At 37.9% G+C, this 952,188-nt stretch overlaps 3 protein-coding genes and 1 long non-coding RNA gene across 15 annotated transcripts; 2 read left to right on the forward strand and 2 right to left on the reverse strand.

Annotated features, from left to right (window-relative positions):
- Positions 1-70,868: 70,868 nt before the first annotated feature.
- LOC118249459 (uncharacterized) lies at positions 70,869-72,736 on the reverse strand. The gene is made up of 3 exons (XR_004779059.2): positions 72,325-72,736; positions 72,184-72,226; positions 70,869-71,584 (listed from the first exon to the last, which is right to left on the reverse strand). It is a non-coding gene; the product is annotated as an uncharacterized LOC118249459 (long non-coding RNA).
- A 301-nt stretch (positions 72,737-73,037) lies between these two features.
- MAGI2 (membrane associated guanylate kinase, WW and PDZ domain containing 2) lies at positions 73,038-849,149 on the forward strand. Of its 3 annotated transcripts, XM_050708167.1 has the most exons (23): positions 73,038-73,650; positions 227,834-227,872; positions 297,540-297,656; positions 528,629-528,748; positions 579,043-579,258; positions 589,425-589,638; positions 601,865-601,944; positions 680,875-680,932; positions 688,658-688,779; positions 690,236-690,418; positions 726,359-726,994; positions 755,878-755,909; positions 760,808-760,997; positions 777,564-777,655; positions 782,794-782,986; positions 783,952-784,038; positions 786,021-786,269; positions 798,348-798,533; positions 801,287-801,515; positions 804,738-804,978; positions 806,676-806,819; positions 825,454-825,592; positions 846,172-849,134. In XM_050708167.1, the coding sequence occupies exons 1-23, from the start codon at positions 73,350-73,352 to the stop codon at positions 846,969-846,971; spliced, it is 4,668 nt and encodes a 1,555-aa protein (XP_050564124.1). In that variant the 5' UTR covers positions 73,038-73,349; the 3' UTR covers positions 846,972-849,134. The 3 variants fall into 3 exon arrangements, with proteins under 3 accessions (XP_050564124.1, XP_050564125.1, XP_035405332.1); XM_050708168.1 differs by lacking the exon at positions 227,834-227,872; XM_035549439.2 differs by lacking the exons at positions 227,834-227,872; positions 783,952-784,038 and having other exon boundaries at positions 846,172-849,149.
- Positions 849,150-875,097: 25,948 nt separating this feature from the next.
- On the reverse strand, positions 875,098-942,845 carry PHTF2 (putative homeodomain transcription factor 2). 6 transcript variants are annotated; one of them, XM_035549255.2, is made up of 18 exons: positions 942,707-942,845; positions 930,049-930,125; positions 916,095-916,151; positions 912,367-912,436; positions 909,918-910,076; positions 905,153-905,318; positions 904,316-904,480; positions 899,672-899,873; positions 897,840-897,998; positions 894,216-894,434; positions 891,765-891,893; positions 890,408-890,680; positions 889,229-889,360; positions 886,625-886,711; positions 885,479-885,634; positions 881,391-881,486; positions 877,537-877,662; positions 875,098-876,761 (listed from the first exon to the last, which is right to left on the reverse strand). In XM_035549255.2, exons 2-18 carry the CDS (start codon positions 930,091-930,093, stop codon positions 876,741-876,743), a joined length of 2,262 nt encoding a protein of 753 aa, XP_035405148.1. In that variant the 5' UTR covers positions 930,094-930,125; positions 942,707-942,845; the 3' UTR covers positions 875,098-876,740. The 6 variants fall into 6 exon arrangements, with proteins under 6 accessions (XP_035405148.1, XP_035405150.1, XP_035405149.1 ...); XM_035549257.2 differs by lacking the exon at positions 942,707-942,845 and adding an exon at positions 941,211-941,762; XM_035549256.2 differs by lacking the exon at positions 942,707-942,845 and adding an exon at positions 940,542-941,179.
- Positions 942,846-943,209: 364 nt separating this feature from the next.
- Positions 943,210-947,490, forward strand: TMEM60 (transmembrane protein 60). 5 transcript variants are annotated; one of them, XM_035549264.2, is made up of 4 exons: positions 943,246-943,348; positions 944,120-944,499; positions 945,278-945,460; positions 946,837-947,490. In XM_035549264.2, the coding sequence occupies exon 4, from the start codon at positions 946,880-946,882 to the stop codon at positions 947,282-947,284; it is 405 nt and encodes a 134-aa protein (XP_035405157.1). In that variant the 5' UTR covers positions 943,246-943,348; positions 944,120-944,499; positions 945,278-945,460; positions 946,837-946,879; the 3' UTR covers positions 947,285-947,490. The 5 variants fall into 5 exon arrangements, 4 of the variants coding, with proteins under 4 accessions (XP_035405158.1, XP_035405157.1, XP_035405156.1 ...); XR_004779034.2 differs by having other exon boundaries at positions 943,239-943,348; positions 944,120-946,607; XM_035549263.2 differs by lacking the exon at positions 945,278-945,460.
- Positions 947,491-952,188: the final 4,698 nt, after the last annotated feature.

Below are 952,188 nucleotides of genomic sequence, written 5' to 3' on the forward strand. Positions count from 1 at the left end.
CCTGCTTTTCAAGGAATGTAGAAGCTATTGAAAATAATAAATTTTAAGTTGTACCATAAAATCATGAATAGTCATTGATTATTTACACAGGTACGTAGACTCACAGTCAGTACCTGGGTTTGTATATTAGATCTCTACATATCATAAATAAGGGAAATTTTATAAGATGCATATTCTCAAATATAAACATTTTTTCCTTTAAAAAAATTCTAATTTACATTCTGACTCCTTTACAGACCCTTAACATAATTTACATTCAATTAAGAGGTGCAGGTTTACCACTATAACTAAAAAAAAAAAAAAAAAAGAGCATGAAGAGCTAGGACTTACCAGCCAAGAAACTAAAGCCATAGTCTATTGAAGTTGTTAAGATAATTTTAACAATAGCTTTGTTTCGTGAAGATGCACAAGGATATTTTTCTCTTCAGTATATTTGACTAATTTAGTTTAATGCTGAACTGAAGCAAAGCTGTGAGATTCAGAGCACGTTGAAGAGGGAGGAAAGTTCATTTTCCAGTTTCAGTTTGTAAGTAATGATGAGGTGTGAAATGAAATCTTGAAAGGCAGGGAAGCAAAAATAATCTATTGAACTAGTGATTGCTAATACTTTCTTCATGTAATAAACTAATTAATTTTGCCTTAAACCTTGTTTTGGCAAATCTCTTCCCTCCTTCCTTCCTTCCTTCCTTCCTTCCTTCCTCCCTCCCTCCCTCCCTCCCTTCCTCCCTTCCTCCCTTCCCTCCTTCCCTCCTTCCTTAATTTCTCAATTTCTCAGTTTCTTCTTAATTTCTTTCTTCTTAATTTCTATGGTTTTATTTCTCCAGTAAGCAATATCAAAACACTGTTTTGCTTCATTTTTAAGTGAGTGCAAATTAAACAAAATTTATATTCAAATGAACTGTATACAAAAAAATAAATAATTCTTTGTTTTTGTCATTGTTTTGGCTGGGACAAAATTTATTTTCTTTGTAGAGGCTTGTATGATGCTGCATTTTGGATTTTTGATTAAAATAGTGGTTATAACACATCAATGTTTTCAGTTGTTGCAGAGCAGGGCTTACTTACATAGAGACAAGGAGTTTTCTGCTTCTCGTGCTGCCATGCCAGTGGAGAGGCAGGGGATGCATAGGGAACTGGGAGGGTGTCACCAGTGAACTGCTTTACCTAGTGAACAGTCAGTATCTCAACCCATGAGCTCTTGCATTTTTATCTTTCTTCCACATCCCACCTGGGGATAGTGAGTGAGTGACTGTGGGGTGCCGAGCTGCTTGCTGGAGCTAAAGCACAGCATTCCATAAAATAAAATAAAATAATCACTATTTTTTTTATTTATAGCATACTAAAGCTAATAATACTTGGAATCATAATTAATGCATTTAGTTTTATAACAGTTTATGCAATTTATTGCAGACATGCATCTTTCACTGAGCAAAAATCCTCATTAAACTTAACAAATTATATCAGCTAATTAGAACAGATTTTATTTTGGTGAATATCTTAGGAAAAAAAAAGATAAATATTGTTTAAATTAATGCTAGTTGATTTAAATGATACTTAAAATCACTGATTTAAACCATCCACCTTGGTGCATTGTATACACATATTGTTTTTATATGCAGGAAACATCTCCTTTGGAAAAGTTTGAAATCTACTCCTGTTCCATTGTTAGCTGCTGAAGATTTGCATTTGCATTTGCATTTGATACTATTCTGTCATCTAAGTTTTGGAGCTATATATTCTAAATTAATTTAAATTTAAATTAATGTAATTAATGTAAGCAAGTGCTGCCTGCTTAATCTGCTGGTGAAAGATCTTTGTTAAGAAATCTGAGTGCAAACACCATTTTCACATAGTTGTCATAGATATGTCTAAGGAAGCTAGACTGGGAAGTCACACAGGAGTGTGTACATCTGCATTTCTGAACATTTGCAAGTGGCAGTTTGATATGCAAATAATGTGAAAATAGATGTTTCATAGTACAGCTAAAGAGAGTAAAATGGTAGAAAATGATAAACTACTGAACTACAACACTCAGCTGCAGAAAATTAACATCTAACATGATTGTGTAGCACCTTCAATTTCTCCATGATTGTCACCTATGAAAAATCAAGATCTATGTTACTGTGTTACTGAATTTTAACACAGAGGAGAAAGCCAAGGTTAATTTCTAAATGCCATTATGCACAGAAATAGCGTGCTTGAAAATTCACAAAATAAAGCAGGAAAGTTCGCAAAATAAAACCCAGGGGAAAAAAAAAAAAAAAAAAGTAGTTGGCATTGATTTATTAAAAGAATTGTATTTAGCTTCTTTTGATCTAATTTTCCTTAAGCTCAGTAATCTGTACTGGTGGAGCTGGCTACAAATTTGTATGGAGTAAGCAGCCAGTTCACAGTGCATCAGAGGATGCTAGAGTGAGGGAGACTGATGTAGCAATCAAAAAAGCTGCACTACCTGCCAGCCAAATCCAAAGAAGATATGCCACTGACACAGCAACAAACACAAGCCAAATAATTTCCCCTGCCTATTCATATTTGTCACAGGAAAAAAATATTTTTTTTCTGAAATACTTCTTAAATTCAAATGCAAATGCCCATATAATACATGGCAGGTAGCATAACTGTAGAACAAATAGACTAATTTGGAGAAATAAAAGAAAAATAGTCACATTATAAGGGTAGATTTTCAGAGAATATGATTTGTTATATCTGTATGAAACCTTCTGAGAGCCACAGGAGAGCACAGCAGTTGCTTTGTAAAGCTAAATCATGAAGGATATATATGGCAAATTACATATGAAATTGCACATTACGTTTGAATTACAGATTAAATTGGAAGAATGCAAATGATTCAAAAGAAGGGTAACATTTCCATGCTTTCTTTGCTCTGGTCCTTACCAACAAATAAATAAATTAATTAACATTTTTTGTTTGTTTGTTTGTTTGTTTGTTTTTAAGTAAAATAGAGTACAAGTCAGACTAAGAAAGTTTACATAATATTTAGCTGACATAGATGTACTCGTAGGTATGTCCAGATATAATTCATCCTTGAATGAGTAAGGAAATAGACAAATTAAGCTTTGATTACTATCTTTTAGAAGTCTTGACAGACAGATAATGTCCAGAGGACTGGAAAAAGCCTACAAAATTCTCTGTCTCCAAACTAATGGGGAGAAAAGAGGACTTAGTGAAATACGGATTTAATCAGCCGAGTTTCACACAAATATTCTGGAAAACATATTAAAGGTTCAATTTGTGAGCCAGATAATAAGATTATAAATAACAAGAAACATGTGTTTGTCAAGAAAATTAATATGAAACCAGTGTAGTTTCATTAAATAACTCCTAAAATAAGAAGGAAATAAAAATATGTGATATAACTTGATTTTAATAAATTTTATGGCATTATCTGGCACAGCATGCCTTAAACAATGTAATGAAATAAGAGTAAGAAGCAATGACACTGACATGAGTGAATAATTCGTTAAAAATTGGACTTCAAATTGGCTTACCTATGGTAAACTCTTAAAATATTATGCATGTTTCATTCTAATCAGGATTTTCATTAATGAATTCCAATAAATAATAAATGTTTAATTAGGATGGTGGTCATTTAGTGTGCTTCTAAGTAGGCTGAGAAGGTTCAAACATTCCATTAAAATCCAAGCAGATGACCCTCACTGTATTTTCTCTTTCTAGAAAGTTAGGCAACTCATAGATTAAATATAGTGAATTAGTTTGGACTGAACTGATTTCATAAAACAATATTGTATTTACTCCATTCTCCATTTATCTCCATGACTTAATTATTCTTCTCTTCCAAATTTGCTCCAAACCTTTTCATTATACTTAGGTCAAACTCGCAGATCTATAGTTTTTAATATTACGTTTTGCCTTCTTTTGGACATCATTACTATGACGCTATTCTTGCTGATGCACCAGCCTCAGTTATACAGATTCAATAAGGTTTCTTGCTGGCAACTTTGAAATTTTATCTACTAGGTTTTTCCAGTATTATACAACACACATTATTCTTTCCCTCCAGTCTAAGCATAGGAGCTTTGCTTCCATCTAAAATGGACAGGCCCATTCATCACTTGTGTTCTAAAAACTCCAGGGGAGATCGCAGATGCTGGTGCTGACCTTCCCTTTGAGACAATGCTTCTCTGGCTAGCCTGTTCTGTAACTTCTGCAGACATGAACTCAGCCCACACAGTGAGCATTAACACGGCTTCCATTTGCTCAAGGAGTGTGTCAAGAGTTGTGGCAAGGGCTTCCTGCAGGATGAACAACCACCGCTAATTTGCAGCTCTCCAGAAAGGGGAAGTTCGGAGTCTGTGACCCTCAGCTCCACTTATAACTGAGCATCCATGAGGATGCTCAGATTGTTAAACCTTGGGTTGATTAATCAGCCCTCTCAATACTATCCTTTTCAGTCCAATCTCATATACCTGGTCTTTTTATCAGAAAACTCTCTTCTCCATCTTATGGAGTGCTATAAATTACTACACTGGCAACCACTTACAGTTAGATAGAACCACACCTACACCTGGAATTTCTCTCTTCTACAAAAATTTTATCTTAATACATTCTATCTTGGAGCCTTTCTGCAGAGTCTTGATATTGCCATCCCAAAGCAATCTGAACCAGAGAAATTCTGCTTTACCTATGCTATCACTTATCCCTCCAGTTTGTTGCATGGTCAATATGCAACACTATTTATCAAGTGTACATTTATTCCTACCTTTCCTGAATAGCTTTTACCCTAGTGTTATTCAGACTTCTTTTCTGCCATATTTCTGACACCCCTACAATATCGTGTTTCATTTTACTCACCAGTACTGTTTTGTTGCCTTGCTTTAGTGTGTGTCAGTGCCTTTTCTCTGTATATGTCAAGTCTGTTAGCTAGATTAAGTACAGTCTTTCACTGTTCTTATTCCCTTCAGCACTCAAGAACAGTACTTGTCTTTTTGTATTCCGACGTGGTATTTAGATTTCTTGTAGGACTTGTAAGATTACTTCCTTTATTTCCTTCCTTTTCTTTCCTTCCTAAATTCTGTTTCAACCTAATCTCTCCCTAACTTGTGAATATTCTTCAGTTCTGTTTTTTTTTCTTTCTTTTTCTTTTTCTTTTTCTTTTTCTTTTTCTTTTTCTTTTTCTTTTTCTTTTTCTTTTTCTTTTTCTTTTTCTTTTTCTTTTTTCTTTTTCTTTTTCTTTTTCTTTTTTTTTCTTTTTCTTTTTCTTTTTCTTTTTCTTTTTTCTTTTTTTCTTTTTTTTCTTTCTTTTTCTTTCTTTTTTTCTTTCTTTTTCTTTTTCTTTTTCTTTTTCTTCTTTTTCTTTTTCTTTTTCTTTTTCTTTTTCTTTTTCTTTTTCTTTTTCTTTTTCTTTTTCTTTTTCTTCTTTTTCTTTTTTTTTTTCTTTTTTCTTTCTTCCTCAGCTTCATGCTTCTGGGTTTCAGTTATATTCACCCTTCTTCTTGACTTAGTCTTCACCACAATATGTACCCAGTAAGTACCAATTCCAGGCCCTGCTCATCTGATCAGCACTCCTGGATAACACAACCTCTGCTTTTTATTCATTCACTTGTCTTTGTTCTTTCTTCTCTTTGCAACATCCTAATTTGTAATATACATTACTGCACTCATGTCTGTTAAAACTTCCAAAATATTTTGACTTCACTTGCTTAAATTTTAACTTATATAAGATTTCCTGCCAAAATACAGTTCACACAGAGTATTAAGAGTATTCTTGCTTCTAAAACCTCTGCTAACTTTCTGGAAGAAGATTTCATCATGTTCAAATAAAATCGTGTTTATTATGGAGTACTTACTGGCCTCTGCTGCTTCAACTCTGTAATCCTAGAGTTAGCTTTTTCTATAATTTCTAGCTTAATGTGTCCAGAACAAATTTTGTTCTTCTGAATAAAGAAAGTTGAAATTTTCTGAGTTACCAATGTTCCTGTTTTACTATTAAATTCCCTCTCCATGCGTACTAGATCATGGATTCTACTAATTCTAATGCCTAATTGTAATATAGCATAGTACCACAATTTTTTACTTGTAATTCTACAGCATCTGATAGCATATATTTTAACTGTTGTCAAAGGTGGGTGGATTTTTAATGCCCTTGCATATTTTTTCTACTGGAATTTAGGGGAAAAAATGTAATAATAATGCTTCAGACATACAAGTATAATAATTACTTTTTTGTTTGTTTTGAAAGCATCAGTCATGGAAGAGAATAGATACTGTTTTCAGAGATGATCTTTGTTTTAGGGGCTGGTGACCAAAATCTTATTTGATATATACCAAATACCCAGAGCTTGCTGTGAGGCTTTAACATCCAAAGTTTTGGCCCCACAATGGATGTATGTGCTGAACATGGGTTTAGACACGATTTAAGAGCACAGCTTCAAATCCATGGTTTTGAGAATTCCACACTTGAATTCCACACTGCCAAACTGTGCAGTTGCCAAAGCTCCATGATGCCTCAGGCTTTAATTTTTAAGTTCCCAAGCACATGAAGCTCTGCCACTGTTCATTTCCAGTATCACATATTTCCTGACTGATTTGACCTACTTGCTGCCTAATATATACCTACACACCCAATGAAGCACAAGATTGGTAATACTGCTCTCTGCTAGTAACCTCCATACTAAAATGGAGAAGATGACTTTCTCTAAGAGCATACAGGTAAAAAGGCCAGGCTATCACAACACACTGCAACTGAAAGGAGTGTACACTCTTGGAATCTCTGAATATTAGATAGATATTTCCTGATTCAGAGCTTGTTAAGATTTTGTATAGAAAAGTCCTATGTTGGACTATACCTTTGCAAAGAGAAATAATTAAACTTCAAAATAAAAAAAATGCTGAAAAAGGCATGGCTCTGTTACATTTTGTACAAACCATTGAAATCTGACCAAGTCATCTGGGCTAACATAAGCATGAAAAATATATTTTATTAAGGGAAATCATGTTTTACCAAATTTTAAGGCTCTGTTTGCTTTATCAGGCTGTTTACACCAAGTCAGGATATACTCTACTCTGTCAAAAATAGGATGTTGTGCAGTCAGGAATTAATCTGGAAAAGGCAGCTTGATATGTTGGACATGCACCTGGAAAGGTGGAAACCTATATATCCACTCCACAGACATTATCTAATTTTTAAACTAATAGACATATGAATTTATGAGGTCAAGTACATGAACAGTACAAGGAGTAAAGCTTAGATCAGGTCTGGAGTAGCTCGTATTGGGAAAACCAGAATGAGTGCACTGAATATGTAATAAAACACTACTAGCCAACTGAGGTAGAATAGCTGTCTTCAAAATGGAAAATATGAGCCTTCTGTAGCGTCTTCAAGAATATCTGTCTGTTGCTTTTATTTCAAACCCAAGGCCAAGCTCATTAGCAGAGGAAGACACTAGAAGAACACAACTAGAAGTTGACCCCAATGGTTGAAACAGGCTATACCTTCCCATGAGCTGGAAAAGTTATGTGATGTTACATTAATAACTGACTTGTCACCAAAGCACAATGTCATACCAAAATAATCTGCCAAATTTCAACCCAGTGTTTTTTAGGCCTAGAAAAGATAAATGCTTATGGATTTCATATAATTACAAAGCATGCTACTCTTACTCTGCATTCCAGTGTTAAAATCTATTTGTTCCACACTGGGATGGAAGAGTAGAAGTTATAAGCAAGTTATAACTCCCTTTGCTACAGTACCTGAGACATTTGATAAGAATTCAGAAGATAAAATTTTATGCTCATCTCTGGTTTCTCAAATAGGCAAAATAAGTGTAGAAATAAAGTCTAGAGATAGTCATGGTTACTGTTGCCTGGAATATATTAGGCTACCTGCAGTCTGCAGTGTATAAAGGAATCAAAGGGAAGGTATATAAACTATGTATGTGCGTTTATGAAGTGTCATGCATATAACTTGTTCAAATGCGCTGATTTATTTTTTCTATCTCCTCTCTCCACACACCCTTTTTTTTTCTTCTTCAGGATATCATATTTTGAAACAAGGTTTTTGAGATAACAGCACATGTGTAGTGCAGGATGGTTCTACAGGAATTCTCTATTGTGGAGCTGATTCACGGGACATTGTTGTGCTCCTGGAGAAGGCAGAGAGCAAGTACAAGGGGCAGAAAATGTTGCGTTTTCCTGCCCCAACAAGTAACAGATAGTTAGGCAGGAGCAATCACTGCTAAACAACTGTCTGATCAAGGGTTCACTGAGCAAAACAACTAAGGTGATAGCAGATGCCACATCCCTGGAGGTGTTCAAGACAAGGTTGGATGAGGACCTGGGCAACCTGATCTGGTGGGTGGCATCCCTGTCCATGGCAGGGGGGTTGGAACTAGATGGTCTTTAAAGTCCCTTCCAACCCAAGCCATTCTATGATTCGATTCTATGATGTATAAGGAGAAAATACTGGATTTGTGGAGAGAGATTATACCAGCGGTTTAACAGTAGTACCGCTGTTTCTGGAACATTATGTCTATTCATGCTATATATCATTTAAAAACAGCTCACAAATGAAGAGGTTTCAAGATGATTGAAGGATTGGAAAACATTGCCCACAATGAAATCTTCAAAGGTCTGAACCTGCATAGTTTAAAAAAAAAAAAAAAAAGTGATGATTACGGGCTCTAAATTCTAATTTGGGTAACAATTGGATTGTAGCTGGCATGTCATCCTTGTAGATAAAGATAAAAGAAGATCCTGTGACTGCAAATTGAAGCAAGGCAAATTCCAATTAAGAAATAAATAAATAAATAAAATTAATAAAAAGAAAAAAAAAAGGTAAGAATTTTAAGAATAGTGATAGTTAACCACTGAGATAACCTAACAAGGTTATTGTTAGATATATTACTGTTTGTTTTTGTTTTTGTTTTTTTTTTTAATAAAAAGAATATATAATTCAAGACAATTAATTCAGAAAAGTCTTATCATATGTATTATTCAGGAGTTTAGAATAGGTGATGATGATGGTAATAATAATGCAGAGCTAATGTCAATCCTGAGCATGTGGAAGTCTGAGCTTATTTAATTCAAGGAATATTTTGCCACTGACTTGGTTTCATTACGTCTTTTGATTTATGTTCAAAATTCTTTCATCCCACCAGATTTACTGGTAAAATAAGCATACACAAACTCTAGCTAAAGTGAAATATGTTATTTCTGAAATAATTAAAAGGTGTTGAATATGCTCGAAGTCTGCCATCCGTTACTCCTAATTCAGTGTGGTACAGCTGAGTCATGGACACTGCTCATGGCCTGAGCTCATGGAAGTGATCCCAGTTACAGGCAACACTCCAAGAATAATTTTTTTTCAAGCCCAACATCTGTGTGCTTGTCTACAGTACACCACCACAAGCAGTTAAGCTGGGACAACTGAAGACACAGCAGATCATGCCAGACCAGCGTGATTAAAGTCAAATCTTGCTCTGTTATAACAGGAACTTTCAAAGCCATCTTCACCACCAAAGGCTACACCTCATGTAACTTATCTCCTCAGGCAGGATACTGGACAGAAGTGGACAGTAATGGCACGCTGACCCTTTATTGCCTGGCTTTTTAAGACAGTAGATTTCTTTATCAGAAGTAAATTTAAAATATGCCCCTCATGTTTGTTAATGAAAGAATGAGAACTGAAGTGCTTTTACCACAGAAGAGTTTTGATTCAAACCACAACCCCACATTACATTTTCTAAAGGCTACACTTCACATTTCCAGCCTCAAAAGGAAATAATAGATGGTCTTAATGGAATAGTTGTTTGAAGCTCAGCCTCTCTGATACACTGTGCATTACCACAGAGGGAGAGCGGGACTGTGTTTTCCTTTGTGTTTAATGCTCAGTGAGCTGCTGGCTCAGGATTGCCTTGCTTGGAGGTGTGCCTTCCTCACACATTAGTCTTTTGCTTAGACCACAGGAGCCATTTAAATAGTACTTGATTCTCTGTATGGCAGCAAGAGTTTTGAGCAATATTCCCTTAGTACTTCCACCCTGGTTCAAAGTAGCATCCATATACAGTTGTATCTTTAAAAGACAATTTATTTTTAGCATACAGTTCAGGGGTAATCTAACTAAAGATTGAGTTAAGGATACTCTTTAACATTTTTTAATGCCCATATTTCACATTGCATGTGTCTTTGGTTTGTGCTATGGAGAAGCAGTAATGTAAAGTTTATACAACATTTTTTGGGGCATTTTTGAATGGACATGTTATTTTTAGACCAGGTCAGTTATTCCCTCAACTAGCTACTATATTTTGATCTGCTGTTGACAGGCCCCAGGCTGACTTTCACGTGTCATGTCCTAAAAAACAGGGGAGAGAAACAGTGGAAAGGAGACAAAATTGAGTAATCTCTATATCTGCACAACATATACAGAACAAAGAAACTCAGCAAAAAATGTCCATAAACTTCCATGTAGAAAGGTATGGTAGCTAAAAAGTCATCTTCAATAGCTTCTTGTTAATCTTTTGGTGGAGTGTCACAGCAGTTTAAGAGCCTGCATTGCCCCTGTCCCTGGTCAGTTGTTCCATGAATCCTGTCTGGAAGTCACCCAGTCTGGAAGCAAGGTCAGGAACTGAACTCCGTCCAGTCCCTTACCTTGGTGGGATCAGTTGCATCAGGTGCCTGCTTTTTTTTGGCTGGGTGACTGCTGGCGTTGGCACAAGGGAGAGGGGGAATATGCCTCTCAGAGAGAGGCTCTTGAAGAAGCTCTTCAAACTCTCTGGCCTATTCATTCACACCATTTCAATTTATATATATATATATATAATAATTACATATATATATATATAAAATTATATAATATATATATATTATTTTTTTCTAGGAAATTAGGACATATTCCTTGTGCATGAGCACATACAGAATCACTAGCACTTTTTACACAGAGCATCTACTAAGTTTTATAATGTATAGTATACAAAACTTTATACGAAAATTTATAATGTAATGTATACAAAACCAAGCTGCAATGAAAATTTTATCTCACACAGAGATAAAATTCAGCAGCCCCTAACTAAGCAGGTTCTCCATTCACTCCCTCCACCACTGTTAACCTGTAGCTCTGCAATAATGGTATTGCCATTACTAAGTAAGAAGGCACAAGATTTGTACTGAATTTTCAGGGACCCTGAACTGAGACTTGTCAAGTCTGCGCTGCCTGAAATTTTCTTGACTTGTGTGCACCTTTGTTTTATTTGGTTTTGCTGTGACAGCAATTTCTCTGCTTGACTTTCTAAGGTGTCTATGGCTAATATCTTCTATTTTTGCTTACCTTCATGTGGTACTACCATAGTTTTATACATGGCTGTAAGAAACAGTTATTCTATATAGTAGGAGGAGATATTTACAACTCTAACACAATGGTGCCATGTAGAGAAATACAAGCCTGCTACAAAAGCAGTGACCCTGAGAACTGGAGAGGCAGCGTGTGGCACAGAAAACTACAGGGCTGGGGTGGTAAGAGATGGGACACATGCTGGCACTGGAGCGCCAATGACTATAAACTCACCAGCAGGCAGCTAAAGAAATGCTGACCTGGAACTGAACAAAGCTGGTTTTAGCAGTAACAAAGAGAAGTAAACAATGTTATCTAACATGAAGGACCCTGTAGAGTAAATTTGGATGTAACATGGAGCTGCAGAGCAATGAACACATGAAAATGTGCAAATGTGTGACAGCATATATATAAAAATGAGTAGAGTAAGGAAGAAGAAACCAGCAATATCAACATCAGATTCTTGCCAACAAAGGACTGCAGAGGCTGATGACTAATAGTCTTGTCCTCCATGGCTGCCCAAAGCTATTGACTTTAAGACCAGAGATGAAATGGAAGGGTGAGCATTCCCCAACAACGGCACAGAAAACTAAGACCTGTGTGTTAATATTTTAGTTGTACTATTGATATTATTAAGACTTTTTCTATATAGAAGTACTTCAATAGTAATGCTAATTGCATCCGTATTCCCTCTCTCTCTTTTTTTTTTTTTTAATCTAACAAATAGATCTAGACCAATAATGATTCTTAAATGATTCTGTTAAGATTTCTATTACACTAACAATATATTCTTGGCTTTACATATATGTAACGTGATTCCTCTTTTCTCATAAACAAGATTTTGAGTGTAACAGTGCCTCCTCCTCTGTTATGCTTGTTCACCAATTTGTGAAAAGGATAATGACCCTGATGATGGAGTGGAGCCACAGCCAAAATAACTCTGAGGAAACAAACAAACAAACAAAACAACAACAACAACAACAAACAAACAAACAACAGGGAAACAAAAAAGAACATAAACCAATGTGGTGGTTTTACCCCACTGGGTAGCTGAACTCCACCACAATGGCTCTCTCACTCCCCTTCCTCCACGGGAAAGGGGGAGAAAATACGATGGAAAGAGCTAAGGGGTTGAGATAAGGGAAGGGAGATCACCCAACAATTATCATCACAGGCAAAACAGACTCAACATAGGGAGATTAATATAATTTATTACCTATCACGAGCAGACTAGAGCAGTGAGAAACTAATAGTAAACTAAAAACACCTTCCCCCCATCCACCCTCTTCTACCTCCTCCCCCTGAGCAGTGCAGGGGAATGGGGAATGAAGGCTGTGGTCAGTCCCTAACACTTTGTCATCTGCTTCTCCTTCACAGTCACTCTCTGCCCCTGCTCCACGTGGGGTCCCTCCCACAGGATGCCGTCCTTCCCGAACTGATCCTGCTGGGGCTGCCCACAGTCAGCAGCTCTTCAAGAACTATTCCCACATGGCTCCGTACCACGGGGTCCATCCCCCAGGAGAAAACTGCTCCAGCACGGGTCCCCCACTGGTGGCAGCTCCCCCCAGACCCCCTGCTGCTGCGTGGGCTCCTCTCCACAGGCTGCAGCTCCGGCCCGGGGCCTGCTCCTGCGGGGGCTCTCCATAGGCCGCAGCCTCCTCCAGGCCACATCCACCTGCTCCACCGAGGGCTCCTCCACAGGCTGCAGCGTGGAGATCTACTCCATGTGGGACCCATGGGCTGCAGGGGGACAGCCTCCTCCACCAGGGGCCTCTCCACAGGCCGCAGGGGAACTGCTGCTGCGTGCCTGGAGCACCTCCTGCCCTCCTTCTGCACTGACCCTGGTGGCTGCAGGGCTGGTTCTCACTCCTTGCTCCCCTAGCTGCTGTTGTGCAACAGGTTTTTTGTTTTTGTTTTTGTTTTTTTCCCCTCTAAAATCTGCTCTCCCAGAGGTGTAAACAGCATCGCTTATTGGCTTTGCTCCGGCCAGCGGCAGGTCCCTTTTGTAGCCATCTGGAGCTGGCTCTGATCTGACATGGGGCAGCTGCTGGGCTCTGCTCACAGAGCCCTGCAGCCCCCTTGCTACCAAAACCTTGCCAAGTAAAACCAATACGACCAGCCAATGAAAACCAATTGTTTTTTCCTCATCTGGTTATTAATACCTGATCTTGCCCACCACAAGCTCTGCAAAAGTGATGCTGCTATCATGAAAATTGCTATGAGAAAAGAATGAACATAGCTGGGCTCTTCTTAAATCAGCTCCATTACCAACAGAACCATGGCCATAAGCACTGTTCTGGCTTTGGGACAGAGCAGAGACAGAACCCTCCCAGCTGCTCCAGCAAAAGCTCGAAAATAAGATGCAAGCACTTTAGTTATGTTAGTCATGAAAAACAGCAATATGTTTTTTTTTGTTTGTTTTTGTTTTTTGTTTTTTGTTTTTTGTTTTGAATGAGAGGGTTACTGTGATGTAAACCAAAAGTCATTCAGTTAAATTTTGCTTATGTAGGACAACCAGACCCGACAAAAAGTGAACCTGGAGACACAAATTTGAGACACCTGTAAACCTACATAATGAGCTTTCAAATCAATATGCATACATTAGGAAATTAAACGGCTCACAATGACTAAATTAAAATTTCTATCCAGCCTTGTTTTGTGTCCAGGACAGCTCTTAGTCTGACAATGTTGCCTATGAAACACTAGAGGGACCATGAATAGTCGTGGCCTCTCAGAATGAGGGGAAATCACTGTGATATGAGAGAAATCATTCTGCAGAACTGACACAAGGAAACTATACAGAGATATATGTGTCATTAATGGTTTTACACAGCTGGATCTTTCTCTAACTATTCTGGGGGAGAGAGAGGAAGATGATCACATTGCTTTGATATTAAATATTTGATATTCTCCTGCTACAGAAAAAGCATGTTTAACAGGAAAATATTGCCAGAAAAAATGCAGTTTTTGATGAACTTCAGATACACTTTAGAATTTCATTTTCCACCAAACAAAGACTAACAAAATGAGAGGTTTTTTTCCTATCTTTTTTTGGTTCAGATTGAATTTTTCAAAAATTCAAAGAAATTGTTTTTGTAATTAAAAAAAAAATCACAATAAAAATTGCCAAATTGTGTGTCATTATATATTGTGATTAATTTCTGACATTTTTCCAATACCTTCTATTTGCTAGAAACACCAGAATCATCCTTTTCACAAGAGAAAGAACAGAGCTTTATGAACTGCATGAGCTCTTTGAATAGTCTGATTAAGTCTATTGTGACTGAGATGAGTAAAATGTTATTTTACAAATTGACATTTATTTTCTCTGAAATCACCATGAATTTCTCTCAACTAAAAAAATAAATTTCTTTGTCAAGTACATGTAATCCCTCCTCAAGTCTATAATTTGTACCATTTTCTGTTTGGATTTCAGGACATTGCATTGGCTTCTGCATCTGTTGTTCAAGATCCTCCTAGACTAGTAGAAAATATTTCTTATGCTTCACTTAAGCTCTTCATTATGCTATCAATTAAAAAATATTCTTGACTCCAGCTCAACTACATAATTAAAAAAATCTTGGTTTAAGCATATGCAACGTCTTATTGAACTCAAATCTTCAGTGTATATCGGTACTTAAAAGCTTGGCAGAAGTCGTCCTGAGAGAATGAGTCTTCTCTCAGAGCAGCTCAGTCAACAGTTCTCTCTTAGTAAAATGATGTCCTCTTCATTCATTAGTCTACTTCTGGTCCCCTTCAAAGAGGTAAGTGTTATCTTTTGCTTCAGGACTAAAGCTCCGTACTTGGACTTGAAAACTTGAAGTAATTAAAACATCTCATGAAATGGGATTTTTTTTTTTTTAATGAGGATTGAGAGGTTTCATTAAGTGTACTGCATGTTCCCAGGAAAAATAAACTAAAATGGTCACCATAGTGCTGAGCACTGTAATGTTCTAAGGTTTATGTTCATTGTCTCCTTATTGTCTGAGAAATTCAAAGTGGTGCCAATAATAAGAATTGCATCAGTAAACAGCCACATAAACCTGTTAGGTACCACAGGAGACAGGTGTATCTCATAAATCCCATCTGACCTCAGAGCACCTTACAAGTTCCTCATTTGGATCACCAGCTCAGCTCCAGCCAGGAGCTAGAAGGAATGGACATTAGTTACTGGACTCAAAAGCAATTACTTTCATAGATGTATCTGTGTATCTATCTGAAACTGCAAACCAGAGATGCCTTTATTCCTTTCCTTAGCTCTCGATCCATCCGATCTTCAGAAGTTGTGACATTTTGTAGTGTGCTTGTCATGTAAGTTGACATATAATCATTTCTTCCCCAATTTAGTTTATCATTTATGCACTCTTAAAACCAGCAAACACAACCAGAAACAGAAACCTTACAAATTCAAAGTTTCTTTCAAGCAGAATTTTATCCTTTATAGAAATAATGCTGTATATTTAAGGTTTCACAACTGCAGAGCTGAGTTATTGACTAAAATGTTACTGTTCTAAGTACATGATTGTTGATATGGCATCCCTGGATCATAGAAAAGTAGATTAGGTCCTGCCCTGAAGCATTATTTTTAAATTCTGTACAGATTCAGATAGCATATAGGTCTGGAAGTAGCAGGTATTAAAATGATGAATGAGACATTGAATGGCAATGTGTAATGTCTCAGTATCACACAAATGAGATTATTGATTTCCTTTTAGCACTAAAGACTAAGACACTGTAATCATTCTAAGGACATTCCTAACATTTTCAGTGATCACATGTGAATACTGGTAACTGTAGTTTGTCTTTCAGTGAAATAATATTCTTTTTTTAAAATGTTTAAGACAAGAACATGACACACAAGTAGCTATTTGTGAATCAACATTTGAAGATCTATTTCTTTTAATCTGCTAAATGTAATGAAAAAAATTTCAATTTCTACTGAAGACAGCTTCAGCAACTTTTAATCTAGGCTCTAGTAATGGTCATTTTATATCAGATACTAAAATATGTCTTTAAGATGGCAACTTCTTTCCTGCATTCAAGTATTCTCCCCACTTCTGTAAGTGCTGCAGATGGTCACTAATACTTAAAGCTATTATTAAAACCATTAATTTGAATGATACAGCATATATGCTATAAATTAGGCTCTTTCTTAAGTGAATAATCAAATAAAATCCTAACAGAATTGCTTAATCTGCATTCCCTGTATTCCTTTAATGTTATGATAAAGCAGTTTGAAGCAGTTAAGAAATCAAAACCTATTTTGTACTTCTGTAATTCCTTGTATACAAACACATCAGAGCACTATAGGAATATTTGTAGGTTACACTTGAAAGTGACCCATTATTGACAATCATTACTCATCACTATTGGAGAAACTCCAGTCATATAGGAAATAAGGTTAAATGTGGCTGCCTAAAATTAAATACATTAAGTATAATTTTCAAATTTGATTTGTAACTCTACACGAAGGCAGGTTTGATTCTCAAAGTTGCTGAATAGCTCTAGCTTAAGTTATACTTTTTTCAGTTCCTCTGAAAAATCAAGGGAAAAACTGTGAACCTGACATCCTTAAGATCACCAGGGATGATCTTAATGGCATTGATAGTGCAAAACAGATCTTCTAAGTCCCATTCTTGCCATCAGCTACCATGAACTTTGACAGGTACTGCATTAATTTTTTTTCAGAATGTATTTTCATGTCCCTTAAGGCTTCTCATACAAGAATATTTCTGGTCTAGAATCATAAATGATGGTAACTTATTTGTATTAATTTTTCTCCCTTAGTTTAAAATAGATTTTCAGACCTTGAGAATACATCTTTCCTCAACAGATTGCAAATTACAGTATATACACAAGGCAGGTTTATTTCCTTTGTAGCTGCCCTTTTAGCATAGAAAAGGTAATTGATATTAGTATTGAATCATTCACCCTGCTGCACTGCTTTTAAAAGCCAATACAGCCATATTGGTAGTCTCATGTTCTGATCACTAACATCAATTACTGTTCAATCAGACACAGAAAATGAGGATCTTGGCAAACCTTCATGCTGAATTCATAGATAAAACGCATAGAAGATTAGAAGATGAATAAAAACCTCTTTCAACATATTCATAGGTATCATTTCTATTTTTATTTGGATTGTATGCAAGAACAGACAAAGAATGGACGAAGAATGGACCAATAACTGCAATAAGAACACTTCACCTATCATGGTGCTTTTCACTAATTTGCCACTAAAGGTAAATACTTTAGGCTGTCATAGCTTCATTTACTACAGTACCAATCACATTGTGCTTTGACTTTTGAGCCATCCATAAGCAATGGCATTACAGCCATATTTTGCTGTTTTCAGGTAGCTCCTGACTTGTGTGATTTAATTGTTGCTGGCTTTTCACCTGATATTTCTTCTTTGCAAAGTGCAGAAGAACAAAATCCAAAGCCCATGAGAGTTATCTCTTTTTCTATAACTTCCCATTATCAGTAGTGAACGTTAACAAATCTCTTGTCTGGGTTATTAAAAGAAAGTCGGGAGCTACATAACCATGGAAACACAGCTTCCAACCCCCTCAAGCACATGACTGCTCCAAGCAGGCAAAGCTCTGGCAGCAGGAGGGCCTGATCCAATGGACCTTGACACCTATGCTGCTCTTGGTATGGTGACAAACGAGACATTAAGTCTTGTTCAAACTCATATTCAGTGGAATTTTCATTGTGGAATCTAGCTTTTCAGGGGAAAAATCAAACACCTAAAGGGACACGGGAGTTTTTTTTGTTTGTTTGTTTTTTCCTGTTAACTTTAGTGAGTTTTGTGTGTTTTTATTGCTACTAATAACTCGTGTGTTATGATAGCATCCTTAGACCTGACCATGGACCTGTTTTCTTTTAGGCATTTGCACAAAAACACAGTGAGAGGCAGTTCTTATTGTGAGGCACTTATATAGCTTACAAAAAAAATAGACAAAGTACCTGGACAGGATAAAGACCTCTATTTCACCACATCTTTAAACACATGCTTACTATCAGTCATACCATCAAAAAATCAAGTTGCTTTTCTAAATCAACGCCTAACTGATCCCAAGGATACACAGAAAATCTGTGCTAGAGTCAAAAGTTGAATCTACATTTCCCATGTACCACTGTTGCCTCAGCAACAAAACCGTACTGTCTTCTTACAAGAGACTTTCATCTCCTGTTCTGCTGGTCAGGTGCTTTTCACCAGAACAGATTTCACTACAAATTTAAAAACTGCCACTATCACACTTTTTTTCCCTCCTCCATAAGGGAAGACTACAACCAGAGATCTTCACAAATGTCTCGGAAAAAGCTGTTATCTTCACATGGCAGGTATTCAGGATGGTGACAGGAAAGATGCTGAAACTGTGTTATTTCAACACTTCCTCTGTTGTTAAACCTGCCATTTCAACATTTTGCTGCTTGGAAAGCTCAGCTTTCACCTGAATTATTATTCCTCACAGACCATGCTGTGTAGGGCTGTTTCCAGAATGCTGGCATCTTCAACACCTAAAACTAGAGAAAGAATTTTGCTTAACAATAGCTTCAAAGATTTTTTGCTGCTGAACGATATATTCACCATATCAATCTCAGCCTTGTGTTCTGAGGGCTCCCATGTCCTTGCAAACTTTTGGTAGGGGGCTGTGCCATGTGGCCCTGCTGCTGCAGGTACCACAGGATTTGCCCAGGAAAGCCTAGGCTGCAGCATAGCCATGTAATGGCACTGTGAGAAACCCCACTCTTTTCCTCTTATTAACACACCTTTCAGCATTTTTTTCAAACATGCAGAAATATGCACAGTTTACATATTATTTATTAAATAACTTTCAAAGAAACCTGCAAAATTTCTCCTTGGGGATAAAAAGAACTACACATGGCAGTCTATAGTCGTGTTGCTTGCAGAACATTTGAAAGGCTTTAGTAGTGCAGAGGTGAGAGCTATATGCAAACCACAGCAGAATACAGACACCATTATTTTAAATAGAAAAATCCCAGCAGTACCCAACCACACCTGTGTGAGCGCTTCTAGAGGGCTTCAGCAGAAGAGGTGATTTTGAGGATTAGGAGACACCATTTCCCTGGTCCTATCCGCTTTCACAGAATCACAGAATTGTCTAGGTTGGAAGAGACCTCCAAGATCACCCAGTCCAACCTCTGACCTAACACTAACAAGTCCTCCACTAAACCATATCACTAAGCTCAACATCTAAACGTCTCTTAAAGACCTCCAGGGATGGTGACTCAACCACTTCCCTCGGCAGCCTATTCCAATGCCTAACAACCCTTTCCATAAAGAAGTTCTTCCTAATATCCAACCTAAACCTCCCCTGGCACAACTTTAGCCCATTCCCCCTTGTCCTGTCACCAGGCACGTGGGAGAATAGACCAACCCCTACCTCGCTACAGCCTCCTTTAAGGTACCTGTTGAGAGCGATAAGGTTGCCCCTGAGCCTCCTCTTCTCCAGGCTGAACAACCCCAGCTCCCTCAGCTGCTCCTCATAAGACTTGTTCTCCAGACCCCTCACCAGCCTCATCGCCCTTCTCTGGACTCTCTCGAGCACCTCGACGTCCTTCTTGTAGCAAGGGGCCCTTTCTGTGATGTCAGGAGGGACATGCAGAGGTCCAACTTGGGTATTTGACGGTATGGTGGCTTCATGACTGTCTCACCATCCTGTGGAGGATACCTTCCTTAAAACAAAGTTAAGGCTCTGTTTCCTGGGATGCACACATATGTATGAGCTCACTGATCACATCCCTTCCAAGCAGACTCCCACTCATCCACAGAATATCCTAACATAAATATTTCCTCACCAGAATGGTAAGCACCTGCGCTATAGGGACAGTCCATGATACCTAATCTATCTCAGATTTCTGTGCTCTCACTAATGATGCTGAAAACCTGTAAAGTCACTTAGTCTAATGTGAAGTGCCCATACAGAATACAAGAAATCAGCAAGAAATGTTGAGGTAGCTCATCCACTTGGCCTCCAGAGTACTCATTCATCTTCTAAGGATGAGAATGTAATGGACTAGCACTGCTGCTTTGATTACTGCATAATAATCCAGTAATTACAGCAGTGACCCAAGAAGTTAAAACCCTGCACGTGGCTGCATCCACAGCACTGAATATCACTCCAGGAGCACGTGCTCTCTTGCATCAGCTTGCTTTGTCCCCCTCCTGTTAAACCCAAACCACTGCCAGTCAAGAAGCAGGACCTAAATGTCTAGAAGGAGACCAGGCAACAACAGGGATCTAGCTTCATGGTATTATTATTATTATTATTATTATTATTATTATTATCCATTGGGATTGGTTCCAGACCTTCTTGCCAGAGTTATATGCTGGTTATAACCCATGAAAGTGTAACATAAGCTGTATGGCCACTTCTGGTAACACAGTCCAGCCAGAGGACTGTTATTCAGAGGACAGATTATTATGAAGATCAATGCAACCAGACAGACACTGAAGATTTCAAATGGCTGTTGGCTGACACGTGGTGTGGTTACACTGTAGGCAGGAAATACCTTCTCCAGAGCTTGTAGAGCTGGCTGAATGGCTAAATGAAATCACATGCTCAGGAAAATTCCAGGTTGAATGGGGAAGCACATAATGAACTCAGGCACCTCAAAGTCTCTTTTGGAGACAGGTTATTTACTGCTTGGACTTCGGTGAAATTTAGATGTATATGAGAAATGGCATTTTCTTATAGCATCAATATTCCTTTCCAACATCTGACAGAGAAGTTAAGGATAATTCACATTATTGCACTTCCCATTTGAAGAGATTTGCTGAAAACAGGAATTCTGTTTCTATAACAAAATCTGACTTTAGCCCCAAAAGTATAATGAAAGCTTTGCATCAAAAATGACAACTCTATGACATATCTAATATAGTGTGAGGCGTTCAGCTCTCAAGTAACTGGAATCTTCCTCACTGCTGCAGACTGATTTGCTCCGATGTTAGTGCTAGCAGAACATGCCATTCCTGTGTCTCCCGTCTAAGAAATGTCCTGGACAGATTGCGCTACCAGTTGGAATGCATAAAATTAAAATGTCAGATTTAAACAAATGCAGCCATAGCATGGTTTGGAACCCCCTCCAAAAGGAGTAGATGTAATTACATCCAGTTGCAGAAACAGCTCAGCCATATACTGAAAGGCTTCTGCTCACCATCGTTACCAAGCTGGTGAGTGTCATGAGAGGGAGAAGAGCAGGGGTGGTTGAGATGCCAGATGATATGCACCAAGCCCTGGAAACGTGGTTTCAGATGTGCAATGGTAATACCATTAAGTGTCACACTGGGTAACTATAACCCATTCAGTGCCATTTGTCTAAACTTTTGAACTCCTATCAGCCAACTGATGCCATTTTGGCCATCACTTGTCATTCCACCTGGTCTTAAAATGCCTGCTGCATCCTCACATGCTACATTTGTTGAGCTATTTAGAGGATGATGAATGGAGTTTGTCCTCCCTATTCCTCAAAGTAGCCAGCTAGCTTTTACTTTACCATGCTACATAAGCCTTTTCCTTCTGTTGACTGTTAATGATAAGCCAGCTAAATACCCACTCTTTAATTAAGTTCATCCCAGCAAACTGTCACAGAAAACTGTCAGTTATTATGAGACTGCTGTATTTTTGTACAACAGAAGTGAAACACAAAATATCCTGGAATGTAAAATCAAGGCTCCCTGATGCATAGGTACAGAACCCAATTTCTTGGTAGACAATTCTTACTTATCAAAATATTTTGCAAATAATATAAAAAGTGGTAGGGGAGAGAGGAAGAGGAAGGTAGAATCATTACTAATTGCAGTGCTGACCATTGTAATAATGGCTCTTTCTCTGCCAGAGATGGGTGTCCATGTGACTGCACATAGCCCTCAGGCAGGGTATGGGAACTCGTCTTACTCCTACTGTTCCATACAACTGAACAACAATACTTAGGCATCTAGGAACCATTTCAGCTAAACAGAAGGGGATGTTATGATTATAGTCACCTATGGGGGCAAGCATCCCTGAAGAGTATACGGACAAGTTTGCTGTTAGGACTTTAGGGGATTTTATAAGTCCTTAAATTTAGGCAAGATTTAAGTAGACTAAATCTCACTAAAACTACAGTTTAAAGGGGCAAAACCCACTATAAAGGTTATTTCCCTTATACTTGCAGCCCTATTGTCTGGATAAGAACAATGGATACATGAAAATTTATCTTTGAAAAAGAACTGCAGGAAAACCTGTCTCTTGGACATGCTCCTTTATCCCCACCACTGTGTTAGGTACACATTCACTTGGAAACTCCAACTACACATGCATTTCGACATGATTCTTGAAACATACTATCCTATTTGTTAGATATTCCGTTTGCATCACTTCAGCATTAACAATTAGGTTTAGGATCACTATAAGGGTCACTGAGTTGTCAGATCTTGACTTGGCCAGTTTCATTACGTGTTCAGCATTGACAGCCTGAATTCAGAAATTTCTTGTAATTGCAAAAGAAAAATACTATACATACATGCATGCTCATACATCCATCATACTAATTAATAACGCTAGGCATCTCAGAAGACTAATCATTTTCTATTTATAAAAGTGATGTTTATGTGCATTAATATATATATTAACTTACCTAAATATAACAAAATCCTTGCTTCTTCTTGAATCAGCCTGTTGCCACCTGTTTAACTGTTAGTTAAACATGTGCTAACTCATGAAGCTGGCACAAAACCATACAAAGACTGATGTGTTTTTGCCATGTAGGAATTCCTAACATCTGATATCAGGATTAATTCCCACTTTGCTATTAACTTGGAACTATCCCTTAATACTCATTAAATTTGGGATATCGGCTATCATACAGGCCCAAGAAAGGTTCTCATTTCTCCTTTTTATTTCCTAGTCAATCTGAGACTACACAAGAAATTAAACAAATATTTGTCAAACAGCTGGTCACATACAGAAACAGATGCAATCACCGCTATCCTTCTCTGTTTCTGTGCAGGACAAATTATGTTCCTGTTATTCGTAGCAGGAGTGCTGGATCCTGGTGCTCATTAGGGCTGAGTCAGTCACTGCTGCACAGGACAGCCTTCCAGAAGTATCAGGCAGATCTTACTGGGCTCTTTGTGGTCATAGTGAGGTACCCAAATATCTGCCAACCTCATGGTGAGAATGGCCATGTTTACAGCATGTTAAAAGCAGCCTAGCTGAAAGACATTTCCAAAAAGCGGAAGTAATAATAAGTAAAGAAGTAAATAATTTTCTGTTGATGAGCAGAAATTGGAAATTGTATAATAAATCTCTCTTATTCAAGTCATTATTGGCTGTGTCATTTTCATGGAGAGCCTCAGTTTCAAAGACGGGGAAGATATTTTGATACTAGGTCTGAAGAAGAATGCAAAATACTGAGTGTATTTTGTGTTTGTTGTGATACACTGAGAATTCTCTGTGTATCACAGTCCAGTACTCCTCCAGTTCTGAAGGTAGGTGAAGTACTCTGGCTATGTTATTTAAATTCAGTACAACTGAAATGCACTTCATCGTGCATTTGCTGGTTATGCATTTGCATCATGTAGTTGCTGGTTTTGAGCATGGGAATAGCAAGAGCTGGCACCTCAGATCCCACTTCACTCCCTGTGGCTAGGACCGTGGCATTGCGCTACCCCAGAAGATGAAGAGGATATTATTAGTGTCAGTCACGTTACCATGTTATCTACAGATGTGGATCAATGCCCTTAGTACACTCAGTACATGAAGAATAAACAAAGATTAAAAACAAAACATTTTCAGAATGTGTTTATACTTAACACATTTCTAGGCAGAGAGATAGAAGTCTGTACTAATCTGAAATATTGTTTATGTACTCATTTACCATTATATAATTACCATGTAATCATTTTTATTGGGAATTAGAAACATGTTACTAATTCACTGAAATATTTTTATTCTGTTCTAAACAAATAGAAGAAAAGAAACAAATCCTAAACAAGTACTGCAGATGGGTGTCCATTTTTTAGCATTTTTTCTACTCACAACACAAAAGTGGCTCCATACCCCCAAATTCTCTGATCATACATAATAAGATAATCTTTGTCATAAATGCATCAGGTCTATACTATGAAGTGCATATTTTTAATCATATTTAGTAACTAACACTCAATTATCAGCTTGAAAAGATTTTTACTGCATGTCCTGCCAATACCAATTAAGTTGCTATTGATTTCTGAATAAGTGAATACCTAGATTTATTGAACCAAGAGCTAAATACTAACTGAAGAGATGCCAAGGCAAATATTCTCCTTGAGAAATAATAAATCTTGTTGTTCATCAAAATAAAAATGTTGCACCTAGTCTCACATAAACTGAAATCTTCTGCTCAGGTCTCCAATCTCTCTGTTAGTACTTTGTGTCATAAAGGATGTTTATGACAGAGGGAAATATTAGTCATAGGTGAGAATAAGGATGGAAAGGTATATCTAACCAACTCAGGGGCTGTTTCCATTATATTCTTTAAAGTAAATCGGCTGTTGTTCTAAAATATTCCAGGAAACATTTCAATCTGTAACCAACAGAACACACAGAGAACAATTGACTGCTTTCCTCAACTGCAGAGGTTACTCTTATAGATCAATACGTTCAGACAACAACTCTTCCTCCAAACTGAGATAAAACAACAGAGAGAATTATATTTCTATCTTACCCTAATGAGCTGGGCAACTCATCTCAGCCTCCTTTGGAAATAATCTGAAAAGCTGAAAATTTCCTATTATGAACATTTTAATCGAGAACAGTTGAAAAAGGAATTAGATAAGAGAAATTTTTGATGGAAAGATATCCCACTTCTTTCCTATATAGATGAACAAAAGAAACAAAAAAAGATTTAAAGTTTCAAGGAATTTATCATAATAAATTAAAATTAATTTTTCATACATGGTCTGTTATAGATCTGATCAGTTATTATCTGCTTTACAGATAGTCAGAAATTGTTGAAGTTGGCCAAAGTTAGATAGTATCATTTATATTTCAATCATCTGAATTATCTGCATGTGTAGTCTCAGTAGTGATATATTATTCCCTGGAGGCAGCTCTTTTGGACTCAGTGGGATTTATATTGTGGTAACACAACATTCAAATCAGCAACAAGAGATGCAATTTAGGGCTCAAGTGACTCATGTAGTCACCCAGCAGATCAGAAGGCAAAGCAGGAACCACATCAACATGATTTCCAGTTCCCTGGATGGAATTTTTAGTCACCAAACTGTTGAAGGTAAATGTTTAAAAATAAATAAATAAATAAATAAATAAATCTCTGGTATTATAAACTGTCAAGTAAAAGACTTTATTATACATTGAATTTAACTCTTACCCAAGATCAGAATTAGAAGTCTACATTTCATTTTATTAAGTTAAAACAGAACTAAAGCACCTGCTTGTTTAGTGATTGTTATGAGATCAAAGCAATTAACACAATTTCACTCTGAGAAGTAAATAAAGTCATTAACATACCTTCTTTGATTGATTAGGAATGGTAAATTAAACTTTCACTGACAAACTGAAGTCAAGCAGCAGACTAAGAGAACAACAAAATGATTCTACATGTAACTACTGCTTGAGGAGAAACCCCCTTGTGGAAATCCTAACCCAAGTGACTTTAATTCACAGATCCAATGCTTTGTGTTTTGTACAGATGCAAGAGCAAATACTGTCAGGGTAGAAGGATAAACAGTGCAAGTCGGGATGTTAGGGTGGGAAATCACATTTCAAGAACTGGATGAACTTCAGTGATTCCTCAGTGAACATCAGGAGTGAGATATTCACCATGTTGCTGTATAACTGTTGCCATCAGAAAATAAACAATTTAAATGTTCTTTTATCTTTATAGAAACACACTTTCAAAAAGTTGTGTGCACATAGCTGATCTAGCAAGTTTTCTGAGCTATATAAGACAAATAAGACGCAATGCAAGTTCTTATTTTTCACACACACGTATAACACATGGCAGGATTCAACCTTGCATTAGAAAGCTATTTTATTTGTGTGTATGTGTGTGTGCATTAACCAGTTATTTCTCCATACAATTTGTAATAACAGCTACAAAATAAATTCAATTAAACATAGTCTTTGGTCAGAGGGTTTCCATCCTGTATGTGTAAAAACTTACAAGAATTTTCAAATAATTATTTGTATTGCTGCTGTTTCTCCTGTGTACATCTCTCCAAGACATTAAGAATCCATCATTATTTGACACTACATTTGACACCACATCATTTGACACTAACCGGGGGGGTGGGGGAGGGGTGGGGGTGCAAGGGGGGGAATGAAGAAATTCATTTTTATTGCTCACTCAGCTTCAGATTTTTAAATTTAAATCATTTACAGTTAACAGGATTCTTATTCTTATTTCTGAACCTTGTTTTTCTTGTCTCTCTCATTTGTTCTGCTGTGAACTGTCCTTTTAATTCCTGCAGGGATGTTCCCACAGGTCTGTTGTCAGCAGTACAGTAGTAAATGTTCTCTTCTTTCAGCTGGGAGAACCACTCATTTACATTTCAATTTTCATGCTGCCCAAAATTGTGAAAAATAATCAGAGTTTATACAGTTCTGTTTATATATCACCGTTACTCCACAGTTCAGACCACTATAATAAGAAAATCCTACCCAGTATTCACCGAGAAAAATGTCAACCCACAAATACGGACATAACAGTCACTAGATTCATATTCAGGTGGCTGAATCTCAAACCATGTTGTACTATGGGAAGAGGACAACAGCAATTTTGTAGGTAAATATTTCAGATAATTTAGAAGATGAAAAGAAGGCAAAAGTCTCTTATTCACAGCTCTTTTTATTTTTATTTATTTATTTAATTTTGTGCTAAATTCCAGAATTGTAAAACTGTGACTGAGCAGAGAGAATGCAGTGAAAATTGTTTGGCTCACTTTTTGACTTAGGAGTGTATTGCCATAACTGAATTCCAATTTCCAGCTAAGAAGATTTTATTGAAAACTGACATTTCCGAACATTTGGAAGATGGAAAATGAACTAGCAATAACATGCATAAGGGAATAAGCCTGATAGATTTTTATGAGTATGCCCCAATTGCTATATAAAAAGTTTAAGAAAACTGTAAGGAAAATTAAAAGCATGTTTCTTGTTATTGCAGACAGCACAAATTTAGGGAATATATACTGGCTTTTAATTGTTATTTTTTTATTCTTTTAATCAAATTAACATTCAGGAAAAATGCTAAATCAGCAAACCTCTTCTACACACAGAAAAATGAAGATAGCCACAATCATCTTTTCATGCACAGCCCCATAAAAGCCTTTCTGCCATGCCCTAAGGGAACCACCCCAGCAGATCTGCCCACCTTGTTTTTGGACAGTATGATGAGGCTTTCCATAAGATGGCTTTCTAAGAAGGATGTCTGTCCACTGTAAACTTCACTAAGCCTATCTGATTTAGTTCTTATGGATCACAAAACTGTCAGAAGGTAGTAAATTTCACTCTGTCCTCACCTGCCAGGTTTAGTTGTCAGCACAGGGAAGTCATTTAAACACACCAGCACCTTCAGTGCATGAGCAGTGCCAGAGAATCAAACCTACAAGGGCTTCACTCATTCCTTTAATAGGGCTATCTACATGCTTCAAACTATGCATTCGTGTTTTGCCTCAGGTCTCAGTTTTGTCCTGAGTCTCCTCCAAGCATTTCTGCACAAGGAGCTGGTCATTCAGGAGGCAGTCCAGTACTGGAATCTAGTGCTCCTTGCTTCTTCCCATTATATTTTCAGAATGTTTCTTATATTTTCAGAATGTTTCTTATATATATATATATATATATATGTCATTGCTTAAACTGCCATACCTTTATAAGCAGGTGCTTAAGTCCTCTCTGGACTGCATTCCACACTGCTACTCCAGGTTTATTGCAGATAAAGCCATTGAAATCCATGAAGCTAAGCCGACTGGCGACTCTGAACCCCTTTTTTTTACTTTTTTATTTTTATTTTTAGTATCATCAGCCTGTACAGGGTTAGTCTTCATAAGACCAACATTTCTGCCTGGGCCAGGATAAATTCTCAGGTGCTATTTAAAATCCTTCCATCAACTTCTTTCTCCTACAGGTTCAGGGATGAACATTTCAGACTGACTTTTTCTGGAAAATATGACTTATTTAAAAGTGAAAAAAAGAAATTTGAGAATGTATTCCCACTTCATCTTTGTGCAGGGATTAATAACTTGATACTAGGATTTACTAGAGTGCTTAGGGAGATGTCTCCTTCTCCCAGATGGCAACAGCTCATCCTCACTTGAGTGTTTCCTTGTCACTCAGGGACCCCCCTTCCTCACTCAGTTCAGCTCAGCTCAGTCTGGAAAAAGCAGTGCAGGAGCAGACCGTGGCTCTTAAACATTGATTCTACCTCCTATGCCAATAGTAAGATTGGGAAGTAAATTTGTAATCTGAAAATGTTAATATAAAACTTCTCCTCTAGGGCCAGGTTTTTCCCAGTGTACACTGTTTTAAAGCAGAGTATCTTCGCTAAATCCTGTAACATTGTATCTGATTTGCAAATGAAATATCTCACAAATAAATAAATAAATAAATATCCTTACTTTTGGTCTCGCTGGAAGAATTGCCAGGAAACTCTTCTTTCACAGGACTAAGTTATATTTTAGAACCTAGTTTTGCTTTCAGTCAAACAAGTATGCTTTGAAAAAATCTAAATACAAAATAACCCAAAATCTAATATTTTCCAGTCATTGCCCGGTTGCTAATTTATTCTTTATGTAATGAAGAACTGGGTAGCAGACAGATTATTATTTTCCTATTTTTCTGAGAAAAAAATGGGCTTATGGAACATGCTGGATCATTCTTTAGCTAGCAAAGAAGTCTTCAAATGGTCTTGCATAAAACCAGAAACCAACAATCAAAAGAAAATGCTTCATAAAATTTCCACGGTAGTTTTTTTCCAGAAAAAATACTCAGAAGGAAGCTATACCCTTCCCTTCCCAAAGTTCCCCAGATCCAACCACACGAAAATTTCTAAGTAATGAGGAAAAGGCAAAAACCCAGAAACTTAACACCTCTCCTGTAGGTTTTGTTTCGCTGCCAATCTACTTTCCCAGGAATTTGTTCAGAAGTTGTAGCAACAGGCAGCAGCACAAAATCCATAAATAGAGAGGTCATAGTGCTTATTGGACATTTTCAGGTTCTAGATGACCTTTTCTCCCTGCCAATGATGTTGACTTTAATCCTATTAGATGTTTCTGCTGAGCTGTGGCAGTAATAGGTCACTGCTGAACTGTATGGACAGCTTGTGTGGGAGAAAGGTTTCCTGTCTGTGTTCATTATATTTATTATAGATAGATGGGGAGTGATTGTGGTCAGATCTGATTTTAGTTTCAGATGAGGGTTCAAAGTTTTGACCCAAGCTTAGGTTTGGATTTGATGATGTCCAAATCCTGCAGACTTACCTTGTAAGACCTCTGCCATCCTAAACTGATGCAATCTTGCTCTCATGATGTTCTATGTCTAAAGTAGAACCAGAAAATCAGGACTTTGGTTTGGACTTATCCTAAGAGTGACTCCCTAGGAGTAGATGGAAATCTGAATATATATATTTCATGCTTCTAGGAATTAAAATATCACTCCCCCACACACACCCCAGCCATCTTTAAATCCTATACATTTGCTGTCCAGGCTTCTTGCTGAGCCCCATGGGGCTCAGTATTTTGGAGCACATTATCATTCAAGCACTTCACATTTACTTATTTTCTTCAGTGACCTAAAATATGCATTAGATTTCCATTCATATGTTAATATTGTGTCACTTTCTTTGAAGATCAATTCTAATCTTTCATCCATTTCTGTCCTTATATGAACATTCTGTGAGAAAATAAATGCCTGACTTGTGAAATACATACTAAAATAAAATGCTAATAAAAATAGCTATTGAACTGAAATATACAACTTTCAGATGTGTTCCTTTCCTTTTTTTTTTCCCCACTCTTTTTGCATGCCATCAAATTAACAAGTAGTTTCAAGAATATTAGGGTTCACTGACTGTTTATTAAAAAGAGCTGTTTGTAAGAACACAAATGTATAAGTCAATTTGTTCAAAAAGCAAGGAACTCACCTCCCTTTTGAAAACTGACATTACTATATAACTTCATTTAGACAGGAAAAAAAAAAAAGTACGTTAGATCATTCTAAATAGAAATGTTTTTGCAGCATTTTAATACATGACAAATTTAAAATTATTAACCTATCATATACTTTCTTTCTTTCTCTCTCTCTTTTTTTTTTTAATGGAAATAAGGATTTTTGAGCTCTCCAAAGTGAAGGATGTCTTAAAAGAATATTTTGCCATGAATGAAAAGATGACGTATAGTGAGTGATAGTCTGAGGAAATTTTGCTGGAGAGTTTATTGGGATCAAGCCTCATTATTGGGATCAATACTAGGTAACGTTCCTAGTACACTTGCCATTATGTCAGAATGATGCTGTATTCCCGTAGCGGCAGAGCACACATTTTATGGGCAGTGAACTTTACAGGAACCTGTCATCAGTTTAAGTATAGTGGACATAACAGGACCTCATTTCTAAGAGCAAAATCACTCGGGGAAGCAATACCTACATAGAAAATATAGGGTTTAATGATAACAAGGAGGAGTCATCAAACTCCCATTGTTATGCTTTCAAATTTAACTAGATAACCAGACACCCAGAAACATTTTTACTATATCTTAACTAATTCCTTTTAACAATATTCACAAACGAGCTATTTCAAAATGAAGGAGAAGACTTTATTTCACAGTCTTGAACATTATTTCATGATATTCAGAAAATGTTACACTATAACCTTGAAATGAAATGGTCAGGTGAAAGAAAAGCCATAACTGTGTATTATTAAATATATAATTTTAAAAGTCTCAAATAAAAGCAAAATAATCCATTGTGACAAATCTGGGTTTACTTGCCTTTGATATTTTTCATTTTTTCTTCTGGTCATCTTCTAAAAGGAAATAGAAATCAGAAAGAAATGAAGAATACTAGGATGCTGAAGCAGTAATCTTATTAAGTTTTGTCAGTCAGAGCTCATTTTTTCTTAAGTTTCCATAACACCTTCCATCTGAATTAATCAACTCACATACAGAATGCAGTTCGTGTTTTAAAAAGTGTTTTTTTTTTTTCCCCTCAAGATACAACTATGAAATTGGCAATTGAAAACAGATATGGTATGTCTTAGTGGGATAAATTTGGCTGCCTCAACAAACAAGTAAAATTGACACAACAATTAAGTAAGACTCTCAAAGCAGTAGCTGTGTCAGACGCTTCCCTTAACCAAACTGCAACTCTTGATTTACATAATTAAATGTAATTCTTCTTGCTACCTGCATAACATGACAAACAACTGGCAATAATTTTTAAAAAGCTTTTAAAATATATTACCCTGAAGTGGTGCCTCTTTAGACAAAGACAGGTCAAGATCCACTGAGCTGAGGTGAAATACTGAAGGATGTTCCAGGGAGCAGAAATTGGCAGGTAATTCTGATGGGCTTTATATGGATGTCTTCCACTATTTTTTGTATAAAATATTACAGGGATCATCCACATTTTATACAAGGTTTTGTCAGTACAATTTTTTTTCAGCTGTAGAAAAACTTTTTTTTTTTTTTTTTTTTTTTGCCTGCTGCAAACACGTCTCTGCTGAGGAATTTAGCTGCAGAGTCTAATTGCTATATTATGTTCTTCATCATTCCTATGATACTCTAGGGAAGTAAGAATAAGAAATTTATAACTGCAAAAGGAATCTTTTCACCCCTTTGGGCAGATATTTCTTGAAATACTTTTAAATGGAACTTCAAGCATTATTACTTTAGCAGGCAGTTATCTTTATTCTAGCCACATCTGGTACTCACCCGATGCTTGTAAGTCCACCCAACTCTTTCCCTCTTTAAAACAATCCAAAATGAAACTGTTAAGAATGGTATCATTATGTCATCGTTACATCTCAGAGTTAGTGTTCCAAAATGCAGCTGAGCTAACTGGAAACATTTTAATTCTGTCAGATGTTTGACACCTGGGTTTGATCTCATACCAAAATATATCAGAATTAATTTGGGTGAACTCAGTAAGTACACTGACTCCATTTGTGTTTTCCTTTCTGCCAGCAATGAGAGTGTGGTCTTGTCTTTGGCACACACACTGTTGTAGTGCCATGCAGGAAAAAGCTAAAGAAAAGCTGGGAGCCCTTTTCTGCTGGAGAAGACACTTCACAAGACTAGCATCTCGTGAATGTTGTGTTGTATTTCTGAAGACAGCCCCAAGCCGAGTTTCACCTTTTGTGACCTTCCATCATGCCACAGTTCTCCCTGATCTGGCTTTTTTTCGTGCAAATGATAGAGTCACTCCCTGGTTCTCAGTACTTACAGGTAGAGTAGTTAAAAGGAAAACAAAATTTTTTCCTGTTCAGCACCAGTGAGAAGATGAATATAGTGACTCAAAAAGAGAACGGGATAAATGCTAGTTAATCACCAGAGAAGTGTTCATGTTTTCATGCTATCAGATTTCTTTTTTGCTTATTTGGTTCAAATCTTGGCTACAGGAAAATCACTTCCTAAATATCCCAAGAATATGCATTCTGTCCTTGAACTCATGACATCTTGCCCCTATTCACTGGACTCTACAGACTCCCTGAGTACATCATCTATTCTTCGAGGTGTCATCCAGCACTCTTCACCACCATCCCCATCACTCACCAGCCCCACCACCTCCCATCCCCCCAGAAAAAGCCTACAGATCTTCTCAGGCTGTAAAGAGGCACTGACATTTGTCCGTGTTAGAAATGATCATTTTGCAACCTCATCCTCCCAGATTATTTGTCTGAATTGCCCTTTTGACTCTTCAGCAACTGTACTTCTCATGCAGGCTCCCGAGTAAGGCGTGTAGTTGGCTGCAACTGCTTTGGATGTGTAGTCTCACACCCTCAGCTGAATTCAGTTTGCATGGGGACAATGAAATAGCGCCCTCCTCCTTAAGAGGGATTTGGTAGTATTGTAACACTACTTGTATTTGCTCCTTTGGCACATTTTTCTGCATGCCATATTTCTGTTGCATCCACCTTGTGGGTTAAAAGACAAGCAAGCCTGACATACAATATTATATAATCAAAGCAGTGACTATTCCCAGGAAAGCAGATGGGATTCTTTCTTTTGTTTTCATTCACAAGCCTTTTGCTTCAATCTTCATATTAGTATTGCCGCAAAATTTTAAGATCTGTTTCCTAATGGCTCCTTAAAGGAACAAGGATTAAAGTTTAATAGACAGAGCTCTTACCAATTCAATCTATGAAGTAACCAAAATGACCATATTAACATTTCTAAACTTGAACTGTTTCTGAGGTAAGGAATAACCTGAAATTAAGAAGCCAGGCACCCTGCAATGCTATCAAAAATCTTTCTCCTGTCTATTCCAGACGCACTGGAATTGGCAAGGACTGACCGTATGTTAGTGGTAACCAGCAGACCTATACATACAAGATCGTGCTAGTACAAACAGACTTTGGAAAACAGGAATGAGAGAGTATGGGAGGAAATGCCCACACACAGGCCATTACTAGTGCAGTGTTGAAGCCTGAAGGAAAACAACAACTTGCTCCATATGCCCCAGAAACATCCACTTCCTTGTGCTCCAGCTGAGCTGAGGTGGAGAATGTGGGGCATGAATTCATACCAGAAATGGATGCTAATATAATCAGATGAAATGGAGAACAAACTCCTGGAACTGATGTCTAACCTACACATTCAGCCCCAGGTAGTCCGTCACAAGTAACAATACTAACCCCAGGTGAAACTAGAACACGTGTAATCCACACATATTTCATTTTCTGGACAGTTTTTCTCTCCTCTTTCCTGTTCTTGTAGTGTCAGAGTGTACACAGCTAAATTTGTCTGTTCTTTCTGCTGTTATCATTAAGAAAGTTTCTTTGACTATCTTTCACTTAACATTATTGTATCCCTGATCAACCACCCCACCCACATACATTCTGTGAAGCTTTATAGTGCTTTCAGATACCAATCCTATTTACATACGTTGTATATTTTCTCTTCTACTAATAAAGTACTATCACCCAACAGTTTTTTGTATCCCATCTGGCATGAATGTAACTCACAAAGTACTTAACCTGAGCCTGTGAATAACAGCTATTCTTTAGAATTATTTAGAAGATGATTTAATATTGTGTTTTATACTAAAATTGAACAGTAACATATTCCTGGCAACTGTACATAACTCATGGAGTAATGTACACCTATGGTGTCAGGACTGCAGGGCAAAACAACAGGCCAAAGGACTTTCAATATTGTCAGAGGGCTCTGAGGGCTTTAGAAACACTGAACTTGGCATGTTGTACTGGGAACAGGAAACGAAAGGCGAATAACAAGATGAAAAGGCTCTGAATTAAAAATGCCAGGGGTACAACCCTTCTGACAACAAAGCAAACAGATTCTTGCTTAACATTACTCTCCATAATAATAATAATCGTTAATAATAGCAAGTTAATTAGTTCTCCACTACAGAGCAGATTGCAGTAGGAATACGATTTAGAAATTGTAACATGCCTATGGAGGTTTCTCACAGTGGGAACTGCTTACCCAGTTTTGAAGCAATAACATTTTGATGCTGTGAGGCAGTCCTGACACCAGCTAGCATTTATCATTTCCATAGGCCATCTTCCAATAGTGGCCACTGACAGTAAGCTATTTTTCTGCAGTACCCGAAGGGAACTGCTGAACAAAAGGGTGGAATTACAGTGGTATTTGAACATCTTGAGTTGCAAACTACCTACTCAGTGTAATTTACAGAAGCATCTAAGCACAGTAGACTTTATCTGGACAGTAGTCTTTGCCAGCCAAACCCAAGTGTGTTCTCAAAATTTCCCTTCCACGTGACTGAAACTTACATCTACAACGCTTGCAAGGGCAAAGTGGTAATTTGCACATGCATTCTGCATTGCTGGAGGGGCCCTTCTCACTGAGCCTGCAGGTCCCACCCAGTGGAAGGCTGGATGAGGGGCAGATTCTGTCTTGAATGTCATCTCAACATTTCTCTTAGCAGTGGAATCTTCTAACATGATGATTTTTAAATTCTCACAGAGAAAAAATGTTCTGAGGCTTAATAGATTAAGATAAATTAATTGCACAAAGATGTTCAAAATGAACATTGCATAAATGCTGGAAGATTTATCATTAAGATCAATTAGAAAAAAAAACATTTTAAGTATTGTCTAAAATGTATATAAGTGTATAAATCTTCAAAGGAAATCTTTTGAATGAAGGTATTCTTTTCAGGAGAAAGCACTGTGCAGGAAAAAGATGAAATATTGCTTAAGTAAATGCTGTAATACTGTAGCTACATTGGCTAAAAGCACTAATAATATCACATTAATTACTTTAAAGTGTTAAATTACCTCCCACTACAAGTACCAGAGTTCTTCTGGTTCAAGCTGAGCTGAGACACTTTATATCCCATTCATGTATGCTAAGAGAAAACCAAGAAGAGGAGATGTGATAACTATCTAAAAACAGTTGAAGTGCATAGATATCAAGGAGGGAGACATGTCACAAGGTAATAACAAGATGACACAAACAAAATAATTTAGGCTGAATATGAGGAAAAAAACGTCTTAATAATGATAAGGCCTATTGGTCTGTGGAACAGTCTTTAAAGGGAAATAATAGAATCCCCGTCACCAGGGAAATAATAGAATCACCATCACCAGGGATAAACATAAGCACACTGGAAAAAATATGAAAGAAAATACAGCAGAAAATGATCTTGATGTTACTTGAGATGAAGCAGATTATTTTAATTCATTTTGTTCATCTTTAATATCTGTGATTCATAATGGACAAAGACAAAAAGAAAACAAATCATGTAAGTGTTCCAGACTTGCAGTGACAGAATCAGTTTGACAGATAAACATTTGGAAGACCGTTTTGCAGGTCTACTGGTCATTCCATGAAAATATTCATTGTTCAGGATATATATACATAGATTAAAAATAATAATTTATATTTAAGTCTTCAAGTCTCTATTCCTTTCCTTCGCTTCCTCTGGGGTTCATTTAACAAAATAAAAAAAATAAATAATAGAGTAAAAAAAGGGAGTATCTGATATTTATCTTTATAGTTCTTGTCAGAGCATGATTGCTATGGAAATTATGTTTTCAATGAAGCCCAATTTCTCTTGCAATTTTATTTTTTTATGTTATTTTTTTTTTGCCATGGATACTTTCATCCTTATAAGCACTAACATACAGAACTGATAGAATAATGTGTTTTGTAATATGACTTCTGTAAAAAAATACTGAAATTTTAGTCTTCCTCTAAACTACGGCACTTGAAGAGAGGGTATACAACAGTATTTTCCATTGGTAGAAGAGAACATTCAAATTTAGGACAGTGAAAAAATAGTGTTTACTGAGTATCCATATAGTCTTTATAAATGTTAAGATCACAGATGCTAGATTTTTGTTCAAAAAGTCTCTTCAATTTCTTTCTCAAGTCTGTATTCTAGTTATGAGACTAACTCTTCAGAAAGAAACCTCTGAAGATACCTTCACCCTCTTAGTCTGCAGCCACTTGAGCAGATACTGTCTTAAAGAAAAAGTGACTGACCTTGAGAAATTTCTTCTAAGCTTTGTTCTAAGTGGAAGATATGAAAGCACAACAGAGCACAGTGTCTTAAGCATTTCATCCATGATAGAGACCCTGTGATACCCTGAGGACCATAGGTATGAGACTCCTGAGAGTTTCCCATCAATGCCTATGTCTACAGTGTAGAAGGTGAAATATTTTAGCTAATCCAACTCTTGTCCAGAATGGGAACTGCATATATGACTGTGAATACCATTTTACCTTAACGTTGAATATCTATCTATACTCCTATCTTCGCCAGAAATACAAAAGCTGTCCCATGTTTTAAGCTGGGGCAAATAAGGTGTCCCAGCTCTCAGTGATGAGAATATTTTGATACAAAAAGGCCAAGCAGTCAAACCTGAGGTTTCAAATCTCATAACCCTTCTTGCTCTAAAACTCAAGCATGGCAGAGGCAAGCCGGTATTGTTTGTCTCTGTAGCTGAACTTTATTTTTTGAACTATTTTTTTTTTGCTCTGTAGAGCAACATCTCCATTTATTTATATTGTGCTGCTACAGCAATTTAACTATGTTCTGATTCACTTCAGAAGGGTTAGGGTAAACAGAAGAGAGACTTTTAAAATAAAAATTATCTTCTCCCTTTTCTTCTTTATATGATGTATTGCCTTTAAGTGTGTAATACCTATTTTCACCTCTGATTCCTTCTTCTCAGATGTATGATATCATGTGTTCATGTAAACTCACTATCAAAATTTCAAGTACATATGAACCAGTAGTTCCATTAGTTCTGTCTGCTTAGTTTCTTAGTCATCATTTTCATGAACAAGAAAGAAATATGAGCAGTAGAAGGCTAGTTCTTGCAGATAAGTACCTCCTAGTCCCCTTTTTCTCTGAACAAGTATATTGTATTCCAATTTCCCACTCAGCATCCATAGTGACTTACCAGAGGAGGTGGAAGCACATCCATTTTCTGCTTCTGAGTTTGGGACACACTGATTGACAGACATGCATGCTGATCAACTAACTTTCAGGTATATTTGTCCTTCCCATAGCAGAGGGCAGTAATTTCTTCCTTTTCTACTTGGCTGCAAATTTTCATGGTCAGCTAGTTTGCTATGGAAGAAGAGGAATACACATAGTTGGGAAAGAAAAGGGGAAGAAAATCCACTATTGCAGTCCTTATCAATTGTATATGGAGAAATACGTAACTTCAGCCTCTTAATAAATTGAAAATAGCTCACAACAGTACCTAAAGATTTTTGAAACTATAAAATGACAAGTGATTTCATTTCCCATTGTCACTTATATTTTCTAAGTATCAAACACTACAGATACCTGGGATAATGAAGAAAATATTTTTGTTTGTTTGTTTAGTTTTGTTTTTCTTTTTGTTTTGTTTACAGGTGCTTCCACTTTTATTGGATTTAGGATCATTAGAACTTGCTCATACCTAGATAGTAAAAGAATCAGCTAAAATTTGGTAAAAATTTTTTTTTCAGAGAAATCCTGGGAACCACCTGAAAGCCAGAGTAACAAGCCATGTAAATCCACTGCTTTGAATAAGTCTATAAAGAATCCAAAATCTAATTTGCAGACTTGGAGCTTTGTGTCAGGGTATAGTGAAAACCCTAAGTTAGAACTAGCTGCAGAGAAAAATAAAAGCATCTAGGAAGAATGGATAACCCTGAAGTATCTCTTTCTCTTGAGTTTGAAGAGAAGTGATTCTTGAGCCATTAGAAATACTGCCTTTAAGGGCTCAAATTCTCAAATAGAGAATATGCTTATGTTATGTTTAGCCATCTAAAGTTAGATAACCAGCCTAAGCTTGCCTTCTAAATTCACTTTGTAGGTGGAGAGAGTAACATCCCATCCTCCATTATTTGTCTCAAAGAGGAATGAATTAGCCCTTTAAGGAACCTGCTACATTTTACAGCTGGTTTAGAACAAATGGCTAATTTTTAAGTTGCTGAAGTTAATTAGATGACTTCTAACATGCTGTGTCTTGTGCAAAAGATTTGCAGCCACATGCAATGAGCCACAATAAAAATCAGGTGACCTACAAGCACTTTTGATATTGATAGGTCATTGTGCCCTATGAGGAGGAAAGAGGAGCTAAAGTGAAACCAGCGAAAGCCATAGGCACCTTGGCATGACAAAAGCAAAAGGTAGGTATTTCAAGCAAAGCAATGTAAATTTGAAAGCAACAGAAAAGCTTCTTACGCCAGGAAGGATGTATACTGCAGGCTTTCCTTGATATTGTACCTGACGTTTCTCCATCTGCTAGTCTGTTCTGGCTCTTTCTTGAACTGTCACCAGTTTATGGAGCACCTCAGCGCCTGACTTCTAGCGTGTTACACTCTGACTGAGAAATAAGAACTTTGTTTTACTCCCTGGGAAACCTGAGCATACCAATCTTCTCATACTAGATCAACAAACAATAGCAGACTGTCCTCTTCAAAAGAAAAAGGGAAAATACAAAAAATCTGCCAATATTTGTCTATATTTCTCCTCATTCCTGTTTATTTATTAGTCTAATAGACAAATCACTCAGCTATGAAAGCAGCAAATAAAAATTTATTTTCATCCTCTAGCTGAAAGAAGACTTGTCTAGCAAAACACATGCATGCTATTCATCTGTGCAGGGTCAGGTTTTATCAAGATATTTTAAACCATCTATTATTAAATATTTATTATTTCAAAGTAGCTAATTAGTTAAATTCTATCTTTAGTTGTAAAGAAACTCTGGTCTCTTACTGGATGTCTAACCTGTTCTTTGGTTCTACAACAGAAGTGTCAAGGATCTGATTCTCACTTGCACTAGGAATTATCATAAAGGTTTTGAACAGGCAAATTCCGAGTACTTGTGAAATGTTGGTGAATCTCAACATTAGTGTTCTACACCACTGTACAGGATGACCCTGACACAGAATACAAGACAATGCAGAATCTTAGGTCCTCAGACTTCAATGTTAATTTCTTAGTCTGTGCATCAACATTTTTCCTCTTTAGTTTTCAGAAGCTGGCAATATTTTAGATCTGCAAGAGGCTGTGAATAATAATGTGCATTAACAAGACAGCAGAAGACACAAGTTCTTGCTGAGTGCATATCCAAGTTTGTTGTTAATGACTACATTACTTGCTTAAAAAGTAAACAAATTCCCACTTGGAGAGATCCAAGATATGCCAGTTGCCTGGTTGCTAAAGAATATTAACACTTCAGCAAAGAAATGCTCAACTGTGCTGTCATTTTCAAGGGATGAATTTCACAAGTAATTCTTTTTGGAAAGGATGTCTAAAACACTTGAAAGTATGATAAATTTTCAAAAGAAACACAAGGATTTTATTCCCTTCATTGTACACACTATTATAGTCTTTAGCATCAAGTCAAACACCAAAATGGCTAAGTAATGAAACAAACCTTCAGACATAAAATATATATATTTTTTGCATTTATTAAACTGAAGTTCACCTCTTAGTGTTACATTTTAAAACACCTGCACTTCTTTTACCAACAGTGTAGTAAAACAATCCTATGTGCTTGATTAGAATTAGAATTCATCTTGTATCCCTGAGATAGTTCTACATACCTCCACAGATGTCAGCAGGCTGAATTGTTCCCATTGATTTCAGCTGAGTTTTTGGCATGAGTCTGTATTGTTAAAAGGTTAGGTTGCTTCCATAAAGGTTCTTATTTAGGTATTTGTGCCAAGTTCAGCCCTGAAGGAGTTTATTTTTAGAATGCGGGAAATGTAAGTAGACCATCGCATTAATAGATTTATAGAAAGTTCTGCAACATACAATATGTTTCACGTTCATCTTTGTAGTTAAACAAAAAGTTATAGAATTCTAGGATCCACATAACTAAGCCTGACTTATTTTGCCTAGGAAATGACTCATTACTGGCTTTACAATATACTGCTTCCTGAGCTGCATTGAGAAGAAATAGGAGGTTCCAACTATAGATACATAAAAACAATAAAACGTTGTCTGAAGAGCCAAACAAGGTGATTTAAATGAGAGTTAGATTCCTCTTCCCAAAAACACTTTCATAAAGAAATAAGAAGCAGCAAGAGTTTCCCAAGTAAACAATTTCATAAGGGACCATCAGAGTGGGGCAGTCATTGAAGGACTGGCTGCTGTCTGACTCACTCAGAAAGTTCAGGTAATGGTTGCTCATAGATGAGTCTTTCCTGACCAGGGTTGCTGACTGCCATAGCCACTACTATGAAATAAGCTGCTCTTGACAACCGGCATAACATCTCTATACTAATATCCAATTCCAGGCCTTATGCTTCTGGAATAATGTTTGTAATGCTAAATTGCTTCAAGATTAATTAAGCCACATTTGATCTTCCAGAATAATTAAATTTGTCAGCTTACCCTTTAGTGACAAGGCCAGGGAAGACAACAGAAAAGTCTTGAAGAACTATACCATAGTAACTATACTGTGTCCTGGGCAAGGGTGCATTACTCTGGGACAAGGGCCTAACTACATGTAGGCACCACATCAAAACGAGGTAACTCGTCAATGGATAGGCTCCAGATTTGTACTATTAAAAGTTCTTGCAAAGCCAGGACCAGACATGCTCTTGTATTATGTGCCACATTTCCTGATGCATCTAACATTTGCATTGTAAATACAAATGGCAAAACCTAGGTTGGATGTAGTATGTCTTCAGCAGTGGTTCAGTATTACTTTCTCCATCTGATCACTCATATCTGAGAAACACACAATACCCTGTCGTTATTTGCTTATTATTATATCATGCATGTCAGTTTATAAAGTATTAATGCAATTTCTACTTACAAGTGTGACATTATATTGCAGTTGTTTATGCCATGTCATTTAATTTGGCTTTTCATGTGGATAACTTTACTTTGCAGAGCTGAAAACAGTGAGGTACAAAACAAGTACTGTGTAAAAACAGAGTACGCAGTGCACATTAAGGAATGTTGGAAGTGTCAGTACAGCATGTGAGCATAGTAAAAGAAAGGACGCTATTCCTCGAGATATATCACATTGGCTTTCTCAGAGCAGCAATGTTTGCAGACAGCTATTCTTGCTCTCGATGGTGCTAACACCCATGGTTTTATCAAAATTTCACAATACTTGGCATTTTTCCGAAATCCTCAGAAATTGTTATTTTTTTTTTTTTAAATGGAAATGTCCTACTCCTAACAAGGTTTTTGGAAAGTTTGAAATGTACAGGCCCAGAAAGAGACTCAGAAATCTGCCACGTTATCATTATTTTTGATATCCAGATTTTTGATGAGCTTCATATTTGTAAATTGTAGTACAGGCTTTTCTTGTAAACTATAGCTATACATTTCAGTATTACTGTTTAGTTAGTTACACTTTCATCTTTGGTTACCCAGACTACAGACTAATTTTAATACCACTTAAGGACCTAAAAAACAAACAAACCAAACCAACCAACCAACCAAACAACAACAACAACAGAGTAAATCTGGATGCAAAACAAGTTTCCAGTTCACAGACTTATTTTTCCAGAAATCTGATTTTGGTTTGAATCAAATGAAGTAGCAAATCAGCAAAAACTTTATGCCAAACGAACGGCTCCCCAGACACCGCAGTTTTTCAGTGAAACCAATTCTCTCATTAACTCTGCTTCCAAGAGAATGAAACATGATTTTGCTACAGAGCAGTTGCTGGGGTCTCCCAGGTTCCCTAGCACAAATGCAAACCTTCCACTGGTCTTCCTGGGGACAGTTTCCCTGCAGCTTCCACCCCTAGCTTTCTCCTGGGACTTTTTATTTATTTATTTATTTATTTATATATATATATATATATGTATATAATTTGAGAAAACACTCAGCATCACATACAGGTTTTGTCAATGGTGCAGCTGGACCAGATTAGGTACAAAACAAACAGGACTCTGGGAAGCTAAGCAAATTTAGACTTTTATTTATTTATTTATTTGTTTATTTTTAATTAGGGCTATTGTATTCATCTTCATGGGAATAATGGCCAAAGTGAATGTATTCCCAGTACATGATAGCCTGTAACCACAAAGTGATGTTCCAGATAGAAACAGGCACAGTAAAGAATGTTCTGGAGTCTGATAATATAGCAGTTTTGGGGACAACTTCTGCATACAGGTCTGAAAATAGTTATATCTGTTTTCAATATTATCTCTCAGAAGAGCAAATAAATATTAGTGTTGGGTGAGCAGATTGAAAATCTGAGCCTTTCCAAACCAGCACTGGCTTAATCCCCAATACCAAAATTAGACTCTATAAAAAGAAGGCAAAATGACAGGATAACAACAGGCTTTAATTGGAAAGATAGCCCATGAGAGAGACAGAGACCTAATCGTTTCTCCCAGTGATCAGTTTTTATATTTCTTTCCTCATCTGACATTTCACACTGTATTTCCTCTAAAATATTGTCCTTTTGAGAGTCCTGTCAGGTCTTGTTCTGGATGTGGTTTCCCAGAGCTGAGTAAGCAGTTTGCTGGGTATTCTGCTGGCATACTGGGATACTTTCCTTAGTTGATGTCCCCTGAACCCAGCAGAGAAAAGGATGGAAATAATTGAGAGGTCTGTCTCAGGCTAGGAGAGCTGAATTTGTTTTATTGGGTTGGCAAAACCTATAGGTGACTGGCAGTTAGGAATTGGTCCTGGAAAAGATATAGCGGGCACGCAGAGCTGAAAAATCTATTTGGGAAAGCAAATAAGCCATGTGGAGACTGGAACATTGACACAGTAATAAAAAACTTGTCTGAGATAAACATTCAATGAATACTGACATGATTACAAAAATTAATGGTCTTAGATACTTATGAAATGCAGTTTCAAGCAGTGCAGCTTCTGGAGTGGAGATTCCTACTCTGACCTGGTCCCTGAGCAGTGGCTGAGTTTGACTAGCAGGACAAGAGGGATAATGGCAGAGAAAACCCTGGCCAATGCAAAAATCAAGCAAACTGACATGTTTTTTCAATCTCTTTCATCTTTATTCATCTGTTCTGACTGTTCCTTATAGCATAGACACAAAATAAGAATCATTGAAATTAAGGTTAGACTTCCTAACATGGGTAATTCTTCACCGTGGGCACTGTAGAGTTAGCATATGGCTCATGCAGAGTGTATACATTAAAATGTATGAATATCTGCAATGTTTTTGGATGAACAGGGAGAAGCATTGGTCCATTCATCCCATAAGAACTGGGGAAGGTCATCTTTAAGAAACCAGGCAAACCTTGTGTTAAGGCACTAGATGGGGTAAATGTGGTTTCCATTCCCATCTCTGCCTTACTCTTCCCACCTGAATTTAAAAAAGTCTCTAAGTATTTCTCTGCCTCAGTCCATATAGGAGAAGTAATATTTTCCTGCCTTACTTCTCCAGATATTGCGCTGATGGATGTAATTGAACAATCTACCATATAATAAGAAAAAATATGTTCAGATGGATGGTGACTTTATCACTGGAAAATGTCAAGTGAATGAGGTACACTTATTTTTTAAAGGTTTCTTGCATGTGTTTTGGTATAATAAGAAATAAACCTCTGCCATGATGACCTGAGTCATCTTTGCCCTTATTCTAATTTTTTTGCCAGTGTTGTTCCTTGAATGCAATAGAGATAAATCAGTATAAAAATGGAGTAATACCATGGTGAATCAGAGCTTTTGTTTTTCTCCCTGGAAGTTGCACTAGCCCTGCAGTCCAAAACAATTATTACCATGTAATTTATTTTCACTTTATTATGTTCCTCTGAAATCAGAATTGGAGTTTGCTGGTTATGCAAGAGCTCCCCATGTTCATTTCCCTACACAATGAAACTTCAGCTGGGAATACACACAAATTAAGGATTCAAATCTTTCTAAGAAGTTTTCCAAAACTCCCTTTATAGCTAGCTTCTATCAAATCCCATTTGGTTTTATAAGCTGCTGAAAACCCTAATCAGAAACGTCTGGGCTTATGAGCTTAAAACAGAATGTCATCTATATCTTACCTTACTTCTCTGCAAGGATCCCTGAATAACGTTAAAATGGCATGCCTTCCCTAATTCAAACATTTGGCAAAACAGTGTTATAACAAATGATGTAACAAGGGAGATCCTAATAAGAAACATGTGTACAGATTGCTGAAGGCAAGCTCAAAATATGTCAGAGTCTAAGAATTTACCACAAGTAAAAATTACTGACAAAAAAAAAATGTAAAAAATGTTTATGTTCAATGCTGTTTGAAATGCAACAAGAACAAAATGCGTATCAGTACCACACAAGTAGACCACAACCCTCCTTTCATATTTACAGAGCTATTGAAGGGTTGGCACAGGAAAGCAGCGAGCAGTCCCTGACTAGCAGCTGCTTAGAAAAGCATTTTCTATCCATGAACACAGGTCTTTCCATGGTGCTTCATCCTCAGTGCAGCTGAGACTCACTTCAGCGAATGCACACAGCCTTAGACCACTTGTGCAGCATAGTAAAAGATTATTATCTCTCTATTTCTGATTGGAAAACTCAAGTACAGAGAAGTCAAGTCTAAACTGTTCCTCTAATCTGAATGCAGTAAGTCTTTGGCACTTTCATTTACCTGCTACTACATCAAAAAGTGATGTACTTCTGAATCTTCCATTGTTCTCAGCTGAAGAAAACAGCATTTAGCCTCCATGAAAACTACGCTCAAGATTTCTCACATCAGAGACCCCCAAAATGAGTATGTGAACATGAAGGTCATTCACAGCATAAAGAATTTACCTAAGGACCCTCCTGCAGACTTGTCCATCCTAACAGCTTGACTCCCCGTGCTTCTTCACAGTTCATTTTCCCCTCACTTAATTTTCTTCATGAATCTGTGCACGTCTGACACCAGTGAGAAAAACAAAGGGGAGAAACATGTTGCAGAAACACACGATGCACTGCAAAGTGCTGCTGTCCCTCACAAGCAGACAGGAAAGGCGGCTGCTGCTGCTTAAACCAACAAAAAAGTGCTCTCTGAATGTCTTGCCTTTAGGCTCCAGAACGAACCATCAGTGAAAGAAAAATAACAAGGAGATTGGATGTGTTCTGGAGAATGAATTATGAAGCTGGACAAGTGAGCACCCTGTCAGTCCCCCGCTAATAAAAGCCTGACTTTTCCAGGAATCGATGCCCTGTGCCTGGAGACCAAGAGCCAAAGGTGCTGAGAGCCTTTGAGGCCTTGTATTTTCTTAAGGGCTTGGTAAGGTTGTGACAGAAAGCACTTGAAGTAAGGTGATATATTGAGTGGGGATATCTCTGCTGTGCAACATACCTGATTATGAGAGCTCAGTGAATACTGACACTATGCCGCTGATACTCAAACTAAAAGTGTTGCTCCATCCTTGGCTAGTAAATGGTATATTTTCCTTCCTTCCTTCCTTCCTCCCTCCCTCTCTCCCTCCCTCCCTTCCTTCCTTCCTTCCTTTCTCTCTCTCTCTCTCTCTTTCTCTTTCTCTTTCTCTTTCTCTTTCTCTTTCTCTTTCTCTTTCTCTTTCTCTTTCTCTTTCTCTTTCTCTTTCTCTTTCTCTTTCTCTTTCTCTTTCTCTTCTCTTTCTTTCTCTTTCTCTCTTCTCTTTCTCTTTCTCTTTCTTTCTCTTTCTTTCTCTGTCTTTCTCTTTCTCTCTCTTTCTTTTCCTTCCTTCCTTCCTTCCCTCCCTCCCTCCCTCCCTCTCAGAGCTTTTCAAAGCATATTTTAAAAGCTGGAGATAAACTGTTTCAAAGTTTTAGTTAATTGTTTCTCCACACATGAGGCTACATAGTTTGGAGGAGAGCTGAGGCTGAGTTTTTTAATAACAAACTCCTATGTACATAAAATATTTTTGTCTTCTATGAAAATAATGCTGATTCTGTTCAAATAAACTCACTGCTGAGATGCTGCACTGAGCTTCAATATTTTTAGACCATTTGGGCCCCAGGCAATCTGAAGTAAATATATTTATTTTAGCTTATCCCTGGTGTAAACAGAGAAAACCTGAACATCAGGATAAAGGTCATAATCCCATGGGCAACATCTGCTCTGTTAAATTTGGAGGATAATTCTGACTGCATGTGCAATAAAGCTTGACAATTTTGCTCTAGGTCTCAGTCTACTCATATCCTTCCAAGTCCCCCAGTCTCAAAATGTTGGAACCTCTCAAATTTCACCTGCTGCCTCAGACAGGAGTGGGTCAGCTGTATGTGCTGGACAGGGTTCAAGCTCTGACTCAGTGTCCACGTCCCAGTGGAAGTCAAAATCTACAAGATTTCATTCCCTTTTATCTCTAAATCGGGAGGCAAGAAAATCTGCAGATGAAATGACCTATTTTTATCCTTTTTTTGTGTGTGTGTGCAACGTGTATTTATTTTTCTAAAGAAAAATTGACACAATTAAGACACTGAAGACTTTTTATGCTATATTTTTCTACTTAATTTTGCCATGTGGATATATATGTATGCTTGGATATATATACACATTTGAAAGCTTATACAGTTTGTCTTAATAAATGACATTTGTAACTTCACAGCACAGAGCTTGGGAAAAGAAATTAATTGTTTTACTCATGATTTCCGGCTTTTGCAGGAATCAAGCTCCACTTACAAATGCCTAACTTCTCATTCATGCCTGATTAGTACTTATGTAAAATTACTTCATATGTCCTGGACAAAGGAAAAAAAAATCATGTTTCAGAAACATTTATTATTGAAAAGTGACTAAAATGTGAGATGTATTGATTCATATCATACCGTTTTTCAAGATTTGAGATCTAAGGAGATCTCTCAGATCTCTGGAATATTCAGATGTAACACCGTACTGCAGGTCCATGTTTATTTTCCTCTGTTTGCACTGCTTAAATAGAACAGAGTGCCTTAAGTTGTAATTTATAAATAACAGTTCATAACAAACTGTTCCTGCTCATAAGAACTGAAATATGCATAAAATGTATGTTCTTCAGGGATATTATGCAATGGGCTTTTATCTGGTGAGGCTATTCCAAATCTAACCTAATGAAACAGCTGGGTTAAAACCTCAGTATATTTATTTATAGCAAAGCAGCTGTACTTATTCAAGGCATTTTATTTTTCCAAGTAAGCATTTGCATAATGCTCTGTCTTTCTTGTTCAAACTATTAAAAGAAAAAAAAAATGGCAACATACGAAAGCAAGAAAGCAGGCATAAAAAACACATTCCTAACATGGACCCACAGCGACACAGTGAAGATCCTGTTCTGGGAATTTACCAAAGTCTGGATATATTAGGAAGAAAAGGAGGAAGTTACTTGCAGAGATTTCTCTCAAGGTCCAAAATATTTTCAGATGAGTTCTAGTTTAAAATGTCATAAATCAAACCAATTCCATACTGCAGATCAGCAGCCTTCCGAGACTGCATGTGGTGGTGTTTTACCATTATACCTGGGCTACAGCACCTTTCATTGTCTAAACAAGCTGAAGCCATGTTTTACTCCTGTAAACCAGTGAAATCACAGGGGCACAAGTCAACATTGTTCTGTGTCAGGGTGCATAAGGAGTTCCATTTTGTATTAAATTAGATATTAACTAGTAGTAAGCAATTATTCATAAAGGTACACAGAAGCTGTGTAGTAAGAACACATGCAATTGTGTTTTCACACAAGGAACTCTGTTTCTTGACTGCTGATTGTTTGATTTCTGAAGCTGTGTGATGCATTAACACCAGGCAATTACTAGTTCATTTAAGATGTAGGCAGATTTAGACCAACTGTGGCGATATATTCCGTATATTTATTTACCCATTACTTATACAGTTGACAAAGGGCTACATCCTGAGATGCTGGCAATTTATGAGGTCTTGGGATCTGGCCTAAAGAATCACATGCAGCTTTTGTATTCTTCTAAAGCCCTCTGTCAGCAGGTCAAAGACTCCAAGACCTTCCAAAGCAACAGACCATGTCAACAGCCATAACTCCCTGTATCCCCAAACATTTTCTTTGCCTTGTGGATGTGAGTGGTTCATGCACCACAGCATGGGAATTGCTGTACTAAATTACTTTTCTGCTCCTGAAATTATATGACAGCTTAACTAACACTGGAAGAGACAACCTGGGTCACCAAGTCCAGTCCTGCATAATCTCAGGCAAGTGTGCCATTGTCACTAAGGCCAGAAGGGTGCAACAAGGACTTCCCCTCTATCCTATGGACCACTAGGCACAGAACATCCCACAGTATTGGACTTATGACCTTTCACTGCAGGGAACCAAAAACCTACAAAAATGGTAATGTGCAATGGCAGGAGAAATTGAGACTCTCGCCTATTGCAATGGCCAGAAAACTGTGAGGCACTGAAAGTCATATGACCTATATTTATGCTACACCTAAAGAGAAAGAGCTCTCCCTTATTTCTGCTATTTCTGCAAAGAAAAAAAAAAAAAAAGAAAAAGAAAAAAAGGACAGACATTTAAATAATACAGGCAATATTTCACAGCTTAAGAACAACAAATGGTCAGTACTGTGAGAAATTTTACTTGTTCCTCCATGTGTTGTTAACATCTTAACACTAAACATGAACTACAATTAAGAGACTGAGATAAAATAGAAAAGATAGGCTGAAGGCAGAAATGCTTATAAATCTTAAAGTGGATTTCTAAATCTCAAAACACAACTTTTCCAAATTGCAGTGATAACCTTTTATTGGAAGCTGTTTTGTGCTGCTTTTATATTTGATCATTGTAGCACCAACACAAGTGCATTTGGGATATATGGTTGTGGATTCAAACATGCTGACCTAGCCTTTTCAAGACAAACACTCTCAGGGGCACACAAGTACCTTTTGTTTATTTATTTATTTATTTATTTATTTATTTTATTTCCACCAACAGGGAGAAGGTTGGCCACTTTCCAGAGTCCAAAACTGCAGTGGTCCTAGGGCATGCTCCTGTTGTTTTATGCTTGATGATGTTTAATCACTAATGAGACCTAAAGATTAACCAAATTTACACCTGATAATTGCTATACCTACTGTCTTGCTCATGGTATCACCATGACATATGCCTGGCACTTGTAGCACAGCACCACGAGCCACCTGCTAAGCCAGCATCTGACACTTCTGCCCTATGAATAAGCATGGAGATGTAGTGCTCTACTCTGTCTGCGGACAGTCTGCACTCAGACACTCCTGAGCAGGAGCTGGGACTGAGACACTCTGACCAGGTCCCTGTAATCAAAGAAGTCCTGCTAAATGCAATTTTCTACTTGGGTGCATGCATGGCAACTCTGCTCCTCACCCTGTGTCCCTAGAGGAGCTGTATATGTCACAATATGTGAATTTTGCCCCTGCTACCTAGTCCAAGCCATCAAAGTCCCACATAAGATTAATAAGGAAAGCAGATGGTCTGAAAGCTCCTCTGCATATTTTCCCAGACAAACGTCTGTTTCAAGAGTACCCCCCAGCTAGGAAAATGAGCTTATTCAGCCCCCAAATATCTATGTGAGTTACAACAGTGAGGATAACACTTCCCAGGCATGCTTTGTTACTGAGTGTTTTTATGCTGAGAGTTTCAAAGCTGCCCAATGCAAACATCAACGTTGTCACGTCTCTCCACAGAAATATCTACAAAGAGGAAGTGAATAATACAGTAACTACTCTAGTGTCAAAATAGTGGGGAAAAATAGAAAAAATACTCAATAAAGCATGTATTTCCACCCACAACATTTTTTCTTTGGTCATACTACCACAACCCCAACTTTTACCCTCCAGCAATGGATTTGCCAGTATCCTTATGGTATAATTTAGCCGAAAATGTGAAATGATATATATTCCATATGCTTCAGACAATGTTTAAATACTTTGTATTTATTTTCTGCTTTGGTTTATTCAGCGTATAAAAGTTTCTTTTTAGTGTTATTAATATTTTAGTTTTTCAGACAAAGTATTATTAGCTACAGGTCAGGAACAGATTTTGCGTAATACTAGGTTTTAATCTGTTCTGATTGGTAGATTAAAAATATATATTTGCTACCATAACATTAAAGCTGTGCACAGAAGAACTTGCCCAAGATGAGTTGATTCAATTCAGAGGAGAGAGCAAGAATCAATAAGAACCTAAATGTCTACTTAACCCATCAGGGAGCTGTGCAAATATGACTTTAAAATAATTTGCCTCATGGTGGTGAAATTCAAAGCCTGTCTCAGGTGTGCACATTTCAGCTGTTTTCACTGCCACAACAAGAAGATGAGTGCTCCCAAGAACTAAACACGTGCAGCCTTGCTAACAGCTGTTGCCAGCTTTGAAGTGAGCACAAGCCCTCTGAACCAAGGAAACCAGGAGATGCAAGATGTAGTAGTCACTCCAGTGACTGTTACACAGCTGTAGCATTCTTCTACCTTCCTGTAATACCCTTCTACCCACTCTCTGAATGGCCAGAGAAATACAAAAGATCCCTTTGGGAAGTACTTCTTTTTGCCTAACTTTTCCCGTGACTTACCTCTTAGAAATATGAAAGGCATTATCATAATACAGCCAGCCAGTTCTCTGTGTGTCATTTGTGATTTCTCCAGGGGCCTCAACTGCCTGCTATGAGGAGCCAATCCATTTGACATCAGCCTTGTTTTAGTATCAGATATAATGAAGATGGTGAGCCTCAAGAGAAACTACTGCATTTTTCTGAAGAAGGTACATAGCATAAGATGAGAAAAATGAAATTCTCCCCCAGTCAGGGGGAGACTAATACTAATACTAATGCTAATGAATTCTCATGCTTCTGTTCTAGGCCAACGCATAAGAGGATGAACAATCATGAATAGTTTTTAATTCTGAAAAGCATAACATTATGTGTTTTAAAGCAAATATGAAAAACAAACAAACATAATTCTGATCCTGTATTTTGGAGCTTTTGGAAGAAAAGCAAATCTAACTCCATTTTCTTAATGAATCGAAAAAGATGATATTTCGCAGTAGGCAGGTCAGTGTGAGCCATATAATGGGAATCTGTGGCTGTTTCAGCTCTGGAGTTAAAACTAGGATTATTGAAATAAAGTGATGAATGGTAAGAGATGGCTTACAGTATCTGCTCCAAACCATTTTGCTTGTAAGTAACTTTCATTGCAATGTGCTGGGAGAACAGCAGCTCTGAATACTCTCAATTATAATTGTCAGCTTCAAGTAACTCAGGTGGGATCAACAATGCAATACTGGCTTCAAAACAGCCCACTTGAGAAGGAATCAGGCCCAGCAGTTAAAAAACAGCTATATTAGAAAAGAGTTAGCTGTTTCCATAGAAATGGAATGTGAATATAGATTCAATCCCTTCAAATCAGAGCTCTGAATGAAGGAGGAGAAACCAAACTGTTTGTAAATGTGTCATGTCAGACAAATTTCTGGTAAAAGTACAGACTTGCTTATAATGCTAATGTAGCACTTATAAGGTTATGCAAAATGCAGGCCCCAGTGTCCCTGGTCTGCTTTGCTCACTCTCGCTGTAGTGGGAAGGAGGAGGACTGGAAGGCAATTATGGAACATCGATTATCTTGGTAGCTCATTCCCTACCCTTGGGTAGCGCAGTTTAGCCTCTCCTGATAGTTTACGTGTACAGGTGTCAGCAAGGATACCCCCCATACATCTCCTGTCCCAGGGGTATCATTCCTCATGTAAACAGCAGGAGGACAAAGTGCCAGCAGGTGGCACTCCAGAATCCGCAGCATCCCCCTGTTCTTGCTGCTCTGCAGGCAATCAGAGTGCTGATGTCCAGGGGCAGAGGCAGGGATGGCTCAGGAGCCCAGGACCCCAGGAGAAGGTGATATGCATAGAACCAAATTATCAGAAATGCTCCCAAACGTTTTTTAGGATTTGGGCAATGGCATCCCCTTTACAAGCATAACGTGCTGCCAGTGATGCCTGCGGTTCAGAAAGTCCTCCCCGTGCACTGCAGCATTTGGTGCCAGCAGCACTGCTGAGTGCAGCCATGTGCCCTGGGCTGGGTTTCAAGACCGAAGGGAGAGCTCCTGGGTGTGCAAGCTGCCTGACTAGAAATGGAGAAGAGTTAAGAGAATAAGCTGCAAATATGTAAGTGCAGGAAACGGCAGAAGAGAAATTACTGCAAGGAAGAACAGAAACTGTTTCCCTGCATCTGGGGAATGGTAATAACACCCTGACAGCCTCAGCAGCAGCAGTGTTTTGCCTTTCATAGGGATCCACAGTTCTAACCCTTCCTACTCCATGTGCAATGAAAAGAAATAGCAGGCACTTCTTTTGCATCTAATCCTGATCTCGGGTTTTTCATTAGCTTGGGAGCGTGTTGGTGACTCCCACATCGCCAAGAATTTCCGTTTGTTTTCAGAAACCCTGCTTGCAGCATTCCTCTGAGAGATGCCTCGCCATTTGCACAGAGTAAACAAGCACACGCATGTGCGGCATTTTCTGAAAACCCTTTGCAGCAGTGAAAAGAAGACACTCCTCCACATGCCCTTTTTTCTAAACATGAACTTTGACTTCTCTGCTTCTATCAGTAGATTTTAAAGGGTTTTCTTTTTTTTCAGTAAAAATAATAAAGGAAAGAGGATAATAGCAGAACAAGTAAAACATAGCTAAAACAATTCTTGTGAAAGACTGAAAAGAAAATATTCATTTCATTAAGCAATTTTACACTAGGATTTATTCTTAATTTCCAGTATATCATCTTATCCACTGTGGTTTCATACGGTCTTTTAATTATCTTCTTTTTTTTTCTTTTTTTTTTTTTTCTTTTTCTTTTTCACAATGGCAGGGTCCAGATCTTTATTCCCCTTTTCCAGTATTTGTTCCTCTGTGTCAGCCTACAACAGAGCTGCAGACATTGGTACTCTTGGTCAGGAATTTACAATGTGCCTTTGTTCTTTGTTAGGAATGGCTGATTTGGCAAGTTTGAAACTACTGATGGTAACAACAATAAAAAGTGGAAAAGTCTGATGCATTGCAAATGTTAATTTCATTATTTTAACAATGAAAACCTGGTATTCCACAGTTTTTTTTTTTGTCTTTGTTGTTGTTGTTGTTGTTTGTTTGTTTTTCAGATAAGAATTGTGTACAAGTTCCATGTTGATGTTTAGATCACTCTTAATGTTCCTGTGTTTTCTTTTCAGCTCAGCCAGTCATTATAACAACGGCCTAAATTATTGTTAGATTTAGAGATGTAATTTTAATGAATCATAGAATCATTCAGGTTGGAAAAGACCTCTAAGATCATCTAGTCCGACCTTTAACATAGTACTAAAGTCCACCACTATACCCTGCTACTAAGTTCTAAATCTACACGTTTCTTGAAGACCTCCAGGGATGGTGACTCAACCACTTCCCTGGGCAGCCTGTTCCAATGTTTTGCAAGCCTTTCAGTGAAGAAATTTTTCCTAATACTCAACTTAAACCTCCCCTAGTGCAACTTAAGGTCATTTCCTCTTGTTTTATCATTTGGTGCTTGGGAGAAGAAATCAACTCCCACTTAACTACAGCCTCCTTTGAGGTAGTTGTAGAGCACGATAAGGTATCCCCCCAAGCCTCCTTTTCTCCAGACTAAACATCCTCGTCTTCTTCAGCTGCTCTGCATAAGACTTGTTCTCTGTCCACATCACCAGCTTTGCAGCCCTTCTCTGGACACGCTCCAGCACCTCGATGTCCTTCTGGTAGTGAGGGGCCCAAAACCGAACACAGTACTTGAGGTGCGGCCTCACCAGAGCTGAGTACAGGGCGACAATCACTGCCCTGGTCCTGCTGGCTGCACTATTCCTGATACAAGCCAGGATGCTGTTGGCCTTCTTGGCCACCTGAGCACACTGCTGGCTCATATGCAGCCAGCTATTGACCAATGCTCCCAGATCCCTTTCCTCCGGGCAGCTTCCCAGCCACTCTTCGCCCAGCCTGTAGCACTGCTTGGGGTTGTTGTGCCCCAAGTGCAGGATCCAGCCCTTGGCCTTGTTGAACTTCATACAGTTGGCCTCAGCCTATTGGTGCAGCCTACCCAGATCCTCCTGCAGAGCCCTCCTACCCTCGAGCAGATCAACACTCCTGCCCGACTTGGTGTTGTCTGCAAACTTAATGAGGATGCACTCGAGCCCCTCAGCCAGATCCTTGTTAAAGATATTGAAGAGAACCGTCCCCAGTATTGGGCCCTGGCAGACACCACTTGTGAACAGCCTCCAGGTGGATTTAACTCAATTCACCAGAACTCTTTGGTCCTGGCCACGCAGCCAGTTTTTAACCCAGCGAAGTGTACACCTGTCCACTCCTTGAGAAGCCAACTTCTTCAGGAGAATGCTGTGGGAAATGGTGTCAAAAGCCTTACTGAAGTTTAGGTAGACCATATCCACAGATCCTCATCCTCTGAGTGTGTCACCTCATCATAGAAGGAGATCAGATTCATCAAAGACCTGTCTCTGATAAACCCATGATGACTGGGCCTGATCACCTTGTTGTCCTATAAGTGCTGCATGATGGAACTCACAGTATTCTGCTCCATGAGCTTCATCGGCACCAAAGTCAGGCTGACAGGCCTGTCATTTCCCGTATCTTCCTTCCTGCTCTGATTGTATATGTGTGTAACATTTGCTAGCCACCAGTTGACTGCGACCTCCTCTTATAGCCAGGACTGCTGATAAATGATGGAAAATGGATTGGCAAGAACTTCCACCAGCTCCCCCAGTACCTTCGGGTGGATCCCATCAGGCGCCACAGACTTGCATATATCTAAGTGGAGTAGAAGGTCACAAACCATTTCCTTGTGGATTATGAGGGCTTCATTCTGTTCCCTCTTCCTATCTACCAGCTCAGGGGGCTGAGTACCCACAGAACCGGCATTCCTGCTAAAGACTGAGGGAAAGAAGGCATTAAGTCCTTCAGCCTCTTCCTCATCTCTTATTATTATGTTTCCTTCCACATCCAATAAAGGATGGAGATTCTCCTTAGTCCTTCTTTTCTTGTTTATGTATTTATACAAAATATTTTCTATTGTCTTTAACAGCAATAGCCAGATTGAGCTCAAATATCTTTGGCTCTTCTAATCTCATCCCTGCATAGCCTCATGAGTAGTCCGCCTGAGTGGTCTTCCCCTTCATCCAAAGATCATAAACTGTCTTTTTCCTCCTGAGCTCTAGCTGAAGCTCTCTGTTCAGCCAGGCCAGTCTTCTTCCATGCCAGTTCATCTTTTGGCATGTAGGGATGGTCTTTTTCTGTACCTTTAGGATTTCTTTCTGGAAGAGCGTCCAGCCTTCCTGGACCCCTTTGCCCATCAGGGCTGCTTCCTAAGGGACTCTGCCAACCAGTCTCCTTAACTGGCTGAAGTCTGACCTCTGGAAGTCCAGGGTGGCAGTTCTGCCACTCCCCCCCCTCCTTACTTTTCCAAGAATCGAAAACTATAAATTTGTGATCACTGTGCCTGAGACAGCCTCCAACCTTCACATCACACCAAGTCCTTCTCTATTTATCAGCAAAAGGTCCAGTGGAGCACTGTCCTTAGATGGCTCACTCATCAGCTGTGTCAGGAAGTTATCTCCCACACACTATAGAAACCTCTTAGACTGTTTCCTGTCTGCTGTGTTGTATTTCCAGCAGATATATGGTAAGTTGAAGTCCCCAGTGAGAACAAGGGTAGTGATCACGAGACTTCTTCCAGATGTTTGTAGAATATTTCATCTGCCTCTTTGGCCTGGCAGTCTGTTCACCAGGACATCTGCCTCATTAGCCTTCCCCCTAAATCTTGCTCATAAACATTCAACCCCGTCATTGCCATTATTAATCTCAAGACAATCCAAACACTCCCTAACATACAGGGCTGTCCCACCACCTCTCCTTACTAGCTTATCCCTTCTGAAGAGTTCGTAGCCATCCATTGCAGTGCTCCATTCATGGAAGCTGTCCCAACAAGTTTTGGTGATAGCAACTCTCATAGCCCTCCTGCTGCACAGTGGCTTCCAGCTCCTCCCATTTCTAGACCATCCTGCATGCATTGGTGTGGATGCACTTCAGTTGAGTTAGCAATCCTGCCACCTTTTTGGAAGGAGAAGCCTTAACTCCTGTATAACCATTACTGGGCACTTTGGTGACTTTGATGACTTTTACATGACTTTCATGTAAACATTTCTATATTAAGGTAAATAGGTGAATAGAGGTAGAGCTCTCAAAAAACTACTTGGATGAGCTCCATGCAGAGAGCTGTAGGAGGCCATGAAACAGCTAAACATTTTACGTCTACTTTTTCAACGCAGTGTTTCATAGTGCAAATATGTTGGTTACTGTGTCATAAATACCTTATGATTTCTACTGACTTTGACAGATAAAAAGCAAGGGAGCAAATCCTATTTCTGAATCATGAATTGATAAATATATGGCTGTATCGACGTTAAAAAAAATATATATTACTTGAAAAGCCCAGAGCATTTTTGAAACTAAGTGATTAATTCCTGAAAATTCTCACACGTAGATACAGAGATACAAAAAAAATTAACCTGCCTGATTGTGTTTCCTTTAAGCAATTGTTCATAAAAATGATGTGTCCTCCTGTCATGAGCAAAAATGGACTATTAAAAAAAAAAAAAGTATTCTGCTTCATTGCAAAGCAAGGTTGGAAAAAATGAATATAATTTTCCCTCCTCTCTCATATTCATCCACACAGTTTTTGTTCAGTGAGTATTTTTTTTGAGTCCTATGGTTTTAGCCTTCCTCCAAGCTTCCTTTGAAGAGTGCCTTGATCCCTCTGTAGAAGGGTTAGTTTTGTGTATGTGACGTATAAAACTATCTGGAAAATATTTGAGGCTACCACCACATTTGTTAGATCTCAACTGCTAGTCTAACTGTGAACAAGTTTAGGCAGGATATATTAATTCCTTCAGTCAGCTCTAATAGCAAAGCACATCTACCATTTGGTCCCCAAAATTAAAATAAATAAATAAAATATAAAAATGTCTGCCTCTTACCTTGCAGCTAATATTGTTTTTGTGATGCAGGAGTAACAAAAGAATCAAATCTTTTTTTGCTGTCCACAGAGCTTTTAAACTTTTTCCATGTTAATGCTTTAAACACAAGGCTATTGGAAGTTCAGTCCTTGAAACTGTTCCACTTTGCATAGCGTACAGAAATAGGCACTTGACAAAGAGAGATGATGTATGATATGATACATGACATATAAATTACAAACATAAAGGTGATTAATTCCTGCTGAGAAGTTACATAAATTTTAATCTTTCCTTGCTCCAAGTACTACTTAATATAGGTAGTACAATACTGAATGGGTGCTCTTTATCTCAAGATAGTGCCCTAACGAGGGGGCAAACTGTCATGCCTCCTTGCCTTTGAATACAAAAATGTGTTTACTCTTTGTTAAAAAACAAAACAAAACAAAACAAAACCTGCATCATGAGAAACTGATAAATTTTTGTACAGTATCATCAGTCTGCAAAACAAATTGATCCCAGTTTTTCACTTATTGAAAACAAGACAAACAATGAGGTGTTGGGAAAAAAAAAAAAAGATATAAAATGAGATAAATGTCCTTTCTAACAAATTTAACAGGACATGAGGCATAAGAATGTCATAACAATTTTCATAATCATTTTGAATACATTTGTAGATTTCTTTCATGGCCACCTAATTCTTTCTATACATCACACAGACATCTAATTATCAACATATAATTCATCTAATTTTTACATCTCCAAGCATGTAGCTTGTTTTTTGCAACACTATAATGCTGTAATAAGTGTAACATATATTTGAAAGATGTTTCTCCAGGACTAGTATCAATCATTCAATTCTCTTCTGTTGGAGTTTTTAGAAAACAAGCTGATTACTTACAATCCTAAGTGGAGACTTTGAACCCACCTATTTAATCCTGTTTGAAAATTTTCACAACAGACATTTCAAATGCTATCTGGATTCGCTATAATATTTTACAAAGTATCTGGAGTTTAATCTTTTTGTTTGTTTGTTGGTTTAGTTTTGTTTTTTCAATGAAGTTTTCATACTTCCATGAAAACCTGGTGCCCAAAATACTTTAAATGACATGTAGCTGATTTAGTTAGCTGCTCTACAGAAATGTAGCACTTGGAGTCTTGCCCAGAGTACAGCAGAGTGTTATAGGTATTAAAAAAAGCAGAATTTATATTTGTAAAGAAGTACGTATTTGTCTTTTGCAGCTACTAATGTCAATTTCTCTGAACATACCCTGTTAAACATACCATTAATTTTAAGATTCAGAGTTCGCACACAAAGAAGGAGACGTACATATCCCTGCTTCAACCACATATATATAAATATGCAGGGATATAGCACAATAAGAAAGGAATAGCATCTAGTAAGTGTACTTTTCAAAGCATTAACATCTCTTAAACCTATCCAGACTGCTGCTACTGGTAGGTAGGTTGCCAGTCCTGCATTTGCAAAGTAGGTATAGCATATGATTTTGGAGCTCCATTTTCTCACCAGTTTCCTCCAGGTGGATACAGGGACCCAGGAAGCCTGGGATGCTATGTCATGCTGAGTAGCCAGACCTAGCACTAAATCGTCTTTCCTACCTTAATGCAGCTTCTAAGCTAAAACAATGTCACTCATACACAAACATTAAATAAAAAAAAAAAAAAAAAAAAATATCCAAGGTACCCAATATGAATATTTTCATATTTATTACACTTTTGTGGCCTGCTTATTTGAAAAATAGTAAATAAAACATAATATGTACTAAAACATAGTATATACAACAAAAAATAGCCTCCTAGTCTTTTGAGCAAAACAACACAGACATCATCTCAAAGGTACCAGTGTTTAAGATCAAAGAACATGAAATACCTGCTGCATTTCATTACAGCAGGCCTGATCCTAAACTGATGCTCCCTGTGGTTGTAAGTATCCTGGAGGGTAAGAGGCAAGTATTTGAAAAAAACAGGGGTGAAAGGAAATACTTGCCCTGCAATAACCAAATTATTTTTTATAAGTCTGTGAGTATCAAGAAAGGTTCCGTAGACACAATACACCTGTGAGTCTTCTGAAGACTCCCTGATTGAGCCCTGCCTCACCATCACTACTTCTGTATGGCTCCTAGGATAGCTGACAGAGCTGCGGTTGTTCCCCAGGCAGACACCTTTTCCTACTGCAGGTGGGAAACCTCCTGGAAACGAGAGGGTTTCTGCCTCTCTGCTGATGCTCCTGAGACAGCTTTGGCTAAGCCATATGATTGAGGCTGCTGGTGGGACCCTCCTGATGAAATCTTCTGAGCAGAGGAACATCTCGCCACTCTGTCCTAACACCAGATCTTGAGAAAGGACTTAAAACCCCACAGCCAGGTTAACTCAAAACCCTCTTGTTTGTTGCCAGCTCTGTTATTAGAAATAACAGAGACTTGCCAAATTGCTTGAGAGGAGTCTGAATAGGTTTGATTTTGCTGAGGGGACACATTTGTTTTAGTTGGGTAACCAAGAAAGCTTAAGACACCAAAATGAAATGTAACACCTATCCATTTGAGCAGGAAGAATGAGTGCTCAGACCCTTACAGAAATGCCCCTGAATCTTCTATGATCCAACACTTTGGAGAAGACAGGTGACACCCAGAAATAAAGCAGATCTATTTTCTAATGGTATTCTCAAGTATAAATCTGCATCTCTCTGTGTTCCATTAAAATCATTGCACCGTATGTCACAGTATGTGTGTGATCATGTTTGCACGTATGCATTTCTTAACAGATCTAGGAATCATTAGGTATTATACTAACTTGTATTTAGACACAAAATTAACCGCTATTTTAAAATAATAACTACATTGCTGTTTTCTCACTTTTGTGTATGTAGGTATTTGAATTGCTCCCCTTAAGAAATAGAATGATTTCTAATTCACTATCAGAAGCTTTTTAGTATGACAGGTATATTAATATTTCTAACTTGAAAAAAAGTCAAACAAGACTGTCATTCAAAGACATTTTAAAAATAATTCTCTGCCGGGATCAGGGCCTGGGTAGATTTACATTCATTTCTTCCAAGAGGGGATTGTAAAGTGGCAGGAATCCTATGGCTGATGTATCTGATGAAATACACTATTTATAGGGAGAGAGGAAAAAAAAAAAAAAGAGAGAGAGAGAGAAATTAACAAATGGAAAAAAATAGGGAAAATTATCTTTTGTTTAACATTTCTCTCAGGTTTCTAACTAAATACTGCATAATGTAGAGAGCAGTGTGTTTTAACTTCTATCAACTGTTCCACAAATTACTTTTTTCTGTCCTTTTATCCTTTTATAAAATTACATCAAACAATCAAACAAGAATAAAATATTGCATTTTAAAGACAATAAATAAACAACATAATAGTGAATGGTATTCTGCAAAGGGCAGTACATGGGGACAGCATTCTGTCTAATTAATTCCTTCCCAAGAGTGTTGCCCACAGATTCAGAAATCTTTAAGTTTAAGCATTTGAGCATCAGACTTGAATTGCTATTCTAATAAAATGGAATAATAGACTTACAAGTCATTGAAGCAGTTGAAACTTCATTCATATTTGTAAAAATTGTGAGGTTAGGTGAACATAACAATAACACTAGAGAATGTAAATACAGAATTCTTTTAGAGCCTATCTGAAGAAAATGAGGGAGAACCTGAGAAGTGTTTGTGGACTCTGTAGATAAAGCATCTTTTAATTCATTTTGCACACCTCAAATAAAATCTCAAATTCTCTCCGATCTTGCTACTTAAAGGCCATAACAATTCCATCTTCTATGTCAAAGTAAGTATTTAGGGCACTGATCTTAGAAACACCTGTAGGAACTCATTTCATGAGTTATCCTTCTAAAAGATAGAAACTACTTATTTGTTGAAGCTTCAATGCCTATTAAAATATGTATGCATTCAGGATCTAAATCCATTTGTATTGTTTTTAAATTGCCCCAAACTACAGTTTTACAACAAGCTACAGCAATTATTAATACTTCTGGGAAAAAAAAATAAAATCCCCAAAACAAATGTTCAACAAGGAAACAGACTTGAAAGAATGCAGGCTATTATTTTCTTAATATTAACTATATTTTGATTTTAACTGAAGATTACCTTATTGATTAAATTAGAAAAGAAATTTAAGTTACAAGTTCATAGTTCATATTTTAACTAAAACGAGTTGATCAGATTAATCTACCAATGCAACAAAGCTGTGATGATAACCGTCTACATTCCTTTATTAATTTAGTCTGGTGTATTAGATAAACTAATCCCAAACTTTTTATTTGTTGATCCAAATAAGAACACTTAAGGAGGTGTATTCCTATTGCAAGAAAACTGAGCTGCTCACTCAGGGATGGAGCTGTAATGTGTTCCTATGTTTCCCTAAGTTTTAATGGTCAAGACAAGACTGCAGAGTGCAATATTTGCCCTTCAGTCTTACAAGCACAGATAATTGTTGTGCTGTCTGTGTTGTGATGTCTAGAAGCATGCAATATATAAAAAAATCCAAGTCCTCCAAAGAGGTTTCAAATCTGGATCATAGCCAGACGTAACAGTGAGTGAAGTAAGCAGATGGAAGAATCAGGGCTAGGATAAGGAGCAAGTTTTTTCCTGGTAAGTAGTAGTCACAGTGTAACACCTGCCTACTAGCGTCCTCTGATCACAGCAAAAAACTAAGCGTTAGTAGTAACAAACCCTGTCAAGCATCATGGTTTTGCAAAAAGGAGTAAGCTTATAGAAACTAAGCACTGCTGGATCACAATTTCTAGATTTTTTTTTAAGTCCCTGATTCATAATAATAATAAAGTATATTCTTTGTCAGATGAAAGTCAAAAATTTGTAAGTTGTCTTCTAGAACTTCAGCAATTATCCTAGAAAATCACCCACTTTTTAAACTAGTCTTGTAACTACTCAAGGATAAGACATAAATGTCAAAGTAAAGGTAAACTGAGGGGTGTACATCTACTCATAAAACAACAACTAAAAAATGAAGTTCAAAATAAATCATTAAGAATAGAAATTTAAACTTAATTTTTAACCGCTTTTCCTCCCAGATTACTATAAGTCCTTCATTATAAACATTGAATTTGTTTTGATAATTAATTTTAACAGGCAAGCTATACAAATCAGTTCAACAGAGTTAAATACTATCATATTTGCACCAAGAAGAGGCAATGGAAATGACTTTAGTAACTCTTTTGGGGCAGAATAGACTTGCTATTTCAAGTAACAACACTTACTGAATTCATTCTCCTGAAATGTATAAAAACCAAACTAACCCTGAAAAGGTGCAATTTTGACCCATTTCTTATCTGTTTGGTTACTGTTGTCAAAGAGACAAGGTGACTTCTTATTCTTTTGCAGTGACTGAAAATGTGTTCTTCAGAAAATCTTTCTGCAATAAAAACATGTTAAAAAATCTATTCCGATTCTTTGTTTGCTGTGTATTTTATTTTTTTGTTAATAAAGCGGCTAATTTCAGAAGATACTAGTTTTAAAATGAATGAGAATTTGCCACAAGACAATCTAAAAGCAATGTCTTTCAGTATTATACACAAGAAGGATTAAAAAAAAAAAAAGAAGAAAAAAAAAGAAAAAAAAAAGACTTCTTTTGAAGACAATGCCAATACTGAGATGGATAAACTTAAGTAGGAGCCAAGCTACAACAGTGTTCAGACCTGCTTTAGAAAAATCAATGCATACAAAAAATGTGTAGGTGGAAACCTGCATATGAAGAGCACCCAGGGGTTACTGAATATCAAAACTGAAGGAGTGATACCAGGAAAACACTGAAGTACTTGAGAAAACAATATCGCTAAATGAGTATGTCAAACTTTTTCTCATACCAGTAGCGCAGGGAAACAGCTGCCAGTGCATTTTTTGAGAGCAAGATGAGAGGGCAGATTTTTTCATTGACATGTAAAAATGCATACATTTAAGTCAGACATTAAATGTGGGGCCCACTGAAAATTTGGTTTTACCTGAGACCTACCTCCTGCAAAGAAGTTTAAAAATAATTCATTATTAGTTTATCTGTGTAGGATGATGAAACTATTTAGCCTATTTCCTTCACTCCTTTCTGAAGTGTATCCCAAAAGAGAAAAAAATCCTGTCAGATGAATAATTTGCAATTTTCTCTCACCACTGGCAGAGATCAGTTCCAATCTGAGACAAGCTGAACTAATACCAGTTGCACCCATTTACTACCCTACGACTGCCAATATATTAAACCAGTTAATAAATTATTAATTCATTCAAGGCTTCTATGTCTGGAAATTATGAGGAATATTAATCTAAGTTTGAAAGAAATGTCTTAATAGTGGCGATTAATTTTTAAATTGAATTGTATATTAACAGCCTGATCTTCAGGTCAAGAGGTGCTCACAAGTCAATTTAACATGGAAGTCAATGGGACAATTGGCACGAAGAAGTGTTACTCAATCTAATGATTGCAGAACTGATCTCCATCCATAATAATATTGGCTTTGTACAACTTTATGGCAAAAATGATGTGATTCAATGAGCAGAGTTAGGCTGTAGGACCACAGAGACTTATGCCCTGCTGCCTCTGCTCACAAAGGATCACTGAGCTGGTGAGGCTGGACAAGACCTCTGGAGATTCCCTAGTCCACCCAACCCTGCTCAAATCAGGATGCTCAGGACTGATTTTGTAAAAACTAGCTAGGTTTTGAGCATCTTCAAAGATGAAAACTCTGAAACTTCCATAAACAACCTCTTCCAGTGTTCAATCACCCTCAAATTCTTACATGTGCTCAGAAAGTGATCTTGGAGCGATATGATCTTGTCAGCTTTTACCCATACTACCTGATATCTGTTTGGACTATAAAGTGCTCAGAGCATGAACCAAGTACACCATGCACTTGCACAGCAAGGGTCATGGGAACAAAGAAGTCCTATGAGAAATGCAAGCAACTATCTGTCTAGAAGATCATTCAAGTTGAAGGCTGAAGGGAAAACAAGACACATCCCAAATCAATACATAATATGGTGTTATAGAAAGTCATTTGATTATTTCAAAAGTTTTTTTTTCTAATGACAATAGTTGTTTTTTCTTTTTCCTTTTCCTCTCCACCTTATCCAAAAAAAAAAAAAAAAATTCAAAATCTCAATGCATCTTTATTTAGCATCTTTATTTATCTGGTGGTATGTTCATATTTATTTCATTACCTCTTTAATAACTTTGGGGTGAAAAACAATGGAGTAAGCAACATCAAGTCTCAGCAGGAGAGTTGTGAATCAGAGGCACTGATTTATAAAACACTAGCTGATAAGGACAAAAGAATATGTGTTACTGTCTTCAGAGACAGCAACGGAGACCCTGGCTATGACAAGAAAGAAGACTTGCAAATAAAGAATATTTATGAGTACAATATATGATCATGGCATGAAGGTTATGAGATTTCAATCATTTAGGTAGAACAAAACCAAAATGCCTGTCCTCGAATGAAGTATCTCAGATTAATTAAATAATCTGCAGGAAATTTCCAGCATAAGTTAATTGTATATGCAATCTGTTTCTTTTTTATGTATGTTTATAGCTACACAATCAGTTAGTAAGAACCATTTTCCCTTTGAATAGTGATAAAAAATTCAACGCCTCTGCCAGTCTAGTGAACACAGTATTTCTTTCATTTCCAACTATCACATAACAAGGCAATGATAAAATACAATATCTTTCCCTCCCAGCACATGCAAATACATTTCCAAAGACAACATCAGACTCATTTGACTTTTGAAACTTTTTTGTCTGTTTTAATTCTCTATATGTTAACACAGATCTCTCAGCTGAGCAGTAGGAGCTAAATGGTGCCTGTCTTGTTTCTGAGGGTGAGGCAGACTTCTTCAAAGTGAGTGCAACTGCTCATCTGAGTTTTCCCCAGGATAAACCGAGGTTCTGTGGTCTTGTCCCGAATACTCTTCAATACTGTGGACTTGACTTACAATTTACAAGACAAAAATCTCAACTGAATTTTCTATCTTTGAATTAGATTACATTAGATTTAGGTCGTTATATCAGCTGAAGACAGCCCTTTTTTTTCCTTTTTTTTTTTTTTTTCCTAAAAAGTCATCTGAGAATGGACCTTCAGCATCAGTGACCTGGCAACATAATGTAGTCCCATTCTGTGAGTTATTATTGATGAAAATACCTGTGAAGAAATGTTTTTATAGAGTTAAATGTACAATAGTAGCATGACTGAGCATGAAGCCATATTCTGAGAACAATGCCAAAACTGCACAATAACATAATTCAGCCTCCTTGAATGCACTTTTGTTTAACATATCCCAATTCCATAGCAGAGCCCATCACATGCTTTTAATCACACATACACCAATTTTAAAACAATGTAGGCAAAACTGAATAAAATCTCAGTGATGGTTCCTTATGAGGATGTTTTGCAAAGGTATGGTGGTTTGAATGCTTTTTTGCCACATCAGCCAGAGAGCACTCTGGGTGTAGGGCAGACAGAAGGGTTATCAGCCTCTACATTAACCCTGGTATTCAATGTTTGGGGTATTTATATAGCACTCCAGAATGAACATCTGAATTTGTCACTCACCTCAGTGCGACAAGACTTCTACCTCAACATATATCCATGATTAGATAATCTTTCAACACAACCAGCTTCTAGAAGCAATCTGAATGGTTTTTGCAGCTGTGAAAAGCATCCAAAGCGGGTATGGACTAGTGGGATCCTGATCCTCAGCACTCTCTAACTGCCCACTTGGCAGGGGACACCCTGTTCTTCCAGCTGGCATGGGGCAGCAAAATTCAGCAACTCTAATGAACTTAAAATCTTGGTAGCATGACAGAAATAAGACATAACCCTCACCCAACTAAGTTCTAAAAAGCATTAGGCTTGCTAAGGTAAAAAAGTTGAGAATTTGGCCAGTTCAGTGCTTCGGTACTACTTGCATTGCTAAACTGAACAAAGTGTAAATCTTTTCTTTTCTACAAAGTTTTGTTTATACTCATCTGCTAAGCAGTGACAAGCACTGGGTGAGATTGTGCATGTATTATGTTAGAGTTATTTTCTCTAAAGCGCTTTAATTTTATGAAAATGTATCTACAAAACATGTAACCTTTTATAAATTTCCATAGTGATCTCTGTGTGAAAATATGATACTCCTAACTTCAGAAGTATTTATTAACTTTCACGACAAAAAGTCTTTGCAATCAAATTAAGCACATGAATTTTGACATGGAAAGGTGATTTCTGTAAGAGATGAGAGAGATGTGAAAACAAGGTTCTGAATGGACATGCTGTCACAGTTTTATGGGGAACATGAACAAAACATTCCTAGAATAATAAGCTTTCATTTTATCTTTTATAAGTTCATACAATATTCATCTTCTTTCCCAGCTACATTGTGAGATCAATCTCAGCAGCACTGTTAGTTCATATGAAATGTAAAATGAAACTGATTATAGACATGAAAGAGGAAAGCCTCATTTCAGTCTAATCCAAAGGAAATGAAAGTGCAAATAACAAGGAAAAAGAGAATTCATAGATTAGGTCTTTTGTAGTTTGTTAATCTAAGATATCATCTCAGACAGATCAGTAAATTTTTACAGATATTTTAATTGTAAGATAAATCACTTAATACTAAATATTATAAAGGAAAATGGAGATAGTGGAAATTCAAATTCAGTGCAAGATACAGGCTAATCAACATTATTCAATGCAGTAATGCTTAGTGCTTTCCAGTGAGGCTTACCAGTTGGTATGGGGTAATTTAAGGTAGCCGAGCACACAAACTAGTGCCACAGTGATGGAGAAGTACTCATTCCAAACACATGCAGTTTCAGGCCACTTAATTTGATGTTCTTCAGAATCCCTGCCACCCAGGTGCTGTGTGCTGCGAGGGTTTCAGCAGCAGTAATTCACAGTGTGAGCTGCACATTTCTCACATTCACAGTAACAGATATTTGTACTTTTGCTATCTTTCTAGTGCCAGGCCAAATTTAAGGGATTATTTTCTGATAGGGCATTCTGTGCAGTTTTGTTTCTGTCTTCTTCTGTCTCCTTTTGTGGGTGTTTACTGGTATGCAATTTACATTTGTATTTTTGTGGAAAGAGGCTATTGTTTACTTATTTTAATGGATCTTACCAAATTTATTTTGATAGCTCCTCTCCCAGAACTTGGTACCTGGGGAATTTTTTGACCTCCAACAAGTCTTCCTTGTCAAAGCTTAATCAACTCTTGAGCATCTAGCAAGACCCGCACAGGAAGTATATAGTATCAAGGTTTTTCAAGGAAAGAAAAAAAAAAGAAAGAAAAAAAAAGATCATATTTAAATACCAATGCAAAGAAGATCAGGAGAGAACAAAATGTCTCCTGCAATCTCTTAAACTCATTGTAAACTATACTATGCAGATGAAACTCTCTCTTTCATCTCTCCTTCCCTTCTGAAGGTTGCACTTATTTTTCAGTAGAATCATGGAGATGAGTTTCTTCACATCCAAAACTGATCAGATTTGACCTCTGCAAGAGCTATTGCCACAACAGAAATCCTCTACTAGGTTGAGAATGCTGAGTATTTCCCATGACTTTCTATTCTAACCAGCTATGTGTTTTACAAAATTTTGAAGTCTACAATTAAGCAAAAGTCTATTTTGAAGCACAAATGGCTAAAACTATGGATGGTTTTGGCCTAATTTGTTTTTAATTCTTCTTTGGTTTTGTAGCAAAATAAAATAGGTGTGTTTTTCACCAAACACTCAGAACTTCAAGGACTTGGGAAAAAAAAAAAAAACTTTCACACTGAGTCTGATGTTTTAGCCTTTCTGAAACAAATGTTCTCAGAATCTGAAGCCAGAATTTGGAAAGAATTGTATTAGTAATGACACTATTGCAAAACCAGGCTCATAAAAGACTTGAGTGGCAGTAGTTAATACCATAACAAACTTTTTGTGACTTTTTGTTGAAATTTGCAACTACAAAGGTTAGGAATTTTCATTTTTTTATCCAAAGAAAGAAAGGACTGGGGATCCTACGAAGAACATTTAAAACTCCCAGAAAAAGGTAGTTAAAGCAGCTAAAAAGCTGGAAAAAAGCAGCTAAAGCAGCTGGAGCTCTAACAATGGCAACATTAGCTATTGCAACTTTTTTAGGCAACTAAGGGAATAGGCATTTTTTTTTTCCTTTGAATTTGGACTTAAATTTCTGAATTCTACCCAGGACCTAGATTAATGTATGTCCTGTGGTGAAGCTTATTTTTAGTGTCTAGAAGCCTCATGTAAGAATAAGGCCGTTGGGCAGTTGACATACTAAACAGAAAACAGTGAAAGGAAAGAGGTATTATCCTTATTTTAAAATTGAAAAAATAAGAGATGTTAGCATCCAGTCACACAAGAAGTATGTGCCAAATAATTAAATTTTATATATTCTGAGTTCAAGTCCAACACTATAAACACAGTTACAAGATAAGAGAACTCCATTGCTGCATAAATAATCATAGGTAACGGATATATATATATATATATATTTCCCTTTGGCACATGTAATAAATCATTTTTCACCTGAGGAAATTCACTTATCTGAAAAGGGGGCGTACTGAAAACACAGGTAGAATTCAGTTACTTTTTTTACTGACACCCTAGTGTTACTGTAAGAAAGATTGTTTTCCAGGTATGATATACATGTATTTACCAAAGTCTCACACTTCATCTTACTTATGGGTTCAACTTTACTCCCAGAAGTATAGTGACTTACAGGCTACTGTGTTTACAGGCTCAGATTTAAAAGAATAATAAAAGGCATTTGTGTTGTATTTGGTGAATGTGTTTCATTATATGCCATTGTTACTATTACCCATAGGAAATCCCTTGTATTTGACACTATTACATTCACACTTGGGACTGGCTCATGCCCTTCTGGGTTGAAACCCAATGGAAAGGACTAACAAAAAGATCTTGGAGAGTCACACAGCTATTTTCAGGCTCCTCAGGGGCCAACAAGAAAATCTGACAACTTGCCCACTCAGCCATTCGCTGGGACACTTGCTCTGACAGTGCAGCTACTGGTCTATCACTGTAAGACAAAACAAAGTTATTGAGTGTATCTGCTACAAAAGAACCGTATGAGTTTTAATTTCATTACAATATATTTTAAAATCAAGACGAAAACAAACCATGCATTTCCATTAGTGTCTTTACTACCCTAAGCCCTGAGAACATGAACCAGTGAAGATATGATGGCAACACTTTATCCATATATAATATGGTTTTACCAGTAAAAAAAAAAAGAAAAAAAAAAAAGCATACAGCTATTACAAGTATCTTAGTAGTCCCAAACAGAGTTCATGCAGCTTGATTTGTCTACAACATATTTTAAGGAGATGCTCTGACTTGTAGGTCCTTTAAAACAGAATTTTGTGCCAACCAGTTATTTAGCACGGCATCTACCTAATACCTACTGTTAATGTCATTTGACTTGTACTGGTAATGAGCACTTAAAAAATTCTTACCAATTAATTATTGGAGACCCCTAAGAAATAGGAAAATAACCCCCCACAGAATCCCCTTCCCCCATCTCTCAGAAATACTGCATCTATCAATGACACACTTCCTGACATATTTTTTAAAGCTGTATTTTTGGCAGATGTCCTAGTGTTGTACATATATTGTGATAAGCATGAAGTTTCTTAGAAATTTAATTTTAATGATCAGAAGCCGACAAGTGCAATACTATGCTAACATAATGGCTAGAAACTCTAAGTTATGAATTGGTGACCTCTTTAGTAGAGTGGGCTTTATTAGGTCAGAGGACTCGGCAAAGAAGAGACTAGGGAAACATTTACGAAACTGAAAGATAAGATGTTATTCCTATTTTTATCCATTTGCTTTCTTCCCCACTTTTGAACTAAATAGCAAGACAAAATGCAAAGGTAGGCCTACAGAGAGAAACAAGTCTACTTACTCTCTTGCTTTCCTTCCAAGTACCTTAGTCTCAGTCCCATCTCTTTTGACTTTTATAAAACCAGACAGCCTGCTCCTAGCAGCAGCAGGGCTCTCTTCAGAGAAGAAGAATTCAGAAGAGGATACCATTGCCATAATCTCTTTCCCACTGTGAAAACCTCTCAGTACCTTCCCATTCCAAGTGCCTTCAGTTTCCTTCTCATCTTCAGCTGTCTGTCCTAATGGATCTTGTATTTCTATGTGTATGTTCTCCACTTCTTTTTTTTTTTCCCTTTAATCTCAGTTTTGTGAAGCCCCTGTCATACCGAGCTTTATGGCCAGGCCCACACAACAAAGCAGATGAAATGACTTGCAGGATACAGACGTTTGTAATTTCTCATTTATCTCTCTCCCTCTTCATGTACCCCTTCCACTTGCACCTACCTCTGACTGGAGGACATTAAACAAGTAATTCTGGGAGAACATGAACCCAAGAATTCTGGTTTCCCACAGACTTATACTGAGATCGATAATGAGCTGTAATCGAAACTTTTGTCATTACTGAGACATTTATACAATCTCTCATCCATGTGAATCACTGTTTAATAAAAGGTAAGTTTGTGTTGCAGCCTTTGGGACATTTACAGGATCTCTCAGCTCTACCCAGCTGACTATTTTCATGAAATAACTTAATTATATTCGAGATAGATTTGGTGGAAACTACCCAACAGTTTCAAAAGTTATTGGAGAAGTAAAGGAGACACAGCCAAGCGTGATCACATAAAGGACTGTTTCCATAGGAACCTAGAGTGAAAACAGACACAATTTGTGAAAAATTTCATTGCAGTCACTTTAATTGAAATTTTAAAAATATCTGATCAGCTTTAAATCACATGCTGCAACACATGACATTTCTCCTACCTTCCCCCATTCTGTACCCAGTCTGCAGACCCTTGCTTTCATACGTTCATCACTCCTATATCCTGCAGAAGCACAAACTACACTTCTCAAAGTCAGGAGGTTGCTCAGCCTGTATTTTGTCAATCTTCCATTCAGATGGAAATTATTTTTTTTCGGCAGTGCAAACTTCTCAGTAATACATGCCAACTGCTACACTCCACTGCTTGCACACGTGTTAGGCATATGACAGAACAAATTAAACAGGAGCGCACAGGAGCAGCGGGTTACAGTATCACCTGTCTCTGAGTGCTTAGGCAGAGCGAAGCACTTGGGATTGGAAATATCACTTTGGCAGCACAGGTTATTTAGGGTTTAAGGCCAAGCAGATGGCACCCTGAATGAAGGTGACCAGAATCTGTCAGGTGACAATAAGTAGATTTTATAGAAAACACACCACTGCCACCCCTCTCTTCATTACATCCTCTTCAGTATTCATTGCTCACCTCAGCTGTGATACTAGCTCCCGTCTCTTGTGACCACAGTAACCTGCATTAAAAAACATGCCCATGTACAATACTACTCAATAATCTGAAGTGCGAGACCTCAGAACTGGAAACCACTGAGCGCTCTGTGTACATTCCTACCATCGAGATCTTGGAAGTAAACGGCTGTCTGTTGTTTTTCTCTCCACTACTTGAAGCCTGTTACTGGATCCTTCCTTGTCACAAGCCAAGCTTCTGACCCATCCACCCGTTACACGCCATCCTTCTTCCTCAGGATCCCGGGCAGATATTACCCCATTTCACAAACCCCACCGGCCCATGGCAACTTCACGGTGCCCAGGCAGGCAGGGCTCCGATATCCTTGAACTCGGGCACTGCTGAGAGGAATTGGGGAACCTTAAGGGGTGGGCATCTCTCCACCGCCGTGCTGCCCCTCACGGCCCCTCGCAGGCCGGGGCCCTGCGGTTTAAGCCAAGCCGGGATGGGACCGTGTTTGAGGGCTGGAGGGAGGCGGTGAGGGGGCAACAGGAGACCCGAGCCCGGCTGAGGGGTGCGGCGCAGCTACTGCCGGGCGCGGCCCCCTCATCGCAGCCCCCGCCATTTTGTCCCCGGGCGCCCCCTCTCGGCCGGGGCCGGGCGGCGGGGGAGCGGGGCGGCTGCGGGGCTCTGTGGGCTGCCTGCCGGCTGCCCGCCCGCCCCTCGGCCCCGGCCGCTCTCCGCCTTCTGCCGGCCGTGCCAGGCAGCCTCTCTCTCGGCCTTCACTACCGGGTCAGGCGAGGAGGGAGCGCTGAGGCAGCGCCCGCCTCACTCCGGCACCGACACCCCTGCTCCTCCTCCTCCTCCTCCCCGCGGCCGTCCCCTCCTTCCCTCCCTCCCTCCCCGCTGCCAGTTTCTCTACAACTAGTACATCCACACGCAGGGTCCCGGCCGCCGCGGCTGCCATGGATATCAGCTAAAGCGCCGGCAGCGGGACGGACAGGGCAGAGAGGCGCTCCCCATCCCCGCTCCGTCGCCCCCCCGGGGCCGCGGCGCCCTCCCTGCCGCCCTCCTGCCCTTCCTTCCCTGCCGCCCCGAGCCTGCCCCACAGGAGCCTGGCGCCCACGGGGGAGGGAGGGAAGAGAGAAAGAGCAAGCGGAGAGGGAGTCGGGCAGAGCATCCCCACGGCAATGTCCAAGGGCTTGAAGAAGAAAAGCCACTGGACGAGCCGAGTCCACGAGATCGTGATCGTGAGGAACCCGGAGGGGCAGCTGGGCTTCGAGCTGAAAGGGGGCGCCGAGAACGGGCAGTTCCCGTACCTGGGGGAGGTGAAGCCCGGCAAGGTGGCCTATGAGGGCGGCAGCAAGTTAGTGCCGGAGGAGCTGCTGCTGGAGGTGAACGAGACCCCCGTGGCCGGGCTCACCATCAGGGATGTGCTGGCCGTGATCAAGCACTGCAAGGACCCCATCCGGCTCAAGTGCGTCAAGCAAGGTAAAGCAGCGGCTCCCCCAGCCCCCCCTCGGGGGGGGGGGGCGGGTCTGGGTGGGAGCTTTTTTGCGGGAGGGGAGCTTTGGGAGAGGGGAGCAACTTTGTTGCTGCTGCAGTTTGACTTTCCCCTTCCCCACCGCCGGGAGGGGGAGACGGAGGGGGTGCGAGTGGCGCTCCGCCGTGCCCGCAGCCGGGCGAATTAAATGTGCGTCAGTGACAGCGCTTCGCCATGCCGCCCAGGGGCCGGGGGTGGCCGCTCCTCCGGCGGCTACTGCAGCTGCCAGGGGCCGAGGGCACGGCTCCCGAGCCGGGTTTTGTCCCCCACACAGGGGGCAGGGGCTGGCTGCGGAGCGGTGGGGGTCCCGGGGGGCTTCAAGGGGGGGTTATGGCACCGTGCGTCCCGTCCCCGGTGGAAACGACCGCCTGTCGGTGGCCCAGCCGCGATGGAAGCGGTCCTGGGGAGCGGGGAGCTGGGGGAAAGTGGGGGGGAGAGGCAGGAGGAAACTTTCGGGGAGAGAGAGCTCTCCCGCCTCTCCGATTTTCTCTTATTTATTTCCGAAGTGCTTGGATAGGTCCGTCCGTTTCCAGGAAAGTCCACGGGGAAGAGACGCCGCAGATGCTGTTTACATGTTTGTTTCTTGCCTCTTCAAACTAAGCCGAGTTGGGGTAACTGCAAGCCAGTGCTCCGAGTCAGCCTTCTGCTGCCACAGCAGCATCCCTGAGCTCCGCTGGGATCCGAGGCTCTATGTAGGTGCCCCTCAGGCAGGGATGGTGCAGCGGCTGCGAGTATGCCTTTCAGCCCTTCGCTGAGCTCAGCCTTCCAAAACTTGGGGATTTCTGTAGTGGGAAGGTTTTTGATGCCATTCATCAGAGGTGTGCGTGCTCCACAGCGATAGCTAGCAGTCCTTGCTTAGAGGACATGCAGGAGTGTTACCGTGGCATAATTTTGTAACTTAGCTTCCTCGCTTTAATTGACAGTATATTGTTTAAAGGGACATTTGTGGTATTTCCGAATGCTTGAAAAATATGCCAATTATTAGTTTATCCAAAGAAGGAAGAATTGATAGAAGTCTTTGACTTTCAGGCCTTCAGAATGTACTTTGTGATATATTCAATTATCTGCATAAGGTCAAATCTCTAAAGATATGATCTATGATTTTTCTATCTGTCCTTTTAGGTAAGCAGTGCAATATGTTGTAGATCATAATCATGATAGTCAGAAGATGCAAGGAGACATAGTAGTTCATGTGATAAGTGGAGATTAGAGAGGAGTATAATGAATTCTGCCTTGCAGTACAATGTCATCTTTGGGCACTCGAACTCTAGGAAACCTTCTCTGTAGTTGCCTCCCTGTATCAATTTGAGCGTGAGTGGTCTTACTTTGACTGGATTAAAAGTCGGCAGCACTGAAAGTGTCAAGACAACAGTACATTGTCTGCCGAGTTATTCAAGTTCCTACTTTTTGCTCTGCAGAAATGCTATAGATACTTCTCTATACTAATGCCAATTTCAGGTAACCTTCATATAATAATCAGACAGCCTCTGTCCTACCTCTTCAGTATTTTTCAAGTATTTCATTTCAAGTGAAAGCAATCAGCAGTGATTCATTAATATGTGTATCCTTACTACAGATATCTGTCATACGTGAATTAGGGACATTAGTCAGGCTTTTAGTCTGTGGATTACTGCAGTTTTCTTGAATGAGATGTGGAGGATGAATTCTAAATTCCACCTAGGTTATATATATTAGGAGTTTCACTTCAGTATGTTACCATACTGCACTTTTGATGTACGTCCTCAAAGCACAGGCCAGATGACAGCATGTTTGGAAATGACAATTCTGCATAGATTCTTGGAGTGAGAGAGACTTCCTGGTTTGAATGATCTTTCTTGTGCTCCGGCATCCTTTACTTTGCCAAAGGGAGAGGCCTTCTGGATCCAACTTCCTATGTTTAAAAAAAAAAGTCAATGTTTTGTGCATTTTATCACCTTACTCCTCCTTCAGTATAATTCAGTCGAATCTCTGTACCTCTTTGTTAAAAAACACAGACAGCAGACATCCACGTTACTCACTGTAATAAATTCCCCAACAGTACTTTGCAGCAGTATGTTGGAGAGAAAAAGCTGGGCAGTAAAATCATTATATGTTTTTGTAGCGTTGTTCTGCTTTTAATTATAAAACACCTTTAGTGTGCCAGAACAAGGTTAATGACTCCATTATCGTTGTTTCCACATAATTTATCAATGATATCTCTGTAAATTAAAATAGTATGACCTTGAATGCACCATGTGACTGTAGCTGCTTCTTCAGGGCTGCCTAGGAATGAAGTCACAGAGAGAAATGTGGAGGTAGAGCACTACTATTTATGCTGGGATGCTTAAGAGACTATGAGTGTTTCTCTTGTTTAAAAGTTTTGATAATTCAGCAGTGAAATTTCATGTGTAGATGAAATCAGGAACTGGCTAAATCAATATACAGGTATTAGGTTAGCTGTTTGGAATTACATAAAAGAAAGGTACTTTCGTGATTTTTGATTGTTTTGTGTTTGATTAAACACCACCATTTTTGAAATAATGAAATACTTTGTCTTATTGCATTATGAGGTGAAATACTTTTAAAACAAGTTCAGTAAGATGTTGCTGTTCTATGTGAGCTGAACGTCTTGAGCTAAAATTGTTAGCTTAGAAAAAACAATCTTATAAAGAAAGAGTTGCTCTGTATCGTCAGGACGAGTAAGCATCTTGAAAAACTAATTAGCAGTTCCACAATATGATCTTACATAGGACTCCTGTAAGTATGATACCCAGTAAATAAGGATTTAATTCAGGAAATCATTGCCTGGCTTTGTGTGGGGAGAAAACTTTGTAGAAACCATTATTATTATTATTATTATCATTTAAGCCTAGTTGCAAGAGTTCATAGAGAAGCTTTCTTTGGCGACTATTCTCTGTTTGTTTGTTTATTAATTTATTTATTTGTTGCGAGCTACTGATTGTGCTACTGTTGGCAGAATCACAGAGATTCTCTTAAAACACATTGGGGGAAATCTTGGCTTAGTTGAAGTCAGTGGCAAACAAAGGAGACAGGATTTTCTCTGTAAAGTCCTTTTTTTTTTTTTTTTTTTTTTTTTTTTTAATATTCCAGGGACAGAATTTTGTACTGCAGTTGATTGTTCAGGTATATTTGCAAGAGCTATGTATAATGAACTTCTACTCACTCTGGTGAAGAACAGATCCTTACAGTTTCTGGAAAAAATACTTCTTCATTTCAAATGTGGTTGTTTGTATATGTGGAACATTTTAGATTAAGTACTATCTTCCCACAGATGCACAGATGCTTAGTTGTAAAACTAGTAATGTGTTAAGGAAAGACATCCTAATTTGGATAAGTAATCACACTAAGTGTCATGTGAGGAGCAATGTTGTCTCCAGTTCCACTCCCTGTTCATCACTGCTGTCTCAGATCCACAGTATCTTTCTCCTGGAATTCCCATCAGTAGGCAGCACGGGTCTATGATGTGCACAGACTCCAGTACAGCTTGCATAAACCAGGTTCATTGTTCTTTGCGTAGAATTATAAATTGCTCAGCAGAATCCCAACGAATGGTCTGGAAACATGGATTTCAGAGCTCAGATTTTGTCCTGTAGCTGTTGCCTGACGCACCTCTTCCTGAAGGCGAACGGTTTGGACATGCTGAATAGCCAGGTGTTCTGACTAACTGTAGAGTTTAATTTACTTTTTGAAGTAGCTAACTAGTTGTATGACCATATGGAGCTACATGTTGAATTCAGTAGCGCTTACACTTTATGTTGACACTCTCTACTGTCTCTGATTTGATTCTAAATCTCCAAACTTCAAGCATCAACCCACAATACTTTAGCTTCTTATGCAAAAAAAGGATTTAGTGCACATAATGCAGGGAATTAAAACCAGTTTTATTTTCTCAGTCTAATCATTTACTTAACGGTAAGCATATGCTAAAGTGTTTTGCCAACTGTAAATGGACTTAGGCATATTTGCAAGTGCTTTCCCAGTCAGGAGAAGATTTGGACCCTCATTAGGGTTAGAATGGCTGTGCTTAGGTGGACCACAGGTCCACTTTCCCCCACAGCCTATTTCTGGTAGTGGTGGCATTGGTTTCCAGGGAAGAGCGTCCCAGCACCCAGTGGTTTATGGCTAAGGGATTTAGTGATTAGTGAAAAAGGCCTTGTATCCTTTAAAAAAATATATATTTATTTTTAATTAGTTCATCCATGAATTTCACAATTAAAACCTAGCTTACAGTTAGCTTTCATTTTCTTTATAAGTCCCTGACATGCTTTACAACAGAGAAGTACAGTAATATTTTGTTGTTACAAAGTTTTGTTCTGCATGTGTAAATAGCATGTCAGCTAGTTAAAACGTTAGTAAGTTCCTACAGACCTTTTCATACATATTTTCATATGTATAGTTATATTTTTAAGAAACTTACTTGTTTATTTAAGTTCACCAATAATTTTCTCCTACATTTATTAGAATACTCTGTGCATACAGATTGTCTTTTTGTGTGTTTTCTCTCCCTGGGTATCAATATATACCATCTTCTAAGATGTGAATGTTGTATAAAATTTTCCTCCCTAATGTAAATAATATTTTACAATAGTGAGCTGCATGATTTTCCTGAACAAAAAGAATTCGTAAGTGTCTTGCAGAGAGAACAAACCTAAAGAACTATGAAAAACTGCATGGTTGCATTGCTGGTACAAAATGTGAAGATATTCTTTGAAAAAAAAAAAAAAAGAAAAAGAAAATGGACCTACTTCAGACCTATTCTTCTTTTCCTAACTTGTGATCCTTAAGATTTAACTAGCTCTAGAAACTAAATTCAGAGTTCTCTTTTTACCATTACTTTATGTCATTCTTATGCTTGTCCATCTTAATTTAAAGACCATTCAAAGTGACTTCCGACGCATGTAGCTAGTGATTTATTCTTCAGCTCCTCCAGAGAGATGGTGATGTTTCATGTCAGGAACTCTGTGTGTACACTGGCAATAGAATTACATTCATCGGTCTTTTTCCTTCTTTAAGAATTGCAACTGTGCCATTAAAGGATGGGGCCATGACTTTATTAGTGCATCATTTCCTTGAAGAAATGAAATAATTAGAGTACTCTGCTTAGTTTTGTTGAGTCACATATACTTAAGTTCATCTCATACTCACACCTGTCCATCTGCTGATACTGTTGAGATCAAACAAACATACTGGTATGAGTGGGTAGAACTGCGTCTGACTGCATGCTGTAACCCCACCTGCGTTAATTCAGCATTTCAAGAAAGGCACAGACTCTGAGCTTGTGCTTTCAGAGCTTATGATTTTCTCCTTGTTTCTAACAGATGAGGAGCTCCTTTCATGACAAGAGTTGATTAATTATTCAACTACATTTTTTGTATAAAAGAAGTGTATACATGGAAAAAGTGCTCCTTCAGAAGGGATTTATATGAGGAGGTGGTCATAACTGATTTAGAAGGGGTGATGGAAATGATAGTGCTTCTGGAAGCAGATGTTTCTTGTTCTTCTCTTCCTCATAGTGGTATAAACAAATAAAAAGGGATTATTATTTATTTGTATTTGTATTTTTTTTCTGGAGAGTGCAAAGGCAAGGGTCTGAGGACAGAGTGCTATTCCTTGACTGCTAACATTGTGGAAAGAAGCTTTTTTCTTCCATATATATAATACATGTTTATAAATATATAAGTATTCATATACACCTCTATATTTTTTGGGAGCTGTAGGTAGGACTTTGTATCAGTAGTTCGAAAATGTATGAGGCTTCGTGCAGTATTACTTTTAGGAAGTAATTTTCTAATGATTATTATGGGCTTCAGTACTAACGTAGAGTATCCTTCATACATGTTTTGATGCATCTGTGTAAATACAGTGAACCCACTCACTCTGGTGTACAGTATGATACAATGTTCTGCAACAGTAAATGAAATCATCATAAACTTTGAAATGTGGTTGAATAGATGGCTGCCTACCTAAGCAGGTGCAGTCTATTGTGCGGAATTTGAAGGTATTGATTTTAGTAGCAACATGGCTATCTCCAGTTTTCATTGCTGAATGTCATTGCAATGCTGTCCTTAACTGAATTTTCTGAAATTACAAGGGCTGTGAGCCCAAGTCCTCTTCCCATTTCTGGAATGCACAAAATGGCTCTGTTGTTACAGGATCTCTTCAACACACCTAATTTGTGTAAAATCAGCATTCTTTCAGCCTCATGGAAATCTACCCAGTAAGAAGATGCAAGTCTTTCTTGCAGGCCATTTGCGTTGCTTTCTCAGTCTAAGCTGAAGCTACCACATTGGAAAGTGAAATGGCAGAGAAGCAAAATAAAGGAAGACAGTGAAGGGTTTTTAACAAAAAAGAACTTGATCTATACTTCCTAAACTGGAGAAAAAAATCTAATTAGTAACTGATAATCTCTAAAACAGATTTTTCTTATCATTTTAATGTGCTTGTAATGTTAGCCTGAAGTCGTATTTATTCACACATCCTATCCACAATTTGGACTCTTTACTAGAAGCTTAGTTGACAGAAGGCTGTAGTTTGTATATATCCGCCATGTATTTAACCTTTTTACAATATGTAAATGAATCACAAATGCATTATTTCTGAACTTTCCATCAGTACATTCAGATTGCTTGGATCCAGACAGCTTCACCAAAATATGTTGTGCTCAACATGGCTCTGCCAGGTGTCTTCTCTTTCATATATATTTTATGATTATTAATATATGGGTAGTGCCATTTCATTCTGCTTATCAACTTAGATGTTTCTCCTGGAGATATTTGGTTAGTTCCACAATATGTGAACTCAGGAAGAAGGGAAATAAATACAAAATGGAGAATGTAAAAGGTGGGAGAGAAAATCCCAGGAAAAAAAATAATTCAAAGAGGTTATTAAACTAAAATATTACCGCTTTTGTCATATTTGAGACTATACAGCCCTGGGGAGATTCCAGCACTAAGAAATGAGCACAGGGTATGAGCATTTCCTAGAGCTACCTTAGTGCCTCAAAATACATTGAAATCTGAAGCTAGGCTAAAGCTAGCCCTCTAAGATCCCTACAATTGACTCGTTCCAATGAATAATTACTGTCCCTTCTTCTTTAGCTGAAGTCACGAGTTGTTCTTAATCCATCTATGTTCCTGTCTGAAGTTTTCACCAAAGTAGGGTGAAACAATGGTGCACCCTGAGAAATGGGAAAGAGAAACCCATAGCTGAAAGGAATACCCAAGATGACTTTCATATGCGTCTGTCAGTCAGAATCACAGAACAGTCCAGGTAGGAAGGGACCTCAAAAAATCATCAGATCCAGCCTTTCATGGGAAAAAGGAGTCTAGATGAGATTATCTAGCATCCCGTCCAATTGCATCTTGAAAACAGATCTACAAAATGGAGGTATACCAGGTAGTGTTTAGTGCCCATTATGGCAGAGCTGCATGCTGGGCTCCTTGCTGCTGAGGCAGCACCTTGTCCTCTCTGGCTCACCTTCTGCATCCCCACTTTGATACCTGCAAGCTCATGATGCCATTGGCCTTCAGAAGTAGTGCATGCCACCAGCACTAAGTTACTTCCGTGCCTTCCTTTTGAGACCTCTGACCTAGGGAAGCAAGCAAACAACTGGAAAATAACGGTAGGAAAGTGATGAGCAAAAATTTTGACACTGAATACTAGCAAGTAAATTCTGAAGTTGTATTAATGTAACATGGGTGTTTCAGAGTGGAAATCCTTCCTGGAAACAGACACAAGTCATCATTTATTACTCACCTATTTAATCTTCACATCTTTGTATATCACATTTTCCTAGTGTTTGTCAAAATAAAATGCAGGCTATCATTTGTTCTATCTCATATTTTTATGTTTTCGCTAAAAAACAACAACCTTCCAGCTTTGTTTTGTTCATGTCAATCATGAGTTAATCTACATACTTCCTTGCAACTGATAAAATATATACTTTTTATAAAGCCATACCTAACATGTGCTAAGATGTTGAAAGGGAACAAAATTAGGGCATCAGTTCCATTTCAGGACATGATTTTCACTTGTAAGCTCTTACAGCAAACACATTTTTTGTTGTTGTTATTGTTTTCTTGATTTTAAATTCAGATTGAAAACTAAGGAAAGGACCTATTCCTATCCTATATGAGTTACATCAAGTATTTTCTAATTTGTTACATTCATGTGGATAGTTCTTTAAGTAGTACTAAATGAAATGGCAGTATTAGTTTCTAATGTTTTCTTACTAAGTCCTTCTTTGTACTAAATCAGCATTAATAAATGTCATGTAAGCCTCTCATGCTTCCGAAATGCTACATTAGTATAAACAAGGATTAGACCTGATAGATTTTAATTCTCCGTTCTTCTATTTTTCTAAGAACAGCTTTTATTGTTTCAAAGTACTGCAGAGGCCTGTTGTAAACTTCACCTCCTAGAGAACCTGTACGCTCCCATCCTTTGAGTGCAGTCCTCATGGAGTGGTAAAGGCAGCAGCTGTTTAACCCTTGTAGCAGCTTGGGGCAGGAGGTGAACACCTTTACAATTTAAACTGCCGCGGGCTTTGGTTAGGTAAAGTGTAATTACTTGCAGAGCCGCTACGCTATTTTTCTGCAAAAACTCACCTTAAAACTCAGTTGCGCTAGGATGCCAACCATGCTACTTGACAGTATTAGGTGGTGTGCTGTGACTGCTGTTCGTTATGTTGACAATGCGTGTTTTACTGGTATTTCTGATTTCTCTTTCAGTGTGGGTTTGTTATATCTGACTGTTGTCTCTTGTGTAAAGTCTGAAACCTTTTCGTGAGTGGAACTTCCTTTTTGTTATAGCAACTAGCATGACAATTTCACGTTGGGAGTCTCTAGTTTCTATGGCAATGTAAGTAAGTATTCACGTTAAATTCAGAGTTGGCCATAATGACTTTCTTAGCAATAGTTGTTGGACATATTCTGTATCATTATAACATAGGATCTGTACCTCTAATTGACGATATTTTGGTCTTAGTGATATAAGCTGTGAAGCAGATAGAAGTCAAGCAATAGGATTAAGAGAAAACACCCAGTTATAACTAACGTGGAGCTTCTGCTACTGGCAGCACTGGTCTGTTGTCTCCTGGTCTTTCTGCTACAGCCATTGGTAGTGAAGGCTGTTCAAAAACCCTTAGCTGTGCTATATGCAGAGAATATATTTCCTGAACAATTTAGTTGCTCTTTTTATCTGCTCCGTTTACTTGTGCAAGAACATTTCCCTCCCCATAAACTTCTAGAAGAATTACTGGAATTTCTGATAAGCCAGTAAAAAGCGCCTTTTCAACACTCATTCTATTTGGTCATTTTCCAGTGAAAATACCATAAAAGACTTCAGGAAAAGAATGCAGTAGAGCATTGGAGGTTTTGTTGGGAAAAATAAAGTAAAATCAAGATACTGGGTTTTCTTAATTAAAATTAAAAGTCAGTAATTAAAATACCAATTAAAAGGTCTTCTGGATTTGTATTTATACTGAGTTTTTATGTTGTGCCTGTGGTACGTGTGTACTGAAGTACTCTTCAGAACAGATGAACCCATAAAATTTAAGAATGTCTCCTTTAAATATGTGTGAAATATTGTAGAGTTTTGTGTACAGTTAATCTAACTTGCAGAAGTGTAAGAGCTGCTTTGCCTTGATAGGGATTGATGTTTGTGTGTGTGTTTGAAGGGTAATAAAATTAATGTTTCTGAATATAAAAGTTGGAGAATTTCATTTTTATTTATTTATTTATTTTTCTCATGGGACATGTAGCAGAGCCAATTGGGTCCAGTAGGGTTCTGCTGGGTTAATATTAAGTATATTTCTACTAAGCAGTAAGCAACTTCCTCACCAGTTGCTGTAGGACCTGGTTTCAGTGAACGGCAGAATTCCTGCCTTTGTGTCTGCATGTTGTGAGCCAGGTATTGAGGAGAGTGCTACTGGGAAAGTGATTTGCAGCTGAGACATTAAAACAGAAGTCTTCACATATATCTCTCTAGACACTAATATTATCCTTGTTATTAAACTATATGAATAGCTTCCAGATTCTAAAACTCTTTTGCAAAAAGAGCTTATTCACATGTCCACAACAGGGAGTTAGCCACCTTGTCCCAGCCACCTCAGTGAATTTCAGTGTAGGGAAAAAAGTGCGTAACACTTTATGCTGGATAACAGGAAATTGATGATTTTCACAATAGTAGTGACTATATTTTCATCATGTGTGCTACATTTTCATGGGTTTTACCTTATTTAAAGTCTGTCTAGCTTTTCAGAAAGACAGGATCTATCTGAATATGTGTAGTTTACCAGTAGAATTGTCACTATTTTTCCAGTGCAGTTGGAAATTTAAGGAATTTATCCTTAAACAAAACACAACAAAACAAAACTAATCACTCAGAACATTAATGTTATTATTAGTTTATCAAGAGAAAATAAATCAGATCTCACGGAGACAGGTACTGCAAGTTGGGAATGTGAAACAGTCACTGCCCCTATGAGTTTATAGAAGCTGATTGGACACAGCAGGCAGGTAGGAAGAGACAGAACCATACAGTGGTGAAATGACTTGCCAAAAATCTCAGATCAATCAAGAACAGAATGGAGAGCCCTGCAATGTAAGTAAAAAATCTGTGCAAGCAGTGCTGCATCCAGGTAAGGACACGCAAGTCCAAACTTTGTGTAAGGCATAGAACTGCAAAAAATACCCCTCGTATTCACTGAGGATTTCTACTGATTGCTTGAGTAAAAAATATTGTAGGTCTTTATTTTAAATTCCATGACAAATCCTCTGTAAACCAGAAGCTTTGTCAACAGCAAAGAAGCACAACCATGCAAAGGTTTGTACACTAGGGCAGGAATGTTGTCTCCTAACATAAAGTGCAGTTCAGAAATATATTGGAAGTGGTGAAGTGTAGGAGACGAAAGTAATATAAATTTATGTATTTTAATGAGATATTTATGTTTGCATTGTTGGTGGGACACACAGGTACGTACAAATACATTCATTCAAATTCTTTTGGCCTGTTAAAGCCACTACCTGATGAGGGACAAATTAAAAATAGATTTGTGGCTGGTTTTTATTTTATTTTATTTTAAAAACCTCCTAATTTGTTTTGGAAATATGAGGAGTCTTAAAAATTGTTACCGCAGGCAAAGTTTGGTTTGCCAATTGACATGAACAAAATAGTCATAAAAAATCCAGTGAATACCTCTCATTTTTAACAATGCTGGGAAACATCAGATAACCCTAGATGGATAGTGGCTTCTTTAAATGCTCCAATGTTGCCATCTTTTAACCCAAATTGTGTGGGATAATTGATAGAATCCCCAGTTTAGCCCAGCCTGCAGAAAATTAGGGTTAGGGTTTAGAGATGTCAGGTGACATCCCTGCCAATTACTGAAGAACTGCTGAGAAGTGAGACTGTCTTGATTTTATGAGGACATCTAGGCCTAGGCAGGGCTCCATTAAGGCAATCCCAGTTGCGGTTACACCAAAGGTTGTACCTTTGTGGCTCTGTTCTTCTGTCCCTCTGTGGAGAGCTTCTGGTCCCTCGTTGTGCTTTCACCCCCTTCGCTTTGGCATCGGTTTCTCCTTTCTCACAGGAAACATTTGTTCCTCCTGCTATTTGGGGAGAGGATGGAGTGAAGCAAAGGGCGAAGGGACTCCCCAACACTTCTCTGGCATGCGCTGGTGGAGTGCTTTTCACTGTTAAGTCTTCCCAAGTATGAGGAACCTCTAGAAGATCTCCATATCCTCCTCTTTCGGTGGTAGGGGCCTGTGCAGAGTTAAAGAGATGATCAGGGAGAGGTCTGAAAAGGATTTTACCTTGTACAAGAAACCAGACAGGTCTTGCTGAATCCACCTTACCTTTTCAGGAGAAAGGAGTTGCATAGCATTAACAATTGCATCAGCTGAGGTTCTGCAATCTTTATTTCCCTTTTATGCACCACAGTACTTCTAAGTCCTTGAAACAGAAGTGGCACAATCCAGTGCAGCACATTATGGACACCTGAACTGATGAACAGGCTCCTTTTGGCAACCACATAGCTCATTGTACAGCACCCTTCAGTGGGGAATACATTATGTAGCCAGTCTATAAAGACTTTGATCGTGGAGTTGGTCATAAGCACGCTATTGCCCTGCATTTGTATTATTAATTCACTGAGCCTCTTTACAGGTGCAGTCATTTGTAGGACTAAGTAACAAAGGAAACCTTGAGAAGCTGATGTCTCTGGCCTGAAAAATGGCAGCTGCTTTGCAGTGCATGGCAATAATACACAGCAATTTGGTACTGAAGATATTTAATGTTCTGTGCAGTCCATATCACTAAGGAATAGGTGAGATGAGATGGACTCTGGCCCAGGTACCAAAGTTAATAATTCATATTCCTACAAAGAAAAAAAGCATGGCATTATCCCAGGTCCAAACTGTACTTGAAAGAATAGCACTGAGATCCTTCTTCTCCAAAGACCATCATCAGCTGTTCACTGTCCTTAACTCACCCAGCACTTGGGCTGTGCATGCAATCCAAGTGTCCTTGTGACAGCAGGTGACAATACCTGTGTTTGAAGGGAGCTGGGGTCATCCTGCCCTGTGCTTTTCTTGTGTGTGTGTATGTGTGTGTCTGTCCACATGCCATCAGAAGGACAGGACAGACAAATGGGAATGCTCTTAATCTGGTTTGGAGACCATCCTGTGGAACAAGTCTGTGTAGTAGTTTCCAGTGACCTTTGGTGCAGGACTATACCTGGGCAGGAGTTCCTCAACAAATATTTGAAAAATTTCCCTTTCTCCTCTTTTTTTTTTTCTTTTTCCCCTAACACAAAATGGAAGAACAAAACTTCAGAGCTCTTATTTTCTGACCAGTCTTTCTCAGTCTAGTTACATCTGTCTAACTTGAGAGCAAGTGCTCTCTGCCACATTGCTGGCCATGGGGAGCAAATACACAGAGGGAAGAGTGCTATCTACTCAATCACCAACTAGTGGCAGCTTTTAAGTTCCTGTTTGGAAGCCTTCCCAGCAAGAACTGACCACATCTCATCATGTTTATCTTCTAAGATCTGATGGATCACAGAACTAGTGTGGCATTGCTCTGAGTCAAAAGTTTATGCACAAGTTTATTCATGTTTTGCTTGAAAACAGTGTTGTGTGTCAATGCTGAGAGGCAATTTCTGATCAAATCCAGGAACAGCCTAGGCTGTTTCTCTATAGCCTTTTTTTTTCTTTCTTTTTTTTTTTTTTCTTTTTTCCCTAGTCTGGCAGCTACAGATACTGCTGTCTCCTGAAAACAGCCTGCAGTTAAGGAGGGTGGACTTGCAAGGAATGATTTATACAAAAGTTTTTCAGAATGGCAACTGGATAGAGAAGGGGAAAAACACACACACACACACACCAAAAACAGTAGAAAACAAACAAACTACAAGATGTTTCACCCAAGTCAAGGATCCTTTTTTATATTTTAGACTGTTATTTTTATATTTATCTGTTATGAAGAGCATATCTGAAATCTACAGTAATTAGTTTCTAAATCAAGTTGGTAAATTTTATTATAAGGTATAGATGCCTTTACAATTCTCATATTTTCTTCTGACCCCTTCTTTTCCTCTGCTGCTCTAACCGGCAAAGGCTGTTTGACTGCCCTGAATGCTTTGCATTTTATGCAAACCATTAATATATTTTCAAAAGTAAAAGGGACCTGCAGCAGGGGGGCTCCATCTTTAATTTCAGTAAGGTATTTTACACATTTGGGACTTTGTATAAATCATATAGAGACTTTTACCCCTACATTTGGAAAATTAAATAGTCAATTTGCTTAACAATACTATAGATCATATAATTTCAGAATTTGGCTTTAAGGGGCAAGGAACTCTGCAGCTTTCCCGGAGTATAAATTGCAGGTGTTCTGTGGCTTTCAGGATGAGATGCACATGAAGTAATTCCTTAAAACGTATGAGCCAAATGGAGCTGCCCATGCTGAGCTGCACAGTGCCTGGCCCAGCTGGAAGTGGCTGTCAGCATCAGAAATGCTACACACGCCTGCTGGAGGCTGCTCCTAGCCCCAGTAAGAGCAGCCTGTTTCCAGTGCCATCCGAACATAATGCAATAGCTTCTGACTGCTCCATCCCAGGGACGGTCATAACTACTTCCACCTGGGTTTTTTGTTAGTCAGCTTGAAGATCTTCCTTTCACTCATTTGCCTTTGAAAAAAAGTTCGTCTGTTAACAATCAGCTAGGTGTCATGTTTGCTTGCAAAGCACCTGCAACAACACATAATTTCTGCTTTGCTTATGTCAAACAAGACAGCCAAGAATTTCACACCCATGCTGATTTATGCTATTCTGGTTGGAATTACATTGGAAGTGCATTAATTTCATGTGTTCTGCTGAAGTTTGCTTTATTTTCTTGTGCCAATATCAACTACTCGGGACAATTTTATATTAGCATTATCAAGTTCACAATATAGTGCAGAATATTTTGTGTTTCCTTTGTAGGAGAATTGCCAATGACCGTAGATCTTACATTTCCAAGTGTTAGAGCTGTGTTCTAAATGTTTACCGTGGGGTTTGGACTACTGTACACGTGCACTGCCTGTGATTTGTGTCTGTCTTAGAACTGTTTAAGAAACAAGGGAATTTAAGATTGTCTTGTTTTTCAGAAAGGTTGTGAAGTGTTTTTTGTTGGTTTTTCTTTTTTTTTTTTGTAATTGATTATTATAATTATAAAGAAAAAGCTGTCTAGCGAAGGAATGTGAGGAAAGAGGCAAAAGGAGCTAGGAATAGAAGGCAATGCTGTGTATTTCCATCCAGTTGCCTCACAGGCTACAAAGCTTTGTTAGCCTGTAGTACTGGTGCTACTGCATGACAATTTCAGCTACTGTTACAGCTTTTGAGATTACATACCCTAGTATAGGACTCTTCGGTTGTTTTCAAAAAAGATGTGTAGCCTACAATGGGGGAGGTGGGAAGTTTTGCTGAGAGCTGGAGATGTCCTGCCTTGGGGGCCCTGATGGATACATGGGGAGAGCTGTTACTGGCCCCAGCTCCAGCCTAGGAAATGGAAGTGGACTGGAGCTGGTCCCTTGCCCTGACTACAGGAGGGGAAGGCATGTTCCTTTCATCTTGCGGGAGAAAGAAGGGACATTGCTCTCCCCACGGAGACGATTCCAGCCCCTTGTGCCTGTGGAAACTGGGGGAGAAGGAGGGGAGTTATGCTCTTAGTCCTGGGACAGCTGCCTCCGCTCTTGCTGCACGGCCTCCAGAGAGGAACTTTACTTTCCTCACATCTCTTCTTTCCACTGACATCCCTTCCAGTCGGATTGGCACCTAAAGAGGGAGACTCTGCCAGGGGCTTCACGCAGAGTATTGCAAAGAAGTGCTTCCCTGAGCTGGCTCTGTCACACATACCTCCTGCTGCTGGAGCCCAGTGCTGTCTGTGACTTAGCATTTAGTCAGCAGGCTTGCTGATCCAAAGGGCTTATGCGCTAATTAGTTCTTTGCTGTGCCTCTTCCTTCCCCTGCAAGGCTGCATGTCCCTCAGGCATTGCATGTGGGGCAGAGGCCAGTGCTCTTGGCAAGCTCCTCAGTGGTGCCTTGCAAGCCACAAATGACATGCAGATATTGGTTGAAAAGTCTCATCTTAACAGCTTGTTAAAGCTGTTTGTTATCTTTCCTCATGTAATACAGTTCAGCTCAGCAAAGAAAATAAATGTACTTGGTCTAATAAAATTTTATGTACCTCCCAATTTTTTGTGAATCTGTATAACAAAAAACTTTGGAGAAACTGTGCTTGATACATAATGTTACCTTAAAGTACCATTAAGAATTTCTAAATAAAAAAGAAAATCTCTCTTTTCATTAAATTTTATTAAGCATGTTATGGATATAAAATATCATCTTTTCATGGTTATTTTCTGATTTAGGGCATGCTTTCTTTCTTATATTAGTATAGACAGATAATTTTTTCTGTGCTATGTCAAAACAGACTCAAAGCAACTCCCCATTTCCATGGGTTGGTCCTTACTGGTATGTTCTCTTTAATATCTTCCCAGTTCCCTTGAATATCTTTATCTCCAGATCTCTTGAATATCTTGGTTAGTGATCTGGACAAGGGGGTCAAGTGCACCCTCAGTAAGTTTGCAGATGACACCAAGTTGGGCAGGAGTGTTGATCTGCTCAAGGGTAGGAGGGCTCTGCAGGAGGATCTGGGTAGGCTGCACCAATAGGCTGAGGCCAACTGTATGAAGTTCAACAAGGCCAAGGGCTGGGTCCTGCACTTGGGGCACAACAACCCCAAGCAGTGCTACAGGCTGGGCGAAGAGTGGCTGGGAAGCTGCCCGGAGGAAAGGGATCTGGGGGTATTGGTCAATAGCTGGCTGCATATGAGCCAGCAGTGTGCTCAGGTGGCCAAGAAGGCCAACAGCATCCTGGCTTGTATCAGGAATAGTGCAGCCAGCAGGACCAGGGCAGTGATTGTCGCCCTGTACTCAGCTCTGGTGAGGCCGCACCTCAAGTACTGTGTTCGGTTTTGGGCCCCTCACTTCCAGAAGGACATCGAGGTGCTGGAGCGTGTCCAGAGAAGGGCAACAAAGCAGGGTAATGAATCTAGAGAACAAGTCTTTGAGGAGCGGCTGAGGGAGCTGGGGTTGTTTAACCTGGAGAAAAGGAGTCCTGGGGGGAGCCCTCATCACATTCTACAACTACCTCAAAGGAGGCTGTAATGAGCTGGGGGTCAGTCTCTTCTCCCAAGCACCAAGTGATAAAACAAGAGGAAATGGCCTCAAGTTGCACCAGGGGAGGATTAGTTTGTATAGTTGGAAAAATTTCTTCACTGAAATGTTTGCAAACCATTGGAATGGGCTGCCCAAGGAAGTGGTTGCATCACCTTCCCTGGAGGTCTTCAAAAGATGTGTAGATGTGGTGCTGAGGGTCATGGTTCAGTGGTAGTCCTGGCAGTAGTAGGTTAAAAGTTGAATTAGATGATCTTAGAGGTCTTTTCCAACCTGAATGATTCTGTGATTCTATATTGGAATACAATCACCATCAATCAGGAAAACTCTCCTGTTTCACAGCCTTCACTCTTGTGATCTGAAAGAATTTACATGCATAATTTCACTGCATTTCAAAGACATTTCACTGCACTTAGCTGCTTTCAAGCTTCTACCCTGTATTTTAAATATCTGTTTTGTTCTATAGCTCAAATACCAGAACACTGAATATATCAAATATTATGTTGTTCCTGTACCTGACACTTAATGGACATAGAAAGAAAAAAAAACCCTTCCAGTTCTGAGGAGCCCAATATTGATAAAGATGCAGTCTTGTGGTGGGTTTAGTGCTGCAATGCAAAGGGAGAAAGGGTTGGAAGTATGCTGCATAAACACTCCTTACCCTATTAAGACGGACAAGTACATTGTTTTTTGAAAGCTCATTTGTACGGTTATTTATACGCAGTTGTACATATAAAGGGGTCTGTATTTTAGTCATGACAATAGAACACAGGTTCATGATATGTCTTGTTTGATACAATACTGAGATATGCCAATGGTGATGTCAATGTCTTTAGTTGTCACCTGTTTTTAACAGAAAAGCCTACAGGTAGTTTCAGTATTTTCAGTTAGGTGCTTGAAATGTGCAGTGATGTAGATTTTAAGATATTTGACTAGATAAAGCAATGGGCAAGTATTCAGGAGATCTGGGGCCTATCTGGTTCTCTAGAAACCTTAAATAAATCTCAGTCCTTCTTCTGTAGTTCCCCACTGATAATAAATTCCCAATGATAATAAAATCATACAGAGTATTAAACTAATAACATGCCTGTTCCTCAGAAACATGATCTGTGGGTAACTCCATTAATAATAGTGGTGCATTTGTCTTCAGTAGTGATAAGGGTCATATACTAACATGACTTAGAGACATATAATTGCTAATTATTCAATATTGGCCTGATCCTTGAAAGCTGAACTCTGACAGCTGGATCAGATCCTGTATAAATAAAAGAATTTTTTTTTTTTTTTTGACTTGAATAGTGTATTTGTCTTGTTCATTTTCTCTCTATATAACTGACTGGACAAAGGGAAAAAGTGTAGAAAGGAGGACCTGGGGAACTACAGACTGGTGAGCCTCACCTCTGTGCCTGGGAAGATCATGGAACAGATCTCCTGGAAGCAATGTCAAGGCACATGCAGGACAAGGAGGTGATCTGAGATAGCCAACATGGCTTCACCAAGGGCAAACTGTGCCTGACCAATCTGGTGGCCTTCTGTGCTAGAGTGACTGTGTCCGTTGTCAAGGGAAGACTGACTGATGTCATCTACCTGGACATCTGTAAGATCTTTGACACAGCCCCACACAATATTCTTGTCTCTAAATTGGAGAGATGATTTGAAAGGTGGGCTATTCAGTGGATAAGGAGCTAGCTGGATGGGCTCAGCCAGACAATTGCAGTCAATGGCTCCATGTCCAGGTGGAGGCTGGTGATGAGTGGTGTCCCTCAGGGGTCTGTCTTGGGACCGGTGCTGTTTAATATCTTTATCAATGACATAGACAGTGGGATCGAGTGCACCCTCAGCAAGTTTGCAGATGACACCCAGCTGAGTGGTGCAGTTTGTTGAAAACTGTCTTCTCTGCCATTGTTAGCTTTCCAGAGGGGTAGTTTTTTTTGCTGTTTATGAGAGGTAAGGAAGGTTCTCACAGAATGCATCATCCTGGTCCTTTCAGTAGAGTGTTTGCTGAAGGTTTTATTTAAGCATTTATTTAATGCCTGTGGTCAAATGTTTGGACTCCGGGGCAGTTCCAGACAATTTAATTCCTTACTTTCCAAGAGAACTGTAGTTGTAGTAGTTAATGTTGTTTGTGATTATCGTCTTTGCACTAGATTTTTCTCCTGAGGGTATGTGAACATTTTGGAAGATATCTGGCCAAAAATACACTTCTGTGTTACCTCATTATTATTCTTCTACGTCTCCCATTCCGTGATTTTTTTCTATTTTATTTCTTTAGAAGGGATATGCTTTCTTCATTATAGTGGATAGTCTTGAAAAAAATATTTAGAAGGCCTTGATCTGTATTTTACATCTAGCAATAGAAAAGATCACCTGTCTGAACAAATATAAGACCTAAACAGGCTGAAATAGATTGTTTATGTTGGAGATTTCTGTATACAGTTTGGGGACAAAATCTGCTGTCAGTTAAGATAGTGTAAACCCTGACTGAATCTGTTGTGAATTGCTCTGCATTCATGGACAAAATTGAAAACATAACACACCTCACTTTTTTTTTCTTTCTTTTTCTGTTGTTTGTTTGTTTCTTTTTGTATTTTAAGGTACTAGAGCATCTTGTTACTCCATTTACAAAGGTAACATCTGAATTTACCAAAGATAGCTTTTTTTCTAAAATTGTATTTTTGTTTATTTATCTCTCAGAAGCTATGTGGAAAATAAGGTTTCAATACCTGGTTAGCACAGTGTTAGTTTCCTCAACTGATTTTACAATCTGGGGGATCCCGGAGAGAGCTGTGGGACTGCTGGGCATTGTTGATCAGTAGGGATTGAGGCCAAAGCTTGTAATGTATTGACAATAAATGCAACCTGACCTCGGTCATTATCACAACTGTCTTTTGTTCTCTAGGGTTCCAGTGTGTGCACTGAATCTGGTGGGATGATTAGTGATTCTGTTTTCTGCTGTCCTGTGATGCCTGGTTTAGTTCACTTAAAAGAGCCATTTGACTTTCTGACCGGTTCGTTGCATTCGGTACTGCCTAATTCCACGCAATTATACATGTACCTTCAAGGGGGAGGAAACATTGCATATTATTTCTTTGCTGTATACACTTGTAAAATAACAGTGTTTACATAAGGGGAAAAGGAGGTGGCTGTATATCTCAGAGATGCTAAAGGGTCATTTCTAATCTTTGTGGAAGAAACAAATAACAAGGATGATGTGGATAGGAAGTGAGGGCCTTATCTTTATATACATATTTTTCTCTCTCTAGTAGGAGCACCATACATCCCTCATAAATAATTGAGTGTATTCAGGTCTTTTTACTTTTTCCAAACAAGTTGATTATCGCAGGGTAAATACTCCTGAGTAGTGCTGGGCTGGTGGGTACCTGTAATCCTCCATTCCCAGAGCACCAGGGTGAACTTCTTCATAGCACAGAGCAGCTCAGCTCTGGCCAGAAAGGTCACCTGGTGGCTTTTCTGGTGTGTATTTGGAATGAAATAGGAAAATATTGGTCATGGTGGTTGCTGCATAGCGGTAGATACATCAGATATGAGAGACGTGCAGTGCTCTCTATATGTTATGCTATATAATGTTATTTTATTTTACTGCTCTGATCCAGTCGGTAATAGTCTTTCTTTTGTTTAGCCATAGATGACACCTTATAAGCTCTATTTGCATTAGTATTCACTTGAACAATGTAAAAGCAATGGAGAAGAGAAGTAAAATTGCCCTGTTCACTGCAATAAATAAATGGTAAGATTTTAATGCATAAGAGTAAAATAGGGAAATACTGCCAAAGGCCTGTCAGAGTGTAATTTATTATTTCCATTTAGAAATCCAGGGTGGAATTCTGCAAGAAATTCAAGTTTCATCTGCAGAACTGTTGCCCAGAAGAATTTTCATTAACTTTTACAATCTTAAGGCAAAAAAAAAGTTAAAAATAAATCCAAATCAGTTTTGAAGGATACTTTCTAGAGATTACATTTCAAATGACTTTTAAGGATGAGAAAACAAAACCAAAGACTTTGTTTTGATGTTTTATGTCTTGGTTTTGATGTTTTTTTCCACTGGATGGTAAAAGAATAAATTAATCTCCCTTCCTCTATACTCCTATCTGACCACTGAGGATAAAACTTACGTCACTTACATGGTTTAGTGATTTGCATGTTGTGAAGATGTTCTGTACAGACGGACAGCAGATTTGATCTCTTATTTGTGATGTACATGTGACTTAATCACTTTGGGTAGTCACTGGAACAGATAATCCTTGTGGAGCTTAAGGAAGTGCTACAAAATCAGGGTATGATCTTGCAATCCTTGATTACTTGACTGAGGACCATGAGCTCTACTTTTAATGATTGTTGCTGAAAGGTATAAAGACAGCTAATGAGATTTTCAGGTGGACACTTAGGAAAACTTTACTTGGCAACTTCATCTTCATGCACTCACAGACTTTGCTGGATATTGCCTGGAATGTGTATTTTAATATGGGATTACGAATGCGAAGGCTTTATTTTATTCTACCCTAAATACGTTTGTGATTAAATGTAAGAGTGTGGATCAACTGGTTTTAATTCCTAAATGGCTTAAAGAAAAGTGGAGTGCAGCTCCTCCTTTAAAAGCAGACGAGGTGTCTTCTTCAGTGGTTTGAGTGAATGTCCTCTGCTTTTTTCAGCTTGTTTGCTGAGGAGGTATGGATTCAGGAAAGAGGAAAAACTGTTACCCAGCTGGCTTCCAGCTGTTTGACGAGTGGGTTGGAACAGCACTAGCCCCTAATGATGATTGAAATGTGGTGTTTTTTTTTTGTTTGTTTGTTTGTTTGTTTTTTCCCTATCTGAGAATCCCTTACTAAAGGATGATGCCTATTTTCTGTTTTGCAAAGTTATAGCATAGATTGTAATAGCTGTGCTGTTCGGGGGTTCACCAACCCCAGAAATCTGGCAGCCCTCCACAATTCCTCCTTCCAAAATCCTATGAACAGCAGGAAGGGGGACAGGGATGGACTAGCTGGTTTCTTTGCCTGCACACACGTTGGTCTGACTACCAGTTCCTCTCAGTTCTTTCTCTGCCTGCACACACGTTGGTCTGACTACCAGTTCCTCTCAGTTCTTTGGCTGCCTACATGTTTTTCTGCCCTGTTCTTCCCAGTGCTGTGTCCCACCACCTTAGGAAGGAACGTATATTTTGTGCTGTTTTTGAGACCTATATTTATATTGTAGATATTCTCTTACATTTGCAGAAATGGGGAAATTGGTGGAAGAGCATTCTGAAGCTCTGGAACAGGTTATAGAAAAGAGTTCTTACTAGGACTTCAGCTGAGACTGAAACATAGGCTACTGGCAAGTGGAGTTTCATGGATGTTGAGCCTCTATGAGGAAGTGACATTTATGGTGGCAGACAGTGGGTTTTTTTTCTTCCTTGCTTTCTTGCCTTTTTTTTTTTTTTTTTTTCCTTTCCTGGCAGCTGCAGGTAAACTACATTTTAATCTTGTTTGTTTTCTTATCTTTTGTGGTAGCAGTATTCAGAACTGTTTGGAGATTCTTCCTAATCTAATTATTGCAGAAATCCAAGTATCTGAACGCAAATAAAGCAAGCTATACAGAATTTTTCTTGTCTTAGACTACTTAACAGCTTATATTTGAGGAATGATTTCAGCATCTCTGGGCTAGAATGGAATATTAATAATCAGTTCAGACTGAAGAATAATGCTTTCACTGGTTTTCAGTGAATAGCATCAGCCCGAGAAAATCAAAGCATCTGTGCCCTCTTCCCCATAGGAGGAGCATGTGCAGCCACTGTGCAGTAGTTCACATGCTAAAATACATATTGCCCAAACTAGTTGAGCAATTTTTAAAGTTGCCTTCATACATATTTATAGAGTGAATGAATTATTAGAGCGTCTGGCTTCTCTTTACACTTCATTGTTGAAATTTATGCCTATATGATCAGGTATCCATTACACTCTGCCATTTCACTGCTCAGCCACTTTCCCAGAGGGTAATTTATTTATTCGTTTTATCTGCTTGTTTATAAAACTAGTATGGAAAGGAATTTTACATAAGAGAAAATGAGGTTTTGGCTGCAGGGAGGAAATATGGAGCATAAGAGAATAGCTAGAAACCCTGCAGGCTAAGAGGATGCTGTGTTTCAATGGTGTTGTTACATCCTTCAGTGGTACATCAATACTATATTATGTCGGAAGCAACCCCTGCAGTTTCCCAGCCAGAGTGTCTTGTGAAGTCTCTGAGACAGCAGATAATGGGACAAATTTGGGATTTTCAAGGGTCCTTAAAAGAGACTTTATTCTTTTTTTTTTCTTTTTTTCTTTTTTTTTCTTCTTTTAAAGTTACATTAAAAACCAGAGCTTCCTAATAACACTTTCTTGGCCTTTATACATTTAATTCCTTTTGTTCTTGTTCAAGTGCTATTTTCATTTGAATCTTGTCTGTTTAGGTTTTTATACCATCCTCATCACTTTTGTTTCTGAGTGCATTTGAGTAATATATAAAACGACATGACAAACATCTGTCACATGTTGCTCTTTCATCCTCTCCGCAGGGAAGAATCATGCCTGCAGCGCTATATATTTGTAAGACTTTTGTTGCTGGTTTTGTTTTTTTTTCGATCTGTATACATGTTGCTCTAAGTTTATGTTAGAGCAGGATGATGGCTCAAAAGAGAACCCTTTGTACTTGGGGTAGAAGGAGGTGAAGGTTTTGATTTATCATCTGAATGCCTCCCACGTAAATATGGAAATGAGTGGCCGTACTCAGCCACTTGCTCTCAGCTTTCTAAACCTGCTGATATTTTTGTGGGTTTTGCAAGACATGCTAAGAGGTTATTGAGGGAAAGCTAAACCAAAGGAATTACTTTTGCCTTTGGCTCGGAATGTGGTGAAGTCGGCAGTCATCCTGCTTTGTGTTTGTGATCTGCTTCCAGCTCCTGCAAAACCTCGTCTCTGGGACAAACCTCGCTCACTGCAGTGCTTCCCCTCACAAGTGACAGGCAGGGGAAGTTTACAGATGTGATCAGACATCCTGAGCTCTGTGTCAAAGTACAAGCCTTCACTACAGCAGTGGCAAGTTTTACAGGAACATCCAGGCAAGGAAATGGAGCTAATCGTGGCCTTCTGTATACTGTACAGACTGGCGTGTAGTAATATGACAGGCAGGAGATTGAAACAAATATTCTAACAATCAGAGTTGTCTGGACATTGCTGTTATAATGATCAATTCAGCAGGAGCCTAAGGCTGCAAAGTGACCTTAACTACCTGAGAGAGAGCACTGAAAGTGACTTCCCAGGCTCGTAAGGAAGCTGGCTGCAAAAACTGCTCATTCGGTTTTGGCCAACTGCTCTTGATTAAGACTTGGAAGGTCTGAAAATGGTTACTTGCATCTCGGGTAAAGAAGCTGCTGGAGTGGACAAATCTTTTTTCTCCCCCTTTAAAAATGTACAGAAAATCAGAAAATGTATAGTCTGCCTTTGTAAGAAGCAACTTTTTTTTTTTTTCTTTTCTGACCAGTTACATGACTTTAGAGCTGCATTTAATTTACTTTCTCATTTCCTTTGCATGTTACGAGATATATTGTAACAACGTTCATTTTTATGTCCAGAGTTCCAGAAACACTGATTCTGGAGGTTTGAATTTTTCAGTGAAAGTTCAGCTGAATCTGGCCTTTGTTAGATGACGCTTTGGGGTTTGTGGGACTATTATCATCATACAATTGACCCCACATCATATTTACTGTGTAATTTTAATACATAGGTTTCTTTTTCATAAAGGCCATAAGTTTGTCTTTTTTTTATTTTCAGCTTGAGCTTGTCTTTTAGAAGTATGCTCCAGCTTGATTTTAAGTTGTTAAGGGACAAGAAATTCATGATAGGTGAAGTGTTCCAAAGTTAATTATTGAAACTCTTAAAAAAATAAAAACAAAACACCTTCTTCATTTGTAGTGTGTGTTTCTAGCTTCAGCTTCAGTTCAGCTGCTGTCAAACTTGGTTAGGCATTCAAAATTAAAGAAATCCCTAGTATCAAAAATCTCCTCTTGCATATATTCTGAGAAGATGACTAAATTACTTCTTAACCTCTGTGCAAGCTACACACCTGAACTTTGTTCAGTGCTATTTGTTTTCCAGATCTCCAGATGTTTCCGTAGCTCCTTTTGAACACTCCCTAATTTATCAACATGTGCTTAAGGCATAGACTCCAAAACCGAGCTCGGTACTCGAGTAATGATCTTATCAAGTTGGAATGCAATGCTAATAACACTTCTGAGTGTTGCTTGAATATTCATCTTGTTATCCATGCAGCGATCATCTTCACACCAGATCACAGGAGGAAAATACCCTCAGTTTTTTATCCACCACTTAGTATAATAATTGTATAGCAAATTATTCTAAAGCACAGAGAATGATAGGATTTATGCCCAATTAGGCAGTAAATCTGCATGAGAAATGGAGCTGTGAACTCTTAAACTGGGGACCTCATCTCACTACTTAGTGCTCCAGAATGTGCATGTATCATGTAAAGTTACTTTTAAAATCATGTTGTAAGTATTGCATGTAAAAGTAACTATTCTGACAAGTGCTGTGGGAAAAAAGGCAGAGGTCAAATATCTGACATTTCTTTGCAGTGAAAATAAAATTCCGTATTAACAGGAGTCTGTCCTCATCCAAAAACTTTGAAAACAGAATTATGTCATGGTGAGCAGTGCCCTTTATTAGTAACCCCATCATTAACAGTGACTTAAAAGTTTAAGGCAAAGACAATTTTGTGAGCTGCAGTAGGAAAGGAGGACAAAGTGATGTTAGATTAAACAATTAATGAGACGACAATCTAAGGGGGATTCCTAATCAGTTTCCCTGTCACAATTTTGAGACAGTAGCGAAGCAGTTAGTTCCCATAGTCTGCTCAAACTCCACAATTAGTAGAGAAGGAAAAAAAAAGTCAAAGTCCATCCTGTTCCCAAAAGGACAGGGTTGGTCTGGTCACAACCACTCGAGTGAGGGGAATACAGCAGTCAGACCACTTAGGAAGTCTGTACTGTTGTTCTTGCATTTGGCTGGTCATCTCTGAGACTTCAGCCTGGACAGGGTAAGCTCGGCCATAGATGGATGATAAAGGGTGCTTTGAGCTGCCCTTTTCCCTAGGAGAAGGCAACAGGTCGTGCCTGATTGTCTAGGACAGCTTTGCACAACGTACAAGCAAATGGCAGGGTTTTTAGGCATCAGCACCTGGGAGATGGTGTGTGATTTGATCTGATACCTCTTCTGGATGGCCAACTGAGTGGTCAGCTATGCAGAAAGTGGGTCCAGACTACCTTCCAGTGGCCAAACACATCAAGATCAGATAATATAGAAGGGACGTGAGGGAAGACATAAATTCAGGGGACAAGTAGGTGGGTCTGTCACTCACAGGGAGCAAGAGTGGGCAGCTGGGGGGCATGAAGGTATGACTGAAGGGATGCAGAAGACAAAATGAGGTGAAATGAGAGGACTACTGGGAAGAATATACAGGGGGAGACAGGTGGTAGCAGGGAGAGAGAAGATGTGAGGAATAATGGAGGTTTGCAGGGGCAAAGAGGATACATGGACAGAGAGGTGTCCCAGAGGGGTGGGAAGGGACTGGTCAGACACAGGGTGTGCTGGCAGGCGACAGGAGCGTGAACCTCAGTGTTGAAATCTTGAATGACCTGCTCGTTCGGCTGGTTTGCACGCCGCTGCCGTTGGCTTCATTTGCATGGCTTACATACCAAAAGGATGTAGTTTGCTGGGAAAAGTTATGTAATCTGCAGAAAGCAATTTAAGAAGAAGACTACCCTAGGTGCTTAGGGCTGAAGAATGATACAGCATACAGGAATAAAGTGACTTATAAATAAGAGGAGTTTAGCAATGCTATTTTCATTTGTAAAGTTTTTTCTAGAGATCACGTCAGTATTACAAGTAACAACAATTTTAATGCTGTCTTATCATGGTGGTACTCTGCACATTTATTCTACCGAGTGAAGAGTAAACACAAGCAATAAATAACAAGGGCTTCAGATAGTGTTCGTTTCCTCTGACTCTTGAGATAAAATGCAAAATTGTCTCAGCAGAGTCCTGCTAGAAAGTGGGCGTTTGTTTTTATTTCCCTACTTTCATCTGAAAGTGCAGTTTGGCACTATTCTGTCTTTTTGTCTTGGGTTTGCTGATCCTTAAAAATGAAGCTTACAGCCCTAAATTTACCTTCTGCATTGTGAGGGCAGAGAGTGAGGAACCTGAGTGCATGTGGTGCGGGGTGGGAGATGCTGCTGGCGTCCTCAGGACACCCTCGAGGTGCTGAAACCTGCCCGGCGACTGCGTGTTTGATGCAAGCGTACGGCCAAGAGGCAGAAGCCACTGCTATACATAGGTGTTTGGGATACAGGTGGTGTGCTGTCTTTTACAAGATACCCAAAGAAGGGTGCCATTTACATATAGAAGTGTGCGTATGCACTAACCTATGTTTGTATGTAGTAGTCCAGTAACTTGTAGTCAGCCAGGAATTGGGATGCGCGGGCTGTAAATTCTCTTCTCGCTGGTGAGATCTAATCAATACGTCATTTATTACCTTCTAGTTGATGCCCTTACCCTAGATGCCAGGGCTAGCTTACGCAGTGATAAAACACCCTGCACAGTACTTCTGAAATTATATCAAGAACTGAATACAGGCTGGTCAGCGTTTGCATGTTTTTTTTTTTTTCTCTTTATTTTTTCCTTTAAAGAGTGAAATCTTTGGAACTGAAATTGTCTTCCCTAGCTATTTATCACATACAGTGGGGATGTCATCCCAGCTGAGAACATTTATTTCTGAACTACTTTTTTGGGGGGGTAGTTTGTTCAACTTATCAAAAACCTAAAGTTAAATACTTGAGACCATCCAACCCACTATTATGTATATATAAATAAGCAGAAGAGTGCTTTACTAAATTGTGCATGGTAGGTGGTTGCACTTCTGAGATTTTGGGATAGGTCAGAATGTGTTGAACCTAATTTGTCACGGATTATGTGGATAGAATTAACACTATTTATGGGAAAGCTAACATGGGGTTCTTGTATTGTTATTTTTCAGTATATCTCCAACGAAGTGTGTTAAAATATGTTTAAGAAAAAGCTTTAAAGAAATGTTAGCAAGGGTTGCATGATTTTAATTCTGATTAATGAATATTTTTTTTGCTTTGCACAATTGAAGTTAAAAAAATCAACAAACATTTTTCCTTTGAGAAATGGCAGAACTACAGTTGGCTGCATTTCTCTCGTTCTGGGCCTTCCATGCGAACCGAGGTCATGCCACCATTCACTGTGGTGACTTGCTCCCTCCTTTTAAGATCAGATGAAGAGCTACGCAGAACCTTGCTTACTGGTGACCAAATGCATTCTTCTTATATGAAGAGTCATTACTAAATGAAGATAGGATGAATCATAAGTGGATATTTCATGTGGTCTGGCAGGAATGCTGGGGAGCTGGCTGGAGTGTTGAATTAGTTTTGGTCTGTGACTGATATTTCCTTCTGGATCCAGTAAATAATCAGTCTAGGGCCAGCACCTGACTCCTATTAGCATTCCATACCTGGATTAAGACTTTCAGGGGGCATGTTGAGCATGTTGTACATTTGCTGCTGCTGGGTTTTTATATAAACAAAGCTCTAGAAATGGCACAAAAGCCACTCTCCGTAGGGGACAGACTCTGGCATGGCTGCTTTGTGAGCTTTTGGGGTAGAGAGGTCACTGCCATATTTCAACACAGTTGCACAGTTTACCAGGCATGTCATGCCTGTGTAAATGATAAGCCTATAGCTAGTAATTAACTTCTTACTCCAAAATTGTAAGTACTTTTTAAGCAACACATTATTCCCATGCCACACACACACACACACAAAAAAAAAAAAAGTATTTGAGTAAATAAATGAAAGAAATTTTCTTCATTTTCAGCAACTGTGAGTTCTTTTGTGAGTCTGCCCTGTAATGCTTAGTGACAAGGTGATGTCAAACTTTGGAATATAGTATCTTTCACTGCAGAAAATAAGCATAGAAGGAATTTTACACTTATAATTTCAGGAAAATTGTGGCTTACAGGAAAAAAGTAATGTTTTGCACTGCAAACAGAAAACTAGTACATCAGTAATTGACTGGACACCGTGATAAATAGCTTAAATGCTGTGCTACAGTGCAGACCAAATTTACACCATACTGATTACAGTCTGTCTGCCTAAACAGTAAGCTGCTTAAGATACAGACTTTTTCTTCATAGAGCACCTACCAGTATCAGGTCTTGATCTCAGGGGTTTTTGTGCAAGCAATGTGGTATATTCCATAATGATATGTGAATAGCAGGACTACTTAGTAAAACTCATTCCTTCCATGACACCATAAAATACTTTTTGCTGAATATCTTCTATATATAGAACAGTGAAGTGTTTAAAAATGAGCTCAGAAATTGCCCTGTGTGGGTGTGGAGTGCCTCCATTTATTTTCTTTTCAACTGGAATGTACCTGGTTGGGTTAGTTCTGTTTTTTTATATTTTTTTTTTGTTTTTTTGTTTTTTTTTGTTTTCTACTCCTGTGACTGAATCTTTTTTTGTTTCATAGCACATACTCGTTTTAGAAAGTTAATATAACCTTTCAAACTTCCAACTTGTAATTCAGTAGTTTATTCTTAACTATATATCAGAAGTTACATAAATGGTAACAGTGGTAGGATGCTAAAAGGAATGGGTAATTATCTACACTGTTTCTAAAATGCTTTTTTTTCTAAATGGCTAATTTATTAACAGCACTTCAAAGCATTCTTTTTGAAAGAAAAAATACATTTTCTCGTCAAGACTGTCTCTAGTCAAAAATGTCTATCAGATTTAAATCTGGACAGGTATATCACTGAATCCAAAAAGTACACTCCTGATCTGAACACCCAGAATTTTAGTAAAGTCATGGAGCTTAAGGGCATGTATAACAACTGAGAACTGGGCCTTAATTAAAAAAAAATATATATATCCAAAATTTCTTTCTTACATAGACTGAATTTCTGTGAAAGTTAGCAGCTGTTGTTTAGTTTTTAACACGACAGTTTACTCAGACATTTATTTAAAATATTTATTTTACTCTAATATATTTAAAATTATTAAAATAAGAATGACTGCATGGTTTATTTAAAATCTATTGATGTTGTTTGAGATGTAAAAGCAACGAGGCAGATGAAATTAATTTATTTATATTTAGGTACCCTTTGTGTTTTCTGCTTCAATGAATGAATCTTACATTGCATAATGTGTGTTTAAACAATCACAGCTGCATCATTTAGCAATTACAGGGAGTAAAAACTTCTCTTAATGTTCTGTCCTACAGTAGGTATCTCACCTCTGGATCTCTGGCCAGTGGCATCTAGTGCTGGGGCAACAGATGGGAAATCTGGTAGAGTTAAAACTGTGTTCTCACTCTCGTCATCTGTAGTGATCCTTTCAGCTCCTGTCCAAATGAAGAGCAGTTGCTTGGTTAACCGAGCAAAGCGTGCTTGGCTGTTTCTAGATATAGTTCCTAATAGTATTTTTTATTATTATTTTGGAGAGTTGCAAGCTAACTTTGGAAACAGTAATCACAAGAAAATATATTAAATACTTCTGAGAATTAATTAGGTCTTTCCACCTGATAGATTAAAAAAAAAAAAAAAGAAATACACTTAGAAAAGAACAAAACACATTAAATAAAGAAAGACCTAATGAATAAGTTTGATATGTCAAGGAAGAGTTCAGGTTAAAGAAAAAATCACGGGCAGCCTCCATGCCATTATGCTGGTGCCTCTGAGAGGGAAGAGGCACAAATGGTGAAAGAGTTGGTGTATGCTTTTTGCAGTAGCAGAATTTTGTGATTAGCTGAAGTTACACTAACAGCAGGATTTTTTAGCCATGTTGTGGACAGACTAATTCTTCCTCAGGTTTGTTTTTTTTGTTGTGTTTTGTTGTTGGTTTGTTTGTTTGTTTTCCTAGCATGGAAATCCAGAATGTGATTTCTTCCTGTATATTTCAATTTCTTCTTTTTTCTTCTTGGAAAATGAGAAAAGCCTGGTACTCAGTAAAAGGAAAGTAAGCCCGTTTGGGAAGAAAAATACCCATTGCCTGCCTCCTTCAGATTCACCTCCCAGAGAGTCCCAAGAGTTCTTCATTTCTCAGAGCTTTATAGGGCTTGACAGCTTTTAGTCCCCTATAGTGAAAGTCATTTCAGTATGAAGCCATCCAGCGAGGCATTGTTCTTGGGCTTCAAGAGACGGGGCTTTCAATTCTATGAAGTCTGTAAAATATGAAGAAAATATTTAGCAATTCAAGGTAATGAAGGAGCAGCCAATTAGTTACTGCGTAAGCTGACTACGTGAATGGTGTCTGGAGAGCATTCCCACTGCTCTCCCTGCACCTGCCTTGCAGTAGCACTTAGGCATATATTTCTTGATTGCTGTAAAAATCCTCTTTTGGGCTCTGCTGAAAGTAGGATTCCAGTTGACCCAGGCAGTTGATATAATTTGGTGTGATAGGTATTTTACTCTTACATAAATATGAATAGTGGAAAAAAATACGAGAAAATGAATGATACAAACAAACAACAAGAAAAAAATGCTAAAAATACACGAACTAAATGTAGCATGTGACCAATAGAATCCAGTTAAGAAAGAGTCCAGCTGTACAAAACAGAAGTGTCCCTTGTGACGAGAGATGAGCAATGCGTATTGGGTGTGCTACTGATTCGGAGAACAATCATTCTATTTTGGGCCTGTTGTGACCAACTATCGCACATTACCTCTTAGGGAAGGCTATTACAGTACTACCCATTATTTCAGCTACACTTAACATTCTCCCAGCATTTGCGTGATAAATCTATTTCTAAAGGCTACAACGAGGCGGTAAATGTTCATTCAGCAACAAAGACAGCTGCAATTAACAATTTAAAAAATGTTAAAATAGAAGCAGAAGTTCACAAAAACAGTTTTGGATTCTGGCACTTCTGTACAGGAATTCAAAAAGTATATAAGTGCTGCAGGGATGGGACTGCCTCTGGTGTGGGTTCGATGGCTCTGTCTGCTCACTGTAGACAGAAAGCTGTGCAATGTGCCTTTGAGACCCAGAAAGTCAGATTATCCAAATTCTCTGAGCCATTAGAAATCCCAGCTGGGGTGCCATGAGTGATCTCTGAGGATCAGTCAGTACCCTCCAGCATGGCAGGCAGGCAGTTTGAATGACTGAATTTGCCCGGAAGAGCCTGATTTCTATAAGGCTGTACAGAAGGACTGGTGCCATCAGGCCCCCTGCACCCTTACTGGTCTTGCTGGTCTTCAAAACCTCATTTGGCACACGCAACCCAGTGTCAACTGGTTCCAGAGGACACCTGTGTCTCTTCTTCATAAAGGAACAGCACACGTGGTACTATAACTTTGCCAAAGCCTCACTTGTGTGATGAACTCACTGCCTGGTAGTATTCCAGCAGATTGGTCACTAATGCTATGTTAAGGCAGAAAAGCTGAATAAAGTTACAGCTGCCCTTGCTCATGGATGGAACTGCTTCTACTTTGAGTAAAAGGTTATATCGACTCTCATTGTTTTTTCCATTCGGTTCATGCTTATATGTCAGGCTGTCTGTTGGGTGAAGGACAACCCTTAGTTCTCTGGAAGATCTCACCGGAGAGGACAGAAGTGAAACATCTGGTTCAGGCCTTCTCTCACCTCTGGTAAATTTACAGTACGCTGCAAATTTGCTAGTCAGGATCATGCTACCAGTGTGAGAGAGCAACCTCACTCCAAGACATTGTCAAATATTTCTTAGCATGGTCCTCATCCTGCAACAGGCACTGCTTCTGCCTGAAACACGCCAGCATGTATTCTTTGTGCTGGGACATCCAGTCCTCCTCTTCCTCCTTCTGCCAGCAGGCCCCAGTTCAAGACAGACGGGACTCAGCTACTCGTCTTCAGGCCATCACCATTTGAGATTTGACTATGAGCCCTCTGACTGAATTGTACACATCTGCCAACTGATGTGGAGGAGGGCATGTTCCAGGCACCCCACCCAGATCGCGTAGAAGAAAGCTCTTCCTTCCTCCTACTGGACAGCAAGCAGGATTTGGACATTGGTGAGTCTGTTTTGGGGTCTGTGTTTGGGAGAGGGAGGATGTGTTGGGGTACCTCTGGATAATTTTAAAGGGAACACCTTTGAGGCTGTAGTCATGTAAAGGAAGGCAAGGACAAGGACAAGGACAAGCTCAGCTCAGACCACTGGGTCTTTTGCATGACTGGGACCTAGCACCTTTCAAGTTTCTTTGCTAAGATTAAGAGCAGGCTTTTCAGACTGTCTAGAAAAAAAAATAAAAAAATGTATGCTCAGCTATTGCTTGTGCAACAGTCTGACCCATCGCTGATCAGGACAGTCGTGGTAGGGTGACAGCCTTATCCTTGTCTTTCTTCACAGAGCCATCAGGCAAAGTGGCTTGGAGTGGATGGATTTTCCTGTGTCCTACTGCCTCTCCAGCAGAAGTCCAGACTGCAGAGGGCATGCCAACTGTGTACAGATCTCCTGGCTCCAGCAGGCCTGTAGGAGTGCCACCAGGCCATAGCAAAGCTCACTAAGAAGGAGGATGAGCAGGAAGTGTAGCTGCAGGAGGACCGTGTACAGCAGAGGTTTGGTGCATCCGAGAGCCTCTGAAGTAGAAGAACCTCATGGTGCATGAGGAGTTCCTGGCACTTCTTACTCCAGACACGAAAGCTCCTCTGACATTTTTCTGGGGAACTCCATAACCTCCTATCATGTGGAGACAGCCAGTCATCACACACCACTTCTAAGCAGAGAAAGCGTTGACAGCGTCTGATGTGATGGCTGGCTTTGTGAGCTTTTGTGTTTTCAGGCCTAGGAAGTCCACTCAAATGAGTGCATCAATGGGCGATACAGCTTTGGAGGGGGCACCTCCAAACCTATTGATACTGGTAGTGAGATGGTCATGGTCTTAGGTGGGACTGAAGGTCACAGTATTCTCTCTTTTGTTTATGTTTTTATTTTTGTTGTCCTTGACCTTGACATTTGCAGGAGAAGGTACCCTGTCACAGTCTGGTAATTCTAATTAAGCTTGAATACTTTCCAATGTAATGAGGAATTGGGCAGACTCATGGGCCATTATTAGAGGGCAGAGAAGACTAGCAATCTTCATATCTTGCTTACTGCATTTCAACAGATATATACTGATGCAGCACATATACTCTTTAGCAGGTTGCCCTTGAGAATGTGGAATATTTTTGTTCTCTTTCTCTCTGTAATGAGAAGAATAAAGCCCAAGGAGGGCCCTTTGGTTCATATAATTTGCCTGAACTTAGGGCCTCACTCACTAGGAGTGTCCAGTTTCCCAGTCTTTGTAGCAGAACTGTGCCTGATCTGATCTGGTCCCAGTAAACAAGGGTACCCTGTGTGAAAATTTATATGTGGGGCAATTCTGCTTGTGGATTTGGAGTGTCTGCTGGATTCAACAAGAACAGCTGTCCTGTATTTAAATGTCATCTCTTTTAGCTTGTTAGTGTCCCACTGTGGTAGGTAATCCATGGAGTTAGATGTTGGTTGGCTTTCAGGTCTGTGCCTTGCCAGCAACTTTTCTACATAAGGTTAATACAGTTGCCTTGCACTTGTCAAACCGGAAAACAAATGTGATAACAAATAAAGTATTTTTTGCTCTAGACAGTATGTGCCTGTTCTCTGTACTGCGTGTCCTTTGGGATGACTCTTAGCTTTATATCTGCCTCAGCCATCCTAAGGAGTTTAAATGCCACTTGTCCAAGGGTTGGGAGCCAATTTGGGGATGAACTGTTAGTTTCTTGTAGAAAGGATCTCTGGGAAGAGACAAATGGGGAATTTGGCATATGCTAGGGGGACCTGACTGCATCAAATCTGCTGTACTGAAGAAAGGCAAATGTTGGCAAATGTGTGACTGCTATTTTCTGGGCAAACCTGTGGACTTGGCAGGCATGTGGGACATTTGCTGCTGCTCCTTATGTTAAGTGCTGAGCAATTCTGTAGTTCCCCACAACCCTTAGGGTGGAGCTCAAACAAGAATAAGTTATTTTCCTACATTTAAAATAAATAAATAAATAAAAAATCGGTCTCTCTGTGGAGACAGGGAACTTTAGGCATTGGATAACTCTTCTAACAAAGCTATTTGCTGTCCATTTTCATGGCAGTTTGAGTAAAAGCAGTCTGTTGCCTCCAGGTCTTGTTCAGATAGTGATAGTCTGTCTCTGGCTATATCCAGAAGACAAATGTGAAGAAACAGGAAGAAGTGTTTAAAAGAACAAAACCAGTTTGAAAGGATTGGAAAAAGAAGTGAGACTGAAGTTGCAAAACAAAGCTGATGTGTAATGCTGGCATAGGGAGATCTTGGTAGCAGACAGACGACTTTGCAGATCACCCTTGCTTCCAGGTGCTGTGTTAGTGGGGCTGTGTCTGGGGCTGCTGCTGGGCAAGGAGTGCAGTACCTCTCCGCTCTTGTGTACTGGGAGTTGCTGTTCTGTGGCAGGAACAAGGTACCAGTGCACCTCAGGAACTATGTGCTGGAGCTCTGAACACATGTGAGAAGCACATGCTTTTACTTACAGCATCCATACAATCGGCATTACCATGCCGATTTCTGAAGCCTGAGAGTATGACGGGATTGTAAACCTTATCATCATGATCATAAATTTAATCCAATGAAGCCGAAGGGGAATATATATCACACTTGGACCCTTCCTCACTACTGTGTCTCCTGGCTTCTGCACAACTTCAGTGGGGACTGCAATCAGTACAGCAACAGTCTTGCAAGCCTGCTGGATTTGCTGACATTGCAAGAATTTAGAAATTCCTAAAATAAACCCAGTACCTGTCTGCAGTTTTCCATTGGCCTGGCCCTCCTTGGAGCCTTTAGTTCCCTCTTGCTTCTTCTGAACCTTGCAAGTATTCCTCTGCATGCTAATGCAGCAAGCTCAGTGTGAAGGCAGGAGGGCACGGACAGACCGAGCCCTTCTTGGTGGATAATGTGACAGGTTGTGAAACAGGTGCTAAAAGAGCTATGTGGAAGATGCTGAATTGTGGAATGTCTGGGCAGAGGTGTCCCACTTTTGATGTGGTCCTGAGATGCAGGACATAAGACAAGCATGGGTCACAAATAGGCAGTTGCAACCTGCAGGGTTGCAACCTAACGGCCTAGGGAGGTAGTACCTAACAGCACGGAGCAGGCCCAGGCAATTCGTCCCTGATTTCTTCTCGGACTCTTCAATACTTCAAGATTAGTAATGATGGTACAAATTTTAAAGAACTAGGTGGATAGTAGGTTTTGTTACCTTTTCTGTGGCAAATTCCTTAAGGCAAAGTGATTTAGGCAAGATTGCAGAGCACCGCCCCATCTGTGTTTTGAGAGCTGAGCAAAACATTCACCCCTCCTATTGAAGTTGTACATGGTTCATACGTCAAAGGGAAATAAATGAAACCTTGTGCTGCCCTAGGAGTGAGAAGGGAGCTTTAGGGATTCAGTGTGTAGGTTATAGTCGTGAGTCTTTATGTTTTGAGAATAATCATGAGGTGCGTAGGGCCAAAATGCGGCCTAGAAGAGCTTCAGCTGGAAGAGGAGGGGAGGGGAATTTAACATTCTTAAAATGATCCGTTAGACCTAGCTCTTCCAGTTTCTGCTTGAATGCCTTAAACATTACTTTATGTTAAATATTTAATACTTGCCTATATATTAAAGATGGGTAGCAGCCAAGTCTCCTCTTTCTCTGAATTAAAGCAGCTCTTGTCCTTTTAGCTGGACTGAACTTGGTACTTTTGGGGCCCAGCAGGCATCCTTAGAGCAAGCTAACAGACTAGACACCTATAGGGAGTGTATAGACGCCTACAGGGAGGCATATGAGTCTGAATTATTGCTGGCAGAGGCACTAACTAATTATGCTGATGTGGCATGGTGGCAACTTTAGATGTATGCAATCTAGAGACCTTAGAAGTTGTTTTGGTTTCTTGGTGTAAACTAAGATGCCTGTGAGATCTCAGGAGGCTGTGCAATCAAATAGAGTTTCCGTGGCATGTTCACTTGGATTAATTAAATTGTCTGTCTGTGAAGAGTGGGATGTAGGACTCCTGTGCTTGACAAAGGGAGTTTTGAGGACAGACCATTAATAACTGTAGAGATGTTTATGCAGAGCCTTCCTTATTAATATCTTCTTAAATGTAAGTGGCCAAATACTTACTTGCTTTTTTATAGATTATAATAAAAATGTACTTGCATATTGGTAGGGGGCCAACTCTGAGATCTTTGGGTGGTATGGCAGTAGTATCAGACTATTTTTTTTTTTTTCAGAAGAGAAGGAAAAAATTCTGGCCAAGTTAATATAAGATAATTACCACAAAAATGGAAAAAAAAAATCTTGGGCCTAAATATAGGGACAGTGATATTTTACAGAGCTAATGACTGTTCCCTTACATCTAATTTTTCTAATCAAAATCCAGACTCAAAAGAGAAAAAGAAGGCACAAAAACCAGTCCCTGACACTAGTGCATGAAAAGCAAAAGCTAATCTGTGGGCTAAAATCCCTACAGTCCCATTGTAGTCAGTGATACAATAGTCTGGATCTCCCGTATTTCTGGGGGTTTATAAGTACTTTGTAAGTACCCTTTGGAAGGTACCTAAGCATTTTTTTTTTTTCAGATAACTTACCTGATAATTTTCTGGATAAATACTCCATGTCTGGAAAATTCCATACATGTTATTGTAGCTGCAACCATGAGGCATTAGGGGCCAAGGAGTTTTTAGTAGTTTGTAAGTTTATAAACTACAATTTAGTTTACAGAATCATAATCAGACTCTATAAATCTGAATACTTAAAAGTGAAAAAGGTTTCCCCTTGTTTTAGATGCCCGAACTAAACTCACCCTAGGCACCCTCAAGGCACAGCATGTGATGGGAGCTGCCTCAGGTACTCAGTTATATTTATTTTTAAAACACATCCATAAAGAGCAGCATAGAAGATCCTTCATTTGTGCTAAAAATTAAAAGCTGTCCAAAGTCGAGGCTCTTAGGAAATTTTACCTAAGGTGCACTCAGAGACAAAACTTCTATTACTTTAACATCTCACTGCGCAATGACCCTGATCCTGTCAGGTGCTGAGTGCATTCACGTTCCTTTGCTGTCAGCATGAGAGGACTTACACATCTCAAGATCAGGCCTTAGTCTTTGGTGTTGGCACACTTGTTCTGTCACTGTGTGTGCAGTGGGATGGATTCTTGTATTAGTGCCAGAAAATGAAAGCTGCAGGTGTCCTGGAAATACTCTTGATAGAGGCAGAAGGAGCTTTTGCTTTGCTTACAGGGTACAAAAAGCTTTAGAGCTTCTCTGGTATTTCCTTTTGAGATATCATACTAAGAATTATGGCTTTCTGTGACTTTCTCCACTTACATTTTCTAGTTTTCAGCTGAGTCACTGGTGCTAGCAATGTCTTGAGAATGGACATTCCTCCTGGTCCTGTGCGCAGGGTCTCTGCAGGTGTCTGCCTGCCAGTGTGGCTGGTGCTGGCCAGCAGAGCCTCTCCTCTCCTCCAGCAGGCACAGTTTTTGCAGGTTGAAGGCTATCAGTGCTCAAAAAGGGTTTAAAGGTCTTGGTCACTGTATTGAGTCAATGTTCTTCGTGCTCACCCATTTCAGATTTTTGTTGTAATATATCTTCCGTTTTGAAAGGCTGCTTAGGAAGTATGGCAATTCCTATTACTAATTCAGTGACTTTAAACAAATACCAGGCAGCTACTGAGGGTTTTCTCCAGGGAGAACATACCAGAACACTGAAGAAGATAAATGGCATTTTTTTTGTCTTCATTGGTGCTTTCTTTTCTGAGTATTCCTGTGCATTTATATAATCACAGAGCCTGCATTAAATGTATTTTTGTAAAATTTTAAGTTTTGTTTTTGAACCCATGACAAATACTGTTACTGGTAACAAGCAGTGCATCTGGACTGTAACTAGTAGTGTTTTCATGTGCCTTGAACTTGAACAAGAATGTTACTTGCATTAGTACATGTGTTTCGTGGCCTTTCAGAATTAAACAGAGAAAATAGCCTTTTGGAAAACCTTAATGCCCTTCCATATGCAGTCCGTGCCTTGTTGTGCACATGAGGTTTGATTTCTTCTCAGCTATGAGACTTCTTAATTCCTGGTATGTGTTCCTTTCATCTTCTTCTTTTTGTAAGGAGTAGCATGAAGTTTATATAAAGGGCACAGTTCATTAACTCATATTTGTATAAAACTCCCTGCACAGGGTTTTTTTTTTTCTTTAATCTGAGCAATGTACGATGTATTTATAAGTCTGGAGCTTCTCTTGTTCAGTGGGAGAAGTTATAAATGTAATTATTTGGTAATAGGAGAACTGATTGGTATATGAAATTGGAAAAATTTGCTGGAAGGCCTGTTTGTGTCCTTAGAATAATATTATAGAACACCTATAGATTGATATAGTCTAAGAATTACAGAATGTAAAACAGAGTAATACTATCAGAAACACTTTTTTTTTTTTTTTTTCCGTGCTGGGCATGATTATCATACCTTATCTGGTCTATAAATTAAATTACAAAATAATAAACATCACTGTAGTTGTCTGAACTATAAGGTTAAGGTGAAAACCTCACCTCAGGTTTACTTAATCTTAATTTGATTCGTATAACCCCTTTTCTGTGTTAAGAGATTTGATTTCCTTAACCTTAAAGAATTGGCTGGAGTTCAGATGCTAGGATCCAAAGTAACATTCTGTGCACTAAAATCCGTGGAGGCTAAATCCCACCAACCCAGACAGCAATCCAGCAAATTTACTTTCCACAACTGCACAACACAGTAAGCATCTCCTTTCCTAGCCTGAAAACTTCCTGGTTTTCTGTTATGAGGAGATAAGCACTTACATTCTGCCTGGACTGTATTTGCAATTGGATTTAGGCAGGGAATCATTTGTACCTCAGCTGGGTCCCCTGAGAAAGCCCAGGCAGTTAGGAATGTAAATGTCTGTTTCAGGCTGGATGACTGTCCATCCTTCCATGCTCTCTAAACAGCATCCAAACCACCCAGCTCCCATGATTCATAAGGGTAAGGGCTGTACCAAGGGTGATGCCATGGTAGATAGACATTTCTTCTAGTACTTCCCTAAAGACAGCTCTTGGTGGAGTGATATTGGCCATGAAGGGAATCTCTCTCTCCCCATGCTGGGAATCCCTCTCTCTCCATGCTGCTATTCACAGAGGTTTCACCAGACATGAAATGAGCACAAACAGTGTTGCTAGAGTGAGGATGAACATTAAGGCACATGTATTTATCCTTTGGGTTTGTATTGTCCTGTTGAGAGGGGGGACAATGTGCAACAGAACCATTTATGCCTTTTTCCCCATTTTTCAGCAGTATCCCCTAGAATCTGAGCACAAGTCAGAGCATGAGCAAACAGTACTGTAGCTCTCAAACCCTGGTTCACCACACGTCTTGCCTGTAGGAATCATCGTGTGATAAAGCTTAACAGGTACTCTATGCCAAGCATCTTTCCTTTTTTGATGTTTCCAGTATTGTTATTAATGACTAATGATTAATCTCTGTGTACAATATACCACAATACCTCATAATTCAGCTGAATTTTGTGTTTTGCTAGTACTTCATCTCCTACAGTATAAGTATTCAAGTATTGCCGTGATTGTAAGCGTTGAATCAGTTCCTAAAGTGAAGGAAATAAGCTACAGAGCCGCAGCACTTTGATACGAGGAGTTGTGCTTCATCCGTATGAATGTAAAAAAAAAAATCCCATATATTAATTAGGAACGTAAAGCCCTTTAATTTATATTCAACATCAGATGTGTTATCAGATACCTCTCTGTCACAAGTCATAGAGAAGAAGGCCTTGTTTCTGTCAGTCTGCTTGCAAATTTTCTTAATAAAAGTCGGTGACTCCAGCTCAGAGTCTGGTGGCACATGTATGTAGTGTTAACTAAAACAGTAGGGGTCTGGACCATTATTGCTGTTTCAGTAGAAAATTTGAACGATTTGATCCAGCTGAGCAATGTTCTTAAGAAGCTGAGCACCCTTAGCTTCCAGGAACTTTAATGAAATTGAAACAGTGAATTAACTAGATTGATCTGGCATGTGTTAAACAAGATACCCCATAAGGCACTTAGCAGAGTAAAACAGCAATGTTTGAGTGGTCAGGCAACACTGTATAAGATGCTGCTTTAACTCTCAGCAGGAAAGTTATATATCTGGGGTAATGCATGATGACTTTTTGCTTGATGGATGAGTAACTTGCAGAATGATGAAATAAGTGGTGAAAAAGGCTTTGATTTAAATCAGTTTTAGAAAACATATTTTTTTGATGAGCAACATGCATTATTTAGTTAATTGCTACTTTCGTCCTTTTTATAGATACTAATTATGATTGTTTGAAAAGTGTATTGGAGAGAAGTATATATCTTGTTCATCATTGCCATGTGCACTTTCCCATGGGAAGATGGGGACGAATACTCCTTTTTAGGTCAGAAGCTACTGTGAGAATTCTGAAACAAGGTGATTTCTTTCCGAGAAAGCCATGATCTGTACCGAGTCAATGAGAGCTATGTCAGAGCTTTGACTCATGATTATGTAGCAAATAACTGCAGCACTTTAAGGTACTATCAACCCTGTAATAGAGATGTCAAAGGAAATACATATGCACACATCTTCAGTCATGCTAGTAAAAAACTGACATTGTAGCTCAAACCGACCTTTATCAATGCGAGGCAGGTACCTGGACAGAAGTGGTGTTGTAATTGAGTTGAATCAGCCCAGATGAGATACGAAGAGAGCTAGGACATCTGCAGTAGATTTTGGGTTTTGGAACTCCATCCCAGAAGAGGTTACAAAGCCCATCTAAATTTAGGAAAAAGACAAACGTTTTTTAACAGAATAATGCTCCCGTATGTGTTTGACAGTAATATACGTCCTAATGTACAGTCCAAGGAATAGAAAAATGGGTTTATTTTCTAGTGGACATCATACTGCTTTATAATTTTGTTCATCATTTATGCACATGCTTCATCACTGAAAATGTGAGTTAGCATTTGGATCATACAAGCTTTTCAATTAGGCATGAACAGACATGGGTAGAAGTCTGTTCAGGCTCTGCGTTCCAGAGTATCTCAGACTTGGGACTGCTCCCCTCATATTTCTGAAACTTTCTGGTGATTTTGGGTTTAGGCAGCAGCTCTGGAAGCAATGTCCATGGCCAGGACTTCTTTCCAGCCGACCAACCTGCCAGGCAGGTACGGAACTTGTAAGCATGTGGCCAGATGTGCTTGGAGCATAACATCGCTAATGGCCCCAAGATGCCCCGGAGTTAACAGGCAGGAGCTGCTCTTCGTGACTGCTTGTTCACACCTGTATAGGCATAGTCAGGGACTTTAAGAGGAAATACTCAGTTTTTGGATTACTTCCCTGAATTTTCTATCGGCTCCTAAGGAGTTAGAGCTGTACGTGCAACTGGCAAAGCAATTTGTCTCATCAGAAGCTTTGCTAAACCAGACAGCAGAATAATCTCTGACATATTTTTGTTGAGTTATGGTTTTTATGGGCATAGAGATTATAAATTCATATTAAAAGAAGAATCATGTAAAAATGGAGATTACATTGGAGATAGTATGTCCAAAATTCTGCATGCTCAACAGTGATAAATTATACCATTTAGCATATCAGGAACTCAGTGAAACAGTATTTTCAGAGCATGCCTGGAACTAGAAAGTTCCATAAGTTAACAAAAACCTGTAGACACCGAATCTCTCAAAGCATAAAAGAATTTAAAATGAATGTATTTTAAAGAAGAATGAGAGGATATAGTGTTTTATGTATTTAGTCCATGTTTTCCCCATGAGGCAAGTATTTCTGTGAGTGAACAAGAAAATTATCTGATTATGGTCACTTCCATAATCCATTTGATTTTATTCATCATATAATATGTCAAGAGGAGATGCATTGCACCCATTGCTTCTAATGTTGGCAGGACTAGAAAGAGGACTGCATTTCACATGCTGAAGAATGCTACTTCTGAGACTAATATCGAGTTTAATGCCTTTTCACACACTAGAAAAGAGAGCAGAAACTACTAGTGGTGTTTCCCACACACTTTCTGGTTTTGTTGAGAGCCTCTGGTGAAAGTCATGCTAGCTATAAAAAAGTGGTGACGTGGACTTAGCTATTTGCATCACAAGCAGCAGAATTTCTTTACAGTTCTTGTCATCTGTGCTAGATGTGCCTTCACCAGGTATTAAAAAATTAAGCTAATCCTGCAGCTGAGTCTCCTGGGACTTTGTATGCCTCTTTGGGAGTTCCACAATGGCAAAAGAAAGAGAAAAAAAAAACAGTGGAAATCAACAAAACCAAAAAAGTAGCCTTGGCTTAGCAATCAGTTTCTCTTGGTGGAAGACGAGAAAACTTTTCCTTTTTCATTACCAAGATTGGAAGCAAAGTCCTCGCAATAGCAGCTGGCAGCGAAGCCCACTGCTCTCAAGACTGCACTTTATCTTCATCAAAATTCTTGCAGGGAACACGAAGCTCCACAATTCTGCCATGCCCTCAAGACTCTGCAAGTTGGGGCTCCTTGCCTTTCACACTTTTCTCCATAACTCCTCAGTCTGGCAGGAACTCTTTGCTCATTTTCTGGTGTCTGGTCAGTATGATGATCATGAAGCTGACTTCTTGCCTCTGAAACTTTGTCTAAAGATAGAATTTTACTTTCGCCCCTATGTCATCATCAGTTCTCAGCATGCCTGATAAGACAAACCCATTATCACAAAACCAGAAGCTCCAAAAATTACAGTAGTTGCATGACTTTTCTTCTGACCAAATGTAGCTATTTTGTCATCCGCTGTTGTCACAGCACTCATTGTAGTAATCACAGTGTCACTGCAGCAGCAGTGCTGAACAAAAGGGTACCACACGGACACAGTTACTGTGGATCTTCTCAATGTAGTCATCTGTCATTGATGGCTTATCCCTAAAACAGCACCTGTGGTTATTTACCCTCATCTGCAGAAGTTGGCTGTCTTCTTATGTGCCTATCATCAGCTCTAATTCTTCATTCATCAGCCCTCCTTCCTAGACTTAGCAGAGAGAGAGAGAAAACTGTACAAAAAAGAGAGGGCTTAATTGGGTTTTTCTTTCCTTAGGGGAAAATAATCTGGAAAATTCAAAAAGGAGACAGTATAGCCTACAGTGAACAAACATATATAGTACACTCCATGACCTCACTCTTTATGAAATTCAGCTCTGCCTCTTCCCCACTTGTGAGGTCTAAAACTACAACACAAGTCTGAGATGAGAGTAGATGAGATAGACAGATGAGATAAAACTCATTACTAGTATGCAAACAAACGAAGTTGTCCCAGAACTTTGCTCTTTTCCCCATTTTCAACTTTCTTTCTAACATAGTACATACCCAAGGGAATAATGGGTACATACCCCAGGGAACCTGGGGCAGCATGAGCAGGCATAAAGAGTGACATTCTCCTTTGGACCTTAGCTTCAGCAGACCCTTTCTGTAAATGCTACAAGAAACTGAAGAAATAAAGAAAATAGTTAAGATAGAAAAAATGGTTAAATTATAAGTAAAATATGATAAAAAGGAATGGAATTAATTTTCTCACCTTTTTTTCCTCTACAACTACAGTTCTTTAAGCTCTGACACACACAGAAAAAAGCTCTCCAGGTACCAGGGCACTCACTTCTTCTTATGAGGTGAATTTGAAAAGCAGGTAGCCTGCAGCAATTGTTTCCTGTGTTGTATGGTCAAACAGTTCAAGCATAACAGCACTTGAGTTAGTTTACCAGTGCATACACTGCTCCTCTTGTCTTGGGCTTAGGAACTGACAGTGTGGAATTGGCTTTACAGCCTTCACACAACAGGTTTTGTTTCAGGGACTTGTCTTGTCTTGTATTTTTATTTTTATTATTATTTTTAAGCCTGAGAGGCTTATTTTTAAACTTGAAGACTTGATGATCTTGAAGGTCTTTTACAACCTAAAAGATTCTATGATTCTATGAACTTTTAAATCTTATTTATTTAATTATTCAACAGAAAACCACCAACAATATCTAGTCATGTTTCAGTGTTGAGTTTTCAGAGTATGAAGGTACTAGGGAAGTTTTTGTTTACATATAAATAAATCACCTCAGTTTTATACACATATTCTAAAACATATTAATTTCAAATTAATTACATTATTTTCATAAAAGCTTATATATACATTTTTGTTTTCCCCATCTGTAGTGCAGTTTCACTCCTATCCTATTTCTTCTATTAGCTATTGCTTGAATCTCATCCACAGTTTATAAGAACAGAATGGTTAAGGGGCAGGTATTAAGCCAGATCTCGACTCAGGATGAAATACAGTCATCTTTTCTCTTGTAGAATCTTTATGCTCCCAGGTACATAGATCCTTGTTCTTCTTACCTTCCTTTAACAGTTGCTGAGTGGGGGAGACTGGCAACCCATTGCTCCCTTCCTTGGTCAGTGGCCATGGATAAGCGTTTATCCACTATGCATGTGGGCTCTAGTGCCAGAGGAAGAGAGTTAGGTTTGTCAATGCCCATGGTAGTTCAGTAATGCACACTGGTAGCAGCTGAAATCTAACCAATCCAAGAAGACATGATATCTCCATGGTTGCTGAACTCAACCTGGCTGGCATACTGTATTAATCTAGGTAAAAAGAAGTACTCTGGGAATGTCCATCACAGAATCATTAAATCACAGAATCATAGAATATCCTGAATGGAAAGGGATTCACAGGGATCATCGAGTCCAACTCTTGGCTCCACACAGGACTACCGAAAAATCAGAGTGTCTGAGAGCGTTGTCCAAAAGCTTCTTGAAGCATTTGGTGCTGTGACCACTGCCCTGGGGAGCCTGTTTCCATGCCCGACCACCTCTTGGTGAAGAACCTTTTTCTAACACCCAGCCTGACCCTCCCCTGTCCCAGCTCCATGCCGTTCCCTCAGGTCCTGTCGCTGTCCCAGAGAACAGAGCTCAGCGCCTGCCCCTCCACTCTCCTCATGAGGGAGCTGCAGGCCGCCATGAGGCCTCCCCTCAGCCTGCTCTGCTCTGGGCTGAACAAACCAAGGGACCTCAGCCACTCCTCATACATCCTTCCCTCTAGACCCTTCACCATCTTTGTAGCCTTCTTCTGGATGTTCTCTCATTATAAGAACTGATGGCTGCATTAACATAACCCATTTCATCCCAGAGCTCTTCACGAGACACAGAGAAGCATAGAAATGTAGGCATCACTAGGATAAAGAAAAGCTTATGGCCACATGACAACACTATGCACAGCAGTAGGAAGGATGCAGAATTCACTGGAAATTCTTACAATTCAAAACAAAATCGTATAGATAGGAGGTATGCTTTAATTTCCTTTTGCCATTTTATCTCCTGCTTTCAATTTGCTCCCATGCAAAACATCAAATTCCAAAAATACCATCTTCTAGATTTGCCCTCATTTACATGATACTGACTTTTTAAATTTAGCTTTAACAGTGACTTTTTTCAACAATCTAGAATTTACTGTTCTTGATTTTAAGTTACATGAGGTTGTGAGTTGCTAAACTGATGGTATGTGTTTACTTTAAATTAAATCTGGTCCTGTGTTCTTAAAATATTTGAAATTATTATAATAGTTGTTTGACCCTTTGATCTTTCAGTTTAAAAGCTCCATGAAAAGCCTGACTGCACTTCTGACGCTTTCCTACTGTAACACTGAATAACTGCAAGAGCGTTCTGAATTTTAGGTGTTTTTACTGTTCATACTTTGCTAGTCATTCTTGATGTACTTAAGAAATGCAGTGGTAAACTTCTGCCTTGAGTTTTGGGGATTTGTGTAGAGACATACAAATTTGCTCTTAAATTTTACTGGTAGAGACTATTTGGAATACGTAGAAAATAGAACACGGTGCAGAACATAATAACATACAGCTGTGGGTGACTTCATTCTTTTTTATTTCTGATATTTACCTTACATTATTGGATTTAACATGACCCGATGTAGTATGTTGTTATATACATGATATGACATAAAATTAAAACCAGTTCCATTTTACATCTTGAACAACTGATAACAGTTTATGTAGAAAATAAAATTTAAAAGCAATGTAGCATGGCCTGTTTTGTGAGCATGATGTAAATTGTTTATGAATAAAAAACTTTACATTCTGTTTTCTTTCATCTTTTATTTTATAAAACTGAAAAATGAAGATAACTTTCTGTACTAGCAAGGATTTTTAAAGGTTGTTTCAATATGTGAAACATTTTCTAATTTGATGATAGATATCTTGAATTGTAATCTGAAAGAGCTTCATTGACCTAAAGAAATTTCAGATTGAATACTTTACGGAATCATCTGCATTATAAATTTTACACATCATTTAAATATATGTGAAGAAATACAGCGTCATCAGAATTTAGCAATGGAATCTGGCCAACTAGATTGTGTCTGTCTCATCTTGTGTTGTATTTCTCAACCTCTTCAGCTTAGTGACCTTTATTCAAAGCAAAGAATTTTCACACTCTTCTTTGATTTAGTATTAAAGTAAGAACAAAAAAGCTGAAATACTAATGGTAATAAACCTATGTAATTTATTAGTGTGTCTGTGTTTTGAAAAGCTAATGCTTAATATTCAGCCTTGAAGGGTAAAAGCTTTTGGGAATAAGCTTTTCTATTCTTCATATTGGATTGAAATATCTAGCACCTTGCAGCCTCTCTTAATTACCTTCATGAACCCATAGGGACTCCAAAAACCTCCAAAGTTCATGAATGCTCTAGCAACTGTCCAGTATTTGTACAAAACAATATACCACATAGAAGAAAAGTATTAATTGATGAGAGCTACATCTTTGCAACAGAGTCTGCATAAAGGGATGCAGGAACTGCCAGAAAGCTAGGCTGGTATCCAAAAAGAAGTCAATAAATTGTTCGCAAGAATTGCATCTTAATAAGGATAACTCAGTGGAAAGCAAAACTCTCTGTTTTATGAACACTTTTTTTAAAAAACAAAACAAAACAGCAACCTATTTTAAAAATTAAAACTAAAAAAAAAAAAAAAAAGCAATCCAGCAGTTTACAGAATGACTGGGAGAAATGTGAAACGCTAAATTTTACACAAATTTCACCATAATGCAAAAGGCCAGACTTAAGATTGGTTGGATTCTGAAAGCAGAATATGAGCTTCAGATCTGGTTTGGTCCTCCCAGAGTGATCACTACTTTCTGTGCTGAGTAGTATAACATACAGGCAATAAATCTGCAAAGAATAGTGACGTACAAAAGATAAATAATTAGTTGGGACAAAGCACTTTGAGCTGATATTACCAGAAAGTCTGCTGTTGAGAATTCAAATAAAATAATGAAGTTCTAGTGCAATATAGCCTTTGTATGATTAAATGTCAGTGGAGAGACAAGAAAGATGAGAAAGGGAGGAAATGGTGACCAAGCAAGAGAGAGGAAGGAGAGATTCTTGTCAATGAGTATTCTTCAACTTCTTCCTGCAAGACGGAACTGCTGTTTCTTCCATAGATGGGAAAATTATTCAGGATCCAGAGGTGTTTCACCACATATTGCACACTACACCTGCTTCTGTCTAATGGTCAGCACTGGGCTGCAGTTTAGTTCCCCCGCTCATGCCATTTAAAACACAGGAGCTGGGGCTCCAAAACTGCAAAAGGATTTTCACAAATAACAGTTTGAAACTTGGTTTTGTTTCTAGGGGAGTTTTAGGTAAGGAAAAATAATCAAGTCCATTCTTCCATCTTCTCTCACTTTCCTGTGACATTTATGTGGTCCCTCTAGGAAACAGAACTACAAAGACAACTGCCCTTTCTCTGTGCACTGGCACTGTACATGAAGAATGCTTTAAATACAGATGGAGGTTGCTCCTTCTTCCTTTTAAGCATGCTCCCATCATCCGCATAGACAGTGAAATACACAGGTCATTGATAAGCACACTGGTAAATTTCCATCACTAAAGATTCAAACTTTCATTCAACTATGAATAATCAGAACAGATAAATATTTCCTTACCTGGTTGCAGTGCAAGACACGGATAGCTAGCATTACCCAAAATGAGGACAAAGAGAAGGAACTTTGCAATTTTGTGTGTCTGCTCAAATTACTAAGATGCAAAAACTCTTTAAAGGAAAATTATTTTTTCTAGTTTAGGGTCAATAAATATACCGAAAGAGACACTTTTCAAGTGATAAATCTTTAGAACCCAGCATAAACCTCAAAAAAGGCAATTTATACTGTTGGATTCAACCATAATTTTATTTCTTTATGTGCAAATCAGTCTAAGTTAATACATAATTCATATATGTCAGTAAATTTATTTATTTTGATGGCATGGAAAGATATTGTCTAAACAGAAAAAGATGTGAAAGCACAGCTACTCTGCAAGATTGTAAGATAGGATTCATGATCTTCAAATGTATTCTGGATGTTGTCAATAGATGATTTAATATAATGCAGCTCCATTGCCAGTGTCACACAAACTGTAAAGGGCATTACCTAGCTAAACGGCAGAGATGGCCTTATTTAGATCTCTACTTATTATCTAACCTCTGAAATGAAGGGAGAAAAAGCCCACAGACTTTAAAGCCTTTTTGAAGGACACTGTTTAAAACCATTAATTTAATGGTGAGAAGTTCTTCATTGGTCATGGGATTTTGTGATGATATATAAAGAGAACAACTTTGTAATTTAAATTCCTACCAACTGTTATTATGTTCCCAGCAACATTTTCAGCCTTCGTCATATAAATTCTCGTCTTCCTTGGTTCATAGTAGATTAATATCTGGGCCAGAAACATCAGCAAATCAAAGACAGATATCTAGATAGAAAAAGGTGATGTTATACATCCTAACCAAACACTTTAAAAGAACAACAACAAACAAACAAAAACAGCCCAAGTAACTGTTCAGTGGATGTCACAGTAAAACCAGAGGACATAAAAGATCAGTAATTCAGTCCTCATCCATTCCTAGGGCTGCAACCCCAGTAGTTATCCTGCAAACCTCAGACTTCCCAGCACACGCTGGGTGATGTGGTAGAGAGAGATGTTCAGCAAAGCACCTTATGTTAGATAGACAGGAAATCCTGATTCTCAAAATGTTCCCAACATCTCCTAATTACCAAAGTAGTATACTGATAGTCCTGTCTACATAAGGGAGAAATTAACTGCTTAAGTTGTTTTGTAAAAGTATATACTGATGGTTCAAGTCAGTTGGCACAAGGCAGCAAACTCTTTGGATGCCAGCTGAGGAAGAGGAAGTTTGCAGAGCGTTGTTATTTACTGAAGCATGAGAAGGGTGTATATATAAAATATATTCATACATTTATATAAATAAATAAATATATAATATTATTATAAATACTATATATATATATATATATGAAGAGTTTCTAGGAAGAATCATAAATGCAGAAAAATGGTCAGGTCAGCCACATCTTATGATAACACTTGGCATTATTACATAAATTTTAATGCTCCCCTAAACTGGTGTTAACTTCTCAGATTTGTTTCATTGTTCTGTATGAAACATCTTGTATGATGTAAGGAACATTCATTTCCAACTAACAGATGATAAGATCATGGGCTTTTCATTTATAAGGTTATGATTTTTTGTTATGGTCTATGTTATAACTATGGTTACAACATAAAAATGGTCATAGTTTTGAGATAATTTAATGCAGAACTTGCAGAAGTTGCTGTGAGGTGCTTTTTTTTTTTTTTATGGAAGAAATTGTTTGCCCACAAAACATGCAGTATCCAGAAACAGGTCAATTTCTTGCAAAGTGACAACTCGTTGTATCCAGAAGTTGGTATCTGAGCTGAAAATACAGAAGTCAACATTATTTAAGGCTGTTTTGATCTCCATGACATTGTTGGCTGTAACTTCTTATCCCAGTAGTATTGTCATTGAAGGTACGGGAATGACCTGCTGGAGAATTTCCAAATAGACTTGTACTTGTGATTCATTATTCATTAAAGGAGACAATCTATACAGCGTTTTTAGGGTAGCCTAGTAAGGTATGCTGCTTCATCCCTTGTTCTCTTTTCTGCTGAGCAGAGACAGGGACTGAATTTTCAGGGATAGAAGGGCAGTTTGTCTAAAAATGAGGGCTAGAATATGAATTAAAAAATGAAAGTCCCTGTTTTAGAAAGAAATCTTAGTGGTACACAGAATAAGATTAAGAAAGAGAACACAAGCCAAATACCTGGAGTCCTGTCCCCAGCATGCAGATGCTTACTTATTCCTGCTCACCCCACTTTGACATCCAGGCAATGGCCAGGCAGTAAATCACAGACCCACACTGTACTTAATAACAAAAAGCTCACAGTGTCATCCACCTACAGCAGCACCAAACGAGAACCATTGGAACTTACTGGACCTATTCCCCCATTAGCCCCTTTTTGAGAATGATTAAAATTGGAAACCACAAGCAATGAGGACTGTAGTGAGTTAGGTTGTAACTCTCTTTGGGTTGCAGTAGACAGAGGCCAAAAGGAGATACCAAAATAGCATTTCTCACTGCCCTTGGATGAAGGGCAGAGCCCAAAGGTTGTGTTGGCTTCCCCAGGGGAAGAAACCTAGGTGACTCAGTTGGCAAGGACAGAAGGCATGCCTTTAGGACAAATCTGACAAAACAAGCTAGTTTATTCCCAATGATGATGATTATTGTGATGTGAAAGGAAAGGGCAGTGAAAAAAATATTAGTAAACAGGTTATTAAAGGCAGCTGAAATAATAAAGTGAAGGAGATTGAGATGTATTTTCTACAGTTGTTCTGGTATCTGTGTTTTGTGCTTAATTATTCCCATAATAGACATTTTAGAAGGCAGCTAAAGGACATTCCATCTCAAATACTAAGCTTCTCTCAGGCAAACAGATGCAATGGGGGATGGGAGTCAGCACTTTCTTCATTGTCCAAATTTTGAGATATTGAGATACTCAGTTTAATTTTGATGAATCATATACTCTAGTCCAGAGTGAAAAGTGCATAATTTTCATAGAAATATTTAAGTTTTATGTTGTATAAGTAGTGAATGATGGTGCTGAATGTTGAATTTTGAATAATACATATCTTTCTTTCTGAAATACAGGGCATCTGTGACTTTCAGCAATTTAATTACGCATGTACGTAGTTTTATGTGTGTGGATACTCTTATTCATTTTAGCTTAAACTTTTAAGCTTTAAAGTTTTAATTTGTTTAATTACATTACTGAACTAGGACCAGAGTTTAAAAAATATAATCATGAATTGGGTTCTCAGAGATGCTACAGTATTAAATTAAAATTTGTAAATCACTTATTATGGCATCAGTCAATACACATTGTTAATTTGTATTCTATTTACTGACAAGCCCAGAATAAAAGCCTTTGTGCCAGAAGTAGAGCATACTTTGCTTTTGCAAAGTATTTGGTATTTGATATTCTTGGGTTTTATTATTTATTTATTTATTTAGGCAAAAAAGCTCCCTTGATGTTGTTTTATCTGTAACTTTTAATAAACCACGTATAGGAGGGAAGTAACTCTAGGGTCAGGTCTTTAACTAGTCAGAGCTTATTTAAGTCAAGGGAGTTACAAGAGAGAGAGCTTTGGCACATAGTGTTTTAGTTATCCAGAAACATCTCTGATGGAAAACAAACAAACAAACAAAGAAAAAACCAACCAACCAACCAAAAAAAAAACAACAACAACAAAAAACAAACACCAGAACAACCCACACTTGAACGATACTGTGCCCTTTGAGGGTCAGTGTAATCCTGTCAGTATTTAAAGTGGATTTCAGTATTGGTAATGTGACTGCAGTTGGTTCTGCACCAGATTCCTGGTTCAGTGAACAAAACTCAGAGTCTATGTCACTTTGAAGATAAAATAGTCTCTCTCAGGACGTACTGTCAAAAGTCTGATGAGATAAAGTGCTGAAGCTTTGTTTCTTTAGCTATGCTTTGACTTCAGAGTCCTTTGGGTTATTCTTTATTAATCTAAAGAAATCACACCTTCTGGCTATTTCACACTATTTGAATTGCTAAACAAGCCTGACTGCTAGATTTCAAGTTCCAAGGGAGTCCTCTAGATCATATGAATGACCTCAGGCAGTATCTCTAATACCTGGAAGTGTTTACCAGATTTGGGTACTAGATGCGTAGTCAGTATTACACAGCTTTATTATGGGACTTTCTGTGGATGCGGAAAAGTCACAGTAGCACTACTTTACCTTTTCAGGCTCAGTCCTCAGTGCTGGGCTTATTCCTCAGTTCTCCATGCTCTTGATCTTAAATAGCTAGGTACTGAAAGTAATGACTCATCCAAGTTCGCTATGGTCACTGGGTTTCTTGATTATGCAGACAGCATAGTGTGCTCCACCTTCTCACATGGATACTCGAAAACCTACAGGTATGCCACTTTGAAAAATCCTTCTTACAAAGAGCAAGAGAGTGTGACTTCTTTATTAGTTTCTTACTTTATGCCTAGCACAATGAGGCGTTGATCTCAGTTGCTATTTCAAAATGCCAACTGAATAATAATAGTAAATGCTAATGGTTTATGGAGTCTGGAGAATGTCCTGGAATTATTAGGGGAGTTTTTTATTTACTTTATATTATTATCTTGACTAAAAGCTGCCAGAGCCAAGCATGAGGATGGTCTTCTTCCTACTGAGTAGCTGTTGGGCTCTTTCACTTGTATTATTCACTGCTTATTGAATGTTGAAGTTACTTAATGCTTTAGGAGGCAATGTATTTTGTCTAAATCTATTCATTCTGGGAGGCAGAAGTTTCAATTTCCTTCTTTTTACACTACTCAGTGCAGAGTAAAAGCAGACTGGGGGAGAATTCAAGAGACTGGCAGTACCTATTCTCTTGAGATTAATTGTTGTCTCAGGTTAGAGAAATTTGGCTCTGATTCCTTTACTTTAAAGTAATTTTCTGTTTTTGTTTTAACATTTAAATTATACTGAGTAATTCTGCTCTGATAATAGCTTCTCTGAAGATAGATGTTATTTGCTCCCCCTTTATTAGCAGTGATTCCTGATGTAAAACACTGTGGAGCATGAGAGATTTGTAACACAGTAGGCTATTCATTAACTGTTCCAGTAGAGGAACTTGGCAGAACCATTCCAATCTACTGATTATTTTATATTTTGAGTAAAATGAGCTTCATACTTCAGATAAATTCCTACCTGATCTGAGTATTTTTATCCTTTTGTAAAATAATTCCTAGGAACATCTTATTTAAAGGCAATATTTATTTATAAGATGTGCAAAGAGCCTTCAATTCCCTCCATACATGTTCTGTAGCTTTGTTTCCATAAAGCCATTTTCTTAGTCTTAGGTCATCCTGGCCCTTGACTGTGCTATAGTGGATTCTCATCTGCTGCCTTGTCCTTTTGCTTCTTCTTCTGATCTGCAGAATCTCACATCTCAAATGTTTGTTGTTTTACTAGCACTCTTAGTCATCCCGTTGGTCCTTATGGCTCAAGTGCTCCTGATGAAACATGCTAAGAATGAGAGTAGATTAGTCAGGAGGATGCAGAGAAATGGTACAATTTTTCAAGATGCTAGTATGTGCTCTTACAAATCTGGCGCAAGTCACTCAAGTCAAACTGCAAACCAAAATGTTACAGCATAGAGCCTGACATGTCCTACAGAAGACCTAATTTAGTATGGACAGAATGAGAAGGCATTTGTGGCAATACAGACCTTGATGCATGACATCAGGTTAAATGACAGATGCATGACATTCAGTGCAGACAGCCTGCACTGAATCACATTGCCCCACAGCTGTTCCTGGTGCCTAGGCTGACTTACAGTATACATGTGTACATCTTTGTGAGCAGGATAGTAGTATAGAGGTATCATGAGGCTGGCAACAGTGTTCCATAGAAACCATCAGAAAATTGTGGGAAAAAGGCTGTTTAAGAGACAGCTCAGTTTTCTATGACAAGAACTAAACATTTTTCATTGAAAAAAATAAAGGAAATGAAACTTTTTATTTTGGAAAAAAAAAAATCCAATCTGCTGCCTGAATGTCATTAAAGATACTTATTTGTTTTTCTTACGTCTGTCTCCACTCATTTGTCTCCCATCTCTCCTCATGCCATCTATACCACTTATGACCCTTACCATTCCCTTATCATATTCTTTCTTTCAGTTTGTTTGCTCCTGTGACTGTACCAAATGCTTATCTCGTGTTTTTTTTTATATGCTATCTCCAGCCACAAAATAAATTCCCCTACCTGTGAAAGATTTACACTATCTCCTTTTTTCTTAGTTGTTTCTGAATAATCACTTTTTGCTTAAGATCTTCAGACTTACACCTGTGGTAATAAACACTGTTTATTCTTTCATTTATTAGATTCTTATTGTCCCCCAGGTAATCCTGCTCTTTACCTTTCTTTTGCATTGTAAATTCCTTTTGTATTGGTTCTCCAAGAATTTATAGTGCATCTGTTACTGTGACTCTGTGCCTGGCTTTCTGTTAATGATATTTGAGCTGATTTGTTTAAATCTATGGCAGTGAACAACCATATGACCTTCAAACGTGCTTTGAAATTGTGGAGCAAACGTTCAGGCTGATCAACAGCTTTCATGGGAATCATCAGAATGTTTTGATATTATGGGTCATGTAAGGGAGGAGGATCCTTGTGGTATTTATCCATGTATTTTGTACGTGAAGTCTTGATCAAAAATAAGTTAATGGGTATTGTTCTGGAGAAAAAAGACTGCTTATGTAGATCATTTTTATATGAGCATGAAAGGCCACAAATATTTCCATAATACTAATGACATGTAACACTTTATTTATTATTTTGCATCATACACTGTGCTCTCATTTTTTCCCAAAGCAATAGAAAATAAGATTAATAAATGTTAAAGCTCGGATGTTTTTCTTGTCGGAGTTGAACCAGAGCCAAGAAGGAAGGAAGCAATCTCCTTTCTGAATGATGTTCTGTAACCGAGGTGTTGGGAGTGATTATTTCAAATCACACTAAAACAAACAGAAACCCTCTAAATTTCTTTTATACTAGCAGTATTTCATGAAGCATAGGTAACAGTATTTCATGAAGCAGGCAAAAAAGGAACTACCACTGAGGAAGACATGTCTGTGGCTTATTTCATTTATGTCATGGCACTTTGGTACCTTTTTGAGAGCTCCATTTCTTTTCCACTATGGAAGATTTACTACTAGTCCACAAAGATGGCTTTTATATTAAAATCATATATTTTCATTTGTTAATACCAGAATTTTCTACCTTCCATTATTATTATATGCTCTTGATTTTTCAGAATTTGGTGTGAGAAAAAATAATCACCACATCTTAAAAAATGGTTATGATAATTTGTAAAGGAATATTGTGGTCCAAATACTCTATTGCCATTATTTTAATGGAATTATACCACAAGCAGAGAACTTTTCCTGTTATTACTCCTGCCATTTTGGATACTGCAGAAATGAATGCAGCGATTAAAGACATCCTACTTAAACAAGTGGTAGCCTTATTAATGCAGACTGGCTCTGTAGAATATATTGTCATGATCAATGACACTAAATTTTTGGACTTACAGACTCTTGCCAGCCCTCCTAATTTCTCCATCTTTACTCAGCATCATGAAATATACAGTTCCACGGCTCAGCCACAATCCAGATATGACAGAATTGGGGGCAACATGGTTTAGAGGGCAGAATGTGCAGTCCTAGGACCCTGCTGTTATTTTGCTTGTCAAAGTTTTCTTTAACTCAGGCAACAGTTTGGATCCAGAAATCCTACATTCACTTTATGGAAAACAGAAACAGGGCCTTGGTCATATAATGGAATGTATTTACTAACACTCCAGTGCAGCAGACAGTCTCTTATAGACAGAATAGTTGTTTCACAGTGAGTGGATGCAATACTGAAATTGCAGAAATATGCTTCTGATGCTAACATGTCTGATAACACCAATAACCATGTTTTATTATTATTCAGATTTTACAATTGGAACTTGAAAATTGAGGTCATTAAATAAAACTTACATCTTCATTTCTCTAGGGTTAGAAACAAGAGAAATGATCCATCTGCCTAACCATAAGGGCCTGATGTTATTAGACACATGCTGGGGTATGCACAACATTTGCTCAGTGCTGGCAGATATTATCTAAGACTTTCACAAGTCCTTTTAAGCTGCAAGCTGGAGATAGTAGGACTGTCCAGAATGATTACATGCGATATTTGTGTTTACGTTGGGGTGGGTTTCAGTCTGGAGGTTAAGACAGCTGACTGGATATCTGCATATGAACTTGTGCATAGCATCCCATTCTAGCACTTGGAGATCTGGTCAGAAAGGCTCAATTCAGATGTCTACATGTAAGTGCACAGTGCAGTTGGAGATGACAGAATATACTGCCTGGTTTCCAGTTGCTATCCAGGAGCATGCAGGTATCCCATGGCTCCACTGTAACACCTGCCAATCCGGCTGGATATACATAGAAAGTCTTTAATAGCATTCAGATCTAATGCTTAAGCAATCAAGTTCCATCCAGTGAAGCCACCAGACTACTCAGCTACCAGGAAGAGTCCATCTAGATCTCCACTGACTAATTTGATTACATCACTATTGACTGTAAAAGGATTTTAAACACGTAGAACTTGATTCAGTTGACTACACATAGGTAGTTGGAGCTATTGAGTTGCCTTAAAATATCTGAGACATCTGGGGTACCTGTGTGGATTTACGGATACGCCCCATGCCTTCTAGAGTGGTAGCTGAAGGCCAGGTGGACTTACCGTAACACGTGACACCACGAACCTACATGTAAACCTTGGTCTTAGTTCATTTTAGGTGTCTTAATTGGTGAGATGAATTCAATCCTTACTGTGCATCTCACTGAAACAGAACTTTTATCTTTTTAATATTTTTTTTCATTTTTCCTTAAAAAAATGAATAACCTTGACTAATGCTAGTTGTGCTGATAGAAATATTTTCCCTCACAGTAAGCGCAAAGCTAAGAATATCTATGTCTTCTCTTCTTCATCCAGTATGAGTGTCTTCTGTTCTATGAGTGAAAGGACAGAAAAGTACCAGCCTCTGGCTGTTATCATAGATGAGCAAGCCAGCATAAATTGCCTTGATTGCAAACAACAGCAGATTGAGAAGCTGAATGCCCCACAGCTACATAGCTACAACTTATTTTTTCCTCATATGGTGTGAGAAAAAACTTTACCAAGCATTTCCTCTGCATGTTATGCTGAAGACTTTTTTTTTTTTTTCCTAGAAGTGGACAGACTGTCCCTATATATTTTGCTAGTAAATACAAGGTTTTCATTTGACCTTTTGAACTGATCTGATTCAAATAGTATTTGAGATCACAAGAGTGCTATAAACCTTAACAACTTTAGGATAGGATAGAATAGAATAGAATAGAACAGAACAGAACAGAACAGAACAGGATAGAATAGAATAGAATAGAATAGAATAGAATAGAATAGAATAGAATAGAACAGAACAGAACAGAACAGAACAGAATAGAAGAATAGAATAGAATGGTTTGTGTTGGAAGGGATCCTTAAAGATCACCTAGTTCCATACACACCCCTCTACCCCTCCCACCCCCCCCGCCATGGGTGGGGACATCTTCCACTAGACCAGGTTGCCCAAAGCCCCATCAAGCCTAGTCTTCAGCACTGCCAGGGGTGGGGAATCTACAGCTTCTTTGGCCAACTGGTCCAGTGCCTCACCACCCTCAGAGTAAAAAATTTCTTCTTTATATCTAATCTAAATCTGCCTTCTTTTAATTTAAAGCCATTCTCCCATTCCCCTATCACTACACCCCTGACAAAGATTCCCTTCCCAGCTTTCCTGTAGGCCCCCTTTAGGCACTGGAAGGCCACTATAAGGTCTCCCCAGAGCCTTCCCTTCTCTAGGCTGAACAACCCCAACTTCCCTGAGGAAGTTTTGATGTTGTATCAAGTGTTTGTATGAAACTGTAGATGCCAATACGAGAATGGAATCCTTGTCTTACATGTTTAAAATCTCTTTATGTGTAGCTTCATAACCACCACTGTGGTTCTTTAGAGGATAATAATACATTTCAGTGACAGTTTCATTTTGTATTTGTATGTTTGAGCTGCCATTGAAAACTTATGTCTACAAGGATTTCTTGACCTCATTACTGTCTCTAAAATACATATATATATAAAGAATGCTTTGTAATTCTTGTCTAGAAATGCCTGCTCACAAAGTCTTCTTTGGATCATTCTTCACAGTTACTCACTGTCACTTTTATTATATTTCTGTATTCATCTTCAACTGTTGCATAGCTTCCCTTCTTCCTCACACATCCCTTTTCTCCAGCCTTTCTCCCAAATTCTGATATGTAGGTGAATCCCCCTTCTCACTTGTTATCTTCACAACTTTACTTCTTTTGTCTTCCACTAAACTTCCCAAAACCTCAGTGAATTTTCACTATTTAAATAGTTTATTCCTATTTATTTCTTTTCCTATCATCTTCAGAAGGGAAGAAAGTGAAGCAAAGCATTCATCTGGAGGTTGTGCTTCACCCCATGATCCTTGGAGAGGCAGCCTCTGGCCATACCACCAAGAGGGCTGGCTAAGCTAGGTGTTTAAATTTAACCTAGTTCTTGCTCTTCCTTTGATTCCCTGTGTGGCTGGAGAAAACCATTAAAACAATCCATATGGCTGAGTTTTCCAGCTCTGAAATGAATGGAGTAACGAGCTCCCTCAGAAAGGTATTGGAAGTATTAATTAGTCAGTGGAGTTCATGAACAGCTATTGCAGCTCTTATTGATTCCTCATAAATAGTAGAACAGGATTGTCCTCAGTGACTTACTAAGGATTTTGGATACACTTCAGCCAGAGGATTTTCTTAACTGTAAAAATTTAATAATTTGGAGTCCATTTAAACACCTTATGTAAAACTCTACCTTCAGCAGAGCCAGTTGGAGTTCTGCTCTGAGCATCATTGATACCAGGTTCTCATCAATTCCCCTGTGAGCCAGGTGCAAAGCTAATATCTGTCTGTATCAATCCGTTGAAGAGAACTGCAGAGAGACTGCAGTGGTGTTGATAACTCTGTGTTGGAGAGAGGAATGGTACTGAGCTATAAGAAAGAATCTGAAAAATACTTTAAAGAATCAAGGAGCACAGAAAGGTGTGAGTGAGGAACTCCTCCTTCGTTGACATCTACTGGAGACTTATCCAGCATGAATAAAGATTTGCATTCATTTTGGCAGATGCAACATGTCGTGATGGTGCTCTTTTGACTCACAGTCAGCTGAAATAAAAATCTATGGCAGTTTTAATTGCTCAACACTACAATTGATAATTTAAATTCTGAGGTTTTTGTTGTAACAGTTTTAAAGTATGTGCTACGCTATGAGGACTTTGGATTTTAGCTTTGTACAGTGTAGACTAATTCTCTCATAAAGAAAAAAAAATCAAACTTCTTATGCTTTTAAATATTGGCAACTCTCCAGTAACTGTAATCATGATGTTCATTTATGCAACACCACAACCCTGATATGAGGTTTTAATCATTTTAATTAAAGGTATTATTTCATCCTAAACTCACAAATAAGGGTATAATTGGGAAGTACAGTGTTGTCTTTGACATAGATATTACTATTGGGTTTGCCTTCATATGCACCATTTATCATGTGGAAAATATTTGCTGTTGATGGAGTTCTCTTCGTCTATGTTGCTTTTAAAGCTAAGAAAGTTGCGATTTGACTCTGAAAGCTGTTCCCGGTAGGCGTGCTGGGTGGCAACAGGAGCAGTTTCTGTGTCTGCATGGCCAAACCGTTTTTAGTTAAGAGATGCTGTTTACCTGGACGCTGCAGTTTCTACAAGCATTGGTTTCATTTGCTGAGAGATTGGGACTTCATAGTGCCTTTTCATAGCTCTTCGGGTTTCTTTGCCTGAGTTCTGTCTGCCAGCTTTCACACAGGTACTAATTCTTTCCTGTTAGCCCTCACTTTAGCTATTGTACTATAATAAACTGATTGTGTGTGACCACAGTAAATACCCTACCCTAGGAATGAAATCTTAATCTCCCATTTAAGGTTGGTGGCCTAATAGCCCTTTGTGGTTTCTCCTCTTTTAGGGTGTGCCGCATTTTGCTTCTGCCCCAGTGCATCTTTCATTTGGTTGAGTGGACACCCACTGATCCATCTGTACTGTTATTACACATACTGCTGACTCCGCAGTGTCAGACCTACTGACTGCTTTAGCTTATCTACTTATTCCTCATCCTTTGACATGTTTGGCAGACTGCTAGTCCTCCTTAGGTTATTCACCATTCCCACTCCAGTACCATTCAACACCCAGAACACATTTTATGCCTGCCCCCCATCAAATTTCAGACTGTTGACTTTGTCATTCACTCTACTTATTTGGTGGTTGGATATGAATGCATACCTCTTGCTGGATAAGGTCTCCTGCTTCACTTGTCACTCCCTGAGTACTGATGTGTTGTCTCGTCTCTGTGTGGACCTACAGCGGTGTCCATCTTAAGAGGCAGTTTTGGTTCTCCAGCTCATCCACCTTGGTGTTTATGGGATGACCAGTGTGGAAAGGATCAGATTATGCTTAAAAACATACAGACAATTTCACTAGAATATTTAAGGGGAGAAACATTGCCAAAATTAAAATGCCTTACATCTTAGGAAAAATGCTTAAGGTAGGTCATGAATAATATTTGTATTAACAGAGATAAGAGGGTTAGACCTGATGTGGACCATTATGTTGTGTGACCTGCTATACGTCACAAGCCAACTGTATTTTATCTATTTTACCTGTCTGAATCTTAGTTTAAAAAGTAGACTTCCAAATATTGTATGATTTCATATCTCTTTTTACTGCAATCTCTAGCTAGACTGATTTCCAGTAATAGACACTGGGAAGGATATAACCCCCCTTAGTATTTATCATAGTTCATCCGTGTACACCTCTCTGTTTTCTGGAGAACGGAGGGTAAACCAAGGTAAATCTTTCCAGTGCTGCTACACATGCTTCAGAATAAGATGCTGTGGAAGATTTTATCCAACTGTTTCATAGCCTGCTGTAGCTGTCTTTCTGTAAATAGATGTTGGTAATAACAAGAAGATTTTAAACTGCCCAACACTATGATTCACTAAATTATTTTAAATTTTCTGTCTTCACAGTGGTGCTGGGTATCTGGTAGCTGCCTAGCACTTGAAACCCAACTTAAAACTATCTTGCTGTTGTTCATGACTGCGTCATTTGGTATCCTGAGATTTGGAGGGGTCTTTTAACAGAAATTCTTCCTGCATGTTGCATCAATTCCCAAACTGTATAAAATCTTCTGTTATGTCATATCTGATTTCTCTGATATTCAAGCCTGCAATTTTAATACTTTTATTTTCCTGCCCTGTCAAAACACTTTTATCATGAAATCTCATGATATCCTCAGTACCTGGTGACTACAGCATATTGCAAATAAATTTGCTGTATACCTATTGCTTATTTATGAAACATATGCCCAGTGTTTGTCCAATACTCTGGCACACTTCACAGAAGGCAACGTGCAGCACCTGCTTTAGTTAAAGAAAGTGCTGCTGATTCTATCAGAGACCCATTCAGGATCCCTTTGCTGCACCAAACTCCACTGCTGAAGGGAAGAAAATAAATAAATTGAATAACTTTTATTGACAGCACTGTTTCATTGATGAATGTCTGCCTAGCCACTATATTGTCCTCATTCAAATCCTTCCTCAGGATTTCCCAGCGTGTTACCATGCATTCACAGCAGAGCTGCTAGCAAGTATTAGCAGCTTATGAAGCTAATCAAAAACTTCTCCTGCTGCACTCTTTTCACAATTATTTGTGGTTTCCATTACTTCTTTCCTGTCACATATTTAATAAGATTGCAAAATCTGTGGGTTTAATCTTTTTCCTATGAGTCCACAGCTCTTAATGCATATAGGTACATCCATAATATAAGTAAATATTTTTAAATAATTTTCCATCTTGCTGCAAGAAAGAGATCTATCAGAGATATGCTAATTTCATCAGGAAATATTTACCTATCCATCTCTTTGGGAGAGCAGGCTCTGTGCAAACAGATTTAGAATTTTTCCTCTACCTTGAGATGACGCACAGATCATCATCTGTCTGACAGATTCCCATGGACCTGTGGAACTGGGACTCACTGTCTCCCCAGTTTTATTTAGGATCTTTTGCTAATTTTATGGCCTAATTATCTCTTCTGTATTGGTCAAAAATAAAACAATCTGGCCTTTGATTTTCAGATAGCAGTTTTTCTATTTATTTTTTTTAATGTGTATGATTTTCCTAAAATTTTAAAATGTAAACTGTCCTTAATATTGGTGTTTTTACCGATTAATTGGTAGAGAAAGAGGGCATTATTTAGAAAGCAGAATATTTGCATGTAAAAAAAAGTGAAAAAACTGACAGTTAACTCCCTGTGGGACACTCATGGTACTACATATGAGGAGCATACTGCATAGAGCACAATGAGACATAATGTACAAAAATGTTTATTATAAACTGGACTGAAACTTGTGTTCCTTTTTCTACTGGGTTAGCCAACATTTTTGGGAATGTGGTTAGAGATTTTTAGAGTGTCTTTTGCTATTACTGTGCGTTCTTTTTTACATTTTAAGTATTTTTTTAGCTTGTGATTTCTTTCTTATCTAAATCCTTTCCTAGCAGTATTGTCCTTACCACAAGGCTAAATAGCCTGCTGTTAGCCTGATGCCACAACACCCATTGTCTCCACCTGAATTTTCCATAAAGAACAATCCCAAGATAACTGTTAAATATTAAATCCACAATAATATTTTTTCATTATTGCTTTGAAGTGTGATTGAATTAGATGTAATGGCCAAAGCTGGGGAGGTATCAGGGAAAAAGCCATTTGAAAAGTCAAAGATTCTAATGTACAAATATGAAGGACAGAGAGTCTGCATTAATCAAACCTGCCAGGAAGAGATCCTAAGAATTAATGAGTAGCCAATTAGAGCAGTTTGTTCTAACATAAAGACTAAATGCTGTATTATACCATTGATCCACACCTTAAACACTCATTGATTTTTTTTACGAGGTGTTTCATCTTTGAAAGGGTGGTTAAAGATAAAGCTTTTAGTGAAAATTAATTTAAATAGGATAAATGAAGGTATAACCATGCTATCTCAAAGCATTTAAGTTCTGCTTTTTGGGAACAAGTACATTACATTGGCATATGCCATGTTCAGAGCTGGGCTCCCCAGTACAAGAAGGACACAGATTTACTACAGCAAGTCCAGGGAAAAAACACTGAATACGAGCTTGGAGCATCTCATTTGAGGAGAGTCTGAGAAAGATGGGGCTGGTCAGTGTGATAAAGAGAAGGCTCGGACTCTTTTCAGTGGTGCCCAGTGACACCACAAGGAGAAGAGGCAATGGACACAATTTGAAAAGCAAGAAATTACTTTTAAACATCATAAAGAACACTTCTACTCTACAGATGGATAGACATCAGGACAGGTTGACCAGACAGGTTGTGGAGTCCCCATCCTTCAAGACACGCAAAACCCACCTGAACATGGTTTGAGCAACCTGCTCTGGTTAACTCTGCTCTGAGTACAGGGTTGGATTGGTGGTCTCCAGAAGTGCCTGCCAACCTCATCTGTGCTGTGGTCATTCACAGTGGGCAGGTTTCTCTCCAACTTCTTCAAAGAAAGATTAATTTTATTGATATTCAGATTTGCATATTGCTGGTAGCAGAAACACCTTTTCCATGGTTCAGATCCATAGATATTGTGCAAAGAAAAATGTTCTATGTTTTCCCCTAGACTAAGTAGTTCTGAATGACCATACAATATTAGCAAAGAAGAGAATACTGTTTAAAGGGAGGAAAACACCAAGAGTTTATTTAGAAAAGGAGAGTTGTTCTTGAAAGGACATGTAACATTAGTTCAGGTTAAACATCTGCAGAGCGATAGCCTTCATTATTCTGTCTGGGATCTCAAAGTTTTGAGCAAATATATCCAAATATTTTGAAGAAAGTATTTTTTATAATAACATTTTTAATATTTATTTTACAGTTGAGTAAATAGAGCCACAGAAAACGTAAGCAGGCAGTGCAGCAAAGCAGTGCCTTGCACAGAAATAGAAACCTATCTAGCAGGTCAAATTTCTAGACTCTGACATAAGGTTCCACTGCATCAATTGCATATTGCATTGTGTTATATGATAGTTTTTGTAATGAAGAAATTCTATTATAGTTAAAATTAATGCGTTGCAGATTAAGTGACTTTGTAAAGAACAGGTTTGCTGTTGTTCTGTAAAACAACTGTTTTGGAAAGACCTAAGAAGGTGATGCCACATCTACAATTGAAATTCATTAAGAGCCAAGATCCTGACTCTCACTAGTGCTTTTAAAAAGTGCACATTCTATGTCTAACAACCCACATTTCTGCAGGTTCACAGAAGAGTAACTGGAAAATAGCATGAAGAAAATGTTTGTATAAATATGAAGTTAGGCACAGCTGTTCTAAGAAAGCATGAAGCTAAAATAGTATAGGAAAAGGAAGCAAGGAATTCTTTTATGTTTAAAACATAAGCCTACATGAGAAGAGATTAATGAGAAGTAGTTGTGAAAATGAATTCATTTGAATATGAGCTATTTCCTTTTTTGGACCCAGTAGGTTATGGTTTCATGAATATTTGTCAAAGTTAATGTTGTGAAACTGAGCTGTTGCTTTTTCTTGGAGAATAAAACTTGTTGTCTTCCTTTGTATTACACATTCTCTTTTAAAAAATGAAAAGAATGCAATGATTAATACATATTCTGCTAAATCCTCAAAAACTTGATTCAGCTGTGGAACAAGAACATTTTGCTTCTTGTGAAAAAGTAATGAACTGTATAAATATAGGTATCAAAGCTTAAAGCTGTCTGCAGATGATGAACGGCTCATCGCTTTGGAAACTTAATCTTTCTTCAGTTTCTTGACTTTCTGAGAAGAACCATCAGACTTTTCCTTACTTGCTCGTGCAATGTCACATTCATTATGGTGCTTATGTTGAGGGTGAAAGAAAAATATCTTGTACAGTTATGAGGTGACATACTTGGAGATAACATAGCTGCTACTGCTGATTTCAAAAATAAATAAATACATAAAAATAACTCATGGTTTCCCACAGTGAAACAATGAAGCAAAGGCACTGTCATGCCTTTATCAAGGGCACTTTGCATATGTATAAAAAACAATTATGATGATAAGTTTCTAAGTTCTAATTACACAGATATATCCTTAATCTTGATTTGTAAGAAGACAGTATAATCATACATTAATTAAAGTTGCAATTCTATTTTCATCTGAAATGTGTTTTATTCTCAGACAGATATTATTTTAAATTAACATCCTGCTTTTGGTCAAACTAATAGCAGATTTCCTGGAAAGGATAATTTGCCTTTCCATAAAGAGTTTCCAAACGTGAAAATCTGACCTCATGTACATATTGTTAAGATTGTCAACTTTTAAGTTAAGATTCTCAACTTTTCTTGCCATTTATTAAAATCTAACACAAGGCGCTGAAAATACAATTCATAAAAAAAAAAAAGTACAAAACTGAGAACTTGAGAGATGCACATGACTTCAGTCTTTTCATACGATGGTCATAACTTGTGACCATTTTGGCTGTATTTAATTTGTATGTTGTAAATAATTTTGACCAGAAATGAAATTGCAATGGCATTATTCATTAGGCAGAAATAAATGATTTCATAAAAGGATTTATAACCACATGGTTGAATTAACCAGAGCATTTTAGTAAAGAGGTTCTGTGTAAAGCGGTATGAACCTTAATGTGTACATCCTTGTGTTCTAGTTGAAATTGGTATGAATTGAATTGGTACACAATAAGCATAGCTCTGAATACTTGATATATACCCATGCTGTAGTTTGGTTAAATCATGCAAGTTGCAGGAACTGCATGTCTTAAAATTGTATGTAGAGGCAAAAAAATGTTAATCTATGCTAGTTTAGCATTTGAAACAATACAATTTGAAACAATACATGGCTTTGTTTGATTTTGTTGATGTGTTAGCTGTTATAAAGACAAGAAAGAAAATGTTTTAGGTATCCATATATGGCAAAAGTGCCCATAACTGTTTCAGGCTAACTTCTGTGGGATTGGTGGAGTTATTTGGCTGTAGTAACTGAAGGTAGCACTGATCTAAAACACAACAGTTTGCCTGCGCTTACTGCTGAATGTTCAAACACTTAAAATTGCAATTGTACATGCTAATGCCCTGCAACATTCAAACACAAAGAACTGCATTAAATTCAGAGTGTTAGGACTGCATAGTGATGTCTTCTGGGTAGTCTATAGCCATTTTTGTAGGACATATACTTTAGTTTGGCATAAAATCTTATAATGTGCGATTTAAAAAACTGAAAAAAAATCTGTAGCTGTTCAACTCAAAAGAAATTTTTCATTTGGAAATTTTAGTTATTAGATTATTATTATATTGATTAAGTATTTATTTACTTTAAAGAGTTAGGGCTTTTTTTTTCAGAAGGCAGAAAGTTTCCAGCCTATGGAGATGCAGTGAATAGTCTCATGTGGTGTATTGATTGTTCTTGGTATACACAAGTTCTTTTTAAGAGATCCTCTCATATCTTGTGAGGTCTCAAAATATCTTTTTAATCCTCCTAGACTATCTTTTGAGGTCTCTTTCGTCCGTCGAGATATTCAAAAGCCATCTGGACATAGTCCTGGGCGACGTGCTCTAGGCAGCCCTCCTTCAGCAGAGAATTTGGACCAGATGACCTCCAGAGGTCTCTTCCAACCTAAACCATTCTGTGATTCTGTGAGAGACATTTGTTTTTAAGCAAATAATGAGCTAACAGGGAGAATGCCAATTAACGGTGCTCATGAATTTATAGCTTTGTTCTCACATCATTAATTTTTTTTTTTTTTTTTGGCTATTGAACATTACCAGGCTTCCAGTAAATTGTTTTTATTTATTTATTTTTGTGTGTGTATGTGTATGGATCTTTTAACAGTTGCATAATTAAAGTTCAGCACACATGTAATTATTTGCAGGTAAGAGCCTAATAAATGATGTCTTAAAAGGATGTAGATGAAACTGATAGTACACTAGGCCCTTTGCACAATCCCCTCAGACGCCTTTATGTTAGCATGAATTTTCCAAACCCAAATTATTTCCACCCTATTTGAATTCCCCTCTACAGAATGGCATTGCTCCTTGGCTGTGGAACTAGCGAAAATCAAAGAATTTTGAGCACATCAGGGAATTCTGAACATGAACTGCTGGCCTCAGCGCTTTATCACTGCTAAATTAGGATAATAATATTTTCTGTTTTCTCAGGCTACAGGAACTGACCTCAGAACTGTATTGGACTTGACTCTGCTGAACAGATGTTGTAATGAGATGATAAAAAATCTAATTTGTTCCATAGAGGAAAGGAACAGAAAACTATTTTATTTACATGATGGGCAAACTACATTAAAGCAATTCAATGAAAACTACGTATTTGAGAAAGTTATTACTGAATAAGGTTAGGGCTAGGGCTTATAAAATACTTACCTACAAGCTGGTACGTCCCTGGCTGCTATAGAAATAATGACCCACACAAAACGCTGCACTGAGAACTTTGTGCCTGAGCTCCAGGAAACTGAATGGGGAAAACTGGAAGCTTAATGAAGCAACTTGAAAACCTAAGGCTGAGTGAGAAGTCAGCACAAAGGAGCTGCTAGAGAGCAGCACAGGAAGGGTATCTGAACACCTGCCCCATGGCAGGAGCTAATCTTTGTCCTTTGATCCAGCAGTAGGATGCCTCCATCCATGGAGAGAGCAAAGTTTGGAGTTCTCTCCCAGTACCAACCTCTTCCAGACTTTTATTTTGATTTTTCTGGAACAGCTGAACAGAACCTACTGTTGTCATTGCAAAGAAATAAGAGTAATATGATAGTACCTACTGTTTGTAGTGCACCATATACTACAAACACCTGCCAGGAGGTAAGAGAGCTGACTTCTGCAGTCATCACTCAGTTCCACGTCTCCCACGTGAGAACTTCAACCACCAAGTGCCAGGCTGGTGTGGGTGGGCAACCCCTCACACGTATCCTCTGCTTCAGACCAACAAACAGCACTGCAGGAATGGGACTGAACCACCTGGTGCCCAGCAGTGAGCTTCAGACATGGGGAAACTGTCCTGAGAATAGCCACTGCAGGTCAGGAACTACCTTTTCTAGGTGATTTCACTAATTACTCAAATAGACTCTGTTACTTCATCTTTTATCTTCCTGTGTCTTCCTGTGTTTTATTTATTTATTTATTTTGTAAGTTCTAGGCAGAAAAATGTACACTATTTTAGTTTAGCATGTGGCAAAAGCTGAATGTTTTATCTTAATAGATTCATGTACTTTTTACATTTTGTTTGTATTATTTTGTTGATCCTTAAATGCAAAAAAAAAAATCATTATAAATATTTTAGATGTTTTCTACTTGTATGTTCTTTTCCCACAGCTGGTGGTCTATTTTGCCAATTTGGGTTAAAAGAACATGATCATTTGGAAATCTAATCCATATTAAAAACAGAGTTAGAAGAATAAATTACTACACCTGCTAATAACCCCCCTGCCAGTTTTCCTATTTCTTTTTAAGATCTTTTTTCCCCTCTTCTCTCTCACTGTGCCAAGGTTTGATTGTTCACTCATTGCTGTGAAAGGCAGCATCGCCATTGACTTTGCTAGATACAGCCTTTAAAGCTGCACAGGGGTGGATGTAAGCATCAGCATCGCATGACAGACTGCCTGGGGCTGCTGTGGGACCACCCCCTATGCATCTGCATTCATGTACCAGCACTGCAGAGACTGCTCTTGGTAGAGGTTTTGGCGTTATGTTTAAATCAGCTTGCTCAATCCCGCTGTGGCAGAGCAAATCTCGGGGCAGGCTGATTTGACACGCGTCTTGTGACCTTGGAGACCCTGGAAAGCGACTGAAGGAACTGACTGCATAGGGAAACTGAACAACTGTGCCCAAAGGGCCCAAATATGCACAAAGCCATAAATTAAGGGCAGAGGAGGAACAGAACTACATATAAACTGATAGCTTTTTGTATGTGTTTATAATAAATTTATTCTATAGCACACAGAGTGGTATAGAATCCTGGTGCAGACCCTGAGTGCATCATCTTCCACGAGATACCTAGGACATTTGTGAAGTGAAAGCACAGCCAGCAGATGGAAGGCTGCTACGTTCAGTAGCTCCCCGTCAGTCTGTGACTCACCCACCCACCTGGGCCATGCTGCCTACAAGGTCAGACTTGACTTTGCTTTCTCTGCCTCGGACTGATTCCCCTCCTCATACGAGCCCATAGCATGCCCACTCCACCCAGACCTGCAGGACCACTGCAGCAACCTCTGGTCAGGTCTCTTCTCAGCTGGGTCTCTTCTAGGATTCCCAAAGGAAACGAGGCCATTGATAATAACAAACTAACCAGGCAATTGGGCATAATCTGGGTAGCTAATAAAATCAGCTGGTTGCTTTATCGTCAGTATAATGGTTTTCAGTTGGTTACGTATCAAAGTACCATCTCTTCAACCTCTCTTCTATTTACTCATAAACTACCAGTAGCCAGACCTCCTTCCTACTGAGCATTTTGGTGGTGGGACAGTGGCTGAAACTGCCTGGTACTTGGTCAGAACCCCAAGATACACAGCCACAGTGCACCCACTCAACTGGTCATCTGGTTCAACATCTTGCAACAACGATTTCCAAGTGCTTCACCAAAATGTGTTCCTGTCCCTCATTATGCAATCTATACAACTACAAGCCTTGGAGGAGAAACTTCTTTTTAACTCCAGACGTCGTAGCATCTCACTTTTCCCTCAGACATCTTTTTCCTAGGCCAGAAGGATATTTTCGTTTGTCACAAGCGTACCTTTTCCTGTTTCATTAATATAAAGGTCTTGACAAAATGACTTTCATTTTTCTTCTGGATTGTCTCAGGCAGGAAATGTTTTGTATCTTCTGACAGTTAATCAGTAAAACCATGTTCTTGTGATGCATTAAAAAAAAAAAAAAAAGTAATGATTAATTTATGCAATGTTTGAATGATTTTCATCAGTTAGTAGATATGATGATTTAATTTTCCTGTATAATGATTTCATCTTAGATATCCTACTTGCCAAAAGAGCTTGACTGATCTGATGTGAATACTGCTTTTTATTACAGTAAATCACTGTACAATTTTGTTACAACATTTTGTTACTTCCTTACTTCAATAGATGATTCAAAATAATTGCACTTCATTTTCATTTTGAAGTTTGGTTGTTTTAAATGAGTCATTGATGAAATTGTTAATTCCCTAAAGTAATTCAGAATCCAGGCTGCTAATTTTAATAGCCATCTGCTTCACTCTGAGCGTAAGTGCCCGCTTCCATAGTGAGCAGCTCTGTCTGCCCACTGTAATTTTGTCTTTTCCCCTACGCATTCAACAGATACACTTCTGAAGATCTACAGGATCCTGCCTGCCTCATTTAAACACCCATTCCTCTCCTTTGATTGCATTGTGTTTTTTTCAGCACCTTGAGAGACTTCTTCAATCAGATTAGGTGCAGGCCACCTTCAGAGAAAATACAGGAAGAGAGTAGCAAACGTTAGAGAAATGCATTTGGCATCCCATCTGCCCAGCCTTCTCAGAGGAGGGTAGAAGTGTGCCAGCAACCACCTTTTCCATGTTAATAAGGGTGCTGTTCAGAACGTAGGGAACTATGGAATTTGAAGGAACCCATGAAAAGGAACAAGGAAAAGAAAGCTAATTGTCAGTAATCTTAAAATCACTATGCAGGGCCCTGCGCTTATGTATGAATTAAAGTTCCAGTTTCTGTTCCCTGGAACTTTTCTGTGTTTTACATCATCGTTGTATAAAAACTCAAACTGATTCAAGAAGCAAAGACTGAAAGTCTAGATTTCCCCTTTTTCACCAATGCTATGTGCCCAAAGCAATAGGATAAGCCAGACTTCTTCCTGTGTGCTTTCTCTTATGGCTTCATGATTTGTTTATAGCTGCTTGTGGTAGCTGCCGTGCTTCGGGATGTGCTCAGGATATCCCAGGAGTGGCTATTCAGGGAATATCTAGCAGCATAAAATGCTGTCACAGGTGACAAATATAGGAATGCCAGTATCATTAAATCATCATGTTCAGGTATACTCAGGTGACTAAATTGAAGCACACAAGGAATTTTTAGGCTATCTGGTGGAATATCTAATGAATTCAGATTTTTCTGGAAAACAAAGTAGATCATCATCTACACCTTCAAGGTGGCTTTATTGGCTCACCTCCCAACTCAGATAGAGTAGAATTATTCTTGATTTTCCCTTTAACAGAAATAGATTTTTGCAAGCAGCACAGGCTGTTTTAAGCTGACTTTCTGAACTAGGCATATAGGAAGGTCAGGGGATAGCTGAAAAGAAGCCTAGGGGGGTAATAATACATTGATAGAGTTTGCAACCTACCTGCCTTCATTAGCACCTTAATACTGGGGGTAAAGTAGACACCCTACCTGATGATTGGCCTTTCTGGGATCATCAGTCCTGGGCAGGAGGCTGGTTGGTATGCCAGCTGCCGTTCACAGGTAGTTTCCTCTCTCAATCATTATGTACAAAGGTGTAGAAAGCTAATTAATTACTCAAGTCTGAGTTAGTGGAGCTTTAGCACTGTCTGGTCCTTCTGACCTTCTGTCTCTCCAGTGCAGGTTGATGCTAGTAAAGAAAGTAAGGTGCTCTTGAAACTTGCTTGGGATGCTGTGAAGAGTATCAGTTAATGTAGATCGAGAGGAAATGTCCCATTATAGATGGAGGAAAATGTGTTTGTGGTTGTCTTTGAAAGAGCAAAGGCGGTTGTAGGGTGTGTTGTTGTGGGGATAGTAGTGCTGGAGTTAATTTCTGCATACTGGGGTTCTAGGAAGAACTTTTAGGGCTGGAGGGTGTGGAAGTTTTTTTGTATTTGGGAGGGGTGGAAGAACAGAGAAGATACAAAACTTGTGCTAGGAGGCACAATGTTATGGAACAGTGTCTAATTTCATGCAAATTGATTTTTTATTATTATTTATTTATTTTTTATTATTGTAGTCTGCTGGCAGATGAGATTACTGGCACTTAGTACAGTGCAATTATATATGTGTTGCTCCTGGGGTAGGATCAAATGCTCAAGCAGTTAGCCATATATACTTGGTGAAATATATGCAAGAGTTTGCTAAGAGTTTCTAAGCATTGTTCTGTTTAGGGAAGCATTCGTTGGAATGGGTAAGGTAATAAAAGTTGTCTTTGCAGAGTTAAAAATAGTATAACTACTGAAACAAAAAATCAGAAACAGCTTGAAGCTTAGCCAAAAAAAGAATATCCTCTTCTATGTTATTGTCTTCTATGGAAGAGAGAAGTTTTTTCTCTTTTCCATAGTAGTAAGGAGACTACTTGTTTTGGAGATGTATGCAATCTACATCAAGAACAAATTAAGTCTTGAATAGTTTATAGGTCATTTTTTTCCTAATTTGATTATGAACACATGTAAGTTTAACTATTTTAAAGAAATATTTGCAAGTAAGTTTTCAACAGTCTACAAAGTCAATACTGAGGTGTAAATGCTGTAATCATCACTTTTTTTTTCCTCTCCTAATATTGAAAGTTTTGATCTGTAGATGTATTAAGTGAAAGTTGAGCCCTGTGTGGAGAGGCAGTACATCAAATTCTTCACACAATATCTCATTCTGAAAATTATGTTTATAGAGACAATCCACAGAAGTAAGTGAAGGGTCCAATTGTAGTTGAAGGAACATAACTTTGATTTATATGTTACATAGGCTTTAATCCTTTTCAGGAATGGTACACCTTGGTAGGGGGAGTGTGGGTCTGCATTTTTCTACTTCTGTTTCTCTCATTCCTACTTGTTGCAGACTGCTTCTTAATTATTTACCTGAGATCATAATGCACACCCTATCAGCTGGGAAATGTTTAGACTTTCCTTCACCTGATAACTCTCCAAGAATGGCCATAATTCCACGCATGATTCCCCTGATGCTTCACAGCCCAGATATTTTTCTCTCTCTGTTAAGTTGCAGTAGCTGTCATAGGACATTCAAATCCTGCCACCCTTCCAATAAGTAAATTTGATCCTTGATCATTTAGACTGTGCTCATCTTGGAGGTCCTCTTGGTGTTGGAAGAACATTCAAAGAGGACTTTGATGTCTGTTCCGGTCTGTGATGGGAAAGTGGCAGAAGGTATAAATTCCTTTTGACACCTCACGTAGAGCCAGTACCATCAACTTAGGGGGAAACATGATTGTGAATTTCTAATATTTAAACCCTGTGCATAACTCATTGTCTGAGGAAGAGGTTATATAATTGTTAATAGTTTAAGATTTTATTTTTATTTTTTTTGTATGTCCACCATGTACTTCAGGAACTGGAAAGTAATTGAAAGCATTTCAAGGGACAAAGCATAATATCTACTTACACACTTTTTTTTTTTTCCTTTGAGATCGCTGGTTTTCATTTTTGGTTTGGTGTAAAGGTCTGGTTGGTGAAAAGACTTTTTAAAGCCTGACCTGTGTGTGTGGAAGGATGGGTGAAAAAACTACAGCTAGTTATAACTCAGGTCACATTTGAACCACTAGAAGATTTGAAATATCTGTTTTATATAACTGATCAGGAAAAGCCTATGAATTCCTAAATATGGATTTTGATACTGCCTGTCAGATTGATTTACCCTATACAGACTCCTCTGCATGCATCTCTCCGTGCTAGAGATACAATTGGAAAGGGATTCATCTCACTGAAGTCAGTGTCAGGGGATTGAGCTCTGGGCATGATTTTGGGATGTAGTATTTCCATTTTGCTAAGAGCTAATGTTAGTTTCTATGATTTTTCTTCTTCTTCCTCCAAGGCATTGTATTCTTAACTATATGCATTTTTTGCTTACAGATGGAGAAGACAGTTCTGTTATTGTCTTACGTAGCTGAGATGTGGGGAAACCCATCTCCTTTTCATGTAATGTATACCAAAACAAAGTTGGTGTGCTCAAAGAAAGGAGACTTCTTCCTTTTCTCTCTGTCTTTAAATGCTCTTTACCATCTTTATCTATTTGAGCTGAAGGTTCTTCAGAGCACTGAACATTTTTTACTTTGTATATCTATAGTAAAAGTCTCCTGATTTTTCTGAGGCCTACTGCCATTACTATGCAACAAATAAAAATAATAATACTACTAATAAAATCTTAATTGCATTGGTCCTCCTGCAAAACCTGTTCAGTAAAGTACCTGCTCACTCTTAAATCTGTTGTTGCATGACATCTCATAAAGAATGGAGTGTGTTCTTGGGTACATCCTATAAATTGTTGCTGTCCTTGTTGAATGTATAATACTCCTTGGCTGAGAAACTTGAAGTATGAAATATTGTTTAACTTCTTCCCAAAATACATCAATATTTGAAGAGTAGCATAAACTCCAACATCCCTAAATAACATTCTCTTGCTTCAGTACAGTTTACAAGGAACACAGTATGATTTAAAATAAATAAATAGAAATCTAATGTTTGCAACTTTATTTTTCCATAGTTGGTGATTGTAGTGTTTCTTAAGCCATAATTGTATCTAGTGCTACTGCTTTGCTGCTTCTATATTCACCAACTTTTGGTATGCAATGCTTGGTAAGGTCTTTGAATTGCAAATAGAGTTGCGAGTCAAAGTTATATACTACTTAAAAATAAATACTACTTAAATATATATGTTGATTATGATTTTTCAGTATAAAGCACTACATACTTTTGGTAACTTAAGAATATAAACATGATACAATTCAACTACACTTAGAAAAGCCTGTTGAAAAAAAATTGCTAGGTTTTATTAATTTAATCTAATTAATTTAGTAAGTGTGTATATGAAAAGGTAGAACTTGTTAAGTATTAATAAGGCAAGAATATTTCTGACTGAATCACACACAAATATCCTTTAAATGCATATTAAATAAATATTTTTTTTCAAAGCTTATAAGTGAGGTAGTAGCTAATTTGGAGTTTCTTGTGTTGACTTCAATGCTTCCTTCAGAGCCATTTTATGCTCTTTCAGAAACTTACTGGTGTTGCTTGCATATACTTGAGAAGATTGTCTATTGTGGGTAGTTCTTGTGTTGGAGCCCTTGATACAACTTCTGGAATGCCTGTCCAGTAGTGCAATCTTGAAGTTTTAAAGAGAATAATGTGAGTGGGGTTTTCTTTGTTTGTTTGTTTCCAGCACTAGTCGAAGTGAAGAACATGACTGGGGGCTGGAATTAAATTAAATTGCAGGATTCCTCAGTACTCACTAGTTTGAGCACCAACACCAGGCTGCGTCCATGAAGGCAGCCTGCAGTAGGTCTTTGAGACTTTGAGTCTCAAAGTTTTGAGTAGGTGTTGAGACTTCGTTTTACATACATGTGCATAACTGAAGGTACACATTTATGCTATTATCTGCAAATAGTTATAGATTTACATCATTGCACTTGGAAGGTAGAATATATTCAACTTACCCAGTATCTGTCCACCAGAATTGGACTAAGACTCGGCACTTAGACTCCTCCATACATTCTTCTGGCACTGCTACCAGCATCCTGGAATCAATGTCCCAGTTACAAGGAGGCCAGTACTGATTATTTTAGCTATTCAGTCACCTTCTGATAGGTTGCATATACTTACCGTACACAAAGCACTTATAGGAAGCTATCATTTTCAGTAGATGGCAGGAATGTTCTGGAATTGAGCCACTGCATGCCGCGCATCCCATAATATGGGCTCTGAGGAGACTTCGTTTGAAAACTGCTATGTTTATACTCAGACAACAGAAAGGTGAAAGAAGGAGGCAAAGCTCAACTAGTTCCCAGTCTTCTTCCCTTGAACCCATCTCCTTCCCATGCCGTGTCTGCAGTCCTTGAATCAAGTAAATTTGTGACTATAAATCTCCCTTCTAAGCCAAAACAGTGGGTTTAAGTCACTCTGAGGAGTTTCTGTAATATAACGTGAAGTAGAATATGCAGCTGACACAGAAATTGAATGTTTGTTCACTGAGCATTCAGCTGGGATATTTCTGTTTTTAATAGTTTATAAGCCAGAAAGCACCAATTTAAAATTTTCAAGGAAGTGAAAAATTTCCTTATGTCCCAGTGTTTGTGTGTATAACACTAGTCTAGTTGTTGACTCTGAAGTATTGATTTAAAATGAAGTTGTTCTACTCTAGAAACACATTTCCCCAGGAGACCCAAGTATTGTTCATTCTATGAACTGGAATAATCTCATGAACTTCATTGTATTGCAATTTTCAGGGATAACTAGAACATTCCTGTGTTTCTGAGAACTTTGGCAACCAGGTCAAAATGAATTTCTATTTATAATTTATTTTCACTTTTATATGGAACATGCTGTTAAAGGATTACATATTTTAATTAAATTTTTCTTATCTCACCGTCGTTCATCTTGTTGGTTGGTTTGCTTTTCTGTATTCCCTGAATGTATCATATATTATTATGATTATGAAAAGGTAAGTAATTGTGTTCCTTAGAAGCAATGTAACATCTTACTGTTTTAAGTTGTGCCAAAGATGACAAATTAAACAACAGTTGTGCAGTGCTCATAACCATACAGCAAATAAAACTTTAAAGATAAATAAAAGGCTTCTGTGGAATATATCAAACTGAATTTATTCCAGTCCCTTAGGAATAACAAACTTGTTTGTGATCTTTTTAAATAAAGAACTAGAAAAGGGAAATATAAACAATACATTAAATAGGAATGCAATTCATGCTATAGAAGCAATTAGGTTATTTTGCTCTTGAATCAGTTCAAATGAATGCATTAAACTATTTTTCCCACAACAAAAATTTTATAAAAAATATTAAGAAAATATATTTAACATAATGCATGTATGCAACAGAAAATGGCTGCAAGATACATTGTGATCTTTGTAGCTTTTTGTACTGAAGCGATGATGTAACAACTAGGAAAGATTTACTGAGTCTTCTGCGCAAACATTACTACATATCTAACAAATCATTCAACTTTTAAAAAAGGTCTTCTAAATGTATTTATCTTTTCCAGTACCATTAGCCTGGAACACATCTTATGTTGTTTATAAGGTACCATGTACATTTGCAGTGCTAAGAGACTTTTATTAGTAATTAGGTCAATAAAATTCCCATTTAAAATCCCTTTATGATCTATGTAAGTGACAAATTAACCCTCTGAAGAAACCACATAGACTCATCAGACCAGTAATGCACATTCAAAGGAAATCTCTAAAATTAATCAGTAATATACCCTAATAGATAACATAGAAAGCACGCACAGATTGCATTATCAAATAAATCTCAATAGTGTGTCTTTACTCAAAATAATCTAGACATCCACATTTATACTTGCCATGTGCTGTTCCTAGTTTTAAATTGTCAATTGTTTTGGTTGGACTTATTTTCACACATGGAGTTGCACTGTGCCACGTAAAACAGTTCAGTTGTTTTCCATACATAAGCTTTAATAATATAAATGATGCTTAGATATGTTAGATAATACTTTTTATTCATTATTGCCTAAAAAAAAAATTGTTCTTTTGGAGAGCTTTTTGATTTTTTTATTTTTTTTTTTCTGCAGTGGATTTCTTAAGAACCTGTTGTGAAGTCAGTTTGTTCTCTTGCATCACCTAGAACCGTTCTTTGTATCTAAAGAAACATCGTCTTTGTAGCTTGGCCAAGCATTGCCTTCCTCAGTGTTGTCATTGCAGCTCTCAGTGTTAATTCAGTGCTGTATCCTATGTGAGCATCTCTTCTTAATATTTCTCTTGCATCTTCTTCCAGTTCTCATGCAGTCCTCACCATTGTAGAAAACACTTACCTTGCCCGTGTTCAGGGAGTGAAAAAAGCAAAGAGTATTTTTTTTTTTTATTATTTTCTTCTTTAAGCTAGCCATAGTCTTGCTTGTGATATCATGAGGGTCACAACATCGTGACAGTGCTCAAATAGTTGTTTTCCACAGTAAAAACTTCGGGCTGTGTTCCTTTGTCAGCAGTTTCGTGGTATAAGTTATGATACCACTCAGCGTTATTACGCTGTGTCCATTTAGAGGCAATGAGATTGTTGCTAGCTATGCTTCTTGTTTGCTGAGCTTAGTTTGTTTTGCTAGCTTTTATTTTCCTTGCCGTTCTCTGATGTAAAGTTTCTAAAATATGCATGCATAATCATGATTTTCCTCCTGAGGCTTTACTGTTCCTTTTAAAGGTCTTAATGCTTGGGTCTGACAAGTATTCCTTCCTCTGCCTAATTTCTGCTTTATCATCTTTGGCAACTGGTAGAGAGTGTTATCTGTGCTTGCCTTTATATTACCTCCGTACGTAGTGGCATCATATCTTGATTTGCTTTCTTTGTTGCCTTTGTGTATATTATAGCAAGATCTGCTTTTATTAGAGGGGCCCCAAGAATGTGTCACCTGAATTTGAGTCACTTGTTTTACCTGGAGGGGGAAAAAAGAATAGTAAAATGGCATTTGTTTATTCTGTGAGAATGCTGACAGTCCCACAGCTTTAACTTGGATATAAGTATTTCACAAATCTTTCTTTTTTTTTTTTTTTTTGTTAAGGTGATAAGCAATGCATACATATCTGTGCATAGGCTGGTGTAATAAACTATATTATTTCCATACACTTTCTGTGTGAATTTCAGGCCTCATGGGAATTGTTGTTAATGTTGGTTTGTTTATATCTTTGTGGCTTTCTATCCACTGGATTTTTTTCCCCTTCTCTTTAATTTAGCTTTATTCTCCATGCAGGAAGTCAAAATACTCTGAGACACTAACAAATTTGTATTTCATTTCATTCTGAAAACAATCCTCAGTTAACTGTAAACACACTCACATGCTACAGTGAGGTGACTTACACCAGCTTACAATTAATGCTTTTGTTATAAACAGAATAAATGATTAAAAATGTTAATTTTTATCTAAATATGTGACTATTTTAGACTGAAAGGGAGTGGGGAGACACCTCTTCAAGGTGGAGAAGATACCTAGTTGAGGCTGTGCAGCTGGGTAGTTCGGTTGTGATAGAAGTACCTGGTTGACCAGGGCGAAGACCTGTGCTTGGACAATCTGGGAGCAGACCTACGAGCACTGGCCATGGCTTTACAGTCAGTAAGAGTCTGTGGATCCTGAAGGCATTGTAGTTTGTGCTGTCACAAAGCTTCATTTGGAAGTGTGGGGTGTCCCACTCCTCTGCCCATTCCTTTTACTTGCTTTGGGTGTATTTTAATAAATGAACCCTTAGTGCTTTGAACCATCGCATGCATGCAATTCAAACTGCAGTAACGTGAGGGCCTGCACACAAAAGCACACATTTCTTTCCATCACAGCTGTTTCACATATGTGGCTTTATTCAGTGGACACAATTAATTTTGGAGTTTTTATTTGTTAACATGGTATTTAAATGAGGTTCTAACATGGTAAGAGCATATTATTAAGATGTTGCATGCATGCTATAACAGCTTGATTCCAGCTGCTATATTTCATTGTCATGATCAGCTAAAATGTTAGGGGATTTTTCTCTTTTTAAGTGTTGCATGCTTTTGGTAATTAAATGGAAAGAGAAAGCACTGATCATGAAATGGAAAAGGGAGGGTGAAGTGAAGTTCTTTTTGACTGACAGTTTCAAATAAGTTGTATGTCAGTCTCGCAGAGGGGAAAACAGCCATGTTCACTGAGAAGCCCACCTTTCTGTCAGTGTCTGGGGGAAGCATTCTTTATGTCTTCGAAAAGCAAAATAAAATGATTGCTGGAGGATTGAGAGTATAGAGTATATCCCTTGCCTTACTGCCTTACTCAACTGTACCTTGGGACCTGCTAAGTTTTATTCTGAAGTCGCTTATCTTTTATCCTTGCTTGTAATATTTGCAGAGAGACTGTTGTGTCACAGTTGTCATTCTTAGCCTCTGTCAAGTCAAAACACAGAGCCGACAATCTGCTCTACAACCTGTCAGCTGGCCAGGGTTTTCTCTGCTCGTGCTGGCTGAACAGATTTTTTGAGCCGCTGTTTTATTTTTTTTTTGTTGTTCTTTTTATTTTGGTGTAGTATTCCCCTTGATTTCTGCTGTTGCTTTCACTTGATTTTTTTGTAACCCAGTGGTAATGTACAGATCTGGAGTTTGTGAGTCAGAATTCATGCTAGTCTCAATGTCTGGAAAGTCTGAGAGGATTTGCAGCCACTCTGCATTTCATGGATGATTGGGATGTATGTGGTTTTTATCTTACAAGTATCATGATACGAAGAGAATTTTCATGATCAAAAATGCTATTCTTTGGGAAAAAAAGGGGAAAAAAACAGTTTCATCCAGGCAAATACTGCTAGTGCAGTTGGGCAGGATTCTCCTCAAAGTTGTCCTCAAAGATCAAGTCCTAAACTAAAATTGTAGTAAAGCTAGGACTGTTGATGAGGCTTTGAAAACCTTTATAATTATTATTAATAATTGCTCTATAGAAAATTAACAGAAAAAGATGGAAACATTAATTGAAATTATCGACCTCTTTTTATACAAGTGTTTGGTTTGCTTTGTTCTTTTGAAATTTATTTTCATAGCTGTTGCATGGACCTGCTGTTTAGTTTCCTGTCCTCTGGCATTAGTCAGTCATGATACAGACTTTCTCAAAGGCTGTGACAGACTGTGCACCCATGACTGTTAATTCCAAAGAAAATTGTGGCGGACAAACTCTTATTTTTGTATTTGTTGACTACTGAAAAGGTACTGAAAGCTGTGTGTTTTTCAAGTATACCATTAAACCTTGAATGCATGAAAACATAGGTTAGATCAGATTATTTCTTCTTCAAAATGGCGTGATATTTACATGTTGAGTTCGTGATGTAAGCTGCTGGTACCCTGACACAGAGAACTGGGTACAGAATGAGGCAGTAGAGTGAAGGGTGGGAAGTCCTCTGCTGAGTGCCAGTTTCCTTTGAGTATAGTTGGAGAACTGCACAACATCCCTGGCAGGCTTTCTTCCTGTGAAAGCTCTCTGCAGAACACCATTAAAATATGTAAATTAAGTAAAAGAAAGAGGAATATATATATATATTTTTCTCCTTGGTGTGTGTTGGTGGGGAACTAGGACCAGTAAAATTTCTGACTCTGTACCCAATACTTCTGATGTAAACTTGTAGCCCTGCACTCACTACGTGTTTGATATCTGAGGTGCTGGGAAGTCCTGAGATACTTGTGATCTCAGTGTCTTCATGACCTCTTCCTAAACTTTATTATTTACCATGAATCTCGCAAGGCTGTACGTTGTCTGTTGGGATCTGATTCAGTGAGGAATAGTCTACTGTTGTCTTCAGTGGAACAGGCCTTTTTCTGAAGAAAATAATAAAGTTTTATAACTTTTTTGTTTTGCAGAAATATTGTGAAACAGTGCTAATTACAGTTTAGATTTAATACCTGGCTGTTTTTTATATAACCTCACTTTGCAATACCTGTTAATCTACAACAATATGCGCTTGGTTTTAAGCAGGAAATATTTTGTTGTTTCACAGTTTTATTTTTAGCAGTAGGAGATTGTATTTATATTGGAATGTAACATTTACAGAAATTAAACTACAAAGATCTCATTCCCTACCCTTTTTCCATTGCTTTTTCCATGTTGTTTCCATGCTATTTACATACAAGTATTTCCACTTTCCATTAGGACTGGTCATGGGAGTCCGGAGCAACTCATTGTCCAAATTCCATCTGTTCTGTATAAATACAGCCTTGTCATTGTCTGAGGCCCTTTATTCAATATAGGCTCTTGGAGATCCTCACTCAATTGGTTTCCAGTGAAGGGGATGTGGAAACTACTGCTTTGTTTTAAAACAGAGCTGAAGGAGTTGGTGATCCTTTTCTCCTTTTCACATAGTGATTCAGGGAGTACTTCTTCAGTACTCATATTGCTGGCAGAAGAGATTCAAATACCTGCTTGACTGTGAAGTAGAGAGTGGGTTAAGAAGGAGGAAAGTTGGAAAGACCCTCCTATATACTTTGTCTGATGGGCTTCATTTGCCATAGGCTTGTGCAACAAATCAAAGTAAATTGGAAAGAGAGCAACAAAGATGTTGGTTATGTTGTTCACGTATGACTGGGAAGTTTTAGAGTCTAGTTATAATTCCAGTGACTACTTTCGAATTTAAGTTCAAAAGGAGACTGCAAACTTGACCTTCTCATTTTCACCTGGGTGCTTTGCAGATGGCCACAGATCTGCTGCTTTTCTACCTGGCCCAGCAGTTCCCAAAGTATGCCCACTCTGGAGGAGCACTAGCAACTGAGGGAGCTAGACCAGAAGTCCTGGTCCAGACTTCTCTGTACTGCAGCACTTAAGGAATGCGTGTAAAAGAAGGGATTTGTGTCCTTCCAAATGAGGAAATAATTACATTTGAAGTTAGCTGTGTTACTTGCATGGGTAACGCTCTGAGAAACTGCTGGCTAAAATTGGGCCAACTATCTATAATTTAAAAGTAAAATCATGGCCCCTGGACTTCCTTGAAAGAAAGCTTGCATGTCTTGTACAGCAGATGCTGATGTATAAAAGCTGAGTATAGAAAAGGATGCCTAAAATTTGCTGAACAATATTAAAGTTGCGCCTATGTCCTCTCCATGTTTGTATTAATTAAACTGGTCCCTGTTCAACCTGTTTTGTCTTTCTTTCATCCACTTCAGCCCCTGAACATGCTAATACAAGTAGTTAATATAGATCTCCTAGATTCTCTCTGTTGATGATTAGGTGAACTCAGAGTGACCAACCTTGGTTTAGATACCTGAATTTTAGCTTTCTAGAGTTGAAAAAGATGAGTCTTATCTTTTGATGCTAAAAGGAATTGTAAGAACGGAGCCAAATGCTTAAATGTGTTGCAGTAACCAAATGGCCATTTCTTTTTCACTTAGCAATATTATTAATGATATTTTTACCCTTCTCAAGGTCATGTGTGAGCCTTATGTTGTGCTAGTTTAAAAACACTTTAACTATTAACTTTCGCTTTTCCAGGGGCCACTTGGCCAGAATTACCAACTGCTATCTAACAGTACTGTTAGATCCCATAATTCTGAGTATACTTTTTTTGTTGTTGTTGTTTTTTCTTAATCTAGCTTTTTACTATTACCTGATCTGACTAGTCATTATATATCTTACCTTAAGCAGCTTAACTAGATAGTAAGTAAGGGATAGCTAAGGATAAGAAATTGGCTGAACAGTTTCTTTCTGATAGATGACCCAATACAATATAGCTAATAGTGACAAGTGGGTTTCTTGAAAGGGTTTGATCAATAAAATTCCCCTGGATTTATGATCTTATCATCTTCATCTCCTTACAGATTAACAGTTGCTGTTCTTGTAGGCTTGACTGGCATTCGATTTATCAGATGAAACTTTCTGCTTTGCCCAATTGAGACTGTCATTATAATGCACTGAAAGTTTTAAGACACCAAATTGTAAGATAAGAGTCCTTTTGTTATTGGCAATGGGTGAGGTAAAGAAGTTTTTACACCGTGAGGTATCTTGTGGGGTAATTATCAAGTGTTCAGAGAAGGTGAGTTGCAGAAAGGAGCGGGATCTGCTTTATAGCATTGGGACAGACGAATTGTATTTAAAAAGAGAAGTTGCTCGCAGCAATGTGTCCAATTTTTTTTTTTTTTTTTTTTAGGAGAAAATATAGCTGCTGCTGTAGTCTCCTCCTATGATAGCCCAGAATGTCACTGCAGAGGATGAAGTTGCAAACTGATAAGAGGCAAGCAAAGAATGAGGTGCTTCTATAGAAGAGGGAATTTGTCTGGAGCAGCTGCTTTGGGGGCCCAGTAGCCATCTCTGGTGACATAGGCGGGGTAGGTAGGCAGTCAAGGAAAGCTCCAGGAGAAAACTGTTCTCAGTGGAGGTGTTACAGTGCCTTACATGCTCCTTGAGACCACAAAGTAACCGAGGAAGAACCTCACTGTCAAATGCTTGCCTCACAAAATCACTGAATGGTTGAGGTTGGAGGGAACCTTTCATCTCATACTTTGCCCGTTTCCACTGTTGCAACAGAATGTTGCACGTTATTTTATGATTAATTTTACCATTGCCCCTGGGAACAACAAATCAGTAAAACAAATTCTGCAGACTTGATGTGCCTTCCACCTCTTTTGAGCTGTGCCCAGCCTCTGAAGAATCTCACGCTTCACCTCCTTGTTGCAAAACTTTGCTTGAGCACCAGTTGTCCTAAAAGCTGCACTTTTAAACACTAGGCTTAGTTTTGAAGGTATAACCTGTCTTCCTTTGGGAAGCAGTAAGTGACTAGGAAAATACATTCTGTCTTTGCAGTGACCTAGTCACTTGTTTATGCGTGTCTATCAGCTGACCACACGGCTGTCCTGGTTTCAGTTAGGACAGAGTTAATTTTCCTCCTAGTAGCTGGTAGGGTGCTATGTTTTGGATTAGGATGAGAAGAGTGCTGATAACATGCTGATGTTTTAATTGTTGCAGAGCAGTGCTTACACCAAGCCAAGGACTTTTCAGCTTCTCGCTCTGTCCTGCCAGCGGGCAGGCTAGGGGTGCAGCAGGAGCTGGGAGGGGACAGACCCAGGACAGCTGACCCAAACTGGCCAAAGGGGTATTCCATACCATCTGACGTCATGCTGAACAATATATAGGGGTGGCTAGCTGGGGTGGGGGGCTGGCTGCTCGGGGATAGGCTGGGCATCGGTCAGCAGGTGGTGAGCAATTGCATTGTGCATCACTTGTTTTGTACACATTATTATTAGTAATACCATTATCATTATTATTTTTTTATTATTATTATTTTCCTGTCTTAATAAACTGTCTTTGTCTCAACTCACAGGCTTCACTTTCCCGTTTCTCTCCCCCATCCCAGAGAGGGTGGGGGGAGGGTGAGCGAACGGCTGTGTGGTGTTTAGCTGCCAGCCGGGTTAAACCACAACAACGGCACTTCATTCTGAATAAGATACACTCATTTTAACTTCAATACTAACTGGCATTTAATATATACATACATACATATATATATATATATATATATACACATATATAACTTATTTCAGGTCATGCAAATGATTTACTTCAAAACTTAACTTGTGTAGGAGTGCTATCAGGGGAAATCTAGCATACCAAAGAAAACTGTTAAAAGGAGGAAAGCTCTCCTTGTAGACAGGTGAAGGTTAAGGTTCGCATATTTTTTTATCTAGCAGGATAGATCTGTAGGCTAAAATAACCACAGTTAACACCAGGAAATATACCTGCTCATCATGGTAATCTTTTAGTTCATGACCAAAAAATAATATGCAGAGTTCACTGTAAATGAAATTAACTGGTTGTTCTGCCAAACAGCTGTTGCTTCATATTTTTTCTAGTCCAATCTTATGCCTTTATAGAATATAGCCTAATTTCTCATAAATGCTAGTCATAAATACATTAACATGCAAACAATCCATGAAGAGTTATTCTATGAGAGTTGGAGAAGTTTACTATGTATTGATACAAGGTAATTGGAATGCAAATATTGTATCATCAAAGCTCAAGTGAACCTTTCCAGTGGCTTACTAACAATTACTCTCACTGGTTTCTTTCCTTAAATGGTATATATTTAACTTAATATTAATCTGCTGAGACCTGCACGCATCCTGATTATCTCCATAAATCTATTGTATCATTTTCCTGGAAATATTTTGAATTTCTATTGCTTTTACCTGGGCAGTACTGAAGATCAGATAAATATATTTCATAAATTTGAAATAAATTCTACTTTTCCTAAGAAAAAAAGAATTTGACCCAGAGGAGCCTTTGGAAATAAAGTAATGACTGAGATAGCATCTATACTATCAATAGCTGGGAATAAAAAAAGGCAGTAAATGGCTTTTGGGCTGGTCTAATAGTCATAGGAACTGCATATATGAGAAATAGTGTGATTTGGATCTTGTTTTTCCCTCCTTATAGGAAGGAGCAGCTTCAGTGAAAGTGTTATGTTCAGGAAGGATGCCTGTTGCTCATGAACTTACAGGCTTGCTTTCCATCTCTGCAAGCACTCTCCTAAGTTAAAAAAAAAAAAAAAAGATTGAAAGTAATAGGAAAATGCAATCATTTGGATTAGTTAATGAGGAAACATAAAAACCAGATAATCAGTCAATCTTATTTAATAATGTACCTATTTGACCTTTAGCATATTGTGTCTGCAGTGTTGCAACTTTTTGTGTTAATGTGTTTGATTTTGGTTTTTTGATCCAGGGATTGTGCTACACTGCACGTCTTACACTGGAGAGAGGGGTTTCATACAGGGAGGAGTCCTATATGGCAGACATTTATTTTATTAAGACTTTTCTGATTTGTTACTTGTTGATGTCTTGATTCTTTAAAGTGTCCCACCTCTCTTTTAGAGCCTATTTTTTTTCTAAATGATGACCTCCAGTTGGATTCATGAATACAGGGACAATGTACAGAAACATTAGCATGACAGTTGTACATGGAGAAGGCACACAGCCTTTGGGGTCACTAATGTTGTCCGAGGGGGAGCTTGGAGGATTTGTGGAAAATCTATTTGTGCTTGCACTGTAGCGCCTGTGGCTGCTTTGAAGTCTGAAAGGCTGAAGTTATAACTCAGTGTGACTACATCAGCTGTTTCATCAAGTGTCTGTGACTCTTATTTCTTCCTGTTTAGCTTGTCTTAGGCACTGTATATTTTTGCAAATTTATTTGATGCCACAGTATCTATGCCATACTGTGTCTGCACTGTGTCTTAAATTTCCTTTGTGTTCCTCTGAACTAACATTCTCCGTACAATCCACAGCACAGGTAACTTCAAACACATTTCTTCAATGTCTAGAAAGGCACTTTAAAACATTAAACTATTGTACTGTATCCTGAACACCTTGTTTTGATGCGATCACTTTCCCTCTTGAACTTTATTTGCTCTACAATTTTCATCCGGTCTCCAAATTTTAGCATTCACTATTGAGTAAGTGTCTTCTAGATGCATACCTTTTGGCCCACCAGAGCATCCTCATAAAATAGGATGAAGCCAAATGCTTACTTTTTGTTTCAGGTGTCATGAGTATTTGTTACTTAATTAGAGCCCCAGCTCTGTGGAACAACATTTACAGCAAAAGCTCCTGGTTGAATGTAAAAGTGGTAAGACATAAGAATGTAAAAGGGGTAAGTCCCCCTGATGTCGGGAAGAAATTCGTAATGTGACAATGAAGTGCACCAAAAGGTGAAAAACAGAAGATAAAATCCCAAACCATTCTTAAAGCCAGGCATGCAATTTTCAGTGTACCAGATGGTGTGGTTGAGCTGATGAGGTTTGTGTTTGTGTTCATACCACAATGTGGTATGAAGCTAATTATCATTATTACACATGAAACGTATTGTAATCTTGAAAACATTCCCTGGTAAGCATCCTACTCCTATAGTTTTTCATAGCACTTGCACAGTAATAATTGGTTACTTTTGACAGGGTTCATGTTATGCCACGTTTAGGGAAAATATTTTACTGACGGAGAACCAAGTATATAATATGATTATTATGATTATTATTATAATATGATTATTATAATATGATTGGCCAAGTATATAATATGATTAAAAAGCTTGATTAAAAAAAATCTGGAGCTTTAGGAGCACAATATCCAAAATGTATTTCTTTTTCTGTATAAACAATGCAACTTTTCAAATAACACCATCAAAATACTATGATATATTTATAAGAAATGATAAAAAAATAAGGTTTTCATAAAAAAAAACACATTGTGTCACACTAAAATAAACCCATATTAATTTAACGTGACTCTCAATTAAAAATATATTGTAGTTTTTGTTTTGTTTTTGTTTTAATTCTAAAATCTTTTTTTTTTTTTTTTTAAGCAAATAATACTCCCCTGGAGAATTTACAGAACTATACCATTTAGTTGATTAACACAGCTGAAGTCTAGAAAGGTGCAATGTGGCAATGTTTAAAGATACCCTGATCACATACTTTATTTTTTCCCTCCTTTTTTTAACACAGACATGAATTTCAAGGAAGCACTTCAAGGTCTTGCTTAATACTAAGTTTATGCTAAGGTTTTTGTTCTTTTTTTTCAGGTTGATGGCTGAGGATTGCAGAAGTTTCTTAATCGTTTTTATTTTTTATTAGTACTTGAAGTTATGTCAGTTTACTCTTTGGATGGAACTGGCAAACTTTCAGTGAACATCTTTGCAATGTTAGCTTGATTTGCTGACATTAAAAGACAGTACATTTTCTCTCTGAACATCTAGGTTTTCTGTGTAGTGGAGGGATTTGAAGTTTATAGCATGGATATGCTTTTTTACTGCGCCTGTTAAAATCCACCCACATTTGGCAAAGTTGTAAACATTTGAAAAACTGCATTTCACACATTCTTGGTCAAGTCTTATTAGATTTCTTTAGCTGCTACGTTTCCAAAAGATTGTGTATGCATTGGATGTATGCCTCCCTCAGGCAGGATAGGACTTTCTTTGAAATTGCTGCTCTGAGTTGGACAGGTCAACCCAGTCCAACTAGGAGAACCAAGATCAATGAATTTACTTATTCTGTCTTCTGGTTAGCATCCTGTTGATCTGTTAGCATGTCAATATGAATTAAACATTAAGGATTAAACTTCAGAAGAGATAGGAAATGGGCAGATGGATGAGAGTGTTTGTTAGGTAAGTTAATATATAGCAAGACTAGGATGTTGGTGCAGTATCTGTTTGAGCTTGTGTGGATGACCAACCAGGAGTGGGAGCAGGACTGAGATAAGATAAGGATCACAGAAGGGAGTTCTAGCTGAAAAAAGACACCCCACCCCCCCCCCCCCCCCACCCCCAATAAATAAATAAATAAATAAAATTGTGGATCTATTTTAGGTACAGTTCAGTTTTATTTGAACATTGTTGCTTGGTGCTTTCATGGCCTGTAGTATCCTCTGTAAGACACAAATTACTTTCACATGAATTTAGCACTCCTTCCCTGGGCACCCAGCAAGGACAGGTAGTCATCTGTCTTTCTCCTCTCTCTGTAAATATATGGGTTATTCTTGTGATAGTCCCCCTCGCCTCCCAGCGCCCCAATAAAATGCTTTGTTCTGTTACCTTTCATCTTTATCTTAATATCTTCTCTCTCCCTGCATGTAAACATTTTGTTTTTCTCTAATTTAGAAGGATGTTCATATACCTTGCTAAGTTTGTAACATTTTCTCTATCTAACCCAGAAAGGAGGAGATAATTTGATGTCCCTTCCTTCCTCCCCTCATTCCAAATATTCTATGCATAAAGAAGAAACAAATGGGAAAAGTAAATGGTGTGTCAGCAGAACCTGAACCTGCAGAAATAACTCTGCAGGCTGACCCACTGGTTTGAAGCTGATTGACACAGCCCAGCATGATTGTTTGAAGTCAAAACATAGGGAAGCAAAGCAAGCATTTAACAAATAGCTCCTTTGTTAGCTTAGGAAAAAAAAGCCATGTTGTGCCTTTAGGAAGTATGCGTTGTCCATTATGCATCAACATCATTGTACTTTTGGCTCATGCTCAGCTTAGTAGGTCACCAGCCACAGGTAGTTTCTCTAACTCAAGGCAAAAGTTACCTTCCTTTCATTGCTGTTCTGAACATAAGATGGATGGCATCTACCCTTTACACAGAAGTTCAAGGTCTGAAGCAAGAATGCCTAGTTTTTGACTCATTATCTGTCTTCCAAATGTCAGTAACATTTTGGAAGGCAGAATAACCAAAGCATAGCGATTCCTGATTTCTGCACTAAACAATGACTTAGCTCTTGAAAGAAATATTTCTAAAGAAAAATTTGCAGAACTCCAGCAAAAACTTTGTTGAATTGTGTATTTTTCCCCATTTTCTAATATCATTCCTTTGTTTGTTTCAAAGAAAAGGGGAAAGAAAGAGCCATAAATTGCTGAACTTGGGTACAAGTTTTGATTTACTTTTCTTGATTTACTTGTCTTGGCCAGGAAAAAGGTTTCAAACTCTATTGCTTTCTACAGTTGCTTGTTATTTTTTCTGATTATGTGTTCTTTACTTTTCTTAAGAAAAGTGGTTTCTTATAACTGTACAGCTGAGTTCTTCTGAGATGAATAGACTGTAAAATCAGTAAATGCCCAACAGAAAAGAGACCCAAGACAAAATGACTAGGCTTTTCCTTGTTCAGTTCTCAGAGCATGGGATGGAAGTCTGACCTCATGTTTAAAAGGAGTAGTTTAGGCCCAATCTGAATTCCACTGAGTGGAAAGTGTCACTATACTTTTAATGCTAAAAGAATTGGGCCCTTTATTAGTAACTTTAATATACTACTGTCTCAAGTGATTGCATTCTACTGCTTTTTGTGTTTGAATATGACTGCTTTGCTGCAAATGATCCGGTTATTGTGATTGCAGCAGCAGCAGGCAATTTCATAGAATCATAGAATATCTGAGTTGGAAGGGACCCACAAGGATCATCGAGTCCAACTCCTATTCTCTCAAATTTCTTGGACAGATTACTATCATGAGGTACAGTGTGCAGGGAGGGAGGAAAGTTTATTGCCCACTTGAATTTCTTCAAGGATGAAGAGCTAGAAGCACAGAAGTTCAAAGAAGAACTGCATTCCTTAGTTCTAATGCATCCTGCTGTGTTCCAGAATAGAACGTTTTTCCATGAATGATGCATCTAAATGCTACAGCACTGAGGTAGTTGCTCCAAAACAGGAGACAACAATGGTGTCAGTGCTGGGCTGTGGCAGGCTGTGGTGATCTGTCTCAGCACTGGACTCGGTTTGTTTTGCAGTACATCTTATGCCACAGCCAGCAAGTTGTCTATAAACGTGGTGGGTTGGTTGGTTGGTTTGTTTGTTTGTTTGTTTGTTTTTCTTCTCCTTTTTGTTCTGCCTCTTTCCTCCCATCCCCCTCAATCCCTCATTCCTTCCAGCAGGAAAGAAAGAGAAAATTGTTAGAGTGCGCCATCCTAGCTTTTCTCCTGATGTGTTGTTAGAATAAAGTGGGAATAGTTCCCAGTTCTATATCATAGAATCATTTAGGCTGGAAAAGACCTCTAAGATCATCTGGTCCTACCTTTAACCTAATACTGCCAAGTCTGCTACTAAGCTGTGCCCCATGCAGGGTCTAGCCCTTATCTAAGTTGCTTTTTCCTCTGAACTCTAGAGCTGGCTTGTTGGAGCCAGATTAATCGTATCTGGGCATATTGCACGTTATAGGTAATGCCTTTCAGGCTTACTTCTCTTTCTTTCATTGCCATGTACCTAGCAAGGGAAATACAGTACTGATTAGAAAATCAGAAAAAGACTGGTTGCTTTGTTTTACAAAAAGAAAAAATCTAACTTCTACTTAAAGTTTACTTTTTCTGCCACATATTTCAGAATATACAGATACAATATTGTGAAATACTAAAATGATACAAATTATAATATTGCATTTTTTTTTCTGATTTCAATGCTGACATAGGAGAAGACATAGGACACCACAGATTTCTTAAAGTGTCACCTTCTAAACATTTAACAATACAGGTAATTTCACAAAGACATTAGCTTTAAATTCTGTCAATACAGTTTCATAAATGTACTTAAAAGTTGCTTTTCAAATGAAAATATAATAAACTGTCATTGTTTACAGAGTGTGTCATTAACTAACCGTGAACAATTTCTAAAACATTAGTTTTGCTGCTGAGGTTTAAATCTCCTCCTAAGGCTAACTTGGAATATAAATTCTAAAAAGGTTCAGAATAAGAACTAGTAAGTCAGAATTGATTTTTGTTGCTCGGGATCAGAAAAGCTTTTTTATCTGTTGAAGGAAACAACTGTGGTCTGCCAATGCCCTAGGAAATTGTCTATGTGGTGGCAGTTCTGTGTGCCCAGAAGTGAGTGTTGTGAGGGCTTCAGGTCTGAGGCTTCTGTGCATATTTGGTTTCCTTTCCCTTCTGCAGCCTCTACAGGGTCACATAATAACTTGCTTAGTTGAATGCTATTTTATGTTGACAAATATAGATGTACATATAAAAACAAGGGAAAAATAGAATAAAAGAGTTTGTCACTATGGATGTGCTTTAATCTAGACAAATAAATTAATGAGATACTGATAAAAATGTTTTAACCAATTACTACTGCTACTACTACTAATAGAGAAATCTACTTTTCATCTTACTTGAAGCTTGTGTGTTTTCTTAGGGCATAAGAAATGTCTTCCCTGTTGGGAACCTGTGATAATATCACCATATGACATTACAGCCAGGTTTCTTGAAGAATGCAGTTTGTGCATACTGACTTTTCTTCAAAGGAGTTGACCCATCTTTCTTTACGTAAAGCAAATTCCAATTTCTGAGACGAGGGTAGCTTGTAAATAAGGAGATGGTGGTGGACTGTGTTATAACATGGTAGCTGCTTTCCTCTTGCAATCTTTAGGCAATGCTTGTGACTTAGTAGCTGTTTTTTGTTGTTGTTGCTGCTGTTTTTGTTTTTTTTTCACTTTGACCATTCCCAACTCTATTGCTACTTTTCTGCTTTTAGCAAGACCTTATTGCTGTAGGAGCTTAGTCGTCTCTGTCTAAAGCCTAAGCTGGTACCACATGAGGTTCTTGTTTGATACCACAAAGAGCCTGGTGGTTAGGAATAGAAGGATAAGACATGCAGACTGCAAAATTGCTAATTTAGCGTCAGTCCAAACCAACAGAGGATCTGCCAGGGTGTTAGGCACAAGAGGAGACAGCTGCTGCCTTTTTTGTGTTGAGCATTTAGTGAGCATCCATTGGCAGGGTGAAAAAGAGCATTTCCTGGCCCCATCACCAAATGCTTTGTTTCTCTCATTTTCTTAGCAGTTTGCATGGGCTTAAATACTTACACATATATATATTTATGAATTAGTCACTTAAGGGTTGTTTAACTCCAAACTCTGTTTACTTCAGAGACGTGTAATTTCTGATTTCATTTGCTTGCTCTAATGGTGTGCATTCATTAAAAATACCCTGCAAGTTCCTTTATAGAGCAATGCCAATGAACCTCCTTATCAACCAACTATTCTAATGCTTCATTTCTGATCAATTTATTATTTCAAGCCAAAATGTATATTATGTTAGCTTCCAGATAATCATAGACCAGAGACTAGACTGAATTTATTCCTTTGTTTCACTTGCATGGGTTTGAATCTAATGTTTCCGGAGAGGAGAGCTAATGTTTGTACGCAGTGACTTTGCTGCAGCATATAGTATAAGAGGGACTATACTAGTTTAGAGTTGGTGTTTCCATTGACAACAAAATATGAAAACTTTCTGTAGGAATCAACATTAAGTTAGTACAATCGCATATCACCCTAATCAAAGTAAACAACATTATTATTAGTAGTATTTCCGCTAACAGCAATGAACATTGTCATTAAAAAAAAAAAAAAAAAAGCAGAGATTTGTGTGCACACACTCACATACATACACCATCATTTAGTTTTACTTTTTATTTTACTTCCCCCCTCCCCCCCGGAAATGTACTAGTGATTCAGTTGTAAGTAAAAGTAGAAGGCGTCTAAGAAAGACACTTTTCCTATGATGCTTTCCTTCTAATGCCTGAAGACCTGTTTTCTTCCAGCCCCTGGTAATGTAGAAAGAACATTGGTTTTTTGCTTGTTGGTTTGGCTTTTATAGTAACTGAACCAATACTCATTAGTTAAGCCCTACACTTGCATGACAAAACAAGATGTGTAAGAGTCCAGGAGGAGATAATCAGCATATCTTTCATCATTCTATTAGCTTCAACTGTCCAGGCTGGCACTTGTTGTGGTAATGTATGCCAAACATTCGGGTTTATTTGTCTAGCCCAGTAGCAATGCTGAGTGGCTTTGTAACAGTTTGGTCAGTTACCTTTAGTGCACCTCCTTTGACTGTCTTTTCTGGCCCAGTTCTGTGTTTCGCTCAGTGGTTTTCTTTTCTACTGCATACATACATACAAAAAAAATTTCATTTTTCTTTCAATTAAAAATAACCCTTTTCCACCACTGGAATATTTCATTTGCAACTCTATTCCATGTAGCATAAAAAATTGTCACTCTTTTAAATATTTTTTTCCTTGGGGACTAGATTTCAAAACAGCACAAGGGAAAAAAAAAATCTTTCCATCGTATTGTTTCATTTACAGTAGTCTGAACTCAAAAAAAAAAAAAAAAAGGAAAAAAAAGAGGCATAAACAGAATAAATTCTCCAGCATATTTAATGTTGAGAAAATGTACTTAGTAAAGATAGAAATCTCTTCGGAGATGATATCCAAAAATTCATGTAAAGTGAGCAATTAGAACTCTTGCTTGGAAGAAAACTTTCTTTAATGTCTTTTGCTATCAGAAGTATGATCAGAAGAACCATCCTTAAGAAAAATGGTAAATTAAATAGTTTTATACTAAAAAAAAAAATAAAAATTCATCCCTAATTGCTCAAAAATAGTAATTATTCTTTTGCAGCTCTTTTTTTTTAATTTTAGATTTGGATGATGGTTTTCATTTAAAAGAAATATTTGTGTAAATGAAAAATATAAATTGGTGAACAAGTGCTCTCTAGTACAGATTTAAGGTCTGGTATTTGTCACAACTCATGGCTATAAAGGCACCTGTATTAAATTTTGTAGACATTCCTGTAATCCTTTCCCATTATTACATTAGTATTAATATTTTTTTCCAAATCAAGTGCCTTTTTGCCTTTAGGTTTCTACATAAGAGAGTGATCAATAGCATATTCTTAAATCCCATTGAACACTGAGAATAAAGCACGTCCTTCAGTATTTCCAGAATTGGGGCCAATAATAATAGGTTTTCAAATAGATAGGTAGCATACAAAATTCATGAATGACACTTGCATTGTTTATACTATCCATAGTCATCTGTTCAGGTGCTGATGGTGGGGACAAATAAACACTAATTAGGATAAGAGGAAGAAGGAAACAAGGAAAAATCTAAGGTTTGGGGATATATATACTTTTGTAAACTGGATTTTCTGTCTATCCTTCCATCAAAAGATAAATTATAACTTTTGCTTAGTGATGTGCACAAGCACCTTGTTGATTTGGGATTTTCTCTTCCTATTTTTCATTTTGCCAATTGAAAAAAAATGTGATGGAGGCAGCCTTTATGGGATATCTGATATAGCTTTTTGAAGAATCTTACAATATTGATCTTCAGCAAATTCATGTTCTAGAGTTTTTGTTTTAATATAGACCTTTCTCAAGTTTCAAAATAGACATACATAGATATATGCTATGTAAACTACTGGACAGATGCTTTCTTAAACTCTGTTTCAAATAGATTAAATTGAGGAAAGGGGCTCTAGTGATGTATTACTCAATCACTCACCTCTTTCTTGATTATTTTGAACTATGAATCTTAAATATGTACATAGGCATCTTTCCATCATTGCACCAGATGGGAGTAGCTTTGTCACTTATCAGAATCCAAATTGACTTGAGCATATATTTCTCATTTGTTTTAATGTGTTTCATTTCATGTCTCCAAGTGTTTTCATTTTTACCCCACTTCGTGGGTCAGTTCCAAAATTCACATACTATAACCCTTCCTCTCCCCACCTCTACCAGAATGAGCACTTGTATTTTATTTCTTATTCTCTCAAAGGAGCTGCTTCTGCCAGACTTGTGTTTGTTTTGTTTGCCTGCCAAGCTCCAGCAAATGTCTTATGTGTTAAGGATGATGGGCCAGTCTCCACATGAATTCAGATGGTTCTTGTGTTGTTGTTTTTTTTAAGTTGTAGATTTTTCAGTCTGTATGACATAGAAGTTAAAATGGTCTTCAACTAAAGAGTGAATTTAGTTCTGTACATCCAGAATGGTAAATGTTGAAATTATCTTTAAAGCCATCAGGAGATCTGAGTACAGCATGGCTAAGTCTTTTGCTCATTCACGAAACAAATATCATCTGTCCAGGAATTTGTTGTTTAAACATGGTATTTACAGCTAGTACACTTCAACAGCTCTTCACTGTGTTTACATAACCCTTTAAGGGCAAAACTGATGTTCACTCATATTCTTCTATGATCAGTTTAATCCTGGAACTTGCCATGAAAGTTTGATTTTGGTAGTTCATAGTTCACTGCTGACATTTTTATGAAACTCCTCTGGGATCTGGATGTTTATTTTACCACTGTGGATAATTGTCTGGAAAAATAAAATTAATTACATGCAAGGATGAAATGTTTTGGTGTCCCCCACCAAATATTTATCAGTTCTGTTCCATTCCACAAAATAATAATGATGTGGATGTTCAGTTTGTGATCTGAATATTACTATGTGTGGGGGATATTTTTCACATGATTGTGACCTCAATCAAAACTGGGTTTGGGAGCACAAGTAGTGTTCTCCTCTGTCCTCCCAGTTGGTGACTGGGATCCAAGAAGGAGATGAAGGGACTAAGTGAGTGATTGGCTGCGAGGATGGTGCCATGCTCAAGGTTTTAGATTCTACAGTCTTGGACACACTTTTGAGAGACTGGGCACAATGACACCAGATGGGGCACACCTGACCATATGGGGAGAGAATGTTCTGGACAGCAAACTGGCTGGGCTTCTTATCAGAACTTTAAACTGGATTCAGCGGCGGAAGGGGAGGTACTTCTGGGTGATGGAAATGAACCTGGGAACATTGTCACTTTAGGAGGCAACAGAGAAATACTTGTGAATGGCCTCCAGAGGTCCCTCCAACCTTAAGCATTCTGTGATAACCTCCTAAGCAAGAATAATCAAAGAAGCATAGAGTCATTTAGGTTGGAAAAGACCTGTAAGGTTGTCTAATCCAACCTTTAACCTAGCACTGCCAAGGCTACCATTAAACCATGTCACTGAGCTCTACATCTGCACGTTTTTTGAACACTTCCAGGGAAGGTGACTTAACCACTTCCATGGGCTGCCTGTTCCAATGCTTCACAAACCTTTCAGTAAATAAATTTTTCCTAATATCCAACCTAAATCTCCCCTGGTGCAATTTAAGGCCATTTCCTTTTGTTTTATCACTTGGTGTTTGGGAGAAGAGACCGACACCCACCTCACTATAGCCTCCTTTAATGTAGTTGTAGAGCACAATCAGGTCTCACCTGAACCTACTTTTCTCCAGGCTAAACAACCCCAGCTCCCTCAGCTGCTTCTCATTAGACTTGTTCTCTAGACCCTTCACCAGCTTTGTGGCCCTTCTTTGGACCTCGATGTTTTTCTTGTAGTAATGTGGATGATCAGAAGCTAATATGGAAAACACCTGTGTTTAGACATGATGCAAGACTGAGGTGATGTAAAGATAAGACGAATATAAGATAAGGAGCAATTATAAAGTAATTAATGTGAAAGGATTTTTACTGGCAGTGTGAGGGAAGAGTGGAAGAAAGGAGGAAATAAAATAAATGTGGAAAAGTACAATTCCAGGTACAGAAAGCTGCAGGAGGCATGGGCAGAAATAGTAATTGAAGAAAATAAGATAAAATGATGCAGAAGAAACAATTAAAGTGCATTTTTCTCTGGAAGTTCTTAGTAAAACAAAGGACAACAACAGAGAAAAGGTGTTGGGTATGACTATTGGTGGCTTGCATGCTGAGGGATTTGCTAACATGGTCAAAACTGGATGAGGCAAGCCAACAGAATTCTTTAAAAATCAACTCTTCCACGTTGCTGAACCCCTTTTCATGGGCAACCTTTACTGAATTCAGGGTTATCTTTCCAGTCCCAGTCCAAGCCAGTGACATTATCATTAAAAGAAGTAGTTCGGTTTGTAGGTCTTTTAAATTAATTATTTCTCTTATACCTGGGCCAGTGTTAAGCTCAGTGATGAGAACATTGTTCATCTGAGAGTGGGATGGATAGGTGTGTTATAAGGGGTTTCCCACCTGTCTCCTGTCATAGTCCCAGGTTGGTCATACCCTTAGAGATGCTTGTGGGATCTGTGTGTGCCTGGATCAGTTACAAGGTTTGGGACATGGTGAATGTTGTGACAGACACTCTCTTAAGACTCTGCGTTCACTACTACTGTTTTAGGAATGGACTCTGTGTAGGTGCAGAAGGATAGCAGAACAATTCTAAGAACATGCACTGCTATCTGTATTGGTTTTCCTCATTAAAACTCTTGCTCAGTGGTTGATGGGCCAGCCAACAGGGTCTTAAGGAACTCAAAGCATGGAATATGTTAAAATCTGTGGCAGAAGTCCCTCTGGCAGAAGTGTCTGGGAAGGACCTTGGGGACGTGTCACATCCACTGTTGAGCCCACTTAACAACTAATATACACTATATTCCATAATTTAGGTATTGCAGGCCAGCCCCTTCTTATACTACTCCCTTTTATCTTACACCTTGCATACTTTTTCAACAGTAAATTCAAGGAGAAAACCCTTGTTGTTAATCCTAGGCAATAAATAAACAAACAAATACATTAGTTTTTCTATTCCTGACCTGTAAAGTCTGATGTTACAATCCAATTTAACTTGCAAAAATGTCAGAGGAAGGGGAAAACATGAAGACACAAAAACATTTCCTACCTATCCAGTTTGCAGCCTCATAATAGTGAAGTGAAAGGAGGGGGTTGGCATTTCTGAATTACCTGTGGATTTAGTGCTTTCGGATCACCTTTATTTTGGAGCATTTGTCCTGATTTGTGTCTGCTCTGGTTCAAGTCAAAACAACTAAGAGAGAAAAACTTTGTGGATGACCTAAAAGGCCTTATAACCTATCAGTTTGTGAATCTGGTGATCCCAAAGTAAAATTGCTGCTTTTCTACCTTGAACATTGTGTGGTCATTTATAGCCATGAAATGAGACCAGGTAGATCATAATGGTATCATTTTACTCGTGCTCCATAAATGTATAAATCATCCATTAAACAGTTAGCAGTGGTATATTTCACCTACTCTACTTCTCCAGAGAGTGATGATGATGTGCTAATTTAGGGCAAGGAGTATCTGAAACAGCTAGTTAGTGTATGGTAAGTACATGACTGGAAGTTTGCATGTGGTGCACTTCAAAGAATGAATTAAAAGCCCTCTGTTCTTTCCTGATTTTTTTTTTTAATAGAATAAGGAACAATATAGCGATATAAAAGGGATGTGTAGCAATAATAAACAAAGAAGGGCAGTTACAATAGAAAGGGACAATGAGATTTTCCTTCTCAACAAAGCTTAGGTATCTTGAATTAGAGTTTTTTTGTCTAAGTATCCTATTTATTGTTTTGATATTGGTATTAGTATTAGATTCCCTGACAGACCTTTTGATCTCTCAGTTTTTGATTTTTGTATTTTTTTATTATTATTTTATTTGAAACAGTGTTTATTAATCATTGCCTCTGAGACTTCCTTTCCAAAGACTTAAGTTTTGGACTACAAGAGTCATTTTTGTTTATATAGGAGTAGAAGTGTGTAGAAACTGCCTTGTGGAGCTGTAATGCTCAATGGTGAGTATTTCTCAAGTACTTGCACCAGGGACAAAGCCAAAAAGCTGCAGATCTCCGACTTCTCTGGCACAAGCTGAGGCCAGCATTTTAAGGCTATCCAGAGTAACACTACAATAAAAATGGTGGCCTTCTGTTACTACTAGTAGACGATTCAAGTTGAAGAGAGGAAAATACAGAAGATAAACAATGAGGGTGAAAGAGAAATCATACATCTGCATGCAGTAACTTGAATTGGAGATGCTGTAAGGTCGTTGAGGAGAGGGCAAGTGATCAAGTTTGAAGCTGCAAGATGTCTTCACTGCCATTTTCTTCATGAGGTAGGTAACTGGGAGCTTGCAGGGGTTTTACTACCCTCTGTTACCAAACAATAGATAAAAAAAAAAAATAAAGCCATGATTCTTCATAGCTCTTCTGGGCTTTGCTGTGTTCTGATTGCCTGTGGCAGTGTTTGCTCAAATCTAATGAGTTATTTGAAGAAATTTTAGAGTAAGGGCAACATCAGACCAAGAGGTTGAATAGCATCTATCCTTTCCTAAGGCATGCTGGAGTGTAATGGAAATCTATGGATTTGGAGCACACTTAAAACAGATGAGGAGCAAGATTAATTTAAAGAGTACCTTTGAGTGGGACAAGGATTTCTGTGAACTACCAGAGAAACAGAAATAAGTCATCTGCAATTCCTTTTGGATGCGTGATGCACAACAGAGATGCTACAAATGGTGTTATTTAGTAAACATGGTAATTAGGTGCAAAGATGATAACGAAGACTATTTTTAAGTGCATCCTCTGAGCATACTACACAAAATATTTGACTAGATAGTACTCCTTAGTGACTATAGGAGACTGTAAAATATTCTTGCAGAGTTTTGATCTCAAAGAAAAAATATTTTAGTAGTGAGGAAAGGGAAAGTGTGCTTCACATGTCCTCCTTTGGTATTTTATTCTAAGACAGTCTTTGCCAGGATGAAGAGATTACAACTTGGCCATAAAATAAATTTTGATCCCACCAGCAAATAAATCATTACCTGGGGAGAATGCATTTATTTATTTATTTATTTATTTATTTTTTCGAGAATAAAAAATCCAACTCACTTCCAAACTTGTAAAGAGATGACACCATATTCACACAGACAGGTTTCAGGACACAGGAAGAACTATCAGAAGTCACTGGACTGCATGTTTGAGGTAGACGTTTGCAGATGTGTCATATAGAGAAAGTCTTCATTTGACACGCATATGTGGCCACAAATATATGCACATATACATATAGATACAATTCTTAGTTTAAAGATGTCCCACTTGATGTTGCAATTACGGGGAACATTCAGAGGCATTAAATGCATAGGAGAAGAGAAGAGAAGAAATGGGAAAGCCAACAAACAAAACCAACTCTATAATAATGACTACTTTCTGGAGTAGTCCCGGTGTTGATTGATTTGATTTTCAAACTCTAATTCTTGAAAATGTAGCTTTGTTGGTTAGTATGTGTCTTCCTTTTCCAAAAGGGAAAGCAAATTCTTTTTTTTGTTGTTGTTGTTTTTCCCCCCTCAGCTGGCTTACTGCCTTATATGTCATGGTAGAGGACATGAGAATCACCGTGACTTCTCTCCACTGATGGTGGGTGTAAGGTGCTTACCCTAATAACAATGGGGAAACATCATATTTCTAAGAAATTGTCCTTTCATTGCATCCTCATCTGTAAAGGCTGGATTTATTGTTTGTCCTATTTCTCTACTATTCTATAACTGGGTTGGAATTGTTGTTACTGAAGGTTTAATAAACTTGCATGTCAGACAAGCAGAAAGGAGAAGAGAGTGGCAAAAGCTTTTTAATACTTCATCAAAATTTTATTTCTTTGCTTTTAATAAAATCTAGTTAGGGAAATATATTTATAGGACTCCTGGTTGATTTCTGAATTCTGCAGTATAAGGGGGGGGAAAAAAAACTTCTCCAAAAGTTCACTTTGTGCTTGTGAGCTGAGCTGCTGCTCCTTGTTTGGGGTTCATGTTGGCTTTGCAGGGAGGTTTCCCCTGATCCACACTATTTGAGCACATCGGGATGATGGGATAGGATACCTGCTGGTCGGTTTGTTCGGGTCTGTCCCAGTTGAGCCACTTTGTCCTTCTGTCATCCTCTCTCTTTGCTGGCAAGGCCCCAGCAGTATGGGGTGTTGACTGAGGTCTCCATCTGATGTTTCCAGGTGACTCTGTTGGGCAGAGAGCCTTTGTTCTTCTGCTTTCCCTGCTTGTCTGATTGCTATCGCTGTCCCTAATCTGCTGACAACATGTACAGCTGCTCCCAGTAAAACACATACACAAAATGTATGTGCACACATAAAGGACTGAACACCCTGGTATCGTATTCGAGTTCGTAATTCCACGCAGCCGAGGCACCATCACAACCCTGTGTGTCAAAGCCCTGCGGAGGGGGGAACGAGTGTGCTGCAGGAGCTGAGGCATTAACGTTCAGCAGATCTTTTTCCTCCTCCCAGAGGTGTTGCTGATTAACTTGAAGTTGTAACTCTGCTGCTGAGCTGTTCTCTTTTGATGAGTTAAGACCTACCAATATATAACCCTAAGTTATTTTGAAGAACTTGGCATATAAATGTAGAATTAATTTCTTCTAATAACATTTTTTTACAGAAAATTCTAAAACAATATTCTAAGCAAGGGATTACTTTGTACTAGCCATACATAACAAGAAATGATGAAGAAAGAAACAATTTTGAGGAGATAACTGTAAACAGTTGTGATATTAGTTAAGATTTTCTATTTGGCTAACTAAGAAAAGTATAAATAAAGATGTTAAGTGTTCTTTTTTTTTTTTTCTACTTCCATTTATGTTAATGCTCTCATAAGTTAGCAAAATCATTCATTATTTGACTGCCCAGTGCTTCAGGAAATGGCTTTCTAAGTGTTTACTTTCATTTAAATTTTGATTGTGAATGATGTGCATTTGCTTATAATAAGTTTTAAAAGGTCCAAACTGCTTTCCAAAACCAAAATGTGCACGTGAGCTTTGTAATCGAATGGAAGCGTCAGTCTCAGAGCATTGCTCTGTTCTCCACAGTTCCGATCTTGCCTATTCCAGGGACATTGGCTTGGCTGATGTTGCTTTCTGTAGATATAAACTAAGGCAGGCTGGAGGAGCAGAGCTGCTTCCAGAAAGAATGTGTGTGTGTGTTTTTTGTGTTTAAGTGCTTCGTAATGAAATATTCATGCTTAATTTTATTAGAATTGTCATTAGGTCACATGCTTCTGGAGGGGGAGACTGCCAGGCATGACCAAGCTGTTGGATCTTCCTCAGTGTTGGTCCATTTTTCTTGTAAAGATTTAATTGATTCCAGATTCCCTTTGTGCACTGCATGCGAATGTATTGTTAGGTTGTAATCCTGGAGTCCAAATCAGACATGGCTCCCACTGACTTGGTGGGAAATCATTCCCAGCTAAGAGTTTTGGGACCTAACCAGCTGAATTTGTGGTGCTTTAGGGAAGCAGCAGCAGTATTATCTGCTTTCATATCAGAACTACTTATAAAGCATTAACATTTTCAATCTCTCTGTTAAGCAATATCAGCTCTTCAAGTTTTGGCTCCAGTTTTACTTCCTTTATACTTGCACAAAAATCCCTATGGATGGGGGAGGAGTAAGGCTCTGTGCAAACTGACTTTGAGCCTTTTTACGTTTTGCTCCACATTTCCCAAATCGTACACATAGACACCCCTTATTTTCCTTTATCATTTTCTTTTGAATTGTCTCATTCCCAGGAAGCCAGGCTGGAGCCAGGGAAGTGTATCTGGCTTGCAAAACAATTTACACAGAAGTAGGCTGTCGTGAGCACTGGTCCTAAAAGCGCAGTGCATGGGAGTCAGCATGCTATGGGCTGGTTATGCGGAGGAAGATTTGTCTGCTGGAGGTAGTGGACACAAGGTAGTCAAAATTTATAATACTCTTGAATGCAAAGGATAAGCTTAGTCACAGCTGAGATACCTCATGTCTTGATCTGGAAATTAAGAAGTGGCTTAAATGCAAGCAGAAAGTTCATATCCTGGCTTATTATTTTCCAGAAGTCTGCAGAAATGCTAGAGATGAACGAAAGACTATTGAATTCAATGAGAAGTGCTGAGAATGATTGAATCAATTCCTTCATTGATGTCAAATACAAATACGGCTTCTCACTGGGTAGGTTTGCCAGAAATCTGGCAAAAATATGACAATACATTTAGAGTGCTTCAGGACTGCATTAACTATACTGTGAATACAAGAACACTAAAGCCTATTTAAAATGCTTATGTAAATCTTTTTAAGTGCTCATAGCTACTTGCTTAAGTAAGAGCACAAGCTTGTCATTTAGATGATCACTCAAAGAAATTTCATTTAAATGCTGTACACAGCAAGGGCCTGAAATGGATTACTGAGTCTGAGTAGCTTTGACTGAGGTACGCTCTTATCACCTGGCAAGTGAAGGTGTTGCAGTGGATAAAGTAATTTCAGAATATCTTTTTTTTTTTCTTTAACTATGGTAATAAATGGGATGCATAATGGATTTTGTTATTGTAATTTGTGTGCTTTAAGATTTAGTAATTTCCATGAAGAATTAATTCAATGTCAGGACTAATGCTACGTTTAGTGTGTTAAAAGAGAGAGGATGAGAAGAACCACTGCTGCTGTTGGTGCTGTCTCAGTTTCAGACAGTTCCTCTAGGTGATTTGTGTGAAGCAGACAAAGCTATGGCTTGCCTGCATGAATTCAGTAGTGGTTGAGAGCAGGAAAGAGTTAAGTGGTGTCAGAAGGTAACGGCAAAACCTTTGCCTAAAGGGCCAGGTCTAGAAGGAGATCTCAGATCTTAGAGGAGGAAGCTGGAGGCAAAAATGTCTTTTCTAGCTCCAGGGTAACTTGCTGCTGCAAATGTTAAAACCTGATGTTTGCATAAGAGCTGAGCTTACTGCCTAAACTTACTGCCATGTGTCATACTAAACTGATACAAGTATCTAGGTCCCCTGAGGTAAAAGGGAAATTAAAGGATTAACAAAGGATTAATAAAGGTGATGAGATCCACCCAGCCCAATTAAATAAAATATTTTGACTGTGGAATGGAAGCCTGTCCCTATCTAAGCAATTCTGGTGATTGGCTGTTAATTGCACTTGGCTTAGACTGAAGAATTTAAGCAAATTTCTGTGAAACTAAATTTTAAAAAGTCTTCAAATTCCCCCGTAATTTTGGCACAGCTGTTACCTGCTTTGCCCCTTTTTGGAGGGGGACTGGAAAGGAGAGTAAAGAATAAAGATCTTAATGTTATCAAGTTTTATGGTATGGAAAATAAAGGGTGTAACTTTGTGTTGGGAAAAAAAAAAAAAAAAAAAAAAAAAGACTGCTTGAAGTCAGTGAGATGAGAGAGGAACAAACAAGGAATGTTGGGAAGAGACCAAGACCACAAAATCCACAGATATTCCACATCAGCAAATGTGTTTTTTGTTCTTGGGTGACATTCGTGATGATGTCCTAAATTATATATTGGGAGTAGAAAAGAAGGATTTTTCACATAAGTGCAGATGACAGCAGCATGTTAAAAAAAATGAATTTGTAAGTAAAGTGATGGTGTTCACTTCTGCAGAGAGATGGTGATAAGTACCTGGGATAGTACCAGGTGACCAAAGATAAATAGTTGAAATGTGTAAATAATTGCAGGATTTCACTTCTTAGGGTTATATTTTTGATGTACACAGCAGTAAGAAGATACTGATGTGCTCTCAAACATAACTGAGAGAGGTCATGATCCTTTAGGGCTCTTGTGCGCACACCTAACTTTAAACACATATTGTGATTTCTTAACGGGATTTTGCACATGCTTAAACTTGTTAACACACTGCAATGTTAGAAATGAGATGCTCTATTTCCACTCATGCTTATGATTAGGTAGAGAGCACCAGGAAGAAACCAGCAATGTGTGTACCGTCCCAAAATTCAGTCCAAGGACTAACATTTAGTAAACAGCAGCATCTCAGTTAGGAGACATAGTCTGTGCTATGTAGTTCTGTGAGTGAGTGCATGTGCACGTGTATAGGTTACTTGGCAAAGAATAGGAAAAACTATATTTTGATAAATATTAGCTAGACCAGAGCTTTTTAGCTTGAACTCATATGTAAAACTAACTGAAAAAAAAAAAAAAAGAGTTAATGAGAACTTTTGCTATTTTTTTTTTAAAGATGATTGTTGTTTTAACATCAAAAATAAAATCAATAAAATTCTATTTTACAATTTACTTAATTATAGCTCATGGCATAGTAGTAACCTTCTAAGAATACTAGCCATGACTCAAAATACTTTAACTAACAAAACATATTGTAGAAAATTTAATTTAAAAAGTTGATTGGATTTTGAGCTTTTTTTTTACCTTTCTTGGAGGGGGGAATGGTTAGGGGGCAAAAAGCAAATTTAGTGACTTTTGAATTGTTCAGTGACAGTATGGCGGAAGCTTCTGCCAAAATCATTTGGAAATGAGAAATACAATTCATTACATTTACTTAAGAATAGCATCAAATTGGTATTTTTGTACTTAAAATAATGAGAGGGTTGACTGGGAACTTAAAAGTTCTTCTAGTTCCTCTCTTATGTCAATGCAGGGTTAACTATACCTACATGCTTCCTGATAGATGCTTACCTGACTCTTTCTTAAAGATTTTCAGTAATGGAAATTCCATAGTCTCTGTAGCCATTCTGGTGCCTCCCTTACAGCAGAAGTGTTTTTTCCTTCTCTCTAGCCTGAATCTGCATTACTGCAGTTCAAGGTCATTTTGTAGATGAGGAGAAGAAATTATTTTACTTGTAGCAGCAATTTCTGTGTATTTTAAAGACTTACTATGATCCACCAATGTCTTCTGTTGATCAAACACTTCATTCTTCCCTTGAACATTTAACCTAGGATTGTACTAAAATTGAGAAATTCTAGTGTAATGAATCTATCTACACTTACAGTGAAATTGGTGTATTGTACCTCTTAATTATAGGTCTTTTCCCAGCAGACATTTGTGATGCCACCAATGCTTGTCATGCTAGCATGGGAAGAATATAAAGTGTGTAGAATATTAAGAGATTTTAATCATATGAAGGTAATGGGTGTATGATACTGATGTGCTCTTATACTGCATAAATACAATACTGCATTGCTGCACTACTAGCAAGCTTCTATCAGATTTTTATTGCAAATTCTGTGTGATTTAATACTGGGATAAAGTAAAGATTCTAAGTTTCATTTTTTTATTAATTTGGGCAATTATGTTATTAAACCAGTGTGAGAGATGGAGATTATGTTTTGTTTACCTGCAGAATTGTAAGGAACATCTTTGTTTGGAGGTTGAAAGGGGGTTCAAATTTAAGATTTCAGCAAGCAGATTATAATTCATTTTACAATGCTTATGTATTAGGCAGACCTTTCCAGCTTTTACTGATTTTATTTTTACTTAATTTTTTTTTAAAATGCTGCAATTCTAAAAGCCTGAAAATTTCATCTTCTCTTTAATTCAGAGGAATTTGCAGTTTGAAGTCAGATATCCTGAATTATACTGAATGCATGGAATTTGCATTCGTGCCTGGCTTATTTATTACTTTGTTTTCTTTTCATTTTTGTCTGGGAGTAAGAGCAGAATGATCACAAAATTTATATTGTTGAAATGAGAGACTACAAATAGAGTATAAGATAGAAGCAGAAAGATTTCCAACGATGCATGAGGGGTTGTAAGAATGGAGACTTGATTAGCTTGAAACTCCAATTATATCAAAAACAAAAACAAGACAACAACAACAAATGAATCCAGCCTGTTCCAAATGGAAAATATAAAAACACCAACATGTTTTTTATCTGCCAAATGCAGGGCTAGGGGTAGCCATGAGCATGCCATGAAGTATGTGTGTGGTCTGTTCCTATTTTCCATCTACTCTGCAGATCACTGGCAACCAAAGCCACCCCCCTGCTCAGTTGACACCTGAAACACCAATCAATTACAGACTTTACATCGATACCTCTGATTATTCTTCAGATTCACTGCAAGTCACTCAGTGTTTAAAACAGTCTTTTTCTGGATGTAAGATAGTTTTCTGTTAATTTAGTTCTAAGAGCAGTACAGCTGCAAGCAACTTGAGTGTATTCTCCTGATTGTAAGGTCAGTGTGTTAGAGTGGGCAGAAACACGAGTTCAGTCATTTGTTACACGTGGTCCCCATGCTGTCTTCCTTCTCACTGTTTTAAAATAAAACATTACAAGGTATTTATGCATGAATTTATTTATTTATTGGTACAACTTCTACTTACTTTCCCCAGAAGGCATAGGCCAGTAGTAAACAGAAAACACTTGCAGTAACTTCTGGTCTTTGCAAGCTTTGAAAACCTCTTAAGCTTCACCGCTGGTGCTTCAATTTATCTGTCATACTTAATTTTATGGTATTCTAGTGGCACTGACTATTCACAAATATGTTTTTCTCTTCTCTCTGGGGGTGTCACATTCTTCACATGGAGACCACGACTTGGTCATTCTTGCACCAATAAAAACTTGGGGTCATCAGTTTGGGATGGGAATGGGGATGGATGTTAACTCTGTGTGTATATTGGAAGTTGTGGCTTGTAGAGAATGGAAAGTCATTGATCTGAGCTCTGTAAGTGCTTGCTGAATGTGTTCCTGAGATGCAGGAAGGCAATTGATCTCTGAACTCAATAGGTCAGCAACCCATGCGGAGTGTAGGTCATGAGCGATGGTCTTTCTTTTTAGATTAGTGATGCTTTAAGCTATGCACAGGATTGTTTTATCATAGTCAGTTATGAAATAATTACTCACAGATCAGGTCCTTTTAACTGTTTATGTTTGTGGACATTATCTTGGGGTCACTTGCAATTTTTGCTGTAATAATGTATGAATGTAGTAACCCAAATTACAATTTTGACCCCAGTAAAATGAAAGCATTTCTAAAGCAATCATACATTTGCTAAATTAATCATACTTTTCTTGTCAGCAGTATGGAATTAAAGGTGGGATCCATGTGACCGAATGTAGTCAACTAAAATACATCCTAGAGTGTTTGCATATCCCCATAGAATATGAAAGGAACTTGTAGTGGTCAGGTAAATATACAATCATCCACTCACAAAGGAAATTTTAAAGTGATCTAAGGAAAATTTTGTTGTTGTTTGAGAAATAAAGCAATTTATCTTATATCTGGCAACCAGAGCTGAATTCTTGGTGTAATTGTTTTCTTGTGTGTGTGATTATATATATTTTAAAAAATCTAATGCAACTATGTTCGTATAATTAAGCTTAGGGCTGAATAGCACACACACACCATACGCAAAATTATGAACCTGTAGGTGAGCATAAGGGGAATATAACGCACAGGCCTAAGCACCAGCAGAGGTGCTCCCATAGATGAACAGGTTCTGTAATGTAAATATATGTATATATTCTGAGCTGAAACGGCTGTAAAACTTTTTAAATTAAGCTATGTGGTAAAAATCTGTTCCTTGAAAATAAGAATATTGCTAGCAGAAATCGTAGCTGTAAACTCATGCAATTTCAGTAAAGTATTAAAAATCTATGTTGCAGCTATTGAATTAATACTATTTCAATAAAGTAATTAAAGCAGAAAATTACTGTTTTGGCATTATATCAAACTATAGTTTTAGGAAGTATCCCAAATACTTGACAATACTTAAATGAAGAACATCCTGATAATGTAAGTAACTTTCACAAGCACAATTTTGTCATGGTGATTTATTAAAGAAACACATAGAACATAGTCAGGAAAATATAACCCTGGATATTAAAAACAACAACAAAATCCTGTATTATCATGAATATAGAAATTGCTGGTGCCATCTACTGGAGGGAGAATAGAGAGAACAAAGATGCAAGCCTAGCAGTGCCAATGAGTACTAGAAAACAGAAGCTGCATAATTTCCTTCCTTAATATAAAACTGAAGAAAAACGTGATGGGAAGATCAGATTATTTTATCATGCTTCTGAGTGCTTACCAATGAAAAAGTCTGAAAGGATTGAGACAATATCTGGAACCTGTTAGGCTCTTATAATGCCTCAAGCTCTGTTTGTTAGAAAGGAAAGCAGGACTGGATGTGTGTAATTCTGCTATTTTAAGACTGGAGTTTGTCTCAATAGCTTTATCCTGTTTTTCTTTACCTTTTAAGTCTTAACCCAATCAGCTCTTCAGCTTGAATAAATAGGCATTGTTCAATTAGTGTTAGGGTTGAAATCCCCAGACTAACACGTGGTTAAAGAATGCTCTTTTTTTCACTTTGCAGGAAGAAATTTTCTTCTTTGGCTTCTAAGAAAGCAGATACATGTTAGAGTAGCTTGAACCAAGTCAACAACAATAACAAAGATCAAACAGGATGACAGCAATAGAAATCATAATTCAAGTTTTTAAGAAAAAAAATCACAATAAAGAACAAAATCTCTCGCCATAAGAAAGCACTGCTGCAATTTAGGAAATTGAACTGCTTGGGTTGTTCAAGTGAGCTTGAAGCAGTGATGGAGGCAAGTACAAAATGTTTCTGTCTGCGTGCAGAGAGCTCTCCCACTGAAGATCTCTCTTTCTCATTCATTTCTGGTTCTGGGGCTCTTTTTAAAAAATATTATTATTTTTATTATTTCTTTTTCACTTTTAAGGCTGTACCCTGGTTTCACCGTTTCACTGAAATCAATAGCAAAAGTCTTGATTACTTCAGCCAAGGTAGGATTTCACCCACAGTTTACCCTGAAATATGAAACTTGCTCCCAGGTCCATCTCCTAGGCAGAACTGTGCTCCAGAACATAAGCTTTCATTCCCTTAACGACTGTAAGTTTGTAACTTCTTAGGTGATTTTTCTTAATATGACTAGGACTTAGTTTAAAGTTCAGGGTTGAGGAGGTTACCACTCTGTCAGCAGCTGGGCTGAAATAAAAATTCAAAGGTCCATTTTGTTTCTTTATCCTTCTGGGAGCTTGCCTATGAAACATAATGGGAATTTAAACATCACTAGTAAAATAAATGTATCGTACAGAAATGCAGTAATGCATCATCAGGTTTATTTTATGAGGACTTCAAAGACTTCTCTTGATTTTGGGAAAAAAAATCTTGGGCTTTTATCATTCATGCATGTTTTAAATTCAGGACATTTATGAGATGCCAAGTGTCCTTCAGTGTATAGAGCAGTTCTAAGATCTTTGATATAAGACCAAAGCTTCCCATAAAAAAAAAAAAGGAGTCAAACCAGCTGCAGGTTATCTTGTTAAGGTACGGAGCGTCACTCTCCTCTTCCTCTTCCTTTTCCTGCTGCCTGTTGGAATTAGGCTGCTAATTCTAGTGTGCGAAGTCGGGGCATTCAAGTGGGGAAGGGAACGGCTGTCCTAAACTCCCTGGTCAGCTATTACCAACTCCTTGCCCCTGCTTTGGAGAAGGCAGTGAAGCCCCCTGCAGTGCTGCAGTCACCAGGCCACAGGCAGGCTTCCTCACGTTGTCTCCTAGGGGAGTGAATCTGGAGTGTCCCAGCAGCACGGTGCTGGCAGTGACGCAGGTGCTGGGCTTGCCTGCCAGCAGAAGCCTAGCATAGACACTGGCACACTTGCAACAAAACCTTCACAATAATCTTCTTCTAAATCCCCTCCTTCTGCCTGATCTGAAATACCAGACAGATGGGCTTGCCCCCTTGTGTATTTGCTGTGACAACACTAGATGTGTCAGTGGACAGGATGGAGGGGATTTAGGCAGAAGGACTCCTGCATATCAGGAGAGAAAAACATTGGGGAAAGGAAAACAGCTACAGACAGAGAAAGATGAAATTGCTTGAAAAACTTTTTCTCTAAAGGAAAAAAAAAAAAAAAAAAAAAAAAGAAACCAACCAAACATGAAATTTAGGGTTCCTGTGTTTAGCTATGGATGATTTTTATTACCATGCTTCATTTATTGCAGAAACTGGAAGGTATTGAGTGAATCAAGCATGAAGGTAGGAAGAGGAAGTAGTGTCTTGTGCTTAAAGCAGTTCAAGTGTTATTCTAAACAACACGACAATAGCGATGTCTGTGCCGCTGAACTGCTGTATTGTGTTCATCAACTTGCTTAAATCTGACTTTTCACAGAAAGGAAAAGCTGAGGTCTCAGTAGCAGGCATGCTGAGCACTCAGAACTGACACACCTTCAGTGCTTTGGACATACAAAGCCCAAACAATGTGAAAATATCAGGTTCTTTTCCTTACTAACTAGGCTCCAAAATCACTAAATATGTGCTATTTTAAGCTCTTTCTGTCTTATATTTTTTCATCTCAAAAGTGAGGATAACGGCATTCCCTTCGTATAAGTTGCATTGTGGAAATAAACTAGTATTTATGGTGTTGTTAGATGCTATATCAAGGAACACTAGAAAATTTCCATAGAAAAATTAATCATATTGTCTACAGAGCATGTCTGAACGGAGTGCACTAAACTGAAGCATATGGTCACACATGCCGAACACTGAGGAGAAAGCCAATTTTTAAGTATCTTTCATTGAATGAGTGTTGCCATCCATCTTTTGCGTTAAAATGGGCAAAGGTCTTGCAGAAGTTTGTATATGGCCATACAGTTAAGAACGACATCATAGTGCATACACACAGAAGGGTATCCACTTAATTATGGCATTCCATGAGTTTTTTTAGTACGTGTATTAAGATAAATAGCTGAAATTGCTGTCAACTACTGTTTTAAACATATTCTGCCTCTCACTTTTATAGCCTTATATACATTTAGCTTGTATATATTCCATGTTGCAGCTCCATTCTGCACACTGTTGTCTGTTATACTGATGATGCAAGAGTGAATAGGCATACATCAACGTATATAGACTGTGAAATTGTGCCTTAAAGACCTGAGGTAAACCTAGAAAAAAAAAAATCTTATTCTAAATATGTTTTCCTTATCCAGGTAATTGATGATCAGAGATTGAGTCTGTGCCAGCAGTACAAATCACTGCATAGATGGCTCTCAACTGTGAAATTGGTCAGCCCATCCAAGGTCTATGCTGTTTAAAGTATTATTAAATATATTTTCGCTTGTGTGTAAAATCTGAATAACAGCATTGTGTAATCCTCCTGTTACTTTTCAAGGCTTTTCACAGACTGATTAACTTCCATTTAGGACTTTGATAATGAAGATAAAACTAATGGATTTATCCTTCTATTGTGTATGCTTTATTTTTTAGTATACATTGCAACAAAAGCTTTTCTGTGCTGTACTTTTTTTTGTTGTTGTTAGAATGCTGTTAGCATTAGCTATTGTTCAAGTTTTTTAGTATTTGATTAATTCACCAACACTGTTGTTATGTTGTGGTGGTGTAAAGGCACAGCACAAGTCTGTGTGAATGTGGAAGAAAGCTCCTAGGGAAGGACTTCTGCTGTGATTGCTTTTCTATTGTTTTTTATTTTTTTATTTTTTTTACTTTTTTTTCTAGCTCACGCTTTAGGATTAGTTTATCTATTGTCTGTTGCAGACAGAATTTTGCAAAGTATTTGTATATAACTCTGAACACTAGTGATTTGTGCTAGTATCTTCCCTTCAAAGTGGATGGCTCCCAGCCTTGATAGAAGTGAAAAGCAATTTCTAATATATAACTCAATGATTTTATAGCACCTCTAAACCTGGATGGGGCAGGAGAAGGAGAAGTCTTTATGAAGGTTGAAACTTTGGCACAAATCCAGATCAAGTCTTCAGTGAGATGCTGTTAAATTAGCAGTACAATTGAAGATGCAACTCATCAGCTGCTAATCTAATAGCACTGCTTTGACTCAGTGAAGTTCAAGTTTACTCTTTTTATCTTTTTTTCTTTATATTTTGAAGGTTTTAGTGGTTTAGGATTTAACCACTCTATGTTGGTAAGGAAGAGCCTCAAACAAAGGTCTGTGCTTTGTTTTCATAATGAAGTATAATGTAGAATTGGAAACTTCGTCATTTTTACCCTAATTACATTGACGGTATTTTGGCAACAGGTACACTAACCAATGATATTGCAGTAATGTAAATGAGTTTGCATTGTTTTTTACATTTAAAATATAACTTAATTATATTGTAACACTGGTAGAAAATCTATTCCAGATTCAGCCCATGCAAATGGTAATATTGTAAATTTACTGCCCTTCTCCTCCTGTTCTCAGAAAGTTTTTTAGCAGTCCCAGTAACTGTTCCTGGCTACAGTATCTCAATAGCAGGCATTTGTGTGAAGTGTGAGAAGTTCCTGGAGAAGGACAATTCTTTTAAATGTACCTCTCTCAGATTATTTCTATTCTAGTCTTATTTGGATGAAATAATTTAAAAATCAAATTGCCTAGGTTTGGTGTTTCATTTCAGAACATACAGTGTTTATTTTTAAGGCTCTGTGAATGAGTTTCATATTCCATCAGGGGATAAAACTCAATAACATTTCTGGATGTCTGATTATTTGAGTCTTTTGTGTAGTATAGTTGTTTGTTTCTTGTTAAGCAATTTTTCTTCCTCAGTCAGTAGAAATTATTTGTGCTTGGTAGGGTGGGGGAAGAGATCAGTCTAAGCTTTAAGGTCTTGTGGTGTTTTTAGTTTAGAGCAAAGTGATTTTAGATCTATATTGTACCCAAAGCCTTCCTGGATGAGCTGCTCACTGTGGTGACCACTTTCCTGTGACTTGGCTCCTAGTGTATTTTCTAACAGGTGACACTGCCACAAGAAGATTTGTCATGTTTGGTGATAATTAGCATCACTGGGAGAGGCTTAGCACAAAGCTTAAGATCAAAACGTTTTCTTGAGCTGATTTCTTTTTTCCTTTCTTAGGGTGGTGATGCCTGCAAATAGGGGCTGTGGCAACCCTGGGGTTGAATGGGGGATAGATTTTTGTGCTTTTCTAGATAATTAGAGGCCTTTAGTCTCCAGAGTTCCCATCCAGCAACTTTCATCAGCATTGATTTTCGTTGGAAGAAAATCTGAAGGGAGTGGGAAAGCAGAAAAGACTGCATTACACTTGAGCTGAAATCCCAAACACATCAGAACAAAACGTGTTCAGTAGACCTGGTGTTTTATGTGTTTGTTTTCCTTCAAAGACCAGTCCACTGCCAGGTGGTTTTAGCAGCTTCCAGTAGCAGAGTTTTAGTGATGAAACAGCAATGGCCTTGCCAGCACAGGGATATTTCTTGGGCAGTGTTTGGGGGCTCCTGCATAGTGCTCAGGTTTGTTTCTCCTCCTTCGGAACTGCCAACCTGCATTTTTAAAAGGGAAGATGTAAATGAAGAAAGTAGATGAAAGGTATCTCCTTTGGAGGCCTCATTTAAAATAAATAAATAAATATATATATATATATATATATATATTACTTTGAATGCAGAAGCTGAAATTGAGTGTGTTAATCTTTTCTTAGACTGAAGGTTTTCTCCCTCTTCTCTGCCTGAATAGCAGGGGAACTGTTCCCACCGTCATCATCTGCGCTGCGGGTAAGAGGAGGAGGTGACACTGTGAGTAATTGTGTAGGTCTGGAAAATATTTTATTCAAATTTAATTAAAATACCCTTAGGAGTAAAGAACTGGGTAACACTTGTTATTCTTTGATATTAACTACCTTCTTCATTTAAAACATTCTTTCTGAGTATCTTTTCCTGGAGTCTTCTTGGTCTGGGCAGCTTCTGCCTTGCTGGTGAGTGATCCTTGTAGTCCATGTTGCAAGATACTTTTCATAAATTTTTTAAAGTATGGAGTGTGGATTAAAACTAATCAGTTACTGGAACTTTTTTTTTTTTTTTGAGGAAGTATATTACTATATTTGAGCTTGTGTCTTGTCTGATATGTAGTCCCAATTAATCACTTGTGAGCTTGTGAGCTGCGAGTGGGTGTCAGGATCATACCCAGTGAGGGGAGTGGGGCTCAGACACAGCCAAGGGTATTGGGCACCTCCCTGGGGATGGGGATGGGACACTGGCAGCAGTGGGGCTGTGGATAGCATCCTGTGGCCTTTCTGGGCAGGCGACAATGGCCCCATGGACTGGAGTAGGGTCGTGGGCAGGGTGGGGCGGGGGTGGGCAGGGACATCAGGGCCTGTGAGTGCACTCAGGCGCTGGTATTTCTAAAGGGACATTTTCATTATTGCCGGTGCTAACAGAAATGTAACACGATGGGCAATGGTAATGCTCAATTGTTAGAAAGGAGGCATTAAATATGATTGGAAGTCCATTTATTTAAAAGTAAAGCAGAACGCCTTGTTATTCACTGAGTGGTGGGATGAATGGAAGAGAGTGAATTGGTTTGTTTTTACTTGCAGAAAACATTTAAAATATACAGGGAAAAAAAAAAAAAAAAAGCCATTACCTGTACTAACACTTAAAAACCATGCATCACCAAAGCTCTAGATAAGTTTTAGAAATGGAGACCTACTCTGTACTGTACTCTGTACAGTATCATTTTACCCATTATGGAAATTATTGACAGTAAACATGCCTGCTGGCTTATGAATAAGCTCAGTGTTGTGGCTGCAGGCTTTTTTATCTGAAGCAATTACAGACTCTCATAACATAGTACAGTAACGTTTCAGAGAAGAGCAGGCTTTAGAAGATATCTAGATGAGCCATCTCATGTAGATATACGACTGGAGTCTCTTTGGTAGCTCTGGCAACAACTGCATTGTATTTAACTGGAGGGGTTTTTGCTGATTGAGTAGCAGAGCGCACAGCTGGATTCCAGCCGTGCTGAATTTAAGGCCTTTCCCAGGCTCCAGCACAGAGGCTCATGGGGCAGAGGTGCGCAGCAAGCTCCAAAGCATCGCAGTCTCACAGATCGGGCCCTTAACTCAGAGAAGGAACCCTTAATGGAAGAATAAGTCTTGAGATCTCATCTCAGTAGGAATTCAGGCGGCAGCTTGGATTTGATAGATGTGCTCTTGCTGTCTCAGAAAAGTTAAGTGTAAGCCTATTTCCCTTCAATTTATCTTGCAACTGGAAAAATTTGTTATAGTGCCTTTTCAGGTATGAATGTTTACTTGCAAAAGGTTTAATTGCAACCTTTTAATAATTTCTGCTTGCTCCTTATACTGCATATGTCTTAATAGTGTCATTTGAAGCTGCATGTAAGCCCTAGTTATTTTTTCTTCAATATTGTTTTGCTTAAGTAAAATAAAATATTGTTCACTGTTTATTACACAGAACATGATATCAGACACACTCTACACTCCCTCCTGAGGATCAGGAAAACAAACTGTAGTAGTGTCTGAAATCCTAGCTTGGCTGCCATCATTGTACTGCAAGGTAAAAATTGGCTGGGGGAATTTGATCTGCGTGATCAAGTTCTGTGCTCTGAGGAGCAAAGGGATCCCAGGGCACTTAATGGAAGTCTGCTCTGTGTCTCTCAGGTTGTCTAACAAAAGAACCCCATTCATAAATTATATTATTGTGCAAAATGTAAAACCAAAGTAGTGAAAATGAATTGAATGGATAAAGAATAGAAGTAATTTAATAATTCCAATAGAATAATATCAACTGCAGATTTTAAAAGATGTCAAAGCTATCCTTGCCAGTTCTAAGTGTATTCCAGATATACTTTGTCACTAACTTGAGTTGCAAAGAGGATAACGTTGTTATTATTACTCTCTTACTGAAATCCTTCTTATCACTAGAGGGGTCTTCAAGCTTATCACCTCTGCATCTTCATTCAGTGCTCTCCAGATTATTCTAGGTGTCACTCTATGATGTGTCCTTTTTCATCCACTTAGTCCTTTATCCCAACTCACTCCACTGCACTCTATTGTGGCCCTAACCTGTCTGGGCTATACTAAAAGCTGGCTGTTGATGCATTTCATTCCTTGTTGCCTCTTGCTGGCACACTGCACTGATGGGTATGATTTCCTTTTGAGGCCCACTGGGAGTGGAGTTTAGAAATCACATTGTTTGGCTAAAATATAATTGCAGAATGGTCAGTGATCTAAGACTTTGCTGTGTGCTGTCCTTTTGCATTGTTAGCTCTGATACAGGGCTGTCCTGCCGGCTGTGAATTCCTTTGGTCTTGCATTTCCCAGTATTTCATGAGCTCTAGCCCCATTTCTCCCTCACAGGGAAAATCAGCAGTCAAGGCTGAGTTTGTCTTGTGAAATTGCTTGAGCTCTGTGTTCTTTGCCTCCAAATGAAGACAGTGTCCTCTAGAGGCCTGTGTGCATGAATGGGCAGCCCTACACAGGACCCCAGCCTGCCCCTTGGGCTCATGGGCCCAGGGAGACAACATCAGTGGTGGCTGCCAGCTCACCTGCCCTCCTGGAGCAGCCGTGCTCTTGCTGCTCTCTGACAGCTGGACTCCCAAATAACCTCCTCTTGTTTTGATGCAAATGCCCCAAATGGCCTCAGCTTGCTCCTAAAGCTCTCAGAACTCACTCTGTTTGTCCTAGGAGATTTTATACCTCAACAGGAACCATATCAGATTATAAAACCTCGAAGAGAGTAGATGGCGGGTTGGACAGAAGGTCACTTCCATCTGCCTTCTCTGCCTAGTCCACTCCTTCTTCAAGGCCTTCTGGCCCCAACAGAATCCTTCAAGAGACCACAGGCAGTATTATTGCTTAGAGCAGACCTATCAAAAGCTACATATCATGGCCAGTGTGGGAGCTATAAGCAGTGTTTTTTTTTTTGTTGTTTTTTTTTTTTTTCCAGAGGAATGTGTATCATGAGCAGGCTGACTCACTCATACCTCCAGCCTTTGGTACAGATAGTAGGGTGAGCATTTCCAGTGTGGCAGTGGAAGGATCTCGATTTGTGCACATAATTCTTTTCTGTTTGTTCATAACTGTAGCTTGTCAGTCTTCATCGTTGTAACACAAAGCAATTCTTGGGAAAGAGAGAAGTTATTTGTTACAAGTTTGGGTAAATTAATTTGTTATTATCTTGTTATTCTAATGTTCTTTTAATGAGTTGGCACATAATGTTGCATCATTCCCCTTACCTCTTTTTGTTTTGGAACTGGAAATGTGATATTCACAAGATACCTTTAAAAATTTAACATGTGGAAATAATTATGATAGATAGTAATGTGCTGTTCCTGTCTTTCATCTTACAAAGTTTAAACAGTTAGGAGCACACTGACAAAGCATTGATTGTGCTCCAGAAAGCACTACTTTAATGCTCTGTGCATTGACTACTGCATCCACATCTTACCTGTCACAGACTTAAGTATACTTTTTTAAGTGGCTGCTCATGGAGCTTGTTTGTCGAGAGATAGCACTCTTTCACAGGATGTTTTGGGTACTAATTCATAAGGGTTAAAAGGGATATGAGCTGTGGGTCAAGAATTCCCTCATCTGCAAACTGTTTTGAAGTCTAGAGTCTGCTAGACAAAAATAGCATTACACTTTTTTCACACCTTATTTCTATATTCTGTCTTGGACCCTGCTGGAGACGGGATCTTGGGCTAGGTGGATCTATGTAAGAGCACCTGTACTGAGCCAAAGCACTTTTATATTATGCTCTTCAGTATTCAGGGTAAGGGTATATGATAGGCAAAATGATGTTCCCAATTCTGAGTAAGTTAAAGTTTTGTGTAAAATCATCTCACAGTGAAGCAAGCATTCTTTTCTACGATACTTGAATTCATTAAAGGTTAATAGTGTAGGATTTGTGGAAGCTTAGAGAGAGTTCAAATAGTATAAAAGTAGGGCACGTTTTGGCCTCAGAGGCAATTGAGAGGTAACTGTGGCAATTGAACCGCGGATGTTCCTTTAGCTGCAGCTTGATGCATATAGTGTATACTTTGCTTAATATTTGTATAAAACCTGTAATCTTAAGTAATGTGCTGTTCTTTGGTGCACTAAAATTTACAGTTTCTTTAAAAGAAACAATTCAGTGTTCTTCATGGTTAGATTGATGTAGTGTAAGCAGGGCCAGTAGAAAGGAAGATACAGCAAAACCATCAATCGCTGCCATTACGAAAATGTTAATAGACTCTCTTCATGCTTTATAAACACTCAATGGATCAGCTCCAAAAGCTTTTCACTTAACATTTTTGACTAATAATTTAGATTAGTCATCCAAGCCTGGCTCTTGCTTTTTGGTGATTTTTTTCCCCCCAACTTAATGATGATGTTACTGGTTTCAAATGGATTGGGGGAAGGTGGGGGGAACAGAGGAAAAAGCAAAGATGTGTCTACAATAAGTCATTCTTATTTCTGTATCTGAGTAGCTTTTCATAGCCTTCAGGGTTGCTTTGGCCAGGAGAGGAACTAGACAATACTGGAGCTGTTGGTCCAGGTTTCTCTGCTTCCTTCCCCTAAAGGAATTATTGCCAGGTGGACAGAAAAGAGATACCTGTGTCCTTACAGCTGCTTTTGTTATCATTTACTTGGTTGAGAAACTCAACTTTCTGCACTGAAGCTTGAGCATGAATTCCCAGAGTTCAGTTCTGCCTTCCTTCTCTACAACAGGCTTCTTGGGAGGTCTGTCTTGATATCCCTGCTTCAAAGGCAGCACTGATCAGAGGGTTTGGGTGTCAATTTTGAACTGTTTCCTGACCTACAGGTGCATCAAAGCAAATACAGAGGAAAAAGAAGTCCCATTTGTTGGAAAGCTGGAACATCTGTAGACATCAGGAAATGTCTGAGTTTGGTTTTGCTCATCTTTCCACAGGAGGATTATAGGGGCAGATTCCCCAAAGTATATAAAAGGGCATATGGTCTCTTGGCACTTAATTTTCTTACTTGTGCAGTTCAGCAGTGATGGATAATCTTTTGGCCTTTACTTCCCCTACTGCCCTCACAGTGAATAATGGGGAATAAAACAGAAGGAACAAGGCACACATCTAAGCTGATTCCTCAAGAAGTGTGTACTCAAAGATATATATTTTTTTCTTACTCAGGGAGAAAAGCCACCAACCGAATTGGAAGATTAAGTGAGAACATTTATATATAAATAGTTATTCCTGCAGGTGCAATTTCAAGTACTGTAAATGTATACGTAAGAGGGCTACAGCTATAGCTTCCCCAGACAAGCTAGAGCCACTTCTGTTTTTCATGTTGCTCGGGAAGCTGGAACTGAGGGAAAAAGGATTTCTTGCCACTTATGAAAAACTAAAACAGTATTGGCTACTTCCACAAAGTACCAGCACAACTGTGAGTTTTTATGCCCTTATGTCTGCACCAGTAGCACAGCTGATGCTGCAGAAGGCTACATTTTTTTATTCCTGCTCCTCTCTTTCCATGGCTAGAGGGAGAAGCCCTGATACAAGAAAATCAAATGGCTTCTTAGCTTACAACATATTTTCTAGCCTAACCCTGTGCTCCATCTCCCAGGTGCATACAGTCTTTTCTGTATTTTATGAGGGTACAAAATTTGTCAGTCCTAATTCAGGCTAGTGTCTGTACTCATGATATACATGACTGTCTGAAAAGGTTTCTTTCTTATTTTTTTAAGTTGGAGGTGTCAGCTTGTTTTTGTTGTTTTTGTTGTTGTTTCTAACCCAAGAGGACTACATTAACCCTTCCCAGACTGTAAATCAAGGATGAAACTTCAGGTTCCATATCTATGAATTAAGGAAAAAAAAAAATCAAAACCAAACTGTTGGCATCTGCCTAACATCAATGAATGTGAAAGTCTGGAATGTCTTGCAATGTTGTACCCTTTTGATCTAACAAGTGATCTAACACTGGTGCTTAGTTTATGATTTCCACTCTTTAGAAACAAACAAAACCAAAACAAAAGAAAAGCATAAAACAAAAACAAACAAACAAACAAAAACAACAAAAAAAGTTTTTGCAGGAGTGAGATACAGTTGTGTATCTCACGTTATCATAGTTTTCCACCTCCCTTCTTCCATTGCAGAGGCATATCTTAAAAGAAATATTACAAACATTGAAATCAGATGCTCTGTCAAACCCCTGACCCTTATGCCAGAGCAGGAAATTTTGCAGAAATCTCGAGGCTAACCAGAATCAACTGCAGTGTTGGTGTTGTGTGAGCAATTTTTTTATTTTTTTTCTATCAGAATCCATAGAAAGAGATATATGCTGAATGGCAAATCTGAAGCATTTCCCAAAGCACGCCAAGAGACAGTATCACTTTGCAAGCAGTTTCTGGAATAGCACCAGACCTCAGAGCAAACCGCATGGCTCCTAACCCACCCTTCCTGGAGCTGGTCCTTGCAATTTGCCAGGAGCTTTCAGTCTGGGAACAGATAGCTAATTACAGCTGCAGACAAAAGGAGGGAAAACAGCATCATCTAAATGGGGAAAACCTGTGGAGATATGCTAGAATCTTGCTAGCAAAGATGCCAGCAGAGTAGAAGCCATGCAATATCATAACAATATAGGATCATAACATTGTAGGATCTTATACTGCCTTTTGAAGAAAGCCATGAAAAACAAACCTGAATTCCACCTATAAACATCTCTAGAGGAGGTGCTGTTGTTAAATCACCACTCACCTTCCACATCTCCAGCAGCACACAGATGATTTTCTTAATTTAGGGCATCAGCTTTTCCTTGTCCAATATAAATAATTTTCATTTGATATGAAAAGCATTTCCAACTAGGCAAAGGTCTTTTCTTCTCTCATAAAAATATTAAAATTAGTGTTTAAAAAAAGAAGATGGAGATGTGTTCTGCTGATCATCATTCTCTCTACCCAGAGACAGAAAAAATAATTATATGCTCTTTTATGCAATATCATGATTTTTGATAGAGGCAGACCTAAGTATAATAACTGCTAAACTAGGAAGCCTTGGTGGATGATATAGCCTATTTTAGTAGAAGCGGATCTTGGAAGGATGTTAAGTGAAGATAGTCATTAAAGATGTGTGTGTCAGAAACAAAACTATAGCTCCTAGGGAAAACCATCTGTGAATCATAATTTCATTTACAAATATGTTTCAGTGAATTGGTGTTCACATTAATCCTCTCCAGTAGTTCCTCCATTCTGCATTGTATTACCCTACTGGCAGAAGTCAAGATCCTAAATCTCATCCATTTTTAAGGGATTCACCTCTTTAGTTGACAAATGATCCTTAGATAGGCAATATCAGGAATAGTGAAATGAAATAATTCAGGAACTGAGTATCTAACAGACAAGTTGCAATATCCACTGAATCTCAAAAGAAAAAAGCCACTGTTGTCTATCACAAATACCTGTTTTGTTCCTGCTGTGGTAGCCATTGTATGTGTTAGGGTTTGCACAAAGAAATCAGAAGGCATCCGAGAACCTACTGCAGCTGAAAAAAAATCATCAAGTTTCTTGGACTAGGTAGCACTTCCAGGGAGAAAACTCACACCAAGGCTTACATGACCAATAGCATAGAAAGAAACATCCTTATTCACTGTAAGTCAACTTGATGTCCTTTTATTTTTTTTTATTATTTTATTTTTTATTTTAAAAAGGTGCCAGTTATAAAGCACGTTGTGGTCTCTTCAGGTTGCCAGACTCATCTGAACAGGTGATAAATGCCATCTCGCAGATTGGAAAGGTTGCTGCTATATATCTTCACATAGCCCTCCAGAGCCAGATAAAATACGGGAAGGAAGAAGCAGCAGTAATATTCATGTCTTTTTGCTGAGAAGGCTCTGGCTCTCCATGCTGATTAGTATGAGAGCAGGATTTTCAACATACTAGTTTCTTCATTGGGGAGATTTAAGTTATCACATTTGGCTCTCAGTTCATAGTGACTCAAGATAGATACCTCTATGAAACAGTGGTTGCTTTCATGAACTTTATAGTGAAACTAACAAACCTGGCTTATTCTCCTGTTGGAGTGAAAGCAATAACGTGAATATATTGTGTAGTATCTTTGTACTTGTATGCCTTGGTTCTGTTGCTTCATATTTTTCTTATGCATGAAATTCTTATGCATTTTTTCTTACATTCCTGAAAATGGTCACTTTAAATAGGCCTCCGTTTAACCTATTTAGAGAAGATAACCTGCTTGAAAGGTTAGTACAACCCATTGGAAACCCATTGGAAGCAGTGTTGCCCCCTTGGGTTTATAGCTGATGCATACTTCCTGTTTGGTGCTAAAGTAAATCATTGATTATTATAATCATTTGTTGAGTTGGAAGCCTTCTTGGATGAGACCCAGAATGATGCTTGTACTTTGGAAAAGTCCTAACAGCCACAGCCATGAATTTCCTTAATAAGTTTAATAAATATTTATTTTTCTTTTCAAGCATAAACATTAAGATCATTAGTGCTCTTGCAAAATAAAAGTGGGGAAATCACATCCTGTAAGGAGATCTGCTTGTTAGAATGCCATGCTGTTCAGAAAACATCAATGTGTGCCTTTGCCAAATTATTTGTAATGGTCACCTAGTGCCCAATTTGAGCAGGGGTCTTCTTCAATGGCCAGAGGTAAATAAGAACACATAATTCTTAATTTTGAGCTGTCCACATTTAAAGAATAACTATGTTTCACATACTGGAGATGATAATGCCATGAAAATTCACTTGTGATGATTGTCCTTATATCATTATAGTAGAGAATAAGAAAACCATACTTTCTTGCAATTAACTTTTTTATTTTTTACCTTTGATCTATTAAGATATATTTGCTTGGTCAAGCTAGAGAATATTTCCTGGTTTATAAATGTAAACTTTTTTTTTCTCAGAAGATGTCACTGTAATAAAGTGGAGACTTGGTTGTGCCTGTAATCTGTGATAAGAGACCCTAAGGAAAAAACACCAAGTAGGGATAACTCCTCTGTAATTTAGGAAAGCAGAATGGAGTTCTGGTTATAAAAATTGTATCAGGAAATTAAATTCCAGAGATGCTTGATACTAGTAGAAGAATGTGATAATTGTGATGGAAAGCTGCCATCCATTTTAAGGGATCTATGCACATTATTAAAGGGCATTGAAAAAAAAAAAAGTAAAATATCTGTAGTTTACGGTTGTGGTAGGGTAGGAGTCTTAGCCTGTTATTTTGTGAAGCTGCAATTGCTGACAAAGATTTCTAAGCATAAAGTGTGTAGTACTGTGGATTTGCCACTGTTATTTGCATGAGAAAAAACATGTTTTTCCCCCAGGGCTTCAGAGGTTTTCTGAAAATTCGGCACTTTTTGTGCTGAAGTGTTAATGAGCATTAGATTAGCTCATTTCCATTCATCTTCCCTGGGGAAATGAGAGTTTTGCAGTCAGTCACTCTCTGAATGTGGGTAGTGAGATGCAGATGATAACTTCAAAATCAGTTGTCCAACTTCAGCCAGGTTTTGCAGAAAGATGAGTTCCAAATAACTGTGATACTTCAGGGTTTGGGAAAAGGGGGAGACCTATGCAAAGGTTTGGTTTGAGCAATAATATTAGGCACTGGAGAAGGAGCTGATGTAAATATCCCATGCTGGACTGGTTACCTTTACCAATGCTTTTCTTGTTCTGGTAGTGAATTCAGAGCAGAACACAAAACAAACCCCTTCAGCTTCTTCAGTTTTGTTTCTATGTCTCATCTGGTTCCAGAAAAGCTCACACTTGCACAGGGAGCTACTAATTGAGCTGCAAGGGGCATAATGAAAGGTGTTTGCTGTTTCTTTTGGAACAGATCTTTCTTTCTGGAGTTACTCCCACTGTCTGTAGATTTCTCTAGGAGAAATATAAAATTTTATTTTTAAAAATATTTATTTGATTTATAGCTCAGGTGATAAATGCAAGCCAAAAAGACACTTTTTACCTTTAAACTGTCTTTCAAAGTTATTAAAAAGGCGTGTTCACAGCATATTGAGAGTCTTGATCCAGAGTGTGGATTCACAGGCTGAATCATAGTTTCATCCTGTAGATTCATTTGTAGGCTCATTCCACCTATGCACATCCATACACACAAGTCCCCACAGACCGGACTGCCTGCCCCATACTCCATGTTACTTTTTTTCCTTTCAAAAAGAAAGAAATTCACAGGTACACCCCCCCAGCAAGAACATTTCTGGACTTCCCAGCTCTGACAGCCTATGAATGCTGTCTCATGAGCTGACCTTCATCATAAGAATGAAGATGATCTGTCTGCCAGTATTTGTCTTAGTTGAAATGTCTTTTGTAGTAGTTTATAAATGCATGAGCCATTTATTATTCTTTCAGCTACTACCATATTCACATCCGTACCTCCCTTAATTGCAATGGATGCAGAAATATCTCTAATAGAATGAGCACCGCATTTTTCAGTGTCACTGCATTCTCATCCATCAAGAACTTTATCCATGATCTAATTGTATTAACCTTGAGTGATTTTACTAGTTCAGCAAAACACAAAAGAAAAAAAGCCTTCACCAGTTCTGTCTCTGTTCTTTAAATATAGAAACAGCTCAAATATATAGGCAAATAAGCAGAAGCCAGGCATTCATATATTGCTACCTAGATTTATTTTATTGGATTTTGATACTGATTTCTATTTCATTAGACTGTGGTTTACAGTGGGAAAAAAAAAAAAAAAGTATATTCTTCTGGGACTACCGTTGACCTCAACCTGCAATATATTTTCAGAATCCATCATTAAAGTCTTGCTAACAATGTTAAAGATGTTAAACAAGGGAACTTTTGAGGCATACATTTCCCTGATAATATACAAGGCTGGAAGTTCATGTAGAATCATAAGATCATAGAATCATGCAATCATTAAGGTTGGGAAAAAAAAAACAGTACAGTCTCCACCAGCTTCTGTTTCCCATTGAGTGCATTTCTCAGGATAGAATCAATGACACTTCCAGCTCCAGCATTATCTGTCTACTTCAAATCTGCAAGAAATTTAGAAAAAAAGGTCATGAAACCTGCTGGGCATGAGATGAGTCATTGACTCTTCCTTGCATAAAAGATAGAAATGCATTATCTAGGGCACAGATTTGGAGGAAAGGATCAAAATTTCATACATATTTTTGGATGTGGTGGTGGCATCTGTCTTATGATCCCAGAAGTATGTTGGGTCATACTTCTGACATACAGGTCAACTTAGTCTGCTTTTGAAATGAAACAATCATTTGAAAGCATTCAATTCTTTTGCAAAATTATGGTCTATATGCAGCTTTTGCTGAACACTTTGTGGGTATTTTTAAAGAGCTTTTTTATTAAAAAAAAAAGTCATTAACAGGACTTTTAGAACTCTATAAGCTATATTTAAAAGTTTTATTTTTTAATTTTACGCATTTGTGATATATTTATGCCTGCAAAAGTGTGAACATATTAAGTCCCTACTTTCACTGAACATAAGCAATAGAGCTTTTCTTCCACTGTTCCCATCAAAACAAACTAATTCAGCCATGGCCTGCAAATCCATCAAGAACAGTACAAGAAGTGATTATCACACAGTATTGTAGTTTACAGAAAATAGTAAATGCGAAAATCTTTACTCATGTGCATACACATAGTAACACTCGTGTCACAACTCAGGACCACTTAACACCTGTGTTTTAACAGGAAAATCTTTTGCTATCTGTCATGCTATCAATGCTGCTGCTCATTAGACACAATTTGCAAACAGTAAAAATTCATGTCTGTTGTAAGTGCCCGGATTTTGTACAATACACATTACATATTATGTAATAGTAGTTTTCTATATTTATAGAGACACTGTAAACACTTCTGGTGTTTTTCTTTGCAATTTTCCCCTTACATATATTCTACCTTTGGTTTGGCTGGAGAAGATAGGTTTTACTCAAAATGTTTTTCATTTATTATTTACAGCTAGTGTGAATAAAGTAATACCTGGTATTTGCCATTTAAATAAGGCATTGAACCAAAAAAATAATTGAATTAAAAAAGGAGAGTTATCTAGGCATCCATTTTTTTTTCAGTAATTTGTCTTCACAGTGCCACTGTATATGTATTTCTTTTCTGCATGACAGTTGGTTAATCTGTTCCGACAGCTGCTTAATTTTACAAGCTAAGATATAGGGCTGAGAATCTATTAGGAAGTATTTCTTGCGAGGCACTTGCCTCAGGCTAGTTTCTTATTTAAATGAAGAGCCCCCTAAAGCACAGCATCTACATTTGTGTACCTAGGTGTGTTTGAAATATTAGGCCTGTCTCTGCTACTAATCTGAGAATGGCATAGAAATGAGATTGAAAATTAGCATGTGTGAAAGTGCTAATATAAGATTCTTGTTTTCCTTTTTTCTCATATATATATATATATATATATTTAAAGAGGAATTTTCTAGTCTTTGTTCTTTCCTGCATTTATTATATCTTTTCTCCTTTTAGGATAATTTTACTTTAGTGTATGAATTAAAACTATGTCAAGAGTTTGTAATATGCTATGATTTTGAAAGTTTGCCCTGCTTATGCTATTCTGTCTGAAGATAATCCTGGTTGAGCAATCCCAGCTGAGCATTTGAAAGGAAGAGGAGCCAGCAACCTCCCCTCTCATCATCCTTATCCTGAGTAGGGAAGTGAAATGAAGAGGTTAAAAAAATGTTCAACTGTGTAAATGTCACACGAGCAAAGGGTGCAGCAGCTGACAGATAGCACCGTGACACACTTGGTCCAGCTCCCAGCTGCCTCTTTCATCCAACCAGAGCACCCCCAGCTTTGTAGCTTTGTGCAGGTACAAACTCAAGACATTTGGATAGGAAGAGTTGATGCATGTGCCAGGGAGAGATGAAAATATTTTGTGTTCTGCAGATTTTGTTCTAACCTCCCTCGGTTGCAAGCATTTTTAGTATCTTTTTGGTGTTCAAAAGGAGCTAGAAATGTGTTCATCTCATTCTAAGGGAGAAAAAAGAACAACAACCAAACAAAAAAGCTTCCAAATAAGTGGGCTATGTGTTTGTTTGTTTGTTTGTTTGTTTTTTTCCTTGTCATCTCTATTAGATTATCAGATAGCTGTGAAGTCTGCAAGACAACCAAAGCTCTGGTGGGCTAAGAGACAATGGTTGAGTGGGGTTGAAAAATGTGCGACACCTCCAAATGCTTCCCTTATGACTAATGAACAAAATGTTTAGAGAAAGAACCTACTTGTGAAAGATTATTTTTTCTATCAAAATATTTCCAATCAAGATAAAAATAAAATGTGGGGGAAAGATGGAAATCGGTGAAGGGAAATGTCTTCTGTTCATAACTTACCTACTAGGAAAGTCCTTTCTTAAAAAATATCCTTGGGAGATCACCTCTAAGCCTATTTTTAGACCCTATTTTTATTCATTTTTATTTTATGACAGATGACAGTTAAAAACCTATCTTATTTCCTAGTGAAACATTTTATTCCCTTCAAATTTGCTTTCTGGAATCTTAAAATGACACAGCTATTCCTAGTGCTGTCCTGGTGACATTTAAACAAAATTGAACAAAATCTGTGTATTATCTGAACAGAAGCTACAAGAAAGGAGAGCCATAAGGAGAAGTGTGTTTGTATAAAGTTGTTTGAGCTATGATATTGCTTTGCATTTCATAGCAAAATGCAAATATTGCATTTAAAAGAAGCCGCAAAGACAGGAGAAAAAATGAAAAGAGAGCAGATGGGGAAAAACAGCAAAGAAACTAAAAGATGGATTGTGCTGGGGCAAATGTGACAAAAAGGATGAAAATATACAAAATGGAACAGTATGTGCAAAAGAAGACAAGAAAAGAGAAAAGTGAGTTAGAGATTAAAGGAACAATGAGGAAAAAAAATGGAGTAAATCAGCAACAGGAAGAAGAAGCTAACAGCATAAGATCTGAAAGAAAATGAAACTGAGCTTTAAGATGCTAAATAGGGAACTAAAACAATAAGAAAATAAAATCTGGAGTTAGGGTTAACAGGTGTCTGACAGATGACTTTTGAGAAATGTTGAATCTTGTGTGTTTGCTTTCTCCAAGTGTTAATCTGGTGGCACTAACGTCACTTAAGCTTGCAAAAATTGTTGCTTTCAGGGAGCGCACCTCAAAATGTAACTTCCTGGACAACACCATCAGTTTTCAGGTTTAATTAATAAAGGCTAAAAGCAATTAGTGGAAATGCTCTGCTAAGTACTTACTGGTAAAAATTCCTGTTGAAATGCTTTTTCTAGGATTATGTCCACTGGAGTTTTTGAAATAGGCCCAGACTGATAGTGTTCCCACAGCTTCCCTCAAGCAATTATTTCACAGTTTAAGAAAAGTGTACATCCATATGCTAATATTAAGCAACTCTTTCAGAGCTGCTCTTTGTCCCTTAAACAACCTTTTCCAAGTCTCTTCAGGAACTGAAGTCTCTTCAGTCTGTTCAGCTGAATTGTGTATGTTTGTAAAACAATCTTTTCAGCTATTTCTTTCACTTCCCAGGTCACCTTGCAGTGCCCTCTCTTTTTTTCTGACCTGCCTGAAGTTTTTTCTTTCTTTCCGCTACACTGCAAAGTTGGGAGCTTGAATTTTATGTAGATGCTGTGGTGTGTTACTGCAGCACAACCAGTCACCGTTGTGTCGTTATCTGCATGCTCTCTACTGTCTGATCTTCAATGGGAACGCATAATTAAGCATAGTTTACTATGTGTGATCTAAGTCAATTGTTTGTTTATTTGATTGATTTCCTTTTTTTTTTTTTTTTTTTTTTTGGTCTTTGGCACGATGGAGGCATTCCCCTCCTCAAGAAATGCAAGCTCGGACACTCCATTATGGTAGCGTTGCCAAAATGGAGGAGCTGGCCCACAGATTCCAGTGCTTGCAGCAAGATGGCCGAGCTGGCGGGCCTTCATAGCGAGCCCTGTGCTGCTCCGGTGCCTCCTTTGCTAGCTAGATGTGAGTAATGGCCACGTTGCAGCCTGCCAGTGCATGCCCTAAACGCTGGCACATGGTGTATGCAGAGGCAGCGATGTCGGCAAGCCCTGGTGCTGGCGGTGCCTTACGGCCTGGCAGATGAAGGCTGCGGTGGCCTGAGCCCCCAGGGGCTGGTAGCTCCTGAGCCCCATGCTTCCAGGCCAGAGCATCTGGTCAAAAAGGCACAGAAGGACAGACCAGGAGCCTAACTAGGTAAATGAGTCAGGTTTTTTATTTGTTTTTAACTGAAGCCCATATTGTTAAAGGGGTGAGGTCCCCTCTATGCCCAAAACTAGATGCAGCTTGTGATGCTGAACTGCCATTACCTAATGACAGTCATGTCCAGTATGTGTATCCTAGTCAGATACTGCAATCCTCATCCAAGGAAGAGAAACTGGAAGGTAATTGAAGCAATCCACTGCAAGTAAACAGGGATTGCTGGAAAGCAAACTTCATTTATTTATCTATCAAATATTCTACAGAGAGCAGTGCATTAACTAAACCTTATTGTAGCTTTGAAATCACTTTTGTTCAGTGGGATCTCTTTATCTTGTCAAGAGTCCTGCACTGGACAGAAGCCTCTCGTAGTGGTTTTGGGTTTGGCGTGTATTTTCTTGCAAGTCTCCCCTAATTCCAGTTCCAGTTTTTCAAGTACTCCAGTTGCAGAAACACTTCTGTTCTTTTCAGTTCCAGTTCAGCTTCATTCTTGCTGTAGTCTAAAAAGAGCCTAAATTACCACATCTATTGAATGAGGAATGCAAGTAGGTCATTCATACCAGAATAACCTAATTCTGGCTGTACTAAGCCCAGACCTAAGATCCGTTCCTGTCCTCGACAGTGGCTACTGCAGGTGTTGAAGAAGATGTCTGAGGATAGGACAGTCAGGTAGTGATAATTCTCCAGAATACTTTGACAGGTTTCAGCACATCACAACTCATAAATTTCATAAATTACAGGAGATGGCATGAAATTCAATAGCTGTCAATGGATTTTTCTTCCATAAATTTGTCTAGTCATTTTGCAAACCTAGGTGAAGATTGAGAGAGTCCTGTGGGAAGGAATAACAGAGCTGAACTGCAAGTTGTGTGCAGAAATATCTTCTGGTCAAATCTGTCATGCGATAACATCTTTTGATACCCCTTGATCCTTGTATAGGAGGGCAGTGAACATGTTCCATACCATTCCAGATTTCTTAAATTTCTTTCCTGTCCAATTCTAGTTTTCTCTTCTCCAGCTTCAGGTGTCCTGCTGTATATAGTCTTATGTCATCTTTGTCCTCTTCTCTAGTATTTCCTATTTTGCTTTATTCCAGTTTGAGTTGCTCTACCCAGTGGACCCTGTATTTATTCCCCCAATACTTTTTAACATTTGTTGTGCTTTGTTGTTGTTTTGTTTTGTTTCCTGTTTTCTGACTTCAGGATTTCATTCCTCAGTGTTAACTATTTCAGAACCAACTATGGCATGCAGTTTTTTATCCTCGTAAGTATCACTTCACATTCATTTCTACTTTTTTTATCTGCTTTACCATGCAGTGTTTTGAAGTTCTACATTTCAAATTGGCCTTTGTTTATGCTCTAAAGGGTAGCTGATATTCTCCACAACCATTGCTACTTCACTGTTCATTCCCTCATCTGGACAGAACTTTTTTTTTTTCTTTTTTTTTCTTTTTTTCTTTTTTTCTTTCTTCTCTGCTGGTAGATATGCAGGAGAAAATGAAATCAAGACCTCTCTTCAGTCTTGAACAAGCTCCCTAAATCCTCATGCAAATTTTGCTCAAGCCTGTGGCTAAAACTTGACAGCTGTAGAGATAGAAGCTTTACCTTTCCCTATCAGTGACAGGCTGTTCCACCTGCTCTCCAATGAGAAATTATCTGGCTAAACGAGGCACAACAAAGACAAGAGGAGATACTGCAAAGGCAATTAGCTGGAGAAGTATTAAGATCAGAAAGTACAAAAGAGGCAGATACTGCAAACATTTGCTCTCTTTTTTTCTGCTTTCAGACTCCAGAAGCAGTTCATCGAACACACCTGTGTTGATACAACCCTTAAATATTTTATCATTTGACATACATCTACCGTGTGTGAAATTATTGTTCATACCATACAGCGTTTGTTGTCTCTATTAGTGAAATAGCACAAATGTGCTTTTCAAAGAAATATTACAAGGAACTTTGCTGTTTACAGCACACTCACTAAATAGACATCATGTACTGGGAGGAATGGTTTCAAAAAAAAAGGAACTGTCCATTTCTTTGGAAACAGATTTTTTCACATGGCCATTTCCCATCCACAAAGAGCAACTGAATATTTTTAGCCCAGATCTTAATCACACAAAGGGGCAATACGTAGTAAACACAAATTGCAAAATTTGATATAAAATAAATTTCAGTAGAGAAGTTTTTTACACCTCTGCAAGAATAAATGATAGAATATCTAACAACAAACGTGATAACCTCTAGATGCATTATAAAAGAATCAGGTTAAGCAAAAAATACTGTCTATTAGAAAGGTTAGTTAAGATTCTGATATAGCTATATTAAATATGCTAATATTTCTGCTAGTTAGGTAATTGGCAGCAAGCATAATACTTGCCTTCAAGTATTTGATTCGAAATGATATAGGAAGAGCCATGGGAGCCAACTGTAAATTCTGAATTTCATCCAGGCTTTGGCATTGTCCAGGTGCAGTTCTGCAGGAGGTGATGCTTCTGAACAGAACAGTTTCTACTGAGGAGGTCTGTGTATTGTGGGATATGGATGTGGATACAGATTGACATTTAGAGGCTCAACAACCTGTCTGTTTTCCTGGACCCTTGGAACAAGGCACCAGATTTAAGAAGTATGTAGACATTCAGAAATATTAACCAGCTAACAAAAGGGCTTTCAAAACGTTTGTTCATCTTTCCCTATTGAAATAAAGAACCAGGCATTTCAGAAAATCTCAAATGGATCTTCAGTTGATTCAGGTAGGGTATGATATTTTTGGTAGAGATGTGTTTTACTAGTCTTGCTGGTTTCAACATCCAGTGTATTTCCTCATAATGTAACTAGCTTTGATATCAAAGCATTTGGAGTGTTGGGGGGAATCATTTGTTTGATTTAAAATATTCAGAAGTAGCAGTGCTCACTTCCCTAAAGGACTGGTAGGAAGATTATTTATACTAAAGTAAAATAACCATTTAAAGCAATATTTTCTTTAACAGTTAACATAGAAATTAATTGTTGGAAATTTAACTGTTCACTTGCAGGGTCAGATGAAGTCCTGCTGCCTCCAAAAATATTCAGTAATATATAATCTGCTTTAGTGTATTGTGTCATTTGTGCGTATTTGTACAGTTTTGATAACCTCCAATATATTTGGCCAAATAACAAAGTGGTTTATAAATCTGTAAAGATACCTATCTCCCTATCCCAAAGGAAGCCAAACAGTATGATAACTTCATATATGCAAAGTGTAGTGGGTTGACTTATCTGACAAGTGAAGAACAGCCCATCATCAAGTATAGCAACTGTACTTTATGTATAATTTAAAGTATTGTTATAATGGGAAAACAATATAGAAAATATTACAGCTACACTGACAGTCTATTCTTTTCTGTAAGTTTAATTTTTGTTTGTTTGTTTTTGTTTTCCTTTTATTCCCCTAAGATACTCAAAGACAGTTTAATCTGTAAAAGAATTACTAGCAAGTTTAGGTAAAATAAAACTACCCGGGTCTCATTTTGATGAAGACTTCCCATACATTTATGTCACAAAACCTCAGGATCTAGCAGGTCAGGATCTCCTCTTGCTTAAACTATTCAAATAATCTTTTTCTGTCAAATCCAAGTTTTTCTGTTTAACATTGTTGCTCTCTTCTGTTAGAATCTGGACAGTCCTAATTCCTAAACTGCTCCAGTTACATATTTACCATTAGCGACAATTTTAGGAATAAGAAACCCCAAAATACTGTGACAAGATGATTACATAGTTTAATAACCTAAGAAAACTTTAGCAATGCTTTTGAAATAAAATTTAACTAATCCTGTGTGCTTGAATAGACGTAACAGTATTTGAACTCCTTAACCAGAGCAGTAGTTTAGCTTCCACAGTGCAGAATTTAATAGCATTTGCTTGATGTTATTGTAGATTTTCCAGTATTTACTTATTCTTCAAAATGGAGAGTATCTATCTTATTCGGAGATGCCTTTTAAAATAAGTTCAACTGTATACTTATGATATCTTCAGTTTTTAAGGGCCCAAATCCTGCCCAGGTTACAGCTACACTTTTTAAAACCAGAAGAATACAAATACCCAGTTTTCCTACATAAAACATAATCACCAGCCCATTTGCTAGGAGTTGCTTGGCAGTGACCAAGTGTATTAACAGAATGTGCTCTTAAAACGTAGGCTTTGCTCTGGGTGATGTGCAGCAAATGTACCCAATTCTACAGGTAGCTTTTAGCTCCCAGCAGCCAATTCCCAACTGCGCTGCTTCATGTGTCGACCATAAAATGAGTGTTGTCTTTCTGAAACTTGAGTAAGCAGATTTGGATATTACAAAGGCTCCACTGAGTGTTTTAATTTGCATAGATTAGTCTTTCTCCTTTTTATTATGTTGACTAATCAGGAGAATTTCTTAACCCAGAGGTTTATAACCTTGTATGATCATATTTAGGTACACAAATAAAACATTCTCTCATTTGCCTGATTGTTGCATGAAAACAGTGCTCTTAGCTAAAACAAGCTAAAACAATTTAACAATCCCTCTTTGCCTATTTTCTCTTCCATTTTCTCTCAAAGAACCCACTTGTCCAAATCCCCACCTCCTTTTGCCACTTCATTCTTTCAGTGAAATCTTTTGATGGGGTGGACAGAACAGACAAAGTTAAGGACATTACATCTAAAACAATCTGGCACCTTAGGTTTGTAAGATTTTCATAAAACTTAGTGGATAAACTTCCAACAGTGACTATTAACATCGAGAGATGAAATGCCACTTGAAATCGCATGATTTATTTATGTTGTTTGGCGAATGGCATTTTTGTCCGAATGGGGTTTTGTGGTGATAGAAATCATCTGTGAGTTTAACTTGAGCTCAGCAAATAATTAAGACTTTGCAAAAGCATAAACCAGCATTGGCTGCATGCTCCCAGTGCTATCATACAATATTCACATGGTTTTCTCATAAGTCATCTAACCATCATTCCAAGCAGAGAGAACAGAGTGAGCTGTCTCCATAAATGGATGAATGTGCACTCTGATTTATTCTGTTGATTCTGCAAAACCAGCTGCTTGCATTAAACCAGGGACAATGATCTCCAGGCCAGGTGTCCATCAGAGAGCAAGGGAGAAGGGTTGATAATTTCAGAAAGGGACAGGTAGAGTTGTCCTTGTACTTATGCTATCACAGAACTGGCAGTCAACATGAAACTTTTAATTTTTTTTTCTCTCACGTATGTTTTGAATATCACTATTATCTCACTACCTTCTATTAAAGAAGTAAACAAAAAGACAGTTTCTGTTTTTCATGTGGGCTTGCTACTGTTGTTTCTCTGTTTTATCAGCTGTCCTTATCTACCTGTTCCTAGCGCATTTGACACATTCATGCCTTCTGAATTAAACTATAGGATTATAGTACCCTGATTTGTTTCAAATCGTTGTGTATTTGGAATAACTAGAGTACACCATGGAAGAGTTAACAGCCAAATGATTACATCCTTTTTTTTCTTTCTTTTTTTGGGAGGGTGGGGGGTGAGGGATGGGGGCTTGAGGAGTGGGTGGAAGGTTGATTTGGAGCAAAATGCACATTTTACCAGCCTACCATCTTTCACTTTGTAGATCTATTACCAATCACACTGGGTTTTCAGTTCTAAGTAGGGCATCATGGAACTGCTGAAGTACAAATGCATCCATACATATTCTAGATGAGTGGTAAAGTGTCTTGCTGCACCATGCGAGGACACTCCTTAATGGCATTGTTAAGAACATTTTCCTGAAAATGTTTCCTAATAGCTATAGAGATCCGTTCTCTACCCTTAACTTCACTTACATTCAAATTCTTTTTGCTATGGCTTGCATGGTATAGCGTCTGGTATTAATACTTATTCAAAATCTGTCATTATGAAAAGCCAAATGTATAATTTCCTATTCATAGCATATAACAAAAAACAGCCTGTTTTTCTGATCTTTCTTTCTCTTTCTGGTATTGTACAAATCATCTGAGTTTGTCTGGAAGATTAATTCTGTGCTACTTCTTGTCAAAATAGTAAGTTCAAATTTTAGCTTGGTATATATGAACTGTAGTTTTCATTAATTCATGTTACTTCCTTTTTAGGGAAGTGATGTAGTGGTTTGTGCCTGGATTTGTTCTGCTTTTAATTTTTTAGCTTCCTTAGAGCATTGTCAATTGTAGAGAACTGTGTAATGGTTGGGACACAATAGGATTTTCCCTTTTTTTAGTTGTATTTAAGTGGTAGAGATGGGTGCAGCAGTGCAGGGTGGGCACTTAAAGCTGCATACAAATCAGAGCAATATTACTAAGATAGTAATCATTTAGAAGTAAGTTTGTTGAAAATTGGTCACCTGACCATCTTTTTTTTTGTGTGTGTGTGTATCATCATTTAGGTGGGTAAAGTCATTACCAAGAGAGCTTGCCTAGACTTGGAAGTTTCTTCACATACAGATTCTTGCAAGTCAGCCCATTTAAATCAGATGAACAAGAGCTGCAGAATCAAGCTCTCTGTTTTCTGTTTCCCTTTTTTTTGCTGTAAATTATAAGCTGTATTATTACATCGTGAGAGGCAAATCAGAAAATCTAAGCCAACACCTCTTGGGAATGTCTTATGCTGCTTATTTCAATTGTTTTGCATAAACCTAGTTTACTAATTCTTATTCACCATAAAGTACAGTTTAAATTCCCATAAGAAAATTTAGAGAGGACTATGGGAGGTATTTAACAGTTGTTGAATAGTGAATGTCTTCACCATTTACTGGATTTAAATGGAAGTAGTTTGAAATTTCGTTGTACTCCAGTCATTTAACCACTAGCAAAAACATGAGAGCCATGGCTGCCAGAGACATAGCTATGCTCATTTTATAAAATATGCCATCAAGCACTCTCTATGATAGCTTTCTTTACGTTCACATTGAAAATTAATTTACAGTTGTCAAAAGAAATGATACAATCATCCAAACAAATGGCACAACTAGTAAATTAAGAGTTTGACTATGTTTTTTCAGTTAGTGATTTGAAAAAGTCATTTACTTATGATTCACTCATGCAATTACAGGATGGCCTGTCAAACCACCTGCCTTAGAAAATGGCTCATTAAAATGTGGAGTTATGTCAAATGTATCTCAGTGAAATACATTCCCAAATGTTTTCATTTCAGTCCGTCAGTTTCCACAGTGTGCAAGAGAGATGTTTGCTACCTTCTGCTAGAAGCAATGTCTGATGTGTCTGTTTTCGGCAGGAATACCTTTAATACTTTCAGACTGAACTTTCAGACCCTTCCCACTTTTGGCTGGCTTACACAGAGACTGTTGTGAGTGAAGTCTTACAGATGGTTTTTGGGGTTCACTTTTTTCTTTTTTTTTTTTAAATCATAAACTTTAATCATTACTGTGAATAATTAAGAGCAGGATGTCAGACTAATTTTCCACTTAAAAGGTATGCCCAGTAATCATGCTGATCTCAGACGATAAAAAAGATTAATTACTGTACTCATCCCAGGCTGCTGTTGGATATTGCTAGAAGGAACTGCAAAAAATATGCAGTAATTAATTGCTCTGTATATATTCCGCTGCTAGCTCTCTTCCTCCTTTTAATACTTTGGAGTGCTATTATCTTTTCTGAAGTCTTTATGAACTCTTGTGACTATTTAAGCACTTTTAAAAAATTACTTAACAAATATAATCTGTGTCACTTAAATCCATTATAGTCTTGTCTCCCCCCAGATTGTCTGCAACTAATAAATTACACAGGAAAGAGAAGGAAAAAAAAAAAAAAAAAGAAAAGTAAAGAAAAAAGGCAAAGGCTATCAGTCTCTTTCCTCCACGGAGGATGTGGTATTTTATATGTGGCTGTGGCTGGGTACAATTTTACTTGGAAATTTACATCCATACGTAAACATTAATATTGAATACATCCGTAGTGCTTAGTATGCCATTTTATGGATAGTAAAACAGTTGCAAAACATACTCGTAATTTTACACAAGTCTAATTTTATTTGACTAGTTTTTCCTGTTTCACATTAAAAAACAAACAAACAAACAAAAAGAAACCACCACCATACAACACTCATTCTATATTCTAACACCTACAAATGATCAGCACATTTGAAAACCATATTTAGTAATTTTAAGTACATCTCTCAAGAAGGAATGTAACAGTTTCAGTTGAAACCACATAGAAATGGTGTAGGAAATGGAGAAAATGCTAAGAAATGGTGCAGGGAGGCAGAAAGTAGATGATATTTCAAGGCTGTCTCATGCAGAAGTGCCCAGGTGAACGAAGAATGGCCACTGCTGCTCTGGCGGTGTTCCTGGAGCTGTGGGGCTACATGGAGATGTGCTCCTTGTACTGTAGTCTCTCCTTCCGTACATGACAAAAACCCTGACTCTCAGCTGGCAACAATAGTGGCAAGAGATACAGACAGCACACTGACCTGACTGTGGTTCTTGGGATTTGTGTTAGGTAATTCTCCCTTGTCCTTGGGGCGTTGCCCATGCTTTTTGCGATTCTTGGTATTGATGCGCCACACTTTTAACTTCATTTTGTTAATAATGCAGTGGACTCCTTTGGTTTTCATCCAAATATTTTTATTCATGAAAATATAGAGTACTATTATTTATTAATTATTATAGTGTGGCAGATAAGCCCTAACCAAAATTATGGCCCCATTATGCTAGGCAGTGATTCAGCACAAAAACAGAATGTTGTTCTGCCAAATAGTTTTATAGTTCTTGCTTTTCTGTTTTATAGAGGGGAGTTAAAGGCACAGTGTGAAAATACATCTTTTCCAATGTCACATAGGAAGACTGCGGCAGATTCTGGAATTTAAGACCTTATTAATCCTAGTCAGCTGCCTTAACCAGACCAGCATTTTCCTTCCTTGCAGTAGTTAATAATATTTACTTAAAGTGTAGCTAAGCTTTCTCTCTCAGTTGGTAAGAAACTATTAAACTGTAGTTTAATAATGCCATAAATCTAAAACAATTAACATATTCACCGGAGCAAAGACTTTGTGGTTTTAATATTTAGGGAATGGAAGGACTATTTATTTTTGATTTAAACCAAAAATAAGTGTGCATATTATGTGCAGATATTGTATTTGTTTGTGTTTTGCTCTTCCCCTAAAGGAATGAACCAATTCTCTCAAACAGAGCATAACATACTGGAAGAGTTATATATATTAAGGAAAAAAATATCCAAAGTTAAAATTTGTATTTATGGTAAAAACAAAACAAAAGCCCTCTGTGAATTAAAGAAATTTGAAATTAAAGTATGATATGTCAGGAAGAAAATTGCAATAGAAATTTTCTGTGCTATAAATGATGCTGAAGCAGGGGCTATATAGATCTTTTTACTCTAAGTTTCATGCACTTTTGGGATTATGGGATTTCCTAAATCCAGGTGTGGACATACCCTCCTGTAGGTTTCAGAAAAACAATTCTGTGGCAGTGCAGGGTGAGAAGAAGAAATCTAAGCAAAATATTTTTTATTTTTATTATTTTTTAAATTATTATTATTATTAGTAGTAGTAGTATTAGAGGAGCAGGAATCATAGAATCATAGAATGGTTTGTGTTGTGTTCCAGCCCCCCTAGATCAGGTTGCCCAGGGCCTTGTTCAGCCTAGCTTTGAACACCTCCAGGGATGGGGCATCCACAACCTCTCTGGGGAACCTTTTCCAGTGCCTCACCTCCCTTCCTGTTATTCTTTGCAAGCTCAGTTCCAGCTGTGCTTTGGTTTTCCTGATCCCATCCCTGCACATCTGGACAACATCTCTGTACTCTTCCCAGGCCACATGGCCCTGCTTCCACTGTCTGTGCATTTCGTTCTTGTGCCGCAGTTAGACCAACAGGTCCTTGTTCAGCCTCATTTTTCTGCCCTCCCTGCTTGCTTTCTTACACAGAGAGATGGAGAGTTGTTGTGCTTTGAGGAAAACATCCTTAAAGAGTTGTCAGCTCTGTTCAGCTCCTTTGTCCCTAAGGACAGTGTTTCAGGGGATCTCATCCACTAGGTCTTTAAACAGCTTGAAGTTCGCTCTTTGGAAGTTCAGGGTCCTGACTTTGCTCTTTGTCAGGCCCGTATTCCTTGAGATCACAAAGTCAACAAGGGTGTGGTCACTGCAGCCCAGACTGCCTCCAATCTTGACCTCCTTAATGAGTTCATCTGCACTGGTGATGCATACAGTTCTCTCAGCCTGTCCTTACAGGATAGGTGCTCCAACGCCTTGAACATCCTCATGGCCCTCCTCTGGACTTGATCTAATACATCCATGTCCTTCTTGTGCTGGGGGCCCCAGAGCTGAATGCAGGGCTTCAGGTGGGCTCTCACGAGAGAGGAGCAGAGGGGCACAATCATCTCTCTCGCCCTGCTGGCCACACTTCCGTTGATGCAGCCCAGGACACTTTTGGCTTTCTGGGCTGCAAGTGCACATTGCCAACTCATGTTGAACTCATCAACCAACAACCCCAGGTCCTTCTCCTCAGAGCTGCTCTCAATTCAGTCTCTGTTCAGCCTGTGTTTGTGCTTGGGATTGCCCCAGCCCAGGTGCAGGGCATTGCACTTGCCCTTGTTCAACTTCATAAGGTTTGCACAGGCCCACCTCTCAAGTCTGTCCCGGTCCCTCTGGAAGCCTTTCAAGGTAGCTCTGGTATCCCACTGATGAGTTTTTGAATTAGTTGAGTGTGTCGGGGGGCCTGGTGGGCCAGGGGGGTTGGATGGTCAAGGGAGAATTAAGGGATAACTGTAGGGAAGTGGCTGACCTCCATGCAAGAAGCAAGAAAGTTTTATAACTACAGCTAGCACCTTGTGATAGAATGAGGCAGAAGCTGGGCTTAACGAGTCATCCAAATGCTAGTGGAAGTGAAAATTTATCACAGGACAAGACAAATTTGTATAGTCTGAGAAAGTCTGTAATGAAGCTGTTTTACTATGTCTTTGTAAGATTGCTTTCTAGTTTGATCCTTTTATAAAATGCTTTCTGATTGTGTAGTACAGTTTTTCATTCTCTTTTTTGTATAACTCCTGTTTGTAGACTCTATTGACAGAAAAAATAATATAATTAAGGTAATTAAGTTATATTATTGAAAAATACAACAGAGGAAGACAAGTCTAAATTAATCTTTCTTAATTTTGTTGGAAGGCATGAGTTCTTAGCAATCTGGAAAACTAAGTCACTCTTTGGACAGTCTGGATAACTAACTGTTCATATTAAGAACACCAGCATTTTGTTTCTTTTGGAAAATTCTGTTTTTCAGTGAAAGTGTTGAAATGGAAGGAGACCTGTACAGATTGCAGATTTCTTCCATGAAACTTGCCAAAATAAACATTTAAAGCACTTTTGAAATAGGTCACAACATGCCTAAGAAATATATTTTCTGGCAGAACTAAATCAGTTTACTTCTTGTAATTAGTCAATGAAAATAAGAATTTATTACAACGACTCTTTGGAATGAGACATCAAGACGTGTGGATATATATAGATAAACTTTACATGATTTTTTGACAGTGGCTTCTAGTAAAAATATTATTTTAGTGGAAGACCTCTACCCTCAGATGCACATAATATGATGTTTATGATTTTTTTTTACTGTGAAACATAAAGGTTTGGTGTTGAATTTAAGAAATGCTTTCAATGCAAGCTTTAAGGACAGTTATAGAAAGGTAATCACAAACAAAACCAAGTTCTCTGTCTAACTTCCCAACAGTTTTTGTCATGTTATAAAGTTTGCCTCTCCCTTAAATTTTACTTTTAAAAATCCTGAAACGAAACTCACCTTTTTTTAGCTCCTCAATACTTATCACTTTCTTTGACTATATTATGAGGGGAAAAATGCAGAGAATGAGAAACAGAGCTTATACAATATAATTTATAACCAAATAATGATTTAGGATGTTCTGATACTTTTTTTTTTTTTTTTTTTAAATGAAGATGTTTGTAGTTCACTACAGTTTTTGATAAAATTATGTTAAAAAAAAATGGAGGTCCAAGTCTACCTCATCTATACTAGTATAAGATCAAACTTGAAGCTTGAATATTATTCAAAGACATTTTACAGCCAGTTAGTTACAAACTTGTTTGTTAGTTACCAGCTTGTCTGCAACTAACTGGCTGTAAAATGTCTTCGAAACTATTTCTTTACATTTTTTTTATTTTATTTTTAATTTTTTTTGAAACTAAGCTTCCTAAGCTCTATGCCTGGATGAGCTGCTCACATGTGGGTTTCACATGGAAAAATGTTCTAATGAAGCAATGCAATGTCACTGAAAGTGCATTTATTTGAGGAAATATAAAACTTGGGTCTGGACTCTTACGAAAACAGAATATCCTGTACTTCAGTTTTTCAAATGAGGTTTGACTTCTGGTTTGGTCAGTAGATATACCTTCATGATGCAAAATAATCTGGGAAGCTTAACACAAATGTTTTAATCAAAATCCAGTAAATATTAGGTCACCTTTTATATAAATACCACTGCAGGTTAGTTTAATGATTATATACTTCTGTCAATTTCATCAGTGTCTGAAACATACACTGAAATTACTTCCATCAATAACCACTTTGTACAAGTAATACAGTTTTTGAGAGGAGACTGTGCCTCATAAATAAGAAGCCAGAACTTCAATATTCTTTCATATTTAATAAGACAATTGGATAAATAAAACACTATGGGAAAAATAATAATAATAATAAAAAAAATTGTCACTTCCCTACCAATGATCTGATAAATTCTACAGCAGACAATGATAGATTTTGATATCTTCTACTCTGCTGGCTACCAGGGAAAGTTATAAGCTCTTCCTCCCCACCACCACCACGAGCAAATGGAGTTATTCTCCAAATCTGAAAAAAAATGAGGTGTAATAAATTTTAAGTTCTGGAGATAGAGAATAGCTAACCAGTTCAAATTGAATGTTGTAATTGAATTTCATTATTTTTAGCACCTATTTGAATTAATATAGCATAGATCAAATGGTTATGGTACTCAATGCTGTAAACACAGAGAAACAGGAGTTCTATTAATCAGCAAAGGATTCTTGTTTATGAAAATGGTGAATGCTTTTATGTACAGCCAAATCCTCTTGCCGATATACAATTTTAAAATGAAAAGTTTTGTTCCATTGTACCCAGACTTGCAGTCTTTGCTTAACTAAAACTACTAGCGAAAACAATCTCTGAAGTCAGCACAAGTTTTCACCTGGGTGTGGGCTGCAGGTTTCAGTTCATAATTATTAATATATTTCAAAATGACTGTCTTTATAGCTCCATTATAGAAAGACTGTACACCATGGCTTTGATTCTAGATTGAAGATAGGGTAAATTAGGCATGAGGTCAATGAAGTTGCAGGTATTTAAAATATCCTACTGTTTCTGAGCTGGGAAGAATCAACCTGGAAATGATCCTTCTTGTTACTCAGTTGTGGCAGTACGTTTTATGTAAAATGGAAGGAAAGCATTAATGATCAAGGCCGAATGTCACTTTGATCTTGATTCATTGTCCACTGTCAGGTCTGTAATTTACCTTTAGGCCACAAGCTGCAGAACTGTATTATTAGTGAATTAAATCCTTGGAGATGAGAGGAATGTGCACACAGCATGAAGATAATCTTTCCAACTATGTCTCTGCACTCTGAAAGTTAAAGAGAGAAATGTTTGAATTTCAAAGCTGCCTAGAGCATGTGGATGGAAAATTAATGGAAGAAATTCCATTAATTCCCTTGGCCACTTTGGAAACATCAGCCATTGTTTCTGTGAAAGCTGTTTTTCATTCAGGAGATAAGTGGGTGTAATGCAAGTAGTAAGTTTGTAAGTAAGTAGTAGTAAGTTTGAAATGAAGTTTATCAGCTGAAAACTGCAGAATTTCATTATTCTAAAGTTACATATAAGCTGATATACAGAGCAAAGAATAAATAAAATTGTTATTTTGAAAAGAAAACATCCATGTAAAAATCTCTTATAATGCCTCTTGGATCCTGCTTTTTAAATAAACATGCCCTGCTTTGTTTCCTGAACATTAATAAGTACAGGAACCATGTATTCAATAAAATACGAAGCAGTGCTTTCATTTTGCCTCATTCTGTAGTCTTACTCAACCTCAAGTTAAAATATGCTCTGACTTGTACAGTCAAATATCTGACTACTTCATTAATAAGATGATCAAAACTTGTTCTGTTACAGCAGGTGGCAAATTAGTATTAAAAAAAAACCTGTTTGCTGAAAAAAAAGTAATTAATTCCATGCCTTTTAAAAAGGTTTTGTTTTAGGCTGTTGATATTCATGCTGCCTTTGTTACTTTTCAAACTTAATACTCCTTTAGTTAGCTGTAATTCATGACTACCAGACTGCATGCTGCCACTTGTTTGGACAACTAGAACATAATATTTCTCAAGTAGATAGTCATTAAAAGGGATTTATCTATCCAAATTTTTTTCTTTATAGGACATAAATAGACATTACAGTTGAATTAAAGGAGAATGCTTGTTATTTATGATATATGTTTTTAATTCTGTTATTCCTCAAAAGTATTTAATAAGAACAACAACAACAATAATAATAATAATAATAATAGTAATAAAAATATCTGAACTTGTATAAATCAGAGTTCAAGTATGTATCCAGACCTTATCTGCAGAAGCAATCATGCCTGATGGAAATTCAGATGAAGAATATAGCTGTGCTAAATTTTAATCAAAAATTCTAATTTATCAAAACTATGGATAAATACATATATTTACTGAAAAAAATAATAATATTTATATTTTTATTTATATAAATTTATATTTCTCTGATCAAAGAACATTGCTTGCTAAAGTGAAGACAAAAGTCTGCAGGGCCAGAGTTACTTCCGATTTATTCCAGTCTAAACCCTCTTGAAATGAAATTCTTGAATACGTTACTAGGAATTTAATCATTGTATGACCAACATTCAAGAAATAACACGTTACAAGAGTTTAGCAGAGTACAATGAGCAAAATTATAAAGCTTTACTATGTGTATTGTAAGTTAGAAAATACTGATTGCTTCTAAGTACAAAAATACTTTTCATTAGGAAGAAATATTCAAATTTTTGCCTGGAAAATTTACACCAAATATCATTTAAGAATTTTTAATGGCTGTAAGTAAGTGTAGTTGACACTCTTGGTGTTAAGAAGAATTTTATGTTATGTTCTGCTGACCTCTATTGGCTTATTTCCACTATATACTGATGTTTTGACACTGCTCTTTTCTTCCTCTGGAAATTATGCAAGCATGTTTGTTTTAATTTAGGCAGTTTTGTAGCAGGAAGACAGACTGGAGCATGTATGTAACTTGTCATGCACAAGTACACCCATTAAATGACTTTCCAGTCTTGGGTAGGTCAATGGAAAAACCATTAAGTTGAGGTAATGATTTGGTAGGAGCTTCTCATGTATATGAATTTACAAATAAGTGTAAATGGTTTCACTGAAGTGGGGCCTTGCATATACTAAACTATAAAAATTAAAATAAATGCTGTATTTGCAATCTTCCCCTGCCTCTGTTAGTCAGAAGCTATTTTTGTTTTAAAAAGAATAATTTGGCAAATCATCAGACTGTAACACAGCCTAATTGGTTTTGAAACTGCAACATAAAATTTAAATTAGAAAAGATATTTAACTGTGCAAAATATTCTATTGATTCCCTCTTAGAAGTCAATGGCATAAAGTTATGTTCAGAGTATTTGCTCTAATCAATTTTAAGTCCATTCTTAATATTTTACACAATCTTCCTGATGTATGCACAGAGGTGCATAATTTTATTTGCATTTGTAATAACACTGGTGTTGTGGAGCAATTCTTAGCCTAAAGGCACCTGCACTGGCAAATTCAGATATTGAGTCACAGTTCTAGGTCACACTGACCCCAAACCCAAGATTTTTAGTAAGAGCACTCTGCTAATGCCATTTGGTCTTCAGAAGAGACGAACGTAATGTAGATTTATTTTCCAAGATTGCATTATCAGAGACAGAGCCTATGGTTAGCTCTGAAACTTATTATTAATATACCCTGTGATATGGGTAAAGTGATGCTCAGTGTGCACTTTTTACATGAAGCCATGTAAATGATATTTGGGGTTATTTTTAAGAGGAATAGTTGCTTTAAAAATGACTGTTTAAAAGCATCAGTAGGATTTTGCTGATTAAGGTACTGCACTGGAATTTCATATCTTAATGACTACATTGGCCTGAGAGAACAGTTCAAGGAAATAAATGTCTAAGAAGTAGGCTTTACGTCATGGCAGCCTGCATACAGGTTATAGGAGCAGCCTGCAAGGTCGTAATGATTCTCCATGCAAACCTTCTAAAATCACGTGCACCAATATGAGTAGATATAAGAAGCAGGCTTTGATGGCTACCTTAGGCTCAAAATTTCAGAGTCAGGTCCAAAATACTTCATGATTTCCTTTAATTTTCTCCAGAGAAACATGGAATCTAAAATCTGAGAGGCTGAATAGTAAGGTTTAGAGAATGTTTGGGGAACTCTATATCCCCCTGGGTAAGTTATATAACAAACGCACAAAAATGAACACATTTTTCTTCTTCTGTCTTACTGCTTTCAGAGAATGACCAGGGATGTTCTAACCCATTGGGATTCCTTCAGATCTAATTCTGTCCCATTATCATGTAGTCCTAAAGCAAGTGGGGCCTTCTTTTCGAAAAGCGGAGAGGAAACTGCTGTTCTGGCTGTTCCCTACCAAAACTTCTGTTGGGGAAAGAACATTTCAAAGGGTAGTTCCTTCAAAGCCAGCTCTTCTTAGGCAAAGTGTGTTTCTAGAGAAATGTTTCATAGTTCTTTGCTCTCCTAGCAATCATAACTTTGCTAGTGCTTATTTTATTAGGTCGAAAATATCCCATTGCATCAAGCTGGAGTTAGCTGTGCCAAAAGTCTTTCAGACTGTGAGATTACTAGTGCTCTTGCTATACACTGAAGATTTTTCCAGCCTTACTCTTAATGAAACTGTAATGGTCAGGATACTTACAGTCAAACCTAAGTTTTAGGCTTTTGGCACATACCCAGCATAGCGAGGTAGCAGGAATCTTGCTGAAAATGAGGTTGGAAGGTGGTTAGAGGTAGAACTAAGGGCCAGGGGAGAATCACATCCATGCAGCAAGTAGAGCCAGGAAGGAAGAGCAGGGAAAGCTTTAAAGAAACAGAGAGAACAATGCTGAAAGACAGGCAGAACTTAGATCTAGATTGACAGGAGGCTTGGGAGTAAAAATTGAGCAATACTGGCTCTGTGCTGGGCTGGCTGCCTTTGCTTTGGAAAACCAAACCCACAGCGAAGTGAAGTTCCTGAATCTCCAGCAGTCACTGTAGGCACTTTGCAGTGTCTGCCTTTCTGGAGCTTTAATAAAATCAGTTTGGAAAAGGAAACAACAAAAGATCAGGTTAGGCTGTATTGTAACAGACTCACTGAGCACAACCGGGCATGGCTCCATTAGAGTTAATGGAGCAATGCCACTGTAGAGGTGAGTCTGGCCCTTCTTTAATGGACTGCATCCTTGACTAACTGGTATCTGATGGTTGAAATTTCCAGGTATTTCATGTGATCTATTAAACTTTGCAATAAAGGCTAGTAAATCCCTATTTACCACACCACAATGGATGCAGCTAATCATTTTTTATCACTGCAGTAAGAATTGCCCTGTTTAATCTTACTTTATAATGCATTCCATGGCTGTGCCAAGCATATGCTAAACATCTAAATATCATCTTTTCTGATTTTTTTTTTCAGAGGGAGCTGAATATTTTCACAATTATTATTTTCTAAGATAAAATATTTAATAAAAAATTTCAGGAGAAATTGAGTGTTTTCCCTTGGAAATATTATAAAGCAAGAAAAAAACATTCTATTTCCTTTCCTTGTTTGAGTAATCAGCCTAGAAAAGCTTGAAATTAATAGAAAATGAAAGCCTGAAAGATTGTATTTTCAACTCAGACTGGTTTATCTGATTCCCACAAGAATTTAACAAATTAGATTTCTCTGTGTGTCTGTGTGAGTGTACAGTTTCATAATGATGATATAAGTACTCCTATGTTGGTTTCAAAGTAAGATCAAAGTAAGATCAAACCCCATACTGAAGAGCACCTGATAGGCTGGTACAGCTAATGTTGCAAGTGAGGAGAAATCTTGTTTTAAAAGGCTCTAACCACTTTTTTTTTTTTTCTTTTTGTGGGAAGGCAATGAGCATCAGGCACTGTTGAGAAACAGTATGATGTTGATCATACTGTGATCATAGTTTACAGTTTTAGTAAGTTTTGTAGTTTTTCTTCAAGCTTACTATGTTCCCAAGTTCAGTGGTATCCCAGATGTTTAGAAAAAAAACAATTGTGGATGTTAAGTCTTTGGCAGGAGAGTTTCAGATTTTAATATTGTATACAACAGTGAGTGAACTGTGTTAATCAGCATTATCTCTCTCCAGTCTCAGTAGTAGCACCCAGCAAGAACATTCCTTAAGAAAAATGTCTTTTATAATGAATCTTTTATATATCCAATGCGTATATTTATCCTTTAAAAATATTTATAATAGAGGGATTATGTAACTACTCTGAGATAGGCTTGTAAAAAGAGGGACCAGCCTATTTGGCGTGTGCAGCGAGTAACTGGCCCAGCTGTGCGAGGGGGCTGAAAGCTGTTTGTGCTCCCCTGTACAGCTGCCAGGAGCAATGCAGTTCAAAGTAAAGGCAGTTTAAGGAAAAGTCTGCTGAACTCTGCAGGATTCTGTCTTGTGCACAGGATTAAGTCTTAAGGTCACATACGCTAAAGATAGACTCACATGACATTAAGAATTTAGAAATTCTGTCAGTTCAGAAACCAAAGAAAAATCCAAGCGTCAAATAATATAACTCACTCTCCTAAGCAGATTGCCATCTTTCAGTATAGCACTAGACAATTCTGAAACCTGTATGGTAAGATAGATGTAGGTGCATGTTTTCTTGTTCAGATGGACTTGTAATTGGGACTGTTTGCTGCCAGCATGCCCATTGCACCGAGGGTACACCATACTGAAAGTGTCAGTGCTCTGTGTTTGTGCTCTGTGGCTGTTTTCCTGGTGCTATGATGAAGGCTACAACAGTCTAAAGTTTCTTGAAGAAGTACTATTGTTCCAGAAATAGATTTAATAGCCATTTGTTCTCACCACCTTCTGAACTCATATGCCAGATGTTCAAGTGGTTCCTCCTCCTTTCTACTTCATCTGGTCATGGGTTATTAAGTAATGATGGGGGAACAGTGAGTGACATGTATAGAAAGCAGTTATATGTCATTAAAAACGCTGTTGTCAGAAAAACATCCAGCTGTCTGGGTAAGAGCACGTCTGAATTACTTTGTACCCTGCATATTTGTTCTTTTATTTGTCAGTGCCACCAGACTGAATTTGTGCAAGTAAAATAGTTAATTGATAACACCTAGCCTGGTGGTCTGTTCTATATGAGCTTAACATTTCATGTGACGGAAACTTTTCTACATTAACAATATTGGGAACCTTAAAGGAGAGACCTTGGAGCCACATGCAGTTTTCAAGCCATGTGAATCGGATGTCTTGAGAGCATCTGCTTATGTCCATTCGTCTTTCTAATATATATGGAATTAACCCATATGGATAGGATAAATTTCTACGTCCAAGAGATAAAAAAGGACCAAAGTATTTTTACCAGTTGTTGGCAAAATAGTCCCTTGATTGGGGATTTTATTTGGCATGCCAGATCAGGAAATGTAGCCAGCCCTATAGCCAACAATGAAGAAATGTCCATCCTTATATCCCTATTGAATGGGAGCAATACTGAGATGTTCTTCCTGTCTCATCCTATACTAAAAATAGAAAGAGATCTGAAAATGAAAAAAAAAAAAAAGAAGAAAGAAAAAAGATAATTACCTATTTACTTGTGAATTCCTATTTTACAAACTTAGACTAGGTAGATGAATCTATTTAACTGTAATTTTTAAAATTGTCTGATTCACATTGTACATAAAATAATCCAAACCAATCACTATCTTGACTGTTGGTGATTAGAGTTGACAATTACTTGGAAAAGCGGGAAATCCAGAAAAATTTCTTGTGTGAAATTACATGCAAAATCTGTAACTGAACAAAAAGCCATTGGAAAATAGCATGTTCCCTGTCTAGCTGGAAACTACTGGCTGTGTTGAATTTTCTGCTTAGGTGTTTCTTCTAGTTTTGCTCGTCTTCCACATTGCCTTCTATTAAAAAATCCTTCGGCTTGAAGAGCATATTCTTTTGCAGACCTGGTTAAAAACAGAGTGAGTCTGCAGAAAGCTCTGCTTTGAAAAAAGCAGATAAAGATAACCCATGCTGCTGATCCTATGTAAAAGTGGTGAACCTCTTGGATGAATTCTTCTGTAAAAGTCTTTGCTTGTTTTAACACATGCGAAGTTTTAGCTAGTTAATACTGTTTAAGAAGATGTGTTGAGGTGATAATGGTGGACAACTCTTCCAGCGGAAGCTTATAAAACGTTATAAGCAATTCTCTAGTGTTTTTATTATGCCACGATTTCATTTCTACTATTATTGTTATGGCTGGCCAGAAGCTCTGTTGGAGATATTCTGTACTGTAAAATTCTGTCATGAGAAAATGAAATATTTTGTATGAGTATATGTAATCTTTAAATGGGAAAAGAAGAGATCATCCTTGTTTGTTAAGGTTGAAATATTTTGGGTTGGAGAAAAAAATAGTCTTTGATTAAAGTTGAAGAGTTTTGTCATGATAAAAATAATAATTGTATAATTTGGGCTATTTTATAATAAGGATTTATTTTGCATTGTAGAACTAAAAGAGCCTTTGAGCCTTACTGAAAAATACCACTTCAGATAGACCTTTTTTGTATTTTCAAATCAAATTTTCACTTCTGTGACAGTATTGGAACATTGTGGTAATGGAAAGTTACATTCCTTATCTCTCATATTCTCAGGGTTTTTAGGTCCTCTCTGAATCAGTGTGTGACCAAGTCTATTCCCTGATTTTTCCAAAAAAAGGATGATATTTTGGAGAGTTTTAGGATTTTATTGTGATAGTTGCTGCCTATTAAAACCTCAGATAAATAGGAAATTTGCTCTGTCGCAACAGCATGGGGAAGCTCGGTAGAGCTTTTGCTGTGTAGGCACTTCTCCTTAATTTATTCCTTAAAGATAAAAGAGCTTTGTGTGTCTTGGTGCTGTATTTCATTGTTGTTACATTATAACTACAGTATAATCACAAAGAAATAAATCTTAAGAATTGCAAAGGCATAGCCAGCTCTTGATTGTTTGTCCCACTAGAGTTCTTCTATAGCAGCAGGCTGCAGTGCCTAGGTTTCAGGTGCTGCCCTGCTTAAGCTTCAAGTAATCAGAAAGGAACAGTAATGAAACTGTTTCTAGAAATATTGAAGATCTTCTTTTGCCTAATAAACATCTAGAAAATACTTATTTGAGAAATTCTTGTGTAGATGGCAGAGAGAAAAGATATTCAGTATATCTGGGGGTTCTGACTTGGAAAGCTCTGGTAGTGCTGTAGGATATTTGTATTTGTATTGTGGAAGGGCTCCTATGCATTAAGTCAAGAATTACTGTTGGGAAAAGTGTTATTCTTGCCTACAGTGCAACTAGCTAAAGCTGTTTACACATTCTACAAAACCGAGCAACTATTCAGCTGAGGAAGAAGATAAGCTATGAATTAAATTGAAAAGAATCTACAAATAGCAATAGTATTTTGCTTTTGAGAGCAGGGAAGTACTGCTTTTCTGCCTGAAAACTTTTGGGGTTCCTACCCCCAAATGCTGTAAAGAGTTACATGGTGTTGTTCTGTTGAATACACTGTGCATCACTAGAAATATTCTGCTATTGCTGTCTCACTTTAGCTGTGGAACGTGGAATTGCAGATCCAGAGGTAGCGTGGTCAAGGCTGCCAGAGATGATTGCACCCAAACCGGGAACAGAAACCAGATTGTGTGCTGTCCAGCATATAATATCAGTGCTGGCCATACAGAGGATTTAGTCTCACAAACAGTCCCACAGAAAGTTGCCATAGTGCTTCAGTGTCTACTTGGTTGGTATTTCTATATTTTAATAAATTGTCGGTGATGTTAAATATTCACTGATGCTTCCTGTGACTTAGTTCTTGCTGTGGTAGGTGTTTCTTATATGTATGGGAGGTTTTATTTTATTTTTTATCCTATCCAGGGACTGTGTGTGATTTAGGGAAAAAATGAAAATATGTTTTTATCACCATTTGATCACTTCAACAGTTATTTGCATACAGTTTGAGTTGTAGAAAAGTGGTTTTCACAAAGACCAGAACAGTTATACCGAAAGGCCGTCTATAAAGTGCTTATTCCTACCGGATTTCAGAATTTTATGTTAAGTTTTAAGATAAGAGTAGTTTTGCATATTTCCTTCAAGAGGCCTTTCATCTGAAATAAAAATAATGCTTAGCACTTTCCAGCTTCAAAGTGCCTTACAAATGATAATTCCACTACACCCCAATGATACAGTGAGTATTTTATTTGCCCAAGGCAATGAAGGGAGTTGCTGTCAGCCCTAGGATTAAAGTAAAAAGGAGAAGGGTGTGTGTGGAGAAGAATATTTTCAGGAAAACTTTTCAACTGTCCTTTATTTCTTGCAAGTTCCTTTGCCTTTTCCAAAGTGCACATTTTAATACTTAATGCTGAGAGAATTAGAAAAAAAAAGACTGAGAGAGAAGATCTCAGGTGTGGATTTGTTCATGGACTTTTCTTTTTACAGCTCATTACACCCAGAGATTTGATGCTCTTCTGCCTGAACTCAGTATTAGATCTTAGACAACCAGACTTAGGTAAATGCCTCTGTTGGGGAGGGGAAGGTGGGATCTAGTTCTTGAGATTATTTAATGTAGTAAAAACAATGTAATATTGCATGCCCTTTAATGAATAAATCAGGGCATAAAAGTCAGAAATTAAATGCAGTTAAATTGTCGGTGTCCTGATTTTTCCATTTTTGTTTGTATCTACAGAGGGCAGCAAAGAGCTTCAGTTTAAAACTTCCGCAGCAGGTAACCTGCAATGTCTACTTCGTCTTTGATAATAGCTTTAAAACAACAACATGAAAACATTTTCAGAGCACTCTTTAGTTTTTTGAGTCCAAGTATAATGACAGTTCTGTTTGGGATAGCTTTCAGTTACGAAGTAGGATGGTCAGAATTAACAACCTGACCACAGGCAAAGGATGTTGCCAAATCAGACAGAGTCTCATAATCACAAACTAAGCTCAGTTTATCAGTCTCAGTGCCTCCAGGTGATTTAGGATATTAGAAAAGGGATTTTTATTAAACTTTTGGAAACCTATTCATCATCAGATCCATTGCCCTGAAAGAGCAGGCTGGATATGTATCCCAGACAGACTTAGCAGACAAACTGAAATTCACTGCTTTCATTATTCTTTGAAAGGAAATCTTGCTCCCCCATACACAGATATTTCAGGAGACTGTAGATACTGGCAAGGGTGAGGAATCTTTTGCAAAGTTAAGGAAGGAAGATAGGTTATAGGATGCTTGGAGTGAATATCCATAAAACATCCTGACATTAAAGAAACAGGGGAAAGAATCACAGAACGGTTTGGGTTGGACAGGACCTTAAAAATCATCCAGTTCCAACCCTGTGCCATAAGATGTCCCTAGACCAGGTTGCCCAAAGCCCCATCCAACCTGTCTTTGAAAACTTTCAGGGGTGGGGCATCCACAGCTTCTCCGGGCAACCTGGTCCAGTGCCTCACCACCCTCAGAGTAAAGAATTTCTTCCTAATATCTGATCTAAACCTACCCTCTTTCAGTTTAAAGCCATTCCCCCTTGTCCTATCACTGCACCCCTGAAAAAGAGTCCCTCCCCAGCTTTCCTGTAGGCCTCCTTTAGGTACTGGAAGGCCTCTGTAAGGTCTCCCTGAAGCCTTCTCTTCTCCAGGCTGAACAACCCCAATTCCCTCAACCTGTCTTCACAGGAGAGGTGCTCCAGCCCTCTGAATTATCCTCGTGGCCCTCCTCTGGACTCATTCTAATACATCCATGGGACACCCAGAACTGAATGCAGGGCTCCAGGTGGGGTCTCACGAGAGCAGTGCAGAGGGGCACAATCGCCTCCCTCGCCCTGCTGGCCACGCTTCTGTTGATGCAGCCCAGAATCCGGTTGGCTTTCTGGGCTGCAAGCACACATTGCTGGCTCATGTTGAGATTCTTGTCAACCAACACCTCCAGGTCCTTCTCCTCAGGGTTGCTGAGGAGATCCATCCAGCCTGTATTTGTGCTTGAGATTGCCCCAGCCCAGATGCAGGACCTAGCACTTGGCCTTGTTGAACTTCATGAGGTTCACACAGGCCCACCTCTCAGGCCAGTCCAGGTCCCTCTGGATGGCGTTTCTCCCCTCCAGTATGTCGACTGCACTGCACAGCTTGGTGTCATCAGCAAACTTGACGAGGGTGCACTTGATCCCACTGTCCGTGTGACCAAGATGTGAAATAGTGCCAGTCTCAATACCAGCCCCCAAGGAGCACCACTTGTCACTGATCTCCACCTGGACCATGGAGCCATTGGCCACAAGAAGACAGGTACCAGTCCACTTTCCAGTGGATTCATTGCAGCTGATTCCTTTTGTGAGAAACACTCCATAGCCAATAACTTAGGCTCAGGCGAGGATCTCAGTGAAGTAGTAATTTATTCGCGATTGCAATGGCGGGCGCCCCACAAGCAGGAGAGCGCGCCTACTAGTTCCAAAACACAGTTTATATACTTTTGATGACAAGACCCTCCCGTTTCCCCACTGGAGTGGGTAATCCAGGTTCACAACCTATCTGATGCTTCACAGACAATGCCTGGCCTTCAGTTGCCGGCCTGTTTTTGAGGTGGTAATGTTTTCTCCCCTTATCTGGCTCGACTTAACATAGTGATTTTCACCTGATTGCTCTAAGGAGTCTGGTTGTCTGCATTTACGAGGTCACCTGCTGAGCTTTCTTATCACTATAAGCATATCTCAATACCACATTCCTTCCTTCTAAACAATGTAACACTGCAAAAACAACATTTCTATTCCCACACTTTGGAGCAGAGATGTAAGAACATGACGATGTTACTGTGAAGTCCAGGCTCTTGGATCTGAACTTTCCCTCTTCACTATTCACAGCTGCCTGGCTTAAGTCCAAATTTTGGTCCCAGTGAAGTTAGTGGGTATTTTACCAGTAATTTCACTAAGAGTAGCATTTGAGATTAGCAGAAGCATCCTTAGTGAACTTCCTATGTTCTTTTGTGTTCATCTACAGTGTTGTTGCTATATAATGTTCATAACCACCGCTGATTACCTGCATATATATTTTGTGATGTGAAACTATACCTGCCAGCCTGAAGTGAACCATAAGGTTAAACCAGTTGTATTTTCCTAATACTCTGGGACCAAAAAAGTGCTTTATTTTTACTGCAGTATGCCACTTATGTACTTTGATTCTTTGGAATAGATGGAACTGGCTAAGTGCTGGCCCTGACCTCATCCATTGACTAGAATTGATCTCCATAACATCCCTCTTGAAAGTAGGAATTTATATGCTCCTCTTAGAGCTAGAAATCCACTGAGGAGGAATCAGGGGAATCATATCTGTGTATAAAAAGAGAAGCCAGATTCTGCTCAGTAACACGTAGTGACAGGACAAGAAGCATCAGGCATGAATTAAGATATAGGAAAATCCATTTATACATAAGAAATACTTGGGGGGGGGGGGGGAGGGGCTGGACTTCAAGTGTTATTTAGAAGTCCTGACCACAAATAAAACGTGAACCATGGTAGAAGTATGACAAAGATGTAAACAAAATGGGCATGCTTTTTTCTTGATTTCTTTGTTTTATAAATGTTGTGACATTTCCACCAAGAAACAGCTGATACCAAAATGTGAAAAATTAATGGTGGATAATCTTAGCTGTACATTTCTGAAAGTCAATACATCAAGTTCTTACTTTGCCTTTCAAGCCTCAGTGGTGTTGTGTAAGAGCTTTTCTGATCATGAAAAAATATCGAAAATAGTATTAATAATTTAAAAAGAAAAAAAAACACACACACAACAAAAACAATGATGAAAATAAAACTTGCATCTGTGATGAATGTTCAGAGAGAGTCTGGGAGAGAGGACCAAAATGAATTCAAAAACAGCTACACTGTGCTGCTTGGCTCACGTCAGAGAAATTGTTCAAGTCATTTTTTTGTAATCTCACCTTGTGTTAATCATTCTTAGATGTTTTTTCTATCATTTGTTAACAATCTGTAGAAAGCATTTCTTTCCTACTGTTGGCAGCAGTGTTTTGAGTACTTGAAGGCTGTTTGCTTGTACAATGTCCTCATTACTCATCTTATTTTTAGAGTAAACTATCCTGATTGTGGTTTGTTTGTTTGTGTTTGTTTTCCCCTATCCTTTTCTTTTGTCTTATTGCTGCTGTGTGGACTCCTCCAGTGGCTGACATCTTTCTTGATGGACATCCACTAGTCATGCTTTCTGCAAGCCAGCAGAGAGACTGCTACAAGAATATAGAGTTGCATTTTTGAAGTAGAGAGAAAATTTTCAAAAAAGAACTTTCCTAAGGGCAGCTCCCTATCTAAGCCTTTTTAACTTGGAAGCTTTTCAAGTCTCTGAGATGGAAGTCAGACCCCAACCCTTGAAGTGCATGTATTTATTTGGCAGGGAGGAAAAGCTATTCTTTCGAGTCCCTAAGGAGTTAATGTGCTGTGTCAGAATCTGACTGTAGTTGATCACAGCAGTCCAATTGTGATTATTTACCTGGGCTGAATGGACTGAAAAGAGGTATATTCAATGCTATTCTCCTTGTAGGATGTTTGCCCTTTCTACAAGAGCCTGAAACCATTGACTTATATTCAGCTAGTGGATGGTGGATCCATGGCTTCTTTTGTATTATCAAATCAGTTGTTCCTCATCCTTGGGAGAATATCTAAAGTACACTGTTCTTCATTCCTGTTCATTTTCCTGCTTAGAGTCTTCTCTAAGTGATCATATTGTATAGCACATTTTCTCTCTCTCACTTTTCTCTCTCTTTTTTTTTTTTTTAACTATATTTCCGATTTGTCAAGATTTAGTTTTGCTCATCAGGATACTGGTGGCTCCTCACAGCTTGGTGTCTTCTGTAACTTTACTCTTGGTTCAGTTACGCAGGTCCTTGCTGCTTCCAACAGTTGCTGTTTTTAGGTAAGCAGAGTAATGTTGAATGAAGAGCAAACACCCATCTCTAACTTTCTGTGTATGGAAGTAGTACAGTGATGGAAAACATTTGCTATCCATGTAGTTTTCCTTTCTTCTTCAACCACATTTCTTTCCTAAATACCTATAAAACATCGGCACAGGCCTTTTGTTTACATTAAAATCTATCACTGGATGTGTAGATTTGTACTTTGAAAGGTGGTGAGTGGATTCACAGTCATATAATAATAATTTTTTCACCTTTTGTCTTGATCTGTGCAGCCATGGTGTTGCTTGCTGGGAGAAGAGAAGGCAGGAGAGAACTGCCAGTGAAGAACCCTCTGTGGTGCCTGCAGTGGTGTGGCAGGTTTCTGCAGGGGAAGGGCATGAGAGAGGGGGATAATCTGCTGCCTCCCTGGGCAGCCAGGTCAGCTGGGTCTCATTAGCTCCTGTCCTGAGAGTAAAGAAATGAGTAGAGAGGGAGAAGTAGGTGAAGGATAAGGAGTCTTAAAAGGATATATTCTTTAAACACCAACCTGGGAGCAAAATTTAGGCTATGTGTTGTGTTGTTACTTTGAAAAAAAAAAAAAGTCAGGAAATGAGTGGGTTAGGTTTGCTAATATCAGTATTTTTGTTTGTGTTGAAAGTGATGTTGATATTTTAGCTGCTTACAGTTCCCCCTGTTTGCTTTAGTTTGTTTGAAAATAGCTTGGATTTAATGAATTAGAACACCTGAAATATGTTTATCATTACAGAACGAAAATCTGTATTAAGAAAACCAGCCCAAACCTTCCTGTGTGCTCATTCTCACCATGTAGAAGAAAAATGAATTAAAGATACAGCATCCCAGAAGAAAGAGATGCAGAGGCCCTAGAGAAATATAACATCATATGCTCTGTATTTTGAATGTGATATTTTTCATGTGACCTTTAGACTCCCTTCAAAAATTGCTTTGAACCTTCTGATGAGAAGAAGGATAGAGTATGTCCAAACAATGGCTAAGGAACCACAGGGGAACAGACATTAATGTAATAAGCATTGCCTCAGTCTCGGATTCTTTTTTTTTTTCTTTTCAAACTGCCTTGTTTAATGCTGCATAAAGTACCATTAGCTCTCCCTCTAGCTTTTAGGAGTCCTACTTTGTAGGTGATGGAGCTCAGGCATTGGTAGGTCATCAGGGACTGGTGAAAATGTTGTAGGAAAGTTCAGAGGAGAGAATATACCCTCAGGACACCATCAGAAAAAGCTAGTCCTTGGCTCTAAGTTTAGTACCAACAGATTTGGAAGTAACTGTGTTTCCTTGGTATTCAAATACATCTGTAGTACCACTAGCTTGCCAGCCCGGTGTTCTGGGTGGTTCTGCAGGCGGGTGCTTCCCATGATGTCTTGGCTACATATTTTCTCCCATGACAAGATTCCACAGATGTTGCAAGCCTACATTTTAAAGTGTAGTATTAAAAGGAAAGAAAGCAGTCACCATAGCTTTTTCAGTGACTAATACTGTGTAAATAGTGTCATGGTACTGTTGGATTTATTTTTAATTATTAGACCAGCCTAGGGAAGTGCTGTCAGAGAGCAGTGATGGCCTGTCCATTGCTCATTTAGGCATAACAAAGGGCATCACTTGGAGTGAGTTGTAATGCAGATAAAGTATTGTCTGAGTTTTTTTCTACTTTACTTCTAGAAGAAATGTAATCTAGAGCTGCAACAGAATTTAATACTAGGGCAGATTCATGTGGAGTAGTAATTTCACTATACATTTCTCAGATTAGCCGTAATCTTTTGCTTACCTCCTGCTTTTATTGTTTTGGTATGTTCTTGACCAATTAGGAAATTTTAACACTGCTCTGTCAGAGATGTTGCTGTCATTGGTCTATTCCCTCTTTTACTTTTTTTTTTTTTAATTAAACTTATTTTTCTTCTGAGAAGTGTCTCTCATTATATTCACATCAGCATTGAACCCAAGAAAATTTTAGGATTTTTTTCTTTATGGACTTGTTCACATTTTGTTATTTTAGGTTTTCAGGAGGGTTACATGTATGGAAATACTCTGAAAACATAATTGGAATAAACCAAGGGGGAACAAGTAACTTACACAAAGCTTATCTTATTGTATTTACTTGCATACAGTATATCATCTTTTCTTACACTCTTTTACAGTAGTTCTGTTGTATTTTATAAGCTCACTGCTCAGTCTTCTTCAGTATTGCTGCTTTTCAGATGTGCAGTAAGATGCTGGTTATTTTTGCTGTTGCAGAGTAGAGACAGGTCACTGCAACTATAAAACCAGATTATTCTATTTGTTTGAAGGGAAGGAAATGGTGATGCAGGAGTAGTTTATATTGAGCCAGATTTGTATTTGCGGAAAGGTGTTAAAAGACAACATGAATAATTTTGCAAATTAGGAGGTCAGTAAATAGCCAGAACATGACATCTGGAGCAGGACTGCATTGCCTGAATATGGACACGTAGTGCCATTTTAGATGCCCTTGGGTACCTGAGATATCTGCAGAGAATATGTTGATATGGCACAGGAGCTAATGGACTGGAGACCCGTGCTGTTCTGGATGGGCAGCTTGGAGGCCAGGTGTCCAAGAATCATCTAAAGTAGCCCCAATGCTCTTATATATCTCAGATTGTTTCCTGTCTTGTGCCTGTATGTAATATATAATGTCTAGGTGGTAGAACCATTTTGAGTGGACAGGAAAAGGTTACATAGGAGAGAGATATGCAGAAATCTTTTAACAGTACCTTCTGAATCGGTATTAGCATCAATTTAGATGGTCCTGGGAATTCTGGATGGGAATACAACAAATTTTGGCACTCACTCCTTTCAGAGTGCCAGGATTTTCTCAAAGTGCAAAGGAGATCCCCATGCAGCTGTTAAAATATTAGAATTTAAAATGTTAATGTGTTTAATTGCAGGAAGTTCAAAGAAGGTTGGAAATGTCATGTACAACTTCTTTTTCATTATTCATAGGCAGAGCCATCTAGCTTGTCACTGCAGCCATTTTAGTGCATGTCAGCTCTAACCCCCATGAGAGAAGGCAGTTCTCATTTTGTACAGGAAAGGAATGGCAGAAAGGCTAAAATATTATTGCTCAGAGATCAGGTGAGAAGAAGGATCTGTTATTGGAGACTCTGTATGCATATAGTAAGGGTACGTTCATAAAATTACAAGTGATCAAGATAGCTTCTGCCTCAACTGAGAACCCTGTGTCTTGGAAACACTTACCACACATACATTTCTTGTTATCTGGAAATAAGTAGCAAGACACATTAGCTAATCTGCTTTCATGGCTAAAGGAAGATAGAGTTTTCATGGCTAAAGGAAGATGTTAGTTTAAACCTTCATGAAATCTTCCATTCACAGCTGTTTATAAACATATGTGCAGTGGTAGGAGCTGACAGACAATAGCTCATTTAATCACAGCCACTAGACTGTGCACTTCCAGCCCTTGGAGAAAAACAGGGATGCTGCTCTGCTTGGGGAGCTGATGAAGCCTAAGCAAGAGTCTGAAGTGCAATCCCAGCCAAATTCCCCAAGTACCAAAGATCTATAGACCCCATAGTCTTCAAGATCTAAGAAATCGCCAAAAGCTTTAGTAAAGGTTTAATTTTTCAGCATTAGCAATGCAAATGCCATGATGTGTTTTCAAGGTAGTCTAGAACGCAAAGATTTTTCACTAAGCTCAGAAAAATATAATGGAAATCAAAATACATTCTCTAAGAAAATGAATAATATGGTCTTACAGTCCATGTATATTATCCTTTAATTTCTTCCCTTTTAGTCTCAAATTTATTTTCCTAAACTACCTGATTCTGCTTTCTCGAGTACTGAGAACTGGGAAGTATACAAATAAATATTTTCATATCTGTGAGCGAGTAGATGAGGACATATGTACTGGAGTTTGTTCCTGTGATGCAGTTGTCTTTTCTGTGAAGACACTGTCACAGTCTTTCTTCTCAGAAGTTGTATAGGGTTATCACAGATTTTTAAATACTTTTTCAAAGGACAATTTTGCAATAACAGGTCAGAAATAGAAAGACAGTCTCATGTGAAAAGCATGTGTGTGCCCTAATGCTGACAACTTTATCTTTTTTTTTCCCACTTAGATTTGCTTCATTCAGTACTTAAGTAAGTCAAACACTTTTTAAAAGTCCATCATTTCATGATTTCTATTTGGATGAGAAAGTACTATTACTCATTGGCAGTAGCTAGCATATTTTTTATTACTGACTGCGGTTGTAGTGGAAGAAACTTGGCATCTATCCACAGGTTTTTATCTACAGCTATCTACAAGTTCCCTTCAATTCATAAAAGTGCTGGGAAAAAATGCAAAGAAAATATTCACAGATATTTGCTCAAATGAAAGTAAAGCATGTACTTCGACCTCAGCCATGCTTTTATTGTGATAATGCCATATCAATATTCTAGCGCAAAAATTAAACACAGAGATGTGCCTTCACTCAAGTTCTGGTCTTTAAACTTATTAATTCTCAGAAAAAAAGGATCAGCCCTGCCTTCCCATTACTCATCCCATTACCTAATCTAATGCAGAAGGTGTGACCCTCTTTAGTTAACCTGCAGTGAGTTACATGCCAGGAGTTGCCTGTAATTCATCAACTTAGGAGCGTTTCCAACATGTAACTTAAACAGGGACCTCTACAGCTCTTCTTGTTTGCATTAAATTTTAGAGAACATGAAAATCATAGACGTTGCTTGTATAGATGCAAAAAGATTTCAAATGAATAATGAAAATATTGTTTTCTTTAGCTCTTGCTGAAGGTTTTGCTGCTTTCTGAATGCTTAGCAATGTTCTTTAAGAATTTGAAAATATGTTAGTGGAGCTCATCAGATGTTGACATGGATAATGTGATATCTTCAAATATCAAATAAGCGAGCAGATATGTGTTGTAAATTTAAAACAAATCTTTGCTATTCCTCATGAAATAGCCAAATACTGATGCTTCTAGCTGTGGACAAAGGGCTGCAGAAAAGTGAGCAAAATTCTTGCCTGCTTACCTTGAAATTAATTACAAATGAATTATATGCAAAATTAAGTACACAAAGTCTCGGTTTCTCCCTCCCTTTCTCTTTTCCTGTCATTATTTTTAACATTATATTGCACCTCCCTTTGCTCTGTAATCCCCTGAAACATTTCACAGTCCTGATTTTCACATTCCAGCTCTACAATTTTCCTGTGCCCAGTCAGCTCTGTGTTGTTTATAATCTTTCCTGCTTTCATGCACATCTTTATCTCTCTACATCCCCTTATCTGTTCCCTCCAAAATCTCCTTATCCTAGATCCAGAATATACCCTAACCTTACTCATGCTCCAATCTCCTTCCCCTTGCTTTGATGATGTGCATGTCTTTCAGTTGTCCATTCCAACTTGTAGGTCAGATGTTTATCCCTTCTGATTGCTTTTTCTATGCTGCAGCTGTTTCTGCACCACTTTGGTGCAGCATGGTCAGAAAAGCTCAAACAGTTAGTGAATATCTGTTAGTATAGATTAGGATGTGAAAATACCTTGTTTTGCCACTTTCTACTTATTCATCAAATTAATATGCTGTAAATCATTGCAGGAAGCTGAAGAAAACTTCAAACTTGACTCTATAAAACCTATGAAAAATTCTCATTATCTTTACAGTAGCAGATGGATCACATCCATTATTGTTGTTACCTTCATTAACTAGCTGTAGACTATGAAAGTTCATAAGGACTCTAAAAGAATATTAATCTTCTAAGCCTAATCCCTTTAAGGGGGACTATTTAATAGTCTGAAATCTCTGTGTCAGTACTAGCAGTAATATTCTTTGTTATGTAAAACACACTGTAGTTCCAGGTTTCTGTGAAGTGCCCTCAGCAAGAGCTCCAACCCAGGACCTCCTGACTTGCTTCCATAGCTGGGAGATGTGCCTTTACCTGGTACTGCAATAGTCGTTGCCTTTTACACTACATTAGTTCACAGGCATAAGTGGCTATCTAACATGCATTGATGTGTGTCCTAGTCTTTTGGCTGTTTTCTTGCTTTACTGTACTAAGTATGAAGAATATTTTGGGAGAGAGTGCTAAAACTACATATCTTACCTGAAAGAAAGATGGTGTTGAGCTGAAACAGTCAATTGGTAGGGAGAGCACTCTGCCTTAGGTGAGGAAAGGTGTGCTGAGTTTATCAAATTTGAGTTTATCTTAAAATAAATTAACATAACAGAGTTGCAGATCTTTCATGTGAGACTGGATCCTGGGCCATGTCCTGGCAGTAAAGAGCAGTACAAAGGTGCATATGGAGTTGAAAGGTGCTGAGGCTTTACCTTTCAGCCTCACTCCTCCCACGCAGCCTTCTCAACAGAGAAGTGGCACTGCCTGAGTGATGCTTGGGAAAAATGTTTTTTTCAAGCTGAATAGTAGGAATCTGTTCTCTTGGAGATGAGCAGTTTAATGCATGCACACACACACAGCACTTCCGATAAAAATAATATTGTTTAGATACTGAGTAGGATGTCCAAAAAAATCAGAAACCTTACTGATGTAGACATACAAACATCTCATGTCCTGGAATGCCTTTGTAAGTGAATTTTACTTCTCTTTTCCACCCTGTCCTTAGCTGTTTATTTGTGTTATTCAACATCTATTGCACTTTATCACAGTGAATTTCAGCAACAGGGAGAATGATTGCATTCCATTTACATATTTGTTTTCAGTTCAGTTATGAATGGAGCAGGACTGAAATGTGAAAATACTGGAGGAATACTAAACAAACCAAAAAGCAACAACTGCACTACTCCTGTGTGTAACAATAAGTGAAATATGTTGGATCTGTGTTTCTTATTTTGACTGTTTTGATCAGAGGGGTGATTACTATGAAAAATATTCTTATCAATCCTAATAAACAAAGAGTCAAAACTGCATTGCATTTAGTCAGTTTTAGAAAGAAGAGGAAAATTTTGCATAGAATAGACCAGACATGACATGAAGATGTCACAAGTCAAGCTGATGCTTTAGACTCTTGTCAAAAACTGAAATTGAAGAGATTTTTTTAGATCACTGAGATTCAGTGAGTAATTCAGTGAAAGCTTTACTCAACAGCTTCTGAAAAGATATCAACCGGAATATGATTGGATTTGGGTAAGCCAAAACTGAGTTTGTACTTTTTTTGCAAAGTTAGAGCTCTATGGGACTTCCTTATGATTTCTTTAGAGAGGAAGTTTCCTTTTTTAACATTCAGGAGAACTGAAATTTTACATAAAGTCTTAGAGGTCCCAAAAGGATCAAATAGTCAATGGTCTAGTACAAGTCAGTTTTTTTTTCTTTAGTATAAAAAGGCTTATGACTCATAGCATGCATGAGGAAGAAAAGTATACAGGGAAGAAGAGCAAAGGCTAAGCTTGTCTTCTGCAGATGGGACAGTATTTGGAATAGGTGGTGAAAAAGAACTTGCAAAATGTCTAAGGTGCTCAGGGAAGGTATGGATGTCCTATTACACAAAATAAAAGAAAAAATCAAGTAGATAAGACAGTGAAGGGAACAAAGTTATTTTTTTTTTTGCAGCCTCATTGATTTGGAAGGAGCCAAGGCTGTTATTCTGGAGCTGTTCTGCACAGAAGCAAAGGATCCGCCTCAACTCAAGGTGGCAGTAGACAAGGTTGTAGAAGAATAAGATAGGAGAGAACATGCTTCCGTTGATAAAAGCAGTCAGAAAAAGGGAGAGGAATAATGATTTTCATATGATAGGGTATTCATTGATAGAGTTAAAAAACAAATGTTATTCAACCTGATTATGAATCATCTGGAAAATGATGGTAAAACTTGCTGATGATAGTAAATTATTTTGTATCGCAAAGACAAAGGCCAACTGGAAAAGCTGAAGAAGTCATTCACAACAGTGAATAATGGGGAAACCCAATGGCAGGGGACAGGATGTTCAGTATTGAAAAATGCAAAGTGTTGCAGATGAGAGAGAAAAGCATTCCCTACTTTTGGCTCAGCATTTAGCACTGGGATAGTGTCATTCTGGTTTCTATGCTTTATGAAACATCCAGGATGCTTGATGCCTTTTTTTTTTTTTTTCTTTCTTCTTTTTTTCCTTAATAATTTGGGATCTGAAGTTACCAGCTGGTGGTTTTCCCTAAAAATAGTTTTACTACGAGCATAGTATGTGTATTTCCTATCACTGATTTTGTAAAGGTACATTACTAGTGGTACAAAATAGGAGTAATTTAGTCTTGGATACTAGAACTACACACACACACAAAAAGATGAATGGGGTGTATACATACTATGTAGACAGCTTTCCTTTTGTTGCTTTGGGCAACCATATAGTTAAGTGATAATGTTCCTGGAGATTGAGTCTGTGAAGCAATAAATGGCTTTTATAGTTGATTAAATGCTGAAGTGCAGCTGGAGATACAAAAGCCATCTCAAGCAGTAAGTATGTTATTGCCATTATGGAAAGATAAAAGGAGAACATCATGGGAATAGGAATCTTTAAAATTTGGAGGCTGGCGGAAGAACAGAAAGGATAATATTTTCATGAAAAATATTTGCAGGGTAGATGTAAACCAATACTGTTAGTCTATAACCTTTGCATTTGCAAATAAAACAAGATCCATAATATATAATTAAACACTGTTAACATAATCCATAAAATGTTAAAGACAAGGATGTGATGACACTTAAATCTGAGCTGGTTTGTATCTGAATTAGGCTCTGTACTTCTTGAAATAAGCATTAAGAATGAAGACTCGTAGATTTTGCAGCAAGAGTAGTTTTGCACAATTTTCTTAAATTTGTGCTAGTTCCAAATGACGTTGGGTTTGGAAGCTAGCATGTTAATTTGTCTTTATAAGCTCTGGCCTCCTAAGACATCTCCTTCCTCCTGGCAAATATATTTTATATCTACCAGAGGTTTGGAAGAGAAGGAACTGTGTAAAGAAAAGAGTAGGAGTGGGCCAAGACTCGAGTTCTGACTTGAGTTAAGGAGACACAAGTCCTGCAGCAACTGAATGTATTAATTTCTGGTTCAAACCCACAGCAGAAATGAGGTTCCAGCTCTTTTTCCAAGAGGACATATACCAAGCCTGTTCACTGTAATGAACAGAGGCTTCTTGTGTTGGTGCTGTAGCTGGTACCCTAGTGACAGGGTGGTCGTTCCTGCTCTACAGTCTTAGGCTTCAAGGAAAAAACAATAATGCATTACGCCAGCAGCTGAATGTCATGAAACAGTGTCCTTTACCTCAGATATCTGAAGTGATTCATTTCTCACCCTCTGATTCAGTGAAAGACATAAGAAAAGTGGTACCACATCGTAAGTAGTGTTGAAAATGATCAAAAGTGCTCAAAGTGTCTGAAATAAATCCTCCTAAGTAATTACGTAAAAACTATCTTCACTTTTGAGCAAGCTCTTCAGGACTGTGCAAGCAAGTACATCAGCATATGAACTGAAGGGTGATCATGCTTCCTTTGTCCCAGACCAGTTCACTCATTGGAATTATTTTATCAAGAAACGGACTTGGGTGAACACTGGAGTACTAGGAATTTGAATTTTGAGCATGGAGTCGTAGCACTTGCAGGACTGATTTTATGTCAGATTTACTCAGCCGTGGCCTGATCTCAGACTTCCTTTTGAAGGCCAAGCTTCCAACAATGACAATCCAGTGTATGTGTCCCTAAACTCAAGACCTAAAGGTTAGCCAATGAACGAACATTGTGCCAAGCAGAGCTGCTTGTTCTTGGCTTCTGCATTGCCTGACATGCAGGGAGGTCTCCAGGGCTACAGCTCCTAAATCATACATTTAGATTAACAGATGTGTCTCTTTTCCACTTATTTTAAGAGTCATGAAAAATAGTACAGTCATGAGGGCCCAGTCTGTTCCCATTAAGTCAACAAAAGTTTTTTCAGTGCTTAAATGGAAGCAGACATGAGTCCGATACAAAAACACCCTGACACCAGAAAAGCAAACTGAAAAAGCTCAATGTAACCAGGTTTGCCTTGGGTATTGTCCTTATGTTGGGACATCTACAAGCTAATGTTTCCTGTAGACACCACAGATTTAGCTTTAACTACACAATGAATTTGGAATTTATTTATTTTGAATAACTTTAGAAAACAGTTATTTTAATTAGGCCTTGTATATATATATCTGTGATGCATACAGTGGAGATAGGAACATGGTTGTTCATGATAGCTATCTTTCTGTAATGTGATCCTGATGAATGAAAACTCCCAGGGACCAAAATGTCAGTCTTTACTCTGAACTACAGCTTGCTGTGTCTCTTTTTTTTTCAGCCATTTGTCTAATTTCTTGCCTTGTTTCATTAAAGAATTTTGAATGTCACTGGGAGGAAAGAAGTCTTCATACTGCATTACCTTTTTATATATAAATGACAGTATTTATGCCCATGTTATTTTATTTTCCTTTCCTTAAAGTCACAGAAGAAAAAATGTATCTGCACTTTCCTCATGTAAGTTGCCTTCAGTCAGCCCTTGAACTGGTTGCAGTTCTTAACTGGAACCTTTAACTGCATCAAATTATTATAGCAACATGGATTCAGTCAGGTGGGAAAGGTCTCAGGAGGACATCTGCTTAAAGCAGAAGTGACACTGAATTCCGAGCAGGTTGCTCAGGGATTTGTCCAAATGGGTCTTCGAAACCTCCAAGGACGGTGATTTAGGAGCCTCTCTGGGACACCTGTTCCAGTGCTTAATTATCTTCACAGCAATTTTATTTTTACTTATACTCACTAGGGTCCCCTGTTTGAAGTCATGCCTGTCATTTCTTTCTTCTGCACTTCAGTGGAGAGCCTGGGTCTTCTTGGTGACTCTTTTGTTAGGTATTGACAAGCTGCAGTAGCTACTCCTGCAGTAACTCTTCTAGGGTCTAAAAACCCCTGGTCCCTTAGGCTGACCTCATTGGCATGTGCTTATACGATTAGGTATATTATGTCACACCTACACAATCCTGAGCACATAATTAATTGATTTATTTTTTTTTTTTTTTCCCCTGAGGTCAGATAATTTCTAGTATTATTTATTACAAATTTGAATTTCTTTTCAAAGTGGTAACTAAGAAATGGCTTGTAGCTATAAAACGGTCATGGAGAACGTCTATCTGAAATTACATGAACCCATAATTATATTTTCAGTCAATAGAGTGCATTATAATTGTGTGCTTATCTCAAGAAATGCTGACGCATACCTTTATATTCCATGTGCTTTAATCGTTAAATATCAAATCATATCTCTGTCTAGGGAACTGATATGTTACTTCAGGCTGCTTTCACAAAGGTGTATTAATGTAGGGCACATAGAAACGTACTTTATGGAACAAGGCAAGAGTGTTGCACATCTACCTTCTGGTACACACACCAAGATCTTCTCTTGCTTCAGTTATGTTATGCCAATCCTATGGCCAGCTTAAGAGGCAGAGCCACATGCAAAGGTAGCCCACACAAGAAATTTTGATTTTATTACTAGATAATTACCTCTATCACCTAAATGAGGCACAAAAGGTCTTGCGTTTATTACTACATCATTTACAGAAATCTCAGGAGAAAGCCTTGTGGATTTTCATTTTCAAATAAATTGAGTGTGATGTCAAGTCAGTGTTCCAATGTGCATGAGTGAGATAGATCAGAGATTTCTCAACAGGCCTCATTCCTGTACCATTTTTATAAGCTGTTGGGAGCTGATGAAATAATGAAGCTCATTCTGGACCCTCTTTTGAGATTAAATTATATCCTTTTCTTCCTTTTTTTTTTTTTTTTTTTTTTTTAAGTTGCCAATGTGTGTAGGTGTATGACTTTGATAGCTATCCATGATATTTTTGTAATTGGTAAATGAAAGTGTGAACAAAGTCATTTACCTCTTTTCTTTTTTTATGGCTAGTGTCCTGGTTTCAGCTGGGATAGAGTTAATTTTCTTCCTATTAACTGGTATGGTGCTGTGTTTTGGATTTAGGATGAGAACAGTGGTGATAACACACCAATGTTTTAGTGTTGCAGAGCAGGGCTCACACAGAGCCAAGGACTTTTCAGCTTCTCGTGCTGCCCTGCCAGTGAGGTACCTGGGAGTGCACAAGGAGCTGGGAGGGGCCAAAAGCAGGACAGGAGACCCAGACTGGCCAAATGGAGGCTCCATGCCATGTGGTGGCATGCTGGACAATAAAACTGGTGAGGGGAGTTGTCCAGGGGAGGGCTGCCACTGCTCAGGGTCAGGCTGGGCATCAGTCAGCTGGTGGTGAGCAATTGCATTGTGCATCACTTGCTTTGTATATTCTATTATTATTCTATTATTATTATTATTAATTATCCTTTCATTTTCTGCCCTATTAAACTGTCTTTATCTCAACCCACTAGTTTTACCTTTCTTCTAATTCTCTCCCCCATCCCTCTGGGAGAGGGAGTGAGCGGATGGCTGTGTGGTGCTAAGCTGCCTGCTGGGTTAACCCACAACAGTTAGAATTTGAAGCAAGGTAGTGTTTTCACTTTTCAGCAAACAACATGAAATGTTCCTATCATAACCCATATTTCACTAGAGTTACTGTGGCTTGCAGGACTTCAAAAAACTCAAAGTTACAAAGTTTTTACATTTTATGAGGAGCTAAATTAAAACAAAGAAACAAAAAATAAAGACACACACAAAACAAAACAAGACAAAAACACACCACTGATGATCATGCTTTTTTCCACACAAAGTTGACATCTGATTCCTAGCAAAACAGAATTATCTGGTTTTGTGTTTCTGACATGGAAGCAACTGTTAAGTAGGAGAAGCTGCTAGAGATGAATGGAAAGTAGTGCAAGATAAATGTGATTTTAAAAGCTATCTGAAGGAGTGGGATCTTCCAGGTTCCTATCCATGGAAACTGAAGGCAATTGATGGGCATACGAATGAGATATCCATAGTTGCGTGAAATAGATGTAGATGTATTACATGTAGGACATGGGATTGAAGTGATTCAGGCTCTGTACGGTTCTAATATGAAGGTGCATGTTTCTGGATAAACATAATTTGCATTTATGTAAAGAAGGGAAAAGTCTATGAAGTGCAGATTTGTAGCACTTGATGACTGTTAGTCATGCATTTGATACAGCAAATAATTTTCCAACTTGATGCAAGCGTGAATCCTTGTTCTCCTCTATTGTTTCCAGTGGTACTATGGTAGGCGTTTTTGTCATTAGCTGGCATATTGCTGTTTTGTAAACACAGATGTGTGCAGCAAGGAGTTTAGTGGCAGTGAGAAAGGAGCAATATCTCACCTGCTTTTGTCAATATTATTATTATTTATTATTTTTATAGCCCCCAAAAGTGTGCTGGGTGCTTGGAGGAGCTGTTAGAGCAATTTAATGCTTCTTGTAATCCTCCAATAACCAGGGATTTTTTTATACACATATTTAGCTTTATGTAGATAATTTTACAAGATACTTTGTAAGCAATTAGCTAACAGCTCTGTCTCACCACTGTGTGTAGAGCCCTGCTGACTTTTCCTCCTTTCTTGTTCTTTTCATGTCACAAGGGAGTCTGTGACAATATTTTTTTATTGTCATGGTGCTTTATACCTAAATGCAATAGTTGGTTTGTACTAATTGCAATGAAATTATAGACCCTGGTCATCTTTAGTCATGACTGTATGTATGAAACCCATAGACATACCTAGAGAGACCAGCAAATGTCCACAGATGTTCCTATGAGTCCATGATTGCCTACTTGAGCTGTACCTTGAGGAGAGTTTTTTTTTTTTTTTTTTTTTAAAGAGAACGAGGGTGCTTAGTTCATTTTGCTCAGAGTTGGCTCTTATTCTTTTATAGCCAAGTCTCTACATTTGGAACTATTGCCAGTTAATTGCAATGGTTTGTAACCTGAAAAGATCTGTTGCATCATGGCTGAGCACCTCTGCTTCATTTGTATGGCTGCTCAATGCTTTAGACATGGTCTAGGCAAGTATTTGCACTTGCTGCACGACTGTGTACATCCCTGTTAGCCTGAATGCAGAATATTTCTTGCCTACAACACAATTCAGAACTAGTTCTCACATACGGTACAATTCCATTGCATTTGGCTTTACCACCCAGTTAAATTTGGTTTAGAATATGTAATATTATGTTATATGTAGCAAATAATTTTTACTATCTTAATATGTTTTTATGCTTGGAACATTCTGTCTTTTTTCCTTATTCATAATTTTTGATAGAGCTTCATCATTAAATCAAATGAGAACGCTTTTACGTATAATATTGAATCGTGCATGGTTAAGTCTGAAGCCATCAAGAACATGCAAAGCAAATGGGCTGTGACCCTCACTTGTCATTCTTAAGCAGACCAGAACGACTTCATAATTATAGTTTAACTTTTTCTTTCATTTGCATTGACTATGAATGAACTGGAATGAAGAGCAAATGCTACTAGTTTTATTAAGAATAGAAGTTATATTGAACATCCAAGTGGAGTGCTGGAAGGTGAGTTTGTTAGTCAGTTTGGGAGTATTATATCTGACATTGCAATAGCAAAACAGCATTAACTTTAAGTGCTGTTTTGAATAGACATGTACTCTTCCTATTTGTATAAGAGTTTTTAGAAGCAAGTGTGTACTAGGAGCAAATAAATTTAAACTCTAAAGAATGTGCTTCTGTATTTAAAGGGTAGACAGAATTCATAAGCTATTGAAAGCAGCCTATTAATTGGAGACAGTTCCATTATCTAAAAAATAAAAATAAAAAAATGGGGGGTGGGTGGCGGTTCAGTGCTGATTCCATTTATGTGCTGAAATAAAATCACTTCGATAGAGATTTGTTCAGGCAGCAGCTAAAGGCAGATTGAAAGTTGTTCTAGAAACAAGTGTGTGGTTTTGATTTTGTATTATTATTTTTTAAATGAAGGTTTTTAATGTCAGGAGTATTATATTAGTATTTTTAATTTCAGTTAGAGAAAGACTGTGTGTGTTTGTGAGTGGATGCATCCTCTTGGCATTCATCAGTATTTCTCTGGAGCAGGAATTACAGCAGTTTGTATAAAAGATATGTGAGATCTTTTAACACTGTATTTTGTGAATGTCCAGAGAGTACAAAGTTTCAGTATCTGTTTCTAATGATAAAGATATTTTAGAGTATCCTTCATCCTGACACATCCCAGAGAGCCCTGCAGGTTGAAGCTCAGATCTGCATACCTACAGGTATTTCTTACAGCCACCTACCGACTTGCAGGTGAAATAGAAACTGCATATTATTACTTTGCAACAGCAGGAAACTGCATCAGAGAGGAAGAGGGAAATCACTTTTTAAATTATCTGCCCGTCTTAAGGTTTGCTGAAGTATCCCTCTGTATTTTAATTTCTAAGTTCTCCTCAGGTCTATCAGACTTGCCTAAAAAATCTTGGGGATTGTTTAATACCTCTGTGTTCTACATGGTAGCACCTGTTTTTCCATTTTCCTGTTTATAGGAGATTGTGTTTTGACAAAATATACATAAATAAAAGCTCTTTCAGAGCCCTCAGCAGTGTATACTCCATCGGAGCTCAGTTCAAACAGAGCAGATAAGTGGGGTGATTGAAGTTAGAAAATGACCTGAGCATAACTGAATGAACATAGTAAATTCAGAAACTTATTCTGCCAGCAGATAATTAATTGATTTGTCCATAAAACCTTACTATGGAAATGGCAAGAGCTTTCACAGTGGTGTAAAGCAGCTGTGTAGCAGTGGCAAATGCCCAAGAGCTGCAGGCTGCAGGTGGACGCTGAGCCCCAGCCTCCCTCCAGCCATCTTCACGCCCCCACTCTGGGCAGGCAGGGTCTTGTTTCCACAAATTAGCAACAGCTGTGGGAATTTACTTCTGCCTTTGGAGGGCAAAGGTCTTGCCATAACACAACATCAGTAGCCTTCAGAGGAAATGTCTAGATTTTTGCCATTTTGTTTCTGTCAGAAATAGAGAAAATAATACTGTTGAAATCTATTAAATTGAATCCTTGAATTTAAAAGGTCTTGAGATTCATTTAGTTATTGAAGCTTGCAGAATATCCTTTTTTTTTTTTTTTTCTCTGTTTAAACTGCGTGGACTTAGGAATTGTTTGCACTTTCAAGTGTAAAGGTTGTCCTGGGTAATTTGAAACTTCAGGCATAAATTGCTACATTGCTATAATCTTCCAAACATGAATTGATGCAGCTCCGACTTCCTGAGGGTTCAGCACTTCTACTGTAGAAAACTTTCCCAATCAACAAAAGAAGGAAACTGCCAATACTTTGGCGAGATTTGTTATTGCTACCTGGAAGTCTGGAGGACGAAGTTGATGTGATCTGCGAGCATAAGTACATGAATGTTCCAGGGGAAAAAAACAGCATGTGGATAGTTGGTAGCTAGGAAATGCTTCTGAGCCTCAAATAATGCTTTAGTGGGAAAAATGTGCCTGACGTCTTGTTCAGTAACCTGGTCTCTGTATACATTCAGTAGACTGATTAGTTGGAATTCCTCAACTGAGATGTTATCTAGGCTCATACATTTATTTGTTAACTTCATAACATAAAACAAAACAAACCAGACTGCTTAACTGAGGAAAAAAAAATAATAATAATACTATGAATCTACCATTCTAGTTACAGTTTTTCTTTGCCCTTGTTCCCTTGGTGATTCTTTGTAAACAGAGAGAGCAAAAATGGTGGGAAGATAATGTAATTCATCTTCATAAACATAATTCCTGCCTTCATGTTGGTCCAAGTCTCCAGGAGAGCATTCTGGATAAGCCAACTGTTACATGTAGCATATATTTTATATTTTTCTTGAAACAACAATGGCAATGCAGACTTAAAAAATATTAGGAATTTTAGGCACTATGTGTTCTGAATGAGCATAAGACTAAAGGAACAAAATCAGTACTAGTCAATACTGATAGTTCCTTTCACCTCTCCTTTTGGATCTGCAACACAGGGCATGCAAGGGCAAAGGTAGAGATAATGCATATGTTTTGGGGAAAAATTTAGGAAAAGAGGATCAAAGCATTAAGTAGCAATTTTGTGTTAAAAAGCAGACCCATTTTACAAATTTCTTTTCTTTTTTTAGTCAGAAAAATATAGCAGCATTAGTCTAGACTAAAACCCTTTAATGTTTTTTGTGGATGAATACATTATTTTTGAATGAGAAAATCGATGCATTGTTGATGTGCTAGATAAGGATTTATGCATATAAAAATTGTTCTTGATGGATTAATTTTCAAGATAAAGGTGCCACTGTTTGCAATAGTATATGACATATTTTTGTAATGATTTCAAATGACTGAAATCACTGCTTTTGGAAAAAAAAATATTTCCTGTGAGTACAAATGTACAATATGTTCTTTCCCTTTTTAGGAGTTAACCGTTACCTTCTATTACAGCATATTCATAGAACTGTGAGATGGCAGTCACATTTGTCACATGTGTGACAAACCTAAGTTATATTTCAGAAGGAGTTTCTTGGCTTCTTGAATCTAAATGCTTTGTGAGAAATACAAGGTGTATATCTTCCAAGCCTGTTATTATGTGTTATTGTCTATTCAGTGTCTCTGTTAATCCTGAAAAAAAAATATTTCTATTCTGGTAAGGATGTGATACACTGCTACTGAAGTGAATGGTGAGAGTCCATTAGATTTTAATGGACTTGGGGTCATGTTGGCGGTGAGAAAGTATATTCTGGAATTGATAGCCTTGTTGCCTCTTGGTCATTTCAATTTAAACTTTGGAATTGGAAAAGATGAATCATGTAAAACCCATTTATAATCAGAGATTTTATTTCATTGCAGTTATTGAGCACAACAGAAGTACACGTCCTAATTTCATCTCTCCCATCAAGGTTTACAAGCTGTTCCAGTACTGAATAACTTACAGAAGTGAAAAAGCAACCAATTTCTTTTCTCTTCTTTTATGAGTTCTGTAATCCACTCTAATCCATTCTAAAAATGTGATTTTGGTGATGTGTGCTCAGCCGAGGTCCATGGGATCAGTCAACCTTCCTGTTGCTAGCAGATATCTCTTTCTCTAATAAAATCAGGAAATTAACATTAATTATTTATAGTTTTTTGTTAGATCAGATAGTGTCATTGCTTCTAAATGACATAGTGTGATGTTGCTTTACCATATCTTTGTGTGTATTGTGTGCATGTGCTGTGCAGAATCTTGACGAAAACGCAACTCAGTGCAGTGTCAGAACAGTTTACTGTCAACATGAGGCTGAAGTAAAAGAATTAGAAGAACCAGATGATTTGATTTTACTGAGATTATATCTTTTTAATACTTGTACAGCTTTATCAAAATCTGTTACTACCCAACTGCAAGGATAAAGAAGCAAAAAGCTAGTATTAAAAAACCAACCAACCAACCAAACAAACAAACAAAAAAAAACACAGGACATTGACATACTAACTAACTTAAGAGTAAATTATTGTGTTTGTTTATTGTGATAATATCCTTATAACAAACTATAGGGCTAAAGCTGTAGAAGCCTTTTTTGCTGTTAATCAACTTATTCGGTAAAGCTGCCTTCCTAATGACATTGAACCACGTTCTTCCCAATAGAAAAAGAAATAATTCTAATTAATTGATTGATTACAAGTTGAAGAAGTCCCATGAGATATTGACAGAGGAATCACAGAAGCTCAAATACTATTTCGATTCTAGGTAATAACATGAAGTTAAGGCTATTCCCAGGCCCTTGGAGCAAATGCAATAGTATGGCTCACATCTCTATTGCTGTTCTCTTTCCAGCCAGGCAGTGACAGTAGCTATACTGCTAAGAACTTGATTGTCCTATCCCTTACACTATATCCACTTAAAAATCTCTTCAGTTTTGAGACGTTTTTCATAAATTAACTCCATACTTTTTGGTTTCTGAAGATTGTCAAGTCAGTCATAGAAAGCTTTGGAAGTATTATGTTTGCAGGCAGCTTTAAGAGTGGTTTATACAATTCCCTGTGAAACTTTTCAGTTAAATTTCCATTCCAGTTTACTTTGTAATCTACTTTGTTCACAAGATGTTAGCTTGCGTTTAAATATCAGAGCTATGCATGTTTATCTGAATGTCACCATCAGCTGCATCTAATAATTTTTATGAATACTTTAAGTCATCACTGAGTACTTTATGAGTATGAGTCTCTGTACAAGACCCCCAAATAGTTAAACTAAATGAGCTTGATGTGGAAAGTACACTTGGGCATGCTCTGGTTTTTGTATGTATAAATCAATGGCAAAAGAAGGCAACACTTGGAACAAATATGTAAGGAGCTACAGCGGTCAGTGAGGTCTTCAAGGTGAGAATGACAAGCTTGAATTTCATATTATGCTAGAGAATGTAATGGGTTTTATGACTTTGGCTCCATTCCAGCAAAGTACTTAAAGCCAGAGCATTGTCCCATTATGTAAATCTATTTATGGGGATAGTTATATTCCCCCTTGAATAGATGTGTAACTCATTAGCATTAATAGAATTTATGAGTTAGCAGTAAGGAACAAAGACAGATATTAGCTTGAACATCTATTATTATTATATTTTTAAATAAAATCTGACCTTTATCCTCTGGGGGGAAAAAAAAAAAACTATGTCAGACTTATTCTCAGGATATCTCTGAAATTAGATTGTTTTGTCATGCAGAACAGAACATGATATCACGTTCACAATTCAAGCTGGAGGTTTTTACATAGATCTAGTATTAAAACCAAACAAAAGAAAAACAGAATTATGAATTAAATAATTATCAAATAAAATTAATGATAATTTAGAACAGCAGCCACAAGTATGCCCGTTTTGCAAGAATGGAAACCCAGTGATATTTTCCCTTCCACAGTGTATTTTAAGAAAGTATTCTCAAAAATTGTAAGTCATTCATATGTAATTTATTTGCAATTATTGGTGAAAGTTCAGAAGACTAATGTCTAGAGATCCAAATAAGCTTGAGGAATGGAAATTGTGGAAGAATTTCTGCAAGAAGGGATAAAAGGAAAGGTTCTGCAGAGGTGCAAGAGAAAAGCAGGAGCCAAAACAGAATAAAGTGCTGAAGAAGTGAAATTGGAATAAGGTTGGAAGACTTTCAAACCTGCGGAAAGGATGCGGTGGGGAGGCAAGGAAAGGCCAGGGATGATGTGGCAAAATTGCATGCTGATGATACGACAGGCTTACTGCCAGCCTTGAAACCTCAGTATGTTATTTCTGGCCACTACTTCATAAAGAAAAATATTCATCATCAGCACCAGCTCAATGCTTCTCAGTAGTTTGGGTGAAACTGAGTATTTTTGTCTTAAGGTAGAACAAAAATAATAGTTTGCTCTGGCTGCTGTGGTGTGGGGCAACAGTAGAAGCACCTACTTTCTGCTTTCCTCTGCAGCTGTTGGTGGCAGTAATAGCAGCAAAGCCATCACCTCAAGACCATGCCATTAAGGAAAGTTGGCAGCATGGACACCTCTTACTAGGACAGTCTGCCTCTGTGGACATCTACTTATTTTATCTCTGCCTGAAATTGGCCCCGTGTTCCTCTCAGGGTGATAAATCCATATAGAATGATTGTACTCTCACTGCCAGTCACTACTCTTTGGCATGAGCAAACTATCTTAGTCTGGGTTATCAACCCCAAAAAGGTACCGTAAGAATTTTTCTTTCTTTTTTAACTTTTGTTAAATTTAGAAAATTGCTTACAGTTTGCTATCTTGTTCTTTCTTCCTAAGTGCCCCTCAAGCCCTTTTTTTTTTTTTTTTTGGCACAATATTCCTGTCTCAGAGCACAGGATAAGTGGTGATCACTGAACCAGTAACAACTCAATATTTCTTTTTAACATCAGCCATATGGTAAGTCTGTGATCATTGCCTAACTCGGTCAGGGGCTTAAAGATGTAAAGCTTCTTATGCTTTTCTTAGACCAGCTGTTTCTATTGGGAGGCTGAAGATCAAGCATCCACACTGCTGAATTTATCTAAAAAAACTTACTATGAAAATCTTAAAAAGGGGGCATTTAAAAAAATCTGGCCTCAAATATGTGTTCAGAATTCTTACGTAAATAAGCTATCCAAGGCCAGACAGAAAATGACATTCCTTCTTTTCCCATCCTTCTTGCTGGTTTTCTCAAGTTCCTTAATCAAAGTATCAACCATCCAATTATTTTAGTGTTTAACCAATTTCAGCAATATGTCAGAAGGGAAAACAAGAATATTTCATTTCCAGTTTTATTTTAAGCACAGTTCAAATGTTTCTGTAACAGCTGGTAGTAATGCAAGAAACATTTTCTGTCATACTTGTTTAAAACAAACTTTCCAGCACTATCACAAAAGCAGTAGCATTACAACTGAAACACTTAATTGTATGTGACACTACAATTACATGACAGATTTTTAGTAGTTTATGACTTTTCTGCAGGATTATAATCAGATATGCTTTAAAAGCACCTTATCAAATAACATTGTCTTGAAAGCTCTTCAGGACTTGAATAAACTTCCTAGTAAAATAGTTTCTGGGGGTGGGGAGGAAAAGGGTTGATACTCAGGAAAATATAATTTAAAAAAAAAGTGTTTTTCCAGTGCACAAGATGGTTTTGCACTGAGAATAGGACTGGCTTCTGCCACAAGAGCCATCGGTGTGTGCATGTTGTGCGTCCCCATCAGAGCTGACCAGAGCCAAGCCTTGCCTTTGGCTTGCCCCAAAGCCATCCTATTAGCCAAGGCACTGATATTGCTGATCTCATTCCCACAGGTGTGCCTCCTGCTATTGTATGTTGAAGCAATCAGATAGGCAGAAATTGTTTCTTTCTAAGCCTTACACTTGAAAGGAGGAGAGGAATTGGCTGAGAGGCTCTGAAGACATCTTCTGGAAATAACATATCATCAAATGGGTGAAGCACTTCCTTGTCTGCAGGATGATGGTTGCTTCATCCTCTCCTTTCTGGCTGAGAGGCTGTGGTGGAAATAGAATAGCTTAATTGCAAATCAAAAAGTCCCATTCTCAAGTACAAAACCACAATTAGGAGTTCTCAAATAGGTTCTTCAAGACAAATGTTGCAGAAGCCATTCCTGCTGCAGAACCTGCACAGAAGGAAGGAGAGTTTTGTGCCTCCTGGAAAAAGAGAAGAAGTTGCAACTCAATAAATAGAGCCACGGCATCTGGATGAATGCAGCTACTCCTTATTCTGACTTTCCACAGTGTCTCACAACACATGCTTCGATAACTGCTTGGCAAGTATTGACTTTGGGAGCACTAATCTCACTGCCGACTTGTTCTGAGTACCAGTGAGTTGCTATTATAGTGTGTCAATGATTGTAGTTACTGCCCTTTTCCATTCTGCCTCTGGGTTAAGAGACAGTTTCCCATGCTTTGTAATTACCGGCCAAACACCAAAGAATTAACACTGTCCGTCTGACAGATTCTGTGATACTGTGTGATTGCTCCTGTGGAAGCAATAACCATTTGCTGACCTACAAGTTCTTGCAGGATGCTTCTATTATAGCTCTGTTCAAACGCATTTAAGAAAACAAGAATTTGAGGAGATACTCCATGGGAAGATATAAGTAATGCTAAGATAGCATAGCTTGCACACTGACGTTTTCAGAGCTTTAATTTCACACAACAAGTGGCACAGTCATTGAGGCAATCAATTGAGAATGACAGAGAACATTTAGATAAACATTTAGTCTATTGCGTAAATCTGGGTACAAGGGGAAAAGAAAAGGTGAGTTCACTAATGAAAGGAAAGACTGCCTATAGAAGAAAACTGAAATAAAAACTGAGTAGTAATAAGAATCTTAGCAAATATCTGTTTGTAATGCATAGTCATTTCAGTTTAGCACCATGAAGACTGCAGGAGCTGGGCCTTTTCCATACTGAGGGCTTCAGGCCAGATCTAGTCTGCTGATTGTCAGCAAATGGTGAAAATGCTGTCAATTAGCAAAAATCACTCTCTGTCCTCTCACACCAAAATGGTGATAATGTGCCCTTTCATTGCCTGGCAGAGCTAGCAGGGAGGGAAGGCAGTCCTACCCATTGGGAACACTGCTTCATAGGCACTGAAGTAAAATCTGATCTTGATTATATCACTATAGCCACCAACTTCACTAGTAAGCACAGCTGAGAGCAGAAATTGTTCTATAAAAGTCAATCATAACATTCAAAATAGAGGGAGGTATTAGGAGTTTGTTAAAGAGGAAAAAGATACAAACAGATTATGCAAGAAGCAAGTGCTTTATCCATATGTGCCTCTGCTCATCATGAAGCTGTGTCCCTGTAATAACAATAGACTTATGAAATGAAACTGTTTAAGTCCAAAGATAATCCAAAGGCTTGAAAATTCTGGTCACCTTTTGCTTTAAATTGTGGTAAACGGGAAGCAATTTTTCACAATCTTTTTCTCTTAAGTTTTTGGTTTGTTGAGCTCAACAATAAAAACTGACATCAGCAGCATAAAGTTTAAAGTAGTGAATTGATTTTTAAGCTTGGACAGCCAAAGGCAAAGTTCTCAGTGACATAAAACTGTTAAGCCACCAGGTTCTGAGTCTGAACACCACCATAGATCATTTCCACTTGTAGTGCAATATGTATAGGACAAATGCAGATCTTGGTAAATGCTTTGCCTTAAATCCCTGTAGCACAATTACATTAAAATCTTTCACAGGTACTTAGAGAAGCAGTATCTAAGAAAAGGGCCTGAATGGGAATTAATTCTCTGCATCTCTATAGGTCATTGTCAGTGAAAATGTCGTATGACTAGCAGGGAAAGCAATTGCTCTTGGACATTCAGTAGTGACCTATGTTATTGAACAATGTGAGAAAAGACCCAGCTAATTAAGTCATTCTGCTGCCTGCAAATGTCAGAAGCAGTACGGTCCTTTGGTCACATCTCTGGACCGGTGCTGCTTTTAATCCTAAGGTTCTGTGTCGCTCACTTAACCTTCTTTGCTGTCCTTCTTGCCGTTTTCTGAAGGTTGTAAGCTTTTCAGAACTGAGTCTTTTTCTGACACAGGCATCTTACACCACATAGGATAATGCTACACTGATCTCACTTACCACAGTTGCTGGTATTGCAGTAGTAGAGAATAATGCAGGTTGCACCTGCCTGTTTAGTGCATTGGAACCTAATAGAAATGTCCAAATATTTTGTTATTTGGAAATTGGCAAGACAATACTTGTCCTTAATTTAATTTAACAGCAAAACCTGAAAGCACTGCTGATATTAGGAACTCTCTGAGACCTGTTGGGTGCACTTTGTGTCTGTGCTTGCAGTGGTGATTTTAGGTTGCTGAGCAATATTTATTAAATTGTTCTTAATATTCCTAGCTGCCAATGTGTGTGTGTGATTAGAATTGCAATCCTTTGCATGTTTGTGGACATTTATATAATATAAAATACTTCAGGGTAATAGACCTGGCCTTGAACAGCTGTTTTGTAGCATGCCTCTTATTGTGCATCTCCTTGCTTTAGCTCCAGGATGTGTTCTTCCTGCTGTCGCCAAAAATCTTGAGATGAGTTAGGGTTTTACTGAGAGTGTTGATGATGTTTGCACTTATTCTGCATTTGTACCAAATGGTGAACAATTTATCAGAGAATCATAAAATGTCTCAAGCTGGAAGGGAGCCACAGTTGGAAGGGATCATCGATCCCAGCTCCTGGCTCCACTCAGGACCACCCAAAACTCAGACCATGTGTCTGAGAGCATTGTCCAAATGCTCCTTGAACTCCAGCAGGCTTGGTGCCTTGAGTTTGGACTGCTCCATTTCAGAATGTGTGAACCCTCCCTGTTACCAATATTTCCAGTATATCAGTCAGTGCACAAGGGCAGCAGACTGTGGGAGTAGCAGTTTAAGAGGTTATTATTAGTTTGGATGTAATGTTTCTTTGAGGGTTGAAAAGTAAAACAGTAAAGGAGGTGGCTACAATTCTCTTGACATTTTGTTGACAAAAGTGGTAGAATGATTTCCTTTCTATAGCTGACATTTTTTGCATTTTCAATGGGTGGTTTGGGTTAGTGTTTCTTTCAGCAAATGGCATTCATGTAGATAGGAATTTTCATAAAATTGAACTTCTGCTTCTCATTGGGATGAGACAAGTGAATGTACTCCTTGCAACTGTCCTTCAGAGGCTAACCTATTCTGGACTTCTTTTAACCCTGCAGTTTGTCTCTCTGTGTTGGCAAACCTACAAGGCCTCTCTTGACATAATAAAGTGTGAGAAATCTAGTATAAAAATATATAAATATTTCAAGTATAAAACAAGCTAAAGAAATATTAAGTAGTTGGGAAAAAAAAAAAAAGCACCCAAATTAAAACCAGTTCTAGGAGAGGATCAGTGAAATTAATGACTTTCTGATTCATGCATTAATTTCCCATTGAATGTGCATAGAGTACAGGTATATATATATAAAGGAAATTGTTGCCAGATTAACCTTTTCTCCCAATTTCAATTCTTGCAATCTAACCACAGCCTCTGCATAGCAACACAGATAGTTCCATAGAACAGTTGTTCATCTGGAAGAGACATTAATCTTTAAGTATAAGATTGTTCAGTTTGTATCCTGTTACGGATTATTTAGTGCTTTTCATGTACTATAGCTCAAAGTGTTTTACTAAGCAATGAATTATAGTAGAGATGTGCCGTGAATGCAGAACTCACCAGAGCTACAGCTACAAATGCATTCAAGAGTTATTTTTTGAGTCTGAATGTTGTCACTTGCACCTATACAGGTGATGGATAGGGATGAGTCCTTTGCAAAATAGGTGTTTGCTGTTATAGACTAACCAGAAAATATGAATCCAAGAGTAATATTTGCCAGCAGGAAAGCTGTCTTAGAGATAAAGGCTTTTTGCTATCCCATAAAAACACAGCAGAATATGTATGAAAACTGCAACCAGGAAAAATATTAGTAAATATGAAGCAGTATTCTACTGGTTTATTAGTTTATTTATCTTTTATTTCACCAGCAGCTGGAATCTCAAAAAGTAATCAGACACTGCATTTTCTCAGGAATTGCAGAAATCCGTGACCAAAGACAATTCTTCCCAGAAGAGCTTGCAATCTGGATAGATAAGACAGGAAAAGGTTGTTGGTGGTAACTGAAAGATGAGGATTTATGTTTGAAAGCCAATGAGTAGCAGTTGTATAAAAAATAAATAAATACTCAGCAGCTGAATGATGAATGTATTTTTAGCCTTTTCAGTGATGGGGTTATATTAGTTTGCTTCATCATCCTTCACTGGAAAGGCAGGAGAGCCCTTGCAGCCAGTGATACTTTCTTGGCTGCTCTGAGGTGACTTTATTCACCACTGTGACTTGACCTTGTTTGATCATTTGCCCACATCCTCAGTCATTTACAGATTGGAGTAGTTTGCACAAGCTCTTTGATATTTGAATCTTGAAGTTTCTCGTTCCCTATGCAGTACCTTAAACCCTCCTACCTTTCATGCAAGTCCCTTGTCTATTACTATATTTAATGAGGCTTATAAGAAGATGAAGGGTCAGAGTGCAATTTGAAAAGATCAGAGAATGTTATATCTACTGTGCTGGTTTTCAAGCGTGTTTGCTCTAGGTCTCATCCTTCTGTAGCACAACAGTATGAAAGCAGCAGTCTATAACTGTGGGAATGAAAAAGAAAGGTGTCTTGAAAATGAAGGATGACAATACACTGAATATCTTCAATCACTTGTTATAGTATTATAACATTTGTTAATAGATCCCTTGGACAAAGTATCTTCACCACTTGCTACTTGTACTGGCTATCACAGAAAGAAAATGAATCTGAAAATTGTTTTAAATAAGAGGAACTGAAGAATCTATTAGCTTTTTTTCCTGTCTTTCTGTTCTTTTCATGTTATCTTTATTCAGTTGAGTTAGGAGGATCACCAAGATCAAGTTTTAATAATTTCAAGCACCAATATTTTTCTTATTGTAGAAGAGCAGAACCCACATTTTTCTTTGTATCTCATGCTGATGTATATGCTATTGTAAAACAAGTACAATTTGATAAATATAATAGTTAGTTTGATATGTCTACAGCAGAAAAGTATGAGGTCTTTCCCTTTTCGAAGAGATGGATTTTGGCCTAGTTCACCTACTTCCAAATATCAGTCTTTAAAGTCCCACTACAGGATGGTCCAGTGCCTTGTCTTTTGGACTGCAATGCTCAGATTTATTGTTTAAAGATGGATCTTGTTTTGTTTCGTCTAATTTTTACATCTATGCATAAAGGTCAAAGGATACATCTCCTTCACACACTGAGTAAAATTAGATTTTTCTGTCATTATTAGACTGTAGATCAGTCTCCCTACCCATAACTCTTGAGTTTGAAGCCTCATTTAAACAGACATTAAACTCTTTATTTAAGTTAGCTTTTGTATTTTAAGAAGTGGATAATCTAAAAGTTGTGCTTTGAAACACAGGAGTAAATACTTCCGATGGATGAAACAGACCAGACATATTTCTTTCAAAACCTTTCCAGTGTTATTGTCTGCCACCAAGGGAAGTCAACTACAATGCCCTACATAATCTTCATGTAAAGTCATTTATTTATTTTTTTTCCCTGTGGTTTTGTTTCTTTTCCTTTCTGGGTTTAGTAGCCTCCCTGTTCTTTGTTGTGGATTGGTTTGTTCTTGCTACAAGCATAACGGTGCATTATTATTTAAAAACAACAAAAATATCAATGGCCCGTTAACATGAGGTCTTGCTCCAGTGTAAGAGGACTATTTTTTTATAAGAGAAGATTGGCTATAAGTTAAAATAACAAGATCTGTGTTCTGCCCCTTGCTCAGTAACAGCTTCTTCACTGCCCCTGAGCGAGTCACTTAAACTCTTTCTTCTCTGAAAATTGTGGATAATAATTGAATACTTCAGTATCTCACAGGGTGCTGGAAAACCAAACTTCTGTTGGATAATCCACAATGAGAAGGCAGTAGGGCAAAGCAAAGATACATTACATTACTAGTCATATTTTGAAAGCAAATGTTATAACAAGTAGCATAAAAATTGCATCTGTTTCAGGGAAATGTACCTTCCAATTAGCTAATAACAAATAACATCCATTATATGCTGTCAGGAGGGGAGGAGAAAAATGTAAAATATATCACGCTTTGTCATGAACTTTTGAGTTCTTGATACATATGGACAGTGCTCCAGCTCTCAGACTGTTTTGGTGTCCCTCACTGGACCTGCTCCAGTATGTGAATGTCTGTTGCATATGGTGGAGCCCCAGCCAGGGTGTACACCCGCGTTCCAGCTGCAGTCTCAAGAGTGCTGAAAAAGCTACTACCTCCTCCATTGATGCATATTTTCTCTCTTTAAAAACAGTGAAGAAGCCTTAAATAGTTTTGGAGTGTAGCTATTTTAGTTTATCATTTTTTATTTTTTTTTTTGCCCTAAAGATCCTACACTGTGGGCAGGAATCCTTAGAGTTTTCTGTGTAGAAAACTCAGGGTAGGCTTTGTTGCCATTAACTGTTATAGACCAGACTCTCTGTGGAGCAATTTTATTCATATTCTTGTGGTTGGTGTTCAGTGTGCTGATGTATTATTTGCCACAGTAATGAAAATGTCTGACTGTTCTCTGTTGCATAACTTTTATTATTGTCAAGAAGATTAGAGAACCAGCTAACACAGACAAGTCCATAGTCTGGCATGGCAGGGGGGATGGAGTGCTGTCCAGCTCCACCTAGATCTTTTATAGGAAAAGTACTTTGAGAGAAGTCACCTATAAAATAAATTACATTGCTTGGCACTGATAAATACTATGGCAATTATGTAGAAGTGATAACAAATGGGAAACTGTAAAAGTTCATTTACTGAAATGCGTAAGTATTCTAACCAAAAAAGTGATTAAGACCCCGTGTGTCATTACTGTAACGCGTCTCAGTGGTACAAAGCAGCAGGGTGATATTCCAGCATTAGATGTGCCTACACACACATTGAGTACAGCCTAATAAAATAAAGTCTATTTCTTTGCAACTTGTCAAGCAGCTGCATAAAATGTGAAACTAATCTAACAAGTTATGTTTTCTTTTTGATCAGCCAGCACAGATGATTTAAAAATCTTCACATTTGTACAGGTAAGGCTGTATTCACCTCAGCTGTATGGCTAAAATTCTTATTTCTCTGGTTATTTTGTAGTTTAGTATAAAAGCTGTTTTCATGGAAGGGGCAGCAATCTGTTCTTAAAATACGTAAGCAATCTCTTATACTTGACTAACATTTAAAGCTGTCTTATGGAATCTGTTTCTTGCCTTGCTCTTAGCCATTTGAACTTTCCTGTTGTCAGTAAAATCTATAAAAAATGACAAGGAGATGCTGGTTTGTACACAAGTGAACTTTGAGCTCTTCTAAGACAGTGGTCACAAGCAAAACCTGAACATCTCTGAATTATTATTATTATTATTATTATTTCAGAAAGCAACAAAGTCTGACCATTAAGTGCACTTGATGTTTAGCTAATACTGTAAGATTCCTAAAATGAATAAGCATTCCTGCAATACTGCAAAATTGCCCTAGTCTGTTGTGGGAGACAGGGTGCTTCTTAAGTTTCATAATTTTTTACCCATCAGTATATTTTGGAGAGCAGACTGTTCGAATAGATCAGTTGTAGCTGCTGTGCCTTACATATAAACATGTTCAATGCTTCATCCGTGGTAAGCACCCAAACTGTGGTTTCCAGATATAGAGACTGCTAAAACAGTCCTGAAGGTAAAAGCATGCTGAGTCCTGGCTTCACCTTTGAACCACAGCAGAGTGTTTTTTGTTATTCAATAGAATCCAGAAGTGTGAATAAAATATTGTTTGTTGTATATCTGCATTTGTCTATAATGTGTTAACTGCATTTTTATATCATTTACATTTAATGCACTTTTTTGGAGATGACCTAGAATGAATTTTTAAATTCTCACTGTGTTTATTTTATTAGATAGAATAACTAAGGCATCAGTCCAGGGAACAGGTTCTCTTTGAATGACTAAAGGAGCATTGCATAGATGTTTTAGGTCAAATTAAAGACTTTATTATATATTTGTAAGAAATTGCTATCAAGCTGCATGACATGTCCTCCAATTCTCAATAGTTTAGGAGGTGATATCCAGTAGTAAATATATTCAGAGACCTCAGGAGCTAGATATATAGAGTCATAGAACGGTTTGTGTTGGAAGGGACCTTAAAGATCCTCTAGTTTCGCCCCCTTGCCGTGGGCAGGGATGTCTCTCACTAGATCAAACTACCTGACCTTGAACACTTTCACAGGGCGGGGCATCCACAACTTCTGTAGGCAATTTGTTCCAGTGACTCACCACCCTCATAGTAAAGAATTTCTTCCTTATGTCTAATCTAAATTTACTCTCTAGTAAAAACCATTACTCCTTGTCCTTACCCATTGTACAAGGGCACTCCATACCCTTGTAAAAAATCTCTCTCCATCTTTATCATAAGCCCCCTTTAAGTATTTGAAAGTTGCAGTAAGATTTCCCAGAAACCTTTCAGCCTTCTCTTCTCCAGGCTGAACATCCCCAGCTCTCTCGGCCTTTCTTCATAGGAGAGGTGCTCTAGCTCTCTGATCATTTCTGTGACCAGAATAATACTGCCTTCCTGACTCCGTGGCATGCTTCATAGAAGCAGGTGTCAGGCTTCCTATTCTTTCAAGACTTCTTTTGGTATTTGGAATCCCTTTTATCTAAATGATAACACAGTAGTTAGTAGATGGCTTCCTCTTTAGAAACTACATACTATTTTTACAAATGCGCAATCATTTTTGTTAGGTAGGCTGTAGATGACTAAGGTAGTGTTTAAACAGATAAAAGTAAAAGTAGTTTCTTAGGTATATTAAGTTTTATTTTTAATTTTTCAACATGTATAAAGCAGCACTGTTATGTTTAGGACAATTTAATTTAAGACTGAAGTAATGCATTCATATATATTCATCATATATCTTAAATGATTTTTTTCCCTTCAAATATAAATAAAGAAAATCTTAATGTAAAAATCTCATGTCTATTCAGCTGGTGTTAAAATCCCTGTTGAGTCTGGAGTGCCAGGATTTCACAATTAGCCTTACTGAGACTTCCTTTCTGGCAATGTCATCTGAGGATGCGGTTAGCCTGGTGTCACTTCGAGTGTTCCCTGAGTGCCGCTAACAGGCACTGGCAGCATGCTTTCAGGATGTGGTGCCTTCTGCCTTTACACCTAGACAAATGCTGCTAGTGTTTTGTGTAAAATGTTGAGCATGTACTATGAAATAAAACCCTACAAATAATGGATCTTTCAAAGTCTTTCCTCTGTGTAATATTGTTTGTCCTTCAAAACATACTTACTGCATGTTAGTGCTTTTCTGAGTCTCGTGTTGCTCTTCTGTGCAGAGGGCTTCACAGGTGTAAAAGCTGATAGATATTTGAAAGTAGGTTGGTATTTTTGAAACAGGAGAGATGCCAATAGCAGGAAGGATGCCTCAGTGAAATTTGGAAGATGCAACTGTATTTTATTAGAAGGAAAAAAAAAAAAAAAAAGCAGCAAAAATTTTACTCTATTATACCTCGGTTGTCAGTTACCAGGTACTTATTAAAAGGCCAACAAGGACAAAAACAAGAACCTCCCATTCAAACAGATAAAGAAATTTCTCTTTTAATTTGTTTTATATTATTAAATATCCTTTTCATATTTTGTGTTCATGATGAAGAAATAAAATGAGTGGAATATTGCCATTCGTAGCTCCTATTTTTTTTTCAAAATCAGAGATTTTAATTTTTTCATGTGTCACATTACTTGCTATGACACTTGCAGTCCTTGTAACCTTTATGTGTCTTTTTCATCTTCTATCTAAAAGACAGTTTCTTGTTTCAAAGCAAAATTAGGCAGTCAGTTCTGAAAAGCATAAGCAAACACCAAACAGAACAAAACTTTAACTCTCAAAGACCTTTGTTGGCACCCATGGAAAGCTGTGCAGCACAGATGACTAAGACAGTAAGTCTAGGAGAGAGATAATACAAAAAATATATCCAGAAGTTAAACTAGAAGTGATGTAGGATAATGAAAAAAATATTTAAGAATAGTTTTTTTTTTCCCTTCCTTTAATTCCTTTAAGGAAATTCCTTTAAGTGTTAATCCCAGTGTAGAGCTGTAAACAAACTGCTTGTTTAGGTATTGCTCTACCTTATTAATTGTGTGTATATATATAATATATGTTGTATATATATATATAAAATCAAGATAATTGATATTATTTCTACTGCAAAAAGTGTTGTATTTAGTTTAAAAATATTATACTTTATCAAGACTGCCTCCCACCCGTAGTTTGGTGTGATGGCTAGGTCAGGCTGTGCAATCTCTTGTTCAGGTGTGAATATGTTATTGTATATGGGAAATTGTTAGTCCTGAGCAAGAAATGCAACAGGTTTGCTGCTTGCATACTAGCATTTTTGAATTGGAAATGGATATATAATTCTGCCAGTCTTCATTTTAGTGCTGTTTGCCCAGTGCAACAGGAGCCTTTGGACAAAAGCAGCAAGAGCTGGTTAGATTGCTACACAACTGGAAAGCTTGTCAACCTGAATGGGTGGCAGGCTTTAACAGCGGTCAGCAAGGACCTGGCTTATAGATCCACTTTGTTTACAGATTATCAACAGCAGCTGAAGAGGATGTGCTGGTTGTTACTGACCAAATTGTCAAAGCCCTGAGAAAGGACGAAATACAATTATCCTGACAAAGCAGGTTCAGTTCAGAACACCTCAGGCGGAAGCCAGTTTCTGTTATGGACAAATATTTCATCATCTGGTATGCAGGTAGTCTGTTGTACTGCGACCTCTGTATTGATTTTGTGGTATTCTTTAATATCGGGTATGTCAGCTTTGCTTTTGCACAGCTGTGTTTCTACACACAGTCATCACAAGCCCCAGTTTAAATATATGTGGACAGGATAAAATATCAAAATAATGGAACTGAACTGAACTACAAGAACAGACAAATTTCTCTGTTAAAAAACAAACAGACAAACAAACAAACAAAACAACCTATACATTGTGAATTTATTTCTATGTTCACATCATTAATAAAGCAGTTAAAATCCTCCAAACTGAATTATTAAAAGTTTTTTATGGCCATGCTTAGACAATTTATACAAAACTTAACTGATGAAAAGATTTATTGAGCAAGACAGAACACTGAAACTATGATACACAATATTCATGTCCTTGCTAATTAAGAAATGTGGCTAGAAAATATTTCATTTATTTTTCTGTAGTAATGATAAAAACTTTTTTTTTTAAACAGAAAATATACATTTCAGGAATGTCAGCAATACAATCCTCTTTTTTTTTACATCTCAGAAATGATTTTTATATATAAAAAAAACCTGTTTCTTTAAAACAAAACCAAATTGTTAAACAAAATTATAATTATGGTTCCAAAATCACATTAAAAACATCTTTGGTATTTGTACATTTCTAATAAAACATTTATTGTGCCTCTCTAAAGGGGGGGGGGGGGGGGGGGGGGGAAGAAAAGGTGTAAATAATAAATATTCATTAGAAATAATGCATTCATGCATTAGAAAAACTCAACCTAAAAGTAGTAAAAGTAGTACCAATTTCTTCTCTCTCTCTCTCTCTCTCTTTTTTTTTTTTTTCAAGCAAAGAATGAGTTACGGTATATTCTAGAAACTGATCTTTTACTAGGTCCACTTCTGAAATACTTAAGCTGTAAATTGGCTACATCTAGCCCAAAATAACATTTTTCATAGGCAAATTAAGACCTTTGCATGACATGATAGCAAAACAAAACAAAACAAAAAATAAAAAAAAGGAAGACAATGGTAAATACTGCAAAGAAAATTAACTCAGTACTGTTCACCACCTCAATAAGAGTGTAACTGATCAAGAGGGGGTTCACAGAAAAGCAATATAAATGATCAGGGAGTTTCAGGAAAAAAATGTCATATGAATGAAAGATGAAAAATTCTGAGATTTAACTTTTTAGAATGCAATTAGTAATAAATGTATGTTGGGATTGAACATGTGAATAATGTGAATAATGTGAAAAAATATTTATTGATCTTCAGAATATTTAATCTTAATTTCAACATTTTTCAAAGGCTGTGAAGTTGTACACCTCAAGGCTTATACTCATCTCTACTTTTAGAAATAGATATTGATCAAATGTAGAGAGTAGATTACCCCGTGTATGTATGATATGGTATTCTTGCACCTTTTTCTGAAGCATCTGCTACTGTTAGGAATACAACAGATCCAACCAGAAATCTGTGTAGACACAGTGTTGAATTTCCTTCTGTTTTTAATAAGCTCAGATAAATCACTGGCTCAATGCTGTGTCCAAACCAAAACTATCAATCTGTGAACAGCTTTCAGCATCTACACTTTTGCATCCCCTGCTCGTAAAAATAAATCTGTTCAGATAGATAATTTTAATTTCAGTCTTCCTGTTTCATCTCTAAGGAATTCATCTTGCTGTCTTGGAACCTTACAGTTCCAAAGGAACCCATTAGAAACTAGCTGTATATTTATTTATTTATTAACTTACTACCATCCACTAGAAATACAGCAGTGGTCATGAGTGTCTTGAAGACTTTATTACTCTTCATATTAAATTCCTCAGCAGTGAGATCAGTGGGTATTTTGATTTTAACTTGTGTTGTAAAATACCTCGCATGCTTTGTAGGAAATTATATTGATATATAGTTGTTCTTTTAAACAAGAAAAAAAAAAAAAAAAAAAAAAGGTAAAGAAACTCAAGTTTTCTCATTTTCAAGTTGACATTTTACATGACATGGTCACATGCTGGGGACTAGATTGGCAAAAGCAGGTGAACAGTTAAGGTTCATCTATCCCAGGGAAGGTCATGGAACTGATCATCTTGAGTGCCATCACGCAGCTCACAGAGGACAACCAGGTGATCAGGCCCAGTCTGCAAGGGCTGTTTCCTACAGACTTTTCCTGGAAAAAATGACTACATGACTTGGATGGGTGTACTGTTCTCTGGGTAAAGAACACCCCAAAAGTTGTGGTGAATGGAGTTATATCCAGTCGACAGCTGGTCACAAGTGGTGCCCCTCAGGGCTCAGTATCAATGCCACTTCTCTTTAGTATCTTTTATAAAGATATCTTAAAAAGAACTAGCCCCGGTACTGAGATCTGGGTGAGATGATTGAGTGCACTCAGTAAGTTTGCGGATGACACCAAGTTGGGCAGGAGTGTTGATCTGCTCAAGGGTAGGAGGGCTCTGCAGAGGGATCTAGATAGGCTACAGTGATGGGCCGAGGCCAACTGTGTGAGGTTCAACAAGGACAAGGGCCAAGTCCTGCACTTGGGGCACAACAACCCCACACAGTGCGACAGGCTGGGGGAAGAGCGGCTGGGAAGCTGCCCAACAGAAAGGGACCTGGGGGTATTTGTTGATAACCAACTGAACATGAGCCAGCAGTGTGCTCAGCTGGCCAAGAAGGCCAACAGTATCCTGGCTCATATCAGTAGTGTGGCCAGCAGGACTAGGGCAGTGATGTCCCCCTGTACTCAGCTCAGAGGCTGCACCTTGAGTACTGTGTTCAGTTTGGAACCCCTCTCTACAAAAAGGACATTGAGGTGCTGGAGCATGTCCAGAGAACGGCAATGAAAAACCACGTGATGAGTCTAGAGAACAAGTGGCTGTGGAGTGGCTGAGGGATCTGGGGTTGTTTTGCCTGGAGAAAAGGCTCAGGGAAGACCTCGTTGTGCTCTACAACTACCTTAAAGGAGGCTATAGTGAGCTGGGTATCAGTCTCTTCTCTCAAGCAACAAGCAATAGAACAAGAGGAAATAACCTCAAGTTGCACCAAGGGAGGTTTAGGTTGGATATTAGGAAAAAAAATATTCACTGAAAGGGTTATGAAGTATTGGAACAGGCTGCCCAGGGAAGTGGTTGAGTGACCATCCCTGGCAGTATTCAAAAGTCATGTATATTTGGTGCTTAGAGACATGGTTTAGTGGTGGGCTTGGCAGTGCTAGGTTAACGGTTGGACTTGAGGATCTTAGAGGTCTTTTCCAACCTAAATGATTCTATGCCTCTACCGGACAGAAAATTGACTTTTCAGGCTTCCTACCCTTAGACACTTATGACTCATATGATCCCACTTACATACAGCATTTCTAAAGTGTTTTAGTTCCCCTCTGTGTCAGTGGAAACAGCGAAGGGTAATTCCAGGTTGAAACTCAGATCTTACTGTTTTGCCTGCTGAACTTACCTCTTGCTTCTGTTGACTGTAGAGACAGTTTGCAATAATTAGTGTGATTCAGTTCACCTAATTTTAGATATATACAGGAATTTGTAAAGTGTGGTTCGTGTGACATACACTAAACAGCTGCTTTAGGATGAGATGAATCATGTCTTAAAGTGTTCATTTCTCCCCAGTTACTGTGAGGGAAGTCTGTATAACTACCTCATAAGTAAATGTCTCCATTTTCTATGTGGGAGAATAATTAGGCCATCAGCAATTCTGTGATGAGGGATTTATTCTAAATTCCTTTCGTAAGGGCTGCTCCACTTGGCCTAAACAATTAAGATCCACTAGCTAAAAAGAAAGTACATTAATGAATGTTAACATCGAAAAGAAGAAGAATGTGGCTGTTGCAGTTAATTAGCTGTACAGCTGAGGAACACAAGTTGCATTTTTTTTTTTCAGTAAATGCTGAAGAAAAGGTACAACAAGGACTGGAAGCCAGAACTACCATCACAGCTAAATGCCCTAGAACTAAATGTTGTACCGAATCTGTCTTCTACCCAGTAAATATTTATGCAAAATAGAAGATAGGAAGGATTGGAAGTTACATGCTGCTCCTTGTAGAATACCCTTCAGGCTTGTGTTGGTGTAGTTGGGCTGAGTATGCTTGGTGGAAAGACCTTACAATAATATAAAACTTTTCATTTCATATAATACAAATGTGCTCTGTATGGAAAAGATGAGTTCATTTGCCACCTGAGAACAAGCAGCTGATGAGCAGTGATTGATGCTACACAATACAGCAGGGGATAAGTAGGAATCCCCTAACCAAAAATAGAATTTGGCCAGACACTGGAAATAATTCCTTATTTATTACGTCTTGCTGGTTTGTGACCTTTAGTTAATCTGAATGAATGGACTAATGAAGTTGCACATCAGCTTTAAATGTCGTCACTATTTATTTATGTATTTATTTTTCTTTAGCAATTGCCCCGGTTTTGGCTGGAATAGAGTTATTTTTCTTCCTAGTAGCTGGTGTGTTGCCATGTTTTGGATTTAGGATGAGAACAGTGCTGATAACACACCAATGTTTTAGCTGTTGCAGAGCAGTGCTTATACAGAGCCAAGGACTTTTCAGTTTCTTGTGCTGCCCTGCCAGCGAGGAGGCGGGGGGTACACAAGGAGCTGGGAGGGGACAGAACCAGGACAGGTGACCCAGGTTGGCCAAGGGAGGTTCCACACCATGTGGTGTTAAGGTGGACAATAAAAATGAGGGAACTGGCCAGGGAGGGCTGCTGCTGCTGGAGGTCTGGCTAGGCATCAGTCAGATGGTGGCAAGCAATTACACTGTACATCACTTGTCTTGTGTATTCTTTGTTGTTGTTGTTTTGTTTTGTTTCTTTCTTTGTTTTCCTTTTTTTTTTTTTTTCTTATTAAACTGTCTTTATCCCAGCCCACATTTTTTTTTTTTTTCTTCTCAGTTCTCTCCCCCATCCTACTGTGGGGGGGAGCGAGCGAGCAGCTGTGTGGTGCTGAGCTGTCTGCCAGGTTAAACAAACTGCAACCAGTATGCTACATGAATGAGAGGGTATTCATAAGGAGACATTACTGCTGAATTTTTAATGGGATTTTTTATTGTAATAAAAATGTTCATGCTATTGCCACACAGGTCTTAAAGTAGACCCTTTCAGTCATGGGTGGAACAAACCAAACAACAATAAGGGAACCTAAGTGGGATCAAAGGTAGCACTGACGATGAAGCTAGAATTTTCAGATTCATTCATAACTGAAAATGCAAATTTAAAGAGATATATTTGTATTTTTATTGACAAGTTGGTTTTTGTTGTTGTTGTTGTTAAAAATGCAGAATTACACTAATAATCTAATTTATTTTCAAAAGTAATTTCAATTTATTATGCTTCAGAGTGTGAAGTATGGAATCAGTGTTTGGTAGGCAACTGTGCAATTTAGGCAGATATGCTCAAAGTCAGTTAGTCTTTATTGCACTTTTCTTTGGATCATCTAGATTAGCAACAGCCAAGTGTTCAATAGACTAAATGGACCCCAAGAACAACCCCATTTGATTATTTCTGAAAGGAATTCTTTATTTTTATTTTATTTTTTCTTAAATAAAAGCTGCGGTAGTATAAACACTATATTAAGAATATTGCTGTTTAGAGTGCCGTGGTAGAGCTTCTATTTAGATTCTATCTAGCTTATATAAAAATTATAAAAAAAATAGATTCCATCTAGACATTTTTGTAATTACGTTCATTTTCTCTTTTTATCAGTAATCATTGTAATTATGTGCATTAAACAATAAGCTAAAGCAATGAATGCAGAAGTGAGAGAGATGTTTGTATTTCTTATTTGGGATGCCTGTGTTAGATGTCCTATAACTTCTGAATGTAGAAACTTCTTTAATTCTTGTTAAATCACAGTCTAGAGATTATTATGCTTTGTCCCAAGAGTGCATCTTTGGCATTGTCCTGTTCAAAAGCCAAGGCCTAAGTCAGACCCATAGGTAGCTCTCAGCAGATGAGCCAAATGTTGAGTTTTGAAGCTTGAAGTTGCTCACATGGGAATGCTGCATGCCCACGTCTGTGTGTACTGGTGGGACTGCAAGGGCTTTTCTGCCCTTAGCATGAGGCTCTCTGACCTGGACACACAACTGTCAGCACACAGCACATGCAGGTCTTTATTCTCCTGAAGCCCAAACATCTCACTTTGCATGATAGAACACGGAAAAACAGGTCTTCACTTGTTGGCACTAATTGCAGACTTCACAGCTCTTTGTAGCCATAATTTATATAGCTTACATATGATAACCATAGCCATCACTGAGCCATCATATTGTGCTAGGGAGAGTTATGAAGTTGTAACCAAAAAAAAAAAAAAAAAGGGGTGGGGGGTGGGGACACTTTTCTATTGCTTAGGGACCTATTAGGGCAAACATTTTAGTATTCATAACACAAACCATATAACTTACTAAGCCATACTGAAAGACACCATTGACTGTCCAGTGGGTTTTAACTATGCTCAGTTTTACTGCCTTGTGAAAAAGAAAGTACTTTGTAAGATTCCTTCTTCTGCACTGCATAAAAATGATTCTTTATCACACTAAACATACTTTATTCCAATAAAAATTTAGAAAATATGAAGCCGATTTAACTTAATTCGAGTTAAGTACCTCTGAATAATAAAACTATACATTATTTGGATTGACCTGAACATTTGATGTGTGCATCTAGTGGAGTAGTTTTGATTTCTTTTTTCTGTCTAAGTGCAATGACAAAATGTTGGCCTGTGACTCAGATTAGAGGACACATGAGTCAACAATGTGCCACAAGAATATCCAGTTGTCAAATAAAATTTATCATTTGTGTTAGCAGACTTGTTAAAGTACAAATAATTGGCTCACATTGGACTTGAGAATTACATCAAAATTGTATTTACAAAACAGAGCAAAAATAAGCTGCCATTCTATCTTGTTATAACATTAGTTCCTCCAGTAGGGTAGTCTTATGTGAATTTCTGTGTTGGTGAGAATCCTTGTACACACTACTGCTTTCTAAATGAGTCTGTGAGTAACAAAGAAAATACTGTACCTGTGTTCAAACATTTTAAAGTATGCTTTTTCCAGGAGAAATATAGCTCTCTAAAATGTCTCTTGGGGCTTCACAGTAGCTCAGATACATTCATTCAAGATTGTGCTGTTGTTCTGGTTCCTGACACCAAGCCAATAAATAGCAATAAATAACAATAAATAATAATAATAATTAGAATAATTAGAATAATAACAACAAAAAACACATTTAGGTAAAGAGATATTAAAATAGACCAAACCCACTATTTTGCACTGGAACACCTGCCATTTGTGGTCTGTGGAATAACTGTTGCTTCACCATTTAAAAGTGGTTGTTCCCAGCATAGATGCAGATATAAATCCAGTCTGCTTCTGGGAAGACAGCAAAGAGCTGTTCCTGTGGGTGAAACCTCTTCTTGGACAAATTTTCTGTCACAGGCACTGTGTCCTTGTGGAATTGCATGGCCCTTGGTGGTGGCTGGTGAAGGAGGAAATGGGAGGGTCTTTGCAACATCTGAACTGATTTCAGTTTATTAGCTCTAATATTCAGTCTTCAGAATTGGCTCTTACTGTCACCCTTGAAGTCTTTTGACTCAGAGATGCAGATGAAACTGAAACTATCTCTTGAGAAAAGCTAAAAGACTTTAAAAGCTCCAGAACTGTGAATAAACTGCTTAGCCAATATCAGCTTTTTAAATTTTCTGAGCAGCTGCTTAGATCTACAGTAATTACATACCTCTACAAAAGACTGCTGCTTCAATATGTTGTAAGGGGGAGTCTAAATTCAGTTCATTTACCATCAATGGCTATTCCGCAGCTGAGATACTAAGCCATCCCTTGTCTTTGTGTCTCTGTTTAATGTTTAATTATGGCTTTGTAATTGCATTTTGGTACCACCTGGTTTTTAATTCTACATGCTCCCTCTAGGTACATTTTATTCATGAACAAGATGAATGAGGATTTTTATTCTAACATTTTTGCAAATAGGTCATTTTATTTGCTTTTAAGCTACAAAATTTGTTTTAAAGGATTAAAAATGCCAAGATCAATCATTAAAAATATCTGATTCAGAAGAAAACAATCACAAATTCCAACTTTCAGATGGCAGCCCATCTAGTGATTAAAAATCATGACTACAAATCTCAGCTTGAAAATTATCTCTTTCTACACAATCTACTGCCACCAAAAAAAAAAAAGAAAAAATTACATAAAGTTTCTTAAGTCTTATAAAAACAGGAGAGTCAATCCTGACTTGATTGCTTCTGAAAATATCAGGGAAGAAGTCCTTTTGAGGGCTTCATTCTGCTTTGCACAGGTACAGACCCGTAGGCAGTACCTGTGTTTGCAGATTCTTATCACCTGCATACGTAGCATCTGTGCAGTTCTGCTGAATTTAGTGGAATTATTTCTGATAAAGAGTGGACAAAGTTGTTGTCCTGGATGCAAATGGCCTATTGTGTGAGTTTATGGATCTTTGTGCTAGAATTCAAATGAGCCCTTTCTGGGTCTGCACTAGCTTTTGAAGATAAAAAATTGTCAGCAGATGTCTGCTGACAGTGTCTCTGAGGAGTGAGGAATCCTCTTGAGTGGACCTTTCTTCCAGGATTAGTGATTGGTACAAATTTGAGCAAGCAGCAGGATTAGGAACCTTTCTGCTGTTATCAGTGATAAAATGGTGGTGAGGAAAGTCTGTTTCTTTTTTGTTGTGAAGCATTTAGTTGTGGAAATGGAGCACTGGAGTGCGAATAGCCTATTGTTGATGTGCTGGGGACAGGAGAAGGAAGGGGAGTAATTCATAAGCAGCTGGTTGAAGATGAAGGACTTACAGATGCAACATGGTAAGCAACTGAAAAATCTCAATGAGCCTGTCTTCCTTTTGCAAGAGCAAGCTTGATTAGACTTGTTTAGAATCAGATTCAATATAGGCTTTAAGTACTTGCAGGTTAAGAACAGTCTGACAATTCAGGCCTCTGTTTCCAAGAGGGGAATCTGAAGACCACTGTTGAGCAACCAAATTGTCTCTGTGGAAGGAGAGCTATTTCAAGCAGCCATTGTTTTAATCTCTGAAATGTGACAGATGAAGTAGTTCACTAGGTACACCTAAGCAAGGAATTTTTCATTCTCTACCTAATTTCTAGACCCAAATACGGTTTGGTTAGGATCTCAGGCTCCTCCTGCTCAGCCATGGCCACATTGGGCATGAACCCAATGTGTACATCTGAGAAATTTTCTAAGCATAAAGCAAATGCTTCCAAGGTTTAGGGTGTTGCTTTGCTTTGGAAATCTCGGTTTTACTTTTTTTTGTACCTGAAGTGTACCACACTGAACCATATTTCAATGTTTTTTTACTGGACTGGGTTCAAAGTGTATAATATGTAGTTACCAAGGGAATAAGAATCAGTGCATAGTTCACTGAAGTTCTTCTGTAGTGTGAGATACAGTGTGAGTACAGCGTACTACTTACAAAAACGGATGACAGGAGAAAGGTCAAGTGATGTTAGCATGAATCAGTTAGACATGGATATGATGTCCATATATTTAGTTTCCTTCAGGAGTCTGTGTTTTATGCATTAATATGCTGTTTTACATTTTTCTGGCTGGCTGGCTCAGAAATTCCTGTTTTGGCAACTTAAGAAAGATCTTTTATTTGTCACTGTTTTGTTCTTTTGCTTCAGAAGCAAAGATTTTTTTTTATAAGGCATTCAGTTTAAGATGTTTCACAAGGCAGGTATGCTGTGAAACAAAGGATTAAAATGTATCTAAACCACTGGACAATGTTATGCTGTGTGGCCATAAATGGTTCAAATCTGAGGATAGGGCTTTTGTAAGAGTTTGACTATTCATAAAGTAGAAAGCAACAAATCAGCCAACCATATTAGTAATCCTTCAACAAGTTATTTTCTCTGTTCTGATACGTACGGTAATCTTAATAGGTCTTCCTGGTGCAACAGACCATGAACTGAAGTTCATAATATTAACTTGTACTGTGTCATCTAAATCACCATACTCCTGCCAGAAGCACACTGCAAAAATAGTTTTGCAGTAAAAGACAAAGAACAATGGTTGAGTCCTGCATGGGTCACTACAGAAACATTTGAAAAAAAAAAAAAAAAAGGTGTTTCCAACTAATGGTTGTTGTGCAGAACACCTCGATTTAAAGTCATTCTTTCTGTCAGCAACTTCTGCAGAAAATTAACAGGGTATAAGTTTTGCACAAATGTTAGAAGTTACGGAACTGGAAAGATGACTTATTAGAATTCATGCATATTTTATTTCTTTTTATAGCTCACTTTCTGCCCCTCCAAAACAGCTTCGAATAGATTCTCCAGTGACCCCTGAGTCTTTACTCTAAAGATGATTTTTTACATTGTTTTTGATAGGATAAAGTGCATCTGTATGTCTGCTTTATTCAGTGTTCTTAATGCTCTCAGAAAAATGGCAATTCTGTTGACAGAATTATTTTTTTTCTTAAAATTTCTTCAGATAAAACATTTGGAAGACTAATCCAGACAGATTTAGGATCAAATTCTGATTTCGGTCACTCTGCTACGTAATATAGCACAGACAGATTTAACATTTCAGTAGATACCTGAAAAGAATGACTTCAATGATCCCAGTTTCTGTGTCACTTCATCTCTGTTGTGTCCCAAGTTCTGAATCCTGTATGGAGTCAAACTGATATTCTCAGTACAACACAAGAAAAAAACAAACAAACAAACAAAAACTTCAGAGCACAACAGCTTATTCATTTTCCATCTCTTATTCTAAAAACAAATTTAAAATGAATTTTTATGGATATTTTGGCAAATTTTGGTTGATAATTTTGGTTGAAATTTTGGTTAGGCAACTGTCCCATCATGAAATCTAATTAGGAATTATGCCTTTTTATTATTATTATTATTATTAAGAGTAAAAATCGATGTATTGGAAGGAGTGGTGAGGCTATTGGTAAAAAGTATTGAAGTAAGGAAAAATAAATTCACTGCTGTCAGTCTTTTGAGACACTTTGGTTTCTGAATACTTGTGCCACATTTTCCTTTGTTAGCCTCACAAAAAAAAAAAAACTTTATTTCTATTCTTTCTTACTTCTCTTTCAAATCCCACTTCCCTGTCTGGACTTTATCCTGTCCTAAGGCATGTCTACAGCCATGTAGTGCAAACTCACCCTGCAGAGCTGCAGCTGTTCTAGCTCAGGCAGCAGAAGTGATATCACTGTCACACCTTCTGCTGGGCACATCAGCCTGGCTGAAAAGCAGAACTTGCAACATGAACACAGCTTTGTGCTGTTGCAGCTGCATCTAGCTCAGGTCTGTTTGTGCTCTACAGTGCACTACAGAGGTTCTGGGTGGACTTCTCTCATTTTAAGCAGGTAAAAATTAGACCTGTTAGTCTCAGCCCCTCTATTGGCATTGGAAAGAAACAGGCTGTCCAAGACAGTCATTCGCCCACCTCTGACATCTATTTTAGTACTGCATGATTGTACCCATCTCACTGTGTTAATTGCAAAAGGAGACCAAATGAGTAGTTCAGGCTGGATGTCTGACTCTCAGCAGATAGCTGAAGATGAATCAGATTTGCTCTATATTACCATTTAATTTATCCCCAGTAAGTGAAGAATGGAAGACCAGTGGGGCTGCAGAAGTCATGAATCCCTCAGCTTCAGTAGTTTCAATTTTAATTCCCCTTTTTCAGTATCTGTAGCATTTATTCCCTGACAATTCAAAATGATATCAGGGAGTCCTTTAAGATAATAAAAACTAAAAGAAATTGAAAGGAAGTAGTGGTATATGACAGTGGAAAAAGGAAGGGCAATAAGGACCAGGACCAATGGCATAGGTAGCCCAGAGAGACAGTGGATCTCCCTCCTAGATATTCAGAAGCTTCCTGGACGTGGTCCTGGGCAAGCAGCTCTACGTGGCCATGCATGAGCTGGGGTTGGACCACATGAACTCCAGAGGGCCCTGCCAGCCTCAGCTGTTCTGTGGTTCTGTGTTTTCCGTAAGAATTGTGAATAGACCAGGTGGTGCCCTGCCATACAGAGCACAGTCAAGAGTCAGCTCTCTGCTTCTGTGGCCTGCTTGGTGTTTGTAACTTCAGAAGATAAGGCATGGGTATCTTCTTTTGCGTTAAGAAATACATGCCTCCAGTTTCATAACTGTCCTAAAGGAATTTTGAAGGGAAATTGAAATGTATACTGTCCTGGTTTCAGTTAGGACAGAGTTAATTTTCCTCCTAGTAGCTGGCAGGTTGCTATGTTTTGGATTAGAATGAGAAGAGCGCTGATAACATGCTGATGTTTTAATTGTTGTAGAGCAGTGCTTACACCAAGCCAAGGACTTTTCAGCTTCTCGCTCTGTCCTGCTAGCGAGCAGGCTGGGGGTGCAGCAGGAGCTGGGAGGGGACAGACCCAGGACAGCTGACCCAAACTGGCCAAAGGGGTATTCCATACCATCTGACGTCATGCTGAACAATATATGGGGGGCCGGCTGCTCGGGGATAGGCTGGGCATCGGTCAATGGGTGGTGAGCAATTGCATTGTGCATCACTTATTTCGTACACATTATTACTATTATTATTATTATTATTATTATTATTATTATTATTTTTCCTGTCTTAATAAACTGTCTTTATCTCAACTCACAGGCTTCACTTTCCCGTTTCTCTCCCCCATCCCGGAGAGGGAGGGGGAAGGGTGAGCGAACGGCTGTGTGGTGTTTGGCCGCCAGCCGGGCTAAACCACAACATATACTCTCAGAGATAACAGTGCTGGTGTTTTTTCACTATTAATAGAGAAGTGAAAAATGAGAAGGAGCAGAAGCGGGGACAAAACCAAATGGCTAAGAAGTAGAATAAAAACAAATTGATTTAGTGACATAATGTATCTTCTCTATAATTCTCATTCCCCTGTATTATATTCAGAATTAGGAAGATTGCGAGCTATAATGCTGTTTTACTTTGGAGAAGAGAGTATGAGGAGAACAAAACCAACTGACGGGAATTATGCTAACAACCTAACACCTGTACTTTTATACAGTTGAATATATGAGATTGTAAAATGATTGGCTTAGAGACAACCAGAGATTGTATGTCTACAGGTATCGTAAAACTCTTATTACAAAGAATACCCAAGACTTTTGTGAGACTCGTCAAAAGATTTTAAAAAGTCTTTCTGCAGCGGCACAACAATTTTCTTTTTGTTAAAGTATAGCATGCTGCGGCTGAAACTCAGTAATGTGAAACACCACAGAGATATTTTGCTGCAAAGATATTCATGTGCAAATCACAGTTTATGAAGCAGAGTAGCAGATTATCTGTGAAATGTGATTTTACTCATTTTCTGTAGGTATGTGTAGAATTAGAATTTCCAAACAGAGTAAATTTAGCATTTGCATGGTCCAGAATGCAACTTCATAAACATGCTGTTTTTACAAATTGCTTTTAAATGGTGGTTTCAAATGCAGAGGCTGGTGAATGATCTACTCGGATAGCACCTCAGCAGGAACTTATTAGACAGCCCAGGAGGTGCATACTAAAACTGATTTCATCCTGTGGAGGGGAGGACAGCATTATTCTAATTGACCTTCAGCACATAAAATACAAATAATTTTTTTGACCATCTAACATAGCTCCAGAAACAAGGGAAAGAAAACAAGATTTTATTTTAAAAATGCAAAAATGTACTTTACTAGATACTTAGTTTTCTGGTGCTTCTAACATTTTCAAGGTAGCCTTAATATCAAAATAAAGAACTATATTGGTCTTTTTATAGGCTTTTATCACTTGTTAGATGTTCATTCTTGCAGAGAAAAGTCATTCATACTACTGAGAGATAAGGGAAGTTCCATTGATTTTCAGCACATCTCTTCAACTTCTAAGGCACTCTCCTGCAGTGGACACAGTGCTTGTAACCAGTTTGGCTCTGTCCCAGGAATCCTGGTTTGGATGACGGTTTTCAAAGACCAACATCAGCTACAGCACTGCAATATGCAGAGTCTTATTTTTAAGAAGCTTACTACACATTCCACTGATGCTGTGTGTCTTCTAAGGAAAGTAAGTTGGAAAGGAAAGTTTTGTTTCAAGAAATGGATCTTCCAAATTTTTGTCTGAAGTAATATATGATATTGTAATAAATGGAAGACCATTACTGAATAATGATACCATTTACAATCCAAACTTAGATTCAAAAATGTGTCAATTCAGTTGACCAGCTTAGCAGTGTTTCAGATGTGGGGAGACACATTCTGTAATTTAGAGCATAGGCTAGGAAAAGCAGAGAAACGTTATTGTTAGTGTATGCTGAGAGAAATGGATTGAAAAATAAGTATTGTTATACTGGATAATAAAAGATCTCCTGTGAGCATTGACTGCTGTATCTTCCTTTTTATAGAGACTTTTCAAAGGATCTGCAGAAAAACAGATATGAAAATTAAATTATGCTCTTATTTAGACAAATCCTGTGTTAAGTAGAATGTCTAATATAATCTTGTTAACCAGAGTGGTCGTCTGTCTTCTGCAGTATGACAAAAGGAATTCGGAAATTTCAACAAGCATCTTGTGTTCATTAGAATAATTTTCTCATTGTTTTGTTCTACTAATCAGCAATACATATTTTCCTCTATAAGCATAGTAACTTTTGAGCTACCTACAGTTAGTGCTTTAGGGGAAAAAAAATACTAACTGCAATAACATTTGCCTTAGCAAAAAGTGTCGTAAAAAGTATATCCCTAGAGTGTAAGAAAAATGTTAATGTTAGACAATTAAGCCTTCAGAACTGGTGAAATGCCAGTTAAGGTTGAATGAATAGCATTAACTCTGTCCCTTGTGCACATATACATTCTGATATTACTTAATGATGTGATTGCTTACAGTTTATCACTTAATATTTTATAAAGCTACATATTTGTCTTGTGCAGCTTTAGCTCTGTCTCTGTTATTAGGTATAGCTAATACTTGCAGAAATTTTAAAAATGAAAGGGAGCTGATTTGCTGTTGGATTTCCCATTATGTATCCAATTTAAGGTGGAAATTTAAGTGGAGTTTGTTTTGCATCAGATTTATAAAAAACGTCACTATTTGGGGCTTTCAGTACCTATAAACTTTAGTCACATAGGTGAAAATTATAGAAGTATATAAGTAGGTTGAAATGAGATATTTTAGAGATTTTTTTGTGGCAAATCCAGTTTTCATATAGGAAATAATGCACTAGATATAATTCTTACTTGATTTTTTTGTTGTTGTTAGTTTTATCATACCTTTTTTTTTTTTTTTTTGTCTTATGATACTGAATTTTCCTAGGCCCAGATCAGCAATAATATTTAGTCATCCACACCCTGTTTTTGTGCCTGACTTTGAAATCACAGTAAATACCACTGTCCTTTCATATATTTCCTTAGAGCATATTTTATAGTGGTCACCTGTGCCAATGAGCAGTGTAAATAATGGTGTTATAAATTATTTCCTACTTTGCTTTGTAATTGTTCAACATTTTCCTTTTGCTAAAGAGTCGTCTTGCATTTTGTCTTTTTCTGTGTTCTGTGACTGCCAGTTGGAAGAACATTACCATTGAAAGCCTTCTTGTTCTGATGCTGAAATGCTCTTAAATATACAGTATTCTATAGGCAGTGTAAAAAAACTAGGGGACTTTTCAGAAGAGTTGAGTGTTGATTTCAAATGGTCCCTGTAAACAGACATTAAACTCCCCCCAGTTTCATTTGTGGTGCAGTCACAGGTGTGCTTTGTTGGTGAGTGAGTGCAGCTTCACTTGGTTCTTTAGGTGTGATGTAGACAAATTAGGAATGAGCTGCAGGGAAAAGCTTCCAGGAGATAAAAACAGAGAAATTCTGTTCCTTGGGTTGTTCAGATTAACAATAACAGAAAAAAAAATTAAAAAATGGAAAAGAGAGGAGAGGAGAGGAGAGGAGAGGAGAGGAGAGGAGAGGAGAGGAGAGGAGAGGAGAGGAGAGGAGAGGAGAGGAGAGGAGAGGAGAGGAGAGGGCTTTTTTACTCTATCCAAAGGACCGGAAACTGAATCAGAGACATTCAAATTAAGATTAAGGTACAATGTTGTAAGAGTAAGGCCAAATGAACTGCCAAAGAAAGAGGGGGTTCTCCCTAGTTTCTCATCATCAAGCCTATAGATCTTTATAGTAAGTGCTGTAGCAAACATAAATTAATAGGCTTAATGGGGTCACTGGCTGAAATAGTATGTCCTGCAGCATGTAGGAGTCCAGACTAAATGATCTAATATTTTTGTCTGACCTTGAACATCAAGTATTAATATATGTAATTTTAAAATATAACTGCATGCGTTTGGCCAGCTTTGAAGAGGTGTATGGTCTCTCCAAACCTGCAACCATCAAATTAAAAATCTAAGATCTCTGTGTGGTGCTTTTCAATTCCCCACGTTTGTAATCCAGAAATTCAGAAGATGCAATTTGCCTTAAAACATGAAATTAAAAATAAATAAATAAATAAATAAATAAGAGTAATACTAAATTTGTCTCATGTGCTTGGTTCCATGTTTACAGACATACAAATTGCTCAGTGACATTTTTCTAACCCAATCATTGTTTAAGTAGCCCTTGGCAGCCTGGCTACTTTGAATCTGAAACTCTGAATAAATTATTTATTATATCTAGTATTTTTCAGTAATGTTTTTCTTTTTCATGGTGTAACAACTGGCTGCTATCCCTAAATACATCATTTTCCCCCCTGTGGTATTCTATTTTGGGCACAAATTAACACATGGATGAATAATAAAAATAAAAAACTGAAAGTAGTAGTAGTATTGATTATCTCTTCAGGTACTTGGTAGGGCAAAAGATAACCTTTATGTGTTGCCTATAGAAGAAAAGTGAAAAACAAGAGGTATAGCATACATTAGTATAGCATGAAAAGAAAGATTTGATAAAACAGGATAAACCTAGTTGCAATGACAAATGCGGTTTATATTATTATCAAAACAACTCTAATTTATTAATGGTAGTGATTTATTCCCAGCACAAATTAATCAAATTTTGTATAATCATTGTAAACTAAATTCCTCTGAACTGTTATTGAAAAAGTTGTAAATAAAACTGGAACTTGATTTAGTCACTGCTTTCATCAAAACACTCAGTGAAATGTCTATGTACATTATACATTGCATATCCACAGCTGTTGGATGGGGAAATGATATCTGTAGTCATTGCAAAGTTTGTTCTTCACAGTTCAGAAAGCAAATGTGGGTGCATATGCAGTAGCATTCGTTCTGATCAAGAGTGTTCTTTTGAAGTAAATATCCCAATATCCCACTTGGTCACATTTTAATTCATTCTGTGGATCAGTCTCACAAGATCTGTACTTGGTTCATTCTGGATAAGGCTCAACAAGGAAGTGACCAACTGTGTGTGATCACTCTGTCCATGGGACTAGGCGAGTACAAGTACAAAGTAACTCACCTAAAGTCTGGATGTTGGGTCCTCAATTGCTTTGTTCTACCACTTTGCAGCCATCACACTGCACTATTTGCTAATGTAGGTAAATCCTTTCTTTAACCATTCACAAATCATGCAGTATTAATTGATACTTTTCAGAGGTACTAAGGCAGTATCCTCAGATGTTAGCTTTCCTCTTGGTTTTCCTTGACTTAGAGCATTCCCTTTATTGTTGAGATATCTGCAACCAAAAAAACCACCAATAACTCTATGACTGATACCTTTCTGAATTAAGGTATCTGCCAGCTCTTCCTCGACAACTGAGGAATTAGTATGTCTTCTATGTGTTCCTTAGGAACAGAGACAGATCCTTTTTTCCTGGTACGTTTGGTCTTTTGCTGATTAGGAAGATGACTGTAGACTGCAGTATAGTAGACACTACTCTACTCAATTTTATTTGAAATTTTCTCTCTTCCATTTGTTTTATTAAAATACTAAATATCAGAGGCCTTTGTGGAATACCTCTGAATTCACCTCATGAGTAAGACCATAGCTACAGCTGAAGTCTGTCTTGAAACAACCATCTAGTCTTTCTGATGATTTGTTCTAAGCTTCAACCAGCATTATACATTTAGAAATTTCTTGATTTGCACTTCCCTCTCCTTCTCAGTTAAAACAGGAGAGTTCCTCAGCCCTAGGCACTCCCTGTCAGGAGCTCACTGTTTTGATGTAGACAGCTAGTACTGAGTCTGATTTAAATTACTCAGGCTAGCTTAATGAGATCATAAATACAAGTGTGAATGCATTTTTTTTTCAGGATTCCTCATGTATCTATACGTCCAACATGTTTCAACTGAAGCCTAACTAACTCTTTACCAGACCTGCTAATATATAAAAGGTCAATAGGTAGGACATGCCATCTATAAATATTGATCCCCAAACCACATCATCCTTTCAGATTCCCACACAGTTTCTGAGGACTTCAAATAGTGTAAGTCCAATACAGTCTTTCAATTCTTTTATCATACAAATTAACATACTTTTCTTGTGGTATCACTTGGCAGCTCAAGGAGCTTTCAGAAAGCAATCTTAACATTCAAATCAAAAGCTTAGCATGTTTTTCTATGCAGTCTGGAGGAATTCCTGAAACAAAAAACTCTTTCTTAAAGTACATCAAATGACATAGTTCATTTACTGCATTCACTATGTGTAGAAAACAATTGTTTCTCCCTGTGCTATGTTGATCCCTCCTTCTCTATACTCCTAAAGCAACAGAGAGATTTGCAGAGTCCTTTAATCTAACCCTCTGGGTTCATCTCCACTATATCTGCTCTGACACCTAATACTCCAAAAACTGAATGCAGACCCACTTTGGTATAAGCTTTATTAGAGGTTAATAGTATAGGATGAGTAAACAATCCAACTTGTACCCTAGAATTGTTCTGCGTACAAGATGCAAGTCCACTGTGTATCCCAGAAGGCCTCACAGTAGCATTTTACAATGTATAAAGACAAAACAATTTAAGCTGACTGCTGAAGTTCTTCTGGTTCCTATCAGTCTTTACATGTGTAGAAGAGAACCATGAGATGAACAGAAGTTTTTCTTCACCATTGCTACATAAGGATCCAAGAGTCTGGCACTTCACTGTTTTACACTCCTTTGTTGATTGCAATCTTATAGAAACAGAAAACATTTAGTAACTTTTTGATTAAAAACAATAAATCTCTCAATTATCTCTGCATGCTGGTTTAATACTGTTGAGCTTTTTTTTTTTTTTTAAACAACAACAACAACAAATCGCTGTCATTTCTTATATGGTGTTTTATATGGTGTTGAGCTTATTTTTGGTTTATTGGGTCTGTAGCACTAAAAGAAGGACCTGATATTTTATGAGGTGTGAATCAAAATCTCAACAGAGATAGGTAGGTGAAATTATAGGCACATCCTTTTTGACAATATTCACATTTGAAGCACCTTTATGGCTTTGTACCATATGCACACTGATATTGACCTTAACATCCACAGATAAAGATGGAAATGTGTAGCTATTAATCCACACCTCAGTAGCTTGCCAAATTCTTTATTGTCCCATGATTTTAGCCCACTAGTTTTCTGTTTTAATTAAGTAACAACAACTGTGAAAATGTAATAAATTCTGTATAAACAGCTGAGCATACTTCTGAACTCTAGACTGTATTGATTTCAGTCTAGTAGATCATAACCATGGGGACGATGTGCCTGAAGGGTAAAAAAAAGTAAACCTAGAACTCTGTCATCTCATTTTTATTCTCTGTTGTGACACCCTCCTGCTTCTGGGGATGCAGAGTGAGCAATTTTAGTCCAGCTGTAATCCTGTGTTCTGTGGCTCAGCATACTGGGGCATCACAGAAGTGCAGCAGCGGTCTCTTTCCCAGAGGTTGAGGGCATCGCTTCTCTGTGGGCAAAGTGCGTGATCTTGCTGCAGTACCCACCATCTGCCTGCCTGGAGCTCCTGGGAACAGGAGCATTTTATTTCTTTGTTGAAACGTATTATGTAAGCCCACATATTTTGCACAATGTAATTTTGCACAATGTGCAGTGTCTCTTTTGGTCATTTGTATTTCCCAGCAGTGCTAATTAGATCAGCACAAGGGGACTCAGCTAACCAACTGAGACTGTCCCAGAATAAGCAGCTCCTTCACACACTATGCAGCTGGTCCAGTGCTCAAAAACCAAGTGCTGTCTTTTATGCTAAAGTACTGTACACAAAAGTACCCTTGATTGCCTAAAGACATTTCTATATTTTCTGAGCTTAGCAACATACAGTAATTTGAAAGTGCTTATTGTCCTTGCAGAGGCTTTTTTCTTTTCTTTTTTTTTCTTTTACTTATTTTTTATTTGAAAAATCAAACCTAGTTTTGTAGCTGTTTGAGAACAAGGTAATTTGAAACTACTTTGTCTTTGTGCACTGGGATTCTGCTATTGTTGACTGATACAGAGACATTAGTTCATGCCGTCCATTGTCCCTGCATAGAAGTGAAGAATGGCATTGCTGTTTCATAGAAAACAGTGAGCAGTAAGTACAAAGAAATAATTTGCTTGGTCATCCATGAATCTCTCTGTTGTATCTTTGGTGTTTATTCTTTCTGTGTGTGTACGTGTGTGTTTTTTCGTTGTATTTAATCCTGCTAGCTTTTTCTATATACATGAAAGCAGGAGGGACTGTAGGAATTGCATTCTAAGTGAATGATTCAGAGGCAGTTAGAGAGGATGTCCGCCCTGCCCTATTGCAGGAGCTAGAGCATCCAGGCTCTGATGTCAGGTGTTTTATTTCTTCCTTTATCTTGCCAAAATGTTAGCCAAAGACAGATCGCTAAGCATAAAAGCCCAGAGCTTGATGCAGAACAATATTTCCTCTGGTCTGAAATGCCCTGATACCTGTAGCTGAGAGTTTGAGCAAGTCCAGAGGAGGCCACGAGGATGATCAGAGGGCTGGAGCACCTCTCCTGTGACGACAGGCTGAGAGAACTGGGGATGTTCAGCCTGGAGAAGAGAAGGCTCTGGGGAGAGCCTTCTCTTGCAGCCTTTCTGTACTTAAAGGGGCCTTATAAAAAAGATGGAAACAAATTTTTATTTGGGCAGATAGTTATAGGACAAAGGGAAATGGTTTTAAACTAAAAGGGGAAATTTAGATTAGATGTTAGGAGGAAATTCTTCACTGTAAGTGTGATGAGGCACTGGAAGGGGTTGCCCAGAGAAGCTGAGGATGCCCCATCCCTGGAAGTGTTCAAGGCCAGGCTGGATGGGGCTTTGGGCAACTTGGTCTGGTGGGAGGTGTCCATGCCCATGGCAGAGCGCTGGAAGTAGATGAGGTACCTTCCAACCCAAACCACTCTATGACTCTATGAATATTGCAGGATTTAATTAATTCGCAAGTAAGCAAAATATCAAAGAAAGTTGTAGTGGCATTCTGTAGCAAACCCAATGCACAGTGTTATTCAGGACTAGTAAGGGCTCAACAACTTCATGTAAATTTTTCATATTGCAGTGTGACTCAACATTTTACCAAAACTTACACTGCTTTGATTGTACATTTCCTGCACATCTTTGAAGCTTGACTAGGGTAATGGATTATGTCAGAAAATACTTTGAATGGGCTTTACATTAAGGTAACAGATAGCATCTATCAAGATCTTGTGCTGCAATAGCTAATAAGTTTGTCACAATAAAAAGATGCTTAACTGACAAATTAGTGCTTTTTGAACCGTCCTTCAAAACCACACAACCCCTTGGCTTATTTGGATCTTTTCTTTCTTTCTCAAACTCAGACTTATTCTTTATGCCATTCTTTTAATTACTAGTATTAATTGTTAATTAATCTTGAAAGATTATTAATTGCATTATAAGATTGCACAATGAATGGTGAGGCTTTAGATGTCTTCCAGAAAGAAAATAGGACTACCTGTGCCTTGTTCTCCAGACATTTTAAAAAGTGGATGCTTATTTTGTAATAGATTTTTATAGCTATATCTAGTGGGTTTTTTTGTTTGTTTGTTTGCTCTTTAACATTAGTTTTGTAGTGAAATTATACACTATTTTCAATTTATATACATATATATATGTGTATATATATTTTTTTTTTCCTGACAGTCCCCTATGTAATATTTAAGCATCCTGGATGCCTTAGAGGAATGGACATGCCAGTCAGGGAAAGAAAACTGCATTTTGGTTAAAAGCTCTAATTCACAAGCCAGTGTGAAATTAAAATCCTGAATAATATATAGCCTTAGAAATATGTACGCCGTACTTTCGATGGGATTAACAGTGCAGTTCTAAATACTATGTCCACTGTTCCAGTGCTTGTCTAGTTATTTCAAGATGGTATCACTATGGATTTCAAGCTGAAAGGTGCATCACACAGAAATTAAACAGAGAGGACCATGTCAGTTAATTGTTCTGAGCACTTCCATGTGTATAAAGCAGGAGGACACCTTCTCAGCCTCATGATTATTGACATGTTTTATGTTGTCTTTATTTCTCATTACTGAAAAAATAGCTATAAAACACCTCCCATTATAATCTTTTTAGTGTATTACTCTTGATATGAAGGCCATGAAACTTGACTCAGGAAACCAGATTTCAGGGTGAAAGATACACATCTGATAACATATATATATATATACGTGTGCAATTCAGTTTCAGAGATTAGCAATAATTTTTTGAATCCTGCTTTCAAAGCTCAGTTTATCTATCGGAAATTGAGTTTGCACTTCATAAATATCACGAGTATAAAGTCTGCAAAATGGTGTTCTGCTATTTATGCAACAAGCTATTAGAAAACCAGAAAATAATGTATTATGATTGTGATTTTTCTCAGTACATTATGGGTTCAGACTGAGATGCTGTAAAGACTTTAAAAATCTGGGCACCCATGACTCAAATACTAACTTAAATCACACTTTCTAACTATTATTAGAACTCATACAATTGTAACCTTTGTGAGCTTGCTTTCCTCCTAAATTGTGTTACTGGGATTTACCCAGAGTAATCTGTCTCTTTTAAAAAATGTCAGTACACCATTCACAGCCTATTAATATGGCAATATTATTTCCAGAAGTAAGGAAAATAAGTCTCTATCTCAAGCAATTAAAATTATATAGCTATGATTTAAGTAGAATATCTTTCATTTAATTCAGGTCTGGTAAAACTACGCCACTATTCCAATCCAGTTTTTCATATTTTATTCAAATAATTGTCAAACCTCGAAGTTCTACCAAAGAACACAAAGAAGATAAAACTAAAAGAGTACTAGAGAAAAAGAACATTTGTGTCCCTAGTAGATGAACTGCCATCTTACTGCTGTATTCGTAGAAAAGAGGAGTATTAACCAGAACAGTAACTTTTCCATTAAAAGTGAAGAGCTGTCTACTTGTAAAAGGAGATGGTTTTACCTGTCACAAAGCAAGAACAGGAAAATATTTCTCCATAGTAAGACAATTCTGGAACACATTCTTGTTCTACTTTCGCCTGAATAATGAAACCGGTAAAATATGATTCTATCTTCTTGATAAAGTAAGACCGATAATGTATCTGCATAGCTCTCAGCACAGTTTTTTAGGAGGAAGCAGCCCAGAAAGGAGCCCTGAGAGGACTGTAGAGGGTCTGGATTTGTAGAGCAGATTTGGCTTTGGGTAGACATAAGTGTAGGTTGTTGGTTCCTGAGAACTGTCTGAACATGTTCTTCCTGCAGGTATTCTGAGCATTAGAGTTGCTTCTCCACCAGATGACACCAAGAGAGGCATCAGGGTTTCTCTGTTACCTTACTTCCCTTTACAGCACTGAGAATTAAGCTGACACAATAAGGCATAATTTGTACCCAGCCAGAATGAATGAGCACACATATCCCCATTATTATATATCAGAGATTAATGCTGCCTTTGAGCTTTTCTAGAGAAGTCAATTTTTAACTGTATTTTTCTAACAAGCATGTCAGTAAGCAGTACACAGAGAGAAGCATGTTTTTTTGTTGTTTTCCAAATATATGCATGTTTAAGTTAATATTCTGGTATTGTTTGATTACAAAATAAAATTCTTACATCTTTATGACTTCTTGTTCCTTTGGTTAACTTGTCCATTGGGCATTTGTGGCTAATGTGGATTTTCCTAGAATTCAAAACAGCTTCCTAGCAATATATCCAGCCCAAATAACAATATAAATATTTTTTCTGAAGCTAAAAGAAACCTTATTAGGCCTATTCAGATGTTTTTTGTATGCTGTAGTCAATCTCTGGTTAAGTTTGTTCTGTGAGTTTTCAGCTTTATGTGCCATCAATTTTCAGAGAAGTTTTGTCTTTAGAAGAATATCTGTAAGATGCTTTATTTCCCTATTGCAACTTTTCTTGTTGCAGTCGGTTCAGAGCTTTCTATCACTTTCTTTGGGACCTGTATTTGGGAGTTAGGCTGCTTAACAAACAGTGGCTGTAACAAGATTCAAGCCCCATTGAGGTACCCTTTGTCCAAATAAAAATATATCTATGACTGAGAGCTTCTGACTACTGGGTAGAAAGTAGGGACTATTTGAAGAATTTTGTATATGTGTTCAAATTTCAAGACGAGAAGTGTATCCTGAGCTCTGACAAGCTGACAGTGTCATTTTTGACATTCTCACTTTGTAAGTAAATGCATAATCCCTTACAATGTAGTGTTTGTCAAAAACATCTGTAGAGGTAATTATTTCCTTTGTAGTAAGTCTTGTAGGAACAATTACAGCCTTTTAAATATCTCAGTAGCAATCATTAATGTTTATGTGTAAGTTATCAGTCAAATCAACGATATACTGGAGGCACCTACAAACAGCTCTGTTCCATAATTAGGAAGTGTTGCTTTAGTGAATTTCAAAAACAGAGTAAATAGCAGTTCATTTCTAGACAGCCTTTGTAGAGAAGCAGTAGCAGCGTTCTAATATTTTTTTTTTTTAAGCTTTATTTATACACCTACTAACTAGAACATGGAAGAAAAAATCTTCTGAAAGTAAAATACCCAAACTGTCCTCTCAGTATCATGAATTATAGTGGTTTTTTTTTTTTTTTTTTTTTTTTTTTTTTGCCAGCCAGTTGTATCATGGTATTTCCCAGATACTCCAGTCAAGAACTGCAAAGCACCTCTACATAGCAGAGCTACAAAATGATTTTACTATTTAAATGGCAGTTCTCTGAGGTTAAAGTCAATGTTGCATGCAGACTCTGGTTCCTGCAACTGGTTTTTAAACAATAGAAGCCTGTTTCTGTAGCCCTGACTGGAGATCTACTATTTTAATAACAGCTGAAGCTCACTAATCTGAGACAAGGTACAAAATGCAGATGCTTTTGGCTCAGCTGACACAGTCTCCCACTGACACAGTCTCCCAGTATTGTGCAGGCCATGTTTTTGCTTCTGGCATACTGCAAACTTAGAGTTCAAGTCTTATATTTCAAATATAGGCTTAAGGTTAGCCACAAAACAAAGAAAATAATTCCACACAAGATATACTTTCACATTATTCCAAGGGTCACTCTTCCCCTGGCGTCCACCTTTTGCTGCTGTGGGGTGTCCCATTGTTGTAGTCCTTACTCAGACTGCCCCAGTAGCACCTGCCTGAGGATGGGTGTCAGAGGGCATTGAACCAAACCCAGGTTGTCCTCAGGCAGTGACAATACTTCCATCCTCAGCAAGGCAGAAAGCTGAGTTAGGTCAGAGAGTATTAAAACCTCAGCTTGTCTCAGTCCAGGAAGAGCAGGAGGAGCACATCTCCTACAGACATTAGGGAATTGCTACTTGTATATAGACATACATCCATATCTAAGTGCTAAGGGACCTGTTGTGGAGAAATTTTTTTCATTTTTTGGCTAGATTTTGTTGTTTTATTAACACAGTCTGCATTCTGTACCATACTTATGCAATTTGTCCTACAAGGATATCAAATCCTTAAATTTGAAATGCTAGGAGGGGGCTATAAAAGGTGGAATCTAAGGATGGAAATGCCGGGGGGGTGGGGGGGCACAAAATATGTGTAAGTGATATATAATACAAAAGATCAATAAGCAAAAAAAAAAGAAAAAAAGAAAAAGTAATATCAATACAATAAAGAGAAAAGGAAAGGCTACAAAATAATAGGCTATTAAAAGAGAAGGCCATTTCCCAATTAATAAACTAAATCTCAATGTCTTTCATCATATTTGATGCTTAGAGAGCCCCATGATCTATTATTTTCCAAAGTCTTTACTCTTGAAATTTACATAGATCTCCAGTAAAGGATCATGAAATTGAATTTATTGGTGTAGTTCCAAGTATGAAAGAAATTAATTTTCTTCCTGAGAAGTCTAATTTTCCTTTAAAATTCCCACTTGTTTCTCTGTCCCGCTTTATCTTACTACATATTTCACAGTGATGATAGCTCACCCCTGATGTTTTGAGATTTGCCAGATAAGATGTCTGATGGCAGACTTGGCTGAAGGTAGTAGTGGAAGACAGACAGAAGTTCAAAGAAGACCCACAGAGTTTAATGTAGGGATAGAAAAGCTTTAAAGATTAAAATGTACAATCTTCAGCTAATGACTGGAATGTAATACATGCTTCTTGCAATTTACTAAAGTGTTGTTATACTGTTTTCAGAATACTGTTATAGAGATTATATACTTTACCTGGAAACCTGAAGTAACTAACAGGGTTGAATATACAATGATAAGTGAAGTGCCAAAATTCATATTTATATTCCCCTGAGTACTAAGTAGTTCTGTTGAGAATATTTTCCTTTAAATAACAGACTTAGCTGCAGGCTGCATTTTAATAACCAATCCTTAAAAAATCTAATCCAGAGTTTGTGTTATTACTTTGGAATATTCGTAATGATTTTATTTTTTGTTACTGTTAAAAAAATAAAAAATAAAACAAATCATTTCATACTAGTTCTGAAATGTTATATGCATGTCATCTTTATTGATCATGTACTCAGTAGGACATTTGTTTAAGATGTTTGTAGTACAGACACTAGCAATTCATATGAACAGTGTTAATCATCAGGTCTCCTTTAATTGATACTTTTTATGGATATTTTTTGGGGGTTTATTGCTAGAAAATATTATTCAACTAATGAAAAAAATGTCTAGTGAGTATATTTTATCTCTTGTTCACAAACTTAGTTATGGGTTAGGTGGAGCTCTCAGGAGGGGAGAATATTACTCTTCTCCTGAGAGGGCCATCTGGGGAAGAAGCTTTGAGAGAAGAGGAGATGTGACAGTTGATGTTTTTGGTTGTTTGTTTTTTTGTTGTTGTTTTTTTTTGTTTGTTTGTTTTAAGTTTAAAATCTTTTCAATTACTTTAGCAGTGAGAAGTCAGTCATGTTTTGGAGTCCTTTCTGACATGGACTTTCTCTCTGCTATGTACTGCCAGTCCCCCACCACTGCTCAAGTTTGCTTTGCTGCATTTAATTGCAAACAAAACAACTAATGTTTTACTGATTTATTTTTTTATTTTATTTTATTTTATTTATTTATTTATTTATTGCTTATACAAGCCTCAAGTGGTGGTGGTCAGGAGAAAAGGACTGGAGGAGGAATTATAGGTCACTCCAGGTTAGGCCTTATATGCCAGAATGAAAAAGTCATAGAAATTTTTGTAGGTATGTGGGCAAGATGTCACTGAATTGATGGAGATGACTGAAAGAAGTTGTACATGATAATTTCAGGTATTCTGAATTCTCACTGGACCATTTCCAAAAATATTCAGAAATGAGCAATTAAACCATATGCTCAGGTTTTTATTCATGATGGTCTTGATTTTCTTTATAGAGCTGTTACAGGGTCACAAAAAATACTTCTTGCAGCCACTGCCATGGACAAAAGACTTTTTAATCTCATCAGTAGGGAAAAGAACAAATAAACTAGATATTCCTGTTTAAACAAAGTCCTTTAGGCTAATGAATAAAGAAGTCATTTGGGCTAATAATAATTAGTCAGTAATTTGGGCCAATGACTGAAAGGTCAGTTGGATCATCTGTGAATGAAAGAGAAGTTATTCTGGCATGCACCAAACTATGTCTTTTACTGAAGATGTAAAGAAAAAAATCGTCAGATGCCCAGGGAGGCACATCACACTAGTAATCTAAAGTTCCAGATTACACCTGAATTTGGGGGTTATTCGAGTCAGTTAGTCCTGCTCAAACTGGTGAAAGCCTATTAAGCCTATTAAGCCAGAGCTTTTGACCTGGCCAAATATAGGTGTCCCATATTTACAGTCAGAATTGGGAGCTTGTTGAAAAAAAGGGGAGACATGGATTCATGCAAGTAGGGCAATAGAAGAAGGGAGGCAGTTTATACTAAAAAAAATGTTTGTTCATTTTTGCAAGGTACATGCCCTAAGTTATTTCCTTTATTTTTCTCAGACACAGGTCATGTACTATCTAATCTAGATATGAGAGGTTTGCTTACTCGTAGATTTTTCAAACCAGAACTATTTATAGAATCTAGGGAAGCTGAAATATTTTCAAGGCAAATTATTCTTGGTTGAGATGTAATGACTAAAAAAACAATGAGTTAAAAAAATTAAAAAGTTAAAAAAATGAGTTAAAAAACAAACAAACAAACAAACAAACAACAATGGAGCACACCAGATTTTGGGAATTCACTTCACTAAAATGTTATGAGAAGAGATGAGAAGATGAGAAAACAGTAATAGGTGAATATTGTTGAGAAGTTATAACCATAAAAATTGTGTTAAGTATAAGAAGTAAAATATTTAGAGGTGACATAGTGGGAACAACAAGAGGGGTGTTCATGTTTTGCAAGTAGTCCATCACTGAAAAATAAAATACCAGAGTATACTCCATCTGAAACATCTGTGGTATACCGAATGGAAAGTTACAAACAAAACTAAACAAAACAAATTCCCTGCAATATTTAGAGCTAGAGAAAATTATAGCCCTCCTTACATTTATCTCTGTCATTTTCTCAGAAATGGCAATTACCTTCTTCAGTTTTGAATCTTTTAATGAGCTGCAAACTGTTCAATATGCTTTTGTATGCATGTTCTTTATTGCATTTCTTTTTTGATTGGGCTTTGCTGCTAAATTTTGAGAAGGGAAGGAAACTTGACATTAATATATTAAAACCATAAAAAGATATACTTTACTCATTAAATTCATGAGTAAAATATGCAAACAGAGCATTTTTTAGTTCAACCAAGTGGTATCTACTTTTATAATCTATGGAGTCAAATTCATTCTTGGTTATGAGTTTGCCGTCATGATTGGTATCTGCACCTAAAACATACATTATGAAAGAGATCATTACTGGAAGTATTTAATTCACATCCTATATTTCCCAGCTAGCAAAGCAATGGGATTCATTGGAGTGAATGAAACTGAAGCCTCAAGCCAGGAAAAAGAAAAAAAAAACAACACCCCTCGTGGCTGCAAGCTGGTGAATGGTTGTTGTGCAGTTATCAGCCTCCTCCTGTGGCAGCGGTCAAAGAACATTTTTAATTATGGTCTCCGGACTGGGTTTTTAAAGCTTATGCTGTGTAATACCACTTACATACAATGGCTTTTCCTTTCATTGTCACACACAGTGAGCAGGATGTAGCCTTCGTAAACTCCTTGTTTCTGAGCTCTTTCTTGTGAGCTGTTGTTGAGCTGCCTTAGGGCTGGTGGCACGACACTACGGGCACCGGCAGCCTCTGAGCATCTCTCTGAGGTGCTCCACTGTGGACCTCAGGGAATAACAGAAAACCACAAGCTTAGGTTCATGTCTGGATTTTTTCAACATCTCAGTGGTTTTAAATGTACTGTGAAAAGAGAAAATTGAAAAAAGAGAAAGTTGAATTTTCCAGAAATCATGTCAGTCCTGGGTACCTGACACTTGTCTAAATAGATTGCAAATGGCTTGCGCCACTAATTAGTGGCGTGGTGTTACTTTCTGTAAAAACAGTGACTGCTGTTTTCTGACTGCTTCTCTTTCTTCAAACTTATTGATAATGCCACTAAATTTCATTTTTCCCGTGAAAGTGAACCAACTAATATGATTTTCAATCTGTTGTTTCAACCTTTTGAAGGACATAGTCCTATTATTTTTCCTTCTCCTGTCATGTTATTTTTGATTTCTCTATTCTGTAACATGAGGTCTAGTTCAGTGCTGTTAAATCAAAGCTGTTTTACATTCTTGTGAATCACTATAGTTTCTTAGGGCCCCAAACTACAGATGTTACATTTTCTTCTGCTTGTACTTTAAAAGGATCAGGCTGCTCAAAAGTTCCTGTCCAGCATTATAAATATCTGGAAAGCACATCTGGAGTCAAATCAGATATGCTTTTGACAAGCATCTGGTAAAGCAACAAAGGTTTTTAGGGAAGAAAAACATAAGAGTGACAACTGGGGGAATGAATTAAAAATATTGCATCTGCTGTTCAGGACTCTGGAGCCATTTTATTTTTCATACTTTCTAAGATTTAAAATTCATTGTTATACCAGATTCAACAAAAGGGTAGCTTATGCCCAAAGAACTGAAAAATGTCAATTAGGTGAGAATACAATGAGTTTTGAAGAAGGAAATTTGTCAATAGTACATGTACGGTCTGTAGTTCATCTGACTGCTCTTTAAAATAGACTTTGCTCCTGTTAGAGTATATACTCAGATAATGAGAATGATTGCATATGTTTCACTTCTGCTAAGAAGCTGGCAAGGTTTTTGTTTGTTTGTTTGTTTTTACCCTCCTGCATGATGTTCAAGTCTTACTTTTGTTACAAACTTTTGCATTTTAATGTGTGTGTAACCCAAACAAGGCTGTAGACTCCTCCTCTTGTAAATATATGTTTTTATAATCCAGTGTGGAATAAGCATTTAGGCAAAAATATCAGGTGACTCTTTATGAAATGCTTAGGAGGTTTTAGTGCATTTGTTAACACACGGTGAAGTAAATGGCTGTGTTTGAAACAAAATAAAAAAATCACTTAGAGGGTCAGAAATCTGTGTAGACTCCTAAACTTACTTATGTCATAAGTGGAATGATTCAGGTTTATGTCAGCGGGCAGGCTACAGCTGTTGTTCTTGAGCTGGCATTTTCTCAGGCTGCCAGAAAGCATCTGCATCACTGGGCATGTTCTGTATATTAGAGCAAGAAGAGCAAGAGCTGCAGGACCTTTATTCTCTGCAGCCGATCAGAAAGGACAGCAAAACCTGATCAGGAGCAGAATGTCTTTCTGCAGCCTCCTCTAGCCTTCACCTCCACTGAAATCTTGTTAAAAAAAATAACAGGAGTAAGGATGGTCTGGTCTGCAAAGACAGCTCGTTGCGAGAAAAAGGGTTAGGGGTATCAAAGTAGTGGACTAAGTGGCTCAGCCTGGATCCTGGAACAACAGAGATCTGTATGGGGATTCTCAGCATCTGGGAACTGGACACACAGGTATTTCTTTGTGTCTGTTATGAGTGAGGGATTTTTTTTGTATTTCTTTTTTTTTTCTTCTTTTTTTATTTTTTATTATGAAAGTCTGCTGGTTTTTGCCTTGAGCTAAGGATGATGGAAATTATTTATAAGCTTTTTATAAACCTGGCACAAAAGGTTTTGAAGTTATTGACAAAGAGCAACAATAATAAGATTATGGACTTGTAATTGAGAGATAAATAAGAATAGCTGCAAGGAGAAATATATTTTAATATATTTTAATTTATAACCATTTGTGCTCTTCAGTGACTTTCAAATAATTTGGTGGGAATATTATTTGTTCCTTTTTACAGGAAAATCTTTAGAGAGTCCAAGTCAATAAGACATTTGGCAGGTGTTTCAATAGCAAATGCCATTTTAAAAAGTATTTTAAGGTTGAATTTATGAAGCAACAAGTTAGAGAGCTATCTGATTACAATTTCTCATCTTGGCAATACGTCTCAGAACTCAGTGTTGTAATGATTTCCCATACTTTTCTTATGTCAATATTTCAGAGAAGGAAGAAATGCAGTTATTTATAGAATTTTTCCCGTAATTATAAATATGATCCATACTCCAGGTTAAAAGAAATGGAGAGGAAATATATCAGGAAATATTTATTAATCATGTTAGATTATATAGATATATATATACCTGTAATAGTGGACCGAGATACACCAGTCATTAGCTAAACAATACTTTTAGTTGTTTTCTTCTGAATTTATGGTTAAAATGGCAAATACTGGGTTTTAAACTCAATTCTTTTTTCCACATTTGTTTGCAGTGCTATCCTAAGATGTTATATTACTAATGACTCTTTTCGGTGGTAGAAATAAAATATGTACCCTGGTTTGTTATGGTGTCTTTTTCATATGTGAGCACATATTTCATTAGAAATAAATAACACAAAATATTTTATCATATTTGTATGGTCATTAATTACAGATAATAACTAGTTTAACTGTGTTTTATTCTGGTTAGACTTGTATTGAAAACACTGAACACTGCAGAGACATTTTAAACATTTTTTTGGTTCAATAAATAGGTAGAAAATTGGTCCATGGTCACAGGGAACATAATACCTAATAATGTGTTATACAGATATATATGCATGTCACTATGTAATAATAATGTTACCAGTTGTGCAGGAAAAAAAAAAAAAAGACACCTCACTGTATTTTCTCAACTGTACAGATTTAGCCAATTATCATTAGCTGTTTTTAACCTTTACAGTAATCAGTACTAAATAATATTATACCAACTACATGCCATAACTAGAGAACTTTGTGCTTCTGTCATCTGTCTTGACAGAAACATGAAGGAAAATGAGGCACCAAGACTTTACAAGTGATTCATTGGTTCTTTCAAAGCAATATACTTTTAAATCATCTTTTCATTTTTCTTTTCCTTGACAGGAGGCATCGTTGATAAGGACCTTCGTCACTACCTCAATTTACGGTTCCAGAAAGGTTCGGTGGACCATGAGCTCCAGCAGATCATAAGAGACAATCTCTACCTCCGCACGGTGCCATGTGAGTATGGTGGAGATGAACAAGTGTGTTTTCTTAGTGGCAACAGACTGTCTGAATTAATGCTGCTGAGGCCATTTGCAAAGTGCTGAGAGGTGGACTGTAGATGAAGCAGTCTCCCTGTAAATAGATTAATGGCTTGGTTCGTGTCTTCCGTGCCATCGCTGTGGAACTGAACAGTCTAATTCTGAATTAATTTCTGAAACTGCATGGTGTTTTCAAAGTTGGAGCTCTCATAAACTGTGGCTGTAGAAGAATAATCTTTTTCTTCTGCAGTTTTAGAAAGCACAAATTTAAAGAAAAAAACACTTTTCTGGGCTGGTTAAATTGATGTCCGACAGAGAGAGTTTGATCTGTATCGTATTTCACCATGATACTTTACTGAATAGTACTGTGGGGTTTAAAATGCAAAAAGGCAACAGAAGAAACATGCGAAGTAGGAAATCTTGTAGTTTAAGTGCAGCTGGCATGGCAATGAAAGTTCAGAATGTGCATATGTGTTAGTTTTGTTGTTGTGTGAGTGAGTGGTATCTATAAAATGTTCTGAAACTTCTAGTATCATTTTATAGCTATTGAAAGTTTTCACCTATTTCTGCAGTAGACATGAAATTAAGCAGACTAATATAAGCCATGTCAGACCATCAGAGCCATGCCTTTCAGAACAGATCTTCTTGGTGGACAGATGATATATCATTTGTGTTGGAATGAAGTTCTGGTATTCCTCCCTCATAAAACAGTTGCTTGGTAGACAAAAATAAAATAAAAATGGTGCTTCTGTTGAAAGCAGACCTTTTCTGGCAAAGAAAAGGAGCACCTTTGAATTATGTCACAACATACTTTTGAATGCTACATTCTTTCATTACATTAAAGAATGGAGCTTTAAAGTACCAAAAAAAGAGGCTTACATCTGTTTTCTTTTGAAATCTGAAGACAGATAAATACAATGTCTTAATTTGAGGGGTTCCATTCATCCCTTATTAGAAAGGAATGTGGACAAAAAAAATAAAGAATGATTACCTGTAGATTACCTGTACACAGAAAATCAGAAACACTGTATCTCTGTGACATTTGTGGTGAATTAGATTTGTCTGAAGGTGCTAAGAAACATCAGACCTGAAATGCAGAGGCAAGTACAAAGACGTTTTGAGATTAAATCCCTCTTCTTAAGGTGCCTGGGTGTTCATTAGCATAACAGTATACTTATTGTAGTCCCACCACACACTTCTTAATGCTGGAGATCCAGATTTAAACAAAGGAAAAACCAACAATATTACAAGTATTGCACATGTGTAACAGATACTGTGTATGGGCAGTAGGGCATGATAACTCTGTTTATTTGTTTGTTTGTTTATCTTAATCAAGGCAATAATAAAATGTTCTCATTGGTCAAGTGAAATACAGTACCAGCAGGAACAAATTTATCGTTCAAACAGGAGCACTGCAACCACAAAGACCACAATTTGAAACCTATGAACACTCAAGACTACCTCTCCTTTCTGCTGTGATTTATTCATCTTCTGTGTCATCATATGTGGTTAGATTCTTGAGTTATTATCATATTACATTTTGAGCAGTTTTAAGAAAGAACCAGATTTTCAAAAATTTTAGAGTGACATGGATGACAGCTTCTGAATCATGAGGTAAGCAGGTATGTTCTTGGATGGAGTGGAAGAATCTTTTCGATAGGAGTGAAAGAATAAATAGTGTCCAAGAGCAAATGACATATTTTCTTTGAAATTTTCTTGAAAATCCTATAAAAATGGCTGTGTTCTGGGAAAAAGAAATTAACAAAAGAAGTCAGGATGATCTGTGGTTTGCTAAAGCAGCTTCCGTAATCAAGTGGGTGAAAAGGACACCCTCACACAGATTGTAACCCAGATTTCCCTTCAATCATAATTGAGAAGAATCTTTTTTTAATGCAATTTTCTTCTGTCTCCAACATTCCTGTTTCGGAGGGAAAATGATCAAAACTCTGTTCCTTTTTTTTTTTTTTCCCATATAAATTAACTAATTTTTGAATTGTGAACTTACTTTCCAAGGGTGCTGATATTCAAAATTTTGTCCTTTAGGAAGTATTTGTTTTTTGGCAGTCCTTTGTTTTGGAAGCTCTCAATGTAGGCTGACAGTAATGGTTCTGAACACTGTACTTAACAACTGGTAGGGAGATTTCTCTAGTATGAAGCGGTAATATTTAAGTGACTATAACATCGCCCACAAGTTCACTGAATAATGAGGAGACTAACCACATGCTCATTACAAATCTTGCATCAAATGTTGACACAGCAAAAGCAGCATTCAGTTGGTCAAATTCTTGTGCAGAAAAATATATAGAGAGCCAACTGCAGATAACGTAGCCTTTTTTTCCAATGACAAGGTTGTAACATAAACAGAACAAATCTGAAAAATAGGTGACAACCTTTTCCCTTTAAAAACACACATACAAACTTTCCTCAGTTATTGAGGTACAGTTGCCAGTGAAACCAGATGAATGTTTGTAAGAGGGTCCTTGACCTTAAGTTTTTACTGTTCTTTGCTTTTTGTTAAGATTGACAGCACTGGCCCTAGCAATGCAGTGGGCATGACCACTGATTGCTCAGCCATAGGCTTTCCAGGTCAGACTAAGACATCTTTCACTTACATAAAATGAATAAGTGTTTTCTGTGAAACTAGGAAGCAGAGAACCAAATCCATACACGTTTTAAATCAAGATAAGCCAAATGTAGTTAGATCAGGTAAAATGGTATTTACTGGATAAGAATTTGAATTTTAAATTATATTTTACCCTGTGTGCATCAAAGGTGGATGGGCAAGGAATGCAAGATATGAGAATAAGGGATCAGTTCTGCCCTCTGGAACTGGCCCCTATGGATAGGATGAACTGCTTGGTTTTGTGTTCCTTGCATTTCCCTATTTTTAGTACTGTGGTGCTGCTTTCTACAAAACTAGAAATGACCATGTAACCCTAAGAGTCAAATACTGCCTTCCATAAGTGGCTGCAGTTCACAGTGCCATATGAAATTGATTTTCACTGCATTGTCAACAGGAATTACACACATATATCCCAGGGCAGAACGTGCGATTGTATTTGCAGCAGTTGAGATGCAGCTGTTAACTAGCTCTGTCCCCAGAGCTGTGTGACAGCAGTAATGAAACTGATACATAAACAAGAAAATGAAGAAAAAGTTCCATTAATTTGAAGCTGAGTTAGAAAAGCAATAAAGCTTTCAAGAGGCAAGGTCAAGAAACCGAAACTTTTTTAAAGATACAGTATGACAAATAATATACAAGGAAATATGTACTCTTTAGAAGACAGACACTGGTCTTCTGTCAAGGTACAGCACTTGTTTTAATTCAGGCAGGAGGACTGGACTTCCAGTGTTGAGAAACCAAAAATACATATGAGAAGTATGCTGAGGATCTCGGAGGAAAGCAAAAGAAAATAAAAGGCAGTTCTAGGAGAAAGAAGAGTTCACAGCTCTCTATATCCAGAAAACCTGACTGAAGTTTGTCTCATGCATTTTCTTTTCCCCTTTCAGTTGTATGGGTTTTAAGCACAGGTTTCATACCCTAAATTTATTCATAAGTTTTTTAGGAGCACTGACCACTGAGCTGTACTACAATACAGAGAAATATTCATGGTAAGATGTGGTAGTTGTTAAATACAAGCAAGCAATATTTGAATTTCTGTCCACATTTCACTAAGAGAAAGGGCACAAAACACATCTAGTACTGTGAGTGTTACAGGCAGACAACAATTTAGTCATGCTGAACCTTGTGCTTGGTAGTACTGTAATTAAACTGCAGTTGTTATGTCAGCAAGCACCTTTCTAGTCTTACTGAAAGAAGAGGACTCAAATTTCATGTCATAACAAGAATGAAACTTTGAGGATAATATGTGACAGGAAAGCAGTTTTGGTAGTGACCGTCATGGTCATTCCTGTCTCCTTTGATATGTCCTTGCAAGAAATTGCAAATTTTGCTTTCTTAAGAGCTTGCAAAATAGCGGATCTGTGGTTGAAAATAGTCTGTATGCTTCCCTCCCAGACAGGGAATATGAAATGATAGTGGAAGTCATTCTGATTAAACAGCAGTGTAAAAAGTCAAACAATGACAAGCTGATTCGTAGAATTAAAAAATCGTCTATTAATTTGAAGAGATTACCACTGATATATCCTCTGGGATATAACATCAGAACAACAGTAGTAATTGGAGTTGCTCAAATGAAATACTCTATCCCACTGCACTGATTTACACCAGTGGCAGTTGCAGCCCAGAAGTTGGGCCACGTTTCAGAAGCGAAAACGTGAAATAAAAAAAAGGAAAAAAAAAAGGACGGGGGGGGAGGGGGATGGGGATGAAGACATTTCCTTCCTAGTGCTTATGTTTAGAAAAACAACAGTGATGACAATTTGAGAGAACTTGGTGTGCAGTGCTGGCTTGTTGCACTGGATAACAGTATTACTATTAGCACAGCAGTCTTGTAGGGAGGATGGATTATTTCAAAAAATTGTCAGCTATGTAGGAAGAAAGGTTCAGTTTGTGACTCAGCCACGTTCTGTATGTGAGTGACCACGGGCAAGAAATATAGTCATTATGTGCTGCAGTTCTCCACATATGAAATAGTGATAATAATTCTTTCCTTTGCTTAGTCTGCCTATTGGCATTATGATTGCTCTCTGTTAGGTGAATATGGGCAACTCACTGAACTGCAAATTTGGAATCTATGAACACAATAATATCCATCCTTTCTCCTGTGATTTCTTATTTTTATCTATCTTCTGTATATAATTAGATTCTTAGGTCATTATTATATTACATTGTGAATGACTTTAAATAAGAGCCACATTTTCAAACATGATTTTGTTCTATTCTATTCTAATGTAATCTAGTCTATGTATAAATACATTTAACCTACATGCTGAAGTATTGTCTGTGTACTGTTTAAATGTTATACATTACAAAGCTCTTCTGTTTATTGTCTAGTCCACTTCCTAGAAGATAAAGTGTATGCAGTGAAGTGGCTGGACTTGCTTTTGTTTGTCATATATGCGAAAGGTAGTGCCATTTGTGTTTTTTCTTTGTTTGTTTGTTTGTTTGTTTTGTTTTGTTTTTTTGAGACATTGAAGCTAATAAAATTTGTTTCTACTTGGAACAGAAAGTGCTGCAGGGTGGTAAGGACACAGCCTCAGGGGAATTCACTCCACACTTTCAACCTTTGAGAAAGCTTCTTCTCCACAACAATCAGTGTTTTCCCCTCTGGCAGAGATGTTCATTGTATTAGGAGGCTGTAGTCATTCATAGCCTTTTTCATGGGTAGAAATCAGAAGAAGTAAGGAACCTCTGGGTTTGTATGTACTACAGTATGCTGAAGCTTTCCTCTCCTGCCCCTCTTCCCCGGCACTGGACCTCATAGGTGTTATCATAGAACATTAATTTGAATTACTTCTAATACTTTTTGATTTTATATGAGTTACTATAGAAAGGAGCTAACAATAACGGGTAAATATTGAAGGAAATCCCAATTAAATACCAGGGTTTTCATCTGAATTTTCTGATTTCAGAGCAGACGAAAGAGTGGCATAAGTGAAGTGGGCAACAAACACATATTGGGTGAAAAAACACACAACTCAGGAGCTGTGTTTGTAGTTCTGCTGCTCTAAATAAGGATGTGAGCTATATTTGACTAATCTATATTGATCTTTCAAATTTCATTTTTAAAATACTTTGTTTGTCTTCTAAAACATATATAGCCAAGAACAAAGGGGAATGTTTGAAACAGACTTGCTGGTGTTTTTGTATGTTTCCTTATAAGTTACTTCAGTGTCAAAAGTATCTTTCAAGAGTGGAAATTCAGCGCACAGCTTTGTTCTAAAAATAAATAAATAAATAAAAAATTAGGAAGTCCAGATATCATCTGTTAAAAGATCTGCTACTTTGACGTCATGTGGATCTATTCTTAGGATAAAATAACCTGTGCTTAGCACACCAGACTGACAAGAAATGCCCACATGACTGGAAATAACAGTATCTAACTTTAATGACTACTTTATTTTTTCAGACAAGTGTTAGCTATTGCTTAGTCTTGACTTTGATGGCTCAGAATAGAGCATTGCAGAGCTCTAGGGAAATGTTCTTATTGTTGTGTATCTACCGGAACACACTGCCAAGGTGTATTTAAAGCAGAATCATCAGCATATTCAGCCTTTTTTGTATCTCAAGCAAAATTAAACCAAATCAGGTAATTACATGAGACGAGGGCCTCACTGTGCTATATGAAGCACAGCCATGGGTACCAGATGATTATGAAGAGGTCACTGCTTCAAATAACTGACAGCCTAAATAGAGGAGGCAAAGAACAGTAGACAGATACACCCACAGCACAGACAATGCCTGAATTGACTTCCACAAGATGGAGCATTGGTTAAACCCCATGGACCTTCCTTTCTTTTCCACTGCTACATGTAACATCTTTCCCAGTTACCACCTGGAAATGCACAAAGTACACTGACCTTTTTCTCTAAAGACACAGGCAATGTATGGTTATAAGTGATTGACTTATGTGTCATGTTTTGACTTTTCTGTGTGAATTTATTGGTGGTGGTTTTGTCTGTTTCAGAACAGATGTTGTACTATAACAGCACTGCACTTACCTTGAGGCCAGCAGGCATGAAGCATTGCTCTGGTTTAGAGTGTGTTCAGGCTGTGGGCACTGCATTGTCATCAGTGGGAAGGATTGTTAGAAAAGAGCCCCTCCCCCCCCCCCCCCCCAATATATATAGTGAATTATGATTTTATCTTAATTAAGATCTAGTGTAAACAGATGCCCAAACTTTATCTACAAATTGCATGGTTGATTGAAAACACTGAACTTTTTGTTAGTCATGAGAGATAAAACACACATCATTTTTGTCACCTTTGCTCAGGAATTTCACAGTTCCACTTACTGAAGAAATCAACTCTCAGCTATTCAGTGACTCATTCATCTGTTTTAAATACTCGCCTTAAAACAAGAGGTATCCAAATATATATATCTAATATATATATATGTATGAGGAGGAGATGGAATGTGTCAGATGTAAGTGTAGTTTGAAGTGAAATAAGATATAATAAAATAAAGAGCAGTAATTGTGTACTGATTAAGATATACAGTTTGAATGTCCCATCAAAGTTTCTATGAAGACATTAGGATATTTGCATTGGCTGTAGAGTTACGACAGCTTATGTTTCTCAGAGTTATTTGCACCCACATCACATCTGTAGGAAAATGACTGCTAATTCTGCCGTTCACTCTCATTCTTTCCATCCTTTCATACCCTCATTTTTTCTTCCTTAAACAGCATACTTTTCTCTCCCATTTTAAAAATAAAACCATCCGAAATCAGTAACTTTTGTGTACCTCAGTGCCAATACAAATTATTTGTATAACAGGTAACCTGATGCACTATCAACTAAGGCGTTGATAAAAATACCACAGAAGTCACTAGAAGATTTTGCAGTGATTTCAAAGAAAACAAGAAAACAAGTTCTGAAACTGCAAAACCTGACCATTTTAAAGCAGTTTTCCTACAAAAGAATACCATATATCTTCCTCAAGTGGTGTTAACCAGCATAGGATTTAAATACTAATGTTTCTGGCAAGCAGCTCAGGTTGCTAATCATATCTGCATGCAATTATTTATGTTATATAACAGATATAAAACATGTTGAATACCAGATGAGAAGTTTAGTTACAGTATTTGTGCTGATTGCCCCAAAGAATCCATTTTTATTTTTGAAGAGCCTTTCTAGTGTTGCAAAATGAATTCTCCAATTCACATGATACAAAGGGATGAAGGATAGTGACAGTTTTAAAGGAATTTTGATGATGGCACTAATCTTATTGATTATTTGAGAACTAGAGGGAAACTAGAAAGGCTGTAGCATAAATCTGATAAAGTACCTTGTCCCTACGGAACAAGAACAATAAATAATAGAAGAGTTCACAATTAACGTATTTTGTGAGTACAACTCATAGCTCTTGAATCGTGTAAAGCAGCTTGAAGTATGGGCAGTCTAGATAGAGACTATACCTACGACAGTAGGCTTTGCCAGCCTGAAGATGGCCTGAAGAACTATTAGTGACCATTTTCCTGAAATAACAAAACTGTTTGAAATTATGAGAATTCCTATTAGGATTTTTAAAAATCGTAGTATTATTGAACATTAGCTACCCTAGCATTTCTAACTTTTTTTTTTCTTTTTTTTTTTTTATCTACTTGATATTAAAAGATTTTAAAATATATCCTCTAGATACATCTGGTTTACATTTTCATGCCTCCGTCTGCAGTCAAAAAGGTCAAAATATTATTTTTATTTTCCAAGAGAAGTTGAAGTACTTTATATAAAGGCAGAAGCATGTACCAACTTTTACAAGTTTTGTGGTGAAGCAAGGGTAATGCTGCTCATTGGAGAACATTAGAAATTTTTGGATTGAAGTTGCCTTGAAGAGGTTCTTCAGTTTGGAACTCACATCTACATTGCAATAATTAGATTATATAAATGAGACTATTTTAAAGGTTTTTTGAATCTTTGAGATTTTTGTCATGCCTTTATAGAACAATGTATCACTCGTATTTTCTTGGTCTTATGAAAAAAGAAATAATTGCAAGCGTTCTGTGCACAGTAGGCCAAGGTCAATATACTAGTGTCTTTTGAGGAAGAAAGAAATAGTGAAGATTGAAGAGGTGCTTTTTAACATCTGAAGAGTAAATAAAGCTTTGGTTTCAACTGTGGGCATGAGATTAATTTGTAATTTACTAGTGGAAAATGGTTATGAGGAAAACTCTTCCCTGCAAGTGTTTTTCTTTTTATTTCACTTCACCCTGAGGGTACCACTGTCCTGTTTTTGTCCCATGCTGGTTTGAAACAACTTCATCTTTTTCATGTATCTCCATATTTTGATTCCATCCAATGTACTTTTCTTTTTCCAGTCTATTACTGTTATTAACACATCAACCTCTTGACTAGCTATCAATCTAATATGGATTATTCAAAGCATTCTGTCAAGTTTATTTCAGTGATACTGAATAGGGAAATGTTCTTACTGTGGAGATGGCAGAAATACATTTTGGTAAAAAAAAAAATAAAAATAAAAAAATCAGAGATTCCAGATTGTATTTCAAAAGTATCCCTGAAAGCAATGATATGGATTTAAATGAAAAACATTCTTATAATTTCAGCTTTAAAATTCTTGTCTTGAAATTTTAAAATGTTGGTATGAACATTTAAATATAAAAGGTTGTTGAAAGCAATGTGTTTTCCAGTTATAGAGATCTATATTATTAAATTTCATAACAATAAATTATGTGAATTTTTTTATGAATGTATTTCATTTGTATTTTGTGGAAAGTAATCATTAATACCAGCAACATATTTATAAGATATTTCCAAATTGTTCACAAAAATAGTAGATCACTTTATATGTAGGAAAGACTGAAATTTACTCTAGGTGGCTGATGGATTAATTTCTACTCGTGTTCTAGTGGCATTTTGCTAAGGACAAAATGCACTCCACCACTCATTTCAAGTCATCTGTATTTTCTGATTCCTATTTTTGGTTTTGATTGACTGACAGGCTTTCTTCTTCAACTCATCTTAGTACTTACTCGACTGGATTCTTGACCTGTCTTTTGGCATTTTTTAATCATATAGAAACATAAAACATCATTTCTCTTCAAGCTTTAATTATAAAAAAAAAAACTGTCCCTTTTGCAAAAATAGAATTCCTCTTTTTTCTTTTGTTTTTTTTTTTTTATTCTATTTTATTTTTATTTTTTTTATCTGCAGAAGAAGTTGTAGAGAACTTTCTGGAAAACATGATCACAGGTGTGTCAGGAATCACACACAGAGCTCTGTCCTGTTATGGTTTACTACTTCATGGGCTACTAGCCCATCAGTTAATGACCTTCAGTTCTTTGAAAATTTTTAACCACAGTGGCATTCAATATGGCAATTTGGCAAAAAAATTTTTCAGAGGCTGTTTTTATGTAAGATCTCCTGTTAGCAGTAGCAGCATCTGTAAAAATCTCGTTACTTTAGAGTTGGCCTATTCTGCATTGGACTCATGACTTTGAGAGGTCCTTCCAACCTCAAACATTCTTTGAGTTGTATAATAGTCATCATTAAAAGCCTCTACATCAAATCCTCACTGATTCTGAGCCTGTGCAAGTTCTATTTGCTTCCATAACTGTGGAAAGTTATCAGCACTGCATCAGTGGATACTGGTGCAGCAGCTGTCTTCCCTTCACTTTTTTGGAAAACACATGCAGTGAAGAGTGAGGGCTCTGTCTTTTCTTTCTGTCCATGAAAATCCTCTGTAATTCTCTGTGTAGCTGTTCTGTTTTGTGTAGTCTTGTATAATAAAAAAACCTTTTTCTCTTTTGCCCTGACAGAGAGGGAAAAAGAGGCTGTAAGGACACATCCCTATACAGTGTTGTTATAGAGTTCTTGACATTCTCAGTTAACAGTTGCAATATACACAAGTTAGCACAACTTGGTTCAAAGCTCCTCAATCTGCCATCATCATGCAGCTTCTCCTGGTTGTCCTGTGTTTTGCTCATTTCTAGCTAATGAGACCCATCTGGCTGCATACATTTTTCCTATCTGAATAGAAACAATTTATTTGCAAAAGATGGTAAAATCATTTCATGTATATGAATAGAAGAAATTGAAATTGTTATCAGCAGACTGGGGCTTCTCCAGTTATTTTGTAGCTTTTGGCAAAGGATTAATACTACACTAAAGCACTTTGTTATCCCAGGTCTGTGGAGTGTACATGTTTTATCATTCGTCTTTAAACACATGTACTTATACATTGGCAACATCAGTATCTAATCATGTGTGAGTTAGCACATCAAATTCCTGTAGCAGCCATCACTACCAAAAATACCACTGTGAAGAAGCTAATATAGTTGTAGCTAAAACAACATCTTCACAGTATTTACAGCTTATGGAGCTATATGAGTTTTCATGGGTCTGAACACGGTGAAATAGGATGTAGCAACTTAAATGTCTAAAACTGCCATTGGTGCCTAAGCCATTGTTCTTATTCATACTCCAGTTACTTTATATTTCATAGCAATAAAGGACCTCAAGGTTAGATCCACAGAGGGACATAGATAGGTTTAGGTAGATTTTTGGTACTTGTCTAGATTTGTGGTCATTAAAATCCATGCTCTTTTGTCATCTAGCTTTATGGAGAGAGAAAATTCATAGCTGCTTACATTTTTGTTGATACAAGTTCTTGTGCACCTGAAACATTGGTCTGGGCAGTCACATCAATATCCTATCTCATGTCAGGATTTATTCTGTGAAGGCAAATGCTCAAGTCCACCAAGGGGTACATTTTATAGGTGTTCATGTAAAATGAACCAGACACTGTACAAAAGCACAGAAGTCATTGCTTTTGTTTGAAAACATACCTGGTGGAGAGAGGAGACAAACACCTCACGTTGTTGACTCTGTGTTACTAAACTCTGGCAGACTCTCTGCTCCCCAGGCTGGTGTTTTGGTGTTTGACTCCAAGCCTCCATCCACTGGGCAGAAAAAAGAAGGAAAAGAAACTTTTAACTTGTGTCTGTAAGTTTTACACAGGTTGGAGAAGTTGGCTTACACCAAAGCTAATGCTTAGGTGACAGAGCATTGTAGTTTTATTCTATATCATAGACATGGCTCCTCCCCAAATATATCTCAGATTATATGTCTTCTAGATAATCTGGTACAGCTACATTCTCAAGCATACGATAAAAAAAATAAATAAATAAAAAAAATTCTCCCTCTTTCTTTCCAAGTCCTGTGGGAACATGGTGAAATGTACAGCTGAGTGAGTCATTCTACTCTTCAGGTTTTCATTCAAGGAGTATTTGGGATAATATAGGGTTTCCTATTGTTTACCAAGGTCTTTGGGACAGGATTTTTCCTCTGCCTTTTGTAGAATGAGGTTGGCTATAATTTTAATCTATAATGGCTATATTATTTTAGTCTTCATTTTTCTGTGTACTTCAAAAATAATCATAATTTCCTACAATGCTTCAAAACTTGCCCTGGGATCATAAGTCACTTTTATCTACAAGACAAGTGCATCTGTACTTGTTTTGTGATTTGGGCACAAACTCACCACTATCTAAATACACATTTAAAATTGTACTGACTCAGAAACATCATAATTAGAGCCAGAAACAATTTAGTAATCTGGGTTTTAAAGCTGTCACAAAATAGTTATCATTCTGTTTTTGTACTTTATAACACCATGTCCTGGAAGAGAGCGATGAATTTCGGAGAAAATTCTTGCTTTCATCATCTTTACAAAAAGAGAGCTTTTAATTACTCCTGTTCTTTCCTGTCATTATCCTCAATTTGCATCTCCCAATTCTGAAATGTCTGGTAGGATTTTGTAGAGATTATTACTTTTCAGACTTTTCAGATTCAGATATAAGTTTATTTCTGGCCTGAAACAGAGCTGCTCTGTCCAAACTGGAGAAAGAAAGGCTAGTATATCTGAGAGATTCAGCAGTAACCATACTTCCACTAGTCTCCATTTGTTCCAGAAGATATTTGAAGTCTACAAGGGACTGTGTTTCTAAGAGCCTTTCTTTTTTTTTTTTTTTTTTTTTGTCTACTATGTTGAGAAAATATCCAAGCTCTATTCTTTAAATAATTTATTTCTGTAAAGTAGTTCCTATTTTATTGAAATTCTTTTAAAAGTTCCGAAAAAGCAGTAAAGCCTAAAAGAAAAGAGAAGGCTTCTGCAAGATGCAATTATACTGTCTCTTTTTGTCCCTCTTTTATTAAGTGTGGAAGACTCAAGCAACAATAATAAACATAAGAAAATGTTAGTTCTTGTATAATCCTCCATTAGCATCATAAAAGAAAATTCTGAATAAAGATTAAAGGTTTGTTTTTTAAAAGAAAAGGTTACAGATTTATGTTCTCTCTTCTACAAAAGAAGGAACCTCAAAAGAAGAGGAGTGTAAAGGAAAATGGAAAAGATAAAGTAGAAGGGTTTATTATAAAAACAAATTGTTTCACTTCTTGAGCCTCATGTTTTTTTGTCCATCAAACAGTGGAATGACCTGAAAGGCAGACATGTCATGGGGGGAAATGAAGTGCAGCTTTGTCCTTTTTCCTTTAGCACAGTACAGACCTTGGAAGTGACATTGTAATTTTTCGGTAAGGGCTTCATGCAGTGAGCAGTGTGCACATAGACCAACTCTTCATAAACTACGGCAATGATATATCTTCTTTTGGTAACTTTAGGTCAAGTGAATATAATAATGACTTTATTTAAAGATTCTACCTGAAATTCTAGAAATAAGGTTACAATATTGTGTACAGAAGTAACAATCATTACAGTGCTGCCTTTCAAGGTCATGGATAAAGCTCTGTAAAAAAGGTGTTAAACATTCATGTATAGCTATCTCACTTTCATGTTTAAAAAGCAAACCTGCCCTTATAAATTCCTTACATCTCATTAGTCACTGAAACCTTCTAATGGTATTTTTCATTGAGCTTGAAAACATAGACAGGTTGGTGAGGGCATGCATTTAAATGCATTGCAGCCAAAGGCCAGATCCTGTTCTTGTAGAAAGGCAAAGTCTTCATGACTTGGGTGAGAACTACCTGAGGCTCACAGCATTGCTGTTGTCATTTAAGGCACGTTATGACATGGACTGTAATGTAAAGTACCATAACTGGTCTTTTATTCTGCTTTTGAAATGTTTGTGCTCATAAACAGTTACCAGAAACTAGACAAAAGCTGATTTTTAAGAGAGAATTTTTGAAGAGATAGTAGCTTTATGCCTTTTTGAAGCTTTATGCAAGAACTCTCTGTTATTCTCCCATTGAACAAGCTGGGGTATAGCCATATAGCTGGTCTTTAGGTACACAGCACAGGCAGACCACAAGGCATCTGTCTGTGAAGCCATTTGGGTGGTGGAGGGAATGTGTAGGTTTATCAGAAGATAAATTTGTACATGATTGTGTGTTTTATTGAAAATCTTCTACATTTTTTTAATAGTCAATCTGAAAAATTGATAATTGTTTTAAACTGAGGATCACCAGGATATACTGTGCATGCATTTAAAAACAATAACAAACAAACAAACAAAAAAAAAACACTAAAAAGGCAGAATATTTTGTGGTCCACTTCATGAAGCTTTTGCTGAAACAATTACTGTTTTGTTTCCTTCCTTCCCCCATGAATGATCTTAAAAGGAGGGTGAAATGCTACCACCATAATCTGTTATAGGCATCATAAAAAAAAAAAAAAAATTACTTGTGTGGAGATTTTAGCCTATCAGGTAAGAACATAAATGAAGTTACGTAGGAAATGTACAGAGGAACAGTCATAACTTGGAGTGGTTTTTACTGCTCAAGTAAAATGTTGTCATGAACTTTCATTGAGTTGAAGTGGGAATTAATTTAGTTCTCTGTGTCCCTGGTTGAATTTTATTAAATTACTAGAGGCCTTAACTTTCTCTGTCTTGTAAAATAACGCACCACTTCCACAGACAATATAGCAATGTTTATAGCAGCTTAATTTTCTTTCATTAAGAGATTCCATGTAGCACCTCTAAAGATATGATCTGCAGAACACTAACAATCCGTCAAAGTTAAAGCTTAAACAGATCAATGTGGTGAGGTCCATTAAACTTAAAGCACAAAGCACTCCTTGCAGCTGGCCAGAAGAACTAATAAAGGTTTAAGAGTTGTATAGAAATAAGAAAATCATGAGTAGTTATGAAAACCAAATTCTCAACCTGATTTTTCCAGAAATCAAATAAATGGTTTCCAGATTTTCTGAGGTACCTATCACCCCATTGTACACAAGGGCCCTAGCAGGTACCCTTAGCTCATGCAAGGGACCTGAGGAGCTGCACAGGATGATCTGCAGTGCTCTGGTGCTGCTGCATCATTCCACTCCACATTCTTCTGTTTTAGCATCATATCACAAGGTTGAAAATCTCTTCTTTTCTTTTCATTGTAAGTGTTAAATATATGCTTGTAGAAAGTGCTTCTAATTCAGTGCTGTAACAACAGAGAAGGAGGAGAGAAAGAGAATTTGCTAGGGAGAGAAAGGAATATTTAAAATGGGTTGCTTTAGATTTTGTTTCATACTATGTGTGTACAGCATTTTGCAGAGCTGCCCTGCTCCCTGTAAGTTGTGTACTGTCCCCTTTCAGACAGTATTGTGCAGAAATGCAGCTTGTGACAAGCAGAGAAATGTGTGTCTCCATACAATACTCTATGCACTGCTGTAGTCTCTCCCGTAACACCCTGAATGTCCTTTGGTACCCTAAAGGAATGCTGCAGAAGATGCTCATGTGGAGTTCCTGGAACCACTGACAGAACAATTTCCTTGGCCAGTACAGGCTGACCAGAAGCAACAGTGCACAGTCCTACCCCTTTCAAAGCAACGTCTGTGCCAGTGCTAGAAAAGACACCTAGGAATGAATAGACAGTAGTGACCCTGAAGACTGATGGCAAGGGATTTCTTTCCCTTCAACTTCACTTATAAAAACATACGAGATAGTTAAATGTTCCATTAGATTTGTTTCCACTGCTCTATGAATCTCTCAGAGAAGTCTACTTCCAAGCTTACTTTCCAATGACATGTGCTGCCAAGCTTGAGATAAGAAAACTGATTCTGTATGATATAGCCCAATTTTCACTTCTGGGAGCTGAAGAATATTGCATCAACTTGGCAAATATTATTCAACAGCTGTTATATTAAGACAACCATAGTACTTTTAAAATACATCTCTTAGCACATATATAGGTTATTTTATTTTGTTTTGGTCTGTGTAGGATTATTTAAAAGATTGGGAGTCAGTGTTTGGGTTATTTTCTCATTATCCTTGGTTAGATTCATGATTCTGGCCAGCTGCTGTGTTAAATTTGGGCTATATACTGCTCATCTCTCTGTGTCCATAACAAGCTTGAGAAGAGGACAACAGCTACAGTCCTATAACATGGGAGGCTCTAGCAGTGAAGAGTTCAGCCTCACCTTCCCTATCCAGCCCCACATATGAGTTCTGAAATAGAGAAGGGGCAAGAAGAGTAGAGCTTATCAGAGGATACTCTGAAGGTATGGCCTCACTCATCAGAGCCATAAATAAATATGCGTTCATTCTCTGCAAGCAGCAGGAGCATAAATATCATTTTGCTAAAAATTTGGTCTTGTTTTCCTTCCACAGAGGCTAGGATTTGCTTTTCTATATTTCATTCTATCCATGAATATAGTAGTGCCACAGCATTGTTGTTTATTATATATAATGCTGCTATTGTGTATTGTTCATACAGAACACTTGAATATTGGCCTAGGATTCTGCAAGATATTTCAGATGAACAATGCCATAAAACTAAAAATACTTATTGTTAGAGCTGTTTGGTGCTTTGAGGAATAAGCCTGTTTTACATAAATGCATAGAAAAGGAGTTGGCAAGTAAAGAAGCTACTTTTTAACTTAATTTTCTCTTCAGTTTCATCTATTTTTCTTTTTTTTTCTCCTTTATTATATTATGCAAGTAAAAATTCAGTGCATGACAGCTAAAGCATAATGCACCACGCTATTTCTTTCAAAAAAAAAAAAACAAAAAAACAAAAAAACAGGCTAAACTTCTTATTTATTCACTGGTATTTAAATCTACATAAATGTCACATTAGGCATAATATACGTTGTTGCATGTTCATGCTGCCTGCAGTTATTGTATTCATACATGTAGAGAAAACACTATGCCCTCATGGAATGCTCATATGAAGGGATCCATCCTTGGTGATCCACACATACAGCCTGTGAGATGAGGGTCTAAAGTCTGGACTCACAAGGACTTTGGCAAAACAGGAGACCTGAGAGATATCAAAAGCTGTAACATACTGATTTAGTTGCCAATTTAGATCTGCAGCTAGAACTATTTTCATCCTCTTTTTGAATTTATTCTGTACTCTGAATTTTAAGTTTGTACTATTAAATGTTTCCATTATTCTAAATATATACCAGCAACCTATTGTCAGCTGATGTCAATCAATATAATTTTGTTACTGTTGGAGAGCTGTGGAGATTAACACTGTCTCAAGCTTTAACCTTGTTCTTATAGCCAGGAAACATTGAGTTCCATTTCCAAATGAATACAGAATGCTAACAGCTCCCTTGATTTCACTGATATGGATTGGCACAAACAGCTTTAATCATTGCTGAGCTAAATATGTTCCTGAAATATCAAAATAATTAAATTGGTAGTTTTGCAGCATTTTTCTATAGAGAATTGTAAACTGCTTTGTTCTCCACAACTACAAAAGAAATTAGGTAAAAATATAATCGTAGAGTTGTAAAAGGTTGCAAATGTGAAAAGCAGTAGCTTTATTGTTTTCTTTAAATAATATGCTGTTACCATCAATTCAACAGTGAAAAAAAGTCACAAAAAAAAACCAAACGCTCAAGTTTAAATTAAGAGAACTGTATTTGTTTATTTATTTTTACGTTTTTGAAAAAATTACTTTTGCAGTTTAATTTTTCAACAGAAGCTTAGTGAAGTGCTGATTGTCATAATTACTGCCTGGTAACGTACTCATTTTCCAAGGTCATTTCTGTCACTTTCGCTATTTTTTTTTCTTAAATCATACCTGTGAAAATAAATGTCATGTTGTAGTTTAAACACTATTATAAGCAATAACATGCCTGGTTGAAGCTTTAACAGAAGATCTACCTACTCTTCCCGTTACAAAACTGGCGCAAGAATATACTTCAGAGCTAAGTCCAGATGAACCAATCTCAATTAAAAACAGGGTGAAAAGCTGCAATTTTCTATCTTCTCATTTTCATGAATGTGATTTTGATTGGGACTATTTTATGCTGGATATGCATCTGTGAACAGAGACAGAGTAATAGGACCATGTCTAGGACTGTTCGCATAGGCATAAGGTGTTCATTACCTTGAAGGAAAGAAGAAAACAGTAGAAAAAGGAAAAAGAGAAAAGAAGGAAAGGAGAGAGTACATTTTTATGACAAGAGAAGGAAGATTGTATTGTAGCTTATGATTCTTCTGAAGAAATCAGTGGTAAACCAAGATGTTTTGAGGATCAAACTATTCAGTTCAACTCCTTTCACTGATGATTTTTAGACTAAGAACGACTTTGATGGAGAAGGAATTCAAGCTCTTCCAGAGATTTCACAACAGCACAAGCAGGGCTGAAAGAAACAGTTTTGAGTGAGCCAGGGCAACAGTTTGGTAAGGAAGAGCTAACTAGGGTCAGAGGCATGGTTAGAGTGAATGGAAAAAGATGGAAAAGTTTTCAGTGATGAATGATGAGATGATGGAAAGGATATCCACTACTGGGATTTGATCATCTTCTGAGAGCTGCATAAACATCCGTTTGATCAGTGGAAACACGGAATTATAATTTTAAGTATAAAGAGGACAGGAGAGGTAGAAAATATATTACTGCATGGATGTTAGAGTCAGCACAATGAATGTGGCAGATCATGAAGTGCAGGAGAGAAAAGTGGGATGAGCAGTCCAAGGAGGATGGCTAATGGAATTGGCCTGCAGCTTGGCTGTGGATGACAGCAACAAGCAAACAGGGGGAGGAGGGAAGATGACACTGAGTCATAGAATCATAGAACCATGAAGGTAGGAAAAGACCTCCAATATCATCTGGTCCAACCATCCTCTTACTACCAATGACACGTACTGAAGGATCAGAATGAGTAGGGCAGAGACAAGGACAAAGACTTCAAAATAGAAAGAGCAGAGAAGGCAGCTGCCCAAACATTTTTGGGTATGTGGCATGAGTTTCCTCTGGAATGTTTGGCTGGATGTAAACTAATGCAGTAGTCTGGGAGGTTGCAGCAGTAGTGTAGGACTCAGCCAGAGAAAGTTACCGTCTTCATGTGGCGTATGAATATGGTGCCATATGAACTTCGATAAGCAGATTCTTGTTCAGACTACAGACAGGTTAGATTTGTGCACTCATTTATGTAGGGTTTCTGCATGGGAGCTGAGATTTAGAGGAAGGTGAGACCAAGCTGTGGGTGCTTGTGATCATGGATTCAGAGATGGCAGAAGAGTGAATGGAGGAGGTGAACATAAGGATCTGAATGATAAATGAGAAAAAGAGGTTTTAATTTTTACAAGACTGATTGAAGTGGCAATCCTGTGGGGAAAATACAGGACAGGATCATTAAAAATTGCATTGTAATAGAAATACAAGAGAAGATGAATTAAAACAACTGCTAAACTAAGACATTTTCTAATTAATAAAGTTCTTCTGTCATAACTTACAGAGTACTGATAATCATAAAAGATTTTTTTTTTTTCTGGAAGAAACAACATTAAATATATATATATATATCGCTTTCTTCCTGTTTATGGTGCTAGCAACACTAAACAATAACCTGGAAAAAAAATCAAACTCATTTAAATATAAAGTTTCTATGACACACAGGAAATGTGAACACTGAAACAATTTTGTAGTAGAAAACCCACTATCACCTAAAACATTAAAAACAAAATTTTTTAAAAAGTCCTATCAGGGAGGCTTTCTGCACATAGATTTACTTTTTTTTTTTCAAATACCTCATATTAATTTTTTTTTATGCAAAATTCTGATGTTGCTAGAGGAAAGGACAATAATAAAATGTGTGTTGGCAACTACAGCCAATAGGCTGAAATGTTACAGAAAACAAAGGTAAGAAAGATTCTGAAAAAACAGAACCTAGTTTAGAGCATGTCTAGCTCAGTGGTCATAAAAGTGAGATTATGTTGTTTATTTATAGTATTTGTGTAAAGCTTATGTGAGTCATGAAATAATTAATAACATGTGAGACAATTAGTTTGTCATCTTTGTGCCAAACAGGCATTCATGTACCAGCTGGGTAAGCCAGTAACATTCTATAGAAAACCCCAGTGAAGATATGGTAAAGAAAAGAACAATCATTATTATTTTCTGCTGCCAATTAATGTGTAGATTGTGCTTGTGTCATCTCAAACATTTTTCAATGGTTTCTGGAAAATGAAGCATTTGAAATGCATTGTGGGTACTGGGAAAGTTCAAAAATACATTGCAATGATATGCTTTTTAAAATGAGGAACACTTCTGTCTAAATGATAGAGGGAACTGTGCTTTCAAGGAGTTTTCTCCACACGGTAGCATTTCGCAGTGCTCTGTACCCCAAAATTTCCATGGATCTCTGGAAATTTTGAGGTACAGACTAGACCTCTTTACAGTCTGAAGTGCTTAGACATGGCCTGGTTTAATATGCCTCATATGAGGAAACAGGAATATCTCCAAAATCCAGAGGAAGGAATAGAAAGAGAACTTCGGAGATGTTCCTTGGCAATATCCCAAACATACATGTCAACTGATGCCACTTTATGAGAATTGGCAATGATAAGGACAAATTCAGCAGAAAAGTTTTATAGCAGGATGGTAGAAGGGATTTAGCTGTCATTGATATTTAGATTCTTTATTTAAAAGAAGGTGGGGGGGAGGAACTGGAATTAAAATATTGAGTCTTAGAAGAAATATGAGATAATGTAAATGTCCACATCAATTTTTAGAATTGGGAAACAGATATTCAATACTGTGTCTTTTCAGTCATCAGAATGTTTTCGACGAAACACTTGCAGTAAGGGAGAAACTTATACACTTCTTTAGAGGAAATAGGAAAAGTCTATATATCCTTACATATATATATACCCTTGTATTTAAATTAGAGAGACTTGGATTTGATGGGTGGACCACTTGGTAGGTAAAGATTTGGCTGGATGGTCACACTCAAAGAGTTGTGGTCAATGGTCCAGGTGGAAATAAGTAACGAGTGGTGTTCCTCAAGGGACAGTATTGGGACCAGCACTGTTTAACATCTTTGTTGATGACATGGACAGTGGGATTGAGTGCACCCTCAGCAATGACACCAAGCTGTATGATGACACCAAGCTGTATGATGTGGTTGACACAGAGGAGGGAAGGGATGCCATCCAGAGGGACCTGGACAGGCTTGACAGGTGGGCCTGTGTGAACCTCATAAGGTTCAACAAGGCCAAGTGCAAGGTCCTGCATCTCGGTCAGGGCAATCCCAAGCACAAACACAGGCTGGGCAGAGAATGGATTGAGAGCAGCCTTGGTGAGAAGGACCTGGGTTGTTTGTCAAGAAGCTCAACATGAGCCAGCAATGTGTGCTTGCAGCCCAGAAAGACAACCGTATCCTGGGTTGCATCAAAAGCAGCATGGCCAGCAGGGCGAGGGAGGTGATTCTCCCTTTCTCCTCTGCTCTTGTGAGACCCCACCTGGAGTACTGCATTCAGCTCTGGGGTCCCCAGCACAAGAAGGTCATGGACCTATCAGAATGAGTCCAGAGGAAGTTCATGAGGATAATCTAGGGGCTGGAGCACCTCTCCTATGAAGACTGTCTTGAGAGAGTTGGGATTGTTCAGCCTGGAAAAGAGAAGACTCTGGGGAGACCTTAGAGCGACTTTGCAGTACCTAAAGGAGGCCTACAGGGAAGCCGGGGAGGGACTCTGTCAGGGAGTGTAGAACAAGGGGTAATGGCTTTAAACTAAGAGAGTGTAGATTTAGATTAGAAATATGGAAGAAATTCTTTACTTTGAGGGTGGCGAGGCACTGGCACAGGTTGCCCAGGGAAACTGTGGATGCCCCATCCCTGGACGTGTTCAAGGCCAGGTTGGATGGACCTTGGGGCAACGTGGTCTGGTGGGAGGTGTCCCCGCCCATGGCAGGGGGGTTGGAACTAGATGATCTTTAAGGTCCCTTCCAGTCCAAAACATTCTATGATATTATTCTATATTTAGTTTCTTTTCCTGAGAGAGTAAAAGCTTTCTAGATTAGCCGAATATTCTCTGCATTCACAGTTGGTCTTATTATGTGACTATTTTTTTCTTTCTTCAATAGGTTAGCATTTGAGCAATATAAAAAAATATACATTTGAGTAGCTTCTTGCTTAATTCTTGACATTTTCTCTTGCAACAAATTAAGACATTTTAATCACATGTTCACAGTTGATTAGCCATTAGTTGAAACAGTTTCCAGCTAGCAATATGTCAGAAGGCCCAATAGAAGAATACTTTTGAAATAGTATTTTTTATAGAATCATAGGATCATCTACGCTGGAAAAGACCTTCAAAATCATGTAGTCCAACCATCAATCTGACTTACTGAGTGCCATCACTGAACTGTGTCCCTTAATGCCACATCCACACCTCTAGGAACGGCGATTCCACCTCTTCACTGGGCAGCCTGCTCCAATGCTTGACAACCTTCTACATTAATAAATTCTTCCTAATATCCAGTCTAGACCTCCCCTGAACTGTTCCCTGGCATCCTATCACTTGACACCTGAGAAAAGAGACTGACATCCTCCTTGCTGCAACCTCCTTTCAGGTATTTGTAGAGTGATGAGGTCTCTCTTCATCCTCCTCATCTCCAGACTAAACAATGCCAGTTCACTCATAAGTCTTGCTTTCCAGTCCTTTTACCAGCTTCACTGCTCTTCCCTAGTCCTGTTGGCCACACAATTTCTGATGCAGGCCAAGGTGCCACTGGCCTTCTTGGCCACTTGGGCACACTGCTGGCTCATGTTCAGATGTCTGCCAGCCAGCACACCCAGGACCTTTTCTGCCAGGCAACTTTCCAGCCACTCTTCCCCGGGCTTATACCATTGCATGGGATTGCTACGACCCAAGCGCAGGACCTTGTGCCTTTTGGTCACAGAATAGCCCTTCCATACCAAAGATGCACAAGTAAATGGGAATGAAACAATTCTTGTTTAAATATGCTTAAGTGATCACAAATCTGAAAATATGTGTTATTGACAAGATGCACACCTCAATTTGCTTTCAAGAAAGATAATTAAAACACAAGCAGAGTGAGATTTGCTGCTCTCAAATGCCAAAAATTAAATATGAACTTGACCAAGCTGCACAGGACTTTGTGCTGGATCTGGCTCCATATGGTATAAGATATTAATGTCAACCTGTGGTTAGAGGTGAAGCTTATTTAGGGTGAAAAACACCTTTACTTTATTTTAGGATGTTTCTTGTTTCCCGTTTGATGCTAATGTCATTTAAATTTTGTTGTAAATTCATTTTATTCATATTTAAAAAATACAAAAACATCCTTTGTAATATTCCTGTGAAGGTGCATTAATAAAGATTCATAACATGTTTTCATGTCACCAAGTGAAATGTGAAATAAAAGAAGCTGTCAAGTCAGATATACTTAGTTAGTAATGTCAAAATCAGACCTTAAAATGTGACTCAGACCAGAAAAAAAAATATTAAAAAAAAAATCCTCAGGTAGATTTCAAATAATGACATAGTATTATATGTAGTCCTTTTACATTTTATTTTCATCCTATCCCTGTAAACATTCCTGTCTATGTGTTTTGGTCATGATACATACACTCTTGAATCCTTCAGTAGGGTGTTTTTGTTAAACCTTAAATGTTATAAGACTTCGTAACATTGTGGGAGGACAAGGATTTTCATTCTTTTTGGTCTAAGAACATGTGTGGTTTTTTGTTTGTTTGTTTGTTTTTTGTGGCTATGATTAATAAACGAATATTTTCATACTTTTAAGAGGAAGAGTATTTCTTAAAACTGCTTAAGCAACCTCTTTAAATTTATAGTACCCTGTTGTGTTTTAACCTAGCATACAGACGTTTGTAGTCCTTAAGTATCCTTAAGTATCCTTACGCCAGGTAGACTTACTCTTGGAGAAGGTATTGCAACTTGTAACTGTACAAGTTAATTGACTTTGATTATTTCTTATGAAAGGATGAAGAAGAAAGATGGAAAAAAAAATCATTCAAAAATTTTAGACTTTCTCTCTAAGTGTGGGACTTTAAATGCAGATCTAGGTCCATGAATAATTTATAGCTCAATATTAGTTTCAGGTAATAGAAATACAGTTAAATGTAGATTCTGCAGTGTGTTTGATTGAGCTTTTGTAACTCAGAAGTCCATTTCTTGTCTTGACTAATCAATTCTCAGTTAAACATTTGCTATTAAATTTGCTAATCATGAATTTATTATAGGCCTTAAACAATTTCTACTACAGCCAAGAGTCTCCCTCTGATTATTATGCATTCGATTTCTTATTTATAACTTTAAGTATATAAGCAAATTGTTAAAAATGTATTATTATAGCCTACTGTGTTCATCAACCTAAAGAACTCCTTTGTTAAGTATCTAGCTATTGTCACTTGTGTCACTTGCACATTCAAGCACAACTTTAGTGAACAAGAAACAGTTCAGTCTCTATTCAGTACTCCATGTTGAAAAGTAGTGCTTATTCTGTAGATAAAAGCATCTCCAGCTGGGCTATCGCACAGAAAGCATTATAACATAGTTAATGACTCAGATATTAAGATCCTCACGTTTACACAGTAGACATTTTTATTGGAGAAAGTAACTGCTAAGAAAAATGTGAAGTACTATTTCAATGGTGTGCCACATATAAGTGCAGTAAGCTCCAAACATCTGTTGTCAGATGTCTCATAGCTTTTCACTCATTAAACACCAAGTAAGCTCTGAGTAACCACTAACTATTTTTATCAATAGGATAAGAAAAATGTCATTCACATCCACAAAGAAAGTTTGCCTTTCATTTTTTTCCAGTTTATCTTCTCCTTTGACAATAAAAGATAAGTAGTATATGACTTAGTTAAACAGGAATAAAGCAAAGCCAGGTTGATGTTAGGATACTTTGAGAAATAAGCATATATAAATGTGCACATTTATATTGTTTACAGATTTTACAAAAATATTCATTCTGGAAAAGTAAGGAGGTATCCTAAGTCAGTTAATTTGGGAAGTTTCATGGCCAGGGGATTGGAGCTTCTGTAAAATGTAAATGTAAAACCATCCAGAATTCCCTTCCAGGTAAAAGGAAAAGAAAATCAGAGAAATATTAAATCTTCAACTATGATAAAAAAAATATTAGGAGTAGGTGAAGAATCTGCAAGATACAGAGAAGATATTTATCATCCAAGAAAGCCAGCTCTGTTCTAGATGTTGGAAGGTAAGGTTGAGAAAAATACAGATGAGGTAGACCTTTCACATTTTGGCCATATAAATATAGGGAATAAGGAAATAAGAAGTGTGTTTCATTAGTCGGGGGAGGTAAGAGTTAGTTATATTTCAGATTAAAAGAGCTTTCAGTAAGGGTCATTCAAAAAACATACATGAAGGCAGATTAGCTAATGAGAAAGTGTGCGAATCTGAAAAAGAAAGAAGTGAAAATTATTGTATCTGACGTAGAAGCCAAACTAAGAAGTTGTCTTGGGTTGTAGAGGAGGAGATTATCTCCATATTAATATACCTGAAGAACTGAAATATGAAATTGCCAGTTTGGTATCAAGGATGTTTTGTACTTTTATAACATCACAAGTGATACTTCAAATAGTAAATATAGCTCATCTAAGGAGAAAGACAAACTCTCAGGAAACAACAGATTTATTTGTCCATTCTAGAAAAAGCAAAACTAAAAAGTAATTTTGAAGTGGTGACAAAGCAAAGTTATAGATTTGAGTGGAAAAAGAGCTTAAATACAACTAGACTTTCCCAAGGGGTTAAAAATGTCACACCGATGTTATATTTCTTTGACGGCATAATTGATCTTATCAGCAGAGGAAATGCACTAAATCTAATCAATCTGTAATTCATTGCCATGTTTGGTATAGAGCAATGAAAAAGAGTAGAGCTGCTGTATAAGATATTGGTGAGACCTCATCTGAAATTCTTTATACTATTTTGTATGCTCATGTTCAAGAAAGATGGCGCAAATTGGACAAAGTGCTCAGAAAGTTTACGAAGCTGCTCAGCAGAGCAAAATGCATGTCTTACTGAAATAACTTAATTACGTTAGCAAAGTAAGGATCGATACATAAGATGGGTTATATTCACTCTCTGTAGACAGATTCAGGGAAAGAATACAAAAGTGTGGGAAAAAAAAAACAAAAAAGAGGTTAAAGAAGTGGGTAAAAACTGAGTATGAATACATTAACACTGGAAATGAATGTAACTTTTGGAAATCTGATGTCTGGTAATTTTAACAGAGCAATATATACATATATATTTTAAATTTACAAAAGAGTCTATTTGTATTTTCCCAGTGACTTCAAGCTGCACTTGGTGATACAAGGAATTTCCTTCTAGCTATTTGTTTCTATAACATATGTGATTCAGCAATTCATCTTCAATTTTGTGTTTGCTTGCAACAGCCCCATTAACAGGATGAGGATTGTTCTTGATATGAGGTTTAGTCTTAGACTTATGTTTAGACTTAAGATTTAGCTTGAGTCTCAGTGTGAAGTGCTATTCAAGCAGTTATTTAAAGAAAGTTCTTGACTTAAAAGTACCTCAAGTAAAATAAAAATATAACAAAACTAATGAATGTAGTGGAGGGCATGTTGCAGAATGAGGGACATATCATATGCACAAACACCCTTTTTTTGCCCACATCAACTGTTTCTAATGAAGAATGGCCTTTAGAGATTAAGATGAAAATTCACTGATCTAAAACTGAAGGGTCATCTGTTTAGCACAGTTTAGCAACAAGAAAAAAATGAGTGGGAACTCATCACAACTAAACTTTCCCTGGTACAAACTTTCCCTAGTACCAGAGAAGAAATATGGTTTATCCTATTCTCCTCATATTCACTCCAAGGGGGTGGGGGGGGGGGGGGGGGGGGGGGGAAGGTTAATTCAGAACATAACTGTACAAGTTAATTAAATGCTTGCTTTGTTGTTGTTCTTGTTGTTGATGTTTTATAAGAAATGAGCTCTACAAAGAAGATAAAACAGAATGCATCTACTGTTTAATGTAGTCTCATCAGTATAGAAGTGCAGATGGTCACCTACCCAAAGCACCAAGTCTTCTGGAGGAGAGAGGCATTTTGCAAAATAGATATACTTTCAAACAGATTCTGTTAAAACAAATCTTATACAGTAAAAAGTATCTGATTGCAATCATCAAATAAATTGCATAAGTATGCTCAGACCTCCCAAAGCATCATTTGCACAGATTGTCATTGCCAAAAAGGGAAATATCTCGATGCAATGATACAGAAGGAGATATGTGCATGGATAGTTAATAACATGAGGCTTTTGTTTAGAATAGCAACCTTTTTACACAGAACTCAAGAAAAAATAAAAATATTTAATTGGAAATCTGATGTTTCAGATGAAAAAAAAATTAAAAAAAAAATAACAGAATTTAAAGTAATGCTTTTCTTCAGGAGTTACTGATAGGGTGATTTTTATTTTATTTTACTTTATTTTATTTTACTTTATTTTATTTTATTTATTTTATTTTTAAGGACCTTTAGGTCATTAAGCAAGAGTCATCCATGCATTGTATACAATCAAACATAATTACTTCTTTTGACTTCAGGGAATGGCCACTAGTAAAACTTGTTCATTTTCATCTCTATAACTCTGTTTCTGGTTATTGAAAATTAAAAGCCTTGTTTATTATATTTGTAAAACAACCATTTCTATATTGGTTACAGTTTCAACCATATTTATTTAAGCTTCTTCTAACAAAAACACTAATTTGTGTCATTAGTACTTTGGGGATGACTATCTTGGCACAAAGTGGTTGCTAATCTCCTCTCTAAATAAATAATAATAATAACAATAAAGCAGACAGTAAGGTAGGGGCTTGATTACAGAATCTATTCACAAGAAATTTTACATTTTCTCTAATGAAGGTGTCAGCATTGCTTGTGATTTTCAATTGTGAATATTAAACTTTTCTTCTAAATTTCTCTATCTTCGAATGGTAAGTTTTCAAAGTATTGTTGCATCATGGATTTTACTAAGAAGACCAGTCTAGAAAATCAGCAATGCCATATCAGTTTATGCTATTGTCCTCATTTGAACTTACATATTGACTGACTTTTTTTGTGTTTGTCTGACTTGAGAATCGTTCAATAATTACAGGACATTCTCAATAATAAACAATAATGTCTTGATTTATGACAATCTTTCAAAGGAAGACATTCAAAAATACTTAAAATGCTATCCAGGGAGTATTTTAATTGGCTTTAAACTGTGTGTGTCTTTTATATAGGCTCAGAAAGCTACTCAATGAGTTAGGCAGGGATTTTCAGACTAATTGGCTCAGTTACCACCCAGCAATGGCAGTGACAGCTGGTATCATTACAGATCTCCATTTATGCACAAAGAGAAGTATCATTTCCTTTCCATTTTCCAAGCCAGAACCCACATCCCATTATCTTCTTCCTTCCCTTATGTTCTTTTCCCTCTTCCTCATAGACCTCTCCTTATTCCTCATTCTGAGGTCAGTGTCAAAGGCCTGCCTGAAGTCCAGGTAGATAATATCCACTACTCTACCCTTGTCAACCAGGCCAGTCATTTCATCATAAAAGTTTTTTTTTTTTGTTTTTTTTTTTCAAGCTAATCAAGTGTTACATCCTCTTTGTGAATCCATGCTGACTACTCCTGTTGGTTTTCTTGTCATTCATATACCTGGAAATTTGCTCTTTCAAAGATTTACTGCTTCATCATCTTCCCAGGGGTTGAGATGAGTCTGACTGGCCTCCAGATCCCTGGATTCTCCTTCTTGCCCTTCTTAAAGATAAGAGTGACAATTGTTTTCCTCCAGTCTTCAGGCACTTCTCCCAGTCACTGTGATCAATCAAAGATTATTGAGAGTGGCCTTGCAATGACATTTGCCAGCTCCCTCAGCTCTTGTGGGTACATCCCATCAGAGCCCATGGACTTACATATGTTCAGTTTGTTCCAAGTATTCCCTGACCTGATCCTTTTCCACTAAGATTACATCTTTCCCCCTGGTCTCTGGGACCTGGGATTCTTGAAGGCCAGTCTTGCTGGTAAGGACTGAGGCAAAAAGATGTGTGTTCACTTTCTCAGCTTTCTCACTGTTCTGGGTAACCAGGTCTGCTATCTCACTCAGTAGTGTCTCACTGTCAGATGTCTCAGGCATGATGAGGTATTTTCCCTAGTCTTCCTTTTGTCATCTATGTACTTATACATGTCATTATACATATACATTATAGAATGTCATCTATGTACTTATAGAATCCCTTCTTGTTGTCTTCAACACCCCTTGCCAAGTTCAATTCCATCTGGGCTTTGACTTTCCTTACCTCATCCCTGCATGCTTGGATGATGTCTCTGTGTCCCTTCCACATCCATCCTTGCTTCCAACTTCTGTGTGCTTCCTTTTGGTTTTGGTTTTTGTTTGGCCAGGATCTCCTTGTTCATCCATACAGACCTCCTCCCATAGAGGTCTGACTTCCTATTTGTTGGGATGGACTGATCATTGAATGTAAACTAGCTTTCCTGGCACCCTCTTCCCTTCAGGGCCTTGTCCCACAGGACACTTCCAATCAGATCTTTGAAGATGCCAAAGTCAGCTCCCCTGAAGTGCAGTGTACATTTGCTTTTTGTCCTTCTCTATACTCTGAGGATCCTGAACTTCACCATCTCGTGGTCACTGCAGCCAAGGCTGCCCTTGACCTTCACATTCCCAACAAGTCCCATATTTGTTTTTTCTTCACTGACTACACACAGACTAAATGAGCATTGTAGGCACATGTCCAGGTAGACGGATTTGAAGAATCCCACCAATTGTCACTATTCTATTAATTCATCTCCATGCATTCATGGTACTAATTTCACTTTTGATAGGTAAAATGTTCATCTTTACCTTCAGCAAGTATTTTAAATTACTTGGCTGTCAAAAAGCCCTTTGACAAAGGCAGTTCTGCCAAACATTAAAATCTTTTATCTACCAAATTATCAAGAAAGCTTAATTTGCTTTGAAGTATATATGAGGGGGGAAAAAAAAAAAAAAAAAAAAAAGCATTACAATTGATTATTTTTCTGGACTTTTCTCTAAGGTGGGTTTTGACAGACAAAAGAATATTTGCAGAAATGGGATCCCAGCAGTGCCTTACTTGTAGTGACATTTGCATCCAACATTGTATAGAAAATCTTTTGTATATGTTATATAAGTAATCTTCAACTGATTCTAAATTAAATCTGAAGGGGCTGAAGGAAAACCTTTAGAAAAGGAACAGAACTTATACATATATATTTATTTAAAAAAAAAAAAAGGCACTAAACTGCCTTCAGCTTTACCAAATGCAGCCAAAGAGCAGATGGAGATGGAGATATTTTGTGGCTGACTCCTCAGCAGGTGAAAAACTCACCACCACTCCCCTGCCCAACAAAGAGGTGTGAAAACTGGAATGTGCTGTCATCAGTAGTCCTTTTGCCCATTGACTCTTATTCCATGGAAAGTGAAACTCTACCTACAGTAGGAATTTATGGATTTTGTGAAATTCTGCGCTAACATCCATGAAAACTCAGTGGATCAGACTTATCTCAATTTATTTTACATTTTTTTCATAGCTCCCAACACATGTAAAAATTACAAAACTATGTAATATGTAAAGTTACAAAACTATAAAACTCAAAGTAAACTTTTTTTGTTTTAAATCTGGCTTTTCTGATGTGTGCCCTTTGCAGACATCCATTCTGGAGTTCAAAACCATCTTATAGCTAAATAGGCATTGACAAAGTCTGTTCATCGCATGTGAGTAAAAAGCAGTTACCATCCTTGTACCATGAGGTAGAAATAAAGAGTGGGAAAAAGCTGGGGTAAATGAAGTGTTCTGTGGTATGAAAATGAAAGCTTGAGATTGCAAATATTTTTGTATCAGTTCTGATACTTTGTTGCCTTTCCTACTGAAGAGCTTAAGGATCTATCAAACTACATCCACCCAGCTGAATCTTTTTTGTGTTCATGCAGTACGCGTAGTAAGACTAGCACTTATTACCAATGTATGAATATTAACACTGTTTGCCCAAATATATAATGAATATAATTTAATTTAGATCATGTGCATTGGCTGACTTACTGCTGCCATTTGCTTTAAGTAAAATGAAAGAAGAACACTTGATATAATTTAAATAATCTAAAGTCATGTACAGCTTTTTTTTTTTTTTTTTTTTAAGTGTTTGCCAGCCTGAATAAAAACATGTTTTCTTTGGCATGTCATAATAATGCTGTGGTAGAATATATATGTTATGATTATATGAGTTAGTAACCAAGGAAACAAAATTGATATCGTACCAGTGTCCTCCAGGACATGTATAATTAAGGGCCTGCCAGGTTTTCTGAAAAAGATCTCCAGTGTCTTGGGACTTAACAACATCCCTGTAAAATTTTCATGTACAGACTGAAACATAAGAGGTGAGAGAGCAGGTACTGCATCAAATATAATGTACTTGTCTTTGTCTACAACTTTGTCTTTGAGGATGTTCATCAGCAAAATATACATGCAATTTTTGATATTTATTGCTACCTTTTTTGATGTATTCTCAGTTGCTTAAAGGAAGCAAATGCCTCAGAAATAAAGCCTTCGTTTCAAATCCAAGCCAACAATTGCACTGAAATCAGTAGCTATTGAAGATATTGGGCAACTTCCAGCTGGATAAAATGATAGGATTAGAGTTCTTTTAAATATTGTTGCTACCATTGATACCTTTGTTCATCTCACCTAATCTTACGTGGAAACCCAGACCAATTTCAGATGTACTTAAGTCATACGGTCACCTAGTCAAGATGTAATACAAAGGTACCTCATGTAGATCATAAAATCATAACATCATAGAAAGGTTTGGGTATGTAAAGATCTTAAAGATCATCTAATTCACCCCCCCTGCCATGGGCAGGTGTGTCTTCCACTAGATCAGGTTGCCAAAAGCCCTATCCAACTTTCAAGACCTCTAGAGGATGATCCACTTGAGTACATGCAGCTAAACTAGACGGGAAGACCTTTAAAGACACCTACTTCTTTCAACTCACTACACATCTAATTAAGGTATTCAGGAAAACTGTTTCACAAAGTGTTCAAAATGAGGCAAAGCTGAGATGGCTAAAATAGTAAGAGGATCCTATGTATGTCTGCTGCAGGAAAAACCTGGTCAGTTCATGTAGTTCAAATCAAGTCAGGATTGAAGCAGTGTATTCATTTGTTAACAGCATGCAATTTTCTGGCAATCAGTGAAATATATACTCACAATCAGCCAATAAGAATCCCTTATGAGGTCCCAGACACACTCTGGTGTGTGTCTCCTTTTTCTTTGTGCCATACTGACACTGCCCTTGCTGGGTGCAGGTTCCCTGCTGTGTTCCACGGGGAGACAGGTTGGGATGCTTCAGGCCTTGGCGGTGACATACCCAATTTTGGCTTCTTCTGTTCACACCCTCAGGTCTGTCCGCAGCGTTACAAATTTCCATGCTTCTTTCAAAGCTGATGCCTCCTTTAATTTGAAAGTCTCTTTGTAACTTCCCATCACTGTTTAATCCAGCTAATGATTGCTTTCATTTCTAACATAGTATTTGACAAACACCTGCTCAGGTGCATTTAAAAGCTATGGTTACCTAGGCCATTTTGCCAAGGGTGGGCCATGCAAGCACCCTACAGATGCCATCTTATTCTCCTATATTAAATGGAGACAGGAGCTGTGGCAGGATGAGTCAGACATTAGATGGTCTGAATAAACTCAGAAACTGAGCCTTGGTGGACAACAGAACCTTTGTCAATTCAATATCTGGACTCTAATTTTGAAGAGGACTAGGGTTGATTTCTACTTAATTTTCTGACCCTCTGGGTTTGATATCTGTGGTTCATCTATTTGATTTGGATGCAGGCCAGGAATGTACATATAATTTGCACATTTTTCATAGGAAGTCTTCAAAGTTGTGTATGACACACTGGATGCTTCTATTTCTACAGCACATGCAGTTCTAAAGTTTTGCTGTCACAGTTTTGTGGACTCTTGCAGTCTGATTAATAGTTGTTGGTGGGTTTTGTTGTTGTTGTTGCTTAGTTTTTCTTTTCCCCTATAATAAAAAGAGTTCTATACTGACAGTGCAGTTAAAATAATGACTTAACACTCCCCTCAAATCAAGCAGCCAATGATCTCTAGCACTTGACAGTTTCCTAGTATTTGTGATAATTTTAAAGAGCACGTACTGTAACTCAGAATTAGTTTCCTGGGAGCCACAAATAAAATATTGATGAAATATGCTCATAATAAAAAAATCTTAGAACATCATTTTTCCTTGACTGTCAAACATCGTGATATGGTGATGTCCCTTAATGTATGTCACTGGGTAGAGTCAGTTGTAAAATAAATAAACAAATAAATAAATAGATAAAAATAAAAAATCATGTACAATGCGAAACTTTTCTGGACCAGGGAATAAATTACTTGACATCTCATCCATCCACCAAATATGAAGGTGCAGAATGCAGCTTCAAACCACTGAAAAAGAAAACAAAACAGTATCTAAAGGTGCTTCTTTGCTACAATAGAATCAAACCCTCCTTACTTTTCCTAATTGTTTCAATGATTGATAAGAACTGGAACATACAGATATTAAACATACAAAAGGCCAGAGATTAGGTCACTGAGTTATAGATAACTTTCTGATGTGTACAAAACACCCTTTCCTCTTCTGTGAGCGTGAGGCAGGACTTTGTTGCAAATAAGTTTAAGTGAATTCTTCAAGAACATGTTAAAGATACGTTGTCATAGAGGCATGAGACAAATATATGAAACATTTGTCCTTTCATATGCATAAAACAAATACAATGATCAGATTTCTTCCGTGTTGCCACACATGAAAATTTTTGATACATTTCACAAGTAAGAAGTTGTATCATTTGGGGACTTTTTTTTTTTTTTTTCAAAATGCAGCTAAATACATCTTTGTATTCTATAAAATAACCCATTTGTTTTTAAGGGCATTTCTACGGGTCTGCTATGGACTTCTTCTTTCTGTTGGCTAAAAGGCTATGATGTGTTACGCATCAGAAATCAAAGACTATAGAGTAGAATCAAGGTCACTTCTAGCATACATCAGAGAACAACACAAAAACAAATGACTGTTATTGCCACACACTATACCATAAAGATGCAGGCACTTTATTATTTTTCCTGCAGCACACTCCCCAGTTACATGAAGATAATATGGCACAGCACAAAAATCATTCTGAAAAAAAAAAAAAAATCTTTCCTAAGCTGTTGTCATGGCAAACGAATCTATTGAGGATGCTTTTAATTCAATGATATTTTAGTGGACTTAAAAAAAATGTGAGTTAGAGCCAGCTAAAAAATGTTTGTAAGTGAATTACAACCTGGCTTTGTATTGTCTCTGTCTTCTCTCTTGTTCTTACATATTTTAGATTGTTTTTCATAATAACCTAGTTCTAGGAGTATGGAAGGGTCTGATCTTTCTGCTTTGTGTATTTGTCAGAGAGAATTGTTCGACAAGTTGTAGTGTAATAACAGTGAGGAAGGAATCACTCTGTTGTTACCCCCAGTCCTCATATAATGTTTGGAAAATGTCACCACACTGGGAAGCCTATTCTTTAGATCTCTGAACCAAAAAAGATGTAAAATTACCCTTGCTTGGAGTCTTTTATAGCATAAGTAAAATGATCTCAAATTGCATCTGCTTATGAATTCAATTTAGGAGTAATTTTAAAATAATCTCTTTGGAAAAACTTAACAACATTCACTTTTCTCAGTAATTTTCACCGTTTCCAAGGAAGAAAATAAAAAGATGATTGGTCATTCATCTGTTCAATGTGGTGGCTGGCATCTGTGTGCCAGTGAGCACAGTTAAGGAATGCATTTACTGTATGACTGCTCAGAATCAGTAATAACACTAATTAGTTTTCTCTTTTCCTGAAGAGAAATTTGAGTAACCCATCTTTGTTTTGTGGAAGAAAATAGTTCAAGATACAAAAACTGGAAATAGAAATTTGAAATATTTAGATTGGAAGTAAAATTCAACCTCCTAGCAATGAGGGCAGTTTGCCACTGAAAACTTGCTCTTAGAATAACTGTTCAGAGTTCAAAGTGATAAAAACAATGCTTTGTGATGTATCACAAGTGAAGGCTTGCAGTCAGAGAGTCATAGAATGGTTGAGGTTGGAAGGGACCTCTGGAGGTCATCTGTTCTAACCCTCATTAAGTTCAGAGCAGAACAATAATGATCAAATCATTAGCAATTGCTATGGTTTAAGTGGTGGTTAAGTATTAATTGTTTTATTGCTATAAGCAAAATATTTATAGAAAAAAAGGCATTAAATAATGTAAAGCAGGTAACATTTTTTTTTTATTTGAATTAGAATCAGAGACTAAATAAATATTCCTATCATAGTCAACTCTTTTTATATATGTAATATAAATATATAATTTCAGTTTTCATTAATATTTATCCATTGGGAAAAAAATAAAAGATGTGCTGCTACTCTGTCATTTTCTTTTCAGGACACTGAAAGAATGAAAGGCAGAAAGCAACAGCTCTCATTTTAAAAGCAAAAGTTCATGACTTCCACCTAGTTTAGAAGTATTGGGTACTGTTTTCCTGATTTTTAATATTTAAGAACATGTAGCCCACCCCAAAGCAGGTGGATGTCAGATTCCACTGTTTTAATAAAAGCAGAAATGGTCAGAAATGTTTTACTTGTTAATTACTGGTGACCCCGTTATTGACCTCTAAAGTAATTGCAAAAAAAAAAAAAAAAGTATTCTACTTTCTGCTCTGAACCTTAGCTAAAGTAGAACAGAACTCTTGGCACAGAAAATTGGCAAAGTTGTGGGGCTTATTTGAATGAGGAGCTGGATTTTGAAAACAACTATGGTTCTTCTGTGTCAGAGAAAAATGTCTATGATATTTGCAACAAAGATAATCACCACAGAAGTGAAAAATATGTATAAACTGAACAGGCAGCAGAACAGTTTGAAGTTGAGTGCATGTTCAGTAAAAACAGTGAGATGATTGGTAAATGCTAAAGGAAACAAACAAACAAACAAACATGCAAAATTAACTTTATCTGATTGAGAGAAGACAATTTATAAATGTGATTCAGGCTTTATCTGAGATAACTGCATGTCAAACAGTTGTCCCAGTCCTTGTGGTAAAATGGTACATCTTCTCTTGGGTTTCCTTCAGTGTGTCAGCTAGACTTGAAATAAAGCAGGTGAGTTAAAATGGCCAGCAGTGGAAGATCATGATGAAATGAGCATTCCTGCAATGGCTGTAGGAAACAAACTGTGTGTGTGATATAAAATGAACATCAGGGACAGATTACATTGTAAAAGAGCAGTACTAAGCTGAGAGTCTCTTTATTGTAAAAAAAAAAAGAAATTTCTTAGTACAAATGCCTATGCAGCTGTGCCTATGTGTATAAAAATCCCAAGTTAGAAGGGTACATCCTTCCTAGTACCCCATCAGCGTACTCACCAAAGGAAAGTTACCACATACGTAGTGTTGCAGACAAGCAAAGAGGTGAATGAGTTGAACCATGAGTAGTTTCGGTTGGCCATGTCAGAGCATTTCCAAGGTAAAAAAGCAATTCTGTCATGCCTTAGGTGACTTAGAAAGTCTGATTTCTAAATTAATATTGACTAAAAATACAGGCCTTGACCCACTACATAACAATAATTGAGTATGACGAATAATATCATAAAAAAATTAGCGTCTCTTTCTATGAATCACAGGGAGTACTTCCTATCTGTCACCTCATTTTTAGAAATAGGAATGTCAAGGAGACAGGAAGAATTAAAATTTATGCTAAAAGAAGAACTCAACATGGACTTCAGTTAATCATTGTGATAGAATTGTCACAAGTGTAACAACACTTGTGCAAATGTTCAGGAAGGCAAGAACAGAAATGCAACATTGCAGAAAGGAAGACATTGTTTTGGGTAAGAGCACCATTCTCATTCCGTTAATTTCAGAGAACTTTAAAAAGCTTTAAGAATAGCTATACAGAATCATTTATCACTTTGAGTTGCTGCCCTTAGAAAAATGTTGAATAAATCACTTGAAAGTTTTAAGATGTCTCATTGTCTGTTGATACCATTTTTACTGTTGCACTTCCGCAAAGTTGTAGCCTACTTGAACAAAAATTTGCAATGAAGCCTTTTGTTCGTACTTTCCCACATTTCCACTTTCAAGGCTTTCTGGTCTTTTTGTTCTCCTCAACTGGTATTACCAAAACATATACTAGTTAGAAAAGTAAATGTTCCTCTTCATCAAAAATAGCATGAAGCTGCAGTTAAGGGTTGCAGAAGCAGTGATTTTATCAGCAGAGAAGATAATCAGGAGCAATGGATATGGGCATTCTGTGGTGAGCTGGGCAAGACAGTATTTTTTCCAAAAATACACAGATCGACCCTTCAATCTGCTCTCATTGTCACCTTTTAGATGCCTTTTCCACACAGAAAGACATGGTATCCCTCAGAGAATGCTTTGCCTTTTTTCTTTTTTTGTGTGCCTGTGACATTTCTAGAGAGCTTTTAACAGCTCAAATTCTCCTTTCAGCTCTCTCTAAGAAATAAAGCCCTATTCAGAAGTTCAATTACTGGTGCAGCACCTCTGTCTTTTCTTTTCCTTTTCCCAGTAATTCTTAAATAGCCCACATAATGAAACCTAAAAGCAATGCATAAAAACAACATTTGCTCCAACACTATTTTTGGGAAAAAATTGTATAAAGCCACTGGTTTTTGGAATTTTTCTGGCACATGGGTTTGTAGACTGTAATGCTTTTTATGTTTTCTTTAAAAATGTCTCATAAATTAAAGTGTTTGAATTGCAAAAGTGTTCCTTTGATTACCCTGGTCAGACTTAGCTAGAGAGATGTGAGTTGAACAGTTTCTCCATAGTAAAAGTGAATTGCAGTGCCTTGCCCTTTTCTTGATGAAACATGTAACAACTCTGATGCCAGCAGACAGTTTGCATTTCTCAGGCTTTTTGTATCCATAGAGTAAAGTAAATAAGTTATGCAGGTTGGTGCCTACCATCTTTAAGAAAACACTAGGAAAAAACAACAACAAAAAAAAAAACCACACTACTATGTGTAATGTAATACAGGGAAAAAAAAAAAAAAAAAGCTCTGAGCTGAAGAATAAAATTTGTAAGCAATTAAAAAAAAAAAGTCTTTTACCAACCATATTTTTATTAAACCCAATTGAGTGACTAAAAGAATAACAGAGCATTTTGAAAAATCTTAGTGGAAAATCTTGATTCCTGAAGTGAACCATTCAATAATGTCACTTTTATTTGTTTTTAAACTGAATGTGTTTTTAATAGACTCCACTAGAAGAAGAAATGAACTGTTGCATTAAAAATGTTCTTCTGTTAAATGTTTATTTTGGGGTTATACTACAATCTGTTAAAAAGAGCAACCCTTCCAAAACTGTCAGAGTAGATCATGTAGGAATTTGAAAGATGACGAATATTTACTTAAGAGAAAATGGTCTTAGGAATTATTGCTAATTTTATTTTTTTTTATTATTATTATTTTTCATGCTGAATTGTTCTGCTATATCTGGACAACCTTACAACTACTCATTTCCTGCAGAACACATTGCTTCATGACTACTGCAGTACCTTCTCGTAATTCATTCACAAAGACAGCTTATCATTTGATCTTCCTTAATGCAAAAGAGTAAAGAACAATGTTATTTTTAGAACAGTTAAAAAAATCTATTTGGTCAAAAATATTTATGAATGATATTGTGTCTTCAGAGGATTTGTTACAATTATAATTTCTCTCCTTTTTCCTTTCTCTCTGTGTTGAATGAAATATTCTTAAAATTTAAGAATATTTTTTAGCATCATATCAGTGATGTCTATATGTTTTCATTTTCCTGTACAAAGTAATATTTTGGGCATTTGAGAGGCCAGCTGAGACTACTGAATCACAGAAATTTTGGTTGGAAGTGACCTGCATAACCCAAGCTGCAGCCAAAACCAACTTTTGCTACCTAACCCATGAACTTTATGGAAGCTGTGAACTTGCTTAACTTGTCATCTATTAACCATTAATGGTCTAATCAAGGTAGCTAAGGCTGTCTGCTCTTCTTCATCTCTCCTCTTGAATCTGTTTTTGCACACTGGTGCTTTTTCAAAAATTGCTGAGACCTAAGAAACAGTTTAGTATTCCTGTAAAAAGCAGGGAAGAAAATCACAAAAATAGTTAAAGACTGCTGAACTATATTTCAGTCAACTAATGACAACTTTAAACAAACAAACAAACAAACAAAAAACAAACTCAACCTCAGTTTTAGGGAGGCCTGAAAATGGCTGGTTAAAGACTCCAGTTTGTTTTTTGTTCTGAATGTTCTGCTTTCGCTGGTGTCCTAGTCGTCTAAACTTTGTATACAGAATTTATTCTGATATTGGTGCTTTGAAAAAATGGGCCTAAAGATTAAAACAAATTGTTAAGAGAAATGAAACTTTATCCTATGTATTTATTTTAATGTACATTCTTCTGGTAATACTGAAGACTGATGAAGTGTAATTACAGCTATAAAATAGCTGTATAACAGCTTTGTATATGGGATTTGTTAAGTCTCAAGCAAAATGCTACTGTGTCAAGGAGACTATGCATGCATTTCCAGTGGATCTGGAAGACAGTTGTAAGCTGTTCTTTTAACCTGAGCTGATATACATAAATAATGGAGTATAGCACCATCCACAGCTCAATGCAGGGTTGGAAATAGCCCTTAAACTCTTTAATTGTTAGCTTTTAACCATGTATCTGTCTTGTGTCTGGATCTGAGCTAATATTCCTCCACAGCATTGTGATGCTGCCTGGGAACACACCAACACAGGTTAGTCAGTACACATGTACTTTGCCTTCAGGCGAAGATTATGTGGCTGCCCTAAGATTTATCTGAAAATATTAATTTTATTTATGAAGTATCACGAAACAAAAACAAAACCAACTTATATTAAATTAGTAACATGAATCGAAGTTGGGTTTTGTTTGTTTGTTTATTTGCTTCTGTATATAAGCATAGTCTGTACAGTAAAAATCCTAAATCTAAAAAGCTGTGAAACGAAATGTGCAAGATGATGAGAAGTCTCTGGGTAATTACCTGAGGCTTTGTCTTTTATTTATTTATTCATTTATTTTATTTTTCCCATTCCATTTCAATCGTAATAACAAGACTGCTTATTTTACAAGAAGCTTTTTAACAAGTTTCCCAGTCCATCTCACATAGCAGGTACCTAGTTTATCTCAACGGATTTCTAATTACCTTCACTGAATTGAAGGGAACTGACTCACTGAAACTACCACCTTTCTCGGTCCATGGAACCACTTTAACACAATAACGAGAAGGCATTTAGTGATAAAGATCCTTAAAAGAGCCTTAAGACTGAGCAGTTACAAGTGACTCTTCCTGCTGGAGGGGCACTGTTCCTGGAAGCTAGGAAGTCACTAATTATCTTGTTGTTCTTCACTGATGGTAGAGTTTATTGTCTTGGCAATCACCCGTTCTTTATTCCAAGTGAGATGTTATTTTCTTATAGTTTGGTATGAGCAGGCAGTGAAGATCACTTCAGAGAAATGAAGGGGGGCTTCTTATATAGGTCTTCGGATATAACACCTTTGAAATAATGTCTTCACTCAGATCTTTTCTCTTCCCTCATCTTCACAATCTTAAGTAGGAAAACTGAGTTTCTTTCCAAGCAATAATTTTATCTGTGTCTCTGGACTTTTCACTGGGTTATTTTTATTTAGTGAGAATGACTGTTTGATTGATAAGAGTTAGCAGCACACAATGGGAAGACTTTTCATCAAAACAATACCATGATTTTTTTTGATTTTTTTTTTTTGATAGAAATTGTGATTCCATGGATACATTTGCTGTGCGATGTTAGCTTTCACTGTGTCAGTGACAAAGACTAGCTTCTTTTTTTTCTGTGTTTATAGAGATCTGCTTGAAAGACTTTTAAAAAGCTTATCTCCACTTGATTGAATAACTGGACCTGCAAGTGCCAGTCTTCCACAGAAGGTTTTGATTTGGGTAAAACAACTGCGGATTTTGGCAAACGCAAACATGAGTCCAATCCAAATAAACAGAATAATCACAGATGTCAGCTACATCAAAGCTGATGTACAGCATTCCACCTCAGGAAAAATTCATTCCTATGGTAACAATAACTCAAAAAAGTTCCCTTACAGGGAAGGATTTTGGTATTGAGTCTCACAGCCATCCCAAACCCTCCACCAAGGTTGCTATGAGCAAGGTTGTTTGTGATCAAACAGCTCAGCACCAAGAATGAGAGTTTGGATGTTGACGTTCAGAAAGTGCCTTTGTGGTTAGAGCCGCCTTTTCAGCAGCTTGTCTGCCTGTAAGAAAACTAAACACAGCAGGATACCTGGGAGGGGAGGGGGAGGGGGGGGAGGCATTTTCATTTGGAGAAACAACAGTTTCAGTAATGAACATTTTTTATCCCGATGCAAATCTAGATGACATAAGTAATAACCAGATAACAGTGAAATACAACCTAATGTTTTAAAGGGGAAATAAATGAAGAACCAATACAAAGAGTAGATGGAGCTGTCCATTGGTAATTTGCTTCCATCCGTCCCATGGGTGATAGATTGCTTAAAAATGTGTTTATATATAGTGCTTGCACATTGCTTATGCCTTTGATGACTCCTTAACCCCTTGAAATATATTTTACAATTTCAATGAGTTGAAATGCCTGGAAGCAAATAGTTTAAAGATCCAGCTCTCTACCCACTTCCTCTCATCCAACTCTTTCCCCACTACTATCCTACCTAACACATGCTGTGCATCCAAGAACAATTTCAATCAGCATAACATGCAAAAATCATTAAAAATTAATAGGGCAATGTTGTCCACAGATCTTGTTTTTACTTAGAGCACTTGTTAGATATTTTCCTTAAGGATGAATCCTGATCCATTTTTGTATGGTAATATGAAATCATACAGTCAGTTATGAGGTTAATCCAAACAAGGCAAGTAAAACCCAGGGAATAACTCTTCCTCTCACTGCAGTGAAATTCCATGAGAAGGACAGTTTGGATAATACCTTTCCTTTGTGCCTTCTGGCTGTTACACACACATACACACAAACACAAGCACACATTGACACACTCATTTCAGGATCCTAGCCACCTCTGCAAAGAAGATAAAGAAGATTATTCCCATGGACCATTGATGATTTTGTCATTCCTAAATTTAGATAGGCACCTAGTCTTGTCAAAATCCTGCAACATGGTAAAGCCCAGGACAAAAACACATGTCCCTACCCAAACTTTTTTTTTTTTTTATTGGAAGGAGGCCCAAGAACTAAGAACTATACCAATCTCCAGTCTGGATCAATGAGACATGAGTGGCTCACCATGGTGTGCATCTGACCTTCAGCCTGTGAATAGGCAACTTGTGCTGCTTGGACTGTCCTTTCCTCCATGGAATGTTTTAGATAGAAAGCCTGCCTCCAGCATACCCTCACTTTTGTGAGGGCTTCTTTCATCTTCTTGTTCTTTGTAATGAGGGATTTGAAGTCTTTGAGTAAAACTGAAAGGTCAGCTGAAAAGTCCTTTTTATGACTGTAATTCTAGGTTGTACAGAATCTTAAATCAAGCATCACACTTGGCATAACAGCTCAGTGCCACTAAAATTAACATATGAGAAATGTATTCATGTTTCCAAAACAGTTAAGCATGAAGTTGTAATTTCTTTTCTCCTAGATCTAGGTCAAAAATGTCAGTGCCTATTAAAGAGGTGCAGCCTGTAAAAAACAAACAAACAAACAAAAAACAAAACAAAACAAAACAAAACAAAAAAACAAACAAAAAAAAAACAAAGAAAAACAAGCAAACAAAAACAACAATACAGTGTGTTAACACTTTCCAGTGAGTCCATCACTGTCAGTCTTAAGCAGGAGACGCTCCCATCCATCACATACAGGCTATGAGCACATACCAGAGAAGAGTTTAAAAAAATCAGTAGAAAGAAAATGCATGGTGAATGTTGCTATCCAAACAGACTTTGGATATAATTTAATATTTCACCTTTTTCTTTGTTTCTTTCTGGAGAGAAAATGGTTCAAGTTCTTGATTCCAGACAATAGAATAAAAACCACTTTTAGCCTAAGGTAATTACTCATTATCATAATCTCCACAAGAACTTCCTCAGACGGACATGAGTGTACCTGGGGATCTTCAATCAGATTGAATGGATATTTTCTTCTTGTTAATTAAAGCTAGGAAGTTTGGTGTGAAACAAATTAGCAAAACCTGGTTGTTCTATGAAATGATAATACAGTTCTTTATTAACATTTCTCTATCTAATTGAAACCTGGTATATCTCTCATTATAATGGTTCTCTAGAAATGCATACTGAAAAAGATTAGCTTTTTGAGGATTGTAAAGTATTTAATTTAGGAGATGGAAAGTCACACTGCTACTGCAGAAATCTCCACCTGTTTGAATGGATCTATAAAATATTTATGTTTCCTACAACACTATAAATTTCATTTAAATATTTTTATTCTGTGTTGTTATATTCAACATAGATTTGCCAGGAGGGAGAGGAATTTCAAAGCCAATGTAATCCCTTCTCACATAGCCATTGGCATCAATGGCAAAGTGCATATGGGATGCCAAAATTTCAAGACTTGCTCCACTGCAGTTCAGGAGCAAGTGCAATGAAGTTAGATGTTTGTTGTTTAGAAACCAAAGCATCAAGATGAATTAAGCATAATTTATTTTTTTAATGTTAAAATGAGTGTTTCCTTAGAGGACTGTGTGCATTTAAAGCCACCTGTAAGGATAATCATATTGAACAAAATTAATTCAACAGATAAGATTAACATTGATTAACATAAAAAGATTTGTATTTTGTCAGTGCAACTGTAAAACCTCTTGTGCCCTTCATTCTGAACGCTTTGACATCAGGAACTTCCTGCCATTGTCTTTTATACTGCAAAGCATATAGGACCTTTATGTTTTTATTCATGCAAAACATACAGTTTACTACTGTGCTGTTGGAGGCCCAGGTCAGCAGTTTTACAGAGAAGACAGTTGTTTGATACTGTCACCTGGCTGCTTTCTTTCCAATTTTTCTGCTTGTTTAGCTAAAAACTTGCATTTCTTACATTTACAATTGACAACAGCAGAAATCCAAGGGTACAGAATTATATTGTGCAAGAGTATATTGACCTCCTAATTAACAAAAATGTTCTGTTATGTTTTAAACCCATTTCAGGGACTTTTTAAAATACAAATGAGCTTAAGAGGGTTAAAGAAGGTTATTTCTTGCCTTTTATAATTTACAGAAAATCTCAATAACTTCCACTTTCTAGACAGAAAGAAAAGGTTTAGCTAATGTAAATAGGGTATTCATTTTCTTTACAAATCCACTGGATCATTTGGTGTCATCATCTCAATAGCAAGTGGTTTGTATGCAAAATGAGATGGGTTTGCTAAAGTGGGTCCTGGCCTGGTTTTATCTTTCCAACCTCATATTTTCTTGATACTTTATTCTCTGTTATCTCTATTTCACAATGTGTTTTAAACACACCAGCTACCTCAATGGTCTTTCAGCTCATCTCGTGAAGGACTACATTCTCAGGCCAGTCAGCTTTATTTTAATGTATGTAATGACACTGAATATTCTGTTTTAGCACCTATTTAAAAACAAATAATACATGAAACTGACTGATTACTTTTAAGTATAATTTAATTTTGTGCAAGTTTACTGAATTGACACCACCAAAATACATCAATCCTTAACAAACTAACTAGGGGTCTGATGTAGCAGAAGCTGTTGAATGGAGATTTAACAGCTGGGGAAGTTAGCTGACTGATTTAACAGTCCAAGGCAAAATCCAAATTTATGCAACTCTATTAATCTCTCCTTTCTTTATTAGGATAGTAGGAAACAGCCTTTGTGACTGTCTCCTAGCTGATAGGTAGTTTGTATGCAGCTCCTTCTCACCCCAGTTCCTCCATATAGATTATTCACATCCTGTGAAGGATTTGAACATGAAAGTACCTAAGGACCTAAAATTAAGCAATGATATTCAAGCTTCCAGAGAACATGCAGTAGATCTCAACTAGTATAAAAAATAAAAGTTGAGCCTAGTTTAGACTTTGTTGCAGATTTTGGTGTTATATTATAAGTTATCATCATAATGATAATAAGAAAGGACCTTATGACTGGTTGTCATTTTACAATTTTCTGATGCTTAATATTCAAAGGAGGGTATTTCTTTTGTAACTGTCGAATAAATGTATTTTTCCTGCTGGTGTGGCAGTAGCTACCATCTGACTTTGAAAATCGTCTGCTGAACATTAAGGTACCAGGTGAAATTTCAACAATTTTTGTAACTCATCCACCATCTTCAGGCATAATCAACTTTGATTCAGGAACAGCTGAATACTGCAAAGTTTGTGAATGGCATCTGGCTCACTCTTTATTTTGAGTTCCAAAAAAACGTTTGTCACAGTATGTTCTGAACCTGTCAAATTGCTACCAGAGACGAAAGAGATGAGTGATAACAGAAGATCTGAAATTTTAAGCAGTAGCTGCAAAGTACCATGGCCAAGAAATTATTCTATTATGAGAATGCAATAAAGGTTTTGACTAAGACTAGTTAAACTTGTAGACTTGTTTTAGGAAGCTAGGTTTTGAAGCCTCTTTTACCTCAATGAATTTTTATGCAATGACTGAAAACAATATAATTTTCTAAATCAGTGACTAAGCAATCTACTATGCAATCTGTATATCTTCAACTTTAAAGATGCTATTTCAACTTCAAAGCCTCAAATCTCCCTGAGTCTTTCAGGTTATGAAATCTTCCTAAGTTTCTATTGTGGAACAAGTATTTTCCTTATTTGCATATTCTTGTATGGAACACTGTACTGTTAGCAAAAGAAGCAATATGTTCTTTCTAGGGCAATTGACTGGGGAAGTCTGTTGCTTTATATATGTGGATTGGTCTTCTGGTTCAATATGTCACCAAAAGAAGACTTTCATTTTCCAGTGTAAAAACTTCAAGTCCTTAAACAGAGTGAGTAAAAGTAAAGTAAAAGTTTACTTTGCAATGTGAACTCAGCAACAGCTTCAGTAACTCAGCCAGTAGAGGGAACTCGAATACAATATATTGAAGGTGACCTAGGATGGTAGAATAGAATAGCATCACAAATACAAGGACAATACAGAATGTAAAAATACATTAATGTCACATATCATGTGTAAAACAAAGTACTTACCTCATATGTCCTATTTATCTTTTTGTGAGTTTGTAGCTGTTGGCTTATTTCCTTTTCCTAGCTCCTTTTTATATCATGTGGTAACAATTCTTATAAAATGTCTGCCTAATATAAGGGATGGTTTGCCAATAACAATATCACAGTTCTAATAGTCTGTGTATATTACTGATCATATACCATTTGGCCAATTATGTAAAATGTGGCCAGAGTAAAAAATTAGAATGTTGAATTTGTTGTGAGTTGTGTAAAATGCCAAAATAACAGATAGTACTCTCTCTTTGAATGACTGGCACACGTTCTTTGGAGGACAGAGGAACAGATTACAACCCTAGGACTTTCTAGTTACTGAAATGAAAGTGGTATAAGGCTACTTTTTTTTTTTTTTTTTTTTTGACCTTTAGTGACATGAATATACTTTTAGTTGAGGTGTCAGTGTTTCATTGTTTTTAAGGTTAGATGCAGTCACTCAGTCATCCTGTCATATACTTCTTTTTCTTTTTTTCTTTTGTCCTTAATAGACAAAATCTCTCCATGTAGGTTGATCACTAAACAGGTTTCTTAGAGAAAGTGTTTCTTGTCTCCTCTGAACTGATAGAAGTCAGCAAGTAGACGAAATACATGTAACATTTCTCCCTTGCAATTTTAACTCAAAATCCTCCTTGGGCCTCTCTTCGTCAAATAGCCTTAGTTCTATTCCTACATTGCATTGAGACATTTTTTTATGTCTACACATTGATGTGTTCTCTAAAAAAGGCTAAAAAATGCAAAACTTTCTGACATCACTGAAGATTTTTTTAAAACTCTTCCACATATGTGTGCATAGGTTGGAGCATTCGGTATGATCTCACATGAAATTGGATTGAACGATATGATTTAAAAGATTTGTTTTTCCTCATAAAGGACAAACTTCCTTACAGATATTCTGTATTAGTATTTCCATTGGCAGCATTTCAGAGCCCATGCACAGCTGTGAAACTGAACAAAAGTCTAACCCAGCATCTGTTGGAGACTTGGTAATTGCCTCGGCCATGACTACTGAAGCATCGTACAGTTGCCTCTTCTCTGTTTATATGCATTTCTAGAATTAAAATTGCAGAAGGATTGGCATATTAGCTAATCCTCCTTTCTCATGGAGTGCCATAAATTACTTTCTTTTTTAGATTGAACTCAACTCAGCTTTCCAACATAATTAGGTAGTAACTTTTTTTTTTTTTAAGGAAATTGTTATGGGTCATTCAAAACTGGTTATTAATGAAGTAAGTTTCAGGGAATTAGGTCTATTTTGGTTACATATTTAGGTAAAGCCTGATCTTTAATGACATTAAATCTATGTGAAGCTATTCTTTGCTGTTTGAAGAACTAAGTAATGGAGTACAATTTCTGAAGAACATTTGAACCAAATGAAGTGTAGATGTGAAATGAAGTCTTTCTCTTCATTCATATTTTTAGTGAGTTTGCATGAAGTAGATCCTACTTCTCTAGGAAGTACTTTGAAACTAAGAGTACTTCTGATATCATTCTAAAATGTAACACAAAACCTAGCACAATAAGAAGTCGTGCGTTCCACAGGTCAATTCAGGATTTCCTGAAGATGATGTAACTAAACCTGCCATCTTCGCTACATGGGGACTCAAGCATATGTGTAGATTTCCAGATATAGGTGAGAGCTGCAGTTATGGTTAATAACAACTATGCTATTAATATCCTCTGCTAAGTACTCTGCTATGCTGAAATGCAGTCAGAAGGGCTGCATATCTGAGGCTCTAGGGTGTGTTCTAGTTCTTAAATTCCCTGTGTTTAGTGTTTGCAATTATCTGCCATAGAGTATCCTCATACTCAATGTATAGGAGCATTTAAATCCTTCTTTAAATATGCCTACACTCAAAGGGAAGAAATAGATGGCTGAGCAAGCCTGGAGTCCATCAGAATTCTGTGGTGGTCTCAAACTCACTTAGGCTCCCAGCTTGATTACACTAATGCCAGATATTTAATTTAATGCATTACATATCAAAATTAGGCATAAAATGTACATGATATGACCCTTCTTCAGCAAGTTTATGCAATGATATATTTCTTTGAGCATGGGTTTTCCATCCTTTGGTCATTTGGGATGGCAAAGCAGCATGGATTGTTTTGTCTAGAAAAAGTTTCAAAAATAGAAACCTGTAACTGCCTATCTAAGCACCTAAGTAATTTGAAAGCACCAGTCTTAACAGGTATGAAGCTGCTGAAGTACAAATGCTAAATGATAATAGTTGTGTAGCCTTGACACCCTGTGTCTTGTGTGTATTTACTTTGGTTGCTTGTTTCCATATACTTTTTTTTTTCTGTTTTCTAATCTGTCTGTGCAGACAATTAACAAGTGCCAAACATTTGCATTGTATCTTTTTGATCAAATAACCTTTATGTTGCAGCAGGCTTGTTTCACATGTAAAGGACTTCAACTAGTATTGAATTCAGTGCTTCCTCCAAGATGCTACGCACTATCTTTCTAATTGGTATTGACAGAGGTAAAAAGTACTATGTAGTGATCAGGAGTACAGGGAAAAAACAGAGCAGAAAAAGCATAAGGGCTGATTTTCATGAGTTTTTCATAAATGGAATATTCTTTGTAGGAAGAGTTCTGTAATGATGCAAGATTACTTGTGTGGCCATTGAATATTTTGGAGAACATTTCCCTTTTGTTGCCATTTCCACCAACTGCATAGGAGGCTTTTACATTTTTTGTGGTAAACACTTTTCTGTATATACACTGCAAGGTGTGTCTGTGCAGATAGATTGACAGTCTGTGTACTAGTATTAGCTCCTGCTATTGCTGACATCTAAAATAGTTCTCATTTAGCATGTTAGCAATTGATTTGTATTGTTACTGTGTTACTCTAAGTGACAGAATGGATAATAATTTCATAAAGAAAATGCGGGGCACATCATACAATATTAAAGGAAATGTGTAGAGGACTACATGTACAAGACAGGAAGATAATTTGATCTCTGTTAAGTTATTTAGAGCACATTTCCATGTAAGTACGAAATAATGGTAAGCAACCAGGTGATGTTTTCTATATTTGATTTATGGATTTCTATTAATGATTTCACATAGCCCTTACACAAGTTGAGCCAGCAAGATGCACTAAAACTGCATGATAATTTTTTAGTGTTGATGATGCCTTGAGCATACCTGCTAGAGTGGAAAATCTGGAATGCGTATCTGCTTCTTACAAATCCTTAAAGAAACAAAATTGATAGAGCCACTACTGCCTCATAGATCTGTGGTCTAGGACTCTCACAACTATCACTAATGGGAAATGCATTAGCATGATGTCCCAGAAATTCTAGCTAATGTTAAGTGTATGTATTTAACCTTTAATGTAAGCATTAAATATATACATATACGTTATAATATATATATTATTTTTATAATTATAAATTTATTATATATTATATAATATATTATACGATGTATAAATTTATTACTTTTATATATTATATAATATAATATATATATATAATATATTTGTTTTGTGAAATGGGATTACTCTCTTTAATAACAGATAAGAAAAAAATAAGCAATCCCTAACCTCTGCTAATTGGTTCAACCCAGAAGCATAAAGAGATGTATAAACTTCCTATACATAAAATAGGAAGAAGAAAATCGGTATTTGATCAATGAACCATAAAGATCAAAGGGATGATTGTAGAAATAACTATTATTCCATTTGCATTATCTCCTTACCAATCTGCTTGTTCCCAAATGTTTGCTTGGTGAAAGAAGATGATAAATATACTGGAAATTTTCTGGAAATGTATATAGGCAGCAGTCGTGTCTTTTCAGAAAACAAAAAAGTATGAATATAAAGGATTTAAAATTTTCATTTCTGAATTTAAATATTGATTTTATTAAGTTAAATTAACATAATGATATAGTACAGAGGATTTTTTCAATCAGTTTTGAGGCCATTAAGCATGAGACCATATCCAGATTATACTGCATCTGACGTTTCCTGGATATTTATATGATCTCATTTTAATGTTATCTGGCTACTTCACAAATTTTATTATGCAAATTTACAGCACCTTTGCAAGCAAAAACTTGTAGTTGACCCTATTATTCAGTTAGGAACTTAGGCACACCATTAGGAAATGGCTAGGAAAATCATGGTTTGTGGGCTTAGCATGTTTCAAATTTTTTTTTTTTTTTTTTTTTTTTTTTTAGTTTTCTAGTATGTTTTGAATCTACTTTTAAATTTTGCTTTCAAATTCAGATAAAATAGAAACTCTTTTATAGGCAGTGTATCTAGTCTAGCCAGATCTCTGACAAAGAACACAATTCCTCTCACATACCATTGTAAATTTATAATGATAATGCTACATTTGAACTAGTTGGTAGACTCCTGTTGTAGTTCTCAGAGAGGTGTGGAGGGCATGAGTCATCTTGTCCTATTAACTATGCAGGGAGTCTGGATAACTGGCTGAGATGTCTATAAGACAGGTTATTAGGGATAGTTAAGCTGAAACTCAAAGTAATTGGATAACTTAGCCAAGACCACAAAAAGTAAAAATGGGAAGTTAAAGTAATATCTCCCCATTTCCAGGTCTGTGTCACTAAAGCAGCCTGTCTGTCCATGACTTCAATTACATTCTTATCTCCTGATCTTAATACCTGCCATAGTGAGGCCTTCAAGTAGAGTGAAATTCATCTCACTGAACTTCAAGAACTTATGACGTGGCCACCGACACAAGTGCTAGTAACTTTAAGATCCACTTACTATTTTAGATGTCTACATCCTCTAGAATGTGGGAAAATGAAGAGGTACTTATTCTATTGACTATCAGTGGAGATTAGAGGAGTATTTCAAAAGTGAATGTTGGCATGGTCCCATAATCAAATAGTGTGAGCTTTTGTAACCATGAGTTCATTTAAGACAGATCAAATGAAGGTAACTGGGAAACCAGATATTTGGGAATATATATATATATGACTTTATATATCACCGAAATGCAGAAAATAATTAAACAGGAAACTCTTTCCATGAATATCTTTAATATTTATTGGAGAGGCTGCTGTTTATGATTTGATCACATTCTTTATTCCTGAGAACAGTGGTAGCTGTGAGGAAGCATTTATGTATGGATGTTACATTATGATATACTTCCAAACTGCACTTTTTTATTATACATCTCTTGAATGTCACAGACTCGATTCTTTATCTGTAAATCAAATAAATAAATAAATAAATAAATAAAACCAACTGTGCTGAAGTAATTGACAACAGGACCTACATTCATGATGTAATTTTGAAAGAAGTAGTAGAACATTGTGACCTCTTGGCAAGATTATCTTAATTTATTTAGTAAGAGTGGGATCTGTAGCACACACCGTGTTTTCTACTTGGTGGAGTAGAAGTTTTTGTTTCATTTTGTGTTGTGTTGTTTGAAAGCAGGAGCTATGTAACTCTGATTGGCAGGTAGATTTTATATTTTTCATGTTCCTGTCTAGTCAGAGAATCTGCTGAAGGTGATGCCAGCTTTTTTTTTCTATATATGATATGTGAAGTCTTGAGACAGGAGATTTTGTTGTATTTCATGAGGGCACTTAAGTCACCCAAAGTGATGAATCATGTGACCACAAATATCTGTAAGGAGTCTCTGGTTTGCCAAGATTTACAGCTTAGTCTGGGTAAGTCTTATACAGTGACTCAAAGAATATGTGAATCAACTAAGAGATTTGGATTTGAGTATCCTGTTAGTTCACCTGAGCCCTGTAAAGAGGAGAATTCTTTCTTTATGTCCTGTTTCTATCCCTGACTCTCAGTTCATTCTAAGGTCCGAGGCCTAGAGTTTTTGCAACGTGACCATGTTTTTAAATTTCAGACTATCCCTTTCCCACCCTCACCTCCCACCCCCATGTACAGAGTCTAATAAAGACAACTTATCAGGATCTTTTATTTAAGAGTGAAAGGGTACAAGGCAGAAAATAATGATAAGTAGAGTGATTTTCTGCACCTGATGTTTGTGCTGAGTACTTATTAATCACAAGTACTCTTTGCCCTCTGAAGTCAGTGAAACCACTCAGCTGAGTAACAGTATAAACTTTCAAAAAAGCAGATCTCAACAGAACAGACAATATAATATATTCAGAATAAATTATAGTACCTATGAATAGAAATTAACAAGTATTGATCACAAGGGAAATATAAAAACTAAAGGGAGAATTATATTAAAAACAACAGAATACTTAACGTGGAAAGCTTTGTGATCAGGAATTAAGGTACATTAGTGAATTTTGAGAATAAGTTTTGTGATTATTAACAAAATAGCTATTTTATGAAAACAAAATAAAAATGTGGAATTTGCAAACTACCCTTTAGCCTTCCATATTCAAATCGTTAAGGATCTCCCATGTTTCTTATACTTTTTCACAGGTCACTTGCTGATGAAAACACTGAGAATACATGTGTGTCTAATCAATGTAGCTATCAGATTACTGTGCAATTGTAAACTAGCTTTATGTCTATCTTTTGAATCAAGATGCATGCATGTTGAGTGCATGTGGGAAAGGGTAGGGCAAAATCCAGAGCCTTTGGTCACACATAAAAGCTCAGAGTTAAGGAATTGATAATGTAAATATATGAACATACAATAAATAAATAAATAAATATATAAATAAAAATAAAAATGAATAAAAATTGGTAGTTGCTAAATATGATAACTATTATGTACTTGAATTAAGAACTTCAGTCAGTCCTGTTGTCTTAGGAAATCATGTTAAACAAGTGCTGAATATTGAGGATTTGAAGGAGTTAGAGTACTCAGCTTGCTGTACTGCAACACTAGTGAAGTTGCAGCAAACAAAAATTAATATTTCATATGTAACGCATGGACAAAGGCAAAGAAAAAAAAAAGACGTCATGATGTAAAAATGATTGCTGTTTGTATTTAGATCACTTTGTATATAGTATGGCAGCCTGGTTGTTTTGATACTTCTTATATTGCATATACACTTTCTTGTAATGAATTTTGTCATTATTGAATAATTTTACCACATGGCCAAAGATGGCTTTTTTAAAAGGGTCTAGTTCTGAATAAAGTGTAATGATATTAAAACACCACTTGGAGTCAAAAGCTGCATTATAGTGATGGAGTAATAACAGTGTAATTATGAAATATGAAATTTTTGGCTTAAATCCTGGCAAACATTGGAACAACAAGATTGGTTTATGATTCAATAAATAAATAAATAAATAAATATTAAGAGAATTAAACTTGATCTGCAAGAGTACTGGTCTTGCATTCCGTCTATGGAGGGCATGGCATGGGATCCTTATGCTTTTCCTAAGGGAGAAAAATGGGGCCTCATACTAGTGAAAACAGGAGCAGCTCCAGGTTTTTTGTTGTTTCTATGGAAACAAAATCCCACTTTGTTTATGAGGCAGAGGAAATGCCTTATAATGTGCGAATTAAGGGGACAAAGCCTTGCCTTGTGCAGAACAGGTGAGACAAAAAAAAAAAATCATAGAAATCAAGACCTGCAAACCCAGACACTGCAAGACCAGGGCTCAACAGAAACTCATCTGATCACTTTGCTAGTTAAATGGTGGAGAAAAAGAAAACACCAGCTCCTTCTTTAGGGAGGATGGATTGCTGCTATTACGCGAACAAGTGTTTCAGGATTCCTAAATTGTCTTCTGTCTCACGCTCAAAACTGCCACATGTGAACACTGAAAACTATTGTTTCACTTCCAGCTAAATGTGCTTTAATGGTTTCTAGACAACCATAAAGCAGTGTAGCAGGCATAATTCTTCAAACAGGATATAACATCTAGTGTGTTTCTTGATTATCCAACTCAATCTGATTCTCTACAGATTTCCAGTGCCTCACACTTTTGTGTAAGATATATTTCTGATAGAATACGTTCATTTACCAGCTTGGATATCTTTATGCTACACTGTGAAGATTTATCAGTTCCCATCAGTCTGTATTTTATCAACCTGCCTTCTACATTTCTGTAAAAATAAATGATTTTATTTCACGATGGCCATTAACTTGGAGGTCACATTTTACTTTTTCAATATATATATATTTTTTTCAAAACAGCAACTTCAGAAAGTTTGGCTGCAAGTCAGTAATTTAGTTAAAAGTGTTAAGCCCAAGTAATAAGGTAGATGATTAAAATTACGGCATGTATACTCTTTTTATAGAAAGTATTTTGTTTCTTAGAATTACTAGGGAAAAAAAAAAAAAGAAAAAAAAAAAGCATTCTAGCCTATGCATCCATCACAGGCAACACAGTCATGCTGTCTTCACTGATGTTCCACTTATAAATGATTTTACCTCCAGTGGCCCCCAAAAATCTGTACTGATAAAGTCATTGTAGGTATTTGGTATTTTATTTTAGTAGCTACACCTTTGCAGTAAATTAATAGTCTCGGGTGATATCGGAATGAATGCTCTTAAATAGTGTCTTCCTCAAACACATTACACAAAAGCATTTGCACACATATGCTTCTATGTACTATTTGAGTTAGTAATTCTGAGACTACTGTGCAAACTACAGTCACTTTGACTGTCTGGTTGCTTGGCTTTCATTTGTATTGTGTATTTCTGCATCATAAGTGACTTGCTAAATCTCAGTGATTTGAGAGGCTTTTATGAATGAGGTCTGATGGGTTTATTTTCTGCAATAACTCCAAACAACACTTGATTGTAATGTTTGGAGAGACTCGTGCATCTGACAACAAGTAGTAAAGACAGGAGATGGACAAGTAGCCAAAAGAATGAGGTTAGGATTAACACTTGTTTTTTTTTTTTTGTTTTTTGTTTTTTAAATTCATTCAATCAAAGACATTTGTAAGAATCTCTCATGACAGTCCTTTTTCAAAGTTACCCACTAATCCCAGGGGCGATGGCATTTTTGTTAGGTTCATATACAGTTATACTGCTCTTCATTCAGGCTCTCTGACATTTTGGTAGTTAAATAGAAGAAACCTATAATTTTAGTCATCATTTTAGGGTCATGCAATTTTGAGAAAACAAGATTGGATAAAGAATTAGGTAGTACCTCTACACATTTTTGTTTCTCTCAGCCTTCTTCTTCAACTGACAGGTCTCCCTGATGCATAGTGAATACTCATTCAAAACCAAAATGAGGATTCATTTACTGTGGTGACAGAGAAATGTATTAATACTGACTGGGATACAAAAGGCAAAAGGTTTGACAACAAAAGGTGAAAAAGGAGAAAATAAAATGGAAAAAGTGTACTATTTTCTGTTTGCTCTGATATTTCATTATACTGTTTGGTTCTGCATATTATTCAGTAGCAATTAAATCTTATGAATTTGTATTTTTTGTTGTTTGTTTTGTTTTTTTGTTTGTTTTGTTCTGGGTGCTTTTTCGAACACCATGTAATGCTGTGAAAGCTGTTGAACATGGCAAGCTGGAAAATATATTGTCTATATTTTACTCTCATATGTTGCTACAAGACTATTAATTTGAAGGACTATTAGTTTGAAGCTGGGGTTCACAAGTGGAAGTAAAACCAGAATTTATCCCTTTTGTTACTTTGTTAAATTACACGCACAACTACCATTGGAGTTTTCCTTCCTGATGATGCTGTCTTCATTTTGAACTGCTGTTTTGACATTTGTGAAGTTTTAGCAAATGCTTCAGGAAAAGGTCAGTTTATAGTGACATTTTCCATTTTCAAAAACCTGTGGAGAGGACACTGAATACAGGTTTACATGATAAGCCATTGTGGATTTAAAAATGAGGCTTTTCTTACTGTTTTTTTAGAACACTTGTTTTTCACAACCTTGTTTTGTTTTTAAAGTGCTACTCTAACAACTTACTAGAAAGTTCTTTTCATGTCTGTTTTTTTTTGTATAGTGTTAGCTATAATAATATTTCTTGTTTATTTATTTAATTATTTATTTTTGATACAAGAATAAAGTGATGAGAAAACCATAGGACTGGGATATAAATACCACTGACTTAAATCCAAATGCACTGAAATAGCTCCTGCAAAGCCTCCTCATGTATTCGCCCCAGATTAGCTGTGGCTGTATGTGCAAACATTTTTCCCTATCCTACCACTGAGTCAGTTCCACCTGCCACTGAAAATTGCTTGAAATACACAAGAGCAATTAGAAATTGTCCAGTAACATGTATGAATACTTTCTAACACAGTCAGAACTTCTGTCATTGATAACATAGAGTAATTTTACTGTGTTGTCAATAAAGGTGATTTATTAATGAGAATATGTCACCAACCTTTTTTTCATGTTTTTAAAATAAAATTCCAGTACATTCTCTCTGGCATATTTTGTAAGAAAATGATGGTTCTTTGAAGAAGTTCTCTAAATGCTAAAAAAGAAATATTGCCCTTTTTCAAAAGTATAGCTTTATAAAATGAAAAAATATACTGGGATATAAATTTTTGTCTGGATATCATGGCTCTGAGAATTATGTGCCTTCAGCTTTCCAGGACTTATGCTGGTGCCCCACTGAACATAAAACTTATTCTGTCAAAGTGAGGCCTATTGACTTTAAAAAATAAGTCTTTAGAGGAAAATTATAAGAAATTGTTTGATGTTTCCATGGATGAGGTGGTTCTTAGGAAAAAGATACCATAGAAAAATGTGCCTAAATAGATATATTTTAACTGTGCAATCTGCAACACCACAAATGCTGTATGCTTAATGACTGAAGGAACTGGCCTTTAGTCATTATGTACTATCCACCTCTTCTACGTCAGTGTGACAGAATATGTAAACTGACCTTTTATTTGAATAAATTAAAATAGAAGTTCTGTTGAATTTTCAGGACTGTGTGTATGAAACTCATTAGAGCTGTCAAATTACCTGTATTCTCTGATCTGGTAGGATAATGTTATAGCAACACTTTATGGGGTCAGATGATAAAAGTCCCATGAGCAAAATGGCTCCATTGAATTTAGACAAAAAGACTACTCAGGACATCTCAATGACATATATTTAGGTAAACATTATATAGCCATTCTACCATCAGAAAGCAGAGAGATCTGATTAGACATACTTGGTGAATTTGATGGATGAGGGAGATGAAAATGCCTACAGAGATATTCTTCATTTCTTGAGAGCCAACAGACATTCATGTGAATGTTCAGTTTTTCTCAGCTTTCTAGTTTTGTACTTCTATTATTTTAGAGTGTTGTTGTTTTTTGTTTGTTTGTTCATTTGTTTTTCTTCAGCATCTTCTTAACATGTCCATATTGGTACAGTCATAGCAAATAGCTTTGGTTCCACTAAGAGCAAATATTTTACAAATTGTTTCTCTCTGTTTTGGTTGACCTACTTTGTATCCCAGGAGTGTCACCAAATGAAATCTATGTTCATGTATTCAATGTGGTTATTAAACAGATGTGTTATAACTAGGCCGGAGAGAATAGACATACCCAACCTCTTCTGAGCTGCTGTACTATTCCTTTTGAAGACTTCACTTATGAAGAGATCATATTCATGGCAGAACACATCACCCTAAGGAGAAATAGTATAGGTATTTATTTCATTAACTGATGCTTTGACTTAAAGGGACTATATATTTAAAAGTCATTTATAACTTTGTGCCTGTTAGCTTTCAATAGCGAAGATGTGGATGGAAAATTGCAAGAAAAGAGAAATTCAATTGATTTGCAGCATAGTATTCAAGCATGAACAGTATTTCCAAGCTTGGACTTTGCATTTCTTCTTCTAACAAAAAATTTAGTCATCCAACCCACAAGAACTTAAAAGATCTTTTATTGAAATGTTAGCTACATTTACAAAAAACATGATTTATAAGATTTGTGCTATTTTGACCTAGCTTGATTTAATATTTTTTCATGAGTTTCTCTTAGTAACCTCTTCCACTATTATAATTTATTACCTTTCATGTTTTTGTGTTTGAGCCAAATGAACAGATTGCATTAATTATTTCTTTTCCATACTAACTAAATAATTCCTTTAGATACATGAGAGTTTTTTTTAAAATTCTTCGGCTCGCGGTAGTGAAACTTCCTAAAATTTTCAGTTTAAGATCTATCAATGAAGATCGATCTTTCTTTCTTTCTTTCTTTCGTTCTTTCATTCTTTCGTTCTTCTTTCTTTCTTTTTTTCTTTCTTTCTTTCTTTCTTTCTTTCTTTTTCTTCTCTCTTTCTTTTTCTTCTCTCTTTTTTCTCTTTCTTCCTTTTTTCTCTCTCTTTCTTTTTTCTCTCTTTCTCTCTTTCTCTGTCTCACTTTCTTTTCTTTTCTTTTCTTTTCTTTTCTTTTCTTTTCTTTTCTTTTCTTTTCTTTTCTTTTCTTTTCTTTTCTTTTCTTTTCTTTTCTTTTTTCTTTTCTTCTTTCCTTTCCTTTCCTTTCCTTTCCTTTCCTTTCCTTTCCTTTCCTTTCCTTTCCTTTCCTTTCCTTTCCTTTCCTTTCCTTTCCTTTCCTTTCCTTTCCTTTCCTTTCCTTTCCTTTCCTTTCCTTTCCTTTCCTTTCCTTTCCTTTCCTTCCCTTTCCTTCCCTTTCCTTCCCTTTCCTTCCCTTTCCTTCCCTTTCCTTCCCTTTCCTTCCCTTCCCTTTCCTTCCCTTTCCTTCCCTTTCCTTCCCTTTCCTTCCCTTTCCTTCCCTTTCTTTCTTTTTTCTTTCTCTTCTCTTCTCTTCTCTTCTCTTCTCTTCTCTTCTCGTCTCGTCTCGTCTCGTCTCGTCTCGTCTCGTCTCGTCTTTTATTCTGTGTTGTTTCTTTGTGAAAATTCAGTAGCAATGAGAAACCTGCCAGCAGACCAATCACCTGTCTGACCAGTTCACTCAATCTGAGCAACAGTCCATATTGTTTCTAATTGACTGGTGGTTATATGGAGAATTTAAGGCTCCTGTCTTTTATGGAAGAAGCTAACTGGATTTTTTTTTGCCTAAATTTCCAGTGCCAGATGGCTTTAGGGTAGACTCAACACTCCCAAACATATATGTAAGTAATGAAACACTAAATATTGAGAATGCAATTGAGTGTTGATTTAATTTTGCTATAGTGATTTAAAATGGTATCCCTACATAAGTTTGTGTACCTGCTGAGGTTAGTGCATGAGTGCATGAAATCATTTTACTCATGCATCAGACTGCTCTGATATCACTGAAAGTAACTATATGCATAAAGTTATCCGTATATGTGCACTTTTGCCATCTCGTTTTGAGCCTTTAATTTGGAAAAACATTTTAATGAACTTTGTAAGATACTGAAACAAGATAGAGAGTTAATTGCACTTGTATTTTTAGGCCACTACTCTTTTTTTGAAACCTAAAGAGAGGTGTCAACTGGAGTTACTTGGAAAACATTTTGAGTTTTCAATAGTCTAAGAGAAAAGAAGTTCCAGGAAAGAAGTAACAAATGTGCTTTGTTTAGTAAAACCTACATATTTAGAAGGTATGCAAAAATTAACAGTAAGACTGAATCAAGGTTTAGAAAACCTAACACAAAATCCAAATAATCTGAATGCATTTAGTATAACAAAGAGAATTGTAGAGCTGATATTGCAAGTAAGTATTAAGGGAAGATGTACTTACAAAAGTAGATTCTGATAGTAGAAACTTTTTACTTTAAGAGAAAAAGAAATAACAGAACTATAGCTGGGGACTGGACCTAGACAGACCCAAAGGCTAACTAGTGAGAGCAGATAGTTCACTCTGGCTAGCAGATTTTTCAGTTGGGTGGATTCTCTTTAGAATCTTTTACTGTGTTGAATAAATCTCTGTTTACTGTAATGAAAGTTAAGACACCTAGCACAGGTGTATTTAGGTTTCTTAATCTCAAACGGATTTTTGTTTTTCATGTTTTTCTAAGAAATATTCACTAGGTCAAGGAGACCTAGGATTGATACAGGATTTACTCTGTGAAATCCTGTATGGGCCATTCTATTAATTTATCATACAGCCCTATGAAAGGCATGTATTTTCTTACACTTCAGAGCTTTCGTTAATCAGTAGCTATGCCTAAAACTGTAGGAGAAATAGAAAAGGAGCTTCTAAAGACATTGTCCTATATATCACCTAAACTTTTGGATTCTTTTGTGTATGTCTGAGTGTGGTGTTGTTAATAAACACACATTTTTGAAGCTATGTTAAAGAAAGAAAAATCATACTTTATCATGTGGATAAGTACTGGGCCTTGCACTTCACTCAGAATGAGTGTGGAAACAGGTGCACTCATGCACTACACAGGACTGAGGATGCACAGGGTATCATTCAGGATTAGCTGGAGCTCCTGCATGTTGAATCATCAAGTGAGATGACATAACAGCCATATGCTGGTCAGATATGCCATTTACAGTCCTTAATGAATGGGACACAGTAACAGACTCTCTAAGGCAATTACAATTGTTCGAAGTTGCTTCCCTGTTAGATGTCAACATCTAGAATACTCTTGAATTAAGACACAAAGAATTTGTAAGAGCCCTCAATGTAAAACTTGTATCCTTCTTTTAAAAGGTAAAGGAATAAATGAAGTTAATAAAAGAAACTACTGTATTTATATATATTTTTGACTACAAAAATAGTAACGTTTGGTGTGAGAAACTGCAGTGCATTGCTTGATTTCAATATGCCAAGTAGCCACTGAGTTACTTATCTAAACATTTCATAGTACTTTAGAAATAATGCTGCATGTTCCTGCACGTTAATACAGTGACATGTCATTTTGGCTGTATCTGGATTAAACAAAATTTTATTTTCATTTAACTGATTTGAAGTAAATCTCAACATTTTTGCTCTTTTCTTCCTGTTTGGTCATCTTGGTGTGCACTTACATTCTTTACTGTATTAAAAAATTAATATGTCCTTCCTTTCTGTCACTGAAATAAAACTTTTAGTGTTCTGTATAAAGTATGGATTATTCTAAAAAGTGAAAATAGGGAAAAAAATGCATTAAATATGCTGTCTCCAAGGCTTTAAAATATCTCAGAGGTAAATGAGTGCCAGATTTTATGGTTTGTTAAGAAGTGAACGTCTCTTCTTAAATTTCCAAATCATCTCTGTCTCTGAGATTTGTGACCACTTCCAATGTGTCACTGAAGGTTGGTAGTCCACTGCAATGGTGGACAGTCCACCACAGGTGGACTGTTTGCTTGGTCATTTTGTCATCTGTCACTATGAAAAGTGCTTTGAGAAAACCTGGATATGAAAGGAACAACAACAAAAACAGAATAAAAGTTAAAAAAAAAAAATCAATTCTGATCTGCGTAATTCTGTGCACACATTTTGTAGGATGGAAAAATGTATTGAAAGGATTATAGAGAAGGTCAGACTAGGTGATCACAATGGTTCCCTTGGGCCATAAAGAAATCTATGTCTAAATAACGAGCAGCAGTTTCTGTGAAGAAGTGAAAATATAAGGACAATTTTAGTACTGCAGAAGTATAACATGGGTTTTTTATTTCTAATAAAGTTAGAGAAATTGCCACTCTCTTTTCACTTATGGCATGTCATATGTATTAATCTCTTCAAATTTTGTTTATCCTGTTTTAGGAAAATAAGTGAATCATTTCATCAGTTTTGTCTTACTTCAATATTTTCCCTCTCATTTGTAAAGAAAATAGAACCATTGTAATGCACTTTAATCATTTACATAACGTGTTTTTACAGCGGGAAGAAAAACATCCTCAAGCAATAACCTCTGTTGTTTACTGTGAAATAACTAGTATTTATTTAGGGTACAAAGTCTAGAAAAATAGTCAAAATTCTTATCACAAGTTATTATGAAGAATATCAGAGAAAGATGGAAATTTGAGTGGATTAAAAATTTAGAAGTGGCAGGCCTATTTCTTGGCTGAAAATATGTTGGGCTCTCAGATGAGCCATACACACTCAACTGCATAGGCCAGGAGTATGGCTTTGCAAGAAAGAAGATGGGTATATATATTTTTAAACGTTACTTCACAGTGTAGGCTTTGTTGAATTATTTTGTTGTCAGGAAGCTTCTAGTAGTGTTGCTTTAAAATAGACAATCTAATTAAAATCAAAGAATTCAACACTTTTTCTTCCCATTACAGCAATACTAAGTATGAGTATATTTTGAAAAGGGTTAAGGTGCATTAACTTTTTAAGCCATCCAAAATGCACAGAAAACCTGTCAATTCCATGTCATTCTTTGTGTTTTCTGCAAGGATAACACATGAAGCTGAACTGAAGCTAAGAGCTTGTAACAGTATTGTCAGTACTACTGTTGTCATTCTGAGGAAAAGTAACATAACCTGGACCTTGTAAATCCTTTGACTGCAATAAAACAACATAGTGGTGAGTCTAGACATTATCCTAATTCGCTGACGTTTCTTTAGTTTTAGTTTTATGAGAGCAAAGCCTCAGCAGTTCATTAATACAGGTTCTTGCAAGCCTAAGACAGGTAAATGTTCCTTCTCACAGGTCTCAGTGCAGACATTATTCCTGACCCTCAGACTGAGTTTCTTCCTGATGAACTCACTGGAACTGGAAGTCCAGGGCAACAAGTGATCATCCTTGCTGTTTGCTACCTTTCGGTAGTTATCTGCCCAGTGAGGAAGAGACAGAGTTTTTGTTGTTGTTGTTGTCGTTGTTGTTGTTGTTTTCCCCAAAGCTGACAGAACTACTGGGTAACCAGGAAGAATAACTAATAGTATTAAATGCAGTAACTTCTATGACTTGTATGACAGGAACATGTGGTGACACTCATGATGCCGTATGATTACAATATTGTATCTTTTAACCCACAGCACATCCAGGGGTCATTTCATGCTCTCCCCCAGCATAGCATACGGTGGTTTAACAGGGGATAATAATACTAAAAAGCCATTTTGAGCAGTCATAAAGACTACCACAATCCTGTGAAATTCTAAACATAATTTTGCTGTAGAGCAGAAACTTAGACAAAAGAACCAACACTTCATAATGACAAGAAATAAAAATAAAATAAAATAAAATAAAATAAATAAATAAATAAATAAAAATAAAAGAGGAAAGTCCTGGTCATTACAATAATTATTTAAGAATTTAATATATCAAGCAAAGTCAAACTGTTTTCTATCATTTCAATGTTTATCTGGCCACCTCGTCTGTATTTCCTGTTTGGGAGAGTCTTCCTCATAATGTGATGGGAACTAAAGAAAAAAAGATAACAGAACCATCTTGTCAGCTTTGCCCACAGTTAGCAAACCTGTCTTTTACTGGCAGAAAAAGTGAGATATGCCCCTTTAACTCAATGAAGATATGAATCAAAATTTTGAAGACTCATTTTTGGAGGTTTTGTGCATATGAAAAACTACATAGCCAACAAAAAAAGTTCTTTGTGCATGTAGATGGTCAATTGGTAAAAAATATGTTTGTGGTCTCTGACTCTAAAATGGCAAATGTCTGGAAAGAGGATCAGGCCTCAACATAATTTTTGAAAATATTTTAAACTAATTTTCAATGACCTAATGCCCAACTTTGCCAGTATTAAGGAGTGATGAGAAGACACATTCATATCTAGTGCATGTTTTAAAAGTCTTATTCCAGACATAATTTTGTTCAGGTACTGACAGTGCCTATCTAACAGTAATAAAAACACATCTCCAATGTATGTTTTTTCCTGTACTTCTGGTTGTTCCTCAGGGCAGTTTTGAAGACTCGTAAACCCATCGTCCTTTAGCCAAACAATAAGATAACTTGATTTGAAAACAACTGTCTTTCATGCTATTTACCTTTCTCATGCTCTGCACCCAGAGTAGTCTTGGAGGCTAGATTTTACACTAATAAAACCCAGTGGAAGGCATGATGGGGCACCATTAACCTTTAGAACATGAAAAGCTAAAACTCAAGGAATATATCTGAGCTGCCTTGTAGAGCTTTGAAACCACTGCCTTCATCCTTCACTTAAATTGCCTGAATTCATTTTTCAAGGCTGATAAACTGTCAAGTGAATTATGAGACATAGGCCTAGGATTAATTTATAGAAATGCTCCTTCACCAACACTGAGTAAATCCACTTTTCTTTGTTGAACATACTTACTTCAACTTCCAGAACTATCTTAATTGTCCCCATTTCAAGTTCTGAATTTCAAATTCTTTTTTCTACATTCATTAAAAAAAAAAATACAGATTTAGTAAACATTAATACGGGAATTTTTTATTAATATTAATTATTTATTAATAGGGAAATTTTTCCATCATGTTTACACTTTTCAAGATGCAGTAGTACCAATACAGTATGTAAAAAGATGGTCAAGTTTGCTTATTTTTTTTTTAATAAGGTTTAAAAGTCCGCCTTGCAATACTGTCAGCACTTCACCTGTCAAAGATGAGTTCAAAAGAATAATTCATCTTTTATCTTCCCTTATTCAATGGCTAGACAGATTGCAATTTATGCTTATCTGGCTAGCTGAGTTCAGAGGGAATTACAAGGAAATTCTGTATGAGTCAGTTACCTTTCACTGTTAAGTTCTGGCTGTTTATTTCCATACAAATTTGGTATATGAAATACAGAACTGGAAATAACTTGACTTTTTCTTTTTAATTAATTATTTTGTACTTTTTATAAACAAGAGGGAGACAATATCTCAAGCTGAGATATTTAGATTGTATTCCATGAAAACTGCTAACATGCATAAAAGCAATCAATCACTGCTACACTATGTTTACCTTTGAATAGATCTCAAATTGACATTACTTTCATATTTAATTATTTTTATGACTGGACATTCAAAGGTATGATGATAACTAGAGTATAAGTTGTCTTGCTGAGCAAAAATGTGTGAACATTACACTTCTTTGGAAAGATAGGAATGAGTAAAAAATATTATTTTTTATTTTGCATGTATCACTGTATTCTCTTAGCACTTTAACTTGGGTAAAATCTACTTGCATTTCAATATTTACAGTATATGCATGATTAGTTCTCAAATCCTGTTTCAACAAGATCCTTTTCATGGTAATGTTTGTAAAGACCTTGTATATATAGCAATTATATACTAATGTGCCCCCAGAGTATGCTTTGATTTCTTAGTACTATGTAAGCATTTAAAAATCTAAAAATCCTTGAGGATGAACAGAGTTTACCAGGCCATCATGGACTGTAAAATGGACTGATAGAGAGTACTTCTTGTTCAGAGATGATGTACTATACCCATCACCACATAACTAATTTTTAGAGCCTTCATTTTGGTCACTTTACAAAGAAGTAAAGTTTGTTGTTGTTGTTGTTGTTGTTTTTACTGGCCTGCATAATTAGAATGGTAATATGTTCATACTTCAGAAGTGTATTCTGAAACTTAATTCACTCAGTACCATAGACAATTAACACTGTGCTCAACATGATGTACCTAGGTCCTGATCTTTCAGAGAGAAACATGAGAAAAACTTGGAAAGAGCAAACTCACTGCATGCAGAGGAAGGGTGTGGAAGAAGATGGAGATGGTGAAAAGAGATTGTGGTTGCTTGGCACCACGTATATCCCTATTGTGGAAATGGCAGGACTCTTACACAGTTCCCATTCCCAGCCTTCTTTACACAGTGGTTGTTGGTAGTCCTGCATGTCTTTTCTTCCTAACTGTCAACAAAACCCCATTCTGTCCAAATTCAGATGCCTTCAGACCTTATTATTGGGCATTGATAGAAGTTCTCCACAGTCATAACACAAAGTTCATAGCAACTAAATTATCCAAGTAAGCCACACAGTTGAACAAATGTGCAGCAGATCCCTCCAGCACAAAGCATTCTTGCTTTGCATAGTCATGGTCACAGCTGCAGTGAAAGGACTGTTTCTTCTCTAGGACTTATGTTGCTCTCACTATATTGTACAAGCTTAAACAGAATGTAATAAGAAAGATGACCAAATTTAAGAGAACTAGGGCTAGTCAAACATCCTTATTGTACCAATGCACTTCTTTTCTCCTAGTTACCAATGGAAGGTATATTGGAGTTATAAGGAATAAATTGATTGTTTTCTAATTAAGAAGAAAATGAGGAAAGAGGCTGGATATTTATTCCAGAATTATAGTTTACAGTATTTAAAATGCATGACAAGCTACAGTCTTGCTTCCTAATTACTTAGTCCCTGTCACTTCTCATTAACATGTAAATCATGTTATAAACATAGTAAGGATGGAGTAAAATATGTCCTGAAGGGAGGGGGCATGCTGGAAAATTGCTTTGGGCACTGTGGTGATGAGAGTGTTTCATTTGCAGCTCATCTGTATTCCACTCCCATGGGAAGCTGCATGTATGAGATTTAAAGCAATCATATTTTCTTTGTCCAAGGCTGGAGTGGTTGTTGCACCTAAACAGATCAAACTGCAGGTTTTAAATTATCTATAAGGAAATTAGCATAGAAAATCTAAGTTTATCAAAAAGAATTAAATACATTTATGGAGTAATTATATTCTTTAAAAAAAAAAACACAACTCCTTATGATCTTAGGTGATTGTCCTGAAAATAAGAACGTTGTTGTTTAGATGACTTATTGATTCATAGCAATCCATTAGCAAAAGACTTTGACACCAAAACACATAAAAATAGATTATATGAAAATAAGACAACATTCAGAGCATACATTATTAAAAATGTTAATTAGTGAAGTTATTTGAAAACTGGAGGTAGGACTTCCATAAACTCACCTTTCAGTATTTAATTTCTACTATCTTGAAGAATAGTTATTTTAAATCTGATTCATTCAATAACATCAGCACTTTTTATTTCAAGGACTCGTGTTGAAACAGCATCAATGTCTATAATTTTATTGAGAAAATTAACTTACAGATATGACTTTGCTCATAATTTATTTACCTGCCACTGACTGATGAGTAGAGCAGAACTAGAAAATTTTGTTGAACACCACACTCACAGCTGAGGATAAATGTATATTTAAAAAATAATTGTGGTGCATTTTTATCTGTTGGCAACTATTTTTGAGTCATTTCTCTGAACAGTAAAACTGAATTTGAAAATGTCATGGTATTCTTATGGACAAATTTCATGATGCTTCATGAATACAAATATTTTGGACAAAATATTATATAGGAATGACTGACATAATTCATTTAGCATTTAGCATAGTCAGTTATATTATTTAGCTTTAAAAAAAAATAAAAGGGAAACAGAAAGAAAGTAGAGGTGAGCACGTGGCCTATTTCTATTATATAGCTATTACAATTAGCTTACAGCAGATAATCATATATATTATGCATATAAGATATTATTCTGTACTTTTTAGCACTTTTCATGAGTGTGACAGTGTATTTAAAAAAAGCTATATTGGCAAGTCATTAGTGGACAGCTGGGACTTTTGGCTTGAAGGATGTGTATTTCACACATCTAGAGGTTACTGAAGCATTTAATATTGAGGAAAGGATGAATTTTCTATCCCATCTTGAGAGAGGGGAAACATTTTTTTTTTTTTTTTTATTCTGGGGTGAATGATTATATCATTCCCTAGCTTCTGATGATTTTGACAGCAGCGAGTTTTCCTAGGTCATGCCCCATTATCTACCATTACATCTACTTACAAGGGAATATATGATCAGTTGTATTGTTCTGCTAAAATGATGAAACTGCTATAGTTACTAATAGTGAAAGTAAAATTATCAGTTTTCAGCTGTTTTCACTGAAATGAGTAGGACAGATTGCTTGCTTCTGAGCCATTTGGTTTCAAGAAATTGGTTCTTTTAGGAAGAAGTTGTGTTTACATGTTGAATGTTACCTTTGCAGTCAAAAAGTCTGGAGATACACATTTTAGCAAATTAAAGTTACAATTTTGGACGCCACTTGTGCAGCATATTTTTTATGTAGATGGCAATTACACTACACTAACCACTCCCTCAGCATGCCACATGGTTTACTGAACATAAGGGTCTAACAAACAAAATGCACCTAATGGTCACAGTGACCATTAAACAAACTTTAAGCTTACTTAGTAAGGACAGACTAAAGAGATTTGAACAGAGGAGAATTAGGAAAACTAGAGTGAGAGAGGACTTTCAGCAAATGGAGACAGGAAAGGGATGTATGCAGGGGTGTGTACAGAAATCAAGTTAGTTTTCATCACATTTTTTGGTAGAATTCAGTGTTCAAAAAATAATTATTGCAATAATTAGTTAAGTTGAATGTTAGAAAGGTGATTTATCTTCAGATAAAAGCATTCTCATGCAGACTTGCCTCAGCATACCAGGACGTGTGAATTAATACAGGGTCAGTCATTGTATTCCCAAAAGGGATTGAAACGTAGTCCACACCTGAATCAAGCTTTTGGCTGAAGGTTTGGAGTCTATAATTTAGCAGCAAACTGCTGATAATTTGGCATGGGCTTGTATTTGAAATGATAGGATTTAAAGACATTGGTAGGTGTGTGTGCTTGAGTCATGCAAGAGGAAAAGTCTTTGCTGGCAGTGATAAGCAGAGGGAGGAGATGGGAAATTACAAGTTCATTTTTCTCAATGGTTTTGTATGGCAGCATCAAGGCAGGAGAGATAAGACTGCTGAGTGTCAGGATCCTGGCTGGCAGGCAGCTTGGTGGCACTCGCAGACCAGGTAGATCAGCAACCCCTACACACCCCCCAGCCCCCTCTGTGAGGCTGTTAGGGAAGGGTCAATTCCTTTTCCCATCTGCATGGGCAGTTGGGCAGCAAATGCTGAAAGAGCTGCACATCAGCACCTTTCTGAGCCTCGTGGGGGATCTGGGTGATAAGGGGCAATGCCACATATAGAAATATACACTTTTTAGCAAGTGTCTGCCTTAGACTTTTGGGGAAGGGGAGTCCTGGCTTGCTCCTGGCTTGTTGTCTGGTATTGCCACCCATGAGTCCTTCAACTGCACTTCAGCCAACAGGTGGTTCCCAGGTAAGTCAAGCTGAGAAAACTAGGTGATCACCTATTTCTTTATCAAAGTATTTATCTACCTACCATCTTAACAGCATTTCTTCCTACCTTCTTTGTCGGGTCTTAAAAGAGCCTGGCTTCAGGAATAAGCACATCCTACTTCTCCCTGACTCTCCCCCACCAGGTTCTGTGAGAGCACTTTTTCTCCACAGAGCATTACTGAGCCCCTTACAGTGCTCATCCCCAAGCTTGTCTGAGCATTCACAATTACCTTGGGAAGCCTAAGTCATCAAGGTATCAAAAAGTATTTTCTCTGAGGACATACAGCCTAACCCCATAAGTCTGGATGCACCAACCTGAATCTGAAGTGTTTGTTCATTGGCATGTTCCTTGCAACTGTGCAGGCTTACTCATTAAGAGTTTTGCACAGGGCACCATGCACCAGCAGGAGTCTGGAAGCTGCTGGGAAAATATCAGAAAGGCGTTGAAAAGGTGAAAGTTGCCTTCAAAATAGAAAGGAGGATTTGGAGGAGTTAACAGAGAGGTAAGAAATCTCTGACATGTGTCATGCACCAAGCAGGAAAATGTAGAGGGGAGAAAAAGATTATCACCAAAAGCAACCTTCAGGAAACTGCAGTAAAGAAAGGGTGGGAAAAGACATGATCACAGGATGCGGGTGGGTGTTACAGTGAATACATCTTCAGTGGTGTTTACAAACACTAATTATTTCTGCCTCTTTGCTTGTCTTCTGCTGTCTGTGGGTTGTTATTTATTTATTTTTAGCGACAAAAAAAAAAAAAAGGACCAAATTGTATAAGAAATGTCAACAAAGGCTCTTAGTTTCAGTTAATGAGAACAAGAAAGGAAGAGTTAAAGAAACAAAAAAAAAAATGGTCAGTCAAGAATATGTTCCTGTTAACTAAAGATTATGTGAAGCACAAAGTAAAAATTAAAATTGAAATAGAAGGTGGGGAAGAGTTAGGTACTTTGTTTAAAATTTGTATTTGAATTCTGACCTGTTAATAAAATTTTCTGAACCAGACAGAAAATTGAAGGCAGCCTGGGAACAGTGCTCGATGACAGTGACATTTTCTGACAGAGCAATTCTTTGCATATCAGTTGTACTAATTGTATTCAAACTGACAGCAACAGTTTAACCCATTCACCAGAGGAATCGTCTTTCTGCAAGACCAGTGATCTGTGTTTTCATTTAGATGTCAGTCTAGCCTTGTACTGTACATTTTAAAGGTACAATTGGGTTTAAATGTTTAATACCGGTATGATAAACATATCTCCACATGAAGTGTTTTACAGCAGAATCTTAAAAAAGAAACAAACAAACAACAACAAAAAACAGCTAGTTTTCTCCTGCAGAAAAACTTAGAAAAGTAAGGGGTTTTGCCCTTTTCAAAACCAGGTTGAATGAAATCAGTTCTTGCCTAAGGCAGTATTCTTTATTTGACCATAAATGAAAATAATTTTGAGCATCAGAAAGCGTTTTGCCTCCACAAATACCCAGAGTGTATCGTACAGTTAGAACAACTGAAATCCAACTGCCAGTGCTATTTTCCTCCAGTCTGAGTGGGTTTATATTTTTTATATTAGAGGCAGGAGACCCTATCAGGCTGGAAGACAGGAACATCAGATGAAAATCAGTTAAATACATCCATTCATTGTAGAAATTATTCTGCCCATATAAAGCTTAATCGTGGGTGGAAATGGAGAGAGACGAAAATCCTGTATGACTGGCCAAGCTCAGAGGGTTGGAAGCTGCTTTAGATGCATATTCGGTTGTCCTTTGGAAACTGCCAAGCCTTATAAATGCTTTCCAGGCCTTTTTCTCTGCTTCTACAACACCACTAGCTGCTGCAGAAAATATCACCAGAATAAATCTGTAGAAATGACACCCTGCCATTGGACTGGGTTGTACTGAAGGTGATGGGTGCAGGAATAGACCTTTAATATACAGCTTAAGTAGTCACTTAATACAGCTGTTTTATGGAAAACTCTCAGGTACAGGATAGTTAGTTTACTGTTAAAAGATATGGGCTAAATTGCAAAAGGAGGTGAGAAGAAAAGGAGAGGAGGGGAAGGTGTTGTTGGTAGCCTCCAGGGACCTGAAAGCATGTGGATTTCAACTTATGACTGTCTTCTCGCTGGTACTATTGACCTGGATTGTGGATAGGACATACATTCTATTAAAAATTATGGGATTGAATTATTCTTAGAAAAGACTGGATAAAGAGAATGAGCAGAAAGGCTAAAGAGAATTCCAGGAAAAAAAAAAAAAAAATTAAGTGATTAAGTGGAAGCCAAAGAAGAAAATTTATCTAGAGAAGTCATAGAAAAAAAGAAAAGATAGATGGAGAAAAATAATAAACAGAGTTTGGGTTTTACAGAAAATCAAAATATAAATGTTAGCTTAAAAATATTAATTGTTCAGCACAATGCAGAAAACTATAGTACCTGACATTGTCTATGTATTCAGGTTTTATGACCACTCCTGCAGAGCCATGCTATGAAGCCAGTATTCACCTGGTAGTTCAGATACCATTACTATGCCATAGATTTTTCTTTAGAAGGGGTTTGATCTCTCTTCCCATGAGCCCTTGAGAAATAAAAGCTGTAGAGCACTCTCAAAGCTTTTAGTGGAGAGAAGTCAAAATTTTCCTTGCTGAGAGATGAGGGAAAACTTAAGCTAGGTGAATAACCACCATGACAGAATGAAAGTTTAACTGAAAGTAATGGACTTTGATCTAATGAAAATTTCTCTTAATGGACCTTGCTTGCAGGTTCAACACTAACTTAATCGATGTATTTAACTCAAGTAAGGAAACTATGCATTACTATTCAGAGTGCAATGAGGTGTCAGCTGCTTAACTTCTGTCTAAAAATCCTCACAGATGTAAAAACAAATATGGTATTAAATGCATGTATTCCCAATCCAATCCTAAAATGAAAAGACAGATCATTTGGACAGGTTTAATTTTAGGTAACTTCAGTCCTATTAAAGCAAGTTGTCAAATTTCATGCTAGTCACACAGGCTTCTTTTCCAGTAAATGGAATAAATAGGCATATCTGAAAGATAAATAATCTGGCCTACTTTAGGAGCTATTTTAGTATTGTCGTTTGGAGGTGCTTGTTTCTCTTTGACAACAATGAAGAGAACCTACAGTGACTGGCTCAGAGTAATAGATTTAACTTTTAGACCCCTTCATTATGGCAAATCAATTCCATCCTTTGTTACATGAAGGAAGGTCAAAATGTAAAACACTGTTCTGCCAAAAAGTAGTTTTTTTTTGTTTTTGTTTTTGTTTTTGTTTTTGTTTTTTTTTCCAGAAAACATAAGTTATTGCCTGTTAGTAATTCAAACATGGAGTATTTAAGGAATCATTTACTTTGTTCTGTCTTCATGTTCTGTTCTTGTGGGTCTGTGCTTCAAAAGCTAATTAGCAGGAGTTTATGAAGGGTCTTAATATGATGTATTATTCTAAAAGTATGGAAATATTTTGTGGAGACTTTATATTTCTATATTTTATATGCTCCGCTGAACAGCATAGTAAAGTTAAAAATATCTTCCAGTATGAATTTTTTAACTAACAAACAAACAAAAAGAAGTCTTTAGATGTTTTTGAAAATTATATAAAAATAGAACAAATAAATTCAAATGTAGAACAGCACATAGGAGTGTACCTTACTTTGATAGATAACTACAGATTGCTTGTACTTTTCTTTTACCTGATGATTAGCTTTGAGTGAGAATGTTCATCCCTAACTGGCAGTTTCCCATTAACTATCCTGAGGTTTTGTTTTTGTGTCTGAGTTGTGTACTTCACAGAGTACCAAACTATAGATGATGTTGTGCTCATCTTCTAGACATTTTCTTAGTTTTATGTGGGAGAATTCTAGTATCTGGATAAAAATATGGTATTTTCATAAGAATATACACAATGATCTATTTTCCTTCGAATGCTTGGATCTCGCTGTTGTGAAATGCTTATTGTCATTGGCCCAGTTGTTTTAAGTAAATATTGGGGGTTCCAGCTGAGCAGATCTCTTCAGTTGGAAATGACCTTTTTACAGACTGCCAATGCAGTGAACGGCATATACCATTGTACTTTGAATATGACTGCATATAATTCAGTGTGGACTTTGAAGACCTGCTTTTATCATTTTAATGATGATAATAATTTTGTATTAGGATATTTATCTCAGTTTGTACCATTTTGAAACTAGACATTCCTGCTAAACAGTCTGTTCAGTCTGTTTACTTTTTTTTTTCAGTTTTGTTTTACCATTTACTGTATGGACTTTAAAAATAGGAGCCACTTTTAGCAGAGCTACTGTACAGAACTACTGTAGTGTATCACTGTGATGTTAAAGCTGTCATGGACACGAAATAGCATCATAACATTTTGACTGAGTACAAGTGACTGTGCTGTAGCTTTGAGATTAAGTGCAAGCCAAGTGTCAGTAGAGGCAACTCATTAGCTACATGGCTGTCAGTAAAAGACCATATAGTGAATTGCCAGTCACATAATGTTTAGCTTTATCCTCACAAGTGTTGTTTTCTGAAGAACATAGCTTTTCAGAAGGTTTGGTTTTAGGTAAGCAGCCATGTTTGGTTTGGGTCCCCAGACTCCAGTCTCTTTCTTATTAAGATAACAACAAAATAACACTCTTATCTTTTCCAAAGTAAGTTAAACTTTCTCAAAGTAGGCTACACCATGAGATGAACAACCTTCTTGGAGAAGTCTTCTCACTGTCTAAGTATCTCGGGATTTGGTGTTCTCTTGTACAAGAGCCAGTGTAAGCAGAGTACCAGATTTTAATGAGAAGTCTTCAAGGACCAGAGGGAAGGTAAAAATGTTATGCCATTTACACTGGGATCTCCAAAGGTAAATGGGGAATCATGAGTGGCTGGCATAGTAGTCAAGGATTTCCAGCATATGTATTGGTACAACCTAAATGGCAGGCTGGTAAGGTGACAGTAATGAATAGGAAAGACCAAGAACCTGTTTTCAAAGGATGGCATATGCTTGTGAATATATCCAAGCCTGATTCCTCATTTCTGTTTTAGATGAGGTTAGAAGATGATGATCAGAGCAGTTCTCTGCTCTGACATTAAAATAAATAAATGAATAAATAAGTAAAATAACTGTTGATGAATTCTCTCTTACTGATCAGAGAACAATACTACAGTAATAATGGACTTTTAACTCTGAAAATGGTCATGATTTGTGTAGAAAACCTGAAATTTCAGCTGTTTTGAACTTGTATTTAACTCTTGTTTCAGATGTGCTTTCAGATAGTATTTTCTTCTGAGGCTGAAATATTTAAACTAGATGTGTAAATGGAGCATCTCACATAAGAGATCTGTTAATAAAGAACACATGAAGAACTTCAGTTTTCTGCACTCATTTACAGCACTGATTAAGCATGTATCTTCTCAGCCTCTAATTGGACTGTATGTCAGTCATCTGAGGAAAAGTCAATAGGGTCCAAAAAGGTGGCAGTCAGGAAGTTTCTTGAGAAATTCTGATGGCTAAAAAGTTAATCTTTTTCTGTAAATCAACATTAGTTTTATATAATATATCTTCTAGTTTTTATACTCAACTCTGAAAGCTACTGTGATTTCCTTCTTGCTACGTCTATATCAGATATTTTGGTGATAGTTCAACGAAGAGAAGCAGAAAGGTGATGCTGTTGCTCACGAAGTGAAAAGATCTTATTTGAACCACCACACATCTCCTCTAGATTCAATGGGAGTTAGAATAATCTTAAAGACTTTTTTAAGTGATTGAGGAAAGGACTGTGAACCAAAACAATCTTCAATTCAGGAAAGAGTAATCTTGTGTGTATTGCATGATGTAGATGTGCAAATATTTCCAGAGCTATTTGAACAGGGAGAAGCTATCACAAGCTTTTCTCAGTCATACAGGAAGGAGGCTGAGGGGCTGAGGATTCTTTTTCTGAAATAAATCTGTCTTTTTAAGGAGATTCCAGTAAGTCCATGAGAGCTTTACCCATATAGATCAGTTTAAATCAAATTAAAATTTGTCACAGCATACTAAATTTTGTGTTGTTTTTTTTTTAAGTATTCTTAAGAAATAAATCATTGCTTAAAAAAACGAGATACCAAAAAAAAGTAATATTTTTCCTTATTTAGTCAGATTTATTTTTTTCCTAAAAACATCCAGCAAAATAAAAGCATGTGATTTTAACTTACTTTGTGTAATGAAATGGTATTTTTGTTCTTGAACAGATACTATTGCAAATCAAATGTGGCTATGAAAGTCAGATATTACAGTAAGAAAACTATTGCTCTTGAACACCATCAGATATAGAGTCTTACAAAATCTTGGCATGATGTTACTTGTGATGTATGTCGTGTGTCTGAAATCTTAGCACAAAACATGAAATGAGTGAAGGATTAAATATACCAAACATGAAAAGATGTGCGACTGTGAGTCATCCTTCATACTGGTCTGCTAAGGGTGTGAGATTATGGGATGAAGAACTCCTCCAATATTTTTTTTTCTCCATCACCACCACCAATAGCTTCGAACATGCATGTTAAAGAAATACTGCTTATTTGTGTGAGAGAACTTGTCATTCATAGTCAGAAAGATTCTAGTCATCTTCAAAGCACAGATTGTCAGTTCAGTTTAGTTGGTGTGGAGTTTGTGATTGACTGTAGTAAAGACATTTTGTCATTAAATACTATTGTGGTTTTACCCTGGCAGGCAGCTAAGTACTAATACATCCTTGTTAATCACCATCCTTCATGCCATTAATACACCACCTGTGTATATTCCCTTAGTCTGTGGACCATCCCTGTGAAATGTCCATAAAATGCCCACTGCCATGATGTGGATTCTAGCTGTTGTGGTGTTGCTCAGGACAGGAGAGGCGGTGTGTTGCCTGGAGTTACTGGACACCAAAGCCATCTCAGATCAGGTCACAGCTGTACTTGCACTGCTTCCTGTGAGCCTCGTCTTTTATTGGTTGGAGTGGTTCCTGCTATAGGACTTCCTATAACATGCAACTCAGATCATGGGTTACAACAGTTCTAAGGTACATCCATCACAATCACCACCCCTGGTCTCCACCAAGCTACAGGGCTTAACATTGCAATAAACGGCCTGGGTTGTGGCAAGAGGTTCCTGCTATAGTACTTCCTATAACATGCAACTCAAATCATGAGTTAGAATAGTTTAAATGCACATTCATTGCAATCTCCACCTCTTGTTCTTTTGGACCAGGCCCTAGGGTTTAACACTGCTCCTGCCCTGCTCCAACCTGGACTTGTCCATTGGCCACAGTCCCTTACAGGGGTACTTGTTCTGACATGGCCTTATCCATCTATGGCCAGAGACACTTTGGCCATATGAGCTCCCACGTGGACTCATTCATTAGTCAGAGTCCCTCTGACTCAAGTTCACTCTGGAGTTCCAGCCTTGCCAATTCCGTGTTCCAGCATGGGAACAGCAACGATGCCCTGGCCATCAGCCAGCCCTGGTGGATGGCTGTAGCTGTTATCGAAATGTTCCAGGCACAGCAGCCACTAACAAGCACAGGACTCTATTTAGCTGCCAATTAGCAGCTAAAAAGCTATAACATCTATAAATGTGGTCTAGCACCCTCCAGACTCAAATCAAATCTGTCATGATCTTGAACCCTTCTGCCTCATGTTGGGTGCCAGAAAACTGTTGTGTTTTAACCCCAGTGGGCAGCTCAGCACCATACAGCTGCACATTCTCCCCGGGTGGTATGGGGGAGAAAATCTGAAAGGTCAAAGTGCAAGAATTCATGAGTTGAGATAAAGACAGTTTGCTAGGTAAGGTAAAAGCCACATGTACAAGCAAAGCAAAACAAGGAATTCATTCTCTGCTTCCCATTGGCAGGCAGGTGTTCAGTCACTTCCACGAAGGCAGGGCTCATCATACATAATGGTTTCTTGGGAAGACAAATGTCATCACTCTGAACATCCCTCCCTTCCTCCTTCTTTACCCCAGTTTTTATTGCTGAGTATGATGTCATACAGTATGGACTATCTCTTTGGTCCTGGGTCCTGGCTGTGTCCCTGCCCAGCATCTTGTGCATGTCCAGCCTCCACGCTGGCAGGGCAGCAGAAGTAAAAAAGTCGTTGGTTCTATGCAAACACTGCTCTGCAATAACTAAAAATATCAGTGTGTTGTTATCACCACTATTTTCATCAAAAATCCAAACCACAACATCACACAAGCCTCTAATAAGAAAATTAACTCTATCCCAACCAAAACCATGACAAATGGCCATAAAAGATTTATCTTGTCTATCAGTCAAAAATGATAAAATGTCTTTGCAGTGTTTTGATTAAGATACTTAATATTGCACCTAGTAATATCTGATATCTGGTTCTCAGATCTACTCTTGTACTGAGAAATTATTTTTGGATGTTTTGATGTATTTGTAGGACTGAATATAAGAAGAAGGATACCATTATAGAAAAAGGTGCAAAGCAGTAGAAAGATTAAGATGTTTGTAGTATATTGCTTTAAGCAGTATTTCTGAATACGAATTGAAAGGTAATGGAAATCGCACTTTCAGGAGACCAAACTGGCAAATATAAGTTTTGTATAGTGTCTTTTATTACTGGAATGTTAATGATAATATATTGTCAATATATTACAATACTTCATATAAGAAAAAAGGTGCAATGGTATGTCAGCAGTATATCAAAAGTAATCACAACTCCAGGAAACTGTGTTTTGACATATAAGGTGTTTTTTTTGAAGTTGTCGTTTGCCTTTTTTTTTTTTTTTTTTTTGTGTGTGTGTGCTATAAACATCTGTAAACCATTAGCTCTGTGGGAAAGAGAAAAAGAAAAATGTTTCCAAGGTGCTTTAAAGTACAATGTATCCAAGTCAAATTAAATGTTAATGGTCTAGATATCTACTGGTATAACACATTTGCACAAACATGCATCAAAGTGTTTCCTAAATTATGAAGGACCTATCCTTTGGATTGTAGAAACTGAGATTACATCTGAAAGAAAAGGCATTCTGAACTGATTCACAAAAAGATGAAATTCTCTGAAAATGCACTAATAGGAGAACTTTATGCAAGTAACTGTAAAATCAGCAAGGATGTAAAATAAATTCTGTATTTAAAATAATTCACAAAATTACTGTGTGAGATAATTAAAGAAGACTAGAGGGAATTTAATTGCTTGGGGCATTAAAAATTAGAGTGGATGTGACACTAGGGGGCCTATTCAAAAACCTTTGAAACCTTTTGAAGTCATCAGAAGTCTGTCCACTGAATTTTGGCAGTTTTTGAGTCAGCCATAGATTGTTGTACTAGAGGAATTATTCTACATTGTTTTAATATGCACATATATCTCTTGAAAGTGTTTTCCATCTTCTGATCAAAATATTTCTAAAGATGGGAGAGCATGAGGACAGCTTGCATTTTATATGTCCCAGATTAAAATTAGTTGCAATATGAATAGAAAAGAAAGCAGATTTCCTACTTTTATGGTACAATATTTCCATATTTCTTTATATTTCTTTGTTTTAATAAAAGATATGAACCTTGCTCTTTGCTAAATTTCAAGATCTTTCACTAGCCAATGTACAAAAAAAAAAAAAAAAAGTACGTTTTCCAAGCTGAAAATTACAGCTAAAGAAAATTTAGTAACTGAATTTGTAGTCAATAAAAATCTAATTTCTCATTACCATTACTAATTAATCAGGTTGTGAAGAAGTGATGACTCTAGTATGGAACCTAACAGGAAGGAGCCATCCATTTTCCCCTAAGTTTTCCATTAGGTATTTTGACACTTAGGAATAAAATTTTTAAAACACCTTAAAATGGATGAGTACATTCCATCAGACTTGCATATTCATAACTCAGTTTTTCTTTCAGCAAAGATCAGAAAAGTGTATGTAAAGTATAACTTCTGCTCTCGTAATTCTTGCAAAACTGTGCATAGAATGTTTTGGGATAGAAGACAGAAGATAGAAGGGACCTTAAAGATCACCCAGTTCCAACCCCTCTGCCCTGGGCAGGGACACCTCCCACTAGACCAGGTTGCCCAAAGATCCATCCAGCCTGGCCTTGAACACCTCCAGGGATGGGGCATCCACAGCTTCTCTGGGCAACCTGTGCCAGTGCCTCACCACCCTCAGAGTAAAAAATTTCTTCCTAATCTAAATCTACCCTCTTTCAGTCTAAACCATTACACCCATTATCACTACACCCCCTGATAACCCCTGTTGGGGAATAACCCCAAATCCCTCAGCCTGTCTTCATAGGAAAGGTGCTCCAGACATCCAAATTATCCTTGTGGCCCTCCTCTGGACTCTTTCTAATAGGACCTCTAATATGTCTTCTTGTTCTGGGGACCCCAGTGCTGAATGCAGCACTCCAGGTGGGGTCTCACAAGAGCAGAGTAGAGCGGGAGAATCACCTCCCTCAACTTGCTGGCCACGCTGCTTTTGATGCATCCCAGGATACGGTTGGCTTTCTGGGCTGCAAGTGCACTATGCCAGCTCTTCATGAGCTCCTCATCCACCAGTACCCCAGGTCCTTCTCCTTAATCCATTCTCCTCCCAGCCTGTGTTTTTGCTTGGGATTGCCCCAGCCCAGATGCAGGACCATGCACTTGGCCTTGTTGAGCTTCAGGAGGTTTGAAAAAGGCCCACCTCTCAAGCCTGTCCAGGTCCTTCTGGATGGCATCCCTTCCCTCAACCAACAGCTTGGTATCATCAGCAGGCTTGCTGAGGGTGCACTCAATCCCACTGTCCATGTCACCAACAAAGATGTTAAACAGAGACAGTCCCAATATCGACCCCTGAGGAACACCACTTGTTAATGATCTCTACGTGGACACTGAGCTTTTGACCACAACTCTTCGAGTGTAACCATCCAGCCAATTCCTTACCCACCGAGTGGTCCATCCATGAAATCCATGTCTCTCCAATTTAGAGACAAGGATATAATGGGGAACAGTGTCAAATGCTTTACACAAGTACAGGCAGATGACATCAATTTCTCTTCCCCTATCCACCAATGCTTTAACCCCATTGTAGAAGCCCTCAGATCTGTCAGGCATGATCTGCCCTTAGTGAAGCCATGTTGGCTGTCACCAATCACTCCCTTATTTTCCATGTGCCTTAAGATAGTTTCCAGGAGTGTCTGCTGAGAATCAGGGTGCTTGAAGTCCCACACGAGAACCAGGGCTTGTGAATGTGACACTGCTTCTATCTTTCTATAGAGGGTCTCACCTGCGTGGTCTTTCTGATCAGGTGGCCTGTAGTAGACCACGCTATAATGTCACCTGTCCCTGCCCTCCCTTTAATCCTAATCCATCAGCTCTCTGTTAGCTTCTCATCCATCCCAAGGCAGAGTTCCATGCTCTCCTCCAGCTGTTCATTGACACAGAGTGCAATAGACCCCTCCTCACCTCTCCTACCTGTCCTTCCTAAAGAGCCTATATCCTTCCATTCCAACACTCCAGTCATAGGAGCCATCCCAACACGTCTCCATAATGCCAATGAGGTCATACCCCTGCAGGTGTACATACATCTAGTACAGCTGGAGACTAGTTTATCTATTTTTAAGATAATTAAAAAGTTGACAGTTTGGGATGCCTTATGTGTAACTTAAAGATCAGAGCTAAATTTATAGCTTAGTTTCAGTCATAATTATCATTTTTTTACACTTAAAGCATAATGTAAATAGTTTTTGCCCAGGTTAAAATTCCATTGATTTAACACTATCTGTATCTTCTTTAACTAGAGTAACTATTCATGTTTAAGAGAAACACAGTGAACGAATATATATCAGTCACTTAGAAAATCGTGTAAACTCACCAGTACACATAAAGAGACACTTGGTATAGGAGGCTCAACTTTTAAAGACAGCTTTCAGGTTAAAATGGCATTCTGAAAATGTATCTGTGAGAAGAAAAAAATGTACTTTAAAGTTGTCCAAGATCTGTATTATACAATCACACTTCCCCACAACACACACACCCAAAGTTATAAGGAAAAGGATTTTTTAGCTACTGAAGCTTGAGTGCATATTTAAAAATGCCTGCAAATTTTCACTTTTAAAAAAAGTTTAAGTTGGTCCATTGAAATTTACAATTTCTATTCACTCCTAAAGTGGTGCATTTACATTTCTAATACTTGAATGTTTCTAATACTTGAATGATCCATTCAGTGTCTTTCACTGAAGCAAAAACAGATAAACAAAGAAGTGGAGCTGAAAAGACAAGACAATGATGTTTTGAAAATACCTGCATGCATCATTAATTGTAACAGCAGAGTGCCTTCTGTTTGCATTTTATTATATCTGTATTTCTCAATGGGAAGTAAACAATAGCTTTTTTTTCAAAGATTAATGATGTTTTGCCCGATAGTTTGATCTGTTTAATTAGCATGTTCCACAGACAAGGTATGAAGACAGAAAATACCCCACAAAACCACTATATTGAGCCTCTCTTTCAATTTCATTATTCTATAATGTATTCCTTGACATAAGAGGCTGTTACAAATTAAAAGGAAGCAATGTAAAAAGATGTGATATCACTTCAGAACTATAAACTTGAAGATAGACAGAAAAAAAAAAGGCAACCATTTTCTGGCTTTCTATCATGACTAAATACAGGAAAAAAAAAAAAAAAAAGTACTACTACGTGTGTCATTTGAAATCAACTGATTCAAATAATATTTTGGTGATTCCGTATTAAAATATCTACTTACGTTTGTAGTACAGAGAATGAAATTAAAATGCTGATGCTGTTCATATTTCTTGCAAAGGCAGCTTAAAAATAAATCTTTCAGAATGTTAACAATGTGAAAAAGTGGTAGTGAACCTAGCATAACTCCGTAAGGGAGGCCAGGCACACAGTCCTGACAAAACTGGTTGAAAGTCATTCTGATCTTTTGGCTATAAACAATCCCTAGTGAATAGAATTTGACATCAAATTTTGTCAGTCTTGGTTTCTGTAAGAAAACCATTACAGGCTAGACAAAAATGACATTCTTTATTCAGGAAAAGCTTAGGGCTGGATTCATTAGAAAAAGATACTATAGATATTGAATAATTTCTCTGTGGATTGGTTACATGGAGGATGGCATTCATATAATATGTGAATCTTGCAGAAAACCTTTAGACCAGCAGTGTGTGGATTGGCAGCATCTAGGTAGAGTTTAGACAAATGCATAACTGAGTACTGACATCAAAAAGGGCATGGGAAATACCATCTTCTCTTTGACCATAATAGAAAAGATGACATGATGAACAAGCTGGGTTTGATAAAAGATTCATATGTCAAAACAAACTAGTCACCAACAATTTTTTCTAGAGTGAAAATCATCACTGCAATATTTTTGAGTATTGGAAAAGCTACGTCACAGAATTTTACTTTATGCTTTTCCTGAATACTGTTAAATTAGTTTGTTCTTTTGCTATGCGTTCGTGAGAAGGTTTGAATGAATCTTCAGATAATATTCTGTGCATGTTGATAATAATTTCTGACACAACATTTTCTTCCAGTATGTTGCAGTTCTCTAAAAGCTACTGTTCTACTGGAGAAAAAAAAAAACTTTCAAAGAAAACAAAAAAATTGAAAAATAATAACTTGGTAGCTGTTCTCGATATTAGAAAGGGGTTTTTACTTTTACCCAAGAGCTTCTTCAGCTCTATAGATATGGCTTATATAATAATTTCTAAATTTATAGAACATTTTCTTCTCAAAATACTGTGAAGAGATGTAAATCAGGATGCCATTGTGGAGATGAGAACCTGATAAAGTCAAGTATGTTTCCTGAGGTCACACAGAAAGCTAGTGGAAGACTTAGGAATTGATCAGGCATCTTTGCTCATCTTTACCCAACAAAATTGATTTTAAATTAATTAAATGTAGGATTTTCTCCAATCGTATTGTCAAAAAAATGTTATAATCCTGTGAATACAGGAAAAAAAATTCATGCAATTTATGATTCTCATCTTATGAGATCTAAGCCTTTAATGATGTCCCAGAAATCCTCATTTCTCATAAAAAAAATCATGGAACTTCTGAATCTCATAAGATCAAGGTTAAAATAGTTTTCATGTGCCTCTAACAGCTATTTAAAAGAATAAAAATATTAGACAAGGCTTTTTTGCTGTTCATGGAATGGCAAATTTAAGTTTTCATTTTTCATAGGGAAGTTAACGTCAGCAGAAGTATTAATGACTGGACATTTGAAGACTGATAGCTATTTCAAAATTATAGTAAGATTTAACAATCTATTTTGCTGTTTGCTGTCCAGGCATAGAAAATTCCTAACCTGAAAAGCTAACTTCTAAGAAGACATATAATAAAAAAAAAAGAGAAGAGACTTCGAATATGACATACAAGCAAATAAATGTAGAGATGAATTGTATATCAAATTTCCTCCAGGGCCCACATCACTGAACATGAAAACCTGCTAATGTAATCTGAATGGTTAGGCTATGTAACTCCCTGGGTTATTTCAAAATTTATTTTCTATAAGGAGATACTATTTATATATAAAACAAGTTGGATAGCAAAATGCTTATGAACAGAGGCAGAAGCTTATTGACAATGTGAAATATATTTAATTATGTTTCTATTCATCATTCTAAAATCTCACTAACTGCAAATATAAACATTTGTTTATTGTAACAAAAGTTTAAAATCAATTTTCGCAAACAAGGTAAGCTTAAATTCCAATTTAACTCTACAGAAAAGTCTATATGATGTAGGGTAGCAGAGAAATGGAAAAGAGTGGCATATGCAATACATTTTTCAGTCTTCTAACATTACCTGATGATGCTACAAGTGGTTTTATAATTTGTTTTTCATATGAGATTTATGCATAGGTTAATAATAATTTCAAATTATATTAAGCATTTATTTTTGTAATCTTCATTTATGATGGTCCACTGCCATTCACACTTGAATATATAATTGCTTCAATGAAGGAACTTCTGTATTAACTGGGAGATAACGGAGAATTTTGTGAGGCTGCAAAAATCATTATTAGTTCCAGCTGACATTTAAATAAACAGTCTTAATAAATAAGGTGAGTGAAATTTAGACAATTAACTCCATCAGAGAAGACTATCCTGGAGCACATGTAATTGGTCAGATGTTGCTAAAATTCTTTCTCAGCAATGTAATGTTATGTGCACAAAGATATTCCTCTAACATTAAACATTATCTCCCTGAAAATTAGTTGCTGATAAATTAGGTGCTGATGGGGAGCCAACAGAGTGCAGTCAACTGTGAGTGTGAAGATAGCACTATTTGCATTCCTTATTATTCATAAAGAATTACAGGACGCCCACACATCTGACATGATTAGAACGCATGAACAGTAGATTAAAAATCATAGTGTATTAAACATACAAAATGAAGTGGAAATGAAAATACATTTTCTCCAATATAAGAAAGTAATGTTTGTTCAGAATTTTCTAAGTGCTCTTTGAATTTCTGTGCCAGCTGTCTTTTCAAGCAAAAGAAAGCTTTACCTTTCTCATAGAATTTCTCTGCCTTTAGATTTCAATTGATGTCATTGCCTAGGAATTATATCAGATAGCATTTTGCAAACCTTAAGTCTCACTGGAGCTGACAACTCAGAGGTGCTATTTTTCCCTGGCTTGTTTTTCCTTATCTGGGATTGTAACTTTAACTAGTCTTAATGTGAATTTCTAATATTGAAAGGTGATGTTAACATATTAATCTTAAAGAGTGGTAGAATGGATATGAATACGTAGATTTTGTGGATCAAATGTAAATATACTTGCCTTTAAATAACTGCTTTAAATAACTGTTTTTAATATTTGCTCAATGTTACAAAAATATAACAGAAGGAAAGAAATATAAGGTGCCTAGAAAAATACGTCTGGAAGTTAGTGCAAGACTCACAGGAGTTAAAACAAGGTTGTTCATAACATCAGTGAACTTTGGATCAGACCTGTATTCCCAAAATCATGAAAGAAGTGTACTACTGCATTCATTTAATTTTCAAATTTCATGACAGTCCTGAGTTTCTCCTTTCTTTCTTTCTCTCCTTTCTATCTTGGCTTTTAAGCTGAAAGAAGCTCATTGACGTTTTCTGACAGAAATTTGATCGACATATATTTTGTTTTTTCCTGTAATAATAAACTAACACTGTAGCAAGCTCTGCAACTGTTTGCTTACACTCTAGTGGCCTCTCACACTGATACTTTCATTGATATACCCGAAGTCAGGAATAATTCCACCAAAATCACACTGATTGCATTCTTGCATTTGGTTGTCTGTGCATGAGTAGATGCGATCAATCATCTGTTCACTCTGCCTGTGATCCTGACCACTGGTCAGCCTTGGTCCAGGTGGCAAGGAGTTATGTTAGAGTGCAGAGCCTGAGGCTGTATACCTTTGTCACAACCACACAGTTTCTGGATCACAAGGTTATAGAAACAGTGATTTTGTTTGATTTGACAATTCATTTGTTTGATTTGACAATGTCTGTCATAGTCTTTCAGCAGAATTTTTCGAAAAGTCTCCAGGAAGGGGAAGAGCAGGAGAGTAGAGAGCTTTGCAAATTATATCACAATAGTTAGGTGTTAGCTTCTTAGAGAAGAGAACTTAGCTTCTGAGAGACTTAATGAACCTTTATTACGTAGTTAACATGCTAGCAGAAGAAATCTGAAATTGGCAAATCAAAAATAAAGAATATTAAAATATATACTTGGATTATCTATATACCTCACTGGACCTAAAGATATTGGAATTGTGCCTTTGTATACCAAGTGAGTTTTTTTCAGTGAGTTTTTTTAATAACTCCGCTCAATGCACAGCAGCTTTCAAATAGACAATGATGTTAAAGAGATCAAAAAACAAGTAGAAAATAATATGGATAGTATTCAGTATCATCCTATCAGTTTAAATATGATATACTAAATTTTAATCTTGTAATTTAAGGAAAGAAATAGAATTGGAAGAGAAAAATAAGTAGAAATGGAAGAGACATTGAAAGGCATGTAGAGAGCCTAAAGTCTGAAACTGCCTTGTATACCAGGCAGCTAAGATGTAATACATTAGAAGTACTGGTAATGTAATCATGACCCCCTCTGTATCCTTTATCTTTACACCAAACAAAGATAATAGTCACTAAAATTGAAAATAAGTCACTAATATTGAATGACAGAGTGTTTATTTTTTTCCTTTCCTTTGCATAATATTTAATTCAGTCATTGACTAAATCAAAACTCAAGAGTTTGAAAGTATTTTAAGAATAAACAAGAGATACATGTGAATATGAAGAACACCCACAGCCATATCAGTTAAAGCATGTTCTTTTAGAAGGGATAAAACCCAACAGATTTCTGAGTTTAGGTCAAACCATTAACTAATGTTTTTTTTGCCTATGGGTTGATTGTTTTACAATTGTCAAATGAATTGTTCCTTTCACCTTCATTTGAAGTGTGGGGTGGTGGCCTCTGTCAAAGATGTGATACTGGATTAGACGGGTAATTGGTCTGATTCCTTATGACAACTCAAATAAATCTGTGTAAAATCAAAGTAAAGGGGAAGAAAATCAAGCTCATACAATTGCATACACTGGAGATGAAAGTAGTTGCTTAGCATGCCGTTCTTTTGGGTGTTAGGGGTTAATCTTTGCAAGTACTTCTTCTACACCTAAGTAAACCTGAAGTGAGGATTTCTGGAGATTGTGCCCACAAGCAATTCATTGTAGAAATGGCTGTGTAAATGCAAGTACTGGAAAAGGAATAAAGCTATATGAGCACGGCCTTTTGCCTGTACTAATGCACTCTTCTGTGCTGCAGGCCTCATTCACCCAGGCAAAATGCACCAATAGGTATAGTGATGCTCATTCTGATATTCGAGACAGCTTATATTTGACCAGTTAGACATACCATATTCTGCTGTATGTACTTATTCTTCTGGAACAAACATCCAGCACTGAGTTTGTCAGCTGCTTAGACATTTTAGGTTTTTTTGGTCCATTAGATTGGCAAAGGAGATAAAAATAGACATAGCTACCTTTCAACATCGACATGATTACCAGATCTGTATAATGAAGTCATCAGTTCATTAGAGAAATAGCAGGAGCAATTCTTTTTATTCTGAAGGGTGCTTGAAAGAAAGAAGAGTCCTTTCCTTCCTTCTTGGCTTGCTTTTGTCTTTCAAGGAGAGTATGCACAAACAGCCCTGGGTTATATTTAACGAATGTAACAATAAACTTTTCTTCTGTGAATCTCTACTGCTTAACAAGTACATCAGGACACAGAGAACATTCTGTTTTTCATCCATGTTCTGTTGCTTTTTTGTGTCTGTTTTTGCGCTGTTTTGGACAGCTGTGATCACTGGAAGGACAAAATGCTGATCACAAGATGAAGGGAAGCTTAGAGACAGAAAAAGAGACAATGCTTCTGGAATGAAAAGACCATATAGATAAAAAAAGGAAAATGTCAACATTCATTATTCTCAGAACAATGTGTCTCATATCTTTCTGTAATGACCAATATTGTGTGGATCCAGCAACACAGAATTCAGCACTCCTCTAGTGTTAGCTTTTGATAGGAGTAGATTACATACTTTAGCCCATTTCAAAAAGTCCCAGCAGAAATATGAGGCCAAACGGTCTTGACTACCCTCGATCTACAGCAGTAGCATTTAGAGCAGCAGGTAGCTCCTAATCTCCAAAGCCAGACAGGAGATCTTGAGCAAGTCATAAATTTCTGGTGTACTTTTCTTTAGATAGCTGTACACTGGCCCTTGCCAACAATATACTTCTGGGGGGGCCATGGGGACATATGGGGCATCTTTGCCTTATCTGCCATCTAAGCCATACAAGTCTTCCAGGATGTCAGACAGGGTTCACTGAATCAGCTATTGATCGCTCAGGTGACCAGTAACAGTCCTGGCTGACAAGTGAAAGCAAGAAACACATTAGATGAATTATGTTTTATTGAACAAATAGCTAGCTCTGATACTCAAGAGTAAATTTACTCTGGAGTAAATTTCATGCACTAGGCCTTCCATCATTTTTATATAATGTTTGCTATTTGTTTGTTATCCTAGCACTTTATTTAGCTGTTTGTTATGTTATCTTTAGATAGACAGCATACCTACAGAGTAGAAAATGGTAAAGAATCCTCCAAACAAGAAGACTGTGGTGTTCTGCTTCACCTGGCATAAGATGTAGCTTCCCTGGAATTATTTTCCCATATCCAAAATACCACCTATTCCCAGGAGAAATATATGTACTGATAGATATGGAATACACCAGTAGCTCCCTACACACAGGTATTTTGGAGAGGAAAGGGCCATGCTTTAGCCGGGAATCAAGATGATTTTTAGACGTATCATGGGATTGCTTAATGCATTCATGGGCCAATGCCTTTATTTGTAGTATTATCTGACACCAGAGGCCTAGTGATAGAAAAAAATCCTCCGGCTGACTCACCCATGTTCTTCCATGTGGTGCCTGGATTTTTCTGAGAATCTGTAACCAGGAATTGCAATGGTCCAGGAAGCTGCCAAGCTTGTACAGGTGAAAGTGGCATATTTAAATGTCAAACACTGAGTGAACAACTGATTTCCATAATATAGTCCTGTCTCTTGCATTTTTAGTTGAGCAGAGTAGCCTTTTTCTCATTTTTTGGTCCCAGGTGTGAGAAGCAGCTGGTTGGCTGATCTTGCATGGATGACCAGCTGCACTGAGCACATATTCATGGAGGAGAAAATTGCAATGCAAAGGTGCAGTACTTAACAGACCATACTGTGTCTACTTTAGTATCATAACCTTACAACAACTATACAGCCTCTACTGCTCACATGAATGAATACATCAAATGTAGTGGTTCCAGAGAGTCCTCTACATGTCCTAGGGCAGAGATGTTGCAAATATCAGAGAAGACCCTTCAGGCATCTCAACATTACACATCATACACAGACTTAATTACATACCTGTTTTATATATAGGTATATACATATGTTTTGTGTCTGGTTTATGCAAATTGAGTTCTGTATATAACTGATAAAAATCTGATATTTATGAATAGAAATTGTTTGTCATATAACAGGAAGCTGCGCCAGAATGCACTGAGATAATAACTTCTTACTGTGACAAGACTTAGGTTTATCCTAAGCAGGTGAATTGTATTCAAGTATTCAAGTTTTAATAAGAAAAGCAAAAATGTTTGTGCCAATGTGGCCAATAAATGTTTTAAGTACATTATCTCAATACTACTAGAAAAAAAAAAATCTATATAAATTTGTGCTTCTGAGTAGAAATTTTACTTACAGGTTAACCGTCCATTTTTAAACTTATGCTAATATAAATTTCTTGCTCTTTTAGGAAAAGATGAAATTACAGCAAACACCGGATTCTTTTCTTGGTCACAAATGCTGATATTAAGGTTGACCGATTCACATTGCACAAATATAATGTTTTACACTATGGACAAATGACCAAAACATGATGTAAAAAGTTTCATGTCACAGACAAGATTGACTAGTCTAGGATCAGGTTGAACAGTCATACAAACTGTCAGCCTATGCAGTTTTGTGTACTTACTTTATTAGGTATTTTGCAAAATAGAGGGACCTTCTCAATGATTAAATGCCTCAGTCACACAACAACTGCATACATTAGATAAGGAGGCCGGAGAATATGCTTCCATTATTTCTCTCCATAATCTGAGGTTTCATGCTTACTTGCAGTATATGTGTCCATTGCATTCAGACATCATTCTTGAATCATCTGAAGCAAAAACAGCCTAAAATGTTTTGTTTGTTTGTTTGTTTGTTGTCTTGTTTCACAGGATTACAAGAGTTTTAACAAAGTTCTAATTTTAGAGCAAGAGAGAAAATTTGAATGGTAAAGATCATAGTTGAGGTTAATGGACTAAGGGTTGTTTTTTTATAGGTGGGCAAAGAAGAAATTGGGGAAAAATTAGGCTGGAAGTGGTAAAGAAGTAATGGGCAATGATAGATTGTGGGCTTACTCTTTACTGAGAAAAAACAAACAAACAACGCACCACATACACAAAAAACAAACAAACAAACAAACAAAAAAAAACGGTGCAGGTAAATGATTCTCAATGAGACAAAATGCATCCAGTGAGACTAAAAAAAATGGTGATGACAAGGTTGAGCAAGTGGTAAATTTATGAGCTTATCCATGACTGAAACTCAAGTCTGGGGGTGGTGCTAACGAATCAAAGGGAATGCCATGGAAGCTGCACCAGCTACCTGATATGAAAACAAGAGGTTTTGAGTAGAGAAAGAGATCAGTCAGCATTAATTTTCCTTTATTTTCCTCAGCCTATGGAAACTTCAAAATTTTATATTTATCTTATCTGTATTAGAATTCTTTTAGGGCCCTGAACTTTGGCCATGTTCATAATGTAGTCAAGTGGAAGAATTTTTTGATTCATAACTCTTTTCCTTTCTTTGGGTATTCACATACCTTAATTTAGATTTATATATCTATATATGTATTTAAGAAACTGAAGCCAGTAAGATAATTTGGTAAACTGCCTGCAAGTTTCTTTGCTTATATTAAACGTGGTTAAACTGAAAGCTAAAGCCATAATTCGCACACAACTGCGGTTGAGGCACCATTGTGGAACCCTAAGCTCAGGAGTTAATCTCTTCAAGGGTTTAGAGAAATTATATGAATAGTTCTTACCCTAGAAGACCATACCTTTCATATGTGGATGGATGGGATTTATTCATTGTAGGCAGCCTTCTTCCCGAATCATGAACATAGAGGCAAGTTTGATTTGTCTTCTGATCTCACGGAAAATGTCCCTGTGTGAAACATGGAGGAAGCTATGTTAACAAAGTTTGTCCTACCTTCATGTGTCATCTGGTCACAGAAAAAGAAAAACTGACTTGAAATGGTCTCTCTCGTGGGACTCTGTTTCACAGACCGTATTTGGAGGTGGCAGTAGAGGTGAATTGGCATCTTTTACAGAGTTTCCATAGTTCTTACTACTTTCCTCTAGTATTTTTTCACCTTTTATCTTTTTCTACATCCCTTGATTATAGAAGGAGGATATAATTTGAACAATTTTATTTCCAGTGGGCAATTATTATACCAGTATAATTGGTCCTGTGCTTTTTTTCCAAGGCAGAGACAGAAAGGAGCACTTTACTTAATATTTCTTCATGAGCTCCACAGTTAGTATCCTAAAAATAGGCCTGAGGGGAAGAGCTTGGTCTTGCCAAAACCCCCTATTCTGAGACTGCTTCTGTCCCTACTCTCCAATGTTGCGCTGTGACTGACCTACACAAAGTCTCGTCACAAATTCATGCAAGCTTTAACTACTTTTAATTTTATAAGTAGGAAAAAGAAAGAGATTTAATGAAGCAAGTCACTAAAGGCAAAATTTTAAAATGCACAGTGGTTTATCCTGCAATGAATGCCAGTGCCTGACAAATAAAATTACAGCTGCAATAAAAGAGAAGTGTCCCAGTCTACGAAGCTAATGATATCTCTGATAATTAAGATACAAAACTAGTGTAAGTGCTGTGGTTTCTAATGTATAGAAGAGCTGGTGGAGCACTTTTGTCTATTCTATTTTCTTTCTGAGTGAACAGATAATAGGTTCATGGTTTAAGTTGATAATAAACTGTATTACAACATTATGTCCTTAATTATTTGACCATGTGAAGTACAATTAAATATCTCAAAAAAGTGGTTGTTAGTTTAGTTAGCATTCCCGAGTTTTAAATGAAAAACTGAATGATATTTTAAATGTAATTTACTTAAAGACTCAAAACAAATCTTGCCGTGAGCACTTACTAAAGTTAATCTCCACTTGTGCTTTTTATAAATCGGGAAAAACAGCTGGTTACAATCTCTCTTTTAAACCTGGATTTCTTCTAGAGGTAGTGAATAGATATCTTGTTGAATAGGTATTATCTTGAACTACAGTAATTTTTATTCAAAAGCATGCTTGCTGTCATATGATTAAAAAAAAAAAAAGTGTAAAAAGCTTCCTAAAGCTTTGAGATCACAGAAGATATGTCAGTAATCTTATATTTAGATTCTATTTTCTGCAGATAGTTGTGCAGACTTTTCATTTGGAACTTTGAATGATCAACAGTCACTTTTGGTGAATTAACTCTCACATTTAAACAGTGAGGCCATCATTTTTCATCCAGTTTTTATTTATTCTGCATTGTCCATATGGAGTCATAAAAGAAAGTAATAAAATGTTCTGAAATGTGTTCATGGGTATGTTTTTGTGAATTTGTATATTTTTGGCATAATAACCCATTTAGTTGTTACCTGATTATGGAAGAGGTATTCATCAGCATCTATCTGTAATCTGATTTTTTGCTGATTCCATTTTCTAGAGGGTTATATTTCAAACTGTGTATGCAGCAAAGCTGTCTGGCAGCAAAGTCTGTGGAGCCAAGTAGGGATGTACTACCAGATAACTTGAACCTTTTACTTTCTGCAATTTTTAGAACTCTTCTTGTCCTACTCTGCTATCATTTACACCCCACAAGCCAGTATGAAAGTTATTAGTCATTTCATGAGTTAGTAAAAATAAAACTTGTCTGATGATTGCTTTCTTTAAATACTTATGAATGTTCTAATATGAAATGGTATAGAGAAATACATGTGCTTACAAGAACTTCAGCGTTTGAGGGGTATACTGAAGGTATATAAATAAATAATTTATTTTTGAAGAGCATTGAACTGAATAACTACTGAAAGCTGAGGGCTTTTTTTTTTATGTATAATGCGGACTAGTTTCCTATTTGATGGTTGAGTTTGTTTGAATTCAGAAGCAAGAGGATATGATAAGATTTTTTTCATTTAGACTGAATTACCCTATCTGTAATATAACTCCACTAAAGATAACAGAAATATGCCAAGAATGAATTTGACCCTACTACGTCCAAAATTTAGCATTTAAATAACTTCTGAGTTTGCATACAGAGACCTTAGTCAATTTAGTCCCATGGCAAATCTATATAGGATGAAAGAAAAAATATAAAGAATTTGAACCTGAAATTAGAATGCACAGGCAAGATAATTTAATGTAATGTTTATTAAAACCTCTCTTTCAGGCTGAAGAAATTGGTTAAAATTTTACCCCTCCCTCCTTGATAAATAAGATCCAAATAAGTTTGTCCTATCACTGAATCTTGAGTGGACAAGCATGAATAATGGAAAGCTTTCCCGAATTTGTCAAAGAAAACCCACAGCAGAAAGAGCAGAACATATTCTCAGTGTAAATGGCTCTAACGGTCACAAACAGGCACTCTAATGTGGTACCCACAGTTGTAGTCAACATCTACTGCAATCTGTTCCTCACAACCACCTCTCTTTATTTTCGATTATTTTACGGCTTGAGACACCATCAGGCAAGTTGCTTTCCTTCTCTGCAGGAGCTGCCGCAGTCTGTTTTGCCAGTGCTGTGAAGTGTAGTGTGGCTCAGAATCACTGTGAAATTGAGAGAGTGCTGGGCAAAGGGAAGAAAAATAAAAGCAGATAGTCAGGAGGGCAGAAGGGAAAATGGAAAAAAATCACATGCACGTCAGATAGTATTTTGGTTGTTCGCTGGTAAAAATCTAAAAACCTTGTGGCTGTGCTTGTCTAGATGTCCTAAGGATCAGAGCTCACTAGGAAAGGGCAGAGCTTCTAGACCACAACTGACTCACTGGCCTTTGCCAAAAGATTAGTGGATTGCTCCAGGAATCTTAAGTCCTTTTTATGAAGCCTCAAAACAAAACAAAAAAAAAAAAAAAAAAGAGAGAGAGAGAGAGAGAAAATGGGAGAGGGACTGGAATTTATTTTATTCATTCTTTAGCCTCATTTCTGATATCATTCTTTCAGTGCACGGATTTCTAATGTTTATTCTGGTTTGTTAGTGAAGAGCCTAACAGTCCTTGGATTTCATGGTCTGTTCTTAATGCTGACACTTGCCCAGAGGTTTGTTGCCTTCTCATGCCCTTTCTATCAAAATTCCATCTTGCCTATTCGTGTAACACTTTATGAGTTTGCTACAACTGAGATTGCAATTGAGATAGATCTATAGGCCCCAGTTATGACAATAAGATACAGACACAGTGGATACTGAGAAGCTTTCCCATACAGCTCAGTAGCCATCCATCACTTTCATATCAGTTACTCTCACACAATTCTACTTTGGGGATTTTTGTTGCCAGATATTACCTGTTATGTCTATTTGTAAAGGACACAGAATGATACCCCATGGATCACCGGTGATTGGTTTTAGTGCTCAGGCTAAGAAATGCTGAGAAAAGCTTTGTTCATTTAAGACCTGTGGGTGTAAGATTTGCCATTGTCTTAAATGAGCAGAGGAGCAGGCTGTGGGGTTATGATGCTGTGTACCTCAGAGATGGCTTTAGTACCTGAAAATGTCCTATGCAGGGAAGCTGAGTGAGGACACTTTTCATGTACTCAGTTACCCATATGTTGCAATGAAGCCCTCTTTAAAGATACTCCCACAAGAGTGGTTCTTGGAAAGGATTTGGACACCCTTGTATCAGACACTTCTAAGGTCATTTGAACTTGACATCTGCTTTCTTTGGTTTATATGGTCAAGAACAGTATTTCTGCAGATGTAAGAGGACAGATAAGAAAGATGTCATTTCAACTGCCTTTACATTTGGAAGAGTCTTTGCTGACTTAGTGTGTGAAAAAAATATATATATTTTTCCCCAATGGGATATATATATATACCCATGTGTTTACTTTTATTTGCCTTCTGGTGAATTTCGTCTTTTAGTATTGGATAGGTTGACATAACTGCTACAGAAAGAAGTAAATAATGTCATTATTTGAGACCACTTCTGCAGGTGGTCACATTTTTGCTTTTACATTTCCACATGCATGCCCTGAAATATTCCTGGAGCTGTATTCTTTTCTGTTATAAACTTTACCTGTAAAGTGCAAAGAGAGGTGAAAAGACCTGTTTAAGATGTGTTTACTGTATGTTCATTGTTTTTAATTGTGGTCGTCAGCATTAGGTTGAATGGCTCAAAGTCTGCAGGCTTAGCAGAGCTTTTTCTTTGTAGCATTGTTTTTGTGGGAGGCAAGGATCACAGAACCCCAATTCCTGTGCATGCCTATGTCTTTGTGTTCCCTCTAAAAACTTTTGAACTTATAGGTATATTTGAAGTCAATATGACAGAAGTAGAGGACACTAATTAATTAAATAATTAGATTTCCACAGATTTATAAATGTTTCAGTTGGACATCAAGGTCAATCAGTCACAAGACACTTTTGTAGGAAGTCGTGTTTTATTAGTTCCAGTGATGTCAGAACTTACGGCTGACTTTCATAAATCATTCAATTACTTTGGTGTTAGAGAATACGTAAGCAGACAAAATAGACTTAGGTGTTTATGTAATACATGACTTGAACAGTCCAGATTTTCAAAAATCTTTAAAATAAATTCCAATGGTAGTTTAGCAGCCAGTAAAATGTTCATATCTAACAGGTTTTTATGACTGAAACCTTGGGTGGTAAGTGGCTAAACATTTTTGGAAGTTCGTGTGTCTTTTTTGTATCTTTACAAGCATGTGTATGATTTTGAACTGCCATAAGAACACTATTGTGCTTCTGTAAATGTGAGCATCTAATATGCCTTTTCAGTCTTAGTGACCTGCTCATTTTAAGAATACATGGAAGGTTGAGTACCAAATTCCTCTCTGATTCCCTGAATATACATTTGGACCCATAAAAATAAATTATTAAATAAATAATGCTTCAGGTTTATCCATCAAGTATCTGGAAATATTTTTCTTTCCTAAAGTGCATTAAAAGTGCTTCACAAATACGGTGCAATGATCAACTAAACCTATCAATCCGAGATAGTTGTCTGGCTTTCCTAATGTTCAGCAGAAAGAGATAGGTGCTTCCAGAGGGTAATTCATCTATCCTAAGATAAGTTTTAAAGGTAAGTGGAATACATTGCCCTATGGAGGTTCCTGTCTCTTTTCGTAAGGCAGTCTGGATGATTAGCTTAGACTTGACATCTAACATTTCTGTGGCTAAAATTAGATGAAATGAATCGCTCATCTACTCTGCAAATTGACATATCAATTTCTCTTGGACTCCATGTGAAGTAAATTGTTTCTCCATGTAAAACAGGAAAGATCTAGCCCTTAATATTCTTTTAAATTGTCTGTTGCGGTTTTGTGTTTTTTCTTCCTTTTTTTTTTTTTCTTTTCCAAAGTGAATTTCATCAATACAGTTTTGTCCTCCTATTTTAAACCTAAAAAAAATGAAGGTCACTAGTCAAGATGAGTATTTAAGTATAGGTTCTGAATTCTTATCCTTTCAGTGCCTAAAGCAACTTCATATCTTCCTTAATCTGATTTGAAGCCCAAAGATTGATCTTGATCTTGCAAGCATTTTCCCTGCAGATTTCCCACTGCTTACACTAGAACTTTCATTAATTGAGAACTATTTGCCTTGACCAGTCTAATGTCATATTCATCGCAACTCAGAGTCTCTGAAGTATTTATCTTTATTGTTGATAGATAAGTGGTAGCAATTCTGTGTGAAAGTTGAGCTCAAAAGTCTTTGCAATGTGCTAGCTCAGGAATGTTAAAGGTTGAAAATTTTCTATGATGTCCTCTACAAATTTATTCTGAAATTCTGCTTGGCAGAATTTAGTCCTATATCTAATTAATCAGTTATATTTTTCCTGTTAGTCCTATATCTAATTAATCAGTTATATTTTTCCTGAGGAGTTTGCATTGTTCGCCTCTAACCAGTAATCACAAAGTAATGTGTCCTCTACTGTGTGGTTCATTGTCTCCATTCATCAGGTGCAGTCAGGCTTAAGAATTTGGAAGAAATTTGTTTAAAATAAAAGATATTAACTTTCCTTTTAAGACCTATCACTATAAAAGATCCCAGTACCAATAAGTCTGCAAGCCCCATATATGCTGCTTCTAAATAAAGCTCCTCTTCCAGACTTTTTTTCTCACCTTACACACAAAAGCGCACAAAGGACTAACTCTTGGCAGTTTCTGCTACATCATCTCTAAAATCAGAGAATAACCTGTTGTCTTCATTGTAGGCTTTTGATGTCCTATTACACCAATGACAATTCAGGCAAGGAGAGCTTCCAAGCTTGGCAAAGGCTACATACTTCCCTCTTTCTGCTTCATTCTCCAGAATTCTGTTAGAAGCATGAGGAAGGAGGGATGCAGCTCATCTACAAGTGTGACAAGTATTCACTGCTGCCACCATGCCACATGGCAGGAGACCTGCAGCACCACACTGGCTGGTTTCTAAAGGTCAGAGCTACCCTTTTAGATGTACCCTTTTCTTCCCTGTACCATTTATCTTCTGCTCAGTGTCAGGGAATTTCCAAGAGCTAACACAAACAGTTTCCTCCCAAGGCTGATATTTCTGGAAGGCAGGACAGGAAGGGCCAGCTTCAGATTCTGAAAGACAAGGTTTCTGCTAAACAGGAGATAGGGTTTCTTTGGTCTCAGAGGTATTGGTCTCAGCAATATTTTGCAAACAATCAAAAGTAGAAATAGTTTCCATATGTGACTGGAAATCTAGCTTTCTGAAGAAATTTAAAGATAAACAGTTTTCACCCAATATTATTATTTCTTTTTTACTGATATGTGTAAGAACTGAAATAAGTATGTTCCATTCTTAAAGTGTAAATCTATTATGAAAGTATGTTTGTAACTATTACTAAATCACATTGGCTGAATTTAGTACAGAAAACAGTGTTCATTTTCAGCATTTTCTTTTCCTTTTCTAAAAACTCTTCCAAAACCTACAGAGACATTGCAGCTTTGAGAAAGTAAGTTGGATCCTGTCTCTTTTTTTTGTGAAACACCTAGATGACCTGATGCTTTGGTCAGTCCAGCAAAGAATTTGACACAAATAGGAAAGAATATGGGTACAGTCATTGTCAACTGAGGTCAGTGGAAATTCTGAGCACATTTACTCTGAAAATCATGGAAAATCACTGTAGAGATTGATGCCCAAGGCAATACATTGGGCAGAGGGAAATGTACTGTGGTACACTGCTACCTGCAGAGTATAACTGCTACCTGCTGACGTATAACATTACTGCTTATCAATCCCCAACAATTTTCGTTCTAATAGCTTACATCACATTCTAAAATGTGCTTAAAGAGGACTACCAGTCTAGAAATATAACATGCAGCTATTTTATGACCAGTTAAACAAGTTGCATATACCAAAAGAGCTGCTATACTGTCTACCAACTCTGCATTCAGAGTAGCCATTTCATTCCTTTGTATGATGCAGTATTGTTGAGAAATCAGTTACAAATAAACATTACTTTTGAAAAGATGGAGAAGGAGAACATTATCACATTCATTTAAATTAAAAAAAAAAAAAGCACAACTGACAAGGTTATTTTTTTCTTCACTGCTCGATGTGGTGTAATAAATCATCCTTGATGTTTCCCCCATTTTGTTATCAGTATCTGTGAACAAGCTTGAAGTAAGTTGATTCTTTATGAGCTATGACATTCATCTCAAAAACAAAACTAAAAATTCAATCTCCAGATGAAAAAAATAAAATCATTAGGGAAATATGGAGCAGAATGTCTAATCATATGATTATATTGGATGAAGGAAAACCATGATTTGGCAATGAGACATTTACTTTGTAGTTAGAGTTAACTTGGTAATTATAGAGAGTAATGAATTTTGCAATTATTATTTTATTTTATTTTAGAAATACATAGCTGTCCAGGGGAGTGGATTTAAAAACAACTGTGTTTTCAACGTAAGGAAAAAAAAGTGTTAAACTCTAAACTACTGGCATAGAATTAAAGTACGCATATATACACATACACATAAAACATAACTGTACCTCTGCAAGTCAGCTTAGTACTGAAAGCATAGCATATACTGGTGAAAGCTGAGACAGATGACCTGGGAGAAATATATAGACACTGTCCAAGCATGCAGAAACAGAGTTATAAAATCAAAGCCCACCTGGAGTTGAATCTCATAATGGACAGCAAGAAGGCTTCTACAGGTATATCAGCAGCAGAAGGGAAATGTGGACTTGCTGGTAAATGGTGCAAAGGACCTGGTGGGAATGGATACGGAAGAGGATGCTTTCTTTGCTTTGGTCTTTACTGGTAAAAGTAACTTTTGGTAAAACTGGCCTTTAGCAATTCCAGGTTCCTGAGACCAGCAGTAAACTCTGGGGAAAGGAAGACACCTTCAGTGGAGGAGGGTCAGGTCAGAGGACATTTAAACAAAACATTAAAAAGTCCATTGGGACTGATGGGATGAACCCACAAGCACTGAGAGAGCTGGCCAGTGTCACTGAGAGGCCACTCATATTGAAAGGTCATGTCTGAAAGGTCACAGCTATCAGCAAATGTTCTGGAGGACTGGAAGAAAGCAAATGTCATTCCTGTCTTCCAGAAGGAAAAGGAGGTTCCAAAGAAACGCAGTCTGATCAGCCTCACCTCAGTCCTTGGGAAGGTAATAGAACAAATAATTCTGGAAGCTGTTACTAAACATATTAAGGACACAAGGGTGAAAAGGGAATAGTCGCCATGGATTTATAAAGGGAAAATCATGCTTGGTCAACTTGGTAGCCTTTCTACAATGAAATGACTAGCTCAGTGAAGTAGAAGAGAGCAGGACATGATGTTTATCTCAACTTTACAAGACTTTCAACACTGCCTCCCAGAATATCCTCATGGACTAACTTAACTGATGAAGTACAGGATAGAAAAATGGACAGTGGGATGGACTGAAAACTGGCTGAACTGCTAGTCTCAAAAGGTTGTGATGAACTGCACATAGTCCAGCCTTAGAGTTAAATCTTCAACGTGCAGGGTAATAATGAAGCAACAAAAACATCTTGCTTAGCACACTTTTATAGACATGCTGTTGCAATACAGAATGGACTTATTTTTCAGGTAGGTTAAGCACCTAAATTTAAGTTTAGGGTAGTCATATCTTAAGGAGTGTGTGATCCTTTGTTTTGGTGTGAGGAGTTCTGTGACTGAGCAGTGAGCGTGTTTAGAAAGCAGATCTGTCCCAGAATTATTCCTCTAAGTGTACCTTGTTCACCTTCGGGGCAGAGAAGCATCTTGAATTGTCATAATTAATGAAGGAAGAGAGAGAATGAAACCATAGCAAAAAGGCCATACATTGACATAAACTGCTGCATCTCTCTCAATGTGATACTGTAGATGTAAATCAAAGACCAAAATTTCAGGAACAAGCCAGGTATGTAGGCACAAGTATACAGCTGCAAATTAAAAGATTTTTTTTTTTCCTGCTGCAAATATATCCTCAATTACCTTTCATTTATTTATAGAGTGATTACCTTTCACTGTAAAAATTACTTGACACCATAGAATAATGTTGAAAGGAATAGCAGTTTAGGCAAAGTTATACTTCTCACATGGAAACAGGACTGCTTGGAAATGTTCCCATTAGAATGAATTTATGCATATCTGTTGTCAGTTTTACTGAGATGTGAAATATTCTCTTTGAAGTAGAATAACTAGATCTATATGTTAGATCTAACTAGGTCTATTGGCCTTACCTTTAGCACTGCTTCCATTTTGTATGTGGTGTAAGAAGGACATAAAACTATTAGAGAGTGTCCAAAAGGTGGTGGGGAGGTGGTGGGGTGACGATGTATGTGAAGAATGGGCTGGACTGTGTGGAACTTCAAGTTGGTGATGGCAAAGTTGAGAGCGTCTGGGTAAGGATTAAGGGACGAACAAATAAAGGGGATGTCGTTGTGGGAGTCTGTTACAGACCACCTGGCCAGGACGACAACGCTGATGAATTATTCTTTGTAGAACTAAGAGATGCCTCGAGATTGACTCCCCTCGTCCTAATGGGGGATTTTAACTCGCCAGACGTCAACTGGGATCACCACACGGCTGACACGAGCAAGTCCAGGAGGTTCATAAAGCACCTAGATGATAACTTCTTGGTGCAGGTGCTAGGTGAGCCAACTAGGAAAGGTGCCCTCCTAGATCTGTTGCTGGAGAACAGAGAGGGTCTTGTGGGAGACGTGGCAATTGGCGGCCGTCTCGGTCATAGTGACCATGAAGTGGTTGAGTTTAGAATTTATGGTGACAGAAGGAAAACTGCCACCAAAACTTCAGCCCTGGATGTGGGGAAAGCAGACTTCAGGCTGCTCAGGGAATTAGTCAGCAAGGTCCCCTGGGAAACTGCTTTTGAAGGCATTGGCGTCCATCAGTGCTGGTCCATCTTTAAGCACTGCCTCCTAAAAGCACAAGATCAGGCGATTCCAAAATATCGGAAGTCAGGCAAGCGGGGCAGAAGGCCCGCCTGGCTGACCAGGGATCTTCTACTGGAGCTAAGGCGAAAAAAGGAAGTGTACGGCTGCTAGAAGGAGGGTCAGGCGACGATGAAGGAATACAGGGATGCTGTTCGTGTTTGTAGGGAGAAAATTCATATGGCCAAAGCCCAACTAGAGTTGAAGCTGGCCATGTCTGTGGGAGACAATAAAAAAGTTTTTTTTAGATATGTGAACAGAAAAAGGAGAACCAAAGAAAACATAGGTCCGCTACTAGATGGGGAGGGTCTCCTCACAGACAATGACATGCGCAAAGCAGAGATGTTTAATGCCTTCTTCACCTCTGTCTTCAAAACTGATGATGGGCTTCGGGACCCAGGGTACCCTGAGCTGGAGGACCATGACGGTGGGAATGACAAACTCCCAACCGACCCTGAACGTGTGCGGGATTTGCTGCTCCACCTGGATCCATACAAGTCCATGGGTCCGGATGGGATTCATCCCAGGGTGCTTAAAGAGCTGGCAGACGTCATCGTGGGACCTCTCTCAATTATTTTTCAATGATCTTGGGAATCTGGCGAGGTCCCATTGGACTGGAAGCTGGCAAATGTTGTGCCAATTTTCAAGAAGGGTAAGAAAGAAGACCCTGGCAATTACAGGCCTGTCAGTCTCATGTCAGTGCCTGGTAAAATTATGGAGAGGATGATCCTTGAAGTTATTGAAGCGCACCGGGGGGACAATGCAGTCATTGGTCCCGGGCAACATGGGTTCATGAGGGGTAGGTCCTGCCTAACAAATTTGATTTCCTTTTATGATAAGATCACCTATCTAGTCGATCAAGGGAAACCAGCTGATGTGAACTTTTTGGACTTCAGCAAAGCTTTTGACACGGTTTCCCATAGGATCCTACTGGACAAAATGTCCAGCATACAGCTAAACAAAAACATAATGCGATGGGTGAGCAATTGGCTGACGGGCAGGGCTCAAAGGGTTGTGGTAAATGGGGCCACATCTGGCTGGCGGATGGTCACTAGTGGGGTCCCTCAAGGCTCCATTTTAGGGCCAGTCCTCTTCAATGTTTTTATAAATGATTTGGATGTAGGACTAGAAGGTGTTCTGAGCAAATTTGCCGACGACACTAAGCTTGGAGGAGTTGTGGACTCGGATGAGGGTGGAAAGGCCTTGCAGAGAGATCTGGACAGATTGGAGAGCTGGGCGATCACCAACCACATGAAGTTTAACAAAAGCAAGTGCCGGGTCCTGCACCTGGGACGGGGCAACCCTGGCTATACGTACAGACTGGGTAATGAGATGCTGGAGAGCAGCCCTGCAGAGAGGGATCTGGGAGTTGTGGTTGACAGCAAGTTGAGTATGAGCCAGCAGTGTGCCCTGGCAGCCAGGAGGGCCAACCGTATCCTGGGGTGCATCAAGCACGGCATTGCTAGTCGGTCGAGGGAAGTGATTGTCCCGCTCTACTCTGCGCTGGTGCAGCCTCAACTCGAGTACTGTGTGCAGTTTTGGGCACCACAGTACAAAAAGGACATTAAACTGTTGGAGAGTGTCCAGAGGAGGGTGACGAAGATGGTGAAGGGCCTAGAGGGTAAGACGTATGAGGAGTGGCTGAGGTCACTGGGCCTGTTCAGCCTGGAGAAGAGGAGGCTGAGGGGGGACCTCATTGCAGTCTACAACTTCCTCGTGAGAGGGAGTGGAGAGGCAGATGACCTATTCTCTGTTATCACCAATGACAGGACCCGTGGGAACATTGTGAAGCTGAGGCAGGGGAAGTTTAGGCTGGACATCAGGAAGAGGTTCTTCACCGAGAGGGTGGTTGCACACTGGAACAGACTCCCCAGTGAAGTAGTCACTGCACCAAGCCTGTCTGAATTTAAGAAGAGATTGGACTGTGCACTTAGTCACATGGTCTAAACTTTTGGGCAGACCTGTGCGGTGCCAGGAGTTGGACTTGATGATCCTTATGGGTCCCTTCCAACTCAGGATATTCTGTGATTCTATGATTCTATGAAAAGAGAGTAACAAAGACGGTGAAACGTCTAGAGGAAGATATATAAGGAGGGTCTGAGGTCCCTTGGTTTGTTCAGCCCAGAGCAGAGCAGGCTGAGGGGAGGCCTCATGGCAGACTGCAGCTTCCTCACGAGGGGAGTGGAGGGGCAGGTGCTGAGCTCTGCTCTCTGGGGACAGCAACAGGACCCAAGGGAACGGCATGGAGCTGGGACAGGGGAGGGTCAGGCTGGGTGTTAGGGAAAGGTTCTGCACCCAGAGGGTGGTCAGGCACTGGGACAGGCTCCCCAGGGCAATGGGCATGGCACCAAGCTGCTGGAGTTCAAAAAGCATTTGGACAACACTCTCAGACATAGGGTCTGATTTTTGGGTGGTCCTGTGCGGATACAGGAGTTGGACTTGAGAATCCCCACATCCATATGAAGGGACCTACAGGAAAGCTAGGGAGGGACTCTTTGTCAGGGGGTGTAGTGACAGGACAAGGGATAATGGCTTTAGGTTTAGATTAGATATAAGGAAGAAATTCTTTGCTCTGAGGGTGGTGAGGCACTGGACCAGGTTGCCCAGTGAAGCTGTGGATGCCCCATCCCTGGAGGTGTTCAAGGCCGGGTTGGATGGGGCTTGGGGCAACCTGGTCTAGTGGGAGGTGTCCCTGCCCAGGGCAGGAGGGTTGGAACTAAGTTATCTTTAAGGTCCCTTCCAACCCAAACCATTCTATGATCCTATGATCCTTGTGCATCCCTTCCCACTCAGGATATTCTATGATTCTATATTGTGTTACAAATGAGGTCAAAATATCTATGATTCTATATTGTGTTACAAATGAGGTCAAAATATATCATTATTGACTGTGTGGTTAATTAGAATGGTAGCTAGAAGGAAAACCTTTATTAATGTTCAGGTGAAGTTGTTTGGTTTTCTTTCATTGACCAAAGTAATAATTATATTAAGGGAAAATGCTTTGGAATGAGTATCTGATGTATAAGAGTTAATAATGCTATTCTGGGAGAACAAATCTATTTATTTCCTTATCTGTCTTGTACCAGAGAAAAGTAAGTCACATGGAATATGTTTTATAACCATAGCTAAGCCGTTCATTAGAACACTTTTCAGGAACAATGAAGTTTGTGAACAAAGTGAAACAAATCTTTGATGGAGGAGAGTGTTTTAGAGCAGTTAGGTATTACTTTTGCCTACAGTTTTTCAAAGTTTGTATTTTAGGATTTTCCATTATCAGATTTTTTAGAGAAATACACAAATCTTGAAGTATTTGAGTAAAACTGTAACAGCACAAAATCCATCTTTTTTTTCATTTAAATGTGTACCTGCTTTGGACAAGGCAGTGGTAAGGCAGTATTAGTGGGCTTAGCTATTGGTGACTTTCTTGTGAGGAATAGCACATTTCATGAAAAATGTGCTTAGGTGTCAAACTCCATGAGAACTTTAATTCAACCTCTTAAGTGAACCACGAAGAGGGAAGGGAAATATTTTCTTTCAACTTTTTTGAAGCTAAATATTGTAACTTTTTAATTTTAAATTGTGACATTTAGAAACTTTGTTATAAAAATGAGATTCTTAAGTCGTTAGGTATTTCAGAGAAAAATATTGTGCTTTAGAGGGGACCTCAGACATGATAGGAATGCTATGTAGATGAAAAGAAAATAGAATTGGCTTAATTATAACCACAAAAAAATAAATTAAAAAAAAATCATGGTAATGCAGAAACAGTTTTCTAGCATTTATCTGCCTTTACTATTGTCATAGGGTAAATTCTGTAAGAAAGCTAACAATGGATTGTGGTCATTTGTACCTGAAATATTCCATTTTATGTAGCAGAATGTTATACACTCATTTATATTCTTTAAATTGGTCTCTGAGTCATATGGTTGGAATTAGTTCAATAGAGAATAGGTGCCTTTAAAAATTGAAGCCTACGATGAATAGAGTCATCATATTTTAATGTTTTATTATTACTGTAATGCTCTTTCTGTAGAGAATGTTAATATCTGTAAACATTGTCCAGTTATTTTTCTAGCGAGAAAAGTTGCTTAAAGGGGTAATTTCTACAGTTGTTAACAAAGATATTAGACCAAAAATAAATTTTATTTCCTTAGTCTCAGTTATTACTCTTAAAACAAAATCGTTCAAAATAATTCACAGTCGTTGTTATCCATACTGATTGCTATTGTGAGGAGAGCATGAATTTCATGGAATTAGAATGGAAGCTGAGGTGCCTTTCTGCTTCATCAAGCAGTCATCTCCTACCAGAGAGGAATTTTGTGAGAAATCATGCAAACCTGTTGTGTTTTTTTCATTTTTGTAGTGGTATCTTACCATACTAATAGGTACATTTGCAAAACAGTTTACCAGTAATGCATGCTTCATTTCTTGGGACTTCAGTTGCAAAACAGTAAGTCTGTATTTTCAAACCATACCAATCATCTCAAATTCCAGTAAGGTCAGTGAAAAGTATCATGGCTGAACACTTCAAAAAAACAAAGAAAGAGACATTGATCAGCTAGTAGGTAAGAGAGCCTTATTAGTAGAATTTCTGATTAAAAAACAAACAAACAAACAAACAAACAAACAAAACTAATCCCAAAACCAAAACAGCTTCTTCCCTCCCCCAGCCAACCACAAATCTAAAGAATAAAACTAATAGGCATATACAGACTGGGAATTAAAATGTAAATTCTAATTATAAGAAAAATACAGAAAGGTTTTAAAACACTCTATAAGAAAATATTGCAAATTATATGCAAATACCTACAAAAATAATTCTTGCACAAAAGAGTTGTTTAGTTGTGTAAAAATAAGGGAGCCATTAAAAAAAAAAAAATAATAGCCCTAATAAGCCGTTAAAAAATCAGTGGCTTAGTTATTTAACTAAGTGGGCACAGTGATGGCAACTGGTAACAAGGTCAGAGAATATAAATATACCATTCTGGAAAATTTAAGAATAATTAGATTTCTGTATTTGAGTATATAATTATTTTAAACTACTTCATACTAGAAAGATAAGAATTCTCAAATGTCCATGTCACAGAACAGGAACTTATTGCAAATCTAAACATGAATAGGGCTTCTGGTTCTGATGGGTTTAACCCGTAATATTCAATATCTGTTACTGGTTGACTGCTTGCCATGAAAACTAGGGGATGCCAAAATATAAAAGAAAAAAAAAAGTTTTCTATTGTCAACAAGAAATATATTAAAAATATTGAGACTAAATTCACACCATATTTTCTGATTACCACATATATGTATCTAATATCTCTCTTCTCTCTTTTGATAGAGTTTAGACAGAGAAATAAACTGCCTCTGGAGATATTTGAAAAGTAAGAAAATTAGGCATTTCTCTTTATTTAGTAATAACACTGTATTGCCTATTACAACAGTTCCAAAGCACCAAAACTTTCAGTGAATTGATGTCATTAAAGAAAAAGTGTTTATCCTTGATACGCAGTTTTCACACTATTATTGATGGCACTTTCAGATCAACAGCAATTAAAATAGATACTGGGTTTTCCTTTTTGTGTCCATCAGTGTGCTCAACAAATTATAGCTATAGACTGTGTCAGTCTGAATGGAATTTGCCTTAAACTGAGTTGATCTCAAAATCTGTAAAATCACTTTATATGAGGGAGCTGCCTATGCAACCAGCTTTGTGCTGTGTCCTAACCAGTGTTCTTGACCTAAGTGAGAATCAGCTTTTTTTTTGGTTTGTTTTTTGTTTCTGCCTCTTACTGTCCTGTAGACACAGTAAGACTGTGACTGCTTTTGCAGGAGGTGGAGGCAGGATGCATTTTGCATCCCAGATGGGCAGGTGATTTTGAATATCCTGTTCCAAAAGTTGATGGAATTGTCTTTTCCTTCTTTATGGACACTGTAAACCCTCTAATGGTATGTCTGAAAATGTGATACATTATGTTGCTTTCACAATCTTAATTTCTATCAGATAAACTCTTAAATGGAGGAATTTACTTTATGATAATTTTAATAATTCAGTCACCGAATTCTCATCAGTTAGTAATATTATATTGATATCACAGATGAACTAGTGATTCATCTTATCTCCAAAAGTATGAGCAGTTGGCCATTCTTATCACTACTTCCATTTGTTAACATACTCTGTATAACCTGTCCAGCTCTGTGTTTACAGAATGAAACATAATGATTTCTGCATCTCCTTTAGTCTCCTGTCTTGGAACAAAAATGAAATGCAGTATTCCTGTCCTTTTCCTGTCCTTTCTGACCTTTTCTCAGGTTTGGTGTGTTCACTTTTGCTGAAGTAGTTTTTTATGAATAAGCAAACTTTTTTTTTATTTTCCTAAAAAAGATTCCTTCTTCCAATGTAAATGCTTTGTTTTGCTCTCCAGAAAGCTGATGCACTTGCATCAAGTTTTACAAGGTAGTGTGTCAGCACTTGAAATAAGAAATACTGTACAACAAATTGTTCATACCAAAGTAATGCAGTTACAGTGTAATTAATGCTTCTTTCAGGGCTCTCCTGCCTTCATTAGTGCATACGAATATTTTCCATTCATAATTCTCTCCATGACAACTCATAAAATGAACAGTTTGTGCTCATTTTGTGCTAGTACTCGTTTTGCTTCTCAGTCATCCAAGACCATCTGCACATTCTTTTTACTCTAAAGATATATATTTCCATTTCAAATCAGCTTGCAGTTTGCTGAATATAGTAACCCAAATACTGTGCTTGAAGACCTTTTTAGATAAACTCAAATACTTCAATTTCTTCCAAAGTTCCTGTGGACTAGGTACTTCTTCTAACAGTAGGCATATCTCTTGAGTATGAATAGACTTACCTATATTTGTTAAGGAAGCCCACAATGATTTGTAGTTCACTTAAGCTGAATGTGGTTTAAAGCCCTGGTAGTATGTTTCAATTTGCAGGACGTTATTCATTGTAAATAATCTTTCAAAAAAATCCAGCAGAAATCAAGGCAAAAATGAACTCAGAGCTGACTTTCTAAAAAACTAACTCTTGGCAAGTTATTGTGACAAAACCACTTTTCAAAATTGTCTGTCTTTTTCTTCAAAAAACTATCTCCTCCTGAGTTTGCTACATGTCTTTTCATCTGATAGCAGAAAGCAACAATAGCGAGAACGCATCTTTTCCTCTGTTCCCCCCAACATATTTTTCTGTAGTTTTTATCTCTTCTTTCAAGACTACAGTACTTCTGCACTGTCTTTAGGAAAAGCTTATAGGATGGAGCATTTTTAAATAACTTCCATAAAAATAAGAATAGTCTGTTATTTAAGTTCTATACATTTTGTTGATTTCTTTTAAAATTTGACCAGATTTCCTCATCCAACCTTTGTCTTTATTATGTCCAGTGAATTGTCATTACTACTATACACTACAATTAAAAAGGTAACTTCAATAACTTAGGGGTGGATTCAGAGGAAGAAGGTGTGAGTCATGTAAAATCCCCTAAAAATGGAGCAATACATTTCAATCATAAACACCAGGAAAAAATAAAATAAAATAAAATAAAGGAACATGTACTGTGCTTCTCCATAACATCCAGGCCAGATTGCAATCTAACTAGAGTGAGTTCACCTCCTTCATTTTCAGGAAATGAGCACATTCTTTCACAAAGAAACAGCAACTAAGCACACGCCTTTGTCAGTCTGTCTCTCTCCTGATCACTAAGAAACCCCTGCAAAGAGCCTGAGGTTGGGAAACATTAGTGCTGTACTTAGACTTCCACAGGTAAAGATCCCTGAAACATCTGCCTTCTGTTTTTGTACTTAGAAGTAGTGTAACCCACACAGACTAAAGTTATTTAGATTTGAGAAAAACTATCAATAATCCATCTCAGTCTCTTATTAACTGCAGCATCCAATGATGGTAATGATGGTAATTGTCGTTAGCCTTACACCCTTACACTATTGTAAAGTAGTCAGGAATGGGAAGAAATACTTCCTTTTGGCTAACAATAATTGACATCTCAGCTTTCAACTTTTGCTGTATCATAACCACCTAAATCAGCCTCAAGTCTTGTATAAAAATGTTTTTGCTCTTATATTTTGGCACCCAGAAAATTTATAGAGTCTTTAAAATAGTTGAAGTCCATAACTTGGAAATCCACAAAATCCAACAAAAATGAAGTGAAAGTTAATGGAAAGTAGCCCAACAAATGAATTAAAATATATGCAAGTTACCTACAGATCTGTAGATTTCCCTCTATAGCCTATTTCACAAGCTAGCCACTGGTGTTTTGACCTCTCAAACTCAAACTTTGGGAAATGAGGTAATACAAAATTAACCTTAGCTCTTCCCTTCCTTATCAGAGGCCTGCCATATATATTTGGCATTCTATTTTTGCAGACAATATAAAAAAATAATGGAAGAGCATTTCACTTACTCCAAAGAAACACAGTATTATTTTTTTGCCCTTTACTCACCATGTCTTTTTACCACTCTGTCCTGTCATATGCTGCTTTTGGAGATGGGCTGTCATGGATATTCCCAGTGGCTTTTGCAAGCTGCAGAAGTAGAACTGAAGTAAGTTAGACTGAGCTGTAATACACTGTAATTCTTTATATTATGCCTTAAAGAAAGTTTAATTTTTCTGAATAAGTGCTGTCTAAGAGATGCTAGTCAGAGTCTTAAATGTGCATTAAAAATTTTTCTTGTTTGTCAGAAAATGTAATTTCTTAATGCAGGAAGGTATAAATTTATATCTGATTTCTGCCAGATAGAGATACTGTTTGTAATATAGAAAACCGAACTAAACCACAGAATCCACCAACCCCACCCTTATTAAATAAATAAATAAATACTTTAAAACTGAATTGGGATCGGTGAATCGAATGCACAATGCTTGCATGTGTACAAATGTTTATTATGTGACAAAGTCAAGAAGGGCTCTTTAAAGGATGCTTAGAGGATGCTCCTACCTCTTCAGTGTTAGCAGCTGCAGAGAATATATGTGTGTTTTGAAATATATATAAAAAAATCATGTTAAATGGCAAAATAATTTGCTAAACTATTTTTTCCTGATGATAGCATAAATGTTATAATTACATCTATTGTTTGAAATAGAAACAAGGGGCCAATCATAGTTTGTGTCTGTGCCATATAGTGATAAGCAGTGTAGCCTGTAACAGTATGAACAACAGACTTTTAGATTTTGGTACATGACCTTGACTATCTTCCAGAAAAAAAAAAAAAAAAAAAAATTGTCCTAAAGCTACAGATTATTACATTTGGGGTAGAGTTGGATTCTCAGCAAAATTAGAGTGTTGCCCCTTTTTATGTTTTACATTTTCTAATGATGCCTAATTTACTATACAATGAGGGAAAAATGCCTTTTTCTTTACAGCTGCAATCCTGCAGATTTCATGTTTTTTCTTATTATTCAAAGAACTGTTGATATAGATGTTATGCTCATAGAAACTCACATGCATATAATGTTTCGTACAATGAACCCATGTACTTTAAGAGCATAATTAAGCCCTGCAGGACAGTTAAATTGCGCTCTTGTTTTATAAATGGGTAAACTGAGGCATTGGTGTCCTGACTTGCTCAAAGTCACACCAGTTTAATGGCAAGTTTAGCAGAGGAAGCCAGAGGCTCTGACTGCCAACTGTTTGATGAGAACAGTAAGAATGTACAGCCTCCATTAACCCAGACTGACTTCAACTGCAGCCATTTCTTTACAACTTTGTATTACAAATGTTTCACTTACATTAAACTATAATGTTTGTTGACATTTATATTTCATCAGCTACCTCAGTTCCAAGTGGCTCTGTCAGAGGGTTCAACTTTCCTAAGCAACCTCATAAATCCCTTTTTATACTCTCACATTTTTCCCTTATTTTTTTCCATTAAGTTTCTAACCTGCTCTACAAAACCTCATCACTATGACCCTGCAGTGCACTAAGCACACTTTAAAATTCTTTCTCCTTTCCTGATGATTTGTTTCATTAGTGACATTCTTCAAATCACATGTACCTAATCCATGGTTCAGTCTACTAACAGGAAATCGGTTCAGTGAACAGGGATTTATATAACAAAAGAAGTGCTCACTTCGGGAGTACTTTTAATACTTTGTTCATTGAAAAAAATGCTAACCTCCAGATTTTTCTGACTTTAATGCTCTGGTGTTTCAGTTTAGACTTAACTGTAAATGAAAGCCTTCGAAAGCCATATAATCCATCGATCTCATACTTGCTGAAGCACAAGTTTCATGGTACATGAACATTTTTCATTTCTTTTTTTTTTTTTTCTGCTGTAATTATATCAGCTGTGCTACTTCCAGGCATGCTTAATTCTGTTGTCTGTTCTGCTGTGCAATTCTTAACAAAGGCCCTAATGTTTACTGTGTTTTATATTTATTTAATTTTGTGTTAGAGACTGTAATCCTTGCATCTGAATTTATTTTTTGTGGGAGAGTGCTATCTGTATTTCAGCTATTAAGGTGGTGAGGCTTAAGTGCTGTTCTATTGTGGTTACGTAGAGAAACCCTCTCCTTACTAGATAGATCTTGTTTTACTATACACAGATTTTTAACTGTTTCCTGAGGCAAGAATTTCCTGTATATCTATGACAGGAATCAGTTTTTATTTCTCGGAGCTTTCCAGAGTGGGTATTGATATGAGAAACTACACTTGACTGCAGATAATTAGATTATCACATCACCTCTCAAATTAGTTTAACTAACTGAACAATTCAGTGTTCCAGGGAAAGACCAAAATCTACTGTCACCACCATGAGTATTAGCCTGACTGGCTTTCAAAACTGTTAATCCATTCTGTTAATCCAGAAAGCTGGACTTTAGGGTCAGGGAATGAAAACAAATAATATTATTATTGTTATTGTTTTTCTTCTTCTTCTTCTTCTTCTTATTATTATTATTTAAATATTTTTCCAAGAGAACTCTGTCTGGAAATTTTGACTGAGCCTCAGGAATGATTGTGCCAATTTTTCCCTCAGGAAAGAATGATTCCACAGTGTTGTTATAATATATAGATCCTTACTGAATAATGTCGTGTTTCTTATATTCTTTCATTTCAAAATCTAGTAAAATAACCTCTGCCCCCAAATGTAAATGGCATTGTGCCATTCAGCTAAGGTTAAATTATTGATGTCAATACATTTTACAATAGAGGTCGTCACCCTTATAAACAGTGATCAGATTTGAATGAAAATAGGGTTCTAAAGAAAGGAAACACAAAGAACTCATCCAAACTGTGAACCAGAATTACATAGCATGATTTTATAATCTTAGCAGAGAGTTGAAAAACGTTTTCCTAATGATTTGTCCCACAGATTTTCCATTACAATTCACTGGGATATGAGTATTCTTTGGAAACTGTATCCACAGCATCATGAGACAGGTGTATATCTTCTACACACAGATTCATCATTTTCAAAGAAGTGTCGTTACACTGCTTTCAGTCACTTCTCACAGCAATGATCTAGCTCATCACTCATCTCTGATGATTCTCTTCTTTCCCTCTGGGACACCTATCTCATGAAAAGAGCTGCATAGATGACAGTTTTAACCACGTCCTAAGTAAGAAAGAAGTTCCTACCAATGTGTCCTGCTTGACCTTCTGAAACAGAGGACAGAAACAACCCAGCCAATCATTATGAAGTATTAAATTCAAAATACATTTTATCCGTCTGTAGCCTGGTTTGAAAGCAATGAATTCTCCACATTTCAATCATCTGTTTTACCTGTTGTTATGAGAAGACAGTAGTGTCTGATACAAATGCTATCAGTACTCTACTACTGATTCTTGATACTGATGTTTGTATTGGTTGAGCACCTCTTTCCTATCTAAGAATATCTATAAAATAGAATGTTTTGCTAGGACATGAAAAAGTTAACTAGCAGAAAAGGAATTACAAAAATTCAATGTAGTACCTGCGGTATATCCTGGTACTGATTACTAACTACCTTATTACCAGTTTAAAAAAAAATGATATATATATATATATATATATTCTATATATGAAAATTGCTGCCTGCACCATCTCTGGAATCAAATGAGACTCATTTGCAAGACAAGAATCCATCTCTTTTCTTGTAAATCCTTCAGAATGCACAAGACCAACAGTCAAGATCTATAAAGCAGCCAAAGTTTCAGTCCTTATTTAGGGGAAATCATCGAAAAGTTACTCTTGCCTTACTCTCTTGTTACAATGAATCCAGCCCTTCTGGATAATATTTTAGTGGAGTAGAAAGCCTGAATGTTTTGCCATAAAATATCCCATTTGTATTTTGTACTTATTAGGCTATAAGGATTTTCTTTGGCTACAATACTCAAAAGTTAGTGCTTAAAAGCGATTTTGGTCAAATTTCATATCAGAAGGTAAGATAACATTCAATACTGGAAAGGCTGAATGAATATGCAAGGATTTTGGTAGATGTAACCTTTATTCATGAGAATTTTGTCTTCTCAGTGGAGAATGGGTGCAGTGAGGTAAACTGTGATATTAGAAATCCTGACATATATGTCAAAAGTGGGTTTCTCTTCATGTGAGGAGGTGATCTACAGAATAAAGAAAAATGCAATAGAAGAAAAAGTAAGATTAGGCTCTTGGTGTTGAGTCTGACAACTGGATAAAGACCTGATTCTCTGGAAAATCAGCAGCTGCCACTACCTTCATTCTGAGGAGACCATAAACTGTGTGCTTTGGGTGTCAACTTATCACACATCAGATAAAATTTTGACCAAAGATATCATTAAAGATTCAGCTATTTGTATTTTTTCTGAGTATTACAAATAGAAACTGCAACTGTTTACCTGTATTTTAACATTTTCTAATGCTCCTATTGCATATGATATAAAACTTAGAAAATATTAATCTTCTGTAGTTCTAGAGTTCGTATTCTTTATCAATACTAATTACTAATCATAACTTTTAGTTTTGGTAAGCAGAAAAGCAGATAAATAGTTACTTTTTGTAATATGAAAAAAATACATAGCATTTTTTACAGAAGATCTTAGTATCTTGCATTAGGTTCATTTGCAGATAAACATCATGTTTGAATTCACAGATTTCCCTTAAAATCTTTACTGGTCAAGTTCTTTCTGCAAAATGTGGTGTTCCTTCATTGTAGAATCCTTTTGGAAATGGAATCCACCATTTCTGGTGGAATATGGATAAGTTGTGATCCCCAAGACAGTAAAGACATTTGAGATGTTTATAGAGAACACGTTTTTATTTGTGCTTGGGAAAACAAGCAAAAAAAAAAAAAAAAGAGAGAGAGAGACATTAGAGATCAAATATTATTTATCAGTAGCATGCTGTAATAGATTTGGCTTTCATGAGATATTCACTCTCAGAGCCTATAGAGTGAGTGGCATTATTTGTTCTGCTTCAGAACTTTGAAGGTATGGAATCTCTGCAATAATAATGACATAATCAAAGCTACTGACCTAGTAATGGATGTGGCTTGCCTTCCTATTTCACTGTATATATAAATAGGACCTGTTGTTTTGAACCATTCTGAAATCTCTCCAAGACAGAGGTTCTTCTGCTGCTCAACTCAACATGCTTTGTAGAGTCTTATATCAACTTCTGTAATAAACTTTGTCAGCAGAGATTAGCTGGATCCAGACTGTTCTTCATCCACAGTTGCCATGCAATTTAGTGGCCTATACTTTAGTCCAAAGTGTGTTCTTCATTATCCAGATTAAGGTTATAATGCATTGCTGATGTTTGAATATGATTACATTTATATGTGAATTTGATGTCCTCCCTCTTGTCTATGGGATATGTATCTCTTTGAGACTTTATTTATTTATTTATTTATTTAAGACTTACATGTCTTGATTTGAGACTATGTAGGCTTTATGCTTAGACCTCACATTTCATAATGCCTGATTTTCCTACTGTGTAAGTGCTATGACTGGAAGGGGATTTCTGGCAGAAGGTGCCTTGGAGCCAGTATAAGCAGCTCTTCACAACATTTCAACAGTTTGACTGTGTTTTCATTTGAGGCCAACTGGTTTTTTTGTGTCTGAATTTTCTGAAGTACACTACATGGATGTTTTGTTTGTTGTAAAGAAAGAGAGGCTACCTCTGATCCCTAGTCTGATGGGAGGCCATTGCCAAAGATGCGCTTCAAAATCCTTGCATTAGAGTGAATGTACAAAAGCCACAGTGTTAAAAGAGAGATGTGGAATACATTTTCAAAACTCTTCCATCTTTTAAAAAGAAAGAATGCTTCAATACTGCCAAATCCACAAAACTGGTCTCTTATGAATCTGGTGGTTGAGCTCAAGAATGAGCTCTTTATTCATCCTTTCCATATCTCCCTTACACATTTGTATCTTCTGTCAGTTGCATGATAAAAATTGTTTTAAATTGGCCTTTGTGTTCAGGCTTAGTAGAGGAGATCGAAGGGCACGCAGACATATGCATACATATGTGCATATCATACCAATACCCTCCTCTCCTCCCTTCTTCCTTCCCTTTCACAATGTCATCACAAAACCTAATTTTCCATAAGAAACCAGTCTAAAAATTACACTGAGTTACACCAATGAATCTCTACTGACTTTTGGGAATCATTCTTGATTTATATCAGTCTGAGAGTTAATTAAACTCTGAGCCTTAATGAAATAATTTAGGTACAGATCCTGCAAGGGCATAGCATGTGGTGTTGTACAGGTGAGCAGTTCCATTGAACAGACTGGGATTATTCACCTTGTGAGTGCAGAATTAGATATTTTGTTACAATTTTGAACTTAAACTGGTCTTTTGAACTTTAAAGGGAATCTGTATCATTCAAATGAGTTTAATACGTGAAAGAAGATTAGTAACTGCAACTGTATTGTTATGACTGTAGTGAAAATTTTATATGGTTGCAGTCACAATCATTTCAGATTCAGAGTTACTGCAAAGTAATTTTTGTAACAATGAACAGTGTACAAGAATGCAATATATCTGACTCAGGTATATATATTAAAACAACAAAGCTATAATTCATGAAGTAATACTTTTAGTGCATGTTCCATGGTGGTTTCACCCTTATGGGCAGCTGAACTCCACCACAACTGCTCTCTCACTCCCTCTCCTCAGAGGAAGAGGGAGAGAAAATACAATGAAAAAGGGTTCAAAGATTGACATGAGGACAGGGAAATCGCTCACCAGAAAGTGTCATGGGCAAAACAGACTCAGTGTAGGGAGATTAGTAAAATTTATTGCCTTTTACTAACAGACTAAAACTGTGAGAAACCAAAAGTAAACCAAAACACCTTTCCCCCATCCACCCTCTTCTACCTCCTCCACCTGAGTGGTGCAGGGGCATGGGGAATCAAGGTTGTAGTCAGTCTATAACACTTTGTCAGCTGCCACTTCTTCATGGTCACTCTCTTCCCCTGCTCCAGCGTGGGATCCATCCCAAACTGCAGTTCTTCCCAAATTGGTCATGAGGGGGCTTCCCACAGACTGCAGTTCTTCAGGAATTGCTCCAATATGGGTCCATAGCATGGGGCCCGTCTTTCAGGAACTTTAGCATGGGTCACCCATGGGTGGCAGCTCCCACCAGATCAGCTGCTTCTTTGTGTGCTGCTCTCCATGGGCTGCAGCTCCAGCCTGGATTCTGCTTCACCTTGGGCTCCTCCATGGGCTGCAGCATGGAGATCTGCTCCGCCATGGGACCCATGGGCTGCAGGGGGACAACCTGCTCCACCAGGGGCCTCTCCACAGGCCGCACGGGAACTTCAGCTCTGGCACCTGGAGCACCTCCTGCCCTCCTTCTGCACTGACCTGGATGTCTGCAGGGCTGGTTCTCTCAAGTTTTCTCACTTCTCTCTCCCAGATTCTGGGGCACAGCAACTTTTCATTTTTTAAATTTCTCGGAGGCCCAACCAGTGTTTCTCACTGGCTCGGCTCTGGCCAGCAGTGGGTTCCTTTCAGAGACGGCTGGAGTTGGCTCTGATCTGACATGGGGCAGCTGCTGGGCTCTGCTCACCCCTGCAGCCCTCTCTCCTCACTACCAAAACCTTGCCACATAAACCGATGCAATGTTGTCAATGTAAAATACAAGACAGCCTTAAATAAATAAATAAAAGTCTTGCAGTAAGTTTGAAGAAGGAAAGGGAGAACATTTTGTTTCTGACAAGTGGGAATGTTGCTGCAACAGTAAATGTCACTGTAAAAGAAAAAAGAAAAAAAGAAGGGATGAAGAAGGGAAAGATGGAGCAGCAATAAGAGACATACAGAAGAACAGAGGAAGATAATTCATGCAAACTGAAAGCACAAAGTTATTTTTTTCTCTGTAGTCTAAGGGCTACTCATGGCTGAGGGGAGATCAGCGGCCCCAGGTGCTGTTGCTCTCCGAGGTCCTGAACAGAGATGAGGCGTGAGCCTGAATGGGGAGAGGAGGAAGCTGAGCAGGAGTCGTTTAAATTGGAGACTTGAAGTGAGACCAAAATTCCCAAAGAAATGTAAATATTAGATTAAATTGTTTATAGGAAGTTAAATCATACAATTATTTTATTTTACCTACTTACTTATTGAACTTGGGATTGTGTTTAGTACTTCTTGTGCAATTTCACTAAGGTTCTGTTGCGGTTTAACCCAGCAGGCAGTTAAGCACTGCACAGCTGTTTGCTCACTCCCTGCCAGTGTGATGGGGGAGAGAATAAAAACTAAGTAAATAAAATAAAATAAAATAATAATAAAAAAAACTTATGAGTTGAGATAAAGACAGTTTAATAGGAAGAAAAGGAAGGAATAATAATAACAACAACAACAACAATAATAATGATAATAATAATATATACAAAGCAAGTGATGCGCACTGCAGTTGCAGATGATGCCCAGCCTGGATAGTCCCCAAGTAACAGCTACCCGCCCTTCCCCCAGGCCAACTCCCCCCAGTTTTATTATCCAGCCTGACACCACATAGTATGGAACATCTCTTTGGCGAGTCTTGGTCACCTTTCCAGGTTCTGTCCTCTCCCATCTTCTTGTGTACCCCCAGCCTCCTTGCTGGCAGAGCAGTAGGAGCTGAAAAGTCTTTGGCTTTGTGTGAGCACTGCTCTGCAACAACTAAAACATTATTTTACTCCTAAATTCAAAACACAGCAACCTACCAGCCACTATGAAGAAAATTAACGCTATCTCAGCTGAAACCAGGACAGGTTCTTATTGGGAATATGTTTCTGTGTGTTTTTGCATATGCATGCACAATATTTAGAAAAGACTTTGATGTGTTCTGCTAACACAAGCTTCCCATTGTTGCATTCCTTGTGCATTAGATCTAATCGGTGATGTGCTTCCATTCCGCTGTTCATACTGAGTTAATTCCCTCTTCCACTGGGCAAGCACGCTGCAGAGTGTTTCATTTACTTGTCATGGTGAGATCAAGAGATCTATTGTTAATTATTACAGTTTCAATTCCCAACTCAGCTGCCTGTGTCAGTTGTGCCATTGTATGTGTGTGTTTGACTATTAATGACTAGATGGAATATTACTATGTACTTTATGAATGTGAAGCTTCTTTTAAGCAAACTCTTCCAGAAAGAAACATTAAAACTGGTACCAAAAAAAAGTCTGACAGTTTCTAGCACAACTATCTAATAATTGATTGAAATACAAATTTGAAATTATCTTTTATGTGTTCGTATAGGAAATAATGTATATAATTCTTCAGACTTAAAATTTACACAATAAACACATAAGTATTTTTTAAAAAAATATATGAATACAAGGATGGATTGAATAATATCGATAGTAACACTTGCATGTTTCTATTAACTGTAAAGTGTTACTACACAGCTAAAATTCTGCAAACAAATCAAGAAAAGTGAAGTAAAATAATTAAAATATCTCATATTTCAAGTATTTTTATCATACTTCATGCTTACAAATAGATACAATCTTCTTTATGTTTTTGAGTATTTTGAGTTATTGTGGCTTTTTGTTAGTAGGAGTTACTGACTTAAACAAAACAAAACAAATCAAATCAAAACAAAACAAAACAAAAATCAGAAGAATTTCAGCTTAAACTTCTAGCCTGCAGAACTCCAGGTAAGTCCCCATTGTGACTTTTGGTTTGGGGATTTGTAGGAGCAATAGTAGGGAAAATATTTACATTTTCCTGTCCTATGACATGGAACAACAAAAAAGTAATAACTTCCAATACGAAGGTCTCTCCAGAACAATCCTGTTTTAAATTTAAAATCGGCCATTTCTCAGTAAAATTTTTCTTGGCTCCAGAAGAATAAGTGTTAGAATCCTTGATAATTAACTGTAGAATTTACAATAGTAAATGTGGTACCATTCTGTATTTATTGTACCATGGAGTTCTTTTTTGTGCAAATACTATAGAACTTCCATTTTCTTTTGCAAATGTACTGTTGCATCCCCATATAAAGTAAATTCATTTTAAACAAGGTACTTTAAAAAGTATATGCAAATGGAATACCCAAACTAGTTTTGAACTCTTTCAAAAGTTATTTTATTTTCTTATGGCATTATTTATTATTATTATTATTGTTATTGTTATTGTTACTATTATTATTATTTAAAAACACAATGAACAAAAGCTGTTATAAATTAATAGAGGTCATGCTTAGCAATTTTATTTTTTGTTGTTGTTGTTATTAGTATGCTCTAATCTGAATTTTGTAAATAAAAATTTGAGAAGTGTTTTAAATGAATTTTGTATCATTTAGAAACTAGTGAGTGCTGAGGAAATATTCAAACTGACAATGATAAAGTAACGGGGAAATCACAGTGCAGTAATACTGATGTTAGAAGACTCAGAAAAGAAACCTGTGTTTGATATTTTATAATATTACATATAATTACTGCAAATTTAAATTTTCTTCTTCCTTCTGATTCATTTCTATTAGTGGTAGGATCGGTTCTCTGGAAAGTATTAAAAATGTTTGTTAAATTGTAATTTAGAACTTCTTAAATCAGAGTGAAATAATAATGGAACAAAAACACAGTCACATAATTGTTAATGTTGATACAACCGCAGTGATTTTTTTTTTTTTAAATTTACACCTTAGCTGTCATTTAGAGAGGCAGATCAGTAAATGATTTTTCTCCATAATTTTTTAGAAATCAAACACTAAGGAAAGAACAAATGTATTAAAAATATTATATTTTATTGAAAATGATATTGCATCAAAATATCTTTTATGTAAAATGAGACTTGGAAACTTCTTTGACCAGTTTTAATCAATTTAAATAACTTGTTTTGTGATGTACTAAGTACTTTTAGGAAAAACATTTGATGTCTTTATGATGTCTTTATGATCTTAAATCAGATAAAAATGAACTAGAAAGCAGCCAGAAAAATGGGTTAAGTGATTTTATTTTATTTTTTATTGTTTCACGTACCTTAAATGGTGGAAATTGAGGGATATGCTTTCCCAACAATTCTGTCAATTTTCTCATATGAACAAATATATATATATATATATATATATATATATATATATCCTTGGACATAGAATAGTTTTGCTTAATTCATGAATTGACACCTTTTTCCATTTATGGGGAAGGAGACAATCAACACATGGGCAAAGTAACAGATGCAACAGGACATTCCAGGACTAGTTTTGAATAAAGTAGGTCACATGCTGTAAACTCAGAGCAGGTAGAACTTTAATTTTTGAAGACAGTGCCACAAGTGTTGTGTGATTATGCTGTTGTTTAATAAAGAGGCTGGCATCTTTGTACAGTACTTATTATCTGGGAAGGAGGGGAAGAGGTCCTGTAATAAAAGAAGTGTGCAGAATGAGTCAACCAAGGGCCACTGGAAGAAGAGGTCCACACTGTGAATATACCAGTAATTGACATCTTGTGGATACCCCCATTGTAATCCAGTTAAACTTTATTGAATTCCAACACGGGAAAGCAGTAGGGGTACAAATCCTCACTACTGTGCTACCATAGGCCATCCTCCTTACAGGCACTGGAAACCAATTAAAAACTTACTTATCCCAAATAACACTTAATGAACTCACTGTCTAGAGAGGACTGTAATTACCTTCTTCTCATCATGGGCCTGTACATGCATTAGTACAATCTTAAGGAGAGAGAAACAGTTGAACTATCCCAATAAATTTAAATTAATATCCTCCAAAAATAAACCAGACTTTTTAATGGTTTTCCATTACTACCCACCTGTTTCTGCCAAAGTTATTGAGATCACGGTGCTTAGCAGTTAGATGGTGGTATTTGGTTAACTCTGAAACACTTTCATCGCAATCAGTTGGTGAAAAAACTGTTAAGAGTTTTTGCTAACTTTAGGCTGAACATAACATTTTCTGCCTTCTAAGCCCTCTACAAACTGAAGGGGCCTATATGCAAACTTTGTATAATGCAAGTCTTTTGCCATTTCATGGATGGAATTTGATGCATATGTAAAGACTGACAGCAGCACTGCAGACAGCTTAGATACATGAATTATTTAATGCTATTAAAAAATATATATATATATACATATATGTATATTGTTTCACTCTAAAGGATATGTCCTATTTCCATTTTTGAGATGGAAGGGGTTTATCCAGACAAATGATCTTTAACATACATATATACACATGCATACAAATACATATATATCAAAGTCAGGAATAAAGCATTCTATCTTCAGTCTGCCTTCAACACTTGTATGAGCTCTAGATTCTAACCAGGATATTGGTATTGAATTCCTTCTTCACAAAAAGAGCTATGAAATTTGTCAGTGGTTACATGTAGTCCAAAACCTCATTTTTGTATTCTTAAGAGGTTTCCTGTTGCACTGTCTTCTGAAGCAACAAATAAAGTTCTGCTGTTGACATCAGTGTTAAAAGGTGTTTATCCATTTGATTTCCATTTTGCTCATGCAATTTCTTTAGAAGTGCCCAAGAGCTGGTGTGACTCCCCTATCACTCCCATAAGGAAAAAACGGTATGGACATTCTAGCAGGCTGGGTGGTAGTGTATTTCCTCCTCAACTTAATGATTTATTTATTTATTTTTAAATTTTATTTTATTTTATTTTATTTTAAATCTTTCATCTGGTCTTTGAAGAGCAGAAAGTTCCCATGATCTGTTCCTGTGCCTTCCCATAAATTGACAAGACAATGCTGGGAGATCCAAAGGCTATTTGTATTAACTTTGCTCATCATCTCTCACTTGTTTATGTCTGCTTTAAAGTCAAAGATAATGACTAATTCTACAGAGAGGCCCACATTAAATGTTATCTCTAGCATGGGTCACAGCCCACACATGTCAAATGGCTTATTTATGTCACTGGAATAGGACCACATCTGTACCTCAGCCTTCTTTCTTTCTCTTTCCTCTTGGCAATGTTTCTCTCTGAGCACAAAGGACTGTAGGTACATCCCAAAACCAAATCTAATCTATTCCAAAATTGTTGACCTGTGTGATTAAAACTTTTAGTCTTTCTGAAGGTGCAAGTTACTTATAATACTGTCAGTGCTAATTTTGTAATGGTTTCCCTCAATTGTGTAAATTTTGTGTTTAACATATGTGCATTTGGATATTTTTACTCATCAGTAATATTGACATTAAGGATCAGAAGCTAATAGAGTTTTATCTGCTTTCACATTACTTTTGAAACATGGACTTGCAAATTCCAAATCTGAAGAGTAATGGAAAAACAAAACATTCATGCTTACTTACTGCACAAAATTCAAAAAGACTTCTTAAATATACAACACATCCTTTTTCCTACTGATTGGATATAGTTTTATTTTTAAGCATGAACCTTTTACTTGCATATAAATGAAATGAAAAACTGCAGCCTGGTTCTATGGCTTCTTTTAGGAATAAATCCAGCCTTAAGGCTGATAAGTATTACAAATAAAATAGAGGTTTTATTGCTTTTTTTTTTTAATGTTGATATATGCATATTTTTACTGTTTTGAAATTAACATTGCAAATACTGAGAGTATTTCTGTAACAAAGTAGACCATTAATTTATTTTTGTCATGCCTCAATAATTTGATTATGTATGTGCTGTTGTTCAAATTAAAGCTCTAATTTTTAAAAGAGTATAATTTAAAAACACTGATTTTGCCAGGATATTTTCAAAGTCCTCTCAAGGGACTACAGAAGATAGACTTAATGATTAAGAAAATAATGTATTTACTTCTTGAGGAGCAAAATATCAGTTTGTGCACTTATATTTTGATAAGTATTACTGCACACTATTTCCAAAACACAATTGTCTCCATGCTTGAGACAGATTTTCATCCATATTTATTATATGGTTTCAGTTAATTATTGATACATGTATACATATACATATATACACGTATACATGTATACACATACATGTATACATATATCTATAAATCAATGTGTATATACATATACCCTTTAAGTGGAAGATAATCTTCCCACCTCTTCCACCGTATTAGGCCTATACTTACTACTCCATCAATATAGAAATTCAGAATTTCTTGTTCCTATCAATTTGTATGGCAGCCTAGACTTTACAATAGGCTTTTTGAGAAGTCTAAAATCATTATCTTATTTCTTAGAAATTAAATAACAGTTTTTTGATAGTAATAAACTAAATTGCACATTAGTTGGGCGAACATAACAAGTCATTTTTGAAAATCTGTAGTGTACTCCGCTTTGAACATTTTGGGTGCCCATCATATGCATACCTATGATGTGATCCTCTTGCTCATCAGGAAAGTCATCATGTTCAGTGAGGGTTCTGTGCACAGAGTGGCTCCACTGCATGCTAGTTGTTGTTCATTTTAGGCTGGGAATTTTGGCCGGCAGCCCAAATGATTTACACAGTATTGTAACTACTGGATGGCAGGAAAACAGTGTCTATTTGCCTTTCCAGCAGTAATGCTTCAAGCTTATTTATCTCCTCGAAATAAGTTTTATGTTGATGTTATAGCAATAAAAGACTGTTGCTAATTTCTAAGTTAGAAAACATCAATATCCATGCAACTTTGTGTTATGAGTTCCAAAGAAATTTGAGTGAGAACACTTCGTACTAGCCTCAGCAGATGTCAACTGACTCTCTTCTATTTGACCCACTCTTGCCAATATAGAATCATAGAATGGCTTGGGTTGGAAAGGACCTCGTAGATCATCTAGGTCCAACCCCGCTGCCATAGGCAAGGATGCCACCTGCTAGATCAGGTTGCTCAGAGCGATCTAGCCTGGTCTTGAACACCTCCAGGGATGGGGCATCCACAGCCTCTCTAGGCAACCTGTTCCAGTGCCTCACCACCTTCTGAGTGAAGAATTTCCTCCTAAACTCTAATATAAATCTCCCCTCTTTCAGTTTAAAATCATTCCCCCTCATCCTTTCTTTCACTACTGCTACTTCAGGAGAGTGAAATGAAAAATCTATTAATAGAGTAAATTTGGAGGACTCTGTAGATTCCCAAAATACTGCAGAATTCCACTTACATCTAGAAACTTAGATGATAGATGTGGAATTGTCTGGTTCTTCTGGCTTCAAAGGTTTCTTAGAGTCTTCATTTTTGGGATCAGTAAAAAGGTGTTCAAGTGTTAAGTGACAAAGGCATTAAATGTTTTTCTATAAGGACATGCCTACCTTAGCAGTACAAGAATCCCAGTTCTAAAAATTTTTCAACATACAGTCCAATGAAATCTAGCACAATCTAAACTCCGGAGCATTTTTTACACCCACTAGAAAGGCTGGTTTGGAAGAACTTGAATTTTCACTTTTGATAGTGGTGTAGATAATCCATAATATCTTGTATAGCACTTTTTCCCAAAAAAAAAAAAAAAAAAAAAAAAAAAAAAAGAGAGAGAGAGAGAGAAAATTACCTTATAAATTACCTTTTGTCATAAGAGTGATTGTATGGAAAACAAAAGTGGAAAATTGTCTTCTGTGTATAGTGCCATATGGACTGAAGTGTGTTATATGCACAGATCAGTTAATATGAGATGGGTAAATGGTCCTTTATGATATTACTGGAAACACTGAACATAGGAAATGTCTGTGCTGGAAGATGGATGGATGGATGGATGGATGGATGGATGAGTAGGGTTTCTGGCTTTAACTTGAGGCTTTAAGAATATGGTCATAGGAGGGTGGGCTTAGATTTGTTCTAGAATAGGTGATATATAATTTCTATATTATTATATATTATATAATATAATAATATATTATATATATTATTATATAATTTCTACATATTTAAATTTTCTCAGAAAGACTGATTAAAGATGAATACCTACTTTTACCCTTTGTTTTGCAAGTGTCTCCTGTTTCCTAACATTTTACAATGAATACAAAGGAGATATATTAGGTAAAATTCTAGTCTTATTAAACCTGATAGAAAACTATTAATGGTGACTAGGGTTAAAAAAAATCACTATTCTATCAAGATTTATAATCTTTGTTTCTTATAAGTTTTACTCAAAACATATTGTTTGCAAGTAACTTAAATTTTGCAAAAATCTTTGGGTATTTCTGAAAACTTGGCAGCAACTAGGACTCTCACAAAATCTGGGTCTACAGTTTTAGTTTTTCAAAATTTGGAGTCTAAGCTCAAAAGCCCTGCACAGTATGGTAGCTTTAATCAGGGTAATCCAGGGAATGGGACCATTGGATAAGCTACAATTCATAAAGACAGGTTTACACATAATGGGCCTTATGTCAAAGATATTTGGAATTACAATGCAATAATATGAATGGAGAGCTAATAATTGTTTTCTGTTGGGTATGGTCCATTTGCTGTTGAGATATTAAATATGGCTTCAGCATAAATATTTAAATATTGCATTGTGAGAAAAATACAATTGGGAAGAAGCTGTAAAGGGTCTTACAGAACCAGCATAGCATCTATTTTCCAATATGATAAATAATTATGGCTATTTAGAAATAACCCCTTACTTTTAAATATTTAGGAGTCTCATGGTATACAAATCATGTATGATTATTCCCACCAAAAAGTTTAATTACATATCATTCCACTGTGCCTGCTTTTGCGGGCTGCTGGAGGAGAACTGGAAAGCAAAAGCACGCTAAATGATCTCAGAGATCTGCATTTTTCTCCCTGCTTTGTAATGTAAACGGCTAGTTTGAAAACCACCGCGGCTCCATGCGCTCCATCCCCGAGCATCCCTCCTGGTTTTAGCGGCGAGATCACCTGACTGACCGCCACCTAAAGATGCCCCCTTCGCTGAGGACCATCGGGAAGCGGTGGGGAGGCCCGGGGTAAAGGGTGGCTGCCGGGGCTGGGGTCCTCGGTGGTGCTGAGCGCCCCGGTAGCCGCCGGGGGTGGGGACAGGAGCGGGAGCGCCGGGAGTGCCGCTGCCTCAGCCCTGGAGAGGAGGGAAAACAAAAGAGCTCAGCTGCAGTTTTGTGTTGCCGGCTCTGGCTTAAGCAGAAGATTCTAGACATTCGTGCCGAAAAAATCAAAGCACGGCTGAGACTCCAGCTACTGGGAAGATATTTTCTGCCCCCAGGATGGGCTGGATCGGTACAGGTGGTTTGCAGATCATGCGAAGACAGACGGGCTGAGAGCCATGGAAAGGTGGGATAAGACTCTGCCTCTCTTCCTTGCTTTTTCTTTTTTCCCCTCTCTCTCGGTTTGTAAAGCAGTGTATCTGGGACCTGAGATGGGGTCAGTTAAAGAGATTAGATGGGTTTTAATCCCAGAAAACAAAATCAAAATCAGAGGCACTACCATGTTCAGCCAGATGTTCAATCCAAACTTGGGCTGAGTCGGACTTGCTTTGCACGATTCTTGTGTTGCTTTTAATGTTGTCTTTGTGTGGAATAGTTCCTGTTCGAAACACCATGCTTTAAGACGAATCGTACGTTTCTTTTACAAATCGTCAGATGACTGTTTGGCTGCTGTTAGGTTTTTGCCAGGGAAACTGCAAATGCAGGCTTTGATTATGATGTTTATGGAAATAAAAAGAGCTGTTGACTTTGAATTTCCAGTGATGCTGGCATGGCTAGAAGTTGAGCTGTAACTGTTGTTGTACATTGTCTGAATTGTAACAATGGGTAGTTTAAGGAGAGCAAGTTTGAATGGTGTTTCTTTAGCAATTCCAAATGCAGTTCACTCTCATGCTCATATGCTTTTCACTGAAAGCAGGGAATGTGATTTTTTTGTTTGTTTGTTTGAACAAAAAGCCAATAGAATTTTCAAAAAGGGTGAAAGACAGAAACAAATGAACATTCCCATGTCATTTATGTTTTTGCAAGGTTGTTACACCAACATGCCTTTATATCTAAAAGAAATGCCAGCAATTTCTCCTTTCTCTTGCTGGGCAGATACATTTCTTTTGTTCTTGAACATTTTCCCTGCCTTTTTAGAACAAAAGGCATTTCCTTTTTTTCTTTCATCTTTAATATTATTATTAATGGCAGCAAGAGAGTTATATACAAATCGCAATTTTGCACAGGTTAATGCTCTGCTTCATTCTGAAGTAAACTGCCTTAAGGTATTAGGAAGAAAAGGGGTGGGCAAGCAGGGGGGAGGCTTGACCGATGTCCAAGAAATATTGAATTCAGATGGATTTAAGTCATATAGAGAAGCATACATTTATCTGTAGCTGGATTTCAGCTTTATGTCATGCAAAATCTGCAGACCATAGCAGGGAGACTCTTAGCAACCAATAAATCAGATTTGTAATGGGCCTTTAAAATTTGTCTGTGAGGGGTGACTGCCTGGGTCCCCTTTGGCCAAATTAAGATGCAATCTGACAGTACAGTAGCATCTGTGAGCTGACATTTTCTCATGAACCTAGTGAAAAATGGCTCCATATCTCTTCTTCAGTCCCCCAAAGACGGTTTCTGAATAGCCATGCATTTTTCCCCTGTATTGTTGTTTGTTCTAATCACCATTCTCACTGATAATGTCTGACTGGCTTGTTTTGCTTTGCTTGCTTTTAAATCTCTCTTTGAAGAGCTGAGGCACTGTCACAGGCAGTGATTCTTTTACCTGAAATCAGAGCCTCATGCCAATACTACTGCTCACAAAGAAAAATAAAAATAATAATGATAAAAAATGTTTGTTGGAAATAAGTTGTATAAATACCGCTAATAAAGCAGCTTCTGCCTGTACTGCTGGAATTAGGTAAGTGGGTTGGAAAATGTGTCTTAGATAACGTGCCACCCACGATACAGGTAAAAAAAAAAAAAAAATGTAGTGAAGGCAATTGACAGGTAAAACTGAAAATCCTAAAAAAAGGCATGAAAATAAATTCCTTAAAGGGCAGAAGTATACCTGTCAGTGCTAGTGTTTGTTTATCCAAGGGAGAAGTTCACATTCAGATACTACAAGACAGAGCGGGGGAGGCAGGCACCACTTTAATTGTACTACAAGTGTGCTTATTGGCAAGCACCTCATATCGAATAGCCACTCAGCCTGACAACCCAGCTCTGCCTCGACGGTCCTCAGGAGAAGTTCCAGCTCAGGAAACCAGGAGTGGGAGATGCCTCCATCTGTGCATGTGTGAGGTAAAGGCAGGGCAGCGAGGAAGGGGCCAGTGTTTCTCTACAGTGATCTGTGCCGTGTAGTTCACGGGGTGGCAGTGGAGGTAGTTCCAGAGAAAACCACTTCTTTAACCATTCACTGAGACAAGGTGGCTCCATAGTGCAGAAGCAGGGCAAGTATGAGAGAGAAGGATGGCTGTGAGAAGTTGCAAGTAGTATGGATCCTCTTCAGAAAATGTGGCCGGTGCTATTTTTGTGACTGCTTAATAATGCCTATGGATGTTTTTGAAAAATCAGTGAATTTACTAAACTCCATACTTTCTCTCTGATTTAAGGTAATAGTTTCTCTTCTCTTTTCAGCAAGATAAGAATATTTTTAAAAGCTTCCTTCCTAGAAAGCAAATAGTATAAATGTGCCATTTACCCATTGCAAGAAGTGTTACATTTTGGTTGGTACTTAGAGAGCATGTTGTGTGGAGTACTCATAAAAACCCCAAGTGTTACTTGCCAAACTTGTTACAGTCTTTGTAGATTATTTTTCATAGACATAAATGCTTGGAGTTACAGTAGAAAATTCCACTACTGCTGGAGAGGAATGAAAATGGAACTTTAACACCACATGCAGATCCCATTATTGCTTTTGTAAAGGTAGATAATTTGACAGTAGTAAACAGTTTGCTTCGTGGAAAGTGACACAATTGCACTGTGGGAATGTGAAAAAGAAAACAAACATCTTGCCAACCATCAGACAAGAAAGAATGTCAATGAAAGATATTCCAGATAAATAGAGTTGAAATAGTTTGAGTGACAGGAAGATTCCAGATGCCTAATTCACGTTGACCGTATTTATAACACAAGAGAATGCAGCTGCAGTTTTAGAAGCTAAAGCAAATCAGGCTGATTTCCAGATGTGTATGTACGTAATCAGAAACCATGGAAGTCTGATACTGAACAGCACCAGATTACATTTCAGAACTTACTGAGCACATTTCAAGAAACTGGTCTGAAGATTCACCAAAGGCAGAAAAGTTTCTAGGAGAAGGAAAATGAGCAAATGTAATCCAAATGAAACACACACATTCAACTAGTAGTATTGTCTATTGATTATATGATAATAACGTACAACATTATCTAAAGTGGGTTTTAACAGTGAAAATCTGATTTAAGAAATGAAGCAAGACTTTTAACATTTATTCTCATTACTAAATGGAAACTACTCAAGGACATTGCTTGCAAATCCTTTTTTTTTTTTTTTTTTTTTTTTTGTCTCTCAGAATGAAGCGCTGGCAATTTGAACCTCTGTAAAAGGGGGATGGGAAAAGAAAGGTAGAAATAAAATGATGGTGCTTTGGAAATTTCTCGCCATCATTTTCTACAAGCTGTGTAAAGATATGCTCTGGTTAAACATCAAGGACAGAGTTTTCTACTCGTGATGTAAATCAAAAATAACAAGAATGAAGTAGATTCATGTATACTAACATGAAAGGAGAATCAGACCCAGAGCACTGAAGTTGGAGAAAATTTTATTTACATTGAAGCAGTCCAAGTAGCGATTGTCAGTGTTCCAGCTGATAGACTCAGCAAACAGCCCACCTATTTCCCATTTCAGCAGCAAATGCCTGAATAGAAACCATCACATTCTCACTGCAAAATAAGCCTAAGAACATTAAAGGCCATATTCCCGGTTGCCTTCTTGCAACCAGTTTAAATCAAGTTTGTTATAAATGATATCACTACAACAGAACTGGTCATAGCCCATAGAGTCAAGAAAAGAGTATGGTAAGCAGAATTTACTATATCTGATTTTCTTTTTCTTTTTATAAGGATTTCTCAGCTACTCCTCTGTCATCGCTTCCACATGTATATAGCACATTCCATACCCATGTGTCTTCACCATTTCTGGCACTAGATAAATATTTCAGAAACAGATCCATCTTGTCACTGTTCTGGACTGATATATTTTTATTTTATTTTATTTTTTTCTCCTGACTATATTATACTGAAGGATAAAGAAGAAGCTGATTCTTGTGGTTGCCTTTGGTGTTGATATACAGAACATGTCCAAGTATTAGGAAGTGTCCACTGTTTTGTAGAAAATGAAATACCAACAGTAGGGTTCACTCAAAACTATACTGGTCAGGCTTGTTCTTTGAGCACAGAAGGTTAGGTTGACTTATTCACATGAAGACAGAAATCCACCCTCGCCTGGAAGGATGCAAGATATTTTTAACCCTACTTCTTCTTTTTCCTGTCACCATCCTGATATTTTTTTTTCCTCCTACTGTTTTCCTTACCATTCACAAAGTTATTTTTTTATGTAAATATTCTTTGATTTAATCCTGCCAACCATCCATAACTTCCCCCTCCTGCCCTGGCCCCATGCTCTTGAGACACTGAGATACACTTTCTGCCGCTTGCCCTTTCTCTGGTCTGGATGAAGCCAGAAGAATTAGATACTGGGTATGTAGGTTGTCCGAAAAGGCGTATCCAGATGCCTATGAAACAAAATACTCTTGATCTCATCAGTCTCCCCATAACAAAAAGGAAATGATTTTTCATCCCAGTACTAATCAAATCTGTGGTAAAGAACTTAGCTAATATTCCCATGGTTAAAAGTGCCAAAGAAAGCAGTGAGAGCTGGCGGCTTTCTCAGGACACTTTGATCATCTGAATATGTATATTGAATACATATATCATTACATGAATAGTTCTAAAGGAGAGTGTGATTGATAAGGTTTAGAGCTTTGTTCCAGTGCCATGTTTCACTCAGGAGTAGAGACCTTTAGTAAAGAAAAGAAAGCTGATCCTGCAGAGGGGCTCAGGTTAAATACATTTTAGAGCCTTCTAAACATAGAAAACAAGCAAATAGGATTGGCAGTGGGTGGTCATTGAACGTGACCAAAAAAAAGATTAAATAAAAAAGAAGGAAGTGCCTGGGAAATATTCTTTAATCTGAAGGTATTAGGAGTTAAGTCTTTACAGCCATGACAATTCCCATTGACAGAAATGCTCATAAACCAGAGGTGATGGAATACAAATGGGCATGGGTGTGGGAAGCATTACAATAGAGAGCACATCACAATAAAAGCTCTCTTTCTCGGTTATCCGTTCCTTTCCAGTCAAACAAATAAATTGCAGTGATGTACAGCGTGAAAAAATTATTGCAGCTAGAATGCTCCTCTGATAACTGAGACGACATAAGTTATAAAAGTCTGTCCTAGATAATAGAAAGTGAACATTGCTTGAAGTTAGTAAAGATTTAGGAACTGTTGGGGGCTGGATTGATTGGAGCATACTAATTGAATATGTATTGCTTCACTCTGGACTTGGCCATGCAGCTGGCCACCTGCTGAGAAACCTGCACCAACAGGAGCACATAGTTATGGCACTCCTGTGCTGTGCCTGCTCTCTTTCATGACTTTCAAGGTCCTGGTTTAAGTCTTCAGGAACATTTATGAGATTGGCCAAAGTTGTTGGGGTGACTGTACCCACCTATTCAGGTGTTGGCACCTGTGTTGGCAGAAGCCATGATCAGTCCCGAAGATGACAATGGTCACAGTGAAGTATGGGCAGCAGACACATGACCTCCAGGACAGAGATCCTTTTCATCCAAGGATTTTGACAGAAAATAAAAAGGATAACTTGGTATCACTTCATAAAATTTGGTACCAGCTTTCTGGAGTACTTGGAAAATCTAGAACATCTAAGGAGGTTTGTGGAAGGGTGAATAAAAAACTTTAGTCAGTTCATAATCATTCAGTGTCTGTAACTGGGATAACTGGAAGCATGTGTGCCTCCATCTTCAAAGCTTGCCTGCACCTCCTGAATGTTGAGAACATGTGTCTTGTTTTTTTCTTGTTTAGAAGATACAATAGAAAGAACTTCTAAGGAACAAAAGTGAGGAGTTTGTGCAGGTCTGGGTGTTCTTGCATCATTTGTTTTCAAGTTCCTGCACCCAGAAACCCAGAAATCTTTATTAGCTCTCTGGTATTTATCCTTGCAGTAGAAAGACTACGATGCATGACAGGAAGCTTTCACACAAAGCTTTCCTAGCTTCCCCCCTGTATTGCAGTATTTTCAAACCTCGAATAACTGAGAGGAGAATAGGCCATTTCCATTGCCTCCCATTCTGTCATCACAGCTGTCAACTGGTGTCAATGCTGGTGTCAAGCCAGCTGCAGTGCCATCATCATCCCAAAACACCTGCATGTGTATTGGAAAGTCCTTCTGTAAAATGCAGGGAGTGGCAATAGGGTTCTCTGTTCTGGTTTTGTTTTTGTTGTTGTTGTTGTTGTTGTTTGTTTGTTTGTTTGTTTGTTTTCCCCTTCCTTCTGCAGATTCAGCAGGTGATGGATATTATTCTTCAGCCATTGGGAATCAGGACACTGTAATTATGTTCCCTGTCTGTGGAAGTTATTGCCTATTACTGTGTGAACTACATGCTCTGATCAGGATTCAAAACTAAACTCAAGAGCACATTTTCTGCTGCTTTCAGACCAACAAAATAATGGTAGTGTTAAATTACAGTAGTAAATGCTCTTTGCCCCTTATATGGGGGAGCCTGAGTAAAACTACATTGTTGCTGGTACATAAAGGAGTCAGATTCTGAGATTCCACAATATATACATATATATACATGTGTGTGTGTGTGTTTGTGTGTGTGTGTAGTTTCTTTTACTATAAAGTCACAGAGATTTGCCATGGTTCATGGGTGTTTTACAAATTGTGAGGATGAGACAGAGAAAGTCCATGATCATTTTTTATAAAGAGGTGACTAAGTCCCTTCTATAGAGATAGTCAAGATCTCACAGTCCTTCCTAACAAGTTTTCTTAATTGCTCGTTGCTCCTGAGTTTATGTGCAGATTGGTCTTTAAGTACCTGGACCCAGTTCCCACAATGACTCAGGAGGAAACAAAAGATGCATTTTTCTACAGCTCCTGCTTTTGTGTCCTCCTATACTTGAGCATTGCCTTCTGTGAGATTCACCACTTTCTGACTAGGAAAATGTAGTTTGCCTTTATCTCATGCTGTCCTTCCCTGAAGTTACTTGGAGGAAGTACGATACGGTGGGTACCTTGTGCACTGTTCTGTTAGGATAAAGAATATATGCTGTCTCGTTGTGTTTAGAAGAATGCTCCAAAGAAAATTCTGTATAGCATAGTTGTGATAACACACAGGCAAGAAATAAATAAAAGGAGAGACAGCACCAGAAAATTTGCTGCTTTGGTATAGTCTGCTAGTTCAGCATAATTGATGCTAGTGTTCTTCCTTTGCCAAGACTCTTCACAATAGCTGCAGCAGTCTGCTGTCTCCCAGAGCTTCCCTAAAAGCCATGATAAGTTCTTGTTGCTATGTATCTACAGAAGATATGTGCAGACCTCCTTGACAGGGAACTAGTACAAAGTGACCAACTCTTGAACAAGTTCTTCTCCCATTCATTTCATTTTCCCACTTCCATTTAAATGGAAAAGTCCCACATGCCCCCATGCTCTCTCACGGGACTGACCATGACTTTTAGGAAATACTGAGGTTCTTATTTTCTTATTGCCCTCATCAAGGGACTGTGGCTGTAAGGATAGCTAGAAGCATCAATGCATCAGACCCACCGGCTCAGGCATGGTAGCTCATGAAGTTGGAAGGCAGTTTCTTGCTCTCCTACCACACAATATTTTTTACTGTACTGTGTGTTTGTAAATCAGTTCTGTGTATAAAACATTTGTGTATAAAGCACTACAGTAATATGTGATCACCCAGCCCAGTCTGAAACTGAACAACAGTTACAAGAATTAATGTCAAAATATCTTAAATGCTTGATAGGAAATTTGCTTCCTTAACAGGAGTAACAGAGCTTTTAAAAAACATCCTGCTAGTCACACTGGCCAGTAGAGGATGCTCTGGGAAAAGTAGAAGAGCCGGGACAGTATAGAGTAATATTTCCCTTTTTTATCTTCCAATTTGCAACATAGTTTGCCAAGATACTGTGGTGTTTTCCAAGTGATATGACATTCTTCATTTAAAGCATGATGTTTACATGGCAACATAACGCAGAAGAAATGTCATTTCCAACGTTGGTCGTATGGATACACGCTCATTGATGTGTATGTAACTAGACCTCTGCACCTCAGTACAGGGTGACCCGGTCACGGAGGAAAATTGGTTTGCTGCGCCTTCACCTGAACTTACTGCTGCCTTGGTGATGAGTGTCTCGTCTTCGCATCAGGTTTGCCTGCCATTGTTACAAATACTTTAAAACTTTGAAAGTCAAAAGCTTTGAAAGCTTTGAGTTTTCACTACCTTAGCATATAAATCTGAAAATTTGCTTCATTTGTGATGAACACATTTTTCTGCATATGGGTCATGGCCAGTAAAGGCAAAATACTGAAATTCCCCTCCCCGCCTGCCCCACCCCACCCCACCCCCCCGGCCAAAAAAAAAAAAAAAAGGAAAAAAGGAGGGGGGGGGGGGGGAGAAAAAAAATCAAAAGAAACCCTTTAGGGGAAACTATTATATGTGTGTGTGTATATATATATATATACATAAGCATACATAAGGTATTAAAATATTTGATGTAGAATACACTTCTACTTATAGTAGTGCTCCTTCAAGTCCTCTCTTCTCTGTTACAGGAACATTTATCCCTCATTTTTGTAGACATGCCTATCAAACACCTGTTCCTCTTACAAGTGTGCATATGAGTTGTCTATTTCTTCATCCTTAGTAGGGTTCTCCCATCTTCCTCCAATAGTGTGAGGAGTCATTGATACGAAATAGATAGATGTTGACAAACAAGTGCTTTTTTGTCTTTAGTATAGTACAGTTGTCTCTAAAAGACAGCTCTTGTTTATCCTTAGAATAGCTGACCTTCTTTGAAATGGCTATCTTTGAGTCTTGGCTTGAACCCTCCATGATGAAAGAGGGAATTGGCCATTGTCTACACAGGGTTGTAACCAGTGACCACTGAACCAAAGAGGTCAATGTGGGAGTGAACATTAAACAAGCTGTGCAGGAATAGCAGAGAGGAAGAAGAAGTACAGAGAGCCTGAAGTAAAGCTCCAAGAAGGAAATGAAATCCAAGAGTTTATAGAGAAACAGGGAAGACAACAAAAACAAAATTAAGAGAACGAGAAAGAAAAATTAAAATGAATGAAAGGAGAAACAGGAATACTCTTGTGCATCCTCAGGCTGTCATGGTAAAGAATTACAGGTTTTCCTTCACTTCATCATGGAAATAAAACAATTACCATGAAACTGTTCTATTTTATTCCTCAGAGAAATGACAACAGCAGTTCCCCATCATGGGAAGTCTTGACATGGAGAACAGTCACTGTCTCTTACAAGCCCTTCTTTATGGTTACTGTTTCACTCAAATGCAAGAAAGCTGGCACCCAGGTGCCACCATGCTACCTTAACAGAAATGGATAGTTTTTGCCTTATAGGAGCTGAGGGGTAGGGGGACAAATGTCTTCAAAAGGAAACAAAGAAATAATAATAATTGTGAGCTGGATAGCATGCTTTGATCAACACATAGAGCATTAAACCAGAGTTAGTCACCTTCCCCAGGCAGGAGAAACTTTCCAGGCATGGGGTTCCTTCCCTTCAACCACAGGCACTGTTCTTCGCTTATTGTGCTCATGCTGTTCCCATGGCCAACCCCTGTGATTTCCCCTTTCCCACAGAGACCCTGGGTTTAGCAGGTTGTACTAGGTTCCTCTCCAGCAAGGTTGTTTTGGGAAGGTTCTATGCCAGAGCACTTGCTATGGCAGAAGGCTTTGTGCAGGTTTTCAGAATCCTCATGAACCATCAGCTGTTGAGGGAGGAGAGTTTGGGATCCATCTGCTAATTTTCGTGGAAGGTTGAAGGTAGGGAGACCCAACCTTTGTGGTCTCCACCTGGCATCCCTGCTTGTGAAAAGGGGCTGAGAAGAAAAGGTATGAGCAAATGGTGGAATGCTCTGAGCAAATGCTCCGTTATCCCTGCTGTTTTGTGCCACATTACTATTTGAAAGTAAGAGGTAACAGTGTGTTTTTTAGTTGGAAGTCACTGTCTAACACTTTGTCATTCGTGTTCTTTGAAATTCAACCTGAATGCAACCTGCTTGAATAAAGCTTTAAAACTTTATCTTAAAGTCCCTGAAGAAGTGTCTGCACTCCTGAAACACAATGAAGCTTTATTACAAACCAGATTCTGATCTTATGCACAATGCTGTAAATCTGTTATTACCACTCGAAATAAGTGTTACTGTCCTAGCAGTGGAAGAGAGCAGGTTCACCCTTGGTTCCAAGTAGAGGGATGAATTTGTTCTACCTAGCTGGCATTATAAACTTCTCTGACATAGTGCTGGCATTTACTTTCATCTGGATGATTAGAATTAAGCACTGTCTTCCTTTTGCAATTATACTTAATTAAGTTAAATCATTTTGTTTTCAGCCTTCTGTTACACTGTAGAAAACTTACTTTAGATAAAACTCACCTTTTTATCTTACTTAAAAATTCTGTCCTTAGGATTGTCTCCCAAAACATTCAAATGCATATTTAAAACACGCAGAGCTAGTCAACTCTGTAATGGAGCTAGCAATTTTTCTTAGCTTTCACGGAATAACGTTCAGGATGGTGCAAGTTTTTCTATGAGTCCAGACTGAAATAACGAGTATATTGTTGGGTTTGCCAGAGGAGAGGTGCAGATGGTGGTCAGTGCAGAGTCACTGTTCGAGTTTATAGTGATGTGACTGTTTACGATAGCAACAAGCAAGACTTTAGGGTGAGAAGAGCCTGTGTGTCAGTAGCGCACAGCGTCAGTAGTCTGGTAGCGCAGCTCTGAGAAACAGTTTCAGCCACCATAAAGCAGAGGTGCCAACCCAGCTACATCTCACAGACGCAGGCAGCTTTGCAAAAAGCAGGGTGAAGGTGCATGAGGGAGGTGAATAATTTTATTTGCTTAGACACGATCTGTCTGCATATGTGGTGGTGTTAAACTGAGAAGATATTCCAGGAATATCATAATTCACAGGAATTCACAAAAGGTTTGTTTCTATTAGTCCTAATCCTTTCGTCACCCTCCTGTTTATTTATTTATTTATTTTTATAGTAATATCATCCACTATTTATAATGTAAGGTGCTCCCATTTTATTAGTCATTCACATATCATTCATTTTCTTCCTTCACTAATATGAGTATTAACTTATTATTTATTACCTAAAATACAATAGACCCTACAGGTCTTGATCAGTACCATTTGTACATGTTTCTAAAGAGAACTTCAGTGTCTGCCTCAAAGGGATATAAACCTGCAGTTCCACATTTGTCTTGTTCTGTAGCTGGTTTCAACTGTTTCAGAAATTCAGGATTCTTAACATACAAGCAGATTTTTCAAGGATTATTTTTTAGAAGTATAAATCATGCAATATTAAAGCATGTAAAAGAACAAATCCACCCATAACAGAAAGAGAGACACTAAGAGGTTCATATACAAAGTTATAGTTTCTGGCTTTTTTTTTTTTTTTTTTTTGTAATAAGGACCAAACCTGAAGACTTGCTGTATACAAGTGACAAAAAATTAGATGATTTGATAAGTTCCCATTAATTAGAAACAAAATAGTTACCACACATTGAAATGATCAGACTCCTAACATTGTACTAAAGATCACATCTCTTCTTTTTAATTAAAATACCTGTACCATTTTACTGAAGTGTAGAAGTGGAGGAGACCTCTGGATCATTAAATTCAGTCCCCCTAAAATCATAGGCAAGTGTATCATATAATCTCTTGCATAAGCACATCAGTTTTGCTACACTAAATACATAGAACAGCAACTACATTCTCGTCTGTTATCAATTATTTCATTGATCTCAGTGCTGTGCTCTATTCACCAATTAACTAAGCATATCACCTTCACTGACCTGAATACAGACACTCTGCAGAATAATCTCTCATCCAGCAGTAAGATTTGCTGCTTTATACTCTTCCACCTGTCTGGCTGCATCGTGATCATTTTTCTCTGTACTGAATTCTTTTCCTTTTTATTTTTTTCTTTAAAGTCATAGTCATGATATATTGAGTAACAGGTAATTTTTTAGATGAGTCTGTCAATACAGGGGAGAATCCTTTCTAATTTATGTTTAAAAAGTAAATTTAATTTAGTAATTATTTTCACAATACAAATGATTTAACTTTGGTTGTGCAAGTGCACACCCAGTTTGTGTCAAACAAATCTAATTTGGTAATGCAAACAAATGTTGTCCTTGGTGCTTGAATGGAGGCATGTACCACAGAAGACAGTAGGTTATTATCCAGGTTATTATCCTGTTAAAAATGCTTGATAGTGAAACTGCTGTTACACCAAGTACTCTTTTGAACTCTTGATCTTGCTTATGTCTGTGGTTCTGATGGATCAGTAAAACAACCTTTATGTATAAACATGATTGCTGCATTTACTGCAATCTCTTTTCTGGATATATGACACTTCATTAAGTTTAGCCCCTTTAACTGTGATGTTTGCTGTGTTATTCGTCAAGTCTCACATGATTTTAACTTAAAAAGAGCTATGCCACAACCCTTTGATCACGTTACATTTTTTTCCATTTTTGTGCTTCCACATTTCAAGATTATCTTAGAATAATCTTCCTGTGACCTTTATTGATCCAGACTTTCAAGAAAGGATTTTCTAATAAAATTAATACAGGCCATTCCTTCTATGCTATTTTGTTGTAGGGATCTCAAAAATCAGTAGTCTACAACTGTACTGAATGTTTCATGAGACTATTAAAACAGTCTCTTGAATACTGGAAAGCAGGACTGCAGAAGGAATTTTTGTTTATAGAGCACCCAGTTTGTCTTATTAACAACCATTCTTTGAACTCCTCCTGAAATTTGTAAGATGGAGATCATACAGGTAGTTTTCACCCTCCTTTCCCTTCCTCCTTCTCTCTCTCCCTCCTCTCCTTTCATCCTTCCTTCCTTTCCTTCCTTTCATCCTGTCTTCTTTCCTTCCTTCCTGTTATAAATTAACATTTCCTGTCCTTAGAACTGCTTCTTGTGTCATAAATACCTGTGTTGCGTACATGGTGTAGCTTTTGTTTTTTGAATATTTGTTTCACCTGGTTCTTTAAAACAGAAATTTTGGCCACTAAGAGCTGCTGTGACTCTGGGCTGTTACATCTCTAGACACATCTGTCTAGGAGAATTCAAGCCACTTGTCAGTTTACAGACAGCATTGCCTGCAGAGAAATTAGAGACTGAACTCAGTAGTGAAGTGGTAACTTTTCACTATATTCACAAGTGTCTCTCAATTCTGAGATGTCACTTTAGAAAGAGCCACATTCCTAGTGCTTTGAGACGATGTTTTTGAAGTGACAAGGGGAGAGTAACGGAAGGGAGAGCACACTAAAATCAGGTACAAAAGAAGCAAGAAATGGCCACATATGGAAGAATGGGTGCTCTAGCTTTTCATAAAAGAGGTGAGTGATTTAGAGTTTATATATAAAAGCTGCTGCCAAGCTTTTATGGACACAGCACTGAAGACAAAGTGAAAATCCATTTATTCCACATTTGGTTGGAAAAGATATTTAGTCTCCTGAAACACTTTTTTTTTTTTTTCTTACAAGATTCTGTTGTAAGACCTATGAAGTTTTGACTGAGGGATATAAAATGTATCACACTGACCAGCAAATTCTTAATTAGAGATATGTTTTCACATAAAAATACCAAAAAGGGTGCAATAGGATAAGCTCTACAAAGATGTCATTTTGGAAAACAGATGGGAGATTTCTGTATCTGACCTTAGAAATGTAAAACAACAAAGTTTTAATACTGTTCACATATGTAATGGGAACAAAGAGGAGTGTATAGCATGCTTTTCATCCCATTTAGTTTAATGTTCATCGGACCAGCATTTTGACTCCTCCAAGAGACCTTTGCCCAAATGATGTAAAATTGGCTGTGCCCAGCCCTGCACAGGAGTTGTTCTCACACTATCAGGTTGTATCCTCCAGGTTCAGCTGAACACTTATACTAGGAAAGATCAATGTTAAGGGGTCTCTCAGTGTGTTAGTGTTCACAGCACTAATGTCCCAGTAATGAATTTGTTATTATTTTTGGTCCGTACAAGTCACAGTAAAGGAATTTGATGAAATGACAAGAAACCAAAAGGCAACCATCCAAGGATTGTACAATTAGGTTTATGAGAGCTCATTCGAAATTAAGGGAAATGAAAGACGTAGCAAATCACACTAAGGAAAACATTAGGACCTGGGACACTTTTTATGGCAAATGGAGAAATAGTGAAGAAAAATGTTGTGTGTTTATTTAGAAAACAAAGGGATTGACATAGTAGGAAGCTGTGTAATTGCTAAAGGAAGGATATTATTATATTTCCCATTAAACTGATGATGGTGTTAGCACAGAATCCACATCTGAAAAGAAAATGTTATTGTAAGAGCAGAATATGGAAAGGTCAATAAACAACTGGAGTAATGAGTAGAAACTGTTCCTGCTGTTGACAGGCATTTATAAACAAGATGAAATCACACACACACACACAAAAAAAAATCCCTAAAGATTAACATAGTAATTTAGAAATTACAAGGGAGGAATGCAGTGGCTAGTGCTTTACACTATGCTAACTTTGTGTAATTGCCAAGCCTTTTATGGAGCAGTGTATTTGGGTTGCTCAGCTGTAAGAAGTTGTGAACTGAAACAAGGTTGAATCCAAAAATTAAAAGGGTGGGAAACAACAGAAGTCACTGGGATGGCTCAGCTCATTGCTATTGTTGTGTTACTTGGTAATTCTGCTCTCATTAAGATTCATGTTGCTAATGAAAAAGGCATACTTTGAGAAAGACACTTTTAACTGTAATCTACGTTAATGTAAAGCTTTCTGTGTTTATAATTTGAGAATGCTGACACAAGCTGAGAGCCATTCATAAAGCAAGTTTATTCTCCAAATACATCAAGTACAGAGTGCACAAAAGAGCTTACAGAAGGAGGAATTATTTCTCAGACAGACAAAAAAACAAACAAACAAACAAAAAAAAACACATTATATTAGCCTAAAAAGATTTTGGGTTTCATCTAAATCTTTTTTATTTTTTCCTTTTTTTTTTTTCTCTTCTTAAATATTTACCTAAACCTTGTGACAGAAATTGTATAACTCTAGAGATATCTCTTTTTTTAAAGATTCACTGGGAAACTTCCAATATTCCTGCTCAAACCTTTCATATAACCTTAGCTAGAGGTTTTACTTAAGGCTAAAGCCTCTCATGAAGTATTAAGGCTGCCACAGCTTTTCCCATTTCATTTCTTCAACCACACAGTTGAAGAAATGAAAGTACTAATCCTTCTCAGCATGGCTTTTAGTTCCAGGCAGAACAGGAGTTCACAGAGCAGTTGGGCTATCAGATTGTGTCATGCCTGGAAGCTGCATCCTGCGTTGCCATGGCAAAGACATACAACAGTTTTCCAAGCTGTACCACCCAGGTGGAGCAGCAGCTTCCAATAGGTGCTACACACAGGTCTAGCAGGGCATCTGAGTTTTGAGCTTTTATAACTATGTCTGGTAGAGATGGGTTGAGGAGCCTTTGCACATGTGTCAAATCCATCAGTAGAATCTGAGGTAGTATGTATTTACTTAGGCTCTGTATAACAACAAAACTCATTCACTTCCTGTGCAAATAAATTATACTATTCTAAGTATATCCACCTAAACCTTAGGGATATCATTCCCTATATATATAAGGGAATTATACTGATCTCAAGTATACCACAGAGGTTAATGTTTGTTGTAATGTTAGTGGTTGTTTTGGGGTTGGTTTTTTTTTTTTTTTTGAAGAAGCTCTTTGTACAGTCTCCCTCAGAGATGCCACTTGGCTGCGTGCTACTATGGGCTGAGCAAGCTGTGGCTTGGCTTTTTGGAGGCAAAGACAGCACTGGAGATTGGACTGAGAATGAGCTACATTCTGGGTTCATATCTGGGTTTCTTTCTGATAATGGTTTAGTGTGTAAGCATACCTAAATCGCTGATGCCTTTTGCCTATAAAATACAGAGGTTGATAACAGTGCCAGTCCTCCTATGTAGCATGCTTAAAAATTAGGGGTGAAATACAATATGTGAATATCCTTTAATTTTTTTTTTCAAAGTGACTAGTTTTTTATTAACAGTCATAAGAATTATACTTTCTTACAGATAAGATTTGTGGATTGTCTTACATAGATAATAATGATCTAATTTTTAGGGCTTGTTGATGGATATTCTAGTCACATCTTATTTTTGCATACAGTTTTCATGAGAATGCTGCCACTTCTATCAAGTGCCTAGCAAGTTCCATAAATAGCCATCTTTGGGAATGCAAGGGCAGGGAGACAAGAGCTCACATATAATGAGATTCCACCCAGTTTTCACATATGTTAGCTTTTTTTTTTTTTTTTCTGTATTGGAAGTTATTGGAAAAGATGTATCTGAAACTGATTGCACTTCCCAAATATGCGCATCTTGCGAGATTTGCTCTCCATTCATTTTTACTCAAGGTCTCTTTGCTTCATGCTAATTTGATGACAGAAACCATCCCTCTATAGGGAAGAAAAACCTTAAGTGCTGCAACTCTAAACTTGATCAAAGGTTTCTTTAAACACTGTAAGAATAATCAGTTCAACTTACAATCATCTCTCTTGTTGAGATGATCACGGTGTTTTCAGTTTGGGAGAATAAATGGTGCTGTTGGGTCTAGTACTTTATATAACTGCAGATTCCATGTATTTAAAAAGTAACACATCAAAGTGATTTAATGCATTAATTGGATAAAAGAAGAAACAAGTCAGTCTCTAAATTAAGGAAAGTTAATAAAGCTGGTAGATCTTGGAAATACAGAAGTATTCTCTTTGTATTTTACAAGATTCTTCTGAAACAGATTTTTTTTTCTTTGATTTAGCCTTGATTAAGTGTTTCAGGGGTAAAAATCCAATTATGACTAAACTCAATGTGTTGAAAATACCCAGAAGAGAACTTAAATTTAATTGATGTATCTGAATTCATATTCAAAGCAAGGAATTACCTAACATATGTTTGTAAAGCATTGCACCAGTGTTCATTTCCTTGCAGCATTTTGCTTCTTTCAAGATATTGACCTCAAAAATTTGAATCAAAATAACTAAATCCAATACCTCAAATGTACTGAAGGTTTTTCAAACTGTCTAACGTGTTCATACTGTGTGATGGATTAATGAATTTTCTAGCACTCTTTCCTTAAGTTCAATTAACTTGTTTCGTGACCTTGGGGAAAGTCATTGCATGTCTTTATGTATACATCAGTAACTTTCTTGAAAATTATACTTGTTTAGAGGTAGTTGGATTTTTTATTTTTTTAATGCATTGATGTTTATAGACGATATAGGAATACAGGGTACTAATGTTGTTAGCTTTACAATCTCTTTAAAACCAAAATCTCCAACCTAATGCTATTATTTATGTAGCATACTAATGTGTTGTTTTCTCTGCAATTATTAGGGTGCTGTTAATGCAGATGAGCCTAAAGAAGGACAAAGGTATAATTTTACTTTTCAGTCACCCAGCAGACAGACACCAACAGTAAGAAACCAGTGAGATAGTAACAGGTTTGTGACTTTTCACTTTAAGGGAAGGACATACTTTAGTCCTCTCATATGAAAAAAAGAATTATTTTTCCTTTTATTTTGTGAGTTGGAAGATGAACTTCTCTCGAAGCTGAGGAAGATTTAGGACTACACCAGATAAGCTGGCATGTTTTATTGGCAGTACTCATTTGGTTTCTTCATGTTGTGCAAGCTGACACGATTAGGTTGTAAAAAGAGATGACAATACAATAAGAGATAGTTACAAAGAAAATTGGAGAAAATGTAGCCATTTTATTTTCCTCTAAAATGTAATTTAGTTTTTCCAAACAGTGATAAAATACATGTCTTTAAGATGGTAACTGGAGGTATGTGTATGTCCCAGCTAGACATTTAACTGGACTGAGTGTCTACCAACTGCAGTGACATCGTAATTGTATTGATTTCTGTTGAAAAATTTCAGCAAAGATCAATTATGTCATGTGCTAAAATAGTTGGAAAGTGATACTTCCTGCAGTTTTTAAATTTGTACATATGGTCAAAGCTCAGGCAGGGCTGAATATTCTGTCCTATGGATTAACTGTGCAACAGTGAAGGCAACACTGAAATATTCTTTGTAGAGCCAAATTGTGCCTAGCAAGATTTACCTTAGTTACAGTGCAGCATGAACCCAGTTAACCTCTTTCCAGTGCTGAAGAAGTGGAGTTACTTCTGACCAGCGTAGGGCTCAGCTGCTAACTTGGTGGATCCCCACCTTCCCCTGCACCACCTTGACACGACCAGGAATTTGGTGATTTCAGGGTGATGATATGCCTATGACTGGGTTCAGCATCACAGTGGGGTTCTGTAGGGCTTACTGCTCCTGGCTATGCACTGAAACCACCACGTGCTGATGCCCAGTTCCCAGCTAGGTCAGGCTCATTGCTGCACTGGGAAACTGCTGGTGCATTCACTTGCTTGAGTTTGTAAATGCAAGCAGTTGTGCAAAGCCAGTGTGGAGGGGTTTATAGCTCCCTACCAGCCTCAGGTACAACATATATTCACCAGACACAAATGTCATGTTACTCTGCAGTCTCGACTGATGCTACCAGTACACTATATATTTACAGGGGTCCTGTAAATATAGGTGGTTCGAAGGCAGTATACAAAGGATAGAGCAAAGGCTCTAGGCACTTTTCCTTTGACATTATGAGTTGTGGATGAAGCCTTCCCTGCTAAAATAATTTTTCTGGGAGGTCTGTTTCTGTTCTCAGTTTAGCACTGAAAAACTGAAAATATGCTATTTTTTGACTCGGTGTTGGTATCAGTTTTTAAACAAAGCTGTAAAGTGGAAAAGCTTAAGAATAACTTGAACAGTTATTTCTAACAAGCTTAATTAGAATTAGGTTAACTGAGGACAAATCCAGACTGTTAGACTTTGGAGTGACTGTTCCACTTAACCTCAGATCACTAGCCCATGATCCTTATTTCTATTAATGCAACTTCTTCTCTTGATCCTGGGGCCATACTGCTAGGATGTCAGATATGAAAGATGTACACTAGTGCTTACTCTGCTTATCTTTGGGTTTATCAATGCCCTAAAAACTGCATAAAAGAGAATACATGTGCATATGCAATGCATTAGCAACTCCTTATTTTTCTCATTGCTTCAAATTCTGAGGACTGCATCCTCAATATCTCAGACAAGGGTCAAATAAACAAGCACAAGCAGACCTAAATATGACATAATTGAGTATATTTTGAGGGATTAGTTTTGTTTGCACCACTATTAGCTTCAGTAATTCAGCTTTTATCCTGGAAATATTTAAGTGAACTTTTCAGATGTTAGAGAGCCTTTCATCAGCTTTACCAGTGACATGCATACATTTCTCAAAGGAAACACAGTTTGTGGCTTACTCAACACTTGAGAGAATAAAAGGGAAGTGTAGAAACTGTGAAATGTATTATATAGAGTGGCTGTTAATTCCTTATCTGATATAATTGGAATTTAGTCAATAGAAATGCTACATAGCTGAGAAAAGTCTTTGAAGTATGGCTGTGATGAAAAGTAACAAAAAAATGAGCAGTATAAGAATATCCATGAACCCCAATTCAATTATATATATTCTATTGGTTTCAGATGAGGTACTTATCTTCTTAGCACCTGATAACTTTATTGGCGTCTTTTATCAATATTACAATGACAACAGATGGTTCATTTATAGAGCAGGTTATGTCTTCTTTTTACATAGTAGTTTGTCTGGATGCAAACATATTTCAGGAACCTTAAAACAGCACCACAGAAGTTAGAGCAACCCCCCTTGTGAAAGTCTTTTCCAACTTATTGTACGAGAGTGGACAGATGAACTGTTGACATATGCTTTCCCTTCAATTGTCTTAGACAAAAGTACTGTTTTGTACTTTAGAAAATAAATCGCAACAGAGAAAATATCTTTCTGTCCTCCTGGAAATCAGTGGTAAAACTCCAGCTGATTTCTGTAGTGTCAGGGCTCACATGCACCTGTGTATACCAAACAAGAAGCAGGACCAACAGAAGCTGGACCATCAGTTAATTTTAGCAATAGCCAGAAGAAATCATGCTTTGCATCTGAGAGATGTCACCCAGATGTCTCTGTAACCCAGAGAATTGCACTGGATTTACCCATCAGGTACCAGGCATGGCTTACCTTCTGTGAGACACTTAAGTAGTGGTATTCAGCTACCTGTGTGAGAATAAACCAAGGTGTACTAGTTCTACATACAGAAAATGACAAGCAAGCAGGTCAGGGACACAGCTGTACTACAGTCCCAGGTTTCTGCCCTCACAAGTAAACACAAACTCTTTTTTAAATTTTTGCACAAGTCAAGAACTACAACACATGCCAGCAAAAATGCTGTCTGTTTCCACTGATTTTCAAGCCAGCTGCTAATTGAGACATAACGGTACTGCTGTAATGCTGGTGTATGTGACAGTTCACACCCATTTACTGTCTATTAGTGTTATTCTTCTCCCTTTAGAAACTAAATCTGGCATCACATTTTACAGTTTAGGAAAAGATCCTATGAGGAACAAAACACTAGGATACAGTAAGAAGTGCCTGGTCATTAATACCAGCTACCATCTCAGTTCTCAAAATTGCCAATATTAGTGTTTGACAGAAGCCTATTTGTTAAGGGAAGGAAAAGGTCTGTTTTAACAGAGAATGTCTTGGTAGGATGCCTATTAAAATAACAATTACAGCCCATAGAAACAGCAGTTCTGGAGGAACCCTGGAAATATTTTGTTTGTCTTCTATCCATCCTGTGCAAAATCTTCTGTGGATAATGATGTCTTGAGTTTATTAAGGGGATTCTTTCAAGGCTGACAGACCAGAAATTTGAACTTTCCTAAAAACAAACAAGCCAGCCCTACAATTTTTTCCCATATAAAAATATTACAGTGGTAGCCAGCACTTCAAAGACTAGGCATTTTAAGATTGCAGCAAGCAGGGAATAGCTTGAAGCATTGTTCATAAGCCAGAGCGTCCCTTCATATCTAGGGATGCTGCTTCAAGTTGGGTAGTAATTTAGAATACATCCATACTGCAGAGATAAGTCAACATATCACCTCAGAGCTGCCACTAGCTGAACATACACAATAATGCCTAGTCTTAGTGTGATGACATGTGAAGCCTGGCCTCGCTGCCTCATCAGTAGAGCAATGCCAATATGCTGAGATCGACTTTTGCTGATCACTGTGTTGTGCTACTTGGGGCTGAAGAAGCTTTCCCTTCTCAATGCTCCCCCAAACTCCCAGGTTCACTTTGGGGTCTCTGATTGCTTATCCCTGGTTTCTGGTGGGTAAATTATCTTTAACTTTTATAAATGGCAAGGCCGGTGGAGAAGGCAATGGCCCGACTGAAGTGCATCTACACTAATGCACGCAGCATGGGTGACAAACAAGAGGAGCTGGAAGCCATCGTGCAGCAGGAAGGCTATGACTTGGTTGCCATCATGGAAACGTGGTGGGACCACTCTCATGACTGGAGTGCTGCAATGCCTGGCTATAGGCTCTTCAGGAGGGACAGGCAGCACAGAAGGGGTGGTGGTGTGGCTCTCTATATTAGAGAGTGTTTTGATGTTGAGGAACTTGAGGCTGGGAATGATAAGGTTGAGTCTCTTTGGGTTAGGATCAGAGGGAAGGCCAACAAGGCAAGCATCCTGGTGGGGGTCTGTTATAGACCGCTGAACCAGGATGAGGAGACGGATGAGGAGTTCTACAGGCAGCTGGCAGAAGCCGCGAAATCGTCAGCGCTTGTTCTCGTGGGGGACTTCAACTTCCCAGACATATCCTGGAAGCACAACACAGCCCAGAGAAAGCAGTCTAAGAGGTTTCTGGAGAGCGTGGAAGATAGCTTCCTGACGCAGCTGGTTAGTGAGCCTACCAGGGGAGGTGCCCCGCTAGACCTTCTGTTCACAAACAGTGACGGACTGGTGGGAGATGTGGTGGTCGGGAGCTGTCTTGGGCAGAGTGACCACGAAATGGTTCAGTTCTCTATTCTTGGCGAAGTCAGGAAGGGGACCAGTAAAACCGCTGTCTTGGACTTCCGGAGGGCTGACTTTGAGCTGTTCAGGACACTGGTTGGCAGAGTCCCCTGGGAGGAGGTTCTGAAGGGCAGAGGAGTCCAGGAAGGCTGGGCACTCTTCAAGAAGGAAATCTTAATGGCTCAGGAGCGGTCTGTCCCCACGTGCCCAAAGATGAGCCGGCGCGGAACTAGACCGGCCTGGCTGAACAGAGAGTTGTGGCTTGAGCTTAGGAGAAAAAGGAGGGTTTATAATCTTTGGAAAAGAGGGCGGGCTACTCATGAGGACTATAAGGATGTTGCGAGGCTGTGCAGGGATAAAATTAGAAAGGCCAAAGCTCATCTGGAGCTCAATCTGTCTACTGCCGTTAAAGATAACAAAAAAAGTTTTTACAAATACATCAACACAAAAAGGAGGACTAAGGAGAATCTCCATCCTTTACTGGATGCGGGGGGAAACTTAGTTACTAGAGATGAGGAGAAGGCTGAGGTACTCAATGCCGCCTTTGCCTCAGTCTTTAGCGGCAAGACCAGTTGTTCTCTGGATACCTGGTACCCTGAGCTGGTGGAAGGGGATGGGGAGCAGGATGTGGCCCTCACTATCCACGAGGAAATGGTTGGCGACCTGCTACAGCACTTGGATGTACGCAAGTTGATGGGGCCGGATGGGATCCACCCGAGGGTACTGAGAGAACTGGCGGAGGAGCTGGCCAAGGCGCTTTCCATCATTTATCGGCAGTCCTGGCTATCAGGAGAGGTCCCAGTCGACTGGCGGCTAGCAAATGTGACGCCCATCTACAAGAAGGGCCGGAGGGTAGACCCGGGGAACTATAGGCCTGTTAGTTTGACCTCAGTGCCAGGGAAGCTCATGGAGCAGATCATCTTGAGTGTCATCACGCGGCACTTGCAGGGCAACCAGGCGATCAGGCCCAGTCAGCATGGGTTTATGAAAGGCAGGTCCTGCTTGACGAACCTGATCTCCTTCCATGACAAAGTGACACACTTAGTGGATGAGGGAAAGGCTGTGGATGTGATCTACCTTGACTTCAGTAAGGCTTTTGACACTGTTTCCCACAACATTCTCCTCAAGAAACTGGCTGCTCGTGGCTTGGACTGGCGTACGCTTTGTTGGGTTAAAAACTGGCTGGATGGCCGGGCCCAAAGAGTTGTGGTGAATGGAGTCAAATCCAGTTGGAGGCCGGTCACTAGTGGAGTCCCCCAGGGCTCAGTGCTGGGGCCGGTCCTCTTTAATATCTTTATCGATGACCTGGACGAGGGGATCGAGTGCACCCTCAGTAAGTTTGCAGATGACACCAAGTTAGGTGTGTGTGTCAATCTGCCCGAGGGAAGGAAGGCTCTGCAGGAGGATCTGGATAGGCTGGACCGATGGGCTGAGGTCCACTGTATGAAGTTCAACAAGGCCAAGTGCCGGGTCCTGCACCTGGGGCGCAACAACCCCAAGCAGCGCTACAGGCTGGGAGATGAGTGGTTGTAAAGCTGCCTGGCAGAGAAGGACCTGGGAGTACTGGTTGATAGTCGGCTGAATATGAGCCAGCAGTGTGCTCAGGTGGCCAAGAAGGCCAACTGCATCCTGGCTTGTATAAGAAGCAGTGTGGCCAGCAGGTCTAGGGAAGTGATTGTCCCCCTGTACTCGGCTCTGGTGAGGCCGCACCTCGAGTACTGTGTTCAGTTTTGGGCCCCTCGCTACAAGAAGGACATGGAGGTGCTCGAGCGAGTCCAGAGAAGGGCGACAAGGCTGGTGTGGGGTCTGGAGAACAAGTCTTACGAGGAGCGGCTGAGGGAGCTGGGCTTGTTCAGCCTGGAGAAGAGGAGGCTCAGGGGAGACCTCATCGCTCTCTATAGGTACCTTAAAGGAGGCTGTAGCGAGGTGGGGGTTGGTCTATTCTCCCACGTGCCTGGTGACAGGACGAGGGGGAATGGGCTAAGGTTGTGCCAGGGGAGTTTTAGGTTGGATATTAGGAAGAACTTCTTTATGGAAAGGGTTGTTAGGCATTGGAATGGGCTGCCCAGGGAAGTGGTTGAGTCGCCATCCCTGGAGGTCTTTAAGAGACATTTAGATGTTGAACTTAGTGATATGATTTAGTGGAGGTTTTGTTAACGTTAGGACAGAGGTTGGACTAGATGATCTTGGAGGTCTCTTCCAACCTAGACAATTCTGTGATTCTGTGATTCTGTGAAATGGTCAATAGTTTTGGGCCCTGCTCTGTGCTTGTAACATTTATATACTACTTCTGTAAAACATTTCCATCCTGCAGCAGGCTGTCTGCAAGGCAGATCCAGCCCAGAGAACTAGGCTGGTCTCAGTGATTAAGATGCTTTTCTCCCCTCTGTATCCTCTGTGAAGTCAGATAGTCCCATGCGTGGGGAGCCACATGAGGCCCTGCCTCAGTTTGCTGTGATCTGGAATTAACGTTTAAGCCTGAGAGCATATTTGTGGAGTTGTGGTGTAGGATTAGGACTCTTCAGGCTCCAGAGCAAAACCAAAACTTCCTAGGTATTTTGTCTCCAAAACTATCTTGGGGGGGGGGGGGGAGAGAGAAATTCTATATTTAACAATCAACTTTGGAAATTAGAAAATCCACAATCCCTAATGCAGCACTTCCCCTGGAATACATGTTTTCTATAGGAAGCTGAAATTTTGCCTGAAGCTCCTGTTCCTGACTCCGAGAAGACACACCTGGAACAGATGGTGGCACTCACCACCAATCCCACCTGAGGCACAGCTGTTGCTTACTGCATGCCCAGGAAGAGCTGTGCTCAACATTGCAAAAAGCTGCTCAGGGAGTAAGAAACTACAAAGATTAGGGAAAAAAAAAAAAAAGGTTAAAAAAAAAGTGAAGAGGAGAGGCACATTTCTTAAAGGCAGGATGGTCTAAGAGCATGGAAAGGTCAGTTCTGATTGTTTAGGGCCATCCTCTTTTTAAGCAGTGAAGGATGCTTCATGCTGGAGGGGAGGCTTTTCATGCAGTGTCGGTTTACATTCAGCCCTGGGAAGAAGGATTACCATCTCCTTTTCAGAAATGTGGAAAGTAGGCCACCATCCCACTCATCTGCAGGCATGTGGAAACAGTGGGGGAAATTAAACTAGCATGCAGTGATTTATTGTGGCTTACACTGCTTCATGTGTGCAAGTCAGAGAAGATAGTATCCAAAGCAAGTGTTACCTCCAAAGTATTGGCTGCAGTGGCTCCAGCAGACTGCAGTGAGACTTAAATCAGCACTAAACGGTAGCGTTTTTACAGGTATTCAAACACTCAAAAGGGTCAAATAGCTGAAGAAATAGGTCTGTAGCCCTTGCAAAACCTTCTGGTAAATTTTTGAAAATCTTTGGGAGTTCAGCTGCTGCAGACTGGCTAGATACTGGCCACGGCACACTTGGCCATCAGCACCCCTTCTTTGTATGCTTTCATTCTAGCCTTCCCTTCTCACACCAGCAGCTCCAAGCTCAGCACTGCCTGCCCTTCCTGCTTACTGGTACAATCTGTCCACAGGATCCATCCTTGGGCTTTGCACCATTTTCAGCCCATGTTCCAGTCTTCACCAGGAGCTTCACAGCCTTCCACACAGAGCACTCCCACAGGTGATGTAGATATCTTATGGCTGCACAAAAGGCTTCACACTCCAGGTTGTCTATTGATCATCATTTGTGAGCCCTGCAGTTCCCACTATTGCTCTTCTGTGAATTGTTCCAAGCTACTCTGAGAAATTTGCTGCTTTTTCTACTCTCCCCACAAGTCACCGCCTCCTTCTCAGGAGCTGGCAGATGATTGAAACTGATATGAGGTTTTTAAAGCATTGAAATAATATTTAGCACTCTAGTTATGTTGTTGTAGGTGCTAGTAATAATAATATATTATTGATCCACCAGATTTCAAGCTGGAAAACTCAGCAAGTCAGCAAGATTGGGAAATGCAAAATGATCTTTAAAGGTGCCCTGTTCTCCTAACCTGTAATGAAATACCGATTTAAAAATTGTGATTGTGGAGCAATAGTGAATATTTCCTCACGGTCTGCCCTAGAAGAGAACTTTAAATAGCAAAATATGGATTTATAATTTATATATGGCAGAATTATGCTAAAGCAGTGTACAAGTAAAAAAATAAAAATAAAAATGAAAGCAATCTATAGAGATTAAAAGGAGAGCTGAAAGCAGTCCCATCCCTTCTGATCTTATGAAGTGCATGTAGGATAGTGGGATGAACTCAGGGGTGAGCATGCAATATTGGAGAACAAATGTCTGAGGTCTGAATTGCTGCCTCCTTTGCTGTATTTCTTTCTCTGGAGCCTGAGCTAGTGTTTAAATTAATTTATTTTCCTGTGGCTGCTCCTGTGGAATACATTAGCTATTCATAGGCATTGAGATCTATCGGGCAGGAAGGGCACTGGGCGAGAGGAAATTTGCATTAGCCACTGTGGCTGAGGGTTGATGTAAGCTCCACATCTTAGAATATGACTTTAATTAGTGAGGAACAAATTACTGAGGTTGAAAAACAGTATTCTTGCCATCACAGGCACATCTCTTCCCTCTTTGAGAGAATTCTGGTGCATGGAGATCTCAGGGAAGTTAACACAAGAGGAGTTTTGCAGATATAATGGATAGCTTAGCTTTGGGTTTCAGACATAATCAAGAGGAAGAAAAACTGGGAGACAAGATTCCCAAAAGGTCACACAGAAGGAAAGGCCACTGCATCCATGTTGTAACAGCAGCATGGACATGAGGAAGAGGCACCAAATGTCTGGGGGTCTGTGAAGAGCAGCATGCAGGGCATGTTACGTGAGTGTTCCTCACCTGGGGCATCTCCATGGTTGCCACCGCTGGTCTCGTGGCCGAGCAGGTCTGGCTGCCTGCAGGTGAGTGCTCCCCAAGCTTGTGGGTTCACTGCTGTAATGCTCTTTAACGGGTAAATGCCAACACAATGCAGTAGATAAACGTGCTATCAGTACTATTGACACAGAAGATCAGGCATTCATACTTGAAGGATTACTTTTCTTGTTTGCTTACTTGCCTGACTACAGAAAGAAAAAAAAAGAAAGAAAAAAAAAAAAAGAAAAAAAAAAGAAAAAAAAAGGAAAAGGTGCAAGAGGCAAAGTGTTCATTTTGGAGGAATAACAGCAGTAATCAAAAATCAGCGAAGATATTGAACTGTTCAAATCTGTCAGAAACTAATAATTTCCTGTTGTTTTGGACGGCAATTTGGGGAGGCAATCTATTCCCTCTTCTGGTCTCTTGTTCTTGAGAAGACTTACCATTTTAGCAGAGAATTTGGGTGATGAAACTTTTATAGACTTCAAAAAGATCAGATGCAGATGCCAATAGCATCATAGGGGTGACATCCTGAAGCTGGAGTGGGCAGCATGTCTATTTAACAGAAAATCGCACAACCATCTGATGAGCTATAAAGTGTCGCCTCCAATTTCCTTTTCCTAGAACAGGGACCTCAGTACGTAAAATCAAAATGCTGTTTAGTGAGTTCATCAGGGACAAGCAGTCTGCAGAAAGAGCAAAAGGCTTGCAAGGCTGATTTTTAAACAGATTTAGGGTTTATTTGTCTGTTTTTTCAAGGTCTAGTTTCTTCGTGCCAGGGAGTACATACACACAAGCAGATTTCCTCCCTCGCTGCTCTGTGTGTTTTGTTACTGCAGGCAGAGAGCTAAGTGGGATATGCAAAAATTCTACTGTCGTGTTCTGTGAAGTGCTCACAAAGGTAGGATCCTTATACATTTCTCCTCACCACTATAATAGGAAAACAGAGAAGACAATATGGCTGGGAAAAGCATGATGTGTACATAAGCCCCAGTCTAAAACATAACTACTTGGTCAGATCTTTTGAGAGCAATGACTTCACCTTGGTATCTCTGATAACAACATCCATCTCTGCATACAGCTTTCCACCTGTAAAAGAGAATGTGTTTGGGTGAATAAACATTTCCCTCTTTTATACCAGGCACACAAGAACAAGTTTGAATTGAATAACTATAGAGCAAGCTCTGCAGCCCCGTAGGCTAGCATTAAATAGCATCACTTCAAAAATCCTACATCTTGTTGGTAAACATTTCAGAATTTAGCTTATCTTATTAGACAAAATGTTGCAAATGTCAGCCTGTGTGTGAGGCAACACCAACAAAAGTTTGGAGTACTTCATCTCTGAATTTTGTTTTGGGTTCATATTTAACTAAGAAACTTGCTGAAATTGTTGCCTGTTCAAAAGGGGAGGGGGACAGATGGCTTCTGCGAAGTTGGTTGTTCTCCAGAAGTTTTGTTTCTATGCTAACTTTACAAATGTAGATAGGATTTTATAAATAGGTATGGTATGAAATGCAACATGGCCTGTGAAATTTAAGCAGCTCTTGAGTTAACCTCTGAAAGACTGATTTGGTTTAGCTAAACCCTGCCAAGTCAAGAGTTGATTTAAAGTCAATTACCAAGCCATATGTTGTCCTCTTCTTAACAAAAACAGAAAGCTTTTTTTATAGCAGAGCTCCTACACTCTCACACGCTCCTTCCCAGGAACACAGCCCAGTCTCACACCTGTGGCTGCTTCCCCTTTGGCTGTGCCCACCTCTGCTGCAGACCCCAGCATACTGGCCTACCCTGCTGCTCTGCTCCCAAATCCATTTTGAGGCTTGGCAGGCACCACAGCCTCACGTGCCTTTGGCTCTGTAGGCAAGTTGCCACATGGGCCATTGCCCATATCCCAGGGAAAGGGGAGGTGGGAAGGTAGGATCAGCAAAACCAGCAACCACTATGTGTATCCATACGTCACAAGGTTGCAGGGTGCAGTTCAGGTGCTAAGTGTTAAAAAGTCATGGTGATAATTGTGGGGGGAAGGCAAACGGGCACATAGTCTGTGAGCCAACAGCTGGCATTGATAATGCTCTGAGCTGAGCTCTAGGAACCACATATTGATAGCATCAGTTAACAAGAGAAATGTCATGATAGTTTTGTTGATACTTTGTGTAGGGAACTTAAACTGGAGTTTTAGTTCCCTGCACAGTCTCAGGAACTAACAGGGAGAGTGTCTCATGCAAAGAATTCTTTCTTTTTTTTTTTTTAACACTAAACTATTTTGACCAGCTACCTGTAACCCAGGAATCTTGGATGGAGAATTACTTTTCAAAATGCTTTTGACAACTGTTTTCTCCGCAGTGCTAAAAAAAAAAAAAAAAAAAAAAAAAAAAAAGGTGGCATATGTCATTTCTGCCTTTAGGGATTCATTACAAGTCTGCTAACTCTTTCTTCCACAGATTCCTTCAGTGGTAAGCCAGTTGCTGAGAAAGACAGTAGTGGGAAAGAACAGGGCTAACAGGAATTTGCAAACCTATAGGAAGCTATGAAGGAAGGAAAGAAGGAAGGAAAGATTGGTTTTCTGCCTGACAAGGAATGAATTTTTATCTCTAGCATTTCAGTTTTTAAATTGGGATGATGTTACTGCTGAAACTCCTGCAAGTGCTTTGCAACCACGTTAAAGTGATAGGGAATGGGCCCAAATTTGGAGCATCTCTTATCAATTCCATTCCTATCCTCTCCAATCCTATACTTTCCTATTCTATCTCATCTATTCCCAATTCACGCTAATTGCAAGTCCGCCCTTCCATTTTAGATGGCTGAATATGCCAATGCCTAGGTCACTATCAGTAAACATTGCCTGGTCTTTTGCCAGTGCAGAAGGTACTGTTGGTTTAAACATAGAGAATAAATCCTGTAGGAAGCCTGTGCCATGACTACCAAAATGGGATTTGCAGTGAAGGAGCTGTTCAGCTGTCCCAGCAGAGCCTGGGATGTAGCTTCAAGCTTTCTGAACACCTTCCTTGTAAATGTGCTTCTGGTAGCAAAGGGAGATGAGCTGGAGGCATATAACTCCCTTGAAGTGCCTCTTTTTTGCCCCTGCAAAACTAAATACACATTAAGTGAAATCTCATATTATAGGACATATAAGAATACACATTGTATATATTAACATGTAAATAACTTATAATGCCATCTCAATATTTAATTCTAGTTATTGTTCTACATAGCTATGGTGTATTTTTAAATTTCTTCTCTTCTTTGAGAACTTTAGACAATCTTCAATATCATTTGTCCTAGTAATTTCAAAATCATGTGCTTTCCGATACATTTATATTTTTCAAAAAACATAAATAGTTTCTGTTTAAGAAGGTTTTTCCAATGAATCTTAAGTTAGAAAAATGCATTGTCTAGTCTATATGCTCTAGATGAGAGATAGCTACATAGATATTTAAAGCTAGGAAGGACCATTCTGATCATGTAGTCCAATGTTATGCATATCTCTAAGCACAGAATTTCACCTGATAATCCCTAAAGCAGACGGAATTATTCTTCATTACTATATTAGCAAACATTATTAGGCCTAAGAACCTCTGGTAGAATTTCTGCATATCTTTATGAAAGACTTTGCATCTCAATTTAAAGAAGATTTAAAGATGAGCCTTGCTTTCCTGGTGCCAGCTCATCACACTGCTTCAGGCAACCGGGCAGCAGTGCAGTGCACATGGTAGCATAATTAGCAGAAAACGCAATGGTCCTTTTTCTTACTCACCACATCTTTAAATGGAGGAACCTTTTCTGGAAACTCAGAACCAGACAGAAATATACCCTCTATTCTTTGTTTCCCTTGGCTGTTTTCTTTCTCTAAAACATTGATATGAAAATGCAATTTTGCTTTGTTGGCTGCATTTGAAACGCCCATTGTGCCATAGCCCTCTTGCCACTCCCTGCAATGTCACTGTAAAAGCCCCTCCTCATTTCTTCTTTACTGCTTCCCACTGTCTCTGCACACCTCCACCAAGAAAGGAAATATATTCAGGTAGTGACAGGGTCCTCTGCCACTCTGCGGCCTTGCTGCTGTGCAGAGGACCGGACACAGGAACATTTTTCTGCACCACTGAACGCTGCGTTCGGACACAGCTGGAGTGCCAGAGGGACTGCGCAGCCCCCAGGCCCAGGCTGGAGGCACCTCACGTGCAGAGGTTTGCTTAGCGGCAGATGACGAGCCAACCAAGTTTCAGTCATGCTACATTAGACTTTGGGGCATTTAAAGGAGGCAAGGTGATGCATAGTCATTCTTAGGGGAGGGTAGGAAATAATCTTTAAGTGATTCCAGATTCACCAAATGGGTAAATTAGAAGTGGGATTGTAAAATGCCACTTTGTATGCTGCATGCAGGAAGCTGCCTCCTGCACTCCCATCCATTTTAAAGTACAGTAATCCCATTGACTTTGCTGTAGTTTTTCCTGATTTACGCGCATCTGAGATAAACACAAAGCCCAGTGTCTTTCCAAGCCATCCATCTTTGTTTGTGGGGAACTACCTTTGAAAGAAACAGCTCAGCCATGTGTAAGGGGAAGTCATAATTGAACTGTAAGATCTGCAGTGGCACATTGTGTTATTAGCTCCTGAGTAGTCTGTTTTATAGCACAAATGAAGTGAAACATACCATTTTTTTCCAGCTTTAGAGAAAACAGTTTTTAAAGCAGACCAAACTACGTCAATAATCTACGCTATTTGTTCTATTTTGCTCATATTTTCTCTGTGTATGAAAACTTGTGCTGTCCTGGTATATTTTCTGTAGTGTACTTGAGCTGTGCTTGTTAAAATTGGAAAATACATCCTAAACATGTGAAAGACTGTGTTTCCAGAGGCCTTGGTTTTATTCTCTTCCCAAGTTCCTGATTGCAAGGTCTACTATATAAGTAGAGAGTCTTTTATACAGAACTCTGGTCTAAGACAATCACATTTTCTTCCTTGGTGTGTTTCTTTTGTTTTTGTCTGCAAACATAGGAGCAATATAAAATTATATATCCCATGTATATGCTACCCTAAACTCTCATAGGACACACACAAGAATAATTCTTTTCGAGCTTTACACAGCAAGTGTACAAAGCCACACAAAAAGGTTATAATTGCAATCACTTAGTGTTCTTCTTTATTGTGCTAGTGTACTTTGGGTTGTGACGAAGTAACAAGCTGAAAAAGATGTTATATATTATTTGATTTTAATTCAAATGATGTTTCATACATTCACCCCTAGGAAAGATGATTCATTTAAAAAAAATAAATATTTCAGCATCATCAAAGTGGTCTGTAAAAAGCTTGAGATTTTCTTTTTCTTATTTCAAAACTTAATCTTAAAGGGGATGATCTGCATGCTGTACATCAAAATTTTACATTTATTTCAGGTTGCCCAGAGAAGCTGTGGGTGTCCCATCCCTGGAAGTGTTCAAGGCGAGGCTGGATGGGGCTTTGGGCAACCTGTTCTAGTGTGAGGTGTCCCTGCCCATGGCAGGGGGGTTGGAACTAGAGGTTCCTTAAGGCCCCTTCCAATACAAACCATCCTACGATTCTATGAGTCCGAGACTCTGAAAGTAATTATTTCATTCTATTGCATTAGAAATCTGTAGTAATAATAGTGGTATCCACCTTCTGACTAATTGATCTGTGTTATGGATTTAAACATTGTAATGCTATATTATCAACTCAGTTTTCACAAAGTTATTTATTTCATCAAGAACCTTTAGAAATATCTATCACTTCTGGATTCTGCTTTGTATCTCTATTCTCTTTGAAAATATACACAAAGCTATACCCCAGAGAAACTCAGCAAAATAAAGCTCCAGATTGATACATGCGGCAGTGGGGTACAGCTCATGGTTCTGGATTACTGAAGATGTTCATTTGTATTGTATCCCATTTTTTTCCTTGGAAATTTCCTACCATTAAAAAAAAATGGGAAGGGAAGGGAAGGGAAGGGAAGGGAAGGGAAGGGAAGGGAAGGGAAGGGAAGGGAAGGGAAGGGAAGGGAAGGGAAGGGAAGGGAAGGGAAGGGAAGAAACAAGTCAAAGTTAGCGTAATATTCTACTTTACAAAGAGACTGAATAGATAAAATATCTATTAAATTAAAATATCTAAATAATATCTATTATATATATAATATATATAAAATATCTATTAAAAATATCTATTAAAGTATCTATAAAATAAAAGATATTTCAAACTAAATATCAGTAGCCCTTCCTAAATAACCCCCTAATTTTTTTGAGTACTAAATTTCTTTAGATTCTGGAAAATGATCAGAATTTTTGACAATAAAGCAGCAGACTAAGATGGCTTCCTTTATGTGATTACTTTTCAAAAAATATGGCCATCAAATATAAATATTGGTCATAGATACAGTACAGAAAATATATCACTATCACTCCATTTTCTTTAGATCACTGGCTTTAGATCAGACCCTACATTTCTCTTCTTGTGCAGCCTGACAGTGAGTTGTAATGTAAGACTAATTATAATAATAGATGCAAGAGTGGGTTTTCAATGCTGGATGGATTTTTCAGAAACTTATTGAGGTCACTAATTCCTTTCATGCAGGCTATGAATAGAAGTGCTTTTCCAACACTAACCTAGAAGAAAAATAGTCTGTGATCTGTTATCAATTCATAAATCTTTGTCTCTCAGTTCTTGCAAAGTGAATGATAGTCTATTTAAAAAATAAAGAAGTGATGTACTACAAGCAGAATCAGTCAGAGAGATTATAGGTATACTTCATAACGGTACTTTCTGTACACTAAAAGCAATACTAATGATTTCCTTGTTATAATTTCCAGATACAGGAATTGTAAAGCTATATGTTTTATTTTAAACACATTATGCACACAAGGAGATGCCAATCAGAGAGCCTTTTAAAAATCAAAATCAGTGTGACTAGCAGAATATTGAAATTGATTCCCCTGACAACTTCTCTGATGATACAGTGTCAGTCTGTACTTTATTAGTATTTTGGTGCAGCTAGTGCTGACCATATCTATTTGAGTGAGGTGCTACCACTGGGAATGCTGGAGGACAGAAGTATGAATATGTGATTGTGGTATGTGTATAAAAGTCAGTTTGGGAAGCATTTGATTGCCTGAAGGGACCAGAAGCAGTCTGCCATGAGGATTGTCTGTAAGAACAAATGCCCGTACCTTGTGGCCAGTGGGACTGTTCCTGGAAGCAGAACAGCAAGACTTGGGAGAAGCAACTGGCAGGGTGCCAGTATGACTCCTGCATCTTGCCATGCATTGGCCAGATTTGATGCCCTCTGCAGTCTTCAAGGAGAAGATGCATGACAAGTATTTCGTGTGATTTGGTGGTGATGACTGACTGAGCAGGGCATTCCAAAACAGAGTTTTAGGGCTAAGAAAAATGTAATTCTTGTAAACCCATGCAATATCTTTTCATATCTCCTTGATTTCAGAGATTTCACTGGAAACTAGCTTAGACAGAGCAGAAGAAAGACTAGAAATAAAAACATTAGCAAACATATCTGTAATCTTTCTTCACATGATTCTGTATAGTATGTTAAAGGTATGCTTTCATGCATAGGAGAGGAGATTGTCTCTCCTGTGCTGTCTGGTAGCAAGTTCTTGAAAAGTTCTTGAAAGCCCAAATATTAAAGTCACAATATATATTCACTGTATGCCATTTTAAATGCTATTTTTAAAAGGTAATTCACAAATTTATATTATAAAGAAACCAACTGCAATTTACTCTTAACAGGAAGCAAATCTAAGATTCAGGAGTAACCTCAGAGACGCACATATTATTTTGTTGCTTGTGTTCTGAATGCAGTCAAACTTCCTTTTTAGTGAGACACTAAAAATAGTCACGCCTGTAATGTATGTCATGAATCAGAAATCAATAAGAATGTTCCGCAGGACAGTCTATTGATTTAATGCAATTAAAGTAAGACATCTATTTTGGACTTCTTGAGTGTGTGAAAAAGGTAGCACTTTTGGCAATTGATTGTGTTTTGGATGTAGGGTTTGTTCAGTGCTAGTGCTGGTTATGTTAAAGAAGGGTATTTTTCATTTTGCATGATTGCTTGACAAAAAAAAAATCTGGTTAAGCACGAGAAGTTAAGCACAAAATACAAGTGTTTGCTCAATATATTTTATAAAGAGGATAACTATTACATTCTTAGTTTAAAGTGCAATTCTTTAAAGTGCAAGGCATCAGTGACAAAAGTAGTATCTGTGGTAGAGTTTACAGACTCAGCGTAGAACTGAAATCTGGTTTAACATAGATGAGTTTAACTGCATATGTACTAATCTAACTTCTTGTTTTGAAAAAAAAAAAAAAAAAGGTGAGAGGAGCCACTGACACCACGTGGAAAACTTGGAAAGTGGCTTGTATAAAAATCATTTCCTTTCCAACTTGATAGTTTGCTATGTCTCTTACTTTCTGATTCATCCGTTGTTAATGGAACAGGGTGAAGAGGGAATGGTACTCCATGAGAATGCAGTTTTTAAAAATGGAAATGGGCCTTTACTAAGGCCACAAAAGACCATGGAGTAGGAATGGCTGGGTTGGATTAAAAGAACTCAAGTCAACAAATTCCTACCCTCTGGTCAGTGGACCTTAGAATCACGAGAAGCCATTAATAGCAGAATAGACTATGCTTTGAGGAAAAAAATGGACAGAGATGTATTAAGTGTATCTGCATATATTATTGGTCTGATCACAGTACCTAACCTGTCTCTTTGTGAGCGTGGTCCCCAACTGTATGGCCAAAAGTCTGTAAATGGAGACAAAATATGTTCCTTATCTTCTGGAGAGTGGGAAAAAACAATGGTATTATCCTCCTTTTTCTCAATATCTCTTTTTCTGTGTGAGGGATAAAGTTTCTGAGAATAAATCATCCTCCTCACCTAATTTGATGGCAATGTTTAGACCATCACAGTTATTTAGAACAGAATTTAGTTTTACCTCCAGAAAGAGAATCTTATCAGATGGCAATTGAACTGAAAGTAAGCTACAGGAGAGAAGGACACTCCTCCAGAATTAAGCCTCTTTTCACTCAATATTCCTGGAGATAAAAATGTCCCCGGTAATATATAAGGTGAGGCAAGATACACAGATGCACAGAGAAAATTACTCAGAGACATTGTTGTCTCTAAATAAAATGGTTTTGAAAGCACAGTAGCACAGACAACTTTCTAATGGTGCAGTGTCTCAAGAAAAATGTTTACTATAGTTGTCATAATTAAACTTTTGTTCTTTCTCTTTCTGAAGGATACGTTTAACAGATTTATGTTATAGTATTCCTTTTCATGACAAAAACATTTCAGTGGATTTTTGAAAGATTTGTTGGGACATTCAAATCAGTCCAAAAAGTAATAATGGCATTAAGTCTGAATTATTTGGTACTTTTTATGCAATTTTTATTATATTCTGATGGTCTCTGATATTTATGTTAGATTAATTATTCTTATTTTCCTTGAACAAACTATGTAATTAATGAAATACTAAACTACTGTGAAACAGCAAGGATGCCCACATACGTGTTTATTCATTCTCATCATTTCCAATTTAATTTTCAATAACTTTGGTTCTTAAAGGGAAATCTATTTTTTACAATACAGAGTTATTTAAAAGGAAATGCAACTTAATAAAAGAACCTGTTGATTTTTCTGAAGATTAAAAAAAAAAAAAAGTCATTTTGGTCAGTATTTCACAAGTAGGCCAGCAGAAGCTGGTGATAAGAAGTTGTACATTTAACATACAGAATCACACATTCAGTAGTGCCATGCTGATGATCAGTACCTTATGTGAGATGAGTGAACAGTCTCTGTGAAATCCTAAGGCCTAATGAATTCCAAATGATTTCAGTGCTTATTTCTATGCCACATATCTGCTGCTTATTTAATACAAGTTCTATCGGTCTGTTAGTACTCAGATGCCCATCACATCAAATCAGCTGTAGTAATCTCAATAAGCCTATGAATGAAAGAGCTGTGGTTTAAAATAGTATCTTGGTTTTGAGTGTTTTTTGTTTGTTTGTTTCTTTTGTGTGTGTGTGTGTAACAGCAATGAAAGTTCTTATGAACTAATGTTACAGTATTGTGAAGCTCATGCTATTTTCAGTGTTCTTGTTTTGTTCCCATTTGGGCTCCAGCCCTCCAAATGGTGGGCATTTGTAAGGACACTTGCACCTCATCAGGTCCCTATTTAAAGACTTGAAAACCCCTCAAAGATCCAGAGGTGTCCCCATTTGTGGACAACTGCAGAACCAGAACCTTGTTGAACAAACCAATGACTTAAATGAATAAGGTCATTCCACTGAGTTCTTCTTTTATAAATATTTTATTAAGAAAATTCAACAATATTTGAATTTTAAAACTACAGAAATTTGAGAAAGAATTGAAGACACTGAGGAAGAGGTTAACATTGTTTTATTTCTTAAATAGTAGCTGAGGCTGAAATTTCTGATGCACACAATTATTCTTTATAATTGTTTAGGTATATCACTTATTCTACATTCTGTATTTTTGGCAAGCTGCTTTTTTTCTAGATTACTATCTTTTATTTATCTGACCTTCAAAACATGATCAACTTTTCATTTTTCCAGTAGGTTTTAATTTACATATTGTATTTCGAGCTCAGTTAAAACAAAAATTCAAGGTGAGCTGGAAAACTACTGCAGAAATTATTGAGTTCTTGTGGTATTAGAAGTATTTCCTCTGCAACCTTTCAGTTATAAACATTCTGAAGATCTATATAAACGTTACAGTAATGTTATCATTAAAGGGCTCAGACTGTTGGTTATTGTCCGGCCAAATTTCCCAGACAAGATCTACTTAGAAACTTAGTACTTGCTGCTCCCTTTTACTCTAACCAGTAAGGAGATACTTATCACTTTCCTTGGGATATTTAGGGAACCTGGAATTTTATTTTAGAAAGCAACTAAACAGGCATACTTAATCCTATGACTACAAAGATAATTCTATTCAGTATTATGAAAAAAATATAGGCTAGATTACTTCAGGTTCCTAATTCCTATATTGTAAACTAATATTTAAGGTACCCAGACTTATATATTCAAGAAAGTAATATAGCCTCACCTATTAAAAAGGAACAAAACGAACAACAACAACAACAAAACACGTCTTTTTCCTTTTAATAATTTAATTGAAACACTGTGTTGTGACATACTAAGTGACTTAAAAAAGCCTTAGACAAACAGTATGGAGGAGGTTCCACTTAACAACAATATTATTTCTATCTAAAAAAAACTGATTAGATGATAGTTACATAGCGTTGGGAGGACACTGACACTATTTTGTCAGTTGCATGGGTTAGAATTAAAGGAAGATTCGTAAAAGTTTGTATAAAAGACTGTATTATACAAATCAAGACATGACATGAATGGAACGGAATGGAATGGAACGGAACGGAACGGAACGGAATGGAATGGAATGGAATTAGAATGGAATTAGAATAGAATTTAGAATGGAATTTAGAATAGAGTAGAGTAGAGTAGAGTAGAGTAGAGTGGAGTAGAGTAGAGTAGAAATAGAATTTAGAATAGGATAGGATAGGATAGGATAGGATAGGATAGGATAGGATAGGATAGGATAGAATAGAATAGAATAGAATAGAATAGAATAGAATAGAATAGAATAGAATAGAATAGAATAGAATAGAATAAAGAGCTCAGTTGGAAGAACCATTCAAAGATCATCTGGTCCAACTTCAGGGCTAACCAAAAGTTAAAGCATATTACTGAGGGCATTATTCAAATATCCATATGCCTCTTGAACACTGACATGCAACAGGCATCAACCATCTCTCCAGCAAGCCTGTTCCAGTGTTTGACCACCCTCGCAGTAAAAAATTTTTTCCTAATATCCAGGCTGATCCTGCCCTGGTGCAGTTTTATGCCATTCCCCAACATCCTGTCATCGGTTACCAGGGAGAAGAGACTGGCACCTCTCCCTCCACTTCCCCTCCTCAGGAAGTTGCAGAGAGCAATGAATTCACCTCTCAGCCTCTGTTCTCCAAAGTAGACAACCCAAGTGTCTTCAGCCACTCCTCACATTATATGTCTCCCAGACTTTATGCTGGCTTTGTTGCCCTCCTCTGGATGCATTCAAGTATCTTTACATCCATTTTATATAGTTGAGCCAAAAACTGCACACAATAATCAAGGTGAGGCCACTCCAATGGTAAATACAGTGGGAGAACTACCTCTTTTGACTGGCTGGCTATGCTGTGCTTAATGCACCTCAAAACGCAGTTTCCCTCTTGGCTGCCAGGGTACACTGCTGTTTCATGCTGAACCAGCACCCACAAGATCCCTTTCTGCTGAACTGATCTTCAGTCACTCATCTCCTAGTCTGTACCTGTGCCTGGCATTGCTCCATTCCAGGTACAGAATCTGTCATTTTTCTTTGTTGAAATTCATGCTGTTGATGATTGTCCAATGCTACAATCCGCCTAGATCCCTCTGAAAAGCCTCTCATCATTCCAGACAGTGAATAGCACCTCCCAGTTGAGTACCATCAGCGAACTTGCTGAGGATGCATTCCCCTGCTGCATCCAGATCATTGATAAAAATGTTGAACAGAACTGGCCCTAGCACTGAGTCCTGGGGAACACCACTAATGGTGCCAGCCAAATGTAGCCACATTCACTACAACGCTTTGAGCTCTACCATTGAGCTAAATCATCAACCAGCATAGCATGAGCCTGTTTATCTCACAGTTGGACAATTTGACCAAGTTGTCATGAGGGACAGAATCAAAGGCCTTGCTAAAGTTCTCTTTCTCTGTGCCCAGTTTCTCTGTTTCTCAATGGCCTTTCACCTTTCCAGAAAAAAAAAAAAAACACACCAAAAAAAAAAAAAAAAAACTTCCCCACATTCTCATTGCATACTCCAAGATCTACTGTTCCCTTTTACAGGTGTCAGTAAAGTAACACTTTTGTGTTTTCTTCCTCATGTTAGCCACCTTCATTGGACTGAAAAGGAAGTTTAGCTCCTTTAATTCCTTTTAGCCCACAGTTGCTCTCATCAGGCACAATTTGACTCCATTTAGCTAGTCGTGCCTGTAGGAGATTTTCCCCCTTGATTTCTCTTTGGTTTGGGCACATGAATTTCCCAGACGTCTTCCCTGGCTTTAGATGATTGTGGGTTTTAACACATTGTTGTGTATGTCAGCTCTGATAGCCCCCGAAATACCACTTTCAAAAATGAACAGATATTTACTGTAACCCATATAAGTTGTTGGAAACATTTGTGGAAAACATTGAGGAAGGAGATAGGTATTTATCGTGCTATTACAGAAGTTGGACATTGGTAATAAGTTTCTTTTCTTCTTTAAAAAGACATTTGCAAATAAAAGTAGGAAAATTACAGTAGAAAAATATGCTCAGAAGGTTTCTTTGCACATCTGCTTTTACTAGTGACTGATCCTAATAATTAGGAGCAAACATACAGATCTATCTTTGTGCCTTGAGATATCCATGTTTAACCAAGTATTAATTAATTAAAAATGAATGTGATTATTCATATTGACTTTTGGCAATATGTTCCTTAATGCACTGGTATCAAATGACTAAAATCTGAATGGAATGGAAACTCTTAAGACTTTTTTATTCTAATGAACTTAATTTTATTATTTTGAAACCACTAGTACTAAATATTGAAACATTGGAAAAGCTGAGTTTAAACAACGATAAACCTCTGAAATCACAGCCCAGTTTAGTATTCCTACATACAGGCTGAGGTGTCTGAAAATGTAGGCTTATGTTTAAATACAGCCAAATCTGTTATAACCTGATAAAACTTGCAACTCCATTTTGCCAATCAGGCAGAATTAGTAGCAGCTTTTGAAAATGGTGATTTAAAGTAATAATAATAGGGAAGTACCTTTTCTTCATGGAATTATTTTAAGGCAGGCCATTGTATATGCAGTGAGACCTGAGCCCACTGGCACTTCTTCACATCAGTATCTCAGTGGAGCTCAGTGGGATTACTCAAGGGCATAGTTTAAGCTGATCCAACAGTGGTTGCAAGGAAGGGTTGTTTGCACCCTCCTGCCAGATTAGTGCATTCCCAGGTCATCTGGCAGCTGATGTTTGATCCATAGCAGATACACCACTACATTTCTACTCATCTAACAGCAAACACTGCCAAGACCATGTTGGTTTTAACACAAGTTAGAATTGCAGAAATATAACCGCACAGACAACACTTGGTCTAAGAAAAAACCCTTTCATTAAAATTTAACCCATCAAACACATTTTATCATATTGGAAATTACACTGTGAATTAATACAGGATCAGCACTTTGTGTCTTATGCTCATGGCATTTTTGATTTGGTACGGGGAGTCCTAGAGTCGGACTTTATCGTTGAACCTGTTTGGTAAGTCAGCAGTACCATAACCATGAGACTTTTCTACTTTGAAAGCCCGGCAAAGACACTGATATGTTTTGTTCATTTGTTTGTTTGCTTTTGTTGTTGTTGTTGTTTGATTTTTGTTGTTGTTGGTGGTGGTGGTGATTGGTTGGTTTGGTGTTTGTTTTCATTTCTTGTAACGTTACCGATGTTTTCTGATAGCTGATGTAAACAAATTTACACAGTAAGTAAAGAAATCTATAGGCTGTATTTATCTTATATTAAAATGAACTCCTTTTTATCCAATAGACTAGAATCACTGTAAGTCATTCCAGTCCATTGGATAAGTACATAATTATATATTTAAGAAAGAGATAAACAATATAGTAGAGGTATCAGTGAGGAAGAACTTTGGTAGCTGCAAATTGTTACAGATTCCTTCAGAGTACATCTAAAGTAGCTCAAGTTTTAATCAGAATTATGCATGTATCTATGGTGTAGAGTGTTCTAATATTTACATTAAGTGAGCAATAATGCTATTAAGGTAAATACTAAATAGGAAATTATATTTAATTTCATATTGTAAATATATAGTGTCTCTTTACTTGTACTTAATACTATTAATTTTAGTGAGAGTATATATGAATTCAGTTATTCTTTTCCTTAAATATTTGTCAGAACTGGGTTTGAGATGCAACCTAAGGAGAGTTTGCCTAGGAAGTATGAAAAACAATTTTTTTATCTCAAATTTTGTTGCAATTCTGACAATTTTGAATATCTACACTTGGGAATCAGCTGTCTGTCCTCCCAATGCATGTTTATTACATAAAATAATGAGATTCAACTAGTCATATTCATTCTCAATAAAGTTAATAGGACTTAGTCAAGCTACTAATTCTTGAATATGACACCCATGAAACATGAAGTACGACAAAGTTAAAACAGACATTTCTGACCATACACGAGATATACCCATGAGCCATAAACTTGCAAATTCTTGTTCTCCTTCTGGATTCTTTCTCTGAGCTCTTAAAGCAGTTTGTGTTACCTACCATGACATGAAGTTGCTAGAATCTGAAATGAGATGAGTTAATGGAATTGCATTATTTCCTGATGACAAATTCATTAGCATATGTCACTGCTCTCACTTATAATTCAAGTCTCTGCTTGTTTGGAGCTCATTGCAAGGGAAAATCTGCAAGGTTTTATATTTCCATTTCTTTACAAATGTTTTATATGGCTTTTATGCAGTTGAGCAATGCATTCAAATGAAGGACTAATTTGTGTGTTCTGGTGGCTACACAAAAATATGTTGTCTTAAATTATTTAAAATCTCTGTCAACTGGAATGACCTACAGTATATAATTTGTATTTATTATATTAATTATGAATTGCATGCTTTTTTTATTATTCTACTGAAATAAAAAATGTAGATAACCTTTCTATACTCCCTTTTTGAACAATTCACTTTATAGTTCATTTCATTAATTAGGTATGTGGAGTTAGGCTTTCACTGTGTTTTACTCTGGGTAAAAGATTTGCAAGTGCAGAAAGGAGTCTTAGTTGTCCCTAGTTTTGCCAGCGCTCCCAGAACAGGAGCTGAGGCAAGTTAATAGCATTGTATTCCCCAAGATGAGATGAGTTGGATTCAGTTGGCCCTTCAGGGTGGTGTTATTTACAAAAATGGCTACTTAAACACAAGGTAGCACTGAGATGGGAAGTAACACAGCAGTTGACAGGCACCTTAACCTGTCTAAATGCTGGGTTTTAATTCTGTTCTTTACTCCATTAAGTCAATACAGTAGACATGTAAGACCTGTATTGAAAATTAGGAAAGAGAGATGTGTTTGACTTTGGAGAGGCAAGGCCTCAACAGAGAGGGAGGACAGGAAAGTTGCTCAATGCATAGTAGTTGGAAGAAAGCAAAAGGAAGATAAAGTGGAAGAGATGAAGACAGAAATAGATGGATAATTGTCCTGAATGGAGACAGTAATGTAACACTGATCTTTTGAAACGAAGATCGGGAATTTGTAAACTATAGGCGGGAAATAAGTTATTATGGACATAGAGTCAGTTAAAGAGACATAACTGTCACAACTTGAGAACAGGGAATAATTGCCTTGTCAGAATATCAGTCAGTGAAAATGACTATATAAACTGAATTTAATTTATAAAATAAACAGGTTGAATAACAGACTTAACAAAAACCGTAAACGCAACAGTGTCTTCATAACAAGATGCATATATTTATCTTTTAACTTAATATGCTCTGGAGTTTGCAAATAAAATAATAGGACCTGCATTTACCCTATCAAGGTTTAAACATTTAGCTGATGCATTAGGTTAGATTCAATACTAAATTTAGGTCATTAATTGGCATTAATTGGCATGGATGTATTAGAACGAGCCCAGAGGATGAGGCCATGAGGATGATTAAAGGGCTGGAGCACTTCTCATATGAAGACAGGCTGAGAGAGTTTGGGTTGTTCATCTTGGAGAAGAAAAGATTCTGGGAGAACAGTGGCCTTCTAGTGCCTAAAGGGGGCCTACAGGAAAGCTGGGAAGGGACTCTTCCAAGAAGTACCTAAACTCCTTAAAAGTATTCAAAAAAAAATAAAAGCCTTAGCAGGAAGAATTTGCCCTCCCAGCATGTGTACTTAATTTTTCCAAATGCATTGCATTTTTCATAGAATCATAGAATGGCTTGGGTTGGAAAGGGCCTTAAAGATCATCTAGTTTCAACCCCCCCTGCCATAGGCAGGGATGCCACCCACTAGATTGGGTTACCCAGGGCCTCATCCAACCTGGTCTTGAACAGCTCCAGGGCTGGGGCACCCACAACTTCTCAGGGCAACCTGTTCCAGTGCCTCACCAACCTCCGATCAAAGAATTTCCTCCTAACATCTACCTTATATTATTTCCATTACCTTAGTAAGATACAGCTGTTTTCCTGGAAAGCACATGCTCACTCATCACCAAAACCTTTGGCACAAATAAGTTTCTAGTCATACTGACTAGAATTTCAGGATTTCACCATTAGTCATGTTAATTTTCCCTCTGTGGTTAATGGAGAAGAACAACAAGAGCCAGGTTTGAGTTATCTCCTGTAAGAGTCCCTCTGACAGCTGCTGTAGACAGAGCTGAAAATGACTAAAGTTAGGTGGGGTGAATTCAGGCCTAAATAGGAAATATACAACTTAAGCAAGTGAATTATTGTCTTCTTATTTCTTCATAAGTATTGTCATTGTATGAACTTGTGGTTTGTTATATGAATTTTTACAGTGTTTCCTATATTGTAAGATGTATTGCTAAAGCTATCTCCCCATCTATGTTAAATATAGTATCATAGAACCATAAAATCATTTATGTTGGAAAAGGCTCTTTAGATCATCAGTGCTAACCATCCACCTAACTACCAAGTCCACCACCAAGCCATGTCCCTAAGCACCACATCCACATCTCTTAAATACCTCCAGGGATGGTGACTTCAACACCTCTCTGGGCAGCCTGTTTCAGTGCCTAACCATGCTTTCCATGAATAAATTCTTCCTGATATCCAATCTAAACCTCCCTTGGTGCAACATGAGGCCATTTCCTTGTGTCATAGTACTTGACACCTAAGAAAAGAGACTTGACACAGTCCTTGCTGAAACCTCCTGTCAGACAGTTGTAGTAATTTATGTAGTCTCCTCTCAGCCTCCATTTCTCCAGACTAAACAGCCCCAGTTCTGTCTGCTGTTCCTCATATGTCTTATTTTCTAGTCCCTTCACTGGCTTCATTGCTCCTCTCTGAACACATTCCAGCAACTCAGTATCTTGTGAGGGGCTCAAAACTGAACACAGTACAAGAGGTGCAGTCTCACCAGTGCTGAACACAGAGAGACAATCACTTCCCCAGTCCCATTGTCCAAATTATTTCTGATTCAGGACAGGGTGCCATTGACCTTCTTGGCAACATGGGCACACTCCCAGCTCATGTTCAGCTGGCTGTTGACTGAAACCCTGAGGGCCTTTTCTGACGGTCAATTTTCTAGCCATGGTTCCCAAACCCTGTAACCCTGCGTGGAGTTGTTATGACCCAAGTGCAGCACCCAGCATTTAACCTTGTTGAATGTCATGTGATTGGTCTCAGCCCATTGATCCAGCCTACCCAGATCCCTCTGCTGAACCTTCCTACCCTCAAGCAGATCAACACTCCCACCCAAGTTTGTGTCATCTGCAAACTTACTGGGGGTGCATTTAATCCCCTCATCAAGATCATCAGTAAAGATATTATACAAAACTGTCTGCACAGCTGAGCTCTGGGGAACATCACTTGTGACCAATTCACCGATTAGATTTAACTCCATTCACAAAGGACCTTTTGGCCAGGCCATCCAGCAACTGTTTTCCCAGCAAACAGTACATCCGTCCAAGCCATGAGCAGACAGTTTCTGCAGGAGAAGGCTTTGGGAAACAGCATCAAATGCTTTGCTAAAGATCAAGTAAACAACTTCCACATCTTTTCCCTTGTCCACTAAGTGGGTTGCCTTGTCATAGAAGAAGATAAGTTTAGTCGAAAAGGACCTGCCTTTCATAAACCCATGATGACAGGGTTTGATCACCTGGTTGTCCTGTACGTGCCATGTGATGGTATTCAAGATGATCTGCTCCAGGACCTTCCCTGGCACTGAGGTCAGACTGACAGGCCTGTAGTTCCCCGGATCTTCCTTTCTGCCCATCTTGTAGATGGGAGTCACATTTGCTAACACCCAGCCAACTGGGACCTCCCCAGTTAGTGAGGGCTGCTGGTAAATTAGTGAAAGTGGTTTGGTGAGCACCTCCACCAGCTCCTTCAAAACCCTGGGGTGGGTCCCATCCAGCCCCACAGATTTGTGTGTATTCAAGTGGTGTAGTAGGTTGCTAATCATTTCCCCTTGAATTATAAGGGCTTCATTTTGCTCTCTGTCTCTGTCATATCTACATGCATAGAAGATATTCGGCTAATTTGGCCATCATCAGCTGCCAAATTCCAATGTATAGAACTTTGAAATTTAGTACTTGCAATTCAAGTTCTTTCCCTCCCTAGTAATGGCCTTCAGGAGGACAGAATACAGCAGTGGTGACATGTCAGTCATTATTATTCACCCAGTGTTCCTTGCATTATTCTTTTATGCTTTTCTTTTTCCCTCTAGTTCTCTGTCTCTCATTTTACAATAGAAATTGATGAGTACTCTCCATTATAAGGAACTGTGCCAATTTTTTTCAGGGCTGACCATGCAGTTGTTCAAATTAATTGGCAATTGTTAATGATCTGCCTTTTCTCAGTTGGGTTAAAGCAATCTGCACTGTTCAGGGTTATTTTATAGGGCAAACACAGCATCATAATTACAAGAAAAAGTACAAGAAATGCAGAATGGCTTTAGATTGCAGACATAAAGAAGGGCAATTTTCTATGTAACCATTCTGATATCCCAAAGTGTTTAAAGCTCTCACTGTTTAATTTTGACCTTTGGACCATAGCTGTGGGGTGTTTGTTTGTTCTTTAACTTGTTCTTTGTAGGTTAACTTGCCATTAAATTTACTACTGTGATTTTCTTTTCGTAAGTTCAAGGTATAAGCTGTTTAGAAATTAACTTGTTATTTAATACTCCATAGGTAGCAAGTGAGTAGTTAGATCACCGCAGAAGTGCATAAGGAAGAAAACCTTTACTGCCACCATTTTGTGTATGGGGAGTCCAAGGCAGAAAGATGGGATGATTTCGCTGCTGACCCAGCAGGACTGTGTTTGGCCCAGCAAAAAAAACACTGTATCCATGTTTTCAAGCTAGGTCCTCATACAGAGGACCTAGATAACATTTAACTTTCTTATTTTTTTTCAAGATTTTCTGAAGAAATCTGGCATTCTTTTAATTCCATGTAAAACAGGTTTATGTACTCTCAGCACTGCATGGTGCTGAGCTCACTCCTCATTCACTAACTTTTGTAGCTGAGTGCTCAGCATTTATTAGACGAAATCCTTTCTAATTGTAAATGGGGAATGAGTCAGCCTGTTCCAGTCATGATAAATGAACCTGATTAAACATTTTGTGTCAAATATAGCACAGTGGAAAGGAAAGTCAAGAGTAAGTGGATTGAGGGGCTGCATAATTACAACAAATGGTGCTCATTCACTTCAGGGAGGTAAAGCTGTGCAGCAACGTCAACGCACTGAGGTCAGGAGAATTACAAAAATGTTATAAGCTCTGTTCTCCACTGGAAATCTGTCAGGCAGTGTGTGTATTTAGCTTCCTAGCCTCCAGATACCCTTGGAGATTTGTGTGTTTTTGTTGTACATGCCTCAAACTTTAAAGGTGAACTGAATGACTCCCTGTGACCTGCCCAGACCTCGACTGGAGTTTTCTGCTGGAACTGTCAATGTGGTGCTAATGCTGACTTCTGAGCAAAAGTCAGCTCAGGCAGATAAATAAAAATGGAAATGTTTAATAACTGAAATAAATAGAATCTGTTCTCTATAACTCCTTATTTACAGTAAGTTTTAATTTGATTCTCAAATCTTAAATGTCTGATTTTATCATTGAGAATTGTTATTAAAGCAAACTTTGTTTTGTTTTGTTTTGCTTTTAGCTGATGAAATCCTGCTTACATTTCTGTCTGTGAATGGCTGTTTTGCAACATTTCTCTTGATTAAGAAAACCACATTGTTTGCTTTTCAGCTTTCTGTTGTGCTTTGATATACACTGGCAAATAATGGGAAGAGGAAAAGAAAGAATAGAAGAGTATGTTTTATGGATTCTTAGATATTTAATAAGTATAAGACTTTTCCGTTGCATAGAATAAAATTTATGGGGCCGTTGGAAAATATTTGCTACACAAGACTGGAATTTTGATTCTTTGCTGAAAGACTTTCTGGAATAGCTACAATGCAAGTTTCAATATGCAACATATTTTTAGTATGGCCACCAGGGAAAAACTGCAAAGCTGGCAATTAGCATCTCCCAAGTTTCAGATGAAATATCAATAGCACAAAAATCTGCAGTCCCACAAGAGCTCATCTATGAGCTTGACTTTGCATACACCATTAAAGTATTGAGGCTAGGCAAGGGCTGTAGAATTAAGCATTTGTGTCAGGATTGTGCATGGGAGAATGCAATGAATATTTGACCACCTCAGCCATTTAGCTAACCTCTAAAATTTTCTTGACCTGACTGCTTGAGAAACAACTATAAATTCATTTGCATGGTGGAGGAGAAAATGCAGTACATGTTGTGCTCTGTGACAGCATGATTTTCAGCAGGGCTTGTTCTAGAGAGCAGGTCCTGCTGCAGGGCAACCTCCACCAGCAGTGTCATCCTCCGGCCTTTTCTGCCTCTACAGCTTCACATCCCTTGTGCAGCTCATTGGCAGGTTGGTAGGATGCAGCAGGTGGGATCTCTTTGTAGAAGAGGGTCCACATAACTGCATGGCAAGTTTAGGAGGTGCCAAATTATGAGATGTGTCATAAATACTGCCTGTGTTTTGAAAGGACTGGAATATGAGTACAGCAATCATGTTTTTCTTCACTGATCAGTTCTCACCTTCCAGCATTTTGATGGCTCATCTGAATACATTTAACCATAGATGTTATCTATGGCCAGTAAAACATGCAGTCTTATTTCTAAGGTAGCCATGATGCTTGTGTCTTATATTCCATGGTCATTCCAGAAATCAGTGGCAAACTTCTATTCCAAAACACAGATGCATTTCTCAGAACAAATACAAACTTCCTGTCAACATTTTTTTTATGAAAACTAGGAAATGGCAAATCTCACTCTGGTTTGTAACAAAAAATGTCTATTTTATTTTTAGTTCCTTTGTTTTGCATGTGGAGCTCTTGTGTTCTGTAAAAATGTTTCTGGTGATTTATTAAAATCTCACAAACTCAGTAAACTTAGAACAAATAAGACTGAAGATATAAGTTTGTACTTCAGAGCTAATTCAGTCTAAAACTCTGTGAGGAACAATGTGACACAAAGACATGGAAACTGATTACTTTTTGAAGTATTCCGTTTCTATCTCCTGGTCACATTTTAAGGACACTTTCTAACTCAAGTATTTCGGTTCCATTTGCTATGTTATCCTTTGCCTAGAACAATAAGAATTATCTTCTATCTGTTGCAGTCTACTGTAATTCAAGACCCTGATCACTATTCTCATATGTTTCTCCCATGAATGTGGCTAGGCACTTCCGAGCTTTTCATCCCCCACCCCTCTTTGGTTTCATCTCAGGTTAATTCCTTGCTGGATTTAGCTTATACATTCTCCAAAATTCGTGTGCATTACTAACAGGTTTACTGGGCACCATCTTCAGAATTGCTTAGGCCATGCTGTTATATTATGGTGCCATCTGGGAGGGGAGGGGGGGAAGAAGTAAAAAGAAAAAGAGGACATGTTGTTATAAAAGTCAAGTAACTGTCATTCAAAGACAGATAAACCTTCCAGTTTCTTGACAGGGGTTATTAATAGAATCATGATTATAAAATTAACAATCTGTAAAGGAGAACACTGAGTGAGTTACAGAGGACAGCATTTATATGTGGCAGAGAATGCACCAAGGATTTAGATGAATAGTATAGAACACTATTCTGTAAACACGTATAAGAAAGATTATCCAAAATTAAAGAGTAAGTCCTTAAAGCAAAGGAAATACTTTAGCTTTGCTCCCATCTAGCCTTTCTTTTTTAGTTAATTGTCTCAGAAGACATCATGCTCCTTGAATTTACTGAACAGGAGTTGCTGCAGACACTTATGAAGAATAAAATTTAGTCCAAGAATTAGAAGGATTAGGTAGATCAATGTAACTATCCATAGAATGAGGATCTGAAATTAACCTCCAATAGAAAGGTCGAGAATTCGCTAGTTTCCATCTGAAGGCTTGATCAGTTGATGATCAGGATTATTTGGCATGGTGAACTCCAGCAGAAGGGAACTGGATTCCTTGACCTAAACAATTCCTCCTAGTCTTCCTTCTCTTCTGGTGGGAGCTGGTCTGCCTGAAGGCCCCTTTCTCTTGAATAAACACTTTACTCCTTGCATCAGGGCAGATTCAGTAAAACATGTCTTTCTGCCTGTGGCTGCCTAAGAAAGCCTCCCTAGAGGTTATCACGTTGGTGACATAAAGCTTCAAGCTATAGTCACATTTTGGTGTAAAAGTCCTTCTTCCTTCCCATAATACCTCTATCACTAAATCAAGAAAAGTCCACATTCATGACTGTGGTTTATCGCTCACTCATATACCACAACAGATTTTGGAAACCTCAAAATCATTCCTGGGTCTTCATGATGCTCCTTTGGGATAAAAATTTCTCAGTGTCTTACAGTGGAGGAAATGAAGCAAAGAGATTTTTCTGTGTAATATAACGCACTGCCATTTGTCCTGGAAGCAAAGGATTTTTACACAGGAAAATATGCTCTGTATCTAAGAGCAGCAGACCAGCTCTGTGCTCTATGGTAGCTACTTCCACAGTAGCTCAATTCAGAGCTCAGGTGGCTTTGTAGTTCAATGTATTTTTTTTATTATTTTGTTTTATTTTATTTTATTTTTTCTGATAGACATACCTGGCAAGTCCACCTGCCCACAAAAGGGAACATAGCTTCCACTAGCTCTTTTGAGTCCTCAAGCCACTGCCTCATTTCAGATTTATACCTGTGCTTTGACTATATTGAGGCCATTTGGCAAACATATGCCCTGAAAGCAGTGGTGAAACTGCCAGGAATTACATGGCTTCCTTGATTAGTTAAAAAAAAATGGTGAAAAGTAACTGAGACTTCAATCAACTGTGATTGTCAACACCTCTCTCAGTGTTGGCAATCTACAAGCAGTGCTAAAACAGTCTGTAATCTGGCTCTGACTCAAGAAAATATCACTCTGAACTAGTAATCTTGCCAACAGCTATCCTGTTTCAAATCTTTTCTGCTTAAGTAATTGCCTTACGTTTACCCCCAGAACCTAAGAATCCTTTGAATATGTTTTAATCTCAGAGTGATGCATGTTCATTGAACAGCTAAGGACAGATATGCACACTTTTAGATTTATCGGCAGAATTCAACCTAATATATCAAGAGGTGTTGTTTTTATGGTCTAAGGATTTAGAAAACAAAACTATTTTGAGCTGGATCTGTTTTCTCTTCTCAGACTGCAAATGTTGAGATGAGTGGTAGTTTCCTCTTACTAGGTATCCCAATTTCAGTGTCTGTTGACTCAATCATATTTTTTTGAAGTTTTCCTGATATTTTTATAAAAATTTTACTTCTCAAAAATTAAAACAAACAAATAAACAAACAAACAAAAAAGTTATTAGAGAAGAGAAAGATTTTATTTATTTTTTTCCTTAAGTAGTTCTCACCTGCCACTTTGGAACTATGCTCATTTAGCATTTTAGATATAAATATTCACATGAATATGTGTGTATATGTGTTTGTGTGTACTATGTGTGTGTCTAAAGGATATTCTTCTGTACCTCTGTATCCAATGATGCACATACATTCTGATAATTTTCCTCTTTCCTCCTCAGTTTTTACTCCCATCAACCTTCTTATCCTAACTAATCACAATTTATTCCAGCTCCCAACACTGGAATGGGCTTCCTAGCAAGGTGGTTGATGCCCCATGCCAGTCAGTGTTCAAGAGGCATTTGGAAAATGCCCTCAATAATATGCTTTAACTTTTGGTTAGCCCTGAAGTGGTCAGGCAGTTGGACTTGATCTTTGTATATCCCTTCCAACTATTCTGTCCTGTCTTGTCCTCTTCTCTCTTCTCTTCTCTTCTCTTCTCTTCTCTTCTCTTCTCTTCTCTTCTCTTCTCTTCTCTTCTCTTCTCTTCTCTTCTCCTCTCCTCTCCTCTCCTCTCCTCTCCTCTCCTCTCCTCTCCTCTCCTCTCCTCTCCTCTCCTCTCCTCTCCTCTCCTCTCCTCTCCTCTCTCCTCTCTCTTCTCTTCTCTTCTCTTCTCTTCTCTTCTCTTCTCTTCTCTTCTCTTCTCTTCTCTTCTCTTCTCTTCTCCTTTGCCTCCTCAAAAAAAAAAAAAAAAATCATAAAATCCAGTTCCGTCATCCTAATTAATACAACTCCTCACTCTCAATACTCCGAAATACTTTTCTCTTCACTGACTGAAATATGATTATTTCTGCCTTTCTGCCTACTCTATTCAAAAGCTGTAACTTTCCTTCCCTCCTGGAATCTCTCCTGTGGGAAAGCATGGGGAGGGATGGCTTCATCTACCTCCTCTGCTGCCATGCTCTGGTCTGCTGTTCTAATTCGAACATGAAGGCACCATAAAGATCTCTAAGCATTCATGATCATAGACAATATAGGAACAATGAGATTTAAGCACATAGAAGGTGGATTTTCATCAGGAAACTTGCTATCTGCTAAGAAATGCTGAGGAAGTGAGGAATCAGAGTTCTGACTTTTTTTTTTTTTCGTTTAGCAAACATAAATAAAGATATTGCTATCTTTGTTTTCTGCCCACACCTTTGTCAAAGGTTATTGTTCCACCAGTAATGGAAGTAACAGCAATGTCAATGTGCTGGTTCCTCAGCCACTGCTATTCACAGTCTTTGTCCTAAAGCACCCTCAGCAGATATTTATGTTAATGCCACTCTGTGGCAGTACCAGAGAAACTGGTATATATTTTATTTCTGACATGCCTATTTTGGGACTGTTAACTTCCCTGAAAGCATGAAGTGGAGTGCAATATTGGTATCACTTTCACCCCATGTCTGCTGTATCCAAGATAGGCTCTCACACTGTGCTCGTTAAAAGATAAAAATGGGGATAATGGGAAATTAGGAAGTCTTCAGTTTGGCTTGAATATTTTCATCCAGTTTGATTAGTCCTAGCAGGTGCTGAAAGACTGTGTTGTCCTATAAAGGGGCTTTCAGCATGTGTGACCATGCTGCCTCCATATCATCAAAAAGATAGCATTACATCTTCATGATGCACAGTATAAATGTCTCCCAGATTTTTACTGTGACTTTCTTTGTTAGTATGACTAAGAGATTTTATATGTAGACTGAGTGTTTTACATTTCATAGAGTCCTAGAATCATAGAATGGTTTGGGTTGGAAGGATCACTTAAAGATCACTCAGTTGCAGCCACCCTGCCATGGGCAGGGACACCTCCCACCAGACCAGAATGCTCAAAGCCCCATCCAGGCTGGCCTTGAACACTTACAGGGATGGGGCATCCACAGCTTCTCTGGGCAACCTGATCCACTGCTTCACCGCCCTCAAAGTAATGAATTTCTTCCTAACGTCCATTTTAATTTTTTTTTTTTTTTTTTTTTAGTTTCAAGCAATTCCCCCTTGTCTTACCTTTGTACTCCCTGACAAAGAGTTACTTTGTTTTGTTTTGTTTCGTTCCTTTTCTTTTTCTTTGTTCACATCGAAATTGTACCAATTAATTTTACCAGCCTGGTGTGTCACTGGCAGTGCTCTCCTTCATTACCTTGCCTGGTAAAGTTGAATCACGTGCTGAAGGTCTGGTGCTTCGTTGCATATGTGGGAACAGCTCTAAAGAAACACAAGTGCTGAAAGATTTCATGTAGCTCCTGTTTCCAGAGAAACCAATTTCCTGTTGTCTGGGCATGTTCAAAAAGGGTAGGTCAATTGTAAACTAAGCATAAACCTTACTGCGGCTTTATGCTGAGTAAACAAATAAGAAAAAAACAAGTTTTGATGGAAAAGCTAATTGTGATAACAAAGTCTTAAAGCAAATTCTTTTAACAATGAGATTGGTGAATGGGTGAGATGGTTTCTCCAGGGATAAAGGCAGAAGCTTATGGGAACGTTCTCACTTTTCTGAGTTTTTCAGTTTCTCTGATTAATTTTCTCTTTTTTTTTTTTTTTCCTTCTCTTCTCCTCTACACAGCTATTTGAATCTTTTTGCTTGGTTAGTTGTTTTTGCTTGGTTAGTTGTTTTTTTCCCTCCGTCTCTCTCTCTTTTGTTAGTAGTGGAGTTTTTGTTTGATTTTGAGATATGCCTTGGGAACTTGAATGTTCATACATTGCTCATTTTTCCTTTCAACTTGGGAAGCAAAACATCTGAAAAGACTTTACTAGTATGTGTATTTTCCTTGGGACTTATATTTATATTTATCAGCTTTATCTTGCTTTTATCTACTTATGAACAAATAATAATCAACTAAAATCATCTCACAAGGTAGATGCCCTTGGAAAGGAAAGACGGTAAAAGACTGCTGAGACTCCTCAGAAGAGAGACAGGCAGCAAAATTTAAGCCAAATCTGTTAGCATTATTTTAGTTTTTTATTGTAGGCCTGTTGTGCATTCTGCACAGCATATGGACTGTAAGTCATGTAACTCACGTCCATCCTCTTTTGGCCGTGTTTTTCCACTTGCACATTCCCATAAGTATCCTGTTGGTTATCCTTTGTGATTCTCTTTTTTTTTCTTGATGGTTCGTCTTGTATCCTCGTTCACTTCTTCAGATTTTGTTGTTTCTAGACATTGCACATTTTCATCTGGAAAACTGGTTCCTTCATGTTCTGGACGTATTTGAGAACCTAATTTAAGATTCCTATGAATTTCACTGATGGCTTTAACTATGGAAGCTGCACAATTGATTTTGGTTTTTGGCTGGCACAATGGCTCTCTCATCTGCGGCTCCTGATGCTTAGGGAGCATCTGGACCACGCAGCCTTCACTTGTTTGAGCCTTCTGAACTGGCAGACCAGCTCCTTGGTGACGTGGCCTTCTTACAGCATCTTGGTGATTTTTGATGATCGCTTTTATGGCCTTGATTTTGGAAGCAGCACAAGGCATTGTGCTTTTCGGTTGGTGCAATGCTTCCTTCATCTGGACCCCTTGAAATGGCTGGTCTGGATAGCCTTTTTCACACTTGTTTTCTCTTCTCAAGCAGACAGTTTCTGTGCATCTGGGAAACTGGTGAGAGAAAATACACACGTTCAGAGACCAAAAACAAGGAAAGCCTTCAGCAGTATAGACAGAGATGCTGGCTGGTTAGGCTTAGTGCTGAATCAGAGTCATTCTGTCGCCAGATTTGCACCCTGACTGATGGGAATTTCTCTGGCTTAGTTTACAGTAAGAGAAAGGTGCGTGCTTCCTGTGCCCTGAAGTTCTAGTGCAGAGACCTTTGTCATTTGAGCATTGTACCAAGCCAGCATAATTCCTCTGTTTCCTGATAAGATGGTTGAGCTCCAACTTCTAGCTAGGATTTTCAGAGATGGTGAAAATATGCTTTGTGTCCTTTAGTATTTCTGTGCCTTCTCCCACCTTCCTTTTGGAAGACATCGAGGGGATGTGAGTTAGAAGCTACCGGTGGGAGACAGATAAGTTTTTAAGGGGGCAGAAAGGATATGAAGAGGCAGCAGATTGGAAGGGGGTGCTGTTCTGGCAGTAGGGTTCTCCAGAATGCTCTAGGGTAAATTTCTGTGGCACTGCAGGTTACGAATTGTGAATTCGTGTGCTGCTTAGCTGGTAGTTCAGCACACCATCGTGCTTGGCAGTACCTTGCACTTTCCATGTGCTGTGGTCTCCTTGCAAAACAAGGTTATTTGGCATAGTTGCACATGCTTTCCTCATGTTTCCAAAAGTACTAGAACCGCAAGTGGGCTATTGTGGGAATCATTTTCAACTGCAGAACCTTCCTGCGCTCACCTTCCTGCCACCCAGGGTCTCAAAGTGGCTTCTCAGCTCCTTCACGGTGATGGAGAAGGGCTCAATCTGGCAAGCGCCACCCAGGGGCTCCTCCTTGACCACATCTGTCCTCCTGCCATCTGCTGGGTCTTTCTCCACGGTGCTGCCATGGCTGCTTTTCATTGGTGCTGGGGACCATCTGGCTGGTGGGCGTCGGAGCTCCAGGCTGGGTCTCAGAGCACTTGCAGACTCCCATCTCTCCTTGAGGAGAATTACAGAGCCCTTTTGCAGGGTCGAGCCGGACATGTCCATCGTGCCCTGCCAATGCAGTAGGTACATGATGACATAACTTGTAATTCTGCAGACTGAGCTTCCATCTGCATTGTTGGGTTGTTTGAACTTTTTGTTTGTTTGCTTGCTTTTTTGTTCTTTCAAAAGAATGGGGCCAAACTCTTCTTAGTGTTGACCAGTGATAGAACAAAGGGTAACGGGTATAAATTGAACCACGGGAGGTTTCATCGCCATATGGAAGAACTTCTTTACCGTTCAGGTGACAGAGCACTAGAACAGGCTGCCCAGAGAGGCTGTGGAGTCTCCTTCTTTGGAGACATTCAAAACCCGTCTGGATGCTATCCTGTGTAACATGCTCTGGGTGACCCTGCTTGAGCAAGGGTGTTGGACTAGATGATCTCTGGAGATCCTTTCCAACCACAACCGTTCTATGTGATTCTGTAAAATGTCTGCATTTATTAGAGAGAACACTGTAACACATTTTCTTCTTTTCAAGACAGGAGGGTTGCAGATCCCTGGTTCCTGTCATTTTACTATGAAATAGGTGGACATTTCATCCTGTATAATGATCCCATGATAGCTTATGTTAACAAAAGGGCAGTAGTGACCAAGACCACATTTGAGTTGTACACTAAAATAGGACTGTTCAACCTCAGCCTTTTCCTACCACTTCAAATGTCTCATTTCATCATAATGCTTTAATGGGCCTGGTCTGTAGCAAAGGCCTTCTGGACTGTGTTGAAGGGAGAAGTATCCCCGAAATATAAGGATACAGAAAGGTAAAATTGTTTGTTTGCAGATTTTTTCTGTCTTTGGAAGTCAAAACCGCTTTGGCTTGTGGGTCAAAAGCACTGCCTAGAACAGTGACTTAAGGAAGACTTGACAAAGATAATCGACACTGACTTGTGGATAGTAGAAGTACAGGTTTGTTTCCTTTCCCAGCAATGGGAAACCAATATGAGGCATTCCCTTTGCAGTGTTTCTGACATTATTTGGGCTTAGATGTGGAATCTGTCTGTAATTACAGGACAGCACTGACTGAAAGACCATGAGCAGTCATTGCAGAATCAAAGGGTGGATGAGGTTGGAAGGGACCTCTGGAGGTCGTCTGGTCCACACCCCCTGTTCAAGCAGAGACACCCAGTGCATGTCCATGTCCAGGCAGCTTCAGCTTCTCTGGGCAATCTGTGCCAGTGCTCCAACCTATTCTCGGCTTGGAGAAATGCATACATCTGACTGACCAGCCCAGCCCAAACCAGAAGTGTTTTCAGTCTGATTCTAGTCTCAGGTAACTTTAAATCTGCCACGGTCAAAAAAGTAACACATCATTTTTATTGGTGTTAGTAAGATCAAAAATCTGCCTTGAAGCCCTTATTCTTATGCAGTTGCCTTGCAGGGAAAGACATTGTGCTCTTTAAACAGCCAAAATGTGGAACTGGGGAATTTTACCAGTGGGAGAGGGGGAAGCTAGCGGGGGTAGGGGAAGTTATTATTATTCAGAATGCAGTACAACAGTAATGTACCACGGGAATGTTTCTACTGTTTTATATTAAGAGTATCTGAAAAAGCAAATATTTCCTTCCTGATATAAAAAAGTAGCATTAGCAACAGGTTTCAAATGCAGTATGACAGTATCCCTGAAAAAGCAAATATTCCACTGAGAAGGACTACTCACTAAAGAAAAGATTTAAGTTACTTTACCTAAACAAGACCTTATAAACTGTTTTCAAGTCACCTTTTATTACTATTGATTTTATGGAGAAAAAAAAAAAAAAAAAGATACAGACTGACCAAAGTAGCTTTATTATTTGAGCATTTTGTTGTTGTTGTTTTAGTTTTGTTTTAAAGTGAAAAATAGAATAGCTCTATTCAGGGAATTATATTTGCTAATCTGTTTTGATTGCTTGAATAGATGGCCTACCAATTATGAAATTGTTATTCTGGTAATCAGTTACTTACTAGTACAGGCCTTTCTTCTTAGAATAATCTGGTGTCCTTGGTGACATTTACAAAGTACAAGGGAATGCACTGAAGACAAGTGTAACATTTATTGCCAATATGAAGATTATTATATGCCAAATAGTACTGATTGTTTATTTTACTTCTTGCAAGTAGTATCTGAGTCCTTGATGTTTTAAACATTTAGTAAATTCTCATCACTTTTTGAATATGATTGCTTTGTATTCAACAGCTTTATCAACACTAACTTATACAAAGGTATATTGTATTAGGTGCGTGTGTGTGTTTTTAATAATAGAAATGTACTTTTCAGAGATATTTTAATAGATCATTCTAAGAATCTGTAATCAACTTGTAACACTTTTTAATCTGTGCTCCTAAAGCAGTACTTTCCCGATATTTTTGGCTTTCTGAAGTCTGTTTAAAGTAGATGTTATCCATCTTTTATAGGCATGGATCCTTTCCAGGTCCACACAGTTAATCAGTCCTGTGTCTGATGACAAATAACATTTGCAATTCACATTGCAATGTTGAATGATGTGAACACATAGATCCATTTTTCCCCTTAGTTTATACTGCATGAAACAATGCACTATTGTGAATGTATTTGCTGCCTGAAAGCCCCCTAAAATAAACCTTAGCTGTCCCTAGAAATGTTCCTGAAAACCTCATCATTGCTTGCACTTCCTTATCATCCTTTATATTTAGATTCTGTACTTTACTTATTTAGATTCAATATTAAACCACTTCATGGCAAACTGGGTAACTGTACCCAAGCCTCTTTCTAGAAGCTGAAATAATAAATACAGTGATAGACACTGGTGCAGTCCACACAGGGTCTTACTGAAAGTGGGAAAAATGTGAACAGGAATCTTAGTCTCTGGTGATCCTTCTTACAGGACTGGGGACTAGAGAGATAAGTCTGTATGGGAGTGTTACCTCTTCCTAGAAAATTTGGAAGTGTTAGACTAAATGTTTTCTGACACATTATTTTTCAGGACTCCTCACTTCCTTGGAAGTTCCTGTTCATTTTTCTACATTGTGAATCAGTAAATTCTTGTAAAGTCTTGTGCTTTCCAAAGATAGGTTTTGGCTTTGAACTTTTTTTTTCTTTTCCCCCCCCCCCCCCCCCCCCCCCCCCCCCATTGTTCTAGAGTTATGGGCAGGAGAACAGGTCCTAGCGAGGTACAGTGTAGAGGGCACTAGGTCTCCTGTCAGATTGCCCTGACCATTTTTATCTTTCTGAAACTGAACTTCTTCCTGAATGGGCTGTTGTGAAGCATTTTGCAAAAAAGACATCCCGATTTCTGGCACACAGGTGCTGCAGTTCACCTCTACCCTTCCTTAGGAAGTTCTTGATGCCCTGAAGACAGAACCGGAGGACATTAGAAACAATGGGACCTTCCTCAAGCTGCTGCTCGTGCTGCCTCACAGAAGACAGTCTTGACAAAGATAATGTTAAGGACTCTTCAAGATATCAGAGTTGAAATAGGATGTCATGATTATTTTGGGGAAGAATAACTGTTGTTGATAGAGTGTTTAAACAGCCTGGTTGGGAGGCAAATGGACAGGCACCTTTACCTCCTCCATAAGCTCCTTTCTCTGAACAGAAAGATTCAATATATTTGTTATTTTCTATACACTTTCAAGGTTCAGAAGCACTACAACCGAGATCTAATGTTTGTTTTTCACTCTACTCAATATTAAGTCCAGTCCAGTTCAGGAAAGTCCTTATTTGTTAAGAAACAACTTCTAAAATATCTTTGAAGGACACCTGCAAAGAGTCAGGATAGATGCTTGTTGAAAACAAGGACGTCTGGAGTCATGTTGTCTGGATGGCTCCCTTTCACACTGACATACTGAGGAATGCATTGTGGGTCAGTGAGATTGCTGAAAATATAGGGTACAGAAGGCTTTCTGAGCATAATAAAAGTGGCTTATTTGCAGTAACTATTTTCTCAAAAATGCATTCATTAAAATGAAGTGGCTGAGTAAGACTGTGATTCAAAACAGTAATTTAATATGCATGGTTATCACAGCCCACACTGTAAAACATTTAGTATAAGAATCTAGTGAAATGACACTTGGCTATCAATGAAAATAAGATCAAAGTCTGTGTCACATGCTCACTCCTTCAGTCCAAATTAAGTTATCAGCACTTTCCTTAACAAACAGCAACCTTCACTGACTTTAGTGATCAATTAATAAGAAATCACTTATTTTGAGAAAAGAAAGAAAAAAGTCAAATTAAATGTGAAGCCTTTGTAGGCTTCTGATGCATGATACTTTGTAGTTGGAGTCTGTACCATTAATTACATGTTTATTTCTTTATAACATTCTTTTAAAAATATAATCATTTCAAATGTTTTCTGTTTCCTTCTATGTCCTTTTGGTTTTAGATGTCTAAGTATATCAGAATATTATTATATCCATAATAGTCACCCTGAAATGTCCATAAATTTTAAGAGGTAATTCCTACCTTGTTTATAGTTCTGCAAGAAAATAGTTCTGCAAGAAATTAATAATTTTGAGACAAGAGGGTACAAAACGGTAATAAATTAATGACTGCTAAATAATAAATGAATTGATGACTCTAACAAGTACATACTTAATTTACCTTGCTATGATTTTTGTTAGCTCATTTACCTCTTATAGTGATATAACAATGCTATTTCACTGCAAGAAAATAGCATTTTACCATGGTGGGCTAAGACAAACATCAGTGGAAACTTTTTTTTTTCTTTTGTTCCATCCGTTACATCTTTCCAATTCCTGGGAAAGAAGGTTGAAAACATTATAAGAACATGGAAATGAACGGAGGCCTCAGAATTTGTTACTTGTCCTGTTTTCAGCTATGATAATTTTCCTCCTATTATTAGCTGGTATGATGTTGTGTTTTGGATTTAGGATGAGAAGAATGTTGATAACACGCTGATGTTTTAAGTGTTGCAGAGCAGTGCTTACACAAAGCCAAGGACTTTTCAGCTTCTCATTTTGGGGGGGAGGGAGGGGTGTTAATGTATGGTGTTCAGCTGACAACCACGTTAAAACACAACATGCATGAAATAAGTTTGAAGAAAAAAAAATGTGATTTTCAAGACTGATTTTAATATAGTATATGATAAATGGCATTAATAGACAAAAAAATATGAGAAGATGAGGGGATGTGTACAGATAGAAAGAAATTAGGAACAGTGAATGAGATCAGTAGGCATAAAAGGCCAAGGGTGTGCAATAGCATGGTATGTCAGAGAAATGTTAGAAAAAAAAGAGCAGAAGAGTAGAGGATATGATTCTGTACAAAACTATTGCTGGAAGTATGAGAAGAGGTCCTGTCTGGATTATATTATAGCTCTTCAGTAGGCTTTTCTGGTCAGACTGAGACATAGAAAAGAAAAACTATGTCAATGAGAAACATGAAAACTACTGAGAATTTGGTCACTATGGAACATTGCAGACTCCCATAACTGTCTGTCCTTGCTAATACCAGTAAGGTCCAGTTACTCTGCTTTTGTCACCCAATAGTCAACAGAGCAACAAGAGCTGATTGTCTTGAGCTTATTTCCAGCAATTTATTACGGAAGTTCATATGGAAAACAGACTGCATGTTCATGAGTTTATTCAGTTTAAATTAAATGGAAGGATAAACAAAAATAGGTCTTTAACTAAAGACTTCAATTTTGAAAAGGGAAGACTTTGAAAGATTAAGAAAACTAATTAGTGAAGTCAACTGAAATAAAGAGCTAGAGAATTTGAATATAGACAAGACTTGCAATGTAGAGGAGGCTGACCTCAAGGGCATACAAGACCTTTGAACAAATTTTGAAAGAAAGAATAATTAGGAACATGGTAGTTAAATGAGAAATGCACCATGGGTTGACTAAGGTTGATCATGCTAAGGTTGTCTCTTTCTTTATAAGATGACTAATTTTTGACAAAAAAATAAAAAAATAAAAAAATGAAATAAAGCAAATAGCTTTCTACAAACAAAGAAAATTTAATTTGTCAGGATTTCAGAAAAGCATTTAATATGGCATCACATAAGAAATTGTTAAGTAAACCTTAGAAAAGGGGGATTAATAAAAGAAATGTGGGCTAGTGGACCATAAAAGACTCTAGCTAACAATAGCAGGCTTTGCTAAAAGGACATGATTGGCCTGAAAGGGATGTTTTTAATACAGTTAACATGTATCATTATTCAGACAAACTGTGTTCAATATTTTTTTTAATGATGTTAGTGTAAAATACAGAAGATAGATGAATTTTTAGTACAAATAGTGAAGAGAATATCATAAAAGTGTATGAGTGGAATGAGTATGGAACATAATGTTATCTAATAAAAAATATAACATCGCTTTTGACTAAATATTTCTGGTATAATTGAGAAGCTCATCAGCTTGAAACGTTAGAGAACAGAAAACAGCATGGACTAATTAAATTGGTGAGACCATGTCTGGAATTTTATGCTCAGTGGTGGTCATGAATATTTAAGAAGATAAATTTGAACTGTGTTAGGAACAGAGAAGGATATCCTCCTACCGGATGTGTTATGAAACTATTTTATGGGGGGGGGGGGGGGGGGGGGGGGTGAAGAGAGAGAGAGAGAGAGAGAGAAACATCTTGAAATCTTGAAACAAAGAAAAATTGAAGTGTTGATAAATGATCACTTTGTTTCAAGGTGCAAACTCAAAGGTGGTAAAAGAGATACTTTACTGAAAGAGCAATCTTGGCACAAGAGCAAATGGGAATAAATTGGCCATGAACAGATGTTGGCTGGAAATTGGAAGATGTGCCTTATTGCTCAAAGGTGCTAGACCAGTGTTTCAGAGGATATAGTAAGGTTAAAACCTGAATTTTATACGAAGCTGGTAGCCTTATGAAAGTGAATAGGATCTCAGTATCTACAGGAAGAGTGGATTGTATTCAATAACTCTTTCAGTCATTTCCTGCATTACATATGCAAACAGAAATGCAGATAAACATTTTGCATCTTCATTGTATACCTAGCACTTTTTTTTTTAAACCTATATTCCTATAAACTTTACAAAGCAGAAACATTAAATTATTCCTACCAATATTTATGCATAGTAGCTATATAATGTTTAAGTGTTCAAAGTAGTCTGTTAACATATTATATTATAAACTTGTGGCAAAATTAAACAAGAGGTCCACAAATCCTGGATCATAATTTTTCATTGAAAATCCTGAACAACTACTTTTTTGTTTGTTTGTTTGTTTTTTGTTTTGTTTGAAAAGGGTTTGGGTGGTTAAGAAAAATATTGGCATTAACCGTATTTTCCTAATTAGAGATTCTTTGAAACCGGATTATTTTACTTCTATTCATTTTATATGTTCTGTGGTGACATTATCCAAACATTGTTCATTGTTATGCTGAGAAAGTAAGAGTACAGAGTTTATGGATAGGTAAGCAGGTAATGCTAATTCCAAATAGTAATAAAATTATAGGTATGTAAACCCAAGATAATCTCATTAAAGTCATAAACTTAGAAGGATATTGAAGACCAGATGGAAATCCAAATAGGAAAATCTATAATAGGACATAAGGATGCAAATTACCCAGAGCAGAGTTTTTCCACATTTAAATGTAGTTCCTTATGTCATAAAAAGATATATACATAAAATACAATCTGTTAAAGTACTTGTATTGAAATCACAATTTCTAAATAGATGTACTTTGAATGCTTCCAAATTAATGAATATGTATGGAATTGTTACCTTTCATGCAAAGTTTCAATGGAAAATGTCAGACATCGTATAATGTGTAGAATCAGAATTTCACTTTTAATATGCCTTTAGCTTTTCAGAGGCTTTGTACCTATGTCCATGCATGAACGTAAGAGTATGTTCACTGAACAGTTCATCCAATACAAAATATTAAAAGAACTTACATGTAATTACAGATCAATAGGAGACTTCTTGTTTATGTCAGTAACCAGTATTGTCTTTCTATTATTCTCTCTTGAGAATAGTAGGTAGTAGAAAACAAACTGGAAGGATTTGAATTTGATGTGGGAAGAATTTGGTCAATGAAGTACAGAAAGAACTTTCATCCTGGCTTTAGAGATCCATTTGCTCTCCTCTTAATTGCAGTATTAGTAAAAAAAAAAAAAAACATCTACCTTAAAGTCCATTTATCACTGTCATAAGTCTTATTTGAGTAGAGTAGAGTGGGGTGGAGTGGGGTGGAGTGGAGTGGAGTGGAATGGAATGGAATGGAATTTGAATAGAATAGAATAGAATAGAATAGAACAGAACAGAACAGAACAGAACAGAACAGAACAGAACAGAATAGAATAGAATAGAATAGAATAGAATAGAATAGAATAGAATAGAAAGCCCGGTTGGAAAGGATATTCAAAGATCACCTAGTCCAACTGCCTGAACTCTTCAGAGCTAACCACAAGTTAAATTATTAAGGATATTATCCCAATGCTTCTTGAACACTGATTGGCACTGGGCATCAGCCACCTCTCTAGCAAGCCTGTTCCAGCTTTTGACCACCTTCACAGTAAAGAAATTTTTCCTAATATCGAGTCTGATCCTGCCCTGGTGCAGTTTTGTGCCATTCTCCCCCATCCTGTCATCGATTACCAGGGAGAAGAAACCATCACTTCCATCTCTGCTTCCCCTTCTCAGGCAGTTGTGCAAAACCATGAGGTTGTCTCAGCTTTCTTTTCTCCAAACTAGACAAACGTAAGCCTCTCCTCATAAGAATTATATATCTTAGTATCTTAGTATCTTAGATTAGTATATCAAGATGTAATTAGTATCTTAGATTTCAGACTTGTGCCCTATAGCTTTGTTCACAGCTCCACTCCAACTGGCATAGTGTGTTTTTCATCTTTGCTGTGGAAAACATGCTTGGAGAAGGAACAATGAAGACTGACAAAGCCTACTAGACTACAGAAGTGAATTAGGATGTCTGCTGTAGGAACAATTGTTTCCTCTGAATCAGTGTCTAGGTCTATGTTCCCAATCAGAAAAGCTTGTTTGTATCATTTATAGACCATATGTAACAGTAAGGCACAGCCAGGTGTTTGAATTTAACCCTATGTATCATAAAAGAAACAATAAAAGAGCATATGCATTACCTCTCTTAATGGCAGAGAACAAGGTGAAAGCAGAAATAAACACTACAATGTGTTATTCACACTGAATAATATGTACAATATTATTCTGTGGAGTACTCCAGGGGAGAAAACGAACACTGTTTCTATGTAGTTTTGTTTTATTTTGTTTTGTTTTCAAGAAAATATTGACATCCAGCAGTGCAGAGACAGTCTTTAGCAGCTATATTCAGATATCAGCATTACTGAAAAATTGAACATTTAACAGTGGCCCAAGTTACTGTACTATGGAAACACTTGCTCTGACTTCCTTTCTTAGGCACTCTGGCTAGCTCTGTCCTGGTGAGCAACAGCTCACCCTCAATAGCATTTTGCATATAGCATTGCAGCAAAAAGAATCTATGATTTAGGATAAAAATGTCGTGTAAATCTTTAGCCAGTTTTATGCTTCCTTTCCTTCTGCTGCATCTAAGTTACCTATTTTAAAGAAGACTCCTATGGCGGTCTGGCACAAGGCAAAAAAGAGCAGCTGGCAATCCCTAACCATCAGAACAATCCCCGTGGTCCTTCCAAATTAATTAATCCCAAGACATCCTTTAAACTACCCTGCTTTATGCTAAGGTCAGCTTGGTTTTCAATCAGTCTACAAATCATGATAGCAAATAGCTGTCTTGAAAGAGCTCGCCTTGTTGTCATCTGATCTTGTTCCAGTTTTAGACAGGTAAAAGTGGAGAGCTGTTTCCAAGTGAAAAATAACTAGATTTCTCATAAAGTGAGTTTTAAAAATGAACAACAACAACAACAACAACAAAGAGTTTTTAAAAAGATAAATTTAAAAATTTCTCATAAAGTGAGTTCCAAAAAAGCTTGGAAACTTAATCAGAAACATATTTCTTAATTGTTTGGGGACTGGAGAGGGGAATGAAGGTTGCAGTGAATATTTGTGATTACTAGGCAAATTTTTAAAAACACTTTTAAGTCTCATTTCATATTTTAAGGTTGAAATTACAAACCACCTCTATCACAAATCTGATAGACAGTAGACTGTGTATTTTGGACTAAACATGGCTATCCTTCTTACAGTAGGATTGCTTTTAGAAAACAGTCAGCATGGGACATGGAGAGCATTCAAAAATGTGCTGCCAGATTCTGACCTCACTCTGCTTTTTCTCCAGCACAAGCTCCAGTGGAGTTACCAGAAGTCAGTGGGGCTATTTGAAATTTACACCAGAGGATATTACTTTGGAAGCTGGCCAATGCCTGACTAGTATCTTCTGAAGCAATTTTTCTATTCTAGTTGCTTTCTGAAGCTGATGTTCTTGTGGTTGTGGGGATTAGAAGGCTACCCTAACTTTGCTTCAACTGAAGTTTGTTATCAAGCAAAAGTGGAATGCTAGGTAGTAACAATTCTTGGTCTATTTTGGGGTTTCATATCCTAGATTCTTTTGTTAAGTCCAAAGTGATTTTGGATCCTGTTCCAAGACCTAAACATAGAGAGGGCTATTTCCAAATCAAAGAATGATGTATGATCAACAGCAAAGCAGTTTAAAGCAGGTTGCACCCTGGTTCTTCTGAAAGGGTGGTCTGGACTAAACCAGTAATCTTTGCAAGTTGTTCATTCTAAGAGTTTTTTAACATTCACTTCATGAAATACAGTGAATAATTATAGATTTTACCCTGTTATTTCAACTGAATATTTCCATACTAAACCTATGCTCATATATATATTTCCTCCAAGTTTAAAGATAAAGAGAATGCCAAATAATATTTCTTTCACCTAAAATACTAGGTTCTGTGAGTCAAGGAAACATGAAATAATCCTATTGGTCATTAGTATCAATACTTGCATACTGTTAGCAAAGGTCACTAATTTCCTTTGCAGAACAAAAAGAAGATTTTTCAAATTCTGAAATTGAACAGTCAAGTAAAAGGATTGTGTTGTTTTGCTTTTTGTTTGTTTGTTTGTTACCATTTTCATAATTTGTGAACTCTATTTTGTTAGTTATGATTGGTGGAACCTGAGGAGAAGTCGAGTATTGTTGTTATAGTGTGAGGTCCCCAGGTAAGCAAAGTTCTTTTCTTCTCTGTGAAAGTGCCTCACTGATTTGGGTGCTGGTTCTCAGGTAAAAGAGGAGTGGGCCTGAGAGTAAGCTGTGAAAGTTAGTCACTCAGCAGGACTCACGAGCACATCTTTAACGTTTATATAGCAGGCAGTTTTGCTTTTATAATTTTCTGAGTCTTTAACTGTGGATTATATATGAGTGTGAATTCATATTTCCCATGAAGGATTTAAGGATGTAAGTGAATACCTTTGACCAAGTATCATGTATTTACAGAGTTTATCTTCTCTGAGAGCCACTGGTGAACAGTTCAGAATAGACAAGTAACCTCAGTGTGGTTTTAAAATTAGTTCTTAAATTCAGTTTCTTTAATCTTTATTTCTTTCTCTCTTTACCTTAAGATTCCATTTATAGCACATGTAGACAAAATTATTATTTTTTTCTTTTTAAAAAGAAAGAAATCTGGGATAATTTAAATATTTGCTCTAGTTACTTGTAACAGTACTTGTGTAATATTAGATTCATCTGAATATTTTATTAGGATTCATGTTTTTTACTGTGCTTACTTGCTTAGTCACATAGTACTTTTTAATAACTGGCTCCATGGAAAGACACATCTAAACAAAGCTGATATTGAAATACACAACTAATTTTACTCTTCTGTATCCAGTCTCCCAGTTTGATGTGGTTATTCTGACATCCAACATGACCTGCTCATTGAAGTCTATATATAGAATAGATCTCTTTCCACTCCTCCTGGCAGTTTCTTCCCCAGCTGAAGTGAATAGTAACAAGATGAACTGAGCTTCTCAGACATCTGCCAGGACTTACATTCAAACTTTCTGTATGATGGGATGTAGCAGAGGTATAAGTTCCTCATTTCCCAAAAATTAAATGAAATCATCTTTTTCTGGAAACACATGTACATATTTTTCGGTATACAGGAGCTGCAGTGGTTCAGAATAGCCCCCTCTTCTTTTAATAAAGTTTTTGATATTTCTCCCTATACAAGCTCTCTTTTTACTGAGGTCAAACCAAGGAAGAACATAGGAACGATGATTCTTAGAATGCATTCTTTTAGTTTTACTTTCTTAAATGGTACTATATCTGGATCAGTAATTCTGTCTTTCTCACTTCTCCAAATCACAGTGAGGTCTAATAAATGTGCAGATTTTAGGCTATTTAGAATGGCTGACCTTTAGCAGAGATTGTACTTTTCTGTGGTAATTAAGAGAACTGGATATTAAACTTAGTTTAAACCATACTCAAGGAAATAAAATGCATTAATATTTGAATTCAATCATGATGCAAGAGTGTAGTTGAGAATTCTGGTTGCATTTACTAGGAAGAAATAGACGTTGCTCATCAATATTGAGCACAATGATGGCTTAAGCTAACCCGTTTGCTTTGCTTTGCAACAGGCTCAGAACATAGATTTGTTCAGTTAGTGCATGCTTATGCAAGCCCTGCCAGGTTTCAGCTGCGAGCTGTTAATTTCTTAAGATGTGCTAACTCCCTTGCTTGAAATCATGAAAGTGTAACCTGTCTTTTAAAATGCACACAGGTGTGTGTTTGTAACCCTGTTACACAAGAATAAGTGATTGTATTTCAGAAATAAGTAACAGAAGTGAGACTGCAACATCAACTCAGTTTTGAAAGTAAGTAGCACAGCCAGTGGATCTATCCTAAGGCTATTCCTTCACCTGGACAGAAATAGCAAAAATTCTTAATTTTGCCATGGAATAAGAAAAAGTCATGGGAAAGCATTAAAAAAAGTGTTTTGGTTTGGTTTGTGTGTTTCTTTGTTTGGTTTTAATGATTTATTATTATTATTATTATTTAATAATCTGAAGTGTTCAACGTATCTGATACCTAAGAAAATTAAGACAGGGAGTGGTGAGGCTTGTCAGACCTACTTGTTGGATCAGCTGCTGGATCTTTTTCTGTGATCAAGTTTGTTTGCTCCAAATGACCATAGACCCACACATTCATGGATTTACAGAATAGAGGTGGTCATTTTAAACATCTTCTGGGGCAAACCACATGACACAAACCCGAGACTTTCACTTTCAAATGGTTCTTGCTTGAACCTTATTGCTTCTGGAAGAATTACACACTACTTTCAATGTTAAAGGCTTCATATGTGAGAAAACCTGCAATATAAAGTTCTCTCTCTCTACTCCAGATTCTTGATTGTTCCCTCTAAAAGTTCATTTAAACCTGTTGCATTTAAACCTTTTTGCCTGTTTCAATTATAATAAATATACTAAGCAAATTCATCACTGAAATGCCATTAGGGAGTCAATGTAAAAGAGCCGTATTCCTTGCAGGAAAAAATGTTGAGAGCAGTGTTGAAAAGACAGAAATTAATTAGGTGAATTAGGTGAGGTCAGCTGACTCACTTCATGTAATACCAGACTATTTAAAGATTTTATTAAAGCATACTGAAATCAATATAAAGGTGATAAATGTTTGAAGGAAGTTCTGAGTTATTAGACGAGATGCTGAAGCAAGTCCTCACAAAGTTGCCAATTATGAGGGACATTTACACTTGTTCCACAAAGGTTGGACTGGTCCTGCCTTGCAGCTGCCTTGTATGAGCATTTGGTTGAGCTTTCCCTCTCCCACAATACATCCTTAAGAGCATTGTCCTTGCCAAGAGCTTGCCATCCCCAAGGCCACTTGGTAGCCAGGGAAGGGACTGTTGGAGTGACACTGCATCAGGTAGCAGTGGCACTCAAATGCATGAACTCTCAGAGAAAGCTATGGATAGACCCAACACAGAAAATGAAGTGAAACAGGGAACTGTAAGAAGAGAATAGATTCAGCAGAGGTTCTCTGAGTCCTCTGTGATTTTCCTTTTGCAAACAGTACATTGTGAGAGAAAGTTTTCAATCTGTGATTTTCATGGGTTGAAGGTTTTAGTCTATGATTCCTGTTTTATTCAGCTTCAATGAGTCAGGCTAAAATAGTACTATAGCTAAGATAGATAGCTCAGCTAAACCAATTAGTCTCAGTAATACTTGTTGAAGCTTTATGCGTTGGCATGTTGATTATGAATTATTCATACTTATGGCACACATAAGAGCTGTGTAACTTTCAGTCAACTTGTATTTCAAACTTCTTTCAAATAGGACCCTATAAAACAGAAAAATGCTTTTTCAAGTAGGTGGTTAGAAACAAGTATAGTGAAAGGAAAAATGGATTTATTTATTTATTTATTTTTATGCAGACACACAAAGAAAGTGAAATAACCTTGAAAGGAAGAGAATGCTGTCCTTAGACCTTCTGTTAGCATAAACATAGAAACATGGAAAACCACATGAAGCTACAAAAGGTCTTTCTTTTTTTTTTTGGGGGGGGGGGGCAGTTCCCACCGGCAACTGTAGGTCTGTGAATAAAGGTAAAGTGAACTTTGGTAAAAATGGGTGGAAAGTATTTTCTTAATTTTTTTCTCTTTTTTTTTTTTTCCCTTTCTTCCTTCTTTCCTGCCACCCTGACTTTCTTTCTTTCCTTCTGTCTTGCTCTTTTTTCCCTTTTTCCTTCTTTTCCTTTCATCACTTTTATTTCTTTTTTTCTCTATTTCTTTCTTTTTCACCTGCTTAGTTATGGACAGAAATATAAATTCCAATTCAAAATAATAACTTTTTATGAAATCACAAGGAATAAATAAAAGGAAAAAAAGTGCTAAAATATTAACTGAAATATTGAGAGGATACTATTTCAAAGTTATATTTATATTTAGGAAAAAACAAACATATTTTAAGCAGGTATTAAACTAGCTAAGAAATAAACATAAACAGTCACATGCCTGGAAAACAAAAAAACATTTCACTTTGGGTCATATGAAGTGTTTTATCCACACAATGTAAACATCGATTTATACAATATGTGCATTTATATATTTTTTTTTCCGCTTCATTCATAAGTCAGTTCTTTATACAGCTCTAATCAAAATTCTAGCTCTGTGCTTTCTTGCTCTGTTTCCCATCCTTTCTTTCCATCCTCACAGAGAAAATACTAAGAGTTTGCTATAGGTCCATTTATCTTTACATATTTTCATTGCTGGTTCACTGTACTCTGTTATATTTCTAAATGTAAAAAATCATTTTTAATCCAAAATCTGAAGGTCACTAATTAGCTCATTTGTGTTCCATAAGAGATGAAACAATGTTAACTTCCGTAGCAGTTAAACTGAATATAAATGCCTCATTAATCTTAGACATATTGAAGTAAGTACCCAATAATAGCTGACAATATAGAAAAATAGCCCTGGAAAGGAAGGCACAGAAAAATTAGACGATGTTTATTATCATAAGGTGATGTTATGTGCTCTATAGACTAAGTGTTATATGAGCACAATGCCATATTTTGCTTAAAAAAAAAAACACAAGGTTTTCAAGAGGCAAAGAAAATGTTTTACTGAGCAAATAATTACATGTAAACAGTGAGATTTATTACAGAAGCTATACCAAAAGTTCTCCCAGAACAATGCTCAGCACCTTATTAGTTTTTAAAGAAAGAGGTGGTATTATATTCAAACAGAATATATATTCAAACAGAAAGTTTCCTTCTAGGACGTGGTGTTTCTGTGTCGTTGCCTTGTATTTTACTGCTGGCATCCCCAGGTTCTTCAGCAATGCACTGAAAATGCTCCAGGAAGCCTGAGCAGTTCTCGCAGTCAAGCTGGACTCTTAAGTAATGGCCTGACACAAAATTTGTGCAAACATCAAATGTGCAGAAAGCAGACCCCTGTATGGTGGTAGGAATCTGCAGATGATTTAGTGTCCATTTCAGTGAACTTAACAAATCAATTGATCATGATTTTGCATAATTGCATATAAGTTGGAGATGAAAACTTATTCATTACAGTTGTTAGTGTTATCTAGTGCAAGATAAATGGAAGTTTTCACATGTAAACCTGAGGATTTTGATATTTTCATTTGTTATATTTGCAATGAGAAGTCAAAGTTTAAGTTTGTCTGAGTTTTATTTGGGAATATTTCAATAAATTAGGAAATGTTCAGTATTAAATAAATGAAATATATGAAAGTCAAAATGAATAATAAAGATGAAACAGTAAAATCATAATGCTTCATTTCCACACATTTGTTGCAAATTTTAAAATTGACATGTTCTGACAATGCACTTTCATTTTAATGAAGCTGTCTTTCCAGTTGAAGGATCTTCCTCTGTAGTAATTAAGATCCTCTTAGTTTTCCAGTTAAATTACACTAGAGAGTTGCTTATTCTTTCAAAGTGTTTCTTTTGAAAGAAAAGAAACAAAAAAAAAAAAAAAAAAAAAAAAGGAAAAAAAAATCAGGTCTTTCAAAAAGCTTTGTCTTTGTTAAATCTAACTTGGGATAAAGAACTCTTGGATGAAATCATGACCACTTCTTAATGTCTCTTGGTCAAAAAGCCCAAACCCAACAAGCTATTCTTATCTTGAAACTGAGAATATATATATTAAAAAAAAAAAAATACTTTGGCCTCCTATGTAAACAATAGCCTCTGCCTATTACATCATCACATCGTGATTAGATTTATTACAGCTGCATGCTCTTGGTTTGAGTGAGCAAAATATGTGCTGTGGTTTTAATTGGCTTATGTGTCATGCTGAGTTCATTAATGCATTAGAGCCCGCATTGTCCTGCTGCTGAAGGAAATGTTTCCTTTAAAAAGATCAGCCAGTCCAATGCAATCTTTCAGAAAAATTCCACTGCAACGAATGGCAACATTTTCTAAATTAGATTGGAGACTTAAGCCATCAACAAAGTAACTATTACCTCCTGCTTTTCCCCTCCTTCTCATCATATCTGAGAAATCCCTGTTGAAGTATGTCCTTTCAGTTCTGGTGCAAAACCTGCTCATCAAGAAGCACAAATTCTCTTTTTATTTCTGCCACAGGCTTCAGACTATTTCTGGCTACTCAGATAATGAATAACACCAGGCAGCCCATTTCATCTGTCTGTGTCTTTATATAGCAATTCTGTGAATAGAAGGAATAGTTCTTAACCCATCTTCAAGATTTCTGAGGTATATACACGATGAGCATAATTTGCAATGAATGTTATGGATACTCAGAAATTACATATATAGCAATGTAAAAACATGTTTGTTCATAGTATAGATGTTCCTGCATGTCCCTCACACCCACCATATCAAGGTGGTTAGGGAATTTGAATTCACATCTGAATGATCTGATTTTTTTTGTCTTTTCCATCTACATAAAATGTGAGGTCTTTTCTAAAGTTATTGTGAAAACTGATCAAGTCTAAATAGGAATAAAACTCAAGCAGTTAAAAACAGTTAAAAGTGCAAGATTTAATGGAGACTGAAATCAGCTGATAAATTGGATTGTCATTTTTGAGTTATTACAGCCAAGTGAGGGGAAAGACTGGCAGAGATGAGAGGTGTTATTATTAATACCAGATGTACTCTGCATGTCTGTAAAGAGCTTTACAAACTTCTCCTATTTGTATTACATTACCTGTGGAATTTTCCAAGTGGATAGTGAGAAGTAAATCATAAAAATAAAAGTGTACATTCATATATCTCATCTTTTTAAATTGTTAGTGGCAAACAAATTTTTAGACAAACTCCTAGGAGAGAGAATTGATGAGAGTTCTCTAGTGGAAGCCCTGATTAATACAATATATGCATTTTATTGTCTTGTTATCTTAGGAGAAGGGGGTGACCATGTATTTCAATCATGTGACAGTAACTAAGAATAAATAAATAAATAAATAAATAAATTAATTAATTAATTTATCTCAGATATTTGTCTAAATATAGACTGATCCATGGTCTGACATCCTGTCTGGTCAGATGAGATAATCTGAATTGTCTTTGTCTGTCCTTTTGAGTTTGAGTTTCCCTTTGTTTGAAATCAGTAGACTTGCATGGATAGGAAAGTCCTGTCTGCACCCTCAGGACATCCATTATATGGGGAACTTTAAAACAAAGCAAAAGTTAAGTCTTTCTCTATTTGTGTTACCTTCTGATTTCAGAACATCTCTGTTTTGTTTTTTTTTTAGGAAGAGAGTTCAGTTTTGGTGTTGATGTGTTCTAGACATAGCTTTGGCTGTGCTGCTGATTGCAGGATTCATAAAAATATATACTTGTGTGGAGCAGATAGTTTTAAGAATGTTCTTTTATTAAATGTCTTAAATAAACCCATGAAATAACATGGAGCGATATTTATTCTAATGGCTATGTATAATACGTCAGTAAAGTGAGCACTGAAATTAATTACAATAATGGGTATAACCTGTCTAAAACAATATAATACTTTGTGTAGAACTGTTTTTGGTATTTTTTTTTCTGATTATTAGAGTTAAGATTAATTTTGAAATATACTTAAAATAAAAGTCTTGGTTCCTGATGGTTTCTAATTCCACTGTCTGTTTTGCGAGTAGCATAGAATGATATTGTTTTTTTCCAAAAATATAAAAATTATTAATAAAAATGTCCTACTGTTCGCTTTAGACAGAAACTCAATTATCATGTACAAAATTTGAATTGCTGTTACGGGGTTTTGGACAAAAGGTAAATTATGTCTTAAATTAAAGAGAAATTGCATGCATTAACAGGACACATTTGCATTGCTGAGCTCTCTAATGTCAAGGAAGTGTTAGAAATTGTGTATTAGAACCAAGTAGTATATGATGCGTTACAGCAGTAAATTTTATTTTTGGTTATGTTGCTGAGTATTGCAAATGTCTTGATCCTGAACTGTGGAAGTTTCAGCAGCTTGATCACTGACTTCCATCTATATGATATAAATGAGAAAGAAACTGAAAACCAACTAGATTTAAAAATTAAAAATAAATTAAAAAAAAAATGCAGGAACTAACAGGACAAGTTATGGATCTAACCATGTTCACCAGAGAAGCATAGAAACTATCTACTACTGTATAATAAAGACCATAAAGAGGAAAATAAATTATTCTCCTTGATTTATAAACACACAACTGGGAGTAACATGTTTAGTATTCCTTAGACAAGCTTAAATAGTAGAAATAAACTCTAGAGAGTACAATTAAGTAATGACATATTCTGCCAACAGAAAATGCAGAATTACTGCTACAAAGGTATTTAGAGCTCATAATACATATGTAGGAGAAACTTAATAGTGACCAGATATAGCCAGCTTTGAAAATTATGAGTAAGGGAATGCAAATCCAGCCATAGATAACAGCCATAAAAGAGTCCCACAGACTCTAGCAGCAGCTACACCAATGGTCAGAGAGTCTGTAGTCCTGGCCTACAATGCAGTGTCATTGAGCTGCTTAATGATTTTCTCCTTTTGCCCAGGAGGAATAATAGTATTTTCCTCCTGCTTCCATTTAAGATTTTGCACCTAGGCACAGTAAGATGTCCTAAAAAGGTAGAAAAAGGAAGGAAGGAAGGAAGGAAGGAAGGAAGGAAGGAAGGAAGGCAGGCAGGGAGGAGGAAAAAGAAGAAATGTAGACAAACACGGAAGAAAAGTGTGCTTGTATGTGGGACGTGTTGAAAATTGCATTCTTTTTCTTAACTGCTGTAGTCTTAACTTTTCCTGCATGTATGCAAACACGAGCATCTCCTGGTGTCTGGGACACAACTCTATATACTGTGGTCTGAGAGGGACAATTGTGAAACACTGGAAGGGAGTCCTCCTGCCTGCTTTCTGTTTTGAATGCTCCCAAACTCAGCACATCCAGGAACTGATCCACAGTGAACAAAACAAAAATACATTTCTCATGAACCAAGCAGAGAACAGGAGTGTCTGATTAAGAAAATCACAGTGTTCCCAACATTTACTGTCGTCCTGTATATCAAACTGAAGCACTTTCTCTTTCAACAGCATTTTTAAAGATGTTTTCACCAACCTTCTTATCAACAAATTGCATAGACAAGTGCTTGTGGAAATTAATTTTCCAAACCTTTTGAGACCTCATGACCACTGAGTCCATATTGGGTCACTGAATTGGCTATGGCAAGAGATGTGCATGGAAGACAGAGGAGAAGCCAGACCTTCTCTGGAGAATTTCTGCCTTTTTTAACACCCAGCTTGCATCTTGTACATGGGTATATCTAGAGGTGTCCTCTCGCCATTTTGCAATGATTTATACATAGAGTTTTCTGACAAGAACCCTTGAAAACTCCTTGAAACCCCCCTTGAGATAAAGCCTAAAGATGCACATGCACCTGCTTGGGAAGAAGCAGATTTGAAGGTTCCTGTTGTCTTCTTTCCCTGTGTGGTCTAGAAACACAGTCTATAATTAGCATAACCTAATCTTATCAGGTATTTGTGATCGTACATTTCAATCTGAAAAATTCAGGCCTGCCCTTGATCACAGTGAAAAGCAAAAGTTTTTGAAAACACTGAGTAGTACCCACAGGAGGACTTGTTGCAATTGTTTGAAAAATAGAAATATAATTTATATTTTAAAAAAGCAGGATTCATGGACTAGATAGTTTTTATTGTTTTAAGCCCATTGAATTTGCATTAGGACTGGATTTGGACCTTTATATGTTATCATTTAGAAGTTGTCATAGCTCTTGGATTTTACTTAAAAACCAAGAAATCTAAACCAGTGTGAGTGATATTAATACCTTGTGGTGGTTCTGTCAAGGAAGAAGAAGCAATGGCAAAAATGATGTAGCTGAATATGTGCCTACCCATTTAATTTTGATTCAGTAAATTTTCTAAATATTTCTTTTTGTAGTATCATAGTAACCTGTACTAAGTGTGGTTATTCCACAATAATCTGTCAATGTTTTGCAGTTATTCATCCCCTGAAGACTGTGTATGAAATGTTTGTGTACAGCTATAATTACAGAATGGGTGTTTCGAAATGAGTGTGCTCTTTCAGTACAAAGAACTGTGCTCATAGAAGTATGAAACAAAACGCTGTTGTTGACAGTCTTTCTTCCATGCTGTTTCCCCAGATGCTTCACAAATTAAAAATATAAAGCCATAAGAATTAAATAATAAAGAAAAGGACTTAGGGGGAATTGAATAGAAATGGGGTAAGTAGTGCTAAGGGTATTTTCAGCAGTGATTTCCAATGAAGTAGAGAGTTGATGAAGCAGAGATCCAACAGGAGCCTAATACAGATAATACAATCTGGAGGAATTTATTTACAGCAGTACTTATAGAGGAATTTTCTATTTTGCCATTCCTTTAGTGAGTTTTGCATAAGTATATTACACATATAACATGAATATTTACAGGCATTTATTGATAGATATCCAGTCTGTGTATATCTGCAGACTTCTCTCTCTTAAACATTACTTTATGCAAGCAAGTAGACTGAAAGTAGTATCAGTCAGGCTTTTGCCAAAGTTGCACCTTTGGAGCAGTTTCCTAAGTAGAAGTCAGCCAATGATCTGAGTCATAATAGAGAATAATAACCCTGTAAATAAATGCAGCTAGTCTTGATATTATAATTTTTACTATGCCATCCTCATCTACTATCTGTAGCTTGAAAAGGCTCTGATTTTGGACTCGTCACATTGTGAGCAGAAGTAGAGAACATCAGTCTTAAATTTCTCATTTCCATGGGATAGAGAAGGTACATGAACATAGATATACGATCCCTTCAGAAGAAGGTTGTGTGTGTGTGTGTCACAGAAAAGAGGTGGAGCCTTAAAGGTGTTGCTTTAAATATTGAAACAATGACAGTAAATGTGATAGAATTGCTCTGCAGGAGAGAGGACTTTTTCCTCCTTACTCAAGAGCTCAAGAGCTCCATCCTCAGAAGTGTGAGTTATTCATGTCTCTGACCTGGACTACATAAAAAGGACTACATTCAAAACTCCTCTGTAGACAGGGAATCTGAAATCAGTCCTTCTTTTCATGAGTAGGTGGAATTATTTTCAGAAATTATTTTCTGAGCAGTCAAAGTCTTTTAAAGTCGCAGGAAATATTTCTACATGGCCAATGCAGAGCACTTAAATGGAATTACCTTCAGGGGCACTCACGTATGTTCCAGTTGATTCCATATTTAAAATCCAACCTGATGAAAGCAGACAATCATGTACACAGTAACAAAAGTTCAGGAAAGGACAGCAGGATGTGTTTTAAACCAAATTGAGAATAAAGAAAAAGTATTTTGTGTTACATACATATTTTTATAATAACCATATTTATTATATATTCATGTTTGTGTGCAGCTATATTGCAGACAAATAGTTTTGTCATGTAAAACTTAGCTATAATATGTAATTTACAAAAATAGCTCTTTCACCGGATCATGTGTGGTTCAGCCAGATGATAATGAATGAAAAATCCTGTATAGGTCCTTGGAAAGAGTGGTAAAAGTGGTAGCATTGTTCCAAATATTCACCTTAAATTATCCATGATGAATTAATACGCAACTGCAGAGATATCTGAGTGATAAAATGTATAATCCAAGTCCTGAGATTTACTAAAAATGGTGTGGTGCTTTGTTCTGGTTGGTCTGCAAAAATCTGCCTGACGAGTATTTTCACCCTCTTCACCTCTTGGCATGTTATGTAGGGAATTGTTAGCCTCTCTGGTAGACCTTGCATTTATCTTCAATATGCATCTTTTTCTCTGCTGTCAAATCTCATGGTTAAATGAGCTCATTTTCTCTCCATGCAGATATTCTTCATGAAAATAATCTGAAGCAAAATATGTTGAGCATTGTCAGCCCCAACTTATTTCCATAGTTAGACAGGTTCTCTAACTACGGTGTCTTGATCTATAGGTGTCTTGATCCGTCACACATAGCATGAGCAGAGGGACTAAGAGTACTTAAAAAGATACATTTCTTAAATGTTGTGTGCAGGCTGGGCATCAAAGTATATGTAATTATATGTAAAATGCTTCTGGGGTTGAATGGTGTTTAAATGGTCTTGCTCATAATGAAGCCACAGCTCCTGTATTCAATCCCATTGTTTCTCTAACACTTCAGGATAACATTCAGACATCAAGAATGGTCTGCACTTTTCTATTATTAATTTTTTGCCTGAATCATTTTTCCATCCATCCTAACATTTTCATTCTCAGAAAAAATAAGTGCTGAGTTAATGACTTTGTCATTGTTACTGACATAGTATAAAAATTAATAAAACCAGCATAACGTAGCATAGCGTAGCGTAGCGTAGCATAGCACAGCATAGCAGAGTCTTTCATAGGAGTTTTTAGATGTGAGGGTGGTTATGTTTTTAAATTTAACTGAAAGACTAACTCATGTGTGTTTACGGACAATACGATGTTAATCGTGGCAAAATGCCAAGCAAAAATACAAAGTATTTGAAGTTATGCTATATTGACAGATTAGCTCCTGAATCAGTGACTGTGGCATAGTGGCATAGAATAGTGACACAGTATAAATTATTTTCAAAATAAAACTTTTTCAATACAAATTTTAGAATTCTTGAGAATTTTATTTCAGACTTATCTTTTTTCTCAGACACAGCTGAAATCTCCAATGTTGCCTGTGGGTGGCCCTGTCAGTGAAGCATCCTGAGACTGAGTGGAAATAAGGACTGAATTATGCTTTTACCCACTAGAGTGTCTCCAAATCAGGTTTGGCAAGAGAGAAAAAGGATGTCTCTGTTGCCATTTCCCATAATGTGCAAGTGGTATGAATAAACAGAAAACACCATTAGGGTCATCACATTTGTAACTGGTTTACTAATGTACCTTAGGACGTCATACAGGTTAGCAGCTTAGGTTAATAAGTGAAATACTGAACATATACTGGACATGCACAGGAGAGCTCATTCTAGTATTTGTTGGATGGACACAGAACACTTTTGTAGAGACAAAGCAAAAAGTCAATGAGAAGAGACAATGAATTCTCTTCTTATGTGAACTGTTGGTCTTCTCAATATCATATGTAAACAGAAAACACAAGACAATTTTCTGCTACAACTTTAACTTCATTTTTCTACTATAGTTAAGAAAACACTGTATTTGAAACTTTCAGAACAGATTTATCCACAGGTATTAAATAAGAAGATAGAATTTTATAAAAAACAGAATTAAAATAGACGATGATTTCACATCACTTGTGTTGTGTGTACACACACACTGCTTTCATTCCAGACCAAATTATTTGTGTCAAACTTCACTGTAGGTTGGCTTTTTATGGCCACTTTTATGAACTCTTAACTGAAGACATTTGTGCTAACCCAATAGTTTTGTATTATACTAAAGTACTGTAAAAAATAACAAAATAACAAAATTTAATACATTACCTGAAGTGAAATTTGAGTTTTCATTGTTCTGTTAAAAACAAACAAAAAAAACTGTATTAACAAGGTGGTTTTATTTGTTATCACTTTTGGTACATTACTAACCAGTCTGAAATACTTCTGATGACATGACATATAGTATAATAGTACATTTTATTGCATGAAGGTGAAATGATTTCCCTTCATGCTGTGAGCCAAATATAGAAGATCATATTGCAAATGGTGTAGAAAATTTATACAACAAATAGCTTTATGTTTTCTGAAGGAATGTTTGTCAGGGGAAAAACTACTCTTAATAAGAAAAAGTCCAGCATATCAAGGAAGGGCAATGGGTAATCAATTGTACTTCTAAACTTCTAAACAGTAGAAGAAATGTTTGTACTTCAGGAATAAAGTGATGTTTTCCTGTTTACCTTCAAAAGCCAAAAAAAAAAGCTTGTACTTTAACTAACATTCTATGAGTTCTAGAGTGTAGATGTTTTAGGCAACAAATTCAAAATAGTAACTTAATTCTTCCATCAAATTCTGTGTTGCTGAGAACACAGGTACATCAATTCTCTGTATTTTATGTGAACTGCTGTCTGCACTGGGACTTCTGTTGCCAACTTTACATCTTTTTCTACTTTCTGCCTTTTTTTAGTGTTTTGCTTGTAGTTTTATGCTGTTTAGTTTTCATTGTTTCTCTTATCTCTTTGATTTACACTTTTTTTTCTGTTTTTCATTTAAAAAAGAAAAATTACAAATGGGGTCTGTATGAAATAATTTGGAATCATTTTTATCGTAAGTTTTGATCCTCAGCCTATTAGATAAGTAATTACTGTTTGTTTCTGCTGTTTGTTATGTTCATGTGGCAAAACAGTATGAAGTTAAATCACTATACAGCACCATGAGGAATGCAGCTGAAAACTGTTCTAAGTGAAATGGAAAGAAGGGTGAAAGGACAAGATTTTTCTTTTTCCAAGTAGGACTTAATTTCAAAGCAAAAGGGAAATATTACTTTTTCCAGTAGCCAATATGTAGAAAATATTCCATAAATAAATATGATATGATATTAAGTTTTGCAGGATCAGCCAAGTTATATTTAGTTTACCTGAATATAAAATGTCAGCACAAATGTCTCCTCCCAAAATAGCAGTAGATAAGCATTTCATTAAAAAAAAAAAAAAAAAAAAGTGAATTTGTGTCATTGAAAAGTATCGCTTCATATACTGGAGAGGGTTTTGCACCAAAACTGTTGCTCATTAGAAATTTGTTGCAATGGACATAATAGTGTATAGTTCATTCAAAACCTTTTTAACAGAAATGCAGAATTTGCAATAACAATCTTTTACGTACCTTCTTAAGTTCATCATCAAAGTATCTTGTTAAATAAGCTGCAGAATCAAGATATCCATGGAGAATAAAAAGTTAATTTCAAACCTGTTAATTAAAGGAAAGTAAAAATTTGTTGCCACTGGGAAAATGTATGTCTCCTTCACATCTGTATCATCATGGCTTTACAACACAGCTTAAAGGAAATGGAGAAATAACATATCCTCTCTAGGGTTTTTCAAGCTTTTCATGTGCTGTAGAGTCATCTGAAGTAAATGTGAATCCAGTCATTAGTGTTCTTTGAGAGTATAATATATATATATATATACAAGAAAAAAATATCTAAGAATATATAAGAAAAAGAAATAATAACATTCCAATAAACCCATTTTTGCTAACTCTGTATTCCCCGATCAACAAAACTGAATCATTATATGAGTGAAAGGGAGCTGGTTTTACAGGATGAGACTTTTAGAGATTTATCTATGTCCTATTTCTAATTATGAGTATTGTGTATCATGCCCCTGCATAGGAAAACATATCTATACTTCTATCTATACTTCTACGTACAACCTATTCCATTGTTTCATTTTTCCTATTCCATACTGTTTCCTATTCCATACTGTTAATTCCTATTCCATACTGAATTCCTATTCCATACTGTTAATACCAATTAACAAGGATGAGTTCCTGCAGGGCTCCTTCAGGGCATTAGAAGAGTGAAATACCAAAGATCTTAGTCTTCTCTGTTTAAATAAATAAATAAATAAAAATTACTGTAGTTGCTTCCATGTAACATATTTCAGTTTTTACTACTGCACTATATTTGTCACCAGAGGGCAAATAAACATTGTTTATCATAATATAACAGATAATTCTTTAATGTAGACTCATTTTGCCTCCTATTTTTCACTTTCAGTGATTGGCTTATTGTAAACTAATTATAAGATATTTCTTGGCTCCATTTTTTACATCAGGTAACATGTTGTTGAATGTCTTCATGTTTGCTAACCATCTGGGGACAGGGAGTATGATAGACGTAAATTAGCACTCAGGATGGTCTCAAATGCTCATGGTGTAGATAGTGAAAGGTCTGCTACACATCTTAGAGTTCTGTTAGACACTCTCAAGTGCCTAACTGGAAGGCTATAGGAATTCTCCTTTTTAAAAGTTTTCATTCTGAATTCAAAAGCATAAAAAAAAAAATCTGAAGCAACGCCTTGCATTAGCAAACGCTAATGCATTTAAACTTCACTTGCAGAAAGGTAGAACCTTACCAGGCACTTGATATTGACTAGCTGCATCTATTTCTTGCACTAATAAACTTTATTATCCCAGGATCATCAGATAAGTAGTCTGGAAGGGACCTTTAAAGATCATCTGTTGCAACACCCTACTCACAGCAGCACCAACTTCAAAGTTATACCCAAATTCAGAGGTAGATCCTGTTGCTCAAGACTTTGTCAAGTTGACTTTGAGTATATACAAGGATATAATATTTTCTTGGCAACTGGTTCCAGTGTTTGATTACTCCTAATGTGATTTTTTTCCTCTTGATAAGTGTAATGTTTGTATTTGCTATTGTTTCATTCTGTATATTTGACATTATTAGGAGAGAGCTTAGGCTGAGGAAATTAGTTCTGCAGTCATTCTTGGACAACTCTGGCAAAACCACTGTCTTAGCAGATCTAGTTTCAGAGAACCAGAGAATGCCAGAACCAGAATACCAGAGTACCGGAGAATGCCATTGATAGCAGTCTACTTACAATATTTAGGATTGTTCTCCACGTCTTGAGCAGTGGCAAAAGAAAGGTTTTAATTTCTGGGTCCTGGCAAACTAGGATTGTTGCTTATATTCAAGATAGTCTTTCACTGGGCCAAGGAACTTGAAAGCATGAACAATAAGTACTCAAGATAGAGGTCATACATCTTCCATAGACTATAATTTATACCTTGGTGGATGGAGGTATCTATTCATATGGTTGGAAGCTGCTGCCTTTGTGTCAGTGTCATCTTTTTACATGACTGCTGAGAGCCAATTTGAGAATGAGTAAGGATGCACTAAATACAAATGAGAATGCTAATACTTCATAGCTAAATACATCACTAACTACGTGCTGAATTCATAGAGTTGGAAGTTCTACAGCCAGAGGGGATCATTATGTTCACCTTTTCTGACCTTCTGTGTTACATAAAAGATAGATTTCTTTAACCATTTTTAATAATTAAGGCCTATTCCTACAAAAATGACAACAACAACAACAAAATCCTCTAGATACAGAGAATCTACCTCATGGTAGTAATTCAGGTTATTGATTAGCCTCTATAAGAAAAACATACAACTTATTTTAGTCTCTAGTCCATAAAGGTTCAGCTTCTAGCTATTATATAGATCACTGTGCTAGACACTTTACGAGGCACATAATTACTCATTAAATTCAATGTTTACTTTAAAAATATTTTATGAGACATCAGTCACTTTTCCATAATGTAAAATTTGAAATATTAGTTAAATCCCTCCACTGTGTGATCCTAGAATATCCATGTCCTGTACCCACATCTGATTTCACTCCTATTTTTTATTCTACTTCTTATTCTCCTATCTATTTCTACTCTACTACTTTCTGTAGCAGATTTAACATATGATACATTCAGTTACTTCATGTATGTTTAATATGTTCCTATAATAGCACAAAATCTTCAGGGACTCTGCTATCTTTTGGAGAAAGAGCATCCATAAGTTTTGTATTTTTTTCCTTTTTTTTTTCTGATGTCTAGTACATTTATTTCTAGTACATAACACTATGCATCAGGTTTTCTTATACCTATGTTGTCATTACCTTAATGGAGAGAGCTAGTGGACATAAATAGTATTGATTGATGTTACAACCTTTGTAATATTTTGACTCAACTTTTTCAAGAAAGAGCAGAAATAGCAGGACATTTATGGAAATTTTCAGTTTTCTTTGGTAGGAAGGAAAGTTCTAATTAGAATTTAAATTTCTAATGGCATAAATGTGGGTGAGACTGTCATCAAAAATCAACAAGTCTACAAAATTAGTAACAGATTGGATTGGTCAGAGAACCAAAGAATTATAGAATAGTAGAAACATAGAATCATTAAGGTTGGAAAAGACCTCCAAGATCATCTGGTCCAGCCATCGCCCTACTGCCAATGTCACCCACTAAACCATGTCCCTAAGTACCATGTCCAACCTTTCCTTAAAGCCCTCAGGGACAGTGACTCCACCACTTCCCTGGGCAACCCGTTCCAATGCCTGACTGCTCTTTCTGAGAAGACATGTCTCCTCATTTCCAACCTAAACCTCCACTGGCACAACTTGAAGCTATTACCTCTAGTCTTATCACTAGTTATCAGCGAGGAGAGACCAAACCCCAGATCCCCATAGCTTCCTTTCAGGTAGTTGTAGATAGCAATAATGTGTCCCTAGAGCCTCCTCTTCTCCAGACTAAATAACCCCAGTTCCCTCAGCCACTCCTCATGGGACTTGTGTTTCAGGCCCTTCACCAGCTTCTTAGACCTTCTCTGGATATGTTCTATGGCCTTGATGTCCTTCTTGTACTGAGGGGCCCAAAACTGAACACAGAACTTAAGGTGCGGCCTCACCAGAGCAGAATACAAGGGGACTAATGAAGACACAAACACACTGCCATAAAGCCAGGCCTTGTGGGATGGTGCCATGTGGGGTGATGTTCAATGTTGTTTTGAATATTTGTTCTTTATTCTTGTTTCTTCCTACTAGGGATACTTTTAAAAGAGTTTAGAGATCATTATATTGCACCTTTGATATTTTCTTTTAGCTTTATTCTATCTTTGGAGAAATGTGTTTCATTTCATTTAATAAAATGTATTTATGTTTTTGGTGGCTAAAGTATAAAAACAATTCCTTGTGCAATATTAATTCCCGTATCTTCCCAACATTATTTCTGTTAAGCTTGATGCTTCTGCCAAACACTTGGATTTATCTACATTTTTGATAGAGGGCAATTTTATATATCTCATACTGTCCACAGATTTTTTTCTAAAATCAAACACAGCAAAACTTTACAAAAGAATCCATGAAGCAGGTGATACAGTGTTGTTCTGTATTATTACTGAACTAATTCATTTACTGTGAATTCCTTGGTTTTATTGGATTATAATCTAGATAAAGTAGCAGTAAGATAGAGAGCATTATTTATTGCATACTTTTAGATTGAAATTAATACTAAAGTCTGAGGAAATTGTACCGTGTGATTTATGAGCTTCATTTCAGTAACCTGAAAAAAAATTAAAGCCCCAAATTAACTTCTTGGCTGGTGTGAATCAATAACATTATTTAGATTTATGCTCACTGTGGATATGATTGCATGTATTTAATTTCTTCATAAGTATATTCTTTCCTCTAGATATTTTAGAACAAAACCCCCACAGCCACAATCTGGAATGTCAGGAATTATGGAACTGATTCCAGTGGGAGATTTGCATCAGATGAACCAATTTTACTTAGTCCTTTTTTGACTGGTAGCTGATCAAAAATCCAACAGGCTATATTGTGCCTTTACTTTCTGAAGTAGTGGCAGTCTGGGACACTTTTAAAGAGCTAGGAGATGGGTCTGCATTAATTTTAAAAACAGAATAAATCACAGAAAAAAATGTGAAAATGATACACAATTCAGATCATTAATAGATCATTTCAAATAGGAATATATGATACTCCCTCTAGTGATGAAACGAAATCATTTCTAAATTTTTCATTTGAAATGCAGCATTAAGTCCATAAGATGACTTATTCAAAATGTTGTTGACTAGTAAAATTTGGAAGCAATCTTTTACATTCTGGTGCTATATGGTATTATTGCTTACATATTTTGAATACTATCTGAACAAGAAACTCAAATGTTTCTTTAGACGTACTTGAATGCAAGATTTCTGGACGTGTATCATTATCATTAGTTCCATTTTGTGTGAAGACTCTGTGAATCACAGAACTTATCAGTGATGAATTAATTTTCCCTACTCAGTTAAAAATAAATTCATAAAAAAGAACAACTTTTAGTTCAATAATAAATAGGCCTAATTTGTACTCGTGTTGCTTTCATCCTTATTTTTTTCTAAAATGACATTAAGATTCAATGTTTCTTATAGAAAATAATACATAAGCAATATATATAGTGCAAAAATTAGATTCAGTGGGTATGTAAGAGGTAGGCTTATGCAGTAATTATAAGATTACTTCATTTATAATTATTATCTTTATTAGATGTAATTCAGTCAACCAGTATAATTTATATACTTGCAAGACTCTTCTGGTTTAATAAAAATACGTTTGCTCTCCTTGACAGCTTCATTCCTTAGATGAACTCAGTGTATTGAAAGCTGTCCTCTGCAAGCTTTCTTCTTGTGGAGTTCAGCCAACACAAAGCTTTGTTGTTGCTGCTATTATTTTATTTTACTTTCAGAAAAACATTTACTATAGCTAAGTCAGAAAATGCCTCATCATTTTTATTCTTCATGGTCAACTGATTCTGAGACTAGGTTTTCAAGACCTAAAGAATTATTAGATTTAATGTTTCTTTTTTCTGGGATCTTTTTATACTGGAATTCGAATTGCATTATTTGAAGAAAATATATATATATATTAAACCATAAAAATAAGAAACATAGTTAATAAATCAATGGTATTAGTGCTATATTGTGCAGATTAAAAATTAAAGTCACAGTTTGATATGTGGTCTAGTTATTTAGACACTGAAGTCTAAAGCTATTTTCATCAAATGGATTAACAAAGACATTCCACCAGTGCTAGACCCATGTTGTCCATTGGTTGATAATTTTGTCTAGAGGATTTATTGAGCTCCTTGTCTATGGTAAACTAGTATTACAAAATGAGAGTTACAGTTGAAAATCTGGTAACCTGGAATACAAGGTAGATTACTTGAATGGTATTCTGTATGAGCTGGTTCAACAGTTGTATAAAAGAAGTCCAGTTGTGTGGGAAGTCTGAGGCTTTTTGGTAACTGAGGAGAGCGGAGTAGGTCATGTCAGTTGTAAACTGAGTTTGTAATTCTGGTATGCCTGTCCTATATATTCAGTGAAGTCCAATCTGCAGCTAACCTTCACCAGGGTTAGAAGGAAGCCAGCCCTCTTGGGCAAGCTTAATCTCCTGAATGCCATGAGGAAGGGGTAGTGGTTAGCCACACTGAAACACAGCTTGGTGGACAGAAATCAAGCAGTGGTCAGGCAATGAGAAACAACTTATGAATGACCTCTCAAAATTTGTGTAAGAGTGTTTTTAGTACAGTTCAAAATGCAAACTCATTAACTTAGTCTTCAGAAATGATTTTAAAACACTTCATTTTTATTTTTCTACTAAGAGAGTAAGTTCTTTTCCATGGTCAGATGTACCTGATGTTCTCTTGGTCTTTTACACTTCTCAGATGCTAGTTGCCAATTTAACAGCCACCCTGTAATATCTGACCATGTATTGATGTATAGTTCTTGAAGTAAGCAATGGGCGATAAATAGAAAAAAGAATACATACCTCCCAAGGGCAAACATGCAGTGTACGACTCTTCATGCGGGTTAACTCAAAACGATATGTCTTCTGAAGACATTTTGGTTTATTACATCAATTCTTATCCTAGTTAGAATTTACATTCAGATTTTAGAAGATAATTTACATTCTGGTTACTGGTTATTCTGTCTTTATATGCTCCAATTCAGATTCACATTCTGTTTATAGACTTTCAGAGAATGTTTATAAACTTTCAGAGAATGGTCTGCTTGTTGGATTGGACACTGGGTGGAAAATTGCCGGGTTTGTCAGTAGTACAGTAGTATGGTTTTCAATCGAGAGTGGGAGGCTTTCTCACCCTTTGCAACTCCAAAGATCATTTGGAACAATGAAAATTGATTGAAGTTGTCATTCCTAAACCAGTGAACTAGTTGCAGCAATGATGTATTTGAACCCATCTCATCCACAGCTAAACTACTCAAAAGTATGAACTGTCCCCTGTTAGTACCTGGGCCATATTTCAGATAAGTTCTTTCCAGAAAAGTGATATTTGGATAATTTGAGAAATCTCTTGACAGGTTTATTGATTATCTTTTGGGAGAAAACACCAGCGACCTGTAAGGCCTTGACTGGATTTGTCTAGTTAAAGCACCTTAACAGGGACTTGGTGCAAAAGCACTTCAGCTGAGATTCATCTCATCTAACTTTAAGCACATATTGAAGGCTAATAGGTTAGGAGGCTAATGGCCCTAAATGCCTTTGGAAGTCAATGGGGAAGATAAAAGTGTCAATCTGACTACAATCACCCTCCACTGAATCCACAGAAAGCCTTGGTTGTTCGGTCCTATAGCACAGCCCTGAACTGAATTGTGAAATGCTTGTGAAACTATCAGTGTATATTACCCATTCCTTTAACAAGCTTTAAATTAGAATAGAACAGCAGAAGATTATTGTGTTGGTAAATAATGGCATAACAAATCTGCTGAAAATAACATTTTCTTTCCTTCTTTTTTTTCTCTCTTTTTTTTTTCCTCCTGAATTGGACAAAAATAAAAAAACATTAAAAAATATTATTTTTTTTTTTTTTAGGAGCTAGAAGAATAGCTGGAAAATCTGAAGGGCATGTAACAAAGGAAAGTTTTCCTAATATTACTGTAAGCATTTTGATAAAAACACATATAATTAAAGAAGCACACATAATGAAAGAAGCAGAAAAGCTTAAATGGAACTTAAGTGGAACTGCTATGGAAGCAGTTTACAATGATAATGGAATAAGCATTTCTCCCAGATTCTCCACTACTCTCTTTGTGTTTCTAAATATGGATTTTCACTCTCATATGTGGAATCCATATGCAATTCTAAGATATTACCACTGAAAATTAGTTAAGTTTGCTGTTCTAGACAATTTTGAAAGGAAAATTGGGGTGTTTGGTCTAGAATCATTTGAATCATTCACATGACTTGGACCATACATACATATATATTTCAATTTAACGGAGTTTTTCCCAAACTGTAGATGACAACATTCCCTGAAAGCCCATGACAATATGTTAGAAAGTAACAGCACAGTTTTAATCATATCACCAGAGTTTCAACTATCTTGTGAGCAGGGATAAGCACATATGGTTTTGTTACTGTCAGAAACTTTATTTCACCAAAGGTGAATATAAACACCTACAACTAGTTATTATAACTGCTTCTTATTCCCCCACCCTGGGAAACTGAGTAGCTGTCAACAGTCTCAAGGGATCACAAGACAAGAGATGAGACTATAAGGCTCATACCTCAGAAATAGTGATTTAAGTCTGCTAGGGCTACTAGATATAATGGGAATAAGAATACACAGTAAAAAAACTGAAGATATTTTATTTTCGAGAGATGATTACTGTGAAAAAGCAATAGCTATACAGTACATAGATATACAGAGCTCATGAACAGGGCTTTGAAGTAGTAGAAATGCTAAGATGCTTAAAAGGAATGCCAAGGCATATATAAATTATAATAGAAGGAATATTCACATTCTCTGCTAACTGGGGAGATGGAATCATTGACCCACCCTCTTCAGGGAATTCAGTTTTCTGATATGAATTATTAGAGCTACAAATTCTTTAATAGTAATTAATTGCATCTGCAAAAATAAAAGTAATATAATTAGAAATTTTCAAGCCGATATAAGTACTTTTAATTTCCTCTGTTATCCTCAGTAGCAACAGATGCTAGTTCTTGCTATCCGTTTGGAGTTAAAATACGTGTAATTAAGTCATCTCTAGTGACTACTCAATTGAATGTTCCAAGGTTGATTGTTACAACTCATCATATCAGAAAATGAAACCTTACTGTACATGAAAGGCAGCAATTTTAATTAGCCAATTAGAGTTATACTCACCAACAACTTTTCTTTCAGAACTACCAAAACCAAGAAGAATATCAAGGTCAAATCTTTCCAGTTGTCCTAAGCCCATCTCTATCCAGACATAACCTTCCACTTAACACTTACATTCCACTGGAAGAGGGAAATTGTCCATTACTTGGAGCAAGTAGTCTTCATGCAATTATGTTCACCAAAGCTATAGTTATACCTCAGAATTAATTCCTGTAGGAGACAATAATAGCAGGGGGCTTCTCCGCATTCAGAATTACATGTGGTATTTATTTCCTTGCTTTCACTGCATTTGACTCCTTTGAAGTTAAATCTAAGCTTAGTTTTTCTATCTTCAGAAGAATTTGCAGGGTCTTTAAAATTTATTTAAATACTTAAAGATAGTCGCTATGTCTAAATCTGCAACAGACACTTTTATGTTTGTGAATATGCAATAAAATAATGACTCTTGCATAAATATTTTATTTAACTTGTTGCTGAGGAATGCTTATTTATTTATTTATTTATTTATTAATATAAGTTTACCTGAGAATACTTTTATTCCTAAAAACAGATAGGAAGATATCTGCTTCAAATAGTTTTTTATTGTTGCTGTCATCATCGTCTTTTTTTTTTTTTTAATGAGAAGACATTTTTATTTGGGGAGGGTGGATAATTTAATATAAAAACTAAGATGATTTTAAAAAAATACACCTCTTTTCTGAGTAACAGAGTGGAAGTATTCCATAACATTTTCATTTATCTGACAGGAGGAGAATAGTTTTTCTATACCACTGTTTTAAACTGGATTTTTGAGAACAACAACAAAAAAAATAATCAAACATTGTGTTTCCCTGCATAACTGCATAAATTCATAGTTCAGTCCAAACTTTATTGCCTTTGAGGAATAGTGGATGAAGAAGAACAACAGAAAAGTTTTTTAGCAAGGAATCCACAAATTATTGTGAATATCCTACTTTTGCTGTTTGTAGTGAAATGTAAGAGGAGGAAAGAGGCAACAAGATGCCGTCTATTGTTTTAGAAAGAGGCAAGAAAACATGTGCTTGTTATGTCAAGGTGCAGGAGAGGTACAGCATTTCATAGCCTGTAACTTTCATGTGAGAAACGTGCATCTGCACGGACAGAGCAACACTGCTGTGGGAAGCAGCCTCACAACATGAATCCTTCTGCTCAAAGCATTCCTGCAGAATGTTGTGGCATTCTGCAATAAGACATCTTGTATAGCGCTGATGGGATCCCTACTGCGGGAATACAATTGCCTGTGTCTCTGCTCAGCTTCTGCTCTGATGTCTGGATAGCAGTTGGCCACCAGGGATTTCAGCTGTGAGTCTGCCAGTGGTGTTGCACACAGTATTGCAAAGCCAATCATTCATTTCTTTGAACTTTGTTCATTCAATGTGAGTGCAGCAGTATCTGCTATTACATATGGGGGGCTTTGTCACCAAACCAAGGCCTAGGCCAGCTGCCTGGTGAATGGTGCACAGATTAGGCTGCATATATCAACTCTGGGGCAAAAGCCAAGGACTAAAACTGTCAAAACAATCTATGGACTGGAAGACAGAGAAAACACAGTGAATGCAAGTCTCTTCTAACAGAGATCATCTATTGTAGTTTTCCACAGTACTTTTTTATTCAGCATAAGACACAAACTCTAAGTTGTCTTGTGCCCCCATGCCTTGTTGGATAGATATTGTCCAAAGATACAATAGGACACAGCTATGAAAACTATGAAGGGAGAATTTTAGACTTGTGTTGAAGACAGCTCCATTTTAAGTGCTGATATTTACTTATTTTTTCAGAATAAATTCCTTTCATCTTTCTGTGTCATCTGCCTTAATCCGTAAATAACTCTTAAAATACTGTTATTGTTTCATACTATTGATTCATTAATTAACCATTCTGTATTATTGACATAAACATGCAAAACAACTGAAGTGAGTTTGGGTTAGGAACATCTGTGGGTGGTTTCTAGGGAAGCCTTTTCCTCAGTCCTGATTTTAATGCCTCTAAAAGAAAGACTGTAGATCTCTAAAATCCATTTATAAATATTTTGAGAGATTTAGCTAAACACTTCACAAATCCTTTTATAAATATACTATTAAATACACATTATACAGTATGACTAGCTCTGTAACGTTTGAATAAAATATTTGGAGTTAATATCAGCTTTTTTTTTTCAGTTCAGAAGTTATTATTGCTGGCTTTGAAGAACCTTTCAAGGGACACTATGGTCTGTGTATGATTTAAACAGGTTCTTCAGTTCTCTGTAGCAACATGTATGAGCTGCCTAAGAAAAGTCATCTACAACAGTTTATTCATAATGTTAATAAAATCAAGTGGTATAAAAGCAGGTTCTGATGCCGATAGTGGAAGTGTTGCCCCTTATTCCAGCTCTGGTACGTTTCCGGGATTTCTGAAAGTACAGCAGTATAATATGTGGTATGAACAGATGTTTTGCTGTCAAAGTTCAACAAACTAACCCAAATCTCACTTAATAATTTTTAAATTGGATGCTCCAGTCACTTGGATCTTTAGTAGGTATAACATAATTGCTAGCCCTGGGCAAAAAGTCATCTATAATAGATGACTGTTTAGCAGGCCCACTCATGTCTTTAGTCTACTGTGCAGGTAATTCTTTAACTACATCATCCCTTCTTAAAGGGTTGTGAAGATATGACATTTCCCAGAAAAAAAGTTCTGTTCCTCCAAAGACCTCAAGAAACCATGTTCTAATTAAGCTTTCCTAGTTGTACAAAGTATTTTGCATGTAATTAAATGTATCTTTATTTTATTAGCAAGATCAAAAGTAAGATCTCATTATCCAAAGACTTATAAATCTGAAGGAATATATGGAAACACAGATATACATGCACACATGATTCTCTCATCAAAATGCCCTAATCCATGGCTTGATTTTTCAGATAGTTCTCTTTTGCACATATATTCACTTTCATGTAAAAACCAGTTATTTATAGTGGACTGAAGGTATATGTGGGTGTAAACAACTTTGTGCAACAGGAGTCAAAGCCTAAACTTCCAAAAGCTTGAAGCTTTTTTGTCATGTTTTATTGCATAGCATTACCTGAAAGAGTGGAAATCCATGAAAGAGCAACAGTAAGTACATAAAAAATATACAAAAATAATGTTCAACTTTATTATTTTCATGGTTGATAACTAATTCTTGCTTTAAAACAAACAAACAAGCAAAAGAGAACAACAACATGCAATCAAATTTGAGGCAATAATGTGTAATTCGGAATATCTCATAACTGATTTTTCTTTTTTTCATCTTTTTCACTTTTTAAGCATCACATTCTTTCAGGAACCTATCTAACTTTTGTATTGTCCATAATTTGCCTGTTTGATATTTTCAAGGAATTATGCAGAAAATATTTTAAGTGTTTATGAAATCTGCATTAAAACAACAGATTTTCTGATTATTTTTACAAGCATCTTCTGTAACATTCCATGCTTAATTTTACAAGAATATGTTCTTGATACTGAAAAAGAGATCTTTTATTTGCTCAAAGGTACTTCTATGTAACTTGTATAGTTGGGCTTAATGCTGGGTCAGAGTAGTTCTTAAAAGAAAATACCCTGCAGACTTAATGAGGAATTCACTGACAGAAGGAAAGTGACCCAATTCAAATCATGATTACTAGGCAATGAGTTACGTGCCTTTATAGAGGGAATATACCTGGTATATACACTGTTATATCAGTGTCTGATACAGGTTGATATCATCATGAAAATGTAATGGTCAGATCCTCACACACTGTAATATGCAGCTCTGGATATGTCACTATTTATTTCAAATAAAAGTCTTCCTTTATCCATCTAAGTCTATAGCTCTTCTGCTAAGGTTTCTCCTTCTCCATGTGTTTTACTGGTTCCAGTGACCCTCTCATAACTCTTTATTAGCTCTATAGATTCATAATTAACAAAATTAATAATTAACTTCCCTGCCACCAACAGCACTCTGGAGCAAGAACTACTGTCATTCACATATCCTGTTTTTACTTGCTGGTCAACTGCAATATGACTTAATAAATGATATTGGGGCTCTTTTTATGTGCATTTTACAGTGTCATATTGCACACAAAAACAAACAAACAAAAAACCAACAACAAAAAAAAATCAAAAGAATGTAAAAAACGATGTTAATCCCAAGGTATGCTAGAAGCTGTTAACAATTTGGGTTAGGTTTTTATTTTGTTTAAGAGGGTTTTGTTTTGGTTGTGTTTTTGTTGCTGTTGTTGTTGTTCTTGTTCTTGTTCTTGTTTGTTTGTTTTTTGTTTTTATGATCCAAATCCATTGTCCATGCAGTAGAAATTCTCCAACTAACTTCAGTGGACAAGGGACTGAGGCATCTATTTCTTATATTATTTCCACTACTATCATTGTGTATTGATGATCTACATGGAAAGGAAAACCTCCTTTTTAAATCACATGAATCAAACACCTAGTAATGAAAGTATTCTGTCCATAAGTGCTTTTTCCCTTAAGCTTGGGTCAGAAAACCCTTGAGATGATAGTAAAAAAAAAAAAAAATTTCTTCCAAACAGTGTCTGATTTTTCTCTCCATGTACAGGTAGCATTGCAAATAATGCTGCAATCTCACAACTCAGCAAGAGCTAAATGCCTGGTCTTGCTTCACTGTAGAACATTTAGCCCCTTTACTAACATGTTTGAATTGATAAACCTGAAGATATTCTTCATAATAAAATGTGTCAATATCCTCTTTATTAATGCAATTTGAAACTATTACCCCTCAAAACTATTTTCAGGAATGTGAAATTCAGTTTCTGCAATTATTTTTCTAGAGATGCAAGAGAAATTGCTGGTATACCACACTTAGAAAGATGAAAACCTTTTCTCTTTATGACCTGTAGCAAGAAGGGGCTTACGGCACTGTGTTTTATGTTGTTAAGAGAAGTATCATAAACACTTGGAAACACTTTCTGCCTTCTAGTACCTCTAAAATCACTTTACTTGAAAATTATGTTTGTTATGCTCTTCAGCTGGGAATTCAGTAGATCAAGACAAATGTGGTGTTTTCTTTGCTTAATTCAGTTAGTAATTTGACAAGACAGGTATAATTTCCCATACATTTCAGTTCCTCACAATAGTGTCCCTGAGTATTTTGGCAAATGAACAAAAGAGCTAATTAAACATTGTTGAACTTTTCTAAGGCAAAGTGTATACAAGGTCATATCAAGGGCTCAGCTGAAGTTTATTAAAGATTAGCAGTCTGCTTCTGCAGGAGGGATCCCTCCAGCTATTGTAATGTATGACAGCCTGGCATAGTGATTTCTCTGGAAACAACAAGCTGTTGTACACACAACAGAACAGTATTTGTTTTACAGAATAAATTTTCAGTAGAATGTCTTAGAAAGCGCTTGATATATTAAAGATTTTCTTGTCTTTATATTTTGTTATATTTGTAGCAAATACGCACAATAACATTTTATTTTTCACTATACATTCGGAAAATGAATCTAGGAGTAGGTTATGCAAAAAGGGCTAGTTTACTACTCTGTAACTCATTTACACTGTAAAGTCTTGTGGCAAAGACATACCTCTGCTTTTTTACTTACCTCTTTCAATAGGAACTAATCTGCAACTCCTAATGCAAACACAGCAAAATAACAGTGAAGGTGTCTGGATAGGAAAGAAGTGTGCCATGTTTGCCCTTAACTTGCAATGAAAAAGGGTAATAGTATAAATATTTATAATGTACCTAGAAGCCCACAGCATTGAAAACTATGCATAAGGTTTGTGAGTAGGTAGACTAAGGCCTTTATTTCTGCTCTCTTGCCCATCATATAGACCATAAATGAACGCTAGTGTGATATCATCCTTGTAATGGTGTCAATGACTATAAGATATGGATTATTTACTGTGCAAGGATGAAGTGTTCTTGAAAATATGTCTCTGGTACTGAGCACAGGACACCTTCTCATCTTTACTGTCATAGTTCTGGTGATTTTAACTAATATTTGTAATCCTATACTGACACATAAATAAATTTGGTTCTTTTCTTATTATACAGAAGTACATGGAGTTAACAATAAAAGAATATTGAGAGAGAACCTTTCCTGCTTTTGAAAGTAGCAGAATTGGACAGAGACTGTGAAGACTCAATGATTTTAAAGAGCAGAAATATTTGGGGAAGTCAATCTGAATATCTTGTTCTTACATAAGCACTAAGAAATATCATACACTTGTAATCATACACTTGGATACCAAGATTAAAAATAAAGAAAAGAGGCATATTTCTTAGTTGTTTTCCTGTCTGTGGAATCTGGTGTGGAGCTTTATAACACTAGAGTCCTTCCAGGGTTAGTAATTCTAAAATACTTTTGCTAATAATGGAAATTTGGATTGAACACTACATGAATTGACCATTTTTCCAATCTGCATTAGCAATCAACATTAAAATTCCACGTTAAATGTTATTTATTGTTCCCCAAGCTCATATAAGCAAGATTTCAATTGCTATTAAATTAACACACTCCTTTTCTTATTCATTGTAAAGATTTCTTATCTGTCTAAATTTATACCCTCAGGTGCCTAACATTCAGTTAAAAGAAAGATGCACTTCCAAAAGTTATTCATGTAAATGGTTTCTTATTCCTCTCCAGAAAGACAGCACCATCATATAACACCGATAACATATAACACTGAGCTCAGAATGCCTGCACTGAAGTGTGATCATTCACAATATTTGTCCTGTATCACAGAAGAACAAACAAGATGCAAAGGCAAATGTTCTTTTTCTTTGAAAACATCTGCCACATAGATTAAATATCTCTAAACTGTACAAAGTAGCCATCTTGAAGTTATAATATATCCAGAAAAAATAGTAGCTTGATGACTACTAACAGTCACTCATATGACCCCAACTTGTTTTTGAGAGCAAATCAGGGAACTATACAAGTACTGCTGATACATCCTGATCGCAGTCAAGATTAGCCTGTGTTTAAAAGTCATTAAATATTATAGCATAGTCCAGTACTTTTTGATTATGAGAATTAGAATTTGAGGGTGACATTATGAGTAATATTAAAAATTGTTCACCCTTTGCAGTTTTGCCTGCAGATTTCCCCACATTGTATACTATCTGATATCCATAACTCTACATATAACTTTGCTTGCAAAACTTTAGGCATTTGGATTTTCTGTACCATGCTGTGCCAGCTGATGTGGTTTGCTTTAGATCCTGGTTTATAATTCAAGTTAAGTCTTCTGAGCATAGGCAGATCTCTTTGCCATTGCATAAAATTTGTCTGTCAAACTGTGAAAGTTTTTAAAAATTAGAAAGCTCAGAACTGATTTTTTTATTTTTTTTATTTTTATAATGACTGAATTAATGAAATTATAACCTATCCTGGACTGGTTAGAGGTAGACAGCTTAAAAATTAAAATAAGAAAATTAACGCTGCTTTTAATTGAACATTTTTATAGCCAAGGTCTCTCCTGAACTGTTCATCCTGATCTGACCCAGTCTTTTCTCACAGACTTTCTCTCAGTCTTAAGCGTGTACAAGTGAAATTTATGTTTGAACAGTTGTAGGAGGAGTCAGTGTCAGAAAGTTTCATAGTCTTTTCAGGCTTGCAGATTGACAAGCTCATAAAAGCTTGTCAAGGACAAGGATGAGTCAAGAACAGTCAGAATCATTACAGACAATGTAGTACAAGCTCCTGCAATTTCTAAGGTACCTCCACACAGTCAGGTAACTCATACCAGTCATGGTTACTTGCAAGTTATTCTTTGTGTGTCTTCTGTTCAACAGCAATGATAGATTGCATTTGTCATAAATATGCACAGTGCAAATATGCCTTGCTGGTTTTGATCCTGCAAGATCTAAAAGTATCATATTCTTTCATTATGGAATTCAAAGATTATTTTTTTTCCTATGTTACCATAGTAACAAAATGGTAACTGGGTTCCTATGTTCATTTTACATTAATAAAAAGCTAAACATTATAAGCAGTAGGAACTGTGTCCTGTTAAGCCTTGATTCTGTATAGTAAGAGCTGGTGTGATTCTGTAAAAATATGAGGCTAGGAATTAATCTTGTTTTAATTCTTGAATTACTGTAGCTTTTAGGCCTGCTTATCTGTCTATATGACTGTAGTTAATGGCAAAATCTATTAAGAACAGAGACTCTAGTTTAAAAGCAAAGAAAAATAAAAATTGTCTATGATCTACAAGATTCTTATATATAGACTTCAATGTTCGGATCTTGATGGATATTTAAGATTCTCCAGTAACTGCCTCTAAATCTGTTAACGTGTACATTGCAAAACCTATGGGGTTTACAGAAAGGTGTAAAGAAGGCAGAAGTATTAATAGCAGCAACTCAGTTCCTCCAGGGTAAAGGAGTAAAAGAAGTGATAACTATTGATTACTCCATTAGCCAGGGAATTGCTTTAACCATTTGCAAGATCTCAGGTCCTCCAGGCTGAGGGAATGAGAACTGCTGCAGGAGGAAAATGGGACTCAGTAAGATTTTATCAAGAGCAATAAAATTCTGTTGGGAATGGAAAGTGCTGTACCTGGGGTAAGAGTCACCCTGAACACATGCAGCTAGTGATCATGGCTTGCTCTTGCCTCCATTTTTTGGAGGTGATTGATATCTTGTAGGATACAATTCAGTTTACAACACCATACAGAGCTCTCCTGAAGCAGACTCCCCAAGGATTATAAGAAAAGAGGGTGGAACATTCCATGTTACCATTTGAGTGAGAATATTGTCTCCTGGCATTGTAGAATATATATAGAAGGTACATGTAGAAATGGCAAGAATTTTTATAGAAAACCTTATTTTCCTTGAAAATATCCATTGTGTAATTTGCCCATTTACATTCAACTTTAATGATGAAGGATCCCCATTTCTACACTGGGATTCCTAGTGAAGCTATGGGGCACAAAAGAAATGTAGAAAGGAGAACATCAGAATCACCGCTAATTATTTAGTCACCTAGCAAAATCAGTGGGAAACTGGGTTTATGGAGACTGAATTAACAAGCTGCTGTCTATAGCACACTAAAATGAAGTTCTGTTTTTTTCTGTTTTACAACAAAAATCTATTAGTTTCATCTTGAAGTAGAATAGGAACTTTTTGAAATCTCAGAGTGTTATAGAACTAGATAATGATTGCATCAGATGCTCTAAATAGAAGGTATCTTATGGCTACCTAACATGTGGGGATCAGTGGTGTGTAATTTGAATGGAGAACAGGGTAGAGTTAAGCTGTGTGTTAAGGATACAGAATTAGCCTGTAATTGGAATATGCATTTCAGCTGAAAGATAGCAGCTTAGACAGAATACTCAATTCATAGTGCAGGGCACATGCAAACATTCTCATATATGTACCATATCTGAAAGAATATGACAAGTCACATGAGGGCAGAAAGGTCCACTCTCTAGATCCCAATTGAAGAGAGAGTTTCAGAATCTAAAAGCTACTCCATTACACTGTTCAGGAGTAACTGAGACATATTGATGACAATAAGAAAGTTAAGTCTACATGAGTTGGCCAAAGGTAGAGACCAAAGTAGAGAAATGCAGGGATAACTGCATCTGTTGCTGGACCTGGTATGAGACTTTGCAGTCATCCGTGTGGAATAAGGTTGTTGAATATATAGGTATTTAAAAAATAAAAATTAAAAAATGCAGTGTATTAATACTTTCTATCATAGAATCACTGAGAATTTGCATTGACAGGGAGATCAGTAGGTCATAAGGAGGGTTGTGGAGTCTCCTTCTCTGGAGACATTCAAAACCCGCTTGGATGTGTTCCTGTGTGACCTGATTTACGTGTTCCTGCTCTGGCAGGGGGATTGCACCAGATAATCTTTCAGGGTCCCTTTCAATCTCTAACATTCTGTGACTCTGTGACACCTCCATATTTTATGTAATTTGTATTTTTGTCTGATTCTTCAATAATTGTTAAACTTTTGGTAATCCTAAGTAGGCCATAAAACTTATTGAAGAAACAATGAGAGGTATTTGTCTAATATGCCAGCTTCTTTCCAATGCCACATCTAGGAACAAAACAGACTTCATTTGCTAAAGTTTGTATATCTCTTGTGTTCTATGACGAAGTTGCCATTCCTGTCAATAGACATTGGGAGTGAAATATTTCTCAGGAGACAGCATGCAGATCAAACATCTGATGCCTGGGCTGTTAGCAGAGCTCATGGGAGCTCAGGGGCTTTCCAGGATCCCTGAGCTTCTGCAAAGTTATCAGAAGAGACTGGAGATCTTTGAGGATGCTGCTGCATCCCCAGCGGTAAGATATTCCATATGGAGTAAATTCAGCATATATATGGACACTGTAAGAGTTTCAGTGCTATAATCATACCCTTCCAGAAATTCTATAGTAATTATCCTATCTAACCCATTTCTACAAATATGAATTTGTAGAGATAACTGACAAATAAGAAGAGTTTTACTTCAAATGTTATAATGAAAAGGAAATCGAAATCAGACTAATGAAGGAATGAGGGAAAATGTCTTACAGATTTATAAAAACATATTCCTGATGTTGGCTACTGTGGTGGTTTTACTCGGGTGGGCGGCTGAGCTCCACCACAACCGCTCTCTCACTCCCCCTCCTCAAAGAGGAACGGGGAGAAAATACGATGAAAAGGGCTCAAGGGTTGAGATAAGGATGAGGAGATCACACAGTAATTATTGTGACAGGCAAAACAGACTCAGTGTAGGGAGATAGTAAGATTTACTACCTATTACTAACAAGCTAGAGAAGTGAGAAACAAAGAAAAGAAACCAAGAGCACCTTCCCCCCCATCCACCCTCTTCTACCTCCTCCCCCCGAGCGGCGCAGGGGAACGGGGGAATGGGGGTTATGGTCAGTCTATAGCGCTTCTTCTCCACCACTTCTTCTCAGTCACTCTCGTCCCCTGTGCTGTGGGGTCCCTCCCATGGGATGTAGTCCTTGCTGAACTGATCCGGCATGGGCTGCCCACAGGCAGCAGCTCTTCAAGAACTGCTCCAGATATGGGTCTGTACCACAGGGTCCATCCCTCAGGAGCGAACTGCTCCAACCTGGATCCCCCATGGGCAGCAGCTCCTGCCAGGTCACCTGCTCCTGCGTGGGCTTCTCTCCACAGTCTACAGGTCCGGCCCAGAATCTGCTCCAGCAGGGGTCTTCCACAGGCCGCAGCCTCTGTCGGTGCAAGTCCGCCTGCTCCACCATGGTCTCCTCCACAGGCTGCAGGGTGGAACCCTGCTCTACCGTGGTACTCCATGGGCTGCAGGGGGACAGCCTGCTTCACCATGGTCCTCACCACAGGCCACAGGGAACTTATGCTCTGGCGCCTGGAGCACCTCTCCCCCTCCTTCTTCACTGACCTTGGTGCCTGCAAGGCTGTTCCTCACTCCTCTCACTCTCCCAGCTGCTGTGTGGCGCAGCGTGTTTTTTTTTTTTCCCTGTCTTAAATATGCTCTCACAGAGGCGCAAAACAGCATCACTTATTGGCTCAGCTTTGGTCAGCTATGGGGCCCTTACCAAAAATGGGGCAGCTTCTAGATCCTTCTCACAGAAGCCACCCCTATGGCCCCCTGCTACCAAAACCTTGCCACGTAAACCCACTACAGCTACTAAAATATTTTCTTCTTGGGTCTTTGTCATAGCCAGTCAGGCTGCTTTTGAGAAGCAGTGCCTACAATGAACAGTTCAGATAACATAACTAAAACACCATTATGTCTTTATGTCTTCACTGACAACAAGGAGTTTGGACAACTCTGCAGTGCTTCACGAAAGCCGAGCACCAGCCAGTAGGAATCACCAGGAGCACAGGAATCCTGTCATTGTCAGTGAGAAAAAAATGACACATTTAATGCTGTTCATCACACAGAAATATCCATTAGATCTAAATGAAGAGTGGAATTCAGTATGAGATTGAGACCTACGTCTTGGGGCTTAATTCAGTTGCTTAAACACAGGATCCTAGCAGTAAGTGAAGTGCCCTAGAGTATCCTCCTTGGTTCCCCGTTTCCGTTCCAGAAGGATGTGGGTCTGCCATATGTCTTTGTATTTCTACTGCCTTTATGTAGACATTTGAGATATCTCAGACACAAAAAGAGACCTATGTATAGAAAAATGAATTGAGCTCATAGCAGGTAGGCAGATGAATAGCTCTCTTGCTTCTACCATTAACAAGATCTCTGTTGACTTAAATAGTTCATGCACATGAAACAACTGTAGACAACTACACTTAATTTTCTTACTCTTACAAATAACCCCCACCCCAAAAAAAAAAAAAAAAAAAAAAAAAAGTGACTCTTTGGGTTTAAATTCAGGTGTCTGAATAATATGCATCAAAAAGTAGATGAAATAGATTCTGACCTGAACAGATTCCTGAGTCACTGATGCATAATATGAAAGTCAGAATACAGTGTTTAATATTAAGTGGATTAATAACTAAGGAAAAGACACTGTCTTTTGCAAAACATTGTGATGTTATACTTTTGGCCAGGAAATGGAAGACTTAGTTCCTATCTGCTTCCTAGTGCCAACAATCTTGAAACCAAACCCTACAAGTGTGATGCAATCACTGCAGTATAGGAAAGAATTGATTAATATGTGTCAAACACTCTGAAGCTGAGGAGGACCTCAGATGGGAGGAACTCTCCCATCTCCAAATGGAGTTTTGAGTTGTATTTAGTGGTTTCAGTCAAAATAGGGATAGCCTAGTCACAAAATAAATAAATAAATAAATAAATAAATGGGCAGTTAGGAAATTAGATGAAATTCAGATTCTTTCTTGCTAACATCTCAACTTCTCCTAGCTAAGGCTGAGTCACTTCTCACCATGTATGAAATATTTTCTGTCGGCATTTATAGAACTCTGTCATCCAGAGATGACAATAGAGGCAATAACTAAATTTAAGTACCTCTGTAGGTTGACAGCACAGTTAGCAGGTGATCTGAATCACTCAGTCTCTTAAGCCTATCCATTTATCAAGTCCACTTAAGGAACTGAAACAAGCAGTATGAACATAACCTTTATACATTTACTTACAGATTTATTACTTTGTGTACTAAATAAATGTTTAAAAGAGCATGGAATAGATTATTTGTAGACAACACTTTGTTTGAAGCTACAGAAAATACACATTAAAAAGTCCTGTTACCTTTGAATTCCTGGTCTTTGTAGCAATGTAAAATGAATAACAATATGATACATTTTCATTAGTGAGAATAAATGATCTGGGTTCAAAGGGTGTTTATCTCAGCCTTACACATACATCTCATATAACTCTGTAGGCTTCCACAGATGTAACTGTATGGTTTTGAAAGACATTCTGAAGAAAAGGATGTGCTACATATTGTGTTGTTTATAGAGTTTTCTTTATAAATTGTCCAAAACTTTCAAAAAGATCATTCTACATTTAGGTCATGTATTTGACAGCGTACCTTTCTTATTGTTAATAGGCACCACAAGGCCACATAAGGAGGGGGAAGTCCCTGGTGTGGACTATATTTTCATCACTGTTGAAGATTTTATGGAACTGGAGAAAAGTGGTGCCCTCTTAGAAAGTGGAACATATGAAGGTAAGTACACTTTTACTGCTAAATCTGTCTCATCTTTCCATTATGCTTTTTTCTAATTTGATGGAATTGCATTGGGATATTCCATGTGATATATGTAGAAATGTGTCATTTCTACTGATACCAGGCATTTGTGAAGAGCCATATGGCAATTATGAAAATATTTTCATATGTGAAATTTAAATGCAGATGGGTGCATTGTAATTTTAGTATATTATACGAGTTAAGAGAAACAAGATAATACATTGATTACAGTTATAGGAAAGAAATACTATTTCTTTATGGCAAATACCCAAGGATATTTCCACAAATTTTAAGCTATCAACTCCATTTCTAACATAGGACAAAGAAATTCTAAAACAGAAATCAGTTGTAAAGCTGACGATTCTTTGCATGTGTGATCTTGCAAATACCAATGTATATCAGAGGTTGAAACAGCACTATTTAAGTAAAACAGGAAGGATTTGCTGTCATCTCTTATGAGCTTTGTAAAGTTATTGGAAAGATAATTTTGATAATTTTGTAATATGACAGAGGGATAGGAGCTGTCCTAATGACTCCACGAAAAATATCTGCACATGGGGCAAAGAACAAGAAACTTTGTGCAGAGAAGGATTCCCAGAAGAACTGTTGATTCATCTGATTCAAATCTTTCCCAAAACATAGCTATCCTGAAAGTGAAACTACCATGGCAGAGCCTTTTAATAAAACCAGAATTGTTACAGTATTTAGACCTCATGCTTCCTAGAAATGTACTAGTATTTAAGGTAACTGAATAGTGGATGGATCCTTTTAATGTAGTCTTCAATTCTGAAAGCAAAATGGCAGTGAACACCCTTTTTATGAAAAGTATGACCTATACATATGAGAATACCTATGTGAGTAGAACCACTTACAGGAAACAGCCCCATATTTTTACCTTGCAGCAGAAAATGCAATGAAGACATTTTGTCCTGACTTTGTCCCTGTCAAGGAAAGCATCTGAAGATAAATAAGCTATTCACCCCAAATAAAATCATTAGCTGTGTTATAAATAGCAGGAAAGAAAATAATCCTTTCTCACCTAATCAGCACAAAGTACCCACTGGAAAGTAAATAAATTTTCATAAAGAGTTATATCAATACAGAAATTGTAACAAATATTTCCATTAACGAAGGTCAAATAAAGGAAAATATATCTTCTTTTCCTTTCCTACTTTTTTCCCACTGTCTGACACCAAATGGTAGAAGTTATAAATATTAATAGAAGTACAACACCACAATTTTATGTTTTTCTGACATTGAGTAACAAACCTTTCTGGAAGAACCTTTTTGTTACCTTAGGTGTTTGAAGCTGACTTTAAAGGAGCTTAAGCATAGTCTGTCTTTGCTTGACCATGTAATTTCATTAGTTTGTAGCAAGTCTGTAGAGATTGAACTGCTAGGTTAAATTAATTCACAGTGCTCTTCTGTCCCTTGAGGGATACTGAGAGGTGTCTTTTAATACTAGCTATCAGAGCTGAGTGGACAGCAAGGTGAAATACTGGTTGAGGAAGTCTGTATAGTTCCTTAGGCTGGCTGGGGACCTAGCTGAAGACAGTGCCAAATTCATGGCTACACAGTCTATCATATCATTCTCTGATCACTGATGACAAGTTCACTGAAGTCAGGAAGTCAGAAACTGAAGGAAAACCAAAATAATCTCAACTGACCAATTTCTGCATAAATTCTTTCTTTGACTAATGTTTCACAGTCAGAATATGTGCATTATGCCAAATAATAGGTAATATATTAACTATGCATTACAGTAATATATATATATAATTTATTAGAAAATATTCATAGTTTACAGATGCAGTTTCTCCTGTTCCCATAGAGATGTCTGGCCAGGACCTTATTAAGTTACATCCCCCCATTTGCCTGATTAATTCCTCATGACTGTAGTACATTCCTCAGGGAAGGATTTTGCTGTTCGTTCGGTCACAAGTTTGCTGAGCACATTGTCTTCAGTGATTAAGTTTACTGTTGACAATCATAACAACCAGAGCAAAGAAAATTCCCCCCACCAAGAGAAGATGATTTTTGAGTCCTTCCATAGATCAGCAACTTATGTGAATGTGCCTGTTCTTGGAGCCGAGTTTCTTCTCCTTATCAACACTGAATATCAGGTTTCTGAAACCAATCAGTCTTCTTTTTAATGATCACCTCTGTTAATAGATTGGTTTGCAGATACTGATTTGCATTATATTTCTGGAAAAGATCATTCTGTATTTAACTAAGTTTTATAGTTTAGCTGAGTCACCTTGTGTTGACTATACAACCATGACCGTTATGGATTAGTTTATCTCTAACAAGAAGGGATTTCTCATTAAATTGAGATAAAATAAATAAATAAATCAGATTCTGTGTATGTGTGTAGTTTTTCACCAGTTAGCAACTACTAGGGCTGATTCAGTTCATTTACCTTCAACTGCATGAATTCTAAAGAGAATCAGAAATAACCATGTAACCTAGATGAGAAAGCCAAGTGGTTTACCTGACACTGACTTTTTGTATTGTAACCTATGGTATTTAGCATTTTTAGGAGGCAGGATATTTTCTCATACTAATGAAAAGACCAGTTACCAATCGGATTTTTTTTTCTAGTGCATGCAAATAACAGTTGCAATTACGACCTGAACCTGGTATAATTCAAAGGCAAAACCAGTTTATATTCTCAGGAAAGAATATTTCTATACTTCTGTCTTCTCAAACACTTTAAAAAAATCTTCTATTTATTTATTTACTTGTTTGTTTTTAAATAGATTTTAATTTATAGAAGTTTCAGATTTAAAAAATAGGATGCTCTATATCCTCTTCACTACATAGACTTTGAATATGCCTTTCTTTGCCTACCACTTTTGTGACAAATGTAAATGACTGCAGGTTTCCAAAGTGTTGTAGAAAAGCAGCAGTAAGTTCATGATAAAGACTAAACAAAATTCAGTTTACCCAACTTGTAAATATTTTCATTTAATTTCAGTAGGGACAAATCCATGACTATTTCTGTCTTTTCTATTTATGGCTTTTTGAGCAACTGCTGGAAAGACCAAGCCATGTTTATAGACATGAATTCTTTCAAGCATACTTAAAGCAATAGACAGTTGCTGCATGTTTTGCAGCTTGCCTGTGGTAAAGTTCCATGGCAATCTGAGTGATATTATTCAATGCAGAATGAGATAAAAAATGAATTATACAAGGTTCTCTTCCATTCTCACTCAAATTAGCAGTCCAAGTCTCATTAACTTTAGTGAGATTGTCATTAAGTTCTAATTTTGTATTTAAATTTCAGTGAATTCCACCAATACCTTGCTGTTGGGAGCAGGGAGTGTTTGCCTGAAGTAAAACAAAATAAATTATTTGGAGTGTGTATATTGTGTTTTACCATTGTCTGTTACCACTTCTCCAGTAGAAAGGTTGTCTCAGTATACTGTCATCTCTCTGATGTGTCAAAACTTGTGTAGAGACTTATTTACTTCATGGATCACTGACTTCATAGGCTGTTCCCATTTCCTTATTGGATCAGCAAAATTTCTTAGCCAGTGCAGCATATCAGTAGACAGAAAATGTTCTTGAAATGTATACTGCGTAAGAATGGCAGTGTTCATAAACAGAAATGTAACAGCTTCGATATTACTCTGAAACCTAGATACGCTAAGGCACATGATTGAAGATTATTATGAGACATCATTACAAAGTATTAATAACGTAAGAGTTGAAGGGCAATGCGTACTAAGGGTAGAATCACCTTTTAAAACGAACATATAGAGTAGCAGTACCAGAAATAACAATAATTTTTTAGTGTATACACACTTTGAGAAAAAAGAAATTTGTTTGATAATCTGAATTTGGTGATAATCTGTAAGGACACATATGCGTTGCAAAAACACAAATGTAAGAGGGATTTTAGTCACATGGAACCCTATAAGAAATGCATACCTAGAAAAGTTTGTTCATATCTGTTAAAGATATGGAAGAATTATGAAAATAAATGAATTTAACCAGCACTTCAATGAATAATGTACCAAGAAGAAGTCTTTTTTTCTAATGAATTTTTATTTACTTCAGAAAACCTCCATAACAGTTGTTTTAGCAAAGACATAATATTTACTCTTAATATAAGAATAGTCCTTAATTTTATCCAATGAAAAGCAATCATTTTAGTTATTGTATCATTAATTTCATCCCAAATTCACTTTTAATCATTTCTTTGGTTGTTTGGAATTATCTCAAATTCTTTCACTGGTTAAAATTCAAAGCTTGTTGAAGCCATTTAACTACTTATATGATTATGGACTTCCCTTGGACCCATTGAAGTCTATGGTAATATTCCAACTGGCTTACATGAAGACAGAATTTTCCATATTTTTTGACTAATGGAGCATTATTTGGCAGAAGGCTAAATGTTACCTGCATTTTTCGTATTATCCCAGTTATCAGTTTTTAATAAGTTCTTAAACAAACAAATAAACAAAGGCTGATGTCCTGGTTTCAGTTAGGACAGAGTTAATTTTCCTCCTAGTAACTGGTAGGGTGCTATGTTTTGGATTAGGATGAGAAGAGTGCTGATAACATGCTGATGTTTTATTGTTGCAGAGCAGTGCTTACACCAAGCCAAGGACTTTTCAGCTTCTCGCTCTGTCCTGCCAGCAGCAGGCTAGGGGTGCAGCAGGAGCTGGGAGGGGACAAACCCAGGACAGCTGACCCAAACTGGCCAAAGGGGTATTCCATACCATCTGATGTCATGCTAAACAATATATAGGGGTGGCTAGCTGGGGTGGGGGGCCAGCTGCTCGGGGATAGGCTGGGCATCGGTCAGCAGGTAGTGAGCAATTGCGTTGTGCATCACTTGTTTTGTGCACATTATTATTATTATTACTATTATCGTTATTGTTATTATTATTTTCCTGTCTTAATAAACTGTCTTTATCTCAACTCACAGGCTCCACTTTCCCGTTTCTCTCCTCCATCCCAGAGAGGGAGGGGGGAGGGTGAGCGAACGGCTGTGTGGTGTTTAGCTCCCGGCCGGGTTAAACAACAACAGCTGAGTACATCTTGTTGGTAAAAACTTAATATTCTGTATTTCTTGTTTATTTGAGGTTTAAAAACTTTCAGTTGTTTTACAAACATTTTCAGAGGGTCAGCTTCCTATTTTTGATTTTGTCACCATTACTGTGCTGAAATGGAAATTGATTGTGGGTTGAAGTTGAGGTCTTCCCAGTGACTCTCTTCCCACAAACTGGCACTTAAGTGACACACCAAAGTGTTCTGATTCCTTCACCTGACAGGTGGAGAGTCCTCATAAACAAGGAGACATGAAGTTCTGGACAGACTTTCATTCACTGATGTCTTCCAAGCCAAATTTAGCCTGTGCAGAGACAAAAGTCAGGTTTTAAACCTTCTGTTCAACAAATGCTTGTCAATAAACATCTAATTTATGATCTGCAAATTTAAAGTATGACTTAAGGACTGCTTCACATGAACATAGAGTTATTAATTACTGCATTGTGGTGACAATGGCTTTACCATTTGTATTTGGTTCCAGTGGTTTTAATTCCATCTTCCATGTAAGAAATTACAGAAAATTCAAAATCACACACACACACACACACACCCCGCCCCGCTGCATGCACCTCATGAGCAGCACCTCCTGAGCACTCTACAGCAAAGGGATACAAAGGAAATTAATGAAAATTAGGATAATAAATTACTACCCTCCTAAGACCTTAATATGGTGGTTAATGAAATGTTCTGATTTAAAACAGTAAACAAAGGGATTGAGGGTAAAGATGTGTAAAGACAAAAATAGAAGCAGTTTTTCAAAAGACGTGTATTTACCAGCAGAAAGTATTTTCAAGGGCATAGAGGAATACAATGAGATACTTTAGAGTAAAGATCACATTCTTGCAACAGCAAGAGCCTCTTAGAGTGGTAGATCTGTTATCCATATGATGCCCTCTTCTCACTATCATATTCAGAGAACCTGTAAATGTGGTTATATGACCATTCACCATTCAGGTTAAAAGAGAGAGAGAGAGAAAAAAAATCATAAAATCAGAGAATCATAGAAAGGGACATTAAAGATCACCCAGTTACACACACGCACACACACCATGGGCAGGGTCACCTCCCAGGAGACCAGGTTGCTCAAAGCCCCATCCAGCCTGGCCTTGAACATTTCCAGGGATGGAGCATCCACAGCTGCTATGGACAACCTGCTCCAGTGCCTCACCACCCTCACAGTGAATAATTTCTTCTTTATATCTAAGCTAAATCTAACCTCTTCTAGTTTTAAAAATCTTAAATATAGTATGTAGCTTCATGATCTGATAGAATTCTTATACCTGTTTTATGTTAGTAAGATTTTATGCACCTTGTTGTTTTTCCCCCTTACACTTGAAGCAGCAGAGGGAGCTGAATCTCATTCTTATCATTAAATATAAAATGCAAAGCACTATTGACTCTATTTTCTTTAAAAAAAAAAAAAAAAAAAAGTAGTTGGAAGCATAGCCCTCAAAAATATAAACTCTCAGAAGCCTTAAAATGTAATGCCAGTGAGTATATCAGCATTTATAGAGAATCCTTTCTAATTTTGTTAATGTATTTTAAGGCATCAGATTTACTTCCTTTAATCAAACAAACAAAACACAAGAAAAACACACACAAAAAAGTTTCATGTAAGTATTTTTCCATTTTCCCAAATGAAGTAGCAAAGAAGAAATAGAAATGGAATAAACATTTTTTTTATTAAAAAGAGACATTTTTAAAATTATTCTATTACAATATAAAGGTCAACTTGCATACTTTCTACAGTGCCTTTTTAAACTTTCTGAAATGTAGGATTAGTGTGACAGCATGCATACTTCCATTCTGTTCGAAAATGGAAGCTGAATAAATGCTCATTACTTTAATAATTGGTATTCCCGGTGTGTGGTCACTTCTATTTTAGGAAATAAGGCTTCTGTCTTAGCTAACATCCACAGACAGGAACACCAGTGGCATTAAAATACTAACTGTTTAGCAAGCAATACTGCTTGCCTCCTGCTGCCCTGGCTGTCAGGTGAGGGCAGTGGTCCTGACATGGTATTCTCACTCCTGACACTTGGGTTCTTCTTCAGCAAGGCTTACAGTTAGAGGGTTCCTACCCCCATCTCTGTCCCACAGCAAGTCACCATCTCACCATAGCAGACTGGTGCACTGCAACTGAGCTGCTAGCTGGGGAAGACTTACAGATAGTCAAGACTGCAAGCCATATCAATAGGCAAATATTCTTCCAGAAGCGTGTGGTCAGTCTGGGCCTACCACACAAGAACACACGCAATCGGAAAAGATGACATCTAGATGTTCATCAAAATCTAACATGAAAAAGTGGCACCTGGGCAATATGTGTCAGTATAGGTCAAACACTCCCACAGGTATCTAGAAAATTGAAGTTTGACATGACTATTCTTACGCATGAAAATAGAAGAGTATCTTTCTGCTCACATGCCCTGCCCACTGGATGGTTGTATCAAGGATGACCATGTACAGACTTGATCTGTGCTCATATTAAGTAGGTTGTGATAGGGATGCACATGACTGGGCTATGATGAAGTCAGTCACTAGACTGAATTCCCTGGGTAGCCTTCCAGACAGCTCTGCTACCTGATTCAGGGCTCTAGATTGCCAAAGCAGCACTTCTGACAATCCCAGGAAGCAGGCTGTTGCTCTACCTGAGTCAGTGTTCACCGCTGCTTTCAACGGTTGTATTAGGCACAAGGTCAGAGACTAGCCACTGTCACACACGGTTTGGTAGACCACATATTTCTGCTGGATAATTCTGCATAGCTCAGCAGAAGTGTGTGTGGATGTTCAATTAACCTAATTTATTTTCTGTTAAGATTCTATGTCCACCACAAAGAGCAACTTATTGTCAGCTCAGGGTCACTTTATATCACATCAGCTGGTAATGTCTTTAGGAAATCAGTTGTCTATGGGTTCCCCGGGTACATAACACTTTTCTTTGCTTATGCGTGTTTCCACGATGTAGGGCAGGACCGGGTGCCAAAGAGCAGATTTTGTATGGGTCAGTGAGCTTCAAAAAGCCTTTCTGCACAAACAAGCCCACTGAAACCACTAGCAATGTACTTTATTTTATATCAAAATTATATCAGCACCAAGGGGATCTCAGCATCAGAGAAATCAATAAATGACTTTAGCCTTCATCCTTTTTTTCTAATCTGGGTAGACCATAACTTAGCTCAGCCCAAGACATGCCCTATTTTTTAAAATTCTGTGCAGTCACTACCAGAAATGTGTTAACAAACTGAAGTGTCCAGGCAAAAGTAATACAAATTACCAGGAAGACTATAGGGAATAAATTTAGAGAACTCATCAGATAGAGCTTTGTTGGGTAATGATTGAGAAGCTCAGAGAATTTAAAATGTGTGAGCCCTGTGGATGTATAAATATAATTCAAAGTTGGTCAAATAAGTAACCAGCGCTAATGTAATGTATCTGGAAAAGATGAGCATTTCAATTTAATATTGGGAACAAATTTTCTCATAATGATGTGATTTAAAAGTTAGAGTAACCTTCAGAGGTGGAGATCCAAATTTCATCTCTTAGAAAAGTTAAAAGTAGCTAGTAGAAATATATTTGCATTAGTTAGAAGGATTAATTAAAGGCTGTACTGTAGTATTTTCTGCTTCGGTACAGTATTTATTAATGCTGTCTGTGTGACACATCAGGTTTCAATTTTTTTTTCTTATGAAACAGAGCACAGCCAGTTACTGTGTGCATTTCCTATACCTTTCTGAATGTATCTGAACACTGAACAACTGAACTTTGCAGTATGTGTTGTGCTGCAATAGTTTAAACATAGATAAGAAGATAAGATTGTAGTAGGAAAAAAAAAAAAAAAAAGCACTGTCAAACTCTGTACAGTCTGAGCTATGAGACTATAACACATGCTCTCCCTCACTTGATCACCTACCACATTGGTCAGGACACCTACATTATTCCCAGCCTCCCTTTCACTGCTGCTGTACCTGTAGAAGCCTTTCCTGTTATCTTTGATGTCCTTCATCAATTACAGCTCTAGCCATTTATTGGCCTTCTTAATTCTGTCCTGTGTATTCAGGAAATTCTTCTCTATTTCTCCTTGGATGCCTGTCCATGTTTCTGCCTCCCTGACACACATGTGGTAAGGAGTTCCCTGGGAACAAAAGTGACCGTTAGACTCCTCCCTTGTTTATACAACATTCTATAAATCCAACATAAGACTTCTGTATGCTAGCAAGGATTGTATTGTATCTTCTGTATTTCTGTACTTTAATGAGAAACTACTTTGCAGCAGGACATAAAAAATCCTGTTTATGACCCTGGGATGGGTAGTGTGTTTTTGAAATCTGTTTTTTATTACTCCATTTCAATAGCAAGATATTCTAGGACTTTGCAGTACTGCATGCAACCCTGTTCATGGTTGCTATGGTGGATTCACAGAAACACAGAATCATCTAGGTTTCCACATAGGTGAACAAAAGTGTGCATCTTGTTGCCTGCTAGGACAAAACAAAGGAATAGGCCGTTTCTTATCAAGATATAAGTGGCTGAGGAAGGCCAGAATTTGTATGGTTAATTGAAAAGGATTCAGCTACACAAAGTACAAACTGATACAACTTTTTCTGCAATACAGTTACATTACTTCCCAAGTGAGCTAATTAAAAAAAGATAAAAGGCCAACAAAAAGCAAGCACTGAAAGCAGTGTTTGTGTTTCAAAGTGAAGCAGTTTCTAATTAAAAACAGAAACATAAAAATAAATATATTAAAAACAAACAAAACATAGGGATGTTTTAACAAAATGTTTTTAACAAAAATGTATAGGGAAATCCATACATTATGTTTACATTGTTTTCAAATATAATTATTCTGTTTTACCTTGTGTAAATAAAAGAATCAAGAGGTCTTTGCAGGTATTTATTTATATGTTTATTTATTTATTTATTTTGGCCACTGGAAGACTCCCCTTGTCTCCTTGTATTTCCAGTAAAAGTAGTGGAGATAGGGTCAAAAATCAAGTACAGATATGCTGGTAGAGAATACAACATAGCAGTCCAGTTGATGGTTGACATCTAAAGTTATTTCACATCATGCAGATAGAAAAAGATAGTCTGAGTATAGAATAAGCTTTAAAAGATCCGACTGATGCAGAAAAGTCCTAGAATAACCTAAGGAAAATGCAATATACACTGAAAATAGTGCATAAGAAAAGGTACCTCAGTGTCTGAAAACTGATAGGCTTTTCAGAATTTAGATTTCTCTCTCCAGACTCTTTTAACTGTAAGTCTAATCTCCCTTAGTCATCATCAGGAAGAGATAGGGTGTGACTTAGCCATGACCACAACATGTTGGTGTCTGACGTAGTTTAGACCATTCTCAAGGCTGCTGAAGATCAGAGGAATGCAAAGACAAATATCTTGCTATGATCTCGGTTCACCCCCAAGTTACGCTACATACTCCATCACTGAATTCTGGGCTCAAGGAAAAAATCTACAGTAACAAAATGTCCTTATGAGTTGCATGTGCCTGATGAACTTTTACAATGGTGAAAGGGAATCAAATTCCCTCTCCCCCCCCCCCCCTTTTTTTTTTTTTTTTATCTATGGATGAATATATATATGTAGGATTCTACACAAATATTGAGGGTGACTGTAGGCTAATGACACAGTTCTTCTTCTGTGTTCTGTGTAGTTTAATGTTCTCCCCTAAGAAACAGACGTTATAGGAGCTTTAAATGAAAGAATCAAACTGACCTTATTTCTTGTTGCTATTTGTATTTACGTGGTGTCAGGGAGCTCCAGGCATAAACCAGGAGCCATTGGCTAGGTGCTGTAAAAGCAGAGAAAAAGGACAGCCTTTCCCTCAGGAATTTACGCTTGCAGTGTAAGATGAAGGACAATAGATGAAAGCAGTTGGTAGGGGAAGCACAAAAAGGAAAAACAAACAAACAAACAAACAAAAAACTGTAGCAGAATGTCAAGCAGTGGGTCTCCATGGACCAGCAATGTGATACACGTGATACAAGTATGAAATCATAAGATTGGTGATGTCATAGTGTGGATATAATTAGTTCTTCTTTAGGGCATGTCAGGAGCAGTGGGGAGGTACAAAGGGATTTTGTAACAGCTGGTGCTAGCAAAAACAAGGAAAAAGGAAGTGATAACTTGAGTGAGGAGACATGCAGATGGGATGGCAGAGCCAGTGTAGAAAATTAGTGTGGAAGGGAGGAGGGATGGATGTTGTGCTGAAAAAAAAAGGTGCTGGTAATCTTACCTGGGTTGGCCAATGGAAATGGGTGTTTAAAAGATAGAAAAACACAGAATATGAGTGCAGTGTCCCCTCATTCTAAGGAAGTGGAAAACACATCACTGGGAAGATCTGGAAATGGTGTAGCTCATAGTTGCCTTCTTGCCCAGATTAACAGTAAATATACTATATTAGGTTGCTGGTATACAAATGGAAAACTGAATGATTTTACAACTTAAAGATTTACTAGGACAGTTAGTTCCCACCTAAAAAACTTTAAAACACAGCTTCTGGTATGGAACAATGATTGTCAGCATTTTTAACACACTCTGTTAAAGAGAATTATATTCAGTCTGGTTTATAAAAATCCCAAAAGAGTTATTCTAAAGCAAGCTAGTTGGCTATTTTATATTGTAGTAGGCTATGTAGGCTGCTTACTATCACAAAATATCCTATTAATGGTTTTCTATGGTAAGACTGTGAAAGACTTTTATATAGAGGCAAGGTAGAAGGTGCAAGTATTTCCTCCTCCCTTGCCCAGTATGTGCAAGGCATATCAGAAACACCATGGCACAGGACACAGGCTGTGAAGCAGATCCTGCACCACCATCACATCAATAAAGAAAAGTTATCCACTTGTTCCAGATGGACAAGGAGTGTGCCAAGGAGCTGACAACAAACATCTTCCTCACCAAACTGACACTTGGGATATGTCAGAGAGAAGTTTGCTTTTATGATTTAGACCTAACCAAAAGCTGCTGGCTGATCATACCTTTATAACCAAGACTGTTTTGAGAAAAAATCTGTCTAACCTCTCCGCAAATTTTGATTGCAACTAGCTCTGTTGGTAGTCCTTAGCACACATTTCATTGTCATATTTTCCCAGCCATATTGGGAAACTACTCTGTTTAGCACAGAAACTCCACTTCTAAAATAAATAAATAAATAAATAAAACCTCCTGTAGACTGCTGAAGTTGTTATTATGTTTGGAAAACCTCGATCCTGCCTGAGACAGAATGAAAATCCCTTGATCAATGAAAATTCAAATTAAAACTCTGACTGATTCTGCAGTAAAAATATGAAAGGGGACAGATGGTATGAAGACGTGAGCATGATTATACACTCAGAGGTGAAATTTAGCTGGAAAGAGAAAAGACACAAATCAAAATTATGGAAATGAAGGAATTCCCCTTACAACGTTATTTAACGAATCCCCTTCATTAACCTCACCTGGCAATATTTGGGCTGAGGCAATCCCACGCACAAATACAGGCTGGGCAGAGAATGGATTTTTGAGCAGCCCTGAGGAGAAGGACTTGGGGGTGTTGGTTAATGAGAAGTTCAATATGAGCTGGCAATTTGTGCTTGTATTCCAGAAAGTCAACCATGTCCTGGGCTGCATCAAAAACAGTGTGGCAAGCAGGGCGAGAGAGGTGATTGTCCCCCACAGCTTGGCTCTCCTACCATGAGACCCCACCTGGAGCACTGCATTCAGCTCTGGGGCCCCCAGCACAAGAAGGACATGGATGATTAGAATGAGTCCAGAGGAGGGCAAAAAAGATGATCAAAGGTCTGGAGCATCTCTCTTATAAAGAATGGCTTGAGAGAGTTGGGGTTGTTCAGCCTGGAGAAGAGAAGGCTTCAGGGAGACCGTATAGCAGCTTTCCAGTACTTAAAGAAGGGCCCACATGAAAGCTGGGGAGGGACTCTTTGTCATGGAGTGCAGTGATAGGATAAGGAGTAATGAGTTTAAACTGAAAGAGGGTAGAATTATATTAGTTATAAGGAAGAGATTCTTTATTTTGAAGGTGGTGAGGCACTGGAAGAGGTTGCCTAGAGAAGCTGTGGATGCCCCATCCCTGCAAGTGTTCAAGGCCTGGTTGGATGGGGCTTTAGTCCAGTTCCACCTGGACTAGTGGAATGTGTCCCTGCGCATGACAGAAGATTGGAACTAGATGATCTTTAAGGTCCCTTCCAAACCAGACTATTCTATGATTCTGTGATTAATATCCTCGCAGTAGTAGTGCCCATCCTTTGCTACTTCATGAATCCCTATTTGAGAGACTACTAGCAACATCAAAGAAAGTTTTTCTAGATAACACAAGACCCTAGAGATGAAGACAGTACAGTTGGTTGATTAGGAGAAAGCAAAGATATTGTTTTGCTATCCATAGGAGGGATAAGGTTGTTGACTTTTCCTTACTGGGACTGTTCTTAAGTGTAAGGCATGAACTTCTAATAGGAATAGAGTCAACAGGAGGTGCTTTGTGTCACGAGGAAGCTAAGCTGACTACTAACCTCAGTAACCCTCTTTCCTTACTCTCTTGTACAAGCTCAGAGAAGCAAGGAGTGGGATTTTTTAGGGGTTGTGAGATGAGAAGTTGGTATTATCTTGAGTTGATGATTAGGCTGAATCAGCTGGAGTAGAGCTTGCATCTGCAGTCTTCTGGGTTAGTCAGTCTCTGCTTAAATTCCATATGCTTTTTAGTTTGATTAATTATGAGTAATTTATTGCATCCTAAACTGATTTTGACTCTTGGCACTAGTGATTTTGCCTGTGAAAATCACATGGGGTAAAAGAGAAATCACTCCAGGCATAATAAAATTAAAGGGCAAAGTCTGAGGCAAATCTTTCAGGTTTTTGAATGTTTCATCAGCTCCTCATCTTATGTTTCTAGAGTGATTGCTTGGAGTATTTACCTTAATGTCACAGGGCTTGTGCAAAGCCTGTTTTTAATGTAGTGTCTTCTAACAATGAAAGCGAATATAAGCACAAGACATCATTTTATTGAAGTGTGGCACTCTGATTAGATGGGCAAGATTCAGAAAGAAACTGACATTACATAGACAGTACTATTTTTCAGGAAACAGGCTTTTGCACTCAGAAATATAGTGGTCTTACAGTATGATATATAAAAACTGGATTTTTTGTTGTTTTAATTACAAGTTACAGTTTCCACAGCCTTCAGTGCTGCCATAACTTGTCAGATTGTCAGTAAGATCTTTATTTGTAAAAAGAGTTTGGACAAAGTGTAGTGATATATTTTTATAGTGATCTTTGTACAGTTGGACTGCAATTTAAAGAATAATTACTTTCCTTCACAGCTTTATCTCATTCTTGCCACCCTTCATATTGAGGGTGCTAAGTATTACATTGGTTTTTGAGATAGAGTATTTCAGAGGGATTTTGTAGGTCCCATTCCGCATAAGTCATCAAGGAAAAAGAAGGTAAAACAAACCAGCTACTTTTGATACTTTATTTGCATTCTTTGATTAAGGAATAAAAAACCTTTCTACAGCACATCTGCTCTGTCAACTGCAAAAGTTTGCATGATATGTGGCATGAAGACACAGCATTCAGATAAAAATAAGCATTGAATAGCTATTTATCACTGAATGTTTTCAAAGTGTGCATTTTCATTGTGTGAATGAGTCAGAAATTCACCAGGAAAAACATTGTGTGACTGGGAGGTTATCCACACTGTATAACATTAAATGTATAACTTCTTGCTCTTAATCAACCCCTAGAGACATTCAGTTTTCTCTATTCTCTATACTGAGGACTTCAATTCTTAACTTTGGGTTCTGTAAATTACAGGGCATACGCTAAGGTGTTAAGTAGATGAGGTGATCCTCTCTTGCAGGTAAAGACATGTTTACTATCCCATAGGAGTTTTAGCAGAACAGGGAATATATTCCAGGGTTGATGCCTCTTCAAACAGAGGACAGTGAAATGTAACATTTTAGCCTACAGAGTATGGATACAGAGACAAGCTAACATTTTCATCAGTGGCCCTAATGAGCATAAATTTAAAGGAAGTCAGCTGTAAAATTTCCTAGGATTGCAAAAGAAGCCTGACAGGTATGGGTCAGGATTCAGGTCTACTAATGTCAGTAAACCTGATATTATTCAGTGACATCCACCTTGACATTGCTGTGGCTATCTCTTATCTGACTGACAGACCGTCTTTCTACTCTTGTTCTGTCTGGCACAAACTGTGGAGCAATCATCCTCAGATCACTGACTCACAGAATCACAGAATCATTTAGGTTGGAAGGAGTTTCTTCAGGTCAACTAGTCCAACTACTCTGCTCAAGCAGTCAGCTAATGCAGGTTATTCAGGACCATGACCAGCTGGGTTTTGAATATCTACACAGATGGAGACCACACACCTAAGCAACCTGTTTCAGTGTTTGACCACCCTCGTATTAAAAGCAATTTTTACTGTGTTCATATGAAATTTACCAGTTTTTATTTTTAGTCCATTACCTCTTGTCCTTTCACTGGGCATCACTGAAAAAAGCCTTCCTCTGTCCCATAAGGTATTTATTATATATATAGATTCCCCTGAGACTTCTCTTCTGCAGGCTGAACTGTCCAAGCTCTCTCATCCTCTCCTCACCAGAAAGATGTTCCTATCCCTTCACCACCTTCATGGCCCTTGCTGGTCTTTCTCCGCTATGACCGTGTATCTCTTGTACTAGGGAATCTTGAAGTGGCCTTACCAGTGCTGAACACAGAAGAAGGATCACCTCTCTTGACCTGCTGGCAATGCTGTTCCTTACGCCACCCAGGACACTGTTGATATTTTTGCCGTGAAGATGTATTACTTATGGTCAGCTTATGGTCCACCAAATCCTTCTGTGAAGATCTGCTGTCCAGACAGTTAGCCCTGGCACATACTGGTGCCTAGGGTTATTCTTCTCCAGGTGCAGAATTTAGCATTTCCTCTGGTTGAAGTTCCTTAACTTCTTCTCAGTCTAAGTCTTCAGGTGGTCTGGGTCCACCTGAATGGCAGCACAACCATCTGGTATATCAGGCATTCCTCCCAGTTTTTCATCTGCAAACTTTCTGAGGGGGCACTCTGTCCTATTGTCCAGATCATTAAAATGGCCTTTCAAAGTATAAAAGGGGGTTGTAAGAAAGTTGGAGAAAGACCTTTAACCAGGGTCTGTAGTGACAGGACAAAAGAAAATGGTTTTAAATGAAAGAGGGTAGATTTAGAGTGGATGTAAGGAAGACATTTATTATATTGAGTGCAGTGAGACACTGAATCAGCTTGTCCTGAAGAGAAGTTGTGGATGCCCCATCACAGGAAGTTTTCAGAGTCAAGTTGGACAGGTCTTTTTGCAACTTTATTTAGTAAGAAATGTCCCTGCCCATGGTACTGAGGTCTTTAAAATAGATGGTCTTTAAAAACCCTTTGAACCCATCCCATTCTATGATTCTAAAATTCTATGTTTGATGAATACTATCAGCTTAAGTATTTACCCTGGAGTACACCACTGGTGGCCTCCAACTCCACTTTGTACCACTGATAAAAGCCCTCTGGGTCTTGCTGTAAAGCCATTTTTCTATCTAACTCCCTATTTACTTATCTAGCCCATACTCAGAGACCTGGGTCTGTTCAGCCTGGAGAAAAGAAGAATGAGAGGGGATCTCATCAATGTGTATAAATACCTGAGGTGTGGGAGACAGAGGGATTTGGCCAACCTCTTTTCAGTGGTTTGTGGGGATAGGACAAGGGGTAATGGCCACAAGACGGAGCACAGGAGGTTCCACAGCAACATGCGAAAGAACTTCTTCACAGTGAGGGTGACGGAGCACTGGAACAGGCTGTCCAGGGAGGCTGTGGAGTCTCCTTCTCTGGAGATATTCAAGGCCCGTCTGGACGCCTACCTGGGCAGCCTGCTCTAAGGAACCTGCTTTGGCAGGGGGGTTGCACCCGATGATCTTTCGAGGTCCCATCCAACCCCTTCAATTCTGTGATTCTGTGATTCTGTTAGCTTGTCTACCCACAAAGCTAGAAACCTCACTGTAGAAGGCTATCAGGTTTGTCAAGCATGATTTCCACTTTGGAAATGGTTTCCAGGACTCATTGCTTGATCACCTTCCCAGGGAATGAGGTGAGGTTGTCAGGCCTGTAGATCCCCAGATGCCCTTCTTGAAAATGAGTGACATTTGTTCTCCAGTCTTCATAAACCTCTCCCAATCACTATGACCTTTCAAAGATAAGCAACAGTGGCCTCACAATTACATCGTCTACCTCCCTCAGCACTTGTGGGTGCAACCGACCAGGCCCCATGGATTTATATATGTGCAGTTTGTTTAAATTCTCCCTATGGTGGTCCTCTTCCACCAAGGGCAACTCTTTGCTCCAGACTTTCCATCTGGTCTCCTGGACAAGGGACTCCTGAGGGCTGGTATTACCAGTAAAGACTGAGGGGAAAAAAGAAAAAGGAAAAAAAAAAAAAAAAGCATCAAGTACTTTGGCTTTCTTCATGTTCTTCATCGCCAAGTCCCATGCCCAGCAGAAGGACCACACTTTTCCTAGTCTTACTTTTGCTATTTATACACATGTAGATTCTTTTCTTATTGTCTTTCGCACCCGTTTCCAGATACAACTCTAGATAGGCCTTGGCTTTCCTAACCTCAGCTGGCCCCTAACTTGTCCCCAGGCAGAGCTCCAGGCATTCCAGCTGCAATCTCACAAAAAGGTCACCAACCCCTCCTTGCCTTCCCAGCGTGTCCTTCCAAAAGAGCCTATATCTAACCGTAATAGCTCTCTAATTATGTAACTTATCTCACCACGTCTCGATGAGCCCAAAGAGACCATAGCCCTGTAACTGCACACAGACTTATAATTTTTCCTGTTGGTTCCCCATGCAGAAGCCATTACTGTCAAGGTATTTCAGAGCACCCAGGTGTGCTCATTCATCAGAAAAAGTTCAAGAGGTTTCCCCATAAGGCTTTTCCACAGGCACTTCTTTCTTTCCATATCTATGCTTAAAATGATTCCACTTCAAGATTGCTTTGTTGAAGATGGTGCCCCTTCAGTTCCCATTTTCCCTGTCCTTTGACTTGCCTACTGCATCCACAACTTCCTCACTTGTTTGTTGAGGAATTTCTCCCCTCCCCATAATTCCTAAAGCTCTCTGCACCAGGCTGCCCAGACTGTTGGCACAGTTCACACGTTTCTGGTTGCATGCTTTGGCTAAAAGGTCCTCCCTCATTCTGCATTTTTAGGGTGTTTCTAAGAAATGGATCGCAGTCTTCTGCTCTTGGAAACTTATTGAGATCAACCTCACAACCGTAGGTTGTCTTGCCCTTATTTCCTATGGAAATGGTGTTCTGGATCATTGCTCCTGTTCTACCTAGAAAATAGTCTCTGAATTCTGGCCTTTGTTCTTATAAGCCCATGCTATTAATTTTGTTTGTTTGTTTGTTTGAGACCCTGAGACCCTAGAGGCACGGGTACGTGAGTTACAAAAGAAAACAATCGAGAGAAAGGGGTTCTCTGAAAAGTTTGCTGCTCCAACTTCTAGCTGGCAGCCAAACACCACACAGCCGTTCGCTCACCCTCCCCCCTCCCTCTCCGGGATGGGGGAGAGAAACGGGAAAGTGAAGCCTGTGAGTTGAGATAAGGACAGTTTATTAGGACAGGGGAAATAATAACAATAATAATAATAATAATAATAATGATAATAATAGTAATAATGTGTACAAAGTGATGCACAATGCAATTGCTCACCACCCGTTGACCGATGCCCAGCCTATCCCCGAGCAGCCGGCCCCCCCACCCCAGCTAGCCACCCCTATATATTGTTCAGCATGACGTCAGATGGTATGGAATATCCCTTTGGCCAGTTTGGGTCAGCTGTCCTGGGTCTGTCCCCTCCCAGCTCCTGCTGCACCCCCAGCCTGCTCGCTAGCAGGACAGAGCGAGAAGCTGAAAAGTCCTTGGCTTGGTGTAAGCATTGCTCTACAACAATTAAAACATCAGCATGTTATCAGCGCTCTTCTCATCCTAATCCAAAACATAGCAACCTGCCAGCTACTAGGAGGAAAATTAACTCTGTCCTACCTGAAACCAGGACAGTTTGTTTTGTCAGTACTGTGTTTCCTTTACATGACTGTTTGCTTTAGGAGCAAATCAAGAGACTAAAACTAATGGTCTCTGCATTTTTGAGATATTTTTGGATATAAATGATATCCAACATAGTTCACATGTGGGAGTGGAAAACAGGACACATAGCCTATCAGATTTGCACTTTTCTGGAACAGCTACTGATGGCTACACAGGAGAGCCTATAATGTCTGAAATGGTATTAAACACAATGCTTAGATATCGATTCATTTTTCATTTCAACAATGAAATATTTCATTTCATTTACAACACCCCTTACAAACAAATGTAATGTCTATGTCTTCTATCCTTGTTCTGCTAAGCTAAATGAACTTATTTTAGTCTCTTCCTATGCAAGGGTCCAAGTAAAACTTTCAAAATAAACAGAGTTCAGGTTACTGTGTCTCTTCTTCAAAGTGTTTTTTAAAGCCCTGCACAGTTTTGAGATCAGAATAATGGGTCAGTATGTTCTTGGATATTCAGATATTCCTCTCCCCACCTCCACACCCCTTCCTAAATATTGATGTTCTGATTGCTATTCTTCAGACATATAATTTGATAAATGCATTAAGTATCCTCACTACTGGTTGTGGAAGTCATCTGCTAGTTTTCTGCAATGGATATTACCAGTTATCCCTGTTTTGTGAACACTGAACTCTTATTTTACATTCTACTTTTTTGCCTCTACATCTGGTATTATACAATTATAGATATGCTAATTCTTTTTCTGTCATGGAAAACACCTGTAAAATATAATAAGAGGAGACTGAACTTCACAAACAGAAGTGGATGACACATTACTTATCAACTTGTTCTCAGTGTTCTCTCTCTCTCTCTTTTTTTTTTTTTTTTTTAAACTCCCCCAAAATTTCATGTTAACACTTCTCCTTTCTCTGTTAAGCCTGCCATGTCTGGAATTGAAGGAAAACCAAATGATGTGTTCAGACCACTGAAATACATACTGAAAACCTCAGGAGAGCAAATTTATGATGTCTTGCTGTTAAGACATAAATGGTTTCTACCGGTATCTTCCCATCTGTTGCTACCATTTTTGTTTTGGCATTGCTCAAGGAGTGACTGCAAAGTTAGATATTTCAAGCAGTAGGAGTCCAAGAATAAATGATCTAACCATAATAATTCCAGATATAACTAAATCTTGTTTATGTATTTGATTACCACTGGATGTCTTACCTTCTGGCAAGGAAAATTCATCATACAGGTAGGGAAGGAGGCAGGATGCTTTAAAACAACTTCCTAAATAACAACATAAAAGAGAGAATAGTTCACTTAATCATTAATTTTACCCATCAGATGTCTGAACATTTATGATAATTTACCTATTTTTCATTTGTAATCAGGCACTTGAGGAAATAAATACAAGTGCTTCACAGAATGCTATTTTTCTCATTTTTCTTAATATGAACAGATTAAAATTAAATGGAATGTTAGAAAGAAAAGCTGGTTAAGACTTGTCAGGTCACTGAGGTCGTCTGCCTGCCGATGAGGCTGTGTTGCCTGCAGTATATGCAGGTGCTTTGTTTCAGTCTAATTTTAAATGACTCATATAGTGAAGCTCCTTGCACCACCTCCCTTGGGAGACAGCTCTGTAATCTAACATCCTACCAGTGAGAAAATGCTTTCTGATACTTTGCTGAAGATTTCCTTTTGTACAGCATCAATCTACAGTTCTTATTTATATCCAATGAGTTCATATGAAATAATTTTTCTTCTATATCTGGGTTTGACCCTGCTAAAAGAGGTAGTAATCATATTCCTCACTGACATCTCCCACCCTGCATTCTCACTTTTAATTTATTCAAACTATTTCTAAAATATTCCTAAATATTTTCTAAATATTCATAGAATCCGTGCATGGTTCTTTCCTGATTTCCCAACTTATTTTATTGTCTTATTTTTGGCACTGAGGCGCTCAGATTTCTGGATCTCAGGTGTAAATTGTCACTTCATTGTAGTTGTTCCAGTCAGTACTCACTGTCTTTTCTTCACCAGTTTCACTGCTTTAACACTCTTGTCCATAGCATTTAGATGGGTTTGTCATACGTAACCTAGGACCTCACCATATAGCATCACAGGAAAGGAGAAGTGAAACCAAGATGAAAAAAAAAATAAATGGAAGGACTGAAAAAAAATAAAAATTGACAGGTGAAATTAGAGGGAGTAAGGAGGTATTGAAATGAAATATCTTTTGTGAGTGATGCAAAATTGCAGGATGCTTAGAAAGTAAAAATGTGAAGTACTGCAAATTTATGTAGGGTGGGCGGAAATTAAGTAGATAATAGGAGGAGGAAAAAAAATGAATCAGGACTGTTTTTGTTACAGCAGCAAAGTGATTTTGGGGAGATCTTACTTTCTCAGAAAACAAACACACAGGAAGCTATCCCATCTGTGATTTAGTTTACATTGGAATTGATTTTGAAATGCCCAGTGGCCTGTGGCACACAAGGAAGATCAAGCTGATAGTGCCCAAGTTTCTCTGTTTCTCCACTTAGGCCAGCTGCTCAAAGAAATGGGTCTCTGCAGCAATAAAAACTGTGCAAACTGCTTGTCTTTCCATGTGAAAGAGCCAGGGAGGAGACTCCATGTCCACAAAGGCAGTCTAAGAGCTTCATGCTTCACACTAGGTCATCCTTGTACCTCCTGCAGGGCTTGAATACCAGCTATCATTGCTTATTAATGACTTTATGCCTGCATTTTTTCACTGATATTGTATTTGCAAGTCAAATAAAGTAAGGAGCATTTTCTTTCTCTCTCTTGGCTAGAATTACTTCATTTTGTATTTTTCTGACACTATATCCTGCACACCTTCACTGACTTGTGGCTCCTTCTTTGATATGTTCTCGTTCTTGTTTTCATTGCAGCAAACATTCCTGGAGGAGCTCTCTTACCTGCTTCTTTTATTATTTTCTCAGGGGTGATGCTTGTTGGTACAAAGTACCCCTTTGTGACTTTCAAGCTTCACTAGCCTTCTTCCAAGTAATGGGTTTCAATGGTGTCTTATGAAGAACCATAGGGGTAGTCCCCAAAGAACTTTCTTCTCAAAAGTTAATGGTTTTGCTTTCATAGAAAATCTCTTTTAGTAAATGCAATCAATATTGTTTCACCAAACATCTAATTTTTAACAACTCCTTGATTATTTCATAGTCATTAATGAAAAATATATTTTGCTTTTGTTATTATTTGTACTTTCTAGGCTCTGAAATTTTCTCTTTCTGATGGTACTTGTATGATATATTTTGCTATGAAATCTTTTTCTCTAGGTAACATAACCTTTTTTGAAGATCTGTTCAAGATATATTTTTACACAACAGATATATTTCTGAATGGTCCCACATGAACCATGAGTGACTAACCAAAAATAAGTATCTTTCACCTATAATTGGAGAGCAAGGATTACAATTGCAATGAATTGAGATAGCAATAAGTTTAGTAAAATAGACATCAACGAGTCTGCGACAATATTTCTTCTGAGACACTGTAATAAAGAAAGATTTCGAACATATGCTTGAAAAGGGAACTATATCTGAGAACTTTGTCTCCTGCTATCCAAAGCAATTCATTTAGGTTCCAGGCAAACCAAACTTTCCCTAGAAGGAAAACATACTTTTTCTCTTTTTCAAAATAACAACAACAAAACCATGGTTTTAAAATAACTACAGTGATAACAACAGAATGGAAGGGAAAACAAAGTAATAAAGAAAATAAAGATACAGAAGAGAGGATGTATAAACATAACTTGAAAGGTTCCAAAAGGTCTGGAGAGCATTAGCCCTTTAACATTAGAAAAACTCTTAGAAAAGAGGCAAGATCAAAAAAAACTTATCTGGAGGACACAAAACATTTAATTATGAGATACATATAATAGTTTTGAAAATGTAAGGAGTTTGATTCAAACTTCGGTTGAATATGAGGCAATATTTTGCTATCATAAATAATTATTACTACATAAGTTTAATTTACAGTAAAGGCATTAAGGCCTGAATTGTATTAATTGTTTATTGATTTAAAGTCTTTTAATACTAAACCATATTTGCTAATCCATTAAAATTACCAAAACCTTCTTGAGGACATGTAGCTTATATTACCAAAATAGCTTTTTAAGGACTGGACTCCCACAAGGTCCTTGAATAAGACAGTGTTCCAACAAGACATCACCTTTGCTGACATAAATACATCCGGTCTGTGGATTTTCCCAGTGTAGCAGTGTTAGTCAAGGGAGCTGTGAGGTGGGCAAGTGCTAGTCAAGAGGGCTTTTTCACACTCCCAATCACAGCTACTCTGACAAAAATTCTGATTATTCCTCAGTAATTTTGCAATTAAGAAAAACACTAGGAAAGCTAGGTGATGTTCATTTGTCTTGTCTGAAGAGGGTATAGGCACATCTACTATGTTTGGGATAATTAGGAAGAATAGAATTGTATATTTTATGATCTAGAGTACAACATCTAAAGGTAAAACTAAAATCATTCAAATTTATTTGACATGTTTAAAAAATTAATTGTAAAATCAATACAATTTTCACAGTGCCTTACACTTCAGATGCATATTCCAAGTAGGGATATATGGAATGCTTTGAAATAAGGTCATGAACTATATATTTGGTGAGTACATAATATCATTATAAATGTAAAGTTTGCAGCATATAAGATAAATTAGAGTTTTGAGAAATAAAGCTGAATGGAATCTTCATGAAATAATTTGAAAAATACATGACTAGAAGCTTCTTATTGCCACTAGGAAATAGCAATCATAAGACTAAGAGGGAAGTTAAACCTTAAAATTACTGATGAGATGGATTTAGATGTTTGGGTTTTGGGTATTAAAGCTTTTATTTTCCCGTCTTATAGTCACTAACAAAATGACCATGCTGTCTAAATGGAAAGTTATGATGTACTCATCCAGATCAGCTTGGAGAAGCCTGAATTTGAAAGTGCTGATTTCTGTTTTGTTATCGCTTAGAATTATGTTTTCACTGATAGTTATCAAAAATTATCTTAATGCATGCTGTTTAACATATGAGTTTGAAATAAATGCTGCTGAGAAATGAAAACACACTAAATTATATAATAATATATATTTCAGTGGTTATTACTTTGGGAATTGAAATATCCCTTCATTCTAGTATACTATGTGTTTGCACTCTCCTTTTATGGTTTATTCTGTATTCTGTGTATTTGGATCTCCTTAAATACAACAATCAACAAGAATATTTGTTGCAGCATTTCCATAAACACATTGTTTTGTGATTGTCCTCCACTTAGAATTTTGTCTATTATTACGCTTGTTATAATCCAGACTGTGTGACCTCTCTGTTCAAATCAAGTCACTAATCATAGCTTTGAATTTTAATAATCCTTGAAATGAACTCATCCACACACTAGTTACCCACAAAAAGCACCAAAGTGATAAGAATGAGCAAATTTAAGAAACTGGAAAATGAAAAGAAAGACACATCTTTATAATAATGTATTTTTTTTTTTACCTCACATTAGTATGCACTATTAGTATGTAGTATGCTTGGAAGGGAAAAAAAAAATAAAAATAAAAATAAAAGTTCCACAAGTATTTAAGAGAAAGTCTTCACTGTTTACAGCAGAAATTTTCTCATAGTTTTTCATACCCTCAGATTTATTTATTTTTATTACAGGAGAGTAACAAACTCAGGATCCTGTACTGAGAAGTCATGTATTTTCAGATTATTTCATTACTAAGTAAAGAAACAATATAATTTCTAAAAATGTATCCTAACTTTTGGATCCAGTTACTTTGGGTTAAAAATGACCAGCACTTACGAAAACTGAAAATTCTTGTGACAAAAATCTTAGTAGTGACCAAGATGAGTTGGAAGATTTTCTGTTGATTTCAACTTAAAGTTTGCATTCAAGTTAAGGTTTGCATTATTATTTAAGAAAAAATTCCTAAGAAAGAAATAAGCTGTCAGTACTGTGAATAAAGTAGATTGGGAATTTTACCTGATTACTCAGAATATTTATGTATTTATCCAATTTATTTTTTAATTGACTCTGGAGAGACCAGCATAATTAAAACATTAAATGACCTATATATCTGAAATGAAAAAGTGATAGCAAAACACAATCTCAAATATTTGAAATGTGTAAATTTCAGCAAGGAATAGAGGTTATTTAGTGTTGTGTGAAGTATAAGAAGAATAGCCAGATGAAATTTTAAAAGGAAGGATTTCATCCAGATCTCACTGTTAACTTCTGACAACAAAAGCCTTTGGAGTATAGGTTATTTTTTAAAGAAGCAGAAGAAAAAGTCTTATTTAGGAACATTGAAGGTAAACTAACACATTGACTAAGAAATTCATTTGGGGAATTATAATCCTAATTCTCTCCAGAACTCAGCTTCAAGAACAAAATAAATATCTTTTATGACAAAAAAAAAAAAAAGAAAAAAGTTTATTTTACAAGTCTCTTCTTAGTGTCACATGGCAAATAAATATTTCTTACTTTTTATACCATTTTGGAACAGTTTTAATTTATAGTTATGAATTAAAATTGACATTTTAAACTAAAATAAAAAATCACAGCTCAAACTAATGTCTGGCTACAAATTAAAAAAAAATAAATGTTTTTCATAGACACTAACCTACCTGTATGTGTCTTTTTTGTGTGTTAGCTGCAATTTGTTCTCTTTTTATTAAACATTTCAGTTGTACTTGATTTTCTTTAGGTTTTCTTTTGATATTTAACGTAGAGCTTCTGAAAGATTTTGGATATATAGCCAAGAATATCAAAGGGCTCTGTTTACCTACTGGATATACAAGTTTACCTGCAACATTTCAGCCGAAGCCAAAAAAGCAGAAAGAGTATAATTTCTAGTTAACCTTGCTGAGGATGGTAACAGAAGTATTTTCTCTGAAAGATCTTGTGATGATGACACAAGAGAGAAGTCAGTTCAATGGCAAGACACTTGTGTCTAGGAGTTTGACATCCCACTGCTGTCAGTTAATTAGATACAATTAATTAGTCAGAGAAGCCTGTGAAGGGATTCAACTGATCAGCCACTAGATGTCAACTTTAGGCTGAACCAAATAATTCCCTTTGACTCCACTGATAGCGTCAGACCAGGTGATTTCAGATGCTTAATCAAAGAATTTTGTTTAGCATTTAGCAAAATATAAACTATCTTTCACTAGCAGGTAGTATGGTAATATAGGAGCAGATCTGTAAAGAGAAAAGCATGTGTGCTGTGGTTCCAGAGCCTACAGTGCATACATTCTGTGGGTTATACTATATTCTAGTCCTGCAGCTTGAATGCCCTTTGGTAGCTAAAGAATGTCTTCTGAGCTAGCTTCATCAGAAAATAATTCAATTTGTGTGCTGTGAGATGGCTTTAAATGTACTATGACATATGGTAAAAGGGAGCAATAGGGTGTGTACCAAACGAGCACCTCTGATCCAAACTCAAATGCTAATGTGTATGCAGGCCTTGTGTATCTCACTAGACTTCCAGTTGCAGTCCCAGAAGGGCACATCTCCTGTTACAAAATCTGTTTCAAAAGCCTGTTTCAAATCTTCCAGTCCCTTGTGAATGTCCCAGGTATCTTAATGAGTCCAAAGCAGCACAAGGAACTTGCACTTGGTAAACTGGATTGTAATCTTGATCCCCACTGAATATCTTGGGAGTTTAAACATTAAATAGACACCTAAGTTTAGTTTTGGTATTGATTGCCCAGTACCACACAGTGAAATGGACTGAAATTACAGAATACAGTGTCAACCTCTACTATTGTTAACTTTGAATTTTTTGTTGAAATGACTGAATCTTTTTTTTTCCCCATTTCTGGCATTCCCAAATGTTTCTAGGTTCACTTTGTGCTCTAGTTTTGCATACTTCGTTTTTCATTCATATTCATGTTTGACTAATGTAATATTTATATGTTTGGTCTTGGCATCCTGTGAATGCTAATGATAGTTAGATGTTCTCTCAGTCCCAGAAGAACCAGCAAAGACTTTTGTTAATTACACATTGCTTATCACATAAAATCTCAGACAAGTATTTGGCTGTGTCTCAAATGCCTCTAACTTGCAATTGTAGAATTCAACTATGAAGGACTTGGGAGTGCTCTGTTTTCTACTTCATTGTAGACTGGTGTTTCCAGTTTCCATGTCTGGTAACCTTGTGGTCTGTGTTTTATCCAGAAACCAGTAGCCAGACTCTGGAGACAAATTTGATAGTTAGTCATGATTGGACTCTGAAATGGTTTCCTTTCTGCAAACCATAGTATTATTTTGTTCTTTAGATAGATATTTCTAAAAGCAATGATAAACAGGTTGGTGTAAAGGTAGCAGTGAAGAACATATCCACCATTAGCACGGTATGGTAGTATGGTAGATGTTCCCACAGTAATTTGAGGAAGAAATTGTCCTCATCACCTATTGTCATATCAAAGATGCATATAACTGTACAGGATGAGCCATTTTATAAAAGGTGACAAAAACCTGTAACTGTAAATGCTGAATAAATGCTGTGAGTGCTAAATGACAAAAAAAAAAAAAAAAAAAAAAAAAAAAACAACTGATAACGCCCCATCCAAACTGCGCTTTTGTCATTTTGTTTCCTTGATATTTTCGAAAACATTCTTAGCCATGGAAAAAATCCATCTGTAGAATGACTATTTTAGGATGAGCTGAAGTGTTGAAAGAAGCCCAAAATAGTCAAAACTGGTGCCTGGGTATCAGGTCTGGGGAGAATTCAACTGGGGGCCAACCAGACATAAACAGCCTTCTGAGCCTTCTTCAGAGCATGAGATCCAAATTGTCAATTCATTCTACAGTTGGTTAATTCACTGCTGCCTTTTTTCCATTTCTCAATGGCACTGAAGTTATAACCCATACTTCTGTTAAACTCCTATACATTATAGTTATGAGATCAAACTGCTGGTAAAAATGAAGCATAAGAATGTTTTGCACACAGCCTGACACAATAAAGTATCTCCATAAATGACTCACTGAAAATAATATGAATAATTCCAAATGCTGGTGAATCTGAGTCATCTGATCCACTAGTTTATAAATAGCACAGATACCTTTGCTTGCTTTCATGCTGTCTCTAGCCATTACAGTTCATTAAGATCAGATGCATGTTGCCTTTCTCTGCTGTTTGGATTATTCAAGCTATTTAGAAGACACAGGAGTGAGAGAGAAAATCATGAGAGCTTTTTTGTCGATACTGTTGCTAAGGAAACTGCTTCCTTTTTATTTCAGTGCATGGGACACTACTGTCACTTTGAGTCTGTCTTGCAGACAGACAACTTCAGAGGAAGCTATCAGGGATGAAAAACAGAATTAATGAAATCTTAGGCTTCCATTTTAGATAGAAGAAGGGTTATACAAGGTACTTGAAAAGCAGCTTGAATGACCTGTGAGACTAGAATTTTGAAGAGAATGTTGAAGACAACAAATATGAGGGACTTGTGGATATCTCCAGACATAAGTTAAATAATCTCAGATGCTTTTTTGTGTACATGCATCATTGTGGTGCATCACCAGCTAAACTAAGCGTAATGGAGAATATCCGTCTGGAACAACAAAGAATATTTCATTCTTTCCATAACCATCCTCCAGAGTCCTCCTTTGCTCACACCCGTGCAATGTTACTTGTACCCACTCATGCCTAGAAAGGTTTCCTGACTTAGTTTAATCAGTCTTCAACCATTCTATCCTTCAAAGCCTTTTATAAACCACTATTTTTTTTTCTTAAGAAATCCATTTATATGTTTTAGCAAAGAGTAGTAAACTTTAATTTAGGAATTATAAACAGTAAAAATATAAAGCCAGTCTAAAACTATTAAATGTATATAAAACATGAGAGATTTCACCACTTGAGAACATGTGAAAGACAGTTTTTCATGAGCAAGTATCAGAATCAGTTTACAATCTGAGACATATTTACATGCTAGGGTTTTTTCAGACAATTTGTGAAAACTGTAGTTTTTCAGATACATTTATGAATGTGTCATTCACATGGTGAGTTCTCAGCAAAATATATTAAGGTACCTAAGGAGAAATCTCGTAAGGAGATTTCATACATAAGGAGAATCTCGAGGGGCCATAGCTTGTTCAGCCTGGAGAAGACATGGCTTCTAGTAGGCTTGACAGAAGCCCCCTGGTACCTATCAGGAAGGCGTCAAGAAGATACAGTGGTGAATGGTAGGAAGACAAGAGAGAACAAGCATAAATTAAAACAAGAGAGGATCAGACTAGATAGACAGTGAAATTTCCACCATAAGGTCATCAAGAGGTGGAGCAGACTGCCTAGGGGGACTGTGCAGTCTGTCCTTGGAGGTTTTCAAGACCTGAACAATCTAGTGTGACTCAGCAGCTCACCCTGCTTTGAGCAGTAGGTTGGACTTAGCAACTTCCTGAGGTCCATGTCCACCTGAATTACCCTGTGATTCTTTGATTCTAAGTATAGCTTTGTGCTCTACTAATTATGTTTAGGTTAAATAAATCACAGATGATAAATAGCTAATTATTTTGGCAACCTAACTAGGAGCCAAAATATCTAGGGAGTTTCTGTAATGTGAATGTTGATAAGAATATAGCACTTGCTTGAACATGTGAAAAGAGGCTATTAAAGTGAATGTAAAGAATTATATTTACATCATTTAATGTCATATTAGTTGAAATTTGACTTTGCACTTGGTCAAGGTTATAGGACTTCAGTGGTCTGTGATGCATTCAATATATTATATATCATTTATTCTTCAGAAAAGTTACAAAACTGTAGAGGTAGCTAACACCACTCATGTATCATTTTTGCTCCAGTAGTTTGTCTTGCAGTTGCTGTCAGTAACGGGATGGAAATCATGCTCTTATTTATATTTGTATTTCTTTGTTTTCACAGGTTTTGACATAGGCCTTCCTGTTACATAAACTTTTGTACATCCAACCTTCTGAAGGTTTCCCAGTAGCAATGACATTACAAAACAAAATATGCAAAAATTATTTGTCTGTTTGTGTTAGCTTGTCACTGTTCAAATTAATTTGTTTTATTCTCACAGCTCCTTCTGTGCAACACAGCCACACAGACATCTTTCTTATGCATCAATAGGTACAAAATAGTATCTAAAAACTGTTTTCCTGTAGAAGCTGATAGACAAAGGCCATAACTTTCACTGTGATTTTAACATGTGTTTAACTGAATCATATGCTACACTGTCTTAGAAACCAAAGTCCAAACATCTACAAACAGATGTTTTATTGAGCATAAGGGTGGGTAGTGAGGGACAGATGACTGATTCAGAGACACCTGGGTTAGATTATCTAAGCAAATGATAACAGGCAGTAAACAGAAAGGGTTTTGTTTGTTTGTTTTAATGAAGGAACTTATAAAGGTGATCTTTTTTCTTTTTTCTTTTTTTTTTTTTCTCTCTCATAATTGGTGGTAGTTAAAAGATATAAAAGCATAACAAACCACTTTGACTGAAAGCGAGCTCCTGCTCTGGTGTCAGGACAAAGAGATATTGTGACTGTAGAGCAGAGGATTAAGCCAACAGGACCTGAAATGTTAAATCACTTTTGTGTATGAAACTGCTTTAAGTTCTCCTGGCTGTCTCTGTCCAGTTATGTTGCATGCAGTTCAAGCAAGAAGATGACAAATCAAAGAAAAGTTCATGAGGAATATTAAAGAACTAGGAAACACAATTTATCTGGGATACTCAGACCTGAATCTGTCTAGTTTAGCAAACTGAGGCCAAAGAGGTGACTTTGTCATGCTTTGCAAGTACTTCTATGGTGCCTGCAGAAACAGATATTAGGTAATAGATAGTTCTTCAGTCTCACAGCCCAGGTATATCAAGATCCACTGTCTGTAACTTGAACCTATTCAGGTTAAACATAAATCACATGGTTTTAGCAATAGAGGCAATTAATGAGATACTCAGGGTTACCATGTTTTAATTTTTTATAACTAAGACTGGATTTCTTTCCTAAAAGACAAGCAGTAATTCAAATAGCAATTAATTCAAGGAAGTTCACAGGAGGATGTGCCCACAAAGGTACCATCTTATTCTACAGTCTGAGAACCTGGATATAATCCCCTTTTACCAACTGATATGATTCCTAAAGGGAAAAAGAGAGGCAACTAATTTCAGATGCAGCAACTTCTGCCAAATCCTGTGTTGAGGGTACTTCATTGGCTTGGACAAGGTCAGAGCTGGAGTCGACCCATAGTAGGAGTTATTTTTCTCTCCAAATGCAGGTCATAAGTTGTGACTTGCCTGGCACAGTGCTGTAGCACAGTCTCACGAGCGAAGCTATTTCTGGCATCCTCAGCATTCACAGCAGATGGGGCTATCTAATAGCTTTGGCATTCCCAACATGCTGCTGCCAAAGTGACATTACGGGTCGAGCAGTTTTGCGCATGAAGAGCTCCTCAGTGTTGGGGCACTGTTAATGAACTACTCCCAGGAGGCAATGTGTGAGGCACTGGCATGTCCCACGGCACCGCAGCCAGCATCTGGGGGCACTGCTGTGTGTCAGGAGCCTGTGCGGGTGTGTGCACACCCAGTGCTGATGCAAGCACTCTGCTTGGGTATTGTATAGCACGTGGGCCACATGCACATGGGATTTTGGCTGCTTAGCAATTCTATAACAGGGCTCTCCCAGGAGGACACACCGTCTATTTACTCTATAAATGTAAACTATCCATTTAAAATCTTCTTTCTGTGTCACAAAGAACATTGGATCACTGTCTACTTTTATAATGCCGAAAAGCATTATCAGTGCAGTACCTTCCCATCACAACAGCAAGTGCCAGAGGCTTCTGGTGTACTGTAGCTGTGCAGTGCATTGGCCTCCTCATTCATTAAAAATTTCCCTCTGATTTTCTTTTTGTTCTGCCCCAGTCCACTCTGCACAGAGCATCATTGGCCTGGAAATTGCTCCATTTTCAGTTAGCTTAAATAACTGTCAATTTTTTAAAAAATAAGAATTCATGTTGTGTATAGGAAACAATTGTGAGTTGCTGTTATAGTTTAACCTGGCAGGAGGCAGCTAAGCACCACATAGCCATTCACTCACTCCTGCCACCCTACAGTGAGATGGGAGAGAGAACTGGAGGCGGGGGGGGGATCAAAAAAAAATTGTGGGGTTGAGATAAAGACAGTTTAATAGGATGGAAAAGGAAGGGATAATTAGTAACAATAATTATGATAAAAGAATGCACACAGCAAGTGATGCACAATGACATTGCTCACCACCTGCTGACCGATGCCCAGCCAGTCCCTGAGCAGCACCCCCCCAACTCCAGAGCTGTTTTCAAACTGAGTTGGTAAATGCTTGTGACAGAGTTTGAAAGGACTAGAAAATGCTATAGTAGATAGAAGACTAATGATTAGGCTTATGGGCACCAGTAGACTCAGAAGTTTTCTCCAATTTAATTGGAAATTTTTAATAATAAAACAGCTAAGAAGCTGTAATCTGAGTGAGTTAGAAAAAAAATATTGGGATGAGAACATATGGAATCTCAGGTGTAGTTTTAATAAAACTTAGGATCTCACTGTTTTTCTTTTCCCTGGGGAAAAAAAATAAAAATAAAGATAAAAAGTTTTCAGTTCAACAAAATTTTAATTAAATTAAAATTTAATCATCTGAATGACAAATATGACAAATATCTGCTGGCTTTCCTCTTCAAAAATAGTTATGCATGTTAACTTTTTAGTTTCATCTAATGTGAGTTATGTCTGGAGAGGTAAGAAAAAAGGGAAGGAAGATAGCAAGTGGCTATTAGTACGTGTAACCTGCTGGTTGACTTTCTCCATTGGTAACTGACAACTACATAAGTAACAGATTAGATTTAGTTCAAAAGCTTCCATGAAGACATCTCTTCACCAAAATAATATAAATAGAATGAAAAATATTTTTTAAAGAAAATAGACATTTTAATTTTTTAAAAGATATACAACCAGATGATTAATCAGCATGGCAAGTTATAAAATATATCTCTTGGGTGAAAGAAGCAAAAGCGATTTAGAGATAAACTATGAAAGATTTAAATGTTAAGGCAATGCTAGAACCAAAATAATAATAATAATATTAATAATAGTAATAATGGGTTAAAAGGCACTTGCATCTTTTATTTTGCAGTTTGAGTTGAATTAATTATGTCAGTATGATAGCTGGATTTCACTCCTTTGTTGGGCATTGACAACATGTGCATTGTCTGGCACATGTGTGACTGCACTCGGGGATCAGGCCCAGCCAGCATGGTTTCATGAAAAGCAAGTCCTGCCTGACCAATCTCATCTCTCTCTATAACTGGCTGACCTGCCTGGTGAATCAGCAAAAGGCTGTTCACATAGTCTGCCTAGACATAAGCAAAGCCTTTGACACGGTCTCCCACAGCATTCTCTTGGAGAAGCTGGCAGCCCATGGCTTGGACAGGTACGCTCTTTGCTGGGTTAAGAACTGGCTGGATGGCCAGGCCCAGAGAGTGGTGGTGAACGGAGTGAAATCTAGCTGGCAACCGGTCACCAGTGGTGCTCCCCTGGGATTGGTGTTGGGGCCCATCCTCTTTAATATCTTTACTGATGACTTGGATGAGGGAATTGACTGCACCCTCAGTAAGTTTGCAGATGACACCAGGTTGGGGGGAAGTGTTGATCTGATGGAGGGTAGGAAGGCCCTGCAGAGGGACCTGGACAGGATGGGTCGATGAGCAGAGGCCAATGGGTTGAGGTTTAACGTGGCTAAGTGGTGGGTCCTGCACTTTGGTCACAACAACCCCATGTGGTGCTACAGGCTTGGGGCAGAGTGGTTCAAAAGCTGTACAGAGGAAAAGGATCTGGGGGTGTTGGTCAGTGCTCACCTGAACATGAGCTGGCAGTGTGCCCAGGTGGCCAAGAAGGCCAACGGCATCCTGGCTTGTATCAGGAATAGTGTAGCCAGCAGGACCAGGGAAGTGATTGTCCCCCTGTACTCTGCTCTGGTGAGACCGCACCTCAAGTTCTGTGTTCAGAACTAACTACAAGAAGGACATGGAGGCCCTGGAGCATATCCAGAGAAGGGCTACGAAGCTGGTGAAGGGCCTGCAACACAAGTCCTGTGAGGAGCAGCTGAGGGAACTGGGGTTGTTGTGTCTGGAGAAGAGGAGGCTTAGGGGAAACCTTATTGCTCTCTAAAACTCCCTGAAAGGAGGTTGTGGGGAGCTGGGATCAGCCTCTTCTTACAGTTAACTAGCAACGGGACAAGAGGGAATGGCCTCAAGTTTCACCAGGGGAGGTTTAGGTTGGAAATTAGGAGACATTTCTTCTCAGAAAGATTGCTTAGGCATTGGAACTAGTTGCCCAGGGAGGTGGTGGAGTAACAGTCCTTGAGGTGTTTAAGGAAAGGTTGGATGTGGTACTTAGGGACATGGTTTAGTGGGTAATATTGTTGGTGGGGAGACGGTTGGACCAGATGACCTTGGAGGTCTTTTCCAACCTTAGTGATTCTATGACTCTGTGACAGACATCCTCCCTGGCACCAGACGTGACCAGAGGAACCAGTCACCTTGGCAGCTCAGTTGCCTTCTCCCACTCCTCTCTTTCCCATAGTTCCCATTCATCTGCCAGCAGAGCAGTTTATATTTGACTTCCCTAAAGTCTGCTTCAGACAAAAATCAGCTAGGAGCATCTGCATGAACTATCAATAAGAATGATGCTCCAGTAACGGGGCAATGATGAGGAATGGGAGTCAGGTACAACTTCCACTAGCCTCAGATTTTTTGTTCCAAACTTGCAACACTGCTGCAGTTCAAAAGCTATTTCTGGAACTTTACACAGAAATAGGTCTGGCTGACCCAGGTTAGAGAATGTAGTGTTAATGACATCTGTAAAAGCTGCAAATTTAGCTCTTCTGGACAGAAAATGTGCATAGAAATTCAGCATCTCCAAAGGAAATAAAAAAGCTTTGTAGTAGGGATCTACTACTGAAGTAGCTGCTAATATAGCACTTTAATGGCACATAGCAGAAACTTTTTGGATCATTCTGAATGTCACTTTTAATGTGGGACATGCAGCTTCAAAATCAGGATGGACAGTAGTAGTTCTGTAAGTTTTTCATTGCAGCTTGCTCAGTAACCATCTGATCTTGCTTTTCTTCTGAGGATCTCATTCTTGTGCATTCTTCATGCCCTTGTCACCTTCGATTTTCTGACACTGTGAACCACTTAAAGCAAGGCTTACACCATTGAGCTATTTTATAGTAGTAACTACATATTCCTTACCTTTACTATAAATATTGTCTAGAATGTACATAATGCCCTTGCAGGCATAATGTCTGCATCACCTTGTCATTGTGCTGTCCCTTGCAGTAGCTTCATCATGGCAAATCTGTAATTCAGTAGGCTTTGAAGTTTAGACATACTGGTTCAAGTTAAGCTGTAATAACTGGCCATAATACCATCACAGCTCTTTAGAACTGAGCAGAATTTGTCCCACTTCATACTAATGATTCATTTCTACAAATCAGGGCTACCGTTATTGTGTTTAGTACAAACAAGTCAGACCAAGTGTTAGCTATCCATAAGTAAAAGCAAAGAATATATTTTGTCATAAATATGTAGCTTTGTTGTCATTTATAGGATTAAAAATATTGACTTCAGTAATTCTGTTCTGCGTCTATGTCAGGGTAAGACAGAGTTGCTTTACTTTGCAATGTGTCTGCTAGTTTTTATTTTCTGTAAGGGACTATACATCATGCTTTTGCACACGTAAATTGGCCACAAGCTTGTGGACAAGCTCTAGACTACAGAAGGACTTTGTTCCTATCAGCCAGTTGATGACTGACTCCCATGTTTAGTCCCAGTCATGTCTAGTCCTTCTTAGCCTTCACTCATTCTGGGACAGGAGTGTGACTCATAGGTCTCAGAACCTGCAGAAACATGGTGCTTCAAAACCTCTGGGATTATCAAGGTCAGTCTTTGCACCCTCCTGCTCTGGCAGGTGAAGTAACTGTGTAACTGCAGCCTCTTCAGTGTCCTCTGTCATGAAACATAGTCTCTTTGCCTTTTACTAGAGAATCACTGGTACCATGTTAAAGATGGTACCTTTATAGACAACTCTTGTTATGCCTTGGTGGGTTCATCCCTTCTTGTCCCATCATTGCTTGTTTGACACCTTTATCATAGTGATGACTCAAGACCATCCTCTGGCACTAATAGCCGTAATTGCATATGTCCATTGCTTACAGATGCTCAGCACTTAAAGGGGCAGAGTCAAGAAATATTGCTAGGAACTGAATTGGTGAGAAGCCAAACTCCTCTGTAATAATGTATCTTGACTTTTGAGAGGGAAAAGTGGCAATGGCCTTTAGGCAATTTATAAGGCTTTTCTGGTCCATGCAAGAATGCTGAGAAGAAAGGTTTTCTACCTTTTCAGTGCAGAAGTGTCTTCTCATTTTTTCTCATTCTGAAATCATTTTTTTTTTTTTTGGTTGTATCTCTCTGTTCCTGTGCTGATTTCTCCAGGTTCAAATCAGAACCCCCTTGCTTTGAAGCTCAAGTCAGCACTAGGCAAGGCATCAAGGCATTGGGCATCACTGTTGCTAAGAGCAGCCTGTCCTCTCCCAGTTGCATGCTTGTGCATAGACAGGGTCAGAGCATGATTGAAGAGTGAGAGATGTACAAAAGCAGAACAGGCTTGAAATTAAATACTCTTTGAAGCTTTTTCTTAACTAGTCTTACTCTGCCACAGACCCCTGCCTTAGGGGGATGATCCAGTAGAATAGCAATGACCTAAAGCTACTGCTCTGCCCATTCAAGCATGCAAGGAGGAAAATGTATCTCAGAAATGACTATATGAGTATATCTGGGCTGCAAATAAATGTTTGTAAAAGATGGAGTTAACATTAAAAGAATGAGGGAGGACTTTTTTTTTTTTTTTTTTTTTTTTTCTGAGTAAAACTGAGTTTTCTGTAATGGTGAATGCTATACAGAAACAAAAAAATGGAAAAATCCTGGTGGGTTAGACCTTTATCTCTTTCCTTGTTTATTACTAGTGCCAATGGAGTAGCTGTCCTAATTAAAAAGAACTTGCCCTTTCAAACAGAGGAGCCTGATTCTGATCCAAATGGCCCTGTAGAAAAGAAATTGCTGAATGAAGTCATTACTCTAATTAACATTTATGCTCCTAATGTTAACAACATACTTTCAAAAGAAACCAGTAGCATAGATATTCCTCCTTAAATCATCTAATGGTCTGGTATGGGAAAGATTTTAATTGCCCTTTGGTTATCATTTTAGACAGATCTACTAGGGGTGATTGCATTGTAAATCAGATATCTCAAGAAAGTCATTAATGAGCTAATGAGCGATAGATGTTTGTGGTGATGAAAGCCACAGCTAATAGTGCTTATTTAGCCAAGTGGTGTACTTAAGTGTTCTCTGTTGCATACGGAAAGTGACCATACACCAGTAACTAGATAATAACATATTAGCTATTACTCAGTCTGCTCCATGATTCTATCTTCCTCTGCCTAGCATTAGGCCAGTCCCTTGTGCTCTACATCCCTAAGCTGTTTCTGTGATTTGTAATTCACAGAACTGCAGTTTGGAGCCCTGCATCTGTTTGACTTTGTTTATATACTTCTTGTCTCCCTTAGCATAAATCATAAAGACAGCTTAATTGGTTTATACTTCTGAAGCAGTTTGAAATGTGAAGTGTTGTGTAAGTGTTCAAGGTTGTTATTACTTTGTGACTCTTCCCGAGCCATTTTCTTTCCAGAATGAAAATTAAAGAGAAATTATTTGCCATTTACAAGAGTAAATGTGGTGAATTCTGTCATAAGCAATCACTCAAGTATCACCAAAAACAAACTTTGTTTCATAGAACTGCAGTTCTTAAATGCTTGAACTTTGCATCTCTTTCATAACACTGTAAATCCAATAGCTTCACTGGAAATATTTGATTTTTGGTATTGTGGACAGAGAATCAGATCTTTGATATCTGTAGTTGTAAAGGAGTGGTTATGTGGAATAATAAAGTTCCTGGAAAAGACAGGTCTTCTATATAGGTTTTGCTATAATTGAAACAATGATCCATTTGATACACTTAAAATTTGAAATTATGATTTATTTATTTTTTTCACAGCAGGAATATCTACAACTGTAGCAGAATTTAAACCATAGTATTGTTACAGAGTGAAAGATTTTTTCACTCGCAGATGCATATTTTAACTAAAGAATTTGCATATACTCAACTAACAGCAGTTTCCTCATAGTGCACTGGAGACTAACCCTTTGGCTTTTCCTCAGGACCTGATTAGGACTTAGCATTACCTGGGAATTTCTGTCAGGTGCAGTGTTCAAAAACTAAAAACACAGAGAGACAGATGTTCTTTGCATTTAATTCGCTTTGTTGCTTCACTGGCTCATAGGGCAGAGTCGAGAGGTATCCATGACAAAGTAGAAAGGTCTTTTACCCCAGAACGGGATTTTAGGATCAGAAATGCAACAAGCAAGCAAAACAAGGACAGCCAACAAAAAGTAGCCTAGGGCATTTCAGTGTGTCAATGAGAAAGAGACAGATAAGAAATACTTGGACAGTTGTGCATGTTGGCTTCAATCTGTAATGACTGTGCAAACCACACATCAAAAACATTTGGCAGTCCTTGACAGAGAACAAAAAAAAAAAAAACTGACATAGGCCAGATTTTTCAGCCGTTGCTATTTTTTTTTTCTGTTGAAATTATTTAAACGGTCAACTTAGTGAATTCATTCTCTCTAGCTCTGTTTTTAACTATTTGTCTAACTGCCTTCAGGCAACTGTTAGGTGTTGTCTTAGAGAGACAAAGTGATTGATCTGGTACTGTTTTAACATTCATTTCCACTACTGATAATTTGTATCTACTGCTCTCACTGGCGTAAAATCTATTCGGTTGGTATATTTCTAGCATAAAGTAAGAGCAAAATTTGGATCATCAACTCTTACTCTCAAGTGTTACTCTCAGTAACACTTAATTTAGTCTGCCCTTACAGCTTTTGCATTCCCCCAATTATTTGTGGGCAGAGATCTCCTTGGCCTTGGGAGTAAAGTATCTATTTCTCCCTAAAGTCTAACATGGTTGAGAAATGAGCGGGAAGCACCTTTATGCCACACATTTCCACAGCAATCTTATCCATGCTCAGAGAACATGTAACATTAGCTTGTCACATGGCAAAGTGACCAGTCTCTCATTGTGATGGTACTTTCTCCATAGCCTTGTAGCCACTTTTCTGGTGGCCTTGTGACCAAATCAATAAGACAGTAGAAGGCAAGGGGTTATTTAATCTCTCACATTGCACTCCATAAAGAGCTCCCTAAGTACTAGATGAAGGTGACCCTCCATTCCTTCTACGGGAAGAATGACATTATGAGACCAACAGTTTGTGGTGCCTAAAGAAGAACAAGCCAGAAGTGGCCCAGTTATGTAGTTTAGGAGTGAGAAGACTTAAGTGTGGCCAAGTTCAAGACTTAAGTGTGGCCAAGTTTGTTCATTAGAAAATCCTGGACTACTTCCTTACCTGCCTTGCTCTTCTGCAACCATATGATGAACTGACAGCAGGAAATATGTATCATGCCATTCCCTAATATCTATTTGCTTGTTTCTAATCTGTGTGTGCAAGATGTCTATCCAGGACAATCTGCAGATGCCTTTTTAGGCACATAACACAAAGATAGCATTCTCCAGCAGCAGCTTGAATAAAGAAATACAAAAACTGAGGATTTTTTTTCTCCTCAAAATACAACTTTAAAGAAAATATAGGACAAAATCAACAGTCTAGAGTGCTTCCTTGAGATTGTCAAAAGGAAGTTGGAGACAACAAAAATGCTACTGTGAAGTTGTAAATGCAGCCTTTTAAGATAAGCCTAAATTCCCATAAAAAGTGAAACATAGGACTAGTCAAACCTGGGGAGGATTAATCTAGCATCTTGTCTCATGCAAAAGACAGATATGGTAGTTTTCAGGACTGTAATACCTCTACAGTACACAGTTTAAAGTAAGTTTTCCTGAGTCCCTGATCCCCTACACAGAGAATTTTCAGATAGTTTTTTAGGAACTATAGATTAATATAACATGGGGGTAATTTCTTAAAAATGTACAATATAGTAACTGTATTTTCTTGAAACTCATTCCCATTTTTGACTCAAAACTTGATCGGGAAATCTTCAGAAGTTGTATGGTGTAATTATATTTTGAATGAAAGTGTTACTTTCCTCTGAGCTACAGTTTCTTACCTTGACTTTTATGTATTCTTTGTATTATTTACTTTTAGCATATCCCTTCCTGTTTGTCACTTTATTACATAAACAACTGAAATAAATTTTACTTTTATCATAGGGAGTTTATAACTTCCTTTGCTTTTCTCAGAACGTCTTTTATTTCTGTTTTTTTTTTTTTTTCTTAAAAGTACCACTACAACACTGCATGCAGTAATGTTCTTAAACACATTATTGAGTGTTTGTATTACACATTGTTCCATTCCTTCCACAAGCTGCTACCAGTTTACAGTTCTGGCTTTGGTTTTTATTTAGCAGGAGAAAACTGCCTCTGTGTAGCAAGCTGTCTGCAGTAATGCCAGTATCTCTCTAGAATGGATAGTCATTTTTCAATCCCATGGTTCCCTGATTTGTATTTACCAAGAATAAATGATGCTTTCCCGTACACTTTCAAACTCTTTCTTCCTTTTTAGTCTTTTTGAAGCAACAGAAATATCCAGTTTTGTGGCACAAAGTTAAACAAAACTGTCAAGAAATGCTCTTAGTCTCTTCCTCACATTTCTTCTCCAGATCATTTGTAAGGATGTCAAACTATGCAGGCTCTACTGTCAAAGAGGAGGCTCTCTGCTGCAAGCTGTTCCCTAATATGTCAAAGGACTTTTACAAGAACCTTAGAAAGAATGTATGAATTCTACAAAAACAGAATTCAAGGCGAGTAGACAATCTCATAATTTGTTAAACCTAAATTTTTAAATGTTGACAGAAAGCAATAAGATGATTGGATACATTGGGATCTTGGGTTATTAAAGGTCTTAATCCTGTCATGTATCATTAGCCATGTAAAAGGTGTCTGGACCTTCTTGTAAGGCCAGCAATCAAAACTGTGTACACTTCCAGAGGTCAATTCGTCCCCCTTAAGATCACAACCTAGGGCAGGTGGGTTGAGATAGTTGGTTACTTTAGAATAGATACCTAACTTTTAAGCAGCAAAAGTAAAATGAACCCACCCTCTCTTTTCACTTGGAGATCAGACACAACAGCAAGTGACTACTAGAGGGCTGAATCCAGACAACAAATAGCTTACAACAAAAAGATACGTTTTGTATGAAGTATATTGATACTTCTGCTCAACTGCTGCAGCAAATATACTGTTTAGAAATTGAACCATGTATCTTCATGGGAAAATGGAGGTTTCAGGTTAACGTTAGCATCAACTTTTAGAAGATGAAGTCAGATGACAAGATTGCTTTAAAATGTACAAAATACAGAGAAAAAAAATATGTTACTAATATATGAATCAAGCTAAACTGTTGCACAGTCTAGTTCCAGTATCCTGCATTCATACCTCTGTGATTCGTGCTTTTAAAATCCAAACGTACTTCTGTATTAATTATTAATTCCTTTTCCTTTGTCCATTATTTTCCTTAAATAAATGAGATTAGCCTTTTAAGGAGTTTTGTCTGATCTTTCACTTCTGTTATGCTGTGCTCAGTGTAAAATCAAAACATGGGAGTTAAAGGTCACTTTATGTTTGCTAGTTATTGGGAGATCTGTGATGTGCAGTGCACACAGCACACTGCAGCATCTTATAAACAGTCACCTCTCTTCTAGGCCATTACTTAAAATTGATTTGTTCTGCTTCTCAGAGGAAAATACAAACTTGAAGAATATTTGGGAGAAAGAAGGTCAGGACCTTAATCTTTGAGGAATCTTAAAACAAGCCTGTTCCTCCTCCATAGCCAACTCCACGTGAACTTAACACAAGAGGGTTTATAGTTACTTTATCTGAAATATATTTACACCTTTAACCCATGGGATTACCAGATCTGATGGGAGAAGTATTATTTCCCAACTGTGAGAGATTTGGTACTCAAGAGAGTTGTTTTTGTTCACATGGTTTGTTCTTGTAAGGAATTAAAGAAATGGTGAAAAAACTCCAAGCAGTATCTTATAAAGCAGTATCTGTAAGGGTGAAATTGTTCTTTCTACTTCCTTCTTGAACTTTTAGACATAACTTTATGTTCCTACATTTGTAGATGAGCTATTGTTAATACCTAAGAGACTCAGGGACAAATTTGAGGAATGCAGAACATGTATAGGAAAAAAAACACATTCTAATAAGTCTAAATAAATAAATAAATACTTTAGTCAAAAGAAAAAGAAGCTACATAAAATGAAAATATGGAAACATAGATGGAGAAAACTTAGGAGTTCAAACTCTCTGAGTAGCATTGAGTGGTTTCCCCAAGGAAAATATTTATTAAAAAAAAAAAAAAGGTATATTAACTTTGTATGTCCTAATTTTATGTCCCCTATAGAGATCTGATATATTCTATCAGTATCTTAAGGAAACAAGAATTGATTTGCTACTAATATTTATTATGAAAAATGCTAATTAAGAAATTCAAACAGATTCACATGTTTTTATTTTTACAGTCTGTCTGGAAAAAATGGGTTCTTACAGGGGGCAGCTAGGGTCCTGTAGCAAGAGAAGATGAGGAGTCAGTCTTGGAAGTTTTGAAAGCCCGGCTGTCTCTGCTCCTGTATTTGTGAATTTACAAACTTCCTCTGCTATTGCACTCACTGGGGGCCAGAACACTCTTGGGCAAAAATCTGCAGCTATAATTAGTGATTTAATTTTAATGTAGATGAATAGACAATCCTGAAGCCAGTTATTAAAATGTCATTAGTTGACACAGAAGTTAGCATATCTGCCTAATGTCTGTTAGCAGAAGCTGCAGAGACCAACCTAAATGAGAACTCTGCCTGGGGAAGAGTCACAGCAATACAAGTCATCCAAAATCTCCCTGTCTCGGAAACAGCTGGCCAGCCCTTGCCTGAAAATGTTAATGTGTTCATAGGGAATGAATGGGGTGATACAGACATCCCATTTCCTTAATGCTGACCTGTCTGTTCTGGAAGAACCCTGAGTTCTCTGGAAAATATTCCTTTTGAGTAGCTTTGGTGCTAGCAAAAGCCCAGTACAGGTAGAAAACAGCAAGGATGAAAAACAGATTTTATAAAATGTAGCCCTGGGGGGTTATACATCCAACAAGTACGGAATTAGTTCTGTATATCATGTATAACTCATTCTGACAGTACTCCCAAAGTAAATAAATTTTAATTTGTATTTTTAATTCAGACATTAATGTAAAAGCAAGGCTTAGAGAACTGATCTGAAGCAATCTGGATTCAAAGGCTTAGTTGAAAAAAGTAGGGAAAAGACTTCTTAGGACTCTTCAGTCTCTGGCTGAAAGTAAAGAAACTGAAGGTTAACTGCAAAGTTTAACTTTGCAGTTTAGAAGTTAAGAGACTGTTTTGAAAAATATAATCATAAACCTATATTTAATAATAGTTTTTGTTTTCTTAAAACCTGAGAGATCTGAACTACTACGTTTTCTTGCCTCCTTAACATCTTAATGTCACAAACATCATGAGCAAAAATAATACAAATGAGAATCTAAAATGGAAAGGTTTTAGAAGGTTTTATTTTTGAATTCCACTTTAGCATCAACACTAAGAGTTATGCAAATCTTTGAGCCATCAACCAGCATGGCAAAACCATCATGAAAATGTATGAGCCCATGAACAAAATCTACTCACCCAACCTTAGAACTGTGATTAAAAAAGCCCTAATTATAGTATAGTCAGCCATCAAAATAAATTACTCACTCAAGGTGAGTGGGTGAAAAGAAGTTTGCAAGGCTTCCTTAAGGAGGTGGTAATTGTCTTGAATTTTGTTAAAATACATCACTAATTATATTTTAACAATGTCTATGTACAGTTTTCCTCTTTGGGAATCTTATAAGGTGGTTGTAAGAATTTTGAGAGAGAGCTTTTATAGTTTTAAAATATTCTGTATTTGTACTGCAGAGCATATTTTATGACACACCAAAGGATGGTCTAAATGGCACGCACAGATGACCTTAAACATTAGAATAAAATAATTTCATATGAATAATATGCAGATTGATTGGACCTAAAGTAGTTTTCAAAACCAAAATAAACCTGCCTACCTCCATATTAAAGTGATGTGTAGATCTGACAATGCAGTGAAGTGAGAGCATGGTGATGCCACATGGTTGGCCCCTGGAGGTCTGCACACAGAGCTCAGGAGGTCCATAGGGCCTGCATCTAGGGAATCTTTCCTGTCTTCAAGATGTGTTGCACAGAGATACCAAACCCTTCAAGGCAAGCTTCTACAACTCATTCACATTGGCTGTGAAAATTTACTGCAAAGTCAGAGAGACTACCAACCATGCATAATGTGATAATCTTACCCTGCTGGTTATATTGCCAGTGTGTTGGGCCTACCCTAAGCAGTACCAAAAACATAGGCTTTCATTCCTTCTGTCTTCTAGAGATTGCAAGACTCACACACTTAAACTTGCGTCCAAAGAATGCTCAATGCCTGGACTTCAGACTGGAGAAGACTCAAGCTTGACCTCCCGGGGCTTGCAGACTGTGGGCTACTACAGATGGAGAAATTGTTATTAAATCTCTTTTCATTGTTAATGTTGCACATTTGCTTCCACAATCTGATTATTTTGTTAGATTTTTACTACTGCTTAGGTGGTGTTCAGACACCTTCGTTATAGATTACAATTAAAAAGATGCTTGTTGATATGTGCGACAGGCCTCTAGTCATTAACATACGCAGCTGTCATCTTTGAATCCAGTAATATTTGCATTTATTATTTTTATAATTAAAAATCAGACTAATTTTGCCTATCCAAACTCTGCGTACCAATGCAATGAGTTGTTTTTCATGTGTATTTGTTTGTGAGCTGTTAAATATCAAATGTATGTCTTATATCCAGCCAATAATTAGACTCAGAGTACTTTCCGCTAAGTTTAGTATCACTAGTCAATGACCACAAAAGCAATATGAAGAAATTTAGTATTCATCATCACATTTGCATTTACTGTTCTAATAACTGAAAAATAAGGTTTGTCTTTCATATTATTGTGGCTGACTCACACCATTTTGACTGATACTCCAGCAACTGAAAGTTGTATAAACAGTACAGAAATATCAATCTAAATGAGGGTGCTGAATAAGCAGAAGTTGGGGTGTATTTGTAGCTGGGTATTGTTTCAGCCCACTCTTAAAATGAGTGTGAAAATAAATGTGTATCTCATTCTGGGCTAGGAATCTGAGTCACACCAGAGTTGGAAATATTCATATTAAAAGCTTTTTGCTCTGCCACAACCCTCATTTTCTGTCTGATCATTCATTCTTGCTATAATATCTTAGCTCCCTGGCAACATCTTTAACTTTTCATCACACTTAGTTTTTATACTAAAACTTTTCATTTATTAAATGAGACTAGTGAAGATTCAGGAGACAAGGGCTCTCCTAGTAATACTGCCATTCCTACAAAGCCTGATGACTCAGGCTGGCCAGTACCTGGACAGAAATGCAGACCTGGCAAAAAGCCCTCCTTCCCCTCCTTTCCCCAGGGACACACCATGCAGGATGAAGAAAAGTGGAATGTCCCACTCGGTGCTGCAGTATAGCAAACATCACTAGAACTGAGTCTTGGTATTATATCAGCATGATGATTCTTCTGCTTCTGTACTATCACCCCAAAGCATTTCTTCTTTCCAAAAGGACTTACCATTTCTCAGGAAACAAGTTCAGATCTATTGCTCCATTATCAAACACTTTTTCAATAAAACTAAAGTTTTACTACTCCCTGACGTAGGTGTGCTCAGGTTAAGAAAAAATATAGCTGTGTTGACCTGTTAATTTACTCCTTTTTGTGCTGCTCTTGACTTTCTGATCTGATCTCTGTCATCAGGGCTAACCTCCCCAGTAATTTTACCTGACTTCCTCTTTGCAGAATCAAGGAGACCTTTTCATATAGCTTAGGGGTGGCAAGCAGTACTTGGTAACTGTAACCGTGCTGTGGCTTCCAAGCCATTTCAGCAGCAAAGTCAAACAGGTTAGGTTAGACCATCTTTAGTGTTCAGCTGCACTTGGAAATAGGCTGTGAGCACTGAGACAATGAGGCACAGCAGCAAGATAGATTAAGCAGTGGTGGCTTTTCTGCAATTAAATACTCATTCTGCACTGCCTGTCTGCATGAAGGCTTTTAGTCAGGTCCAGCATAAAGAGCTTAGCTTAAGCTCTGTTGGCTTCAGCTTGACCTCCTGACTTTCTGCTGCGGTAGCAGGAGAATATGTGCACATATTTAAGTACAGCAAGGAGACACCTGAGTAAGAGGGCAGCTGTACTGAGTCAAACCAAAGGAAACTGTAGCCCCATACCTGTCAGCACCTTTAGATGTTAAGGCCTATAATATAAGAACAGGAAAGGCATGCAGAGATACACCCCCACTCCAGTGATCCATATGGTATGGAACTCCTGATTCAGAGTTTCTACCTTTATATTTAACAGACTTTCATATTATTTTTATTTTATTTTATTTTATTTTATTTTATTTTATTTTGTTTTGTTTTATTTTATTTTATTCTTTTCTTCTATGTCTTTGTATAGTTGCTTCTTGGCCATATCTATGATACTGGAAGCATCTGTCAGTGAATGCCGATATTTTCTTATGCTGTGTGGAAAAAAAACAAAAAAAAAGAAAGAAAAAAAGAAAGAAAAAGAAAGAAAGAAAGAAAGGAAGAAAGAAAAAGAAACAAAGAAAGAAAGAGAAAGAAAGAGAAGAGAAAAAAAAACACTTCTTTTACTTGTTTTAAATCTGCTGATTTCATTGGGCATCCTCTTGTTCTCATGTAGTAAGAAACCAGGCATCCATTCATGTGTTTTCTAGGCACTTTCCCAGGTTTCTCCTGATTTTATACATATTTGCCATATCCCCCTTCAGTTGTCCCTTTTCCAAACTGAAAACTCCAAATCAATTTAAGCAGTTCCAAGCTTTAATTGCCCTTCTTTAGTTCCCCCCATGTAATTTTTGAAAGGCAAGGACCAGAACAATAGGCAGCATTCAGAAATGAGGGTACTAAATGTTTTTGTGTAGTGCTGTAAAGGTGTTTTTTGCTTTGTTCTCTGTTCCTTTCCTTAAAGCTCCTAACTGATTTTTTTTTTCTGACTAGTAATAAGCACAACGTTTATGTTTTCTTTAAGTAAGCTTTATTTTTTATTAATTCTTTAAAATAAATAAATAAAATTTAAACACAATTTAAATTATTTATTTGGTGTGCTTTTTATAATGTACAGGAAGCTGATTTTCCATGCCTTATTATCAGAAGTTCAACAGTAACATTTTGAACCTTTGCTCAAGCAAGATGAAAAAGAACTGTTTTTATCATAGATTTTCCAAACATCATTGCAACAACAGTTATGGTATTTAAAAATTTAATCTCTGCATTACTCCCAGATTTGCTGAGGCTGTATGAGAGAGTCTCCCATCATTATAACATTCTGTCTTCACTGACTTGCCCAGCGTGTTACCATCAAGGTTGGGATGTCCATAGCAAGCTCCAATGCTAAGCTCTAAGGCTTAGACGCAGAATTTTAAGGCGCAAAGAAACTCTTTTTGATACAAAAGACAGTTGACTTTGATTCTAATTTTTCTTTAATGGAGGACTGCTCTTTCATTGAACTGCCTGGGTCTCTCATTCTATGGATATTTTCCTTTGGAACTGTACAGATTCTTTTCATCATTTTTTGATATACTGATTATGTTGATATATGTGGTCCAGTTTCTTATTTTCATTTGCATTGCTTATGAAAACATTTGAATTAAGATAAATAGATAAATCAACTAATAAAGCAAAACTCACTTTTAAATCAATGGTTGCTTGATCACAGAACATACAACATTATGATAGAGTACAGAATTTGGAAATTATATTGCATTTTCTGTCTGAAACTGAAAGAATGAAATGCTTTTTGGCTCCTAATCTTAAATGTGCATTGTTGTATCTTATATTTTGATATATATCATATTCATGGAAATTTTTTGTCATGACTTTTGTCTCTGTCTCCCACTAATGCATACTGTCAGTCAGTTAAAATGAAAAAGTGTTAAATACCCAAAAACAGAATAAGCATGTCCTTCCTTTAAAACGTCTTTTATTGTCAATCCTCTTATCTACTATTCAGAATATCAGCATTGCTGCTAATTACTACTGATCTAGATTTTGTTTCACAATGGAAAACTAAGTGAAAAAAGGCAAGGTACTGCAGTTTTAATTCCACAGTTTGTATTACATCAGACTTTTAACCTTTAGATTTTTGTGCTGATATTTATGAAATCAGTGGACAGGTTTTGTGAAGCTTGTGACAGCTGTGGTACTGATGCAATTTCACTTTCAGACTGGTAAAATAGTTTAGCTCAGGGAGGAATTTTTTAGATTTGACAACCTTCATTTTTTTCAAAATATGTAGCATTACAGATATGCCTCTCACCAATAAAGATAACAATGCTCTTAAGGAAGTATGAAAGTAGACTTTCATTTTAGCAGTGCCCTCAAGACCATCAGTTTTCAGGTACTCTTAAAATACCTCAAATACAAAACTAATTTCACTGTCAGAGCTCAGAATTTTGACTGTAACCAGATCTGATTTTGACATTTTTTAGAGGTACATTTTTACAAGTGGATCAATGTAGATTTCCCTCCCCATTTAAACACCAAACCCTGCTCCCCTGTTTTAGCCCCCTTAACCTGAAGAACCTCTTGAAGACTGTGGGAGGACAGGTCACAGACAGCCATGCAAAGGCACAAAAAATGACCATACAATCTACAAACACCTTCAACATATTTCCTTTTTTCTTTGGAAAAGTGTCTTAGAGCTAGACAGAACTTCTCATATTAACTGCTGAAAATCTACTTTTAAGTCATCCTATGCACTGCCCTTCAATGCAATTTTCAGATGACAAAATATAACTTTGTATAAACACTATGTATTCATATTTATGTCTTTTATTATTCTTTATGTTTACTTCTTCAAAGGACTCACAAGTATTTTCAATACTCTTTTATTTAATTATGCTAATATTTTATTTTTCAACCATATTTTCAATGAGAAAAAAATGAGGTGTCTGTAAGAAACCAGTTTTGAAACCAGATGTGCTAGAAATGCAAGCATACATATATTGATAGATAAGATCAGACCATAGTCCATCCAAATAATAATCCTTCTGACAGAAAGTAGATGATTCAGAAGTTACCAGAAATTTCATGAGAGAAATAGAGGATAATCTGTCAGCCACCTTAAATCTTCTCAGAATTCCTTAGTTCTCAGAAAGTTTTAAGCCCTAAAAAGTAGGATTTTATCTTTCTTTGAAAATATATTAGCATTAACTATTACAAATCTGGAGGCTTGCTCATGAAGAGCAAAAATTTGACAAAAATGAAAAATACAATAGTGCATGCATTACTGAAAACTGCAAATGTCTGTCATTGAACAATTATTTGCTTTCCAAATGGGTAAGATAATATGGGGGGTATGAAAATGGTATAATATGGTGAACAGTCAACACATTTATGTTTCTTCTGATCCTTCAGAAACTCTTGTATTGTGGCATACATGTTATAAAACTAATTTGTCCTAACTAGCAGTTTGAAATGAGAAAATAGCTCCAATATGCTACCTATTTGGGGGGTATTTGGATGAGAGGAATGATAATTTACCCTGTTAAACTTTCAGAGAGTGTCAATATGGTATATATTTTAAGCATGATATGTTCACTAGTATTGGCATTAAAAAAAATATATTTATTTCATGAAAAGTAAATTTTTAACTTCACAGAAAGTTGAACTCATCTTTATATTAGCTGATGAACCGGATCCTATATCACAAAATCCCATTAATCTAAACCAAGAGAAAAAGAAGCATTAGATGAACTTCAGTGAATTTAAGTATTATTCTTTTCTTTTCAGACAACTATTACGGCACTCCGAAACCTCCAGCAGAACCAGCTCCATTACTGTTAAATGTAACAGATCAGATCCTTCCAGGTGCCACTCCTGGGGCTGAAGGTAAACGTAAGAGGAATAAGTCTGTGAGCAATATGGAGAAGACAGGTATTGAACCACCAGAGGAAGAAGAGGAAGAAAGACCTGTGGTCAATGGAAATGATGTGACAGTAACACCAGGTCTGTTCTTCCTTCTTACTTTGCAATGTAGTTCTGTTATTCACAGAGGCCCCGGTTATCTCCTTCATCAGTGAGAATGAGCGTGCTCAGGTAAGGATGCTCTTGCACGACTGGCAGCCAGGAATCCTAAGTGATAAGACTCCTGTCAAACATAAAACAAATCATTTGACCTCCATTTGGTAGGAGTCACCACAGCTACAGTAAAGGTGTCTGCCTCTGAGCTAGTCACCCTGGACCCTCTTTATAGCCTGAAGAGTAAAATATCTACTTTCTGAATGCACTTCCTTCTATCTATTTCAGATTTCTGGGTTAGGAAATCAAACCAAAGTGCCTATTTCTTTTCACTGACCACAGAGAGGAGTCTAGAGAACTGCAGTTTGATCAAATGAATCCTGTCTCTGTATTTCAGGTCTCCTTGTGCTAAAAAGGTGATACAAGAGAGTTAACTAGATTATAAAGTGAACTTTTGTATACCGTTATGAAATCTTACAAATGCTGTTAGAGTAAAGCTGTCATCACATTACTGAATTTGTGGCAGTGACAATGAAACTTAGTTAGCAATACTCTCAGGAAGGACCCTTTTCACCAATGTTTCAGATCCTGCATGAAGCAGATAATGTTTTCATATGTCTTGTCCTAAAAGACAGCTGCTGTTTTACTGCTTGAATCATAATTCTTCAGGGAAAAAAAAAAAAAAAGGTCTGAAGATACTGATGATATTGACTGGTATCAAATGAGAAAAGTCCAAACTTTTCCCAAGCAGTAATCAGCTTCACCCTCAATATTTTAGTGAGAGTCATCATTTTGCAGTACTTTATTTTTTTTTACTGTGAAATAACATTTAAGAAATGATTTATTTTTTTCTTCATGTAGGAAATTAAAGAATTCAGACATTTATATCTCTGAGAAATAACTCTGAGTTCTTTTTGGTGAACTTAGAAATTCAGGAACAAATGATTGAAGTAGAAGTCTGTAGTGACAATCACACAGGTAAGAAGATAAGGAGTTCCATAAATGTACAGGCTAATATGAAACAATAAAGGCACTACCTCATCTTCTAAGCCCTATAAAAAGGTTTTTCATACTGCAGTTTCTATAGGCATTTTTTTTTCTCCTGTTGCATTAGAAAGCATATTGAATTGGAAATCTCACCATGGATGTATTTGCCACTTGCTTTTCTGTTGTAGTTGCCTAAAATTATATCTAAAGGCAAATCCCCAGTGCAGAACCCATCCCCATGACCAAGGCAGTGACAGGGCACTGGGGGGGGGTAGGGAGTGGATCTCCTTCCGCCCCCTTGGCTCACTAAAGGGCTGCGGCGTGACTCCCTGGCCATCACTGTCACATGCTGTCTGAGCCTTGCTCATCCCTTCCGCACAAGATTGCATCTGCCGGCAATGCTCTGGCACTTAGTGCCTCTCCTACACAGCTAAGCAGAAAAGGATGAAGCCCAGAAATCCTTGCATAAAACATCAGCACTGGCTCTGTTCCCAGGATACTTCCACAGTGAAAGAGGCAAAGGCAGGATTTGGTATCTGATGTGTGTTGCAAAAATCATTAGAAGAATCATTCTTTGCAGTTACTCGAAATGTGTCACACAACCGACCATTGCTCAGGAGCAATTTCCAGAGCTGTATATTTCAGTTCAAAATGGATCAAGGAGAAATGTTTATCTGCTTTTCTGCTTGCATTGTCCATCCACGACTTGCATCTCCCAGGCAAATTCTATGTGAACAATGACTAGGCACCACCCAAGAAACAGCCACTGGCATGGGCTGTGTTAAAAAATGAAATACATGAGCATCAGGGTAAGACAGCCCCCTTTCCTCCCCCTCCTCGCCCCCCACAAAGTAATTCCTGTAGGTGTGGCCAGCAGAACAAGCAGTGCCTGTGTTGGCTCTCATGGTTTCATAAGCAGGGTTTTGTTGTTCAGTTACACTGATTGAGGACTTTAGGGATTGTAGCAAAGAAGCTCTGTACGTACATGCTGCGTTGCCTTTGTTGGAGAGGGTAGCTCCCACGGACCCTGTTACTGCAGTCATTTTCTCTGTCAGCTGACAAAGTCTAAAATGTATGTGCATTTATAGTTTGTGTCTTTGAAAAATCGGGAAAATCAGAATGTGTTAATTTTGTGTCATTTATTATTATTATTATTATTATTAATAATAATAATAATAATAATAATAATAATAATAATTTTTGTTATTTTATTTTGTTTTGCTTGCTTGTTTTTTATACTCCTGGTGGAGGGAGCAATATGGTTCTTACCAAAGAAGCAACTATGGCATGATATTTGTTACTTCCATTTTTTTTAGAAAGTGTGTTCTATTTGAAATGTCTCACTTCTAAGGAGAGCTTTTATGTTAAATACAGGGCTATTAGGACATTTGAAACATTGATACATTTTTTACAGATGCTCAGCAATTTAACATATTAACTGCCAAAGGTATCAGAGTGCTGTCAAGGCAAAGGACTGCTGTAACACCTAGGACTGCAAGGCTGAAGCACTAGCAGGTCTATGATAAATCAAAAGACAATAAACCTGATTTTATCAGACCAATAGACAACATCTTTAGTTGCAGAGATCTTTACGCTTTGGGTCTGATTTTTCAGATCACCATTCAGTGTCTGCTGAGATGATCTAGGCCTCTGTTGAGCTTTATTAGTAGGAATCATTTTTTCATTAAAACCTTGCTTCACAGACCATCAGATTTCCCTCAGACAGTTGTATATGGGACTGTACCATATACAGTCCCACCTGTATATGGGACTGTCCCATCTGTATATGGGACTGGGGATCTTCAAGAATGATAAGTAATTGTCTTTTTGTTAACTTGTGCTGTCCAATGTGTTTTTTCTTTCTGATTTTTGTTACTTGTCCTCAGCCCACAACACGACAGAAAGCCTTCTCACTTTAGGATGAGGTTTTTAGCCATTTTAGGATGGAGCACACTCAGTCCTTCATCCTGAATCAAGCACTCTCATCATACAATAGTATTTACAGGGAGATAGAATGCACAGTCAATTATATTCCTATATGCCTTATACTTTGTTAGAGCTATTTGCCCATGCTTTCTTGATATAAAGGTGCAAGAGGCACTTTGGAAGAGTAAGAGAGCATAGCTGTTTCAGATACTCATTTTAAGGTACTACCTCTGCAAACCAGAATGTCTAATTCATCAGACAGCTAGACAGGAGCCTAGATGGTTAAATTTAAATGAGAAATCCTAATATCTGTGAAGCAGTCTCGGATAAACACAATTTATAAATTAGCTGTTGAAATGACCGAGTCTAGAGTTAGCGTTAGGTTTCTCACACTTAATGCAATTGCCCACGTTACTGTACTTCTGGCTGTTCTAGTTTGGGTATCTGCCATTCACTGGTTTAGATGAGAAGTCTTGCACCTGAGAAACCTTTCCTGATGGACACTGCAATGAAATTAAAGGTTTTTGTAAAACTGATGGCTTGACAAAAGTGGTAAAAAGATACTTTGGTCAAATTGCAACATGCTTTCAGACATTCAGATTTTGCTGTTTTTGCTACTTATGTCTGCAGAGAATTAAGTCAGTCTCCTTCACAAGCAGCATCATGATCTGACACTGTGTTGGTCACATCACATTTGCTTCACACTTCTGACTGATTGTTTATCATCCAAACTCCAAAAGAACCACTTTAATGTTGAAAGAATGTTTATGTATGTCTATTATTCTGACATTACTTGAGCAATGATAAATTGCACCCAGAGAATGAAAGTTCTGGCAGGCTCAAATTAATTGAGGTATAAGATATGACACAGAGTTTCAAAATGATCATTCCATGCCTTAGGTTGATAATGAAGCAAAAGGCTAGAGTCCCAGTGCCGTCAATCACCACACAAGGTGCAGCAGTCCTGGGGAACAGTCTGAGCTTGCTCTTTTATTATTGCACAACAAAGGCAGCCAGAGGCAAGAACATAAAATACACAGCATCCAAGAGCCATAAGATTTTTTAAAAATAAGTTGGTATCCATCGATATGTTTGATGAAAGCAAGAGAGGGACTCTTTATCAGGGAGTGTAGTTATAGGAGAGCTGCTCCACCTCTCTGATTATCCTCATGGTCCTCCTCTGGACTCTCTCTAACAGCTCCATGTCCTTCTTTTGTTGGGAGCCCCAGAACTGAATGCAGGGCTTCAGGTGGAGTCTCACAAGTGCAGAGCAGAAAGGGATGATCACTTCCCTCACCCTGCTGGCCACACTTCTGTTGATGGAGACCAGGATATGGTTGGCTTCCTGGGACGCAAATATATGTTGCCTGTTCATGTTGAGCTTCTCATCAACCAACACCCCCAGGCCCTTCTCCTTAGGGCTGCTGTCAATACATTCTCTACCCAGCCTGTGTTTGTCCTCGGAATTGTCCTAGCCCAGATGCAGGACCTTGCACTTGTCCTTGTTGAACCTCATAAGGTTCACACAGGCCCACCTCTCAAGCCTGTCCAGGTCCCTCTGGATGGCATCCCTTCCCTCCTGAGTGTCGGCCGCGCCACACAGCTTGGTGTCATCGGCAGACTTGGTGAGGGTGCACTCAATCCCACTGTCCGTGTTGCTGACAAAGATGTCAAACAGCACCGGTCCCGATACTGACCCCTGAGGAAATCTACTTATCACTGGTCTCCACCTGGATATCAAGCTGTTGACCATAATTCTCTGAGTGCAATCATCCAGATAATTTCTTATCCAACAAGTGGTCCATCCATCAAACCTCCGTCTCTCCAACTTAGAGACAAGGATATCATGGGGGACAGCGTCAAATGCTTTGCACAAATCTAGGTCAATGACATCAGTAGTTCTTCCCCTATCCACCAATGCTGTAATCCTGCCATAGAAGGCCACCAGATTTGTCAGGCATGATCTGCACTTAGTGAAGCCATGTTGGTTGTCCTTATTTTCCATGTGCCTTAGGATAGTTTCCAGGAGGGTCTGCTCCATGATCTTGTCAGGCACAGAGGTGAGACTGATTGGTCTGTAGTTCCCCAGGTTTTCTTTCTTCCCCTTTTTAAAAACAGGGTTAGGTTTTCCCTCTTCCAGTCAGTAGGAACCTCTCCAGACTGCCATGATTTCTCAAATATGGTGAATAGTAGCTTAGCAATTTCATCTGCCATTTCCCTCAGGACCCTTGGATGCATCTTTTCAGGTCCCACGGACTTACGCACTTTGAGGTTCAATATATGGTCAATATATTGTGTAAGAGCTGTAGAGAGAATATATAATCTCAACCAGTAAAATTCGTAATTGCTGATATTTGGAGTCAGAGTACTACAGTGATGGACTTACAATATCCAAAGATATGTAATTATTTTTAACATGCACATTGCCTTTTCCCCAAAGTTTGTTGTATTCCACATATGCAATAACTTGCTGGTGCTTTGCTGGCGCCTATTCTGTCACTTCACAGACACTAACCGTTGAGATATTGTAATAAATTCCTTTTGAAAATTAGGCCATGTAATCTGTTTTGTAATGAGACAGTAGGTTATTTCACTTGATGAAAAATCAATTGTTTTTTTCAGTGACAAAAAATATTTCTGGACATATATTATGGTACATTTTTAGGATCTGTTTTTATATCAGATGCTATCTGAAGATAAATATTTGTGCTTATAGCATGTTACCATAGTATTTCAAGCTTTATTTGTACGTTTAAAGCACACCTTTTTTTTTTTTTTTAAACAGATCAAACAGTTTGTATGAATATATATTAACAGGAAAACAAACAAACAAACAACATCAAGGTGAATATGTACCCTTCCTGGAATATATGAAGGATAGACACGTAGCAAAAGATTAAATTACACCATAGTGCTGCACTCCAGATAACCAGTAACCAGAATGTCCATTGTGTAAAACTAAATGTTATTAAATGGCATTAGGCAATTCTTCCTTAATTGTTTGTGTTGTGTTCATCAGGATGCTTTCTCCTTTATTACCAAAGCACACTATTAAAAAATATGCTCCAGGAATTAATAAGTAATGAGATTGGCTTTAAAATAATTATATTTTAAGTTGTTAAATAAGCATCTGTTTCCTCTTTTTCACTATGTTTGGATAGCAATATCTATCTAAGGCAGTCTCAAAATATTTCTTTTAATTCTTAAGGTTTAATTTTCTTTTTTTTTTTCTGTCATTTTGTTAATATAGATATCAAAAGCCAAGAATATGACCTCATTAGACTTACAGAAAATAAGACCCTGAGAAAGAGCACCTATTACAGTTATCATGTTAAAATCCTAAGACACAGCAATGTCAACTTGCCTTTGCAGTATTAGACCAATGGGCTGATCATTAGCATTGTGTATGATGCAACTATGATCCAAATTTATTTGCTCTACTGTGGTCATATGTGCCATGTAGCCTCCTATCTTGTCCTCAATTTAATCTGTACAGCAGCATTCCTGTAATAGAGATGTGGTCAAGACTGTGGGTAGCCTCAAGAATACAACTCACAAACCTGTCAAAGATGCCTGAAACACAAGAAGATTCACTTTTACTTTGAGGAGATGAAAACCAAACCCAACGAATTTATCAGCAATTCCACCATCCTTTTCTCAGGGGATGTGGAGACCTCAGTATCCTCTCTGTTTTACATATTTGAAAATGCTTTCCCTATCCATCAGTCTTTTCCCCTCAGACTAAACAACAACAACAACAACAAATCTTTTTTATCTTTCCATATTTCTGATCATTTTTGTTGCTTTGTTGCTGCCCTCTGGACTGGTTCCCACCTTCCTTGCCACAGAATTATTGAAACTGGGCACAGTATTTCCGCTGAAACCCTACTGTAGCTGAAGGTAGAAGGATCTGTATTGCATATACTTACACTTCCTACCCATTATGATGCTTGCTTTCCTTTTGGAATAGTATTATTATTGACTGAGGATAATGCTTAGACATTCCTCATGCATTCCTACATCTCCATTGTATTTTTGCTAGGAATTTCTGCCTAAACATTTGCTCCTCATCTTGCAATTTTATTGATGATTGTGGCATTTTGCAGCTGACAGATGCAACATACTTTGAAAAGCCGAAGGAAGGAAAACTTGGGAGTAGTAGATAAGAAGGTGACTTCAGCTCCCCGTGGATCCTATTGCTCTGTTGTGGGATACAGCTAAGCAAAACTTGTATTTATGTCTCTTGCAAATTCATTTCCTCCCACAAACAAATTCACATTTCAAAAAAAAAATTTGTTGGTGTTGGTGGTTTGACTGCTGGTTCCAACATCCTTCTAGGAATTAAAAATAGATAGACATGAAGTTACAGTTTCATTGGTCTTCTTTTTTACAAAACAACATAATTAAGGAAATTATTCTGGAAGGACAGTAGGTGCTCAGAAATTAAGAATATAAAACTAAAAACCTAAATCATTGGTACTTTGTTGAAACCAAGACTGTCTGTATTTCCTAACTTTCTTTTCTTCTTAAAGTCTCAAAGGTTTAGTCATTACTAGCCATGAGTCTGCTTCATTGGTTCATGCAGTAGCCTAGGTTTTGTTTCATCAGTCTCTGCCAACTGAAAATGGCTGCTTCATCTAAATTGTACCTGACCTGTTCTCTGCCCACTCTAATCTGAGTTCTTTAGCCCTATTGCTGCCATTAATTATGTTAGTCATTTAATCATAGGTAATCTTTTTGCAGTAGTGACTGAGGCAAAATAAGCACTAACTGCTTTGTGTTTTCATATGTGTCATATATTATTAGCTTTCCTTCCTTCCCACACAGTGGAATTAATATGCTTTGGATCTTCTTCTTATTAATGCACTTACAGAAAGTTTTCTTGTTACTTTTAATGCCCCTAACTGTATCCCATTTTCTGGATTGGCTGTTCTACTTTGCTGTTATATGCCTGTATTATTTTTCTGTGTTCATGCTTAACAATTTAATCTACTTTTTAACATTTTGTACAATTATTTATCAAGTACCAGACCACTGAAAAATTAGGGCTTAATCAAAATGCTCCGATTATACTTACTATTTTTCTTTTTTATTAGGACAATTTGTGCTTGTGATTTTAGTATTGTTTACTTAATCTTTACCAGTTCTCCTGAAGTCCTTTTCCCCTTCCTTATGATTGCCATAATGTCAAACTTTCTAATTCTCTGAGTGTACTAAAATCTCCATTTTTGAAGACCATTGTTGTTAATATTTTGTTGCTTTTTTCTTGCTGTCTTAAGCATTATGAATTAGATCTTTTCACACAAGTTGTCTTCTATGTGCTACATGTTCCACACAAGTCTCTGCATAGTTCTGTGCTCTGGATACATACATTAGTTCATTTTAAAAATTGCCATCTTCAACATTATGGTAGACTACATTGCTGAAATATATTTTAAAAGTTTTTGGCTGCAGGAGCTGCAGCCTGTGGGGGACCAGTTTGGGAAGGACAACATCCCCTGGGAGGGACCCCACACTGGAGCAGGTGCAGAGAGTGACCGTGAAGGAGCAGCAGAGACAAAGTGTTAGGGACTGACTGTAGCCCCCATTCCCTGTTCCCCTGCACCGCTTGTAGGAAGGAGGTAGAAAGACTGGAATTGAATATGAGCATGCTAAGGAAAGAGGGTTTGGGGAAGGTGTTTTTAGTTTTGTTTTTGTTTCTTACTATCCTAATCTGTTGTTAATTTGTAATGAATTAAATTAATTTTCCCAAGTCAGGTCTGTTTTGCCTGTGATAGTAGTTGGTGAGCAATCTTCCTGTCCTTCATCATGACCTATGAGTTCTTCCATTGTATTTCATTTTATTTTCTTCCCCCTGCCTTGCTGAGGAGGGGGAATGAGAGAGCAGCATTGGACACCTGGCAGCCAGACCAGGTAAATCCACCACAATTTCACTGGTGATTTCAACTGGTGTTGAATAGGATCCCATCACAGTCAGTAGAGATTCAGTCAATGTGTTCAAACTGTGGACTTATTTTAGTTGCATATTGGTAAAATATAGGGGTCTCTCTACTTCAGTGAAATCAAAGTGCAGCATAGAACAAGCATCCGAGGACCAAGGATAAGACCTTCCCTTGTCCATTGAGGCAACAGGCTCCCAACCCATTCCTGACCCATTTTTTTCAATAAATAGTACCTAGATAGGCCATATGATAAAATGCAGTTTATAAGCACATGCTTAGTAGACCAGCCAGCCAAATGTATTCACCTCCAAGGATGAAGGATTTAGCAGGACAAGTTCTCTCAAGCGTCTTTCATTTGAACTAGCAGTAGTAAAGACATCGTTCAACAATGTGGATAAGGCATATTCAGACTCTTAATATTGCACATCCTCTCCCCGTTTAGCTGAGATTTTTGAGGTACCTTTGTTGTTTTGTCTTATTTTTACATTAAGCAGACATTTTAACAAATATTGCTATGTTTTACCACACTCACATAGCTAAATGTACATGGAGTGGACTGTGGGAACTGACAATGGTAGTGGATGCCACTTTTTTGGATTTCTGACTTTATGGAAAGTAAACTCTATAAAGAATGAAAGATCAAACCCTGAAAACAGACTTAGGAAAGGAAAGCTCCCTCCTGCATGTGTTCTGGGTCACGATGAGACAGAATCCCATTTGGTATAGGAGGCATTTGGAATTGTGGAATATTAAGCTTCCTACAGATTATATGGGTAATGAAATCACAATATATGTTCATATATGTCTAATAGACTACTATCAGTTAATGAATGTCATATTGATTTCTTTACCTATGGATTTATTTGAAGCAATGAATGCATTTACTCTTTTAATTTAAAATTATATTTTTTCCATAAAAAAACAGGGTATTTGCTTTATGAGTCTCTATTTTGAAAAGTTATGAGACACAAGACAGTAACGTTGCTGGATATGAGGCTGCCTTCTGCTTGGTGTTAACTCCTGATCTGAAAGGACTCCTGGGATACAACAAGCTATAACTCTTTGGGTTATTTCTTAACTTTTTATTAATTTCTTGTTTCCATTTGTTTTTATTGCTTTATTTTCTTTTATTGTGTTCCAGATAAAATGCATCATCAGGGTCATTGTATAAACCTAACATAGTTTTTCTCTTTATTTCAAGACTTGCAGTTCATAAAATATTAGTTGAAGACTTGCATCCAGTAAATCATCCACCATTAACTTAGATAGCAAAAACCTGTAATTCTTATTCTCTTGTAGAATCAAGTGAACATGAAGAGAAGAGTACAGGTGTCTCAGGTGAAGTATCTTCCACCCAACCGTGCCCTGCACCAGGATATACTCAGCCTGAAGAAGCAAAGGAGGATATGGATGTAACAAAGCAGACAAAACCGGAGGAGAATGATGACTTGGGCCCATTACCTGATAACTGGGAAATGGCTTATACAGAAAAAGGGGAAGTCTACTTTATTGAGTGAGTGTTATTAATTTTTCTTCTAATAGATGTGTTGTATTTAACTGGGTGGTGAAATGGTTTGTATGGTTGAGTGGAACATTGCATTCCTCATTAAAATACTAGGAATGTTCTGGCTGTCAAGGCTCCTGAGAGCTGGTAGTAATCCCTACATTACCAACTAACATTGAAGCATACTGTTCTTTTTTAAGATAGGAAACTAGACTTTAGTACTTTGATAGCAGCAAGTAAAGCTGTTGTGTCTACTGTCTAAAGCAAAGCTTTTCTGCTGTGTTGATGCCAATGGGAGAGTTGTTCAGTCACTGGGTTCTTCCACACTTCTATGGACAGAGGGGAGAGGCTTGAACTTTTGCGAATTTAAGGAAAGAAAAATAGGAAGGCTAAAAACTACCCAACAAACAGTAGAGGGAGGCTGTTTTGTATTTAAAAATGATAAAAGAGATAAGTGGACAATGAGGAGGACTAATTACATATAGAACTTTTCCCCATTGGTAGGCTGTAAGTACCTGTTGTTACTGTTGTTAATTAGACAACTCATTGAATGAATGCATATGAAAGTTCTTTCTTTCCTAAGTGCAGTCATTAATACACGTTACCAGAGTAAGAACAGAGCAAATGAGTGAGTTTATATTGGCCTGTGTTTAAAAATAAATAAATAAATAAAATAAATAAATAAATGAGAGAAAGGAAAAGCCAATATATTCATCAGTACAAAACTACTAAAAGAGGAAGCAATAGCATTTATATTTACTTTAAAGAACTGCCTCAAACACTTTGGAGCATTAGCCATTATTCTGATCACTAGTAGGTAAAAATAACATTTGGCTATTTCACTTCTGTTTTAAGTCCCTTATTTCATGTAAAATTTTATTACAATAACATGAAGCACAAACATGATAAGAATAAAGTTTTTGTACATTATTCTTTCATAAACACTGACATGACCAACTGTAGCTTCTGGCATATGTAAAGCTGAAAAGAGTGGTAACTGTTAATACCTGTTAATGTAAAAAGTAAAAACTGTTAATGTGTCTGCTGAAAAGGGCAAAAATATGCTTATTATAGAAAACAAATAATTATAGTAACTTTGCCCAAGCAAGCAGAGAAGAAATAGGATGACTTCAGGATTAGCCCAAACCTTTGTTTCTTTCTTACCTCACTACCATATTTAATTTTTCTGTTGATACTGAATGTTCTGACAGAGAGCAGACTGAATTATGTGGTACTTTTGTTTTCTATGATGTAACAAAAACATGTGATATGTGTTTGGGGTGGAGGGAGGAGCAAATCACTAACACATCAAGCTGTGAGAGTGGCAAATACTGAGGCAGGCAATTTAATAGGAAATAAATATATACTTTGCAAAAAATACAGTGAAGAAAAATAACCCAGACACTCTACAATAGTACCCATTCCAATTTCTCAAATTCCTTTGATGTTACAGTTTACTTCCTTTCCTGGAAAAGCTCTGGTTTAAACAACCATTCTGACAACGCACATCATTCACTTCCAGTAAATGGATGTTATGTAAAGCAGAGAAATCAGTCAGAGGTACAAACTGGATAGCAAGACTGTTGTAAGGGCTCCTTGCCTTTGGAATTATATTCTTGAATAATGTAATTGCAAATAAGTGTAATCTCACATCTGTAAAAATAACAAATTATTTACTAGAATCCCAGTAAAGTAACAATTCTTTGATCATTTCAGTTTTCACATTGCTCAGTCTTCACAGGGTTAAGTTGGAATGTAATGCCATGGGGATGCTGTTAAATTGCCTCTTTGTTTACAAGTCACTTTGGTTAATGGCATAAAGAGACTCCATTTGCTTTCACAAAAAAAAAAAAAAAAAACGAAAAGATCAAAAGACAACAAAAACCTATTTGTCTAACAACATCTCCCTGAACAGTAGTAAAGATTATACTAGATTATTAAATAATACATGAAAAACAAACATTTTTAAAGTGTAGATCACAATGGGTGAAAAAAAAAAAAAAGTCATACTAGACAGCATATTTTATTACTTTAAATGAGGCTCTTTTGAATTGTGCCTTTGAACCTTAAGGACTTCAAGCCATAAGCTGTCTCAAGTTCCAGGTTGTCACAGGTATACGTAGTGGTCTTAGATTAAATGGGAGCATTTTCATTCGTTTCAAACTGATCTCTAAAATTTCTGTGAGTTCATTTATCAACACTGCCATCAGAAGTAATATGGCAGATTTACAGTGAGAAGGAGTGTCTTCAGAAGAAAGATAACTGTCTGTAGACGGGATTTATTTGTTAATCATTAATGGCCCAGTTAGCATTTTGTAAAGCACACTGTAAGGAATTTCCTCTGCCTCAAGCTCTAACAAGAAAAATCAGTCACCAGATTCACTGGATAATTCAGAGGATGGTTGTATTTCAGAGCATGACTAGGTTTGTTTCTTCATTTCTTTCCGTTTTTTGACATAAGTGCATGACCCTATGTTTACCTATATTAGCATTCAAAGACAGAACAGGAAGAGCATCCCTTCTTACTGCATAATACTTAGCACTGTTTTTCAGGAAGATCTACTTAATTACATTTCTTGGGCTGTGTCCAGCCTCCCTTACATATGGATCTGAATTTTTAAATACAGGCACACACAACACAAATAGGAGTCCATCCACAACATTTGCTTTCATTTAGAACATATGCTAATGAGAACATGCAATAATTAAAACACTGTATATAAATTGGAACACCTCCAAAAAGACTCCAGTTCTGCTCCTTCTTCCCTACTTTAAACGGGGCTGATGAGTGTGATCTGCTTTGGTGTGTTTAAATAAATTGTAGCTGTCACTGATTTTTAGTTTCTCCTTCTCACGGGGTTAAGGAAAGGCTGAAATTCCCCATAGCCTTCAGACTTGACCTTGCCAATTACTCTTAAACCATGTGCTAAACATTGGAGTCTTGTATTGTCCTCGCAAAGTCAGGAGACTTTGGCTCTTTTAGATCTCGGGAAATTCATGCTTGCTGAGTCGTCCCAGTGCAAGGGTGTACAAAAGAATCAAGTCTCAGTGCATCTGCCAACATGTGCAGTCACCCTTAATCCCAGTATTCACCAGCTCTCAAAATCCATCACTTCCATCATTATGTCATAGTCCATCCCATAGAGATGGTCTATTATGATTATTATGATACTCGTTTCCAAAATATAGAATTGATTTTGCCTCCCTCTCCAGCCCTCTATCCACTTAAGGAGCAGAGGTCTCTGGAAGGGGTGCAGGGAGAGTAAGACATTAAACTGTGAAGAGCTACAGGTCATCAAGCTGAGCTACAACTAAGTGCTAATGAATATTCTCAAGGACATTACATAACCCATAACAAAATCTATTTACCTTGTCGTTCAAAGCAAATTTTTCATAATTCTACATTAGTGATAGTTTTCTTAGTGGAGGAAAGTCTAAAATAAACTTAAACCTTTGTAATGCATCCATAAGGGATCATCTTCTTTGACTCCTGATGATGATTTTTAGGAGAATTTGGCCATATGAGGTTTACCAAACCACTTTACAGTACATCTCACAGATACAAAGTTTCTTCCTCCATTAACACCTACTTCCCTGATCTTACAGTCAGCATTGCTTTTTGGACCTGTTGTAGTATCTCTTTTAGTTGTTAAAGCTGATTTTTTATGAGAGCACCATAAAAGACTACAAAACAGCTATAAAATAGGTCTCTGCCAAGGACTCTCCTCTTCACAGTAAAAAACAGCCATTAAGGTTTTGAATACAGCTGGTACTATTTCAGGTGTTACCTGAAAAGAAGTACAGCTACAAATTGGAAAAGTAAAAAACCTGACCCAGTTTGTTTCTAAGAATATTGCTACTGGCTTCAATGGGATCAGTATTTCTTCTTAATAATTTTTAAGGTAAGAAGGTCTTTTGATTGCAAGAACAGCATGTTTATCCTAACGTCGTGCTTATTTTGATTCCTGTTTGCACCATCAGTTCACCATCAAATAGGAGGGTATATTAGTTAACACTAACTGGTTACACAATTACATTTGATACCTTTATCTTTCATACTAGAAGACGCTAAAAGTACTGCTAAAAGTGCAGTATACTTCTGCTCAAGATTACTTCCATATCCTGCAACAACTGCCCAATCTTTTATGAGCTAGCTTGGCTCTTTTGCAACTATGTTATGAATCAATGTATCATCACCATGTTTTAATTTCATGATTATTTCTGATAGTTTAATTTACTAGCAATTTAGATAAACCTTCTAAGGACTTTTTTCACTTTCTGTTTAAATATCGACTTCTGACAGGACTCCTCTTCTTTGAGAAACAAGCTGTCTTGTATCAGTGTGACTTTATTGTCTGGACAGTTATGAATCATCAGAGCTCATGTGAATTTGATCGTAAAAGTCCATAATTCTCTTTCCATCTTTGTATAGTGTATTGAATTGGTTAGTTTTGGCATAGCAACTATCACATCTAGTCTTTGATTTTCAGTATGACATGCAGTGGGACAAGCACCAGAAAAGATCACTCTCGGTTTCTTCTACTGCAACGAGTTTTTTGCCTTGTGACAAATTACTTTGGAATGAGGGAATGGTGGAACTGGAAAGAACTTGAAAGAACTTGGGGAATGCTGATTTTTTTTCTTCTCTTGTATTTTTCTGTTCTAAATACATTCTCAACCTGTACTAGTGATATATTTCTTTTGCTCTCAATTGATTTTTTTTAGTCTATGCCGACATCCAGGCCAAACTGCCAGCTCAACTCCTGTTGTCTTTCTTCACTTTCTAATTTCTTGTCTTTCCCCCAAATGTCTCTGCTGCTCTGCAGAACTCCTCCTTCAACACCTTTCCTCTGACAAGTGTAGTGGTATTATATTTTTTCACCTCATTTGCATTTAATGAACTAGAAGATTCAGTTCACCTGGATTGCCACATAGCATTAGGTATCTAGTATAAACCAGTTGCCAAGACTTTTTCTGCAATCAATAGAGAGAGATAATTACCTCCAGAAGCAGATTTGTCCTGTTCTAAGATAAGGGCAAAATCTGTCTGCCTAAATGTAGGTGCTTTTACCAGTAAAGATACCTTAGGATATTGAAGGATGCATCTGCAGTAGCGTGTAGATTTTTGTCAGGCGTACCCTTCTGAAGAAAATCTGCTTGTCTCCACTCACTGTGGTTTGGTTCACATCTTAGAGTACATGAATTAGATTACTTTCAGACAAAACTAAAAAGAAAGTTGATCTCTAGGAGTGCACTTAATTGACTTTAACCCCTGGCAGGGATTCAGTTCATCACCATGATTTGAGTTAAAACCATTGTGGATTCCTTTGAGTCTAAATCCTGTCCATATCTACATCAGCAATATCAGCAGACTGCAGAGTGTCTGGTGCTGATGGTGTTGAAATGCTTGGTGCTGATGACCCAGCTGATGATCCAGCATCCACATCCACTGGCTCTTTGCAGTGAGCTCTTGAGGTATGTCATCTAGTTTAAACTCAAGTGAAAGAAGATTAACAGTTGGGAGGATGCTCAGTGTGTAAACGAAGATAACTGGGAGACTCACTTGAATCCTGATCTGAGCCAAAGCATTACTGTAGATGTATAGTAATAACTCAAGCCATCTGCATGCACCTGGCAGATTGGACACAAACACAATGCCCTTACTGCATGGTAGCTGGAAGCCATTTGAGAGACAGCATAGAGACATATGATACTAAGAGCATATGTTTAGGTCCCTAGTCCCACCCTAAGACAGGTAAGATAAGTTATTCTGTACAGGTGCCTCTCCCTTGAGTAGACAGGAATCCTACACAATTAGTTGCATAATTTCCAGATGGCTGAAGTCACATGAAATGAAGCCCATTCTTTGTCAGAATCTAGCTAAGTCAAAAAGAGTGCCTTAAACAGCAGAAATCACCACAGAAGACTTTAGGCATTTATATATTCCTTCAGAAATCTTACATATGCATCTTCTGCTCCTACAAATGCCTAGAGGCACCACCACTGGGTTTGAGACAAGTATATAAGTGCTTATCAAGTCCCAAGGCCATCTGGAATTCACAGGATGGGCATCCTTAGACTTGCATCTCTTAAGAACCTCATACTCCCAGCACACCTAACAAAGACCGACAGTGTGAAGTGCAACACGAATTAGCAGTCATAGCTGCTCTCATTCAAATCATAGCCAGAGGAGGATTCCCTTCTGTATCTGTCCCTACATATGTGCAAGAATTTTGGGAAACAACCCACAAAGGATGAATTGCAAAACTGCCATTTTATTGTTCTGCTCTCCTGCCACTGTCCCCCTACATAAAAATTATTTGAAAATCATTGTTGTTCTGTCTGAAAAGCTCTGCAGATGTACAAATCTTAGGCATAAAAATAAATAAATAAATAAATAAATAAAGAGGAAAAGAGTAAGCATTTTAATTTGGAAGTCAGGTGGCCTACAGTGCACTTTGTTTTTCTCTGTCTCATATACTCTCCTTTGCTCAAGCTGTTATATTGAGGACCATCTTGAATGTAATGTATTTACAATAAAAACCCAAACAAACCCATATGTGCCGTCCCCAAATACACTGAAGCAGCACATTGGTAAACACCCATTTTGAAATGCCTCTCACAATAACGTGCAAATTACATACCTTGCAAGAGTCACAATCTAGAATAGGTTGCAGTGTTTTCAAAAGACATTAAAGCTGTTACTGTCAGTAAGCCCTTTCTATATTCCCTTCAAAAATGTTTCAAGAGATTTTCTGAGGGCTTTGTTAGTACAGGAAACTTTATCTATCAAGGTGCTTTAAACTGACAGATTGTTAACACAAATCCATCATATTAAAAATGTTAAGTTAATATACTGTGTAACAAATAATTATAATAAATAATTATAATAGTGAGATAATATATTGTTAAGTAAGAAGAACCACACTCCCACTGTTGGTTTTCTTGTTTGGTTGGTTAGTTTTTTTGTTTGTTTGTTTGTTTTCCTTTTTTAATTCCTAGCGGCACGGGTGAATATCCAGTGAGATTTCTGGAGAAGCTCTGGTGCTAGTACCTAGGTCTTGTATCTTGGACATAAAAAGTCTGCAAAATTTTAAAAGCAGACTTACAAAGAGAAGCTGTAGAAGAGCAAGAGGTTGAGTCAGTGTTTCTGGAAAGTATTATGAGAGTTCTTTTACTCTGTTTAAATCAGCTGAAAAATCTTTTTTTACATAAGTTTAGAATTGTCTATAATTGATATTAGAGGATACTGATTGCAATAAAAAGAGTACTAGGCAATGAGGATTTAAATTAATTTTATGATAATTATTGTATTTATTTTTGCTACAATGTTAATCATTTCTGGGTTTGATTTGTTAGGTTTTGTTTGGTTTTTTGACATTATTCTTCAGAGTTACAATACACCTCAGGTCTAAAATTGTTTCTATTTTGTACAGCAGGTAATAAATTAAGATGAATTTTAAAATGTTATGCTACTCCCATGCTCCACCTTCATGAAGAAAAAACAATGAGATCCTTCATTCACTGCCTTGAAGGGTTCCAAAACTGGGAATTTGTTGTTAATTTTAAGATAGATTCTAAGGCATACTTGGTTGATTTTCCAGCATCCACCTCTCAGCTCAGTCATCCTAACCGTTAATCAAGATCATGGAAATTGTGTGAGCATGGCCTTTCTAAACCTGTCCTTTAATAACGAGGTATGGTTATTATGTAATGGAACAATGGCCAGTGGAAAATGCTGGTGAAGCCACAGCTGTATTTCTCACAGGATGCTTTTGCTGCATCACTTCATTCTCACTCAGCCAGTGACAACTGCTCCAACTGCTTTTTTGTGCATTTATTCCACAACTGCTTCTGTTATTCATCTGCAACTCATTCATAACTAATCTGCAAATCCCCAGTCCCTTTTCCTTCTGGTCTGTCTGTAAGACTCCCCAGAAGGACACACATGATTAGACCTAGTGGTAAGGCAGACAGGAAAAATCCACTGTGCATTTCACAGGATTTTTAGTGCTTAAGAAATATTAAAGTGTGCACATCTTATGCATCAAATATGTGTTAAAGTTACTTTTGCCATTGATATTAATTTGGCCATTTTACTGTTCCTTCTGTCTTCTTGTCCATTGTTAAAGCTTTCTCATCAAGGCTTCTTTTAATTAGATTAAGAACTCGTTAGAAGCTAAATATTGTCTCCCTTTAGCTTCTACAAATTCTAGTCCATTGCAGAGCTGAAGAGGGAAGAGACAGAGCCCTAGGACTCAGGGGAGGTGGCATCTTTCCTGAGATGTCCCTGCAGCCTGTGACACTCAGCCAGCCAGCACCATCAAGCTTTTGCTCTTCCTCTTATTCGTAGCCTATCCTATCCATGTGGGGAAGAAGCTGCCTCTTTTGTGTCTGTGTAGCTGGCTAACCCCAATTATAGTCCTTGCTAGAGGACAGATAACAGGAGGTTGCTCTTGCTCTGAACAACACTGGATGTGCTAGCACAGCACAGCCTATGGGAAGAGCGGCATCTCTCCAAAACCTGCAACTTGAAAGCTGGCACAAAGTAGGCTGGAAGAGGACCCTGCCAAATGTATCTCCTCTGTAGAACAGAAGTAGAAATGTACACCAAACCACTACACTGTAATGTGGGACTACTTATTGGGCCCTTCACTACAAGAAGGACATTGAGGCCCTGGAGCGTGCCCAGAGCAGGGCTACGAAGCTGGTGAGGGGCCTGGAACACAAGACCGATGGGGAGTGGCTGAGGGAACTGGGGTTGTTGTGTCTGGAGAAGGGGAGGCTCAGGGGAGACCTTACTGCTTTCTACAACTACCTGAAAGGAAGGTGTGGGGAGCTGGGGGTCGGCTTCTTCTCACAGGTAACTAGTGATAGGACTAGAGGGAATGGCCTCAAGTTTCACCAGGGGAGGTTCAGGTTGGAAATTAGGAGACATTTCTTCTCAGAAAGAGCAGTCAGACATTGGAACGGGTTGCCCAGGGCGGTGGTGGTGTCACCATCCCTGGGGGTGTTCAAGGAAAGGTTGGACGTGGTGCGGTGCGCAGTGATGTGGTTTAGTGGCTGACATTGGTGGTAGGGGGAGGGTTGGACCAGATGGTCTTGAAGGTCTCTTCCAACCTTAATGATTCTATGATTCTATGATTTCCCTCTTTTACTGAGAGCAGAACAATTGTAATCAAGTCTGTGCTCTTTGTAGGAGTCTTTGTTGTGTACCTGGTTGATAAACAGACACACACAATTAACTCTAAGGACAACACTGATGGGGTGGTAGAGTTGCTGGAAGACAGGCTGGGTAGATTCTGCATTCTTTCAGATAGGGACAGTCTTCAGAGATTTTTCCCTGCATTGGAACACGTCTTTTAAAGAACACCTGTATTTAAAGTCCTACTACAAGAGATGCCATACATAGGTGTTCTGTATGAACGATAAAGTGGAGAGGCAGGGCAAGGGAGCAGGCATGGAGATGTGTAAAGAGGATACAGATAATTTTCAAAAGGTACTTTGCTCCTTTGGATGCTACAGATAAAAGTTCCAGTGGACAAATTTTCCTTTTTCTAAGTGGCTGGATGGGTTTGAGAGACAGGAAGGAGAGGAGATTAAGTGCTGTTCAAGATGATCTGGATGATATGCCATCTTCATTCTCTGAAATGGTGCTGCAGACTGAAGGATCATTCCCCTGTTGGAAAAAAAAAATGTTTTTTTATTTGTTTTTGGTTTTGTTTGGAATGGCCACAGTGCACAAAGCTGGAAGGCATTGGTCCCACTGGCTTTATGAAAGCCACTTTTATGCTGAAAGGAAGCATAACTGTTTGCTTGTTGTTGGTCTTGGTTTCAACAAAAACATTGAAGGATATAATTCAAATAATTCACTTTTAAACAATAATGCTGAATTGGGCTTATTTTCAGCTTGCCACCTGTCTTTACAGAAGCCTGAAAACTCATTTCAGGCCTATTCAAGAAATGTAAAGGAGATTTTCAGGGCTGGTGAGATGGTTTGTTCTGCTGCTGTGTGGTCTTGTAAGGAAAACACCATACAGCTAGCTTGCAGCAGTCAGCTGTTAACACTGCCTCTGCCACTATCTTGTTTAATGGTGGTGGACAGTCCCTTGATGTCTCTGTGACTGTTTTCCCACCTTTAAAACAGGGGAGATGGTTTTTATTTCCTTTGTGAAATGCTTTGAGATCCATTTTATATCACAGCAAAACTTACCAAGAGTAGTTATATATTTTGCTCTTTTAAAACCATAGGAAACAATCTGTGAATCGTCTTAGTCTCTGCAGCCAGTGGGGTTCCCTACAATCATTCAGAATTAGTAGCTGGGAGAGAGTGGCTATTGCACAGACATGCCCATACTCCAGAGCTGTGACTGCAGCTTGCACAGGTACACCAAGCCAGCGCTAAGTTATGGCACTGCTAATGGGGCACTCGTGGTAGTGCAGAGCTTGGTGTGTGCTGCTGGCTGCACCCAAGTAGCTGAGAACATGCCCGGCTGATCAGCCCACGCTGAGCTCCATACTGCTGCAATGACATTGCTGCCAGTATCTCCATTAGTTAATTTAAAGCTAGCTCAAGTATGTCTGCACAAGCTGCAGTTAGGCTGTGACTGCAGTATAAAAATACACCCTCCAGGAGATCACAGACAGACAAATCTTTAGAGAAAGCATCTTACTTACATTTGCAATCAAGCACAGGCTGATGGCAACATTTCAAATTTGCCTTACCTTTAGTTTATCGTTCTTCTGTAAATGTAGCCATTCTGCCAAAGTAGGTGAGGGTTTCATTTATCCTATTCTCCTATCATGAATGGTGTTTTAGAATAGGACATGCTTAAAACAGGAATTTAAATGCCTCAATTTTCATTTTAGTTGCCACTTTATCCATGCATGGCTCTCATCTACCTTTTTTTTCCATCCAAAATGTGTAGGAAGATTTAATATTGTCGTAATAATGCTGAGAGGTAGGTACTATCACTCTGTTTTCAGAGACAGAGAAATCAAGGCAGAGGAAAAGTTACCTGCCAAGGATTAAATAGCGAGTCTAGGTGAGAGAAAGAACTGGCAATAGATTTTTTTTTTTTTTTTTTTTTTCCTGGGGGAACCAGTGATGTTTCAGTCACATGGACTTTATCAGTCAGTTACTTGCCAATTACCAATTGCATCCTAATCCACTTTTTTTTCCATTTCCCCTGTTTTTATACACCTTATGCTAATGTTTGTAAGAGAGTGTCTTAAGTACACTTTAAAATGACATGGCAAATTAATAATAATCTAAATAATTCAGTACCATATAAATTGTATAGAACAAGCATCCTCCCAGGATGTATCAGATAAATAAAACATGGGTTAGAATGGACTCTGAATGATGGTATTGTAAGAAGGACATCTTAAAAAATAAAAGAGTAATGATCACATCCTTTTCTGTTTTACTCTCTTCCTTTCTTAACGTATTTTTTTAAAAATTGCTCCAAATTCAAATGTTTATGGTAAATGTATACATTGAAAAAATCCTATTTTTAAGTCTCATTAGCTGTGTTAAGTGTCAATTCATTTGGCAAAATACTCTCCTAGAAAACAGTTTGTACCAGTTCAGTGCTATTTCGTGTCTGATTCCTCAAAGATCTATTCTGAGTGTAGAAAGGAGCCACATGATTCATTCAGCTTGTGCATATCTATTTTATCATGATAGAAGGATTATCTATGGAGACATAAAGGTTTGTTAAACAAAGTATCATTAATCACTCTGTCCGGAAATGTAGACTTTGCATGAGCATGCTGTAATTTGCATTAGTTTTGCTATGCCTTGGCAGTGCTGCTAGCAAGAAATAACAAACCTGTACTTATGAAAAGGACAGGTTAAAGATGAAAATAATTCTATCTGAAAACTGTGAGAATGGTACAGAATCCTGTCGCCTGCACTCGTTCAATGGGAGAACACTGTATTTGTAATAAATTCCTTTTGCTCTGGATGAGTTCTGCATTTTCAATGAGGTTAACTTGGCAACATTCTAGTTGATTTTAATAAAAATAGCTGCTTTGAGGACAGGGAGCTGAGGTTGCCAAATTTACAGCTGCCTTGCACAATTACTCTTACACCTCCTTCAGGGCTACTTAGAACCAGTAAGCAAATTAAGTGTATCGATTGCAATTTTGTTGGACTAACCCTTTTTTCTTAAGGAATAAACTTGATTCCTTTCAGTATGTGTCTGCTCAGAGTGATCTCTTTTCTTTTCAGCCATAACACAAAGACAACATCATGGCTGGATCCACGACTTGCGAAAAAGGCTAAACCTCCAGAAGAGTGCAAAGAAAATGGTAGGTTATTAAGTTTTCCTTCCTGCTCAGAGGGGATTTGCCTTTGTGTGTGTGTGTCTCTCTCAGTTCTTAGAAAAATCAGGCATTTGGGAGAATGATGAAAGGTGTTTAATTGCTGCTTTGGTTAGAAGCCATAAGTGATACCAGTTCTTAGCATGCCATGTGTTTCTGCTTTTTATTATCCTTTCTGATGCTATCCAAAGCTAAGGATCACAAGTGTGTTTTCTGCCTGTTGTGTGTGTGACTCCGGGACTGACCTTCTCCCTCATCTCCTACGGAGAACTTTGGTCTGCAGAACAGAATCCCTTTTCAGATTCTGAGCTTTTAATCTACAAGCAATTCAATGCATAAGGGAAGCTAGCAGCACCGTGGGAATATGAATATTGTTTGATTTGTATTTAAAGGTACAGTGCTATGCTGTTTAGTAGCCAATTTAAACAAAATAGTGTCTGATAAAGCAGGGTGTGGGAGGGAGAAAATAGTGTCTGTCCGAGTTCATGACTGGATTTTGGGGGTACTGCATCGTTAATGGTTTAACATCTATTAGTGTAAATAATACCGAGAATGCTTAGAGGATCTGTAGCTGTTATACAGGAGTATATCAACAAACTCAAAGAGAGATATGAAATAATACAGATCTCATCAAACTCACATGCACTCAGTATAATTTTCATTTTTTCTCTAGTAAAGTTTCAGGAATCAAAATCATTTAATAAAGCCAAAGTAAAGATGTATTATAATGCATTTTTTTCTGGGGAGTTCTTTTTTTCCTTGTTTAATAGTTCACTGTTAGTTAAATCAGCCAGTTAAGAAGCAATGATTTCTAAAGACTGCTACTTGTTTTATTTTTGTGAAATATAGAGAAATAAATGCATGCATGTGATATTCATTAATTCAAAGCATTTTAAAATATTGTAAATTAACTAATTGTATTTCATATACTGCATCTGATTTATTTAAAATTTTCCAAAATACATTGAATTGATTAATGTTAATATTATTAACAGGGAAAAAAAAAAACCCTCAGTGCCATTTTTGGCTGATAAAGGAGTCACCGAGGAGTTGCTGGCTGTGTGAAATGTAGGGTCAGCGCTTTGGTATAGACTGTTCCTGGTTTTTGCAAACGGCTTCATTTTGAAAGCCTGCTATATTCCAAAAATCCTTTCCTTATTTCAGCAGCAATTCTGACGTTCTCTTCTGACATCAGAAATTACATGTCTGAATGATTTTGTAATGCTTATTCCAGCACTTACAACACTATCTCCTGGAGTAAATTTTACAGTGAACTGAAACATAACAAGGGCACAGGAGTTTTGTTATAAATCTCTCACATTATTTATATGAAGCTATATCGTTGCCTGCTCCTTAAGGAATACTAGTGTAAAAAAAAAAAAAAAAAAAAAAGCAATATCTATGGAGTAACATATCACATAGTTACTTGGAGTCAATGTTTTTGTTTTTGTTTTCTCATAGCTGTTGTATACTGAGATCACAACAAATATTGAAATTTTTTTTAAATGAATCTAAAATAATTTTAAATGAAGATCAGTTCATTAAAGAAACAGAATTATTTTACAGTAATTTGAGTACTAGATTATTGAATGACTATAGTGTGCTGGGTCATGCTGTTCTTTTAAGAGTTGCTTAGCTCATTAATGCAAAGTACTTGAAGTGAACCATAAAAGACTTTAGGGAGAGATCTTAGGTTGTTATAGAGGCTGTTCTTGCAACATCTCTTTTTCTAAGGTTCTTCAGTTGCTCAAAAATTGATGTTGTGTTCTTTTTGTTTTTTTTTTTTAATTTCCAATACCTGCAGAAGAAAAAGAAAAGGTTCTTAAAATTGCTAATATCCCTTAAAATGACTGTACCTTGCCACTGAGGTCCAACAACAGGGCGTTTGTTATAGCACACAGGGATTTGAAATTTTTATTTAGTTTTAATGTCAGATCAAGGAGTAATTTCACACGTTTCAGCTATGGCTTGGTGCACGTTTTTTATGCCAAATGTCTTTTCTGTTACACTTCATGATTTATTATGGCACATTTTCACTCATACAAAATTTTAGAAAGACATTGGTGCTTAAATAAGAAATGATACTTACCATGCTTCTGTATTATTATCTACATAAGCTTAAGTTTTTCATTGACATTCATTTTGCCACATTTGAAACTCATATTGATTCACTGAGATACGTTATGATGTACTTATCACCTATCAGATTCTGCCATCAGGTTTTCATCAGAACAACCCAACTTACATGTTCTTATTTCAGTGCACATCCTGCCAAGTCCTCCTTCTTCATTCTGCCACCAGCACACCATTTCAACCTCAGACAACATCCAACCAATATCCAATATTTGAGTCCTGGACTAGCAATATTGAGGGGCCCATCTCCACTCTTCAACTGTCAGCTCTTCGATGTTCTTTTGCCGATACTAATTCTCCATTTCTCCATGTTCCCAAGCTTCTTTATCTGCAACTCCCAGTGCTTGCTCTTTTCTCTTTGCAAAGTCTGAACCAACCTTCCAGCACATCTTGGAATAATTTTTCACATGCTTTTTCCAAAAGATCGACAAGCTCTACCAAGTCAAGCTTTCTTTGCCTTCATGCTGTGGACTCCTTCTGTTTTCCTTTAATGATACTCACTGCTCTTGCCCCCTTTGCAGGTCAGGAGGTTTTAAGGGCTGATTTTTCTTTCTGTCTCTGTCATGACCTTCTGTGTGAGTTTCAGAAAATTACTTTTACTTCTGCTCTGTCAGTTCTACTTAGATGGTAGTTCTTTGAAGCAAGAACTGCTTCTTGCTCTTTGTTTGTATGGTGCTTATTTGAGTTTCATAACTGTTATTCAATAAACAGAATTACCAATATGTATTGCTGGCAATACAAACTACAATATTTTACACATTTCCAATTTCCTGCAGAAAGTCTTGACTTTTTAAAAAATCTTATTCTTTCTCATGAAAATGTGAATAAAATAAATGGATTTGTTTAGTTTTGAATACTTATTTTAAATGATTCATTTTCTTTTTTTTTCACATGAAAAATTGTTAACCAATTTTTATTTGTAAATAGACACTATAGTTCTGCCCACTGTGAGCCTGATTCCCTGGTTGCTACATTTTCTGTAAAGTCATATTACATAGCAAACTTGGATTTGCATGATTACAGGTATATTATGCGAGTGGTCTGCTAACAGATTCTGTTCGTTGAGAGAGAACATGGAAAAGAATTACAAGTTCCATAAGGCAATAGAAACGTAGTTTAATATTGAAAGGCAACTCAGCCTAAATGACAGAACTATTTTTTTTAGAAAGTTCAATTTTGACTAAGAATTGCAGTAATTTAATTTTTAAAATTCTTTAGTCCATTTTAGGAAAAATTCCATTCTGGAGAAAAGTGAACACTTACTTCTTTATCTAATTTGGGGGTTAAACAGCTATTAAAATTTCCTGGGATCTGAAAGTAGAATTTAATTTAGTAGATTACTAATCCACCCCAATCAATATTGTCCATTCGTCTTAACCTTTACTTTTTTATGTCAAACTCTTTTCTTCTATTTCTTCATTTTCAAATTCAAGTAAATTCAAAAGTATAAATAAATTTTTGATTTAACCTATCAGTCATCTGTCATCTGCCTATCCATCTCCTCTACACCTACCAACTTGACTGAAAAGTACAGATTTTTATTTAGGGTGAGTGGAGTTTCCTTTGGACTTCATTGACTGTGCATACCAGCTCTATTTTGACAATGAGGGGGCACAGATATGAAGCTCATATGTAAACACCTGTACATAGACAAACTGCTATGTTTTGGTGTCTCTACCTTGAACTGAACCCCGACCTTACTATCTCATTTTATTGGGTTATCCTTTCCCCCATTCCAATTGTTACAGCCAATATCTTTGTGCTAACTAACTGCTATGCACTGCCTCATCTCTCATCATCATGCCAGCAACACACACATCTACCATTGTCCTCTTCATCTTCTCTTCTAGTTGAGTCCATTAGCTCATGCTAGATCTGACATCTCACATTGGACACTTGCTATCTGGAGTCTTCCCACTGATTTCCCCTACTCTCTTTCATTAATAGCAGTACTTTCAGGGCCTATTTCCCTTTTCCTTGTCACCCAACCAGCAAAGTATCCTCTCACTGCTCTGTATGGTACATGCAGTACCATGCAGACAGACATGAATTCAGGAATTCAGTTCCCCATCCTTCTTTGAGACAATGTCATTACCACAATCAATCATCTCTAAAAATCTCAGATCTCTCTGATTAAATTCCAAGTCATAAGGGTGATCACTGATTAGGCTATCTGTTATATCAAGACTATAACTAGCTTGTGAAAGCAAGAATCTTTTACATGAGTAAATAGGATCATTTTTCCTTATTTTTTTCTGAAAATTTATGAAGTATATTTTTAGCTGGAAGCGTCTCTAGTGTGACACAGGAGCACCTTTGTTCACTGCATATTCAGTTTGTAAACTTCTTTAAAAGGCACTGAGATTTAGGGGAAAAATATTTTTAAATCATTCTGTGTTATGAGTGCTTTAACACTGAAGAATGGTTCTTTCTCAAAACCTGACCATTTAACATACAGTCCCTCTTCATGTTGTTGGTCTAAGCTACTGCCTAACCATTTTTCACATACTCCTATACTAATACTAGAAATAGCTGAAGTCCAACAATTAGACTGTAGCTGACTATTTTGCTTGTTTTGAACGGGTGTTCCTTCTCCATAAACCATAAATCTCTGGTAGAAAGACTCAGACTTTCAGTGATGGAGGAAAATTTATACAGGCAACTCTATTGTTATGTTTCTACAAATGCAAGCAAGAATATAAACCAACTATTTTCTCAAACGTCTCCAGACTTTGTTAAAATTAATAGCCCTTCATATCATTAAGTTCTTTGACTGTTGGCCCAAAAGGAACAAAATCTAAGGCTGTCTTTCTCATCTTACTTACATTTAATACATTCTGAATTTCTTATTAAGAGTTCAAACCACATAATGAACTGTTGCATGTATCCATTTTAACTTCAGCTTGCAGCAAATGTATCTTACACAAGGAGATCATGTAAATTTATGAGGTAACATTACAGTAGCACAACCATAGAATAGAATCATAGAATGGCTCATGTTGGAAGGGACCTTAAAGATCATCTAACTTGACCTCCTGTCCCCTCCTCCACCATAGGCAGGGATGCAAACCACCAGCTCAGGTTTGCCAAAGCCCCATCCAGCCTGGCCTCGAACACCTCCAGGGATGGGACATCCACAGCTTCTTTTGCCAACCTGTTCTCACTACCCTTACAGTGAAGAATTTCCTACTAACTTCTAATCTAAACCTCCCCTCTTTTAGTTTAAAACCATTCCCCCTTGTCCTACCATTATCTACCCAAGTAAAGAGTTCTTCTCCATCTTTTTTATAAGACCCCTTTAAGTATTTGAAAGGCACGATGAGTTGTCCCCAGAGCCTTCTCTTCTCCAGGCTGAACGTCTCCGACTCCCTCAGCCTTTCTTCATAGGTGAAGTGCTCCAACCCTATGATAATCTTTGTAGCCCTCCTCTGGACTCTCTCTAACAGGTCCACATCCTTTTTGTGCTGAGGACCCCACACCTGGAAACAGCATTCCAGGTGGGATCTCACAAGGGCAGAGTAGAGGGGGACAATCCCCTCCCTCGACCTGCTGGTCACGACTATTTTGATGCAACCCAGGATGCAGTTGGTCTTCTGGGCTGCAAGCACACACTGCTGACTCTTGTTGAGCTTTCACCCATCAGAACCCCCAAGTCCTTCTCCACAGGACTGCTCTCAGTAAGTTCTTCCAGACTGTATTTCTGTCTGAGATTGCCACGACCCAAGTACAGCACCTTGCACTTGGACTTGTTGAACCTCATGACGTTCACATGGGCCCACTTCTCCAGCCTGTCCAGGTCTCTTTGAATGGCATCTCTTCCTTCTTTGAACTGCACCAATCAACTTGATGTCATCTGCAAACTTGCTGAGGGTGCACTCAATCCCATTGTGTATGTCATTGATGAAGATGTTGAAAAGTACCAGTCCCAAGACAGACCCCTGAGGGACACCGCTCGTCACCAGTCTCCACCTGGACATAGAACAATTGACCACTACTGGGTGTGGCCACCGGGCAAACTCCTTATCCACCCTTCAAACGTCCTTTGAAGGACCTTTCCTTTGAAGCCAATTCCTTATCCACCCTTCAAAGGTCCACCCTTCAAATCCATATCTTTCCAATTTAGAGATTAAGATGTCACGTGGGACCATGGCAAAGGCCTTACAGAAGTCCAAGTAGATGACATCAATCAGTTTTCCCTTGTCAACTGATGCAGTTACTCCATTATAGAAGACGACCAGATTGGTCACGCAAGGCCACCAGATTGGTTAGGCTGGCCACCAGATTGGTCAGGCAAAAAAAATATCAAAAATTCACCCTACTCCAGTACTTTAAAAAAACAATTTGTTGTTCTTTTCTGAATTTGCTATCTGATACTTTTCTTCTTCCAATGAGATTATTTATATGAAATAAAAATAAATAATGAAATGAAAGAATAAATAATTGGCATTATCAGTAATCTGCATAATTCCTGTCTTGTGTTGAGCATTTTGAAAACCTGTCTGCATTTGAAACTGTTTTATTTATAAATAATTTTCCTTTTCACTTCTAAAGAGTTTGCAATGGAATATATAAAACAAAGGTAAGAGATAGTCCCGATGCTGAAGCATTTGGTTTCCTTTTTTGATTCATACTGAATACTTATCAATATATTTTACTTCATCAAAAAATGGATGTGACTCAGACTGCTTTGACACATTTTTTTCAGTCCTTTTAGCCATATTTTTTTCTTATTTACACAGATTTCTTGAGCATTTCAGTCATGATTAAACTCTAGAATGTCTGTGTTCTCATACACCTCCTTCTTTTTAGCAAGTACAAGCGTCTCTATAGTTGAGTATATCCATAACTTTATCCAAAATTGCCACTTAAATCACAAACTTAATAAGAAATGATTTGTCATTGTTTAGCTGATTCTTCACTATCATGTTGTAAAACATCATCTCTTTACATTTTCACTTTGTAGATGCACTTGGTTATAGGCATGCTAGTTTAATGGGTAAAACATTACTTGACTCTTACATATGTTTTCACTAGAAATCAAGTTGTGAGCTTTTGTCTTGTGTAGATACTGTTTATAGGTGCCAATGCCCACTAGTGGCTATTTGTAGTAAATACTCATCTGCAAATAGGTTTTCATTTGTCTGAAGCAGTAGTAGCTTTGCATTTGAAACCAAGTCTTCTGGTTCTTTGTGGTACAAAGGAGTGAGGGCTTGTTTGGTGGATTGGGCTGCATCAATATCAAAGATTTACATGAGACACTTGCAGAACAAGTTAGCTAGCAAACGTGATGCCCATCTACAGGAAGGGCCGGAGGGTAGACCTGGGGAACTATAGGCCTGTTAGTTTGACCTCAGTGCCAGGGAAGCTCATGGAGCAGATCATCTTGAGTGTCATCACACGGCACTTGCAGGGTAACTAGGCGATCAGGCTCAGTCAGCATGGGTTTATGAAAGGCAGGTCCTGCTTGACGAACCTGATCTCCTTCTATGACAAAGTGACACGCTTAGTGGATGAGGGAAAGGCTGTGGATGTGGTCTACCTTGACTTCAGTAAGGCTTTTGACACTGTTTCCCACAACATTCTCCTCAAGAAACTGGCTGCTTGTGGCTTGGACTGGCGTACGCTTTGTTGGGTTAAAAACTGGCTGGATAGCCAGGCTCAAAGAGTTGTGGTGAATGGAGTCAAATCCGGTTGGAGGCCGGTCACTACTGGAGTCCCCCAGGGCTCAGTACTGGGGCCAGTCCTCTTCAATATCTTTATCGATGATCTAGATGAGGGGATTGAGTGCACCCTCAGTAAGTTTGCAGATGACACCAAGTTAGGTGCATGTGTCAATCTGCTCGAGGGTAGGAAGGCTCTGCAGGAGGATCTGGATAGGCTGGACCGATGGGCTGAGGTCAACTGTATGAAGTTCAACAAGGCCAAGTGCCGGGTCCTGCACCTGGGGCGCAACAACCCCAAGCAGATCTACAGGCTGGGAGATGAGTGGTTGTAAAGCTGCCTGGCAGAGAAGGACCTGGGAGTACTGGTTGATAGTTGGCTGAATATGAGCCAGCAGTGTGCTCAGGTGGCCAAGAAGGCCAACTGCATCCTGGCTTGTATAAGAAGCAGTGTGGCCAGCAGGTCTAGGGAAGTGATTGTCCCCCTGTACTCGGCTCTGGTGAGGCCGCACCTCGAGTATTGTGTTCAGTTTTGGGCCCCTCGCTACAAGAAGGACATGGAGGTGCTCGAGCGAGTCCAGAGAAGGGCGACAAGGCTGGTGTGGGGTCTGGAGAACAAGTCTTACAAGGAGCGGCTGAGGGAGCTGGGATTGTTCAGCCTGGAGAAGAGGAGGCTCAGGGGCAACCTTATCGCTCTCTATAGGTACCTTAAAGGAGGCTGTAGCGCAGTAGGGGTTGGTTTGTTCTCCCACGTGCCTGGTGACAGGACGAGGGGGAATGGGCTAAAGTTGCGCCAGGGGAGGTTTAGGTTGGATATTAGGAGGAACTTCTTTACCGAAAGGGTTGTTAGGCATTGGAATGGGCTGCCCGGGGAAGTGGTTGAGTCACCATCCCTGGAGGTCTTTAAGAGACATTTAGATGTTGAACTTAGTGATATGGTTTAGTGGAGGACTTATTAGTGTTAGGTCAGAGGTTGGACTAGGTGATCTTGGAGGTCTCTTCCAACCTAGACGATTCTGTGATTCTGTGATTCTGTGAACATTACAGGTAGAGAAAGAAGTGAATGCAGGAGGAAATGTCCTACCTTGTTGAGTGGACAAAGCATCAGCAGGATATCTTGCAACTCCAAATTAAACCCTTGTTTCTGTTGAATAAATGGAGCCCAATATGAACTAGGTAGGACAGAAGAAAGCTTCTGGGCTTTCTTTAAAGTGATGTGTGACCCTGAACACTGTGTCTCTCAAGATGATATTCTGCTCATTGCTACTATTTTTTTTTCTCTGTGAAATGTAGAGTTTTGTTTTGTTATTATTTGTTTTTAATTATCATTTTTGTAAGTTGAATACTTCCCTAAGGACCCTCTGGTACTTTCTATCAGAAAGCCCAAGCAGTAGCCAAGGTAGAGGACAAGGCTGTAATCCCACATATTTAACAGCACATTGTAGTCTCTTCATTTTATTTATAAACTTTCATTTCCAACTGTCTTTTCAGGTTCCTATCTCTTTCTCAGGATGAATATTATAAAAATTCTACCAGAAAATTTGATCATCATATGGTGTCAAAAAAAAACCACAGTCATTTACTAGAAGATGAGTAAATCAAAACATAGAAAGATCAATAACCAAAATACATTGTTCTGACAAACATTATTTACTATCTGAGAAGAAGTAGCTTCAGTTTTCCTTAGATTACCTTATATTATTATGTCTACCACAAACCTTCAGTTCCTCCCATGCTCCCAGGTTCTCACTGGCCTTTGCAGGTTCCCCAAGTACCAGCAGGGCAGCATGTGAGCTCAGGGCAGGTCAGGCTGGGCTACTCGTGCTGATCAGCTTTTGAAAGCCAGACAGGTACCTGCTGAGCTCATGGTATAACCTTCTCAAATGCAGGGTGCCTAAAGGGCATCTTCCCCTTCACAGTTGCTGATTTTCACAAATCATTTAATAATGTATTTATCTTTGAGGCATCTGTGCCTCAGCTAAATTTAGTTGAAAACCAGCAATAGATTCAGACCTTAACAGAGGGAAATGGTGAACAGACAGATAATATGAACCCATAAAATTCATTTCCCCAGGAAACCAAAGTAGAAAATCAGCTTCAGAAAAGTAGTTTTTGCTTAATCAAAATAAGAATTCCTGAAATTATACAAGTTATGATTGATACCTAATGCTAAGCATTAGTTACATTATGTGTTAAATGGTACCATTTATTCCACTATAGTCAAGGGTCTACCAGCATTACTATTTTAAACCTTGTTTCCAGGGAATTATGTTTGATGTTGGAAATATGTTGAGGAGAGTCTCTTTTTTAGACTTTGTACCAGCATAGCTTAATTGTTTTCTTCAAATGCTGGAATGTTGTTATTTATTAAATAGGTCACTGTATAAAATAATACCTTTATGTTCAATGAGACATCACTATGCACATAAAAAGACCTCCACCTATTTCATTAGTAGTTCATATGTGTATGTTTCCAGGAAAGCTACCTTGCAGAATTTTAGTTTGATGTTAATTTAAAATATGACTAAGCCACAGATACGCGTATTACTAAATAAAGGCCGCATTGCCCGTCTCTAGCACAGTTTTCAGTCCATGGTACATGGCAGCCTTGCAATTCACAAAAAGTTAGTTATCGTCTGCTGTCTTTTATTGTTCCTGTTGGCCTCAGTTAATAACCATCTACCACATTGAAAATACTTTCTGTCTATCCATCTGTCCATCTCACAAGAAATTGCAGAAATATTCAAATTCAGTTTAACTCTTCTTTTGAAGCTGTTTGGAGGCTGGAGTCTAAATATTAACTGATACTCTCCATAGAAAAATACAGGATTTATGTCTCAATATGTAGACATTAAGTGATTACAAATGGCAGATAAAGTGCAGTACTGTCATGATGGATGAGAGGTGGCCAAGGAGGTACTTTCTATGAAAGGATAAAGCAAGGGATTCCCCATCATAAGTGATATGGGCAGGTACTGGCTATATCTGATATTTGGTGAGCTGGTGCCTGAAAGGGAGTCCAGATCCCTTTGTTGGGAATTTATTTTTGGGTAGGGAATTGAATACAAAATGATGAGTCAGAAAGGCTGCACCATGAAGAGGGAGACAATTAAAGACAGAGCAGCAGAGGCTGATCACATGCTTGCATCTCAAATCTTGATCCTTTCCAGAGCTTATATTCAAGGCTCTGAAATATCTCCTCTGCCTAAGAGCCAGAGCCTGACCTCCTCTGAGGATGCTGCTTATACATGAAAATAAAAATAAAATAAAATAAAATAAAAAGGAAAAAAAAAAAGCAGGGACCTATTTATTTTATTTTAAAACACATAAACTTTCTCTGTTACAGTCTAGAAAAGATACTATTCTGTAAGTGTAAAAAAAAAAAAAAAAAAAAAGCTCCTCTGTCAGATGGTGTACAGAATATAGTGTCAGATTAATGAATCCAGAGAGAAAATATAAAAGCAACACAGAGCACGACATTGTCCATAGACCTTGTAAACCTTCTCCTCTGGGATATTTTGAGGTGCTGTGCCAAGGACTGTTGCTTTTTTCCCAAGGGCAAGTAAGCAATGCTTGCAGACTTCAGCTGAGAGTGCCAGGCACAGATGAGTAATTTTGCTGCAAACTTATAAAACTGTTCTGCAAATGCTTTTCAATTCAGTCATCAAAACCCTTCTTACTACAGGCCTGAGTCACTTCTGAGTAGGGACTGCCCATCATGCACTCCCGCCTGGTGACTTTGTGATATGAACAAATGACTAGGAATTAGGAAATGGATTGACAGACTACCAAATTTTCATTTTCAGTTATGACTTAAATCCAGGTGTTTCCAGATGATAAGGATATTGCACCTTTATACTACAGAGTTCTTGCTTAGAACTCTATTTTGCAGTTTACTAACCCCTTTTAAACAGCATTTGATGCCATCAGTTTTGTAATGGAGCTGGCATTACTTGTAATAATATTGATCACAATGAATTTTTCCTGCCATTTAAGTACATATTGAACATGCTTTTTTTCAGCTTGCATTTACAATTTTGGATTTATTAAACAATAACTGGAAATCCTGTGAACAATTGTGGCCATTTGAAGGGTATTTTATGCTGACAATGCCAATTTTATGCCAATTTTATGCTGACAATGACAACTTTGATTCTAAAGTCACAATAATGATAAAAAAAATAAGAAGGGGTGGAACTTCATTAGTGGTTTTTGTTTTCCTGGGAGTTCAGAAAATACTTCTCTGGACACTCTGGCACTGGTTGCAGGGACACAGCTAATAAGAGTAAGTCTTCATCTTAGGGTAACACTCCTGGGGGAACCCTGGGGTGCAGAAGTACTTCCCTGGAGCATGCTTGTCATTGTGACAGATAAGTCCTTTAAGTTGTAATGGACTATTAAGTATTAGGTTGCTTTCAGAGCCATTAAAGTTTCTCACTATTGCAGATATACAAATCCCTGTAGAGTACTAACCTTAATCTTAAATAGAGCTGATAGTTGCAAGGACAAGAATGAATATAAGAGAGGAAAAAATGCCTGTTTTCCTTGATTGTTTAGCTAGCACTTGGCTGTCATGCACTCCCTGCTCCTACTACTCACCTGGATTGTGTGTTTAAATGGGGAGATCCCTGGGACCCACAGTCAGCCTGACAGTAACTCTGCTAGCAATCTGAGGATTTTAAACGTTGCTAAATTCAGGCTGAGGAAGCTGCTATCTTGTCTTGTGGTTCTTGATGTGGAAAATCACAAGCTTTAATTCAAATTAGTTCATGACATTACTAAGACTGCTTCTATGAACTAGTGTCCTGTAAGCACACCCTTTGTGTGGTTGGAAACTTATTTGCTTGTATGATGCTCTGAGATTCTGAGCTGAGATATGAAGTATAATATATAGCCCTTTAAGTGTTACAGTGTTTATAATAAATATCCAGTGTAAGAAGTGCAGCATGCTCATCGGTGATATAAAATATAACCAACAATAATTTTTAAATGGCAATAGATATGGCTTATTTTGTAAAACTTTGGCAAATTATTATTTAATTTTTGAATTAAAATAAAATTAAAAAAATCATCAGAGACTGACTCCAAAACAGAGCCAGCAAACTAAAGCTAGTATGTGAGTATAGTTTAAACTACACAGCAACTGCAATAAGATCCAAGGCTATATGACCACCAAATGGCTATGGTAGCTTGAATTTCTGCTGGCACTGCTAGAGCTCCTCACATCCAGTATCCTTTTTCCACTTTGCTGCCAAGTTAACTAGCTAAACTTAAGTAGTTTTCAGCTGGAATACGTAACGAAATTTAGAGAGGGAGGGAAAGGGATTTTTAAACTCATCAGGAGAAACGGGGACAGAGGTTTAACAATTCACATTTTTAGTGAGCTATAAATTGGATTCCACTCAGCACTGAAGTGAATAGCAAAATTCTTACTGACTGCATGAGGTTGATTTTTGCCACTGAAATACAAGCATTGTGTGGTGGATGCTCCAATGTGGAAAATTCTGAAAGTCGTTTCACTTAGAAATGAATTCACAACATCATATTTAGCAAAGATCATACCTAAGGCCTTAATGCAAATAAAGAACAAAAGGTTGAAATTCTTTCTGAAATATTATTTAATCATAAGTAGAAATCAGACTACATGATTTTTAATCTTATTCTCTCTATAGCTTTAATCCTTCAGTCCTTGACTTTTGAATGGCAAAGAAGCATGATAGGTTTAACAAAGGGGTCTTGTGGGATTATATTCATTACAATATGGTGAGCTACCCTCATTTTTTATTATTTCTTCTCCCTCTGTTTTTTTTTTTTGTGTGTTTTGTGGGTTTTTTTTGGTGGTGGTGGTGGTGGTGTTTTTTTTTTGTTGTCTTGTTTTGTTGTTCTGTTTTGTTTTATGAAAACTCTTGTTTTTAACAGAGATCATTAATGAAAAAAGAATGGCAATCTTCTTCTTTTTAAAAATTAATTTTCATAATGGCCTCATTTTAAATTTCATCTAGAAGGTCAGCAGTCTCATTGAATCTAGAAGTTAAAAAATGATTTGATGTTCTTGACTGGAAAGTTTGTCTTGTTGTACAGACCTGTTGGATATTTCCTGGCAACGAGTTCAAAGCACATTGCTCCCACATGAGAAATGTAATGGCTCACTGATATCTCTAGTATCACTCACTATTTTTCAGATACTTTAAAAGGCAGATTATTTGTCGTTTTTTTTCAACAGTCTTTGATTGTTTTTTCTTATAATACAATATATAGTATTCATTCACTGAGGAAGAATCCAAACTTCTGGATCCAAACTGTCCATTAGTAATTGAATTTCACAAAATAAACAAATACGACATGGTTTCTACTTACTATTAACTGAATTCATTATATTTATGACTCTCATTTTCTTTTCATTTTTGTAATATGCTTTAAAATGGTCTCAGTAGTTCTGCTTTTGTGAGACCTCTGCTTTGATTCTAGCCCAAGCTCCTCAAAGTGAGAGCTGGAGTCTTTGTTAAATGGAACTGGAAAAGACTGTCTGAGCACATATGTCCTGTATCTAAGTTCTGACTCTAAAGCAGCACTTCAGAAAGCCACTGTCTTTCATGCAGAATAGTTTTACAGACACAGTTGCAGATAAGCGCTCTTTGTAGGAGAGAGAAAAATACTACGGTAAAATTTCAAACTTTTTAGAAGGGCACCTGCCCAAGTGGGAGGTATGCATAGGTTTTTAGTATGTGGGTCATGGCTGACACAGAACTGTTGGGAAGGGAAAAACTGCATTTTCAGTATTCATAGTGGAAAGCTTCGGAATAGAATGCGTGGCAATAAAAGGTGGAAAGAATAAAAGCAGAGATATGGAGAACGTGATGCAGGCTATGTAAAAAGAGATTTGGATTTGTGATCTCTTAAAACACTAGAATTATTTCAGCATAGAAAGATAAAGAGGAAAAAAAATCCCCCTGGACCTGATAAAACCCTGAGCCTAGTAAAGGTGGAAGTAAAGGAATGGTGAAGCAAATGGGCAGCATCCTGGAATCTAGATGGGAAATGTTAGCCCCAATGATGCAATTACATTTTAGGATTCTGATTGAGAAAATTGGTTTCTTTTAAGCATTTTTTTTAAGTCTAATTAAATTCTACAGAATGCAGCCTAATGTTTAACAAAATAATAATTTCTGATTACACATTATGGTGAAGTGTTATGCCTTTGTTGTCTATGTACTGTAAAAATGAAAAGACCATAGAAATGCAGAGGGCTTCCAGATAAATGTAGTTACTCACTATAAGCAAATACTGATGAGCCATATCTACATACCTGTATACATGCATATTTCTGTAGACATTCAGGCTGGATCCTGGTAACTCTTGTGGCAGCAGACTGGGATGCTGTCTGTGGGATTTCCATGTGCAAAGCGGTAAAACACAGTTCTTACATTGGATCATCTTCCTTGTGGTGCATGAAAGAAGGGGGAAAAGGTCATATGTTTTACTATCAAAACTATTAACGATGGTGCAAAGCTACACTAACAATTTTGTCTGAGAAGTGATTTATTCTAGACAACATATCACTGTTGATAACCTGCATATTTCCTGTGTTAGCATTGCAGTGACAGTGTTTGTTCTGCTTGACCATGGAGGTAACTCAGAGATGCTGCACTTTCTTTTATCAATATAGTTAAATGTACTGCATATTGGACATTGTTTCAGTGTACTTTTGCTCAAACGGATTTTGAAAAATGTGGGATTTTTTTTTCAATTTTATAAACTGTGATTTCATCTTTCAGCTCTGACATCATCATGAAATACATGAGTTGGCCTGTCCAGACATTGTGCTAGTTTGTCAGAGAGAAAGAACGGGGGAAGGGAGGGCTAGAATTTTTTGTTAAAAGAGCAGATACCTTTTTCTTCTTTCAGTCCCAGATGGATATCTCTCATCTATTTTCTCTTAAGTAGTCCCTGATTTCCCCATTTTACAAAACATTTTTTTGCATGCAATTCATAATTATAGCTTATCTTTTCCATGATAGAGCATCCACTTCTGAGAGGAAGGTTTTCCCATACAAAAGCCCACAATTCTACATTTCTTACTCCTTTAAAAAAATTCAGTGATTCCAGCTATCCTGTTACAGAAACAGAAATATTGTATCAATTTGGGCCTACAGGAAAGATGGAGAGGGACTCTATCAGGGAGTGTAAAGATAGGACCAGTAACTACTTTAAACTAAAAGAGAGTAGGTTTAGATTAGATACTAGGAAGAGATTCTTTACTCTTAGTGTTGTGAGGCACTGGAACAGATTGTCCAGAGAAGTTGTGGGTGCCCCATCCCTGGAAGTGTTCAAGGCCAGGTTGGATGGGGCTTTGGGCAACCTGAGCTAGTGGGAGGTGTCCCTGCCCATGGCAGGGGGGTTGGAACTAGATGATCTTTAAGGTCCCTTCCAACACAAACCATTCTATGATTATGTTTCTCTATGTGAACTTTTTGGAGTTTCTGTCCAAAAACCACCCAAAGTAATTTTGTATCACTTTCAAAATTAAACAGTTGTAGAGATACTACAGCAATACTTCTAAGACTGCTGTATCATGGCCGTGTGCAGCTACTGAACATGAAAGTGTCTGCCACTGCTCTCACAAGATGGAGCTTGTGCTTTTCATACTATGCCTTTTGCATGGCCATCAGTTTAGAAATTTTTACCATCATAAACATGGCAAACAAGGTCAGCTTTAGCTATTTCTGGACTGATATATTTTGTATACTTATATACGAGTATACACTCATCTTTTAAATGTTCTAATTTCCTTCATCTGGCTAGAAGAATCACTTCATTTCTTTCTGGTTCAGCTACAGAGCTGGGAAAGCTCTGCCTTCATTAGTTTTTTGAGGCATGGAAAGGCTGTTTTGTAGAATTTTCAGTCTCATTATATTTTCAGTGGGTTTAATGGGGGTCCTTAGGCTGTTGCAGGTTGTAGCCTCCATTGGTATTCATTAAAATTGCCATTTTTTCTGGTGGTCCACTTTTTTCAAAGAGATGTTTCAATGTCTTTTCTACTCCTCAGTTGTCTATGGTCAGTTTCTGTGTCATATGTCTACTTGGGCATTCTGTCCCCACCTCTGCTTGACCTATTTTGCCTCTTGACAACTCAAAGAATACGACTGTATTTGGAAGGTATACATTTGTATACAAGACAGTACACTGTTGCTCTGATGAGTACTGAAAAAGATACAGAAAGACCTTAAATTGTATGGCTCCCCAGCTATTAAAAGACATGATATCTAATACCAGTTTACTACAGAGGGGACTTTCAAAATTGTTTGAACTCTCTGTGGTTTATCCCCTTCATGTCTTTGGTTTTCAAATGTGTGAAGAATTTTGTCATCTTAAGTTTCTTCTCTCCATACATCCGTTCTCATGCTTCCTATGACATCTGGTTAGCGTATAGTGCTCATAGTGCCATATTTGACATCTACAGAGTAGTTCAGATTATTCATTAAATGTGGGTGTAGTTTTTGAGAAGTTAAATTTTATTTTTGGACTTCTGTGGGTCTAATGTTCTCTTTTGTTTTACGGGCTGAAATGAAATCAAATACATACTTATAAAAGAGTAAACTGATCTAGTAAGGAGTAAAAGCAAACAATTTTTCCCCTTAATTTTAATCCTGTCAGGTATAAAGTTGCTAGTTTAAGGAACATTTCCTTTAATAAGAAACTGAAGTATCTATTCAGTCTGTGCTATCACTAGGTAGGTAAATGAAGAATTGCAATGAACTGGTGTGAGTCTAGGAAGGTAATAAACATACTTTCATCTCTTTAAGATTATGAGTGGTACTAGTACAAGAGAAAAAGACATCTGGGAAAGTTGGCTGACAAATCTTGTTGTTGCTAAATTTTTAGGTTAATATTGAAAGAACCATACAGATTATATTTTTAAAGAAGCCCAAATAGACTCTCCATTAGTGAAAGGACACAGGGGACTGCTCCAAAACCTACTGAATGGCTTCTGTTGAAATCCACTGAAGAGTTTTGGATTAGGTGGAAAGATAAGTCATCTGTAAGAAGGTTTGCCTTTTTCTCAACATAGTGTCCTATTATTGATTGACTTGAAGGGTTTCCTATTCAGATGAGGAGTGTGTTTTTGCAGATTTTGTTTACGCAACAATAAATATTGCAATTATGTCTTCATTATTCATGAATATTCATTCCAGAGAGAACGATGTGCAATCCACATTTAAAAACTTGAGTGCAAAAAATGTTTATTCCAGATAGTGTATGCATTTATGAAGTTTTCCATCTTTCACTTCTAATGGATTTTCAAAGACTGTGGTATTAGTCATTGACAATTAATATCTGGTGGCCAAATTGCATGTGTGCTGGCTTTCTTCTGGTGATTACTGGGGCACTAAAAAATAAAAATAAATAAAACCCTCACATACATTTCTCTACCAACCATCATCTCTGGTCATGTTTTCTTTGTTCATGAGATCCATAAACATGTGATAACTTTTTCTCCCCTTGGAATATTGTTTCTAATGACCAGGTTGATAGAAAGGCCAGCTAGGATATTTAGTGTGGTCAGAATATTTTTTATTACTTAGCTCTTCATCTGAGAAAGATAAGTAATGGCAGATTCCTATACCTTTCCTGGGACAGCAAATATGCCCCATTTTGCCACTTTAATTGTTAGGCATCGTTATTACAAATACAGCAGGCTGTGTTTCCATTTGAAAAAGTCAATAAGAAAAATTTTTAAAAGTTTGCTGGGGGAAAAGGTAAAGCAAATATTTAAGTAATACCCAGCTTTGCAAAAGAAATACCTGTGTTCTTGTGGTGGTTTCACACTGATAAGTAGCTAAGCACTACCATGCTACTCCCAAACTTCCCTTCCTCAAAAGGACAGAGAGAGAAAATACAATGGGGAAAAAAAAAAAAGTCTTGGGCTGAAATAAAGACAGGGAGATCATTCACCAGTTACCGTTACAGGCAAAACAGTCTCAGTGTAAGAGAGATTAATATAATTTATTGCCTATTGATAACAGACTAGAGCAGTGAGAACTAAAAGAAACTAAAAAGCACCTTCACCTCACCCACCCGCTTCTACCTCCTCCCCCTGAGCAGCACAGGGGAATGGGAAGTGGGGGCTGCAGACAGTCCGTAATGCTCCGTCTCTGCCATTCCTTCTTCTTCACTCTCTGCCCCTGCTCCACATGGGGTCCCTTCCACGGGATGCCATCCTTCCTGAACTGATCCTGTGTCGGCTTCTCACAGGCAGCAGCTCTTCAAGAACTGCTCCAACGTGGGTCCATATCACAGGGTCCATGCGTCAGGAGCAAACTGCTCCAGTACGGATCCCCCACAGGCAGCAGCTCCCCCCCCAGATCATCTGCTCCTGCGTAGGCTCCTCTCCACGGGCTGCAGAGGGTTGTCTCTCACTCTTCTCTCCCAGCTGCTATTGCACAGCAGTTTTTTTTTCCCTTTCTTAAATCTGGTCTCCCAGAGGCACAACCAGCATCGTTTACTGGCTCAGTTCTGGCGAGCAGTGGATCCCTTTGGAGGCCACTGGAACTGGCTCCTATGTGGATGCAGTGAGGCAGTTTCTGTGCTCTTCTTACAGAGGCCACCCCTGCAGCCTTCTACTAAAACCTTGCCACTTAAGCCCCAGTATAGTTCCCCAAAAGAAGACTTGCCTTAAAAAGTTAATTATACTCCATATTCCTATTGCATGTGCAATGTTGTTGAAATAAAGACTTTGCACATATTTCAGAGTGCATTCAAAGTTGCTAGTATGGTCAATGCTTATACTTCAGAAAAATGTGAGGGTAGGCATGCTAATCTCATGTCCTGTTGACCTAATCTACCTGTTCTTACCATTCTAATCACCATAATTTCTGAGCCGCTGATTCTCTGTTTTGCTATCCTTCTCTCCTTATGTATGCAGATATCCCACTGATGTTGCTGTAGGGAGCTATATAAGGAGAGCAGAATACTGAAATTCATTATAATCATGTGCAACTGAGAGGAGATGTTTGAAATGGGACTATTGCCCTTTCAGCTTGTGCATTGCCTTTCATATGGCTCAGTGCCCATCAGCTGAAAATTTGTATAGACTTCTGCTTAATTTAAGGTTGAAATAATGCCACAATGGACTTGATCCTTCTGAGAACTGAGTCTCAGCTCATTTTTTAATCATTAAGTGTGGCTAAATACTAGTTTATCTTTGCATACAGTCGTGCACATAGAATTTTGTAACACCAAGAAAAGCAAGATAGGCTTTTAAACTGGTTGAAGGAATGGTGGATTTCTTCTTGCAGTTTCTCCTTCTATGCAATGCATTCCCATCATTGTAAATCACTGAGTTTAATGCCAGAGACATATTTTCTCCACAAACTTAAAGCATTGCCTTTGGGAATTTCTCATCAAAGGAGCTGAACTATAAGGATAACTGTGATCAGTTGTTCCTAAACTGCATAGCTTGTACAATGTGGACTGTTGTCATGCTGTGATGAGAGTCCCTGATGAGAGATGACAAATTCCTTACTACTGTTAAAATTAAAATAATATATGGCTAACACTGAATTGAAATAAAAGTAGAATACCTAACTTAGCTTGCATTTTACAGAATGGTGCTAGTGTCATGGACTCTATCCTAGTTTTAAGTTGTGTTCTTTGTAAGGTGCTTTGACACAAAAAAAAATAAAAATAAAAATATTGGAAGATAAACAAAGCCTACTCAAACTTTCTGTACAAGAATAATACACTAGGCTTCTATAAAAACAAGTCTCTACACATGCCTTCAGGCATGCTCAGTCTTTATAGTTTTTGTGGACTTCAGTCAAAACTAGGAAAGTATAGTCCTACAAAAGGTGTTATTACATGTCTGGAAGGCTAGTTGTAGCTTTTTGGTCTAAACATATGTGTGGTAGTGACCAGAAAAACTAGAGATATAGAATCATAGAATGATTGGATTGGAAGAAACCCTTCAAGATTATCTAGTTCCAACCCCTCTGCCATGAGTTGGGACACCTTCCACTAGAACAGGTTGCCCAAAACCCCATCCAACCTGGCCTTGAACACTTCCAGGGATGGGGCATCCACAGCTTCTCTGGAGAACTTGTCCCAGCATCTCACCACCCTCATAGTGAAGTATTTATTCCTTATATCTAATCCAAATCTAACCTCTTTTAGTTTAAAGCCATTACCCCTTGTCCTATCACTGCAGCCCCTGACAAAGTGTCCCTCCCCAGCTTTTCTGTAGGCCCCCTACAGATTTTAGAAGGTTGTTATAAAGTCTCCCTGGAGCCTTCTCTTCTCCAGGCTGAACAACCCCAACTCCCTGAGCCTTTCTTCACAGGAGAGGTGTTCCAGCCTTCTGATCATCCTCATGGCCCTTCTCTGGACTTGCTCCAACAGGTCCATGTCCTTCTTATGTTGGAAGCCCCAGAGCTGAATGTAGTGCTCCAGGTGGGGTCTCACAAGAGCGGAATAGAGGGGGAGAATCACCTCCTTTGACCTGCTGCTCTTGCTTCTTTTGATGCAGCCCAAGGTACAGCTTGCTTTCCACATTGAGGAAAACTATATCTGTAGTTTTAAATCTGCTTTTATTCCTGAACAAATGAAACCTGTTTTTCATTCTATATTACCTACCATTCAAATTGTTTTAAAAAATAATAAATACATTATTAAGTAAATTAAAGTTATTTCTCTATAATAGAATGTTAGAATTAGAATTGAATTAGAATAAGAATAGAATTAGAATTAGAATTAGAATTAGAATTAGAATTAGGATTAGAATTAGGATTAGGATTAGAATTAGAATTAGAATTAGAATTAGAATTAGAATTAGAATTAATTAGAATTAGAATTAGAATTAGAATTCTGGAGATTTTTTATTGCAAGTCCAAAGCTGAAAGTAAGTTGGGCATTGTGCTAAACAGAGATAAGTTCATAGTTTACAGATAGTGAAGAAAACAAAGTAAGAACATAAGGTCTTCTCTACTGGCTGGGAATAGCTCTCTGCCTAACCTGTGTCCTGTGTCTAAGTACTGCTTGGAGCAGATGGTTGGGAAAAGACTACAAGAAACCAAGCAGGCATAATCTTCTCCCTCTCACACCTTCCTACTTACTATTTCTCAGCGTCTTAAAGTAATCGTGAGCTGGAAGATGCCTAAGGATCGATGTGTTTAACTATCCTGTATGAATGTTTTTAATTCCTTTCTAGGTCCATTTAAGCTCTCCTCTTTCACAGCCTCCTAAGTTTATGAGATCCACAATTCAGTTATGTGTTCTGTGGAAAAGAAAAAAAAAAAAGTTTCTTTGTGGGTTATGTGCTTGATGATTATTTCACTAAGTATTAGGTGTTATTAATTGTGCTTATTTTATCATGAAAAACACTAATAATTACCTTTACACTTAATCCATACCATTACTAACTATATATACTATTATCAAATCTGTTTATGTGATATCTGTCCAGTAGGAGAATCCCAGTTCATTAAATCTGCCTTTGCAATCACAACCTCTTACAAGCCTCTGATGACAGAGACTATCCTCCTCTGCACCTCTGCTAGCTCTGCTATGTGCTTTTCAGGTGGGATGGCCAGAACTCCAGGCAATACTCAAGATGGGAATGCACTGTTGATGGCATAATGATGCTGTCTGTTTTAGTCTCAGTTCCTTTCCTGAAATTGCTAATGTTCTGTTTGCTTTTTGTACACTGCTGGGCTTAAGCAGGTGGTGTCTTGAAGAACTTTTCCCTGGGTGGTAATAACTACTTTAGAGCCTTTCATTACATATGTATGTGTATGCACAGTTAGGGTTATTTTTCCCAATGTGCATTTCTTTGCATTTATGGAGATTAAAATTCATCTGCCATTTTATCAGTCAGTATTTTGAGATTGTTCTTCAGCTTCTCACAGGCTGCTTTAATTTGATTATCCTGAATAAGCTTTCAAAGGCTTGAATCAATTTCTCGGAATCAGGAAGGTGACCTCAGAATCATAAGATCTTAAAAAGGAATGTGTGGCAATTTTTATTTACCTTTGATTTACTTGATCCTTTGAGATAACTATTTGCATACTTTTATCCACTAGTGAAATTGACTGAAACTATGCTAAAAAGAAATCCAGAAAGGCAGTTAATATAGTCATCTTATTTCTGAAATGGCAGCTTTAGGAAAGCATGGTAACAGCAGCTCAGTTTAATTAGCTGAATTGAATTACTATGCAGAAATGAAACCAGCTGGCCCAACACAGCAACATCAAAGTGGGATGTTGAAATCCAAGGCTGGACACCATGGGCTCTTCGTAGCTGTAGGCACCTCCAAAGGGTATTTTATCTCACCTTAGCTTTTATGCTTAGTCAGACAGATTTACCTTCTGACACCCTTGTCCTCCCAGGCAGTTGAGAGGGGGTCAGTGGGGATTGACCCTGAGTGGGAATAACACCAGTACCTTTGAAGTATGTCAGAAGCTTCACACTTTGTTTTTGGCAAGCACCAGGGAAGGTCTTCCCATTCATAGATCCTGAGGCATTTAACCAGGGCAGGAGAAATTAGCTTAGTGTGGGGGCAAATTGGCCAGATGCATCAACCATGACAGCCACTGCCTTCCTTTTCTTCATGAGACACAAGCTTTTTACACTTGTCCTTTATCTCTACTCTGCTGCAACCTCCTGTTGATGTCATACTACTAAAGAGCTCTCTAGGAGGTGGACAACAGGCAAATTAGTTAGGGAAAAGCCTGCTGGCTTCCCTTCCATGCCTTGAGATTATTTTCAAGACTCTGTTGGGTGTCTTGTTCCTAAAGGCAATACGGTTATTCTGGGATAGAGCTCTAGATTCAATACTGTGTTTGATGCCTTTAAGCCACTGTGGATAATGGGAAAATTTTGTAAAATATATACATATAATTTTAATATATATATATATATATAAATATAATTCTTAAAATAATGTTTCAGGAAATATTTTATTCATCTCGGAACTTTTGAAGAACTTTTTATGAGAAGTTAAAACTCTGGGCTAAATTTAAGCTAACTTAAGCTTAAATTTAAGCTAACTAATAAGTTTTTAAATACGAAGAATGAATGCTGTATTAACATTGAAAGTGTTAAACTGTTCTTCAAGATTAAAAAAATTAAGAATTACAGGAAAAAAAAAGTTGTAGCTTTAGAAATTTAGCTACTGTGTGATATCTCTAGAGTAAACTTCAGAAAGAAGTGAGAAAAAGAACAAAAGAAAACTTTGTATTAAAGGAACTTTTTAAGCAGAAATGGTAATGTGTAATTGCAACTTGCTGCCCCGGTACATGATTTCTTTTGGCTTATTAGGAGTATAGACACAAATTCATATTTGTTTGTGATAGAAAAGCATCACACTTTAGCAAAACTCTCCTATAGCTTAGTAAACTGCAGGACACTGCATCTGGGAGTTTCTGAATAATTTATCTGAAGTAATGAGTATTATCATGTGATGCTGTATCAAAGCAACTGCTCGAGTGAAAGCCAGCTGGGTACAGCCGTTGTATATCAAATAGTTGCTTGAGTTGTCTCTCTGGAAAAATTAGAGAACATAATGAGCAAAATTAGAAAACCTGGGGAGCAGCCTCCATGGATACCCATTCGCAAGAAGTAATTTGATTAGTGTGAAATCTGTAAAAGTTCATTGTTTACAAAGCTTGCAAGCATTATAAGAGAAGTGCACGTCTACATACATACGCACACCTACTTATACAACATAGACATGAAATACACAAAGTGTGAGATGAGTACTAGGTGTACTTATTTTTCTATATCAGCTTTATGAAACACTAATAGAGTATTTGCACAGAATCTAAAAGGCACTCATTTAATGGCTTTTGGTTTGAGTTTCCCAAAAGGCTGTATTTAGTCTCAATAAAAGTAGATGCTTCAAAACCAAGATCCAGGGGAGGCTGACAAAACACATCTGCTAAGGGAAAAAAGCACAGATCTGTTAAGTATTAGATTGATGCTTTTATGAGGCATGTATATTTAAAGTGCCATTTGTGCCCACTCTGCACAATATTGATGAAGAACAGACAGTCACAAAGTGCAGAACTGAGAGAGAAGTACAGAGCTTCTGAATTTTCAGTAGAGTCTGTGGAGACTGCAGCTCATCTGCATCTCTCAAGATCAAGTCCTGCTCTCAACATTATGACTGGTTTTACTAGCCTGCCTCCTATTAAATCTACTGTCTGAATGGTTTAACAATGAAGTCACTTATGACAACTTTTGGATCCATGGTTTAATATCATAGAAATAATTTGATGACATATTTATATCAGTGGCTTTTGTAGCTACGTTTGGTGTTTTTTCTTACAGATATGTGAGAAATACTGCTTCATCTGGTTGTCATTAGGCTGGCAAAAATGAAGCCATTGATTAGAGGCATGAACTGAATAGCTTGTAAGCTAAATTACCAATTGGGGATTCCCGAATGGCCAAGAGCACAGCATGTCTGATCTTAGCAAAACTCTGCATTGCAGTGGGGAACTCCCCAAAGTATGCATTATCTTCTGATGTTGACCTTAAATAAAGACATGGGCATCTTTGTTGTTTGAAGGAAATAAATCAGAAGGCTTTTGTTTTCAATAACAGATTCAGAGTGTACTAATGCGAATAAGATCCCAAATCAAAAAAGTCTACAGCAGTTTAGAGAGACAGACCTATTTCTTTGACATATTCAGGTACATTTCTGTAGTGTATGAAAGAGAGAAAATTATTCTACTAAAGTACATGGAATGTAAATATTGCAGCATTATTCTATAATATAGAAATTTGGAAGTTATAATAACCAAAAAAATTATGATGTATATTCCACTAATGCTTTTGTTTCTTTTTATGCAGTGATGTTTTATAAAAATATGCTTTTCAAACTAGTAGTGTGCTTTGGCAAACATTAAGAATGACAAAGTGGAATCTTTAGTTATCCAAATTCAAAGACCTATTGTTATTCCATTTAAATTCACTCTGCTAAGAATGTAATGTAAACATCAAATGCGTATTGGAATGTTCTTATCATATATTGAATTTCTGTAGCTATGCAATGTTTTTTCTAATGGGATAAACACTAGTCCTGAGCTTAAATGTGAAATGGTCCCTGCACGTATATGTACAGAGATGCACATCATCAATACATCAGGTTGTTTACCAGTTAGTGGAGAAAGGTAAAATAAAAATAAATAAATAATAATAACAATAAAAACACTACAATTAATAGAAGCAATTTACTATATTTGCAGACTGAAGGAATTATTTTATTCTGTTCTTTCTCTTTACTTTGTACATTATGAAGGTCAGTTGAGACAAAATGAAAATGACAAAACTGATCTCTATTACAAAATTTAATCTGTGCTACAGATTTTGGATGGCTACAGGAATATATATTTATGTATCAAGGCCCAGAGCACTGTGATTTCATAGAATTTCAGATTATTAATTATTATAATTACATTGCTAAATCTGTGATGAAAAAACAGAGCTTTCATTTAGCATCATGAATCTCATCCATTTTACCCTTTAAAAGAGCTTACACCTACTAGCCATGATTAGCACATTCTGGTACCAAAACTTTCACTGAAACCCTCAAGTTTATTTCTCGAGTTGCTAGTCAGCGTATCTGGATATGGTTCAATGAGGCCATCTGAGAAAATGCTTCAACAAGAGTTTCAGACATATTGCCCCAACAAACACAAAACACTCTTCTAACTTCATATTTACGGAAGGAGAGATTGGTAAATTGTTCTGCAGCACTTCTTTTACCAAATACCACTTAATTTGCAGAGAACCACTGCAGTGGTTGCCTCTCAAGGAGCTTTTGCCTGTTTCATTTTCCTCCCTGCCCAGTTTATCCCACAAGTATTACCTGGTATCACCCTTCTGCCCTTAAAACTGAATTCTGAGTATGAGAAGTGCTTCCCACTCTCTCTCTGCTTCCCACTCCCTCATGTGGCAAGGCAAGGCAAAACAAAGATAAAATTTAGTCCCCGCTGACTGCTGGAATTATTAGTGTTAAATACTTTATCAACACTGGGCTGAAAATTGAGTTATTTATTATCAATTGGAATGCCATTCTGGAGTTCCACTACAGTTAGCACTGAGCTACTTTCATTATAAAATCAATTTCCTGGAGATGCCTATCTCCACTGGTTTAATATATACCAGATTGAAAGTTGGCATAGAAGTGCTGGTGCTCTTCCAGGGTAGAAGCACTGACTACTGAAGAGGAGGTGTAGTTAAAATATGAAAAAGCAATAGATTTTTCACGTGTCAGACTGGCTAGCATTCTCCAAGCTTAAAAGACAAGGCTCAGCTATTTCTGTACTTAAAAGTAAGTCCCCATTCCCACTTTATCTGTACAGGACACAGCTCCCATTCCGTACTGTCTGTCTTTCAAGAAGTACCTCCTGTACTTTCAAGTAGTTCCAACCACCCTTTCTCTCATCTCTCAGTTGACTTTCAATGGATGTTTTCACAAGGATCTACTCTAGGCACCAGCTTCAGTAACCTTCACTACGCCAATGCTGAGGAGGAGGAAATGAGGTGGATGGAGCTTTCCAATGGAGCTTTTCCAATGGAGGAGGAAAGCTCAAACTTGCCTAGTGGTGGTACAACCAGGATGGTTGATGTGGGTTTCTTGGCTCAAGAGGGACTTGTTTGCCTGGAGAGATCTATGACTTCAGGCACTCACTGTGGCACAGGAGGGAGGTGCTGTGCCCAGCTCCAGACTGCAGGGTTTGTGGGCTGCCAGCACAGCCATGCAGAGCTCAGCGGGCTCAACCGCTCTGCAGTAATGACAGGGTCACCTGCATCCTTCAGATTTCAGACCAGTCAATCCCCACAGTAACTGAGAACATAAAACTTATTCAACGTGGAGAAGTTTACGGCTGCCCTTGCTTATACTCAGGCAATGTCACTGCTATCATAAGGTTACAGGAACAACGAGGGCACTACATCATGCTATTAATATGTCTGGGTTGGGGTCATTCTAAGAGGATTTCACAGCTTTCACAGTTTTATGTGCCTACAGATACTCTTAGTCATGGATTTATTATGATATTTTTTTCTCTTTAAGTCTTAGATATATCTTCAGAAATGGGGTTTAAACCTGTCTTTCTTGAGGTAATTTAGCATGTATAAAACAAAAGAACAACAACAACAACAAAATTCCTCCTTCTTGACTAGAGGGCTACTTCAAATGATTTTGAATTGTTTATCAGCCTTACAGCCTTCTTTTACCTCTGTTTTATTCATCCTATTTCCCTTTCCTTGTCTCACTTCATCCCTGCCCCTTAAGTGATCTTAACACCTGCTAAAAATGTCAAACCGATAACTCTGCAGATACTGGCTCTCTCTTTATCAGACTTCAAAGATGTTGTTAATTCAGGAGTAAGCAATGTCAGTCCTAGATCACATTATCTGTCACGGACTTCTCCAAGGACCCTGTTTAGAGAAGGAAAATCTATACAACATGTTCTTTATCTTCCTCAATGGTGGCTGCTGAAATATTTGTAGATTGACCACTGATGATGAATTAGCATGTAACAGGTATATGTTAATGTGCATAATGTCATCGTGTCAGAGGCTCTGTGTTTGCTGGCATATGGACTATTAGCCACTTACAATCATGCTTACTTAGTATTTGGACAGATAAGCCCGACATAAATGCATCACTGAAAATACAAAACTGAAGGCCTCAAACGCAGAACTAATTAGAAAAAAAAAAATCCAGACAGATTGAGAAAGGAAGGAAACAGTACAAGTTTTGTGTATAATATATTAAATTCCACCCTATCGATCTATTGATCGATATCTATCGATCTATCTATTTATTAAGGTTTCTTTTTCTGACTATATTTATTTTATCTAGGCATTTGCCCACTGTCACTCTTATGAGTTCCAAACTCAAGGCCCCTAGTTCTTCAGTCTACCTTTGGGTCTCTGCAGGCAGGTGCCTGTGCCCGTAGAAGCACAAGCCATGTTTTCATTACTCTGTCTGCATGCTTCACTGGCAGGGCTGAAGCTGGTTGTCAATCCCTTTCAATGTGTTCAAAGTGAGGACAAAAGGCAAGGGACTGGGTGTCAAATCAGACCTTCACAGCGTCACTTGGTTTTACGTGGCAAAGCCTCCCTCAACATCTCCCTCTCAAAGTCATCCCTTTGACCTTCTTTCCCCTTTAGGAAAGGATATTATCTAGCACGGATGAAAAGGATGACTCCCAGAGAAATACTTTCTGCATTTTTTAATACCCTGGTCTCCCTTGGTGGCCGTAGGATTTCCTCTGAGTGCTCCACTGGCGGGGTTCCACATCTAACACTCATCATGCATCTCCACATGACAGAAGTGCTACCACGTGAAGAAAAGCCCAATGCCTATACTGCCTTTTGCAAGGACTTTCATACTTTTGTCTGTATATAAATTGTACTGTTCTCTCAGCAGTTACTTTTTCCCGTAGATCCTGTTGTTTTTCTTATCAGGTTCCTCAGAAGCAGTCTGTCTTCACCAGAAAGACAGTTATAAAGCACTTCTGTATAGGAGAAGGCTGCATGCTCACAGTGTTGGGCTTATACAGAGGTCTTCCACTTAATGGAGCAGAGAAAAACCTAGAGGATGAACTTAGCTCTGCTTGCTCCCAGTTCTATAGTTTCAAGAAAACTGTTTGGGTTTAGGTTTTCTAAAAATAACAAAAATGTTATCATTGTTTGTCAGGCTAACCGCTCTAATTTCAATATTTTCCCCTTCCAAGAAAATAAAACCTACTGCTCTACATGAGGATAATCCTTCCCAGCTCCTTTTATTTCTTGAAATGCCTATTCAAAATGATCTCTGTATAAAAGGCAAATATCAGCTTAGAAGTTTTAAACATCAGATCAGGAATCCACCATCTTTTTGAGTCCACTGTTCAGGCACTGAAAGCTAGCAGCTGCAGAGCAGATATAATTACATATTTTTAAACTTATCACTTGGCAATTGACATAAGAGAGTCATCTGTTTGGCTATTACGGAACATTCAAGCTCTTAAACTTTCAGTCATCTAGACATTTTCATTTATATCTTTTCAGTTACAATGTTGATAATGAATACAGAAATCTTTGCAAAAGTTTGCTGGGTGATTTAAGGAAAAAAAAAAATCTATGCCTGTATTTTAACTTTGTTTCTAAATTTTTATTTTGCATCAGTTTAATTCTGCCCATCTTTCATTGGGCAGGTCTGCTCTGCTGTCTACATATAGCTACTCTTAAACATCCAGTCCTACCTTGAGCTCAGTCCTGCCAGCACTTGCAAGTGCTCACAACCCAAGGAATGGCCTGAGCCCACACATTCTTGTATGACCGTAAATGCCAAATGAATCTTGCTGACATTGTCAGATGTCGACTTTGGGGTGATTTGGCTGTAGATTCTCCAAAATGTTTGTGATATCACAAATTCCACTATTCAGCAATTTCCGTTTCAAAATTGTCACTTACACTTGGGTTACTCACTAAATGACCAGCTTTTAGTAACCTCCTCTGAGCTGAAGGAGGATGCTAACTGCAAATTTAGCTGAAGATAAGAACAGGTTAGTTTATATTTTGGCATTGAAAATTTACTTTAAGTAATGCACAGCCATTTTGTAGGTCTCTACTACATTAACTTACTTAGGTGGATGAAACGTAAAGATAAGCAGATTTCTAAACTGTAATTCACCTATTCCAGGTGGCGCAATTAATCTTATCCCCTGCTGAAGATGATCACAGTTAACTTGTTTAACTTTGCACATGTATGGGGGAAATTAGCAACCAGCAGAGTCATGTCTGAAGCGGGTGCACAAGCAAACATCTGACTGTACCTTGTGCATAGATCATCAGAAATACCCAGTGATTTATTCTTCGCAGAGTAAAAATACAACTAAATATAGCTCAGGCTGCCCCACAGTTGGCCAGGATTTCACTTTCCAGAGAGAAAGAAATTCAACAGATAACTGAAAAAGGCATCCTGGCATAAGCAAAGGATTATATTAAGTGGACAGTCAGTGGAGGATTTGACTCCTCTGACCTAGACTTGCAGCATAGACCTGTCCTTAAACACTGTGGTGAGGAAGTATGAAGATTTTTGAAGACCTAGTCTTTTACACTAGCTTTCTTATTGTAATGAACATTAACTCAGTGGCTCAATGTTCATTTGAATGCATATTACAATGCATAGTCGAGCATTTTTTATTAAATAATTTAACGTCATTTTTCCAGTTAGACACTTGCAGCTGGCACTTTTGCAGTACCTTTTATTTTTCAGACATCTTTTAGTGAACCACCAGATAAAGCAGCTGTGACAGTTTTCTATTAATTGTATCTCTGCTAAAATCTAATGAAAATATGACTTTTAAGGGAAAGTCTCCAATACTGCCCAAGTAGTGGCAGTTAAACTACCACTACCTGGTAGTTGAATTGGTAGGTGATTAAAAATTTGTATAGATATTCACATAGTTGTAGTAACCTCTAATATTATTTATGAATAATTCGCCACTGGGATTAGAATGAAGAAAAGCAATGGAGTTTTTAATTAGTACCTCTTTGATGCACATTTACACTGGGCCGATCACAGGCAATCCAAAATCATCAACATGTGTGTCATGGCCTTTCACTTGATTTGAGCTATGTAGGACTTTTCAAATACATTTCAATTTAATTTCAAATACAGGAAGTAGAAGCCACACTACGTATTCTATCTACTGCCATTAATAAAAAATGAAGTGAAAATACCCAGTGAGAGTCTAGATGTCTTTTAAGATAACAAAAAGTGAGTGGCATGAAAGTTGAAACCAGCTATTTTATTTAATCTAGAACCAGAAACTGAAATCAGAATGCAATGCATAAATGCATTCATAATTTCATATCACAACTCTTCTTAGTCTCATGACTCTCCTAAATCCCTGATTAAAGGAGACTTGTGTAAAGGTCAGATACAAGCAATCTGGGGACACGTTATCAATCTAAACCCCAGACCCTCCCTGTTGGCTGAGGCCAGAGAGGCCTTGCAAGCTGCATCCACCAGAAGAGGGCATCAATGAGAGGAGTTTAATTATGCAGATGATTGCCCAAGAGACTGCTGGTTGTCAGGGGGAATTCCCAGGACTGAATGCAGAGTTCGGTAGGTTTCTATTACAAACTCATTCAGGGGTAGATAGACAAAAACTTATTTTAGGGAGGAAGGCCTGTTTCATTGATTAGTAGAACTTTTTCAACATCCGTTTATATTATTTTGACCTTTTTTAAACGAAATGGAAACTTCAATTTTCTCATTGAAAAGAGCAGCAAGTACTGTCTACAGTAAGCATAGACATACCATTTCTGTCAGCTTTGTGATTTTTCTGTCAGTTTCTTCATCTTATTGCTGGTATGCCACAATGCTGACAGCTTTTATTCTTTGAACAAAGCCTAGCAAGGAAGTTTCTGGTGAGATTTGATTATTCCTATCAGTGACAAAGATGGGGACTGTTCCCACTTACTTCTGATTCTGTAACAGTGCTCCCAAAACTGTCACCCTTCACCCTGTTGAGTGTTTTTCAGACACCAAATATTTTCTGGGGGCTGGCAGAATTCCAGAGAAAGAGCTATGCTCCTGCTGAAATCCTCAATAGAAGTCCCATGTAATTCAGCTGTAGTGCATTCGGACATAGATTTCAGATACACAAATACAAATACAAAGTACTCCTGTACTTTATATCCACTCCCCTCCCCCCCACCCCACCCCCCCAAGAACTACAAAAATGAGCTTCATTATGGTTACATTTAGAACCCATGAGCTTCATTATGGTTACATTTAGAACCCATTTCTCTTTAAATGTTATCTTTACGAAGTGCTTCAAAATCCACATCTATGAATTTCTTTGACTTTGCTATTTCTCCTAGAATGAAAAGAGGGAATTAGTGTTGCAGATTTACAGCCACCAATTTTAATATTTCCCAAGAAAGAATATGTCTGCTACTTCTTTTCTTAGATGAACAGATGCTTAATGATGGCTTTTAGTATGCCGAAATGGTCTAAAACACTCACTGTTCACTTCACCTCACCTAGCCTACCTGGGTGTACAAGCCCATCTCTGCACTCTTCTGTGAACTTGAATCTGGCATGGACTGACATGTTGCTCTTGCATGTCAAATAGAGTTTTTGGCAATCTAAATAGGTCCTGCCTGCTTTCTGTAATAGGTCCTGCCTGCTTTCTGTAAGTGTACTGCAAAGAAATTTCTACGACCAATAGTAGTGGATTTTTCTCCTTGTCCTTTACCTCAGTAAATATCAAGGGATCCTTATGGCAATACATCTGAAATGATTGGCAACGAATAAAGCTAAGATATATTTCCTCATACACATGACACCTACTGATGAGTAAGATGGAATGAAGGAAATTGGGATGGTGGAAAATGGGATGGAAGGATAGATAAACAAAGATAGAGGGGACTGTCCAAAGCAAAGAAGGGAATGCAGATAAGCCGAAAACAACAGTAAAAGATTATGACTTGGTTTTGGGAAATAGCCACATCTTGTTCATACACGGAGGCACAAAACTTTCCCTTAAAGAGCTGATGACAAAGAACTTTCATCGTTGTTGTTGTTATTGTTATGATGACTACTAAAATACTGGATATTTAGTGGCAATGAAGGAAAACCAGGAAGGGAAAGTGTGTTCAAAGCAGGTTGTTTCAAAATTGACTATGCTGTACCTGGAAACAAGGCAAGACCTATCAGTCTTCCTGTGAATGATTACAGTTAGCAAAATCATTAGGTTAACTAAGTAGAGTTTGGGACATAGGTCAAAAACATAAATCCTTACTCCACCTCAGCTAATCTTTTTACCACTTACTACAGCTATCACAGTAAATGCAATGAGAGGTTTGTCACATGTCCCGCTAACTGTTGCCATTGCTGGATTGAAAACTCTAATTAAAAAATGGGAGCACCACAAAACATGACCATGCTCCTCCCAGTGAAATAACAAAGAAAAAGGGACAAAAGATTTATACTGATAGTTTGGCTTTGACCCCATCACAGTAGTGTCTCGAGAACAGACCTAGACAATAACTGTTGCCTAAAGAATTGCTGCCTGCTGGCATTAATATTTCTCCTTCTTTTCCAGAATGCTAGGGAATTCAGTGACAACAAATAAGCTTATAAATCAGCTGAGGTACCCCTCACCCCAAATCTCCAGGCAACTAAGAAAAGAAATCATGGCTATATATTTTATCTCCTTCCTTTTTAAGCTGTGCCTCAGTACACAATTTCTGCTCACTTTGTGTATGAAATGTCATGAGACTGTCCTATGAAGAAATAAAAAGAAAATCTGTTAAGTTTACTTACTATACTCTTTTGTCCCCAACCCTTCTGATAGCACCCTATGAGGAATTAACCTCCATCTTCTGTGACTTACCAATATGAGCAATTCAAAATTGACTTTTCCGGGGAAATATGCATATGTACCCTCTTCCTTTGATCCTTGAAAGTTAATTGAAGAGACTTGATCCAGCAAGATTGCATCAATATATGATAACTTGTTCTAAATAACCTTTTGACCAATTAGTTCCCTGTACTTCATAGTCACCCAATACTTAGCATGGCTGTAAGTGACTTCTGTTAGCTATTGTCACTGTATGAAACACAAATTTCACTGAAACATGAGCTCCTTTCAGATAGGATCATGGGCATTGAATTTGTGTTTTTTTTCACCCCTAATATATAAACAGTAATTCATACCAAAATTAGAACTAATAGTAATCAAGACAATCACCATAATGATTGCACATGGTAAATACTGCTCCTTGCTACTAGATTTAGGACAAAATTATGCTCATGCATAATCTATTTCTATTCTTTCCAGTTGATTTCCTAGAACTAAGTAATCCTTAGATGTCTTTAAAGATTTCTAATATTTAAAATCATAACTTCTTATATTTTCCCTTTCAGACTGTATCTTCAACCAGGAAGCCATGATGAGTGTAAGGACCCCTTCATAGTTTCCTCTATATTTTTTCACTTGGGTGAAACAAAATGCAGTCTGTAATAAAAGATGATAGTAAAGAATTACAAAAAGCATTTCTAAATGTTGGTACTGTGATGCTTTTAAAATAAGAAAGGCAGCATTATTGCTAAAATTAGTTTTCTCTTTTACCACTCTGTGTTCTTTTCTATCTGAAATATTAATCCAGTCCTCTGTGTAGCTGCTATTAAATGTAACGTATGGATGCCATTTCCACATTCAGCTCTGTTAACATTATAATACATGTTACATAGGCTGACTGGAGATGATGTATGTCCTTCTCCTCTGAAGTCTCAGAACCCCAAATCTAATCAAGTCACTGGAGTCCTAAGGGAAAGGCCAGGATCCATAATGCTAGGGCAAGGTGATGGCAGGAATTGTAAAAATGACAGTGTATTAGTTAAAAAGGCTTTTTTTTTTTTTTATCAACTGTTAATACTTTCTAAAAGAAAATTTAGAGCACAGAAATTGAAGGACTTTCTCCAATTCAAAACATTTAAAGTAGACTTTCCATTATGATTCATTAAGGGTTCATGCTAGATTTTTGAAGTCTGCACAGAGCCTGCAAAGTAGAAGAAATCACCTCACCTTTATAGTTTGTCAGTCACTGAATAGGAACACTTGTTTACTTTCCTATAGGTCAATATAGAGATTCCAACTCTTAAAGGACTATGAGCATTGATGTCTGAACAAATAATACTCAGGATGTTTTAGCAGCTTGAAGTATTCATCTTACCTTTTCTTCTACAGAATTGGCTTGATTTGGAGGGGGGAAAAGATATCTATCTACCAGAAAGAAACTGCTAATAATTCAACAACCAATTTTATTGCGTCTTTTCAGTCAATTATTGATTTTTTATTTTTTAATACTTAGCAATGCAAAGAGGAACTTTAAATTGGTAAAAGAAAAAAAAAAACTTGAATAACAATGCTAAAACATTAATTTATGTATACCAAACAGAAGATAAACCTAATTCTTCATTTGTGCAGGAAAGATTTTGGTTTTGATAAAACAACAACAACAGAGATTTCTTGTTTTTCTCAGGATGTTTTAAAGATTAAATTACAGATATTTTAGGTTTGCATAACCAAGGTAATACATTGATAAGCTTGACAAAATTTAAGCTTATCCCACTGAAAATGATGATTTCATTCAAAATGTATTATCATTCTTATCTCAACCACCTTTTGCTGAGGTGGTTGGGAACTAATAGCTTGAACATTTTGATAATTAATTGAAAGTGACAGAATATATTCTTTTTTTTTTTTTTTGGTTCTGTATGGCAGTTCAGATGCTCTTAGAGTTTTACTGTCCTCAGCAGTATAGGGAAAGCAGATAGCTACTGTATTAGCTGCTCTAGCCTGTAGTTCTTCCTTGTTGGATTTCCTCTCTGGAGTAGAACACCTTGAAACTCTCACTGAACACCGAGTAAGGAGATACTGATAATGCCAGGTGTCTTAAGTCATGCTGTGTATTCAGCTCTAAGCACTCTCCACACAATATTAGATACTGCAGCCCTGAACTGCCTTTTTTTTGTTTTAATTCTGCTTTTTGCATCTACTTCTCCATGCCTAGACACATGAGACATTTAATAACCAACAATTCTAGGTTATTTAGCCATCACCACAAAGCAAAATTCATTTGGTATTTCTGTCCAGCATTTGTAACAACTCTTTTGCATAAGAACATCAAAACCAGAAAATTTTTCATCTGAACTTTTGACTTGGATAAACCTAAGTTAATAGATCTTAAAGTGTACACAGTGGACTTCTTATAGAAGAATTCACCATAGGAGCAGAATAGGTATTTAAGAAAACTGTGTAAGTATTTGTTAAAAGCATTGGAGGTCTGATCTTCCTTGGGAAATACATAAGTGGAAATAATGCAGCAACAGAAAACATCTTTTCTTATAATGATCTAAAGTCCAGGTGAACATTTATACCTATGGAAGCACCAGCTACCTTTTACCTTTGAAGAAATATTTCTGATTAACCATTCCAAACAGTGAAAATTATACTATGAAAAAATGGATCTCCCTCTGTGGCAATTTTGGGTAAATCTGAGTTTAAATGGTGGTGTAAATCTATCTGGCTGTGCAGTCATAGGGATTTGTAGTATGTCAGGCTCTGGTCTCCAGTCTTGCCATATAAGGTCAATGGGAAATCTTTAACCTCGCTGCAGAAAGTGATTGTCATGATTTGTTAAAGGACACATATTTTTCAGGCATGTCTGACCCAACTGCTAAGCTCAATGGTGATACTTTGTCCTAAACTGTTCAAGAGGTATGAGGCTGTCCTTCACATGTCCCATAGCACTTATTGTGAGGGTAAGGGCATACCGGAGTGCTCAGATTCTGTCCAGAACACAGGCTGAAGAAATATTTTTTAAAAAACTCTGCATCTTATAATGTTTTCAGTACTCCAGTCCTTCATTGAAAATTGGGGTTTCTTCAGGTCTGGCTCCAAAGAGAGTGGGATAACTGCTCAAGGGATGTCATTGGCTCCTAGCGTATGTTTGCTTCTCATTCCTCCAAACTCCAAGGAGTGAATTTGAAATACCCGAAGAAAGCAACGTTCTGCTGTAAGGATGAACATTTGCCTTTCTGAGCCTCTTCTCACCCTCTCCTATACGCCTTTCCACCCCTAACTGAAATACTGTTAGCTCAATTATAGGCCTATGAGAAAGCTACTTATGCGTCAGGGGAAAACTGAATTCACTCAGCAAAGTATATAAGATTTTTGCTAATGTTGTTTAGTGTTTTAGCAGTCTCTGTGACTTAGCCACAGCAGGAGACTCTGTCAATGTACAGTAAACAGGAGCTGATTGATTTTATAATCTCATGAGAGAGCCCTGCCTTAATATTTGACTAAAGCTTTCATTTCTTTTGCTCTGCTAAATCTACAAGCTATAGAGCAAACAACATTCTAGTACTTCATATGTTTAAAAAAAGAAAATCTATTTCCATCTTCCAAAAGACAGAATCACAGGTGCAGAAGGTCAGTACAAGTTCCCTGGTGCATGGTAGCACCATGCTCTTGAAAAAGAACTTATTTATTTTTTTAGACGCAGTTGAGACAATTTTAGTGTCAGCTTACCTGTGACATGAACTGCATTTTCATTTGAGCAGGAACTTTCCTTTTACCTAACTGTATTTGTATGAACAGCAATAAATACTTTTTGTAAAACAGAAAGAAAAAAAAAAAAAAGGAAAACATTCTAGAGGTGTTAGAGGTTAATATAAAATTTATGCCTTTACAATGAAGTTGAGATGTCCATAATGTGTTTTCAGTATGTTTAGAGCCTTCTCATATGCCCCTTGAGGTCAGTGAAATTCTCTCCTATGGCATGTGTCCAGAGCATAGAAAGGGAGTTCAGTTAAAGGCTGAGGCTTATGGACATTCGGTATTTTACAATTCACTCCTTTCAGTACTGTGCACCTTTGTAATGCCTTGTACTTAGCAGATAGTTGGGGGCTTTTTGCAGTGCTCTGCTTTCCTATAACCTAGAATGTTTTTTTGTGTGTTTATTTTTTTTTTCATTATTTACGGTGAGTTTAATGGAAATTAGGAGTCTTCAGAAAACCTACTAAGAATACCTTTCCAAAAACTGTCATTCTAGAAAACTGTTTTGGTTTCACGTTTTACATTGAGGAAGCACTTACTTTATTCATCAGGAGCTGAGAGCAGTCCCAGCAGTCTCAGTGCTGGAGCAAGGAGCATCCATCCTGGTCCTGAGTCTTCAGGCATCCAGGTGCGCCAGGCAGCCAGGCATGTGCTGCAACCTGCACATTCCTCAGGAAGCACTGCTGTGGTGAAAAGCCAGTTTTCTTCAAATTAAATGGACTTTATGCCTTGGCAAAATTAAAAAATGATCCTAAGTCTCCCTTTTTTTGTTTTTTTTTTTTTTTCCTCCAGATTGCTTTCTGGTCCCCATGCTGTCTTTTGCAGTAAAGTCCCACTGCAGATTCTGCACACAGCCAATATTAATTTCAGTTCATTTTAGAATTCATGCAGAAGATGTGTCTCTGAAAGCTCTTATTAAATGTATACAACTCTTAAATTCACAGTAGGGTGTTTTTCAAAAGTAAACACCAAAACTTAGGCTTTGTTACCAATCCTAGACCAATCTTTTTGTGTGTGAATTATGTGCTAATTCAATGGTTTTACTAAAAAAAAAAAAAATTACTGATCTTATTTTGTATGCCAGACACTCAGAACATAAAATTTTAGGTTACATGGTTTAAGATATACCAAATCTTTAATTAACTAAAGATGGTTATAAATGGGATGTATTAGCCATCTTAAGCCATCAATAGCTGTGCTTTTTATTGTGCTCTTATCTATTCATCCCACTTCTTTATCCATGGTCTTCCTTCAAAATTAAGTCCTGTTAGCTCAACCTGATCACTTAAGTTAGTTGTACCATCTTAAATGCCAGTAAAATATGATTATTTTACATTCTTATATATGTCCAAGTTCTTTGAAAGAAAATGAAGCTTCTAACAGTTTTAGCATTTTCTCTTAAGTGCTAGCATGTTTCAGTCATTTTACTGACAACAGAAAATGCTTGTCATTGCAGAAACTTAACATTGCAAAGTACTTTAAAAGAAAGATCATAGACTTTGAGCTAATTGACAGCTAAGTTATGGTCCAAAGATAGTATGTTTTTCTTTAACATTTAACAAAGATTTCACAGCTGCAATTGTGTTGAAAGCTAACATTAAATTCTTTAAAGTTCTAGTCAGCCTGTCAAGGGTTCAAAGCACTCACTAAAATGAAGTTTTAGCAACTGGGGTGCAGCTTCTCAGTTAATGTGTGTCCCATCTCTTTCTGTTGCCATTTGTGAGGCACAATGCTTTTGAAACCACTTTTATGCAGTTTGTCATAGAAGTGAGGTACTTATATTAGTATTTTCTCTTCATATGTCAATTGTTTCCCTTTTCAGTCTTACACATGAAGAAATGGTAATATAAGGAAGAAAATGAAATATCCTAGTTTAGGCTGTATTCTGCAAGTAAAATAAAACCTTGTAAATGGGTAATTGCAAGATAAAATCAGTTTTGTTTTACCCCCCTTTTTTCAGTGTCAGCTTCATTACTGTAAGAGAAAAATATATATGTATATACATATATATATATATATATCAGGCAGTTTTATGTCCTTAATCTTCAGGTTTTACTCCTCCAGGCTGTCACTACTCACAGAGGCTGCTGTGTGCTGGACAAGTTGCATGATGTTCTGAGGTACTGCTTTTGGTAAGGCAAAATTAGTCTCATTTGCTCCATGCTTATCAAATCTCTGGTATATTGGAAAAGCAGCATTTATTTCTTCAGAATTACTTTTCTGAGCCCTAGAATTGGGGATGCAGGATCCCAAGAGAGGATAATTCCCTTCAGAGCTAAGTTCATGTCAGCTTTCCCTTCAGAGAGGTGGATGAATTTTAATTGGGTGCACCTGGGACTGCCCCCAGCCCACCAGTGAGTCTCTTTGCTAACTTCCAACTCAGGCAGGGTCAAGTCTCCACAGCTGTGGAGTTGCACTGGATCCTTTGAGAAAGTGTCAGTTGAGATTTCATAAATATAGCTTGAGAAAGAGTGCCTCCTTCTCCACATTTACAGGTTTATCAAAGCTCCATCTGAAGTACTAATGTAAAACACTGTAGATACTGAAATGTAGAATGGGAAATAGTTATGTAACCTTTTATCTATTGAAGTTAGGCCACACACACACAAAAAAAAAAAACCTTTAAAAACTTCCAAGATGATCCTTTGTGTGTGTGCGTGTATGTGTTGTTCTATACATATCCAAAAAGAGTTGCCAAAAGAGTTATGAACATCAAATCCACTGTGCCACTCTCCCAGTCCCCTGGGTATCCTCTGCCCCATGGTATCCTGTTGGGTTCATCAATCAAATTATTCCTTCTTAGAGATATCTGGACACATGCCAGTGAACCCAGAGTAACCAGAAGCTGTTTTTCCAATGACTATTTTGTATTCCAGATTTGCAAACAGGTGGATTAATTATGGTTCTTAATCCTTCCCATGGAACTGTTAGATTTTAAGGGAAAGATACATTATTACTCTAAAATTTTTAGATTTGCCTTAGTTTATAAAAAAAGGAAGGGACTGGTTTTCTTTGAAAGCAATACTATTGAATGTATGGTTCTGGTTATCCTTCAGAATTCCTGTAAAGTCTGTGATCATTTACAGCAATAAAGTTTGATCTCATCTCTTTGTCCTTCAGACAGTCTTGGGACCTCACATCACTCCTCTAATACATTAGTAACCTTTTCCACCCAGATCTCACTCACACATCAATAATTATCTGCCATCTAGAAATCCAGTACCCCGCAGGAGGCTTGTGTCACTTTTGAGAGCATGTCTGAGTGAGAAAGGAAAACAGAATCATGTCTGACTGTTTGCCAAGAAAGCAGAGGAAAGTGATATTGCTGGGTGCTTGGTGGAGTGAGGCTGGAGGGCATGGAACATCAGACGAAGTTAGCTACGGTGCCCTGAACTCAAGGTCAAACAGAAAGCAAGATCACAATTAGTTCTTCTGCCAAGTGTTTTTTTTAACACTTTCAGTTCATAATATTTTAAGAGAAAGATGTCATCAGATGCGAAAAACTGAGTCACAGAGCAATGTCAGGTACTAGAGTAAAATTTATCCACCAACATCCCTCTTATATGATGCCTTCCTCAATGACTAGCTGGAAAGGGCATTTTGGGGAAAATCACCATGCCTTGAAAGGTAGGGATGGCATCAATTAAGTAGGAATGCAATTCTGAGGTTCAGCCTAAAAAAGGCTGCAGAAATGCTCAAGCTTTATCAAGGATGTCTAATTAATATTTGTTGTTCTTGATGTTAATAATAACTATCTTGGCACTGGATGCTTATAATATCTCTCTGTCTAGCTTCATCTGATCTCTGTCTCTCATCAGATCTCTATTGAGACAGCCTTTGACAGAAACCCACTAAAGTTATTCCATAACATGAAAGTCTGCATCTCAGTGATACACATTTTTAATTGGTCAGGGCTTCTGTTTGTTCTGCATCAGACAGTTCCTTTACAGTCTTCTGTTCATCATTTACTAGCCTATCAGGAACTAATTATCATTTTTGTCTCATTTTTTGCTAGACTTTCTGCAATGTACTTTCATTAAGGATTCAAATAAATTTTGAGTGTTGATTGCATATACTGTCCAATTTTCAACTGATAAAAGTACACACAAATATAGCATACAGAAAAGGAGTATCTGTTTACTAAGAGCACCAAGTAGCTTCATTCTTAGGTGATAACATTTATTTTCTCTTAATAAATGAACATAACATATACTTGCAGCATGTCATTAATTCTATGCAGAAGCTGTAACTACTATTCCATTCAAAGCTATAATTTAAGTGAGGCTTTGCACTCAGTCTATATGAACACAGGAGACAGAGTACCCTAACAGCTTGCAATAATTGACCTGGTGGAGCCATTTTGGAATCAAATGAGAGTAATGAGAGTAATATACTTGATCCTGCAACCTTCCCTCCCACAGGCAATCTGATTTCAGTCTTAAAATTGCAATAGAGGCTATTAGCATGGCATCACCTGTGATTCATGGCAATATGAAGAATAAAAGCATTATATATTGCAAGTAACATTTTGGACTCCCAGCCATAGTACGTTGTTGGAATGAAGAGGGATCAAAACACACTGTCTGAATTTGCTAGTTGAGATAATGAGGAGTGATCAACACAGTGCATGGCAGGATGGATGCCAACAGGTTTTCCTTTTGCAAGATGGGAAATGTAAATGTCTTGCCAGTAAGTTGGGCTGTCTGAATAGGAATATTTTTAGTACTGCTTGAAAGGAGAAAATTCCTCACTGATTGACAGGTATTAATCCTTTCTTCCTACTTGCTGACTTGAGAGAAGTAGTTTAAAGTAAGGCCCCTGTTCCCAGAGGAGTCCAAGATGGTGATTTTGTTGTTTCATCTGTCTTCTTCAACAAGAATTTTAGGAGTAGCAGGAGAAGCAAAGCTGGTGTCAGAGACAAGAATAAACACAGTATAGATCTGGTGGGGCACCTAAAGAATGTGGTTCATTTGGTGACAGAATTAACTGCTTGGGCAGGGAAAAGGGAAGCTGTGAAGTAATGATTTGTCACACCACTAGTACCCAGCCAGAGCAGGGCTCTCCTGACTCCTCTTGTAGTTCTCAGCTGAACTCAGCTGATGAAGGGGCACAGGGTGTTAGTGTCTGTGCATGCATGGGCATGTGCTGAGATTGAACATGAAAATGAGACAGGAACTTCTATATGAAACTGCATGTTATGGGCAAAAATAACAGAGTTTATGAACAAATGGATGAGTAAAAACATGCTTGTGGGCTGCTCCCTTCCTTGAAGAGCTCCTAAGAAATAAGTCATGTAGGGTAGACCACCCTCTGGCCTTCAGATTCCTCTTACTAGGGGCAAAGTGAATTGGGAAGGCATAGCAACATGTTAATAGCTGCTCAGGCCTTTTCTCTTCAGGGCCACCAGCAGTTGCCAGGAAGGGCAATAGTCTGATGAAGTAGCTGGACGTTGTAAGGAGCTCAAGTTACATAGACTCACAGCCATTCGCTCACTCTCCCCCAGTTCCTCAGTGGAACTGGGGAGAGAATCAGAAAAAAAAAAAAAAAAAAAGAAAAAGAAAAGAAAAGAATGAAAAAAAAAAGGTAAAACTCGTGTGTTGAGATAAAGACAGTTTACCTGAAAAGGAAGGGGAAATAATGATAATAATTTTGATAAAGGATATACGAAACAAGCGATGCACAATGCAATTGCTCAACACCAACTGACCAATGCCCAAACAGACCCCAAGCAGTGGCACCACCTCCAAGCCCCCAAGCCAACCCCCTAAGTTTATTGTCCAGCATGATGTTATATGTTGTGGAACTTACCTTTGGCCAGTCTGTGTCAGCTGGCCTGGTCCTGTGCCCTCCCAGCTCCTTGTACACCCCAAAGTCCTCGCTGGCAGGGCAGCATGAGAAGCTGCAAAGTCCTTGGCTCTGCGTGAGCACTGCTCTGCAACAACTAAAACATCAGTGTCTTATCTGTGTTATTCTCATCCTAAATCCAACACACAGTGCCATACCAGCTACTAGGAAGAAAATTGACTCTGTCCTAGCTGAAACCATGACAGGTAGGGAAAAACAAGCTAAACATGAGGAGTGATGTTACCATTGAAGCTCCAGACACTGCAGGCCATCGGCACGTGAAAGGGAAGGCCTGCAGTAGGTCCTGTGCCCACAGTACAGCTGATGTGGCATTTCTAAGGCTTGGTAGGTGAAATAAAACTCACTTCCTGTGGAAGCCAAAGGCTGTCTTATTTTGGACTTAGAGACATCATAATTCTGTTCTTTGTCAATGAAATACCCTAAACTGACTCTAGGAAAATAGCCAGAAAAGTGAGGGAGTGAATGGAGATGCTTTTGATCTCTCAGCCTCTGGTTAAGCAATGCTTCCCTTAACAACATGAGGGGGAAGGTGGGGAGCCCTCTCAGGTAGTATCTGAAGCTTCAAATTGTCTCCTTTTTCATGTAAGAGAAATAAATAAATAAATCTCAGCTCCTGCAGAAAGGATATGAGTATCTCCATCCCATGGGGGCACGGCAGGGCAGGTACTTCTGAAAGTACTCTTGTGCTTTTAAGTGGCTCCAATTATTTTTGAACAACTAAGTAGAGTGCTCATTTCCCTTAAATGAAAATGATGACCTACAAAGTCATGTTAATTAAGAAGCACAATAAGTCAGTGTGAAGAGGTTCTGTTAGCACAAACAGTGAGTTCAATCCTGCATACCACTGTGCTCATATTTAGTCCTTGTTTGTCTTCATACTTGTAGTGTTAAGAATTTGTAGGACAGGATCATTGCACAAATAAAAATTGCTGCAGGTCAGCTCAATCCAAGAGAAGCCACAGGCTCATTACGGGATTGTGAGCTGTATCTGCTTTTAGATAATACTGACCAGAGTGCTCTTCCTTGCTGTGATCAGGAGCAGTGCCATTTTAGCCTGTTGAGAAGACAAGTTGACTTATTCTAGGACTTGTACTGGTTTTCCAGAATTTGTCATTTGGTCTGTTATGGTGCAAGATTATACACAATGATGTAATTTTACAGTTGAATCATCACATTTCAGCCACAAGTCCCATTACTTGTAGGAGGCTCTCCCTGTCAGACACCCTCTGACTCCAACTAGTACAGCACAGCCTGTGCTGGAGCATGAATTTCTCCTTTGTGAACCAGTTTAAACATGCTGAGTCTCACATGTTCTTCATACAGTGTATTTCCTAGCTCTCACTTCATTGCCCCACAGCTTCCCGCTCAGTCTTTCTTTTCATGGGAAACCTGCCTGGCTGCTGAATCTGTGCTGTGTGAGATCCCAGCACAAGGAGAGGCTGCAGAGATGCACTGGAGCCTGGGGTTCGTAGTCTTTACTCAGCCCTGTGCTGCAGTGAGTCTTCCTGGGCAGCATCTTGCTAACCAGCTACAATTGCATCCTGTTCCATTTACATGACATGCCTCTCACATGACCAATACTTGTGCAGCCCTATGCCCTGTTATCTGATATCAGGAGCCTGGACAATTCACAGGATTTAGTACTTGACATCCCAAAACCTTTGGACTTTGAGAAGATGAGAAGTGTTCGTGCTACCTGGGTGACAAAAGTTTAAAATGAATAGTCCTCTCTGAGGTTATATAAGATTGTTCTAGCTAACATAATTCTATGAAAATGCAGGAACCCCCTCTGAAATAAGGATTTGGCCCTAAAACTGCAGAAAACGTACTTTTAAATTTAGGTTTTGCTTTTGTAAAGAGGTTGAAAGGATCATTTTGTAATTGCCTGTACACAGCTGTACACCATACTGAAAAATAGTACAGCCTGGAGCATTATTCCTCATACTTGCTTAGAAAATACCACTGTTTTCTTATAATTATTAATAAACCTATATTAATATTGGAGCAGTTATTTTGCTTTTGACAAGTATCTACCCTAGACTCTACTATTTTCAAACAAGAATGGAGAGTTATTAATTAAAAATACACACACATAATAAGTACATGGAATATGACTCAACAATTTTCTTCTTGAATTATTAAGATTTTACAGTGGAATTTTGTGTCTAGTGTTACAACACCGTATCTCTTACCATTGCTTCTAAGTCACATGCATGGCCACTTGCTTTTTTGTATTCAGTATTCAAGGGCATATCTCTGCTGATGTAAATTGTGACAGCTCTGTTGAAGCCAGCAGAGCTGGGACAATATAAGCCAGCTAAGATCTGCCCCTTAGTATTCACCCCCATCTGCTGTGTGACTCAGTCATACCAAAACTGCTGAGCACCTGCTTGCCTGATGTTTCTTTAATGAGTTGAATTCTTTGTGTTGGGTTTGTGTCTCCGCCAGGTCCCAGTTTAATCACATATAATTTTTAGCATCAAGTTTCGCCTTAGGCTTTGAACTTGTAGGCACAGAACAAAATATCCTGTTTCTAGAGGAACTTACATAATAACAATAATAACAATAATCATAAAATTAATAGTTATAACACTAGGCAAAAAAATAATAATTCATAGGTTATGACATTCAGCTTTTATGATCAGGAAGAAGCAATTATCCTAGGTAGACAGGAAATAATGAGGATGACCCATATTCCATAACAGTGTATGAAAATTAACTAAAGATTTCTGTAGCTAAGACAATTAACGCTTATATTCAAATGTATAGCCTGGCCTAATTGTGTAGAAGTTTGTAGGAAAAGGCGTGTGGGTACACTAAACTGTTTAGTGTCTGTCTCTGGAGTTTCCAGTCAAATAATGCAGAGCAGTTAAGTAGGTAATAAATCAAACTCAGAGTATTTGCTAGTAAAATGTTTGGTTAAAAGTATCTTAAGATGCATGAGACCTGCTTTTCCAATAATTTAATATTTTTATTTAATTTCCAGATTAGAGTCATCATGTGATATATTTTTTCAAATATACTAAAATATATTTGCTTGAGTGATAAAATGTATTTATTAATCAGGAAGTAAAACTGTCAGTAGGAAAAAGCATCTATAACATCCTGGAACCAGTCACTAAAGTGCCTGGTGAGCAAAAACATGAATATCCACTTACATTAATCCCTCTAAGTGGGATTTTTAAAATAATACTTTGTCATTAGGGGAAAAAAAAAATCTGGTTTTGGAGAAGTGTTGTACAGGAGAAATTAAATGGGCACATACAAACTTCTTGCCTTAATGTAAATGGTTTGTGAATATGTTAGTGATAAGTCTCAAGTGGCTTTGGAAGCATCTCATGATGCTAATAATATTACTTCTGTATTTTTATTCCATCATGTGTCCAAGATTCCAAGTGTTTTATGCATTCTTCCAGTCATTAGCAAAACATAATAGGTTGTCAGTCAGGGATAATATTAAGAAATTCCCCTGGAGGTGCATTTGAACATTTAATTGGAGTACATTGTTAATAAAGGAACATTTTAGAATGGGAAGTGAAAATAATATTGTTAATCTACTGAAAAAGCAGGTGAAACTTGGGGTGAAAGTTCATTATTCCTCTACCAAAGTAGGAATTTCACTGAATAACCCCCATCCACAAGAATACAAATAGCCAAGATCAATTTGGCGAAATACTATATGTAAATTTTGTTTGAAGAAAAAGATTCTGGATTATCATTTCTGTAACTCACAAAGGACAGCCACAAGGGAGCAACTTCAACACGATTATCTAAAAATTGAATACTCAGATACAGACCCCTTTAACTACGTGTCCTGGTTTGTATATAATTTATTCTAAAAATGAAAGGATGTTTTCCATTGCCTTGTTGTTGTTAAAGACAATCACTTGGGACAACCTGACAGCAGTGCATTTCTGCATCCCACATCATCCCATACTGCCTTGTCAACGTTTCTTTTCACATTTTGCTGTGACTGGTGGAGTGTTGCTGGTGAATATTCTTTCCACAGCCTGGAGAAGTGAGAGCCCATCAGTGAAAAAGTGACATGGACAATCCACAATGCACTGACGAATCACAGAGTTGACAAACAAATAAATAAACAAACAAATAAAAAAAAAGGGATTAGTGTTTTGGTTTGGTTTGGTTTGGTTTTGGTAGCTATTTCTTATGATAGAAGTTACAGTGCTTTTATAGAAATCTGTTTCTTTTTTTGTTAGTGGTCTCGTTTTGCAGAATGTTATGCTGTGAATGTACACATTCCTGTTGTTGATCAACACAGGGCAATGTCAGATGCTTCAGAGAAAAACACAGGAAATGCAGGAGTGGCAATTAAAGATTAACTTGAATTGAAGGAAGTTTTCTCTTAACCTTCATTAACTTGTCATATGACCTCAATCTAAAATATGTTTTTCCTTCACTTATTATCACAAATATTCATTATAATTAGAGATAGCTAAAGCTGTTTTAAATCCTGTTAAAACTCACTAATACTGTGTGGTGGTGAGTTCCTTAGGTCTTAAAAAAAGAATTTATTTCTGTCACTTTTAAATATACTGCCTTTACATTTTCTATTTAAATGGGCAGGAGGAAGATAACCGTGTTCAATTTATTTTCTGCATATCCATTTGTAAAACAACCCCCATTTAAAATGGTTCCAATCTTTTCAACCTCCCTTTGAACAGAGTTAATTTGCCTCTACCTTTTATATTTAATACTAATTAAATTCCCCAGTGTGATGCTGAGGATTGCCTTGTCTACATCTGTCATGCATTACAGATAGCCCTGGGCCACAGGCAGTCTTCCAAGCTATTTCTACACCCATTGTATTGTGTAGGTAGCACACACACAAGCTGGAAGAGACAACTGTTAAAGCTTTTTGCTCTACTACCTGCCAGTTGGGATGCAAGGGACCTCATCCTCAATGACAAGCTTGAATTTTTTAGGGGTGGCTGTCCAAAAGTGGCTCCCAGTCCTGACTCTTAGAATATTCCCAGAAATGTTCCCAAAGGAGGGTATAGGAGCTGATTGTGCTGATGGAAGGTAGACTGGAAGATTGCACCTGCAGCAGTGATGTTACCATCCAGGGTATTATGCTTGTAATAGCTGATGAGCCTCAGCCACACAGTGGCCACACAGTGGTCAACTTACAGTGAATGGTTCCAAGGAGAACTTATTCTGAGATGAAATTTCATGGTGGTTGACATATTATTGGGCTCCCAGTGCCAAATATGTGCAGAAGAAGGGCCAGAGTAGTGGAATGAAAGGAGGAAGGCTTAAATGCATGCATCCCTGTGGCAGGTGGTTCCACAGTCTTCCTAAGTAGGGTATGCAGTCTAGCCTAGCCAAATAAGTAAGTATTCCTTCAAAGAGCAATGGCTTAGCTGGAGTCTTCTGAAACAGCCATAGACCTCCTGGACATGTCCTTAAAGATGTGATCATAAGTATGACATCAATAGTCAAAAGCATAAAATATACATTCAAAGCTTCCACTTAGAACAGTAGTACCTGAGCTGCCTGAGAGCAAACATTTAGAGCATTCCTGAAGGCAAAAAAGATGGATGGCTTGTGAAATTGGTCTCAAATGTTGCCCTGGGCATGACTTCACACTGTGTAGTAAGTACAACTTGGTGTGGGTTTGGAAATATTATATTTTGCATAAGACAGAGAACCTTGTAATTTTTGTTATAGGACATTCTTACGATCCTTTCACTGAAATTCTGACCAACTTCCAAAGCAACTAAATCATAAAATCATAGAATGGTTTGGAGGGACCTTAAAGATCGCCTAGTTCCAACCCCCTTCCAATGGGCACGGACACCTCCCACCAGACCAGGTTGCCCAAAGCCCCATCCAGGCTGGCCTTGAACACTTACAGGGATGGGGCATCCACAGCTTCTCTGGGCAACCTGTTTCAGCACCTCACCACCCTCACAGTGAATTTCTTCCTTATATCTAATCTAAATCTACCCTCTTCCAGTTTAAAACCATTACCCCTGTCCGATGACCACAAATTCTTTTGTACTGGGGGGCAGTACATTTCCATGTGCCTAGATAACATGATGGGAAGAAGCATTCTGTTGTCCAAAGCATTCAGTATGGAAAATCACGTATTTTGTAGAGATTTTTTTTTCTAATTTTTGTGAAGACATAAACTAAAACTATTGCTACAGAGTTCTAAAACTGAATTAACTGCTAATATCATTGTAGGAGCTCAAGGGAAACTGTCTCATTAGTGCTATTGGAACTACTGTAACAACTGTGTACCTTTGCACCTATTAAACTTGGAAGTAAATATCCAATATTGCAAAGACAATTTCATTAGCTAACTGTAGTGTGAAATCACTATTTCAGTTTATACATATTTCTTAAGTATCAGAAAAGAAGCTAGAATTATATGAAGTGTTAAAATAATTAAGGCCTGGGGATATTTAATGTGCTAACTATATTAATATTGCTGGTAGCTTGGTGCTACTTACCTGCTAAGTATGTTGCCAAAAGAGATTAATTAACGGTATTTCCAATCAGAGGTCACATCACCTTATGTGGATCTCAGGTAATAGAATCAGTAAAACCTTATTATTTAACTGTCAGATTTAATTATCAGATGGAATCTCTAAAGAGTTATAACCCCACTAACTGCTTTTGACTTTTCCTTACCTGTTTCATATACTCCATAGTACTGTGCTGTTTTAAATAGGTTGAAAAGAGTTTAAAACCCAATAGGTAATTTTCATATCTATATACAAGTGATCGAGTTGTCCAGTTTCCTTTTCTGTCACTGTGCATGTAAACGTACAGCTATTTCTTCCCTCTGCTGGCTCAGTGACTGTTCTGGTCTCTTCAGAGGTATGCGCTCTGTCTTCCTTCTGAGCAACCTCATTGGCACTACTGAAGATCTCTGAAGACTTTCATTATTTAAATGTCATTTTTCAGATATTTAAGATACCTGCACACCTGCAGGTTTGACTCTCAGCAGGTTTCACTTCTGGTCTACTATGTGTTCTACTGTGTGGCCAGATTAACTTAATTTAGGTGATTTTTTAATTATTTTTTTTTAGATTTTGTTATAACACTACAGATTTTTGGACTTGTATCAACCCATAACAACCTGATTTGTCATCTTGCACTGTTCTTTGCTGCAGTAACTAGTAACAGTAACTTTAGACTGTCCTTCTCCTAGTCCTGCTCAAATTTTAGTGTGCTTTTTATTTGACTTGTGACTTTAGAAATTCAGGTATAAAAATACTATTATTCATTAAACAAATAAGCATTTTTAATGTAGCTATAGCAATAAGAATGAAGGCATTCCAGTAGTCATCACCTGTATCTTTACACAGTCTTTAACCAGTTTCCATTTTCTTTTGGGGATTCTTTTCCAGAAATGTCATCCTGGATTTAAGTAAGAATACAAATGTTCCATAGGGTTAAGATAGGGTTTGGTTGGTTGGTTGGTTGTTTTGTTTTGTTGATGTTGTTTGTGTGTGTGTTTTCTCCTAATATATAATTTTCCTAAATATCTGGCATAACAGGTGTTTTTTTTCCACGATACTGTCATGTACATGATCTCTACCCATGATATCTCAAATTCATTCTAAACAATATTTCAGCAAGATTTAGCAAATACCCTTATTAAGCAGGCTGACCATGCATGGTATGTCATTTTCTTCCTCTTTGACTATCAAAGCAACCAGTTATCCACTGATAACTGGGAAACTCTCAAATCTTTCTTAGGATAAAATAGGAGTGAATTGGAAAAAGAAGAAAAACAGCTTTCACCTGTAGACGCTTTAGCAATTGCCAGATAAATTAGCCATTCGGAGGGAAATTTTAGGTACCTTAAAAAGTTGTGTCCTTGTTCAGAGTAGCATTGTTTCCATGCTGCTGTATGCTAACTCATTTGCTGTACTGCCTTACTGCTTCCAAGTAAGCAAAACCAGAAATAATAATGTTAATCTTGTTCTCTGCATTCCATTTGATCTTTGAGTACAAACGGTATTTTTATAATAGACTGGCTTTTCTGTGAGCATCTTATGTAACTCTGAAACACATATTGGAAGAAATTTCAGGTATGAAAAAATTGTCATCTCATAATTGTCTTCCTGGAGCTTATTATACACATAAAGACAGAAAAATCTTGGTCTAGATAATAAATTTGAACAAAAAAATAATAATAATAATGCCATTAAAATGACAAAAGCAAGTATCTGAAAATCAGGACATGCTAAAATTCAGATTTCTTGTGCAAGCTCAGTTCTAATATTTTGTTCATGCAGTTTTTGTTATTGTCTTTTTGTTACGTGCGTATGAGTATTTTTCACTTAAGAGTCTTATTTCGTTGAGTACACAGGATGACCTTTATGTACTCGGGCAAGAGTCAAAGCTCTGCAGAAAATGACATTTGTGGCAAGTGGATGTTTTTGCCTCTTCTGCAAAGTGCATGTTGCAAGGTATTGCATGAAGAAAGGGAAGAGTATAGAAGGCCAATCGATCCTTGATTTATCTTACTCTAATTGAATGTAGCCCTAGAGAATCGCATTCCTACCTGGAACACAGTGTCATTCTTTGTTTGGGTGGTGAGCTCAAGGGTATGGAACTCAGCTGAAATCTGTACTTTCAATAGTAAAAATTTAATATAACTCTCCATATGAATTTGAATTTAAGAGAGTGAGAGAGCAAGAAAAAAGAAACCAAAGTATTTCTGTCCACAAGCTTCGGCTTTGCAAACATTAGCTTCAACAACAGACTTTTGTAATGTGAACAAACAGCACAAACTTTTGTAATGTGAACAAACAGCACAACAGATCAGTTGGGACTGTAGGTTGTAGGCTACTCTATAGGGTCTTCTGCCAGTAGGCACAGGATAGTTTATAGCGCATATACTCCCAGTAGCTAATGATGAAAACCAGGTTTCATGGATTCCAGTATCTTGGAATCAACAAGTACTTATAAAGTCTGATTTTGTTACTTGTTCCTCTGTTATCCCATGCTAAGGAAGGGCATGTGCTATAGTAATGTTATGTTGTGATAAGAAGATGCATATTACTGTTTCATCATATAGATTTGTGCATGCTCAGAAAGGACGGAATCTGCAGAAATTTTACCTGGCCAGGACCACAGCCATGTGCAAACTGCTGGTTTTGAAAAGTTTGGTGAATTTTTTGAGGCAACGAAGAGCTCTATTTGGCATGAAAATGTTCTCTTCATAGATTCTATTCTAAATTCTGTTCCTAAGTAGATATTTTCGTCGAGCAGTTCAAAGTCAAGATATACTGGTTTTATTTAATTTTTTTTGTCATTGTCCAAAATATTTTTCTCTGACTTTATTCTATGAAATAGCTGGACAATTTTGCCTTCAATTTTCTATCAGGAGTTCTAAGCAAGTGAAAAGAAAGTTATTATGGGAGTTGCCTGGCAGCCAGGTGACAGGCAGTTATTGTGAGCGGCACAGTCTGTGATGTGGTACTGCTCCTAAACCACTCCATATAAAGCAGTTCCATGGACAACTCATCATCCAAGCTGATGGCTTACCCAGGAAAATGTTCATATTTGCCATGAGAACCACCTAGGTCTAGGCCTGTGTTTTGATCACTGCAATTGTCACAGAATATTGGGCGAGTTCCTTTACAATACATTTGCCATCTGTTTGAGGGTGAATATCATCCCAGTGGTATGGGTTTATCTCAAATGATGAGTTTCCAGGACAGAGCTTCTTTTTTTCTGTTCTTTGATCTGAGCATGATGCAATGCGCATTTGTTAGATCTGTTTAGATCTACCTGACCGGGCTGTAAGCAGGAAGAACCATCCCTGCTCTCCTTCATGTAATGTCTACCAAGCTCCGCTCCAGGATATCATTGTCTGAAATTCCCATTTTATTACTGGTGATTTTCTGCATTGCAGTTTCTCTTTCCTATGCTGATCATTTTCTTTGCAAGAGCAATTATTTCTTCTTTCTCTTTAGATCCTTTAAGTATATTTGAGGAAATCCTACTGAATTTAGTTTAAAGAGACAAGCCAGGTAGATTTCTTTCTTCTGAGAAATCCTATTATGGAGATGTTAACATCAGATACCATGGCAGGATTTTTACTTCTTTTGTTGGCTTATGCTGTACTATTTCATCAAAGTTGAATAGTTTTAACTCAGTAGTTTTTAAGTGAGGTTCTTTTCCAGCATGTCTTTCCATAAAAATAAATGACTGCAAAAATTGAAATTATATTTCTAGCTGAGGTTATTTAGTATTTTAAAGATAATAATGCCATGCTGTAACTTAAAATGTAATATGTTCTACAGTAAGATGATACGGACTCAGGCACTGCCTTACTGAAGTTTATTTTTTCATTTGGATTTGTTTTTTCATTTCTTTATAGCAGTTCTTTGCTAAATTGATATTTGTGCAAGAAACAGGAGAAAATGATGTAATTGCTAAAAAGAAAATATAATGAAAAGATCAATTGAATTATGTAATCAGGCCTCATATGTATAGAGGCTCAAGAGTGAGAGCTGCAAAGCATTGCATGTCTTTAGACCCACAAGATCAGATGCACATATATTTGGGTGCCTGCTGTACTCCAACTCAATCTGGCAGCTCTTCACTCAGCTCTGCTCCCAGAGCTGAGTAACAGCATTACTGGGGCAGTGAGACCAAACTAATACACCATAATTTTGGTTTGAAAATGTTTATAATTTTCTCTGTATTTTGTATTCTACACTACCAAATCAAATGCCCTTACAATTTGTTTCTGAAGCCTTTAAAGATAAGAATTAAGTACAATACTGTTGTCATAGTTTCATCAGTCATCTGCCATTCTTCAGAATCATCCATGTCATTTGGCTGTTGCTTTATTATTTCACTCTGATACTGAAAAAAGGTGAAATACCACTTTTATACTATGCTATGAAAGCATCCACTAGGGATTGCTACTTTTAAGCATTCTGTGACACAGCGTGCTGGCACTTGTGCACCAGGAATAAAACAACATTTTAGAAGTTAAGGATTCCAGATGTATTTAAAAAATTGGCCACAAAGACATTGCTGGCTGTTGCCTCAGTCAGTAATTTCAGATATTAATGTGCAAAAGTTTGTTAAACATGCTGGGTTCCCATGTACAAATTTTCATATCAAGCACACACATTGTTTTTTATTTCCACCAAATGCTCTAGTATAGCTGTAGTAAACATGTAACAATATCAATTTAAAAAAAAAAAAATTGCAAGTCAATATTTCATTGTAAGTGATCAAAAGCAAATCACATTATATTTTACAGGGAACTTAGAATGTAATTTAATTGCCAAAATAGTCTTGGGAAAGGATGAAGAGAAAAAGCCAAAGAAACGTGAATAAGTGTAAAGCTTGGTTGGAATATTTCCAAAGTACTGATTTTATCTACAATTTCATGCTTCAAAATGGGAGAATGAAAAGTACAGATCAGAATTTCTGTTTCTGAAGTGTCTGTTCATACACATGGAAAGTTTTTAACTCTTTTGATGGCAAAATCAGCACAGTATATGCCTTGCTGTTTGGAAGGTCTGATTTGAAAAATATCGTTACGGTAACTTCTGTTTTCATTCTCTGCTTTTAATTTTTATTTGGACAAACAGACTCCGGTGTAAGAATCATAGATAATATGTAGCAACTGGGGGTGAGGAAATATTACCTTATAGTCACCAGATGTTTAATGTCACTAAAGTTTGGGAAAAAGTTGAACGCCTAATTTAGTGTAGTGTGTCTAGCTGGGAAGGAGTTGACTTTCCCCACATAAGCCCATGTTGTGCTGTGTTTTGCACTTGTAAAAATGCAGAGCATGGGTAGTTATTAGACTAGTGAGAAAGACACTCCCATTTTAGGAAAATAACTAAACTCTAAGTTCTACCTTATTACATAAATAACCATGAAAAGCAAGAGAGCAAAAGCAAATGAAAAATCTTGCCTTTTAACTCTCTACACTTCTTACGCTATGCATATGGAAAGCAACAAATCTTGGTTTAAATCTCCTCTGAACATGAAGACCTCACTGTGATGAGGACCACTTTTGCAATTAAATTAAACAAATGTTATCCATTATGAATCTCACCCACAAAAAAAATCAGGAGCCTAATTTTCGATTTCTGAATAGATGTGGAGTGACCAATTTATGATCTTCAGGCAAATTTACTTTTCATCCAGCTCCACTCAAAACAAATATTGTTAAGTTTAACTCCTGGCCTTTTCCTATTTTGGTCCCTGGTTATGGATTTTGTGTTCTAATAGAATCAAAGAATCACAATCATCTAGGTTGTAAAATACCTTCAAGGTCATCAAGTCCAACCACCAACCTGACCTGAAGAGTCTAATCACTTAACTTTGTCCCTAAGTGCTATGTCCACACCTCTCTTGAATACCTCCAGGGATGGGGATTCCGCCACTTCCCTGGGCAGCCCATCCCAATGCCTAACCATCATTCCATCTTTAGGTGACAATGAACTCCCTGGTAAATTCTCAGTTTACAGTAGTTATTTTCCACATTATTAATTGTAATTAATGTTATCTGACCTATAATCTGTGTTTGGCTGAAACTCAAGGTTCTTAAGAGCTAATCCCAAAGAATGACACTAAATGAAAACCCTGGGAAATAGGGCGAATGGGAGAACTTGGAATTACAACTACTGTATCTGAAACCCTACTGATAATCTTTTGCAAAATGATATTTTACAAAGCTATCTTCTGAGATTGGAGGTGGCTCTTTAAATTAGGCTATTGGAAGATAGCATAGTCCATTGGTTCAGAGAAAGTCAAGAGTCCTGTCCCTTGCATTGTCAATGATTTAATGTGTGACTGTGAGAAATTTAATCTTTTAGTGTTTCAGTACCCCGTCTCCAAAAGTAAGCATAATGATATTTGCTTACTTTGTTTGAGATTTAAAAACATTAGTGTACTCTAAAGAAAAACTAAACAAATCTGCTGTTTTTTGCATTTAATAAAAGGGGAAAAATCCATTTTTTCAGTTGAGCATGGCAGCCCTCTATATGAGCAAAACATGTCTTTAAAGGGAATATATAAAGAGAATTTCAATAGGAGCAATGCACCTGACTGCCATTTGTGCCTTTGAAAGTATCCCCATTTTTGTGTTCCAGCACTTACTATGATAATCATGGCCTCTGTAGGTAAAGCATCTATGCTTTTAGAAAACTAAGTAGCCAATACATACAATTTTGCCAGCTCTAAATGTCATGAGTTCATTTCTGATGAATTTCCAAGCAGGCAAATCTCCTTTCCACTGACTTTAATATGAGTTGGCCCAGGTCCAAGGGATTCGATACAAGCTGTAGCTATCAATCTCAAAGCAACTTTAATGATGGCACCAGTAATAACAGCTCCTCATTCAAAACCAGGTGCAGTTATTTTTTTCAGATTTAACCAGTTAATCTGTTGGCTTTAATACCATGAATCAAAAGCACAGTTTAGGCTACCATGTCTAAATACTTCTTAACTTAATGTTATGGTATTTTGTAGATATTTTGAAGTAATCTGTAAACACATATCAGTAGCCATGTGGAAAAGGAAAGCTGAGCACAGTAGCCAGATTTAGCACTTCATACAGAAAATATTCTGCAAAGCTGTTGGAGAAATTAGTTATTCAACTACGCATTTGAAAAACAAGCATTGCTTTGAGCAAGCAATTTAAAGAACAAACATAAAATGCCTCAGCAGTAGGGCTGATGCTTTAGAGAACTATGATTTACCTGAAGTCAGCACATAAACTCTTGAATATAAGAATCCTTGCAATTCAATAAATGCTGAGTTGTAACTAGAGGCAAATTCAGCCTTAATTGAATAGAAACATATCTGCATGTCATGGAAATCTCAGGAAAGCAAAAATGTTCAGCAGTATGGCTCAGAAGCTAAAATGCCATCCATCTCGTTTTTTATCATTTTCTCCATCTGCTTCCATCCCAGCCTGCTGCTAAGAATATAGAATTGTTTTCTGGTTTGCTCTTTACTGTAGCTAAAGCTCTTTTCATTATATATCTCAGATAAAAACTTTTATGACATCCTTCCTTAGTTTCTTTGTATCCAGAATATATCTTGCTATCCAGAATAAATCTTTTTTCTATTATTACTGTGGATTTTTTTGTTTTGTTTTTGAAATAGTATGTTTTGCCCCTGCTTGACCTGTTACTACTATAGCTTTATAACTAATAATTTGCACTGTCATAGAACATAAGACAGCTCTTTTTTGTAGTTGCCAAACAAACATAAGTATTAGCTGATCTCTGCCCTGAAGAATTTACAATCTAAGTAAGTTCTAATCTCTTGACAACTTCAGTGCAGAACTGAATAAAATCAGCTTTCAAGACATGTTAAGGGGATGCCTGACTAGCTCTTAAAGATCTTCTGCATCAGAAGTAGCAGGACAGATTCAGCATTTATGCAGGTTTGTGCTGCCAATTCCATTGCTAAATTTCATCTGGGACTTAAGTTATGCACAGTGATAGTATAGATGTGTCTGCAGTTCTTGGGGGCTACACGCTATACTGTTCAGTGGAGGTTCTGCATGTACACCTTAGTTCCCAGTGTGAAAAAAAAAAAGGGGGGGGAATGAAAGGAAGAAAGAGAGAAAGAGAACTGAGGGCTTGCATGGACCTGAGAGCAGAATTTAGATGAAAGAGTTTAAATTAGCCATTCTGTTTGGCTTAATTTTGTTTTAATACTATGGGTTTTGTTTTTTCACATTCTGCTCTTTTCTTAATCATTAGAACAGCTGTGTTTAATGAGCTGCAACCGAAATAGGTCAATAAAATGTTACCTGCATGATTAGAGAGAACCTACTGGGTACGTAAGTGTGATTAAAAGTGCTATAGCCCAGATTTGAATGAGATGGCATGTACAATTATGGATTAAGAGAACATTTTTGTGAAACAGAAAAGCAAATTTCTCTCTCGTATGCAACAAATTGCAATGAAAAAATGTTTAGGGGGAAAAAAGAAGATCTAAACAGTACAAGCAGGCAGGCAGTAACACAAGTGTTTTCAGATGTGTGCACCCTGAACAGACTGTGCCTTGAAATACATCTTGGAACCAGAATCAAAGGCTGAAGCTGAAAAGGGCAAAAGAAAGAATAACTATTGAGGAAAAAATATATTTCACTCGTTAACATTTTTTGTGCATTTCACCTTTTGTACATTTGCAATGTCTTGTGTCAGCGTTACTGTGCAGTTCTCTAAGCATTTTTTGCAAACGTTTGGCAAATCTTAATCCAAGTATCTAGACTACTTAAAACCTCATGATCAGACCAGATGCTGCCAATATGTTCTGCCCTCTCACAGTCACAGAATCACAGAATGGCTGAGGTTGGAAGGGATCTCTGGAGTTCATCTGATCCAACCTCCATGCTCACAGAGGGCCACCTGCAGCTGGTTGCCCAGGACAGTGTCCAGGTGGCTTTTGAAGATCTCCATGAAGGAAGACTCTACAACCTCTCTGGGCAACCTGTGCCAGTGCTAGGTCATTCTCACAGGAAACAAGTGTTTCCTGATATTCTGAAGGAACCTCTCACATGTCAGTTTATGCCCATTGACTCTTGCCACTGAACACCCCTGAAAAGAGCCTGGCTTCATCCTCATTGAACCCTCTCTTCAGGTATTCATACACATCGATGAGATTCCCTCACCCCCACCCCAAGTCTTCTTTTCTCAAGGCTGACGACTCACAGACCTTTCCTCATAGGAGAGATGCTCCTTCATTATCTTAGTGGCCCTTCCCATTCATTTCATTTTGCAGTGGGCCCACATTTTCCATAGCCTTCCTTTTGTCACCTCTGTACTTACAGAAGCCCTTCTTGCTGTCTTTGACATCCATTGACAAGTTCAATTCCAGTTGGCCTTTGCCTTTTCCAATCTCATCCTTGCATACTTGGATAATGTTTCTGTATCCCTTCCAGGTTACCCATTCTTGTTTCCACCCTCTGTATGCTTTCTTTTGTTTTTGGAGTATGACCAGGATCCCCTTGTTAATCCACACTGGCCTCCTGTCATTTATGCCTGATTTCTTATACACCAGCGTGGATCATTCTTGAGATTGAAGTAGGTGGCCCTTGAACATTAAAAAGATTTCTTGGGCCCCTCTTTCCTCTACAGCCTTGTCCCATAGGACTTTTACAGTCATATGTTTGAAGAGGCCAAAGTCTGCTCTCCTGATATCCGGGGTTGTGAGCTTGCTTTTTAACCACCTCCTTCCCCTCAGGATCCTGAGCTCCACCATTTCATGGTCACTGCAACCATGGATAACTTTGACCTTCACATCCCCAGTATGCCTCTCCTTTTTTGATGAGTATGAAGTCTAGCAAGAGGCCTCTACTTGGGTAAAGAAGTTGTCGATGCGCTCCAGGAACCTCATGGACTGCTTATGCCCTGAAGTGTTGTCCTTCTAGCATGGCAGAAGTCCTCCATGAGAACCAGCACCTGTGAATGTGAGGCTGCTCCTATCTGTCTGTGGGGGACCTCTGAAATGTGGATCTGTAAAAAGTGTCTCTTAACAGTGACTCACTGGAAACTGCAGAGAGAAGCAGAGAGAGGGAGGGAGGGAGAGAGGAAGAGGGAGAGGGAGGAGCAATAAAAGAAGAAAAGTAACTTGCCTGTAGAAAAACTGCAATTCTTAGAGACAAGTTGATCACATTTCTACATTCCATAATAATTTACATTACCAATTGTCCTTTTTTTTTTTTTCTGCTGATGATTGCAGTCCCAGTGCAGTTTTGCATTGAACTTAACGTATAGGTAATTATCCCTTCTTTTTCTGAAGATGAAAGGGACGCTAAGGAATCTAGTACACCTATATATTTTAAAAGTACAACATTGAATACAGGGACTTCTCATCCTTTTCTTATTTCTATATCATTTTTAACATTCTATCACTGAGTATATATAAAGTGTTGAGTGTTCAACTGAAGGTTAACCTGGTAACAGACACTCTTATTCCAGAATAATACCCACTGATAGCAATAACTATAGAGAAGCAAAGTACAGCCTACCTTAACCAAAGATATCTTTCAAGTAGAAATAAATCCTGATATGAAAAAGGAATGGGTTTGCAATGAGAAAATAAAGATTTTTATTAAAATACTAAATTAGATAAGTTACATGTTTCATATTGACAAAAAGAAAAAAAAATAATTTTGACAAATCCATATATATAACACTATAATTTGAAATTCAGAGCATTTCTAATGTGTGGGCTGGTACTTTTTGATATATCAGACGTAAGGTGCTTACATATTATTGAGCTATTCAGATTAAATTCTGGAAGATTTAATTGTATGAAAAATATACTTGAAGCTACTGGTCAAAGACAGCATTAAGTTCTCTAACAATGGTAAAAGGAAGTAATGGGAGAACCTGTAACAATAGTAATAATAAGAAGAAAGAGTGAAGACAAAGAAACAAAGGCAAAACGTAGTATTTTGTACCATTCTCTTAATTCTTTAGTAGATATTTTTTTAGGGAACATTTATGTTTGCAGCCTTTTTGTATGCTAGTGATTGGGTGTTAATGTACTATAATTTGCTTCTGTACTGGAACATATGGTCACACTGTCTGTTTTTCTTATTTTGATCATTTTTGTCTTGCATCAAGTGCATATAAATGGAGATAATAGGTATTTTCTTTGGCAAATATGAAAAATAATCTGTAGATGTCAGCTTAATGTATGCTTTGGAAAGGACAACCGAATGGACACTATCCTGATTCTAAATTTCTAAATTTTGTTGTTTTTGTAGTCTGCTTATTCACATTTATTTTAGTTCTATTGTTTATTATATTAAATTATAGCTCTTTGAAAGAAGAACCTTCAGTGGAGATTCCCATTTTCTGGCCTCCAGATAACTCAGAGGGAATCATAAATGTCCATTAAGGTATTAAAAAAAAAAAAAAAAAAGGATCTGGGGAAAATATTAAGGGCATTTCTGTGCCACCCTTAATAGATCAAGGTCTTATTTGGGGGTAGAAGGGAGCAGGTTACACATTCTATTCTGTTTTCTTTTCATCCTTCCAAATGTTTGCCTCTACTTAATGTGATTTGCATTTGACATGAGTCTAAATCAAAGACTGCAGACCTAAACTTTTAGATAGATTGAAAATTGAATTTTATATTCATATTTGGCATCTCAAGACCATTCGTATTGTAGTAATTGAATGAATTTCCCTTCTTTAATGCAATATCTTATTCTTACAAGACCGTTTGCTGATGTCCTTGATTTTGTTCTTTATTAAATTTTTCCCTTTATTGTCACAGTCTTTAATTGCCCTTAACAGCAGAAGTGTTTATCAATTTATCAAAGAATAAAATGGTAGGTGGGCAAGCCTACTTACGAGGCAATAGCAGCAGTTTCTCGTAAGGATTTATCTCCTTCTGACCGTTACATTAGCTAAAATAAGACAGAAAAACATCTTCATCAAATTGTCTTTTTTTCTAAGATAATATAGAGGACAATGGACAATAATTATAGGTTAAATCCTGCTTTTTCCCCTTTGGTAGTGAAGCTGGTGCAGGTCTTTGTGAGAAGCAAACTATGAGGTAGGGCAGAGGCTGCCCTGTTGTCTGTGCAGAGCTGAATCCCACAAGGACGGGGCAGCATGCTGGAGTAGGAGACTGCACAGAGCAAGAAAGCTATTGCAAGTGGGAGATGCTAATTCCTGTGTTCATGCAGAGTCATTTCTACTGTGGGGATTTCCATGTGGTGTGAAATGCTTTGACTTACTAGCATAGCCTTGACTTGCAGAAAACCTAACAATATATTTACCAAGTCACTAACGTACTCTCTGCATCACAGCTTGAGCCTTTTATTGAGTGTTTCTCCTCATGAGGAACCAGTGTGATTACACAGAACAGCGTAGTCATCAATAGAGCCATAGCAAAATTTCCAGTCTTTTAAAGATTTGTTTGATGTTTCCTTTTGGGACAAAAATGAATAATTCTCTCACTATGGACAGTTAAAAGAAAGATGTCAAAAGGAGATGGCATAATTTTCATAGTAATAATAGTTAAAGAGAACAAAACAGAAACATGAACATGGATGAATATAAGTTCCTATCTTTCAAGGATAGTTGGAAGTGTAAAATGGTGTTAACTGTTGGCTGGTTGTAATGAATTACCTTTGCTACTGCAAAGAAGGTACTGTTGTCTGACATTTTTAGGACAAAACCTGCCTCCAGAATCCAGATTTTGTTGAGTGAACAGGCAGGATTGAGAATTGCTTTTCAAGATTACTGGGGCTTGATACTAATATAGTACTTTAATTAAGTATTATTCTTTACTTTCATTAGCTATTTGAATATATTTTTTCCACTCACTGTCCTAACTCACTGTGGGTGAGGTTGCAGGTGATTGCTGCTGTCTTATTTCACTTTATGAAATTATTTCAGAACCTTGGAAACATGTGAGTGGCAGAAGTCTGACCTGTAAAACAAACAGTGGGCAAGGTTTAGCTCAGAGATACTATATTGCACAAATTCCTTTTAACAGCCGTGTTCTGAAGGGACGTGAGAATGACTTTGATGGTTGTAGGACTGAACTTGTTCAAGAGGTCCCCATATTTTGGAGGTTAAGCTGATATTGTTGTATTTGTTGTAAGAGCACAGGATGCTAGCAATCTGAGCAAATAATAATTACGCATTGTGAACTTCGGCCTCTTCAGGACAATCTGCAACTGACAGCCCTGATACAGACCATACTTTCATGTTTAAAGTTGTGGTCCTAAAACAACTGAGTGACATTAATTGCCTTTATTAACAGGAGACAGGGAAATGCAAATGTTCTTGGAAGAACCATAGACTGACACTTACACAAAACTGAGTTTCAATCTTATAAACTCCTTGTCATACCAAGCACTCACTAGTGAGTTACATGTTCATATCACAGGTTACAAGTGTTTTAAAGGAATAGCAAAATCATAATCTTAAAACCATATTGTACAATCCCAGTTCTCTTTTAGTCTTGGCACAGATATCCAGGCTCAGCTTCTGCAAACATAGAATTTATAAACACAAAGATTTTCCCTTTTTTAGGTCACTCGTAACAACTTGTATGAGCGCTTCTTCCCATTTTAACTCACAGGAAGCACCATTGTCTTCTATCACTAGTAGGAAATGAAATCTATTTGTAACTGGCACCCAAAAATTAAAAATAAAAATAAAAAAGAAGGGAAGGGAAATAGAAATGGTGGACAGCATGAGAAACAGAACTGACAAAAAGAACCAATTGGCAGAAAAAGGAGGAGGGAAGTAAAATAGAGAGGGTAATGAGCAGTTCAAGGTCAGTTCAAGCAAGGTCTGCCCAGCCATTGTGCCTGCCATTTGTAGCAATGCATCTTTCTCCCCTCACTGTCACATTGATGCTTTCTGTCTCCCATTTCCGCCTGTCTTTTCTACCCTCCTTGTCCCTATGCCCTTTTTCATCATCTACTCTTAAAACGGTAGGAGGAAAAAAAAAAAAAAGTTTCAAAGCAAAATCATCTTTACTCCTTCCACTTAAATTCCTTTACTGTTAAACAGCATGGATTTTCCTGCAGCACCAGCTGCATTGTGTAATTAGGACTGCAACTGCAAAGTGGAAAACTAATACATTTTTATCATTTTACTGTGCACTAAAAGGCTGGCAGAGGCCGCCTCTGCCACAGGTGCTGCAATTGCTCAGTGCCAACTGTTTTACAAACATGGCAGTTTCACAACCGACTTTGTCAGTGGAGCAGAGAAAAATATGCACCTAAAATGCATGTAGCATGCAATTCCCTGCATTTGTAGGACTTTTTACAAAAGATTGGAGGCTTATTTTTCCCATGATACAGAAATAATTTTTTTCTCTGAGAACAGACCAGTGAACCAGATGTGAACCAAGTCTGTGAAATGCAAACACCTAATTACATCTCAAAGAATAAAATAGACTAGTTTAAATCCACAAATCCTGACTGTAGCTCAGCACAAAAGGCAAACCTAGGAACTGAGCATACATATTCTATAGGCATATAACATTTTTCTCAAAATAATTAAAATTCACTGAGGAAAAACGTAACTAATTATTGATTAATGGAAAGAGTGAACATATGATAAATTAAAAACTGAAATTAGCCCATGCTGCTACATATGAAAGTTATGGATCAGGACCCCAACATTACCTTTTACTGAAGTGCATAGCAAGCATTATAGTTTCAATGTCAGAGGATCCTATCCACAGAGACATGAGATCAAGTCTCTTCCAGCTCTTTAAGATAATAACTGTAGTCTCCACACCTGTCCAGCAAAGTCCCAAAAATCTCATCCTCTGAGTTCTGTTTGCAGATGGTCAGTAGAATTTATTAAGTTTTATGAAGACTGCAAATGAATTAATAGAAATATTTTATTATTCACTAAAGGTTGTTCTGTTCTGTGCTTATTTGCTCTTCCGTTGTTATATTATAGCCATGCTTAGTTACAGACAATGACAACAAAATAATTTTTAAAAAACATTTTGCATAGTTTCTCTATTTCTCTGTCATTTATACCTGTGTGCCGTTTCTACAGTTTATTTCTCTGATGTCCTCAGGTTCCTTTCTATCAATATAGGGACAGCTTTGGTTGAACTGCAGCTGTTATATTTTCCATTAGGCCCTGATACATGTATTTTTAGAGCTGATTGGGGCTCTAGTCAGTAAGATCATGCAGGTGCCCTTCTTAGTGAGCCTCCCAAACAAGGTGAGCTGGTGTTGAGGTGACCCAGCGTAAGCACTCAGACTGAATTGTTCTCAGGTGCCCAAAAGAGAAATCCTCCAAAAAAAAATCAGTCAGGTACCACGAGGTCAGTCTGTAAAAAGGCAAGATTTTGGATGGCTGCATCTGATTACTTCTGGCTCACAAAGGAATTAGAAAGTATAAAACAGGCAAAGCTGGGCTGAAATGTGACACTGAGACCTGTTCAACCTTCATATTTGGTGGTCCTGTTGGGTCCTCTAGGGTCTATTCTGTTCCAATTTTGTGGTAGACTGTACATCATTTGGGATAAGGTGTAGGTGATGCAGTGCTGAAGGTCTCTTTTTTGAGAACTTGGAGGCACCTTGATATTTAAGGAGCTGAACAGACCAGAGAACAGTAAAGAGTAGAAATTAGAAGACTAAAGAAGTGAAATTGAAGATTTGTTAATTATGCCACTGAGCTGGGACAGATTCAATTTGGAGACGTGTTTTCAACCATTAAGTACAAAATCAATTAAAAATAAATAATAATTTAATTAATTAAAATAGCTAATTAAAATAATACCTACATAGAAATCAAAACTACCAGATGGGACAAGCAAGGGCATACACTGAGAAAAAGGTTATTCTCCGTTGGAATAAATCAATTAGATCAGCTGTTGATCCCAAAATTATGTATGGCACACTGGTGAAAGTAAGATATATCATTTCCCTTGCTTGTGCAAATAGGCTACTGCTCCACATGAATGACAAAGTGAGCAGGCAGGCATTTCTTCAATTAACTGTTGTAGAGATGTTTCTCCTGAGATAGGCACAGCAGTCTTTTGGTTGAGTTTATAATTTTATTGCCCTCAGACATCCTCAGAATAAGAAAGATTTGGGTTTCAATGCAATGGAGGTGCTGCTGCACAGCAAAATTCATGGGGGTTGTGTTGCCAGTGTGGGGTAGAGGGAAGGATTATTTACTATTTACTATTTACAATTTACAATTTACAATTTACAACAAATTTATTATTTACAAATTATTTACTAAAAATTCTGCAAGGTTTAGGGAGAATCAGAAACAGACCACAGCTTGTTTTTGAGTCTTGGGTTTTCTCAAGAAAAATAAGATGCTCTTTTCTTTGGGAAAAGAATCTGAAGTTTCGGAGATGCTTAATGATAAACCAGAGACGCTAAGGAACCACAGTCCTCTCTGTGTTTTAATCCATCTCCAGCCAATGGTTGGATTACTACTCTACCCTTATGCAGGTTTTACATGAGAAGCGGAGGGGGAAAGGGTGTGGAGAATGTGTTGCCACTTTTCATGACACTGCAGAACATAAAAGTAAAAAATAATGAATTAAACTGTGAACATGGAAGTACTACTTTGCCTGCCTTTTTTTTCTTTCTTACAACATGTTAGCTACATGCCAGCAATACTGAACATTAAAGCATGAAGAAAACTTGAGTAGATTTTAACTGTCTTATTATTATCCCACACACTTAAAATTCTTGAAAGAAAAGTGACTTAAAGATCTGATTATTTTGTCATTGTCACAAATTAGTATATTAATTGGACACTACATTTGCAAAGTGACCCTATGAATGCAAACAAAATGCATCTCTGGTAGATTAACAAAAGAGCACATGCTGGTTTTTCAAGCAAAGTTTCTTTCTGATGCTGTCACAGAAGCATTCTGAGAGAGAGTTTTGGCAGATGGCATTACAATTCAAAGAAAAATAAGCTTCCAAATTCATACATACTTCCTTGTCATTCAAATGCCAAAGGATTTTTTAACATAATGTTTAAAGTACAGAGTGACTCAATATGAGTGTCCTCATAAATATAAGTAATGCATAGTGATGAATAAGTTATGGCAAGAACATATGCAACTAAAGCAGATTTTTATCTATTGTGCAACAAAGCAAAAAGTAATAAAAGGTGGGACTTTTAAAGTTCTCATGCTAGACAAGGCAATGAAACCAATGAGGAGACAAAACCAGATTCTAATCTTATTTCACTAGTATAAGTCACAAATTGCTGCATCAGCTTCTCCAGTGTTAACCTGAATTTTCCATGATACCTCTCATCAATTGTATTGATTTATCTATTTCATCAAATACTATTTAAACAACTAAAAAATCTGTATTACATCCATCAGCTACTGTTCAAAACTCTGAAAACATATTATTAAAATGATGGTAGTCATGGAAACAGATCATGTAGGAAGTACCTTGCAGAGGACTATTGATGCTATTTGATTGTATGCAACTTCATTGGCCACTTGGAAATAAAATATAAAAATGTAAGATGTCTTGTACTCAGTCAGAGTGCTGATTTATTTAACTTCCATCCAAGACCGGTATAAGATACTTCCAAGGCTGTTGTGGCTCATCACAAATGATACACCTATGTAATTTTACAGTCTGAGCAGAAGAACTTGCTATCTGTTGACCACTGAGAGATAATCAGTTTATTGTAAACATACAGAGTAGTACTCGGTTGTATTTTTTTTTCATTATCACTATAGATGTCACATTTTCCCATCTCTTTTTATAGTATGTCTATCCATTTGGTTCTCTTTCGTGTCATATAAAATCAGGTAATAACCATTTGGCATAACAAGCCAAGAAAAAAATGAAAGATAGAAAAATAGGAAGGAAGGAAGGAAGGAAGGAAGGAAGGAAGGAAGGAAGGAAGGAAAGAAGGAAGGAAGGAAGGAGCATTAAGTTGTGTGCTTTATTTTGAAACATTCACTTGAGAAACCCCCACGTGTGAGGGACCCCTATGTGAGGGAGCAGCTTGGGCATATGGAGCTCTCTTACAGGAGGGCGTGGTGGTTTTACCCTGCTGGGCGACTGAACTCCACCACAACCACTCTCTCACTTCCCCGCCTCAAAGAAAAAAGGAGAGAAAATAAAACGAAAAGGGCTCAAGGGTTGAGATAAGGACAGGTAGATCACCCACCAATTATTGTCATGGGCAAAACAGACTCAGCATAGGGGGATTAATATAATTTATTGCCTATCACTAGCAGACCAAAACAGTGAGAAACTAAAAGCAAACTAAATACACATTCCCCCCCATCCACCCTCTTCTACGTCCTCCCCTGAGCGACAGAGGAATGGGGAATGAGGGCTGTGGTTAGTCCCTAATGTTTCGTCTCTGCTGCTCCTTCTCGGTAACTCTCTGCCCCTGCTCCACATGGGGTCCCTCCCACGGGATGCCGTCCTTCCCAAACTGACCCTGTGGGGGCTGCCCACAGGCTGCAGCTCTTCAAGAACTGCTCCAGATATGGGTCCATACCACAGGGTCCATCCCGCAGGAGCAAGCTGTTCCAGCATGGGTCCCCCACAGGCAGCAGCTCCCCCCAGGCCCCCTGCTCCTGCGTGGGCTCCTCTCCACGGGCTGCAGCTCCTGCCCGGGGCCTGCTCCTGCAGGGGCTCTTCATGGGCCGCAGCCTCCTCCAGGCCACATCCACCTGCTCCACCGGGGGCTCCTCCATGGGCTGCAGCGTGGAGATCTGCTCCATGTGGGACCCATGGGCTGCAGGGAGACAGCCTGCTCCACCAGGGGCCTCTCCACAGGCCGCAGGGGCACTTCTGCACCGTGACTGGAGCACCTCCTGCCCTCCTGCTGCACTGACCTTGGGCTCTGCAGGGCTGGTTCTCACTCCTCGCTCCCCTAGCTGCTGTTGTGCAGCAGGTTTTTTTTCCCTTTCTTAAATCTGCTCTCCCAGAGGTGCAAATAACATTGCTCACTGGCTCAGCATTGGCCTTTTGCAGTTACCCCATCTGATGTGGGGCAGCTTCTGGACTTTTCTCATAGAGGCCAACCCTGCAGCCCCCCTGCTACTAAAACCTTGCCATGTAAACCCAATGCAGAGGGACAGCTATCTGGTGAAGAGTCTGTGGGTCAGGCTCAGAGGAGAGGCTGGTATTGGTGACATCATGGTGGGCTGTTGTTACAGTCCCCCTGCAGTTAATGGGTCCCATTATAACCAACTGCTGATGCAAGCAGGGTACTACAGGGATTTATACTGGAGGCTGTCATGTTTTATATCTTTACGTACAATCTGAAGGAGGCAGCAAAGTCAGATTTGCAGGTGACTCCAAATTAGGGGGACCAGTTAATATGCTCAAGAGCAGAGCTGTCATTCAGCTAGGCTGGAAGAATGCCCCCGGAAACCTTGCAAAATTCAACAAGGACAAACACAACCTGGGAGGGAAGAAAACCTTGTAACAATAAAGATTGCGAACTGACTCCTTAGACTGCATCCATAACACTGCATTCCATGTTGGTGATGCTTGTTAAAAGATAAAGCAGATTGATAAATGGGAGCAAGTTCAGCAGAGGGCCACCAAGATAATCAGGGGCAGGTGGATTTGACCTGTGAGGAGGGTCTGAGGGTAATCTTGTTTCCCTTTTTGGTGAAGTTCAGCCCTGAAAATATCATCAAAATGTGTCATTTGGGTTTGTTTAAATATGATAGGCTTCTTTCTCTGTTGTACTGAAGCTTATGAGTTGTACAGCTAGATTCAGTTTGTTGAAGCTTATCTATGAACTGAATATTCTAGTAACAGAATATCTCTCTGCCTTCTGTGAGGTCTAACCTGCACCGTTAGTAGCTTTATACGTTGACAGGGCTTTTTAGGTCAGTAGCCAAACTGAAGGTTTTAGGTTACGTAACAACAGTAAATTCAATAACACCCTAAGTTTGTGGAGTAAGTTGTGAATCATTTAACAGAAAAGGAAAAAAAATATATAAATAAAAGAGGAGGCTGAAAAGCAAATAGAAGAAAAGCCTAACTGCGTAAGATCAGGTAGTTGTTAGGAAGACACTGTTCTGTAATAAGACTGAATTGATACAGTCAGTAATGAAGTACAAGTGCTGAAAGATTTGAACATCCAAGAGATCAAAAAGAATGTTTTTTTTCAGCCTGTTTTCCTCAAAGTCTAAAGAATATAGCATAAAGAAGCTGTGTTAATCAAATCAGTTTCAAAGGTAGAATCTCCCACTTTGGAGTTGTGTATGGAGTAGAGCCAATACTCTGAACTTCACGAATACAAATTGATAACATGGTGTGAACTTGATTGCACTTGGGGCTCCTTTTCTCTTGGTGAAATGAGTGTGCCTGTGACAGTCTCTTTTATGTGCATGTCTGAACTTTGAACCAGCTGGCGATGCCATTGCAACTCGTCAGCACACATGTGAGTAGCCACTGAGCCATGTGCTGAGCTTCTGTGACAGGTTTGCGTTCTGCACCAAGATTCATGCTGAAGTGACTTTACTCCTAGTAGTGCCTGAATTAGCTAGTTTAGAGCTAGGAGCTGTGAGGCTAAGGGTGGCAATGACTCCATTTAGATCTACCTCCTTTGTTATATTAAAAACGAGATAATGTAACATAACATTGAGAAAATGATTCCCAACTGTTCTTGGAAGCTAAGGAATATACTGTTTAATTAGGCTGTGGAAGACTGCATCCAGTTTCTTGGTCAAGGACTTGTAGATAAAACATGAGATTTTTCCATGTTCCTAGTGGTCTTATATTCCCTAGCAAAACACAAGTCACTTCATTGGGAACTTTGAGACCAACAAGGAATTGGTTTAAGCTTTCTCCCTAAAAGGCCTATGATACAAACCAAATATTCAGCACAAATAATGCAGGAGTAAAGACAAAGGAAAAATAAATAAATAAATAAATAAAAGATTTGATGGAAGTTTTAATAATAAATACCTTTCGGTAATCCACCATGGGCCTCTCCACCAGCTGCAGGGTACCTTCTGCTCCAGTGCCTGCAGCACCTCCTGCCCTTCTTCTTCTCTGACTTTGGTGTCGCCTTGTTTCTCTCTACATTTTCTCACTCCTCTGCCCCAGCACAGCAGCTTTTTCTTTCTCAGTCTGCTCTCACAGAGGCCCAACCAACATCACTTTTTGCCTCAGCTCTGGCCAGCAGCGGGTCCTTTTTGGAGCTAGCTGGAACTGGCTCTTACCTAGCCTGGGGATGCTTCTGGGCTCTGCTCACAGAGGCCATCCCTGCAGCACACCCACTGCCAAAACCTTGCCATGTAAACCCAACACAGTACTCTGTCCAGCTTCAGCTATTGCCCGATAATTTTTTGAGAATGGAGTTTTTTATTCACACTTTATTAAGGAAGCCATCTCAGTCAAGGACTGCTTACAATAATCATAATAATAACCTAGCTAAATTCTCAACATATAAGGCATTTTTCCCGTAATTATTTTTCAGTTTTTTTTTTTAATTAATGGCTAACAAACACTTTATGACGTCTTTTTTGATTGTAACAACACAGTAATTCAGTTGTTATTTTTTCAATGTATTAATGCAAATCTTAATCATTGTGCAAGTCTGCATGTTAGAAGGATCAGTTACAGCTAATGTTAAAAATATCCCCACTGTTGGCAATATTTCACGTGGTAACAATGCTGGGAGGAAATATTGTTGAATTGAGAGTAATATTTAGTAGTCTGCATTCTGCATAATTAAGGCTGTAGCATGTCACAATAAGCTGCACAGAAGGGAGAAGATGCGTTTATCAGATATCAATGTTACTTAGACATTTGTTTCCATTGTGCAAGAAGAATTTATGCATAACATCATTTTACTCATGAGAACAAATTGCACATGAATGGTTTGTGATTGCAGACTGAACATAAACAGTGATGACATTGTGAAATTTGCTGGTATGAGAATGGCAGTTGGCGAACGCAAGTTTAATTGCAATTGAGCTTACATGGCAGGGCTTGGAGTTGGTACATTTCCCTTAGTTTTCCAGGTCTTTCATGACAGAAAGAGTGAATTTGTTTTTGCTATTCAGTTGAAGTTATCCATCCTGTCTGTTGTTATTCTTACTGAGATACTGACCTGTTCTGACTTTTTTATCTAATTTATTTTCCTTCATAGCTTTTGTTTTGTGTACTAGCATAGACAAGTCCATCTTAGCAATTACATTATCCAGTGACACTTGAAACATGGCTAAGTGGAGGAACCTGCTGAAGTAGTATGAAAGATTTTACTATAGCATCTAGCATATAAATGTTTTTTGTTGGCGGTTGGCTGGTTTTTGGAGTTCCCATATGTTATGCACCTAGGTGGCCTACCAGAATTTCAATGGGTTTGTGAATAGTAGGCTAAGTACCAACTTTCAGTGAGCAATTTATCTTCTGTTTTCTTATGGCAAACTCAACAGAAGTGTTCAGGGACAACAGCGCAACTACTGTGACTATTTCACGTATCAGCTGGGCAATGTAGACAGGTGCTAATCCAGCCCTCTGCTCATGAGGCAGCAGCACAGCATGTCCTGAGCAGATTCTGTTCCCTGGTAATCTGTGTGCTGTGCCTTAGGGTATTGCAGATAATATTTTTTTGTGTAATCCAAGCAGTGAGGACCGCTGGTTTAGACTTGCAGATACATATTTGCAAAGACTTTCTCTCTTCAGGAAACTGGAACACTGTGCAACTGCAGTGGGCTGCAGAGCTGCACTGTTTTGTAATTTCTAACCCAACACATTTGATGCTCTCTGCAGGAGGTAACTGACATGAAAAGGCAAAAAAAAAAAGAATTTGAAATTGGTAGAAAGAACAAAGAAGAAAGAAGCAAAAGGAAGGAAAAAAATGGGCTGTAGAGTGGAAAGATAAGGTATTTTTCTGAAAAGTCTCGAATTTAGGTTAGAAAAGGATTCCTGACCTGTGCATGGGTGTTAACAAGGCAAATGACCCAACCTCATGCTGACTGTGACAGCTTCCACATCCTTATTGACAGCATTTTCAATAACAGTAGGTGTTATATTTTCTTTTTTTTTTCTCTCATACTATACTCTTTTTTACTGTACAAATATTTTGATTGTAGCCAATTCAAGAAATATGCTCTCATCTTTCTTTCCAGTGTGTCAGTAGGGTAATGACACAATGCTGGTTGTTGTTCTGAAACCTTGAGAGGTTTTTATGACTCTCTAATGTGGTTAGTAATACATAAACTTCAGAAAAATTAATTCTGGTTAATATGGTGTTTTTTTTTTTCATCTTGGCACATCGAGATCCAAAATGTATTCCTTCCTCCATCCCCAGAGAAGATTAAGTGGCACCATCAAAAATCGTTCTGAAATACAACAGCTTTCAGAAGGCAGAATAAGAGCATCTGGACAATTAGCATAAGCAGGCTGTGATGAGAAGGCACTGCCATTGATTATTAAAATGACCTGCTTGAGTTTACATTAATTTTTCCTTTCTTTTTTTCCTTCTTACTTTCCTTCCTTCTTTCATTCTTGCAAGGACCTTTGCTACCACTGGGCATTTAACTTTTAGAAATGCAGCTCACTCTGCATTTAAAAGCCTGCCCAGATGCATATTGAGCAACGTATCTGAGTGTCAGCTGTGCCTTTTTGATCTTTTTTTGGATGACTGCTGCAGTGCTAGCTAGATTCTTCTTCTCTGGTAAAGGATAAACTATGAAATGTGAAATCTGGAGCATACATACATGCCTTTCCATCCACTTGTAGTATCAGCATTACCAAATGCAGCACAACCTATTACTGATTTTTAAATGGTGATTTTACAAATGTTCCTGAACAGGGCCTCCACCAGATGATATGAGGAGATATTTGTGAATGCAATATCAGATACTGAAGAGAAAAAAATTTTTGCTATACAGAGAAATTCTTCTGGAATCAATAGAATTGAAAGACATGAATGACACAAGTGTTAAGCTCATGAAAATGAAGACTTCAGACATAACATAGTAACCATGAAACTGTTGGCTGCAGAAATTATACATGAACACTCTGTGCTAGTGCTATCAAATGAATATCAGAGAAAGCTATAATTTACATCTCCCTTCCCAATTCAAATCATGGTGGCCAACAGTAATCTCTTTCAAAAGTGTTTTATAACAATTCTCTTTTATAAATGTTTACTGTTCACTCTCATCCCTAATGATCATCATTGGGCACAGTGAACTGAAAAAGAGAAACTGCAGTGCCCTCACCCCCAATTTGGCAAACACTTAGTTTCCTATTTGATGAAGCATTAAAGTATTCCTGTCCTGTAATCTTTCATTTCAATAGTGAAAAATGGAATAGATGCCACTATTTAATCTAATGAAAAATAATCACACTGCTTCTGAAAGCAAATGTAGCAGAAGATTCTTTCAGCAGAAGCCGTGTAGTAAACGACACTCCACTAACCTTATCTGCAATACTTCAGGAGAAGGCTTGGGGTTTGTGTTCTAGCTATTTTATTTTACTGGTCTACACAGAATTTTAATTAAACATAGCTTACAGGCTACATCTCAAAAGGAAAAAAATAAAATCCGAGCATAGCCTTACATGGAGTTTATCATGGTACACCAAGGTATTTTTTATTTCCTTTCTTTTGAACCCATGACTATTTTATGATATTAGATAATCAGTGGTTCCACCCATGCATTTAAAAGTGGGTTCGCCACAGTATCTCCAATTCATTAAATTTTTACAGACTTTTACACTAGAAAATGGGATTTGCCATTTGCATTCTCAATAGTTCTTTCATTGTAACTGTTACAATGTTATGCATCATTACTTTTGGGAAAAATAGACCAACAGGTTAATAGTAAATCCTCAAATTATTTCATATTTTCATGAATATTTAAAATAAAATATATCCTCTGCATCTGTGTACTTTATATATTTACAGAAAGGTAATACCTACAAAGATGTTTTTGCAAAACATCTTTATATTTTTAGTTTCATTGTTGAAAAAAGCTCCATCAACTAACTCACTTTGGGAAAGGGGTGTATGCATACATTTGTATACGTGTGTCAGTGTACATGCTTGTGTATTTTTGAGTATGTATGGAATTTATTGGTGTCTGTTGCACTTTTCTCTAAGGGAAAGTAATTTTAGATTGCCAGACATGAAAACAACATGAAGTTAATTAGATGAAGAAAGCCTTGCAATATTACATTAAAATAAAATATGCATATAGTATTTAAACTAATACTTTGTATTTATTCCATGTCATAGGATTTGGTAAAAGCATCATCATATTTTTCATATTAAATCGTGAAGAGGAATGCACTAGGAATGAAACTTACTACAGGGGCAGTACAGATTTGCGCATCAGCATCTTTCTTTTTGACTACTTATGAATTACATCTTATGGATTAGTCCCAGGATGTACAGGACTCTATGAGAACCAGTGTAGAGGCAGTTTCCTACAGATTTTACTGAAGTTCTGGGCAGGTCTGGAAACAGGAACACCAAGGCTTTCTAATGCTCAGTGACTTGACCATGAGCCAGCAATGTGTCCTTGCAGAAAAGCAGTTCACCAGCCTTCTGGGCAGAAGTCAGCATAACATCGCCAGCAGGTCTAGAGAGGTGATCCTTCCTTTCTGCTCAGCACTGGTGAGGCCACAATGGGAGAACCGTGTCCAGTTCTGAGCTCCCCAGTATGAGACATGGACATAATAGAGAGAGTCCAACAAAGGGCCATGAAAATGATGAAGAGACTGGTTTGAGGAAAGGCTGAGGAAGCTCTTACTGTTCACCCTGGAGAAGAGAAGGCGCAGGGGAGTCCCATCAATATCTATGAGTATCTGAAAGGAGGGTGCAAAGAGGACAGAGCCAGACTCTTTTCAGTGGTGTCCAGTGACATGATAAAATTTAAAGGGCACAAACTGAAATACATTAAATCATTCTTAAATGTAAGAAAAGACTTACTCTGTGAGTAATCAAACACTTGAAGGTGTTGGCCAGAGAGGTTGGTGAGGCTTCATCCTTGGATGTATTCAAAAGCCAACTGGACACAGACCTGGGCAACCTGCTCTAGGTGACCCATCCTTCAGCAGAGGGGTTGGACCAGATGACCCCCAGAGGTCCTTTCCTACCTCAACCATTCTGTGATTGTTGCCTGTTTAAATAACTTATGCAGCATTTATTCCTATGAAGTGACAATAACAAAGCAACCCCGATGAAAGCAGTTCAGAGTGCAGGTTTGTGAAGATTTCAGTGCTAACAATATTCTGAGCATAATAGAAAAAAATGAGTATCAATGTTAAGGAAGTCCTTGAGCTTTATGTTCCAAATTTGTGGAGTTCCTTACCTTCTTATTTAGCTTTTTACAGCACATCAGTAATTGTCAATTCACATTGTCACTGGAAAAAAAAACAAATTATATATATATGTCATCTTCTTTATGGCCAGTTTAATGGCCATGCTCAGTATGAGTTACATCAGGTCTGGTCTGTCTTGTTTCATACTCTGGTCTATCTTGTTTCATACTCTTACTCTTACTCTTTCATACTCTTACTGTCTCCAAAAAGTGACTTTAAAAGTATAACTGAGTTATAATTCAAAGGAAGAAATATTGAGATAAGGAATTCCAGAATCAAATTTATTTGTAGAATCTCAGTACCATTCCGTGTATAGAGTGGAATATATATCCATATATATATATATATATAATATATATATCCCTGTGACTAGTGGTGTTCCCCAGGGGTCGGTGCTGGGTCCGGTCTTGTTCAACATCTTCATCAACAACCTTGATGAGGGAATAGTGTCTGCCCTCAGCAAGTACACCGATGACACAAAGCTGGGAGGAGTGGCTGACATGCCAGAAGGCTGTGCTGCCATTCAGCGAGACCTGGACCGGCTGGAGAGATGGGCAGGAAGAAACCAAATGAGGTTTAATAAGAGCAAGTGTAGAGTCCTGCACCTGGGAAGGAACAACCGGACGTATCAGTACAGGCTGGGGGACGACCTGCTGGAGAGGAGCTCTGAGGAGAAGGACCTGGGGGTCCTGGTTGGACGACAGGTTGACCTTGAGCCAGCAGTGTGCCCTCAAGGCCAAGAGGGCCAATGGGATCCTGGCATGCATTAAAAGGAGCATGGTCAGCAGGTCAAGGGAGGTGATCCTCCCCCTCTACTCTGCCCTGGTCAGGCCTCACCTGGAGTACTGTGTCCAGTTCTGGGCTCCCCGGTACAAAAAAGACAGGGATCTCCTGGAAAGAGTCCAGCGGAGGGCCACAAAGATGATATGGGGCCTGGAGCATCTTCCCTATGAAGAAAGGCTGCGAGACCTGGGTCTGTTCAGCCTGGAGAAAAGAAGACTGAGAGGGGAGACAGAGGGATTTGGCCAACCTCTTTTCAGTGGTTTGTGGGGACAGGACAAGGGGTAATGGCCACAAGATAGAGCACAGGAAGTTCCACAGCAACATGCGAAAGAACTTCTTCACAGTGAGGGTAATGGAGCACTGGAACAGGCTGCCCAGGGAGGTTGTGGAGTCTCCTTCTCTGGAGATATTCAAGGCCCGTCTGGACGCCTACCTGGGCAGCCTGCTCTAAGGAACCTGCTTTGGCAGGGGGGTTGGACCCTGTGATCTTTCGAGGTCCCTTCCAACCCCTATGATTCTGTGATTATGTGATTCTATATTGTGCCAGTCCTTAACTGCATAGAAATCAATACCTGTGCCTGATGGGTATGTCCATCTTTTTGCACATTTCCTCCATCTGGAACTGAGGTTTTTATTCTCTTCATGTTGAGTGAGATATTTGTTGCAACCGTCTGGTGCTTTTTAAACCCTAGGTGAAATTCTGTTGGTGTTGTAATAATTTTAAGTGTTCGGTGTGAGTGATAATAAGATATATTTATGGATGTACATTCATTTATGCGTGTTTGCTTGTACATTAATACAGATTTACTTTCAAGCCCATGAAATCAACATATTTAATATTTTAATTGTTAATACCTGAGTGTTTTAGGTGTCTTCTCTATTTCTGTAAAATTCAATTACTTTTAAAGCTGAAAGTTGCTGAAAATATCTTATTTCAGTTTGTGTTTCCGTGTACTTCTATGTACTGTGATGTCCCAGATACAGAGCTAAGCTTTGCAGCAGCATGCCTTTGGAGGCCATGGAATTGTCATGACAGTAAGATAAATATGACAAATCTCTCAGGAACATTTAGACATGCTTAATATAATTAAGAGACAGGAGGCAAACTCTTTTCATTTGTTCGAGACCAATTTTTTCTAGGACTCATAGCAATGAAAAAAAAAAAAAAAAGAGCTCAAAAAGCAAAGCACTTGTATTTGTGTGTTTGTGTGTACACCTATTTGAAAAAACAGAATACCCCCTCTTTCTCCAGCAGTGATGTCATACAAGATATGCTACTGTTGTTGGCTGGCACAGCTGTTGGAACAGTGAAGTTGTTCAGTCAAATGTGTTGTTCTCAAGACTGAGATCTTTGTTTGCATGCCAGTTTTCAAGTTACTACTACTTGTGGCCACCATGGAGTGTGTTCAATATTTTGCATTTGCTTTGTTGATTTTGTCTGAATTCACTATCCAGTTATTTCCCTCAACACCTAGCAAAGATCCACTATTTCACTATCAGAAATCTTAGCATTCTGTAATTCATTTACTGAGACAGATAACTCTTTGTTTTTCAGAGCTTCCATATGGCTGGGAGAAAATTGATGATCCCATTTATGGCACTTATTATGTTGAGTAAGTTCCCAAGTTCAATATTAAGTTGCTGTTAATATGTCATAACCTAATACTAGTATCCTCTGCTGTGCTTAGTTGGCAAGACGTGGGTACAATTACTTGACATGTTAAAATGAAAGTATACCAGGAATTCTCAGTCATCAATACAGTTAATGTGGCCAAATGTATCCAGTGTGTCTCAAATCAGTGATTCAGTCATTCAATTGCTCTGTTTCTCAAGGGTGTGATTTCATGGTAACAATCCAGTTGATACTTGTACCAAGATTGTATTCATTTAAGAAATATTGCTGTATAGTCTGTATAAGGTTTGGATATCCAGTGAGGTACAGATCTTGTTAATCAACGAATAAAAGCAAAGCATAATCATTTTAGCTAAGATCCCTTTCTGGGTTGTCCTTCCCTTCTGCAAATCAGATCTTCACTGTTTGTACCAGAAGGCAGGTTATTTATATTCAGCATTGTAAAATTCTTTGTATGTTGTGTTTTATTCTGTACTTAAAAGTGCACCTGAAAATAAGAGAATGTATATTTTTTATTTTCATAGCACAATCATTGCTTTCATTTTTCATATTTTATTTTAGTTGTGGAACAGGAAAGAAGGCCATTCTTACTCCTCTTTGCAAAGGGCAGTAGAAAGCTTTTTTTTTTTTTTTGACTGATAGGTAGAACCTGTTCCAGCTAGTTACTACATAAAATAGGTAAATCAGATAGATGATTTTCTAAGCTTTTTAGATTAACACAGTCAATCAGATTTATGTAAAGTGAATGTAGATTCAAATTGTGATACCCTCTCAGAGTGGTCAGTTTTTACTCCCACTCTTCTCTCCTATCAAAGGCCACTCAAAGTATTTAGCAGAGGATTGAAAAAGGCACTCCCCATCTCTATGCAGACAGCACATTTAAAGACTATTTGCATTGAGAAAGATCTGTCTATTACTTCCTTTTATTATAGAAGAGAGATCTTTACAGAGGATGGTACCTGACCTAAAATCTGTTTCAGATCCTAACACAAAGCAGTACATTTACTCTAGAGATTTCACACAAAATAGAAAGTATTAGTTTGTGTGTCACATCGTTCTCTTGGTCTCTTGAATCTATACCAACACTTTGCAGGACCACTCTGGACAGATAATGGAGCTGCAGATTTTCCAGACCTCAGAATATGTAGCAGTTAATAGCACAGGGTAGAGCTGGATAGAGAGATCACGAAAGCAACAACAACAAAAAATCTTATTTCAGGAGGGTTAGAAGAGGTAGCTCTAAGATACCCTTTCTTCGTTGTTATAACAGTAGCAGCTCGTAAGTGCCCAATCACTTTCCCTAGCCCTCATTCAAAGCAAACAAACAAATGGAAACTGTGTCTGGCCACTGCCCCACTGAGTCCTTCTGTCGCATTCTCCAAATGCAATAGCATCCGCTCTGCTGCTTTTTCCCCCTGTATGGTTCCGTGCCCTCAGGTGAAAAAGCCAGCAGCCCAATCTGTTCTCCTGCTTGGCCCAAGCCAGCTTAGTCAATTCAGATTCCTATTTCTCTCAACCAAAAGGTAAGTTTTTGAACTCCCTAAGTAACAGCATCAAATTACTCTCTTTATGCCTGAGATCTTTTACGATGCCCCAGAGTAGTTAGGGGTTGGAGTTCACGTATCTCTTTGTACTTAATCCCTCCCTGAAGATTTCTGCAAATACAATTATGCAGCTGCTGGGTGTGAGTAAGAGTCTTCTGTCCCGGTGGTTTTCAGTGTATTTTGGTGAGTAACAGGTGTTATGCAACTTCTGTGTATTAATCTCTTACTGAGCCCCACTTTGTTGTTAGTGCAGCCCAAGGCATTTTGGCTCTGGTGGGGCTCACACTTAAATGTTCATCTCCATTTCATGTCCATCCACAGGTAAACAGACGCAAGGCACCTGGCCCAGATGTTATTATGTGATTATATATTTCAAGACTGTTACTGCCAAGTTTATTCATCCTACCACAGACAAGATTTGTGAAAAAGTATATCAAACTTACTGTAGGCTCAGAGGTTTTTAGAAGTGGAATGGATGTTCACAGGGTGGCATTAAAACTGCAGCAGTTCTAAGTTCATAAGGAGTTTTATAGTCAGTAAAATGTAGTTGTACTTTAATTTGCTGTTTGAGCTCAGTAAGTTTGAAACAAAAATTGCTTCCAATTTTTCATTCTAAAAAGTGGCAGTTACACCGTTTTTATTACCAGTATTCAACAGATGAGTTCATTTTTAGCTAGATAAAATCAGATAACAATAAACTCTCTTAATTATATCATAAAAGTGGGTAAACCATGGAAAGCTAGGTTATGAACTTTCACACATTCAACTCCAGTCCAACTTTATATGCAGGTTTTTAAAGCTGTCAGCAAAAGAAGGGCTTGTACTCTGCTCACTGAAAAATGTGTATCCCATGGGAAATTTGTAAGGAAGAACAATGCAGTTGAGACATTGTTTCACCTTACAAGGGCCAGACATGTTCAACTCCAGTATCCTGTGACCAAAGAAGCAGCTAAAATCAAGCAAACAAACAAAACCTCGAAGGCTATCAAAGTTTAAAATGACTTATCACACCATATTTGCAAATTCTGTTATAAAATAAGGTCCCTGGTATAACTTCCTCTCATAAATCAAGCATGAATGTAAGTTCAAGACATTATTAAAATTTTCATTTGCCTTGTTATGCGAATCCAAGCTTGATTTGTAAGGTGTAGACATTTGACACAAATGAGAAGTGTTTGCTATACGTGGGTTAACTTTCATGCAATTTTCTCTTAATTTATAAACTAAGAACTAGCAGCACTTAGTTGTGCAAGGCTACAGAGAGAATGTGGTTATTAGAGTGCATTGAGTCTTTCAGCATTCTAATTGCCAAAAAATTATTTCCCCCTTTAAGGATGATTAACTACAACGCAAAGTTCAATTTCCTGACATGGCCTCCTTAATAGAACAGCTAAATTGTCCATACAGGTATTTATTCTGGAAAAATATACCTCCTTCACTTATGATTTCTGGCAACACCTGTTACTGCTCAAATAGAAAAACTTCTTTCAGGAGTTTTTCTTTTTGTTGTTATAAAATATTCATAACTGAAAAAAATATGAATGTAAAGAGGACTGAGTAACAAATTATGCATCAGAATGTCTGTCTTTTAGGCATTCTGATCCTCAGAATTACTTTGGTGGGTTTTAGGCCACAAACTACTAATAAACAACTGTACATTAAAATAGCTGAAAAAATGAATAGGTTAGAATCCTCCTCCTGGTGCATATGCTTAGATGTGCTACCATTGTGGCAGGGCTGAGAATATCATGGCCATCAACTAAAATCTGCATACTTAAATATACATTAAAACATGTAAATTTCTACAGAAAGTATATCAATTGTTTTAAGCACATCTAATCGCTCTCTATAGGTACCTTAAAGCAGGCTGTAGAGAGGTGGGGGTTGGTCTATTCTCCCACATGCCTGGTGACAGGACGAGGGGGAATGGGCTAAAGTTGCGCCAGGGGCGGTTTAGGTTGGATATTAGGAAGAACTTCTTTACTGAAAGGGTTGTTAGGCATTGGAATGGACTTCCCAGGGAAGTGGTTGAGTCACCATCCCTGGAGGCCTTTAAAAGACGTTTAGATGTAGTCCTTAGTGATATGGTTTAGTGGAGGTCTTGTTAGTGTTAGGACAGAGGTTGGACTAGATGATCTTGGAGGTCTCTTCCAACCTAGACGATTCTGTGATTCTGTGATTCTGTAATGTGAAACACCATCATAAAAAAACTTAGCCTGGCCACATTCAGTGATGAGCTGGCAGAATGGTTCCTATGTCTTACGTGATATTTTGTGGTGACCATACCTCCTTGTGACACAAATGTCACTATTTCAACCTTGCAGCTAAATGCAGCCCCAAACCAAATCCTACCACCAAGGAGTTGTCCCCAGCTAGCATACTCTGGGCTAACAAGGGTCAGTAGCATTGACTGCCCCTTCTTCTCTGCAGAGAGATATTCAAGTATTTGGGGGCCAGAAAGCAAACAAAAGGCAGCATGATTCTTCTATATGGTCACTACAGCACTAAAAGAAGTGAGTTTTATTTTTATTTTTGGATTAGTCTTTTATTTTTAATATTTATTTTATAAAATAAAGGAAGAAAAGTCGAATCAGGAACACAAAAAAAGAAAAGAAAATGGTAATGGTAGAAAAAACAACATTTAGATAGCAACATCTTTCTCAGTTTTCTCCAGATCTGTCTTATTAAAAAAAAAAAAATTCTGCAATTTCTTGAGAAGTCTTATCTCACTGGTATGTATTAGGTGTACTCCAGGAGTGCCTACCTCTGGGGTCACATGCAGCCCTCTGTTTTCATTATGGACTTCAGTTAGGAGAAGAGGGGAGATGGAATGTTTAGGTAAGAAGAGCACTAGACAGCATCAGAAGAGAAACTTTAGGTATTTAGAAAATTTTCAAGTGAAGAAAGAAATGCTCACTGAATTACATACTGTGGGTAATGAGCTATACATCTTTTGGATCACATCTAAAATCTATTTTAAACACCAAAGCACTTATTTGTAACCATCTCTAAAACTGACATTTAGATTGTCTTATTAAGGCCTAGGTTAGTAATACCTATTTTGTATGCAGTTGAAGGAGCTAGATGAAAGGCTAGAATGTCCTTTCAAGGGAACTACTTAGCTTAATAACTTCGTTCTCAGCTAAACTCATCAGTAGCAATTTTTCTGATTTAGTCGTGGAGCTGTAGAGCGCTTAAAATTGCTTGATAGAGAGGTGCTTCTTGTCTCATCGGTCTAGGAGCATAAATCCAGTGTAACTGACTGACAAAAAGGACCAATTTTCTATATAATTTTCTTTTCTCTAACTCCTTTTGGACTTAATATTTAATGTAGTTGTATGAGTTTGTTGGAAATTTCACATTGTGCTTTAGAACTGGCACTACTATAAAACAGTCAAAATATAGGAATCAATTGGAGTTAAGAATTATTAAGATTGCATCAACACCCTGAGGTGCCTCATATCTCTGTTAGTCTTCCTGTCTGATATGTTAGGACAAAAAGGCCACTTTCAAGATAGCCATTAGTGAAGACATTTCTGTCTAAATAAACTATACTGCAACTTAAACTGCAACTAGAAACTGCTAAGAGGGAGCTGATAAGAAATTCTAGCTGTCATGTCAGTACCACAGGATGTTCCATGAGCTATGGCCACATCCTATACTGGCTAAAATACCTCTTTTTTTAATCAAAGAACCACATGTAATTTGTAATATAGGGCATTGAGATGTGCCCTGCAGTTACAGTAAGGCACTAAGAATATTCCAAAGTCCTAAATGCAGATGTATAGTGTGATCTGAAATAGCCATTATGTCTGCATTATATTGGACAAAAGCTATGGGAGAACCATGCTCTTCTGGAAGGGCAGCTGAGAACTGGGGTAAAACACTTTAAAGCCTCTAAAATAGTGCTTGATCCCTTTGTTTTGGAAACTAACTCAACATACTATGTAGCAAACCTGTTTTCAACGTTATCAAATGCCATCATAAAACAAGCTAGACATTTTACCCCATATCTTCTATTGGAAGCTGTTTCATAATTTCACACTTCTGCTTGTAAGAAGACTACAGATTTCAAGACTGAAATCCTGACACCTTTAATATATTCTACTATTTACTTGCAAATATTTTCATAGAATGAAATCATATATCAGCATTCATTCCACTTGAATAAAAAATCAAAATTCCTTTGGTGCTTTATCGTAGGATACTCTCTTTCACTGGTCTTCATGTAAAACCTTTGCTGTGGATTCATTTTATTTGATTGGGTGATCAGAACTTTATCTAGTATTTCACATGATGTTTCGCATGTTCCTCTTTTAATGGCAAAGAAAAATAAATAGTACTTCCTTTATAGTACAGGAATACATCACATGATAGGTAGTAGCACGAATACTACCTTTTTCAGGCCTGTATCAGTAGTTCATAACTACCCTATGATCATTTAATGCATGTAAGTCGTGTCTTCCTCCATTTCTAACTGATGAAGTTTCTCTCCCTTCCAACATACATTTCTAGGTTTGCAATAGACAAAAGTGATGAAGACCCTGACAATTACAGCATGGTTTAAAGACTAGGAAAGCAAAGCCTGCGATCTTAAACAGCCAGTCTGAAGAATGAAAGAAACAAAAGGAATCTTCTCTTTCTGCAGCATATAATAAAATTTATAAAGCTATTAATCAAAATTTTAGAGTTCAAGAGAGTGAGTTAGCAACCACTTGAATGAGACATAGCCACATTAACAAAATAGCAACTCCAGATTTTATCACATATTTTCCCTGTCATTAAATCAAATATACTTTTACATGACTGAAAATCTTTTCAATGCAGGAATCCTTGTTTTCCAAGTGTATTACATTCTCATAGGACTTACTGCTTTCCCTCAACTCCTTCTTAGCGACAATTCTACTTATTTTGTTTGAAGCAGTGTTAGGATCTGAATCCTGAGGGACCTGAAAAGTGCTTAATGTTTGGGCATAAAAGGTTGTTTCAATATAAATAGAAGGAATTCAACCCCTTTTAGCATCTCAGTTTCAAAAGTTCCTAGGTCACCTCTCCAAGTGCTTAAAGCCCAGGATCAGGATTGAATTTTCAGAAAAACTCAGTATAGAGTAACTCAGTAAGAACAAGTAAGGAGAGACATGTTTGAGAACTTACCTTTTTTACGTATGTATTTATTTCCCTGGGACAACATTTGCAGCATAAAACCCTTTTTCTCAACTGTGATACTGTCGTGATCCTGTCTTGTGGGGTTGTTCAGTGCCACCTACTAAATCGTTTTGCCTTCTTCAAAAAAAGTGTGGAAAATGTCAAGGGATTGTAGGATTACTTGTTGATTGGTAAAATGTATGCTTTAAATTAAAGAATCGAAATCTAAGGTATGATTACGGTAAGTAGTTAAGATAGTATTTCTAAACAAAATGCAGAAAATTAGTGGTGTAATGACAGAGATGTGCTAATTGACCAGCTATAGGAAATGTAATATATCAAGAAAAAAAAAGTCTACAGCATTAACTTCTCTTGTAGTTCATTATTTATATGTATATTTCTAATCTACCATCTGACTTAGTTTCTACAACATCCCATTTTTTCTGTACAGGTTAGCAGATATATAACATAGAATTAAAAATAATTCATTTTCAGTCACTTTCCTGTGCTACATACATTTCCTTTTTAAGCAGTGATCATTAAACACTCATTAAAAGCCGGTGTCAGGCTTTACATTTTCTGTAAGTGATTAAGTAATTTTATTTGCAGCTAATCAATAATACTGAAAAAAAAAATTGGTTCAGTCCCTTTGAATCATGCACAGAACAATGTTTGTACTAAAGACATGAAAAACTGTTGTTGTAGCATGCTTCAGCAATACTGCAATTTAATATGCAGTCCCATAGATCAAAACCATTTACCTGTAGCAGAGTTCAACATATTGAAATGATAGGACAATTTCCAGTGCTGTTCATTATGTGATGCGCATAGATGGTGCATTTCTCATCCCCGCCAAAATTATATGGAGTATAAGGGACATGCTCAGGCCCATTGGGGTTTCATGACTGTTTCGCTATCTAACTACATGCACCTAAGTCACATACAACATCCTACTGTGAAAATAATCATTTTCCCCAACTGAACCCAATTTTTAATCAAAACCAAATTTTTTCCAGCCACATAAATAGAAGAACACAATTTGAAAACCCTGTCCTAGAAGCAAAAAGGAAGCTACAGCAGCATAACATGCCCAACGCAGAACTTGGAACAAAGCCTATGCAGGCCCAAGGTTTCCGAGGTACAGTACCATGTCAGCCTATCTTAGTTAAGATGAAAGATCCTGCTCTCCTGCTTACATGACAATGATTTTGTCCTAGTCTGATGGACATAATAGTGTTGCCAGTCCTCACAATGTTATCACCTACCTCCTAGCTTTTTTCTCCTCTAAAAGTTCCAACTCCTGGAGTTGTGGGACTCAGGAGCCACCTAAAAACTCTAACCTCCAGAGTTGCAGATAAAAGTGACAAGTTGACCCTAGTGTTTCCTAAAGGCTAAGAAACAGAAAGCACAATAAAAGCCCCAAAGTAATTTTCTAAATAAACTCATAAATTCTATTCTTGGGAATGTGTGACTCTCTCTTGAGCACCCAAGGTTGGCAACACTGAAATAATTAATTGTACTTTCTTTAAATTACCGCTAATTGATGTTTGGTATGTTTCTAAGCTAGCTCATCTAGAAAGCATCAATTAAGTTAAAAGCCTCAGGCACTGTGTTATAGGAGTTTACAAGAATACAGCCTCTTGGTAATGTGAAAATTAATGTGCTTACAATGAGCTGTGTAAGCAGCAGACAGTACCGGTAGAGACGAATGAACTTAAACATAAGGCTACAGCCAGAGAATGAGGTTTCTTCTCCTTTGTGACAGTAGACAGCTCCTCATCAACCCTGCCTAGGCCCAAACTTGCCCACGCGCACCCCGCTCTGCAGCGGTCCCGCAGTGTGGACGATCTGTCCCAGTGTCAGCGTGGCCCCACTGGGACATGCGGGCTGTACGGTATGTCCCACCATCCCCACCAGACCACTGCTGACCTAGCGAGATAAGTGGAAGCCACCACCTTTGCACCTTCCTCCTACCCTTCCTCACAAAGCAAAGCATGGGAACAAGGCACCAGGAGCCCCTGGCAACCCGCACTGTACACCGGGGCACTTGGCAAGGGGATGCGAAGGTGGTACCACCATCACAGCGGCCAGATGAGGCATGGAATCCCACATGCTTGGAGAGGAAAGATAGCTAATATTTAGCACCGGCTTTAAACACATGGCATGACATATACAGGGGATATTTCTCTTATTGCGGGTGGGAGGGAAATTGTGCAGAATGTATTACTTTGTAGACAAAGCTGAATTTATAGGTTAGGAAAGAGGTTTTAAGATTACCTCACATATCATTTTTACTGCTGTAATTATTTTAGCTACACAATATCCACTTCCAAATGTATTTCCAATATGAAAGAATATTTAAAACTCCTTACTTGTGGCAGATCTGCCATAGATAAAAACCCTTTTTAAGCTTTGTATTAAAATAAAAACTCACTAATATATATATTTTTTTTTTTCTGGAATGCCTGCACTCTTTATTTCCTCTGTTTTCATACACTGTCACCTACTGCCAGCTGATATTGTTATCTGCTGTCCCTGCTGTGTTGGGACTAGATCAGAATTTTTGTCTTTCTTGTTTGTGTTGACTGATATAGAAAAACCACTCTTCACCCGTGATGCATCACAGCTGAAGGGAACTTTCCTCAGCACAACTCTTAAGAAAAGCAACATGGGTTTTGGATTTACCATCATTGGTGGGGATGAGCCAGATGAGTTTCTTCAGGTGAAGAGTGTAATTCCTGATGGGCCTGCAGCACAAGATGGGAAAATGGAAACAGGTAATTAAAATGGTTCCTCTGTTCTTTCATATAAGTAGAATGAGTCATAGATTTCTGAACTCACTCTCTCTATAAATGTATACATTTTTCCATATCAATTTCTACTTAAATGCCTTATCTTTCTAATAAAAAAAGATAAACCTCTTAGATAGGAATTCCTCATTCCTGTCTAATATTGCCAAGTAGCTGATTTTTCCAATTTTTCAGTATTTTAAGGGAAAAAAAGATATCTCGGTTTTCCTACATGAAAATAGACTGAGAAGAGGTCTCATTCTACTACATAGAAATTATCTGTGATGTTAGTTGATAGGCTGTTTATTCAAGGGGAAATTGTGAATGGAGAGAAAAAGAGATAGGCAGAGAGAGCACAGACTACTAGGGGAAAATTTCTGCGTTTAGAAAAGATAGTTTAGCAAAGCAAGTCAAGTCTGATCAAACTTTGTTTTCATTAGAACATCAAAACAAGGGTTTTCAGTGTGACATATGGAGACGTAGGCATCTGTGGACTACTAATAAGGAATCTGTGAAAACGAACAGAATAAATGAAACTACTTCAGAAGAGATCTAAAGATACTGGGTCACTGCTGAAAGTTTAGAAAATGTTGAAGGATGGAGATCCCACAGCGTATGTGATCTCTTGTCCTGATACTTAACCACTTCTATGGTGAAGATTTTTAATCTTCATATCTGACTTGGATTTCCACTGGTGCAAACGATTACAGGTGACTGCCATCCTGTGTCCATACAGCCCCGTCCCTGTGCACCACCTCTCTCCTTGTTCCCCAGATTGCTCATTGGTCCCAGGGCATATACATAATTTTCCTTCTATTTCTCACCAAGACAATACAGAAGAAATACTGGTTTGGTATTTATGTTACCTCTGCAGAAAACGCAGTTCATGGTAGCCAGAGTCACTGTGAAGATGCAGAGAATTTCCTAGTCTAAGGCAGATCACTGTGGATGGAGCAAAGCAGCAGAGAAGGATCCTTTTCCCATGTTACAGTACAGGGAGCAAATATGTAAACACAAAAAAACATAAATGATATTGGTGGAATAGTCTCTAGTGATTCTTCTGGAAATTTCCTTTTATTCTTTCTTCTGTTGCTGCAGAGGAATGATCCTGATTGTCGTATGTTGGAATAAACCCTTAACGTTAGCTCATTCTGTAGGAATCTCCAGGACTTTGCAAGTAGGAAGTGTGAAGCTTGTGAAAAGTATTATTTTTAAAACTCTATAATTTCTCCAAAGTCTTATATTACAGTTGGCATGATGTTTCTAATGCCAAAGAGATTAATAAATAATTTATATTTTAAAAAGTCAAAAAGAATTAGAACATAGATTTATTTATTTTTTTAGAAAAAAAATGAAATGAAATGAAATGAAATAAAATAAATAAATAAAATAAAAGGCTATCAGCTATTTAATTCTCAATGTTTCTTGCTATTTTAAGTTTAAAATACAACTTGGTTGCCTAGGGCAAAATTAAGGTATCTGACAAATGAATAAACGATATAACAGACTTCCTGAAGTTCAGGAGATTTTAGTAACATGAACTTCGTATTTCCTAATATTTTCATATTACCTAATATGATGCATGAGAGATTTTCCCCGTTTTTCATGGTTTAGCATTCTCAGATCCAGCACTCAAATACAACTATTTGTAAAACCATCTGAAGTGTGGGCTAGTTATGGGGGAACTTGTTCATATGGATTTCTTTACTCTGGAAAAGAGAGTGCCCTTACAACTTATTTAAATTTTGATGTTGAAATTCATCATAGGTGTCACTGATGTTGATTACTGCAACTACAGATTGTGATGGGGACATATAGAAAAAAAAAGAAGTCCTTTAAAATGCATAGATATAAAACTGATTTTTTTTTTCCTGAGGCAATTAATTCAACTAAATTAAGAATCCATGACAGAAATATACATTCAAATATATAACTCTGTAATTGAGCCTGATATCTTAGAATAAATTCTGGACTCAAATGTGTTCATTTTTGTGAAGATTGACAGAATTCTGATGTAAAGTAATTGGAGAATCTTGGGCTAATGATTGTGGCATCTAACGTGGTTTCTATGAATATTTGAAGTGATTTCTAAAAATGATAATAGTAAATGGAGAAAAGATATTTGAGGTGAGAATATTTATAAAAGTGCTGTTCAGCAAAGTGATTGCATTTCCTGATACCCAATCTTTTTCACACTTTCTAAAGTATGGTTTCTAATCAGCTGAAGATATCAAAGTGCAGGTGTTTTGTTGATAAAGGTCTTAAAATCATACTTGTCACAACTATTTGAGCTTACATATGTACCTTTTGTTTGTTAGGTAGGCATCATTAGATGATGAACAGAGCTTTTAAAATAGTTTTCATTTATTCTTTTGAGATGAACTGCATGTTGTTGTGCAATTTATGTTCACTCCAGCTATGATCACAGTCACAGGAGGCTTTAATAAGCAATCAAAATATCATATTATATCAGTAGGGTATCATAGTGGAAAGCTTGAGCACAATGACACTATGATCTGTGAAGCAACATGGGTGTAAGATGGTGTTCCCATCTGTGATATAACTGAAGTTTTTCCCCTGTGAGATTGATGTGTTGGTTTTTTGTTTTTTTTTTGACCAACTGCTAAACAAAATGCTAGGGTTTGAGATATGCATTGGACATGGGGAAAAAAAAAGGGAAGGGTGAATCTATGTAAGACTCATTGTCACCCTTTTAAGCAGATCACAACACAGTGGTTTTACGAGCAGGCAGGTTTCAAAACAAAACACTTTTGGATTTCATTTCTTTGAACATGGAAGTTGCTGCCTGACAGAGACTTGGTATCACTGTGCTGCTATGTTGGTGGGTTTTTATCAGAAATGTCAGGAAACTTGCTATCTGCTAAGAAATGCTGAGGAAGTGAGGAATCAGAGTTCTGACTCTTTTTTTTTTTTTTTTTTTTTTTTTTTTACATTTAGCAAACATGAATAAAGATATTGCTATCCTTGCTTTCTGCCCACACCTTTGTTAAAGGTTATTGTTCCACCAGTAATGGAAGTAACAGCAATGTCAATGTGCTGGTTCCTCAGCCACTGCTATTCACAGTCTTTGTCCTAAAGCACTCTCAGCAGATATTTATGTTAATGCCACTCTGTGGTTGGCAGTACCAGAGAAACTGGTATATATTTTATTCCTGACATGCTTATCTTGAGACTGTTAACTTCCCTGAAAGCATGAATGGTATCACTTTCACCCCATGTCTGCTGTATCCAAGATAGGCTCTCACACTGTGCTCGTTAAAAGATAAAAATGGGGATAATGGGAAATTAGGAAGTCTTCAGTTTGGCTTGAATATTTTCATCCAGTTTGATTAGTCCTAGCAGGTGCTGAAAGACTGTGTTGTCCTATAAAGGGGCTTTCAGCATGTGTGACCATGCTGCCTCCATATCATCAAAAAGATAGCATTACATCTTCATGATGCACAGTATAAATGTCTCCCAGATTTTTACTGTGACTTTCTTTGTTAGTATGACTAAGAGATTTTATATGTAGACTGAGTGTTTTACATTTCATAGAGTCCTAGAATCATAGAATGGTTTGGGTTGGAAGGAACCTTAAAGATCACTCAGTTGCAGCCACCCTGCCATGGGCAGGGACACCTCCCACCAGACCAGAATGCTCAAAGCCCCATCCAGGCTGGCCTTGAACACTTACAGGGATGGGGCATCCACAGCTTCTCTGGGCAACCTGATCCACTGCTTCACCGCCCTCAAAGTAATGAATTTCTTCCTAATGTCTATTTTAAATTTTTTTTTTTTTTTTTTTTAGTTTCAAGCAATTCCCCCTTGTCTTACCTTTGTACTCCCTGACAAAGAGTTACTTTGTTTTGTTTTGTTTCGTTCTTTTTCTTTTTCTTTGTTCACATCGAAATTGTACCAATTAATTTTACCAGCCTGCTGTGTCACTGGCAGTGCTCTCCTTCATTACCTTGCCTGGTAAAGTTGAATCACGTGCTGAAGGTCTGGTGCTTCTTTGTTGCATATGTGGGAACAGCTCTAAAGAAACACAAGTGCTGAAAGATTTCATGTAGCTCCTGTTTCCAGAGAAACCAATTTCCTGTTGTCTGGGCATGTTCAAAAAGGGTAGGTCAATTGTAAACTAAGCATAAACCTTACTGCGGCTTTGTGCTGAGTAAACAAATAAGAAAAAAACAAGTTATGATGGAAAAGCTAATTGTGATAACAAAGTCTTAAAGCAAATTCTTTTAACAATGAGATTGGTGAATGGGTGAGATGGTTTCTCCAGGGATAAAGGCAGAAGCTTATGGGAACGTTCTCACTTTTCTGAGTTTTTCAGTTTCTCTGATTAATTTTCTCTTTTTTTTTTTTTCCTTCTCTTCTCCTCTACACAGCTATTTGAATCTTTTTGCTTGGTTAGTTGTTTTTTGCTTGGTTAGTTGTTTTTTTCCCTCTGTCTCTCTCTCTTTTGTTAGTAGTGGAGTTTTTGTTTGATTTTGAGATATGCCTTGGGAACTTGAATGTTCATACATTGCTCATTTTTCCTTTCAACTTGGGAAGCAAAACATCTGAAAAGACTTTACTAGTATGTGTATTTTCCTTGGGACTTATATTTATATTTATCAGCTTTATCTTGCTTTTATCTACTTATGAACAAATAATAATCAACTAAAATCATCTCACAAGGTAGATGCCCTTGGAAAGGAAAGATGGTAAAAGACTGCTGAGACTCCTCAGAAGAGAGACAGGCAGCAAAAGTTAAGCCAAATCTGTTAGCATTATTTTAGTTTTTTATTGTAGGCCTGTTGTGCATTCTGCACAGCATATGGACTGTAAGTCATGTAACTCACGTCCGTCCTCTTTTGGCCGTGTTTTTCCACTTGCACATTCCCATAAGTATCCTGTTGGTTATCCTTTGTGATTCTCTTTCTTTTTCTTGATGGTTCGTCTTGTATCCTCGTTCACTTCTTCAGATTTTGTTGTTTCTAGACATTGCACATTTTCATCTGGAAAACTGGTTCCTTCATGTTCTGGACGTATTTGAGAACCTCATTTAAGATTCCTATGAATTTCACTGATGGCTTTAACTATGGAAGCTGCACAATTGATTTTGGTTTTTGGCTGGCACAATGGCTCTCTCATCTGCGGCTCCTGATGCTTAGGGAGCATCTGGACCACGCAGCCTTCACTTGTTTGAGCCTTCTGAACTGGCAGACCAGCTCCTTGGTGACGTGGCCTTCTTACAGCATCTTGGTGATTTTTGATGATCGCTTTTATGGCCTTGATTTTGGAAGCAGCACAAGGCATTGTGCTTTTCGGTTGGTGCAATGCTTCCTTCATCTGGACCCCTTGAAATGGCTGGTCTGGATAGCCTTTTTCACACTTGTTTTCTCTTCTCAAGCAGACAGTTTCTGTGCATCTGGGAAACTGGTGAGAGAAAATACACACGTTCAGAGACCAAAAACAAGGAAAGCCTTCAGCAGTATAGACAGAGATGCTGGCTGGTTAGGCTTAGTGCTGAATCAGAGTCATTCTGTTGCCAGATTTGCACCCTGACTGATGGGAATTTCTCTGGCTTAGTTTACAGTAAGAGAAAGGTGCGTGCTTCCTGTGCCCTGAAGTTCTAGTGCAGAGACCTTTGTCATTTGAGCCAAGCCAGCATAATTTCTCTGTTTCCTGATAAGATGGTTGAGCTCCAACTTCTAGCTAGGATTTTCAGAGATGGTGAAAATATGCTTTGTGTCCTTTAGTATTTCTGTGCCTTCTCCCACCTTCCTTTTGGAAGACATCGAGGGGATGTGAGTTAGAAGCTACCGGTGGGAGACAGATAAGTTTTTAAGGGGGCAGAAAGGATATGAAGAGGCAGCAGATTGGAAGGGGGTGCTGTTCTGGCAGTAGGGTTCTCCAGAATGCTCTAGGGTAAATTTCTGTGGCACTGCAGGTTACGAATTGTGAATTCGTGTGCTGCTTAGCTGGTAGTTCAGCACACCATCGTGCTTGGCAGTACCTTGCACTTTCCATGTGCTGTGGTCTCCTTGCAAAACAAGGTTATTTGGCATAGTTGCACATGCTTTCCTCATGTTTCCAAAAGTACTAGAACCGCAAGTGGGCTATTGTGGGAATCATTTTCAACTGCAGAACCTTCCTGCGCTCACCTTCCTGCCACCCAGGGTCTCAAAGTGGCTTCTCAGCTCCTTCACGGTGATGGAGAAGGGCTCAATCTGGCAAGCGCCACCCAGGGGCTCCTCCTTGACCACATCTGTCCTCCTGCCATCTGCTGGGTCTTTCTCCATGGTGCTGCCATGGCTGCTTTTCACTGGTGCTGGGGACCATCTGGCTGGTGGGCGTCGGAGCTCCAGGCTGGGTCTCAGAGCACTTGCAGACTCCCATCTCTCCTTGAGGAGAATTACAGAGCCCTTTTGCGGGGTCAAGTCGGACAGCTCCATCGTGCCCTGCCAATGCAGTAGGTACATGATGACATAGCTTGTACTTCAGACTGAGCTTCTGTCTGCATTGTTGGGTTGTTTGGACTTTTTCTTTGTTTGCTTGCTTTGTTTTGAGACAAATATTTAACCAGGATTTGAGTTGTCTGCAGTATTTTACTGGAGAGGACAGGAGAAGAGCTAGATTTCTGCAATCCAAGGGTACTCATGAAGGAAATTCTGTTGTGACATCTATAATTGTCAGCAGTGAATTTGAATTTAGGCCTAAAGCTGACTTTAAGCCACATCCCTACCTGCTCATGGTCACTTAAATCACTACAGCTCGCTTATAGCAATTCATTCTTAAATAAAATACTTGATGAAGACTGCATGTCTGAAACTGTCAGTAATTTGAATTGTTTCCTGCGCTTTACAAAAAAGTGGGAAGAAAACTGGGGGAATAAGAAAAAACAAAGAGATTTGGAGTTGGGCTTCAATGGCCTTTAGCATTTCACACTGCCTTTGCTGACTGCACTTTTTAACTTTTTTCTGGCCACTTGTAAAGTGATCTTGTTTAAATGAAGGGGAGAGCAGACAAAGTATGTACATTATGAGAGAAGGACCAACATGTTGCCCACGAGGGCTGTGACTCATTCAAGCCAATATGTTTTCCAAACCACTGCATCCCAGCCCCCAGGACCCAGAGGAAGGGACAGCACGAAGAGCATCCAAGTCCTTAGTTTATGGCCATGCTGGGAAGGGAGGCAGGGGGATGCCAAAGAGAGGACTGGAAACCACTTCAGTTCTTCCATCTGTATGGTGACTAATATTAACTGGCCACATTAATAGAGGAGCTTTTCTCCATTAAAGGCTCCCTGAATGTGCACGCGAGAGCTAGCTGCATGCTTCTGACACCATCACTTGAAGGGCTTGTAGTTTTTTCTGCAGGTAAGCAGAGTCTCAAGTATCTGCAGCATTTTTTTTTTTTTTTTTTTTTTTTGCCCCCTCCTGCCCATTTATCACATGAACAGTATCAGACTTCGAGCTAGACAACCTATGTCCAAAAAAATGCATGAACTTGTGTATTTGTAAGGAGCTAATCTTACCGCTGGGCTCTTCTCAGTTGAGTTTTCCTCTCGTGACACTGCTGCACTCATTACGTGCCTGTTTAAAGGAAGGCAAATTTAAACATTCTCTTATTCACTGGTCTCATTTGACTAAAGAACATGAAGCTTCATCCACAGTTCACAGCATACATCTGAGAAAATCCTCATCCTACCTCATCTGTCACAGTTGCACTTCCAAGAAGTGAAGACCGCAGGAACAGGCGCCACCTTTTGATCTGCTTGTCTGCATTATGGGCACACAGTCAGTCCACAGTTGCCAGGTTACCATCTCCATCTGTGGGCATGTGGAAACCAAGACAACCAGGTCAGCATCCTGGCTTTTCTTACCCAAAAAGATCGGCCAGAGACAGCCGGGGGCAGAATCTGTTGTTGGTGCATAACCTCTCCCAGAAAAAACTTGGTGTGCTTAGGGACAAGTTCTTTGGTGGACCGTTGTGGTAGATAATAAAAGCTCCCAAACAGAGAGAGCATTGTTTTTTCATTTTCATTCTCCACTACTTAGCCAACTTCAAGTTCTCTCTTAAAGCTAACTGTTGAAGTGTTTAACCAGCTCTGGCATGCCATGCTTGGTTTTCTTCCATTTACAAAAGTTGATGGTTTTGTGTGTGTTTGGTTGGTTTTGATACTTCAGAGAAGCATCAAAATGTTGGGTAATTTACCCTTGGGGGCATTCTCTCTTCCTGTAGTATGGCAGAGACTTCTGACTTTCAGGCTACAGCTCTTTGGCCAACAAAACTTTCGAAGGACTCTCTAATAGGCCAACCCATTCTTTCTGAATGGGGAATTAAGGGAGAAATCCAACGTGAACTTCTTTGGATCTTGAGAGAGAGAATCAGCAGGCAAAGTCATAAGTTTGTAGTTACAATGCTATAACTGGAAATCATAAAGCAATTCAGTGCTCAGAGTCAGGTTGAAAGGTGATCCAGAAGAATGTGCTGCCCGTCTGCATTAGGGTACCGTCTGTTTTGTATTTGCGTTCAGCTGACAGTTAATAAATGTCCTTGGGAATACACTGCAGGGGAAGAGGGCAGAAAGAGATTTCCATTTTATTTCAACCAAAGCCCTGTTGTTTGAATTTAAATAACTATTTCTGAGTTAGGTGTTGGAGTTCTGTAGATGCTCTGAGTTAGATGTATTACATTAATAATCGTTCCTCATTTAGCTGGTGGGTTTCAGAACGGATTTCTGAGCAAGTGAAATAGAGCCGTGAGAATGTTTAGGGGACTGGAGCATCTGTTTTATGAGCAAAGACTCAGGACTGTTTGGCCTAGAGAAGAGGAGATTGAGAGGGGATCTTATCAACCACTACAAATACCTGAGAGGACAATATAAAGAGGATGGGGCCAAACTCTTCTCAGTGATGGCCAGTGATAGAACAAGGGGTAATGGGTGTAAATTGAACCACGGGAGGTTTCTTCGCCATATGAGGAAGAACTTCTTTACCATTCACGTGACAGAGCACTAGGACAGGCTGCCCAGAGAGGCTGTGGAGTCTCCTTCTTTGGAGATATTCAAAACCCGTCTGGATGCTATCCTGTGTAACATGCTCTGGGTGACCCTGCTTGAGCAAGGGTGTTGGACTAGATGATCTCTGGAGATCCTTTCCAACCACAACCGTTCTATGTGATTCTGTAAAATGTCTGCATTTATTAGAGAGAACACTGTAACACATTTTCTTCTTTTCAAGACAGGAGGGTTGCAGATCCCTGGTTCCTGCCATTTTACTGTGAAATAGGTGGATATTTCATCCTGTATAATGATCCCATGAGCTTATGTTAAAAAAAGGGCAGTAGTGACCAAGGCCACATTTGAGTTGTACACTAAAATAGGACTGCTCAAGCTCAACCTTTTCCCACCACTTCAAATGTCTCATTTCATCATAATGCTTTAATGGGCCTGGTCTGTAGCAAAGGCCTTCTGGACTGTGTGTCAGGGCAAAGTATCTCTGAAATATAAGGACACAGAAAGGTAAAATTATTTGCTTGTGGATTTTTTCTGTCTTTGGAAGTAAAAACCACTTTGGCTTGTGGGTCAAAAGCACTGCCTAGAACAGTGACTTAAGAAAGACTTGACAAAGATAATTGACAGTGACTTGTGGATAGTAGAGGTACAGGTTTGTTTCCTTTCCCAGCAATAGGAAACCAATATGAGGCATTCCCTTTGCAGTGTTTCTGACATTATTTGGGCTTAGATGTGGAATCTGTCTGTAATTACAGGATAGCACTGACTTCAGTCCGTGAGCAGTCATTGCAGAATCAAAGGGTGGATGAGGTTGGAAGGGACCTCTGGAGGTCATCTGGTCCACACCCCCTGTTCAAGCAGGGCCACCCAGTGCATGTCCATGTCCAGGCAGCTTCAGGTTCTCTGGGCAATCTGTGCCAGTGCTCCAACCCATTCTCGGCTTGGAGAAATGCGTACATCTGACTGACCAGCCCAACCCAAACCAGGAGTGTTTTCAGTCTGATTCTAATCTCAGGTAACTGTAAATCTGCCACGGTCAAAAAAGTAACACATCATTTTTATTGGTGTTAGTAAGATCAAAAATCTGCCTTGAAGCCCTTATTCTTACACAGTTGCCTTGCAGGGAAAGACATTGTGTTCTTTAAACAGCCAAAATGTGGAACTGGGGAATTTTGCCAGTGGGAGAGGGGTAGGGGAAGTTATTATTATTTAGAATGCAGTACAACAGTAATGTACCAGGGGGATGTTTCTGCTGTTTTATATTAAGAGTATCTGAAAAAGCAAATATTTCTGATATAAAAAAGTAGCATTAGCAATAGGTTTCAAATGCAGGATGACTGTATCCCTGAAAAAACAAATATTCCACTGAGAAGGGCTACTCACTGAAGAAAAGATTTAAGTTACTTTACCTAAACAAGACCTTATAAATTGCTTTCAAGTCACCATGTATTATTATTTTTATTTAAAAAAAAAAAAAGATACAAACTGACCAAAGTAGCTTTAATATTTGAGGGTTTTGTTGTTGTTGTTATTGTTTCGTTTTGTTTTGTTTTAAAGTGGAAAATAGAATAGCTCTATTCAGAGAATTATATTGTTTGCTAATCTGTTTTGATTGCTTGAATAGATGGCCTACCAATTATGAAATTGTTATTCTGGTAATCAGTTACTTATTAGTACAGGCCTTTCTTGTTAGAATAATCTGGTGTCCTTGGTGACATTTACAAAGTACAAGGGAATGCGCTGAAGACAAGTGTAACATTTATTGCCAATATGAAGATTATTATATTACAAATAATACTGATTGTTTATTTTACTTCTTGCAAGTAGTATCTGAGTCTTTGATGTTTTAAACGTTTAGTAAATTCTCATCATTTTTTGAATATGATTGTTCTGTATTCAACAGCTTTATCAACTCTAACTTACACTTTCAATAATTAAATATCTTTAAAAGCTAGAGTACTGTGGTAGATACATGAAAGTTGATCTCATCCATCTCATCTGTCATGCTGTACTCTGCACACTTTTGCTGTCTCTGTTACTCTTTTGCGTATTTTTCTCCCATTTTTTTAACATTCAGCTCTTCACCAAGATTTGGCTTTTATTAATGTTCTAAATGATTGCTCCAAGACAAGCTGTTTTCATAAATAGACATCTTCCAGAGAGTCATTTGGGCACTTCCATGTTATATATCCAGATGAAAACAAATTTTTTTCATATTTGTAAGGTATATTGTATTGTGTGCGTGTGTGTTTTTAATAATAGAAATGTACTTTTCAGAGATATTTTAATAGATCATTCTAAGAATTTGTTATCAGCTTGTAACAGTTTTTAATTTGTGCTCCTAAAGCAGTACTTTCCCGATATTTTTGGCTTTCTGAAGTCTGTTTAAAGTAGATGTTATCCATCTTTTATAGGCATGGATCCTTTCCAGGTCCACACAGTTAATCAGTCCTGTGTCTGATGACAAATAACATTTGCAATTCACATTGCAATGTTGAATGATGTGAACACATAGATCCATTTTTCCCCTTAGTTTATACTGCATGAAACAATGCACTATTGTGAATGTATTTGCTGCCTGAAAGCCCCCTAAAATAAACCTTAGCAGTCCCTAGAAATGTTCCTGAAAACCTGTCAGTTTATGGAGGTGGTATGACACAATGATCTTTCTTTCTTCAGATGTTGTTATTAATCCCATGGACTGAAGAGAAGGAAAATATGAAAAGTGTTTGGAAAGTAACTAACAGTGACAACAAAAAATATTACAGGGTATCACAGTGTGAGAATTTCTCCCACCCAAATTAGGATTTCTTGCTTGTGTTCCCGCACTCTTCAGCACAGGCAGATTAAAAAATACGAAACACAACAGAAAAAGTATATTTGTATCAGGTACAGTCAAAATCATTGGATTCTCTGTTCAGTCAAGACACCTACAGTTCCTTTCATCAGTAAGAGCTGTATTTTCATTTTTGTGACCTAGGCCTTTCCTTTTATGATATTATTTTTTTTTTCAAGGAGAGGAGATAGAGAGGGCATTGAAGTGGAACTGCAACTTTCAGAGGTTGGACTAGATGATCTTGAGGTCTCTTCCAACCTAGACGATTCTGTGATTCTGTGATTCTGTGAATTCTGTCGTCTTTACACCCTAAATGAGGATGGATCCCATGGAGGCCCTGTTAGTCCATAGCTGAGTGTAATGGCCATCTGGAGGGTGCACTTCACTTTTTTTAATTTGAGCAGGACACAGAATTCCACTTTACTCAAGCTGCATTATATTTCTAACCAGGAAAGCTTGCAAATATCATGTGACTAATGCCAAAACCATTCAAAATGTGTATGAGTAAAATTAATTCTGACTTTCAAGAATCTTCCCAAGGTAGACTGATGCAGTGTTGCTAATCCTCAAAATTTTAGCCTGAATCTCAATGTATTCAGATTTTTTTAAAGCACAACTCCTAACTTTAACAACAACAAAATGTGACTAAACGTGAATGTTCACTTAAATTTTACATCGTAAAAGTTTCTTCTAGTTGCAGAGGAAAGCTCTGAAGTATAACCCCATTGTACTTAAGAGGTTTCAATGAGAAAGCAAACAAAATGCCAAGTGAACTGTCGGTTTGATTTCACCTGCTGAGTCTATCACTTTATCTGGGGAAAGGGATATGACTTGTGGTTTTGAATTCTTGATGGTGACAATAAAAATAATACCTGCATTTGGGAATATTAATAGCAATGAGGAACTATATAGCAGAAAGGTATTCTTTTGCAACCCATCTCTTATATTTTAAAGTAAGCAATTCATTGAACTCCACGCGCAAATAAAGAGAACTTAAGATGCTGGAAAAATTTAGTATTTGCACTTTTTTTTTCTAACATTTTTCCGTTATATTTTTATGTTACTTCTGATTTCATATAATATTAACTTTCTACAGTGGTCACAATAATACCCATAAATTTATATTTACATTAACCAAAGACCTTGAATAAAGTGCTCACTTTCATCAAAAAGTACTGAACTCTAATCTTCATGAGGCTCCTATTATAGTGTTTTCTTCACATTTTTATTATTTTCGTACTCAATACTTTTGTTATGTAGTCATTGAACCACAAGCAGGACAGAGGTGATCTTAGACTGAACAATTTCTATCCATATTTCATATACAACACTCTGTTACTGTCTAGGTCTAAGGGTTTTGTGGAAATCTTGTCAGATTTCTTTGGTTGGCTGGTATGATTTTCAATAGCCTTGTGTTCTCCCTGAGGTGCAGAAAATCCATATGTCACTATCTGTTCTGCCTGATACAGAGTTAGAGCTTGAGCCCATGTTGCCGATCTGTCAAGCTACTGAGCATTCATTAAGCACTGCATACAAATCTTTCCTATTAAAACCATACCACTTTGCATAAATATTCCTCGAGGTATGAAGAGAGCTATTGATTCTTTTTAGCCCTGTCATTTGGCTATTTCCCCTGAAGTTTTCAATTAAAATTATTTATACAAACTGGAATAGCAATTACGGTAAAGCATCTAACTTGGATTTCAAAATGCTTCACAGAATGGACTGTATATATTTTAAGTCACAAGAAAAAATAGGAAAAAAAAATCGTAGGATCTTCTTGTCTTCACTTTACATGTTGTCTCATTTCATGGGATGATTCTCTTTTTACACTATTAGTAAAAATGGGACTCTAGTATCTGACTTCATATCTTGGTTTTTGGTCCTAGAGTTTGCCATAAATTATAAATTTCAGGAATCTTCTATATTCTATATTGCTCTTCTATGTTCTACAACATTTAAGATTGTACATTATTTCAAGGTGGTTCAAAGCATCACATAAAGGAATATAGACCCCTAAGTAAGGTGTTAATAGGGAGGAACAGGTTGTCTCTGGTGAACTGAGACTACTACTATTCAGTATTCAGTATGCAATTTGGTTGCTTAACATAGGTATGCAGTGCTGTTAAAAGTGCCAGAGAACCCACCTATTGCCATTTGAGAAAGTCAGAAGTCTCTTCTAAGTCCTGTGTCATACCTGCAAGTTTATCTTACCTTGGGCAAGATAAACATGCCCAAGGCTGTTTTAAACGGCATTAGACTTAAACAACCAAATTATTCCTCTAATGTCTTAATCAGAGTGTATTAATAGACTCCTTTGTCTTTCATTGTCATCTACCACAGCAAGCAGTTGTTGATTCGTTACTGTACCATTGACCCTTTTCTGTCAATTTTAAGGAAATTTGTTTCCCTTAGAGTAATTCAAAGCTTATACATGTGGTATTATGAACATGAAAAAAATAAAATAAAACAAGAAAAATTTTTTTAAAAAGCACCTTTAAAACTCAACAGGTTTAATTTTCTCTTATTTAGCTATTCAAACACCAAGTGTGATTTTTGAGTTCAGCCATATACTGGTGCTTATAAATTAATTTTCTTCTCCAGCACTTATAGTATTTTGGCTCAGATATTCTTGTTACTCATAAAATATGTCCTATTAGGATTGAAGAATATATTCCTTCCTTCCTTTCATTTTCTTTCCTATAGTGACTCTTGTTCAAAAGATTCATTTTTTCAAGTCCAGATAATATGTAGAAATGCATTAGGAATCTGGAAAGAATAGCAATATTTCATTTTTCTTTGAAAAAAATCCATACTTATACACAGAATAGAAGTTACACTATGCATGGTTTATGGCACTTAATTCAATCTAAAAAAAAAAAAAAAAGTCATGCATGTTGAAATGACATTTTGATTTATATTTACCAATCCTAAGAATAATAATCTATGCATACTACTTAAACCAGTGAAATATTTGACACATAAATAAGTGAAGTTCCAAGTTATGTAAGCGTCTGCAGGACGGAGTATATAAGCTGATCTACTTATAAGTAGGAAGTCAATTCTAGTGCCTAAGCCATTAGACAGCTCTTCCAACTCCAGCTATAGAAAGTTGAACGTTTGATTAGAGATGGCTGAGGTTTAAACATATTCAGCCATGCCAGATTCCACACACACAGCACTTATTATCTTTTTATATGATTGCTTCACATTTGTCCAGATTTTCACTGCAGTTATGTTTTTATTTAACCCAGACAACAAAGCTGAAGCCATTTAATGGGAAGAGAGAGCACAGTGCAGATATGATTTAGGTTAATATAAACAATTCTGTCTCTTATGGGCAAATGGAACACAAGCTGTATACGCAAGACGAACGTAATCTGTTTAACCTACAATGCCAGTCTAGGTCTTTGTAACACAAATAAATGAAGAGCTGGTGCTCAAAAGTGCTATGTCTTTAGCAGGGAATGAGATTATGCAGAAATCAAGAAATATGGTAAAATAAAATAAAAAATAGTAATGGTGAAAAAGCAAAGAGCTTATTTAGAATGTGAACATTTGTGCATTCTACGCAAATTGTGTCATGCACAAAACCAGTGTGTGTGGCAGGTCTCAGAAGCCCATAAATTCGTTCTGTGATCTGAACCATCATACAAAATCTGCAGATTCTGCAATTAGGATATTTAACATAGGCCGGTAGATGATAAATATACTGTCATAATCCTCACATTCATTAGAACAGGTTTTGTAAGTTTGGGGACTTTTTTTTTTGGAAGTTGCCAGTTGAGTAAGCAGAGTGCAATGAGCTCAGTTCCTGCCAAAAATGCTGCAGTTGCAAAAATAACTTTTCTCTTATCAAATATAATTAACATCTATCTCACATGATTTGGCTATTTGTATGAACAGACAAAAATATACGTTGAAAATAATAATCATCATCATCTCATGTACCATTTCATTCAATAAATAATGACATCTTATTGCTTTACAAGAAGAACAATCTGGGAGGGGGAAAAGAACTTTCTTTATAAAGAGATGAGAGGGAAAGTGAAAAAATATTCACTAGGTTAATAGCATAGAATTGTACTTCTCAGTATCAACAGCCATTCCACCTTTGTTTTGCTTCTAATTTTGTTGTTTTATTATACAGAATTTTGTTATACCATTCAATTAACAAAACAAAATGTAAATATTTAGCTTAGTTTCATTTTTTTTCCATTTTTATTAAAAATTAAATACATTAAGAATACATAATTAGCTCTCTGCATCCACATTTGTGCAACTAAACCCACTCGATCTAAATTAAAGCCTGAGTGTTCACAAATTCAGTTCTTCGTTTGCCTTTAACAGTTCTTGAGTACAAATTTGAAAGCTAAAATTTAAGGCAAATTTTAAACACGTTGAAAACTTGAGAATCAGTTAATTAATTACTTTTAAGATAGAGTTTCTGCTCTGTATTTAGAATGGGAAATATCTATCTTACCATTTATCAAATGTTTTACTTGAACAAATTAACATCCCTGTACTTTAATTTCCTCATCCAAAAGGAGAAATAGTTAATATAGAATTTTGTAGCAGTTAGCAGCTCCCATTATAACTAGTGCAAATAATAGAGAAGAGAAACCTAATGAAGTTCAATATAGCAACATATTTAAGCTGACTGCTGTATAAATCCAATTGTGTGGGATACTTTAAAACAGAAATCTGTGCTAAATCACATGTGCATCAATTTTTTGTCACTGTTCTGAGTTTCGCATTTGATGCATGGCATAAAGTAAAAACATCCAGAGTTGCATTAGAGAAGAAAAAACATTTTCATGCATATAAATTATATTCCAGAAGCTTCATGAATCTTTAACTAATGGAAGTTACAGGGACATTTCAGGCAATTCTGTTACAAGTTCACTTCTAAAGCATCTTTCACTATCTATTGCCAGAATCAAGGTATTAGAGTAGATGCACTTCTCATCTGACCCTGTTTCACTTAGCCTTTGTAAGAAGTGCAAAGTTTATTCCAGCACTTATATAGCTGCTTTCTTTATAATTGATGATTCTGACATTCAACAAGAAAAAAAAGAAAAAAAAAAGGTTTGTTTAAAAACCTGTAATGAAAATTTCCCAATAACATAAGCAGCACTTTGCAAACTGGTACGTGCGTGGAAAATCCTGAGGAAGAGAGAGAGGCCCCATCCAGTTCATCCGGTCTTTCCCTCTTCTCCCCACAAAAGTTTGTTCCCATCCAGCAGTCAAATGTATAAGCATTTGAGGGACTGTGTCCAGGAGCTAAACCTGCTTCTGGTGACTGGAGCTTAGAAAGTTTGCCAGGTCTCCCTTATTGGTCTTGTGGGCAGTGTGGCGAGAAGACGGGCCTTCCTGTAGAGTCTGGGAGAAAACTGGATGGACCATGTTGTGCTGGAGCTGAAGTGACAATTTCTATTTATCTGCAGGGAAGCACAGAGAAAAGATTGTCATTTTATGCTTACAGATGGCTGGAGAGTGGGTGTGTACATGCGTGTCTGTGTGTGTGTGTTTGTAGAAGGAGGCGGGAGAGGGAAGGACAAGATATTAGAGAAAAGAAGAAAAGGAGCTCTATGAGAAAGGTCTGAGACCAGTCATGTGAGCACAGGTCTTTTAAACACTGACACATTCACTCCTTCTGATGTATTGCTTTCTTCTTCGGCTCCTAATGGAAGTAAATTAAATATCTTTGTATTTCACTAATTTTTTCTTCCTTAAAATCAGCATCATTGTATGCAATATTTACTGAGACTTTCTTTGCCATCTGAGCATCACCTGTGGTACTGCTGAGGAAAAGACAGATAATACTGGACACCTTTGTTTTTCTTGATAGCATAGTTCTTTGAAAATTTATTCATAGGCTAAAAGTGAGTCATGAACCATGCTGAGTTGTGCTGTTACTCTGTTATTCGTATTTTTTCTATTCCACCTGTATGGAAACAAAATAACTAGTCTCGATGAGGAAAGGCTATCAGCAGTTGATGATGATTAGCCTGAAATCACACCTCTGAAGCCTGCAAATGCATCAGCTCTGCATAGGTTGGCAGGACTGAACTAAAAGGGGGGAGGAAAGGGAGAGTTCCTGTAACATGGTGAATGACAGAAAACAGGCAGCAGAAGGAGGTGGAAAACTGGAAGGGAGAGGAAGTTAAGGTAGTGATGTGAACTAGCTCACAATGTGAACCTGACAGTCCATTCACATGTCTCGTAAGGCAAAGGAGGCAAGTTATAATTCAACAGAAACATCATTGTTTGCATATGGCAATGAGATACACACTATATGTCCAGGACAGCATTAGTCATACCACTGCCACCGGCATGTTATAACAATTATGTCCCCCAATATTGTCCAGACCCTCATCCATGGCTCTCAATCCCTGTCTTGTTGGATGGACCCTGACATTCCTCCACTCAAGTCTCTGGACAAAAATCATAGGATCATCATAGAATGGCTTGGGTTGGAAGGGACCTTAAAAATCATCTAGTTCCAACCCATGGGTGTCCCAGGTGATCTCATCCACTAGGTCAAGGTGCTTAAAGGTCGGTGTCCTGACTTTGCTCTTTGCCAGGCCAAATTTCCTCAAGATCAGAAACAACCAGGGTGCAGTCACTGCAGCCCAGACAGCCACCAATCTTAGCCTCTTTAATTAGTTCATCTGCATTGGTGAGCACCAGGTCCAGCGAGGCTTCTCTGGTTGGTTTGTCCAATACCTGGACCAGGAGGTTATTGTCAATGCACTCCAGGAGTCTCCTGGATTGCTTACAGCCTACTGTGTAGTTTTTCAAGTAGATATCTGTGAGGCTGAAGTTCCCAAACAGGATGAGAGCGTGCAAGCATGATGCTTCTTGTAGTTGAAGCAAGAAGGCCTCATCGACAGGCTCCCCTTGATCAGGCGGCCTGTAGTAGACTCCAACCACAAGGTGTCCTTTATTGGTCTGGTCCTTAATTTTTACACACATGCTCTCAACCTGTTTGTGACTGTTTCTCAATCTATCCATTTCTTAACATAGAGGGCAACACCCCCACCCCTTCTTCCCTGCCTTTCTCTTCTGAAAAGCTTGTAGCCCTTGATTGCAGTATTCCAGACGGGTGGTTTGTCCTGTCACATTTCCATGATAGCAATTAGGTCATAGTTTTCTAATTGCACCACAACAACTGATGAGTCCATACCGTGGCCCCAAGGTTGCCCGTGGGCTCAGGTGAGCCAAGTGGAAGGTGGTCAGCCACAGCACAGGCACTGCCTCTTATCAGACCTCATGCAATGCTGCAGTGTTATTCATTGCACCAAAACACTTACCACATTTATACTTTATACATTTATACTTATACACATTCATACTTTTTTTCATCATTTTAGAAGGTAGCTTTATTTTGAGTTTGTTTTTGTTGTTGTTGTTCTAACACAGACAAGAGAAGTTAAAAATGCTATCGTTTTACCTCTGGTCATTTTGCAGGCAGGTTAGAGTGGCAGCTATATTTTTCAGAGTTCAAAAAAGCTTTCTGTTCTCTGGTAGAATGTTTTCAGCAATCTGTTTAGTCTGTTTTATTCCAATTATTTTCTGTATATAAGACAGTATATTTTTTAGGCCACACTTGACTGCATCATTGCTTTCATCAGAAGAAAACACAGTTGACTATTATATAAGAGATTCAACTGTATCTAGTGAAGTTCCTGCTTATCGAAAAATTTGTTCTGAATTGTTTTGAGAAATAGGGATAATAATAAAAATCATACCTGAACTATTGTTTTTGTAAAAAGTGCTACTCCATCCAAGGTGAGCTGATGGATTTTTATTTTAAAACGTACAGTGTTATAAATACTGTCTTTTGATAGACTGTTCAGTTCTGAATGCAGGATAGTGATATTTTAAACATTACATTTGCCGTAAGAATAAAGAGTTCTGCTTTGTTAGATTGTAATATTTGTAATTCCAAGTCAACCAGAAATAATACCTTTATAAAAATGTTGGCATGCATTTTTTTTAACAGTTAGAACTGAAAGTAATGCTAACTTAAGAAAGATGTGAGGAAAGAAAAACAAAATATTTCTCATTTTTGTTTTTTTAATTGATCTTATCCAGAGAAATTGCCATAGACTGGCAGTATCTTGGCTAATTCTAACCTAGAAAAAAGTCTCAGAAAATACGTAGTTCTTTGTATAATCTCTTTTTGCCAGCTATACCTTAATTTTTTCTTTACCAAAACTCTTAATGCTGACAGTTTTCTTAAAGCTTGGAAAGCAACATTTATGTCTGTAGGTTATGTATAGGTATAATCCTATAGTTATAGGTTAGATATAGATATAGATGATTAGAGAGAGAGAGAGAGAGAGAGAGAGAGAGAGAGAGAGAGGTAGATATAGATGATATAGGTATAGATAGATATAGATATCTTTAACAAGTCTGTTAGAGATAATCCATTATAAACTAGTAGCATGCATATAATATATAATGCAGGTATCTGGATGTATCTAAAAAAGATTTGGTAGATATTTCTATACCTCTATTGAATGTTGAATGTTTGTGGTGAACTGTTTTTATGTGTGTATGTGCTGAGGGTGTATCTCCCTCTGTATAAACATACATGTATATGAATACAATAAATATGAATATACATACACAAGCATATATTATATATTATATATAATATAATCAATTTCAGGAAAAAATATTTTTAAGAACTAGTGGAGGTAGAAGAATATTATTTTTTCATCATATGATATATTCTTACAGATGTATCACTGAGAGCCTCCAGTCTAGGGATCAATCACTTTTGCAGAAGGTCAGGCTGGTCACAGATATGGGTTTTGCCTCTCCCATGTAAAAATACATTCACATGTAGGTTTAGCCCCATTTTTCAGGTGTGCGTTAGAATTAGAAATTAATTCTCTCCCACCATGGCTTCAGTGTTGAACACCCTACATCCTAGATTGACTGGAAAAGATGGGCTTTCCCTAAATTGAGCCTTCTACCTTTTAAGTGCAGGAGTGGCATTGGACACAGCATTCAAAATCTAGACCTCCCACTGTCTATCAATCTCTCTCTCATATATACCTGGAATGCAGCTGAGGGGAAGAGTCAGGCCAGGTGCAAGAAAAAGGGACTGCAACAGAGGCCCTAAAGAAAAGGATAAAACATGAAGTGCTAGTGCTATCTTGGTAACTACTATAACAAAATCTCTTCGTACAATGCAAATGCATCAAATGCATGCAGGCAACCTTTAATCTATTATTCTTTGAATGTAAAAGTTTTCTTTTGTGGTATATTATACATATCATAAAAAAAGAAAAAAAAAGACTTGAAACAATCTCTCTCTGGGTCAAGACTAGAAGGAGAAACTCAATGTTTTAAGCCAGTGCTATTGTGAAAGCAGCCCTATCCAATGCTGCAGTATACTTATACCTTGGTTTACTATACCTTGTACAGCATAGCTGTATCTGCTTCAGCAGATTCAGCAAGAATTTTACTTTTTTCTCACAGCATCAGCAAGTTCTTCTCCCAGATCTTAGATCTGCCATAGGCTACCATGACTTTTTGTGACCTCTGCTTGCATCTTGCAATAGCAGTTCTTAGGCATGGGTTACATATTAAATCTAATCCTTCCGATTAATTTAAATGTCTCCTGTGTTGTAGCCTTACTCTCATATTGCTATCAGTGATGGAATTAGATATTCTTTTAAATCCTAATTTAGTTGGAAAAGAGGGAAATCACAGTAAGCTTGAATAATTTTTGTTCATTTTTCTTTGACTTCTTTACATTTCAATTTGATGCAACAATATTCATTTGCCATTAGATGAAAGCACACCTCATTTCTTTTTTTTTTTTTGCTTTTGAATTACGCAGCACGTCTGTTTTTTAATTTGGGAGAGTGAGGGATTTGAGGAAATTGCAGAATGCTCACATAACTAATTTCTCTTTTAATGGTGACAGCTTTTAATCTCTTTCACGTCTTGTTGGTATCTGAGCACATCTGGGTCTTACTTAGGTATTCAAGATCTTTGTTATGCCTCTAGAACATCCTTCCCAAATGGATTCTATTTGTGCAAGTGGAAAAGAAGAATAAATTATCAGTCATCTTAAACAGTTTTTCTTTTGCACACTCCCTGTAGCTACAAGGAGATAACCATGCAGACAAGTACATTTGTTCTACTTCTTTCAGAGTTGGTGGAGGGGAAAAGAATCCTTCATCAAAAGATATTTAGAGATTGTGTAAGAACCAGGTTGGAAAAATATTTAATTAGAATCCAGAGTAAAAGCTGACAACATTCCAGTTAAAGGAAAAGCACATCTGCTATGCTCAAACAGTTCTTCCCCATGAGTGTAGAAAACTTGCAATCTGACTTTAGCCTTATATTTGACATTGTTAATTGTAACGATGGTAACATTTTTTTGATGCAAGGATGCATTAATAAGTTTGAGGTACATGGTCTTTGAAAGATTGTCTAGTGACATGCCAGGACTGTGCAAATACAGAAATGCCTTTCAGCTCTCTTGGCCCAGAAGTGGGAGAGTAGTCATTGATACTGGAGAGATTTATCCTAAAGTTCCTCTGCACAGTATTTCTCCCTCCAGTGCTGCCACTCTTTTTTTGTTTTCTGTATTTCTATTTTATGTGACATCATCAGTTCCCCTATTCCCAAACCTCTTCTGCTAGAATAGCTTGGAGGGCTCTCTGGTGCTGAGGAGCTCTTTCTGAGAGCAACGGTCTAAAGCTGGACGTAGAGGCGGATGGTCTCAGCCCCATCAGAGTAAAATGTGCTGTGCTGTGCCTTCAAGCCCAAGCAAACACGGCTGTAAGAAAATTTGCCACCTATGGTTGTCAGCAGCACTGTATCAGAAATATCTATACTTGCTATTATATAAATTCAAGACTACCTCAGAATCAAAAGCACACTCGCCAGTTTTTAGCCTAGGCAGATCTTCGATTGTCCTTCTAAATCACGACTCTTTTTGAAGCAGCTGAAGACATTTGAATAAATGTGAAAATCTGCATACCTAAGTTTTCCAAAGGTGCCTTTTAGATTAGCTCTACTAGGAGTGCTTTATGATATTCAGCATTTAATCTGCAGGTCGTTGTAATAAATCCTGGAAGCTGGTAAAGTCTGAGAAGTAAAATGGATAAGGCCACCACAAATATCAGAGTTAGTGTCCTCTCTTTTTATGATCTTCATCATATAACATATAAGGAGGCTGAGAAGCATTTGATGTTAATTATCCCTAGCATAGTAAATCATTCATAGAAATAGTAACTGCATTATAGTGACATTAACAGCATAGTACCAGACTTTTTCATTGCATAAACCACCTCCACTGTCACCAGTTAATCAGAATATGACTTTCCATGAGAATTCTAGAAGTGCTTTTACCATAATTCTCTCATGTACGACAATAATTTAGAGATTTTTGGTATGGTCGTGAAAAGACAAAATAGTTTCAATCGCAATGGAAATAAAATGTTAGAACTTTTCAGAAACTGTTTCTTCCCAGTGTTTAGCTATAATTTCAGTTATTTATTAACTCTAGAGATCCAATCTTGACAATGTTTCAGTAGTAGTTTACAGTATTCCAGGATCACTAGACATTAAATACACTGACTGATTTGTTTATCTTTTATGTATGTAAGATTTGTCAAGGCTAAAAAAATTTGTGATTCCTTGCTGAGAAAAGCTAAAGGGCTGCCAGACTGGAAATGTTGTGATTTGTTCTTCTAAATATTAGCTGGGACATGATATACATTTTTTCACTAGTATGAAATTAGGAAAAATAGTATAATTGTGATATTTTGTAATTACAATGTTTTGTGCATTGTTTTAAATTGTTGTAAAAGCTTGCTATATTTTACAAATTAGTTTATTGTCCTACGACTGGGATATATTCTCCCCACTATATAAATATCCATTGTAAACCCCATGAAATCAAAGCATGCTAAGTTGAACAAACACAGAATTCATTCACTCAGCCATGCTTAACTTTGCTAGTAGGACATTATTATTTATAGAGATGTCTCCCTTGCAATTGTCAGCAGACCTGGATTTGATTTAAGTGATTCATAAAGACAATTTTGGATTTATTTTAATGAACCTGCAACTTCTTGATTATCCTAAATGCAGAAAGAATTAAAATAGATGAGGAACCCTCCTTTCATTTTTGTACCTAGGGGGTTTTGAGTATTTTAGTTTAATCTTGGATGAGTTTCTTGGGATTGTAATCCACACCAGAATTAATGACTGTGTCATTTCACTGTATTTCTAAAAATGACTCATATATACAGTTGTCACCTAACTGTGGATTTTGTCTGGAAATTGCTTTCTGGCAGGGCATGTATGTGATGTATTGTGAGCAAATTAACAATTTCATACTTGAACTGTCATAAGAAGGAAAAAGAACAAAAGCAGCTTTAATACACATTACTATCCATTTTTAAAACATTCATTTTTGGAACAAGGCTCACCAGTATACTCTAGGCATTTTGTGCCTGCCTGCCAGCCTCTTAGACATGCAGCCAATTAAGTGGTTTACCCATATATTTTTAAGGTGGTTGTTGTGGTTTAACCCGGTTGGCAGCTAAGGACCACACAGACATCTGCTCACCCTCCCCCCGCAGTGGGATGGGGGACACAATTGGAAAAAAGTGGGTTAAGATAAAGACAGCTTATTAGGACAGAAAAGAAAGAATAATAATAATAGGATGATAATAGTACTACTACTAATAATGTGTACAAAACAAGTGATGCACAATGCAGTTGCTCACCACCAGCTGACCAATGCCCATCCCATCACCGAGCAGCGGTCCACTCCCACCCTGGCCAGCCACCCCATGTTAATTGCTCAGCATGACACCATGTGGTATGGGACATCCCTTTGGCCAGTCTGGGTCACCTGTCCTGGTTCTGTCCCCTCCCAGCACCTCCTTGTGCACCCGCAGCCTCCTCGCTGGCAGGGCAGTGTGAGGAGCTGAAAAGTCCTTGGCTTAGTGTAAGCACTGCTCTGCAACAATTAAATCAGCGTGTTACCAACATTATTTTCATTCTAAACCAAGACACAGCACCATACCAGCTACCAGGAGGAAAATTAACAGTTTACATGGATGACCATGTAAATGTACACATGGTCATCCATCACTTGTCCTTAGTTATCTCCCATCTCTATCGTGCTGCATCCCTGCACTCATATTTCTTTTATCCTTCTTTGTACACTTCAGGGAAATTTATGAAATAGTTGCCCCTTTTCCCACTATTTTCACAGGTAACCAGACCAGGGTGAGTTGTGCAAAAAATATGCTTGAGGTAAATTTTCCATGAGTTAGCTACTGTCACTATGGCTACTATCTCCAATCAGATGCGAGGCCACATGCAAGCAATATACTGTCAGGAGTGGTGATGCCATCTGCTCTGTCAGGAGCAGGGTAGAAATACAGTATGGAAGGAAATGAAAATAAGTGGTAGCCTTTTGAAGAAAAAGTAGATATAATGGCCATTTTGAGAAAGGCTTTTTAACTAAAGCGGTGCCCTTTAGTTAAAGGAAATGATTCTTACTCAGAACATTAGGAGATGGCACGCATATTGAGAGACTGTTTTTTCAGTCTGGACAAACAAAGAAGTCAGATATGAGATTCTTAATACCCCATTTCAATTTACTTTTACTCATTAACTATTTAACAAATTCATAAATTTAAACATCCAGAAAATTAATTCTTTTCTAAAGAGGAAAGATATGGTGTGTTGTTATACACAACAGAAGATTAATCTCCCTTTATACATAAAGTCTGAGATTTGACTATTGAGCTGTAATTGATATATCCATAATGCAGCTTTGTTTGCTGCAAGGGCTAGAATCCAAACATTAAGCTAAATCCCTACATTGCAATGGAAAATTGGAGAATATTTGCCCTGCAGTGGTATTATTACTGTTCAAAAGTTTACTGTAGCAGAAAGGAAGACCAAAAAAAAAAAAAAAAAAGTGACTCCACAGTGCTATAAACTGTACAGGAGTACTTCGAGTTCTAGTCTGTCTTTCAGAAACCTTATAAGCCAAATCAGAACATAGAGTAGGCAAATGAGAAATACAAGGAGGAAGAATAGCTGGTGGGAGATTGGATATTCCTCATAAAAGGAGAATGTGATTCTTAGGCCTGCAGCTATAGTGATGAAAATTGACCTTTGCTTAACCAGTATAAGGCTGGAATTTCCTGTGTATTATAAAGTAGGTGAGTTTTAAAGGATGTGGTTAGTGGAACTTTTGCTTCCTCGATCTCACCAACAAATTGTTATTTAAGCTACATTTGTAATTTAGACTCAGTCTAGGATTCAGGAATAGGCTGAAACAGGATAAATTATTCAGAGGGGAAGGTGTTAAATTGTTTTGCAAAGAATAAAAACATATCGTCCTTGAAAATGGGTGCTTGGCAGTGAAAGAAGCTCTAGAGATATTAAGATGACATTTGCTTGGAAGGAAGGTCAGTTTGATGATATATTACCCTCTATTAACCTGGAATAAATACAGTAAAACCTGAGAGAACCAAAAGAAACTCTACTATTTCTGTTTGCTATACAATTTTAAAGCAAATAATATATTTATACAATCCTAAAAAACTATTGAGTATCTCTCCTGGTATAGGAAAGATGTGAGAAGATCTCTTAAGTATAAGTAATTTTATGTTTGTGATTTTATTATTTAAAAGAGAGAGAATAGAGATAATACATGAGGTAAGCATTATTAAAGTATGAACAGCCTTTATAGAACTCCTAAGTAAAAAATGACTCATATATTAGACATACACTTGCATAAGATATTCATTTATGAATTGGTAATCAAAGAAGACTCCATTTTAAATATACTGAAGTATTTATATGTACTAGACTAGTAGTAAAAATACATATATTTAACCGGGAATTGTTTCACTGGTTTGGCACATTAAAATTCTTCCTGGTATAAATATAATGCTTCCTGTCTTTGATTTTGTGTAAATACATTAATCTGTAGTAATCCAGAAATTTTTGAAATTATCTGTTTGGAATTATCAATTATTCATATATTCAGCATTTGTGGCTTGGCAAGACAGCAGATGCTCTAATAGCAAGGATGAGGCAATGAATGAGCATACAGTTTCTTACAACTGGCAGGATTAAGGACACAAGTTGTTTAGACAGAGTGAGGTTCTTCAGCGTAAATTTTGAAAGTAAATTAATAATGTTAATAGCAGTACCTGGGACAACACTAACGGTAAATATTTCTCATAGGAAGCACTTGGACGCATTATTATGATAGATTTACTTTGTTAGAAAGTATGGCAAGGCAACACTTTCAGACTTGGTGCCTAGCCTTTGTCTCCACAGCCACAATTTGGCTCTGCTATAAGCACCCTGATTTTCAGAGGTGCTAAGTGCTAGCAGGTCCCACTGAGTGTGGTCAGCAGAATGTGGACCTGAGAGATCAAGACATAAAAATTCCACAAATCAAAGCTTTAATCTTAGCTTTAAACTAAGTTAGTGACCTGATAGTGAAATCAGAAGATTTGCACTGGCCTGAGTTATCTGCTGAAGTTAGGCAGCTGAATGCGTGGATCAGGCAAAACAGAGTATTGAGCAAACATGGTAGAAAATCACAATCTTAGTAAGAAGATAACAGAATTATAGTTCTGCCAGTTCTGAAAGTAATATCAACTTCAGGGAGTGTCTTCAGAAACCATAATATCTCTAAAATCAAAATGAACTTTCAGGTTGTACCTCTGTAGATTTAAAATGAAAGCTAATACCACTCATGTCTTTGCACATTTTTTTTCAGTGTCCAACTAACTGTTGTTACTTTCACTAAGTACTAGTTCAGTATGTGACTGGTTATTGCTTTTCCTTATGGTGCTGGCATCACTCAAAGAAAGAAAAAAGGAAAGAAAAAAAGAGGGGGGGGGGGCGGGGGGCCGCCTCTATTAACCATTTAAGGTCACAAGGAAAACATCACTGCCCATTCCTAAAAAATTCCCAGTTTAATGTATATATTTCATCACATAAAGACATTTGTCTGCGTGCTGCAGCCACTTTGGAAATGCTCCATCTAGTTCCTCACCTCATTCATCTCCCTCTTTCCTTCCCAGCAGTTTATGTCAAGAATTAGCAGCTGCAGTGGTGTGAAGTCAGCAGTGCTGCTGCAAATGCCCTCCACCAGGGACACTGCCAGGCTTCCCAGGCAGGGAGAGGAGCTGCTTGGTATTTACACCGTGCTCTGCCATACCCTTATGCCTTTAGGCTGCTGGGAGGCTGGCTGGGCTACTTCCCCCCTCCTGGGAGCCATTACCTAGATAAATGTGGTGCTCTGAGTACAGAAATAAAATGTTGTGCGTACAAAAGCAAATGTGTTGTAAATTTTGACCTCCTTTTTTAAAGAAAGAACGGATTTCATTTCTCATTGAGCCTCTGTATGCAGTGACACCTCTCAAAGTGATCCCAAATAGCTATGCAAACATAGCATACATTTTTTATCTTGCTCTTCAGATCCACATGATGTTTTGTCATGCAGTTCATTCACGCTAGGCATTTCAGGATGAGAAACTGGTTCCTGCAATCAAAAGCTAGACAGAGTAGGCTTACATAATTTGTAAATAAAAGGCTCCCTTGAAAATAGGACCTTTTTCTTTTGATGTGGCCTTGCGTCCAAATTACTTATCATTTTTAAATTACTTTTTTGTAAAGTGGCAGTTTTAACATCCATGCTAGGCTTTCAGCTGCCTAAAGAAGTAAAAAACTGTCTAGCTCAGAAGAGAATCTGTCTGCTCTTTGCCACCTTATGAGCAACACTCATTTAAGTATTCGTTTGTTATTGCTTTACTTACATTTTAATCTGCAGTGTTTCATGTTTACTAGATCAGCAAATAATCAAGGTCTTTAGATTTTTTTTTATTTTATTTTTTTTGGAATGTATCTTATTCCTCTAAAAAAAAAAAAAGTTAAATGCCTCTATTTAAATAGCTTTTACCACTGTATGCAAAGTACAAACAAAATGTAAATAGTTTCTTCTACTAATCCACATCTGCTTGGGTGTAATTACATGATACATGCTGGTTAAGCACAAAAATTTTGAATAGACAGCTTTTTAATTAGGCATGTGCATTGGGTCAGAGTAGAATTAAAATGGGTTCTAAAAAAATTGATTTTATAAAAATGGCACCTGCTTACTCAACAGATCTAGTTCTTGGGTAAAGTTCCCGTCACATGCCCATGTTAAATCCTCCTCTTTGTAGAGGAAGGAAAGTTCTGAGCCGGGGTAATAAATTTTGTTCTGCCTCATACATCAGTCCTGCCAAAGATAGGGACAAATTTTGTTTTGACTTAACGAGTTGTGTAATGATCCTTTGTAGAATTACTGACTTGAAAATGTGATAAACAGCTGGTTTACCTCTATTTTGCTCAGGTTTAATTAAGAGGAAAATTTGGGCCTATCTAACCCAAGTCTGAGTGCCTGGATGCCCAGAAATACATTTTGATTTCACCTTTGTCGGATATAGTAACCAATCGTTTTATTGTACTCTGATTTTCCCCACAAAACTCAGTTCCCAGAGTCCAGTGCATGAATGACAGATCTGTAGATAGCAGCATCCTGTCAGCTTTGCAGTTTGTCAGCACATGGGTAAACTTTTCTGTAGGAGGTTAAGACTGGGAAATAGTTCTCCTGTGCTGAATGGATGGTTCAGCATGCTCACATACCTCGCATAGCAAGTGGTCCTGAAATTATTTCTGAGTACAAAGGCAGCTGAGCATTATGTCTCCCAGCAGCTTTTTTCATTTCACTATGGCTACAGCAATACCATCTATGAGATAAAATTGTTATAGAGCTAACAATAAAGTGGTCAATTTTAAATGTATAGCTCTCTTCCAGTCTGTAACTGTGGCTATTATGTGCATGCACATCTCCCAGGTTACACTCTTGGTAAATTTTAGCAGTTAATTTAATAGCCCTTTTTAAAAGAAATAAGACTTTTTTTCTGGCAGGTATTTTATTATTAATAAGCAATAGACATTTTGTGCTGTAATCTCCTTTAAGAAGTGATAATCATTTAGTAAATTTTATTTTCAATACAGGCATAATTATGTAATTAATATTAGCAAAATTAGGTCCAACTTTAAAAAAAAAAAAGATAAATCAGTCTACCATGAACTACAGGTTCCTAGGTTTTATCTTCCATTTCTAGAAGTTACACCAAGTATTAGTATGTAGAGCCAAAATGGTGTTTTAAGGTTCTGTGGCAGGTCAGAATACAAGAAAACAGAGAATTTCTGTTTATGCAGAGTCTTTTGAAATCTTGTGCATTCAAACAAATGACTGTACCCACTGATTACAAAAAATTATCTATTCACACATTGGATTAATATCTATAGCAAGTGAAAGGAAGTTGAGATTCAAAGTTTCTGAATACAATTCTGTTTCTACTGTTTAACCATATGATCCCTCATGCACTACTTCTGTCTCTGTGCTGCCACTAGTAAATATATTTGCACATATAAAATTTTCTGATTTCTAACAAATCTCCTCCTCTTTTTTGACCATGAGTCACATGTGCCCTTGTTATTGAAATTACCCTTCCACTTCACATCTCAGTACTGGAAACATGTTAACTCCTCAAAAATTATTATTAATAGGCTACAGTGCTGGCAACATTGCAGTACTTTGCAAAAAGAGAAGACAAGGTCACTGCTGGGAAGTGACAGAAACAGTTTAGTAATGACAGTAGATGGTGTGAGTGGGCAGGTGAAGGAAAAGCTTCAACAATAAAGTAATCACATAGTTTAGCTTGCATTTTGTTAGTTCTGAAGTTCATGAAATGTATGCATATGCAGAATTTGAAATCTATGGTTGAGAAATGCAGATGGGAATGAGTAATACAAAAGTTAGTAGCTGTTAACTGGACTATAAATGCAGCAAAAAAAATCCAGCCTGAGTCTTGCAGAGCTGGTGCTTCATGTGCTGACATGTCAAACCGTGGGCTGTTTTTAGCTCCATTGCTGTTGGCTTGTGCTGGCTGCATGGCGGGAGCAGAGCTGTCCCTGTCTCCCATCAAATCACAATATTCTTTACAAGTGTTTTAAGCACATGGACAGGAATGCTAAGAGCTTGATCCAAAACCCTACAGAAGCAATGCAGAATTTTCTACTAGATTTTGAATGTGGTCCTAAATTAAAAACAAAGACTTAATGTGCATTTTTTTCTCTGTGTTCAGACTTCGAAGTGGAAAGAAGTCTGAATAATAATGAGAAGGGAAGTCTAGCAGGCAATTCAGTTCACTGAGGTACCATAAAAAAATCCAGTTAAGGAACTGAGTGCATGAGAAACAATAATGGTAAGAAAAATACAGATGGCTAGAACATGGGTAAGAAAATGGAAGAACTTTACCTACTAGTGCAAGATCTGTATACGGACATTTTAGGGGTAATGAAAATACAGATTGACTGGAGTTGCTGGATAATATCAGTTCTTCAGAAAGGAGAGAAAGAGAGCTGGTAGCATTATATGAAACATTAGATTGTAATAGTTTGTAAAGACATTAGGATTTATGTCCAAAAAAAAAAAAAAAAAAAAAAAGATTACATTCGGATCAAGCACTTCAGGTCTGAAAATAGTATTTTTGCAGACTTAATGCTACTAATAGATCCCCAGAGTCAGATTCAACTCTGTAACATTGTAGTAGACATGAATGCAAGTAATAAACTGTCATTAGAGGGTGTTAAAGCTCACAAATTTCTTCACTAGTCACTAGACCAGCATAAGACAATGATAGCTTAGATCTGTTTTTGTTGTTGTTGCTTTTTGCTTTAAAATACATAGATAACAAAACATAGCCTTTAACCAAGCAATTGGGTGTTGATACCATTTATATTACATAAAAAAGGGGAAAAAATAAAAGTAATAATCCAAAAAACTTTTTTTTTTTTTAAGCAAAACAAGCTGGTCAAAGTAAACTTTCTAGGGTTTTATGGATATTACTGTGAAGAACGCATGGAATTTCTTCAGATCTAATATATTGTGTGGTATTGGAGAGCAGAGGACTAGGTTCAGACCTGTGTTCCTAAGTTTATCAGTCAAATGCAAAAGCCTTAACTAAAGCAGAGGGAATTGTAAAGCATTTTGACAAATTTAGTTGCTGTTAGCATTCTCTAACATTGTTTGACTCAATCCTGAATTGGGGCATTGGCTGCCAGACAGCAGAATCTATTCTTGTGATGGTGCAGGTGTTTGAGATGTAGGACAGGATATGTAATGTCCACTCTACTGGGTAACAAACCTGCCAGTTCATCTAGAGTCACATTCAAATGCCTGCTTTGTAAAGCAGCCTTGTCTCCTTCATTCCCGAAGAATCCCAATTGAGATAGGGTTGGTAGGACATGTGCAGAGTTCTTAAATATTAGTGAAATGTGGGAGAAGACCTGATAGTGGGGTATTGACATGCAGAGAAGTTTAACCTAGAGAAGAGAAGGCACAGGAGACATCAATGTCTACAAATACCTGAAGGGAAGGTCCAAAGAGGACAGAGCCAGGCTCTTTTGGGCACAAAGTGAAACAGGAGGTTCACTCTGAACATCAGAAAGCACTTCTTTACTCTGTGGTTGATGTAGCACTAGCATGGGTTGCCCAGAGAGATTGTGGAGTCTCCCATTTTGGAGGTCTTCTAAAGCCACCTGGACTTTTTTCTGGGCAAACTGCTATAGGTGTCCCTGCGTGAGCAGGGGGAGGTGGACCAGATGACCTGCAGAGGTTCCTTCCAGTTTCAAGCATTCAGTGATTCTGTAAACAAGCTCTGGTCACTTTAGTAGATTTAATTCAAAAAGCCAGACAAAGTTTGGTGCTTAATATAAATATTCTGCATAAGTTCAAAGAGACCCACTCACTGTGAAACTGTGATTTCTGGAGGCAGACTATGTCTTGCTTAAAAAGTCAGTCAAAAATTATAAAGGGGATAGCTATTATGCTTGTCCATATGCACCCATTATTATTAGAAGCAGCAGAAGGTAACAGGCAGAAAAAATGCTACAGAAACCTTTCAGGAAGCTTTCTAAAAGTAGAGAAGTTTTGAACTTCACATTAGCATGGCGCTGGCTCTGTAATGCTCTTAACTTATCTCTCTCTTCCTACCAAATTCTGGGTACTTCTCTCTGTGTCGGTAATAAGAAATTCTCAGCCTGAAAACAGAGTTAGACATATAAAAACTCCTACAGTCCAGAGATATATTTGAATAATTTCTGAATTTAACCCCTTTTATTCCTTCTTCATGTCTCATGCTCTGAAACTCAACTTCTTCCCCATTTAACACCATTGCAGCTTCTTCTTTGACTTGAACTTAGTAACTCATGCCTTTCTCTTCATCCCTCTTAACCTTCAGCTATATGTTCTCTATATGACACTGTAGTATTATGGGTCTCACACAGTTCAGCTGCGAGTTACAGCTTCAGAGTGTGCCTAGGTATCCTATTCACATTAAACCTCAGCAAGCACAAAAAGTCTTTTAAAATGTTGATATAGAAAATGCTGAAGAATTTTCTGCTGTCTCATGAGGGATAATACTGGTTCATTATTTGAAATAGTTCTTACCCAAGACCTTCTAATGCTTATTTTTGCCTGTTCAGTGATGGGGAAAGAGCTACTTGGCCTATATATTTTCTGAATATGCTGTTTGTGTACTAGCTCATTTCTTTTCTCTATTGCAGCTGTTGTAATTGTAGAATCATAGAATCATTAAAGTTGGAAGGAACCTTCAAGATCATTATGTCATAATGATCACAACATCAATTAGTTTGTCTGTTTTTCTGATTTATTAAAAACATACTGTTTTATGTTTTAGAACACAAATAATGCTGTACCAAGGCATAAAGTGAAGGGGTGAAAGCCAACAGTGTTATCCTTGCCCTACACAATAAATGCATTAATCCTTTCACACTCTACTTAACTATTGCAAGAGAGGATGAACAAACAGATTGCTCTCCTCCCACCACATATCTGCATTGCCAGCACTCAGGGAAATAAAGGCAGCATGGATTAGAAAGTTGCAAGGGTACTGTTAAGGCATAAGCTACTGAAATAGGAGCATGTATTGAAGAGGTCTCAGTTCAGCTGTATCTGTCCTATTATGAGCAATGTCAGCCCCACTGCTAATGCGGAAGCCAGGGATGAGAATGCAGGTAAGATCTTTCTATAGCAGGGCATGATCAAATCACAATGAATTGCAGCCGTTACCATTATAATTTAGTACATTTAATTTCTTCTCTCTTTTAAATCTCGACTTTCAAAAACTGTTTTTATAGCATCAGTTGCTTGAGACAGAAGCATTGGAGCACTACCTATGAAATGAACTTATTGCTTTTGCTTATAGTTTGACATATATTTATGACACATTTAAAACAGTATTTGCAGCTCCTAATGTTTTTGTGAATAATATTCACAAACATTTAAACAAATCCTGTTAGCATTTTTCCCTAGACACCCTCTGAATAAATCTTTCTATGAATCACAATTTGTGCATATGCAATTAATTACTGTCAGGCTGTTAGATCATCTGATCATGTGGGAATTGACCATTTCATTTTCACATGGAAACAGCCTTTGCCTTTTCCTGCACTAGCATCTTGATGATGCTCTTTTTTAGCTCAGTTTGCTTGATTAGATCTTCTGATTGAAGTACTTGAAAGACATAATTTCATAACTACACTTGAAGCAATTCCACACAAAACCACCTCCTCCTCCCTAAATCATTCCCATTTTATTACTGAATTTTGAAATACCATTAAAAAACATTATGTTATGATAAGTCAATTACCAAACAGTGTACCTTGTAGACACCTCACTGTGTTGTCTCTATAAATGATTTTTTCTTCCTAATTAATGGTAGGATAAAGAGATTATCCTCACTTACAAAAATACTTTAACTTGCAGACTTCTCTAATGAAACTTCCTTCTTTTTTGTTAGAAAGATGTAAATTGTTTTATTAAAGTGAAAACCAACTGTGGGGTCATAAAACTATTTTTAAAATTATTTGTACTGATTACTCATTTTTATTTTAATATGCACCTTAACATTACCATAAAATTATTTATGGCTATGAATAAATAGATCCATCTAATAACAAGAAGGAGCTTGATTTTTTTTTTCTGATCTTTTCAGTAACTGAATACGGTTAGTGCATGAGTAATATGGAGACCCACAAACAGCCTGATGATTTGCAATATTTTGCTTTTATGCATGCTCTGTCTGGTAGTTCTGTACAATATCAGCAACAAGATTTGGAAGTAGAGGTAACATCTTTATTTTCATTTGACCAACTGGTTTAGTTGGAGACATTAAGCTGTCTTTCAGGCACTTGCATAGATTACTCCAACTATAACAGTTTGTCTAAATAAAAGGTATTATACCTAACTACAAAATTTGTCCTGTCATTGTCCTTAAACCATCATGGCTACAGCAAAATACCACCAAACATCTCTAAAATATGCAAGATGCACTTTAGTTCATGGCTAGAATAGAAAATTAGTGTGGTAATCATGGATGTCTGATGGCAAGTAAGAACATTTAATAGGAAACTGTCAATATCATGTTCAGTGCAAAAAGTATTTCCTCAAGCATGTTAGAACAGCCTTTCATCCCTGTTCATTGATACTTAAGTCAATAAGAACGTACTATTTCCTTTCTTTTTTTTCTTTTACTTTTCACCAGTGACATTTTTTGATAACAAGCCCTCCAAACAAACTCCTGTTTTATCTTACAAAAAGATAACATGTACTACACAAAAATGTGGACTGCACTGCAAGAAGCAGAAAAAATAGGGAAGAGATGTTTAGAAAAGGTATATTGCTGGATCCAGATTAATTCTCCATGTGAGCTTCCACAGAAAAGAAATAGAACTGTCATTGTTTAACTGTATTACATTGTTTGGCAGACAAACTTTAATTTTGTTGTCTCCTCTATTTAAGTCAGCATGGTGGTCTTATTTATTTTATTTTTAGTAGAGTTCTATCTCATTTTAAAAAAATGCACTGCAGAGAGTGACTGAAGTTGTCTCATGTTGTCACTATGTTTTCTTCTCTTTCTAGGTGATGTCATTGTCTATATTAATGAAGTTTGTGTCCTTGGACATACTCACGCAGATGTAGTCAAACTCTTCCAGTCTGTTCCTATTGGTCAGAGTGTCAACTTGGTGCTATGTCGTGGATACCCTTTGCCCTTTGATCCTGAAGATCCTGCCAACAGCATGGTGCCACCCCTTGCAGTAATGGAGAGGCCTCCGGTAGTGGTAAATGGAAGACATAACTATGAAACTTATTTGGAATACATTTCTAGGACTTCTCAGTCTGTTCCAGACGTAACAGATCGACCACCACACTCCTTGCACTCCATTCCAGCAGATAGTCAGCTTGATAGCACATTCCCACCACCTGCCCATGATGATAATGTATCAATGGCTTCTTCTGGGGCCACCCAAGCTGAACTCATGACCTTAACCATTGTGAAAGGGGCCCAGGGCTTTGGCTTCACTATAGCAGACAGTCCTACAGGACAGAGGGTGAAGCAAATTCTAGACATTCAGGGATGTCCTGGTTTGTGTGAAGGTGACCTCATTGTTGAGATCAACCAGCAGAATGTACAGAACCTGAGCCATGCAGAAGTAGTGGATATACTTAAAGAATGTCCTGTTGGAAGTGAAACTTCTTTGATTATCCATAGAGGAGGTAAGTTTGGAAAGTCTGTACAATTGCAAAAATGTTTGTAAAAGGTTCTAAACCATAAGACATCCATATATTCACTACATCCTTGTGTGCTAGATTGGAAATTAATTTCCATGTTGTTGGAGGTAACACCATTGGTTCTGGAAAAGCATGTCTGCAATTAAGTATCCTAGGCAAAATGTAATGGTTTATTTTACATACCTGTTTGTGTTTTGTGTCAACATTCCCTTCTCTGTATAAGGGTAAAACTAGAGCATTTCAGGGTCTTTCACCCTTTAATATTTTGTATGATGTCTGCAGCAAGCTCTTATAGTCCCAACCCAGTGCTGCAAGCTTTAGATGTAATTTTATATATTGCATAATTAAGGTAGACCAAATCAGAGCAATCTTTTAGCCCTTTACAAGATTACTAGTTTCAATAAGCCATTTTGTGTCTTTTTCCTTCACTGTAAAAGTATTGTACAGCAGTTGTTTTGTTTCTTTCTGGATAACAAAGATTGTGGTATATTTTTCTCGGCTTTAAAAACAAAATATCTTCTAGCAACTTTTTTTTTTGTTGTTTTGACTAACCTGATGCAGTAAGCATGAATACACATATCTGGAGAGGCAAAGTCAGGACTTATCTGTAAGAAATAGTGTCTGAAGTCTTCACACCTTGACAGTGATAAGTAATTTCATAGCTTTAAACATTCAAGGCAAACAAATTTTCTTTGTGATGAGCATCTATCACAATTTGCAATTATATGAAGTGATAAGAAGAAATTTCTTTGATTAAAGAACTTTATTCTTCTAAAGGCATTCATGTCACTGAATGTATGTTACTTCGTGCTTCAAAAGGAAAAAAAAAAAAAAGAATGTTTCTGTACAGAAATACTTATTGCTTTCCTTCTGGAGTACCTTTTGGAAAGTGAACCTTTAGTGTCTGCATATGCCAAATGTTTGTCATTAAAAAAACCTATAATCTGGTAATATTTTATCAAATTGCAGAAACAATAAACATAAAGTGACAAATATCTGTAGCTTCACATAGTTAATAAAGTATTTTTCATAACTATATGTAAAAGAATGCTTTATAGGAGACAGAATCTGATATTGCTTTGTAATTAAACCAATTGGTGTCATATTAGTATATAAACTAGGAGAAAGTTAATTTTTGTAGAGGTGTTATAATAGGTGGTATTAAATCTGGTTTTATTTAACATATATTAAGAATCTAGAAAAATGGAGTAAGCTGCATTTTTTTTCTGATGATGTTGACAAATTAGGGAGAATTGTTTAGCAATAAAGTGAATAAAAGGATCAGAAGGGTTAATGTTACCTCAAAAGATGGGGTTTTATTTTGAAAAATACAAAGAGGAAAACAATTCAGAACACCAATCTTCAGAGAGAAGTGGAGTGTGAAATCGAGTGTGCTGAACAAGCCTGGGTGATAATAGACAACAAAATAGATATTTCAGCAAACAGTGCTGGACAGTAGCAAAAAAAAAAAAAAAAAAAAACCCTGAAGCAGCAACATATTCAAGCCCATGATTGTAATTCCTTTCTTTCAAGAGAATTTCTTAATTTCTTCTTAAAGCACAGACTTGCGATCAAAATAAGTGGATGAACATGATAGTTTAACAAGTTCTGGTACATTAACTAAGCTGTGGTGATTTTCTACACATCACTTGCAGATGAGAGATACTGCACTGAGCTCAACTCTCATAAATAAATAAATGAGTAAATTTACACTATCTTGCCTTTCATCGTCAGGCCAAAAACAGAGGTACAGATAGTTACAGTATCTCAGCTGACACAAAATACATGGTCCAAATGAAGTAACGTGTTCCTGAGTCCTTACCCTCTGTTGCTGGACTGGACATTGTTTAGTTTGTTGTTGTTTTTTAAAGAATGTGGTGAAAAGAAACATCACGTGTTTTGTTCACTAAGACTAGAGGAACTGATTGAAAGCATTACAGAATAATGAAAATTAATGGGATGATACAGAACAAATTAAAGTTTAAATTTACTATAATAAATTTCTGTACATCAGAAATAAGGAATATTTCTCACTGCAAGATTGTTAGACTCAGAAATAGTCTCCTTAAAGAAAAAGCAGAGGCCTGTTAGTTTGAGTGATTCCAAAGAAAACTCTGAAAATGTACAGAGTTATCTACTGTACTTCAGAGATCACTGAGTCATAGGAGAACTGTTTTAGGATAACAACTTGTCACAAATACTTAAGAAAAGGGGATGAATTAATGTGACCAAATATACATCTATAGTGTAGGTAATTGTGTCTATGCTAGTCATCACATCTCCTTTTATAGTCACTGGATAGAAATAGGCCTTTCTAGGGTAATTCATGTTGTTTCAATGTAGAAATTTCACATAAGTCAGCTGTATCCTCAAAGCAGATATTCTGTTTGACTGACTATAAGGGAAACTGAGGATGACTAGTTCACATGTAAATGTCTACCCCACATAAAATGAATAAGAAACAGATTATATGATTTGGTCATGTGAGATAATCTGAATACAAAAAAAAAAAAAATCTAGTACTTGGAGAAACCTGCTATGATTCTAAAATATTTAATATGTGACACTGGTGAAGCAAGGCATACCTCCTCATTACTCATGTGTCCATATTTTTTTCCCTTTAATGTGTAATGACAGTTGAATAATACCATCCCTTTCTATCATTACCCTATGCATCCTGTCTTTAGCATCTCGTTTTTAAAATTAATACCAAAGAAGTGTTCCTGCTTGTGGAAGAGGGAGGCTGTGTTTTGCATAACATTGTGCATTGCCTTGTAATGTTCTGTCTCTGATATGAATACGGCCTGACTGTATAGTTTACTGTGGCAAATCCATTTTTGTAAATGACTTAATTTCTCTGTCATCCAGCCATCTTATCTACATTGCAGACACAAAACAAATCAACATTGGCTGAGTTATATTCTTGCTACTGGAAAAAATAAGTCTTATACAGCAAAGAATGTTGTCCCATATGCATAATACAAAATTTAAAAAGCCTTTTTCCCTCAGACTTAGGAGGTCAACAATCTGCATATACGAGAAAAGAAAGGTCTGCATGTTTAAAAAAGATGGAGGGATGTCTGTACTCAAACGTGAAGTGGTCACAAAGGTGACTATCTGAACTATCAGTAAGCAGAGAGCTGTCATGTGATACAGTCTAGTGTTTGACCCACTGCAGAAAGTCCCACCGAATTGTTATTGTATTCATTTTAAAATTTCTAAGGCAGCACTAGTAATATAACTGTTCATTAAAAATAAATAAATAAATAAATAAGGGAAACAATACATGTCTAAGAAAATACGGAGCAACATTTGTTTAAGTGAAGGCTATGATACTCTATGGCTAGAGAGCTTACATTCTTTCTGTTTATTAATCAGATTATATGTTAAATACATGTGCTGTTTGCTTCAGTTTCTTTGCATCTGTTTTTGCTGACCAGCCATATCGTTTTCATTGATTACTATAAGCTGAAATAAGTGTTCATACTAGGAAAAAGAAATAAGGAAGGAATAGAAAAGATGTTGGGAAAAAATGTCTAATAAAAAATGAAAAGTAGAGAAGAAGGGAAGAAAAAGAGAAAACGATATGAAAGCATTTTGTTACCCAAACAGCTTTTCCACTTTCCAGCTTTGTTTCAGCCTTCACAGTTAATACACAGTTTCCACAGCAGTCTGCATTAAGAATAGGCTGCTGAAATAGTGTGGAAGAGCTTTCAAATGAATAGGATAGGATAGGATAGGATAGGATAGGATAGGATAGGATAGGATAGGATAGGATAGAATAGAATAGAATAGAATAGAATAGAATAGTTCAGTTGGAAGGGACCTGCAAAGATCATCAAATCCAACCATCTGACCACTTCAGAGCTAACCACAAGTTAAAGCATATTACTGAGGGCATTATCGGAATGCCTCTTGAATACTGACAGACATGGGGCCTCTACCTCTCTAGGAAGCCTGTTCCATTGCTTGACCACTGAAGTACTTAAGGACTGAAATATTAATCTTTCTAGATAGAGCAGAAACTCTGCATTACTTCAGAACTACTCAAGAAAAAAAAAAAAAAAACTAGGCAGTATGATTGTTGAAGCAGTATGTAACAAATTTATATAGTGCAAAATATTCACTAGTTAGGATATAAAAAATTGTTTTTGGCATGTTGAACTAAATGAGCTATCCAAATATCTGACATATACTATCTCTTTTGAAGATAGCTTTGAAATATATGAATCTATAGATAGCAGACCAGTCCAAAAATTGTTTCTATCTAAAAACAAACTGACACAATCGAAAGGAGAACTATCTGAGATGCTGTTGTTAAGGAAATTTGAAGACAACCCAGGACTAATGCATGAAGCTATGGCAACTCCTGAACAAGCACCGGGAGTGAAATATTAGAACAAAATGCACCAAGTACAAGCCTGGCAAAGTTCCTACATCAGACAGCTACTTTTTAATGGGCGAATCCATATAGGCTCTGAGAAATTGAAGCTATTAATATGAAATGCAGCCAGAGTACTGAGGTACTGTCCATACTACTTCATACTCCTGGCACAGGACTGGAATAAACCAGTAGCCAGTTTCACCTTGACAGGATAAGGGAGATAGCATAGGTCACACATGATGTACAAACAATCAAAATGAGGAGGCAAGGTTTTATTATGCAGATGCAAACTGTGAGAATGAAAGAATGACCAGGTATCTTTCTCAGATTTTGTACAAATCCTTGTAGAAGCTTATAATTCCTCCAGACTGATAGCAGATACCAGTACATCACATGCAGCATCAGCAATTCTCATAACTTCTCAAAATTCTCAAAAAAAAAAAAAAAAAACCAACACTGCATATTCTAATGAATAAGCCTAGTTCCTCAAAATTAGGAGACTTCAATGGAAGGAATATTAAACCCTGAATGCCCTTTCTCTGGATCAATCCTCAAATTTACCTCTATCATAAAGATTAAAGTTGTTTATTTTTGGTTTTGGTTTTGGTTTGGTTTTGTTGTTGTTGTTGTTGTTCTTTATTTGTTTTTTGTTCATGCTTTCTGTAAGATGCCTTTCAGTTCCTCTGGTCAAGAAAGCTCATGATCCTTCTCTCTCTTGGAAGTGCTGTGCTTCACAAGATAAAGCTGCACAGACATCACTATCTCTCTGATAACACTAGTCTGTCCCAGATATTTCTGATCTCCTCATTCCAAGATCTCAATGTGCCACTGAGATCTGTAGAGCTTTGACTCTGTTCCTGCAATTCTTCATTCAGAATGTTAGGAGAGTGCCTGGTGCAAACATGAGACCTGTATCTCATGGCTTGGTCATCCCCAAATACAGACATTCTATTGAACAGTACTGAGGGCTTGAAGAGATTAAATTATTAGGGTAATAGTGAAGATCTTTGTTTGGGGACTTACAGATATTTTCTATTATCCTATTAGTTCTTCTCTTTTAGATTCCTGAGTCATTGGTGTCATTTTTCCCTTCAGTTTCTCCCTAAAGCAACCCAGTCTTGGTTTTGTTGCTTTGCACAAATACTATATGTGCATTAATAGCAGTCTGTTCATACTTAGTTTGTTCATGAAGGTATGGTTCTTTCCATTGCCTCTGACCAGAGATATTGTGAGATACAATGTCTTATAGCTCTCCTGCTTCTTACCTGCTTGTCTCCTCTCCAGACTGTTACTCCAACTGTACATTTGCTCCTGATCCCTATCCTCCTGTTTTTTAAGAGAGTTTTGATGTTTAGAGAGACTGAGATCCATTTGATAATATCTGCATTTTTAGTCATGCTGTGTTCTAAAATAGCACATGTATCTCTTGTTTGTGAGTTTAAGGGAAGTTTGATCCTGCAGAGGGAATGTGCATGTGAACCCGGAAGTGAACATCTTAACCATTCAAACTGACCCATGTGAATCTAGAAGTTAACCGCGTGCATCACTGACAACTAGAAGCCAGTGATGTAACTTTCTATACAACATGTTGCTAAAATATCCTATTTTAATTTTCTGCTTCTAATTTATTACCCCATTTTGCCTTGCAATCCCTCTACATGATGCTCTGCTGGTTCCTGGATACTTCGTCTTTAAAACTGATGGAAAACAAAGGTTCATGGCTGACCTTTTTTCTTTTCATCTCACAATTATATTCTTTCATATAACATCACAAATTCAACAGTTTCCTCAGCATGAGCTCTCTGTAAAGGTATCCTTCTCATGTCGGGTTTGGAGTTGATTCATTTCTTTGCTCATTTTTATTGCTGTTCTTAGCTAGTAATGTCAAATACTTTATGATCAAAAACATGATGAGTCATGTTACATTGTCCACTTCATTGACTTTGTTATTAGATGTCATATTGCTCTTCTTTCCCCTCAGCTTTGGCCACTTGTCCCTTCTGACCTTCCCTACATAGAAATTGAAATTTTGTGCAGAGTAATTTCATAACGGTCTTGTGAGAGGGGCATTTATCTTTCCTATGTTAATTCCAGAAATAAAATTTTTGAAAGACCTTTAGAAAATACTGTTACCATTCAAGAAATACTGCTGTTATATTAACATAACATGACATGGAAACATTGCTTTCACTTCCAGCTTTGTTTTTACAAGGCATGTCTCATCTTACAGAGTATCATATTTTTAGCTGTAAGAACATGTACTCTCCTAATAACCAATGGATTATTTACATACTTTTTGTCCTACACATCAAGATTGTTTTATACTTTGGAATAACTTGAAATATTTTTAAGCATCTTGTTGCAATTATCTGGTATTCAATCTGGTTTAATAAATATTTTACGTTATAGCAGGTAAACTAAAAAATAGTTACATATAGCCTAGGTCATGAAGGAAATCAAACTAAATCTTGTTAGTGAGAGAAATGGTAACATCTCAGTAGCACAGAGGAAGATAAATCTGAACAGAGGGAGTCATGGATAGAGAACAGCTACTGTAAAATTTGCTCTAATGAGACTTTCACATTTTCTTGTATAGTTTTGATTAGCAGTGAAACAGTGTGCATTTGCTTACATATTTCTGAAAAAAAAAAGATATCAATAACAGTTAGTAGCTATTACACTGTATTAATGGAAATAGTATTAATTGCACTGCATTTCAAAGTCGTAGTGTTATAGTTTTGCTGCTTCTTTCTTATTAATGTTTGTGCACTGTGTGGTACATTTGTGGATAATTTCGCAAACCATTAGATAAATCTTTTTGGCATATATTGCACAGGAGGTTTTTAATGACTATTAGTAGGCATTTTGTTTCAAAAGTACTTTTATTATCAGTTGTACTGTTTTCTAATGTAGGCTTATATGGTCTGTACTAAATTTGAACAGTGCTTCCATTAAAACTTATGGGGACACTTATCCTAGGGATGTGTGTGCCTAACTCTTGTTGACATTAACAGAGGTTAGTTTGCACACTGAGAGGAGTAACAGGTCCTTTTAGAAAATCTCGTAGCAAAAAGAATACAAGTTTATAGACATAGATTCTCATCATGGCATTTCATAAAGAGCTAACTACCATTGCTCCAATGGCTATTTTGCCATGAAGTCCTTATGCACAAGATGTCCACAGCTACAATACACATCACCATCATTAGGTCACACTTCATCATTAGGTCTACACAGAGACTTGCCGTGCATCTTGGCTTTGAGCAGAGCTTCAGGAACTGTGCCTTCAGAACAGGCAACTACTCTCTACTGGGGAGCACAGAGCACATTTGTGTCTGGTAGCTGCAGCCTACTTTACTGCTAGAACACAACAGCTCTATCGGCAGCATTGCAAACTGATTTCAGTCTTATTGATATTAGTGAATAAATAAATATTAATTGAAAAACAATTTGTTTGAGAAAAGAAAGAGGTTTTGGCTTGACTACACTGGAATCTGGCCATGCCAGAGAAGATTTTCTTCTGTTCTTGCAAGCAGTATTATAAGAAAACTAACGAGTTTGTATGGGTCTTGGTGAAAAATGGCATATTTTGTAGTCAAATACCTCCTAAGCATGGTACATGGGAGAATCAACTGAAATACTGGTGCATGAAGAAACTTATTTTTCCTAATTGCCCATAGTCTAGGCTCTGAGTGATCCTAGACTTCTTCAGAGGAGATCTGGGAGATCTCAGTCTAAGGAGGAAAAACTACAGAGCTTGACTCTAAATACTACCATACAACATATGCTTGTGTACTGAGGCATGTCTAAAATCTAGTCTAAATGTGTTGAGCAATGTTTCTGTTGGTTCAGTATAATGTAATGTCCTATTAAATGACATTTGTTGGGTTTCCAAATCTGTTGTCAAAGTACATTGTGTAGACATTGTATTTTATAGTAATAAAGTAAGCTAATACACTAAGAAACAAGTGAGTACATTATCTATTGTGCTACAGACATGAGACACAGCACTGGGAAGATGGGAAGGTGTGATTTTCAGGCACTACCTAAACAATTTACATGAGTCACAAAACTCTCTTGGCTTCTACAATTTGCCTGTCATCAAGTGAAACTGCAGAAACAAATTAGTCTTCTAGATGAGATGTTTTTTTCCCTGTGTAATTCTTTAAGCTATTTTATTTTATGTTATTGAAAGTCTTTAATATGGCTACACTTGCCCTCATGAGTACTGCTCAACTTCTTTATTTTTTACAAGCCAAGAGCATACGTTTATTAAATACAACACTGCCCTTCTCAGAAAGCCTTTGGGTGACTCATAATTCAAGCACAATCAAAAACAACACCAGGATACATACTCCTTTGCTGTGTCACCTTCAGATTACAATATAAGAATGACATGGAAGCCAAAGCTGTCAGGCACAAACTCTCAGAGTTGACTCCCAGGTGTGTCAAAACATATTTCTAAAGAAAACAAATTACTTTCCAAAGCCAGATTTGTCATAACTTGGAACAGTATTTCAGTGTATAAGAAACATACTGTGCAATTTTCCCATTTGGTAAATGAGAAAAATCTTGACTTTTATTTATTTTGTACCTTTTATTACCATGAGCTAAAAGAAGATAAGCTTTCTTTGTGCACATTCATAAGATCACCTTATTTTTAGTTAATGTTTCAGTTAGATTTAAATTATATTTAATAGGCATTTTAGGATTTTTTTATCTAATTTAAGCAATTTTTATTGCATTTCATATGTTCTAGGCAGTGAAGAACTTCTAAAGATCCAGCCATAATTAGAAAAAAGATTCTATATGGAAGAAAAAAGCAAAAATTCAAAACGTTTTTATGAGAAAATATTTTAATGGCCTTTAAATTAATTTTATCAATTAATTTCCATTTCCACAATGAGTTGTTTTGTTCCGCAACAGAAAGTTTGCTAATATATCAAAAATAGAAATTACGAATACAATAGTAAGAATAATAGCAATAATAATAATATTTTTTGTCTGAAAGAGTAAAAATAATATAATATAATATAATAATGTATTAACCCCTTCATGGTTTTGTAAACATCATAGGGAAGGTTTGCTGAGTATGAGAAATTTCATAGTAGTATATGCATATAATTTAATACCTTATATAAATATATTTGTCAATACCAAGTCAACATTTTTTTCTTTCTATCCATATGAAATTATTTCTGTATTTTAAACTTTGTTCTCAGTAAATTTAATTATTTTAGGCATCAAGGGCCAAGTAGTACCTCTCTACCCCAGTAAAATACTACTGTATCTCTGAAGTAGCTTAGAAGATAACTTAATGTTCTCTAATGAAAAAAAAAATGAATGACCAGTGGAAAAAAAAGTAGAAAAAAAAAATTTGTAAATGTGATCCTAGTTGCATAGTGTGCAGTCAGCTGCTCTTTTGCATAGCTCTTAAGCCTGTAGTGTTAGCATGTAATATGTTCTCAGCAATAAATATCAGGAATCACTAAAAGAAGATGCGAAGATACTGGCAGATAAATTCTACTGTGTATCCAAGATGAAGGACAGTTACAACAATGGCAGGCCCTAGAACGATCCAGACAGAGTCTGGGGAAAAGTGCATGGGGCTTTGATCTGTGGCCAGTGAGAACCAACAGATCTGGCAGAGTAGAAAACGGTCCTCTCCATCCAATTTCAGCCCTTCTTTCCATGTTTTACCTTATTCTTCTGCCTCTACATTTATTTGAACGTCTGCTTGTCATTCTGGTTACATTTTCCTTCATTTCAGTAATTTTGAGAAGCTGTCATTCTTGAATGTCAGCCCACTGTTTGAACCTGGCTTTGCTTTGAGCATGAAGTTGGACTTGATGACCTCCGTCTTGTCTTGTCCCTTGTCATCTATACATTTCTATTATTTTATGATTGGCCATGTTTCTCAAGATTGGGGGCCCAAGCTGCTGAAGGAGAGGGTCTCTGATTAAACATAGTAAGTCACTATCTTGATAATTTTTAACTTCTTCCACAGTACTTCTCAGAGAGAAAGAGAAATAATCTTGTCTTATTATTATACCGCATTAAATGTTTACACCATACCAATATGTGTGTGTGCGTGTGTACGTATATATATGTGGAAGTTCCAAAAAGATCTATGCAAGCAGAAATAATAAGGACATAAGGCCAGATGTCAAGCTTCACTGAGATTATAGACATGGCAAATTATTCTCACACTGTCATTATCCATCCTTCCCAAGAAAACACAGTGGGTTGTGGGGATGGCTGTAAAATGGGAACAGCTAGGTAATCTGATCCAGCTAACATTCTCTTCTTGACCATCAGTTATAAAAATTATTTCCACTAAAGTCAAACTTAACTAAGCAAGAGGTTGATCTTGTAACTTGTTCACTGTACACCACAGTCTCACATTTATCAAGCTCTTTACTGTTTAAAAAAAAATAAAATAAAATAAAATAATATGCAGTTCCAGTCAGAATGGCCCTTTTTAAACAGTCATAATAAGTTGTTGTGAAATGTACATTTTCACAGGTTCTTAAAGCCAAAGGAGCTGAAATTGTTTTACATTCTACGTTTCAGACTTTCTTCCCAGACTTGTCTTACAACATATACGGCCACAGCCATTGTTATCAGGGACCCTGTGTAGATGGCTACAGAGCATTCTTCTGCATCTGAGCCAGGCAGCCAGCAGGACACCCTATATGAGGAAGAGAACAGACACCTCTATGGGGCCATTTAGCTAGTATAAGCATCTGAAAATAGCTGAAATGAATATCCTATCCATTCCTGTTGAGTATTAAAGTTTTTAAAAACTCACATACCAAAGTTTTGTATTTATATTTCTACTTACATTTGATCAGATGAATCCCACCTTAACTGCAAAAAGGTTAGTTCTAGCCTACATTTGTCAAAATAATTCCCCCTGTAGTAAGTGGTGGAAAATAAGCGCCTGAAGAGGATCACTTATATAATTTTATTTAGTCATTGCTTAAGATGCTGGTTCTCTGAAGATGCCCATCATGATCCACTAATTACAGAGGAATCTGGCTGACAAGCTCAGGTTAGCTGACCAGTCATCCAGCCAAAGATACATGATTTGTGTCTGCCTATTCACAAGAGGTATGCAGAGAAAAACTGAGGGTATTTCAAATATATATATATATATATATATAATCACAAAATTGGAACTTGTCTCATACACTATAGTTGAACCTGGAATCCCTTTTATGCTGCCATAGATAGTAATCTGAGTTTCTTTATAACAGGATAGTTATTAACGTGATCTTGCAGAAAATAGATTATTTCCAATTAAATATATGTTCACTTCTTTAATGACATTACAAGTTTGATTACAATATGTAATTGTTTTTATATCAATGAAGTTTTGTAAGGCTTTACATGTAACACACCATTCCTTATTTAAAAATTGAAAGAAGTAAAATTATTATGGCTTACGCTGAATTGAAAAATTGGTTAACTGTTTCATATTTTAATGTAATTCTAAATAGGAAATCAGTAAGGGAATATATTTTTAATGAGATTCCTCCAAGAGAAGTTCTTAGCTTTTGCCCATGTAACATTTTTTATGATGATCCTGTAGAAAACATAAAATCAGTACTAGTAAAGTTTGCAGATAGCAGAGAGATTGGTCATTGTCATTAGACAGATGACATTACTGATATAAAAAACAGTGCGGAATGCTTAATAAAACATAAGCAAACAGAAAGTATTTTTATGCAGCTAATGTAAATTCCTGAAACAGAGCAAAGAATGCAGTCAAAATTTGCCAGTGTTTTTGAATCATTACAGATAATCAGCGGAGCACAACATTACAGTGAAAAAGTCAAATGCAGTGCAATTTCTTAAAATCTAACTTGCTTATGTGTTTTTCTCAGTAAGATGCCATTGGTAAACTATTTTGTTGGATTTATTATGAATTGTAAAAAAATCAATGAGACTCTATTCCAGGTCATTTTTTCCTGCTTTTTAAATCCATGTTTATTTCTCTATCTTCCGTCTTCCACATTTACTTCAAAGTTATGTGATACTTCCACATGCCATGTAAAGGTCAAACCTCTTGTAGGAGCCATGTACTTAAGTAGAGTTTCTAATACTGTTAGTAATGACCTGAACTTCAGGATTTCTTTAGGATTTTCTATACAATTATTTACTAGCAAAAGTACTGGCTAATTCAATTGTCCATGTGCAAGGTAGATGGGAAGGTGTTTCCTTCCCAGGTCCTATATACCAAGTCCTATAATATGGTCCTATACCCAGGTCCTATAATATGTTTCATTTCCTGTACCAACAACTAAGCATGTCATTTCAGAATGTATTTTCCTTGAGCTCTCCTGAAAACATTTGTTCGTTTGCAGAAATGGGAGAAGAAAAAAAAAAAAAAAGTTCCAAAATAGAGCTGAAAGTGTAGAAACCAGACAATGAAGAATTAGGAATTCAGAAAAGATTTTTTAGGTCATGTAAATTGTTCTCTAAGGAGTCATGTTCGAAGATGATCTTTTTTTTTAACCTGATGTGAAGCACAACCCTGACCTAAAACACTTTGGGTACCAGAGCATGTGAGCTATGAAAGGGCTTAAAAGACATTTACAGTTAACATCATCTATTTGGACTAGATGATCTTTAAAGGTCCCTTCCAACTGAACTCAACTCTTCTCTTCTCTTCTCTTCTCTTCTCTTCTCTTCTCTTCTCTTCTCTTCTCTTCTCTTCTCTTCTCTTCTCTTCTCTTCTCTTCTCTTCTCTTCTCTTCTCTTCTCTTTTCTCTTCTCTTCTCTTCTCTTCTCTTCTTTTCTCTTTTCTCTTTTCTCTTTTCTCTTTTCTCTTTTCTCTTTTCTCTTTTCTCTTCTGCTCTGCTCTACTCTACTCTACTCTACTCTACTCTATTTATTTAAATCAGCTACATCTGTATTTTCCAGTTAGTAGAGTAGCAGTGCGATGGACAGTAACTATTAGATTTCTTCCAAATGTGTACATTACCTTCCTTCTTCTGAGGAATACCTGGGTAATGCCCAGTATCTAGTTCTCCTGCAGTGAAGGAAGATCACTCCTCCTCAAGGTCCTCCTCATGGAGAGACATTTCCAGTTACTGTGAGATCTAACCAAATGGAAGAGGGCTCTTGTCAAAGAGATGGAGATCTGCAGCCTAATCCAGGAACCTGCTGAAAGGAGCAGGGAGCAGACACATAGGCCTAAGATGAAAATGTGGGGGGGAGCAGAAGGGAATGTACAGAGCTTGTTGTAACTCAGGAAATCATTGATTTGACTGGAAACAAGGATCTGTAACGTAAGAACACATGTAATATGCCCTAGCCACAAAGAAGTTTAACAGTGTCCTGGGCTGCAATGTACTGAGTGTAACCAACAGGTCGAGGGAGTTGATCCTTCCCTTCTTCTCAGCACTGGTGAGGAGCACTGTGTCCAGTTCTGGGCTCCCCAGTATAAGAGAAACATGGACATACTAGAAAGAGTCCAACAAATGGCCATGAAGGTGATGAAGGGACTGGAGTACCTCCTCTATGAGGAAAGGCTGAGAGAGTTTGGACTGTTCAGCCTGGAGAAGAAGAGACTCGGTGGGGGGGGGATCTCATCTATTTGTAGAAATAACTGATGGGAGGGGACAAAAAGGATGGCTCCAGGGCCTTTCAGTGGTGACCAGTGGCAGGAGGCAACGGGCCCAAACAGAAACACAAATTGTGCTACCTGAACATCAGGAAACACTGTTTTCCTCTGATGGTGACCAAGCTCTTGCGCAGGTTGTCCAGAGAGCCTTTGGACTCTCCCTCCCTGGAGATCTTCAAAAGCCACCAGGACATGATCCTTGGTAACCCACTCTAGGTGTTCATGCTGGAGCAGGGGGCTTGCGCTGGATGACATGCAGAGGTCCCTTCCAACCTCAGCCAGTCTCTGATTCTGTAATAATTTTACATTTTCTCTATTTGAAAAGTTAAATATTTAAATTATATTATAATAAAGACTGGTGTTTCTTTGGTTTAGGGGAGTTGGTTTGTTTTGCTGTGGTTTGTTTTGGTTTGTTTTGGTTTTAGTATAGTATACCATATACCGTATACCATATACTATATACTAGTATTAGTGTGTATATATATGTGAAAGCCTTTGGAGCTGCCTGTAAGAGGAAGTCTAGGCAGATGATCTAGCTTAACTCTTTGGCTAGCCTGGTATTCCATGTTGGATGGGAAGTAAGAACCAAATCAAAACGAGCTACATTGCCACAACATAAAAAGTAATTTATTCAACAACATCCCAAGGTGGCACATTCTGTGTGTTGCAAACCAAAGGCTTTGCATACTGGACTTAAGTGCTGATGATGCTTCTCACCCTGAGCATTAACTCCAACATCGTTTCTGTGGCTGTTTAAGTTTGAGTTAGTAATGAAGAAACAGAATTATACAAAATTCTAGGGAGTCGGAGATTTTTTACAAAAACTGAAAGTATTATTACATCAGTTTTACAGTTTAGGGTTATGAAATACATAGAAAATATTCATCATTTTAATTATGAAGTCATAAAAAGAACCCCAAATGGAAATATCCTGCTACCCATTCTCCAAAACTTTCCTTTTGTTATTTTAATCTGCAAAGATTATATATGGAAATATACACTGATGTCAAAGAATAGTAAAAATGAAAAACAGATAATGGTGCTTTAGATGGTGTTTTAGAATGCAATATAATACCTAAGAAAACATTCAATTATGGAATTTTGTATTGAAAATAATCTTTCCATCTAAATCTGATAAATTTAGGAAAGAAAAATAATGCCTCTGGAACTGTGCAAGTGGAGGATTAAATCTAGTCTCTAGATAGCATTCACCAATTCTGAAGTATTCACAGGCTTTTTTTCTGAGCTCCTATATTGTCAGTAGGGAAACAAAGAAGTTTGGTGTAACAAGATATATACTTTTGTGACTAGATCAAAATACATCTATTCAGAGTGCTGGTGTAGAACTTGCAGTTCAGTTCCCTTTCTAACTCACTCATATTAGCAAAAGGATGAATATACATTCAGTAACTATGTTTGTAAACAGAGGTACACACTTCTATTCATTAATATGCGATAGCTACTTGCACACTGTTTTTTTGTTTTGTTGTTGTTTTTGTTGTTTTGTTTTGTGTTTTTTTTTTTTTTTAAGTTCTCCTCAACAGTAAATAATCTTTACTGGTCTAAAGGGAATTACTGATGTTCCTCATATCTCATATCTCCCATGTAGGGTCTTTCTTCATACAGCAGGTTACTTACACAACTTTCAAAATAATCTTCATGGGAAAAAACATTCAATGGAGAATCTGATTTTGATTCTGTGTGTATTTTGTGTTTTTTAATATTTTGACATTGCAGCAAATTTAATTTTATTAAATTCAAATATATAAGTATAAATATAGTTGCATATATACTTTTGTTGAAAGTGGAATGGGATTAGAATAGGTTTCCCCTAGCCTATGAAATATAATTAACACATCTCCTACCATGACTGGTTCTGAAACCTTCTAAAAATTTTCACCAAAATGAGCACCCAGTGAGAAAGAGATTAAGTCTGCAATTGCCAATTGCCTGACAGATCAAAAATCTACTCAGGTTATGAGATAAAATACAAGTTGTCTTACTGCTTATAGTAAGTCAAATTAATTTAGACTTCAGATTATCAGGACTATCTAATATTAAGTTCAAACTCATTACATTTTCTCCATAATCCTTTGCACTCCTTGTCCAAAGGTGACTCCAGTAGAAATCAGAGTTTAAGCCACATTGGCCTTTTTGTGGTAGTCTCTTAAATCATCTTGTTGGAGCCATTTTGTCTATCATAAACAATATTAAGCAGGTCAGGTATACAATCTCTTCTGCAATACAGAGATTCGTTATGTAGAGCAGCTATGAACCTCCATGTCCTTCATCCCAGAGAGGTGACGCAATCACTCTTCTTGGATGCATCTACGTATTTAATGTAGAATTTAACTAGAAATTTAACCTCAGATCTGTGGTGTTTTTTGTTTGTTTGTTTTTGTTTTTTTAATTCCAATCAAATGTTTAATATATTCTACAAATGCAGGTGCTTTTCACAAAAATGGCTTTAGTAAATTCACCAATTAAAACTCCCTTTGTCAGAGGAGCACTAACAAGCTCTGATTTAAAACAACCTTTTCCTTGAAGAAAAGAGTCTTCCTCTTCCCCTGAAGTAGACCATTTGCTATTGATGCCCATGACATGAATTATTCTTTTGAAATTAGCTTATAAGAGTTTTTTAAAAAGAGTTAAAAAAAAAAAAAAAAAGCCAGGGACGTAATCACCCACAAACTATGCCTGTTCTGGCTGATTGGACTCATACACCAGCAAAATGGTAACGTGACTCGGTGAAGTGCATACAGATTAGCTTTAGTGTCTTTTTAATTACCTGTTATTTGGAAAACCTCAGAGAAAAAATAGATAACATCCTATCTGATGACCAACATTGATTAATTGTGCTATTCATCCAGATTCCTTCAGCTAATTATGGTCTTCAAGCATAAACTCATAGTTTTTGCTAAGTGATCATATAGGCAAAATGTGAGTATACTGGGAAAGAGTGGGATGTAGTACAGATCCAAAGAATCTGAGTTTGCTTTCTTATACAATAAGTTATGATGCTAAGAAAGGAAGGACATACATGCAGGGTACCATAACAAGTCTTTCTAAAAATTGTAGTTTTTAAGACTAGGCCAGCTGCAAGGTCCACAAGGTGCTTCACGGTTGTCAGCACCAAAATCTTCTCTATTTAACTTGTCATGTTTATGCACTGTTCCAATTTTCTTAGTATTGAGGGGTTATTTCCATTATGTTAGACATGTTGTCTAAATCCCAACTGTCTGAAATCAATTTACTGTCCTCTGAGGGACAGAGCGCTGTCACACTGAAAAAAAAAAAATTACCTGCTCACAATTTTTCTTGCTTTTCCTTGTGATGCATTCATTACTTAGCACTTCCCAACTATCTCATCAGGATCCTTTATCAGCATCATTTTTTAATGTTCTGTTCATTAACTTTTTTAAGTACTGCACAGGACTAAATGTGACCAGCACATGATCTAAATATCATAAAATTCACATAGTACAGGTCCACTCATTAGATTTAAGGACACAGCCCTTCTTTATATTAATTGCTTGTCTCTGAACCTTCAGGAATTCAGAAAAATGTGACATTTTTCATCCTTTTTTTTTTTTTTTTTGCAAGCTATATTATCTTGATCGATTTATCATGCTTTATACTGTTTAGTGTTCTGTACTGCAGTAGTATCATGGCCATCAATCATAATTTCTGTCTCTTCAATTTTTCTTTCAGGCTCCTATGGTCTTATACTAAAGCTTCTGAACTTCATGCCATTTCACCATTATAATTTCAATCACTGCAAAACTTTTACAAAATTCGGCTTTGTTCCTCTTAATAAGTAAATCAGATACTGAGAATTACCTCCTGACTGTGTGGACATGAAAGGAAAGGTTGTTTATCTCTAGTAGGGACATATCGAAGTGGACAATACCAAATCTTCAGCAGCTCTAAACCAAGTGAATTACCTAGAGGTTCAATCAGGGAAGCGAGAGTTTAGAAATTAAGTTTTCTCTTTACAGTTTTCTTACTCATTTAGACAAATACTTGCACACTGTGCTTCTACTAACAACCCTAGCTAAATATTCCACCTTCCTACACTAAATAATATTCCTTCATAACTAAGACTCAACCATGTAAAAGCTTATTTTGTGATTAGTTTTCTTTCTGCTGTCTTTCACAGTCTCCCACTGTCTGCCAACCTTTCTGTTGTACCTGAATCCTTGTAACCATGAATGAACTGGTCTATCAAGCTGGTGTGAAGGAGCAGGAGAGTGTAAAGGAATTATTACATTGAATCAAGTCTGGATATGAAGAATCAAATAAGCATGCTATTGCTTATTCCAGTTTCCACCACTGTGGCCAAGCAGCATGATTACCTTTTCATTATGTTGCCATCAAGTGTTTATCATTCTGCCATGTGGTCTGAAAATTACAATTACAGTCAACACACCTGAGCTCCTGACACTTCCTTTTGTCACACAAAAGATTTCAAAGGCAAGCCAATAAAATTCAGAATCGTGCTGACAGCTTAATCCATATTAAACACAAAATTCTGAAGTTACTACAGTGTAATTTAATAATGATAGAAAGGCAGTCAGGTGAAAGTAACAGGCTCTCTCAGAGGCTGTAATTTAACTTATCTGTTCCTTTGTGATGAACTCGTATCCAGTGCTTCCAAACCTCAAAGAATTCAGGACTGAAACTGGGTTCAGTTCTGTGCTCACTAGCAGACATCCAGGACCAGCTGGGATGCACTGTGCTTTCAAAAGATCTCCACTGGAATGGCAGAGTGGGTGAGAGACTCAAGATTGTCAAGGATGACAACCAAAGTTCTGATGTCTCTCATAGACTCTGTCATATCAGCAGTTCCAGCACAGATTTCTGAGTAACAAAAGGTATGGTACCCTTGGTACTAGGGTGCAGTAACACCTATGCTACTAAACCTGTAGCTGTGTATCTAAGTTCCTGTTCCTAGACTTTGTATTCACAGACAACATCAAAAATTAGGTGTCTTCATGTCAGTGTCTAAACACAAGAGAATACCACAAAGCTGCATCATTAGTTCAGACTGATATCCAGACATCAGGAAAAAAAATTTTACTGCAAGGGTAGTCAAACACTCAAACAGACTTTTTAGAGAAGTGGTTGATGCCCCATGCCTGTCAGTGCTCAGGAGGCGTTCGGATAATGCCCTCAGTAATATACTTTAACGTTTGGTTAGCCCTGAAGAGGTCAGGCAGTTGGGCTACGTGATCTTTGAAGATCCCTTCCAACGGAACTATTCTATTCTATTCTATTCTGTTCTGTTCTGTTCTGTTCTGTTCCGTTTTGTTCCGCTCCGTTCCATTCCGTTCTATTCTATTCTATTCTATTCTATTCTATTCTATTCTAAATTTGGTGCAGGCACGTGTCTGTGTCCACTGACGGTTAATGGGGGCTTAAGTAGACTGCTAAAATATGGACATCCAATGAAATTTGAGATGCCCTAGGGTATTCCATCTAACCTCCCACCTATAGGTCCTCTGTCACAGCTGGCAGTGCCACAAGGTTACATACTGCAACCCAAAATACACTAGGTTGTGATGTAACTGAGATGACGTCTGGATAACTCTTCAGTACAATTACCAGAGTCTAGACAGTTTTACAGTTCTATGTGAGATTGCCACCTCTGTTTGGTTAGCTGAAACCTTTCTAGGCTGGGTTCTTTGCTATCCAACCTCAGCTGCACGGTTCATCACTAATTCCTTTGTGCTTGCTCTCTGTCTTCCATTAGACTGGAGTATCACATTGCAAGGTCTGTCATTTAGAAATAGTCATGGAGACCGAGGACATTTCCCTATATTTAGTTTTACTCTCTTATTATAAGGAATTTTTTCTGATCATTATTTCAGAATCAGTTGTGTTTTTTTTTAAATCAGGATCAGGACATGAGACGGAAGTCCTAGGAGCAAAGAACAAAGTGTGGAAGTTTGGGAACAGACTTCCAAGGATCAGGGTAGTTGGGAGAAAACATGGATTCAATGAAGGAATTGAGAAGAGGAGGAACTGGTAGTATAGATGTCAACACTAAATAACTTGTGACTCCTTTTCATCCAAGTCTTAATGTGAAGCTCACATACAAGAAAATGAATGGCTTTAATATTTAATTGCTGTACTTTTGTCTCCCACAATTGCCAAAGACTGTTTGTGCATGCCTTTTCATGAAAAGAACTTTAGAACAATGTGTACAAACACCTCATGCTCCATCTGCATTTTAATAGAAAATATTGGGAACATGCCTTGATACTCATCAAAGTGACGTGCCATAATGTAAACTGAGGTTTCTCTAATGTGCTTAGAAAATGTAAAAGCCTAAATTGGTGAAGATTTTAAACACACAAAAGAGCAGAAGTGCTGGCATAGTTAGGCAGAGTTTCTGACTGTCAAGAGAGCTCTGTGAAAATGCAGTGCAGTATTCCTGAAAAGTTAGTTTTGCAGCTTAAATTAGCTTTCAGTAAAGTCAGGCTGAGATGTCAGTCATATTCTTAGCAAGTATAGGGTCTTTAGTGGAATGGCAAAACTCACAGGCCAATCTAGAAACAACAGTCATGAGCTGTCAGGACTCAGAGATGCAATTTATGTCCTAAATTATCTTGCTGATTGAGTCTGTGTGACATATACCAATCATTTCACCTTCCAGTGTCTGATCTGCTCAGGGATAGTTGCTTGCCACAATGTGTTTGCCCAAGAAGGGGCACTGCTTGCATCGTTAGCTCGTGCAGTGCTAGAACAGTACAGAAGAGACCGTAATTCCTAGCCTGGCTGGAAAAGTGAACTAGCAACAAAGATTTTGGCAGCAGTCATTGGAGTACACACCTTAGCAAAACTAGAGATTCTTCAGGGAAAATTTCCTTCTGCCAAGCAAAAGGTTCTTTTTCTTGTATGTACAGAAGAATGCCCTTGACCTTTTCAAGATGTCAGCACAGTTTACAACCTGTGAGCAAACTGCTAAGATCTTTCTCCAGTCTTCAGGTGTTAGTACCAAGGAATGCAGACTTCAGCTAATTGGGTTAGTATTTACATAAAGCATGTTATTATACACTTCAGTCAGGAAATTAACAGTTCATCCAGTTCTATTTGCAGTTGCAAACCACAAACCAGCATATGGACTGAACGATTTGAACTTTTAGTAGGATCTTCTCTAATAAAAGGCAAGAGACAAGTTTTCCTCTGTTCTTAAGTTATCTTTTTCCATTCCAGGTCAAGTTGTCCCAGCAAAATTTGTTTCGAATTTTACTGTAGCTGCATTTTATCTATTTTGAGACATGGCTGTCCTTAGATAATATTGTATGCTATCAGCAAGGAAATAAAGTTGTAACTGTGTAACACTGTTCTGATAAAAGCTGCCAAAAAAAAATACTTAAAATTATTTAATACTTAAAAGTAATACTTAAAAGATGTTCTGTAAGTGCTTAGTACCAAACTTTGTCTGTGGAAAGTAATTAGTTCTTGTTAACCACATAAAAAAGTGTTTGTTCCAAAAATATACTTCTTATTTCAAGAAATTGCTATAAATTTTTATTTTTCCTCTAGTACACTTAAGCATCAAAAGCTGTCACTGACAGTGCTGCATTTGTTTCTGCACTATTTTAACTATGATCCAGAAATTCTCTGCTTCACATCCAGATTAATCTGAAGGAGACGATATGTAGTCTGTTGGGTTTTTTTTTTAGTTTCAGAAATTATTTTAAATCTCTGACTGATAAGCAATTCACAGAGCAGCAGAAGCCAAGCAAAATAAATAGCTGTATGTCCATTAGAATGTAAATTAACTCATTACTATGCCAGCTTCTGACCTTTTCTGATGGCTGTATTCTAGCTAACAAAAACACTTTGCTATTCATGAAAGCAAAAATGTAAAGGTAGCTTGAGATTCTCTAGTGTATTTTAGAGGAAATTCTCATAGATGCAGGTGACCACTGAGGGCCAGAGCTTGAACAGCAAGTACTTCTACTATTCATGACTTTGAATAGCTCTCCTGTTTCTAATTATTTATGAAGAACTGAATAATATTGAAAAATTGTTGCTTGAGAAGTGTAGGTCAGTGAAACTTCATGAACTGCATAAAAAGTGTTCCATACGTATAAAAAGATTAATATTGATTTAGTATCTGATCTCACAGTCAATTAAGTTTTCATATCAGTTCTATAGACTTCAGTGAGATGAGATCAGGTTTAATTTCCCAAAGGTGGAATTTTGAAAGGATGAAATACAGAAGTGGACTCACGATGCCTACAAGTTATGTGGAGAAGAGATGAGCTACTGAAGGTGCTACCCTGATGAGGTCAAAAGACCCAGCTGACCTTCTTCATAGCTAACTATGCTTGCTCTTTTCCTACACCCTTGTTAGATTTTCTTTGGGTAGAAAATGTATTCATTCTTCTGAGTTATTTTCACAGGTGTAATAGGTTGAAGAGAATGAAAAACAATGCTGATTTGGACTGGAGCACTATTTCTGTTAGTGCTGTCTCACTTGGGTTGAGATCAGGAGCAATGGATTGGTAGAGCACAAAGCACAATGCAACCAAATGCAAATGTTGAGGATCAGTTTCTATCATTGTGAATCTCTTTCAGGCAAAGCTAATTAATAACTTCTGAGCATCTGTAAATAGGTCTAAAGAAGACAAGCATACTTCTCATACTTTTATTAATCTAAACCTGCGTTCAGTATAACTAATGGCTGTGACCAGCCTTTGTCTCAGTGCAGCACAGTGCTACATCAGTTTCTTGCCATGCTGCCACTGTGTAGCTTACTGCAGAGAAAGATAGCTGCAGTCAAAAGACACTGGGTTTAATCGTATACAGTGCTGTGGGTCCAATGAAGCCTCATTCATATCACCCCGATGTGGGTTGTATTGGTTTTTGACCCTTTGCATCGGGGGTCATCCCAACCACAGACCAAATGGATCCTCCACAGCATGGCACCGTCAAGCTGAAGTACGGCTGACAACAGGACTAGCTAACTGTGCTTGAAGCTCCCAGTCTTCTAACACCTACTCTTTATTTCAAGGTAAATCATTTTTCTGTTGTTGCCCAAGTAAGAGGTAGATACTTAAACCTGTTTGAAAAAGACAAGCCTTTGAAAAAATATGATGTGGTAATGATTTATTTTATCAGAAACTGAATTACCAATTGCCATTCCCTACACACCATATGATATTTTAAATATGACATGACCATTTCAAACTTTTTATTACCTGCTTGTATTCATAAGTATTATTTTCATTTATTTCAAAACATTGTTTCCTTTTAGGTTTTGATTACTATAGTGTATAAATTAATTGAATATAGTTGTTCTCCTTGATCATGTTTGTTTTCCTGAAAAGTGGAAAAGATTTGAGAATAATTGCGTTAATGTTATGTCTTTGTTTTATGTTCACAAGAAACCCATTTTCTCTCCCATGGAGAGAATATTTTGTGTCTAAATGAGTTAGCCCAACTGTAGCCTGAGTTCTGTGCACCTAATCCACACATATCTAGCACAGATCAACAAAATGTAAATATACAGAAGGAAGATTCAAATGTCACATGAATGGTAAGAAGTGGTTCCTTGTATCCTGCTAACAGTGTATACCATGAGTCTGAACTCTCAGAAAAATTGTACACTCCCACAACCATTTGAAATAAATGAGTACTTGACACCGCTGGAATTAAGGCCCAGGGTAGCCAACTGATAGACCTCTCATAGGTCCCAGTAAAAGAAAGGAAAAGCATGGAAAAAATCTACCGTGATAATAAATTTATACATTAACTTTTCTAGAATGGAAATTTTTTGCTGAAGTGTTGTCACATGGACTTTGATAAGATGCCTATGGAGTCAGTTAATGCTCTGGGAGTGCTTATCAGCCATCTGTTCATTGACTTCAAAACATCTACGTGAGAAAGGTCTGTGCAGTGCTTGGGACAGCTTGGCTCAGGAAGCCATATGCAGCAATGTTTTTATAACACACACACAAAAGAAAAAAGAAAAAAGAAATAAAACGACAAGAAGCCCAATGAAATCTAATGGACAAAACTCTTGTATCATCAGTGAGACTAGTGATGTGGAGGGAAGATGACATGCTCTGAATATTGTTTTGGATGAAAAGGTCTTATTTTTGACTTTGTTGAGTTCTTTCAGCAGCACTGCCACACTCTGTCACTGCAGAAATCAAGGTGTTCCCAGGTTTTAGTTTAATTGTGCATACATGTCTTGCCATAGGTACGAACACTGTTAAAGGTCCTGTGGTTAGGTGACATACACGTTGTTTACCTGTGACTTTACAAGAGCTTAAGTCTTCCAGGAATCAATACAAAATAGTGAGGAAACTGAGGCTGGAAAAGAATGGAGATGAATATTTAGGGGAAAAAAAAAATCTAATAACTAATAGACTAATAACCATAGGCTGGTTTAGTATTGTTGACATTAAGGAATATGCCAAATCTAGTATTTTTACTATGGGGGGAGAGAGAGAGAGGGAGAGAGATAGAGTTATGATTCTATCTTGAAATGTTTGATAAGCTGCTTTTAGCAAACCAAACTTTGTGATAAAAAATACTGGCTGAAATGTAAGGCATGTGAAACCTGTAATCATCTTTCATGTCAAAAGCATACCTAAATTTGTATATAAGAAATAGAAACAAGTGTGAAATGATTTGTTATTTGTTATAGAACAGCTTGCTTCATCAAAAAGAAATACAAAATACAATAGATTGAAGTCAGAGTTTGTCTTGATCTGGGAAAAACGTTTTTTTTTTTTCAAAATGCATTATAATTCAACTTGTGTTTTCTGTTAGTGGTGTTTCTTAGTAAAGTTAAAACATAGACAATGTCACAGCTCTGATTCCCAGGAAAGCTCATTTTGAAAGGTGGTAAATATAATGAAAGGTGGTAAATATAATATAAAAAACAATGTCAAAATATTTTTACACACTGCTTTACAAGTGGTTCTGATTTTTAAAAATTGCATGATTGTTACTGTACCTTAACTTATTTATTTCAAATTAAACCATTACTATTTCTATTAAGATGCTGGCCACCAGCTGCTGTACCTTAGTATAGTTTAAGTGGCCAACATTTAAAAATAAATCATTACTTTCAGAAAATTACTTTCTAACTTTGGAGAAGTATCTGAGGTTACATATTTTATCCTCACATGGTTACACATTACATTACATTATACTGAGTGGTGACCATAGTATTTTCCTACTAGCATCTGCCTGAGTGAGTGGTGGTGGTTGCTCTTTGACAGAAACCAGTAACGCTGCTTTTCATTCTGAAACTAATTCAGACCTGTGCTGCTGCCTTTAGCAGGGGTGTAAATAAAGATTTATTTCAAAAGAATAGATAGAAATTGGGACTTTTCAGAAAGTGAGCCACTGTTTATACAGGGAAGATTTTATGAGAAGGGATGGCTGTCAGGCACATGAGTGAGCAGAAAACTACTAATGGAAAGAATCAACTGCATAAAGTATTTCCCAGTGGATCTAAGTTGGCTTTTATTATTGAAATTTTGAAGTACATATGAGTATGTATATGTGTGTTTATGTGTGTGTGTATATATATATACACAATATTCTCAGCTATTCAGGCTTTTATAGAAGGCATCACAAGAAGCTGGACAGTAGAGAGTTGGGACTTTGGGAGAGTAGAAGTTTGGTAATGGAGTAAGGAGGTTGTAAGAGCTTATCCAGTATGCATGTGTATTTAGACACAAGTTGATGAGAATGTCAAGCAGTATGAGTACTGTATTAATACTCAACAGAAATTGAAAGCTGTACTCTCTGGAGAACAAATTTCAGTCCTGCCTTTAAATCAATAATGGATTGCTGCCCCTCTGCCAGGTGTTGTCCCACTGCCTTTTGCAGACAGGCAGGGTTCCACTGTCTTTTGTGGACATGTCTCACAGCAAGAAATGAACCAAGGGAAAAAGCAATATTGAGGTCAAACTAAGTGAAAGCCCACTGCCTCTCACTGCCAGCTGTAGATGTAGCTGCAGAAGGTTGAGTATAGATTAAATACATATAATTAAGATATGTTCTTCAGATAAGCTTCTGAGCCTTAGGTTTCTACATGTATAGGACTCAGTCCAGTAGTTCTGTAGAATAATATTAAAATGTGAAAGGTTGAAGGTAGCATGCAGACCCCAAATAAAAGTGCATTTTTGTTTTTATTCTTTTCCACATGAAGTTTCTGTTACAATGTACTACACATGCATTATACTCTTGAATTGTTGAATTTGCAGCAATGCCTACATATATTTAAACAATTATAATTCTGGACATGTATGATTCACATGAATGATCCATAATCAGTCTCATGTTGAATAACTGATAAAGTCATACTTTTTTTATATTAGGAAAAAAATATACAGTTCATCTGAGGAGACATGTAAATGAGGCAAAACTGAAAATATCATGAAATACATGTAAGACAACAATAGTATTCACTTTATGGAACTAAATCTTGGTCCATTTAGTCTAGTACCTAGTCTTTGGCATAAGTGAAGAGACTGTCTCATCTTACATGGGGCCTTGGTCTAATATCTGATTTTATATCTGAAGAATGAGTTTTAATATCATTTCCAAGGTATGTTATCTTTAGAGATTTTAGCCTTCCAATGTGCATTTATACCTAAATGGATATCCAATGCGTTTTTAAAATTTTGCTTTGAATCTTCTGCCTCTGTGGCATCCTATACCCATTTGTTTTGTTAATACAATTTCATGCTGTGTGAATAAACACTGCTTTTTATTTGTTTTGAGTGTAGATGTTGTCAATTGTATGTTGCAGTCTGTGACCCTAGTCTTCAGGCTAATATGTTGGAGTTGTCCTTGTTTGAGTGAATACTGGATTTCTTTTAATTGATTTAAAAAAAAAAACACTTTGCATGATGCGTATGTCATTATCTATTTGATTCATAAATAATTATTATATTTTTACTTCATAGTAAATGTTTCTGATAAGTCCAGCAAAACATATTTTTAGGTAGAGACAGTAAATAAACAGGAAAAAGAAAATGTATTTCAATTTGACCTGGAGTAATATTCGCTGACAGTAAGTTATGGGAGGTGCACCAATACCAATGGGAAGGGAGTGTTGCCTCTACCAATATTTCCCCAAAACCAAATCAGTGTAGTAAACTGATTTGAGATACCTTTTGGGAAACATCCTTGCAAGTTTCAAGCCCTATTTTTAGTTTTCAGAGGAAAAATATTTTATAACTTTCAGTGTTATTAGCCGTACAGAACAATAACAAGAAAAGGTAAGAAAAAGGTAGTTGATTTTCTACCATCCAAGAAGATATTAAGCAAGTTTCTACTACAGAATCTGGATGTGATACACAAGCTAGATCTATATCAGGTGCCTGTTATCTCAGCTTGAATTTGCAGATGGAAAGAAATCTGTTTAGTCTTTAATAGAGCAGTTTTTATCCAGACATGGCAGTCAGTAAACATAAATTTTTCCGGAATTACTTTTCACAATATACTTTTTGCTTAAAAGCACTATCAGTTGTTATAAAACAGCCACTGGTTGTCTGCAAAATACTCAAGTGCTTTTTTGCTCTAAGATTTTTTACAACCTCAATGAACTGGACATCACGGCAGAAAAAAAATTACCTCATTATCCCAGAATTCTAGGAACCTTAAATAGTACGTACAAATAAAATTCCCATTGTGATTTATCTGTGGAAAGATACTTTCCCTAGTGTCCTTGTGCTTTTAATTATTTTCCTAGACTCACCTTGGAAAAAGAAATAATGAAATCAACTTCATTACTTTTATATTAATCTTAGAGCTTAATTCCTTTTTCGAATGAAAGAGCAGCTTTCCTCTTAGAAGCATCTATTTAAGTTCCATTTCTGTTTTTGACAAAACAAAAGAAATCTTTATCATTAGCTTTTAATCTTAGGAAGGTTCACAAGATTTTATCTACTAGTAAAGAAAGAATGAGAATGATTTATTATTTTTTTAAGAAAGTTATGCTGAAAACATGATTTTTTGAACATCAGCCAACATCCTTTTTATGTTTGCTTTTATTTAATAATTTGTATGTTTAACTTTTTGAACTTTGTACTGCATAAGGTATGAATAGTGTTTATAATGAGTGCTTCATATTATCTCTTTTTTAAAAACGACATATCTAAAGCTTGAAATATCTGAAAGTTGCAACAGTTGAAAGTCATGAAAGTCACCAAGGCAGTGATTAAAGTTATCAGTCAGTCCTATTTCCCAGTGGAGTAAACTAAACTAGTTGTTTAGAATAGATAGACGTCTGACCACTTGCTAACTATAACAAACGAGAATGGTATGAAAAACAAGCAACCCTCCCAAGATTTTGCTACCTTGTCTAGACTGATGAAACAATTCTTTTTCTCCAGGCATTTCTTATTATAATAATAATAATAATAATAATAATAATAATAAATCTCTTTTTATTATTAGGTTTTGTTAAGAGGATGTTCTGAATTGCTTCTCCTTAAAGGTGTGATTGCATTTGACACATCAGAATCAGGTCATTTGGTGTCTTATCCAATGTTCACCAAGGCAATTGGAAGTCCTTCTGTTTCATTCTTTTAATTTCAGCCTAATTCCATGCTGTTTGTAAATTATGGCAACGATCTCAATGGTTCCACATGCATACATATATATATATATGCATATATATATGTTTGCATATATTTTTCTTAGAACTTATCCCCTGTGGACTGTGATTTCATCCCTTGTGTGTACAGAATTTTCTAATATGTCAATATTATTGGCACACCTGAATGAGAGTGGGAGCACAGATGCCACTGAGCCTCCGCTATTTATGCACCAGAAAAATCTGCTAACATTATTTTTTGTTTATTTCAGGTTTCTTTTCTCCATGGAAAACTCCAAAGCCTGTAAGTTCCGTTTCAAAATTATACACTTTGCATTCATAAGATGACTATCATTCAAAGCAAATTTCTGTAGACTTTCATCTAACCCACCTGTTCCCAGCTCATGAGACACCTCTCAGCAATAAACCAGCTCTAGGTGAGAAACAGCATTAGGGATGGCCTTGTTAATAAGCTCTGAAGATCTATTCACTTGGAGACTGACAACAGCTGTTTGGAGAAAGGAACTTAAAGATGGGTGGCAAGAAGTTAAAAAGGCAGTGACTCAAAAATGAGGGGCCTGGAGAAGAAGGCAGCAAAAGGCTCCAGCAGTGAGACCAGTTTAGTTGGCAATCTCTTTGCAAGAGATAACAAGCAATTTTTCTGTTTTACAAATGCATTGATCAAAATATCTTGAGAGTAATTGTTTTTTTGTTTTGTTTTGTTTTTTACATTAGTAGATCTAGAAACAATAGCCCCATTTCAAGTAAGAGGTTGGATTAGACCTATGATTTTGACATTTAACACCAAAGTATTAAGATTTACTATATTCTATGACTATAAAAAGTTACTGTATTTATTTTGTTGACACCAAATTATATCCTATTTTGAAGTTGTGACATCATTCTCAACCTGAAAAGAAATCATAGACTACTATTTTTGGTTTTCTGTTTTCTGGCTTTTGGGTTTTTTTGTTTGTTTATTTTATTTTGTGCTTTTTTTTTTCTTTTTTTCTCTTTCTTTCTTAGCTTGAAAAGACCTTACAGTATTCCTTATCTCTCATCAGGGGCGTTTTGCTGGAAAAGAGAGCCCTGACTTTGCCTGTAGGTATCTAAGAGCAGTAGGAATAACGATACCACTATTTCTTAACTTTTTCTTTTTATATATATATATATATATATATATATATATATATATATATATAAAAGCTAATTTTTAAAGGTTTCTCCTTTTTGTGTTAGGGTGTTTTAATGCTGAATCTGGACAATTTCACACCCTCTCATACTGGATAATGGCATGCTTATTGCAACCCAAATTGATTTTTGTATCCTGTCAAACACATATGGCAATTAATTAATCAGTTGATGCAATTTCATCAAACTGCTTTCAGCTTGTGGTGTTTTTGAGTAAAATGCCAGAGGATGGACACAATATATTGGCAGTACAGCAGCATAAGTTTGTTTATTTTTCAAAATAGCAGGATGTTTGTAGACCCCATGAAAATAAATTTGTCTATTAAGGGTTAGCCTATTCTCACCAGATTAAGGTTCCTACCTGGCTGGGACATTCCACTTCTCATCTCAGGCAAATAGTGATGAAATAAGGAACTTGGAACTTACTTGTTATAGATTGAAAGCCAAAGATCTCCACGGGCAGTGCTCCCCCTCTTTAAATATATATCAAATATATAAAGTTCAGCATACTGTTGATGATTTTCTACACTGTTTTGATATATAAACAGTCGTATAGTGGTTCATATTCAGGTAGCACTTGCCAATAATCAGAATCTAGAGAAACAACCAGAGTGATGCAATTCTTCATGCAACAGTCTGAGCAGAGCAGGGACCGCAAAATAAGGTATCATCAATTTGTGGAGATACTGTATTTGCATGTGGGCTAACTGTACACAACTAGCCTAATTTGGTGTAGTCTCAGCATGAGAGCTCACAGTGATGAACCAGTTTAAGGTAGTATGCATTCCTCTGTCTTCACCCCTTTAACTAGAGAAATAATCAGACATGAATTTCTAACACTCACGGTGTGAAGATCAGATTGAAGCCAAGTGTCACTGAAGCACTGTCTGCAGGCAGTCTGAAGCAGTAAAGCCAGCACCAGGAGGTCTACAAAGCCTTCCTGACACCACATCACAGCCCTGTAGCAGGAAAGAAAAACTAGATGACCCCAAACTGAGCTGCTTCTCTGCTTGAATGACTACTGCTGACCCCTCATATCTCTGGCTGAAGAGGTGAGAAGTACCCACCACTCTCCTTTAGAGCAAAAAGGGGACCATGGGCCATTGGCTGGAAGGGAAGAGATGAGCTCCTCTCCCCAGGGCAGAGGCTCACAGGTGGCACACCCTGTGTCTGTGTGCTCAGCATCCCAGACTAATCTGGGTTGACAGAAATCCTATGATTTCTATATATACCGTGTTCTATTATATGTAACATTGGTAATATAATATTAACACAAATTGAATTTGAGCAATTACCAAACTATTACCTAATTTAGATTTTATACACTGCACACAATACCATGCTTATTCATTTCCAAGAGTGCCTTATACCTGAGTTAGCATTGTGATAACTCACATTGCAAAACACTTCTTGACTATTTAACTAACCAATATGGGTTTGGGAGGGATAATCCCCTCGTCTTTATCTGCTTATGTAACTCCTTGTGTTAGCAGTACTACCCACAGGTAAGAACACTTTGCTCAGTTTTTAATTTCACACATAGAGATTTAGGGGTGACCAGCAAACGAGAATTAGATGTATGGGACCCAGTAGAGCTTTGCTATTGATCTCCATATTCTCATCCTTCCTCTAGGGAGGAAGTTTGTTCATCAAAAATAATTACTTTTTCCTTTTCCTTTTTAAAATCTTCTTTAAATATTTCATTTTTACTCAGTTTCACATTTTGAAAGAGGTAAGTATTCTATTTCTCTGCTACAGTCCAAGAAATTAGGAAATATTCAGTTCTAGATAGACGGGACCCTAGATGTCTTTCTGCTTCATAGCGACAAGATAAATAGTTTGGTTCATCAACTTGTATTCTTTTTTAGATTCCTTACTGAAGGCAAAACCTAAATACTATTCTCCATTATTTTTCCTGGACATAAGGAGCTTGTATTGATCCCAGTTCTCCTTTCCCACTTAGACATAGGGGTCATAATCAGGTTTGTTTCTGGACACCTTTGAATTTATGCTTCCATAATACAATTATATACTGTATATATGTTTATATGTACTTGAGTTAATTCCTTCAGAGTTAGAAGCATTACCGGAAGTATTATTGTGATTTTCATGTGGCTTGCCGCATAAGCTAATAGAGAATAAACCCATTAAAAATAAGCTAATAGAGAATAACCCACTGCAAAGGGTACCTGAATGCACATGAGGTATCTTACTGTACATAAGCTATTTCAATGACAACTCAGGTATCTCCATATGGCACTTCACTGCAAAGGATATACACACCCTTAATGTCCTTTTATATCACGTCCTAGTCACTGTCTTCTATATCTGACCCACTATAAATGTGTCTTTCTTGAATAACATTAGTGAGGATTGAATACAATATTCCATATCTTCATCAGAATATTAATACTTCCCTTTGTTAACTTCAATATCATACCCAATACATACTAGCACATGAGAGTCATCCTGTGATTGACTGAGACACCTAGATCTCTCTTTTCTTCAGTTTCCAATGAACCAGCCCTACTTACTGCAAAAAAATCTGACAAAAGCGTAGCTTGAGGTATAAAGAATGAGGTCCTTAACAACAGAAGATGGATAAAACCTATTTTGAAGTATGATATGCAGTGCACCTGGGATGTGCAGTGTGTGATATGGGATGTGCAGTATGATATGCAGTGCACCTGGGATGTGCAGTGAAGTTGCTCAACATATTTTCCACAAGGACTCTAAAGCATCTGCAGTCCACACAATACTTGGCGAAAAAGCCTGATGCTGTTAATCATCAGAACAGAGAGCAAAGCTCCCCTGATGAGCCATGTACCTTCTGAAGCCAAGGAGCTGAATGTGAAGGATAATCACAATTTGTAGAGCAGATTTTCTGTAGACTTGCAAACATCTTTGGTAAGACACTGCTGATACAACACTAGAAGCCAGTGATACTGAATTGCAGTGCAGTTTGGTTCTGAGAGTAATTTTTTGTGGAATTAACTGATTGATGGGCTATGTGAGAGAGCACACTTCTGGAGGCTTTACTAGCTTTTGCTTCAGCAGGGGTCACAGGCAAAGTGAAATATTCATTTCCTGGGATAAACATTTGTGTTTTGTTTAACTTAATCAACTCTCTCAAAAAGAAAAATCCCCAATATCTCCACGTCTTCTTTTTCACAATTCATATTCCCTTCTAGATTGATGTGCTTCAGAGACCACTAAAGGGAATCTTGGAGAAAATTTGGATTGAGGTAGCTTTCATGAATAGTCAATACACTGCTGTGTATTTCTCTCTAAATTGTCAGGAAGAGTAGAAAAACTTATCCTGTGCTTGGGAGCTTGACTGGATGACAGCAATATAATTTTTGATATGGGAAAGAAACTGCAAGAAATGAAAAAGTCTGCATCAGATTAATGCTAACCTTCTTCTGTCAACTATTACTAGTTGCTCAAATAGGTGCTTTAATAATTTTGCTTTCATTGGCTCTTTTTCTTCAAGTAAATTCTGTTTGCAGTTACAGTAATCTACCTCTTTCTCCCTTTGCAGCCAGGTATTTACATGCATTCTGAAAAGATACAGCATTAAGACCATTCAGTTGCAACCCTGTCTGGGCACTTCTTTATTAAACACTATGTTCAGTTATATATTTTGTTGAATCTGATAACTGTAACTTCACAGTCACACAGATTTTGCCTTTAGCAGAATGCTTTCCAATAGCTCAGGGTATTCTGTAAGAGACACTCAACATGCTGCAGGGTAATGTTGGGTCCTAATCTACACAGGGTCGTATTATCTGAGAAAGATCACACCTTCCCATGAGCAACAAATTAACAAGTAAATTTCAACAAATAATTTTATAAACAGCACAACATACATCATTTATCTCAAAAGACAGCAAAGGGATTTGCTAATTTTACAAAATACTTTACCTTTTACTGAAATCACTGTCTTTAGCCTGATTGTAGCAGTCACCGTTTTTGCAAAACACCTTTCTTGTCTGTATGTTTTTATTCCAGATGATGGAACGATGGGAGAATCAAGGCAGCCCTCAAACAAGCCTATCTGCTCCAGCTCTACCACAGAATATTCCCTATCCACCCACTCTTCACAGGAGTTCATTTCCCGATTCAACAGAGGCCTTTGATCCACGGAAACCTGACCCATATGAGCTGTATGAGAAATCAAGAGCTATTTATGAAAGTAGGCGTAAGTGAAAATCCTGTTCATCCTGTTGGCCTTTTAATATTGTAAGCTTTTGCCTATGAATGTGCTGTTGTTAATATAGTTTTCCTTAATTAGCTCTTGTAATTTAAAGAAAGCAACTATAATCCCTGTTAACATAAGCCATTAAAAATTATTCAAAAAATCTACACTTACATATTCTCCTAGATCTTCCTAGATTTTAAAGTTTGACTTTCACAGGTTTGTTTCCTGATATTTCTGCTCTCCTCATTTTGACCCAAATCCTTAGTGAAGAACAGTATATATGCTACTATATTTTGATGTGTTACTTCTCTTCATAGTTAACCAATAAGAGGATGTGAAATTATCAATACAAAATTTTTCCACTTACTTTTACTTTGAAGTGAAGTTTATAAAAGAAATTTCCATATCACTTGTTTTTATAAAGACAATTTTGACAAGTTATGGTGTTGTCCTTGGTAGTTAGAAAGAAACCTGTAATCCTAACAGGCACTATTTGAAGATCTATTCAAAACAGTACTGAGCTAACAAGATGTCCATCTTGATTTTATGTGTTTTTAATCATAGAACCATAGAATGGTTTGGGTTAGAAGGGACCTTAAAGATCATTTAATTACAACCCCCAAGGACTATACCGCATACTTCCACAATAAGAATAAAAGTTTAACTAATCTATTTCTTACTGTAAAGAACATTTTAGCTAAAAACTGTTATTCTAAAATGTCCAGAGCTTTAATACTTGTTAAGATCAAAGCTTCAAAGTAATGTGTTTTTTTTAACTGCGAGTTTTTTTCATAGCTGTTTTTACTTGTACGTATCAGTTTCAACTCATTTTAGAAATTACTTATTCTCTAATCCAAATTATTTTATAAATTACACATAAAATATTGCACTGCAATATAACTAGTCCAGATAAACCAATTTTTATTAATTGAGCCCTGTGACATAGAGATAAACCTAAACTATCCCAATCCATGATATGGGAGGTACAAATTTCTCCAGCATGCAGAGATATTCAGAAGGAAATATGCTATTGTCACAAACACTGGGTTGGTGCAAGGGTTCCTCAGTGCCTTGGCCTTAATTCTTCGGTTACAGTTTTTTTCAACAAAGTAATAAGGCACCCATTATTATTTATAGGTGCCTTCTATGAGTTTTCTGCTTACTTCCTTGACCAACATGAACTCTAGTCTTTGGCTGGCATATGCTTCCGTGTTCAGGCGCACACATTATGCCGGGGTTACACGTTATGCTCTTACTGTGTTCAGGCACACACGTTAGTCTATGATAAATCATAGAATCATGAAATTATGCTAAAACCTGTGTTTAAAAGACCTAATTGCATTTGAGTTCTGTCCAAGAGGCAACTGAAAGTTGTACACAAGCCTTCTTCAGACATATACCTAGCGAAAATCAGAATTAACAGTATGAAGCTCTAATGCCCAAAACAAGAAAGTGAGGGATGTAAAGCAAGACTGCAGTAATCACTCCTCAGATTTCCAAGTATCCTGATTTCACAGTTAATCCTGAAAGCTTTAATCTGTTCTCTTCTGACTCTTACATCCTACAGACATTTCTTCTAAGTCTTGATTCAATATTTCCCAACCAGATCTCTTCTGCATTCATTCATGTCCCTTGGTCATAAATAACTGCTTCCAAATGTCTTTGATGTCACTCATTTTTTTCATACATGCCATCGGCACACATTTTAACAAATTCAATTCATCATGCCTTTGATTGCTTTTTGTTTGTTTGTTTGTTTGTTTTTCCTCCACATAGTACTAGCATTTCCTGAAGTGAGAGAAACAACAGGCAGGAAATCCATTATTGAGTCAAGAAATTGTCATCTAAATTGAGTGCATGGGAGAAAGTTTCAAGATAATGCACACTTAGTTTCCTGCCATATGGCTGTGTCAGGCTGGTTGTCTTTGGTGTAGACATACTCTGTAAGGGTACAGGAAAAGTTCAGCTACTTTCGGGTTTAAGTAGTTCTTATCTCAAAGCAAGTTTGCCTTATATTCTGGCAAGACCTGAAAAGAAAGAGGTTCATCCTCTAAAAATAGTGCAAAGAAGTGAACAATCATGACCTGGAAAACTCTAAAAGAAAGAGGTAGTGTTAGCTTTTTGTTTCTCTCACAGTGAAACTGTTATTAAACAGTTCTTTTTCATACTGCCATAGTTCTGAATTTCTACAGAACCTTTTATCAGAAGATCTCACTGCAGTCGGCACTCACCAGGACCTTATCAAAGCCTCCTGCTTCCCCATCAAGGAAACGAGTATGTTACGCATCACAGCGTAGTTGTGTGAGAAGCACAATTGACATGACTCGAGGCTGAGAGCAAGAACTAGATCCAAGGAGCCTGATTCACAGGCTTTTTTTGCTCTAGCCGCTAGATATGCTCATCCCTACCTAATGATAGCAAGAGAGGGTTTCCAAGTATGAAAGCACCACAAAAGAGGATTATTTTCATTCTACAGAAATGTTTTTCTGCCCTAGGCATGTGAAGGACCTACATGACCTTGTGCAATAGGGAGATTTCAATTTTTAATAGTCACATATGAATTGCAAAAGACTACTGCTACTGCACTGAAAGTGGTTTTGTAGAGGCAGTTCTACCAATACAGGTTTGAGATGAATCAAATGATGCATTAGTACAAAAGTGGAGTACCACTGCATTTTGTAAGTCATAGCTCCTCGGAAAATTGTTTGTCACCCATTACCTGTTCTCTGTCAGCTCTCACCTCTTAGTTGTCACCTGCATCTCCTGTCACCTGCCATCAGCTGCACACAGGAGCTCAAAGTAGCCAAACAGGAGTATAAAGTGTTTCCCAAGATTGATGATGTCACATCCTCCAAAATTGCTGCCTAAAAGAATGGAAATTATTTTCTTCTTTCTTATTCCTTTCTGCAGCTAAATCTCTTCTTATTTGTTTGTATCTCTTCTTTTTTTGTTTGTTTTAATTTATTTTTCTCCCCATTAAAAAGAACCTACGCAGCTTTCTGCTGTAAACATTTTTTTTGCCAGACTCAGAAATTGAGAAGACCTGCTCAAATAACTGGATTATTTTGCGTTTTTCCATCCAATTGCACATGTTAGATGTCTTAAAGGCAAATCCTTTGACTTCTTTCTCCTTATGAGAGAAATACGTCCTTGTAGTGTGACAGCATTGTGACTCTGCTGATAACCATGAAAGTCAGGCACAGAAGATCTAACATGAAACATCAGAGCAGGAATTTCCTGTTAATGAAAATATTATGAGTCCTTACGCACCAGTTGTTACAGTTGTAACTGGAGCTCCACAGAACTCATTCTCCTGAATTTGATATTTTTGGCTTTATACATTCTCCTTATCCTCTCTTACTTATATTTTATTTTGAACAGTATTTGTTGTAAACACACAGTTGAAAACCAACTTTGTTCAGAGGCCTGCATAGGCAGACATCACTCAAACAGGGGACACAGAGCTGTTGAGAATCATAATGCTATAGTATTTCACCTTTTATAAAATGTGTAATAGAATTTTGGTTTTATGGTCCTCTAAAGAAAACAGCAAAATGAAACCTTTCTTTACAGCAGTAAGGTTATGTTTCTCCTTCAATCAGTGTTGTAGTCCAGGACTGGTGCTGTGACACAGAAATGCCAGTAGGAAGAATGAAATAAGCTAGTGATAAGCTCTCATTGAAAGTGAAAGCTGAACAATTACAGATCCACCTTTTACTGGAAGGACAGAGGTTCCTTCTTAAAAATCTCACGTTAATTTCTCTCCTGACCACAGTGAATTCCCCAAGTTCATTTCAAATCCATCATCTATCTGTCTTATGCAGTGTAATTTTTTTCTTCTGCCAGTCAGACAAACTGGAAAAGAACCAAAAAGCAAAGTCCACCAATGGCTGTGAAACGTAAATAGTAAATGTATTAGCATCATGCATTAGTAGCCTTCATGAAATAAAGGTTGTTTTCTCACGCAGAATAAGGGTACCAGACAGGCATTTTAATACATATTCACAGGCTGCCTTTGCTCTAAAATATCACTGCAGGTATTCAGAACATATACAATAGAAAGTATCAGCAACAAGCAAGATTTGTTAAACATTATTCTGATCAATAATGTGTAACTTTGAAAATGCCATTTTTGCAGGAAAACACTAAGGCCATCAGGGCTTCCTAAATGTGATATTCACAGGACATTAAAGAAAAAAAAAAAAAAAAACAATCAGATGTATAGAACTGAATGTGTTATCACAGGATGGGTCTTTGGCATAGCCTACAGCAAACCAGAATTTTCTAGTCATTGTTTGTTGGCTGAAGGCCTACATAACTAAACTCAAAAATTTAGGGAGCCTCTAATTTTTCTCCATTTTGGCTTACCTTCAGTCTAAGAAGGTTCACATTTTTTTAAGGTGTATGAAAATATATATATGTGTGTGTGTGCATATATAATTGCAAACTAGTAAGTGTAATACTTGGTACTATGGTAGTGTTAAATACATAGCAATCTGAAATATTATAGAAATATGAAGTAGGTTTTTTTCTATGGGTAAAGGGTTTGGGACAGAGTCCAGAAAACAAGATTCTAGTTTCAAATCTTCCTTATGCTCAGTTTTGCGTATATTTCAAACTTTCTGTTCACCAGTTCCTGTCTCTTATATCAGTGAGACATGCCTGCCTTCACTTAGTAAATAAGAGGGTATTAGGAAACTACTAATTATTATGTTTTATCATCAAACTAGTCCTTGACCTAGAGTATGAGCAAGGCAATTTCTCCAAGTAATTTCTAAACAGTACAGGTTGTTGTTTTCCCTGCATCTTTTTCTACCTCAAGCGACAGCATAGAGAAAAAGGCTAAGAACTTATACGCAATGACAAAATGGATTTTCTGCTTATAAGAACTGACAGTGAAACCTAAAACATTTTCAAATGGAATTATAAGAATATCATCATCGCAGTACTGTGGATGTAAAGTGATTTTGATTGTTGGATTGTAAAGTAGGTCCCAAATGACCTATGCTAATATGAAATGTCAGTTTTACAACCAATTGTAGTATTAAAGATGCAGTATTCCTTTCTCTCAAGCAATTTACATTTTACTAAGAGGTATACAAGTAGATTTTCATCTGCAAAGTGACAGGGTGTACTTAAGAAGTCAAAGTAATAATCTAAGTAAGAAAACTGACTTGTAAGCATTGGAGAATTGGTCACAGGTTATCATCTCCTGCTGAGCATGGCATGAGAATAATGGGAAGAGCATTGCCTGTGGACACTTTCAAACAGCTCTTTGCCATGTTTGGTTAGGACATTGTTACATGATCATATTCATCCTGTTAATTTGTAAAATTCTCTCATGGGTAGGACTGAGATGCTGAAACATCATTTTCATTTCAGTTCAGACAGGATTGTGTCCCAGCTCTTGTTTATTGTTTATTTACTTTCATAAATATTTTGCAGATTTCATTTTCAAAACTATGACTTCTTAAAATGTATTTACAGAGTGTAATTTATTTTAAACTAAGCATAAAGCCAGATCTGCAGGTTTTTTACTATCCTATCTTCTGATAGCAAACCTACCTTTGGCTTTTGATTTACCTGATATGGAAATTTTGGTGTATAGTAAGAGCCTTTGAGCTCCCATAGTAGTCCCCATAGTTCAAATTTATTTCTGTTATATGTCAGTCTATGATGCCCAAGCCAGAATCATACACCTTCAGCAGACTGAGGTAAAGTTCTTCCTGGGAGGAGGAGTACAAAGATGATGAACATAGCAAATGTGGTTTCATATTCTGATATAGCTCCACTATCAAGCTTGAGGAGGAAATGATCCAACAGAAGAGACAGGCAGTCTGTGCCCATGCATTGGCTCTGTTCATAGGTGAGAGGAGCATGACAGGTGACAGTCAAATCAACAGGAAAGCCTTCTGCCTTCTTTCTCCCAGCTGTTAAAGATCAGAGCTTCACATTCCTCAGCTCTTGAAGATATCATGAAATCCAGTTTAGATTTAGGTCTACACAGTTGCATTCACAATGCAGTAATCACCAAACTATTTAGTCCCTATTCATCAGAATTTTCCCATTCACCTTTTCTTCCCAAACTTTTTTCTCCAGCAAACACAGTAACAGGAGTCAGCTAGGTTATTTAAAGAAGCATAGTGTAGGTATTTTTCCTTTCTTTTCAAACACTAGGATGTCACCTACACCCCCATGGATTTTTCAGGGTGCTCTCCCCATAAGGAACAATTCCTCTTCTATTTCATATTTCACTTGTTTAATACAGTTACTATCAAAAGATGTTTTTTTTTATTATTATTTGTTTTATATTTTTGACACATTGAACTGATTACTGGTTAGAAAGACGAGAAGAGACTCTTCCCTAAACTGTACTCTCAAATGTTCTTATTTAGATGCCTATCTTTACTGAAACAGACTTGTTTAAACTCTGCCCTTATTTTCATAGTTTGCAACTTCAGGAGTCTTTCAGCTGTGTCTACTAAACAAAAGAGCCATTCCCCAGTTCTTGTTCTTTCATTTTGATAATGATCAGAATACAGGTAATGATCTGACTGACATGCGTGATCAGATTACAGCCAGCAAACGCTAACACACATCATATGTTGCATCTGACTGCATTCTTTAAAAATAAATACTTTAAAAAAATAAGTCTTTTAACTGGTTGCCAGACGGTAGGCTGGTAAATGTGAGTTTCCTCTGAGATCAGATAGAAATATGGATATCTACACATTTTATGTGTGTGAAAATATTTGCAAAGAAGCGGTGTATAATCTGTGTTCCCCCAAAGAAATGCAAGAATTCATGATATAACTGTATTCACGACTTGGAGTTAGTTGTAAGGAAAGCTCATATTATGGTTGCTTTGTTCCTTGCTTCTGAGTGTCTAGAAATTCCTAGAAATTTCTCTTTATATCACAATGTTTAGAAATAAGATCCAAGAAGCCCTGAAATGACTTCTGACAGAGGGAACCCTGAGTGTAATACCATGTTGGTTTTTTTCCAGTATAACAGCTGGTCCAATAAAAGACACTACAAATCTTCCTTCCTAACCAAGACCTTATCAAATTAGCAACCTTGTTTTCTCATCCTGCAAACAGATGGATAACAGGAATATGGGATATTTGGTTCAGGAGAGGTAACCAACAATAAAGAGGATGGAAACAGCTATTAAGCACTTTACGTAAAGAAAGGAAACTAGAATTGAACAAACCAATAAGCCAACCTCTCATCCTATTTATTGTGAATTCTCTCCTTATTTAGCAGTTATAGAGAGGGTATCTCACGGGTGATTGGCATATTAGCCACTGTTTGAGCTCAGATAAGATCTTTATTTTATTTTATCCAATTTATTGAGAGAACTGGATTTGCTCCCCACCACCACCACCACCAAAAAAAAAAAAAAATTCTGCTTGTCTACACAGTCAAGAAGTAATGGGATAAAACTGCAGGAAGGTAGATTTGATAAAGATTAGAAGAAGATCTCTAGATGTAAGGATATTTTATAAATACTGACTGAGATTTCCTAGAGAGCCACAGTAAACAGAAATTTTCAAGAATAGGTTAAAGCATGTGGATCCAACAGGGAGCAGATGGACTGGATCTGGTCTTTGACCAGATAGAGCAGGAGATAACTGTATGAGCAGCAAATAGCTTCACAATCCAGAGCTTTCTCTTGCACTGCCATCTAACCCAACATGGGAAATATCACCAGTGAAATAGCATTTGGAGGAATTGCTGCTGGTGCTGGTGCTGCTGCTGCTGAAACAGTTGTTCCCAAATGAACCATCTCCACTTTTGCCCTTCCAAATGCAACCTCTTCCATGCAACAGCAGGAAGGTCTCTGCAGCCCACACTTATTCATCTGCCATTGTGAAAGACGGAAGAAAGGAAAAGACCTACCTGTATTGGGAAAGATGCCATCTGTGTGTAGGATGCTACCAGAGGTTTCTGCTAGCCACAGGAGCAACTGAAGTTACCAAAACTGGATCACCTAGAGATAGGCAGACTCCTTGCAGCAATGTTTTGATTTCTGTTTCAGCCTGCACAGATGCTGTGTAAATGGATGATTATCTAGAGTTTTGTGATTTTTTTATTCTATTGAGATAACATCTATGAGAACCACAAAAAAAACAAAAGAGAGGAAAAAAATCAGGCAGTACAGACGCCTTGATAGTGATTTCTTGAGACTTATTATCAAAAAATAATTCATTCTTCTCTTTACTGCTTTACTTTTAGAGAAGTCAAAGATATAGGATACAGAGAGGGAGGACACTTGGGATGCTCTTTTCATACTAGTGAATCCTCTACCCTCTTCCTCTGTCTGCACTTTGAAGGTCTGTTCATGGCAGAAGTAGTAGTGGGCAGTCTGATCTCTTCAGCCTGGCCTCTCCAAATATGCCTTCTGCTGCCACATTTCCAGAGAGGTGGATACAGGCAGATAAATGCAGTCAAACTTTAGAAAATGCCAAAATGAATTTAATAGTAGGGAAATGGAAAGTTTCAAATTGCCATACATAAAGGTTAGCTTCCTATAAAAAGTATTTCAGAGCTTTTTATAAAAACAATCTTGCTAGAGTCTGTCAGTGTTTAGTAAAATTACCAGTTCAGTTTGTTCTAGGCAGATACAAGGTGCCAGAACATGCACAGATGATGTGCATTCTGCCTAGCTGAGGACTAGACACAGTGGTCCTTCATCTTCCCTTGGAAGCCACTGCTCTGCAGAGTCTTTGAGCCTGGAGCTATGAGAGCTTTGGAAAGAGCTACCTATATCCCTGCATTTGCCATAGGCAGATGTTGTTACTAAAACTCTTTCTTATATGTTAAATGTTATTCAAATATCATCCCTCTTTAAAGTTTTTTACTGGTTGCTAACAGTTTGCCTATCTCACAAGCCCAGTCAGTTAGATGATACTCTATTTTTCAAAGTGCCAGTGAAATAATTACAAATATCCTGCACTGCACACAGACACAGACTGCTGGTGGCAAATTCCTCCCAAATGGAACATAGTTTTGGTCTATTTACAAAAAAATTAAGGTCTATGTTTAGGTTTATCTTTCTGTCAATCATATGTTTAAGAACTTTTAGGCTTGATTCAACATCTTCAGCATAGCAAAATACCAAGTTTCAGAGGTGTGAATTTCTAAACTACAAAAAAAACAAATGCTAGATGTTGAATGGTAGATTATGAGTAAAGCTTATAAATAAAGCCATGAGACTTTATATGAGGATCTCCAGAGGCAGAGCAAAGACACCCATATGGGAGTGTATATTCCCAGTACAAGCTCTGAAAGAAATTAGATCACTGACGGTCACTTTTGTTTGGCCACAACAAAGATTTACCAAACTGTACTGCTAACATAAAAAAAAAAAATCTTAACATAGCAAGTTGTTCCCTGATTTGTCACTGAGCACAGTTGTGCTTCTTTTACTTTACTCACTTTGCTGCTTGAGGCCAAATCTAAGGGATATTAGGGTGACTGGAAGCAGAACTGGAAAAAGAATTAACCAATCTCACAGCAGCTCAAAGGAATAATTCTAGCTGGATGACCACCAGAAAGGGCTTGGGTCCTTTCAAACATAAAAGCTTATCGAGACTATCAAGATGAAATTGCTTTCTGTACATTAAAATCATTCTGCCTCTTTTAAGAATTCCATTAAAATCCTGAAAAGCTGCGGGTAAAAAGAACCATTTCTCCAAGTTTGCAATGGAGCAGCATCAGTTTCAAAGGTGCTGGTTTTTGGGAGTTGTGCTGATTGAATAATTTACATTTAGATAACACCTCTCATCTCAAAGGATCCCAAATCACGTTAAAAAGTCTAAAGCATGTAAAGGAACTCCTATAACCACCAAAGTAAAGGCATGCAGCCACCTAGAAACTAGAACGCTATAGCCCATATGACACAACTTCCAACACAACAGGTGAACATGGATACAATCAAAACACCATATTCAAAGGGCTTTTCCCATCCACTCAAGTCCCTAGACCGTATTTTAGGTAAGCTGGATATCAGTCTTGTGAATTTGAGCAGGTCATGGCATGGTAGATACTCTAACCCAAAAAAAAAAAAAAAAAAAAAAAAAAGGTTATAAGACATTCAGTAGCCTCCATCTTTATTTTGGGGGAAATGTCTTTATCCTAGAGCATTTATTCAGTATTGACTCAAGTGAACTATGAATTACTCAGCTGCTATCACTGCTACCTTTATGAAGCAGTCCACCAGAAGGCTAGGCAGGTATCTTTAGTCCAAAATCTTCCAAGGTGATAAAGAGCTGTTCATAAATGAAATAGTGTCTTCTCATTTCCCTCTCTACAACCAAATAAGGCTCAGCTAAAAGCGCTGCCCTCCAGTGCATGCTCTGGTCTCTTTCTGCCTGCAATGATGTACTTATTCCTATCTTCTGTCTCAGGAAGATAAAATTCACTCATCTGTTGAATCCTTGTCCTACAGATGCTGATGTTACAGACCTTACCTTATTCATACCATCAAATATGACTGGCAATTATATTTTGGTTTAGATTCACGTGAACACACTAGTGCTTTATTTACCTATTTATTGTCAGTAGGCCAATGCCTACTTCTTGTTTGGGATGTTTTGCAACTCACTCTGGATGCTGTAGGGATCATAAAACAAGCTCTTAGTTACAGCATTTAAAAATCAGCAAAAGAAGTGTAACAGAATTCAGCTATAGATTTGTTCCTGACACCTCTAATACCAGCAAAGTATCTGTATATGTTTGCAGCTGAATTGAATAAAAGCAGTGGTCAAGTCAACTAAACATAGTCATTAAACTTTTCCTTTTATTGCTGTGCTCGAATAAGCACAAATATTGTCACTATTTTCCATAATTTTGAATGCATTAATAATTTTGTCTTCATCATAAGCAATGTTCTGTTAAAGGAACATTACCATCTTTCTATCCCTTTCACTCTGCATAGAAATGGATAGGGAGGTCTACATCTAGCAGGAATATGGGCATATACTGCCTAGAAAGTCAGGAAGGGGGGGAAGAGAAAAAAATATGTGCAACAGAAAGTGGAAACTGCCCTTTGGTAATTCAAAAAACAGCAGAGAAAGTGATGCTGCATCTTTAAATAAATTGAGAAATTTATTTCAACTTTGATTCCCCATTTTCCTATTCAGAACAAGTGCTGCCCAGGACTGGTTTTCGAGTGGATTCCTCTGGCAAGTATTCTTCAGCCTTCATTGTCCTGTAAACTAATTGTCCTTCATTTTATGTTTTAGTAATTATTCTTTCTTTAATCACTTCTCTAGAATATGGGCAGTCATGGCTGCCAAGTCACCATTTTATTTTTGTATGAGCTTTGCAGGGTTATAGAAGGCTCACTCTAAATCTTTTTTTTTTTCTTTTTTTTTTCTCTTTTTTTTTTTTACACAATAGGTTTATATTTTGAACAAGGAAAAGTATTCTTCTTTTTCTTCAGACAGTCTTTGTGTATGTTTTACAATGTATTACATCTGCTTTCATATGTTAGTGTACACTTTTTAACATAAGAATATTTCTCCATAGCTCATGCCCAAAACTTAGCTTAAGTATTATTTTGCACCAAAAAAATAAATAAATAAATTAGATTCATCTTCATTTGCAAAAGAACAAAACTGCATTATGCAGACCCAACCATTCCTTGTTCCCATACATATCTTGCTCTGAAATAAAAACTAAAAGAAAGTGCTTTCAAAAATAAAAGCTTTTAGTGGTGTGTGAATCAACATCTGTCCTGTAAAGTGGCAATGGATCTGTTTAAAAAAATACCGATCTGATCTTAAGTGAACAGTTAAAACAAGGCATCCCATACAAAGGCTGTTTTGACGATCCCATTAAAATCTTTTCTAGTCTTACACAGCTTGAACAAGGCTCCTAAATTAAATATGATTTTGTGCTGGTTTTGCATACCACTTCAGAGTTTATACGTTGAGTAGGTTAGAATACCTTTTTATTTTTCACTTGAATTATTTTTATAGTGGAGTCTTTATTTACTAGCTTTTCCTCTCTATAAATATGAAGATGAAATATATGGCTTTTAAAATGAAAGTTGAGTACACCCAGAAATACTGCAAAATTATTACAATAAAGCTCTTCATGTTTCTTTTAATTGCAATATGAATGAGATTTAATAAAAAAATAAATTAATTTAAAAAAAAAAAGTCATTCTCAACACTAAAAGCATCACTCAAAATACCAGCTTTATCACTATAAAAATCACCTGGAACTTGTGTGACTTGACTCGTACAGAAAATGAATTAATCATCTTCAAGAATATATTTTCTCTACATAACTTTAAGAAACACTTGCATGTACATTTATCAATGTGTAACTCACCTTGGAATTCAGATGAATACAGTATAGAAATGTAGCTGAGGGTTGATAATCACATCTGCACCTTTGAGAACTCACTATTGTTCAGTAGCAATCTATTCTGGTGGCTTTACATTTTAAGCAAATTCCCTGTCTTCCAGGAACCAAAAAGCAGAATTTCCCAATGCTCTTTACCATCCTCACTGTGCAGCAATGATCATATCACAGCTTGCCCAATGTCACTCTGGAATTCATGGGAGCCAGCTGGTTTTATAACCTAGCAAAGTGATTTGGTTTTGTCTTTTGTAGACTAAATGACTCTAAGAAAATTTTCTTTTACACACAGACACACAAAATAAACAAAATGCTATAACTATAAAAAAGCAATGAAGTTACTAACAAGGAAACAAAAAGTTCTTTTTCCAATATACACATGCAGAAAAGTAAGGGATGACAGGGAACATTGTCATTCTTGCACAAGATACCTGTATTATGAAATCAGAAATATTGACTTTAAGCTGAAACTCTGTTTTCAGTGAAACTGGTAGGAGATGGGACATTCAGGTGAATCACATTGGCTAGAAGGAAAGCTGTGTAAAAGACTATACTAATTCAGCCTTGGCTTGACTCCTGTGCCTGCAGACCTGCTCATTGCTTCTTACTTGGCAGGATCCACAGGTTCCAATCTAGCTTACCAAGGGGAAAAAAAAAGACCTATTTTCCATAATGAATTCATATTAACCAACAGTTTGCTGTATATTGCAAGGCACAGGAGTGTCATTTTACTGTAAGTATAGGTAATTTCCTTTGTGAGTATGATCAATTGAAAATCTGCTCCAGCAAGAACAGACAAAATTTAGTTTATCTAACAATCCTTTGCGACAAGAAAAAGAACCAGAATCATAGAGAAGTAAGCACTGAAGAAATATCAGAGGAAATGCAATCACTTACCTGGGTAAGAGTACTTGATCAATGTACACTTAGAAATATTGAAACTGCTGGCACATTATAGTAGGGATTTTTAGTAAATCTACCAAGCATGGGCTCCTGTAATAAAAATGTGTAGTAGCAAATGACTTACCTAGCTTTAGAAAAAAGGAAAAAAGGGGATTTCATCATCAAGTCTTTAGAGTATATTTTCAATTAAACAATACCTAGCTACCAGTATGGAGATAAATTGAGACCTAATGAAAAGGATTCGGCGAAAGGCTGGTTGTGTCAGAATAAGCTGGTAAATGATTTTTTGCCCAAACAAGTGATGCATGTTTAATAAATCTAGAATTCAACAAATGTTTATTTTCCTAGATATCAGTTATAATTGATGTACTCCATGTTAGCCTGGAGAAGACATTACTTAAGACGTAGAATATAAAAAGGAATGGCTAGAAAGTGGATAAGTAATTATACTAGAAGAATAGTTTCTGGATTGAAGGGATAATATTAGTGATGAGCCTTGAAATAAGTCTTCTGTGTTTCATTAATGACCTAAGCACAAAAACTAAGGGTGGGAATAAGGTCCCTGTTCAGCCAGATAACCTCAGATATCTGTGATGTATCTGTCTCCAGACCAGTGGAGAGCTGGTCTGTGCAGCCAAGGGAGTCATGTCATCACACCAAGCATGAGAGTTCAAACAACCAGCAATAGCAGTAGAGGAAATGTTCTCGAGTACATTAGTCAGTTTATGAAGATAATAATATATTACAGTGAAAAAGCAAGTAAAATCCATCAGTAAAAACTCTGGATGAGGCAGGTGACCTAGCAACAAAGGCCACAAACTGGCACAGATGTGCATTGTCTTCTTTGCTTATGTCCTCCCTGGTAAGGTCTGTGTGTTGTTTGCTTCAGAAGTTTGCATAACAGGGAGTCTAGCTGGACTAGATGGCCCAGGGATCCTTTCTAGTCCCATGTTTCGATTGCATGGTGGTACAGAAAACATCATTTTTAAAGGCAGCTATCAGTGGACTGGGAGCTGTTGGCAGAGAATGTGTTCTATAGACTTTCCACCATTTGGGGAGCAAAGGCTCTTCTGAGCAAGGATGATGGCCATAGTCAGTCACAAACTGTTAGAGCTCATAGAAAAGAAAAGTATGCCCACATTACTTTTTAGGGTCAACCTAGCTTACTTAGTCCATTCTAAACAGGTAGAAAAACAGCGTCATTTAAAAAACTTTATACCTCTTATTTTGGAATCTGGTGCTAGCATTGGTTTGGATCAGCTTTGTAAATGTATGTGTTTGAGCGGATTCTTCATCTCAGCGTGGCAAAGTGTGTATTCTTCATAATCAGACATTCTTACACTTTCTTAATGTATTCCAAACTCTGCACATCCACTCAGGTGTGTGTGGGAAAAAAAAAAAAAAAAAAGTAGTGCTTGATTGCTTGATTTGTGTCAAACCGCTGGTGTTGCCTTTGACTGGTGCCTTTGACTGGTGCCTTTGACTGTCAGACTTGGCTATAAAAGTTGATCCTACTGTGTCTATCTGCAAGGTCCTCTCCCTAGTACTAAACCCCAACCTTGTAACACTTAGGCACAGCAAATCAAGTAAGGGCAGAGTGTTGCTTTAATCTTAAAATTCCTTTGCCTCTCATGACTTTTAAACAAAATTTGCATTAGTTTAACACACTGTACTTGCACAAACTTCATGTGTTCTTTTATTCAATGTTGAGAAACATCAAATAAATCGGGAAAAAAAAAATCAGAATAATAAGCTTTTAGAATCTTTTTGGGATTCTCTTCTAAGTATATGAAAAGCAAGTTTGTAGGGAAAGGTAATACTTTCGTTTTACCAACCAAAACATTTGGGACAGATTGTCTCACTCATACCAATATGTTGCTGCAACAATGCACCATGCTGCTGTCTAGAGAGGATTTTTATGGCATGATCATAGTATAGAGCCACTGCATGTAGTTCTGCATCTCTGCTTTTGCATGACTTGATGAGACTAAAACAGTTCTAATTCCAGACTGGATCTGGGATCTGCCCAACTCAGCAGTTTGGTAGGTGTCCGCTGATGCTGTCGGGGGATCTATAAATGAGAGTGGCCGAAGCATGGTATTTCAGCCATCTGTAGTCTCTCCCCTCCTGAGGAAACAAGACATGACTGGAGACATTAGAAACAGTTTGCTGAAATACACCTACCCATCCCTTTCTGTCTTTTGGGGTTGGCAACAAAGTCTAAATGTGCACCTAAGTGTGCAACAACTTATAGACTGGAGTGCAATTTGTACAAAAGACCACTCTTGTTCATAACTGTCCTACTTTAGCTGATGAGCCCAAAGTATTTCAGACAAAGCAATACTCAAAACAATTTCCCACTACTTTAACTGCTTACTATTCCACTTTATACTATTCAAAATTTTATTTAAAATTTCTCTTTTGCTCTTCGAGTGCATCAAAACCCAAAACAAGAAGCTCTTTCAAATGAAGATAAAGGTTCTTTTCTAAGAAACTGAGTTTTAAAAAATGCTACTTTCCTGAACTCAGATATTCCAGGACAGAATATATGTTTACAGGCACATTATGCAGGCGTATGGAAGCACAATTTTAATGATTCATAAAGCTGCTGAGACCTTAATTGAGTAGCATTAAGGAGTTCAAGTTAATGATGTTAGTTTTCAGTTTAAACCTTAAGACTCAGAGGCTTATAATGACAGCTTTTGTGAAAACTCTTTATTGACGGTATTACCTGAAAGTGGAATACTTAAAAGCTACATTACATAAAAACGACATACTGTTTTATACGTGTGTGGAAGTAAAATGGCCTATAATGATTATTCATCTTTTGTAAGTTGGATTGATAATTTTTCTATGTATCTTTATCTCCCATTTCAGTTTATTTTCTTTAGGTTTTAACAAACTGCAAGGAAAACGCAGATTAAATGCCAGAGGTGGCTGAACAGAAAAATATTATGCAGTCAGTCTTAGGAAGAAGGCACCTTTATAACCTCTATTTTGGAAAGACTTTTCCTGTACTGTTCACCTGTGAATGTGTTGTAGCTTGGGTTTAGTTTATTTTACTGAACATAATCATCCTCCAAGACACCTGCATTTTCAAGTGTCTCCTCCTTGTCTGTGTACAACACATTGTGTCCCATTTGTTTCCACCAGCTCTAACCAAGCTGCCATTAGTCATGTGCAATGAACACAAGGTGGGGAGGGCAGGGAGGTGGAGAGGGGAAGATGGTGCAAATTCTCAAGGCAAAACCAAAATGCTTTGCTCAGTGGGATTTCCCTTTAAACCAGGTCCCGATTACAAGGAGCTGGATGTTCACCTTCGGAGAATGGAGTCTGGCTTTGGCTTCAGGATCCTTGGAGGAGATGAGCCTGGACAGCCTGTGAGTAATTTTTTCATGACTTTCCATGTTAGAACTCTAAAATCCATGTAAAGTTCAGAAATATATTACTATATAGCTGAACCCAAATGAACATCATGTTAAGGTTATAAGTGAAAGGGCTTTTTTGTTTATCCATGGAAAGACAGGGTTCTCAGGCTGTCGACACCTGAAAGATGTCACAGCCAATGAAGCTAGAATCACCAGGAATTCACCAGTTTGAAACAGCGCATCACTCAACCCTTCACAGTGGTGTGGCCCAGCATCTTTTCATCCTGACTTTCCAAGACTGTTTTAACTTTAAGCAGTAGATCTTACAAATCAAATTATATAAAGCTATGCATAACTGTGTACAGTGTAGGCAAGCTATATATACACATAAGTTTCAAAGGTACCATTCACAATGCAGTGTATTTCAAGAAACACGGGAGGCTCCACCAGGGAGCAATAGTGCATGTTCCAGGTTGGATGACAACATCATGTGGTGCATCCAACATAACAATGGTAGCTGTATACCTAACAGAAAGGAGACATCCCAATGCTAAAATTGATATTTACTGCAAAGCCAATACAGATTCATTACAGATGAAAAATTAAAATAAAATAAAATAAAATGAAATAAAATAAAATAAAATAAAATAAAATATTTTTTTAAAAGAAATGTGTATTTTGGTTAAAAAGTGAAATATATGTATATAAATACAAAAATTAGGGGAGGGAAGGGAGAGTTAATACTCCTTCAGAATAACTTTGATGATGTTACTGTGTTTTTTTAGGGAGAAGTAATGCCAAATTGATACTGATAACATCTTATTCTCTCAAACTTATATGTTCTGAGTCCTGTGTTGCTGCAGTGAACTACTTCCAAGGAAATATAAAACTAGTTGATAGATGTATATATTCTGTATTCAGATTCATACAGAATAATACAGTTGTTATTCAAGCATTAACATTAACCAATACATGGTTCTGAGAAACAACGAAGTTTCTCTATGTTAAAATTGTCAACATCTGTCGAAGTACTGATAAATTTTAATAGCTTGCTGATGCCTCCTGTAATAAGTAACAAACACACTGTGTTCTAAAAAAAAAGATATTTCACAAGTGCAGATTGAAACACAGAGACCTTATGTGAGACTAAATATTTTGGAATGGATTTGCAAAGCTAAGTAAGGTGCAGCAGTACAGAAGGACTTCAGTATCAAAACACTTTCATCATCTACACTTGCGGCGTCTGAATTCCCTCTGGCATCTTGCTTCTGCCATGGATCTTGTCCCACTGCAAGGCCACTGAGCTGCCATCCTCACACTCTCCAACTAAGCATTTTTCCTGTCTTCTCTGGATGACCCAGTCAACATGCATTCCCAAAGCTTGCCTACTCAATGAAGCCAAAAAGGAAATCTATTAGGAGTTAGAGGAAATGGTCCGTTTTATCCTGCAAAGAACTGACGCCAATGGAAGATTTGGAAATCTCTCTCTACCTGTTTTAGACTGTAGCATCTAGTGGCACTTCCCACCTCCCAGGAAAGTGCCCCTGGCTACAAGGATGCTCAGTAGTCTGTGAAAGAGTCTCTCTTGGTCTCTCCTTCAGTGCTTTTTTCATTACAAATGGATAATTAGGTAGCATCTGGGAGTGAGGGTTTGGCTCTGCAGTTCGGAGGTTTATAACATTCTCAAGGGGAAAAGTGCAGCTCAGATGCCTCATCTAGAGGATGATTATTTATATAGAATGGAATTATTTCAACCTAAAGGAGGGAGAGAAAACTGCATTAGAATATCTAATACTCTGATGGTTAAGAATATTTGCTTGAGTTGCAAGAGACCTGAATCTATGTCTCTGCTCAAAAACACAGTAGAGTAGGAATTTGGAAACAAGTACTTTGCCTCCCAGTCATATGCATTATGCACTGAACTTTTATAGAGGAAGCAGCTCTTTCTAGTGTTTTTTTTTTCAGCAAAGGACTGACCTGGCTTTACTGTCTAGAGTCAAAAAAAGACTCATAACTGGATACCATGTGGAGAGATAAGCACCTTGCTGTTTTTGAAGAGCAGGACTGAATGCTGCCTTCTGTGAACCACCTCCTAAGATGCTTCACTGTCCTACTGAACAATTGCTCTCAGCCTGCACTTAGCCTTAAGGTCACTACCCTTATTTCAGGTCTTGCAAATACAAAAGTATTTCTCCCCCAGATGTATCAGTCTAACAGTATTTAGGTCTCCCCACAGACCATGTCTCAAAGCCCCCGGGAATGAAGGAGAACCTAGCTTAAGGTTGAGGAGCCTACAAGGCAAAAAGGTGCCTTAGCATTAGATAGTGCAGTGCTGACCTTCTCAGCTCTCACTCCCTCTTTGTTGCCCATCTGCTTGATTCTCTGCTCACTTTCATCCCTAGTAAAGAAGACAGACGTACTCTACTTTAAAAAAATAAATAAATAAAAATAAAAGTGAAATAATATATATATAAAAAAAACTAGTTTGTATTCAAAATACAAGAGCTTTTACCTCTGTTTTCTCTCCTCCACTGCTTCCCAGCTCCCCCATGGACAGCCCACCCACAGACTCCTATTCCTTTCACCTCCAGAAAAGGAGAGGCAGTTTCTGCCTGTCCTCCAAACCCCTGCATTTCCTATGAAACAAGAACTGAGACACTTTGAAATGTTTGTTTCAGCTCTCCTGCTGTGCAGTCAGGTAACACAGAACAAAAAGAAGCTTTCGCTGGCTTTTGTCTTTGTGGTTTGGTTCCTAAAAAGGAGTATAGATTCTTCAGTGTAAGGCAATAAGTTTCTCAAAGAAGCAGAATCCACATAAAGTTTTTCAAAACAATTATACTGACACTATAGAGAGACTGTAACATAGTTCCTTCTAGTTATATCAGCTACCTGGACCTTACAAGGAGAAAGTGATGTTGGAGTAATCTATTTTCCATATTTCTAGGCATAAAGTTGCTTTTCCAAAGGAGTGACTCACATTTATCAAGGTATTTCAAATTGCTGTCCCAAGATGGGGAAGTATTATCTCGATTCTTTTTATGTTCAATGCCAAGAAGCAGACATTTCTAAGACATAACAGAGATCCATTGAGCAAAGAGTTAGGATAATGCCGACCATACAGTAGGAGCTCCTATTTTTAGCAGTGATCAAAGAAAGAGTTCGGATATTAGCTTGGATTTAGACAACGCAGACATTTAAAATTAGGTGAGATGAATTACACCTCTTACATCTATTTCTTAAATTTTACTGTCCCTGTGAAGCTACTGTGTTATAATGAAACCAAAACACAAATTCAAATACTTAGCAAGAGTCACAAATAAATTAAATATCAAAACAGAGATTAACAAGGATGAGTTAATAAAATCCAGACTTTGGTTTCAGATTACGCTCTGTCACAGTCTTCCTAGATTGTGCCGGTTTTGTTCAAGAGTCAATTCCGTCAGTGAGATGAGTAACACAATCACATTCCACTGTGGACATTGGAAAGATCAGCAATAATTACTTAATTTGTCAAAACTAGAAGGAGTTTTTGCACTTTGCAGTAGATACTGATGATCTACCTTGCCGTGAGCAGCCTTTGTGTTTCTTTAAAGTTTAAAGATGCACAAATTGTTCAATACTTTGGCAGCCTAGAATCAATTATAAAGAAACTGCAAATGCCCAAAGGAGAAAGTTAGCCCCTACAATCGCACAAGCTAAAGAAGGCTACCACACATCTCTTTCCAAGACAACTAGAAAAAATCTTACTTATATGAGATGCAAAAATATAAAGGTTTTGAGGATACTTTCTGGAGATCTAGCTAAACTTGGCTTTGGATAGCTCTTTTACTCTCCAGTGAAGGAGCATAAATACATATTTCATAGCTGAATTTTGTACAAAGAATTTTCCAAAGCTTTGAGGGATATTCTTTCAATGTTTGAAGAGCAGAATGGAGAATCTGAAAAACATCTCTGGGAACTCAGTCTGGTACTGCTTAACAGGAACCCAGAAACACCAGGAAGCAGGAAAATGTTGCATCTTGCTCTCTCTTTGCTACATTTTCTAAGCAAAAGTGAGCCAAAGGGAGGAGAGAAAATGGGGAAAATTCTACAGGCTCCTTGTGGGGAGTTTCATTTAAACACTCTGCTGGGGGGCTTCCAACTCTGCAGCTGAGACCACAAAAAAACAAGACCACCTGCATGGCTACAACATCTAGCCTTTCAGTTCTTCATGAAAAGCAGTATGTGATGGCTTTTATCTTTTATTATTTAAAACGGATTGTCACACAGCGTGTCATATCCATCATTCTGTGCTCACGCTAACACTGAACGGGAGAAAAGAAAATTTGGAACACGCTCTGTGAATGCTTTAATATTCTTTCAAAGAAAGCAGGTTTTGTTTGAATCAATCTTGACTGTTCTACCAGTTATTCCACGGGGAAAATATATATGTCTTCTTCTAATAAATTATGTGAATTTATGTGCATAGAAAGTGAAGAAAGTCATTAAAAGGTTCTGAACAGATTTTTACTAGTTTATATATCCCATACAAATTACATTTAAATGTCGATTTGGGAAAACAACATCTGCACAGAGTAAGCTGACATTTTTCCACTTTTTCCATTTTGCTAATCAGTTACTACCTGTACAATTATTCATTATGAGTAATAACATTTGATATAGCACCCTTTTTTCCCCACTAAAGAGTCACAAAGCAAACTTTATGTACAGGGGTCATTTCCACCACTGACCTCAAGTGTATCATTCCAGGTGCTTACATTGTGCACCAGTGAGTAGTCTATGACTAATTAATTTTAAGTCAAGAGTACCTTTACATGGAATTAGTCTGTATAGATTTTCTGCAAAATGTAGGGTATCTAAAGTCATTGCCCCTTACAGATAAATTGTCTTGATTTGAATATAACAGGTAGATAATCCTTAGATTGGGATTTTACCTTCTCACCAAAGATAAGAGAATATCTTCAATCACACCCACAGAGCAGGAACACGGCTTTCAGATGCACACAGATCTCTTCACTTGCTCTGAGTCATGAACTAAATTTCGACAGAAAGGGAAAATCACTACAGCATTCATGGGGAAAAATGGGAGGCTACATATGTCTGTGCACTCAGTATATGTATGTCAGGGTTTTGTTCCTTTGCCACCCTAGATCCTCATAGGAGCAGTAATTGCGATGGGCTCAGCAGACAGAGACGGCCGTCTCCATCCTGGTGATGAACTGGTGTATGTAGATGGGATTCCAGTAGCCGGCAAAACCCACCGATACGTGATTGACCTTATGCATAACGCTGCCCGAAATGGGCAGGTGAACCTTACTGTGAGGAGAAAGGTGCTACCCACAGGTGAGTGAAGAAGACTGGGAAGAACAGAGCTCAGTGCTGTCAGCACAAACAGGTGCTGACAAACTGAATGTGTTTTTTTTTGTAATTTGAAGAAAAATAATTGTAAATATGTTTACCTCATTTATGTGATACAAGTGCTACAGCTGAGTGTTGCTTCCCTCAGAAGTGGGTATCACATTGGCAGCCCTGGTGTGGTGACCATGAATGCCCTGGGTTTGTTCCATGCTGTCCTGCTCTGTGCTGTCTCCTCTCGTCTCCTTCTGGGACAAAATGTTTGCATTTGGTTAAAACTGTTAAAGCTGACTGTGTGAAAAAACATTTGGAGAAATTCTCAAAGCCTGTTAACTGTTTAGGGCAAGGATTCATTTCACTCTTGTATGTGTTAAAAGCCCATTTCTGGTCTCACTGATGTCATTTGGAGATTCACACACACACACACTGCAAGGCCAGCTGGATGAAAACTTTCTGTACGGCAGAAAAGGCTGCTAGGAACAGGGCCAGTTCCTCCTTTCATGCAGATATGTTCAGAATATAAACCTAAAATAATATGAAGGATCTAAAGTAAATAACACCTTTAGACTAGCCTGGTGCAATTACTGGAAAACACACATAGTTGGAAAAATGCGTGGCAGCATCTATTAAAGTTTTAATGGGAGAAGCTGCTGCTGTTCCCTTGAAACTTCTTCATACACAAGGAAAGAGGCGTTATTAACAAGTTTTTTAGATTGGTGTGGTTAGTGCACTTCGCTGAGACACCAGAAATGAGCAAATCCCTGTTTCCAGCCTGTCCTCTCGTCAGCCTCCCTGTGCCTTAGATCCACTGTCGCTGCCTGAGCTGCTCCCCTTCGCTCTCCTGCCAAAAAGCCACCCCACAGCCATCCCCGTGTCCTCAGTGCTCCCCTCCCCATTGCAGCCCCTCCCATTCCGCTCCCGCCGGACTGACTTTCTTCTGTTACTGACTCCAGAGCCCTCCAGCCAGAAAGGGCCCCCTCCACCCGGCGCGACGCCCCCTCGCAGCTCCCCCAGCGCTAGGAAAATGGCCAATAACCAAGGTAATATGCCGAGCGTTTCGAGTTAGGGCCTTGCTTGGCTCTGCCGGCAGTAGGCACAATTAGTAACAGTGAGGGGCAGCACCGAAGGGATGTCAGCCCTCACTGCTGCTTGTTACATGTTAAGTACGAGGGTCTATGAGACACACGGGTCCCCTGGCACACAAAATCGAGCAAGCTGGTAAAACACCTGGAGTTATTCTTAGGCCCTGAGAGTGCCACGCTGGGGAGTATCGTGTGTAACTCATTAATGTTTAAGCATTTCTGGAGCTGAACAGGATTTTAATTTTGTGTCTTACAACACGAGCTTTGTGGGAGAATTTTAAAATGAGTGATGTGGGGCATAACTGCAAAATGCTGTACTAGCACATCAAGCCCGATCAATTCAGCATGAATGTGAGCAGCAGAGGGAAACAAGGCTGCCCTCATCCTCCTGGCAGCTGGTATCCGTGTTTCACCCAGCCCTGGCCTGGGACCACTGCTCTGCAGACACTCACCCCAGCCTGGGACTGATAGCCACCACTAGCAAGCTCTGAAAAACAATTTGGTTAGGAAAATGTGGTATTCAGCACAACGAGGATTAAAATGCCATTTCTCCACAGGCAGAAGCAAAATGTAATTTTTGTGATGAATATCTATCGCAAAACTGACAATCAAATAGCTGTTTAAACTTTTTCTCCTTTATCTTTCTTCTACTATACTTAACGGCATTCAGTTGCATTCATTTATGGTCAAGCCAGCTCTTGGTCATTCTGCAGGGTAAGATAATTTCCTTTCTGTTGCAGCCATACTGGCACAAAGGGTATCCAGCTTTCTGAAACATGACAGCCAGAAAATGAGATCTCTCTTGTCACTGACTATGGCATTTAGTTGCAGATTTGGTTCAATAACTCGTGGAGATTTTCAATTCTAACACAGGAGTATAATAATTGTTTGTTTTTCTTCCTCTTTATTCTCTCTAATCACTTTATTTCATAGTTGCACAAGGACTCCTAAAGGACACACCTGACTGAGAAAGCAACAGCCTGGACTTGGATGTTGTTTATTTTATTAACATATACACACTGAAGGTCTAATTTGCAAGCTTCCTTCCTAGGATGCATGTGTGCATGCGTAAGCTCTTCACATGTTCAGCAAAGCCACTCGCATCATTGTGAAGAGAAAATTTGCTTACATTTATCTTAGAGTTCTGTATTAAAAATGTCAATAATGATTTGTGTAAACTTAGATCTGCAAGGAATATTATTTTTTTTTCCATCTGGAAGTGTAACTTTACTGTTTCCAATTGCCCAAATGGTTGTACTAAAAAAGTGCTTATTCCCACAAGATTTAAGTTGCTCCCTATTTTTGCTACTATAAGGCAGCAGTAAAGTGTGGATGGCCCCCATTGTCGCTTCTGCCCTTTCCAACTTGTCACATAAGAGCATCTTCAAAACCTTTAAATGAGTACTGCTACTGTGATGGAACCCATAGAAAAACTCTTTGTGATTACTTTTCCTTGTATAACTGCTCTGTTCCATAAATGTCTTTTGAGCATGCTAATCAATTTGTAAGAAAGACATTATGCAGCTAATGCTAATTACTCTATGTTAGCTGCCTGCTTAAATTCTTTTAATCCAAACACAAATAATTTTATATTGGATTAGGCGGTCACATTTTCCTTTTGATGACAGATCAACCAGCAGACAAGGGAATAGTGCTTGGTAACATTTTTGCAATCCAGATAGTCACTGTTTCTTAGTTTCCTTTCCGTTAGACAGCTTAGCACTGAGTGTTCATGCTTGCTTTATCTGATTGCCCTTGAAAGCTTTGCGTAACTGTGTAGATTCCTGTCTCTCTGCATCTATTACAGCTCCTAGCTTAATACTTGCGGTAGTCTGGGCCATAGACAGTCAAATGTATTCATGTTGCGTTAGCAAATGTACTGTAAGTCAGAGATCCACTGAGGAAGCCAGTCTGTAATATTGGTATGACTTATATTTTAGGAGAACCATGCCCAGAGAATGGCAGAAGTCCAGGCTCGGTGTCCACGCACCACAGTTCTCCAAGAAGTGACTACGCAACTTATGCTAACAGCAATCACGCTGTCTCTAGCAGCAATGCTACACCCCCCGAGGGCTTTACTTCTCACAGCTTGCAAACCAGTGACGTCGTGATCCACCGCAAGGAGAATGAAGGTTTTGGCTTTGTAATCATCAGCTCCCTGAACAGGCCTGAGTCTGGGTCCACAATAAGTAAGTAAATCATGTTTTTCAGCTTTTATTTTTCCAAGTTTGCCCCAAGTAAAAAAAAAAAAAAAAAGTAATTTAAACCTGACAACTGCTAATTAATCACTGCACTGATTAAAGCTGAAGGGGCTCTCAAGGTTGCTTCCAGGGGCACTGTTTGTCTGCTGTGTCAATACAAACCCAAAGGCTATCCAGCCTCTAAGGCACTGTTTCACCCATGCACAACAGAATTCACCTACAAAGTAGGTTTTCTCTGTTCCTGTATACCAGTATACCAAAGAGACACTGGAGAGGTAACCACCAGAGATATGTGAATAAATCATTCACTCACATGCAATTGAATTACTTTTTTTTTTTTTTTTTTTTTTTTGTCAAGGTGAAGTTCAAGAAATTGAAATAAAAGCTGAGATCACAGCAAACCCCACGACTGCACCTGTCCAGTTAGGGACACTGCAGAATCAACTGGACAACAGGGAAGCTGGTCAGACGGAGGTGCAGGAAGGCTGATTTCTTTAACTGGCTGGATGGTAGATAGTATTAAAGTTACCACTGAGTACAGGGCATGATGAATACAGAGGTAGAATCAGATATCAAGGATTATAGCTCACTTTTATGTCTGCTGGGGCTCTACTTCTTTGCTTTGATATCTGCATCTGGCACCATTTGAGATGCCCAGGTACATCCAGGGAAAGGGCAGGCAGATGTGACAGAGGACCTGCAGTCCTATCTAGTGCCACCTACAGGTACAGGGGCACCCTTGAGTGTTTTAAATGGCACTGGAAAACCTATAATTTAACCGAGTGGAGCCCCTTGGGAGTGGGAGGCATAAAAAGCTTTGAAAAGATACACATCTCCTACCAAATCCATCTGAAACTGTGAGTACTAGCCACTTCTGAAAAATCAAGACAAGTGAGAACATTTGTCATTTTGCATATTACAGCCTAATGCAATCCTTTCTTGCATTTAAAATATGTTTTGAAGAAACTGTTCTTTAGCCCAAAACAGTTTCCTGAGGAAATAAAATAACAATTTCTACTTTCAGGGCCACATTTTGCTCTTATGCATTCATAAGAGAAAAGCAAAAAAGAGAGTACTGGAAAGCCATATCTCACAAGAGCAAACGATCTCAGAAAACTTTTCAATACTTCATGACCATGCAGATATTTAGAGTTCTTTTCGTATTACCTCAGCTGAATTTCAAAATTCTGATTGCCAGAATTAATATTGCAACAAAGCCATGGATAATTTGCCACTTGAAACTCTAAGTTTTCACTTTCTTGAATATAATAGCCAATTGGAAGTTCTCTGCAAAAGATCAGATGGAAAAAATAAATCATAGAGAACATTGAAATACAAACATTAATCAGTTAAGCTAGCCATGATTTTTTTGAGAAAATTATATCACAGGATTTGAGGCTGGGGAAGATGAAGAGGGAAAGAGCAGAGGAAGACAATATGCCCAAACAACCGAAAGTTCTGTTACCGGGGTGCTCTGCAGGATGTAACAGACACAGGTTCAAGATCCTGCTTTCCTCCCACCCACCAAAATATTCTTTTCTTTCCCACTACTACATAGGTAGTCACTGTTGAACCTTAGCTGAGAACCTCCAATAGTAACTGAAAATGGCAGTCTGCTGTGGAAGTGACAAGCAGATTTATTCAAATAATAACTGCACTGAATTTCAGTGATCCCAAGAACCACCCAAATCCTAAGTTTAAAACAACAGCAGTGAACTAAAAAAGGACATTTGCTGTAAACAATGACAGAATAGAGAAGAAAATACCATTTCTGTGTGAATTCTGTTCCAAAAATATAAGAGAAAAAATAATCTGTCAGCAGGAATAAAAATAGGCTAAAAGTCATCGGCCTTTTGAATGTTAAGGGAGGTTCATTTTTCTTCCCTAATATTTATTTGGGTTAAGTAATTTGTGATGTAATAACAAAAGCACAGCCGGTAGATTGAGGGGAAATGATTATCCCCCTTTACACAACACTCATTAGATTCCATCTAGATCATGGCATCCAAGTTTCAAGCCCTTTGGTACTAGATAACATAAACGAGCAAGTTCAGCAGCAGCTACTGAGACTTCCTGAGGTCCTTCCAGCTGGAATTAATGTAAAATCCTTTGATTAAAATGCACAGTCAGCTGTAGAAAGCATACTAACAGCAGGTAAGTATCAACTGGGCATAGGATGTATAATATCAAAAACATAACTTACATCAATATCAGAATATGGATCTGCATGGCACCATGTCAAGTATCTTGGTAGTCACTTGCTTCTTGTAACATTAGTGTATTAGTCTGGTGAAATGTTGTGCCGTAGTTCCAGTGTTTCTGGTTTCAGAGGCACTTGTTGACAGCTTACGTATCCCCATGTGTGCTGTGTAGATATACCCTAAACATACACAGTTAACATGACATTAACATAACATAAACATTAATATAGAAATTGCAAAGCAACTCTGAAAGAATCAAAATGGACAAAAAAGGTCAGAAAAGGGAATATCTTGTAGTGCAAGATACTGATAGGCACAGCATAGCCTGAAAAGTCATCTCACTGGGAACATCTTCAGGGCAAAGAGAAGAAGCATTCATTTGATTTAAGAATGTTTATTTTGATATCTTTATTCCTTTCTCTACTTTTCTTGTCAAAGTAAAAGACTTGAGGTCTTGGAAGTGCTAAGTATCAGCTTTGCTTTTACTCAAGAAGGTAATTAATCATACACTGAAAGTATTTTCCTCATTCTCACACACTTTTATAATCAACTAATTGCAACAGCTCTTGCTCAGTACAGAAGTGTGAACCTTGTGTCACTACGAGCTTGAGCTGCAAGCACTGGTGCAGCCAGTCCGAGCTCCTACGAGCATCAGACCCACAGGCTTGCAGGTTTGCTGCCTTGCAGTTGGCCCAGAGCTCAAGAGGATACACAAAAGCTCAGCCTCTGGGTGTCTGCCTGGTGTGTTATAATCAGGATGTCATTCTTCCTCCGAGACCTACAGTCTTGGTCATCTTTACTCTTGACAAGCTTTGCAAGGGGTTCGAGTTGTCACTGTTGATTTACAGGCTTGCCTTTGCTTTGCAGAAATTTTCAAAATACTAAAAGCATATTTTTACCCTTGATGCAGATAACTAATAAGGACGTTATTAGGTAATGGATTATTTTCTCATATTTTGTGATAGGCAGCACTGTAGCTGTCATTTTAATAAATTATAATTACATAGCTGGGAGCCAGCCTTTACATCTGGACACAATTTTGACTCACTGGTACTTGCTTCAGCATCCAATTCTTGTGGCTCTTTTCTCTTCCTTTGTTCTATAGTGACAGAAATTTCATATCCCCTTTGTCAGAGCATTACTTGGCATGTTCTTTAGTTCGGCACAGGGGATTATCTTGCACCAAACTAGAATTCTGATGTGGGGCAGATCAGGAGTGGAGAACGAGTGACAAGGATTGAATGAAGAGATTTCACAGGGCAAAGCAAGGGCATAGACAAGGTCATCCATGCTTTAAAATTATATCAGCAAAAGAAGATGAAGTGTATAAATAAAGAACTGTGTTTGAGTGGTACATCTAGGAGCAAGTCACCTTGCCTAGTGCAGAGCCCCAAGGATCTTAGAGCCATAAGAGATTAAAAACCAGAAATTCACCTGGCCAGGCTCCTGGCCTGTTCCTAATGAAAGGATTAACTTCCACTGCCCCTAAAACAGTTTATCACACTTTCCCCTAGACCCTGTCCCAAGATTAAAGGGTGCCTTGTCTCCCATTCCTTCACCAGATGGGCCACCTAAATTTGACCTTACTCCTTGCTTTCTATTGCTAGGCAGGCTACACATAGTTTATCAAAATTTTGTCAGCTCCAGTGGTATTCCTGTAAAGAATTCAGTGTCACATGCCCAGCTGAATGCCTAGAAGCTATAAACTCCAGTTTTTCACTTTCAGTTTGGCATGGATCCCAATGGCTGTAGCCTCAGGGCTCTGTGGAAGTCTTCACAGGCTCTGTGGCTGGGCTGGAGGCCTCAGTGGCTACACTGAACAAACTGGCCTATCACTGAAGTCCCACTCCGAGGAATACTTTTATGCTTCTCCCAGTAAAAATATCCCCAACTCGTGTGGTCCTGAAAGGCAGGGGTCCCCAATATCCTGCCACAAGCATCGTGGGAGACTATGGAGGTGCAGCTATGTCTAAGGTGGCATTGTCTAACATGACAGTATTGTCGTATTGCAGCTAAAATTATGGAAACTCAATTAATTAATATACATGTTGAATTACATTTAGAATAATACTTAATAGTGTGTGTCCTCTGTGGTAAAACTACATGTTTGTGGAGCTTTCTAGGGTATCACGGTAAGTTCACTATCTGCATCCCACAAAAAGCACTTGGAGCTGGAAATTGCCAAAAGATCTCCCATTGAATTTGTCCTTGAGCTTTATGGAATACACTTGTCCCTACCAATTTCACATCATCCTACTGCTTTTACTTTGTTTGGGATGCAGGTCCTTGTAGAGAGAGAACTTGTGATCCACTGTAAATCTCGGAACACCCTAATTTCTGTAGAAAAGAAGCATGTGCTCTAAACTAATGTTGTTAACTGAAAACTGCCAGTGAAATGGGAAAATTGGCAATATCCGAATGGATCTTACCATAACAGGTGTTGGCATTTAGCACAATTATAAATTGAATATATATATATACACATATATTATATATATACACATATATATTATATATATTATATAAAAATTAAATTAAATTAAAATTAATCAATAATAAATAATCAAAAATAAAATAAAAATAATAAATAAACATTAAAAAAGGCAGATGGCTGTGCATACTTTTTGGATGGATGGATACATGGATTTAAAAAAAAAAAAGCCTAATGAAATAAGTTTCTCTCATTTCTCAAAACATTGAGTTTTAACTAAAAAGCTTAAATCCAAGATAAGCTCCTGTTGACTGCAGAAAACAGAGTTCTGAAATAAGTCCCATTCAGCTCCAGAGTTTCTTTGAACTCCTTGCAGTTTAGTGATAAAAAACAGTTTACTGATCAGTGATAACTGTGTGATCTGAGACAGTTATTTGTGCTGCAATTTAACCCATGCTTCTTCCTGAGTAAGAAAGTGCCTGGGGACACAATTTTCAGTGATCAACCTGCACATTCTAAAGAAAACAGCTTTGGAAATTAGGATATCCATCTACTCCGGCTTGGAGCTCTTTGGAACAGAGCAGTGAAAAAACAACTGCAACATGAGTCTTCTGTGGAACATGGTTGTGACTTGGGGGCAAAGGATCTGGTTTCTCATTTCTACTTGGCTTTGATATTCAGGCTTGAGCTGTCCTTCTGTCTCTTCAGCTTCAAAAAGACACATTCTAATGTTGGTTTGGTCTTTGGTTGGTTTTTGCTTTGGTTTTGTGGTGTGTTTTTTTTTGTTTGTTTGTTTGTTTGTTTTGTTTTGACTGATATTATAATTTGGAGCTGAAAGACATTGTTTCATGAGTCAGTTTTTCAAATCAATATATACAATTTAGGACATGAAAGCGTGGCACAAAACTGTACCAGGGGAGGTCCAGTCTGGATATTAGGAAAAAAATGTTTACTGTGAGGGTGGTCAAACACTGGAACAGACTTCCTAGTGAGGCGGTTGATGCCCCATGCCTGTCATTGTTCAAGAGGCATTTGGATAATGTCCTCAATGACATGCTTTAACTTGTGGCTAGCTCTGAAGTGGTCAGGCAGTGGGACTTTGGAGGTCCCTTCCAACTGAACTATTCTAATTCATAATAATAAAATAACCTTAAGAGATAAAAGAGGTCTTTTTTATATCACTGAAAGCACATTGCTGCAGACTGGAGGCATGAATTACTCAATTGGCTATCTGATAGTTTTGGAGAATAAGGTATGGAGGATCTTAGCCACACCAGCTCTCTCTCTAGGTGAATCTTGTCCTCCAGTTTATTCATAAATAGGTTATTCAGACCTAGTGGGGCTGCTCATGTGTTTTCAAAGATGAAACAGTGCAAGCTTTATTAGCAGAAACCTAGGGAATCAAGGTAATCAAGGTTTTGCTAATGATTTTACGGAGCCAGGGCTCCATTGATGACAAGCCTGAATTATGTATCTAATTTCCATCAATTTTTTTTTGCTGCCTAATTTTTATTAGGTCTTCAGATTTCTAAGTTATGTGCACTCTTTCACACCTAGCTTCTTTTGCCTGTAACAAAACCATGCTATGTAAGTAAATATGTTCCATATCAGCACACAATGGGATGTTTCAGTTCATAGGTTCATTCAAGTTATAAACAAAAGGGAGTATAGTCATTTGCCAGTAGGCAGCATGCCACAGGTGTTTTGTTTTTGTTTTTCTCCAAATGAGTATGACATACCAAAAATCATAAATTTCAGGAACATATTTTATCTTGATTCTAAGATTAGCTTTGACAGAAACTCTACTGTATACAAGTTTCCCACATTTCAGATTCTTCAGGAGCAATGAAACTACTAATGTTTACATTTAATATATTCTTCCAATTAAAACTTGATATGCTGGAGCCTGCTGGTTGAATGAAAACTCTTGCACCTTTTGAGAGTTGAGGACATAATAAATATTCATGTGATCAGCTGTATAACATTGAAAAGGACAGCTGGCTCAGGAAGGTTCACTTGCTTGGTTTACTATCTATATCTGCTAACATTAAAAAAGATCACAAGAATTTATCTGCCAGAGGGTTTAATAGGTAAAGTACAGGTTTGATTTTTTCCCCCCTTAACTGATCATTTTTGATGTTTTGTTACTACATAGTGCAAAAACAGGAAAGTTACTCTTTTCTAAATACAGTCTCAACAGTTACAACTAAAATAACAGAATAAAGAAAATTCTAGATGCCAAACAGAAAAGCATTACTTCATGTTAACATCTTGTTAGAACCAACTATTTCTAGGTTATATGTCTCACAAGTGAGGAGAAATCATTTTTATTTCAAAAAAATAAAAAAATAAAAAGCAACTGGCTGACAGAAATACACAGTGTTAGAAGCAGTATTTGTATTCAGCAGCTGCTCTGGCTTCGTGTAGAGGTGACCCAAGCATATGGACCCTCAGGTGTAAAGCCACAGAATTCACTCTTTCTTTTCTAAGATGTAAAGGTGTGGAAAGGACATTAATTTGGATCAGTGAAAGTGGGCAATTTTATAAAATAAAAATATTAACGTACATACAAATCAGCTAGTTAATGAAAGCAGACCTTACCCACTTCCTAAATGCAAAGATTTTTTTAAAAATCATTTTGTATCTTCATTATTTAATTTAATCTCTCTTTTGATTATGAGCTTAGAGCTGATCATTGCACAATTAACCACCTTCTGGGAAAGCATCAGCTGCTAGGTGCAAACATTGGGTCAGACTACATTCCTGACAAAAGTGCTTTAAACATCTGAGGGAGATTCAGGGAGTGAGCTTGATGGCTTCAAAAATCTTAGAAGTTTAGGCGCTCTCAAGATTCCAGCCTCCCTGAAGTGACAATTTTTTATAAAACATACTGCAGAAAAAATTAGATCCCATCACGAGATCCATTGTTAGGAACTACTCCTGCAGTACTGCTGTTCTCTACTAGGTTCTTTGCATCTAGGATTATGGCCTTGGAAGAATTATTTTTTCTTAAGTTAGATATTCATATGCATCATTCAAAAGTATCACATTTTGGATCACTTGATGGTATTAGGAAAAAAAAATCTATATACCTAGTTTGAAGATCTGAATGTTTTATATACATATAAATAGTAGCTGATTAATTTCGCATATTTTCAACAATAAAAGTCTGTATAAATCACTGTTTACCACAATATTTTCCCTTGGAGTCTCATTCACTGTGTAGTCTGAGAGAACTAAGAAATTAATTGTCCTACGAAGGGCCATCTTATCTTCTGTGCTCTCTCTTAGCTTGAATAATAGGATTCTTGAAAAAAAAAAAACACAAATCCAAATGTATATGTATATATAATAATCCAAATGTATCCAGTATAGCCTGCCCATCCTAAATGCTGCTCAGGTACACCTGTTTTGAAATAAATGGATCAAATTCTCTGCAGAGTCTAATCCAGGTACATGCTGCCATTGTTCAAATTGTATACGCTTGGAGAACAGCTTGTGGTGAAATCTGAAAAAAGGTCTGAATAAATTTGTGAGATATTTTAAAGCCCACTGGAATCATTCATCACCAGTCAAGTGATGGGGGACTTCCGTTGAAAGGTTACATTATTTATTGCTCTGCTCAGATAAAAATAAACCACTGAAGATGCAATATAAGAGGAGATCTGCTGTGTTAATAAAGCCCTAATAAAATGCCAAACTTGGGAAGAGGCTTCCCAGGAACCAATGTGCAATGCTGCAAGGGACCAAAGGGCCGCACAGCTCCACGCTGTCCTCAGCTTTCCCAACCACAGGTTTTGGATTTAATCGACAGTAGAGCTAGCTCCTATGCATTTGTCTAATCCCCTTTAATCTATCCATGCTCCTGGCCATCCAGGAGATTGTTCCAAGTTCTCTTGTCCAAGTTCATTGACGATACAGTCCAAGTTCATTGAACAGAGTCTTATTTCTGCATCTGACTACCACGCTGTCTTTCTCTCAATTTTTGCCTCTTCCGTGCTATGTTTTTGAGATGAGGATACTGGATCTATCAGCAATAGGTGCTGATATCTACTTTAGGTGCGCAATATAGGTGCAATATCTAGTTTAGGTGCTCAATAATAAACAAGCAATACTTTGTTTCATTTGCTATTCTTTTCCTAACTCTTAAAATTCTATTTACTGTTCTATTGAGTTTATGTTTTTAGAGAAGTAGACACACTTCTTACAAGATCTCCTAGGTAGTAATAATTAATTTAGGACTCATCCCTGCTTAAGTTTAGCCAGGGTTATTTTTTCTCCATGTACATCATTTTACATCTCTAACCATGAGATCCTGTCTGTCACTTCACTCAGCCCACTCGGTACTGCCACTTTTACAGCATTTCCATGCCAGTTTTAGATGTAACCATTCTGAATGATAAAAAATCTCCACTGTGGAAATTCACAGTTCTTTTCTACCTTTGTTCCTTAGCTTTTACCTTATTAATCCCCTGTGAGTAGATCTATCTTATCCCTTCACAGTAAGTATTCCATCTCCAAAGACTCTTAAATATTAAGCTTTCTAACATAATAATATTCATATTTTCATAAACAACCAGCACATCAGATAACCTTTGAATCCCATTAGAAGCACACATGCCTGTAAATAAATTCTTAAATAAGGGCTCCCCTTCCAAGGCAGCAGGGAGCGTGCTGGCCAGGGTAACGTAGCTTCAGAGGAGACCCAGGCAGAGCTCTGCCAGAGAGAGCAATCAGCAATGAGACGATCCCTGGGATGTTAATGTGAGGGAAGGATTTAGAAAGCAAACTTTTCATATTATCTAGAAACACACAGAAACCAGCTTCTGCTGAATTTCTGTGGGTTTCAATAGTAATTCACCACATTTGTCCATGAAACCATGATATAACTTTCCAGTGGACTCCTTGCCAAACTCTTACAGAGTTGTTGGCTCCTTCAGCAAAAGCTTTCTACACCCTACAGCAGCAAAACCATGTGGCAACACATTGAACCCATATAGCCTCAAACGAGGAGCATTAAATCCTCAAAAAACAAAGTGCGGTAGAAAAGGTGCTTGACAGCTTTATTCTGAAAGCCACCTACTGTTGATCCTTTCATAGCGCTGCAGGACAAAATGCACTGACACTAAAACATTTATTTACCTTCATCAGTCAGACTAAGGCTGTTAGACTTAGGAGGAAGACAAAGGGGGAAAAATCCTCCTCTTTCCTCCATTTCAATTTCTCAGGATTTGGAGCTGAATCGGAGTCTCATGGCTCTTCCACCTCTAGCTCTGATTTTAGCAGACATCACAAAAATGGACATCTGCTCTGTTCACTCATCAGGTGCAAGACGACCAACAAAAAATGTGCTGGGGGATTAACAGGATTTCCTGCTCTCCCTTCCCTCACTACTGAAGTTGTGTCCCTTAAAGAACTTAAGTTACTTAGGCTAACAGAAATGTCTTCTTTAGGGTTTGCAATGGCAAGCATGGGAATTTTAGCTATAGCATCTCAGCCACAATGCTTCCCCTTCTTTCTTCATACTAAATTACTTGCTCTTTCATATAAAGCAGCCTCATTTTCTGATCTCTACTGATGTGTTGTACAGACACAGAAATTTCAGACAGATCTTATTTTACATACCAGCAACAGCCACGGTTTAGTCTTAGCTGACATGATTTGATGTCGTGCTTTAAGAACTGATTTTGTGAAGGGCTCTGTGCAAATGTGAACTGTTTCACTGTCAAGTTACTCTTTTACTTATTTGGGGAATCTAATCTGATATGTGTGTGTGGCAGTTATAGGTCTGCATCAAAAGCAAAATAAAATCAAATTTTGTACAAAGTTGGTCTAGTCATATTTAGTATATTTTAATGTATGGAATGGCTTCAGGCACTGCGACATAAACTGGGTGCTTATTCCTAAGCAACAAGACATTTCTGAAGTAAACTAGCTATGTATATATTACTAAAGGCATAATTAAATTTATAGTCTTACCTGAACTACAAGATTAAAGAAGCATGCAATTTATGGTTTGCATTTCAGAGCACTAATATTTTTAGTTCTCAGAAAATTTATTTTTAACACTGTAAACAACGCTTTCATCCATATTAGAAGCAAAAGTCACTTTGAGGTGTGCATACTGTGACTTTGCATGAGATGTGCAATCTGTGTTTGTCACCATCACCTTCAGGAAACATTTATCAGGGAACTGAGAAATTTGTTTTGTGGTGATTCTTCAGTGAGTATTCTGAACACATCCCTTGTTAGTGTTTTGCTTGATAATAGCATAGATAGCCTAGATATTTCCAGGAAATGTATGATTTATCTCTTGTTTCACTTTTTTTAAGTTCTCCTTAGATGTTAGAATTTTTAAGGATATATTATTTTAAAGGGAAAAAAATGCACTGCTCTAACATCAGTTAGAGGTGGACAGTGAGGCTGAGCTTCTTTGAGCTAAATTTGCCAAGACTGAAGTGTGGAATTATTACACTCTATGACACTATTATGATATTAATAGAATAAATGGTCAAACTGAATTGTGGTAAGCATATTTATGACTAGTAGAAGGAAAGAAAATAGCATTTTCTTTGGGGAGTCTTGATGGAGAGATAAGAATTGTCAGCTATAGCATATCTACTAAGTTAAAAATGATTGGATAATAGGGGAAAAAAACTAGAAGAAGTATTTAGAGTAAAATTTAGAAAATTCAGTGGGAAATATGGGAAAAGATGGGATATGAGAACAGATGGAGCACACTGGAAAATGGAGAACCACAAAGAGCAAAGAAGTAAACTAGATCTGTAAAGTTTTGAGAATGTGTGTGTGTGTTTATTTGATGTAGTAAATGTGTCTATACACTCATAATTAACTGCAAATTCATGCTGGCATGTATCTAATTAGAAAACTGCACATCTCAATAAATCTTCTGTATGATTTCTATTTATCAATTAACATATTTGTGCGGAGGAGGAGAACAATTTAGTGAACCCTGGGCACTTTCGGTAATAAAATCTGTTTGTATATAAAATAAATCATGTCTGTAGTGTCTCTACTGCAATATACAAATAAAGGGATTCTGTAAATTCAGAGGTGGGAGACAACTTATGACTATTACTTATTTTGCAAGTTTATCCCCTTCACTGTTCTAATGCCTTATTTTTCTCCTGAACTGTTTATTATCTTGTCACATACCAGGTTTGTAAACTAGCTGAACCATAAAACTGGTTTGGGGCTTTGTATGTATACGCCATGTATATATGCACATCTAAATTCTGATTTTTTAGCAAAATCTGTTCTGCGTTAATGCAAATAACATTGCATAAGAACAACTGTTTTATGCACAAAGTGTCTTTTAGATAGAATTTTCTTCTAAATGAACCCATTTTCTTCTGTTTATGAACATCATCACTCACTGCTGCGTAAGCTAACTGAATGTTATTCCTTGTCTAGCTGTACCCCATAAAATAGGGAGGATAATTGATGGAAGTCCTGCAGATCGCTGCGCAAAACTTAAAGTTGGAGACCGGATCTTAGCTGTGAACGGCCAGTCTATTATTAACATGCCTCATGCAGATATTGTGAAGCTAATTAAAGACGCAGGTCTCAGTGTAACACTTCGCATCATTCCTCAGGAGGGTAAGTCAATAGCCCTTAAAAACAGGAAGAAAATTTTAAGTAGCCTCCAATTAACTTGAGTTATGTCACTGCTTGAAAGAACATCTTTTGTTTCACATTTTCAGCTGTAACATACAGTACACCAAAATTACAGCCTTAGAACCAGCTGGAATACTATCTGAATTCTTGAAAGGGTTTCTTGCTATGAAAAAGGTATTTAAAGCAAACTTTGAGAAACAGAAAGAGCAGAGTGCTGGAGAGTCAATTTTCATGTCCTTTGGAAGAATTGCCTTCTACATGGAAAAACACCCTAACAGAGAGCCAGGTTTTGAGTTCATCCCCTTGTACCCTGTTATAAACCCAACTTTTATGTAAGCAACGTGACTGACAAAGAACCACAATGGCTGTCACCAGGCATACTCACGTACCAGCTACCTGTGACAAAACGATGTGAAGGAAGAGTTCAGATTTGGTAGTTTCCTCTATATGTGCTAGGATAAGTGCACAAGGCAGGAAAGAGATGAACCCTAAATTATTTCATCAGTAAGGTGAGGATAAGGGGACAGACTCGTTAGTCTGGTCATTACTGCAGAGCTTATCAGTGGAGATCCTTTGATGTCAGCTTCATGGGTTTTGAGGTTGGTTTCAGGGCTTTTTTTAGCTCAGTGACCTGCTGTACCATTATATGAATTGTGCTGTATTAATAAGACAATGGCTTTACATCTCGGCAACAAATACCATCAGAGCTAGGAATGTCACATACAGCAAGTAATGTAATTACTTAATGATCCATGCTGGAGTTACGTCACCCTCACTTTTTACTGTTGCATCCAGCAATGGGACAAGGAAATAGCCTGACACTGGCCACGGATTGCCACTGAAGGCACGTATCTACTTTTTTAATGAATTAAGTAAAGGGATGAACATATAAACACACACAGGCTCAGAATTCATCCCGAAGAGCTGCAAAGACAGTGGCATATGATCACTGGAGTTCAGTTTTGCAAGCAGCTACAAACAAGAGTTTTGCTGCATGTTGTCCATGCAGTTTATTTAGGCCTCCCTTGTACACAGAACTATGCATATTAACAAATTGCTAATATTTCTATGTTAGAAATGGGGGGCTGAAACTATAAGGGAAGCAGAGGTACATCTGGCATGCCATGCTACAAGACACTCTCGGGTGCTGGTGGTGAGGAACAGTTTGTGTCCGAGGCATGGCTTCCCCATGTGTCTGTATGACACTGGACGCCTCATTTGCCTTCCGCTATTAGCTTCCCAGTTTATAAAATTAGGAGAAAAATCTATTACCTCTGTAACGTACTTTCAGGTGAAAAATACCATATAAATGCAAAGCAGCTTTAGAAGCAGTTTATGATCTGACTTGTTCATCCATACTTATGAGAGTAATGTAGAAATGAGGGACAATATTCCCAATCTCTGCCTCTGAAACTCTACAATACAGAAGAGGCTCACAGATGCAAAATGGGCAATTAAAGCCTTAAGCATAGTAATTACACAGACAAGTATTGCTTATGCCTGCATGAGGCATATTTTAAGTGCGAGTGTACAAGCTTTTTTGACAATTAAGCCTAAATTGAAAAGATTTTTAATAAAGTAACCAAAATTTTTAGAACAATTATGAGCATAAATTAAAGAAGCAGAGAGCTATTAGAAACACACAGTCACAGGGGACAAACTCACTCACTAAAAATAAAAAAATAAAATAATTCAAAATTTCAAACTGGATTCAAATGCCAAACTAGGCAAGAGCAGGATCATGCATACCTGTTGCTTTTTGGGGTACTAAGCCATGCACATGTCCTTTCTAGCCACGTTGTACCATGCCATGCTGGCCTCACTCATTCTGTTGCAAGCAGAAACAAAAAAGTACAACGTGTACCTTTACTGTTGATAATCCATATATGATTACTTGTGCAGTACTCTGTCCTCTTACAATGGGAATCTCTCTCATTTATGCTTATTAACAGGCAGATGCTGAGCAATGCTGTGTCAGTGTGTTGGGAGAAATACATTTGATATAAGCTCAGTGCCAAATGTGTTTTCCCTGGTGCAGGGGAAAACCTGAAGGCAGCGTGGCATCCCCTGTTTGTAAAGGCCATGAGGCCACATTTCCTAGCCCAGCCTCTCTGTTGTTTTGCATTTTATATTGTCTGGAAAAAATGTTGCTGGTTTTCTGCAGTGGCCCTATGTGAAGCCATGGTTGTTTGGCACCAATGCAGTGAATACGTCAGCTTAGCTGGTTAGTCAGAATTTATTGAGACTGGTTTTACTGCTCACAGTCCCCAAAGATGTTAAATTATAGGGAACCCTTGTTGAGCTCAAACAGCAGGAGCTAACACAAGTGCACCAGTGGTTCAGCTTTTGTGTCAAGTCTGTCATCCCATAATAGCACTGAAAGCACTAAAATTATTCATTCTCTCAAAACAAAAAGTTTTCAAATATCAGTATTTCTAGGCTTTCACAGAAACCATGTCACATGGAAGCTGTTTGCCCTCTTCAATTGGGTTTTAAATAATGAAGATGTCAACCGCAGTGGCAGAGTTGGCCAAGATTTCAGATCGCAAAGAATATCAAGAGAAGCCCATTAGCCTCAGATGTCTTAAAATCTAATTATAACCCAAGAGAGCAAAAGCGACAAAACATACATTTCCAAGGGTGGAGGGTGACCGACGACGATCATTGTCTACCTTTGCCCATTATTAAATGCCTCCCCGTGACAGCTCTTTAATCTCCAGTTTCCCATTACGCAGAGCTGAACAGCCCGGCCTCGGCCCCCAGCTCAGAGAAGCAGAGCCCCCTGGCGCAGCAGCACAGCCCCCTGGCCCAGCAGCAGCAGCAGCAGCAGCAGAGCCCCCTGGCCCAGCAGCAGCAGCAGCAGCAGAGCCCCCTGGCCCAGCAGCAGAGCCCCATCACCCAGCACAGCCCCGTGGCGCAGCCCGCGCCCCCGCAGCCCCTGCAGCTGCAGGGACACGAGAACAGGTAAGAATATGGCTCTGCCGAGAGCCTGCTGCTCCGCAGAGCCCACACAGCCTGGTGGGCCCTGACACCCAGCGCTGCTGGGGTTGCGCTCGCTGGCGGTGAATTGTGAGTGTCGCGCATCAAATGCAGTATGGGTAGCAGGGCGAGGGAGGTGATTCTGCCCCTCTACTCTGCTCTTGTGAGACCCCACCTGGAGATCCCACTCTGGGGCTCCCAGCACACGAAGGACATGGACGTATTGGAACGAGTCCAGAGGGCCATGACGATGATCAGAGGGCTGGAGCACCTCTCCTGTGAAGACAGGCTGGGGGAGTTGGGGTTGTTCAGCCTGGAGAAGAGAAGGTTCTGGGGAGACCTTACAGCAGCCTTCCAGTACCTAAAGAGGGCCTGCAGGAAAGCTGGGGAGGGACTCATTGTTGGGGGTGTAGTGACAGGACAAAGGAAGAATGGCTTTAAACTAAAAAAGGGCAGACTTAGATTAGGTATTTGGAAGAAATTCTTCACTCAGAGGGTGGTGAGGCACTGGCACTAGTTGCCCAGAGAAGCTGTGGCTGCCCCATCCCTGGAGGCGTTCAAGGCCAGGCTGGATGGGGCTTTGGGAAACCTGGTCTGGTGGGAGGAGTCCCTGCCCGTGGCAGGGGGTTGGAACTGGGTGGTCTTTAAGGTCCCTTCCAACACAAACCATCCTATGATGATTCTATGGTTCTATGATTCTTATGACTGACATTATTCTGAACAAGGACCTGTCCAGACTTCAAGGGTCCACTGGGATTGTATTTTTGCCAGGCAACTAAATACAGAAGTATTCTTTGCTAATAATATCATCAGCACTTACAAAACATAGGTCTATCAACATGTGATCATGAGGTGGCCTTTTTTTCATTATCTTACATGTCATTTTCTTTTGCTGGTCACAGTTTTCCAGTCCTGAAGATATTTTTATAACAGGTTTTATCTAGGGTGTATCATTTCCCAGCCAATTTCTTGTGTAATTTATGTATATTCATTGACAAAGTTTATCTGTGATGGAAATGAAGTAGCAGGGGGATAGAAACTTGGTGACCAGCTGTATTAACAGCTGTATATATAAAAAGCACACTCAGGCTGTGAAGTGATACAACTTTCTGTGATCTCCAATCAACACTTCTTAGTCTTTAAATTAATTTTTGGCATGTGAAATGAGGCTGATTACACAGACTGTCTATATGCTAGTCTCGAGCAACTAACATACCTCATCAAGACCCTTGTCCCCAAACAGTAGGTGCTGGTAACAATTTTAACTTTTTGCTTCTTGAGGTACTTGAGTTCAGTTTTGAGTTAGGCATTGTGCCCTCTGGTTCTCCTTGTTTAACAGATGTAGCATTTTCACTTGCCCAGAAGGACTTTCTCTCAATTAGTCACACTTGGCAAATTTCTTTCCATTATATTTCATTGAATGCTTCTCTAAAAATGATCACCCCCTAGAAGACATACGCTTCTAACAAAATGCAGGGTAAAGCTCTCGCAAAAGTCTCCCTGTACGATTGTAAGTCAATATTAAATGTCTGTTGAATTGGGAATTTTCAGAGGGGACCTGTAAACCTTAGTAATTAAAGTTCCAAGAAGAACTTTTGCAATATTTCAGTTGAAAAGTGTAAGTTATAATTGATCATGTCTCTGTTTACTTATTCCGAAACAATTACAATCCCTACAACTGTAAATAAAACATCATCTTCTGAGAAACAGCTGTGGTAGTATATTGGGAACCTGCCTAATGACAGCTCTTATTCCAGATGAAGGTCCATTATTGCTAGTTCATATACTGTCACTTTACACCAGATTTTATAAACCAGACTACAGCTGGTTTATATAGCCCTGTACAATGCTTCTGTATCAAAATTAAAATACTAAAAGATGGACTCTTAGGAATAGTAATCAGTATTTTTCTTTCACTTTTAATGAGGCTGAGTTATCACAGGAAGACTGCTTGTCCATCTTCTTTTTACTCATGATCATGAAATAGATCATGAAACTGAGTAGAGAAAATAAGAAGAATCTATGTATATATGCAGGTCTTATTATAGTTGCCACATACAGGCAAAGACCATGTGGCAGCAGTCTATTTCCATCTTCTCAGAAAAGTCAAAGGGAAATAGTTGTGGTATTCTCATGTGTGGTTGGACACCGAGCTAGTTCAAGCTGGTGTGTAGGAGGACCTGTCAGAATGGTCCTGTAACTGCACTAAATAATGAAGTTTTGAAACGTATCTAAAAGCATTTTGAAATGTTTAGATTATTTAGATTATCTTTTCAGAGATAAATTAACATGAGCAAAAACAATGCACTCATTCATTCAAACTGCCATTTATTTTAATGAATAAGTGCTTTTCAAAATCCCTTTCACAGTTGATGTGTCCGCGTATTGCATGTGTACATATACATATATAGTCATTTGGTTAACTACTGTGCTATAAAAGCCCCATTTACTTTGAAATGTCATTTTCCTTTATTCAGTTAACAATGAAAGCAATAGTTTATTTGTTATTAATTCCTCATTAAGCAGATTTGCTTTCCTTTCACCCTGTGTTACTTCCGTGCATGAATACTGATATGGCCTGCAGGCTTGTAGCCAGGCACTATTATTGGGAGCATGTAGTAAGAATACACACTATATTAACTTGTCTTATATCAAAGAATACCCTCCATTAAAAACATAACAGCTAGTAGAAAGAATGCATCCATTTTTAACCTTTAGAAGCTCACAATAATAATCATTTACATCAATGAAACAGAGGGGCTATGAATGTCTGCACTGATGTTTTATTTACTCTATAGAAATCTTAATTCTGTAGAAAGCACTTGATAAACTCAGTGGACTGTTTTGGAGTGAGTATTGTGGGGTGTTTTAAGTGCAGTTTCATTTTCCAGGTAGGCAGGATAAGTGGGAATCAGGATGCTTTTCTTGTTCTTGTCCCTCTGAGCCTAATCCTGATCTCACTGATAGCAGTTCGAAAATTGCACGGTGTGACCTGAGGGAAAACTGCTTACAATCGTGTTTCAGAAGTGCTCACTGATTTTGGATGCCTCAACTATTTACCCTCAAATGTTTTGCTTATCTGTGAAAATTTGCTTTATGAAATTTTGCAGTCAGGCAATTTGCTTTCACTCCTGGATATACCTTATAATACATATTTTTTAACTTTTTTTGCTGCTTTCTGAAACTAAGCCATTTTGTCTTTCTCAGTTACAGGTCAGAAGTAAAAGCCAGGCAGGATGTGAAACCTGATATCCGGCAACCTCCATTTACAGACTACAGGCAGTCTTCAACTGACTACCGCCAGCCTCCCCTGGACTACAGGCATCCTCCTGTGATGGATTACCAGCAGCCACCACCTCTCGACTACAGGCAGCCACCCTTGATGGATTACAGGCAACACTCACCCGACACCCGGCAGTACCCCCTGTCAGACTACAGACAGCCCCAGGTACAAACTGACATGCTGACAGCACTCCTCAACAGAAAGCATTACAGTTTGCAGGGGGAGATCATATATATTATTAAAGCAGCTGAAGTTACAGAAGAAAAGGCACCTTTATTGCTTTTACACTGAGTTACTGTTTCTCTGTAGAGGACATGAATCCAGAACCATTAACATTCACTAAGTACTTTGTGATCTGTCAAATAACACTGCATTTATAATCGTGTGACTACAATCTTAAATAAATGCTATTTTTGAGGTACTGGAGAGTTAAAATCAAAGTTCTAAAATAAGCTTCCCTTGCATCAGCAGAAGTACTTAGGTGAGATGGGATTTCTACAGCATTGTTGAAAATAAAGGTTTTATCAAATCTAGATAAATAAGAAAATACAAGCGAATCCTGCCTGATAAAATTTAGTTTTGTGTAGGTAATAGTTTGGATGAGGATAAACTACCTTGTATAATGAATTTTTTTGACATCAGGCATGATCTCACAAATTCAAAGAAATAAACCTTGGATGAACAGTTATGTTACCGTGGAAAAGATTTTGCTGATGACAAATATTTACTGACAGTTGAGAATGTTTGAAGATCAAGCTTAATGTTCAGACTTTGAAAAGAAAAATTCCACTTTTTTCTTACATAACTGCAAAGGAAAAAGTCAAGAAATATATTAAATAACACAGCATAAATGTCTGGACACTGTATGCTGAAACCATATAGAGATGCTATTTTTGTGTCCATATTTTCAAGGCAGATACATAAACTCTTTTAATGAAAATATCCAAATTCTTAAACGTGATACAGAGATACTTCTGACAAGTTTATTCATTTCAGTGTCTAAAAAGCAAGTGTCTGTCCCCATATCTTATAGGATTATAAGACACTTCTTAGTATCTAGAGGTGCCTTAGCTTCCCATTTCTCACAATCCCATTTAATTTTTTAACCACTGGTGTATACAACTCAAGCTTGCTCCTGTTTTCATCCTTCTCCCCATGGCTTTTGTACTTCTGGCTGCCAATGGATCAGAAGCAACAAAGCAAGTTCCTTCCTGGACCCCTCTGTGGTGCTGGTAGTTAGGGTCCACCAAGGAAAACCTGGAAAGATGAATCTCAGTCCCTGTAGGATGTGGAAAGGCTGGAGTTCAAACCTCCCACTTCCCACCTCCTCCTCAAAGCACATGTTTTAGCTGAAATGAGGAGAGTTGCTGCACTTGGCTGCACATGGCCTCCATGCAGTCCAGCTTGCTGACCAGGTTGCATTCTGCTGGGAATTTAGGAGGTGTGTCTCCTGCTAATTTTTAGGTTATGATGGTGTTGTACAGGAACTGTCTGCTGCCCCACTTGCTAAATCAGCACTCTGCATAGATTTAAAGCCTTGCACTTGGGTACCATGAATGTGTTGAAGGGGAATATGGAAGCCATCCAGAGAACTTTTGGTACCAGGCAACTGCTGGATGATGTCTTTCAGGATAGTTTAGACTTAGGCATTTACATATTGATTGTTAAAGTTTGCTTTTAATGGCCAAAATAGATGCTCTTATTCTCATCTATTCTGACAGTGCAGAAACATAATTTGAAAGTGAATTTTCTTATATTAATTGGATAGATGCATATTTGAAAACATGAATTTTAAAGTTTTCTTGAATGCATATTATGCTATTTATAGTTAATTGACTTTCATTTTGTATTTTTCTATATAGGACTTTGATTATTTCACTGTTGATTTGGAGAAGGGAGCCAAAGGTTTTGGGTTTAGTATTCGAGGAGGAAGGGAGTACAAAATGGATTTGTTTGTGCTGAGATTAGCAGAAGATGGACCAGCAATAAGAAATGGAAGGATGAGGGTAAGTAAAATACATTGTAACAATTTTTGTCAACTTTAACTGATATATTTGGTGATGAGATCAAAGAGAAAACAGGTGTGGTTTTTTTGTTGTTTGTTTTTTTTCTGATTGTGTTTTAAAGAACCAATACCAATTGATATAATTCAACCTCAAATTGATATAATTCAATTGATATAATTCAATTGATATAATTGATATAATTCAACCTTGTTTGTAGGAATCAATTTTCACTATTTGGCTGCATAGGTCATAATGCATTTGAGTCCTGTAGTGGTAGAAGTAATAATAATACCATGTCTAAATATGAAATTTGATAAAAGCACACAAGGAAGAAATTCAGTTATTAATGTATATATATACATATACGTTCTACATAGGAAAAATGTCCTAAAAATAACTCATTAAGGGTTGTTGATACCCTGCAGAGTAGCGAGTACATGAAAACAAGACAAGGAAACCACAGGTGAAAAAGACTACCAAAAATCAAGACAAAAATATTTCTTTGTATATCTAACTAGTGTGACATTCTTAAACCAATATTTAGGTATAAAGACAGGCAAAGGAAATTGTGTTCTTTACAGTAATAATAACAGGTTTTGCAAATGCTGTCGTTATTAAATGGATTCTGTTTCTCAGTTCTAAAAATCTCTTCAAGTTTTACTTCATACTGAAAGAGCATTGACATCAATCTAAATACACAGTCTTTCTGTTTATAACTCAGTGGGGTTTTTTTTGTTGATTTTTTTATTAATCATTCTTAAATTGCCCACTTTGTAGAATTTTAGAATTCAGTTAGTGCTCAGTCATACCACGGAGTTCAAATCCGTGAGCGTCCAACTTGAAGCTTGCGTGGGGGATCAATGGCATAAGTAGTCCCCGTGAGGAGGAAACCAGGCAGGCAACTGGAAGCTGAGTATTTGTTGTGTGAAACGTAGGTAAATGCTGCAGCTAGAACTTTAGCTCAAGAATATCTTCTCTGGTGGGTGTTATTATTCTTTCCTTTACTGTAGTACCATCACAATCGATTGCTCCTAATAAAAAGCTTTAACCGAGCTGTATATTATCAGCCACAATGTGATTAAAGATGAGGAAAAAGTTGAGGATTTAATAAGCTCTGGAATCATGTATTTGGAAACATATGGCTAAGAAAATAGACCTTAAAGAACAATGCTTTTAGAGGGGTTCATGTCAAGTAATAACCTCTATCAGGAAAAAAAAAAAGAAAAAAAAAAAAGAAATCTAACATTAAAATTTCTGCATCATTTGCATAAACAAGTATCACAGAACAAAGTTAGACTATCCACCCAGTGAGTAGCCTAAATATGCAAATTTATATGCATATGTATATATGTGGTATATATTTTTGTATTATATACGTAGGGAAAGTACAATTTCATTAGGAAATGTCCTGTAACTTTTCATGAAAAAAATGTTAATTTATTTTCTAAAATAATGTTTAAAGCTTGTTGGTATAGCCACAGAGCATGGCCAATTATAATTTTGCCTAAGTAGCTGTAACTTGGAGTTTTATCTCCCCTTTAAAAGTACCATTCTTTGAAACCAGTTTTACCCTCCAGCTCTGTCATTGAATCTTGGGTTTTATTCTCCTGTTTAATAGCCATTTTAACCTGACAGTCACAAATGGGTTTGGAACTTGCAAGACTTTTATCTCCAGCGACCTGTAACTGATGGATGGCCAGAACTATCTCAAAAACAGCTTCTTTAGAACAAAAATAGAAAAATAAAAAGAATCATTTAATTGCTGAAAGGAACAGAGGACATAGGAAGAAGAGTAAATGAAGCAGATTTCAGTACTTGTATCTCCTTTCGTTTACATCTTCTGTCAATAATGCAGGTTTATTCCCATTTCTTGGCTGGGACAACCAGCCTGCTTGCTGCAGTTCTATTCCATTCTGTTTCACAGATGCATCTCTATAGGAAAATATGCAAAAATCTGTTCAGTCCTTCTCACTTCATATACCATCATCTTTAAAGATCACATTCTCTGATCCCAGACTTTCAGCACTGGAATAGTAAATGGTGCTTATGTGGTCAGATCTTATCAGGAATGTTTCCCGGTTAATAGTTCTTCTTATGGTCTACTTATCTCCATTAGTGTTTTGCTTCCTGTTTCCTGCTCCTTGAAAAGCCTTTCTTGATTTAGCTGAAGCCTTCCAGAAAAACATTAAGCAGATAACACAAGGTGCAGACCATACTTACAGAAAAAAAAAAAAAATTTAAAAAATAATTCAAATAACTCCACTATTATTTCTATTCACCAATAAAAGAAAATAAAAATTAAACCAGTTAACTTGTTGGGGAAAAAAAATAAAAGAGGATATAATGAAAGATGTTAAATGAAAATATGTATATGTAATTAGTAAATGTATTCGATGAATAACATTTTGTTGTCTGTCTAGTTATAAGCCAGCAAAAACCCCAATAAAGGCACATTCATATTGACATAAATCTCCTTCCTTACAGAAATAAATAAAAGAATATAAAGTACTTCATATTAATAAATCAACGTCTATAGTCATGGGTCTATAATTTTGTATTATTGAAGCAATGCAATGTCTAACTGAAGACAGCTCCAGATAGCCAAGTCAGAGTCTGTAGTTTGTACTCAGTGGGCACTGCAAAACCTTGGTGATGGGATGAGCCCCACAGCTGTATTCTGCTTGGACACATGCTAAAAAATGTGAAAGTCTCTCAGGACACATTTAAAAGATTCTGAGGTCTAAATACATCTCACAGTGCTATGCATTACAGATACAGAGAATAAATTTAAACTAAAATCTGAGATTATAGGAAGTCAGATGTAAATAAAGAACTGGTATGGAACTACCTCTTGTAAAAGGAAATAGAATAGGCACATTACTGAGGAAGGTAAGCATGAAAGGAATACAATATACCTACACTAGGAGCGAACAGAAATTGAACCAAATGGCAATGATGAAGATAGGAAGGAAAATAGACAATAGGAAGAAAGTGAAACCAAAATTGAAGCGTAGATGAGAGAACAGACATAGAATGAGTAGAGCAAGCATTGTAAGTGATGGGCTTCCACTGGCCCTGCCAGAACTGTCTGGCTCTGAAAAGATTAATGGAAGGGGGAAAAGGTTTCATAAAGTTTGTTATCCCTTCACTTTTTCCTTTCAGAAGTCCTGATCTTCCTTCCCCCTGAGAATGGCATGCCAGGCAGTTTGTGCTTTTATTGGAAAAAAATCCACTGAGGAACTCTCCATTTTAGTAATGCAAGATCTAAAGTAGTGTTTAATTGCCCTTTGTGACTGATGTAGCTTTCTATTTCAATTTTCTGCTGATTTGTTCTGGGAAGCTGAAAGGACTACTGAGTTGGTGTCATACAAAGTTCATCAGTCTTGCCTGCATACTGCTTTTCTACCCAAGGACCCCTTTCTGCCAGCCTAAATAGACACTGCAGTATGTCTTAAAATTTAATAAATTATTCCCTAAAAAGAATTTTTAAACTTTCACAGTCTTACTACCCTATTCTTAGTCCTGGTACTTTTGCATGCACTGAGTCTTTTATTTGAACTCATAGACTCTGGTTCTGCAGAAAGCCTAGGCATACATCCTCACTTAACTTGGATTCATCTGTCACAAGACATGGGAAGGAAATGTCCATCAAAGGATCTAGAAGTCTATTGTAAGAGTATCTTCACATGCCCTCTGCCTGCATAGTGGGTAAACTGTTCTCAGCCAGTGCTGGCGAGTCACAGCTATAACTGTGTAGCTGCATATAAACCCATATGTCAGGTCAAATACCATGCTTAACTTTGGCAGGATTTCACTGCAATTCATGGGTAAGATTAATGAAGGTTCCTTACAAATGACCTCTTTAGGGGGAAACCTGATCACTAAGCTGGAAGCTAATACAGATCGCTCTTAATTCTGTCAGCTGAGCAGACATCAAGTTACAATGGTTAATTCTGAAGCTTGCTGCAGCAACAGTTTACAGAACTTAAAAAATGCATGTTCACAAACAGCAAGATATCTTACAGCTTATAAGCACTGAAGAAAAGTTTCATTAGATATAAGGAAAAGAACGTACATGGAAAAGTGATTATCCAGAACTTTAAGTGGCAGATAGACTCTCTGGGACCTCTGAGTTCTACAGATTTATTTCCATCCACTTGTCTTCTTCAGGATGAGAGAACAGCAGAAATACAATACTCTGTCCATACAATGGCTAAAAGGAGAGAACAGGATGATATCTGCGCTCCATAATACAAGAATATATTAAAAGAACCAGGAGAAAAGTTTGGAGAATTATTAGTATCTTTGATGTCTTATATCCAGAACTGGCAGAGGTCTGTTGGGAAAAAAAATCTGAAACTAATTCGTGATGAGATCAATGATGGCAATGTTGGAAAACCAAACTGCAAATCTAGTCTCAGAGCAGGACAAGAATATGGCACACACACTCAGTAATTGTAATATCAAGTTGAATCTGTCACCAGAGATGAGAGACATAACACAGACAATGTGGAGCACAGTCCCTGCAGCCTTTGAAGATTCAGACTCTACTGGCAACAATTTTATAGGTCTATTTAGATAAAGCTCATGATAACTCATATTTTTCTTCTTATCTCACATTGAGGACAACGATCAGCTGAGCCCTGCCTGCAGATCTCTATCCCTTCCTGCCTTAGAGGTGGGGGACTACTAACATCTCTCAGGAGAATTGTTAAGGATGGTCGTAGTGTTTCTGAGACGTGAGATATGATCAACAGATCTCTTATTGCCTTGAATGGTATCTCTTGCAGCCAGCACGCTTATTGAAACCAGCTTCAAACAAAGAACATGTGGCTGAGGGCTGGAAAGATACAGAGTGTCTTGCACAATTGGGCTTATTGAATGTGAAATTCATGAAGACTGGGGACACAATGTGCTTTTTTATACACAATGTACATCTGTGTCATTTTGTCACTTTGTGAGTTACATCTTCTTTTTCACTTCTTACATGAAAGTCATACTTTTCATCTCTGACATTTCTGTATCATTTTCTTGTCAACTCATTTTTCTCAGTCCACGTACACCAGTTAGCCCTATCGCTAGCTTTCTCATATCTCCTACTACATTATTTTTCTCATTCTTTTGTAGATTGTTTTGAATATATTTGCAGAGCTGACTTCTGAAACACAGACACTGCAGAATTTTATATTTGTCGTGCTTTGCATTCCTTCTCTGAGTCTTCATTCCTTTTTCCTGTTTGTTGCTTGTCTGCTGCCTATACTTCTCTCTTTGTTTCATTTATACAGACTTGGAGCTAAAAACAGGCAAAAGGGAAAGGCTAATCCTACAGTATCAATTATGAGCTTCTGTGTTATTGTTGCATAGGAATTTGTGTGGCTTTGGTCTGTCCTAGCTTGCCAAGAGAGCACTGCAGTGAGAGCCACCCCATAATAGTAACCAACCCGTGCTGTGGACAGGTTCATGGCATTCTGCAGATTAGCACAGTCCGTGTATTTCATCCTTTCCCATGATAACAGAATTCACACCAACCTTATTCAAGAAACCTCATCCACCTACATTAAGAAATATTTCTAGCAAAAAGGAGAATTCAATATGCAAGAGCCAAGGACCCAAGCAAGCAAGTAGCTAAGAAGAAGCCTGTCTCTTATTTGTAAGGAAACAGAATTGAGGTTTCACATCATGGAAGGCATAAGCATTTCGTTTGAAACTGCTGTCAAAATCCATGTACAAACATTCAACAGTATTCAAAACTCACATTTCCCTCTCTGTAAGCATCCAAAATACAAGGTCAGGCAATTGCTTTTATTTTTTTTCTTCTGATGACATAGCTTTTGCATCCTTGTTTGCAACAAGAAGGACAGGGCACCTGTGAGACTCGTAGCCTGACATTAAAGCCCTTTCTTAAGCCATGGGAGATGTTAGCTTAAGTCCCCTTTGAAAAGCCTCAATACCACACTTCTAAACAGTAGAGTGTCAAATAAAAGTTAGCTATTGCTAACCACATTCCCCAGAAGACATTAATTAGGATTGAGACCAACTCTCCAGACTTCTCAAGGCAGTATGAAATACGCAAGCAGCTATCTATCCGGACTTTGGAAACTCTGTACGACAGTGGAGTTTAACAAGGGAGTACAAACCCATCTACTCAGAACAGGACACTCCTGAATGTCTCAAGTCAGGCATTCAGAGATTACTTGAGCTATTCTGGGTTCGCTGGGTAGACAGGCAGAGCTGAAATGCAGGCAAAGTTTAGAGCAGCTCCAGGTAATTATGTCCTAACAGTGTCTGGGAAGGCTTTTATACTGTGCAATGCAGAAGTTTTTTTTCTTACATGCTCATCATAGGATTTTTCCATTTTGGCTTTCTTGTCTGCTTGTTGTTACACACATTTAGCTTGGTGTTTGTCTAGTCACTATATCACTATATCCATTTTTAGCAGACCTTGATTTGTAGGTTTTTAACAATAAAAGTAATCTGTTTCCAACAATTAAGCTAGCATTCCCTATGAATGTAACACAGCTTCCACAGACACTTTTCAGCCTGTGTCATAATGTAATGCATCATCATTCTGTTTAAAAACTATCTTTACTAGCTGCTGTCTTGCATCTTAGAGAAGACAAAATCCAAGCTGAAATGGAAGGACTACTACATGTACTGTTTTGTGAGATTCCCATTCCACAGACAAACTTTTTACTAGCAACCACATGCAGTACCTGCAGCTTCACACACAGGTACTGCCTCCTAACCTTTGTGATTCCACACTCCACATATTACTGCTTCGTTTCTTCAGACCCTCCAGAAAAAAAAAAAAAAAAGTTTGTGTAGAGGATAGGGTTGTCTCAGCTTTTTCTTTTCCCATTGACAAAGGGAAGCACAGAGCATCTACAGGACTGTTTGTTTCCTGTCAGAAATGGCGCATTAAAAGCTCAAAAGGAAAAATGAATGACTTACTCTACAATAAATGGAAATCTTTAAGAGGATGTTGCTGTGCAGACCCCACAGCTTGCACTGGCTCTTCGCTGGTGGGAGCCTCACCTGGATTTCTCATTAATGAAGAGCTCAGTGTCTGTTTTAGATGTTCTGTCTTTGATTAGCCCCACATTGGAGGGTTATTTGATACAATCTCCAGTGGAATGCACCGGCAGTTGCAGCTTGTAAGTATGGTGAGCAAGAAGTAGCTCAGCTCAGCTTGATAGTGATTAGAACAAAAAGTATTAAAAATAGGAGCCAAGTAATTGTTGCACAGTAGATGTGACAACCAAGAAAGCTGCAGGAAGGAAATGGGAAGAAGGCAAAAATGGCTTGTTCAGTCATTGCTTTCTTACAAACATGTAGGGCAATCACAGTAACCAAAAATTAAACCAATGATTGGCTGATGTGATGCTTAATTTTTGCCATAACAAAGTTTGGAGTCTTATTTGGGATCAGAAAGAAAACTGAAGCCTTGGAGATAGAGTGCTGAGTGACTTCTGTGAATCTCCAGTTCTTATAAGGCAATGAGGTCCTATGTTCAGAATATTGGAGAAAAGTAGATATTGCTATTGGAAGACCTCTTGCAGGTTTATGGTAGTTACAGCAAGCATAAAGGTGAAAGGAGCCTAATAAACAGAAAGGTCTTCTCCAGGTGGTGCACTGAGAGCAGCACGGAGTCAGCTGCTGAGCACGTAGCATGAGTGAGGGCTTGAGAAGACTGTCAGAAACCATGCTGAAAAGTCACTAATATTTAGATGTTAAAAAATGGATGTTAGGCACACACATAAGGGACACAAGAATGCTCCTGGAGGATACAGTGCTCCACCAGCCTCTATTTTATTATAGTTTTATGCACATATCTGAAAGACAAATGCCTACAATGTGATTCATGTCAGTTAAGTAGCCAATCTTTCCTACGTAAGTAGCACTTACCCTTAAATCCTGCGGCATACCTGGCTTACTTTAAGCTGTAATATAAATCTTACCTTCATAGTAAGCATTCAGTGAATGTCAACACTGTCATTACAGCGGAACATAAAGACAAAGATATTCTTTGTCCCATCCATTTATTCTGTGATTTGTGATCCATCTGAACAGTACGGTAAGATGTTTAGCTATGCTTTACCACCGAATTGCATGTCCCTTTGGGGTAATCTCATTCATGTGCCAATTCCCTACTACATACCTCACTGTCCAACCTCACTTGTAGAGAGAGTGGGTGTGATTGATCTGATCTCTGGGAATTCAACTGGAATACTCGAGCATATGAGCTCTATGTCAGCCTGTGGTAAGAGGAGCTGCATGCCAGGTTAGTATAGTTGGCAGAACTCAAGGAAGAATATATTGACACATAGACATAAAGCAGATCAACATTCTTGTGTCTACAACAAAGAAATGCAAAATGAGGTCCTGAGAGATGCTGAATATATTTTGATAGCATAAAAGCATAATGAATCAGGGCTGGATTAACTGTAGGTGAGCTATTATTCAGTATTTCTCTAAAAAGCTGTGTTGTTGGTTTTTTTTAGAATTTGTTTGCAGAAAGATAAGGAGAAAGAATACACCTCTCATACATGTAATTAACATCATACTCTCAAAAATGTTCTCAATCTGATGAATTCAAAGCATCTGTGTAAATCCATGCCTAATAGAAAAGTCCTTCAAGCCACCTATGAAAAAGAACAAGTTAATAATCTTGCTTAAAATGGTTTAGTATGAAGTTTTATGAATAAAATACTTAGTTGGCAGACAGGCACCATATTTAAATCTATATTTTATGGAATATTTATAAGGGTTTCCAGGTCAAAAAAAAATTTAATTAGCTGTAAATTCAAAAATTAAGAGTCCAGAGTGCTAGGGAAAAAACGGAGAAACCAAATTATGTGCTCTGACACCTGAAACATTTTGTCCAGCCACAGGCATAACAGAGGCAGCCTCTCTTCTGTGTTTTCCCAAGCTGCCACAAATCAGAACTGGAAGAGGTCACCTGTGAAGGTAAAAGGATACAAATATTAGATCCATTGCTACAGCCAACCATCCAACCCAGAATCCTCACTCCAAGGTCAAGCACATGAGGCTTAGGAAGGGAAATATAGAACACGTATGAAATGATTCTTCACCTGCTATAACAACATCCAAACCTCCAGCAGTCACCATTTTACAGATTTTTTTCATGCTGGAATTTTCATGTTTAGGATCTAGAATTACTTTTAATGATTTATTTGAATGTGCTTATGCTTTTGAAATTCCTGATATACTATATCAATGAGTTTCAAAAATGAATGTTTACATTATTATCAAAAAATATTAATAATCATAGATACAGCATAGTAATATTATAATTGCTTCCTCATTCTCCATATTTTCCCTTATTCTGTTGACCAACATCATATCCACCTTTTTCCGGCCAATGTTTAGCAATCTATTTCATCTTGCCCCACAAGGGAGCTCTTCTTCACCGTTGACCATCCTCATTGGCCTCCTCTGAACTATTTATCAGTCTATCACATTCTTCTGGAGGTGAAAGCACTAGAAAAACCTGCAGTTTTTAAAGATATTGGTGCTCCTCAATGACTTAATGATGGTTTCTCCTTTATTCCGTATTCTTTCTCTAATGGTTAACATTCTGTTTGCTTTCTTGACTGGGCTGACATTTCAGAGACTAACCATAAAGAATGTAAGATCTTTCTCTTCAGGGGTAATGGTTGATTTAGAGTGATTGTGTGTGTAATTTTCCACATGTACTTCACTTAGCACTTAGCACTACTGAATTTCACCTGCTGCTTTAACACACAGTATTGTGCTATTTTTCCACAGCTTTTAACATTACATTTAGATTTGACAATCCTGCATGGTATTATGTTGCCTGCAAATCTTATCACACAATCTTCAGCCTCTTCACCATGCCACTTACAAATATGCTGAGCAGAATAATCACTATGGTAAGGTCTTTTGATTGTGAAAATTGACCACTTATTTCCAGCTTTTTTTTTTTCCCCTTGAATTTAATCTCTTACCTAGAAGACCCTATTCTTTCTCCCATCACAGCAGAGCCTTTACTGAAGAGTTTGCTGTTAGAAGCTTTCTGAAAATGTCAGTGTACTAACCAGATCTCATTTATCTACATAGTCATTGACACCTTCAGTGGCCAGCAATAGGCCTGTGAGGAATGGCTTCCCTCTACAAAAGGCACACTGATCCTTCCCCCGTATATCATAATTATCCATGTGCCAGCTAACCTTCACCTTCTGTATTGCTTCCATCCGTCTGCTGGAATGAATGTGAGACACAGTTGGTCACTTTCCAGGACTGTCTTTTAGGACTGGTGTCACACTTGCCACTTCCCATTCCTCTGCTACCAAGCCATTTACCGAAGCAGGCAGCAGATTACATCCTGTAGCTACTAGTTCAGCAGCTTCATATCCAAATTCCTTCAGTCATGGATGAGTGCCATCTACTTCTGGTGGTTTCTTCCTATTCGCTTCATCAATTTGTTCTACAGTCTTCCCACTGGCACTGCTGTTGGAGCCAGTTCCTCATTCTCACCCCTCTGCTGAGCAGGCCCTTTGCAGGGTTTTGGCTGCCCTCCCCTTCGGTCAACATCAATGCAAAGAATTCACCTAATCTTTTTCCTGTGGTCTTTTCTATCTTGCTATCTTTTGAGATCTTGGTTCTCTGACAGGCTCCACACTTCTGGTATGTATGAAAGTACATTCTTAGCTCTTATGTTTTATCAATCACCTCCTCAAAATCTTTCTGTGGCTTATGTTCAACTTGTCAGAGTTTATGTTCTTTTCTGTTTTCCTGTTTGGATACAACTTTGGATGGAGCATTCTCCATGAACACTTATGCCTAGGCTTCTGTATAGGATCTTTAAAATCTGCTTGTCAAATCTTGGGTTCACTTTGCATTTGCTTAATGGGACGGGCTGAGTCCGTCAAGAATATATCAGAAACTTTTATTTTTCCTTTTTTACAGTCTCTACTGATTCCCATCCATGATTGCAGTGGTGAAATAGCTATTAACATTACATTATTCTACACTGAGCCATCCTAGCTCTATTTAAAAATGTACTGGTATATGCTTTTCTCTAGTAAGTTAATGAATTTTCCTTTTATCTTTGACATCTTTAATTCACATATACATGGATTATTTTGCAGCAATGCTGCCGAAGGCTTCAGGTGTTCTAGAGTACCGTAAGTCCCCTTAGTTGCCCACCACTGCAAATGTTATTTTCGTTCATGGACTCCCCATTGTGCACAGACATGGGGTTATGCATTTTCCAGTTTCCAAGTTCTCTTTCAGTAATAAAATTCTAAATTTCTCCCTCTCTCAGAAAAAGGTGAAGAGGAGGCTTCCCTGCTCAAACAGCTGGATGGCCATCAAAGAGAAGAGTTTGTGACTCGATACCTTCATAGGTGGTTGCTTCAAATAGTGCAAGGCACACAGCCTTGTAATTCCTAAAAAGAGAAATGTTGTTTCTCTTACCAAGACATCCAAGCCACACGCACCTATAATACACTTGAGGAAGTCCAAGACTAGAAATACACCAGGCTATACATTACATGTGGCAGTACAAATTCTCTGCCGTGAGGAAATTTGCACAGCAGATACCCAGCCTGTGCCTAACTCCAGGCAATGATATCAGGGCTTGACATCACTTGGAAATTCACCAAAATAGATGTTCTGGAGTTGCTATGTTGTTCAGTTTCCAAGTACAGACAATCTCTTAGCTTTTTGGACTCATTAACAATAACAACAGCAACAAATAATATGAAAAAAAAAAGTTCAGTTATAAAAATAGAATGCCCATATAAGAAGGAATTAAGTGTAATTAGGCTCTTTTCCTCAGGTTTAATTAGAAAATGCATTAATAAAATGACAGATAGCAATGCCCTCTGCACAAATCATTTGAGGTTGCTTTTATCATTAGATTTCCTCGTTTAACATAGAATGAAAATGTGCATATGCAATTAATTTCATTTTGTGCAACAGGGAACTATACACCTGCTTAGAGACAGTTTCTTACAAGCTGGAAGAAGCAAATGTACACAAGGCTATCGCAAGTGGTTTAGAAGTATGTTTGAACAAGGAAAGGCTTTTATTACAGTAAAGCTATATATGTTTCCTTCTGATTTTGTCTACTTCTCAAATTTTGTTTGTATGTGCTGATTGGCTTTTTTTTAAACAAGACAGGTAATAATTACTATGAAATATGGCCAGAACAAAGACTCTGCAGCAAAACTCACATGTAATAGCAGCTCTTTATTCTAATGATTCAGAGAAGCTTTACAATTTTCTTTCTAATTAACCTATCAATAGTGATGTCACTTAAACACTCCTTAGGAATATTATCTTCTCATTATTGCCAGAAAACATGCTGCCCAATTTTGTAGCTCAGTTGTTCTTATGCATGGATGGAGAGTCTGAATTAACCTGAACTGAAACAGATTTTGTTAAGAGACATTTCCCATACACACAAACTACTTTCATAAATACATTTAAATTGTTAATATTCAACTTTAAAAGCATTAAGCAGAGGGAAGCATTCAGTGTTTACTTTGTGCTTGGACACTGTAAGAGTGTAAGGGAAGCATTCTTCTTATCGAATGCCATCGGGTCAGGAGGAGCACTGGTAGATGTGGGTAGGCATTTATATCAAAGGGAACGAAAATTCAGCCAGGGCCATGTTTGGTAGGAAGAAAGAAGCACAATGAGAAATTAATGTGTGCAAAAGTTGCCAGATTCATAGCTGGAAAGAGCGTGTTTCTTCATAATAAACACATCTCAAGCAACAGACATGCATGCCTCCCCAGCCAACTTGCCAGCCTTCAGCTGGTGGGAACATCTGATCGCTCAGGCTTTGTCATCTCTGCTGAAGACTGCCAGGAAGGTCACAAATCAAAACTGATACCATTTTTAAGGGGGTGCCACAGGGCCTGCCGGTTGGGAGCAGAAAGGGATCCGTTGTCTGGTTTGCATGCCTGGCCACCAAACCGCCATCAGCCTGCATTATTACAGCTCCACACACAGACCCCATGCAACAACACCTTCAAGTTAACGTTTATTCTAGACAGCCAAAGGCAGTCTGTGGCTTTGTGAGATTAAAATATTGGGTTTCAAGTGCTGCACTCTCAAACCTTTCCTGTGCTGTTTGTGCATATAAAACTTGGTGATTAGGATGCACGCATCCTCTCAGGCTGTCGTGAAAAAATTGCACCTGAATGGTGTGGGAGTTGAAGGTGTAATTTTAGGGATGGCTAACTCCACAGACTTTTGGAACTATTTTTTATGTTAATTTCTTGACAAAAAAAAAATGAAATCTGTAAGTGCGAAGTGACAGAGAAACCAAATACCATGCAAAATGATGATGTTGCGACATTGAAGCTTATCTTTTGGAATATTCTGGTGTCTCATGTGAAAAGCTTTATATCTCCACAAAAGGCAGCTTGCTGAAATGACTCTTATAAATAAGGAACTGATATTCAAATGTGTCACTTTCCATGAAAGGAGCTAATGCCACAGGGTCATACCCAATAAAGGATTCAGACAGTCAAAGCTTGATGCTACAACACCTGTTAGGTGGCTGGTGTCCCATTAGATGTGGAAGGAAGATAAAATGTGTCAGAATGATATACAAGCAATCTGCAAGAAAAGTGTAAAAGGTAACAAGGTAACATAAATATATTAAAATAAATATGAAGAGAAGGAAAGTACAGGTCCATCACTCACTGAGAATGTGGAGGAGGCTGAAATATTCAGTGCTTTCTTTGTATCAATCTTCGTTGAGATATTCAGAAGGACCATTTTCTGAACAGTACACCAATTTCAACAAAAAGAAATGGGTAGAGATGAGATTAAGGAGAAAACTGCTTAAAGAATTTTAAGATTCAAGTCAGCTGAACTTGTTGATGTTCACATATGCTCAATGATTTAGAGAAAGTAATTTCTAGACTATTAGTAACAATCTCCAAGAACTCGTGGAGGACAAGAAAGTTGGTAGCAGACTAGAGAAAAGCAAACACATCCCTTGCTTTTAAAATACATTAACAGACTAAAATTCCTTTAACTTTCATTCTCAGAAATAATCCGTGGCAAGTTATCAAAAAGTTGAAAAAAATAACCTATAAGTTGTGTAAAACAAACCTTGTCATATCAGTCTAGTTTTCTTTTTTATTTTCATTTTTATTTCTTTGTGCAAAAATGGGATAGAGAAGGTATGAGGCATCTTCCTTTCACCTTTCAAAAGTACCTTGTAGGAAATTCACAGTCAGGATGGGGAAATAATGACTCTCAAAGGATGTTCTGAATGCTTTGTTCCTGAAGTAGGATTACAAGTGTGAAATTACAAGTGTGGTTCTGAAGAGTCTGTGATGAAACCAGCTCATTTCAATAATTTCATCAATAACTGGAGACTTATTGGTAAATAGTAACATTTCTTAATGCCAAGAGGTTATTAGTCTTAGAAGGCTTTGAGGAACTGACTTAGATTTCAAAATGAACTTTTCATACTGAAGCACTCAATGTGATAAAATTCACTGAAGTACACTGTGTTTCTTTAAGGGTAGCAAAATTAGATGTGCAATTTAAAATAGGGGATAACTGTCTAGATAAGACTGCAGGGTATAGACTTGGAATCATAGAATCATAGAATCACAGAATGGTTTGGGTTGGAATGGACCTTAAAGACCACCCAGTTCCAACCCCCTGCCATGGGCAGGGACACCTCCCACCAGACCAGGTTTCCCCAAAGTCCCATCCAGCCTGGCCTTGAACACCTCCAGGGATGGGGCATCCACAGCTTCTCTAGGCAGCCTGTGCCAGGGCCTCACCACCCTCAGAGTAAAGAGTCCAGGCCAATCGTGAGTCACAAATTTGATGTGCTACAAACTTGCAAAAATCTTATTCTGGGAGCATTATTAACAAGAGTGTTTCTCCCATAGGGAAGAATTTTATCATTTTGATCAGTTTTGTCTACCCCCTAGTTTAATATTATCTACAGTTTGGAGACTGTGTACAGACTTGGAAGTACCCAGAAGAGAATTACCAAGAAAAGGTCATGTGTGGCATAAAACAACAGGAACCAACCTCTGATCCTGAAAAGAGAGTAATGAGGATATGCTGTAAGAGGAACTGGGTTCTTTCTGGCCTGCTTATCCTCACTTAGCCTTACCTCTGGCCTCACCTTGGTACAACTTCAATATGTGGGTATACCTGAGCTCCTCTTCAACAATCACTGGGTTTTAAAAAGGCAGAAATAGCCCCAGCACAAAATTCCAGGTCTTTCCCTCTCTCAGTGAATGATCTACACTAGCAGCATCTGTCAATGTTTGTTAAAGCAAACATTTGCTTTAAGACAAGGTTTTGCTTTCTGAAAATAGCTGCCTGAGCAGAGAGAGAGAGACAGCCTCCTGTATCAAACATCACAGGGCTGGGGGAAGGCAGAGAGGTTTTAAATGTTAACTGGGAAAAAAAAAATAGAAAAAAAAAAGCGAATAAGAACCCACACCTTATTAGACACATGGGAAACCAATTCTCAGTCAAGGTTTTCTCTTTTGTATGAATTCCCCAGATAGGGGGAAGTCTAACTGAAGCTTTTCTCAGGGCAAGAGTGTTCATAACATTTCTCTTCTGTGTTGTTTTTCTTATCTAATCAGAACTAGGTTTGTGCTGCACAGGCAGTATAATTCAGTTACACATCAGTCAGGCACAAGACACAAATGCATGGAAAACAATTAACCCACTGCTCCTGCCACTATTTATTCTCACTCTGGTCTCAAATCTTGTAATGGAAATTTCAGAGTACCTAATTTTTACATACTTGTTTCTCTCCCCTCCTTCAGTCACATAACCGGAATGCTAGGCTTTAATATATTTTTTTAAGCTTTCCAAGGTTATTTGCACATATGATTTTATATTAAAAAGGGGGAACTATCAAATCAGCTACTTGCTGACTATAAAGAAAAAAAAATCTACTGAAATACAGAAAAGGTTACACTAATACAGGATAGTTCCTGTATATTGACCAATGAGAACAGAATAAAGGCAAACAGCAAGGGAAAATGTGGCATTAACTTAACCTTTTTACATATTAAACTGTATTAAAATCTCCTCCTGTCTTTCTGCTCAGGAGTGTAGAAGATTTTATTTGAAGGACTGTGCGTGCACTGAACAGCTTTCATCATTACTCATTTTAAAGGCTATATATCAAGGAGTGTCAAAAACACCTCCTTCATTTGATCTAATCTGGCACTTCTTCTCTCAAAACATGCTAACAAGATCATTTTAAATACCTTCTGCAAAACATGGTATATCCAGGCAACATGGCACAAAAAGGAGCTATCTTTAAGCCTTTGCAAAATCTGACTTGACTTTTATAGGATTTCTATGAGGATTTAATTGTTTCATGACATTTAGAAGCAGGTTTTCCCAAACTGGTGGAATTTTGGCCGTGTTTGGCCTTACTAACATCATTGCGGGAAGAGTACAATAAATCCATCTTTCGTGTTTGTGCTGCAGAAGTGGCAAGAGGGATTTTCTGGTTTTGTTTTGAGTGTGTGCAGCAGCTACATCCTACCAGTGCGGCAGAAGTCAGGGTGACACAAACAGACCTGCATGGCCAAACCCAGTGGAGATTACTGCATGATCCAAAGAGCACCTCTGCTGCATGTCACATTGGCCTGGATGTCATGAGAAGAAGTGTCTACAAACCTGTACTGCATGCTACATCCATGTCCATTCCTCCTAAAGGAGACAATCCTCTAAGAAAGAAATTTGCGCTGCAGAAATAAGGCCTTTTGACACTAAATAATCCTGATTTTTTTTCCTCCACTGCTCAGCCTACAGAAAATAAAGAGCACGATAGCAAGGCTCAGAGGTTTTATTCGGATCAATGACTTTTTAGTTAAATAAAGTACTGAAAGAGATTATGTACAGTATCCTGGGAGAGTTCTTAAAATAGGCTGCAACTCCTATTGACAAGGTACGAATTCTTATAGAGAAACACTGCCATAGTGCTTTTAGTAACATCCTTTCTGTCTCTGAACAAAAGTAGGGAATAGATGACTTCTTGACATCCCTTCCAGTTTTCTTTGATGCTAGGAGTCTTGTTGACATTTCATATTATGCACATTTATTTGGTAAATACTATATTTCAGACTCAGGAAGGAAGGAAAGCCTCTGGAGGATTACGCTTTCAGTTGACAGAAATACAGTAGTAGCAAAGAAAGCATATAAAACAGAAAACATTTCAATGTCCAAGGCCAGCAAAGAGCTGGTTTTGTCAGGAGAGGCTTGTAAGAGGAAAGGGAAGTACCCATCATCTTGAAAACTGTATAGCCTCTTTAAAACCCTCTCTCAGATGCGTGCAGCATCGCTCTTTTAGTGAGTTGGATCTGCACAGCTCCCCACGGTGAGGAGGCTGTAGATGCAGACCAAGGCAGGTGCGATCCCGCCGAGCAGATGTGCTCTCGTGACACTGATAAATGAGTTTGCTGAGCCCACCCAGCTGAGACCCTCGAGCAGCTCTTGGATGCACGTCACCTGGACCCACACTTCTGCCACCACCAGGGTCTTCATGCGAGTCAACAGGGCTTGGAGGCATCTGCAGTGCAGCTGCAAAACCTTCATTCCAAAGGCTGTGGTGCTGCGAATGCTGGGCTGGAGTGTCACCTCGCCGTGCTGCTCACTGAACCGTCTCACAAAACAAGTATGTGGCCGTGGTGCTGCACTACCAAGCAAGCTGTACAGCTGCTGCTTGCTCCACGTGCTGCCTGCTGTGCTGACCACGCAGAGTGGAAAGCAAGCACTCCCCTATTCAATGAGGGGATTTCTAGCAACCAAAGCCAGTTCTTCTCACTGAGCAGAGCAGAGGCAAAACATCCCAGCTGGATGCAAGGTGGGGAAGGAGATCAGGGTGGAAGATAGACGCATACATCAGTGCCCTGCTTCACAGCCAGAGAAATAGAGGCAGAGAAGTACTAATGAGGTTAACTGACTGCAAAGCCAGCAGGGAAGTCAGTGGCAGAAATCTGTAATCAGAGCTGTGGGGACTGCTGCTCTGAATGAACATCCCAGCAAAAACCACCTGTGGGTAAATAGTTCAAAACGTGCTCCTGAGAATCCAGAAAATGTGCAGTGGCAGCCACAGCAGCTTACCTTTCCTTCTTTCGTAGCTTGCTTCATAATAACTCGAAATCTGGTGTGAAACTTTGCTACCAAGATTTGGATAGTCTAATGGCAGATCTCAGTATTTGCACGCTGACCCTCTCTTTTCTCTATGAAAACAGCCAGTTACATGCAGCAAGTCTTCTCAGGCCAGCACAACACTGCAAGCTGAAGTGTAGCATGGGTAGCATGTTTCCAGTGATTCCAACATATCAAGTGGTTCAAAAAACCTCTTACCTATACAAGACACAATACAGGTTATAACCACGTTACACTGATTTCAGCAGAAGATGAGCAGCATTTGATACACCCCATTCAGAATCCATCTCAGAGGTTATTTAATCTGCCAGTGATATCCCTCAGACAGACAGGAACAAATTTGCCTTGATGTGTCTGTCTGTCATTCAAGTAATCTGTGATCCATTGAATATGTCTCTTTCTGAAATGCTCATTTTCCTGCAATTCTGTCTGACTCAATGTTCTTCTTACCTGACAGGTAGGAGATCAAATAATTGAAATCAATGGAGAAAGCACAAGGGACATGACACATGCCAGAGCAATAGAGCTAATCAAGTCTGGTGGCAGGAGAGTGCGACTGTTGTTGAAACGTGGAACAGGCCAGGTCCCTGAATATGGTGGGTTTTCATCTTTACATATTTCTATGTGCATGCACCTATATAAATTTGCTTTGGTGTTAAGTAGCAGTTGCAGACTGATATATTGTCATGTGCTGGGGCACATTAAGTATGGACTTAAGTACTTACCCAAGTACAGGTGGAGTTATTCACATTTAAGTGCTTTCTTGGCGCAAGGCCCTATATGCGTATATCACTGTCCTCTGCTGCCCTCCTGACACAGGCAATGGCTTAGAAGATGTGCATTGGAGGAAGCACTTTGAACTCTTTAGGGGACATCTCTGAGTGTGCTGGGAGTTGCTGATTTGCCTTTAAGCTGTCCTTTCCTTCCTCTATTGGTACTTCTCTGAACATTTTGAATCACAGCAGCTCAGATTTAAACTCAAAGCATTAAAAAGAATATGCTTCCTTGATAACCTCACCCACAGTATTATCTCTGACAATATACAGAGATGATCAAGTAGAAGTTAACTCTCAATAGAAAAGGAGACTGCTCAACATGGTCAGAAAGCAAGATCCATTCTTCTCACATTTTGTTTCTGGGACTTTTTCAAATATCTCAGACTGTGAGTCATTTAGATAGTATAAGATCTTATTTCACTACTGAAATGACAAGAAATAAAAATAAATTATCCAAAGATCATTCAAAGACAAAAAAAAAATCACTTTTTGAATGGAAATCAAGTCTTACAGGTCTTTAAAATACAGCGTGACAGTGTCATATATTTACATAAGTTCTATGATGTCCAAAACTGAGCCTTAAATATCTCAGCAAAAGGTTTGGTTTTTGTTTTTGTAAATGATCGTTCCTTAACTTCCTTATGCTAGAACATACAAATTCCTTTAAATTTTTCTAATGTTCTGTTTGAAGTTCCGACATATTAAATATCCTATTAAAATCAGTAATTGCAGTACATATGAAAATGCAAAGTAATACTTAGGCTTAAATGTAGGTTCAAGTCAGCCTTTGCTATCAACACAAATTCAATACCTCTATTGGAGACATTAAAGTCAGTTCCAGTGAAAGCCAGTGCTTTGCCAGCTGTCAGTCTATGTAGTAATTGTACCATTTTCCCCTCTGAACTAGAGACAATCCTGTAGCTGAGGCAATACTTGGCAAAGTGTTGGTTGCATTTTTACCAGCTTTCAAGAGTTTCTGGGCTCATCTGATGATAAAGTCAGTCAGTCATAATTTTTGTGAGTGGGAACAAAGCCAAAATAGCTAACAGTGATTATGATAAATTGGCACAAAGATATTTAATATCAATTTTAGCCAATATATAACCCCTCCAGGGAGACCTCCAGCAGAGGTTCAGATCACCTCCAAACCTTATTTGTAGAGAGAGCTGCAACATTTTTAATGAAAGAACAAACAAAAGTCCATGACTGACTTAGCAATAGTAATCCTTCTCAAATAGCAAAGGCATGTACCAGCCCTTCTCTCATCCCTCGGAAAATGATTTAATATAATGGGGGTCACAGGAGACTGCTAAGAGCAAAGAATCCATACCAGACCTGATTACAGTTCAGAGCCTTTCCAAATCTGACTTTCTTAAGATCCCAGTTCTGGATGGCTCTTAAACCTAGGCTTATGGGAGATCTTAAAATAAATGTATATGTTTATGCAATCTTATAGATCTGTACCTTATTCCAGAGTCATAAGACATTGTAAATAGATGGAAAAAATGTTCTGTGTATATAGCATTGTTCTGGGAAAACAAATCCCCCAACAGGTGTAAAAGAGCACAAGCTTTCCCTCCCCCAAAAATACCCAAGTAAGAAATACAAACAAACCACTACAAATATGGGCGCGGCGTGGAGTGATAACCAAAAAAAATGATGTGACTTCACAGGACTGTTTAAAGCTTTGCTCACCGTTTGAAAAGTCATTTGAAAGGCTTAGAGGAAAGGCTGTGTCAAAATGCAGACGACTGCAATATAAGCACTAAGGCACTCTTGGCACTAAGGCGCTTACTTGATTTGGTGTTGGGAGTCAGTAGGTCAAGCTGATGGTTGGACTTGATGATCTTGAAGGTTTTTTCCAACCTAGATTGTCTTATTCTATGATTCTGGTTCTATGATTCTGGTTCTGTGATTCTATAATATTTGCCAAGGGGAAAGAGTTAAACGTTTTCCTAGCTGCACATCCAGCTTACTGCTCCTTATGAGAGAAGAACTAAGCAACAGTGCTTGAAATCCACGTTTACCTGCTGCACTGAAAAGCAGTGGAGGTGTTCAGAAATTCCTTTGTAGTGTACACGCAACCTACAGAAAGCATAATAGCAGAGGGTAACATCTGCATGTCTGCAGTTCTTAATGTGAGCATGACACAGGCAGATAAATGTTAGGACTCTGTCCAGTCTAGTTAGAATGGAAACAAAATAAGAAGATGAAATTATCTGAGATCTAGGTCATTTCCAAAACAACGAGAAGTGTTATGAGAACAAAAAGAAGGTGCACATAAAAATCAACAGCACCCTCTTAGGAAGTTGAAAATGGAAAATAACAAATAGAAATTATTAAAACCAAAGGGCATTCCGCAAGAAAGCCAGAACTTCAAAGATAAGTCAGTGCACTGCAAAGAGCATCTGTTAGCATACTGATGGCAGATTTTTTTTTTCCCAAATAGTGGGAAACTGAACAAAAAGAAGATTGTGACAATAACTCAAGGACAAAGTCCTGAGGACATCAGACAAATTAGTCCAAACTTAGTAGTTCCCTTTTCATCCTACCAGAACCGTACAATTGAGCTGTAACAAGACTAATTGCAGATTTTACTGAAAGAATCAGCCTTTTTTATTTTTAGCAAGCACATGTCAGAAATATTCTTATCATCATCAATGTCCAGTTCTACAGCCCCTCAGTGGGAAATAAGACTTGGTTGAGTATCAAAATGCAAGGCTGTAGGACTGAGCTGGCATTGCAATGGTGGTATGGTGCAGAAGAGTAGGGAGGAATATAAACACAGAGGAGGGGTATCAGGATCATTTCCTGGCTATTCTCTCTCATTCTCTGACAAGTGAAAAATCAGGGTGTCCCAAGTCAGCTGTAGTAATGCTGCATTTTGAGACCTTTCCAACAGCAGTGACATTCAGACTCATGGCATTAAGAAGGAAGCTTACCTAGAACAGCTGAAACCAAATGGCCAAAAAATGCCACATTATTGTCTTTCAGTCTTCAACTTTTTATTTGTGCAATATAATTAATTCTTCTTAAATTCCAGAACCATTGTTCTGCTAGTGCAAAATATGACAGTATGCATTTAAGTACAAGAAATACCAGTGTAGGAATAATGATGTGATTGGCATCAGTAAAAGCAGTATAAAGGAAAAGACATCAATGATAAGAAAGTGATCAGTGAAACAGAAGAATGTGTACTGAAAAGTAGAAAGCATTCAGCAAAGAAACTGAAAGCACCCCTGTGAGGGTGTAAATCTCCTGAATGAGTTATGTTTGTTTATACCACCTGGAAATCTGTCCCTATAAGTACATCCCAGGAAAACCTGGATGAGCTGAGGCATTGCTTAAACCTGGGGGAAGGAATAGAGTGTTGCAAATGCACCATTTACCTCAAGTCTGGCTGCTGATTGTGATTGGAAACAAATTCCAGAGATCCCAGAGCCCTTCAGAGAGAAAAGTCCCCACGTAACCAGAAATCCTATGCTAGCGTGCCCTCTATCAGAATTTATGTGAAGGAGCAGGGATATGATTAATGTTCTGAAACGGAATCTGATTTCACAGCAGAGTGCAGCAAAAGAAGCTTAGAAAACAGATGTTTTATCAGCCAGAATCTCAGAACACATTTACTGAGGATAAGGATAGCCAGAGAAACTGGGCTTCCACAGAAGGTGAATTACCACAGCTCATCCAACCCCAAAGAACAGCAGCATCATGTTTCATAGGAAATAGCCTGCCAGATATGTTCTTCAAAGAAGCAAGACCACTGTGAGAAATTGGATTACTGTGCAAGAAATAGTAGAGGTGCTGCTGGGGATCCCAACGACGTAGCATGCTTAGTGCCCAGGGAGCCCTGCTGCATGGAACATGAGGTCCCACACACACCACGAGACAACATTCACAGCCAAAGCTGTACCTCTGAGCACTTCTCAGCCCAGCATTAAATACGACTTGATTAAAACAGCAGACCAAGATTTTTTTCTCAAAATGGCTGCTTAATTCCCTATTTATGCATCTGTCTGAGAGGTTATTGACTTCAGCAGGAGATATTGGGTGCTCACACTGTGGGAGCCTAATTACAGGCACTGTATTTTACAGGCCTTAGCCATTGCTGTACAAACACCATCAGAAACACATCTATATTGCGCAGCCAAGCATTAGGATGAAGAGGCATCCCTAAAGGCAAAATGTGGGAAAAAAACGTTCACAAAATCCAAAGATAGTAACATTCAAGTTTAAATAAAACTAACAAATCGCAGCCTCCCCATCCAGCAATGAGCTCTGCAAGAGGCAAGTTAACTCTAATGACAGATCAGCCCCAGGAAGCTACAGTTTTCTCTGAGAACAACCACTATTTTTCTCTAAATATCAATGGAAGAAGGTCCCTAGAAAAACATGTGATAATTCAATCTTAGTCTCAGCAGTCCTGGCAACTTGCTTTTTCTGGCTTGCTGCTCCTAGCATTTCCTTTTGTTACACAAAACTACATTAAAACACATAAGTAGTTAGAAAGGATCTCAAAGTAATAAATTTTACAGCCAAATAACTGCAAACAAGGCAAAAAGGTGAAGGACTCTGGGGCATGGTTAGACCTTGAATGGTGACTTGTGGGTGGACTCCATCCCTCCAGCAAGGCACTTCCCTTCTGGTGCTGAAGGGGGAGGAGAAACACTGAACCTGTGAGGAACATCTAGACGAAAGCTGGTTTGGTTCCCTTCCCGCTTTCACAGCAGGACTTTAAAACCATACTTTCTATCAAGTTTGGTAGTTTCCCATTTAGTGTTAAGTTGCCTAACACCTCCTGCAGAAAGCTAGAAGTTTTAGAGACTCCAGCCCATTCACAGCAAGGTTTTTGAAAACCTTTCCATTGCCCTGTCCTGGAAGTCTGGGTCTGGCCTTGTACCCACTGTGCCTGAAGGACCAGAGTCAGCAAGGTCTGGTGAACAAGAGGTCTGTGTCTCATGGCTAGTTGGCACTTCATGGCTCTGCACAACGGTTGTTCTTCACCTCTCTCTTTCCCCTTGTTTGGCATTGTTAAAAGACATGTCCTGTTAAAAAGACACGTATCATTGTGTGTTTTCAAGATGCGTTGAGGCTAAATCATGTACAAAACTCACCCTGTTGGTTTAAGACATGATTTTGCAGAGCTAGTTTAGATTCATTTTTGATTATTTAAGGGAGGACTAGTTGTGTACATAACAAGTAAAGTTTCAGTATACACAAAGTCATTGCTGGTTAACAAACAAAACGTACAAGTTATTTAGCAGCAAGCCATTTTTGAAGGGTCTTGAAGAAACTCAGTTCATGTTTGAGCACTGCCCCACTGACTAAAACAAAAAAATGTCAGAGTTGTTACCAATGCAAGGATTTTTCATAGTTTTTTTGGCACGGTTCTGGATTTTTTAAACCCTTTGCTTTTCATTTGTTATAACTCCTTCAAAAAGCACCTCAAGATGTACTCCATATCCACAGTCCAAGTGACTCTACCTCCTGAATATATATGCATAGTAGTTGAAATTATTCACTAATATTTAGACTTACAGCATGCTTATTTGTCTTGGCTTTACAGAAATACTTCTTTCCTGTTACATAAAAGCTTTTTACTTGGTTGTTCTAAGCATACTAAGAATTCTCTGCTCTAACAATAGTGAAATATCTTTATGTCACTGGTTCTGTTAATTCTAATGATTGGTCCTAGGCTGTTCCTCCCCTTCCTTTAGGAATGGTACCTTCCAGTCTCTCCATGTGCATGAAAAGTGACAAGCATGGGTCCCCATATTTCTACTTATTGGGCCACCCTAAAGACACGGTTTGTAAACTCTGCATGTATATTATCTTTCTCTAATATGCTTTTGTTTCTTGCAATTGTTAATTGAGTCTTTTCCAGCTTTTTCTGACACACTAGCTCTCTAAGTAGTTTCTAAGCATTCAGCTCTCCTCTCATAACAGATTATCTTAGATATCGAAGCACCCATGCATTTTACAAATGTCTTTTAATATACTACATCATTTATAGATGGTTCTTTAAGTTCCACTACTGCTAGTGCAAGAAACACATCCATAAGTCTGCCATATATCTGCTTGTTCTCATTACAAAAATTAATGGTATGAATATGACATTTCAGGTAGCAAACCTTAAACTATGGAGAGTCAAAGCCATAATTATCCTCTTCCTTATGGTACTTGGCTTGCAAAAATATTAGTGATTTGAAGGTGGAAGTTAGATAATGATCTTAAACCATATTTATATGCAGCCTCTTGAAGAAATAACTAATGTAAAATTGAAGACTATTTGGAACAATCTGTAATGCAATATGCATTTTTTAAACCTGGTGGCTATGCTGAATTTACACATAGCACTTTGCACTTGATTTCGAGTTATTTTCTTCATAAATCAGATCCTACTGCACAGGTTGTTCAGATACATCAAATTTGTAATACATGGTCATGGACCAGAAATGATACCTGGAAAGGAAAGGAAAAGAAAAATGTATTTTTCATATTTTTTATTGATTGCTGTCATCACAGAAAACTCAGAAGTGTTCAGATGAATTCAGTCTCCCTGCTGTTATTGACTTTGCACACTGTAGTGTATTTGCTATAATTATAAGGCAAGTTTCACGCTATTGAAGCAGACAGATTGGAAATAGAAAGGAAGCTATTCCCAAAGGTATTCTCCAGCCTCTGTGCTTTGAGCTGCTCCTCCAGTATAACCCCCATCAGCAAGCTGTGTTTAAGTGACCAGTTTGGGGCATGCAAATCAGGATAATCTAATCAATTGCTTGCAGGTGTTTCCAGTTACAGGTTATTTCCAGCTTGTGTCTACAAGGAAGAATTTTTGGAAAGCAGACATGCCCCTGTATTTTGCTAGTGCAGAACTGGACACATCTAGAGGCCATCTGAAAAATTGCACCAATGTAGTTCAAGAGTTTGTACTGTACACCAGTGTCTTTCCCCACCAGAGACTAGTCTGAGGAACTTCTTCATTGCTGTGAGGCCTGTGTAGTGTAAAAATCTGAATTGCACCAGTCCTTGCAGTCATCCCTACCTTACTTCTTCTTTGCTGTCTTTGGCACAAAAAAGAGTAGGTCAAAGAGATCATGAGGATAGAAGTCCAGCCTGGTGGTAGGGCCAGTTTGCAAGTCTCGGTTGTCACACATAGGATGCTCAGTGAGTTGCAGTTCCACCCCAAGTGTTAGACATTAATAACCATTACTTTCTATGCATTACCTTTATTATTTTTTTCCTCCTGTAGCATAACAGACACAGGAAATAAGTCTTCCTGAAATAAGTAGAAATGTAAATCCTCTATAAATATATCTTAAGTCAGTTGTGCACAGTCACTCAGATGATTATTTATTGGGCAGGAAGTGTTGGGACAGAACTTTTTCCCAGCAAAATATGTCCATAAATCAGAAGTAATTCATTTTGGGTCAACACCAAAACCAAACCACCCGACTGATTTAAATAATATAAAAAAAAAAAAAAAGTAATGTCAAGCCAAATAAAAACATCTGTGTTATAAATTGTATTGATTTCAGGTGTTTTTAATGAAACAATTTGGTGAGTCAAGGAGGGATTTTCCTAAAGAGACAGTTTTGCAGGGAGGCTGCGACTAAAATGGTGGCTGTGCCACCTTCATAATCAAAGGCACATCTATTAGAGCACTGACCAAGGATGTGAATCAGATTTCCTATTGCAGAACAGGTATAACCTTTCTGGCATGTCTTAGGAGAGGCCCCTACCATAAGATTATAGGGCAGCCTGTTATGAGTCTGCATTTCTCTCATGGAAGTTGTTCCATTTTGTATAAGTCATTATTTATTGAAGAAGATCAGTGGGCTTTCCTGAAGTTAGATATACCACAGGAGAGATGCAGGTGCTGGAAGGTAGTTTAGAAAGTACACCCAGATCAAGTGACATCTGGCTAAATTCTGTGCTTTCTTGCACCATGGGTTTGGTAGCCCTAACTAATGACAATTGCATTTATATTTGCAAAAATACATGAACAATTCAGGAGTTTGTGTTTTTATTGTTTGGATATAGAAAATTTCCAGCCTTCAGAAATCTCCAGTTAGCTGCAAACCAAAATCTTCAAGTTCTTTAGCCCTGATAGTATGTCAGAAGCTTTTATCTTTGTATAATACAAGGCTAAAGCATCTTGGTCTGTACATTTAAGACAGATAGCCCTACCTGTTCAGAGTACTGATTAGATAATCCAATTCATCCTACTTTTAATACTCACTTCACAAATCTCCAGAGCTGAGGTTGGCTGTTAGTCAAAACTTGAACTAGCCCATGTATCATTCATCTGATGTGAGTGCAAAAATCAATAGTCATTTTGGAAAAGTGCCCTTTCCTTCTGCGACCACCTTGATGGAACTGCAAACATTCATTCATATTCATGTTGCATTTCCAATACCACCTTGTTATTTCTAGCAACACCAACTTAATTTCAGGAACCTGTGGTGTGTAAAAAAAAAAAAAAAAGTATCAAAATACTGGTTAATAAAATTGGCCTAAAACCATCAGGCAATTTGAATATGAGCTCCCAAAGGTTCTAGCTGTTTTATTGCTATGGGTAAAAACTATTCAAGGACAAAATTGAATATTAAAATTTGTTTTGCAAACATGTCCTTAGTTTTTAATAAATATGTAGCAGCTGGCAGGAAAGTAGAACATCCTTCTGCTAAATAACAGTATATGTGTATACATATGTACAGCAACTTTCTATTTTAAAAGATATATAGACCTTTTTCATAGGTATCCCTTGATACAGAAATAGAAAACGGTTTTGAAAGGAAGAGAGACAGATGGGAAGACTTTCAGAGTTTTATGGCTATGTTTTTTGAGCTTCTAGTGAAACGATCCCATTTCCTGACATTTAAATGCAGAAATACGAAGTCCGTTCTATAGTCCTAAATGTTGCTTTTGCAATTAAACCTCCAGTGATTTTTGGCCAGTCCAGCTGAGTTCTCTAACTCACACTTCCCCCATCTGTATAATGGGAATAGTAATATTTACTTACCTATCTCATGAGAGTGTTATGGGGATTATTAATTTAATGCTTGAAAACCACTTTAAAGATTAAAATTCCTAGTTGACTACTCAGTATTATTATTAAAGCAAAACCTCACTAATTCACATGCATTATAATCCACACCAAAATTGGCAGTGTTCCCCCACATCTGAGCAAAGATTTAATAATAAGGGTGTTGAGCAAGTTCTCTTATTACTAAGGCTTAATTATTATAACACAATATACTGGAGTAGCTTTACTAATGTGGTGTAAAGTGTAGCTAATTACAGCTAAACTACAGTAGCTAAAACAGATGAACAAACATTATTCTTGGCTTTGTTCAGGTAAACTGGCAGTCAGACTTACCAGCCAAAGAAGGGAAAAGTCCCACTCACAAATCTTTTTCTAAGAATTATTTTTGCTCTCTTCTATATTTCTGTTCAGTTGATAATATTGGATATAAGCACACAAAATAAAAAGACTAAAAGAATGCAACCATCTCACCCAGTCTCCACTGCATCAGTTTTTCCTTTCTTCTTGTAACCAGAGAAATAGGAAAAACTGGAATTCAGTGATACTTACTGTGTCTTTGTAATTTGCCATAGGACTAAGTCCAGTCTTCTGCTGTTGCAGCATATCAAGAGATAAAATCCCTTTCCTGTTGTGAATGTCTCAGTCCCTCTCATTTCCAAGTTTACACTGGGAATAGCACTCCATGGTGCTGTTCATCAGTTAGCTTCCCTATGTCTCTGTGATGGTATCCTTACAATATAGAGCTCCATATGGACAGGGAAAGTATGCAGACACAAGTAGTTATTCCTGTTGCATGGCCCAATAGTTCTTATAGCAAAGGTCATGCAGTAAAACCCATTCCACGTTTCTTCCACGCAGCCAGTTTTCTGTAATGGCATGTATTTCCCCATAAGAGCAGAGCTGCTCATCTGTATTTTGACATGAAGAGTGATTTGGAGGGGTCAAACTTCACACTCAACTGGAAGGATGCCAAAAATGTTGCGTGCCCAACTCTGGCTTGAAATACACAAGAACGTTTTATCTTTGTGCGTCCCAATAGTCTCTATCTCTAAAAATATCAACTGTACTTGGGATACAATGACTTTGAACTCATTTAAGTGACATGTTAAGTGATCTGTGGTTATCCAGGTGTAAAAGGTCTTGCTTTTTAGCTCACTTAAAAGAAGCTATAAACAGCAGTCAGCTCTTTTAGAGACAGCAGCACACCTATGAAAGTACAAGGAGTTATATAAAATACAACAACAAACAGACAAGGTGTTTTGCTTAATCCTTGCCAGGGGCCTGATGCCTGATACTTAAGTCTAAATGAAACTAGTAGGTCTTCTTTTGGCTCTAGTCATTAGTATCTAAAATTTGATGAGTCTAAATAGTCATATAGAGCGTGACATAAAAAATATCGTTCCAACCGTTAGAGAGTAGAAGGCAAGCTTCTTCTGTAGAAGGCATTGGTTGCACTTGGCTCTGCCTTTGCCTTCTGGGACGTGTCTCACTCCACCATTCCATGGTGCAGTTCCCAGCTGGTGGTTTGTGGCCCCACACCAGGCAGAGGCTCAGGAATCTCATGGAGCCTGCCAGATTTCTTATAGCTTGTTACTCTTTGCTTGGAAACAATCCGTTGGAAACTGAAGTGCATTTTTTTTACTGTGACGGTATGTGGTAACTCACTCTCCAACCCATGTTTAACAAACGTGACCATAGAGCATGTTATATTTTGTTTAGCTACAGCAACGTGTATGCAACCCAGAATTTTAAACATCTGGGTTCATTCTAACAACGTGTACTTTGTGTTTGCTCATTAGGAGCTGAACATTACAATATTGCATTCACTTACTCATGCACTTCCATCTCATTAGACAGTTTTTAGAGCAAATTGTCTCAGCGTCCAAAAGATGTCAGATACAACGACAGCCCCAACAGCAAGCCTGGTCCCAAGGGCTGCCCTTTCAATGCCCAGTGGCCTCAAGTCTGAAAAGGGATGGCTAAAGATAGACTAAACTAATTCAACTGCTTCTAACCTTAGCAGCCATATTTATTCATGAACCTTGTAAATAAGGATGCAGTTGAACCAAGTTATGTGTTTTGCTTAAGATCCTGCTGAGATCTTAAGTGAGAACTGCCAACACAGTACCTGCCAGGAACAGCTTTCTAGGGGGCATTTGATAAACAGTAAAAATGCTCTGAATTCCTTACTTGTGAACTAAATTTTATGTATTATGTAGATACCTTTAATAATGACAGCTATTTATTGACCACACAAGATGTGATGCCAACTGGTAACTCCCATTTTAGCTCTGATAATTAATAATTTTAATATTTGAGTTTAATTAAGAGTGTAATATCGAGCTCTTAAATTATTCAGACTTTACGGAATGTTTTTCATTAATACCACACATTCTATTAACATATTTATGAACACCTTTTATGACTTAATGTGGCTTAATTCTATTAATAAAAACTAATTTAAAAGTCATTATCTTTTTTAATTATACAGTAACTTGTAATGCAGATTCTTCCAGCTCCACTGTGGCTCTGGAAGAAAACTGCCGAGGTTTTTGCAGCTTCTGTACTGCTGCCTGACTATGCAGAAAATGTAAAACCTTCTTTACGGAAGGGATGAGGGCCTATTGCCTGAGTAGCTTTGTTCTGATAGATATGTGAGATGCTCAGCACTTCAAAAAGTGTACCAAACAGCTTGAAGGACCTAGTGAATGATAATGTGTGTTTAGTGTAACATCACTCAAGACTAGTGTTTAGGTTGTCCATAGACTTAACACCAACACAGCAGTGAGAATCTTGCTGCATAGGATAAAAGCACAGACTGCAGCTTTTCATTTCAGCTGTTGACAATATTAGTGAGTAATCCTGCAACACTTACACAGATACATTAACTTAATTCAAGGAAAAAGTCAAATTTACCAAGTTCACTCAGATTAGTGATCATGCTCATTTGTTTAAATATTTAATGGATAGGATTATCTACTAGATTCGTATCTATTGAACAGGCTAAAAAGGGTCTTGGAATGAGTGATAAACTGTGTACTCATAATCATCTGGCCTTAAGATTCACAGCCAGAAGACTTTTACAGTAAATTAGTAAACTGATTTACTAAATTAATTTACCTGTTCCGGGTCTGAAATATAAACAGATTGTATACAGTGCCTTTTCTTTTTTTCCCTCTCCCATTCCATCGTAGGTTTAGGTAGCTGTTTTCTGCATAGAAAAATTACTTTTCTTATCCTCGCTATTGTAAGAGCAGTGTTAAAGTCATCTTTGTCCTATTTTAAGTTCTGACTGATGTTGTTGTAGACAGCCAAATGAGGCAGAGCTTAGGCACATCACAGTGAATTGCTTATGGATGTGATGTATATTTAAGAGGTGAACAATAGCAGGGAAATCAAGTAGGGGCCAAAGTTAGATGCAACACCCTGGGCTCATCCAAGTCCAAGATACAACACAGTCCACTTGCTCTCCAGGACTCTCATACCCTGACTGTTTCTGAATTATTTGGTTATCTCCTGTATTAGCCTGAAAATTCTCAGACCACTTACCTGTAGTCTCTCACACTTGCTTAAATGGGCCTGATATGGAGAGATGGGTCTAAATCTCTGAGGCACTCCACTCAGCGTTGATCGGCAGCCTCCGAAAAAGTTTCCCAGAAGGAGCTCCCCAGCACTGGTTATGTACATGTTCAACAGAAGAGCAGACATCTACTTCCAGCGGTCTTCAGAGACACCTCTCTTTCTCTCTGACTCTGTAAGGCAATTAAATGATTATCTCAAGTGATTAGGCCGGTAAAATACTACTGAAGCAGTGTAATAATTAAACAGCTAACTCAGGGAAAGGTATTTACTCAGGATGCACTGGTTATAGAGTAGGGTCTGAAGAGTAAGAATAGGAACTCTTCAAGCCAGATAAATCACTTTCCATGTTTCTTTGTTACCATCTTTAAAGTAAACATGTTACATAAAAAATTGAAAACCGCTTTCATTCATAGTACTTTATAGGGTTAATGAAATACAAATCAATGCATATGCTGACTTTCATGTTTCAAGAAAACATTCAGTATTTTTCTAAAGGATTTGTTCAAACTCTCCCTTGCAATGTGCAGTTTTGCACTCCCTGCACTGTCTAAGTTTTCCTTTTCTCTCTGTTCCCTTAGTTCCAAAACAAGCAATATCATCTCCTGAACTTCTGTAGGTTTGGTCTTCCAAGTGTAACTAACAATCTGTTCTCTCTGAAGTGTGTTTCGATAATTCTCAAATTAGATTTCTGAACATAAAAGCACTTTATCTAAAAATACTCAATGCACAGTACAAAAATGGTGATTAAAGTGAATTTTACCTGAGCTATCGTTCAAGGTCTCATCAGATGGCCCTTACAAGGACTCTATGAACACCATCTCTGCTGTAAAAATATTTGGGGCATCTTCCATTTACTATCTAGATAAAGAATAAAATGAAAAATGGATACAATGAACCCAAAGGAACTGAATTATTGCTCAGTAATAATTAGTAACATGAAAAGAAGTAGGGCAACAGAGGAGGATTGCACTGGGAGGGAATAAAGCAGGAAGCAGAGCTGTACTTCCTGGTGTTAGAATAGGTCAATGACTGGTTTTTCTGAATTTTCTGCATGTAAAATTAAATGTTTGAAGTTTATAGAGGAGATAAAAGTATCCCTCACTTACCTCACATTTACAGTCACAGCTCCTCAGTTTCTGGGGACATCTGCAGAAGCCATGCTATCAGTAACTCCCAAGAGTAGTAGTGCCCTATCTTCCAGTATTAGATCAGTGATGAAGAGAAAAATGCACATCTTTGATAACAGACTAGATTTGGCACTGTTTCTTGTTCCAGCATTAGCCTTTTCCTGATGAATCATCCTACTTTTGAGAAAAGCTGAAGCACAGAATTCAGAAATAAAACATGCAGGGACTCAGATGCATGTTCATTTTCGTGTGATCTTTCATGCCTTTATATAATTCACTCTAGTTACCCTGTCCATCCATCCTCAACCTTTGCAAAATACAATGTGCAAAGTCAAAATAACAAATTACTAGAAAGCAGGAAAAGTCCACTCACATTTACAAGCTACTACAAATAGTCACCAGGATATTACTGAGCACAAACAAGAGAGCAGTATAATGAATATGGTTAGACCAAGATTTCAAGAAATGAGATTAGGTTTTCATTGCTTCAGAAACAAGACCCCACGATATCAAACAGATCAATTAACTGCATTTGTAGGAAAGAAAAAGTAGTTTGTATGCCCAAATAACTAAGTACAACCTAGATTTATTTTTGTGAAGGTAAATGGTATGTATGTCATTTTCAGACAGAATCAAAACATGACACCCACAGCAAGCTGCTAAAAAAAAGACATAATGGGAATGCTAAGGATGAAAGGGCTAGCCCACCTGGACATGATGACTAGACAGTGAACAGCAGAAGGTGCCTAAATCATGCTGGTGTTTATTTCCAGACCTATTGGTTTGGGTGTGGATAACAGCAGTGGAAGAAAAGTGGATTTCTCTCTTTTAAGCCAAGCAAAGTTTAATTTGTGAGAAAACATTTGCATAACACTAGTGAATAATTAACAAGAAGTGAGAGTTTATAGCAGGAAGTAAGGAGGATGCAGTGCCCATTGCAACGCGCTCTCCAGGAGAGTTTGGGGCATAGGGAGGGGAATGCATGATGTACTGTACCATGGCAGCTGGACAGAAGGTACCAAGAGCATTTCTGACAATCCAAACCTCAGCAAATCATTCATTTCTGGAGGCAAAGGGTGCACTATGTCTGGGCTGAGGAAGCTCTGGGATGAAAGTTTAAAGAATCTTTAAATATTCTGAAATATCCCTCCTTAGAGAGTGTTGAGGGAAAGCTGCAGGAGGCCAATGCAATCAGGAACATCACAAGCATGTTAAGCTATAATGAGAAAGAGCCAAATTCATTCCTGGTGTAACACTGCCAGCATTAGTGGATGCTCACCAGGGGACAATTTGTCCCATTTTTGTTATTAGCAGCATCTGTAGGAACTGTTTGCCACCTTCTGGCAGTACATAATTTCAGACAAAAAGTAGGGAAAAAAATGCACCATATTTTTTATGTAATCAAAAACTCTTTGATTCCCTAGGAACATAATTCTGCAACGAGGTGAAAACAGCTGCTTAGACATTTCAGGAAACATTCATAATAACGAAAGCGTTCAAAGCTTTAAAATATTGTTCATTATTCACATACTTCAGAAATAAAAATGGCATTGAAATTTTATTGTACGTACTTAAGTAACAATGTGATGTCATTTCCGTTCTTAACATTACTAAGTATTGAAGAAATTAATACTTCTGTCTTATACTTAATTTTACGTGATGAAAAATCCCACATTCTTGATAAACTCCCAAGCAATTATTTAAAGTATTTTGATACAAAAGGAGAACCCAGCAGCAAATCTGAAGTCTAATCTCTCTTGACCTGAGATTTAAGCAGAGCAGCTAAGCAGAGCATGAACAGACTTGACACAATCTTAGAAGGGCAACCTGTAATGAAAACGCAGGTATTACAGAAAATTAAATAAACATATTAGTAGGCTGAGCTCTTTCCTCTGACTAGGTACCTAGGCAATGCTCAGAAAGCAAGACAGGCAGAAATCTCTTCTCAGTTAACAATAAGGCTAGGCTTTTGTTGGTGGTTCAGATGCATCCATCAGCAAGCACTGGATCCAGAAAAAGAACTAGGCTTTAGTTAACAGAGGAGCATGTAGACATGTGAGTAATATCCTCATTTCCAGACCTCTGAAAGCACATAAGCTGACGCAGCAAACAATTCATGTGTGTGTCAGGTCTACCCCAAACAAACAAACAAAAAAATCTTTAGACAGAAAACTTCTGGTCGTGATGCTTTCCCCTTGTCACTGTTCATCCAAAATGGCTGTGATCATCTCTCATCCTCCTACACACTGAAGGGTGTCTGTGTGTCTGTGCTGTCTCTTACTCAGTTAGCAATTTGCTCCTTGCCTGGGAGTTATGTGAAAGAGGTCGTAGGTGAGTCATTCTAGCACATTCCATAGAAGTGCTGCCAACCTGCATGCCAGTCGCTCATGGAAACTAAAAGCCACCCAGAAAGCACCTACTAAATTACTCCAAATCAAATGCCGTCACAATGACAGATGATAGTGCTGCCCCCAGGTCATTTATCTTGTCTAAACTGGTAGGTCAAGGGAGATTTTCTCCCTTCAGAGAAGGGAGGAAGGCATCTATCAGCCTTCAGTGAGATGTGTAACTTCAGAAAATCATTTCTCCCACAGTAAGTATGATATCCATAGTGACAAAGTAAAAAACAAATTTAAAACTACATCAACCCTAAATCTCTCCTGTAGGTTCAGATGAATGCGATATCCTTCACTTCTGCTTATAAGCTGTTTGGGCATTAGTAGTTCGAGCTCTATTAAACAAATGCAGTCTTCAATTCCTCCCAGGACTGAAGAGGAAAAAAAAAAAAAAGTCAAATCATTGCTTTGTCTCTGGTTGAGTATGTTTGCAAAATGTTTTGAGATACTTTGGGATAACAGAAACTGAAAGTAGGTTATGTTTGCACTTAACACCACAGATTTTATGTAAAGCTTAAAAATTAGGACAAAACATTATTTTTTCAGATGTATTAAGAAGTTTTTCCAAAATGTAGTTATGCCCTCAGAATAAGCCTAAAAAGAAATCATTAGTTCAGTTGCTCAAAGGATAAAATTTGGCGTTTTTCTCATGTTTATGCTTGTTATGGAAAAGCAATCGCTTCAGTGCAGGTTGAACAAGTCCAAATGAACATTTATGGCTCAAACAAAGCTCTTAAAATGTTTTTTTCTTTTGAGCAACAAATTACTTGTATTACTGTGCTTTGCTGTACCATAATAGTTTTGCTATTTTCCTATAATTTTCAAAAATTAGAGAAAAGTCAGTTACAATACCCTACCATCAGTATTGTGCTCACTAGCCAGGGACATCTTGCAACCATAACTTGTTGACATGAACATCTACCAAAGCTGAGGATGACTTTTAGCCTAATTTCCTTTAATTTAAAACAAAAAGCAGATTAGGTTGTGTTTTTGCTGTCTTGGGTTGGCAGCGCTTGAAGCTTAGAGAAAGTTACTTCTTCAAGTTCTTGCTTGTGAGTACTATATTGCTGGAGAATAGGACTGGAAGTTTTATTTCATGGCAGATGTTCCCTCAGCCACTGGAAATAGAGCTTACATAGTTGCCTGCCCAAGGAGAATGCCAAACTCAGTATATCAAACAAACTGCAGCCAATGTCACACCTGGGGCTGGGACAGCCAAACTTCCCTTTAAGCTATGGCTGCAGGACTTCTTGCTAAGTTGGTTGTGATTTTGATTTTGTTAGGGTTTTCTAGGAGAGAGCCAAAAATCTGATAATGCCTATAATATGGCAAGTTCTAGCTAATAGATAACTACATACAGTTATTATTACATGTAACAAGTACGTACCTGCTGACTCACTGTTGCTGAAGTAGGTTCTAACTTGCTATAGTTTCTCACTGCAACATTTGGTGGTTCTTCCCTCCCCTCCAAAAATGAATACTGAAAACAATAAATAAATGCAATTGTCTTGAAGTACAGTCCATTAATGAATCAGGATGGGATTTCCCACAGCTATCACATCTCCAGGGAATAAAACAGCAGGCTGCTTACCCCCAACTCCCTTTCCTCTGAGCGTCCATAAGTAACAGGTACAACATTGTCCTTTGTGCCCCAAAGGAGCAGCAAGTGGTGTTTGCAGCCCTGTTTTTGCAGTGTCCTCCTCCTGCCTGGATGAGAACCAGCTGATTTCCACACAGTGGCACGTTTTGTGTAGAAGTACACTCCTTACCCAAGAGCATCTTGCTGCCATTTGATGTCTCTACTTATGTGCAGCTGATGTTTCCCAAAGTAACAAGGTATTTCTGTAACTTCAGATGCTCTCAGGGCCTTACACGAGATCTGATAATGGCCCTCTGCTCTTCACTACCCCTCAGTGAAAAATACCATTTTAGCGACCAGCAGGAAACAAAGACTGTACGTAAGTCAAAAACATTGGCCAGACCAATGCTCATCCCCACCTGTACCCTTGGGAGGTGTGCGATGGAGTGTGCAACTGCCACAAAAAGCACAGACTGAGCTGAGTTTGTTTCCTTTTTCTTCATTCATGCTGCACACATACCGATGACTTAACGGGAGAAAAATCACCCTGGGCAGTTTGCAGTACTGTGGGGTGTGGGGTCTCTGAGCGCCTGTCTCTCTCTGAAGTAGAGGTTAACACAGGCTAACGTAATCTGCAGGGAAGCAGTGTAAATTAGCTTGTCCCGAGCTCCACGCTGCTGCAGATGGATTAATTTGCTAAGAGCCAAGGTGGTTTGTTCAGCGCCGGCGCAAGCACCTCGCTGGTGGACAGTGGCAGGTTCCCACTGCTTTGCCGAGTCCCACGCTACCTGTAAAGAAATTGGGCAAAGGGACTTGGGCCCCATGAAGGATCGCTGTTTTGAGGGATATCCAAAGCAGAATCTCCTGGATTTTGGATCTAAGAAAAGCCCGGGTGGGTCTGCTCCTCTCTCGCCACCACAGCCTGCAGAATTACAGAATTAAAGAACCAGCCTGGAGAAGCAAATGCTTTTTGTAGGCAAGCTCATAAGAGCTGATAACTCTACATGCATGAGCCTCCCTTTTATTTTTTCTTGCTCAAGTGCCAAGCAGGGAGCAGATGGTACATTACTCAGCCTTAACTGGAGGGTAAGAAAGTGTGATTTAAAAAAAAAAAAAATCATTTGAGACCCTCAGCCCATTTAGATTCCAAGCTCAAAGTTTATTTGTCTTACACAAAACTTGTACTTTTTCCCTTCTCAAATGCTAATCCTCTCCACACATATGCTCATTATGCAAAAGCATATGACAAACACCATCTGGGAAAATAAATAGCTCCTCAGCTAACTGCACTGCTCCCTCCCCTTACGTCACCCACCTCACTATTGTCTCTCCTATTTTTATCCGCAAAACAGCAATCACTCAATCAAGCTATTACCTTAAATGTGCTGTCTCAGTCAAACAAGCTGCAGAGCCCAGATTGGGCAGTAAATCCCATTCCATTTTTCAAGATGATGTGCATCTTTATGATAATTTGAAAGTAGCCGTAGCACTGAGAAGAGTAAACGTGGCATTTAAAGGACAGTTGGCATCACTGAGAGATGCTAGTCCTGACCCACAGAAGCCCAGGCTTGTTTTCCAGCTAGAAGGTTACATTTTCTCCCCCAAGAAATATGCAGCTCTTGCCACAGGTTCCACCTCGTTTCCATGGATCCCTGAGACAGTCCTTCATCTCTGACAGATTATTGCTCATACTGTTCAGAGCCAGGCAATGGTGCTAAATGACATTAGCCAAGTTCAGTGATTTCTCTAACCTCAGTGTAGACGGGTAAGAATAGGAGCTGTGCTGTCATTAGTCATGATGGATTTGTAGTCTGCCTGAATGTTAATCAAAAGCAATGAGGACCAGATATGCAAAAGAAAGACATTTGGGGACACCATCTCAGAATATTGTGTTTTGTACCAGTGGATTAGGAAAATCATCATGATTCAGCAAAGGAGATGTCTCTTTGGCTAAATTAAACAGAATGTGCACAACCTGACCATATTGTGTTGAGGCTAAGTAACCAGGAGAAATTCAAAATGCACAGCCAAGAGACATAGTGGCTGACGCTGTGATATAAAGGCAGAGCTCTGTAAGTACCCTGTAAGAATTGTGGGGCCATAAACACTGCAACATTATATCTGTTTAGAAAAAAATATGAGACAGAATTCAATGATGACCTTATCTGGGCTACAAATTCTTGTCAATTATTATATGCTTGTAGGGACATGTTTAATAGATGGCAGAAAGTCCTTCTCATTTGTCCTCAGAGACAGCGCTGATATTGCCCAGCTAAGAAATCCATTATACAGCTACAAAAGAGGCAATTTGATTTCATGAGCACGTGTCTTTATTATTTTAAGAATAATTTAACATAGGAGGAGAAAAGCAGAACCTGTATGAAAAAAGACCGAGGTTTCCAGCATGTGCAGTTACCAGCCCTGCGGTTCTTTCTTCTCCCGACTCTTTTATTTTTATTTATTTGACTGGGGGTGGATTGTGTTTTGTTGTTTTTTTTTTCCTCCCCACTGACCACTGGGAGTTTCACTTCGCCTAAAAGACCAAGGAGTTTAATTCGCATGCGTGGTTCGGGTGTTGATGTTGCTAAAAATGCGTATGTGTATGAAATACGTGCTCTGCCTTGCTGCACACACCCTTAACTCCCTTCTCTTTGCTGTCACAACAGACGAACCAAACTCCTGGAGTGCTCCCTCTGCCACCTCCACAGGTCTGCCGGAAGTAGCTCTTTCCCTCGATGACATAATCTCACCATTATCTTCATCACACATAGCCCCACCCTCTGACCCTTCTCACCAGATAAGCCCAGAACCAACATGGGATATCAAGAGGGAACACGACGTAAGGAAACCAAAGGAGTTTTCGGTGAATGGTCATAAAAAGAAAAGGTTAGGAGAACAAAGAGAAAGGTCAGCAAGTCCTAAAAAGGTAGACAGGTCAAAGCACGAAGAGGCTTCTTGGAAAGGATATTCAGAAGGTAAAAATAAGACCACTGATGGTGGCAGGCACACCTCAGAAAGCAAAGTGGTGGGACACAGTGTTATGATCGAGGCTGGCGTGAGAGAGCACGTGTGTGCTGGAACCAGTGATGAACAGTTTGGGAGGCTGAAGAAGCCAGAAAGCAAGAGGGGAGGATCTCTTAGCAAAAAAGAAGATCACAAATCCACAAATACCAGTGAGAAGAAGTCAGCTGCAGCACCCGACCATGTCAGGCTTGATACAGGTGCTACCAAGACGTACAGTAGCAATCGCTGCAGCTCTCCTGGAAGCGATATGGACCACAGCCAGAGGGACCCTGACGGGAAACCCAGCGAGTTCCCCAGGAAGGGACATCTCCACTCCATTAGCACTCGCAGCACCAACACCACAGTTCGAAAGGCAACAGTCTCCCCAGGGCCGTGGAAAATCCCTGGCTCGGATAAGCTACCTAGTGTCCTGAAGTCTGGTACTTCTGCCATGAGCAGATAAGCACGGGACTGTTGCCCTCTAACTGTCTCAAATCGACGCAGAACATTCTTCTTAGTTTTTGTCTCACATTGATTTATTTTAATTTATTTTAACTATCACGCATTATACACAAACCATTGAGGAATGAAAACATTAGTGTGTAATTCCATGACAATGTGCACAGTATCTAATAAGTTCAAAAGCATATAGTCAACACGGAGATTTAAAACCGACCCTAAAGTCCCAGTTCCATTTTAGGGACTTTGGCAGCTATGGAAGAAACCAAAACAATATGAAGGACAGTACATCAGAGAAAGGGTAGTGCAGTGTAGCTTTAGCATTTTTTTCCACTGCATGAAGGACTTGGATTTCATTCAAACTTTATATCAAGAAACTGGAACAAGTTAGAGCAATCGCAAACTGGAACATCGCCTTAAATAAAACTGCACGGAGCAAGCTGAAACTGAGAGAGGATCTTTTCATGGAGCTAAAATGTTGTAAATAAATCGTTCTCGACATATCTAGACAGGGGTTAAAGGGTTTCTTTGAAGCATTCAGAACTGTATGCCCATGACACGTCTCCACTGTTACCACTTTGGGATAGTCCACGTGATACCCTGTAGCATAGTTCACTGGGCGCTACGGGAGGAGTTGGAAATCTAGTGGATTAGTTTCTGTGATACCATTTCTACTGCCATTTTTGTGAACAAACCATATTTCTGTACATTGGAAAGGAGTTAGGGTGGAGTTGTATTTGCAAATTATTCTCCAAAGCAATTTACTACAGGTTCCCCAAATCCTGCAAGGTAATGTTCAAGCCAATTGGCCAGGCTCAAAACTTAAGACATCCACAAGGCCCTTGCAATGAAAGGAAGATTGCTACAGAGAAAAAGCTGCAGTTTCCTTAAGGAAAGGCCTTTCCCTCCTTCAGAAAATGATAGCTTCTCTTATGAACAGTGCTATGTTTCATACCCACTTGCCTTTAGTTAGGATGCTCTCACCTTCCATCCCCTAAGTTTGGCAGAGCAGGTGCCTTTAAGGCACACGTTAACAATAGTTAGACTGAAATTCTGTCTTCGGTGTCTTCGTTCAGTAAATTCAATATATTTCCATTTTTTAAAATGGTTTCCATATTATCATTTCTTCCCTACCTCCATTTTTTTTTTTTTTAGCATTTTTTGCTTATCTGTTTTGAATTTCAAGCCTTAAGTGCCAGGTAAACATTCCAGTCTGCCTTCACAGGAAATAAGTCCAAGTTCAGTCAATCGGTCACTATCTTGTTTAAAAAAAGATATTGTGTGTATGTATAAATGTGCATATGCTTATTTGTCTGACAAAATTAAAACAAAATCCTGGGCAATAATACATTGGTAATTCTAAAAAAAAAAATACTGTCAAAAAATCATATTTTAAAACTATTGTTCTCTAGCAATCTTAGTTCCTCACATGCTCTGCTGAAAAATTAGATTGAGATTGGCTTTGTTCCAAGAAATTAGCACATTACTGTACATTCCAAACATTGCACTGGACTGAGAAATTTACAGGCATGTTTCTTCCTGTCCAATTATTTGAAAAGCCTCAAGTAAAGGATTTTGCAGCTTTCAAACTTTTTTTTTTTTTTAGAAAAAAAAAAGTCCATCTATAATTTCTAAAAAAGCACAAGTCCATGTAGCTGTTTATAAAACTCTTATTTAATGGAAAAAAAGAAGTAAAAAAATCTTTATCCCCTGAACTAGAATCCAATACAATTTGCCATTAATTTATTGAATCTGATTTTGGACAATGCTTCTGTAGTGTAGATGCACGCCCCAGTATCTTATTTTTATGTATAAAGAAAGCAAACAATGAAATCTGAAAAACAGTTGAGATTATGCTTGCATAAATTCTAATTTGCACAGTTCACAGCTACTCCTTGTGCAGTAATTGCTTTATGCGGCTGTAATCGATAACCTGTGAAGACAGCACATCATCTAAACCCCATTCCAAATAATATTTCTGTGTAGTGTTAGCTGTGAATTTACCCTGTACAGCTCTATCTCTATAAATATAATTCCATGTATTAATAGTCACAGAAAGGCTGTAAGTGAGCAACTATTTTTATGAAACGCACCACTATGGATAAATTAACTTTTACAGAAATCTTGTTTACTGTATGATATTCTAAACCACTGTCAAATAAAATATATATCCAAAAATCTTTTTTTTTTTCAATTGTACATAGTCTGTGTGAATTTTGAGTGACATGCTTCAGTGTTACACCGAGAAACAATCATTTGCATGCATATGAGTAGAATTAATGAACTACTGCATTACAGATATGGGAAAGCTCTGTTTTTATTTCCTACTCCAGAGAGGGGAGTAATTAATGAATTTGCATGTAGGCAATCAAACAAGTTCTGTATAGACACTTTAAGGTGTAGGAGGGTACACAGGTGCAGGAAAATGTCTCCTTTGGTTGAGAACTGAACTCTTATTTTCCTTCCAGCCCCGGGAAGCACAGGAACCGGGTGGTCAGGCTCCCAGCATCCTCAGAGACACATCGTGGGCATATACAATACATGCAAAAGGAATTTGGCAGCTCTAACTACCCTTAGAAACGTTTGTTTGCAAGCTGGGTGAAGGGGGCATAATTTGATTTCCAGTTTACTTCACAGAAACAATGTCTTAGAAAGCATCATAAGGATGTCAAAAGAATGGTAACAAGACAGCCTGTTCTAAGGCCTAATCCATCTCTCACTGAGCAGAACAGAAAAATGCTCCTTACCTTCAGTTAGGCAAAATAAATCATCAGCTTACAGACTATAGGCACAGTAAGCTGTGCTGTCTGGAAAAATACCGATATTTTTCACACAAATATAGCATTTTTTAAAAAAGTATTTCCATTTTCCTTAAACTAAATTTTTGTTTAAAAAATAATAATTTGCCTTCATCCACAGAGTCCTTTTCCGAAGAGCCTCATTTTTCAGATTAATGTTTCACATAAAGAAATTCAACCAGCTGAACTAATAACGTCATTTTTCATTACAATAAACACGTAACAAATTTGAAGCACCTTTAATACTCCAAATATTGATGCTGCTCCTTAGATAGCATGGCCAGAACTGAGTATGGGCCTGAATCAGACCCAGCGGTGTCACGGGGAAGTGTGCTGAAGCCGTGTAGGCTCATCAATGTGTTCCTCTGCCCACTCTAGGGGCAGTTAATTTTCCTGTTTGTTTCATCTCCTTTAAACAATACTGGCATTGTAGCATAGTATTCGCATGGTATTACTATTCTTGTGACCCCTTTTTATTTAATTTTTCATATCTATGCAGTAACACAGGAAGTGGATATTTATTTTGATGCCGCTTTGCTGTCCCAGGCCCCGCTGCATCCTCGCTGGCTGGCATGGGATCAGCAGCACACAGCTGGGGAGGAGTTTGAGTGAAACCTTACAGGCAGGCGTTGGTACAGCCCTTCTCTCAAACAGCAGCAAAGGTTGTCCATGGAACTAATCAGGCCATCACCGGACACATTTTTTTCCTGAGTGTTGAATTCCTCTCCAGCCAAATACCGTCTGTGTCTACTGTATGTTTCTAATTTTGCCTGTCCTTGCACTCATTCCAGGTCTAGGGAAGAAGGGAGGAAAGTAGAACCTGGTTTCTCATTATTCAGAGTTTAACTTTTTCATCCATATCAACCACCTCTGGCAAGCTGATAGCGTTTTATCACTCTTTATTGAAGAATCAAAGTATATATGAGTTTTGGGCCAGGTCCATGCTTGGTGCTGAGCAGCAGAGCACACAGAAATGCCCCTTACTCCAGAAAGATCTTCACTGACTGCTACAAGAAACAAATAAAGGTGACATGGGAGAGTGCAGTGAGATAAAAGTGGTCATTGTGATGGTAACATGGTCTGCCAGGAGCCAGTTCCCCAGACTTGGGATATGCTGCACCCTTCCCTGTCAACACAAGCCCGCCAGGAAGAATGGGTTCTGGGGCTCTGTCCTTCTCAGGGTATTTCTCTGCTTAGTACCTTTAAAATGTTCACGTAAAGCATGGGGTCTGGAAGAGTGAGTTTTCAAACAAGTTTCATTCAAGAAAAAAAATACAGAAAAATGTAAAACTCCCATAAGTTCTTGCCAAATACGCCATTTTTTTCTAGAAAGCTGATGGACTCATCAGTTAGTTACAACAGAGCTCAGGCTGCTCTTGTTTCTCTGACACCATCGTCCCTTAAACAGGAGGGACATTTGTAGTCCATGGTCCATCTATATACCTACTCCATGGTCTCAGTGGCAAGGCTGCCAACAATTCAGCACCAGTGCAGCTAGTTGCCTGCCAGGAATTGATGCAGAAGTTCAAGCACAGCCCCATTTATCCCCAGATATATTTCATCTCCCCTCTGAAGTGCATTCAACCACCATTGCCAGGAATGTCTCATCTCCACCAAAGACCAGCTGCAGCCTGATTTGCACCATCTCTTCTGAATATTAATATTTCATGCTTAGCCTCCTATACCAGGTGCCCTCAGTACCACCAGATATATCCTCTTCCTTCACAGCTCCCCACCATTTTTGTTCTTAATCCTACCTCTGAGATCAGATCTGCTGCATTCCAATGGATTGATTCTTCCATTTTGTTTTCTATTTGCAATCATCAGAATTTTGTTTTTCTCCTTCTCCTTTTTCTGTCCAGCCCTTTCTCACCATCTGACATCATTTACCACTCACCCAATCCCTACTTTACATATCTCTGCAGCTCCACGTTAAGCACCTCTGCAAAGTCACTCACACTGGCCAATTAGTTAACATACTGCTGAGTGTCATATGAACATATGGGTGTCATATAAATGCACCCAACACCTTGTATTGAAGCCCAACACAAATCATCTGCAGTGGTTATTAAGACATGCTACATGCAGCCAGTAATTCTCTTTGCGAGTACAGACAATGTTTTATTTTCAATGCTATTACAGCTAAATGTCTACACTGATAATGATCCAAGCATTCAGGCTGGGTTTTGTGGCTGCAGCATGCTATGATCTCTACTGGAAGTTTCCAAACTCATTTTCAAAGGCAAGGACAGGCAGAGCCACAGGCACATTTTTGTCTTGGCTGCTCTGCTCTTTTTGTACACCACAGTTGCAGCAGAAACCTGGGGCCAGAACTGCAGAGGCGTGAGCAGAAAAGCACACCTCAGCTAATAACGATGTCACCTTCCACATTTCTCCTTGCTTGGAGGGAAGCTTTGGTGTGAAGGGGAAAAGTTTCTTGGTTCACTGCCATGGAGCTCAAAGTTATCGAAAGCTTTGGACTTGCCCAGGGATGATTGATCTCATTAGGGATTTACTTCACAGTTCACTTCTGTAAGTTTCCAGAAGGCTCCTTTCCCTCTTTTGTCCCCTTGACTCCTAGGATACTTTCTGTAATTGTTGCTAGAAAGGCCACAGAGGCAAGGCAGGCTGCCTGCTCTTATGACTAACAGAGGGCTTGGAGAGAGCTTCCATAGCTATGTGGTGCCGAGCTCCAACCTCCTTGTCTGTTGTACTCAAGGACTCCCAAAGCTGTTTCTTTATCTGTCACGTCAGAGCCAAACATCACCTTTACCTTCACAGCTGCCATAGAAACAGCGAGCCTTTTTAATTAGCCTTTCCTCCCAAAGGAGAACCCAGTGCACCATCTGGGCAGAAACAGCTGTGCTTTGGAAAAGGCCAGGCTCAAATATCAGCCATACCCCAAGTCATTTGTTGGACAGCCTGCAGGGCACCTGCTCAGCACCCCGGATTTGCCTGGCCTTTGGTGTAACAGCAGCATCCCACTGTCCAAGTGTCCATAGGCTCTACATGGAGCTTCACCCTCCCAGAGCCAGCACAGGTGCTCTCAGTCTGTCCTTCAGGGTCCCAGAATATTTGTCTTGGTATTTCTAACAGCAATGACATGATCCCACATTATCTCCATAGTTGGTACCTCAGCTTCAGGCAATTTTTCTTAAATATATCAAGACACTGTAACATCGGACATAAGCAATTCATCTGAATTATAGGCAATCTAAAAATGGTGCTGTCCTTTCCTGCCTTTAGTGCCTCTATGACAGTAAGTCACTCTGCCAGTTCAGTTAATCGATAAGGAAATCTTTGTTTACACAGGACAAATATATTTCTTTTAAAGAGTTGGGGGAACATCGATGCACACATACCCACTCACACTCACTCACGCAGAGGCCTGGAGCTCCATCTTTTCCTCCTACTCAAGAACTTCCCAAATGTCATGTCTGAGGTGAGTGGTTTTCACTCTCAGAAAATAAAAGCATGTAAGGATGTAGACTAATACAGGAAGCTACCATTTTTCCACAGATGAATGGCTGTAAATGTTTTAAATTTGGGATATATTTAAAATGAAAAAAAAAAAAAAAAGGATAGAAGAAAGAGAGGGGGTGACAGAGCTTTCTGTGATGTGAGCCTTGCTGACCTGCTCAATTGTAATCCTCTTAAAGCTTTTAAGTTTGAATGAAAATGAAATGAAAACAAAAACAAAGATGACCTTTCAAACACAACAAATTCTGCAACAAAGCTTTGCAAGATTTGCAAGATCTGCAAGAGAAGCTATTCAGTGCTTATGCATCTAAAAACTGTAATTTGGGAATGGGTGACTGCAGGATGCTGATGGGCCCTCCCAACACAGAGCAGCTCCCCTCCTCCTCCAGAGGCTGTCGCCATGCCGAGCTGCCCCAGCAACCTGCTAGCACTGCAGTGACAGCCCAGCAGCAGTGATTGCATCCATCCATGCAGCAATGTCTTGGACCCAACCAAAGGCCACCCCCGTAATACTGCACCCTACCTCTGTGCCCCAGGATTGCTGCTTACTGCCAAGGGACAGTCCTGCTGCTCATCCAAGCGTGCTGCAGATACGGAAGCAGTGCAAGGAGCAGCGAAAGCATGAAAGTTAGAAGTACTGTGAGAGCCCTGCTGCAGCTGAAATTGGGAGAAAGGAGCTGAGCACCCCCAGAGCCACAGCTGCACCAGGAGACTCTGCAGGATCAAGGCCAGGGCACTGGCATTCATCAGTCCCTCCCTTCCTGGTAAATTTGGGCCAATGCTATCACTGAAACCACCTGATTTTTTATATACTGTTTTCTAACACACTACAAAAAATTAGTTTTTGTTTTCTGGATTTGCTAAAAAGTAGTGAAAAACAACATGCAACCCAACCAATCTAAACACTCCCCCTGCCATCAGCAAGCAGCAGGTCCACACACGGCTCTGAAGTCTCTGTTCATACATATGTATGAAATTAATGAATTTTGGTGTTTGTACTTTCACAAAGTGATTAAAAACTATGCCGAGAGCTTTAACTAAAGTGTTTAAAAAATTGCAGTCCATAAACCAGAAAATTGTTCACCCTGTCTCTAAATCACCAAGTACAAAGAGCTACATTTAGGTGGCTCTTTGGGTATTTAATTCAGCAAGAAAATCAAACTTTTCCCAGCACAGTCCACAAAGCTCTGTATGTATGAAATACATATTCCAATTAGCACTTCACTCACACCAGAAGTTTTTGAAAAATAAGCCCAGCAGGCAATGTGGAGCACTGTAGTGTGTTAGTACAAAATATTTCAGAGTGCCTCCCAAACCTCAATACACCATGAACAATACCAACTGATTACTCTGTTAAATCACCCCATGCAAGATGAATACAAGCATATGTCTCTTTCTGAATGGCTCCTGCGTTTTGTATTCCTGGCATTGCAGTTTTTTGGTAGACACATGCCCTGAGTGTCACCATGCTGTGCCAGCTGCAGCAGGTCACAAAGTATCCTGGGGACACTGCCACACCAGCACGCAGCATCCCCCCTGCACTGAGGAGCATGGAGAGCCATTCTGTGTGGCATCCAGCTGAGGGGGGGGTCACTCCCCATCTCCTTTAACAAACCCAAAAGAGCCCTGACACAGGCTCTGTTGATAAAGCCTCTCTTGAGCATCAGTATCCTCATTCCTGATGGGCAGACTTCTCCATCAACCTCTGTCCAATTCCCCACTCTCTTCTCTCATCCTGCTCTCTTCATATCAAGCTTTTTTTCATTCTGGCATACAAAGGCAAATGCAGCCTGAATTGATCTCCTCCACACCTTCAGTACCATGAGGTTAACAAGTAGGTCTCCACTTCACAATTTTATAGGTCCATTATGTTCCTTGATTAGCAGCTCCTTCCCAGACTAAATGGTTTTGAAATAAATTCTGAAGATTTGATAACATTTTTAAGACTGATTGTTAAAGTGTTTTACATGTTACAGAGACATTATACATATTTCATCCCCACTTATAAACTCTAGCATCCAAGAGCTTCATTAGGTACAGCAAAACACCAGCAAGCACCCCAGCGGTGGGCCTGGAGGAGGCAAGGTGCCAAGTGCTCTGGTCCTGGATGCCACCAGAGCTCTCGTTAGCCAGAGCTTCTCACTCAGATGTCCCTTCTCTGCTCTGCAGATCCATATCCATCTCCCTTGGTTATGTAGCTGCCGAAATCCAAAAGGAGCTAATGATGGGCCAGCACAGTGGTAAATCCCCCAGGTCTCCCCATGTTATCCAGGCATTTTCATGACACCAGCAGGACCTGTAAAGAACATTCACACCAACACAGAGGCCCACCACCATCAGCCCCGCAGCAGGGTGGCCTGTGACAAACTTCTTATGCCCCTGGAGAAGGAGATGCTGATTGTCACCATCCAGGTCCAGATTGCCTCCCGGTGACACAACACAGAAGTGTTCGGGGCCCTCTCAGCCAGGACTGGCCATGTAAACATTGCAGGCTCAGATGGAATAACTGTGGCCTACAAGCTGCAGGGGGTGGCACACGCTGTCGCTGTATAGCAGCAGCAGTTCTGCTCACCTCAAGATACTGAGTACAGGAACCCGGCCTGCACAGACTGAGGGACAAAAAGGCACTATCACACCTTTTTTTTTTGTAAAAGTTTGCATTGAAGTTTTTTATAGGACAGAGGAATGGTGGGAGCTCCTTTATGGAAAAGGGGGGAAAAGTTACGGGGAGCAAACTGCTACTGATGATGCCATGTGCCCTTGAACAGAGCACAAACACACACACACACACACACTCAAAGCAGAGAGCACAACAGCTCTGCGCCTGGTGCTGGCTCTTCCCTCAGCCACACTGCTGGTGAGGGACACGTCTGATGGGTGGCCATAGTGGCAGCTGCAGAGCATGGCAGGCGTGCTGCTGGGCCACTTGGGACCGTGCCCATGGGGCCTCCCCAGCAGCAGCCTGAGTAATACAATGAGAAAGAAAGAGGGACAGACAAGGTGACAGCAGAAATACAAATCTCACAGCACAGGGATTGAGGGCTTCAGAGGGGAGCTGGAATTGCATCCTGGGCAGCTGAGAAGTCTTAAACTTCTAAAAGTTTTTTCTGCATGGTATCACAGCAGCAGCACCTCCTGCCCCTTCTGTGGCTCCTCGTACAGGTCTCATAGGGTCACCCTCGCTTGGGACCCATCATGGAGCCTGGACAAGAAGCACCACCACGGGTCAGAGCCCCTTTCCCCACGGCCCCAGGTCCCTAACACCAAGGCCTCAGATGCAGATGGGTGTTGTATCCCCTCCCCACCACAGATACGACAGCTCACAGGGCATGACTCAACATTCATAACCTCAAAGAAGAAACTCAAAGGGCAGAGGAGCACGAAGGAGGTTGGTAGAGATTAGGCAAGGAAGGGGCTGATTGACATCCCTCTGAGCCATGCTAGCACCTTCCTCTGGTGCTGATATTCAGCTGTGAATAATCCTGCAATCAGGGACCTAACCTTGGCTTTCTTACCCAAGGAAAGTATTTAGACTGAGGTCTTTGGCTGCCCAGTATTTTGAGGCACGTATCCAAAGTGTATGAAATCAGACATGAGATCTGAATTCAGATCATCCCTGAATAAAAGAATAAACTTGAACTCTCAGTTTCCATCCCAGGCTACTGGATATACATTGGCATGGCTCTGCTAAAGCTCTTCTACTCTGTATGCAGAAGTATTTATAGGCAAAAAAAAATGACTCTATAACCCCGTGTTGATCTTCTGAGCTTGAGCAGTTAGCATTATAGAAAATGCAAACAACATATTATCTACTAAGGTCTTTCAGTAGAAAAGTGATTCACCATCATAATAAATGCCATAATGCTTTAAGAGGAAACATTTTTGTCCTTTAAGTCATAAATACTGTGTGTAGTCAAAGAATTCTTATAATTAGCTAATATCATACCATTTTAAGAAATTATTGCAAATTACTTTGTAAGTATGTAACCTTGGGGAACTAACAGATATTTTATGATTTCTAATGGAATCAAGGCTTGAAAATGCAGAATAGAACTGACAAAGAAAAAGCACCAAGTCATAAGAACTCCCATCACAGCAACATAGTTGCATAGACTGACCTACAGCCTAAGTAACCCAATGGATATAATCCATAAGCAGTAAAGAAAACTAATACCACATACATTTATAAAGCTATGACGAAAAAAATAAAATTAAAATAATAAATTTATATTAAAAAAAACAACCTCCATGTCTTTGGCAGAGAAGAACTATCCTCCCCCAGGCTTATATCCATGTGGTATCTGGTCAGCCCAACACCAGCTGAGGTCAGCTTCACAAGAATAAGGCGTTTCAACCAAGGTCTGTAATCCCTACTCTGAATGTACATTATGTAATGTCTGGTTTAGTTTTCCACTTTGAAACTTTTTTGAGTTTTCCTATGTCTGACCCCATGGAAGTTAACTATTTCAACGTGGGTCACTGTCAAGAACTCAAAGGACACATAGCCTTAATCAATACTGGGAATCAGTAATGGATCAGTCTATACTACATAGCAGGGTCCCCTGATGAGAGCACAAATATAGGATGATGGCAGAGGAACTCCCTAAAGGATGCATTACAGGGACAGGATGACACTAGGGTCCCAAGGTCACAAACACAAAGCACAGCATACCAATTAACGGTCCCAAAAGCAATGCAACCTCAGAAGCTAGCAAGAACATATTTTAGGGCACAGTGAAAAATACAACATGAAATATTCCACAGAGGACGGCAGCACAAAAAAGGAAGCAAGAGGGTACAAAAAACAGTCATAGACCCTACAAGAACAAGATCAAAGGAAGAAAAGAGAGAAAGGAATTGCTCCAGCAATGTCTCCTTTGGCTAAGGACTCTGCTGCTTATCTGCAATAGTTCCTCTATCACCTCTGGCAGAGGAAGTGTGCTGCTATTTGATTTGCCACGTTCTGCCTTTGCAACTCAGTGGTCATGTCTGAAGGGTTATCTTCCACTGTCACTGGATGTTAAGAGCAATGTGTGTGTGCATGCATGCGTCTGTACATGTTTTCTGCTCCAGCTTTCCTCCCTGACCCAGTGATACTGCAGCACTCAGATGCAACAACTAGCTATTAGGGATTCAGAGCAAGTCCTCACTCCCTGTAAACATTTACACAGTGTAGAACAAGTGAGACTGAGAATACTCAGCAGCCCAGTGGTTAGGAAGATGAATGTTACTGTCCCAAGTTCAGTCCCTCCTCCAGATTCTAGCAGGATACAAATACAGAGCAAGATTCATCTCATCCAAGTTTAGATGGCTACACTGGCACCAACAGGCTTTTTACACTCAAAGGAGAGTGATAGGCACCTCTGGAAGGAGTTTCATCTTATCCTTTTAAGATGACATTAATTGTCCTCCAGAAGCATCAGTTTCTTTCCGTTGCCTGGAGAGAGTGTGCAGAATCACTAGCTGCGAGTCATGCCTAACTTCTTAGTTCCTGAAGTCAGAATAGATATATCCCTACTAAAATGTTCCCAGATGTCTCCCGTTCCAGACATGCCTTGAGTGTATCTATAGGATCAGGCTACACAAAGGAGATAAGCAGGGAAGCCCCAAGGGTCCAGGTGGAACTATTAAATATATTATGCATGCAACATCTCCACCCAGATGCCCACAGCTGATGCAGGGACTCAGCCCTACAGCAGCTATGAGGCAGCTGAGCTGCAGATCTGAGACGTCCCAGAGAGCTGCCGCTGGCACTGAAGAGGCAGGAAGGGGAACAGGTTCTCCTGAGGGTCAGGACCTTCCTACCTGGAGAGTCCTGCTGAAACCAAAACTGCTTGCACAGCTGCAGCCTGCTCCTGACCCCGAATCCTTTGAAGCAGAGCACACATGCAATGCTAAGAAAGTTTAAAAAAAAAAAAAAAAAGTGAGTAAGTGTGGGCGTTACAGGTTCATAAGAACAAATATTTCACAGTGCATCTAAGTAGCAGGTAATCGCTAATGTGTTTGCAAAAGTGGCATGCTGATAGCTCTCTCTTTCTGAAGTTCACATCCATTTTGCAGAATCTCTGTCCTCTCCCCAGTGACACAATGCTGCTTTTCAGCAGGATGTGTGTTCAGGTGCATAGTGACAGCAATTCAGAGTTTGGCATAAACTGTCAGAGAAAAATGTTTGACCATGAGACAAACACTGTTTGCCTCAGAGTGCAATCCCCTTACGGATAATCACAGCTCCTTTCTTCCAGCTGCTTGTGCCTACAACACATCAACACATTTCCTCCGGTACATGGTTCATGATCCTAAATTTAGCTATATTTAACTATTTTCCTTTGCTTTTTGCAAAACCTTGAATGATTCCATTTGTTTGGTCCAGTTTTTTTCTTTTTTCTCCCTAGATTACTTTTATGGATTTTTTGTTTGTTTGTTTGTTTTAAAAGGATTTGGGGTACTTTAAAAATCTAAGCCTGGGTCTCCCAAGGAAATAGGAGTAAGTCCTTATGGACCATAGAGGAAATCCATGCCTGGGTACTCCCTTCTCCCTTTGATGACACAGGCAGAAGCAGAAAGTTTTTCTGCATCATTATGTGTGTGTTATGATTGATGAGGAAGAGAAAATGAAACAGAACTTTGCTGCCAAACAGGGCATGCATGTGCGCACACACACACATGGCCAGCCACACAAGCAACCCTGCTCAGCCAGAATTTCGCCAGTAACACCTGTAGGGGCCTGAAACTCTCTCATACTGGGATCATCTTGACTTTCTATCATGAAAACTGACATTTGACATTATGCTTCTTAGGTTAACCCTATATTTTCAGTTATATATCAAATGATTGTCCTCAAGGAATTAAAAGGCAGCCCGCATGAAAACAGTGAAGTGAGGGTGCTTAGCCAGCACAATCTACATCATGCCTGAATGCCAAAATACCCTGTACATTCCTGAGTTTTCTGAAGGATGGGTAAGAAACAAAGCAATTAAAACCAATCCCACTACACTGCACAGTGGCACTGGCAGAAGAATACGGTCATGATACTTTGAGCATCTTAGCCGAACTGTTTGCCCATTCTAGAATTAATCCATCCATGATTTTTGTCACACAAGAAAGAGGAAGATTACAGCACTACCAAGTGAAGTCTGCAGTTACAACGTATTTGTACCATTCACAGGTTGACATTCAGTTGCTGTTGAATAGGTGGCATAAGGGATAATGAGCAAGTCAGGACACATCAGTGGCAATTTTCAATTTCTTACCTAGGTGATACCTTAACTAGCTGTGTTTGTAGCATAGGGGTTTTGAGAATTGGAATTCATAAGTGATTTTTTTTCATAATCCCTTTTACCAAGAACACACATTTTATTTCCTTTTAATTTCCCCCACGGAAGGAAAAAAAAAAAGAAAAGAAAAGAAAAAACTTTTGTGTTAAACTAATGCCAGTTGTCTATTACCGGATGGCACAGAGACAGAAATTAAGGGGTAACAATATTCTGAAACTAGCATGACCTTAAATTACAGGAGGTTAATAAATCACTTCAAATGTAAATCTCTGTCTGCTCTCACCTTGAGTTCTGAATACCTTTAATCAAGTAGCATAATAGAAATTGTGACGATCAAAGGCTCTAACTGCTGGAGGAGTGAGCCTACAAGTTGGAGAGACAGCTGGGACTAAAAGTTTGGGCTGTTCAACAAAAAAAGGCTTTGGAAATTCAGTCCCTCAGGAAGCTGTAAAACCTAACAAACTGATGGAACAGGTTTCAGTATTTAACAAAAGACGAAACGTCTTGTAAGAGCCCAGCATGGGCGGGAGCCTTGGTGTTTCTGGGCAGGAACTCAGAGACACCAAGGAGATGGAAAAGGAAGGGGGAGACTTTGGGGCACATCCCAAATCACTGCCCAGGAGCACCACGTTGTGGGGTGGCTGTGGCAGGCTGTGTCCCAGCAGGGCTGTTCTGCAATGCCGTTACCCCGGGAGGAGAGCGGCTGACACCACCAGAGCTCAGAGACCTGCGTCCTGCAACACAAGCACATATGGTGTGAAGCACAGCCACAAAACTTACAGAACCAATGGTAAATGTTTGGGGTTTTAAGTCTTGTCAAAGACACTGTGGGAAACTGCAGCACCAGCATCCTAATGTGTTGGTCTGTACCAGCCAGCAGCATCCTGGCTTGTATCAGGAATAGGGTGGTCAGCAGGACCAGGGAGGTGATTGTCCTCCTGTACTCAGCTCTGGTGAGGCCGTACCTCGAGTACTGCGTTTGGTTTTGGGCTCCTCACTACAGGGAGGACATCGAGGTGCTGAAGTGTCCAGAGGAGGGCTACTAAGCTGGTGAAGGGTCTGCAGAACAAGTCTTTGAGGAGAGGCTGAGGGACCTGGATTTGTTTAGTCTGGAGAAGAGGAAGCTCAGGAGGTACAACCTCATCGTGCTGTACCTTAAAGGAGGCTCTAGCGAGGTGGGGGTTGCTCTGTTCTCCCAAACAATGAGAGACAGGACAAGAGGAAATGGCCTTTTCCAGCCTAAATGATACTGTGCTTCTTGAAAGCTGAGGCAAAGCTACGAAGTCACTGATTGTGTAGTCTTCTTTAGCATGAACGCAAAAAAGACTTTATATATATATGTATGTATGCAGAGCTCTGGCAGTATAAACAAGCAGTGTTTATAAGCTTGAGATCCGAATATCTGGGAGGAGGAAGATGTAAGGGCCTATTACAAGAGCAGCAGTGCCTGCTGTGCACACCTCCTGTCCCACGTGGAAGCTGCGCTGTGCTGCTAAACTTGTGCTCGTGTTCTCCCAAGCATGTCCTCATTCAGGCAGCTGCTCTCCAGGCTCTTCCTACTGGGGTGCAAGGCAGCAGAAGTGGTTTAGCAATATGGTTGCTTACAAAACACCCTCATTTTGGACACATATTTTGGAGGTATCCTTGTCCCTCCATTCTCAGGAAGCTTCTAAAAGGACAAAAATACTTTGTTTGAACGTACCCTTACAAGAATAATAAGTTTTATACAGCTCTAAATTGTATAAAGCAGAGCAAATTCCCTATTAAATAAAGAAATAAAGCTTGGCTCCACTGAAATCAAACATAGACTTCTGAGTTGGGACACTCTGCCTGAGTTCTTGGGGATGACACCTGGCAGCCATCCCTGTCCCTACGCGCAGTGCAGCCGGGCCAGTCTGCAGCCCAAACACCCCGTGCGCACAGAGCCAGGAGCAGGGCTGCCGATCTGGTTCCCTGAGACTTGTTGCCCCAGCTTGGGCAACATGAAAAAACACAGTTTTTTATTTTATGTATAAAACAGAACATCCTAAATGCATATAGGTATGTACGTATAGCTGTATGCGTACAATTCAGCCAGTTTCTTGCAGAGGTACTCATCCACTGCAACACTTTGGCAGAGCTGTGCCTTCAAAACGCAGCTTTCAGTCCCCATCTGCAGGCAGGATGGAGCAGAGCACCCAGCACTCAGCACCCAGCACCCAGCGGGGGCATGGTGCTGAGCCGGGGTGCGGATGGAAGCTCATCCCAGTCCTCGCTTAATGACTCACCAGCCAGTGCTTTCAGGGCCTGGACCCCTGCTGCTGCAATTTGCCTGTTGTTCTGCGAGACAGTCAGGCTGGGGTTAAAAGCCCAGGTTGGTTATATGTATACACACATACTTGGGTAAAATGACAAAAAGCAATCATTCTTAAATTGAGGAAAAGTGATACACGCAAAGCACCCTGCAAACTACAGCACCTGCTGCAGTTTCCCGGGTCTCATACCAGGCGGTGGAATTTCATGACAGCTGAAAGAAGAAAGCAAACTACCCAGACAGCAGCAGATTTATCCATCGCATGAGCAAAACCAGACTGATTCCCATATTTCTAGTGCAAGAAAGGGATATACACACAATGAATTTGGGGAGGCTGCGCACACAATTTGTCTGTGAGCTCTGTGCCACCCTCTGTTCCCTCAAACACAAGCACTCACCAAGCTCCTGCCTATGCCAAAGGTTTTGGCTGCTTGACAAATTGGTGCACAAACCCTCGGGCGGTGAAATCATAAAGGCAAATTTTCCTTGCTCCCTTCTTCCACAAGCGGTGACTGAGAGCAGCGTTTTTAGCTTCCTCCAAAGCAGAAGGAAAGTACAGCTCCATCACCCCTCTCAGGTAAGAGGATATTTCCATTAGCAGAAGAAGCTCAAGGAAATTGAGGGTTTGACTCAAGTCCACCTCTCAGCCCTCCCTCATGTGAGGAGGTTTCAACAATATCCAAGCATCCTCCCTTGCCCATTGACAGACAGCTTGCTAATAGATGCATTATTACTCAAACTTGTCAAAAGTCATTTGAAATCCCATCAGCAGACTGGAAAGGAGAGCATTAACCCCCAGTTCCAGCTAGTTGGGAACTGAAGTTCCACTAGTTTTTAATGAAAATTACTCTGTAATAAGTTTGTCTTTGTTTTTTGTTGTGACACAGACCCTTTATTAATACATTTTCACAGCCAAAGTAATGAGTTTTCCCTATCATATCTGCCTGATGATATATCTTCCAAGAAAAATGAGATTAATCATTATTTTAAAACATTGGCTTCATGATTTTTTTTTCATTTCATTTACGATATCTGCATAGATAAATCAAAAAAATAAAAAATAAAAGTTTTCATCACCCCAGCAGAATGGGATTAATTTACTATAACAAAAATGGATGGGAGCATCAGAAGTACTCAAAATATGCTCGCGGTGACTAATGTCATGAATATGAAAAGCTATCTTAGCTGATTCCAAGTTGCAGATGGATCTTGGCAGAAAGAAAGCCGAAGGAAATGAATGTAATAGCTGCAAAATATGTAAAAATGACACGGAGAAGGAAGTCTAGACAATGCAAGATGATTGCCATGTTTTCTAGTTGGGGATGCAAAACTCATCGTTTGATTGTTCAGAGTCGGCTCTGCCGAACACACATCGCTCTTCCAACCCATATGGGCAAGTGCTTTGCCATATGTTTCAGGATACGACACAAGTACCCGGAGACATATTACTGCTGAAAATAGAAAAGAAAAAAAAAAAAAAAAGAAGGAAGAAGAAGAAGAAATGCTGCGTATATATCGGAGGTGCACTAACTAGAGGGTGGAGCTTCCTGGTGTCCAACAGCATGCCTTTACAATGCACCTTTTCCTTCTATGTGTTCAGAGCCTGTGGGTGTGAGGAGCATCTCCTGCCTTCCAGGTCCAGGTGTGCACCACCGCCATGTCACCACCTTGCATGGAGAAGACAGACATCCCGCAGACAGACATCCCCCTCTCTTCCTACCTCTTGGGAAACATGGGAGGAAAACCTAGGCATGAGGACACATGATCCAACTCTTTCCTCTCCCGCTGTGCAACCACCACACACCACTCTCCCTCACCATGTCTCCTTGACCCATTCTCTGCTTCTCAGAGCCACTTCCTAATTCCCTTTTCACAGCGACGTCCCATTTCCCTTCTCCCAACCATGTTCCAATTCCCTTCCCCCAACCATGTTCCAATTCCCTTCCGTCCCCTGTTCATTCCCGCAGGAATGGGAACACAGCTCTGTCACACAATTAACATCTACTTTTCACAATTAACATCTACTGTCACACAATTAACATCCACTTGCCGAGGCGACCGGCTCCGGGGCAGACGCGTGCTGCAGCGGAGCGCGGGATCGGGACAGGCAGGGCTATTTTTCGGGCATCGAGCCTACGTGAGGGAGCCGCCAGGCACCGGCAGCCCTCGTGAGGGAGGCTGACGAGGCGTAGGCGGAGCCAGCAGCGTCAGCGACAGCTCCTCCCCCCGGCCGTTCAAAGGCAGCCCTTAGGGAGCGCGAGCGACCAGGAGCGCGGCTAACAGGGCCGGCAAACAGGGAGTGACGCGGCAGTTAGCGCAGGCAGGGCGGGCAGGAAGGGCGCAGCGCTCACACCTGCTCATAGGGACACCTCCTCTAACGGCACTCTCCCGTCAGCTGGGCTGCAATGGTCTCCACCAGGCACGGTGCTTTCTCTAGGAAGTCAGTACACACCCAGACCGACTGCCCGTCCAAACATGCGGCGGTTCAGGTCTCCGGGTGCGGGGAGTGTCTGAGCCTCTTGCTGCCATCGGCGGGAGGCAGAGGGACTGCTTGCGTGAGGTGCGAGCAGGTGGACGACCTGGTCCGCATGGTGGCGGAACTCAAGGAGGAGGTGCAGAGGTTGAGGGATATCAGGGAGTGCGAGCGGGAGATAGACTGGTGGAGTGACTCCCTGCAGGACCGGAGGGAGAGGGACCGGGGTGAGACGCCCCAAAGGGGGGTGGACCCCCTGCCCTGTTGCCATCGGGCAGAGGGAGGGGACCTGCGAGTTGAGGAGGAATGGAGACGGGTCCCCTCTCGACCTCGCAGGAGATGCCCTCCCCTTCCGGCGCTGCCTTCCCAGGTGCCCTTGAACAATAGGTTTGAGGCCCTGGAGCTTGAGAGACCGGTGGGTGAGGACGATGTAGGAAGCCTGCCCAGGAGGATGCCTGAGGTGAGGAAGTTGACTCCATGCCTCAGGACTGCCTCCACCAAGAAAGAAAGAAGGGTGATTGTTGTGGGCGACTCCCTCCTCAGGGGAACGGAGGGCCCTATTTGTCGGCCTGACCCCATGCATAGGGAAGTCTGCTGCCTCCCTGGGGCCAGGGTCAGAGACGTTACCAGGAAGCTTCCAAACCTGGTTCACCCCTCTGACTATTACCCGCTTTTGATAGTCCAGGCTGGCAGTGATGATCTTGAGAAGAGAAGCCTCAAGGCTATCAAACAGGACTATAGGGGGCTGGGACGATTGGTGGAGGGAGCGGGAGTGCAGGTGGTGTTTTCGTCTATCCCTACGGGGGGAGGGAGAGGCACGGAGAGGACATGGAAAGCTCACGTGGTTAATAGGTGGCTCAGAGGCTGGTGCCAGCACAGAAATTTTGGGTTTTTTCACCATGGGGAGCTTTACTCGGCACCCGGCCTGATGGCCTCAGATGGGTCCCTATCTCCAAGGGGAAAACGGATCCTAGGCCAGGAGCTGGCGGGGCTCATAGAGAGAGCTTTAAACTAGGCGAGAAGGGGGACGGGGCTCAAACAAGGCTTGTTGGAGCCGTGCCGGGGGAAACAATGGCTAGGCTGGGGAAGAAGGCGATGGCCCAGCTGAAGTGCATCTACACTAATGCACGCAGCATGGGTAACAAACAGGAGGAGCTGGAAGCCATCGTCCAGCAGGAAGGCTACGACTTGGTTGCCATCACGGAGACGTGGTGGGACCGCTCCCATGACTGGAGTGCTGCAATGCCTGGCTATCGGCTCTTCAGGAGGGACAGGCAGCACAGAGGGGGTGGTGGCGTGGCTCTCTACATTAGAGAATCTTTTGATGTTGTGGAACTCCAGGCTGGGAATGATAAGGTTGAATCCCTGTGGGTTAGGATCCGCGGGAAGGCCGGCAAGGCTAGCGTCCTGGTCGGGGTCTGTTATAGACCGCCGAACCAGGATGAGGAGACGGATGAGGAGTTTTATAGGCAACTGACAGAAGTTGCAAAATCGTCGGCGCTTGTCCTCGTGGGGGACTTCAACTTCCCGGATATATCCTGGAAACACAACACGGCACGGAGAAAGCAGTCTAGGAGGTTTCTGGAGAGCGTGGGAGATAGCTTCCTGACGCAGCTGGTCAGTGAACCTACCAGGGGAGGTGTCCCACTAGACCTTCTCTTCACAAACAGAGAAGGACTGGTGGGAGATGTGGTGGTCGGAAACTGTCTTGGACAGAGTGACCACGAAATGGTAAAGTTCTCTATTCTTGGCGAGGCCAGGAAGGGGACCAGTAAAACTGCTGTCTTGGACTTCCGGAGGGCTGACTTTGAGCTGCTCAGGACGCTGGTTGGCCGAGTCCCTTGGGAGGCGGTTCTGAAGGGCAGAGGAGTCCAGGAAGGCTGGGCGCTCCTCAAGAAGGAAATCTTAACGGCACAGGAGCGGTCCGTCCCCACGTGCCCAAAGACGAGCCGGCGTGGAAGAAGACCGGCCTGGCTGAACAGAGAGTTGCGGCTTGTGCTTAGCAGAAAAAAGAAGGTTTATAATCTTTGGAAAAAAGGGCGGGCCGCTGAGGAGGACTACAAGGATGTAGCGAGGCTGTGCAGGGAGAAAATTAGAAAGGCCAAAGCTCATCTGGAGCTCAACCTGGCTACTGCCGTTAAAGACAACAAAAAATCCTTTTACAAATATATCAATGCGAAACGGAGGACTAAGGAGAATCTCCATCCTTTACTGGATGCGAGGGGAAACCTAGTTACTAAGGATGAAGAAAAGGCTGAGGTGCTTAATGACGCCTTTGCCTCAGTCTTTAGCGGCAATACCGGTTGTTCTCTGGATACCCAGTGCCCTGAGCTGGCGGAAGGGGATGGGGAGCAGGATGTGGCCTTTGCTATTCATGAGGAAATGGTTGGCGACCTGCTAAGAAGCTTGGATGTGCGCAAGTCGATGGGGCCGGATGGGATGCACCCGAGGGTACTGAAAGAACTGGCGGAGGAGCTGGCCGAGCCGCTTTCCATCATTTATTGGCAGTCCTGGCTATCGGGGGAGGTCCCAGTTGACTGGCGGCTAGCCAATGTGACGCCCATCTATAAGAAGGGCCGGAGGGCAGACCCGGGTAACTATAGGCCTGTCAGTTTGACCTCAGTGCCAGGAAAGCTCATGGAGCAGATTATCCTGAGGGTCATCACGTGGCACTTGCAGGGCGAGCAGGCGATCAGGCCCAGTCAGCATGGGTTTATGAAAGGCAGGTCCTGCTTGACGAACCTGATCTCCTTCTATGACAAAGTGACGCGCTTGGTGGATGAGGGAAGGGCTGTGGATGTGGTTTACCTTGACCTCAGTAAGGCTTTTGACACCGTTCCCCACAACATTCTCCTCAAGAAACTGGCTGCTCGGGGCTTGGACTGGCGTACGCTTCGCTGGGTTAGAAACTGGCTGGATAGCCGGGCCCAGAGAGTTGTGGTGAATGGAGTCAAATCTGGTTGGAGGCTGGTCACAAGTGGTGTCCCCCAGGGCTCGGTACTGGGGCCGGTCCTCTTTAATATCTTTATCGATGACCTGGATGAGGGCGTCCAGTGCACCCTCAGTAAGTTTGCAGATGACACCAAGCTAAGTGCGTGTGTCGATCTGCTCGAGGGCAGGAAGGCTCTGCAGGAGGATCTGGATAGGCTGGAGCGATGGGCTGAGGTCAACTGTATGAAGTTCAACAAGGCCAAGTGCCGGGTCCTGCACCTGGGGCGCAACAACCCCAAGCAGAGCTACAGGCTGGGAGATGAGTGGTTGGAAAGCTGCCTGGCCGAGAAGGACCTGGGAGTATTGGTTGATAGTCGGCTGAATATGAGCCAGCAGTGTGCTCAGGTGGCCAAGAAGGCCAACAGCATCCTGGCCTGTATAAGAAGCAGTGTGGCCAGCAGGTCTAGGGAGGTGATTGTCCCCCTGTACTCGGCTCTGGTGAGGCCGCACCTCGAGTACTGTGTTCAGTTTTGGGCCCCTCGCTACAGGAAGGACATGGACGTGCTCGAGCGAGTCCAGAGAAGGGCGACCAAGCTGGTGAGGGGTCTGGAGAACAAGTCTTACGAGGAGCGGCTGAGGGAGCTGGGCTTGTTCAGCCTGGAGAAGAGGAGGCTCAGGGGCGACCTTATCGCTCTCTACAGTTACCTTAAAGGAAGCTGTAGTGAGGTGGGGGTTGGTCTGTTCTCCCACGTGCCTGGTGACAGGACGAGGGGGAATGGGCGAAAGTTGCGACAGGGGAGTTTTAGGTTGGATGTTAGGAAGAACTTCTTTACCGAAAGGGTTATTAAGCATTGGAACGGGCTGCCCAGGGAGGTGGTGGAGTCACCATCCCTGGAGGTCTTTAAAAGACGTTTAGATGTAGAGCTTAGCGCTATGGTTTAGTGGAGTACTTAGTGTTAGGTCGGAGGTTGGACTCGATGATCTTGAGGTCTCTTCCAACCTAGAAATCTGTGTCTGTGTCTGTGTCTACTGCAAATCATGAACGGAGCTGTCAGATGATAATGGCTAACTAAGGAGGGTGAGGGCTCTCAAAACTTCTAAATGCATTGAAAAAATCCTCATATTATGGAGCAGAGCATCTAAATAACTCGTGCAACCTCATGAACTTACTGCTGCTATTTTGTCCAATGCACCATTCACTTGAATGGTCATCAAACCTCAGGGCATCCTGGTTTAAATCAGGCAGTGGACACCTGAATGCAGCTTATCTCTGGTCTCTTGAGTTTGATTATACTGATGCTGGTTATTACTAGCTGCAGAACCATTGCCACTAAAGTTTTAGGACACTAAGAGCGTTTGCCTGTAGACAAATGTTCAGCAGTTTACTGCTGCTTAAATCTAACAGATGTCTTAAGCCAAAAAAGCAGAACTTCAATGCACATTCAAGTAACAGTTGTGTATAAACACTCCAGCCTGACTGTAACATGATGATTTTCCCCTTGTCAACTGAAAATAGCAGCATCACAGGCACATTACCCAGATAATCCTGCCAGTTTTATCAAACAAAGTGTATGTAGTACAGCACAGGACAATACCTAAATATCACGCACGGTCTTTTATATCGCCACTTCCTTTTTGCAACAAAGAAAAAAAAATAACATTTAACTAGGTCAAAATTGGTTGTAAAGACTAAATGGTGCCCCAGGATCATAATTCTGTGTGTGCTGCACATAACTGCATCCAGCTGCAGCCGCGAGGGAGCACGTTGCCTGTGCTTACACTGCCACTGAATCCTAAAGTGTCTGGAAATGATTTCTCCAGGAATAATTGAATTAGATAAGGAGCATTGCAGGGAATTAGCAGTCCTGCTTGTTGATCTTTGTTGTTTTCTATCTCTTGGTTTACTTTGCATTCTGAGACGATGAAATTCTTAGCGTTTTTAAAACATAGGGCTGTGTATGCAAGGACACCTGTGGCTGAAACAGGTAGGCATGAGGTACCAAATTTTGGATACCCCTCAGACTAAAGAAACTGGTTTTCAAACTGGGGAACGTTCAGTTATTACTTACACAAAACGTTTGTGTTACTGCAAAATAAAAACCCATGGAGAAGATCATTATCTTCATTAAAGTATCTTACAGTATAGATATTCTGCATTTATAGAAACTCAGCTTTGCCACTGACTACTTGAGGCTTCCAGGATGGGGCTCACAAACCCAACATCCCCATCAGAGCACAGATTTCCTTTCTTATCTTTGCAAGCCAGTGTCCAAGAGAGTTATTGCTACCAAGTTTTGGCTGTAGAAACTTTCAAACACCTTTAATGTAGAACATCAAACACCTTCCCACTGCCTCTTCCATGCAACCTATTTTCCATAAACACCACAGAATTCAGAATTCCCGTCCTGTGAACTCTTCCGTGACCTACGCTTCAGCCTAAAAAAAAAAAAATCACAATTTTTCTGGGAGAAATTGCACATAAAAACAATCCCCACACAGCCACAGCTGTGCAGAGCCTTTACCTGTACTGGTTAACACCACTGCAATGCTGCCCAGCTGCTTCACCTTGCCAGGCATGGAAGCTTTTGAGGTGACACTACAGAAATCCCAGAAGGGACTTCTTCCTCGCTAAGGTCAGAGGCATTTTTTTTTAATGTTCCCAGTGATACCACAATCACGTCTGAGCTGTCAAATCTACATCATTTTCTTGTGCTGCTGTGACAGCTGTTGGGTTTGCGGAGCTGGGCTGGGATCTTGATGAGCTGAAGCCACAGCTGCTGCTAGGAGGAGCTGGTTCAAACGATCAGATGTGGGGAAGAGAGGTTGGCAGCTCTCAATGTTCCCCATCTGTGAGCCCCAGGTGTTAAATCTTTATTAGCAGTAGTCACTTCAACAAGGCATCAACCTTAGCTTTAGTGAAACTATATATATATATATATATATATATATATATTTACAACTGCATCTGGGGGAGTTTAATGCTATTTTCAAGCATCAATAACCTATTTTGCATTTTGTTTCAAGAGAGATCACTGGTCCAGTTAAGGGAATTGAAAAGAAACAATATAAAGGTGGTGGCAAAATCTGTTTCGCCGGTCCCAACAGAGCATCCTCCGGCTTTGTGTTATCAGGCGAGGACAAAGAAGGTTCTGAGGGATTCCATCACGCTGCTGCACAGAGAAACGTTACTAATTAGCACGTACTCGATATGCTTGGGGAATTATGACTCCTTCAAAGAGTCACAGCAACAAGTGAAGCATCTGTTGCTTCCTCCGAGTTATAATGATTATTTTGCAATTATCCTTTCGCATGCCTCGAATTTCTGATTCTTTTATTTTTATTTAGGAAGGCAGGATTTGCGGCACCACCGAAATGCACAACAAGCAGATGTGCGTGGGAAAGAATAGGAAATAGCAGTGCTCTCCAACTGCTGTGTTATGTCACCTCAAGGCCAAAATTGTTGCCTGTCTACATTTTTTGCATTCACTATATGAATTCCACTCTATACAGAGCGAGAATTGGTCCCATTTCAATAGCTTGGCTCCTGTTTATTCCAGGGGGGATGCCAGTGACCACTGTTGCGTGCAGCTACACAACACACCGCTGGCAGCCAAAAACCAGCTCCAAGCTACAGCCCCTGCCCACAGCATGCTGCTCGTGCAGCTGGATCAGCACAGATGCTCGTGGTATAAACACCACCGAAAGGAGCCGTGCTGAAAGAAAAAACCACACCTGGGTTGGAGTAGCGGGCTGAGCATGGCAGCAACCGTGCAGCTGTACTTGGGGAAGGAAGAAGATGCTGAAGTCAGCTCCATGAGCAGCCAGAACAAGGCAAAGCCAGGGCCACAGCCTGCTCCCAACACAGGACTCCAGTGCCAGCCCCTGGTTGCCTCCGTGGGGTTATTTCTCCCAGCCATATAGGTCAGCTGAATAAACACAGCTCCCCAGATACACTCAGGAGTGAGGAGGAAGTTACACGGTACGGGTTTACAAAAGGCTGAAATGACGAGGCCAGGCTGGATGGGGCTTTGGGCAGCCTGGTCTGGTGGGAGGTGTCCCTGCCCGTGGCAGGGGGGGCGGAACTGAGTGATTTTGGGGTCCCTTCCAACCCAAACCATTCCATGATCCTGTGATTCAATGACAATGCTTTGCTGGAGGACTGCGGTAAAACATCACTGGTTCTCCCTCTGCAAGTTGGATTTTTTTGGATTTTTCCTACCTGCCCTGCAAATGTCACTTGGCCAGCCAGCGCAAGGCCTGCTAAGAGCATTTGTGACCCAGCTGCAAAATTGCAGCCCAAAGATAGCATGGGAACAAAACGTACAGGTAGGATTGACCTGCCCTCATTTAGGCATCTGAAAGTTTCACAACTGCATCTAAATTACCCACACTATTTCCCTTTCACATTCAAGAGAGAAACACCCCAGAAGATGACTAGAATTGGTGCCAGATCAGCTGGGTGAATCCTCCTCTGAAAGGAAATGGTTTTCTACGGAGTGTAAAGGCAGCGTTGGGTCAGTTCAACGTCCAGCTTTCAGACACCTGAGACTGAGGTCAGTGACTCCTACACGTCTTAGGACCATGGCCCTGGGTACGCAGAGCTGTTGGAGAGTGGCCTTTCTTTACGGGCAAGCTCTTATCCCCATGACCTTTCTTCATGGGCAAGCTCTTGCCCCGAGACTGCCTGACTTGGCTTCACTCCCCTCGAGGGTCGAGCAGTGCTTGGCCCTGCTGCTGAGGGTTTAATGGAAGACCAGCTCGCCCCTTGCTATGCCCGAGGACAGCAGCTCACTCCCCACAAACCCACACCCTCCCCATTTCAGTGCCAAGCTGCCGCTCAGGCTCCATTTGGCCCAGTGAATACCGCAGTTAAACAAAGCAATTCACCTCCCATCCGTTCCCGGGTATGGAACAGAGCAAAAGCAAAAGATTTCGTTTCATGTATACCCATGCGTCTGGAGACCTGGGTTTGGATTGCGATACTGTCAGGAGGCAGCCACCTAATCCCTGGTAAATTTCATTACCAAGAAGATTACACTCGGCTGGCAGGAGCTGCTTGTAAATAACTGCTGCGGGTTAGAGGCACAAAGAGAAGTGGGGGGCGGTGTTTAGGTGTTTAAGAGTGCAAGCGCGTGCACAGGCATAAAGCGCTGTCATTTTTGCACATAAAGACTGACACAAATGAAATGAGTTGCATCATTTTGGGAGTTCGTCCCTAAACTGAAGGTGCTTTCTTTCGCTTGAATTGATTAAACAAACGTAAGAAACAAAGAGAGCCAAGTGGACAAATCTTTCTGTGGCACGACCTTATTTCTCACGCCAGATAATACACTCACACAAACTCACACTGGGAAAATTGAATCTGAGCAGCACTGGGTGCTGTTCATTTCAGCACAGGTGCCTGCATGCATGCTAAGGGTTGTGCTGCTTCCTCTCTCAAGGGCTGGAAAGGAAAAGAGAATCTCTCTTGATTTCCCTCTGAGCAATCCTCAGTCTCTGATAGCAGGAGATGCGGCATTATTTGCAGCCCAGGCAATTCACTTTTTATCAAGAAACCCAATCTGCGGCAATTTCTGACTTGTGAAGTTTGGTTTAAAGAAGGCAAGTTGTCAGCTCAAGTGTAAAATGATCAGAGACAATAATAGGGAAGGAAAAGGTAAAAAAAAAAAAAAAAAGTATTATTATTTCCTCGTAGCAATTTGGAGGACTAATTTTTAATGTGTTGAGGTTACATGTTAACTCTGCAACACAATCTAAGCTAAGTCTTTACACCTGTGTAATTAAGGCATTAAATGAGGAAGTGTACTGGAGGTACCTGGGGTAAGTTCTCAAAGGACTAACCCCTTGCAGCAACCTGACTGCTAACGCAAGTCACAAAATCAGAATGTTTTACTTGCCTTTTCCTACTTATTTCTATTGTCACGCTGTGAATTTTCCCTGATGCAACCGAGATCACACTTGGATTCTGGCCTGAGCTTTTACGTTAATATATGACAATGAAAACCCATGGCCCTCCATGTGCTAAAATGCTGTTGTGTGGTTGGAGTACCAGCAAGACCTCCTGACACCCTGGTGCCAGAAAGCCCTGCCCACTGGCGTAACACCAGCTCACGTGCAGAACTGTGCATTCACAGGCATGAATTAAATCCGACTCAGAAATACGCTGAAGATCACTAAAAGATATAGCTCACTGCAGTTTTTTTTCTTCTTTTTCACCATCAACCATAGAAAGCTTTATTCCACGCCGGATCACGCTTTCAGTTACAAAACATGTGGCGAAAATAACAGTTAACACGCAAGATCTGCCATATTTCTACTTGCCTCTAGTTTCATACTGGGTTTTCCAGACCGAGGGATACAATAAACCTCTCCCATTTTTAAGATAATGAATATATCTAATGGTAGCAAATAAAAGGTTTTTATTTTATTTTTTTTAATTTCATTTCACACGTATTTTACTCCTCCCAAGTCACCATTGTTAGTGCAACAATCCAGCACAGTGCTAGTTGCTGAGGTATATGTGGTTAAACTAATTTCCCATTCAACCAAAACCGCAATGTTTTCCCACCCTTTTTTTTATTATTATTATTTTAAAGGTACTGAAACAGTATATTCACCATTACAGATTGTGTTTTTTTTAAGAATTCCATTCTAAAGAGTGGTTTTGTACTAGTAACAGGCTGTAGAAAGCAACAGCCTTATCTTTTATCCCCCATAGAACTCCTGCTGTACTTTTTTTTTTTCTTAAAATATATTTTGTGCAAAATTAAGTTCTATGTAGGTCTGTACCATAATTTGGAAAAAACTGTGTATAAAATGTACGTAATTTTTAAAAACAATCCCAACATCGGACAACAGAGAAAGAAGAAACAGATCAGATGCAAGTTTTCACATGAGAAACTAAAGAGAGTATGTTCTTAAAGCTCCAGGAATACATTCTTTCAAAAACCAGAATGCACTTTGGTCATTATTAAACATTAGTACAGAGGCAAATAAAATACAAAATGCTTGTTTGTGTTGCTTTATATATAAAAATATTTTTATACCACAGAAGTTTAAGATACATTACTTCAAATCTTTAAAGGTAATGAAGATCAAATCTAGTATAATGTCCAGACTCTTGTAACATTACTATTGTCATTTTTCACTGTGAAGCCATTACTTTAGAAACATAAAATGTGAGAATACTTGAGCCAATATTAATTCTCCTAATATAAGTGGAAATTCTGTTGAACGCAACTTAATTGTACAGGGGTGACCATTTCTTTTTGTCACGATGAAGAACCGCGAGTCAGTAAGACTGGTCCACATGTGAGGCATGGACAGAAGGCAGGGGGAGAGGTGGGAAACCAAAGGCTCAAGCTCGCTGGAAAAGCACTAGGGAGGAATGGGGGGAAAAGGAGGTTATCTGAAGACACAAATATGAGAGTACATGGCTTCATCAGTTCTGCTGCCCACCAGAAGAACTCGTTTTCCATGTTTAACTGTTCTTAAACTTCAGTGTGGTATGAATGGCATATACTATAGTGGACAAGAGGAGAGCATGTATCTTACGCTCAGTTACTCGTAGCATTCGTTCACCAGTATGTCTTTTGCCTGTTTAAATATTCAGTTTCACCATATAATATATACTGCTCCATAGTTCACCATAATATATTCCAATTAATATACACTTATATGTATATATATAAAGTTTCTCATTAAAAGTAACAATAAAAAGTGCAGATATTGAGCATGCACAGTCAGAGCTGCGCAGAACAGCCCAGTATTTCAAATAAATACAATATTTAATTTTTATCAAAATATCATACAGCATGGTAACCATTTACAATTATTGCTCTAATAAAAGTGTTAACAAAGAGCACTTGTTGACCTGTTATATAATACCTTATTAATATCCCAGGGTACTTAAACTGAAGTTTTCATCAGTTTAGATCCTGGAATTACTCAAAATATTAAAAATTCCCACTTGCTTCTAATACTAATATAAAATATTTCTGCTACCTGTCATACTGTATTGTCAGTACCTTGTTTTTTTGTGTCTTCTCTACTGCAACCAAACATCTAGTGATGTTCTGTTGTCCTTGTAAATGATTGGTGCAAATGCAATATTCTAAGCTTTTACCACACTTAATCAAATATCAAATGATTTTCATATGCAACTAAAAATGTTCAACATTGGCCTCAACTGTAACAGCAAATACGGTAATTTAGGGTGTTCAATTGCTAGGATTTCAAGTTGTCAGATGCTTGGTTTTTGACCCTTCCGAAATCTGATCTTTTCCAAAACTAAACAAATATGTTTGAAAATAAAATGTCAACTAAAATGAAAATAGAACAGTGAGAAGATGAAATAAATACAAAGATTGCACAAGACAGTCAGATGTAAACACTTCAGTTTTTCAAACGACATCCTTGAAGAGGTTGTAGCTTCTGAAATACAGATTCAGTGGCTGCTTTGAGGCAGTTTTGTCAATCAGCGAGCTTTTCTATAACACTGTTATCTCATCTTCTTTACATATTGTCAAGATTTGATCTTCCACAGCTGAAAAGGTTAAAGCAGTAAAACATTATTTCCCATCTCAGTTTTACCAAAGCAGCAATACCACACCTTTTTTCTTTTTGCATTTGCTGCTTGTTCATTAATACAAAAGTTATATTTTATATTCATTTACTTGTAATAGAAAAAAATGGGCAGATGTAAGCAAACTCGACGGCTAATTAATGGCTTTATCCTACAAACTTGCACTAAGGTGTTCCATAACCTGAATCTTGGAACAGTTTCCAGAGTTCAGAGAGGTTCAGAAAGTAGGACCTAATAAGACGGTCCTTAAGCCATGATAAAAACTACACTGTGTAACGTTAGTCGTGGTAATACTGTATCTACTGTAATACTTTACTGCAGTGCAAGACAAAAGGATAGCTTGCATCTCTTTGCATCCAAAGATGCAAAGTCAACAGTGAGGAACTCAAGAGAGAAATCAGATCTGGAATACATGGATAAGTTAAATAAGGTCTTGTACTTGCGTGTATAAGTGTTTCTGTATTTATGTCTATGAATTCTTCACGATCATGCCCTAAATAAAGTTAGAGCACCACAAAAATGTGTAAAATGTTAAAAGGACTGCTGTGACAAATACATCACTGTTTTTCTGATATAGCTTAAATTTCACAACCATTTTCAAACAATAAATTTGCTAGTTAACACAGTTAAGAATTCACTAATTTACAATATACGATTCAGCTACCATAAGTCTGAACACCATGGTTAAAAAAAAAAAAAAAAAAAAAAAAAGAAAAGATGCTTAGGAAGTACTTACCTTTAGATTAAATCCAAGCAAGTCGCTGATGACACCAGAAACAGCAGACAGGATGACAACTTGGGTGATATTATAAAGCAGTGGATTCATTGTAAGCCCATATAGCCTAAAGGGACTGTCCAGTTCCTAACAACGTGAAACAATGACATTGTTAAAAAGCAGAAATGACACAACGGTTTGTTCATTTAAGTATCAGAAGGAGCATTTATCCATTAAAAACTACTTATTTTCTTGCCTTAAGTTGCTTTAAAACATTAAAACAAACTGGACTATGAGAAAATAGAAATAATGTTTCAGGTGTCTAAATAATCCTTCAAAAAATTGGAGATTACCCATCTAGAGCATCTATCAATTTGCTCGTGGAGACAGGAAAGCAGAGAGCTAGTTCTGCTGGTACCAAGGTGCCAACCTTTTAGAATTCCTTATAATTTTCCCAAAATCATCATCAGCATTAAAAAAAGCTAACAGAGGAATACCTCGCTACTAGGAAAAACTAACAAAAATGTCTTTCCTAATCCCTTCCTTTTCCATTAATTTTGAGAATAACTAACAATGAATATAGACAGAAAAGGAAGATAAAGGATTAAAAAGAACACTAATAAGCATTTAACTGCAAATATTTTACATCTTTATTAGAAAAATCAAAATACTAGCCAAAATTAATCTGCAACAAATTTGAACAAAGCAGATTTTTCTTGTTCTTGGTGAGTTAATAAAGTCACCAAAACACTTCTGGCCTAGAAATATATCAAAAGAAGAAAAAGAGTTTTTAAATACAACAATTAATTATATGAAGTATATGAATTATATGAAGTATATGAATTATATGAAGTATAACAACTATCACCACTTTGGTTGTCTATATTTTCTAGCTTTAAATTCATCTTCATTCTCCTGCTGCCTTACATCCTGAGTCTTGAACAAGATTTTATAAAACAAATTTTAATAAAGAAGAATTTCAGAGCTCTGACTCTTCCTTTAAGAAGAGATGAAATCAGAGTAAACTACGTTTCAGTTTAGACGTAACATGGTATTAAACTCTGCTGCAAATACAAAAGATACAAAAGACATGATTCTGAAGAGAACAGAAGAGAATTTATTTAAGGGAAAAGCTTTCAGCTTGTGGATTCATCTTATCAATTTGGGGAGTAAGAAAATAGTAAGCATATTCATTGTAGCAATCTTCAATAAAAGCTTGAGGATCAAAATGATCCAAAGACAAAATTAGAAAACAAGTTCATTTAGCTGCTGGGCATGAACTAAGTAATTTTGTTGACCACTAACTACCAAGAATTCATTTAAAGCTCATATTAGGTGGTTTGGAAGTCCCACCTCACATTTGGGCATGTTCTAATAGTAACTAGGTGCTGGTGTGGGATTTCTGTCACGGATCCCACCCCTCTATGGGAAAGACCCTGTCGGTACATTTCTGGAAAGAGTAAAACATGAAAAAAAAAAAAAACATGAAAAATGGTTTGAAAACACTGAGAAATACATTGAAAACACTCAAGTGGATCACTGTAAAAGTTCATCAGCATCCTGGCACCAACTGCAGCTACTTCTCACCCCACCTACATTATCACATCTATATCATTTTGTCTAGTCTACTTGTCCAGTCTCTTTTTGAATCTAGATAACCTTCCTGCATCCACAGGATCCACTGACAAACACTTCCACTAGTCTGCTTCCTTCTGTCTGTTCCAAATCTGGCTCCTGAAAGCTTTGTGGTCCCTCTTTGCTGTATCAAGAGATACTGCCAGTAACTGTCAGGCTCTCCATGTCTCTGTACCAACAGCTCTCAACTTAAGACTCTTGCTTTGTCAGTCTTCATCTCTCACATGGGGAGAGCTGCATACTTTTCTGAGATGATGGGAGCAGACACACTGCTGAAGTTGTAGTGGTGGGGAATTACTCAGCTGTCTAGAGGGAACACTCCATCATCTCAGCTACTAGCTAACCACATTAAACACAATTTAGGCTTCACCAAGAACAGCACCTTGCTGTACAGGAATCAAAGGTATAAGCGACCAGAATTCGATGTGTGGTAGGATGAGGCAGCAATGCCTTTAAGTACCCTTATATGCCCCCATTCTCCCCCCAGAAAATAAAACTGTTTTTCTTAATATGTTTGAATTTTCTTGACTGCAGAGGAAAGCTACATGGGCATTTAAAGAATTGCTATAGGTTTACAGCATGATAATCCAGTCATTCTCTCTACTCAGGGGCATCTCCACATGTGGAATAAGCAGCTATTGGGCTATACTCAAACAAAATGTTCATGTGGTACAGCTTTTTTTTTTTTTTTTTAAAAAAAAAAAAAAAAAAGAAGGGCAGGGAAGGAAAATACTTTTATAGGTGCCTAATAATCCCTAGAGAACTGTTCCATATGAGCACTCTATCTTGGACTAACTGAAAAAGTTGATTCCCTGAAGGAAAATCAAAACGCTGTTATTAAATTCCCTCTTAACCCCAGAATAACAAGTCAGCAGCAGCTTTTAAGAACTTTACCATAAATGCAGAATGTATAACAAGATCTGAGTAATGAAAGTTGAAGCTAGACAAATTTAATTTTAAAATAAAGTTTACACGTAACAGTAGAAGTGTGACTGAACACTGGGACACCTTGCCATGAGAGGTAGGGAGGCAAGTCATGAATTTTTCTGTAGTATCAAAACTTGCTTCCTTCCTGGGGAAGTCCACTTCAGGGAACTGTAAGTTATTTACTGTTAAATTTAGTGCAATAGCACACAACTAGATTTAATTGATCTTGTTTGTTCAAAAAAAAAAAAAAAAAGAAAGAATTTTTAGAAGTTTTTCAAGTGTTAAATTGTTCACTCTTATTTTGCATCCAGGTAATCTTCTGGTAAGTTTTGGACTAGGGAAATGTTTACTCTGAAGGAGAATGAGATAGTTACAGAGCAAGAACTAAGCTCCAAGACAAATGGAAGAACAAAACGGCTTGCTTCCCTGATCTATGACAAATCGGTGAGTTTGAAACAACAGAAGAACTTAGAAAAGGCAATTTAGGATCAAACGTGTCTTCCCAAGAACCTCAACCACTGGGTTGTTCCTAAGAATAACAACAATAAAGCAAGCCCAAAGCATGTCCATGTTCTACATCCAGATAAGTACAGTAATTTTTCTTCAGCACAATTCCAGAAATTGGAAGTGTTAAAACAAAAATACATTTCCTCTCACCATGATGAAATACCTCCTACCCTCCAAAGACAGTTAGTTGGCAAACAGGCTAATATTCTATTAGCAAAATCTTTTCCACTGATCACTGAAATTCTATGCAAACATGCAAAAAAGTTGGCCCTATAGTTCAAAAACACAGCTGACATGGAATACATTAAATGAAACCCGTACCTTTAATTCATATATAAATGGACCTATGTAACAATTCCTGTAAGTAAAGAAGACATCAAGCATAATCAAGTTTTAGTTTGAAATGCTGACCACTAAGAATTTTTCAGAGGAATTATTTTTGTGGAAGAATACAAGTCATCTAGTAGCTTATTATCAGAAACAGATATCAAGACTCAGAACAAAACTGCATCATTTCCTGAGGGTTCATCATCCTGTCCACCCTACAGTTCCTCCTCTCACTCTACTCATATAAAGAATAAAACTTATTGTATATAAAAATTATTTGTAACACACACTGACAGCAAATTAACAGGCTGAAGTGGTATGAACCAGTAGAGTCACTGTGACAGAGTTACAGAGATGACTTATCTCTGTATCACCTGAATCTCTGATACTGTATCACCTGAAGAAGTAACACAAATGATTCATTAAGTAGCCTATTCTCCATCTCACATATAATAGAGTAATACTGCTTTAATTCTTACCTTCAGTAACTTAGTAGCAAGTTTTAAAACGTTGTTCACTAGTGTCAGTTCCTCCTTCTTATTAGGCTTTTTCTCCATTTTCAAGTACAAGTTTATCTGATTTGAACAAAATATGAATATCACCACTTATTCAGAATTTAAAGGAACTCATTTGGAAACATTTTATAATAAAATGAAGTAATTATTCAGCATGTATATGATAGAACAGCAATGACATTTCTGCAAGCAAGAAACTTCCTTTGCTTTCTTTTTAATTTTTAAGAACAAATACTGGGCTCAGTACTTTAGGAAAATAAAATGTTTTATGATACAACATTTGACACTACTACAGGAACAATTTTAAAGATTAATTTCATCTAAAAATTGGACAAAGCAATTTTAGACAGAGTGTCTGCACATTTTTCCTTCTTTGATTGAGGTTTGTTGATTCATTTCCAGAAATTATTATACTACTATGCAGACCTTATAGGCATAAAATCCCCAAGTCATTGAATTGACTAAAAGGATAAAGCATAATTCTGCTACAATATCATTCCTTTTAAACTATTTTAGTATCCTTGAATAGTTCATGAACACCTTGATTGCAGAAAGTCTTCCCAGTGCCTTGAAAAATATGAAAAGTTATTGAATTAAACTCATTATTGCTGTAGAAGAACAGTATATCAATCATTTTAATATTTCTGCGATGCAGACTTCTTTAGATCGTTTCCAAGAAAGTTTAGCTAAGAGTATAAATGAGCTGTCTTCTGGCAACTCTGAAACATCAGCTTTCATTCCCGATTGGCCTATCTGATATACTAGACCAGGCAAAGTTACCTTGGTGGGTTTTGTTGGTTTTTTTGTTTGTTTTGTTTTTTAATTTTATTGCATAGGAAAAGTATCTTGATAAACACTGAACTATTTATTTTAGGGTGATAACAATCAAAAATATACTAAAAAATTAGCAATACGTTCAAGTAGTCCTTCAGATGAGAGACTCTAATCAGCTATAGCAGCAAAGTTACCGAAAAGAAGTGTCGCTATAGAGTTCTGTTGTAAAGCGGTTACTGAAATAAGGACACAGTCGTGTGAACAAGAGTAATTGAATTTTATCATCTCTCTCTGAAAAGGCCACTGGAAGTTGCTTTTATAATTAAGTTAAAATCAAAAAGGATTCCTAATATATTCCAAGGCAAAATAAGCTCCCCAACCACCAATTTCATTTCAAAGTAAATTATGCTTTTAGAGGCAAAGTGATTAGAGACCTTAAATAAAAAATTCGTGATTTCACCAATTCAATTTTTTTAGAAACAGGAGTAAACCAAGAATGAAGTCTAAATTTGGCAAATCTGGGGAAAAAATGTTAAGTAACAAGTCCTGGGAAGGTTCAAATCTGTTTTAACAAATTTGAACAGATTTCTCTAATTTACCCAAAAAATTACCATTCAGTAATATCCTTTGAAACCCGAGGGGAGTTTGAATATGCATATCCCCCAGCCATCCACCATACCCATTTCTGAAGCTTGAAATTGGCAAGACGACAACTTGGATCAGAACATACCTTGTATTTTTCTCAACAGGGAATGCCACAGACATACTTACTTTACAAGAGCAAATAAAAATACTTTCAGGACTTGGAAAAATTAGAGACAAACAGCATACATTTAAAAATGCCTTGACGATCTTTTAGTTTCCCATCATGAATCCTAATCATTAAATTCATAGGTTGAATATAAAGCAAACAGAAGAGCTTGGAACTTTGCTGATGCAAAGTACAATTTGCAACTTCATCTTATCTATTTGAATCTGGGGATTAAGGGATTAAGGCTTTTTTGCTCATTTGTGTTTTTAATGTTGTTGTTTTAAAGCTTCATTCTCTTTTTACAGCAAGCCTAATGCCATTAGTGTCTGATTTTCAAGGCTATGAGTTCAGAAATACTTTTTTCAGATAATCAAGTGAGTGTAAGCCAATAGTTTGGGTTTGGTCTCTCACAACAGGCCAAAACATCAGACTTTGATGCGTATAACTCAAGAACAAATGTGGCATGGTATCCAACTAATACATGTAACCACTCCAAAAGGAGTTCTATCTAGGGTGACATGCATCCTTTTTATTTTCTCAGAAACAATTGTGAATTATATTTTGTTTTTAATAAAGCACTCTCTCAGGGCCTTTACGAAGGAAATGAATTATAATAGGATAAACTGGATTCAATATATGTCTGATGACATAACACTTCCTGAGTTTTTGTTTATTTATTTACATATAGTTCTGGAGACCAAACAGAGAGACTGCATCTTTTGACTTAAACTTTTCAACTTAACTGGCTTAAAATGTTTAAGGGCTGATTCTCATGAAGAGTATAGTTTAGAAACCTAGGAAAGTAAAATAAAGCTGGACATTCTCAATCTCTCTCTTGCCTTGATCTTCATATTCTTTTACTTTCCAGTACCTGTCTCCAACACTTCTTTCCGTTTTCATTCCAAAAACAGGACACTAACTTCACTGGGACATTAGGCTACTCATAGTCTGTGGACCATCAGACCAATGCAAAGATCTCTCGGGACCTGTGCCTATTGTACTAGAGGGTCCCACCAAACTGCATGTCACGCTTAGTGTGACTGATTTGACTCCAGTCTTCTCTTTGCAGGTCTGTTCACATGCTTGTACATTTACTCCTAGATTAAGAATCTACTCTTTTTGAGTGTAACTGAACTGAGGTACTTTTCAAGAATAATTTAAATTAACTTTTTAAAATGAAATCCAAAAAGTACTAAGTAGTGCTAACATACTTCCATTAGAAAAAATGAACAATTGTGACAGTCATCAGCTTGGAGTTCATTCAGAAACAAAAATATTCTTTTTTGCTATTAAGTGCAAAGCATCAAGTGATTTAAATAAATGGTTTGTGTATTTATTAAAGGTAATGTCTAAAATTCTAATGAAGGATGAGGCTGCAACCATAGGAAAATCACTTTACCTTTCAAGTGTTAAAGCCCATATATAAGACATTTATGCTGAGCACCGCTTAAAACCAACTTCCTGTAATTGTCAATACAAAAAAGAACATTTCTTGTTCCTACCCTACCATATCTTGGATGTCTTCCTCTGACATTCCAACCCCAAACTCAGGAGATTAAGAGAAATGGAAAATCTTGCTGAGCAAAATGTTATATTGTGTGTGTTTAGAAGCTTCATATAAATGAGACTTATTTTTTAAAGACTTATTTTTAAAATGGTTTTTTATAAACATTGAAAATTATTTCAAGTCGGGAAATAAAATCTTCCACACGCTCCCAAAGTCAGGCTTATGAAGTGAAGCTTATGACAGATGACATAAATGACTGCTTATGTATTTTGCTCAATGATAATTCATTTTTTCTTATCAAAGGTAAATAGGCAGTCTGTCTTCTCACTGCCCAGCCTCATCATGTCCTGAATGATGTTTTGAACTGGTGTGAAACCTCTCGGACCAAAAAGAGAAGCTTCTTACTTGACAGTAACTGAACACGTTTAGCCTAGAAAACTATCAGCAGTACCAGACAGAGCAGAGAGGGAGTTTGCAGTACAAATGCTGAATAGAACATTCCTGAGGGTAAAAGTAAGTAGATCCAAAGCCAAGCTTAAGAGATGACTGAAAGAAGAAATTTCCATGGAGCCTAGAGGACACTATATGTAATCCTTGTAACCTAGAAGTCAAAATTACTGGACTGCAGAGTGACTCACTGCAGAAAGTAAATTTGTTTTCAAATCTTTTACTCGCAATACAATACTTTGAGAGGTCAGGCTTTTCCTTATTTAAGGACCTTTTATTTGTGTTCTGTTAAATCTTTAGTCATATCAAATGACACATATTCGTATGTCTAACCACGCTTGCTTAAAGAGATGGCTTTTGGCCATCTCAATGTTCCACACAACTTTTAAACAAAGACACACACTGCCTAGAGAAACTTAACTTCAGGTTGTAAGGATCTTGAATAACTTGTCTCACTATACCACAATTAACTCTCCAATTCAGCCTATGTTAATGCATCTACAACGCATGCTCAAGACCTACTAGAAGAATGTCTGTTTAGATAGAAAAATGTACAATTACACAAATTCTCACCTGCTCAGTAAGTAATATTGAGGTATTGCTGTATTTTTTACTGGTTTCAGATCCAAGAGTAACAAATCGTAACAGAAAAAGTGTTAGTGAAATGCACCAAATTACTAGTTCCCAATTGTAGTGACAATCAAGGAAGATCTCATGCATGTGAAGCAGCTGAAAGCAAAAAAGAAAAATTAAAATTGAGTTCAGATTAATATTTATGTTGCAACATAAGGAAAGAATTACATACCTCCCCAACTCCAAGAAAAAATTCCCAGTAATAGGTACACGGACTGTTTTCAGGCATAAAAGATTTTTGAATCATAATTTAAAAATCAAAATTTTGTTAAAGATATCAGATCTGAGAAAAGGCTGAATCAGAAAGTGAAATAAAAGACTCAGAATTTAAACGTCTTTTTTTCATATTCTAAAACAATAGAAACACGTATTACATTCTAAGAAGTTAAACACAAGTTTGAACTTGCAAAGACACCACCTGTGATGAAAAACAAAACATAGCTTCAAATATACTGAATTACATCGAAAATTTAATTCAAATAGTGTTATTGCTAAATTATAATCATTTTAAATATTTTATAGTTTGCTGCCAGGAAAACACGTTAGCATTAACTAGGGAAGGAAGTGGAAAAAATGCAACTAGAAGTAATTCAGAAGCTTCCCTGTATGCTGAAAGAGAAGTTCAAGCACAAAGCTTCGTTACTAGTAAAACTCTTATTTAAACTTAGACTTGCTTACTAAAAAATATTCCACTAGAGGGCAGGCTATTACAGCCAACAAATTCATCAACTAAGGGCAATCCCAAATTATATTTTTTTATATGTCTTTGCAAAGTATGTTTTGATGTAATATGCTAGAAGAAACAGTCTTCCAAAACCCACAATGCAATGAAAGAGGGCACATTAATAGTAATAATAATACCACCATGCCAGTAATTACACTAAGTTTCTTTAGCTATTAGAGCATGGCTAGGGGATAATATTCTAAAGTAAATAAAATGAACAATATAAATGGAGCTCAATCTTCTGAAAAGCTGTAACAGCTGTTACTGATTTTTCACTGTGGTCTTTTACCTTAACAGGAATAATCACACAAAAGGCAGTCTATTATTTTAAAAACTATTTAAGTCATGTGGGATTTCCTCACCTGTGCACAACAGATAAATACAACTGAAATAGTCAGTAGGAAGGCAGATGAAACTATGACATCAACTGAGCGCTGAGGACCTCGACGCTGAAAATAAGGGAGATGTATATATGAGTGAGAAGGTACCTAACCAGCAGTCATATTTAGTGCATCGAGTTAGATTCACACCTAGAACAGAGTTTCCTCATAGCTTGCAGTTTGGTAATTGAAGTTCAACACAGTATTAGAACTTATAAATATAACTACATGTGGATACCTCCAAAGGCATATAAGATTTAATTCAGATGCATACATGTAAAGATAACTATGAAAAAAGAACATTCACCACTTTCTCAGTCTTTCATAATGTGAAGTAGCAAATTCAATACAGCACCTACGTGGAAAACATAGGTGCAGTTGTGAGGAAAAAAGGCAAGACACTCTCCACAACGATGCCAGCACATGCAGTTTTTAAAGCACAAGAATGACATTTTCTTGTTTATATGCTGCTATCCTTCTTTCCTCCCACCCAGCAACTCAGTACAGACTATAAAGAAAAAGTGTAGCGTTTAAAGGGTACATCTTTTCCACAGTCTACCCATACTTCCATAACACAAGGGGTGTTGTAAACAAACCACCTCAATTCCCCTTTAAATAACGTATCTTTCAAAATCAAGATCACATTTTACATTAAAAACTTTGCCTGCTTGTATTTCCTGCTTTCCACACTCCCCGGTCTCCACACCACAGCTTCTTTGTGTTTTCATAATCCTTTACATAGTTCTAGAAAGGACTGATAGCAGATTTTATCTAACCTTTCTTAACTACTGTTGGAAAGGAGCAAAGATGTAAGCAAAGTTATTGCCACCACTAAAAAGAAGATTATCAGTTGCTGTTCACCAAAAAAGTGTTTCTAGAGAAACCAAACAGCTTCATCCGTGTTTAGAAAACTTATTCTTCCTCTTCAAGATAAGCATTTTGAAAAATACCTAACTTGGAAGTCAAGCCTACCAGTAATGGTAAAAACCAAAGGAGTGTTCTAGAAATTAGAGGAGCTTAGACAAAAAGAAACTGAATCAAATTCACGTTGAAAAGAATCAAGAAATTTGCCGTTAACAGGTGAGATAATCTATCATATTGTAACTACAGCCTATGAGTACACACCAGCTTTACCATATTGTCTATTTGTAAAAGAGGTATCTGCCCTACAACCCTACCGTTCATTTTTCTTAAAGATTGACACTGATGGCATAGCACTTGACAAAAGACATGAACAGAACTACAGGACACCACTCTACAAATAACTGAAATTGAGACATTTTACATCTACCAATGTAAATTAAGTTCTGCAGGGTTGGTCATTTTTATGGTTTTATAATAGTCCTCAACAGGGCCAGTTAGAAACTCTTTATAAAAATGATTATGCCTTTGGTCACTTTCATTAGTGATGGTGTTTTAAGACTGAATGCATTGATCCATGCAAGTAGGTAATGAAAAGCCATTTAACATCTAAGATGAAGAAACAGCCCACACAGAGAGAAAATGTTTGTGCAAAATACAGGAGAGAGTATTCAGTTGAGGCAATTCTTGGACACAACTTTGGGTAAAACTCTGTAATGGAACCTGAGAGAGATTAGACAACTAAACAATGCTAATCCCTGAGTCTCTACTAGTAATGAAACATGAGTGATACTCATTATACAGGACTCCTCCAGAAAACTTAAAACATGAGATGGCTGCAGAGCTTCAATTAGTTATCCCATCAATGTCATGAGCAGATGGTTCAGATCCCCCTGAAGGGCAGCTGCTTCAGTAGGATGAAGTTTCAAAAAAAAACATCTAACGATGTGGAGAGTTTATAGATACCCAAGGCAGAAAAGGCAGCAAGTGCCATCAGTAGTTGTCATGACATACCAGTTACAATGTACAACAAGCCTGATAAGAAGGAAAAATATTTATTAAAAAAAAGATGACAGTGAAATCAAGGGCTTAATGACTAAATGCCATGCTGTAGGCACCTAACGCAGAGAGAAAAATGGAAAAAACCTTGCAAACAAAAAGCTGAGATAGTACGATCCTTTTCACAAAGGATCATCAGAATGCTCTGGCTTGAAAAGAGCATTAGAGGGATATGAGGAGATGCTCAAATGTTATGAGTTGTCTTGCAGATTCTACTTGGGCATAACTTCTAGCTTCACGTGGTGCATATGCACTCACAGTACAGAATATGCATGCAAACTGTCTTGCTTCATAAACTCCTTGTGTGTTAACAACACTAACTAGTGGAGCTCTTCACGTTACTGTCAGTATTATTCCACAAGTGGTGATTTACCCAATATATTCACCTGAGACACTTTTCTGCTAGCATTAGTTAACACAAGACTTCTACTCTGAACATACTCATATTCTATACCAAGTTAAAAGACTAGACATTTACTTCCTCACAATCTGGTTGCTTGCAGATGCTGCTGGCCACAAGTCACCAAAATGAAGTGTATAGAATACATGTACACCAACAGGAATAAATTCATATAGGGGGAAATTCAGACCAGAATACCAACTTTTCATCAAGAGCATATGGGATATTGTACATTTTTCCTACTGCTTTAATGTCAATTATTTCACCTTTAGATAGGACCTGAGAGAAAGCCACATTTTTATATTCTGTACTTTCTTCAAACGGAAATGAGGAACCTCTGATTTTCTTGCTCTTCTGGCAGATGTTAGATGACCAAAAAGTTTGGCAAAAAGTAGCCTCTGCAGAGAAGAAAAATATTAATTTAACTATCAATTCATTTTTGAGGGCACTAAAAATAAAATGGAGAAAAAGCTTCACTTAATATGTCAAAGTAATATACAACATATCAATGTAAAGTAAATTATGTCAATTATAGTGCAGAAATAAGAGAAGCATATTACTAATAAGAGAGGATACACTAAAAAGTTGTAAAAGTCCGCTTATTCTAATGAAAAACAAAATTTAGCCACACCTCCTTTCTTCAAATTTCAGATGACAGACATGCAATGCTATTGAAATCTGGGAGAGAATCAAGCCAGCCAATCACTTGCATTAAAGAGTGCTCATCCCAGACCTTTCTTCCAACAGAAATGATAAGTAAAGCAGGTTAATGCTGTTCTACTGCATTAAGTCCCATGTTTTAACCATAATTTGAGAAAAGAAAGTACAATTTTTTTCTTTTGTGGACTAATTAAGTACCCACACTCTGAAACTATTAAGCTAAAAGGGACATTCTTTTTAAAAAGTTTAATTGCAAAAAGCAAGCAATAAATTAACAGGTGTATTTCTTCAGATAGCAATGCTCTCAGTCTCTGGCCCTGGGACAGATCTGCCAGCAAAGCAGACAAGACTGTCCACTAGGGTCTGGACTGAACTGTTTTGAACTGTACTGAAATGTTTTGAATGAAACACACTGGTGGAACAAACTAGAAATTTAGGGAGCTTTTACTGAAGTTTCCTTCTCCTTGAGGAAAACTGAGACAAACTGGGACATGTCTAAGGACTGGCCAATGAGTTGAGCCAGAAATCTGAAATAAAAGATAAAAAGTTTGCCCTCAGAAATGCTTTTCTGGATAAAAGACTTAGCTACAGAGCTCAAAGGAAACTTCAGTCATTTGCATCTGGGTCATCTCCTAAACTGTAATACCACCGAAGCGTTTGTCATCATTGATGTATGAATCTCCATGCAATGAAGAACAGAAGTTTCAAATATCCACAAAATCAAAGAGAAAAAAAAATTAACACTATTTTGTTTCAGGTGAATCCTCTTGGTTTATTTTATGTACCTGTTTGTATGTTCTCTCTGCTACACACAGCAGGAAAAAGAAAATCCACACTAGAGACACACGGACCATGAAACTTATGACAACCATTGAGAGAACCAGTATGTCTCCATTTGATCCGAATGCAGTAATACAAAGTTCAGTGGCAGAATGTGTAGCTAGCTGTTCCAAGTCTTTAGCTTGGGAAAGTCGAAATACAAATGGCATTAAGCCCAAGATTAAAGATATGACGTTTCCAAAAATCTGATAACCGATTCCTGGTATATAACTGTTCACCTAAAAACAAAAGAAAACAAGTTTTATTTTTAATTTTGGAATTAATCTTGTCCTTATTAATGTTACTGTGTTACTGTCACAAAGAATACTTTATAATCTGATACATTACATGAAACCTTCAACCAAGCATCTTCATAACTTACTATTAAGAAAAAGGAAGTCCTCAAGGAGCATTTAATACATAGCAATCAAATATGACAATTAAAAAATACCGGCAACATAACATGGCAGTGCAAACAGTTCAGTGTATATTCTTACATTAAAAATTAATTCAGCGCAGAATTAGCAAAGTACACCAGTCCGACTGTGTTGCTTACATCCTGCATATTACTCCTGTTTGTGTTTTGTTTTTAGGTTGTAAGTTTTAATGGAATCCATGCGTTTACAGTGCATGTAGAATTAGAATTCTGTTGTGCTGGCTATGGCTTTATTAAGGTTTACCTCTATGATGACTGCATACAAAACTGTATTGGTTCTGAGTCATGTACAGAGATCTGAACCAAGTTTGTGAATACAGTGCTTTTAACAGGTTGCAGATGGTAAGTATCAATTTGTCAGAATAACTGATTGTTGTCTTGAACTATGCTAAGATTTTATGTTCAACCCTACAAAATATCTAAATTGTCTATTCTGAAACAGAGTACAACATCAATTAAATGTTTATCCACCTGCTTCCTGAAGAGTACTAGGAAAGGCAGAAGTGAGGACTCATGAGACATTCCACTTCATTTTCTAATCTTAACTTCAGCATTCAAATACTCAGACCTGCATAGTCCTAACCCAACATACTAGTTGTTCATAAGAATCAAGAAGATAAATAGTATTCATGGCATATACCACCTTGGAAGACTAAAACAGAGGTTGGCTATGTCACTAAGCACTTAACAGAGCAAAAGTATTTTACTGTCCCAATACTTAAGATTCCGTATGTCTTATAACTGTTAGTAATGAGTAATCTGTGCTATAAGCCATGCAGCCATAATGCCAATAGCAGATACTTTTATAAAGACATGTAATGAACTTCTTTTTGGTTGTGCTTAGAGTACTAAATTTAGTATTTGTGTAAAGTAAAAAGAATACTCACTCTGTTCATTATCATACCACTGATTTCAAGCACAGACATATCTGCTTTCTTGCATTCATTACCCTCCCATACGATTGCACTTATTTTTTCTAGTCCTGGATTCAAACTATGGATCCAAGGCAAGTGACTCTGGGAAAGACAAGGGTAATATTTCGTGAGTGATATCAAGCTATTGTTATGTCAACTTTTATTTGTCAGCAATATGCTGATGAAAAAAAGCCTTTAGACTGACACAAAGATTGTTATACAGCACTCACTTCTACTACATCACTATATGTTACACACATTCCTCAAAATCACCCACTTCTTTTTCAAGAAATATGTGAGTACAGAGATTTGTCCTTCCTCATATTTTATTTTCTAATAACTTGGATTCAGTGTGGTTGAGGATTAATTGGCTACCTTTTTTTTTTTTTTTTTCTCAAGCATGTCAGAGAAGAGTGAGGAGTGAAAACAAAGATCTACCTATAAAAGTCATCTTTAATTTTGCCACCCATTTAATGGAATGTTGTTATTTTTCTGATTTTTATTTTCCCAACAGTTTAAAAAGTAATAATCTTTGGTTCAGCCTAGGGTCAACATTTTTTTAATGATATTTGCATACTTCATAATTCTTACTATGAATAAAGTCCTCCTGTGCTAACCATAGTCTGTGGAAGACTCAGACGGGTAGGACTTTGATCAATATATCCTGCCCCAACAGCCAACTAAACCTGGCCTAACGTAAGGAATGCACTTAAGGCTGCATATTTATTTACTCTAGATGGAGAGGAAACAAGTGAGAACTGAAAGATCTGGAAAATGTTGAGGCAACAAGTGCTGCTGCAGCCACTTCTTGATTTCCCTCAGCCCCGTCTCACTCTTCTTTGTTACAGGTGATTAAAACTGCTCTCAGCCCTGCTTGGTCAGCTAGCCATGTGCATCAAAGTGGTAGAAGGGTTGGTGTTGGGGGCATATTTTTAACAGTTTAATTTGCCACCGATTAAAAGTGAAGTTTCGTTTTTTATTTTTATAACTTACTTTATCAGTATTTGAAATCGTCCTGTACTGCTGAGTACTCAGTAGTCTCTCTCTCTTTTTTTTTTTTTTTTTTTTTTTTTTTTACCATTAGAGGGGGGAAAAAATGTAACTATGTTGTTAAAATAAGACAAATATTCGTTACAGAAGGACCTTTTTAATCACATATTTCCAATACCTCCCTCCAGAGGGAGTATCAACACCAGGAGCTGAAACTCAAAAATTCACACAATCTACAATAAAAGGAAAAAAAAAACATTGCAGAAAAACAAAGTCAATTCATATAGTGCAATTCAATTCTTTATGGTAAGGGCTTCCACTTTAGTGTTTATATGGAATATAAGCAAAAAGATATAAAATAAATTTAAAAAGCAAAGAGTGCATGAAATCCAAATTGCTATCTCTGTTGGGTTTGGGGTGTTTTGTTTTATTTGTTTGTGTTTTGTTTTGTTTGGAAGGGGGAAAGGGGATTATAAATACATCATTTTCAGTTCTAGTTATGAGTGAAAAGCCTGTCTTTTGAGATTTTTTCTTAGCATTAATACCATCTCTTGCATAACATTCCTTAGCACTGATGTATACAATACCAACACACATTACACGCTTAACCAGAAAAATATTTCACATTCTCCACAACTCTTTACTTAAATGGCTCCAATTAACACGCAGCATGCAATTTAGAGATAAACCTAGTACTACAAACATAACTGGCACTGTCTGACATCCAATTTTTTTTTTTAAATCAAACTAAAACTAATACTTGATTGTAAATTATTAACTATTGACCGTGGATTCTGTCCAACATTAGCCGAAGGCAGACTGCTACTGAGCTGTTACCCAACAAATCCTAGAATTTTCAGAAATGACTGCCAATATGTTGCTGCAGAATAGCATTAAAAAAGTGAAATAAAATGATTTAGTTTTAAAGTAAAAATAAGTATCTTATCTAAAAAATTTATAATTATATATATATGTAATATCATATGTCTATACATATAGATAACGTTAGATTTTACATATGTTATCTGTTCAGTTATATGCATGTATTATATATATATTTCCTTCTGTTTCTTGATTTCCCTCATATACATAATGCCTGATACTTGCTCACAAAAAGTAATTCCATTAGAGACAAAAAAAGGACAGAACCATCTACCACAGGAAGCTTAAACCACTGAGTACTCGTCCTAATATCCCAATACTCAAATATTCTGCAGGCTCTTTCAATATATTGTCATATCCTCTTCATTTGACAAATTAATGACTGTGTAGTACAGAAATCCAATTTTCCTTGTTTTAATTCTACCAAATCACTTTGGCTTTGTTACTTTCATTTAATATGGAGTTCGTTCTCCCAGGCCTCCTGAACATACGATAAAGCTGATAAGACTGAAGATGTGTATGCTGTAAAGGTCAAAAATAGTGGATACCAACCTGATGAAATGGGTCATCTCTATATTCTTTCTTCACACATGGATTCACTTGAGGGCTTTCCACATCTGTTTCACTGGAACACGAAGAGTGGCACTCTGCACAGTGTAGGAGGTCCTCCCACAGCACATCTTCAGTTTCTGATTCTGGCCTTGCACTCTCAGAATCTTGTCTGGAGCTTGAACACCGGGAACTGCAGCTAGTACCTGATTTAGGTGTATCCTGAAATTAAAATATTCGTTGGCATTAACGCAGCTTTTGTATTCAACTTTGTCTCCACATAGTAGAACAACTATAAAGCTCAAACGCAGTGAGTTCATGTTTATCTGTTGATGTTCCAATCCATTACCTTTCTAATCAGAAAAAATTATGTTTATTGAAGGAGCGTTTATTGAAGAGGCTGCACATTGTTAGACACCATACAAACAAATAACAGTGGTCCCTGATTTGTTGTGGGAAGGGTCATGTAACGAAGGATCAAATCACACGCACTATTAAAAGGAAATAACAATTTTACAGCTTTTTAAAACTCATTAATTTAGACATCAGGAGCAATTATCAAGCCACAGACTCCAACTCTATCTCAAGCTTCTGATTTATTAAGTCTCTTTCAAAACACATTACAGCTTCATTATTTTAGTGAAAATGTAAAAGACACTAATGAGGCTTAGGGATATGAAGACTAACCTGCAATTAGTATAGAAACGTGACAGTGAGTAAAACCTCATTGACAAAGTATTTTTAAATTATTTTGCCATTTTGACTTTCTCTCTCTTATTGTTTGAGCTGAGCTACTTTAGCTACTTAAAAACATACTTTTTTTTTCCCCCTTAGTGTAGCTTTTAAAAATATTCACAGAGAACCTAGATGAAAGCAAGATTAAGGGATTTAGGGGACAGTTTCCCTCTTCAGCTCCACACAGAAATTGGGAATAGATGGAACAAAACACCAAGCCTTAGGTATAGTGACACTGCACACAGGCATGTGCAGACTGCCTACTTTAGTTGTAGATTGGCAGATTCAGAACCGTATTGCCACACTCACTACTCACCATACTGTAAGGGACTCTTTCTCTAGAAAGGGCAAGAAGGAAGAAGGTCCTGGAGGAAGAAGGGACAGATATTTCCAGCCATCCAAGACCTGAGGCACTCAAACAGACTTCCAAACAAGCAGCGTGGACACAATTTTAAAAGAAAGATTGCTATGTTCCAGAAATACACTCCTAAATGTAACAGCCTATAATAACAAGGGAGTTGACTCTCAATGTCCAAATTACATACCACTGTTCTTACTGCTAACATACCTTCTCAAAGACAAAGAATGTGAACTTGTTTGAAGATAGGTATGCATCAGGTGTAGAGAGAAAGAGTAGACATACCCCAAATTAAGAATGTGTGTGTTCTGCAGTCATACATAAAATTTTAATTATTTTAAACGAAGTGTACTTGAGGAACAAGCGTGCATGATTATTTTCAAATTTTACCCACACCTTAGATAATCCTGTAGAAAAGCAGTAAGTTTGGGAGATTTAAACACCCCAATGCATATATATAAAACAACCTAATGTTTTCTTCAGAAAAAAAATGCAGACCTTTAAACTGCTCTCAAGAGTTAGCAGAATCGGTTTCCTGCAAGACAGGTCGGAAGTCTTAAAAGCAGTACCATCCTACTCATCACCATCATCTGGCATTTTCAATTCCCTTTTAGAGCAAAATTTATTTCTTTCAGTTTATCTCAAGAATATACCCAATTTTCTTCACTGAAAAAATAATCAAATAACATTACAGCAGGCCTACTAATTTAATATGACTTGTAATGCTTTACCATCAAAAGAGTTACTTGTTCTTCCTGAAAATATAGCTTGATATATTTTATGTAGCCATTTTGTAAAGAAATACATAGAAAAAAATACTGTTAACTCTTTTCCATTCTTTTATAAAGCGAGAGATAACACCAATACAAAAGATAGTATCTGAAATTTTTTTTCTTTAAAAAAAATCTTTATAGAACACAGTCACTATAGGGTATCATTGAGTGAATAAAGTAAGAACATTAAAATCTGACAAGTAAATATCAAAATAAAGGAAATGTAGGACAGAAGTTGAGAGCATATACACTGACTTCACTATTTTATTTTTATTTTTTAAATACAAAGAAAGCTTTCACAGATTTGAAAACTATTGTTTCATTTCCTTCGTAATCATGTGGGGGGAAGAGAGCTGGTAACAAAAAATAAAAGCTTCCTCTTTCATGGCATCAGTCAGAGAAGTAAATGGGGAACAAGTGTAAAGCACTACTGCCAAAGCTACACAGAGCAAATGTGGTCTCTTCAGCTTCTGAAGATATCGACACAGTCTTTCCTAGCCAACATTTTAATGCTTTAAAGCTCTGAAGCACCCTATGGAAAAAATACATTTAAGATAAATTTGACTGTAATCATGTCTTTCCGGCTGCAGTAGTACTTAGTCAAGAGACATCTTCTGTAATATAAAACTGAAATATTTCCAAGTATTGACCTGTTCTGTTAGCCTGAACCAAATATGCATAAGACATTTAACAGTTAAATGAATTAGTGTTCTGTGTTTTTCTAACTGAAGTTTGTGAGAAATAAATGAAAGAAGAGAAAATTATATAGTTTGCTAATGTGCAAAGCTTAAACTTCATGGCAATTATTATCAGAGAAAGTAATTATTTGAACCCTTCTAAGAAGACATTGGTTATATCAAGTAGAAGGCTTTCTTATGATGCTTTGCCTATTAAACCCACCTATAAGTGGACTCTTGCTAGAGCCAAAATTACTCTTTACACTCTTTTCTCATAATCTTAGGGAAAAAAATAGCCTTAAAAAAAACACACCTGAAAGTTTCATAAATCCATTAAGTTGCATACCATCAGCAAAAAGGGCGTAAACTCTTTAAAACTGAATGTGAACAAGCGAGCACAAGAGCATGCACGGGAGAGAGAAAGAAAGTCTCTCCCCTACACACACCTTTGTCTTTCAGTGTCTGAATCCTTACCACTAAGGATTCCACTAATACAGAATCAGTGGATTCCTCCTCTTAGCTCTGATGTCATCAAGTCTCTTAAAATTTCAATATTTTGTGTGTTCTTGTTGCAATACAATAATCACAATTTTGTTGAGATTTCAAGACAGTATTTTAATGACTTTCAATAAACATGAAAGAATGAAAATTCAGAGGTAGCCTGTTAGGTTTCTTCACAAGAAGGCTAGTGAATCTCAAATATAAAGTAAATGGAGAGATGAAGCAGCCCTAGCATGATGAAAATTTGAATATTGCCAATTACAACTGTTTCCGTAACAAATCAAGTTTCTAAAGTAGTTAATTACAAAGGAGTTAGCAAAAATCTGATGCAAGATCTACAGGATATATTTTAGAACTTTAAAAAAAATGAAAAATAGGATGAAGCTCAAATCAACTGAATAAAAAACTCAAATACAAAACTCTGCCATTTGAAAACGTCCCTCTCCCCCGCTAGCACGGCTTCCAATTATTATAATCCTAAAATTCAGTATAAGAGAAAAGAAGGTTGAGAAAAAAATATACTCAACAAGAACCCAAGAAGTTTTAACAGTGTACAGAAGAGAGGCAACAAAAAAGACTATACCTCCAGAGGATAGTGTTTCTTATAATGATGAGATTTCCTGTTTCGAAGTGTGCAGTCACTAGATGCGCGCTCTACATTGCGACGTAACGAATATCCAGTTTCAGGCCCTTCCTCACTAGAAACTTCATCTGATAAATTTGTCACAGTTCTGTGAGCATCCTAGTGCAAGAAATATAGCATTACTAAGACATACACTCATACTTACCTAGTCTTGTTCTAAACTATTGAAATCAATTTATTTCTACAACAGTATATATATACTTGGTTAAATTAGAAATTAACGTATTTCCAATTCTAAAAAATAAGTGGCACAGCAGCCATTATAAAATAAAATCATAGTATTAAATAAACCTTTCCCAGATAATGAATGGCTAGTTCATATTATCCTAAAGAACATTTCTGGCATTCACATTTTAAAGGCTTAAATTCAAAATATCCAAAAGATGTGAAAATACAAAATTGTGATAGCAGACACCATCACACTTAATTATCTATATACATGGTACAAAGAAAGAAGAGACAAATGCTAACAACCATAAAATGCACCAAGATTTGTTTTAGAACACTGGGATTATAAATTTATCCCACTTTCTATTTCCCTGATTTTAAACTGAAGCAAAAGCAGACCTTTCAGAAACAGGAAGATTCAGAAACAGGAAGAGAGGTCAATAAAAAATTGTTCAGGTACCCAAAACTGTATGTATATTTTCATTTATTATGAGATCACTGGATAGGACCCTGTAAAGTTTTTTTTGTAAAGACTTTATTAAAAAAATCTTGATTTGTTGAATTTAATCAAGAATACAAAATGCTTGGAATTGACAAAGACAACTGAATCACAGTTTCTGTTGCTGCTGAGGAAACACTTCTTGCAGACCAACAGACTGAAATTACTGCCCTGAGATGAACCTTCTTCACATTCATCCTGACTTAATTATATTAAGTGTTGTTAAATAGTTTGACTATGAATTTCCCCACAGAATGCCTTTCCTTTAATAAAAAAAATAATAATGAACTTCCAGTAACTTTTCCATTTGATATTACCATGAAAAAGAACCCTGCTCTGATCGATCAATGACAGTAAATACTAGTGAGACAAAGTCAAGTAAAAGTGCTGTAATGGCAGTCAATATATGCTCAAAAGACAATCATAATGGAGCCAGGAAAAAATATTTTGGAAAATCTTTTTTGTAGAATAGTAGGATGAAAACAGTATATCCAGGAGATAATTAGATCCAGACTTAAAAGTTCCCCTTACTTTCACGACCATTTCTTAAGCTTCTATCTCATCCCTATCTATCCCTTCTTCAGGGGAGCCATGCCTATTTCACTGAGAGGGAAATTGGCCTTTCCTCATCTTCTACAGAAATGAACCAAAAGAAAAGAATGACAAGTCACAGGTAAACATTCAGAACGACCTCAAAATTACCAATTGCCAGTAATGTGAAATTTGTTCCATTTTAGCATAAAGACAGACCTATTTATGCCAATAGTATCAAAGAGACAGGAAAAGGTACAGTGTGTTGTTCAGCTAGTCTGAAAAAAAATCATATATAAGTGACAGCACACAAAGTTGTGTATTGAAACACAGAACAGCAAAAAATGTTTATATGACAGTCAGTAAGAATCCTCTGATGAGAAAAGGAAAGGCTAGGAATATAGGGAATAAAATAAGAAGATGTAACATCATTTTGGCCCCAGCACCTGGTGTCAGGGCCAATACTTTTAAGGATGAAGTAAATGAGAGTACATCAAAAGCATCACAGAAATACAGCTTATATATCATCTGACAATTTAGTAACCCAGCTTTGAAGGCCATGAGGCATACTTACTTTGTGATGAGTGGGATTGTTGAAGGCATCTCTCACCGTTGCAGTGCTCCACCCTAATTCTTCTGGCTTAACCACTTCACAGAGACGTTCATGGGCCTGTATACATTCTTCACCGCTTTTACCTGTCTTTTTCCCATCAAGGGACACGTAGCCGTTATCAGTCTCAGTGGATTTATCTATTGAGTTTTTTGCTTTCTTAGATCTAGATTTGAAACAAATGCAAGCGTTAAATTAATGATTCTCTGACTTTTTTACCAGACTAATCCTGTTCACCCTTCTCAACCCATGTTTTAGTTCTACAGTTAAAATACACACAAACTAATACATAATAAAAATTAGCATTTGATGCAATATTTGTAAGGTGTTTTGTTTTTTTTTATAATCTTCTCATTAACACTCATTGCTCTTAGCCATTACAAAGGAAACAGTGTCTGAAAGAATATTCTACAAGCTATGGAGAGAAGAGAAAAGGAAACCCATGTTTTATAGCTAGAACTTCACAGCAATTTTAGCAACAGAAGAACCACAAGCCCCAAATGTAAATGAGCTTTTTTCTATTGTGTCAAAAAAAAAGTTAAAAGTTTCTTTGTGTTACTAATTCAAAGCAAATGTACCATTTCTTGAAGCTGCAAACAGACATGCTGCATTTAGTACTTTCTATACAGATTTTTTGTTTTAAATTCACTCGGCTTATTAATAAGTCTGCTAAACACAACGGGATTTACTCTTTCCTATATTATCCAGTAACCCCTCAGTGGCATATTTCAATATATATTTCAATATATATTTCAATAATTAAGCTTGTTTCAAATCACAAGTGTATGAATTATGCTTAAGTATAATTATTCTTAAGAGAAGACTACTAATATCCATAAATAGCCTTCCATAACATTTTCTAAAAGTCAAGGCCATTATCTAGTCAATAAATGTAGAAGCAGTGTCATCTAATGCCAGGAAAAGTCCTTCTTAAAGCAAAAGTTTGTAGGATCACTTTTCCAAATTAGAAAGCATAGTAAATGAAGGAATGAAAAAGGAATAGCAGCTTGCTGCCTTATCAACAGAGATTACTTCAAAGCTGAGTTTCACTTAAGATTCTCCATCTCAAAGTAAATAACATGAGAAGTCTTTACCCAGAAAGCAATGAAATTCATCTATTTGTTTGATTTCCAGAACACTTGTAAAACAGTTATAAATCAAATTTCCAGATTTTATTATTTATTAGAAGAACATTAAACACACTTGATAAAACTATAAAGAACCTGCTTGATTATTATTATGCTCCTATAGGGGAATATACATTGCCCTTCTCTTTAAGGAGGGAAGCATTCAGTGAGAGCTTGGATTACAGGGCAGGAGATTAAATTCCTCTTTAATATGGACGTCATACAAATTGGGATAGTTGCCTCAAATTCCTCCCAAGATAAGGTATTCTTATACAGTGGCGACCTGAACACACACATGGCTAGGGAGACCTACGCTAGGGGAAAAATCCAAAAAGGAACAATTCTTTTTTTTTTTTTTTTTTTTAAGAACACGGACAAAATAATGAATAGAAAAGGCAATGTTACTGAGGCTTTTCATCATCCTTTACATTCTTTAGTCTTGTTCTACTTTCCCAGAAAAAAAAACTATCAGCTTTTTTTTTTTTATTATTATTGCTACTTAAAAAGAAACAAAACCTGCTACTCTACTTCCCTAATAGGAAGCTCTTGTAGGAAGTTACGGAACTTACCTACTATTCCCTTACCTATTCCCAACATTCTTTGTCGATGTTATTTCTAAATAAGTGAGTACAAAATCAGCAGAAAAAACTTCTTATAGTTTTTATATATTTGCATGGGTAAAGTTTTATTATAAGCTTACAAAGATGAAGAGACAGCAGTATGCTTGATCATATGTTTTGTGCTGGAGGAGCAGTTAATAAGCCTCTTCCTATTTGCAGATTACCACTGTGCTAGTTTGCATACAAACGCTTCTCATTTTCTAAAGCCACTAGGAAGACAATTTAAGACACTACTGAGGCTTTGGACAAACATGTCAAACCATCAACAGTAAGCATGCTAGAACTTGATGTCTGTGCTATTCCATAATGTCATTGTTTAGCTAAGTTAATGAAAATAAGACAGACACAAAGCATAGCTTATTACTTAATGGGGAAAAAAATGCTGTTCACTTCTCAAATAAAGCAAGTATCAGTCTTTCAGTAACAACTTATTGTGAAATTATAAGCTTCAGGAAGTTCAGCTGTGAGCATTAAGGAAAGATATGAAGTATCACTAAGATTAAATCCTTTGCAGGAACCAAGACTCCGAAGAGGCCAATTTTTAATGCTTTTTTTTTTTTTTTTTTTAAACAGTGTGAAAGGGAGTGTGACTTTGTGAGAATATCATGCCTTCATTTCACATTGTCTGGAAAAAAAAGCCAGTTTTTCACATTTGAAAACTACCAGGAAGAAGCAGCCTCAAGCAGCTGAGTAACAATGCATAAAAAATAACAATATATATATTTATGCACATTTTTTTTCAGATAGGACTTTAAAAAGCAAGATATGTAACGCTGTAACAGTGAGAGAAATACTAGTTTGATATCAGCTAAGGCTCATTTTGAAAAACAGGTACTCAAGTAAAATTTCACTTGTTTCTAATGCAGAAATCAATGCTATTTTTGGTAAGAATCCCTAAATTTAAGTCTAAGTCCCACACAAGAAATGCATAAATGTGGGCTTCAACTTAAACTACCAAATTAAACTAAACACACTATAGTGAGTTTAAAAAGAAAAAAAAATATGAACGACATACTTCCCTAACTAATAAAAATGCATACTTTCCTATCATTAATCAACTTTTAAAATTTCATGCTAGATTTAAAGGTATTTAAGAGCAACACCTTGAATAAATCCAAGAAGGTCTTACAAAGGTTGAATATCTGCAAATGCTAAGTGAAGAAGAACTTTCAGTCTTATCTATGCATTAGCTAGAGGAAGTGTTAGGCAAGTATTCTATTCCCATCTATTTCATTGGAATTGATCAAAAAACGCTCTTCCCCATTCAAGCTGCAGAACTTTTTAGAAGTTAAAGATTTCCATAATTCAAATAAGGACAGCTTCCTTGCACTGGGATTTCACAACAACTTCCTCAGCAATATTAGTCTCCACACTGTGCTCCTGTCTCCTCATTCCCAGTCCCACTCTGCAATCCCACCGTGCTGACAAAACTGTTTGTATGACCATGGAAAAAAAATTACATGAAGAAACTGATTTGCATGATCTCCTGGGAAAAAAACAGTTATTTTTCAGATAGACAAGTTTCTGATATGGTTCATTCTCAGACATACAAACCGTGCCTCTACAGTGAAGAGGCAACAAGTGACTAAAGGCTACTTACAGCATCCTCAGTCATTCTCGCTCTTTATGCTTTGGAGATGCTGTATACACTACGTAGTCATCATTGAGGCTTAACATCTACAAATAGTACCTCTCGTTAAATGGTTTGAGCAAGTACCACATATCTCTTCTCAACTGAAAACACTCTTTGTGAACCCAAGACACAGAAGGCAAGGAAGAAAATGAGTCTACCAACAATCTTTTTCCTATTGAAAATCAGTGTCTTCATAGAATTGAAAACATTCAAAGAGTTTACAAGATTACAATCCAAACATACCAGAAATTAATGTGTTTAGATCGATCCATTTAGATGGAGAGTTACAAAAAAGAACAGCAGTGGTATCTATTACTATTACTCATAGTTTGTTAAAGATAGCTTAATCTACACAGAGAAAAGTCAAATGCATTCTTGCAATATTTTTAAACATTTTTAAAACTTCTCCAGAGTTTCAACAAGATATTCCCAGAATGTAAAATAATACAAAATAAACTTTACCAGAGGTTAAGAGCACATATCACAAGTATGACAGACATGTTAGTGCTGCAATATTTAAGATGCACCATGCACAACAAAACATCAATTAAATGACTTGCAGTATCCCTTTTCTTAACTTTATGCCATTTTGAGTACATTTTCTCTTGTTAATAAATGCTGACATACAGCACTCACAATGCTGTATGTATAGTGCATCTTGAACACTTACTGAATTTTTTTTTTTTTTTAAAGCCCAGAGCACTACATTAGCATATCGATCATTTGTAAAACATCTCTGAAAAGTAACAAGGTTAGATGTTTCTTCCAGTCATTAGAAAATGCATCTTTTATATTTATTTATAAACTAAATAATTGTGCTTATTTGAATCCTGAAGGTTTTTCCTTCAGGAAAAAGTATGTGATTTCATGACAGTTATGGAGCTCCACACACATTCTCTCAGAGTAATAAGCAGCTGATGTAACAAAGCAGAATTAAAAAGTCTGATTTTCTCATTGGATTAAATTTGAGAAACCGAGTTGTCTACACAGAGTAGTCCTACAAATATCAGGGGACTAACAAAAGTTACCCTGTATCTCTTCAAAGTTATTGCATCAGCATTTGCAGAAGTGAAATAGATCAACACATGACATGTTCAAACACTGAGCTGAGTACTATTAACAAAAACTGGATCAACAAAAGCTTATCTAATCATTAGATCAATGTTTACCTCTTTAGAAAAGGGATAGTGCATATCTAACACATATGTAGCCTTGAATAAATACAAACCCTGATAAAAAGAAAGCGGCATGCCAGATATCTCTGAAGACAGCGCCAATACTGTAAGAGGTGCTTGTACCGTAGCTCTGCACTGTTCCCTCCTGTGTGTTATCTGTGGTACTAGAGCCATCTCCTTCCCTATGTACTTCCAAATGTGCTGCTTTCCTTAATTTCCTTCATCAGAAGAGATTAAAATTGGAAGGTAGCTTTATAAGTGCAATCTAGTAGGTCTATAATGCATTCAGCAGTTTTAAGCATGCAAAAACAAGCAAGATTTCAAAATATTTTGCTAAAGGCTTATCATGTTGATTTAACAAACTCCATTTAATAAAACCAGGCAAAACAGTTATTCATTATCATAATACTTAAAACCCAAGATATATTTCATCTCAGAGGCTAACATCTGCATAATTCACTGTTGCAGGTTTCCCCATTGTAATGGGACAATTCACTGCAGCAAACCATAATGAAGTGCTGGAAGACTTAAGGTCTATGCTTCAAATATCTCTTTTACTGTACATTTCTGTCAGGTCACTGGTCAGTATCACACAGAGTTCTAAAACCCAATTTGCAGTAACATAGATACTGGCACTCCACCAGTTGCAAGCTGCTTTGAGGCAAAATATCAGATTCAGTGCATTAAAAATCAAATAAAGCAATGCACAAATTAGTAAATGCATAAAAGTTAGAGCACCGATTAAGCACCCACTTTAAAGTTTCTGGTAAAAATAGAGCCTCGATTTCTCATCTCCTGCAAAGCAGAGACTGCAAACCCTTACGATTTTTCATGTACGTTCTTTAGAATAGTTTAACAATCCTAAATAAGTACTTTAACATAGACTATACCTTCTTCTTTTAACCCCTGTGCTGGGAGGTGGCTTAGGAGTTCGTGTTGAAACAATCTGACAATGCACAGTTCCAAGTAGCAACATGAGCCATATTGGCCCAATTACTTCAGTCAGAGGTATATTATGTGGGCTCTGGGCTGTATAAAATAACACTACAGCAGCAACTGGAAAAGAAGGAAGATGAAGTTGAGTTTAGTATTTGAAATGTCTGAAACAGCCAACTTGCTATATGGCTTTTCTCAAAATCAGAACAGTCACACGTAGTCTGTTATCTGCGTTTTAAACCAACCCATGCAATTCAGCGAATGGACTGACAACTACAATGAAATAGATGGTAATCGGGATTTAAACAAGTTACCTACTTATCTTAATACTCATCTGTTCTTTTTACACTTATGATATTACACATATTGCTCAAAAAATGTAGCAGAATGAAGTAAGGAGGGGGAGGCATTCACAAAGCTAGATCTGACAGGAATTTAAACCTTTACGGTGAAACTTCAGTAGGAGGTTAAAAAAAAAATAAAGCAAATGCTACCCTTAAATCAGCCCAGATACATGTAATTCTTTATCGCTAAAAATGACCCAGCACCATCCAACGAGTTAGGTGAGTGCAGGAGTCACCACACCAAGAGCAGGTTGCCCTGACCGGTTGTGGCCCCTCCATTTTGGAGGCACTCAATACCCGGCTGGCCACGGCCCTCAGAAGCTCATTCTGGTTGATGCTGCTTTGAGGGGGGTGGACTGGATGATCTCTGGAGGTGCCTGCCAAGCTCAGCTAACCCACAGCTCTGTGAAACCACACATCTATTTTGAGACGGGAAGGATCAACAGATTAGTGACTAGAAGTTCTTCACAGTCTCTAGCAGAAACCACTTCAAACTCCGTACTCCAGGCAAAGGAGAAAATCTCCCATGTGAATGGACAGATGTGTAAGCGCAATTACGGATACATTTCATATATGCTTGTGTGTATCTTTTCTAGTAATGAGGAAGGATCAAAGACAAACCATGCAAATTACGAGGTAGTCCAGCTGAAATGATCTGGACTCCAACTAGCTTTTGTGGTTGGAAAAGAGGCACTTCCAGTTCCATAGCTGTTAGTTTTGTAACCCTAAAACCGGCTCCTCATATGCAGCCAACACCCACCGAGCTTTTTTTGCTCCTGTACATACAGACCAACCATTGCTACGACTTAGAAATCCTTTTTACAGGCTTCAGGCGAGTCATCCCATTCAACAGCATGTGTCAGGCAGAGGAATCAACCCTTTCTTTTTCTCTGCTTATTGTACATTTTTGTCACCCTCTGCCCGTAGGGTCTGAAGTGCTGTGTTCTGAAACAAGAGCACGTGTAACTTTCATACACCCCAACTGTATCACCCAAAGCCACACCTAACACAACCTGGATGTGATGTTTTCCTCTAAAAAGAGCTTAGACTTGTTTTTCACAAAATTATCTTTTGTAAGCTAACCAATATTAGAAACAAGATGAAAGTACAAAACAACGGAATTATTTTTTATTGTGGTAATCCCAATTTTCCAGTCTTCTTCCTAAATTAAAGTACTTATGTCTCCATCATTTTATCTTGTTTTTGGTGTTGTTTTTAAGGTTTCTCTTCCTTTAGTTATGTTTTATGTATTAGGTAAAACACTTAGGGTATTTTTTATTATTCTATATGTACTAAGTTTTTGGTGTATGAGGTTTCTAAAAGACAGTATGCAACAATCAGAAATCCAACTTCCTAAAAAATAACCCAAAATCAGAAAATTAAGAAAAGGTACAGATAATATTACCTCTTTCTAAATGAGTTTATCTGAGTTTCTCACACTAACAAATAGATTCATATGGTACAGAGTATAAACAAATAGCCAATTCTGATTCCTACCATACAATTTCAGTAAGTATACATTTCCAAGCACACCAAGGTCCATAGATCCATTTGAAATGATTTACAGGAGTAGGCCTCTACAAAACAGTTTCAAACTTCGCTATGGGGTCTCTTCTGCTACCTAAAAAAACATTTATCAAAGCAGAGTGATCTAGAAGAAATCAGATTCTTCCAGAAGATACAAATCTATAGATCACAGACTCCCACCGTGAAGTTTCATACCGATTTAAAAAAATGTTACCAACCTCCCAGCCTTTTTCAGTAGGATGGGAAGGAAATGCAAGAACTTCTACACAGTGTGCCAATACACTGTGGTTCCAATTACCCTAGGATATCCAAGGTATCCAAACACAGTTTATTCTACCACTTTTAATTATTTCTTCACTTATTTATAGTGGATTGGTATTTTTCTAAATGACACCGCTTTATTTTGTGAAACAGAAAAAAAAATATTTCAGGTAGAGCAAAAAGCTGTATTGAAGCAAACAACTGTACATTTCCCAGACCAAAAAGCATTTATTTCTTAGTATTGGAAGCTTTGAAATATTTGTACTACCAAGAAGCTTAAAAATGTATACGTTCATATATATCTTACCACAATTAATATTACAGTTGTTATAAATATTCAAGTTTTTTGTTTCATATTTAAGAAATACACAGAAGAGATACACACTATAATTCCACACAATGTTGGTCTTCCTATTAGGATACAGAAACATTTTAAAATTAAAAACGAGGTAGTCGTATGACCTAAATAGATAAGGAGTCAGAAGGAAAAGATTCTACTTCTACCTTAATTCACTGGCCTGTTCCATGACCTTGAACAAAACCATTTCTCTGTAATTCTCTTATCACACATTCTGCTAATCATACTTTATACTAATGTAAACAAATGCAAATGCAATCTGCAGTTTAAATCTACAGTCCAGGAAAGAATTCTTTTCTATAGACTTACATAAACACCAGCAAGTATTCTGCTAAAGCTAATCAGTTTCAAAGCAGTAATTCCAGTTAATGGCAGTTCATAAATCTATAGAAAATACTTCATAATTAAATAATTCAACTAAATACATATATTTAATATATGACCATAATGAAGTCATTCCATTTTACAACACTGTCAATGAGAATCTCATGACAACAGAAATTCTGTGCTACAATACAAAATTCAGATTCAGGGCAGAAGTATGGCCACTGGAATTTGAAGTATTTTGTTGTTAAGTTTTTGTAATAGATTATGGCTATTTCAGCACTGCCTTAGTGATTTTATATGAAATAAATAACTGAGCATACCTTCCAAGTAAACTATACCTTTATTAAAACATAGATCCCCAAGAAATTTGAGGGACAAAACATTAATTGCAACATAGCTCTGTAATGAATGTCCTAAAGAATTTGCTTGCACTCAGAATTTGCATTTAGTCTTATTTTGCTGCTTTTAGAGTCTTAAAAAGGCTCCACAATTTGAGTGTGGGTACATTTTTAAAAGTAAGTGTGAGGTTGGGAACATAAAAAATGACTATACTAGTGCTTCCCAGAATAAGCAACCTATGAACATGGTGACGAACCAATTACAACTTGTGTGTCTCACTACCTATATTACCATGAATAAAGTAAAAAATAACACTATGGAATACTTACCATAGTATACACAAACGTTAATGTATGCAATAATCGTTCTTAAGGACCTATCTCAGAAATTGGGATAGAGAGAAGTTTTGATAGATCACATGACTGTGTGTCAATACATTTCAAGTTTCAGGGCACCGGCACTGTGAAATTAATTTTATAGCCACTAACCTCTTCACATAAGAGGTGCTTTTTTCTTCTTTTTTTTTTCCATTCCTAATTTTAGATACAATTTTCAGAAGACACGGTGATTCATAACTACAAGGACTGATGGCAAAATTGGAAAGTAATATCATATTTTAATTGGATTTCCGTGGAAAACTTATCACTTTCCACTTGTCAGTGGAAAACTTCTCAGCTTTTCAGAGTACTTAAATTGCTCCCAACTTTCATTAAGCTTCCGTTCCATTTTTGTTGTACACATTTCTGATACATTTATTCTCTCGCTGGTTTTCATGCTGTTAGATACTGACTCTCTGTATTACATTCTTCCTTTTCTCATTTTCCTCTTATATATCACATATAATTAAGAGAAGCACAAAGTCTAATTACTAGAACTTGAGATTCATCATCCTATTTAAAAGCTGAGATTTTCCTTCTGTTTGCTATAAAATGACTTTTGGGCAACTGCTAATCTAGGAAGCATAAAAAATAAGATACATACTCTCCCCTTGTGAAATGGATAAATTAGCAGAAGCATAGAGGACAAGAAGTTCTCCATTTGCTAGTCATCAGAAGGAAGCACAGCTGAGGTCTGACTGAAGTATAAACTAGAAGTTCATTGCCTCTGATGTGACAAGATAACCCACAGAAGGACTGGAAACTGATCACACAAATCATCGTACTAGGTTGCATGAGCAACCTAGGCAGATTCAGCATTCCCTCTCTCTTCAGAAGAGCTCTTGATCTGCATGGTACCAAAATGACTACATGCCTCCAAAACATACACTGTCCAAGCCAAATGTTTCTTTGGTATCTCTCAGCCCTGAACTAAATTGGATAGTCTTGGAAACCTAAATTATATATGGAGATGACAAACATACATGTGTGCTAAATGCTCAAGAAAACCTTTGAGGAAATACTCAAATTTTCAAGACAAGCAGGAAAAAGACATATGCTCGCAATCTATTCTAGCATATATTGGAAGGAACCTTAACAGGATAAAGTGAACAAAGTAACATACAGTAATTTCTATATGGTTAAACTAAGGCATTCAGTCGAAGTCGATCCTGTAATCCAACTCTACCTTGAAGAAGGTAAAGAACAAGCAGCCAGAAAAAGATGACTCTCGATGTCACTTGTAGCCACCACCTGTAGAAGAATGGAAAGAAAACAACTCTCACGATTCCTTTGCGGGTCAGAGAGGTCCAAGGACTTTCAGGTTTTGCTTTAGCAAAAGCAGATCCTTTAAAAAAATGGGGAAAAAAAAAAAAGAAATTTGTATATATTTCAATGTTATGGCTAATAACTTTAGATGCTAAGTAGCGCAGTAGTTAAGAGTTATTTAGTGGAGCAATAGTTAAACAATTATTTGGATAAATCTCATACTTCCATCCTTTCACTATCTCCTCAATCCAGAGCTTGTATAAATTGTTGGTAGCCTCTTGATTGTTATTATCAGGAGCTTGTACCAATACTTAGACTTTGGAATGCGTGAATAACAAAATACTGCCACTTGCTACTATATCTAAACTATTTTAAAATAAATTATTAAAAATTATTCTGTTTCATCAAAGTATCAGAAACCTGACAGGAGGCAACAGGAAGTCCCAGGAAAACTCCACACACCTATGCAGGCACAGCAGAGTCCTTTTCTGCCACAGCAAATAGATCTACACCATTAACATCTGTACACTGCCCTAGCCATATCATTCAGGAAAGTGGAATAAGGTTGAGAAGTACAGAGCAGTATTTGTCAAACTGAAGACTAGCTCTAGGAGAAGGGAAGTTACCCAAAGAGTAATTCATCTTTGACTCTTCTACAGCATTTATCATCTCACTCATTCAAATGTTCTCTCTCTTCCTCATATCCTTCCATTTCTTTGGAAGTTCCATTTCTTCCTGAAAATTCCCACTTCTCTGACAGCCAGAAAACTGTGTAATATTTGTTCAGAGCTAACAGGTGTGTGACAAACTATGCTGGAGGCTAGTGCTTAAAAAGGGCAACTACTGCATGCTGCTATGCATCCCCGCCTTCTTCACAAGTTGAATTGGCATTAGTAAGCTTTGTGCTAGCACATGTAAAATAGTGCCAACACTGGAGCTACTGTAATGCCAACTTAGACATCTATGCACAGCAGTCGTTTACTTAAATGTTATTCAAGTATATCCCTGTACTGAGGTGGTCTACTGCTACTCCTTAAATCTTACTAATATTTATTTTTCAGTTCTGCTTCTTTAAAGTTCGAATTTTATTTGATTTTGCTTCTTTATCTTACATCCCCACGTTAAAAAATAAAGTTATATTGTTAGGTTATGTGATAAAAGCTCATCTGCAACCCCACACAAATCAGCTCACAGAGAGAACGGCAGGAAGGGAAGCCCAAATAATACCCCGCCAGGCTAGCCCTACAATCACAGAATCACAGAATATCCTGAGTTGGAAGGAACAAGTATGGGAAAATTGAGGGGTAATTGAGGGGTAAAGGGTTAAAAAAGCTGGTCATGTGTAAATAGCTTCTAGTCAGTACACTTTTTGTCTGGCCATGGCATATGATCAACAAAGCTTATTCTATGTTCTTATCAACCCCCCCTTTCTAACTCTTTCCTGGGTGAGGGGCTCCATTCTGTGTGCATACATGGGGATGGGGGTTGAGCACCAGCAACTGGAGTGTGTGCAGGTGTGAGAGTGGCCGTGTGATTGCTAGCGAAGATCAAGCCAGACAAGCTGCTGAACAGGTGAAGTGGCCTGGGAGCAGTGGGCCAGCTCTGGGGCTGAGGGTGCCTGTGTGGCTCTAGCAGCAGCAAGAGGGCAAGGGTTCAGCTGTGGGACCAGGGGAGTCCCAGCCAACTCCGGGTGCAAGCACAGCAGTTTGCTTCTGTTAATTCTAGAGTTGAATTCAAAGAGTACTACCAGAATGGATTCAAGAGAGCGTGTTGGCTGCTGGGCTCATGAAAGAAGGGAAAAAAAAAAAAAATCTAAGTGACACTTTCCACTGCCTTTGTGAGGCATGAGGAAAATTAAATAAAGATAAAAAGAAAGATTAAATAAAGACTTTTCAAAGTCATATCATCTGACCTTCGGTTGCAGTTTTGTTGTTGAAAACAAGAAAGAAATACTCAAGAGCTATTTTAACAATTTTAAGTCTCCTGAAATTTCAACATAACCTTTCCTCTAGGTGTCAGAAGATGTGACAGAAGTCTGAACGTATGGAAATAGTAGATTTCTGAGCTAATAACTCCAAAACTATGATCCACGGTAATCCACGTGTTTCTTTTATTCAAAAAATTTTACTTGACAATATTTAAATCAAGTTTTTAAGCCTTTGATTTAATTCTAGAGCTCATCTTTTAACTGTATTTCCTATTTGTCTTCTTTTAGAGAGGAGTTATGTAGGGCTGTTAGGTTTTTTGTTTGATTGATTTTGTATTGGGGACAGGTAAATACTTAGCAATTCATTCTTGTTACAAGACACAGGATAGCAGTTATTTATTTTGAGAGATTCTTATTCGGCTTTTTCTAGCTCAAGACCTACCTCTTACAAGATCAACATCTATCAGGTCTGGTTTCACATGTCCTGTTTTCTTTGGTTTGTTTCTCAAACCCTGCAATATGCAAATATTAAATTTCAGAATACATTCATGCAGAAGACATTACGAAAGAACAATATTGATGTGGTCAGTAATTGTGTTTAACCTACACTGTTCTTAAATTTAGACAAATATGTCAAACTTCATAAATTTAAAGTATTTTAAATCATTCTGAGGAACAAGGCACAATAAATGCCTTTTTCACATTTTAACATCTAAACAAAACCTAAACAATTACTGACCCACTAGGTAAATTTAAAATGCGGTTAAGCACTGAGCACACACCTCCCATGTCTTGGGGTTATGCAGACAAAATATGCACACACTTGCAATAATTAGTAATACACTTAATATTAGGTTTTCAGAGCTTTTGCCACAAATTACTTTCCTGAATCTCTTTTTTCCTTAAATATCTCATTAAACTTCACAAACCACTTATATTACAACATCCTCATTCCAAAACTAGACAGTAAATCATGTTGTAATGCAAGAGCCACTAATCAAATCAACAGCAAGCTCCACTGTCAGAAGTCCAGATTGTAGAGAAGTATTGATTTTTTTCTTAATTGTGAATATAGGTCAACCTATTAAAAAGAAGAGAAAAACACACAAAACAGGAAAGCCGCAGGAAAAAAAAAAAGCAAATTTCTGCTTGTTTTTTCATTTAGAAACAGTATTTTCCCTCATGGAAGAGCCAAATACAAAACTGTCTTTCAAAACTTTCAAGTTCGTTCTTAATGTTAAAATGTGATGCTGTGTTGTCAAGCTTTGTGAGTTTATTTTGATGCCTTTAGATCAGGCTCTTGGTCACATTAGCCAATAATGATTCCATGTACGATTCATACAGAGTAAAATATAATATTTCAAAGAAAATATTTAGGATACAAATACAATTATAATGGAAGTGATTTAACTGTGTTCATTCAAAAAGCCATTAAATTTGCTGGGCAACTATGGATTTCCAGAGTCATATTTCACCCACATGTAAAAGCATTTATTACTTAAATATAAGCATTCAATTCAGATGAAATCATAAAAATTAAATGAATATAAATGAGAGAAAGATCAATGAAATCTAGTTGTGTTAATCTTCATGGCAACTATATCAAGCAAGCTATTCAAATAGATAGTGCACCTCAAAATACTTCTTGCACCTAAATTCAACTGGATTTATTTTTCACATTGAACTTAAAAAAAAATGTTCACAATGAACCAGATATACAGTCATGACCTGGTATGTCCATTAGAAAAAAAGACTTTGTAACAAAACAAAATTAATACATAGAATTGAAACAGGGTTGGAACAAAATGTGCTCTTAGGATGAAAAGTACAGAAAATCAGTTGTAGCATAGACTTAAGTACTGCACAGAGCTTAATGTACAAGATTTTTATAGATCAGCAGTCTTAAAACTGCAGTAATTTTATGCAGAAGGAGAAAACAAGCCCATGGTTAGAAATAGGCATTATTATAATTCCAGAACTAACTATAGATTCTTGTGAAATCTTGCATAATCAAGCCACTCGATTTCAAGAAGGGATCCTCCAGCTCAAAAACTTAGAAGAAATAATGCCCTGGAAACGTACGCAGTCTTATGAACAATTTGCTGCTGTAGCTAAAATCATTTTCATTTTAAAGAAACTGCAAAAAAATACGTGTAACTCAATGCATCTTCTTTAGGGAAAGCAATGGTGACACATTCTTTAAAAATTCCATTGGCCAAATATCAAATGTTTTCAGTGTCCAAGAACTACACTGAATTGGTGGTTCTACATTTTGCCACACACAGTGAAAGAAGTCCATTTATTAAGATGTAATTTCTCCACGCTATTGACATGCCACAAAATTTCTGTCATGTATGTGGAAAACAGAAGTGTTTCAAAGTAAGGTTAATTAAAAGTATATATACACACACATTTCATACTATTCAGGCCCATCCAATTAACTTACATAATTTTTATGCAGCACTGAACACCTTTCTGCTACCTGATATAATAAAAAATGCTTTAAAATAGTTATTATTGTAAAAATTCTTCTGCACAGAGATTGAATTTAATCTTAATATGGTAGTTCTAACTAAACTATATATTTATACTATTAGAAACAAATTTTCTGCTCAAAAATAATATATTAAGATTTTATTGAAGTTGATTTATAAACGGTACTGTGGTAGTTTTGAAATTAAAGCACTAATGTACAATACCTGAACTTCGCAGTCTGTTTCACTGTTACCTTTATTACACTAATTTCATTGACACTAACTCATATTGACGGCATCACTTCTCCCACTGTGTTTAATTTGTTAATTACTGGACAATGACCCAACGCTTTCTAATAGGCACAAGACATTATTTGCAATAAGTTATTTGAATGTATTACACAGTAGTTACAGGAATTGTCGTTATGGCAATTGGTTTTCATGGTCATCGCGAGGACACTGAAAAAAGGCAATATGCTAACGCCTTAGGTTGAAATTAGTTGTACCAACGTCAAGAACATTTCTGCAACATCTCTCTACGCGTGCTTCAGACACTGGGTACCACAAGATGCAATTTTCGTGCAACAGCCTTCTGAGTACATTAACACACACCAGTGCTCAAAGCTGCACCTCATGCTCACTCTGTGGTACGGTCCCGGTAAGAGATGCTCGGCAGCTCCCCGTATCCCGAGCCACCCGGCACAAGCCCAGCCAGCTGGGGCTTCTCCAAGGTGCTAAATCCAGCAGGGGCTGCTCTGTGCCCACGGGGCACACTGCAGAGCCAGGGAGGTGCAGATGTACGGCGTCACAAAGACTCAAACGTCAGGGTTAGAAGCACTTCTTCCAGAAATATCATCACCTCCCATTTAATAGTTAATTTGTAGAATTTGTACAGAAATCAGGAAACTTCAGGTCGGTGGCAGCTTCCATATAATAAAAACAAATCCCTGCTTATCTACTTCAGTAATGGGAAGAAATAAAAAGCACAGGAAAACTGGAGTGATGCATATTGTTAAGAATCAACAATGCCTTTAAACTCATGCAGTAATTGCATATTTCTTGTGTGCGGTATTTGAAGAAATAAGGTTAATTGCAAGAATACGTTAACGAAACTAACTTCAACATCACGGAATATGGCATAATACACAATCCATAAAACTATTACACATATGACTGATTTTTTTCCCAAAAACAATTTAGCAATGCAGCGGGCATTGATGGCGCTGTTAGTTAAACCAAAATGCAGAAAAAAAAAAGCTATTCAGGGAAACAAAGCCTGAAGTACTTACCAGTCTAATAAACTGTACAAAACAATGACAGCATCATAAAGGAGGAAAAGTAAACTGGAGGGATAAGGTAACTAACTGAAAGTAAGGAGAGCTCAGATAACTGACATTAGAATTCATCATAAAGAAGAGTGAAATAGAGGTACTAAAAAAATAAGCCATGATTTAACATAATTGAACCTCTGTACTGAGGTACAGAAGGTTGTAGAACTTTAAGTGCTTCAGATTTATTTGTTATATTAAATAAATATGGCGCACACTGCCAGTTTGATTTGATTACACTCCAGAAGTCTATTTTGACTTCCACAGCATTTAAGAATATCACATACATCATAAATTACATCAGCATACACAATTACAGCACTGCTGATAACAAGCAAAAAAAAGTTGAAATACTATAAGAGTATTACCTTTATTTCTCTTTGCTCTACTGACTTTTCCCATATTTGTTGATCATATGCTCCAATCTAGAAAGAACACACACAAAAAAAAGAATCTAAATTAGGTTTTAAAAGACATCGATCAAATAAAATCAAGCTACCTTCTGTAAGACAAGCATGAGGACAACAGGTTATTTCATCGGGGAGACTTTCTTAGGGAGAATTCTCTATCTTCTCCACCCCATCCTCAGGGGAGGGGATCTAGGTGGTCTGTAACTCCTTTGGGGCAGAGGCCTCGTGCGAGGTGGCAGGAGGCGGCCATGCTGCCTCCCACCTCCGCGCCATCACACAACTGACCCATGGCACCAGCAGTGCGACAGCTCTCAGATAACTTGAAGCGAAACACAGCACATGTATTGTTGAAGCCAAACCTTCAACTCATTTTTTATTTTATTTTTTTTAAGCTTCCTCCCTCTGTGTTTCCTGTTCCACTCCACCCACTTTTACAGCTACGTTATCTTTAGCTTCATCTCTTCAGACCGCACAGCAACAAAAAATAGGGCCAGGCTGATAGGCAACCAGATTACAGGCCAGGGAAAACTCAGTGTGCAAAGAATATCAGGAAACAGCATTTTCCCCCACTGAATCACTGATGAAATAAATAATGCTCCTAGTAGACCTTTTCCAGAATTCAACTAACCTTTCCCTTAGATCCTGTGCTATTTTTTTTTCTGAGGACAGGCATTACTTAAAAGTTGTCTACGGTTTAAAGACTCAACAGGCTGCCAGTCTATTTGTTTGTGAAACTTTTCTAAAGAACTTAGTTTTGTCTAAATGTGAACAAGTTTTTAGTCAAAAATTGGTAGTACAAAGGAATTGGTTTTCTCCTAGGCTCTAATCTCCTCACATCAGCATAGAAAACTTTGGGTATTTGTAAGACTGAAGATAAGATAAAGTGACAACCACAAGTCAGTGTTTGAGACAATCTATCCCAGTTTTGTAAGAACTTACCAAATATAATCAGCTTGTTATGACGCCGAGTGCCTCTAGATAATGCTCAGCAATGATCTGTTTTACTATGTAGATTTAAACCTTTCCATCCCAGCAGTTCTCCATATGTATATATACACACGCATACGAACTGCTAGATACCTCAAGTTTGGTCCCTATCGCCAACCTCTGATCAGGTACGTGCAACATCATTTTTGGGTTGCACAAGCAAGGCAGATGCACATTCAGAGGGGAACTCATTCGAAGTTTCTTTACTGACTGTAAAGAGAGTTGATACAACCAGTATGGTCCATGGTCCAAGCACCTGACAGGGAGGCAAGAACCACCCACATTATTTGGGTGAACCTGTCTAAATCCAATCCCACCTCGAGAAGACAACTCTTTTCAATTCCCAAACTACAACAGGCACAAAAGACCTCAGCATAAGTGCATACGCCTTAAGCCAGAAAACGTTGTTCTGATTTGTCTTCTCCTATTTTTGTCTTCAGCAATGAAGATTAAAATCTTGTGTCCAGCAATAAATACAAAATGATATCCAGGGAAGTCAGAGCAGGCCAAGACAGTCATTAAGACGGTCTGGAGGCATGTTCTGTGCCTCCAAATCTGACCCATTAAAAAAAATAATTTTTAGATTCTTTTAAATGTTTTTTTTTTTTAAACTCTAATTTTTAGATTTATAAATTCTAATTTATATAAAGTCCAAGGCATGTCTAAAACTGAAAGTGAGAACAGAAAACCGAATTCCTCGTTTTCATATTTGCTCAGTATTTCCCATTCACCAGATTTAAGCAGGCAAACAATTTCTAGCTCACTACCTTAAAATGTTAAAAAAAAAAATCTACTGACATTTTGGTAATATTAAGAAATACTTAGCACGTGGCATTTAGAAAAAAACAGACTGCGGAAAATAAGGGGGAAGTCAGGCACCGTACTGGACAGATTAAGCACTTGCTATAATTAAACTAATTAAAATAAAGGAAGTTTAAAAGCTGACTTCATCTGGAGAACTGCCAGCAATTAAAAAGTCAATATCTTGAATAACCACTCCACCCAGGCGTTTATATCAGATTGCTCTGGCTTCTTCCCTAAATACATTTTAAAGGAAATTTCTGATCTTCCTGTTTTTCATGAGCTTTACTGAGAAGAGCAACTCCTGAGTGAGTTTTTTGTACTGGATAATATCGTGTCTTTCCCCCCTCGCTTCCAAAGAAGCTTTCTTTCTACAAAGACAGAAAAGTCTGTCTCCCGCTTGATTACACAAGAAACAAATGGGGATGCCTTTGTGCCAATAGAATTGAAAAGCAAACTCTGTATTTCTCATTCCATTCATAGCTGATACTGGTTTTTAGAATTGAAAGGGTCTTTAAAAGAGCGTTCTTCTTGCAAACAAATAATAGACCATTTGTTAAAGGAATTCCGGGAGACAGATCTCAGAAGATATCTGAGGCAAGCAAGTCGACCAGTTTGAAATTTGGCTTACTTATATTTTCCTGCAAACATTTCTTCTCCCTCAAGACTAGGCAGTAGCTTCTGTTTCCAAAAAAAGAAAAGAAGTAGGGATTTTTCCATTCATGTTTTTCTTTTAACATTACTCCATAAAGTAATTCTTTCAGCAGAAGTCAAAATCAGAGAAAAAAATAATAAAGATGGTCCTTCTCAGCTTTTAGTGGATCTGGCCAATCCCCTCTGATCTACTTTAATTATTAAAATCTGAGCATGGGGCTGTTAAGTAAGACCATACTGCTGCAAACTGGAAAGAGTTAAAGGGATAATTATAGAGAGCAAGTGTCATTACCATCTCTCACAAATTATTTTATCTACATAGTTTCACCTTTTTGTGCTGTAAGAAAGTATTAGAGCCACTTTAGGGAGTGCGCACGTGTGCTCAGCACATCACGTTTGTACCTGATACTCAATTTCCCTTCTCTCCACCTGCATAAGTATCCATCTATACTTCTCCTGCAAACGTATCAGAAAGAATACATGCCAACAACAGTGCTCTTATAAAGTATCATACTGGCACGCTTCATTTCCCACATTAAACAAAAATCAGTAGAACCAGTGTTACTGACAGAAAAGGCAAGAAAAAAACATAAGCATTCATTTTCTGCTAGCTTACATCAGGAAAACGTGTCTAATTTTGGTAGAACACATCTTGCAGAATTCATTGGAAAGAGCTTTTCAGTGACAAGCCAAGTTATAACAGATAATAGTTACCAGACATGAGAAAAAAAAAAACATTAAATGACTGTATAAATTAAATGGAACGAATGAATTCAAGTATGTAAGCTAATACTAGCAAACCTTCCCAGTTTAAAATTATCAAGAACACCAGTCAATTCCATCTTCAAAGAGTTTTGATTTACAAGTATTTCCATCTAAATTATGTTTCCTGTTAAATCTAAATATAAAGTTGTCAGATGCTTACACGCAGGCTTTGGCTCTTTGTTATTCAAGCAGTTGTTTGAAACCGTGCATATCTGCAGGACACCTAGAAGACAAACATCTAGCAATGCCAAAGAAGTTAACTTCTAAAGGCAAATGAAATGAAGGAAGAAGCTTCTAGAGATAAGACTGTTCACACTTCCAGCATGAAGAAATTAAATATACAGAAAACTTGATCAAAGCAAGCTTTCTGTCTATATGCAGCTGGCCCCAGGGTTTCGTAGGTGTTGAAGCTTCCTGTGCCTGGACCCGTTAAGCCGATGGGAAGGCCCAAATTCACTCAAATACTTGCGTATGCCTGAAGCTACCAACCCTACCCAGACTCTCTTGCCCATTATTGCCGCAGGTTCTGCAGTATCCTTCACAAAGTACAAGAGCCTAAAAACTGTCCTATTTTTAACTGTGCAACAACTAATGCTTTTATAATCTGATCAAGATTTTGTGCAAGACTATTTGTATAACAGTCTGTCACTGGTATTTTCAGTCCATTGGTTCAGTCTACAACTGCGCTTCTCTTTTTCTTAAGCAAAATATACAACACTATCCTAATTTTAATCTGATTTATCACAGAAACTTACTCTAATTTACAAAATATCTAATCAAAGGGGATCACAAAGTGAAGTTTGTATTCTACAGCTTTTTGCTTGGTTGTTAAGGATTTGGCAGAAAATAAATTAACCAAAAAAAAAAAAAAAGGTCTTCCTTGATTTCTTTTTTAATAACCTGTTAATTCAAGTTATCTTTCATCACGAAGGATCAGCAGCAATACACCCCTGTTGCAGGAACCTGTTGATAATACGCTATGGGCAGAATAAACTATGGTATAACCTACCTATGGCAGAAGTGGATCAACTAGCAGATATTCTTTTATACAAATTTCATTTTAATCATGCATCACAGGCTTCCTCAGTGCCAAGATTCTATCCAGATCAGTTACTTCTAAAATGTTCAGTCATCGAGACACCTTGCCTCACTAAAGGCCTAGCTGAGAAGATTAAAGGAATTCTGTTCCTTTGTGTACTCGCAGAATTAACAGCAATTCTCCACGCAGCTGCTGCAAGTTGCAGCACATAAGGGATTACATGCAAAGACTGAAAATCCTGCCAGTGTTCTTTCACAATGGAAAAGTGTTGCTTCAGGTGTAGTCAGAGAGATATTAAGGAAAAAAAAGAAGTGTGGGTGGCTTGTTAGAAGTTCCATCTAGAAGGGACTGTCGCATTTTTAATGCTTTTAGATTTTTTAGAAATACTTTACCTCATTTTAAAAATTATTTAAATGGGAAAATGTTCCATAACCCACTATTCCAGTTTCCAAAAAAACGTTTTCTTATGGTGAAAACTTATTGAAAACATCAAAATCCATTGGACTCACTAAACCACATATATATGTATGTGTTCATATATTTCAAACCTTTCTCAACAACAGGAGAGATGCCAAAATGAGCTAAACTTTGAACTACTATAGGTGATTACTGCTTCTAAACTGCACTACTTCATGTGAGCACAGCTAGGTTGTGTAATTTGAAAAGCAACAATAAACTTGGGGGGTAGCATCCTTAATTAACAGAGTAATAAATTTTAAATTAGATTTGCTTGAAAAAAATATTTTTTCCTCACAATTGTCAAGATATATATATATATATATATATATATATATATATATATATATACACACACACACACACCGGTATGTGACTTGACAGGGGATATTAAAACTATGTAAACAAGTTCCTTCCCGCTTTTTGAGGCAAATAAACTAAACTCACCTGACAAAGCTAGCTCTTTCTGGAAAGTATAAATAATTTTGAGATCCTTTAAGTGCAGTCCCCTCATAACATTTGCTGGGGATGTGTGCACCTTGAAATTATCTAAAACAATTGCACTTATTCTTTCCCAAATACCTCAGAAAGCATTTGAACGCTTATCCTTACACATCTAAAATTTTTTGACACCTTTACAGGTTTTTTTTTTTTTTTTTTTTTAACAAATAACAGCAGTTAGCTTAAATAAAAAGTTATGCTACCGAAAACAGCTAATTCTGATTTCGGATAAAGCCCACTATGAAGAACGTCTGCACTGCGTATTATTTCTTCCCAGTGTCCGTCTCATAACAAGCTAATCGATAGGCCATGTTTGCATCGAGACTGAATTTGAGCTTTGTGAATGACACTGATATTCACTGTAAGCTAATGTAGTGATGGTATCAACATGTAGCCCAATACTCACAAAGCCTTCTGATTCTAAGGGAATTGATCAATATTTCAGGAGACATTTATAATTTATGACAAAGAAGGCTAGCAAAGATTATAATCCTAAGAATACATAGCATTCCCTGCTGGATCTTAAAACTTTAATATTTACCCACAATGAAACCTGCATGCTAAGCTTTGTCCTTTAAAACCTCTAAACATTTTGATAAACAACGTTATAATACTATTACAAATCCAAGTGATACAAGATACAAAAATTGGAGAATAAAGAACAAAGTTGCTTCTTTGGTCTGTCTACCAAGGAAATTAAGTCTTTAACACCTTAGTAAAATATTTAGTATTAACTTATTGGCTAACACACTTTTATTGCTTTTTACAGTCATCATTCTTCAAAAATTGTATTAACTTCTGTATCAGATTGTTTTTAATATTTGCTGATGTATACATTTCTATGCACATAATATTCATTTTAAAAAACTAAAATGCCTCATATTTAGTTCATGTTGAAGTATGTACTTCTGAATATCATACAAATATTTTTTTGTTTTCTCAAAACACAGAACAAATTTATTAAAAGTTATTTTAAACCCCATTTTATTTCTTACATGAACTGATCCACATTGCAGTAAAGGCAATAATCCTGTAGTTCAGCAGTATAATTATTCCTCTTGGAGAGAACATTGATCAACTATGTACCAATGCTTTTTCTATATTTGTCAATATGTATTAATTCTTGTTAACATCAGCCAGCCTTACTTATTGCCCTGAGTAGAGGTTTACAAATTTTGGCGTTATCTACTAAAAAGGAAAAAAAAAAAAAAAAAAACCCTACTTCTTTCATCTCACGATTAAACAAAATTATACGCATAAGAATATTTGGAAACAGCTGGCAGCTTGAACTGCAGTGAAGGGCTGACCAACAGCTATCCAAAGCCATCTCCTCGTGACGTACACTGGACACCAGAGGTAGCTTTAGATACCACTTCTGTGGCTTAAGTGGCCTACTGAGCATAAACAAAACAGCAGCACAAACAGAATGAGATTCCATCTGTCACTAAAATACAGCGCAACCCCTCATCATAACGTTTACTCATCTTCAACTGTCAGACTAAAGGCATCGCAGAACTGCAGAGGCTGGAACCTCTGGAGGACGTCACGCAAAGCGGCTCCAGTTACGTCAGGTTGCTCAAGAGCTTACCCAAGGAAGATGTGAAGATCTCCAAAGTTCCAGCCTCCCTGCGATCCTATCTTGGCAACCCTTGTGGTAAACATTTTTCTTTCCTTACACCTAATGAGAACTTCCCCCATTTCAACTTGTGTTTATTGCCCCTCATACAGTCCCGGCACACCTCTGAGAAGAGCCTGGCTCCATCCTCTCCACAGCCACCCAAGGTGGCAGTTGTGATAGCACTAAGCTCTCCCCCCCTTTGCCCTCTCTTCTGAGGACAAGAAGCTCCATGACAACCTTGGTGGCCCTCCAGTGAGCTTCCCAAAGCTTATCGATGCCTTTCCTGTACTGGGCAGCCCAAAGCTGGACGTAGTACCCTACATGCTGTGTCTCACTTGAGCTGAACAGAGAGCAGTATTTTTCTTACAATTATGTACTTGCACAAAACGAAACAGCCTTGAGAAATAACTGGGAAAAGAAAACCACTCTGACAGCCTCGTTGCTCAGTATCATTCCCTGAAGACCACTGAAAATCCAGCAACTTCACCAGCATCGCCACTCTGATTTTGAAACAGCACTGCCCTTACACCCCTGATTATTTCCACTTCCCACAGCGCCCTTGCCTTGTGCCAGCACATTCTTGTGTGTGGTTGAAAGATAATTCAGTTCTCTTAGGAAGAGAAAAGAAAATGCTAGATAATAGCTTCACAAGGCATAACGAAACGATTCGAGAATTGCTGTTACAAACAGAGGGATTTGCAGCTCGCTCTCCCTCACAGACAGGTTCAGCTCCTTCAGTCTGAGTTTTAACTGGATTAGGTCCCTGGCCAAACTCACCAGAGAAGTGCACGGATGTCTGTGGGAAAGCAAAGCAGGCACGGGAGCCAGCAGCAGCCAGGCAAAATGCGAGACCGCTTCGTACAACCACATTGTAGTTCTGAGTGATTCTGAATCCCCTGCACAAGATTCAGTAACGAGATTTGCCTCGCTAAAACAGGGTGCTGAAGAAACCCCCACTGTTTGGTCAGCTGATAACTTCGGTACCCAATTTCAGTGCTGCATAGAAGACAACTTTGCTAAATATACATTTTTCCTCTCAGTGATTTCAAAGAGTCATATAATCCTTTAGGTTGGAAAAGACCCTTAAGACCATCAAGTCTAATCATCACCTAACAGCACTAAGTCCAGCACTAAACCATGTCCCTTCGTGCCATGTCCACACGTCTCAAATACCGCCAGGGAAGGTGACTACGCTTCCCTGGGCAGCCTGCTCCGATGCCTGACCTCCCACTCTGTGAAGAAATTCTTCCTCAGCCCCAGCCTAAACTTCCCCTGGTACAACTTCAGGCTGTTGCCTCACATCCTATCACTCGTCACCTGAGAAAAGAGACCGACACCCTCGCTGCAGCCTCCTTTCAGGTGGTTGTAGAGAGCAATGAGGTCTCCCTTCAGCCTCCTTCTCTGCAGACTCAACGGCCCCAGCTCCCCCAGCCGCTCCCCAGATGTCTGGTTTTCTTGACCCTTCACCAGCTTCATTGCTCATCTCTGCACACACTTGAGCAACTCAATATCCGTGTAGTGAGGGGCCCAAAACTGAGCATGGTACGTGAGGTGCGATCTCAACACTGCCACATACAAGGGGACAATCATGGCCCCGGTCCTGCTGGCCACACTATTCCTGACACAAGCCAGGATGCTGTTGGCCTTCTTGGCCACCTGGGCACACTGCTGGCTCATGTTCAGCCGGCCGTCAACTGACACCCCCAGGTCCTTTTCTGACAGGCAACTTCCCAGGCACTCTTCCACAACCCTATAACCCTACACGGGGTTGTTGTGCCCCAAGGGCAGCACCCAGTATTTAGCTGTCTGGTGTTTGGACATAGCCCATCAGCCCAGCCTACCCAGATCCCTCTGCAGAGCCCTCCCACCCTCAAGCAGATCAACACTCCTGCCCCACTTGGTATCCTCCGCAAACTCACTGAGGGTGTGCTCAATCCCCTCCTCAAGGTCCTTGATAAAGATATTAAACAAAACGGGCCCCAATACTGAGCCCGGGGAATATCAGTTTCAAAACCAGCCAGCTCCAGTACTTGTCAAGTTTTGGCACTCGAAGGCTGACCTTTTTGAGCTGATGTAATTTCAACATCCAAAGTCCTCAGAAATACAGGCATATACCTACACCATCTGGTGAAAACTGTTTTCGGTGCTAGGGTCACTAATGCCTCACATGGATTCAGTGCCAAGAAGGAAATCAGGTGGTTTCAGGGTATGATATAATCTGTTTGTTTCTTTATTAAGCTGTCAAACAATCTTAAACTAATGAGCTGTAAAACACTAAGTATTACAGGTCCTAATGCAATTAGAACTCTAATTTTGCCCTTTAAAACCATGGCAGAGAAAACATCTAATTTGTTTTATTGTGCCCTTTAACAGCAGTACCCAAAGGACACCTAGAGCAGCACAAAGCTACATTGGCAAAGTTAAGCGAGATGCAATCAGATGCAGGATTCAGGCTCATTAAGTTCTGTTCTGCCTTCACCAACAAACATCCCCAAGAGAAGAACATCTTAATTTTCTCCAGCAGCATTATTAACAAATTTGTGTACAGCTCCCCATTTTAGTGGCGAGTCTTCTGTGAGCACTGAGAATCAAAAAGCTGTTCAGGTAAATTCCTGGTTTTACCCTACGTATGCTCACCAAATTGGAAACCAGACCAGAAATTGCACATCTACTATTATCCGTAAGCCTAATAAATCAATGTAAAGAGTTTAAGTTTCAAGCAGTATTTTAGATTATTGATTTTATTACTTTTAACATGAGGTACTGTTACTGAGGCAGTACTTCAAATAAGCACAAAGCATTTAATTAAAGGAACTGAATGACCAGAGAGGTACATCATCAGATACTGAAAATCTTTTAAAATACTTGGGGGCCAGACGTTTTTTCTGAGGAAACATCATGACCATTTTCTCCTTAATATTCAATCACTCACAAACCTGAAGCAAGGTCAGTATTCTGGTAGGCGCATATTACCCTCAGGATATTTATTACCGAAGTGCACGTATGTGAATCCTAGCTCGGCACTGCCAGGGATCAAAGCAGGGACCCATTCCAGACACCCTCGCCACACCCGTTTGCTGCAAGAACCCGTGCAGCAGACACGTACTCAAAAGGAGCTGGCAAACCCTGTCCGACCTCACCAAGACGCACAAACATCTCAGCAGTGCACTCCTCAGTACGTCCAGGAACACAGCAGAGGTTTAATCTATCTTGCTTTCTACACAGTCGGCCTGCATCCAGCTGGATTTATCTGTCCAGATTTCAAAGTACGTGTACCAGCTGGGAAACGTGAGCTGTCGCTGGAAGCAGTAAAGCTACGTCCATGTGGTCCTACATCTCAAATAACAAACTGGTGTCATACACGATCTCAAATCCTACAGCCCGATTAAAAATAACTAAGTATTTTTACAAGGCAGTAATCAAGAGCTCCTACGCACTGTAAAACTGCAGACTACAGTCTGCAAGACTGCTGTAAGACTATTGCAGACTACATCTATTGCAACAGCAATAAAAAGTTTACATAATAAAAAGTCTGACCTTTCAAACAATTAGACAACTAAATCATCCTCGTGTGAGAAGCTCAGTTTCAGACAATAGAATGACTCACATGAGTAAAGTTACTTCTGTGCTCGCTGTCTGGAAAACTTGCGTGCAAGTAGGGTTGGAAGAGTTCAACTGCTTAATTCTTTCCTCTAAAGAAATATAAAAACGCCTTACTTTTGAGAAGACAACAGACCTTTGTAATTTAGTATGGGAAAAATAAAAAGTGTGAAATAAAAAAAAAGTGTAAAATACCATGTAAAGTAGTATCAAAATTGAAAACAAAACAAAGAGTAAATGATCTGTTCAGTATTTCTTCTTTCTCCCATTAAGTCTCTACCTACTCAAATACATTTTTACTTCTTTATGTTTGACTACAAATATTCTAAATTCTTCATATTCTTTGTTAGGATTTTCACACAACTCATCATCTAAAAAAAACTTCCCCAAAATAATATTTTATTTTCCTCATTTTATCATATAGGCAAGACATATTAATTTGATCAATACTACTGCAACCCTGGCTCTCTCTTGGCCCAGAAATGATGTTTTACTGCTAGCATGAGCTAAGTATTGATCCCTCCCTACTTTCAATTTCAGTTACGGTAGTGAGGAATCAGCAAATTTAAAAAGCAAGCTAAGTGGAACAACTTTGACAAATATGAAGTAAAATTTTAAAACTGAAAGCGCTCAGCAGTTCACCAAGTTCAGCGTTTTGTCATCATAAGCAACCAGATGACAGGAACATATCAGGAGGGACAAAAACATGCCTGGTACCCACCTGCTACTTGCACAGCTCTTCCTATTCCCCAATCTGAAATCTTAAGTACAAACAACAGATCCATGGGGAAAAAAATCAAAGATATGGGCAAAAATTCCTTGGTTCTCCCAGGAAAGGATCACACACAGCAAAGTTAAGAAGTCCTGGGAGTTATCAGCCTGATCCAGGGGAGCTTTCACTGAACCAGGCCCAGAACTAACACTCTAATTAGTACAAACATTTGCATGAGATGCAACATTTCTGAAGGGAGGACGTTTGTCCCAAAATAAGACCCCACACCCTCATTCTAAAAGCAGCAAAGCAAGGACCTGCTCATTTGGCAGACTCCTGACCACATGCAGGTTGCAATTAAATTTTGATCACACCGTGGAAAACACTGACATCTGGTCTATGCAAGGTCTTCTCTCACCCGGAGACAGCCCAGTCTTTCACGAAGTAACACTAGTCACCTCATCACAATTCCTTGCCGTAAAGGCAGTTTGCAATTTCTGGCTGAGCAGACCTCTGAAAAAACCTGCAGAGACTTGTAGAGGAAATATTGACATCGGTATGAATGCAGTAAGTGGAACCACGTGTGTGAAATCAATGGGAAAAAAAACAACAGAACAAGGGTTAAAAGAATGACCTGTGCTGATAATGAGGTATCCTGTCAGAGGCAGTCTCCTGGGAACAGCGAGAATGAGGACTGGGTTGTTTATATCAAGACCAGAAGGCCAGCTCTCCGTAAGCTCGCAGCACAGTGACTCATCAGCAGAAGACCCTGCGTTCCTAACATCAGGAGGATGGAAAGTTGCAGCATATCACATATGGCATTCCTTCTCCTGCGTGTCCAACGGGATCACAGGCGTGTATTTCAAACAAACCAGAAAAAACAGACGACACGCAGGAACTTCCCCGAAGATTTACGGAGACTTCAGACTCTCGCTTGCATCAAATGACCACTTTATATATCAAGCTGAATCACATAAAAGATCTGTCCAAAGACTAGTTCATCACCACCAACCAAAAAACCTCAGAGACATGACGAGGATCTGATAGCCAGCATCTCTAGCACTGCACACAAGATCCTGGCCACTCAGGCACACGACTTGGTGCTTCTGCATGCAATGGTTTGACTGAATGAAATTTATGACAGAATGTAGAAGCAGGTAAAGTCAGCTCACTTAGATTTTTGTAAGAAGCATCACCTTTCCCTTTCATGAGAACCTGCACTGAATTTTGCTACGCTAAATCTTCCTGCAAGTCATCCTACAAATCTTCACAAAAACTGAACAGACCCGCAAACAATGAATGATTCTGGGTTTTTACACAGTGCAATTCCACCGAACACAATTGCGTTTACGTACCGAATCAGTGCTACCAGGGGGAAAAAAAACACAGTATATTATCAAGGATTTACAACGACCTCTGTACATACTGAAAAGGGTAAATGAGTCTCAGAAGTAAAGCCATACAACAGCACTTCCTAAACTTTGTTACTGAAGAAATTCAGCAATACACTTTTTGACTTCTTCAATGTAAGAATTAAAAAGATCATACCTACAAGCCTACATCAGACCATTAAAGAGATGCTACCTACTGGTGAGAAGCCCGAGGGGCTGGCTGTACTTTAACCTTCCTACATAACCTTCATTATATAGGCAAAATATTTTTTCTAAAGTTTGAATGAGTGAAAGGAGAGAGTACAGAGTATCAAAACAAACAAACAAAAATCATTAAATTCTGAGTGATTATCAAATTTTTAATACTTAGTTGAATATTCAGTATAAATTAAGTAATCAGAATTCATTTTTCTTCTTTTCCAATTGCACCTTTAATTCTCAGTTGAAAAGACCTCAGGAAAGCACATGTGTACTGTTAGATTTATAGAAGTTACAGTTGCTTGAAATAGAAGTCAACCAAAATTCCTGTTTCAAAGACCAGTGACGCTATTCTCCTAAGAACACGATGCATACTCTCAAAAAGAGAGCCAGAGGTCCAAGGAAAACAATAACTTAATAAATCATAGAGAGCCAAGGAAAAATGCAATAAAATCATCACACCTTAAATTTCTATCTTAATAAAGAAGCGTATCTCAAAACTTAGAAAAATTTTCAGCTTTTTGAAAAAGAATTTAACTGAATAAGTTAACTGGCATACGAATGTCAAGAGAATATGGTAACTTGAAATCATCAAAATAATAAAACCAGAAGAGACATCAACATTTTTATGTACAAACATGAGTCAAAAAAAAATACATCATGAGAAACTGTAACTGCGTATCTCCAAATGAGACCTCTGGTTTTCCCCTCTTCCCTGCTCCCTCACCTGTTTTTTTTTCTTAATTGACTTCTAAAGAGCTCTAACCCACCTCATTTGGCTTTGGATTACACAGATCCTTGATACTAGCAGAAAACATGTTAGAATTCTTTCTCTGTACTTTAATACAATGATTCTTTTACACGCTACAGAGACAGCATTCTCCTCACAAGTACATTAACTAACATCATACTGAGAAAGAAAATTTTCTTTCCTTTTTTTTCCACAGTTTAAGTAGCCAAGGAGGTGAGGGGGTTTCAAAACAGACCTAAAGCTCTCCTATTCCATAAGATATGGTCACTAGGTATTTATTAACTTTTGGAAGAAAAGCTTCCAACTACTCACTGTGACACATACAATGCCAACCAACAATGCAGGTGTATTTTATATTTATTATACTTCACACACAAAATGCAGTAAGCCAACTTTTAGGGGTTTATTAAGCCACCATAAAAACAAATAGAAAGCTTACCTTTTTCTGGTACCAAACTATAGCATCAGTTACTTTGGACGCCATTTATTCCACTGACTTCACACAGTCATTTTAGGCTGTTAACAGAAAAAGACAAAACTTTACTTCCACCTTCCAGAAGCAGGTCAACATACACAACGTAAAGATGCTGCCATTACACGGAGAACACGCTGAACAGCTACAATTACTTTACATCTTGCCTCATTACTATTTTAGTAAGAGTTAGGGTTTTTTTTTTCCTCTAAGAAAACAGAAAACTGTGAATCTGCTGCTACAGGACAAGAGAAGCCTCAGTTTTGTCCTTCATCTCCAGTACAGCACAAGTGGCACACAGACTGAGCTTCCTTATCGCAGGAGAATCTCAGAGTTTTATTAAAAGCAGCACTTCCCCTCTTCTTTTTTGATCAGTTAAGCAATCCATAGTTATTACCACAAAAAATTCTGAAGTCAAGAAATAAACGTGTCAGAAAATGCAAGAAAATTTCATGCACGCTATTAGGTATTTTTGGGGGAAAAAGGCAGGGCTGATTACAAAAATAACCCTGCTGATTGCAAAATACACACGCTCATGAAAACAGTAGCCTAAAGCTAAGTCAAAAGAAGAAAACGCGTGGTATTTTTGTTTAATAGTAACAAGTAGGAGTTTTTTTTTTAATCATTGAAACTAATGACAGTGATACCAAACAGCAATTCTGTTTGATACAGAACAGCAGGAGGAGGAGGAGGAGGAGGAGTGGTAGTTTACCCCCCAAACTACGCAACAAGAATTCTTCTAAGATCTCACACTCTCAATAAAAAGTGTGAATAAAGAGTATGTTTCTGATAGCATCATACAATTTCAACAGTAGTATTGCACCTTACATTTCTTCGGGAAAAGGAAACAGGAATTGTTAAATTTGTAGGCAATTTTTATAGGGAGAGATTAAAATTGATCTCTCTCTTTAAAAGCACGAGAAAATAGATTTGTTTACATTATTTGCACAAATGAGAAAGGCAAAGAAAAATATAACGTCCAACACATGAAACTATGCAACTGATTAAAACAAAAAAGTCTTTATGAAATGCCTAAGTAGTAAGATAACATATGACATGGCATTACATGTTCATCACCACCAAAAATTTGGCAGTTCTGGGGAAAGAAAGAAAAAGGAGCGATGAGGCTACCTGCTCATACAGCTGCCTGTATGAACACCACCAATAATGCTCCATCTGCAAAAGCCCCATCAATGTTCCCAGCCTTCCAAGCATGTCTTGAGACCCTTGGGAAGACTCGGTTCTGCACTGATGCCTGTTTATTCAGTCTTCCCTGGCTCACGCGTGGATGTACTCTTATTTTACACAGTGTGTTACTTTAAAAGAGGCTGTATTTTAAGTTGGAATACGTACTATAAACACTGCAGTACAGACCTGCAACAAATAGATTGATTTTATACCAGCTCCTGGTAATCTCTAAGAAACATAACGCAATACGTTTCCATCTTTCACAAAGCTTTTTTTAAAGAAAACAAATACCCCAAAGGTACTATAGTTAAGACTTTTACCAGCAGAACTCCAATATCCTTCATGAAATGTTAAAGAAGATTACACCCCAATAAAAAGAAACATCTCTGACCGAGCTTAGAGAGCCTCTTATATATTTCAGAATTATCAGCACACTGACTTGTGGCGCAGATGAGCAAGGAGAACCACCATGAGATTTTCCCACTGAGGTAATATCATCACGCAAGCCACAGCAAGTCAGCTGAAGCTGGACGCCATGACGTGTGTCAAGACCTGTAACTGGGCTTCTGACCCACCTGCTTCCGATAATAGTTGCAGGTTAACTAAGAGCAACTATCAGGGATTAAGAATTTATTGGCACTATAAAGATAAAAATACTTCTGTCACTTAAAACAGAGCCTTTGCTATAACTTGGCATATTACGGACCTTACCCTTCTTCCTCACCCACACAAAGGTTAAAATAGGATTTCTTTTCTTGTTTGCAAGCATTCGGGTAAACTTAAATATAAAATAATTGGCTACACTGGACTACAGACTCAAAGCAAAAGCCCTCAGACATGTGTAACTGCTGCACATAACGTGACCTACGTGTGCACGGCTCCCACGAAGGCAGCCCCACTGCTTGTGGAAGAACCTACACACGAAGAATCCCATACAGATTTTGATCTCACCTGCAGCCCTCACCTTCTCCTCCCTTGCGAATTCATCACCTTGGAGGATCTTGAATTCCTCCTCATTTCTCCTGCAGCAACCTGCTCCCCCACATCCAACATAACCTGCTTCTTACCACCGTAACTACAGGCGTAGAAAACGGTTGTAGAAACTCATTATCGGCAGCAACTGAAAGAACCGTTTAGCTTACACAGGAAGCTTTACCTCAAGAGATACATTAACTTCATCTTCCCCTCTACAAGTCAGTGATTGCTCAGGAAACCAGCACTACCTTGTGAATCCCACACTTCCAGCTGCAGCAAACATGGCTGAGAGCAGACAAGGCATTTTCAAGGCAGCAACCCTTTTCTTGCAGCAGCTCTCCAGCTCACCCAAAACCCCTTTGCCTCAAGAACCGATTACATCACAAAACTATAATAAAACTACTTTATTATACTTGTTTTATTTGATTCCTTTCAACAATCCTGTTACTTAGATTACACAGTTTTCATATTTTTAAAGAACTCCATTAAGCCCCTCACGCAGTCCAGTGTGGCGTTATTTAACGCACTGTTGAACTCCACGGCACGCAGTTGCCAAGAAGATATCACAAGATCATAGGACTGATGTTGTCTCACGAGCTTCACAGAGGCTGGTGTGCTAAGTAAAAAAGCCTCTACCAGGAAATATCACATCCTTCCTCAGGAGATATACGACACTTTCTGATGCAGCACTGAAACAAAAGATGACAAAACGCGTTCAATTATTTCCAGACACTGTTTCTGCTTGAAGAGGCTGGGATTTGTCTCTTTTTTTCCAGACAACACAACGAGTTTGATACGTTTGGCCTGAAGGTAACTTCTCTGGATGAGAAACTGATGGCAACAATTGAAGACGTTTAAGCTGCTGCCCTGGCTCTGACTCCGCGCATCTGCCCACAGCTCACCGAACACCCCGACAGGAGACTGAGACCATTTCAGGACTCCGCACATTTCTTGCGAATTACTATTTTATTCAGCTGACAATTTGTATGACATTGATCCTGAAGTCAGACCGTATAGGCTGGGCTCTGAGGCACATCCATGCCAAATGGGCAGAATGAGCAAAGCGAAGCAGCTGATACACATCTGCAGCCCCACCAGAGCACTGCTATTCTTCTGCCTCGCTCTCCACCCATCCTCCCTGAGCCTACCCGTTTGTTTCACGTTATATGGCAAATGCACGCCCTGGGGCAAGGAGCAGCTTTTGCACTCAGCTGCACATCTTGCGCAGGGCCACTGCAGCAAGATGAGCTTCATCTTAACTGGCTGGAGACTTAAGAGCAGCATTAAGGATACTGCCAACTTCAGAGGTAAGATGAAACACATAACAGCTTGAGCCCAACATCCCAACCATTAACATTACGTATAACAAGCAATAGCCTTCGATGAAATTCATTACTTGCTTAAAACTAAAACCAGATGACTACCTTGTTTTGTTGATCCTTGTTCAGATGTTTCTTAGCTGTTTCTTTTCCATTTCACAGCATAATTATACTTCACTTTAAATAAGCACACGCTACACCTTGCAATCAAGTGAGCAATTTCTTCAAAAGCTACCAAAACGTGTATTTAGATATCTTCAGCTACTTAAATGCTCAGTCAAGCAGTGCACTATATTTAAGACAGGATTAGATACTACACTGTACACTTAAATAAATTCAAAATAAGTATATTTTAAAACTTTACTCGTATCCAAAGTGTTTTGGAGTCCAAGGCCAGACATAAATGCAAACCTTTCTAAATGACAGCCTACAGCAAACAAAATCTATTTGAAGTCTGAGGGAAGTTCAGAATAAAGCTGTGGTCCTCAGACTAACAAAGGCCAAAACAATGACTTACAAATTCTGGAAGACTATACAGGATTAACCAGTGTCAACAAGATAAAGAACGTCATTAAAAATACAACACAGGCAAGGAATGAGGGGCAAATAGTTGTTTCTCCGGCCTGAAACACTGTGAACCACTAAGTGTTCCAAGGAGCCTCTTTCCTTTACAGCAATGCTAACCTGAACGGTCAGGACACCATCCAACACTGAGTCAAAACGTGAAGGTCCAAGTTAACGTTATCAACAGGTTGTTGTCGTTTTGTGATATTTGAAGTTAAGAAGCCCAGTGAACAGCTTAGTCACATCGTGCATCCCCTACTGACTGAAAACTTATGTCACGAGAGAAGAAACCAGCAGGCACCAGCGTACGGCAGGCACAGCGCTGCCACTCACCAGGAGTCGTCCTTCCTGCACTCAGATCCTGGGGGGCTGTGCCACTATCAAGAGGATTAGACCCTCGAAGCAGTGTTTCAAATGACACATTCTTTTCATGTGCATTACAAATAAATCATTAAACCCACACTTCCCTTTCTAAAAGGAACATCCAACGCCATATAATGCTCTCAGTGTCCTGTTTGAGCACTTTATCTGTGCGGCGCTCTCCTCAAAACAGCCTTTCAGAATTGCAAATGGTACAGAAGCAAATGAGAAACGTGTCACACCTTCCGGTGGAAATGTTATCGCGTTGCTTTCGGCTAGCCTTAACAAAATCTGGACCAGACAAAGGGACGAGGAAGAAAAAAAAATCAGACACTGCTAACCTAACGACTGGATCTAGCGGCCAGCAGGAAAATACTCTTGCTGCCGTGCCAGCCGAGGCCCCCCAAGTCGCTGCCTTGCAAGATAGTTTGCAAACAGAAAGGAATTAACATACTTGCTTTCCCAAAGGAACAGCGTGGTAGCTTGTAAATAAAAAGGAATTAACATACTTGCTTTCCCGAAAGAACACCAAGTCTGCTAAATTTGGATACAGGCATTCTTAAGAGATTGTTCATGGGCTGGATTCTCAAGCCTTGTTCTTCACTCTGTCTCTAAATTTAAAAGGAAAAAAAAAAAAAAAAAGCATCGAACACCCTGAGATATTTGTTTGGGAAGTTTGGTTGGTGGAGGATTTTATCAGGCCAACAGCAACATCAATATGGTGGCTGTATACCAAGCCCTGTTCTTCACCAACAGGGACTTACCACATGTGATAAATCACGCCACGAGGTACGTGGCAGCACAGCCATACCTGCCCTTGCCTCAGGTAAGGTGTCAGTTTTTAAAAACCAACTACTCTCTCAGGCCTCTCAACTTTGCCCACAACCACAGCATTTGACCCACTTCTGCTACTGTTTGTCTGTTCACACACGCTCATACCCATTAGCACTTACTGCCATCCGAAGCAGAAAGTTGTCACAGCTACAGCACTGGCACAGAGCACGCAGAGAGAATCACTTCTCAAATCTGGATGGAAAGGAGGCTGGACTTAGCCATCTGCGCTTCCACAACTGCCAGCTCCGAAATCTGCAGGGCAGACTAGCAAGAGAGGAGCACAGGGAATGACCGCCTCCCAGGGAAAATTTGTTTTGCCAGTGAATTACACAACTGTCTGGGAAACAGCAGCAAAACGTTGAGCATCAGGGTTTCTGAGATTTATTTCAGGTTGTGGGAAAAGAACATCACATGCAGTTGCTGCAGCTCCTGCAGCCATTTCTGGGATCTCTGCCTCAGCCTTAAGGTCTGTGCAAGTTTCCTAATTTTGTTACATAACTGCTTTCTTCTCAGGGCTCCCTTTGAAACGCCGTGGCACGATTTCATAGCTACCTCACTCACAAAAGTGCTGGAGAAGGGCTCTGCGCCGAGCAGTCCCGGACCCACACCTCCCAGAACTTGCTTCTGAGCCTGGCGCAGTGCGTATTAAATAGCAAAATGTTCCTGATATTTAATCACGCTCTGCTGTTTAATAAGGTGAGAAAATTCAAGCCTGTAAAAGGGATTAAAACGAAGGTAATTTTGCCTCTTATAAGAGATGTTAGTTACAAAATTGCTGTCAATCCAAACGCAGTAATTGCCGTCAGCATCCTAGATCTACAAGGCATTTCTAAAAATGTCACATCTTTTAAAAAGTAATTAAACAGCATACAGCTGATGGCAAGTTCTGCTCTTTTTAATTCCTGGGTTTTGTAGTGAATATTGCATGCAGACATAGGATATGTATACCCTGTTACACCCTACATCTGCAGTCTTACAATGAGAAACCCCTCAAAGAAAAGCTGAAAAAATCCAAATATAAAAAATATATATAAATTATATATATATATTATATATATATATTATATATATATTTTTTTATATATATATAAAAATATAAAAAATCCAATATACAGTGGCCACCTTGAAATAAAATGCAGCGCTCCCGCTCTCCTTCTCGTAGTTCCCAATACCTCGGCGATTTCCTGCGAGAAACCTTGCTCACTGGAAATACCTGCTGCTGTTCAGCCAGCCGTGTTTATCTGTCACCAGGCAATGCAAAGCAGAGCTGTGGCTTCTCGAGGAGCACAGTCAGGAAGTCAGAAACCGCTCCTGAATGGGCGACTTTACATCACGCTCTCCAAATAGCAACCTGGCAAGTTTCTGAAGCAGCTCAGGCACCGAGTGGCTGAGCCGTCAGACGCAGCAGTCCCTCAGAACAGCCACCCTTCTAGAGCAATTCAAAAGCCGAGACTATTTTTGTTTTTAAGTCTCCGAGTGCTCCAAGCAAGGGACTCCCGAGCAACAAGCCCTACACGTGTATCTGGCACGCTCCTCAGAACCGTCATTAAAAATGGAACACCAGTCTGCCTGCAAGCCTATCTGATAGGGGGTAATCAGGGCCCCTTCTGCAACGGAAGCTCACGTCTTCGTCTATCAGCATTTTTGAACATGTCAAACTCGCTGATAAACCAGAGCAAGCGATAAAGCAGACGCAGGCTTTCAAAGAGCCTTTGGAAGGGCGGCCGGGACTTGTGAATAGAGTGCTGTGTGTGAAAAGCGAACGCTGCCACAGACTAAAAAGCAGCCAGGAAACTGAACCCGATTTTGAGGTCGACGTTCTTCGCTGCCATGGGCTCCTTGGATAATGAGGATTAGCCCAGCCCGAATAAAAACCACACTCACACCGAGTCCTCCTAGTCTTGATGCTCCCCCCTAGCTTGTTCGTGTCAGGCCACGCAGCGGTGAGAGAGGCAGGCAGGCAGCGCCCTGTTCTGCATGCACCAGCAGCTCGCTCCTCCTGGAGGTTTACAGGTAAAGCAGCAGGACGAGAGCACCGCAGGACCTCCAGCTTCGCACGAAATCCAACCGCGAGACCTCTGCGGGACCGGCACGCCGAGACATCCATCACGCTGCTGCAGCAGGTGCCGATGGCTGACATTAGCTGGGGATGCCCCACGTTCCTCTGGCTGCCCGAGCTCTGGCAGGAGAACCTGGAGCGGCTGAGGGAGCTGGGGTTGTTCAGCCTGGAGAAGAGGAGGCTCAGGGGAGACCTCATCGCTCTCTATAGGTACCTTAAAGGAGGCTGTAGCGAGGTAGGGGTTGGTCTGTTCTCCCACGTGCCTGGTGACAGGACAAGGGGGAATGGGCTAAAGTTGCACCAGGGGAGGTTTAGGTTGGATATCAGGAAGAACTTCTTTACCGAAAGGGTTGTTAGGCATTGGAATGGGCTGCCCAGGGAAGTGTTGAGTCACCATCCCTGGAGGTCTTTAAGAGACGTTTAGATGTTGAACTTAGTGATATGGTTTAGTGGAGGACTTGTTAGTGTTAGGTCAGAGGTTGGACTAGATGATCTTGGAGGTCTCTTCCAACCTAGGTGATTCTGTGAAGATGCTCAAAGTGCTCCCGGAGCCAACAGAGGAGGTCAGCGGGGCTCAGGGGGTGTTGAAGTCGTTCAAAACACCCCGAGACAGGTCTCCACCTGCACCCTTCCCGTGTAACAGAGTTAACCCTTCTCTGAGCAAAGTTAACCGGCACCAACTAAGGCTGTTGCCCTTCCCTCCTGCCCCTACCCAGACCAGCAGCCTAGCATTTTAACACAGCACCAAGTCCTTAAACTGAGGGAGCTTGCCCTATAATTGCAGACCTCAAGCTGCTGTAAAAAGGCCCAGAAATGCTCACTGTATTCATCTGTCATGCATCGGGGAAGAAAAGAACTGAAGTAGTAACATTTCCAAACGGCAATTCATCTTACACGAGCAAAGCTCAAGATGGATCAACTTTACCAATGAACAGGCAGTATAAAAACGGAATTTAATATCGACAGTGCACATTTGGTCGGTAGGACAGGTGAGAAGTGGACTACCTGCACCACACGACCTTAAAATCAGGTATCTGGGAAGGAGACGAGGTGGCTCTGCGAGCTCTTCCATTCAACGCACTACAGTCAGGAGAGCAGAGACACCTGAAGAGACGAGGAGAGGCAAGGAAAATACTGGGGTACTGCCCCCTGTTGAGACAGGGGCATATGGACAGAAAAATAAGGACTTAAAAATTAACTAAGACCTTAAAAAATACACAGGAAAATAGAGTAAAGAAAATAACAGCTTCTAATAATTCAGGGAACTTGAGGCTGAGCTTGAAGTAAAGCAAAGCCAAACTTTTAACAGAGAAATATTATGTTGCAACACAATCATGCTGTCAAATCCGCTGCCACAGGAAGTCACTGAAGCCAAGGGTTTTACTCAGATTCAAGCAGAAAACAGTTATTTAAGCACGTAACAACGCTGAGGAAAAAATAACACACACGGCTGAAGGAACCTCAAGTTTCACAGCCCAGGACACAACACAACATCCCGAGAGATCACCAAGGTGTATTTGGCCATATAAATGCTGGTCCCAACCCAACCCCACAGCGGCCAGCTGCGAATGCCAAGGGAAGAGCACGAGCAACAACCAAACCAAACCAAACCGTGCCTTGAGTGAGCCGAATGCTCCATACTGTTCAGCTGTCTTAGGGCTGGCATCTGCCAAGCACCTAACCCCAAAAAAGCACCCAGTGCTGGCCAGCTCCCAAAGCACAAGGCATGCCTGACGTCGTCTCTGATGCTGTACGGTTTTCATTTCTTCTCCCACCTTGCAATTTTATCTTTGAGAACAACAAACTTATTTGCAAAAACAGAAGCTCAGCCCAATGCTTGGAGTCAGTCCAGGCAGCGTGTCGTCCCGACCCACGGGAACGTGTCTACCACGACCACGTCAAGTGATAGGGGAATGAAGCCGGAACACTGCATCTCTCTTTTAAACAGCAGTCCCAGTAACAGTGAATTTCAGAAAATCCCCTTGGCACACTTAAATTAAGAAATGAGAGAACAGTTCTATGAATTCTCTGATACCCTCCCCTCAATTAAAAACAAATGAATCTACATTTCCAGATTTCTTGATAACATCGTGGATATCTGCATATATGCACACCTGGTTGCTCCAACTTTGAAGCTGGCCCTGCTTCCAAGTTTGGACACAGTACGTGACTTCCAGAGACCCCTTTCAACCTAAATTATTCTGTTTATACATAAAACATTCCCAAACATGACACAGCAATGCATTATAACCCTCATTATAACTAGGGATTGCAATTTGGATTCCCTTATAGGCAATTTATTACGCTCTTTGTATTCCTTTCACAAATCCGAGTTTAATTTCTTCACGTAGTTAACTGTTTCCTCTGCACCCACTCCCACAGACCTTTACAAGCAGCAGCACAATAAACTCAAACGAGGACACATGACACTGAACGCTTCCAAAGCCTTTGCTTTTTGACCACCGTTGTAGAGTTAGCGGTGGGCAGCTGTCCTTGGACAGGCAGGACGAGCAGCACTCCAACACAGGTATCCCTGGAGTTTTGCTTCCTTCATAAAACAGAAAATAATGTTTAAAAAACCCACGCAGGCCTGCACTGCTCCGTGGGCAGAAGCAGTTACTGACCTGTGGCTGTTGCTGCTAAGAAGCATCCCAGCAGTCGCACCCGACCCGCACCACCAGCTGCCCAGATCGGCGTGCAACCAGGAGCCACTCCGGTCCTGAAGCACCACGTAACCTCTTTCTCCTGGTGGGAGCGTTACTTTGGGTCGACGCTTGCCAAGAGCTTCATAAAAACTTGTCACTCTGCAGGTACTTAATGTCTTTCAGTTGCCCTTAAATTTGGTGGTGCCATCTGACGGACTAAAGGAGTTATTCAAACAGCAGAAGACCAACAAAGGAAGTAATTGTACGGGTCTTGTGCCCTTAGTAAGCCCAGCTAAAAATGCACGGAAACTCTTAGGTCATGAATCTGCAGAGCATGCCATCTGTTACAAACACAACTCCCTCAAAGACCCCGAACCACCTGTGAACGTCATCACATTCACTCACGAGAGACATGAGAAAAGGAAAATAAACGATACCGCTAGTTCTCTCACAACACTTCTACTACAAGGAGTAAGACACGATCTTAGAAAAGGCGTGGGAAGAGAGCATACACACCTTGGGAGACCTGGGACAGAACTCATGTCCACTGCTTTCCAGTGACCCCTGCCAGCTACAACGGGAACAGCACTGCTCAGCTCCAGGAGCCACCACGGCCACCGACCTGGTCCCACACAGCCACCGAAGCCTCTTCACCTCATCCGCACGCTCCTCAAAGCACAGCAAGATCCTGTGTCCCACTCCGAAGCTCTCCCAAAACCCACACCGCTATTTGGGCAGCCGTGGGTGCAGCTGGGCCGACCGCCGGGGCGAGATGAGCAAACTGCTCTGGGAGAACTGACTGACCGGTGGCTTATTCGCCCGTCCCACTGCACGTAATGCGAGAGGAAAAACATCCTACTGCAAACACTGAATTCAAGCAAGCAGGTTTCCAAATTCTTTTTCGGATGACTCAGAGCCTATTTTGCCCTTTATAATATTTATACCCAGAACACAAACATACGTTGGCACCAAAACATAGCAACAGAAAATCCAACTGCATAAACGTTCCTCTTTAAAAGGGGATCAGGACCTTAAACGCACCACTTCCAAGCACCGCTCTCAACCTTCGCTTGCAAAAATGAAAATTGTTTGCGAATACCGTACAGGAGAGCTCTGGGGGGAAAAAAACATCAGAAGTGACAGAAGTATGATGTGCGTACGGACATCAGCTCGTAAACACCTTACCAGAACAAAAACAAGGCTTCTCGGAAAAGGACTATCCTTCCCAGGGAGTCTCAAAGAAAGAGGTAAATCAAAGGAGATCGCTAAAACCTTCTGAGCTACAGAAATAGCCAAATCCACAGAGCTATTTATAACCCAGAGATTTACTCGCTGACCACTTTTAGCCTCCAAGCCCAGCAAAACAAAATCATCTCATGCCAAGCGGCACCGCACACAACAGAAACGTGTCCTCCTGCCACCAAGCGACTGTCCTAACCACGGCCCAAGACACCGGGGCTGCCTCGCGAGGATTAACGGGTTATTTCAAGCAATGCACTTCTCCCCCATAAAACAGACACCACCAGCTGTTTATCAGCATCAACAGGAAGATGTAAGTGGGCAAATTACCGATGACACACATCATTCCTATTAGAGACGTGGTGCGCCCAAACCCCGGCACGAGCTGCGTTTTCTGCGGGGATGTTTCATCGGAAAGAATTTCAGAACTTTAATTAAAGCGCTTGCAACAAGTCGGGTTTTCCAATTAATTACTTTCTTCGGTTAATTATATCGCAGATGGGTAAGATGCTGGCAGATTTGGAACGAAATGAGGCGGTGGCGTGGCTTTTCAAGTGACCAGTGATATGTAAAGGCTGTAAAAGACGGAGTGCCAAGCGTGGGGCTTAGGAATAAGGGCTCAGAGCGTCACTACACCTGATGCACCTGAGCTATGCACGCTCGGGGTGTGCGCAGAACAAAAGCAGCCAACACCTGGACGGCTCTGCTACCGGTAACCATTTCCCCCAGTGCTCTCGCCTTTGTTTCTCACAGGAGAAAAAAAAAAAAAAAAAAAAAAAGAAATAGCAAGTGAAGAACTTAGCAGGAAACAATACGATGGAAGAAAATGTAAGGCACGGGAAGCGCAGCCCGGCGTTTGGCTTGGGAAAGGCGGGCACGGCGTGAGGTGCGGGCGGGCAGGCGCAGGGAGGGGGAATAAAACGGTAATAAAGTGGGGGGGGGGGGGGGGGGGGGAAGGGAAGGGGGCTGAGGGAAGGGACCGAAAGGCAGCCAAAGGGGGGGGGCTGGGATGGAGAGGCCGGAACTGAGGAGATGGGGGGCGAGGGGCCGGGGGGGGGCGAGGGGCCGGGGGGGGCGAGGGGCCGGGGGGGGGAGAGGGGCCGAGGGGGGGGAGAGGGGGCCGAGGGGGGGAGAGGGGCCGAGGGGGGGGAGAGGGGCCGAGGGGGGGAGAGGGGCCGAGGGGGGGAGAGCCCCAGCTCCGGCCCCAGCCCCCGATCGCCGCCCTCCCCTCACGGCCGGGCCGGGCCGGGGGAGGCCGCGGGCCTCAACCCACCGCCGCCGTAAGGGCCCCCGCTGAGGGGCCGCGGGGCCGGGCCCTTCCCCAGCCCCTTCCCCCGGTCCCGTCACGGTCCCGTCACGGCCCCCCCCGGGCGAAGCAGGCGCCCACGGCTCCCCCAGAGGCTGAGGAGAAGCGGGGGGGGGGGGGGGGGTCCCGACCTTACCGCCTGCCCGGCGCCGCGCCTCGGCACCGCTCGGTGCCGTTCGGCTCCACTCGGCTCCGTTCGGGTCCACTCGGCACCGCTCGGGTCCGTTCGGTTCCGCTCGGCTCCGCCAACGGCAGCGCGGGGAGCGCGAGACTGAGAGGAGGCAACAGCTGTGGGAGGGGAGGGGGGGAGCGAGGCGCGCGCCGCGGGGGCGGGGCCGCGGCACCTCAGTCGTGCAGTCCCCGCCCACCTCGGTGGGAGGGGTCGAGGGGTGAGTGGCGGCTGTGCTGTCCAATGAGAGAGGGAGGGGGGTGGGGGTTGTGGTTGATGGGTGGTTCTTGATGGTGTGGGGCGGGCGGAGTGATAGGCAGCCGCAAGCACGAATGGGCGGTGAGGAGGAGGGAGGGAGGCGGGATGAAAGCCGAGCCGCAGCCAATCGGGAGGGGGCAGCCCCTCCGTGACGGGCCCGCCTGCAAACAGAGCGGCGGGAGGCGGGCTTTATCTCGGGCGCCGTCTGAGCGGACCAATGACAGAGCGGGACAGGGTGATGAGCGTCCGCGCTGCCCAATGGCGAGGCGGGACGCTGCGCGGAGCTGCGTGCGGCCTGCGGGGCCCGGCCGGGACGGGACGGGTCGGGCTGAGACGGGCCCTGCCCCTGCGGTAGGTGGCGGGGGGACCCCGGGGGGGGGCTCCTGGAGCCCTGTGAGGGGTCTGAGGGCAGGGGCGGGAAATGGGGGCAAATAGGGAAAAATAGGGGGGAAAGGGGGGTAAAATGGGAAAAATAGGGGGGAAAATAGGGAAAAATAGGGGGGAAATGGCAGAAAATAGCGGGGAAACGGGGAAAATAGGAGGGAAGTAGGGGGGGAATGGGGAAAATGAGGGAAAATAGAGGAAAGTAAGGGGGAAAATAGGGGAAAATAGAGGGAGCATGGGGAAAATAGGGGAAAATGGGGGGAAAATAGACGGAAAAAGGGGGGAAGTGGGGGGAAAATAGGGAAAGTAGGGGGAAAAGGGGGAGATGGGAGAAAATAAGGAGGAAAAAAGGAGGTAAATTGGGAAATAAGGGGGAAAATGGGGGCCAGCCGAGCAGCAGAAGGCCTGTGAGGGACCCCGGGGCTGTTCCCAGGTTCAGTTCCCCCGCCAGACCACTTGGTGTGTCCCTTAATTAGCCTACAGTGCTGTTTAATTGGGCTTCCCTCTCCTGAAGTTAGTTAAACACCAGTCAAGGCTTACGTATAAGCTCGTAGATCAGTTGTCGTTACTGTAGGGCTGAGCGTTAGGTTAACTCCTCTGCTTTGTTTTTTTCCTTCTGAAGGGGCTATAATTAGCTTATGGGACGTTCTGGTTATTTAGAGCATCCCACCAAGGTCAGTAACGGTACTTAGGCAGTGTTTCTCATTACTGATAAACTCCACTTGCTGCTAATTACAGGAGTCCTGTAAGGAGCTGACAGCTTTTTTAGTTCTGCACCCCGCCTTTGACATTGCTTCTTCGCAGAAGAACTGGTTCAGGCTTGTACCAAATTTGCATCCCTCTTCCAACCCGAACGTCTTCTTGGGATGGCTGCCTCCAGCTGGGAGTCTGCAGATCCCCTTCTGCTTTGCTAACAAAACGTGGTCAAGTGCTCTGTGTGATCAGACCTTCATCACTACGCCAGCTGCATCCCCAGCTATCAGTCCGTAGACTTTCCTAGCTTCCTGTACTTGGGGTACAGGGCTATAAGATCTCAAAAGTACCCCTGGATTCTTTGAGTTTGCATCCTCAAAATGTAAAATTGAATGGAGCCTTGCAGTTCCTGTCCCATTGCGCAGGTACGTCTCCTGATTAGATCAGTGAAAGGCAATATAATGTCCCCTGCTGAGGTTTTTTGTCTGTGCTTTTTAAAGTTGTGTTACTAAGTGTTCTGAACAATTAAGAAAATTGAAAATCTTCTCATGAAGTTAGCAACCTTCATATTGGGTAGCCCTATCTAATACCTCATTGGTAACTTTCTGTTTTCTCCAGACACTTGATAGCCCCTTCTTTGAGTGTCGATCACCTGATACTAAGAGTGTTGAATTCCTTCCAGGCCCAAGTTTCCAGCCTGTTTCTTTGGTTTCTCCTTTCTCCAGTTTGCTAATGACAGATTCTCCTTCTTGTACTATCTGTAGCAATATTTCTAGAACTGTTTTTTCTGGAATGTTTTGATGAAAGGATTGCTGAAACAGGTTCAGGTCACCACTGTCTTCACTGTAGCCACAAACTTGTACTTGAGGATACTAGAAATGTTGTCCAAGTGCAGGAAATACTTAAAGCAGGTCATAATAATTGTTCTGTAATCCTCTCTATCTGCCAGCTGGTTTAGGTGTGTTCCTACAGCAAGAAAAGAGCAATGCTATCTAAGCTTCCTTCTAATTTCTCAGCTTAATAGCAATTAACTCCTGTGCAGAGGTCACCGCTCAGCTCCACCCCTCCTGTAAGGATGGGGTCTCGGTTCCACCTCTCCAGTAACTGCCTTTCTTCAGACCTTCTGGCAATCCACGCAGAACAGAGACACTGAAAAGTCAAGTACAAAAATACCAAACTTCTTTTTTTTTTTTTTTTTTCTAGTTCAGCTCAAGGAAGTGGCCCGGGTTGGGGTCACCCAAGTGCCAGAGGGAGGAGATGCGCTTACAGCAACCCCAGCTTTGCTTAGTTTAGGCTTGGCTGGATCTATTCAGTAAGAGAAAACCCGCTGGTTTGCTCGAAATCTAATCTGTCCAAACTTCAGACCCAGCCTGAAGAAAACAGTAGGTCAGTTAACTGTGTGTCAAGAGGCAGGTCGCAGTTGCGGCGTGGTGTTAGGGGTGCACAGAGCCGTTATCCCCCAGCGGCTTATCCTAACCAGCTGAGCCAGCAGTGGCTGCTTCCTGCATCTGGTTCCGATGTTTGAGTACAAGCCCGGTTCAGTGTGCTAATTTGGGGGAAAAAATCCGAACTCGGTTAAAAAGAAAACGCTGCTAACAGTTTTCTGCATGTTCAGAGAGCTGAGTAGGCGTCATGGTGTGACGTGAGGCATCAACAACCCTGTGGAGGAGGCAGGAGGCAGGGCTGGTCCGGCCCCTCTGGCAGCCCGTGACGGTCGGGTGCTGCAAGCGAGCTGCTCTTCTGAAGTAGCCTAAAGGCTTTGTCCTCTGGAACCAGTCGAAGTCCAGGTTCTTATTCAAGTGGAACTAGAGCAGTGGTGTTCTAGAATTAATTTTTATCAAGCTTGCAAAAAAAAAAAATCTCAGATGTTTACAATAGTTAAGACCCCTGTTTTAGCACTGTGTCACTGCCATGCAATTGCCCATCTTTGTAGCATCCGTTATGAAGGTCATAATTCTTCCTGCTTTAAAGCTGGTACTTTAGACCTGCAGCAGAATCCTTCTGGCAGACACGATGGTCGATGTCTTTCATTTAGGCATATAAAAGCTTTTATGACTGTAATGGCAGCTAGATACTTGTGTCTGTTTTTCTTCTGTCATGACTACACTGAAACTTAAATATGCTACCAAGCCACTAAGTTGATTTGGCTGAAGCAGAGTCAGTCGATGTCTGCATACTTCAGATACTTGCCAAAAAAGCAAATGTTATCCTTAACTTTTAGTATTTTAGGGCTGCTGTTGAACAGTAAGTAGTAGTTAGCAGAGCTTTCTGGCTCAATTTCAGACCGGGTCACTTCAGCTGTAGATATTAGGATCTTTCAGATACTTTTTTACTTGTCCTTGTTAACTGGCTTGTATTTTAGTGTGGTTATTTATTATGGACAGGGAAGTGCTAGCTTTATTTTCAAGGGTTAACTACAAGTGCCTTGGTACTGGAGGAAAATAGATCTGAACGTATTCTCAGAACACAAAAATGCCTAAATGACTTGGACAGCTAGTCTGGGTTCAGAGCGTCGCTTGTTTCAAACGGAGAGGTGAGTTGTACAGCTGCTGCCTGAGGGCACTCCGTGTTGAGGGTGGGTGGAATCAGGACAGGGTGCATCGCTGGGAATGGGAGCTAGAAAAGAAATGCCAGGACACAGAGCATGTAGCGAACGTGGAAGGGGTGGGAAAGCAAGAAATGAGTCTACTTTACAGATTATGCCTCATTGTTGATACCGTGGTATCTTTTGATGCCTGTCCCTCCGCTTTTTGTGTTCTTAGGGTGTTGCTGACCACGGGAAGACTTCCTCTCAAAGCTGTTTAAATGAGAATGTCCCTGGCGCAAAGAGTACTACTGACATGGCTTTTTACGTTGCTCTTCCTGATCATGCTGGTGCTGAAGTTGGATGAGAAGGCTCCGTGGAACTGGTTCCTCATTTTCATTCCAGTCTGGATATTTGATACTATTCTCCTCGTTATGTTAATTGTAAAAATGGCTGGACGGTGCAAGTCTGGCTTTGACCCACGCAACGGCTCGCAGAACATCAAGAAAAAAGCCTGGTACCTCATCGCAATGCTGCTCAAGTTAGCCTTCTGCCTTGCCCTCTGCGCTAAACTGCAGCAATTCACCACGATGAAACTAGCCTATGTATTTATCCCCTTGTGGGCCTTGCTTATCGGGGGTATGGTTGAACTTGGATATAATATCTTCTATGTACGAAGAGACTAAGCTGTGTGGGGTATTCAAGTCTGAGACTGGTACCGAACTGCTGGATTATTAGTTTTGCCACAAATGTGATCTCTAGAACACCACATAAGAAAATGCTCTGGAGACTTCATCTAAACGAGGCTGGAGACCAAAAGTAGACTTGTTCCATTTTTTATTTTAAAATGGTCATACATGCTCTTGTAAATAAAAGTATTTGTTCAACATTAGGTGTTCTAATAGGGTTGTTTTGTCACACAGAATAAAACTTAACCTTTTCACGTGCAGGTGGATCTCAAAAGGAGCCCCAGCTGTTCCATCCCAGAGCGGTCAGCACCTAGCTCTTCCTTACAAGGGTTACCCTCAGTTTTCTTATTTACGCTGCCGTCAAGAAATAACCGGGTAAGGGTACTTTCTGTGATACGATAATTTGCTTTAAGAGTCAGTAACAAATGAAAGCCACTAACAAGAGCAAAAAAGGAATAAAGTGACACAGCATTTCCTTTTTGATGGTGAAAATCCTCTTCCAGTGTGGAAAAAGGTTTGGTTTTTTTAACTGCTGGTACACAGACAAACAGTACGTTTACTGGACCATGCCAGCGGGTTTATGTTCAGAGAAAAAAGGGACCGCAGTGATTATGATTATCTTTCCAAGTAAAATGTCACCACTTCTCTAAGAGACTGAAGCTGCTGGGTGGGTCCTGTAACATGTTTGTGCCAGCAGGAAGGGGTACTTTAACAAGCAAGACGGTTCTTAATGCTGTAGGGTATTAAAGCCCTGGAGGTAAAGCCTTGGCTTTTTGGAGCAAATGTGCTTGATCAAGTAACAAATGCAATGAAGGGAATTTTTGGGGAAGAGCTGGAACGAGAAGCCTGTTCGGGGACTGGAAGTGCTCTTCTGGGAGCCAGGGTAACGTCAAGTTCTAACATCTAGGGCATAATGAACGCGCTTGCTGAAAATAGGGATTCATTTACATTTCCTGCGTGTAATGCAAAGAGCCAGGGAAAAACTGCCGATGGTAACAGGAACTGACTAGATCAAAGTGTCTCATTCATAAAATTTTAATTAGCTGCACTCAGCTGGAGCTGTCCTTTAAAAAGGAAAGGTCCTCGGCTATGGATTTTTTGCTTACTCTTCAATCACACGCAGCCAGACATAAAAACATAGGAACCAGCTGTCAGAGCCCCCTGAGGCGACTTTAAGGAAACAGCCTGTTCCAGACTAAGGTAATGGGTCTTGATTTAGAACTTCGGGTACCAAATGGTTTTTAGAAAGGATCTAACTCGAGGCTGCTTCAGTGCGGTTGTCTGTCCTGCCTTGCTAACAGGGAAGCCAAGGAATGACAAAAAAAACAACTCTTTCTAATCCTTAGCTGTTAAAAGAGCTGTATAAAGTTGCAAAGTACCTACAATAAAATTAACACAGCAACTTCTGCTAAGCACATCTGTGTGCTCAGTCCCAGTTTACAAGCCTCACAATTTACAGGGAGCTGAAATGAATTCTTCCCTTCAAAGGGGGAAGGAAAAAAAAAAACCAGCACTTTCATCCGTTTAGTAGCAACATTTCTTTTTGTGGGAGGCGTATCTGAGCGCTGCTTAGCTCTGAGAAACCTTCAGCAGTTGCTGTGTGTCCAGGATAGGCACTCGCCCACTGAAGAACAGGCTTCCTGTGTCATCTGTGTTAACTTCAAACAGCACCTGGGATTAGGATCAGCTGGGGGCACTGGGGAGGAGGAAGGGCATTCCCCCCAGCGCAAGGGCCCAAGGTCTCGGGCCTGCCAAGGATAGGAAATGAGAGAAGAGCGTATATAAACACGCATAGATACGCTTACGTTGTATGTGTGGCATAGAGACTATCCTTGATCTGTACACCAAATCCAGCCCTCCTCCACAGTACGTCCCGTGGCTGGCAAGCTGGACTTCCTGTGAAATGTTCACTGGGTGCCTGAACAAATGATGGAGAAGTGAAAGGGGTGCAAAGACACCCTCCCCTCAAGGCTAACTCCTCCAAACCACCTTAGAAGCACTGCTGCAAACGCCTAACAAGCATTTTGGCTAACGTGAGGTGGGCTCAGGCCTGAGTAAGGCTTCATCGGAGAAGGGGCCAGAACGACAAGGGCCCTGCTTACGGTGCTTTGGCATGGTACAGCACCAAGCATGAACCTGAGCAGCCACGGTCTTCCCGCAACTGAGGAATATCACAGAACAAGCAAAAAAAAAAAAGCCTTGACGTGATGCCAAAAAACCCCACGCTGCTCAGAAGAGCAGGGCAGCCTTCCTCACTCAAACTGAGCATATTAACAAATTGTGGTAACTTTGCTGATGGGGGAATAAGAACTAGCCTCATCAGGACTGCACTGTATATTAGCAAGGTGAACAGCAAATAGCAACTGTGCCCCTTTTAACAGCTCACCTATTTCACAGATGCAGCTATTATCTGGAAGTTTAGCAGCTCCAGTTCACTAGAACTGAACATGGTTGTTCTAAATTGTTAGTTGTTCCTTATCATTGCTGCCTCTCATTCAACAGAAAAGGATTAACAATTTCAGTGTTGGTTTGTTGGATGTTTGTGGGTTGTTTTTTTTGGAGGGGGGGGTGGGGGGGGACTTTAGGGTTTGGGTTTTTTTTTTTTTGAAAAAAAGTTTTACTTAAAGACCTTGAAATCAACTACTGTGATTCTGAAGGCTGAAGCAACAGTTACTTTCTGGTGTCCTACACAAAATAATTTAGCAGATGTTCTTATGATGCAGCCACTTGGAAGCACTGAACTGGCCGAGTTCTTACAGAGATACTTGGGTAAGAGGAATATCCCTTTTGATTTGGTGTGGCCCATCAGTTTTAACCCTGACGTAAAAGTGTTGCTGTGACACCTTTGTACAAACCCCTTTGTACAATCACTCATCATTTTTTGTGATATCAGAACCCCACTCAGAAAGGTTTGACAGACTTCGCTGTAGTCCACTGTGACCTTTTCAGAAGCTGTTGCAGAAGTTACAGCTACTCACAATTACCACATTGTCCAAGGCAACTGTTCACAGCTGTGAAGCACAATGAGTACTTCTCACGCTTCTTCTTAAATTTACAGACTCACCTAGCCATCATTAAATGAAACAAACAAAAAAAAAAGCAGGTTTGATAAAGTGCGAAAAGCAGATTTGATAGTGTCAGGAAAAGGGAAAGCTGATGCTGAGATGGCTCATACTGATTTACCAGAAGCAGTCGCCAGGAGGAAGTCACTACCTGCTGACCTCGCGCACGTGAGAACACCTTTTTTCTCAGTTGTCCATGTCACACTTGACATGGGGTGTGGAGGAGAGAGCTTTGCCATCCACCAACTTGTTTTAAGACAAGTGAAAAGCTTGTTCTTCTGAAATGAAACAAAATATTTATCGTATGCTGATGATAAATATATATTATCTGTATAATATATATATAGATGGCATATATATGGTGATACATAATCTACATCATTTATTTCTATTCAAATCATTCATACAAGCTTGAACACTTTGGCATGCACTGTAGATGAGCATCTACTTGTGTCTGATCCAAGAAAATAAATACTAGATGCACATGTATAAGAGGTCATGAAACTAAGTTTTCCCATCATTTATATTGCTCTTCTTGACTCGTCACCATCTCAGAGGAGTATAAAGTCTTCTGCTCTTGTACTTGGAAGATACAGCTGTGTGACGTACATCCCAAACTAACTAAAAACGCTGTAAGAATCTGCATACATGCATTCAGTGTGCTGCTAGGCATGAACAGTATTCAAAAATAAGATAGCACAGGACTAAGTTACAGAATCACTTAAGAGATGAGAACAGTACTATTTCTGACAAATATGCAGAGTAATACAGAAGCAAAAGTGTAGAGTAACCTCATGGAAATTTTCACATTTGCCCGATATAAAAGTTGGGGTAAAGATTTCGGTTAAAAACCGGGGGTACAGATGGATTTATCAAAGTGAGATTTTGACACTCCCACCAACCCGGGATCCTAACCACATTAGGTGGTATCTATTTTAACACCACTACGGTTTGAGAACAAGTAACATTGCTTTTCAGTAGTAAAGCTCCCGAATAACTTGATCCTCAGAACTACATCCTTTGCATTTATTGACATGGAAAGCTGAGTCAGTCTTTGCTTTGTTTTAAACTAAGGTAGAGATCGAAATAACCAGACAATTTCTGCACCGAGTTAGAAAAAACAAGTCTGTACCTTTTTATTGTACCTGTATCATCTGAAGGTTTGGATGAAGTCAGTCTCATGTACGAGCCCTTTACACCTAAAAAGGGCCAGGCTATCACCCAATGATGAAAAGCATCAATCTTGGTGGATTAAGGCAATTTAAGGAACCACTGCAAATGGACACTACAATACTATTCAATATCAATATAAAATATTATCCTTGTACTGAATTTGGCTAAAGGGCAGAAAAACCCAGCACTGAGTAATGCTGTTTCCTTCAGTCTGCCTTTCCTAACAAACCAACATCACAACCGAATGGCAAACGTAAGAAAACCCTTTTCATTTAGAGTGGAATGACAACATAAGAGCCAGAAACAATCATAAACGAAATGTTCTAGTCCTTTGGTACATGGAAGCTTCTATCTGATGTCTGACTGAAGGTGACTATGTCAAAATAGGCTATAGCTTTAGCAATGTTGCTTTGTGGCATTAGTTTTCCACACCTGTGTCTAATTCACAAGGTTTTCTTCTTCTCGAGACACTTACTATGGGATACCTTTCTCAGCTAACTGCCCCATTTTGTCCAAATGCAACCAGATTCAAACAAACTGCCATAAGAAGCAGTCTTTATAACACCAGTCTAAACTCTACTGAACATCACATTTTCATTTAGGTGGACTGGAAATTAATCGGTAAAAGTAAACATATCAAAATAGTTTTTGAAAAATAAAACTTGA

This window comes from Cygnus atratus, chromosome 1, assembly GCF_013377495.2.
Source record: "Cygnus atratus isolate AKBS03 ecotype Queensland, Australia chromosome 1, CAtr_DNAZoo_HiC_assembly, whole genome shotgun sequence".
In the NCBI taxonomy this organism is placed as follows: Eukaryota; Metazoa; Chordata; class Aves; order Anseriformes; family Anatidae; genus Cygnus; species Cygnus atratus.

Excerpts from the sequence above, each read along its gene's own strand:
- PHTF2 (XM_035549255.2), bottom strand. The coding sequence starts at position 930,093 with ATGGCGTCCAAAGTAACTGATGCTATAGTTTGGTACCAGAAAAAG. Across the intron at positions 916,152-930,048 it reads TAGTTTGGTACCAGAAAAAG|ATTGGAGCATATGATCAACA; the intron begins GTAAGCTTTCTA and ends TGTTCTTTCTAG. Across the intron at positions 885,635-886,624 it reads TATTTATCTGTTGTGCACAG|CTGCTTCACATGCATGAGAT; the intron begins GTGAGGAAATCC and ends TTTTGCTTTCAG.
- TMEM60 (XM_035549265.1), top strand. The coding sequence starts at position 946,880 with ATGAGAATGTCCCTGGCGCAAAGAGTACTACTGACATGGCTTTTTACG.
- MAGI2 (XM_050708167.1), top strand. The coding sequence starts at position 73,350 with ATGTCCAAGGGCTTGAAGAAGAAAAGCCACTGGACGAGCCGAGTCCAC. Across the intron at positions 73,651-227,833 it reads GCTCAAGTGCGTCAAGCAAG|AGGGCAGCAAAGAGCTTCAG; the intron begins GTAAAGCAGCGG and ends TTGTATCTACAG. Across the intron at positions 825,593-846,171 it reads AGGCCAGGTCCCTGAATATG|ACGAACCAAACTCCTGGAGT; the intron begins GTGGGTTTTCAT and ends CTGTCACAACAG.